Source organism: Lissotriton vulgaris, unplaced genomic scaffold (assembly GCF_964263255.1).
Source record: "Lissotriton vulgaris unplaced genomic scaffold, aLisVul1.2 SCAFFOLD_927, whole genome shotgun sequence".
Classification (NCBI taxonomy): Eukaryota; Metazoa; Chordata; class Amphibia; order Caudata; family Salamandridae; genus Lissotriton; species Lissotriton vulgaris.
In genome coordinates, this window is record NW_028252711.1 from 1 (window position 1) to 842,135 (window position 842,135).

General features: G+C 45.0%; 1 protein-coding gene and 1 long non-coding RNA gene across 2 annotated transcripts; one reads left to right on the plus strand and one right to left on the minus strand.

Moving 5' to 3' along the window:
• Window positions 1-191,668: 191,668 nt before the first annotated feature.
• Window positions 191,669-786,718, minus strand: LOC147662065 (uromodulin-like). The gene is made up of 8 exons (XM_086951137.1): window positions 786,704-786,718; window positions 700,057-700,233; window positions 584,331-584,432; window positions 409,287-409,510; window positions 311,984-312,147; window positions 196,818-197,060; window positions 195,852-196,011; window positions 191,669-191,782 (listed from the first exon to the last, which is right to left on the minus strand). Exons 1-8 carry the CDS (start codon window positions 786,714-786,716, stop codon window positions 191,669-191,671), a joined length of 1,197 nt encoding a protein of 398 aa, XP_086807263.1. The 5' UTR covers window positions 786,717-786,718.
• A 25,513-nt stretch (window positions 786,719-812,231) lies between these two features.
• On the plus strand, window positions 812,232-813,548 carry LOC147662066 (uncharacterized). The gene is made up of 4 exons (XR_015305987.1): window positions 812,232-812,295; window positions 812,389-812,489; window positions 812,582-812,659; window positions 813,306-813,548. It is a non-coding gene; the product is annotated as an uncharacterized LOC147662066 (long non-coding RNA).
• Window positions 813,549-842,135: the final 28,587 nt, after the last annotated feature.

Below are 842,135 nucleotides of genomic sequence, written 5' to 3' on the forward strand. Positions count from 1 at the left end.
GGGGTGTACATGATACGCCATGTCATGCCAGTGTCCATGTGGCAATACCGGGACCATGGGTATGTGCCTGTCATAGAGATGTAATACCAAATAAGGTTTGGAAGGAGGGCCACCACCAGTGCGCTGACTCAAGGCATGTTCCTTCTCAAGGAGCTTCTTGACCCTCCTGCGCACATCATACCACCTGTTCTGTATGTCGTCCTTTGTGCGCAACATTGGTGCTTGTGCATTGACCTTGTCCACAATCCTCACCCACATCTTTGTTTTCTGTGACATGGGGGTCCTTTGTACCAATGTACCAAACAAATGAGGCTCCACTCTGAGGATTTCATCTACCAGGACTTCTAACTCACTATCTGTGAACTTTGGATTCTTCTTAGGGGGCATGGTGATGGGTGGTGGTGGGGAGAGAAGTGTGTGTGAGGGTGCAATTGAGAGTGGGTGGTTGTCAGTTTTGCTAGGTGTATGTGAGATTGCTTTTGGAGAGATGCTTATGTTGTGAAGGTTGTGTGATGGGTGAGTTGTGAGTGTGTCTGTGGTCGCTGTCTGAAGGTTTTCTGTGCTGGCTGGTCTGTTGAATTTGCAAAGGTTCATGGTAGTGATTTTTGGCCTTTATATAGGTGGAGTTGTGGGTGTGTCTTTATTACAATTTTTTCTTTTTAGTATTTTTTTGGCTTTTGTTTGGTCCTTTTTTGTGTATTTTTCTTTGTGTTTTTAAGGCATGTAGGAGACGTCCTTCTGACCCTGATGTTGGCTCGTGTGGGCTTCTCCGAGTCTTTCACGCTGACTTTCTTCTGTGTTTCATACGCGTCGGTCACGGAGATCTCTATTGCTTCAGGTCCCGGTTTTCTGTGCGTGTCGGTCATGCGACACAGTCACACGCATTGCATCGTACTGTGCGGGTTGGACGTCGCGGTACGTGTCGGTCGGGTTCATTCCTGGTTCGTGTCGGTTGGTGCGACTCGCGTCCTTTTTCCGGGAGAATCACTGGTTTGCGTACGGCTCAGTCGTACACCTTGTATTCCGTACAGCTCGGTTGTTGCATCGTACTACACGGGTCGTATGACGCCTGTACATGTCGGTCAGACTCCGTTCCCGATCCGTGTTGGTCGGTTCCTTTTTCAATCGGAATCGGAATCTGCCCCTTAGTGCGATGAACCAGAGAAAAGGCATTGGAAATAGAGAGGAAACTTCTGCATAGGTGTGAATCCCCCTTACTCTGTCTGATCGTGGAACTCTGCGGAATGTGAGAGTTTTTCGGCAATTTTGTGTAGTCAGCCAGTGTGCTTTTCCCACAGGCCTGCATGTGTTCTTTGTTGAACATGATTCCTTGCTTATTGTTTGACCACGTGGCCAGCGGCTATTTTGTGTAGTCACCCAGTGTGCTTTTGTCATAGGCCAGAAGGTGTCCTTTATGGTCCAGTACGCTTTTGCCATTGGGCTGAGTGTGTTCTTTGTTGCCCATGCCTCCTTGCTTATTGTTTGACCATGTGGCCAGCGACCATTTTGTGTTGTTTGACAGTGTGCTTTTGCCATAGGCCTAAATGTGTGTTCTTTGTTTTTCCATGGTTCCTTGCTTGTTGGTGTTTGAACATGTGGCAGGTGTGTTAAATACATCCTTTTTTTCCAGTTACTTAAGCTTTTAATATGGACATTGAAGAGGACTAATCCTTTTTATTCTTTGTTAACTTTTTTTAAAAAAATTCTGTTATCAGTTTAATGTGCCTGAGCATCATTGTAATATGTATGTATAGTGTTTATATAATATGATGTGCATTTTTTCCTTCCACCTCCTTGCTTCCCAAAGGATTTCTCATATTCCCTAGTAAAACACCAGCAATTACTTGTTTTTAGGTCTCGCCTGTCGATGCGCATGCGCATCGAGCAAGCGAGACTATTGCGACTTATCCACTCTTTATCTACACTGCAAGGAATCGTGGCGATTCCTTACAGTGCCCGTGACTTTTAAGGTCAATGCGCATGCGCATTGAGCTTATGCGCATGCGCATTGACCTTAAAAGCGCGTGCGCGTGCACGTCCGTCTTTGTTTACCCGCTCCGCCCCCTCCCGCCGTGTCGCATTTCTCCTCCCCCTCCCCTCTCTTCCTTCCGTCGGCTCCCCTTTTTCCACTCCCCTCCCCGGCCCCCCCCTTCACCACATCCAGATTGGCCCCTTGCTACCACATCACACCCCTCGTGACACACCACTTCCTGGTATTCAACTTTGTTGACCGGCTCCCCGCTCCGCCCCCTCCCGCCGTGTCGCATTTCTCCTCCCCCTCCCCTCTCTTCCTTCCGTCGGCTCCCCTTTTTCCACTCCCCTCCCCGGCCCCCCCCTTCACCACATCCAGATTGGCCCCTTGCTACCACATCACACCCCTCGTGACACACCACTTCCTGGTATTCAACTTTGTCGACCGGCTCCACAGTAACCCTGCCGAAGCAACAACGGCCCCTGGATTGACTCCATGAGAGCTCCTCTACTGACTCAGGTACACAGCCCGCCATGTTCTTTTACCCCCCCTCTCCTCGACCGTCCTCCACCAGTCCTTATCCTTAGCCTTTCCCCTCCCTTTCCTCTGCCAGGTATTCTACCACAACGCGTGGAACGCCGGACTGCGAAGCACCTGACGTCCACGGATGTGGCACCGATCGCCCGCGCTGTGCCTCCCGCTTTATTCAGGTATTTACACGCTCCCCCCAGCTCACCCGCCCGGCTTCACCAATGTTCCCTCGTCCCTCATTCCACTCCTTTATTCCCCCACTACAGATGTTGCCCATCCGACTGGAAGCACCTTAATTACTGATCTTCCGATCTACATTGTTTTTCCAGGTAACTCTGCCGCCTAAGCGCTTCATCTGGCCACTTCTCTTTCGCACTGCTCCGGTATGTCACCCCACCCGGTCCGACAACTTGGCCATGGTTTGAGCGCTTACTTCCAGATGCCGCCACACTGATACTATGCCTTACGCGAGTGAATCAGCCCCAGGATTTCGACATCCCTCCTCCTGCACTTTGACCTTACTAACCCACGGCTTTTGTACTTCCCATTCCTGGCCCCCACCTTGAAACTGTTCGTTGTCACCCTTAGTCTGACTTAATTGCACATCGCGAGTTCGGGTCCTTTGCCTCTCGCTATTCCGCCTCGGTATGTTCTTCTAGACTCACCTACCTGCCGGCTTCCTAGCCCATTACCATGACGTGATTGCAGACGTTGAGGCTACTCTCTTCATTCTGTTCTTCCCGCTTACTGCACAGCCACCGTGAGCTTCTTCGCCACTCTGTGTTTCACCCCTTCCCCCCACCTGGCCGCCCTTGCTCCCCTACCAATTGCCTACTCACCCAGATGCCCCAGAATTGACACACAACCTTATGTCCAGGCTCTTACTTCACCACCCTGGTAGTGTTCACGCCCCCTGCTCTCCCTCAACCCCTCACCCTCAACCCCTCACCCTCAATCCCTCACCCTCAATCCCTCACCCACACTCACCCACACTCACCCTCACTCACACTCACTCACCCTCACTCACCCTCACTCACCCTCACTCACCCTCACTCACCCTCACTCACCCTCACCCTCAACCCCTCACTCACCCTCACTCACCCTCACCCTCACTCACCCTCAACCCCTCACCCTCACCCACCCTCAACCCCTCACCCACCCTCAACCCCTCACCCTCACTCACCCTCAACCCCTCACTCACCCTCACTCACCCTCAACCCCTCACTCACCCTCACTCACCCTCAACCCCTCACTCACCCTCACTCACCCTCAACCCCTCACTCACCCTCACTCACCCTCACTCACCCTCACTCACCCTCACCCTCAACCCCTCACTCACCCTCACTCACCCTCACCCTCACTCACCCTCAACCCCTCACCCTCACCCACCCTGAACCCCTCACCCACCCTCAACCCCTCACCCTCACTCACCCTCAACCCCTCACTCACCCTCACTCACCCTCAACCCCTCACTCACCCTCACTCACCCTCAACCCCTCACTCACCCTCACTCACCCTCACCCTCAACCCCTCAGCCTCACCCTCACTCACCCTCACCCTCAACCCCTCAGCCTCACCCTCACTCACCCTCAACCCCTCACCCTCACTCACCCTCACTCACCCTCAACCTCATGCTAAAGATTTACAAAAAAACCCATAAACAATTCTAAAAGCACTAACTCTAATGCTGCGAGACCTATTGCATTTCTAATGCTTGTTATAGTATTCCATTTACCCAGGCCTGCACCCCTACCTGCCATGGGTCTCTTAGACCATAGGCATAAATCAGCATTCACCTTTTTAAGGATTATCCCATTTTCCCTGGCTAGAACCCCATGGCTGCTATAGGTCTATTAGACCAAAGGTGCACACCAGCATTCACCTTTTTAAGGATTATTCCTTTTTTCCCTGGCCTGCACCCCACCTGCCCTAGGTTTCCTAAACCATAGGCGTAACAGCATTCACCTTTTTAATGATTATTCAATTTCTTCCTGCTGGTATGCACCCCTTGCCTGCCATAGGTCTTTTAGGCCATAGGCACAAACCAGTATTCAGCATTTTAAGGATTATATAATGTTTTCCTGTGCCTGCACCCCCTGCCTGCCATAGGTCTCTCAGGCCATAGATGCACACCAGCATTCACCTTTCTAAGCACAGTCGATTTTTTCAAGACCTGCACTTCACACCCTGAATGCCATATGTTTCTCATGCCACAGGTGCAAACCAGCATTCGCCGATTTTATGATTATTCAATTTTTCCCTGCTTCGCCTGCCTGCCACTGGTGTCTCACATTAGGGGCACATAAAGCTGTTTTTAAAATCTCTAGGTTGTTGTTATCCTGATTGAAATATTATGTTATTGTTTGGATTTGAATGGTCAATGGAAACACTATTGTTGTTTATTATTTAGGAGTGCAATAACCTCACTAAATTATATTGCCTGTATAAATATTTCTAACTGCAAAAATGTCACTGAATGTCTGTCTTGTTTGTTTGCTTTTCGGTGAACAAGAGACATCACCCACAGTACTGCCAGAAAGAAGGCCAACACAAAGGGGCCGATTCCGATCTCGGTCGGAAGGGTACCAAATCAGGTTTGGCATTAGCGGATTGGATTCGGAGGCTGAATTTCCGTCCGGTTCGTACACAGGTCCGGACGTCGAAGTACGATGCGAACAAGTTCGAAATCTCTGTCCAAATCGCTTCCGGGTCTGAACCGCTCCGTACGTCTCGGCCGTAAGCTAACCGTGGCGTGCAATGGAGGCAAATTCCGACTGAGCCAGTACAATGCTCGATTCGGAAAGCCGGATCGAGTCGGAGCTTCCGGCTCGCAATAGCTCCCTGAGTTGGGCTTTGGGGATCCGCATCGGACCCCCTGCTACCCGTAGCCTTACGACTCGGACACAGGGGGAGACCCACAGGGGAGACCCATGGGTCTCCCCAACATAGGCATGTATGGTGTGGATGGCACTAACACGTACCCACTGTAGGGGGCGCACTTGTCTGCGATGTACCCATTCAGTCAATGGGAGCCCATGTAAGCATCGTACGACCGGCTCCCATTGACTTCAAAGGGAGTCCGACCGAACCGAGTCCGACTGCATACGGCTGCATCGTACTCGCACGGTCGGACTGCAGGAGTCTCGTTCGATCGGAAATCACCCCGGATCCAGATCGGTCAGAGTGCTTTCCAACCAAGATCGGAATCGGCACCAAAGTAATATAACACCACACCACCTTAATCCACCTCTGCTTACTTTCCACTTAAGAAAGCTGTTCCTGGTCAGAAAGTGGCCAGTGAGGAGAAGAAGGTAAAAGAACAGGTTTCCACCACGGGCATGTCAAGTTCTACCTTTTTCAGGAAGGTGTGCAGCAAAAATATCGAGTTGGATATGTTGAACTAGAGGAATATAGAGTCTTAAATATAGTCAGTGGAAAATATCGAATTTAAGGTAAGAAATATTGTTTTCAAACATATAGAAGTCAATAATATAAATAGTAAAAATATAGTTGTTTGAAATATCGATTTTTTAATCAGTGTTATGGATAAGCATGGGCGAATTTTGCGAATCTCGCGTTCGCGAATTTTGCGGATTTGCGAACTCGCAATCGGCAAAATCCGCAAATTCTAGCGAATTTGCGGATTTTTTTTTTTGTGTTCGCAAGGATTTCTGCCAGTTCGCGAGGGTTTCCTACCAGTTCGCAATTGCGAACTTACATTTCGGCACGCAACGGTCGCGATTATGTTGTTTCTACGTCTGGTTCATCATCTCAGGTTCCCAGCACCCTCTGTTTCACCACTGCAACCCTCTGTTACATCAATGCCACCCTCTGGTTCATCATCACTGTAGATTATGGGAGGGAAAAGCAAGCACACCAGCCCAGCTTCAACTGACATGAATTAATTTGGGGTTAGTTTATTAATGTGTCACTGTTTTAAAATTCCAGTCTGGCACCTGCTTCCTTATCTGTAATTTGCTTTCTGTTGCAGTGCATTTTTTTTCCCAGGACCTTTGTGGCCTACTTGTAGCTATTCTATGAGCCTGCTGTGAGGGTCAGAGCAGGGTCATATAATTGTTGCAACTAGCAACTGAATTCTGGAGGGGCCCCAGTCAGGAAGCACTACAGGGAATTGTTACTAATGATGAGTTTGAACTCTTGCCCCTGCCGAGTGCTTTCAGTTTTGAAAAACTCGTTTTTCTGCAATTTCGCGGGATTCGCGGGGCGCGAACACGCACGAGATCGGATTCGGAAGCTGCAAATTCGTGCGAATATGCAATTTGTTTTTTTGCCGCGTGTTAGTTGGTAAGGTTTTGTGCGTTTTTGAGAGCCGCTCGTAGCGCAAGGCGCGAAGTTACCCTCGCGGTCGTTCAAGGGCGCGGCCATCTTGTTTGCCTGACGTATTTCCGTTTCCGGGCGCGAAGTGTAATCTCGCAAAGTCTGCGGCTTGCCAGTACAGTTTCGCGCGTGTTCGCAAGGAAAATCTCGCGCGAACTTACCCGCGCGGTCTTGAACGGGCGCGGCCATCTTGTTTCTCATTTATTGCTATGGTTCTGGGCATGGTCTTTGTATCCTCTCTAAATCTCTGCCATCCTTTGCTTGTTTGTAGTTTTATTTTATCTATTTTACTTATTATCTATCCCTCTATTTTTCTAGCCCTATATTTTTGTGTTTACTGCTACTTTTGGTTAATTTGAAACTACTTTTTTAAACTCTTTTCTTTTCTTCTCTTCCCTATTCTATTTTCTTTATTCCTTTCCACCCAGACCATGGTGAAGGGAGCCGGGAAGCATCCCGAGAAGGGGAAGGGTCCCGCACCCTGTGTCCGGCTCCCGTGCGGGCGCTTGAGAGGGGAGGAGGTCGTACCCATGGAGATCTTTACCCCGGAGGAGGTGGGCCAACTCATTTTTTATGTTCAGCGCCGCCTCCCCAGGACCATCATGGGAGGCGGCAAGATCAGTGCCGGGTACGGGGTCCGGGAGCGCCGGAAGCGGTGGGAGAAGGTGTGCCAGGCCATTTACCACCACTCTCGGTCTGGCGCACCTACAACCAGGCCACCCACCGCTGGACGGATGTCCCGACCCGTGAGCGAGATCTGCTCGACCTCCTTGGCCTTGAGATCCCCGGGCTTGGTGAGTAGTAGTAGCTATTTCTTTACTACTATGTTTTCTCCTGCTGTGTTATTATATTGCAAATTTTTGTTTTTTACCAAGAGCAATAATGCTGCTCATTACATTGTAGGTAAATTATATTTTAAAATCTGTGCATTTCAGGTACACTGCTCTCCTTCTTCTCAGTAGTGTTGCTACTATGCTTATTTGTTTTAGATTTTGTGTTCATTTCATTGGCCTGTGAAATTATGTATGAGTGTAGTTTAAAGAACTGCGTAATGCTAGACACTAAGGTTCAGATTTTTAATTACCGGCGCATCCCTGCAAAGTAGCAGGGATGCGCCAGTAATTGTGCGTCACGCCACCATCACCCATGGTGCGCCGTATTTACAATGCGGCGCACCATGGGCCCAAAACGTCACCAAAGCGTTACGCATCTGTGCCGTAAAGGCGGCGCATTGCTGGAGTTGCGTCGCAACGATGGTGCAGCTCCATCAATGCTCTGGGGTGCCCTATCTCCCCAATGCTGCGTCAAGACGTACGTCTGCTTCAAGCAGGCGCAGGGTTTGAGTCACGCATCATTGTCCTCAAAGTGACTGATTGAAATCTTGTAGATTTCCCTCAGCCACTTTTAGGATGCGTTCCTGCGCAGGAACGCCCTCCCTTGCGCCGGAACGCCCCCTATTGGCGCAGGGCTTTACAACGTGATTCATCTCCCATATGCGTCACGTTGTTAATATACGCCGCACCATTGCGCCTCTTTTGTGCTGTCGCTGCATCACAAAAGTCACACAACAATGGAGCAAAAGAGCCGCAAGGGGCTTCTAAATCAGCCCCTACAGACTCAAGTCCAGTCCTTCCTTTGTACACATGGCGATAAGAAGAAATAGTGGTGGTGGATTAATAGTTTGAGTATTTTAATGACTGGTTAATGTAGTAGGAAACTTTAGTGTTGTCGCTGATCTTCAATCACGATGGACTTTGGCTGTCACTACGCGTGCTGCGGACTGCTGCCTGCCAATCCTAGGCAAACCTTTTTAGTACTTTGTTTAGTGAGTTACATAAGGTAATTTCCAATTTGACGGTCCGCAAATCAAGCAATACTAAAGTAATAACGTAGTCGACCACATGAGATTGGTCAATAATATATCCCGTGGAGTAGTTGTCTATTTGCTATTTCGCAAAAATATTTTGTTAGTTCTTTTGAAATGTTTGATTTGGTTGACAAATATCATCCATGTTTTCTGTTTTTCTTTCTTTCATGTTGTACATCAGCTTCCCCCAGGGGCAAGAGGAGGACACAGGAGGAGGAGGAGGGTGCTGTTGACGATGCAGGCCAGGACCCGGCAGGCGAGGGCTCCTTTGCTGGCCCCAGTAAGTTTTAATTTTAATATAGAGTACTTATTTTTTCCTAGCGTTCCTCATTCGATTTTTTCTAAATCGTCTTTGATCTTCTTGTAGACAGGATCTAAATTCTTATCCTGCCTCGACTATGACTCAGTGTAGTATTACTAGATTATTCTTATTAGTCTGTCTGTGTAGCTAACTAAGATTGCACATTTGGCATTTCCATTGGACTCCCATTCTAGTCAGCAATAGCTCTATGCACTGAGTGCAGTCCTCTGGGATTGTCCATAATGTCTTTTCAAGTATTCTAAATGTTTATGCTTTGACAATTGCCAACAATAAAAAGGTGAATGACCACCAAGAAAGAATAAGATACTACTTTACTTTTGGTTTGGATAGGAGGACAATCCATTCTACTACTGTTGCCTGGACAAATCTGCACAAACAGAACTATGGACACTAAAAAATGCATTGCTTAGCTTATCAATTATAATAGGTGCTGTTAGACTTTCTACATACCTCAGTGATAACAGACTTTGTAGTTGAACCCCCAATCTCCTTACTGACTAGATAGTGTGGCAGAGTCATTTAGCTCCCAAAGTCACCGATGGCAGAGGCACGGACTTATGCTTGCAAAAATTCCAAAACCTTTAGCTCATCCACTCTAGTCTGGAGGACCAAAAACCACAGAGTCCATTTGAGTTTAAAAGCTTTATTAAAAGTAAACACATTTATTGAAATCAAGTTTGTCATAAAAGTAAACGTTTAACTGGAAATGGAAAAGTGCTTAGTGCTGACGATTAATTGGACACATTTCTTGTGGTCGAGCCGAGCTCTCACCTGGTTTGAACTTGATCCTGCTCGTGGTCTTAGAAGTCAAGCTTCTGTCTGTTAGGAGAAAAAGTGGTGCGTGTTAAAAATAAAAAGCAAGCATTCATCAGTTGTGCTAAAAAGTGCAGCAAGACAACAGCCTTCCATGGAAAAAGGGACATTTTTACTTTACAGTAGACAGTCACAAATTATTAAATTGTATACAGTTTTTTTCACATTTCTTTCTTCCTCCTAGACCAAATATTATATAGTAGTGAGTGGTGTATTCTAACATTATTAAATGTACTTTGTAGGTGGAACATCTGGAGGTGGGGCCAGCGGAGAGGTGGTGGTGGCATTGGACGAGGAGGACAACTCTGGGGAGGAGGCGGTGCAAGTGCCTGACAAATCTGTGGGGGATGACACGGTGGTGGCGGGCAGAGGTAAGCTATACATTCCTTACTCATTTGAGATTAAAGACTGCAGAGTGTGCTTTCTGCACGGGTGTATTATATAAATAAACCAGGTAGTAGGCTCCTCTAAATGTACTTCGACTTAGCTGTGAAGTTTTTGGCGAGAAGAATCCCAATCAGATCTGAGGTGAACTTGATGGAAGGGCTGAACGAAAAGCGAAAGAAGGGTGTAAGTAAGTGTGGAAGGACGAGAAATGTAATGATGACTGGCAAAGAAGAATGATATGTGTTTGCTTGGTCCCCGAGGTGGCTGGGAAGGAAAGAATATGGTATGGTGCATGGCTGGGTGAATGATGAAGCAAGGATGGGTGTAAGGAGAACAGCCTGGGTGGGTGAAACAGAAACTGTATGTGTGCATATACTTTGAATGGATGGATGCCTGGATCATTCATGGTACTATCTGACTCTTAGATAGCATATGTGTATCTAGAGAGAGTAGACGGTCACTGGATGAACTAAGTGTTACTTTGAAGAGCATGTAACACCGCACCCGCACGTCCATTCCAGTGTAGGAAAGGCAAGGAAAAGAAGTTGTAATTTTGTCCAAATACTACCATGAATAGTAGCAGTAGTTTGTATTGCAACTGCAAGCACAGCATATATCCGGTTATTACGGTGGACACTCCCTACCTCTCTTAATAACTTTAGTTTAGTAGTAGTACGTCATTCATGTGTGGGGGTATCACTGTTCACTCCATAATAAGCAAAGCACCTAAAGTCATCCCATATGTCATCAAATACATCCCATGTGAAGTGATAGATAATCAGATTATTTAGCTTCTTTATTTTCCTTTTCTAATACTCATTTGCACTGTAGGGTGAAAGCTAAATTAATTAAGCAGTAGCCCTTTTAACAGAGTATTCTCAGTGCCACCCGTAATAGAAAAGTAAGAGCTTCACCACCTGCATGTACTGGACTGGTACAGTAACGCAAGTCTGTCTCACTCACCATGGTGTGCGTCTGTTTTTCTCGGGTGCAAGTTAACTGCGCTGGCATTATGCCGGCTTGCATAAGATAACGTACCAATTTTCCTAAACAAGAGAGAAGAAGAGGAATAAGACTGGTGTACTGTCATAGTCGACTGTAATGGAAGTCCATAGTGCTTGTAGAATTTGTCCCTTAAACTCCCACTAATGTTAGAGCAAGGATGAAGAAGTCGGAGGTTACATAGATACTGTCCTCAATAGTTATGTACTGTGCTTTCAATTTGCTACTTGTACTGTGACAACTTTCTGCTCAATCATTTTGTGTTAATCTTAAGGAGCATTGGTTACAGACTATGTCTTTCTTTCTTCATGTAGTTGCTCCTTCCAAATCCAAGACACCATCAAGGAGGAAGGAGCTGGCTCGAATGGCCCGGCAATGGAGGCTGGATGCCACTGTCGCTGAATATCGGCGGCTGGTGGCCCTGGAGGAGGAGGAGACGCAGTCTGGTACAACAACAACGTCCACGGGGACAGCTGCATCCTCCTCCGTGCGGGCTGCCAGGCAGCGCAGTGCTCCAGCGGTACGGAGCCGGGCTACCAAAGCCCAACGCCAACGCCGAGCAGCAAAGACAGCAGCTGCCCCCCACAGGATTTGCAAGGCACACCGGCGCCGCTTATCCCTCAGACTGTCGTACCTGGAGCAGGAGGTCCTGAACTATAAGAACTTGGTGGAGGGCCTCCGCTTCGAACTTGCCACCCTCCGCAAGGAGCATGATGCCCTGGCTGCTAAAGGCAACAGCAACCTGCCATAGTGTCCCTTGCCCCTTTTTTAGAGACTTTTGGGGGTGGGAATTGGGAGTTGGGTTTTTTGGGGACTTTTGAAGGATTGGGGTTAGGGAGGGTCTTGCGGGAGATTATTTTGTTAGGGCTATAAAAATATAATTTTTTAAACTTTATCTGACCATACCTGTTTTTTACAGCTTTTGAGTCTGGTGGGTGGGAGTTTAACAGTAAGTTTGTTTTCCTGAATAGTCCTGTGACTTTAGTAGTACTATCGTCAATCTCTCGTCTCTCCTAATACTCCATTATACTACCTCCAACCAAACGCCTATCTTACCTGTAATTTCTGTTTGCAAGTAGAGCTAGGCCCAGGGCTGGATCCACGGGAAACAGCGAATAAGGTTGGCAATCCTGGACGGATAAAATTTCCTCATAGCGGTGGTACTAGTGGTGTGACACAGTGGCAGTTGCATGCCTATGAAAAAAAAGAAAATGAAATCTGGTTTGTCCTCCTGAGCAATACAACGGTACAATAGAGAATATAGCAGGTGACAGTACACTAGAACAGTGCCACATTGTAGCCTAACAAATGGTAAAGTATAAGTATAACTACTAATTCGGTTGAAGTTCTTTGTTCCGGACCCGGAAGCCCTACTCAGCCTCCCCCTTTTTCTATAAATAGTCTCACACCACTCCAGCCTGGATCGGCGAGACCCGGTTCCGAGGGCTGAGCAGGTGTATCAGCGGGAGACTGGCGTAGTGGGCGTGAGTGTACCTGCGAGCACCACAGATCTTATGAGATAAGTACTCTTTTCAGCAAACTGACTGTGTTTTGTCCCTTGTTCCCTTCTTGCTTCCCCTTTTTCCTTTACAGGATGTGCCAAAAAGCGCTGCCTCCCCCCTCCCGAGGTCTATGGGGTGCAATTTCACCCCTTGTGAAGTGAGAAACTTTCTCTTTTTACCCTTGAAACATTTGATTGATTGATCACTGGCCTTTGGCCCATTGATCGCTCGAGTGTCAGAGATGTGTATGAATGCCCATCACATCGCTATTCCCCCATCTCTCCCTCTCACAAACGGCCAAGCTCACGTGCACTGTTGACAATCCAAATAGTACACTAGTGAGCCTGTTCAGTCACGAACTAAAAGTTTAATGTTATACGATCCTGTCTAGACCACAGGCAGAATCACGCACCTCTGCTTACTTGTACGAGTTGTGCACCCCCAAGCACTCTGAGCACTAGTCACAGGCTTTAACTTATGAGCCGCAATGACAAATGATTTTAACCCTTTTTGTTTGTCTCTCTGAATGTCTGTTTGTACCTTTTATCTTCACAGGTTTTAATTCTAATTTTGGTCTCTATATCTTTGGAGACCCGAGGTTGTGTGCTTCCCGCCTCCGGTCGGTGGAGCCCCCTCATTTTACTTCACAGACACGATTTTTCACTTTCAAGGCCTTCGGTCGGGTGGGCCTTAGCGTGCTCATACCGCCGGGGTTTACACTTTAGGTCCTGACGAATGCCTGGTTAACTATACCGCTTTGGGCAGAAACATGTTGACCAACCACACTTCCACTTAATGTTATCGGTACAAGACCATCCAATTAGTTGGCCTTGTTTATCGACACATTTTTTATCTTGTCCTTGATGATCAGCTATTAAATAATTTTTGATACATACAAGACAATTTTAAACCACCACTCCTTACACTTCTCACGTTATTTATCACATAGCCCCTCCAACCTCACAAGACCAGCTCCGCAGTAACTCTGGCGTTGCAGCACACCGGGGTGACATTCGGTCACACCCGGTGGGGCCCGATGATGAAGCAAGTCACCGACCAGGTCGGTGAGTGAGGGCTTTATTAACAAACCTAATGGGCTTGTGTTTGACCTCTTGTGCTCAGTGCAGACCCCCACCCTACCTGCACTAGAACACTCTTTTGTTGTTATTTTCTGTTAATCCTTTGGGGACTAAGAGTGTTCGCGCCTTTCCCTACCTCTCTTTTTGTTGATAGATATATAGCAGCGCACAGCTGTGAGAGTTCATTAACCCTCCTCTTCCACCATGGCGAACTTGGGACTCACTTTCTCTGAAGCTGAAATTGATGCACTTATGGCAGATTCCAACCTTTTTGTAGACCCAGCCATCTCTCAGGCTATAGCACATACTTCGGAGTGGGAAAAACTAACCGAACATAAACGAGACCGTATACGCACAATCCTACACGGTACTATAATGAAACACTACCTCTCTTCCAACTCGGCACCCAGGGGCCTCCTGGTAACCAATGCTCCACGCATTTTTCTGAATGACGCACAATTTCGCAAAGACTGGGCTATGATTGCATGGCATTGCACTCGAGACTGGCTTGTGCTAATAATTAAGACTGCCTTGCGCCTGTCCGAAACATTACTAATAGAAATTCAAGAAACAGAGACACACATTAAAACCACTGTGACCGGTTATAAGAAAAAACTAGACGAAATTAACCGAGAAATGAATGATTATAAGGAGAACCTCCTACAGGCGAAGCTAACAAAATTCCAAAAGGATCTCAAAAAATTTGAGTTCAACAAAATCTACCCATATGCGGATCCTGACTATAAAGCTGCAGCAAAGAATGCCAATGATTCTGATGCTACTGACGACAATTCTTCCAACAGTAGCGGATCGAGTTCGAGTTCATTCAAACAAGGTCGAAGACGTGGTAACAGAGGTAACAGAGGCAACCAACGTTATCAACATAACCACATACCGAATTGGCCTATGGCACCACATGCTGGTTTTGGGCCCGCACCTTTCCCTTTTCCACACCCACAATTTCCGATGATGGGGTGGAACCCAGGATGGCATCAACCGCCACCAGCGAACCAATACCAGCAGCCTTTTTTAGAGAGGGGCCGGAGAGGAAGAGGCAGGAACAGAAGAACCTCCAACCAAGTCTCCTGGCAAACAGACGACGCTGTTGGCAACCACACCAGGAGCAAGACACCGCAAGCGGGGACAAGCAACCAACAAGTCTAGTGAACAACCTCTCGGACTATCAACTTACTATTACTGGGATTAAAGTATTAGAGAAGGGATTGGGCTTTGTACCAACTGCCCGCCCTGATAAGTTCAGATTACACTGCGAATTAACAGACTTCTTTCGCAAATTAAAGCTAAAGGCATTTTTTGAAGGAAAAGAGGATCCAAATGCGGACACTAGGAAAGGGGATACGGGACTAAGGTTAAAATCATCCTTTGTTCCTCCTCCACATACGGTGCCTGCAGCTATCACAGCCTTCGAACAAGCAGTGTTTCTGGACCTGGAAACTAGCTCTGAACCCGAGACCTATGGAAACTTCAGCACCGCAGAATATCAGGCACTGGAGAAATTGAAAAGCAACAGCGAGATCACTATAAAACCTGCCGACAAAGGCGGGGGGATCGTCATTCAAAATACCACGGATTATGAGAAAGTCTGTGAGGCACTTCTGAACGACACCAACAACTACACCCCACTCATCACTGATCCTTCTCCGGATCTACAAAACCGGATTACAAACCTGGTTAAGGAGGCCGAGGGGAATGGGTATATATCTAAGAATGAGGCAGACTATCTCTCAACCAGTAAAAATATCATCCCGTATTTCTACACGCTTCCAAAAACTCACAAAAACAGGCTGCCGCCACCAGGCCGCCCCATAGTATCAGGAATTGGGTCTTTACTAGAACCATTGTCCACCTTTTGTGATCAGTTTCTGAAACCCATTGTTCAAAACACTCCCACATACTTAAAGGACACGAAAAATCTCCTGTATGAATTACAGACCATCACTTTTGAGCCCGATACTATCATCCTAGCTACCCTTGATATAGAAAGTTTGTACACCAGTATCCCGCAGGATGAAACTATCAAGGTACTGGGTACGGCTCTCAACTCGGTCACATGGGAGTACAACACCCCCAAGGAATTTGTACTACAGTGCGCGACTATTGCACTTAAAGAGAATTTCTTCTCTTACAAAGGCCAGCTATACCTGCAATGCTCCGGGACCTCGATGGGCAGCACGTTTGCGCCCAGCGTGGCGGGGCTATATGTATCAGACTTCGAGGCTAAAAATATTCAATCCATCAACAATCCGTTTGCGAGGAACATAACCTTCTGGAAACGATACATAGACGACGTGATGCTCATCTGGAAAGGCAGCATGGAACGTCTGATGGAATTCATGGGGTGGATCAATACCACCAACAGATATTTGAAATTTACACACACAGCGAGTACCACGGAGGTGGTCTTCCTGGATGTGGTAATTACGAACATCGGTGCCTCACTAACGACCAAAACTCACTACAAGGCCACTGCCAAAAACAATTTATTACAATTTTCCAGTTTCCATCCGCGCCCATTGAGGGAGAATCTACCCTATGGGCAATATTTAAGAATCCGTAGAAACTGTAGCAACCTAGAGGATTTTAAGATCCAATCTTCCGACCTTACAACCAAACTGACCCAGAGAGGCTACCCCAAGCACATCCTCCAAAAAGGCTTCAAACGAGCGCGAAATCAACCTCGTGAGGCCCTCCTTGAACCAGTAACGAGAACAACGGAGGAAATACCGCTGACATGTGTCACTACCTACAGTTCTCTATCGAATTTAGTAAAGAAGTCGATAAATAAGAACTGGAAAATAATCACGAGCACGAAGAAAGATTGGCAAAAACCTCTATTCTCGTTCAAAAAGGGACATAGTCTAAAGGACGCTCTCGTTCACACGAGACCTAGACAATCTACAGTACCCTTGACACGGAGTATTACAGACGCTTGGAACCTCCCAAAAGTTACAGGCCACTTCCCATGTGCTAATTGTTCGGTCTGCCACCTGACAACTCCATCTAAAACCCTTGACCTGGAACCAGGGAGAACTTGGCACCAGAAAGCACATACCAACTGCAATTCCATCAATGTTGTCTACCTTGTCACATGCCCCTGCTCTCTCCGTTATGTTGGCATGACCACGAGAAAGGTGAAACAAAGGGTATGTGAACATAGGAGCAATATCAGGTGCAAGAAAGCTACGACCAAAATGAGCGATCACTTTTTACGGAACAATCACACCACAAACGATCTGAGATGGACTGTGATTGAACAAATTACCGGATGCTCTAACATCCCAGATAGACTGTTTGAAAAAGAACAGAGATGGGTATACCGCTTGGGAACCCATATAACTGGTCTTAATGACGACATTCCCTGGGCCTCTATTCTAAAATAACTTTATTGTGAATCTGCCATTTACAAAATCCGACCCAAACCACGCATGCGCATTACCAACCTTCCGACCCGGAAATGGGTACGACTCTTTTAAGTTGGTTTACGCTCTACTCCATCCATGATGACGCATGCGCATCGCACACACCTTCCGGACCCGGAAGCCCTACTCAGCCTCCCCCTTTTTCTATAAATAGTCTCACACCACTCCAGCCTGGATCGGCGAGACCCGGTTCCGAGGGCTGAGCAGGTGTATCAGCGGGAGACTGGCGTAGTGGGCGTGAGTGTACCTGCGAGCACCACAGATCTTATGAGATAAGTACTCTTTTCAGCAAACTGACTGTGTTTTGTCCCTTGTTCCCTTCTTGCTTCCCCTTTTTCCTTTACAGGATGTGCCAAAAAGCGCTGCCTCCCCCCTCCCGAGGTCTATGGGGTGCAATTTCACCCCTTGTGAAGTGAGAAACTTTCTCTTTTCACCATTGAAACATTTGATTGATTGATCACTGGCCTTTGGCCCATTGATCGCTCGAGTGTCAGAGATTTGTATGAATGCCCATCACATCGCTATTCCCCCATCTCTCACTCTCACAAACGGCCAAGCTCACGTGCACTGTTGACAATCCAAATAGTACACTAGTGAGCCTGTTCAGTCACGAACTAAAAGTTTAATGTTATACGATCCTGTCTAGACCACAGGCAGAACCACGCACCTCTGCTTACTTGTACGAGTTGTGCACCCCCAAGCACTCTGAGCACTAGTCACAGGCTTTAACTTATGAGCCGCAATGACAAATGATTTTAACCCTTTTTGTTTGTCTCTCTGTATGTCTGTTTGTACCTTTTATCTTCACAGGTTTTAATTCTAATTTTGGTCTCTATATCTTTGGAGACCCGAGGTTGTGTGCTTCCCGCCTCCGGTCGGTGGAGCCCCCCTCATTTTACTTCACAGACACGATTTTTCACTTTCAAGGCCTTCGGTCGGGTGGGCCTTAGCGTGCTCATACCGCCGGGGTTTACACTTTAGGTCCTGACGAATGCCTGGTTAACTATACCGCTTTGGGCAGAAACATGTTGACCAACCACACTTCCACTTAATGTTATCGGTACAAGACCATCCAATTAGTTGGCCTTGTTTATGGACACATTTTTTATCTTGTCCTTGATGATCAGCTATTAAATAATTTTTGATACATACAAGACAATTTTAAACCACCACTCCTTACACTTCTCACGTTATTTATCACATAGCCCCTCCAACCTCACAAGACCAGCTCCGCAGTAACTCTGGCGTTGCAGCACACCGGGGTGACATTCGGTCACACCCGGTGGGGCCCGATGATGAAGCAAGTCACCGACCAGGTCGGTGAGTGAGGGCTTTATTAACAAACCTAATGGGCTTGTGTTTGACCCCTTGTGCTCAGTGCAGACCCCCACCCTACCTGCACTAGAACACTCTTTTGTTGTTATTTTCTGTTCTTTGACATTAGCCATGGGTCTTTGTCAAGCAGAGTAAGAATATATCCTCGGATTTCTTCACCAGCCTGTTGGTATCACCTTATCCTCCCCAGCAAGTGTGTGGATTTATTGCTGTAATTTAGTCACACATCAATCAAAACCACACAGCCCGGGGGAAGAGGGTTAGGGTTTGAAAAATGGATGGGTACGGGGGTTTTTAGGAAAGGTTTTGTGAGACAAGAAAAAAAAGCACAGCATGGACAAACAATTGTGAACATAAACGAATCTTTTTTTACAAACCTATCCATCAATCTTTGAAAGTGCATGCACTATTGCATGCATGTCAGTGAAAAGTCAGTAGTACTTTCGACAACTGTGGAAGAAAGAATGCTACAGTACAGGGCGTGTGTAGAAATATTGATAACTATATTCAACATAAGGTCTCTGTTGCCAGATACCTGAGAGCCTTGCTGGTCACTATAAATCCATTCACAACACTCAATGGGGTTGGTCTGGAAGGCGTAGTAGATAGAAAAGGAGAAATTGCTCTTTTTCTAGGTGTCCCCTCACTCACCAGGGTTGCCCCTTGGTGACATGCTTCATCATTGGGGCCATCCCAGTCCTCTACGGACTGGGGCGTGCTGCGACTTGCGAATTACGTAGGAGCACTTACAAATGACTATGTGTGGTGCAGATGAGATAGTGGAGTGGACTAATTGATGTGTTAAAGGATCAATTTAGAAGCAGAGAGAGATCCAAGAAATGCAGCCACAGTCCTAGAAAAACACAATGGATACTGTATCTGTATGTTGTTGTAGTTGTCCTGTTGAATTTGGTAAGTAAGTTGCATGCAGAAAAAAAATCCTCTTATTAGCGGCACTCCTCCATTGCAGCTGACGCTTCGTCCATCGATGTTGGTCACCACCAGAAGACACCCTGTAAAAAAAGCACAGCATGGACAAACAATTGAACATAAACAAATCTTTGGGTACAAACCTATCCATCAATCTTTGAAAGTGCATGCACTACTGCATGCATGTCAGTGAAAAGTCAGTAGTACTTTCGACAAGTGTGGAAGAAAGAATGCGACACACAGGGCGTGTGTGGAATTATTGATAACTATATTCAACATAAGGTCTCTGTTGCCATGGGGTTGGTCTGGAAGGTGTAGTAGATAGAAAAGGAGAAATTGCTCTTTTTCTAGGTGTCCCCTCACTCACCAGGGTTGCCCCTTGGTGACAGGCTTCATCATTGGGGCCATCCCAGTCCTTTACGGGCTGGGGCGTGCTGCGACTTGCGAATTACGTAGGAGCAGTTACAAATGACTATGTGTGGTGCAGATGGGATAGTGGAGTCGACTAAGTGATGTGTTAAGGGATCAATTTAGAAGCAGAGAGAGATCCAAGAAATGCAGTCACAGTCATAGAAAAACACAATGGATAATAGATCTGTATGTTGTTGTAGTTGTCCTGTTGAATTTGGTAAGTAAGTTGCATGCAGAAAAAAAATCCTCTTATTAGCGGCACTCCTCCATTCCATCTGACGCTTCGTCCATCAATGTTGGTGACCAGAAGACGCCCTGTCCACTGCCTGCCTGGCGGATGCTGAATTGCGGCTCGCTAATGTGAAGCCTGACTCCATCCTTTTTTCCCCATTGCACAGACTGAAACCCGGCCTGTAATTATTCAACGAAAAACAGGAAGTGATATAATATTACAACACCACTGATAAATAAATATAAGGTATGTAGGCTGTGGAGTGCAAAAAGTCACACTTTGCTTTTCGTAGTAGACAGTACAATATTTTTGACAGTGCGTACTCTGTCAGAGTCACCTTTTGAAGGATAAATAAGTATGGGCAAATTAATGTAGCGGATCTTTCCCCTCAAGCTAGGTGTACTGTGAACAAAATTAGATCTTCCCAGCAGTGCTCCCACCAAGACCCTTACTAAAGCCAGTCGCAAAAATGTAGAAGACCCCCAATCAAATCGGAAAAAACGAGGCCTAGCAGAAAACTGGTGACAAAACGTACTTTGAAAGTAAAAGTAGGCCCAAATACCCCCTTACCCACCGTGGATTGCATTCAAACCACTTGCAAGCAACCAAGCAAAAGTATCCATAGCCAGCATCGCTCCAAGACTCGAAAAACCCCCCACCCAAACACATGCAATAGAAATACTGCTAACCCTAACGAACCCTAAGTTAAGAATAGTGGCAAAGGCTTTCTTTAACTATGCCAAATCCCCCCTTTCCCACCCAGGATTTTCTTCAAATGACTTGCAACCAAAATTACACATTCTCACGAGTGCTCTAAGACCCCAGAACTCAGTTGCAAAAATGTAGAACACCCCGAAAGACATGCAATCCAGCTGCTAGGGCTAACGAACCCTAAGTTACAAAAAGTGCCAAAAGGCTTTTCGGCGTGGATTTTGTCCCAACCACTTCCACCCGGTATTAGACCTTCCAAGGAATGGCCCAAGACCCGCCAACCCACCCGCCAAAAAGCATAACACCCCCAAACAGGCCAAAAGCAACATCTCCTACTTACAATATTTCTCGGCCTTCGGTCCAAACGCGCTGCGTAGCTAGGCCATAAGTCGGGGTTGCCACCACGGATTTACTGAAAAGCAAATGCAATCAAGATTAGAGTGTCCCAGCAGTGCTGACAGACCCCGAAACTCACCCACAAACAGACGGAACCCCCCTAAGAGCACCTCAAAGGCAAGCAAGTCAGCAAAAACACTAAAAAATGTGCGCCTCGGATTTGGTCCAAACCACTTTTATCCGGTATTAGAGCTTCCCAACAATGGCCCCAGAAGCGTCAACCCAAGAGAAATCGAGTAGAAGACCCCCAAACAGCCAAAGAGCAAAAGTACAAAAATGGGGACTTAGTCATTTTTTCCCAAATTTCCCAAATCACTCCGCGCGCGCTCTGCAGCTAGGCCCTAACTCCCCTCTGCCACCATGGATTTGCTTCAAACCTCTTGCAATGTAAAGTATCCATAGCCAGCAGTGCTCCCAGACCCCGAAACCCACCCACAAACACCAGGAAGCCCCCCAAACCGGCCCCCGAAAACGCTACATTGAGCAAAATGTCAGAAATAGCAACAACAAAAAATCGGCCTGGATTTTGTCCCAACCACTTCTACCCGGTATAAGACCTTCCCAGGAATGGCCCAAGACCCGCCAACCCACCCGCCAAAAAGCATAACACCCCCAAACAGGCCAAAAGCAACATCTCCTACTTACAATATTTCTCGGCTTTCGGACCAAACGCGCTGCGTAGCTAGGCCATAAGTCGGGGTTGCCACCACGGATTTACTGAAAAGCAAATGCAATCAAGATTAGAGTGTCCCAGCTGTGCTGACAGACCCTGAAACTCACCCACAAACAGACGGAACCCCCCCTAGGAGCACCTCAAAGGCAAGCAAGTCAGCAAAAACACTAAAAAATTTGCGCCTCGGATTTGGTCCAAACCACTTTTAGAGCTTCCCAGCAATGGCCCCAGAGCCGTCAACTCACCTGCAAAAAGGTAGAACAACACCCCCACAAGTGCTGAGTCTTTCTTCATTGGGCGTAAACCAGCCCTCTGCTTTGATGGAAATAGGAGTCTGGAGGAGGAGGATAGAGGAGCATGTTCTTCTGAACTTGTGAACCTGAGGAATGCAGACTGCGGCACCTTCAAATCAATTAGCAAACAAATGAAGACAGTTCTGCTGATGGGCTTGTTTTTGTGATTATCTGATTAAAGTTTGAATTATATTAACTGTGCACAACAAAGAAAGACAGACACCTAGGAATAAAAGTGAATAAGGACGAAAAAGAAAGTTATTGATTTGTTGTCTCATTTTCAGGGCTCGGTATCACGGTCCAGGAATGAGAATAAGGCTTCGTCATCATACTCTGCGAATTCAGGCAGGGTGAGCTCAGTGTCACCTGACAGAGTAGAAATTCCCTCATCTATGTTGCTAACCACCTCGTCTTCATCAGGCGCGCTTTCTCGTACTCTGAAATCTGGTGGTATGAGGTGCTGATTCATCTTGATCATTGTTAACCTCTCCACATTTTTGGGCCAGAGGCGGCTCCGTTTGGAAGTTACAATGCCACCAGCAGCACTGAAAACACGTTCAGAAGACACGCTTGCGAGTGGGCAAGACAAGTAGTTTAAAGCCAGGTTGGTGAGCTGTGGCCACAATTCTTTTTCCCATGCCAATACGCCAATGGGTCAGCATTAACATAGACCTCTGTTGAGTCATTCAGATAGTCCTTGACCATCGAATCAAGGTTCTCCTCAAAGGTTCCTCCTCTTTGCTTAGCTGTTGCTGTGACCTTTTGAGAACCAAACCCAAGCCGAGCTAGCCAATCCTCTTCAGCCTCCAATGTTACTGTTGCGTCTGGTGGTGCAGATGATCCGGTTGCCTGTCTCTTTAACAGCTGAGAGGTCACTTGTGCCGCAGCCACAGGTGCAGAAGAGGATTGTTGTGACTGGGGATGGCCTGCTGATGCTGATGTACTGCCTTCTCCTTCAATTTGCTGCCGTTCTCTTTCAAACCTCTTGGCTGAGGAGGCTATCCACCGTTTGTAACTTGTAACATCTTCATCAGCAAAAGGAAAGAATGCTTGGCCTGCCAGCGCCTTTTTGTAGCGTGGATCCAGAATAATAGCACAAATGTAATGCTGTTCTGAGTGGATCATTTTAAGACGTTCATCACCTTGTAGGTGCTCTAATAATTTCTGAGCCAGAACAAAAGAGTCTTGGTTTTTTACATCTTTTTCAAACACAGAACACACCTCCTTCAGTTGGTGCTCCACCATGTACAACAATGGGATAGCTTTTCCCAAATTACAGTCCTCCTTGCTGACTGCACGCGTGAAGAACTCAAAAGGACGAAGCATGCTTGTCAGGCTTTTAACTATGTTCCATTGCGCCGCACCCATCCTCAGGTCCTCCTTCTGAGCTGTACCCTCTGTTAAGAAATAGTGATCGAGTACCGTATACTGCTCATACAGACCCTCAAGCATGTAGAAGGTTGAGTTCCAACGTGTTACCACCTCCTGGATGAGTGCTTTCACTGGCATTTGGCGTTGATATAGCAGGCTCCTCAGCTGCTTCCGGGCCTTAAAAGAATGGCTGAAATGGTTGCACATTTTTCGGCAGGTGTCCAATACTCTGTACGCTGCACTGTCTTTATTACCCAAGAATTTTTGGACAACCAGGTTTATACAGTGCGCCAAACACAGCACTCTGAAATACTCACCCAGCTTCATGGCCTTAACTATATTGGCGCCATTGTCCGTTGAAACATAACCAACCTGGTGTTTTTTTGGGACAGCCAGTTAAGGACCTTTGTGTTAAAGACATCCAAAATGTTTTCTGCTGTGTGACGTTTCTCCAAACCAAACATGGCTAGTGTTGCATGTTTCCGAGCAGCTTTAAAAGCAATGTCCTGGTCAACACCTGCGTTTAGCTTTGCTTTAGCCCCTGAAAAAGAGACCCAGTGTGCAGTGATCCACATGTAATCAGCGCCTGCGCCACTGGTCCACATGTCTGTTGTCAGATGTATAGTGTGAACAGCACTCTTCTGCAAAGCTGCCCCAATCACCTCCAGAACATCTTCATGTAGTGCTGGAACCGCAACTCGGGCAAAATAGAACCGGCTAGGAACCTTCCATTTAGGGCAGAGCGCTGCCACTAATTCTAGAAAACCAACCCCTTCTACAAAAGAAAAAGGGAGAAGGTCCAGAGGTAGCATTTTAGCCAGCTTAGTGTTATACAGACGCGTCAGTGGGTGGTTGCGTTCATATTGCGCTTCTGTAAACAACATCTTTTTAATGTTGCCCTGGACCAAAGATTTACGGGATGATGATGATATCTTCGACCCAGTTACGCTCGCTGATGAACTTTTTCGCATTGATGTCTCACTCTCTCCCACACTCTTAGTGTGGCTCACATGAGGTGTGCTGCTGACAGGGGTACTGGGTGTAAGTGAAGTGTTTGAATCGTCTTCTTCCTCCTCGTCATCATCAGATGAAAAATCAACGTTTTCATTACGTGCAATTCGGGCTTCCTTGACTGCCTCTAGTTGCGCAAACCATTGGACAGGGTGCGCTCTCCTAAGATGACCTCTCTGGCCTCCGGTACCATAGTTGGTACCAAACTTACCACGACTAACTCGAAGCTTACAAATGCTACAAATGGCTACGTTTTCCTTTTTTGGGCAAACACTAAAGAAGTCCCAAACTGGAGACTTGAAATGTCTTTGGGGGCCGGAGGAGGCGGCGATACTGGTGGTGGTGGTCCTGCTGCTAATGCCAGATGAAGTGGAGGATGTGGATTGCCGAACTTCAGTACGTTTTGCACTTTCACCACCACTTATTGAGGTCGAGGTGGATTGAGGTCCCTTCTTACGAGAAAGAAATATGGAAGCGGTAGGTGTTGGTGTACTAGTTAACTCCAAATCTAATGATTGTTGTGTTTCCATTTCCATTGCCTCCTCGTCGACATCATCATCACGCTCAGCAGCTTCTCGGGATAGGGTCAAAATGTCTCTTTGCTGCATGCCCGCTGGGGCTGCAGTGACCTTTATGATGACTGCCTCATCGTCGTCATCGTGAGAGGCTTCACCACATCACACTCCATAGCTATGAGTTTTTCGACGACATTCCTTTTACGCTTAGGTACCTTTGTCAGATCATGGTGTGCCTCACTCTCAGACGGCAGTGGTGCTGGTTCCCAATTGGGATCCGTATCATCAGAAGGAGGTGGGCTTGAAGAAGATGTAGACACCAACCTTGATCTTTTCCTTGCTAGGGATGTGGAAGACAATGAATGATCATCAGGAGGAGTGGCTTCCAATGATACCTTGGCTTGATTGTTGATTTCCTGATGTGCCCCTACTTCGGGAGGAACAACTATTGTGGGCACTTGTGACCCTCCATGCACCTCTGCTTGCGCATCTCCTTGCCCTGCCTCTCCTTCCACATGTACTTGGGCTTGTACTTGCACATGGTGTTGTTGTTGCGGCTGTGGTTGTTCAACACTTGTCAGATGAGTTACAAAAACTTGTGTTGATTCAGGGACATTTGTGGTAAATTCTAATTACCCATGCTTAATTTATGCGGTAAAGTTCAATAAGAATAACTCAGAAAAATAAGAGGCAAAATCCGTGATATTTGAGGTTTCTCAAAAAGGGTTTTATTCCTTAAAAAGGAATTGGGTATTTGGCTCGAGCCAAGGTGGCATACCGTTCCGTCACCACATGGGTTCGGGAAGGGACTGACAGACAATACTTTATTAACAATCATTCATATATATAGTCAATGCATTACATTAAGGCATATGCAGAAGGCGTAACAGCTGAGAGGAGAGATAAGAATGCTCATACGTAACAGAAAAAGGCGTTGCAATAGGCGTGTACTAGAAACGTCATTTAACATGATGTCACAAGTAGGTGGATCCATAAGAGAATCCTGCAGTGTCAGCAGAAATACATGGTAGAGATGCGCGCGCAGCAGCCTGACGTGTGATTGACGTGCAACTGGAGGGTGAAGGGGACTTGACATTTAGCCCTACAAGTGGAGACATAAGTCTGGGATGTCAGATCAACCTAATCCCAAATCGTATCTAATATCTTATGTTTAAGGAACTGTATTATCTGGAAGGAAGAGGTCTCTCGGACAGAGGTTATTCTATACTGACTGTGAGTGCGTGTATAAGCGTCTACGTGTCTGTATAAGATGCGAGGGGGGCATGGCCTACCATGGCAACGGGAGCTATGAATTACTTGCACGGAGACAGTAAGGCCGGGCCCTTTGCTCTGCAGCTGGGAGGATGTTTACTTGAACTACGAGACAGGAATGTATTTTCGAGGAGCGGAGCAGATAATTCGAAGGTTGAATGCAGTCTTGGCAGGCAACAGGCTGAGCCAAGCGCCGTGAGCCGCGCAAGGAGTAAGGCAGAGGTCATAGGTACAGAAGCAGCCCAGGCTGAGGCGTTCAGAGTCAGAAGGCGAGAAAAGGCTCGATGGCAGAATTCAGGGCCTACTTCGCCAGAGCTGGAAAAACGTGTAAAGTACACCACAAAAAGACATTGGCATGGCATTCTTAGGAACGGAATATTTAACCCGTTCATGGCGGATCTGAAAGAGGACATGTTAACGTTGGACGCAAATGTATTTGCGTCTCCATAGCTGGCACAGGAGGGAAGTTACATGTACTTCAAGCTGGTACATGGAGACGGTGGGGTACACGTTAGGGAACATTTCTTGACCATAAAATTTATATTTCCTCATTCCCTCCTTGTTCCCTACGGACCCTTCATGATATATCGATACTCATGAATCGATCAATCTGTTCACGTAACATCATTTGCTCTTCTTTCTTCTTTTCGCGTTTTGAATGGGAACTTGGATGTGGAATGCATGATGTGGCGCACAAGCCGCAAATCGCTGGCCCACATTGTAGACATAGGCAGCAACTGAATACCATGAGAAGGGCAATGCCTAGGAAGGATAGGATCTTCCATCCCCAAGCGGTCAACGTTGTCCAGAACCAACCGGACCAAGTCCAGGTGCCTGGATTCTGGTGTATCAAACTTGCAATTTTATGAAGACGTGTTATAGCTTTATATACTGTTGACGCGTTTTCTGGAATGAAAACACAGCAACTTGACCCGATGACCTTACAAGCTCCACCCCTATCTGCTAGGATGACGTCAATGACAAGACGATTTTGAAGGACAACAACCCGCATGGCAGATTGCTCCTCTGTTAAGTTGCCTAGAGCGGAGGTAGTTTCATTCACTACTGCTTCGAGTGTTCTAGTTAATCTTCGTATCAGTTTACTATTTTGGACGGGACCTGTGGAGAAAAAGAATCCTTTATTAAAATCGGTGTATTGCTCCCATGCCGTTTCAGTATAGTCGACAATCGGGAGATCCCTTCGAAGTCTATTGTGTACTAGATTGGTATTTCTGTGATAATCAGGAGGAGCTAGGAAAACAGGTGATAAAAGGAATGCAATATAACAGGTACCATCCCAATCTGGAGGTAGGCGTATGTATGCAGTATGGCCGCAAACAAAGTAGGAATGACGTGTAGCTCTGAAGGTAGACTTGCCGTGATCACTGAATTCGACCACAGTAGTGCATTTACTATGACCTAAATGTACTGAACCATTCTTTCGGACACATAATTCACCTGTGACTGGTAATACTGACATAGCAGGTAGAACTGGTGCAGCTTCGGATTCAACGGTTAGAATCATGAGGTTAATTGTATAATTACCTAATCCATATACTTCATTTTCTAGATCAGTTCCTGTCCTAGTGGGAAGTCCCTTCTTGTCAGGGTAACAGGCTTTAAGCAGAACTAAGTTCAGGTTTCCCCAAACCCAATTTCCTTCATATACAGCAATATCAGAATCTAGGGAATTAATCAATCTAAACCATGCGCCACAGGAGCCATTGTGAGTGAATGGGTACGGAAAGAGGGGCAGAACTCCCTTGTATTTCTGGTAGGGAGGGAGTCGGCCACATATCCAACAATTTGTAGCGTTATTAGTCTGATGGGAGTGGTGTAACATACTAATGAATGTGTTGTTGCGCAGCGCAAGTCTGTATGACAGTTCATGTGGAGGTAATTCACTGAAAGAATGTTCGGCAGTGACGTTATAAGCAGGTTGTGCATGCTTGAAAATGGGGTAGTAGATAGGCAATAAGATACTAGCAGCAATAATCAAAAGACTTAGAAACAACATAATCAATAATGTCACTATACAGTGACTACGAAGTGATTTACAATATGCGTGTTTCTTGAGTTGTCTCTGTCTATCTCGATCTAGGGGGTACATGTCAGAAACTAATTTAACCGATTCACCTAGGGGAGGACTTAAACAATTAAACTGTCTGACTTGCTAGACCGTAACTTTAGTCTGTATTCCTCGGAGGCGGTTTTCTCCACCAAAGGGAGTTTTGAATCAGTCTCTGTAGGAGGGCAGGGCTTAGAGTCCAAGTCCGAAGGGAGTCCGTGAAACTTCTTTACGTGGCTCGAATGTAGCCACCGCTTCCTGCCCTCAACCTTAATCGCGGTACTCGTCGTTAGAAGGACCAGCTTCGGCGTTTGCCAGCGGGGCTCCAGTGGACTTCTCCGGTCGAAGTTGCGAATGAAGACAAAATCCCCAGGGACCACTTCGTGAGGCTTCACCTCGGTGTTGTCGGGAAAGGCTGCAGCTACCTGTGAACGACAAGATTGTAGTGCAGACATCAAGGAGGCAAGGTAATCGGTCAGCATAATACAGTCAACATCTGTGATTTTGCGAGGTATAGGCGTCCCCCACATATTCGGTGGCCTACCAAAGACCACTTCATACGGGGATAGCCCGGTTCGAGAATGCGCCACCATCCTCATATAGAAAAGGGCAACTGGCAAAGCAACTATCCAGTCAACGCCTTTCTCTCTACAGATCTTTGAAAGTCGGATTTTTAGAGTCTGATTATGGCGCTCCACGAGACCTGCTGCCTCGGGATGCCGGACACAGTGGAATTTCCACTGATAACCTAACAGGAGTGTAATATGTTTCACAAGCTCGGATGAGAATGGCTGACCGTTATCTGAGTACACGATACGGGGCAAACCATACCGTGGGAAGAATTCACGAACCAGCTGTTTGGCAGTGGTCGGAGCAGTGTAATCTGGTACTGGATATGCCTCTGTCCATCGGGAAAGTGCACATACGACTACGAGGACATATTTGAAACCTCGACAACGTTCCATCTGGATATAATCCATCTGGAGGACTTCAAAAGGGTGATCGGGAGGCTGAAATCCACCTTGCTCTACGGGAATGCTTTTACCTGGATTAAACTGACAACAAATCATGCAAGTACGCACTTTTTGTTTGGCTGCTGCTCGTAAGTTTTTATTGAACCATATGTGTTGAATACTGTCTAGCATAGCTTTTTCTCCTAGGTGCGCTGGACTATGTATCGTGTTAATGATGACCTGAACCATAGAGTCGGGGAGAAACCATGTATATTTTCCCTTCGTCATCCATCCCTGGTCTGTCTGGATCCCTCCTAATTCAGTCCACTTCTTGATTTCGTCTGGTGTGGCATGTGTCTGTATATCAATTACATCATGTGCGGGATCCCTGACTGTCATGCAGTGTGTCGGTGTCGGTACTACTGTCTTTGTCAGGTCAGTTACATGAGTTCGATTTTGAGCAGTTTGCTTAGCTGTTCGGTTTGCCAGATCATTACCCTGGGAGATCGTATCAGTGACTTTTGTATGTGCCTTACATTTCATGATAGAGATTGCGGTAGGCAGATGTATCGCATCTAACAGAGCTTGAATGAGGGGACCGTGTTGAATGTTGGCACCGTGAGAAGTTAAGTAACCTCTCTCTCGCCAGAGGACTCCAAAGTCGTGAACGACTCCGAATGCATAACGTGAATCAGTGTATATGTTAACTTTCTTATTCTTGGCTTGAATACACGCTTGTGTCAGAGCGATGAGCTCTGCTGCTTGGGCTGACAGGGTGTCAATACAATTGGTTTCAATAACTTCGGTGTCTGTCGTGACTGCGTAGGCTGCCACTAATTCTCCTGTACTTGTTCTCATACATGAACCGTCCACATAAAGTGTCAGGTCTGGATCTGATAATGGAACATCTGTCAAGTCTTGTCTGGGTTTTGTTGTAATAGTAATGACTTCAATACAATCATGTGCCAATGGATCTACTCCATTTAATGGCAAAAGTGTGGCAGGATTTAGTGTGCTACAGCGTCTGATTTCTATGTGTGGTTGAAACAATGTCAATTCATAACCTGTCAGTCTTGCTATGGTCAAGTGTTGGGTCTGTGTTTGATTTAAAAGGACTTCCACGGAATGTGGAACTTGTACTGTCAATTGATGTCCTAACACTATGGAATCACTCTGTCTTATTGCTAAAGCTGTCGCTGCAACTGATTTCAAGCACGCAGGAAGGGCCTGGGCTACTGGATCTAATGTGCTAGAAAAGTAAGCACACGGTTTGTGTGAACCTGCTTGTTCCTGAGTGAGTACTGACAAGGCAGTACCTTCACGTTCTGTGACAAAAAGTGTAAAAGGTTTACTGTAACATGGTGTCGCTAAAACAGGTGCTTGACATAAGGCTTTCTTTAAGTCTTCAAAAGCTTGTGTATGTTCCTGAGTCCAAGGGAGGACAGTCGATGTCGCTGCCTCCTGAGTTGTCAACGGAATGAGTGGTTTTGCTAGAAATGCATATTGGGGAATCCATTGTCTACAGTATGAAGTGAGGCCTATGAAAGCCCGCACCTCTTTTTGCGTCTTGGGTGGTGACATGTTTACAATTAGCTGGATGCGGTCAGGAGTGAGCTGTCTCCCCACTTTGGACAGCAAGTGACCCAGGTACACAACTTGCTGAACACAGAATTGCAGCTTCGAAGGGGATACCTTGTGCCCCTTGTCAGCCAGAAAGTTCAAAACTGTAAGTGATGCTTTTTCACATTCGGGCTCACTTCGGGCGGTGATCAGCAGATCATCGACATACTGAAGTAGGGCAGTGTTAACTGGCATGTGGATACTGTCGAGTTGTCTTTTCAGTGCTTGGCTATAGATGCTGGGGCTTTCTGTGAATCCTTGAGGTGCGCGTGCAAATTTGAAACTTCGGCCATTTAAACTGAATCCGAACAAGTATTGGCTTTCCGGATCGATTGGGACGCTAAAGAAGGCGTTCTTGAGGTCAATTACAGTAAAGAACGTCGCTTCTGAATCAATGGCTGTCAGTAATGAAGAGATATCTGGGACCACGGGATACTGTGGTACAATACATTTATTCAATTCGCGCAGATCAATAACTAATCGATAAACAGGTGGTGCATTTGGATCAGTACGTTTAAGAACTGGAATGATAGGAGAATTACATACATTGGAGTCAGTTTCCACAACCACTCCTTGTGCAATGAGCTCGTCAATGATTCTCAGTAAAGCCACTACAGCATCTGGGGGTAACTTGTATTGTCGAATTCGTGGTAATACCACTCCTGCTTTGAGTGTGACTCGATATGGTGTAATGTGCATACAACCTACATCAGTGGGGCCTTGTGCCCACAAGTGTGCAGGTACATTCTGTAACCGGTGGTCCATGTCTCTTAATACATAGTGGCCTTTAAAATCTCGCAAGAATAATCGTACTCCTTCCGGAGAACAGCATATAATAGCTCCTAGAGCTTTCAATGTCTTTATACCTAACAAGTTTTCTGGGCATGATTTTGTAAGCAATAGATCGGTAGTCCGTGTCAAAGGACCAACTGCAAGAGGAAGGGGTTGTGATACTTCATTAACAATAGGTTTTCCTGAAAATCCAAGGGAAACATTTTGGGAGCCTGAGAGGGGTGCCCCTGGAACCTCATTGTGGCTTATCGTAGTTCTGCTTGCCCCTGTATCAATGAGAAACTTTCTGTCTTTCCCTAATACTTGACTGTGTACATAAGGACCCTCTTGATCTACAGGAACCTCAATAAGAGGCAAGCCAAACTCCCTCTCTAGGCTGTTTCATGTGTAACGTTGATAATCGGGGTAATCATTTTGTGCATACTGGTACATCTGTTGTGTCGTGTTTTGTGTTGCGGTAATAGGCTGTTGCTGTGGTACTGCTACGGTCCGTGTTGAAGCTGGCATAGGCTGAATATGTTGTATATTCTGTGGTACTTGTTGTTGGGCCTGATCTTGTCTAGGTGGACGTGGTCTCTCCTTAGTTTTACCCGTGGAGATATTGTGTTTCAGGACTGCACAATCGTTTATATAATGACCTGGCTGTTTACAATAGTTACATACTCCTTTAACAGGAGCCGTCGAATTACTGGGCTGGGTCGCACCCTTTTTATGACCGTCAGCAGGAACTGACTGGGCAACTAGCATTTTCATTTTTGTGTCTTTCATACGTCTTTGTTCGTGTTCTTGTTCTTCTCTAATTCTATTCTGGTGGTACTGTAGCATTTGTAACATTTGTGAAGGAGTATTAGCTTGCCAGGTACTTTCGACTTTCAGTACCCTGTTCTTAACCTGGGGCAGGGAATTCTCGACTAATTTCGTTACGAAAAGATGTGGATATGACTCGCTACTTGCTTTCAGGCCGCTATTGATACCAAAACATTTCTCAAATCTGGTATAAAAATCACTAGTGTCTTCATCAGGTTTCTGTTTACAGGCTGAGATTGCACCCCAATCTTCCTTTTTCGTACTTAATATACGTGGCAATACTTGTACTAACAATCCTGGCAACGCTTTAACTTTGTCTCCAAGTCCTAGACCTGGAACTCTAGTATTTTCTTCGTTTTCTAATGCGGCCCAATCAATCTTTGCATCTCCCACCTCCCATTCTTTTTCTTTGAGTTTCTCATAAATACCAGGAGGCAACAATACTTTCAATATTTTCATAAGGTCTGGATAGGTGTAATCGCCCATTAGTAACATGTCTTTTATTTCACGGTGAAAACCCGCGGGATCTTTATCATGGCTAGGTACTAATTTTTTCATTTCCAACAATTCCATTTTAGTTATGGGCGCGTACACAAACACGCGTCTAAGCGTATTGTCAGCATTCTGAACTGGGTGCACTTCTTGCAACGGATTCTGTCTGTCTGTGTAATACATTTTCCTTTCCATGGCATGTGCTGAATCGGTCTGTGGACACAAGAAAGCACTATATCTGTGTTGATGTTCTAGAATCACTTTAATTAGATCGGTACCTAGACCTCCCCATTTATTCATAAGCAGTTCTGCTAATATATCAGGCAGGGGACCTGGATCGGAATGTTGGCTTCTATACAATAGGAGTAGGTGTTGTATCATGTATGTACCAGCTAAACGCTGTTCACTCGGTGTCATGTTCAGAAACGTGTGTGCTAACGTATCATCACTATATTTCTCAGAATTGTCAGCCCATTGTACTGCTGACCTCGCCAATTCTTGTTCGTCCATAGAATCGAGTACATGGTACCCCATTCGTTCTCGAAGCCTGTTGTCAGTGGCTTGGAATAAGTGTTCCGGAGTTCTCGGGTTGCACATAGCTTCCCGAAAAACTCTTTTACTTTCTGGACGTACTGGACGCATCGAATTGTTAAACGGTCTTCCTTTACCTACATAAGCCATCATTTCTCTAACTGGCAACTGTGTTTGTTCTGCTGTCTCTTCTGGTTCGTTCTCCTCTTCTGAGGATTCAAGTTTGTCTGAATCTATTTCCGGTGGTAGCTGTCTTTTTTCATGCATCTTTGTTATTGCATTTCTGATTCTTCGGTACATATTATCTATACAGGCCTGTTTATCATGATTCCCATCTGTTATATTCTGACCCCACCTATGGAGTGCTTTTACGTCGTCCGGGTTCATACCCGGCCTATCTACTTCTCTTATTAGACAGTTTATAAGAAACCTTAGTATCTTGCCTTGAGTATCCACTTTCTGGTAGGCCAATGCCTCCTTAATACTTTCAGGCCCTACCCCTGTTTGGACAAAATTATATATTTTATCTAGATGATCTACCATTCCAGGTAGTGTCAATAAGAAGTTTGTGACTCGTCGCAATCGTACTGATGCGAGCAACATTCTTTCGTCATTCTTTTTACCAGGTACTGGATCATATCTACAGTCTGCAAGACGATCTCCATATATTGCAAAATCGGCTGTTCGAGGTGTACGTTGTTGTGCTAGGTCTCTATAAGTCCACCGCTGTGTGGGTGGCGGGGTTTGGAAACCTGTCGCCCCTCCGGACGCGCCTCCCGAGGCGCCGGCTCCGAAGGGATTCGTTGGATGTACAGCAGGGGGAATAGGTCCAGGAAGAGGTGGAACGACGGCTGGAAGACCAGGAGGAACGGGAGGAGGAGTAGCTTGTGTCGGAGGTGGGGGCTGACCATCTTGGGGTCCAGCGCCGCCAGGAGGAGGTGTGCGTGGAGGTGCGGTATTAACATATTCGGGGGCTACATCGTCTAGATATGAAGAAAGGAAAATGTCCTTTGCTGTTTTCTGATGCATTTTAGTCGGGAGCAATGGGGGTGGCAGATCTTTCGGTTTTTCCGGGGTGGCCTTAGGCAAACCTTCGGCCAAGAGAGGATACATACCATTCATAAGGGTGTTTCGTTGTCTATCTACTTGTTCTAATTTTACTCGGATACCTTCCTCAACTAATACGTTTTCTTGGGCCTTTTCAGACTCCTCTCTACTTTTCTCTTCTTTTCTGTGTGCTTTTTCTGTACGCCTATGCGATTCCTTACGCCATAGTTCAATGGCATCCTTCTGTGACTGTCGGGCTTTCTTTTTCCATAATGCTTCTTCTACTCTCATGATGCAATCTGCATCCCATGTCCCAGCAGCGGGCCATCTCTGATTCTCTGCTAGATCTTTGGTGTAGTCCACCCATAAATCGAGATATAAAACAGCATCTAGGCCGTGCTTGTGGTACATAAAGTACCCTGGAGTGTCCCTAGGTGGAATGGGAACAGCTTCTTCTAGTATCCCTTTTCTAGTTTTTATTTGTCTTAATTTGGAGAATAACGGCATCTTAAAATCTGGCTACTTGGTTCTTACTCAGATATGAACACAATGAATACAATAATCACAATAATGAAGATCGAACAATCACTCATACCACGACATTTAGATGACACATTAAAACATTTTTTGAAACGAACAACAGTAATTAGAATAAGACTTGCTAACTGCGTGATACTAGATGTACTGCTAAACAGTACAGATACACTGCTAAACAGTGCAGACCAGGTCTGTGTACCCAAACCCGTCTTGACCGGCACAAACTAATGCGCATGTCTGGATGCGTCCCCAGCAATGGTACTCACCGGGAAGCACGGAAACAGAAGGCCTCGGAAACCCTGGACTGGACTGGATTCGGGCTGGATTCGAACTCGACTCGTGGATACTTCGGAACTTCGGAACCTGGTGGACCTCCGTATACCTCGGATCTTGCTCTCTCAGCTAGGCTCTGGTCGGGATCCTCCGCACTCCTCACCGCCTCGTCTGGGTGTCGATCGCAGCCTCAGTCACCTCCGTTGGCCTGAGGGAGATACAGGAAATCCTGCGGGTACGCGTAGTTGTCCGTCCGGCTGTGGCAGGGGGCTAGGCCTGCAACGCACCTCCGGCGCGTGAGATGGGGGAGGGGTCCCTATTCGGGCGCCAATTATGTGGTAAATTCTAATTACCCATGCTTAATTTATGCGGTAAAGTTCAATAAGAATAACTCAGAAAAATAAGAGGCAAAATCCGTGATATTTGAGGTTTCTCAAAAAGGGTTTTATTCCTTAAAAAGGAATTGGGTATTTGGCTCGAGCCAAGGTGGCATACCGTTCCGTCACCACATGGGTTCGGGAAGGGACTGACAGACAATACTTTATTAACAATCATTCATATATATAGTCAATGCATTACATTAAGGCATATGCAGAAGGCGTAACAGCTGAGAGGAGAGATAAGAATGCTCATACGTAACAGAAAAAGGCGTTGCAATAGGCGTGTACTAGAAACGTCATTTAACATGATATCACAAGTAGGTGGATCCATAAGAGAATCCTGCAGTGTCAGCAGAAATACATGGTAGAGATGCGCGCGCAGCGCCCTGACGTGTTATTGACGTGCAACTGGAGGGTGAAGGGGACTTGACATTTAGCCCTACAAGTGGAGACATAAGTCTGGGATGTCAGATCAACCTAATCCCAAATCGTATCTAATATCTTATGTTTAAGGAACTGTATTATCTGGAAGGAAGAGGTCTCTCGGACAGAGGTTATTCTATACTGACTGTGAGTGCGTGTATAAGCGTCTACGTGTCTGTATAAGATGCGAGGGGGGCATGGCCTACCATGGCAACGGGAGCTATGAATTACTTGCACGGAGACAGTAAGGCCGGGCCCTTTGCTCTGCAGCTGGGAGGATGTTTACTTGAACTACGAGACAGGAATGTATTTTCGAGGAGCGGAGCAGATAATTCGAAAGTTGAATGCAGTCTTGGCAGGCAACAGGCTGAGCCAAGCGCCGTGAGCCGCGCAAGGAGTAAGGCAGAGGTCATAGGTACAGAAGCAGCCCAGGCTGAGGCGTTCAGAGTCAGAAGGCGAGAAAAGGCTCGATGGCAGAATTCAGGGCCTACTTCGCCAGAGCTGGAAAAACGTGTAAAGTACACCACAAAAAGACATTGGCATGGCATTCTTAGGAACGGAATATTTAACCCGTTCATGGCGGATCTGAAAGAGGACATGTTAACATTGGACGCAAATGTATTTGCGTCTCCATAGCTGGCACAGGAGGGAAGTTACATGTACTTCAAGCTGGTACATGGAGACGGTGGGGTACACGTTAGGGAACATTTCTTGACCATAAAATTTATATTTCCTCACATTGCTGCTACTTTCTTGCGATGAGCCAACATCACTGGTCGATGGTGATTGGAGAAGTACACTGACTGCCTCTGAAGCACTTAAGGGCTTTGACTTAAGTTGGCGTGGTGGTGGAGGCACTGAACCCAATGGAGCGGGGGTGCTGCTCCCAGCTTGGTCCCCAGCAGATCCTGCTGCTGCTGCAGGCGTACTTTTTTTTTTGCTCCCAAAAAACGTGGCGGTCGGCACACCAGCCTCCTTTGTAACTTGCTTCTTCTGCTCCTTACTAGCAACTTTCTTGCTAGAGGAGCTACGGAGGCTTTTTTTGGGGCCATCTTCTTCAGAGCAAGTCAGACAGCAGGCCGCAGTTGCACGAATTGTAGAGTTGTCTGAGGCCAGACGTGACGTCGCGTGACGTTATGCTGCACACACACACCACTGCAGGACTTCTTCCTGGCACTGGTGGTTCTCTTGAGTCTTGTGCACCTAAAAACAATGGAAGACAGAGGAACATCATTTCAGTTATACACCCCAAAAAAATCGGAAAAAAACAGAAAAATCAGCACAATCCCATTCCATCTATGCCCTCCATGATGTTTAAGTTCAAAACACCCCACAGAAAGACTAGGCCCATGCAAGACTCAATACCCCTGGTGAAAAGGCCACAAGTACAGCCCCAAAAAACGAAAATCACTGAAAAATCAGCACAATCCCATTCCATCCATGCCCTCCATGATGTTTAAGTTCAAGACACCCCACAGAAAGACTAGGCCCATGCTAGACTCAAATACCCCTGGTGTAAAGGCCACAAGTACAGCCCCCAAAAACGAAAATCACTGAAAAATCAGCACAATCCCATTCCATCCATGCCCTCCATGATGTTTAAATTCAAGACACCCCACAGAAAGACTAGGCCCATGCAAGACTCACTACCCCTGGGCGTAAAGGTTGAAAAGTAGGCAAAATGGTTGCAGGCCTAACAACAATGCCTGCATTCAAAATGGCCACTTGCCTCCCAGCACATGGCCAGGGCCTGTAGCAGCACTCAAAATGGCCCCCAGCCACATGGCCTGTCCCTCCCCATGAACACCCCCAAAAATCGAAAAACACTGAAAAATCAGCACAATCCCATTCCATCCATGCCCTCCATGATGTTTAAGTTCAAGACACCCCACAAAAAGACTAGGCCCATGCTAGACTCAATACCCCTGGTGAAAAGGCCACAAGTACAGCCCCAAAAAACGAAAATCACTGAAAAATCAGCACAATCCCATTCCATCCATGCCCTCCATGATGTTTAAATTCAAGACACCCCACAGAAAGACTAGGCCCATGCAAGACTCACTACTCCTGGGCATAAAGGTTGAAAAGTAGGCAAAATGGTTGCAGGCCTAACAACAATGCCTGCATTCAAAATGGCCACTTGCCTCCCAGCACATGGCCAGGGCCTGTAGCAGCACTCAAAATGGCCCCCAGCCACATGGCCTGTCCCTCCCCATGAACACCCCCAAAAATCGAAAAACACTGAAAAATCAGCACAATCCCATTCCATCCATGCCCTCCATGATGTTTAAGTTCAAGACACCCCACAAAAAGACTAGGCCCATGCTAGACTCAATACCCCTGGTGAAAAGGCCACAAGTACAGCCCCAAAAAACGAAAATCACTGAAAAATCTGCACAATCCCATTCCATCCATGCCCTCCATGATGTTTAAGTTCAAGACACCCCACAGAAAGACTAGGCCCATGCAAGACTCACTACCCCTGGGCATAAAGGTTGAAAAGTAGGCAAAATGGTTGCAGGCCTAACAACAATGCCTACATTCAAAATGGCCACTTGCCTCCCAGCACATGGCCAGGGCCTGTAGCAGCACTCAAAATTGCCCCCAGCCACATGGCCTGTCCCTCCCCATGAACACCCCCAAAAATTGAAAAACACTGCAAAATTAGCACAATCCCATTCCATCCATGCCCTCCATGATGTTTAAGTTCAAGACACCCCACAGAAAGACTAGGCCCATGCAAGACTCACTACCCCTGGGCATAAAGGTTGAAAAGTAGGCAAAATGGTTGCAGGCCTAACAACAATGCCTACATTCAAAATGGCCACTTGCCTCCCAGCACATGGCCAGGGCCTATAGCAGCACTCAAAATGGCCCCCAGCCACATGGCCTGTCCCTCCCCATGAACACCCCCAAAAATCGAAAAACACTGCAAAATCAGCACAATCCCATTCCATCCATGCCCTCCATGATGTTCAAGTTCAAGACACCCCACAGAAAGACTAGGCCCATGCTAGACTCAAATACTCCTGGTGAAAAGGCCACAAGTACAGCCCCAAAAAATGAAAATCACTGAAAAATCAGCACAATCCCATTCCATCCATGCCCTCCATGATGTTCAAGTTCAAGACACCCCACAGAAAGACTAGGCCCATGCTAGACTCAAATACTCCTGGTGAAAAGGCCACAAGTACAGCCCCAAAAAACGAAAATCACTGAAAAATCAGCACAATCCCATTCCATCCATGCCCTCCATGATGTTTAAGTTCAAGACACCCCACAAAAAGACTAGGCCCATGCTAGACTCAATACCCCTGATGAAAAGGCCACAAGTACAGCCCCAAAAAACAAAAATCACTGAAAAATCAGCACAATCCCATTCCATCCATGCCCTCCATGATGTTTAAGTTCAAGACACCCCACAGAAAGACTAGGCCCATGCGAAACTCACTACCCCTGGGCATAAAGGTTGAAAAGTAGGCAAAATGTTTTTTTTTTTTTTTTTTTTTTTTTTTAATCCTCATATTGCGGTTTGGGAGAAAGAATGACAGGTATTTGGGAGACCAGCATCCAATGAGCCAAGTATTTAACTTGTGTTGCCCCTGATCGTCTAACGGAAGGTACAAAGGGCCTTGCTCTTGGTTTGATCCATTCTCCACTGCACACTTCCATCTTATTCAATAATTCCATCGTATCGGTAGATCTTGACCCATTAGGTAATTGGCAGACTTCAAGTCATGCCAGGAATCATTGTCCGCTTAATCATTGGAATCAAAAAGAAAAAAAAAAAGAAAAGGAAAAAAAAAAAAAAAAAAAAAAAAACACAGCACAGGGGCCTTTTGTACAGAGAGATAAGTTATTGTCTGGATTCGATATACTTTTCCAAAATCTCCCAGTATTTCATATTTTTGTTTTGTTTACTTTTTCTATCTAGGTTACTAATTCTTATTGCAGTGTTTAACCAGCTTTCATGTGTTGGTGGAGATGGTTTTATCCAGTTAATACATATCTCTCTACGTGCTAAGAGAATCATAACAAATAATACATTTTCTTGATGTTTATCTAGCTTTGTCTGGTTGGGTTGAGTATTAAAGTATATCCCAAAAATAATTAAAGTAATACTCACAGTTATTGGAGTTGCCAGCATTGCAGTCAGGGTCTTACCTATTTCTTGCCAATACGGTGTAAGCGAAGGGCACCCACCAAACATATGTATATCATCCGCTTTTTCCTCTCCACATTTACTGCATGATTTTACTGCTGCTCCTCTGAATTTTGACAGTTTTTTAGGAGTCCAGTACGCTCTATGTATGGAGAAAAGGTGGTTTCTTTTTAGTGATGCGGCCTTTGCACAGCTCCAACATTTTTCTACTGATTTGTTCCACAGTTGGCAGAGATCTGAATCTTCGCTTTGTAGGTCTTTCTTCCATATCTTTTCAACAATTGTTTGATCTTCTTTTCCTGTCTCAATTAATGCCCAGTACCATTTTGATACTTCCTTCTTTATTGCCGTTTCGCTGATCATTTCTGGTTCTAAATTCTCCGGGTCCAAATCTCCTTTTGGAATGGTGCTTGCCCAGCTGCTCAATTGGTAATATTTAAACCTCGAAATTTTATGATCTGCAATTCTTTGCAAGTGGTCCCATGATAGCAAGGAGTTCCCAGATAAAAGTTGTCCCCATTTTTCAATTCCAGCTTGTCTAATTGGTTTTGATAAAGAATCTTTTAAGCAATCAGGGGTGCCTGGGGAATCCCATATTGGAGCCAAGTTACTATAGTATGGAATCTGTGTGATTGATCTTATTTGATTCCAGATCTTAACTGCATTGTTCAGAACTTTCAGTTTGACTTTTTTGAAAAATTTCGGATGGCCGAATTTGAAGAGGAAATGGTCCTCCCCCTTTGTCAAATGAAACAAATGTGTTGGGTATGCTTGATGTGCTTTTAATAAGACTCTAATGCTTTTGAATTGAAAAGATCTGTAATATTCATATATATCCGGACTTGCAATGCCCCCTTGTTCCTTCTTTCTCCTAAGTTTATTCCATGAGATTCTTGTGCTCTTGGATGCCCAAATAAAGCTAGCTATTTCTCCTTGTATCTTTTTTAGGGCTTCCTTTCTAAATTCCAATGGAATATTGTTAAAAAGATATGTGAATTTTGGAATGATTGACATTTTGATTATATTGGATTTACCTATGAAGCTTAGTGGTAGACCTGACCAGGTTTTCAACAGTTTTCTCGTTTCATTCACAACACGTGTGAGGTTTGTTTCTACTAGTTTTCCAAGATCTTGAGTTATAATAATTCCTAAGTATTTTATTTTATCTTTCAAAAGTGGTGAAGATAATTGTGAATTCCAGCTCATTATTTCCGTTTTATCGATATTAACCAGATATCCAGACACTTTACCAAATTTATTCATCTCTTCCTCGATTGCCAGATTAGAGTTATTATAGTCATCTGTGAGCACCATTAAATCGTCTGCATAGAGCGCTACTTTTCTTGTCCATTGTGAGTATCTAAACGGTGTAATGTTAATATTGTTTCTGATAGAGCATGCCAAAGGTTCAATGTATAAATTAAAAAGTAATGGAGATAAGGGACAGCCCTGGCGTGTACCCCTTTGGATCTCAATATTTTCCGTGAGATTGCCATTAACAGCCACCTTTGCTCTCGGGCTAGAGTATATTTCCCTTACCATGTGATTAAAGTTAATCCCGAATTTACTTCTCTCTATGTTTTTGGTTAGAAAAGCCCAGTTAACCCGGTCAAAAGCCCCAAAAAACGAAAATCACTGAAAAATCAGCACAATCCCATTCCATCCATGCCCTCCATGATGTTTAAGTTCAAGACACCCCACAGAAAGACTAGGCCCATGCAAGACTCACTACCCCTGGGCATGAAGGTTGAAAAGTAGGCAAAATGGTTGCAGGCCTAACAACAATGCCTACATTCAAAATGGCCACTTGCCTCCCAGCACATGGCCAGGGCCTGTAGCAGCACTCAAAATGGCCCCCAGCCACATGGCATGTCCCTCCCCATGAACACCCCCAAAAATCGAAAAACACTGCAAAATCAGCACAATCCCATTCCATCCATGCCATCCATGATGTTTAAGTTCAAGACACCCCACAGAAAGACTAGGCCCATGCAAGGCTCACTACCCCTGGGCATAAAGGTTGAAAAGTAGGCAAAATGGTTGCAGGCCTAACAACAATGCCTACATTCAAAATGGCCACTTGCCTCCCAGCACATGGCCAGGGCCTGTAGCAGCACTCAAAATGGCCCCCAGCCACATGGCCTGTCCCTCCCCATGAACACCCCCAAAAATCGAAAAACACTGCAAAATTAGCACATTCCCATTCCATCCATGCCCTCCATGATGTTTAAGTTCAAGACACCCCACAGAAAGACTAGGCCCATGCAAGACTCACTACCCCTGGGCATAAAGGTTGAAAAGTAGGCAAAATGGTTGCAGGCCTAACAACAATGCCTACATTCAAAATGGCCACTTGCCTCCCAGCACATGGCCAGGGCCTGTAGCAGCACTCAAAATGGCCCCCAGCCACATGGCCTGTCCCTCCCCATGAACACCCCCAAAAATCGAAAAACACTGCAAAATTAGCACAATCCCATTCTATCCATGCCCTCCATGATGTTTAAGTTCAAGACACCCCACAGAAAGACTAGGCCCATGCAAGACTCACTACCCCTGGGCATAAAGGTTGAAAAGTAGGCAAAATGGTTGCAGGCCTAACAACAATGCCTACATTCAAAATGGCCACTTGCCTCCCAGCACATGGCCAGGGCCTGTAGCAGCACTCAAAATGGCCCCCAGCCACATGGCCTGTCCCTCCCCATGAACACCCCCAAAAATTGAAAAACACTGCAAAATCAGCACAATCCCATTCCATCCATGCCCTCCGTGATGTTTAAGTTCAAGACACCCCACAGAAAGACTAGGCCCATGCAAGACTCAATACCCCTGGTGAAAAGGCCACAAGTACAGCCCCAAAAAACGAAAATCACTGAAAAATCAGCACAATCCCATTCCATCCATGACCTCCATGATGTTTAAGTTTAAGACACCCCTGAGAAAGACTAGGCCCATGCAAGACTCAATACCCCTGGTGAAAAGGCCACAAGTACAGCCCCAAAAAACGAAAAACACTGCAAAATCAGCACAATCCCATTCCATCCATGCCCTCCATTATGTTTAAGTTCAAGACACCCCACAGAAAGACTAGGCCCATGCAAGACTCACTACCCCTGGGCATAAAGGTTGAAAAGTAGGCAAAATGGTTGCAGGCCTAACACAATGCCTACATTCAAAATGGCCACTTGCCTCCCAGCACATGGCCAGGGCCTGTAGCAGCACTCAAAATGCCCCCCAGCCACATGGCCTGTCCCTCCCCATGAACACCCCCAAAAATCGAAAAACACTGCAAAATCAGCACAATCCCATTCCATCCATGCCCTCCATGATGTTCAAGATCAAGACACCCCACAGAAAGACTAGGCCCATGCTAGACTCAAATACTCCTGGTGAAAAGGCCACAAGTACAGCCCCAAAAAACGAAAATCACTGAAAAATCAGCACAATCCCATTCCATCCATGCCCTCCATGATGTTCAAGTTCAAGACACCCCACAGAAAGACTAGGCCCATGCTAGACTCAAATACTCCTGGTGAAAAGGCCACAAGTACAGCCCCAAAAAACGAAAATCACTGAAAAATCAGCACAATCCCATTCCATCCATGCCCTCCATGATGTTTAAGTTCAAGACACCCCACAGAAAGACTAGGCCCATGCGAAACTCACTACCCCTGGGCATAAAGGTTGAAAAGTAGGCAAAATGGTTTTTTTTTTTTGTTTTTTTTTTTTAATCCTCATATTGCGGTTTGGGAGAAAGAATGACAGGTATTTGGGAGACCAGCATCCAATGAGCCAAGTATTTAACTTGTGTTGCCCCTGATCGTCTAACGGAAGGTACAAAGGGCCTTGCTCTTGGTTTGATCCATTCTCCACTGCACACCTCCATCTTATTCAATAATTCCATCGTATCGGTAGATCTTGACCCATTAGGTAATTGGCAGACTTCAAGTCATGCCAGGAATCATTGTCCGCTTAATCATTGGAATCAAAAAGAAAAAGAAAAAGAAAAGGAAAAAAAAAAAAAAAAAAAAAAGAAAAAACACAGCACAGGGGCCTTTTGTACAGAGAGATAAGTTATTGTCTGGATTCGATATACTTTTCCAAAATCTCCCAGTATTTCATATTTTTGTTTTGTTTACTTTTTCTATCTAGGTTACTAATTCTTATTGCAGTGTTTAACCAGCTTTCATGTGTTGGTGGAGATGGTTTTATCCAGTTAATACATATCTCTCTACGTGCTAAGAGAATCATAACAAATAATACATTTTCTTGATGTTTATCTAGCTTTGTCTGGTTGGGTTGAGTATTAAAGTATATCCCAAAAATAATTAAAGTAATACTCACAGTTATTGGAGTTGCCAGCATTGCAGTCAGGGTCTTACCTATTTCTTGCCAATACGGTGTAAGCGAAGGGCACCCACCAAACATATGTATATCATCCGCTTTTTCCTCTCCACATTTACTGCATGATTTTACTGCTGCTCCTCTGAATTTTGACAGTTTTTTAGGAGTCCAGTACGCTCTATGTATGGAGAAAAGGTGGTTTCTTTTTAGTGATGCGGCCTTTGCACAGCTCCAACATTTTTCTACTGATTTGTTCCACAGTTGGCAGAGATCTGAATCTTCGCTTTGTAGGTCTTTCTTCCATATCTTTTCAACAATTGTTTGATCTTCTTTTCCTGTCTCAATTAATGCCCAGTACCATTTTGATACTTCCTTCTTTATTGCCGTTTCGCTGATCATTTCTGGTTCTAAATTCTCCGGGTCCAAATCTCCTTTTGGAATGGTGCTTGCCCAGCTGCTCAATTGGTAATATTTAAACCTCGAAATTTTATGATCTGCAATTCTTTGCAAGTGGTCCCATGATAGCAAGGAGTTCCCAGATAAAAGTTGTCCCCATTTTTCAATTCCAGCTTGTCTAATTGGTTTTGATAAAGAATCTTTTAAGCAATCAGGGGTGCCTGGGGAATCCCATATTGGAGCCAAGTTACTATAGTATGGAATCTGTGTGATTGATCTTATTTGATTCCAGATCTTAACTGCATTGTTCAGAACTTTCAGTTTGACTTTTTTGAAAAATTTCGGATGGCCGAATTTGAAGAGGAAATGGTCCTCCCCCTTTGTCAAATGAAACAAATGTGTTGGGTATGCTTGATGTGCTTTTAATAAGACTCTAATGTTTTTGAATTGAAAAGATCTGTAATATTCATATATATCCGGACTTGCAATGCCCCCTTGTTCCTTCTTTCTCCTAAGTTTATTCCATGAGATTCTTGTGCTCTTGGATGCCCAAATAAAGCTAGCTATTTCTCCTTGTATCTTTTTTAGGGCTTCCTTTCTAAATTCCAATGGAATATTGTTAAAAAGATATGTGAATTTTGGAATGATTGACATTTTGATTATATTGGATTTACCTATGAAGCTTAGTGGTAGACCTGACCAGGTTTTCAACAGTTTTCTCGTTTCATTCACAACACGTGTGAGGTTTGTTTCTACTAATTTTCCAAGATCTTGAGTTATAATAATTCCTAAGTATTTTATTTTATCTTTCAAAAGTGGTGAAGATAATTGTGAATTCCAGCTCATTATTTCCGTTTTATCGATATTAACCAGATATCCAGACACTTTACCAAATTTATTCATCTCTTCCTCGATTGCCAGATTAGAGTTATTATAGTCATCTGTGAGCACCATTAAATCGTCTGCATAGAGCGCTACTTTTCTTGTCCATTGTGAGTATCTAAACGGTGTAATGTTAATATTGTTTCTGATAGAGCATGCCAAAGGTTCAATGTATAAATTAAAAAGTAATGGAGATAAGGGACAGCCCTGGCGTGTACCCCTTTGGATCTCAATATTTTCCGTGAGATTGCCATTAACAGCCACCTTTGCTCTCGGGCTAGAGTATATTTCCCTTACCATGTGATTAAAGTTAATCCCGAATTTACTTCTCTCTATGTTTTTGGTTAGAAAAGCCCAGTTAACCCGGTCAAAAGCCCCAAAAAACGAAAATCACTGAAAAATCAGCACAATCCCATTCCATCCATGCCCTCCATGATGTTTAAGTTCAAGACACCCCACAGAAAGACTAGGCCCATGCAAGACTCACTACCCCTGGGCATGAAGGTTGAAAAGTAGGCAAAATGGTTGCAGGCCTAACAACAATGCCTACATTCAAAATGGCCACTTGCCTCCCAGCACATGGCCAGGGCCTGTAGCAGCACTCAAAATGGCCCCCAGCCACATGGCCTGTCCCTCCCCATGAACACCCCCAAAAATCGAAAAACACTGCAAAATCAGCACAATCCCATTCCATCCATGCCCTCCATGATGTTTAAGTTCAAGACACCCCACAGAAAGACTAGGCCCATGCAAGGCTCACTACCCCTGGGCATAAAGGTTGAAAAGTAGGCAAAATGGTTGCAGGCCTAACAACAATGCCTACATTCAAAATGGCCACTTGCCTCCCAGCACATGGCCAGGGCCTGTAGCAGCACTCAAAATGGCCCCCAGCCACATGGCCTGTCCCTCCCCATGAACACCCCCAAAAATCGAAAAACACTGCAAAATTAGCACATTCCCATTCCATCCATGCCCTCCATGATGTTTAAGTTCAAGACACCCCACAGAAAGACTAGGCCCATGCAAGACTCACTACCCCTGGGCATAAAGGTTGAAAAGTAGGCAAAATGGTTGCAGGCCTAACAACAATGCCTACATTCAAAATGGCCACTTGCCTCCCAGCACATGGCCAGGGCCTGTAGCAGCACTCAAAATGGCCCCCAGCCACATGGCCTGTCCCTCCCCATGAACACCCCCAAAAATCGAAAAACACTGCAAAATTAGCACAATCCCATTCTATCCATGCCCTCCATGATGTTTAAGTTCAAGACACCCCACAGAAAGACTAGGCCCATGCAAGACTCACTACCCCTGGGCATAAAGGTTGAAAAGTAGGCAAAATGGTTGCAGGCCTAACAACAATGCCTACATTCAAAATGGCCACTTGCCTCCCAGCACATGGCCAGGGCCTGTAGCAGCACTCAAAATGGCCCCCAGCCACATGGCCTGTCCCTCCCCATGAACACCCCCAAAAATTGAAAAACACTGCAAAATCAGCACAATCCCATTCCATCCATGCCCTCCGTGATGTTTAAGTTCAAGACACCCCACAGAAAGACTAGGCCCATGCAAGACTCAATACCCCTGGTGAAAAGGCCACAAGTACAGCCCCAAAAAACGAAAATCACTGAAAAATCAGCACAATCCAATTCCATCCATGCCCTCCATGATGTTTAAGTTTAAGACACCCCTGAGAAAGACTAGGCCCATGCTAGACTCAAATACCCCTGGTGAAAAGGCCACAAGTACAGCCCCAAAAAACGAAAATCACTGAAAAATCAGCACAATCCCATTCCATCCATGCCCTCCATGATGTTTAAGTTCAAGACACCCCACAGAAAGACTAGGCCCATGCAAGACTCACTACCCCTGGGCATGAAGGTTGAAAAGTAGGCAAAATGGTTGCAGGCCTAACAACAATGCCTACATTCAAAATGGCCACTTGCCTCCCAGCACATGGCCAGGGCCTGTAGCAGCACTCAAAATGGCCCCCAGCCACATGGCATGTCCCTCCCCATGAACACCCCCAAAAATCGAAAAACACTGCAAAATCAGCACAATCCCATTCCATCCATGCACTCCATGATGTTTAAGTTCAAGACACCCCACAGAAAGACTAGGCCCATGCAAGACTCAATACCCCTGGTGAAAAGGCCACAAGTACAGCCCCAAAAAACGAAAAACACTGCAAAATCAGCACAATCCCATTCCATCCATGCCCTCCATTATGTTTAAGTTCAAGACACCCCACAGAAAGACTAGGCCCATGCAAGACTCACTACCCCTGGGCATAAAGGTTGAAAAGTAGGCAAAATGGTTGCAGGCCTAACACAATGCCTACATTCAAAATGGCCACTTGCCTCCCAGCACATGGCCAGGGCCTGTAGCAGCACTCAAAATGCCCCCCAGCCACATGGCCTGTCCCTCCCCATGAACACCCCCAAAAATCAAAAAACACTGCAAAATCAGCACAATCCCATTCCATCCATGCCCTCCATGATGTTTAAGTTCAAGACACCCCACAGAAAGACTAGGCCCATGCAAGACTCACTACCCCTGGGCATAAAGGTTGAAAAGTAGGCAAAATGGTTGCAGGCCTAACAACAATGCCTACATTCAAAATGGCCACTTGCCTCCCAGCACATGGCCAGGGCCTGTAGCAGCACTCAAAATGGCCCCCAGCCACATGGCCTGTCCCTCCCCATGAACACCCCCATAAATCGAAAAACACTGCAAAATCAGCACAATCCTATTCCATCCATGCCCTCCATGATGTTTAAGTTCAAGACACCCCACAGAAAGACTAGGCCCATGCAAGACTCAATACCCCTGGTGAAAAGGCCACAAGTACAGCCCCAAAAAACGAAAATCACTGAAAAATCAGCACTATCCCATTCCATCCATGCCCTCCATGATGTTTAAGTTCAAGACACCCCACAGAAAGACTAGGCCCATGCTAGACTCAAATACCCCTGGTGAAAAGGCCACAAGTACAGCCCCCAAAAACGAAAATCACTGAAAAATCAGCACAATCCCATTCCATCCATGCCCTCCATGATGTTTAAATTCAAGACACCCCACAGAAAGATTAGGCCCATGCAAGACTCACTACCCCTGGGCATAAAGGTTAGAAAAGTAGGCAAAATGGTTGCAGGCCTAACAACAATGCCTGCATTCAAAATGGCCACTTGCCTCCCAGCACATGGCCAGGGCCTGTAGCAGCACTCAAAATGGCCCCCAGCCACATGGCCTGTCCCTCCCCATGAACACCCCCAAAAATCGAAAAACACTGAAAAATCAACACAATCCCATTCCATCCATGCCCTCCATGATGTTTAAGTTCAAGACACCCCACAAAAAGACTAGGCCCATGCTAGATTCAATACCCCTGGTGAAAAGGCCACAAGTACAGCCCCAAAAAACGAAAATCACTGAAAAATCAGCACAATCCCATTCCATCCATGCCCTCCATTATGTTTAAGTTCAAGACACCCCACAGAAAGACTAGGCCCATGCAAGACTCACTACCCCTGGGCATGAAGGTTGAAAAGTAGGCAAAATGGTTGCAGGCCTAACAACAATGCCTACATTCAAAATGGCCACTTGCCTCCCAGCACATGGCCAGGGCCTGTAGCAGCACTCAAAATGGCCCCCAGCCACATGGCCTGTCCTTCCCCATGAACAACCCCAAAAATCGAAAAACACTGCAAAATCAGCACAATCCCATTCCATCCATGCCCTCCATGATGTTTAAGTTCAAGACACCCCTGAGAAAGACTAGGCCCATGCTAGACTCAAATACCCCTGGTGAAAAGGCCACAAGTACAGCCCCCAAAAACGAAAATCACTGAAAAATCAGCCCAATCCCATTCCATCCATGCCCTCCATGGTGTTTAAATTCAAGACACCCCACAGAAAGACTAGGCCCATGCTAGACTCAAATACCCTTGGTGAAAATGCCACAAGTACTGCCCCCAAAACCGAAAATCACTGAAAAATCAGCACAATCCCATTCCATCCATGCCCTCCATGATGTTTAAGTTCAAGACACCCCACAGAAAGACTAGGCCCATGCAAGACTCACTACCCCTGGGCATGAAGGTTGAAAAGTAGGCAAAATGGTTGCAGGCCTAACAACAATGCCTACATTCAAAATGGCCACTTGCCTCCCAGCACATGGCCAGGGCCTGTAGCAGCACTCAAAATGGCCCCCAGCCACATGGCCTGTCCCTCCCCATGAACACCCCCAAAAATCGAAAAACACTGCAAAATCAGCACAATCCCATTCCATCCATGCCCTCCATGATGTTTAAGTTCAAGACACCCCACAGAAAGACTAGGCCCATGCAAGAATCAATACCCCTGGTGAAAAGGCCACAAGTACAGCCCCAAAAAACGAAAATCACTGAAAAATCAGCACAATCCCATTCCATCCATGCCCTCCATGATGTTTAAGTTCAAGACACCCCACAGAAAGACTAGGCCCATGCTAGACTCAAATACCCCTGGTGAAAAGGCCACAAGTACAGCCCCCAAAAACGAAAATCACTGAAAAATCAGCACAATCCCATTCCATCCATGCCCTCCATGATGTTTAAATTCAAGACACCTCACAGAAAGACTAGGCCCATGCAAGACTCACTACCCCTGGGCATAAAGGTTGAAAAGTAGGCAAAATGGTTGCAGGCCTAACAACAATGCCTGCATTCAAAATGGCCACTTGCCTCCCAGCACATGGCCAGGCCCTGTAGCAGCACTCAAAATGGCCCCCAGCCACATGGCCTGTCCCTCCCCATGAACACCCCCAAAAATCGAAAAACACTGAAAAATCAACACAATCCCATTCCATTCATGCCCTCCATGATGTTTAAGTTCAAGACACCCCACAAAAAGACTAGGCCCATGCTAGATTCAATACCCCTGGTGAAAAGGCCACAAGTACAGCCCCAAAACACGAAAATCACTGAAAAATCAGCACAATCCCATTCCATCCATGCCCTCCATGATGTTTAAGTTCAAGACACCCCACAGAAAGACTAGGCCCATGCAAGACTCACTACCCCTGGGCATGAAGGTTGAAAAGTAGGCAAAATGGTTGCAGGCCTAACAACAATGCCTACATTCAAAATGGCCACTTGCCTCCCAGCACATGGCCAGGGCCTGTAGCAGCACTCAAAATGGCCCCCAGCCACATGGCCTGTCCCTCCCCATGAACACCCCCAAAAATCGAAAAACACTGCAAAATCAGCACAATCCAATTCCATCCATGCCCTCCATGATGTTTAAGTTCAAGAAACCCCACAGAAAGACTAGGCCCATGCAAGACTCACTACCCCTGGGGATGAAGGTTGAAAAGTAGGCAAAATGGTTGCAGGCCTAACACAATGCCTACATTCAAAATGGCCACTTGCCTCCCAGCACATGGCCAGGGCCTGTAGCAGCACTCAAAATGGCCCCCAGCCACATGGCCTGTCCCTCCCCATGAACACCCCCAAAAATCGAAAAACACTGCAAAATCAGCACAATCCCATTCCATCCATGCCCTCCATGATGTTTAAGTTCAAGACACCCCACAGAAAGACTAGGCCCATGCAAGACTCACTACCCCTGGGCATAAAGGTTGAAAAGTAGGCAAAATGGTTGCAGGCCTAACAACAATGCCTACATTCAAAATGGCCACTTGCCTCCCAGCACATGGCCAGGGCCTGTAGCAGCACTCAAAATGTCCCCCAGCCACATGGCCTGTCCCTCCCCATGAACACCCCCAAAAATCGAAAAACACTGCAAAATCTGCACAATCCCATTCCATCCATGCCCTCCATGATGTTTAAGTTCAAGACACCCCACAGAAAGACTAGGCCCATGCAAGACTCAATACCCCTGGTGAAAAGGCCACAAGTACAGCGGCAAAAAACGAAAATCACTGAAAAATCAGAACAATCCCATTCCTTCCATGCCCTCCATGATGTTTAAGTTCAAGACACCCCACAGAAAGACTAGGCGCATGCTAGACTCAAATACCCCTGGTGAAAAGGCCACAAGTACAGCCCCCAAAAACGAAAATCACTGAAAAATCAGCACAATCCCATTCCATCCATGCCCTCCATGATGTTTCAATTCAAGACACCCGACAGAAAGACTAGGCCCATGCAAGACTCACTACCCCTGGGCATAAATGTTGAAAAGTAGGCAAAATGGTTGCAGGCCTAACAACAATGCCTGCATTCAAAATGGCCACTTGCCTCCCAGCACATGGCCAGGGCATGTAGCAGCACTCAAAATGGCCCCCAGCCACATGGCCTGTCCCTCCCCATGAACACCCCCAAAAATCGAAAAACACTGCAAAATCAGCACAATCCCATTCCATCCATGCCCTACATGATGTTTAAGTTCAAGACACCCCACAGAAAGACTAGGCCCATGCAAGACTCAATACCCCTGGCGAAAAGGCCACAAGTACAGCCCCAAAAAATGAAAAACACTGAAAAATCAGCACAATCCCATTCCATCCATGCCCTCCATGATGTTTAAGTTCAAGACACCCCACAGAAAGACTCGGCCCATGCTAGACTCAAATACCCCTGGTGAAAAGGCCACAAGTACAGCCCCCAAAAGCGAAAATCACTGAAAAATCAGCACAATCCCATTCCATCCATGCCCTCCATGATGTTTAAGTTCAAGACACCCCACAGAAAGACTAGGCCCATGCAAGACTCACTACCCCTGGGCATAAAGGTTGAAAAGTAGGCAAAATGGTTGCAGGCCTAACAAAATGCCTACATTCAAAATGGCCACTTGCCTCCCAGCACATGGCCAGGGCCTGTAGCAGCACTCAAAATGGCCCCCAGCCACATGGCCTGTCCCTCCCCATGAACACCCCCAAAAATCGAAAAACACTGCAAAATCAGCACAATCCCATTCCATCCATGCCCTCCATGATGTTTAAGTTCAAGACACCCCACAGAAAGACTAGGCCCATGCAAGACTCAATACCCCTGGTGAAAAGGCCACAAGTACAGCCCCAAAAAACGAAAATCACTGAAAAATCAGCACAATCCCATTCCATCCATGCCCTCCATGATGTTTAAGTTCAAGACACCCCACAGAAAGACTAGGCCCATGCTAGACTCAAAGACCCCTGGTGAAAAGGCCACAAGTACAGCCCCCAAAAACGAAAATCACTGAAAAATCAGCACAATCCCATTCCATCCATGCCCTCCATGATGTTTAAATTCAAGACACCTCACAGAAAGACTAGGCCCATGCAAGACTCACTACCCCTGGGCATAAAGGTTGAAAAGTAGGCAAAATGGTTGCAGGCCTAACAACAATGCCTGCATTCAAAATGGCCACTTGCCTCCCAGCACATGGCCAGGGCCTGTAGCAGCACTCAAAATGGCCCCCAGCCACATGGCCTGTCCCTCCCCATGAACACCCCCAAAAATCGAAAAACACTGAAAAATCAGCACAATCCCATTCCATCCAAGCCCTCCATGATGTTTAAGTTCAAGACACCCCACAAAAAGACTAGGCCCATGCTAGACTCAATACCCCTGGAGAAAAAGCCACAAGTACAGCCCCAAAAAACGAAAATCACTGAAAAATCAGCACAATCCCATTCCATCCATGCCCTCCATGATGTTTAAATTCAAGACACCCCACAGAAAGACTAGGCCCATGCAAGACTCACTACCCCTGGGCATAAAGGTTGAAAAGTAGGCAAAATGGTTGCAGGCCTAACAACAATACCTGCATTCAAAATGGCCACTTGCCTCCCAGCACATGGCCAGGGCCTGTAGCAGCACTCAAAATGGCCCCCAGCCACATGGCCTGTCCCTCCCCATGAACACCCCCAAAAATCGAAAAACACTGAAAAACCAGCACAATCCCATTCCATCCATGCCCTCCATGATGTTTAAGTTCAAGACACCCCGCAGAAAGACTAGGCCCATGCAAGACTCACTACCCCTGGGCATAAAGGTTGAAAAGTAGGCAAAATGGTTGCAGGCCTAACAAAATGCCTACATTCAAAATGGCCACTTGCCTCCCAGCACATGGCCAGGGCCTGTAGCAGCACTCAAAATGGCCCCCAGCCACATGGCCTGTCCCTCCCCATGAACACCCCCAAAAATCGAAAAACACTGCAAAATCAGCACAATCCCATTCCATCCATGCCCTCCATGATGTTTAAGTTCAAGACACCCCACAGAAAGACTAGGCCCATGCAAGACTCAATACCCCTGGTGAAAAGGCCACAAGTACAGCCCCAAAAAACGAAAATCACTGAAAAATCAGCACAATCCCATTCCATCCATGCCCTCCATGATGTTTAAGTTCAAGACACCCCACAGAAAGACTAGGCCCATGCTAGACTCAAAGACCCCTGGTGAAAAGGCCACAAGTACAGCCCCCAAAAACGAAAATCACTGAAAAATCAGCACAATCCCATTCCATCCATGCCCTCCATGATGTTTAAATTCAAGACACCTCACAGAAAGACTAGGCCCATGCAAGACTCACTACCCCTGGGCATAAAGGTTGAAAAGTAGGCAAAATGGTTGCAGGCCTAACAACAATGCCTGCATTCAAAATGGCCACTTGCCTCCCAGCACATGGCCAGGGCCTGTAGCAGCACTCAAAATGGCCCCCAGCCACATGGCCTGTCCCTCCCCATGAACACCCCCAAAAATCGAAAAACACTGAAAAATCAGCACAATCCCATTCCATCCAAGCCCTCCATGATGTTTAAGTTCAAGACACCCCACAAAAAGACTAGGCCCATGCTAGACTCAATACCCCTGGAGAAAAAGCCACAAGTACAGCCCCAAAAAACGAAAATCACTGAAAAATCAGCACAATCCCATTCCATCCATGCCCTCCATGATGTTTAAATTCAAGACACCCCACAGAAAGACTAGGCCCACGCAAGACTCACTACCCCTGGGCATAAAGGTTGAAAAGTAGGCAAAATGGTTGCAGGCCTAACAACAATACCTGCATTCAAAATGGCCACTTGCCTCCCAGCACATGGCCAGGGCCTGTAGCAGCACTCAAAATGGCCCCCAGCCACATGGCCTGTCCCTCCCCATGAACACCCCCAAAAATCGAAAAACACTGAAAAACCAGCACAATCCCATTCCATCCATGCCCTCCATGATGTTTAAGTTCAAGACACCCCGCAGAAAGACTAGGCCCATGCAAGACTCACTACCCCTGGGCATAAAGGTTGAAAAGTAGCCAAAATGGTTGCAGGCCTAACAACAATGCCTACATTCAAAATGGCCACTTGCCTCCCAGCACATGGCCAGGGCCTGTAGCAGCACTCAAAATGGCCCCCAGCCACATGGCCTGTCCCTCCCCATGAACACCCCCAAAAATCGAAAAACACTGCAAAATCAGCACAATCCCATTCCATCCATGCCCTCCATGATGTTTAAGTTCAAGACACCCCACAGAAAGACTAGGCCCATGCAAGACTCAATACCCCTGGTGAAAAGGCCACAAGTACAGCCCCAAAAAACGAAAATCACTGAAAAATCAGCACAATCCCATTCCATCCATGCCCTCCATGATGTTTAAGTTCAAGACACCCCTGAGAAAGACTAGGCCCATGCTAGACTCAAATACCCCTGGTGAAAAGGCCACAAGTACAGCCCCCAAAAACGAAAATCACTGAAAAATCAGCACAATCCAATTCCATCCATGCCCTCCATGATATTTAAATTCAAGACACCCCACAGAAAGACTAGGCCCATGCAAGACTCACTACCCCTGGGCAGAAAGGTTGAAAAGAAGGCAAAATGGTTGCAGGCCTAACAACAATGCCTGCATTCAAAATGGCCACTTGCCTCCCAGCACATGGCCAGGGCATGTAGCAGCACTCAAAATGGCCCCCAGCCACATGGCCTGCCGCTCCCCATGAACACCCCCAAAAATCAAAAAACACTGCAAAATCAGCATAATCCTATTCCATCCATGCCCTCCATGATGTTTAAATTCAAGACACCCCACAGAAAGACTAGGCCCATGCTAGACTCAAATACCCTTGGTGAAAAGGCCACAAGTACAGCCCCCAAAAACGAAAATCACTAAAAAATCAGCACAATCCCATTCCATCCATGCCCTCCATGATGTTTAAATTCAAGACACCCCACAGAAAGACTAGGCCCATGCAAGACTCACTAACCCTGGGCATAAAGGTTGAAAAGTAGGCAAAATGGTTGCAGGCCTAACAACAATGCCTGCATTCAAAATGGCCACTTGCCTCCCAGCACATGGCCAGGGCCTGTAGCAGCACTCAAAATGGCCCCCAGCCACATGGCCTGTCCCTCCCCATTGACACCCCCAAAAATCGAAAAACACTGAAAAATCAACACAATCCCATTCCATTCATGCCCTCCATGATGTTTAAGTTCAAGACACCCCACAAAAAGACTAGGCCCATGCTAGATTCAATACCCCTGGTGAAAAGGCCACAAGTACAGCCCCAAAACACGAAAATCACTGAAAAATCAGCACAATCCCATTCCATCCATGCCCTCCATGATGTTTAAGTTCAAGACACCCCACAGAAAGACTAGGCCCATGCAAGACTCACTACCCCTGGGCATGAAGGTTGAAAAGTAGGCAAAATGGTTGCAGGCCTAACAACAATGCCTACATTCAAAATGGCCACTTGCCTCCCAGCACATGGCCAGGGCCTGTAGCAGCACTCAAAATGGCCCCCAGCCACATGGCCTGTCCCTCCCCATGAACACCCCCAAAAATCGAAAAACACTGCAAAATCAGCACAATCCAATTCCATCCATGCCCTCCATGATGTTTAAGTTCAAGAAACCCCACAGAAAGACTAGGCCCATGCAAGACTCACTACCCCTGGGGATGAAGGTTGAAAGGTAGGCAAAATGGTTGCAGGCCTAACACAATGCCTACATTCAAAATGGCCACTTGCCTCCCAGCACATGGCCAGGGCCTGTAGCAGCACTCAAAATGGCCCCCAGCCACATGGCCTGTCCCTCCCCATGAACACCCCCAAAAATCGAAAAACACTGCAAAATCAGCACAATCCCATTCCATCCATGCCCTCCATGATGTTTAAGTTCAAGACACCCCACAGAAAGACTAGGCCCATGCAAGACTCACTACCCCTGGGCATAAAGGTTGAAAAGTAGGCAAAATGGTTGCAGGCCTAACAACAATGCCTACATTCAAAATGGCCACTTGCCTCCCAGCACATGGCCAGGGCCTGTAGCAGCACTCAAAATGTCCCCCAGCCACATGGCCTGTCCCTCCCCATGAACACCCCCAAAAATCGAAAAACACTGCAAAATCTGCACAATCCCATTCCATCCATGCCCTCCATGATGTTTAAGTTCAAGACACCCCACAGAAAGACTAGGCCCATGCAAGACTCAATACCCCTGGTGAAAAGGCCACAAGTACAGCGGCAAAAAACGAAAATCACTGAAAAATCAGAACAATCCCATTCCTTCCATGCCCTCCATGATGTTTAAGTTCAAGACACCCCACAGAAAGACTAGGCGCATGCTAGACTCAAATACCCCTGGTGAAAAGGCCACAAGTACAGCCCCCAAAAACGAAAATCACTGAAAAATCAGCACAATCCCATTCCATCCATGCCCTCCATGATGTTTCAATTCAAGACACCCCACAGAAAGACTAGGCCCATGCAAGACTCACTACCCCTGGGCATAAAGGTTGAAAAGTAGGCAAAATGGTTGCAGGCCTAACAACAATGCCTGCATTCAAAATGGCCACTTGCCTCCCAGCACATGGCCAGGGCATGTAGCAGCACTCAAAATGGCCCCCAGCCACATGGCCTGTCCCTCCCCATGAACACCCCCAAAAATCGAAAAACACTGCAAAATCAGCACAATCCCATTCCATCCATGCCCTACATGATGTTTAAGTTCAAGACACCCCACAGAAAGACTAGGCCCATGCAAGACTCAATACCCCTGGCGAAAAGGCCACAAGTACAGCCCCAAAAAATGAAAATCACTGAAAAATCAGCACAATCCCATTCCATCCATGCCCTCCATGATGTTTAAGTTCAAGACACCCCACAGAAAGACTAGGCCCATGCTAGACTCAAATACCCCTGGTGAAAAGGCCACAAGTACAGCCCCCAAAAGCGAAAATCACTGAAAAATCAGCACAATCCCATTCCATCCATGCCCTCCATGATGTTTAAGTTCAAGACACCCCACAGAAAGACTAGGCCCATGCAAGACTCACTACCCCTGGGCATAAAGGTTGAAAAGTAGGCAAAATGGTTGCAGGCCTAACAAAATGCCTACATTCAAAATGGCCACTTGCCTCCCAGCACATGGCCAGGGCCTGTAGCAGCACTCAAAATGGCCCCCAGCCACATGGCCTGTCCCTCCCCATGAACACCCCCAAAAATCGAAAAACACTGCAAAATCAGCACAATCCCATTCCATCCATGCCCTCCATGATGTTTAAGTTCAAGACACCCCACAGAAAGACTAGGCCCATAAAAGACTCACTACCCCTGGGCATAAAGGTTGAAAAGTAGGCAAAATGGTTGCAGGCCTAACAACAATGCCTACATTCAAAATGGCCACTTGCCTCCCAGTACATGGCCAGGGCCTGTAGCAGCACTCAAAATGGCCCCCAGCCACATGGCCTGTCCCTCCCCATGAACACCCCCAAAAATCGAAAAACACTGCAAAATCAGCACAATCCCATTCCATCCATGCCCTCCGTGATGTTTAAGTTCAAGACACCCCACAGAAAGACTAGGCCCATGCAAGACTCATACCCCTGGTGAAAAGGCCACAAGTACAGCCCCAAAAATGAAAATCACTGAAAAATCAGCACAATCCCATTTCATCCATGCCCTCCATGATGTTTAAGTTCAAGACACCCCTGAGAAAGACTAGGCCCATGCTAGACTCAAATACCCCTGGTGAAAAGGCCACAAGTACAGCCCCCAAAAACGAAAATCACTGAAAAATCAGCACAATCCCATTCCATCCATGCCCTCCATGATGTTTAAATTCAAGACACCCCACAGAAAGACTAGGCCCATGCTAGACTCAAATACCCTTGGTGAAAAGGCCACAAGTACAGCCCCCAAAAACGAAAATCACTGAAAAATCAGCACAATCCCATTCCATCCATGCCCTCCATGATGTTTAAATTCAAGACACCCCACAGAAAGACTAGGCCCATGCAAGACTCACTACCCCTGGGCATAAAGGTTGAAAAGTAGGCAAAATGGTTGCAGGCCTAACAACAATGCCTGCATTCAAAATGGCCACTTGCCTCCCAGCACATGGCCAGGGCCTGTAGCAGCACTCAAAATGGCCCCCAGCCACATGGCCTGTCCCTCCCCATGAACACCCCCAAAAATCGAAAAACACTGAAAAATCAACACAATCCCATTCCATCCATGCCCTCCATGATGTTTAAGTTCAAGACACCCCACAAAAAGACTAGGCCCATGCTAGATTCAATACCCCTCGTGAAAAGGCCACGAGTACAGCCCCAAAAAACGAAAATCACTGAAAAATCAGCACAATCCCATTCCATCCATGCCCTCCATGATGTTTAAGTTCAAGACACCCCACAGAAAGACTAGGCCCATGCAAGACTCACTACCCCTGGGCATAAAGGTTGAAAAGTAGGCAAAATGGTTGCAGGCCTAACAACAATGCCTACATTCAAAATGGCCACTTGCCTCCCAGCACATGGCCAGGGCCTGTAGCAGCACTCAAAATGGCCCCCAGCCACATGGCCTGTCCCTCCCCATGAACACCCCCAAAAATCGAAAAACACTGCAAAATCAGCACAATCCCATTCCATCCATGCCCTCCGTGATGTTTAAGTTCAAGACACCCCACAGAAAGACTAGGCCCATGCAAGACTCAATACCCCTGGTGAAAAGGCCACAAGTACAGCCCCCAAAAACGAAAAACACTGAAAAATCAACACAATCCCATTCCATCCATGCCCTCCAAGATGTTTAAGTTAAAGACACCCCACAAAAAGACTAGGCCCATGCTAGATTCAATACCCCTGGTGAAAAGGCCACAAGTACAGCCCCAAAAAACGAAAATCACTGAAAAATCAGCACAATCCCATTCCATCCATGCCCTCCATGATGTTTAAGTTCAAGACACCCCACAGAAAGACTAGGCCCATGCAAGACTCACTACCCCTGGGCATTAAGGTTGAAAAGTAGACAAAATGGTTGCAGGCCTAACAACAATGCCTACATTCAAAATGGCCACTTGCCTCCCAGCACATGGCCAGGGCCTGTAGCAGCACTCAAAATGGCCCCCAGCCACATGGCCTGTCCCTCCCCATGAACACCCCCAAAAATCGAAAAACACTGAAAAACCAGCACAATCCCATTCCATCCATGCCCTCCATGATGTTTAAGTTCAAGACACCCCACAGAAAGACTAGGCCCATGCTAGACTCAAATACCCCTGGTTAAAAGGCCACAAGTACAGCCCCCAAAAACGAAAATCACTGAAAAATCAGCACAATCCCATTCCATCCATGCCCTCCATGATGTTTAAATTCAAGACACCCCACAGAAAGACTAGGCCCATGCAAGACTCACTACCCCTGGGCATAAAGGTTGAAAAGTAGGCAAAACGGTTGCAGGCCTAACAACAATGCCTACATTCAAAATGGCCACTTGCCTCCCAGCACATGGCCAGGGCCTGTAGCAGCACTCAAAATGGCCCCCAGCCACATGGCCTGTCCCTCCCCATGAACACCCCCAAAAATCGAAAAACACTGCAAAATCAGCACAATCCCATTCCATCCATGCCCTCCGTGATGTTTAAGTTCAAGACACCCCACAGAAAGACTAGGCCCATGCAAGACTCAATACCCCTGGTGAAAAGGCCACAAGTACAGCCCCAAAAAACGAAAATCACTGAAAAATCAGCACAATCCCATTCCATCCATGCCCTCCATGATGTTTAAGTTCAAGACACCCCTGAGAAAGACTAGGCCCATGCTAGACTCAAATACCCCTGGTGAAAAGGCCACAAGTACAGCCCCCAAAAACGAAAATCACTGAAAAATCAGCACAATCCCATTCCATCCATGCCCTCCATGATGTTTAAATTCAAGACACCCCACAGAAAGACTAGGCCCATGCTAGACTCAAATACCCTTGGTGAAAAGGCCACAAGTACAGCCCCCAAAAACGAAAATCACTGAAAAATCAGCACAATCCCATTCCATCCATGCCCTCCATGATGTTTAAATTCAAGACACCCCACAGAAAGACTAGGCCCATGCAAGACTCACTACCCCTGGGCATAAAGGTTGAAAAGTAGGCAAAATGGTTGCAGGCCTAACAACAATGCCTGCATTCAAAATGGCCACTTGCCTCCCAGCACATGGCCAGGGCCTGTAGCAGCACTCAAAATGGCCCCCAGCCACATGGCCTGTCCCTCCCCATGAACACCCCCAAAAATCGAAAAACACTGAAAAATCAACACAATCCCATTCCATCCATGCCCTCCATGATGTTTAAGTTCAAGACACCCCACAAAAAGACTAGGCCCATGCTAGATTCAATACCCCTGGTGAAAAGGCCACAAGTACAGCCCCAAAAAACGAAAATCACTGAAAAATCAGCACAATCCCATTCCATCCATGCCCTCCATGATGTTTAAGTTCAAGACACCCCACAGAAAGACTAGGCCCATGCAAGACTCACTACCCTGGCCATGAAGGTTGAAAAGTAGGCAAAATGGTTGCAGGCCTAACAACAATGCCTACATTCAAAATGGCCACTTGCCTCCCAGCACATGGCCAGGGCCTGTAGCAGCACTCAAAATGGCCCCCAGCCACATGGCCTGTCCCTCCCCATGAACACCCCCAAAAATCGAAAAACACTGCAAAATCAGCACAATCCCATTCCATCCATGCCCTCCATGATGTTTAAGTTCAAGACACCCCACAGAAAGACTAGGCCCATGCAAGACTCACTACCCCTGGGCATAAAGGTTGAAAAGTAGGCAAAATGGTTGCAGGACTAACACAATGCCTACATTCAAAATGGCCACTTGCCTCCCAGCACATGGCCAGGGCCTGTAGCAGCACTCAAAAAGGCCCCCAGCCACATGGCCTGTCCCTCCCCATGAACACCCCCAAAAATCGAAAAACACTGCAAAATCAGCACAATCCCATTCCATCCATGCTCTCCATGATGTTTAAGTTCAAGACACCCCACAAAAAGACTAGGCCCATGCAAGACTCACTATCCCTGGGCATAAAGGTTGAAAAGTAGGCAAAATGGTTGCAGGCCTAACAACAATGCCTACATTCAAAATGGCCACTTGCCTCCCAGCACATGGCCAGGGCCTGTAGCAGCACTCAAAATGGCCCCCAGCCACATGGCCTGTCCCTCCCCATGAACACCCCCAAAAATCGAAAAACACTGCAAAATCAGCACAATCCCATTCCATCCATGCCCTCCATGATGTTTAAGTTCAAGACACCCCACAGAAAGACTAGGCCCATGCAAGACTCACTACCCCTGGGCATAAAGGTTGAAAAGTAGGCAAAATGGTTGCAGGCCTAACACAATGCCTACATTCAAAATGGCCACTTGCCTCCCAGCACATGGCCAGGGCCTGTAGCAGCACTCAAAAAGGCCCCCAGCCACATGGCCTGTCCCTCCCCATGAACACCCCCAAAAATCGAAAAACACTGCAAAATCAGCACAATCCCATTCCATCCATGCCCTCAATGATGTTTAAGTTCAAGACACCCCACAGAAAGACTAGGCCCATGCAAGACTCACTACCCCTGGGCATAAAGGTTGAAAAGTAGGCAAAATGGTTGCAGGCCTAACAACAATGCCTACATTCAAAATGGCCACTTGCCTCCCAGCCCATGGCCAGGGCATGTAGCAGCACTCAAAATGGCCCCCAGCCACATGGCCTGTCCCTCCCCATGAACACCCCCAAAAATCGAAAAACACTGCAAAATCAGCACAATCCCATTCCATCCATGCCCTCCATGATGTTTAAGTTCAAGACACCCCACAGAAAGACTAGGCCCATGCAAGACTCAATACCCCTGGTGAAAAGGCCACAAGTACAGCCCCAAAAAACGAAAATCACTGAAAAATCAGCACAATCCCATTCCATCCATGCCCTCCATGATGTTTAAATTCAAGACACCCCACAGAAAGACTAGGCCCATGCTAGACTCAAATACCCCTGGTTAAAAGGCCACAAGTACAGCCCCCAAAAACGAAAATCACTGAAAAATCAGCACAATCCCATTCCATCCATGCCCTCCATGATGTTTAAATTCAAGACACCCCACAGAAAGACTAGGCCCATGCAAGACTCACTACCCCTGGGCATAAAGGTTGAAAAGTAGGCAAAATGGTTGCAGGCCTAACAACAATGCCTGCATTCAAAATGGCCACTTGCCTCCCAGCACATGGCCAGGGCCTGTAGCAGCACTCAAAATGGCCCCCAGCCACATGGCCTCTCCCTCCCCATGAACACCCCCAAAAATCGAAAAACACTGCAAAATCAGCACAATCCCATTCCATCCATGCCCTCCATGATGTTTAAGTTCAAGACACCCCACAGAAAGACTAGGCCCATGCAAGACTCAATACCCCTGGTGAAAAGGCCACAAGTACAGCCCCAAAAAACGAAAATCACTGAAAAATCAGCACAATCCCATTCCATCCATGCACTCCATGATGTTTAAGTTCAAGACACCCACAGAAAGACTAGGCCCATGCTAGACTCAAATACCCCTGGTTAAAAGGCCACAAGTACAGCCCCCAAAAGCGAAAATCACTGAAAAATCAGCACAATCCCATTCCATCCATGCCCTCCATGATGTTTAAGTTCAAGACACCCCACAGAAAGACTAGGCCCATGCAAGACTCACTACCCCTGGGCATAAAGGTTGAAAAGTAGGCAAAATGGTTGCAGGCCTAACACAATGCCTACATTCAAAATGGCCACTTGCCTCCCAGCACATGGCCAGGGCCTGTAGCAGCACTCAAAATGGCCCCCAGCCACATGGCCTGTCCCTCCCCATGAACACCCCCAAAAATCGAAAAACACTGCAAAATCAGCACAATCCCATTCCATCCATGCCCTCCGTGATGTTTAAGTTCAAAACACCCCACAAAAAGACTAGGCCCATAAAAGACTCACTACCCCTGGGCATAAAGGTTGAAAAGTAGGCAAAATGGTTGCAGGCCTAACAACAATGCCTATATTCAAAATGGCCACTTGCCTCCCAGCACATGGCCAGGGCCTGTAGCAGCACTCAAAATGGCCCCCAGCCACATGGCCTGTCCCTCCCCATAAACATCCCCAAAAATCGAAAAACACTGCAAAATCAGCACAATCCCATTCCATCCATGCCCTCCATGATGTTTAAGTTCAAGACACCCCACAGAAATACTAGGCCCATGCAAGACTCAATACCCCTGGTGAAAAGGCCACAAGTACAGCCCCAAAAAACGAAAATCACTGAAAAATCAGCACAATCCCATTCCATCCATGCCCTCCATGATGTTTAAGTTCAAGACACCCCACAGAAAGACTAGGCCCATGCTAGACTCAAATACCCCTGGTGAAAAGGCCACAAGTACAGCCCCCAAAAACGAAAATCACTGAAAAATCAGCACAATCCCATTCCAACCATGCCCTCCATGATGTTTAAATTCAAGACACCCCACAGAAAGACTAGGCCCATGCAAGACTCACTACCCCTGGGCATAAAGGTTGAAAAGTAGGCAAAATGGTTGCAGGCCTAACAACAATGCCTGCATTCAAAATGGCCACTTGCCTCCCAGCACATGGCCAGGGCCTGTAGCAGCACTCAAAATGGCCCCCAGCCACATGGCCTGTCCCTCCCATGAACACCCCCAAAAATCGAAAAACACTGAAAAATCAGCACAATCCCATTCCATCCATGCCCTCCATGATGTTTAAGTTCAAAACACCCCACAAAAAGACTAGGCCCATGCTAGACTCAATACCCCTGATGAAAAGGCCACAAGTACAGCCCCAAAAAACAAAAATCACTGAAAAATCAGCACAATCCCATTCCATCCATGCCCTCCATGATGTTTAAGTTCAAGACACCCCACAGAAAGACTAGGCCCATGCAAGACTCACTGCCCCTGGGCATAAAGGTTGAAAAGTAGGCAAAACGGTTGCAGGCCTAACAACAATGCCTACATTCAAAATGGCCACTTGCCTCCCAGCACATGGCCAGGGCCTGTAGCAGCACTCAAAATGGCCCCCAGCCACATGGCCTGTCCCTCCCCATGAACACCCCCAAAAATCGAAAAACACTGCAAAATCAGCACAATCCCATTCCATCCATGCCCTCCGTGATGTTTAAGTTCAAGACACCCCACAGAAAGACTAGGCCCATGCAAGACTCAATACCCCTGGTGAAACGGCCACAAGTACAGCCCCAAAAAACGAAAATCACTGAAAAATCAGCACAATCCCATTCCATCCATGCCCTCCATGATGTTTAAGTTCAAGACACCCCTGAGAAAGACTAGGCCCATGCTAGACTCAAATACCCCTGGTGAAAAGGCCACAAGTACAGCCCCCAAAAACGAAAATCACTGAAAAATCAGCACAATCCCATTCCATCCATGCCCTCCATGATGTTTAAATTCAAGACACCCCACAGAAAGACTAGGCCCATGCTAGACTCAAATACCCTTGGTGAAAAGGCCACAAGTACAGCCCCCAAAAACGAAAATCACTGAAAAATCAGCACAATCCCATTCCATCCATGCCCTCCATGATGTTTAAATTCAAGACACCCCACAGAAAGACTAGGCCCATGCAAGACTCACTACCCCTGGGCATAAAGGTTGAAAAGTAGGCAAAATGGTTGCAGGCCTAACAACAATGCCTGCATTCAAAATGGCCACTTGCCTCCCAGCACATGGCCAGGGCCTGTAGCAGCACTCAAAATGGCCCCCAGCCACATGGCCTGTCCCTCCCCATGAACACCCCCAAAAATCGAAAAACACTGAAAAATCAACACAATCCCATTCCATCCATGCCCTCCATGATGTTTAAGTTCAAGACACCCCACAAAAAGACTAGGCCCATGCTAGATTCAATACCCCTGGTGAAAAGGCCACAAGTACAGCCCCAAAAAACGAAAATCACTGAAAAATCAGCACAATCCCATTCCATCCATGCCCTTCATGATGTTTAAGTTCAAGACACCCCACAGAAAGACTAGGCCCATGCAAGACTCACTACCCTGGCCATGAAGGTTGAAAAGTAGGCAAAATGGTTGCAGGCCTAACAACAATGCCTACATTCAAAATGGCCACTTGCCTCCCAACACATGGCCAGGGCCTGTAGCAGCACTCAAAATGGCCCCCAGCCACATGGCCTGTCCCTCCCCATGAACACCCCCAAAAATCGAAAAACACTGCAAAATCAGCACAATCCCATTCCATCCATGCCCTCCATGATGTTTAAGTTCAAGACACCCCACAGAAAGACTAGGCCCATGCAAGACTCACTACCCCTGGGCATAAAGGTTGAAAAGTAGGCAAAATGGTTGCAGGACTAACACAATGCCTACATTCAAAATGGCCACTTGCCTCCCAGCACATGGCCAGGGCCTGTAGCAGCACTCAAAAAGGCCCCCAGCCACATGGCCTGTCCCTCCCCATGAACACCCCCAAAAATCGAAAAACACTGCAAAATCAGCACAATCCCATTCCATCCATGCTCTCCATGATGTTTAAGTTCAAGACACCCCACAAAAAGACTAGGCCCATGCAAGACTCACTATCCCTGGGCATAAAGGTTGAAAAGTAGGCAAAATGGTTGCAGGCCTAACAACAATGCCTACATTCAAAATGGCCACTTGCCTCCCAGCACATGGCCAGGGCCTGTAGCAGCACTCAAAATGGCCCCCAGCCACATGGCCTGTCCCTCCCCATAAACATCCCCAAAAATCGAAAAACACTGCAAAATCAGCACAATCCCATTCCATCCATGCCCTCCATGATGTTTAAGTTCAAGACACCCCACAGAAATACTAGGCCCATGCAAGACTCAATACCCCTGGTGAAAAGGCCACAAGTACAGCCCCAAAAAACGAAAATCACTGAAAAATCAGCACAATCCCATTCCATCCATGCCCTCCATGATGTTTAAGTTCAAGACACCCCACAGAAAGACTAGGCCCATGCTAGACTCAAATACCCCTGGTGAAAAGGCCACAAGTACAGCCCCAAAAAACGAAAATAACTGAAAAATCAGCACAATCCCATTCCATCCATGCCCTCCATGATGTTTAAATTCAAGACACCCCACAGAAAGACTAGGCCCATGCAAGACTCACTACCCCTGGGCATAAAGGTTGAAAAGTAGGCAAAATGGTTGCAGGCCTAACAACAATGCCTGCATTCAAAATGGCCACTTGCCTCCCAGCACATGGCCAGGGCCTGTAGCAGCACTCAAAATGGCCCCCAGCCACATGGCCTCTCCCTCCCCATGAACACCCCCAAAAATCGAAAAACACTGCAAAATCAGCACAATCCCATTCCATCCATGCCCTCCATGATGTTTAAGTTCAAGACACCCCACAGAAAGACTAGGCCCATGCAAGACTCAATACCCCTGGTGAAAAGGCCACAAGTACAGCCCCAAAAAACGAAAATCACTGAAAAATCAGCACAATCCCATTCCATCCATGCACTCCATGATGTTTAAGTTCAAGACACCCACAGAAAGACTAGGCCCATGCTAGACTCAAATACCCCTGGTTAAAAGGCCACAAGTACAGCCCCCAAAAGCGAAAATCACTGAAAAATCAGCACAATCCCATTCCATCCATGCCCTCCATGATGTTTAAGTTCAAGACACCCCACAGAAAGACTAGGCCCATGCAAGACTCACTACCCCTGGGCATAAAGGTTGAAAAGTAGGCAAAATGGTTGCAGGCCTAACACAATGCCTACATTCAAAATGGCCACTTGCCTCCCAGCACATGGCCAGGGCCTGTAGCAGCACTCAAAATGGCCCCCAGCCACATGGCCTGTCCCTCCCCATGAACACCCCCAAAAATCGAAAAACACTGCAAAATCAGCACAATCCCATTCCATCCATGCCCTCCGTGATGTTTAAGTTCAAAACACCCCACAAAAAGACTAGGCCCATAAAAGACTCACTACCCCTGGGCATAAAGGTTGAAAAGTAGGCAAAATGGTTGCAGGCCTAACAACAATGCCTATATTCAAAATGGCCACTTGCCTCCCAGCACATGGCCAGGGCCTGTAGCAGCACTCAAAATGGCCCCCAGCCACATGGCCTGTCCCTCCCCATAAACATCCCCAAAAATCGAAAAACACTGCAAAATCAGCACAATCCCATTCCATCCATGCCCTCCATGATGTTTAAGTTCAAGACACCCCACAGAAATACTAGGCCCATGCAAGACTCAATACCCCTGGTGAAAAGGCCACAAGTACAGCCCCAAAAAACGAAAATCACTGAAAAATCAGCACAATCCCATTCCATCCATGCCCTCCATGATGTTTAAGTTCAAGACACCCCACAGAAAGACTAGGCCCATGCTAGACTCAAATACCCCTGGTGAAAAGGCCACAAGTACAGCCCCCAAAAACGAAAATCACTGAAAAATCAGCACAATCCCATTCCAACCATGCCCTCCATGATGTTTAAATTCAAGACACCCCACAGAAAGACTAGGCCCATGCAAGACTCACTACCCCTGGGCATAAAGGTTGAAAAGTAGGCAAAATGGTTGCAGGCCTAACAACAATGCCTGCATTCAAAATGGCCACTTGCCTCCCAGCACATGGCCAGGGCCTGTAGCAGCACTCAAAATGGCCCCCAGCCACATGGCCTGTCCCTCCCATGAACACCCCCAAAAATCGAAAAACACTGAAAAATCAGCACAATCCCATTCCATCCATGCCCTCCATGATGTTTAAGTTCAAAACACCCCACAAAAAGACTAGGCCCATGCTAGACTCAATACCCCTGATGAAAAGGCCACAAGTACAGCCCCAAAAAACAAAAATCACTGAAAAATCAGCACAATCCCATTCCATCCATGCCCTCCATGATGTTTAAGTTCAAGACACCCCACAGAAAGACTAGGCCCATGCAAGACTCACTGCCCCTGGGCATAAAGGTTGAAAAGTAGGCAAAACGGTTGCAGGCCTAACAACAATGCCTACATTCAAAATGGCCACTTGCCTCCCAGCACATGGCCAGGGCCTGTAGCAGCACTCAAAATGGCCCCCAGCCACATGGCCTGTCCCTCCCCATGAACACCCCCAAAAATCGAAAAACACTGCAAAATCAGCACAATCCCATTCCATCCATGCCCTCCGTGATGTTTAAGTTCAAGACACCCCACAGAAAGACTAGGCCCATGCAAGACTCAATACCCCTGGTGAAACGGCCACAAGTACAGCCCCAAAAAACGAAAATCACTGAAAAATCAGCACAATCCCATTCCATCCATGCCCTCCATGATGTTTAAGTTCAAGACACCCCTGAGAAAGACTAGGCCCATGCTAGACTCAAATACCCCTGGTGAAAAGGCCACAAGTACAGCCCCCAAAAACGAAAATCACTGAAAAATCAGCACAATCCCATTCCATCCATGCCCTCCATGATGTTTAAATTCAAGACACCCCACAGAAAGACTAGGCCCATGCTAGACTCAAATACCCTTGGTGAAAAGGCCACAAGTACAGCCCCCAAAAACGAAAATCACTGAAAAATCAGCACAATCCCATTCCATCCATGCCCTCCATGATGTTTAAATTCAAGACACCCCACAGAAAGACTAGGCCCATGCAAGACTCACTACCCCTGGGCATAAAGGTTGAAAAGTAGGCAAAATGGTTGCAGGCCTAACAACAATGCCTGCATTCAAAATGGCCACTTGCCTCCCAGCACATGGCCAGGGCCTGTAGCAGCACTCAAAATGGCCCCCAGCCACATGGCCTGTCCCTCCCCATGAACACCCCCAAAAATCGAAAAACACTGAAAAATCAACACAATCCCATTCCATCCATGCCCTCCATGATGTTTAAGTTCAAGACACCCCACAAAAAGACTAGGCCCATGCTAGATTCAATACCCCTGGTGAAAAGGCCACAAGTACAGCCCCAAAAAACGAAAATCACTGAAAAATCAGCACAATCCCATTCCATCCATGCCCTTCATGATGTTTAAGTTCAAGACACCCCACAGAAAGACTAGGCCCATGCAAGACTCACTACCCTGGCCATGAAGGTTGAAAAGTAGGCAAAATGGTTGCAGGCCTAACAACAATGCCTACATTCAAAATGGCCACTTGCCTCCCAGCACATGGCCAGGGCCTGTAGCAGCACTCAAAATGGCCCCCAGCCACATGGCCTGTCCCTCCCCATGAACACCCCCAAAAATCGAAAAACACTGCAAAATCAGCACAATCCCATTCCATCCATGCCCTCCATGATGTTTAAGTTCAAGACACCCCACAGAAAGACTAGGCCCATGCAAGACTCACTACCCCTGGGCATAAAGGTTGAAAAGTAGGCAAAATGGTTGCAGGACTAACACAATGCCTACATTCAAAATGGCCACTTGCCTCCCAGCACATGGCCAGGGCCTGTAGCAGCACTCAAAAAGGCCCCCAGCCACATGGCCTGTCCCTCCCCATGAACACCCCCAAAAATCGAAAAACACTGCAAAATCAGCACAATCCCATTCCATCCATGCTCTCCATGATGTTTAAGTTCAAGACACCCCACAAAAAGACTAGGCCCATGCAAGACTCACTATCCCTGGGCATAAAGGTTGAAAAGTAGGCAAAATGGTTGCAGGCCTAACAACAATGCCTACATTCAAAATGGCCACTTGCCTCCCAGCACATGGCCAGGGCCTGTAGCAGCACTCAAAATGGCCCCCAGCCACATGGCCTGTCCCTCCCCATAAACATCCCCAAAAATCGAAAAACACTGCAAAATCAGCACAATCCCATTCCATCCATGCCCTCCATGATGTTTAAGTTCAAGACACCCCACAGAAATACTAGGCCCATGCAAGACTCAATACCCCTGGTGAAAAGGCCACAAGTACAGCCCCAAAAAACGAAAATCACTGAAAAATCAGCACAATCCCATTCCATCCATGCCCTCCATGATGTTTAAGTTCAAGACACCCCACAGAAAGACTAGGCCCATGCTAGACTCAAATACCCCTGGTGAAAAGGCCACAAGTACAGCCCCAAAAAACGAAAATAACTGAAAAATCAGCACAATCCCATTCCATCCATGCCCTCCATGACGTTTAAGTTCAAGACTCCCCACAGAAAGACTAGGCCCATGCTAGACTCAAATACCCCTGGTGAAAAGGCCACAAGTACAGCCCCAAAAAACGAAAATCACTGAAAAATCAGCACAATCCCAATCCATCCATGCCCTCCATGATGTTTAAGTTCAAGACACCCCACAGAAAGACTCAGTCCACCCACCACTGAGTACCCCTGGGCAAAAGGCCCCAAAACAGCCCAAAAATCGAAAATTCCAAAATTGTAGTTGCAGCAACTGTAATGCCCCAAACAAACTTACTTGTAAAATTTCTAATCCAAAAGTGATCCAAAGAAAGTCAAAAAGGCCTCAAATCCAAATATCCAGCAGCATTCACAAAAAGTAATCCTTCCAGCTCCAGATCCAAATGAAAAGTGACCAGGAGATGGACAAAGCACTGGGAGGAGCCTGCTGGACAGGAACAGGAAGTTGAAGACTGTGGGGCACTTCCTTCCTCCCACCCCCCACCCCCCCTCCCCAAAATGGACTCCTCGCAAAAAAAGTGCAGGCAAATATCAACCTATGGAGTTATTCAGATAAAAATCATCATTTCAAGAAGGTTTATGCTGCTTGCTGGTGGATTTCTTGTGCAGAATTGCAAATTTTATATTTTCGCGTGTGCGAGATTGTTGCTGCTCGCCGCATCTCAAAGCTCGCAATTGCGAAGTACCGCGAGACGTGATCTCGGCGTACTCGCGTTGACAAACGCTCGCTGCAAAAGTTGGCAAGCCGCGATTACGTAATCGCGCTTGCCAAATTCCCGCGGGATCCCGCAGCAAGATCCAAAATGGCGCAGCACTCACAAAATATCGAGAAAAACGACTCGGCAAATGATGATAAACGCCGCGCGCCGCAAAATTGTATCACCAAGAAAACAAAAATCCACTGCGTGCGAATTTGCGGATTTTGCGGGAAATTCGCAAATCTCGCGGATTGCGAATTTACCGAAAATCCGCAAAATCCGCGAGCGTAACGGATTTTCCGCCCATGCTTAGTTATGGATTTCAGTTTATATTTTAAATGTATGTGAGGTCTTTTTTTATATAAGTATTGTTTATTATGGGTTGTGAGGCTTAAAGGATGGGAAGTTAATTTATTTTTATGTGTTTTAATTTGTTTTTTAATTAATAATATTTATTTATTTGATAATTCATTATGTTAACTATGGAAGTACATTTTATTTTTAATTTAGATGTGGGTTTTGAATATTGTGGTGTTATAGAGTAGAATGTAAATAAAATGAATTTATGTAATAATGTTTTTGGTTATAAATAATTTGTAACTAAAAATATTTATTTGTTTGAAAAATATTTGTATATTTTATTTCATATAATATATAATATTTGTAGATTATAGTGATATGTATTTAACATTATAATATTAAATATATTTATATTTTCAATTTTGTGCATATTTATATATTTTGTTAATGTATTGTTGGGGAGGGATCCAGCATTCCTGCCCTGCAGTCTCGGATTCCCCTCGAAGAGAGTCCACAGTGTTAAGGGATTCTCACATAGCGGAGGTTTTTAGAAACGGTTTCCTTTATTGCTGGGAATCCAGCACCTCACTCCTTGATAGGTGCTCTCTGAAACCTTTTGATGTTCTCCTCTAGGTTGTTACCTTAACCCTCTGATGTACTACGGTGCCCAAGCTAACCTTTGGCCGATGACTGGTGGAGTTGCCCTTCGCAGCTACTGAGGAGTTTGACTCTGGTTTTCCCTTTGGCTGTCACCTACCCATCCGTTCATCAGACACTATGTCTTTTCTCATCTCTCCTTTGTGTTTCCTACCTCCTCCCTCTCCTCTTTCCTTTTTCACTCTTTTCCCCCACTTCTACTCTCTTCTACTCTCTTCCCCGAACCTCCCTCCTGTGTCTGCTTTGTTTCCCCTTGTAAAGCGCTCTGATACCTCCGGGTTTAGCCAGAGCTATAAAAAACCTTTTTTTTTTCAAATAAAGAGTGGGAAATGTTATTGGTATATGTGTATATACATATATATATATTTATGTTACCTTTTTATATAATTTTAAAATTATAAAATAAATTTAAATTAATAGTTTATTCATTGTTTTTATAGTAAATGTATGTAATAATTATTTATGCGTGTTTACATTTTTTAGGTTAAGTTCATTTGTTATTAAAGTCATCGATATTTTTGTTTTGATATTTTTGTACTTACCTTTATAAATATAGGATGTCGATATTTTTAACATCTATATTTCTGACTCGATATTGTGGTATGGAGATGTTTTGGGTGTCAATGTTTTGTCAGTGAACCTTTCAGGAAACATGATGCGCCTGCAGCACTGTCCTCTGAGAAGCAAGCGGGGAGCAGCCCTACTACATCAATGGCGCCACCCCAAACTAAGCCCAAGGCCATGTTTCTCACCAGAGCAGCCACTGCACTTTGGCAACAAGCAGGGAGTCTGAATTGGATTTGTCTCAACCACAAAGTACAAAATCATCGCAGGAAACTGAGCATAGTGGACAACAGGAATGGCAGCCAGCAAAGTTCTCCCTGAAGTAGAAGCAGAATAAGAGGTTGAACTTTCTGCTGAGCAAGATGTCACTCTTGATGAATCATTGGCTTCTCAATCTCCCAAAATGAAAGGGTACTCGACCATCTTCTCCATGGCTCCCTTCTGATGATCTGGACATGACTAGAATTTGGCAGAGTCCAAGACCTGCCACTAGAGACAAGGGAAAAGGAAAGTTCCTAAAAGCCTTACCGTTAAGGAAAGGTTCAGTGGTGAGGATCAGTCAGTGATTGTCAGTATGGCAGCCGGCTTAGAGGACACCAATATTACGCCCTCTATTCCACCTGCTCAGAGGGATGTAGCACTGGTTTCACCACCACCACCACCAGCTTCTATATTTTTAAGGCCCCCACTGAGACCTGCATCCTTCACTACCTCGGTAAAAGTATGTACTGCAGAGAAGCAATCAACACACCCATCTACCTCCAGTTCTTCTTCGGGCATTGGCAGTGGAACACTAAAAAAGCTCCCATCCTTAGTTTGGGATTCTTTATGATTAGCAAGCAGGAGGATAACATTGCAATATGCTTTATTTGTCAAACAAGTGTTCGTCAATGTAAGCCTGGTTCACACTATGGTACTGGAGGCCAAACCACACATAAAAAAAAAACATCATGCAATCCTATGGGAGGAGCACTTTAAACAAATTGCTGGTGGTGGTGATGATAGAGGAGAATCAGCTCTGATTACGGTGATAGGAGATGATGCGGAAGAAGTGGATGATAGCTTTATTTGAAACAGCCTTGTCTCCAGCAGTGTGCCAGCATCACCTGCACCAGCAACCTCCAAAAGGCACAAGACTCAGATGCAGACACTTCTACATACAGTGACGACTTTCTGTAATCTCACATTGAGTCTACCACCTTCTCGTTCTCTCTGAAAGTTGCCCGTGTCAGTGGCATCACAAAAGAAAACAATTCAAGCTATTGTTACGGGTATGTATTATTGTCTTGATAAAGACCCGCTGTGACTGAAAACATTGGCGCTTTCAGGGTCGAAACTTCGACATCTATTCACAGGCCACATAAACTCGGAGCCCCCATCAAACTTGAAAGAAATCATAGGGTTCCCAGATTGTATCAGTTGATGGTCTTATGAAATGATATTTTGTATATACATGTACCATTTTTTTACATGAAAGTTGGATATATTTTGTTTGTCACGGGTACACTATTTACTGATGTCACTTGGTTTTGCACTATATTTGATATGATGACAGTTATTTGTATATAATGTATAGAAATTATTTTTTGATTCAGAAAATGATATAAAGAAACTATAGAGTAACACTTAGGTTGTCCTTCTTTATTTACTATAAGGATTTGTTACAGTACTTTGGAGGTGTTATGTTGGTTCTATTAGGAGCAGTGTAAAAAAACTGTTTGGATAAATCACTTATTGTTTGAACCCGACAGAACCGCAAATTTTTTTAATTAAGTAATATAGTCAAGGCCATGAAAGATGGTGGGTATGTCAGGGTCCTGTGTTTGGTACATTGCATCAACCTGATTGTGCAGGACTTTCTCAATAAAGAAGACATAGAATACTGGTTAAAGCCCACATACCAGAGGTGCAACACGTTGCAACCCGACCTACTACATCTTCCAACATCTGTTTGAGAAGTACAGACCGATCATTGACTATGTCCTTGAAAATTAAGGGGATGCAACTGGGAAAAGCATGATCAGAAAAATGCCTGACACAAATGCTACTTCTTTTTGAGATTTTCACAAGGGAAGTCAGCAAGGAGAACAGTACAATGAGCCAAGCAATCCCATTGTAGCATCTACTACAGGACCAGTTAATAAATGTGTTGCAAAGGTTTGTCAGCATGAGCGAAGAAATGTATGAGTTGGTTGAGTGCTTAATCCTTCACTTGGCTGTTAATACAAGGCTGAAAAGAGAGATTATGTCCTTCAAAGAGTACACCCCTGCCACAATTCGTGATCCATAGTACAAGAAATACTGGTCACTTTTATTCCTTAACAGAAGGGATGTTTCACAATAGAAGTCATAGATTGTTGAGCAAGCATGAGACCTAGAAGAAAAATGGCTGGAAGTTAGAGTCCTGGGCAGAAGTTCCGGCATGCAGCCTTCAACCTTCAGAGAAGACAGTGCTGTTGTCTCATAGATGCCAACACCAAAATAACAACACCAGCAACAGACAAATAGTACCCAACCTCTGCAATGGCTTGGTTTCAAGTGGCAGGGCTAAAATCAAGTGCAAAGGCAACACAGGTCGAGCAGGTGACAGCATTAATTGCAATTTAGAGAATGATCCAAGACTATCCAGATGACCCAAAAGATATGTACGTGAAACAAAGCCCATTGATCTATTGGTCTGGGAAGATATGTCAATAGGTAGAGCTCAGCATACTAGAAATTAAGTATCTGGCTTGTCCAGTAGCCAGTGTTTCTGCTGAGCATGTGTTCAGTGCATTTAGCCCATTTGTCACAATCAGAAGAACAAGTCTCTCTATTTAAAACATGGATAGATTGACCGTGATTAAAATGAACCAAAACTTCATACCACACAATATACTGTACGGTAAACACCACAGGAGAAGGATGAGGGTGGTTAGTCTCAAGTGCATTAGCTGACCAACATGTGGGCAACCTCCCTGAGTTTGAGGATGAACTCTACTTCCATGACTGAGTAGGCAACAATCAAACTTTCAATGGCGCTAGTCTTCTCCGACTGCCTTTTAGTTCTACCCTGACTCAAAGGAGGCACATGAATAAAAAATAAAACTATGTCACATATGCCATGTATAATGTGGATATCCTGTCTGCTTTTAGTAGAAAGTGAAAAAATGACGCACTGCAGTACAGGCAAGGGAGCAGGATATATATTTTATTTGGCACGTTCGTCACAGAGTATGCCATCTACCAAACTCGAAATCAAGCACGTAGTCCCCCTTTGCTCCCTAGCCTAGCCCTCCACCCAAAATTATTTTCATACAAATTCCTTTACTAGGCATTAAGGAAAGTTACTCTACTGCAAGGTAAGTTAGGGAGATTAAGCTAGGCAGAGGTGTTGCTGCAGCACAGTGGGGTGACACTGACCATTGTGTACTAAGCTTTTGCTTAGTAAGTCACTGGAGTTGATGAAGAATGAAAGGGAAAGATTTACACAGTCGTAAATATGTAATGGAAGCCATAAAATATATATGCATTAGTAACTTGGCCAGAAAAATGTGGCGCATGCCAAGAATGGATTTTTCAATTTTTTGGTAGGCTGGAAGAGAACTTAGAAAAGAATAATGGAGTAAAGTAGGAGAGTGGGCACTGGGAAACACACCTTGTTTTCAGTCTGTAATACATTGAAAACGTCATCATGCCACATTAACTGAAGCAGACGCACATTGCACAGCCAACAGTGACAGTGTAGTATTGAATTGAACAGTTCTACAATTAGGTCATGGATGGCAAAATGCCATGGACAGGGAGTGATAATGATTGGTGGGATATCTGGCTTGCTAAACAAATGCACTATACATCATCTGTCAATAAGCAAGCATTGTGACCTTGCACCACTGAACCCTGCACCACTGGGACATCTCCCCCTCCAACCTCCCCGGCCTCCTCCATCACACTGAAGTTGGGACTGGCTCCGGCACTGATGATATGTGTGGCTTGAAAATAAATTACGAATTGTAGATATCAGATTTGCTTCCTAAGTAATTAAGTAATTATTATTATATTGAACAAAGTACAAAAGCAATACATCATTGCAGTTCAGTTAGCAGTATTTACTATTGAAACTATCACTTTGAGGGGGTTGTTGCTTGACATGATAGAAAAGCCAGGGACAGAGCTATGGTGAGTCATTGAAGCACAAAGAAGGGGTGGAATGGTCAATGAAGGAGAAATGGTCTTGGTTGCAAATGTAATGAGTTATCATTACTTTCATGCCATGCTGCACTGTCATGGAAACTGCTGGCATACTGTATAAATGTATGAAAACACAACATTGGAAGGGGAGGTCCATGACCATGGCCACTCTCTTGTTTTGACTGTTTGAGCATGAGTAATGCATTTATTTATTTATTTATTTATTTATTGTCATTTTTAAAGCGCGGCGAATACCCGTAGGCGTCTCGGCGCTGGCTGAGGGCATAGGTCAACATCCAGAAGAAACCAACGGGAACCTTTCTAACTATTGGTCAAACAACCACGTCTTGAGTTGTTTACGGAGTATTAGCAGGGATGGACTAGTCTTGATGTAAGAGGGTAGGGAATTCCAGAGTTTTGGGGCGGCAACCAGAAAGCGTCTGTCGCCCCAGGTGACTGTTCTAGTGCGTGATACTACTAGATGATTGTGATGGGTGGAGCGGAGAGCACGAGTTAGTATGTAACGTACAAGATTATGTTTAAGAAAGTGGGGGCCTTGATTGTTAAGTGCCTTGTAGACAATACACAGCGATTTAAACTTAATTCGACTGCGTATTGGGAGCCAATGAAGTTTCCTGATGGTGTTGGAGACAGGTGCAAATTTGGGGAGTCCCGAAAGCAGCCGGGCTGCTGCGTTTTGAATTGACTTTGGGCATGTAGGAAGAGGGCGTTGCAATAATCCAAGGCGGACAACACCAATGAACTGATCAAAGTTTTCCTGACTGAATCCGGTAGAAAAGGTAGGATTTTCCTTATCATTTTAAGTTTCATGTGAGCCGTGGCTGCAATTTTGTTGGCATGCGCCATGAAGTTAAGACCCACATCAAAAGTAACGCCAAGATTCCTGACTTTAAGAGCTGGGCTAGGAGGCTTTCCGAAAGATGTAGGCCACCAAACTGATGACCAGCCAGGGGAAAGGGGACCAAAAATGACCACTTCGGTCTTTTCTGAATTAAGCTTCAGACAATTGGTGGCCATCCAGTCACCCATGGCCACCATCCCTCTTGTGAAGCGGGAGGCCACCTCATCACCGTTCCCCTTAATGGCCAATACCAATTGGGTGTCATCAGCATAGGAGGTTAGGCTCATCCCAAATGCTTTGATGACAATAGCAAGGTCCGACACATAGATATTAAACAGTGTCGGACTTAGGGATGAGCCTTGCGGAACCCCACACGGAAGCGACACCTTAGAGGATTGGTATGGTCCTAAGGATACCGCCTGCGTTCTATTAGCCAGAAACGACACAAGTAGATCCAGCGCCGTTTTCTGGACCCCCATCCGTCCGACACGGTCGACCTAGATCTTGTGGTCGACCGTGTCGAAGGCCGCCAAGAGGTCCAGCATGACCAGAACTGCTGTCCCTCCCTGATCCCGTATGGCTCTGATGTCATCAGCCGCTTTCAGGAGGGCGGTTTCCGTGCCATGGCATTTGCGGAATCCGAACTGGGTGTTATCGAGCAGCTGATATTGCTCTACAAAATCCGACAGCTGCTGATTCATGGCTTTTTCTACTACTTTGGCCAAAAATGGGAGACTGGCAATTGGCCTGTAGTTTTTTAGGTCATCTTTATTAAGGCTGGCTTTTTTTAATAAAGGTTTTACCAGCGTATGTTTCAGGGAGTTGGGAAAAATCCCGGAACTAAACATAACGTTACATACCAAGGTGATGGCCGGAATCAATGTGTCCATAACTGGGGCAAGAACTTTAAGCGGGCAAGGATCCAGTGCTGAGCCGGTTTTAATTCTAGAGATAATGATCTTCGTCTGATCCATAGAGAGGTCGGTAAAGCGTGTCAACGTATTCTCCATCGGGGGAGGGGAGTAGGACTGATGACCAGTTTAAGTGTTCAGGGAAAAAGCCTGATAAATGTCATTTACTTTCGTAAAGAAGAAATTAGATAGAGCATCGCAAAGATGTTGTGAGGGGGGAGGTGTGAGATCCTGCATGCTGCCAGAGAGGAGCTTAGTGATGTTAAATAACTCTTTGCTTGAGTTTTTTGCCTTTTTAATTTGTTCGGCGTAATAAGTTCTTTTCGCCTCTGCAATCATCTGTTTATATCGGGCGAGTGATTCCTTGTATATTATTTTGCTCTCGACGTCGTACAGCTTTCGCCAATGTCTTTCCCTATGTTTATTAAGTTGTTTCTGCTTTTTTAATTCCTCGGAGAACCACGGTGCACTAGGGGAAGTTCGATTCCGGGAAGTAGTTTTTACGGGAACTAACTGATGTGTGGCCTGATTAAGCCAATTATGGAACTGATTTGTCGCAAGAATGGGGTCATCTGACAACGAAGGCTGTGTTCTATCCAGCAGTGTTTTCAATTCTCCCTTATTTATGTCACTCCAAGCCTTCACCGATTTGGGGGTATGGTCAAGGAGTCTAGTCTTAGGGCTGGCAGGAATGACTAACTTACTTAAAATGGCATGGTGATCCGTCCATGGCATGGGGAGAACAGCTGAGATGTGTAGCGTCTTAATATTGGTGAATATGCCGTCCAAAGTATGACCAGCCTCGTGAGTAGGGGCAGAAACCAGTTGTTGCAAGCCCAACGTTTCCATGTCAGCCATAAGACATGTAGTGTCGACGTCACTGCCTGATTCAAGATGGAAGTTAAAATCCCCTAGCACCGAAAAGGCGTCTTCAAGTGCTATGGATTCTAGTATCGACCCCAAACTGAGTAAAAAAGGGGCACGGGCTCCTGGTGGGCGATATATCAGCACACCTTTAAAGTTGAAAAGGGCGGTGAAGTTAATACTGAACACGATCACTTCACATGAAGTGGATGGTATGGGGGAGGTTCTGATCGGCAAATTATCTTTGGTGATAATGGCAAGCCCGCCTCCCCGCTGGCCTATTCTGTCCTGCCTGTGTATCGTGTACCCATTTGTGACCGCTATGACCAAATCTGGATCGGATGCCCCATCCGTCCAGGTTTCCGTGATAAACAGTGCGTCCAGGTCTAAGTCTGTTATTAAGTCTGCGATTTCCTGCCTATGTCTGCACATGGAGCGGGCATTAATAAGAGCTAAATGGAAGGTAGCAGCGGGGGAGGTCACAATCATGGAAGAGTTGATTTTGGAGTTAAGAATCGGTATCCTAGAGGTGCAGTGCGGGCAAATCAAGAGAGAGGGGGCATGACAGTAGGTATGAGGGTCATATTTGTGACAACACCTACTTCCTGAAGGACGAAGTGCTCTTAGCGAAGAAGGCGCATAGACCAGTCTTGATAATTGGGCAGGGGGTGTGGCAGGAGACACGGATCTGGCACGGATGGGCGCAGACGGGCTGGACTTTGGCGCGACTTCGGCGCGCATCCGGCGCGCCCGCTGCGCCAGCCCGCTGCGCCGTCTGGTATTGGTGCACATTTATAGGCGGTTGAGGAGGGTAGGAGGCAGCCAGCGACTAGAGCGCTGCCCTGCCTTCCTCCAAGATGGCGGCCGTCTATCGCCCCAGCACCTAAATCGGCTGGGCGAGAGAGAACGGCGTCAGAAAGGCAGAGGTAAGCGCTGTGAGCGCTCGAGGGACAGTGCTCAAAGGTCCTGCACAAATTAAAAGTTAGTTCAACAATAAGCCTTCTCACTAAACATGTGTGTGAATAATAGCTTATTAGGGGGGTGCAATCCTCACAGTACCAAAAATCTGTTCTCTACATCTTTGTAAAAATGGAGCAGGGCTGCACCCCTGCAAGGCACCTGTGCCCACAGGCTGTGTAACTGACACTTGCGCCACTGTTGCTGCCTGCTTCTGCGATGTGATGGGTGAAAAAAAGAAGAAGGACAATACAGTAATACAGCAGAAAGGAAGTGCTGAAGGAAGTGGAACATAAGAGAATGGCTGCACGCTCATGGAGTTCAGCGGAATCTCAGAGATTTTTTTCAGTAACTCTGCGGATTCCATGAAGCAAATCTTCACGAGTTCCCCCAGACCTAGTGTTGATTTGATGGATTCTGCTCTGTGGTTTTAGCAATAGCAAGTGCAGTACATCAGATTTGTTGTGCATAGGTATGTGTCCTTCACGGGATCTACATGGATGCATGCATGGGACACATGTCAATGCCACCACATGTAACTGAGCATATAAGATTGATTAATTCCCCATCTCCACTCCTACCTAAGGAGAATATTTGGAACTGTCAAATGTGGTACAGGCCTCTTTAATGCTTCTGCTGGTAGAGCTGTCTTACGTCCACATATGAATCTGTTTGCCCTCCCCGTAATAGCAACACAAATGTAAGTGCAGTAATAAACACCTACGAGGACAATGATGGAAATCCTAAGGACATCTGTGTTACCCTGAAATTGGATAACTATCTCTAAACCTCAGGGTATAGCCTTGAGATTCTCGGTATGCTTAAAGTCAACTACCCTTTCAAAGTAGGTGTGCCTCTGTGCAACTGCCTTTTTCCTATAATAAAGTCTGAAATATTAACAGGCTTTGAATGCCCTATTATGGACAGCAGACTTGGAGATCTGCATTAGGCCAAAAGTCCTGCTGTGAATGTTTTCGATATTGATATTCATTACTAAAAGAAAACCAGTGTGTATAAAAGTGGGGAGATAACTTCTGCTTACATCCGTCTCTTGGGGAATCTGACCTTTTCCCAGAATCAGGCACCACATTTCTCCTCCTTCAAAACTTTGTTTTGTATTGTGTAGCCCTAAAAACACAGTAAGATAAATTATATAACCCCAAAATCGTTAAACTTCAAAATAACATACCAATCATTTAATCATAGACTATGCAGCAGTCATTTAGACATAACTCCATGTATCACTGAAAGCAGTGGGACATAACTACTCACGTTTAATGGAAGCAAGCCAGTAAGGTAGTAATTGAGCCATACATCATTTTAAGCATTTTTTGAGGGAATAGATCACCCCACTTAAAATGTTTTAAAAAATACAGTGCCTTCTAGGGTTTTTCACATCAATTTGCTGACCTGGATGCCTGATGTGCACTCTTGAAATATTCCTGTACTTAAATCTTGTGCCAACCAAGCTTAACCCTCCTCTGCAACAATGGTGCATTGCTCACCACAAGAACATTTTAAGAAAGAAATGCCCAAAGGATGCAGTTTTCTGCATAATTCTCCTTTCAACAATGCCTATATGTTTGATGCAGTTCAACCAACACAATTTCAGATGCCCTATCATTAAATGTGTTATCTATCTTCACGTCTACATTTCACTTGCTTTCTCTCCATTCCTCTTCTTTCATATAGATTATCTATCTCTAATGACTATCAACTGCTGTAGAATGAACAGGGAAGAAATATATAAAATACACTCATTTTGCAATATCAGGCATGGTTTGCCAGCTTTAATATCAGATAATATTTATTTACTGATTAGTGTCCCTTTTACTTAGTATAGATCAACAATGAACAGAATGATGTACATGAAATCCGTTTTTAATATCACATGTTTGTAGGATATATCATGAGTCAATTTTTTGTGCTGCACTGGTGAGGTAAGGATTTATGTGTTCCTTTTTGGTGGCTTTAGGGAATAAATTAAGTTAAAAAATCTCAGTAGTAGTGTATGTTTTGCTGATAACAAAGGATCACTGACATGATATTGATCCTACAAATATCGGAAATTTAATGTTGATAACAAAAGTATCGACTCCATATACTTAACTCTTAAAATCACTAATATCAAACACACAATTGTAATTTACCAAAAAATATTTTTTTATAATTATACTAAACCATTCAATAAAACAAAAGTATAAACAACTTTAACCAATTAAAGCCAAACAAGCAATTAAGCCAACAACATAAAAAGCTCACTAATTAAAACAACTAAATGCTCCAAAAACAATAAAATCTGCAAGAGAAGGCTACATTGCCATATCCTCAAGAGAAATGATTGAAACAGAGATAAATCATCTCTTCAACTACAATTTCAAGTAAGGAAATTCATATATTTAGACCAAAAATGTACTGCTACTAACCTAAAATATATAATGTAATAAATAAATTGTAACTACTCTGTAACTTTTATTATTTTTATATAGACTAACTAAAGGAAAAGGAAATCTACTTCTAAACCAATAATCTGCCTGTAAATATCAATTATGGCAACGCACTAAGACTATATAATAAAGAATGATTGCATAAGAACAAATTACTTACCTTGGATTATGCTTCTTCTGGAGGATACAGTATCTGCCTGTGTATTCCTCAATTTATGAATTACCCCCATGCACAGCATTCCACAGCAACGTTTCGCCTCAGCTCTCCCACGTCTACGAGGACGTCAAAATGGTACAGCTCCACCTTAGGCTCTATGTGACATCATCTGAGCCATAAGAAGACCTCGTTGGCATGTTGACGCCAGTTCCATCCATTTTTTCTGTGCCTTCGTGGCAAACGGATGAACCAACAACATTTTCACACATTATGCAAACACAACCACAACTGGAAATATCACTTCTTAGACATTTCCTAGTGCCAAACATCACATGATTTCAACAATAAATCATATAGAAAACACACTGATTATTTTTCAGTATAAGTAGACAGACAAAGGGGAGGTGGGTGGGTTAGTGGGGAATCCACAGGCAGATACTGTATCCACCAGAAAAAGTACATCTGCCTGTGGATTCCTCACCTTATGAATTGAACCCCTAAGCAGTCCCACTCCCAGCGGAGGTTGCTGGCCTTCCTACACCAAAACATCCTGCAGCACAGAACGTTCAAAATGGCCACCCCTCCTCACCTCTGAATCAAGCAATAGTGCTTCACAAAAGTGTGACGGGTGGCCCAAGTTGCAGCCTTGCAAATGTCTACCACTGGGATTCCTCTAGGCAAAGCCGAAGAAGAAGACTTAGATTTGATTTGATTTGATTATAAGATTTATAGAGCGTGCAAATGCCCTCGGGCATCTAGCTCTGGTAGAATGAGCTATAATACCTTCAGGAGGCTCCTTCGTGGCCAAGGTGTAGCAGATCTTGATACAAAGGATGATCCACAAGGACAGAGTTCTCTAGAGGACTGCCTTGCCCTTCATCTTGTCCACATATCCAATGAAGAGTTGGTCTTCAAACCTGAAGTCCTTGGTTCTGTCCAGGTAAAAGCTGACCACCCTCTTAAGGTACACGCAATGAAGTCTTTCCTCCTCCTTAGAAGAGAGAGGGGAGGATAGAAAAGAGATGGATTGCCCTAAGTGGAAAGGAGTAACCACTTTAGGCAGGAAAACCGCTCTGGTCCTAAGAACCATTGTATCCACATCTAATGATGTAAATGGATACTTGGAGCTAAGAGCTTGCAATTCACTCACCCTCCTAGCAGACATGTTTGCAAAACCAAAATATTGTTTTAAATGCTAGAAACCTTAAGGGAGAACTATGCAATGGTTAAAGGGTGAACCATCAAGAATGTAGGAACCAAATTTAAATCCTACTGAGTCATGAAAAAATAAATGGGAGGAAACTTATTTCTGAGAACTTTAATGTATCTATTAAATTTTGGGAAATCAAATCAACAAGGGTTGATCAGGTAACAGAGAAAGGCCGACAAGTGGCCCTTACCAGTAGCCACTGCACACCCCTGTTGTGATAGGGAAAGACAAAAACTCAAACTATCATACAAATGGGCCTGCAAAGGATTAATCAATCTCTCTCCACACCATTTAACAAACTTGCCCCACCTACTGGAATAGACAGATTTGGTGGAGAGTCTCCTGGCCAATTAAAAAAAATCTACCAAAACAAGCGGGAGAGCGAAAGAGCTCAGGCTGCCCAGTTCAATCTCCAGGCATGAAGGTGCAGGCTCTGAAGGTGGGGATATAGAACCTTCCAATGCAACTGCAAGAGGAGGTCTGCCCGGAGAGGGAGACGGAGCGGGGTGCGATGAGAGGTTAAGGAGGTCTGGGTACCACACCCTTCCACACCCTTCTCAGCCAATCCGGAGCAATCAATTTGATTTGGACCCGGTCTTGGCGAATCTTACTCAGAACTCAAGAAATCAAGGGTATTGGGGGAAACTCATAAAGAAGCTGTGAGCACCCGTCTAACTGCAACATGTCACTCAAAGCTCCCAGCATCGGATACTGGAGACTGCAGAATGACAGGCAGAGCGCCTTCTTGTGACTGGCGAACAGGTCCAATTGAGGAAACCCTCACATCCTGAAAATGTGAACCACAACCTCTTGATGGAGACGCCACTCATGATCGGCCAAATACTGCAGACTGAGACTGTCTGCAGTCAGATTCAGTTCCCCGGCCAGATGATTTGCGATCATGCAAATCTGATGGTCCTGAGCCCAGGACCAAAGTCACAGAGCCTATCTGCAAAGAAGATACAACCCTACTCTTCCCTGTGAGTTGATGTACCTCATTGCGGTAGTGTTGTCCGTCAGGACCTGCTGACTGAACGCGAAGGGAAAAAAAGCCTGGAGAGCCAAATATATCGCCAACCTCCAGATCCTCCAGATGAGCTCCGGACCCTAGAGTAGAGGTATCCTTTATCACTGTGGCCACTGGAGCAGGAGGTTGAAATGACTTCCCTTGAGACAGGTTGCCTGGAACTCTCCACCATAACAGTTCTGCTGCAGTGTCTCTGGAAATCATGACCACCTCTTAAAGGTCTCTGTTGTGCTGAAACCACTGCCTGCGGAGGCACAACTGGGGTACCCTCATCTGCAGGAAACATGGTTGACCAACAGTATGCAGGAAGCAAACAGACTGAGCAGGCACAAAACCTTCAGGACTGGAACAGCTGCTCCATTCTGAAAAAGTGGAATCATAGCTTGGATGTCTTGAATCTTCTGTAGAGGTGGGAACGCACAACTTACATGAACAGGTTGCGCTGAGAGGGCACCAGGTGAGATTTGGGTACATATATTGAAAACCCCAAGTTGAACTACATATAAATGATGCAACACCATCTCTGGCGACTTTGCTTTCAGTGTCCAGTCATCCAGATAGCGGAAAATAGGAACCCCTACCTTCTGAAATGTGCCACCATCACCTTTGTGAAGACCCGAGATGTGGAAGTAAGGCCGAACGGAAGGACCACAAACTGGAAATGTTGAGACCCCACCATAAAATGAACATACTTCCAATGCAACTTCAGGATGAGAATATAAAAATACACATCTTGCAAATCAATCATCACCATCCCGTCTTCCTTTAGCAGCACAAGAAGAACCTGAGCCAGGATCAAGATCTTCAAAATCTCCTATTTGATGTAAAAATTCAAAACCCTGAGGTCTAGGATCGACCTCAAGCGATCATCCTTTTTGGGAATCAGGAAGTACTGGGAGCAGCATCCTTGACCCTTTTCCTGTTCTGGAACTATCTCAATTCCACCTTTTTGCAGTAATGACAGAACCTCCTGCTAGAGAAGTGGAAGGTGCACTTCTGAGCACAAGCCCTGGTGGGGATAGAAAGGAGGGGGAATCTCCCAGAATGGAAGGGAGTACCCATTCTCTACGATGTTCAACACCCAGAGATCCATAGTAATAGACCTCCAATGTTGTAGAACATGGGACACACATTCTCCCACGGGACAAGCATGCTCTAGGATGGAGGAGCTACTGCTGCTTTCCTGCTATACCCGTTGGAGGGAATGAAGAGGAAGAAGAGGGGGAGACCTGCTGGTGTGCTGCACCTTACAGAAAACCTTTGCCCATTCCCCTGTAAGATCGGTACAGAGGATTTGCCTGCTGTTGCTGCCTGCTGTTGCTGCGGCTGCTGCCTGGCACAAATGGACACATTCCTCCCAAAATCACGAAACCTGCAATATCCAAAACCCCTGGCCTTGACTGGAGTCCCAAAGACCTTGCCATGGCCCTACTATCTTTAAAACGCTGCAGCACAGAGTCCGCTTTGGCCCCAAAGAGGTGAGAACTAACAAGGTGGCTTGGACATCAGGGGACAACCCTGAACCAAGTATGCCTCCTGGTAGCCACAGATGATCCCAACTAAATCAGCAGTGTCCAGACCAGACTGTATGAACTGACGGGCCACAGCTTGGGCATCTGTTAGTACCTCTAAAGAATGTCCTTGAAATTCCTCCAGCGGTTTTGGGAGGACCTCCCTGGCAGAGTTCAGTGGATGTAGCGACCCAAATGGCACATAACATTTTGTGATTTGAGAGCCATACTGCCTGATGAAAATACCTTTTCCACAGATTGCTCCATGCGTTTCAACTCCCTATCTGCAGGTGTAGATGAAAATGACAATGCAGACTGCTTCAAGGAGCATGAATTCTGGAGACCAAACTTTCTGGTGCTGGATGAGTGTACAGGACTGCAGGATCCCCTGGAGCTACCTTGTACCTTCTTGCCACTGACCTGGACACCGCTGGAGCAGTCATAAGCTTCTGCCATATTTCAAGGATGGGCTTAGTCAAAGCCTCATTAAAAGGGAGTCAAGGCTCCGAGATAGAGGAAGGAGAATGGAGCACCTCAGTCAAGATGTTCGAATTTAATTCCGCTGTGGGAAGAGGCAATTCCAGTAGATCCACTGCCTTCCTGATCACCGGGTGCTAAGAGGTCACCTCCTGCATTGGGAGACCTTTTGGAGATGAGAGCTCCCATTCAGTATAGGTATCCAAGCCACTGACCTCCTTTCTCCTTTAAAATCCTGATCAGGATTGATAGTCTCCCCTTCCTCGGCCTCTTTATGCTCCACTTGATATTCCTCTTTTTCTATCAATTTTCGAGATCTCATCCATGCCTCAGTGCACCAGAAGCTTTGCCTGTGACTTCGGGATCGGGGTGAAGGGAGGTCTACTGGAACAGTAGTCAACATCAGCCGAGGTTGAGTTGGCACCAGTTCTGAACCAGACGGCACCAGGGAAGATCCATCCAGTGGCACTCGCCCCTCCAGAGCTTGTACCAGCATCTAAAATCTTGGCGTCGGGAGAGGCCATCTATCTGGAACCATAAGCATAAAAGGCATAAGAGGTGCCTGAGAGAAATGAGGTGGCAACATTTCCAGGCAATGTGTTAGTGGACCCATGGCGACAACAGGGGCACCAGTAGGGTTTGGTGCTCTGGACAACAAGCCGAATATTGCCTTTAAAAAATGCAACAGATCCATCCCCGGAGTCGGAAAGGCAGGATACGCCAGATATGGCACTGCAGGCTCTGAAGCTGCTCAAGAAGGCAGCACATTTGGCTACGGTTGTGGTGCCGGAGACCCTGGAGGCGGAGGTGGAGTGGTTGGCCTCAGCATTTGTGGAAGTGTTGCTTCTCTTGGAGCCGGAGACAGGCAGAATTCACCTCACGAGAATGAGAAAGAGAGATTTCACCTTTTCGATGATGCCTGGGAATCTGGGACATGGACTTTAGTGTTGCATCCATCGAAGACCCAAGGTGTCACTTTTTCTTGTGCTTCTTTGACGACCTTGAAGTATGGGGAGTCAGTGACTTGGAACGTGACCTCGATCTTCTTTGACCCCTTTTTTGTTTCTTGGCTTTGGCCATGAATAATTTGGAATTCCCTATCCTTCTGCACCTTGGAGTTCATGGGCCTGCAAGATGTACACTCCCTGATGTCGTGGTCCGACGAAAGACAACACAAACAGTCTTCATGGGGATCAGTGATAGACATCTTACCTCCACATTCCCTGCATGGCTTGAAAGCAGATTTTCTCTGAGTAGCCATAGTCGCTGCTACAAAGACACTATAGCTTGCAACAAAGAAAATCCAGGAAATGGAAAGCCCTGGGAAAAATCGTTACGTGCCGACAACGCGGAAAAAAGTGAATTGACGTCAGCACGCCGACGATGACTTCCTATGGCCCGATGACATCACTCACATCATTGTGACTTCCTCGTCAATGTGGGAGAGCTGAGGAAAAAAGTTTCTATTGAGTGCTGCAAATGGGGGTAATTCATAAGTTGAGGAATCCACAGGCAGATGTATTCATCAGAAATATTAATTTAAAAAGTCCCCCAACCAATGATGAAAAACAAACCTGACTCCCTAAACCTCGACAAACTTGAAAACAAAGCACCATATTTAAATAATACAACTTTTTTGTTCTTTTTCAACAGAAAATTAATTGCCCGCTCCACGTTAGCACAAGGTAAAAACAAACAGCTTCAAAACCATGGAAAACAAAACATACAAGTAAGTAAATACATACCAGGTAAGTACATGTTTTTAAACTATTGTTAACAAAGATGCAAAAGTCAGTTTCTAATATATTTATACCGTTAAACAATTTACAGAAACAATGACAGAAGAGGCTAAATATATCACTTCACTATTAGGAAATCAATTATTAAATCATATGGGCTAGAGCTACAGCCAAGAAAGCACATCAACAGAAACCATACACTTGAAATGTACTAAATATTTTTAAATGTATGCTATGGGAGAGCAACTACTAAAGATAGTTTTTTAATAAATGTAAAAGAGCACAACCCCACCCCCAAAATGTTTCAGAAATAGAAGTTAGAGACATCTAACAATATAGAGAGGCAATCACTAGCTCTCTGGAACCTACCAGCAAAATCCTGAAAGGCATACTACTGAAAGTTCTCATATATGTAACAGGCCAACTACCACTTATTCCTCTTTAAAAAGCTTAATTACACTCACCAAAAATGCCATCAGCGATACTCCACCTGCCCCAAAAATATATTCGGACACGGATATACCAGAGGATTTAAAAAGAGCACAAAACTAGGAACCCTTTATTTTACATGACAATTTAAATAAAGAAAAATGAATCCTAATTTTTTCAACAGCAAACAAGTTAATGAAACATACCCAATGCCAAATCTGGATGATGGATGGGACCTTAAAAATATGTGCCAAACCATTCACTGAAGTATACACCATACATGGTGAATACGAAAACATCAATAATCCTTCATATATGCTTTAATACCAAACAAAGCAGCACCTACTATGAACTCCAAAATAGTTTAAAACAACATACAAACAACTACTACTGCCAAAAAATGATCTTGACTTTGAAAAAACTATGATTTATAAGGTGTAAAAAGAGAGCTATAAATTAGGCCTGGTCACAGGATGGGCAGCATGTGGAAAATGTGATACATATCAGCTCAGAAAGGGCCGCTGGGTGGTTCCAACAACTTCATTAACTTGAAAGGGACAAAGGTAAGGCCTTTCCATTCTAGGTTTAGTATAAGGGGAGTGTAAGGGGAGACCTGTGGAAGGAAAGCCTTTGTTCTTTAGCGCCTCAGTAGCTAGTTGGGACCAACCCAGTAGAAGCCAGAACAGGTCCTAGAATCAGTTTGGAATAGCTAAGGAGGAGGAGACTGCTCATTACCTTGGAGACACCACTGGCTGACCAACAGGCTCCCTCAAATGGAAGAAGGACCATGTCATGTTGGATTTCCCTTATAATGGTGCAATGTGAGATAGTTTGCAGTAAGGCAAACAGGATGTGCTGCAAAGTGGAAAGGGCTGCCCTCTGGATCTTTCTCCTCATTAGTTAAGGTGTATCCAGGAGTCATCCTGTCTAATGGATAGTGACACCCACAAATACTTAGATCACTCTCTGGATATGCTGAAGAACAGATAAAGGGCTGGACCTGCAGTTTGAGACCTGGGAGGAGATATGAAGGGCCGGACCTGCTCCCACTTGTTGATTGGACAAAGAATTGAGTTCCCGGTGTCAGTTGGCTGACATCCTATTTAGGTAAAGAGACATTACCTGATGCTTTTTTCTGCAAAAATCAATTGACTAGCTACAATTTGTCCTGGACTGTATCTTTCTGGAGTAAGCCATGCCCCCCAATTCCCTGTTTCACATTCTCCTGCCTTGACATATGTGGCATAGTCAGACATGTAATTTTATGGCTCCTGTGAGAAGTTGGCCTGATATATAGTGCTCACTATTCTAGTGATCACTGTGTATCATTCCAAACGACCCTTATTGATGATTGGTTGTAAGTCAACCTTATAGACCAGCTATCCTAGTAGCATGGACAAGAGCAGTCTTTAGGCTAAAATCTAGAGGGCGTGTTAAGCCAGCTGTTTTACCATCACATGTACCCCTTGAATACCAAGTGAAAGGACACCACACAAGTTGCTATAAAAATAAAGTATATTTATTAATAACAAGTCTACCCTGAATTCTTTATGAGTCAGGGAGCTAAGCACAATACAAAACTCTTAAGAAAATACTGCAAGTTGCACAAATAACACAAATGCCCGAGGGGCACGAAAAACCATATACTCTAAAAGTGGAATGCGAAATACTAGCAGGTAAGTAACACGATCCAGAGGCTTCAGGACCGCTAGGACTACCTTACTGAACCCTAAGGTTAGGAGCAGGAGGCCTAGGGAACTCGGGTGCAGAGTGTGAACTCTTACGCGGGATGCGGGACAAAGTCTATGGATGCTAGTAATTCTAAAGTTACTGTTTCTGGACTAATCCGACTAGGTAGACTAGAAACGAAAAAGGATCTGGACACTAGGATAGTGAACCTGCATTGGAGCACCGAAATGCTCGGGTTTCCTAGCCCAGGGGCTGCGGCTGCATAGGGTTCAAATGACGTCGGGAATTCTCGTTGTAGTCTATGGAGCCTAAAAGAAGATGTTGCTGGCAGGCGACCAGTGAAGATGTTCGGTGTGATCCAAGGCTGGATCGGTGATGAAGATGACCTGAAAGCAGAGGGGACTCAGTTCTCAATCACTAGCCAGTGATTGTGTGGGCACCAGGATGGCACCGGATGAAGTCACCGCGATCAGGTGAGTGGGTGACGCTGGACTCTGCAGTCACACGGACCAGGAGGCGTTTGTCGGCATCCAGGCTGGAGGTGCGAGCTGTCCCACGATGGTGTCTGCTGTCGGCGATGCTGGGTCCAGGATTGGAGCAACAAGCCTTGGCAAAGGCAAGCCCACGCGGTGGAGTCAGGATGGCGTCTGGAGTGGACCAGGAGGGTCCAGGGCACTTCTTGTTGTACAAGGAGCAAGGGCCAGTCTAGAGGACCTAGACCAGCGGTGAAAACATCGTGGTACGTCGTCAGGAAGGCCACTAGCCAGCGGGCAAGTGACCGGACAACGTGGCAAGCAGCAAAGAAGCAGAAGGGCCCCACGCAGATCTCGTGGATGCTGGGGGGCTGGACTTCGGGGCTGGAGCTGCTCAGGGTTGGGGCTTCTCAAAACCCAGTGCACTCACTCGAGGATCCCTCAGCGGTCGTGCTGGTTAAGCGTTGTGCAGGTCTTGAAGATAGCTGGTCCCACAGGTCTCGTCACCCCCACGAATCTCAGCTGGGCTGATGATGCAGGTAGAGGACAGAGATGGCAGGGAATCCAGGTCTCGTCGAGCTGGTCAGTCTTGATCCGGAGGATGGACGTGCAGCAAACCGCAACCGCTTAGGTGGTGCCTGCTGGTGCATGGTGGCTACTCCTTAGCCACAAGGGAGAGTCTTCAGAGAATGTCAAGAGTTCCTTTTGTGGAAATTAGTTCAAGATTATCTAATTTGGGAAGGGGGCCCGCTCCTACCTTTATCCTAAAAAAAGGGGCTGACACGCAACTAGGTCTTGCCCATGGGTGGGACCAGGAGGGGGGTGGTTACACCCCTCTCCTTGGTCCGGTCTCTCCCCAGCTCAGGGGCTGGGGTGCCCCTGGAACTGGTTTGAGCCGGCATATGCACAGTGAGCACCAGGGTGCCACTTGCAGTCACCTTCCTCTCAGCCCTGCCTACCTGGGATACACAAAATCCTGTCTGGGATGGTGCTGGCACCGCCCCTGACAGGAAACCCTTTGTCCGAGCCCTCCTCGCTGGAAGGACTCCCAGCAGCAGGAGGTCAGACTTGTGTCTGTGGTGGCAGCATCCCTTTTGTGATGCTGAGGCTTGAATTAACTTTAACCGGGGTTCACAGTTACATACTTGTCGTGTCCCTCTAGAAGGGTGGAATGCTAACCCCGTCACCAGAATTGGCGAGGGGTTAGTATTCCAATTCGTATGACACCTTACTCGACATTTTTTGATAATGCTATGCCAAAGTTAGCATTTGACCGCGAGGTACATAATGCACTTAAGAGTATATGGTATAGCGTTATCATGGAACAGCTATTAGCACTTGGTTCCGCAAGCTGCAAACGGGCTCAGCTCATGCCAGAGCACCATCTCACATAATTCCAAGCACTCTGCCTTCAGGATTGATAAGGCCTGCCATAGGAGGGACTGGTAGGAATATATGTGTCCATTTTAGGGTTAGATATAGGAATACTATATCTAAAGCAAAGGGTGATTACACCACCTTGCCCCAGCTGTCGTGCAGCCAGTTGTGTCAGATTTGGGTGGCCAGCCAGGGGTATCATAATACATGCTGCAGACCCTGGTAGGCCCTGGGTGCACCTATGCCCTGGATACCTAAGGTATGCTGTACAGCGGCTTATAAGGTGATTCAGTATCCAATTAGATATGTACCTAGAGTACATGGAATCCATTTTACAGAGAGAGCAGTGGGCCTGGGGTCCTGAATAGCAGGGCCCCAGGTCAACTAAGTCGAAAAACCAGCAAAACACCAGGCAAAAAGTTGGGGGCAACCATAGTCAGATATCCACCTTCCTACAGCTCCCACCTGCAGTGGTGGCCAGCACAGGTAAGCGCGGTGAGACTGGGTAGGGTGTGGCAGGAGAAAGTCAAAAGACGATGGATAGATATTATTTGTTTATTTAATTATACCTATTCCGTTGTCTGTCGACTTCCCCCCTTCCACCTGCCCGCGTCACCAGGTTTACTTCTGCCAGTTGCCGCTGCTCACCTGACACATGCTACATCTTCACACAGGTCCACATCACATGTAGGATGTAGTACACCAATGCCCTCTTTTATGTCATCACTTCCCAGCTGCGACACACATGTGACACTTTCAGACACAGCAGTACATATTTATCGCTCAGTCTTCCTTGCAGTACACATAATTTCTCTCCTCCTTGCTTAGCAATGTTTTCCCATTTAGACATGGTGCCAGTTCAATGTGCTCACCCACACCCACATTGCACTGAACTAACTGAACCGCAAGGCTCATACACCTTCTATTATTCCAACAAACACACATGGTCCTCTGGTGAACATCAGGTGTACATCACATGCATTCACTCCCACCTGAGTATGAATTTGTAAATGGCAAAAGGTAGGGTAGTCTCTATCAAAGCAGCCAACACCTGTGTGCTCTCAGTCCACACATTGGGACAGATGTGTGCTATATACTTTCATGCTAGTGACCATACATGTGGCTAGTCACATGTTCTTATGTGGTGATACTTCTCACATGCACCAGATTTGACCCCCCTCTCAGGTGGAAAGTTTATTCTCTGATATCTCCATTCCATTCCATTGTTTTACAATCCAGATTTGGCTGCATGGGCCCAGGATGGTATTGTCACTGTCAGGTTGAGCAGGGTTCAAGTATCCATGCATGATGTGCTGTTCCAGTCCATGTTGCATTGTGAGACTTGTAGTTCTGGTCGCTCATGGTATACATTAGACTAGAAGTCCCAGTACACAATGATGCACCTGGACTAGTGCTGCACATTACACATGGAATGGACAAACTTTACGGAGCTTGACTGAGCTGTACAACATGTGACTGGGCAGTATGACATACAATTATGTGATGTACGACTGAACATGAGGAACATTCCTACCCTTTCTCTTGCACATATCATCGTGCAGCACAGGGACATAGCTTGCAGCGTTGCATAACATGACTTTTGGGAATATTGCTCCTTGTTGGCACTTACCCTTTAGGTTTTGCTAGTCCTCGAAGCCAGCACTGTCCTATCCTGCCACTCCTGCCACCAACTCTGATGCCACCTGCTCCTCCAAGGCGTCCAGCTCCCCAAGGTCGCCTTTTCCTCTTCTGGTCCTCATGGCTGACCTCAGTGTCTTAGCCAGTTACTTCTTGCTCCTATGCTTATAATCATGCCAGCGCTTCTTGCACTCTGGCACAGTCCTTTTGGCTTGGCCGACACTGTCAATCTTGTCCACTATGGACTGCCAAATGGCCTCTTTATTCCCTAATGGCAAATTGGAGGTGACAAAGAGTTGATGTTCCATTTTGTCATCTCTGTACTCAGAATTTGATTCTCCACCTCACTAAAATTTCTCTTCCTCTTCCCATGGGTGTCTGTCTGGACATCCTGGCTGGTTCTGGGGTTGTTGGGGTTATTGCCCTGAGCTTTGCTGCCTGCTCTATCTCTTCCTTTTGAAGTGTGGGAAAAATGATTTTTTTCAAATTTGTCACTTTTTATAGGGGGTTGTGAAGCATGACGGACTCCAATGTGGCGCAAAGCAGCTTTGCGGCACGTAAGCATTGGTTTATGACCCACAAAACAGCCTAGCGCCACTTCGGCTGCACATGAGTCAATTTTCTCTGCGACATCCATCCCACAGATGCATCAAAAATTTTTGACCCACCATGGTACCTTATGACATGGTGAACTGTATCGTAAATATGATGCACCCTTGGCGTTTAGAACTGTTCTACAGTAGTGCAACTTTTTATGATGCATTGCTGCAGCGATGCATCAGTTCTCCAAATGAGGGCCACAGTGTTTATCCGTAATTGCAATGCATATATAACCACTGAGTATGTTGCCTATATAATTTGTCATGCTGTTGTAAAACACGCCTTAAAGTGCTATACTTAATTTATTATTCAAGCATGCCTGCCGCAGTAAAGCATGTAGATGCGCCAGTCTTGCAATGTTGCACTACTGCTGTAGTGCCATGGTTAGTTTAGATGGGAGATGACATAAGTTACAACATTATTAACGTCTGTTGCATTGCCAGAAATAAGCAGTTTGGCAGCAGAGACTTTTAGGACGGCATAATGCATTCATAGAAGGAACAAATATTTCTTCCTGCTCCAAATAATATGACGAGAACAATATTACTGATTTGGAATATGTTTTGCAAAAAGGTGGCTACCCATACTGCACCAGTCTAAAAGAAAGTCAGAGGCTGTGTTTTCTGAGAGAATATTCCACAGTGCAGTTGTTTCAACTGCAAGTCGTTCTGTCTTGTGATGGTTCTTAGATTGTACGGATCCTTCACTTTTATCAATATGACATTTATATATTGATATGCCTCATTTTATGCTTTCTGTGGCAGCTCTATTGAACCCTGAGAATACTGACTTTTCATACAGCAGAAAACTAAATAGATTCTCGGGCTCAGATGAATAAAATTCACTTGGAAACATTGCTAGGATAAAAGGTGTGCACCTTTATTCCCGCAGGATCAGTAATTCTTTTGAATCATACCCTCCACTTCATTGAGGTTCACAGGACACAGACCCTTTCAGTGGTTGAATTGACAGTGACACAGCTAGGTAACACCAGTATTGGTTGGCTCAGCTGAACGTCTCTACCTTTAGGCCTATATACATTTCTTGATGTTAAAAATCTCCAGTAGTACATTTGTGATTTGTTCTAAATTTAATAAATGTGATGATGAAAAAAAAAAAATCTCCAGTAGTGGTGTAGTGGTTACGTAATTCTTATGATGTAGTGGTTACGTAATTCATATTTAGAATGTATACACGTCATGTTAGTAATGGTTGTTATTGATGAATGTATTCCTTTGTAGAATGTATTCCTTGGAATGTAGGGAGCCTTCTGAGGTCTGGGATTCGATGAGCTTCTCCAGTTGCTTGTTGGACTCCGGGCTGAAGAGGCGCTGTTCCTGTGGTTGAATCCGAGAATAAACTTACCTGTTTTACCTACATCGTTTTCCTTGGATTATTACGATTGAAGGTCTTCTACATATCGGGATTTCTTTCAACCACCGACCCATGCAACAGAGAGAAGTTATTTTCGGATTGGCACTGTTTAGTCTTGGATTTCTACTGTTCAAGTCGTGGCAATTGCTGTGAGTGCGGTGTGCGGTGCCTATTTGATGCCCGCCTGCAATGAGGTTGCTGTAGACTGGAGTGGATTGTTCTGAAATTTCACTCATTCAGATTTGATTCATGGATATGATATGATCATCTTTGGAACCATCTGTCGACTTTGAGGCTGCTCATGGTCTGCATTGGATTGTGACTTGGAAGTGTCTTTGCTGAAATTGGGGTTGGTTTTTCAGACTCGCGCAGGTAATTGTTAACAATCACTGCGCTGTAATATCGTTAGCCCCGCTGCCAGCACGCACCTGCATTTTGAAGGTAAACTTCCCCAGGGAGATTCGTCTGTAGAACCTCTACGCAGCGTCCTTCTAAGTTCTCTTGGGCATTGTCTTCCGCTGTGTTCCGCATTGCATTGTGGGAGCGCACGGCGTATGATGTTGGACGTTGTCACGTACTTCGTCAGCCATTTTGGTAAAGCAGTGAAGCTTTTCTTCAGTTGGGTAACCTTTCGTGCGATTCAATTAGCGGCGATTCACACGCCTTTTTCTTCTAATAAGCTTGTCATGTTATAGTTCACACAGAGGACTTTCTACTTAAAGGAGATATAGAATTTAAACTGTGCGAGTTGTGAACGGTGATTCGCACACCACGACATTTCAAGTAAAGGTTACAGTACTGTATTGGAAATAAATTATTCAACACAATTGTTTATGGCAATTTATTTTACTTTCTTATTTCAGGAGGAGTGGATTTTCTTTAAATTACTTGCTTATTATTTTATTTTATTTCAATTTGAAATGTCTGCAGTGAGAGAGGTCACACAGCCCCCTCCTTTCTTAGAAAAACCCGGGAAACCAGTATTGTTATGGTCTGAATGGTTTGGTTTATTTGAAAACCATTTTGTGGCTAATGATGCTGCTGACTATTTTCCCCCTCGAAATTTGCTTTGTTGTTTGGCAGTTTGGGTTTGGCAGGTCAACGTATTTTTAACAGTTTAGTTCCTATTCCTCCACCTTCAGGTAAATCATGGGAAAGACAATGGAATGTATATGTTAAAGCCATTGCAAGACTTAAAAAACAATTTGAGGAGTCACCTAACATTATGTTAGAGAGACATACATTTTATAAAAGAAAGCAGAAAGAAGACGGGAAAATTGATGAATATATTTCTGCGTTGAGAGTCTTAGTAATTACTTGTGATTTTGGTCCTCTTCTTGACAGCTATATACGAGATCAATTTATTTTGAATTGTGCTTCTCCTAAAGTTAAAGAATTTTCAAATGTGTTTATTTATGATAACGGAACTCAATTGAGGTCCACATAAAAATTCAACAAAGAATAAACAACAAATTTCATGAGAATACAAGAAAGAAGTTTTACAAAATATTCAGTTATCAATATAATGTTAAAAAACATTTAAAAAAGTTAAACAATTTAAAACAAAACATTTCGTTTGGAGGATTAAGCATTGCTTCAATAACATCATAAGCAGTAGAAATACCCAATTGGAGGCACATAGGTCTCAACCATTTGCGTCTAAATGCCATAAGAGCCGGACAAACAAAGACGACATGGTACAAATCCTGGGAATTACAATTACAGAAATTACAAATATCTGAACCACCATGCCATTTGGACAGAAGACAGTTCAGAGGAAGTAAGTTATACCTTAACAAAAGGATAAATCGCCTAACTCCATGGGGGAGGTTCCAACATATGTATGGTTGGGGGGTTTTTATTTCACAGAATTTACCAATGGGGAACATTCTGCTCGCAGTTTTACTTGACCCACTATCAACTCTAAAGCTCAACTCCCAAGAGGCAGATATTAAGGATAACCTTAGTTGGGCAGTAGTTTGTAAAAATAGGTTTTGTTCATCTAGCTGTAGTAAGGTAACAGCCTGTCGGAAATTCCTTACAATAGAGGAATAAGCATTAAAGGAACCCAACAGCTCACTTCTTATTAAATATCTTTAGGTGCCAGGCGTTCCTCCAGCAATATTGAAAACCCAACGTACCACACTAGCAGCTGCCTGGGCCCGAGAGCTGCGCAGACCAAATTCTCGTCTTAACGAAGACGTAGAATTTGCAGTATTTACAGAAGCTAAGTTACGTAATATTTTTCCTTCGGTAGAATCCAAAAATTTCCAACATACCATATCCACTATTTCTAGTCCATAGATTAGGGATGCGGGGATTTTTGCTCGGTAGACCTCGAGCAGTGTGGAAAAATGCGTTCTACCTGTTGATTTATAAAAGGAAATAAGGCTCTTCCCTTGAACAAGGGCTTTTCTGCTATTGTTCTCAGTGTGGGTTTTTTCGCTTAAATTGCTCATGATACTCCAAGAAAGGGATATGATTTCACTACTTCTAACCTTTCACCCCCTAGGGACCAATAATAATTTTCATATTTGGGTTTTCTCCTTACATGGAAGCACATAATTTTACTCTTTGAAATATTTATTTTCAAGAAGTGAGCCTCAGCATTGGAGGACAGAGCTTGTAAACGGTCATTCAAACCTTTTGGGGTGAGGTCCAGCATTAAAATGTCATCTGCGTACATTAAGCACGCTATTGGAGTTCTCCCCAAAATAGGTGCAATTCCGTTACTAGATGATAATATAGCCTTAGGGAGGTCAGCAATATATAGGGAGAACAACAGGGGAGCCAATAGGCAGCCTTGTTTTAGTCCATTATTTGTGGGTATAACCCGGGACAGTCCTCTCTCACCACCCATTAGAACTCTACACCAAGTGTCTGTGTGTAGTGCAATGACTAACTTCAATAGACTAGGGGGCATCTCTAGTTTAGTTAACTTACTCCACAGCAAGGATCTATCTACCTTATCAAAAGCCGTAGAGAAGTCAATAAAGGCCCCATATACACCCCCTCTACGAACTGTAACATATTTTTCCACCAGGATTTGAAGGGCAGTAAGATTGTCCAGGGTACCATGTTGTTTCCTAAAGCCAGTCTGTTCTAGCGGAAGTATTGCAGATGCTGATACCCAGTCATTTATAGAGTTCAATAAACATTTAGCAAAAACTTTGCCTATGGCATCTAAGAGGGCTATTTGTCTATAGTTTTGGGGTAAGTCTCTAGCCCCCTTTTTATAGAGAGGGATTAATAAACTCCCCTTCCAGGAATACGGGACAGTGCCATTAATAAAGCAAGTTTTGAAAACTGGGTATAAAATTTTCCCCCATAGCATACTATATGATTTTAACACTGAAATCGGAATTTCATCTGGGCCTAATGCACCAGAAGGGCGTAAAGCTTTTATTGCAGCAACTATTTCCAGTTCTAACGGAGGATCGTATGGAAATTAATCCTCCTGCAGCTTACCAGGGCTAAACGTCTCACCATTACTGCTATATAGTTGCTGTATAAAATCAACCCATGTCTGCTCATTAATAGATATCGGAGAGGGTCTAGATCTTACCCCACATCCTTCTCCAATTAATGACCAAAAGGTCTTGGCCTGCCCACATTTAGATGCCTTGCGAAGTTTGATCCAGAGGGCATCTTCTTTCTCCTGTTTTAATCTCGCCTTTATCCTTTTTCTCCTTCTTTTCAAAAGGGATATTCTTCTACTACGTTCAGGTATAAAGGAAAGATACTGGGCCCTAACTAGTTTATTTATTTCTGTATTTAAACGACGTAGATCAAAAGGGATTTTAGGAATTATCTTTCCAAGTGGAGGCTTTTGAACTTTAGATTTTAAAGTATGTAAAAGGGATGCAAAACAGAGTAGTTCTCTACCTTCCCAATGGATTATGTTCTTTGCTGTGTGTTCTAATATATTGGACGAACTTCTAATAGACCCTGAACTCCTATAACATTTCCTTTTTTTTTTTTTTTTTTTTTTTAAACCTTTATTATAAAAGAGCACACAGCTATTCAGCCTAACATCCCGGAGGCAAGGCAGCATAGACTCAGGAGGAAAATAGTGCAAGGCGATTTACATCAGAACATTGCAGGTTGTTTTTTATTTTTTATAAAATATAACCAAACCAAGAAAGAAACGCCAGAAGGCGCGTAAGATTGGCAATGGAGTAACAAGGACGTATAGGAGTCGGTCTGAGGCAGAGGAGGACAGGTAGAGACTCGATAAAAGAATGAATGGTAGGATGGGGAGGGGGGGAGGAAAGAGCAGGAGAAGTACAAACAGCATGAAACAGTTGGTGTCACAGGTTATGGTGATATGTGTCCGTCCAGGGGGATAGGTTCCGGTGGGAAGCACACATCGCCCCTGTATGCATTCCATGCCCCCCACACTTTGTTCCACGTCTGAGGCCTCCCCCTGGCAACATAAACCGTCTTTTCTCTGAGCATACACCAATCCATGTTGGCTTTCCATTGTACCACCAGGGGGGCCGTAGCAGCACCCCACTTTTGAGCAATGTCGCGCTTGGCAATCATATTGCCCAATGTCGCCCAACGAGTCTGCGCCGTGTTGTAATCAGTTGGTTCCCAGACGTTGAGGAGGCACCTCCGCGCCTCCGCTGCCAACACAACACCAGTCACCTCTCCCATAATCCGGTGCACTCTCGTCCAGTAAGGGGCAATGACGGGGCATTCCCACAGGATGTGTAGAAAGGTAGCGAGAGCCCCACAACCACGACGACAAAGGCCATCGGGCGAGAATCCCATGTGCACAAGCCGAGGGCCGGTGACATACACCCGGTGAAGGATTTTGAATTGCACCAGTCGGAGACGTTAGGAGATAGCGACCTCCTTAGGGGAGGACACTGCACTCTGCCAGTCCTCGTCGTCAAGTTCCAGGCCGTCTGCCACCCATTGTTCCCTCAAGCACAGGAGGAGATCAGTTCGAACATTAATCAGTTTTTTATAGGACAATGAAATAGTGCTGTCAGGCATGTGGCCATCCAGAATCCGGTCCTCCAAGGGGGAGCTTTCGGGGATCTCACCCTCCGCCGGCCTAGCAGAAATCAACGCGTGCCTCAGCTGGGCGTAGCGGAAAAACTCCGAGCCGCCCAAATGATATTCGGCCTGCAGTTGGGGAAAGGTCTTGACTTCGCCTTTAATAACCATGTCGTCCACCCTGGAGATACCTATGAGATCCCATTTATCAAAGCCCTTGGTGTGCCACAGCCTGCCCAAGATATCAGAGTCGTACAGTGGGGTAAATCTAGTCAGCCTGCCCTGCCAACCCTGCGCTTTAGTAATCGTCCGCCAAGTGTGAACCGCCGCCTTGGTCGGGCCCGTGAGGCGCCGATCGAAGGATCTGGAATACAGGGCGCGATAGTAGTTGCCACCGCCCAAAAGCCATCTGTCCATTGCGTAACCTGGGCTATCCACGGGGCCATAAAAACCATGGTTGATGGCAGTGAGCTGAGAGGACCAGTAGTACCGACGTACATCCGGTAAGGCGATGCCACCGTCATACCACGGCAATGTGAGCTTCTGGATGGCGACACGGGGTCGACCCTCCCAGAGCAAGGCGCGTTGCAGGCTCTCAATTTCTCGAAAATAGCAAGCCGGAACCGAGTCCTGAGTGTTCTGTAGAGCATACAGGAACCTGGGCAAGGACATCATTTTAAACAATGCTGCCCGGCCCAGGAGAGAGAGCGGGAGCCTGCGCCTACTATCCACATCTCTCCGCAGCCGCTGGAGAGGGGGAAGGAGATTGTCATCATATCGCACCGGAAATGTATATTCCCAGGTACTTAAAGCCCTGTACGGCCATCTGGATATTGCAGCCTCTGGGGAGGCGCGGCGTGTCCCCCTTTAGAATGTAAAGGGAAGACTTAGCCCAGTTAATGACCAGGCCAGAGTGGCGTCCAAACAGCCTGAGCACGTCGCATGCTACAATGAGTGACTTGCAGGGGGAAGTAAGATAGAGCAGAATGTCATCTGCATATAGGGAAACTCTATCCTCAAAGCCCGGGGCCCAGGTGATACCGTGCAAGTCCGGGTGCACACGTAGCATGGCCGCAAGCGGCTCCAAAGCCAGAGCAAACAGGAGAGGTGACAGGGGGCAGCCCTGCCTGGTACCTCGGTGGAGGGCAAAGGACGCCGACACGCGGCCATTGACTGTAACATTAGCCAACGGGCTAGCGTAAAGAAGTTGCACCCAACTCAGGAAGCCCGGTCCAAAGCCAAGCTTCGCTAGCACCGCCCAAAGATAACTCCACTCTAGGGAGTCAAAGGCCATCGTGGCATCAAGGGAAGCAAGTACCGCCGGTTCTTTCAGGGTGTGAGCCCTAGCCATGACACCATGAAGCCGACGCAGGTTAAGGGCAGTATTACGGCGGGGAATAAAACCCAACTGGTCCGGGTGCACCAAATCACCAATGACTCCAATCAACCGATTGGCAAGCAATTTGGCTAGGATCTTAGGCTCCGCATTGAGGAGAGAGATGGGGCGGTAGGATCTGCACACGTCTCTCGGTTTTCCCTCCTTGTGAATAACCACGATGGTGGCCAACCTCTGATCTAAGGGGAGGAGGCCCTCTTCCCGAGCTTTCAAAAACATAGTCCGCAGGTACGGGGATACCACATCCGGTCGAATTTTATATAACTCGACCGGGATACCATTGGGGCCAGTCGCTTTACCCGACCGTAATGCACGGATCGCCAAGGCCACCTCGTCAGCGGATATGTCCCGATCTAAGTTGGTACGGTCCTCCTCAGAAAGACAAGGGAGGTCAATCGTCGAGAGGAATGCAGCTGAGTCAGCCTCGGAGCGGTCTGAGTTGGAAGTATAGACACCCCGGAAATAATCAGCAAAAGATTCGGCAATGGCACTTGGGTCCGTGACGGTCACTCCGTCATCGCCCAAGATCTCCGGCACCAAACGGCTAGCCATCTCGCGCCTGTCTAACCAAGCCAGCAGCTTTCCGGCCTTGTCTCCTACGTCGTAAATCCGACCTTGCTGTTCCCTGGCCAGGGTAAGGGCAGCATTCGTGGCGAGGTCGTGGTATTCCGATTGTTTAAGGGAGAGGTCATGCAAAAGAGAAGGGTCGGGCTCGGGCCCCAAACGGGACTCGAGGCACAAGACCTCGTCTTCAATACGCGCGAGGTCGGCATCTCTGACTCGCCTGGCCTCCGCAATGAGAGCAAGGGCCTCGCCCCTCAAAACAGTCTTGAATGCCTCCCACAAGGTGATAGCCGAGCCAACCGAGCCCACATTTTCCGAGAAATAGAGGTCGATGGCCTTAGCAAGGAGTGCACGAGTCTTGTGATTACGGAAATACCACGGGTTAACCGCCACCGGACGGTCAGACAGGACAATGTTAAAATCAAACGAGACCCACAACGGGGAATGGTCGGAAATACCCCGTGCCAGAAAACGGGCCTCAGACACGGCAGGTGCATGCGCAGCAAGGGTAAGAACGTAGTCTATACGGGACAGACTTCCATGGGCACTCGAAAGGAAGGAAAATTGGCGGAGCACGGGATGTAGCAGTCGCCAACTGTCCACCAACCCCATAGAATCAATAAAGGAAGGCAACCACATTTGGGAACTGCGGAGATCTCTCGGCGGTTGGCGGTCCAGGGAGCCAGAGCAGACTGAATTGAAATCACCCCCCATTATCAATAGGCCAGCAGGCAGGGACAAAATGGCGCCACCAAGGTCTTGGAAGGTACTGGATTGCAGGCCCGGGGGAACATAAACCGAAAGTAGCGCTAAGGAACGCCCCTCCCATCTTCCCGCCACTGCAGCGTAGCGTCCCCTCTCATCAATCACAGTGACGTCTATCTCAAGGGGAAGGGACGCACGCACCAGGATACCCGCCCCCCGGAAGCCCGAAGAGAAACCAGAGTGGGCCACCATTTTGTAGCCTTTACGATTAAGGGCCTTGCAAGAGTTGCCTACCAAATGCGTCTCCTGTAAAAGCACAATATCGGGCATATGTCTCTTAAGCAGTTGAAGCACCACCCCTCTCTTAACACGGTCACCCAACCCATTAACATTCCAACTGATCACTTTTAACTTCCTACCCCCCATCGTCCCGCAACCCGTCCCACCCAACCCCCGCCAACTCAATCATCAAGTAAACAGCAGTAAACACGATCCATTGCCTGAAGAAAAGAGAAGAGAAAGAACGAACACACAAATAAACTTGCCTAGTTGCACCCCCCACCATGCACCCCTGCATCAGACTAAAAAGCCCCCCCAACCAGCAGTGTGCCTGTCGCCCCAAAAAACTACTCTACAAAAGAGACCCTGAGGAGTAAGGAATCTCCGCGAACACCCCCCGCCACCCTCCATGTATCAACAGGAAAGTCAACAGGGTCAATTAAAACAATACCCAACAGTCACATGAAGCGGGGACACCGAGCGTCGGTTTCCCTACTGTAGAGCCAAGTCTCATAGATCCGGGCCACCAGCCGCACCTCCATCATGGTCGTCTTGGGCGTCTCGACGCGGCGACAAAGTGTCCAACCAGTCACTCACATTTTCGGCAAAGTCAAAGAACAGGGCACGGCCCTCATGCTCAATCCGGAGTTTGGCAGGAAACATCATGGAATACTTATATCCCATATCTCGCAATCTCCGCTTCACCCCGGCATAGCTCTGGCGCTGCCGCTGTACCGTCCTGGTAAAATCCGGATAGAAATGTATTTCAGCGTTCTGGTACTTGAGCGGTCCATGTCGTCTGGATGCCTGCAGGACCGCATCCCGGTCACGAAAGTTGAGAAGTCGTGCCACAATGGGCCTAGGCACCACGCCCAACTTCGGCGGGCCGCCCGGCACCCGGTGGGCTCGTTCCACCGAGAAAAAGTTGCTAAGGCCGGACGGTGCCAGATGGGTCTTGATAAGTTCTTCAACAAAGAGGTCCGTCGCCGCTTCTTCTGAGCCCTCCGGGACACCGACAATGCGGACATTCTGCCGCCTGGCACGTCCCTCAAAGTCCTCCAGCCTCCTTGAGAATTGGTCCGCAGTCATCCGCAGGTTCCGGACCTCGGTTTGCAGGTCCGAGACGTCGGCCGTCAGGCTGGAGGTCTTAATGTCCAATGTTTTGACTCTATCATTAGTTTTACCCAGGTCGGCTCTAATGAGAGTCAGGTCAACGGCCATAGTGTCCACCTTGTGTGTCAAGATCTCATGTTGCTGTTGCATGTCAGCCCGAAAACTGGTGATGGCTCCCATAATGTTGCTCAGGGTAGGCTCGGGGCCGTCGGGCGAGCCCGTAGGTGGGAGGCTCTTGGCAGAGGATCCCGTAACAGGCGGCGTCTTCGGCTGGGTATAGCGCTCAATCCTGTTCTGTTGCGACTGTGCTTTCCCGTGGACGCCTTTATTCGATGTCTTGTCGGGGTCCCCTCTGCCCGCCATGTTGGTTCCGATGAGGACAAAGGGCTGTGCCAGTCAAGTCCGAGCCCGACGAGCAAAGTAGAGTATCCGGGCTGGACAGGGATATCAGGCCATCATAGGAACGCACTGCGGGCGCTAGTATTCCGCCAGCAGAGACGACAGGCAGTCACTCCGCAGATCGATCGTGCAGAGTGACGGAGTCCGGAGAGACAATGGCACAGCACTGGCACGGAGTTCCACTCGACGTAGCTCAGCGTAGGAATCACCGATTCGAAAACGGAAAGCAGTTCTCGCCTCAGTAGACCATCAGCAATAAGAATCCACCCTTGTGGAACAGGATTTCAGACAGGATATATGAGGAGGATCGGAAGGTCCGCGGAGCTCCGAGCTTACGCGGCCATCTTGGTTGCCCGCAAAGCTCCTCCTCTGACATTTCCTTTTTTTATTATTAAGGTTCAATAAGTCATCTCCAATATTCCATAGATCTCTTTGTGGTGAGATTGCATTTAATTTTGCGAGAAGAACATTATGATCACTAAGATCAGTGACAAGTACAGAAAAATCCTCTAAAAAGCCAAAAAAGGAACTATACACTATCATGTAGTCTAGGATTGAACCACCCTTCCCTAACTTATGAGTAAAATGAGCGGGACTATCCGAAGGAAGCCTTCCATTTATTATGATACAGTCTGCTTCTGCTAGACTCTCCAAGATTAATTTCCCCCTTTTATTTGTTTTAATATTCTACGGAAATATGGCTTTAGGTATCGTGTATGTCTCCTCTTTTACCTTATCCCTAAATAATTCCATGGCACTATTAGATATTTTACCATTTAGATTACCTAATAATAAAATATGAGGGGGGGAAATAGATTCCTGAAGATTTGAAATAAAAGAACAAATCATCTTAATACCCGGATTATAGTTTATATCTGGAGGTAAGTAAGCATTAATTATTACCAGTGATTTCTGAGGAACATCTTTAGCAAAATGTATTAAGGTTATTGCCTGAAATAATTTATTTGAATCAATATAGTGGGTATAATTCCATTTAACTTTGTTTGTCAAAAGACAGGCTAACCCTCCCTTTGCTCGACCCCTCGTAGAGGGAGTAGCATTACTCTCTAATACATAATAATCTTTTACAGCCGGGAAATTCCCTACCAACCATGTTTCTTGCAAACAAATAATGTCAGCATTTAGAGAGTGCAAGTATGACAACTTTTCTGTGCTCTGGTTTAGACCAGCAGTGTTCCACGATATTATTTTTAAGTTATCGCGGAAATTCTGAATTCATTTTAGGTACAAAACCAGATTTATCTGATAAAACAGCGGGCAACCAGCTCCACTCCAGATCGGCATACTTTACCCCAGTTTGTTTAATGGGTAGCGGATTATTTACTATCACCTGTCGCTCATTTTTTGATATCCGTATTTTTAACTCTTCGGTCACTGTAGAGGAACCATCTAGAGGACCAGATTTTTTACCCTGATAAGGTAACATTTTTTGGAATTTATAACTTTTTATTTTGACCGAAATAAAAAGATCAACATCGATTCCTCTTATTTGAAGTTCTTCCGCCCATTGTAGGACGTGATTTGTTACCAGTTTTGAGTGAAATTTTACCCGTGATTTCATCCCATTTTCTAAATTTATTAATGTTATTATATCTAGATCTGCAGATTGAATCCATTTTAAGCTCTCTATTTCATGAAAGCAATTAACTAAAGCAGATCTATTTAAGATGAGGTCTAGGTCAAAAATAGGTATAAAATCAAGGAAGAGGGTATCCACATTTTTCCTAGTCTTAGGCACTGTCTTAGCTGCGTATTCAGTTGCAACTACGTCTGAAAAAGAACTAACCAGGGGGTTAAGGGTTGATTTTGGTTTAGGATCTATAATTAATGTAGATTTTTGGTCCTTCACCAATTTTATCTGCTCATCTAGATGCTGTTGAATTATATGAGGTATAGGATCTTGTTGTATGTCTGTAGAGATCATCTTTATAGTTCCTACTGGCTCATGGGACAGGTTAGAATCAAAATCTACAGGATTAGAAATATCCGACGAAGGTTCTTGTTCACAATTAAAAATTATTTTCCTTTGCCTTTTTTTATAAAATCTACGATTTGGTTTTCTTTTTTTACATCGTTGTTTTTTAGATAGTGTTATTTCCGTTTTTTTCTTCTTTAATGGAGAGATTTTATCCGAAACAACAGGGAGGGTTGAAATTTCTTTATTAAATTGTGGAATTAAAATGGGGAAGATAGAGGGTGGAGTATTAGTCAAATTATTCTCCTTTGGTGGTAGGGTCTCAATTTCCTGGATAATGAAAGCTACGCAGTTACCATTAATTGGAATCTCATTCCTATATGCGGTAGATTCAGAAGTAACTGCAGTATAAGTATTAGTTTTAACCAGGGGATCTAACGGTAAAGGGACCTCAGGAGATGTTTTTATTTTTACTTCCCCGGTTCCTTCTACATCTAGGTTGGGTGGAGTGATAATTTTTTGATGAGTAACGTCTTCTGAGCCTGTTTTATTATTCAGCATTGCCTTTAAAATCAGAGTTACTGTATCAGATACATTATCAGATCCATTAACTAATCTTTCCAGTAATTGTAGAATAGATGAAATGAGATGTTCTAGAGAAGCTAAGGAATTAGATATTACATTATCTTCACATATGTAGGAATTTAGGGGATCTTTGTTTTGAATGTTAGTAGAATTAGAGAATAGGTTCATTTCAGGGATGGAAAACTCAGAGTTTTTTGAAGGGGTACTACTATAAAGATGTAATCTAGGAGTAGTTATAAGATCCTGTGTGATAATAAAGTTCTGCGCTTTAATTAATCCTTTCTGAGACTCTAGGTTTATATCAGGAAGCGTGAAATCCTCTGGGAGAATATCTTTAGGGGGAATATGCAGGGATAGAGAAGTACCAGAATGAATTCTTTGATCTACTGTAGGAGAAGAAGGAGGGTTATGTACTAGAGCCGCGACAGGGATAGCAGAAATGCTACCCCGATCTGCAACATTTATAGCTTTTTCTTGGGTTTCAAAAAGATTGTCAGAGTCTCTCTCTTGGTTTTTATTGGATATAATATCTAAAGGGGATAGAACACTAATACCTGAATGGGTACCTTCATTTTTAGTAGCGGGGGGGACTCGCTCATTTTCTTTACAATTGATGTTAATAGTTTCAGTGAGGGGCCCCTCTCTGTCTACTTTATCCTTACCCTTATCCCATAAAGAGTATAGTTGACATTTACTTTTTAGTTGGAGAGCTGAGCCAGCTTTATTTCGCAGAGGATTAGATTTAGTTTTGGAACAAGCTCTACCAACTAAAACTCTTCCTGATCTCAATTTCTTAGTAGTCATGTTAATTAGGGAAACAATATACGATGTAGCCTAAAATTAGAGGAAATATTTAATAATAAAAGATAACACAATATATACCGCTACTTAGCAATACAAATAAAACACTCTATTAGTCTAAGCAACATGCAAACTAATGGGGGGTGGCCCAGCCCGGCCTCAATCGGTCTGTGTCGGTCCCGCCCTTGTCCCGGGCTTCTCCCGGCGCGCTCCCGCGCTGCGGGGGTACAATCGTTATTATATGCCTGAGAGGAAGGGGGCGTGTCCAACAGGGAGAGCGTCACCAGGTGTTTGCAGTAAAGTGAATAGCAGGGACTCTTGGGAAATGTAGTCCTGCTACCAGTGCGCTCGCAGCCCTGTCCTTAAGAAACCCTCGGTTCTGCTTCAACACCCACAAACAGCACGGCACCGCGTAGCGGGACCCGCGAAGCTAGTCCGGCAAGGAGCTGCGGTTTAAAGTGCTGAGAGTGGCAAGATGGTTCAGGAGACGCAGACCGGGTTCAACGGCGTCAGAGTGTCACATCCAGGAAAACAGCAGCCAGGAAAAGCAATCCACGATAGATCCGTGTCCAAGAGCTTTTAATGAGAGGAAGGGGGCGTGTCCAACAGGGAGAGCGTCACCAGGTGTTTGCAGTAAGGTGAATAGCAGGGACTCTTGGGAAATGTAGTCCAGCTACCAGTGCGCTCGCAGCCCTGTCCTTAAGAAACCCTCGGTTCTGCTTCAACACCCACAAACAGCACGGCACCGCGTAGCGGGACCCGTGAAGCGTGTCCGGCAAGGAGCTGCAGTTTAAAGTGCTGAGAGCGGCAAGATGGTTCAGGAGACGCAGACCGGGTTCAACGGCGTCAGAGTGTCACATCCAGGAAAACAGCAGCCAGGAAAAGCAATCCACGATAGATCCGTGTCCAAGAGCTTTTAATGAGAGGAAGGGGGCGTGTCCAACAGGGAGAGCGTCACCAGGTGTTTGCAGTAAGGTGAATAGCAGGGACACTTGGGAAATGTAGTCCTGCTACCAGTGCGCTTGCAGCCCTGTCCTTAAGAAACCCTTTGTTCTGCTTCAACACCCACAAACAGCATGGCACCGCGTAGCGGGACCCGCAAAGCGGGTCCGGCAAGGAGCTGCGGTTTAAAGTGCTGAGAGCGGCAAGATGGTTCAGGAGACGCAGACCGGGTTCAATGGCGTCAGAGTGTCACATCCAGGAAAACAGCAGCCAGGAAAAGCAGATAAAGAGAGGATTCTCAGTTGTAAAAATCCTTCTCTATCTGAAGTTGTAGATTTAAGTCTCAGTATTGAAAGATCTATAATTTCTACAAAGGCGATGATGGTGGATCCCGCTCCTAAAGTAAATATGTTCTCTGATGAAATGGGTGAAGAGGGACTGTATGCTATCGGTGGGAAGGAAAAATGGGTGAACAAGCCAAACCAAAACCAATCCAAACAGAACTACTGCTTTAGGTGTGGATCTAAATTTCATGTGGGGAATTTTAAAGGTTGTCCGGCGATGAATAAACGCTACACCATTTGTAAGAAAATTGGACATTTTCAGAAGATTTGTAGGTTTCAAAAGAAACCAGTTAAAGTTAACTATGTTCATATGGATGATTGTTCTGAGTCCTTTGACAATCTTTTATTGATGGTGGAGGCAGATGAAGGATCAATCTTTATTAAGGGTCCTTTATGTGATGCTTCTATTGATGACATTGATATTCATGTAATGGCGGATTCTGGATCGCCTATCACTATCCTTCGGGATACTACTTTTTATGAGAAGTGGGGAAGAAATGTAAAATTGACACAAACTGATGTAAATCCAAAAGCATTTGGGGAGAAAGATATCGACATGTTGGGATTTTTCATGGGAAATTTACAAGTTCTAAAAAGGTCAATTGTTACGAAGATCTATGTAGCGATAAAAGGGAAAGATATTGTTGGGTGGAAGGAACTAGCGAAGATGGGCTTATACCTTGTTCCAGGCGATGAGAACCCTATTAAGGCACGTGAGTTTCCTGTTTGTTTTGTGGATGGTTCGAAAATAGATCGGTTGGATCTTTTAAAGGATTTTAAGAATGTTTTCAGCGATAAGATTGGTTTGGTGAAAGGTGCTGAACACAGGATTAGATTAATTCCTGGGGCAACTCCAGTGTCTCATAAGGTACGTCCTGTCCCTTTGAGTGTCAGATCTGAACTTATAAAAATGCTTGAGGATTTATGTAAAGATAAAATTATTGAACCTTCTGAGTCCTCTCAATGGGTCGCCCCCATTGTCGTGGCCCAAAAACAAAAATGAGATTAGATTATGTGCGGATCTCAGGGGTCTTAATAAAAATATAAAGGTGGACTGTCATCCACTTCCCAAGATTCATGAATTATTGGCAAATTTGGGTGGAGCGAAATGGTTTTCATTGTTGGATCTAAAGTCAGCTTACCATCAGATTCCCTTGTCTAGGGAATCTCAAGAACTGACTACCTTCGTTACCCCATTTGGCGCTTTTAAATTTTTGAGACTTCCGTTCGGGTTAGCGTCGGCAGCCAGCGTCTTTCAAAGGCTGATGGATTCATTATTCAAGGACCTGGTGGGAGTCCAAGCTTACTTGAATGGCATTTTGATATTTGCTAAAACAATGGATGAACATAATATTTTATTGAGGAAAGTTCTATCTATACTTGGAGGGAGAGGCATGACAGTGAGGGAAGACAAATGCAAATTGGGCGTGTCTGAGTTGGAGTATTTAGGTCACACGATATCAGAGTCTGGTATCAGACCAAAATTCTCTGTTGTAAGAGCCGTTATAGAGGCAAAACCTCCAGAGGATAAGGATTCCCTATGCTCATTTTTGGGCCTAGCAGAGTACTATGCCAGGTTTGTTGTTAATTATGCTCAAGCGGTGGAACCTCTTCGCTTGTTGCTAAAAAAGGTCAGAAATTTGTTTGGACCAAAGATTTGGATGAATCCTTTACTAAGGTCAAGGAATTAATCATTTCGGCACAGGCTCTTCATGCTTTTAGGGACGATTGCACTTGTGTTATCTCTGTTGATGCAAGCATGAAGGGATTAGGAGCGTTTTAAGTCAACAGATGGAGGGAAAAGAGCAAACCATGGCTTTTGCTTCAAGATCTTTGAAAGAATTTGAACGGCACTATAGTACAATTGAGAGAGAGGCATTGACCTGTGTGTGGGCGGCTCAAAAATTTTAAATGTACATCTGGGGTCTTAGATTTGTGATGTTGTCGGATCATAAACCTCTTTCTTTTTTTTTTTAGCAAGGTGACTGGGACCAACAGTCTGCCTCCAAGGTTGACCAGACTCGTATCTAAACTTCAGGAGTTTAATTTTGAATTAAGACATATTGCTGGGGGTAAAAACTTCAGGGCAGATTGCTTATCCAGAATGTTGATGGATAGAGATGATGAGGATGATTTAGTGGAGGAGGATGTGGAGTGCGTGACTGTGGTTGATGCTGTAGAGGATTGGAATTCAGCAATTACAGAAGAGGATTGGAAGGAAGCTTGTTTGAAAGATGTTATTTTGTCTCAAGCTTTAGAATTTTCTTCTAAGGTGTGGCCTGATGTGAGGAATTTATCCGGTGAATTGAAAACATTTTCTCAGATAGCTGAGGAACGTTCTGTGAAAGATGGCATTTTGTTAAGAGGAGATACATTTGTTCCACCAAGTGGCTTGAGAAATGTGATTGTGAAGCTAGCTCATAAAGGCCACTTGGGTGTAACAAAAACTTGTATGAGGATTAAGTCCCATTACTGGTGGCCTGGCATTGATGCACAAGTGAGAGCATTGGTAGATAATTGTGAGGAGTCTTTATTGTCGGATAAACATTGGAAAACACATGACTCTCCTTTGCAACCTACTCAATTTCCAGGGGTTGCATGGGAAAAAGTAGGACTGGATTTTTCGGGCCCTTATAATGTTCTGCCTGAGGGAAAGAGATATCTTATTTTGGCCGTAGACTACTTTTCTAAGTGGATGTATTACAAATTTGTGGATGCCCCAAATTCAGATAATACTATCTCATTTTTGGAAAGAGTGTTTTTGCTGGAAGGGGCCCCTCAGGTTTTAGTAACGGATAACGGTACACATTTTGTTTCTGACAAGATGTGTACGTTTTTGAAGTTACATGATATCAAACAACTTAAGGTGGCGCTTTATTCCCCTTCTTCCAATGGATTGGTGGAACGAGGGAATAAGATTTTGAAAGAAGGTATACAAACTGCGATAGCTTCAGGTTTGGATGTGAGTAAATTTCTAGAAAAAAAATGTGGAATTATAATACCTCACCACATTGTACAACTCAGGTTTCTCCCTTTGAATTGTTAAGGGGCAGGAAGGTACATTCTTCTTTATGTCCTTCTTGGCTTGGTAAAAAAAATTCTAATCTGAATGAGGGCAGTTAAGATGAACTACATTTTACAGTTAGGCAGAAACAAGAGGTAATGAAGAAAAATGTTGATAGGGCCAAGAATGTGAAGGATGTACAAATAGCTATTGGGGACTGGGTTATGATTAAAAAAACATTGAGGGCTTCTAAAGGAAATTCGATTTTTACAAGTCCTGTGCAGGTAGTTAAAATTAATAAAAATGCTGTTTTTTGGGGGGGGAAAGGTTAGTGGAATGTAAGGCAGCTGGTAAAATTGTCAGATGACCAAGCTGCTCTAATCTGTAAGAAGAAATGTAAGTTAACCCAGGAAGGGTGTGATTGGATGCATTGGTTACAGCAAGATGTTAAGGTTAATACTCATTCTCTGGTGGATGGGGATTCTTCTTCTTGTAGTGCGGAGAAGGTTTCCATTCCTTCTTGCAGTCGTAGCAGTGGTATCAGAAAAGTTCCCTCAAGATACAATGAATGTATTGCATATTAATGTTTTTTTGGTTGTGTTGTAAAGGGGGAAGGTGATGTAGTGGTTACGTAATTCTTATGATGTAGTGGTTACATAATTCCTATTTAGTATGTATACACGTCATGTTAGTAATGGTTGTTCTTGATAAATGTATTCCTTTGTAGAATATATTCCTTTGATTGTAGGGAGCCTTCTGAGGTCTGGGATTCGATGGGCTTCTCCAGTTGCATGTCGGACTCCGGGCTGAAGAGAAACCGAGAATAAACGTACCTGTTTTACCTACATCGATTTCCTTGGATTATTACGATTGAAGGTCTTCCTCACGTGGGAACCTAGAAGCTGTAGCTGGCCAGGGCTCCATGGAAGAGAGGAATTCTTTATTGCGTCATGAGGCAGGCAAGATTTATTTCCACATCAGGTTCCAGGCACATCCCTATTTTGTGGTAGGTCAAGCAGAGTACTTTAAAAGTTAAACTAGTCAATAATTGGTGCTGAGGCCTGTGCAGTTTTTCTTTTTCTTTTTTATTATTGACATTTTAGCATTATTGATCCACCTATAACCAACATGAAAAGAAACAAGACATGTTATTGAAATGTATTGCTACATCCTTAAGCTCTCCTCTGGTAGATTTTCAGCAGTATGATGCATTATTTATTTGATAATGTGCTATGTGACAAAAACATTATCTCTGAACACATCATAATGGATGGCCCTGACTCACTATGTGAGCTCTCCTCTGTCCCCATCCGCACTCTTGGCCCTCCCCGCTTAGACACTAGGCTTCAAAGCAAGTTTCCTCCCCAAAGCCACCAATTGTCATTTGCCCCATGAAGTAACAGGCTCCTTTGCTGAGAGGACCTTTGTCAAGAATATATCTAGGAATCCTCTGTAATGTGTGACCAGTCATTGAAAGAAGCAGCTGGAGCGCGAAACTCTCAAAGGCATGAATGAATGGGATGCAAACTCAGGCAGAAATGTGTTTGCATTCAAGGTATGTTTCACACATCAGTTTTCTGTCGCTATAGATGACTTGGCCCAACACCCTTCGATGGTAACAACATTTGCATAAGACAAAGAAGCCTTAAAATGATTTTGAAGCTTTGACCTCTACAACCTTCCTGTACTTCTATTGGGGTGAATATTGGCATGTAAGTTTTAGGAGGCGCAGGCATGGTGTTTCAAGAAGGGACTTTATTGAAGTACATAGGAACAACCCCTATACACGTCCTGTCTCCAGCAACTGTCTGCTCCCTTCTGGTCCAACTCCAGAACTCTCACATGCTGGTGACCACGGGAAGAATCCATGACAAGTTGCTAGGACACATTGCTAAGATACAACACATCTTCTTTGTTTAATAATAACAAATACAATAGTAAGGTGTAAGGATGTTACAGCAATGAATGGAGAAATAATACATATATAAAAATATATATATAGATTAGAAATAACACTTGGTATATCAACGGAAAATTGTGATTAAGTATAACACTTGGTAATCCACGGGTCACATAGTCACTGTGCCATTTTGAAACCTTCCTGACATGTTTGGTATCTCTTACATTATCACTGTTTTTCACCATTTGATTGTCACCTACTTTTTCCCACCAAGCGTGTAATTCCACATCGTTGCACAGAGTGACACTTTGTATATTCCACATCTTGCCATCACTTAGCCAAACACTGTTACCAACAACCTTGGTTATGCGTTTGGGCACTGACCATTTGGATAGACCTCTTTTTTCAACATCCACACTCTACGTCCTCACCCTCTCTACAACTGCTAATACACGTTTGCCCCTTTTTTTATCTATCATTTTGCCTGCACACATACTTTTCCTGGTGCTTCTTGACTCTACACTCTAGACTCGTGTTGCACACAGCTCGTGAAAGACCCATGAGCATTGACCGGGGAGCAACCCTCGTCCCTGGTTGCCTGCCCTTAAGGAGTCTGAATGGGGACTCTTTGGTGACTGGATGGGATGTGGTTCGGTAAGTCCACAACATTTTCTTCACCGCCTCCTTCCAGTCTCCACCACACCCTTCAGACAATTGGACACACTCCTTCAAGACTCTGTTGAATCTCTCAACAAGGCCGCTTTACCTGGGATTATAAACAGCGGTAATGTGGTGAGCAATACCCATTTTGGTAAGGTATGTTTTGAATACCGCTGCTATGAACTGGGGTCAGTTATCCATGACCAACATGCCAGGACACCCTCACAATGAAAGATTTGGTCACAAAATTTGATGACTTTAGAGTCTTTAATGTCTCCTGTGAATGCCACTTCCTGCCATTTAGCATGGTAGTCAATTAGCACTAAGGAGTACTTGTTGACAATTCCCTTGGCCGAAAATGGGCCACAGATATCCATGGCAACTTTTTCCCATGGTCTATTCGGAAAATGAGTGGGAGAGATAGGTGATTTTTCTAACCAATGGGTTTTGTCACTGCACATGCACTCCAAACATCCACGTACAAGCTCCTCTATGTTCCTGTCCAACCCTGGCCACCAAAATGTCTCTCTGGCCTTCCTCTTCTTTCCAGACATGCCATTGTGTCCTTCATGAAGTAATCTTAGTAGTCTAGACTACAAGCTAGCCAGAACCACTAGTCTTCCACTTCTGTGCATCACACCATCTACTACCGAAAGTTCTGTCCAGACTGTTTAAAACTCTCCAAATGTTTTCTTGAGGACCAAACTGGGACCAGAAGACTTGGACAATTCAATCACAAGCTCCTTGAGAGTGGGATCATTTGTGACAGCATATTTTCACTCACCCATGGATATGGCACCCTCACATGACTCAGATTCCTTTCTACCACACAATCATCATTGGAGTCAATGTCATCGTCATCGCCTTCCAAATATAGACAATAGACGGGATAGACAATCGGCAATAGACGGGATAGACAATCGGCATTGACATTGTGAATGCCCAGAACATACTGTAGTGAGAAGCCATACCCTTGCAGACTGTACAACCATTTTGCTTTCTATGAGTGGTTTGTGGTCAGACCCAATTTCAAAATGGGTCCCCCAGATGTAAGGTTTGGAGTAGTTCACCCCCACCAGCATGCAAGTGCCTCTTTTTCAATGACAGAGTATGTAGCCTCCGCACCCTTGAGGGTATGAGATGCAAAGGCTACCACTCGTTTATGTCCCAAATGTTTTTTCATGAGCACTGCTCCTAAACCATATGCACTGGCATCCACTACAATTATGCTGCAGTGTGATGGGTTAAATGGTTTCAAGGCAACAGCTTTAACAATTTGTTCTTTGATGGAAATGTAGACTTTTTGGCATTCAGCTGTAAATTCAAACTTGACACCCTTTTTCATTAATGTTCTGAGGACATGGACTATGCCAGCAAAATGCTGAACATACTTGGAATAAAATTCTGCAAGGCCCAGCAATGAGAGCAATTTGTCCTTGTCACGAGGTGATGGTGCATTAGTAATAGCATCCAATAACGTTTTTGGGGGTTTACCCTATCCCTAGATAAGGTGTGCCCTAGATAATCAATTTGCTTGACACCAAATTTGTATTTCTCGACACCCACAGTTAGTCATGTGTTTCGCAACCTGTCTAATGTTTGTGTCAGTTTTGAGTGTTCAACACGATTTGACCTCCAAACTAGCACATCGTCTTGGAAAACTAACACCTTGGGTAAACCCACCAATACTTTACACACTACTCTTTGGAAAAACGCTGAGGCGGAAGCCAGGCAAATGGCATTCTGATAAACTATAAGGCTCCTTCAGGTGTAATGAATGAAGTGAGATGCCTTGAAGTGGGATGCAGTTTGATCTGAAGGTATGCATTGGACAGGTCAATTAGTGAAAAGTAGGTGGCATAGGTTAAAGAGGACCACCATTTCATTGATGTGAGGCAATGGATATCGGTCAACTAGGTTGTTGCGATTAAGGTCTTTCAAATCAATGCACAAGCAAAATTACCGTCGGGTTTGCGTGCTAAAACAACCAGACTAAGCCATTCAGATGACTCAATTGGCTCAATAACTTGCGCATCACATAGCCTTTACAACTCAAATTTAAATTTTTCTCTAAGGGTAAAGGGTGCACTTCTCGCCTTATGCACACACGGAAAATTATTGGGCTTTAGTACAATGTGGTGTTCAATTTTTTCTAAACACCCTAACGTTTCCCCAAATAATTTTGTAAATTTGGTGCTCCATTTAGTTTTCTCAGTATCTTCAGTGGCCAAAACTTGTTGTGGGTGGTTAGGGTCCAATATGATTCCCAAAAATGTTTGTTCGCACCACCCCAGCAATGCTCTCCCTTTTTCCACCACGTATACCTTTCTAGTAGCTACCTTACCCTTGTGAGACAATGTACATTTAAAAAAACCTAACAATGGGAGCTTAACACCACAGTACCCTACAGGTTTAACTTCTGGCGGGTTCAACTGATGACTTCCTACCTTCTTCTATGTGTTCTTATCAATGATAGTATAAGGGGAGCAAGAGTCTGCCCAAACAGTTATTTTGTTCCCATTGATGCCTAAATCACATTTAGGTGGGTTGTAGCCCTCAGATACATTGTTAATAACATTGGTGCAAATAACCATAACTTCAACTTCCCCTTCTTTATCAGAATTGTCATCCTCAGAGTTTTCTCTAATGGCATTCACAGGACGCTTCCATTTTGAGGTGGGTAAAGATCCAGTGTAGTATATCACTTTAAGATCTGTGTAAGTATATCACTTTAAGATCTCTGTATTGTGTGGAACATTGAGTATGTTCCAGAATTGTTTATATGTGTATGTGCATTCTTAGAGAGCTGTTGTTAGAGAAGCTCAGTGTCTTGATAGCTGTATGACTTATTCCTCTGTGCTGGGCATTTTAATAAAGAACCTAACTACAAGGATCTACTGGAGTACTTTTCATTGCTACACTGATTTGGCGACGAGGACCAGTGCAAGCTTCATTAGGAATTTATATGAATTTTGTATTTTCAACAAAAGAACGAACTACTGGGAAAATTCAAGAAATTGCACTGGCTTATTCAGCTCTACATGGAAGAAAAATACTCCTGACATCCTTCTATCAGTGAGTTGTTCTTTATTCTGACTTTTAATACTGCTATTTATTTCGATATTACTTCGTTTAAAAGCAGTTAAAATTAATGAGCGGCCAGCCTTTTTGCAATCTTCTTTATCTTTAAAATTAATGCAGATGACATATGCGATCCTGCTGTGTTTATTTCCAAGTTTCCGTGAACTCAAGTGTTAGCCAGCATTGTGGGAGCGCGTTGTTTACCTTCAAAATCTGAGCCGGGAGCTGCCTGTGAATCAGAAGCGTGGAGTGCGAGCTTGCTGCCATCGTTACAGCGTGTTTCCCTTCAAACAACCGGCGCGTGTGTAACAACCGGCGCGTGTTGTTGTCTTCACCGGATATTCAACTGATTGACGTCACAGGTCACGCAAGGGGCACACAACGTGACGGCCATTTTTAATCATTTTTTTTCTTCTTCGTTATTCAGCGCGAACAACAAGAAATCGAGCAGTTAACCTGTACTTTTCACACGTTCTTACACACAATAACAACAGCAATTTTAAGGAATTAACCTGTGCTTTCCCAGGCTTCATCGTTCTTATACAGTAAGATTACAAGTTTTTATTATGCATTTGTTCTTGTGTTAAAAAAAAAAAGAAATGGATGGAGAGTCAAGAACAGCTTCCACAAATATTATGACAGCTTCTTCTTCACAGAGTAAAATGAGTATTACCTTGAGTAATCCAAAAGAACTTTTAGTTAATCCAGGTGAACCTAATATCAAATGGTTGGATTGGAAAGAATATTTTTTTAATTATATTGCCACTCTAGAGGATTATGGCAGTATTATGTCTCCAGAAAGAAAAAAAAGAATTGTAATGCATTATTTAGGACCTGAAGGTCTCAGAGTCTATTTACAGATGCAAACGATTGAAAGAAGTGGAGATCTGGATATATTTAAGTGTGCTATAGCTGATCTTGATGACCATTATTCCCCAATTGTATGTGTCGCAGTTTCTAGACGCGCCTTCTATAAGCGTAAACAAAATGAAAATGAGACCATTGAGGATTATATCTCTGTTCTAAAGAATTTGGCCATCAAGTGCAAGTTTGGACCCCTGCATGATGATATGATTAGGGATCAAGTTGTGATGTGTAGTAAGAATAAGAATGTCCAAGACAAGTTGTGGATAGAAGGAGATGCATGTCTCAAAGACATTATCACATTAGTTAAAAAAGCAGAACTTTCGGATAGATGTGCCAAAGCAGTCTCTTCTTCTAATGAGCCAGTAACTGTTAATAAGATCAATGACACAAGGAGAGACAAGAATACTAATGTGAGACAGTCCAAACAATATCAAAATTATCAAAGTTGGAAACCACACCAAAATTCTAGTTTCAAGAAAGAAGATAACTCTACTCAATTTTTCGCTTGTTACAGATGTGGTAGCACATCACATACAGCAGGTTTGATAAATGCCCTAAGTCTTCAAAGTGTGCAGTTTGTGGCTTAATTGGTCATTTCACTAAGCAATGTAGAAGAAAATTTCAAAAGAAAACAAGAGTAACTTGTGTAACTAATGATGACTCAGACTTATCAGATAATGATGAGGATTATAGTGATGAGGAGTTTGATCCTTCAAGCAACAAACCAAGACATGTAGTTGTAAATATTACTGGTGATGATAGCAACAAACCTTTATGTATAGTCTCCTTTGGTGGTATAGATCTACAAGTAGCAGCGGATTCTGGATCTCCGTTTACTATAATACCCAAATCTACTTGGGATAAGAAATTTACAAGGGAAATTGGGCCGCAACTTCAACCTACAGATGTAATCCCTGCTAGTTTCACTGGACAAAAATTAAAATGTTAGGATTTAGATCCTTAATGTTTGAATTTAAAGGTAGAAGAGCTGTATGTAAACTGTATGTAGCTAAAGATGGACCAGCTGTTTGGGTTGGAAGGATCAACGCTCACTTGACATAATTCTTAATCCTAATAGCCCAGAACAGGTGTTAGTCATGTGTGAATCTGAAAGCACAAAGAATTGGGTGTTGAAATAATTTCCAGAAGTCTTCAATGAAAGTATTGGTAATCTCCAAGGCTTTTCACACAAAATTAGACTCAAACCTAGCGTTATTCCAAAGGTACAATAAGGTTCGTCACATTCCACTCATCGTTCGTGATGAAGTAAAGAGAGAGATTGATAAATTGTTAGATGCTGGAATAATTGAACCTGTAGTGGCGTCTGATTGGATTTCTCAGATCGTTATCGCCAGACGCCCAAATGGCAAAATCTGCATGTGCATAGATTTAAGGTATTTGAATGATAATATAATTGTTGATCGCTTTCCTCTTCCTAGGATCGATGAGATGCTTACCTTGACCAAAGGGGCTAAATGGTTTTCAACTATCGATTTGTCTTGTGCGTATCATCAAATTTCCTTGCAGCCAATGAGTAAACACTTTACTTCCTTTTGCACTCCTTTTGGGTGTTTTTAATTTTGCCACATGCCGTTTGGGTTAGCGTCCGCTGCGGCCGTTTTTCAAAGGCTTATGCATGAGTTATTTGGTGATATGCAAGGCGTAGTATTTTTTCAGGACAACATCCTTATTATGGGCCCAAACAAGAAGATACATGATGAGCGTTTGAGGAAGGTAATGGGTATTTTGCATAATAAGGGAGTTACAGCAGATCCTTCCAAGTGTAAGTTTGCGGAGAAGAGTGTTACTTACCTGTGGCATGAAGTTAGCTCATCTGGTATAAGGCCAAATTCTAGTTTGGTGAGTGCAATTAGAGATGGTCCTGCACCTAAATCTAAAGAAGATCTTGGATAATTTCTGGGACTTGCTGAGTTTTATGCAAAGTTTGTAGATAGATTTTCAGAAAAAACCCATATTATGAGGTCTCTACTTAAGAACAAGGTACAATTTAATTGGTGTGAACTGTGCCAGAGATCGTTTGATGAAATTAAAAAGGCGATTTCACAGGCTCCTAGTTTGCAAGGCTTTGATCCTAATGCTGATACTATAGTCACAACTGATGCCAGTAGCAAGGGGTTGGGTAGTGTCCTTACCCAAATCAATTAGAACAACAAAGAGGTCATCATAGCATTTGCTTCTCGGTTCCATTTCTCCCACAGAAGAACGTTATTCAGTTATTGAAAGGGAGACCCTTGCTGTGGTGTGGGCTTTAGAGCATTTCAGGAAGTTTTTGTGGGGAAAGAAGTTTATTGTTCGCTGTGACCATAAACCTTTAACGAAGTTACTTACAACAGATGGTCTTACCAATGCCACAGCAAGGATAGCAAGGTTGTCCATGAGGCTGCAAGACTTTATGTGTGAGGTGCCATACGTGCCAGGCACAAGAAACTTCATGGCTGATTTTTTAAGCCGTACGTCATTACCGCTAATTGAGTTAGATAAAAATCAGTAGAATTATTTTTCTATTGCACATATTTCTTTCGATAAAACTCAAGGTAGTTTTACCAAGAAGAATGGCTCGAAGCGGAAAACAATGACCCCGTTTTACTTGTTTTGAAACAATTGATTGTCAAAGGTTGGAATGCCATGGACAAGAAAATCATCAATGATGATTTAAGAGGTTTTTGGGAAGTTCGAGATGAACTTAGTATGTCCAATATGTTAGTTGTACGAGGTGACAGAATCATTCCACCTAAGGACTTAAGAAAAAAATCATTGATCTTTGTCATGAAGGACATTCAGGGATTACTCGCACAAAACCTCGTATTAAAGAACTTTATTGGTGGCCTAAGATCGATGTAGAGGTTGAAAGATGTGTGAGATCATGTGTACAGTGTGAAGTCTCTGATAAAACCTTTAAAACTTTTAATCCACCATTAGCTCCTCCTGATTGTCCTAAATTTCCTTGGGAGGTTGTAGCTATTGATTTTATGGGTCCTGTCACTTGGCAAGATGGAGTTCAAAAGTACATCCTAGTCTTAATTGACAGGTTTTCAAGATGGTTAGAGATCAGTGTAGTAAATGTGATTAATACTAAAACTGCCATTACTTTTCTAGATGAGATTTTCTTAAGGGAAGGCTTTCCTAAGTATATATTGTCAGACAATGGTGTGCAATTTAAATCCATGGAGATGAAAAACTATTTATTAGCTTCAGGTATACAACAAAGGTTTACTGCTCTTTGTCATCCTAGCTGGAACGGTATTGTGGAAAGAGCCAACCGTAGTATTAAAGGAGTATTGCAGTTGGCAAATAAGGGTAACTTATCATGGGATGTTGAATTGAAGAAATTGCTGTGGGCTTATAGGAGTACCCTTCATGGCTCAACAAATCAAAGTCCCTTTTCATTAATGAGAGGTAGAATTCCACATTCTAAGATCAATCCGGGTTGGATGGATAAAAGTGACATGACTAATTGTGATTTAACTAAAGTTAGAAAGAGCATTATGGATTCACAGACAAAGAATAAAATCTATTATGATTCAAAACATGGAACTAAAGAGGCCAGCTTATGCAAAGGTCAAAGGGTTCGAGTTAAGAGTGCCAGGAAGACCACAAAAGGTGAGAGTAAGTACATTGAACCCAGAATGGTTGTTAAAGTTATGAACAATACTGCCTTATTACAAAATGGTGAGGTTTTGCATTTTAGTCGTCTTGCACCTGTATCCCGGGGTGATGTTCAAAGTAACAAAGATAAAGAGATGTGCAAAAATTTGTCCTCTTGGTGGTGGGGGATTACGGTGGATGAGTCTCAGAATGGTGATATCTCTTGTGATAATTCACCTTCTGATGTTGACATTCATGAGGGTGTTCCTATATCTGGGGATAGTTTTCAGGTTAAGGAAGGTTCACAAGTGTCATTGGATGTACCTAACTTTGTGCCTAATGAATCTGTCATCAAAACTTCAAGTGGAAGAATTGTAAAAAAAACCTTAAGGTTTGGAGTTGTTTGATTGTACTTAATATTATTAATATTTTTTTTAAGAAGGGGGATTGTGTAGTATATCACTTTAAGATATGTGTAAGTATATCACTTTAAGATCTCTGTATTGTGTGGAACATTGAGTATGTTCCAGAATTGTTTATATGTGTATGTGCATTCTTAGAGAGCCGTTGTTGGAGAAGCTCTGTGTCTTGATAGCTGTATGACTTATTCCTCTGTGCTGGGGGTTTTAATAAAGAGCCTAACTACAAGGATCTACTGGTGTACTTTTCATTGCTACATCCAGCCTTACACATGCGTGCTAAGGGACCAATCTTTTTGCATTTAAAGCAGTTCTCTTTAATTTCAAAACATTTGTCAGAATCCGCGATGTGTCTCGTACTGCCACACCTGTAACACGCCCTGTTGCTTTTGGGTATAGTGGTTTTGGTATGACTTTCTTGCTTTTTGGATGGATTCTTCTCTAAAGCACACACTTTAGCAGGGTTTGTCTTTTCCGAGCTTAGCTCTTTGACATACTTAGAAGTATTCTCGACCCGCCTTTCCACTTCAATAGTTTTCTGCAGGGAAGAATCTTTCATATCTAGTAATCTTTCTTGAATTTTAATATTGTTTGTTCTATTCATGAATAGATCCCTTATGATCTCTGCGTGTAGGTCTTTGAATTTACAAGTGGCAGCAATGGTCCTCAATATGGAAACATATTGCTCGACAGACTCCCCAGGTAGTTGGGATTGAGAAAAAAACGTATGCCTTTCTACTAGTATGCTAACCTTTTTGCCATAGTTTTCTTCAGGTGCTTTGATTACCTCAACATACTCATCAATGGGAACCGCCTCATTGTAGTGTAGATTTACTTCCTCACCTTCTTCTTTATTCTTACCTTCACTTGCTTTCTCTCCTATAATCACTTGTTTGTTATCAGTATCAATGGGTAGGGTTTTTATTACCTTTCTGCCCTCTGTTCCTAAGTTGTGTTTGGTAATGCCACCTTCTGGGAAGCTATACAAACATCTTCACCAATCGCCTCTAAATAGGTTTCAAACGACTCTATCCAGTCTTCCCATTGTAAGGTGGGTTCACCAGGGTTTTGTAAAAATTCAGGAGAAGCTATGATGGACGACATGTCCATTCTAACGGTATTTCCTAGCTGTAAATGATGGTGTATAAACGTATTCCAATCAATAGTTATACACTGTTGATGTACTGGTGAGACAATATTAATTATAGCAATAGTAATAGTCAGCGGTCTAGATTAATGTTGTGACTTAATTCTCCCTAGTGCATCCTCTTCTTAGTTGCTCAGCCTGTATGAATGTGATGTCTGTGTGGAATGTTGAAATGCCTGATGACAGTGTGATTGGAATGTGAGTGTGCTTGTTGATATGTGAGGAATGACAGTTGAAGAGTGTAGGCTGAGCAACAACCATCTAGCTCCTGGTGGGACTTCTATTATATCTTATTTATTCCCTTTTGAACATCTAATGAACTTAACAAGACTTACAACTTATATCTACTGGAGCAACTTATAAACCTTTACATGGTAATACTTCATGTCTACCTCTGGTCATCCTTGAAATCTACTTATAACAATTAACTGAAAAGAAAAGGATAACAAAAAGAAACCTAAAAAAATTATTGTAGTCACTGTAGTCTACATAGCAGTAGCAGTCCACACAGTCGTTCTAGTTGCCTTGATGGACATAATCTCCTTCTTGTTCCTTTCTTTTTTTTGATAAATTAGTCTTTTCAGATTATGCCCTCCAATAATTCAATCTTGGCTTGCTGTCACACCCTTTAAAATGCTGGTTCCGTATCCACAATCGCGTTGTAGTACTCGTGTTGGGTTGTTAGGGCAACGATATGCAGCATGCAAACGTCAATAATCGCAGGTCACAATGCAGCGTGGCTCCCACACTGCACTGCGCTTGTGGGGGGGTTAGGAGTTCCATAGAAGAATGCCCGCAATGACGCACAAAAACAACACAGAAGCACATGAGCGGTAGCGGGTGAGTCAACTTTTGAAAACTAAGAATGTTGGAGAATGGCGCAGACTTCAGAGCTCCTGGTCCCAATGGTAATGGTGGACTGGGGGCTGGGTTCGGCTAGTCAGCAGTTAATCAGGCCAGATAGTCGGACGCTGCCTCCACACACTTTGGCAAACACGTTTTCTCTCACCCGCTGTGATACACCACAGCTAGTCTTTACAGCAGAACTAACAGATCCGATTCTCCTAATTTAGGGCACAGCACTAGGTGAACAGATTTGTACATTCGCAGCACTAGATCACACAAAACTCATGTCCTTACCTGACTCTACATGAATCAGTGTTTTTTTCATGTACCATTGGTGCCGACATGATTCTGTTTCTATCGCATGTACCTTGGTGTAGACAGGGTTCCAACATCAGCTCTCCACTTTTCTTTTTGCCAGACAGTACCGTTATGGTAAATCAATTCCAGTCTCTTTTTATAATATCCTCGATGTGGGGAGAACAGCACAGCAAGGAACAGCACCGTTGACCACCCAGTCAACAATCTATGTCTAGGGGTTGACGAACTACAGCATGCAGCATCACTTAACCAGCCTGCCCTCAGGGAAATTACATCTTATCCTCGTCGCCACTTTTAGGAGGCACAGATATGGTGTTTCAAGAAGGGACTTTATTGAAGTACATAGGAACAACATCTAGACACGTCCTGTCTCTGGCAACTGTCTCCTCCCTTCTGGTCCAACACCAGAACTCTCACATGCTGGTAACCATGGGACAAATGCATGACAAGTTGCTAGGACACATTGCTAAGATACAACAGTAAGAGTACTATACCATTCACAATTGTTATAGCTTTAAACACAGCACATTATACAACAGCACAGACAATGTTTGACAGTATTTATAAGACGTGATATATCTTAATGGTCATGTGCTCCACTAGAAACAAATACAGTGTTTTAGCAGATTCACCCAAAGATTATTTTAGGTTTTTCACATTGCTCAGACTTGATCTTGATGACGCAGTGCTTGACACAATAGTGTCAAGTAGAGTAAACCACAACATGTGTACAGTAACAATCTATGTTAACAGTTTTAGAAGTAGTAGGACGAGAAGATGGTAGAGGTAGATTGAAGATGCTCACTGTAAATAACAATATCATTAAAGAGCTCAATACCCAGCACCCACACATTTCCCAGTGTTTTGGTAAGACTATAACTGGTGCACTCTATAAAGCACCATACACCCCAAAAGTACAATACAAAAAATTAACATTTTAACTGCTTACTTTCCATATAGGTGAATTGAAGCCCTCAAACGGCAAAACAAACTTTCACCTGAAATGTATTTATAGATCTCTAGATCATCTTTTCATGTCACACCTGTCTTATTTTTCACGAATCTTCAACTAGAATGTTTCACTGCTTTCTCCTTCTGTTTTTCCAGGATTGAAAACAAATGATTAAATTACCCATAACTCTAGCTATAGCCATATTCTAAAGGTATCTACAGACTTATCTAATATCAATTAACAATTGTTACTGACCCAGAATATTCTGAACATCAACATTATGGTAAAACATGGAATACATGAAAACATGAATAAATACATCACCACTACGTAGAATATAGCTGATGGGTTGAAGGCTTGCAACTGCTGTTTGGGATGCATTCCCGTCCATCTTTTTATTGCCCAGTAGGCCACCTCAGAGAAGGACCAGCAATATGCAAATCAGACTATGAAATGGTCTAATCAGAATAGTCCAGCTCTAACTGCCTGGCCATATCCCCTTTAGATGAAGCCGCATGAAACCCAGACTGTTTTTTGGCTTTGTTTGGCCTCATCAGAGAGATTTAACTGGAGAGCGAGTATGGCAGCCACATCTGGTCAAATCTATCATGCTTAGGGGTGTTCCAGTGGAACACATGATTCATCTGTGCAATGCTTGCCAACATCTCCGTCACAGACAAACAGGCTACAAACAAGTCCATCCTCTTTGTTTGCCAGCTATCTTGCCCCAGACTGGAACCAGATATATGCAAATCATATTTGTCCTTCTCTAAAAGAAACAGTACCACTCAAACTGCCTGTTCATCAAGTTTCCTGTAGATGAGAGCACAAGGAACCATAGACGACTTCAAAGACGGTGTGCCCCCGCAGTTGACACTCTCTGTTCCTATTGGCTCAGAATAACGTCTGATTTGGATAATCTTTGCCCCTGTCTGAACTGGCATATTGATATTTAAAACAATGAATGGGTATCTGTCCGGGCAATTATGAATGATTGAGATTAATAAAGGGATTTCATTAATTTGTGTTTGTGTTTCCCAGGAAAACCCACTAAGTGCAAAGAACATGCCCTAGCACATTTTGTGTGCTTCTGTGCCACATTACATAAGTTGCAGCTCACTGAAGAGGACCAAAAATTTACAAACCAGTGTGAACTTGCTTTTGTTCCCATTCAGAGAGTACTTCGTCTGAAACTTTGGGCTGGACTATTCCATTGAAAAAGGCTGAGGCTAATTTTCACAAGGTTGTTCCCTTTCTGAAGAGTCACAGTGAGAAAAAAACTAAAACTGACTGGAGTATGGACTATGGTCCATAATAAAAGGGGCTGAGATTAATTCAAGCATGCCACCAATCATTGTTTTATTTGTTCATAGATATAGGTTTGATTTGCAAAGGTAACTTACATGTTTTAATAGTTTATGCTTTTGAATACATTTACTATTGTTTGGCTATTCACAAAATAAGAGTATACATTTGCTCTAAAAAGTAAACCACTCAGATTTTCTGAATGGTCAAAAAGTAGCAAACGTATTCAAAAGAGTAAATTACTAAAATGTGTATAGCCCCTTGATCCTTCATTTTGTAGGAGACATGTAAGATACACTTTTTGAATAAATTAACACTTGGATATTGTGAACAACAGAAAATCAGTAAACTCAAAAGTCTGAATTACTCAACCGTGTAAATTACCTTTGGGCTCATAGTGTTGAAAACAGTAAATAGTTCCAGATGCCTTGGATGTGGATCAGATGGGATTAGGTCATAATTAATTATGTGAAAAAATAGTAAATAATGAGATAAACTGTAATTTTGTGAAATCAACTACATAACATATCATGAATTGTGAAAATAATTGAAGCACTCTAATTATTCTAATGTATGTTAATGAATATGGCTTTTACATAGGACTTTGGTAAGAAGAAGAAGAATTAGCATGTTTGCACTTATTCACAATTTTTTTTCGCAATTATAGTTTTTGTGTTCAGCCTCTAAGAGGTGGCGAAATGTCTAATGACTAGAGTTTCATGAGAGTATGATCTAAGGATACGCATCTGTAAATAATTTTCAAGTTAAAGCTTGAATGATCCATTTCATGCATTCAATTAACCACATTTGAAACTAATCAGTTTTGTTTTTTGCAGTCTCTCAATTACATTCAATTGATTGTTACTTTTCCCATTGCTTAAATGCTGGCTAGAATTCAGTAACACCAATCAATTTCATATGGGAGATTTTCACACTCAGTAGATGTGTATTTGTTTCACAAGCAGATGGGACTTAACCCCGTTTTTTACGACAGAGAAGGCCAGTCCCAGTCTTATGTCCAGTGGCATACTGTTCCATACTTTGGAGCATCTCCAGAGAATGCATAATAGATTTCTTCGTGAAGTGTGTAATTTCAAGATGAGGTGTAGTTATGCAGTACAATCTGACGTTACCATCAAATATTGCCATTTTATTTCTCAAGAGGTTTTCAAAGAGAATGTTTTCCACTCTAAGATGATGAACACTGCAATACAAAGGAAAAAGTACTTTAGCATTTTTACAGCATTTTTTTCTCATTTGGATATTTTAACTCTTCTGTATCCAAAAAATCCAAATTCCCTATTACATCAACCCTTTCAATTTTTCATCAGATCCAGCTCTCCATTCATATTAGCCACTCCATCTGCTCTGGAAACACTCACATACAGTATTTTCACATTCAGCACCTCCTCTAATACAAGCTACTATCTCAAGGGGAACACCACAGCATCCAAAAGTCTCTTAACATTTAAAACCTACTCAAGTTTTGCACACAGGATTCCACCTTCTATCCAGGTTGTTCTGAAACCTAGCCACCCATATAATTTGGTAAAAGTTCCCACCCAATGCAACCTAACCCCCATTCAGAATTCCCAATATGTGGTACCCTCTTCACATCCAGCAACCACAGCAGATCTAATTTCCTACATCCACCATCCTATGGGAACCTGACACTGCCATCTCACACAATATCTTGCGATAACTAGCATCTTATTAGAATCACCTTCTGTATAACACTCATCCCTCTCACATTTGACACACTCTTCATATTGATCGCATCCTGTCACCTAGCACCCATATATGGATCAGTGAAGTGTCCACAGATGTCACTATATGCAGGGGCGTAACACAGGCCCCCCACGGCCCCCGTGGTGCGGGGGCCCCAAAGCACAAGGGAGCCCCCTCAGCACAGTACTACAGCCAGAGAGCTGCAGATTGAGATCGGAGGGGGCCCCTCTGCGTACCTTGCAGGGGAACCCCTCATGTTTCGTTATGCCGATGACTATATGGATAGTTCATCGTGCTAAATCAAAGAGAAAAAGCATGGCTGCTGTAGTTAATAATAAAGAGGAGATCCTTAGGTCCTGGCCAGGTCTAATATTGAACACTGTTATATTGTGGGGTGGCATTCTAAGCCTGATGATGGGTACTTTTCAAGGCAGAGGGAAGTAGGTGAGGCTGCAACATCTTTTCAGAGTCAGTGCAAGAAATGGTCAATGCACCTGACCCAAAAAACATCACTCACAGGTTCCGGGTCCCATCTTTTCATTCGCCAGTAGCCACCGCATTAAACACCCGGTGCTTAACTTCTATAAAGCAAAATGTGTGTTAAGTGCAATGAATGGTGCTAGATTGTGGATTCATGCTGAGGCAAGATCTCTCCAGAAAGAGGTAAAGTTATTGCAGGGCACTGGCTAGGTGTACACCCAGCTGTCTTAATTAGTGCCTCAAGTGTGCATCCTACTTCATTTCAGAGACATTGTAAAATTGGTTGTGTTGATGTTGTGGATTACAATATGCCTGCAACTCAAGAAAATTCTCAGAGATTTGAGATAAAACGCACCAATGGCCCTGATGTGCAGAATTAATGAATTCTTTATTTTTGTAATTAATAAAAAGCATTACAAGAATTCACTGGTTTCACATAATAAAACCAATAAAACTACCTTATCACCAAAGTTTGTCTGTTTTTCTGGACGAACAGGAAAGCAGGTGCATGAAACAATTTAGTCCAGGCATTAGTCATCAGCCGTCTGGACTATGATAATGCGCTCTTGGCCTCAGCAAATAAGTCACTGGTCTCTAGACTTCAGGTGGTCCAAAACAGCACCACCCTTCCCATCTGCAATCTCCCTCCGAGAGCGGCCTCCTGTCCTCTCCCACATACATTGCACTGTCTACTGGTGAAAAAAATAATTATTTTTTTAAATCTGCAGCTTAACTCACAAAGCTCTATTTGGCAAAGGGCCTGCCTATCTATCTTCAAGGTTTATTTGCTACTCCTTCTCAAACGTTTAAGATCTTGCTACAAATCTTTGCTCATGGTTCCTAGGGTCAGAACGTCCCAGTCAGGGGATAGGTCATTTTCGTTCCTAGCCCCTTTTTATTGGAATAAACTACCTTTTCAAATGTGAATTTTCAAGGATCATCTCCAATTCAGGAAATAACTTAATACCCACCTATTCTAACTGCGTCAGTTTCTGCTTGGTTCTTGGCATTAGCGCTAAGATACCACTCCCAGGATGATTTGTGTGCATAATAAATTATAATACCATAACATAACATGTCCCTTAAGAACTAGACGAGGAAACTAGCAGTCACAAACTCAACAAAACGTTCTACTGTGTCCTGATAATTCATTATATACATGCTCTACAAGTGCTTAAGAATAAAAACTTATCTCAATCCTGTTAAAACATATGTCTTGGGGCCTACGCCTCGTTAAATATAACGTGTATTTGTAAAGTGCACGTTCACCCAGAAGGGTACCTTGGCACTGAACAACATATGTTTATTGTTATGCACTGTACTCATTTTATCAGTCTCAGAAGGATGAAAGCCTGAGTGGACCCACCAGAATTTGAACCTGTGATTATGAGGTCAAACACTGACCCCTACAGTGGACCCATCAGTCCACTAGCCACCAGAAATGACTAAAAGGATAAATGGTACCCCAAAGAGTGTAAAGGGATTAACGTGCTGTTGAAGTTGCTGCAACTCAGGTCAGGGGAACGTTTTGAGTTACTGACATTTCATACCACTCTTAATTTTTAAGTGTAAATAGGATCTCAGTCCAAATAAAACATGTGTGTCCGAACCATACCTCACTAAGGAGGTAAAATTGATCCTCAAAGCATAAAGTAAGTAAAGAGCTATCAGAAGCTTTGACTTTTGAATCACAGCCAAGTTTCAAACTACTTCCATGTGATGCTATCTTGCTTTTTATGTTTATCAATAAGGCTAGTTGGATGTTTAACACCCAAAATGCATGAAGTTAGGAAAGTGCTATCAAGACTACTGCAGTGCACATCACATGTACATTTATTAAAACATTCATTTAACACAACTCTTGCTTTTATAGATGATTCCACATATAAAACTAGTCCCCGTCCATTTAAGGCGTGCTTAACCATGCGCAGGCCTAATGAAAGAGGTGTTGGCTCTGTAAATACGTGGATAATTTATGAATCACGATAGACACTGTTGTTCAATGCCTTTTCAAACGCCTGCATGCATTTCACAAATCTTCCAGCCAGTATGGAATGTTCTGCAGAGACAGTAATTATAGCGGATCTGTTAGAAGGATTCCAAAGGTCTGGAAATGGGGTTTTAAAAGTACCCGCCTCTCTTTCAACAAAGCAGGGCAGATACAGACAATGTGCACAATTGTGTTGCGCCTCAAAGTTCTTTGCTGTGACGCTTTTCCAATTTAATCTCTTTAGGTTAGTGGTTGGTGATGCTGAGCCTGAGTCAGGATTTTTGCTAGCACTGAACATTTATTATTTATTTCTCGGGCTTGTGGATTATGGTCATTTTCTGGGCAAACATGTATATTGAAGGGTTTCAGGTAACCAAACAGGGAAAGAGGCATGAATGTGTAATCTATGATAGAGCATGATTTTGGAGTAATGTGAGTTGGTGCAGGAGGCTGCTCCTCTCTTGGTCTTCCGTTGAGTGACTTGAGGCTGGCTTGCAAGTATAGACCTCCCAAAAACAACTTCTCCCCATTCCCATATCATTTGAGAAGGGATATGCCAGAGGTCACGTTGTAGCAGTGCGGTCTTCTCTTCGTGGCTGTTAATGAATAGATGTGAGTTCAAATTGCGGCTATGATTGTATATGCCCCACCGTGCTTTTGTCTCAGGCCTGTTATCATTGACTCCAGCTTGGGTATAATCTCTCGTTCTGAGTTGGGGTGTGGGTGAATATAGATGTTCATTAATATAAGAGGTGCCTTGAGATCACTTTCCCAATGGTGAACGAATACAGCCATGATCCAAGGTTCATGTAAAACAATTTCTTCTAATCCGACGTCCAGATCTAAGGCAATGTAAAAGGTCAGGCTGCCTTTGGTGTTAATTTTAATTGTCGGTAAGCAAAACTCCAGATACCCGATCAGGCAGATTGAGGTTGTGCTCCAGTTACCTGCAGCATAATTACATTACATTTTTGCCAGTACTGACCACTCCTACATGATGGACTAAGGTGCTCAGGCCTCTTCACTCCAGGAGCATATCTTTAAGCCAGTAGAGGAACCAGAAAGGTTGAACGAATGGGGGGCAGGAGGTCGTTTTCATGTTCGTTTAGTTAAGGTCACTGGCAGCCACAACCAACCTGACTCCATATTACTGGTTTGAGTCTGCCTGTAATGCCTCCCTGGCGTACTCTCTAGGCTTCTTGTTGTTCTTCTGGACTGGCTGCTACTGCCTGTGCCTTTTCTCATGATCAATACGGTTTAGTTTGGGCAGCCTCTGTTGTGGTTAGCTATGACAGTGGGATTGCAGAACTGTACTGGGTACACTTCAGTTCCACATACTATAAACTGTATTCCCTAGTTCCTAACATGATCCTTTTCATGCCACATTTGGGTTGCTTGTTCGGGTATGGACAGTGTTATTAAAGGTGGTTCATTTGATTGTTTACCTCCTGACAAGAGGAATACGATTAAATGTATGTACGTGCAAGCCAGCCAACAATATGGAATTTAATGTCTCCTAGATGAGTGTTCCCCTATGCCCCCGCCTATGCAATTCAAATGTATTGTTATCTTAGAATGTCAATGCCAGATCGAATTGTCAACAGACGTTACTGGGATTCTCTTCCTGAAACTAATAAAATCATTTTTTTAAAAAGTATACCAGGCGTACATCAGCCGGAGTCTGGTGGCTTAGTGGACTAATGCGTCCACTGCAGGGGCCTGTGTTCAACCTCATGGTCACAGGTTCAAACCCCGGCGGGTTCACTCAACCTTTAGCCATCTGAGGTCGATAAAATGAGTACCATTGAGTTGGGTAACAATAAACATCTGTTATTCAGCGCCAAGATACCTCCGAGTGAACGTGCGCTTTACAATTACACCTGTTATAGAGTGTGTGGCTTCCCAGTAGCTTCTGGTTATTTCCAGTTTAGAATATTGTGGGGGCCTCTTGATACACATTCTTGATACATAATCAAGATAGATAAGGATTGTGTTTCCAACTTGGATACTGGTACCAGCACATTGAGCTGTGGCAACACCCAGCGACGTCTTGGTAATTGCATCTGGGGTTATAAATTGTGCATTCACACCTAAGCACCTCTGCAGAGTGTGATCATTCGCTGCTGGGTATTTGTAGTCGGTTACCCACGCATTTGGGGGATACAGACGCGACTGCTTCATAATGCTTATAATGATCATTTTCGGTGGGTGTGGCCAAGACGCTTACTGTGATGGCAACATAGGCTTGGAGCTCCAAACACTGTCTCCCCCTTGTTCGACCTGTCATGGTGGTATTATGGCGATCCTGAAACTTCCCGACACAGTGTGAGGTGTGGGGGGCATTGGTACGGCGGATGGTGGACGAACATAGCTGCTTGTGGTCGTGGTGCGGACCTGCGCTGATCGCCCTGGCTGCGGCTCCGACACAGCCTGCTGCCACGAGGGAAGCCGGGCCTCAAGAGTGTGGAAAGCGGCTTCCAGAATGAGCCCAAGACGCAGTTTGCGTTAACGATGGGGGGGGTGAAGGCTGATACCATTGTTGCCGGGGGCGTTAGCATTCCCCAGAAGCCCCACAGCGACAGGGGCAGCGGGTGGGCTTTGGGATCAGCTGTCCGGTTGAGTACAGGGCCACCAGCAGTAGCCCCCACCCCGCGGCTGCATCCGTTGCCTTTGCGGTGCCGGGGGCCTTCCTTTGTGCAGATGCTCCCTCCTTCCTATGCCGACTTGGGCCCTGCTGTGGAGCTTGGCCGGTTGAAGCTGTGGCTTGTTCCAGGCGAGAAGGGACACGAGGGCAGGGTCCATTTGCATGCCGGCCGAATCGTGCTATTGCCCTCACTACTGACCAGGGGCGCAACTAGACCTTAATTTCGGGGGGGGGGGCTAACATGGCAAATGAAGGGGCATGGATAATGTTAATCAATGGGGCGGAGCTAAAATGGCAGATAATCAGGATCGGTTAATGCTCAGGTCAAGCTGAGAAAAAATGTGGTGAATTCTGTATTTGAACCTGGACAACAATGAGAGCACACATTTTTGTTAATTTGATGCATTTATATGCTATTGTCTTATGAAAAAGGAACAGAATGTACTGAATTAAAAGGCCAATTTAATATATTTTACTACAAAGCACTTTAGGAACACAATATGGCCAATTTTCACAATGCCATTACAAGGCGACGACCCTTTTTCGCCAGTTCATTAACAATTGCTTCTATAGGAGGACAATGTGCTCGTGAAATCCATAGACAGGTGTATGGGAATGCCCTAGCTCCACCCATGGAACGACATCCCAAAGCAAGGTCACTCAAGGCAGCGAAATGCTCTACCTCTCATTACTCTGGAGTTTCTAAATCACGCAAAACTACACAAAGTGGCCTTTGTGTGGGTTAGGTAAATCCCAATTAAATGGGTAAAATTATGTCATAGTAAAAGAAAATCAGAATGGATGGATACAAGGGTGAACATATAGTAAATGTAAATGTGAGAGGATGGATGTGTTGGTGAAGGGATGGTAGAGTAAATAAATATCTGAGATGTTGGCTAAAAGGATGGGTGTAAGGTTGGCAGAGTAAATTGAAATCAGAAGGGATGGATGGTTGGATTGATGGATGAAAGGATAGCAGCTTCAGCATCGCACAAATGTATGACATTACAACACATGCCATCACAATGCATGCCTTTACAACGCGGTTATAACAACTCAAGTACTGTTACAACACGTCACCATTAAACTTTTACCACGCATATGCCTTTACAACAAAGGCATATGCGTGGTAAAAGTTTCGTTTTAATGAATAACTATTTTACAAGTAAGTATAAACAATATATATATATATATATATACATATATATATATATATATATATATATATATATATATATATATATATATATATATATATATATATATATATATATATATCAATTCGAGGGCGGTTACCAGGTTTGTATTAGAGCCACGAGAAGACTGTTCGGTTTCACTTTAAGTTTTAATGGCAGCTCACACACAGAACAAACAGCAGTCCGTTTCAGTAATTCAGTCTGCCTGACGCGTTTCAGGAATCACACTTCCTTTCTTCAGAGGCAATAGTTCAGTGTTCTGATAGCGCGTGTGCACACGAACTCTCTTATACTTTGCACCTGCCCAAAGGGGCGTGGTTCACCTGCAGTCCATCGCTGTCTGCAGCCTTCTGGGTGCTGTAGTTCGCATGCTAAATGTTTCCACAGTGGGATGCGCTTCTCAGTCCTGGCTTCATAACTTTAATCTTTCCCAAGTGGGTTGAACCGTCACCACTGCTTGTCTTGTGTTTGTCTTCGTAGTTACCATTAGTGATGGCAAGCCTCCTTCCGCATAAGGTGCCTGCCGCTTCCCTCTCCGTTCTCTCACCCCTCTCGAGCTGAGTGGAGATCCGCCTCCAGCGATGGGCTCCATACACGACCAACGGGCCGTTTTAACATCAATTCGAGGGCGGTTACCAGGTTTGTATTAGAGCCACGAGAAGACTGTTCGGTTTCACTTTAAGTTTTAATGGCAGCTCACACACTCGTGGCTCTAATACAAAACAGAACACTGAACTATTGCCTCTGAAGAAAGGAAGTGTGATTCCTGAAACACGTCAGGCAGACTGAATTACTGAAACGGACTGCTGTTTGTTCTGTGTGTGAGCTGCCATTAAAACTTAAAGTGAAACCGAACAGTCTTCTCGTGGCTCTAATACAAACCTGGTAACCGCCCTCGAATTGATATATATATATATATATATATATATATATATATATATATATATATATATATATATATATATATATATATATATATATATATATGGGTTTATATATCCCTGTAAATGACTTATCTTTTTAGCAAAGTGTGTGTGTATATGTATATATATATATATATCATATGATCAAGCCTCTGGTTAGAGGCGAAACACGTCATGCGGGCTTGCTGGGTGTTATTCAACTAATGGAATAAAACACTGATTGTACCTAATTTTGGGTCTGACTTGTTCGTTTTTGAAAAGCAGTCTGAGCAGAAGAGACTGTGATGCAGCGTTGGCAGCGTCGAACGAAGAGTGAGGAAATATATATATATATATATATATATATATATATATATATATATATATATATATATATATATATTCACTGAAAAAACCATAGGTTATAGACCATATATAGTTAGGGATTCGCATTTACAAAACCTTAATTTACTCGCACAAAACCATAGAAATTCGCATATATAGTTAGTTGCAATAACTATATATCGCGCACCCGCAATCCACTGCTGATGATGTCACATATTACATCATTCATGACATGGTCAGTGACATCACTGATGACATCATCCAGTGACTGTAAGTTTCTGTAAAGTTAAAATATGTCTTACATATTGAAGAATGAGTGGATGTATAAGTGTCTGGATGAAGGATTTAGTAGGTGCATGACTGACTGTATGAGTAAATGATTAAATGTGTCTCACTGAGTGCATGGGTTAGTGACTAAACTGTCTGAATGTGTGCATCAGTATGTCTGTTGTTGTGTAAGATGCTGCATGTGTTGATCAGTACCTATATGAGTAACTATATGGGTTATTGATTGGTTGCCCAAGTATTTGTATGGGAGACTGAGTGTGTGTGTGTGTGGGTGGCTGGGAGGTGTGTGACTCTGTGCATAGATGTGTGAGTAGTTGATTCACTATATGTATGGGTTCAAAAGTGCATGTGGAAACAGCTGTATGGGCGGTTGACTGTCTGCATGAGTGTATTGGTGATTGAATGGATTTCTCAGTGCTGCATGTCAAAGTAAGTACATATGTAAAACACAGTACATGTGAGAGTTGACTTATATAAATAACTGTGCATAAGAGCCAGTGAATGTGTGAGTGGCTGTATGGATCATTGTGAACTTGTATCAGGGATTGTATAAGAGAGTAAATATGTGTTAGTATATGTTTGAATAAGTAAGGTGTGTATAACAGTATAGTTGAGGAAATGGAGGAGTGATTGATTCTTTTCATGACTGACTAGATGTATGAGTAACTCCATGGATGAGTGACAATCTGTGAGTGTCTGTTTACACTGATTGTATCTAAGGCTATATTAGAGTCTGAAGAGGTTCATCGTATTATCACATGAATGATATTATCAGTGATGTGATCAGTAATGTCAAATGAGATGTCATCAGTGATGTCATTTGAGATGTCATCAGTGATGTCATTTGAGATGTCATCAGTGATGTCATCAGTGATGTCACTGACCATGTCATGAATGATGTAATATGTGACATCATCAGCAGTGGATTGCGGGTGCGCGATATATAGTTATTGCAACTAACTATATATGCGAATTTCTATGGTTTTGTGCGAGTAAATTAAGGTTTTGTAAATGCGAATCCCTAACTATATATGGTCTATAACCTATGGTTTTTTCAGTGAATTTCAATGGTTTTTTAATAGCAAATATCAAAAGCTGTAAAATGTCAAGTACGTGGTAGGTAAAAACATTTTCGTATTTATGCATGTTGTTGTGCTTTGAACGCTGCCCCCCCCGTCCCCCTCCTCTTTTCTTTTAGGAGTATTCTCTCTTTGCAGATAGTGAAGGGTAGGTAACGTAAGCCTTTGCCCCCGTTGTAACCCGTCGTGCCTGCTTCCCTCTACATTTGATTGATTGTTATCCAAGCATTTACTGTTTTAGAATTGGGTGCTCTCATGCTGACGCCACCTTCAATCTGAAACATCCAGAAACACTGTAGACTACCAATTCGATCAGTTCCGGTGGAGCCCCAACGTGACCCGGTAGAGAAGAACTTGCCCTCCCCTCTTTGACTGATTGTTCTTGTTGCCTGTCCCTTCTCTTGTCATTTAACAGAACTTTTTGGACTGCTGAAAGGGGTTGTATTCCGACCGCTGGTTGGTGGAGACATTTTGACTATATTCTGGACCTGCGTTGTCGCGTAATGCGTCATATGACGCGCCGCGTTAGCGCACCCGGAAGTGCTCCGGTGCGCAAGGCGCAGCTTCCCGGAAACGATCCAGAGCGTGGCGCGCAGCGTAACGTAAGCATAACAGGTCATGTGACTTGTTAATAAAACTTTTCATTGGTTCATTTTACTTTTGTTATTCTAATGATGAAAGGCTGGGTCATATGACCTAAAAATAACGCTTTTCATTGCTTTCGAACATTTTTTTTTTCCCAAATGATGAAAGCCCCACCTTTTTTTTTCTCACTCTGACTTGTAAAGCAAAGGACCAGATGCATTTACAGTTTATCACTAACAATGTTCAAGGCTAATGTATTTTCCCAGGAAATCTACACTGTCCTGCAAGTAAAATATTCCTTTTTCGAGAAAAAAGGCGTTTCTTCGTCCCATGAGGGAGCCGTTGAGCAAAAGAGGCTCGGCCTGCTGTCTTAGTCGCTGATAGGCATGAATATCAGATTCTTATCGATCACTTTATGTTGCAGGAGTAGAAAACACAACAGCCCTTGACCATTTTTCTTTACTGCGTTCCTGCGTATTATACCTTTTAACAGTCATGTAATTGGACTGCTTTATTTCACTTGCCTTTTACTGATTCGAAAACAGTGGCTATTATTCACTACTTTACCAATGTAGGTACTACTACCATGTTTTTAAAAAAAAACCTTTATTGTGAAAATGTCAGTATACAAATACGGGCCTATAACCACGTGGGCCGGCCACGGAGCAAACTGGAATCGTATATGATGAGGGCACATTTACACTGTAGAAGAACGTAACGGGCGACCCATTAGATTGCAAGAACTAAGGTGTCTAACATTTGCGGAATCGGTGGACGTACATTTTATAATTAAACTACGACAGGGCCAGTTACAATAAAATTATCTAGATATACATTTGCGGGCAAGTACCATGGGTGACGTTAATTCGAACTTTCAATAGTACAGTAATCAATAACACATCAGAACTTAATATAAATAGGGATGTCAAAATGTTCAATCAATTCTCGTCCCCGCCCGCCATGTGCTTCAAAACTGCATACGTATCTCGTGATATCAAGGTTGGGCAACCAGTACACAACAAGGAGTTACGAGTCCCATTTATACCGGCGCCATTTTGGGCGAGGCCGGGCAGGTCCAGGATATAGTCAAAATGTCTCCACCAACCAGCGGTCGGACCAGAACCATTTTCGGCAGTCCAAAAATGTTCCGTTAAATGACAACAGAAGAAATAGGCAAAAAGAACAATCAGTCAAAAGAGGGGACGCTTTCGTGAATGGGGCCCATGCCCTAGCAGGCAAGCGTCCGAGTTCCAAGGTGTCCCAGAGCCATTTTAGTGGACCAGGCCCAAATCCAAAGAGCTGGCCGCCATTTTGAGAGTCTTGTTGCAGCCGGCTATCGCTGCACCACAAGAGTAGCCGCAATTCAGCTAGATAGCGGGTGAGTCACTGTACCGCAAAAGCGGGCGGAACTCAACTGAAAGGCGAGTGAAACGCTAAGAGGCACCCCACTGCAGATGAGGTGCCTCCACCTGGGGAGGAGGGAGAGGCCCGTTTGCACTGCCTCCCCCTCCCCACCCCCGGGCACCCCACGCCGTCTTTCGGCGCAGCATTGTAGGATGGCCACACCAGTGAAACTTGCTGGACACCACCTCGGTGCCATCCGGATCTCGGCGCGTTCGAGTCACTGTACCGCAAGAGCGGGAGAAACTCAGCTGGACACGCCGTCTTTCGGCGCAGCATTGTAGGATGGCCACACCAGTGCGGCAACTTGCTGGACACCACCTCGGTGCCATCCGGATCTCGGCGCGTTGTGCTGCCTTCGGCGTACTGTAGCAGCAGGAGTGACCGCAACTCAGCTGGACACGCCGTCTTTCGGCGCAGCATTGTAGGATGGCCACACCAGTGCGGCAACTTGCTGGACACCAACTCGGTGCCATCCGGATCTCGGCGCGTTCGACTCACTGTACCGCAAGAGCGGGAGAAACTCAGCTGGACACGCCGTCTTTCGGCGCAGCATTGTAGGATGGCCACACCAGTGCGGCAACTTGCTGGTCACCACCTCGGTGTGATCCGGATCTCGGCGCGTTGTGCTGCCTTCGGCCTACTGTAGCAGCAAGTGCGGGCGCAACTCAGCTGGACGGAGTGTGAAACGCTAAGGGGCGCCGCACTGCAGATGAGGTGCCTCCACCTGGGGAGGCGGAAGAGGACCGTTCGCGCCGCCTTCCCCCGGGCAGCCCACGCCGTCTTTCGGCGCAGCATTGTAGGATGGCCACACCAGTGCAACTTGCTGGACACCAACTCGGTGCCATCCGGATCTCGGCGCGTTGTGCTGCCTTCGGCCTATTCGCACATCGGTCCGCTACTGACGCCGCCTCATGGGCCAACGGATTTTGTACGCTTTTTATAGCCCAAAGCCGCATAACAGGTCATGTGACTTGTTTATAAAACTTTTCATTGGTTCATTTTACTTTTGGTTTCCTAATGATGGAAGGCTTGATCATATGACCTAATAATAGGTCATATGATTAAACATTTTTTTTTCCCAAACGATGAAAGACCCACCTTTTTTTTTCTCACTCGGCAATCAAAAAAGGTTCCGTTAGATGACAACAGAGGGGACAGGCAACAAGAACCATCACTCAAAAAAGTGGAGGGCAAGTTCTTCCCTACCGGGTCACGTTGGGGCTCCACCGGAACTCATCGAATTGATAGTCTACAGTGTTTCTGGATGTTTCAGACTGAAGCTGGCGTCAGCATGAGAGCACCACCATCTCGAAGCTCCGTCGTGGCCATTCCGCAAGCAATCATGGCAGCCGCTCCCCACCGGAAGCCTGCGGGAGTCGGGGGCCCCCAAGACTTTTGTAGAATCTTCAAGGCTGAGGGGACGCTTTCGAGAATGGAGCCCAAGCCCTAGCAGACAAGCGTCCGAGTTCCAAGGTGTCCCAGGGCCATTTTAGTGGACCAGGCCCAAATCCGAAGAGCCGGCCGCCATTTTAAGAGTCCTGTGTCAGCCGCCTATCGCTGCACCGCAAGAGTGGGCGCAACTCAACTACATGGTGAGCGAGACGCTGTAGCCGCAAGAGCGGGCGATAAACAGCTGAATGGCGGATGAGGCACAGTGTAGCAAAGGAGGGCAGAATGGCAACTGAAACGGTAAAGGGGCGCCCCACTACAACAGACGAGCCTCCACCTGGGGAGGCCCGTTCACGCTGTCTCCCCCCCGGGGCGCCCAACGCCGTTTTTCAGAGCAGCATTGTAGGATACCAAAACCAGTGCCATCCAGAACTCAACACGTTGTGCTGCCTTGGGACTATTCGCACAACAGACCGCTACTGACCATTGTTGCTTCTGTTTTAAAAACATTTTTTTAACGTGTTTACAGTTTTTGTTGCATTGTATATATTTATAAGTTATTAAAGTTTTATAATCCTACTACTTTGTTGGAGTGCTATGTATTTTTAAAGTGACACATAATTGTAAAAACTTTGATGTACAAAGAGGCATCCCTGGAATCTTTCACTTCAGGCTCAGTCCCACACACCCTCACAGTGAGAATCCCCTCCCCAATCACAATACAGGATGGTTATCAGATAGTAGGAACGCGTGTGGTGTGACGGATCTCATCGGGTGGGGGCCTTGATCTACTGTAACTCCTTTGAAGAGGGGTGATTCTTTACAGTTGAGGCCATAAACTACATCCGCAGGGCTACGTGATAGCCTGAGACCGGCCTGGACAATCAGACACAAAGGAAGAGGAATGTCAGAGGGTGCGGTAGTGAATAGGGGAAAGGGTGGTGTCGGGCGGGCACAGGGTGTGATTCTCAGGGAAGAGCAGCGCAGATGGGGGGAGGTTTACGGCCCATGCATAAGACAGAGAGCGGGGGTGACCAGTGCGTGGGGGAGATGCTTGCGAGGGTGGGGAGCCATGCTGAGGATCGGCGGCGTGCAGAGAGTGGGTCTGGTCAAGGCATCTAAAATGGCTGCCGCGCACGACAAAAGTGTGGCATTGGAAAAAAAGCAAGATGGCGCAGACAATGTTTATCAATACGAATTAATTTATAACAATTATTTTTAACAATATATTTACTCGCAGTGTCAAAATGGCGGTCAACACTTTCCTGATTTCCTTCGAATCGAACGTTAACAGACGTCACGATCGGCGGCGTGCAGAGAGTGGGTCTGGTCAAGGCATCTAAAATAGCTGCCGTGCACGACAAAAGTGTGGCATTGGAAAAATAGCAAGATGGCGCAGACAATGTTTATCAATACGGATTAATTTATAACAATCATTTTTAACAATATATTTACTCGCAGTGTCAAAATGGCGGTCAACACTTCCTGATTTCCGTCGAATCGAACGTTAACAGACGTCACGCAGCAAAAATATTAAAAAAAAAAAGAAAAAAAAAAAGCTCACGCGCAGCCGCTGGAAGACAAGTATCAACATATATGAGCCTCCTCAGCCACCCTCAGAAAACATAGGGGGTCAGGATACGTCTCCTGTACCCCCTTATACCCATTTCTCACATTGTTTTTCCTCGTACTTGTAATTTAATTAAATCGAAACACAAAATGGCGAATTCCCGTTTCGCGTCCCGGTTCACTACCCGGTTCGCGAACCGGAAAGCGCTTCTACCGCAAAAAATCTATATTTTTTTTATTTGCCCCACGGGACCCTTTATTAACCCCAACATCATTCCTAGGGGGTCAAGAAGGGTCTACCTTGCCCCCTTTCATTAAATTCCCCCTTCGTTTTTCTCCTCCTCTTGTCTCTCGATCCTACCGAGAAACAAGATGGCGGCCGCTCCGGACTGTTTAGAATGTTGACAGACACCGGAGAGCCAATCAGCTTTGCTACGCAAAGTTCCGTTACGCGAAAAGTTCGCGAACCGGAGCGCTATCCGGGACGCTGTCACAGATATATCTGTTTTTTAAAACGGTAATTTCTCAAAATCCACTGGAGCACATATATTGAGACCTAGCAAAGGCACATCGGGCTAACAGTCCTTACAATTTTGCCAAGTTTCGTGCAAACCCCCCTTTTTTCTCGGCCCCCCCTTGACGAATCCCCCCCAAATTTTCAGGGACTGCTCAGAAACAAAATGTGCCATTTTCCTGAAAATTTCAGCCGATTCCGTCCACAAACGCCAAAGTTATTAGACATAGAATTTTCAAAAGTTCCATAGAGAAAAAATCCTAACTATATATACCTACTGGCGACCGCCAGTAGGTAATATATATATATATATGTATATATATATATATATATATATATATATATATATATATACACATACACATATACATATACACTCACACCCACATTTCCTTAAAATCCTACAACCATTCAACTCATACCAACCCTAAAATTGCCCCTTTGGCAGCCCAAAGCCCATACCCACCCTGAACCCTCAAATTAACCCAAAACCCATACCCACACTGAACCCCAAAATTACTCCCAACACCCAAAAACCCATTACCAGCCTGAACTCTGAAATTAACCCCCTGGCACCCCAAAACCCATATCCACCCTGAACTCTAAAATCACCCCTGGCACCCCAAAACCCATACCCACCCTGAACTCTAAAATTACCCCTGGCACCCCAAAACCCATACCTGCACTGATCCCTAAAATTACACCCTTGCCCCCCAAAACCCATACCCACCCTGAACCTTAAAATGACCCCTAACACCCCAAAACCCATACCCATGCTGAACCATAAACTCCTCCCGGCACCCCATAACCCACCTCCACCTGCCCTGGACCCTAAAATTATCCCTGGCTCACCAAAACACATACCCAAGCTGAACCCTAAAATTAACCCATTCACACCCTAAAACCCATACCCGCCCTGAACCCTAAAATTAACCCCATGGCACCCCTAAACCCATTATTTCCGTGAACCCTAAAGTTACCCCCTGGCACCCCAAATCCCATACCCGCCCTGAACCCTAAAATTACCCCTGGAACCCCAAAACCCATGCCCTCCCTGAACCCTAAAATTACCACTGGCACCCCAAAACCCATACCCATCCTGATCCCTAAAATTATCCCCCCCCGGCACCCCAAAACCCATACCCACCACAAACCCTAAAATTAACCCCTGCATCCCAAAACCCATTACCACCCTAAACCCTAAATTCACCCCCCTGGAGCCCCAAAACCCATACCCTTGCTGATCCCTAAAATTACCCCCTGGCACCCCAAAACCCATACCCACCCTGAACCCTAAAATTGCCCCCCTGACACCCCAAAACCCACACCCACTCTGAACCCTAAAATTACCCCTGGTACCCCAAAACCCATACCCGCCATGATACCTAAAATTACCCCCCTGGAACCCCAAAACCCATTCCCACTCAGAACCCTAAAATTACCTCCTGGCACCCCAATTCGTAACCCACCCTGAACCCTAAAATGGCTCCCTGGCACACTAAAACCCACACCCACCCGGAACCCTAATGTTACCCACTAGCACCCCAAAAAATGAACACTACATTTGCATATTCGGAGGGGACTGTCCTCTTTGACGTTTCCATGTATGTAAGTCAAGAACAACATTCACAGTAACCTAGATATGCAGGCAGTAGGTAATGCTATGTTGAAAAATTCATTAAAGTTACTGGAACTTACATAAAAAAAAACTTCTGCCTGCTCTTCTGATACTATACTGTGGAGTCTGGCTGATCAGCAGCACTGCGTCCTGGCATCCAGCCCCTCCCGAAGGTCTCACAGAGTAGACAGGTGTGGGTCAAATGTTTCCTGGTTTCTCCTTGCCTGGGCCTCTTCTGCTTCTTTGTGGGTGCCCTTGGATGCAAAAATAGAAAGATCCATGGCCCTGTTCACCATTTATCTGGTGAGCAGTGCAGTGGATGTGAATTCCATCCAAGTGCACAGACAGCAGGGGCAAAGGGATGGCAGTGCAGGTGACGCTTTTCCATTGTAAATTAATTTCTGCTGGCGTCATAGCCCAGGGTTTACTGTCTGTGCACTTGTATGGAATACACATCTATACAAGTGCACAGACAGCACACCCTGGGCTATGATGCCAGCAGAAATTCCTTTACAAAGGAAAAGTGCCACCTGCACTGGCCAGCCCTTCCCTCTGCTGTACACTTCACACCCCATGCTCACAATACATCAAGTCCTTAGGTGAAATCCCTGCCTCAGGCAAGGATTTCACCTCGGTGCCACTCTGAAGGAAAACAAGAGGTGGGGGCAGGGGGGTTCACTCTGAAACTGTTCAGAGGCTGGCTGTCTGGCTCGGGCTTCTGGGCCTCTCAGAAAGCATTAAAAAAATAATATTCTCGGATCGGATGCGCAGCGTTAGTGAATCATTTCAGTGCATGTAATCTTAGCCCGGGCAGAGGAGGCGACGGGGAGGGCTGAAGCCCGGTGAGCCCAATGGGTGTTGCGCGCCTGCTACTGACCATGCAGCGCCTGCCTTGGCGGCTGCTTGGATGTGGGGGGTCGAATCCCTCTGGCCCATGCCAGGCGCTATTCCTCCCTGATGTTTTGCTGCGATCCTTGGCAGCTGTTGGGCATGATTAGGGTAGATGTTACTTCAGCTACTGGTACATAACCTCCCCACCATTCTTATTGTTGCCTCTGAGGTTCCGTGACGATTGTAAGTAATGTTTCCGACTCGCACGAATATGGTCGAGTCTGATATCTACGAACCGCAAATGACGAGTTTAGTGGGTGTGCGCAGTTTCGCTGTGCTAACCTAAACCGTATGTTTGTTTCGTGGGTTTATACATCTGTACCCACGGGTTCCATCTTAGATATGGCATCCATTTTGTCTCTTGCCCTCAAGTAGCCAGCGAACGGACGCTGTCCGCTTCGCGACCCTGGGATTCCCAAGACTCTTGCGGAAGACACGTTTCCTTTGAAAGTGTCTTTATGATGAGGGGGATGATGTTGTAAGGCAGATGGCCCCGCTCGAGGCTCATCTTGCCGTGCCGGTCTGTTGTCTCAGTCGTGCATCTCATTAGGCACGTCTCTTTGATGCCTGTAGCTCGTGTTTCCCGATACCACCCCTTTTTCACCCTTTCCGATCTCCCCACTGTTTCTGTCTTCCTCTGCACCTGTCCTTGTTCCTTCTTCGATCTGTTTACTGTCGATTGGAATGTACTAATGGTGGGAAGATGGGTTTTTACAGTTGGGAACCACGAATGTTTCTGTACTTATGTTCAGGACCTTGAATGCATCAAAGCGACCCCTCTCGGGGATAATTATGGGAACCAAGTTGTAAACCTTTTTGTACCATGTTAACCTATGAGAGAAATATGTATAAAAGGAGCGATCCACAGTAGCAAATTGAAGCAGATCCCGAAAACATACCCGTTGTGTACTTCTCGTGAATTCTGTGTTCCCTGCAGTAAATAAACCTCGAATCTTTGACGCCGAAGGAAGTGTCCCGTGTCTCTGTCATTTGTACGCCGGAACAGGTTACCCACGAAGGTTTCAGGTGTTGTCCCCTGGCACCGCTGGGTCTTAAATAACCCAGTCCTTCAGTTGGCGCCCCACGTGGGGCTGCATCAGTGGTACCGGTCCAAGCCCGACGATCGTGAGGAACTTCGTGTGAAATCTCCGAGGGAAGGTGCACTCCGCTTCATCGATCCTGTTGTCGAAACAAGTGGCCCGACGACTTTTCCCGCGAAGATTCCCGCCTCCTGACGGCTGCGACGGACTGCTGCCCTGACTGTAGACCTGTTTTGGGGCCTGGCGTAGACCTTGGTACAGCGAGACGATTGACGGGCCTTCCTGGTGACGCCATTGATCTTTGAGTTAAGTATTTGTGGGTCGCTCCCATAGTCCTTGGTTGTGGTTGCTTAGTTGTTGCATGGTTCCATTGCATTTGTGGTCCTTAGTACTTGGTTCTTTGTTGTGTTCTTTGACGTCTGCAGTCGCCAAAAACCGAGGGTTTTTGCTCTTTGCTGGGACTTGGTAAATCCCGTAACCCTTGAAGTTTGTGAAACTCGGCTAGTGTGCAAGATGCCTGGTCGTAGTACTTTGTTCAGTTGTTTCAGACGTTGTGGTACGGATTCCCGACTGGAGGACTCGTGTCCGATACCTCCGGTTGGAACTCCAACTTACGAACTTTACAGTAAGCATGGGTTAGGTCCTATTACCTTTAATGAATATTGGATTCGTTACACTAAAAAGGATGGTGTCCTTAGTTGGCCACCTCATGGTAGTTTCGAGACCCCAATTTTAGATAACCTCGAGGCTAAATTGTTTAAGAAAAAGTCAAGGCCGGCCATGTTTGATGCCTTTCGGTTGTGGCGTAAAGAAGCCCGACAGAAAGAGATCAGACAGACTAAACGTAATCAGAGAGATGGTGTTGCTACTATTGTAAAGAAAGCAGAGCAGTTTCAGCGTGATAAGGAGGATAAGGAAAAGGAAGTTTTTGACAGGCTTCAGCGTATGACCATAGATAAATGTTATCCTGCTTTGCCAACGGAGTCGGATAAGAAGGAGGAATTAGTTGAGGATCCTTTAATGTCCTATCTTATGAAGTCACCACCTCCGTACGCACAGGGTACCGCAGCTCCTGTGGTTCCCCATGCCCCTGCTCCTGTACCTGCTCCTCAACCTGGTCTTCCGACTGTTCCTGCTCCCTTGCCTATTGTCGTTCCTACTGTTCCTCCGCCTGTACTTCCACATACTCCTTCTCCCGCTACTGCTCCGGTTCTGCTTACTCCTACTGTTTCTTCTGTTCCTACTCCTTCTCTTGTTTCTACTCTATCGTATACTTCTCCAACTACTCGACGTCGTACCCCTTCAATGGCTGCTAACTTTTTCAATTCCCTTGGACCTATTCTTGAGTCCGCTGATTCGGACGGTCCACAAAGACGAAGTCAGCTTCCTGGTAATAGGGAACGTGCCGCGTTGTACAATATGGCGATGTCATGGATGGTGCATCCTCATAGAAATCCTCCACGTTCGGTGTTGGATACGTTCAGTCAATTCAATATACCGACACAGAGGTATGTTTTTGAAGAAATGTGCAAGGTTTTGCGCGATCAAATATCGGCAGATGCATCGGAAGATGTACTAACTGCTTTGACTAACTTACAGCTTCAGTTCTCGAGCGGAATGGTGGTGGGTACCAACGTTCGACATGCTATCGAGCAATTATTAGCTTTTCGTCCCTCTCCGATACCTCAAGCATTGTTCGTTGAGGATGTTGAGAGACAGTTAGACCCGTCTGGTCAGTTTCCCATGCGTGAAGTTCCACCTGTATGGATGCCAGCTAATCCTCAGGCTCAACCTCCGGTAGTGGCACATTTCCAGAGAGTATGGATACATCTCCCATGGAAACGATCAGAAGTTTTACAGGTGAAGCAATCTTTGCCTGACCCTCGCAAAAATCCTGCAGGGTATTATAAGGAATTGTCGCAGCTCGTAGACGCTACGATAATGAATCTTGCCGATATCGATATGTTGTTTGGCAATGTTGTACCGCAACCGGTATGGGCTAAGATTCGGCACGAAGATCATGCAAACGAATTAGGTGGCGATTGGGCTGCTCTTACTGCGGCCGACACACAACAAGTTGGCGGGGCTAAGCCTGAACAGCTCATTACTGATCTCCCTCAGAGAATCATTACCTTGATGAAAACGCTTATGCCAGCTATGAGGGTGAACTGGGACAAGTTGTCAGCTTGCAGACAGAAGAAAGACGAGAGTGTCTCCGATTTCTTTACGAGATTTGAGGAGGCATTCATTGACCATAGTGGTCAGGATATGAGTACCGAGGGTGGTCAGCGGTTGTTTGTGGATAAATTTGTTTCAAACTTATTGCCCGACTTGAGCAATAAATTAAAAAATTCTGAGAGTGCGTGGGCTGTTTCTACGTCTGCCCAAATATTGGCTACGGCACAATATTATGAGAATAGGGAGAAAGAAGAGAATGATCGTGCCGATAAAAAGATGAAAGAACTTAAAACTAAGGTGTTGTTGCAGCAAGCGTATCCTCCGTGCTCGAATCAGAATGATTCGCAACAACGTAATCGATCGCAGTCGCAATCTAATAGGTCGCAATCGCGAAATGACTCCTCTTCCCAAAGATCTTCATTAGGGTACAATCAGTGTGCCTATTGTAGACAGGAGGGTCACTTAAAATTCAATTGTCCTGTTCTAAATGAGCGTAATAGTGGTAATACATCTAGAGGAGGTCGTGGTGGTGCTCAGCAGACATCACGTGGTAGGGGTCGAGGTGCTCCCAACGGTCGTTCAGACAATTCATCCAATTCTACCAATTGTTTTGATCAACGTGGATCATCGCAAGGACGATCTGCGCAATACAACGTAGATGATTATTACGTCGATCAGGATGCTCACGACGGTAATTACTAGGACAGCCGTAGACAAGGAGAGGGAGTGGTATCAGTTCCGGTTGATCAGAGAGGGCCTTACGTCGCAGTTGCCACCTCGGGCGTCGTTGAGCCTTTTCTGTTGGACACTGGTGCGGCGAAAAGTTCCATCATGCATTCGAAACTCCCTGGCGCACCTTTGTCTGGCTTAACAAATGTTTCCGTTGGATTCTCTGGCGCCCCAGTTAGCAATCCGGTTTTGTGCCCATTGCCACTCACAATTGGGCCACGTGAGCTCGAAGCTCAGTTGATTTTGACCACTGGTTGTGGTGAAAATCTCTTGGGCCTGGATTTTCTAAAACGTCTGTATGCGACTTTGTATTGTTCTCCTGCGGGAGTAAATCTTACGTTGGGTGAGAGAGTTGTCTCTCCTATGTATTTGTCTCTCGATAAGCTTCCACCGGAATTGAGTTCTCTTCCTGCATCTTTGTGGGCAACAGGTCCAAATGATGTGGGCCTGCTCGACATCTCCCCTTATGTTGTTCACGTGAAATCTAATGTGCGATTGCCACGTATTCCCCAGTATCGTATCTCCCTTGATGGTGAACGAGCATTGTTGGCGATCATCTATGATTTGATCGAGAAAGATGTCATTGAGGAGACTCGGGGAAACGTGTGCAACAGCCCTGTACTGCCTATCCTGAAACGTACCGATCCTTCTAAACCACCTGTTTATCGTTTTGTTATCGATTTGCGGGAGGTAAATAAAATTGTGATTCCTCAGTTCCCTGTTGTGCCTGACATCACGGCGCTACTGACTCTGATTCCAGCTTCTGCATCTTGGTTTTCGGTAATCGATCTGAAGAATGCGTTCTTCAGTATTCCGATTGCTGAAGAAAGCAGAGACCTTTTCGGTTTCTCTCTCGGTGGTCGTAGCTTCCGCTTTAAACGTGCTCCTCAGGGCTACTGTGAAAGTCCATCAATTTACAGTCAAGCCTTGAAGGGTCAACTAGATGCGTTTGTGTTGCCGGCTGGTGCGGCTTTGATCCAATATGTCGACGACTTATTGGTGGCTGCAGATACTCAGGACATTTGCAAAATTGCCACTATATCATTGTTGCAGCATCTCTGTGACTTACATCACAAGGTGTCTCCTTCTAAACTTCAATATTGTTGTCAAGAAGTAACCTATCTAGGTCACTTATTGTCAAAGGAGGGAAGAAGGTTGACCCCAGAGAGAATTGCAGCCATTGCGCGCATATCTGTGCCGACAACCCAAAGAGATGTGCGTGCCTTTTTAGGTATCACTCTGTAGAACAGTGAAGGTATTGGATCCAACGTCTGCCCAGCCTGGATCTCAACAACAGGAAAAAACAGAACAAGGTGGCTGGACAGGAAGATTTAGCAAAATAACTCAATGCCACGTAGTCAATATATACCACGTGAACAACGGGCAAGAATCCCAAAGCAAATTTATTTTTCTTTTTTAACTCAAGTTTTTTAAAGATTTAGGGACACGAGCACAAACAACACAACTGTTACGACAGTGGTTTCATGGAAACAATATCTACAAATGTACAATTTTTTACAAATTTACAGCATTAACAAACATGAATCAAGCAACACAGTTAGGCAAGACACACAAAAACAATACAAAATTCAGTGACCAATGTGAATTGTGATACTATACAGTGCAAAAACTCCAGGGTTTAAAGCAAATATGTGACCAGTCCATCGGACTATGGGACCATGGGACAGGCGGAGGTGGTGAAATAAAGAGCCTGCCTGTCAACCAATCCTGTGGTTCTATGTTTATAGCCGGGTTGCTCGACTAGGATCCAAAATATTTGGAAAAGTTCTATCCTAGGGGCACCCCTGGTGTTTGCCACAGGGTGGAAGTGTCGACGCGTTTCGAACCGGCTTGATTACAGGTTCTCTTCAGGACGGGGACTGGGGGTCGTGATTCTGTAAGAAACATATAGAGTGGGTGTCAATTGTATCTATCGTAGGACTGTTTTAAGGATCATCTGACTCCAAGGGGCAAGGAAAAATGGTTACCTGCACGGTGGCAAAAGAAAGGCCGTGTAGTCGGTAACTCTCAACAGGGCACAGTTTCTGAAATAATAAGTGAAAGGGTAGGCTTAGCGCGGTTGCACACCAGGGATGAGGAATGATACAAATGGCGAATTCAAGCCATGGTATTCGATGTTAACCAAGTCCTACCTGTGCTTCGCCCAGGGAAAAGGCTGGGGGTGTGGTGCCCGCAGTGCGGCGCACGGACAGGGTAGGCGACGGCTCACATTATGCGGCGTCTGTCTTTATGGCTGAGGGAAACCATAGGAAGCAACATGCCCAGGGTTAGATTACATTGTGCGACATGAGTATAATTGCACTGAATACAGACACGAATCTCAGGGGACAAAAGCCTACCTGCAGAGACGTCCATGCCAGAGAGCGGTTAATTGCTTCTGCTGGGACCTGTCACGGGGGTAAGTAAAAGCTCGAATTAGTTACAGGCTCGAGTAGGACACAACTCGAGAAGGAAGCGGAACGAAGAGCGCTTTCATCAGCGCGCCGCACTTACTTGGAAAATGAATCACTGAGTGATTCATTTTTCATCAGCGCGCCGCACTTACTTGGAAAATGAATCACTTTTCCCTGGGTGAAGCACAGGTAGGACTTGGTTAACATCGAATACCATGGCTTGAATTCGCCATTTGTATCATTCCTCATCCCTGGTGTGCAACCACGCTAAGCCTACCCTTTCACTTATTATTTCAGAAACTGTGCCCCTTGGAGTCAGATGATCCTTAAAACAGTCCTACGATAGATACAATTGACACCCACTCTATATGTTTCTTACAGAATCACGACCCCCAGTCCCCGTCCTGAAGAGAACCTGTAATCAAGCCGGTTCGAAACGCGTCGACACTTCCACCCTGTGGCAAACACCAGGGGTGCCCCTAGGATAGAACTTTTCCAAATATTTTGGATCCTAGTCGAGCAACCCGGCTATAAACATAGAACCAACGGATTGGTTGACAGGCAGGCTCTTTATTTCACCACCTCCGCCTGTCCCATGGTCCCATAGTCCGATGGACTGGTCACATATTTGCTTTAAACCCTGAAGTTTTTGCACTGTATAGTATCACAATTCACATTGGTCACTGAATTTTGTATTGTTTTTGTGTGTCTTGCCTAACTGTGTTGCTTGATTCATGTTTGTTAATGCTGTAAATTTGTAAAAAATTGTACATTTGTAGATATTGTTTCCATGAAACCACTGTCGTAACAGTTGTGTTGTTTGTGCTCGTGTCCCTAAATCTTTAAAAAACTTGAGTTAAAAAAGAAAAATAAATTTGCTTTGGGATTCTTGCCCGTTGTTCACGTGGTATATATTGACTACGTGGCATTGAGTTATTTTGCTAAATCTTCCTGTCCAGCCACCTTGTTCTGTTTTTTCCTTCTTTTTAGGTATCACGTCATACTGCAGACAGTGGATTCCGAATTTTTCATTGTTAGCGAAACCATTGGTGGCTCTTACGTGCAAGGACGTTTCGACTACTTTACCATGGACGGAAGAATGTCAGAAAAGTTTTTCTGAACTGCGTGACGCATTGTGTTCGGCTCCTGTGTTAGGTACTCCTGACTATAGCAAGCCGTTTACACTATACGTTCACGAGAGGGAAGGTTGTGCGTTGAGTGTTTTAACGCAACCTTTCGGTGATAAGCAACGTCCATGTGCATATTTTTCCTCGACCTTGGACCCGGTAGCTAGAGCATTGCCGAGTTGTTTGAGAGCAACAGCGGCAGCCGCGGTCTCCATCCGACAATCAGCAGGATTGGTCATGGATAATATGCTTACGGTGATGGTTCCGAATGCAGTTGACACTCTTTTGAATCGTACGAAAACTCAGCACTTGACGAGTGCGAGGTTGTCAGGGTACGAGTTGACGTTGTTGGCAAGCCATATTCAGATAAAACGATGTAATGTCCTGAACCCGGCGACTTTATTGCCAATAAGTGCGGAGTCAGATGAAGTAGCAGCCCATGGCTGCTATTTAAGGACTGAGGAGGAAACAAAAGGTCGAGTGGACCTCAAAAACACTCCTTTGGAAGATCCCGATGGGACTTTGCATGTGGATGGTTCGTGTTTTAAATTGCCGAATGGTGATGTGACGACTGCGTATGCTGTTGTAACTTTGAATACTGTCGTGGAAACTGCAAGATTGAATCAGAACTCTGCCCAGGCTGCAGAGCTGATCGCTCTAACTAGAGCGTGTGTGTTGGCGAAAGGGAAACGAGTGAATGTGTTTACCGACAGCCAATATGCCTTTGGCGTCGCTCATAGCTTTGGACGATTGTGGAGAGAGAGAGGTTTTATGACGTCGCATGGTACGAAAATTCAGCATGGACAGCTTTTGAATGATCTTTTGGATGCACTTACGTTGCCTAAGCAGGTAGCGATTGTTAAGTGTAGTGCGCATCGTAAGGTGACGGATGATGTTGGTCGTGGTAATGCGTTCGCGGATGAGATTGCTAAGGAGACTGCCCGGAACCTTAGCACTAGAATGTATGTGACGAGTTCGGTTAGGTGGCCTACAGAGACTAGCATGTGTGAAGACACTATCGAGAGCGTGAAAGAAATTCAGAATGAGGCCACTGAGACTGAAAAGACGAAGTGGAAAGAGAGTACGGGAAAGTTGGATGTGAATGGTTGCTGGGTCGATTTGTCGGAGCACAAGAGGTGGATGTTACCAGATGCGTATGTGCTGGCTGTTGTGACAATGGCACACGGGTTAGCACATATTAGTGCGAAAGGTATTTGTAAGTTGTTGTCTCCTGTGTGGAAGAATGATGGTATTACGAAGTGTGCTGAGAGATTGGTGAAGAATTGCATGATATATATGTTATACAATCCTGGAAAAGGGACCCCCACACCTCCTGGCCATTTTGCTCCCCCTTCATATCCCTTTGAAGTAATCCAGCTAGACTTCATCTATATGGAGAGATGCAATAATTTGAAATACGTTTTAGTTGTGGTTTGCGCATTCTCCCGATGGATTGAAGCCTACCCTCTTAAAGACAATACTGCCCTGTCCACTGCGAAAATCCTGCTGAAGGAATACTTTCCTCGGTATGGAATGCCCAGAATTGTATGGTCTGATGACGGAAGTGAGTTTGTAGGGAGTGTGATGCAGAGTGTGTGTAAGGGCCTTGGAATTAATCAAAAATTCCATAGCGCCAATCATCCCCAGTCAGCGGGTTTGGTTGAAGGGTATAATGGCACCCTTAAACTCAAACTGGCTAAGACTCAGGCTACGACTGGTCTTTCGTGGCCTGACACTTTACCCCTTGCTTTGTTGTCAACAAGGACGACAGTACACTCCCGAGTAGGGCTCAGTCCCTATGAAATAGTGTTCGGCCGTCCTGCGAATGTTTGGGGGGTTCCTAGACCGGGTGTATTTTCTAATCTTGAGTACCCAATGTTGATTGATTATCTTCATGATCTGACTGCTAAACTGAGGTTAATTCACCAACAGGTTTACGAAGCACTGCCGATGCAGACGGAGGGTCCAGGCCACCAGCTCCAACCCGGGGACTGGGTGGTTACCCGCAACTTTGCCCGAAAAAAGAACTTGGAACCCCGTTTCACTGGACCCTACCAGGTCCTCCCTGCCACGAGAACTGCCGTCCGTTTGGAAGGGCAAAAAAACTGGGTGCATGCCACCCATACCAAGAAGGTTCCTATACCTTTACCGGCAGACTCGTAGGTGAGGAAGGGCATTGCTTCATCTGAAACCGAAGGACCACAGACTTTTGTACCCTTTAGCGACGCCCGGCCTGTTGAAGAATCCTCAGTGCAGCAGAAAGACATCGTTGAACATTTGTCATCACAAGACTCAAGATTAGAACAATCAACTGATCGGCAGAACTCTGTTCCTTCATCGGATTCTTTGTTTGACGAACAGACACGTCCTGGGAAAACTCGATACTTTTTGCGATCCAACACCAGAGACAAATAAAGAAATTTCCGTTCTGTCCCTTGACAAACAGCATTATCCCATTTGCCACGATCAGTTCAAAACACCCGTATTATTGTGATTATTTTGTAAAAATTGAGCTTCGTTCCATCTATATGCTTTTACTTCAACAGCTAAGAGACTTTCTGTATATACATTGTGAATAAAGATACCTTGCATCCAGGTGTACCGTAGGGCCGCGCGTGTACTTCCTTCTGGTTAGCAGGTCTTGGCGCTAGGCTAAAGACCGTCGGTTCCTGGGAACTCCTAGGGATTGACTACTGCTACACAGAACGGAGTGCATCAAGAAACGTTGCGGACGGTAGTAGGGGATGGCGTTTTCGAAGCTGATGGACTTGGAAGAAGCTCAGGCGCAAAGATTCAAACTGCAACAAATTATTCGTACCAAATGTTTTATGTTTCAAGTGTTCCTACTGTTTCTTACTGTTTCTTTGCTATTGGCGGGTGGGGTGTATTACATGATGTCGTACTTCTTATCTTCTGCCATACCTACTCCTACTTCTGAACCTAAATATACCTCCACTGCATCCCCTCATTCTTTCCATATCTTACCTGAACACGAACAGGCTAGACGTGTGGAATTCAGAAATAATTCCTTTATTCAGCTCCTTCATCAGCATCAGTTAGTGGTTAATACTACAAATTGTTGGGTGTGTGGGTTAATGCCACATACCACGGATAAGGGAATTCCATATCTGGTCCTACCTTATAGTTCCCAGGGTTCAGCTCGAGCATTCCAAACAATGTTTCGAAGTGCACTAGATTCTTACTCCAGTCGAGAGCCACGTTCTCCCTACTCTGGTCCTGGCTCGTATCATAAGCCTTTGTCTATAGCGATAGAAGATTTGAATAAAGATATCTATGAGCCATCGCTCATCCTAGAGGAAGAGGTACAAGCCTATAGGGTCCTGAGTAAGGTCGAGTATAGTGCGCTCACGAATGAAAAACAGCTTAGAAGCTCGCCTCTGATATGGGTCGTACCCCACATTGGTAATCTCTGTCTAATGGGTCGTGGCCGAAGATCGAAAGCTCGTCTTGGAGAGAGTGCTTGCTCCGAGAATTATATCCTGCCGATGGTCTCGTCCCCTGTGTTTCTGGCTGCCAAGGGTACATACTTTGTCTGCCATGATCGTGCGTATACATGGTTGCCCTCCGACTTTGTGGGCTCATGTTTTATCGCAAATCTGTTGCCTCCGACGTTCACTGTAGATGCAGACTATCACAAGACTAGAGTTGTGAGAGGCGTGATTAGCGAAGAGGACACCGCCGGTCAAGAGGCAGGAGACTTTTTCAAGGGTTTCCTCCCATTTTGGGGACCTATGGTTAATAGTAGGAACCTAAGACAGTTGACTCGTGTGGTGGAATCGACAGCTAATATCACTGCCAGTGCCCTTGGTAATATCACCACAGAACTTCAGGCGGAAAGGCTTATGACGTTACAAAACCGTATGGTTTTAGACGTGGTCTTAGCAGATCGGGGTGGGGTATGTAAGGTGATCCATTCGAGCTGCTGCATTTTCATTCCAGATAATGCTCCGACCGTCTATCAAGCCATCTCAAGGTTGTATAAGATCTCTGAGTCCATACACGTGGACGTAGGGGATTGGACGCTGCTTGGGTGGTTTTGGGGCCTGATGTCGACTTGGGGTTGGAAGATTCTGATGATCATCGGAGTTGTTGTAGTGTTCCTGTTCACGTGTTGCCTTTGTGTGCAGTGTGGTCCTGCCTTATGTGGCCTCTGTGCTACGACGTGTATAAGACAGCCGCCTGTTACCAAAGGGACTCGGTTGGACAGAGCTATGTTGCAGCAACATCTAGATGGTCTGATGAATATTGAATATGATTCTGACTAGTGCTTGCCTACATGAGGGCAAAAGGAGCGTCTGAGGTTCTGTGACGATTGTAAGTAATGTTTCCGACTCGCACGAATATGGTCGATTCTGATATCTACGAACCGCAAATGACGAGTTTAGTGGGTGTGCGCAGTTTCGCTGTGCTAACCTAAACCGTATGTTTGTTTCGTGGGTTTATACATCTGTACCCACGGGTTCCATCTTAGATATGGCATCCATTTTGTCTCTTGCCCTCAAGTAGCCAGCGAACGGACGCTGTCCGCTTCGCGACCCTGGGATTCCCAAGACTCTTGCGGAAGACACGTTTCCTTTGAAAGTGTCTTTATGATGAGGGGGATGATGTTGTAAGGCAGATGGCCCCGCTCGAGGCTCATCTTGCCGTGCCGATCTGTTGTCTCAGTCGTGCATCTCATTAGGCACGTCTCTTTGATGCCTGTAGCTCGTGTTTCCCGATACCACCCCTTTTTCACCCTTTCCGATCTCCCCACTGTTTCTGTCTTCCTCTGCACCTGTCCTTGTTCCTTCTTCGATCTGTTTACTGTCGATTGGAATGTACTAATGGTGGGAAGATGGGTTTTTACAGTTGGGAACCACGAATGTTTCTGTACTTATGTTCCGGACCTTGAATGCATCAAAGCGACCCCTCTCGGGGATAATTATGGGAACCAAGTTGTAAACCTTTTTGTACCATGTTAACCTATGAGAGAAATATGTATAAAAGGAGCGATCCACAGTAGCAAATTGAAGCAGATCCCGAAAACATACCCGTTGTGTACTTCTCGTGAATTCTGTGTTCCCTGCAGTAAATAAACCTCGAATCTTTGACGCCGAAGGAAGTGTCCCGTGTCTCTGTCATTTGTACGCCGGAACAGGTTACCCACGAAGGTTTCAGGTGTTGTCCCCTGGCACCGCTGGGTCTTAAATAACCCAGTTCTTCACCCCTGACTGACTGTTTGTCCTATGGCCCTGCAAAGCACTAACTACAGTGCGAGTTACCTACCATTTGGGGGAAGCACGCCACGCGCGTGCTGGGTATTCGATGTGGGGACACCTGTCTAGAAGGAGTTTGCAGCAAATCCACGGCTTGGGGTATGTGGCGCAAGGATCCCAAGCAAAGCACCTTGCATTTTAAACCACCTGTTCCCAGCACTTCAGTGCAGCAACCCACCATGGCGGAGGCGGTGAGATGCCCAAAGTTGACCCGCGGGCCCGACAGCTTATTGTCAGAGCTACGGGCTGGGTTCAGAGCCCTGGACACCAGATTTGATGCCCTTGACAAGAGGTTGGATTTCATGTGGGCCAGGGTGGATGCACAGGAGGGTCGTCTGACTGTTATGGAGGGCCGAATTTCTGATTTGGAGGACGGCGCGGCCCCGACAACCAATAAGCTTGAAAGAATAGAGAGGCTCCTCAAATCTGTGGACAGCTGAAAGTGGACATTGATGGTCGATCTGGAGTGTTTGATTCCTCTCACAAGGGCCATGAGTTTTGTCAGAGATACTTCAATGCTGTGACGAAGAAGAGCACGCCGTCGCCACAACACACCCAGGACATCCCGGATTCCGGTGCCATTGGGGACCTGTTTACTGCCAGCTAACCACACATGCTCCTCAATTGTACGGTAGTTACGATGTTATATTCCCACTGCCCATGCTGCGCCAATATCTATCTGAACCAGAGTAGAGATTATTGTGCCGCCATGGTGTAATACTTACCATTGTGCAGGTACTCTGTGCCAATGTGTGGGGGGGGGGGGGGGTGGGGGGGGGAGTAGTGGTGGGCTGCTGTGCCGCGCACTTAGTCCTGGTACCAGTGAATCAGAAATGCAGGTTTTAGATAATGGCTAACAGGGTTGTGGCAGAATCCAGTGTAGTGCTAATGTCCTGGAACGTTAGGGGACCGAGCAATGCCCATAAATGTAAGCAGGTGACGAACTAGGTTTCACATAGACGTTGCGTTTTTACCCATCCTCAACCTTAGTGGCTCACAGGCAGTGAGGTATGTCAGCACTCAGGATGGGAATGTCTGACTAAATATCGAAATCAAAAATATCGACATACAAAAATATCGGGACAAAAATATCGAAGTCAAAAATATCGGAATCCTATCCCTAACAAGGTAAGTACAAAAATATCGAAAAAATAATATCGTAGTACAAAAATATCGGAATTAAAAATATCGTTTTTTTAAATGTATTAATAATAATGTTAAAATAATTATAAAATACATATAATGTTACAAATATTAAATAAAAATATTAAAACATAATTAAAAAATTAAAACTAATACATATACATTTAAAATAAATTAAAAACGTAATAATTTAATGTAATTTTATATTTTGTAATTTCATTTAATTGATTTAATTTAAATTTATTTAATTTTTACCCTGTACGACTGTACCCCCAAAACCCAAAACTGACCCAGAACCCTAAAAATACCCCTTAACCCAAATACCGAAAACTGACACTGAACCCTAAAAATACCCCTTTACCCATGAACTGAAAACTGACCCTGAACCCTAAAAATACCCCTTTACCCACAAACTGAAAACTGACCATGAACCCTAAAAATACCCCTTTACCCACAAACTGAAAACTGACCCTGAACCCTAAAAATACCCCTTTACCCATGAACTGAAAACTGACCCAGAACCCTAAAAATACCCCTTTACCCAAAAACTGAAAACTGACCCTGAACCCTAAAAATACCCCTTTACCCATGAACTGAAAACTGACCCTGAACCCTAAAAATACTCCTTTACCCATGAACTGAAAACTGACCCTGAACCCTAAAAATACCCCTGTACCCATGAACTGAAAACTGACCCTGAACCCTAAAAATAACCCTTTACCCAAAAACTGAAAACTGACCCTGAACCCTAAAAATACCCCTTTACCCATGAACTGAAAACTGACCCTGAACCCTAGAAATACCCCTGTACCCAAAATTAATTAATATTATTTAATTACCAATTAATTATTAATTAACAATAACAATAAAGTAAATATATTAGCACATTTGCTGTAATTAATTTAATTTAATAATTAATAATATTTTGCACAATTAATTAATTAATAACAATAAATAATATATATAAAAATTACTTTAATTAATTTAATTAAATAATTAATAATAATTAATTACCAACTAATTAATAATTATAAATATGAAAAAAATTATAATAATTAATTAACTAATTAATAGAAATTAATAACCAATTAATTATTTAAAATATGTACAAACATATATCAATTAATTAATTATTATTAAATTACTTCCCACCCTATTCCCCTATAAACCCATAACCCGCTACAGAACATATTTATCAATTAATAAATTAATTAAAAATTATTTAACATTAATTCTCAATTAATTAATTAATAATTCCTACTAATTAATAATTAATTTAACATAATTAAATTACTTCCCACCCTATTCCCCTATAAACCCACAACCCGCTACAGTAGTAAAAGACAATATTTAATAAAATAACATTAAAAATAAATAATAAAACATAATAAATACAATATAATATACACTAAATTTATTTAAAAATTGATATTAGTAACATCAAAGTTATTAATTTCGATATTATTAACATCGATATTTACAACTTCGATATTACTGATATCATACCAATATCGATATTTAGACTGTCGATATTACTTACCTTCGATATTTTTGTATATCGATATTTAAACTTCGATATTTTTGCATATCGATATTTAAAAATCGATATTTTGTCTGTGTACCCAGGATGGTAGCAAATACATGCTGGTGCTAGTCTTCACTGGCCGGAGCTTCCGCAGGTCATGTCGTGTTGGATAAGCGTCTCGGCCATGTACCAGATTACAAATTTTAGACTGATCCTTGATAAACGTGAACACCAGAAAATAAGAGACACCAAGAAAAAAGTATTTGTGGGTCGAATCAAAAGAAGCTCCAAAAGCTTCAAGGTATTCTTCTTGAGCGTCGTGGATTTCACCTCGCCCTTAGCCACTGTAAACAACATTTCTGCCTCCCAACAGCTCTGCCACACCTATCAAACTTCTTCCCCAGCATTATCGCATACCTGTACAGCAACTTCACACACCAACCCAACCCCAGAGAAATCATCTCTGACCTACTCACCACCAACAACAATGATGGCCACCTGACCTAATGGACAACCCTCAGCAGAAGCGACACAGCGCAATTATGTGGATCATAAACTCAGGGGCCCACATGGACCCTTGCCTCCAACACATATACAACCTGAGAACATCATCAATCAGCACCACCCAGACAACATCGGACCTGAATCAACTGAGCAACTTTTGACCCATCTCCTTTCTCCCCATTCCAGCCAAAGTGATTGAGAGGCCATCAATATGCAACTCATAAGCCACCTCAAACTTCACTATCTTCTAGACAGCACTTAATCAGAATTCAGAAAAAAACACATCACCAAAACAGCACTAACCACTGGCCACTGACAACATTTAAATAATCCTGGACCAAGAATGAAGAGCGGCCCTCATCCTGTTCGACCTCTCTGCAGCCATCAACACTGTCTTTCACAACACCCTCATCAGAAGGCTCCACAAGATTGGCTTACAAGGATCTGCTTACAAATGGATAGGTTCTTTCCTCACAAGAAGAACCCAAAGGACCAGGCTGCCATCATTCACATCACAGATCAAGGAAGTGATATAAGGAGTCCCATGGGGATCATCCCTCGGACCCACCCTTTTCAACGTATCCATGACACCGCTAGCCAACATCATTCGATTGCAAGATATTACCGTTATCACCTATGCAGATGACACCCAACTCATCCTCTACCTGATGAACAAGATTACCAGTATAACCAGCATGACCGTGGAAGCAGAGTGGATGCGAACCAACTGCCTGAAGCTCAGCTCCGACATGACGGAAGTACTGGCTTTTGGTAAGAAGACTTCCCCATGAGACTCCACCCGGTAGCTGTCGGAGCTAGGACCAATACAAACAGACCATGCAAGAAATCTAGGGATCATCATAGATGACAAGCTCATCATGACGGCTCAAGTCAATGCAGTGTGAATCTCCTGCTACCATATCCCATGTGTTAGACCTGATAGCCTTAGGGTGGTCTTCCCCTAACTTTTTTCCTACCTTCCTCCAATATTCCGACCTCTTTTTGCTGGCTTTAGAACTACGTGCACTTTGCCACTGCTGACAAAGGTTAAACTAAAGTTCACTACATGTGCCAAGGGCATGTAAAATGGATGCTGCTAGTGGACCTGCATCACTCTTTCTGCCACCCACTCAAGTAGTCCCAACACCAAGGCTCGAATTGCCATTAAAGAGCCTAAATGTGCAGTTTACACTGTTCCTTTGGACTGACACAATAAACTCCTTGTTACACCTCAACCTTTCCATTTTATACATATAAGTCACCCCTATGTTAGGCACTGTATAAACCACAGGGCAAGCTGCAATTTATTTAAAAGGCAGGACATGCACTTTTAAGTTTTACATGTCTTGGTAGTACATAAAAATCCCAAAGAAGTTTTTCACTATTGCAAGGCTTATCACTCCCATAGGATAACATGGGGATTGCTTTATTGCATTTTAGAAGTGTAATTTCTAATTGGAAAGAGTTAAGACCCCAAGTCTGATTTCTCTGAATCACAATTTAAAGACACAACTTATGGTGAAGACAGTTTTTAAATTGCAATTCTGAAAATGCCACTTTTGGAAAGCTGGCCTTTTCATACGTTAGCGATTTGGTGCCTGCTGCCTGTATCTGTTCAGTCTGGATTGGGTGATAGTGGGCTTGGTGCATTAACTCTCAAGAGCTGCACACAAAGGAAGCTTAGGTGGGACTTGATGGGCCATCCTGGGAGATGGAAGGGAGGAACTGGCCACAGCCTCACACTTACACTTGAATAGGCTACATGCTGCCCACACACACTAGCCCAATGTAGTGAGTCTTGAGCCAGGGCAGGAAGGGAGGACCTCTGTGCACTTCAAAGCCTTCTTTGAAGTCTCACCCACTTCAAAGGCAGAACTGGGTATTAGTATTAGACCCTGATACCATGACGTCAGTAATTTTCTGGACCTGTGAAGACTCTATCAGGGAGAACTGCAGTGTTGCTTAAAGGATTGCCACTCTACTGGACTGCTGCTCTGCTATACACCTGCCTTGTTGTGCTGGCCTGGTGCCTGTTGTTCCCCTGCCTAGGTGAGAAGGACTGGACCTGCATCACTTAAACCCAGAGTGACATCAAGGGTTTGTTGGTTTGCCTTCAGCAGTCTCAGGGACATTAAAGACCTCCATGTGAACCTGGACTGTGCCATCTGCGAGTCTACCCTTCTAATGCTGTGCCACTGCAGTCCTAGACCTTTGGAACTGAGGCTTAAGGTGCTCCTTCAAGCCAACTCATCAGAACCATAGGAACAATGATTGGCCCTGATGTACCTCTTTTGGAGATTAAAGAGGCAAAAGGACTCTTGAAATTAATTTACTTAGTCAATGAAAGTTTTTCTCATGATTACTTTAAACAAGAGTGTAAAATACTCTTCAAACATACACCAGAGAGAAAGACAAAACAACTAAATTCAAGAGACAAAATCTTCTTTATATATTAGTTATGGACGTTGCATAATCAATAGAATAGAAAACGGTTGTCAAAAAAATGAGAGGTGCAAGAAAAGTGCTCATGTGCAAGGTGAGTAGAAATTGGAGAAATTGGAAAAGAAACAGTTGCAGATCATGGTATCTTAATTTTACACAGACAGCACTGGTTGCATTGATGCTAAGAAAAAGTAAACTAATGTTCTTAGGCCTGTTTACAAGACAATTTTGTTATATTCTCTCATGTCCATTTTACAGAATGATACTATTGTTTTTAGAATGCATCATCCAGCTGCTGGAAGAACAAGTATAGTATATTCCAGGCCATAGAGTGAGGGGTCTCGCAGTTTCAACCAGACTTAAGCGATGAGGGTACATCTAAACCTCTGCACCCGGGTCTTCATCAGGGCAATGGAAATGAAAGAGACAACCTCGGTGGGTGCCTAAAAAAGGCAGGCAGGGTCAGTCCAAAACTCCCTACAAGTAGGTACTTAACAACAATATTTCCAGCACACATCTTATATAGGGTTATGACAGCTGTAGCCACAGTAAGTCAAGAAAGTATTACAAGTATTAGTATGTGTTTCTTTTGTTCTTTATTCTTCTTTTTTTGTTCCTTGGTTTTCACTTTTTATACAGGTTACAAGCCAACACGTGTTTCGTCGCCAGCAAGGGGATTACCCCGCAACTTTTTCAAGGCTCCCGAGTCCTGTATTCTGCATCGTTTTTTTGTGTGGATCCAAAAAGAAGAATAAAGAACAAAAGAAACGCTTACTAATACTTGTTTTAATAATTTTTATTGGTATTTGTTATCACACAACATAAGTTGGACATTCCTGCCTGCCTAACAAAACCCTGAAAAGATCCCTCCCCTCCCAACTTTAAACCTCATCCGAAACTCTCCTCCTTTATATTCGAAGTCAACAGTTCTATTTAGGCCAGGACCCATTCCACCGTAGGTTATTCCAACGTGTTACATACACTGTAGAGAAGATATCCATCTCTATCTATCGGGCCCAATGCGGTTAGCCTCTTTAGGTATGTGCGATGGCCGGTTATGTAAGTTTGGTCCCCGATATTTGGTACACAACATTCTGATAACATGTTATTCTGGATTCAATATTAAGGTGGAGTAGCTCAGTGCTGCAGTGCAAGAGAAAAGAATCAGGATTTCTGTGTGATCTGAGAGGTGCTATCTATCACAAGATGCCAGACCTTCTTCCAACCTAATTGGTTCTTTCCCTTTCTTCTTGCCTTTTTTTTTAATCTCTTTATTCACAGCTGTATCATCAAAACAGTAACAGAATGAAAATCTCTTCTGCAGTACATCAGCTGGTATTTTATATTTTTTCCCCCTCTCCAACCACAACAACCCACTTTGTCATGTTGGTTCGTAAACAAGGAGTCATCAACTATACAGGTGTTCCAACTACGGTTTGTAACACATCTCAATCACTCGTCTGTATTTGTATTCGGTATTACCGGTGAGATCTTAACGCTTACTAATACTTGTTATACTTTCTTGACTTACTGTGCCTACAGCTGCCATAACCCTATATAAGATGTGTGCTGGAGATATTGTTGTCATGATTGAAAGTGTGGCATAGGCTGCATAAGTTTGGGAAGATTAGTGGTTCTCCCCACCTTATAACACCATTAGATAAATATTTGCTGAAATATAGATAGTGGGTGACATTGCCCTTGTAGAGCCATTTCCCTAAATAGCATACCACTGTTCGTTCTTAAGTCCCCACAAGTGGGTAGTCCTTAGCATGAGAGTGGATCAGATCTGGAGAGTGGGTGGACACCCACAAAGGAGTTCTCAAAAGGTCCCCAAAACAATTCCCAAGGAAGTGGTGGTAACCAATCCCAGTCTGATCCTAATAAGTAGGGGTTCTTTGATCACAATTTAGGGAGGTTTGTACCCCTAATGTACAGAGTGCTATACACATGGGCACAACAAGGGTGACTCCAAATGTCCCAAGAGAGCACAGTACCGCACCGGTGGGCAGATACCTGTGTTGGTGTGTGTAGCGCTCGTGAAGGAGGTAGTGGTATTAGCTTTAGGGGACAGACAGACGTGACCCTAGTCTCCCTGCGGGATAAAGAAATGCCCCTATGCCTTTAAGTACCTCAAAGTATAGGCAGTGGGTCACAATTAATGGGACCTGAGTGGAGGATCTGTGCGGCACAGGAGCTAGCATGACAACTGTTAAGTGTCAGCTGGTCCATCATGTCGTAGTCACCAACAATTGTGAGAGGCATCTACCTGTTGCTCTGGTTTCTTTTGAGTGGAGTGGGTGTCTCAGGTTCTCTGAAAGTTGCTGTGAGCCCTGCAATGCCTGATGATTGTTAGTTAGGCAATGACCTGGAGCATACTACTTGGAGTTTTTTTTTTTTAAAACAGATTTTATTGATTGCATGGTAGACACATGTCAAGTAACGCTTTGAAAGCCAGAGACAATCACCAGAAGCAAATTATAAATCACAGTTACATGCAATTATTTTCATATAAGGTCAAACAGTTGTAAAAAGAAAAACAGGATCATAATCCCCGCCCTGTCCTAAGCTGCGCAAGGTCTGTGGAGCAGTGCCGCACTAGTGTTTGATAAATGCGGGATATCCTCTTGTCCGGTAATTCTCCCATAAAGACCTTGGCTTCGGTGGGACTAAATTCGGGTAACTCTTCCACCCCCTGAAGATATGGAGTAAGTGCATGTCTGAATTACAGATATTTATAGAATTGGGTACGCGGCATCTCGAATTACTCCCGCAAAGTATCAAAGGACTTGAGTGCACACCCCGACATAACGTCGCCTAGAGAGGAGATACCTATCGCATCCCAACCTCGAAAGCCCACCAGGGCAGCGAGCTGAGGCAATCTACCATTCCGCCACAAAGGGGTTTCCAACGTTAGGACATTCCACCATCCAATCCTACGCAGGGCCTGCCGCCAAACCTGAAAGACTACCTGCGTAATGGACGGTAGGGACCTCCTGAGGGATGCCGAGTATAGGAGCATATGTAAAGAGGCAGTACCCATCAGGGCTCGTTCCACCATATATGCAGGATCCCTCCTGTCTGCAACCACCAGTCGTTCAGAACCAGGATGTGGGATGCCTGGTAGTATGACATGACGTCCGATGTGGCAAGTCCTTCCGTGTATGTGGAGCAAAAGCAAGTCCGCAAGGCCACTCGCACAGCGCCCCCCTCCCACAGAAAGCCACTCAACGCTGTGTTAAGGCGCCAAAACCAATCTTGTGGGATCAACACCGGGTGATTTCGTAGTTGATAAAGCAGACGTGGGAGCGCCACCATCCTAAAGATGGCGGATTTACCATGTATGGAGAGCGGCATTCTGGCCCAAGTCTTGAGGTCCTCCCGTATGCGGTCCCACACCGGGGTAATATTACGCTCCCGGGCTAGGGACGCATCCTCCTTCATATACACTCCCAAGTACTTTACTCCATCAGCGGTCACCTGAATCTCATTGGCCCACTCTCCTACCGGCTGCGGACCCCCCAGAGACCAGAGGGTAGACTTTCCGGGGTTCATGTAGAGGTCCGACGTTTCGCCAAAGATTTGTAGTATTCGCAGAATGCGAGATCCAGAGCGCTCAAGATCAGTGGGGAAAAACAGCACATCATCCGCGTACATAGCTATCCTATCAGCCACATCGGTCGACCACTGAAAGCATTTTAGTTGAGCGTCAATCCGTACCCACGCCGCAAGGGGTTCCATCGCCAGTGCAAATAGGTACGGGGAGAGGGGGCAACCCTGTCTCGTCCCCCGGCGGATACTAAAGGAGCGGGAGATCCCTCCGCCCACTTGCACCGCAGCCGTGAGATCCGTGTACAAGAGCCGTACATAAGTTAGCAATCGGGGCCCAAGATTCAAACGCCCCAATAGGGCAAATAAATACGTCCAACTCAGGGAATCAAACGCCCTATCCATGTCTGCCAGCAGCAATGCAGCCGGTTCTCCCAACCCTCACCAGGCCGAAATCGCAACCTGAGCTCGCCTGATATTATGCCGAGTGGCGCGTTGTGGCATAAAGCCAGCTTGGTCCGGATGAACCAATTCAGTAATGTGGGGCTTGAGTCTATTAGCGAGGGCCTTCGCTAATATCTTGGCCTCGGTGTTAAGCAACGAGATCGGGCGATAGAACTCATGTCTCTCCGGTGGCCGCCCCGGCTTCTGGAAAACAACTACCTCTGTGTGTCTCCAATCCAGGGGGAGTGCACCACTCTCACATGCCTCCTCATTGACCGGCCGGAAGTGGGGGGTCAGCTGCGTCGCATATTGTTTAAAGAATTCGCTCGGGAACCCATTCGGACCTGGTGCCTTACCCGGGTTCAGTTCGCCCAGAGCCATGGCCAGCTCTTCATCCGACAATGGCCGGTCCAACACCTCAAGAACTTCATCCGTGACGGCCCTCGGAGGGAGGTCATCTATGAACCGCTGCACCATCTCTGCCTCTAAGCACTCCCGGGGTGCATATAGGGTCTCATAATACGAGGCAAAACTACGCTTTTCCCTACGTGCCGCCGCGCACCATGAGATATCGATTTCCCGCAGCGCAGGTTTCATGGTTTCCCACAACACCGCCGGGGACTCCACCATGCCCTCGTTTGTGGACGGATAGTGCGCAAGTTTGCGAGTCACGTGAGCGTGATAAGGGCCCTGCATTAATTGCCACGGCGACATACGCCACCTGAACAGCTGCCTGGTGCGACCAGTGTCCAGCACAACATAGACCGGAGAGTGATCTGACAGTGCCCATGGTAGAATCTCCACTGACAGAACCTTATTGGCCATTACGCATGGAACAAAGATGTAGTCTAGCCGCGAGAACGAGTCTCGTGCCGAGGAAAAGTACGTATATTCCCTACGCGCCCCGTGTTTGTATCTCCAGGAGTCGACCCAGTCCAACCCCGTGGCCATTGCCTTCAACCGGGTTGCCTGCCCTTCCCTCTCCTCCACCCTACCAGCACCAGCAGTGCTCCGCCATCTGTCCCACGAAACCTCCATGACGTCGTTCCAGTCCCCCCCTACCACAGACAGGGCAGTGGGCATGTCCACCCAAAGAGAGATCAACTTCTCCACCAGAGCCCACTGTAGGGGGGGCGGCGCATACACACTGCCAATGACTACCACCTCGCCCCCAATCTCCCCTTGTAAGAACACATACCTGCCCTGTGCGTCCACCCATGTGCGTCTATGATTAAAGGGGACCCTACGATGTATGAGAATGGCCACTCCTCGTGACCCCCTCGTGAAACCAGAGTGGAAGGCCTGGGTGAAACCATTTCGCTGCAAGCAAAGCGCCTTGGTGCCTAACAGGTGAGTTTCTTGCAACAACAGGATATCAGTTCCCCTTTTCTTTGCCCAGGCAAACACAGCTCCCCTCTTTACCTTGTCCAGCATCACTCGCACATTCCAACTCAGCAGGCGTGTCCCGCAAGGGCCTAGCCGTGATCCCCCACTATCCGACAACATTTGCGGAAAAGCCTATGAGTAGTGCACAGCCCACTGCGGGCGGCAGTGGCAGTTCCAATCACAGAACGGAAGCAGCATATTGCGCGCAACCTCCCCCCTTGAACTAGAACAATCCCAAGCCCCATCAACTCCCCCCCCACCCGCACCTCCCAAACACGGAAGCACCTGTCGTGGTCGGAGCGTGATCTCGGCCCCAACAGGGAGCTTGGGAACACCCCCTCCAATGGATCCCCAAATCACAGCCCATGTAGAACTAGGCTGTCGTCCCCTCCCTGTCCCAGAGCAAGCATGGCCTCCAGCCAAAGCCAGAACGCCCTGGTCAATGTTATCAAGCAAAGTGTAGAGCAAATGTCAGTTCCCTCTACATTCAGGGCACATCCTCGTGAGCCTCCTGCGAGTCCTCATCTTGATGTGTCTTTGATCTTGATTGAGAGCCGCGACTCGAGCGTGATCTGCCACGGTGCTTTCGTTGATTCTTGGCGCCCCTACCAGAAGGGCCCCCGGCTGAGGAGTCAGACTCTCCGCCCCCTGCTGTGTTGACGCGTACCTTGACAGTTCCGTCCGTCCAACAAAATACGTCCTCCGGTGTGTCAAAGAAGAAGGTGCGGGGCTGAAATACGAACCGCAACCGTGCTGGATAAAGTAGAGCATAGGGTAACTTTAAGCCTCGGAGGCGAGCCTTGGCTGCAGTGAACGACTGTCTTTGTTGTTGGACCAACTTTGTATAGTCCTAGAAAATGAGGATGTTGGAGTTCTCAAACGTAAGTTGACCCTTGAGTCTCGCCTGTTTCAGAATAGCGTCCCTGTCAGCATAATTCAGTAATTTAGCAATCATGGGTCGAGGGCGCTCTTCCGGCGGAGGTTACTGCGTCAGCGCCCGATGAGCCCTTTCCACAACAAAGCAGCGGGACAGAGTGTCGGCTGGCATCCATCCCTCAAGCCATTGTGTCAGGAAACGCTCCGCATTACCCTTTTCGCAATCTTCTGGAAATCCTAGGAAGCGAAGGTTGCTGCACCTGGCACGTCCCTCCGCATCCTCAGCTCTTGATACCAGACCCTTCTGTATTCTTTCCAGGGCAACAACCCTCTTTTTTAGGGTAGTCATATCGTCCTTGACTGCAGATATGCGCGTTTCTGTGCCTGTTATGCGTTCCACGGCGTTTCGCAAGTCCTGCCGGAGTAGCATAACATATGAGCCCACAGCCCCGATTTTAGCGTCCAGGACATCTCTGGACTGCGTGATCGCAGCCAGGAGCGCAGCATTATCCGGCACCTGAGCCTGTGCCCCCTTAGAGCCGGTGGCTTCAGTAAATTTGTCAATAGGGCCCTGTTTGCCCTGTGTTCCACCTCCACCACGCGTCATGATGTCTTCGGGTCTCCGCCGACACTTCCCAGTACTGTCGCTCACCGCTAGCTGCTCGTTGATGGGATGATAGTATGGGCCTTCGAGCCCGTATCGACGTCCGCAGGTTGTAGCGCTGCTCCCCAGTCGGCTCTCGAAGATGTCTGGCCGGTAGCGGCAGCTCCGCTATGGCTCACACAAGAAAGAGGAAAAATCTCTAGTGACACAAGTCATTAGACCCTGCTCACACTACCTATGGCAGATATCCATCTGCCTCTGTAAACACAAAATTCTTAAATGCTTAACATACTTCTCTAGATTTTAATCTTAAATGAATCATTTCTTCGTTGACAATTTATCTGTGCAGATACATGTTAATAAAACAATCAGTATTGTTTAGTTATGTTCTAGACAATGCAATTACTATCCAAACAAAAAGTGAAAAATAAATTCAAACAAATACATAATCAAATCCCAATGCATTTCGGGAGAATATCCCTTCGTCAGGGGAGCTGAAAAAAATAAAGTGATGATCATTTTAGAAGACGTCATACAGCACTGACAGTACATTTTTAAATGAATTACATCACGTAATGCTTAATTCATCAACAACTCTTATAATTCATGGCCTATCAAAAATACATACATATGCAGTAATACACGAGAAAAAATAGTACAACAGCATTTCCTGAATTATTTTGTGAGTGAGAACATAAATTGTGGTCAAACCGAACTCATAAATTTAATAAGATGTTAAACTATCTAATGTTTTCTATGGACCTACTTTAAGCTGTAATTTAATCTGAAATTGAATGAAATAGGGCTCAGGTGTGGTTGAGCGAACCTCTTACCATGAATTTGACTGAAACAGACTGGGCAATAAGCTTGCTGACGATTGCGACGCTTGACTTCTGCATGTAAAAAAGTAGTGAAATTAATTAAAGTGACTATTCTGACTTTGAAAGTGTGAAACTGCTAATAATAAATCCCAAAAAGGCGTTCCTTCGTGGTTTGAAAAAATGAGTATTCTGTGGGTAACCAAAGGTAGCCGATGACTGCTAACCCTTATAATCGGCGTGGTCTTCCTTCAAGATATACACTGTGTAACAGTAAATAGGAAGGTAGGGTTAACCTATGTTTCCTATTTCTGGCTGGACGTACGATAACTAAAGTGGGCATACAACCTACCATTAATCTGGGGCTCTGAACAAATAGTTGAAACAAGCAGCACTTCCAGACGGTCCTGATAGTGTCGATGTGAAAAGGAATCTTGTAAAATCACATACTGGTAAGGCGCTACGCAATGCCTGTTAATAGAACTGAAACAAACAAGAAGAAAAACGTGCAAGATGCATGGCTACTCAAAATTAAATATCGAGTGAGATTAATCAAAGGCATACATTTAAAAAGAAAATGTACCTGCAAAATGCAGAAAAGAGCAGAAAAACCCCCAAAGTTTTCCTCCAGTGATGTTGCGCTGAAGCGAAGTGTATTTCAACTAACAGAAAGTTGCTGTGCGAAGCTAGGTGAAAAATAGACAAACGCAAAAATTAGAATTGAACCCCGGATCCCGAACTTATCTGTTTCCGAAGTTCTTGGAAATGTACCTGTAGACGGAGGTGGTGAGACCTTGATGTTGGAGTCAGGTTTTCGTCAGGTCTTAATATCGAAATCGGAAAAACAACAAGCGTCGGAACGCGGGTGAATGTTAAAAGACGGACTGCGGAAGTGGTCTATTTATTGTAAATATCGTGGGAAGAATACGAACAAACAAACAAGCTGTTCAAACTATGACCAATGAGGTTAAAGGAATATCTATTTCGATGTAAATAAATGTAATGATATGATGAAATACTCGTGGTTGTGTCACCACAAAGAATATTTATCAAGTTTGCAATTCAAGCGATCTCTAAAAAACGGGAACCACAAAAATAATAGAAATAAAGAACGGACTATGTTAGAGTGACTCCATCGAAGTGGAGCAGAAAATTCCACCATGTCAGAAGTGCCGATTGATGTCTTGAATCATGATTAAAAAAATGTTAATATGGGATAAAGGAAATAAGAATTAAAGAAATGGGACAGTTTAAGGAGAAAATAGTACACTAATTGAAGAAGTTAAAGCGTCGTTCTTGAGCAAAAGTCTGAGATAACATGTTCTAGAAAAATGAATTCCTATACTAGCCAAATAGAAAATTGAAAGGTCTTAGAGATGCAAAAATAAATGCAGAAATGGCCCTCAAAGTAAACACGCTAACACAAAGGAAATTACATTCGAAGGACAAACTGGTTGGAGAAAATGCCTGAAATAAGAAAAGTATACATGGAGGCGAGTGTGATATTAAACAAAAGCTTATTAGTGAATAACCTGAGGGAAAATGCTTATGATATAATTGTTAATGCTGATTTTGCTAATACCTGCATATGTGAGATTTAGAGTCGCTGCCTATTACTCTCAAAATTCTTTTAGTGTGGCTAAACGCGTTCCATCTAGAGCAATTCATTTGCGTTCTCTGTAGATACCAAATTTTATGGTTACTTGTAATTATTAGTGTAACACTGATGTGACAGTATAGACATGGAAACAGGAGTTATACTTGAGAATTACAAAAAACATGCCATATCTATTCTGTCATTCAAACCCTTTGGCGCTAGAGTTTGTAAAAAGTCTATCCACCATAGCTCTCTCTGAGATAACCATTTTTCATTGTTCCGATCTGACAAAATTTGAATCTGTTCTAGAACCTGGAATCTGAGTTGTGGAATGGTGTGTTTCATTTCTGTCCAATGTGAAACCAAGCTGGATGTTAACGTTTTATTTCTTATTCGGCTTTTGTGTTCTGTGATTCTTACTTTGACTTTGCGTTCGGTTTTCCCTACGTAAAATTTGCCACACGGGCATTTGATGGTGTAAATAACTTGAGCTGAATTGCAGTCAGTCCGTTATCTTAATTTGATTCTTTTGAGGATGAACTATGAACGTTCCTTCCGTGACATTGTTGCAGTGGGTGCAATTATAGCATTTCTTCATTCCTGGATTGACTTGAGATGATCCTGATTCTTTTTTTGGTCGGTCGACTAGCTAATGAAGGTTAGTATTTCTAGTGTGAGCAAAAAGGGGTTTATTTGCAAATATGCCATGAAAGTCATCCTCATTTTGCAGTAACTCCCATCTTGTGTTGATAATTTTCTTAATTTCTTTAGATTGCAATGAAAATTTGCTTACAAATACTTGTCTGTCTTTTTTGTCTTCGCTTTGATTTGTATCAGTTCTTGTCTTTGTAATACTGCCACTCTGTTTTCTGCTGTTTGTACAACTTCTTTAGGATATTCCCGTTCCTCAAATCTTTGTCTTAGTAGCTCAATTTCCTGATTGAGTGCTAGTTCATTAGACGATATCTGTTTAATTCGTACTAGTTGGGAGTACGGTAAGTTGCGCAACAAATTCCCTGGGCGAAAACTGTCGTAGGCTAAAGTGTTGTTTCTGTCTGTTGGTTTATGATAAACTGTAGTTTCAATCTTGTTCTGTTGTAATTGAACTAATACATCCAGATATGGTACTTCCTGATTGTTGGTGGTGTAAGTAAATTGGATTTGCGGGTTTATAGTATTTAGTTCTTGTATTTTTTCAATCAGTAATGATTGCAGACCCTTCCATAGTAAGAATATGTCATAGATAAATCGTTTATAGAAAACAATATGTGTTTTCCAGGTGTTTTCCGTGAGAATGAAATCATGTTCGAACTTTGCCATGTATGTATTAGCAAAAGAAGGGGCCCCCGAAAACCCCATGGAGGTACCACTGATTTGCAAAAAATAGTAATTCTTCCATCTGAAATACGAGTGACGTAGGCAAAATTGGAGTAATTCCAGGATGAACACTTTGTTGGCTTCAATTTGTGATGTTTGTAACAGTGCCCATTCACACACGTCTAATCCTTCTGATAGGGTAATTGAAGTATACAATGATGTCACATCAATAGTACACAATGTAATGTTCATGTCATCCAGGTTCAGTGTTTCTAAAGATTGCAAGAAATGTGCTGTATCTCTCACATACGATATCCACCCTTGAACAAAGATTTAAAGAAACTCGTCGATGTATTTTCCAAGAGGCTCAAACAATGACCCACAGCCGCTGACTATGTGTCTCATTGGAGGATCAGTTCCATGCTTATGAATTTTGGGGAGCATGTAAAATTCCGGACAACGAGGGTGTTTGGTGGTCATACATTTTTTGGTATTTTTGGCAGTCCCCGGTCCCCGGACAATCCCTGGGGCGCCAGAGGGTCCCCTCAAGAGACTCCCCAAAGGGCACCATCCCGGGGAGAAGCAGCAGGATATGGGCTAAGAAGAAATCCAGCCCCATCTTCCCAACTGGCGGACTTTGCCGTAGGGTGAACTTTGAACTTTCCATCCATCAGACTGGTAACAGGCCGGACGGCCCAGCTTTACTTTTGTCTCTACTGTGATCACGAATAATATATATGTATATTTTGTTTTATTAAAGGTTAAAAGGAATGTAATGTTTGCTGCCGCGAGTTAGCGGTCTAGTTAGTTGTGCACCCAGGGGTGCGCATACGCGGGCGAGTTACGTCACGCGTTATACTATAAAATAAACGGGGCGTGGCCGGCGGAAGAGTCCGGACCACACGGTTACACTAACTGGTATCCCGAGTCTTATTTCTGCCACAGCGCTCACAATACCACGCACATGCGGCCCCAAGACTCAACACCACCTAGACCGACAGGCCCATAAACAGACACAAATAATTATCCCATATAATGTCCTGCTGTCTCGAGTCCGGGTGACAGCAGAGCAGCAGCTGAAAGGAAAGTCACCAGGGTCACTGATGTCTGCTGTACCCAGTGCGGGCTAACAATACCACGTGACACGAGGGCAGTAGTTTCAGCTTCATGGATGCTCAGGGCCGGCCCGCCCGTCCAGCACCAAATTATCTTCTGACTCACTCATGGACCGGACATTAACCCTACCCTCTGTCCTGGGCACAGGCTTCTCTACTGTGCAGTTCTGGGGTCAGGAGAGGTGAGCTGCAGCTCTTGGTACTTCAGCACCTCATGCAGGTCTGTACACAGACGTACTGCACACACGGTAACCGGCACTAACTGCCCTGATGCTCTGTATTATCTCACTGCACAGGATTGACCCGTGCAGTGCAATTCAGTCATTTTCCTCTGTTACTATGTGTAGCCCATGTTATTCGCTAAAGGGCATCTGACTGTTAACTAACGAGAAAATGTTTGGGAATTCGCTGATATTCACGGCCTAAACTACTTGACAAAAGTAACGTTGTGAATAAATGCAGAAATACATGTATGGCAATTTACTGTTATCACGAAAACATGCAAAGATTACAGGTTGTACTCACAATGTGAATTGTGTGAAGACAAGATAAACTAAACAAGCGGCACTGAAAGCGATCGCTATTGTCAAACAAGCTCGGAACTCCGCCTCACCACAATTAAATATTAACAACAAGGGGTGGTGAGGGACAGAGTCTCTGAATTAAACAGAATACTCTCACCCAGTCAAGAGATCAGGGCTAGATCCAACACCGTTTTTTAGCTCACTGCACCATCCCAGTTTCAGAACCTGGCTGTATGCAAATTAGTCTGTTCCTGTCCCAGTGCATGATGGGAACAGGGCAAACCAAACTACAAAAGCCAATTCTTTCACTGGGAAGGAAACAAGCTACCGGGGACCGGTTTCTGGCATTTCAGCCTCTTCGGCCCGGCTTGCTTGAATCCTGATGGTGCAATGAGCAAGGGACTCACATCTGAGTATACCCTTCCACGCTTAGGGTGGACAAAAATATTAACAACAAGGGGTGGTGAGGGACAGAGTCTCTGAATTAAACAGAATACTCTCACCCAGTCAAGAGATCAGGGCTAGATCCAACACCGTTTTTTAGCTCACTGCACCATCCCAGTTTCAGAACCTGGCTGTATGCAAATTAGTCTGTTCCTGTCCCAGTGCATGATGGGAACAGGGCAAACCAAACTACAAAAGCCAATTCTTTCACTGGGAAGGAAACAAGCTACCGGGGACCGGTTTCTGGCATTTCAGCCTCTTCGGCCCGGCTTGCTTGAATCCTGATGGTGCAATGAGCAAGGGACTCACATCTGAGTATACCCTTCCACGCTTAGGGTGGACAAAAATATTAACAACAAGGGGTGGTGAGGGACAGAGTCTCTGAATTAAACAGAATACTCTCACCCAGTCAAGAGATCAGGGCTAGATCCAACACCGTTTTTTAGCTCACTGCACCATCCCAGTTTCAGAACCTGGCTGTATGCAAATTAGTCTGTTCCTGTCCCAGTGCATGATGGGAACAGGGCAAACCAAACTACAAAAGCCAATTCTTTCACTGGGAAGGAAACAAGCTACCGGGGACCGGTTTCTGGCATTTCAGCCTCTTCGGCCCGGCTTGCTTGAATCCTGATGGTGCAATGAGCAAGGGACTCACATCTGAGTATACCCTTCCACGCTTAGGGTGGACAAAAATATTAACAACAAGGGGTGGTGAGGGACAGAGTCTCTGAATTAAACAGAATACTCTCACCCAGTCAAGAGATCAGGGCTAGATCCAACACCGTTTTTTAGCTCACTGCACCATCCCAGTTTCAGAACCTGGCTGTATGCAAATTAGTCTGTTCCTGTCCCAGTGCATGATGGGAACAGGGCAAACCAAACTACAAAAGCCAATTCTTTCACTGGGAAGGAAACAAGCTACCACAATTAAAAGCAGGGTCGGACTGGGGACTGAAAGCAGCCCTGGCAAATTTTTCCAGAGAAGCCCCCATCCGTTGCTTAGCGAGCTCGCGCAGAAAATTTTGGAAAAAGACAGACCAAAATGGTGCATTTTACAGCACGCTTTTCATTACAAATGTAATTGTATTAACTTTCAAAGCACTGTAAATAGTAGATGATGACCTTGAAGAGCACCAGGTTATCCAGTCATTATGCCTATAATTAATGCAGGGCAGGGCCTCAGTGCCTGCCTGGCCACGAGGAGTAGTAATGGTAGACAGTGGGTGTTACGTCGAAAGTAAGTGGATGCGGACCCGCAATCTGCACGCACCGGCTGCCTAGCGCGCTGTCCCTGCGCATGCACAGTGTAGTAGCTGGGTGGACTGGTATGGTAACTTGGGTTGAATTTATTAGTGTGTGTGCAAGGCACACACACAACTAAATTCAACCCAACTACTGCACCACAGCACCTCTGTCTATCTGTGCAGGTAAAATGCACCACTGCCATTCTTGAGTGAGAGGTCACCTCCCTAATGGCAGTTATGCTTTTTCTCCGCAGAGCACAGGCAGGAGTGCACACTGCACTCTTCATAGCTGCCAATGTTTCAGATTGCTATGTGTGACATTTTCATAAATTCAGTGTCATTATGAGTGAAATTCAATGACTATGAGTGGCACTTTCTTGCTAGCAAAAATCAAGCAATGAACATGAGGGAGACATATAAACATCAGAAATTGCACCTATTTGAGCAACCAGACTATCTAAGATCTTCAGCTGATGCACTAGTGCTGCTGGGAAATTCCATCTGTAAGTGGCTCTGTGTGAGACTGATTGCACCAAACAACACACCCACTGTTCTAGTGCTCTCAAAAGGCTAGAATATAAAAAAAATGGCATGGTCTGAAAATACAGACAATTACAGCTTGTATGATAGCGGCTATAGTTAGTGGAGCACTGTAAAGCTATGTAGACCAATGGTTTGTCACATTTCTAGGATTTCATTTCTGAAATTGACTGAAAAGTGCCCAGATGCATTTATATAAGTGTATCATAATCGTTATGGGATATATTCATTCTAAATAAAACATTAAAAATTGAGGCAGGGCAATACAAGAAGTTCAGGCAAAAAGCAAACAGCAACTGGTGGCGTTGTGGTTTGTGTTTACGCTGCTTATGGCTGACCCCTTTCCCAGTGACAGACCCTTGGAAAGAACAGAATATGCCCACGGCACCTTGAAAAAGTGAAGGATTTGAAACTAATAATAAAAGCATAGACAGCCAATACCTAACACACACAAATGGAGAACGGTGCTGTCAGGAAACTGCAGGTCATTTTTATACATGCCTTGCATGGGCACCCTCAGGATGCTTCAGCTTCAGTGATCCAAGGTCCGACACAGCTTTAGCATGCTCATTAGGCGGTTATACCTATTTCTTGGTGCATTTCCACGTAGCACTTCGGGATGCCCCCCCAGCCCTACATGCTGCCCCACTTTCTCTTGTTATAATTGCCCAACCTAGGCTGCCCCTCCCTCTGACCCAGCCTCAGCAGTGGAGCCCCCCCACTTTACGACACCTCCAGGTTCTTTCATAGTCACACCCTGTTCACATCGGTCACTTACTTCTGGCTCTATCAGCCCTCACTACCGGCCCCTCTCTCATTCGAAACGGCCTTTCACGTGAGGATCAGGGCCGCGCTATTAGGTAGAATATGGTGGTGCTCCAAGCGGCTGCATGACATCCCACAGACGGGCCTCTGGGGTGTGCGTTGAGGGGCCAGGTGAGAAAGGGACAACATCACTGAATTTTAGCGCACTTCAAGGACACAGAAAGCGGACAAAGGCTTTTCACGGTAACCGAACTGAGGGAAGTGAAAGGGTCACGGGGATCCAGAGGTGGTGCTGGGAACAGTAGGTGCAGTCCTGCTAAGTACCATGCATCAGGTGTTAGTCTAACGCATTTCAGGGTGGTGGCCCGCATCCGAGCACTGAAATGCATGCATTAGTCATACATTATAGCTGTCAGTTTCCGCGGGTGGTTGACTTGTGACACAGACCAGTGAGTCCTAGGTTGCCCACTGGCTGGTGCGATGTGTCAGTGAACTTTTAAATAATACAGCCTGAAGTCGGGCAGGCTGTATGTGTGCTTCAGTCAGTGGTCGAAGTGGGGAGGGGGAAGTAGGAGAACTGTGGGCGAAGAATCAGAGGGTGGGAATAATCAGAGGATTGGGTCAGTGGGCGGAGTCAGAGGTGTGGCAGAAAGAGTAAAATATCCCAATTTTTTTTTTCCCATTTCATTAGCAGGCTACAGCTTATTACGTTATTTAATTCAACCAATAGATACACACGTTTATTTAAGGTTTAATATGAGTTATTGACATTAAGATACATTCACAAAGTGGAATATGTTTCCAATCACAAAACATCCCAAATACGCTTAATAGTGGAAGCACAAGCCATTTTTCTCTGAGCCATGGAGTTTCTGTCATCAGCAATTCTCCTCCATTTTTCCACAAGAGCAGTTTGAAAATGAATGGCAAAATATCCTAGTTTGCAAATGTTTTCCACATAATTATGGTTCTGCCACAGTTGCCACATAATACATCATCTGGCACATACTACATCATCTGCTACATAATCTGAGGATTTTAACTTATACATTGTTTGTAGCTCAAACGGAGCCAAAGTTACTAAAAATGTGACTGCTGTGACGTGAAGGACCCTATGCAAAGGTTTATTGGTCACCTTTTTCACTGCTGCAGTTGTATGTTCCGCTGGTACTGATAAGGAAAAATCTTTGCAGAGACTGTTAACATGTGTAAAAATGTCAAAATCATAAAACATCATAAAATGTACAGTGCCATTAATACCAGTGTAGGGAGTCAGAGCACTTTGCATCACACATACTACACAGAGACAATCAATCATACATGTGTAAATCACTGTATAAGAAATGTCACAAAAGACAAAGGACTACAGAGTGCAGGAGTCACATGACAACCATACTGGTAGGCAGCATAGTTTAATAGTAATTGGTCTGAGGAAACACAAACGCAGAATTTAAAAAAGCAATACCTTGGTTGGGTGGTCTCTTTAATAATCAGAATTGATTTCTATCCAAATGAACCATTTTCTGTAACATTAGGATAATCAAAGACTGTGGAAAAACCATAATACTCTAATTTATACCTTGCAGTTTGCCTGCTACACTTAGATACCATTAATAACTCACTGCTCTATGTTAGGATTTTCACCTGTTAACTGTGAGTAACAGTAGGGTCTCTTTGAGAAAAGCAGTAACCCACTGACCTATTTACATTATATGCACTTTGTGATCTGCATGGTACATTCTTAGCAGTAGACACATTAACACTCTGTGCTTTCTTTCCATGAGTCAAAAGTTCCACTAAACAAAACACCATCTCTCTCTTCTCAGCACATTAATCACCGGAGTTATCATGACATTGTTGCTGAAAATTGCTGGAGGCCAGGCACGAGGAAGCAAGTGCATTTAAAACCATATTATACTTGCAGGCACAACACCCCCACCCGAAGTCAGCACCCTGTGTGGTCACACTGCCCTAGAGCCACCCTGCTCAAGGGTCCTGTGACCTCAGTGACAGGGCACTGTCACTCCATTGTGTGCTGCTTCATAGGCCTGCCTGCAAGACTGGAGGTGAACTTCAGAATAAATTGTGGTGGACAGGCCTTCAAGGTTAACCCACACTTGCCACTGCTAGGGTCTACCTGCTGGTGCTAAGACACCAGGGCTTTTAAGATCTTGTGGGGCCTTCTAGGGTCTAGCATGGGAATATGCTCCCTCAGGGAGAGTGGTCTGGTGGACTGGTCATGAAGGCTGAACCTGGTTTCCCAGTTCCAAATTCAGCAACTCTGACCATAGTGCCACATCCTTCTCCCCCACTGAACACCGTACTGCCCCACTGAGAAAAACTCGCACTGCCTTCAACTACAACCCAATTGTGCCTGCTATAAACCCCTGGAAGTGACTCAATTCCAATTATGCACTAGACAAAAGCAATATGCTGCCTAAAAAGAAATTAACAACATCCTGGAAAAAGCAAACAGTCACAGGGAATGCAAGAAGTAAAGCATGTGAAATGTTAGCAGGGACAACATGGTTATCTTAACACTTTTACACTCATTATGCAGAAATCTGTGAGTGCCTTTGACTGAAACATTAAGGACAGGACTACAGGGCCCAGAAGGGACCTGTTTCAATGTTCATTGCTTATATCCTTATAAAATGTAAGCAATATGGTTTCAAAAGACCACACCCATGAACACAGAGCAGTGGTACACATTTTGTTTTCCAATTCACCCATCAAGCAGGTATTTCAGTACCTCCAGGAATGGTGCACTTTCCCACCCAGGGAAAACAATGTTGTTCAAAGCGAGACAAGAACACAAAAAAGCTCTTAATTGGCAAACACTGTAAATGTGCTTGGGTGTGAATAAAATCATTGTGGTCACTTTGCGACCCCTCTATTTTGCTTTAGTTATTTATTTATTTTTCATATTTTTAATGTTTTATTTTTCTCGATCCCGAGGCTGCAGTTTGAAATTGAAAAATGTCAGAAAAAGAGGACGTTTTTCCAGCAGGTGTTTTTCTTTTTTGGATCCATTTCACACAAGAAATAAACGAGAGTAAAGAGAGGGTGGGAACCTTTTCTTGAAATCACGGTTTTCTGTGAATGAGTAGGATCGAGAAAGAAAGAGGAAATAAGAGGAAGAGAGAGGGGTAGCTGACAGCCGCAGCAGGACAGGATAAGTGGGCACTGTCCTTTTCTTCTCTGGGCAAGAAGGAAAAGTCAAGAAACACTACACTTGCCACTTGTTATGCCGTAATTTAATTTCTGGGAGAGCCATCAACCCGGGGGCGCTGTTCAGCTATGCTCTCCCACTGCAATAGAGCGGCCACTCACCTGCACCTCGCACTGACGGCCCGGTAGTTGAGGCTCCGTATGGTCCGTGTCTGGACACCAGCAGAGGCTTGGTGCTCCTGGATACCAAATATTACATAGCACCGGATTGGCAGCCAGACTTGGCCTTGCTCTCGAGTCTCGGCTGTAATTGAATTACCCACTGCCGCCTTTCGTAAGCACGTGGCTGTCACTGTGAGTTCTCTACAAACTGAGCGCCACTGCAATGTGAACGGGGCCCCACTTAAAGGAACGTGCAAAGCACAAGTGACTAAACAACTCACACGACAGTGGCATCACCTGCACATTTGGAGTCGGACTGAGCACCACTCTCCGGCTCCAGCCGTGGGAGTCCGCTCCAAATCATAATGAGGGGGGGTGCAACTAACTTTAAACGGTGCTTTGTACGCCTGCTCGCGCTGGCCTGCCTACTCTGATTGGCCAATGACACTGAGGCCTTACGACCTGACGTCAGCTACTGCTGCTGTGCTATGTTGTGAACGATTGTAGCACTGCACTGCCAGGCACAAACTATACCGAAGCTTTATTCAATCTGCCAGCTAAAGGATTGGCAGTCAGAAGGTGCTGGAGTGCTCCACGACGCGCACAGACGTCGGACACAGGCCTGGAAGCAGGAGGCCTTCCGATTTTGTTGCTGGGTCCGATTTAAAAAAAATCAGCGGACCCAGTAACAAAACCGGCCCCCTGTACAGAAACCGGCACCCACCCCTACCGGCCTCCCGGGGGATTACCCGGTGCCCGGTATTACCAGTCCGGCCCTGATTAAAAGCGTCAAATATCGTACTCGGACTCCAGTTCTCATACTTTAAACTAGAAAATGTCCATATTACTTGATTGGAGCACAGCAAGCGCTCGTCGTATTCTAGGTAAAACTAAGGCTTAAAAGGCCTCCGCGAAGCAAAACTACTACCTTTTGAACACAGATTCAAGAACCTTTTGATAAGATGTACTTATTCTCTGCCGCACATATTGTACATTTACAACACGTATGTGCCAGGAATGGTACTATGTCTTTCATTTTAGGTCTGGTCTCTTCCTGCAAAGGTCTCTGGTGTCACCCTAGCATGCTGTGCTCTATAAACACCCACACAAATAATGGAGAAACACCCCAAGATGGGTTGAATGCCAAATGGCTGCTAAAGTAGGTACAGCATCAATTTGACAGCTAGCGCAACCTGTCACCAAGGTGCAGTTCAGAATACCGGAGAACAGTGGCGTTGGTAGTGTGCTCTCCACGTAAGGGCAGTGCCTGGGGGGTGGTCTGTATAATCGAGGGCAACAGAGGCCCACTAAGTGCTTCTAGGTCACTCGCTCACTGCCTACTACTGTGCACTGAACACTACTTAACCTCGGTTCTGGCTTTACAGTAGGATTCAAGCCCCCCACCATGTGCCTGCCAAGCCCACCACCCATGCTGGAAGAAGCAAGGTTGCTTTTAAAAGCCTCAGCCTCTCCTTAAACAAGTCCCATCACAAAAAAATGTGCTTCAAAAGCAGACTACCTCCTGAAATTATAAAAATGAAACTGGGTTTGTGAGCTATACCTGTGAATGCCCAAATGTGCTACTTTCAGCCCCTGTCCTAGTGCAGCACCAGGCTTCACTCTACAGACCTCTTTACCATAGGCTGCTCCAGAGGAGTGCGCCTGCACTGTCGCTGTTTGCCCCACAGAGCTAGCTTTATTCTGCATTGGAGTAGGCAAATTTAACATCACAGTCGAGGCGACACTCTTAACATGCACCCCACAGAACACAAACAGTGAACAAATCAAAAACGAGAGAAAAATCAGATTGGAAAGAGGGCAAGAGAAGTGCAGAAGGAAAGTACTGCATCAAGTATTCTCCCAACTTCCCTCCGGGTGACACACGGCATGACCCAAGTTCTGATTGATGCCTTGGGCATGCTTTTGCTCTCAAACCCCCACCCCGTACACGAGTTATATTATGCGTCTCCCTTCCCCCAAATGCAGGCAGATGGTGCTGATGCTTCCAAGGACTTGACTTATCATATCACGAGAAGGTGGACAAAGGATTCGGTTCCCGTCCGCAAGTCTGTGCCTGTTTGAAGTTTAATTCTGTGTTAGGGAGTGCTCCCTAACACAGAATTAAACTAATAACTCATTGTCAACCCGCAGAAGGCACCCAACAATCAAATCAACATGCAATTCGATAACATTACTGGGATAACATAAAATAGGGCTACAGTCATGGCTTACACCACGGAACAAGCAGACGAAATATATTCTTTAATCAAGGAGGTGAGGAACATGGATGCCCATGGAGGTTCTATTAGCCAACAGCTGAAACAATTAGAATATTTGACGCGACAACAGTTAAACCAAAGGATGCACGCAACAACATTGATCCAATACCATAGAGCGAAGAGAATACCAATAGGACTGCGATTAGCAATTAAGCCCATGTTGTTTCGCTTCAATCTGAACGCAAAGTTCATGGAAAAATGGTACAGCATTTTTAATAAGTGCTCATTAGATCTCATTCTGCTCATCATTGAGGAATTAGCGAAAACAATTCAAGAAGTTGAGGAGGAAATTTTCAACTTGAAAACTGAACTAGAATTAAGATTGGAGGCAGACACATGGAAAATCAACTTAGAAGGCATCAACCAGAAATTGGACAAGTATGAAAAGGAATTACAAGAGGGAAAATTGCGCAAGTATAAGCGGGACACCATAGATTATAAGCTTAATGAAGTTTATACCTGGGCCGACATCTATGCCCGACGACAATTTACCCCTAAGAAATCAACGTTAACAACACATTCATCAGAGGAGAGCGTGGTTACAGAAAAGGAAACATCTATACGACGAGGACCAGTGCGTGTCTCCACTGAGGGCACATCAGTAACACTAGAAATTTCGGAACAACCCACAACTAGTGCAAATGCACCTTTTTTGTCACAGGGACAAGATCAAGATCCACCACCCACGCAGCAGTCAACAACAGCAACAGAAAGAGCAAAGCAAGGAGAGGAAGAGGCAGGAAAGGCTTTAAGGAGCGGACGGAAAGTGATCTAATTATCAATATATCCTCAACTACACTAACCAATCAACAACTCACGGTATTGAATAAAGGACTAACATATGTACCAACCACACAAACAAATGAAATTGAAACAGAGGGAGCTTTCTTCCGTTTTATGAGGACACTCAGGTTACGACACTATTTTACCAACATAGTGGAACCAACAGAGGAGATCACAGATGGACTAGGTCAGTTAGATAAGTTCAAACCAAAAAGCGTGTTCCAACCTCCTATCTCACAGAAGATGTTAGACACCTTTGAAGTGATGGTCATGAAAGACTTACACAAATTGCACTATAATAAACCTAAGCAAAAAAATTTGACAAAAAAAGAAAGAATTACTCTGCAAAACTTGTCTAATAACGCGGAGATTATGATTCAACCAGCGGATAAAGGGGGAGCCCTTGTGGTAATGGATGCACATTTTTATGAATCAAAAGTTGATCAACATGTATCTGACCAGGAAACATATCTAAAGCTACCATTGAATCCAATCACAAAATTACAAAAGATGCTGGATGACTTATTACAGACCGCAGAAGACAATAATTGGATTGACCAAAGAGTAAGAGCATATTTGACAACTAAATACCCTAGAACGCCAAAGCTTTACATGATTTCAAAAGTGCATAAACACTAAACAAACCCACCTTTCAGACCGATCGTGTCGGGGTGCGGGTCATTATTTGATCCCCTCGGCCGATTCCTCGACCACTTTCTACAGCAATTCGTACAGAATTGGGGATCATACATACGTGATACAACAGACTTTTTGAATAAATTGGCATGGACAGAACAAGACTTTCAACCTGAGTGGATTTTATGTACAATAGACGTAGTGGCACTTTATACGTCGATTCCCCACGAGGCAGGCCTCGAATCAACTGAATGGGCTCTTTTGAAAATGGGAGAATTACCAACAGATAAGGTATTTCTGTTACAATTACTCAAGTTCTGTTTACATAACAGTTACTTCATCTGGAGGGAACAGCATTATGCCCAGTTGACTGGAACATCTATGGGTTTTGCCGGAGCACCAGCCTATGCGAATATATTTATGGCCTGTTTGAAGCAGAGAACATCATGAACACGGAAGATTGGCAACATGTGAAAATGTAATGTCGTTTAATAGACAATATTTTTCTAATCTGGGACAGCACTCAAGAACAACTAGAAAGGTTAATCCTCATGATGAATACTATTAACCCCAGGATTAAATTCACGCACAAGATCGATGCACAGACAATAGACTTTCTGGATGTGAGAATTACTAAAGACTCAACTGGTTTTTCCACACAATTATATACTAAACCAACTGATAAGAACAATGCACTAGGATATACAAGTTTTCACCCCAGAAGTTTAATCAAAAATCTTCCCAATTCATAAGGATTAAAAGAATATGTTCAGATAACCAAGAGGCAATAAAAACAATACATCAACAGGCCATCAAATATGAAGCCAGAGGATACCCACGGAAGGAACTTGATGAGAGCATATTGAATGTATTGGCTTTAAACAGAAGGGATTTACTGAAGCCTAAGCAGAGAAAAACCCAAGAAAAATGGTGTTTGTAACGAAATACACGACCCAATCTAGAGAAATCAAAAAGATCATTAAAACCAGATGGGAATTATTGATGAATGAACCGGATTTTAAAGGATTATTTAAAGAGTTACCAGTACACGCATACACAAGGGGGCAAAATCTGCGTGAAAGATTGAAACCAAAACCACCCGCAACGTCTACCGGAGTGCATAAGGGAATGAGTAAATGCCTAAATTGCACAAATTGCAATGAAGTGATAATGGGGAACACCATCAGCCATCCCACCACAGGAAAAGTTATTGATCTGAGACACACTAGTGACTGTAATACAGCAAACATAGTGTATGGAATCAAATGCCCATGTGGCAAGCTCTACGTGGGCAAAACGGAACGTAAAATAAAAAGTCGCATCACTGAACATAAGAGCAGAATACGGAACCTGACCCTAACATCACCTTTAGCAGTCCATTGGAGAGATACAGGACATACAATCTCCCAGTTGCGGTTCTTTATCATCGAGCAAGTACCCTTGAAAGCAGGAATCAATAATCATCAAAGATTGCTGCAAAGAGAACTGTTCTGGATTAAAAATTTGCACGCAATGACTCCAACCGGTCTTAATGATAAATATGATTTATCCTGTTTTTATAAGTGGACAACGCATCTCGTTGTAAATACTAAAACCGAAGCTTCCAAAGTTAACCCCATCACAATTTAGGATTAATATAAGCAGTAATGACTTGATGAGGCAGAATCACAATGTGAATTAGGTCACGTAATCAGGAAATAAGAGTATTTATTTAGGACTTACTGTGTATTTGCATATATGTGATCATACTGTTTAATTCACAATACATTGTTTTTTGACATAAGCCTAATGGCATTATAATAACAAACAACACTATGTGCACACATCAACAAAACACACGTCATATCAGCTCAGATGTGGGTTTGCGTGAGCTCGAGGACCATTCATTGTCATAACTGAGGTATTAAACTCTAGTAAGACGGCATCTGAAGTATGATGGCAACGTACATGCCATGAACTCACGTTATACATATCACGAGCATTGCTGGGACACTACAATGAGGCTTTTATAATTTCAAATCATTTTACTAGTAGAGATCAGGATAACGTGGTTTGAGCTATAAGTGTATGCAAGACGCATAGCATTCTCGTTAAACATAACCCATTACAATATGGTGTCCGAGATACTATCAATGAGAGCGCACTAGTCCGTTGTCAGTTTTGCAGTTCAAACGCGCGGGAGTTGGTTATGAGATAAGGAAGTATCAGTAATGCTTGCTACAGCTTTTGCCGGGATAGCAGGTCGTATTTACACGGAGAGGAGTGTTGAGACAGAAGGTAAGGGAACCTTGGCAGTACCATGAGTTAAGCTAATAAGAATACGCGAAGGGTCTGAGTATTTACGGTGTTTCCGTTTTGTTTACGTTTCACAGAGAATGTCAATTGGACGCATTTAACAGGTATGCGGTAGTGGAGCTGGCGGGAAATACAAACTACGGTTCTGGATTTTTTGGAGCATGGATTAAGCATACGCGATCTTTTGAATTATGTCTTGCAGATATCGAATTATGCTGGAATAACAGGTATGATGTTAACATACAGGACTAGAAGTTCAGTTACATGGAAATTTTTGAAAGTAATGAGAAGGCAATTGAATAAAATCCTTGTTTGTTGTTTAGGTTAATTTTCAAGACTCGAGATCTGTGGTAAGCTTTTTGTTTGCTATCCAGATTAGTTTTATTTGTAGGACATTCTGGTATATTAGGTTTGACTGAGAGATTAAATAAATCTGGAAATCTCCCTATACAGGAAATAAGAATTCAGCAACACAAGAACAGGTAGGACAAAACATATAGGGTACACACATAACACCACCCATGGGCACCGTAAAAGTGAAATTACATGGTTATTTTTATTTATTTTTCACAGATCCGCCCCTGATGAAGGCACCTTGGTAGTGCCGAAATGCATTGGGCACCGGTCATTTGACAGAAACTGTACAGCATATTATATTGTTAAATGTAACAGGAAATGTAACAATTATGTTTTTGGTTTATGAATGAAATGTAATTCATGAAAAAACAATGTCCTAATGTGGAAAAATATAGATGAAAAGAAGATAAAAATGTTTCAAAATATATAGAGGCAAATAAATCAAATAGAGAATTTATTGTTTGTTTAAAAAAACATAAATTGTTCAGGTGTATAGCACAAAGTGGATAGTGCACGGTTCGTTGGGCCAACATACCCAACATAACAAGTGTGCCTGTTTGAAGCCATGGCAAACCTCTGAGGGTGTGCAGAGGCCTGTGCAGGAGGCACAGAGGCCCCTGTTAGGCGAGGCGACGGGCACAGGGAGCTAATCGAATACAAGACCCACTGAGACGCAGTCCGTGCCTTTCGTCAGAAACTGGAACCATGTAAACAAGCATTGACCGCGCGTGAGGTGGGGAGGGGGAGAAGCGGGAATTGTGTGCGCCCTCGGCCAATGCTTACAAAAACAAGCATTGCGTGCAGGAGCGCGCGAGGGGGGTGCGACCGAGAGCAGGCAGCGTTTCCCTTGCGGGAGCGTGCGGCCAAATGGCACTGTGCGCTCCCACAAGGAAATTGACAAAACGTGCACGCGCTGCATTGAAAGCAATGCAACACGTGCACGTTTTTGCCTGGAAAGCTGCATCCATCTCAAGAGGTCTCTTTCCTATGCAGCGCATGCGCGCTGCATAGGCGAGACCTAAACAGGCTCTCAGTTCAGCTCTGAGCCAGCGCACCTCTTTGTGATGCGAGCCATGAGGACATATCATTAAACGGTGGACATTGCTTTGGCTGAAGCGCGGACAGTTTCTGTGATAGTGCATGAGCTGGAGACAGAATAGCCTGGAAACCAGGACGAGCCGCCACAGCTCACAGTTTCACAAGAGAAGATGATGGAGTTATTTTTGTATTAAATGTTTTGCATTACATTGACCTTAAGAATTAATCACACAAATTCAAGTCAAGTCAAGTCAAGTCAAGTAGGCTTTATTTCGACATAAAAAATATCTTAAAAAGCATACATACATGATAAGTTCATTTAAAACATTACTAGGTAAAAGACATAAAAAGCCCTTGATATACTAAGACTCAACATTTTTTCTGCAATATCTAAAGGGAAAATTGTTTAAATTAGCTAAAAAAATAGTCCAGAAACAGACCATATATTAAAATCATAATTAAACAATTTGCCTAAGTCTTTTTGACCGTATTCGCCATGCCCAACCTAAGTACTTCGAGGTGGCGCATGCGAAGAATGAACGAGTGTCTGTGAGTAAAATTCGTAGTGCCACATTACAATGTCTAGTGCCCAAGGTGAGGCACATTGGTTTTATCCATTTCACGCGGGGAACCTTATAGGCAGGGCACTCGAATAACAGATGGGGGACAGATTCACGACGCTGAGGGCAAAATGGGCACCATGGCGCAGTCTGGTATGGAATTTTCCAGTGGCATGTGAGCTCCATAACCGGGAGAAGACCTATTCTAAATTTAAAATACAGGGATCTATCCCATGGGGCAGTCACAATGTCCAGGTACAATTCTCTAATGGGGGCATCTTTAAACTCCACAAAATTTCTGGTGGATTTACAAGTCGTTGAGGAAGAATTTCTTTTGCTTGCCACCCATGACCAATAGAGTTGTTTTAGCATGGATTTAGGCGGGGCTGACTGTTGGTGCCATGCTTCTTCCAGCCCCAGATTGGTAAGTAGAGCCTTAACGTCCCTTAGCCATTTTATTTTTGCCCAGCCAGGGCAATTAATTATCTCCCGTAGGCCATCCGCATAGCTTGAGAGCTCTGGCACTCTCCAGATGCGGGCCCACAGTAGTAGGGGGCGTAATTTTGCTTGATCTTCAATCGCCCGGCAACCCATGTCCAGTTGCAAGGGTAGAATAGGGACAGAGGGACCAAGAGACATTAGGCTTCTCAGGAAGGCATTCTCAGCTCGGGTTAGCTCTTTCATGTTTGACATCCCCCAGAGCTCCGCCCCGTAAAGTGCTGCACTCACTCCTCTGGCGGAGTAAATGTCCATTACTGCCGCTATTGGTCTTGTAGATGCTGCTCTCTGCTCTTTCAACGGGGCCCCAGTCACTCTTTTTAAGCTCAGCAACATTTTGGTCAAATGGCAGTCCCATTTCATAGAATCCACCAAGCGAATGCCCAGATAGTCAAACATCTTGGTTCTTTCTAGTGCAACAGGCCCCAATGTTGGAGGGGGGCCGGACTTGTGTAGGGGGTTCAAAATGAGATACTTGGTTTTGTCTGTGTTAATACAAAGACCTCTAAGCTTGCAGAAGTTGTCATATCCAGAAAGAAGCTGCTGGAGGCCCATTGGAGATTTTGACAAAAGTAAAGTATCGTCAGCAAAGAGCAAGGTAGGGATTAGGTGACCTGCCAGACGGGGCGCATCTGCTGGAATCTGGGTCAAGAAGTCCACCACCCCATTTACATATAAGGAGAACAGGGTTGGGGCAAGTACGCAACCTTGCCGTACACCTCTATTCACCTCTATTCTTGGGGTCTTTTGTCCATTTGTCCCCCAACGTATTTGGGCGTAGTTATTTTCGTGGAACCTCATGATCAGATGGAGCAAGTAGGGTGGCATACCGAGGTCACACAACACCTTCCACAAATTGTTTCTAAGCACCAAATCGAAGGCCGTCCGGAGGTCGATGAAGGCCAGATATAAGGTACCCTTCCCAATCGTGACGACCTTCCAGTAAATCATGAGTAGCCTTAGCGATTGTTCTATTGTCCCTGTCCCGGATCTAAACCCAGCCTGAAAGTCCGAGAGTATCTTATTCTCGTCTGCCCACTGCTGGACCCTAGATAAGAGGACCTTGCCCGCCACTTTTTGGGAACAATCTATTAAGCTAATCGGTCTATAATTAGCTGGGTCATCTCTTGAGCCTTTCTTGTGCAGGGGGACCACCTCAGCTGCCATCCAGGAAGCAGGGAGGGGGGCGCCTGCCATAGCTGCGTTCAGTAGCGAGGCAATCAACGTACCCCATTCGCTTATCACACAAATTGATCATGGCGTACATAGGCTTCTTTTTTAACATGACTGACATCTGGTCGCCATCTTGTTTGATATTATGTGCATTTCTTTATTTCTAGGGGAAGCTGAACTACAATTAATAGACACGATGTGTCCTTTTACCCTTTCTCGTGTGAAATGTATTACTTCTGCGTTAAATGTAGAAAGTTCTAACGAGCTGTTACAGAACACCTGCAAACTCAGAGTACAGCCTGATGCAATGTATCTCGTTAATTTGCAGATAAATGTAAGTTTGATGGTCACTTAGAGAATATTCATTATGTAGGAGTCTGAGAAACGAACGAGTTAGTCTTATCTTTTATCAGTTTGCTTTAACCTGATTGGTTTGTTTTGTGGGAAACATGTATAGGTGTATCAAATATTTGAATTGTGAGATTTAAGCAACTGCAATGTATTAGAGAGCCCATTCCATTTGATACTGTTTTGATGATTTTGAATCTGTAAACGTTTAACGTTTAATAAACCTTTATCGTTTGAAATTGAAACCTTATCCATCTCTGACTTCTTGTGCAGTCCGATGTGCTTCATTTTATCTAAATTTATTGATTTAAAGAGTAGTCTCAGTTGTGAATTCTGATTCATCACAGAGCGCTTTAGGGGTCCTGAATTTGCACTAAGAAAAGAGCTACAACTAATTATACATAGACTTCAAAGAGTAGAACACTTCTGCTTTGTGTCACCACTGAGCACACCCCCTTCATGCAGCCCCACCGCATTTCTTTTACACATGGTATGGGAAGTTAATTAAATTCCTTTGCTACGTCAACCCTCATCACTTACCCCACAGGTGCCTGGTGTTGTCTTCTTGCACAGGGATATGTCACACCACATGTACACTTCAGACTGGCCTTGAAAGGCAAAGGTCACTATCTGAAACATAACTTCCAGGGAATCGCCGTTGCTGATAATCTGTACGTCCACTGCATCCGTCACTGGGCAGCTGTGAAGAGAAGAGAGCGCGGAGTTAGATTTGAAAGACTGCTTGTGTTGTCACAGTCACCCCTGCAGTCTAGCTGACGTGCCGGTTGAGGGGGGCGTGTGCGGCCCTCCCACAGCGATGGATGAAATGCAGAGCCAAGCACATCAAGTGAAACAGTCCTACAAAGGGTGAGACTCAACCACTGATTCAGACTGTGCTCCACAGTTTCAGCTTTGCCACAATATTTGCGACACTACCAAAAATACCGGATGAGGTTCGACTTAATCCGGATCAGCTCTAATGATGCATGTGTCAGGGGTTGCGTGTGCCCTATTTTGTCATCTGCGGACGGGGACAGGTGCAGGGATGCGCAAGGATCCTCAGGACCTCCAGGAGCCGTTTCCTGGTGGCAAGTTTTAGAGATAGCTGAGCTCACTGCAGTCAGCCAGGTGTAGATGCATTTCCACTTAAAATCCGACTCTGTTCTCACTTTTTCTCCGACTACCAATAGATTTCCTTCAGTTCTTGGTGCGTGCTTTTAAACTGAAAGGTGGGCTCTAGATAAATGATCTCAATAACTCATTCATTCATTCATTCCTTCATTCACTATCACTGGGTATGTGTTACCAACTTAAGTGGCCTCTCTTCCTTAAATAAAGGAATTGCAGGTCCTTAAAGGATACACTTCACACTCATCTGCTGTTCAGATTTGACTTTCATGTCAGCGGAGAATATTTCATTTCTACTATTTTTGCGTATTTGCTTCGTTTGTATTAATTTTACTTTAGCATCTGCCAACTATGTGCTTTTACGTAATGGCCACTTACCCGTTTGATATTAACAGCACGCCGGGTTCAGAGGGGCTGCTGCTGGGGGCGGCAACGCACTTGTCTGCTGTCAAGGTAAACATGTCTCCATCCGAGAAGGCAGTGGAGATTCCAATGTAGAGCGGGGTTCCCACCGTCAGGTCATCGCCTACTGTATACGGATCAGTAAAGGCCTCAGTCATGTAGGCAGCCATGATGGCGGTGATGGGCCCCGAGCCATTCGCAGAGGGCAGAGGTACTTCCCTGCACATACATAAAAAAATTAGAGGGAAGCACTGAACAGCAACTGTTATGCACATATTAACGGGCGAAGAACACAATACATTACATTAGATTACTTTGCATTTATAATGCACAATGGGCAAGATGTATGGCCATTTTAGCATGTGAAACAGGTTTGCAAACCCGTTTGCGCATGCAAAAACAGCATGGAGAATGTACAAACACTATTTTGCGAGTCACAATTTTTTGCGACTCGCAAAATAGGGTTTTGGGACTCGCTATTAGGAAGGGGCATTCCCTTCCTAATAGCGAGCGCAACCCTATGTAAGAATGTTTTGCATCCGCAAAACACTAACAAATTACCACCCTCTTTAAGAGGGTGGTAATGCACTCGCAAAAAGGAAGGGGTCTCCAGGGGACCCCTTCCCGTTTTTTTAAAAGCATGCCGTTTTCCTTTAAGGAAAACGGCCTGCATTAAAAAAATCTGCTTCATTTAAAAGCAGTGCCAGACAATGTGGTCTGCTGAGCCCAGCAGGCCACCATACCTGGGAGGGCCTGCCATTCCCAATGGGGTCACAAATTTGCAAGATGCTCTTTATTATTCAAGAGCCTCTCAATTTGCAACTCCATTGGGATTCGCTAACAGTGTGAAATACACTGTTGTACATTGAAAATAGCACCTCGCAAATTGTGAATCGCAAAAAACTCACAATTTGTGAGGGACTATTTCCACAGTCATACATCTGGCCCTCAGTCTTGAACTACACAGCTTGCAGAGGCTGAACAAACGTCCACCAGGGCTAAGACTTGTCAGCAAGAACATGATGTAATAGACGAACATGTTTAAAGATACCTTAATCCAGTGGAGTGCTTACTGTGCAGAGCATCATGACGCAGTGCTCAACATGCAGTACTGAACCTGCTTTCAGCAAATTGATGGGTAACACAGTAAGAACCTTTTTGTCTGGCATTCTTGAAACATAGTAATCTTTCATTAGGAGTGACTGCTATGTCAATAATTCTCTCAAAATATGCAAATCAGTGCAAGCAAACTGCATTTCTGAACGAATAATGATAAATAGGTACACACAAGTAGATGAGCAGAGCTACCTACTTGGGGAGAGGATATTTATGTTTTCCACTTCCAAAAGATCAAAAGTGATGAGAGTCCATAGGACTGCCAAACTCACTTTGGAGGTGTGAAGGCGGTCAGGGTCCACCGCCCCAGTGGTCCATCCCCCTTATTATAAATACAGCTGTAGGACTGCCATAGGACAGAGCAACTGCCAGGGATCTTTGATCCCTTGCAGTGGTGTAGCGTGAGGTCCGTGATATACTGCTAAGCTTATTACAAGTTTCCTCACCACCACAGAATTCATGGCGGTGAGCCCGCCAAGAAACCCTTGAGGAAACTCAGGGGGCCCTACAGGGCCACCTGTTTCATCATGACCTTCGGATGCGTGCAGCCCCCCCCCTACACCGCCAAACTAATACTCACCCCCTTAATGTTCTCCCTACAATGATGCATGCAGTAGTAGAGTGGTATCAATTGATTCAAGTGCTACCTATACTCGCTAGGACACCCAAGTTATAACATATCACAAGAAAAATAATGAAGGTCGTATGGTGGAAGAAGAAGTAGGACATTCTTACAAATACTGGAGTATTAGTATTTTTCCAAACCTCAATGCGAACCGACTCTGGAAATATTCCTAGTGGTAGGCTGTTAGGGATACGCATGTCTTGAAACACTTCCATAAGGCATATGGGGTACTAGCGATGGCCCTATTCAAAAGAGTTTATGAGGGGAAAAACAAACCTACAGGTCGGCACGAAGCTCTGGTGTGGACTCCATAAGTGTTCCAGAATTTTGCTTGTTTCGAAGAGAAGTGCTGGAAGTGCGCTGCCGGGTTCTGCCATCCGACACTATTCAAGCAGATGGAGTATGATTAAGAGGATCTTCTACATCCAGAAGTGGCTTTGCTAAATTGTGTTGCAAAATTGGACAATGCTGAGTCACGGTCTATGGAAAGTGGGTTGTGTTTTAGCTGAGTTGTTAGGAGTGAGAATTTGTGATGCTGAATTTGCTCTTGCCAGAGATATGAGCTAAATAAAATTGTGGCCAAGGGGCTTCCTGACCCAGAGGGCCTTCAAAAGGCATTGTCTCCTCATTTTCACAAGTGTAAACAAACACAATATAAAACACTATAATCTAGCCTTCCTTTTTATATATGAGAATGATCCGGGGATGTGCACTTAATAATGTACAGTGGCTGTAGGTTAAATATGCTTTAATGTACTAAGACTGAATGTGTAAATCTTAAAGTGTGCCAGAAACATGTTATAAAGATAAGTCATGTAACAGTAGTTTAGGTAGGTCAAATGCTATAATCCTCATTTGTCCAACAGAGTTCTGGGGTGCACTTTCTTTCTGGAGCCAATTCTATTGAAAATGCAAGTCAGACTAATTTCCAGACGTCATAATCATTTGATCATTACGTTAGAAAAGAAACAAATCAGAAATAATTCAATCTTTAGTTTATTAACTGCGAGCTAATTTAAAAAGTGGCTAATAAAAAGTAAGGAGAAGAATAGCCTTGAAAGAATGTGGTAGAGATAAGAGAGGGTGAAATGAGGAAAGACACAATTAGAAAAACTAAACAATCAGGTAAAAAATCAGGAAGGGGGAAAGGAATATGCACACTGGAGACCTTGTCTTCTTAGATATGAAAGTCCTCCTCAGGAGATGAGGCAACAAGGCAACACACTGCTTTTCGGCACCTAGAGCATACTCCCTGAAAATAGACGTTCTTCACTTTGTGAAGCTTATTTTCGTTCATTCTTTGCCCTCTAGACATTGTCAAGCTATTTTGGCTATTTTCTTCGAATTTGTAGTAGTTATCTCTAAGGCCTGTAATTTCACATCCCAAGTACGTAGTCATTAACATATGTGTTCTCATTTTCTGTCTTTCCCACAAAAACAAAGCTACACCTCTCGTCAAGTGTTGTCTTGGTCGAAGTGGCTTAGGCATCACATGCTTCTCCTTCATGCTTTGAAAAAGTACTAGTGGGTTCATATTGACAGTGTATTCATCCTTTCAACAATGTGGGAAACTGTGGGTGATATTTTCCATTTGATGGTTGTAGCCTTTGCAGTGGTTGGGTGACTTTCCCAGGATGTCTCTCTGGTAGAGGTTTCTACTAGTATATTTGCTATATATGGAGTGTAAGATGCGTGCAAGTTTTGATGTTTCAATGGTGTGAAGTGTTTTAGAACAATGTCCTGGTGATATGTTATGTGAGTGCATGATATATTGCACGGCTTTTCTCATCCTTCTAGCCAATATCTGTAGTTGTATTTGCAGCCTCTCTCATCTCTTATAATTCAGTAGTAACTGATGTTTTTACAAGCAAACAATTTCCCCCTTGAGTTTGCTTACTTGGCTTTAAAAGACATGAATCTCAAGAGCACTCAGTCTTTTACAACATCAGTCCAACATTCATCTGTCAGATATACTTTCCAGAGGTGCTTCTTATATGTGCAGATCTCACAGATGTTTCTTGAATGCTGTGACATTCCCTGTACATTCATAATATACTTCCAAAAATGCCTTCTGTATTTACTGTAATAGGAATAGTTAGGAGATGCAGAACTATCAGTGTCATAGTTCACATGGTCCATGACCAGCTCTCTGCCCAGTAGAACAACATCATTTCCCTTCCCTTTAGCTATGAAAGCAATGGGGTTTATCAGAGAGCCTTGACTTTTAACAACCTGGAAAAGTATTTTATCTGTTACCTTTAGCTTTACAACTGATTCCTCATAAAAAGGGTGAAGAGAACCAGACTTTAGACCAATTTTCAATTTTTTTGCCAATGAATATGAGTGGCTCAGTAGCCTTTCAGCTAGGTTTAACCTCTACAAATATAGCATATATACATACATTCTCCCTCTCCGGGACTCTACTCCCCAAATTATCACTTTAGTTTTTGTTTGATTCAGTTTGATATCATTTCCTGATCTGTTAGTGTCTTTCCTTTCTAGTAGGCTCTTTAAGGTTCTTGATAAGAGAATAGAGCTATAGATTTGTCATACGCATATGAAGGGGTCATAACTGGTGTAACAACTTCATGCACAAGCATATCATTCAGTAACACTGGCGACTGGTAGTGCAAGAATAAGGCATCCCTGCCTGGCTTATACAGTGGTAATACGTTTATCAGTCACTTTGCCTGTAGGATCATAATCAACATGCATCAAAGATTCCACTCATGAGGCCCTTCTGATGGAGGCCTGAAGAGGGATGAATGTGATAACTGGTAGCTCTTTCAACAGTAAATGTCAATCAAGCAGACCAATGGGTGATAAAAAAATATAAGAACAACGTGAGTAGCTGTCTTATATACTTTGTTGTGAATTTGGTGATTAGATGGTGTAAGAAGAAAATCTGAACAATTGTTACATGGTCCAAAGAAAACTTCACTGAAATTGTAGATTATCTTCTGAAGTTCAGCCAGTCCTAAAGATTATTTAAGACAGGCCTTTAACTTGGCATTGATGCCTAATACTGTTATAGACCTGTAGTTTTCGGATTATATTTTGGTTACTTTGCTTTGAGAGAAGGAATTTATTTAACCAAATACAATCCAAGCACCTTAATCTCTCCCTCTTCCTAGAACACAGCACAAATAATTTGCAAGAAAATAAATTGTGAAATTGCTGCTCTTTCAAAAGTGTCTGATTATGAGAAATGAGGAACTGCCCACAAGGGCCTGTTAAATTCTGCCCAAAATACCAGCTCCTCAAACTGGCCACCAAAGATAGGTTCTCGTGGTGTCCATTTTTTTAGTCTAATGAGATCCTCTACCTTAAGTTGTTTACTGTTTGTTTGACCTATGGAGATTACTCCATTCTGGCTCTAAAAGTGAACGACCCTTGTAGAATTCAAGATTGGCTCATGCTATACATACTGATCTTCAATACATTGATGAGCCAATACTGTCTCCAGCTAAATGGAGAAACGCGTTGATAATTATCATGGGAAACAGGGTCATCTTGGAAAAGCATCAGCTTGTAGCCACCCTAGCCAATACTTCAGCCAGATAAGCCTTGCACTAACATGTGGAAGCAACAAAGTTTTCTGTTTTATAGATATTCTCTGGCTTCTAAATACCTACAAAGGATGATCATAGGAGGTACACAGTCAAAATATCGAGTTGATAATATCGATTAGACAAAATATCGAGTCAGAAAAATCGAAGGTAAGTAATATCGACAACCAAAATATCTACGTTAAAAATATCGATTTATGTGTATGTAAGTAATATCGAGGACATTAATATCGAAATAGGAAATATCGAAGCTAAAAATATCGATTAAAAAAAATATCGACATTTTAAATATTTTTTTAATGAATGTTAAGTAATGATATAGTAAAATGTTAGGTATATATAATTTCACTATTAATAATTAGTGAAATAAATTATGTAAAATGTTTAGGAGCGGGATGTAGAGTTTATAGGGGATAAGGGTGGGTAGTGTATTAAAATGTATATAATATAAAAATATATTCTTAATAATAATTATAAAATAAAAATTATTAAAATATAGAGAAGAAGTTGTAAATATTAGTTAATTAATATTGTGTATTAAAATATTATGATAATGTTTAGTAGCGGGTTATAGTGTTTATAGGGGTTAAGGGTGGGTAGTGTATTAAAAATAATGTTAATTTTTCTTTTTTTTTCGTATTTAAAATAAAATTTACAAAATTTCGAATTTGAATAACGTACAAAATTTTGCGAAATAGTAAATAAAAAATATAAATGATGTTTAATGTTTGGTAGTGTTTTATTGGGTATATAGTGGATGAGGTTGGATTAATAATGTCAAAAAAATATAGTATAATAAAGTTTAGTAGCGGGTTATAGTGTTTATAGGGTTTAAGGGTAGGTAGTGTTTTAAAAAATATTTTGAAATATGTAGTTAAAATTTGGAAAATGTTTGCAAATTGAAAAAAAAATTCGAAATTGATTAAAAATTTAAAAAATATTCGAAATAGAATAAAAAAAAATATGTTTGTTAGTGTGTTATTGGGTATATAGTGGGTATTTTATAAAAAATAATATTGAAATCTTTTTTTTAAATTAAGAATTAAAAAATAAATTTACAAAATTTCGAATTTGAATAAAAATTACAAAATTTCGCGAAATAATATATAAAAAATAATAATGATGTTTAATGTTTGATATTGTTTTATTGGGTATATAGTGGATAAGTGTGGATTAATAATGTGTAAAAAAATTGTATAGTAATGTTTAGTAGCGGGTTATAGTGTTTATAGGGGTTAAGGGTGGGTAGTGTTTTAAAAAATATTTTGAAATATTTGTTTAATTTTTCGAAATTGTTTGCAAATTGAAAAAAAAAATTCGATTTTGAATTAAAATTTTCAAATTTTTCCAAATTGAATATAAAAATAGTATAAATGTTTGCTAGTGTGTTATTGGGTATATAGTGTATAAGTGTGTATTAATAATGTATAATTACATTGTATAGTAATGTTTAGTAGCGGGTTATAGTGTTTATAGTCGTTAAGGGTGGGTAGTGTTTTGAATAATAAAAGTAAAATATATAATTTAAATTTCAAAACTTATTATAAAAAGAAGTATTATTTTGTATTTAATTTTAAATTTATAATATTTCCAACATAGTCTTAAAAAAATTAAAATGATGTATAATGTTTGGTAGTGTGTTATTGTGTATATAGTGGATAAGTGTGGATATTGTCTAAAATAGTATGTTTGTAGATAAGAAATATTAAAAGTACATTAAATAGGTTCAGTGTCCAGCACTTATCCGAATTAAGTGTTGATTGGAGTTGGAATAGTAAATTAAATAGGTTCAGTGTCCAGCACTTACCCAAATTAAATGTAGATTGGAGTTGGAATAGTAAATTAAATAGGTTCAGTGTCCAGCACTTACCCTAATTCAATGGTGATTGGAGTTGGAATAGTAAATTAAATAGGTTCAGTGTCCAGCACTTACTCTAATTAAATGGTGATTGGAGTTGGAATAGTAAATTAAATAGGTTCAGTGTTATGTTATGTTATGTTATGTTAATATTATTTTTATAGCGCACAGATGCCCCAGCAAAGGGGCGTCCTGGCGCTTAGACAGGTACTATAACATAACACACAAGAGGAAAAAAAAAGGGGGGGTGGCTACTCAGAAACAGGGAACAAGAAAGTTTTAATAGCACGCCTGAAGGTTGACAGATCATGCAGAGCTCGGATGTGCACCAGGAGCGAGTTCCACAGCCCCGCAGCAAGCACCCGGTAGGAGCGGCCACCCATTCTGCTGAGTTTGAAATGGGGGCATACTGCCAGGTGAAGAGCCTCTGATCTTAAAGATCTCGAAGGGATGTAGGGGATAATCAAGTTGGCAAGAGCTGGCGGCGAAGAAAGTTTCATGATTTTAAAGGCCAGACAGAGCGCTTTAAACTTGATCCTCTGTCTGACCGGTAACCAATGGAGGGCCGAGATGGTGCCCGAGACAGAACAATGTCTGGGAAGGCCAACAATGGCCCGCGCCACGGCATTTTGAACCCTTTGAAGCCTGGATGCCTCAGCCTGGTTTACCCCTAACATCAGTGCGCTTCCGTAGTCCAGCCGGGACAAAACCGAGGCTTGGACCACGAGCTGCCGGGTGGGAGGGTCGAAATATTTCAAGACCGGCCTTATGCCACGAAAGATACCGTAGCAGGTGGCTGCAACCTTCATCGTTTGGCCTGTGAAGGTGAGCGCCGGATCCAACCAAGTTCCTAAGTTTTTCACTTCGGAGGCTGGGATAGGAGTAATACCCAGCTCTGGAGGCCACCACTGGTCTCCCCATAGCTCAACGTGTTTCCCCAAGACCAACACTTCAGTTTTGGTGGCATTCAACTGTAAGCAATTGGTACGAAGCCAACTCGCTACTGCCACAAGTCCAGCTCGGAATCTGGGGGCCTCCACTTCAGGGTCTCCACTCAGTGTCACCGCCAGCTGCGTATCGTCAGCATATGATGTCATCGTCAAACCCCACTGTTTGATGACTGCAACTAGTGGTTTCACATAGAGGTTGAACAAGGTGGGGCTCAACGAGGAGCCCTGTGGAACCCCCAGGCCCAAGGGATGAATAGTGGATTGGCAGGGTGGTATTGCCACTTTAAAGGTTCGATTTGAAAGGAAGGATCGAAACCACTGAAGAGCGGTACCTGCTACTCCAGCTTCCTCCAGGCGCTGAATCAGTATATGGTGGGACACAGTATCGAAAGCAGCGCTCAGATCTAATAGCAGGAGCGCTGCCGTACGTCCGGAGTCAAGCACCAGGCGTAGATGCTCGATAATATGGAGCAAAGCGGTCTCGGTACTGTGTCCTGGCCGGAAGCCATTTTGGCTGGAGTCCAATATCTGATTACGGGCAAGGTGCTCAGACAAGATCGAGTTAACATGGGCTTCGGTAACTTTAGCAGTCCAAAGCAGAAGAGATATGGGGAAGTAGTTCTCAGGCAACAGGGGGTCGGAATTAGCCGTTTTCAAGATTGGGGTAACTACCGCCTGCTTCCACGAGGAAGGGACCGTCCCAGTTGACAACGACAGGTTGATTAAAGTGAGTATTGGAGCTCAACACAGCGGGGAAAGCGTACTAATAAGAGCTGGCTTCAGCGGATCCAGAGGAGAGCCTGCTTTAACGCTGAGGCTAAGTTTGTCAAAAGCCTCAGTAGACAGATCAGGTAGGAAGGTCAAAGTCTCATACCCCAAGGAATTAGTGTAAACAAACTCTGGATCCTGCCGACACTGGTCAAATCCTCGGTATATTTTCTGCACTTTCTCCAGAAAGAAGGTTGCCAGATTCTCGCAGTGGGAGTCAGTGCAGATCTCTGCCGAAGTAGCTCTTTTGTTCATAAGGTCTTTCAAGACCTTGAATATTAATTTAGAAGGATTAGTGCTGGCTTGAAATTCCTGAGCAAATAAAGAATGCGGCCGGTGTTCTGCAGATAGCCCTGTGATAGGACTTGAGTTTGGCAAAATACAAGGTTTTCAAGACGGGATCGTAAGATCTTCTCCAGGCCCTCTCCGCTTTCCGGCAAGTTTTTTTAAGCTCGGCAAGGGACTCATTATACCACGGGCTGGGTACCTTCGAATGACCTTTCGACCAGCGCATGGGTATAAGGGAGTCAAGAGCGTCTGAAATCCATGTGCAAAACAGTTGGTAACCATGATCCACATTCAAAAAAGCGCTCAGGGGTTTCTGCTCCAATAGTCTATAAAACTCTTCAAGTTTAAGCTTGTGCCAATGTCTTTTAAAAATTAGCCTATCCACAGGTTTAAATCGCTTATCGTGAATAGGACAAAAAACTTCCACCAGCAAATGATCCGTCCATCCCATCAACATCGGGTCAGACACCTTCACCCTCTCAAGAGTAGAAAAAAAGGGATCGAGAATATGACCTCCGGTGTGAGTGGGAAGAGTAATTAGCTGGACAAGTTGAAGCGCTTCAAGATCCGCGAGCAAGGTGTTAATGGCTGTGGAGGACCTGTTGTCAAAATGAATATTAAGGTCACCCATGATGTTAAAATTCGCACAACCAAGCGCTAAGGAGCTTACCATATCGGCAAGAGCAGACTTGAAGACTAGGTCATTGCCAGGTGGGCGGTAGATGAGCATACCGCTGAACGTAAAATGATGGCTAAAAGCCACTTTGAAGAGGGCGCTTTCACAAGCAGGCAGCCCAAGAGCTTTCCATTCAGCGGGGAAGCAGGATTTAACTGCCATGGCAATGCCACCTCCTCTCGTAGTCCGATTCAAAGTAAAGATTATGTAATCCGATGGGAAAGTAAGATTCAGGATAGCGACAGTGTCCAGCACTTACCCAAATTAAATGTAGATTGGAGTTGGAATAGTAAATTAAATAGGTTCAGTGTCCAGCACTTACTCTAATTAAATGGTGATTGGAGTTGGATTAGTAAATTAAATAGGTTCAGTGTCCAGCACTTACCCTAATTAAATGGTGATTGGAGTTGGAATAGTAAATTAAATAGGTTCTGTGTCCAGCACTTACCCTAATTAAATGGTGATTGGAGTTGGAATAGTAAATTACATAGTTTTATTGTCCAGCACTTACTCTAATTAAATAGTGATTGGAGTTGGAATAGTAAATTAAATAGGTTCTCTGTCCAGCACTTACCCTAATTAAATGGTGATTGGAGTTGGAATAGTAAATTACATAGTTTTAGTGTCCAGCACTTACTCTAATTAAATGGTGATTGGAGTAGGAATATTAAATTAAATAGGTTCAGTGTCCAGCACTTACCCTAATTAAATGGTGATTGGAGTTGGAATAGTAAATTAATTAGGTTTAGTGTCCATCACTTACTCTAATTAAATGGTGATTGGAGTTGGAAAAGTAAATTAAATAGGTTCTATGTCCAGCACTTACCCTAATTAAATGGTGATTGGAGTTGGAATAGTAAATTACATAGTTTTAGTGTCCAGCACTTACTCTAATTAAATGTAGATTGGAGTTGGAATAGTAAATTAAATAGGTTTAGTGTCCAGCACTTACTCTAATTAAATGGTGATTGGAGTAGGAATAGTAAATTACATAGGTTCAGTGTCCAGCACTTACCCTAATTAAATGGTGATTGGAGTTGGAATAGTAAAATAAATAGGTTTAGTGTCCAGCAATTACTCTAATTAAATGGTGATTGGAGTTGGAATAGTAAATTAAATAGGTTCAGTGTCCAGCACTTACCCTAATTAAATGGTGATTGGAGTTGGAATAGTACATTAAATAGTTTTAGTGTTCAGCACTTACTCTAATTAAATGGTGATTGGAGTAGGAATAGTAAATTAAATAGGTTCAGTGTGCAGCACTTACCCTAATTAAATGGTGATTGGAGTTGGAATAGTACATTAAATAGATTTACTGTCCAGCACTTACTCTAATTAAATGTAGATTGGAGTTGGAATAGTAAATTAAATAGGTTTAGTGTCCAGCACTTACTATAATCAAATGGTGATTGGAGTAGGAATAGTATATTACATAGGTTCAGTGTCCAGCACTTACCCTAATTAAATGGTGATTGGAGTTGGAATAGTAAAATAAATAGGTTTAGTGTCCAGCAATTACTCTAATTAAATGGTGATTGGAGTTGGAATAGTAAATTAAATAGGTTCAGTGTCCAGCACTTACCCTAATTAAATGGTGATTGGAGTTGGAATAGTACATTAAATAGTTTTAGTGTTCAGCACTTACTCTAATTAAATGGTGATTGGAGTAGGAATAGTAAATTAAATAGGTTCAGTGTGCAGCACTTACCCTAATTAAATGGTGATTGGAGTTGAAATAGTAAATTAAATAGGTTTAGTGTCCAGCACTTACTCTAATTAAATGTAGATTGGAGTTGGAATAGTAAATTAAATAGGTTTAGTGTCCAGCACTTACTATAATCAAATGGTGATTGGAGTAGGAATAGTATATTACATAGGTTCAGTGTCCAGCACTTACCCTAATTAAATGGTGATTGGAGTTGGAATAGTAAAATAAATAGATTTAGTGTCCAGCAATTACTCTAATTAAATGGTGATTGGAGTTGGAATAGTAAATTAAATAGGTTCAGTGTCCAGCAGTTACCCAAATTAAATGTAGATTGGAGTTGGAATAGTAAATAAATAGGTTCAGTGTCCAGCACGTACCCTAATTAAATGGTGATTGGAGTTGGAATAGTAAATTAAATTGGTTTAGTGTCCAGCACTTACCCTAATTAAATGGTGATTGGAGTTGGATTAGTAAATTAAATAGGTTCAGTGTCCAGCACTTACCCTAATTAAATGGTGATTGGAGTTGGAATAGTAAATTAAATAGGTTCTGTGTCCAGCACTTACCCTAATTAAATGGTGATTGGAGTTGGAATAGTAAATTACGTAGTTTTATTGTCCAGCACTTACTCTAATTAAATGGTGATTGGAGTTGGAATAGTAAATTAAATAGGTTCTGTGTCCAGCACTTACCCTAATTAAATGGTGATTGGAGTTGGAATAGTAAAATAAATAGATTTAGTGTCCAGCAATTACTCTAATTAAATGGTGATTGGAGTTGGAATAGTAAATTAAATAGGTTCAGTGTCCAGCAGTTACCCAAATTAAATGTAGATTGGAGTTGGAATAGTAAATTAAATAGGTTTAGTGTCCAGCACTTACTCTAATTAAATGGTGATTGGAGTAGGAATAGTATATTACATAGGTTTAGTGTCCAGCACTTACTCTAATTAAATGGTGATTGGAGTTGGAATAGTAAAATAAATAGGTTTAGTGTCCAGCAATTACTCTAATTAAATCGTGATTGGAGTTGGAATAGTAAAATAAATAGGTTCAGTGTCCAGCACTTACCCTAATTAAATGGTGATTGGAGTTGGAATAGTACATTAAATAGTTTTAGTGTTCAGCACTTACTCTAATTAAATGGTGATTGGAGTAGGAATAGTAAATTAAATAGGTTCAGTGTCCAGCACTTACCCTAATTAAATGGTGATTGGAGTTGGAATAGTAAATTAAATAGGTTTACTGTCCAGTACTTACTCTAATTAAATGGTGATTGGAGTTGGAATAGTAAATTAAATAGGTTCTGTGTCCAGCACTTACCCTAATTAAATGGTGATTGGAGTTGAAATAGTAAATTAAATAGGTTTAGTGTCCAGCACTTACTCTAATTAAATGTAGATTGGAGTTGGAATAGTAAATTAAATAGGTTTAGTGTCCAGCACTTACTATAATCAAATGGTGATTGGAGTAGGAATAGTAAATTACATAGGTTCAGTGTCCAGCACTTACCCTAATTAAATGGTGATTGGAGTTGGAATAGTAAAATAAATAGATTTAGTGTCCAGCAATTACTCTAATTAAATGGTGATTGGAGTTGGAATAGTAAATTAAATAGGTTCAGTGTCCAGCAGTTACCCAAATTAAATGTAGATTGGAGTTGGAATAGTAAATTAAATAGGTTCAGTGTCCAGCACGTACCCTAATTAAATGGTGATTGGAGTTGGAATAGTAAATTAAATTGGTTTAGTGTCCAGCACTTACTCTAATTAAATGGTGATTGGAGTTGGAATAGTAAATTAAATAGGTTCAGTGTCCAGCACTTACCCTAATTAAATGGTGATTGGAGTTGGAATAGTAAATACATCGTTTTAGTGTCCAGCACTTACTCTTATTAAATGTAGATTGGAGTTGGAATAGTACATTAAATAGGTTTAGTGTCCAGCACTTACTCTAATTAAATGATGATTGGAGTAGGAATAGTACATTAAATAGGTTCTGTGTCCAGTACTTACTCTAATTAAATGTAGATTGGAGTTGGAATAGTAAATTAAATAGGTTTAGTGTCCAGCACTTACTCTAAATAAATGGTGATTGGAGTTGGATTAGTAAATTAAATAGGTTCAGTGTCCAGCACTTACCCTAATTAAATGGTGATTGGAGTTGGAATAGTAAATTACAGAATTCAACTGGAATCTGATCAGGACCAGCAGCCTTCCCAGATGGCAAACTGGACAGGCAATAAAAATTTCTTCAGGGGTCAGAGGGTCCTCTAATCCTTTTACCTCATTCTCCAATAGCTTCGTTACTGGCACTTCTCTAAGATAATCACCTATCCTGGCAATATCAATTTGTGTTTCTTGATTATATAGTGAGGTATAGTATTTTCTAAATACTTCTCTTATGCCCTCTGTTTCTGAGATTACTCTTCCAGCATCATCCTGAACTCCTCGCACTTGCGCTATAGATGCATTCTGCCTAGTCCTTAAAGCTAAAGTGCGCCCCACAGACTCATTGAACTCGTAGCATCTCTCTCTATTCGCTAAGTATATTTTAGCCGCTTTGTTGGCTACACTCTCCTGTGCCTCCATCTTTGCCTTAGCTATTTTTATTAATACCTGATCAAGAGGAGCCCCCCTTGTAACGGTATCTGTTAACTCATCCTCTGCTTCTATTACCCTTTTAATAAGTTCCTCCTCCTTTTGTCTTTCTTTTCTCCTACTCGCTGCACTGTAGCTTAATGTCTCCCCCCGAATGGCTGCCTTGAATGCATCCCAAACATTCCCAACTTCCGTGCTGCCTCTGTTAATATTTAAAAACTCAACTATCCACTCTTTCATATGTGCTACATATGCCTCATCCTTCAGCAGTCCCCTCTCGAATGTCCAAGTGCGTTCCGATCTCTTACTGCCAAGATTTACTGTTAGAACTAGAGGGTTATGATCAGACATTATTCGTGGTAACTTTTCAATTTTCACTTTTGACTGAAGAGAGTTTGATACTAAAAAATAATCAAGCCTAGCACAAACCCTATGGGGTGCTGAATAATAAGTAAACCCCTGCTTGTCTGGGTAGATTGTCCCCCACAGATCTATCAGTGCATTGTTTCTTACAAGGTTACATAATGAGGACCAAACTCTTCTTTTTCTACCCTGGTAACCCATATTAGACATCAAACCAAGTCCTCCTGCCCCATTAATATTTAAATCTCCGGCTAGGATTACAATTGGTGACCATGTGGACAGTTCCAAGTCCAGGAAATCAAAAATGTCCGGATCGTCTTCTGTTGAGCCATAGACACACACTAGAGTAACCCACTCTTCCTTCATTTTAACCTCTATAATGACCCACCTCCCCCATTGATCTTCCAGTTTTTTTCTTATAATGAGGTCTCTCTGCTTGGACAAAATTGCCACCCCTCTGTTCCTTGCACCCTGTTTAGTATGGGCTAGTACTTGATATCCCAGCTGGTCTAAAAGGTAAGCCTGACCCCCCTCTATATGCGTTTCCTGTAGGCACACAAAATCCACATTTAGAGTTCTTAACCACATTGCCACTCGCTGCCTCTTAACCCGATCATTTAACCCACACATATTCACCGTGATTATACGTGTACCCATTAATGTACATCATTTATCTGTCCCAACAAATTGCCATTTTCCCTACACCGTGTCTTATTAACATCTCTCGAAATTAAACTCCTCTGCCCTTGTAATTTACATATTTCATGAGCTCTTTCCTGTATACATATATTCAAACAAAAAACATCCAAGTGCCATGTACCTCTCCCCCACCCCCCTCCCCCCCTACCCCCCCCCTTACAAGCAAATAGGTCAGTCCTGACCTATGCGTGACAGCTGTCATCCCAGGTGTCAATCGCTACCCCCCCCCCTCCCTCCTGCTCTGGTTACCGTCTAGATCCTTATGCCATTCTACAATTTTCTATCTTGTTTCATAAAAGGATTTTTATTTTACTTTTTTTTTAAGTTTGTTAGTTCTTTTCCCCCTATTTCAAGCATTGAAAAAGTACATAATTTGTTTATTAAGGTTTCTTTGTCCTGATTAGTGCAACTGCGGTATTATTTGCACCTTCTTTTCTTTTCTTAATCTCCTCAAGATATTCCTGTGCTTTTATCTCAGAAAAAAAGATTTTAGTTTGTCCCTTGTCTATTACCTTTAACCGAGATGGGAACATGAGATATGCTTTGCATCCCAGATTTTGGAAGGGAGTTATCAATTTCCTCATACGCCACCTCCTCTCCACTGTAGTGTGACAGAAGTCGGGGCGGGCGAAGAAGGTTACACCATTATATGTTCGTCTTGCTTCGGGCTTTGCTCTGTCCATAATTTCCTGTCTTAAAAGGAAATTCCCTACAAATATCAAAATAGCCCTGGGCTTATCTGTAGGTGGTGCTCTTTTTTGAAACATAGGAAACCTATGCGCTCTTTGTACCTCCTTCTCCCAATCCCATCCTGTTAACTCTGGAAAAGCCCCCTTAAGCAGCTCAATAACAAAGGCCCGCGCATCCTGTCGCTCCTTTCCTTCTTCCACTCCCAGTAATCTTATATTATTGCGCCGTTGGCGGTTCTCATAATCCTCTAGCTTCCATTGTACATCAGTTGTCAACTGTTCTTGCTCCTTCCGGTACTCATTCCAGCTCCCTACTTCTTCCTCCAATTTCTCAGTTCTTGATTCTACCTCAGTAACCCTTGATGCCATGTCCGTATATAGCTTATTAACTTTATGTAAAGATGCTTGTATCTTTTGATTGGCGTGCTTTGCTCTTCGAGACTCCATTCTAGCTTCTCCCTGCATTTGTTTCAATGTTGAATACAACATGTCCATCGTTGTGGCTTGCGTTTGCGCCTGTGCAGAGGTATTAATTTGCATCTGCGTACCAGGTGCTACTACTGGCGCTGTTGCCCCTTCTTGATAAAGTTGTGACGTTGCTGCATAATCCCAGTCCAATCTTTTAGAGACATCTGCATGTGATAGGTTCATACTAATTCTTGACAAACTGCGAGATCTGTTTTTTAAACTTTTCCCTCTTTTTTTTGTGTTCACTTTATGATTTACCTCACTATCCGAGGTTGTGAGTTCAGATTCTAGTTCAGATGCAGTCTCTGAGTCCCCTACTTCACTCTCCGATATGGAGCCCACTTTTTCATTATCAATATTGTCCTCCTCACCCTCCTCATCATTGACTGAAAAGAAGCATTCATCACTGGGGGACCCCAGATTTATAGAGGGGCCTGGAGGAGTCTGAATATTAGATACTGGTCCACCTTCTTTCTCTGCAGATACCAAACTCTGCCTACCATCATTCTGTAATCTTTGAAGAACCGGGGAACCCCCCTCTACTGTATCATTAGAGTCAAGGGGTGAGACCACCTTTGGCCCAGCTCTCAGTGCCTCCTCACTCGCAAATTCATTTAGAGCCACAACCTCTGTCTCTGCCTCTACCGGCAAACTCGGAGCTATAACCTGTCCATCTGCTCCATCTTCTCTCCCCTCATATTCCAGCATCTGAGTGTGAGTCCTGCCACTATGCGCGCTAGAGATATTGTCATCACCCTCTATTCCCATCTTACCGGCAGCCAGTTCGTAGGAATTAGTTTGATGCCCCTCTGGATATTCCGTTACTTCTTGGGCTTCCAGCGCGGCGGCAGCTTGCTGATTCTCCCGTATGTAGCTACCTTGACTCACCGCACTTCCATTTTCCAACGCCCCCGATGTGCAGGAGCCTTCTGCTGTTGTTGTCCGACCGTCGGTTTCCACTATCTTCCTCGTATGATCGTCTCCAGGCTCTGTGTTGAATTCTGGCAGCTCCAACCCCAGCGCAGCTCCACAAGCCTCGTCAATTCCGTCAATTCCGTCCGGACCTGTAGCTGCCTGTAGCGAGGCGGGTGCTGCTTCCGATGTTGACTCTGTGCGTGCTTCATTCCCGAGGGCAGAGGGGTGATTCGTAACCGGTACTGCAAAGGATTCTCTAAGGGTAGGTTGGCGCATATTCCCCTCTTTGCTCAGCATTTTGCCAACAGTCTCGTTATTTGCTCGTTTCGACTTTTTGGGACACAATTAAACAGGATTTTACACATACACTACAGCAGGCGCAGGGGGGGACATCTATCCCGAAAAGCTGGGCAGGTGCCGATATCGTTATAATTTTGAAGAAGGATAAGCCAACTGAACAACCTGGATCATATAGACCCATAACATTAATGAATGCGGACACAAAAATATATTCAAAAGCGTTAGCTCTTAGAATAGCAAAAGTAATCAACAGACTTGTCAGCATTAATCAACACGGGTTTATACCTGGGAGAGGCACTATTCACCATATACGAAAAGTGATTACCCTTCTTGATGTTGCAGAGGTAGCAGGAGACCCGATGGCAATTATGCTATTGGATGCCTTGAAAGCTTTCGATCGGGTCTCCTGGGACTTTCTGTGGTTTATATTGAGGAGGTTGGGTTTTGGAGAAGGTATGGTGAAAGCAATTCAAGTGTTGTATGAGAGTCCAACAGCTCGCATTAGAGTAAATGCAGGGTATACATTACCATTTAAAATAAAAAGGGGGACGCGGCAGGGCTGCCCCTGTTCCCCTCTTCTATTTGCTTTATGTATGGACCCCTAAATACGCCGTATACAATTAAATAATAATATTTGTCCAGTAGAGACCTATGGAACTCAATGTAAAATTTTGGCATACGCGGATGACGTGGCAATTGTAACTACTAAACCCACTGAAGCAATGGCAATGGTAGAGACTGAAGCCCAACAGTTTGGAGAAGTGTCTGGCTATGCTCTTAATACCAGTAAAACACAGATAATTAAAAACTGTAAAACACATTGTCTAGATAATAGGGTGGTAGAAAGCGGAGTTTACTTAGGGGTAAAAATCACAGCAGAGTTAGATAAATTGGTGGAGTTAAATATTGCACCTATAATAAGCAAAGTGAAAAAGGAATTAGACAGGCTGCATAACATACATTTCTCAATAGTAGGGCGAACAAATATAATTAAAATGATTTTTTTACCAAAGTTTTTGTACATATTCCGAGCTATACCGCTATTATTTGAACCAAAATGGTTTAAAATACTGGAACATATGATAAATAGATTTGTCTGGGCCCATGGAAAGACCCGAAGGGCACTAAGATTTATGGCTTTGCCTAGGGAGCGGGGAGGATGGGCCCTGCCAGACTTAAAAGTATATTACTGGGCGGCATCTCTGCAATGGATGGCGGGACTGTTAGGAGGGGGAGAAAAAGAAGGACAAAACCAGCTAGGAACTTTAGCAATATACACACTGGCTCTGGGAGAACAAGCTGAAAACCTTCTGTTGAAAATTACTGATCATGGCTATTATAAGAGGACTAAATTTAAGACGATTATAGCAGCGCATAGAACAGGACGTCACTCGCTAAAAAATTTGGATTAGGAAGGTACAATGCCTACACCAGGTTTAGAGGGAATCCCAATCTACCTGATGAAATATTTGCAGGGGCGGTTTTTAATGACTGGCTAAGTCACGGGATCACAAAGGTGGGGGATATTATGGGAGCACAGGGGGTGATGCAATTTGGTGACCTACAGGCAATATATGGATTGGATACAACACATTTTTTTAAGTATCTGCAAATAAGAAGTTTTATCAGGACAAAGACTGGAGGGGTGGAGGGATTTAGTTTAAATCACATTATGGATATTATAGAGAATGGAACAGAGGGTTCAATAAGAAGATTCTACTCGGAGCTGATAGAACATCAGGCTGATGATCTGATTAAATTTGAGAATAAATGGATACAGAAACTGGGAGTTGATAAGAGTTGTTTCTATAGATCACTGGAATTAGGCCAGAGACTCTTATGTTCAGCACCACTACAAGCCCAACATTATAAGACTCTTTATTGCTTATATCATACGCCAGCCAGGATAGCACAGTGGGGTGGTACAAATGGGATTACATGTCCAAGGTGTGATAGTGACGAAGCTGACCTTACTCATATGCTTGCGAGCTGCACTCATTTGAAAACCACCTTTGATGGAATAGAAACATTTCTTAATAATACATTGAGGATAGAAATCATGCTTACTCCAACAGTGGTGATGCTTGGAATTAATCAAAATGCTTCAAGTGCAACTTATGAATATTTTATATTTGTAGCTATGGCCGTCATGAGATTATGTATTACCTCAGCTTGGCTGGACCGTGTACCTCCTACATTCCACCAATGGTTAATGAGGCTATTGAATATATACAATCTTGAAAAAGCAATTTATGCTAGGAAAGGGGCAACTAGTAAGAAAATTGGTAAGGAAATATGGGATCCTATACAAAGATGGAGAGATATAGATCCAGGGTAGGAATTATTAAACCTGTGAATCATTGATTGATTTATCCGTCTAACAGAATTGAAAGAAGATATATGATTTATTTATGTTTTTATGTCTAAATGAAACTATAAGGGATTACAGTATGAATGTTTAAGTTTATAAATTGTACACATGTGTGGAACATCTAAATATGGACCTTATAGTATTTTACGCTATTACTATCTGGGTTTTTTTTTTTCTCTTTATTGTAATGTTTGTATTCTTTTAGCGACTTGGATGTTAATTTTTAATATCCTGTATGTATATTTTTTCTTTGATGTGCTATGTACCCATAAAATGGGGGGAAAAAACCAATAAAAATACTTTAAAAAAAAAAGGAATAGTAAATTACATAGTTTTAGTGTCCAGCACTTACTCTAATTAAATGTAGACCGGAGTTGGAATAGTAAATTAAATAGGTTCAGTGTCCAGCACTTACTCTAATTAAATGGTGATTGGAGTTGGAATAGTAAATTAAATAGGTTTAGTGTCCAGCACTTACTCTAATTAAATGGTGATTGGAGTAGGAATAGTAAATTAAATAGGTTTAGTGCCCAGCACTTACTCTAATTAAATGGTGATTGGAGTTGGAATAGTAAATTAAATAGGTTCAGTGTCCATCACCTACTCAAATTAAATGTAGATGGCAGTAGGAATAGTAAATTACATAGGTTCAGTGTTTAGCATGTACTCTAATTACATGTGGTATTTAGAAATAGATTGTACATTATATTAAAAAACAATTTGAAATGATAATATAAATGATTTTGCAATAGCTACAAGATAAAAATTACACAGTTGTTTTTCCCAAAAAAACTCTATTTTTTTAACATCTCAAAATAATGACAATATATATGTACTATAAAGCAATGTATAGTGTAATTATTACAAAATATAAGGACAATGTAGTTTGAAAAATGACATTTTTGAGTAGTTGTTTCGTAAAGTACATTTTATGTACAGAGAAAAAAATGTAGTTCAACATTATGCAATGAATGATACTATACATACATATAAAAATTATATGTTATTAAAAAATTATACATTTCTTATGAAATAAATGTTTCTAATATTTACATATAATCTAGTGCAGTACAAATGATGATATAAAAGAATGAACATGTTTTAAAATATATTTGCATCTCAATAATATTGAACATCATACCATTAACATCATTTCCTGGATATTTATAAAGTATACAATATTTTTATGTATAATTATTATTATTAATAAATAAGTTTTAATAATAATAATTTTCACATGTTAGTCATGATGTTAAAAAAGTAATACAGCAAAAACAGATAGTATATTAGACATTTTTCACAGATTGTTTTCAATAAATATTACATTAAATATTAAAATGTTTTAATATTTAATGTAATAAATATTAAAAGTATGAAAACAATACAATAATAATTTGTAAAAATACATATATATTTAAACATGTTGCAAACCATTTTTAGAAATGTATACATCATTTTTAACAATAAAAATAACTGTTTTGGGCATTTATAGCACTATTTTTCACAGTATAGTATAATTTGGGTCTTTTATTTTGTAACCGCTCATTGTCTTTTTGCGTCATTTTGGGAGAGGGAAGGTCGCGGTTGGAAGCAGGTTCACATCTGAGCAGGTAAGAGTCTATTTTGATATATTTAAACTATTTCATCTAAAATTTGAAGGTAGTCGTTTGTTATTTAGGGGTTGGTGATTAATGTATGAGTATTTAGATAGTATGGAGTTGACTCGATACGTATTTCGGTCATCGAGGCTTTGTGTTATTTGAAGTAGTTGGAGTTAGTGAGTTTGTTCTAGGATTTGGCTATTTTATAAAAAATGCAAGTATGTAATGTTAATATTATATGCTATTTTGCTAAGTGTTATGTGGGTGGGATTGTTTAATGTTTTTTTCTAGGTATTTTGAAACAGCTATTTCTGTTTCCGAGTTGTGATTCTTTTTTTATCAAAGGAAGTGTGTTTCAGTTGTTTGAACTGAGATGTATACCATACTTCCTTTATTTTTCGGGTTCCCTGCAACGTTTCTCACATTTTTAGATTATTTTCGGGATTTTTAATGGATTTTGAACAATCGATTTATTTGGATGATGGATAAATTTTGCACAGTTGTATTTTTACATTTTTAATGGATTGTTTAATTAAGTCTTTGAGATTTTCACATTATATGGTTTGTAAAGGATTACTGGTTATGATGTTGTTTTTCAAGGTAAGTGACTAATTTTTATTATTTATTTTGGGTGGGAAAAGTGTTTTAATGAAATATATTTAATATACTGACATAATTATTTTGTCTATTTATACTTACGAAAAAAAATATATTAGACAAAATAATTTAAGAATTGTTATATTATAATATGTGTGGTTGCATATTTAAGGATATTTGCGGATGTTGACCCTTTTATTTAGTTAGTATAGTTAGTTTAATGTTTTGGCTATCATTTTTAAGTATTCTAGTCCTCTTGTTGTAGGGTAAAGTTGTACTTGCTGTTGTAAATATTGATACATTTGAGCAGTTTGTCTAGAGAGTTTGGGTTTTAGTTGTAAGACAGATTGCTCCATTCATAATTCTTGAAAACGTGATCATCTATCTATCTATATTGGTGGAAAGGCAAATCATTCAAAGAGGTGATATGGAAAAAAAGGGTATATTATAAGCAAAAACTGAATAAATAAATTAAGGAAGTGTACTCAAAAAGGTGGTAGCACATTTCATTATAGTTTATGTGGTTTTTAGTTGATGTATGAGCAAGTTGGAAGCATAGTTGAAATTACCCATCACCTGGTGCAAGAATATGCAACCGTGATGTTTCTCACCTTGTTGTTATAAATCTTCTAATGCCTATAATCCACAAAATTCCTTGCTGTAATAGGCTCATATGAGAGTAGAAGATATTCCAAATGTTTATATTATGGATTCCTGTCAGTCATGTGATATGTATTACATAGGCTCTTATCATTCACTCTGAAAATATAACAATATCATCGATTATTGTATATATTTTTCTATATGGGTGGAGTCAAATCAACCTCAAACTGTTGTGTCACCACCAAAACATTTGTGATTTTAAAGAAGAAATACATTATCCAGCCATTTGTGCTGGATCAGAATAAGATAATTATCACATAGTGACAGTTGTTTAAACGTTAAAGATAAAATTAATGCTAAAATTTAGCAAGAATACACCTTACCTAAGTTTGGTTGAATATGTATCCAATGAAAGGGATATATTTGTTTCCTTTCAGAGTTTATTATGAAAATTCCGAGTTACATTCCATCCAAAACCGTGGTTTTAATTATATCCATGAATCATGATAAATCCAATGATGTATCTATATCCATAGTTAATAATTGTAAGTTAAAGGAACCAAGGGAAAAAGAAAAAAACGAGTAATGAGCAAAACAGGATAGGGCACCACAATAAAACATGTTGTGGATTCCACCACGAAATAGAGCTCCACATGTTTTTATACTATGTTGTAAAGCCAACCATATATTGCTAATTTTATTCGTTACCCACATAAGAAGTTTTCATAAAATATTCTTTATATCAAGTTTGTTAGCTTAGTCCTAAATAAAATGGGATGGGGTCAAAGAAAAGATAGGTATCCATACCGCTTGTAAATGCAGTTCATGGGTCTTTAAGGCATGGTAATTAATACAATTACGAGAGGTAGCTTTAAAAGTCGGAAAGTGGGACTTTTGTTTAAAAACTGAAGTGCCTGTCCGGACATCAAGAGTTGTTACATGGGTACTGCTGGCGGTTTAAGCCTCTCCCATAGCACAAATATGTGCATGATATTCGCCACCCGTCTCTTTTTACCTGTTCGGTGTACGGAAGGGCAGCGTATCGCGCCCACACGTATCCAATGCGCACATGCGGTGCCGGCTCCTGGTCCCAGTATTAATACGTCATGTTCGTCCGCCGCACATACCACGAACATGAAAGAAGGACTAACTCAAGCATTGTGTACGAGTGGTCCTTCGAAAACGGACGCCATTATTGCCCGTATAAGTTCTGCTGTACAAGTATGTACAAACCTCATTTTTTTGTTATTCACCGAAAAAACATTTGTGGAGAATATTAATTAATGACAGTTAAATGTCAACTCACTAAAATCTGTTTGAGAAGGTTCTCCTCTTCCATTTTTTTGACATGTGTGTTTTAAAAATCACCTAGTATACTATTGATGGTGATCCTGCAGCCAACCCGGATAAAATTCTCAAGCTTCCAATTTCTATGTGTTCAGCAAAGTGATACAAGTGCTTAATTTGAGCAGGTGGTTTTGGGTAAAAGCCTATGTGAGTTTGGTGTGTTGTGTGGAAAGTGCAGTGCTAGAGTAAATTGTGGTTAAAACTGATTACAAGGTTAGCCAGACAAAATGTATTATACTACCTAGTGACAGGGTTACAAACAAAGAGCGGAAAATGTAACTGCCAATATTAGAGACAGCTGCTGTTAGAAATGATCAAAAAGTTCCGTCCTTCAAACCTATACAAATTTTACCATTCTTTTAACTTTGGGGTCTTGAAATTGTCAGAATTGTAGCACCTATATGAGTATGACTTATTATTCATGCTTATTATTCATGCTGTTACTGCAATAGGTAAATGCAAAAAAAACAATTCATTGTTTTTTGCTCATCATGCCATTCCAGTTTGGACCCAGCCATATGTAAATCAGTCTTGATCCTGCTCCCCATGGGAACAGTCCAACCCTAACTGCCAGGCCAGGTCCTCCCTGGACTGGAAACAATCATTCTGAGACTGGTTTCGGAGTATTACCCCTCATCAGCCAGGCTAGCTTGAGTCCTGTGGCATAAAGATCATGGGACCTGGCCATTCTTTCTTAGAAGGAGGGCTCACAACACAGCAGAAATTCATTTTATCTTTTGCAAACGGAACACCCATCAGAGTCTGGCTCAGACACAGACAGCTCTGTGTACTCGACAGCTGGCATTGACCAAAACCTGACAATGACCCACAACCAGCAGATGACCTGCTGTAGCACATAATTCTCTAGGCCCCATCGGCGCATACCTGAGCTAGCGCAACTGGGCATTTCCAAGGTACGCAGCCGAGATGTGAGTGGCCTGTATGTTGAGTTCTCCGAAACAGGCCCTCTCCATGGTGTAGCTGGGCACTAGTTTTTCCACGCTCCACATAGAGACTCAAAAGTGGACTGGTTTCCCCCATTGAAAAGTTTCCTTAGTTTTTGGCTCCTTATTGAGGGCATATGGCTGGGGACTCCAATGTCTCCTGATCTAGGGTGTAATTGTTTTGTTGTTTTTGTCATAGTATGTTTGTTTTTATGAAGCCTTTGTATACAGTCAAGTGTGATTGGTGTGCATATTGGCAGTGGAGAGGGTTACAATACTCCAATATGAGCAGTTCTAGACATGGTGTGCATGTTGACGTGGGCATACTGTCATTACTTGGTACAAACATTACCATTTCAGGTTATGGGAACATGCACGGACAGTCTTACCTCACGGAATAATGTGATAACATGAAACATGCTCAGTATGGTAACTCCTGATAAACGATATTGCATTTATGCCTACTTCATGCGCCGCCGGACACATATTCCCCTACTGCAGGAAATGCATCTAACAGCCGCAGAACTCCAGTATGTCTGCACAAACTCACAGGGACCAGGCTTTGGCACGTCCTCGTTGGCATATGCTCGAAGAGTGCTTAGATGGTTTGCTCCAAGGGTCCTATACATGGTGAATCACCACAATGAGGATGTTGGGGGCAGACATTTAAAACTTGTGAGACACTTGGACATGGCCCGGCTGACACTAGTGGGGATTAAAGCACCTAACTCCAATCCATCGGATTTTTTAGATACACTTACCCCTGCACTTTTCTAAAATCCCCATGAGCTGGGTCGTTGGCGTGGGGACTTCAATTGTGTGCCAGGTGTGAGCTGGAACCGTTCTCTCCTTCTCTTGTGCAATGTGACATCTATCAGGACAATTCAACACTTCCACAATTGGCTGACTCAGTGGACCAAGACATATACCCAGTGGTGCCTTTGAAGTGGGAGAGACTTCATAGAAAACTTTGAAGTGCATAGAGGCTCTCCCTTTATACCCTCGGTCCAGACACATTACAGGGGGGTAATTCATCATTTGTGTGGGGACAGGGCCCAGCCCTTTTAGGGGTAAGTGTCAGCTCTCCTTCCCATCCTGCTCAGGATGGGCCATCTGCATGCAGATGACCATTCAGGCATACCTACCCTTTCCTTGTGTGTGACTGACTAGAGGGAATGCAGGAAGCGAGCTGTCACTCATCACCAATGTGGATTCTAGAGACAGGCAAAAGGTACCAAATGGATAAAGTAAGTAAATGCCAACTTTTCGAAAGTGCAAAAAAACAATTGATGGACGGAATGATGAACAATGTCAAACGTTCCCCACATACAGATATCTGTGCCTAAATCAATAGTTTTTTTGCTCACCGTGCAATTCCAGTTTGGACCCAGCCATGTGCAATCTGTCTTGACCTTGCTCTCCATGGGAACAGTCCAGCTCAAACTGCTAGGACAGAAAGCAAGTATCCTAGGACCATTACAGGGTGTCACTACATGTCAGCCTGGATAGCTTGACTCCATTGGCATGGTGAGCACTTTCTGAAAGTGGGATTTGCTAAACTGGAATTTAAAATCCTACTACACCATAAGCTGTGATTTTAAATTTGGAGTTCAGAGACATTAAACATGAAAAGTCTAACCCTTCATAATTGGGAGTTACATTTAAAAGATACAATAAGGCAATCCCAATTTTGTACTATAGAGGAGATAAGCTTTGCAGTAATGAAAAACGAAATTGGGAGTTTTTCACTATCTAGAAATGTAAAGTTTAACAGTACATGTCCAACTTTTTAACTACACTGTACCATGCTCTGTGGGTTATACAGGACCTACCTCAGGGGGGGCCTATATGTATGAAAAAGGACTTTATAGGCCTGGCAAGATGTTTCACTTGACTGGTCCACATGGCAATTTAAAACTGCGCACACAGCCTCTCCAGTAGCAGACCTGAGTCATGGTTAAGGGCCTATTTATTCTGGTGGCACATGCAGTGCTGCAGATCCACTAATAGCATTTAATATACAGACCCTGTGCACATGTAGTGTACTTTACTAGGGACAAAAAAGTAAATTAAATATGTAAATTAGGTATGAGCAAATGTTGCCATGTTTAGAGGATGATGAGCATGCATTTAGCAGTGGTTAGCAGTGGTGAAGTGCTCAGTGTCCTAAAGCCAACAAAAAAAGGGAGGAGATAGGCGAAAACTTTGGGTGGCCCTTTAGAGAGGTCTATTTTCTAAAAGTCCTGATTTTACAAAAGCCACCTTGAAGCAGGATTGAGGAATTACAATTCATGAGTGTATTTAAATATTGCAGACCTGCTTCTATTATACCTGTGTTGGTAGGCAAAAGACAAATGAAAATGCTGCATGGGGTTTCCACTCATGAGTAAGGCTCTCTGGCAGGTTATTTCTTGGACACTTGTTAAGATTAGATCTGTTTCCTTTTAGTTTTTTTACTTTTGGTGTGTTAACATGGCAAAATGCATTAAGTTATTAATAATGAGTACAATACATACACACTACAAGACCCACTGCTTGAATTGCTGAACAAAGAGTTCCAGGGTCGTGATTGTGACGCTGCTCGTGTGCAGACAGAGTATTAGTGATTTCCCTAGTAAATGTTGGTGGGTGGAATTCCTTGTGGCAACTAAAATGACTGATCTGCGAAGGAATGTGAGAGTTTTGAATGTAAAATGTGCAATCACATGACTAATGAAATAACTCCCGAAGCAGCATACACCCTGTGGCACAAAGTACATATCCACAGTAAACGCAGCTCGAATTGCCGTTCAACTAGCAGCTTTAAATATGTTTAGGAGATGCGACCTAGTTTGTCTTTTTCGGCATGGCAATTATTTTTATCAAATATCTGAAAGAACATCATTTTTAATCCAAATTACCAGTTTTCATTTGTATTAAATAACGGTTCCACAAAATCAGCTTGCCACTTTATTTAAGTACTCCAATGCTCAAATGTTTCACCAATCACCAGAACAGGCTTCAGCTGTTTGTTTTATAAAAGCAAATGCTCTGGATGCTGTCATAATGCCAAGCATAACTAAATAGGGAGATATTGCTACCCATTATTGATAATAATAGCAATGTTTAAAATAGTAATGCTTAGCGGTATCACTGTAATAGTGTAAATTCTCCCAAAATGTCAGTCTTGGTCATATTATGCTAGGGATATCCATAATTATGTCAGAGGTCTCCACAATTAGGTCAGTCAAGCTCACAGTATGTTAGTGATTTCTACCAGTAAGCGCAAGTAGATCAACAATGCCCAAAATATGTCAAGAATGACAATTATTATGCCAGGGCCACTACTATGCAAAGAATGGACACAATTGTTCTTGAGATGAAAACGATATTAAGGGAAGCAATATAGACTTTTGGAGGTCTTTGACACCAGGTATAACGTCCAGGGAACAACACTATTTGTCAGGAGGAACAATATGCAACCCAAATTGAAGACACACGTACACAAATGTGCACAGACGCATACATGAGGGGCATGCACCCTGAGACATTGGGGAGGATCTCAGCTTAGAATCCAGCCCCTGCTCTCCTCAAACCTGTGCTGATCATACATCCCCTCACACACTTTCTCTCTATCTCCTGCAGGTCCACACTTGATCACGACCTCTGACCTCAGGTCAGGGACCTGCTCTTTCCCCAGCAGCTCCTCCGTAGTGCCACTGAGAGGTGGCTAGGAGGGGTTTGAGCCTTGCCTCTGCTGTTCCTGTTGCCCTCTGCCACGTTGTGATCGTTGTGCCTGTTTATTTGTGTCTGGCTTCCTTGTAAGTAGTCATTGTGTCACTGTATCAGTGTGCCCCTGTGCCTTTGTTTACTGTAACCTTGTGAAGTAGTGCCCTTGTTTTTCCGCCGCCCTTTTTCCACTCTACTCCCAGCGGTCCCTCCCCCTTGCCATTCCACTTCCGCCTCCCAGCTGAGCTTCCCTTCCCCCCTTCACTATATCATGGTGGCTGCTGCATGACTGTGCCACTGGCGCAACTGTGCTGCTGGAGCTCTAAAGGCGCACTAACGCATGCATGCCTGTGCCCTTCCCTGACCGTGACCAGCGCCAGGGACCCTGTATCTCTGATCATCCATCGGTACGATTCACCTGCCCTCCTTGCACCGAACCCCAGAAGAAACTGCCAGCTGTCCATGCGGAGCACTATCCACGGACATTTCTCACTGCCGCCAGACCTTCACCACCGTCCGCACGCCCACTGCCCCCACACTGAGCCGTCAACATCTCCCAAGCCCTGAGGTGCATCTTCTTCAACATGTGCTCCATGCACAGACACGCCGTAGAGTTCTGGGACCTCCTCGACACTCTCTCACCAGATGCTGCCTTCCTCACAGAAACCTGGACCAACTCCACCTCAGCCCCTGACATTGCCACTGCCATTCACAACGAACACAAGATCCAGAGGAAGGACTGCCCCAACCACCCAGGGGGAGGCCTTGCCATCAGGCACAAGAGCTCCCTCAGACTCAAGACCTCCAGCTTGAGCGACAACTCGCCCACCACCGAACACCTCCATTTCCAGATCCAGACCAGCCCCTAAACAAACCTAAGAGGCACCCTTGCCTACAGACCTCGATCTGCGTTCACCACCTCCATCGCCGACCTCTTTGTGCCCCACGCCATCACCTCCATAGACTACATACTCATCGGAGCTCCCAACTTCCACCTCGACAACTTCAGTGACCCCAACCCCATCACCCTCCTGGACGACCTCGACAACCTTGGACTGAAACAACTCGTCACCACCCCCACCCAGAAGGCAGGACACACCCTCGACCCCATCTTCACAGGAGGCAACCACATCCACTTCAGCCACATCTCGCAACCCCCATTGATGGACCACCATTTCGTACACTTCGACATCAACAAACCCATGGCACTCAAACCTGTACCTCGCCCTCCATGAAGAAACTGGAGCAAGATCACCAAGAAGCAGCTCAATTCTGCCCTCAACTGCAATGCCCCTGCCACCTCGACCAACTCCAACCTCACAGCATAAGAACTCTACAGATGGATCTACAACTGCGCAGACAAGCTTGCACCCCTACATAACACTGACTGACAGCACCCCAGTAAGGCCACCTGGTTCACAGCTGACCTCCAAGAATCCAGGTGCACCTGCAGGCGTCTCAAGAAGAATTAGAGAAACAGCAAACCCTTGGAAGATCGGACCACCTACAAGAACCCCATGACAGAATACCACCAATACAGCAGATCCATCAAAAAAGAACTTCATCCAGAAAAAGATCCTCGCAAACTCCAGCAATTTAAAGGAACTCATCAACATCATCCAGGAATTCACCAAGCACCCCAGTGAAACCATTTACATAACCCCTTCCCAGAACCTCTGCTACAAGCTCGTCTCCTACTTCCATCTGAAGATCAAGGGCCTCTAAAACAATTTCAATGACCAGACACCTGACTACGAAACCACACCATCCTCCCGCAACACCAGCCATCCCACCAAAGACACTCATCGACCATAAAGCGCATCCACTCAGGAGCCCCCAGAAACCCCCGACATCTTCCACAGAGCCACCGCTGCCATCGCTCCAGAACTACGCCACACCATCAACATCACCTTCTAAACAGGCATCTTTCCCGAAGCGTCAGACCCCGTACTCAAGAAGCCACCAGCAGACCGCACAGACCTCAAGTACTACCGACCCATCTCCCTCCTCCCTTTCATGGCCAAAGTCACAGAGAACGTCAACGTCCAGCTTTTATCAAATTTATCAAAGAACATTCCATCCTCGACCCCTCCCAATCCAAATTCCGCAGCAACCACAGCATGGAGACCGCCCTACTTGCCGCCACAGACGACATCTGTGCCCTCCTTGGCCAAGGGCACACCGCTGCCCTAAAAAAGTCTTTGAAGTCTGCTAGATGTTTTGTTCATGATGACTGTATCATGTGCATACTGTAGTGCGAGCGACAGGAGCTGGCCTAGCTTCTGTGGATGAGCTATAATCATGGTTTATCTAGGTTGTCATTTAAATCAGATTTGTAACAGTTAAACAAAAAGGCAGCCAGTACGCATCTCCAATTAAAACCATCCTAAGGGCAAATTTGTCTAGTTGCTATACAATTGTTTTTAAACTTTGACATTGACCCACATGTGGGAATGGAGTAATAGGATGGCCTTTAGTAAAGTTGGGGTATGTCCCATGTATGGAGTATTCCCAGAAAGGGTGTTGCCACCTCATCCAGTGGTGCTGTAAACTCAATAAAAACAGGTGTAAAGTAGAGCTTTCACACTTAATGTTTTCACGTTAAGAATGAGAAAGTAAGCATATTTAAATCTGTACCGACACGATTGAAGCCAGTTGGTGAAAGCGAGATTCGATTAGTAGTAAAAAAAAGGCAGGGGGTATTCCATTACAGCCCAGGGCGCTAACTTGTCAACCTTATCTAATGAGGGGGACTTTCATGTTATCCATTTCAATGAGTGAGCTCTAAGACTGACTGACTAACAAAGATTTTGTAGTTGTGTCTTCAGAAAAGGACTCTGCAAAATTATTCACTGGTCTTCCATTACATTATGGTTTTATGACATTACATCAGTTTACGTCATTCTGTTAATAGGAGCCCAAAAGGCTCTAGGATTAATTTTCCTGCATATTACTTGAAGCGTGTTCCAGTGCTTAATCCTTGATTTTTATTTGGTGCACCAAACCGTTTGTTTATTCGATTTTTGCATGTTTTTAACTCTTTTATGACCCTCACAATCAGAATGGATTTTCTAAGGTAAATATATAGGAGTGGGTACAAGATGAACTTCCACATGGAAAGTTTCAAGATGGCTTTAAAGTACAACATCAAAGAATGTACACTGTGAAAAAGATCAGCATAAAGTTCTATGAACAAAAGATAGACTTGTGACAGCTCTCTTTGGTGAGGAATGTAACCTTTCTTCCCAGAGGACACAGAACTGCTGTTTAAGTCCTTGTGCCCTGCTCCATGGCATCCCAGACCCCACACTAGCCTCGCTTAATGGCATCTTACACTGCAGCACGGCTCTTCCGGTTGCCTGAAGAAATAGGATGACATTACCCTCATTCTGAAGGGAATTCCACGTATTCCCCTTGCTGGCCTACAAAATCTTCAAAGCTAGTTGCATAGTTTAGAAAGCCTTTGCAACCTGTACCCCTGTTTATCTAATTTGCATGCTCACAATTTCACATGGCTCTTAGCATTCCCACAGCCAGGACAAAAATAAATATGAAAAAACAAGCAATAAGTATATTCTATTTTTGCACCCTTTTCTTGACTGCATTCCCATATCGATGAGGAATGCCCCAACTCTGATCCAATTGAGGAAAGAGTTGAACACTCATCTCTTTAAAACTCTACATCGAGTGTTGAATGTATCCTTGCCTTTGACTGTGTACAGCAATCTCCTCTCTTTTGACTAGGTTTGCCATGTACCAATGCCACAAGCATACATAAATACCTTGGGAAAGTAACATTTTGGCTGTGGGACTCATTTGTAGGCTTCAAGTCGGAATGCATGCCACGTCTTGACAGTTTGACCTTGGCTCTTAGTATCTTCTGTATAGATTTAAGCACGAGTTATATCATTTTATAATAGAGAACTGTTTATACTGTGTGAGACTACTTGAAAAAAAATCTTTTTTGTTTCTGAACTTTCCTAATCTTTTCAATTTTATTCCTATATGAATGTAGGATTCTAAATATGATCATATTACAATCATTTCGGCTTATCACAGTACATGATATCTTTGATATGTGTTCCAAGTATTATACTTTAGAAGAGCTAGTTGGAGCTGTAACTACATTTCTATTTGAGCGATTGGTGGGAAGTTTACCTAGCATTAATTGAATTCACCATCTGTCATGTATGTACAACTGTTCAATCGACTCATACAATTCAAGCCCAGAATTTCTCAGGATTCCCAGGATATTTATGCAGATAATATATCATAACATTGAGGAAGACAAAGGCATGGAACCCCAGAAGAGTTTATTAATGAATCTAAAATTTGACTGTGGGGGACCAGCGCCAACAATGCATTCCTCTACCTGACAAATTGATAATAGACAATTTCTGGAAGGTACTCCAATATCTGCCAACAACAACAACGGTACATGATCATTTGCATTATTGGACTGCAGAACAATTACAATCAATCAACTTGACACTGTTCCAGCTAATTCAACTTCTCAGTATAATTATGGGTTCAAGGTCTATAGGATCCTGGCTTCTGGTGGTCAGACAACTGTTTTACTATCACCAACTCCTAACAAGGCTTCATCAGACAGCCAAACATGTTTCTTCTATACTAGCTTCCATGGTTCATATATCTTCATAATGTGCAATGTCAAATGAGACCATTGTTAGCGTGTCTGCAGAACCAGTGGTGTCAGAAATCAGGAGACTGGGATTTATCTACACTAAAGGGGAAATTGGTCACTAAACAACTTCAAATGTATATAGAAATGAATAAGCTTTTGAACCTAGTCAAGATAGATTTAGACCCGGTTTTAGAACAAATTATGTAGTCGAATCAGCGATTAACAGTTGAGTGTGGCTGGCGTACTGTGGATAGTATGGAGTGATCATCCTACTAGGACCCAGTGCTTAATTAGAGCCAGTGGTTGCCGATGAGTGCCACTGGCACTCATTTTTAGAGCCCAGTGCTTATTTTTCCACCTCAGGCATTTACTGATGGAGATGGAAAACAAACTAAGTTGAAAGATTTAGGGAGATAAAGACAGAAAATGTGTCTCAAAGTAATGCAGCAGGAACCTATATCAGTGAGATAAAAAGCAGGGAGGTGCCTGCAAATAGACTAAAAAGTTATGATGTGGGTTCCAGACTATGCACCACTAGTATTCAGTATGGCGGTACTGCCACAGGCTTCTGAGCAGAGCTTTTGGTACCTGCACTTATACTCCAACAAATTAGGCAATGCCTGGACCTTTCCACTTCTTTCAACACCATTGACCATCCAATACTTCTATATGACCTTAAATACCTGCATTAAGGACTCTACTCTGGCTTGGCGTAAATCCTTCCAAACAGACAGATTCCAACAACACCCATGGCTCAGTTTAAAGCATCTGCTGCACCCATTTGATGGGAAAATCAGCCAGGGTTTGCTCTGTCACCAATACTCTTTAGCCTTGGTACCCAAGCACAGACAAGTTTAAAGTTCTCTTATCTTTATAGGGATGGCACAGAAATAGTAATAACCGGAAAGAGAACCCCTCTGATCCAGATTTATGGGGTAGAAGAAATATTATCCTCAGTGACTTCGTGGATGGAACAAAATTTCCTTAAATTTAATCTAAAAACTCAAAAATCCTGCTAATCTTCAGAATGGTAAATTAATGGGAAACTTTCATCTGGCCATCAACTCTGAGCGATGGAGATTGTTCAAAGGAGGACTCTCCTGTTCCCAATTTAGAGGTCATCATTGACTCAAAGCTTAATCTAGAAAAACAAAATAATATGGTATCAAAGTCTTGTCTATTCTATAAAGCAGCATGCATTGGATACCGCCATTTCTTACTTTCCTTGATTAGATTATGGTGGCTAACTGTTTTTTTCCAGCACAACAAGATTATGGCAATTCAGCCAATCTGGGTTTATCCCAATATTTACTACACACATTACAAAAGATACAGAATGCAGTGGTTAGTGCAATCTAGAATCTCAAAACATTTGACTTTGTCTCTGACCAATTGAAGTACTGTCACTGACTCCCAGTGTGAAAATAGATTCTATATAGTGCTGAATGGCTCATGTTCAAAACTTTTCAGGTCACGTCCCCTCATTTGTAATCAGCAAATTAAAAAAATATACCACTTCAAGGAATTTGAGTTCATCTTTTACAAACATCTTCAACACATCTTTTTTACAATATCTGAAATTAGATGGCAGATCATTTAGGTGCCAGGGAGCTAAATTCTGGAACCAAATACCACCACAAATTAGAGCTCAGTCAACTCTTCTATCTTTTAACTGTTCACTTCTTAGACTCATACATAACATGGCCGTTGATGTAACTGATAAGCACCAAGCGAATCTTCAATATTAATGTCACTATATAAGAACTTAAAAATAAAATTGATAAATAAAGAAACGTAAGAAAGATTTCTAAGTGGCACAAAAGCTCGAAACACGAGGAGGTTACAACATTAATTTGTGTATTGAATAATAGATCATTGTTGATTACTGTTCCAAATAATTTTACTTTGGGGTACAGATGTTGGTACCTGTCCCAGAGTTACTGCCCAGAGACCCTTGTCCCATTATTGGTTCTTACCGTAAGTCTTCAAAACTATAATTTTGTCATCACTGAGCTTCAGAAATTTGTGCCTATTCATTAATGGGTAGCAGCCAAATAATCATTAAAGTTCATAAGAAAATCATTGGTCTAACTGACTAATTGAACAATCAGCAGCAAATCATCCGTTCATTAAATTAGTTTGAACTTGAAGGATTTTATATGATTTGTGAAAGGTCACACATAGATATAAAGTAATTTGATGGACTGAGTAGAAAACTGAGAAACCACAGATTGCACTACAGATCTCTTGGCTCTGGAGAGGGAAGCACGAGTGTTCTTCTAGGAGGGCTAAAATAATTTCAGTGTAGTGCCCTCAATTCCTGTGTATGTTATTAATTGGCTCACGACTATATAGAAAATAATAAAAATACACAGCAAAGCAGTCCTAAATGTTAAATGAAGGCAGCATTCTCTTAAAGTAGTGCTGCAATTGGTGTATGATCTGAGACTGGAAAAAAGAGAATATGAATGAGGGTTTAGTTAACTGTTTGTGTAATTTTAAGACACAAGTTTTGACATAAAAAATCAATCTGATAACATTGAAAGTGAGAATTACATTTGAAACTGCTGCACGCTGTATTGTCATTCCCTTGCAGTACATCAGTTCATTCTATCTAGTTTTGGATCAAGGAAGCAGGTGAGGCCCTGCAATAAAATAGGCATTGTTACAGCCAGTCAGTCTCATTTTACCATTGTTTGTTAGTCTCTGTTATTGGCTTTGCCTATGCCTGATAGTTTTAAAATGCACCGGCATTGACAAAGCCAAGAGCAGAAACTGTCCATTTTGAAAGTCTGTATGTTAGTCATTCAAGATGGTTGCTACATTTTTGACACCACATGGTATGGCAATGTGGTGATCATCTTCAAACCACAGCAAATTATGTTTGTATAAGTTGAAGTTTACAGCATTGTTGCGACCTGGTGTAATGGGCCAGCTATTTCAAAAGTTTAGAAAAATATTTTTTTACTTTCAAGATGACTGTACATTGTTTAATGCCACATGGAGTGATGCAAAGTGGCAGCCATCTTGAAGGCTCAAAAACGCTATTTTCTATACTTTGAATATGACCACTTTATTGATTCAAATCATGTTTTGTCATGCCATGTTGTATCATGCAAAGTATCAACCATTGTAAAAGTCTCAAAAAAAGACTTTCATGAAGGCCAGAGGTTGTTATTGGCTTTGTCAGTTCCAACACATTTCAATTGTCAAAGCTAATACCAGCAGCCAGCATGGAGCAGGAGAGCAGGGGCTAGAGAAGGCAGGCGTGAAAGCCACTGGAGAGGAGAGAGAATTAGGTGAGGGGAGGGAGGCAGACAAGGGAAGAGAGCGATAGTATTCACCGACCAACAGTGGTGCCCCTTGTTGGTCCCTACAAGGAAGTGTAAAAAGAGAAAGATGGGGTGGGTGAGGTGGGTGCAGTAAGAGAAAGAGGCATGCTTAGTGTCCAGGAAGAGCTCAAGGAATGAGCAGGACATGCACTACCATGGAGTACTAAATGAGAAATGAAAAAGAAAGAAACATTGTCCAATGATGTCAACAGTAAAGGGATACATATCAGCAAATAGAATGCAAGGGTAAAAAATATATTGTAAAGTGATGTGACAAACAAGAATAGGGAGGAAAACCATCAACTAAAGACCACAGAAGTAGAACTAAGTTATGCAAGAAATACATCCACGTGCGAGGAAGGACTGAGCCAAAGCACACCCTATGTAACATTGTACGTAATTTTGTCTGCAACATGCTGCTGAAGCTATTTGCAGCAAGACCACCAATAACGACCTTCAATTGCACTAATCTAGAGTGGAATGCTTTGATAAATAATGGATTTGCAGTGTTTAGTCCACATATAGTACTAACAAAATGGAAAGGGGCGACCACTCGGTCCCCCCGAACGTATGGTAGGGTGCCCTGATCCCCCCGGGAAGCCATCTTGGGCGGGGGGCGTGTCTCGGCTTGTATGCCCGAAGCGGCGTAGCCGGGGTGCGCCTTTTCCCGCCCAAGAGGGGTTGTCCTAGACACCTACACCGTTGACCACGCCCCGTAGGCGGATCGGAGGAGGGTACACGCCCTCCCGAGGAAGAATAAAAGGAGCGACAATCCAAGGAAGCATCCTCTTGTTCCTGTGCTTGGAAGCTGCACCTCCTCGTTGCACGTGAGCCCTAGACGGAACAAGGAGCCAATTTTCAGAACGTTGTAATTTTTGTGCTTCTCTTTGCAGTGATTCCGATTCTCTGGATCCAGGACCTCGTCGGGCAGCAAGTGTCGAACATCCGAGAACGATGCCTGGCAAAAAGGTTGGAAAAAAGGTCGGGACCGAACAGATGCTTCGCATGCTAGTAAAAGACATGGCGAACATGAAAAAGCAGATGGCGGCAATGAATGGTATGGGGAGACCGAAGAAGGTCATCGGACCTGCATTGCCGGGAGTAGTCCCTGCCGGGAGAGGTAAAAGGGCCAGGATTAGGGCGACAGGGGGGAAGGCACCGGTTCCCGAGTCGCCTCCGGCGAGCCCGGTCAGTCCAGTGGAGGCCCCAGTCCCGATCCCGGATGGAGGACAACCGATCCCTGTGGTAGTCACACCTGTTAACGAGGGGGATATGCCTCCTGAGCTGGCCGCCCAGTTGGCGGCGTGGTTAGGCAAAAGCAGCGGGGGTGCCGAGGCACCGGGGGACACGGCCAAGGAGGCCAGATTAATAATGAAGCAGTTGCGGCAATCGAGAGATGCTGCGAAGGCACCTTGTCCTCTTGTTTCCCCTCAGGTTCCGGCGGAACAACCGGTGTCGGGCGTTGGAGCAACAGCAACAACAGGTCCAGTTACTGATACGGGTAAGCAGCCATTACCAATGGCGAGGGAGGGGTCGTTACCCTCAAGGAGGGAAAAGGTGGTTCAACATATTCCAATGGCCACGAAGGAAATGATTTGGGCTGATAAATATGTGAACATGTTTTCACTGTTGACCGATCACTATGAGATAGAGCATGTTAGAAATCAGAAGGAGTTGTTGCATCCGAGTGTATGGCGTGCAAAAATGGCGAGTTTCAGAGTAGAAGAGACGATCGCTAATTGGGCCAGGGCGTTTGGAATGTTTACTGCAATCATGGGGGAACGTAGGCCCGAGGTATTGCAGGAATTGGCTTGTTATCAGACACGTATAATGGAATTTCATGAAACATATAAAGGTAATCAATGGCTGGCTTATGATAACAAGTTTCGTAAGGCCAAGGAGCATGACTCATCCCTGACGTGGGATTGTTTCGACTCCATTTCCTGGCAGAAGCAGGTTATGCCGAACACGACAAACTCGTCTTCGTTTGGCGGAAATGGGGCGGAGCCTTCCCGCCATTACTCGGCGGCACCCTTTCGGGCAGGCGCCAGCAGTGATCAACCCACAAGGAGTAATGGGAACTCGGGGAGAAAAGGGGTCTGTTGGAGCTTTAACAGAGGCAAGTGCTCTAGGCCACAAGGGACATGCAGGTTCAGGCATGAGTGTGCAGGGTGCGGGCAGTCTTCACACCCAGAGAGTTCGTGCAGAGCCAAGAATGGTGATACAGGAAGTAGAGGAGGGGCCAAACAGGTCTAATATCGACCGAGGGGCACCGCTACCTACTCCCGTTGACATCATGGCAATGATCCCTTGGCTGAACGAATACCCTGATCATGGCTCCGCCGGGGTGTTGCGAGACGGTTTCTCATATGGTTTCCGCATCCCGGCGGGGAATTTTCAGGGGAATACACAGTGTAAGAACCAGTTATCGGTTCAACAAAATGCGGCGGTAGTTCAGGCAAAGATTGCAAAGGAGGTGGCCCGAGGTCGAGTTGCGGGACCATATGGGAACCCGCCGGTTTGCAACTTTGTTTGTTCACCGTTGGGAGTGGTCCCCAAGAAGGACCCAGGTGAGTTTAGGTTAATCCATAATTTGTCCGCTCCTAGGGGTCTTTCGGTGAACGATGCGATTGACCCGGGAGTTTGTTCGGTGCAGTATGCATCCTTTGATGAAGCCGTCGCCATGTTGAACCGCCTGGGGCCCGGAGCGCTGATGGCTAAATCTGATATCGAGTCAGCGTTCCGGTTGCTCCCGGTACACCCACTGGATCAGCGTCTCTTAGGTTTTGTGTTTCAAGGACGTTACTACATGGATAAATGTATGCCAATGGGTTGCTCCATTTCTTGTGCGTATTTTGAAAAGTTCAGTACCTTTTTGCAATGGGCGTTCACCAGAGCCACGGGCTTTACGCAAGTTATGCATTACCTTGATGATTTTCTGTTTCTGGGGGCAGCCGGGGACACGGAATGTGCACAGGCTTTGAGGGAATTTTGTGATCTTATGGGACGATTTGGCGTGCCATTGGCACCGGGCAAGACAGTGGGGCCATCTACTTCACTCGAGTTTCTGGGAATTGAGCTTGATTCTGTGGAGGGGTGCTTCCGTTTGCCCAAGGAGAAGGTAATGAAATTTAAGGCCTCGCTCGAAATATGCATCGGCGAGAAAAAAGTAACTCTCCATCAGCTCCAACAAACTGTGGGTCAGCTTAATTTTGCCCTTAGAGTGATACCGATGGCTCGCCCCTTTTCCCGCTCTATCGCACAGGCCATGGTTGGCCTAAAGGAAGGGCACCACCGCACAAGACTGTCAGCAGAGGTTCGCCAGGACATGCGCATATGGTTGGCATTTCTGGCGGATTTCAACGGTCGTGTCGTTTGGAACAAGCCACCAGCTTCTTCCGAGGAGCTGGGGTTGTGGACCGACTCGGCAGGGAGCGTAGGTTTTGGCGCCATTCTTGGTAATCAATGGTCGGCACAAACATGGCCGGCGTGGTGGCACGATAGTGGGCTAACAGGTAACATTGGGTTTCTTGAGCTGTTCCCCATTCTAGTGGCCTTGAACACATGGCCAGAGGGGTTTCGTGATCGCACAGTGGTGTTCTGGTCTGATAATATGACCGTGGTTGAATGTATCAATAATCAGGCAGCACGCTGCAAATGGATTTTGAGATTGCTGAAAAAAATTGTCCTGCTGTGTATGAGACTAAACGTCTACTTTAGGGCAAGACACGTGCCTGGGGTACTGAACCAGGCGGCTGATGCACTCTCTCGTTCCCACATGCAGGCCTTCCGGGGTTATCTGCCCTCAGCGGACTTGGTGGCGGCACCATTTCCCGAAGCTCTCTGGTCTCTCGGTGCCCCGGATTACAAAACCTCGTGGGAGAGAGTCTAGCACCCAGGACAAGGAAAGCATATGAAGGAGCGTTCCGTTCCTATTGGTCATTTTTGGGTTCAGCTAGGGGGGAGCAGTGGGGGCAGGAGGAGTATGTCCTGAAATTTCTAGTTTCACTACATCAGGCTGGCCGATCAGTGGCAACAGCCAATAGGCACCGGGCCGCCATTTCCTTCATGGCACAGGCTCATGGCATCCAGGACCCCACATCGTCCTTTCTCGTAAAGAAGGCACTGCGTGGGTGGCAACGCCTTGAGGGTCGTAGAGTGGATGAGAGGCGCCCGATAGGGCTAGCAAGGTTGTCCCTGTTAATGTCCGTACTCCCTGCGACATGTTCATCTCAGTCAGAGACAGTGCTGTTCCGGGCCGCTTTTGCATTGGAATTCCATGGGGCCATGCGGATAAGCGAACTGGTAGCAAGGAACAAGCAGGATACGGGGGGAGGTCTGTGTCGAGAACACATTCAGATCAAGGGTGATACGATGGTAGTCACAATAGTCAGGTCCAAAACCGATCAGGGGGCAATCGGGGACAGTGTGGTTGTGCAGCGCATTCTAGGGTCCCCCATGTGCCCGGTGAAATGCGTGGAGGAATATTTAGCGCAGAGGGCAGTATCATGGGGGGGATGTTTGCTGAGACACACTGACGCCACCCCACTGACGAGGTTTCAGTTTCAGCGGGTGTTAACGATGGCAATCGCGGCAGCGGGCTTGAACCCGAGCGATTTTGGGACCCATTCTTTCCGGATAGGGGCTGCTACAGAGGCTACAGCCAGGGGTCTGAATATTGAAAAGGTGAAACAGTTGGGGCGTTGGTCCTCGAATTGTTATAAAAGGTATGTGCGGTTGCACATGTTGTGAAGCTAATGCCATGCACTCACGCTTCTTGTTTTCTGTTTGGTTTACAGTTTCGCGAGCAGGCTTTGCGGGGCGGACTGTGCAGTTGACCCGACACCTGGGGACCAGCGGTCAAAGACCACCGGCTGAGGGAGGAGTGGTGTGGGTCGTTGGCCACTCATACGTGAGGCACGCCGCGGACGTATTCAAAACAGGTGACATGATTCACGTGGCTGGGGAATACGGGTACAGGGTGACCTTCCACGGAAGGGGCGGGCTCTGTATTGACCAGTTTCAAAGTTTTATGGAGGGACTATTAGGGCGGACAAGGTCACAGCCGTCTGTAATCATAGTGCATCTTGGGGGCAATGATTTGGTGACCATTGGTCGACGGGTACTTCTCGAGTTAGTTTTATCCACAGTGAGTTGGCTGGCGAGAAGGGTTCCGGGGTGCACGATTGCATGGTCACACATGATTCCTCGGAAGGTGTGGCGGGGGGCCCTCTCTGTGTCAGCTTTGAATCAGTCGGTAAAGAAAGTTAATAACAAACTGAGTAGGTTGTTTCGTTCAGGACAGTTGCATTGTATCCCGCATGGATGTATTCGGGGGGACCATATGTATCTGGAGGATGGGGTCCATTTGTCCCGGGAGGGGAATGTCTTACTCATAGGAGACTTCATAGCTTGGTGAAAGAGTTTGTGTAGCCATGAACTTTAGGAGGAGTTTGTGGGGGGTCCGGATAGCCGGTCAACTATCCGGCCTGTGGCGGTAAGGTCATGATCGGTGAGCAGTAATTGGAAGATCCCTAGAGGTGGGGCGCCACCCATTATGGATGGGAGCGCCCGGGGGGAGGCGGCCATTGGCCCCTCACACGGGGAGGCGGTACCCTCTAAGGATAGGGCCGCCGAAAGGGAAGGCGGCCAAGGCCCCTCCCTGGGGAGGAGGGGCTACGGGCCCCTCCTGGGAATTTCCCGGGGCCAGGACATCCGCGACGGCGGATGTGGTAAGCAGTGTGGGGTGGGAGGGGGGTCTATGCTACCTTCTAGACACCTCACACGAGTCCTCGGACGACCACTAAGATGGCGTCGAGTAAATTTGGGGCCCCCGCTAAGACAAGGGAAATTGGAAGTTGGCACAGAGGTACAGTCCTCTGTGCGCCCGCCCCTCACAAGTGAGGGGGGAGTTCTGGTATTAGGGATCTGATACCGGTTACGACCTTGCCGTTGGCCCGTAATGTTAGGATGTACAATTTGAATTTTGAGAATTTGCATTTACAGGATGTTTTAGAATCGGCTAGGAGAACCTTTGTATTAGAGATGTGTTAAGGTTAGCCAATAAACATCGTAATGTGTAAATGAAATTGTACATGATATGAAACTGTTATTTTAATGTTTTAATTTTGTTTCATATTTTAATAAATACGGCCGGGAGGGTAACTCCCTCCCGCCTTCCAAAAGTTCAAGAACTGTTTCCGTCTTCCCATTCTTGGGGATTGTGTTGGGAGGGGGTGACGGGTATTCCGGCCATATGGAAAGGGGTGACCACTCGGTCCCCCCGAATGTATGGTAGGGTGCCCTGATCCCCCCGGGAAGCCATCTTGGGCGGGGGAGTGTCTCGGCTGGTATGCCCGAAGCGGCGTAGCCGGGGCGCGCCTTTTCCCGCCCAAGAGGGGTTGTCCTAGACACCTACACCGTTGACCACGCCCCGTAGGCGGATCGGAGGAGGGTACACGCCCTCCCGAGGATGAATAAAAGGAGCGACAATCCAAGGAAGCATCCCCTTGTTCCTGTGCTTGGAAGCTGCACCTCCTCGTTGCACGTGAGCCCTAGACGGAACAAGGAGCCAATTTTGACCCACCCACCAGCCCCTTACGGCAACGTTTGGTATAGCAATAAAGTCGATTAACGGTGATAATATCTCTTTTTCAGGTTGTTTTAATAAAGTCTGGATTGTTTGATATGTCAATAAAATGGTTGCTTTGTAGCATGTTCTTAGGCAAAGTTGTCCAGCTAGGTTGAAAGAAGTTATTTGTGTGGATAAAGGCTTATACTCTGAAATGCCCAGTATGACTGTTTTTTCCGTCCTCATTAGTTAAAAAATGTCGTATTTATTTTTTGGTCGGGCGGTAAGGTCATGATCGGTGAGCAGTAATTGGAAGATCCCTAGAGGTGGGGCGCCACCCATTATGGATGGGAGCGCCCGGGGGGAGGCGGCCATTGGCCCCTCACACGGGGAGGCGGTACCCTCTAAGGATAGGGCCGCCGAAAGGGAAGGCGGTCAAGGCCCCTCCCTGGGGAGGAGGGGCTACGGGCCCCTCCTGGGAATTTCCCGGGGCCAGGACATCCGCGACGGCGGATGTGGTAAGCAGTGTGGGGTGGGAGGGGGGTCTACGCTACCTTCTAGACACCTCACACGAGTCCTCGGACGACCACTAAGATGGCGTCGAGTAAATTTGGGGCCCCCGCTAAGACAAGGGAAATTGGAAGTTGGCACAGAGGTACAGTCCTCTGTGCGCCCGCCCCTCACAAGTGAGGGGGGAGTTCTGGTATTAGGGATCTGACACCGGTTACGACCTTGCCGTTGGCCCGTAATGTTAGGATGTACAATTTGAATTTTGAGAATTTGCATTTACAGGATGTTTTAGAATCGGCTAGGAGAACCTTTGTATTAGAGATGTGTTAAGGTTAGCCAATAAACATCGTAATGTGTAAATGAAATTGTACATGATATGAAACTGTTATTTTAATGTTTTAATTTTGTTTCATATTTTAATAAATACGGCCGGGAGGGTAACTCCCTCCCGCCTTCCAAAAGTTCAAGAACTGTTTCCGTCTTCCCATTCTTGGGGATTGTGTTGGGAGGGGGTGACGGGTATCCCGGCCATAAGAAGGGATGAGAGTCAAAGAAGATATGGGACACAAAGTGCTTGTGTCTGATATTCTGAAAGCCATGTTATGTCTAAAGGATATAAACTAGGGATCAGTCAATACGCAGAAGGTCTCTAGTTGTTTAATTAAAAGAATGGTTATTAGGCTGGTAGTCCTTTACTTGTTATGGCTAGGGCTTGAGCTGCATGAAGGAGTCTGCATAAAATTTGTTTTAAATAGTAGATCAGTTCTTCTGGTGTATGAGTTCAAACAATTCTATAACTTATTATATGCCAGTCAATCAGTAAGATTCCGTACCAATTGACATGAGCAGTCATCTGTGTGCTCTTTCAGTCCTCTCACAGAATCGCACTTATTTAGCCCCCTTTTACATTATCTCAGGGAAGTGATTATTTCATGAATGACCTAGTCAATATTAAGCTCTCTGGAGAGCCTCAAAGATGTCCAAGTGGGCCAATTTTGAGATTGTGATATACTCAATCGATCCGTCATAATTTAGTTTGTTTTAAAAGAATAATAACAATGCAATAATGCCTTAAAACGTCAGTTTAGTAAACCATGTAAAAAAGTACAACTATATATGCAGAACAATTAATAAATGAATATGATTAGAGAACCATCCAATTAATTAGCTGTCAATTTAAAGTGATACTTAAAACAAGAATGTATCTGCAGCAGTTCGTAAATTCTTATGCTCAGAAATCTATCCATTATTATACTAACATACCTTAAAAGGGTGTATGAAAAATGAATCACAGAGAGGTAGACCATCAGACAAGATAACTATTGTTAACACAAACAATTTGTTTTAATAATAATAAAGCTACATTGAGTTTTTTTTGGCTTGATAGAATCTGTTCCTGTACTATGTTGATAATAAGCCTAGAGCTTATCTTTTCTTTCAATGAACTAAGGTTGTGTGAATAGTTGTGGTCTGCCCAAAACCTAACATATGACCTTTAAAAATTGAAACCATGAAATTTTTACATAAGCATCATCTTTGTAAAAACCTTGATCATTTTCCAAATGTATGCTGTAGCAGTGTTGAGTGGCATGGCGTCCGCTTTGTTCAAAATGGCGGCGGATCCTTGAAGCTCCGATGTGGTATGGAGCTTACAGGATGCCTAAAAGGCAATTTTAGCCTGCACACAACTCAGAACTTTTCTTGACATCCGTAACAAAACAATATAGCAGTTGCACTTCACTAAGCCTTCTGCGTGTCCCAGTGCTGTGGCGGTGAGTTCTTTGCAAGTGGCCCCCCTTTTGTCAGCGTGCCGCTTGGACCCCAATGACAGAAATACAGTTCCTTTAATTGCACACAACTTCCCTGATCATGCCCTCAGATTTTCCTGGCAAATAGCACCTTTCGGTTGCTTCATATATCACCTCCTTCATGCCAGCACCTTCCAGCACCTTGGCAATGCCTTCTGGTACCCTGCGAGTGGCTGACATTTTATTTTCAGCATGCCATTCATATTTCCCTTTCTGCACAAATTAATATTTTTTTCACAGAATGGCCTACATAAATGAACAAAATATATGAGGACTGCGTTCTCAATGCTGATATCTATCTTTACAAAAGGGGGTGGTGATGGACGGAGCATCTGAATCAATCAAACACTCACACCCAGTCAAAAGATCTGGGTTTAATCCATCACCGTTCTTTAGCCCACTCTGCCACCCCAGTTCAGACATGGCTATATGCAAATCAGTCTGACCCTGTGCCTCATGGGAACAGTCCAGCCCGAACTGCCAAGCCATGTCTTCCCTGGACCGGAAACAAGCTTCAGAGGACCGGTTTCTGGCATTCCAGCCGTCTTCAGCCCGGCTTGCTTGAATCTAGTGGCAAAGTGAGCAAGGGACTCATGTCTGAGCATACCCTGCCACACTTATGGCGGGCAAAAGCGGTACAAAAGGGGGTGGGGATGGACGGAGCATCTGAATCAATCAAACACTCACACCCAGTCAAAAGATCTGAGTTTAATCCATCACCGTTCTTTAGCCCACTCTGCCACCCAAGTTCAGACATGGCTATATGCAAATCAGTCTGACCCTGTGCCTCATGGGATTAGTCCAGCCCAAACTGCCAAGCCATGTCTTCCCTGGACCGGAAACAAGCTTCAGAGGACCGGTTTCTGCCATTCCGGCCGTCTTCAGCCCAGCTTGCTTGAATCCAGTGGCAAAGTGAGCATGGGGCTCACGTCTGAGCATACCCTGCCACACTTATGGCGGCAAAAAGCGGTACAAAAGGGGGTGGTGATGGACGGAGCATCTGAATCAATCAAACACTCACACCCATTCAATTTGTCACCCCGAGTGGGACGGGTGTGCTCAGACGTGAGTCCCGTGCTCTCCATGCCACTGGAATCAAGCTATCCTGGCTGATGAGGGCTGAAAGCCCGAAACCGGTCCTAGGATGCTTGTTTCCAGCCCAGGGAGGACCTGGCTTGGCAGTTCGGGCTGGACTGTTCCCATGGGGCACAGGGTCAAGACTGATTTGCATATGGCTTGGTTCAAACTGGAATGGCATGGTGAGCAACAAAATGATGGATTTAGGCCCAGATCTCTGTACTGGGGTGAATGTATGACATTGATGTGCATTCTGTCCATCAACTGTTGTTTTTACATTTGTCACCCCGAGTGGGGCGGGTATGCTTAGACGTGAGTCCTGTGCTCTCCAAACCCACTGCAATCAAGCTATCCTGGCTGAAGAGGGCCAAAAGCCCGAAACCAGTCCTAGGATGCTTGTTTCCAGTCCAGGGAGGCTCTGGCTTGGCAGTTCGGGCTGGACTGTTCCCATTGGGCACAGGGTCAAGACTGCTTTGCATATGGCTAGGTTCAAACTGGAATGGCATGGTGAGCAAAAAAACTATGGGTTTAGGCCCAGATCTCTGTACTGGGGTGAATGTATGACATTGTTCTGCATTCTGTCCATCAACTGTTGTTTTTGAATTTGAATCTTATACTACCCTCAAAGAGTTTCAGACGCCATCAAATCCCTAAAAAAGCAAAGGGACCTGGGCCTGATGGATTTTCAATTGATTTAATTTCTTTCCCTTTCAACATTTATTTCCCCTATATATTACAGCTTTTTAACCCCTTAATTTTAATAAGAAGGCTAGTGGCTGTTTTTTGGAAGCCTTGATTGTTATTATCCCCAGGCCAGATAAAGATACCACACTTTGCAAGAATTATCAACCTATTTCAATAATCAATTATGATTCGAATATATTTTCCAAAATCGTAGCATCTCGCCTAGAAACTTTTGTACCCCTTCTTGTTAAGCCCAATCAGTCTATCAGTCTCGTTTCATTAAGGTAGGCTTGCTGCAATCAATCAATCAAAGATTTTGTTTATTAGTTAATTATTACCATAAACATAATAAAATGTACAACATGATCACAAGTACTGCACTCCAGGCAGTCTAAGCACAAGTGTCTCCCCATCACAGACGCATTGAGCCATCTCTGAAAACCATGCTTACAAGAGGATAACAATAAGGATTTTGTAACTAGTTGAAAACCATTGGCTTTCCTCTATTGTGCATATGAGCACAGGGAGATCAAATAAGACAACGTAATCAAACTCAGAACTAAATATATGATCCTTACTAAAAAAGAATGCAAGGATCCACGGGTAACTGAGCAAATGTCAAACACTGTAAACAATTTGGAGTAAAACAGCAACTGCTAGGGTTTAAAAGCATGACAAGGTTTGTTCTAGATACTTAATACAAACTTCAGACTACTGCACAAATGAGGCATTATCAGGGTTTAAGAGTATATTATCAGAGAACCTGAACTAACAAGGAGTGTGCAAAAATCCACAAGTAAATGTCAGAGTACAAAAATTGTATAAACATTTTTAGACAGATCGCCAGCTCACCCCACCTGCTAGGGATAATGCATGACCATGTTTGTTCCTTATGTTTAGTACCAACTTGATGCTATTGTACAAAGTAGGTATTTTTGCATTTTAACAGTGCATTATATATGATCCTTAACTAACAAGGATTGTGCAGCATGTGTGGCATGTAAAATCCACAGGTTACTGTTTAAAAGGCAAAAACTGTATAAACATATTGCGGCAGAATAGCAACTCACATCACCTGCTGCGATTAGGAACACAACAACATTGATCATGATGCTTAATGTGAGCTTGACTTTTGCTGTGCAAAAGAAGCCTTGTCAGAACTTAATGGTACATTAATGCAATGTGTGCAAAAAAAGGACACATTTGTTAAATGCACCTATCTGCAAAAGAGGCTTAAACACCTAATGCTACCATAAAAACAGCTATGCAGGGGTGACATTTACTGTGCAGTTGCACATATTTTGCGTGTCACTTTCTTCAAGGTAAAGTTTCAACCTGTTTGTTAAAAATTGCTAAAAACTGCAACAGGCAAATGTTCAATATACAAATTTTAATAGAAGGGGGGAGAGAGAGAGTCAGTGGATTCAGTCTCCCTACATGTATAAATAAACAAAGTGGAATCCACTCAAGGTGGTGGTGATCCCTAAAGTGATGGGGAGACACACAGTGTTGTTTAAATGCCCCTCACACACCAACAGGCCACTTGGTGTCATGCTTCATCATCGGGGCCTTCGCACCCCTCTACGGGATGCGGCGTGCTACGACTCGCGGATACGCAGGAGCACTTTGAAGTGAACTATGTGTGGGGGGGTGTGTATGTATAACCAAGGTGTGAGTGAGGTGAGGTGAAAACAAGTGAAAAGTTAAAAAATACCTGGCACGTGGGAGAAAAAAGATTTTAATTAAATCCCCGGCTGGTATTGTTAAAAAGAAGTGCAGGGCGTGGTTAAGTAGATACGAGTTAAGGTATCGAAAACCACTGTAAAGGTGTCAACATGTTTCGGAGGTCACAGCCTCCTTCTTCAGGACAAGGGTTATGCACTTACCCTCCCCTTACTCACATGCAGAATGTAAAAGTGTTTTTTTATTTTTTTTTTTACCACAATGTGTAATATTCCTAACAATGTTTTTAGTGTTAGTGAATGCAGTTGCGCCCAGTTGGCGAGAGAACCTGCAAAAAGAAATGCATAGATAAATACATGCAACTGTATAAATAAATGGAGAAGAAGAAAACCTTCTCTGAATATCACTAGGTCATACCAAAAATAATGGGACCCTGTGGTGAAAAGAAAAGACACAGATGGACATAACTATACTGACACATACATACACAAAACACAAAATTACTCTCTGCTCTGATGGAAAGAGAGCACATAATCAGAAGGAGAAAGTCTTACTTAGAGTTCTAAAGTGTAAGACCTCATGAGCCTAAGCGTATATTGGGGATCCTTCCTTCCTGCTCAGAAAAGACCTAAAACAACATTAATGAACGAGGTTCAGTTGGAAAAAAGACAAGGTCTTGTATCTGCCATACTTGTGGAAAAACGCTCATCTTTTTCACCCATTAACTCACGGTTACTGCACTGGCCATTTGCCTGCCTTCCCTCAACGCGGCTCCGATGAAGTGAGCCTGTGTAGCGTCAGGGCCCTTATATACACTGCCCCTCGTGGTAATTGGTGATGGTTAATTAGTTAATTGGAGTCGGTATATGCCCAAATACGGAGATCGCAATAACCGGAGGTCCGGTAATGCGCTCCTGTGGAACACTGCCGGCGCGCATGCGCATTGCCGCCTGTCTAATACGCATGTGCGGTCTAACTAGGCGACCGCGCATGCGTGGAGCAGGGGCGCTACCAATGGTACCGCGGGGGCCAGGGAGAAACGATGTCTCCGGCTGGTTTTAAAGAGCGTGTACTTCTAGGCTGAGCTTGGTTCTAAAATGCACAACAAATTAAGGAGACAGTACCATTACTCGATAATAGTTTTGTACAGTACTGTAAATTAGAAGCGTGTACTGTGCGTTTAGTGCTTTTCCCCAAATAAGTTTCTAAAAAAGGTGAGGTTCACATTTACCCTTTAGATTTCGAAACTGAAATGGATTGACGCATAAATGAGTGTTAGTTACTGGGCACAGATGAGTCTTAAATGCAAGGCGAGGAGGTCATGTGCACATAGTCAGGTGATGGCAGTCTGTCCTACTAGACCAAAGGCATCATGATTTAGGGTATGAAACACACGTAATGTTTTTGAGACAATTATTATCTCAAGAGGCTCCACGGAATAGAGTCATTAAGACCCGTTGTGTCAGTTCCCAGCCTAAACACCCACCGTTGTTCTTTTTCCAAAAGGCCCACCTCTGAGGGTAATTGTTCAATAACCGTCCACTGCAGCTCATTCACACAGTGTTGGTGTTCAATGAAGTGGGTTGCCATTTTGGTGGTGAGTTTCTTACATCTGATGTTACTTTTGTGTTCATTGATTCTCACTTTGACAGGTCTTGTTGTCATACCAACGTATTCTTTTCCACAGGGGCACGTGATCAAATATACAACGTTCTTGCTGTTGCAATTTGTGAACATACGTTGCTCCCATTGTGTCCCATTTGAGAAAGTCAAATTCAGGCTTTTTTTAGTGAGGTGGCAGTTGTTACAGTTACCACATGGATGGTGGCCATGTATGCCCTGAAGTCTTGTTTGATCCTTTTTCGTGGGGGGGGGGGTCTTGTGTGGACAAGCATGTCTCTCAGGTTCCTGCCCTTCCTATGGGCAAACAAAGGCTTCTCCAAAGATAGACCGCTACTCGTTAAAGTGCGCCAGTGTTTGTTCACCAACTTGGTCACTTAATTGCTGACCGGACTATATGTGGTGACACATACTGTTCTTTTTTCAGCTTCCTCCCTCCGAGGGTTATCCTCTAGGAGGGCCTCGCGGTTATTGTTCCTGGCCCTTTTTGATGCTTTTCTGATTACAGGTTCTGGGTACTTCCTCTGTCTTAGTTTAATACTAAGATCCTTAGCCTGAGATTTATACTTAGCAATGTCACTGCAGTTCCGCCGGAGACGCAGGAACTGTCCATAGGGAAGGTTCTCCCTCAGATGACGTGGGTGGAAGCTGTCAAATCTGAGGAGGCAGTTCCTGGCCGTTGGTTTGAAATGTGTTTCAGTTTTGAGGGCCCCTGCTTCATAATAGATGTTTAAATCCAAAAAGACCATGCTATGGTTAGACACCTGATGGGTAAATTTTAAGAAGGCATTCTGGTTGTTAAGCCAAACGGTAAAGTCAGTTACCGTAGTCATATCTCCTTCCCAGAAGACCAAGATGTCGTCTATATACCTCCGCCAGGTACGAATCCTCGTCCTGTATGGGTTGTCTGGATGGAGAATTCTTGTGGACTCGAGGTGATGGACATATAGTCCGGCCAAGCTCGGGGCAAAAGTACTGCCCATACTGGTCCCATGTTTCTGCCAGAAGAGGGTGCCCTCATACTCAAAGAAATTTTTGGTAAGGGCCAATGAAATGCATTCAAGTACTACATTTCGTGGGGTGTGGTATTCCCAGTTTTTGGAGTGTAGTACCTCCTCGATGATTAGTAAGGTCTCCTCGTGTGGGAGGCTCGTATAGAGACTCTCCACATCCAGACTGAGGAGCATTTGGGAACTGGGATCGAACGTCTGATTCTTCAACAATTGGAGTACCGCCTTAGTATCCTTCAGATATGTGTCAGTGGCCTGCACAATTGGTCTAAGAAAGGCATCCGCAAATTTGGACAGGGGTTCCAGAATAGATGAGATGCCTGATACAATGGGGCGACCGGGAGGATTGTCAAGGTTTTTGTGCACCTTGTGTATGGTGTAAAAATAAGGAGTCCGTGGATTCTTTTGTATCAGAAACTCCGACTCCTTCTTGGTAATCCAGTCATGGGTAAGTGCCTCTTCCACCATGCCTCCTATCTGAACTCTCAGTGATTCAGTTGGATCTTCAGTGAGGATCTGATAGTTCCTATTGTCAGAAAGGAGCCTCCTGCATTCTTTATCATAGGCTGAGGTGGTTTGGATAACTATTGCCCCACCCTTATCCGCGGGTTTTATGATCAGGTTCTTATTCATCCTCAACTCCTTAATGGCCTCATTTTCCATCCTTGACATGTTCTGAAAAATCTTTTGTTTTTTTCTAGACATTTTAATTCTTGCATTACGGCTTTTTCGAAAGCCAGCACCTCAACCGGGAGTTGATTATCCAATGGTGTAAAAGTTGATCTCGGTTTTAAACCGGTGTCTGAGGTCTCTGCGGATGGCTCCTTATCTTTGAAAAAGGCCCGCAGTTTAATAGTTCTAATGAACTCCTGCATTTCCTTGTGCAATAGGAAAATGTCTGGTTTATTCGTGGGGACATATCCTAGACCTTTGTTTAGTACCTCCCTCTGTAAATCGGTGAGGGGCCAGGGAGTTATATTGATAACTAGGTCCCCCTGTTGCTCGATGACGCCTGATTCGCCGTCATGCTCCTCGTTACTACCCATGGGTCTGCCTCCTCTGCGGGTTGCCAGTTGACGTTGTTGCCCTTCTTGTTCCGCCCTCTGCGCGATCCTTGGCCCCAAGATAAAAAAGGCTGTTGGTTCTGGGGAGCATTGGGTTGATCCGGAACCCATTGTGGGTACATTTGTCCCATTTGTGGTGGGACAAATTGGTACTGTGGGAATTGGAAAGGCGGTTGGTAAGGGTTAAATTGAGGTCCTTGGAAACCTCGCCAGCCTCTCTGGCGTGGAAATTGGGCCCTTTGCTGACGGAACCCTCCCCTTTGCTTTCTTTGTTGAAAACCACCCGACTTATTACTTGAGTTACTGCTATCAGAGTTGACACTGTCAGTATCGCTTGAATTGTCTTTCATAACGTAGTCAGCTCGGGTGTAGGGGTAGGCTCTCTCAGGGGTAAAGCGATCTTTATCTTTTTTGAATTTGTTAAATTTGCTTTGTTTTAAGGTTGCCTCAAAATCCTTCATTTGTTGATTTAGCTCCTCAAGGCCTTTTTTCAACTCTGCAGGGGAAATGAAAGCTTTGAGCTGTACTTCTAGTCTTTGGATCTCAACTTTTAATTCCACTGACTTTCTTGCGGCAGTTTGAACTATAAGTACCAGCCAATCCCTGGTACAGTGCCACGAGATGAGTGACCATGCCTTTTTAAAAACGAGGTCATCTTGGAAAATAAACGGTTCTGTTTTGACTAGTAAGCCTTGTGGGGCCATCTTGCTTCGTAAATACTCTCTCATTAGTAAGCCATGGAGGGCTGTCCTAATTTGGGTTTTCCGGACATTCATTAATTCATCCCAATCTGCTACAGCAGGGCCAGGGTCACTATTACTAAGGCCTTCAAAGGGTTTGTCATCAGCCAGAATACGGTCGATGTCATCTTCGCTAAAGGTCAATCCATGTTCGTCCTCCATATTGTTAGGTGAGGAGAGCAGGAGGGTTTTTGAGACTAAAGTGTTTTGTATGTGTGTCTGTGTATGTCCAAAAGTGGAAACAAAGATGGGAAGGGGCTCCCACAGCTGTGTGCTGTCAATACACAAATTTTAACAGAAGGGGGGAGAGAGAGAGTCAGTGGATTCAGTCTCCCTACATGTATAAATAAACAAAGTGGAATCCACTCAAGGTGGTGGTGATCCCTAAAGTGATGGGGAGACACACAGTGTTGTTTAAATGCCCCTCACACACCAACAGGCCCCTTGGTGTCATGCTTCATCATCGGGGCCTTCGCACCCCTCTATGGGATGCGGCGTGCTACGACTCGCGGATACGCAGGAGCACTTTGAAGTGAACTATGTGTGGGGGTGTGTGTATGTATAACCAAGGTGTGAGTGAGGTGAGGCGAAAACAAGTGAAAAGTTAAAAAATACCTGGCACGTGGGAGAAAAAAGATTTTAATTAAATCCCCGGCTGGTATTGTTAAAAAGAAGTGCAGGGCGTGGTTAAGTAGATACGAGTTAAGGTATCGAAAACCACTGTAAAGGTGTCAACATGTTTCGGAGGTCACAGCCTCCTTCTTCAGGACAAGGGTTATGCACTCCATTCCTCGTTCATTAATGTTGTTTTAGGTCTTTTCTGAGCAGGAAGGAAGGCTCCCCAATATACGCTTAGGCTCATGAGGTCTTACACTTTAGAACTCTAAGTAAGACTTTCTCCTTCTGATTATGTGCTCTCTTTCCATCAGAGCAGAGAGTAATTTTGTGTTTTGTTTATGTATGTGTCAGTATAGTTATGTCCATCTGTGTCTTTTCTTTTCACCACAGGGTCCCATTATTTTTGGTATGACCTAGTGATATTCAGAGAAGGTTTTCTTCTTCTCCATTTATTTATACAGTTGCATGTATTTATCTATGCATTTCTTTTTGCAGGTTCTCTCGCCAACTGGGCGCAACTGCATTCACTAACACTAAAAACATTGTTAGGAATATTACACATTGTGGTAATTTTTTTTTTAAAAAAACACTTTTACATTCTGCATGTGAGTAAGGGGAGGGTAAGTGCATAACCCTTGTCCTGAAGAAGGAGGCTGTGACTTCCGAAACATGTTGACACCTTTACAGTGGTTTTCGATACCTTAACTCCTATCTACTTAACCACGCCCTGCACTTCTTTTTAACAATACCAGCCGGGGATTTAATTAAAATCTTTTTTCTCCCACGTGCCAGGTATTTTTTAACTTTTCACTTGTTTTCACCTCACCTCACTCACACCTTGGTTATACATACACACACCCCCACACATAGTTCACTTCAAAGTGCTCCTGCGTATCCGCGAGTCGTAGCACGCCGCATCCCGTAGAGGGGTGCGAAGGCCCCGATGATGAAGCCTGACACCAAGGGGCCTGTTGGTGTGTGAGGGGCATTTAAACAACACTGTGTGTCTCCCCATCACTTTAGGGGTCACCACCACCTTTAGTGGATTCCACTTTGTTTATTTATACATGTAGGGAGACTGAATCCACTGACTCTCTCTCTCCCCCCTTCTGTTAAAATTTGTGTATTGACAGCGCACAGCTGTGGGAGCCCCTTCCCATCTTTGTTTCCACTTTTGGACGTACACAGACACACATACAAAACACTTTAGTCTCAAAAACCCTCCTGCTCTCCTCACCTAACAATATGGAGGACGAACATGGATTGACCTTTAGCGAAGATGACATCGACCGTATTCTGGCTGATGACAAACCCTTTGAAGGCCTTAGTAATAGTGACCCTGGCCCTGCTGTAGCAGATTGGGATGAATTAATGAATGTCCGGAAAACCCAAATTAGGACAGCCCTCCATGGCTTACTAATGAGAGAGTATTTACGAAGCAAGATGGCCCCACAAGGCTTACTAGTCAAAACAGAACCGTTTATTTTCCAAGATGACCTCGTTTTTAAAAAGGCATGGTCACTCATCTCGTGGCACTGTACCAGGGATTGGCTGGTACTTATAGTTCAAACTGCCGCAAGAAAGTCAGTGGAATTAAAAGTTGAGATCCAAAGACTAGAAGTACAGCTCAAAGCTTTCATTTCCCCTGCAGAGTTGAAAAAAGGCCTTGAGGAGCTAAATCAACAAATGAAGGATTTTGAGGCAACCTTAAAACAAAGCAAATTTAACAAATTCAAAAAAGATAAAGATTGCTTTACCCCTGAGAGAGCCTACCCCTACACCCGAGCTGACTACGTTATGAAAGACAATTCAAGCGATACTGACAGTGTCAACTCTGATAGCAGTAACTCAAGTAATAAGTCGGGTGGTTTTCAACAAAGAAAGCAAAGGGGAGGGTTCCGTCAGCAAAGGGCCCAATTTCCACGCCAGAGAGGCTGGCGAGGTTTCCAAGGACCTCAATTTAACCCTTACCAACCGCCTTTCCAATTCCCACAGTACCAATTTGTCCCACCACAAATGGGACAAATGTACCCACAATGGGTTCCGGATCAACCCAATGCTCCCCAGAACCAACAGCCTTTTTTATCTTGGGGCCAAGGATCGCGCAGAGGGCGGAACAAGAAGGGCAACAACGTCAACTGGCAACCCGCAGAGGAGGCAGACCCACGGGTAGTAACGAGGAGCATGACGGCGAATCAGGCGTCATCGAGCAACAGGGGGACCTAGTTATCAATATAACTCCCTGGCCCCTCACCGATTTACAGAGGGAGGTACTAAACAAAGGTCTAGGATATGTCCCCACGAATAAACCAGACATTTTCCTATTGCACAAGGAAATGCAGGAGTTCATTAGAACTATTAAACTGCGGGCCTTTTTCAAAGATAAGGAGCCATCCACAGAGACCTCAGACACCGGTTTAAAACCGAGATCAACTTTTACACCATTGGATAATCAACTCCCGGTTGAGGTGCTGGCTTTCGAAAAAGCCGTAATGCAAGAATTAAAATGTCTAGAAAATAAACAAAAGATTTTTCAGAACATGTCAAGGATGGAAAATGAGGCCATTAAGGAGTTGAGGATGAATAAGAACCTGATCATAAAACCCGCGGATAAGGGTGGGGCAATAGTTATCCAAACCACCTCAGCCTATGATAAAGAATGCAGGAGGCTCCTTTCTGACAATAGGAACTATCAGATCCTCACTGAAGATCCAACTGAATCACTGAGAGTTCAGATAGGAGGCATGGTGGAAGAGGCACTTACCCATGACTGGATTACCAAGAAGGAGTCGGAGTTTCTGATACAAAAGAATCCACGGACTCCTTATTTTTACACCATACCCAAGGTGCGCAAAAACCTTGACAATCCTCCCGGTCGCCCCATTGTATCAGGCATCTCATCTATTCTGGAACCCCTGTCCAAATTTGCGGATGCCTTTCTTAGACCAATTGTGCAGGCCACTGACACATATCTGAAGGATACTAAGGCGGTACTCCAATTGTTGAAGAATCAGACGTTCGATCCCAGTTCCCAAATGCTCCTCAGTCTGGATGTGGAGAGTCTCTATACGAGCCTCCCACACGAGGAGACCTTACTAATCATCGAGGAGGTACTACACTCCAAAAACTGGGAATACCACACCCCACGAAATGTAGTACTTGAATGCATTTCATTGGCTCTTACCAAAAATTTCTTTGAGTATGAGGGCACCCTCTTCTGGCATAAATATGGGACCAGTATGGGCAGTACTTTTGCCCCGAGCTTGGCCGGACTATATGTCCATCACCTCGAGTCCACAAGAATTCTCCATCCAGACAACCCATACAGGACGAGGATTCGTACCTGGCGGAGGTATATAGACGACATCTTGGTCATCTGGGAAGGAGATATGACTATGGTAACTGACTTTACCGTTTGGCTTAACAACCAGAATGCCTTCTTAAAATTTACCCATCAGGTGTCTAACCATAGCATGGTCTTTTTGGATTTAAACATCTATTATGAAGCAGGGGCCCTCAAAACTGAAACACATTTCAAACCAACGGCCAGGAACTGCCTCCTCAGATTTGACAGCTTCCACCCACGTCATCTGAGGGAGAACCTTCCCTATGGACAGTTCCTGCGTCTCCGGCGGAACTGCAGTGACATTGCTAAGTATAAATCTCAGGCTAAGGATCTTAGTATTAAACTAAGACAGAGGAAGTACCCAGAACCTGTAATCAGAAAAGCATCAAAAAGGGCCAGGAACAATAACCGCGAGGCCCTCCTAGAGGATAACCCTCGGAGGGAGGAAGCTGAAAAAAGAACAGTATGTGTCACCACATATAGTCCGGTCAGCAATCAAGTGACCAAGTTGGTGAACAAACACTGGCGCACTTTAACGAGCAGCGGTCTATCTTTGGAGAAGCCTTTGTTTGCCCATAGGAGGGGCAGGAACCTGAGAGACATGCTTGTCCACACAAGATCCCCCCCACGAAAAAGGATCAAACAAGACTTCAGGGCATACATGGCCACCATCCATGTGGTAACTGTAACAACTGCCACCTCACTAAAAAAAGCCTGAATTTGACTTTCTCAAATGGGACACAATGGGAGCAACGTATGTTCACAAATTTCAACAGCAAGAACGTTGTATATTTGATCACGTGCCCCTGTGGAAAAGAATACGTTGGTATGACAACAAGAACTGTCAAAGTGAGAATCAATGAACACAAAAGTAACATCAGATGTAAGAAACTCACCACCAAAATGGCAACCCACTTCATTGAACACCAACACTGTGTGAATGAGCTGCAGTGGACGGTTATTGAACAATTACCCTCAGAGGTGGGCCTTTTGGAAAAAGAACAACGGTGGGTGTTTAGGCTGGGAACTGACACAACGGGTCTTAATGACTCTATTCCGTGGAGCCTCTTGAGATAATAATTGTCTCAAAAACATTACGTGTGTTTCATACCCTAAATCATGATGCCTTTGGTCTAGTAGGACAGACTGCCATCACCTGACTATGTGCACATGACCTCCTCGCCTTGCATTTAAGACTCATCTGTGCCCTGTAACTAACACTCATTTATGCGTCAATCCATTTCAGTTTCGAAATCTAAAGGGTAAATGTGAACCTCACCTTTTTTAGAAACTTATTTGGGGAAAAGCACTAAACGCACAGTACACGCTTCTAATTTACAGTACTGTACAAAACTATTATCGAGTAATGGTACTGTCTCCTTAATTTGTTGTGCATTTTAGAACCAAGCTCAGCCTAGAAGTACACGCTCTTTAAAACCAGCCGGAGACATCGTTTCTCCCTGGCCCCCGCGGTAGTATTGGTAGCGCTCCTGCTCCACGCATGCGCGGTCGCCTAGTTAGACCGCGCATGCGTGTTAGACAGGCGGCAATGCGCATGCGCGCCGGCAGTGTTCCACAGGAGCGCATTACCGGACCTCCGGTTATTGCGATCTCCGTATTTGGGCATATACCGACTCCAATTAACTAATTAACCATCACCAATTACCACGAGGGGCAGTGTATATAAGGGCCCTGACGCTACACAGGCTCACTTCATCGGAGCCGCGTTGAGGGAAGGCAGGCAAATGGCCAGTGCAGTAACCGTGAGTTAATGGGTGAAAAAGATGAGCGTTTTTCCACAAGTATGGCAGATACAAGACCTTGTCTTTTTTCCAACTGAACCTCGTTCATTAATGTTGTTTTAGGTCTTTTCTGAGCAAGAAGGAAGGATCCCCAATATACGCTTAGGCTCATGAGGTCTTACACTTTAGAACTCTAAGTAAGACTTTCTCCTTCTGATTATGTGTTCTCTTTCCATCAGAGCAGAGAGTAATTTTGTGTTTTGTTTATGTATGTGTCAGTATAGTTATGTCCATCTGTGTCTTTTCTTTTCACCACAGGGTCCCATTATTTTTGGTATGACCTAGTGATATTCAGAGAAGGTTTTCTTCTTCTCCATTTATTTATACAGTTGCATGTATTTATCTATGCATTTCTTTTTGCAGGTTCTCTCGCCAACTGGGCGCAACTGCATTCACTAACACTAAAAACATTGTTAGGAATATTACACATTGTGGTAAAAGATTTTTAAAAAAAACACTTTTACATTCTGCATGTGAGTAAGGGGAGGGTAAGTGCATAACCCTTGTCCTGAAGAAGGAGGCTGTGACTTCCGAAACATGTTGACACCTTTACAGTGGTTTTCGATACCTTAACTCGTATCTACTTAACCACGCCCTGCACTTCTTTTTAACAATACCAGCCGGGGATTTAATTAAAATCTTTTTTCTCCCACGTGCCAGGTATTTTTTAACTTTTCACTTGTTTTCACCTCACCTCACTCACACCTTGGTTATACATACACACACCCCCACACATAGTTCACTTCAAAGTGCTCCTGCGTATCCGCGAGTCGTAGCACGCCGCATCCCGTAGAGGGGTGCGAAGGCCCCGATGATGAAGCATGACACCAAGGGGCCTGTTGGTGTGTGAGGGGCATTTAAACAACACTGTGTGTCTCCCCATCACTTTAGAAATGTTCAATATAACAATCTTTGGATATAAAGCCTCCATGGCCGCCGCCCTGCAGGTTTTAATATCAAAGGCTAAAAACTGCTTGTGTAGCAGTGGCCGCTGTTGTGCTAGCACATTTGGGCACACAGAGAGGACATGTATAAACATTTCTTTTACTTGATGGCACATGCAACACAATTGTTCTTTTGGTTGGGCCTCCGTCTTCCTTTTGGTGATGAAATAAAGGGTACGGAGGCATCCACATCTATTCATCTATTCATCTCAGCTATTCTGAATGATGCCCGGTGGAGCTACCCCAATACCTTTTGGAGAGAAGGGCTGCCAATTTCCTCCTCTGCAGTCTTCTGATGTCCAGTGGAGATACCAGATAGCTAAAGAGGAGATGTGTTGTGGACTCCCGCCCAGCCGACACCTACCCACCAGACCTTGGACAGATTTTGCCCTCGTCTCTACGTCTTATCTTCCTCCTATCCCCTAACCCTTCCTTGCTCCATTCAACTTGTCCCCTATGTTCTTTAATTGCTTTTCTTGATACGTATGTAACTTTTAACTGATATTAATTGCAACATTATTGTTCTTCATGTAAAGCACTTTGATTCCTTTGGGTCTAGCTATATAATAACTCATTAATTAAACATCTTCCCATTTAGTACTCTTTCTCTCTTTGTCTACTTCCCTAGCTCCTATCCCCTCTCCCCTGAATCTCTCCCCTTGCATGCTACTTTGCCTAGCCCCCTGTCCTTTGTGTCCTTTGACTAGGCACTCCTTCTCCCCTTGTTGGGGAAAGATCCAATATTTATACTCTAGAGTCTCAGCGAACACGCTGAGAGAGTCCACTGCGCCAAAGGAGCTACTCACAGCTGAGGAATGGTATGGCACCCCTTGCCAAAGCACTCCCTCTCCCCTTTTTGGGGACGGATCCAGTATGTAGGCCTTGGAGTCTCAGAGACCCCTCTGAGAGAGTCCACTGCGTAAAGGGACCCTCTCGCAACAGAGATAGGGAGTGATACCACTTCCCCTGGGATCACAGCTTACTGGACTTTGGACGTTGCTTTGACTCGTCTATCGGTTTGTGTCCCCGTCGCCCTTCCCATCCTCTCTCCATGAGGTGTCTCTCACCACCCTCCCCTCCTCTTTCCCGCCTTCATTATCTGTCTACTTCCCCTGCTCCTAACTCCCTCCCCTGAATCTCTCCCCTTGGCTGCTTTTTCCCTTACGTATTTGTGCTTGTTGTTTATCTCGACCTTAGAAGTAACTATGTTGCCATGCTCTAATAACTGTGTAACTGTTGTAATGATTTAACCTGTAACTATGATCTGATACTCATGTAAAGCTCTCTGATACCTCCGGGTCTAGCCAGCGCTATACAAAACCTTTAAAATAAATAAATAAATAAACATCTTAATCAGTTCCTACTTGATGGTCAATGAAGAAGCTGACTCAAAATAGGGCTGTTCATTACTTGAGTCATATGAATTTATTACTAACCACCCATGTGATAATTTTGTCAGTGCAGCTTTATCTTTATGCTTTTCTGCTGTATGCATTTGTTCACATATTTCTTGAAGGTATAGCTGCTCTTGTTTATTTGCCAGAGGTCTTGGATGCCAAGATTCTGTATAATTCTTCTGCAGGTATGTAGTGAAATGACCATTCCCCCTTGGCAGATTTATCTCAACTCAGACAAGTTAGGCTAGGGATCCATCCGGGGCACTCCGTAGTCGATGGCAGTACTTCACTTAGGCTCCTTGCCTATCTAGCATTTTTCCAGGGTGAATTCTAACCTTAGTTGGGTGGGGGAAGCCGACCTTGGAATCTGGAATGCACGCTTATATGTTCATATTACAAGCTTCTCTTGCCGGTCTGCATCTTTGCTCAACATTATCGTGTGCCATATGATAAAGTTGGAGTCAGTTTTGATATGATAACTTTTATCAACGCAATAATGTTTTTTTGTGTGCAGCAAAAGAATCCCACGAGTCCAATTTAAACCCCAAGTACGCATATGTTGCAACTTTGTCAATGTTGACTCATTAAGGCGCCAGTTCACAATTTTCGCTATTTGTCGTTTTAGTGGTATGACTTCAGCTATCTTGAGGTTGACTTCCAACTGACTATTTTTAGAGTACTCGGCAAGCCTGTTGATCAGCTTCTCCATGCCCACGCTGGTATTGCTGAATACTGAATAGCAATAGGTCATCTGCATACAAAATGTTGCTCCGCTGATGAGACCCAACACTGGGTGCATGCAAAATCACTTCTGCCAGGGAGGCTGCGAGATCCCTGATGAACAGATTAAACAACGGTGGTGCCAGTACTCATTCTTGTTTCAAACCGAGGGAGGTGTTAACCTTTCTAGATAGGTGGCACCCGTCCCCTTGATCTTTACTCATGTGTATGTGTATATCAGCTGGATTACCCTCAAAAGGTTTTGTGGAAATCCATTACAGCTGGGTGTGCAGCTGGAGCACGAATTCTCGACTATTTTTACCAAAGCCTCCATTGAGGAATCTCGGGGGTTCCATTGATTGGCCTGGGGTGTCAAAAGCTCCAATAATATTATTTGTTAGGGTCACAAACTCTTGCAGGCTTGTTCTGCAATCTTTTTTTGGGGGGGTCAAACCTAGAGCAGAATTGTCATCTATGCTTCCCTTGTAATGTATTCTTAGATATTTATTCCATTATGTCTGTGTAGTTGCCACTCTGGGACCCTTTATCATGCTCGTTGACTAAGGTCGCTCTACTTGGAGGAGTAAAGTCACAATGCCCACAATGCTTTTGATCTCTCTTTCTTTAGCAGCCATAGCACCTTTTTAAGGCTCGTACATTCCATTCGTAGGCATTTTAGTAAAGCTAGGTCCCACGGTGACCTCCGTAGTTGACACATCACTTTGTTGATCCTTGACTTGATGAGGCAAACTGGCTTTGGTTGGAAGGGTAATATTTTTACCTTTCTTCAGGTTGTTTGCTGGATATCCTGCTGCTAGAGTCTCATAGAGTTACTCCCAAGCCTTTATCAGATTTTTATCAATTGTTAGTAATTTCTTCAGGATTCCCTCTGCCATGCTTTCCAGGTCTCCAATATTGTCTGGGATCCATTTGAGGTGTTTTAGATTTTCAGTGTGGGCTTCAACCTGCACTATCCGCGCCTGGTCTAAAAATGAAAATTTCAGCACTTCGACAGATGTTTTGTGGGTGGAGGTCTCTCCCAGATCTATGCTCCATTTTGAAGTCGACTACCCCAATGCAATCTGGCGCACGCCACTGTATAATCAAGGTAGGAGATCGTATTATGCGTGTGCCTTGTCCAAATGGGCGGAATGTTCCCTGGGAGGCGTCTATTGAGTATTACCAGACCGGCTGCTTTACAAGATTTCATTAGCCTTTTCCCAAGGTTGTTATAGCATCTGTGCAGGGGAGGACTTTGTACTGGTAACATCATCACCAGCCTCATATGTATCTTGAAAGAGGTTCAGATTAAAATCTCAGGTAATTCCCAATGTTGCCATTTGTTTGTCCCCTTTCCACTCCAGGAGCAGCTTGATCACTTTTTCCACAATTTTTTATTTTTCTCGGGTTTATATAAAAATTATTCAGGTCAAGTGGAGTTGCTGTCTGCTTGTCCCATTCCTTCATATGTAGAGCTAGCAGCCAGGGATCCTCTGTGCCCAGTGGCGTTCACCTAACGGATGACTTTGAGGTCACATAGGTCGCCAATCTACATTTTGCCCTTCCGTGGCAGCTGGTTTTGCATGCCTTTCTATTGAATTCAACCGAGCCAATTAACGGGATGTTGGTTTGCGCACGGGTCTCCTGCGTTGTGATTATATCAAACTCCTTGAGGTATTCCAGTATTATAGCCTCTTCGGTTTTTGTGGCAAGACTACCCAGGTTCCAGGCGCAGAAGTTTAACTTATCATATTTTGTTGTGTGGTGGTTCGGGGATTCTTGATTCAATAATCATGCCCTTCCGCCGTTAGAACCAATGGTAACCAGCTCCGAATCACCCTATTTCGAGTACCATCTAGACCCCAGCCTCACTCCGTTTGCAAATCTGCTGCTTGACTATTTAGCCCCGAGACCCAGGCAAACAGGGGACAGCCCACTGCACCGTTCAAAACTGAGGGTACTAGTTGGTTCCAACCCATGTATTACCTTAGGCGGAGTGATATATGACTTTTGGTATTGCTTATTGGTTGATTTGAATGCTGGAGCAAGGGCGGGTAAGACCCCCTCTTGAAACTGCAATATTTTTATGCTCCAGCTCTTTAGCAGCCCTTTACAGACCATGACTTTGGCGTGAATCTGCAGGCATTTGAAAGTAACAAGTGTGGGTTCAGATACTTGCGTTCTGCTGGGTGCCAGGAATTTAATTTAAAGGATATTTTAGAATTCGGCAAGCCTTTTATCAGTTTTCATATGTTAGAGTGATTTAGGGACATCGTGGGTTCCTCTAGCTCTGTATTCTGGTATCCACAGCATGCTTGCCATTGGTCCTGAATGGGCAACAGAGGTCTTAAGACTCTCAAGGATATTTCTGGTTGGGCTTGTGACCTGGTCTTGTGTGCCCCCTCCTTGAATATTTTATAACACCACAAGATGCATCATATTAAATTCTGGATTGTTCCCCACATGTGCAGCATATTGATTTAAAAATAAGAGTGTGGATTCTGCACACCTGTTTACGTTACAATTTATCAAATGAGTGAATAATATCAATAACTGTACGTGGATCGTGTGACCAATGTCAGCCTAACATGTGCAATATGATCAAAACCTGTCAGGTCCCTGGTAGGCAGTCTGGTCTCACAAGTGCACAGTAAGGGGGTTAAATACAAACAATATATCAGCTTTAACCATAAATTCTCACAATGAATCAAATGTGTTTTCTGCTGCTTTCCTCATACAATTTAATGTTTATTGCATGATTATCACATATATTTTCTGTAAACTTCCACAGATCAAGATAACATATGTGTTACAATGTTGAAAACAATAAGCATGGGCGAATTTTGCGAATTCGCGATCCGTGAATTTGCGGATTTGCGAATTCGCGATCCGCAAAATTCGCGCGAATTTGCAGATCTTTGTTTTTTTGCGTGTTCGCGGGGTTTTTTGCGTGTTCGCGGGGTTTTTTGCGTTTTCGTTAGATAGATAGATAGATAGATAGAGAGAGAAAGAGAGAGGGAGAGAGAGAACGAGAGAAAGAAAGAGAGGCCGGATCTCTGAAGGGCCAGATTCCTGAGTTGCCCCTACAGAACATACAGCTTTTTATTTTTAGCAAAATGCATTTGAAAATTGTGCTGTAAAGGTCTCTTTTAGTTTAACCCCTCCTGACAACTCAAAATGGGTGTATTTGCCATCCTCTCCCTTCTTCCTGTTTTTTATATCTGTGAGTGCTTCCTGATGAGGTTTAATTCCTTGGACAGGTGCCTCGTTGCCTACTTGTAACTATTCTCTGACCCTGCTTCAAAGGTCAGAGTCAGAGAATAGTTGCAAGTAGGCAACGAGGCGCCAGGAAGCAATTAGCAGTAGGTGTCCAAGTTGAAGATAATTTGTTTGTAACCCTTTTGTAAAAGGTTACAAAGAAATTAGGTTCAACTTTTGCACCTGCTGCTGTAACCCTTGCTTGGCTGAAAATTCGTCCCCGCTGATTCACGGATTTTACCGCGATTTCACGAGATTCACGGATCGCGAAATCCCGGAAAATCCGCAAATTCGCACGAGAAACGGATTTTACGCCCACCCTTAGAAAACAAATAATTCTAAATCATACAGAAAGACAAAATAAATACAGCCCAATGCATTTCGGGATGACCTGCCCCTTCGTCAGGGGCGAATTGAATGTAAACTACAGACGAGGTTTCCAAATGTTGACTTGCGGTCGCAGCGTAAACTGGAAGCAAGGGAACTGTGCTATACTTCAAAGTGTCCACTGAACTTCTATCGACAATCCTACGCGCTCCGAACTGGGTATCCACTTTCTCCTTGTATTCTTCTTTGCTTCCTTGGCCAACAACGCTGAGACGCAGACAAGTTATTTGTTTTCAAGATTGTAAGGCATATGTTATCTCGATCTGTGGAAGTGTATGAAAATATATGTGATAATCATGCAATGAACATTAAATTGTAGGAGGAAAGCAGCAGAAAATACATTTGATTTAAAGGCATCATGTATTCTCCTATCCTCCATGGTTTGTGATCTGGCAAAAATCTTCCTTTGTGCTTGTCCAAGCTCAGAGGCAAAGTCCTGCTGGGGGCTAACCTCGCTCCATTTTGGTCTGGTTATTTTGTTTGTTGAGTCTACCAATCCAGCAAAGAAGTTACTGTTTCGCACCAGGATACTGTTTGTGGGAGCTGTTTCTAACTCTTCCTTGTTCCCTAGTGTACCCTCTTTTGTGCTGCAAATAAAATATTTCTTGGCCTCTTGCCGGCCTTTTTTACCCAGTACCTTGAGTTGTTGGAGCTGTAGGCACATCGCAGTCTACCGATGGTCTCCAATCTCTAAATGTTCATTTTCTGAAGCTCCGTGCTTGCCCTTCATTTATGTGGGGGCAGCTGTCACGTTGGCAAACTCAACAGGGCTTGCACCAAGCAGGATCTCACTGGATAGGCTTGGTGTCTGCCTTTCCTTGCCCGCTTTCTTTCCCAGGATATCTGGTGGTGACGACTCAATGATCACTAGCTCTTGCCTTTGTTCTTGAGTACTCTTATCGATGGGGTCATCTTGCCTTCTTGCATGTTTGTCCTGTTTTGTTGGTTCTTTTCATTGAGTCAGGTAGTTACCTTAAGCATCCATTCAGCTTCTGCAGTGCACTTCTCCCAAACATGGAGCGCTTTCCTCACAGTGTCTACTTGTGCTGCAGCCTGTGTCATTTTGCACAATACTTTCCTTACTTCTCCAAGCATTTCCTCCAGAAGCACGGGTAGTTGTATAAATTTATCAATGACCTCCTTGCATGTACACATTGTGAATTCATCGTCCTTCCTTAGTTGTACTCTTTGAATCAAGTTATTTAAATTCTCCAGCTTCCCATCCTTTCCGGACATAAAAACTGCCAACGTATTTAACAGTTCCACTTGTAAATCCATTTTGCTAGCATGACCATTTAATGCTTCCACCGTCGCTTGCATTGTGTTCAATAGCACCTCCCAAAAGCTGTTGATGTCAGTTGCAACCCCATTTGGAATCTCTGCCCATCTTGAACACTCTAGACTTTGATCTTCAGCATATGGGGCATCCAAGGGCTCTGCTACCCTAATGTCATGAGTCTAGGCACTACATCACTTTTGTGGTGCTGCTTGAGCTGAGTGAGAGTTCTACTTATGTGTACCGAATCCTACTTTAAAGGCCGGGAAGGCGTCAAAAGTTGAATTAAAGTGGCAAAGAGGGCCTCCTTCATCCGGTTGTTTAATGACCTTTACAGTGTCTAAGAGGGCAGCATTTGCAGAAATAGCTTCCATTCTATGGTGCTCTATCCCCTGCGGTTCAGGGAGACCGTGCCACAATCCCTTACCTAACATGTTCTTGTTGATGGACTTGCCACCAGTTCTTGCGCCTCTGCTGCTGGTACATTTGCCGTTTTGAGGATGATAACTGCTAGTGTTAAGATTGGAGGTGGTTGTAGCAGTTGCTGCACTCAACCCACTGCGCCGATGTATGAGGGACTGTCCTTGGAGTATTCTAATCCCCAACTAGAGGGTCCAGCCACACTATGCACTACCACAAACCCTTCCCCCTCCTTTGTAGTCAGAATTTTGTCTGAATCCCAAGTTTCTTTGGTACAGCTGCGTCCCTTGCTTGTCTCACTGGCACCATCATGGCTGCCAATACTGCTATATCTGATGTGGCTACTTTAGGGCTAACCTCAGCCTCTACACTGCTCTCTGCATTGATCTTCGCTGACATCCTCTTCTTAGCCCTATCCGGTCGAGGGGGGTCTCCAATGGAGCTATCTCCCGCTTTCATTTCCTCTGGGTGGTCCGGGTGCTTGCCCTGGTTATTCCCTACCACATGACTTCCAAACTGCGCCTCCTCTAAATGCAAATCCTTCAGAAGAGTGTGGAGGGAGGGGGTATGGAGGCGGGAAGGACTTCTGTTTCCCCTAGTCCCCAAAATACCAGCTCTCTGCAGATAATGGTACAAAAAGGGGTGGTGATGGACGGATGGATTAAACCCAGATCTTTTGACTGGGTGTGAGTGTTTGATTGGTTCAGATGCTCCGTCCCTTACCACCCCCTTTTGTACCGCTTTTGGCCGCCATAAGTGTGGCAGGGTATGCTCAGACGTGAGTCCCTTGCTCACCTTGCCACTGGATTCAAGCAAGCCGGGCTGAAGACGGCTGGAATGCCAGAAACCGGTCCTCGGAAGCTTGTTTCCGGTCCAGGGAAGGCATGGCTTGGCAGTTCGGGCTGGACTGTTCCCATGAGGCACAGGGTCATACTGATTTGCATATAGCCATGTCTGAACTGGGGTGGCAGAGTGGGCTAAAGAACGGTGATGGATTAAACCCAGATCTTTTGACTGGGTGTGAGTGTTTGATTGGTTCAGATGCTCCGTCCATTACCACCCCCTTTTGTACCGCTCTGCAGATAATGGCAGTATTTTTCTGACATTCTTATGCTGGCGAGTAAAAGTAATACCCCTCCTGCGGTCCTATCTCTAGATGCTGAAAAAGCATTTGAGCGTATTAACTGGCCCTTCATGCTCATCAATCTTCAATGGCTTGGCTTTGGGCCAAAATTGAATTCATTCATAAAATTATTAGACTTTGACCCTTGTGCTAGTGTTTTTGTCAATGGTTCGTTCTACCCTTACTTTAATTTGGATAGAGGTACCAGATAAGGCTGCCCCGTTCCCCTTTACTTTTTATTCTCTGGCTAGTACCATTTCTTGAATGTATTTTCTGTAATACACTTATCTCTGGATTTACACAGAACAGTCTAGAGATTATGCTATCAGCCTATGCAGGTGATATTCTTATCTACATTTTCAATCCTCTTGCCTCCCTGGATCTTTTTGAGATCAATTTATATTCCAGTATTTCAAGATATATATGTATACTTAATTTTTCCAAAATTGAGATCTTACCATTAAACGTCTTTTGTTATCAATATAGGTTTGCCAACACTAATTTTACATGGTGTCCATCCAAAATTAAATACCTTGGTGTTTTATTATCTCGCACTATCTCTAACACACTTAGTCATAATGTTTCCACTTTAAAATCAAAATTACAAACATTATTATCATCTTGGTCTCCTCTGCATGTATCATGGTGGGGTAGAATAGACACTATCTAAACTGATGATTGCACCACGTGTTCTTTATACAATCTCTATGTTACCCTTCAAGATCCCTAATTATTTCTTTTCACTAATTAACTCAGTTTCTAAAAATTCCCATGGAACAATAAACACCCTTGTATTGCCCTATCTAAACTTAAAGGCCCAAAACATGAAGGGAGAGTTTGACTCCCTGATTTTAAGCTTGATCACTCTGCTTTTTTGATTGGACTATTTCATGCCCTAATTAATGATTTTCAAGATTCATGCATTCCAAAATGGATTTCATTTGAACGTTCCATGCCGAATGACATCTCAAAGATGATGGTCTTATGTCAAATTGTACTTTTATGTCCAAAAATCCTATTTTAAAATACCTCCAACATTAGTTAGATACATCATTCTCTGCTTCCCTCAACTTTCAACAATATTTTCTATCCTCTTCGCTTTGGTATAATAAACTTTTCAAATGTTGTCACAAATCTTTTTATTTTAAACACTAATATCCTCTGCTCTCCATTACGTTTTAGTCACTCTCAAATTCACTCTTCCCAAAATCCCACTCCTGACTGCTTTGGATACCATTTACCATGGATACCATTTACCATGACTCTATTCGTAAAGCTGCTTGTACATATACAACTTTAATGTCGCCTACTTCTGTGCAAACTAAAAACACCATTGAACTATTATGGGAAGGTGGCATTAAATAGTCAATAGCTCCAAAGCTGCAAATATTACACAATCTCATTTTTTTATGTACAATAAAGCTATTATTATAACAGAATGTATTTCTACATTTCACTCATCTACACCTTCTCTATGGTGATCATGTTCCACATGTAATGGCATGCTGACACATCTATTATAATATTGTTCTCATGTTCTTGACTTTTGGAAATCTCTTCGGACTTAATCCTTAATGATGTTTAAGTGTAATGTATTGTTAACATCCCAAAATGTTTGCTTAGGATCTTTGTCGCCTAACTTTGAACATGTGTCTCCCAAGCATCTGTGGTATGATCTTTTCATTGCACTTGTTATAAAGTTATACTTTCATGTTGGAAATATGCATCTAAATTATCTGACATAACATGGTGAAAATGTATATATGATAAACATAGAAGGCATACTGTTTCCTCATTAGCGTTACATCAGAGTTCAATTTGGATTTATATTGCTCATTTTTTTACTGCCTAACACTCTTCAAACTCATCATTGCCTTAATTGACTATTTCTCCTTTTTTTCTGTAACCCAGTTCTCTCCTATTCTTTCTGGCTTCACTTCCTTTTCCTACTCTCCTCCTGTACCTCCCTTTTTATATAAAATGATACACATTTTCCATATTACATACATTTATTAATTTAATAAATGCAAAAATACTGTTATATATGTTCTATTTATTCTTCTTCTTCTTTTAGAGTTTGATATTGCGCAAACTAGACCAGAGACATTGGGTATCAGAGCGCTTTACATGGGCACCAGTTTCATTACAGAAGAGCACATTCATTTTTGTTAGGCAATAGGAGATTAAGTGATTTGCCCAGAATCACAGGATGTTGAGCATCGTTGCCGAGACTCGAACCAGGTTCCCATGCTTAGAGGTTGACTGCTCTAGCCGTAAGGCTACATCCTTTCCCCTAAATGTTACATAGTACAAATGTTCGTTCTTTTGTTGTTGCTTGGCGAATCTTCGATACAAAATATTTAACAATAAAACAATTCTGTAGCAGTGTTGACCCAAGCATATCATTTTCCAAATAATTCATACTAAGGTCTTCAAGACCATGGACATCATTTAGGGGCTTCTAGGGGTTACAGTTGTGACCCCTAGCTTGCCCTTTGCTATCCCTAGCAACGCTTTTCCGACCGCTGTCTCAGAGCTGGAGAAATCAGTACCAAAACAGGGATCCAAAAATATACTTCCCACCTCGTTATGATGAATGGACCCATAATACCTAAAGCATGCAGATTATACCTGCCCTACAGCAGTTTGCCTAATACAAGGTGAAAACTAACCTGTAAAAAGAAATGCCCTGTTTACCATCCAGTGTTATTTATTATGCTTTGTCCATCTCATCCTTGTCATAGTCATTACAAGTGAGATCATGTCTCCTCACACCTGGAACAAAGCAGGAGGATCCCAAAGCCATCCCTACTCACCCTTCGTGGGTGCCCTTAAAGGGCTGGCACTCCTGACTCCTCCTGTTTTCTTGCACGAGAACAAAGCAAGGTAGGCAACTGCTGGACTTGGGGTGCTTTCTGGGGCTTAGCGAGCCTCTTTTGCAGGTCCGTGAAGAGTTGTAGTCTCTGCTGTGGGAGCAGCATACCTAGACTAGGTCGGTGGGATACTCAGTTTGGAAGAGGCCAGGTGTCTTTATCCACAGCATTGAGTATGGGGAAGTGGCTATTGGTTTCGTTCTCTCTCTGCAGTTTAAAGCATAGGCAGAGGGCATCTGTTGTCAAAGCAGAACATGCTCTGAGCTCGTGCATGGAGGATTTATTGAGCTATATCAGAGGTTACATGGATTACCCAGCTGTGGAGAGGCCAGGAACTGCAGATGAATCCCTATTAAGCCAATTTCAGTGGCCATCTAATTTGGGTTTACCCATTTATCATTTTGTTTTAGGTATGGTGAAGCAGTAATAGAAGGATACTGCAAAAATAATTTTGCCACGCTTCATGACAAAACTTCATCCTTTCGAAAATATGGAGACAGTGTTACTTGATAGCCTCTGTGTGGATTCAGAAACGGCAAACTTGGTGGCCATACATCTATGGTAGAGGAGAATATTCGGAAGGGTGATCCACACAAGAAGGTGAAATCTACTCTGAAGAAAGTTTTTCCTGGTTCAGGTGTTGGCTGAAGGGCTGGGATTTATGGAGCTTATACAGATCAATCTCTGATTACTGAGATAAAAACATTATTTGCAGCTATCCAGAGGCAATTGGACTATCTCCCACCTCTGGGAACTTTCAGCATCAAATTGAGTTCCTCTCCAATATATCATTCGATGTGGTCAGAGCAGCAGATGTAACTAGTGGGGCTTCTGTGGAAGCAAGACGGAACGTATATCTGAAAGATCGGAACACTGATGCACCCCAGGGGTCAGGGGCACTCAAGATGCCATTTGAAGGTTCCAGACTCTTTGGGACCGAGTTGGAGGATACGCTCCATTGCATTTTTAAAGAACACAGACAGTTTTCTCTGTTTCAGAGACAATCCCCAGGGGTGATCAGTTCTTCGAAATCGAGAGCCTCCTTTTGTCATCGTTGTAGGAGGCATAACACTCATGAGCAGTCCTTGAAGGTTCAGACAAAATACTCTTTCAAATCTTTTCGAAAACAGAAGTAAGAATCCAATGTCAAGTGGCAGCAAAGCTGACTATCAGGAGGAAGAGATATCATCATTACAGGCTGAAGGTCATATTCAGTAGTTCATTTCTCAATGACAAGAAATATATTTGCACAAATGCGTTCATCAAGTTGTTATCAAAGGGTGCAGGGTAGACTTTTCCTTAATTTGGAAATCTACAGGGGCCATTTCGTCTCCTTTGTCTCAATATCCATCAAAGGAGTTTCTACTGAGGGGGTTCTAGGCATTCAGAGGAAAGGAGCACTTGTCCAAGTCCCCAGATGAGAGAGGGGTCAATGAGTGTAAACTCATTGTATTTCTGGTTCCAAAGTCATCAGGAGGTTACCAGCTGGTGAAAGACCTGAACCGTCTCAGTACATTCATCAAGACCATGAAGTTCAAAATAAGACACTCCAGAAGATAATCCCTTTAATTCCTCAAAATACCTTCCTTATCACACTGGATCTGATGGATGCATATCTTCATATTCCTATTGTCAAGTTTCACCACAAGTTCTTGAGGTTTGCAGTTCTGGACTAACATTTGCAGTTCAAGGTCCCTCCTTTCGGCTTGAAATCGGCACCAAGAATGTTCCCAAATGTATTGGCTCCGGTGGTGGCTCATCTCCATTTGCTTGGGGTGCCAGTCTTTCCATATTTAGACAATTGGATAATGCATGCTGCCTCAAAGGATTAATTACTGTTGCTTTGAGAACAAAACATAAAACCCGGCTGCAGTTTCATTCTAATCTACCAAAATGTCAGCTAACCCCAACCCGATATCTGGTCTTTATAAGGACTCAACTCTGGAGTGTTCACAAGAGTCTTTTTGCCAGTAGAGAGAATGAATTGCAAGAATAAATCGCCTTCACCAGTTCTGCAGGATTTGTTATCAAGAGAAGAGGCGCAGCCAGCCTTTGGTTGGAACTCCAAGGCAACATGTCAGCATCCATACACACAGTCCAATAGGCAAGTCTGTGCCTTCGGCTAGTGCAGCATCTCAACAGTTAGTGGTTTCCGGCTTCAAGTGCCTTGACCAAGTTGATCCCTGCGACTTAGGAGCTCAGAGACAATCTGAGTTGGTGGTTAATCGCTGGGAACCTCTCCAAGGGCATTGGTATGCATCAAGATCCTCTTGTAGTTATCACGATAGATTGCAGTGCCATAAGATGGGGAGGGACCCTTGAGGACAAGTCATATCAATTCAGCTGGTTCCTTCTAGAATGGCAGAGATCGTGGTAATTTTCAGGGTGATTTTCAGGGCAATGAAATTCTTCAATTTCAGCGAGATGCAATGGAATGTGCTGATAAGGACAGACAACACTGTTGCAGTTTCCTATATCAATCATCAGGGGAACACTCATTCTGAGAGTCTCAAACAAATAGCTATCCATTTGCTAATGGGCAAAGGAGAACTTTTTGGACGCAGCAGCATTTCATGTCAGGGGATTTGTATATTGTGCAGGAAATTTCCACCATTCCAGGATTAAACCCTGTCCAGAGTGACCTTTTGGAAGATTTGCAGGCTTTTCAGGACCCCCTTTGTGGATCTATTTGCATTGAAAAGCAATGTTCAACTTTGCAGATACTGTTCCAGGTTCCAGAAAGAAAGCATAGGGAATGGATGCTTGGTTTATAAAGTGCCTGAGACATCTTCTGTATGCCTTTTTCCCTTTTAATTGATTCACAGAGTTCCCCAGAAATTCCTTCTGGGGGGTGGGCTGATACTGGTGGTTCCGTATTGGCCTCGGAAGTCTTCCTCTTCTGAAGTCCCAGGCACTGCTTCCCCATGGGTACTTATGATATTTTCCTCTTCTCTCAAAATCTCTCCATTCCCTTTATAGCTCACGCTGTCAGTTTGGTAGTTGAGAAGTCCAATCTCTTAGTGAAAGTTTTCACTTCTTCTTTGGCTGAAATAATTCGGAGGTCCAGGCGACCCAGCTCTCTTAAGGCCTACTCGAGGCACTGGAAATCTTTAAATACATGGTGCTCATCCAGTAATCTATTGGCTCCACTCTGTGGGTTCTTCTCTGTCTTGCAATTTGTTATGGATGGCTTTTCTTTGAATCTTTATGTCTTCAGACATAGAGATCAGGGGTTTGCTATCAAGTCTTTTTTTTCTTCATATCCTCCTGATCGATAGTGACTCACAAAGTGTTTTTAGCTATATCCAGAATATGATTTGGTTTTTGCTATCTGCGAAATAATAGCTTATAGCTGAGTCAGTTTAGAAGCTGTGGGAAGCTTGTAGAGGTGGGCCTGTGGTGTTGGTGCAGAGTCAATTCCTGGGTTTAGGCAATAATACTTTAAAGTGTGTACAAATAACTAAACATCTCAGAGAGAACATTATTTGTTTTAAAGTCCAATGTGAGTAACTCTATTTGAACATGTGAAAACATACACAGAACATGAATGCCATATGAATATCAAGTTTAAAAAAAAAGTATTGGCATGTGGCCGATAGGGACATTGTTGACAGTGCTAAGGTAGCATGAGCCCAGCAGCCATGATGCTGCTTTTGCACGTGTTACTACAAGGATTTGTTTGTGCAAGACTTTGTATATGCCATTCATAAGAGAACCGTCAGCTTAGTTTGTTCCCTGCCTATTCCTGGAGTTTAGTGTGAACACTGTGAGCAAGGTCGATAAACAATGCCCCTTGTTATTCTCTTCTGGTCAGTCCCCTAGCCCCTAGAAAAAACATGCTAACACAGCTGGAGTTGGAAACTCTTACATTGATTTTATGGGGATACATGTCTAGGTAACACGCACTTGGAGAGGAACCTTTCCATAGAGAAGAGCAATGCGGTTCCCATGATGTGGATATACTATCTAGGCACTAAGGTATGGGGTCTAGTGACAAAGCCCAGAGATCTTCTATTATAAAATAATTCTTTTTTTGGCCGAGGGAAGGGTGGTTAGACCTTATTGTCCTTTCTCCACTGTCTTTATATGATGACATCTCCCTTTAGTGCCTTGCTGCAATGCTAAATGTATTGATATTATGCATTTTACTGCTGGTTGTGGCTCGTATACTGCGTTTTAGAGCACGATTGTTGAAATAAACATTTTAAACTATATTCTTGTTCCGGTCAGTTCTTATTGTGAACAGGTACGAGAGTGTGAGCGAAAAGGTGTGTCTTGTTACCGTGATTCCCGATGGATCCAGAAGTGTTGTGTTCTGGGGTGTCATATCATTTGGTTCTTCATGAGTGTGTAGGAGAGCGAGTGAGACATTACAGCTAGTCGGTCCTGGGTTCTTGGGCACTAAGGTGGTAGGAAGGCTTAGCCCCTGTACACCAAGGTCCCATTTTCCTGCGCATAGCTCTGTGTATGTGCAGAATCCCTGCAACATGGCGCCACAAACGTTTTGTCATTTACAGGACCCCTGATTAGTGCTTGTGCTTGTCCACAATACCGTCTCACCAGTTCTGGAGATGTCCGTAGTGTGAGGGCTTAGCCTCCTATATTTGATATATACAGGTTTTTCAAGCTTGAATTTGAAAAGGTTCTTCTTTCTATGTTGGCCAGCTTCTGCGCTACCGTTCTTTGGTTGCTCTTCTTATGGTGGTCGCTATTGCGGCACCCAACTGTGCTGCAGTCACAGCTTACTGGGCTCAACATGCAGTCCCTAATGGAGGGGCTGATTTTATTTATTTTGTTGAGGTGGATTCAGCATACCGCTTTGAGGTTTTTTATTCTTGGGTTACCGTTCCGGCAGTGGATGGGAATGATAATTTGTTTCACAAATATACTGCCTCCGTGGTCCCACGGTATTATCACCCTTATTTATTACTTGAAGTTCTGTTAACAGCTTGGCAGCATATGATCCTCACCCTGTCACTGAGGTCCCTTTAGACTCCTTATCCGTCAAAGGGGCCACATGGCCCATTTTGGCTGGGTTTACTCCTCATCTAAATTACTTTAAAATTTCTATTGCAGAGCTGAGACAATTACATACATCGTTGATACATATACATAGAGCTATATTACAGTTTATGTCACATAATATTCGAGTGGCTGCGGCTGGAGCCGCTGCTCAATCTCCTGGACATTGCGGTGGTTTTGTTATTAGTCTCATCATGATGAATTCCACGATGGGTAAACGTCCAGAGAATCAGGATAACTTTCCTTACTGGCTTGCAGAAACATTTGGGAAACTCAAAGCTGTCTTTCCACATGCCTCACCTGTGGAGAAACACAGGATCCCTACCATGAGTTTACCTAAAGGACTTATTCCCAATCTAGCTGATTGCGCAACCTGGGGAAAGGTTTGCGGCGGTATATTCGCTGTGTTTTGGCAACCCCTCAATAACCCTTCTACAGTCTGTACTTAAAATAGTTCTAGATGGACTGGGGCAGAGGCGGCCCTGAAGTTTGGGACGAGATTAGTGGGGGTGTTCCCTATTGTTTCCAATATGATCCTTGCTAACGTAAAAGGGGAACCAGTTAGCTTATTTATTTTAAAGGTTTTATATAGCGCTGGCCCAGTGGTATCAGAACGCTTTACAGGAGTGTCAGGAGGTACAGTACTAAGAGCACTTGATCGAAAACATTGCAATAAGAGCCATTATACCGAAGTAAGCAGATAAATATGAGTGCTATTTACATAAGTACCTTATTTAGCTAAAGAGGGCAGTGAGTAATAAGGCTAGGGTGGGTGGGTGAAGGAGAAAAAGAAAAGGTACAGAAGGGAGTCAAAGAACACTTGATCAGAAGCATTGCAATAATAACCATTATACCAAAGTAAGAGGATAAATACGAATGCTATTTACAAAAGTACCATATTAGGCTAAAGGGGGTGTGAGTAATTAGGCTAGGGTGGGTGGGTGAAGGAGAGAAGAAAAGATGAAGGAGAGGGACAAAGAGAGTAGGAGTTTGGAGAACAGGAGAACAGTGGGAGGCTGTGAGTAAGGCTAAATGTCATCTGTAAAGATAGAGGCAGGGAGGGGGATTAAGGTGGAGGGAAGAGAGTAGCACGAGGGAGGGGAGTTAGGAGGGAGAATGGGGCAGAGAGAGAATTGGAGGTCAATAGAGGGGAGCCTGACGGAGCGCAGAGTGGGAGTCAGTGTCAGAGGTAGGTATTAAGGGCCCCAATATTTGTTGAGGAGGTGCAGTTTAAGGTCTTTTTTGAAGTAGGAAGGGTTACAGCTTAGGTCTTTAGGCAGGGAGTTCCAGATGTAAGGAGCGTTTTCGGAGAAGGAGCGAGCTTGTGTGCATTTCTTCTTTAGCAGAGGGGGGATAAGAGGCCATTGGTGCTCCTCGTCGGTCGGGCGCAGCCCGCTTTGTGGAGTTTGTCTGAGAGGTAACGTGGGGTGTTTCGGTGAAGGACTATGTGGGTGATGCATGCAATCTTGTAGGTGGATCTGCCTTCAATGGGTAGCCATTTGAGGGTTTTAAGGGTGGGGGAGATATGGTTGAAATGTTTGTAGTCCGAGATAAGTCTAGCAGCTATGTTGAGTACAGATTTGAGTGGTGCAAGGTGGACTTAAGGTGTTCCAGCAAGGATAGCGTTACATCGGCCATCACCTCTCGACCATTATTTGATGTTTAGAAAACGTACAATTGTGATAAATATGAATTTGCTCTTTTTTCTAATGTGCATCATACCATGTCCAGAATTAAATATATTTTAGGTATACAATGACTACTCCATTCTCTACAATCATCCAAAATAGGCCCCATTTTTATCTCTGATCATGCACTAGTACTGTTCTCTTTAGATTTATCTTTCACTGATTTCCAAAACTGCTTGAGTTAAGATTTAATAATTGCCTATTATTTGATTAAAAAAATGTATAACCGAGGCTACTGCTTTTATTATGGCAATTTTTTTCAAATTAATCACCCTTCTGATACATCCATTCCCAACGATTGAGATGCTTTTAAAGCCTCTTTTCAGGCATTCACTGTAGCTAATTCTGCCAAAAGGAAGAAGGGGAATTCTCAATATCTCACTTTACACCAACAAATTAAAACACTTGAGCATATTTACTTTACTTACAAATCGTCTTTGATTTTAAATGAACTAATCACAAATTAAATCTCAACAAACTTTCCACCACTGATGCTTGTATCATTTCACTTAACGTCAAATGTAAATTTCATGGAGGTCAGAAAGGCTACTAAAAAGCTAGCTAATTTAAAAAAAATAAAAACACAATGTGAGTATATAGGCCACATTCGTAATTAATCTAATAATAATACCACTGTGATCTCTGACTCTCATATCTCTAGCATCTTCCAATCCTATTACACATCAGTATATATGGAAGATACCACCTCATCATAACCTAATATACAAAAGAAATCAGTGGTCCCCCCAAACCTCCTCCCTTTCTAATACATTTGAAGAATTTGAATCTTAAAATGCAACACAAAAAGATGATGGACGGAATGTTGAACATTGTCAAACATTCATCCCCATCACGGATCAGGGTTTAATCCGTCGCTGTTTTGCTCACCACGCCACCCAAGTTCAGACATAGCTATATGCAAATCAGTCTTGATCCTGTGCTTTATGGGAGCAGTGCAGACCGAGCTGCCGGGCCATGTCTTCCCTGGACCGGGGTCAAGCACTCTGGGGCCGGTTTCGGGCTTTCGCCCCTCGTCAGCCAGGATGGCTTGACTCCAGTGGTGTGGTGAGCACGGCTCCCTCGTCTGGGCATACCCTTCTCACTTAGGGTGAAAATGCAACACAAAAAGATGATGGACGGAATGTTGAACATTGTCAAACATTCACCCCCAGTCACAGATCTGGGTTTAATCCATCGTTATTTTGCTGTTTTTGCATTTGTCACCCCGAGTGGGACGGGTGTGCTCAGACGTGGGTCCTGTGCTCTCCATGCCACTGGAGTCGGGCTGTCCTGGGGGCCCGAAACCGGTCCTGGGGTGCTTGTTTCCAGCCCAGGGAGGACCTGGCTTGGCAGTTCGGCTGGGCTGTTCCCATGGGGCACAGGGTCAAGACTGATTTGCTTATGGCTTGGTTCAAACTGGAATGGCGTGGTGAGCAAAAAAATGATGGATTTGTGCCCAGATCTCTGTACTGGGGTGAATGTATGACATTGTTGTGCATTCTGTCCATCAACTGTTGTTTTTGCATTTGTCATCCCGAGTGGGACGGGTATGCTTAGACGTGAGTCCCGTGCTCTCCAAGCCACTGCAATCAAGCTATCCTGGCTGATGAGGGCCGAAAGCCCGAAACCAGTCCTAGGATGCTTGTTTCCAGTCCAGGGAGGCCCTGGCTTGGCAGTTCGGGCTGGACTGTTCCCATTGGGCACATGATCAAGACTGATTTGCATATGGCTAGGTTCAAACTGGAATGGCATGGTGAGCAAAAAAACTATGGGTTTAGGCCCAGATCTCTGTACTGGGGTGAATGTATGACATTGTTCTGCATTCTGTCCATCAACTGTTGTTTTTGAATTTGAATCTTATACTACCCTCAAAGAGTTTCAGACGCCATCAAATCCCTAAAAAAGCAAAGGGACCTGGGCCTGACGGATTTTCAATTGATTTAATTTCTTTCCCTTTCAACATTTATTTCCCCTATATATTAGAGCTTTTTAACCCCTTCATTTTAATAAGAAGGCTAGTGGCTCTTTTTTGAAAGCCTTGATTGTTTTTATCCCCAGGCCAGATAAAGATACCACACTTTGCAAAAATTATCAACCTATTTCAATAATCAATTATGATTCGAATATATTTGCCAAAATCGTAGCATCTCGCCTAGAAACCTTTGTACCCCTTCTTGTTGAGCCCAATCAGTCTATCAGTCTAGTTTCATTAAGGGAAGCTTGCTGCAATCAATCAATCAAAGATTTTGTTCATTAGTTAATTATTACCATAAACATAATAAAATGTACAACATGATCACAAGTACTGTATTTCAGGCAGTCTAAGCACAAGTGTCTCCCCATCACAGGCGCATCGAGCCATCTCTGAAAACCATGCTTACAAGAGGATAACAATATGGATTTTGTAACTAGTTGAAAACCATTGGCTTTCCTCTATTGTGCATATTAGCACAGGGAGATCAAATAAGACAACGTAATCAAACTCAGAACTAAATATATGATCCTTACTAAAAAGAATGCAAGGATCCACGGGTAACTGAGCAAATGTCAAACACTGTAAACAATTTGGAGTAGAACAGCAACTGCTAGGGTTTAAAAGCATGACAAGGTTTGTTCTAGATACTTAATACAAACTTCAGACTACTGCACAAATGAGGCATTATCAGGGTTTAAGAGTATATTATCAGAGAACCTGAACTAACAAGGAGTGTGCAAAGATCCACAAGTAAATGTCAGAGTACAAAAATTGTATAAACATTTTTAGACAGATCGCCAGCTCACCCCACCTGCTAGGGATAATGCATGACCATGTTTGTCCCTTATGTTTAGTACCAACTTGATGCTATTGTACAAAGTAGGTATTTTTGCATTTTAACAGTGCATTATATATGATCCTTAACTAGCAAGGATTGTGCAGCATGTGTGGCATGTAAAATCGACAGGTTACTGTGCAAAAGGCAAAAACTGTATAAAGATATTGCGGCAGAATAGCAACTCACATCACCTGCTGCGATTAGGAACACAACAACATTGATCATGATGCTTAATGTGAGCTTGACTTTTGCTGTGCAAAAGAAGCCTTGTCAGAACTTAATGGTACATTAATGCAATGTGTGCAAAAAAAGGACAAATTTGTTAAATGCACCTATCTGCCAAAGAGGCTTAAACACCTAATGCTACCATAAAAACAGCTATGCAGGGGTGTCATTTACTGTGCAGTTGCACATATTTTGCGTGTCACTTTCTTCAAGGTAAAGTTTCAATCTGTTTGTTAAAAATTGCTAAAAACTGCAACGGTAATTGTAGCGCCTCTTTTCAAATACTCGTAACATTAAATTCAAAGTTCTTTAAAATCCGATACAGATGATCGTTTTACAAAATGTTTCAGGTATAATGACTATTAGTCCTCAACGTTATGGCATATGTACTCTATACATGCTAGCCTATGGAGATAATTAAAAAATGGGCAGATATTGTAGTAATGTATAACTTGATAAAATCTAAGACGTTTTCTGCACTGATAAATATCAGTCTAAATCTTATTGTACTTTTAATTATTCCCTATTGGATTAGATTTGAAAGGTGGTCTTCCCAGTGATCTACAAATACTGGATCCCTAGCTACTACTTGGATTTCTAAACAACTCAAGAGCACAAGGTAACTAAAAACTAGGGCCTAGTCTCTTTTGATCATGGCCACGCAATTCAAAATCAAAATGAGAATTTTAGATTCATTGATCCCCCCTCTTTTTTGCAGTACTCCGGGTATAAAAAGATTTACCCTTCTCGCCATCCAATATCAAAATTATTGGAACCACTGATGTTCCTTGAAACAGAGGAAAGACCTTTATATTCTGACTAAAAGTGAGTTCAAATAATTACAACTAATGAAGCTCTCGCGACCGCAAGTAAGATTTAGCGGTAGTAACTTTCTGTTTTTTTAAAAAAATGCTAGTACTTCAAGTAAATTTCTCTTTTGATGATAATTATAAACAACTTCTTACAGTCGCCACACGGACTTCAGTAATATCAACTGACTTAATGATCAATGAACATTTTTTTATACAGCTTTTAACCAGGTTTAAATAAATTGTAATACATTGTTGTTTTTTCCACAGAGGGTCATCTACTGTATGTTAAAGTACACAGTCCTGATGATGGTCTGATGAAAAATCTATAAAGACCGAAACGTCGACATTCTAGTCCAATTCTGCACATGATTCAATGTACCATTTTTTGATTTTCTTCTTTTTCAGTTGAAATCATTATGTTATTTTGTATTAGCAGTTTGGATTTTCTGTTTAGATAGACCAAAGGTGATAATAGTCTGTACCTTGAATATCTAAACAATATCTGTGTATGCACCCTATTTTATAAAAATATTCTTGTTCTGTACATACTTTTTGTTTTGAAAACAAATAATAATTTTCAGACAAAACAAAAATCCTGGTTTTTGAAGTTATTTACTATGTTAGTGTGGTAACATTGTAGATACTGATCTCATATGACTCTTTATTCTAAATCATTAATTGATTACAGCAACTGATTTATTACAGTTTCAGGATCCTTGATTTTCATAACAGGTCCTAATATTGCTGACCAATAAGCAATTGAACAAAATCCCTTGCTGGCCTTTTCTTTATAACAATTATTGCCCGAGCCCGCAAGGGTATATTGGGTTGCTCACTTCCATATCTTGTCTAAAAACTGCAACAGGCAAATGTTCAATATAACAATCTTTGGATAAAAAGCCTCCATGGCCGCCTCCCTGCAGGTTTTAATATCTAAGGCTAAAAACTGCTTGTGTAGCAGTGGCCGCTGGTGTGCTAGCATATTTGGGCACACAGAGAGGACATGTATAAACATTTCTTTTACTTGACGGCACATGCAACACAATTGTTCTTTTGGTTGGGCCTCCGTCTGCCTTTTGGTGATGAAATAAAGGGTACGGAGGCATTCACATCTTTTCATCTCAGCTATTCTGAATGATGCCCGGTGGAGCTACCCCAATACCTTTTGGAGAGAAGGGCTGCCGATTTCCTCCTCTGCAGTCTTCTGCTGTCCGGTGGAGATACCAGATAGCTAAAGAGGAGATGTGTTGTGGACTTCCCCCAACCAACACCTACCCGCCAGACCTTGGACAGATTTTCCCCTCGTCTCTACATCTTATCTTCCTCCTATCCCCTTACCCTTCCTTGCTCCATTCACCTTGTCCCCTATGGTCTTTAAATGCTTTTCTTGATACATATGTAACTTTTAACTGATATTAATTGCAACATTATTGTTCCTCATGTAAAGCAATCTGATTCCTTCGGGTCTAGCTATATAATAACTCATTAATTAAACATCTTCCCATTTAGTACTCTTTCTCTCTTTGTCTACTTCCCTAGCTCCTATCCCCCCTCCCCTGAATCTCTCCCCTTGCATGCTACTCTGCCTAGCCCCCTGTCCTTTGTGCCCTTTGACTAAGCACTCCTTCTCCCCTTGTTGGGGAAAGATCCAATATTCATACTCTAGAGTCTCAGCGAACCCGTTGAGAGAGTCCACTGCGCCAAGGGAGCCACTCACAGCTGAGGTATGGTATGGCACCCCTTGCCAAAGCCCTCCCTCTCCCCTTTTTGAGGATGGATCCAGTATGTAGGCCTTGGAGTCTCAGAGACTCCTCTGAGGGAGTCCACTGCGTAAAGGGACCCTCTTGCAACCGAGATAGGGAAGTGATACCTGGGATCACAGCTTACTGGACTTTGGACATTGCTTTGACTCGTCTATCGGTTTGTGTCCCCGTCGCCCTTCCCCTCCTCTCTCCATGAGGTGTCTCTCACCCTCCCCTCCTCTTTCCCGCCTTCATTATCTGTCTACTTCCCCTGCTCCTAACTCCCTCCCCTGAATCTCTCCCCTTGCCTGCTTTTTCCCTTACGTATTTGTGCTTGTTGTTTATCTTGACCTTACAAGTAACTATGTTGCCATGTTTCTAATAACTGTGTAACCGTTGTAATGATTTAACCTGTAACTATGATCTGATACTCATGTAAAGCGCTTTGATACCTCCGGGTCTAGCCAGCGCTATACAAAACCTTTAAAAAAAAACATTGTCGATTCTCGACAGGACCAGAGATTGGACAACAGATTTGAAGTCGTCAGCCGGGATAAAGGGTTTAATTTTCTTGAGATGGCGGAGGGTGAAGAGTGCACCTTTGGCTGAGGTTTTTGATGCTTTAAGTAAGGGCAAGGCTATTATCAATGGTGATGCCTAGAGATTTAACTGAGTTGGAAGTAGCAGTTGAGAGCATTAAAGTTGGATATCCAGTTTTGTATGGGGAGTGGGTTGTTTTTTGGGGAGAAGAGAATGGGTTCGCTTTTTTAGGGTTGAGTTTGAGATGATTGTGGTAGAACCATGAATGGATCTTGGTCAGGGTGTCATTGAGGTGGAGGACATCAGAGTGGGATTAAATTTTATAGAAAATTGGGTGTTGTCGGCATAGAAGTGGTAATTGATTCCTGCTTGTTTGAGAATGAGGGAAAGGAGTTCCATGAAGAGGATGAAGAGAGCAGGAGAGAGAATATATCCCTGGGGGAGACCGAGGGAGATTGGAGTAGGGTTGAAAAGTTCTTGATTTTGATTTGCAGGGTTCTGTGTTGGAGAAAGGAGGTAAACCAGTTGAGGACAAGGACATTGAGGTCAAAGCGGACTTTAAGAGTGTTGAGTAAGGCAGTGTGATTAACTGTATCAAAAGCAGCATAAAAGGTTGAGGAGAATGAGTAGATTCACCATTGTCGAGTGAGTGGTGTATGTCGTCAACAATATTGAGCATGGCAGATTCTGTATTGCATCCTTTTCTGAAGCCAAATTGCAGTGAGTCAAAAAAGTCAAAAGTGTTGATGTGATTCTTCAGTTGGAGCAGGGTGCCTTTTTCAAGGGCTTTGGAGAGAAGAAGGAGGTTAGAGATAGGTCGGAGGATATTTGGGTTATGGGGATCTGTGTTGGGATTTTTGGGGATGGGTGTGATTTGACCCAGTTGGAGGGAGGCGGGAATACACCCCGTGGCCAGGGAGGAGTTTATAATGGTGGTCCAGTATGGGGCAATGATATGTTTTAGGTCTTGGACTAGGTTAGAGGGCGGAGGGTCTTTGGTGTGAGAGGATGGTTTTAGCTTAGTGATGATGTTGTAGACTTTGCGTTCTGTAACAGGGTGAAAATTATTCCAGGAGGCATTTTTTATTTAGCTGGGGGAAAAAGGTTTGGATTCAGGTGGGAGGGTAACAGAAGAGAGATGGGAAGGGACCGGGGAGGGTTTGGTGGGGATGGATATTCAGGAGAAAAGTCATAGGAAAATAGTGGGTTGGGAGAGAAGGGATTTAAGAGGAAGGATTGATCTATTTTGGTGATTTTATCAGAGAAGAAATTAGAAATTTCTTCGCATTTCTCAATTGTGGCCGTCAGCTTTTGGAGGGCAGAGGATGTTTGGTTTTTGATGATGCTGAACAATTCTCTAGGTCTATTTTTGGCCCTATCGAGTTTTGCATGGAAGAAGGAGGCCTTTTCATTGAGGATGTGTTTTTGTAGTTGGATCTAGCAGATCGGAAGAAGGCTAGATGGGAGGGGGACGAGCGTTACCTCCAGATTCTTTCAGACTGTCTAAGAGAGCGTCTTTTGCTGTTGAGATCAGAGTTGAACCAGGATTTAGAAGGTATGTTTATTTTATTAGTTTAGGAAGGGCTACTAAGTCTAGGACCTCGGTGACTGACTTAATATAGTGTTCGGTGAAGAAGTAACCATTTTGGGAGGGGGGAGTGAGCAGAAATTAGGCTTTGAGTTTAGTTTCCAGTTGGCCGGGGGGAATAAGATGAAAGTTCCTGGTCAATTTTAAATGTTTGATGTTTTTGGTGTGGAGGCGAAAGGGGGCGTAGTGGTGATCGTAAAGAAAATGAGGTGATGGTAGGACCAGGCGATGGGGATAATGTTAGAAAGGGATGCCAAATCATTTTTAGTGATGATGGCATCAAGAGTGGCCCCTTTAGTGTGAGTTGGAGAGTGTCAAATTTGATTAAGGTCACTAATCTCCAGAAGATTTTTGAGGAGATTAACTGCAGGGTCTTCGATATCATTCCAGTGGAGGTTGAAGTCACCAAGGAAGAGATTTTTAGAGTTGGAAAGTGAGGATTGGGTGAGGAGGTCGGAAAGTTCCTCTGCCAAAGGAAGGAATTTGCCAGGAGGATGATAGATATTATGGAGGCGAATAGGTGGGGAGCCCTGAATTTTAAGTTGCGCTCCAAAGTATTCAACAGGGTCAGAGTTCTTAACAAGCGAGAGTTGAGGTTTGTTTTTAAAGATGATGGCTAGACCACCTCCTATTCTATCTTGTCTATCTTTTCTGATTATGGAGTAGCTGGGGGGGGAGTAAGTCAAGGATGGATGTAGAGTGGATATTGAGCTTAGCTTCCAGAAGGAAGGCAATGTCAATGTGTTCGCTGAGAATATTTTCAGCTATTTCAGTCGCATGCCGGACAGCTGAGTGGCAGTTGACCAGCATGCACGCAAGGGGTTTCTGGTTGTTTATGGAGAGAGGGCATGATTGCATAGACATAAGTTGTGTTGGGGGTCTAGGGGAGATGTGGAGTACGGGATTCTGCCTGTCTCCAAGATCTCTGGAATGGTAGAGTGGGGGGCGGGAGGGTCATTTGGGTACTCAGGGAGGTAAGAGTTACAGAGGTCGAGGAGGTCTGAGTGGGATAGATGGCTCAAGGCACATGGGGGTCTATGGGAACAGTTGCAGCAGGGGAAGGTTCTCCACAGTTGAGGGTTGGTGGTGTTTTGTGAGCCAGGGCTTGGGGAGATCGCACGGTTAAGGAGGATCTCTGAGGAGACTGAGTTAAAATCTTTCCTGAGTTGAGGGAGTTCGAACGACAAGGTAAGATCTTTCCTGAGTTGAGAGAGTTCGGACGACAAGGTAAGGAGATGGTTTTTGATGTTAGATAGAGTCTGTGTTAAAGGAGTGATAGGGACTAAGGGAGAGAGGGTGTTAGGGAGGAGAGTAGGATCTGATTGTCTGGGAAGAGCGGTCTGTGTAGTGTGTGGGTTGGGAAGCTGAGGGGGGTGCAAAGGCGTTCTCAGGTTGGCGGACAAAGGGAGGACCGTGTAGTCAGAAAGGGAGTGTATAGAGTCAGAATAGGTGTTCTGAAGAGATGGTAAGGGGTCATGAAGGGAGAGAGGGAAAATAACATTCTGGCTAGGGAGGGGGAAGGCAATTTGGAGAGGGTGAAATTGGTGCTGGCAAGTCGAATAATAGGGAGGCAGGAGGTAGTGAGGTAGGGGGTTTGCCTAATGGTAGGTGGGGATAAGTCATTAGAGAGAGAAAGGGTTTGGGAGACTGAGCATGCTATTGAGGTTTCAGGATGAGGGAGGGTTGCTAGCGACGGAGAGTGATTGGAGGACTGGGTTTGGAGGCATCATACGCAGTAGAGGTGCCTGTGGGTGGGGAGGGGTTGGGGACAAGGAAGCAGAGGGAGAGATGGCGTCAAGCTGTTGGGAGGGTCAAGTGTTAGGAGATGAAATGTTGTTCAAAGATGGAGAAGTGAATTTCAGAAGCTTGGATGAGGATGTTACCGGATTTGAAAATGGAGATGTCTTTTTTGCTGAGAAAAGTAGGGTAAGGGGAGGTGGCCAATTAAAAACCATAAGCCCTAATATAGAACAGTGATCTATTAACTTTCATTATAGAATGTTGAGCTTAGCGCTGGGACGCCCCTTGGCTAGAGCAGCCATGCGCTATATAAATTATATAACATAACAGAACAGAACTGCATACACACTGCAAAGTATTCATTAATGTTGCAAATGGGTTAATTTGGATAGAAATCAATTCCTATATGAGTTTGTGCTTCTCCACACCAAGCATTCCTAAACTATACTGCCTACCAGTATGGATGACATGTGACCCCTACACTGTTAGTCCTTTGGCTTATGTAACATTTCCTATATACTGATTTACACACGTATGTTTGATTGCCTCTGTGTAATGTGTGTGTGATGCAAAGTGCTCTGATATCCTTTACTGGTATGAGTGGCGCTTTATAACTAACTAGCAGCCCGTCCCGACGTTGTCCAGGTATGAATTGCTGTCGGCCAGTAGTATATTGTTTTGTAGGGTTTCGTTTTGATAGCATTTCCTATCTGTGAGAGGCCTGTGAAACGCTCCGATTCACAGTGCACTGCTGATGCACTTAAGAGTGTGCGTTCAGTAGTGTATGAACTCGAGTTTCCCTACTTTATTTTTTCTTGCAATATTATATAGCGCGAACTCGACAACATGGCATGAGCACAATTTACATTACAGAAGAACACATTCATTTTTGGTAGGCACGGGGAGACAAAGCGATTTGCCTGGAATCACAGGATGTTGAGCTGATGCCGAGATTCGAACGTAGCTCCCCAGCTCTAAAGTTCGCAATTCTAGAACTTGTGGCGGGAGGTGTGTCTAAAAGTGTATGTCGGTGCTGGCCATCAATGAGAGAGACCTGTGCATTTTTCAAATGGGTACTGAAAAAAAAATGAGTATGTTGCTGGAGATGTGGGACGCCGTGCCACCAATGTACTTACCGGGGGAGGGTAAACACCCATTATTCCGCAACTTTCTTTCCGCATACCATCACTCCGCATACTTTCATTACGAAAGGACCATGACTCCGCAATGCCATTATAACGCATGGCATTACATTTTATATGCTTTTACCACGCATACATTTACAACGAAATTCATTGTAAATGCATGAATGGTAAAAGCATGTTTTTTTTAAATGTTTGGATAAGGTAAGTATGGGTAAAGGGGTATATGTTTTGGGGTACTGAGGTATATGTTTTGGGGTGTTTGGGTATTTTAAGGGTTCAGATATAGTTTTGGGTTATGGGGTACAGGGGTAGTTTTAGGGTTTAGGGATAGGTATGGGTTTTGGGGTACAGGGGTATTTTTAGGGTTCAGGGCTAGGTTTGGGTTTTGGGGTATAGGGGTATTTTTAGGGTTCAGGGGTAGGTTTGGGGATTGGGGTACAGTGGTATTTTTAGGGTTCAGGGCTAGGTTTGGGTTTTGGGGTACAGGGGTATTTTTAGAGTTCAGGGGTAGGTTTGGGTTTTGAGGTACAGGGGTATTTATAGGGTTCAGGGCTAGGTTTGGGTTTTGGGGTACAGGGGTATTTTTAGGGTTTAGGGATAGGTTTGGGTTTTGGGGTACGGGGTATATTTATAGGGTTAAGATGGGTTAGTGTTTAAGGGTGTTGCGGTATTTTAAGGAGTAAGGGTGGGTTATGATTATGGGGTGCAGGGTATTTAAAGGGAGCAGGGTGGGATCAGCACACGATATGAGACATGGCATAAAGGGTGGAACGTACCACCCGCCCCCAGCGATTGTCACGCCTCCAGCACACGCCCACAGCACAACACAGACACGCCCACAAGGGACTACTTTGCTGGTACGGTTCTTTTACCTTTTAAATGTATATGGTGGACGTCTGCATAGCCTATGTCCTTCTGCTGCAACTGCCCTTTCCAACGCTGTTTTGGGTGTTGTGATTGGTGCTGTGGTTCCTGAGATTACTCGCCTCAAAGGTTTGGGCTCTCTCTTTATTATAATAGTATGGATTCAATGTATCTGAGTGGTTATGGAGACTTAGTCATAGTTAAACGGTGCTAGTGAGAGAATACATAGTGGAGGTGGTTATTGGGGGTGCCAGCTAACATTGTCACACTGGGCGCCACCAGCGCTAAAGCCAACCCTGCTCCCAGTATTCAAAGCAAGGCTGTTTCGCTGAATCCGATTGCTTCAACTTCTTCGACTTGTACCCACATTATGGAAGGAGAGTTGGAAACTGCTATTGACTTCTTGCTTGCTTCTCCTCCTCCAATGCAGACATTGAGTATGATTCTTCTCCAATTGAGAATCTCATTGACAATCCTGACAGTACTACACATCATCCAGCTGATGCTGCAGAATTTGCAATGTTGCGTTTGGGAGCAAGCAGTTATTACATGGATCGTACAAGTTCTTTTACGTCTCTGCTTCTTCGTCTTCATCTGTGTCAACTCCACCGACATGTACCAGTCTTTTTATGTCCTGGTTTAAAAAGACTTACCTGGTCCCACCCTGGACATTAAACTGGTTGGTGCTCACACTTATCTTCCTTTTCATGTGGATTTGGTTTGTGACAGTCTTCTTCTTTCTGCTTAAAAGGTCATTATTTCCCTGAACGCTCTGCTGTGGAGTTGGTTGATGGTATTCTGGCTCTCCATACATCGTCCCATATCATGAAACGTGATAAAACCCTTGTGAACATTTCTGCCTTCTCGGTTGCTGATGGCATCATTTGGGATAAAGTTGCATTCGATATCCATGGTCTGAGAGGTCGTGAACATTCCATACGTGTTCTGCATTTCACTAGAAGATGTGGTATTTCAGAACATACACTCAGACAACTGGGATGTTCATTCATTATTTTCTGATTTAAAATATTATGCTGCTTTTGATGCTGAAAATTTGTATTTGAATTCAGCCAATTATGCAGATTTATTCCGTTACCAACAATATGGCCATAATTTCTTGCATAAAACGAACACGTTAAGTACACATACTTTTCTGTCCAATACAGAAACCTATTTCTAGAAGTTAAATTTGCCATCTCAATCGAAATTCATATTGACTCACATTTTAGGAATGATTTGGCCTTACATGGTGACGAACATTGGAAAGACACAATTGTTTTAAAATCCATTTGGGGTACCAAATGTTGGCAAGTCCAAAGTATTGAAGCTCTACATCTGCGTGTCTGATTTCAACTCAAATTTTGTTTTTAAATGACACGGTGCAGCAAACTACTTGTTTTGGTTTGGCTAAAGCCAAAAATTTGAATATTGCTTCCGTTATTTTGTTGTCTGAGTACGATAATACACAGATCGATTATACGATGTATGTATTGCTTGCCCTGTTCCAAAGTGGTAGTGTACATGTTTCTGATGTCAACCCCTTGGGGTGGTTTTTGTGGCCAAGAAGTTCAAATGCATGTCAACTGAGTTTTCTTAATGCAACAACAAGTTTCACACAAAGTACCCTGATCCACGTATCCCACATTCTCATTCAGTCACCACGGATTTGGTGGGGAAATTGTGTAAGCAATGGTTGGGACATCCCACGCTGTCATCTGTGAAACACCACCTATTCCTTTTGTCTAGTGACATCATTTTGGCTAATTTTATTTTAGGCCCTAAATCACCTCGATCAAAACGATTTATTATGAAGAATATAATGAATTATGGAAACTGTTGCAGATGGAAGCTGCGGTATGTCTGTGCCACATTGACTAAGCTAATTTGAAAAACGTTCTTGATGTAGTACATAACAGCATTAATACATTTTCTTCCCGCATTTACACCTTGGATAATATTGTTTCCTTTGTTATTGATATTGTACAGAATGATGTATCTGTGTTGTTCAATGGCCAAAATCAACTGTGCTCTATAATGCAATTTGCATGGACCTTACAAATGCTCAAAATGGGAAACGTTCAGCGGGATTATTTGAATGCTTCTGCACAGTTTTTTCTTTTTAATTTGACCGATAAACAGAAATTAATGTCCATGAAAGACGCAACTTATACTTTGTTACATATTGAACAATTAGTCGAACAATCAGTAGTCGGGAGCTGCTTCGGAAGGCTCCCAGGCAAGGGATTACTATCAACGTGAATCCCTGTGGAGCCCAGTCCCTTGATCTCTCTCCCAGTTTGTATCACTGTACTACATGCAACCGTCGAGAATACTGCGAAGAAAATTGAAGTAGAGGTCAGAGGGTCCAATCTTCAGAACTCACTCACTGGACTCAACAGACGATCCTGCTGTGCCCCGGGGACTGTCTGAGGCTCCGGACCCAAGCATGATGGTGAATCAGTAATTCTAGCTCACTTATTTCAAGTTGTTTTCACCTCGTCTGGTCAATCCCTAGTTTTTTCCAAGGACAAATAGTAAACTCAATAGGAGAAATATCCATTTTCACAGCTAATGGTTTAACAGATGTGTCACTTTTGGCACAAGGAGAACATGAACTGACCCATTTGTCCACCATTCTGTCAATACCAGGCCACCAGTAGAATTTGCGGATTCTTCTTTTAGTGCTTGACATGCCCATGTGACCTTCGTGTGCCATGAGAATGATCTTTTCTCTCAAATCACGAGGAGGAACTATCTTATCTCCTCTAGTTACAAAACCATGATCAAACATGAGTTCCTCTTTTACTTTACTCAAAGCCAACACATCACCTGAAAGTTTTCTTTCCTCAGGCCACCCATGTTGCAAAAAATCTACTACATTAGATAAACAAACGTCCTTGCACATGGCATCTCTCCAATCCGTTTCTGAGATAACGCTGGACAGCATGTTACATTTTACATCATTAACGTCGTCAATAGTTAATACAACATCAAAATCCGGAGAAATATTGGCAATTTCACATGAATCAACACAAGGCAATCTAGACATGCAATCCACATGAACATTTAGACGACCAGGCACATATTCGACTATGCACTGAAATTCCTGTATTTTGGCAGCTAAACGTGCCAAACGTGCCGTCAACGTGCGACCACCACCAGCAGCTAACATGTTTATCAAAAGCTTATGGTCAGTTTGCAGACGAAATTTCGTGCCCCAAAGAAACTGCCTAAAATGTTCGACCGCCCAAGTGCAAGCTAAAAGTTCCTTCTCAATGGTGGAGTAGTTGAATTCTGCACCATGAAGAGTACGAGAGGCATAAGAAACTACATATTCCTCACCCATATTCTTTTGCATTAGCACAGAACCGAGACCAACATTACTTGTATCAACACACACAATGCATTCTTTACCCAAATCAAAGGGTCTTAAAAAAGGAGCATTTACAATCTCTTTTTTGAGTAATTCAAAAGCAAACTGTTGTTCATTGTTCCAAACATATTTTGCATCTTTTTTAACAGTAACCTTAGAGAATGAACTTTGGAAGAGTAATCTTGCACAAATTTGCTATAAAATTCAGTAAGGCCCAAAAATGACACCAGTTGTTCTTTACTACTCGGTGCCGGTGCCTTAATAATGCTCTGGATATGATTATGTTTGGGTTTAATACCATGAGCAGAAATCTCATGTCCCAAAAATTCTACCTTGCTCTGCCTGAATTTACATTTGGAAAATGTCAAAGTCAAACCTTTTTCTTGAACAGATTTTAATACTTTATCTAAGTTCTTGTCATGCTCTTCAAAATTCCTCCCATAGATTAAGATATCATCTTGGAAGGCAATGGCATTATCACAACCATCCAAAACATCTTTCATAAGTCTTTGAAATACAGACGCCGCACTGGCTAAACCAAATGGCATGCGTTGATATTGAAACATGCCCTCTGGTGTAATAAATGTAGTAAGAAACTTGGAATCCTCATGTAGTAGCACTTGGTGATATGCACTAGCCAAGTCTAAGGTTGACACAAGCACCAGAGAGTGTGGAAATCAGCTCATGAATATGGGGTAAAGGATGCCTATCAACCCAAATTTCACTGTTCAAACTGCGGAGATCGACACATAAACGAAGCTCACCATTACTCTTAAGAGATAAAACTACTAGAGAAACCTAGGGGGATGACTCAGTTGGTTCTATAATTCCTCTAGTCACTAAATCCGACAAAATAGCTTTCAATTTTTCCCGGTATGCTAAATGTACATTCCTAACTTTATGTCGAAATGGTGTTGCACCTTCCTTTAATATAATTTTATGTTTGAAATTTACATATTCCCCAAGAGTATAAGAATTTTTTTTATGTAATTTGCTTTTAATTTGGACTATAAACTCATCATCAACAGGAGGTACTAAGTATACTGGTGGAGAAGCATTGGGATCCAATTTAATTCCCAATTCGTGTTGATGTGGCCAACCCAGAATAGAAGCGCCTTTAGATGCAATGTAAATTTTGCCTTTAATGTTCCTATCTTTAAATTTAATATTAGCCCACATAAAACCATCCAGATCAATTTTCTGACCAGTATATCCTCCTGGTTGTACATCTGGTGGTAGCAAATTTGAAGAATTCCAGTACTTGTTAAAAAAATGTCTGCCAAATATACTGTACCAGGCACACGAGTCTATAAGCATAGAAATTTCCATTCCATTAATTAAGATTTTATCTTTGGGAAAACCTTTGCATTTAGTGTCACCTACACATAATAAACTATTGATTTCCTGAACTTCCTCAGGATTTTCATACTCAGGATAATTCAACAAGTTTATTTTTTGTGGAGATCTACACATTTCACTAAAATGACCTGGCTTCTTGCATTTTATACAAATTTTATTCCAAGCTGGACAACCTCTGTAGTTACCTACATGATCATTTCCTCCACACCTGTAACAAATTACCTGGGTTTTCTTGCCCATGAATTTGTTATCCCTTCCAAAATACTCCTTTTTAGTTTGAGTAAAAGGAAACTTTTTTTGACTGTGAACATCCTTTACTAAAGCAACTTCAGGAATTATTACCTTGTTCTTAACATCTTGGCCTCTAATCTCACTAACAAAAAGTTCTGATTGTTCGATGCCTTTAGCGATATTTAATACAGCATTAATGGTAGATTTTGTCCCCATCCACAAACGTTCTTGTATCTTTTTACTCTTGGTCTTCATCATAATTTGATCCCTTAATACCTGTTCAAAATTAATTGTTTCAAAAGCACAAGAACCAGCTAAGGTACGTAAAGCAGCCATGTAGTTCTCAATAGACTCATCGTCTTTCTGTGCTCTAGAATAAAACTTTCACTGTGTTGATTTTCCTTCCAAACCTAGTAGTTAATTGTTTTATTACAACCTCAAAAATATTAAAATCACCTGCACCCTCAATAGGAGGTACATTTTCTAACTCCTTAAGACCTGCACCTCCTAAACAATTTTTTAACAGAGCTAATTTTCTTTTGGGAGAACATCCATCTTCTTCCACTACATCTACATAGGCTAGAAATGTGGGATACCACAAGTCCCATTCCATCTTAGGATCCCCAGCAGTAGGTAAAAAATGTGGAGGAGAGGCAATATTATTCGACATTTCAAATTATTAACACAGAGCAAAACCTAAAGCGTTTTACAATAAAGAAGAGATAAAATAATAAGTTAACAAAATAAAAGTAGTCACTGTAGTCAAATTCGTTTCTTCAAATGGATTATGAAAGCTTGATGAAAAGAAAATATAAGTACAGCAGTCCGTCAAATGCAAATGTTCGTTGTGTGAGGTAGTGCTGAGACAGGAGAAGTGAAATTTAATTAACTGTCACAACGTAGCGTAGCGTCGCTTTCAGAGAAGAAAAAAAATAAACAAAGAAAATGGCCGCTACGTTACGTTCAAGCGTATGACGCTTTGACTTCTACGTGACGCATATGACGTTTTGACCTCAGCGTGACGCGTATGACGCTTTGACCTACGTTGTGCAGAATGTTGACACGGAGAATTCACTCCGAAGCTCGCTCGCCCATAAACAACGGAACTCCTGGATAAGTTCAAAAGATGTGCGAAGTCTTAAGGTATGAGAAATAAAGATATCAGTAAACTCACAAAATAAGCACTTGCTTTGCTTTTCGAGGAAACAATAGATAAGTTGTGTTTTGTTTTGTGGAAATAACAAAATAAAGTTTGCCAAAAGTAATAGAATACGGATTGGCATACAAAAATAATGTCCACAGAAACAAAAATTACGGTAGAAATACACTCCCGCAGGTGCAATTAAAGCACAGAATTAATCACTGCCGCTGGTGCAATCATTTTACACATAATGAAATAAAAATGAATAAAAAAAAATACCTTTGAAATGCGTGAACGCTGTTTCTCGATCGTCGCCAAATTATTAAGTAATAGGGAAGCCGATCTTGAAGTAGAAGTAATTTATTCTCAGGAGATAACAGCTTATACAACCACCAAGATAGGAAAGCCAGAGAGATCTGGGCAACTCCCACATACAGAATGTAGAACACACAAAGAAACATAACAATTCCAATGATGCAATCTAAAAGGGATACTACACTCTCATTGCGCCACCTCCACTCCAGATTGCCTGCCACCTGGTTCTCAGGCACATCTATAACACCATTGCCGTCACTTCTACTGCTCTGGACGCAATGGGTAAAGCAATGGTGGTTTCTGCAGCATCTGGAGACTCTTTGGCTTTGTCCGTCTGATACTTGCGGACTGACTCTGTGCTTTAATGGTGTGGGAAGTCAGTCTGTTCTTTAATGCTTTGGGTTTGTTTTTTGTTGTAGCCAAACTTATTGAGAGCACCCTGGAATTATTCCTATTTTTCTCCGAGCAATTTGTAAAAGTGCTTCACTTTTTCAAAGGATAACAGTTTTTATTTTTGAGATTTTAGCGCCACCTACTGGTCCCTTCCAATACATCTACCAGATAACAATTCACATTCATGTCACATCATTCTAAATCTATAGCAAAGTTCCTACCTATCCTTCTCCCTCCTCTATTCATCTACCTGATTCCTCGCAAGTAAGCTTAATGGCCCTTTTCTCTCCCTCCATTTTCCCACACTTTCCACTTTGTGATAACGAAATAGGGCCTTTTTCCACCACTCCAGCTTTACATTTGAAATAGGACCCCTTTTAATTTTTTTTCCACAGTGCTGCTTGCTTCTCGTTACCCAGCTGTGTGGTTCCAGTCTCTTGCCCCCATACTCTGTCATTCTCTCCTTGTGTGGTGCATGACTAATATTCCCATACTCACCCTTCTCGCCCTTGCTCCTCCTCTTTTTGCCCGGCATCATGGAATCTCCACAGGATGCTAGACAGAACCATTCACTGTCCTTCGCTGGTGGCAATTTGTTTAATTTCGTCTTTCCCCCAATCTTTCCAAAACGCAACTAAAACCTTCAAGCACAAAGCTCTCAAATCTAATCCTGAAACACTCTTTCTCGATTACTATTTTTGCATTAACAAGGGTACATTAATTAATGACCTTATCTTCTTCACCTTTCATCATGCTCAGTGGAGAAATGCCCTATTCTCAGTTCTCAAACCCACCACCACTAAGAAAATACCTCACAGTCACAAACTAACTATTTCACCCTCCCCTTTTCACAAGGCAGAAGCAACTATCTCCATCTATAATACTGGCATAGTGCTTATTCAGGGGCATATTATCAAGGCTATATATTTTTTTATCACTTAATTAACAAGGCACGCTAACAAGCGTTAGCACCTGTTTCCTTGCTACTTTGCATGTCAGCGATCAATATCGCTAATGACAAGCAAAGTAGGCATTCCTCACCTAATCCTCATTGAATCCTTCCAAACACAACATCTCCCTATTATCAATGCGGGCCGGACCTGCGAAGCGATAAAAACTGTGCTAACCGCGGTTATCGCCGGGTTTTAGCCCCTGTTCAAAACTTGACAACGCTATATTCACAATGGGAGGTGGATTATAATGTTACGTCCACACTCCCCTATTATCAAGGTTTACAATAGCGCACTTTCATTTTCGCTTCTTTTCTCACGCTAATGCCAATTATCCCCGTCTATCGCTGGAATTTATATCGCCATTGCGCAATGCGTTGCTAATACGCCGCTGACATGGCGATGTTCTTCAGGGTTCAACGGCGATTTGCAATAATTTTAGCTTTTCCTTGGTAATAAGTCTTCTAACCGCAACCTGGAACGTTTTGACAATGTCTTTCCTTTCCTCAAGAACAAAATTAACACTGACTTTACCTCACTCCACCTACCCAAACTACCTACAGATCCCCCTCCCAATAACCTACACTGCCCATCCATTCCTATCCACTCGTCCTTCTACTGCTTGCCCCGGACTGTTGCCCACACTACCATACCTGATGTCTCATCATCTCAGAACAGTACCCCAACTTGGATTGACGCTGACCATTCCTCCAACACTCACCTAGTCAACCCTCACATCCAGCCTAATAACGAAATAATTCACAACATTGCTCCCTCTCAGCTGGGGATACACAGTTTCCCAAGTCAGCAAACCACTATCACTACACATGCAGGGGCTCCCGAAATCCATGTCTCCCACTTCCTCAGCCTTCACAATCTACTTCTCTGACATCAATACTTATGAACAGAAGCCTCACAACATTCTCTTCTTGTCTGTACGACCTCTCCTGTTCGCGTCCTCTCACTCCTCATCACATTACGGTGTCTGACCATAATCTCATTACCTTACGTAGGGATACTTCTAAGACTACTAACTATTGCTCCAAACTAAAGAACCCCTCCGTCACATACAATATTTTAGATAACTCCCCCGTCACGTTTCTGCTGTATCATCACCCACACTAATACCCCAAAGCTCTATTCTATGCTGGATACTATACAATCTGATATACAGTTGTTGCAGGCTGATCTTGTTAGTCTTCTACGCATCACCTCTAATCTAGAACTCAATATGTAAAATCTTCTATCTACTACCAACACTGTAATCTTCCCTCTCCTACTCGCCCACCCACAGTCAGTGGTGTAGACTCCAGATCTCAACCTAGGTGGAGATGCAAACCTAATCTAGGCCATTCTACCGAACCCAACAGGCTTATCAAATACCTTTCGACCACTGATATCCTCTCCACTCTCTCTTTATGACCCCGCCCACCACATCCCACCCACAGTTAGGATTCAAATCATTATCAACCAAACTCAAAGGATACCATTTACCTACCCCAGACTCATTATTAAATCTAACCTCAAACTGGTCCCCATCTCACACTCTTCCACTACCACTACCATTACCCAAACCAATCTAAAATGCTCACTACTCAACTGCAAATCAGCAGTGAAACACGCTGCCGTCATACCTGGATCTACTAATTCTCACTGAAACTTAGCTAAATGATTCTTCTTCTACTATACTAGACATCCTAGTTCCACCCAGCTACTCTATCATCCGCCAAGAACGCGCTATCCGTCTTGGGGGCGGTATTGCTTGTATTTATCAATCAAACCTCTCTGTCAAACAATCACTTTCCTCTCCAACGTCTGGTGGTGAATATATGATGATCAATATCTCTACCGAAGACAACTCCACCTGACTGCACACTTTTTTCCATCCCCAGGTGATTTTCCTAGGTGACTTCAACATTCACTGGAATGACACTAAGGATCCACTAGTGAATTGCTTTAAGGCTTTCCTCCAGGACCTCAACCTAACCCAAGTCTGTAATTGCCCCACTCATATAAAAGGGACCATCTTAGACTTAATCATAGCCAAGAAAAATATCATACTATTGGATTCTATTTCACCCTGCGACTAGACCGATCATCACTGCATCACCTTCTCCATTGTTGAAATGGCATACATAAACAAAGTCCAGCCTGTGAAAGCTAAACATTGGATCAGAAACACCCTCAATCTCAATCCAGACATGATATCTGCCACCAGCCTTAACCTCTTGTCTCCTCCCACTGATATGGTTGATGCTCAAGACCTCACTAAGCACTACCTTTTGCTCTATGTCTAACATCATGGACTCCGTTGCCCCCAAATGACTAAAGAGAGTCTCGATAAGTAGAACCAATACCTGGTTCAACTGTAGCCTTTATAAGGAACGCTGTGCCCTTAGACTTGCAGAAAGAGTGAGGAGATAAACTCCTCTCTTTCAAACCTTAAATTGTTGCGTAAAAAAAGAAGGATATACAATAGGTGCATCAGAAGTGCCAACCCATCATTTTTCCATCAGCAACTGAACACAGCCTTCAACAGTCCCAAAAAACTCTTTGAACTGGTGAAACAACAAATTAATGGGGTGCGTAAATCCTTCACATCTGACATGAAAACCCTATCAAATTGTCAAACATTTTCCTTCTTTTTTTCCTGATAAAACGAAGTCAATTGACAATGAGCTCTGCATTGCTGTGAATTGTTTACCACCTGAAACCCAGTCACAATGCACCTCCTCCTCACAGGATATTTGTCGTCGCAACCTTCTCTTTAAATCTAAAAACTATGCCTTGTGGTCCATCTGTCACATTTGAGGACGTTGACCTCTCAAAACTACTGTCTTCCACTAAACTTTCCAATCACTTCAATTACCCTCTCCCCTCCAAATTCCTCAAGGAAACTTCACACCTCCTGATATCCCTATGGACCAGAATTATCAACGCCTCTCTTACGCAAAGCAGCATGCCGGACTGTCTAAAAAGTGAACACGTCACACCGATACTAAAAGAGCCAGACGCGAACCTCTCTGATCCCAACAATTTTCACCCCATTTAGAGCATCCCGACCTTAGCCAAACTCCTGGAAAATGTGTTCATCAACAACTATACAATAACATTGACCAGCACCAACTTTGCAACCCCTGCCAATCTGGTTTCAGACTAGGTCACAGTACTGAAATCGCCATGGTCCACATTGTCAAAGATGTTTCACACTTTCTCGATCATAATTAATCCTGTCTTTTAATCCTTCTTGACCTATCATAAGCGTTTGACACAGTCAAACATGAAACCCTCCTGAACCTATTAGAACTTAGGATGGGTCTCTCTGTTACTGTCTTAAAATTGTTCTGCTCATTCCTACAAAACAGACCTCAACAAGTCCAAGTCAATCATGACTTATCCGATCAGATGCCGATCACTATCGGCGTTCCCCTAGGTTCTTCACTTTCGCCCACCCTGTTTAATCTTTACATGGAACCCCTGACTGAAATCCTCAACACTCCAACATCCCCTACCATATGTACGCTGATGGTACGCAATTGTACATGAAGATTGCCTCCCCTGAAGACATCAGCACTCTCAATAACATCTTGTACAAAACTAAACCCTGGTTAACACTTAACGACCTCAAACTTAATGGCCTCAAAACTGAATTCCTATTAATGGTACTTCCCAAACCCACCTCTAACATCAAAGACTGGCTCACACTACTCACCGCATTGAGCTGTACCCCACATATTGTTGATTCAGCAAAATCCCTAAGAATAACATTAGACGACAACCTCTCCATGATGAATCACGTCAGCTCCACAACCAGAAGGTTCAATTTCCATCTCCACGTCTTAAGAAAACTAAAGCCTTTCCTGCCCAATGCAAATCTCAAGATGGTGGTTCAGGCTCTTGTGATCTCCAAACTTGACTATGGGAATGCTAACATTGTTGGCCTACCGAAAATAAAACTAGCACCGCTGAGGTCTACCCTCCATGCGGTTGCACGACTCATCACAGGCGTAAAGAAAAATTAGCACATCACCCCAGCCCTCAATTCTCTGAACTGGCTAACATATGAATCAAGGATCCACCTAAAAATAGCACTCATGACATACAAAGCCATCCACCACATCACACCTCGCTACCTGGCTCAGAAACTGGTGCTATCGGGAAGGAATAGAGCTTCTCGTAGTATATGCTCCTTACTGCTAAAACCCACAACTTTTAACATAAAGAAAACCTATAAGAGATCTTTCTCTGGAATTGCCCCAAGAATTAGGAACTCTTCCCCCAGAGATCATGACCATCCCTTTATTTGTTCTTTTAAAAAACTAAGTAAAAATGAGACTACTAAATAATTTCCTGCCTATCTGAGGCAACTATCCATGCCAATTTGATTTCTTTGCTGTGTTTTCACTATGTCTCTTTGTATTATCTTTTCATGCTGTATATTCTATATTTTGCTCCTTGTATATTTGATGCTATTTTTATTTGGTACAGCACTCTGAAACCAACATTTTGGTCATGTTCGCGCTTCATAAAAGTTTCTAAATAAATAAATAGAATATTTTTTTCTGTGGCTGAGACGTATTCAGCTGTGTGGTTAATACACAGAGTTATTTCACTGCCCTTCTTACTATTTCAGTTCACATCTTGCATGAAACACTTCCAAATTGGCCGCTTTGAGCCCCTGGGAAGTGCTTTTATCCATGAGTTATGGTCATTGCCTTTTACATACAGATGTCAGCACGCTGATAAAGAGGACATTCCCTAGTTTGTAAACAAGTTAAGTTGAAAGGCACCTCTAACATGTCGGCACCAAATCTGGCTTATTTTTTTTAAAGGCACGCTAGTCCCAGCTATTATTGCTACACTCACATTGCTTTCAAATGGCAGTTAGCTTATTTTAAATAACCACGCCTGCTGTGACCTACGGGCAGGCATCCCGTTCATAGTAGCAGTTCTCATGTGTTTTACATGTTGCAGCAATGTCCTTTTTCCACCCCACATGAGATTGTAGATAGTTCGCTTTGGCCTTCCATTCCAACTTTGAAAACAGATTTCGATAAACTAAGCAGATTCAAAGCGCTATTGCTTCAACAAGAAGCCATTCTTATATCAGCGAGAGAGCCCTTCGAATTGCAGGTGGCGAGAACCGCAAATGAGATACGCTCACTACTACACACCAATTTCCCACTCCATTTTGGAGAATTAATACCAAATATTTAAAACGTCTGATACTGAAGGCCTTGCTCATTTTTTTAAACTTGTGGGATCCGACCTTGTGACCTCATTTAAGACAATTTCTGGAGTAATACCAGCCTCTATTCATTCTATTTTTGCCAGCGCATTTGGAGGGTTTACATTGATCCTCTTGCTAGTGTATAGTGTGCTGGTTCTTCTGCTCCTGTTATGCAATGGCTGCTCATCTTGTGCTACTGCACAGACCCGGCCAATTGCAACTGTACCGTGACATAATGCAACAACTGTTTGAATGTTTGCCATGGGCAAAGCCTGGTGTGAGTTATGGACTTACCTTTTGCTTCATCTACTTCACCCGCATGCAACCTGTGTTCTATTGCCGACGGTGTCCATTCTATTGGGCCTTGGATATGTGCCTCTCCAATGCTAGCTTATGATCTGTTATTGGGTCCATTACTGGCCCAAGACCAGGTCTGTTCTGGGAACGGCCGTTTGATGGGTGCAGCTGCACTTGGAGTGTTGGCGGACTGGAATACCAGTGAGGCTGCACAGCGCCTCTTGCATTGGAGTTTCATTGATTATCACACGAGTAGCTCGGATATGCTCCTGGAGTTCTCGGTTTATTAGGAGCATGTGTGTTCGAACTGCTCAACTGAATGGTATCCCTCTTTGCTATGAACGACAGGGATGACCTATTTCACACAATCTGATGACTTTTCCAGACTCTCATTAAAAACATTTTTACTCTGGAATTTTTACATCTTCCAATTCGGCTTTCTTTTTTTCCCCCAAGCTATTTGACCCTGCTTACGGTTGCATTCTGTTTTTTCTATATACTATGACCTAGCCAAGGGGAGGTTGTCACGTGGCCGATAGGGACATTGTCGACATTGCTAAATTAGCATGAGCCTAGTAGCTATGATGCTGCTTTTGCTTACGTTACTCTGTGGCTTTGTTTTTGCAAGTCGCTGTTATGCCTTTTTTACATGAGAACCGTCTGCTAGGTTTGTTCCCTTTTTATTCCTAGAGTTTAGTCTGCACACTGTGAGCAAGGTCAATAATCGATTCCTCTTGTTATTCTGTTCTGGTCAGTCCCACATCCCTAGGCAAAACATGCTAACACGGCAGGAGTTGGAAACTAGTACATAGATATTATGGGGTACCAGTCTAGGCAACACACACTTGGAGAGGAACCTTTCCAGGGTAAAGAGAAATGTGGTTCCTATGATGTAGATATACCATCTAGGCACTAAAGTATGGGGTCTGCTAACAAAGTCCAGAGATCTTCTATTACATAATGATACTTTGTCTGGTCATGGGGAGGGTGAGTAGGCCTTATTGTCCGTTCCCCACTGTCTTTATGTGATGACATTTCCCTTTGTGAAAAAATGGCTTTGCTGCAATCCAAACTGTATTGATATTATGCATTTTGCATTTTGCTGCTGGTTGTGGCTCGTATATGACGTTTTAGAGCACGATTGTTGAAATAAACATTTTAAACTATATTCGTGTTTCAGTAAATTCTTATTGCGGACAGGTACGAGAGTGTGAGCGAATTCCTGAGAGATCCGGGAGTGTTGTGTTCAGGGGGGTCTAATCATTTGCTTCTTCATGAGTGTGTAGGAGAGCGAGTAAAACACTATAGATAGTCGGTCTTGTGTTCATGGGTACTAAGGTGGTGAGAATGCTTAGCCCCTAAACACTGAGGTCCCATTTTCCAGCACAGAATTCTGTGTATGTGCAGAATCACTGCAACAGTATTAATGCACATAGATGATAAGAACACACAAATATAGTACTGTAAACACACTTGGATTATAGAACCTCAATTACAATTGGATGCTACATGCAAAATACTTGACAAACTCAAGAGATGAATGGGTAGAAAGAGTGGTTGTCACCAAGGTTACCCTATATTTTTCAAGCAATACTGTATTAAACTTTCTCCAGAATCAAGCAGAAGATTTGTCACAGGTGTTCATAGAGGTGCAATTCCATACCCACTTTTGAGGTTAATCTGGATTCATCACTTACATTCCATTTAGAGTAATTGGTTGTAAATGCACATTCCACATCTTAATTTGTTCTGACCCTTATAGATCTAGCTTGAACACCGGAGGATATTATGGATAGCTGTTATTTCTGATCTGAACATATCCAGACTTGAACCTTGCAGGTACTCCTGTAGCAATGCCTGAATTTTAAGTCAAGACCGGAGGCTAGCATTATGCATAAACTTTTATTGCTACTCTCAACTGCAGCATTTTGAAGCAAACCTTAACCACACTTAGAATTCTAGAAAAAGAACCCCTTATAGTCCATTTATACCCAAACCCAGCAGCCATCTTCCTCTTTTATTTGCTGCTCCATGTCAGTTAAGTATCTGTTAGCACTACTTTACGTTATTCAGGTATATTTATAGGTATATGGCCTTTTTTTATTTTAATAGGTGTAGGTAATATATTTTTGGATGTTTACAACTTTAATATTGTGAAATTTGTTTGTGTCTATTAGCTTAGATTTGTTAATAACCAGGAGATTGCTTCATGGTGTAGCCTTTTTTTTAATGAAAATAGATGCAGTCTTACCTGGGTTCCTCACACGTCGTTCGCTCCCGGTGGTGCTGTCGTATGGTCCAAGTGCAAGTTTTTTTTCTTTCCGGGCCTCACACTGACGCTAATTGTAAGGCATTAGGCCCTCTAAGCGTGAGCAGGGATGAGTGATCCCTGTGGCTTGCAGTAGTCAGTGGTTACGGAGTACGATGACATTGTGTGTGGTGAATGCATCATGACGTCAGGTGACCATTTTGAATGAATATCGGTTGTCGTGGGTTTTGTAGTTTTAAGGGCAACGTTTTCCTCAGAGAGGACTGTTGGAGGTTGCATTTTTGCCAAATCTGTTTTTGATAGTCATACTTTGACAGCACTTTAGTTTTTTAAAGTAGAGAGTTTGTTTTCCTATGTTTAAAAAAATTATGTATATGCATATGTAAAAAGAAAAAAGGGCATTTTTAAAAATTAAATAAAATAAATAACACAAACCGAGTCAAGAAGGAGATCCATCTGGGAATAAGGGTAATGATGACTTATTAAGGAAATGGTATTGGAGGAGGTAAGGTCTTCTCTGAAGGATTTATTAAGTTCAGTAATAAAAAGAAAAAGGAGAGCTTTGGATCTCTCTAATGAGGAATATTGGTCCTTGGAGTAGTAAGAGCACAATAATACCTTAGGTTCAGAAAAGAAAAAGATGAAAAGGTAGAACATTGAGAATGAGGCAAAAGCTAGTTTATTAGCATGGCAGAGAGGTGGTCTAGGCACCACGCAAAAGGAAGGTGTCCTAAGCTGCAGAAAAGAGGGTGTCCTTGGCGGCACACGTGAGATTCAGGCAATAACTGATGAGAAGGATTCCCATAATCATGATGGCAATAGCGATGATGAGTTTGTCCTTGACAACTATGAAAAGGAAGGTTGAGATGTGGATATGGATAAGTAATAAGAAGTGCGGAAGGAGAAATGAATTGTAAAAGACCCATGGGGTGTTAAAATGTTTAACCCAGACATGTTAAGGCACCACAGAAACGCAGACTAGTGGCTTTTAACACATTTATCGAGTTTATCGAGTTATGGATAAAGAGGCCTTTGGAGAATGAAGCACGGGCAATAATGAGGGCTGAGTGTTCTCATCAAAGGATTGAGAATAAGGCTTTAATGACTTCAGATTTAGATCCTGATATAATTTGAGATGGGTTGTGATCCCACAAAGGATCTCGAGAGGGCACTTAAACAGACTGCTGGATGTCTTTGAACCTCTTGCAAGGTTCTTAGATATGCGCGAAGAATCAAGGTCTAAGTCAGTTTCTGCAGATACTGAATTGTTAAGAAGTTGGTCCAAAAAAGCTGTTTGTTTCTTGGGAAACTAAAAGGCAGCTACATGGGAGGAAAGGCGTAGGGTGATCCACATGCGCATTAGCCCTACACTAGGAGATTTTGCTAGAAAGTAACCTAGTGGGGTCCTAAAGGTTTCTTGTTTGGTGAAGGGTTAGTGAAAGGTGTGGCAAAATACGTCTATTGCTTCACATTACAGTTCTAAAGACGTACATCCTATAGAGGATTCAAGTCGACCACTGGTTTCTGTCCTCAGAGAGGTAGAGGTGCCAGGGGGCGTCAGTCCAGAGGAAGAGCCTTTTTCTCTCAAGGAGGTCAAGGTAAGTACAAGATCGATTTTGGTTCTTTCCAAAGAATGGTAGGGGGTTGTTCAAAAGAGTTTGTGAGCAATTGGAATTGCTTAACCAGGAATCAATGGGCCATTCACCATTCAAAAAGTAAAAGGATACATGATAGAGCACAGAGAGGCACCTGTTCAACAGGTGGAGCCAAGGGAAATGGTATTTCAGGTGGGTCAATAATTGTTAGTGGATTTGGAAGTTCAAGAAAGGAGCAATAGAGAGGATGGTGGTGTCTTTTCTGAGAGAGAGGGATTTATATGATTATGTATTTGGATGATTTTCTTCTTATGTCCCAGGATCAGGAGAAATTGAGAGCACAGTTGTCTGCAGCTCGTCATTTGTTGGTGTCGCTGGGATTCTTTTTTTTTATTTTTATTTTTTTTGGTAATCCTCATATATCACAGATGGAACTCTTGATGGGACACTGGCTCCTCCATGCACCAATGGTCATTCTGTACTGACCCTCGTTGGTTTCGGCCTGATGCAAGTTGGTTTACCCGTACCCTCAAGTAGCCACTACCTTCCCCTCCAAACTCCTTTTTTTCGCCGATCTTTGAGCGCCCCATGCTACTTAGGAGAACGGGGAACCAGCAAGGCTCCAGACAAATCATTGGAATACCAATCATCGAGATTGCCATGCCACCAAGGCCGCCCAAGCATTCGTCTCACTTCTGGGATCACATGCCACATCTGATTTGCTAGTTAACATAATCTGCCTCAGGCAGTTAGCAAAGGTGGGGGGAGTTGGATCTTTCCACGCCCTGCAAATCTCGCGCCTTGCTAACAGGATAATGTAAAATACAAATTTCGTGGGAAGATCATTCACCTGATAGTTCGTGACAAGCCCAGACATTACTGTAAACCTTGGGACTGATATAGACATTAAAAGGACTTCTTCCAGAAATTCCCTTATCTTGCTCCAATAGTCCACCAATTCAGGGCAATCCATGAATATATGTACATCATCTGCCCTCAAGAGGCCGCACCTTGGGCAGTTGTAGTCTACATTTGAAAATTTGGCCAGTTTTTTCGGAGTTATATAAACCCTGTACATGGTGTATATGTGATTTCTTTTCAGCGCAGCCGGCTTGATTAAAGCGTTTAACACCCTGAAAGAGTCATGCCAGAAATCCATAAAGGACCCGTTGGCCGGGGTAAAAGCGTTGCCCCACAATTTGCTGATTTCAGCCTCCGTAACATCTTCCCCCTCTAACATTGCCGAATACCAAAAAGATATTTGATTCTTCCACTTACCCCTTCTAGCTACCGCATCAAATTTGGGGTTAGGGGGGTTATTATCTTCGGGTGTCACAGGTCTCGTTGTCCACCAACCTGACAATTGGTAATATTTAAACCGCGTCAGAGATCCCCTAGTTAGATTCGACAAAATATCCCAGCTTAAAAGTTGGCCATCTCCCTGCAGGTCTCCCCACCTCTCCAGCCCTGCCTGCTTCAAAGGTAATGATAATTGATCATTTAGACAGGCTGGAAGGCCTGGTGAGCCCCATATGGGTGCCTGCGGCGCATAATAAGAAATGTTTAGTTTGTTCCTTACAAATACCCAATTTTTCAAAGCTGACCTCAAAATCTCCAACCTCACTTTTTTAAAGAATTTTGGGTCCCCGAACTTATAAAGAAAGAAACTTAATCCCTGAGGAACCTCCTTTAACAAAGCATAAAATAGCAAACCCATTGATGATTGATCCATACGACCCGCCATGGTTCTAAAATGCTTAAAATGAAAAGCGTGGCAATACAACAATAAGTCAGGGAAGGCTAGCCCTCCTGTCTTGAGACCTCTTCTTAATTTTTTCCACGCTATTCGAGGGCCTTTGGCATTCCAAATAAATGAACCCAATTTTCCTTGGAGTTTTTTGATTAAAGGTACTGGAAAAGATAATGGGATGGCATTAAATAAAAAAGTTATCTTGGGGAGCACTATCATCTTCAGGAGGTTCACTCTCCCATAAATATTTAAAGGTAGAGAAGACCAGCGTTGTAATAGAGCGATTGTATCTTTCATGACCCTTTCTAAATTGATTTTGGGGATTTCTTCTATCTTGTTGACCAGATGGATTCCCAGATACCTCATTTTGTTCTTTTCCCCATCGAGCTGGTCTGCTGATTCCATTCCATTATTTCAGTCTTTTCAGCATTAATTGAATATCCTGAAATATTACCAAACCCCTTTGCAAGATCTAATAGTCTGGGAATCGCTACATCCGGATTTATTGTATACATTGACAAATCATCAGCATACAATGCCAGCTTCATCTCCATATCCGCGATCTTAAAGGATTTAATTATTGGATCCGCTCTTAATAAACAAACAAAAGGCTCTATATACAAATCAAACAAAAGGGGGGATAAGGGACATCCTTGTCGCGTACCTCGGGAAATAAAAAAAACTGCTCAGTCAGTGAACCATTTACTAGAACCTTCGCTGTCGGGGCTGAGTATAGGAGCTTAATGGCTGTTGTGTAGCTCAACGGAAAGCCAAATTTTTCCATCGCCATCCAAAGGTAGTCCCAGTCTACCTGGTCAAATGCCTTCGCGGCATCTACTGCTACTATGGTCAGGGGCTGCTTCTTTTCTTGAGCAACATCTATCGCTGCCACCACTTGAAAGGTCAACTCATTGAGCTGCCTGTCCGGAATGAAGCCCCTTTGGTCACAATGTACTACCAATTTTACTACCTTTGCTAATCTCGTTGCCAATACCCCCGAGAATATTTTATAGTCCACGTTTAATAATGAAATGGACCTATAGGACTCTATCCTACTCGGGTCCTTATTTGGCTTCAACAATAATGTGACCGTTGCCTCAGCCCATGACCTAGGGACCTGCCCCCCCCCCCTGAGTAAGACTTCGTTGAACAATAGAGTCAGGACCCCTATAATCTGCTCTAAAACGATCTTAAACAGTTCCACTGGAAGCCCATCTGGGCCTGCGGCTTTGCCCTTAGCCATTTTCACCAACTGAGCCCTGACTTCCCCTTCTTTGATTTCTGAACTAAGATAAGACCTGTCTGACTCAGACAACTCAGGGAGCTGTACATTTGCAAACCATGATTCTGCTTGTTGCCTACCCAGAGAGGAGTTAGATCCGTATAAAGACTGCATGTATCTCTTTGCTTCTTCCCTGATGCGGTCATCCTCGTTGGTTTTTTCCCCTGTACTTGATAAAACCAAACTGTCTATCTGATTTCTTGTTCTGTCCGCTCGGGCCTTCCAGGCTAAGAGACGCCCACACTTCTCACCATAAGCAAACTGTTGTAGATTACTAATGTCCCACTTTTCCTTCAAAGCCTTGTCCAACCCCGCTTGAAATTCTGCTCGCAGACCATCCAGTTCTCTCTGAAGAATTTGCCTGTTATCCAACTCCTCTGCCGATGCCTTCTGCAACTCCAGCTCCTTAAGCTTGATTCTTGAAATCCATGCTCCCCTTTTCTCTTTCCTCAGTCTATTCCTCCTGATCATTAGGGTAGTTAACAAACCTCTGGAAAAGGCTTTATATGTTTCCCAGACAATTTGTTTGCTTGCTGACCCTGTATTGACCCTAAAAAACTCTTCAGACTGGGTCACTAAGTCCTGTCTGACCCCTTCTTCTAGTAGCAACGTCCAGTCCAATGTCAATCTCCTTTGATGTTTTTCCTGTTTCAAATTGACCACCATTTCCACCATTGAATGGTCTGACAGAATTGCCGGAACATATGATATGGAGTCAACTGCCGATGAGAGGTTATTAACAGGAAAAAATCTATCCTAGAATGATGCCCATATCTTCTGCTATAGAAAGAATAATCTCTTCCCCCGGGGTTTTTAAATCTCCAAATATCTATCAGGTTAAAATCCCTCATAATGTTCTTGAGTTCTTGACTTGTTTTTTTTTGGGGGGGGGGGGGAAATCTCACTCTTGATGTTCTATCTAGATCTCTATCGAAAATAAGGTTAAAATCTCCCCCTAAAATTATCGGGCCTGCTGTCTCTATTAAGTTGGATTTAAGTTTCATCAGAGCCCCCGGAGCATCTAAATTCGGGCCATAGTAGACTGCACAAACAAAAGGGGTACTTCCTGCAGTCAAAGAAGCTATCAACCATCTGCCTGAGTTGTCTGTTTCATGTTTTATCAGCCTGATCCCCATGCCTGCTCTAATAATTATGGCCACCCCCTGTGTACTACCGCTTTGTCCCGAGGAGACAACATCCTGGACCCATCTACATCTCCCAAAGATTTGATTGCATTCTTCCCTCTCCACATGTGTCTCCTCGAGTAGACAGATATGTGCCCCTGATCTAAACAAAAAATCAATAATCCTTCTTGCTTTATTCCTATCCCTTAACCCATTGACATTCCAGCTTATTAGTTTTATACTATATGTCATATTGGCCATAATTCTCTAAGATCACTCTAAGCATTCTGAGCCGGTTCCCTACCTGTGCGTGATTTAATTTCAAACATATATGAGGATTAATTTTTTTTTTCTTTTACCCCCTGCTAGGGATTCTTAATCAATTTGGAAAAATCAGTGCTGATCCCTTGTTAGGAGATAGATTTTCTTAGTTTTCAGGTGAACACTGTTCATGCAACCTAGAGTTTACCAGATAAGAAGGTGGTGAAAATAAAAACAGAGGTGAGGCAGGTTCTATAAAAACCTCCCATTACTTTGTGGTCATTAGCAAGGGTTTTAGGTTTGTTTTCTTCTTCAATCCAGGCAGTATTTCCGGGTCCTCTTCATTAAAGAGGTTTACAGAGGCTGAAGGCAGAGGGCCTATGGAAGGGTTTATGGTATGGAGACCAAATACAGCTCACTTTGGAAGCTCAGGAGTTGAATTGGTGGCTAGACAATTTAGAAGCATGAAATAAATTAGCGGTTGACGGGATATGTCCAAATTTCATTTTGGTGACAGATGCAAGCCTTTTTGGCTGGGTAACTTGTTTGAATCAACAGGAGATAAGTGACAGATGCTCTTGGGAGGAGAGTCAAGGCCAAATGAATGGATTGGAGATGAAGCAGGTCTTTTTGGGAAAACTTTGAAGAACTGCATTACTGCAATAGACAATGTCTATTATATAAATGTATTCATCAGTGGCAGCAAAATCCAAGAATTTGACTCAGGTTGCAAAGGAAATTTTGAGTTTTTGTTTAGATCAAAAAATAGGTTTACAGGCAGAGAATTTGCTGGGTATGTTCATTATGACAGCAGATTGAAACTCAAGGTATCTCTGGGATCACAGTTATTCAAAGCTGAGTGTCCATCTATTCAGGAGAGTTCAGAATGTTTGAGGTTCTTTGGGAGTAGATCTGTTTGCATCGAGGTTGACATACTAGTTACCCAGTACTTCAGCTAAAGGTAATATCCCTGAAGCAGAAGCAGTGGATGCTTTCCAGCAGGATTGGAAAGGACTGCAGGGGTATACATTTCCTCTTTTCTCGAAGATTCAGAGTGGGTTGTTGATGGTGAGGAGACAGAAAGCTCAGATAATTCTGATTACTAATTTCTAGACCGTTCCACCTTGGTTCCCAGGGCTGTTGGAATTAGGGGTAGAAGAGCCTTTTTAATACTAGTTTTAGAAAATATTTTGACAGATCCAGGGGGAGAGGTTCATCCTGTAGTTTTGTAAAGGCCTTTGAACCTTGTTGCTTATAAGATATCAGGGAGGAAAACATTTTGAAGGACTTTCAGAATAGGCTCAGGAGTTGCTCAAGGTTTCCGGGCTCCTGGGACTAGGAGGAATTATATTGGAGCATGGAGGAAATGGGTTTGTTGCTGCATGGAGAGAGACGTGGATCCCGTGGAGGCACCTTCCATTGAATCTTCTCATGTGTATTCACCCTTATTTGAGAAGGGTTTGAGTTAAAGTACTATATATTGTTTTAGGTCAGCGTTAGCTGCAAGGTAATGAAAGGTTTAAAGTTGCAGAGACCTCCTAGGCCTAGATATAGTCATTATGGAATTTGAAATAGTTTTTCAAGAGTTTGGAGCGTTGACATACAAATACGTTTTTGACAATACAGCAATTGTATTGTGAGTTAGCAGCTCTACTGTGTTAGATTTCTTTTAGAAAGGTTTCAGAAGTACATGCTTTGGAGGTGAGTAACCATTTCTACAACTCGGATGGGGTAATTTTTGAAATTTCCAGAAGAACTAAGACGATGTTAACCCCAGTATCTTACCTGAGGTTTGATTACCATTACAGTCGTGTGTGGTGTGTTGCTTCAGCTTTCAGGTGCACATTCTACATAGAGGGTGCCCCTGAAAGCTGACTTGCTTCTGGGATCACTAATGGCATGGCCCTTCACAATGGAGTGAGGGCATGAAAGTTTCCAAGTTCATTTTCGAAAACTGTCACTTCTAAAAATGCCACTCAATAAAGTGATATATTCTGATGTACTATCGTGAATGAAACACGCCACATGTTAGAGAAATACATAATTTTGAATTTTAGGGCGACTTTATTACATTTTTACGTGTTCCTTACACAGTGGGCTTGGTTCACAAAGATAAGCTTACATGTTTGTGTAAGAATACTCTTTCTTGGGATACATAAAACTGTGATTTCAGAATAACTTACAATGATGAACTCTGCACATAAAAAGATGAGCCAGGCCTATCTTTTTATATGTAGAGTTCTCCACCTCGACAATCACATTTATTCCTAAATTGCAGTTTGGTGAATACCGGAAAGAGTAAACTTACACAAATGTGTGAGTTAACCTTTGTGAATCAAGCCCAATCTTTTTAAAGATTGTGAGGCATATTACCAAGCAATAGCGATAATTATCGCTATTGCTTGGTTAGAGACAAAAATTTACCGCTGAGCTGCGGCGATTTTTACTGCAAATATACCCTGGTATTACCAAGGTTTATCGCAAATGCGATAAAAATCGCCGCAAATGAATGAATATCGCTAAAAAGTCCGCGATATTCATGCATTACCGAGCTAATGCTCTTAGCCATGTTATCCACCTCCCATTGGATAAAATGGCTAAGAACTGCTCAGGGCAGGTGTTAGCTTTTGGAGATATCTCCAAAAGTTAGTAATAGGAGATAGCGATGTTAGCGACAGTTTTCAGTCGCTAACATCTTGGCACGCCCACTTTGCATGTCATTAGTGATAAATATCACTGACATGCAAAGTGGGGCCCAAGATGGTCGCTATCTCCTACTAGCTGTCGCTAACTGGTGTTAGCGACAGCTAGGTAATAGGGAGATAATTTTATCTCTGCTTTCTTGGCTTTTAAAGCCAAAAAAGCGGAGATAAACCCCCTTGATAATATGCCCCTGTGTCCCTAAATCTAAGCGGTAGTGGACACCGTCTTTGCTACTTTTACTTAAGTTAACGTGTATGCCTGTCCATTTGTTCAGCCTCTTCCTCATTGTTGATGCTCAATCAAGTAAACAGCATCTCAGTGCTGCTGTTCACCAGGTGGCCACAAGTAGGCCAGGCTGGCCCTCGGAACCACACAATAATTCTACATGTAATAGGTCGACTGTCTTTCACACATCCAAATGAGCTCAGATATAGTATGTAGGAGGCAATGTCGCTGCTCCTAACAGCACTTGCCATAAAGATAGAGCCCACACAGAAATCCAACAGAGCACATACAGAAGAACACCTCATTCAATACCCCTCAAAGATGCCAGCAACAGCATGCAAAGACCCTCTCACAGGCCAGGCCACGCAAAACGATTATGACACCTGAAGAAACTGGTAGGACCTCGGACAGACGTATCTGGCACAACAAATGACACATCCATATCTCATTGAACGTGACGTGATAACCCCACCAGCCAGTCTTAGATGTTAAAGGACAAAACAAGAACAACAAGATATCATCACAAAATGTCTCGCGCTCTGGGGTGGAAACAATCAGAATGAGGTGTCGAGGAACCCCGATGAGGCCCAGAGGCTTCAAAGCGAAACCTACTGGAGGCTGCGCTGCACACATGCCAGTAACATGAAAATAGGATGGATAAAGGAATCTTAGCAGTTTTGCAGTAAAAGGGAGTACAGGATAAACAGCATAGAAAAGGACAAATCACCAAATAATCAATGGCTCATGGTTGAAAGTTTTTCACTTCAGCATTCAGAACCTTTGAAATGCACCTACCGGAGAATGGGATGCACGGCCGTCTGCAGGCTGGTCTGCATTGTCAAGTTGTAGGTACAGGATAAGGGGAACGCCAGAGGACTGCTTATTATAACACCACTGGAAGTGTCCGGAGGAACATACAGGACGTTTGAGTAGGTTAACTTCTTATCAACAGTATTTATCTAGGGCAGGAATGATAGACGTTTAGCAAAAGGAAAGATATGAAAAGTGATTGTTGTGAAAGATTTCTTACAGGGTTCTACATCTTAAGTTCTCAATTGTAACATTATTAACAGTATGGCGTGCAATATACAGAGTCAAAGTGCAGATTTGTTTTAAACCATTTTTTTATTTTACATTCAACCATAAAAGATAAAAAAAAGAGCAGAAGCAATAAAAGCAAAGAACAGCTTAATTCCACATGACATCAGTTTCCTAATATTAACAAAGTTATCATCATATAAAAAATATAGTTCACACAAACAAAAACAGCAAAAAGAGCAAGAAGGAAAAAAAAGAAAAAGGCTAGCAGCAAACATAAGACAGATGACAGAGAGCAGGAAAGAGAAACAAAAAAGGGAAAAAACACATATTGTTAAATACATAGGGCCTCATTTATGAGAAGTGATGCATCGGTGCGTGAAAGCAGCGATGCGTCACTTTTCAGGGCGCCTTCCTTGCAACATGATTGATGCGTCATAATTACTGTATGACGCATCATGTCGCAAGGAGTTACAGATACGTTAGTATTTCTGACGTATCTGTAGGCGCAAAAGTGACGCATTGCTGGAGAGTGTTATAAAAGTGACGCAACTCCAGCAATGTGTCCTTTCACATGGGGCAATTTTTTTTTATGTGAAAGGGCCTGCGTCAGTCTTATGCCTGCAGGCAGGCGTAAGATATTGACGCATTTGCGTCCTAGAAGTGGCGCAGTGAAATCTCATAGATTTCACTGCGTCACTTCTACGACCCTTTCTTGCGTCAATACGCCCCCCTTGCATACATTATACATGGCGCAGGTATAATGTGGCGCAGGGGTGTACAAAGTGACGCATCTACCTAGATGCGTCACTTTGTAAATATGGCGCAACAAGGCGCATTGTTTACACCACTGGTGCGTCACAAAAAGTGACGCACCGGCGGCGTAAAAGTGACGCACAGCCTCATAAATGAGGCCCATAGGGTGCACCATAATAAGCCTATTGCCTCTCCTGAGTTACTCCATTAACCCAATCTTTTAATGGATTCCAGATCTTCAGTCCTTTTGCTCTGCCGTTTCTGCCTTTTTGTACATAAAGTGCTCTTTCCAGATTAAATATATGAAGCAACCGGGCTTTCCATTGCAAAAAGGTTGGGGGGGGGGGGGGGGGGGGAGAGTGTAACCATGCTAATGCAATACATAGTCTGAGCACTGACATGCCTATAAATAGAAACTCACTGTTATGGCTATCTTGTGCCAATACCCCAATTAGCATAAGCTGGGGAGAAAGCAGAATTTCTTTTTTTAGAACAATTTGCAAAAAAACTGAAATTTCTATTCTTAGTAAATCCTGACTGGGGCATGTCGAAAAAATGTGGGTCGCATCCGCCTCATATATCTTACACCTAAAACAATGGGCTCCCTCTGTAACCCCCACTTAACAATTTTTGCAGGCGTAATGTGTAGGTCAAAAAGAGTCATAAAATGCTGTGCCCACAGATTAGCAGTACATAGAACCAGATTGCCCATTTCTATTGACTTCAAAAAAGCATGAATCAGCGACATCCACCCTAACCTGCCATTTCAATGCATGCTTTTCGAGATCGTCCATTATACCCTCCAATAATACACTATACAAAGAAGAGATTGAGGACCCGAATGTACGGATTAGAGCTTTGATCAATGGTGAAACTGAAAACTCGCTGCCCCACCAGCTTTTTTAAAAAGAAAGTCTCTTATTTGTAAGAACTTAAAAAAATCTCGAAGATCAATATTAAATTTGGCCTTAAATTTTTCAAAAGATGCAATATGTTCCCCTGTCAAAAAAAATCACCTATCATATAGACCCCTGCTTTCTCCCATTTTTGCAAGTGCCGATCTAACAGTGCCTCAGGTATCTGATCATTTTCGATCAATGGTGTTTATCTTCTATATCTGCCAAGCCCTAGTTTTTTTCCTGATCCCCGTCCAGTTTCAGAATGCTGCTATTAAAGTCCTAAAACTGGCCCTTTTGTAATAATTGGGTTTGTATATTTTTAGTAGACAGCCATTAGCCCGTGAGCCAATTAAGTACTCAAAAATTGATGGGACATAGTTAGAATCAATTGCTTCCTTCTTCTTTATGCCAAAAATAACCCAATAATATTGTAGAGAAGCTGCTAAATAATAGAGTTTAAAATTAGGTAATCCAAGACTCCCTTTCCCTGAGAAGGGTTAAGAATGCATTCGATCTACGTGGGCGCTTTCCCTCTTGATCTGCCTAAACCAACTGTTATGTATTTCAAATGGGATCGTACGAAAAATATATAATAGTTTATGCAGAATCATCATTTTAATCAGGTTGCATCTGCCAATTATCGATACTTTTAAATTAAATTAAATTATCCCAGCGACACATATCATACTTGATTTTACAGATTATGGGGGTGAGATTTATATCTATAATATCTTCAACCCTAGCTCTCACACGTATGCCTAAGAATGTGGCCTCATCAACCAGGCTACTATCAGCGACGGTGGTATATCTATTTGCTAATATATGGGTTTTAGCTCTGTTTAGCCGATAACCTGAGAGTGATCCAAATTGGTCAGACAGTATTTCGACTTCGGCCATCTCTCTATCCGGCTCAGATGTAATTATATCTAAATCTGTAGGAGAGTAGGATCTGCTTACTATTGTTGTATGGCGTTTTGGATTCCGAATGGATTTTCCCAATTCATGCCCTTAGATAGGTACAATTCATGTTGCCCTTATATAAGCATAGAAATGAAGCCCTTTTTTTTTAGGCATAGCCCATTCAACCCAAATACAGGCATGGCTACTTCCTTCCGTTCACCAAACATCACAACGATTTCTTGGAAAACCAGCTTAAGCCGTTAGGGACTTTCTCTTGCTTGAATATTGATTTCTCCAAGAACTCAGTTAGTTTTACAATGAACATCTATTCCTTAGGGGGTTCATTGATGACGTTCCTATGCCCAACTTTACGTCAAACATGGCATTCCTAAACACCTACAAGGTATAAATATACCTACACTTGCTATAGCAAAGCATGGTGGTTCGGAGCAGTTCGACAACCTACTTGCCTGACGCAGCTCGCTACAGCAAGTGCCGAAGGAAGCCGACTCTACAGCTGATGCACTGATCAGGAAGCTACCCTCCTCTGCTGAGAAATCCAGCTCCAGTGTTTTGACTCCTCTTGCGGGGTGTTGGGAAATCGAGTCCCGCGACAGAGATACCAGACCTTCTTCATTCTAAGGTATGGAGCTCATTAGAACCTAGAGAAACCTTTGGTAGATTCTTGGCAAAAACTAAATCTATGCTAAAGACCATACTTACTTCTTCCCGAGTACTAGACCTATGTTAGGTACATTGGGGTAGGCGTATTTTAGAAGCAGCAGTTGAGTATTTTAGCCTGTGTTATTTATGTATGTATTCTTATATGGCTAGAAACCATACAATGCTATTACAGTATTATTTTATTATACTATTCTCACTGTACGCATTATACTTTGCATTCTGTCTAACAATTTCAGCAGTTCACCTCTCTTGCATGAGAAAGAAGACTGTTCAATAAACCTTTTATTGAAAACGCCCCTCTCGCTATTTCTCTTCAAACTCTGTAGAAACAAAGCATGCACGGTTGACTGAGTGAAATACTTATCTATTGTTTCTACGACTCTGAAGATAGTTATTCCAGTCCTATGGAAACAAAGTTGTCATGTTTATGCGGTTGTCGAAAACTAATCCCTTCTTGTGAATTCAAGAAAGTTTCTAGCTCTGAGCTAGCTGGCACTCACAGTTAAGTTTAGTATATTCCATAGAGACCTATTGACCTAAGTCCTACGTCATATCTATAGGATATATTATTCCAATGCCCAGAGCCTATTGGGACTATAGGAACTACACTACATGGTGCCCAACGTTTAGTAAGGCACTAATTTAATGCTAGATACATGAGTAACTCAGTCGTGCTTTTCTCAGAGACCCCTTTTTCCGTAATACTCCAATAGACGTCTGGAGTGGGTAAAAGAATAATATCCCCCACAGCTGAGTAGGACGAAAATCCTATGTATTAGTTTTTAGTTTGTTCAATGTTGAATAATACAGTGTTCCAAAATATTGTGCACCTTATCTTTGTTTCCTTGAAACTTGCTTTGCAAACTTTCTGTCAACAAAAATGGATAACACCACCGAAGGAGCTGCTGCTGTTTCAGCTGATGCAGCTCTTAAAATTTCAGGTTTTAACGAAACCGACGAGGATTCCATAAGCATACCCTTAAATTTAAGGAAAGTCATCACTATAAAACTTATAAAACCTGGCCTATCAGCAAGAGGTGGTAGGGCAGTTTTTGTGATAGAGGCACATGAATATCACCAGACGGAGGTATTCTACCCATGGATAGTCTTCCCTGAAGCATATCCAAGAACACAGGTGTCTCACTTTTACAAAGAAGATGAACCACCAGTGGAATACATTCCTTTAGAGGATATTGAAATACCACTAACTTACCAAGAGCATCCGCTCTGGTTTAAAGGCGCCCTAAAACATATAAATCACATTACAAGGCTTGGTCCACTAGGTAGACCAGGAGCAACATGGCCGGTGTTAGCCAGCTATACTCCACATCCTGAAATTAATGAAATGACAGATGTGGAACTACGAGCTCAACTCAAAGAGCTAATCAAAATCTATAGACAATTGGTTCACAATATGTCATGCGGACTCTTACAGTCCAACCTGCAATAATGATTCCACAGCATCCCCCCCACCAGGGGAACACAAATAAAATTACACAACAGAATCTACATTCGGTCGTTGGTAATTAACCCGCAAAACTGGAACAAATTCCATTCTGCATAGTTTTAAAAATTACTCAAATCGAGTCAGTATTTCCTAATACTACCCCTCATGAAAAACACAGAATTTTAACAATCTTTTTACCAATGGGGATAGCACCACATCTGGAGGACTGCCGCACTTGGGGTACAGTCTTTGCTGCTATTTACACTAAAACACATGGTGTTCCATCTATGGCGGTAATACCAGATGTCCTGAAACAAATTCAAAACCAATACGGGGCAGAGACTGCTTTAAATCTAGGTGTTAGTTTACTGAAAGATTTCAAAGAGGTCTCAACAATAATATTAGTTAATATTAAAGGTGAAGAAGCATCTGTGGCGCTCCGCCAAAAGTTAAGGGAATTTGATATAACTGAGCAACCACAAGAACTGGCCAGAATAATTGAAAAATCCTATGAAGAATTAGGCAGAAACAGCTTGGCAGAGACAGCTTGGGTGGGAAACCAGTTAAACCCCAACTCCTAGAAAGTCCTGAAAAGGTCTTTATTAAAAACACTCCTACTCCTCTTAAAAAGAAGTGGGAGAACACTAAACAAACTTCTAAAGAGAAGCATTCTCATTCCAGAGGTAGATCTCCTCAAAAGTAGTCCTCTTAAAGGAGGTATAACCTCAGGAACAGGGATAATTTGAGAAAACCGGATAGATATTGAGATACTGATACACGTTCTTCTCGTACCTTTCAGTCTTCGTCACAGAAATCCAAAAGAAGAGGACGAACAGAACACAAGGAAGAACGTGTGAAGTCCAAAGACGATCAGCACCTTCAGAAAAACAAGAAACCTCATTTTGCCAAAAAGAAAGTAGCAGGTCTAAAAATCAGACATGCCAAGGATCTTGAGGACTCAACTCAAGAACGGGCAATGGGATCAGACAATGTTGGACAGCGCAGCAGAAGTCACCATAGCTTGCAAGAACTTGAAGGATCATCTGGAGACAGTGGAAGTGAATGAATTCATTCAAGTTGAAACTGTACATACCAGGGTTAGTTGTTCACATACGTTATATGAAATAACAGTCCAGATGGAGGGGGACATACCAAGAAAGTGAGAGCATGCTTTTGGAAGCGACTTTCTAAGGGTTATGACATTCTTCTAGCTGAGCAAGACTGGCCACCACAATTTTTCACGCACTGCCCACATGGCAACGAAATCATTATGCCAGCCTTCTCTAAGTACATTCCAATTCATTTCAAGTATACTTTTGCCAGGAAATGGGCAGTGGCCCAAGCTCCTGCATTATATAAAAATCATGCAAGATGGGATGAGGATTCTCCTCACCATAAAATCCAGTTGAAAATCAACCAACTGCACAAAGGCAGTACCCAGTTAAGCAAGACGCTAAAAAACAGGTCAGGGAGATATTAGATCAACTTGAATACCAAGGGATGATTGAAACATGCACTTCATCAATGAACAATCCTTTGTTTCCTGTTTCCAAACCAGACAATAGATATCATCTAGTTTTGGATTACAGACATCTAAACCCTTATTGCAAAACTTTTGCAGTACAAAATGCACACAGTGCAGCATTATTGAATAACATTGTGCGTAAAAAGTATAAAACCACATTAGATATTGCTAATGTTTTTTTTCTGTCAAAACATTGCACCAGAAAGTAGGTATTTGACCACTTTCTCAATTATGGGGACAAAGCATCACTTCTGTCGTCTCCCTTAGGGATTCAAGAATAGTCCTGGGTTATTTTCAGCAAGAGTAACAGAGTTACTACAAACATATGATGACGAAGCATTATCATATGTCGATGACATCTATCTGACAGATGATGACTTGGATAGGCACTTGAATAGGGTGAATACATTCTAAACAACGCAGAAGGGGTTAAACTTCTCTACCAATTAATCAAACCTGATTTCAAAACATTAAATTGGACACAAAAACACACAGAAATTTTGAGTTAATTGCAAACAGACATGTTGGCAACAAAACAGTTGCAAACACAGGTAAACGTACGCAACTTAGTGATCCGAATCATTCCAGGACAATGCGGATTCAGGGACTTAACTTTTAAAGAAGGTGAAAAAGTACCAATAGCTTACAAATCACACTTGTACACACAAGCAGAAATGAAATTCACTTCAACAGAAAAAATTCAGACATCGGTTCAAACTGCAGTAGCAAAAGGGAGAGCCCTCGCACAGGGTAAACAAATTATGGTTGTTACACCTGTACCTGCCTTAGAGGCAGTGACATAAGCGAGCATTCCAAATGCTAAAGCTTTACATCCGAGATCGATACAATGGGTTAATTCTCTTGCTGCAAGAGACGTTGAATACGTTTTTGATCCTTATTTGAAAATGCAAACATTTCTACAATACGAACAAGAAAGTCCTCTGCCTACTGAAATTCTGCCTCTAAATCAGTATGAATGTGTAATTTATACTGATGAATCAGTTCAACCCGCTACGGGGGTAAACAAGCATATAGTGCGGCGTGCGCGATCTTTAAAGGTTGTTGGTGCAATGGCAAATTCCAACCAATGGTCACTAAAACACAATCTCTAGGAGATTGTACAGCTCAGCGAGCTGAACTACATGCATTCAAGATGGCACTTGAAAATACAGATCGTGAATTCCCCACACTCATAGTGTGCGATTTGTATTATTGTGTTCAATCTTACAAGGAATACTTGCAAAACTGGATTCAAAACAAAAACAAAGATGCAAAAGGTGGCCCAATCAAGCATAAATTGCTTTGGGAACAAGTAGTTCAGTTACGACAAGGACTACAAAACACTCACGTGATACATACACTGAGTCATCAACGTGATGGCATTCACGTTTCAGGGAATTCATTGGCTGATGAAGCCCCAAAGGCAGCTGTGCAAACGGCTTCGGTAGCTGCAATCACTCGTTCAAAAACGAAAATAGACAGCGAAAAAATGCTAGCTGTCAATACTTCAAGCAAAGACAGTGGAAAAACATTACCAAGAGTGTTTCCATTCAAATACTCATACATAACTGATGCAAATGATGTTCTGTTTGCTTGAATCCCTGGAGTGGGGGATAGAGTAATTACAAACATGGAACATAGATTAGGACCAATCTTAGCAGCACATGAAGGTCTCGCCTCTGCTCATGCAGGTGTTTCCGCCACAGTGTCATTATTAAAACAAAGATACTGGTGGTCGTGCATGAGGAAACAGACCAGAAACTATGTTTTGGAATGTGAAATCTGCCTCAAGATGAAAGTCTCTACAGTGAAATGTCCTGCGCAGATGCCCCTGTTAATTTCAGATAAACCATTAGCTTGTGTTTACCTGGACCACTGCAGTCCCTTACAGAGGGATGGTAACTATAAATATATCATGGTCGCAGCGGATTCATGTTCAAGGTTCATTTGGATGTGGCCTCATCGCTTGACTAACGCTCGAACTTTTATAAAAGATTTGCGAGTCTTTATCGGGACACATAGGCAGTCGGCACGCTACATTCTGACCAGGGTCCTGCGTTTAGCTCTCGAGCTTATAAAGAGGCCATGGCCAAATTGGACATTGCATTGCAGTATTCTAGTCCATTCCATCCTGAGGGAAATTCGGCAGTGGAGAGAAAAAAACATGACATAAAGCAATCTATAACAGCAGGGTATTAGGCTCGGGTGATGGGTGGGTCAAACATCTAATAAGTGTCCAATGTAGTCTTAACAATCTGACAAGAATTTCTCTAGGGGGTATCACTCCATTTGAAGTCCTTTTTGGGTCTAGAATGTTAGCATCGGATCTCAATTGTCAGACTTCAGTGGTAGACCAAAACCCTTTGATATCAAAGACGGTTTGGCTGTTTTACAGGATTTAAATACGAACAAAACAAAGTACCGTGTTCCTGAAGCCAACCACCACTGAAGAGAAAACGACCGTCCCAGCAAGGCCTGTCTGGATTCCTAAGCCTGGGCATCTAGTCAGAGAAAAGATTGCGGACATGAAGGAATTCGGGTCTTCCTACAGACAACCAGTACCTGTCCTAGCAATCTTCGGATCGAGAACAGTATTACTGGCGCCCCTTGCTGGTAAAAAGGAGAACAGGTTCGTGTCCATCGACCTGGTCAAACCACATCATGTGGCCAATCATCAGCAGTAGGCCAAGTGGACTCCGCCAATGTAGCAGATGCCCTAATCTGGCTACTATCCAAGAGGTTCAAACTGAGAGACTAATCACTGTTGAAGAATCTGCAGTGAGAAATGAAAGTCTATGCAACAAAGCTATGGAACTTGTACATCTTGAGACCCAAATAACAGTTAGTCAAGAAACACCTGTCTACAACGAAGTAGCATCAGACTACACAAATATATCAAGTGATCAAGTGGTTCCAGCGATTTCAGCGACTCCTGATGCAATCCCTACAATTGACCGAAATGCCTCTGGCTATTTCATTAACTTTGATACGTTTTCTGAGGATTCAAGCAAACCTAAAACCACGCCAGTAAAAAGAACTTTGAAAGAACAAGCAACAGACCTTTTTCATCACTTGGAAAAGACTTATCTGGTTTCACCATTGGATTGAACTTTGGATTGTGTTTGGTGTACTTTTTCTTCTACTTTGGTTGACTCTGGTAATAACTTTGGGAATGCTGATAAATGGAAGATATGTTAAAAAGGACACAGCAAGTAAGAACATCACTTACTACTCAAGCCACACAAATAATCTAATCGTGAACAAAGAGACTTGTCATCAGTGACCATCACAGCCGTTCCTATACCTGTTGGTATAACTTGGGACAGAGCTCATTTTGTTTCATCTAGTACCTTTTCTGATGATTGGGATTTCTTGAACAAATCTGCAAATCGTAGAACTGTATTGATGTATAACCAATGGGAACATTGACCTATGCCACCAAAGGGTAGCTCAAAAACATTTTTGGGAAAATTTCCATATTTTTCAGGGTTCAATGTATCCAAGGCTGAATCATTGTACTTTAGAAATGTAAACAAAACAGGCATGAAAAGTATGTTGACAAATACCAAACAAATTTATTCTGCAGCCTTTTATGCTCAATTGTCTAAACTAGGTTTTGACTTTTAGAAAGACTACATTGACACAAAAACTGTCTGGGGCACAAAAGATTGGCAAGTGCAGGGAATAGAAGCTTTATTTAGAGCCTGCATCATCCCAGAGCAAATTATGTTTTTGAATGGCACTGTCCAACAGACATCTTGTCTTGGGTTAGCCAAGATAAAAGACCTAAACAATCTGTCCATACCTACACCTACACCTGATAGCAATAACACTTCAGAGGGGGAGGTTGACGTACATACTATTTTGCATCACAACAGAACAGATCCAGATTGAAAAAAATGGTTAATCTGTCTCAGAGAAACAAATAACTGTCAAGATAGATTCCTCAATAAAATACGGGGGTTCACATTCACTAGGCCAGATCCAAGATATGTTCGGAGACAGCATCCAGGAATAGTAAAAAGATACAGTGTGGGGAAACTGTGCCTTGAATGGTTACATAGATCTACACTCAAGGATTTAAAACAACACTTATCTTTACTTAAAGATGGCGCTGATCTTAGGGAATTCTTGCTAGGACCAAGAAAACCGCGCCATAAACGTTTTATATATGCCTGTATCTATGCTGCTTATAATGAAGCATGGAAGATTACGCAAGCAGAGACTGCAGAAAGAATACGAGAAATTGATCGTATTAATTTAGAGAAAACTCTCTCTGTATTTGACAATGGGTTAACGACTCTGTCGTCCAGGATATATTCTTTGGACAGCATAGTAGCCATAGACATAATGGAACAGGACTTGGTCATGTTGCAACATGGTCCGTCGCAATTACGTTCTATCATGCTATTAGGATGGACGTTACAAAACCTACATTCAGGCTACATGCCTTGGCATTCAATCAATACTACGTCACTGTTTTTAGAATTCAATCTCACTGATAAACAGATCAAACTGGCACAGAGGGGAACAGACTATACGGTGCATGGTGCTGAGCATTGAAAAACTGGAAAGATTGCCATTAACTCATTGAAAAGCCAGCCACAGAATGGATTATACATGGAACAATCTCTCTGACTGTTACAGTTTTCCATTTTCAATATTGCCTAAAACACATACCAGCAGGCACACATGAAAGGTTGGGTAAAGAATACACCAAGACATCCTAGGAAATACCATACACACACAGATGTTGGAGTGGGGGAAAAGAAGTGTTTATTAGAGGTAAAAATTGTGAAAACGTACTAAGCGGTTGTCTCCTATGTCAGGGTATTAATTTACACGGGGCCTGTGATGGTTCCTCTAACAACTTATCCTCCCACCTGCAAGGTTCACCAGCTGCGGTGATTGATCCAATTTTTGGACACAATTCCAATGGAAGTTACCTCATGTTGAACAATCACAGCTGCTGTGGCATGCTGCCAGGTTTACCCTATCTAGTAACTGTGTCAGACAGGGTCACTTGCTGTATGCAAATATTGTCTCTAAGCATGGGCGAATTTAGCAAATTTGCGATCCGCGAATTTGCGGATTTGCGAATTCGCGATCGCGAATTTGTGTGAATTTTAGTTCTTTTGCGTGTTCGCTGGGTTTTTTGCGTGTTCGCGGGGTTTTTTGCATGTTCGCGGGGATTTTTGCGTCTTCGCGAGCCACTTGCATAGCGAAGTTACCCATGCAGTCGTTTATGGGAGATGGAGAGAGAGATAGATAGATAGATAGATAGATAGATAGATAGATAGATAGATAGATAGATAGATAGAAAGATAGAGAAAGAGAGGGAAAGAGAGAGGGAGAGAGAGAACGAGAGAAAGAAAGAGAGGCCGGATCTCTGAAGGGCCAGATTCCTGAGTTGCCCCTACAGAACATACAGCTTTTTATTTTGAGCAAAATGCATATGAAAATTGTGCTGTAAAGGTCTCTTTTAGTTTAACCCCTCCTGACAACTCAAAATGGGTGTATTTGCCATCCTCTCCCTTCTTCCTGTTTTTTATATCTGTAAGTGCTTCCTGATGAGGTTTAATTCCTTGGACAAGTGCCTCGTTGCCTACTTGTAACTATTCTCTGACCCTGCTTCAAGGGTCAGAGCAGGGTCAGAGAATAGTTGCAAGTAGGCAACGAGGCGCCAGGAAGCAATTAGCAGCAGGTGTCCAAGTTGAAGTTAATTTGTTTGTAACCCTTTTGTAAAATGTTACAAAGAAATTAGGTTCAACTTATGCACCTGCTGCTGTAACCCTTGCTTGGCTGAACATTCGTCCCCGCTGATTTGCGGATTTTACAGCGATTTCGCGAGATTCGCGAAATCGCGGAAAATCCGCAAATTCGCCCACGAAACGGATTTTACGCCCACCCTTAATTCTCTCCAAAATCCAAGACAGACCAAGAGTCGCCATTATGGCCTTCACTGAACATCTCTTCTATATGAATTGATACTTTAAACAGAATGAAAGCCATTCTTTCACAGAAAACTGCGCCACTGACCTTGGCCAAAGAAACCTATGATCTGCAAGTCGCAAGGACTTCTGCAGAGATACATGCCCTCTTAACTACAAATTGCCCTATACATTTCTCGGAAATGTTAAGTCGTATCTTAAACATGTCTGATACTAGTGGTATTGTACATGTATTTAAGACAGTATTTTTGGGACTGTTAGCACCCTTGAAGCAGTCCTAGGAATATTTCCAAACTCCCTGCTCTCTGTGTTTGGCAGATTGCCTCTCATTTTGGGACTCGTTGCAGCAATACTACTTTTGCTCCTACTGCGATATGGCAAGTTAATCCACAAGTGACACCCAGTTCACTGTGGCGACACTTTACTGGAGAAGAAGTGTCATGAGCGCATCGTTCAAAATTTGGGACTACCTCGTCTAAAAGTCATTCAGACCAAGTTGGCAAGATTGCATCTTACCTGTTCTACGCTGCCTGCTATGCAGAGAAGAATGCGTGCTAGACACATGTCTGACACTCTCATCAGTCATGCCAACGGATGTGGATACTTTGCATGACCCAGTAACGGCTTCCGCACTGCGGCTACCAATTCTGATGATGGTGTAGGAGAGTGGGGTCTGCAATCCTATGGTCACCCCCGATTTTTGCTTTTTGCTTCACTGGTTTACGACTTTCCCTGGCTGTGGGCCTGCTAATCAGACCCACAGCCTAGCTGTTCTCTCTCTAAATTGACAAGCATGTACCTTAGGTGCATTTACCAATTGGTACTGGGACACCTTATCAGTCCCTGTATAGCATACCCTAGATATCCAGGGCATAGGTGTACCCAGGGCCTACCAGGGGCTGCAGCATGTATTATGCCACCCCTGGCTGGCCATCCAAATCTGACACAACTGGCTGCACGACAGCTGGGGCAAGGTGGTGTAGTCACCCTTTGCTTTAGATATAGTATCTCTATATCTAACCCTAAAATGGACACATATCTTCCTATCAGTCACTCCAATGGCAGGCCTTAACAATCCTGAAGTTAGAGTGCTTGGAATTATGTGAGATGGTGCTCTGGTATGAGCTGAGCCCGTTTGCAGCTTGCAGAACCAAGTCCTAATAGCTGTTCCATGATAACGCATACCATATACTCTTAAGTGCATTATAATCCTCGCGGTTATTTGCTAACTTTGGTATCGCATTATCAAAACATGTCGAGTGAGGTGTCATACGAATTGGAATACTAACCCCTCGCCAATTCTGGTGACAAGGTTAGCATTCCACCCTTTTAGAGGGACACGACATCTATGTAACTGTGAACCAATGTTAAAGTTAACTCGAGCCTCAGCATCACAAAATGGATGCTGCCACCACAGACACAAGTCTGACCTCCTGCTGCTGGGAGTCCTTCCAGCGAGGGAGGCTTGGACAAAGGGTTTCCTTCCTTGGGAGGTGCTAGCACCACCCCAGACAGGATTTTGTGTATTAGTTAGGACAGGGCTGAAAGGAATGAGACATGCCTGGGGCACACAAGGTGTCCCTGTGCATATGCCGGTCCAAACCAGTTCCTGGGGCACCACAGCCCCAGAGCTGGCGCAGGACCGGACAAAGGAAAGGGGGTGTAACCACCCCCCTTATTGGTCCCATCCAGAGGAGGGACCTAGTCGTAGTGCAGCCCCCTTTAGCTGAATAAAGGTAGGAGCTGGTCCCATTCCAATTTAGATTATCCTGATCAACTTCACAAGAAGAAACTCTGGACCTCGATGTTCTGCTCCACAGAAGACAGAAGGAATCTCCCTTGTGGGCAAGGAGTGTCCACCCTGCATCTGCAAGCACCATCAGCGTACCGCGACTTCCCTTTGTCGTCTTCCTGCAAAGGATCCAGACTTCAGAGCCCAACGAGACCCGGATTCCCAGACCTCTCCGACCTCAACCCACATCTGCAGCCGAGCTGAGACCCGTGGGTGCGACGAGACACGTGGGACCGGCCATCTTGAAAGAAGCAGCACTTCGCTCCAGCATGACTTCCGAGGCCTCCTCGTCCAAGTGCTTTGGGGACTTAGAAGCCCCGACCCCGACTGCATCAAAGATCAGCCCTCCAGCATCCACAAGATCTGCGTGGGGCCCTTCTGCCTGTTTGCTGCTCGACGCGTTGTCTGGTCACTTGCCGGCTGGCTAGTGACCTCCTAGACGACGAACACCGACAACTTTGCTGCTGGTCTGGTTGCTCCAGACAGGCCCTTGCTCCCTTCCAAAAGAGGAGCACCCCGGACCCTCCTGGTCCCCTCCAGACGCCATTTCCCCTCACCCCGTGGGTTGCCTTTGCCAAGGCCTGTTGAACCCGAATCCAGAGACGACACCGTCGACAGCGAGAGCCTGCATGGGACAGCTCGTGCCTCCATCCTGGTCGTTGAAGACACCACCTGGTCCACGTGGCTGCAGAGACAAGCGCCCACCTTCACCTGATCGCGACGACGACATCTGGTTCCACTCCTGGTTCCACTCCAGTCACTGGCTAGTGACTTTGAACATTGTCCCCTCTGCTTTCAGGTTCCTCTCTTCACCAATCCACCCTTGGATTGCACCGGACATCTTCCTCCTGGTCGCCTGCAGCATCTTTCTTCAAGGCTCCATAGACTTCGACGTGGAAACCCGACACAACTTCGCACCTATGCACCCGCAGCCTGTAGGTGAGGTAACACGAGCATTTTGGTACTCAAGGGTAGCTTGACTATCCTAGTGTCCAGTTCCATTGTCGTTTCAGTCCTATCTAGTCAGGAACGTCCGTACTCACCTTTTCTTTAAATTGTACTGTCCATAGACGTTTGTACGCATCTTGCGTGTGAGTTCACACTCTGCACACGCGCTCCGTGGGCCTCCTATTACTTACCTCAAGTTAGTATAGCGTGGTCCCAGCGATCCTACAACCTCTGAACTGCTCCATTCCTTTAATTGACTTTCACATTCCATTTATTTAGTATATGGTTTGTCGTCGTGCCCCTAGGGCACCATTGTAAATCGTGCAACTTAAACGTATTTTTCCTAAGAGTTTGTCATGTGCTTAGCCCTCTGACCTCATAAAGAGTTCAGAGGTGTATGTTAGATAATAAATAACTGTTTATTTTCATAACTACCTGTGTGGTGTCCTTTTCATTTGGTATTCAAAGGTTATATGTGGTAAAACAGCTGGCTTCACATGCCATAAAGAGTTTAGCCTAAAGACTGCTTTTGTCCACGCTACTAGGATAGCTGGTCTATAAGGTTGACTTACAACCAATCACCATAAGGGTTGTTTGGACTGATACAAGGTGATCACTAGAACTAGTGAACATCATATATCAGGCCAACTTCTCACAGATGGCATTCATTGAGATCTCACAGACGCAAAATGCTACTGCTGAGGTACGCGAAATGACAGGCACACAGGTACCATCTGATTCGAACATTGCTAATGCGACCACTGCCGACGGCGATGCTTCACATCTATGTGCTGTTGATCTTCTTAACGAGGTAATCCAACTCTCATCTACAATAGTAGACACATTCTTTACAGACTTAGAAGATTTGATGTATTCTCCAAGCAATAACACTGACATTTGATTTGGCACACAGTGTTCTGAGAGACTCTGAATTCGACCTTCATTTTTTCAAAACAAAGTTCTAACTTTGGGACTCTTTTTTTCTATGATTATTCATTTTGTCAAATTAGTATTTTCCATTTTTTGGCACAAAGTAATCTGCTTAAAGAAGAACTATTCATAGAGAACTAGAATTATTTGAAAAACTTCCATAGACAATATTTGACCTTGTCCTCATACCAACAGTTATATGTAATATGACATGAAATGGATTCTGCACTTTTTTTCTGTATTTACGAGCCATTTCATAAATGTATTTTCGTGATTCATTCAAACAGCATTTACAAATGTCAACTTTATGCTTAGAATGAAACATTGCTTTAAATGCGTACAGCACCAAAGCGCTTTTGTGTACAACCAGTACCATTGCATTTTTCTGTGTTTGGGTGGGTTTTAACACATCATGTTTAGATGTGTTTAACGTGTTTAGACCTTAGTAATGTCTTACATAACAAAGTGGACTGGGTGTTATATGGCATTTTAGATTCCGAATGGATTTTCCCGAATCATGTCCTTGAATAGGTACAATTCAAGTTGCCCATATATAGACATGGAAATCAAGCCCTTATTTAGGCATAGCCCATGCAACCCAAATACTTCCATCCGATCACCAAAAGTCACAACAATTTCTTGGAAAACCAGCTTAAGCCGTTAGGGACTTTCCCATGCTTGAATATTGATTTCTACAAACACTCAGTTAGTTTACAATGAACATCTATTTCTTAGGGGTTCATTCATGACATTCATATGCCCAACTTTACGTCAAACACGGCATTCCTAAACACCTTCACGGTATAAATATGCCTTCACTTGCTGTAGCAAAGCACAGTCGTTCGGAGCAGTTCAACGACCTACTTGCCCGACACAGCTTGCTACAGCAAGTGCCAAAGGAAGCCGACTCTCCAGCTGATGCACTGATCAGGAAGGTGCCCTCCTCTGCTGGGTAATCCAGCTCCAGTGTTTCTGAGTCCCCTTGAGGGGTGTTGGGAAATCGAGTCCCGAGACATAGATACCAGACCTCCTTCATTCAAAGGTATGGAGCTGATTAGAACCTAGAGAAACCTGTCGTAGATTATTGGCAAAAACTAAACCTATTCTAAAGACCATACTTACTTCTTCCCACGTACTAGACCTAGGTTAGGTACATTAGGGTAGGCGTATTTTAGAAGCACCAGTTGAGTATTTTAGCCTGGTTATTTATGTATGTATTCCTATATGGCTTAGAAAACATACAATGCAATTACAGTATTATTTTATAATACTATCCTCACTGTACGCATTAAACTTTGCATTCTGTCTAACGATTGTAGTAGGTCACCTCTCTTGCATGAGAAAGAAGACTGTTCAATAAACCTTTTATTGAAAACGCCTGTCTCACTATTTCTCTGCAAACTCTGTCGAAAAGAAGCATGCATGATTGACTGAGTGAAATACTTATCTAGTGTTTCTACGACTCTGAAGATAGTTATTCCAGTCCTAGGGAAACAAAGTTGTCATGTTTTTGTGGTTGTCAGAAACTAATCCCTTCTTGTGAATTCGAGAAAGTTTCTAGTGACATCTGAGCTAGCTGTCACTCACAATTAAGTTTAGTATATTCGATAGAGACCTACGGACATAAGTCCTATGTAATATATCTATAGGATATATTATTCCAATGCACGGAGCCTATTGGGAATATAGGAACTACACTACACTATGGATACCCCCACTTTTTGCTGGAGTTTCACTGATTTGTCGGCATTAGTCTGGCTGGAGCCCTGCTAACCAGGATCCCAGCATAGCTACTTCCTCTCTAAATTGATTGCATGTACTTTAGGTACAATCCAGATTGGTTACTGGGTTACCATTGTGAGTACCTCGTATATGGTACCTTAGGTACCAAGGGCTATATCTACGTTTAAATACAGACACATATAAACCTGTAAGCCACTCCTATGGCAGGCCTTGACAATTCTGAAGGCAGAGTGCTTGGTTTTGTGTGAGAGGGTACCCAGGCATGAGCTGAGCTCCTCTACAGCTTTCGGAATCACTTCTCTGTAGCTGTTCTGTGAGACAGCCAGACCATATACTCTTAAGTGCATTATAACCTCTCGGTTAATGCTAACTTTGGAATGGCTGCATCAAAACATGTTGTGTTTGGTGTCAAACACTTTGGAATCCTATCCCCCCCCCGCCAGTCCTGGCGGCGGGGGTAGAATTCCACCCTTCTAGAGGGATAAGACATGTACGCACTTACATGACTGGTAATAGTTTAAAACAGCCCCAGCACCACAAAATGGATGCTGCTGCCACAGACACGAGTCTGACTTCCTGCTGCTGGATGAAACCCTGGCAAGGGAGGCATGGACAATAGGTTTCCTGTCACAGGGAGGTGTAACCACCTCCACAGACAGGCTTTAGTGTATTGGGGCTGGGCAGGTGCATTCAGTGAATGCTTTTCAGACAGTGCTGGGAGCACACCTGGTGTCCCTGTGCATACCCCAGTTCAAACCGGTTGCAGGGGCACTTGCCCCTGCTCTGCCGTGAAACTGGACAAAGGGGAAGGGGTGTAACCACACCCTCCCCAGGTCCTCCCATAGGTGGGACCTTAGAGTTAGTCCAACCCCTAAACGTAGTATAAGTACAGGAACCCAGTCTCTAGGACTTTCAGAATAAACATGTTTAAAAGAGAAGAGAATATGGTGAAATAAATGCGCCAGTCCTACGCTGTTGTCAGTGTGCCATACAACCAAATAATAATCAATACCAAATCTGTATAATAAACAATAAAACATGACGATCTTAGCTAGAGTGTGACCATTCTTCTGCAACCAAATCATAATGTTGGTATGCGCCACTCTTTCTTCATATGCTACCTTCAGACATCAAAGAAGCATATACAATACAATATTTTTAAGTTTGAAAATAATAAAAAACATGACAGTTCAATTTGATCATTCATTCCAGTAGGTTGCATGGAATGTAATTTTTTGATCCAAAATTTATTCAGCTCGTAATAGTTGTTTTTGTGGATCAATGTCTGCACATTGTTACACTGCTTCGAGGATAATGAATCGTAGTTGAGAAATTTGATGGTTTGCTTCAATCCAATGTGATGCCACAGTAGATTTAAGATTTCTTTGGCGGATGTTACTTTTGTGTTCTGTAATATGAATGTATATTTTCCTTTCAGTGAGACCGACGTATGTCTTGCCGCACAGGCATTTAATCACGTTGATAACGTTCTTTGTGTCACACGTGTTTTATTGCAATTTTAGAACCTTTAAACAGGATGCGAAAATTCGTTGCCCACCATAGCGTTATTACAGTGTGTGCAATTATTGCATCTTTGCATGCCTTTGAATTTCTGTGGTTTATCCTGATTTTTTTCTTCAGATAACAACTCTGTGATGTTTTTTCCCCGTTTGAAGGCAAATGTGCTTTTCTCATCAAATAAATGTTGTAGATCTGGTATATTTCTGCTTAAACTCCAATGTTTTGTCATGGTGTCTCTAATTTTCTTGGCTTGCGTCGAATATTTCAAAATGCAGATGGATGATTTATTTTTTTCAATGTTTGATCCACCAAGTAAAGATTCTTGAAGGAAGACGAGATCTGCGTGTAAAACTGTAAGATCTTCTTGAATCCTTCTTCTTTTAACCCCATCATTGAGACCACAGATATTTATTGTTGCAATACGTAGCTTAGTCATTATTTATTAATTCCCTTCTCTCCAAAATAATCAAACAATTCATATGTATATTATTCACGTCATACAAAATTAAGCTGTGTAGGCTCTCTGTCAACATAATAAAGTAACCTTGAAATCTCGTTTGGCCGTTTTTTACAATATTTTCCGCATTATTCCATAATAACATAGACATAAAAAAAAAACACATCACATTTTTTATCTGTAGTTTGCTTTCAGCTCCAGCACCAGAAAAACTAAACCCCATCCGCCCCTGCCCCACCTCCCTCGACCCCTCCATGCCTCCCCCCACCCCCACCCTGTGAAAGCAGCCAGATCTCCCAGTCTGTATGATAGAGAAAGCGCAAAGCACAGCGGCACCTCCACCCCCCCACACAATGAAACCATCCTGAAAAGAGGCCCTAGTAATGTCAATGAAAAAGAAAACTCTGCACTACCTGGAACCAACTACATTCAAGCAATTCCTATACTTTTCTCTTCTCCCCTTGAGTTTGTTCAAGATGCTCTCTGGCTTGGATCTCTGATGTAAAGAATCCAACAACCCCTTTAAAAACCGTTTTTAACCTCACAGGAGCCAGTATAAAAAAGCCTCAAATCTGGAATCTTGAAATGGCTTGATTAACTGCTTTAGATGCCATATACGCTCCACAGTTATGGGGCAGAAATCGGTGCGTATGAAAAAAGAGGCCCCCTTAAACTGTCGTCTGTTCTCGTCTAACCTCCAGGCGGGTTTTCTCAAAACTGGCTTGTCTAAGTGAGAAATTGCCAAAAAATACCAAAATTGCCCTTGGCTGATTAGTATCTCTATTAGGCAACTTGTGACGGGCAAAGGAGCACCTATATACCCTCTGGATCTCTCAATCCCAGTCACATCCAATAAGCTCCAGAAAGGACTCCGTAAAAAGACCTAACATAAAGCCCCGAATGTCCTCCCCTCCCATGCCTTCATTAATCCCATAGACTCGAAGATTATTTCTTCGCTGGCAGTTCTCTAGGTCCTCCAGTTTTCACATCACATCGGTTAGTTGGGCTTCATGAGTCTTTGTTTGCTCTTTCACAGCAACCAAGTCCTTCTCAACAGCAACAGTCATTACTTCCATTGCATCCAGCCTTTCGCCATTTTCGCTGCACGTGCGCACTACTTCCCGGATAGCTCCTTCCAGTTTCTTTGTGCCCTGTGTTGTCTTTTTTCCATCAGCTCTAGTCTCTGCTCGATGATCTTTAATAGTCTCCAAAATAAGGCTCTCCACCAATTTCCCATTTGTTGCAGACTTCCCAAGATGTTCTGAGAAGGAGGTACCACCCAAGGCGGAGGCTTGATCAAGAGGGCCAATAATTTTTCTGTTTCTGAGTCTCCTTGAGCCCCTTAGAGTCTTTTGAGGCCCTCTGAGAATTGTTATGATGTTTACTGGCAGTTTCGGGGGCTTCCAATGTGCTAGACCCTGGAGTAGTGCCAATATGATCAGAATCGCTATATGCTAACTTGGAATCCGAGGTTCCCGAAGGAGAGTCCTCTGTCAGGGAGTAGAATTTATCCGGCCCATCCGAAATAGCCTCAGATATAGCATCAGTTAGTATTAGCTTGTCAGCATCCATATTGCAGCCTGGACCCTCAAGTAGGCCATCCACTGGCCTTTCATCTTAGGAATGTGCATCCTGTACCTCAGAAGGTAATGATAGTTGCATTGGGGCTATTATCTTATGCCCTGCGTCCTGGATCTCCCGTATCCCCGTTGTCTGATCACCAGGTGTATCTTTATTAACATGCTTATCCACCATCTTCTCTTGTGTCCCCTGTAGAGCAGAGACCTCCCTGTTAGCCTGGTAGATGACTTCCAAAATGTTAGAAGTGGCATCCGGATCCTTATTCCCCTCCTTAAGTTATGGATTATCCAGATCCATATCTGTGTTCCCCAATCCATCCCGGGTTTTGAAAAATGCAGTTACAGCCGGCTGGGGTAGTATAGATGTAGCATTTAAATTAAAATTGCTACCGTCAAGTGCTCCCCCTGCTTCATCCACAGCCTTTACTGTACCACCTTTTTTGCCTGCAGTTTGGTTTTTATCATGGAGAATCCTCTGCTTCACCACTCCTGTATCTTCTTGTTTTTTGAGAGTACGAATCTCCTGAGGCTTAACTGCGGATGCCTCAATGTTTGCGGGGGACAATAAAACAACATTAGTCCCAACCAACTCTTTCGGATCTCTTTGTTGTAGCGTGGATTTAGGTGGCATTTTAACTAAAGTAGAGATCCAGCTGGTGAAAGCTCTCTGCACCTTCCAAACAATTTCTCCCCTGACAGCAGCCAGAAACTTAGTCCAGCAGCGCAGGGAACCCACCAGCTGTCTGGGCGGAACATCCTTCACAGCTGTTCTGCGTCACAATGCTCCCGCCTCCGCAAGGCCGCAGTGATTCCTCACAGACGCTGCGCGGATCCGCTGTCCCGGAGCACCAGGATGGAGCACGTCGGCTGCAGCAGCCTTCGGAGACCCAGCAGCCCAGAAGGGGGCCACAGCGTTTAAAACAGCCTCCTCTAGTGTCACCAGCATCAGGTAGGTAACATTAGCTTCTTTTAACACCTCGCCTCATCAAACAGCAATCCGTGTGGGAAATTGGGGGTAGAGGCGCTGGATTCAGTGCAATTTTCTTACTGCAAAATTCACCCTTGCGTCCATGATGAACTGGAGAATATGTTTTGTGCTAAGAAAATAGTTCTATATGCAACAGAACATGAACAGCGACAGCCAGCAGCTGCTTGCGCTATGTTTCTGTTTCTTGGGTAGGCATGTTTGCCCCAAATTACTCCAAGTTGCACTAGTGCTAATAGGGGTAATCACATAATTTTTATTAATTTTGCATCACAAGATTAAGGTGAATATACCGAAACTACTTTGAGTACTATACGTAGTTAAAATATTGCTCAGGCCTACAGCATAGCTAAAAATATTAAAATCATATCTCATGTGAAAAAATACGCTATGACGCAGCCACATCATAATGCTTTTTTAAATGTATTTGTGATGCGGCAGGATGGAGGGCAGGAGGCAACACAGACAAAAGGAGTGCATGCGGGTGGCAACACGCACATTGGAGGGTTTGGCATAAAGGAGCTTCGATACGGCCTTCACTGGCTGAGTAATTGAGCTTTTTTCATTGTGGGGTGGAAAGTAACACTGAGAGATTGAGGTGAGATGGGGCGGGAGGTAAGTGGTAAAAGAAGAGGAAACCAACACGGAGGAAGGGGTTGGAAGGCAATACAGAGTGACAAAGCGGTAGGCAACACCGATGAGTGGTGGAGACCGTTCAGAGGGTTCAGCACGGGGGGGTTATCGGCAACACAGAGGGAAGGGGGCTGAAGTAAACAGAGAGGGGAAGAGAGGAAACAAGGAGAGTGCAGGGCGTGCAGGAGCTGATAGGAGCAAGCTGACAGCCAATAGAGGGTTGAAGGAAGGGGCTGGTGTTGTGTTTCTATCTAGGACCCTAATTCGATATTCCCGATTCATGCCCTTAGGTGGTTATAATCAATAATATCCTAATAAAGGCATAAGAATCATATCCATATTCAGTAATAGCCCATGCAGTCCAAAGCACAGCACGGCTACTCCCATCGACTCCAAGAAAGCACAACACGTTCTTTAAACAAACCAAGCCTCCAGCAGCCGGGAAATCCCCCCTGCTCTTGTTTTGATTTGAACAAGAACTCCTGGAGTCCAGAAAGAACTGTTAGTTCTTAGTGACGTCTTATGTCCAACCTTACGTCAAACTCGGCACCTTTCAGGTATAAATATATCAACAGTTGCCTTAAGCAAGGACACGGTGGTTTGGAGCAGAGCGGCTATCTACTTGCCCGAGAGCCCAGCTGATGCGACAGCCCACGGAAGCCACCCCTCCCGTTTGATGCACTGAGAGAGACGCTGTCTTTTTCTCCAGACGAGAAAATCCAGCTCCAGTGTTTCCAGCCTACCCTTGCGGGTTGCTGAGGGATCGAGTTCTGAAGAAAGAGATACCAGACCTCCCACACTCTATTACCAAGGTACGGAGCTGACTAAACCCTTAAGAGAATTCTTGATGCAGATTCTTGGCAAAACAATCTTAACCAACTTAACTTAAACTGCTACTTACTTACTCCTTCCCAAGTATTAGGCTTAGGTCAGGTACACTGGGGTAGGCGTAGTTAGAAGCACCAGTTGAGTACGTTAGTCAATGTTTTTATGTATGTATATATTTCATCCATTTTAAAGTACCATATGGCTAAGAAATCATACAGAATTATTTCATAATACTACTTTTACTGTACGCACTTTACTTTATGATAAGTATTGCAATTGTGGCAATTCATTTCTCTTGCATGAGAAAGAACACTGCTCAATAAATAACACCTTTTATTGAAAACGCCCGTCTCTCTATTTCTCAGCACTCTGGTGTAACTAAGTATGCACGGTTGACTGAGTGAAATAGCTGCCTATTGTTTTCACACGACTCTAGAGATACACTCTTTTTCTGAGGGAGCAACGTAGTCATGTGTATGCGGTTGTCAGAAACTGAATCCCTTCTTGTCTGAATCAGGGAAGTTCATCCCTCCCTATTCATTCAAGAAATTTTCTAGTGACCTCTGAGCTAGCTGGCGCAAACCTAAATTAAGCCTAACATAGTCAGTAGAGACCTAGATGACCTCAGTCCTATGTCTACACTGCTGTTTATGTTATTCCAATGCGCAGAGCCTATTGGGAAAATAGGAACTACACTACATGGCGCCCAACGTTTGGTAAGGCGATAATCTAACGGAAGACACTAGAGTAACTCAGTCGTGCTTTTTCACACAGAACCACTTTTCCCGTAAAAACTCCAAAAGACGCCTGGAGTGGGTGAAAGGTTAAATATCCGCCGCAACTTAGTAGGATGAGAATCCTATGTATTAGTTTTGGTTTAGTCAACGTTGAAGGATACAGTGTTCCAAAATGTTGTGACCTAATCTTTGTTTCCTTGAAACTCGATCTGCAACAAAAAACTTTCAGTCAATAAAAATGTCCGAAAGCGATGACGAAAGAGCTAGAATGGCAGCTCAACTAATAGAGGAAGACACAACTCTCCAAGAAAATGACCCGAGTGCTATACTCATTCCGGTCAACGTAAGGAGAACTATAACTCTTAAACTTATAGAAAATGGACTGACATCACGAGGTGGTACAGTCATATTCATGGTAGAGGCACATGAATATCGGCAGACAGAGGTATTCTATTCATGGATACATTTTCCAGCAGCACACGCTGTGACAAAAGATTTCCACTATTACAAAATAGAGGAACCTCCGGGTGAATACACTCCTTTCGAGGAGGTTGAAATCCCACTAAATTAACAAGAGCACCTGCTCTGGTTTAATGGCACCCTAAAACATCAAAATCACATCACCAGGCATGGTCCACTAGGTAGACCAGAAGCCACGGGGCCGGTTCTAGCCAGCTACGCAACACACCCAGACATTAAAACAATGTCAAGCGAAGAACTCCTAGTTAAACTAAAAGAATTAACAAAGGCATATAGAGAATTAGTTCAATTGGCAAGGGACGATATAAAGTACCTCCAGAAATTGAAGGAAACAGATATAGCAGACCAACCATTTGAATTCGCCAGAATCATAGAAAAATCCTATGAAGAACTAGGAAGAGATAGTTTGGGTGGGAAACCGGTAAAACCCCAACTAACTGAAAATCCTGAAAAAACATTTATTAAAAATAATTTAAATACTCCAAAAAGGAGTTGAGATGGTAATAAACAGTCCACTCCCAGGGAAAAACGATTCCAGTCCCGAGGAAGGTCTCCTCAACGGAGAGAAAAATCTCCAGGCCTGAGGAGAAAAGATACAACCTTAGAAATAGGGATAATTTGAAAAAACCTGATAGATATCAAGTTGTTGATACACATCCCTCTAGATCTTTTCAGACTTCCTCACAGAAATCGGAAAGAAGAGGACGGTCAGAACACAGGGCAGAGCACTGAAGACAAAGGAACCTGCTCATCAAAGTAAAAAATTACAATATCCCAGAAAGAAGGTAGCAAGTATGAAGATTAAACATGCCGAGAATTCTTAGGACACAACTGAAAAACAGAGAGTGGGCACAGACAATGCTAGAGAGCGCAGCAGAAGTGACAATAGCTCTCAAGATCCTGATGAATCTTCTGGAGACAGTGGGCACGAATGAATGCATTCAGGTGGAAACTGCAGACACACTAGTTAGTGTGCCCCATAAACTATATGAAATAACATTGCGTATAGAGGGAGATAAAACTAGGAAAATAAAAGGTCTCTTTTGGGAAAAACTTTCTAAAGGCTATGACATCCTGTTAGCTGAAAAAGACTGGCCACCAGAGTTTGTCAGAGAGTGCCCTCATGGCGAAGAAATGATTATGCCTGCCTTCTCAAATCATATTCCGATTCATAAAAAATACACATTGGCAAGAAAATGGGCAGTGGCTCAAGCTCCTGCTTTTTACAAAAATCATGTAGGATGGGATGAGGACTCTCCTCAACACAAAATCCAGTTAAAAAATCAGTCCACTACACAAAGGCAGTACCCAGTTAAACAAGAAGCTAAAAAGTAAGTCAGGGAGATCTTAGATCAACTTGAATATCAAGGGGTAATTGAAACATGCACCTCACAAATGAACAATCCTTTGTTTCCTGTCTCCAAGCCAGACAATTCATATCGTCTAGTTTTGGACTACAGACACCTTAACTCCTGTTGTAAAACATTTGCAGTTCAAAACTCACACAGTGCAGCACTAATGAATAACATTGTGCGCAAAAATATAAAACAACATTAGATATCTCTAATGGGTTCTTCTGTCAAAACATTGCACCTGAAAGCAGGTATTTGACCGCTTTCTCAATAATGGGATCGCAAAAACAATTTTGCCGACTCCCACAGGGATTCAAGAATAGCCTAGGATTATTCTCAGCAAGGGTAACAGAGTTACTACAAATATATGATGATGAGGCATTTTTCCTATGTCGATGACATCTATCTCACAGATGATGACCTGGAGACTCACTTAAAAAGAGTGAACACCATAATACTTGGGTTCGCATCAGAGGGTTACAAATTCAACTTTAAAAAGACACAAATTTCCCATCTAACTGTCCTATTTTTCGGATATGAATTATCAAGTGAAGGCAAAAGCCTGGCAGACAATTTCTTAGAGAAATGTGCTATCCTTCAAGCACCAAAAACGCTGAAGAATTTACCATCAATACTAGGTTTCCTGAATTTCGGAAGAACATACATTCTAAATTATGCAGAGAGGGTTAAAACTCTCTATGACTTTGATAAGACCAAATTTCAAACAAATCAATTGTTACCTATAGCTTACAAATCACATTTAAAAAATATATATATATATTTTTTATTTTATTAGAAGACAAAGAAAAAGAAAAAACATGCGACATTCCCGCACAACTTCCCTCGCAGGGGGCAATCAAAGAGGCGAGCGACCAGAGGCATGCTGCAGATAGAACTACCCACGTGTAGCCCGTAGGCCCCTGCCATAATAGGAGCATAAAGGTCCCCTCAGTGCATCAATAGCGGCCTCATAGGGTCTATAATCGAATCAAGGTGGGTGGCTACGAGTGCAGAAGGCAGCAAAAACATGAGCAATATTTAATGTGTTAGGCATCTTGTTGCTTCAGCTATTGACCAGGCGCCGCAAACAAGAAACCCCCTTAACCATTCCCCCCTCCCGTTCCCTCCCCCCCAGTGGTGGCGGCAACATTCATACTCATTCACTCAATCATTCGCTATGTTCACACCTGGAATAAGTGGAGCGCCCGTATTGTGGACGGGAAAACTGCTGATGGCAGCCCTTTAGAGTGAAAACGGACCATGGGGCGCCAGCGGAACATGAAGTTCTTGAAATCTCCCAAAAAGATATCTGCAATGCGCTCCAAACTCAACAGCCGCCATAGTCTTGCATGCTACTGGGAGATCGCCGGGGCCCCCGGCTTCTTCCAGGCTGCGGCTAGCGTAATCTTTGCAGCACCAACACACAGCCACAGTATTTTTTGTCTGCTACAGGTCTGATGTTCGAGATCCGGGTCGTGATGCCCAGCAGAACGTGAGCCATCGAGTCCGCAATCGGGTATCCTAGCAGCTCTTTAATATGGGACAGGATCTCCTCCCAGTACGGGCGGATGATCGGGCAGTCCCACCAAATATGGCGGAAGTCTCCCAGGAGGCCGCAACCCCTCCAACATCTATCCGAAGAGTTCGGGAAAATCCGATGAATTTTGGCTGGGTATAGGTACCAATCCATGAGCGTCTTAAGATGCGCCTCCCGGAGTTCCACCGAGTGATTAAGCGTAGCGATGTCGCGCCATAAGCGCGTCCATTCCACGTCTGAAATATCACGCCCAAGGAGTTCCTCCCAGAGTCCCATATATCTAGGCCGTGGTGAAATAGTGGTAGTTAAAAAGGAGGTTATAGAGAAAGGCAATGACACCTTTCATGGCGGACGTCCGGGATAGGAAAGCCTCAAATGGGGATGGGGGTCTCGTGGCCACATCCCCGACCGCAAGAGACGTAGCCCAATGAAGTAGCTGGATGTAGTGGAAACGTTCCGAAGCAGGGACCTCATAATCCCGCAAGCAGTTCTCAAAGGTGAGTGGGGTAGAGCCATGGAACAAATGCGTGAGCGCATGGCAGCCTCCATACCTCCAAGAATCAAAGGAGCCCTCCCGTAGGGCAGGTGGGAATGTTGGGTTGAAATGCAAAGGCGTGAAGGGAGACGGGAACGACGTCCACCGCTCATCTCTAGCCACCGTGTCCCACACCTTCAGGGTGGTGCCAGTGGGAGTACTAATATATGCGTTTTTAGGTCTACCCTCTTTCGATTTCCATACCAGATCCCATATCGTTCTCCCCGCCACACTCCTGTCCATGTGGAGCCAGTGTATCTCCGAGGTCTGTTGGGACCATTCCACAATAACTCGTAGCTGAGCTGCTTTGTAGTATAGGTGCATGTCAGGGAGGCCCAACCCCCCACTCCTTCCACGGCCGGTGGAGAGTGGTGAAGGAAAAGCGTGCCTGGCCCCCCTGCCAGACAAAACGAAGCATTAGCGTTTTACGGCGTCAGAAGAAGTCCATCTCTAACGGAATAAGTAGTGCCTGGAAGAGATAGAGTAACTTGGGGAGAAGTGTCATCTTAATCGCATGTATCCTTCCCAACCACGAGATGTACATTGGCTTCCAGCGGCCGAGGTCGCCCTGAATCACTGCCAATAATGGGGGGAAATTCGCAGAGTACAGCTTCCCAATTGTAGGGGTCAAATGGACCCCCAAGTACAAGATGGAGTTGGTGGCCCACACCAGTTTCGTGAGCGGCCGCGGGCGGTCCATCTCTGTCGGGGGCAGCGTGAGGTTAAGAATATAGGACTTATCGTAGTTGACCCTAAAGCCTGCCACCTCCTCGAAGCGCGAAAGAGCGGTCTTGACGTGCGTAAGGGACTGAGCTGGGTCCACGAGGGAAAGGAGAACGTCATCTGCAAATAGGGTAATTTTGTGTTGCTCTCTAGTAAAGGGAATGCCCTGGATCCCTTGGTGCTCCCGTATGGCTAGTGCTAATGGCGCAATACTCAGGGCGAAGAGAAGGGGGGAAAGGGGGCAGCCCTGCCTGGTGCCTTGAGAATGCGGGAAAAAGGCCGACAGGTGTCCATTGACCGCTACTCTAGAGCGGGGGCTGCTGTAGTTCGCCTTGATCATCGAGACAAGTTTAGTCGAAAAGCCAAAGGCCGACAGGGTGTGTAACAGAAAGCCCCAATCAACCCGGTCGAAGGCCTTCTCCCCATCAAGGCCCACCAGAATCGCCGGGATCTTGAATCTACTAGCTTTCTCTATTAGGTGTATCACCCTTCTGGTATTATCGTGAGTCTGGCGACCTTTAATGAATCCGGATTGGTCCGGGTGAATAAGAGCCGGCATCAGGTCTTGGAGCCTGTTTGCAATGATAGAGGAGTATAACTTGGCATCAAGATTAAGAAGCGCTATCGGTCGATATGAGGAGCATTTGGATGGGCCTTTCCCCGGTTTGGGGATAACCGAAATTACAGCCTCTGCCATAGTCCCTGACGTTCCCACAGTGTCAGCCATACCATTAAAGAGGTGCACCAGAAAGTCACCCACCTCGGTGGCAAAGGTCTGGTAAAAAAGGGCCATATAGCCATCCGGCCCAGGTGCCTTATGGGGCTTCAATGCCTTAATGGCTCCTAGAACTTCCTCCCTGGTGAAGGGGGCCGCCAGCAGCTCATTCCATTCGGCGGAGACCTGGGGCAATGGGAGGCTGTTCAGGAAGTCTCGTTGTTTCCCGGGGTCTAGGGCATCACCCGTGTAAAGCGAGGCGTAGAGGTCACCGAAGATGTCAGCTTTGATCTTGTCGCGGTACTGCACAGTCCCGGTTGAGTCACGAATACCCCCTATGTATTCTTTCACTCTTTGGTCCCTGAGTTGCAGAGCTAAGTGTCTCCCCACTTTGTTCCCTTGGGAATAGGAGAGGCAACGCAATTTCAGTAGAGCAAATTCCGCTCTATTATTATAATGGGCCGTAAGTTTCCCCCTGACCGCAGTATATGGGCGCAGTGTCAGCCTGGAGGGATTCATTTTGTGCGCCTGCTCCAGAGCGGAGAGCTCCCTCTCTAATTCCTCGCGTTCCTTACGCCGCAGCTTGTTGAGATTTGCATTAAGGGCCAGGCAGGTGCCTCTCAAGGATGCCTTAAAGGTGTCCCACATGGTGAACACCGACGTGTCTTGCACTGGGTTGAGGTCAAAGAACTCACGGATGGCCTCGCGCAGCTCCTTACATGAGGACTCATCCCGGACAAGGGAGGTCGGGAAGTACCACTTGCGTTGGCCGTCTCCCCCCATCGGCCAGTGAAGGCATAGAGCAAGCAAGCTGTGGTCACAGATCGAGAGCGGGAATATTCTGGCTATGCGGAAGTCTCCTCTAAGGGATTGACTCATAAAAACGTAATCTAGGCGGGAGTAAGAGAGATGGACATGTGAAAAAAGGTGAAGTCCCGAGAACGCGGATAAAAGAAACACCAACAGTCCATTAGTCCCATGTCATCGAATAGTTGCTTCGTCTCATGGGAGAACAGGCCCGCATCGGATCTCTGTTGGTGAGAGCTATCTAGTTCCTTATCCCAAACCAAATTAAAGTCTCCCATCAAAAACAGGTCCCCCTCCATGAAGTCCTCCACTCTCTCCAAGAGATCTTGAATATAAATGTTTTGGCCCACATTCAGGGCATATAGAACCACAAACGTGCACAGCCTGCCATGGAGCAGCCCCTTAACCATGAGCCAGTGGCCCTCCTTGTCGCTACGCACGCCCATGGGTTGAAAGTGGAGGATAGAGCGGAAGAGAAGGGCTACCCCCCTGTGCTTAGTGGGGGCAGTTGATCTATAAATAAGTGGAAACTGTTTATGCTTGAGGCGGATCTCGTCCTTTCTCGCTCGATGGGTCTCCTGGAGGCCCACAACGTCCAACTGATGGTCATTGATATATTTCCAGACTTTCTGGCGTTTCTGTGGGGAATTCAGTCCTTTCACATTCCAAGTACCTATAGTGATCAGCATTACAGCTTAATGACTCCAACCCTCTCTGTCAACAGGCGTTCCACAGTCAGTCCGGTCGTCATCAACCAGCCCTGCCCCCGCCACAAGTGCAGTGGTAAGCAACAGCAAGAAGCAACACACAGTGCATGCACAAGAATAAGGCAACTCGCCCAGTAGCCCGACTCCCTCACCACTCCCCTTCCCGGCTCTCCGCCTCTCCCCAATCCAGCCTCCAGCCCTCGTCAGGCCCACCCCACCTCCCCACTCCCATCAGCATCAGGGCACCAACAACGCGCATTCATCAAGGCTCCAACTCCAACACAGCAGGCCGTCAGTATAGTTGAATTCAAGTCTAGTGTGGCAGAACGGAGGCGCTTTGCACACCCTAATGTAGACGCCATAACCATCCATTCAACCAAGCCACCACCACCGGTCCCTCAACTCCCTGTCCTCCCCACACCCCCAACCGCCCACCCAAACCCCCACCCCCTCCCACACCCCAAGAGACTGAACAGCAAACCAGCATGTCCAAACCAAGCATTGAAAAGTCTCAATAAAAAACTAACAAAACAAATCAGAGGAACTGACAGTCCCGAATTGTGGACGTCGAGAGGTATCCTCCGAGAACTGGGTATCATGGCAACAGTTAGTGATCTCCCAGAACTCCGGACCGGTGTGTCTTCCCAAAAGTACATAAATACTACAGTACCTGAAGAAGGGAGGAGGGCATCCCTCCGGCGCCAGCTATTCTTTACCTCTGGGTTAGGCTGCTCCAGAGCTATCACGTGTAGGTGACACCGTCACGGATGCTACAGAGGCAACAGCTGCACCTCTTTCCTGCTGGCTGACCGATGGATCCAGTCTCCCCGAAGCTGTAGCCCGACCCACTCTCTGCCAGGAAGGTGAGCGACGTCTCCGTCTTGCTGGAGAACGCCCCTAGACGGGGAAGGAGCGGCATCATTCAGGCCTAGGAGGTCCCTGGCATCCTTCAGAGATCTGACCTGGACTAGCCTATTCTGCCATCTAAAGACTAGGCGGAAGGGATGGCCCCAGGAGTAAGCCAGATTTTGGTCATGCAAGAAGGTCGTCCCCGGCCAAAATTCACGACGTTTTTGAAGTGTCGAGGCCGCCAGGTCTTGAAACAGCTGTGGACGGTGATCCCAAAATTGCAATGAGGAGATCCCATGAGCCTTCCGGAGAATACGTTCCTTCATCTGGAAGTCGTGGATGCAGACCAGGATGTCAGGCGGTGGGGCCCCTGCGCCCCTTGGTAAGACAACCCTGTGGACTCTGTCCATGCGGATTTCATGGAGATCCTCCTCTCCCAGGATCTGCAGGAAGAGAGCCTCTACATACTCCCGCAAGTCTCCAGCTTCTCCATCCCAAGGAACAGCTCGAATGCGGATGTTGTTCCGGCGGGACCTGTTCTCCAGGTCTTCTGCGTGGGACTGGAGATCCAGGTTCTGCTCCGTGAGGCGGAGTACGTCCTGCTGGAGCTGGTGTACATCACCAGCCAGACCTAAGTCATGTTCTTACAAAGTGGCCACCCATTCTCCAATGCCATCTACCTCTCTCCTCACCTCGCGTAGATCCGAAGCCAGCTGATTGCGGAACTAGGAGATGTCCTCCTTTATGGCAGAAAACAGCTCCAGCATGAAGGCTTTAGTAGCAGGAGCCTCATCATCTTTCCGCCTGGGTGAGGTGCTGGGTCCCGGTGGCGTCGCTTGCTGACTTCCCCTCGGAGGGGCATCTTTGCCAGGTTTGTCTTTACGGGCCTTGTTGGACATTGCTCCGCTCTCGCTGTACCAACTTCTGCTATACAGAGCGACTGGTCAGCGCCGACGTCAGGTTAGGCCTCCTTGCCCTCAAGCATGCCAGCCGCCAGGCTTTCAAAGGCGTCGAAAGCAGCCGCAGGCCAAGTCGGAAAATGTCCACACAGATGTAGGAGGATATCACAGGACTCCCAGACAACCAGCAGCCATTCAACCCTCAGCTATGCCCACGGCAGGACCCCTCCACCAGGGGGGCTCTCGTGGCGACCGGACGCCGCAGGCGGGACCAGGCCTCCTCCGGTACCAGCAAATTCCGGCGAGCTCCTCTAGGCCCTAAGGCTGAGTCACATGTGTCCAAATACTCTGGCCCATATCTCCACCCAGTTCGCAAGACTGCCCCCTGCTATGCCAGACCGCACCTTCTCCGGCCGTCGTAGTCCAGTGTATTTCAAAAGTGGAGGCTGGTCGGGTTATGTCACGTGGTGGTTCACCTTCTCAGGCCCATGCCAGGGTGCAGGTCACCAGATAGTCTCAGTCGCAGGCCACGAGGACCGGATCCACCACAGGGCAGGAGAAACACTCCAGGCGAGCAGGGGGCGGAGGGAAGCAGCACCCCTCGCTCGCAGACCCCGCTTCGAATCAGTCGTCACCCACTGGGCCCCTCGCTAATCCACGGCACTCGCCAGCAGGTCCCTCCAAGACAAATGCCAGGCCAGCGGTACGTCTGCTCGGTGGACTCGGCACCTGATGATGTGCCTATGGGGAGCGCAAAAGAGTCTGATGAGGCCGTCACAGGATCCCAAGGGACTGAATCAGACCACCCGGATAATGCTCACCGCACCAGGGCGTAAAGCAGCCGCTAGCCACAACGCGTTCCCCCCGGCCAGGCAGTGCAGCAGGACCCAAAGAGTTACCAGGAGTAGGAGGAAGGCGCAAAGGGGCCGCAAGATGGCCGCGTGGAGCCGGCAGAGCAGTGTCTGCTCCCATGCCCTCTAGAGCTCCCGAACCTAGAAAGAGTTGTCTTCTTCCGCCTGCGGTAGGGATTGCCGCGTTCCGCCGTATGTTGGGAGGGCTCCAGGCCGCCACTCCCCACGCTTCTGTCATTACGGGCCTGCCGGTTGCGCAGTTTCTAGCGCCCAATACAGCTCCACAGGCGAAATGTCTGGGCCCAAGCAGTTGTGCCCTTAAGCAAGGCCCCGGCGCCTCACTAGGGGTCCCTTCTGTCCGTCCCCACGGACAGGCAGTGGCTGCACCCCCACAATGGCACTGCAAGGCAAGCTGGCCCCAGAAGACGACAGGTGGTGGTTATGAGGCAGGGGGACCGGGCTCTCGTGATGTCCAGTGCAGTTTCCGGAGCCCCCACATGCAGGTCCTCTTCTATTCCACACTGTGCAGATGGGCCCCCACAGGCCAGGAGTCCTCGGTGCGTCTATCGCGTATGGCCGGAGATGCGCCACAGGGCTCGGAACCCCGGACACCGCCGGAGTCCCCACGGGGATCACAGGGGGGTTGCAGGCCCGTGCCACGCTCCTGCGCTGGTCTCCGGTGGAGCTTTAAAGGCAGACCTCACCTCTGTGCGATGCGGACCAGCCGAGGTCAGTCCGGGTCAGGAGGCCTCTCGTCACTCTGCCAAAGCGATCGGGAGGCCCAACCAGGGCCGGGCGCCCTCCCCCTGCCTCCGCTCGTCGTTAAACCAGAGGGGCTGCCCGTTGCAATGGGTATCTGCCACCCAATCGTGGGGCCCCACTCTCTGCCCATCTGATCGTGGGGGGGGGGGTCACCGCTCCGCAGCTCCTCCTCTGGGCACCTCGCTTCTTGTGCAGGCCGCTGGCAGGCCCTGAGCGATCACGCCCTCCGGCCGGTCGGGTCCGCCAGCTCCGTCTCCGGGCTCCTCCGGAGGTCGGGGAAAAGCTCCGAGTGTGCCAGGCAGCCTCAGAAACCCAGGCAGCACGGTTGCAGGGGAAGAGAAGCACCCCGGAAGGCTATACAAGGCTGAGAAGGTTCGTGGCACCGGAGGGACTCCCAGGTACGTCTCACTCCGCCGCCATCTTGGCCACGCCCCCCTTACAAATCACATTTGTACACTCAAGCTGAAATGAAATTCAGCTCTACAGAAAAAAATCTGACAGCGGTTCAAACTGCTGTAGCAAAAGAAAGAGCCCTAGCCCAAGGGAAAAGAATATCTATTTATATAGCAGAATCAGCCCTTGAGGCATTAACAAGTCCACTTAATCTGAATACAGTGGCGCTAGATCCAAAATGGATAGAATGGGAAAATTCTTTTGCTACAGAAGACGTGAAATACTATTTTGAGCCGAAACTGAAAAAAACTAGATGATCTAGAATATCCTCTGCCTCTGGAACAATACACCTGCGTAATCTAAATGGACAGATTCGCACAACACTACGATGTAGATAAAAAATCCTACAAAACAATGCAGCGTGCGCGATTGTTAAAGGTCACTGGCGCTCTGGTAAGTTCAAACCAATGATTACCAAAACTGAATCACTCAGAAACTGTTCAGCTCAGCGAGCTGAAATAAGATATTTAAAGATGGCACTTGAAAATGCTGATCGTCAATTCCCCACACTAATAGTGTGTGATTCGTATTTCTGCGTCAAGTCATACAACAGTGACATGCAGACATGGAGTAAAAACGGTTATAAAGATGACATAGGTGCCACAATAAAGCATAAAACGCTTTGGGAACAAGTAGTTCTTTTAAGGAAAGAACTACGAAAGACTCACGTGATACACGCACTGAGTCATCGACGTGATGGCGTTCACGTTGCAGGGAATTCATTGGCTAACACAGCCACAGCGGAAGCGGTTCAACCGGCTTCCGTAGCCACTGAAAAGCGTTCAGAAAAACAAATAGATGGGGAAACCATGCTGGCGATAAAAGCCTCACTAAAAGGCGATTATGCAGCATTACCTCTCAACTATCCACTCAGTAATACATACATAATTGATGCAAACTCCGTTCCGTTTGCTCGAATCCCTGGAGTTGAGGATAGAGTAATTCCAAACACGAACCAGAGAATATTCTTGATACAAGAAGCACACATGGGATTGGGTCTGAAGCACCAAGAAATCCTGAAATCTCTGATGGAATTACAATCAAATTACTGGTGGCTGGGAATGAGCGTAGATATCTACTATTGTGAGGACTGCAACAGAGATCGCAGTTGTGAACCGGATCAGCCAACAGCCCAGATACCACTATTAGAGAGCATCAGGCTATCTATAGCGCAGAGATCTAGCCGCAGAAATGCGTCCCCATAAATATTAAGACTGAATTCACTTAAAAATGTAGACCCCAGCACTTGGCTTACTCCAGAACTGTAATAAAAGATTTGCGAGTTTGTATCGGCACATACGCAATTGGCATGCTAAATTCTGATCAGGGTCCTGCGTTTAGCTCTCGAGCTTACAAAGAGGCCATGAACAGCATGGGCATTGCATTGCGGTACTCTTCTCCCTTCCATCCTGAGGGAAATGCGGTAGTGGAAAGAAAAAAACGAGACATAAAGCAATCTAAAACGGCGAGGGTATTAGGTTCGGGTGTTGGGTGGGTCAAGCTTTTAACAAGTGTCCATCGTAGTCTTAATAATCTGCCAAGAAATTCTCTAAAAGGTCTCACTCCATACAAACTATTGTTCGGCACTAGAATGCACATTCAGGATCTTGATTGTCACACTTTAGTGGAAGAATAAAAATCCTTTGATATCAAAGACCGTTTGGCTGTTTTACAGGATTTAAATGAAACAAGAAAAAACCTGAGTAACATAAAGTTGAAACAACAGCCGTCAGCCACAGAAGAAAAACCACCTGTCCCAGCAAGACCTGTCTGGATTCCAAAGATTGGGGATCTGGTCAGAGAGTCTTAGCTGTCAGCGGAACAAGATCAGTTGTACTACAGCCCCTTGCTGGTAAAAAGGAGAACAGAGTTGTATCCATCGACCTGGTAAAACCACAATCACGTAGCCAATAATAAGTAGTAGGCCCAGTGGACTCCTAAGAAATAGCAGAATACCGAAATTTGCTACAATCCAAGAGGCTCATACTGAGAGACTAATCACATTTGATAAACCTGCAGTGAATGAAAGAGGACTATGCAATAAAGCCATGGAACTTGTGCCTCTTGAAACTCAAATTGCAACAGTTCGTCAAGAAACACCAGTCTACAATGATGTAGCCTCTGACTATGCTAATGAAACAAAGAAAAATGCAAAAGCAAATGAAAATCCGGAAATAATTCCAACAATTGACAGAACTGCATCTGGCTACTTCATCAACTTCGACGACTTCTCTGAAGATCCAAGCGAGCATGAAGAAAAGCCTCCAACAAAAACTTTCAAAGACAAAGTAATTGAACATTGTCACCAACTAAAAAAACATATCTGATTTCACCATGGATTGAATTTTGGATTGTGTTAGGTGTACTTACTCTCCTGCTTTGGGAAAATTCATTGATGGGAAATATAGTACAATGGACACAGCAAGTCAGAACATCAACTTGGTCCTAAAGCCTCACACATCCTTCCACATCGAGAAAAGAGAACTGTCATCAGTAAACATCTCAGCCAATCCAATAGTCGGTGGGGTAGGATGGGACAGAACTGATTATGAGATTTTCTGCCCGGTTGAGCTCTTGAAATATCCACACCAGTTCAAGTTTTCATTAAGTGACTTTGTGACACCCAGTACCTTTTCTGATGATTGGGACTTTGAAAACATTAATAATATGATGTCAGATTTAGTAATGTCAGCCAAATTTACAGACCATGATTACTTACAGGGTTCATCGAATTATGAAGAGTTATGATAATCATTTTGGGGATCACTATTTGCATAAAATTGCTCTGCCTAGAAATGTTTTATCGTATAACCAATGGGAACACTGTCCAATTCCGCCAAAAGGCAGCTCGAAAACATTTTATGAGAAATTCCAGTACTTGAGGGGTTGAGTGCGCTACTGGGGTGTAGGCGCATCCCTGTGATGGGCACACTTATGTGGTACTGTGTGCTGCAACACAACACAGTGAATTCCAAAGAAGTTCAAATAAAGTTCCAATGCTTGAAAGTTTCAAAATTTAATCAAACTTTTTTCCATAGATATCTTTCATACAGGAACCGGAGTTTAACGTCTACGCTTAACCGCCTGACTTATGCTCCTTGAGAAAGGACTCCATGTCCGAAATGCATTGGAGCTACTTTCAGTCTCTGACGATGATAAAATTGATTGTCAATCCACTCATATGAAGATAATATGAAAGATATCTATGGAAAAAAGTTTGATTACATTTTGAAACTGCACATGTATTTAAGACAGTTTTTTCGGGACTGTTAGCACCCTTTAAAACAGTTCTGGGCATCTTCCCGAATTTTGTCCATTCTGTCTTTGGTGGCCTACCCTTAATCTTGGGACTCGTGGCAGGAATTTTATTTGTGTTCCTTCTGCAAGCCAATCCACAGACAAGACTCCAGCAACGATGGAAGAGACGATCCTAGCAATACGATACCGAGACCGTATCTCTAAGGTCCTTGGATTGGCCCGGCTAAAAAATCTGAGTACAACCTGGTTTCTTTCATTCAGCCCAATATGGCAGAATTGCATCTTACCTGTGCTTCGATGTCTGCTATGCGGAGAAGAATGCGTGTTGGACGTCTGTCTTACACTACCATCAGCAGTACCTATGGATATCGATACTTTGCTAGGTCCTGTAACGACTCATGCATCGTGTTGTCCCCAGCGGCTACCCATTCTGAAGACGGCATACGTTGAGACTTCACCACTACGAGTAGGTGGCGGTGAAGTACGAGAGGAAAGCAGCACCAAACAGGTTCAACCTTCTGTGAGCATTGCTGATCCTAACATCAATTATAGCAATCACACAGAGAACTGCACAGTTGCAGTATTTTCGAACTTGGTCGAACTTTCACCTGATGTTGTAGACCAATTTTTTGCGAGTCTGTCTGAAATGATGTTCTCCCCTGAGCAACGAGAATGACAATTTTTAACAAGCACACAGCGTTCCCTGAACTCTGAATTTTGCCTTCAGTTTTGATAAACAAAGGTACCGAAAATATTTGGAACTATTTTTTCACCTGAAAGCGAAATTATTTATGTCCATATTCCAAAATATTTACCTTTTTTTTGGCACAAGTAATTTGCTTAAAGTAGAACTATTCTTAGAGAGCAGAGCTTCTATTTTTGGGATACTAGAGACAATATTTTACCTCAGCCTCTAGCACCTATACAGCATTTTGTATAAATATGTGATGGAATGGTCTCAACCTTCTTTTCTGTATTCAGAGCCATTTCATGTGTAATTTTCGTAATTCATTCAGCTGATATATACATACATTTATCTGAATGATGACACTGCTTGAAAAGCATACAGTACCAACACTCATTTTCGTGTATTTACCATATACCATTTCAAATGCGAAATATGTATTTTGGGGTGGGTTGGAAAACACACATGCATCGTTATATGTTTACTATTGCTTAGTTTTTAGTAATGATGGACATTAATCCGTGGAGTGGGTGTTGTGTTTCTATCTAGGACCCTAATTCGATATTCCTGATTCATGCCCTTAGGTGGTTATAATCATTAATATCCTAATAAAGGCATAAGAATCATATCCATATTCAGTAATAGCCCATGCAGTCCAAAGCACAGCACAGCTACTCCCATCGACTCCTAGAAAGCACAACGCGTTCTTTAAACAAACCAAGCCTCCAGCAGCCCGGGAAATCCCCCCTGCTTTTGTTTTGATTTGAACAAGAACGCCTGGAGTCTAGAAAGAACTGTTAGTTCTTAGTGACGTCTTATGTCCAACCTTACGTCAAACTCTGCACCTTTCAGGTATAAATATACCAACAGTTACCTTAAGCAAGGACACAGTGGTTTGGAGCAGAGCGGCTATCTACTTGCCCGAGAGCAAAGCTGATGCATGAGCCCACGGAAGCCGCCCCTCCAGGTTGCCGCACTGAGAGAGACGCTGTCTTTTTCTCCAGCCGAGAAAATCCAGCTCCGGTGTTTCCAGCCTACCCTTGCGGGTTGCTAGGGGATCGAGTCCTGAAGAAAGAGATACCAGACCTCCCCCATTCTATTACCAAGGTACGGAGCTGACTAAACCCTTAAGAGAATTCTTGATGCAGATTCTTGGCAAAACAATCTTAACCAACTTAACTTAAACTGCTACTTACTTACTCCTTCCCAAGTATTAGGCTTAGGTCAGGTACACTGGGGTAGGCGTAGTTAGAAGCACCAGTTGAGTACGTTAGTCAATGTTTTTATGTATGTATATATTTTATCCATTTTAAAGTACCATATGCCTAAGAAACCATATCAATGCTTTTACAGTATTATTTCATAATACTACTTTTACTGTACGCACTTTATTTCATGATAAGTATTGTAATTGTGGCAATTCATTTCTCTTACACGAGAAAGAAGACTGCTCAATAAATAACACCTTTTATTGAAAACGCCCGTCTCTCTATTTCTCTGCACTCTGGTGAAACTAAGTATGCACGGTTGACTGAGTGAAATAGCTGCCTATTGTTTTCACACGACTCTAGAGATACACTCTTATTCTGAGGGAGCAAAGTTGTCATGTTTATGCGGTTGTCAGAAACTGAATCTCTTCTTGTCTGAATCAGAGAAGTTCATCCCTCCCTATTCATTCAAGAAAGTTTCTAGTGACCTCTGAGCTAGCTGGCGCAAACCTAACTTAAGTCTAACATAGTCAGTAGAGACCTAGATGACCTCAGTCCTACGTCTACACTGCTGTTTATGTTATTCCAATGCATAGAGCCTATTGGGAAAATAGGAACTACACTACACTGGTAGAAAGCAGATGCATAATAGAGGGTAGGTTGGAAGTGTTGGGGGCAAGAAGATGGTACAGGAGGCTGAAGAGAGTTGCTGGGGTCATGCATATGGACAACAGCGGTTGTAAGGGAGGGCCTGGAAGCAAGCCCATGGACAACGGGGTGTGAGAGGGATGTGCTGCAGGGGGACAGACAGCAATGGAGGATGGGGGCAAGCTGATTGACAGTGGAGGTTCTTGAGCGTGAGGAGCATGGATAGGGGATAATTACACTAAGGACACAGCTGAAAAACATGCACTCTCGTAGACTGCTTCAACACAAAGAAACAAGTAGCACCTAAAAAAGGACTAGTGGAAGGGCACAAGTAATGCGTCAATGATGCAGGAGAGGGATAAACACACAAAGAGGAAGGTCGCCTACAGCAGCTGACCAATGTGAAGCAAGCAAATGAGAGTGACAATGAAGCCAAACATAGGTAAGAAATGGGCGGCCTCCAATCCATCTATTACAAAACAAAAGTTTCAGCAATAGACAGCACCTGCGCGGTCTTAAGCGAGACCTAAAAAGTATAAGAGAACTTTGGAAACAGTCCAGAATGCCATTTTATTTGCTTCTCACCTGTTTCGAGAAAGGTGTGCATTAAAGACTAGGTTTCCCGAATATATGCCATCCTGAACTCAAATTACAGCATTCTGTTATTTGTTTTCTTATGTAGTTGTATGGAAACCAATCGAAGCAACAGACCTAATAGCAATCATTTGTAAATGAATAAGTGAGGATGGTAAAGACCATGACATGAAGCATCTGTGAGGCTCAGTCGCACCTGTTGCAGGGAGTTTGGGTGCAGGATCTTTGGCACACGGCATGCTCCCATGCCTGTGGTGCTTGATATCATTGTATCAAAACCTAAACATAATGATTTCCTTCAAGGGATTAGTCCAGAATTATGCACTAGGTCGATCTGGGTGCTCTCTAGAATAGAGTTTGACAATCGCTCTTTCTTTACTTTAACCATCATTTGCATCTCAGTTGACGCAATTAAAAATTGAAAGTCAACTGTGCTGGTTTATGAAAGCCATTCAAGCTTTTTCTCATTACTTCATTACAAGTTTTTCGTCATTACACTGTTAATAAAAGCAACTTACTGACAAAATTCCCCTTTTATCTTTGGATGAAAAAGACACACATTTTTGGTGTGGATTAGTTGCACATAGAGGATATTTTACATCTAGGGAACTAAGGGCCAGATGTACAAAGTTTTTTTCTGGTTGCAAACGGTCCGTTTCGCAGATTCAGATCATTTGTGACGGGAAAAATGCTTTCTCTAATGTACAAAATAAAAAATACAATTCGGTCACTTGCTACCGAATTGCAATTTGCATTTGCAATTCGATATTTGGAAAGGGGATGTTTTGGGCGTCGCTTCCAAATACCGAACCAGCATAGTATTTATTACTGTTTTGCAACGGAATTCCGGTTGCAAAACAGTAATATTTTACCACCATTTTAAAAGTGGCGGTAATCCATTCACAAATAGGGAGGGGGCCCTTAGGGATCCCCTCCGCTTTAAGAATGTGGAAAAAAACAATGCCTACTTTAAAAAAAACGAAATTTAATTTTGTAATTTTTTTTCTTCTAGTGAAACGCATCTCATAGTCCTTAAAATGAGGATGGGATGCATTTTAAAAAAATATATTGTTTTATTTAAATTAATATGTATGAGGTAGAACTATTTTCATCCTATTAGGAATAGCTAATGAAACTCAAAAGAGTTTCATACATTAGAGATTTCCTATTTGCAATTTCCTAATCTTCATGCATCTGGCCCTATATTCCTACATATATTTATCAGTTTACTCTGAATGTTTCAACTCGTTTCAGCCTCCAATTAGTTGCTACACCTCTTGTGAACAGTAAATCCAACATAACATCGTTTACAAAATGATGTACACCATTCTTACTAGTCTGCAATAATATAGCATTTGGCAACAGGTAAAAAAAGGTTGTATGATGAAACAACAGATGTGATTAGTTTGCATGCCTTAACAACAAGATCTTTACCACGACCACGTCTTTACGAAGCATGCCTTTACACGAATTTTTTTGGAAAGGCATTCTTGGTAAAGAAATATGCATGGTAAAAGTTACACCCCAACCCCTGTCCTAAGCCCTGAAACCCGGCCCCATCCCTGAAAAAGACTCCAACCCGAGCCCTTAAAACACTTCAGCCCCCCTACCTTCGGCCCTAAATACAGCCCCCGGTCCTACAAATGACTCCGACCCCAGCCCTAAAAACACCTAAGCTCCCTGACTGAGCCCTAAAACCAGACCCCCGGCCAAAGAACTACCGCAAATCCTACCCTGAGCCCTACAATCCGACCCCGGCCCTAAAAACTTTCCTGACCCCAATCCTGGCAAAAAAACTGTTCATCAAGCTGCAGATAGGAAGGAAGGAAGCAGTCCAGGCAGGAAATTCCAACACCTCTCACCCCCGCCCATTTGCTCCAAGTCTAGAGCACTAACTGCCTGTAATATGCATATTTCTTTACCACTGTTGCGTGGTAAAGGCAAGCATGGTAATGCTTGTGTTGTAATGGCACGCATGGTTCCGACTCAATTGTTAATGCCATTTCCCAGTAAAAAGTGATCTTGGGATATTGCCTTTGCATGTGGTAGAGGGCAACTTGAAAGGGAGCAAGGATGTTTTGAACTCCTAGAAATAACTTTTTAACAGTGAAGTGCTCTTCATTGAACCAAAAATGGAAACACTGTCTCTATAGGAGACTCGGCTGTCATTGAGACTGCAGAAGTTATAGGTGGAATGATGATGTATTTTGGTAGGCCAGACCACTACACCACTTGGACCTTCATTGAGCTCCAAGTTGTCACATTACTGTGTTGACAATAGGTCATGTCTTGGTTCTGCTTGTACCAAGAAAGTAAAATCAGTCCATAAGCAGACTCACTCCTGCTGAGCTGTCCTATGCATTAGCTTGTGCTATACCCTCGCCAACAAGGACTCCCTCTAGGCCTCACAATGCATTCCACAAGGGCGATGGTCGCTTTTTTTAGTGTTGTGCAGTGTTGTTCCTGTTGTGGCCATCTGTCAGCTGTGATGTTGGCTTGGATCCACACACTTTCACTAGGCATGACTGCTTTGACTTTAAGTCTGCAGAGATAGTGGGGGGCCATGCGGTACTCGTAGGCTGGTGGCAGCGCTTACGAGGATCCGCTTGAGCATTTGGGTGACAGACTGCGAGCCGGTCAGAGGTGTGGAGCTCTTCTGTTACTCATTTTACCTCGCTACTTCCACAGTGTTTTTAAATCGATATTATTATTGTTTGTGAACTTTTAAAAATGTTGGATCCTATTTGCACCATTAGCCTGATTAATCCTGGGGCAGCATTGCGGGTAAGTTAATACCTGAGAAACGCTCCCGGGTGTGCCTCCCTGCCCCGTTCCACCGGGGCTGACGTGCCGATTGTTGTGGAGGGCAGGCGCCAACTTGGGTGAGGAACCGGATCCCGGTGGGGCTGCTCACCGCGGTCTAGCTGGAGGTGGGGCTAAGCTTTAAATTGCAATGTCCGGCCGGGAGCGCAGCGGGCGTGCCGCAGGCGCCGAAGGGAAGCCAAAGGGTAGCCCGTCTGCACCCGTCCGCGGCCGGCCGGGGCTAGGGGCTGAAACCCCTGCCATTTTTTCTTACCCAGGCCCAGCTCTGATTTGTTTGCATAATCGATGGCCCCTTAGCCCCCCACGCTATCCCGACTGCATTCACTGGGTATCTTCTGCCCCCGGATTGACTTTCCGGAATTTGCTTCCCCTCTAGACGCGATATCGCCACCCCCCCAACACACCCCCCAGTAAAAAAAGCTGCCACCTTTAACCTTATGGTCTCCTATCTGAACACTCATTCGCTGGCTAAACACCAGTTAGAAATTTTTCAATTTTTGGACGTGGAGAAACCTGACATGTTGCTAATAACGGAGACCTGGCTGAATGAAGATTCATCCCCCGAAATCTTAGCGGCTAATCCGCCGGGTTACTACATCCTCCAGGCTAATAGACCCTCCGGTAAACAGGGTGGAGGGGTCGCAGCCATTATCAAACATTCTATCAGGTTTTCGTCCATAGATATTGCCAGTATCCCCTCAGTGGATTGCTTAGTTTTAAGACTCCAATCCCCTGTGTCCCCCCTCATCTGTGTGCTTGTTTATCGCCCCCCTCAATCCATGCCCAGTTTCCCGTTATTGTTTGGCGATATGCTATCCCAGTTGGTGATCAATAACTCCAAACTTTTGATTATAGGGGATTTTAACTATTTGCCATCCGATATTAGGGAGAGTACGTGTTCGTCCGCTTTCACGGAACTGCTGACTGGCATGAACTTCTCCCAACATATCCACTCAGCCACGCATGATAAAGGCCATATTTTAGATCAGGTGTGGACTGCCAACTTGGACATCTCCCCACCACTTGTTTGTCCCAGCCCTTGGTCCGACCACTCCACTATTACGTTTTCCCTTGCCATTGTGCTTCTAGTAAGACTCTTGAGGGAAATTTGCTAGCTAGGAATTGGAATAGGACGGACCTCACTGAATTTTGTACCTTACTCAGGGCCTCCCCCCCTGCTAAATGCAACTCCCTGGACACCCAGGCCAGGAGCCTTAGACACTGGCTTGAAAAAGCTAGCGACATTGTGGCACCACTAAAACGTGTTAAATTAAAACGCCCCCACGGTGCACAGAGATGGTTCTCCGATGAACTTAAAGCAAAAAAATTAACACTTAGGCACGCTGAGCGTCGTTGGAGGCGAGATTACACCCCCAAGGAAAAATTGGCTTTTACGGCCTTGCTTAAAGACTATAAACACAGTATTCTTCAGGCCAAATCCTTATACTTTTCTAAAAAAAAACATAGACTCTGCATCTAAGGCGAAAAACATCTTCTCCATTGTGGAAGAATTGTCGCACCCGGACAGGGTAACCCTCAAACCTCTCCCCTCCCAGGCACTTTGTGACTCTCTCAACTCTTCTTTACGGACAAGATAGCTAAAATTAAAAATAGTATCACCTGTGTTGGACAGGCCACATGAAGGGCCGCTCTCCCCCGGCCCAACCAGGCCTGAGTTCAGTCACGCAAGTACCACACACCACCATTGCACGTTCTCCGTCCCCTCAGGGACCCCTGCCCTCGAGCATATTGACCTCGTGGGTTCGATCCACTGCCGGCCCACGCACCCAGCTTGGAGCGCCATCTTGGACACCCCACCACGAGGCCGCCTGGCCCCCGATCGACCTCAACCCTGGGCCTGGCCGGCCTCAGACATTCCGGCACCACCCTCCACCCAGGAGGTGAGCGGGCTACTTGGCAAGTCAATGGGAGAAAGAGGTGCCGATGGCTCTCCCCCGCCAAGTGCCGCTCGCCCATCGCCTCCCCGGGCGCTGGCTCCACCCCCCTGCTGGGTGTCTGGACTCCCTCATCCCGGACCTCCCGACCTCCAAGTGCGAAGGTCCGGACATCAAAGCCCGCCAGCCCTATAACTGGGGCAGCTCCAGAGCAGGAAGGCAGTTGTATCTTGGAGTCGAGAGACGTAAAGAGGAACTCATCCTTGACGGACTACTGGCGCTGCCGTAGCTCTGTCTTGTGCACCATCGTCCTGCCTGTTGGCGCTGCCACAGCCTTCGCAACCTTCTTATCCTTCATCGTCGTCGGGACCTGCTGGCGTGGCCGCGGACCGTTGTAACCGTCATCTTCACCGGGACCTGCAGGCTCCGCCGCGGACCGTCGTCTTCCTTCGTCCATCTCGGGACCTGCCTGGCTCCGCCGCGGCCCGATCATCTAGAACGCCGAGCTCGAGGATTGAGAGCTATTTTTCACTCATTGGTAACAAAGACTGTCCCGCTACCCCTTTCCTAAGCCAGAGACTAGAACCGAGGGGACCCCTGAGTCCAGACCACCTTGTATCATATCATCGTAACCTAAGAATTGCCTATAAAGTCTCGTTAACCTTCAATCTTGTGTGGTGTCCGTCTGTGGGGGGGAAGTTACTTGTCTGTACAGTCGTTGGAGACGGCTCTCCCCGGAGACCTCTCCCCGTAGTCTCGGCCGACCCTCCCGGTCCGTCTAACATTGGTGGCCAGCGGCGCGATTCGAATCACCGCATAACGTACAGAGAGTAGCTCACCCCACGACGAAATCACAATGACAACTAAAGAAAGCGGATCAACCGAGAAATTCCAAATGGAGAAACTGGAAGAGTACAGCCATCGTGAACTAAAACAATTGTGCATCGAACTGGGTATCGCTACCACCGGACTAAGCACCAAAGACGATTTCAAGCATGCCCTAGAATCTTGGGCAGAGACCGGGGCTGCCGGAACCCCCGATCAAAGCACCGCAGAAAAAACCACCACGGCCCCTGAAGGGCAAAGAACGGGTCTCTCGCAAGACGAGATCCAGGAAAGAGAAAGAACCCGACTACACGAGCTGGAAATGGCCCGACTCAAGATGGACATTGAACTCAAGCTGGCCGAACAAAAAATCAACTTAGAGCACCTGCGTCTCCGAGAAGAAAGAGAGGAGAAACAGAGACAAAGGGAGCTCGAGGAAAAGAAACTGGCGTACGAACACGAACGGAACCTAGCCGAGATCAACCTGCGCAAGCAGAATAAAGAAGCAGGGGTGCCCGAGCGACCCCACACCTCAGGGGCCACAGAGAAAAAGGTACACATCCCCAAGGATGTTGTCCGAGAATATTTCCGAGAGGACGACATCCAGCAATGGTTTAAGGCCTATGAAATCGCGATGACTGCTCACCGGATCGATAGAAGCGATTGGGGAGCCGGTCTATGGGGGAGATTCCTCAATGAGGGCCGCGATACCCTGCTACAGCTCCCGGACCACCAGATGACCTCCTATGACCATATGAAAGCGGCACTCCTCACCCGCTATGGCCTCACACCCGAGATGTACCGTCAGAGGTTCCGAGACTGCACCCGCATCCCGGGTACAACTTGGGTGGACTATGTAACATACTTCAGCCGAGCCTTCGAGGGCTGGATCAGAGGAAGCAACGTCACGACCTACGAACAACTGTTCAATCTGATGGTGTGGGAGCATTTGTCGAACAATTGCTTCATTGAACTCCGCCAGCACCTCCTCGACAGCAAGTTAACAGATCCCCGGCAGCTCGCAGCAGAAGCTGACCGGTGGGAGATCACCAGAGTAGGCCGGAATGGGTTCTACGAACAGAACCGGAACAACAATGGTCAGCACCGACCCAGAGGAGGAGGAGGGGGCCAAGGGCGAGGAAAAGACAACGCTCCGACCGCCCCCACAACCAGCACCACCCCCCCGGCCAACCGGGGCAGCACCCCGGCGCGACCGGGGTACAGAGCCAATGTCACGTGTCACCGATGCCAACGAGTCGGCCACTACGCAAACGACCCAAACTGCCCGCAGTACCAGAGCCCAAGACCCCGCCAAGTGGCCGCCGCGGCCCTAGGGGAAGAACAGATCTCCGAGGAGCAGGAAGAATACGAACAAGAGCATCAGGAGTGGGAGCCAGCCGCCATGGCTCTAGCATGCTTAGGGGAAAAAGACATGGTCCCGCGGGTCCCCCTACCCGCTAACACCCAGAAGTACAGCCAATGGGTGAGCATCAATGGACGCCGGGCCGAAGCCCTTCGTGACACCGGGGCCAGTGTAACAGCCGTCCGCTGTCACCTGGTGACCCCAGAACAGTATCTACCGAACATTCTCTGCCCTGTACGATCAGCCGATAACTCGGAAAGTTTGTGTCGGATGGCCTGCGTCCCTTTCGAATGGGGAGGGGTCTCCGGCATGTTGAAAGTAACAGTCCGAGACGACGCCCCCGTAGACTGCCTCCTTGGAAATGACCTTGAAAGCTCTCCGTGGGCAGCCGTGGAGCGAAGAGAACACCTGGGGATGTTAGGCGTTCCAGACTGGGCGTGCGTCACCACCCGGTCCAGGGCCGCCCGTGCCAACCACCGCCCAGAAGAACCCGAATGGCCGGCGCCACCGCCTCCGGTCGCCCCAGCCGAAACCACCGACCATGACATCCCCCTCGAACCAGCTCAACCCTCCGACCTCGCTAACCTCGAACAGTGGCCTCAAGAAGGAGGGCCCACGCAAGAACAATTTCGCCAAGAACAGAAGACCTGTCCCTCCCTCGAGGGACTCCGCCAGCAAGCGCTCGCCCAAAGCGCAGGGGATACCCCCGGAACTCATTGGGTCTACTGGGACAATGATCTGCTGTACAGCGAGCAAAGAATCGCCGAGCTGGGGGCCAACCGAGTATTAGTGGTGCCCCTCCGTTTTAGAGACTTTCTACTAAACCTGGCCCACGATGTCCCCCTGGCAGGGCACCTGGGACAGGATAAAACCTACAGTCGCCTAGTGACCCACTTCTTCTGGCCCAAAATAAGGAACGATGTGCACCAGCATTGCCGGTCTTGCCCCACGTGCCAAGCCAGTGGAAAGAGCGGCCGCAAACTAAAGGCCCCCCTGCAACCTTTCCCTGTGGTCACTACCCCATTTGAGAGGGTCGGTATAGACATTGTGGGGCCCCTGGACCCGCGCACAAAACAAGGCCATCGATTCATCTTGGTACTAGTGGACCACGCCACCCGCTACCCTGAGGCTGTTCCTCTGCGAACTGTGACAGCCCCGGTAGTCGGCCGGGCTCTGATGGGGATCTTCTCCCGTGTGGGCTTCCCCCGAGAAGTCGTCAGCGACAGAGGCACGAACTTTATCTCTAAATACATGAAATCCCTCTGGCAACAATGCGGGGTCACCTACCGATTCACGACCCCCTATCACCCTCAAGGGAACGGACTTGTTGAGCGGTTCAACCGCACGCTAAAGGGGATGATCGGGGGGTTGGAAGAGCCCCTCCGTCGCTAGTGGGACGTGCTGCTGCCGTGCCTCCTCTTCGCCTACCGAGAGGTCCCTCAGAAATCCCTAGGCTTCAGCCCATTTGAACTGCTATATGGACACCCAGTGCGGGGGCCGCTCAGCCTAGTCAAAGAGGGCTGGGAGATGGCTCCGTTAAAGAACCCTCCAGATGTCTTCCGGTACCTCCTCACCCTCCGCAACCAGACCCGGCGGTTCAGAGAACTAGCGAAAGCCAACCTAGAGGCCAGTCAAGAGGACATGAAAAAATGGTATGACCAGAATGCCTCATCCATTGAATTCGAACCTGGCCAACAGGTATGGGTGATGTCCCCCACTGAGCCATGCGCCCTACAAGACAAATGGACGGGGCCCTTCAAAGTAATCGAGCGCAAGGGTCCTGCCACCTATCTCATCGACATGGAATCCTCCCGGAACCCTCTCCGGGTCCTCCACGCTAACAGACTAAAGCCCCACTTTGTGCGAACGGAGCTTAGCCTCCTGATGGCCACAGACAATGAGGTTGAAGAAGACTCCGAGCCTCTCCCTGACCTCCTACGGACTCAGGAGCAAGACGGCTCCGTGGATGGGGTCCGGCTCTCGGAGGCCCTCACCAGAGAACAACGCCAAGAGTGTCAAGCCCTCCTGTCACAGTTCGCCAGCCTGTTCTCCCTCACCCCAGGGGTCACTTCCTGGTGTGTGCACGATGTGGACACCGGGGACAGCCCCCCTATCCGCCACCGGGCCTACCGCGTGCCAGGTCGGGTACGGGCCTGCATCCAGGAGGAAGTAGCCAAGATGCTCACGCTCGGGGTCATCGAGCCCTCAGACAGTCCCTGGGCCAGCCCTGTCGTACTGGTCCCCAAAGCAGCTGCCCCCGGCACCACACCAGAACTCCGGTTCTGCGTCGACTACCGGGGCTTGAATGCGGTCACCAGAACAGACGCACATCCCATCCCCCGGGCAGATGAACTAGTCGACCGAATGGGAGCTGCCCGCTACCTCAGCATCTTCGACCTGACAGCAGGCTATTGGCAGATCGGCCTCACACCCCGAGCGCAAGAACGTTCTGCCTTCTCCACCCCCGATGGCCATTACCATTTCACGGTCATGCCCTTTGGCATGAAGAATGCCCCAGCAACATTCCAACGACTCGTCAATCAGGTCCTGGCGGGGCTCGAAGGATTCAGCGCCGCCTACCTTGACGACATCGCTGTATACAGCCACCATTGGACTGAGCACCTCCACCACCTCCGAGCAGTGCTGCAAGCCCTTCAGCGAGCTGGCCTCACGATCAAGGCCAGCAAGTGCCAAATTGGGCAAGGGTCTGTAACCTACCTCGGACACCAGGTGGGAAGCGGCCTAGTGGCCCCTCTGCAGCTGAAAATTGCCGCCATCCAGGCCTGGCAGCCCCCCATCACCCAAACCGAGGTACGAGCCTTCCTGGGCCTCACGGGCTATTACCGAAGGTTCGTGAAAGACTATGGTACCATAGTGGGGCCCCTCACAGAACTCACGTCAAAGAATCAGCCCAAGAAAGTCAACTGGACCCCAGAGTGTCAAACTGCATTTGAACAATTGAAGGCCGCCATGTGTTCCGCCCCTGTGCTCCAGGCCCCAGACTACAGCCGGGAGTTCGTCGTCCAGACAGACGCCTCCGACCAGGGCATTGGGGCAGTCCTGTCTCAAGTGAACACCGAAGGCCTTGATCAACCGGTGGCCTTCATCAGCCGGAGACTCCTGCCACGGGAGCAACGCTGGAGCACCATAGAGAGGGAAGCCTTCGCTGTGGTATGGGCCCTCAAGAAGCTCCGGCCCTACCTTTTTGGCACCCACTTTCGGGTGCAGACCGATCACCGACCCCTGCAGTGGCTGATGCATATGCGGGGGGAAAACCCAAAGTTGCTACGCTGGTCCATCTCCTTGCAAGGTATGGACTTCACAGTCGAACACCGGCCTGGGCCAGATCACGCCAACGCGGATGGCCTGTCCCGGTTTTTCCGCCTCGACGAGGAGAGTCCCCAAGAGGATGGGTAACTCTCCCCGCCTTCAGCTGGGGGGGACGCATGTTGGACAGGCCACATGAAGGGCCGCTCTCCCCCGGCCCAACCAGGCCTGAGTTCAGTCACGCAAGTACCACACACCACCATTGCACGTTCTCCGTCCCCTCAGGGACCCCTGCCCTCGAGCATATTGACCTCGTGGGTTCGATCCACTGCCGGCCCACGCACCCAGCTTGGAGCGCCATCTTGGACACCCCACCACGAGGCCGCCTGGCCCCCGATCGACCTCAACCCTGGGCCTGGCCGGCCTCAGACATTCCGGCACCACCCTCCACCCAGGAGGTGAGCAGGCTACTTGGCAAGTCAATGGGAGAAAGAGGTGCCGATGGCTCTCCCCCGCCAAGTGCCGCTCGCCCATCGCCTCCCCGGGCGCTGGCTCCACCCCCCTGCTGGGTGTCTGGACTCCCTCATCCCGGACCTCCCGACCTCCAAGTGCGAAGGTCCGGACATCAAAGCCCGCCAGCCCTATAACTGGGGCAGCTCCAGAGCAGGAAGGCAGTTGTATCTTGGAGTCGAGAGACGTAAAGAGGAACTCATCCTTGACGGACTACTGGCGCTGCCGTAGCTCTGTCTTGTGCACCATCGTCCTGCCTGTTGGCGCTGCCACAGCCTTCGCAACCTTCTTATCCTTCATCGTCGTCGGGACCTGCTGGCGTGGCCGCGGACCGTTGTAACCGTCATCTTCACCGGGACCTGCAGGCTCCGCCGCGGACCGTCGTCTTCCTTCGTCCATCTCGGGACCTGCCTGGCTCCGCCGCGGCCCGATCATCTAGAACGCCGAGCTCGAGGATTGAGAGCTATTTTTCACTCATTGGTAACAAAGACTGTCCCGCTACCCCTTTCCTAAGCCAGAGACTAGAACCGAGGGGACCCCTGAGTCCAGACCTCCTTGTATCATATCATCGTAACCTAAGAATTGCCTATAAAGTCTCGTTAACCTTCAATCTTGTGTGGTGTCCGTCTGTGGGGGGGAAGTTACTTGTCTGTACAGTCGTTGGAGACGGCTCTCCCCGGAGACCTCTCCCCGTAGTCTCGGCCGACCCTCCCGGTCCGTCTAACAACCTGCAGTACACCTTCATCTATGTCCACCTTTGCCACCGTGCCTGTCATCTTGAACCCTCATTTAGTCACACAGATACCCCCGATCTCCGAAGAAGATTTCCTCGCCCTGTTAAAAAGGGAGACTTCAGGGTCCCCCACAGACTGCTGTCCTCCTCACATTTTGCGCGAGGCTTTTGCTGCTTGTCCACAGCCCCCTCTCACACTCCTTAACGATTCTCTTCGGCTCGGGCTGGTCCCTACCTCTTTTAAGATTGCTGAGGTTGTACCTATCTTGAAGAAGCCCAATGCCGACCCAGTCTTGATGAGCAATTTCCGCCTCATCTCTCTGCTCCCTTACTTGAGCAAAGTATTGGAAGCCCACGTTACCAGCTTCCTGAGTTCCTTTATTGAAAGTACTAAGTTTTTGGAACCTCAGGAGGCTGGATTTAGACCCGCCCATTCGACTGAGTCAGTTATACTCTCAGTGATGGAGGAATTGCGGAGAGGGGCCAATCTCAAGACTGGCCAGGCCTTGGTGCTCCTGGATTTGTCGGCCGCTTTTGACACGGTCGACCATGATATTTTGGTCGGCCGTGTCAGAGATGCCGGCATCCAGGGGGCGGCCCTTGAGTGGGTTCGCTCTTTTTTAAGTAATTATTACCAGGCAGTCCGTCTCTCCCACTTCTCTGCTGACAAAGTGAAACTGACTTGTGGCGTCCCTCAAGGTTCCTCCCTTTCCCCCCTCCTTTTTAATTTGTATCTCACCCCCCTGATCCGTTCCCTACGAGGAAGTAATGTCACTGCATTTAATTATGCGGACGACATTCAGTTGATCTTTGATATCGACTCCTCGGATCAATCCATCAAAAACTTTCAGTCGACTCTGTGTCTCATCAGCGACTGGATGGGGGAAAATCATCTAAAACTTAACCCCGACAAGACCGAGTTGGTCTTGATCGGGGGCGCCTCCAATCCTTGGAGCTCCAATTTTTGGCCGCCATGTCTTGGTCCCCCTCCCTGCCCTGTTGACTCTGCTAAAAGTCTTGGCGTCATTATCAGTAAGGACCTCTCGATGAAGTCTCACATTAATGCAGTGGTTTCCTCGAGTTTCTTTCACCTCCAAAAAATTTGCAAGATCTCCCGCTTCCTCACTACAGAGGCCCTTACCTTAGCCATTCTGGCCCTTGTAATCTCCAGGATCGACGACGCTAATTCCCTTTATGTCGGTATCCCTTCATACCAGCTGAACCGGGTACAACTGGTCCAGAATCAGGCTGCAAAACTGATCTTCCATCAACCCAGACACCATCACGTTCGCCCTCTGCTCAAAACCCTCCACTGGCTCCCAGTAGCCATACGTTGCGAATTTAAATTAGGCTGTATCACCTTCAAGGCCTTGGCCGGCCTCGGCCCAGTCTTTATTTCTTCTCTCCTCCACCGTTATTGCCCATCTCGTAATTTGCGTTCCTCCCATCTTTCCCAGCTTATGACCCCCACCTTTAAGCGCAAAAAACATGGGGGCCTCAGATTTTCGTTTCTTGCCCCCACCCGTTGGAACTCTCTCCCTTCTGAGCTGAGGTTCACTACTTCCTATGCCCACTTTAGGTCCTGTCTGAAAACCTTACTGTTTCCCTCAGCCTATGACTAACATCTTCTTTCCTCTTGCTGCTGAATGTCTTTCTATTCCCTTGTGCTCCCAGCGCCATGAAGCCGCCTGGCGTAAGCGCGCTTTATAAACAATTTTAACATAACATTTAACATAACATAGTCATTTTACAATGATCGTACTGAAATACTTTTTTATAGTCATCACCTCAGAAACACCTCCTTGGAGGTACTGATTTGGAAAGGATTCACACAGTGCAGAATGCATGGGTAGAAGTATCCATCAGAAAAAAGCTATTTATTTTCAGTAACAATATTTCTGGTGAACACTCTATCTACCCACAGGCATATAAAAAAATTAAAAACAAATAAAAGTGTAAAGGTACATTGACTGGATGAAATAATATATCACTAAAGTTTTAAAACACTGGCAAATGCAATGTGTACATGACTAAGTGCATATAATGGTATGGATTCAAAGAGAGGAGCAAAGGGCTTTTACTACTTAAACATAAGTAGAAGGTCCAGCTACAGCGTGCCCTGAAAGGATAGGTTAGTGCAAAAGTGCCGTGCTGTTCTGGGTAAGAGAGGGAAGGAAGAAACCAATACAATGTATGATGCGGAAGATGTTGTTAGGGTAAAGAGGAATTAACCCTGGGAATCCATTTTGTTGGATTTAGTGCCCTCACACACCCTTTCAGGTGTCATGCTTAATCATTTGGGCCTGCCCCTCGTTGGGTCGGCGGTGCAATACCAACGGGCAACACCTCAAAGAGGGGCTCTTTGGCGGAGATCTTTTTCCAACAGCTGTATGGATGAAGTGCGGGTGTGGGGTCAATATAGATTAGTAGACGTTGACAGATGATTTAAAATAAACCTAGGAGTACCGGGAATGATTTATTCAGGTGGTCCGCTGCTTTAATTTAAAACGGGTTTCTAGAGGAGGGGGCTGGAATATTATGCTTCCAGAGATCCTTCAGATTGTGTTACTGTCCTGTCAACATGTTTCTCGCTGGCGTATTTTAAACAAGCGATTCTTCAGGATCAATGGGACTATTAGCTAGTATCTAAAAAGGGGAAACTGTCTACTCTAATTCCCTAATGTATAGTGTGTGTACAATAGTGTGGGTACAAAACACCATCAACTTGGGATGAAGGGAATTGGGAGGGAATTTATCCCTATATTACCCTTCTTCTATTGAATACCTGTGTTAAGCTGTCATTACCTGTTAAGGAAAGAGGAAAAGCAAATCACAACAGGGTATGTTAAAAACGCATCAATGACTGTATATCTTGTGTAGGTTGCATGCCAGTGTCATATTCTACTAGCGTGTATCGACACCATAACAGTTGTGTACATGCACTCTCATATGTGAGACATTCAGTGAGAGTGATGTGGAAGGAATATTAAAACATTCATACAAAGATCATTAAAATACCTAATTGGTATGGGTTGCAGCAAAATATCCAAACTCACCTAAAAAGTATAATGGTCAGATAACAACAGTATCCAGCGGGAAAAGCTTCAGGTTAGATCTTCCACCGCAAGGCTATGTATAGGGAGGAACCTAGGTTAACTAGTAATCAACAGTCACTTGTGTGTCAGTATTCCGATGTGTGTGTAGATCACACTGTCTGTGCAGTTGTTCTAAAGAGCCTGAACGCCTCGTGTCAAAACAGGATATGGCATACATTCATAGGGCCCTCGTGATGAGTAGTGGCTGTGGCATAAATTAGAGTGAATTTCTGCCAGGGTTCTGATATAAATGTATGTGTGGCATCAACAGTTAACATCCCTCGGAGGACCTGTTACCAATAGATACTGACAATGGGGTTCCTAGGCGGACCGGAGCTGGCATAGGGCCAGGGTAAAGGTATACATCTAAACATGTTATCGACAGGTTGCAGCCCTCGGGAATTCACCTGTTGCAGTGTTTGCTGACAGAAGGGTTCAGGGGAGAACCGAAGCATGGTTTTGAGCTATTAAACAACCCAGTGCCGATGAGAACATAATATAATGCGGAGTGGCAGAATTGTTAGGGCTTAAAGGAACTCAATATAGGAGTTGTTACGCTGCCCCAAAAGAGTAAGCATGGGCGAATTTTGCGAATCTCGCGTTTGCGAATTTTGCGGATTTGCGAATTCGCAATCCGCAAAATCCGCGAATTCCCGCGAATTTGCGTATTTTTTTTTTTTTGTGTTCGCCCGTGTTTCTGCCAGTTCGCGAGGGTTTTTACAATTTCGCAATTTGCGAACTTACCTGTCGGGTCGCAAGTTTTGCGAACTTGTTGTTTCTACGTGTCCAGCCTGTTTGGGACACTCTTCTTCATCACTGCCACTCTCTGTCACCACTGCCACTCTCTGACTACTCATGCCACCCTCTGGCCCACCCATGCCACCCTCTGTTTCATCACCACACCCTCTGGTTGTCCAGTGTACATTATTTTCGGCAAAGCAAAGCACACCTTCCCGGCCTCAAGTGACCTGAATTAATTTGGGGCTGATTAATGTGTCACAGAATATTTTTTTAGCTGGCACCTGCTTCCTTAGTGCGCCCTGATTAGTGATCTTTTGCACTTGCTAAGTGCTTTCATTGTTGCAAAATTAGTTACAACACCTGCCCTGCCCCAACTGACAATAATGAATTAGGGGCTGATTAATGGATTTTAACTTCCAGCCTGGCTCCTGCTTGTCTCCCTTAGCTGTAATTCAGGACCTTTGTGGCATATGTGTAACTATTCTGAGGTTCAGAGCAGGGTCACATAATAGTTGCAACTGGCAACTGAACTCTGGAGGGGCCCCTCAGGAAGCACTACAGGAAATGGCTACTAATGATGAGCCTGAACTTTTGAACCTGGTAAGTAGTTTCAGTTTTGCTAAGATCGTATTTCTGCAATTTAGCACTTATTCGCGGGGCGCGAAGTTGTACTGGGAAGCCGCGAACAGTGCGAGCAGTGCGAGCAAAATCCGCTGCTCGCGGATTTGCGGATTTTGCGGGAGATTCGCGAATCTCGCGGATTGCGAATTTCCCGAAAATCCGCGAGCGAAACGGATTTTCCGCCCATGCTTACAAAAGAGTGAAGCCGCCATAAAATTTAAGGTTTAACAAAACATATTTAATATCGGGTACCCTGCTTTGTCGGAGTTGGGGAGTCTGCTAATTTGGACATTAGCCGATAGTATAGGCTGTTACATAGCTTACGTTTAGGGACTTACTTGGGAGTGCCTGAGCTGCGTTGCTAGCGCCTACCCCTCTCCGCTGGATCCGGGTAGAGGCGGAAGGCGGGGGTGGGGCCGATTATAAAGGTTACAGCGTGATTCGCGCTTGTTGTCTAAACTGTGCATTCACGTGATTGTGGTGTTATTATGGCGGCCATATTATAGTGTCTAGCCTCAAGTGTGGTATCACGGTAAATGGGGGTTATTAAAAGGGGTTTATGGGATGGAATACCAAATGTTGGGTCGATAAACTATATTGGTATAAAGAGACATCGACATAGGTGTTGTAGAGGTTTGGTATGCCTGTTGCAGGACTATGAAGAGGCCCCATCAATTGACTTCCTCATAACCCTTGACGTAGAGGCCCTCTACACAAACATCCCCCAGAGGGCCTCCCTTGGAGTTATTGAGGCAGTACTTAACAAGACCCCGTGGGTGTCTCAAACACCGATCACATTCATTATGGAGTGTGCAGAAAAGGTCCTTACCGAAAACTACTTTGAGTTTAAAGGCAAGTACTATCATCAAACACAAGGTACATGTATGGGGAGCACGGTAGCCCCTAGTGTAGCCTGTCTGTACATGGCGGAATTTGAAGAGAACCATATATCACCAATGACAAATCCCTATCATGACAATATAAAACTATGGAAACGATACATAGACGACATCTCGATTTCTTGGGCAGGCAATGAAGAATCATACACGGAGTTCTTCGTGTGGATTAATAACTTAAACCCATACTTGAAGTTCACTATTACGGCTTCCAACAGAGACATAGCATTCTTGGATCTCAAAATAAGTATCGAAGGGGGAACCCTCGGTACCACTTCGTTCAAAAAGAGTACAGACCGTAATAGTCTGTTACACTACACTAGCCACCATCCAATTGCCTTACGCACCAATCTACCTTTTGGGCAATTCCTCAGGATACGACGTAATTGCAGCACAATGGCTAACTATAAGACTGAGTCATCCATCCTCTCAAGGAACCTAAAAGAGAGAGGTTACCCTACTAGAGAAATCAAGAAGTGTAGGAAAAGGGCACAGAACAACAACAGGGAGGGCCTTTTAGAACCAAAAGAAAGAGAACCCTGGCTAATCAGCCTATGACCTGTGTGACAACCTTCACACCGGCATCGAACGAAGTGAGAAAAATTGTGAGACGCCATTGGTCTATACTTAACACAGGGACACTCACTTTGGACCAACCGAGATTTGCTTTAAAAAGGTGTAAAAATATCAAAAATATCTTGGTACACACTAGACCCAAGGAGGCAATCCAAACAACCCGACAAACCACGCTGTGGAATCTACCAGCTGTGAGAGGCCATTATCCCTGTGGATAATGGCCCCTTCACTAAAAAATACAAAAGCATTACCCTGACAGACTCATTTGAGTGGGAGATGAGAAGTCACACTAATTGTAACAGTTCAAACTGTATTTACCTGATATTATGCCCATGTAATCTTTATTACATCGGCATGACGACCCGAAACATGAAAACAAGAATTTCAGGGCACCGAAGTAACTTCAGGTGCAAGAAAAATGACACCAAAATGTGTAGGCATTTTCTAGAAACGATCCATACCCCAGACTCCCTCCAGTGACTGATACTTGAAGCAAACCACAAGATATCCAAACAGAGCCTGTTTTACAAAGAACAACGATGGATACATAGATTGTCATTGGACAGCCGTGGCCTGAATGAAGACATCCCCTGGAGCAGCCTCTGAGCAATTCTGACCAGTAAGACAACAACATTTAAGAAAAAACTTTACATAGGCACATGTCTAGAAACCCCTAAGCCACTCGGGTTTCTTTCCCTACAGCCTACTTTGCACTTACCTAATTGGCCATGAGGTGACCGACACATTGGCCTATCAGGTCCCCTCTATGAATGTCTTCACCACTCTACTCCGGGACCCATTTTTTACCTGGTATCACTGAGTGAAACAGAATTGTAACTCAGAGTATGCCATAGACACATATTGTATTACCACTTTTAACATCCTGAAATTAGAGGTGGGGTCACTTTTGTCTAGGTCTCTTTGAACCAATATAGGTTGTACGACCCAATATTCAGCTGGCGGTCTTATAACACCCCCTATTACCATGTTCTCTACCAAAACATGTGTTTCCTAAACTTCAGGCTAGACACTGCAATATGGCCGCCATAGTCACACAGCAACCACGTGACTACCTAGATTCCACACAGAGCGCAATTCCCGCTCCAACCTCTACTTTATTTATTTATTTTTGAAATTTTTAAAGCGCACTGTTACCCGAAGGTGCCCTGGCGCTGGCTAATCGCTAGTGTATTGTATTGTATTGTATATTGGATTTATATAGCGCTTATCACCCAGGGGTCTCTAAGCGCTTGCCTTGGGAACCCGTCCTGGCTTTTCCCTGTGAGATAGCCCCTACAGGGCATCCCCAAGGTGAAAGCCAGGCATCCCGCCGCGGGGGGCCGTTGTGGAGATTAACCAAGCTTAATGCCCAGAGTTGCAGAGTGTGAACCCATGATTAGGTCAGGCACTGAAGCGAGAATTATCGAGTCCGTGGACATTTGAGCTCAAGACCCTGCCGCGTTGGGAATTGAACCCTGGTCCCGGGTCTGACCTCTGCTTCAGGGTCTGCCTGCTCTAACCAGTGAGCCACACTTCTCCTAGTAGGCGTGGGCAGGGAAGTTAGCATTTGAAGAGCCATGTTTTAAGGGCTTTTCTGAACTTGAGCAAGTCGGGGGTCAGTCTGAGACTTGACGGCAGCGCATTCCATGCCTTGACCGCACCTAGGGATAGACTTTTGCCTCCCCAGCAAACTTTTCTTATTCTGGGGACGACAGCCAGCCCCTACTCGGCTGATCATGGAGCTCGCGCTGGCTTATACCACTAGAAGAAAGGGGTCAGGCATTGGGGGCCCAGGCCATGCAGCGCCTTGAAAATCACACAAAGTGACTTAAACAAAATTATTTTCTGCACTGGCAGCCAGTGTAGCTTTACATGGTCCTGGGAGACTGAGGCAAACTTGGGAGTGCCTGTGATCAAGCGTGCTGCTGCATTCTGCAGGATTTGAAGTTTATCTAGAAGTCCCTGCTGGGCATTCAGAGATAGAGCGTTGCAGTAGTCTAATCGGGACATCACCAGTCCGGTCACTACTGTCTTCTTATGTTCTGCCTGAAGAAATGGCAGGACTTTCAGGATAGTTTTAAGCATGTAATGGGTGGCAGAGGACAGTCAAATAATTTGTGGCCTGAAGGACAGAGAATCGTCCATCAGGACACCCACATTTTTTACCTTTGCCACTGGAGAAGGGGGGGACCCCATTTCCTCTGGCCACCAGCGAGGTGACCAAAAATTGTCTTTTGCCCCAAACAGTAGCACCTCTGTTTTTGCAGAGTTGAGCTTAAGGCAGTTTCCTGCCATCCAGTTGCTCACCTCCCGCATGCAACATCTAAACCAATCTGCTGTGCTGTCCAGTTCTCCCTGGTGCAGCGACACCACGATCTGCGTGTCGTTGGCGTAGGATGTAAGATTAAATCCAAAGGATCTATTTACTGGCGCTAGGGTGGAGACGTAGACATTAAAAAGAGTCGGACTCAGGGAAGACCCCTGTGGGATTCCGCAGGGGAGCACAAATGGCTCAGATTCGAAGTCCCCGAAGGCCACCGACTGAGTCCTCCCAGATAGAAAGGCTTTCAAGATGTCGAGTGCCTTTCCTTGGATCCCGCTGGCCCGCAAACGGTCCACCAATAATTTATGGTGGACCGTATCGAAGGCCGCTGATAGGTCCAGCAGGATCAGCACCTATGTCGAGGTCTCTTTATACCAACATAGCTTATCGACCCAACATTTGGTGTTACCTCCCATAAAACCCCTTTTAATAACCCCCATTTACCGTGATACCACACTTGAGGCTAGACACTATAATATGGTCGCCATAATAACACCACAATCACGTGAAAGCACAGTTTAGACAACAAGCGCGAATCATGCCCTAACCTTTATAATCGGCCCCACCCCCGCCTTCCGCCTCCACCCGGATCCAGCGGCGAGGGGTAGGCGCTAGCAACGCAGCTCAGGCACTCCCAAGTAAGTCCCTAAACGTAAGCTATGTAACAGCCTATACTATCGGCTAATGTTCAAATTAGCAGACCCGCCAACTCCGACAAAGCAGGGGACCTGATATTAAATATGTTTTGTTAAACCTTAAATTTTGGGGCAGCGTAACAACTCTTATTTTGAGTTCCTTTAAGCCCTAACAATTCTGCCCCTCCGCATTATATTACGTTCTCATCGGCGCGGGGTTGTTTAATAGTTCAAAACCATGCTTCGCTTCTCCCCGGAACCCTTATGTCAGTAAACACGGCAACGGGTGAATTCCTGAGGGCTGCAATCTGTCGATAACATGTGTAGATGTATACCTTTACCCTGGCCCTACGCCAGCTCCGGTCCGCCTAGGAACCCCATTGTCAGTATCTATTGGTAACAGTTCCTCCGAGGGATGTTAACTGTTGATGCCACACGTACATTTATATCAGAACCCTGGCAGAAATTCACTCTAATTTATGCCACAGCCACTACTCATCACGAGGGCCCTATGAATGTATGCCATATCCTGTTTTGCCACGAGGTGTTCAGGTTCTTTAGAACAACTGCACAGACAGTGTGATCTACACACACATCGGAATACTGACACACAAGTGACTGCTGATTACTAGTTAACCTAGATTCCTCCCTATACATAGCCTTGCGGTGGAAGATCTAACCTGAAGCTTTACCCGCTGGATACTGTTGTTTTCTGACCATTATACTTTTTAGGTGAGTTTGCATATGTTGCTGCAACCCATACCAATTAGGTATTTTAATGTTCTTTGTATAAATGTTTTAATATTCCTTCCACATCACTCTCACTGAATGTCTCACATATGAGAGTGCATGTACACAACTGTTATGGTGTCGATACACGCTAGTGGAATATGACACTGGCATGCAACCTAAACAAGATATACAGTCATTGATGCGTTTTTAACATACCCCGTTGTGATTTGCTTTTCCTCTTTCCTTAACAGGTAATGACAGCTTAACACAGGTATTCAATAGAAGAAGGGTAATATAGGGATAAATTCCCTCCTAATTCCCTTCATCCCAAGTTGATGGTGTTTTGTACCCACACTATTGTACACACACTATACATTAGGGAATTAGAGTAGACAGTTTCTCCTTTTTAGATACTAGCTAATAGTCCTAATGGTCCTGAAGAATCGCATGTTTAAAATCCGCCAGCGAGAAACATGTTGACCGGACAGTAACACAATCTGGAGGATCTCTGGAAGCATAATATTCCCGCCCTCTCCTCTAGAAACCCGTTTTTAATTAAAGCAGCGGACCACCTGAATAAATCATTCCCTGTACCTCTAGCTTTATTTTAAATCACCTGTCAACGTCTACTAATCTATTCTGGCCCCACACCCGCATTTCATCCGTACGGCTGTTGGAAAAAGATCTCCGCCAAAGAGCCCCTCTTTGAGGTGTTGCCCGTTGAGTATTGCAACGCCGCCCCAACGAGGAGCAGGCCCAAATGATGAAGCATGACACCTGAAAGGGTGTTTGAGGGCACTAAATCCAACAAAATGGATTCCCAGGGTTAATTCCTCTTTACCCTAACAACATCTTCCGCATCATACATTGTATTGGTTTCTTCCTTCCTTCTCTTACCAGGAACAGCACAGCACTTTTGCATTAACCTAAGTGCATATAATGCCATAGATCAAATGAGTGTACTCAGAAGGTTTATAGGAAACAGCTAAGTTCTAAACGTTCATTCAATCCTTTCGTCTGCAGGAATGAAAAATGGTTGATCCAATATTTTTCTCTTCTTAAAAGGTGTTGAGAATGCATTGGGCTGAACATATAAATAAGTGCTCCATACTATGAAAATAATAGTATGAAAAAAAAAAATTCTAAAGAATAAAGCAACCTAATTGTTGAAGAATCAAATGAAGAGTCAATCAAATTTATTTTGAAAATTTGAATTTTTTCCTTGAATATGTTTCTTGAGTGCCTATTGGAGACGTTATTCCTGCGCGAAACAATGCATTTTGACTTCTAGAAAGTGGGCATTTCTCAACACTAAATCTCTTGTTTGCCTTTTAGTTTGGCCTCATCCCATACTGGAAACTGGGGTGCACGTCAGGGCATTCCCCAGAGACAACTATAAAATTGGACATCCAACTGGAATGAAAGACCTCTGCCAGTTGAATGCCTGGCTAAATAGTTTGGAGGGAAAGGTTTTGGCACTTTTCCATTGGGAGCTAGATCATGGCTCCAACAAAGATTAGGATCTGCATTTCACAGCCTCATGGCAGAGAGGACTGGCATTTAGGGGCTACATATATGGTTGAAGGGGAAACCCTCTGAACCACCCCCAACTTCAAAGGCACAATACAGTATAACTACTAGTGGCATACATCAGCAGGGTAGAGATACACTTGTGGGGAGGTGTGACCGGAGACTCTGGAACTGTGAGGTGCACACAGCCAGAGAACTCGGTTGTTCACAAGGAGGAGCAGTGCCTTTGGAAGGGTTTGTCCACCTTTCCTGAATAGTGGCTGGCCCGGGCTGACTACCTGCTGCTGTGTGGCACCTGAAGTGTGATTTCCAAGGGCTTTTTGCATCTAAGGAGTGGGGCTCTTGCATACGGGGGCCTCAACATGCAGAAGAGTCTTGTTGGTGATGAGCGGATTTACCAGTTGTGAGATTCAGCTTGGCACACTTCATCGATCGAGTCACATCTCTCTCGTGCAACACGCCGCCTGTATGCTGATTGCCGAGGTGAGGGTGTACCCATGGTAGAGCCTCATTCTAACTCATGTGCGCTGCTAGACTTACGCCTGTGTGTGTGACCTGAATTGCCTTGTGCGACCAGCATCAACATGCACCAGGGGTTGTGCCTCATTTCCAGGGAGTAATGGAATTTGCAACTCTTCGTTGTGTGTGCCAGGAACTGTCTGGTGTGACACGGAGCAATTGAGTTTGCTACTCTTCATTGTGTTGGACCAGAATTGTCTGGTGCGACTCCTATCACCATGCCTGGATTGCCTGAGTGCTACTCTGATCTACGTATACCTGACGGGGTCCCTCCTTCTTCTTAGAGACTCCCCTGCTTCATTCCCCATTCATCAACTGTCTGTTTTGGACACTCAGTGCGGCAAACCAACTGCCCTCTCCTCACTTTGCCCCCGACGACCTTGTTTTGCCAGGTTCAGGCCTGGGTAGTGAGAGTGATTGTCTGGGCTGAAGGAACACCTCCTAGAGCAATCAGAAGCAGGTCAAGAGATTGCATGGCCCTCCCTTGTGCTTTGCAGAACTTGGCTGGTGCTGGAAGGCACATTATGGAACCCTTTTGAGTGACCGACTATCAAGCTCATCCCGCTTCTGCTTCACATCCTGTGGGTGAACTTCCAAAGTGGGGGGCAAACCCCAATTTGAAGACTGCCTCCTAATTAGTCCTGCTAGTCCTACTACCTACCCCCACCTGCTTCCCTGGGACCCTAAGTGTGACTTCGGCCACGATTGATCTAGTATCAGGAGGAAGGGCTGTTTATGTCCAACCCGTGGGTGTAGTGTAGTTGGGGTGAGTTGATGGGTGGAGGGAGGCTTGGGCAACAGGTTCTGCAGTGTGCTATCAATTTACCTGCTGGATATCAGTTGCACCGCATGCATTACAGTGCTCTGTGCGTATGTGTGCGAGTGCATTCAATATAGACCTGCCTGATATCTGTTGCACCGCGTATCAGTGCTAAGTGTGTGTGTGTGGGAGTGACTGCCTGCGGACTGCCCATGATCACTTTACACATTGATTCCTTGCCAAAATAATACTATATTTGACATTGATTTTACCCTCCCTGAACAATGTGCTACTCTATATTTACTTAATCTTAGTTTGGGCTATGAGTACCTAAGGGGCACATAATTCCTGGGGTCTTCTTGGAGATTTCCAAATATTCATGGTAATAGTTTTAAGTCAGTAAGAGAAAATTATGGAAAACGTGTTTAATGTTTTATATAGTTTAGTGCTGTAGGGAGAGTACAGGCAATTTCAAAAAGTGGAAATAGGACTGGACAGTTTCACAGATCTCTGAATAGCCGTACTAGAAAAAGTCAGTTAGAAGTGGAACGGGGTACTTGTGCACACACCCAAAGAGTTTATACCTTAAAAACTGAGTGAGTCTCTAAAAGATTGTCCAATGGGCAAATACAATGGGGCTGATTCACAGAACTAACTTAAGATAAAATCCTGAACTTACTACTTTTGGTATTCACAGAAGGCATTTAGTAGTAGTAAAGTTAGGATTTTGTCTTAAGTTTGACTTAGGACAAACTTAAGACAAACTTAAGACAGACTTAAGACAGACTTAAGGACAGACTTAAGACAAAATCCTAACTTAAGTCTGTCTTAGGTCTGTTGTAAGTCTGTCTTAAGTCTGTCTTAAGTTTGTCTTAAGTCTGTCTTAAGTTTGTCTTAAGTCAAACTTAAGACAAAATCCTAAACTTACTACTTTTGGTATTCACAGAAGGCATTTAGTAGTAGTAAAGTTAGGATTTTGTCTTAAATTTGACATAAGACAAACTTAAGACAAACTTAAGACAGACTTAAGACAGACTTAAGGACAGACTTAAGACAGACTTAAGATAAAATCCTAACTTAAGTCTGTCTTAGGTCTGTTGTAAGTCTGTCTTAAGTCTGCCTTAAGTTTGTCTTAAGTCTGTCTTAAGTTTGTCTTAATTTTGTCTTAAGTCAAACTTAAGACAAAATCCTAAAGTTACTACTTTTGGTATTCACCGAATGCATTTAGTAGTAGTAAAGTTAGGATTTTGTCTCAAGTTTGACTTAAGACAAACTTAAGAGAGACTTAAGACAGTCTGTCTTAAGTCTGTCTTAAGTCTGTCTTAAGTCAAACTTAAGACAAAATCCTAACTTTACTACTACTAAATGCCTTCTGTGAATACCACAGAGCAGAGCAGAGCGGTCTACATGCATCTATATATTCACATATACATCTTATGGTTAAAGAACCTGATTTAAGTTAACAATGTTAGACTTCAAATATAAGCTGCAAGTTAGATTCTGTATTCTGCCTTTTGGACCTATAGTCAGCCCCTCCCCACCACAGCTAGGGAAAAGAAGTCACAATTATAGCAGAGGACCTCAGCACTCAGGGTACAGTGGTCAGGTAAACATATGAGAACTGTTATCCCCAATAAGAATGGAAAAAAGGCCTCATATGTCCCCAGATATCTCAGGGGATTGTTTTTGTGCAGGAATGGTCCCCTTCATGCACGAAAACAATCCTCCTTTTAACACAGGCATCCTTTCACCATGGTGCAAGAGTGCCTTTGTTAGTGCTAGGCAGCCAAAAGGGTGCAATCACATGGGAAAAGGCAGGAATGTGCTGTATTGACCTAAATACGTAAATACGGTGCATTTCCACCCTTTCCGTGTCACGTAGTGCAGAACAGTAAGGTGACTTGCTGCGCTGTAAGGTTGTGACTTTGCCATAAATATGGCCCAAAGTTGTTTGTGCATGTGTCTCCAGATAGAGACCATTCCATAGAGAACAGAATTGTTTGGATCCCTTGTAACCTTTTGTCTGCTGTAGAACATTTGTAGACCAGAACAGTAATTGTGTATCTACTTCACTATTGGTATCCAGTTAGTCATTTCGAGTTCCTAAATGAAATAATAAGCTAACTGTGACAAATGATGGGATTCATAGTGGAGTTCTAAATTCAGTGAGCGTTGGCCCTCTGATATCATTTTTGCATAAAGCTTCTCTGTCCCTTGGATGCATGTTTCCCCAAGCATAATATGATTGCTGATCAAAGTTTCTAAGTAGTTTAAGGAGGATATTTAAAGGAATCATGGCAAAAGCATAATTAAATCTACGTGTCAAAAAATCAAATCAAATAAAACTTTATTCGGATAAGGGAACTTATCCATAAAAGTACAAAAGAAACAAAGCAATTGTACAGAATAAAAAAACATTTTTTTTTAAAAAGACAACGAATTCCTAAGATTAGTACAAATAAAACAAAGTATGATAGGGACTAAATTTATACATTAAAAAGAAATCTATCCTTGGAACACAAGAGAGAAAGGGTACTAAACACAATAAGGTTTCTAAAACGTAATACACAGTAGTGTAAACAGTACTTTAAATGTGGAATTAATCATAATCTTTTCAGAATTTAATGCATGATTTTAAAAAACAGAGTATAGGGACAATTGAAAATTCTGTGTCCAAACATTGTAAGGATTGGAGCGTCGGACGGCATTGGCGCAATCCCATGTATTTTACTAATGGTACAATCCAATTTCTCTGTGGGTAGTCATAGAGACTGCAGAAGAATATTACATGAAGAAGCGTTTGCTCTGACTGCCCATCACATGGACAGGTGGAGAGATTTGCGGACCAATCGTTGGTCTTGGGGAAAGTCACTAAGCGGTGGAAAATACTGAAATGAAACCGGGTCAGCAAGAATTTGTCATAATATGTGATGGATGTTAACAATAAATAAGGCTAAACCCCTGTAACGACCGGGTTCTCAGACCAGATGGGATCAGCTCCTTGGAGCCCCTCCAACCCAGCCGGAACGTAACCACCTCCCTCCTCAGGACCCATCTATCCAGGCACCTGGGTACCTACCTGAGGATGGGGAACTCGCAATATACAAGCTCATATCATTAGAAACACCACTAAATCTATAGGGATTACTAGGAATACTCACTGATTACTAAGGACATCCATGCCCTACACCACACTCATACCTCATAGTCTCGCGACCACATGGGTCCAGACTAATCTACCCTGGGGCAGTTCTAATTATTTACCATTACACACTGATTACCATCAGTGCTCACTCGACACGCAATCTGGCGTGCCATACACACTGCTCACCCTCAGTGCTCACTCGACACGCAATCCGGCATGCCATACACACACTGGGCTGCAGTCCCAGTGCTCTCTTTTTATCCGATCTGCAATCTGGCAGATCTAGACACTGGTCTCCTTCCCAGTGCTCACTCACTTACAATCCGATCTGCAATCCGGCAGATCTAGACACTGGTCTCCTTCCCAGTGCTCACTCACTTACAATCCGATCCACAATCCGGCGGATCTACACACTGACCACAATCAGTGCTCTCACTATCGCCACTTACCAATGACGACCACTTTCCTATGAATACCTTCAGCTCTCTCTCTATGTTGGGAAGTCTCTCTCACTATTCACTAAGGGTTCGCTACTACAATAATATTATGGGATGGCCGAATCATTAGTGTCAATAATTCCCTAGCTCAAGGGCTCCTCTCTCTCCCTAATTATTCAGTGGCTACTTACCGGATCAGGGGCAGCATCTGTTCTGGCTGTAACACCTGACTAGAAGAAAAGGTTACCTGTGCTTTAAGAACAATAGACATTAAAACGCTCTCTATCATAAGAACAACACATGCACACTAGTTCACTAAAAACTGGGGTATCTTTATTACAATAACCATAAAATACACATACACAAATCTGCGGGGTCTCTATAACTAACAGGGACTTTAACACACCGCTGAAAGAAAAGGATTAGGCATACAATATAACAGGGACAATGTTATCTGCGGGGTCTCTGTGACTAACAGGAACTTTTAACACACCGCTGAAAGAAAAGGATTAGACATACTATATCCTAGGGAATAAAGGCACTAATATAACAGGACAGATATCACCTGATTAGCATGAAGTCTTGCTCTAGCTGTCATCTGGGCTCCTCTCTCGTCTGTGCCTTAGCTCGTCTTAGATTCTCTCCTGCACTCTTGGACACACATCTGCGCTGATCACTTTGCACTGGACTCCCCTCCCCCATGGACTCTCTCCACCTTCCAACTTCAGTCTAATGGTTTCTGCCGCTCTGATAATCGTTCGTTCCACTAGCTTTTTCACTCTGTTTAAATGTCTCTGTGCCAATGTCCAATTAACTCCAGCTGCTCCCACAGATTAATCCACGATATAACTTCAGTCTCTTCTAAAAGGCATTACTTCAGACTCCAGCTATTCATGACTCCTCCTGATAAGTAACTGCTTCTGACTGCTTCCTTCAGTTCCAGCTCACTGACTGTCTGTCTGTCTTCTCTCTGTTCCAAGCATCTTCTGTCTCTTCTCCTCCTGCAACTCCACTCCTCCAACTCAACCAACACTCTCCGCTCCTCCAACTCAACTCAACTAGCTAACTCCACCTCTGCACTTCACTATTATAGAATGCTCTTCCCTCATGGAAATTTCCAACAGAGGGCTGCCTCCCACCGAATTCCTGTGCCAGCTCCAGGGCCCCTTGCGCAGCCGCAGTGACCATCTGCATGTTACGTCTCGGCCCAAGAGACAAACACATTCCTCGGATAAGAACCAGTCCTGGCTGGTTTTCCCCTAGCACACAACAGCCTTAACTATAAACATTACCTTTCCCCTTCAAGCATCTCAGCTCTGCAGGGATAGAAAGCAAAATGGAGTCTCTCTAGTTCTGGGCCTTGTAGGCCTGAGAAGGAGGAAATGACCCTTAGCTCTGTCAGAGTACCTACATAAACCATACCAATGTGTAATATAAAGTCAGGACCACAGGATCCACCCTCTACTATAGGCAAAATAATGAAAGGCAAAGCCAATAGGCAATAGATGGATTAGAGTAAGGGATCTATCATCATATAAAGCAGCTATCCTCTTCTAGGTCGGGAAGAAAGGGCTTAAAAGAGCCAACACAAGCTAAGAATACATATAATGGATGTGAGCAAGTTTAAAGTCTTTTTCACTCCAAAATAGAGCCAAAAAACCCGTCAAGACAACCCCCCAAGAGCTTTGTACTGCTAAGAGATGAACATTAGTCGGCTTAGAGATCTCTCTTGCCATTCGGAGCTCAGGCAGGTGGGATAAACATACGTTTTTCAGAGTGGCTCGTGATATGCCCACGATGGTTTCAGGATGGGTAAAATGGGACTCTAAATTTAGATCAATGAAGAATTTTGAAACATAATCCAGCCATGTTATGATCTTCCATCTTTCTAGGGCAAGGCAGTCGATAATCAAAGAGCGAGTAAGCTTGCATTCATCTGTTTTTCCATATACGCTGCCACAGTAGGATCGGTTGGATAGCGATGATGTCAGATATATAGTCCATACCTTATTCCACGTGGCAGCCATAGATCGGGGAGCTTTTGGGGACCGCTAATAGATACCTTAGAAAGCAGTTTTCCACCTTTTGAACACATGCGGTGGCGGTAAAGCCCCATATCCCTGCTCCATATAGAGCTACTGAAGAGCATTTACCGTGATAAATCTGGAGCAGTTCGCGTGCCGGACACTGGCCTAGATTCCGGGCAAAAGTTGACAGGGCAGTTGTTGTTCTAAGGAATAACAGTTTTCTGCTTTGGATAGCTGGTCGCCAGTTCTGCTTATTATCAATCAGAATTCCCAGATAGGGGTATGTTTTTGTGCAGTCTAACTTGGTGTTTATATATATACCCTTTGTGTGACTAGTGGCTTTCCCAACATGCATGATGAAGGTTTTCTTGTTATTGACCTTTAGATCTAAGCTTTCCATGAATTGGCAGTATCTGTTGACCAGCAATTGTAGTTGGCAGGGATCCAGTTAGTCATTTCGAGTTCCTAAATGAAATAATAAGCTAACTGTGACAAATGATGGGATTCATAGTGGAGTTCTAAATTCAGTGAACGTTGGCCCTCTGATATCATTTTTGCATAAAGCTTCTCTGTCCCTTGGATGCATGTTTCCCCAAGCATAATATGATTGCTGATCAAAGTTTCTAAGTAGTTTAAAGAGGATATTTAAAGGAATCATGGCAAAAGCATAATTGAATCTACGTGTCACAACCATGCCCCATGAGGATAACTGTAACTGGTTCCATCGCTTGAAATCTGAGTTTACTTGATCTATTGGAATCGCTAGATTGTCTTGGATTATGCCAGGGATGTCCCTGGCACAAGGCTTCCTAGTTGTTTAAGTTTATAAGGCATCCACTCACAAGCAAGTCATTGAATGAGCTTTCTGTTGTGAACTGTCATAGGCATGGCCTCAATTTTTCTCTGAATTATTCTGTTACCAGAGAAGCCAAAGAATATGTTATAGTATTCATTAGGAGGGGCAATGATATGTATTGGGTGGGTACAGAGAGTCAAAAGTACATTGTCAGCATAGAGTGATCTTTTGTTCACCAGCCTGCACTGAGGATTCTTGAAATATGAGGTTGCCTGATTGCAATGGCCAAGGGCTAAAGTGACAGTAGGATAACTGAGGGGATTTTGGGCATTCCTGCTATTATCCTTTTTATTTAGGGGTGTGCAAAATGTGTACAATTTGCTTTTGCATAATTAACCAATACTTTGCAAAAATTACGTGCAGTTACGCAAAATGCGAATCCATTATGTTTCACTATATTTTAGCGCAAAATGTTCCCTGGCAACAAATTTTGCCACAAGGATAAATTTAACAAAAGTATAAAAAAGTGATGGATGGAATTCTTGAATTAATCTCATCCTCTAGTAATTACTCAGGCAGCATTACAGTCCATTGTTATTTTGCACACCATGCCACCTTAGTTAGGACTTAGGCATATGCACATCATTCTTGATCCTACTCCAAAGGCAGCAGTCCAGCCCAAACTGCCAGGCCAGGTTCTCCCTGAACTGGAACACAAGCAACTCATGACCTGTTTTGCCCTAGCAAAAATACCGGGAACAACAGGCGCTCATGTTATGTTTTTCCAATGTGTTTGTTGTACATTTATGCTGCAAATGGTGCGTTTTGCAGTAAATTATTATCCGAGATAGCGCTTAAATGCGCAAAGTGGCATAATGGTGTAATTTTGGAAATTTTGCATGACAACCATAACGCGAAATTTCAGAAATTGCACGTATTACCCAACATGATTTAAATGTGGCCCATGCTTACTTGTAATGACAATCGTACTTGATAGATAGCAAGTGCAACTCACCACTGCAGTTGGACTGTCGTCCAGCCATTTCACCATTCATAGGTCCAATTCCCTTTCTCTCCAACAGACAGAAAAGGTAAAGTAGCCCCACTGTACTCTAGCAAAAGCTATCTAAGCATTTAATGAGTGGTCCACCCTTTCCTCTGGTTTTAGCCTTGGACATTCAGAGGAGATGCAAGAGTTCTAAAGTAATTCTCTGATGTCCTTTCAGGGACAAAGCCCACCTCGTTTGTATGGCTCAGGCTCTGGATTGCTCTCTGAAGCCTTCACATCAAAATCTTTGCAGGGATCTTCACATCATCATTTTGTACTGAAATTAGAACATGAAAGCGGATCTCTACCTGGCTTCAGGATCAACAACAGTAAAGCTTTATTAAATTCTGGATGTATCCTTTACGTGCCGGAAACTTATCTATAGACCTTCCTGTGTATAGGTACACAATCCTGAAGAATATTAAGGGGACTCTATCCTCTCTTGGTGCCTTTCCTGATTGTAATAGCGCAATGGCCTCAGCTCTCTTGATCTCTGTCATTTCATGTTCTAGGTCGTCCCTCAAATGTTAAAAAACCCAGGGAATCTTGAGGCCTCTTCTGCATACTCACCTGTGGATTAATTGCTGTAATAAATTATCTCTTAGGGACTGATGAGCAATGACCCCTCAGAAGTATGTATTGCTGTTATGGCTGATTTGAATTCTCTCTCTAAGTTGCAAAGCAAGCCGTCTCCCTGCCTTTTCACCATGTTCATACAGTCAACTCTGTATGCACCCACATGCCTTTCATGCTTAGGAGGTATGTTAAGTTCATGAGATTCTGAGGGATAGCTTCAATAACTTTGATACAGCAATTCAATCTCTGATTCCAGACTTGTCCTTGACATTTTTGCAACTCTGAATGAAGCTTCTGACTAGAATGCCACACTGCTAGGATTTCCCAGCAGCCCAGAGCAACTGTGGGGACATTCCTGAATGCTCATTGAGCTGTAGGTATTCATGGAAGTATTCGGGCAGTATTCTTTTCTCTTCAACTATCTTTATCTTGTATTGAGAGGTAATTCATTCCTCGTGTTTTTACTTTCAAAAAGATGTTGTTAATATCTATCCGTAAGGATATGGTTGTGTGGCATGGCATCACTCCTTTTTCAAAATCGCAGTGGCAGACCTTAAGTATCATTGCGTTGTTGCCCAGGAAGTAGTCAATACTTTTTACAGTTCTGTCAACACAAGACAAGAAAGTGTATTCTCTACCCGATGTATGAAACAGGCACCAGGTGTCTAGGAGAATGTAATCTGCCACCAGATCTTTTAGGAAGCCACAGTCAGTCGAGTTTGGAATATCTGGGTGGCCAGGCGGGTCTAAATGGGGTCAACTGTCAGATTTCAAATGCCTCCTAATATTAGTGTAGCATATATAAATTCAGTAAGAAGTCTATTATGTTTTGAGAAAAATTCCTGCCTCTGAATATTGGTGGCATATATGGAACCTACAACAAATGTACAGTTTTGTGCTGTTAGTTTAGTCAATGGAAAAACAACACTGGGTGTGGGCTTCCCACAGTAAGGCTAGGCCTCTCAATACAAAAACAACTAAACATAAGCCAATACCGTGACTTCTAATTAACAGACCTTCGGTTTCTACACAGAAAGATTTAAACATGGTGTGAGTTGTAGACTGAAAGATCAGTCAGAATAAATCACTTTTATTTTTCATATCTTTTCTCATAATTTTTTGTTGGTTATAATTCACCAAATTGCACAAATAATATAGAACAAACCATACAAAGAGACAATTTAATAAAAATGACAAATTCATAAAATACACACTACCATAATAGCTTTCATACATCGTTGATCAACATTAACATTCCAATCTCACACTCTCAAACATACCACACATACACATGCCAATATTTACAGTTGAATATCACAAAAAAACTGTTAGTTTACACCAGAGATACTTTTTGATCGGTTTAGTGATTTTTAAACACATCAATGATTGTCTTAATAAAAGGTAATCTTATGGTGTAGAAGGGCAGTCTACGCGTTTCGAACCCCTAACTGGTGGGGGGTTCTCATCAGGACCACATAGCTTGGATTGGAGTGTGCCCTATTGAATGAAAAAAACGGACGTGGACAAATGGCTTCTGAGTAGACTTTATTTTAGTTGTAGATTTGGTGATAAGTTCTTTGTGCGAAGCTTGCGAGGTGCCGGGAATAAATTGAGGACCTCGATTTCGGAAGCGCTTTGTATAGTCAAAACATAATTCCCATTGGGATCTGACCATGTTTTCAAAACCCTAACAAGGAAATGCTTATGGATAAGAATTGCCACACCACTTTCATGGGGTAGCATTCAGTATTTTGTTTATCATTTGGGCATGGCCTTTGTGCTGCGTAGATCACATTCCCTAACTAGGCTCTCTTTTTTCTGATTCGGTCTCGGATAGTTGACCCTCTTGCAGAAGTGCGATGTCTGGCCTCTTGTTAGTGAGGTAAGTTAACATTTTGTTTTGCTTTTGATATAGTTAGAAAACTATGAGAAAGGAAAAACCTGGTCAAGGTTGATTACAACAAATACGGGCAACACAATTTCAATGTGACTAAACCATTGGCAATCACTCACCACATAGTATATTCAAAAATAGATATTTATTTAGTAAGTAGACATATAAAAAACTTTTTTTCACCATACATGTATATATTTTTTTGTTATTTCACTTTTTACAGTCAAGCTATTCGTTCTCTTGAATATTAATTTGTTATAAGACTTGATAATTGTGAAAAAAAATATATAAAAAAGGGCTCATTCAGTGTATTGACATATAAGACAATTCATAGTAATACATGGAAAATATATGCATTCTCAGTTGTAAGACACATTATTTACAGATAGACACAGTGAGCAGGAACTGACGGTGTGTTCTTGAACTAAGTGTGTTTCGGCATAGCCTTCATCAGGGTTCCGTCTCAACGAGTCACAGTCTCTATAGTCGATATTATATACTGTAAATAAAGGGTATTTTTCTTTTATATCTTTTCTGATTGTGCATCGAGATTGGTCACGTTAAAAGGGGGGGGGTGACGTTGTTACAGTGGTATTCATTGTTCCCTGAGTTTCCTTTCTGATCGAGTACTACGACCCAAGAGGTGTTGAACATATATCCTGGCTGGGCAGTGTGGATGTGTTATCTCCTGGGCTTTATATGACCATGTCTGGGCCTACCCTGCCAACTTAGGGCAAACAAAGCACACACAAGGAGATTATAGACGGAGCACTGAAACTTTTCCGACTCTCACCCCCAGTCACAGATCTGGGTTGAATCCATCATCATTATTTAGCTCACTTTGCCACCTCAGTTCAGACTCAGCTATATGCACATCAGTCTTGAACCTGTGCCTCATGGGAACAGTGCAGCCCGAACTGACAAGCCAGGTCTTCCCTGAACCGGAAACAAGCATCCTGGGGCCGGTTTCTGGGTAACACCCTTCATCAGCCAAGCTATCTGGAATCCAGTGGCAAAGTGAGCAAGGGGCATACCCTGCCAAATTAGGGCAAATAAAGCAAACAGCCAAAAGACAGAGATTCTGCTGCTGGGAAAAAGTAATACCTTCTCACCCAAAATTTGGTGGCCTACAGACGCAGCCCCACCTCCTAATACAGTGGACACTGCCAAAAATCAAGGAGTCCGATTTGACACCTCTCTCTCCTTTAGTCGTCTGGCTCTGTCGGTAGCAGGAACTTTCTTTCATTGGATAAAAACTCTGAAGAAATTCTTTGACCTCCTTCCAGCCACAGCTCGCAAATCCATGGCGGTTGCCCTGATCCTATCTTGACTAGATTATTGTAACAGTCTCTATGCAGAGTAAGAAACATACTCTGAAAAAGTTACAGACTGTACAAAATGCAGAAGCCCGAATGGTACTTAATTTACCAAAGGGATCATCTGCCTCTGTTGCCCTCCAAATCCTTCACTGGCTATCAATACATAAGAGAATCGAAATTTGCCTAGCATAGTAACGGTAAGTTTCAATTCTATTAAGGACACGGAGGCGAGGTTTATGCTTTTCTCTCTCCGCTGTTTATTCAAAAGTCACCGCATAGCAGCCAGAAAAGCCATAAACATGAAAAATATATCACATAATACCCAACATTAAGTTAATAAGATCAACAGAAAAAATCAGAACACATTCAGGGAACTCCATATCCCATCGGTCCATGTACATAGTCCTTCTACAGTGTCCATAACCCTTAAGGTAGTCCGTCCACCTTGTGGTCTCTTCCTCTTTCTTCGCGCGAGACACGCCACCTCATCCACGGTCTTGCTTTGCGCCATCATTGCCTAGCAGGAAAAACACAACAGCGTGAGCATTGCCAATTCCGCCAGAGGAAAAAGACCAATCTTTAAGAAATACCACTTGTCATTACCACAAGTCTAAAAGATCTCATTTAATGGAAAACAGATTACTTACAGCCATACGGGGAGGGATCTCCGCAGGAAGCATGGGTGGGATAATCCTCGCCTCCGTGTCCTTAATAGAATTGAAACTTACCGTTACTATGCTAGGCAAATTTCGATTCTATGTCAGGACCGGAGGCTTCAGATTATGCTTGTTCAAAGCTGATTAACCACCAAACTTGCAATATCCACCACAGGCTTAAAATAAAACCGCTTGAAAGTAAAGTCCGAGGACCATTCTGCCGCACGCTTCAGGTCCTCCAGACGTGCTCCTAAGGAAAAAGCCTTTGAGGCCATGGCACCTCTAGCTGAATGAGCTCCAAATTAATTAGTATCAATGCCAGCTTCTTGGAGCACCCACCGCACCCAACGGGCGATAGTGGGGGAAGACACCGCCTTATGCGGTTTTCGAAGAGCAATTAAAAGTTGCCTCTCGCCCGGGAGGCGAAGTTCCAGCGTGACGTCTTCGTACGTCTTTAAACACTGCACCACACAGAGTTTGGGAACGTCCACGAAGGCCGGATGCGAGATGGATCTCATAGCAGACTTTGTACGGCGTCCCACAGTAAACGTAACCCCCTCAGGGGAAAACATCCATGCAGAGATATCCAAGGCACGCACATCAGAAACCCGGCCACAAGACACTATACACAAAAGCATAGCCAAGTTTGCCGATAACTCTTTCAGTGAAAGATAGCGATTGTGCTGCCAGGAAAGGAAAAGGTTTAAAACCACATTCACGTCCCACAAGACGGAATATCTCGGCCCCGGGGGTAAAGAAAGACGTACACCCCGAAGAAGCCTGCAAATCAAAGGATGCTCCCCGACAGGGGCCCCATTTAGTGGTTCGTGCGCCGCCTAGATCGCGAACGCATTGCGTTAATGGTCCTGTAGGCCAGCCCATCTGCCGCCAGCTCCGCTAGGAAGTTTAAGCTGGGAACGACACCTGCGACCAGGGGATCCAGGTCCCTTCGAAGACACCAACAAACCCACCTGGACCAAGCAGAGCGGTACCTCTTTGTTGTACTGTCGGCCCACGCCTTAGACAGGAAGGACTCAGCCGAGCCCGAAAGTCCCGGGAGCGACCAGCGTCTCCTGAAAGCCGCCACGCCATGAGGTGGAGAGAACCCTGCATGATGAGGTGATGAGGCTCCCCGTCTGGATTGAGAAGGAGACGAGGAAACCGGGGGAGTAGGATTGGAGAATCCCAAGAAAGTTCCAGAAGAACCGGAAACCAAACTTCCGACCTCCACCAGGGCGTCACCATCACCACGTCCGCCTTCTGGCGGCGCAGATGGGCCGCCGACCTCCCCACCATCGAGAACGGGCGAAAAGCGTAAGGCTGTTCCCGGTCCAATCTTGGAGGATCGCATCGGTCACCTCCACCAGAGGATCCGGTCTCCAACTGAAAAACCTCAGCAACTGGAAGTCTAGACGGGACGCGAACAGGTCCACTGAGAACGGGCCCCACATGGTTTCTAACCAGTGACACACCTGTGCGTCCAGCTTCCAGAGACTCCAATCTCGCAGGTACCTCGAGTGCCAATCCGCCACCTGATTGGCTTGGCCCGGGAGGTACTCCGCCGTCACCGAGACCTGATGAGCTAGGCAGTAATCCCAAAAATCCTTCGCCAGGTCTGCTAACGCCCGCGACCGAGGTGGTTGACATAGCGGACCGCCGATATGTTGTCCATCCGTAAAAGAACACATGACTTCGCCGAGTCCTTGGTCCAACAACGGACCGCAAAAGAGCCCGCCAGAAGCTCTAGGCAATTGATATGGAGCTGCTGCTCCTCTAACGACCAACCGCCGCCTGTGGAAAAATCCCCGCAGCGGGCGCCCCAGCCTGTTCTGCTTGCGTCCGATTCTATGATCAGATCGGGAATCGACCCGAAAATTGCTCCGCCGTTCCACGACTCCATATGGGAGAGCCACCAGGACATTTCCCCTTTCACTTCCTCCGACAGAGGAACCGACTGCTCGTAAGTAAGGCCCCTTCTGAGGTGGTAAGCCTTGAGGCGTTGCCGGGCTCGATAATGAAGCGGCCCTGGAAAGATTGCCTGAATCGATGACGAGAGAAGCCCTACTACCCTGGCAATCTGACGTAGGGACGTGTGAGACTTGGCGATCGTCTGCCGAAGCACGTGCCGGATCTTGGCCATCTTCCGAGATGGAAGGCTTAAAGACGCCTGCACCGAGTCCACCACGAACCCTAGGACACCATCGTCTGGGAGGGTGTGAAGACAGACTTGTCCTGGTTGACAATGAAACCCAGACCCTGCAAGAGAGAAATCGTCTGGATGAGTTGAAGCACTAGCATGTTGGGACATTGGGCCATAAACAGAATGTCGTCCAGATAGACGATCATCCGAATTCCCTGACTCTGAAGGACTTCCACTGCCGGGCGTAGCAACTTGGTGAAACACCAAGGGGCAGAGGAAAGTCCGAACGGAAGGGCCGTGAATTCGAAAATCCGGTCCCGCCAGAGAAACTGTAAGAATCGACGGTGAGGCGGGTGTATGGGAACCACCAGATAAGCGTCCTTGAGGTCCAGCCGGACCATCCAGTCATTGGGCAAGAGCTCATCTCTCAGGAGGTGGATACCCTCCATCTTGAAGTGGTTGTATACCAACCAGCCGTTGAACTCCCGAAGGTTTATAATGGGTCTCTTGCCCCCGTCCGTCTTTTCCACTAGGAACACATTGCTGAGGAAACCTGAGGGGTGTCTCGTTGATCGGCAAATGGCCACTTTGCGTAACAGCTCTGAGACATCTTCGTCGATCAACCGCCCATCTTCTTGCGAGAAAACAATTGGATGAGGTGCTTTCGTCTGGAAAGGCTGATCGTAAAATTCTATATGGAAACCTCGCACGGTCTGAAGAACCCATGGGTCCCCCGTGATGGCCCGCCAGGCCTCTGGGAAACAAGCTAACCGCCCCCTTATGAGTACCTGATCCGGATGGATTACATTCACCGTGGGAACTATTGTTTCCAGCGTCGTTCCTGAAGCCACCTCTGCCACGAAAACGTTGATTCTTGGTGGGGTAGAAGTTGTTATAGTTGGCCGAGGAGTTGTACTGGCCTCTGCCGGAGCCTTGTCCCCTATTGGGTTGGTTCTGTCCGCCACGGCCGGTCGTGAGAAGACCCCTACCACGACCAGCCCCCCTAGAAAAACGCTGTTGGAACACCCTCTTGATGGTGGACTGGGCTTTGTCTAGGGAGGAAAAGGTGGAAACAAACTTCCCCAGTTCTTTTATAAACGGGTCACCAAACAGGCCGCCTTGCGCCACCGCTCCCGCCTCTGAAGAGGCCAGATCCCCTAACTTGGGATCAAGTTTGATGAGTAGCGAGCACCGGCGTTCAGTGGAGAGCGCACAGTTGGCGTTGCCTAAGAAAATGATTTCCCTCTGCGCCCAATTAGACAACACGTCAGGGGCTATTGTAGAGCCCGACGCCTTGGCCTCCTCTGCCATATCCAAGATCTTTGTCAAGGGGCCCATGGTATCCAAAAGCTTATCCTGACATGACCGCCAGGAGCGGTCGATGCCCTTGCGGGGGTCCTTCAGAAACTTAGCCATAAAGGTGGCCATCTTTCCGTCTAGTTCAGGAGTCATGGCCACCTTCCCTTCGAGTGTCGGACGCGGACATTCTCCCCGCAGGCAACTACGTGCCTCCTTCTCTAGAGGCTTGCGGAGGCGCCCCGCCACAAACTTTGCGACCTTGTCGCCCGGCGTCCAGGCCGCCGACCTCGGATGGATGATATCGTCCGGTTCCAGCATACCTGAGGCGTCCTGAGGCAATTCAGCCGGAGTACCGGACGGGCGCCAAGACCGCACTGAGCCCTTCTCGTCGTTGGTGTCCACAGTGGAGAGCCCTCCCGGAGAGGAAGGGGCTGTCCCCGTATGCAACAAAGGGTCCGGGGTCGGGAGTGACACTGGGGCAGGGTCGGTTGCCTTAGCCAGAAAAGCATCCCTAAGGCGTTCGAAGGCGTCCTTATCCACACCCGGCTCACCCCCCGAGCCACCGTCACTACAGGCCTTCTTGGGTGCTGGCGGGTGACCCTCCCCAGGGGACTGGGAACCCGCAGGGGCACCCCCTGGTGTGGGAGCCAGTTTTGCACACTCCTCTGCAATACGGGCCGAGAGGCGATCCTCCATGGGCCCCACTATCTCCTGCACGCACCTGTAGATAGACTGATCCACTGCGTCATAAAATTCATCATCCCCCAAATACTGGTGGGTTTCCTCCTCCTCCACGTAATACCCTTCCGCCATGCTGCCTACTTGCTATGTCACGGAAAAGGCGGAAAGTTCTAACTGGCACTAGGGACCAGGGATATTGGCCAACCGGAGGTTAGCAAAGGCTTTTGTCACTGGTAAACCAGGGAGTCTAGTGGCAGCACTCCACCCAGCGCGCTAACCCTTTTAGCAGAGACCGGGTCAAGGCCACCTCCCTGCGCGCTAACTAAGAGTAAATGCTGGCAAGCGGGCCAACCGCCCGACGTGCTGAAAAAATTACAGCCCGAAGGCGTCAAACGCGGTAATCCACTAAGTACAGACCCGTTAAGGGCGTAGATCAAATTGGGGCAATACAACCCAACAGGGCGTCAAGGTGAGGCGGCAGAGGAAGGCTCCGGCGTGGCTCTCCTCCTCGGCGCGGCTCCCGTCTGACGGGGAAACCACACCGAAAAGGCGAGGAGGTAACATCGCAACTCTCGGGGACAGTCGCGTCAGGGGCGAAGCGTCCCCGCGACGAAATACCAGGGCTCTGAAAGATAAACGTGCACAAGTATATCAATTAAGAGCCCCTAAGCCCAACTACAAAAATATACCGTGCCTAAAACCCAAAACACCCCCACATTGCAATAACGAGGGAGAGCATAGGAAAAAGCACTTAACTGGCTGCGAAGCAGCGAAGAAAGAGGAGAGACCACAAGATGGACGGACTACCTTAAGGATTATGGACACTGTAGAAGGACTATGTACATGGACTGATGGGATTTGGAGTTCCCTGAATGTGTTCTGATTTTTTCTGTTGATCTTATTAACCCGATGTTGGGTATTATGTGATATATTTTTCATGTTTATTGCTTTTCTGGCTGCTATACGGTGACTTTTGAATAAACAGCGGAGAGAGAAAAGCATAATCTGAAGCCTCCGGTCCTGACATAGAATTCTCTTCAAAAGCCTTGTGATAACCTTCAGAGCTGTAAAAGAAAGTGGCCCCAAATACCTCAGGCTAGATTGAAAGCCTGTGTACCTACACATAATTTGAGATCTTCCAAGAAAAATCTATTAGTACCCCCCTATATTCGTCTGAAGTCCAGAGGAGGAAAATCTATCGCAGTTCTGGCGACAAAAGTATGGAACCATTTACCCACCCAACTGAGACTTATACAGATGGAGTACATGTTTAGGAAAAAAATGAAAACTTGGATCTTTACAGTTCAAGATAGTTTGGCCCTATCTTTGATCTCACCAAGGCGACTTTAGAGACCACACTCCCTGACACTCAGTCTACCCGTTCCTAGCGCCAAGATGCTTCATTAGAGTGAAAGCCAGCGCTTTATAAATGCCATCATTCATTCATTCATTCATTCGAGGAGATGATGGACGGAGTGCTGAAACTTTTCAGACATTCACCCCCAGTCATAGAACTGGGTTGAATCCATCATCATTCTTTAGCTCACTTCGCAACCTCAGTACTGACCCATCTATATGCAAATCAGTCCTGACCCTGTGCCTCATGGGAACAGTCCAGCCCGAACTGCCAAACCAGGTCTTCCCTATTCCGGAAACAAGCATCCCGGAACTGGTTTCTGGCTAACACCCTTCATCAGCCAGGCTATCTTGAATTCAGTGGCAAAGTGAGCAAGGGACCCATGTCTGAGCATACCCTGCCAACTTAGGGCAAAAAAAAAGCAAACACAATGTGATGATGGACGTAGCACTGAACTTTTTCAGACACTCACCCCCAGCCACAGGTCTGGGTGTTCACATCATCATTCTTTAGCTCACTTTCTCACCTAAGTTCAGACCCAGCTATAGACAAATCAGTCTTGACCCTGTACCTCATGGGAACAGTCGAGCCCGAACTGCCAAGCCAGGTCTTCCCTGAACCGGAAACAAGCATCCTGGGATCGGTTTGTGGGTAACACTCTTCATCGGCCATGCTAGCTTGAATCCAGTGGCAAAGTGAGCAAGGGACCCACGTCTGGGCATACACTGCCAACTTAGGGCCAAGAAAGCAAACACAAGGAGATGATGGACGGAGCATTGAAACTTTTCAGACAGTCACCCTCAGTCACAGATCTGGGTTCAATCCATCATCATTCTTTAGCTCACTTCGCCACCTCAGTTCAGACCCAGCTATATGCAATTCAGTCTTGACCCAGCGCCTCATGGGAACAGTCCAGCCTGAACCACCAAGCCAGGTCTTCCCTGAACCAGAAACAAGTATCCTGGGACCGTATTCTGGGTAACATCAATCATCAGCCAGGCTAGCTTAAATCCAGTGGCAAAGTTAGCACGGGACCCACGTCTGGGCATAACCTGCCAACTTAGGGCGAACAAATCAAACACAAGGAGGTGATGGACGGAGTGCTGAAACTTTTCTGACACTCTCCCCGAGCCACAGATTTGGGTATATTCCAGCATTGTTCTTTAGCTCATTTTGCCACCCCAGTTCAGACACAGCTATATGCAAATCAGTATTGACCCTGTGCCTCATGAGAACAGTCCAGCCTGAACTGCCAAGCCATTTCTTCCGTGGACCAGAAACAAGCATCCTGGGACCGGTTTCGGCTAACAGCCCTCATCGGCCAGGCTAGCTTGAATCCACTGGCACAGTGAGGAAGGGACCCACGTCTGGGAGTACCCTGCCAACTTAGGACGAACAAAGCAAACACAAGGAGATGATGTACGGAGTGCCGAAACCTTTCAGACACTCAGCCCCAGTAATCCATCATCATTCTTAAGCTCACTCCACCACCCCAGTTGAGACACAGGTATATGCAAATCAGTCTTGACCTTGTCCCTCATGGGAACGGTCCAGCCGGAACTGCCAAGCCATGTCTTCATTGGACTGGAAACAAGCATCCTCGGACCAGTTTCGGCCTAGCAGCCATCATCAGCCAGGCTAGCTTGAATCCAGTGGCAAAGTGAGCAAGGGACCCACGTCTGGGCATACCCTACCAATTTAGGGAAGACCTGACTTGGCAGTTGAAGTGAGCTAAAGAACGATGATGGATTGAACCCAGATCTCTGACTGGGGGTGAGTGTCTGAAAAGTTTCAGCACACTGTCGTTCTTCTCCTTGTGTTTGCTTTGTTCGCCCTAAGTAGGCAGGGTATGCCCAGACGTGGGTCCCTTGCAAACTTTGCCACTGGACTATTAGTTTGTCTTACCCCAAAGAATAGAAATCTTCTCTCTCCCTTTGACTCACTTTCCTTTTCTCTCTCTGTCGCTCTTTCCTCCCATTTAACACTGACAATGATGTCAACATAGTTGAACTCTAACCAACGGCACTGCATACGCTGGATTTTTGATTCGAATGTCATATATAGGTTTTTGTGCAGGCTACACATGGGTCACTGTGGCCTAGTGGTTAAGGTCTCTGACTCTTACACTAAAAGTTATGTGTTCAAATCCTAGTGTTTCAATGGTTGAGGTTGCTGAGGTAAATTTATAGGCAAAGGCACTTTATCACTGCTGACCATTGCTAAAGTGAACGTGCTACTCCCCTAAACATGGTGACCTTGAGTGTATACCCAATTGGCACATTTTGTTTACTTATAAGTATCTTGTAAAGTAGGATACCATATACCCATGGCCTGTATTGTAAATGCAACGAGTGGACCAGCAGCACTTGTTGTGCTACCCACAGAAGTAGCGTTTTAAACCTGTCTAATGCCTGCCATTGCAAGGCCTGTGTGTGTAGTTTACTGCCACTTCGACCTCATCTGCATTGATCTGCATTCTGATAGCTATTCCTGGGCCGCAAGAGGGAGGGGGAGCTGACACTTACACCTGAATAGGCAGTGTCTTATTTGTATTGTTTCCCACACAAAGGGCTGATTACCCTCTACTGATAGTTTGGAGCAAGGGTTGGGAAGAAAGGAGGACCCGTGCACTACAAGGTCCTGCTTTGAAGTCAACCCCACTTAGAAGGCATAACTGGGGCTCTCATCCTACCAAAACAGTACACTACTGGACATGTGAAGAACTCTGCCATGAGTAAGGAGTGCTGTGCTGCACAGATTGCCACTCTGCTTGACTGCTGCTCTGGACCGAGCCCACGCACTCAGCAGGACACACCCTCGACCCCCTCTTCACTACAGGAAACTCCATCACCTTCAGCCACACCACCGAACTCCCATGGACCGACCATTGTTGCGTCCACTTCACCTTCAGAACACCCACCATCCACAGACACCAGCACCTGCTTCCACAAAGAAACTGGACCAAAATCACAGATGACCAGCTCACCTCCTCACTCAACAACTGCACCCCAACCATCACGGAAAACGACGACCCCAACACCGCAGCCCGAACCCTGCATAGATGGATCTCGGACAGCACCAACACCATAGCCCCCCTCAAGAAAAACAACAATACCCGTGCCAAGAAAGCCAGATGGTTTACCACCGAACTTCGAGAGTCCAGGCGCACATGCCGCCGCCTCGAAAAGACCTGGAGAAACACCAAATCCACAGAAGCCCACAACAACTTCAGAGCCGCCACCAACGCCCGCCATCAACCTATCAGAGAAACGAGGAAAAAAGCGATTGAAGACAGAATCTCCACCCACGCACACAACAGCAAGGAACTCTTCAGCATCATCAAGGAGTCCGCCCAACCCACCAGCGAGTCTACTGACATCCCTCCCTCACAAGACCTCTGCGACAAACTCAGCATCTTTTTTCACCACAAAATCAAGAGCATCTACGACAACTTCGACGAAGACAACCAACACACTGAACCCTCACCAACCACCCCCGACACCCGGAAACTCGTGATTGATGACTAGACAGCCCTCACCACCGAAGACACACTGAAGACAATGAAGTCAATCCACTCAGGGGCCCCCACGGACCCCGTTGCCCCCACCACATCTTCAACAGAGCCGCCAACACCATCGCACCCATGCTCTGCCACACCATCAACCGCTCCCTGGCGACCGCCTCGTTCCCCGACGACTGGAAACACGCCGAGGTCAACCCCCTCCTGAAGAAACCCTCAGCGGACCCCACCGACCTCAAAAACTACAGACCCATCTCCCTGCTCCCGTTCCCAGCGAAAGTCATCGAGAAAGCCATCAACAGCCAACTCGCCACATTCATTGAAGAACACAACATCCTCGACTCCTCCCAATCCGGCTTCAGAAAAAAAACACAGTACGGAAACCGCCCTCCTCGCCGCAACAGACGACATCCGCACCTTACTGGACAAAGGAGAAACAGTAGCCCTCATCCTCCTCGACCTATTAGCGGCGTTCGACACAGTCTCCCACCCCACCCTAATACGCAGACTCTACGATGCAGGAATCCAGGACAAGGGAGTCGACTGGATCTGCTCCTTCCTCTCCGGCAGGACGCAGCGGGTCAGACTCCCCCCTTTCCTCTCGGACCCCACACCTACCACCTGCGGAGTCCCCCAGGGCTCGTCCCTCAGCCCGACGCTCTTCAACGTCTACATGGCTCCACTTGCCCCCATCGTCAGAACCTACGGACTCAACATCGTGTCATACGCAGACGACACCCAGCTCATCCTCTCCCTATCCAAAGAGCCCAACACCGCCAGGCGCAACTTTCGAGAAGGCATGGAAGCCATCGCCAAATGGATGAAAAACAGCTGCCTACAACTAAACACCAACAAAACAGAAGTACTCATCATGGGTCCAAACCCCGACGCCTGGAGCGACACCTGGTGGCCCACCGCCCTCGGAAACCCGCCAACCCCCACAGACCACGCACGCAACCTGGGAATCATCCTGGACTCTGAGCTCAAAATGGACCGCCAGATCAACTCTGTCTCATCTTCCTGCTTCCACACCCTCCGCCTCCTTCGTAAGACCTTCAAATGGATCCCCCTCGAACACCGAAAGACAATCACTCACGCCCTGGTCACCAGCAGACTCGACTACTGCAACGCACTCTACGCTGGAATAAACAAAAACCTCATCCGCAAGCTACAGAACATCCAGAACGCCGCCGCAAGACTGGTCCTCAACCTGCCAAAACCCTGCCACATCTCCCAGCACCTGCGCACACTCCACTGGCTCCCCGTCGAGGCGAGAATCACCTTTAAGATGCTCACCCACGCACACAAGGCCCTCCACGGCACCGGACCAGCATAACTGAGCAGCCGACTCAAATTCCACGCACCCCAAAGGACCCTACGATCAGCCCAGCTTTCCTACGCCGTGGTCCCTCGCACCAGAAAGACCATATCGGGAGGCCGCTCCTTCTCCTTCCTCGCGGCCAAAGCATGGAACGCCCTTCCGCTCCACCTCAGACAGACAACATCGCTCCCCATCTTCGCAAGAAACCTCAAAACCTGGCTCTTCGACAGACCCCCTCCTTGATGGAATGGAACCTGCACCCTCCCTTCCCCCCCTACCCCTAGCGCCTTGAGACCCTCACGGGTGAGTAGTCGCGCTTTAACAAACTCCTGATTGATTGATTAATTGAAGAACTGATTTTCCTCTTTGCTGTGACTCCCTGCTGCCTGCTGATCTCTGCTCTACTGAAGACATGGACTGGACTTATCTCACTTGAACCCCGAGTGACTCCAAAGGCTTGCTGGCTTGCGCCCTGTTCAGAAGTATCATTGTCATCCATGACTTCCTACAAATCTGTAACAGCACGGCAACTTTACAATCTGTGAGTACTGCCCTGCCAAGTGGTGCCAATCTAGTCCTGGACCGTGAAAGTGAGGTTCTGCTGTCCAGAACCATCAAAACCGGCACAGTGGCTAATTTGCACCGATCTGACCCAACACATTGCCCTTCAATGCTGACACAGGAGCCATTCGACACCGCTTCGATGGACTTCGCAGCTTAACGACGACGGACAGTGCGGGTTGACGATTACGCTGTGCCTGCTTCCTAAAGGGGTTCGACAACAAAGCTTTCATTGTCTGCGTGGATCAGAACCAACGCATTGAGTCATCAATGAACACTTGCTCCATCCAAGGTACTTTTTCAGCAGGACCTGCTTGAGTCCTGCATCTGGCCTGCCCTCCATTGTGGTCAGCCTGAACTTTGGATATGCCCAGTCCAGCGCAACCTCAAGTAACCCAAAAGCACTATTTGCTTCTAAGCCCTTTGTTTGATTTCTTTTTTTAAAATTCATAACTCTGACTCTACTTATTGGATTTTTGTCGTTATGGTATTGTTTTACTCTATTATTTTTCTAACCGTGTGTGGAGTATTTTTGTTGTGTTCTCATTGTGTTACTGTGTGTGGGTGTTGCAGAAATACTACACACTTTGCCTCTTTAGATAAGCCTGACTGCTCTGTGTCAAGCTACCAGAGGGTGAGCACAGTTTATTTGTAAGTGTGTATCTAACATACCCTGACTAGAGTGATGATTCCTGCTTGGACAGGGTGCATACGTCTGCCAACCAGAAACCCCATTTCTACCACTTTGGCACTTCTTTGCTCCTCCCATGAGCATGTGCTGGTATTGACAGTTGATATTATCATTCTGATCCACCTCTACCATATATGTATTCCAGTGTCGTAGAGGCTGTAAAAAAAGACTCCGTAGGAAATGGCAAACACTCACCCTGCACTAATATACACTTCAAAGTGCTGTTAATCACTGACCCAAGCCCTACTCTTGTTCACTACTGTAAATACTGGTAACTGATAGTCAAATAGAAGACAGCTGAATTGTGTGATAACCTAATTGCCTTCTGAGGAGATTTCCAGTGGTGGCTTCATCTTATCCACAGAGATTTGCCCAGGATCACACAATTTGAATAAAGTGCTGAAACCTGGGTTAAAACCCAGTTCTCCAGGATCCAAATTCCACAGTTTAGCTGTTGGACCCTGTTTCCTCCCACATCACCTTTCGAAGGTGAGGTGCCAGCCTACAGCCTTCACCATTCAATGCACTTGTTTGTGGCTCTTTGCAAATTGACAGTTTATTAGTGGGAAGTTGTGATTCTTGCAATTAAGTGTTTTATTGCTGGACTTATTATTATTTGCTATAAACAACTTCTTCTCTGCAGCATTCTATTTATATAATTTATAGAAAACCAAGCACCTGCCACAGTGCAGAAACATTGAAGCCGAAAAATAAAGCACAAAGGCCCAGATGTAGGTGGCTAAAACCGGTCGGTAACGCCGAAATTCTGTAAATTTCAGCGTTACCGACCAGTATTTAGCCATGTGCGATGTAGGTATTACCAAACTCCAGCGGTAATCAGGAATCAGTAAAAATAAGGGAAACCAGTTACTGATTCCTTATTTACCGATTGGCAGACAAAAATACCGAATCGGTAAATAAAGAATCGGTAAAAAATAGCAAATGCGATGTACCAAAAAATCGGTAATACCGGATTTGCTAGAAATCGGTATTTAAGAATCGGTAATTAGCACTGACTCACAGAAGGTGGTAACCAGGTGCACTGCATATAAATATCCCCAAAATGCAACAGTGTGACCACAGTGGCGGCCCTCTACATGACAGCAAGGCGTCTACGTTTGCAAGCAGCAGGACTGAGGATCTGGAGACGGGAGGAGAGCGTGTACAGACTGCGTGCTACACTGTTGCAACTGACTGAGGCTGAAATCCATGAGAGGTACAGGCTACCACCATCCTGGACCTGAATTTTTTTGTTTGAATATCTTTAATTGCATTTTTTGTTTTAGATATGCATTTGGCAAATATACAGACACGGAGTAATGTCATAACCCATGCATAGTGTAGTCAGTACATGTCTCAGTTGTCAAGTCACATTTGTAAATACAAACAAGAGACACCAAGATTAAGGCAAGGGTAGTATACACAGTTATGACAAGGTCATTGGTTATAGTTGCACAACAAACCGAGATAATCCGTCGCATATTAACAACAGCGATTCGCTGAATAAGCTATACGTTTCTCAAGTCTCCTGCAAAGGAATGAACAGGTTGAAGCAACAGACATTCTACATCTCCGGTACTGTGGAAAACCAGATGTGACAGCTATGCAGTGTTTACTCAAATTTTGTCCAGAACTAAAAACTGTGAACAGCAACCTGGGAATATATAGACTAAAGACTAGGCAAGGCCAAATGTATGAATGTGTGGTTCAGTCGGGACAGTCAAGCTCGGGCGTGTGTGGGGTCATATTTACTCCTGTGGCTACGGGTTGTAAAGCACTGTAGGCGGGATGCGGCGGGGGGGGGAGGGGGAGAAGAGAGGACAGGAGTGTTGATTTAGAGGTCCAATCCGGTGCCCGCAGGGGAGCAATATCTGCGCGGCGAGTGGGGGGATAGTGGGGGCGGGGAAGGGGAGGGAAGAGGGGAATGAATGGTTTGGAAGAGTGGGGGAGGGGGTGGAGGACAAGCGGGTGCAGATAGAACAGCAGTCTCAATGTACTCAGGTCTAAATGATACCGTTCTGTAGACACACTCGGTGGTAAGCGGTCAGGGTATTATCCCAGTCCTGCGTTATAGGGAACATGCGCAGTCCCGCCGTCTCCTCTCTGTGTAGAGCTACACTCTCTGCCCTCGCCCAATTATCAAATGAGGCATGCCAGTGTGTGGCTTGTGGGGGTAGTCTGTTTTTCCATCGTTTGGTTATAAGGCGTTTCGCAGTAATCAGCCCTAGATCCCAGAATCTAGCCCGCACTTTTGTCTGCACCATCCTCTTGAAAAGACCCAACAGGCAAGTTTCCCAGGTGTGTGATAAATCGCTCCCCGTTGCATTGCCATTGTGGTCGAAACTAATTTCCAATATTCATTCAGAAGAGGGCAGGCCCAAAGTATGTGTAGCAGTTGCGCATCTACAAGTCCACATCCGGGGTATGCCGTTGAGTCGAGACCAAAGTATCTATTGATTTTGTCTGGGGATAAGTATGCACGGTGCACAATATAATATTGTATAATCTTGAATCGGGAGTTGCGTGGGACACAAGTGGCTACAGCTAGCACTAACGCCCATTCCTTGTCTGTCCAGGTGCGGCCTCTGTCACTAGTCCATTTGTCTGGTAGGCGTTGTGACGAAAATTGTGTATGCGTATGCAGTGCTTGGACAAGCCAATTTATCACGTGAGAACCGTTGCCCATCATATGCAGGTATTGAATCAGTAAATGAGTCGGTAGTTCCTCTGGCAGGTCACTCCCAGCTTGTGTTAGTAGTCGGATAAGTGTCGCATGTGTCAGGAATTGTCCAGGTGGCATCCCCATGCTAGCTACCAGGGACTCAAACGAGAGCAGAGTACTCTCTGCATAGAAGTCTCCCAAACTTTCCAAATCAGCGTTCGTCCAACCACTCAGCGCTGCTTCTGTGAGAGCGCCTCCTTCCCAGGGTGTCCCCAACAGAGGTAGATTAGGGGCATACGGCGCAACAGAACTTGTGAGCTTCAGGCTTCTCACGTAACACTTTCTAGCCACAGCGAGGTGCAACTGGTCTGGGCAGCCCTTTTTGGCTAGAGGATGAAACAGTTTGTGTATCTGAGTCACTGTCATGACCGTGTCAGCCGAGGTCGTGTCAATCAAATTCTTACCACTTAACCAGTAGGCAACCCATTGTAGCTGCGCTGCTAGGTAGTAGAGTTCATGGTTAGGGACAGATAACCCCCCATGTGCCGTCGCGGCGTACAGTGTTTTCAGGGCAACTCTAGGTCATCCCGTGCTCCAGATTAGTCGCCTGGTCAGTGTTTCCAGTTCCCGGAAAATTCTGGTTGGAACATAGACCGGCAAGTTGACATAAAAGTACAACAGTCTAGGCAATACTATTACCATCCTGGACCTGATACGGGACCTGCACCCACTCTTGGAGCAGCAGACACCAAGGGCGCACGCAATACCCACTCATGCACAGGTACTCTGTTGTCTGCACCTCCTGGCTTCAGTCAGTTACCAAGGGGTAATAGCTGTGGCTGGTGGAGTCTCACAGAGTTGCCTGTCGCGTTTTTTCAAGAAATTCCTGGATGCCATGTTGCAAAAGGTGCCACACTACATCAAATTCCCCAGCACACAGGCAGAACTGCTGAAGACCAAGTTGGACTTTTATCAGAAGGCCCAGTTTCCACACGTCAATGGTTGCATTGACGGGACACATATACCAATCTGCCCCCCCCTGCTGCGACTGAGTACATCTACCGCCATCGCAAATCCACACATTCGATTAATGTCCAGGTCATATGTGATGCGTCTTCCATCATCACCGACATAGTTGCAAAATTCCCAGGGAGCACCCATGATTCATAAATATTCAGGAACATTGGGATCTATACCTGTCTCGTTGCAGTTGAATTTGGAGAAGGCTACCTGCTAGGTATGTACATGTGACACCCCCGAAGGATACACCTGTTTCTGCGATTGTAGACTGTGAATTACTTACTTACTTCACACACACAGGTGACAGTGCCTATGTGGTGTGCTCTTTCATTCTGACTCCGTACCTGCACCCATCCGCCCCAAGTGAAAAGGCGATACAATGTTGTACATAGATCAACACGCAATGTGGTTGAGCGAACATTTGGACTCCTCAAAAGCCGGTTCCGCTGCCTGCACAAAGTGGAGGTGCACGGCAGTACCAGCCCCTGGTCTGCTGCAAAATCATAGCTGCATGTGCCATGCTGCATAACCTTACCACTAAGAGGGGGACACCTGTGGAAATGTGTGATTCTGAAGAGGAGGATGAGGGTGAGGAAGGTACATAGCCACAGCACAGTGCAGCAGGTGGTGCAGCTGCAGCAGATGGGAGACAGAGATGGTCAGAGATCACACAAAATTATTCCTGAGTTAGTAATAAGACAAAGCCAGTTAATGCATTTGTGTCAGGGTGTTTAATAGACCTTACAACAGGCAATTATCCAGCACACCGTAACACCAGCTATGTGTCCAATGGGCTACGTCACCCACAACAGAATGGGATTAGAGGGTTGTGCCTATCTCCTGCACCCCCGCACACCAGTGCTGCATTCAGAATGCACACTGTCCTCACCAGCGCTGTGTCCTGCAGCAGAACCATGCCTAACACTGCGCCTCCTGCTCTCTGGTAAGGGGGGTTTAAGTGCTGTGACTGCTTGCCTCCTCACTCTTGTCCACATCCCTTGTACCAGTGGCAGCAATTTGGTTAGTCTGCATCACCTCTACGGCACTGGTGACTGTGACCAGGCCTTGAGGAACCTCACGGCTGCACTTTGCCATTTCAAGTTGCATGGCAACAGATCTCCGACTGAGCACATCGGTTGCATTGCACAGCCTGTTCACAGACTTGGTGAAGCCTGCAAGTACCTACCTGCCTCTCTGCCTTGAAGCGTGCTCACCATCCATTCTGCCACATAACTGCCTCACTGCCTACGACACCTCCTTTATTCCCTCTGCCACAGTATTGTTGAGGCAGTAGATGGCCTCCTCATGTTATCAACCTTCCTGTAGTTTGCCACCATCTGTTGTTGAATGGCCCTCAGTGTCCTCCCCTGCATGCGCTGCACTTTGAGCATCTGCCCCTCCAGTCCAGAGAAGACACTGGATCAATCAGCGTCAGGACTCTGTGCCCTCTGTCGCCATCTACGGGCATCTGTGGTGGTTTCCTCCCTGGGGGACTGTGCCCCAGATGCCTGTGTGTCATCACCCGGTGTGATCTGTTGGGCTTCCTGCCTGTTCTCCTCTGTGGCATCTATCTCCTGGAGTGTAGCGACTGTGTACCTCTTTGATCGTGGTGGTGGTGGTGGTGGGGATGTTGGTGTAGTGTCTGCAGGTGACATGACTTCCTCCTCAATTGTGTTTCCCTCCCTGGAGGCCTTGCCAGCCTACCCTTCTGCAGCCTGGAGCGCTGTTCAGCCTGTGGATACAGAATGTACTATTACTCACTTTTCTGCCAGCATCTGTCTGCAAATAAATTTCACAACTGACATTGTAGCTATCTGTCCTCCGCTATCTCATCTATTGATGTGTGTGACATGCCTATGCTTATTGGGGACTGGCTGATTTGCTACCAGTTGATAGGGACTACATTTCTCATGATGCATTGCTGATCTTACACAAAACATGTTCTGGAGTGGGATTCTTGCAGGGGGATTGGGGTTAGGGAGGGGAGACAGCATGCTGTGCATGCATCTTACCTGGTCTCCTGGATGCTGTTGCTGAGCTATCCATGTCCCCGATGCCACTGACGCTCTCTTGCTGGAGGGTGGATTCTACCAGTTGACCTAGGGCAGTAGGAGCAGGCGCTATGGAGCTTCCCCCACCTGTCTTCCCCGCTTGTTTCTGTCGGTCAGCCACCCTCTCCTTCGTACGTGCCCTCAGGTCATACCATGGCTTTTTTAAGTCCTCAGTTGTGCGATGTGTGACGCCAATCACATTGATCTTCTGCTGGATCGCCAGCCAAATGCTCCTTTTCTGAGACTCAGGGACGTTCAGTGATCTTTTGCCAAAGAGCTGGTCATGGTCTTTGACAACATCCTCTAAGAGGACCTCCAACTCCCTCTCACTGATTTTGTGCTTCCTTTCCCTTGCAGCAGCATTCTTCCCCTTCTCATGTGAGGCCATGGTGCAGTTCCTCTGTGTTATCTGGGTGGTGGCTGTGCAGTTCCTCTGCACTTGCTCCTGCTCCCTGCCTCTCCAACAGCTACAGATACAGTTCACCTGCATGGTTGTGGCCACTTCCTGGGTGTGAGGTCATGTGGATGCACAGAATTGGCTGATTCGACAATTATAGAATTTTGAATTACCGAATCGCTAATTACAGAATCAGCATTACAGAATCGGTATTAGAGAATCGGTAATACCGATTCAGTAATGGGGATTCGGTAATTTTTTTACCGACTTGTATGAAATCGCTATTTTTTAGCGATTATTACCGAATCTGTACTTTTTACCAAGTTTTTTACCTACATCGGAAATATCAAGTCCTTAATAGCGATTCTGTGACTCGGTATTTCGGAATTACCTCCATCTGGCCCAAAGTTACTTATCAAAGTAGTTTATTGGCATCTCAAATTGAATATTTACTGTTTTTTACAAAAATATAAATAAACAAAAACCACCAAAATGACCGCAGTTCACATTTACTCAGGGATTCCGCTCAACTAAATGTATTCCCTGTTGTATAAACAATCCAGTTCTCTCTTCTTGGCTGTAGTGGATAGACTAGGGACAGTTTACATCAGTCTTGCACAGATCTGTAGCAAAAACTGTACGTGCAGATTATGGCTTCTTTGTTTATGGAACGGCATTAATATAACTACTCCTTTGTACATGATGAGTGTGGTGAGAGGGATGTCAGGGCTCCAGAGAGAGTTCATAGCGATGTTTAACTGGGAAAAGAGATGGCTGTGACACGTAGGTCTCACAGAGGGAGATGGGGAAGGCATTACAGACTCTAAGGGGCAGATTTATGAGGCCGTTGCGCCTCTTTGCGCCGCAATTGCGTCACTTTATTTGACGCAACTGCGGCCCAAACAATGTGCCCTATTTACAACGTGACACATCTAGGAGATGCGTCACGTTGTAAAGCACTGCGCCATAAGGAGGCGTTCCTGCGCAGGGGGGGGGGGGCGTTCCTGCGCGGGAACGCCTCCTGAAAGTGGCTGAGTGAAATCTATGAGATTTCACTCAGTCACTTTCAGGGCAATGCTGCGTCAAAACCCTGCGCCTGCTTGAAGCAGGTGTAAGGCTTGATGCAGCATTAGTAGAATGGGGCACCCCGAGCCTTGCTGGAGCTGCGTCGCGCTTGCGACGCAACTCCAACAATGCAACACATTTCCGGCACAGTTTTTGCACCATGGTGTGGCGTAGCTGTGGCGCACTGTGGCGCACGTTAACTGGCACATCCCTCGGGATGCGCCAGTTAACATAAATCTGCCCCTTAGAGTCAGAGGGTGAACAGAGGCAATTACTATGAGGTATGGCACAATAATATAAAGATATAAATATCTGTTGGAATTAGTTTAGGAACGCTGATGTCTGATATGAATCCCTCTTTCGACTCAGAGAAACCTATTAATAAAGGTAAATATATGCATGTATATTAACTGACATATATTTACTGCAGCAGCTATGTGTAACTCTGCACTAGTTTGCTGTTCACCATTTCTAAGTGTAGATGTACATGCAGGTGTAGACTTACATGCCCTCACCCCCTCAAATCGAGAAGTGAAGCCTACTACAAATTTTATGAGTGTAAAGTTAATCATGGACACTTCACACACGGAGCAATGGTCTTACTCTTTTGTGAATGTGTGTTTGCATTAAAACTTCCCACTTAATCCCTTCTTAAATTTCCGTAAACGCCTCCCATTGTGTAAGAAGTATTCCCCATTTTCCAGCCTCTTCCCCTTGTCCCTCTCACCTTTACTGACAAAACAGCTTCTTACTTTTGCCGCAGTTTGTGAAGTGCATTTTGTAGTACTCGAGTAGTACTGCTACTTTACATGCTACAAAATGCAGATTGTGAATAAGTCACAGAGATTTCTGCCTTTGATGGAGCATGCTCCCCATAAAACAAAACAAGTCTGCGTTAATCGGAAAAGTCTGAAAAGCTGCCATCAGTTTTTACTTCTCCTTCGCTGCTTACTCTCTGTCTTTGGAAGTGTCTACAATTCTAACATGAATTGGTTGAACAGAAGCAGGCTGAGAAAATCCTGATTTTACCCTCGGCTGCTATGAGGCATTATTAAATCCTCAGAGGTGAGTTAACATTCCTCCACCGAGCTCTCCAGGTGCTAAAATACCAGATAAATATCCTGCCCTTGATAACGCAGCAGCCACTTTCACTGCATGGTGCACCTCTCCTTACCGTCATCTCAGTTCCGCAGAATCCTACCACTGGAATGGATTGGGCTTTGATCAAATATACACCTCCCACCACGTCCATATAAGTAGGGTCGCTGCAGTTCGGGTCCGAGGTATTTAAACGCATGCCTGTGATGCTGTACTTGAGCCTCTGCAGCAGACACTTCTTGAAAGACACGGTCATTTCTGAAGCTGAACATTCAATAGTGGGGACGATCTCACTGTGACCTGCAACAAAACAGGATCAAGTGATTACTAATGGGACAGTGCTTTCGAGAGCAACTGAAAAAAACATATTACCAGACTTTGGGCTGGTCCGCACAGTTATTGTAAAAACATCCTCATGAGTGGGTTAGTGTTAAAAATCAACAGACATACGAGACAGACTAGAATATCACGCTACATAAAACGAAATACGAATGCATTGCTAGATATCTAGGAGCCGAATTTAATATGATTCATATCAGAAGAATGTGGGTTATAATAATCACCTGCTTCAGGAACATTTTAAGTGAACCATTCATGCAGCACAGACCGTGTCTTCTGGACATTTTCAGGCATAGTTTGTTTATTTATAAAGTGCGCACAATCATATGTAAATGGCTTCTTTATGCTTCAGTAGTAGAGGCATCGACTTTGCAGGAGTGCGCAGACTGTGGTAACATCATTGCAACTTTCTCACCCAATACAAAACTTATGCTTCAGAAAATGCACCCACTTTGCTCTCTGGCACAATGCTATGTGCGTTGGCGCATGGCTGCCAAAAGTGCACCAGTGCATGGGGAGAGAATAAATGCACCATATCTTATTAGATGTGGGGCACATTTCCTCTTACCTTTTGACGCAAGGCATTGTAGCAACTTTGGTGCAGCATAGCCTTGCATCAAAGATTCGCAAATCTGGGCCTCAGTCTCAGAGAATCTCACTCACTACTGTCGCTTGACTCTAACTCACTTTCACTGACACACACACATGCTTACTCATACAGAATCATTTTCTCGCTCATACCCATGCTCTCTCTCAGTTAAACACTCTCTCACGCACAAGCATGAATATAACATACATTTAAAACCAATTTTACTTACCACAGTTGCCACTATTGGTCCTAAGTGTGCTTCATTTTTATTACACTACTAGTGAATAACAGAATATTATTCATTATTAGTATAATGGAAGACAAGCAGACAATAAGGAATGAAGAGCCCCCATAATGTGTTCCTGGCACTTACTTTGCCACTGCTGAGGCAAGGAGTCGCACACGCAGAGAGCCAGGGTTCGTAAGGGGCAAGCCAGGGTTTGCAGCTTCAACCCCTAAATGATGTCCATGGATTTAAGTTTTAGACAGCAGAGCAATTTCTCATGTTACATTACTAGGGTTTGTCTAGCGCCAACTCAGGAGTCCTTAGGTGCAGGTATTCGTGATTGTGACTTGATGCATTTTCTTACCCTTTGCGGGGCTCCACGAATGCAGGGGTGATCCAGCCTCTTCCTAGACAAAGGCTGGATGGTGCTCTTCTATCTGATAACTATTCCTGATCACACCAATAGATAGATGCCGGTATCAAATAAGGCTGCTCTTTTCTTTATCGGTTAACTTTTTAGTACAGCGTGCCAAACACATATGTGTAACTGGATTTAAATAGCAGGGTTTCAACCACTGGGCTGCTTCATGGCACTCCCTGAGTATGCAGAGGTGGATTGCGATAGCTGTACTTTTCAAGTGCCTCTCTAGGGTGTTCTGCAGACAGCACCTACATGCAGAGAGATGCACCTCACAGTTAAGTAGTCTCCAACCTGGCGCACCCACAGCAGGTGAACATGAGGTGTGAACTATCTGCTCCTAGCTATGAGCAGGTAATACCTGGGTACTCACAAACTTTCTCTCAGGGCCAAATTTACAGTGCGGTTTGTGTCTGAGGGCCACACCGGTGGGGGCGGGGTCAGTGGGGAAGGGGGCAGGGCTAGAGCAAAAAATCCTGTGACCATGAGGTTGATCACAGGTCCCTGCAGCAGACACCTTTGTCCACTGAGCCACCAGACCCGGCATACACACATCTCTCTCTCTCTCTCTCTCTCTCTATCTCTCTCTCTCTCTCTCTCCCTCCCTCTCTTTCTCCCTCTCCCTCCCTCTTTCTCCCTCTCACTCCCTCCCTCTCTCTCCCTCTCTCCCTCTGTCTCTCTGTCTCCCTCTGTCTCACTCACTCTGACTCTCTCACTCCCTCTCTCCATCTCTCCCTCTGTCTCATTCACTCTGACTGTCTCACTCCCCCTCTTTCTCTGTCTCACTCACTCTGACTGTCTAACTCTCTCTCTCTCTCTCGGTCTCCCTCTCTCTCAGTTTCCTTCTCCCTCACTCTTTTTCCCTCTCCCTCACTCTATTTCCCTCTCCCTCACTCTATTTCCCTCTCCCTCAATCTATTTCCCTCTCTCTCCTTCCCTCTCTCTCCTTCCCTCTCCCTCCTTCCTTCCCTCTCCCTCTCCCTCATTCCCTCTGTCTCCCCCTCTCTCTGTTTCCTTCTCCCTCACTCTATTTCCTCTCCCTCACTCTATTTCCCTCTCCCTCCTTCCATCTCCCTCCTTCCCTCCCTCTGTCTCCCTTGCTCTCCCTTCCTCGCTCTCCCTCCCTCGCTCTCCCTCACTTGCTCTCCTTCGCTCTGTCTCCTTCGCTCCGTCTCCCTCTCTCTGTCTCCCTCGCTCTGTCTCCCTCGCTTGTTCTCCCTTGCTTGCTCTCCCTCTCTCTGTCTCCCTCGCTCTGTCACCCTCTCTTGCTCTCATTCGCTCTGTCTCCCTCGCTTGCTCTTCCTCCCTCACTCTCCCTCCCTCCCTCGCTCTCCCTCCCTCGCTCTCCCTTCCTCGCTCTCCCTCCCTCGCTCTCCCTCACTTGCTCTCCTTCGCTCTGTCTCCCTCGCTCCGTCTCCCTCTCTCTGTTTCCCTCGCTCCTTCTCCCTCGCTCTGTCTCCCTCGCTCTGTCTCCCTCGCTTGTTCTCCCTTGCTTGCTCTCCCTCTCTCTGTCTCCCTCGCTCTGTCACCCTCTCTTGCTCTCATTCGCTCTGTCTCCCTCGCTTGCTCTTCCTTGCTCTCCCTTGCTTGCTCTCCCTTCCTCGCTCTCCCTCGCTTGCTCTCCCTCGCTCCCTCAGTCTCCGTCGCTGTCCCTCCCTCCCTTCCTCACTCTCCCTCCCTCACACTCCATCCCTCGCTTTCCCTCCCTCCCTCTCCCTCTCTCCCTCGCTCCCTCTCTCTCGGTCTCCCTTGCCTGCTCTCCCTCCCTCCCTCGCTCTCCCTCCCTTGCTCTCCCTCCCTCGTGTTCCCTCTCCCTCCCTCCCTTCCTCCCTCCCTCCCTCCCTCACTCTCCCTCGCTTGCTCTCCCTTCCTTGCTCTCCCTCCCTCCCTCCCTCCCTCGCTCCCTCGCTCCCTTGCTCCCCCTCCCCCTCGCTCTCCCTCGCTCCAGCGCTCTCCTCCCTCACTTGCTCTCCCTCCCTCGCTTGTTCTCCCTCCCTTGCTTGCTCTCCCTCCTTTGTTCTACCTCCCTCACTCTCCCTACCTTGCTCTCCCTCTCTTGCTCTCCCTTCCTTGCTTGCTCTCCCTCGCTTGCTCTCCCTCCCTCCCTCGCTTGCTCTCCCTTCCACGCTTGCTCTCCCTCGCGGCCTCCCTCACTCCCTCGCTTGCTCTCCCTCCCACACTCTCCCTCCCTCCCTCACTCTCCCTTGCTCCCTCACTTGCTCTCCCTCCCTCCCTCTCTCTCCCTCACTTGCTCTCCTTCCCTCCCTTGCTTTCTCACCTTCCCTGGCTCTCCCTCGTTCCCTCATTGCTCTCCCTCCCTCTCCCTCCCTCCCTCTCCCTCCCTTGCGCTCCCTCCCTCCCTCGCTCTCCCTCCCTTGCGCTCCCTCCCTCGCTATCCCTCCCTTGCTCTCCCTCCCTCCCTCTCCCTCGCTCCCTCGCTTGCTCTCCCTCCCTCGCTCTCCCTCGCATTCCCTCCCTCGCTCTCCCTCCCTCGCTTGTTCTCCCTCCCTTGCTCTCCCTCCCTCACTCTCCCTACCTCGCTCTCCCTCTCTTGCTCTCCTTTCCTTTACTTGCTTCCCTCACTTGCTCTCCCTCCCTTGCTCCCTCGCTTGCTCTCCCTTCCTCGCTTGCTCTCCCTCGCTCCCTCCCTTACTCCCTCGCTTGCTCTCCCTCCCTCCCTCGCTCTCCCTCCCACACTCTCCCTCCCTCCCTCCCTCTCCCTCCCTCGCTCTCCCTTTCTCCCTAACTTGCTCTCCCTCCCTCCCTCGCTTTCTCTCCTTCCCATGCTCTCCCTTGTTCCCTCGCTTGCTCTCCCTCCCTCTCCCTCCCTCCCTCCCTCCCTCGCTTTCCCTTCCTCACTCTCCCTCCTTTGATCTCCCTCTCTCGCTCTCCCTCGCTTGCTCTCCCTCGCTCTGACTCCCTCACTCTGTCTCCCTCGCTCTGTCTCCCTCGCTTGCTCTCCCTTGCTTGCTCTCCCTCACTCTGTCTCCCTCTCTTGCTCTCATTCGCTCTGTCTCCCTCGCTTGCTCTCATTCGCTCTCCCTTGCTTGCTCTCCCTCCCTCGCTCTCCCTCGCTTGCTCTCCCTCACTCCCCCGCTCTCCCGCTCTCCCTCCCTCCTCCCTTGCTCTCCCTCCCTCCCTTCCTCACTCTACCTCCCTCCCTTTCCCTCCCTCCCTCGCTCTTCCTCCCTTGCGCTCCCTCCCTCCCTCGCTCTCCCTCCCTTGTGCTCCCTCCCTCTCTCGCTCTCCCTCCCTTGCTCTCCCTCGCTCCCTCTCCCTCCCTCCCTCTCCCTCGCTCTCCCTTCCTCGCTCTCCCTCCCTCGCTTGCTCTCCCTCCCTTGCTCTCCCTCCCTCACTCTCCCTACCTCGCTCTCCCTCACTTGCTCTCCCTCCCTTGCTCCCTCGCTTGCTCTCCCTTCCTCGATTGCTCTCCCTCGCTCTTTCCCTTACTCCCTCGCTTGCTCTCCCTCCCTCGCTCTCCCTCCCACACACTCCCTCCCACCCTCGCGCTCCCTCCCTCGCTCTCCCTTTCTCCCTCACTTGCTCTCCCTCCCTCCCTCTTCCTCGCTTGCTCTCCCTCCCTCCCTTGCTTTCTCTCCTTCCCATGCTCTCCCTTGTTCCCTCGCTTGCTCTCCCTCCCTCTCCCTCTCCCTCCCTCCCTTGCTTTCCCTCCCTCACTCTCCCTCCCTTGCTCTCCCTCCCTCTCTCTCCCTAGCTTGCTCTCCCTCGCTCTGTCTCCCTCACTCTGTCTCCCTCGCTCTGTCTCCCACGCTTGCTCTTCCTTGCTTGCTCTCCCTCTCTCTGTCTCCCTCTCTTGCTCTCATTCGCTCTGTCTCCCTCGCTTGCTCTCATTCGCTCTCCCTTGCTTGCTCTCTTTCCCTTGCTCTCCCTCGCTTGCTCTCCCTCACTCCCCTGCTCTCCCTCGCTCTCCCACCCTCCCTCCCTCGTTCTCCCTCCCTCCCTCGCTCTCCCTCCCCCTCCCTTGCTCTCCCTGCCTCCCTTCCTCACTCTCCCTCCCTCAGTCTCCCTCCCTTGCTCTCCCTCCCTCGCTCTCCCTCCCTGGCTTTCCCTCCCTCCCTATCCCATTCTCCCTCGCTCCCTCTCTCTCGCTCTCCCTCGCTCTCTTGCTTGCTCTCTCTCCCTCCCTCGCTCTCCATCCATTGCTCTCCCTCTCTCCTTCGCTCTACCTCCCTCCCTCGCTCTCCCTCCCTCACTCTCCCTCCCTCGCTTTCCCTCCCTCCCTCTCCCTCTCTCACTCGCTCTCCCTCACTTGCTCTCCCTCCCTTGCTTGCTCTCCCTCGCTTGCTCTCCCTCCCTCCCTTGCTTGCTCTCCCTCCCTCACTTGCTCTCCATCCCTCCCTCACTCCCTTGCATGCTCTCCTTCCCTTGCTCTCCCTTTCTCACTCTCCCTCTCTCCCTTGCTCACCCTCCCTTGCTCTTCCTCTGTTGCTCTCCCTCCCCCCTCGCTCTCCCTCCCTCGCTCTCCCTCCCTCTCACTCCCTCCCTCTCACTCCCTCCCTCTCCCTCCCTCCCTCTCTCTTGCTCTCCCTCACTCGCTTGCTCTCCCTCCCTCCCTCGATCTCCCTCCCTCGCTCTCCCTCACTTGCTCTCCCTCCCTCGCTTGCTCTCACTCCCTCGCTTGCTCTCCCTCCCTCCCTCTCCCTCCCTCGCTCCCTCACTTACTATCCCTCCCTTGCTTGCTCTCCCTCCCTCCCTCGCTCCCTTGCTTGCTCTCCCTCCCTCGTTCTCCCTCCCTCGTTCTCCCTCCCTCCCTCCCTCTCCCTCGCTCCCTCGCTTGCTCTCCCTCCCCCCTCGCTCTCCCTCACTCCCGCGCTCTCCTCCCTCACTTGCTCTCCCTCCCTCGCTTGTTCTCCCTCCCTCGCTTGCTCTCCCTCCTTTGCTCTACCTCCCTCACTCTCCCTACCTTGCTCTCCCTCTCTTGCTCTCCCTTCCTTGCTTGCTCTTCCTCGCTTTATCTCCCTCCCTCCCTCGCTTGCTCTCCCTTCCTCGCTTGCTCTCCCTTGCGGCCTCCCTCACTCCCTCGCTTGCTCTCCCTCCCTTGCTCTCCCTCACTCTCCCTCCCACACTCTCCCTCTCTCGCTCTCCCTTGCTCCCTCACTTGCTCTCCCTCCCTCCCTCTCCCTCGCTTGCTCTCCTTCCCTCCCTTGCTTTCTCTCCTTCCCTTGCTCTCCCTCGTTCCCTCACTTGCTCTCCCTCCCTCTCCCTCCCTCCCTCTCCCTCCCTCACTCTCCCTCCCTTGCGCTCCCTCCCTCCCTCGCTCTCCCTCCCTTGCGCTCCCTCCCTCGCTCTCCCTCCCTTGCTCTCCCTCCCTCCCTCTCCCTCGCTCCCTCGCTTTCTCTCCCTCCCTCCCTCGCTCTCCCTCCCTCGCTTGCTCTCCCTCCCTTGCTCTCCCTCCCTCACTCTCCCTACCTCGCTCTCCTCTCTTGCTCTCCTTTCCTTTACTTGCTTCCCTCACTTGCTCTCCCTCCCTTGCTCCCTCGCTTGCTCTCCCTTCCTCGCTTGCTCTCCCTCGCTCCCCTTACTCCCTCGCTTGCTCTCCCTCCCTCGCTCTCCCTCCCTTGCTCTCCCTTTCTCCCTCACTTGCTCTCCCTCCCTCCCTCTTCCTCGCTTGCTCTCCCTCCCTCCCTCGCTTTCTCTCCTTCCCATGCTCTCCCTTGTTCCCTCGCTTGCTCTCCCTCCCTCTCCCTCTCCCTCCCTCCCTCGCGTTCCCTCCCTCACTTCCCTCCCTTGCTCTCCCTCGCTCTCCCTCGCTTGCTCTCCCTCGCTCTGACTCCCTCACTGTTTCCCTCGCTGTCTTCCTCACTCTGTCTCCCTCTCTTGCACTCATTCGCTCTGTCTCCCTCGCTTGCTCTCATTCGCTCTCCCTTGCTTGCTCTCCCTCCCTCGCTCTCCCTCGCTTGCTCTCCCTCACTCCCCTGCTCTCCCTCACTCTCCCACCCTCCCTCCCTCGCTCTACCTCCCTTGCTCTCCCTCCCTCCCTCGCTCTCCCTACCCCCTCCCTTGCTCTCCCTCCCTCCCTTCCTCACTCTCCCTTCCTCCCTCTCCCTCCCTCTCCCTCCCTCGCTCTCCCTCCCTTGCGCTCCCTCCCTCCCTCGCTCTCCCTCCCTTGCGCTCCCTCCCTCTCTCACTCTCCCTCTCTCACTCTCCCTCCCTTGCTCTCCCTACCTCCCTCTCCCTCGCTCCCTCGCTTGCTCTCCCTCCCTCCCTCGCTCTCCCTCGCTCTCCCTCCCTCGTTCTCCCTCCCTCGCTTGCTCTCCCTCCCTTGCTGGCCCTCCCTCACTCTCCCTACCTCGCTCTCCCTCTCCTGCTCTCCTTTCCTTTACTTGCTCTCCCTCACTTGCTCTCCCTTTCTTGCTCCCTTGCTTGCTCTCCCTTCCTCGCTTGCTCTCCCTCGCTCCCTCCCTTACTCCCTCGCTTGCTCTCCCTCCCTCACTCTCCCTCCCACACTCTCCCTCCCTCCCTCCCTCGCTCTCCCTGCCTCGCTCTCCCTTTCTCCCTCACTTGCTCTCCCTCCCTCCCTCTTCCTCGCTTGCTCTCCCTCCCTCCCTCGCTTTCTCTCCTTCCCATGCTCTCCCTTGTTCCCTCGCTTGCTCTCCCTCCCTCTCCCTCTCCCTCCCTCCCTCGCTTTCCCTCCCTCACTCTCCCTCCCTTGCTCTCCCTCCCTCGCTCTCCCTCGCTTGCTCTTCCTCGCTCTGTCTCCCTCACTCTGTCTCCCTCACTCTGTCTCCCTTGCTTGCTCTCCCTTGCTTGCTCTCCCTCTCTCTGTCTCCCTCTCTTGCTCTCATTCGCTCTGTCTCCCTCGCTTGCTCTCATTCGCTCTGTCTCCCTTGCTTGCTCTCCCTCCCTCGCTCTCCCTCGCTTGCTCTCCCTCACTCCCCCGCTCTCCCTCGCTCTCCCACCTCCCTCACTTGCTCTCCCTCCTTCCCTCGCTCTCCCTCCCCCTCCCTTGCTCTCCCTCCCTCCCTTCCTCACTCTCCCTCCCTCACTCTCCCTCCCTTGCTCTCCCTCCCTCGCTCTCCCTCCCTGGCTTTCCCTTCCTCCCTCTCCCACTCTCCCTCGCTCCCTCTCTCTCACTCTCCCTCGCTCTCTTGCTTGCTCTCTCTCCCTCCCTCGCTCTCCCTCCATTGCTCTCCCTCTCTCCCTCGATCTACCTCCCTCCCTCGCTCTCCCTCCCTCACTCTCCCTCCCTCGCTTTCCCTCCCTCCCTCTCCCTCTCTCCCTCGCTCTCCCTCGCTTGCTCTCCCTCCCTTGCTTGCTCTCCCTCCCACCCTCGCTCCCTCGCTTGCTCTCCCTCCCTCGCTTGCTCTCCCTCGCTCTCCATCCCTCCCTCACTCCCTTGCATGCTCTCCCTCCCTTGCTCTCCCTTCCTCACTCTCCCTCTCTCCCTCGCTCACCCTCCCTTGCTCTTCCTCCGTTGCTCTCCCTCCCCCCCTCGCTCTCCCTCCCTCGCTCTCCCTCCCTCCCACTCGCTCTCTCCCTCCCTCCCCTCTCCCTCCCTCGCTCTCCCTCTCTCCTGCTCTCCCTCACTCGCTTGCTCTCCCTCCCTCCCTAGCTCTCCCTCCCCTCGCTCTCCCTCGCTTGCTCTCCCTCACTTGCATGCTCTCCCTCCCTCCCTCACTCTCCCTCCCTCGCTCCCTCACTTGCTATCCCTCCCTTCCTTGCTCTCCCTCGCTCTCCCTCCCTCCCTCGCTCCCTTGCTCTCCTTTCCTCGTTCTCCCTCCCTCACGCTCCCTCCCTCGCTCCCCCTCCCTTGCTTTCCCTCGCTTGCTCTCCCTCCCTCCGTCGCACTCTCTCCCTCCCTTGCTCTCCCTTGCTCCCTCGCTTGCTCTCCCTCCCTTGCTCTCCCTACCTTGCACTACCTCCCTTGCTCTCCCTCCCTCCCTCCATCGCTCTCCCTCCCTCGTTCCCCCCCTTGCTCTTCCTCCCTCGGGTGCTCTCCCTCGCTCTCCCTCCCTCGCTCCCTCACTTGCTCTCCCTCCCTCGCTCTCCTCACTCTCCCTCCCTCACTCTCTCTTCCTCCCTCCCTCGCTCTGCCTCCCTCCCTCGCTTTCTCTCCCTCCATCCCTCTCCCTCGCTTGCTCTTCCTTCTTACAATGCATATACTATACTGGCCCCATATTCTATACTGTACTGGCACCACATGCTTAGCATACACTTGGTATGTTAGCTGTAAGTACCTGTCACACCAGCAGTTACTCTGCAGAGCCATGGAAACAACCAAGAACGGGACTAGGTAACAAACCAGTGTAATATCGGTTTGCTCATTGATTAGACGTTGTCAGCCAATGTCAAACAACTCATTCTACTGAGTGAGTAAAAAAACAACAACAAAAAACTTTAATACAGAATATGAGGGAATATGAGGGAAGATCATTAAATGAGACCTTTTCTTTTTCTGAGCCATCTCCTGTTTTGCAGCGAACAGACCCTGTACCAAGGTTGGCATAATCCAGATTGTTTAAAAGATCTGTCCTGGGGTAGGCTCACAGATTGGTAGGCTCTGGGAGATGCGTCAAGTTGTAAATACCCCGCACCCTGTTGCATCTTTGCGCCTCCGCTGCGTCACAAAAGTGACGCAACGGCGGCGTAAAAGAGGCACAAGGGGCTCACATGTTTTAAGCGATGCAGCGATGCAATAGAAGCTCATGTTCACACAAGAACATGGGATTCTATTGGAAGGCCATATTATCAAGCCCATTATCGCCGCTTTACCAGGAGAAGTGTGGCTCACTGGTTAGAGGAGGCAGACCTGGAAGCAGAGGTCAGCCCGGGACCAGGGTTCAATTACCGGCTCGGCGGGGTCTTGAGTCCTAAAATGTCCATGGACTCGAAAATTCTCGCTCCGGTGCCTACTCGATTCACGGGTTCACATTCTGCGACTCTGGGCAATAGCTTGCTCAATCTCCACAATGGCCCCTCGCGGCGGGATGCCTGGCTTTCACCTTGCAGATACCCTGCCGGGGTTATCTCACAGGGGAATACCAGGACGGGTTCCCTAAGGAAGCGCTTAGAAACCGCTCGGTGATTTGCGCTATATAAATTCCTGTAAGTTTACATTTACCAGCAGTTTTCTGCCACTAAAACGGCGATAATTTTTAACGCCCTGCTTGATAATATGCCCCAATGCTTTTATCCACGGAGTAAATTTGGATGAACATAACAAAAGGTTGATGGAAGTGTTGTCCAAGCTCTAAGACTCAGGTCTTACTCTAAGACTTGATAAATGTAAATTTGATGTGAGTGAGATAGAGCATTTGGGTCAGTTGGTGTTGAGCTCAGGTATTAGGCCCAGACTCTCTTTAGTAGATGCTATTTCTCGTATAAATGATTAAGAGAACAAATATGAACTTGTATAATTGTTAGGCATGGCGGATTACGACAACAAATTTGTGCCATGTTTTACTCAGAAGACTGAACGTATGAGAGAGTTTATGAAGTAAGTACATAAGCTTGTTTGGAGTCAAGCTTCTTGTGAAGAATTTGATCTAATTAAGAGGGTTTGAATGAGGCTCCCAATTTAGCAAGACTTGACGCTTCCAAAGTGTCATATATTATGACCGATGCCAGCTGTGAAGGATTGGGTGCCGTTTTGTTACAGACTGGTAAAGATTTTGACAACACCATTTGTTTATTTCTAGGCCACTTAGCGGAGCAGAATACAATTACTCGGTTGCTGAAAAGAAAGCCTTGGGGGGCTACTGTGCTATTCGCAAATTGAAAAAGTTTCTTTGGAGCAAACATTTTTCGGTTGTTTCTGATCACAAACCTTTAAAGGAGGTGTTTGGAAAGAAAGGTATTGATTGTGTTTCTCACAGGATAAAGAAATGGAAAGTTGCGCTGCAGGACTTTGAGTTTGATGTCTCCTATTTACCAGGTTCGAGTAACATTCTAGCTGATTGTTTGTCTAGATTGGGTGGATCGGATATTATGGATTCCTGTGATACTGATGATTGTTTTGCAGGTGAGGATGTTGAAGAGGATTTGAAAGTTTGTGTGGTGAGTGAAGGCATTTTAACTGAAGTGGAATGGCTGGATGGTTTTAATGATGATTCCTTTTTACAATAGGTCATTTCCCTATGTACATAGTGGTTGGTGTGAAAAGCGTGATTGTACTGAACAACTGAAGGGGTATTGGTGTGTTAAAGAGGAATTGTCTTTTTGGAGTGGTTTACTCTTGAGGTGTAGGAGGCTAGTAGTGCCAGAAACTCTACGTGAAAAATTGGTGGCAAACACTCATGCGAGTCATATGGGCATCGCAAAACCTAAAGAAAGAATTAGGGAGGCATATTGATGGCCTGCCATGGATGTGCAAATAGAAAGAAGTGTACATACTTGTCCTCAGTGTGTGAATAGTGACAAGATACTCAAGTGCAGGACCCAACTGATGATCAAGCCAATGGTCCCTGGGCGGATGTTGCTTTGGACGTTTTGGGTCCGGTGAAGATAAGAACACAGGATCTCTATGTTTTAGTCTGTATTGACATGTTTTCCAGGTGGCCGGAAGTAAAAACTGTTTTTGCGAGTGAAGGGTTTCCAGCATCTGTGTTGTCTGACAATGGAGTTCAATTCACCTCTGTATGGTCGAAAGTTTTTTGAGAGAGAGGCATTGTTCATAGGCAGGCTTTGCTACATCATCCTGAGTGCAATGGCATTGTTGAAAGGTTTGTGAAGGTACTTAAAGAGGCAATGCAGTTAGATGTTTTCTCTGGTTGAGACTGGGAGGAAGCAGTAAAGAAAAAGGTGTGTGAATACAGATTCACTTCGAATTCTTCAACTGGAGTTTCACCCTTTAGATTGTTTAAAAGGAGGGTAGCCAATACCCAAGTCACGCCTCTTTCGGTCACTTCTAGAAGAAAGGAGGCTGGTGGAGTGGAGGACTGTATCGAGGGTTGGAAAAACAGAAAGTTAGAAGAGATGGTGAGGAGAAACATTGGTTTTGATGAGAGAAAAGCTGTGAAGAAAACTATGATTCAGGTTGGCGATTGGGTTATAGTAAAAAGTCCAGAAAGAAGATTTGGTAAGTCAAAGTTTGGTCAGCCTAATAAGGTGGTCAAACACTTGGGTAATGCAATTAAACCCCAAGATCACAGGATTTGGAATCTCAACAGGATTGTGAAGTGTCTTTCCAAAGATGCTGGTGAGGGTGCCGGTGTGAAAGGCTCTCCCACCCCACAAGTTGTGGAAAGAAGGCCTAATAGACTGAGAAGGATTCCAATTCATTTACAAGAATGTTTTTATCTTTTGTTTCATTTTTTTGTGTGGGTTTTTTGTAAGGGTTGATAAAGGGGGAGGAGATGTGGTGTTATACTCTTTTCTAATCTAATCTCTGTTCTACCTTGTTGCCAAGGCTGCTGTTCCATGACAGAATGTTCCACGGTTAGGAATGTTGTTTCTTGAATTAGCAGTCAGTTGCTCTAGTTGTCTGTAGGATGAGGTCTCTACAATTGGAGCTATATTAAAACAACATACTTCAAAGAATCTGCCTCCTGTGTTTCTTTTTAGAGGTGCCCAACACCTCACATTGTTTACGGTTATAGAACCTTTCCGCACAGTGCCTCACTACCGTATGTTACATTATAATTTTGCATTTTTTACTTTAAAGAGCGGAAGATAGCTAGGTCCCCCCAGGAACCTCTGCAGAGATCTAAATGCAGTCAATATGGTGTTAACTCTCCTTTGCAGGTTTATCACAGAATAGTACCCCCAGACACTTGTAGGTCTTTACTTGCTCCAGTTGATGGTTTTGGAGATACCACTTATGTTTGTATTTTGTCTAAGTCTTAGTATTAACTTCCATTACTTTAGTCTTGGCCTCATTTGTTACCATGCCATTTGACAATGGGTACTTTGATATTCTATTTATAAGGCATTGGAGCACTATCTTTGTTTGGCTTAATAAAATAACTTCATCTGCGTATAAAAAAATTGATATTTGTTTTCCTGCTAATTTGGGGGAATGAACGTTTTCATTGTCCAGGTATGTGTTAGGTCTGATAAAATCAAGTTAAATATGGCGCGAGAACACACCTTTGTTGTGGATCCCAATTACATTAATTTTTCTTGATAGAGTATATTGATTGATTTGCTTTTAGAAAGCTGACCGGTATTCCTTGTTTCTTCAACTTTTCCCAAAGGGTTTGCCAATGCAAACAATCAAAGGAAGATTTGAAATTCATGAGGCAAAGGTTTAATGGTTGCTTCCTGGTTTTTTTATTTGTCTATTAGTATTGAAAGTATTAGGATATTAGTAGTTGTTCCCTGCCCTTGCACAAAACCTGATTGACCTGGCAGAATTATCTTCTTCTCAGTTGCCCATTTTGATAGCTCTGTCAGGAAAACTCCTGAGAAGAGTTTAAAGTCTGTATCTTGTAATGTAATTAATTAATAATTGGTGGTATTTGCCCATCTGCCACTTTTGTAGATAGGTGATATAATGGAGCTTTTCCATGATTCCGGTATTGATGGTAATCGAACTGCCTGATTGAAAACTCTTGTTAGGTATTCTGCCCAAACAGTAGGGTTACCTTGATATAAAGCAAATGGAATTCTGTTTGGGCTTAGGGCTCCATCTTTTCTTTGTTTTCAGATTAGTTTTCATACATGGTCTTCAGTTATATTCAATTCCATTTCAGTATTCATTTTCTCTTTTCCTATGTAGTTAACTGTACTATCACTTTGTTTAAGTTATGGGTTACTGTTCAAGTGAGTTGTTAAAAACCCTACCCAAACGGCTTACCTTCGAGTAGATGTTGTTGTCATTTTATTAGTTCTATTCAAACTGTTAATCATTTTCCAGATGTTTTTTTTCTTCATTTTATAGTGCTTTTGCCCAGAGTACTTGTTTTACTTGAGGTTTTTCTTCCCAAAATAGCTTCCTCAATTCCCAGGTAGTCCTTTTTAATTTGGAACAGAGGTCTAGATTATCCTACCTTACATCAGATCCTCCTCCTCTATTTTTGAATTCCTAAAGACCTCACTTTTCAGTTAACCAATCTGCCCCAGGCAGGGCTAGGTACACACACCTGCTCAGCACCAGAATACACTTACATGATAACACATGTAAGAAAGTCAATCAATCAATCCATCCATCAATCCATCAATCAATCTGGATTTGTAGACCACTGGTAATCAACCATGAGGGTATCCAGATGCTAGGTTCCTGAGTCAGTTAGTTGAAGAACCAGGTATTGAGTCCCTATCTGCATTCCATTAGAGAAGGTGCTGTTCGGAGGTGGAGTGGAAGGCCATTCCAGGACTTGGCTGTGAGGAAGGAGAAAGAGCGACCTCCACTGTGGCTTTGGCAGATGCAAGGAGTGTGAGCAAGGGCACAGGAGGCAGATGGCAGGTGTCTTGAGGGTTGGTGGAAGCTCAGGTGGTGGTTAATGTATGTTGGTCCTAGGCCATGGAGTGCTTTGTAGGAATGTGTCAGAAAGTGGATTATTGGGTTAGATGTAACCTTGGGAGCTAAGGCAAACAGCAGACAGACCATTATCGCATCACCTTCCTCATCAATTTAATGGTGATCCCGAAGAGGTGCAACAGAAGAAAACACAACAATGGAAAAGCAATCTTCGTAATATAAACCACAATGAACTAACTACCCTCTGCAACAACACCTTGACCCCTCAGAGCAACATGGAGGACGTCAATGACCTCACAGACTTCTACAACCTTCCATATTTGAAGTCAAAGACTTGGTTGTAGGATCTGCTTACTATGGTTACCACCACGTTTTGCTGTGTTTCACCTGTTCATCGACTTTAGTCTGGCTGTGGCCCTGCTAATCAGGACCCCAGCCTAGCTGTTCTCTCTCTAAATTGATTACATGTACATTAGGTACACACCAGATTGGTTACTGGGTTACCCTTGTTAGTCCCTAGTATATGGTACCGTAGGTACCAAGGGCATAGGTACCCCAGAGGCCTACCAGGGGCTGAAGCATGTATTATGACACCTGTGGGAAGCCTTCCAAAATGGCACCACAGATCTGCACTTGCAGCCTGGGTAAGGTGGTGTAAGCACCCCTTACTGGAATATAGTATACCTTTATCCAACATTTAAAACACACACAAATTAACCTATAAGTCACTCCTATGGCAGGCCTTAACAATTCTGAAGGCAAAGTGCTTGGTTTTGTGTGAGAGGGTGCCCTAGCAGGAGCTGAGTCCCTCTGCAGCTTTTGGAATCCCTTCCTTATAGCTGTTCTGTGACATGACCACAGCATACACTCTAAAGTGCATTATAATCCTCGCGGTTAATGCTAACTTTGGTTTGGCTTTATCAAAACATGTCATGTTTGATGTCAAACACTTTAGAATACTACTTATCCGCCAGTTCTGGTGGCGGGGGTAGCATTTCACCCTTCGAGAGGGAGAAGACATGTACACACTTACTTTCCCTGTAACAGATTTCTGCGCCATATAGTGCTGCTGACTGGGCCTTAAATTTAAACACTTCTAGTGCTGGAGATACTGATTTACTAAGGCTCTCCTCATGTTTCTTTATAATAGGTAAGGTGTTCTGAGTCAAAATCGTTTTGCCCTTTTCTATTTGGGTTTTCCATGAATTCTTTGAATCTATAGACACACCCAAGTAGACAAAGCTATTAATTTAGCTATTTTCAAAACCAACACAAATACAAAATTTGTCATTTACAATACCAATAGCTCAAACTTTCCTAATGCGAGACCTATTGCATTGCAAATGCTTGTTATACCTGGTGCCTTCGTTGAAGTAGCTGAAGGTTCTAGAGAATACCAATTGAAGTTCTTGAAGTTTTCTGGATCCCCTATCCTGACCCTTGGATGTCTGCATGAACAGTACAGTGGTGTCCTTTGTGTGAAGACAGAGCACAGCCTATTCAGCTGTAAGTGGGGTTGTGCCCAGATCTTCCCACCATACTGCCAGTTGACGGCCCATCTAAGTACACCTAATCCTTCTATTGTGCGATCGTCTGGGAGGGATAAACAAAGTCCAGTTGGCAACTATACCCAGTCACGTTACCCAGGAACAGCTAGGGCAGGAAAATGCTGCCTTTATAAAAGCCACATTTTCAAAATTGTAACTTAAAATTCAACTTTACTATTAAAGAGAGTTTTAAATATTTAAATTACAAATTTTCAGACACCAAACATGAAATGTATACCTGGTCCCAATCAAACATCAGTACTTATCAAATGTAATGAGGCGCCTCAATGTTATCCTATGAGAGAGGTAGGCCTCACAGAAATGAAAAACAGATTTAGGAATTTTCCACCTCCAGGACATGTACAACTAAAGTACATGTCCAACCATTTAATTACAATGCATTCTGCCATATCAGCTACCTAGGGCCTACTTTCGAGGTGATTCATATGTAATAAAATGGCAGTCTAAGGCTTGGCAAGGGGTTTGTTTTGCTATGTCAAACTGGCAGTTAAAAACTGCATTCAGACTGCAATGGCAGACTTAGGACATGTTTTAAGGGAAGCTCAAGTAGGTGGCACAATAGGTGCTGCAGGCCCACAAGTGAAAAAACACCACTGGGTTTGTGCTCCCAACAGTAAGGCCAAGCCACTGACCAACAAGAAATAAATATACTGCCAATACTGTTCAATTTGACATCAGCATATTGGATTACAACACAACATGGGTCATAGAATTATCATTCAGTCTGAATAAATCTTTCTGTTTTTATTTTAGATTTTTAGCACGTTATTTCATTTTTTCAAATTTAATTTCATTCATTTAAATTTTTATCGTTTTGACATTCATTACATCTACATCACATTTCAAAAGATACAAAAAAACTTTTTACATTTACTAAAAAGATTAGCCTAATCAATACATACATTCTTCTCAATCACTCTGGTCAAACAATCCTATTCACAAAACTAACACACTATTTACACAGATTTTTTGATTTGTTCACTCTTTATACAAAAAACCATAGAAAACAATGTTAATGGTTTCAACTTTTTGTTTTAACTCATATCAAACAATGTTTTTTTGAATTTCACACCCTTATGGTTATCTACAAAATGGTCTACGCGTTTCGAACTCCTCCTTGCTATGGAGTTCTCATCAGGACCCAAAAGCTCTTATATTCAGAGCCTGAGGTGATACCTCACAACGTACATTCAAAAAACACCCATGAACGCTCTTCAGTTCTATTAGAATGATGTAGAAACTTGATAATGTTCGGGGTTCTCTTAACACTATTCTGTGAGCACACACAATCGGGATACGCCTCCGAAAAAGCTGCTTTTTTTCATCTAATTTTCAGCACAAAATAAAAACAGAAAGATTTATTCAGACTGAATGATAAGTCTATGACCCATGTTGTGTTGTAATCCAATATGCTGATGTCAAATTAAAAAGTAAGTAAGGTAACAGTATTGGCAGTATATTTGTTTCTTGCAGGCCCACAAGTAGCATTCAATTTACAGGCCCTGGGTATATGGTATGCTGCTTTAAAAGGGACTTATAATTAAATTAAATACGCCAACAATAAGGTATAAGTCAATATTGTAAATGTACATGTATTTATATAGCGCAAATCGCCCACATCGCAGGCATCTATGCGCTTGCATAGGGAACCCGTCCTGGTATTCCCCTGTGAGATACCCCGGCCGGGTATCCACAAGGTGAAAGCCAGGCATCCCGCCGCGAGGGGCCGTTGTGGAGATTAAGCAAGCTATTGCCCAGAGTCGCAGAGTGTGAACCCGTGAGTCGAGTAGGCACCGGAGCGAGAATTATCGAGTCCGTGGAATTATTGAGCCCAACCCCCGTCGGGGCGGGGAATTGAACCCTGGTCCAGGGCCGATCTCAGCTTCCGGGTCTGCCGCCTCTAACCCCCGAGCCACACTTCTCCACACTTATACTTACCATAATCAAAGGAGAGGGCATATGCATTTTAGCACTGGTTATCAGTAATAAAAGTGCACAGAGACCTAAGGCCATCAAAATCTAATTTGTCCAAAATAGGAGGGGTGAAGGTAAAATGTATGGGAGGGAGCTTGCAAAAAGAACCAAGTCCAACACGCACTGTAGAAAATGTCATGAAAAATATCAAGGTAAGCATCTCAGAGAGATGAGAGGGAGCTCTGTGTTCGTGTCTAGTGGTGTGGAAAGAAAGGAACAGACAACAGTGCTTGGGAGTGGTGCGTAGATAGACCCCACAAGTCAATTCCAGACCAGACCGTCATTTCGGAGCTGCAAGCCGCCACCTTCTGGCGTGCACAGGTACAACTTAAAAAATTCCTTATCCAGTCTAACGCCTGGGAAATATCAAAACAAATTAGGAATCCGTACCTAGAATTCTCCATCAGAATAGAGTGGCAATAGCAAATGTCACGCCTTTAATGTACAACACATTCCACAAAGTGTCTTAGATTTGGGTGGGAACAATAAATATGGCCCCTTTATTGTCCAATACCTTCACAAAACAGTTTAGATTGGAGTGGGAATAGTAAATCTGACCATTTGAGTGCCCAACACCTACCTCAAAATGGATTTGATTGGAGATAGAATAGTAAATGTGAACCCTTTGTTGTCAAAACCCTTCTTCTAAATGGCTTACATTGGAGTTGGAATTGTAAATGTGCCTGTTTCAGGATTTCACACCTTCCCTGAAATGCTTTACATTTAAGGGGCCGATTATGAGGCCATCGGGAAAGGGTCCGAATGAGACTCAGATTCAGTGAATCCGATATGGAGCCTATGTTTCTGACCGAATCCAACACCTTTCCTGACGATCGATTACAATGTCAGGCTGTCCGAATTGGTCCCGAATGACATTTGGACAGCGTGAGTCGTTTGGAGCCGAATTGTAAGGCTCTATTGACACGTTTTCCGAACAAGAGATTACGATGACCGATTCAGACAGCCGTTTCGAACCGGTCTGCCCGACAGGAAATGGCTGTCAGAAACTGACTTTGGGGTACCAAAGCAGGCCCTCGTTCACCCTCCAGTTGGGGCCCATGGGGGTACCCAAGGGACTCCTCATAGCAACCATGCACTGTGTGGCAGGCACCATGGGTTGCCAGTCACAGGGTGCATGGTTTTCACGAACCCCCCCCTTTTTGCAATGGGAGCCTGTGTTCTCGTTCGGAACATAGGCTTTGATTGAAGTCAATGCGCGTCTGACTGAACGATGTACGGAAGCATTGTAATAAGTCTGTCGGACTCACAGAACCCGAGTCAGTCGGAAACTATTCCGAAACCCTTTCAGTCTGAAGAGTTTCCTAACGAGATCATATTTGGTCCCCTAGTGGGAATAGTGTATCTGACCCTTTTAGCGTCCAATACCTATCCCAAAGTGTCTAGGATTGGAGTGGGAATGGTAAATGTGGCCCCTTTAAGGTCCCACACTTTCTCCAAAATGACATACTTTAGAGTGGGAATAGTGCATGTGAAATCTTTAGTATCAAATATCTTCCATAAAAGGATTCATATCGGAGCAGGAATTGTAAATGTGACTTCTTTAATGTCTAAGACCTTATGCAAACTAGCTTATATTAGAAATATGAATGGTAAATGTCAGTCATGTAGTCCTTCCCCTAAATATTTATATTAGTACTAGAATAGTAAATGTATTGTTTCTTGTGTTTAATATGTTCTACAATATATATCATAAAATACTTGGCATGGTATATTTTATTATGTCAAGTTGATTATTAAGGGCCACTTAAATATAATACTGTATATGAATAAAAAAAATAAAGCGTTATGTTTTTGTGTTTATAGTTTATGATGGTTTATAATGTAGGGGTTAAAATAGAAATAAAGGAGCCAGTTTAATGATTGAACAGATTTTATTTTTTGCTTTTATTCAGTGTACGTTTCAGTGTATGTTTTGTTAGTTTATTCGTGATACAAATGTCATATACTTTTTTTTAAATTTGTGAACATATGATATATAATTGAGGTCAAACCTATGGCAGTTAAAACTTATCCTGATTTAGTATTGTTTTTCCTAGGTTGGACCTTAAAGAAAATGTCACAACCATGCTTCCTCAGGATCTGTACCCTCTCAAAACCCACCGTCAGGCAGCACCGCCCCTGAATTTATCTGATACAGAGGTTCAAAGTGGCCAGATCGGGGAAGGGTTTGGGTGAGGGTAACACGGGAATGGAGACCTAGATGGTAAATGATAGCTTGCACCTAGCTTATTGCAATGATTATAGTGGCAAGCATTTTGACTGTATTTTTACAAGAAGAATTTAGCTTTAAACATATGATTTCCCAAATCTAATTTGTCCTAACAACTGCTTTCACCACATAGTACCTTGTTACTAAAGAAGAATTGATTCCATGTTATCAGAGGCTTTCACTAGCTGGTGGTGTTTCACTTGCTTCAGTATTGAACAATTATTATAGGATTCACTGTCCATCCAGCCAGAGGGAAATGATCCATTCCAAAGTCAGTATTGATGAATCGATAGAATCTTCTCCAACCCAAAGCGTGAAGCCCACCTCCGATTGGGACAGCTGGCAAGACCGTTGCTGCTTCACAGGGACTGCACCATTGGCACTATAATCTAGGATCTGCCGCCTAATATAGGCCCCCCCCCATCCAAGTGGGCACCCGAGATTTGAATAATCTCTTGCTAGCACTCACAGTCGCAAGACCTTGTGTATTGAGAAAAGATGGACGTGAGCCCAAAGGTTAGCCCCTTAATCTATCTCAATGTTAAAACAGCAATTGTGACCGCAGTTAAAAATTATTTACTGTGCAGAGGGGGAACAGTGTTTTACTCTGAATTTTATTTACAGGTTTAACAGTCAGAGTGTAGGATTTTCCCTATTTTGGGTGATTTGTATTTTTTTTTAAAGGAAATTGCTGAAAGTTGTTACCATGTAACACAGCACACCAATGTGTCCTCCTGAAGGCAACAGTAGTATTGCAGCCATAGACAGACATCTGAACAGCCTGGGCAAATGTCTTGAATCAAACTGGTTTAAGATATTGCTACTACCATTGCACAGAGGGAGTACATGCTAAGTTTTGGGTCACAAAGAAAAGAACTGCCATGCATGTAAATGATAATTCGTATTCTGTGGCTCTGTGGACATGTTGATTACAGATTTGGATTTTAGACTGCGTCTGCATGTGTCTGCGTGGTAATTCCTGACATCTGCAAACTCACTGAATGCCATATGTGGCACTGTGCATGGGAAAACATCAACATACAATTGTACACACTGCATAATTGCACATCATTTCACAGCAGGTTATGCACTATGGAACTGCACTTCAGATGCAACCAACTATCTGAGGTGACAATTTTTCTAATTAAAAATAGTAGCATCACACATATGACAGTAAAATCCAAGGCATGTGGAAGTAAAGGGCCTTTGCTTAGGCAATGACACAGTGACATCATGGGCCCGTGGGCAGTAGTCTTGGGTCTGGGGCTCTCATCTTGCACCATACAAAACCTAGAATCACAAGGTGAATTTAGGCTAACTCTTGGTCTTGTTAAACTGATACAGGTCACATCTGAGGATCTGCAGGGGGAGTACACTGTACATCTTCATTTTCGCACAGGAGTAGCTGACGGTGGGTTGGTCACACAGCGCTTCACTGGAGCTGCCTTAGCTCTCCATTTTGAAGGCCTGTGGTCGCCATTTCAGGATCTCTCCTAGCTTGTAAAGCCCTTCGCTAAAATGTTGCAGTCCCTTTGAAATAGAAAATGAAAAAGGACAATTTTTTCTGCAGTCTCTCTGTAAGAGAAGTAGGAATCTTTGACCTCCTAATGCTCTAATGGAAAGAAAAGAAGGACTTCCAACAACTCAAGTCTAGAACGTCGCTGTCACAAAAGTGGCCGTCTTGGAAGAATTCTGATGACACTGTCTTTCCCACACATTTACTTTTGCTCTTTCAGAGCAGTCTTTACCCTTTTGCATTTGACAGGACATATTTCCTCTTCTGTCACTATATCATTTCAAACTGTGGCCCTGAGTCTTTCTATCATATATTTGATTTCCCTTCGATATCTTTCCCTTCCCTCTCCACCCTAATCATTACCCACCCTTATCTCCATGCTCAGTCAGGCGCCTGGTTAGCCTGGTTCCTCCTCATCCTATCCTCCTAGAACTTCTAGGGTCACCCCTTGACCATTCTCCTGTTACCTTTTGGCTCCACCTAGGACCATCATCTTGCGCTCTTCCTTTATGTAACACGTTTCGAGGAAACTTCACTTGCGAATAAATTAGCAGTGACACTTTTTTCACCTTCCTCCAGCTTATCTAGTTCACTATGGATACCAGTTTATCTAGAGCCATACTTACTCACTTGGAGCCTTCAGCTCTCAATGCTTATAAAATCATATATGCTCCCAACTTGCCTAAGAACGGATCTAAAAACATTAAAAATAGACTCCTTAAATCCAACCCAGAAACATTAAAATTCATCCCTTTCTTTTGCATAAAAAGAGAAGTTTAAATTTGTGATGTTATCTTCTTTACAAAAAGATGTACCCAATGGAGGCACAGTCTATACTCCTTACTCATTATCACCACATCCCAAAAAATCACCCTATTGTTTGAGACTCAAGGTTGCCCACTCACCTATTTATAAGTTTGAAGCCACCATCTCCCTTTACAATAATGGAACTATCCTTATCCAATACTCTTTTCACAACCTTGAATTGTTGGAATATTTTTTCCCCACCATCAAAAACTCTGTGAAGAAAACAAAATCTTCCCCCTCCCTAAACCATACGACCCCCCTCTGCCAATGCCATTGCCCCTCACCCCGTCGATTCCCAACCAAGTTGTTCTATTTACCCTTCCCTCTCCATCTCTCGCCCCCTCCAATGATATCTGCTTACTCAATAATAACCCACCATCGCCACCTACTGGGTCCAAGCAGCTCCCCTTCATGCACCAAATGAGTCCTCATGCCCACCGCTCTTCCAGAGTAGCCAGCCCTGAGGTACACACCTCCAATAGCCACATAATCACTCTTTCCTTAACCCTGACCTACTATAACACTATTGTTAATTTACCAACTTGTCCAAAACTTCCTCATAGACTTGCTGTCCTCACAGCCTGGTACGAACTTCCAACCCCGGCTAACAAACAAGACCCTTCATACTCCAGAGTCATCATGTAGCCACTTACGGTGCCCTCCTCTATTGCGATCAAAGCTTGCTCCACTCATCAGCATTCCTCGCCCCAGATGGTTCTCACGGACCAACCTCTTTCCAGGACTATCCCCTTGAACACCCCGCCCACACAACTCCGGGCCTCAAGTCTCTGATCCCCACACCAAGACCTCAATTGGATTCGAGCTGGATGAGATCACCCTTGCCATCCAACAACTCAAGTCTGATGTTAAAAGCATTTTACTCCTCATCTCTGAATGGGCGAAAAAGGGGTGACTAAGCAATTCTTTTAATACAACATTCATAACCAAATAGCACTGCTCTAGGCCTCCATCACACCATCCATTCTCAATGCTCTCAACAAATCTTAACTCCCCCTCACTTCAAATGGAAAACCTTACCCCTCCCCAATGCCCCTACCTGACCCATTAGACTAAATCATCTTCTGACTGACAAGGATATTTTCTGGCTCCTACTCTCCTATGACCCAACATACGTTGAAAATGCACTCTATCACTGTCAAATTGAGAAAATTCAAGCCGACCCACACAGAGATCCCAGGACTAATCCCAGAGCCTTAAATAAAAACAACCTCACACTAGTCTCCACCTCACACAAGTCTCATGCCAACGCCAACTCGAAGCTTAAATGCATCCTTCTCAACTGCGGATCTGCTGTAAAATATTTTCGACCCTGAGCCGGATCTCTTAATGCTGACAGAAACCTGGTTAAATGTCTCCTCTGCTTCTATTCTTGACCTACTTGTCCCTCCTAGCTATGGCATTATTAGGTTAGACAGATCTAGTTGGCAAGGGGAAGATATTGCCTGCATTTACCGTAGCAATCTTGTGGTCAAGCAGCTTAAATATGCTGCTCTCTCTGCATGTGAATACCTATACATCGAGGTCGCTTGTAATACCAGGAAAGTCTGCAAACTCCACGTGTTCTACCATCTCTCAAGAGACAACCTTTCCTTCATTGAACAGATTATGGAAATTATCTTAACTAACGCAGATCGTCACAGCACTCAGATCTTACTTGGAGATTTTAACCTCCACTGGAATGGCCTTTCCAGAGAGAATTCGATCTAACCCAGATATGTGACAACCATACGCACGTCAAAGGAGCTACCTTAGACGTAATCATTGGCAATCCAAAATCTGTTTTAGGATCCTTTGCGACTGGACAGACCACCACTGCATCATTTCCTAATCTCAGAATCTGTTAGTACTAGCAAAACTCAACCCAAAAAAACAAACATTGGCAAGGAGCACTGCGAAATATTAACCTTGATGCATTGACAACCTGCAGTAATAACATTTTACCCCCTGCTGAGGCAATGACTGACGTCCACGATCTCACTGAACACTACAATCTGTCATGACAAGCATTCCAGACACTGTTGCTCCTTTACAGTTAAAAAGAATACCTTCCAAAGTCTCCAAACCCTGGTACAACGGCAGTCTAAACACTGAGACATGTGGAAAGTTTGTGAAGATCCTCGCCATCCCTTGATCATCTTAAGCATCTGAGATCACTAAGGAACATCTATAACAAATACATAAGAATCTGCAAAGCTAACGTTTTCACAAATCAACTGAACCTAGCTAAAAATTGACCAAAAAAACTGTTTTGAATTATTAAATTTCAATTGAATAGCAAACTCAATCTCCCCCCGATCGGACCATGCCCATTGCCGAATTGCGAAGATTTCTCCAATTTCTTCATCGGAAAGACAAGTAAGATGGAACTTGATCTGAATACTGCTTTGGAGCTCATTCCAACCTTACCTCCTATCAGCTCACATCTCTCCGTGCAATCTTTGGCACCATCGCTCACTCCAGGCTTTACCCCCAATAACAATGTATCTTGGAGCGCATTCAAAATCTTGGACGATATCGCCATTTTAAAAACGCTCTCAGCACTGAAACCATCCAATCACTTCAGTGACCCTCTACCATTACATTTCTTCAAGGAGATCAAACTATCCCTACTTCCCCTATGGGACAAGATAGTCAATATCTCACTGATTCAAGGCTCTATCCCAGACTGTCTCAAGGCTGGACAGGTTACCCCCATCCTCATAAAATCGACAGCAGATCAAGCTGACCTAAACAACTGCCCCTCAATCTCCAACATTTCTACCTTGGCTAAGCTCATGGAGAAATGTGTCCACGTTCAGCTTCGTAATCACATAGAACACTTCCAACTACTGAGCCAATTACAATCTGGCTTCTGTTATGGTCATAGCACTGAATCCGCTATCACCCACATTGTTGATGATGCGCTCAAAATGCTGCATCAGAAGGACTCTTGCCTTCTGATCCCCCTCAACATATTGTCAGCTTTCGATACAGTTAAACATGAGTGCTTACTCAACCTGTTGGAATGTAGGATGGGGGTTTCAGCCGGGCCCGCCTTAAATTGGTTTGCATTCTCTCTCCACAATAGAACTCAAAGATTCAAGGTCAATAAATCTCTTTCTAACCCCTCCTCAGTTAATCTAGGGGTTTCACAAGGGTCCACACTCTCTCCAACTCTCTTCAACCTGTTCGTGGCGCCTTTAACTGAAATCCTGAAACTATCCAATGTCCATTATCAAATTTACGCCGATGATACCCAACTGTTCCTGGAAGTCTCCTCCTCTGATGATATTAGTTCCTCTACACCACTCTACTGAAAGCCCAAAACTATCTGTCTCTAAATCATCTTAAACTCAATGCTCTCAAAACAAAATTATTTTTAATCGCCCACCTAATTATTCACCAGTCATCAGTAAATAGATGAATCATCTAACAGCTCTTAACTGCATGCCACACATTTTTGAATCTGCAAATTCATTGGGCATAATGCTCGACGAGAGCTTGAACATGCAGAAGCATATTACCGCCCTCACCAATAGAGCCAACTTCCAAATGAGCATTCTCAGGAAAATAAAACCTTCCCACCCTCCCTCCCCCCAATGACTTTAAATTTGCGGTGAAATCGCTGGTGATCTCCAAGTCTGACTATGGAAGCGCAACCCTCTGTGGACTCCCGAGATCGAAGATGGCTCCACTCAGAGCCTCTCTGAATTCTGCTGCTAGGCTCATCACTGGCTCAAAAAGATACCACTATGTTACCCCGGAGCTTAAATCCCTAAATTGGCTTCCTTATGAGGAAGGATAAACTAAAAATTGCTTGCATGACTCATAAAGCCTTATATTACAACACCCCACTATACATCGCAGAAAAACTTGTACTATCCGGTGGCTCCAGATCCTCCTGAAGTGCCAGCACCCTCCTGCTGAAACAGCAGAAATTCCGTAAAAAGAAAATTTATGATCAAACTTTCTCAGGTATTCCCCCCGAGAATTTGGAACTCCCTGCCTCCTGAAATCAGGACGATCTCTCCTACTGTAACTTTCAAAAAGGAAGTAAAAGCGATTCTGATGAATAAATTCTTGCCCTAGATCAATCGCCCTTTACAAACTCAAAAAACTCACCCTAAACTTAGTCCTAAAGTTAGGAGTCTTAACTTTACTACTCCTAAATTGAGAAAAATCCTAACTTTAAGACTTTCGGTATTCACAGAAGGCATTTAGGAGTCCTAAAGTTAGGAGTCCTAACTTTACTACTCCTAAACTGAGAAAAATCCTAACTTTAAGACTTTCGGTATTCACAGGAGGCACTTAGGAGTCCTAAAGTTAGGACTCCTAACTTCTGTGAATACCAAAATGGTAGTAAGTTTAGGATTTTGTCTTAAGTTAGTTCTGTGAATCGGGCCCTATAATTCAAATAAGTGCAGACTAATTTGGACTGGCAAGCTGAAACGTTACACACAAAATAGAATAAATGAAGTACTGAAAGTGTAACCTTTATTGATGCTACAGTTTATGGTACAGGGGTATGAGATGTTAATTATCTTAATAAGCAAAATGGCAGAAGAAGGAAGGTATAAAATGTGGAAGGGGTTGGAAGAATCCGGTAGACTGGGCCAAAAAAATAGACTGAGGAAGTATTAAATGAGAACATAAGGGGGGGCTTATAAAGAAGGTAGGACAATATGGGATCATTCAATTATAGGCTAAAAGAAAACTTATAGGAAAGAGATTAGAAGAAGTGCTTGGGAAGAGGTGAATATATGGATTAAAGCAATAGCTTTGTTGAGAGGGGGAAATATAAAGGGTGTACAAAGTTGTAGAGGCAGAGAAGGATGGAGTAGGGAGAGGGCAGGCTAAGGAGTCAGGGCAGGGGGAAGAGGTTAACCACTGGATTCCATTAGTCCTGGAGATGCAAACCATCATTTAAGGTAAAAAAAGTTCTAAGGCCCAGGGTCGGGGCAGCCTCTCCTTAGATATAATTAAACTTAAATTAAATATCCAGATTAAGATATATGCAAAACACCTCCTAAGGTTGCTAGAGGATTGAGTAAGAGTGGATAATATTCTCCCTGGAGTCCAAACTGGGTTTCAAAAAGACTATTCAACAATGTATGGCTGCCTTATATTAAATCTTTCAGCTGAAAAATAGGCCCTTAAGAAAAAGCAACCTTTGTACGTGTCATAAATTGATCTGTCAACAGCATTATACAGGATAAACAGGCCCCTACTTTGGGAGAAGATGAGAAAATTAGAGTGCTCATCAGGCTTGCTAAAACGTATTATCTGCCTATAAGAAGTCTTATGGACCAGAGTGGAAATGGGGGGAAATGGCGCACTAACATAAAAAAAATTATACACCTAACGGACTGGGACAGGTATGTTGGCCCCTCTTTTGTTTTCCAAATACATAGCCGACGCTGTGGTCCGATCATTTTCACCAAAACTTGGTAATGAGGCTATTCAGTAATGTTTTATGGTGACGATACGGATTTGGTCGATCTGAGGCCGGTCGGCCTAAAGAGACAATTGGAATCTTTCGCTGAGTATAGCAGGTCCAATTTTTTAAAAATAAATACGACTAAGTCTAAGGTAATGGTTTTTACAAAAAGGTGGGTACAGAAGAGAAGGCCTAAGTGGTGACTAAATGGCGTCCAAGTAGAAGAGGTAAAAGAATATTGGTATCTTAACCTTCTTTTCAGATATAATCTTAATTTTATGCAGCATATGGATACACAGGAGGAGAGGGTTTAAGGACATTTCAGGCACATTATTTAGGATAGATGTTGCACTGGTCCCACAAATCCACTGAAGTACTTTGTTAGACATATAATGCTAAAATTGTTAGTTTGATGTTGTCTGGGTGTGAGGTGTTGCCTCGAAGATATATTAGAAGAATGCAAACCATTGAAATGAATGTTTGGAAAAAATGGTTGGGCCTACCTAGAGGGACTGCAAACAGTGCTCTGAGGCTTGAATTGGGCCTAACTAATGTTTTATTTAAGTCCAAGGAATGGCTTATTAATTACTGGCTCTGTCTTCTTGGAGAGATGAGGGTTCCTTAAGGCAAATTATAAAATCCAGCCTGCAGGAGAAGTATGCCAACAGGTGGGTGGATAACCTACTGGGTATTAAGGTATCACTAGATGTTGCAGTAGGGGAGGAACTCCAAGGGTTGTCGGTTACACAGCAAAAGCAAACTGTAAATCATTTCATAAAGGAGGGCTCTAGGAGGAGTGACTTAGAAGATGTGTGTAAGAAAGATAATTTGCATCATCTAAAGGATGAAAGGTATGGGAGCATATTCTATCTTACCTATGGGAAATAAAGAGTACCCATATAAGGATGTGGGCACTGAAGGTTAGATTAGGGCAAGTACCAGCTGTTATACAATGGAAGGTGGCTCAGCAAGTTGGGTAGGATAAAGCTAAGTGTCCCTTATGACTACTGACCTTTTTGCATTTACTTATAATTTGCTCCAGTTTTGCAGCTAGTAGAAGAACGATGTTACTACCGACCCTCAAATCAACTCCGACTCGACATTCTAAGGGTCTTTTGCAATTAATTTTAGGATGTGACAATATGTCCGTGTGTAATGCAGTAGGGAAATTCTTGTTCATTTTAATGATCAGTTAATTAAGAAGAAAGGCTTGCTGCATTAGGCATATGGAATAGGTCTACGGAGGTCGCTATGTTTTAGTTCTATCCCTAATACAAGAAAGGGTATTGCGTAGAAAGGTAATTATGCTAGTATGAGGGCGGGTAAAGTATATTAGTAATACAAATTTGCTATTGTAAAATAATAAGCCTTTAAATAAGATTTGTACTTTTATGTATTTGTGTGCACATGAATTGTTTGTATTGCCTTTTTAGGCATGATATCAAACTGTCAATAAACTGAAACAGCACAAACTTTGGATGTACAATTCCTGTACCAAACCTGCTTTCACTGTGATAAGATGGAAGTTGCAATGAATCAATTGGTCCTATTGTCATATATGTGCCATCATGTGCTCCAACACAATGTTGTTGTTGGTTCAAATCATGTTAGTATCCCTTCACATTGGACAAGTCCTCAATGTGTATGAACTGGATATAGCTGTTAATGTGTCTCATCATTATGAGCCACAGTGCATGTGGTACACCACTGCCATTTGTGTGTGACATTCCACCAGATGCAGCTACACAGGATTGGAAAAGACCTGTGCAGATAAACTGTGATTTATTGGTTTCTTATTTTTTCCATGATGTGGGATTCCGATTGTGAGTCAGTCGATATGGCACCTGCTGATGACATTAACAAATTGGCATTTGACTAAACATTTTGGCATTGACAGATGTATCCTCTCTGACCATCTTGTTCAGGTCTGGATATGACATCTATGGTGACTGACACTGTTCATTTCACTCTTGTATTATTTAGCTCTGTTTCTGGCACGCCACGTATGCTGGACCTTGATCGCTGTAGGTCACCCCATTTCATTGGTGCTAAAAAAAACACGGCAGTCCACTGCTAACGGTCATCAAATGCAAGCTTAAGCTGGGAATCATTATCATTATTTTTACAGTTTATTAAAACAATGTACCTTTGCACAGTATGAATTACAATTAGATCAAATTAAGGGTCACATGGTGCATAGAGAGCAGCATTGCCTATACATTCAAAAGAGATCTTTGAGATTATATATCATATGGTAATGCAAGAGGTCACCCATCTGGTGCAAAGTGCACTATGTCTCTAAACCCTAAAGGAGAGGGTATACAAATCTCATCGACTACGAACCATTTCCCCATATCCCTTAGCGATCTATCTACAGTTGATGATTTATGGTCTGACCGCCAAGTACTGCTGCGGCCTGACAGATGCATTATGATGCGTGTGGTCAGAAGCATCAGTCGGAGGGACTGACTAACACTTTCCGATGGGTTCCTTGTCAGGAACTCACCATAACTCCTTAAGGACGGTATTTCCACCATCGGAATTATGATGTTGGTTTCCAACAGCAATTACATCGTGGCCTTCCCGGCATGGAAAGGCTGTCGGAAAGCAACACTGGGGGGGGGGGGCGTAGCAGGGCACCCATCCCTATGCGGCCTTCGCATTTGGGCCTTGGGGCCACATCCCTGCACCGTGTGGCCACATGGTTCAAGGGTGTTCTCAAACTTCAATTTTAAAATGGGAACTTGTGTTGCAGGTGTTTATAGCCCACTGCACAAGCTCCCATTGACAACTGAAGTTTCCGACCGCACTATGTGCAGTCACATCCTAATTGGGTTGTCAGAATCACCGACCTATGGGCAGGCTGTTCCTTCCCCGCAACACAACCAACATCGTAATTAGTCTTTAAACAGCACAAGAGCTCACAAACATTAATAATTGTAAAATATATACTTACAGTTAGGTATCATCAAAGAGTATATAGGAATTAAGAATGAGTCTTAAAATTCATAAAAACCTACTCATCATAAAGTATATATGAATAAGATCTTATCATAGGCTTATAAAGCAAACACTGGCATATCCACATAAAATAGTTAAAACCAACTTTAAAATGGCACATCTTCTAATAATCCTGTAACAGTCTTCTTACAGCAACCATAAATTTCCCCGTAGCACAAGCAACATTCAAGTTCAAGTGTATTTCTTTGCATAGTCACTAAAAACCATTGCAATAATAAAACAATCAGTAACCCCATCAATATAATGCACAAATGAAAAATATAAGGAAGAATAAAAGACCAATCTTGGAATTAAAGTTTTGGCATTGTACACATTTCTTACAAGTGCAAACAGTGCCAAGTACAGAGATTTGTAAAGCTATAATACAATAAAACTATAATGCAATACTTGGAGCCAATCTATTTACTGAAATCCTGAATCCACCCCACCACCTCAGGGGCCAGGTGCAGAAAGTGCAGAGTGCAAGAGTCAGTAAAGGGATGTCAGCCACAAGGCAATTGCTCCTGTTCAGCAGTAAGACACAAGCAACATCCAGGTAATGCATATCCGTTAGGAGTGCCCATGTTCGCACACAGTTATGAGTGCCATATTTAAAAACCAAAGCCATCTTAAAATGGGTTTCTGAAGGGTCTGAACTTTTAGGCAATACACAAGGATATGCAGATTATCGCATTTTATAATCAAGCCACAGGTACATTTACCTGCTACATCTATCATCACCATTTTTACCTTGCCACTGCTTAAACACAGATTAGCACTGATTCTCAGCTTTAACAGTTCATATCTGAGCCATATCTGATATATGTATCCACATACTGGAACCACACCTCCTTTTGCCAAGAGTTGAGCATAACAACTGAGCTGAAGGCTTCCTCTTTAAGTACTTTATATTATGTTTACAGGCAATTTCCTTCTTAAGGATTCGCAGTTCACTCCTTAAAGTGTTTATGTGCAGATTCTGGGAGCCTATCCTAACATTCATTTTCCCCTCAAGGTTTTTCCTGACACCTGAAACCCACTTCAATTCACTGTGCGTAATCTCATTCTTACTCCATATTGATACCTTTTGCCCATTTCCTGCATTCAGACATAGCCAGAATCTAACTGCTTCCGCCGATGCCAGATACTTCAGCGCCGAGACACCCAAGGGTATTTGCGCGCTCTAAAAATCGCCAAAATAAATAAATAAATAAATAACTCCATGATGTCGTGCCTATTTCCATTCTTACTGCCTGAATCAATGTGGACCTTAGCAGAGATAATAAACCTTTCAAACGTTTTCCCTCATCGGGTTCCCAACAACTTTTGCCACTTGAGCTTATCAGTTCGGCTCCATATTGAAATTGAGGGCAGAATATTGGTGCATAGGCTGTTAAAACTGGCCTAAGGGACATCTCCCAATAGTCTCTATTCCATCTTTAAGGCCACCTACTGATGCAAGGGCTCTTGCTTTGACTGATTCAATATGAACATTTCAAATTAAACTCTTCATAAACCATACTCCAAAGTACTTGTATTCATTAACAGATATACATTTCGTGGACATTAAGTGCCAAGCAAAAATTCCAGATTTCATAGCAAAACCCAAAATCTTAGAGCCTGATTACCAGTCGGGTTGTTTACGACCGCCAGACTCACGGTGGCGCATGAATGTCAGTCCACTTTTTTGCCAATTATAATTTACAAAGTCATGTCAGTGGTGGACCGCCTGTTGCGCCACAATGCATTATGCTGAGTAGGGACTGGTGCAGTCCCGCTCAGCATATTTTGCATTCTTGCACTGCCAGCCTTTTCCTGGCAGAGCCCTGACATGAAAACGCTGGTGGTGCAAGAACATAGGGGGCCCATACTGCCCCCACGTCCCCCACAGTGTGGGGATAAATTCACAGTGGCACAACATGGGCCGTCTGTCTGTGTTCCCTCCAGTTCCAACACAGCATAAACTTCACTGTCCATGCCATGTTGGAACTTTTTGGCCGTTCCCATTGCAGTGCCTGTTTTCAAGGTACCACCATGGAAACGGCCAAACAACCGCCGGAATTTGTACTACAGTTGGGGGTACTTGCGCTGCTTTGGTGCAGCGGAGGTGGCATTGCACTGCTGCCGCTGCACTAAAGTCGTAATCAGACCCTTAGTCTTTTCCACCTTTACCACTAGATTTTTGGTGTTACAAAATTCCATGAACACATCCAACTTCCTTTGTAAGCCTATCTCCGTCAGATCCATAATAACAAGACCGTTCACATACAGTAGACATGCTATATGTTTCCCATCCATTTTGGGGCTAACACCCTTTGCCACTGCTAAAGCTGATGGTAAGTCCGCTATAAGCAGGGAGAAGGGTAAGGGAGCCAAGGCACATCCCTGTTTCAGCCTATTTTTGATTGGAATTTTCTGGGTCAATGTCTCATTTGTGTCCGAAAGTACCTGTGCCCAATTGTGTGAGTGCAGCTCCTGTATTACTGCCAAAAGCCTCTTAGGTATATCTTGTTTTACCAGTTTCTCCCATAAACAATTCCGGTCCACCAGATCAAAGGCAGCACTGAAGTCTACAAAGTATCAGAATAAACTACCCCTTTGCTCCACAGACTTCTGCGCGAGGGACCATAAACTAGAGTTGGGCGTAGTTCGCGAAGTAGCGCTACACGTAGCTACGCGAAGTACACTTCGCACTATGTGAGCTACGCGTAGCACTACGCGAACTGCGTAGGACGTTGTTCGCACTATGCAAGATGCCGTTTCCAATGATTGCACGGTGCGGACAAGCCGGCACTGCGCAATCATTGAAAACAGCATCTTGCACAGTGTGAGCTGTAGTTCTCTGCAGCTCAAGTAGATTTTTTACTCGAGCTGCAGCTTTCTCAATGCGGACTGGTAGTTTCTCATCGCGAGCATACGCGACCACTCGCAATGAGAAACCTGACCTCCCCGCGTTGAGAATCTCACCAAGAGGTTTATTTTCCACGCTCGCGATCGGCAACTTGATGTTGAGGACTGCGAGCAAGCAAAAAATAACCGCTGCACTACGGTACACATGTTTGAACTGTACCTGGGGTACAATGTGATGTAATTTAGCCCATTCCTTGAGACTCCCTAGAATTATTTTGGTGAACAATCTTTTACCCAAATCCAGCAGGTTAATCAACCTGCAATTCTTTGGAACCTTAGAAATTCCCCTCTTATGATAGCTTACAATAGCTTACTTTCCAGTTCTCTGGGAACTGGCATGCGGCTAAAATTCTGCCCACCAGTCGGACATTGTCTTAATTATAATGACTGGAAGGTTCGCTGGACCCGCTGTGCTAGTCAGTACCAGTGCCGATATGGTGTTTTAATATTGGCCACAGAGAACTGGGTTCTATTATCGTCATCCACCCCATTACATTCTATTGATCACATGCTCTTGGGGGCTCTGACACTTCTCCATAAATTTCTTTCAGATATTCACTACGTCTTCTTTCACCACGCAACTCATTTCTCCCAATCTCCTTGCCTGTGCCCTGCGGCTCGAGCTTCCAAACCTTTTTTTATATTTTTTGTTTCTATAGCTTCTAACAAATTTTCCTAACAGCTCTTTCTCTATGCTATTTTCTAAACTATGATCAATAGTTTTATATACTTTCTTGGTGATCTGAAGGCTGTCATAGAGCTCATGATCACACTTCGTCTTGAGGCTTCTTACTCCTTTCTTGATCTGGGACTTTAACTTTCTATAATCCCAGCCAAACCAGCCATTACCATTCCTAGAGTTGGCCCGGGCCCTTTTCTACGTATTCCTATTAACATTTAAATATGCCCTTAGGCAATGAACCACCTGATTAATTGTATTTTCATACAATTTTATGAAATTTGCAGGGGCATGATTAAACTCTTGTCTCTGCTGGAAATTAGGTAATTTTGTCAGAGATTCCTCTGAGATTGTGGTGGTAAGACACTTGGGGTAATTTAGCTGTAGGGGTATAACTGTTTCTCTAGTCCTACTTGCCCCTATATTTATTTCCAGTTTTAGGGGATAGTGGTCACTACCCTCTACTTGCAATACCGTAAATCTTCCATTTTTGATTAAAGAACCAGGCCTGCATTAAAATATAATCAATAGGGCAGAGCTGCAAGTTGGAACCCGTTTTTAAATGTCTGGCGTCCTTCCACCCATTAACACAGAATAAGCTCTTAGAGGCCAAGAATTTTCCAAATGCAATGTCACATGAGCTAACGTAGCAACAGGGAGACTTCCGGTATTAATGTTAAATGATGTGAATAACTCCTTGACCAAGAGATCAGATATTCTATGGGTCTAATTTATGATAAAGTGTCCCAGCAAAATAATCATATCTTTATAATAACTTGTACACATAGAGTCCACATCCTCCTTAAATCTCCTAAATTCGGGCGCATACTCTTTCGCACTCCCAGCCTGTACATAGATGTTCATTATTTACATGCATTCCTATCCCTTGTCTGGTTTATAGAGATGCACTTTGCAGGCCACTTTCCAGTTGCATTTTACTTCCATTGGTGATACCAATCTCACAATCTTGGTAGATGCCACGATTAGTAACTTCCCGGATTGGCACCCCTGCTGCCTATTCCCCGCAGTTCTATTTACCTGCACAAAACCATCAATAATTGCTGTTTCATCACACAGCTAGGTTTCCTTTCAACGTATTATCTCATATTGATCCACTACCTCTTTAAACCTTTCTAAGTATGACATTCTTGCCAACCCACTAATATTCCATGATAGGATTCCCAGGCTGTGCGACCACATTGTATCCTAGTCAATATAGCTCAGCCTCCTGTTTTCACTTTAGGCTGGTGGAAAGAGTACCTCATATCTTTTCTCATAGTATTGTTAGGTCTTCCTTCTTCATATACCTTTCCTCAATCAGCATAACTTGCCTTTGTCCTAACCATGCATGGTACCTCAGAAAGGGTTTGGTCGAGTTGCAAGCTTCAGGTTTTTTTTTTTCTGGTACAAATCTAACCCTTCATTTATCACCTCGGTTTCCACCCTTTCAAGTGCTGTCTTAACCAGACCCAAGTTCAATAATACCTTTATTACTTAATTCCTTTTATAATTGTTTGTGAAACCTACTTGTCTGAGGTCCTTTGACCCTATTGCGTTCAAACTAGGGAATTTTGAGAAAGAATATAACAACTGAGCGTGATTCAAGCGGACTTACACTTTCCCCTTTTCCGATTTTGAATGGGTTCGAGATAAATCCACAGCTTATTTCCATCTCCACCCTCAGTTACTATGCTTTACTTGATTTTGTCTCCCCTGCTAAATATCCATTTTTTCTTTTGTTGCATTACTTCCTCTTCTTTGTTCACCAGAACGCCCCTTTCATCCACTTATTGCCCCCTTTTTATCATTTCCCGGATCCTTCTTGCTTGAAGGTTGGGGATTGCTCCATATTATGCTCCATATTACTCTACCTGGGTTTCCGCTTCGGCCCTCTTCTTCCCTGTACGTGATAGTGGATCCCTTAGGTTTTGTTCTGGGAGGTTTCTCTTTTTGATCTTTAGCGTTTTGATTTGGCCCTCTATATCTACTTAAGGCAGCTTTCCACTTTTGCCTTTCCCTCGCACCCCTCCCTGGGGCTTTTCTTGCTTTCTTTATACAAGGAATATAACGCCTACATATAGTTGGTTCTCCCTCCTTCTTTATCAACATTTAGGGGTTTAATATAATGTTGGGCGGATCGCCACCGCCCGTATGGCGGTGGCGATCCGCCTGACATTATTACCTGCCCGCCACCCCACCAGTTTTCCACCGGTCAAACAGGTGACGGGGCAGAAAAGGGGCCTGATATGGTGGCGGTGTCTGCAAGACACCGCCATCCATATTAGAATGCAGGCAGGAAGCAGTCTTTTCCATGGCGGCATTGAATGGTGCCTGTCACGTTGTGCATGCAAATGCACAACATGCCTGTTTAACATTGTGGTGAGTGCTGATTACAGCACCGCCTGCCACAATGTTAAATATACAGGATGCGACCGCCATGGTAGCAGTCGCATTCTGATAGGCACAGCGGGACCGCCGCGCCTCTTGCGGCAGGTCCCGTTGACCGTTACGGTGGGGGGCGGATATTGTCCGCCCGCCATCGTAAAATGCCCCTAAGTATTTGAACACAAACACTCTGAGAACCAACCACCTAGGAGGGAGTCCTTTAGCCTCCTCCTGATGTACATTACCTGTGGGTTGCTTAGTTTCATCAACAGGTCTTACTAATGTTGGCATATGGTCCTTTATTTATTTTAGTTCCCTTGCTATGATTTGTAATTATGCTTTCTGTGATTTTAAAATATCACTATTCATTACAGTCACCTTCAGTAATCCTTGCAAGGTTTTTTGTAGGATCAGCATTATGTCCAGTATTGAGGCCGATGGTGACGCTGTTATCTCCAGATTTAGGACTGAATTTCGCATGGATCCTCCTGTGTCTTTGTTGACTGCAGATATGATCTGTTCTTGTGTGTTGTCAAGCTCCTCCCTACTTTCTTTTGCAGCCCGTTTATCTTGCCCTAGGTCCAGACCGCCTTCTGCCCCCTCTTCTTGCGGCACACTATGGTCTAATAGACAAGAGCCGGGGTGACGAGGACAACCTAGGTTCTAATGTGAACTCTTTACAGTCCAGTATAACTGGATTGCTCATGGAGGGAAGACTTAGGTCAGAGAACCGATAGGTATCGTTTTCCATGCCACTTGGTATACTTTCTCTAGAGACTTGAGCTTCGGGTTGAGCTTGCCTTCTATTAAAATATTTATGTACAAAATCCCTAATTGGTTTAGTAACTGTCAACCCCCAATCTTACTCAGTGAGGGGCTTCTGTGGCAATTGTGCTTTTTGGCAGACTTTCTTACTCCTTCCTTTTGCGACACCTGATTCTCTTATAGGATCCTATTTCCTGCCATGTTAGTTGCTCCCTTCTGTAGGTGGCTACCCAATCCGAGGCGCATTCTACCTCTAGCTGACACCACTCTTCCTAGTTTTATTCTTAAAATTATTTTTCTGGATATGCTACAGCTCACACTTTTTAGAGTTGTAGGCCGACTCACCCATTCCCTAGCTGATGAGGTCCTCCCCATTTAGCTATGATTCCAAAACACACACTGAAGTGGGAAACATTGGACACTTCTAAAACTTACTTGCCACATTTGTCACTTACCTACGCACTCCTGATATGCTCTGGCATTAGATTGGGGGTCAACTATATCCAAAATTGCTGGTAAAATTTCTCTGATGATGTCCGATCGCATATGAGCGGGCATAAGCACGGCAGCGCGGCAGACTAAGCATGCACGGCAAGCATCAGGAGGCGGGTCAATGTGTGGTTGCCTATCTGGTGGAAATTGCAAGTTTCTAAGTAGCACCTGCCATGTTTCTAAATCAAGAGGTTATGCAAATCTCTTCAGCCACACACCATTTTCCCACATCCCTTAGCGACCTATCTACAGTTGATAATTCATGGCTTAGCCAGTGTATTTCCAGCCTCCTTTTTGCTGATGGTGGTTTCCAAGCTTTTTTTCTATTTTGTGCTCAATAAGACCAGCAGTTGTACCCAACAGGCAGGTCTGGAAATTCATTTGTAGCTCTATTCGAATACCAGTTTGCATTGGTTTATTGCATGTTCCCAATACTGTTTCAGTTTCGACCATCACATATCATGTGGAGGTAGGCAGCCTCTGTTTGCTAACATTTAGGGCACCTTTGGCACTTGATTGGGTCTTATTCATTTAGCATTGTGGGGTTCTATGAATCACTTTGAATTGTATAAATTGAAATCTGGCATTGCTAGTGACGGTTGGTGTTAGTATAAGGGCTTCTTCCTATTGCTTGTGTGTGAAGTTCATGACGCAGTTTGTTTCCGATTATGCCCTAGCTTTCAGTGGGGCTTTTTGGACATCTGCTCTTAATGCTGCATATATCTGTGTCATCGCCCCTATGCCTTGCTCGGTCTGTAATAGTAGGTTAGGTGTGTAGAACCTACACAGAACTTCTTGAATCATTACCCATATCCTTCTTACTTTTTTGCGTACTACAGAATAATTCAAATATTGCCCCATTCTAAGATGAAAGGCCTCTGTAGCTTGTTGCAGTGCAATTAGTGACCCCATTTCATGTAGCTCTACAGCAACATTGCACCCATCTTCTTTCTATTTAGCCATACCTAGGTTTGTGTCAGTTTTCCAAAATGTTGGTATTCACCACAGTGGCTGATCATGTGAGGAAGGAAGTGTTTTGCCCAGCCTGGACATTTAATATCTGTTATGCGTCAATGGTGATTTGCACTGTTTGTGGTTGGTTATCCCTGCTTTGACCTTTTTTCATAGCATCTATTTGTAAGGTGACTTGTTAATGGTATCCCTTCTAGTAACCGTCTATCTATACTGTGATCAATGTTGTACAAGTCCGCAACAAACTGTAGTGGCACTGTTTGATAACATGCTTCCTTTTCTGAAACCCGCAGACCCCAGATTGTCTTTACACTGCGCCGTATTCAGACACACTCTGCTTCCTATTTTAGCCCATATAATGCTTACCAAGACAAATTTCAATTTTTAAAAAAACATGTGCGGGATGGAATACATGCTGCACTGGAACATATACAGGCAGTGCGGGAGCACCAGGATATTTACTATACCCATTCTTCCCGCCTTTGATAAGGGCAGGTCTGCCATTTTCTATATTCTTTTGCATGTCACTAGCAGTCAGCTGGGATTCTGACCGAGCCAACTTTTTTCAGAGGATATCATCTGTATGCCCACATATCTAAGAGTCTGTGGCAGATGATTTGTCATGTCTTATCAAATCGACAAGGGGAACTTGCTGTCCAGCTCCCATTGGGAATAGAACAGATTTTGCTTCTTTACACTCACACCATTTTGCACTCGGAAGTGATCTAGATTATCCGTTGTATCTTCTGATATGTATATCTATATTTTAATTAAAACAAAATTGAAACAAAAAATATTTTAAGGAAAGTTGGGTTGGACAGATAAACCAGCATGTCGCCAGCATACAACAACACAACATGCTTCCAAGTCCAAGTGGATATCGTCCAGTCCTATAGTGCTTGGCAGAGTCTGCGGGCCAGCGGCTCTATAGACACAGAAAACAGCACAGGTGGCAGTGGACATACTTACCTGGCACTTCTCTTTAGTTCCCATTGTTCTGAAGTGAAGTTGTTGGTTCTAACACTAGACCGTGGCTTTTTTGTATAGCAATAAATAATTTGTAAGTATTGTGGACCAAAGTTCATTGCTCTTAGGGCCACTAAATGGTACTGTCAACTTATGGTGTTAAATGTGTTTTCCATATCCAGTGATACCAATGTTAATTCATTTTCACTGTTCTCTGCCTCCTCATTACACTTGGCAGCCACCTGATGTTTAACGCTGCACGCTTCCAGTATATACACATTTAAATCTTTGTCTATCAGGTCCTTTATCATCTTATTTAACCACTTAGCTGGCATCTTTCTCAGTATCTTGTTGTCTGAGTTTCACGTTGATCGTCGACTGCCCGGCAGTCCGTCGGATCTTTCCCTGGTTTTATAGACGGTAAAATAGTTGCCTCTCTCATTGTTCTGTGAAGTTCCTGTTGCTTAATTGTTGTACCGTAATTATGTATACTTTTGTACCGTTCTAGCGCTCAGTTGACAGTACGCGCGAGAGCGCAGTTCTTGGTTCTTTTTCCTCTTCACCGCCCTCGCGCCTCTGCTCACTGCTGGTGCTAAAACGGCTGGTACATTCTGTATTCTATTGTTATTTAAACATGTATCTGTGCGCAGATGCTTGTTTTCTTCAAATGCTGACAGATTTATTTATACAGCAGCTCAACTACATTTGAGTGAGTTTGTCTTTCTTTTGAGATCTGGTGACATACTTTGTGGGCTCAGTTGTATTTGGATTTGCTGAATTACATTTTTAGATTGCTTACCTGCTGTGTCAGTTCATTCTTCATTCTACAAGTGGTACTTTTTCCTGTGATACTCTGTACTAGATTTTGGACATGATTGGAAGTGAAAACACACTACTGAGTCCACAGCTTTCCCGTATTATGGTCAATGTGCCTACTTTGGCAGTCAAGGATCATTTATGACAACTTTTGGAATAAACCAGCAGTAACAGGCCCACCTTGGGAGTATCCTTGTCTGTCTACTGTTGCGAATCAGGCTTGTGCTTGGCTCTTCTGCAGTGACAGGCTCACCTTATTTGAAGAAAGTACTGTTGCTGATCTTTCTATAACTCAGCTCCTCACCTTTTTCTTTTACAACCGGCGTGTTGTTCGCCTCAAACGCCACTCTGCACACAGCACACCGCAGCTCCCCTCCGCAAGTCCATCGAAAGCGGGGAACAGACTTCCCTCTCTGCGAGCGAGAATCTCTCGCGGATGATCCCCAAAGTCAACAGCTAGCGGCCCCTGTCAGGACACTTTCAGGACTACCGCTTGCCTCCCTCAGAACATTTTCCTGACGACGTTGGAGTGGTTTCGCGATGCAGAGTGGAAACGCTGGGGTGACGCCAGACAAAGCTTCTCACGCAGGGTAAGTGGATCTTCCTGCCAATTCTTCCGTCCCAGTATAATTTCATCCGGGGGGGCACCACGCTGACCCTGGCTCAGCTCCTAGACCCTCGTCGCCAAAAAGTGTAATAAATACACTTTACAAGGTGATGAATCTGAAAGGTTTATTGTGTAAGTTTTTCATCAGGTGCTCCCAGCTGGGCGGAATATCAAGTCGCCAACATTCTAAGGCTGCCTCTAGGCTGACAGCTGGACTGAACCACTACTGCGGGAGGGGAAGGGGGAAACAGCCGGGAGGAAAGTACCACTGTAAAGTTACAACACTTTTCTTTTCCACTTTGTGCCTAACTGCGCTTCAGTACCATAGCCTTTTCCTCCGCTGCTCCAAATGCTTTGGCTCATTTAGCTTTATTCTTGGACCGTCCTGGGAATCCTCCTTTGAAGTGGGCACTTTGGTCAGGTCTTTTGAGAATTATTTAATTGTTGTGGGTGCTGATGAGTATGCTCTCTTCAGTCATTTAGAACATGAAGGTCAACAAGTGTTTGATAACTAATTTGCACCTACTGATGAGGAGGATGAATGGGATGTTTTTCTTGAAGCCAAAGCACATCTACAGAAGAAGTTTAGCGATGAAACCAATTACTCTTCTGGAACGCTTTATTTTTGTGAAGAGAAGACAAGTTTCTGACGAATCTATGGAAGATTACATAGCTAAGTTAGTAGCTAAGATATTTAGGTCCATATGTATCATAGTTCCGCTTTGCGATTCCTAAATAGCGATTTTTAAGGAATCGCTATTTCGGAATCGCAAAATGGTATGTATGAAGATAATCGCTTTTTTTAGCGATTCCTTAATCTTCCTCAATTGCGAATTCGCAATTTGCGAATTCGCAATTAAGGAATAATTTCCAATGCATTCCTATGGGCCAGGAGGCCCATAGAAATGATAGCGAAATAATTCTCAAATTGCGAATTCGCAATTTGCTAATCGCAATTTGAGAATTATTGCAAGGGTGCAGGGGTGTCTCAAGGACACCCTGCTGCACCCCTGTAAATTACATGTGTGTGCATATGGCGCACATACATGCCGAATGGGCATGTATTGCGTCATATGCCACCCTCACAAAAGCACAATTGTGCATATTTACAAGAAATCGCAAATTACCACCTACTACAAGTTGGTGGTAATTTGCGATTTCTAAACCTGAAATCACAAGTCTAAAAAGCTTCATACATAGCATTTAAGGAATCGCAAAATTGTGATTCCTTAAATGCTTAAGCAAAATAAGGAATCGCAATTTTTTGCGATTCCTTATTTTGCTAATGTTTCTTACATTTCAAAATCGGTAAAAAGGCCATTTGCGATTCGCTAAGGCCGAACTTCTGCGAAATTCGGCCTTAACGAATCGCAAAAGGCTTGATACATATGGCCCTTAGCTACTAACTGCATTTTTGGACCTGCTCTAGATGTTTACTTAAGTGACTAGTTTGTTTATGGTTGTTGTTCAAAGAAAATTCTGAAAAATTGTTATGTTATAGGGATCCATCTCTTAATGAGGTATTAACAGTTGCAAAGAGAATTGAGCGCTCCATGAAATCTTCTCGTGTCACGGGTCAGGAAGCAGTGTCTCCTACTGCTCCTGTAGCTGGGCATACTATAGAAGATTCCACTCAGGTGAATGTTGCAGAATCCAAGGATACATTTGCTAAATCTGGAAACAAATCGGTTGCCTAATGCTTCAGATGTGGATTTAAGTCCCAAATGGGTAATTTCCCTCAGTGTCCAGTAATTGGTAAACGTTGTATAAAGTGTAAAAAGCGGGGTCATTTTATGGTGTGTGCAGGATGGAAAAAAATCAGACTAGAATTAGTAGTCTGGAAGCACCTGTGGATATTGAAACCTTGGATTTATCCAATGTATTGCTCAGTTTTGATGTGCTACAAGTCTCTGAACCAGAGAGTAAGGATCCTATTTATCATGTGACCATAGGTAGGAAACTTATATTCGACTGTGATGTGTGATTCAGGTGCTCCTATCATGATTATATCTGACATTTTGTTTTATTCCAACTGGGGAAGTGGTGCACAGTTACAAATTTCTGATGTGCGGCCCAAGTCTTATAGAGAGCAAGAGATTGACATGTTGGGAATTTTCAATGACTCCCTAACTTGTTTGGATAGATCTCTCTTTACAAAAATATATATTATTAGAAAAGGAAGGTCTGTTGTGGGATGGAAGGATCTAGCCAAGCTGGGAATTTATTTAGTATCTGGTGGGGATCCCCTAGTTAGAGTGTCTGACATACCTGTAACATCTGTTCAATCTTTTGCCCATGACGGCATTGTATTGTGAAAAGAAACATTTCCTGCAGTGTTTAGAAGTTCCTTGGGTTGTTTAAAAAATTATACTCCTACCATTGTGTTAAAGAAAAACTCCATACCTGTGTCTCACAAAGCCCGCCCTGTTCCACTGAACATCAGAGATGTACTCAAATCCCTTCTTGATCAGATGAATTCTGCAGGTGTAATTGAAAAGGCTGAAGAATCTGAATGGGTCAGTCCCATAGTCATCGTGTGCAAAAAGGACAAAAGCATCAGGCTGTATGTATGCTGACTTGCGCTGTCCTAACAAATGTATTGTAGTTGAGAGTCATCCATTATCTAGGATTCATAATTTTTTGGCCAACATTGGTGATGCACTGCACATTTTCCTGCTTGATTTGAAATCAGTCTATCACCAAATTCCTTGCAAACTGACTCCCAACTTCTTACTACCTTTTTAACCCCTTTTTGGGCATACAAGTTTACCCGATTACTGTTTGTTCTAGCTTCCGCCACCAGTGTTTTTCAAAGGCTGATGGACACTATTTTGAAGTGCATTATCAGAGTGCAGGCCTTCCAGGATGATGTCCTCATCTTTGCAAAGACACTGGCTGAGCATGATGCAATTCTCAGTGAGGTACTTTACAAGTTTACTGAGTATGGTATTATCTCAAGGTCAGACAAATGTCAGTTCAATGCTCAAAAGTTTGAATACTTGTGTCATTCTATAAGTTCTGGGGGTATTTCACCCAAACTCTTCCTTATCCAGGCTATTCAGACTGCTCCCATCCCAAGGATAAACATTCTCTTTGCTCATTTCTAGGACTGAGTGAATATTATTCCACATTCGTGGATGGTTACTCTTTTACGGTGCAACCCTGGAGGGATCTGTTGAAGAAAGGCATAAAATTCATATGGAGTGATGACGTTTAATCTGCTTTTGAGACTGTGAAAAGGTTAATCATATTTGCACCTGCCCTTGCTCCCTTTCATTCTGGCAAAGAATGCATTGTGACTGTGGATGCCATTGTCAGTCAAGTTGATTTATGTGCCGTACTTTCTCAAGTTATTCTGGGCAAGGAGTGCACTGTTGTCTTTGCCTCATGCTCTCTCTCTGTAGCTGAATCTCGCTACAGCACCATAGAGCGTGAGGCATTGGCATGTTCCTGGGCAGTGGAGAAGTTTAATATGTTTTTGTGGGGAGAACATTTCACTATGTTTACTGATCACAGACCCTTGCTACATTTATTGAATTGCAATGGTACTGGTAAAGCCACTTCCCGCTTGGAAAAGGTTGCTATCCAAGTTGGAGGAACACAATTTCACATTGAAATACATTCCAGGCGGGAAAAATGTTAGAGCAGATTGTCTTTCTAAATTGACCATTAAGGATGATTCCACAGTGACTGTGAACAATGAATAATGTGTTGTTTCTCTAGTAGACAAAGTTGTTTCTAATACTGGTCTCATTTCGTGTGAAAAATGATTAGAGGCTGCTGCTGTGGAACCTGTTTTGGTTAAAGTTGCAAATTTAATGGGAAATGGTTGGCCTAAGGAGAGGTGTGTTGAATTTTCTTTACTGCCATTCATTCAAGCGTCTGTTGAGTTGGCATTTGTTGAAGGAGTGCTTGTGGAGGGAAATCACTGTTTCCCCCCGTCTTCTCTCAGATTGTCTCTTATTTACGAGGCACATGAAGGGCATTTAGGGCTCTCCAGTACATTTAAGGCATTGAAGCAATTCTTTTAGTGGCCATCTTAAGAAGTACAAGTGGAGAAATTTGTTGAAGGGTGTTCAACTTGCTAGTTTCTGATAAACATTGGAAGAGGCATGAAACTCCTCTCATTCCTGTTCCTTTGACCGAAGAGGCTTTGAGCAAGACTGTGTTGGACTTTGCTGGTCAATTTGAACTAGTACCTTCCAGACAACAAGTTTTGATGGTGGTTATAGATTATTTTAGCAAATGGGTGTATTTTAAATTCACTTCTCATCCTGACACTGAGTCTGTTATTTGTTTTCTCAGAAGTATGTTTCCTATTGCGAGGGTAACAAAGGAGTTGGTTTCTGACAACAGAATACATTTTGTTTAAAAAAGAATGTGTACATTTTTGGAAGAACAGCACATCAAACACATCACCACTGCTTTTTATTCTCCATCTGTCAATGGGTTGGTAGAGTGTATGAATCGGTTTCTCAAAGAAGGCATTGAAACTGCTTTAACCATGGGGTGGGATTGCAAGGAATTCCTGATAAAAAACTGTGGTCATATTTGCTCACCCCACATAGTACCACATGTGTCCTTACCACCGCTTTCCCAGTAACACCCTTCTCATATACCCCTACCCTCCTCCGCCTCACTTTCCAAACATGACCACCGCTCGAGTTAAGGCTGGAAGCAATTGCTACAAAATCAATTATCCACCCAACCAAACGAAAGCTGCAATAAAATGTTTGAAGCACAATACTATTGAACGTTTCCCGGATTCCCTCTTTGTTGATCAATTTTACAATGGTCGCTTTAGGAGGCTCAAAAACAATTTAATCTTCTTCACTCACGACACCCCCTCCTGGTCCACCAGCTTATACAATTCCCTTAACGTCACTTCCTCCTCCTCTATCCCTCATGGGAAACAACTAAAAATTTCCCCCTATGCGTGTTTCAAGGGCTACCTCACTATCTCACTCTATAACAACGGTACTGTCATGATCCAAGGCAAAGACACCTGTCTCTCGCTCTTTGACCACCTCTTCCCCTCCCTACTCCCCTCCTCTGTGACTGGGTTTTCCCCTGACTCTCCTTCTTGCTCCACCCATTACTCCCTCTCTCCTCCCCTGACCCCCCTACACTCCAATTGGCTGCACTCTCGAGAAGCACAGGTCAGCTCTCCTCCCTCCCCCTCCCCTATGTCCTCCTCTCCTATTCCTCCCCCCTCACAGTATGCCCCCCTGCATCACTTCAGCCTTATCTCTAGCTAATACGCTGCTCCTCGTCCATTCTGCACCATACCGGTACTCCAATCTCTTCTCCTCCCCATATTCCTTCCTGTCACTCCCCTTTTTAGTCCACCTCTCCTCCAACCTTCTCCCCCAGTTAACTTTCCCTACGCTCCCCTTATTCCTCCCTCCCCCCTCTTTTCTACCCCCTCTTCCCGTTGTTATTTACCCCGATTTCTCCACAAACCCACTGCATTTCTCTCCTCCCTCCCACTCCTCCAGCAATGCTGTACCACTCCCTTTCCCCCCTTGGTTACCCTTTCCATTTCCCTCCCTCGGGCCCAGCAGAACCACTTCCTTTCCTCAACTTCCCTTTCTCTCAACCCCCCTCACTCTACCAGATGCCCGTTCCCTCACAGCCACCTCTCCTAGCTGACAGGACCTCTACAACCACCTCGCCTCTTTTCCTCCCAAACCTCCTACTTTCCCATGACTCCACACTGTCCTCCTCTCTCTTTCCACCTTACCGCCTTGTTCTGCACCCATCTCCTCCTAAATATATCCTGAATTCCTCTCCCTATTGCAACGCCAACAAAGACAACTCTCCCTTCGACTCCGATTCACCAACTCCCGCTCTCAACCTCCACCTCTCCCCACTCTTGAACCCCATACCCCAACTCACCTCCTGTCCCCCCACCTCTCCCTGCTTTTCACCACCAATTCCACCCCCTCCTGTTTCCATTGAGCCACCCAACCTTCTGTGCTCTGCCTTACTCTCTCTGAAAAATAAGCTAGGATCTCTTATCACCTCCATCTCCCAGCTTGTAGCTGTCATTTCACTTTTAAGCTCCAAAATTTCCACCTTTCCATGCACCTCTACTCCTTCCCAACTTCCCACGAGATGCACCCCACACACTCACCCCAATACAGCCAAACTCAACCTGTCGTCCGCAAACTTTGTTAACTCACACAAGCCCTTGAACGCCACCCTTCTTCAACCTGCATCACCTAGTAACCCTACTATCTACACTATTCCGACAATCTCCTCTGTCAAAACCAGGCATCCACCTAAACCCCCCCGAGCACCCCCGCATAAGTACAATATCCTGATCACCCTTCAGAGCCCAAGTGCCCCCGTCACCAAAACAGTCTTGACAGAGCTGCGATCTCTGCTCCACAACTGCAGATCTGCAGTAAAACACAAACTTGAAATCTCCGATACCATCACCTTTCACAATATTGACATGTTTTTCCTCACAGAGACCTGGTTCAAAGATACCTCTCACTCTATGTTTTATCTCCTATTACCCACAGGCTATTCTATATTTAAGAATGCCAGAACTGACAACATTGGGGGAGGCGTTGCAGTCATCTTTAGAAACTCCCTTCAACTTAAGACTTCTCCTATCAGCTCCTTCCACACCTTTGAATGCCTTTCTCTTGAATTTCAATTGCACCACCGCTCACCCCTCAGATTCCGTGTCATTTACCGCTCGCCTGGTAGTGGCCCTTCATTTATGGAGGAACTCACTGACTTCATCAGCAACCAATATTCGCGAAGTGACAATCAGCCCTTTGTGGTTGACTTCAATCTCCACTGGGGCGTACCGCATGACTCTTCGGCGAACTCGCTGGCCACCTTCCTCTCTGCAAACGATCTTATCCAACTCTGCACAGAATCAACACACTCTAAGGGCTCAATTCTGGACCTTGTTATTTCTAAAGCAGGCCTGCTCTCTAATCACTCCCTCCATTCATGTAGAGTGGTCCGACCACCTCCTCATCCGCCCGCCTGGTAGTGGCCCTTCATGTATGGAGGAACTCACTGACTTCATCAGCGACCAATATTCACGAAGATACAATCAGACCTTCGTGGGTGACTTCAATCTCCACTGGGGCGTACCGCATGACTCTTCGGCGAACTCGCTGGCCACCTTCCTCTCTGCAAACAATCTTATCCAACACTGCACAGAATCAACACACTCTAAGGGCTCAATCCTGGACCTTGTTATTTCTAAAGCAGGCATGCTCTCTATCACTACCCCTATTCATGTAGACTGGTCCGACCACCTCCTCATCCCATTCTCTCTTCACCTATCACACTCTATAACCCTTGGTCAACCTAATAGGGCTACCTCCTGGTTCCATGATGCGAAAAATATTGATGTCGGACCCCTCTGTGAATCAGCTTTGTTATCACTTCCAAGGCTAGACCCGAACCTAGATGTTGACGAACTCACCTCCCAATGCCTAACAGTCCTTGCAGCTGAAATCAATAAGGTCGCTCCACTCAAAAGGAAAAAGATAAGGCCCACTCCCTCAGCTCCTTGGTTCAACAAAGCCCTCCATGAAGAAAGGAAGCAGCTAAGACTCCTGGAGAAACAATGGAGGCAAGTGCCCTCCACAGATAATTTGGCCACTCTTCACTCAGCAAGATCCAAGTACCACAAGCACATCTTCCTTGGGAAAGCATCGCACTTTAAAACCCTTCTTGACTCAGCCAAAAATAGACCCAAAAAACTATTTGATCTCATCAAGATTCCTAACTGCTCCCCCCCCAACCTCCAAGTTGGAGGATTCTACAAAGCAAGCAGCGGATTTCGCTATATTATTCTATGAAAAAGTGAAATCACTTGTGGATCAGGTCGCTCATCCTACCCCTTCAGAGGAGCGCAAATCCTCAGCCATTTGGACAGAACTTTGACCCCCATCTCCAAAGATGACCTCCTCAAGTGAATCTGCGAAACAAAGCCCTCCAACCATTCTCTGGACCCCATCCCCAGTGCCATTGCCATTGACTCCTACACCCATTCCCTTTCCTATTGGACCACTCTGATCAACCTCTCCTTTTGTCAAGGCTCCCTTCCTGTCTCCTTTAAAACAGGGCAGGTGACCCCTCTGCTTAAAAAACCCAATGCTGATGCGAAAGACCTCAACAACTTCCGCCCCATCACTAATCTACCCTTTCTTGTGAAGATCACAGAAAGATGTGTAGCGAAACAACTCTCTTGTCATATCAAGGACAATGATCTTCTTGACAATTGTCAGTCCGGCTTCATCCAAAACTGCAGCACTGAAACAGCCCTACTGCAAGTGGTTGATGACGCGCTGAGGATACTCGATAACGGGGGGTCCTGTCTTCTAATTCTCCTTGACCTTTCTGCAGCCTTTGACACTGTCAATCACAACACCCTCCTCAACACTCTTCAACAGAGAATGGGCTTGGAGGGCACTGTGCTTAAATGGTTTGCCTCCTTCCTCGCAGATAGATCTAAAATGATAAAAATAGAGAACAGTCTTTCATCTCCTTTGGCGGTAGGTCAAGGTAGGTCAAGGTGTTCCTCAAGGCTCTATACACTTTGTTCAATCTCTGTTTAGAACCACTGGGAAATCTCCTAAGTAAATCCGGGATCCACTATCATCTCTATGCAGATGACACTCAAATCTACCTCAAGGTCGACTCCACTCACGATCTCTCCATCCTAAGCTCCCCTCTCAACTCCATTCAAAACTGGATGTCAACTCATCAACTGATTCTGAATCCCTCCAAAACTGAATTCCACCTCCTCTCCTCCTCACTCTCTCCTCCCCCGGTTGAATCATGGATGGATCAGATGAATCCACTTAACAATAAACCCACCATTGTCGACAGCGCAAAATCCCTTGGTGTCATACTCGACAAAAAACTCAATCTAATCCCCCACATCAATTCCATTGCAAAGTCTGCTCGATACCAATTGTGCCTTCTTTGGGGAATTTGTGGCTTTTTCCCGGAGCAGGACCTTAAAAGCCTGGTACAATCGCTGGTCCTCTCCAGACTGGACTACTGCAGTTCTCTTCTTACTGGCCTCCCCAAATCCCACTTGTCCCCCCTTAGATCTGTTCTCCATTCAGCAGCTCGTTTAATTTATGGGGCCTAAAGAAGCGACTATATCACACCGATGTTATCCACCCTCCGCTGGCTTCCCATCGAGGCTAGAGCTATCTACAAGACTGCCTGTATCACCCACAAAGCCTTGCACTCCTCTTCCCCTCGCTACCTGGTGAACAAGCTGAAACTCTCTGGAGACGCTAGACCTTCACGTAATGCAGAAAATCTACTGCTTGAACCTCCCACTTTCAAGAAGGAAAGATCGATGGCCCAATCCTTTTCAGGCAACGGGGTGAGAATATGGAACTCACTTCCGCCTCAGCTCCGGACCACCACCTCCTCCCAGGTCTTCAAAACGGACCTCAAATTTCTCCTCCTCCAAAGACACCTCCTAAAGTAATTCACGGCCTCTCTATTATCTGAAGGAAGACCTCCCATCACTGAAAACTCTATTCTCCATGACTATGGAAGTGCCTTCCCAGTGTGTTCGTGTGGTTGGAGTATATGCCATTTATTGCAGTATTATTCTTGTATCTGTGTTTGGTTCTCTGTTGTAACATGCACACGTCACTGTTTGCTACCTCTCACATTTTGTTTGCTTTTGATACTTGCACAAGTGCCACCATTGCCTACGTAAAGTTTGTTCTTGTGCCTCTGTGTCTAGCATATATTGCAGTATATTACCTCTAAATGTACTTTGTTTCTCTTGTAACCTGCATACTTGACACTCTTTCCTCCTGTAATGCACTGTTTGCTACCTCACTTTTACCTCATGTAACTTATTATTTGCTTTTGTAATTTGTTCATTTGTAATTTTTCTGTTCCTTTTGTGAAGCGCTCTGATGCCTTCGGGTAAAGTCTGCGCTATATAAAAACGCATAAATAAATAAATAAATAAATAGAGGCTATTGGAATAGTCTAGCTTGGAATTGATCATGGCAGGCACTTCATTCTTCTGTTGAGCCACGGTAATAAAATGCATCCTACATCTGAGTGTCAAAAAACAGGAACAAGATAGAGATTTTTTTTTATGTTCAAAGGTAAGCTCTGTCTCCTATTTAACTGCTTAGTTTGTGATCACTGGGCTGGGACAAGATGCATTGCCCATCTCAGGTGGCCACCAGACGTTGGAATAGGGTATGCTTTCAGGACCACAGAATAAAACGTTGGTCTTGTCTGAATTCAATTTCAGAAAGTTGGCATACATCCAAAGTAAAACTAAGTTAAGTTATGCTTTGAGAGAGGTCAATGTGGAAGGGTCATTATCATGAAAAGATAGGAACAACTGTGTATCATCCACGTATGAGACAACTCTAATTCTGAAAGACTCCACAGTATCGTCCAGGGGTGACCTATACATATTACAAAGGGTGGACATAATAAAAACGGCAGACAAGTGGGTTCTGCAAACTATTCTGTGTTTTCACATAGTGTTTTATGGGACCCTCTTCCAGGTGTCCAGACCGCGCCCGATCCAATTCTCTGCCCCGGAAGTGGACTTAATAGATAAAGAAGTCCATGCTTCGTTGAACAAGCAAGCGATCCAGTGGACGGCTATCCAACCCGCTGGATTGTCAGCAACATTTTGCTTGGGGGCAAGGCCATAAGGGGTCAACGTCACATTATAAATTTACAGGAGTTCAGCAAATGACTGGTATACCGGCATTTGAAGATGGAGGGAATTCAACTTCTGCCAGATGTCCTTCAGCTGTCATATTGGATGGCGTGCCTCGACCTCAGGGACGCGTACCTATTGGTTCCCAATTTTCCACCACATAGGCATTTCCTTCAGTTTCTTTGTCACCAGCCAGCGTTCAAACTTTTTCAAGCCTGCCTTTAGGATTGCCCTCCGCTCCTTGGTGCTTCACCAAGGTTCTCAGATCAGTGGTGGAGCACCTTCGAACATGTGGCATCCGCCTCATTGTTTATTTAGACAACCTGCTCCTCATGGACCAATGTCCCGACAACTGTTATTGTATGTACAAACAGCAACAGACCTCATGGAATGGTTGGGTTTCATAGTAAACAAAGAAAAATCTCTCCTGGCTCCTTCTCAGGTTGCTACGTTCCTGGGGTTTACAATAATTTCTTTTACTGCTACGCACAGCCTACCGGGTCGGAAGGTTTTAAAGATAAGACATGAATTACGGCATACTGTAGCCAGACCACAGGCTTCTTTGCGCCAGATTGCCTGACAAGTTGGGCCACTGTCCTCCTCGATCCAAGCCATCTTCCCCGGTCCCTGGCATTACAGGGCCTTACCATGGTTCAAGGCATCACACCTTCGCAAGGGTCTTACTTATTCTTAGTCAGTCTTACAAATGAAATGCAAGAGAATATTTTGTGGTGGCTCTTTCACATGGAGGCCTGGAATTACAAGGCGATCTTCGGATCAGCCCCGGACTTCGTCATAGTGTCAGACATCAGCAGGTCCGGTTGGTGCGCTCAATAAGACGCTTTTCTACAACATTGGGCTCTTAAAGAGGGATAGGTCATTCCCCCCTTTGCCGTGATTACTCGAGCGTTGGCCCAGATTCGACAACAGCGAGCGGAAGTGGTCATGGTCACTCCAATTTGGAGATCTCAAGTGTGGTCACCGGCTCTACTGGAACTTTCCTGGGAATCTCCAATCCAACTCCCCCCGTTTCCTCACATCCTTCTCAATCCAGATTGAGTTTCCCATCAGTTGGTAATGGAGGCCCCCCCCCCATGATGGTGTGGTGGATTACAGGGGAGGATGGTTGATCCCGGACCTATCGTGGCAAGCTGTTTAAGGGATGGGCAAACAGCAGGGTCAAGTGGTACAGTAAGCTTGGAACAGATGGACATGTTGGTGTCTGCGAAGGAGTTTGGATCCCGTGGTCACTGATGTCATTCACATATTTTACCGGCCTTAGCCACTGAGGGATTGGCATATAGATCAATCAACACCTTCTGCTCCGCCATGTCTGCAGGACATATTCCGATCGAAGGTGCACCAGTGGGACAACATCGTTTTGTCTGCAGGCACCTTCAAGGGATTTTATTGTCTCCCCCTCCTCCCTTGAGATACTCTGTACATTGGTACCTGTACCAAGTCCTCAATCAGTTCCCATCTTGGCAGCCAAGCAGGTTTTTATCTGGCAATGTTGCTATGCCTAGTTTCTTGCAGGTGGGTATCGGTTGTCCAAGCTCTAGATATAACAGGAAGACTTTTTTCCCCTTCAGGACTATAATTCACAGTTTGTAGACATTCTAGAGCTATCACATACCAGCCTTTCCAGACTCCCCCAAACTGTGTGTGGTTCAATGTCTGAAGGCTTACGAGCAAATGACAGAGGAGTTTCGTCCTCCAGGCGAGAGACAACTGTTAATTTCCTAAGAAAACTGCATACAGCGGTGTCCTCTCCAACAATGGTTGAGGTGGGTTATGCAAGAGGCAGGCATTTACCTTACTACCTTCGGGGCACATTCCGCCAAAGAGGCCATGACCTCCAAGGCTTTCTCCCTGTGAGCAAGATTGGAAAACATTATGAAGGCTGTGGACTGGTCCTCAGATTTTACTTTTAAGAGCTTTTACTTCAAGATGGTGCTGGATATGGTTCATTTGGTTGTGAGCAAGCTTTGAACCAGCATAATCCTTGCCTCTGGTCCTGACATAGAATCAAAATTGTTCCTAACTATCATGTAGGAAAGTTTCAATTCTATTAAGGACATGGAGGAGAGAATATCCCACTCGGTAACAAGGTGTTTCTCTTTCTGGAACCCACCCTAGGGTTTACAGTACAAATGTTCCCTTATTATGATATTCAAGGTTAATATATGCTCTTGAAAGTCTTCATGAAGTTTTTGCAAAGTTTTAATGACTATTTGGAGGAATGAGGATGGAGATGGGGCCTGAAACCTATCTGTTGGTCATAGGGGTGGAAAACACAAAGCTGGACCAGTAAGGAAAGGACTATGGCATGATTGGCCACCTCTGTGGACTACCATTGTATCCTGATTGGTTATCTTGGGAGTACATTTCCAGAGACTCTTGGGACTTTTAGTTGTATGTGTTTTTCTTTAAAAAAAGAAAGTAAAAAAAAATATTCTATTTCTTTTCAAAAGAAGGTTTAGAGCAGATGTTTAAAAAAAAGTCTGCTAAATTAATAAAGTGAAGATAGTTCAGCATAATCCTCACCTCTGTGTCCTTAATAGAAATGAAACTTTCTTACACAATATTTAGGAATTTTTCTTATTGTGGGGATAGTGACAGGGACCTTCTCTCATTGTAAGAGTCAAGACAGTAATATGCCAAACTGTTGCCACCATTGTATAGCGCTAGCCTGTATTGTATGTTGCATAGAATTTCTTTTTGAGTCACTTTCCTCAGTATATCTGCTCGCAGGCCATGCGCTTGTTCTAGCACTATACTAGTAGTATGTAGTCTGACCTGCAATGTTTTGAGTTGTTTTTCTTTTCTGTCAATTTCTTTATCTAATAGCCTTGTCCTTAAAATAGCCATGAATATTCACATTAATACTATTTTCATTGCATCCTATTTCTCTCCATTGTTACCCGTCCAATTAGTATAAGTGTCAAAATAATCTTGTATGCCATCCTGTAATGATTGCCTACCCAGAATATTCTGTCATGTAGTGCTGATACTAGTAGTCTCCAAGTGGGTATTTTTTTACAGTGATATTTATATTTGAGTAGGGAGTAATCAAATAAAATCCTTGTTTCGTAATCCATTTCTTGTATTCACGTACACATGTTCTATCAGCAGCAACAAAGTCTAGGCTGGATTGCATACCACATACTTACGCAAATTGTAAAAAGTCATGCTTACACGCATTTTGTTCTCTCCGGACATTCATCAGGTCAGACTTTGACGTAATTTATGTTAATGATTTTGTCATTCTTTGTTTATATGTCATTGACTGTGGTGCTCTATGTTCCAGTCCTGAGCACAATTAAAAGCGTCCATCATGATCATTGATTAACCCTATCTTACCCTTAAAAATCACCTTCCGGGTCTATCGCTGTTATGCAAAATGGCACCCGCAGATTCCCCCCCTGGAGTGCGGTGCATGCAATAGCCTGTATGACAGAGCCTTCCTCTAAATTTTTGTTGTATAATTTCTGGGAGCACGTTCGACTCATGATAAACATGGCTTCTATTAATACAATGGTAAAAAGTTGTAAAGATTGTATACAGTTTATAGCACTCAAGTTCATCAGGAGGTAATGAAATGAAAGTGATCAGATAATGCTGAATACATTATATTTAAAACAAAAGTTTTATTATATGGTTCTGAGCTCCTACCAAGACTTTATAGGGACAGACATAGGACATATGCAATCTCTTGAAAGCCTCCCCTACATAAGTCACAAGATCCTGACTGATCACTAGTGTCACTCCAATGTTTAGTATAGGTTTTTAGAGGGAGGATCCCAAAATGTAGCATAATAATGCACCGTGAACTAGTGTATTTCTAAGATATTTTTGATCAATCTTATACTCCAAGTTGTCGGTAAAGGACCTATAATGTAATAACTGTGAATAGTGTGCAATGTCGAGGTCGTAGCTCAGTATAAGTTTCATTTTTTTCTAAAAAATAGCTTCAGGTGTGTAGGTGACCAGCACTGCAGAAGGGTAATAGAGCATTTAAATGCTCTAAAACAGCTGTGAGATTTTCATTAAAAGTATGCTGATTTGCTCGAGCCTTACGAGTTTCGCTCTTTAAAAGAGTTGGTATGGAACCTTCTGCCACGTGCAGTAGGTTATATGCCCATCTGATTATGTTTGCCATAGATCTATAGTTGGCGCTAACTACCGTGAGCTATAAACATAATGTTTGCACTGGTGTGGCTTGGCTCATTGTAGTGATCTTACGGAGATGCATCCCTTCAATCAAGTTTAAGATAGACCACTTATTTACAGGAATATACTCTGATGAATATGACAAAGTGGCAGGTATGTTAACATGATACATTTCAAGAAGGGAATGAAAATGTCTCTTTCCCAAAAAAGAATAAAATCTTTTTAGAGCATTTACATGGGCTGTAGAATTAAGCTCCATGTGCAGAAAGTGAGAAGTCGTTTCTAATGTCTGTGACAAGACGCTTCCCAAGGAGCTATTCCTTCTTGCTACCGCAACTGTTATTCCGCCTAGACTCAAATCGTAAAGTGTTTCCGCCCTCTAAAGTGCACCACTTTTGTTTTAGCGATATTTACTTTAAAAAAAAATCCTTCATTAAATCTAAAGAGAGCATCCATGTTATGCTGTAGAGTGTAGACCAATAAGTGTGAGGTCAAAAATTACCGCATCATCTGCGTACATTAAAACATACATGTTTTGTGAAGCTATTTATGGAGGGGAGTTGTTGACTTTTATAGAACAGTCAAGTCGATCGCTAAGAAACAAGGAAAATAAGAAAAGGGCTAATAAACAACCCTGCTTCGAGTCATTCAAAGTAAGGATCTTATGAGTCAGTTGCAGCGGTTAACACTCACAGGAACAGCAGTGTGGGTTTTTGTGATCTCGTCCACTTTCCCCATAAGGAGATATATGCAGAAGAGACGCTCTGGAGAAATAGAAACTAAGTGGAAAAGGTGCTGCAACTGTTGGGCCGAGGAGGGGGGGGGGGGTGGTCGGGGGGAGGGGGGGGGAGGGCTATACTCACTAGCAAACCTTAAAGACAGCAGGTTCAGCGCCAGATAGTACTGTTCTACTCTATACTGACTCTTTCACCTTCAATTTTCCATTACTTTCTCGGTTCACTTACTGAATCTTCTATTCTCCCATTAATCTTTCTGCCCACTGCGAGGAATATAAATATACAAGTACAATAATGGGAGAAATCAGCAACTAATGCATAAGCGAAACGATGCTCAAGGTGGATTGTAATTACTTAATACCGACTGGCCTTCCATAGCCTGCATCCATAGGTGTATATGTTGTATTCTCTGCACTTACGTTTCTCTGTACCTCTTTAAGTCCTGCATTCCATTTTCCCTGATGTCATCTTCTCCTGTGTTCTGCCCTGTCAGTTAGCTCCCTGCTTTCTGATGGGAACACCAGCTATTCTCTATGGTGCTTAATAAATAAGTATTAAGCTTTACTTCTGTCTACTGGCTTCATTTACAACACATGGCGACGATGAGCAGAAGGAGCTGAACAACCATAGAGGGAGGAGAACTCCACTGGTGAAAAGAACCACGCGGATTTTTTAAGAAAAAAAAAGAGGAGAAAAACTTTTTTCAATTCTAAAGAACCACGCAAGTTTTGAAACAAACAAGAAAGATATCTTTGCCACCCTGAAAAAACGTATTGAATTGAAGCCTGCAAAAGTTTACGTTTTTGAACTGAAGCCTGCAAAATCTCAAGAACAACTGGTGAGTTTGGGAGAACGTTTGCATATCTATGCCGTGTGTCTGGTTGTGACTTTGTCGAGTTTTGATTACAAAGAGGTGCACCCTGCCAAAGGAACCCTATTCAACGCTACATTTCGGAAAGTTGAACATAAAGAAAAATTACTGTGCACGTTTAAAATTTAAGGAGAATGTGAGCGCAACTTCTTGAGAGAAAACGGAGTGACTTTTGTTGTATTTATGCCTCTCGGTGAATATTTGACTTTTTAACCTCGTCTAAACCGACAACTCCGACACAAACATACAAGTTGCATCTTTTAAAAAATCTCCTCGAGCAGACACACGAGCACACTTCTCGTGCGTAGAAGCACCAGTGACTCACCGTTCGATTTACCTGCCATTGTTTTTCTTTAACGGAGCCGCGTCAAGAAGGAAGCACCCAACGGAGGAGGTGACGTGCCGGCAGTGACGCGACTCGAGGAAGTGACGTGCCAGCAGTGACGCGACTGCGCAACGCAACGTACCCGGCGGCCATCTTAGGATTGTCGGGTATCCTAGCAACGGACATCGCTCACATCGCAAGTGCAAACTGATACTTTAAACAGCTCACCGGGTGAATAGAAAAAAGCATATTCATACAGAAACGAGTGTCAACAAGAGAAATTAAAGGGTGAGAGTTTCATTTACCAATCGAATCCATTTTTTTTATCTATTCGTTTTTTTTTTGTGAGACTTTAGGCAGCGCGCAGTGAAAGTTACCACAGACACTATTCCCTTCATTGGAGAAGCAGAGAAAGAGTAGAGAAGCACATATATTGCACATGTTAAAAAGGTGACATTTCATTCCAGTTTGACTATCTCTCTAAAAAATAAAATACTGCTTCTTTAAAAATGGAGAATCTGAATATTATCGCACCTCCATTGTTCTTACAAGCTACTGGGGATCCACCCATTGAATGGGATGAATGGATAGACATTTTCGAGAATTACATCGAGGCACTTGATGGGAAAGATTTCAGTGCAATTAGGAAGAAAGCCCTCTTGTTAAGTGCTTTGGGCAAGGAGGGTCAGCATTCCTTTAAATACCTTCCCGTAGCAGTAAACCAAGATGGTAGGGCAATAACCAATGTATACACAGAAGCCAAAGCTCGGATGAAAAAACAATATGCTAAAGAAGTAAATATTGTTATGGCGAGGCACAAATTTTACACCCAACCCCAAAGGAATGAGGAGTCTGTAGATCAGTTTGTGGCTAGGTTACGCGAGTTGTCAATAAAATGTAGTTTTGGTGAAATAAGGGACGAAATGATAAGAGACCAGCTGATAGTACAGTGCCGAAACAAAAAGATGCAAGAAAAACTGTGGGCGGCAAAAAACCCAACCCTACAAATGGCCATTGATATAGCAAAAGTAGTTGAGGAATCGAATGCATGCATGAAAGAGATGGAAAAGAAAGATAACACAAAAGAAAATGTTCAAGGCAATGGTGTTTCTTGTGTTGATCATGATGAAGTTGCTGTTGTGAATAAGAAAAGTGCAGATCTGGGAGGAAGTAGTCAGAAGAGATTTAACAATACATTCTCAGGCAATGACAGGAATAGATTCCAAGGAAGAATGTGCAGTAGGTGTGGGAGTACTTTTCACAATTCGGACTTCAGGAGATGTTTTGCAATTGACAAGATGTGTAGGAAATGTGGGCGGAAAGGACATTTCGCAAAGATGTGTAGCGGTACAAACGTTGATAAAGTAGCCGTTGTTGAAAACAGGGATGAGGTAAGAGACATCATTAGTGTTGAGGGTGCCAACAAAATATTATGTTTAGGTGGGGATGGTGTGAATGAGGGTGAACCTGGGAGGAGATTCAGACCAAAAGCCCTGTTCCTTATTGATAAAGTTGAGGTTCAGCTGATGGTTGACCCTGGATCCTTATGGACCATTATTCCCAAGGATATGTTTCTAACAAATTGGAAAGATGTGCAGTTATCTGCTAGTGACATTAATGCCTGTGGTTTTCAGGGTGAAAGCATAGATGTGATTGGGTTTATGGTGTGTGTAATATCATTCAAGGATCGTTCAGCCGAAGGGAAGGTGTATGTAGCCAAATCTGGTCCTGCAATTTTGGGATGGGGGAAACAGCATGACCTCGGGATAATAATAAATCCTAGAGCAGCACAACAAGTGATGGTGGTAGATAGCATAACTACGGATTCGATAGTTGAAGGGATGAATGGTTTGTTTGATGAGCATATAGGAGAGTTAAGGGGTTATGTGCATAAAATTGTTTTGCGGGATGATGCCATACCCATGCAACACAAAGTCAGAAAGGTTCCATTCATCGCACGTGAGGAAGTGAAGAAGATGTTGGGAGAAATGCTTGATCAGGGTGTGATAGAGCAGATCGAAACGTCACCTTGGATTTCCCCCGTAGTTATTACGACCAAATCTGATGGAAAATTTCGTTTTTGTGTGGACCTTCGCACCCTGAACCAAAACATTGTAGTAGACAACTTTCCCTTACCGAACATCAATGAGTTGGTTCTATCACTAAAAGGTGGGAAGTATTTTTCCAAGTTGGACCTTCGCAGCGCCTATCATCAAATAAAACTACACCAAGACTCAAAAGCACTGACAGCGTTCATAACAACTGAAGGAATATACCAATTCACACGAATGCCCTTTGGACTCGCCTCTGCAGCTGGGGTATTTCAAAGGATGATGGGTGCTGTACTAAAAGGCGTGAACAATGTTGTGTATTTTCAGGACGATGTCCTGATATTTGGGGCCACTGTTGAAGAACACAATGTGATCTTGAAGACCGTTTTAGAGAGGATGGAACAGGCAGGATTGACTCTCAAGAAAGAGAAATGCAAATTTGCAGTGGAGGAAGTTGAATACCTTGGGTATACATTGTCTGTTGACGGGGTAAAACCTAAGAGAGACTTATTAGACTCCATTAGAAATGCACCATCTCCGTGCGATAAAGATCAGTTGAGGTCTTTCCTCGGCCTCATCGAGTACTACGCTAAGTTTGTAAGGGATTTTGCAGAGAAAACCGAAAAGATCAAGGTGCTGTTGAAGAGTGGATGCAAGTTTGTGTGGGGTGTGGAACAAGATGCGTGTTTTAAAAGAATCAAGGTGGAAATTTGCGAGGCAGGCATTTTGACACCGTTCGACACCAACCGTAAGTCTGTTTTGACAGTGGATGCAAGTGCTGTAGGTGTTGGTGCGGTTCTGGCTCAAGTACACGATTCTGGTCTTAAAACTGTAGCGTTTGCCTCAAGGACACTCACTACAGCCGAGAGGAATTACTCTATAATCGAGCGTGAGGCTTTGGCTGCAGCATGGGGTTGCGAGTATTATAGGATGTACCTGTGGGGGTTCAAGTTCACGTTATTGACAGATCACAAACCCCTGGTTAAAATACTTTCGCCTGGCGGCGCTGGCAAAGGCTCTGCCAGGTTAGCTAGACTCGCTGCCAGGATCCAAGAGTACTTGTACACTGTGGAATATATTCCCGGTTGGAAGAATTGCCAGGCGGATGGACTCTCTAGGCTTCCACTACCTTGGGAGAGGGTAGACAAGTTAGGGGTAGAATCTCTCAACTCAGAGGGTTCTGTTGCCGCTGTGGATGAAGTTGTAGATATGTGTGCTGGGGCGATTAGTAGAAGTTTGTGGAACACATCAATGGCTAAAGATGTGGTGTTGTGTGAAGTCAAAGACCTGATAGCGAAGGGTCCAAGGAGAGAGAGTTGCTTATCTCCCGCACTTCGTCCTTATTTGAAGGTTCTGGAACAATTGTCTATCTTGGACAAAGAGGGATTCATGATTTTAATGGATGACAAATTCATTCCTCCACAAGATGTCCGATTTACCTTATTTAAGCTGGGTCATGAGGGTCATTTAGGGCAGTCCCTTACCAAGAGGAGAATTAGGGAGAATTTTTGGTGGCCCGGAATGGACTCCGAAATCTCGCAGTGGGTGGAGAGATGTACTGATTGCTTGGAAAGTGAGAAGAGACTTAAAGTGGGTAGCCACACTGGTTGTGGCTCAATAGTAGATCCCAGGTGTCCTTGGCACACCATATGTCTCGACTTTATTGGCCCGTTCCACCAGTTGAACCATGATATGAGGTTTGGGCTGGTAGTAGTTGATGTCTCTTCCAAGTGGTTGGTAGTCAAATTCATGAAGGAGATCACTACGAGCAGCACTATTGCTGTGCTGAGTGAGATCTTTAGAGAGGAAGGTTTCCCCACAAGGATCATTACCGATAATGGGACGCAACTCACCTCCCTAGAGATGGCTAATTTCTTGGGAAGGTGCGGTATTATTCACTCAAGGACCTCACTTTACAACCCCCAGGGAAATGGCATAGTGGAGAGGGCCAACCGAATGGTTAAAGGTGCCATTCAAATGGCGATTTCTTCCAGAATGGATGTCAAGTGTTTGGTTAATGACCTGGTTTGGGCCTACAGGACTACTGAAAATGGTGTGACCGGCTTGGTCCCGTTTTCTGTCATGAGGGGACGTTCAGCGGGTACTAAACTAGTGGCTGCGTGGATGAAAGAATATCTGAACGCTGACCTTCCTGCTGGTCCTGGCGAGCCTGACACTGTACGTGAATCAGATGGCGCGTGTAAATTTGCTGTGAATGATTGGGTGAAAGTCAAACCTGGTCGAGTGGGTGTCGGACTGACGAACTTCAGGGGACCATTTAAGGTCAAGTCTGTCCACAAAAGGTTTGTCACTTTATTTAACGGTGAGAGTTGGAACTTGAGGCGTGTGGCACTGTATAAAAGAGCCGAGCGGGAACCGGTGAGAACCAATGAGCCTAGTGCCAGTAGTACCAATGAGTTTTGTCCTAGTAGAATTCAGAGAGTGAGAAGACCCCCAGGCTATTTACGTGACTTTGTTTGTAAGTAAGGTCTCTCTCTGTAACGAAGAGCATGGTCTTATCATGTTTTTTTTTTACTCACTTTCGTTTTTTTTGTGTGTTCCTTTATATGAAGGGAAGAGGATATGTTGTATTCTCTGCACTTACGTTTCTCTGTACCTCTTTAAGTCCTGCATTCCATTTTCCCTGATGTCATCTTCTCCTGTGTTCTGCCCTGTCAGTTAGCTCCCTGCTTTCTGATGGGAACACCAGCTATTCTCTATGGTGCTTAATAAATAAGTATTAAGCTTTACTTCTGTCTACTGGCTTCATTTACAACAGTATACCTATAGTTTGGGCCTGTCAGCAACCTTGCTCCTTCCCTGCGCATAAAAGCCATAAAAGCAAATGCGCACAAAACCACCCAAACAGGGCTGAAAAAAAGGAAACATCAGAGATGTCAGGTCAAGCAACCACATCCTCTCCAGCCCTAAGAGGAGTAAGAAGAGGACAGAGAACTGCACAACAGAGGATGGAACTGAAGGCCAAGACACTAGCAGATAAAGGAATACAGCATGAGCAGAATGACCCCTTTGAACCTATTAACCCCATTGAACCATCGGAGGATGAAAAGTGCATGTCGGATCTGGAAATAGAAAATGGTACATATAAAAATGACCACTTGCCAGATGGACAGATGGGGGTGCAGCGAAGCACAGCTCTAAACACAGATGAGGAGACTCGGAATTCAAATAGTGAAGCTCTACTTAGCCCAAAGCAATACTCTCTCATTTATAAACCTCCAAAACATCAGGCTGTGAGTAAACCTAATGATCCATCGCAACCCTACAATGAAGATGAAGCTGGACTGATAGCACAAGATGCAACAAATCTTCTACATAATGCCTGTACAGTCACGCCTCTCCCTCAAAGCACCCTAGGTATAGAGAATTTTTCACTGGGTGCATTGAGCGGGAAGCAAGTAAGCACTTAAGACACAGTGGAGCCAGAGTGAGAGACTTCAGGAGAAGGGCTGGGAGGAGAAGAAGAATCAATCCAAAAAATGCTACTAACCATACTGAACGAGATCAGGGACTTTAAAGCATCGCAATCAGTGGAGATTGTCCAGCTGCATGAAAGATGGCAAAGTTGGAAGAGAACACATCCAACAAACCGAAGAGATTGAAAGAGGCCGAAACTCATATTTCAGATTTGGAGGACAAACTCTCACCTTAAATCAAGACTTGTTAGCTTTGAGTAGAAGCAAAAGTCAGGTAGAGCAGAAACTCCAGGATTTTGAAAATTATAATCAGCGTTCAAATCTTTGGCTAGTTGGAATCCCGGAAGGATCTGAAAGTACGGAAATGGTCGAAAGGGCCAGGTCATTAATTAGGAAAGTAATACCAGCTCTACAAGGAGATTCAGTAGGGCCCACAGGGTCCCAGCACAGAAGCACCTCAACGCTAAATATCCATGCACAATAATATAGAATTTCTCAGACTGCAGAATAAAATAATCATATTAAATCGTGTCATGCCAGTAATAATGTTATTCTGAATCTCCATATTTGATCTTAACAATCTAACAGCTGTAATAATTAACAGATTCAGCAGCAGGGCTCTGTGTAAAGGTTCCGTACTCACACAGGCAGGCGGCTCCTAGGTCTAAGGTCCCTCCTCCCTATGCCAATGTGATGCTGTAAATTAACTACAGTAACTAAACATAATGTGCTCTATCGGGCTGGATTCAATGTAATAACATTTTGTGCCTGCACTGATCCAGCACCCCATTCTCATACCCTACATGGAACCCAGTCAAGTTGGATCACTGTGCGTGGATCTGGGTTAAGTCAAGATTCCTCTGATTGTTCAACACGCTTTACCACGGATCCTCTCCACACCCCTCAAATGCTTCACCACATCCTGTTATGATTGTTTTAGTCCATTCATCATTGCTTTCTCTCTACCTGGCTCGCCCCCAGCCTCTGTCACTCAATTGTTTGGGTTTCTATTTTGCCTCTATATTTTTTATTCTGCTTGTCTAGCCGGTCCCCAGCTTTTTCCAGTGTGGTAAAGAAATACAATATGTTATCCTGGAGTACCTTTAGCTAGGCAAGGAAGAACATCATATATTTGAAATTTAGGTCTCTATTTCTTTTTTTATTACAGTTTCAAAGGACCATGTCGATCTCTGTACCTGGATGGTAGAGTAAAGGAACAGCATTATCTTTGCGCCTCTTATTTGAATAATTTTTCTTTTATGGTCTTCTTGGCAGGCTTAGCCCACTGACGTAGCTGCTAGCGCCAGCAGACGCACCCTATGCTCCATCCAATTCTAGTTTCCTATTCTAGTCTCTCTTGGAGCCCCTGATACTGAGGGACGGTCAGTGATTTGCTATTGTACATCGACACCGCCATCAGCATTGATGGGGGAGAAACTATTTGTGTGGTGAGTCCTGTTGTGCAATCGCACCATTATGCCACTAATGAGAACGACGACGGGTGACTACTGACGGGTCCGGCCTTGGCTCCATTGACTCCACTGACTCCACTGGCCTTCCATTCCCGAGGAAGTATTGTGTGGCTTCACCTCTGCGCAGCTGCTGGTGTATTCAGCCCGCGACTCTAGGGTGACTCTAGTCCTGGCATTGACCTCTGGCTCCGCTTCTGCCTTTGCTTCTGGTGCGGCGGAAAATACAACACAGGCCCCTTTTTCTACCCTCCCCCCCTCCATTACAGATCATGAAACTTGGAGGTAAGGGGGGGAGCCGTGGCAGCACAATAGCAGAAGTTAATACTCACAGGAACAGCAGTAGGGGTTTTTGTGATCTCATCAAGTTTCCCCATAAGGAGATATATGCAGAAGAGACGCTCTGGAGAAATAGAAATTAAGTTTAAAAGGTGTTGCACCTTTTGGACCGGGGGGGAGAATACTCAGTAGCAAACCTTAAAGACAGCAGGTTCAGTGCCAGATGGTATTGTTCTACTCTATACTGACTCTTTCACCTTTACTTTTCCATTATTTTCTCGGTTCACTGCACTATTCCTTACTGAATCTTCTATTCTCCCGTTAATCTTTCTGCCCACTGCGAGGAATATAAATATACAAGAACAATAATGGGAGAAATCAGCCTATAATGCATAAGCTGAATGATTCTCAAGGTGGATTGTAATTACTTAATACCGACTAGCCTCCTATAGCCTGCATCCATAGGTGTATACTTATAGGTTGGGCCCGTTAGGGACCTTGTTCCTTCCCTGCGTATGAAAGCAAAATGCGCAATAAACAACCCAAAACAGGTTAAAAAAGGAAACATCAGAGATGTCAGGTCAAGCAACCACACCCTCTCCAGCCCCAAGAGGAGTAAGAAGAGGACAGAGAACTGCACAACAGAGGATGGAACTGATGGCCAAGGCACTAGCAGAGAAAGGAAAACAGCATGAGCAGAACGACCCCATTAACCCTATCGACCACATTGCACCATCGGAGGATGAAGAGTGCATGTCGGATCTGGAAATAGAAAATGGTACATATAAAAATGGCCACTTGCCAGATGGGGGCGCAGTGATGCACATCTCTAAGCACAGATGAGGAGACTCAGAATGCAAATAGTATACCTCTACTTAGCCCAAAGCAATACCCTCTCTTTTATAAACCTACAAAGATCGGGCTGTCAGTAAATCTAAACATCCATCACAACTCTACAATGAAGATGAAGCTGGACTGATAGCACAAGATGCAACAAATCTTCTACATAATGCTTGTACAGTCACTCCTCCCCCTCAAAACACCCTAGGTATAGAGACATTTTAACTGGCCACATTGCAAGTAAGTACCGAAAACATAGTGGAGCCAGAGTGAGAGACTTCAGTAGAAGGGGTGAGAGGAGAAGAAGCATCATTTAAAAAAATGTTACTAACCATACTGAACGAGATCAGGGACTTTAAAACACTCAAGCAGTGGCTGTTGCTCAGCTGCATGAAAGACTGGCAAAGATGGAAGAGAACACATTCAACACACCAAAGAGATTGGAAGAGGCCAAAACTCGTATTAGATTTGGAGGACAAGCTCTCGGCAGTAAATCAAGACTTGTTAGCTTTGAGTAGAAGCAAAAGTCAAGTAAAGGGGGCGGGGCATGGACAGCCAACATGGCGGATGCAGCCTAACCAGGCTCTGCGTGTCCACGCCGATATTCACTATAAATCCTGAAAAATCCTGCTCGGTGGTTTTCCAACTAAGCTGATTGTTCCCCGGATCGCAGGGGAGTCGAACTTGCCAGAGAACGGTGTCAAGCAGGCCTGCTTGAGAGTAGTGCTGTCAGAGTCTCCTGCCCGGTAGGGCCCGCAGCCACGACCGGGCCTGGAAGTGAGCTGTGAGGTTCGGTGCGGGGCAGTCTTACACCTGGCCCCTCCAAGAACCCCCGGGAGCTGGAACGAGCGGCGATCCAGCAGGGCCACAGTGGAGGTAGGCTCCTCCCTCCACTCGAAGCCCTGCATTGGCTGCCATCCCCATTGTGGTGATGCCACTGGAGCCTTCCTTCCTGTGGAGCCCGAGGCCGGGCCATTTGCCGTCACTGGTGGCGGGCCGCAGAGACCGTGAGTATTAGTGTGCATCCTGACACCCACAGCTTCGGCGGCGCCTGCCTGTGCAGGCCACCTCTGAAAATACGGCAGTCGGAGTGGAGGTGCCCGGGGTGACCAGGGCCTAGTGGAGCTGGGACATAGCCCCGTGAGGTGAGCGCTCTGCGGCGGAGGGGACTGCGGCCTGGTGTGGCTCTGCCGCCTGGCCATCTGCTGAGGCCTGATCTCGCCTGTGATTACCCCATGAGCCACGTTTAGTTGGTACAGGCCTGGAGGAAGCCATCTTAGTACGAGGCATCCTGCAGATTGGATCAACATTACAGACCACATTGACGGCACGTCCTGTTTGCAATCTACATGGTGAGACCGCCACGCTCCGTGCGGTGGGGGGACCATACACCCCGCAGGCCGGCGCCTATTTAGAGGGGTGCAAGTGTGGAGTAGCAGCCGTTTGGAGGACTGTGATCGAGCCCCCTCAATTTCTCTCTGTTGGGACTCTCGTGCAGTGACCGTTGGAGCAGGTGCTCTATGATCCCCTCAACTTACCCCTGCATAGCTACAACACCAAACCCCAACACAATGGGCAAGGGGTACAAGCCGGGTGGTGCTGGTTCCAAACAAGGCACCCTGGACCAATTTACCGCTCCCACCAGAGGCTCCACGGGTGGTGAGGGAGCGGGCTCTGTGCCCGACAATGTGGCCCCCCTCGCAGCTATTAACAGTGCCAGGGACATGCTGGATGCCAAAATTGGTGCAGTGGGGCTGGAGGTATCCTTTCTGCGCCAGGATCTCTGTAAAGCTGTGGATCACATCACGGAGACGGAGATGAGGGTCTCAACTGTGGAAGACACAGTGTCTACCCTCCCAAAAAAAAACTTTTTATGGTGTCACAAGAGTTGGCCTCCAGGGTATAGGACGCGGAGGGCCAGGCACGATGCAACAACCTGCACTTCGTGGACCTGCCTTAGGGGTGCAAGGGTGCCTCTATGACCCGCTTCATTGCTCAGGGCTCATCAACATCATGCTGCAGGACCTGCTGTCCCCCTGCTTTGTGGTGGAGCGCGCACACCGGTCTTTGACTCAAAAACCTCCCTCCAGTGAAAATCCCAGGCCAGTAATCGGCAAGATACTAAACTACGCCGACCGGGACGCTATGTTGCAACATGCCAGGACCCACAAAGCCTGCTTCCAACATGACTCAAGGCCCATCTTGATATTTCCGGACTATACACGCATGGTCCAGCAACAACGCCAGTCCTTCTTGGCTGCAAAGCGCAAGTTGCACGACATGAACTTGCAATACATGCTCTTATATCCAGCCAGAATGAGAATGATTTTCAACTCCAAATCCTTCTTCTTTGACACCCCTCAGGCTGCCTTCTCCTGGGACGAGGAGCGCACACGACTCCGGCCGGGCTCACCATCACTGCAGGACTCAGACTCCTCCCAAGGATCGGGGCGGAACAGGTCCAGACAGAATAAATCCAAGAGACGACATGGCTCTGGATCTGATAGACTGTCAACAAGTCTAGAGAGGGCCCCCTGATCTGCTCGGCGCACCGCTGATGCTAACAGTAAGTAGACACTGATCATTGTTAACTAATGCCTTTTCTGAAAGCATTTGCCTACGAATGGATAGTAGGCGAGGATGCTAGGCCATGAGACTTCCAGGCCAAAGACTTTTGGGTCGTCCCCTCTTTTTCTTTATGTTTTGTGGATGGGGTGGGTACTTTTGGGGTGAGGGCTCGTGGTTACCCTGTTGGGAGCCTGCTGTGCCTCATTCTGCAACAGATGCTCCTAGTTCATGGCAGTGTCGGGTGGGGGATGGTGGGGCAGTTGGGGGATTTCTGAGGATGTTCATATGTTATAGGCAGACATGTTATCTAGATCAGGATTTCTCTGTTGTTGTCCCCTTAGCGACACAAGATAATGGCACTTGATGATGTACCCCCCCTTGGGGATCTGAATATGGTCTCATGGAACATGTGAGGCCTCCAGAATACGGTTAAACGCAGTGCGGTCCTCCGTCAGGCCAAAAGGTATGGTGCGGATGTCCTCCTATTGCAAGAAATCCACCTGTTGGGCACTAAAGCCCCTTGCCTGGCCAGGTTTGGTTTCCACTAGGCATGAGCGGGAAATCCGTTACGCCCGCGGATTTTGCAGATTTTGGGGAAATCCGCAATCCGCAAATTTTGGGGATTTCCCACAAAATCTGCAAAAAAAATCTGCGGACTGGAGTTCTGGACTTTTTTGGTTCCGTCCAGAGGTGTCAGGGAACAACACCCAAAGACCCCGGAGTTCCACCTGCCTTGGTGCACAAATGAACAGAAAAACAGGCTTCTCGATGGTGGCGTCAAAGACCAAAGGTTTATTACTGCAGGGACACAGAAGTCACAGAAACCACACATGGGCAGATTCTAGGAGCCTGTTCGATTTGTACAAAGAGGGCTGCTCCTTATATACTGATAATTGGGCTTCGGGCAAATTCTTCACATGTTACTACATTCCCAAACCTTTGTGTCCTAAACAATAAATATTTGGCGTTGCACAGGAATCGTCGACAATATCTGATGATACAACATTACGAATGAGAGGTTCCCACTTTTCCATCATAATCTCATGTCAACTTTTCATTCAGGACCCGGACCGCCTCATCGTAAATTCCGTTACCTCCCCCTAATAAAGGCCCAGAAGGAAAGGAGCAGAGCCAGGTGCAGAAGATAGAAAAGCGGGATAAGGGATGTTTGTGGGTTGTAAATGGGCAAGGCTACCGGCTTCGGCCGCCTAATCATGATCGGGACAATGGACACGAGAACCAGTTCGGTAGGGCTGGCCTCGGGCAGAGGAGGCAGCCTTTGTCGAGTCATGCAGCTACAGCGTGTTCTGTTCCAAGGTGCACGTGTCACTAGAGAGGTGAATCTCCGGCTAAGGCTACGTGTCCTTAATCAAAATGAAGTGATCAGAGGTTATAATAGGTTGCAATAGGAGGACATCCGCACCATACCTTTTGGCCTGACGGAGGACCGCACTGCGTTTAACCGTATTCTGGAGGCCTCACATGTTCCATGAGACCATATTCAGATCCCCAAGGGGGGGTACATCATCAAGTGCCATTATCTTGTGTCGCTAAGGGGACAACAACAGAGAAATCCTGATCTAGATAACATGTCTGCCTATAACATATGAACATCCTCAGAAATCCCCCAACTGCCCCACCATCCCCCACCAGACACTGCCATGAACTAGGAGCATCTGTTGCAGAATGAGGCACAGCAGGCTCCCAACAGGGTAACCACGAGCCCTCACCCCAAAAGTACCCACCCCATCCACAAAACATAAAGAAAAAGAGGGGACGACCCAAAAGTCTTTGGCCTGGAAGTCTCATGGCCTAGCATCCTCGCCTACTATCCATTCGTAGTCAAATGCTTTCAGAAAAGGCATTAGTTAACAATGATCAGTGTCTACTTACTGTTAGCATCAGCGGTGCGCCGAGCAGATCAGGGGGCCCTCTCTAGACTTGTTGACAGTCTATCAGATCCAGAGCCATGTCGTCTCTTGGATTTATTCTGTCTGGACCTGTTCCGCCCCGATCCTTGGGAGGAGTCTGAGTCCTGCAGTGATGGTGAGCCCGGCCGGAGTCGTGTGCGCTCCTCGTCCCAGGAGAAGGCAGCCTGAGGGGTGTCAAAGAAGAAGGATTTGGAGTTGAAAATCATTCTCATTCTGGCTGGATATAAGAGCATGTATTGCAAGTTCATGTCGTGCAACTTGCTCTTTGCAGCCAAGAAGGACTGGCGTTGTTGCTGGACCAAGCGTGTATAGTCCGGAAATATCAAGATGGGCCTTGAGTCATGTTGGAAGCAGGCTTTGTGGGTCCTGGCATGTTGCAACATAGCGTCCCGGTCGGCGTAGTTTAGTATCTAGCCGATTACTGGCCTGGGATTTTCACTGGAGGGAGGTTTTTGAGTCAAAGACCGGTGTGCGCGCTCCACCACAAAGCAGGGGGACAGCAGGTCCTGCAGCATGAGGTTGATGAGCCACTGAGCAATGAAGCGGGTCATAGAGGCACCCTTGCACCCCTAAGGCAGGTCCACGAAGTGCAGGTTGTTGCATCGTGCCTGGCCCTCCGCGTCCTATACCCTGGAGGCCAACTCTTGTGACACCATAAAAAGTTTTTTTTTGGGAGGGTAGACACTGTGTCTTCCACAGTTGAGACCCTCATCTCCGTCTCCGTGATGTGATCCACAGCTTTACAGAGATCCTGGCGCAGAAAGGATACCTCCAGCCCCACTGCACCAATTTTGGCATCCAGCATGTCCCTGGCACTGTTAATAGCTGCGAGGGGGGCCACATTGTCGGGCACAGAGCCCGCTCCCTCACCACCCGTGGAGCCTCTGGTGGGAGCGGTAAATTGGTCCAGGGTGCCTTGTTTGGAACCAGCACCACCCGGCTTGTACCCCTTGCCCATTGTGTTGGGGTTTGGTGTTGTAGCTATGCAGGGGTAGGTTGAGGGGATCATAGAGCACCTGCTCCAACGGTCACTGCATGAGAGTCCCAACAGAGAGAAATTGAGGGGGCTCGATCACAGTCCTCCAAACGGCTGCTACTCCACACTTGCACCCCTCTAAATAGGCGCCGGACACATTTCTGATCTACCCATGGCATCCATCTTGGATCATGGCAGCCATTTTGTGTTTCTTGCCCTCACATAAGCAATAACCTCTGATCACTTCATTTTGATTAAGGACACGTAGCCTTAGCCGGAGATTCACCTCTCTAGTGACACGTGCACCTTGGAACAGAACACGCTGTAGCTGCATGACTCGACAAAGGCTGCCTCCTCTGCCCGAGGCCAGCCCTACCGAACTGGTTCTCGTGTCCATTGTCCCGATCATGATTAGGTGGCCGAAGCCGGTAGCCTTGCCCATTTACAACCCACAAACATCCCTTATCCCGCTTTTCTATCTTCTGCACCTGGCTCTGCTCCTTTCCTTCTGGGCCTTTATTAGGGGGAGGTAACGAAATTTACGATGAGGCGGTCCGGGTCCTGAATGAAAAGTTGACATGAGATTATGATGGAAAAGTGGGAACCTCTCATTCGTAATGTTGTATCATCAGATATTGTCGACGATTCCTGTGCAACGCCAAATATTTATTGTTTAGGACACAAAGGTTTGGGAATGTAGTAACATGTGAAGAATTTGCCCGAAGCCCAATTATCAGTATATAAGGAGCAGCCCTCTTTGTACAAATCGAACAGGCTCCTAGAATCTGCCCATGTGTGGTTTAGATCAGAAATGTGTCTGTTACAGGAGTACTCTTGCTCTTAGCGTAGCGAAAACACTAGGATATGCTAAATGGATCATTTGCGGTTCGCTGATACCAATATTATGTATTTCCGACAATATTGAAAACACGGGTTCAAATCGTCACGGAACCTCAGACCCTCCTTTTGCCCTTACATAGGCAATTACTCAGTCTATGTCAGAGTCTAATTCTATGCTCATCAGGTCAGTGACATGCTGTTGTATCATCATCCTTTCTCGTGCCTTTTCTCCAAACGCAGGTGGTTTCCTAAAACAGGTTGCAGCACAAAGACTACACAGAGCAGGACCACACTGGATAATCAGGCAGCATGAGAAGAGGAATACTAAGATGACACCAATGACCATTAGAACCTTCCATCCCCACGCTGATATCAGAGTCCAAAACCACTCCATGAAGGACCAGTTTCCCTTGTCTACATGAATAGAGTCGGAAATCTTGTGTAGCTTCGAGATCGCCTCATAGACTGTTGGAGCATTATTAGGAATAAAGACACAGCAGCTCGATTGGATCATTCTGCATACCCCACCTCGATCTGCAAGTATAACGTCTAAAACCATACGGTTCTGCAACGTCATGAGTCTATCCGCCTGAAGCTCAGCTGTCAAATTGCTAAGGGCACCAGCAGTTTCAGTAATAGTAGATTCAACTACCCGTGTTAGCTGACGTATGTTTCTACTATTGGCCATAGGTCCCCAGAACGGAAGGAAGCCTTTGAAGAAGTCTCCAGCTTCCTGACCAGCGGTATCTTCCTTGCTGAAGACACCTCTCGCTACTCTGGTCCTGTGATAATCAGATGAAGCAGTATATGTTGGAGGCAACAATCGAGCAATATAACATGAACCTGAAAAGTCGGCAGGCAACCATGTATAAGCTCGGTCTCGACAGATGAAGTAGGTACCCCTAGCAGTAAGAAAAGCAGGGGAAGAGTTAGCCGGAAACACATAAGTCTCTACGCACTCACTCCTCCCTAGCTGAGCTCTCGGATTTCTCCCATTACCTTGCAAACAGACCTGACCTCGGTGAGGTACGACCCAGATTGGAGTTGAGCTTTTACGCTTGCTTTCTCCCAAACTAAGGCGATACTCTGAAGAATTCCAACTTAAATATACTCGCAATTCGTCTCTAGGGTAAGATGGAGTATTATTGACGTCCTTGATCATGTCAATAATTCCCTGGACTAAAGCCTTGTTGGCAGAGTTATATTTAGTGGAACGTGGTGGACGTGGAGGATAGGTTTCAAGGGCATAAGCAAAGATGGTTTGAAGGGCCTGAAATGATCCATTATAGCTGAAAGGCAAAACCAGATAAGGAATACCTTTATCCATAGTGTGGGGTATCAAGCCACACACCCAGCAGTCTGTAGTGTTAACTACCAGTTGGTGTTGATGCAAGAGCTGTACAAAAGTGTTATTAATAAATTCTGAGCGTCGAGCTTGCTCATGTTCAGGAAACGAGTGAAAAGAGTGTATAGAAGAAACAGTAGAAGTAGCAGGATCAAGGGGAGGTACTGTAGTTACTGGCACAAAAATTAAACTCATACCGAAAACGATTCCACCCACCAATGTTATCAAAACAATCAAAAATGTAATGGCACATTGTATTAAAAAGCATTTGCTGTGAAGAATTCTGTAAAGTCTGTTTCTGCGAACATAAATCACATTATCTCGTTGCAGCGCAGGAAGCTCCATCTTCTACAATCCGCTCGCGACCACTGATGATGTGTACGTAGATGAAAATGCCTCTATCAGCCCTGGGAGTTCCCAGAACCAACAGAAAGATCGACCTTGTGTCAGACCCCCGCAGATTCAACTAGGCACACAGCCACGACCCTACGGCTACCCAGACGGCAAGGCAATTTTAAAAACAAAAAAAAAACAATAGCAAACTTCCTGGCTGAAGGCAAAAGTTCAAAATTTCAAAAATATCACAATGGCAGTTGCCTGCTTTATTTGTCCATATTACGAGGTCGTAAATTGTATCTTTGCTTCGCAGGAACTGTTTGATCGGCAAATAGCGTATCACTAGTAGTTGTTGCAGTGTTCAGGTTCGCAGATGACAGAGTTTTTTCTGATGCAGAGGACAAATGTTCAGAGTTCAAAGGAGTTTTTTCAGAAAGAGAGTCAGAGTTTGGAGTGTCGGTAATCAATTCGGCATCGCTGAAAGGGATGAACTTTGGCGTACGTTCAAATTCGGAGGCACCAATTCCCTTCTTCACCCAGTCGTCGTAAGGAAGTGGCAAAGGTACACGCTTGACATGGGACGCGTGCACCCAATGCTTGCGACCAGCTACACGAACTGCTGTTCTCGTTGCAAGCAGGACTTGGAAGGGGCCGACGTATCTGGGCTGAAGGTTCTTCGTCCTCGCGAAGTTTCTGATCACGATTTGATCCCCGGGTTTCAGCTGATGCCCTGGACTCTCCGGAGGCTTTGGCAATGCGTCGAAAACCTGTTGGTGAATAAGACTCAATTTAGCAGTCAAGTCGTAAAGGTAGTCTATCAACATAGGATATTCTAGAGAACAAAACTCTTTAGGCCTCGGCACACCCCAAATATTTGCCGGGCGGCCAAAGACTATCTCATAGGGGCTAAGCCCCACTCTAGAATGTACAGTTGCTCTCGTTGATAGCAAAGCCAAAGGAAGTGCGTCTGGCCAGGGTAAACCTGTGGATGCTTGAATTTTGGCTAGTTTTAGTTTGAGGGTGCCATTGTAACCCTCAACTAAACCAGCAGACTGGGGATGGTTCGCACTGTGGAACTTTTGTTTTATGCCTAGGCCGGCACACACACTCTGCATAACTTTCCCTATAAACTCACTTCCGTTATCTGACCATACAATCCGTGGCATTCCAAATCTAGGGAAATACTCTTTGAGAAGAATTTTGGCAGTTGATAGGGCAGTATTGTCCTTTAGTGGATATGCTTCGATCCACCTGGAAAAAGCACAGACTACCACCAGGACGTATTTCAGATTATTACACCGATCCATGTGAATGAAGTCTAACTGAATCACTTCAAAGGGGCAGGAAGGAGGAGCAAAGTGACCAGCAGGAGTTGGAGTTCCCTTGCCAGGATTATGCATCAGGCATACCATACAATTTTTCACCACTCTCTCTGCACATTTACTGATCCCATCATTCTTCCAGACTGGAGCCAACATCTTACAGATTCCTTTAGAACTTATATGCGCTACTCCATGCGCCATTGTCACCACTGCAAGCACATACGCATCAGGCAACATCCAACGCTGCTGTTCTGTCAAATCAATCCAACACCCATTCGAATCCAACTTGCCCGTACTTTCTCTCCATACACGTTTTTCTTCCTCAGTTGCCTCTTTCTGAATCTCTTTCACACTTTCCATTGTATCCTCACACATTCCAGAGTCAGCAATCCATCTTGCAGACGTAGCAACATACATTCTGCTCATCATGTCTCTAGCTGTCTGTTTAGCAGTCTCATCAGCAAAAGCATTCCCACGACCAACATCATCCGTGATTGCTTTATGAGCACTGCACTTCACAATCGCAACTTCAGTCGGCAAGGTTAGAGATTCCAACAGGTCGTTAACTAGCTGACCATGTTGAATCTTAGTCCCATGGGACGTAATGAAACCTCTTTCTTTCCACAAACGGCCAAAACTATGGGCCACGCCAAATGCGTACTGACTATCTGTAAACACATTCACTCTCTTTCCCTTAGCTAAAACGCACGCTCTTGTTAGAGCTATTAATTCTGCAGCTTGGGCAGAATTCTGACTCACTCTTGCAGTCTCCACAATCGTCTTCAAAGTCGTTACTGCGTAAGCAGCAGTCACATCACCATTCTCCAATTTAAAGCATGACCCATCCACATACAGCGTGCCATCTGGATCTGATAATGGAGTGTCTCTCAAGTCAATGCGTCCTTTTGTCTCTTCCTCCGTTCTAAAACAACAGTCATGTGGCTCGGAATCACTTGACTCTTGATTAGCCGGCAACAACGTTGCTGGATTCAATACATTACATCTTTTGATCTGAATATGACTCGCTAGTAATGTCAGCTCGTAACCAGATAGTCTCGCACTGGTAAGGTGTTGTGTCTTAGTTCGGTTCATGAGTGTATCCACAGCATGAGGAACCATGACCACTAGCATGTTGTTCATCACCAAACCAGCAGATTGTCGAATGGAAGCCGCAGCTGCCGCCGTAGCTCTCAAACAACTAGGTAACACTCTAGCTACCGGATCTAATGTTGATGAAAAATACGCACAAGGGCGTTGTTTATCACCAAATGTCTGTGTCAGAACACTCAACGCGCAACCTTCTCTCTCGTGAACGTAGAGCGTGAATGGCTTACTGTAATCAGGTGTACCCAATACAGGAGCTGAACACAGTGCTTTTCGTAATTCAGTAAAACTCTCCTGACATTCATCAGACCATGGCACCGGACTCAGAACATTTTTCCCAGTCAAAGCTACCAAAGGTTTTGCTAAAAGAGAAAAATTTGGGATCCACTGCCTACAGTAAGAGGTAATACCTAGAAAGGCACGCACTTCTCTCTGCGTGCGAGGAACACTCATCTGCGTAATTGCTTTTATTCTCTCTGGGGTCAACTTCCTTCCCTCCTTTGACAAGAGATGACCTAGGTAGGTCACTTCTTGGCAGCAGTATTGCATTTTCGAAGGTGACACCTTGTGATTCAAATTAGACAAGTGATGCAATAACGAAATTGTAGCTGCTTTGCAAGTTTCCTTATCATCAGCAGCCACTAGAAGATCGTCTACATACTGTACTAGAGCAGAACCTGGAGGAAGGACAAAGGTATCTAACTGACTTTTTAATGCTTGACTGTAAATAGATGGGCTTTCACAGTAGCCTTGTGGAGCGCGTTTAAATCTGAAACTTCGACCTCCTAGACAGAAGCCGAAAATATCTCTGCTTTCCTCGGCTATCGGAATGCTGAAAAAGGCATTTTTCAAGTCAATGACTGAAAACCAAGTAGCTGTAGCAGGAATCAGTGTTAACAAGGCAGTAATGTCTGGAACTACAGGAAACTGCGGAACTACAATCTTATTAACTTCTCTGAGGTCGATGACAAACCTATACACTGGAGGCTTTGTAGGATCAGTTCGTTTCAAAATCGGTAATACAGGACTGTTACAGACATTTCCTCTAGTTTCTTCAACCACACCTTTCTTAATCAAATCTTGATCAATCAATAAAAGTGCACGTTCACCTTCAGTAGAGATTTTGTATTGAGGAATTCTTGGAAATTTTACATTCGCTTTCAAAGTGACTACATATGGTGGTATTTCCAAAAGGCCTACATCGTTAGGACCAGTCGCCCAAAGAGTATCAGGGAGTGAACGTAGCTCTGGCGGGAGTGCATCCATTGACAAGTACATCGGAGAGGTGATTCTTTTACCCAATGTAAGCTGTACTCCTTCCGGAGAACAGTACAATGTCGCATATAGTCGTTTTAACAAGTCTAAACCAAGCAGATTTTCATTACAACCTGTCGTCAAAATCAGGGGTGCCTTCAATTGACACGGTCCAACAGAAATAGACAAAGGACCAGATATCGGGTTGTAAACAGGGGCGCCTGAAAAACCTACAGAAACATTAGTTGAGCCGGACAAAGGTGCGCCAGGGAGTTTCGCATGAATGATAGAACTTTTTGCTGCACCAGTATCCAACAGAAACGGTTCGACTACACCTGATGTTGCTACTGCGACATAAGGCCCACTCTGATCCACTGGAACTGATACTACTCCCTCTCTCTGTCCATGGCTGTCCTAGTACCCATTTTGCTGAAATCCCTCATCCACTTCACAATAGTCTTCAACAAGATACTGTTGAGATCTATTTTGCTGGGCAGACTGTCCATTTCGTTGATCAAAGTGATTAGAAGGACGATCATTCGTTTGTGGAGGCATAGCACCTCGCCCTCGACCTCTAGAATTTTGCACAAAACCACCACGACCTCTCTGAGCTGCTGCTGCATTATTTTGCGCTAAAATCGGACACTCATTCTTGTAGTGACCCTCTTTCTTACAGTACGCACACTGGTTCCACTGATATTGAGGTCTCGGTGAACTATAATCTGTTCTTTGATATGAGTTCTGTTGCGTAGTATTCTGATTCATGCGAGGAGGATACGCCTGTTGCAAAAGAACTTTAGTTTTTAAATCCTTCGTTTTCTTATCTGATTTCTCTTTTTCCTCTTTATCTCTATTTTCATAGTACTGTGCAGTTGCAAGTATTTGCGCAGTTGTAGAAACAGCCCACGCACTCTCGGAATCTTTTAGTTTATTGCATAACTCAGGTAACAAATTATGCACAAATTTATCGACAAACAGTCTCTGTCCTCCTTCTGTGCTCATATCCTGACCACTATGATCTACAAAAGTCTCTTCGAACCTCGTGAAGAAGTCGGAGACACTTTCGTCTTTCTTCTGTCTGCATGCTGACAATTTGTCCCAATTAACACGCAATGCGGGCATCAGAGTCTTCATTAAGTCGATTATCCTACCTGGAAGATTAGCAATTAGGGGTTCGGGTTTTGCACCACCTACTTGCTGACCATCCGCTGCAATGATAGCTGCCCAATCACCACCTAGGGCAACTGGATGATTCTCTCTACGAATTTTAGCCCAAATTGGTTGCGGAACTACATTCCCAAATAACATGTCAATGTCCGCTAGATTCATCACACAAGCCTCAACTGTCTGTGATAATTCCTTATAATATCCAGCAGGATTCTTACGCGGATCTGGCAAGGCCTGCTTCACTGCTAGTACTTCTGCTCGTTTCCATGGAATGTGTATCCACACTCTTTGGAATTGGGCCGGAGCGGCTGCAATACCATGGACTGCATCAGCTTGCACAGCATCGCGCCAAATTGGAGGAACCTCCCTCATTGGATATTGGCGATTTAGCTTCGTCTTACTTTTCTCTAAATCTCTTGGTGAACGAAGTGATGGATCACTCCTATAACTTAAAATCAGTTCCATCGCTTCTTCTATATTTTCGCCTACTATCATTCCTGCAGCAAACTCTTTCTGAACCTTAATTAAGTCTTCTAGATTTGATTCAACATCATCTTCTTCTATTTCCTCACGTAACTGCGAGCACATCTCATCAAAGACATACCGTTGCGTTGGTTCTTTCCACTGCATAAAGGTGTCTAGCACATCTCTCGTACTATATCTCCTACTCTTCGAAATCCATCTGAGAGCCGTGGAATCTAAAATTCCCCGTTCCTCAGTACTCGGAAGCTGACTACGTCTCTGAACAGAGTCAGAAGTAGGAGTCTTGATTAAAGTTTTATATAAAGGAGACAGAATGTTAGATACAGAATCAGTGATTCTTCGACGAACAGAAAGTGGAGTCAACACACTCGCAGACGCAGAGAACACAGTAGAGGTAGGAACAGATAGCGGGACAGTAGAAGTATCGAGAAAGATAGTTTGTGGAACAGTAGGTGTAAGCGAGACAGATACAGGTATAGAAGTCGGCAATCCAGGAGGAGGAGGAGCCGTAGGAACATTCACATTGACCACAGGAGGTACAGGAACTTGATTCTGAGGGGCAGGAGCAGGAATACCAAGTTGTCCAGCAACCGGCAATTGTACATTCGGTAAAGGTGGGGCCGTAGCACCTTGTGCATACGGTGGAGGTGACCGTAACAAATAAGACAACAGAGGATCGTTTTCAGAATCCTCTAGTATCTTAATTGTTTTCGATGGCAAGGCAGGGTAGCACTTGTCAATCGCTAAATTATGCTCTCTAATGGCCACCTCTATGGCCTTCTCTGACTCGTTAACTTGCAGCTGCTTAGCCGCTTGCTCCAGAGTCAACTCTTCTTGCTCTTTCTGTTCTTTCTTTAACCTCTTCATTTCTCTCTGTTTGGATTCTTTTCGCCAGTAACGGAAAGAATCAAACATTGCCGGCCGGGCTTTCTTCCTAAACAATTTCGCTTCTAAATTATCAAGGATTTTGGGTTCAAAACTACCATGCAGTGGCCAACTAAGGACACCATCTTTCTCAGTGTATCGGACCCACACCTCATTATAAGATATAGGACCCACACCATGTTTACAATACAAGTCATATAGGGGAGTCCCAATCGGAGGAACCAGACATGAGTCTTCCAATCGTGAGTCACTGTTGCAACCAAAACAAGACAACATACAATTTCTCCGACTTACCATTTTGCAATCCGGAACACAGGACAAACAAAACAAGAAACAGATATGTGCACCTGAACCAAGAACTTAGGCCTACCAAAACGAACTGATGTATCGATACCCAAACTAAACCAAATAGATTATCGTAACCAGAACAACCAGTGATAATCTTACGAAACCAAACCAAACCAAGAACCAAAAAGGATTTTAACAACCCTCACGAAGTAACCAGCTAGCAACCACTAAATACTTAACTGAGGCACTGAAGACGTCACCAAGGAGAAACCCGTCACGTTTCGCTGTACTGAGGACTGCACCTCGGGTCCAAGACAGGGCGACGGTCAAGGCAACGGCCCACTGCAGCCGTCCTGAACGGGAACCCTCGTGGAAGAGAACTTCGGGCCACTTTTGCGATATGCCGGGATCGATGAAGTGGGGCGCCTCCCTCAGGAATCTTCACACGAAGCTTCTCGAACTCTTCAGGCTTTTGGACCGGTACCGAATGACGTCGCCCTACGTTGGGCGCCAATTGGAGTTCTGGACTTTTTTGGTTCCGTCCAGAGGTGTCAGGGAACAACACCCAAAGACCCCGGAGTTCCACCTGCCTTGGTGCACAAATGAACAGAAACACGGGCTTCTCGATGGTGGCGTCAAAGACCAAAGGTTTATTACTGCAGGGACACAGAAGTCACAGAAACCACACATGGGCAGATTCTAGGAGCCTGTTCGATTTGTACAAAGAGGGCTGCTCCTTATATACTGATAATTGGGCTTCGGGCAAATTCTTCACATGTTACTACATTCCCAAACCTTTGTGTCCTAAACAATAAATATTTGGCGTTGCACAGGAATCGTCGACAATATCTGATGATACAACATTACGAATGAGAGGTTTCCACTTTTCCATCATAATCTCATGTCAACTTTTCATTCAGGACCCGGACCGCCTCATCGTAAATTTCGTTACCTCCCCCTAATAAAGGCCCAGAAGGAAAGGAGCAGAGCCAGGTGCAGAAGATAGAAAAGCGGGATAAGGGATGTTTGTGGGTTGTAAATGGGCAAGGCTACCGGCTTCGGCCGCCTAATCATGATCGGGACAATGGACACGAGAACCAGTTCGGTAGGGCTGGCCTCGGGCAGAGGAGGCAGCCTTTGTCGAGTCATGCAGCTACAGCGTGTTCTGTTCCAAGGTGCACGTGTCACTAGAGAGGTGAATCTCCGGCTAAGGCTACGTGTCCTTAATCAAAATGAAGTGATCAGAGGTTATTGCTTATGTGAGGGCAAGAAACACAAAATGGCTGCCATGATCTAAGATGGATGCCATGGGTTGATCAGAAATGTGTCTGTTACAGGAGTACTCTTGCTCTTAGCGTAGCGAAAACACTAGGATATGCTAAATGGATCATTTGCGGTTCGCTGATACCAATATTATGTATTTCCGACAATATTGAAAACACGGGTTCAAATCGTCACGGAACCTCAGGACGTAACGGGTTCAAAAGTTGAACCCCCCACTCATGTAACTATTTTACAATGGCGCCAGCAAGCTGCCAGCGCCGTTGTAAAATAGTTACAAAGTTAGCTTGCACAGGAACCACTAGATAAAACGAAGCAGGTGCTGCTTTATTTTATCTAAGTGCTTCCTGTGCAAGCTAACTTTGTAACTATTTTACAACTGCGCTGGCAGCTTGTTGGCGCCATTGTAAAATAGTTACATGAGTAGGCTGGGCACAGGTCTGCTTTCTCCCCACATCTACCTTCGAAAATCCGCTGTGGGGGCGGAGCCAGGCCGGCGGCCAAGATGGTCACCGGGCTCCCGGCTCCGTCGGCCTTCTTCCCCCGCCGCCCGATCCACTCCGCTTTCCTGCACGGCTCCGGTATCCCTGATTGTCGGAAGAGGTGGGGTGCAGCTGTGTCCGACCCCGAGGAATTTTCGAGCCCCGTAGCCGGAGATATGGACCCCCGAAAGCTGTGGCCTATACGTGCTTCATAGCCGGGACCCCGCGTGATGCCGCGGCCGTTCAAGAATACAACAACAAGGGCCACACGGACCCGGAAGTTGCCGGTCGGCCGCCGTGGAAGGTTAGTCCACCTCCGTGAAAGTGCTTCCAGCGCTCATTTTTTGAAGCCCAGTAGACGAGGGAAACCCCATCATTCTCCCTCCCCCCGACTGCTCCCGGATGGCGATGGGGACCCGAATTTTGCCATTTGCCTCCCCACTGGAACTTTGTTTGGTCAGCGTGAAGGCCTCATATCCGCGCCCTAGCTGACCGACTCTGGTTGCGGCACGAAGTGATTGCTGCGCTTCCTTCGATTAAGGGGGCTCGCATGATTCCGTCAGCGGAGAAGTGGGGATGGCATTCATACGTCTGTGCAATGTGGAGGTATTGATTGCGCTGCGACTTTTTACTACATTGAGGGCTGGCGGCTCTAGTGTTTGACTGAGCGGCGCTCGTCCTTTGGAAGTGGTACTTCGACAGGCCTGGCCCGAATATGGCGGCGGCTGTGCGCACTGGAGGTCGCGGGGGGAGATCGAATACCCCCGGCAGGCTGTTCACTATGGGGCTGCTTTTAACGCTTGTAAAATGGAGAGAGAACCCGAAGCCATTCACGCCTTTGAGAGACTTTGTTTGTGTGGCTCCTGACATGTTTAACCGCGCAGACACTTTTGTGGCGAGCTGAGGCAGCTTTATCGATGGCTGAGAGGTGAATGATTGTGAGTGGGGAATTCCCAGCTTGTCTCCGGTGGATTGCTACATTGTCACCCGGCCCCATGGATACACGGTTTCCTCGGGAAATTCACCAGATGTGCTTCTATCTCTCTCCCAGTGTCGCGCTATGGGACCCAGACACTGCGTGATTACTATTCTTCCTGCGCACTATTCTGTTCCCCTGATAGTGAACGATCAAATGGCGGCGGATGGCATCCGAGTGTACACTATTCTGAGGCACTGCAGGACTTCCGGCTTCTCTTCGGACTGGCTTGCTTTCCACCATGATTGCCTGATTCTGCAATATACTGCCTAGAACGAGCTTTTTGATTGGGCTGAGTGGGTTTACGTGACTCATTAGTGACTTGGTCTCTGTTGTACTAACGCGGGGTGATTTTCTGTCTGGCCGGGTAGATGGAGGTGCTGAGCGGTGACTGCTGTTCTGTTTGAGATGGTGTCCTTGATGCTTTGTTACTACTCCGGTATCATTAAAATGCCAATGGGCGGCGGGGGGGGGGGAGCCGGGGACCTGTACTGGGGACCCCCATGTCTTCTTTCTCCTATCGTGGGGTTCTAGTTAGTCTTTTTCCTTTAATCCTTTTTCTTTTACTCTTGTGTGGAATATTGTCACTTTTTCTCTTTCACTTTTCTCCCTTCTATATTTCGGGTTTAGACATGGGCGACAGGCACGCTGCTAGGGGGGTAGGCCGTAGCCGTATGCAGAGGTGCAGGGTGGGGGATGGGGGATGGGATTTTTGTTATTTCTGTTTCTATGGCCTTTTTTCGTTTTGTAATTCTTGGCCTTTTTCTCCTGCTTCTCCTTTCCTCGGATACTGATTAGGGGTAACTCACCGTGCATTTTATGGGTTCAATATTCGGGGTGGTTGTCTTATTAATGCAATGCGGTACAGCGGGTAGCCACTGTTTAGGTGAGGGACTTGTTCTGTTTTTCGTATATCCTGAATATGTGTACTTGCGCCGACGCCCTGCCTACGGTGGCCCTGACTGTGAATATCCTGTTTTACGTGACACCCTTGAATAGAGATGGCTTCACTGTGCGCCATCAGATCCTGCTTTTCTTTAATTTTAAAAAAGAAACCTTCTTTCATCCTGTTATCACTTTGGTGATATGCTTTCCTGTGTTGCATTATAGATCCTGGGGGGCGTACTTTTGTACTGCTTGTGACTTGCATTGCTCGATTTGCCCACTTTTGTCTTGCTGGCCGACCGTGATGGTCAATAGACTTGTGTATGTAACTGATTCATGTAACAATAAAGGTTTACCAAAAAATTTAAAAAAATAAAATAAAATCCGCTGTGATGCTGGACAGAGCCACTTGCATCCTTGACACAAGATAATGGCACTTGATGATGTACACCCCCTTGGGGATCTGAATATGGTCTCATGGAACATGTGAGGCCTCCAGAATACGGTTAAACGCAGTGCGGTCCTCCGTCAGGCCAAAAGGTATGGTGCGGATGTCCTCCTATTGCAAGAAATCCACCTGTTGGGCACTAAAGCCCCTTGCCTGGCCAGGTTTGGTTTCCACTAGGCATGAGCGGGAAATCCGTTACGCCAGCGGATTTTGCAGATTTTTGGGAAATCCGCAATCCGCGAATTTTGCGGATTTCCCACAAAATCCGCAAAAAAATCTGCGGATGTAACGGGTTCAAAAGTTGAACCCCCACTCATGTAACTATTTTACAATGGCGCCAGCAAGCTGCCAGCGCCGTTGTAAAATAGTTACATGAGTAGGCTGGGCACAGGTCTGCTTTCTCCCCACAGCTACCTTCGAAAATCCGCTGCGATGCTGGACAGAGCCACTTGCATCCTTGACTTTCACGAGCGCAATCCACATGCAGTTGCTATGACCAGGAGCTTCCTTTCTCCTAATCTGCTCCTCTGATCGGTCTCTGACCATACACATAAGCGGCACGTGAACTGGCACAGAAGACCCCCCCACCACAAAATCCGCAAATCCGCGGATTCGCAAAATCCGCGGATTTTGTGAATTCGCAAATCCACGGATTGCGAATCCGCAAAATCCGCTCATGCCTAGTTTCCACCACATTTATCATGCAGGGTTCACCGGAGGTTCCTGGGGGGTGGCCATTTTAATACATCGCACGGTCCAGTTCCAACACATATCACGAAGGGCAGATCCCGGGGGTAAGTTTCTCTGCGTCACCTGCACACTTGATGGTGAACGGGTCACTCTCGGCATCGTATATGCCTCCCGCTGGGAACGTGTTTCATTGACAGGTTTGCAAGTGTCTGGGGGGACCTCCAGGAGGTTTTGATACTTCTAAGGGGTGACTGGAACAACATGATGGGCCTGCTGTATCGTCAGCGTAATTTGACCCCTCAACTAGCACCAAATCCCACTAAGTAGAGATCTCTGGCATCCACCTTGGGCTGGGCGAATATTTGGCAGGAATATCATTCCTCAGTACAGGGTTACACATACCTCTCTAGGGTCCATGAGTCGCATTACAGACATGATTACTTTTTCGTTCCTCGCATATACATCCACCGCTTCTCACACGTAACACACCATCCCCGTGGACTCTCTGATCATTTTCCGGTCGCCCTACGATTTCACACGAATTCCCGCAAACCTCCCTTTCACTGGTGCATGTCCTCCTGGCACCTCCGATGCCCGGAGTATCAGGATATGCTTCGCAGAACTATCTCAGAGTATTTGGATTCTAACGGCCCATCCGCCCCGCCTCAGTGCATATTGTGAGAGGCCTTAAAGCCTACCATCCGAGGTGCCGAGATAAGTTATCGCACCAAGGAAAAATGTTTAAGGAGGGAGCAATTGGCAGTCTTAGAGTCACGTCAGGTGGCCCTAGCAACTCAGCTCAATAAGGACCCTAGCCCTGCTATCCAGCTTGTCAGGCGGTTAAATCCCGGCCAACGGTCCCTACTATCCGTGGCACCAATGTGTCCCTCTAAACATTGCCGGAAGGAGTAGCTAGGAAATTTGAGTGGCACTTTACGACCCTATAAGCTCGACAAGAGCAGATTGCGCCTGTGCAACTCGTGGAATTCCTATGAGACATTCCACCACAAAAACTCCCAGACTCCCTGCGAGACTACCTAAAGGCCCCATTAAGTTAGAAGAGCTGACAGGGGCCTTCAATGCTCTCCACCCGGGATGAGCCCCTGGCTCCAATGGATTCTCTAGGGAATTCCTCCCGGCCAAACGTACATCTGTATGGCCTTCACCTCCTGACTGCAATCCAAGAGGCCATGGATGCCTCCATATTGCCCCAAGACTGGCGGCATGCTGAAATAGTCCTCTTTCCCAAGCCCGGGCCCACTCCTGAAGACCCCTACTCTTATCGTCCCATTTCCCTTATTAATTTTGAGCCTAAGTTGTTGGGAAAGGTCCTTGCAGATCACCTCCGTACATGCGTCTTGGATCTGATTCATCCCGACCAGTCGGGATTTATGCCAGAGAGAGAAACTCCTCATAATATACGCAGGGTACATAACGCTATAACAGCCGCTCCAGCATTGGGCCGACCGACCGCACTGCTTTTGGCCGATATAGATAAGGCCTTTGACTCCCTCAGTTGGGTATACCTTTTTCATTTGCTGGAGGACATCAACTTGGGACCGCGATTCCTTGCTTATACACGTTTATTATATACTGATTTAACAGCAGCGGTGCGGATAGCTGGGCACCACTCCTCCCCCATTCCTATTCAGAGGGGCACTAGGAAGGGCTGCCCGCTGTCTCCCTTATGATTTGCTCTCATCGGTGAGCCTTTGGCGGCGTGGGTTAGAAATGACCCGGTGTCAAACCTGAAGAACTTAGTTTTACTTGGCCGTACAGGAACAGAGATGTCTTGTCCCGAATCCACCCTGACAACAACCCAGAGCTCGGTTAGTGACGAGGCTCCAAATTATTATCTTGGGGGGAAGGGGGATATTGGATAAAATAACAAACAGAGAAGAGAAGAGAAGAGATTGTCTTGGGTGGTCCTTTTCGTCTAGTCCGTCCTGCAGACTGTTCGATAGGGTCCCTGAAATGAAACAAATATTACTATCTGAGACTTCCTACTCTAAAACTCTCACTTATGTTTTATTCTGCTAATTCCTTTTTACACCCACCTATAGCTTCCAAGAACTAGCCTCTCTCCTACTGCTTGCATTAGATTCTGTTTTCACCACTCGCAGCCCTCTGTTGTATAATCACAGTGGAACAGTGATGTGACTCGTCTTCTTCCTAATGACCTTCTCTCTTCTCTAGTTTAACGACTCTGCGCATTCAATTAACATTTGTTAACAAACCTTTAACAAGACCTCTGACCCTTATTTTACTCTGATTATTTTCTGTACTCACTTATTATTTATCGGACTGATGTGTTGTCTTCTTTCTAATGACTCTCTCTCGTCCTGTCTGACAATTCTGCGTATTCAATTAACATTAGTTATTACACTGTTAGCTACACCTTTGGCTTTTATTATACTCTTATTATTTCCTGTACTCACTTATTAGTTTTATCAAGCTGTGCTGTATTTTCTTCTTTCTCTTGTGAATCTTTTCTACTTTTTTCTAGTTAGCTATTTATTAACCTTTTTGTTTAGTTGCTGATATATGTATTTCTTTCTCCTTTCTCTCGGATATTTTCCAATATAGAACTCGACTTCTTTCAAGAATATTATTCCAGTACGAATTCTATAATTGCACTCAAGGTAAGTATTGTCAAGTTATTTTTACATCAATTATTACTGAACATTGGTAGTTGAATACGTGACTTAGCTCTTTTATTGTCGTTATCTCTTCACAGATACACGACTGCCAACTTCTCTGGGAGACGTCTTCGAAGGAAAACGCACACCGTGGATTTTGCTCTGCAGGCAAGATAACCTCTTCTAAAACTCAGCGTTAGAGAGACTAATACACTTGCCTAACGCGTGCTAAGATTTATTTCTGACTAAACAAGCTCCGGAGTCCAATGACGCTTCCTCTTCAGATAAAATCCGCGGTGAAGTGCGCAGCTCAAATCTAGCGATGACCGGAGTTCAGGTGATGACTCGAATGAGTCATCACCTGAACTCCGGTGATGACTCATTCGAAAACTAGACTGCTGACCCGAGCGCGAACCCGGCAGCCATCCTTGAGTGCCGAATTCGCGTTAGCTCGGACCATGAAGCCCCTGCTGGCTTAATTCTTCTGCAATTGGGCCCTCCATGGGTGATTGAGGCCACTTGAGCTTTGCGGGTCCAGACAGTACCCCCCAACAAGGTAGATTGCTTCCGTCTCGGCTTGGTAGGAAATTGTTGGTGAAATCGTCTTAGTAGACTAGGAGCATGAACATCTTCGTCTTTTTCCCAGGATCGCTCTTCTGGGCCGTAACCCTTCCAGTCCACAAGATAGTACAATTGTCCTTTAGACCACTTTGAGTCTAAAATTTATTTTACCTCAAACTCTATTCCGGTCTCTAACTGAACTGGTTTTGGAGGCAAGGTTTTCCGTAGATTCACTGAGGCCTTCTTCAACAAGGAAACATGGAAGACCGGATGAATCTTTAGTTTAGGTGGCAAGGTAATTCGAAAAGTCACTTGGTTTGTCTTTTCTTCCACTGGACAAGGACCTATGTACCTGGGCTGGAAATTCCGGTTTCCTTTTAATCTCAGATTCTTAGTACTCAACCAGACTTGGTCCCCTTTTTTGATTGGAGGACCTTCTCTTCTTTTTCTGTCAGCATAGGTTTAATACTTTTCCTTCGCTAGTTCAAGGTTTTCTTTAGCACTCTGATGAACCTGTTCTAAATGGGACACTTCAACGGCTGGAACTGATATATCGGTTTGTCTGATCGTTGAGTTTGGGTGTCTACCGTAATTCATATAAAACTGTGAAAACCCTGTAGAAACGTTCTTGGCATTATTGTGGGTAAACTCAGCTGCCCACAAATAATCTGACCAGTTTCCTTCCTGTTTCAAAAGAAACAATCTGAGATATTGTTCCAGGTCTTGGTTTACCCTCACAGTCTCGCCATCTGTCTCGGGATGATAACTGGTGGAGTACCTCACCTCTGTCCCTAAACCCTCCATGAACGATTTCCAAAAATGAGAAAGGAATTGGGTTCCCCTGTCTGAGATTATAACCTTGGGTATACCATGTATCTTCATAATTTCTGTACTAAAGTGGTTGGCTAACAGTTTGGCACTTGGGATACTCTTTAAGGCAATGAAGTGTGCCATTTTGGTGAGGGAATCGACTACCACTAAAATTGTGTTATGCCATTGACTAAGTGGTAAATCTGTGATAAGATCTAAGGTTACAGTGTGCCATGGGTAAGGTGGGGTGGGCAAAGGCTGAAGTAGGCCCTTCGGGGACTGCCGTTCAGATTTTCCCTGAGCGCAAATCTCACAAGTTTTTACATAGTTTTCTATCTCTTTAGACATCTTTGGCCACCAATAGTGTCTTTTAATTAGTTCTTTGGTCTTCGTCTCTCCCTTATGTCCTGCCAGTTTATCGTTGTGACACTCTTGTATAACTTGGCGCTGCAACTCTTTAGTGGGTATGAATAAAGTTTCCCGAAAATAAGGCAGTTGACGAATGATGTTTCTACCTTCTTTTTCCTTCGCCCAATGAAGCATGGCTTCGGAATCCATCACTTCGGAGATACTCTATTCCAGATTGATTAAGGTAGTGGCTCCAATGATCTTGTCACTCGGAATGATAGATTGGTTTTCTACAGGAGTCTTCGAATTTTCTGTATCTATCCGGGATAGAGTATCAGCTTTTCTGTTTTGCGCTCCCGGCCTGTAGGTGATTACAAAGTCGTAATCCGCAAAATATAAAGACCACCTTAACTGCCTTGGAGTAAGCGTTCTTGCTGTTTTCAAAAATTTCAGATTTCGATGATCTGTAAACACTGTTACCTGATGCTGTGCCCCCATGAGATAGTGTCGCTATTCCTTAAATGCATCTTTTATTGCCAACAATTCCTTCTCAGTGATGGTATAATTAATTTCTGCAGGATTCAATTTTCTGGACCTATAGGCAACTGGATGCAGTTGTCCAGTTATCTTGTTCCGCTGAGATGAAACACCTCCCACCGCCTGATCCGAGGCATCAGTTTCTACATAAAAAGGTTCAGAAGGATCTGGGTACTGTAGAATTGACGCTGAAGTGAAATCCCGCTTTAGGGCTTTGAAAGCTTCTTCTGCCTCCTTCGACCAATCAAACTGAATTCCTTTCTTCAACAGTTTGGTGAGGGGTAGAATCTTTCGTGAAAATTCACTGATGAATCTTCGATAGAAATTTGCAAACCCTATAAAGCTCTGAACTTCTTTGACGCTTGCTGGAGATTTCCAACCAATCACTGCCTCTATCTTCTTTTTGTCCATTAGTATCCCATTAGGAGGAATGATGAATCCCAAAAATTGTACTTTAGAGACATAGAAGGCGCATTTTTCCAGCTTCACAAATAGTCGATTCTCTTTTACTTTTCTAAGGACCCCTTTGACCTGATCTCGATGCTTCTCCGTATTTGTGGAATAAATGAGAATGTCGTCAATGTATACAATTGCGCATTGATCAATGTACTCCTTTAAGACATCATTTATGAAATGCTAGAAGGCAGCCGGGGAGTGACAAAGCCCATAAGGCATGACCTGGTATTCGAACAATCCAAATTTTGTCCGAAAGGCTGTCTTCAATTCATCGCCTTCAGGCATCCTTACCAGGTGGTAGGCACCCCTCAGATCGAGCTTGGTAAATATCTGAGCTCCCTTAACCTGATCTAGCAACACCGAGATAAGAGGTAGCGGATACCGATTCTTCTTGGTAATCTTGTTTATGGCTCTATAATCAATGCACGTCCTCAAATCCCCCTCCTTTTTGGACACAAAAAATAAGGGCGATGAGACAGGGGATTGCGACGGTCAGATAAAACCGTTGGCTCGGTTCAGGTGCTGGTGTTCCTTTTCCGTCAGGCCGTACACTCTACTGCAAGGCAGATTTGAACCCGGTTTGATTTCAATTTTGCAATCATAATCTCGGTGGGGAGGAAGTTGTTCTGCCTCTACCTCATTAAATACTTCTTCAAACACCTTGTACTCCTCTGGTATCTCTTGAGCATCGATGACACATATTGTCTCTCCGTTTTGACACAGTGAATAAGCCGGATTTGATTCCCAAGTTATTTCGTGGTTCCCAAAGCAATTTTCCAAGCAATAACTCTAATTCCTCTGTATGGTTCTTGCACACCAATCTATCCTGGGATTATGCTCTGTGAGCCAAGGAAGACCAAGAATCAATTCGAATTTAGGAGCATCAATCAAGTTAAATTGGATCCTTTCTGCATGCCCATTACTGGAAATAAGGTGAATTATCTCTGTGTGGCACACAATTCGACCCGAAGATAAGTTGGTCCCATCAACAGCTCTGACCGGTTCACTCTTGGATTTCTTGATTGGTTGTATTCCAGTCTTGTTGGCAAACTTCAATCACAAAAGTTTCCCGTGGCTCCTGAATCAATAGTTACTGGAACGTCTGTCAATGTTTGGTCTCTGAATCTAATCTCCATTGACAAAATTAAATGAGGCGCTGCGGACTGCAAGGTGTTTGCCACTCTATGTTCTTTGGGAGTTTGTTCTTGAATCACACCCACCTGTTCAACTCCTCCAACAGGTGGTGCAATTAGTTTTCCTTCGGCTTGTATGTCGTTTTAGGTTTCTTTGGACCATTTCTAACGAAATGGCCTCCAAATCCACAGTACATGCACAGGTTACCTGACCTCCTTTTCTCTTTTTCCTCCCTCGTCAAAGGGCCACGTATGGTTCCAATTTGCATAGGCTCGGGCCAGATTCTCCGTCATGACTTTGATTATTCTCAGATCCGACTCTGTCGAACCTAGGAACTGTTGGTCTAAAGTCTTTCCTTTTCTCTCCTTTTCTTTCTCCTTGTCAAAAATCTATTTCCAGTACTAGGTCCACTAATGCTGAAATCTCTGTTGGTCTATTTGGTATTCCAGCTAGCACATCTTTTAGCTCGTCTTTCAAACCACAGTAGAAAACAGCCGCTCTATTGCTCTCAGGCCAGTTAGTCACCACCACCAATTTATTGAACTGTGCCAGATAGGATACCACATCTCGATTTCCTTGTCTTAAGTCAAGTAATTCGTTGTCCACCACCTGTGATATTCTTCTCCTGTCGAAGATTCGAAGAAATTCCTGTTTGAATTCTTCATAATTCCGCAAGATAGGATCATTTTTAGTTATCAAAGGCAATGACCACGACGCTGCATCCCCGCTTAGATCCGACAACACGAAGGCGACTCTAGATTGTGCGTCATAGGAAATGTAGTGAACACTGTGTAATACATTTTGGCGCCTTTTGAGGGTCTCCACTAAATTGTTTCGGGGCAGCTAGAGGAATAACTGGAGACAATGAGTGGATTACTTGAGTGGTCGCCCTACTCGAGCTCTCAGATAAGGAGCCTTGAGCATCTTGTCCTAAACCAAAAGGTTGTCTAAATCTCTGTGCCAATTCTGCAGTTTCTTTTCTGGAGCTTACTATCTCTGCCTTAAGGTTTTGATTTTCTTCTCTAACTGCACTCAACTCTTTTTGAATGGTATCTAGAATCACTCCTAAACTCTGGACATCTATTCCTTCAGCCATCTCTGTTCGGGTGCGAAGTGCAATGTGGGCACTTCACTCTGTCAAACCTAAAGAACTTAGTTTTACTTGGCCGCACAGGAACAGAGATGGCTTGTCCCGAATACACCCTGACAACAACCCAGAGCTCGGTTAGTGACGAGGCTCCAAATTATTATCTTGGGGGGAAGGGGAATATTGTATGAAATAACAAACAGAGAAGAGAAAAGAAGAGACTCTCTTGGGTGGTCCTTTTCGTCTAGTCCGTCCTGCAGACTGTTTGATAGGATCTCTGAAATGAAACAATTATTACTATCTGAGACTTCCTACTCTAAAACTCTCACTTCTGTTTTATTCTACTAATTCCTTTTTACACCCACCTATAGCTTCCAAGAACTAGCCTCTCTCCTACTGCTTGCATTAGGTTCTGTTTTCACCACTCGCAGCCCTCTGTTGTATAATCACAGTGGAACAGTGATGTGACTCGTCTTCTTCCTAATGACCTTCTCTCTTCTCTAGTTTAACGACTCTGCGCATTCAATTAACATTTGTTAACAAACCTTTAACAAGACCTCTGACCCTTATTTTACTCTGATTATTTTCTGTACTCACTTATTATTTATCGGACTGATGTGTTGTCTTCTTTCTAATGACTCTCTCTCTCGTCCGATAATTCTGCGTATTCAGTTAACATTAGTTATTGAACTGTTAGCTACACCTTTGGCTTTTATTATACTCTTATTATTTCCTGTACTCACTTATTAGTTTTATCAAGCTGTGCTGTATTTTCTTCTTTCTCTTGTGAATCTTTTCTATTTTATTCTAGGTAGCTAGTTATTAACCTTTTTGTTTAGTTGCTGATATATGTATTTCTTTCTCCTTTCTCTCGGATATTTTCCTAGATAGAACTCGACTTCTTCAAGAATATTATTCCGGTACGAATTCTATAATTGCACTCAAGGTAAGTATTGTCAAGTTATTTCTACATCAATTAATACTGAACATTGGTAGGTGAATACGTGACTTAGCTCTGTTATTGTCGTTATCTGTTCACAGATACACGACTGCCAACTTCTCTGGGAGACGTCTTCGAAGGAAAACGCACGCCGTGGAATTTGCTCTGCAGGCAAGATAACCTCTTCTAAAACTCAGCGTTAGCAAGACTAATACACTCACCTAACGCGTGCTAAGATTTATTTCTGACTAAACAAGCTCCGGAGTCCAATGACGCTTCCTCTTCAGATAAAATCCGCGGTGAAGTGCGCAGCTCAAATCTAGCACGCACCTCACCTGAACTCCGGTGATGACTCATTCGAAAACTAGACTGCTGACCCGAGCGCGAACCCGGCGGCCATCCTTGAGTGCCGAATTTGTGTTAGCTCGGACCATGAAGCCCCTGCTGGCTTAATTCTTCTGCAATTGGGCCCTCCATGGGTGATTGAGGCCACTTGAGCTCTGCGGGTCCTGACACCCAGTCCTTCGAGGCTTCGAATAGTCGCAGTCGGATCATAATGCGCTATACGCGGATGACGTCCTTTTCTTCATTACAGACCCATGGTTCTCAGGTTCACGCATCCTGGAGATCCTGAGGGTATTCGGAAGCCCTACAGGCTTACATGCAAACCCTTCCAAATCCATACTTTATCCAGTTAGCGGTCATCAAGGCAGAGATACATGGGCTTTGCAACTCTCCCGCGTCACTTAAGGTTTTAAATACCTCTATATTTTTGTGTCATCGTACCCCAAAATCTCCTGGGCACATCGTACCCCAAAATCTCCTGGGCACATAATATCACTCCACTGTTGGCCAGTCTCAACAGCAAGACTGCGATATGGTCCTCACTTCCCCTGTCCCTATATGGGCGCTCGGCCATCTTCAAGATGGTATCCCTACCTCAGATCCTGTACCACCCCCAAAAGTTCCCTTATCATATCCTGTGCTCATGGTTTGTGCAGGTTAATGCTATACAAAATACGTTTCTCTAAAATGGTGGGGCGATTAGAGTCGCTCTGTACACTTGTGTGCAATCAACATATTGCGTAGGAATTGCAGAAGCGGACCTCTATTCATAATATGTAGCATCGCACTTGCTTGTGGTCAACGAATGGGGTACAACTCACCTACCGACCCGGCGCATGTGACTGAGCACGCAGCATTGGCACAGGCCTCCCTCTTACATCTTCTGTATAGCTCAGCTTGATTAGACTTTATGTCACCTGCCGGTAAAGTTGTAATACTGCTCTGGCGGGCACAGGTTCCACAGATGGGATGGCACTGTAAACTTACCAGGGAGACCCCACTATGGCAGGGAACATGCCTCCGTCCTGTTGCCACTCTGGGTGGGTTCCGGGGTTGGGACCTGGTGGGGATATCGACCCTTGGAGATGTGATGCAGGGTACCACCATTACATCCTATCAGCAAATGCAAACGGAATACAACCTCCATAAAACGCAATTCTACAAATATCTGCCATGCACTAACCCCTCTGGTAGTCTCCCTTGAGACCCTTCCGGAGTTTTACCTATTGGTGGGCCTTTTGTTAATGGAGGACCTAGGCCTTCACAAGATTCAACAGATCTATCAGACCCTAACGACCCACACACAGACAATACTTGACAAGACACGACAGGCGTGGCAGGCCAACATCCCTGACTTAACCGACGACGACTGGGCTGAAGCCATTGCTAGTCCGTGAGGACGGCGGTCTATACTAGATACCGCCTGATACAGTTTAAATACCTACACAGGGCTTACTATATGCAGACTAGACTTTGGCGGATGGGAGTGATCCCTTCCCCTGTATGTCTGCGGTGTAAGCGAGATGAGGGGACTTTTTTGCATACAGTTTGGAGCTGCACAGCGTTGCAGCCCTTCTGGCACATAATAAGGTCCTGCCTCTAGGAGGTGCTCACATGTGAACTCCCGCTGGACCTAAGGCTCTTCCTCTTACATAGCAAGAACTATATAGGGGGAAACACTTGTAAGCAACACTTATTGTTTTTAGCCCTCACAATAGCCAAGCGCCACATCACACAATTGTGGAAAGGGACTTCTCCCTCAATGTTGGGTAAATGGAAGACCGAAATGGATAGATGCAAGGGGGCCGAAGTGGCAGTGTTCCTTGCTCAAGGTTGCCCTGCTAAACATAGAAAAATCCGGGCCCGCTGGGCGTCCTGTCAGGGAATCGAGCTCCCTCCTCTACCACTCACCAGCCCCTGAATGGAGCCCTGTATTCTCCTGAATATTATTTATATATGTACATTGCTTTGGGAACCCCGTATATGATGACAATGGAGCAGTACGACCTTTTAACTAATTTGCATGTCCTGAGACCTAGAACTGTCTGCATTAGGTTTGACTTTTACCACCTGAATGTTGGGCAGGTGTTTGATTTTGGTAAAAATGTTGGACTCACTATGATATTATGCCATTTCCTTCTACAGGTCATTGTGGGGACTTCGCCCACACATCCAACGAAACACCAAATAAAATTTGTTGTGAAAAAAAAGTCAGGTAGAGCAAAAACTCCATGATTTCGAAAATCATAATAGACGTTCAAATCTTCGGCTAGTGGGATTCCCGGAAGGATCTGAAAGTACGGAAATGGTTGAATGGGCCGGGTCATTACTTAGGAAAGTAATGCCAGCTCTACAAGGGGACCTAACAATCACTAGGACCCACAGGGTGCCAGCACAGAAGCACCTCAACACTAAATATCCATGCACAATATTATTGAATTTCTCAGAATGCAAAATAAAATAATCATCTTAAATCATGTCACACCAGTAACAATGTTATTCAGATTCTCCATCCTTGATCTTAACAATTTAACAGCTGTAATAATGAACACATTCAGCAGCAGGGCTCTGTGTAAAGGGTCCATACTCACAAAGGCAGGCGGCCCCTATGTCTAACATCCCTACTCCCTATGCAAATGTGATGCTGTGAATCAGATACATTAATTAAATATAATGTGCTCTTTTGAGCTAGATTCAATCTAATATTGTTTTGTGCCTGCACTGATCCAGCACCCCATTCTCATACCCTACATGGAAACGAGTCAAGTAGGATCACTGTGCTTGGATCTGGGGTTAAGTCAAGATTCCTCTGATTGTTCAACTCACTTTACTACAGATCCTCTCCACACCCCTCAAATACTTCACCACATCCTGTTATGATTGTTTCAGTCCATTCATGTTTGCTCTGTCTGGTTCGACCGCAGCCTCTGGCACTCTTTTTGTTTGGGTTTCTATTTTGCCTTCCATATTTTTTATCCTGCTTGTCTAGCCGGTCCCAAGCTTTTTCTAGTATGGTAAAGAAATACAGTATGTTATCCTGGAGTACCTTTATCTTGGCAAGGAAGAACATCATATATTTGAGATTTAGGTCTCTATATCTTCTGTTTACAGTTTCAAAGGACCATCTCGATCTCTGTACCTGGATGGTAGAGTAAGGGAACAGCATTAACTTTGCGCCTCTTATTCAAATCACTTTTCTTTTATGTGCTCTTGCAACATGTCACCCTTATCTCTGAAGTTGAGCGGCTGAAATACAATTGTCTAGGGAGGTGCTCCTGGATGGTGGGGGCGGCTGGCAGTCTATGACCATAAAAAGTTCAATAAGTCCGTAGGTTTCAATTCGGTTCTGATTCAGTCCTCCAGAAACCTTTCCAAGCATTCTTTTTTCCGCAAATCGACCAGACTTTGTTCCCTTTGTGTTCTTTCTACCGCATTTTCTTCTCTTGTTTTGAGTATTTTGTTGCTGTGTGCAAGGTTATCCATTTTGCACTGCATGTCTGTCACTGACTGCTGTATCCTCACAGACTCATCCTCCACTTATGTCACTCTCTCTGTCAAATTACGTGGGTCTGTTCTGAAGAGGCCCAGATCTATGGTGACCACTTCTACATTTTACTCCAATCAATCAATCAATCACAGACATTTATAGAGCGCACTACTTACCCGGAGGGTCTCAAGGCGCTAGGGGGGGGGGGGTGCTGCTACTGCTCGAATAGCCAGGTCTTGAGCTTCTTCCTGCCTGAAGGAGAGGTGGTCTTGGGTCAGGCGCAGGTCGGGAGGGTGGGAGTTCCAGGTCTTGGCGGCCAGGTAGGAGAGGGACCTTCCTCCTGTTGTCGTTCTTCGGATGCGGGGGACGGCGGCGAGGGCGTGGCTGGCTGATCGGAGATGACGTTTGGGAGCGTGGAAGTTGATGCAGTTGTTGAGGTAGCTCGGGCCTTGGTCGTGTAGGGCTTTGTGTGCGTGGGTGAGGAGACGGAAGGTGATTCTTTTGTTGACGGGGAGCCAATGCAGGTCTCTCAGATGTCCGGAGATGTGGCTGTGTCGTGGGACGTCGAGGATGAGTCTGGCTGAGGCGTTCTGGATCCGCTGGAGTCTCTTCTGGAGCTTGGCGGTGGTTCCGGCGTAGAGGGCGTTGCCGCAGACCAGTCGGCTGGTGACGAGGGCCTGGGTGACCGTCTTCCTGGTCTCGGTGGGGATCCACCGGAAGATCTTCCGTAGCATGCGCAGGATGTTGAAGCACGACGAGGATACGGCGTTGACTTGTCTGGTCATGGTGAGGGAGGAGTCCAGGATGAAGCCCAGGTTGCGTGCGTGGTCTGTCGGTTTGGGTGCGGTACCCAGGGCGGGGGGCCACCAGGAGTCGTCCCAGGCGGAGGGCGAGGAACCCAGGATGAAGACTTCCGTCTTGTCTGAGTTCAGTTTCAGGCGGCTGGTCGTCATCCAGTCGGCTACGTCTTTCATCCCTTCGTGAAGGTTGGCTCTGGCGGCGGCGGGGTCGTTGGTCAGGGAGAGGATCAGCTGGGTATCGTCAGCGTAGGAAATGATGTTGAGGTCGTGTTGGCGTGCGATGGCCGCGAGGGGGCTCTTGTGTCTTGTATGGCTTTCATCACATCTGTTAGGGTGGTGTAGGATCAGTGTATGTCTATATTATACTACTTATGCTATTCCATTCTATTTAACTGTTGTGGCATTCATAGAGATGTCACTACACTATCTGGTGTAAGTATGTACTGTCTCTTATTATTATAGGCCAACAAAGGGGTACCTTGTTGTTGATCACAGTTTGAAGAGAAAACTCTAATGGTCGTCGGCCCTAAGCAGTTGTTGCCTCATTATTATCGAAGATTTGTTCACAGGTTATGGCCTCTCATGTCTTGATTTTACAACTTTTCCTTTGTTGAGGGGTATCCCAGCAAGGTTTACTGTTGCAATGAGATGTCTATCGAATACGGATTTCCACTGAACTCTAAGTGCCCTACTGGACTGGTCACTCTTGCCCTAGGGTAACACTCAGCTTCTCAATTAAAAGGGGCCCTTAGGAATGGGGCGGTATTTTCAGGTGTCTGTTTGCTTTATGAAAGGGGGACTGCTGATTAGTCAGTATTTATGCTGTTATCATTTTAATGACTACAGTGCATGGTTCGTTAACAACCGCAGTCCTCTTCGAGAATGACAAAGTCTTTATCCGAGCCCAGTTCAGCTTCACAGAAGCCCCAAATCATTCCAGTCGAGCCCTCATTCTACTTACTTGCTGTGTGTGGGACATTGGTAGTGGAATGTAGGGGAAAACCATTATATTGAGTTGTCAGTTGGGATTGTCAGTTGGAGCTAAGGTGGACCTATCTGGAGTCATACTGGCACCGCTCCTTATATGAAGATTTTCTTGAATGAAAATCCTGACTCTTTCCTACCTGAGTGGACCCTTACTTTCTGACAATAGCGGCCAGGAAGGCATGAACCAGTCTTGCCATGGGCGTCCGCAGAAATTTTTCCATGGGGGGCAACATTTTTAATTCATCACCATCCTTCGACATGCTAGAGCACAAGTATTAAACAAATAAATAAAAAAATTAAGAATCCAAAGAGCTTAAATAAACAAAGAAAACCCATGGGGGGGGCGGGGGGGGGGGGGAGGTTAGGGAGGGGGTGGAGAGAAAAATAATGTGAGGCGCCACAACAGATGACTTGGCAACTTCAATGAAACAGAGGAAAAAACTAAAAATGACCGGGAAAAAACCCTTAATCAGATTGATGTGGTTCTAGAGAGATCCACATCAGCAAACCTTTCATTGATGATACAGTGGACGATTGTGTCAAATTCAAGAGCTAGTAGGATCAGCCTTGCTAAGCCACATTGTCTAGAACAATATTAATGAAGCAACTCATTAAGTACCAAAGCCATGACTGATTGCATCTATCTACTTGGACAGAAACTCACAGAGGAATGTCCTCTTTAGAGTCTGTTCAAAAGCAAGAGAGGGAGATCACAATGCAGAAGTATAGGCCAGGTGCAGGAAAACTGAAATATGGAAAGCAGGGGACTGATAAATAGGTAGGTTTTAGGTGTACGCTGCAAGTCATTGAACAAAGAAGTGGTAGGGCTACATGTCCTCTAATGCACACCTCTTTAGAACAGAGGCAGAGACCAAAAGGCAAACAATAAGGATGAACAGAATGGAGTTCATGGGTTTGGTGAGATGGAATTCTGACAGACTTGGGAGTAACATTTAGCTAGGAGTAGGGGGGCAAGAAAATGGAGGACAAGCTTGATGCCATGTTTTACGTTATTCAGGGGCCTTGCCCATTCAAGAGAAGAAACTGTGTTTTGAGGTCACTTAATAAAAAAAGGTGATGTGATAAGAGTAAAAAAGTACTGTAGGGGGGGACGGAGGGTGGTTGTGAGATAGCCCCAGCTCTTTCTGGCATTGCCAAAGCTAGGACAGAGATGCCCCGAGGCTAACAGATACATTTAGGAGACAAGTAATCTGCTAAAGGGGCAGGTCCGGAAGCAATACATCATATCAAGTGGGACTTGCTGGGGATTGATGAGAGATGAAGGTTAGATAGATGAATACAGTTGCTTCTAGTTTTAAGAAAAAGAGGGTGGGGTAACCAGTCAAGTGAACATTCTACCTCTTAATTTGTCTAGAGGGTCCGGGTCAGACATAATATAACCTGGAATCACTGAGATATGGCAGTGCTGGCCTGATACCGGTAAGTTTGAAAAAGGACTAATAGATCAGTGTGAAGAAGGTGTCTAGTAGGCCTAAGAGTAGACCAATATGCCAATGCAAACTGACAGGGCCTAGAACCCAAAGAACTAGGTAAAGTGGTGAGAGAGATAGCAGAGAGTCAAATACAGGCTAGGTTATTGCATAGTAGATGGTAATGGTATGATGTATTAGTTTTTTTCATTGACCATTCTATTAGTTTAAAAACTAAAGGGGTGGGGAATTAGTTTTAGTTTTCTTCTTGACTTAATAATAACATGAACTTTATTCAACTTTAAAGTTTGTCTGTGCTGATTTCATTGCTCCTTTTCGTCCTTCAATGAGAAGCCAATTAGTTTGATCCCAAAGATATACTCCTCCAGTTGCTAGCCCAAGAGAAGTGGCTTTAAATATGCACACCCCATGTTGACACCATTTCATACACACACATGCATAGTCTCCACACCCATTCCCGCCAAAAGAGCAGCACTTCACACCAACAATGCCCTTATGGAGCTTGAGGTTAAATTTTGTTCAAAATAGAGACACCTCACACACATCCCAACAGAAGCATAGCACTTTGCAGACACTTCTTCAACAGAACTGCATCTCTCAAATACACCAAGGAAGAGTTCTTCCTTTCTGACACACTGCCCGTTGGTGCTACATAATTAAGGCGACAAGATGCCTACAAGTTACAGGGAGAAAACAGAATGGACTGGTATGGCAAATAAAAACTGGAAAAGTTGTTCCCTGGTGAGTCATCTGGTCACCCTATACATATGACTGAGACTGCCCCGAAAACGGTATATTCACAGGGCCCAACCAACACGTCACCAAAGCTCTGCAGTTCACCCAAATAAAGACCCACATAAAGGGTGACCCTCATACCAATACTTATTTCTTCCAAACAATAATATCAACCACCGCCAGAAAGGTAAAATAACAATGCCGCGGCATGGGGTACTTAATACCAGCACAGTACTCCCAGAGACATAGCCCACACAAGTGGCTTTAGCTGCAACTCCCTGAAGAGGCCCTCCTCAGAAATAACCCCCAAAGCACACACAGAAAAGAGCGAAACCCCACAAATATTCCACCACAAATGTTCATGAAATGGGGGCTAGCTCACTTCACACTCACCACAGGTACTAAACCAACTTCTAGGCGGAGTTGCATCACAAACACACAATGCACCTCCTCTCAAGTTCCGCATAACCAACTCAAACCCTTACTCCTAATAAAGCACCTTACATAGCATTCCTCTATGTACTAATATTTCACACAGCCCGAGATGTACTTTAAGAAAAATCAACATCTTCTACAATTAAGTAAACGATTTATCATACCAACACTTTGAGGATACCAAAAATAAGCAAAACATGCAATCATCTGACTAATTTAAACAACATTTTGAATCTAAAAGGTGTAAACAAACTCCAAAAGCAGGAACGTCAATTTAGTTTCAGTGATGGCCCTTGTGCACTCACTATTCAGAAATCAATGAGGGTTTTTGCCTGAAAAGCAAAGGACATGACTACAGGACCTGTTTCAATGTCCATTGCTTAAATCCTTACAAAACATAAGGAGTATGGTTTTAAAAGACCACATTCATGAACATAAAGCTGCAGTGCACATTTTATAAACGAATACAAGGAAAATAGTTAATAAGGATCACTTTAAATATTTTCTACACCACGCATCAACCAGATATCGCATTACCTCCCGGAATGGTGAATTTCCTCACCTGAGGAAAACTATGCTATTTAAAGACGAAAAAAAATGATAGTACTGCCACCCTGGCATAGTCTGTAAAGTGGGGCTAATGTGTTTGGGTGTGAATAAAACCAAGCTGGTCACTTTGTGACCACTCTGTCTTGCTTTATATAGTTATTTATTTTTTGTATTTTTAACATTTTATTTTTCTTTCTATCCCGAGGCTTCACTTTAGAATTGAAAATGTTAGAAAAAGACATTTCCAGCAAAAGTATTACTTCCTTTTTAGAACCATTTCAAAGGTGACCGAAAGAAGCAAAGGAGAGGAAAAGGGGGAAGCCAGTTATTGGAGTCACGGTTTTCTGCAAGTGAGGAGCTTGTACAACCGTAGATTCGTTTTCGGTTAACATCATGTGACGTGTTTATTTTGAAGTGTTATAATGCGTTTTGCAAGCCACCTTTCGAACACTTCAGTGCGCTGACGCTAGCAGGCAGTTAAAAAAGTGAAAATAAAGACAAGGGACGGGTGTAAACACAGGCAGCACTTGCAATGCAAGGGTAGTCTAGTGAACTCAGTATTGTACATAGCCCATAACTCCACCAGTTAGCATCACGCCAGCTTCACTCGCTCCCAAAGCCAAGTTCACGAAGGGCTGTGCAAGCACTAAGAGTAAGGGCAGGTGGCACCTTTAGTCTGGCAGTCCGGTTCTGCAAAGAATGAAGCGCTTTGTTGCCCAAAGGCGAGGTCGGCGCTAGATAAGAGATTCATGATAAATATTATAGTATACAGGAACAAGTAATAGGGCAGCGAAAATGCGCCCCTCACAGCCAGACGGTTTATCAGTAGTGGCACATCGCACTATAGGACACTGGGGGATAAAGGAAGAGCTCCCACCGAAAGAGACATCTCCCTTCTGTGGAGAAATGCTGTGGTTCCCCTGAAAAGTGGAATGAATACCTTTAGGGCAGGTGTCAGGAGTCCGGGTGAAAAAATTAACCATATTCAAAGAGCTTGTGTTGCAAGCTGGGGTGGGGGGTACTGATAGAGTGTCAAGCCACTATATCCGGTAATACTTGTTTAATTTAATGTTAATTGTAAGTGTACTCGACTTATGTCACATTTTATCGTTAGGCATACACACTCCCACGCCCATTCACTCCCTCGCGACCACATCCAAAACCCTTCGCTGCATGCTCCAGCAGTGGCGGCTGGTGACATTTGAAAGTAGTGGGGCGTAAAAGTTCAGGATGAGTGTCACCAATTTTCTATTGTGTCCACGGTTTGAACTGACCACTCTATTGTCCTCTGTACTGGTTGGTAATGCCTAGTCAATAGCAGCCACCCCTAATCCTGCATACTAGCCATGGGAGGCCAAGCACCCACTTAAATCGTTCTCACTAGATACCAGTGTCAGACAAAGCAAGTCATTAAAGCAACTCACAGGAGTCCTCATATGTACCCACTTCCTAATACACGTCCGATATCACGAATAACGATGCACAAGGCAATGTGGAACAAATCCAAGAACGGCTGGTTAAACAGAAGCAAGAAACTATTTGGAGCACCAAACAAGCCCTTGCAGTCAACGCCTAGCCCTAACACAGTCCGGTGGCATGCAGAGACAGTCTCATGTGGATGCCGGGCTCAGTAAATTCCACCGAGCCACGATTCCAGCAGCCAATCCATAAGCAGTGGCACCAAATGTTGAACTTGCAATGTAAAATAAACAAATAGAAGGCGCACACTTATATCACAGAAACCCTTCTCTATCAATAAGCTGGTGTCTGATGCACACTGGAGCAGCCTTACGCTTGCCCGACATCCATGGGCACTTAGACACCCACCTGACTCGCACACACAAAACTCATTATGTTGTTACAATAATGACTTTTGCCCAAATCCCTTAATTATCACTCATGCGGACACCAGAAACAGACTGGAGTGGCAGGAATCAAAGTTTACGCAGGGAAGCACACACAGTGTGATGCCATGCTGCGTGGTCTTAGGCTAGCTAAAGCGCTTGCTTTAATCCCAAACTTCATAGCACTCACCCACTCTGCCCAATCAGTAACAAAGACATGTATAAAAGTGCGTTCCCTACTTTACAGTAACAACAAAGATGCCCCCTACCTTTCTGCTCGTCTGAAAGCTTCATTGTCAGGCATATCTGCCTTTTGTGCGAGTGTTGCACGTCGGTGCCGCATTAACCCTTTGAACGAGGCAGTCAGATGTGAATAATCAGTGCTGACTTTTTTTTTATCCAGAATGGCTTTTTTTCAGACGTCTGCATACACATCAGGCACGTCTGTACAAACGGTATCAAACTTTATTCTTGCAGGTTGTGTGAGCAGGAGCACACCATGCGTCATGTAGGGAGAGGAAGGTGCCGATGTGGCAGCTGAAGAAAGGCCCAGTAAAAGGATACTTTAAGAAATACAAACTGAAGTGCAACTCGAGCCTTTGCAGTGCCAAGAAGGACAACCGAAGTACCCTGCTGCAATGTAATTAAATTAAGGTGCTGAAACAACGGAATACCACAAATTATATTTCAGTGATTCATGCAGTCACGGCTCGCTCACAGTGGGGGCCAGGGGGGTGGGGATAAATAAAATAAAAAACTTACCTTGTCTTCACTTGACCGGGTCCGCACCATCTCTGCTCTGGGGTCCCGTTGGCGCCTAGACTAATTAGTAATGGCTGCCAACTTGCCGAGACACAGTAGTAGCCAATCCTGATGCTGCTCTCTTTAGAGGAGAGCTGCTCTCTAAAGAGAGTAGCATCAGGATTGGGCTGAGCATTAAAAAAACGTCGTTCGTTTTTTCAGCAATGGGGTACGTTGCATTAGGCAGGCAAACCCCTAATCGGTTGTTTTTTTTAAATCCACATAGTTTGCTAGTTAAAAAAGCCCTGCCGGGCAAACACCACATGCGCAGTGAGTGCGCACTGTGCCGGCACAGTCAGTCCAGCGCCACCCAGTGTCAGACAGTGCATACTGTCCAAGTCCATGACACACACCACGGCCGCAGGGCAATAATTATCGGGCAATTTATTCGAGCGGCGCGTTAATTTATAAAACCTTTATTAACGCGCCGCTCGAATAAATTGCCTGATAATTATAGGTGGGGCAACGCCCAAACGCCCTAATGGTAAAACCGCCACTGTGCTCCAGGCATTCAGTTCCAGTAACTTTCAAAATGGGTTCAAACTTCAGTAACTCCTCTTCGATGAAAGTTAAGCACAACGGTTCTCTTTTCGGTTTTCTGACAAACATAGTATAGACATAGGAAGTGAACACTGCGGAGGGTCGAGCTGTCGAAAGCAACACACAACACTTCACTGACCTGTCTCTTCAGCCTGAGGTGGGGGGCGAATCTGGTATCCCGACAAACGTCACTCCGGGGTGCTAGGGGGGCTCCATAGCAATGCACTTCTGGGGGGAGAACCTGGTGTCCTGTGGATTCACACTGAGCCAAGCGTGACGGGTTCTCTAAGGGGATGGTGGGCTACAGTAAGCTCCTATCACCAGTGACAGTGGCTGTTGGTGAGTGCGTGGTCAGAGTAGAAGTGCGTCATAAGCAACGGAGGTGAGCGCGCTCTGCGGCTGTCCCAGGCCCCCACAGGGGGCTACTAAAGAGGGCAGCTCTCTAGTACCATCTGGCACCCCACAACCCCTTAGGGGCAGGGACTCAGGGAGGAGTTCCCCCAGCCTTGTGGCGGCGCACTAGGCAAGCGTCACTCCCTGGGCGCGAGGACAGGGGGAGGGGTATATAGGCCCCCCCCACCATCTGGTCGTCCTCTTTCGCACGCCAGACAAGCCGTCTCCCACCCTACTGCTTACCCGGTGTGGTTCGTGGCAGGCAGGACGCAGAGAAATTTGTAATATTGTCTTTATTCCTTGCAGGCGGAGGTACAGAGCGATCTGGAAGCAAATGGGTACAGAAGGGCACCTCTGCGCGGCACCATAGGGGGTGCCAGAGCCAAAACACAGAAGCCTCATGGCAGGTTCCTGGAAAACCGTGTTGGCACCCCGTTAATCCTTTGGGCGGTTGTGGGCCTGAACAACCAGGGGTTTGGTATGTTGCGCTCCGCCCTGAAAGGGGCGTGAGTAATAAGGGACCATGTGTCACATGATCCGGGACGAGGATCACCTGAAGGGGCAGCACAGATGGGGTTCGCCCCAGTGCTGCTTGACTCATCGGGTCGCCCAGGTGGTTGCTTGTCCTAGGATAACCCACTATATAACATAACGGTGTATGTAATAAACCTGCAGCAATTTTACCCAATCAGAAAATGAGCCGTGCTACGTTTGGTGGGGTGGGGAAGGTTGCCAATGGTGGTACTATTAATATTGACGGCCATGCAGACAAACACCACTGTGTGAACTGTCAAAAATTACACAAGTAGTTACCATAAGGCGCGTCCCCCCGCACCGTACAGTAACAACTTGTATCATTTTGTGGGAGCCTGCTGCCTCATAGTTGACGGTGGGGGCTGGCTTGGGGGAGGGTAGGAGGGGCAAGTTACGGAGTGCCTGAGAAAAAGAAACCAGGCATCAGAATTGAATCGAGCTGCATCATCCACTTCACCACTTGTACGGCCTGCACTGAACGGACCGGCGATGCAGGGGGGGCAAGCGCCCCTCCTTGCCCCCCCCCCAGCAGACGTCCATGGAAGCGGTGCTGGGGTGTTATTTCTGGCATTTTCGTTTCGGATGTAGCCATATCCAGACATGATGTTTCCAGCGGTCTGGTGGGACATAGACTAAGTTGGTCGGGCAGGCTGAGTTCTGTGCCAGTTTTATGGCCAGATGTCATTTGGGGTCAATTGTGTACTCCTGGAGGTTACTTTGATTGGGGAATGCGAGCGACCAACACTATTAGCTCACACCTGTTTGCCAGACATATTGAAGGGTGCAGTGCAAGTGGCTAGAATGGTTGTTGGTTCAGTTTCCGCTTCACAACATCACTTAGTAGCCATATTGGATATGTATGAGTTGCCGGTGCAGTTTTCTCTTACAATGTCACCTGGTGGCAATTTAGATATTGCCCAGTTGACATAGTTGTACATCAGTGCCCTGATGTCTTGGCAGCCATTTTAGAGGTCCGATCGCGATGTGCTATGGAATCTGAACATTCAAAGAAAATTGATCCTTCAGTGAACGGCACACCTTACATTAGTGCTGGTCCTTCTGTGATAGGCATGCTTATAGTAATTGAAATGGAATAAACCTTAAATTTGTGCTGGTCCTACGGTAATAGGCACACCTACGATATTGTGAATTGGTAATTCCTGAATACTTTAGTGTGTTAGGTGCACCCAGATACTAATGCCTCGAGGCAGAAAAAAAACTGTGGTAAATTGCATGCAGATTAGAACTGTGTACAGTGCAATAAGTGCTTCAATTTACTGTGCATGGTGTAATACGTTTACGTTTGGAAAATTTGCATGATTTAAGGGCTACATTTATTACAGTTGCATTAGCATAGTGCGACAAGTGTATAAATTGTCGATCATGGGGGGTAATACTCTTATATAGAGAATTCTTGCAGTATGTTGCACATCCAACTGCTTCCCTTTTTCTTGTCAGAACCCGGGGAACCGATAGTTGGACTTATGGCTGGATATGTTTGAGGCATATGGGGATGGAGGATGGTGAATGTTCTCCTGATAGATATTTAGCATACAAAGACATAGGTTAGATGCCATAAGGCTGAGAGAATTTAAGAATTAACCCCCTTTGCAAAATGCCATGGTATGGATGCATATAAGAATTACGATTAAAAAAATGCAGAAAAGATATGGCAGGAAAATAAATGTGGTCGTGGAAAATTTTTAATTTTACTCAATTCAGAAGGAGAAGGAAACCATTGACCAGTTTGTTGCTGCTTTTAGGGAGTTGTCAGTAAAGTTTGATTTTGAACACCTGTTGTATGATCAGGTGTTGAGAGATCATATACTCATGAAAACCAAAGCTAAGAATATACAAGATAAGTTATGGTCTTCTGGGGAAATGTCTTTGAAGGCAGCAGTAGATGTGGTTAGAAGTGTAGAAATATCAGAGAAATACATTCAGGCTGTAAGAAATGAGAGTGAGAGTAGGAATGCTAGTGTTGTATGTGTAGTTGGTGGAGGAAAGGATATCAAAAATAAAGGATGAACTTTAGAAACCAAAAGTAATGAAACAATATGCACACCCAGTACATCAAGTAATGGGTTGTTATGGTTTAGGTGTGGCTCAAGTAATCATTTAGCAAACTGCAAGAGTTTACAGCACACCCCTAAATAGATACATAATCATATCTGCTTCTTCCTCCTGGGCTGCAGGTGGGGCTAGAACTAGAGTCAAATTTGTAACCTTTTTCACCATCTTTGAGCCGCTTCTTAATTGGGTCTCTTCTGGTTTAAGAACCTGGCTGTGGAAAAGAAAGTAGAAAAGCTGTGCTCTCTGTGTATGGGCTTTGTTATTATCATCAGCTGTGGCGCCTTTACTATAGCTCTGTCTCAGCGCTCACAGTGGGAATGGATCAACGTAGATATAAGTATCTCGGTTGCGAAACTCCCAAACCCAACGCTGGAACTCATATTCAAATCATAAGGTTATAGAGCCATTTCATAAGCCAATCCACATGATCTAATCTTTGCTTGACTTAAGTAGTGGGAGGACTTAACCCATGGTGCAATGTTCTATGAATGGCCAGCACTTTCTCCCCTGCATGAACAACTAATAATACAGAGGACGGCATTCTCTACCCTGCTCTTACTCTCTGACTACAGTAGTAGCTACTTGGGCACCCCTGGGATCAATATATACTATTTAAAACTGCCCGTAAGTTTTGGCTGTTCAGCAAAAGTACTTTGCATACTGGGGTCTTTGAGGTCGCACTTGTATATGAACTGATCTCCACTTAGCGGGTCCCCCCTCCCTATTTTCAGTAATACACTCCTTCCAAAACAGTAAGAAACCACTGTAGACTTCCATAAGTTCGGTCTCATTACAAGCTTGCCTCATTATCTTTTTGAAAGTATTTCCTCTCAGTAAAATTTACGAAAACAGAAATGCAGTTACAAACGGGTCATGTAAGAGAACGCCTGCTGAAATCACATGCGTGATGAAGTGCATTACAGAAAAACAGTCCATGAAAAGCCCAAACAAGTAGGAAATCAACTTTCATAGTGATGTTTGTGATGCAGAGCTGTTTTTCTGTTGAAAGGAAAAAATAACCACAATACCTAAGGCATCCAGTGAAGCTGGCAAGGTCAGAACGGTGTGGTGTCTAGTGCAGCTCTCGCTGTCTTAGCAATCAGTAAGTCTTCTTCTTCTTAAGGAAGGAGGCTAAGTATTTTTGCAGCATGAATAATGTATAGCTTGTGCTACATGAAGAAAACAGATGTTTGCCTTTTTGCAGATCCTAGTAATTGCTCCATCATCAAAATTACCGTTGCGATAACCTCATTTTTGGGTCGAACGTAAGCGTACAACCTCTTGTATACTTTAGTATACATATATTTTTGTGGGCCAAATGCCATTACTTGCTTCTCATTTGTTTGTTTCAATGTCTTTCAAAAATCCTTACTTACTAGTGCTCAGTCCTGTCTCTTTGTCCCTCCTTTTTTATCCAAGGAGCAGGGAGTTAGCAAATGTGTTTGTATTTATATAGCGCACTTCTACCCTGAGGTCTCCTAGCGCTGTATTCATACCGCTGTGGAACCCTTCCTGGCTTTCCTGTGAGATGTCCACTCCTGGAAACCCCCAAGGTGAAGCCAGGCATCCAAGCGCTGTTGGGGCCATTGTGGAGATTAAGCAAGCTATTGCCCAGAGTCACAGAGTGGGACCCATGATTAGACAAGGCACCGAGGCGAGAATTATCAGGTCCGGGGAGATTGAATCCAAGAGCCGCCGAGGAGGGAATTGAACCCTGGTCCCGGGCCAGACCTCTGCATCAGGGTCTGCCACTCTAACCATTGAGCCACACTTCTAGTACAATATCATTACACTTTGTTCTGTTGATCCTGTCGTGGGGGGTGTAATGTTGGGAGACTGCATGCTCGCAGTCTAGTTGTTGCGCACGTAGCCGTGTGCTAGCGCGGGCGTGATACGTCACGCCGCGCGAGCTATAAAATAAAGGAGGCGTTGTCCCGGAGTTAGTCCGGACCACGCGGAAAGCATCTAATGTGTCCCGGGTCCCATTATTGCGCTCAGCTGCACTGGCGCCGCGCAACTAGTGAAGAGGGCCCGACAATGGCGACGAGGGTTAGACGAGCCCATGATGTGCCCTGGAGCACTATTTAGCCTGCTCTGCTGCTACATGTCCAGCGCTCCCAGCCCAGGCAGGCCCCGCACGCCGCAACTCTGTACGAGGCTGTCCGCCCCAAGTGGAAGTGGCGGCTCGTGCCAGAAGGCCTCACTGGCGGACCCCGCGGCGGTGACTGCACAGAGGGGAGCGGCGGCGAGCACACGGTTGGATGAGAAATCCACGGTGCCCAGACTCCTTGAACCAGGTACAGGCGCTGTCCTTCGCGCATCAGGCCTACGTATTCCCAGCAACTCCATCAGAGCGTAAGGGAGCACACCCCTGAGGCCAACAGCGCAGTCTCCACCGGCAGAGGCGGAACACAGCGTTTCCCCGACGACCCGAGTGGCAACTCGTACAGGGAGGAGCACCAGGCCTGCGTTGCCCTCCCCTGCGTGCCCACACAGCATCGGTTGGCCAACTCTCTCCACCATGGCGACCATTCCGCCCATCGAACCGCTCGTAGTCAACGGAGCTCCTGCGTCCCTAGCCCCAAGGTGGAAGGACTGCACAGAGAGGCTACAGTTTTACTTTGAGGGAGCTGGTACGGCGAGAGAAAGGCGCAGGGCGCTTCTTCTACATCTCGGGGGGAAAGACATTCATCGGATCTATAAGACCCTGGTGAAAGCCACCCCTCATACCTATGTCACGCTTCTCAATGCACTCAATGCACATTTTGGGCCAATGGCCAGTAAGGACTACGAGCGTTTCATTTTCAGGCAGGCGCGACAGGAAGCGGAAGAGTCCCTCGACGCTTTCCATGGTCTTCTGAAGGAACTGGCCAGCACATGCGGCTTCCGCGACGAGCATGAAGAAATTCGTGGCCAGATCATTCAAGGCTGCTACTCCTCCAACCTGAGGGTGAAGATCCTCCAAGAGGATGGCAAACCATTAGCGGACATTTTAAATCTAGGCCGTTCCAAAGAGCTGTCACAGGCGAGAGCGTTGCACATGGAAGCAGCGCTCCACAGACCGGTCAAGACTGAGCAAGTTAATGTGGCCGAGCAAATCAATGTTGTACGGCCAAAGCAACGCCCCTTCAGGAGAGGAAGACCACCAGAACGTCGAAAAGAATGCGGATACTGTGGGGGCGCGCCACACCGGGCACAAGACTGCCCAGCGCGCGGGAGAAAATGCGGATCATGCGGGCGCATGAACCATTTCGCATCAGTGTGCAGATCCTCCAAGCAAAAGCCCGAAGCAGCCCATGCCGTAAGGGAGGACCCAGAGAGTGAAAACATGGACGACGACGCCAACAGTTATCCGGTTCACTATGTGTTTGCCATAGACCAGCCGCAGAGGAAGAAACGGCGGCTCCCGAAGTGCAGAATAATAGTACAACACCAAGAGGTGAGAGCAACGATCGACACAGGAGCCTCGATTGAACTCATGGCAGCAAATGTCTACAACCAATGGCGAGAAAAACCGGCGCTGAAGGCAGCCAAGATCAGAGTCTTTGCCTATGGACAAAAGACATCAATACCGTTAATTGGGTGTTTCCAAACGGAGATACAGCACCAAGACAGGAAGACACCGTCAACCATCTACGTCACCAAAGAAGGCAGTGGGATGCTACTCAGCGGCCAAACAGCCGAAGATCTCCACCTGATATCCTTTGCGATGGCGGTGTTGGAGGAAGAACTGGACACGATTCTCGAAGAATTTGAAGACACATTCCAGGGTATTGGATGTCTCAGAGGAAAAGAAGTATCTCTACACATCGACCGGTCTATTCAGCCTGTAGCCCTCCGGCATCGACGAATAGCATTCCACCTAAGGAAAAAGGTGGAACAGGAACTGGAGACCCTCGAGAAACAAGGCATAATCGAGACAGTCAGCGGGCCCACCCTATGGGTGTCGCCGATTGTGGTCGCGCGGAAACTCAAACAGCCAGGGCAGGTCCGCATCTGTGTCGACATGCGCCTACCCAACGCAGCAGTGAAGAGGGAGCGACACTTAACACCCACAATAGACGATTTCCTGAGAGAGCTAAATGGAGCGAAGTGGTTCTCCAAAATGGACCTAAGATCAGGGTATCATCAGCTACCCCTACACCCGGACTCCCAATACATTACCACTTTCTCCACCCGCGTAGGACTCCGGCGCTATCGACGACTCAACTTCGGAATATCAAACGCCGCAGAAGTCTTCCAAAACACGATTCGGGAGGTCCTGAGCGGGCTCACAGGAGTCCTGAACATCAGCGACGACCTGCTGATATACGCTAACACTGTGGAGGAACATCACCAGAGGCTCAGAGGCGTGTTGCAAAGGATTAAGGAGTCAGGCCTTACGCTGCATCAGGAAAAATGTCAATTCCTGCAGAACAAAATCAGCTTCTTCGGATACACCTTCTCCGACAAGGGAGTAGCCCCAGACCCTGAAAAGGTGAGAGACGTGCAAGCAGCCCCAGCACCGACCAACACATCGGAGGTTCAGAGCTTCCTCGGGATGATGAATTTCAGTGGGCGGTTCATCCCAGACCTGTCCAACCTCACCAGACCATTACGGGAGCTCACCAAGTCCACTACCCCCTGGCAGTGGAGAGAAGAGCAGGAGCTAGCGTTTCCGAACACCAAGGCGGCTCTGTCAGCTAACACAACTCTATCCTACTTCGACCCTGCCAAAGCAACCAATATAGCCGTGGACGCCAGCCCGTACGGATTAGGAGCGGTGCTAACACAGAGCCAAGGTGGTGAGGACTGGGCACCCATCGCCTACGCAAGCCGGTCGCTGACCGAAACCGAACAACGATACTCTCAGATCGAGAGGGAGGCGATCGCAATCCACTGGGCCTGCAGACACTTCCATGTATACGTCTATGGGCATCCATTCACCGTCTCTACCGATCACAAGCCTCTACTTCCACTGTTCAGAGGATCAGTATCCAAACCTCCACCCAGAATAGAGAAGTGGATCCTTCAGCTTCAAGAGTATGATTACAAGCTGGAATTCAAGCCCGGTGCAACAAACCCGGCAGACTACCTCTCCAGGCATCCCAGGGAGGCAACTAACCAGGAGAAAGAAGATGCCAAAGAAACAGAGGAATACGTGAGAATAATCCTAGAGCGATCACGACCACTACCCATGGGCATCGACATGATCGTGGAGGCGACTCGCAGTGATGAGGTTCTCCAACTTGTAGCAAACGCTCTACGACAAAACGACTGGAAGACACTTCAAGCGTTACTAAGCAAGAGGACACCCGAAGCAAAGCGTGCCCTGGAAACAATCCTCAAGATAAAGGATGAACTGTCAGTGGACAGCCAAGGATGCCTCCTCAGAGGACCGCGAATCGTGATGCCAACAAGTCTGACCCAACAAGCAATTGAACTGGCTCACCGTGGCCACCAGGGAATGGTGAAGACAAAAAGTAGACTCAGGGCAAAAGTGTGGTTTCCGGAAATGGACACAAGAGTCGAACAGATGGTCAAGGAGTGCCGCTGGTGCCAAGCGGCAGGACCACCCGAATCACCACCCCCGGTCATTACCGAAGATAACCCGGAAAAACCCTGGGAATGAGTGAGCGCCGACTTTGGACACCTTCCGGATGGCCGCTACATGCTCGTTGTCATCGACGATCTGACCAAATATCCAGAGGTGGAAATAATAACCTCACTGGCTGCCAAAGAAGTAATTGCAAAGTTCGAAAAAATCATTGCCACCCACGGCATCTTCGAGCAGGTTAAGACCGACAACGGACCGCCCTTCCAAGGTCAAGAGTTTGCCGACTATCTCCAGGAATGGGGAATCCAGCACCAGAAGGTGACACCCAGATGGCCTCAAGCTAACGGAGAGGTAGAGAGGTTTATGCGGACTCTCAACAAGGTCATCCGGATCGCCCACGCTGAAGAAGCACCGCTGGAGAGAGCCATATACACATTCCTGAGGGAATACCGGCTCACGCCCCATCGCACGACCACAGCTGCCCCGGGGCCATCGGCAATGGGTAGAATAGTCACAGACACAATACCCCATCATCATACCTGGACCCCAACCGAAGCAAGCTCCCGGCAAACCCGGCTCAACAGGAAGCGCTCAAATGACTATGCCAGTTTCAGACGCCGAGCCAAGTAATCGTCCATCTGGGAAAGAGATCAAGTCTATGTGAGAGACAGATACCCAGGGAGCAAGTTCAGACTCCCGTTCGAACCCAGACCTTGGACAGTCACACGCCGGTCTGGCACTATGGTAACAGCCCAACGCGACGGAGAAACCGTCACACGCAATGTATCCTTCTTCAAGCGAGCCTCCGTCCCATCCGAACATCATTCCAGTCAGGAACCGGACAGAGCGCCACCAAGCCCAGCAGCATGCAACACCATTCCCCCGGAGAGTGAGCACGGAAGCACCGCGGACCGGTCGGCGGTGAACTCACCGGCTTCTGAGAGGCCCAGTGCTGCCAGCCCCCACCTATCCGGGGATGGTCTGTCGCCAACCCTAGCCCGACAGGAAGTTCCACGGAGAGTCCTGTTTCGAGGAGAGGCCGCAGGCTATGGGCTAAGAAGAAACCCAGCCCCATCTTCGCAGCTGGCGGACTTTGCAGTAGGCTGAGATTGAGACACCTTATCACCAGACTGGTAACGGGCCTGCCGGCCACTTATGTTTTTCCCATATCCAGATGAGGCGTAGTGACTTTAACTATTACCTGTTGTGGTTTTTGTTTTAATAAAGGTTGAAAGGAGTGTAATGTTCGGAGAGTGCATGCTCGCAGTCTAGTTGTTGCGCACGTAGCCGTGCGCTAGCGCAGGCGTGATACGTTACGCCGCACAAGCTATAAAATAAAGGAGGCGTGGTCCCGGAGTTAGTCCGGACCACGCGGAAAGCATCTAATGTGTCCCGGGTCCCATTATTGCGCTCAGCTGCACTGGCACTGCGCAACTAGGGAAGAGGGCCCGACAGGGGGTACTAAATTATTATGTTTTCACCCTCTTGTTACACTGTGGGTGCTCAGACGTAACTGCTTACATTTTATTGCAGCATTCATGTCTTGTCCAAAGCCAGCAGCAGCCAGCCATGCTTTCTAGCTACTTCAGCTCTAAATCATGTAAAAAGTGAAACCAAAACTTAAACACAGCTGAAAATGATACTTTAATGTGCATGCTGTGTGTGCTTTTTCCTCTCCTCCAGGAAGTGTGCTTGGCTGCTGGCTGAGGAGTTGGAAGTTTCTCCTCATCAGTTTTGCACCAAGGTCAAAATGTTTCCTTCTGGAAAAATGTCCCCTTTAAAACGTGCATTTGAATGTATTACATTAAATAAAAGCAGAAAAAGAACAAGGCCAGTACAAGGGCTGTGCGATTCCACTGGATACTGACTTCAGAGGGACAATGTTTCCAAGTTTATTTTGCTTTTAAAAGCACTTCACACATTCCTAGCCTCCTGCAATTTCCAGACAATAAAATGTCAAGATAACTCCGGTGATTGATGTTCTTGCTGGAGAGGTCAGAGTTGTCTAGTGGAAGAAGTTTTAACTCATTGCAAGGTAGCCAGAGGGTTAATATGCCAACTGCGAAGAAAGTGTACCACACAGATTACAAAGTGAATAACACGTAAATAGGTCAATGGGTTACTTCTCTTCTGTTAGTTGCAGTTTACAAATTACAATCCCAACAGAACAGTGAATTTATATGTGTCATCAAAGAACTGCATGCCATGCAAAGTAAAGATTAGAGGAATTATTGAAGTTGCAAAAAGGGTTCGTCTGGATGGAAATTGATTTTTTTTATTTAAGAGAACTCCCAATTATGGTGTTATGTTTTCAATTCTGAGTTTGTGCTTCTGGGACTCAAGCACTCTTTAGCAATGGTGCCTACCAATATGCATGACTTGTGTCTTCTACACCCTGTAGTCCATTGCTTTATGTAACATTTCCTTTACACTAATTTATACACTTATGAATTTCTCTGTGTAATTTGGGTCTGATGCAAAGTGTTCACCCTACACTGGTATGTGTGGCGCTTCATAACAAATTAAATGCATCTTAACATTAGTGGTTATGGAGCCTTAAGGGACACTGTTAAAGAATGGTAGTGAGGGAATCCGCATCACTCAGCCTTACCTCAACATCACCTGAGCACCGTCTCAACATCAACACAGCGCCACCTCCTCATCAGTGCACGGCCAACTCGGCATCAGTGCAGCACCACCTTAACATCAGCACTGCACAGCACTATCTTAGCATCCGTGCAACACCTTCAACACAGCCCCACATCAGCATAAGCGCACCACTACCTCGGCACAGCACCAATTCAACATCACTCAGCACCACAGACCGGCAGTAAAAGAGGCGCAGTTACTGCCAGCTTTGCCTCTTGTAAGCAAGTGCATGTTTATGCACCTCTTGCAGGTTTTCAAAACACATAAATAAAAGACATTGACATTTACAATGCCAATAGCTCAAACTCTCGCAAATGTGAGACCAATTGAATTGCAAATGCTTGTTGTCTCTGCCTGCTCATAACATTGCTGATAGAGAGTGAGCTTGGGGGCCCACCGCTGCACCCTTGCAGTAGTAATTGTGACTTGGGGGCAGATGTATCAAGATTCCATTTTGCGATTTCTAAATAGCGATTTTTAAGGAATCGCTATTTAGAAATCGCAAAATGGAATGTATGTAGAAAATCGCTATTTTTTAGCGATTTCTTAGTCTTCCATACTTGCAAATTCGCAATTAAGGAATAATTTTTCATGCATTCGTATGGGCCAGGAGGCCCATAGGAATGATTGTGAAATATTTCTTAATTTTCGAATCTCAATTTGCGAATTCGCAAATTGAGAATAATTTCAAGGGTGCAGGGGTGTCTCAAAGACACCCTGCAGCATCCCTAAAATGTACATGTGTGTCCATATGGCGCACATACATGCCCTATGGGCATGTGTGTGCATCACATGCCACCTTCAAAAATGCCAAATAGTGAATTTTTAAAAGAATTCGCAAATTAACATCAACTACAAGTTGGTGGTAATTTGCGATTTCTTAACCAAAATTCGCAATTGAAAAATGCTACATACATAGCATTTAAGGAATTACAAAAATGCAATTCCTTAAATGCTATGGCAAAATAAGGAATCGCAAATTCTTGCGATTCCTTAATTTGCAAATTTTTGATGCATGCCAAAACATGCAAATAGACCGTTTGCGATTCTCAAAGGCCGAAATTCTGCGAATTTCGGCCTTTGCGGTTCGCAAGCGGCTTGATACATCTAGGCCTTAGACTTTATAGCAAGGAGTTCCGAAGATAGTGCGGCACTCTTGGTGGTATACATTTTGGTGCCTCTCGCTCACATTTTTTCTGGCTCCCATGTATATATGCACATGTTCACTGCGTCCGTGACTCATGTCGCCAAGTATGGGGTGCCTAAACCTGCAGCATTGTATGGCCAAACATAGGTGTATGAATTTGTGAAGCCCGCCGACTTAAAGTGTGATGTTTGTAAACCTTTTTTGAAAAAAAAGGCCAGAGGCAAAGCAGTTGAACTTGCACCTCTTAACAAACTTACTCCAACAGTGACCCTAACCTGGCACATGCCCTGCCAAATTATCCCTTTTTAGGTTTTGCCTGAAAGTGCGCATGTAGTGCGCATGCGCAAAAAAACCTTATGAGTATAATGTGGGATCGATGACCCACCCCCGGCTCCCATTGGCTAGCTCCATAAATGGAGGCTAGCCATTGGAAGTTGGATCTGTCCGTCAAGGCCAGACCAGATTCGTGGGCGTTCCCACGATTTCTTCCCTTTTGCCACGTCATGCGGCGGTGGGCGGAGTTGTTTTTTTTTTTTCCGACGCCACTCCGGAAGAAGTCCAGGTGAGTGCTCCCGCCCTCCCTCCCGCTGTCCGTGTGCCAGTTCCCGCCCCCCCCCTCCCGCTGTCCGTATCTCCGGCCCCACTTGTACACTTTCACTCTCCGTTGCTTGTTTCAATACCAATCCCGTATGCCACTTCCACACCGCAATGCTAACCCTACTCCTCCCCCCCCCACCCCCCTCCTGTTTTGACAATGGCCACTTGCGGACACACCGTTCTTGTATCCTGGGCTTCATGGTGTTAATTTTTTTGCGTGGCCTGAAATGCTACTGTTTAGGTTGTTTTTTTATGTGGCGTTTAAGTAATTTTTGGGGTGGAAAAGGGTCGTACTGTGTTGGTGGAGCGCTAGTGCAGCCATATAGAGGGCCAGGTTCACAACAGCGACGTCAGAATTTTCATGAACAGCAGGGTGTGCTCCTTTTGTTATTCATCAATATCTACTTTCACTTCCAGGGACCAAAATTCACCACGGCGTGAACGCGGGCAGTATATGGGTGCTGCAGCACCACGTCGAAAGCAAACACAAACACAAAACTAAACTCGAGGTGGCCTTCCGGTCTCTTGGATTCCCTACACAGACCCATGTGTTCCGCTTCTCCCCCTCCTACCTGCACGGAATTCCGTCTCGTGGATTCCCTACACAGACCCATGTGTTCCGCTTCTCCCCCTCCTACCTGTGCGGAATTCCGTCTCGTGGATTCCCTACACAGACCCATGTATTCGCTTCTCCCCCTCCCACCGGCGCAGCTTGCAATGACCCCTATCCCCCAAAACCTTCAATGAAACGTTTCCACCTGGCCCTCTTACCATCTTTAAAGGCTGCCACAAGTACCCCTGTTCAACTTAAAATACTTGCTATCCAGTCATGACACAATTTACTCCCCACAGGAAAAAAACACAATCACAGGATAAGCCGCTATAGAGCAATGCTCAACACTGCCGGAGGAGCACATTATAGTTTCACTTCAGGCAACAGGCTTTTCTGCAAAGAACACTCTTCTAACCTCCGGCACTGCATGAAGCAAGCTCATCGTACGCCTTTAACTATTTATTTACGGTGTCTTTATGTTTCTTTTTTTGCATTACCTCTAAAGTACACCCCTCCCACCAATGATAGCATCAAACATTCTCACTGTGCGCCTTTATTAACATCGCTGTATGCTTGTCTTGGGCTTCTTTTCACTTCTTTTAATGGAGGTGGGGTTTATTAATTGTAATGTCCTGCTGGCCCGGGCCGCTAACTCTCCCCTTGACTGCTGACGTTAAGAGGGGCAGCGCCGTCTCCAGGGAGGCAGGGGCCCCAACCTCCAGGATCAGTGCATTGCACCAAGAGCCCTAGGCTTGGTGTGCAGAGTGCAGCACTGGGGTGCAGCAGGAGTTAGAGTGCATGCAGTAACGTTGCCCCAGTGCGCAGTGCAAATAGAAACCATGCAGCTGCAAAGTGCAAGTGAACCACGAAATCGCATTAGAGAGACGTGCTATATTTAATTGCACTGCACGGGTCACTCCTGTGCAGTGAGATGATACAGAACATCAGGAGCGGTTACAGTGTGTGCAGTAATTCCTTGTACTGACCCGTGTGCAGAAAGAGTTTGTGCAGCAGTAGGAACATGCAGAAGAACCGAGAGCTGCAGCTCACACCTCCTGACCCCAGAACTGCACAGAAGTGAAACCTGTAGGGGTAGTGTCCGGTCCGTGAGTGAGTCAGTAGATAATTTGGCGCTGGACGGGCGGGCCGGCCCGAAGCTGAAACTACTGCCCTCGTGTCACGTGGTATTGCTAGGGCACACTGGGTACAGCAGACAGCTGAGACCATGATGATTTGACCCCTGAGACACAAATGTTGCAGGTTGCAGCTTTCCTTTCAGTTGCTGTTCTGCCGCCAGTGCCACCCGGTCTCGAGACAGCAGGTCAGTATATGGGATCATTATTTGTGTCTGTTTGTGGGCCTATTGGGCTAGGTGGATGTGTAGGGTTAAACTGATTATTTTTTCTGATATAAAATAATTCCGACAGAAAGCTTAAATGGACGGAGTGTGACATATGCAAAACACGCCTTCTTCAGCGCTGTTGTGCAATTTTTACTGCAAGTCTATACAGGCTGGTGCAACGAATATATGATTTTACCACGATTACAAGTTCCACGTATGGCATTACCACGCAAATTTTAGTTCGCAAGTCTCTTTACCACGCAGCATTTGAGCACGCACGATTGTACACCGCCATATTTACGTTACGATACTTCTAACATTTCCAGCGTCAAAACACGTCTTTCAAAATAGAGATAGGACTTCTATTTTGACGTACACGCCACGTCATTGTTGAGGCACTTTCCTTTCTCTCCTTTGGCACTGAATAGCGTTTTTTTTTTTTAAGTTTTCTTCTTTTTTTTTATTCCGCTTTTTTTGGGGGGGGACCCCCCCCAGCCCCCCTTTTTTTGTCCCTTTCTCCTAATGATATACAAGCAGGACGATGGAACGAAGACTGGAAGGAATTAAAGCTTGCGTTGCGTGGTAAAGACGTTCGTCGAATGCACCCGCGGTGAAAAGACGTTAGCGTGGTAAGTGACCCGTTGTAAACGTAACTCGTGGTAATGGATTTGAGTAAATGATGTTTCCCGGTGCAACAGAGTTCCTTACTGTCTTAATTGAGATGAACAACGGTGCCTCAACTGTTTTATATAATGGTCATCTTAGGAAGCGGTTTTCTGGAGTTTAGCATTGGTTCCAAGTAATTTTTAAACCTTCTCACTGCTCAATAGTTTGAAGTTTCTTGTATTTTAGCTTTTTCAATTGCACTTCCAGTTTCATTCATCATAAGTCCATTTAAACAATGGAAATGTCATATAAAACCAATCTGAAAACCTGGCCGCTATGGTGTAAGTCATTATCTCCTACTATTACACTGACTTCCTCTGCTATGACTATGTGCCTTTCCTTGTGCAGTCACGTTGCTCAAATAGGTGTAATTTCTGATATTTATTTATATGTTTCCTTCGTCTTCATTGCTTGACTTTGCTCGCAAGAAAGTATCTCTCTTGATTGTTGAAACGTCACTCATAAATACACTTAAGTTATGAAAATGCCACACATAGCAATCTCAAACCTTGCAGCTATGCATGATATATAGTACTTTTCCCACTCCCTCAATCAGTATCTTCCTATAAATACAAGTTTAGACTGATATAAGCCGGCAAACAATGAGCGTGCACTCCACCGTTTCACCGGGGGACAAGCAGGCACCTCCTTGTGGGCTCCCATGTTCTTTGTGCACTCTTCGGTGCCCCTGAGGCCAAGCCATCCACATCCGTGTGCCTTGTTTCCTCTTGTTTCTTTTGCATCCTTAGGAGTCATGCAGTAAGCAGGGTATGTTTTCAACAGAGTGTGTTTTCTTTGGACAGCGGTCCTTTCATGCCTTGGACTGCAACTCAGAAAGGCAATACAATCTGTGTTTACATTGGCTTTGAACTTCAGTGCCGCAAAGTAAGTGGGGAAGTGGTTTTAGTATATTATATCAGTACGATCACTGCAACTGACAGCCTTGCGGGTGCTATTTTGTGGCAAATCAATCCAGCCTCCTCATTTTCACTCTGTCATCCTTTCCTGGTCATACTGACAACCAGCTTCAGTAGCCGTTCATTTTTCAATTTCTAACATTTTTTTCTCTCTCTTGCGAATGGCATGTAATGTACGCTGCAAACTGTCATCAATCGTGATAATGTTTTTATTCATGTGTATAGTGCAACTCTGTTTCTTGTTTTTAAAGGTTCTGCTTGTTTGATTTACTTTTGGCCAATTACTCTCTAAGAGAGCATTTTGGCAGCCAGCCCCCCGCTGCTCCCTCCCTCTTCCCTTGGTAGGTAAAAAACATTGCTATTTGCAATGTCAATAGCTCTAACTTAAAAAAGCGTGACCTATTGCATTTCTAATGCTTGTTATATACATGGTGCATAGGTGATGACACACAATAGTGATATACTGATACGAAACAAATGTGATGATTGGAGTTGACAGTGTTTTCTGATGAAATCCAAAAGAGCCTAGCCACAGTTATGCAAGTCCAAAGTCCAACTTTGTACCTCCATCAGATGTGGAACAGTTTGTATGGACAGTCAACAAAGTGAACACTCAGCATACAACAGATGATATAATGTGCAACTTTTTTTACTGGCTGGGGGTTGGGCATTGCCATCGGATTCACCCTTATCTTTACGCGGGTGACCCTTCACAAGTTTGGGCAAGTCAGTGAGAATTGTAGCCCCCTGGAGTGGCACAACATTCCTCCCTGTGGCTTGTGCAGATGTTGGCAGAGATGGAGTAGGTGCACAGGGATGGCTACTTTGATGACAAACTAACTGGTGGTGGCTGGTACTGATCAAGGGTGGCTCTTCCGCTAAGGTGGAGGAGCATCGCCCAGCTGCTTTCAGAGCAGTGTAGAGGTAAAATAAAATGATAATAACACAATGTTATTATCATTTTATTTTTCCTGTTCCTAGGTGTGGGGGCGAGCTGGCCAGAGCAGGGGCCAGGGGTGGAGTGGTGAGCGCACTTTTAGTGGGCATGACTATATTGCCAGGCATCTTGGCCTGATCAAACAACCCTGCTCACTTTACATCATCCCCACCAGCCTGCATTGCACAGCCTGGTGGGGAACATGCCCAGGCTCCCAGTCCCTACTCTGAGCACTGAACCATGGTGCGCAGACCAATCAAAACGCTGCATTGCAGCTTTGGGATTGGCTTAGAGGTACCAAGCACACCACTGCATTGCGGCGCTATGATTGGCGGGGAGCCTGGATGCTTCCTGCTGCAATGGAGGAGAGGCAGCAGAGAGGCAATGGGTGACGATTCTTGGAGGAGGTCCGTTTTCTTTTCAGGTTTCGCCTGGCGAACAGCTGCGCAGCAGCGTTTCGCGCTGGCGAAATCTTATGTTTTTCAGTATGTGTGTGTTGTCCCACCTCTCTGTTCCATTGGCTAGCTCCATAAATGGAGGCTAGCCATTGGAAGAGAGATCTGTCCGTCATTGCCGAAGCAGATTCGTGGGCGTTCCTGCGATTTTGTTCGTATTCAGCCCCTTTGACAACGTCATTGCGGTGGTGGGCGGTTCCTATTTTTTTTTTTTTGCTCGCCTTGTTTTGGTCAGTTACCAAAAGTATTCTCCAGGAGTGGGCTGCGAAATTGAAGTTGCCAGGAAGGAATTTATATTTGCGATCAGGTAAACAGCATTTTGTTTGTAATTTTCTTTTCCCTTTGTACGTTTACCCCATCTCATGTCGTCTCTTTATTTTTTTACGTGTTTGCGTGTCTCGTTGCTGTACCCCGTCTCATGTCGTCTGTGCCCATACCTGCACCCCCCTCCCGCTGTCCGTGGCTCTTTGTTTTTTTACGTCTTTGCGTGTCTCGTTGCTGTACCCCGTCTCATGTCGTCTGTGCCCGTTCCCGTCCCCCCACTGTCCGTGTGCCCGTTCCCGCCCCCGCTGTCTGTGTGCCCATGCTTCTTCAATCGTACAAACATGAGGCAAGACCACGTCGCGCTCAGGGGAATGCCGAGGCAGCGCTGGCTGAGGGAGTGCAGTGCACGCGCCGCCGCTGGCCCTCTTCGCGGGCTCTTCCTGGTTGTGAGTTTCACTACTTGTTTTAGGAAAAAAAAAAATGGGAGTCTCACCCTCCCAGCTGCTTCCATAGGTTGAAAGGTATGATGTCTGTTGCCTGGCACTGGCTGGAGAGCTCTCAATATGGCCGTGACACTGTAGTTTGCAGTGTCCCCATTAGATGACACGCGAGTATGGTGTTTGGATGTAAAACTTATCTTTTCAGAAGTCCTGCATAGCCACCAGTCTGCTGACTAAAAGCAATCCGGGCAAAAGTTTGTGAAAGAAGTTCTGTACCTTTTAAATTATATTTGCTTTTCACCTAGTCCCATAATGTATTTGTGCCAGGCCAGCCAATCAATAATCAGAATGAGCGTGTCAAGCCATTTACTTGAGACCACAAACATGCACCGCTCAACTAAATGTTTTCTGCTGTGGTCATCTTTTCAGGAACTAATTAGTCGTGTGGCATTGATTGTTATTTTTTCCTGTGCCTCATGAAATTTTAGACTTCATTTGCGCTGACATCACCTCGGATGAATTTAAGCGGGACGTCATTTGACGAGGAGCATCTCTTTAGACATCACTTTAGCTGTTTTAGGAAGAGGCGATTGTGAAAATGACTACAAAATGTGAAGCACTGCGCTCTGTGGTTCTGCCTCACATCGTTGATAGGGCATGGAAAGACGTTTATTGATGTTCTCGTTTTCTGAAGGTTTTCATTAACGTTGCAATAAAAATACATTTGACAATTTGACTTTGCATGTATATCCGGCCGGTTAGGAGCTGGCTGCATGTCACCTGGACGACCTGTTGTTTCCACGAAGTGCACGACCAGTTGGTTCCAGTCCTTTTCTTTCTGGTTGCAAAATCATCGCATTCTGGGAGTTGTAGTTCTGTTTAGTCAAATTTAACAAAAACAATACAGACGCCAGAAGAGACAATTTGTTGATGGGAATTCCAATACGGGGTTATGTCCCAGTGAGATGGTGTCACCTGTTAACCCGTAACTTACACTGGCGTGACTGAGGTTACCCGCCCTGGCGAGGAAGTGCTTTACCTGAAATATGTTTGACATCTGTGTGGCCGATCCGAGAGTTCCTTTTCTCCAGCCCGTCTCCAAAGGCTGCCTCTTATAAGCAGGGCAGGTTTTAACTTCACGTGAGTTAGGCATCCCTGATTTGGTTATCGTTTTTGCATACACCCGAAGACAAGAAGTAACCTTGCTCCCAGCCACGTGTAAAGAGATTTTATTGTAGTGGATATTTTAGTAATGTTATATAATAAACGATTATCTATACTACTATTATAAAGTAAGAACTGTGAACCTTTGAGGCGGGTAAACTCAGGAACCACTGCGCCAATTCAAACACCCGATACATCATTGTAATTGTCAGGGTGTGCAGATGGACATAGGCTATATTAAAATAAAATATATACGTTGGGCAAAAAATTAAAGATAAACAAAAAGTAGTCTCTTGAAAGTAGCGCTGGCCGCGACCTGCGTGCTGACATCAGGAGCGCAGGGAGGAGGGGCGTACAGGAGCACGAGGAGAAGCGGCGGAGATCAGCGCAGGGAGGAGTGGAGAACTTTGCCAGACTGGAGCGGGCTGAGGTACGTCAGGAGCAGGCTGAGGTACGTCAAGCGCGGGGAGGAGCGGTGAACTAAGGCGGACTGACCAGTAAACTTTGGCAGAGCGCGGGGAGGAGAACTTTGCCAGACTGGAGCAGGCTGAGGTACGTCAGGAGCAGGCTGAGGTATGTCAAGCGCGGGGAGGAGCGGTGAACTAAGGCGGACTGGAGCGGGCTGACGGGTAAACTTTGGCGGACTGCAGCCCCGTGTGGAATGGGTCCATACTGGCTTTGTGTAGTGGGGGTTGAGTCGCCATGGTAGGTTATGAACGGGGTTTGCTTTTGCAGCGCACAGAGAAAGGTCGTTTGCAGCGTCGGATGCATGGCAAAAGTGTTAGGGAGCATGGCGTGTGTGGCTGATTGGGGGCACTGAAGGTGGCGGTGAACTTGGGCTGAGGAGGTGGTTGGGGCCTGGGTTTGGGCGACTGCGGTGAACTAAGGCAGACTGGAGCGGGCTGAGCGGTAAACTTTGGCGGACTGCAGCGGGGCGTGCGGAATGGGTACATACTGCCTTTGTGTACTGGGGGTTGAGTCGCCATGGCAGGTTATGAACGGAGTTTGGTTTTGCAGCGCACAGACAAAGGTCGTGTGCGTCGCCACAGTGTTAGGGAGCAAGCCTGATTGCCCCCGGACAACGTCAGGACGGGCTGCTAGTTCATTCATAAAGCGATTTTTAAAAATAATTTGCCTCATCTCACCCTACTTTCCTGATTGTTGATCCACACTATCGTAGCACGGGATTGCCAGTAATGCTATACTGCGTGTTTGCTCTTCCAGGTTCACACCCAATGGCAATTTCAGGGTGGTATGAAATCCTATCGTTTTAATTCACTACTCTATATATGCTAATTTTTTTGAGTAAGTAACAGTTCCTTGAGATTTGTTTTACCGCATAATGCACCATAGCGAAGACCTCGGTTCCACAAGTCCACGTGGTGTATTTTACTTTGCATATTAATACGCTAATGCTGTGTAAAGGAAGGCAGGTCGTCGCTGCTGCATGAAGCTATTGGCATTGTAAATGACAATGCCATTTATTTATCTGTTTACAAAACCAACACATAAATAAAAAGTTTGTCATTTGCAATGCCAATAGCTCTAACTTTTCCAAAGGCGAAACCTTTGCATTGTAAATGCTTGTTTCCCATCCTATTATGGTCCAGATGAGTAAGGCAGCCTGAGATTTGAACTGAGACATAAAAAAATTGCACCGCTTTTACTACGGGCTGCAATGACAGGATTTTTGGTTGTTCCCCTCCCACAATGTGCAGTCCCTGTTATTCGCTGTGGGTTGGCTGTTGAGTATGTCTCCACCCGCCCCCAACACACACACACAATCACTGCCTACAGCTACATTATTGTACTCTCTCCTGGACTTCGCCGCCTGAAAACAACTCCCCACATGGCGGCTTTCTGACTCCTTTGCCGTCTCACAAGCTGCAGAAATCGTGCCTTCAATGGGCTGCATGCCTGCCAACGAGAGTTAGCGATGTTTGATGAGGCAAGAAATATCAACAACAAAAAAGAAGACGCTATCCCTTTGAAAGGTCAGTGAGACTAGGACAGAGTGTGTCATGGTTGGGCAGCCCCACCCCTTCCTTGTTAGCCCCCGCACATAAGCTTGGGGGATTCTGCAGAGCCCCAGCCCTTTTTGTGGTTGCATAGCATGTGCTCACCCTGATGTTTGCTTATGGTTATAACTCACTGATTTAAGTAAGGCCACTTTTTATTGCACAGAGCCCTGTAGTTCATAAGCCCGAAAATGATGACACTATCGAGGGCTGTGACTTGTCGACGCTGCCTAGCTGCTCTCTTTTCATTGTGCTACCCTTTTTGGAGATCTCGAGGTAATGAGGAATGTAGTCAGCAGGGTTGGGTGGAACTTCACCAAATCTTGTGGAGTTTTTATGTAACTCAGGGGAATTCTGCGGTGTAAAACTACACGAGTTCCGCCCATCTCTAGTCTGATGCTGGCCAGGGTAGTTATTTAGGCCATGAAATTCCTATGCTGGGATTTATTTTGGCACATTTAGAATTTGGTGCTCGGAAGTGTAAAGGTAAAGTCTATGTGGCAAATAAAGGGGCCATGATACTGGGTTGATCTCACATAATGGAACTGGGTTTGAAAATTGATCCTTGTGTTAATCCATCTGTTTATGCTGTGTATATTAGTGCACAGGGCGAAAAAAGTGTGCAAAATACGCAAAGCTGGAAAATCAATGTTCCACCGTTTTCAATGATTAGTTGATTAAAATAAAAGGGTTCAAAGACAGGATTGTGTTGTGTGAAAATGTCACTCCAGTTAGAAAAACATTAAGGAATGTACCATTGAATTACACAGATAAACTAAATGAGATGTTGCAAGACTTATGTAAGAAAAAAAATATCCTTTTATCAGTGGTAACGTCTTTAAAATCTATTGGAGATTTAAGACTCTCTGTTGATTCGAGGAGCTTAAATTAATTTTCAAGAATTGTCATCAATTGGTGATGCAAATACCTTTTCAACTATAAACCCTGTAAGTGCTTACCATCAAATTTAGTTGGAGGAGGATTCCAATTACTGCACAGCCTGTATAACCTGTGAAGGAATGTTTCAATACAAAGAATGCCTTTTGGCCCTACGAGTGCATCCAATGTATTTCAAAGAGAAATTACCAGGAATGTATTGGCAATTAAAGGTGCTAAGGTATTCCAGAAGGATATTTTTATTTTTAGGAAAGACCAAGAGGAACATGATAAAGCTTTGAAGTAGGTCCTGATGACACTTAGGGAGAATTGTTTGACAGCAATTAAGAAGAAATGTGTTTTTGGAAAACATCAAGTGGAATACTTAGGCCATGTCATAGCTAAGGAGAGCATTTGACCTAAAGGTGGCCACATTGGGGCAACTGTAAAAACAACGGAACTGGAAAATAAGGAACCTGGGGTATGCACAGTGTGTGGAGAACTATGCTTCCAAAGTGAAACAATTGAGAATATTGTTTGAAGAAGAAAAATAAATGTTGCTAGTCTTAAAAGCAAAGAAAATGTTTTAATGAGATTAAGAAGGGAACATATACAGCACCATGTTTTAAACCATTTATCATGGGAGCAGTATGAATTATTTCTGTTGATGCTAGTTGTTATGTAGTTGATGCAGTTTTAATACAGTATAATAATCATGTAGAATGGCTCGTAGCATATGTCTCACTCACATTGTCAAAAACTGAGCCCAATTTCTCAGTTATTGAGAAGGAGCCACTCACTGCTGCGAGCGCAAAGGAACAGTTCTGACTGTATGTATGGGGAAGACAATTTAGAATACACACAATGACCATTAACCCTTAGTCAATATCTTGAAACTAGGTGGGGGTAGGAATTAAACTCCCAGACTGGCGAGATTAGCATTTAAACTACAAATGTTTGATTATGTAATTGAATATGTCCCTGACAAAAATAGTGTTGCAGATGGATTATCAAGAATACCTTGTGATTGTGTGGATGAATGTGTGGATAGTGGAAGTGAATGTGAAGTAGCTTTTACTTTTGAAGATTCTGTAATGGGCAGTGGAAAGGAAAATAGAGATGGGCAAGAACTGTCAGAGACTGTATGAATGAAATAAATGGAAAAGGGTGTGCAACTGTGGGGGGAGTGCAGTGTATTCTGGTTAAGGATGAACTTTCAAAGTGCAAGGAAATTGTGTTGAGAAGAGATACAACTGTGCCACCCTGTGGAGTAAGCAAGAGTATGATTAAAATTGGACTCGAGAGGCAATGAGGAATGATTAATACTCGTAGAAAGATTAAGGAGAACCCTATGGTGGACAGTTGGGTAAGAAATTGCATGGCTTGTAGCGAGAGTGATAAATTTGCAATTTCCCGAAGTATATCTCTAACTAGGTTAGAGTTACCAGATGGACCTTGGCGTAAGATGGTTATAGATTTCATCGGACCTTTTGCAACTTTATCGTCTTGAGAGAATTATGCTATATTATTGATTACTATTCCAAATGGCCTGATGTGTGTATGGTGAGTAAACTGACCACAGATGTGCCATAGTTTCTAGAGGATGTATTCTTGCAAGAAAGTAATCCAGAAGTATTAGTATCAGACAACAGGGTGCAGTTAACTTCTAGGAAAATGAAATTGTTTTGGAAGGATAGTGGAATAAAACAAGTGAGAGTGTCACTGTACTATCCTGAAGGTAATTGCGAGACGCTGGCCTGGTATATGATATCTACTAATGTAAGTGGGCACCTTGCAGCAGTCCAGACAACCATTATGGTGATGTAAGATGTCTCAGACAACCTTAGAAAGCGGATGTATGACGATACAATGCATGCTTTAGCAACGCATGCTGTTACAACGCAGGTTTTACTACGCATACCATTACAACACATAGCGCTTTGGGGTGCTGGATAGTGAATAGTTTAATTTACTATTCCAACTACAGTCCCCGTGGACACTAGGGAAGGTGTTGGATAGTAAATAAAATCTATTCCCTATCCTAGAGCGCCCCCCAGCGCAATGCGTTGTAATGGTTTTCGTTGAAAAACCTGCGTTGTAATAGCACTGCGTTGTAAAAGTTTCGTTGTAAAGGATGTTTCCCTTAGAAAGCTATCCAAGTGGTAGCTGTGGAGAGCAACCTTCAGGCTTAGTCTTGAAGGAGTGTAAAACAGCTTGTTTTACCAGAATGCAATCTTATAGTATAGATTAAATGAAAGAGAACCACACAAAGCATTAATAAAAATATGTATTTATTATATAACTCTATCTAGTATGTTACAGTATCTCCTACACAGGGATAGACACAAAGCACTCAATATTTAAGCAAAGAAATCACAGTAAATAGCACTAATACACAGTGAGCCCCAGGAGGGGACCAAACCATATACTAAGAAAGTGGTATAAAAATCATCACTCAGGTCAGGACAATGTCGAGAGGACGCAGAATTGCATGGGACCTACAGAACCACCCAAGGTAAGTAGATAGGGACCCCACGGAGAGCGTGTGCAGTGTGTGAACACACCTGTGTGCTCTGTATAAGTCTATGTGTAAGTCATGGTTGGATTTTAAAGATTATGGACCCTTCCCATTGGACCCTGAAAAAACCCTGTGAAAGACTGAAGGTTGGAGAGCTACTCCACCCGTGGAGACCGTGGTACCCACGTTACCTATCCGAGGGAAGCCGGTGGATAGGTGTGACGTGGTGTCAGAAACCCCTGTCAAACCCAATGGAGCACTTCAGGAAAGTGCTGCTGCTGGAAGAGGAGAAAGTGTCCGGAGAATCCAAATGTGTATTCTTGAAGAGGAGTACCTGAAAGCAGAGGGGACAGAGTCAATGTCACTCTGGAGTGAACAGGAGACTTGGAAGACGAATGCCCTCCTGTGTCGGGTGCTTCAGGAAAGATGACGGTGACCTTGACTCTGCAGCCACGAGGACCAAGACGATGATGAGGATGACCGGGACCAGGACCCGGATACAAGCTGTTGCATGAAGGATTTCGAGTGCTGAGGTGTCGGTGTCTAGCGGTGAGCACCATCACGCATTGGCAAATCCAACCCAATTAGGAAGCCAAGAAGGTGCACGGTTGAGACCAGCAAGGTCCAAGAGACTTATCAGAAGCAGGGGAGTCCGGGCAGGCACGAGAAATCAGGGGAGCCTAAGGAAAAAAGAGGTGACCCTCAAATAGACCCACAGGCCAAAGGCACAGGAGTCGCAGAGGACCTCAAGCAGCTCACCAAAAGTTGCAGGCCACGATGCACACAATGTGGTGTGGCCAAAGATTCTGATCACTGAAGGTGCTCAAGGTTGGGGCTACCTTGAGCCCGAAGATCTTCTTGTAAAGATGTCAACAAGCCTTTGCAACTGCAAAGGGGAATCAGTACCCAGGGGTTCGGTTCTTGCAACACCCACAAGGACTACTGGCCTCAAACTTGGTAAGTGAGTAGAGCTGACCTCAGGCGCTGAGGAAAACTATTATCTGTGTTGCAGGGCCCATGGAGTCCTGAGAAGCTTGGGATCTGCAGACTGGTCATCTTCGTTGCAGTGCCTGCAAATGTAGGGGAGAGACTCCTTCACTCCTAGGGAGATTACTTTGGTTGTCCTTGATGCTTTACATGCCTTGGAAGGTTTCTGATGCACAGGCAAAGATGAGGCAGCAGACTGGAAGGGAGATGAAGTCAGGGCCAAACGAAGCCCAGAGCGCCCAGACGGTAGAAGTGCAGTGGTTTCAGTTCTGAATCTTATTCAGGGCCGGCTCTAGGCTCATGGTGGCCCTGGGCAAGGAGCGTAGGTAGGGGGCCCGGAAGAGGTGGTCCGGGCGGGGCGGAGCGCACAGGCCAGTAAAGAGGGGAGGGGGTCAGGGTGTTTAGTAGTGGAACAGAGCCGGAGGCCGCGAAATCCCTGCCAGGGGCCACCACGCAAATATGTATCCATCCTCAGAGGATTAATATATTAAGGATATATATTGGCGTGGTGGCCCCTGGGGTTTGGTGGCCCTGTGCAGGTGCACAGCTTGCACATGCCTAAGGCCGGCCCTGTCTTATTCCACAACGAATCTAGGGACCTACACCCAGGTAAGCCCTAAATTACCCTAAGGAAAGGGTTGTGAAGATTCAGAGGAACGTCCCAGGGGAGGGTCTGGACAGGGCGGAGGTTACTCCTGTGTCTCCCGTGTCCTGTGTCCAGTTTCGTGCCAGAGCGGGAGCTAACGGATTCCAGGACTGGTTTGAACTGGACGATGCACAGGTACACCAAATTTGCCCCTCCTGCACACCCACACAGCCCTAATACAATTAATACTGTCTGGGAGGTGGTCACACCTCCATATGATAAGCTGCCTATTGTTTTGCAATCCCCCGCTCGAGCTTGGCTCAGCAGCAGGAGGGCAGAAATGTGTCTCTGGTCCACAGCAACCATTTTGTGCTGTCCGGGACTAGAAGGTTGGTACCGGGAACACTGAGAGTCTAACATAGGGTTCTCCAGGTGCTTGGAATTTTATGGTGTCGGGGGTATGATTCCAACATGTTTGATACCAAAAATGATAGGATTAGTTCCATCCATTTTCGAGATGGTCATCGCGTGATTACGCGGTGCCCCACTATATAGTATATGCCTGCTTCAGTGACAACCCGGGAGAATGGACTCAGTAAGATGCAGGGGTGTCCTGCTCATGCAGGTGCACCCTCTCACTTAGAACCAAGCACCCTACCTTCAAGATTGTAAAGGCCAGCTATAGGGGTGACTTATAGGTTTTAAGTGCAGTGACCCTTAGAAATAGTAAACATATATCTTAAGTAAGTGGTGCATGCACCAACTTGCACAGGCTGCAATGGCAGGCCTGTTGTTCCATTTCTCATAGGTGGCATAATGCATGCTTCAGCCCATGGGAGACCTCTGGGGTACCTATGCCCTGGGTACATGGGTACCATATACTAGGGACTGACAAGAGTACCCCAGTATCCAATATGGGATGCACTTAGGTGCTGAACACAACAGTTTAGCAAGAAAGCAGATAGACTGGGGTCCTGATTAGCAGGATCCAAGTCAGACTTGTCAAAAAGAACATCACATCAAGCAAAAAGTAGGGGTAACCATAAGAAGCAGATCCTACTTTCCTACAGTAATAGTCAAGTGAAACGTTTCAATAGAGTCATAAAAGAAGCCATTAAGTTTGCCTTAAAATCTGGTTTACCAGAGGAAAACACTTCAGGCAAACACTGACAGGCAAGATGCCTTTAGAGTTATTAAGAGGAAGGTAACCTTCTACCAAGTTGGTTTCATGGTGGTTGGGTAATAAGAATGATAGGTTGTTTGTAACGCGTGGATCATGAAATGAGAGAGTAGCATTGATTCAGGAACATACTAAACGTCGGCAGAACTTCCAAAATAAATGGCCTTTTGTAATTGTGGGCAAGTATGAACATGCAAAACAACAAGGGTTTGTTACAACCTTTAACAGTGATTAAGGTGATAGGAAGTGCTAATAAATTTGAGGACGGGAAAGTGTGGAATTTAAGTCATGCAAGTTTACGTAATGTGAAGAAAGTTAATGGTGAGTTTGATCTTGAAGTAAGTAGGAGAAGTGGATACATGATGGGTGATGATGTTGTGATAACAGGAGGTTGTGGTGGTAGTAGTATGATTTGGAATGTGGATGATGTGGAGTGGAGGTGAGGATGAGACAAGGGTGAAACAGTGAAATTATAAGCAACAATGCAGATGAGACAAAGTTGTGTGTGCACATAGTGAGAGGGAGAAGAAACCACCTGAACATTTCACAGGTTATGCATTATGGTGATCAGTCCTAGGAGTCTGGTTATATTGATAATCCTCTTAAATGATTAGCTGCTTTTATTCTCTTTATTTTTCTCTTAGTTATGTGTATATTGGTTTTTTTAATTATTTTATTGGGGGAAGAATTGTGGAACATTGGTAGGGAAATGTTGGGGTGGAATGTGGGAGGAGAACCATTATGTTGAGTTGTCAGTTGGGATTGACAGGTGGAGCTAAGACAGACCTACCTGGAGTCATGGTGGCACCACTCTTTATATGAAGATCTTCTTAAATAAACATCCTGACTCTTACATATCTGAGTGGACCCTCACTTTCCGGCACTGTGCCTCTGTGCAGTCCTCCCCATCAGGGATCCCTCCCTTACCTCAGAACGCCCAACCAAACTCACACACTTGCGATCCAGGGAACCCAGCACAACCCTCAGCACTAGGGGCCAATCCTAGGCCTTTGTTCCAGTATTGAGCCGTGCCCACCTACACCGCTGCTGTCACAGACTGCTCGGACAGATCCTAATCTGGCAGCCTTCATGGATAGTATTGGCTGAGGGGACCGGCAGTGCACTTCAGGTGACCACGGCATAGCATGCGTTTTGAATACAGTAAGTATAATGATTATTGGTGAGGCTGGATGTTTGTACAATGCCCTACCATTATGCTTTGCCCTCATTTTCATTTCAATTGATTATTAGCAAATACCGATCCGTGTGACAGCATTATTTGACCTTGGATGCGTTTGTCTGCTTTCTAAAATCACAATATTTTGTAAACTTTTCCCTGTATAACTCTAAAATTATTGTGATTTTAGAAAGCAGGCAAACTCACCCTAGGTCAACAAATGCTGTTGATGTTACCATTTATCTAATTCACTAACAAGTTCAAATGAATGAGCGCAGTGGTGTCAATTTTATTAGTTAGTTGTAATCAATAAGGGTTATTTCACAACCTCATAAACTAATGGAATTGCCAGTTTTTCTACTAAACAAAAAGGCCTTAATGCTTTTCTCCGGCATTGTGGACATTCCCAGAGATTTACACTGCAACAATTAGAATGTATTTCATATTTTGTGGCCTGTGGGCAGGAACAAGCCTTCCGGAGCAGGTTTACTTTCTCCTGGGAGGTTTAGGAAAAGGAGGAGGGCACCCACTATCTGGGGGACGGTTCACTTCCAGCCATCGGACTGTTAAATTCACCCACTCCCACGCCTGCCTTGGGTGTCGAAGAAATAGGTAAAAGAGTTAAATATCACTTTCAGCCTGGCTGGAAACAGGAGCATGTGCTGCATGTTGAAAGCCAAAAGATTCTGCTTCACGTCTTTGAATGAGCATCAATGCTGCTGGACTGCTTGGGAATAGTCTCGAAGGACGCTAATACTAACATTCTGAAAGTGGAGGTCCCCCCCCTCGGCATCAGTCATTAGGGGATTCCCAACATGCTGGAAGCCAATTGCTTCCAGCGCGTCAGGAAGAGAGGAGGTAAGTTTCTCCTGGTGGGAGGAGGGATTTACAAAAGAGGCATCAGGGGAAAGGAAAGGGTTTCTTTTCCCCTGATGCCTCTTTTGAGCATGCCAGCGCCACAATTGTGCAATCGTGCAGCAGGAATGCCCACTAGACACCAGGGGTTTTTTTTAAATGTAAAAACGGATTTCCTATTTGGGGGAGCAGCCCCTTAGGCAAGGGTCGCTCCCCTGTTTGGGAGCAATATGTTTTGGCTGTGTCTGCCCCCCTAGGGGGCAGATTGTGCCATTTTTTAAATGAAAGTGACCCACTAGACCACCGGGGATATATTTGAGGGGGTCACTTTCCCTTGGGGGCATTGTTTTTGGCTAATGCCCCCTGGGTGGGCAGATCTCGTCATTTTTATTTATTTAGTGGTCCACTAGACCACCAGAGATTAATTTGTGGGGAGTGGCCCCTTGAGCAAGAGTCACTACCCCTTGGGGACAATATTTTTGGCTGTCTGTTCCCCCCTAGGGGGCAGATCTTGCCATTTTTTATTTAGTGGCCCAATAGATCACCAGGGATTAATTTGTGAGGAGTGGCCCCTTGGGCAAGGGTCGCTCCCCCTTGGGGGCAATGTCTTTGGCTGTTTGCGCCCCTCTAGGGGGGAAGGTCTTGCCATGTTTTTTTTGATAGTGGCCCCATAGACCACCAGGGATTAATTTGTGTGGAGTGGCCCCTTAGGCAAGGGTCGCTCTCCTTTGGGGATCATTCATTTGGCTATTTCTGCGCCCCTGGGGGGGATGTATGACATTACAACGCATGCTTTTACCATGCATACCTTTACAACGCAGTTTTTACAACGCAAACCTTTACAACGCATAGCGCTTTGGGGTGCTGGATAGTGAATAGTTTAATTTACTATTCCAACTCCAGTCCCCGTGGACACTAGGGAAGGTGTTGGATAGTAAATTACACGTATTCCCTATCCTAGAGCACCCCCCAGCGCAATGCGATGTAATGGTTTGCGTTGTAAAAGTTGCGTCGTAAAGGCACTGTGTGGTAAAAGTTGCGTTGTAAAGGATGTTTCCCCCCTGGGGGGCAGATCAGCTGATTTTTCTTTTATATGGCCACTAGGCCACCAGGGATTTTTTTTTGTCATGTCGGGGAGCGGCCCGTTGGGCAAGGGTCGCTCCCCTTTATGGGAGAATGATTTGGGCCATTTATGCCCTCTTTGGGTGGCAGATCAGCAGTATGTTTTTATGCCCATCTGCCCCAAGGGGGTCAGAAGCCACTAGACACCAGGGTCTTTTAAATTTTGGTGTTGGGGAGTGGCCTCTTGGGCAACGGTTGCTCCCCTTTTACGGGGGTGAATATTTTATTTATACTCTTAGGTCCACCTACCCCTTAGCTTGGTTGGTGGATTGTGTGTGGACTGGTGCAATATTTGCCTATGTGATTGTAATGTTTTTTTCCATTTCATTCTAGTGTAAAGGTTTTGATTCTTGTTTGTGGTTTCAGCAGTGGTTGTTCTGCAGTTTTGTGTAATTGCATTTATTTGGTAAGAAAAACATTTTTGTTGTGTTTACTCCAAATGAGTATTATTGTCATGCATGAATGATTTTTTTTTGTAAGTGATGTCATAATGGCAGAATATTTAATTAGTGTTCTGAGCATGACATTCTTTGCAATGTGTTTTGCATTGTCTTATGTATAATTTTCTTTTTTCTTTTTTTTTTTCGTGGGATATTGTTGATCCTTACTGTGTCTGTGCAGAGTAGGTGGTGGTGAGTCTAGCTGCTTCTGTCAAGTTAGTGGTATAGTTTTGGAAATATAGGTGTTTGTGATAAAGACACATTTTATTTATTGCTTATTTTACTAAGTGTTTGTTGTTTGACAAGTTACCTGTATTGGTAAGGATTATGGCAAGCCGTAGAATAACTGCTCAGCAGGTGGTTGTATGCTTTTTTAATCTTCCTCTGAGCAGGATTGATACTGAGGGAGAGGAGGCAGTGCAGGATTCTGGCAGTGACTTTTCTGCCCACGAGGAATCATCTGATGATGAAGCTACTCTCAGTGCAGATGAAGTTACTCTCAATGTGGATGAAGTGCCTGTTTTAGAGGAGGACACTGATTTGTCTATGTTGCAGCAAGAGACATCGGTATTACAGCCTGAGGCTGCAAGGCTTCCTGCTGGGAGTGCTGGACTCTGGGTTGATCTAGAAAAGGTGCAGCCGGTGTTGCCTGCCTTTAGTGGTGATGCAGGGTGTAGGGTGGATTGTGAATTTTATTTGCCTATACAGTTTTTTCAGTAGTTCATGGATGATGTCTTTTTGGCTGAGATTGTTGAGCAGACTAGTTTGTATGCTGAACAGTTTTTGATGGACAACAGTGCCAGACTTAGGCCCGCTCTAGAGCTACCTGGTAGATTCCCACAAATCTGGAGGAGATGAAGTTTTTGGGTTTGACTTTTTTGATGGGCTTGATAAGGAAGCCATCCAAGGCTTCATATTGGTCTACCAGTCCCTTGATGGCAACTGCCATATTTCCTGCAATTATGAGTTGTGATAGGTATTTACTTTTTCTTCGGATGCTGCGTTTTGTTGATAATGCTTTGGCGTTGCCACAAAATCACCCTGACAGTGACCGTCTTTTTAAGAATCGGACTGTTCTTGATCACTTTGTGGATCGTTTTTCAGAGATCTATACTCCAGGGAAAGAAATAGCTGTTGAAGAGTCTTTGGTCTTGTTCAAGGGCCGTTTGGTTTTTATGCAGTACTTTCCTAGCAAGAGGGCAAGTTATGGAATTAAGATGTATATGTTGTCTGAGAGTAGAACAGGATATGTCTATAATTTCCGGGGTACACTGGTAGTGATTCCACTATTGACCCCCCTGGTTGTCCATTCACTTTTGAAGTTTCAGAGTAAATTGTGTGGGATCTTGCTAGAGGACTGTTTAACAGAGGCCACCATTTGTACCTTGATGACTTCTACACTGCTGTGCAATTGTTTAAGGAATTGTTTAAAGTGGACACTTTTGCTTGTGGTACAATCCGCTCTAGCCGTAAAGGTTACCCAAAAGAGCTTGTTTGCAAAACCCTTCAGAGGGGACAGTGCAGTGCCTTGCGTAGGGGGATTTGTACATGCTGACTATCATTCATGATGAGAGTACTTCACTGGTGACTGTTTGGGGTCAGGTTGCTGAAGTGCGCAAACCTGTGTGCATTGTAGACTACAATAAGCACATGGGTGGTGTTGATAGAGTAGATCAGAGGTTGGAACCTTACACTTCTGTTCGTAAGGCGTACATTTGGTATAAGATGTTGCCCATCCATCTTTTCAATTTAGCAACTTTCAATGCTTTTGCTGCATTCAAGGAGTGTTCTCCTGCGTCAAAGATGACTTTTTTTCATTTTCAGGAGTCTGTGATAGGCAGCCTTGTTGTGTAACAGGCAAGTGTTCCTAGAGTTGGAGTGGCAGAGGATGTGGCTAGATTAAAAGATTGCCACTTTCCTGATCTAATTCCTCCCACGCCCAAAAAAAACAATCCCTGTAAGAGATGTAGAGTCTGCTTGCGAAGAGGTATACGGAATGAGAGTCATATGCACTGTGCCGATTGTCCTTCTAATCCTGGGTTGTGTGTGCCCACATGTTTCCGATTGTATCACACTCAAAAGAGTTTTTGGGAGCACCCGTGAGTCTAATAGTGTACTACCTGGTTGTATGGTTTTATATAGTTGTTGTTCAGTTTCACGTTTGGCAATAGAAAGATGTCTTTAGTTAATGCTGTTGTTTTTGTAGTTCTAGTTTTGGATCTAGTTGCAATTGGTTTGTGTTTTCTTTCTTGTTGCAAAAAAAATGATGACGTGTGCGGACTGGCGCTTGGCTGGCGGTGTGCATGGATTTGTGCTTGGTTGGCGGTGTGCGTGGACATGCGTTTTGCTGGCGGTGTGTGTTGACTGGTGCTTGGCTGGCGGTGTGCGTGGACTGGGGCCTGGCTGGCTATGTGCGTGGACTGGTGCTTGACTGATGGTGTGCGTGGACTGGCGCTTGGCTGGTGGTGTGCGTGGACTGGCGCTTGGATGGCGGTGTGCGTGGACTTGCGCTTGCCCGAGGAAAGTGTGTGTCAAGTATGAAAGGTGTGTGAATGGCTTGTACAGAGGTTGGTGCCTTGCCCTGGCTTTACAGCTCATGAGCAGTTCCGGATCAGTCGAAGCGCCAGTTCTATTCATTATTACTTCATGCTTCTTAGCTCAGGGCTGTCCCTTTTAAGGCAGGACGGGGAGATTGTGTGCTCATGCTTATCTTGGCATATCAATTGATGCAATTTAACTTGTAATTCTTTTTCCTGATTACTTGCATTGTCATAACTGAATGAGTGGTATTCTTCTTGTTATATAGGGCAAATTTCTTCATGAGATTTGGATTCATTCTATTTGCCCTGTATTTCTATAGTGTGATGTTAAGATTGATTCATTGCAATCTGTTTTTGAATTTATAATGAAACCTTACTAATCTCAGATTTAGTTGTGGAGTGGATTATTGTGTGACTAAATTGGTTACACTGTATTGAAATTGAAATTGTGATGGTTTTCTCCCTCCTACCTCTCAAGCCACTAAAAAGACCAGATAGTTCAATAGGGATGTCGAAGTCAGCCCCAGCTCTCTCATGATTATTGTGGAGTTAAACCAGTCCATTTTCTGTTATTCATTGTATATGACGGGGAAGTTAATCTTGCAATACTTTTTACCAGTTGAGCAACCGCTATTTACAAACATTACAGTAATCTGATCATAAACTGCACATCTGTGCCTTTCAAATACTCTCCAATAGCTGCCTTAATTGTTCTAACTCCCAGTTGACTAAAACATGGGTGCAGCTGCTTCTTTCTTTTGGGTCAATAGGGACAGATAAAGGCATATTATTTGTGATAATGTTTTAGACCACTATCCACAGCCTCTGCAGCAAGGGCAGTTGTCTGGATTTATCCATGGTTGGATGGATTTTAATGGTAGAAGCATGAATCTGAAGCTTATAAATTTTAGTCTGACTGATTCTTTTAAATTGATATACAGGTAAGGTTGAGGAGATGGTGCTATCTAATAGGTCAGTAATTGCTGCGTCCTCATTAATTTAGCAAAAGCTTCCAAGCTGTTCCTAAATAAAAGGCCCTTAGCTGCAGATTTTGCCTGCGGTTTCAATTAGTTACAATCTGTTTTATAATCCCAATGGTCCCCCAACTGCAGGGCATCCAGAAAGCTTTCAAGATACCATATGTCGTTCTTGTGATGAATTGTTGGACAATCTGCTATCTCTTTCCATAGCAGACCCTTTAGGAACTGTCCAGGTGCATTTTCCTGCCTTAGAAAGTACTTCAAGGAGCACATATCTACTAGAGTGGACATATCCATTGAGCCAAACTTGATTCTTAGCTGGCTTGCCAAGGTGCTCTTTGGTAGAGTAAATTAGGCCCTAATGGCTCCCGAGTATACTATCTCAAGACTGTTGTATTGCATTGAACCCCAAATGGAAGAGCCAGATCAGATTGCCAGTACGACTTTAGCTCTGAATATTTCCAGATCATAGTTACCTTTCAGGCACTTTAGTTGTATAGAGATTTTCATTATAGGTAAATTCAAAGGGTGGACAACGTTCTAAATTGGTGATTGAATTTGAGTTTTTCATCTAGCAAATCCCCCTACATAGTCCTCCACTGTTGATATTCTTTTGTTGTTAATATACCAGGTGTTTTTGGTTTTCCGGTGCTTGAATTGCACAATGTTTGTTTTCTTCAAGTTTAATTGCAATTTATTTCTCTGATTTTAAGATGGAGACCATTTAACGTCTTTGATCATGACGTCTTTGATCAAACGGGCATTTGATCATGAAATAATGTGGTGTTGGCCTACTGTAACAAGTGCACATGATGACTCCCTAATTTAGGGGGATAGGTCCTCAAATCAACCAATGATGTTATTAAATTAGCTGTACAGAGGTTGAAAAGAACTGGGGCCAGCACACACTCTTGTTATAGACGCCTGTTGCTCAATATTTTCTTTGACATTGAGGATTTAGTGCCCAATTTAATACGGACCCAATTATAAGTGTGTAGCAATCAAATTGCTTTAAATGGGTCTCCGGAATGCCTCGACTTTTCAGTTTTTCCCACAAAGTGTTGCGATAGACTCTATTAAAAGCAACACTGTATTCCAAAAAATAGACAAATATGGAAAAAGTCTTCTCTGGAGCCCTTATTTGTCAATAAACTGATGGCATTGATATTGCCTAAAGTTTCACAGCCTTACCTGAAGCCAATCCGGAATTTAGTCAGAACATTCGAGCTAGCAACCTAGTCTTTCAAGTTCATCTAGTAGGATCTTTGCAAATACCTTGTGCCTCTACATACAGGAGTGCTATAGTTTTATAACTCTGCAGCTTGTCAGTTGGCCTCTTCTTATGGATAGACTGAAGTATTGAGCCAACCAATTGTCAAGGATAACTCCAATTATTTTGTTAAGAATGGACAGTGGGGTTATCAATTTTGGTAAATCTTGCTTGAATATTGCCAATGAAATTCTGTTTGGACCTGGCGCTCCATTAGTTCTTGAGGCGTTTACAGCAGAGGCGACTCTATTGTTTGTGATGCCTATTGTATTACATGTTTTGGGTGGATGTACGGCATTACAACGCGGGCTTTTACACCGCGTGCCGTTACAACGCTGTTTTTACAACGCAAGTCGTTACAACGACTTGTGCTGTAAGGGCTGGATAGTGGAATAGTTTAATTTTCTATTCCAACTCCAGTCCATGTTACAGTAGGGAAGGTGTTGGAATAGAAAATTAACGATTTCCTATCCAATAGCGCCCTCCAGCGCAAGTCTTCGTAACGACTTGCGTTGTAAAGGCAGCGTCGTAATAGCAGCGCGGGGTAATGCCCGCGTTGTTAAGGATGTTTCCCGTTTTGGGTCAGTCATCAGTTCTAGAAGGGTTGCTATCGAAAGACTCTTTTATAGGTCCATGCTCATTACATTCAGTGCTAATATGTTTAGTTGATACTAGAAGATCATAATTAAGATGTAACAAATATTCCTCCCAAGTGAACTCTTCTATGTTGTTTACCGTTGGCTTGGGAGAAGTTGTATTTCAAATTAGCCTCCAGAATGCTGTGGAGTCCCTAGTATAAACCCATTTGTTAATATCAAACCATCTTCTGGCTTCAAAATGTGTTTTCTACTCCCAGAAATGTGTCTTAAATGTTGTTGATGATTGCTGTTAGTAATGATTTATGATGTTCTTTCTGCTGCTCTTACTGTGTTGTCGAATTAATTTGTGTTCTTGGATGAGTGCTCTTAATTCTGCAGAGTGCCAGGTGATTCCTGTATCGTTTACACTTTTTACTACCTGCCCACAATGAATCGGGTGTCCTTGGCCCTCCTTGGTCTGTTGATAATCTACCAATTAAGTTGTTGTTTTCGCTCATCCTTCATTAATCAGTTCATCAGCATTTATCTGTATGATTTTATTTGCGCCTTACGGTCTACCTACACTGTAGGTACTTGTTTTGAGAATGGATATTTCATTTTATTTTATACTGGTGGTAGGTGCTATCCTTGGTTGAGATCTTTTTTTAATTGTCATTGAATTTTCATTTCCGATTTATTTAAAGCACTTGTGGAAAATGATCACTTTTGTCACTGCCAAATTTTTGAAAAGATTTTTGTTTATTTATTTATTTAAAAGGTTTTATATAGCCCTGGCTAGAACCGGAGGTATCAGAGTGCTTTACATGGGTATCAGACAATAAATTGCAGGTTACAGCTTTACAAAGGTTACACAGTTATTAGAGCATGGAAATTTTAGTTACAAGTAAGGTTAAAAAAAACCAAAAAGGAACATATAGGTAGGGGAAAGTGTTGGAAAGGGGAGATATTCAGGGGAGTGGGGGGGTAGACAGAGAGTGGAGGAGGGAAAGAGGAGGGGTGGTCAGAGACAAAGCATGGCAAGAGGAGGGGGAGGGTGACAGGGACACAAACCGGTAGACGAGTCAAAGCTGAACCCAAAGTCCAGAAGCCGTGATCCCAGTCGGAGTGGTATATTTTCCCAATCTCTGTTGTGAGAGGCTCCCTAAGCACAGTGGACTCTCTAAGAAGGGTCTCTGAGACTCCTAGGCCTATTTACTGGATCCTTCCCTAAAAAGGGGAGAGGGAGTGCTTTGTCAAGGAGTGCCATACCATACCTCAATTTAGAATGGCTTCCTTGGCGCTGTGGACTCTCTCAGTGGGTATGCTGAGACTCCAGCGTATATAACTTGGATCTTTTCCCCAAAAAGGGGAGAAGGAGTGCTTAGTCAAGGAGCACAAAAGGATAGGGGCTAGGTGGTGAAGGGAGATATTCCGGGGAGTGGAGGGTAGGAGCTGGGGAAGTAGACAGAGAGTGGAGGAGGGAAAGACGAGGTTAGGATTAGTGACATGGCAAGGCAAGAGGAGGGGAGGGTGGCGGGGACACAAACCGGTAGGCGAGTTAAACCTGCACCCAAAGTCCAGTAAGCTGTGATCATAGGGGGAGTGGTATAGTTTCCCCATCTCTGTTGCGAGAGGCTCCCTAAGCACAGACTCTCTCAGAGCGGTCACTGAGACTCCATGGCCTACTTTACTGGATCCTTCCCCAAATAGGGGAGAGGGAGTGCTTTGGCAAGAGGTGCCAAACCATACCTCATTTGCGCACCCTTAGCGCTGTGGACTCTCTCCACGGGTATGCTGAGACTCCAGCGTATATATCTTGGATCATTTTCTTCACTAGACGTAGAGCCCTATGGAGGAAAGCTTTCCTAGCTTTAATCTCAATCTCCTCAACGAAGAAATCAGCACACGGACTCATGATCTACACTGCTCCATCACAGTTCTTCCACGCCACAGCCACCTTCACAATCTACAACAACGGAATTATTCTCATTCAATCCACAGACCGCAGTCTAAATCTATTTGATAACATCTTCTCCACTATAAAAGATTGTGTCTAATCCTCCTACCACCTCCCAACTTACCCAACTGACCCAATCTCCCAACATTCCAGCCACACTCCTTGCTACCCTCCCATCCCCTACCCCCCTGCCATCCTTGAGCGCTGCTCCTCACTCCTCCCTCAACCTCTCTTTCTCACTCTCTTCCCCTAGCCCTCTCACACCCCCAACCTACTCTACCTTATCTTCTAATTCACCTCTTGCACAATCTCTCAGGCTTCCCACTATGCCTACAGCCCTTTCACTTCTTGTCCCTCTTCCCCCACCATCCCTCCCCCTACCGCCCCCCTATCTCATGACAACACCTTAGTCCTCCATCTACCCTGTATTACTTCCGTTCACGCTCCCTATACAGCAGTCGTCCCGTCTCTGGCTCCTAACGGTGACCATTCCCCTCCTATTGAAACCCCCCAAGAACCCTGCACAGTAGTCGTCCCTCCTCTGGCTCCAAACAGAGACCAATCCCCTCCCATTGGTTCCCCCCAAGAACCCTGCACAGTTGTTTATCCCTCACTTGCTCCAAACAGAAACCATTCCCCTCCCACTGAATCCCCTCATGCAACCTGCACAGTAGTCGTTCCACCTCTGACTCCAAGTTGTGACCTCTCTCTTCTCAATAATATTCCAACAATCATACCTCTCCTCCCTTCATTAGCCATTTCCAGTTCCCTTACACCTTTGCCTTCAATGTGCACTACTTTCCATTCATCACCCCCCCTTCCCCACCTTTACCTTCATCCGATCTCACTCCTAATCGAGTCACACAGCCCCAATCCCAACCCTCTTGTCACTCCAACACCAACACCTCTACTGTTCCAATCTTCACCTTGGATAAGATTATGACAACTCTTCTTCAAATCAAAGATGATCTCCATTCCTTCAAAGAGTTATTTTTTAAACAACTCAGGAACCCTTTACCCCCTAAAACTTCGTCACCCTACAAACCCCTCACCCATCCCCCTCCTCCTTGCAAACAGAACCCTTCTTATTGGACATCTATCCCCTCACGTAACTCTATCACCCGTCCTCATTGCAGCGTCAACCCTCTCTCTTCGTACTACATACGCTCTCTTCTACACTCATATGATATCGCACCCCTGACCCACGCAGCCCCCACATATCTTCAAATCCCTACTATTCCTCTCAATCCCCACAGGTCCTCCAAACAGAACGATAGAGGTATCGTTCCTGATAATCTAAAAAAAGTCTCACTCACTCCCGACCCCTTTTCCTCCCTCATCACTCCTCGGCTCAAATGCACTCTTCTGAACTGACGATCGGCCCCCAGACATGCCTCAGACATTGCAGACCTCATCATCGCACATGACCTAGACTTGATCATACTCACCGAAACTTGGTTATCAGACTCCTCCTCACCACTCATTGACATTCTAGTTCCCCCTAACTACCATATCATTAGGCTAGACAGGGTTGGCAAAACAGGGGGTGGACTTGCGTGTATTCACCGTAGCAATCTTGCAGTCAATAGAGCCAGTTCACCTCTATTCTCCTACTGTGAGTACCTTTGTCTTCATATCATCAGCAAAGCTAACCCTGTTTGCTCTCTACATATTCTCAACCATCCTCCAGGAGACAACCTCACATTCTCTGAGCACCTCATGGATCTGGTCACAACGAACACTGGACATCAACATACACAGATTTTCCTGGGGGATTTCAACCTTCATTGGAACGACCACAACGACTCTTTAGTCAATTGTCTCAAAAACGTCCTCATTGACCTAGACCTCACACAAATTTGCAACAGCCCCACCCACGACAAAGGTTCTATCCTGGATCTTAACATCTCCAAAGCTGACTCTATCCAACTCGAGTCAATCCAACCCTGTGACTGGTCTGACCACTTCATTATCACTTTCTTCATTATTGAAAAAATGAAGCTCGTACCTGCTCAATCCACCAGACCTAAGGTCTGGAAAAGAGATCTGAAGAAACTCAACCCCAACTCTCTACCCTCCGTCAACCACAATCTACTCTTACCTCCCATTGGCGTACAGATCCTTACCGATCACTACCTCAATTCGATGTCCTCTATTATCAACGCAGCTGCCCCCCTTCAATTAAAGAATGTTTCTTCAAAAATCTCTAAACCATGGTATGACGGATTTCTGAATGATGACAGACGAGCGATGAGACAGGCAGAACGTAACTGGAGATCTGTCCGATCTGCTTTGCACCTCAAAACACTTAAGAAAAAAAGAAACGCTTACTTCAGAAAAATCAAACGCTCAAAAACTGCTTTCTTTAGCCTCCAGCTAGATCAAGCAAAAAACCGACCCAAAAAACTGTTTGAGTTAATAAAAACTCAATCCAGAGATGTCCCTCAATCTCTTTCAAACACCTCTAATGCACTGCCGTCATGTGAAGAATTCTCTTCCTTCTTTAACTTAAAGACAGACAACATCAAGAATGACCTCCTTATTGATCTAAATCTCTACTCTAGTGCACACAATAAAACTCCCATTGAGTTAAAAAACAATGCTTCGTGGTCATTCTTTGAAATGTATTCGGAAGAAAATATTGCCAAGATTCTCAGCACACTGAAGCCCTCCAATCACCTCACTGAACCTCTACCCGCAAACGCCGTGAAGGACTTTATACCATTACTTCTTCCCCTTTGGACCAAAATCATTAATAGCTCACTTCAACAAGGATGCATCACGGACTCCCTCAAAGTGGGACAGGTTTCGCCCATTTTAAAGAAACCCACAGCTGACCCCTCTGAACTTCACAACTATCGCCCTATCACCAATATCCTTACCCTAGCCAAACTACTAGAAATATGCATGCACCTTCAACTGACTAAACACATCGAGCACTTTCACCTCCTCAACCCATACCAATCAGGCTTCCGAGCAGGCCACAGTACTGAATCTGCCATGACCCACATTATTGATGATGCGCTTCAAATACTGGATCAGAATGGTTCCTGCCTCCTCATACTGCTCGATCTCTCCTCAGCCTTCGATACGGTCAAACATGAGAATCTACTTGATCTGTTGAATCTCAGAATGGGTATCTCAGGGACAGTTCTCAATTGGTTCACCTCCTTTCTGCACAACAGGACCTAAAAATCCAAAATTAATAACACTATGTCCTCTCCAGTTCCTGTTACTCTGGGTGTCCCTCAAGGATCCTCCCTCTCTCCTACTATGTTTAATCTAGTCATGGAACCACTTACCACACTACTCCAAGCATCCAATGTTCAATTCCACATGTACGCTGATGACACCCAACTCTACCTCAATATAAACACCGTCGACGACATCAAATTACTCAACACAACGCTTAGGAACACACAGACCTGGCTAGCAGAGCATCACCTCAAACTTAACGTGTTAAAACAGAATTCCTCCTAAGGGCACCTCCCACCATAGTCCACATCATTCAGCCCTGGCTCAATCATCTCACTGCTCTCAACGTTCAACCTACTATTGTGGACTCCGCGAAATCTTTAGGCATAACCCTTGACTGTAATCTCAACATGCAACATCACATCAGCAATGCAACGAAGGGAGCTATTTCCCACATCAACACATTGCGTAAATTGAAACCTCTCCTTCCTCCCAAGGATTTCAAAACTGCAGTCCAAGCCTTGGTCATCCCAAGAGGGGAATATGGCAGTGCTCCACTCTGTGGTCTCGCCCTATTATCTATAGCACCATTAAAAACGTCTATTAATGCTGCAGCCAGACTTATTACAGGCTCGAAAAAAAGGTCACACATCACTCCTGATCTAAAAGCTTTAAACTGGCTGCCCTACGAAGCCAGAATAAATCTGAAAATCGCCTGTATGACCCACAAAGCTTTACAGCACAATTCCCCCAGTTATCTCGCACAGAAACGGACAATATCTGGTGGATCAAGAGCGACAAGAAGCGCAGACAACCTTCTTTTGAAGTTACAAATGGGGGTGGGGTCATACACTACTCACACACCGGCGGTGTCGCCCCTAAGGACTCTGGTCAATGTAGTAAGGTGTTCGCGATGCATCATCTTTCGATCTTCTGCTATCTTCGCTGTCTTCGCCATCCCTGGACACGTGTTTCGGGGTTTCACCCCTCGTCAGCAGGGATAGGCAGTGTTCTGGGGTTGCCGATGGCTGCCAATATCCGCCAGGTATAGTACCACTCCGGCGCGTAGGTGCGGGATCCCAGGCTTGTCAGCCCGCTGCTCAAGGGAGCTTTAAAGTTACAAATGGGGGTGGGGTCGCACACTACTCACACACCGGCGGTGTCGCCCCTAAGGACTCTGGTCAATGTAGTAAAGTGTTCGCGAGGCATCATCTTTCGATCTTCTGCTATCTTCGCTGTCTTCGCCATCCCTGGACACGTGTTTCGGGGTTTCACCCCTCGTCAGCAGGGATAGGCAGTGTTCTGGGGTTGCCATTGGCTGCCAATATCTGCCAGGTATAGTACCACTTCGGCACGTAGGTGCGGGATCCCAGGCTCGTCAGCCCGCTGCTCAAGGGAGCTTTAAAGTTACAAATGGGGGTTGGGTCGCACACTACTCACACACCGGCGGTGTCGCCCCTAAGGACTCTAGTCAATGTAGTAAAGTGTTCGCGATGCATCATCTTTCGATCGTCTGCTATCTTCGCTGTCTTCGCCATCCCTGGACACGTGTTTTGGGGTTTCACCCCTCGTCTGCAGGGATAGGCAGTGTTCTGGGGTTGCCGATGGCTGCCAATATCTGCCAGGTATAGTACCACTCCGGCGCGTAGGTGCGGGATCCCAGGCTTGTCAGCCCGCTGCTCAAGGGAGCTTTAAAGTTACAAATGGGTGTGGGGGTCACACACTACTCACACACCGGCGGTGTCGCCCCTAAGGACTCTGGTCAATGTAGTAAAGTGTTCGCGATGCATCATCTTTCGATCTTCTGCTATCTTCGCTGTCTACGCCATCCCTGGACACGTGTTTTGGGGTTTCACCCCTCGTCAGCAGGGATCGGCAGTGTTCTGGGGTTGCCGATGGCTGCCAATATCCGCCAGGTATAGTACCACTCCGGCGCGTAGGTGCGGGATCCCAGGCTCGTCAGGCCCGTTGCTCAAGGGAGCTTTAAAGTTACAAATGGGGGTGGGATCGCACACTACTCACTCACCGGCGGTGTCGCCCCTAAGGACTCTGGTCAATGTAGTAAAGTGTTCGAAATGCATCATCTTTCGATCTTCTGCTATCTTCGCTGTCTTCGCCATCCCTGGACACGTGTTTTGGGGTTTCACCCCTCGTCAGCAGGGATAGGCAGTGTTCTGGGGTTGCCAATGGCTGCCAATATCTGCCAGGTATAGTACCACTCCGGCGCGTAGGTGCGGGATCCCAGGCTCGTCAGCCCGCTGCTCAAGGGAGCTTTAAAGTTACAAATGGATATGGGGTCACACACTACTCACACACCGGCGGTGTCGCCCCTAAGGACTCTGGTCAATGTAGTAAAGTGTTCGCGATGCATCATCTTTCGATCTTCTGCTATCTTCGCCATCCCTGGACACGTGTTTCGGGGTTTCACCCCTCGTCAGCAGGGATAGGCAGTGTTCTGGGGTTGCCGATGGCTGCCAATATCTGCCAGGTACAGTACCACTCCAGCGCGTAGGTGCGGGATCTCAGGCTCGTCAGCCCGCTGCTCAAGGGAGCTTTAAAGTTACAAATGGGGGTGGGGTCGCACACTACTCACACCCCGGCGGTGTCGCCCCTAAGGACTCTGGTCAATGTAGTAAAGTGTTTGCGATGCATCATCTTTCGATCTTCTGCTATCTTCGCTGTCTTCGCCATCCCTGGACACGTGTTTTGGGGTTTCACCCCTCGTCGGCAGGGATAGGCAGTGTTCTGGGGTTGCCGATGGCTGCCAATATCTGCCAGGTATAGTACCACTCCGGCGCGTAGGTGCGGGATCCCAGGCTCATCAGCCCGCTGCTCAAGGGAGCTTTAAAGGTACAAATGGGTGTGGGGTCACACACTACTCACACACCGGCGGTGTCGCCCCTAAGGACTCTGGTCAATGTAGTAAAGTGTTCGCGATGCATCATCTTTCGATCTTCTGCTATCTTCGCTGTCTTCGCCATCCGTGGACACGTGTTTTGGGGTTTCACCCCTCGTCAGCAGGGATCAGCAGTGTTCTGGGGTTGCCGATTTCTGCCAATATCTGCCAGGTATAGTACCACTCCGGCGCGTAGGTGCGGGATCCCAGGCTCGTCAGCCCGCTGCTCAAGGGAGCTTTAAAGTTACAAATGGGGGTGGGGTCGCACACTACTCACACACCGGCGGTGTCGCCCCTAAGGACTCTGGTTAATGTAGTAAAGTGTTCGCGATGCATTATCTTTCGATCTTCTGCTATCTTCGCTGTCTTCGCCATCCCTGGACACATGTTTCGGGGTTTCACCCCTCGTCAGCAGGGATAGGCAGTGTTCTGGGGTTGCCGATGGCTGCCAATATCTGCCAGGTACAGTACCACTCCGGCGCGTAGGTGCGGGATTCCAGGGTCGTCAGCCCGCTGCTCAAGGGAGCTTTAAAGTTACAAATGGGGGTGGGGTCAAACACTACTCACACCCCGGCGGTTTTGCCCCTAAGGACTCTGGTCAATGTAGTAAAGTGTTCGCGATGCATCATCTTTCGATCTTCTGCTATCTTCGCCATCCCTGGACACGTGTTTCGGGGTTTCACCCCTCGTCAGCAGGGATAGGCAGTGTTCTGGGGTTGCCGATGGCTGCCAATATCTGCCAGGTACAGTACCACTCCGGCGCGTAGGTGCGGGATCTCAGGCTCGTCAGCCCGCTGCTCAAGGGAGCTTTAAAGTTACAAATGGGGGTGGGGTCGCACACTACTCACACCCCGGCGGTGTCGCCCCTAAGGACTCTGGTCAATGTAGTAAAGTGTTTGCGATGCATCATCTTTCGATCTTCTGCTATCTTCGCTGTCTTCGCCATCCCTGGACACGTGTTTTGGGGTTTCACCCCTCGTCGGCAGGGATAGGCAGTGTTCTGGGGTTGCCGATGGCTGCCAATATCTGCCAGGTATAGTACCACTCCGGCGCGTAGGTGCGGGATCCCAGGCTCATCAGCCCGCTGCTCAAGGGAGCTTTAAAGGTACAAATGGGTGTGGGGTCACACACTACTCACACACCGGCGGTGTCGCCCCTAAGGACTCTGGTCAATGTAGTAAAGTGTTCGCGATGCATCATCTTTCGATCTTCTGCTATCTTCGCTGTCTTCGCCATCCCTGGACACGTGTTTTGGGGTTTCACCCCTCGTCAGCAGGGATCAGCAGTGTTCTGGGGTTGCCGATTTCTGCCAATATCTGCCAGGTATAGTACCACTCCGGCGCGTAGGTGCGGGATCCCAGGCTCGTCAGCCCGCTGCTCAAGGGAGCTTTAAAGTTACAAATGGGGGTGGGGTCGCACACCACTCACACACCGGCGGTGTCGCCCCTAAGGACTCTGGTTAATGTAGTAAAGTGTTCGCGATGCATCATCTTTCGATCTTCTGCTATCTTCGCTGTCTTCGCCATCCCTGGACACATGTTTCGGGGTTTCACCCCTCGTCAGCAGGGATAGGCAGTGTTCTGGGGTTGCCGATGGCTGCCAATATCTGCCAGGTACAGTACCACTCCGGCGCGTAGGTGCGGGATCCCAGGGTCGTCAGCCCGCTGCTCAAGGGAGCTTTAAAGTTACAAATGGGGGTGGGGTCAAACACTACTCACACCCGGCAGTTTTGCCCCTAAGGACTCTGGTCAATGTAGTAAAGTGTTCGCGATGCATCATCTTTCGATCTTCTGCTATCTTCGCTGTCTTCGCCATCCCTGGACACGTGTTTTGGGGTTTCACCCCTCGTCGGCAGGGATAGGCAGTGTTCTGGGGTTGCCGATGGCTGCCAATATCTGCCAGGTATAGTACCACTCCGGCGCGTAGGTGTGGGATCCCAGGCTCGTCAGCCCGCTGCTCAAGGGAGCTTTAAAGTTACAAATGGGTGTGGGGTCACACACTACTCACACACCAGCGGTGTCGCCCCTAAGGACTCTGGTCAATGTAGTAAAGTGTTCGCAATGCATCATCTTTCGATCTTCTGCTATCTTCGCTGTCTTTGCCATCCCTGGACACGTGTTTTGGGGTTTCACCCCTCGTCAGCAGGGATCGGCAGTGTTCTGGGGTTGCCGATAACTGCCAATATCTGCTAGGTATAGTACCACTCCGGCGCGTAGGTGCGGGATCCCAGGCTCGTCAGCCCGCTGCTCAAGGGAGCTTTAAAGTTACAAATGGGGATGGGGTCGCACACTACTCACACACCGGCGGTGTCGCCCCTAAGGACTCTGGTCAATGTAGTAAAGTGTTCGCGATGCATCATCTTTCGATCTTCTGCTATCTTCGCTGTCTTCGCCATCCCTGGACACGTGTTTCGGGGTTTCACCCCTCGTCAGCAGGGATAGGCAGTGTTCTGGGGTTGCCGATGGCTGCCAATATCTGCCAGGTATAGTACCACTCCGGCGCGTAGGTGCGGGATCCCAGGCTCGTCAGCCCGCTGCTCACGGGAGCTTTAAATTTACAAATGGGGGTGGGGTCCCACACTACTCACACCCCGGCGGTGTCGCCCCTAAGGACTCTGGTCAATGTAGTAAAGTGTTCGCGATGCATCATCTTTCGATCTTCTGCTATCTTCGCTGTCTTCGCCATCCCTGGACACGTGTTTTGGGGTTTCACCCCTCGTCGGCAGGGATAGGCAGTGTTCTGGGGTTGCCGATTTCTGCCAATATCTGCCAGGTATAGTACCACTCCGGCGCGTAGGTGCGGGATCCCAGGGTCGTCAGCCCGCTGCTCAAGGGAGCTTTAAAGTTACAAATGGGGGTGGGGTCAAACACTACTCACACCCCGGCGGTTTTGCCCCTAAGGACTCTGGTCAATGTAGTAAAGTGTTCGCGATGCATCATCTTTCGATCTTCTGCTATCTTCGCTGTCTTCGCCATCCCTGGACACGTGTTTTGGGGTTTCACCCCTCGTCGGCAGGGATAGGCAGTGTTCTGGGGTTGCCGATGGCTGCCAATATCTGCCAGGTATAGTACTACTCCGGCGCGTAGGTGTGGGATCCCAGGCTCGTCAGCCCGCTGCTCAAGGGAGCTTTAAAGTTACAAATGGGTGTGGGGTCACACACTACTCACACACCAGTGGTGTCGCCCCTAAGGACTCTGGTCAATGTAGTAAAGTGTTCGCAATGCATCATCTTTCGATCTTCTGCTATCTTCGCTGTCTTTGCCATCCCTGGACACGTGTTTTGGGGTTTCACCCCTCGTCAGCAGGGATCGGCAGTGTTCTGGGGTTGCCGATAACTGCCAATATCTGCTAGGTATAGTACCACTCCGGCGCGTAGGTGCGGGATCCCAGGCTCGTCAGCCCGCTGCTCAAGGGAGCTTTAAAGTTACAAATGGGGATGGGGTCGCACACTACTCACACACCGGCGGTGTCGCCCCTAATGACTCTGGTCAATGTAGTAAAGTGTTCGCGATGCATCATCTTTCGATCTTCTGCTATCTTCGCTGTCTTCGCCATCCCTGGACACGTGTTTCGGGGTTTCACCCCTCGTCAGCAGGGATAGGCAGTGTTCTGGGGTTGCCGATGGCTGCCAATATCTGCCAGGTATAGTACCACTCCGGCGCGTAGGTGCGGGATCCCAGGCTCGTCAGCCCGCTGCTCACGGGAGCTTTAAATTTACAAATGGGGGTGGGGTCCCACACTACTCACACCCCGGCGGTGTCGCCCCTAAGGACTCTGGTCAATGTAGTAAAGTGTTCGGGATGCATCATCTTTCGATCTTCTGCTATCTTCGCTGTCTTCGCCATCCCTGGACACCTACGAAGATAGCAGAAGATCGAAAGATGATGCATCGCGAACACTTTACTACATTGACCAGAGTCCTTAGGGGCGACACCGCCGGTGTGTGAGTAGTGTGCGACCCCACCCCCATTTGTAACTTTAAAGCTCCCTTGAGCAGCGGGCTGATGAGCCTGGAATCCCGCACCTACGCGCCGGAGTGGTATTATACCTGGCAGATATTGGCAGCCATCGGCAACCCCAGAACACTGCCTATCCCTGCTGACGAGTGGTGAAACCCGGAAACACATGTCCAGGGATGGCAAAGACAGCGAAGATAGCAGAAGATCGAAAGATGATGCATCGCGAACACTTTACTACATTGACCAGAGTCCTTAGGGGCGACACCGCCGGTGTGTGAGTAGTGTGTGACCCCACCCTGATTTGTAACTTTAAAGCTCCCTTGAGCAGCAGGCTGACGAGCCTGGGATCCCGCACCTACGCGCCAGAGTGGTACTATACCTGGCATATATTGGCAGCCATCGGCAACCCCAGAACACTGCCTATCCCTGCTGACGAGGGGTGAAACCCCGAAACACGTGTCCAGGGATGGCGAAGACAGCGAAGATAGCAGAAGATCGAAAGATGATGCACTGCTAACACTTTACTAAATTGACCAGAGTCCTTAGGGGCGACACCGCTGGTGTGTGAGTAGTGTGCGACCCCACCCCCATTTGTAATCTTCTTTTGAAACCTAAGAAATTCCACAAGAAAAAAGCCTACAAATGCTCCTTTTCAGGAATGATTCAAAAAGGGGGTGGTGATGAACAGAGTGTCTGAATTAAGCAGACCACTCTTACCCAGTCAAGAGATCAGGGCTTGATCCATCACCATTATTTAGCTCACTGCATCACCCCAGTTCAGAACCTGGCTATATGCAAATTAGTGTGACCCAGTGCCTCATGGGAACAGGGCAGACCAAACTACCAAGCCAATTCTTCACCGTAAAGGAGACAAGCTTCCGGGGACCAGTTTCTGGCATTTCAGCCGTCGTCGGCCCGGCTTGCTTGAATCCTGGTGGTGCAGTGAGCAAGGGACTCATGTCTGAGTATTCCCTGCCACACTTGTGGTGGCCAAAAACGATTCAAAAAGGGGGTGGTGATGAACAGAGTGTCTGAATTAAGTTCATCACCACCTCCTTTTCTGAATCGTTTTTGTCCACCATAAGCGTGGAAGGGTATACTCAGATGTGAGTCCCTTGCTCATTGCACCATCAGGATTCAAGCAAGCCGGGCCGAAGACGGCTGAAATTCCAGAAACCGGTCCCCGGAAGCTTGTTTCCTTCCCAGTATAAGAATTGGCTTGGTAGTTTGGTCTGCCCTGTTCCCATGATGCACTGGGCCAGGGACAGACTAATTTGCATATAGCCAGGTTCTGAGCTGGGATGGTGCAGTGAGCTAAAAAACTGTGATGGATCAAGCCCTGATCTTTGGACTGGGTAAGAGTGGTCTGCTTAATTCAGACACTCTGTTCATCACCACCCCCTTTTCTGAATCGTTTTTGTCCACCATAAGCGTGGAAGGGTATACTCAGATGTGAGTCCATTGCTCATTGCACCATCAGGATTCAAGCAAGCTGGGCCGAAGACGGCTGAAATGCCAGAAACCGGTCCCCGGAAGCTTGTTTCCTTCCTAGTATAAGAATTGGCTTGGTAGTTTGGTCTGCCCTGTTCCCATGATGCACTGGGCCAGGGACAGACTAATTTGCATATAGCCAGGTTCTGAGCTGGGATGGTGCAGTGAGCTAAAAAACGGTGATGGATCAAGCCCTGACCTTTGGACTGGGTAAGAGTGGTCTGCTTAATTCAGACACTCTGTTCATCACCACCCCCTTTTCTGAATCGTTTTTGTCCACCATAAGCGTAGAAGGGTATACTCAGATGTGAGTCCCTTGCTCATTGCACCATCAGGATTCAAGCAAGCCGGGCCGAAGACGGCTGAAATGCCAGAAACCGGTCCCCGGAAGCTTGTTTCCTTCCCAGTATAAGAATTGGCTTGGTAGTTTGGTCTGCCCTGTTCCCATGATGCACTGGGCCAGGGACAGACTAATTTGCATATAGCCAGGTTCTGAGCTGGGATGGTGCAGTGAGCTAAAAAACGGTGATGGATCAATCCCTGATCTTTGGACTGGGTAAGAGTGGTCTGCTTAATTCAGACACTCTGTTCATCACCACCCCCTTTTCTGAATCCCTTTTCAGGAATGGCGCCAAGGATATGGAATTCCCTCCCTCCAGAAATCAGACTTATCTCATCTACAGCATCCTTCAAAAAAGAAGTAAAAGCTCTCCTCCTAGCCAAATTTACATGAACTCTGACTATTGTATTCTGGTAACTCAATACTTTTCCTCCTTAGACTATTTTGATTGTATTTTTGTATGTAATCTGGTAACTCAATACTTTCTTCATGAGACTATTTTATATTGTATTTTGTATGTTTATTGACCTCCTGCATCTTTTCCTCCATACATTGTTTTTTCTTTAAGTTGTAACCATTTACATCTTTTTTATCAATCGTTTTTGTTTAATCTTTAGTCATTTGCACGTTTAGTCACACTCTGTCTGTAAAGCGCTCTGATATCCGTAAGGATCTTGTTCGCGCTCTATAAAACTTTCAAAATAAATAAAATCAATAAAATAAATCTTTCCCCAAAAAGGGGGAAAGGAGTGCTTAGTCAAAGGGCACAAAAGGACAGGGGGCTAGGAGGTTAAGCGGGCAAGGGGAAAGATTCAGGTGAAAGGGGATTGGAGCAAGGAAGTAGACTAAGAGCGAAAGAATGTTGAATAGCAACAGATAGATAGGAGACAAGGAAAAAGCAGAGTCACAGAAATATGATGGGGGGAGGGAAAGACAGGGCGATGGGCAGAAAAACTGTGCCCAAAGTCCGGCTGGGTAGGTGACGGTCAGGGGATGAACCAAGGCATTAAGGGTTTGATTACGATGTCAGGCCGAGTTGCCTCCGCCCGACTTCATCTCTGCCATGGGACTGATCGACACCCGGTCGGCAATCCCGACCGGTCCTTTAGGATGCGACTGAATACTGTTTGATCGCATTCCTACATTTTACAATGGGAGCATGAATTCCAGCTGTAAACTGGTCGGAATGCATGCTCCCATTGTAACATGGGAGGTGCAGTTCATCCCTGCACCCCGTGGCAGGCACCTTCAGGTGGCTGTCACGGAGTGCTGGGATCAACAGGGGTGCACCATAGGTCCCCCCTCGGCCTCCAACCAAAGGCCATGTACCCAATGGGGCCCTGCTAGCGGCCCCCAAATGCAAGTTCTGACAGCCGTTCTGTGTTGGAAAGGCTGGCACGGGAAGGCTGCCGAAACCCGACGTCGTAATCCCAAGGGACGAAAGAGCCATCCTTAGGATTACAGGCTGCATTCTGACTGGCCAACGGGCTCTCCAAGCCTATCGGAAGCCAGACGGAATGACCCATTGGAATCCTTTACCACTGCCTCCCTCTAATGAGGCGGTTGGAAAGGAATCCAACAGGCATATTACGATGCGGTCGTAAAAGGCTCCCACCGAGGGTCAAAGCCTTTACCACCACATCGTAATCGGACCCTAAATTGACTGCAGTAATTGCAATGTACTATATGTAATCAAGAATTTTTTGCAAAGTGATTTGTCACATGAGTGGTTCGGGCTGTTTTGTCAGGGTTATAACATCCGATAATATTAATTAGGCTCTCATCAGCTAAAGATGTCCAGAAATGGCTGTCCGTGTCACATCGATTTTACGAGTTAAAAAACATTGCTGGAACATGTAGAACTGGTTCAATTCAAGTTATCCCTGTAATTGCGAGAGTTCAAAAGCAAGTACCTCATTGAGGTCCCTCCTTATATTGATTTTGCGATCTGGAAGTATCAGTTGGTGACTTCTAGTATGTTGCACTAATATTTACTGAATCAATCTCTTTCTAATCAAATCAGGTGTAATATATACGTTGTATAAAAAGAATTGCTGAATTTTTATGAAAATGTATTCCAGACAGCGGAATGAAGTTTGAGTGGGTGATGACAAAGGACCAGGAGAAAAGCACTTTGTATTAGATGTGATAGTCCACACCCCCTGATAGACTGCCATAGTTTAAAAGTCTCACTGCGGGCTTTAACACTGATAGAGCTGGTAGTGCTATCACGTCCTTCACCCAGGATTCCTGCGGGCAGATTATTGAAAGTCCACCTGTTCGAATTTATGGATAGTTACTCAGCGGCTGGGGCAGGGCAGCCCTGTAGATGTTGTAGTTAGATCTTGCCAGTGGCTATTACAATCCCTGACAGCCACACCAGATCTTTGATTTCTCACCATCATGTTTCGTTTAGCTGAGCCATTACTTTCACCAGCTTCAACTACTGAAATGTTCTCGCCTCTATCAGAAATCTGGGCCGAGCCACTGGCGCTGTCTTGAATTCTCGCGTTCCCATAGTTATCCCTTTGAGTGGAAACGTTCCCTCTATCTTTGAACCGTCTGAGTAGCAAGGCTCTGCCTCATACTGGATGTCTGTCCCCCAGTTCTTCAGGGACATAATAAGGGCAGCTAATCAGCTTTATAGCAAGTTATTTTTGTCTTCGCCTGATGTTTTTCGCCTGATAGCATTTTTTACTAGAGAACGGTGACACGCTCTCTGTCATGTGATTTAATATTTGAAAGTGTGCGGATAGCAGCAAACAGTTGAAGGATTGTTTCCCAATTTAAGGTTTCATGTATGCATTCGATGTGATAGCAGGGCTTGAGCGATAATGTTTTGCTATTGAACGCTCAAAAACTTCTAAGAAGAAGAAGAAGAAGAAGAAACTTTACTAAGAAACGTTTTTATCGCTAGAGGAATAAGGACATGTAGAGCAGTTATCATACAAGGGCTTGACACGTCAGAACACCAATTGAACTACAAATTGGAAAAAACACCTTAAACTTCATGAACTGGCTTAGAAAAGCATAGCCCAGCAGGAACATTGATTTTAATTATAAACAGAGAATTTCCATTTTACATTTTTTATTATATTTGAGAAGTCAATATGTGACTTTCCATAGTGATTGATCGATAAATCATGTCATGAGCAATGTACACATTTTATGAATGTTTATATGTAACATGAAAGAAGTATGTGTTTATCTTGCTCATTTTGCACACTGAATTAACTTTTAGATGTAGAACTTATGACGTTTTACTTTAAGAATGGAGCCCGCAGGATACCTTTGCCAGAAAAATGCACGTTACGCTCTTACAATATGAAGATATACTGGCCCTTTTTTACACATTTAATCTACTTTTAGATACAGTATTTAATATGTCTTTACTCTAAGACAAAGTTTGTATTTATCTTGCTCATTTTGCACATTTACGAATATTACTTGATCACTTCTGTATAATGATTAATGCTAGACAAAGTGTTTATTAAGTTTCATTTTCAATGGGGAAGCCATGTTTATCTTGTTTATTTTTTGCCAACATTGTTATGGTTTTAACTAACTAAGGAATAAAACTCACCGTACCTCATTATAAGTCAGTTATGACCTTTTAAAAGACATTCCATTGTATTCTCTGACTTAATATTTGCTTTTAACATTGTAACCATGGGCTCAAAAACCCAGCAGTAAAGTCCTGTTGGTTGAAAAGCCCTGGATTAGCTGAAGGTATCTCACATAACAATGGGAGACGCTTCAACTATGAATTTTGTTGGTATGTGGAAGGCATTGGGTCAAGTTTTCTTCACTGTTCAATATGCATGGTGACAGCACTCTTTTCACCACAGGTACCTGTCACTACACCTTTCATTGAATGGTTTAAGCCTGAGTGGTGTGGCAAGTGACCCACAATCAATACTAACTTGTTAGAAAGGGTTTTACCTATTCTGTGTCTGTGGGTAAATATTAAAGTATACATTCTTACTAGCCAGCCATTTCACTAATCAGTGAAATAATTAAACACTGACAAAAGATCAAATATGATTTTAATATTCCCAGCCTTTCGACAGTATGTAAAATATATCGCTCAGACATAAAACATGATTCTAAACTCAGCACCTTTAATCCAAGCACACAAAACTGGAGGAAACAAATGGAAGAAAAAACAATATTTTACTGACATCCCTAAGCAACAAAACTCAAGAAGGAGAACCATAGATCAATCTTGCTGGCTACTACCTTGAAAGCTATATTATGTTGCAGCCTTCAGGAAAAAGATTAAACGACTCATTCTATTTCATCTTCCCTTATTTATGGCACTTTAATTTGTAGATGTGCCGGTGTTTATCAGTATTTATATGTTTACAGTAAGGAGGGCTGTTTCAGTGGGGCTTTATCAGTTATTATAGGTTTCAATCTAAAGTAGGATAGCCTACATTTATGTAGTGGTGTAATATATGAAGTCATAAGAAGTAAATGACAGGACAGGGGTGCAAGTTATGGCTCGTTCACTGAACTACAACTGATGAAAGTCAGTGCTTTTTTAATTTTTGAACATTTGTTCTTATCTCATTCCAGTATGTGACAGTGAGCATAAATATAGATAGCTATCCCTGATAGATATCACTGTTTACAGATTCACAGCTTTTCTCATATCTTGCTGTATCTCTATGAGCAGTAATATTATATTAGCTGCAGCACAGTACTTAGCACAAAACCCCTGACACAGTAATATCTCAAGGAGTTTCCAGCATGTAAAACACACGCCTGTCACATTGTCTAAAAAGAGGTGCACTCGTTTTAAGATGCAACTTGGATTCACAAATTCTGTTTCATGTACAGTTGTATGTTTCTCTGCGAGGGCTTCAAGTACAATTTCAAACAGATCCTGCTCCTGTGTCAATGGCCTTTTTTATATTATGCTTTCCCCTTTGCGACCGGTATCAAATTGAGAGTCCTTAAATGCAATGCATTAAAGTAAACAAATTAGCAATTTCGCTAATAGGGGGAGCAAATTACCATGAAGTTGAACTTCATGGTAATTTGCAAAAACTTTGAAAAATGCACTAAAGTGCACTTTTCAAAGTTCCATTTTACACACAAACATGCCCTTAGGGCATGTATGTGTGCAGGATGTACCCATATGCCGATTTCAGGGGTGCAACAGGGTGTCCTTTTGACACCCTGAAACCCTTGAAATTGCAATCTCAATTTGCGATTCTCTAATTGAGAATCATAAATTGAGAATGTCTTTTCATTCATTCCTATGGGCCTCTAGGCCTATAGAAATGAATGGGAAGGTATTCCTTAATTTTGACTCGCAATTTGCGACTCGCAATTAAGGAATTTTAAGAAATCGCAATTTTTTTAGCGAGTTCTTCATGCATAGCCTTTTGCTATTCCTTATTAGCGAATCCTTATTTTTCGCTAATAAGGAATCGCAGAATGGATGCTTGATGAATCCATAGGCAAGTGAAGAGTATATTTCTTCAAAGAGAAACATGCACTCCAAATGTAAAAAAAAAAACACAATGTCAGTGCTTCATCTTTGTTTAAGAACCTGGCAGTTGATTTTTTTGTTGCACATTAGGAGCACCACATAGTCACTTTTGAGTAAACCCATAATGCAAAGAAATGCCTTCTGTATAGCAGTGGGGACAGCTTTTTTTAGGAGGCTAGTTGTTGTTCCATGTCCTATTTATTTGCAAATGTGAAAAACAGCTTTGCAGTTAACTTATTATCAACTGGCACTTGCAATTACATAACGAAGAAGCACCATATATGAATAGGTAACACCTGTCTAGTTTATTTGTAATTATATGGCTAAATTACATTTTTAGCTGTAAGGGTGTAAAGAAAACTATAAAACAAATTATACCTGTTACCATCTTAATTAAGTGCACCATCATTACCGCACTACTCTTACCCCCACCACTACTACTTGTCTCACCATTACCATCATGACTGCCATTGCCATGGCTAATACCACACCACTACCAACATCACCACAACTATCATCTCCACCACGAATACCACAATTACTGCCACCATTACCATTACCATAACCATTTCCAAAACCAACCTTTTACCATTGCTAGTGCAATTCCCATAACTATTAAAACTAGCACTATTTTCATCACTATCATCAACAGCAGTTTTGCCTTAACCACCACTCCTACTGTCACAACCATCACAACTACTACCACATTAGCACACAAACAGCTGCCACGATCACTGCCACTACCACCGTATCATCTTTTATCATTACTTCTACCACCATCACTATCACCCCTCACCTCAACTACACACATGACCACCATTACCCTCACTACTAAGATCAGTGCTACTACTACAGACAGTGCTTAATTTGAGCTTTTGCAATTTATCAATAGCAAGAAATGGAAAACACGAGAAGCGGATAAATGGAGGAAGAGGAAAACCGTCACAAAGGGAGAAAGCAGGAACCTGTAAGAGTAAGATATAAGGGCAGGGAGTGCGGGGTGATTGAAGAAAGAGGTGGGAGGCAATATAAAAACTACGCAGCCTTGGTATTCGGAAAGCTGACATGTATTTGCACCAGCTGCAGGATTCTCTGCAGAGCTTTGAGCACTGGTGCTCATTCATTTACAAATTAAGCATTGACTACAGTCACCATTAGTACTTTTAACACCACCTCCTCCTTTAACCCCTCCCATGCTGGTGACGGAATCGCTCCGTCATCAGCCTCGGTCGTGCTCTGCTGGTGATGGAGCGGTTCCGTCACTGCCCGCTCGGCGTGCCTGCGAGGCACTGATTTCCCGCCTGAGCGGCACGGTCTATTAAGCGGGCGGGGCCGTGACGGAACCGTTCCGTCACAAGCACAGCGCACCCGAGGCTCGTGACGGAGCGATTCCGTCACAAGCATGGGAGCGCCGCGCGGCCCCCCATCCCTCTAGCGCTGCTGCGGAATTGCCGCAGCAGCAAAGGGGTTAAGAAAACAACTACTACAACCCTAGGCTACCACTATCACTACTAATACTAACATCACTACTGCTACCACCACCACTACCATGATGTTCCTCTATTCTACATGCCAACCCTCTCGATTCAGGCGGGAATATCCCGCTTCCCGATTCCTGCAAACTAAAACCTAATTCCTCAGGGGTTTCAGCAGACAGGGCCTGGTATTACGTAACGTGGTGTATGAACTGCCAGCAACCTCCTTCTGCAGGCCTGTGCACAACACTTACATCACACTCTGCCTGCAGAGTGCTTTCTCCGTGCTTCTAAAAGGTTAAAAAAAAAACCTTGCAAATATCCGATCCTAGCACACTTGCAAAGCCCATACATGACGGTAACATGATTCAGGCCCCATTCTCCGAATTTCTTTTTAGAACTCTCCCACTTTTCTCTTCTAAAATGTTGCCGTGTATTTTCTCTGTATGAACGTTGTTTTAACATTGTTATACGTGTGTTTGAGAAAGTTGAAGTGAGCATATGAGTGAGGCATTAGGTTGAGGGTCTGCAAGACATGTGGTAACCTCTTCTGAGGGCTTTTGGCAGACCCATCCTTACCATTGGTTGGCTGCTGGGCCATTCAGATATGCTGCCTTCCTATTGGTGACTATGTTGTATTTGTCCCTCCTTTGGGCTCCTGTTTGACGCCCAGGCGATTTCATTCAGTGTTCTTTTGGGTCGGCCATCACAACAGGTGCATGGTTCCTCATGGTCGGCCATCTCTTCACAGATGCTGTTTCACTTTTATTTCAGCAGCGCAGCGTCTGTGTGCATCCTTTTATAGTACTATGGTTGTTTTGTTTTTCCGATTTACAGCTCTGGTGCATCCTTCTGTAGTCTTTTGTTTCTTTTTTTACATATTGCTTCCAATAAGCAAAGTGGGCTGCAATTGCATATGTGGTTTATTAGACATCTAATACACATGCTAGTATAGGGTGACCAGACGTCCCAGATTTGCCTGGACTGTTCCGGCTTTTCACCGGCTGTCTAGAAAGATTTCGGTAATTTTAGATCATGTCCCAGTTTTTAAAGGGGGTCGACTGAAAACATTGAGAGGCTTTTTTTGGGTGTTATAAAGCTTTGCTAGTGAGCAGCTGTTATAAGTTAGCAATTTAATTAATATGTATGATGTTGGTTTTGGAAATTCCATTTTATTTATTTTCTTAATGTCTTTCCTGTGATCTTATGTTGATGATTATTGTCATTCTGAGCCATCCTGTTGATGAAAAATTGTAGTCCTTCTTCTATTTCCCCAAAATGTCCCGGTTTTTGGTTCTCAAGATCTGGTCACCCTATGGTAGTATCTAACAAGCATTTGCAATGCAATAGGTCTCGCATTTACGTGAGTTTAACGATGGCATTGTAAATGACAATGCCTTTTATTTAAGTTTAAAGAACGAAAACAAAAGTAAAAGGTATTGTTATTTGCAATGTCAATAGCTCAAACTTGTTTAAATGTGAGACCTATTGCATTGCAAATGCTTGTTTAAGCAGGGGTTGGTGTTTAAAAAACCCTCATTTTGTAGTCAGGGAAAGAAACATAAAGGGAATTATGTGACAGTCTTAGTGAGTGTGAAATGAAAGGTTAAAGGATGTCATTTTTTTGTAACACAGAACAAAATATACATTCCTGTAAATGAACTGTACACATTCAACAGTTAGGAATACAAAAATTAAGATATTTTTTCTAATTCTGAAGTCTGACAGAAACACAAAATTTTAATAGGACTAAAAGAAAATCAAGATCCTTTACTTGGTGATGAACAAATGATAAATCACACAGTAAACATGTATGTCTGTGCAAAGTTAGTGGCTATTGCAATGGAAAATGTGCTGTCTGTAAATGACAGTGCACTACCACACCATGCCTTATTTACACTGAAAAATCGCCTGCCTTATGTCCAAAGTTTGTCGTTATAAAAATTGGGTTGTGTTTCTAAAATGGTTTGTGAAACATTGCTTTCAGCTGTTTGGATGTATCTTTGTGTTTACTTGTAAGAGGTTCCATTTGGGATGCTAATATGAACCAGTGTGCCTTGCGACACCCCTGCTCCTGCTGGCGGCCGCAGCTAACATATACATTCTGTGCACAAAGTGGCTGTAAGAAAGCCCAACAGGTCGGTCTGATAATTAGAAATGCAAGTCAGATCTATCGGCTTTGCCGATGCACGGTTTTTTTTTGGGGGGGTGGGGGGGGGGGGATATTTGACAGGCCTTGCAAGAGAGGATGTTCTAAATAGACCTCTTTGGCTGTGGTGGGAATCCCAAACTTACAGGCACTTTTTACAAACTACAAAATATGGGAATATGAATTTCTTCTCCTTGACTCTTCCAGGTACTTAGTGCTTCACATGGACACCTACTCAAAATGACTCCTTTCAGTTTTTCAGAGGATCTGAGGTTTTATTTTTTCCTACTGGCTGTAGTAATATCAAGCACTATTAAGAGGAGTAATAGTGTTACCCCTAGAAAAAGTGGTAGCACCTCTTAGACTGGCAGTAGTAGTAGTAGTTTGGGTTGTTAATATCATTACTGGTTATAGTTGTGCTGCATATAATGTTAGTTGTAGTATTAAACATTTTAATACTAATGACAGTGACAGTGGCATTTGCTGTGCTGATCATCCTAGTAATAATAGTACTGTTTCAAGTAGTGTCGCATCTACAAGTGGTAGAAATCCTAGTATCAGTGCTAATCTCAGTAGTAGCAGTACTGACAATCTTGCTAGTAATGACAATACTACTAGGAGTGCTATGCTGTGGGCAGTAGCACTTTCACTCAATTTGGGAGAAGTTTCACCATGTATAGAGTAGTAGTAATTCTGTTGGTATTACTATTAATCAAGTAACACTTTTGGCATTTCTCAAGATGGCTCAGCGAGCTAAGATTGTCCCTTGGACAGCTGTGGTGACATGCCGATTATTAAAGCAATGAAATCCGTAAACGTTGAAAACTTATACCATTACATTAAGAGGTGTTTTGGGCTACAATCGAACAAAGCAGTGCAAACCTGATAGTCAGCAGCACATCCCTCACTCCTGCCCTCCAGACGTGCCCTATAGTGTGTACAACATAGACATTAACAACGGTGCAGCTATACTACAAACACTGAACAGGCAGAGCAAAGTTAAGAGCATTGCAGCTGTCGTGCAGGTTTTGCCTCAATCAATCAAACTGTTTTTATATAGCGCAGCTTCTCACCCGTGAGGGTATCCAGGCGGGGAAACATCATTTACCACGAAGGCATTACCACTACTCACGTTTACCACGTGACACTTACCACGCAGGGTGCCTTCCACGCAGGGTTCCTTCCACGACGTCTTTACCACGGGCTAGGGGGGAGACGTGGTATTCCTTGAAGTCGATCAGCGTGGGCATGAGGGGGCAGAGGGAGGGGGGGGGCTCGGAGGGGAGCTTGGGGGGGCTGGGGGGGGTCTCCCCCCCAAAAAAAAACAAGCAGATTAGTTTAACAAAAAAAACGGGAAAAAATTAAAAGAAAGAGGAAAGAGCCTCCCCCAAAGACGTGCCGTGTACGTCAAAAAAACAGTCCTTTTTTTATTTCGGTGTACGTGTTTTGACGTTTGTTTCAAAGGAGGATGGAAGTAAGGGCTCGAGGAGAAAGACGTGCAGGTAAGACGTTTCTACTCGTAGACAAATGCAACGTTGTAAATACCAGCGTGGTAAAGCCACTTGCGAGGTAAAATTCGCGTGGTAAAGCCATGCGTGGTAACTGAAGTCGTGGTATAATCATATAACCATCCAGGCGCTGGGATGTGGGTCTCAGTCGAAGAGCCAGGTCATGAGTCCCTTCCTGAAGTCCACCAATGAGGCTTCTGCTCGAAGGTGGAGGTCAAGGGCGTTCCTGAATTTGGCGGCACGGTGGGAAAAGGATCGTCCTTGTACATAGAAGAGATGCAGCAGAGGCAGCTGCGGCACCAGCTTGCCTCACAGACACAACATGGTACCACTGGGTGCAGCACAAAGCCAAGCCTCTAGGTGAGACTAAGTAGGGTTGTCCTGACCCCACTAGTGTTGATGCACATGTAGAAGACAGGAACCTGCTGTAGGGCCCCATTGCTCCTGCTAATGAGAGGGTGAGAACAAGGGCAAACTCCAGGGTGCACCTGCACACAAGCGTTTGTGCAGTAGGAAGAATAGGGGCATGAGCCTGCTAGGCATGTTGATGAATGATCCTCCAAACCCCTTTGCATGTCATCCACCTCCTTTGATAACCCTTTACTGGCCACTGGAGTCTCTCGAATGGCTTTTCCCATATATGTACTTGGGTGGCTTTTCAGAGTCACTCATTGCTCTCAGCAATCTTTAGCTGTCTGTTAAGAGGTCCTCACAGTCTTCAGCCACAAAGATATCCCTCAGAAATCACCTGCCATTCTGAGACACTCTCATCCAACCCTCCGACTATCCTCATCCCAGAGTTGATGTTCATATAGTCTACTCCTTCGTCTCTTAGGCCATCAAACCCAGGCTTCTAGGCCCTAGAACCCCCCCACATGCTTTCAACCTGTCCTTAACCTGCAACAAGTCAGTCTCTCTGTAGCCACTGAAGCCTTTAGGCGCTTCCACTAACTCCAGGAGCTCATTTGAAAGTCCTTTGACGCCTCGTCAGGGGTAGTAAGGACTATATAAATGCAATTACACTACAATACAATTTGTTGACCTTAAAATACATGAGACTCCTTACTAACACCCCCCCCCCGATACACATACACACCCATGCTTATCTGCAGCGCATAGTGTACCTTTCAGCAAAATCTGCACTTTAAGCCTTGCCTTTGGGAAAGTAGCTTATACCTTTATGACCAACTTTGTGCCACAATGTCCATAAACACGTGTCCTATGTGTTCCTCATTAGGCTTTGTACTATAGTTTTATAAAGTTGCATTATTGACGTGTTTTCTGCGTAGTGCTGCACTTAAGTCTGCAGGTTTTAGGTTTTATTTCTCATAAAATAGCTCAGTGGGTTCTTGCGGTCGATGCAGGAAACGTATTTACAAGGCAGCTCCCAAGTTCAGATCTTAGGAAACAGATGGGAAATGTGATTTCTGTAAAACGTGCATGTGGCCTGCTTGGTATCAGGTTGAATACCTGCGACACTAAATCAAAACGCTGTTTCTGATGAAACTGATAAAATGACTGCCACTGAGTAGGGGACGAATATTTAAAGATGTCAAAACAAGTGAAGCGTCATTATTACCTTTTTGATGCGAATACATGGGGCATAATATCAAGGACCGGTGTTAAAATTATGGCAGTTTTATCGGCAGGAAACTACTGATAAAACGACGATAATGGTCTTGATAAAACGCCCCTGTTATTTCCCATATTAGCCCATGTTCTGATGTTAACATGGGCTTCTATGGGAATTAACAAGGGCGTATTATCAAGCTCATTATCGCCGTTTTAACAGCAGTTTCCTGACGATGAAACGGCGATAATTTTAACACCGGTCCTTGATAATATGCCTGTCACACCTGCCAATCATCCGCGGAACTGAACGGCGAACTGACGAGACCAATCCAAGATGGCCTCGTCGTAATGCGCATGCGTGAGGGGGCCGAGCCGGAACATAAGCTCGGTTTCCCTGGCTCTCAGCGCTTTGCGCTCTAGTTTCTATTGCTATCGGCTAGGCCTTGGCTTGGCCTTTTCCTGGTTTACGCCCCATGATTGTTATGGGAATTTCTTCCGTCATCTGAGATACGGCATTCCATTTAGCAAGTGCCGTTCGTTTTTGCTTGTTTGTTGGTTACCTCTAGTTTGGATACTTCTGCGGTCCTTCTTGTAACCGTTTTCCTGATTACTTTACGAGGCTTTTCCTTTCAGTATACCTCACACCGAGTCATTGTTACATTCGGTGTTTCTCAGTGGTATTGCGGAAGAGTTCTGCCTCAGCCCGGTAGACCCACTCAGCCTGTTTTCTCGTGGGTGCTACTTTCCCTATCTCCCCTCGCTCAGTGCCGGCTGCCTTACCCCTGTGTCACAAAGATCTCTGCACCCTGCTGCTAGCGGACTCGTCATTGGGTCGGACTACGGTCCCGCCGAACGGCCGGTATTTGCTGGAGCAGTGGTGCGGGTGGTTTAAATGGCATTGTGGGATTTGTGGTCCGCCTGGCGAGTTTCCTCCTTCCCTTTATTTCTTTATTTTTATGTTAGTTCACTGGACTTCCCGGATGCTGGCATTCATCACAGTACAGGGACACGAAGAACCGGTAAATCGCTTGTAGCGCACTCAATTTACATCGCATTCTTGTTAAGTTTCTTTTATATTTATGTATGCATTTATTGCCCTTCATGCAGCTACTTCTGTGATCTAGACCTTTTACTGTACAAAACACCTTAGCGGGGCTGTGATTCTGGTTAGGTAAGAAGTATAAATATACCCTCACTTAAGTTCATACTTGTGACATACTCAGAGGTAATATTTCATACCCCTCAAACTAGGTCATACTGGATATCAATACATTACGTGATCACACGCATATTTCCAGAGGATATCCTAGTGTGCCCTCATACACAATGGGATCACTGCAAACATATGGAGGTCTTCCCTTTTGCAGGACCTAAAAAAGTTTGGGAGAGGCTTTAACGATTTGGGGCTGTGTTTGAGGCATCACACCTAAAGTCTGTCACCTTCCCATTTTCCTGGGTCACAGTCATGTTATGAAATACAATTTAACATGTGGAGGCCTTGCAGTACATTGGTGAGAGAGGGACTAGGCCCTGGGTTGTGCTACCCGCCCAATGGCCTTTTTTCGCCATGTTAACTGAGGTGATCGAGGAGGGAATAAGTTCAGCTGGAATGAGTTCGGCCATTGTGCGGTGATAGAGGAGGATGCCATGTTTGGTAAACATTTTCTCTACGTATCGCGTACTAATTTATCGTGGTCTGGAACATTACTGTCCTGGGGATGCTTGCATGAGATGGGGAAAGGTGCGTACTCTCACATATCCATTCTACTGCTTCATCCAGTCTGTTCGACATCATCATTTTGTAGTTGTAGGGCACTATACGGTTTCCTGGAGGGAGACGGGACCAGATTCAGGGCATCTGGTGTGTGATTGCATCCCGTATAGCGCTTGGCACCTGACAGTGATACAGTAGTGACAGCACTGTAATGGTAAGATGACAGGACCACCCTCTCGCACACAGCACATCAGTGGTTCCTGTGGATGGCAATGGGGGCCTCGCTGATCCACGCCATCTACAGTTTACGGGATCCTCTCGACCTAAACCACGTGCACCAGTGCGGAGGGGAAAAGGATGAGGTGACGGCAATCACAACGCTAAGCCCGAAATCGGTGGCCAAGCGGGTGCCAGCGCCAGACATTAAACAGAGGGCCCATTGCAATAATGGCAAAAAGTGCTAACCGACAAATTGAAGGAGACAATATAATGCCGCAAGTAACCGATCTAGTCCTGATGGGTGGTCCCAAAAGGAGACAGGGCGGTAACAAGGAGGGAAAAAGAAGCCTCATTACCAATCGGAAGCCAGCGTTTACTATGGACGATGACTCCAGCCAATGAAAAAGATGGGCAGGGCTTCCACCCCACTTCTAAAACATTCCCTACTACAATATGCCTGGCAAAGCAGGTAGCGCATGTGCGCTGCAACGCCAGGCAAGACCTAAAAACTTTACTTGGTGCAAGCAAGGGGCTGAAGGAGATAGCATGAAGATTTTACTTCTAAATTAATGCGTGCTTATTTCATTGTATCTCCTATGACAAGCAGAGGGCAGCATAAAACAAAAATGTAAAACAAGATGCCCTGTTAATTGAAGCAAAGCAATTTGTGGGGTATTTATTATTGTTAGATGTTGCCATGTACAGCGTTGTTGAGTCCTGAGTTGCATTGTTAGAGCGTAAGTCTTCGAATTGCCGTACTACTAGTAGGTAAATTGGCCTGCACACGCATTTTACCGCCAGCGCTTTTGAAAGGCAGACTCAACCATAATAGCTGTCCTATTACTCATCTGTTAATGAGACCCGAGCAGCCTATAAAAAACAAACCTCATCTGGCTCTCATCCCAGCACGTCCATTCTTATTTTCTGTAAATTTCTTTGATTATTTATTTATTTTCATGTTTTGCTGACCATATGTCGTGGGCTGTGTGACAGTCAACTCTATCTTGGTTTCCCATTTACTTATTACATTAAAAACACTTGCAATGGTACTTTAGAAGAACTGCATTCTGCGCCATTCCATAAGAAAACAGGAACCAATGTAAAACAGAGACTTATCTTAATAAACACTCCCATCTCCCACATTGCCTTTCCCAACCCGAAGCAAAGTTTTCCTCTCCTAGCTCAAACAATTACTTGTGGCATAAACATGTAATTCTAAAGTAAAGAATGAGCATTGGGCTAGGAGTGACATACTCTACCCCACCTGTTATGCTGTGGACTGTGGTGGCCAAATGTTCGTTATTTCGATAGACCTATCTCCATCGCATTTCCCAGCATGTCTGGAGATCTAACAAAACACAGGCGCACAGTTGCTGTGTGGTTATTTAGACATAAGAACACTTAAATAGCTGGATGCTAGGAAATTCTAACCAGGATCTTTAAAGTGGCCCTGCGAGGACAGAAAAGCCACTATGTGAACCCTAGTGTCATTACATTAGCTTTTAATGACCACAACAAGACTCCTGGGATATTACCAAGTAAGGCATACGTGAGGTACATCGAGCTCTAGTCTAGAATTCAATTACATATGAACTGTAAATTACTAAATATGCAAAAAAAACACCTGGCATCACTGTAATCACTGCATGTCAAATGAACTCTGACTTCAATTGTGGTTGTCCATGTCTTCTGCTGAGTCTTTCTGCATACTCTGTAAAGAAGCAACATATTCGTGGGGAAAGTGAGAGCTCTCTGGTGGCCAATGAAAATATGTACTTTATGGTCTATTGTTTCTTTCAATCATGTGGGATAATCCATGGCATAGGGACTGATCACAGACTGAAGTTACTTTTTCACCCCAGAGAAGGCTTTACAGGCATCTTGCACATACAGAGTAGTCTCAGTCTCACGTTTCTTGTGCCACACGAGGGCCTCTGTACTTCACTAATTGGGCTACTATCGCCCTTGGAGGTGCTCCCAGTTCGGTCTGGGAGCTGATGATTGTGTACTCACTCTTCAATAAATGTAGACAAGATGTTGGCTATGTCAAATTAGTCTAGGGAGAGTCATTCTAATAAATGCTTCCATTTTGCCTGTACTTGTTGATCCTGTGTTTCTGGGTCTATTGCTTGTATTTGGAGTGGCACTACAAACTAAGGGGCTAATTACGATGGCCTAACTTTCGCCATGTTAGGCCTCTAGGCCCATAGGAATGGATTGGAAGTTATTCCTTATTTGCGAATCACAATTTGCGATTTGCAATTAAGGAATATGTAGGAAAGGCAATTATTATTGCAAAAATACATACATTGCATTTTGCAAGTCCTTAATAGCGAATCGCTAAAATTAGCTATTAAGGACTCGCAAACTGCAAAGATGATACATCTGCCCCTTTGTTCATTGTCGGGTTACAAGAAAAAGGTTTTTTAAGATTGAGACCCTTTGATGAATTTAAAAAGATACATTTTGAGTCTGCAAATGTCTCCTGGTTCATATGGGTTAAAGCTTGATCCCTTACTGAGAAGAGAGACCATGTCAGAGGTTTGGAGGAGAGGTTAACAACTTGGACTTCTCTATCTTGCGCTCCTATTTGTTCCTCACATCCCCTGATCTCAGATTCTTTTTGTATCCCCCTTTTTCCTGATCTCGCCGGTGCATTTATTTAGTGATTCTTTGTGTGTGGGAGGGCCTGAAAGCTCAATATACAATACTTAGTGGCTTACTTTTTCTCCCTGCCATGGCATTATTGCCTACAGGCTAACATTATCCTTTCAAACACCAGTCAGGTCCACTGTTATTACTCATGTGGGTCTGTTTAGTCTCCTGTGCACAACACACTAGTGCATGGTAGCAGCACTGCACATGCTGCAGCTCGTGTCTGCCTCTAGAGGCTTTGCAGCAGCTACTATACTCAGGTTGGGGCACAGCCTCCCACACCGCCCCTTTGCACCAGCACGCCAGGACTCAAGACTCTTTTCAAGCCTTTTCATGCAGATGCCAGGCTTTTGGCTGCAGTTGGGTACAGGGCATGCTTTTCCTACCGTTGGCTTATAAAGAGCAGAGGTTCACAGTGGAACAATCAATTATGTTAGCATTATTGCACAACCAATATTAAATCATTAACGATAAAGAAAACTGGACCCATTCATTGATTTTTAAGTATTTATTTTGTAATAACAGCATCAAATGAAGTGTCAAACAAGTTCTCTGTGTGCATATGGTAAAAAACATTGCCATTTAAAATGCCAATTGCTCCAACTCCAACAAAGGCGAGACCGACCACATTTCCAATGCTTGTTTTTGAGTGTGCTGCCAGTAATAAAAAGACCTATGGACTTTGTCAATGTTTGTTTGCAAAGTTTGTGAGCTGTTCGGAAGACACAACTATTTTCAAACTGGTATTGCGACATGCACCACATCATGCCTCAATAACAGACCCTCCTCCACGGACCTTAATGTCTGTAATCTGGTGCTCAGTGTGGGTCGATATCAGAAATACCCACGCACAGTCATAGAGGAAAGGCTGCGGAATAACTTATTTTATCTTGTTTTGTGATGAGTGTAACACCTTAATTCTGTCTGGATACATTTTATTTTGCAGCTGATAGAGTCAAAATGCATAAAAAGGGAAACTGTAACTTACTGGCATGTAGATATGTGGTTGCATTGCATCTGCACTCCCCAATCCCTGCATTGTCAGTGCACACCTCATCAGTCATACATGCAGGTTCACAGTTCAGCTCCTCTGGAATGAAAGAAAACAACAGATCAAACATTTGGAGGCAGCCAGTGGATATTAGAGCAGCTTAATGACAACCATGCCAAACAAACCAGAACAGTCCCTGTGTGAAGGTTGTGTGGCCTTCCTCATGCATTTCTCAGTGTTTTTCACAAGGGCTTTCGTGCTTTTCATGGAACAGCGCCAGCCTCTCTCAGCAGGCCTATCTTGTGTACAGTAGGAAAGTGCAAGCACTTTGAACAGTGGCTGCCATGGCTGGAATGAGGCTGCGATAACATTTCACCAGCATTTCCCAGCAGGACCAGTATATCTTTAATATCTGATACAACAAGGATCTAGCCCAGAGAAGCAGCGAGGCGCTCATCATGGATAATAGATTTTTGTTGCAGCGGAAATATCTCAAACACGAGGTCCTGTACACAGAACATTATGGGGTTTGGGGTTCACGTCAGACCAGGTAAAAAAATCAGTATGTAAGGAAAAAGGGCAGCACATCAGGCTGTTGAATTTTTACACTACACATATTTGCATTGCACGTGTATACGTAGAATTTGCATAATTACAGTGGTACAATACACACAACAGAACAGACTAGGTCAAAAACAGTGTGTAACTACATTAGTGACTGTGGACAAAAGTGGTGCATATGTGAGTGAGAGTTGTGAACAGAATTTATTGCAAACAAATTGAAAACAAATTTTTTTTGAAAACAAACATTTTTTGAAAACAAAAGCTAGAGCAATTTCCATCAGACCACCCTTCTGGTGGAATTTACGTCCACTTCCGCTCGCTGTTACATCGGGGGCACCGACGGAGAGAGCGGGGCCTCATACTCCCGAGCGGTTGCCGGGTGAGGTGAGGTCTTCACCCACACAAAGCTGGGAAGAAGATATATTGCTCTCCTTCCAGTGGACACTTAAGTATCAAAGTTCCTGGTAGACAACTCACTTGTTTGTAGTACATTCTTGATACTTTTCACTTTAAATGTAGTTGCAGTAGCCATTATGTCTTAGGTCCTGAAGAAAGCCGGGGCAATTGCCCCTTTGGCTGAAACATGTCGACCACTCTGCACTGCGCCATAGGGTAGTCTTACTACTTGGCGTGTTTTTAACTCTTGACACATGGACTTCTGTTTAACCGTTCTTCAGAATCCGTGTAGTTCATTTTTATTTATCACTATCACTTTAGCACTGCACTTGTTTATCAGCATCACTTCAGGATGTACATTACTGTTATCCATTCCCCGCACCGGCACTATATGGTCGGAAGGAATGACTAGCAAGTCCCACATGACGTAAATTCCACCAGAAGGGTGGTCTGATGGGAATTGCTCTAGCTTTTGTTTTTAAAAAAAATTTGTTTTCAAATTTGTTGTCAATTTGTTTGCAATAAATTCTGTTTACAACAACTCTCACTCACATATGCACCACTTTTGTCCACAGTCACTAATGTAGTTACACACCGTTTTTGACCTGGTCTGTTCTGTTGTGTGTATTGTATCTTGACAGAAGGGGAACGAACAGACAGGTCGTAAATATTCCCCTCGACCCTCCACACACATGTTTCGTTTTCTTAGTAATTACAGTTGTAGCCAAGAGGAGATAAATGGGTTTGCCAGCATTTCTTAGATGACAGCCGTGCTGTTACAGTTTGGATTACACAGTGCCATTACCATCTTTTCCTTGCATGTTTGCCAAGCCATTCATGACCCTTCTTTATTTAATCTTTATTCGGCCCTATATCGCCAAAATAGACAGAAGCAATACAGAGCAATTAAATGGTTATAAAACAAATAACTCCATCAACCTCAACATAATTTATAAGATAAATAATCCAATAACGGGGCGTGGTCTCACGCCGGACCAATATGGCGGCTACGAGCTGAGCTCCACTAGATCGCGGAGCTCGCTAACTGTCTGCAGCCACAAATTTACCACCATAGCGAATCAAAAGCTCTCCCGATGTCTCCGAGCTATGGGGACATCTTTTGGAGCCATTTTTCACTTTTACCAGCTCCTGCCTGAACCCATGACGACAACAGCAATTTTCTCGTCCTCCACACACGAGGGGCCTCCATTTTATGCCTGCCGCTCATCTCCTCTGACATCCTACTGAGGTAAAACTGGCGCTTTAGTATGTAGCGCTCAGCAACGTTTTTCACAAAAAATGTTGTTTCTCTTCCCACTGGCAAACTCTAATCCTGCAATATTATGACCTATTGCTGACAACTTTGACTATTTTTCCTTGCTACTTAGGAACTATTCATTTCCTGCTGTTCCCTCATGAGTGTGCTTAAATGACTGTTGCTGAGATGATGTCCACATTTCATTTTCATTAATGTTTAGTCATATTGAGAGCCTTTTCTGAGGGGTCAAAAGTGCCTTCTTATGAGCGCTTACGTACTATTTTAAACCAACTCCTGTCCACTTTAAATCTCCAGCGGAGAAGGAAAATGTATTCTTTTTCTGCATTGAGGCAGATTGAGGTCTCATTGAAAGTGTTTTTTCGACCTTCTCGACGTCTCACTATGGACAGTGAAAATTCTTCTCATGTCAAAGCCTCTTCATCTGGTACAAAACCTAAGAGGGCTAAGAATGATCCCCCTCACCCATTCTGTCATCGCATAACCCTACCTAGGATAAACTCCAACAAATTGAAGATATGTTGCTTGATGCACGTGCCTATGGAAGCAAAGGTATTTGACATGGAACAACGTATTAGTGAACTACACAATGTCTCTATCAAAATTCCTATTCCAGAGCAGGAGATTCTGCGTCTTAAGCTTCACACTGAGGACCTTGAAAATCGCAATAGACGCAATAATCTTCGCCTTTATTGCTTACCAAAAAATTTGGAAGGTGCTGATATTCTCCTTTTTCTTAAAAAAATTTCTGTCAGAGCTCATTGACCTTCCTCTAGAGCCTTCACTGAATAGACAGCGTCTTCAACCGAACTCTGTTCGACCTAGAGGAATTATAATGCTATTTTTGGAATTCGCAGACCTTATGAGCATCTTACAGGCAGCAAAGGTGAAATGCAGTCTTTTTTGAGCTGGTCACACCATTTTTCCCTTGCAGGATATCTCCAACGCTACTAATGCCAGAAGGAAGGAATTTCTTGCACTTTGTACTCAGATGAGACAGTTAGACATTCGATATGGCATTTTGCATCCCTGCTTGTGTAAAATTAGTCATAATGGCTCCTCTCGCTCGTTTGATGATCCTGTCAAATTGAACTTTTTCTTGCTCAGTCTCACACCAAATTCTATGGATAGTTCTAATCCACGTCTTTAGCTTCTCTCCCTTATCTCTCTCTAATAGATTTCCTATGGCTGTTCCTTCTTCTACCTCTTAAGTTTGCTCCTCTGCTGTTCCATCTGTTCTTGGTGCAGTTACACTCCATACTCACTTTGTTTACTCTTTTTCTTAGATCGGATATCTTTCCTTCATCTATCTTTTTTTCTTCTTATCCTCTTTTCTTTCTCCTATTTTTTCTGTTTATTCTGTCTTTTTGACAATATGTTGCTTGATGCACGTGCCTATTGTTGTTATTTGTTGCCACACATTTAGTTTTTTGTATTCATATAATAAGTAGTGTTATTCTGCTTCCAGCTGTTCTCCTGAAGTGTATTATCTCCATTCATGTGTTACCCTCTCCTCCCTCCATTATGTGTAATGTTGTCACGTGGAATGTTCGTGGTCTTGGAAACCCAGTCAAAAGACAAAAGGTACTCTGTCATTTCCCTAAACTGAATGTTCATGTTTCGTTTATTCAAGAAACGCATTGTAATGATATAGAATCACTTAAATTGAAGAGACAGTGGGTGGGTCAAGTTGTTTATTTCTCAGCTTCTAATCAGAAAGGTGATGTTGCTATGCTATTTCATAAATAAAATTTATCTACGCAATGTGATAGTGATGGACGCTGGGTAATGGCTAAGGTTGTTATACAAAATAAAGAACTTGTCTTATTGAATATTTACTGCCCTGTTAAACCAGACTCTGACTTTTGGAATAGTATTAAGATTTTACTTTCCTCTATTGATGGCCCAAATATTATTGTTGCTGGGGATATTAAGCAATGGTTGGACCCATTCTTGGATAGACAATCCAAGTGTGAATTTAATCCAGATAAAACTCATAAATCATTTAAATATGCCATTGTCTCTCGTTCATTATATGATGTTTGGAAGACCTGTAACCCTGATACCCTTGAGTTTACTTTCTTTTCTAATGTTCACAATACTTGTTCTAGAATTGATTATATTTTGGTTAGTAAACCCTTACTTTCATAAATTCATTCCTCTGAGATTGGATCTATTTGTATTTCTGATCATGCCCTCATCTTTTCTGTTCTTGATCTTTCCCTGAGTTCTCCAAAATGCGGTCGTTGGAAACGTAATAATTTTTTATTATCAGACACTGCTTTTGTAACTGAAGCTAGTACTTTTATTAACAAGTTTTTTACTATTAAAAATCCTTTAGACACCTCTATTACTAAATATTGGGATGCCTTTAAGGCCTCCTTCCATGCCTTTACTATTTAATACTCAGCAAAAAAGAAAATAAACACTAAGGCCAAGTATACAAATTTACTACAACAACTCAAACTGCTGTAACATAATTGCTTTACTTCTAGATCTTCCTCTGTTTTCCATGAATTATTTAAGGCCAAATCTGCTCTTAACAAGATTTCCACAATTGATACATGTAATGTCCTTCTTAAAATTAAGTCTTAGGATCACAGGGGGGTCAAAATAAAGCTGGCAAGATGCTGGCCAAATACTTAAAAATTAAATCTGAACGTAAAAATATTGTGCTATTCTTGATAAATCTACTAATAATTTAGCGTCCTCTGATAAAGATATTGCTAATGCATTCCAGGATTATTATCAAACATTAGAATCTGATGATACGAATCCCTCCAATCAAAATGTTCACACCTTTTTTTCAGGCCTCCCTAAACCCCCTCTGCTTCCTGATGAATTTGAATTACTAGAGAGAGAGGTTACGCTTCAAGAGATAAAGGAACTCCTCAAATCCTTTAAAATAATCGAAAGCACCAGGTCCTGATGGTCTTTCTGTTGAATTATTTTCCACCTTTTCCTCTATTTTTGCTCCCAAACTTTTGCCCCTTTTGAACTCATCTATTTTTTATTCCAAAGCTTCTGGTTTCTTTATGGAGGCCTTGATTGTCTTTATTCCCAAACCTGCTAAAGATCATTCCCTCTGTAAAAGCTATCACCCCATTTCATTAATCAATTATGACTGTAAGATATTTGCTAAAATCCTTGCCTCATGCCGTGAGAATATTATCCTACTATTGGTTATGAGAGAACAAGCTAGTTTTGTTAAGGGCAGATTAGCTTCGGAAAATGCTCGCATGTTTGCTAAAGTACAAAGCTCGGCATCTAAGGACAAAGCATTGTCCTTAGATGCCGAAAAGGTTTTTGATGGCATAAACCACAACCACAACCACAGCACTGAATCAGCCCTTCTTTCTGTGACGGATCAGATCAAAATGTCACAGGATAGAGGTGGCTCTATGATTTGAGTGCTGTTGGACCTGTCTGCAGCCTTCGATACCGTGGCCCATAACATCCTTCTCAGCCGTTTGCAAGGAGTAGGAATCGGAGGCCTAGCACTATCATGGTTGGAGAGTTTCCTCTCCGGGAGATCACAATCTGTCAGCCTGGGCCCCTTCTGTTCCACCTCTAGGGGGCTCACGAAGGGGGTGCCACAGGGCTCATGTCTTAGCCCTACATTGTTTAATGTATATGTGGCCCCCCTTGCTGAGATTGTGCGGAAGTATGGGTTCACACCGATCTCCTACGCTGATGACACCCAGCTCCTCTACCCTTTCAATTCCCTTGACTCTAAAGTCAAGGAGAACTTCGCTGAGGGTATGAATACCTTGTACTTTTTAAAACTGCTTGACCCTTGCTTCTCTGAACAGCGCGCCTCGCGCTGCAACGCTTATTTACATCTTGGGCGCCATTCCTGACGGCGAGGCGAGCCACGAGACACGCCCACCTCGGTTGGCCACACCCCCTCCAACGCTCCAACCAATCAATATAAATTATGTGCCTCGGCAGGAAGCGCAGCGGACGAGCGCAGCGGGCGCGACGATTGCGCGCCGAAGGCGCGCTTAAGGCAAGCTCGTCTGCGCTCGTCCGCGACCGGCCGGGGCAAGGGGCATGTCACGCTGCTCGCGTTACCACCTACTCTCCTGCCCAACTGCGCCGCCTTCGGGGCCCATGGCCGCTATCTGCCTCCACCCGCTCCCACATTTCGTCTCTTGGCTTAGCCCCTCCTGCCCCTCTGATTATACCTTGGCTTCAACCTGAGCCCCCGACTCCCTCCAGCGGTGGCACAGCTCCAGCGGCTCCTAGGTCTCTCACGGCTATCTATCTAAACACTAGGTCTGCAGTTGCCCACGCCCATGAACTGTCGGTCCTACTGGATCTCCATGCCCCCGACCTTCTTTTTTTAACAGAAACTTGGTTCCGTGACGACTCCCTCCCCACCTTACTGGCTACTTTACCAGCTCCATACTACGCCATCCGGGCCGACCGGCCTCATGGTAAAGCCGGAGGTGGGGTGGCGGTCATCGCTCGAACCGACCTCCCCTTTCAGCCCCTGTCCCTTCCTGATATCGCTACTACTGAGTTTTTAGCCATCCGTACCACCTCCACCACGCCCCCTCTTACCTGTATTCTGATCTATCGTCCTCCCCAATCTCCCTTATTGTTCCTCCCGGATTTCTTGGATGTTATGGCTACTATCACAGTTAACAATTCTTCTATCTTACTTTTGGGTGATTTTAATTTTTGGCCTTCTGACCAAGCCGAATGCCCATCTTCCAAGGAGTTCTCAGATACCCTCTTCTCCCTCAACTTTACCTCCCACATTCACTCTCCCACCCACGTCAAAGGTCATACTCTCGACCAGATCTGGTCCTCCAACTGCCCCGTTGAATCCCTTTCAATCTCACCCTGCACCTGGTCCGATCATCACCTGATTTCCTTCTCTCTTCCCATTCACCCCCCGATCAAGCCCTCGCTCCCCAAAAACACCTGGGCCCGAGCATGGGGCCGAGTAGACCTTGACAGTCTATCCTCCATACTCACTTCCTCCGCTCCCCTCCTCCAAGATCTATCTACCTACTCTCAGGTCACGGCCATTGATCAATGGCTCTCTGCAGGCTGTAACACCATTGCTCCTCTGAAGCGGGTCTCAACCAAACGAGAGAAAGACGCCAACCAGTGGTTTAATGAAGATCTCAAAGCCACTAAATTGGCGGTGCGGCGTGCTGAGCGGGCCTGGAGGAAAAACTACTGCCCCTCCTTACGCCTAGAGTTTATAAACATCCTGACTCTATATAAGAAAAACATCCTTGAGGCAAAAACCATCTACTTTTCCTCCAAAATCCTCGCAGCCGAAAGCAAATCGAAGGAAATTTTTTCGATTGTTCACAATCTAGCTTTCTCGGACCGAACCTCTCTCAAACCCACCCCTTCACTGGAACTTTGTCACTCCCTAAATAATTTCTTTATTCAAAAAATCGAAACTATCAAAACCAATATTCCCTTGCCTTCCCCTACCTTTGTGGACCCTCAGTGTCCTCCTCCCAAGGACCATCTCACCACCCTCCCACCTCTAACCAAGGAATCAATAAATGCCATAATCCCACTTGTTAAATCAGGGTCTCCTTTAGATCCCTGCCCGGCTCATATCCTCCGTCATATATTCTCTAACTGCTCAGATCCCTCCCTCCACCTTCTCAACAGTTCCTTATCCCAGGGTGTGGTACCCAACTCACTTAAATCTGCTGTTATAGTCCCTATCCTGAAAAAACCTGGTGCCGATCCCTCTATCCCAGCCAATTTCCGCCCCATCTCTCTCCTACCTTTCCTGGCGAAAGTACTCGAGCGTCACGTCACCTACGCCCTGAGTTCTTTCGTGGAGAAGAACGGGGCCCTTGCCCCCCGCCAGGCCGGGTTCCGCCCCGCACACTCCACGGAGTCTGTAGTGCTTTCGGTCCTTGATAACCTCAGGGAGGGAATGGACACCAACCAACCTCAGGCCATGGTTCTCCTCGACCTCTCAGCCGCCTTTGACACGGTGGACCACTCCATCTTACTTTCCCGTGTCAGGGCGGCGGGGATCGGGGGTACCGCGTTGGTTTGGTTATCCTCCTTCCTGAGGGACCGCACCCAGGCTGTTCGCCTGGGTGACTTCACTGCAGACTTCCGTGACGTTCAGTGCGGGGTTCCCCAAGGTTCCTCCCTTTCCCCCCTCTTATTCAATCTTTACATCTCCCCTCTTATCTTTTCATTGCAACAAATGGAGGTCACCGTATTTAATTATGCGGATGACCTCCAGCTTGTGTTCAACCTTTCCTCTTCCCCCGATTCTATCTCCAACTTTCAAACTGTCATGATGCATATCCGAGACTGGATGAACCACAACCATCTTAAGCTCAACCCAGATAAGACCGAGCTGGTGTTGACGGGTGGTTCATCCAGCCCCTGGTCCCCCATTTTCTGGCCCCTTCCCTTGGTGCCCCACCCGTTCCCTCCACTTCGGTTAAAACCCTCGGCATCAAGCTCAACTCACAACTTACCCTTCACTCCCAGGTGAGTTCTGTGGTTTCTTCTTCCTTCTTGGCTCTTCGCACCATTCGCAAGGTGTCCCGTTTCTTTTCTTTTGATGCACTAAAACTTATCACCCTTGCCATGGTCGTATCCCGCCTGGATTATGGCAACGCCCTATATGCAGGCATCCCTGCATATAGTCTTCGGCGTTTGCAGCAGATCCAGAACCAGGCGGCACGCCTGGTGTTCAAACTCCCTAAATCCTCTCATACCACTCCTCTCTTGAAAGCTTTACATTGGCTTCCCGTCTGGGCCCGTGTCCAGTTTAAGCTTGCATCTATCACCTTCCAAGCACGACTGGGCACGGCGCCAGCTTTCATCTCTTCAGAGATCATTCCCTATGTTCCATCTAGGGAACTAAGGTCATCTTCCCAATCCTTTCTTACTGTCCCACGGTTTCGAAGAAAGAAATGGGGAGGCTCGAAGTTTGCGACCCTCGCCCCGACGTTTTGGAACTCCCTGCCTGCAGAACTTAGAGCTTCCACCTCATATCTGTTATTTCGAAAACAACTCAAGGCATATCTTTTCGCCAAATCCTTTAAATAATTCCTTAGTCTCTCTTTTTTCACCTACCCCGCGACTTCTCCTCTGACCTCTCTCAGTTACTAGCGCCAAGAAACCGCAGGTGTACGTGCGCTGTACAAATAATTTTAAATAGAAATAGAAATAGAATATGAAGGCGGTGTCACGTTGGATGGCGACGAACTGCCTCCAATGTAATGTCACAAAATCTGAGGTCATGCTTTTTGGCAAAGCAAGTATTCTTTGGTCCCCTGATTGGTGGCCTATAGATCTCGGCCCTGCACCTACATCTAAACATCATGTAAAGAATCTTGGGGTGAAGTTGGACCAAAAGCTAACCCTGAAGGAACACACCAACTACATTGCAGGATTGTGCTTTCATACTATTGGCCTACTTAGACGTGTCTTTCCGTATCTTCCTGCCACCTACAGAAAGACACTCGTGCAGGCACTAGTGACCAGTCGTCTGGACTACTGCAACGGCCTGCTGACATTGGCGAATGCTGATGCAGTAGGTCGTTTGCAGGTGGTCCAGAACACGGCAGCAAGACTGGTCATGGGTGTACCAGCTAGGACCCCTTCTAAACCCTTGTTGAGGGAATTACATTGGCTCCCTATACGACAGCGCATCGATTTTAAGATCTGCTGCACGGTCCATAGATGCATTTATGGTGCAGGTCCTAAATACCTGTCTCAATCCCTGGTACTATATCAGCCCAGTAGGTCCCTTCGTTCAAGCAATCAAGCCCTTTTAAAACCCCCGGCCACAAAGAAATCCAGACAAGGAGACCGGGCCTTCTCCTCAGTTGGACCTGCCTTATGGAACAAACTGCCCCCTGATGTTAGAACTACTACTAACTACCTGTCTTTTAGGAAAATATTAAAAACCCTCCTTTATCAAAAAGCTTTCCTGTCCACTTAATCCACCTAGATGTACTGACTGAGAATCCTATAACTGGCTCAGCGCGGAGATACCCTTTCGGGATTGATTCCAGCGCTATAAAAGAAAAAAAAAAGAAATTAAAATAAATAAACTGTCAATTCATGTTCAATACACTCCAATTGTTTGGTTTTGGTCCAAATTTTATTTCTTAGGTTAAACTGTTATATTCTTTTCCTCGTGCTAGTATTTTTGTGAAGAACCATTTTTCTAAATCTTTTCCGTTACATAGAGGTACACACCAAGGTTGTCCCCTTTCGCCCTTGTTATTTGTTTTATGACTTGAACCTTTCCTTGAGCGTACTTAAGTTAATTCACGTATTTCTGGCTTTACACATAATTCTATAGAAACTAAATTGTCAGTATACGCTGATGATATTCTGGTATATATGTCTGATCCCTCCCTCCCTTTTTGGATGAGGTTCAGTTGTATTCCAGTATCTCTGGATATAGGTTAACTTTTCTAAGACAGAAGCCTTACCCTTGAACTCTCTCTGCTATCAATATATGTGTAATAATACAAATTTTACTGGTGTCCCACAAAAAATAAATACCTTGGTATTTGGTTTTCCTCTACCTTATCTACTACCATTAATTATAGGTTTAATGTACTAACGACTAAAATACAGTCACTCCTTCTTTCTTGTTCCCCTATTTATTTGTCATGGTGGGGTAGATTAGATACCATTAAAATGATGATCGTGCCCCATGTCCTTTATACATTATCCATGTTACCTTTTCGGATCCCTGTTTTATATTTTTCACAGATGAATTCTATTTGTACAAAGTTTTTATGGAATAACAAACACCCCGCATTGCTCTTATGAAACTTAAACGTCCCAAAACAGAAGGTGGTGTGCGTTTTCTTGATTTTAAATCATATCATTCTGCCTTTTTAATTTGTACATTTTTTGCCTTAACTCATGATTTTGCTGATATTCCTATCCCTCGTTGGATTGTTTTTGAGTGTTCCCTATTAAAAGATTTTTCTTTTCGAAATATAATATATATGTCTAATTGCACCTTCAAATCAGATAATCCTATGTTAAAATACTCCCGACAATTATTATATATTATTTTTTCAGATGGTCTAGATTCATATCAATGTTTTTTGTCTTCCACTATTTGGTATAATACATTTTTCAAATATAAAAGTAAATCATTTTATTACAAACACCGGAAGGAGAAGGGAATTAGTTTTATTCATCAATTAATCCAGCATAATTCTGTTATTTCCTTCCATGAATTCCAATTCCAATATCATTTACTGGATTCATTTTTTAATGAGTATCTTTTAATATCAACAGCTTTGCAGTCTTATTTATCTTCCAACAATTTCCCTTTAGCTTCTCCATTACTCACTTCACCCTCACCATTGTAAAGTGTTTCTCAGGAACATAGGCCTAACGCTGCCTCTATTTAGAAGATGCTGTTATCACCTGTTACTGAATGACCTAAATCCTATGTAGAATTACTCTGGGAAGCAGACTTATCTTTGTCACTTCCTATCTCTTCTTAGGATAAATTATGGCTCAAGTTATTTAAAACTGATATTGCTGCACGTATTACTCAATCCCTATACTTCATTTATGGTAGAGCTGTTATTACCCATGTTTGCATATCCAAGATTTCCCCTACTTCCTCGTCCCTATGTTGGTCTTGTTCTGAGTCCACTGGGACTTTAATTCATCATCTTTATGATTGTTCTAATGTATTGAAGTTCTGGCAAATTATTTGGTCTAAATGTACGAAAACATTTCAATGTAATATTCTATTATCAATACAAAATGTTTTTCTAGGTTCCTCCTCACCTGATTTTGATGTTTCAAATCATATTTCTTTGCTGTTTGATTTATTTATGGCTCTAGCATTTAAATTGATTCTGTCCTGTTGGAAAGTTAACTCTAATTTATCATTATTAACTTGGTGAAACTACATTTGTGATGAACACAGAATTGCTACTGTTTCTTCTCTTACTCCTTCTCAGAAAATGAAATCTGACCTATTTTGGCTACCTTTTACTTCTTATCTTTCTACACATGCACCTGCATCTTAATTTTTTACTTTCTCTTAATTTCTAACTTTCTTTTATTCCTTTTTTCTCTCTTTCTGTCTTTTCTTCTTCTCCTCTCTAGCTCTTCCTTCCTCTTATTTTCTTTCTATCTTTCTTCACCTCCTTTTATCTTTTTCTCTTTTGAATTATTTGCTCATGTTTTTCTCTTATATATTAACTGCTACATTTTAGTCATAATGTGTTCATTTTATTGATAATGTTTATCTTTTTCTGAAAACGTAATAAAGAATTATTAAACCAAAAAAATAAACCCAATAACCTCTGAAACGGAAATGCACCACATGCCAACTTTCTTCTTTTCTTTCCCTGATAAGTGAACTCAGTTTGATCAAGACCTGTCCACGTTGCTTTAATCTAGTGGGTATGTATGAACTTAACTTCTCTTTATGCATAGTGTCTTGTCTTTCAGATCCATGTTCATTCTTCATGTTCCTGAGCTAAGTCACAGCAGGAAATCTCGCGGCCTCTTCTTAGGTGTCTTCTATTCAGAAACATTTTAAGGCGTTGACAAAGTGGGACTACCATAGTGTTTGATGGTCCTGTATGCTTAACAGAAACTTAGGGCTGCTACAGATTCTCTTTGCATCAAGGGAGCCTCAAAATGGTGTAACCTGGAAGGATTAGCATAAGCGCCCATCTTTTTGAAGGCACACTCGATTAACAAAGAGAGACAGACCTAGCTTAGCATTAAATAAATAAATTAAATACATATTGCCTCACTGAAGCAGGTGCTAACATGAAGACATTGCATGTGTGCTGCATTGTACAGCACATGTGCAATATGTGTCATGTTTAACAATTTGTTTAGGCATAGAATTTTGGACTGAAAAGGTATGCTTCTATTATAATTTTATAGGCTAGACAGCACACGCTCACCTCTGCACCATAGTGCAAAGGTTGTGTGCGGTGCTACACAGCCTGTTTATGCCTCTGCTCTGGGGTGGAGTGCAGCAGCAGGCCTTTTTTGAGAACTATGGCTCTCTGATGCTCTCTCACTCTTGCTTTGCTCAGTGGAGCAACTTTAGATTCTGCAAAATCTGCCCCTTCATGTGCATGCCTGGTCTGCCCATATTTGACACTCACACACTCAGACAATTGGTGGCAATTGAAAAATAATCTTTCTGTGTCATATCTCTTCCCGTACTTCACCTAACATCTACAATCTTAACCCTCTCTCTACCTCTGTGTTCCTTCATCCTTTCTCTCTATTCCTTTGTCTATCTCACCTCTCTCCAAATATACCCCTTACATCTCACTCAACTTCATCCTCTTCTAGCTCTCTCATATGACCTTGCCCCTCTCGGCATCACATTTTATGAATACATCTATAACAATTATTCTCAAACCCTTCTCCTTTCCTTAATTCACTCTCTAATACATCCTTCTCTCTGTACCTCACTGCACTTTATCGAACTTACTTCTGTTAAGCGACAACACTTCTCACACAAAGGTATCTGTATGTCACAGCTCTATCTTTCTCTCCATATATCTATTACTTTACCTTTTTATATCTCTCCTCCAATCCTTTCTCTACTTCACCACCCACTCACCTCTCTATCTCATTTATTTCTCTATCTATGTCACATCTTCATCACTACCTCGCCTCTGTCTTCCTTAGTGGTTTCTCTGTCCCTCTCTTACTTCTCAATTGGCCTCACTTTAAGTTCACAACCTCACCTTTCCATCTCCTCTTTCTCTTGTTCTACCGCTGTTACCACCTCTCTACATTTCTTACTCCATTCTAGCTACCTCATTTTGTCCACCTCTACCACTTTGTTTTTCATCATTAAATATTCTGCCTCTCTCTCACACTTACACACATATCTAACTACATTTCAAATCATCGCCTAACCTCAACTATCTCACTCACCCCCTTTTTTTTAGTTCGATCTACTTAACCTGCTCTGTCCCTATCTCACATGTGTCTCAACCTCAAATTCCTCTTTTTGCTTAACACTACATTTGCCTTTCTACCCTTCATCCCTCTTGCTACCTTTCTCTCTTCCTCACCACTCTTTGCATGACCCTTTTTTCTATACGACTTCCCATTTTGCTGCCTCTTTTTCTCTTGCATCTCTTTGTTTTGCATCTCTTTGTTTTTCCTCTAGTCGCTCTTTTTATGTCTTTCTCTCACTGCCTTTACCTCTCTCTGCTTTTCGTTCAATAATTCTCTCTCTAAATTATCCAATTGGAGTACTCTGTACACCTCTGTCGCTCTACATTTCCTTTTCTCTATCTTTATCCCTCTCTAACGAGCTCCAAAGCCTTTTTTTTTTTATTTCACCAAGCAGCATGAAAGAATAAACACATTACAATATTGAATTACATGTGTAAGTCCAAGCTCTCATGCTCTCAATAATCATCAATAAAAATACATGAAGCAATATAGATTACCATAGCGATTTCCAGCATATGAGGCTATATTTATACAACATTGATTACAGTTTATGGAATGTACATATATACCTCCATGACCCAGCAATGCCCAAAGTTAACAGGCACAATAATTGTAATATATCAAGGGGTCGCATGGGATGTTATTCTCACTCCAGCGTCCGTGCATCTATCTATTTGTTCTTATCAGGAGTCATCATCGCAGTGCTGTAAATAATCCACTAATGGTTGCCAAAAATCTCTAGGTCTGGAGGCCTGGAGTATTTCCTCCTCATATGCGCTTAGTGTTTCTTTACGGTACAATAAATCAGTTATCCAGTCCCTAAATCTGGGTGGGCGTTTGCTACCCCACTTAATGGCTACTCGCCGTTTCGCATGTAATAATGCTACTGCCAGCAGCTTTCGTCTTTTGGCCAATTTAGGTTTATATATGCCCAACCGGCATACCAAAGGTGCGTTTGGGATGCGTTCGGCTAGCATGTGTGTGAGTGCGTCCGTCGCTTCCTGCCAATATTTATTCAAACCAGGGCAGGCCCACGCCATGTGCAAAAAGTCAGCCAAAGGTGCAGAACAGCATTGGCACCTGTCATCCGCTCTGAGGCCATATCTGTTTAACTTGACCTGTGTGTAGTAAGTCTGATGTAGAAACTTAAAATGGATGATCCTTAAATTACAATTCAATGTGAGTAGGTGTAATTGCGCACAGCTATAGTTCCAGTCTTCTTCTGATATGGTCATACCAGTTAGCTCTGCCCATCTCTGTTGCGACCGATCAGGCCCTAGGTGTTGTTCAGTCTGGGAAGCAGTGTATAAACGTGTGACTAGATTCTTGCATGTGGGGGCTGTCAAAAGTATCTGTAATGCTTGTAATGGTGCGGGTTCCGCCGGGTATGTTATGTACAAATCTTTAACTGCTGCCCGTAGTCTAAAATATGCCAACAGTTTTAACGGGGTTTGGTGTGCGCACAAAGACGGGCTATGAAACAGGATGAACTCCTTATTCGGGAACAGCGCGCCCATTGTCGCAAGGCCCATATCTCCTAACACCGTTCTCATCTTTTGTTCTTGTGTAACCGATAGCTTGGGGTGATTAGCTAACGGGAGCGCCGGAGCATATAGCGGTAGTTTCCGAGCTCTCAGCGGCAGAGTACGCCAGGCTCTAGATGTGCATTTCACTGGGTGTATTTAGTCAGGAGGGTAACAGCTAACGGGGTCCGATATGTAGTGAGTTAATCGTTTAGGGCGGACGCTTTCTTCCTCCACCGTGATGTGCAGAATATGAGAGTGTTGTTGCGTCCAATAATGCACATGTTGAGCCTGCGCAGAATGGTAATACAGTTGGAGGTCTGGGGCAGCAAACCCTCCCTGGTGGTATGGCCTCGTGAGTGCCTTCCAACCTACTCTGGGCTGTTTACCTGCCCATGTGAGACGCTGTAGTGTCGTACGAAGTCTGGCAAAGAAGGATTGTGTGAGCCAGATTGAGATATTCCAAAATAAGTACAGAAAGCGGAGCAGTACAATCATTTTCTGTAAGGCAATCCTATCAGTCAGTGATAGAGGTAATTTAATCCACTTCTCGGCTTGCTCTTCTAGTTTGGTCATGGCTACTCCGTAATTTTCTCTAATCACTACATCTGGGTTGCGATGTATCCAGATTCCTAGATATTTCACAGGATCAGCCGTCCACTGGAGTGGGTAATCTAAAACGGGCTGTGGGGTCTCTGCCGTCAGGGGTATCACCACCGATTTATCCCAATTTATACTGACCGGAGTACTTCTCGTACTTTATGTACTCTCTGATCGGTGGGTTCAAATTTGTGTCTGCGTATCTGGTATAAAGCATCATGTCATCTGCGTATAGGGAAATACCTATAGGACTTAGATTGAACTGTAATGCGGCTCCCGGTGCCTCTGTCTAATTTTACATGCTAGCGGTTCCAGCGTGAGCACAAACAGAATAGGTGACAGAGGGCACCCCTGTGGCGTCCCGCGGCTAATCTCAATATGCTTCGAGGTAATGCCATTAATACGCACTCGAGCCCTGGGCTCAGTATATACCAGGGAAATCCATTTCAGGAAAGGAGGTGGAAACACATTCTGGTCAGGACTGTACATATGAAATCCCACTCCACAGAATCAAAAGCCTTTGTCGCATCTAAAAGTGCAGCTTCAGCAGGCAACTCTGGGTTTAGGCTATGGTATAAAGCGAAAATGGTGCGGAGATTCTGGGTTGTGGATCTAGTGAGCATAAACCCCGCCTGATCTGGCAAAACCAGGGATCCCAATAGCGGTTGTATCCTATTCGCTAATATCTTGGCCAGAATTTTGACATCAATGTTTATAAGGGAAAGGGGCCGATATGACTCACACTTTTTTGGGTCCTTTCCCAGTTTGGAAAGTGCTATCAGCAGCGCCTCTCGCAATGTCATCGGAAGGATGCCCTTCTCATATGCCTCCTCGTACATCTGGGCCAAGTGGGGTATCAATAGATCCTTATATTCTTTATAAAAGTTGTTCGGTAGACCATCCAGTCCCGGGGCCTTATTATTAGGTAGCGAGTTAATTGCTTCCCTAAATTCGTCTTCTGTGATATGGTGGCCAAGGTATTCTCTATGCGCATCTGAGAGCCATGCTAAGCTAACATTGTCTAAGTAATCATGCATGTCCGGTGTGGAGTTCAAAGTCTGCTTGGAATGTAATGTGGAGTAGTAGGTCAGAAAGTTGTCCAAGATAGAGGATGTGTCATATACCGATGTGCCCTGTGCATTCGTGATTTGTGTTATATGCGCAGTGACATGCATGGGTTTGATCTTGTGGGAAAGTGCTCTGCCTGATCTACCCCCTTCACCGTACGCTCTGGCCTTGTATTGTCGTGATAGGTATTTGATTTTCGTGTCTGCGAACTCATGATAAGTATCCACTTTACTCCTTATATCTGCTAGGAGGGAAGCGTCTAGAGTAACAGCGTAGTCTTCTTCCAACTTCCGAATGTCCCTTTCTACCATTGTCAACTGTTGTCGCAGATCTTTAAGTATCCCTGCATGCTTACTAATACAGTGACCCCTTATAGTGACCTTGAAAGCCTCCCACAGAGACCTAGTGCTGTCTACAGAACCAGTGTTTGTTTAAAAGAAATCTATAATTGCCTGTCGCAGTTCACTGTGAAAAACTTGATCTTTCAGGGCTGACGGTTGGAGGCGCCACGTGAACTGTTTTGGAGTACGGGTGGGGACGGCCAACTCTAGTCGAACTGGGGAATGATCCGATAGTGTTTTAGGCAAATGTTCCACTTTAGTTATCCAGGTACTAACCTCCCGTGTGGTGAGCCAGTAATCTAACCTCAACCAAGTGTTATGCGTCAATGAAGTGCATGTTCCCTCCCTGCGCTCTGGATGTCTCAATCTCCATACGTCCATCAAAGACCACTAATCCATACCTGTTAGTAAAGCGTTGGCTGCCCGCCTGCGATGTCTATCAGTACCTGATGACCTATCAATAGTAGGATCTAAGCACGTGTTAAAATCCCCCCCCCCTATATAATAGCCGCAGGTTGAAAGTCTCTGAGTTTGATCCAAATGTCATCATAAAACAGTGGGCCATCCGTATTAGGGCCATATACTGAAACAATTGTAAGATCTGTGTCCGCAAAGGTACCCCATACAATAACTTATCTACCCTGGTCGTCAGTGATCGCATTGACAAGTGTAAACGGAGTATCATGTTTAATCAGCAGCAACACCCCCCTCGCATAGTTTGAGTAGGAAGATGCCATTCGATACTGTGCCCACCTATAGCCAATTTTGTTCTCCCGTTGTGGTGTGAGATGAGTTTCCTGAAGACAGGCTACGACAACCTTGTGTCTGTCTAGATAAGCTAATACCTTTCATACTTTTTGTGGGTTTTGCAGCCCTCTAACATTTCAGGTCACGAAAGTCAACGTCCTAACTTGCCTTAGATCAGTCGCCATTTGTCATAAAAAAGAATCCAGATAAGTACACCTTGTTGCATGAGTTTCCAAAGTAGAGAGCACAAACATGGACTAAACACCCAACTGTGTCTGCTTGGTGACTTTTTTAACTGCCCCCCATTCCCTCCTCCTCCCACTCTGTCATTCCCGAAACAACAAAGACAAGCCCCAAGAAAGAAACCATATCCCCTATCCCCCCACCGTGCATGACCTAACAGAGCACCCCAAAATTGAAACAAATGTGGTGCACACAAGTGGGTGGGAGCTGCTGAGTCTTGTCCCTGCGTCATAGTGTACGAAGGGGGGGCCATTTAACAACATAACACTGCACTATAACATTGATCCTCACCACAGGTCTATATAACAATACAACATGTCTAGTTTCAACAACACCCAGTGCTCCATAGCAAATGTCTTTATCTCTTATAGTAATCAGAGACTCTGCATGAATACTTATCTGTGGGTCGTGTTTACGTCTCACCCCCTGTGCTTCAGCAAGAATGCATTGTGTGGCATTGCACAGGTTACACGCTCCAGCCAATTGTCCAATGCAGCAAACACAGACAGTACATACATCGGCATTGCAGCAAAGTCAAGCGATTTAGAGCAAAGAGTTCCTCCGGTTAATTCGCAATTTAACCAATCCAGATTATGGTACGTCATTCCACATCAGACATCGCCTCGCGCTCAGTTTGTCGGTCTCGCGGCGATCTCCTGCGCTCTCCTTTCGGTTTCCTCAGTTGCAGGTACTTCAGGGCCTCTTTAGGTTCATTGAATATCTTCGTGGCCCCTTCGTCAGTGAGCTTGGGCCCGATTCACAGAATGAATTTAAGACTAAATCCTAAACTTACTACTATTTGGTATTCACAGAATGCACTTACTACTTTCAGGATTCACAGAGTGAACTTACTACTTTTGAGATTCACAGAATGAACTTACTACTTTCAGTATTCACAGAATAGATTTAAGACTACTAACTTTACGTCCGCACTTGGGCCGGAAGCTTCCGGCTTGGGGGCGGAGCTTGCGGCCCGGAGGTGGAGCTTGCGGCTTGGAGGCGGAGCTTCTGGCTCGGAGGTGGGGATTTAGCCATGGCTGAAATCTCCACCTCTGGGCCGCAAGCTCCGCCTCCAAGCCGGAAGCTCCGGCTCCGGGCCAAAAGCTCCGCCCCCCCAAGCCGGAAGCTCCACCTCCGGGCCGGTATTTCCGGCCCGAGTGCGGACGTAAAGTTAGTAGTCTTAAATCTATTCTGTGAATACCGAAAGTAGTAAGTTAATTCTGCGTTTGCCTGCCCCATACATGAGGGTATAACATAAATTGTAATATTGTTTAGCATTTCAGCGAGCGCAAGGTAAATAGTTGTATTTATTTATTTACTTACCTTACTCCATGCCGTCGTATGTCTGACTCCACTACTCCCCACCCTGCCCTCCCCCGCCCGCTTCATCACCCCGCAGCACTCTCTCGGTGAGTCACCACTGGACCACAGTAGCAGGAACAAGAGGAGAGGACAGCAGAAAAGCCAGAACAGATTGTGAAAGGAAACATAGAATACAGTAAAAATAAGGAACCTTTGTAGCAAAATGAATAGAATTGTTATACGAGAATTCTGCCAAAGTTAAGTATTCCACCCAGTTGTCTTCAGTGGCACGGAAGGGCCTTAGGCAGGAACCTGTGTTCCAGTAAAATCTACATGTTAAGATTATTATCTTGTGCCCCACTACCGATTCCCATGTCATCACTCATACTTAGACAACCCAGACACTCACATAGCTTTCGCACAACATATAGACTCCACCTCATACACATCCCACTAACTCCCACACATCCTCCAGAACACACATTTCATCTGATGCTCATCAATGTTCATTCTGCAGTACTCCACGCACCCAAAATTGCAGATCCTAACACCTATCATAACCTGACGCCCTCTGCATCACAGAAACATGATTCACTCCCACATCTTTGCACATCCTAGACATCTTTCTTCCTTCACGTACCATATCCATCAATGGGGTTGTGCACATAAATATCAAGGAGGCCTAGCTATCATCCATATGTCCTCCTAGTCCTACACACTAGGCAAGCAAATAACATTCAATTCTGTGGAGTCGCTAATAGGCTATTTACATCTCTCTGCAACTCAGACCACCACAACACCTCATCTACAAGCCTCTCAGGCAAAACAAGGACTTCACTGATGAATTCTCAGACCTCCTTGTCCATTAATGAGCCCACACTAACCTTACCATCCTCTAAGGTGACTAACTTCATTCTTCCAGACAATGGAAACTCAAAAAAACATAACAAGAGACACCCTCTTTGAAACACTCATGAAACAACCTGACCCACAACCAACACAAAGTCCAAAAGCCCCCTCCCTAATTTTGTATTCAACACTGCCAAGAATCAAATTCAAACCAACCATACCCTTGGACTGAACTGTAAGCATGGGCGAATTTTGCGAATCTCGCGTTCGCGAATTTTGCGGATTTGCGAACTTGCAATCCGCAAAATCCGCGAATTCTCGCGAATTTGCGGATTTTTTTTTGTGTTCGCGCGGGTTTCTGCCAGTTCGCGAGGGTTTTGTACAATTTCGCAAAACGCGAACTTACCTGTCGGGTCGCAAGTTTCGCGAACTTGTTGTTTCTACGTGTCCAGCCTGTTTGGGACACTCTTCTTCATCACTGCCACTCTCTGTCACCACTGCCACTCTCTGACTACTCATGCCACCCTCTGGCCCACCCATGCCACCATCTGTTTCATCACAGCACCCTCTGGTTGTCCAGTCAGTGTACATTATTGTGGCAACGCAAGCACACCTTCCCTGCCTCAAGAGACCTGAATTAATTTGGGGCTGATTAATGTGTCACAGAATATTTTTTTAGCTGGCACCTGCTTCCTTAGTGCTTCCTGATTAGTGATCTTTTGCACTTGCTAAGTGCTTTCATTGTTGCAAAATTAGTTACAACACCTGCCCTGCCCCAACTGACAATAATGAATTAGGGGCTGATTAATGGATTTGAACCTCCAGCCTGGCTCCTGCTTGTCTCCCTTAGCTGTAATTCAGGACCTTTGTGGCATATGTGTAACTATTCTGAGGTTCAGAGCAGGGTCACATAATAGTTGCAACTGGCAACTGAACTCTGGAGGGGCCCCTCAGGAAGCACTACAGGAAATGGCTACTAATGATGAGCCTGAACTTTTGAACCTGGTAAGTAGTTTCAGTTTTGCTAAGATCGTATTTCTGCAATTTTGCGCTTATTCGCGGGGCGCGAAGTTGTACTGGGAAGCCGCGAACTCACGCGAACAGTGCGAGCAAGCCATGAAATCCGCTGCTCGCGGATTTGCGGATTTTGCGGGAGATTCGCGAATCTCGCGGATTGCGAATTTACCGAAAATCCGCAAAATCCGCGAGCGAAACGGATTTTCCGCCCATGCTTACTGAACTGCCCCTCTGCCATCCATGTCTCCCTGTTCAGTCTACTACCAACTAAAGTCAATACAAAAGAGTAGACTAAACCTTCAGATCCTTCAAAGACTTCCCCATATACAATCTAATGCTGAAACTCATCTCTTACCCCATCAACTCCACATCAGATCTCAACACCCTTCTAATCAGTTTCAACAACTGGAAAGCTATGTGAACATCCATGCTCCAATTAAAACCTGCAAGTGCAATTCTAAGTAGTCAGCACCTTAATATTCTAAGTATCTTCCTTAAATAAACAATCCATTTGCAGACAAGAAGAAAATGAAAGATAAACAGAACCCCCCCAGTACCTTGTAAAACCGAAGACCATCCACACAACATGCAGACAGCTCATCACATCACCCAAAGCAAAGTACTTCACCATCACCTTCAAAAAAGCCATTGTAGGAAAGTAGGATCTGATTCTTATGGTTATCCCCACTTTTTGCTTGATAATGCATTGTTTTTGATTAGTCTGACATGATCTTGCTAATCAGGGCCCCAATCTATCTACTTTCTCCCTTAAATGTTCATGCATGTACTTTGGTACACACCAGAGTGGATACTGAGGTACCCATATCAGTCCCTAGTATATGGTACCCATGTACCCAGGGCATAGGTACCCCAGAGGACTCCCATAGGCTGAAGCATGTATTATGCTACCCATGAGAGGCCATGCAAAATGGAACTACAAGTCTGCTACTGCAACCTGTGTAAGATGGTGCTTGCACCATTTACTTTAGTTATAGGTCCCCTATATCTAAAAGTCACTACACTTAAAATGTATACGTCACCCCTATAGCAGTCCTTATCAATCCTGAAGGCAGGGTGCAGGGTTTGTAGTGAGAGGGTGCCTCTTCATGAGCAGAACCCCTCTGCAGCCTCCAGAGACTATTCTCCTGGGTTGTCTGTGACTCAGACGGGCATATAGGTAGAGGTGCTGTAGTGAAGACAAGGCCTTGCTTGCACACATTGCTATGTTAGCATGAGCTTATTAGAAGTTGAAAGACCATTTTGCCACTTGGAAGCCTTTGCACACAACACTACATATAATTGTTTTTGTAAGTTAAACTGCTTGATTTTTCCTCGCATGAAAATGGTTTGTTTTTCACCTCCCTAGACTTACCTAGGTCACCATAACAATGTAGGCTGTTATTCAGGTTGATCGGCACACACTCTAGACACAACAAGCACACAGCTGCAACTAACTGAAATGATAGTGCCTTTAATATTGCACTGCATGCATAATTTGGGCACTTGGAGAAAAACCTTTTTCAGTGACAGAGAGCTATGCTGATCCTGAGATGTGATTCACCTCTGCTGATCTTGGAGGTATGTGGTACCCCATTTAAGCCTAAGAGACCTTCTATTATTATAAAACCTAGTTCCTAGCAGGGGAGGGTTGTACACAAGGCGCTATAGGACCTGTTTCCACTATCATTGTAACATGATTTCTCCCTTTGTGTTTTATGGAATTGTAACAATACTGAATGTTTTATTTCTAATCATATGCCTCCTTATGTTAGCAAAGATACTGCATCTTAGAGCACATCGTTAAAATAAACATTTTAAACTTTACTGTGTTTTTAATTACTCATGTTGTGGACTGGTATGAGAATAAAACTGAAAGAGAGTACTAAGTCGCATGTTCTGGGTTGTCTAATCATTGGTAGCTTCGCTTTAGGACAGAGAGCTAATGATGTTAGAATTAAAATAACAAGCATGAACATTGCCGGCGCCATCTTGCTTAACGTAGGACTCTGCAAGCGCGTAAGCAGCAACCATTTTAGACATCGCGGCAATTTCATACACTGCTGGTCACCTGTGTGTCACCCTGACCCCACCATCATCACCCCGCGCTCTGACTAAGCCTGAACACACGTACTAGGGTCGTAAAACCTTTTCAGCATGACAGTGCCCTGGAGTCACTTCCGTCGCCAAACCCACTTGTCCTTTCATCCTCCATGCACAGGCAAGCCCCCTTTTATAACCTCCTTCACTGCACCTGGCCACTCAGTCCGGTCCCAGGCACTAACCGATCCCTGTGGACATTGTTGATTGCCTACACATGGCAGGGCTTGTTTCACCAACAAAGGGGCCTGACTTAATCAATAACCTAAACCCTTAGATCTGACCGATCCCACTTACTTTTAGATCCTGTTGGAATGTCCAGCTAAGAGATAGCGATCATCTGTTACATCTGGGTGGGGGACGATTGCTGCAAGGTCTGTGTGGGAACTAGCTTAAGGCAGGGATTCCAAGGATGTTTGAATATGCAGTAAACTGATGCCAGGAATGTTTGACAATGTAATAAACCTACGAAAATGTGTATAAAAGGCCATGCCGCAGAGATACAGTTAGAGCACCTCCTGATGATAGCCCCGGTGTCCGATGTGATGTGTTCTCCTCCGAAGAAATAAACTTGTTCTTCGCCTTCCAATTTCCAGCGCCTGCCTCGTTATTTTGATCGCTATTCTTATGTGAATTAGAGATAGTTTGCACCAAGCGGCATCGAAAGTCTTGGGAGTCAAAGCTGCTTTTTCACACTTCGCGCACCAACGTCGGGCCCATCAGCGACATGTGGGTCCAGTGAGAGAGGTCCTAACGACGGAGTGAACATCTAAACGATCGGTAAAGTGCACCTGCCTAAAAGACACCCTTGTCTGGCAGCCGATCAACTGAACTTCATCAGTTCTGAACAGACTGACGAAAGAAAGAAAGAAAGAATGAAAGAAGGGCTATTCAGAAGCCTCCAGCTTGTTGGTCTACTTGTGCCTGAAGTCTCAATCCATTGGGCCCAATTGGTGGGCTCATTTGTGCGGAGTCTCTGTCTCCCTTGTTCCATCTCGAGTTTGACCCCCACTCCATCCTCTCTTCCTTTGGCTCCCCCACAGCCCCCTTTTTTCACATGGGGTTTTTACCAACCTGATGAAGGAACAATGGACAAAGATAGGATAGGGTTAGTAGGGGTGGACTTCACGGATAAAGAATAGGGAGCGGGTACCCTGTCTAAGGTACCAGTGATAGATTAGTAAAGAGGGAAGAGGGGTTGTGACCCCAGAGAAGCAACGACCTCGCCCTGCAACGTGGAATCTGGACCCAAGCTGGACGCATAGCTCCATCGCCAGTGCTCAACAGCGCCAACGCCAAGATGAACAATGGGAGCCTACCAGTGATGTCTCACTGTAAAAAGACACTGGAAAGAAGAGCTCATCGATTATATTAGGTTAAAACTTCTCTCCCAATCACCTTGTATTAATTGTGCCCCAAATGGACAAGAAAACGTTTTTTGTGTGAAATTCTACATCACTCGCATTCGTAGTGTCATTGTATTGATGATAGCATGGGAATGTCATACGATATGGAAGAAAAAGTAAACCATTTTAACACAAGCATTGTACAACGCCAATTGCCATCATAATTATGCTTATTAGTTTTGCCCCCCCCCGTCCTCCACAGTCCAGTTTTCAAAAGTACACGCAGTGGTCTATATCCTTCGAAAGAATTAGTACGATAAACTGTTTTTTTGTGTTACAAAGAATGTACTGCCTCATCTAGGAATTGTGCTCATCACCAAGTTTAAACTGCGGTACAATGAACATCTTTTTGCATACACCCTCTCACAGTTTGTTACCCTCACTGCATATGTTATTGACAATACTGTTTGTGCAGATAACGATCTTCCTCTCCTATTGTCTGTATATCTGCCTGTACAAACATGTATGCCACCAAAAACTACAATAATCAGCCCGACTGCATGTTTAGCTATGGGACATCTCCAAGGACTGGGGTTGGAAAATAACAATGTTTCTCTTGGTCCCAGTACTGACAATATGTGGTTGTTCGTTGGATGTGCACTGTATACCGCCCTAGTGTTCCCTTTACACAAGTACCTTGTGCCCCGAAGACATTGGAATAGATTAGCAAGCTGGCGAGGTATGTTCAAAGGGAGAATTAGAATAAAATTTAGAATTAAAATAACAAGCATGAACATTGCTGGCGCCATCTTGCTTAGCATAGGACTCTGCGAGCGCATAAGCGGCAACCATTTCAGACATCGCTGCCAGTTCATACACTGCTGGTCACCTGTGTGTCACCCTGTGTTCAGCCCAGGTCAATAGTCTCGTGAGAAAAAGGTTTAAAACCATACTTGGCATTTCCAATGGCTTTTTTAGCCATAATCTGTCCTCGATTAGTAGTCAATGGACAGCTTTTACCTCGGGCAGCAAACAAAGACAGTTGAAAAGATTAGCCATGGGCTACAAAAACAGCCCAGGTGTCTTTGCCGCTCATGTAGTCTCTCTGTTAGAGAGACTCGACCCTGATGCATACTCGTACGTTGCTGATATATATCTCACTGACGACGAATTATGGCCACATCTGTGTCGCATTTACCGCATCATTGTAATGTTTGCGGACTTCGGTTACAAATTTATCTTTGCAAAATCACACATTGCAGAGTACACAGTATTGTTTTTGGGCAATCAGCTCAACAATGGAGGTCGAGGTTTAGCACCTCACTTCCTGAAAGAATGCCTTGTTCGCACGCTCCATCAACACTGAAAAACTACAATCTCGGCTGGATTTTCTGAATTTCGGGCGTACTTACATTCCTGATTATGCACAGCGTATCAAGCTGCGCGATATATCCCTTGATACAACCTACTTTTACCAAACCTTGCTGGCTACCTCAGCATACAGCTATACTGCAATCTCTTCAGGCTTATCTTCTTGAATCTAAGGGCCAGATGTAGGTCGGTCGGTAACGGCCGAAAATCTGTATTTTCGGCCGTTACCGACCGGTATACATGATTTGGTATGTAGGGGCACAATTTTACAGAATCTGTAACTTTACCGATTCGGTGAAGTTACCGATTCTGTAAAATACCGAATCGGTATTTTTACCGATTCGGTAAATCTCAGATGTAGGTGGGACTCTTCTGAGTCCCAAAGGCCCTACAAAATCGGTATTTTACCACACAATCCTATTGTGTGGTAAAATACCGATTTCAGGTGTGCATGCACACCTAGCCATGTGACAGACAGACATGCCCTTAGGGCATGTCTGTGTGCAACATGCCGCACATGCCTATTTGTGGGGTGCCAGAGGGTGTCAAAGTGACACCCCCTGCACCCTTGCAAAATTCGGTATTTACCGATTCTGTAAATACAGAATCGGTATTTCCCATTGATTCCTATGGGCTTTGAAGCCCATAGGAATCAATGGTAAATACCGATTCTGTATTTACAGAATCGGTAAATACCGAATGTGACAGATTCGGTATTTACACATCTGGAAATACCTACATGTCCACCACATTGATTTACCGATTTTCAATTACCGAATCTGTAAAATTCGGTAATTGAAAATCGCTAAATCAATTTCACCTACATCGGGCCCTTAGTTCTTACTGACTTGCGACAACCACTCAAACCTGGTAATAAGAATTGGCCAGGCGCAGTGGGTTTCACGTACTTGACGTTTAATGAAGGAGACACAATCCCTATTGCTTACAAGTCACACTTGTACACATCGGCTGAAATGCGATTTTCTAATGTCAAGAAAGTTTTGACAGCAGTGCAGATGGCGATTCTTAAAGAGAGAGCTCTGTCGCAAGGGAAAAGCATGTTGGTTGTCACCCTGTATCCTTCCCTTGAGGCAGTGACGAAAACCAGTGTGCTAAATTCAAAAGCTTTACATCCTCGTTGGATACAATAGGCCACTTCACTGATGTCTCCGGATGTCACTTTTATTTTTGATCCCTCAATGCAGACTCAGGAGTTCTTGCAGTATGAGTTTGTTCATCCTGCTCATTTGTCCTCGCGCCCGCTTGAGGAACACCATTGTATCATTTATACTGACGGCTCGGCCCAACCGGCGACAGGATCTAAGCATGCTTATTCAGCAGCCTGCGCAATAGTGGTTGGTACCATGGTGGATGGAGAGATCAGGTCTGATGTCATGTACATGCAGACACTAGGGGACTGCACTGCCCAGTTGGCAGAGCTCCGTGCTCTGGTGCATGCACTGGAGTATACTGATCCTCGTGTGACTACTCTGATTGTAAGTGACTCTTACTACTGTGTTCAGTCTTTTAATGACAATTTGTTCTTTTAGACTCAAAATTACTATCATGATTCCAAAGGTAGCACAATTAAACACAAAATGCTCTGGGTTACATTTGCAGAACTTAAAGAGCGTCTGCCTCTCGTTAATGTAATTCATACTCTTGGTCACCAGCGCGTAGGAGTAAACGTTGTTGGTAACAGTCTTGCAGACGAAGGCAGCAGTGGCAACTTATGTAGTGGCAGCAGTTACAAATTCCAAAAGTAAGATTGATGATGACATCCTGGCAGATATTGCCGCAACAGAGAAGGGAAGTGATTACCCTACAGGTTTTCCTTCTAAATACTCTTATCATTTAAGTACTGATAAAGTTCCCTATGTGAGAATTAACAATGTTGGTGACAGATTGATTCCCAACGCGGACTGCAGGCTTTCCTTGATAACAGCCGCTCATGAGGGCATGACTCGACTCATTCCAGCATTTCAGCGACTGTCTCCATCTTGCAGCAACGTTACTGGTGTCACGGATTGTACAAACAGACTTGCAATTATGTGCTTACTTGTGACATTTGCCAGCAGAATAAACCTTCAACTGCTGCGCGTCTACCACAAACTCAGTTGTACATATCTAATGAACTACTTGGGTGCGTTTATTTAGATCACTGCAGTCCTTTCTCCTATGATACTGCGTATAAGTTCATCTTAGTGGCAGTGGATTCGTGCACACGTTTCCTATGGGTTTCGCCACAACGCAGTGCTGATGCTTGAACTGTTATCAGGGATTTGCGTGTCTTTGTGGGAATTTTTGCATGTGGCACCCTTCATTCTGACCAAGGCCCGTCGTTCGCCTCTAAGGCATACAAAGAAGCCATGAGGTCTTTGGGGATGCAGGTCAAATTTTTCTCTCCATACAGGCCTGAAGGCAATTCAGTTGTGGAGCGGATGAACTGTGACTTAAAGCAATCCTTGACAGCTAGGGTTTAGGTACTAGCAGAAACTGGTTGGCCCATTTGCATAGCGTTCAACGTGCACTTAATAATCTCCCAAGAACGTCTCTGGGTGGGCGGATCCCATACGAAATGCTCTTTGGCCTAAAGATGTTTGTCCCGGACCTTGAGGGTCTAGATATGGCGGCGACTGCCGCACCCTTTGACGTAGATGATCATTCTGCTGTATTACAGAACCTACAAGAGTCTCAAGACAGTCTTGCAAAGGAACACTTGCCCTCCACAACTGATGCTGCACTACAGATTCCAGTAGTTGGCGGGCTACCTCGAGTCCGTGACCTGGTCCGTGAGAAGGTGGAGAACAAGAAGGAGTTTGGCCGGTATTATCGTGCACCAGTTCCAGTGGGTGGTGTGCAGGGTACAAGAACAGTCATTTTGCCACCACTTCCTGGTCGCAAGGAAAACAGGTACATCTCCATTGACAATGTCAAATTACAACGAGTAGCCGATTCTTCTTAGTATGACTCCAGCGGTCTCTTGTCCAGCAATGCTGAGAAATTCTGTTCTGGGTCCATCTAAGACCAACAGGCCTGATGTTGCCATCGAAATGAATACAGTTACTAATCCATTATTGAATCCAGCGGCTGGTGATCCCCAAGGAGATACTGAATATACCTATCCCCCACGGTATACAACCGTTACCACGCATCTTTTACCTCAAAGTACTGTTACAACGAAACCATTACAACGCAAGGGTATTTACAACGCATGTATTTACAACGCATTACACTACAACGCAGCTACTATTACAACGCATACCATTACAACGTAAGTATAGGTAAGTTTATCTTTTTATTTATTCATTTATTAGGAGTATTGGGTTTTGGGGTACAGGGGTATTTTTAGGGTTCAGGGCTGGGTTTGGGTTTTGGGGTACAGGGGTATTTTTAGGGTTCAGGGCTAGGTTTGGGTTTTGGGGTACAGGGGTATTTTTAGGGTTCAGGGCTAGGTTTGGGTTTTGGGGTACAGGGGCATTTTTAGGGTTCGGGGCTAGGTTTGGGTTTTGGGGTACAGGGGTATTTTTAGGGTTCAGGGCTAGGTTTGGGTTTTGGGGTACAGGGGTATTTTTAGGGTTCAGGGCTAGGTTTGGGTTTTGGGGTACAGGAGTATTTTTAGGGTTCAGGGCTAGGTTTGGGTTTTGGGGTACAGGGGTATTTTTAGGGTTCAGGGCTGGGTTTGGGTTTTGGGGTACAGGGGTATTTTTAGGGTTCAGGGCTTGGTTTGGGTTTTGGGGTACAGGGGTACTTTTAGGGTTCAGGGCTGGGTTTGGGTTATGGGGTTCAGGGGTATTTTTAGGGTTCAGGGCTGGGTTTGGGTTATGGGGTGCAGGGGTATTTTTTACATATATATTAACAAATTCATTAATAAAATGTAATTTAAATAATTAAATTAAATAAAAAATTATTAATTACATTATTTTAAAAATGATATACTTACCTATACTTACGTTGTAATGGTATGCGTTGTAATAGTAGCTGCGTTGTAGTGTAATGCGTTGTAAAGGTATGCGTTGTAAGGTATCCTGCGTTGTAAAAATTGCGTGCTAATGGTATGCGTGGTAAAAGTATGCGTGCTAACAACATACATCCTATCCCACAGATGTGTCATTGCCTGGTGTGCAGACATCTGCTCTTGACCAGTCCTGCTTTTCATTTGACTCTGACTCTACGACATCAAGAGCCCCATCAAAGATTTCTATTTTTGCTGTTTGGTTTAAAAGACACTTTTTAATTCCCCCTTGGACTTACATATGGCTGTTGCTCTTCTCTATTTTTTTGTTCATGTCTATTGGATTTGTAGTAATGTTTTTTCGTCTTGTAAATGGACATTATCTCAAAGAAAGATCTTCAATTCGATTAATTGATGGAACTTTGGCACCCCACTCTTCATCACACATCATGAAAAGGGACCCGACTTTTGTTAACATCACTGCCTGGCCTGTGTTAGATGGGATTGTTTGGGATGCTGTTAGATTTCAGATTCATGGCCCAAGAGAGGTGATAAATGTCTCCAATGTACTTTGTGTGTCATGGGGGATGTAGTGAAACAAAACATATGCTCTGATGATTAGGTTGTCCAGGCCGTCCAGGCCCTTTTTTCTGATTTAACATATTATGCTGCATTTGATGCTGAAGATTTGTACTTAGATTCTTCTCATTATGCAGATCTATTCTGCTATCAGCACCATGGCAATCATTTCCTGCTTAAGGCAAATACATTTAGAAATGTTGTTAATTATACACAATGGGAACATTGCCCAGCTCTGATTGAAGGCAGTTCCAAAATGCTTTTTAATTTTTTTTACATATTTTAAAGATTTTAATTGTTCCAATCCTGAAGCCTTTTATTTTAAAATGACTGCGAAGTCCTCTTCCAAAGTTATACTGACCCACACTAAGTTACTTTATTAAAAGTCCTTCATGGATCAATTAGCTATAGGGGGCTATGGTCTGTGGAAAAATACAATTGATCTTAAATCTGCATGGGGCTCCAAAAATTGGCAAGTACATGGCACTGAAGCTTTGCTTCGTGCATGTCTCATCCCAAACCACATGTTGCTTTTGAATTCTACGATTTCACAAACCACTTGCTTTGGATTGGCTACATCTAAAAAACTGAATGCTCCTTCCATTCCTGATTTGGGGGCATACCCTAAATGGCACAATCATACCGATAGGTCCCTTGACGAATTACAGTCCCTTGTCACAAAGTCCTCATTTAACTTTTCCAATTTGGATCCTCAAGGTTGGTTATTATGCCAACAAAGCTTTCTGGGTCTGACCCCGGGCTGCACGAAGGTTAGAGTTGACCCCCGTTCGAGAGCGCCCATTCTGTTACTACCTGTTCTGTAGGCAAATTATGTCAGAACTAGATCAAACATTCCACTGTAGCATCAGTTAAACATCATTTATCACAATTGACTGATGATGTTGATTCAAATGACTTTGTTAAATACCCTGTAGGAGGCAGGTTTAAAAGATGGATATTTGCTCTTTACAGCTTCTAGATTGAGGGCGGTTTTGTCAAGCTAATTTAGAAACATTGCTTGCTGTCGTAGATAATAGCATTAATACTCTTTCTTCCAGAATGTACACATTAATTAATATTGTTTCATCTGTTGTTGATATTGTAGAGGATGAAGTGTCTGTTTTGTACCATGGACAAAATCAATTACGATATGTTATGCAATTTGCTTGGACTTGGCAAACTTTAAGGGAAAGTTCCCTGGGACTACATGAATACATCCTCTCTATTTTACTGTTTAATTTAACTGAAAAACAACAGTTCATGTCCATGAAAGATGCAACATATTCATTATTGCATATTGAAAAATTGGAACCTGTACCATTTTCTGTCGCTGAATCGAATTCTGCTGTTTGGCTTATCCATGGGTTAATAACGCTCCTGTTTCCCTTGTTTAAATTCACTTTGTGTATGAAACACTAGCAGATATGAACCATTAGGCAGCGCATACCTCCATGAAGTTTGGTCCCTTCCATTCACATATAGGTGCCTAAGGCGAGGAAAAGAGGTTTATTTAAATGGCGAAGAGTGCACTTCCACACCTGACCACTCACTGGTTTGCAAGAACATACAATTGCACGGCTCTTGTAATAAGCAAGCACCGAATTTAGCCTGCATTTTGAAAGGTAATCCAGTGCCAGCAATAACACCAACCTTCACGCTGCTAGCTAACAGTAGTTATTTACTTTTAAATAATGAAGATTGCTGCGGTATGCTGGCAGGGATTCCGTACATTGTGACCGTCTCCCAACGTGTAGTTTGCTGTAAAAATGTGCTTTCCCCGCCCCCGCATGGGAGACTCATCATATTCATCTGGCCTTTGCTTCCAACCTTGAAAGCAGAGTTCAGCAAGATGAGTAGAATAAGGGCTCCATTGTCCCAGAGAGATGTCGCTCTTACAACTTCCCGTGAAACATTTATCCTTCACGTGGCAAACACCCGCACAGAGGTGCATACACTATTAAATACTGATCTCCCACTTCATTTTGGCGCTTTGATTCATACTATATTTAATGCCTCGTCAACAACTGGCCTGGCGCATTTTTTTCAAAGTTTTGAGCTCCGGCCTTGTGACCTCATTCCAAACAATATTTGGTGTGATACGGGCATTTTTTCATTCTATTTTCTCTAGCATCTTCGGCGGTTTACCATTACTTCTTGATTTAGCTGCTGGTGTGCTGCTGTCGATTTGCTTGCTAAGAAATGGCTGCACAATCTGTGTCACAAGACAGCTTGCCTCGGCTGCTCCAGTTATGCAACCGGATGCTTAAATTCTATGGAACGCTACCTCTAGCTACCTTGAGTGTAACCTATGGATTATCCTTCTGATTCTCTTACTCTACTTGCGTTCAACCCGTTTTCCATTGCCTGGATTGTTGTTTTGAATGGGCTTTGGATTTGTGCCTCACAAATACGGAGTCTCTTGCCCCGGATTATGATCGACTAATGAGTCCCTTAGTGACCTATGAGTTGGACTGTTCTGGTATCTGGCATGGCCTTTGCAGTTGCGCACAGAGTTCAAGGTAATTGGGACATATGTGCAGCAGCCCATGACTTCCTGGCACAAAGTTACCTTGAAGAACACACATGTTGCCCTCTGATAGTGCTAGAGGCTCCAGCTTTCAAAGACTGGTATGTTCATTCTCGTTATTAAATTGTATGGCTGAATCATTTGCTGATGATAACAATGACTTCCTTTTGAAGACTGTTGCAAAGTATTGTGCTTATACGCTGATAGATTGATTTGGCTGTTTTCCATCTTTCAAAGCAAGCTGTACTCGACAAATTTTTTTTTGCTATTTTTCTTCATGATGGGCAAGGTACAGCCCCTTATAGGATTTTTGATTTACATTTTTGAACTTATCACTTTCAATTTTCTAGTTTGGCAAATTTTTTTACTTCGTTCTGTCTCATTCGAACTTGAACTCTGAGTTCCAAAATTGCTTTCCTTTCTTGCACGTGGTCCGATTAGAGAAAGATGTGGTGAAGACAGGGCCTTGCTTGCACACATTGCTATATGCATTTTGCCACTTGGCAGGCTTTGCACACAACACTACATATAATTTTTGTTGTAGGTTAAACTGCTTGATTTTTCCTCGCAGGAGAATGATTTGTTTTTCACATCCCTAGACTTACACTGTGACCTTAGTCTGTACACTGCGTGCAGAAGTCTTCAAGGTCACCATAACAGTGTATGCTATTATTCAGGTTGATCGGACCACGCTCTAGACACAACAAGCACACAGCTGCAACTAACTGAAATTCTAGTGCCTTTAATATTGCACTGCATGCATAATTTGGGCACTTGTGGAAAAACCTTTTCCAGTGACAGAGAGCTTTGCTGATCCTGAGATGTGATTCACCTCTGCTAATCTTGGAGGTATGGGGTTCCCCATTTAAGCCTAAGAGATCTTCTATTATTATAAAACCTAGTTCCTAGCAGGGGAGGGTGATACACAAGGCGCTATAAGACTAGGGTGGGCGGAATTTGCAAAATTGCCTTTCGCAAACTTCTGCTAAATGGCAATAAATCTCAGCCAACACGTGGAATTTCGCGTGCTCGCTGTGATTTTCGGGGGCGGGGCTTCTTTGCTAGTTCATAGTGTTTTTCCTATACTACAGCTGCGTAAAGGGTCAGAAGAGTTGTCTCTCCAGTGACCATGTGTGTGTAACTTTGCCATTGCACCGAAAGGCACCGGGGTCCCTTGAGTGAACTGTCCATTATAGTGGGTAAAGTGCGGGAAGACGGTACACACAGCTAGTGTGTGGGGCGGGGCCAAATGGGCGGGCTTCTATGCGAGTTCACATGCCTCTTGTGTTTAAGAAAGGTCAGAGACTGATCAGAGCAGCAGATGAGGAGAAAAAAGCTCCTGGTCACAGGAACTGCATGGGGATTGCTCTTGTGAAAGTCAAGGATGCAAAGGCCTCCATAAAGCATCACAGCTAATTTTCGATGGTAGATATGGGGAGAAAGCACACCTGCCCAGCCTCAACAAAGCTCACGATTTAGGGCTGATTAATGAGTTACTGAATTTGAGCTTCAACTCTGGCACCTGCGTTAATAATCAGTAAGTTCTTCCTGTACTCAGCTAGAGTACTTCCTACTGGATAATCAGTAAGTGCTACCTCGTTGGGTAAATGTATTGTGCTTGTCCTACACTACAGCTGTGTAAAGGGCCAGAAGAGTTGTCTCCAGTGACCATGTGTGTTTAACTTTGCCATCGCGCCGAAGGGCTCCAGGGTCCCTTGAGTGAGATGTCCATCCTAGTGGGTAAAGGGCGGGAAGACGGTGCACACTGCTAGTGTGTGGAGCGGGGCCAAACGGGCGGGCTTCTATGCGAATTCACATGCCTCTTGTGTTTATAAAAGGTCAGAGACCGATCAGAGCAGCAGATGAAGAGAAAGAAGCTCCTGGTCAAAGGAACTGCATGGGGATTGCGCTTGTGAAAGTCAAGGATGCAATGGCCATCATCAAGCATCACAGCTAACTTTCGACTGTAGATATGGGGAGAAAGGCAAAACACACCTGCCCAACCTCGACAAAGCTCACATTTTTTTGGGGCTGATTATCGAGTTACTGAATTTGAGCTTCAACTCGGGCACCTGCTTTATTTATATCTGTAAGTGCTTCCTGTTGAGATTTAATTTGTGTGACAGGAGCACTGTGCCAGAAAGAATCCTGCCCTGCATGTTTATCCAAGAAGATGCCACAGTTTTGCAATACATTTCCGTTCCGCCGCGGATCACGGAAGTTTCAGCATTTTCACGTTCTGCGCGGAACGCGAAAATGCCAAATTTTTGCAAATTCCGCGAGCGGACCGGAATTTGCAGCTCACCCCTATATAGGACCTGTTTCCACTATCATTCTAACATGATTTCTCCCTTTGTGTTTATTTCTAATCATATGCCTGCTTATGTTAGCCAAAATACTGCATCTTAGAGCACGACGTTAAAATAAACATTTTAAACTTTACAGTGTCTAATTACTCACGTTGTGGACTGGTATGAGAATAACAACAAAAGAGTGTTCTTGATTCCCACCATTCCTGAGAGTACCCCGAGTCGCATGTTCTGGGTTGTCTAATCATTGGTAGCTTCACTCTAGGATGGAGAGCTAATGAGACACTGATGCTAGTCGGATAGGGGTTCTGGGTACTGAGGTGAGTTTTTGGTCCACCTCAATTCACTGAGGTCCTGGTTTCCTGTGCATAGTTCTGTGCATGAGCAGAATCCCAGCAACAGTGTATTATAACCTCGCGGTAAATGCTATCTCAAAAACAGCTGCATACAAACATTTCATGTTTGGTATCGAACACCTTGGAATCATACCTCCACACTGGTAACCAGTGTGGGAGGTATGATTCCACCCTTCTGAAGTGAGCTTCATGGGGTCACTGGTCTATCCAGTGCCAGCCTTCTGCACCCGGTCAGCGTAATATGGTTGCTGATGACCAGAGACAAATTTCTGCCCTCCTGCGGCTAAGCCAATCTCATGCAGAGGAAGGCAGCCCAATATGCATCCTGTCACAGTGAGGTGTGACCATCTCCAAGACAGGATTTAGTGTATTTGGCCGGGTGGGTGCACTCTGCGAGTGCCTGAAAGTCAGCACCAGGGGCACGTTTGGTGTCCCTGTGGATAGTCCAGTTCAAACTAGTTCTGGGAGCCATTGGCTCCTGCTCTGGCCCGAAACTAGAAAAAGGACATGGGTGGAACCACCCCTCTGTCCGGACCCTCCCCAAGGAGGGGCACCCGAGTCTGTCCAACCCATTCCAGTGGGTACAAAAGGGCTTACCTGGCTGTAAGTCTTTAGATTGCATGTTGACAAGATTCTACAAGAAGAAACCACTGACCTTCTTCCGTCTCGACACTCTGGACTTCGACTGGGCCCGACTTTGTCTCCCTCTCCGTCCAACGCTTTGTCTGTGCCCTTGCTCCATTCAGGCTCTGTGCAAGACCTGTGGTGCACTAAGGACAACTGAAGACTCTTCATTGGAGTGAAGTAGTCACTCCCCTTGCAGGCACCTTAACGTCCTAACTTTACTACTCCTAAACTGAGAAATATCCTAACTTTAAGACTTTTGGTATTCACAGAAGGCATTTAGGAGTCCTAAAGTTAAGACTCATAACTTCTGTGTATACCGAAATGAGTAAGTGCCTTCTGTGAATACCAAAATGAGTAAGTGCCTTCTGTGAATACCAAAATGGTAGTAAGTTTAGGATTGTGTCTTAAGTTAGTTCTGTGAATCGGGCTCGCAGTGAGTAAATGAAAATCAAGCATTGAAGGTTATATATGTGTATATGTTTTTTTTTAATACATGCGATACATTGTACAGGTCATATGAAATAAATATTACCAAGGAAGGAAGTGAATGCTGATGATATTATACATGCTGGGTATAGTAATAATCAAAACATCATGACATGGTATCAACGTGTTAAACAAGCATCATGTTCATAGACAGCGGTGAACAGACCCCAATCAAAAAACACCATTGGCGAAAAAACGTTAATTTATGTAAGTAATACCATATGCATAAGTATATTATCAATTTCAGAAGAGAAATATAAGAACTGCCTAAGCAAAAGCTGCTAAAACATAAACTACCTTACCCATATAGTGTGATTAGCACATTTCTAACAAACCTGATCACAAGAGATGGATAAGAGAGCCTCCACCATGTGCCTACGTCATTATAAAGCCACCATTCCCAAGGAGATGAAAAAAACAAAATAATGTATTTGAACCAGTGAGAAACGTTGTTGCATAACCTAGTTCCGCAGTGTTCAAGAAAACTGTGAAAGTGACCTAACAAACTTGTGCAGAATCAACACTCTGTGGATCAAAGGACTTAAAGGAAAATTTTTATTTTCCAGTTCTGATTTTGATACACTCATTTCTCCCACTCTTATTGTGGGGTGCGGTCTCCCAATACACCATGATTACCTCTGTTTTGCCCGCCCCAGTAAAAGGTTAAAATTCAATGGAGGATATTTTGCTGAGGTCATTTTTGTCAGCCCAAGAAAATGTTCCATTGTCTGGAGTAAATTGCCCACATTCAGAATGTTGAGTGGGCCTCTGAAACGTAAGTGGAAGGCAACTCCAACTCATATTGATCAAAGACAATTGATCAAAGACATAGCTCTTCATTCAAACATGTCAGGTCCCCCACTCTCAAATGGTGTGAGAAAAAAATGTTTGTATGCACATTCACATCTAATACAAGACATGATGTGTCTGGAGAATGGAATGACTGGTGCCCACAGTGGCTTGACCGTGGCAACATGATAGGCTCTCTGGCAGCTCCTTGAGGTTTGTTATTGCCCTATGAGGAGTAGAGCCTCTGCATTTGTGATACTGCTGATTTGTTTTATTATAGTGATAATTCGCCACAGTACTTCTAGCTCGCTGTGAATCAGCTGGCCAGAAAAGTCGAAAGTGTTTCTTACTTTCTTGGAGACTGATGATGATGTTGAGATACTTCCTTACTGCAGGATGAATTAAATCAAGCAATACTGAGTTAATGCCCTGAAGGCTCACATGCAAGTAACACAGAGTAGTCAAAATATGAAATCACTATATTTCCCAAAATGGACAGCAAAATCAAAAGGAACTCAAGCAGCATCCTTAGTTTTTTACTGATCCGTACAACTTGGACATCTCTTTCTGAGATGTGTAGTTTTGTGACTTCCACAGAACGAACTGTAGACTTAAAAAAGAAACGGGGTGGCCATTGACTTCTCTGTCAACATATAGGCAGCTTTGTTCTATCTCAAGGACTGCTCTAAGTAGGCAATCCTCCTCCCCCCTCAGGAACCTTCATTGAGAACTACTTCCTACTGAATCATCATTGAGAATTAATGGATTCTGTTGATACCCCGCATTATAATGCATTTTATTTCTGATGTTTTGCTGCATCACTATTGCTGAAGACATCAGCATTTGAAGTGATCTCGGATTCTGAACACCCTGCTCTGAATTTTACCCAGTCAGGACCATAAGTAGTGAGTTTTTCTGTAACTGTGGAACAAAATCACATTGAAATCCAATTGGATTATGGTGGTATTCCTACTTCTAGTATATTCAAACAGATGCGACAAGCACAGTTTCTTTCATGCTTTTCATCATTTCAATGGTCACTCATACCATCAATATTCCTCATTCCTCTTCCACCACTTTGCGTTTGCATTGCTCCATTTCCCATCTGCACGCCCTGCATTTGATTCATTCCGTTCTTCTCAGGCTGAAATAATTCAAATTTGAACTCATTGGTTTCTGGACTCCTCTCTGGAATTGTCTATTCTGGGCAATGATCAACTATACTTTAATCGCTTTCTGCTTCTATTCTAAGTAATAATTTCTGTATTTTGCCAACTTTAAGATCTCATTTATGCACTATGTTTTATATGGTTACTAAGCTCTAGCCTAAAACTCAACAGAAAAGCAGAAATAAAATCACTTACACCATCTTTCTCAGCATTATCAACTCTGAAGCGTTTATTGAAAATCTGCACACGCCGTCCATTAAAAGAATGTACTGACTATTTCCGCCCTTGTGAAGTTCTCACAATTTTCACACAATTGATATCCTTTTACTGCACTCTTTTCTTCAAATTGTCAATTACCTGTCAGTAATTTTTAGCTACTTCCTCAAAAGGAGCATTATTAGGAGCAAGTCTAGCTGGTTCTTCAGTTCGCCATCCAATTACTGCTTTACACTCAGCTGATAAATTACTAGGGACTACCATCTTGAAAAATGAATTCAAATCAGTACACAGCACCTGTGATATGTTGGTCAACCTGTGAACTTGTGCACTTCTTTTACCATTCCTTTGGTTCCTCTCACAATTTTGAAAAATTTGTAATAAAAGCAAGCGAATCAGCCCTTGTCCATGGAACAAGCACACGTTCCCTGCATGGACTTTCCTCAATGGAACTTCTAAAACTGCCCTGTCCAAGCTTCTAAATCTCCCGTAGCCATAGCTTCAGGTTTCATGGTATTCTTTTTACATGCTGTCTATCTCTTCCATCTTTGCCGGTATGTCTTCAAGTCACTCCATTCTCTTGTTTTTTTGTCAAATACATCCTTAATATGCGCTCTCAGAGTGATGAAGTTAATTTCCTTAATTTCATTGTGAGTCAAGTCCATTTTATAATTTTGTTTCACATTTTTCATTCTACTGATGTCCACTTTACACTCATCAGCTAACATCTACTATATAATGCCACTGGGTTCAAGCAAGCCGGGCTGAAGACGGCTGGAATGCCAGAAACCGGTCCTCGGAAAATTGTTTCCGGTCCAGGGAAGACATGGCTTGGCAGTTCGGGTTGGACTGTTCCCATGAGGCACAGGGTCAGACTGATTTGCACATAGCCATGTCTGAACTGGGGTGGCAGAGTGGGCTATAGAACGGTAATGGATTAAACACAGATCTTTTGACTGGGTGTGAGTGTTTGATTGATTCAGATGCTCCGTCCATCACCACCCCCTTTTGTGCCACTTTTGGCCGCCATAAGTGTGGCAGGGTATGCTCAGACGTGAGTCCCTTGCTCACTTTGCCACTGGATTCAAGCAAGCCGGGTTGAAGATGGCTGGAATGCCAGAAACCGGTCCTCAGAAGCTTGTTTCCGGTCCAGAGAAGACATGGCTTGGCAGTTCGGGCTGGACTATTCCCATGAGGCACAGGGTCAGACTGATTTGCATATAGCCATGTCTGAACTGGGGTGGCAGAGTGGGCTAAAGAACGGTGATGGATTAAACCCAGATCTTTTGACTGGGTGTGAGTATTTGATTGATTCAGATGCTCCGTCCATCACCACCCCCTTTTCTACTTGTTTTCATATCTAGCTGCTTCTTTGATGAAACATTTCATTTCAGCAACATTATATGTTAACAACCTGTATAAATCAATGGTTCTCAGTGACATTTTTCCAAATTTGTTTTTTAAAATGGCAATATTAATAGCTCTAGGAAGTACTTCAACAACTACTGTCCTAGCAGGCGAATAAACGTGTCTCAGTGCGCTACCTTGTGTATCCCTACTAGTACTGGGCAATGCTGTCCCTGTCATTTCCGTTTCTGTTGGTGCACACAGTACCACAACTGTAGGAGTTGTAGTGTAAGCTCATATCTCAACTAAAGAACCGCCATGTCCTCTTGCTCCCATGTCCGTTCCCGACCAGAATTATTTGTCCCAGTTACTCTAGCTGTATACAGAGGAGGTCTGGACTTCAAAATATAATTTAGAAAATGATCCTCCCCATCTGAATCCTTACTCTGCTTTTCTTCTTCATTTACATTGTTCAAATTATTTGTCTCCTTAACTATAGCAGGATAGACTCCTACACCTTCCATCATATCAACCCTTCAACATTTCTATCAAATGTCCCATGTGCTTTCCAAACGCTGTCTAAAATAACCCTTCTCTTGCTTTGACATTTTCTTTCACTCTTCCGGCACCATTCTGTCCAATTCATCTGAGATAAGAATGTCAACACCTAATATACAGGCAGTATCCCATTTTCAAGAGAGCATCCAGCATCTTCTGTGTTACTGCCATCCGCAAAACAAACAAACTATCCACCACAGCTCACCAAACTCCAGATCTACCATTTGTGCCTGCACCAATCAGACTAAAGAAACAGGGTCCAAGGTTTTTGAGCGAGCATTCTTTGTGTCATTAACCGGATAAACAGGTAGGATGGCCACCAGTAATTTGAGTCCTATTGTTCACTCCACAGCACAGGGACAAATCTCCCCCTCTTTTCCCTGTTGCAGTTAATGATGAATCCGCAGAATCTCCAAATCATCCAGGCCTTCTGGGTCCCCTTTGAACCCTTCCTTAACATGCAATATCTCAAGGGCTGTCAATAAACGATGCCCAGACTAAGCCATATGTCGAATTCACCTCCTCCCTCCCCAGCTTATCTGGTGCCCACAGATCGAATCTGAAAGACTATTGAGTAAGTATGTCTGTAGCACCTTCGATGGTATGGCACAGGGTTCGTTTTAGGGGTACTGGCCACAGGGCTGACAGTCTGAGGGGAACTGATTCGCAGTACAAAGTAGGACTCAATGTTTTTTTAACTAATGCACCCAAACAGGCCTTATTACAATTACTGTGGATATTGCCTATGGCTTTATTTAGAAAAAGGTGCTGTGACTACTACAGCAGCAGCAGTGGTGGGGATGGTAATGAGTTTTGTAATGTTGGTACTGAAAGTAGCTACAATATTAGGTAAGTACGTAGATGCGATGTATCTAATTTCTATGTCCATTAAATGTCTAGCAGGCACAGAGCCAGTTTTCCTGTAATGGCGGTGAGCTGAAAAAGATGAAAAAACAAGCAAAGTGACAGTCAGTGTTTGGGCCGTTTCTTGGCTGTCTGTGGGGCTTGTTTATGGTTTGGTGAGTTCGTTTTTACTGTAAGTTTCCCTAATGCTAACACAAACATTACTTGCAGAAAGCACAAATCCGTGTAGCGTACCTTGCAACACATGTATACAGCGTATTTTACAAGTTCAAATCTGCCCACATTTGTAAGCATGGGATGCTCGTTTAGCTATCTAATTCACTAACGGGGGCCGCTTTTGTTTTGGTGCCCTGGCCTATTTTCTGTCCGAGTTCACTCTGCTTGCTGCCACACTTTTCCACATGATCTCCGCCTGCTACCAATTTGCAAGAGTGTGGAAGTGCTTAAGCTGGAACTGCTATGCTATGTACTGAAATGCCATAGTGCTTTTAAGTTAAAGAATTAAATGATTGGAACAATTTGGAGTCACAGGAAGCAGGTTCACATTAAAAGTTCTTCACACTTTCTGTGCTCTTGGGCACACATGAAAAAATTGTCGTCTGTGCAGATCTCTAACTTGTGGACAAATCCAATAGGTCTCACCTATGGGTGAGCTATTGGCTTTGGCAATCCGGTAGGTGCAAAACAGCAGTCAATAACAGTAAGAATTTCGATGCTGGTGACGGAACCATTCCGTCATCAGTCACAGTTGAGCTGTGCTGATGACGGAATGGTTCCGTCATGACCACACCCTGTTCTGCATTGTCCAGCACAGGGGAGGAATTCAATCAGCAGCCAAGGTGTTTTTAAAATAAAAAAGTACTATAAAGCTGACAGTACAGGGAGCTTCACAGCACAGTCTTTCCTTGAAGCAACCCAAATGGAATGTGGTAGGGAAACAATCCATATGCACTGACTGCTTCATAGTGCTTTTTTTGTTTTTAATTGTACTGCCCCAGTGACTGTAGTCGTACATCTCTACCCAATTGCCAAATAAATAGTTCGACCATAGGCAAGACCTATTAGCTTTGCCAATGCTTGTTAAAGTCTATCAACACCTTCCCTGTGTAAGCTTGGGAAGTTACAAGCACACATGATTTCTAGTGTGCATAAAAAATAAGTGCAAGCAGAGTGCGATAAGCAAAGGAAAACAGGAACAAAATGAGAATCTATAGGCAGTAGTCTCCAGTGCAAGTCTCTGGTTGCAACTTAAGGTCACTGCTATTAATAGAGAACGTACAGCTCTCCTCTAGTTTGCCATCATCCGTATAAAGATAAGCAATAGAGATCTATTTTGTTATAGAGGATGTTAATAATACTATAATAATAATAGGCATCCGTTTGCTTGAAGCGACACGGGCAGGAGATGAGAAGGGAATGAGGGAGATGGGATGGGAAAGGGAGAAGGAAACAAGACAGGGGGTGGTAGTGGAAGAAACCACACGGACCTGATGCTGTTAATTAAAGCTAAAATGTGTAAATAATGTCAGATTAACATCAGCCATAAGAGGTCAGCAAAGAACATTAGATGCTTTCCTGAATCCCATTCACCAGTGCACACAAGCACAAGAGGCAGCAAAACCATTAAAAAAACGTAACTAGTATGCATAAGTTACATAGAAATGATGACAATAGCATAATTCTCGACCCAGCGGCTTCCAATGCCCTCCTCTGGCATTGGGAGATAAAAACATATGCCTTGCATGCATTCCCCATGTCACAATACTGGGGCAAGGCAAACTTGCGACTTTTCAACCCCATATACAGCAAAGGCCACAAACATGCTATAACTTTGACTTACAACAACCTAACCAGTGATGTAATCGATCATGATAAGAATGTGAGCAACTGTTTGCCCACATAAAGCTCTCCACCCCCACTGTGAAAATTGAGGAAGCCCTTTATCAAATGCAAGGCAATGTTGAAAAAATGATAGCTTTGGCATCACGCTCACTAACAGCTACTTAACACCATTATTCAGTTATTGAGAGGGAGGCGTTGGCGGCTGTATGGGGAATGGAATATTTCAGGACCTTTGTGTCAAGCTGTGAACAGATCACAAGCTATTTGAGGTGCTGGCAAGGGTTCTGTGCGACATGTCTGCTTAGCTGCTCGGTCTCAAGAGTATAATTATACTCTGGAATACATAACTGAATGGCAGAATGTACAGGCAGATTGTTTGTCACGGGTTGCCTATAGATTGGAAGGAAGTTGATGGCGAAGCGGTGAGGAGTGAGGAACCGGGTGCTATAGCTAGCATAGATAATGTGGTGCTATGAGGAGTGAGGAGTGGAGTGAGGCCATGTAGCAGGATGAGGTTTAAAGTGGGGTGGTCAGATTGGTTTTGAAAGAGAGTACCCTCCAAAGCCTTATGGAATCATTGCAAAGTGGTGGATGAGGTGTCTTTGGTGGGAGACAAGATATTAGTTGGGAAGAGAGGATAATACCACCTTTTGAGGTCAGAAAGAAATTGTTCGACATAGCCCATTAAGGTAATCTGGGGCACACAATGGCTAAGAAACCTATCAGGGCAGAGATTTGGTGGCACGGAATGGGTGAGGATCTGATGAACTGGGTGGAGAGGTATAAGGAATGTATGGAAGATGCGAAGAGGCTGAAAATGGGAGGTCAGTCATACTTTAGTAACATAAGTGTTCCAGAACGAGTGTGGCACACCCTATGTGCTGATTTTATTGGTCCTGTTGATGGAGTTTGTTATAACGAGAGGTTTGCTTTGGTGCTTTCACCAAAAAGAAAGTGCTTTAATCGGGAAATGTTTCCTAGGCTTCAACGTCACTCCATGAATGTGCAACTGCTTTAATCCGGAAGTGTGTTCTACTACATGAATGTGCAACGGTCTTTCCTGTAATCCATTTATAGATCAAAAGGCTCCGCCTTTCACAAAAGTATCAACTCTAGATGAAGTAAGTAAAACAATCTGCTTTTTTCAGTACGTCCTGTGCACAGATCACTTCTCCTGGCTCTCTGTGATGAATGTGTAATTTGTGGAAGCACACAACTGCTGCTGAACAATGCCCTTGGGCTCAAGCCCACGTAAGAGTGCACAATGAGGCAGACTATGCGCTGTAGAGAGAAAGCTCAGGCAGATTGTGATGGCCCACGAACGTTATATACATTTATATGTTTTCGCAGCTTTAAGTATTTTGGATGGGGTGTACAAAGGGTGAAGAATAAAGAGACCCTTTGAGCAGACAATGAAGCGGATACCGCGTGAGGGATGAATAACGCGCTCCTTGGGGCCGTGGGTGTGGAGGGCAGTCAGAGCAGAACCCCAACACATGCAGGCTGCAGGGGCCAATGCCATTGAAATCATATCTGCATTCCCGTGACTCTTAAATGGCAACAGGAGAGGGAGGGGGCAGGGGTAAGGAAATAACAAGCATTTAAAATGCAACGGTTTCGCCTTTGCAAAGGTTAGAGCTATTGGCATTGTAAATGACAACATTTTTATTTATGTGTTGGTTTTGAAAACAGATATTTGATATTTGATATTTATGGGGATTTGTATAGCGCAACTATCGCTCCAGAAGGAGCATCTTGGCGCTAAGCCTACAGAAGAACCAGCTTGGTGAGGCATAGATCAGATGGCTGCGAGAACCGATGAATCAGACTGTGGGAATATCCAGGTCTTCAGGAGTTTCCTGAAAAGGCTTTCTGTGGGGGCGTGCCTGAGGTTGAAGGGGAGGCCGTTCCATGCCTTAGCCGCCAGGAATGAAAAAGTTTTTCCTCCTTTCGTTTTTAACTTGAATCTAGGAACAGTAACCAGGTTGGCACCTGATGACCTCAAGTAACGCGATGGAGTGTAGTGCAAAAAGCGCTTAGACAGGTAAGAAGGGCCTGTATTCCTGGTGGCTTTAAAAACCGTGACAAGGAGTTTGAAGAGGATTCTTTTGTGGAGGGGCAGCCAGTGAAGAGTGTTAAGGGCTGCTGAGGCCGAGGACCTTCTTGGAAGTTTGAGAATGAGCCTGGCCGCCGCGTGTTGAACGCTTTGCAGTTTCTTGAGGGTGGACTTCTTTATTCCTGCTAAAAGGCCATTACAGTAATCTAGCCGGGATAGGATTAAGGCCACCGCGACTGATTTCCTGGCTGAGATGGGAAGGAAGTCGAAGAATTTCTTCAGCTGTCTAATGAGACTGAAACAGCACCCTGCAGTGATGCGCACATGATCGTCAAAACTGAGGGACGAATCGAATTGGACACCCAGGTTGCGGGCCGAAGAAACCGCACTCGGCGGGGCTTCAGAGTTTTGAGGCCACCAATCTTTTGGGGAGAAGAGGATGTCTTTACCTAAGGGTATAATTTCCATTTTGGCACTATTACACTTAAGATGATTATTGTTGAGCCAAGAGAAGACTTGGGAGAGGCAGTTCTGGAATCTGAGGGCGGCATCAGTGCATTTTTTATCTATGGTGACGACGAGCTGAGTGTCGTCAGCATAAGATGTAACGAGGATTCCGTGGGATTCAATCACTGTAAGGAGGGGGGCCATGTAGATATTAAAAAAGAGTGGACTGAGTATGGACCCCTGGGGCACTCCTGATGTGGTGGGTCTTTCCCCAGAGAGGAAGGGGCCTAAATAAATAAATAAATGGCATTGTCATTTACATTGCCAATAGCTTAATCTCTCGCAAATGTGAGACCTATTGTACCCTACTGGACGAGCTCAGCAGACAGCAATTACTACCACACACACCCAGAGCCACAGACACCCAGAGCCACACACACACACAGCCAACCACACACACCCAGAGCCACACACACACACACACACACCCGCACACCCACACACACACACACACACACACACCCAGAGCCAAACACACACACACACCCAAAGCCACACACACCCAGAGCCACACACACACACCCAGAGCCACACACACACACCCAGAGCCACACACACACACACACACATTTCTGAACTGTCCAGGCTTTCCAAACTAAGGGATGCCTTTTTTTTTGTTTCCTCAACACCAACTAATTAAAATTGAATACGGATATTTAGAAAAATATATATTTTCTGGGTGCTGGTAACCGCACAACCATATTGTTTATATTTATACACACTCACTTTCCAGAATAAAATGGCAGCCTCCAAACTGGATACAAATAACAAGCTTTCGTATAAAACCTAAATTATGAAATACATACAAGAACAAATTAAAATATATGGTATTTGGGGTGGAAACATAATGTAAGTTAAAAAAAATTACAAAACAAGTAAAATAATATCCCAATATTGTAAGAAAAATAACATGCTAGATGTAAGTTAACTCCTACAAACTTCGTCCAGATAGTGTTTGATAACAAGACACAGAATGTAATAGTGCAAGCCAAAATGCAATCCATATAACTCATACCAATTAGCGATATATATACATATATATATATATATATATATATATATATATATATATATATATATTATATTAGCCACGTCGTTAGACAAAATCTAAGGCACTGCAACGTAACATCACATGTGAGAATTGTTCATAATGCTCTTCATCGTGGCATTTGACTCAACAGTGCTTAAAACTACAGGAAGGAATAGCATACATTTAAATAGATGTCATTTAGGTCTGCATCTGCAACAAGAATTGCCTTACTAACAACTGTAATCATTGAAAAACGTTCAGACTCTAATAAATTACACAACATACTTTAGAGCAATTAATGTGACATGCAGATAAACCAACGTTGCGTTCTTTTGAAGGTGCTCTAAAAAATCCGATACAGGTAAGGAGTTTCGAAATTAAAACCGAAATGCAATACAATTTTAAATGGCAAATTTCAGATCCCAAGACAGCAATGCTGAAAACGACAACGGGTATAAGCAGTGTTCTATGCAGGGGAATGACAACAATATTACAAGGGTTAACTGGCCGTAAGGGACGCAAAAGTGCAGCATAAGTGCCCTACGGATGCAACACATTCTGAAAGCGGACACTATACATTCCAAGCTAGATATTGCGGCATACGGTGGAAGTCGAGTGGGGCTGTGTGGACACATAAGGACACTGGTGTTCGGGTTATTGAAGGGAGGCAAAAACAGTGCACATGGGAAAGCCTTCCAGACAACAGAAAAGTTCCGAAAGGCCAGAAGATACAATGAAGAGCAAAGGGTCGCAAAGAGACCGTGAAAAAGCAAAACGGCTTCAAGGAGCAGACAGCTTATGAAGAGTCAGAGAGCTCCCATAAAGGCCGCTATGTTGATGTACAAGCACCCTGGATGAAATAATAGCAGGCCGCAACCAAACACGGCGTGAGCAACACTCAAATCAACAGCAGGAGGGGGGCGGGAATGGGCACACGGACAGCGGGAGGGGGGGCGGGAACGGCCACATGGACAGCTGGAGGGGGGGCGGGAACGGGCACACTGACAGCGGGAGGGGGGGCGGGAACGGCCACACGGACAGCGGGAGGGGGGGCGGGAAAGGCCACACGGACAGCGGGGGGAAAAAACCCAAGCTCTCACCTGGACTTCTTCCGGCGGCGGTCGGCCTGAAATGGCTGCCACAAAGCTCTGGCATTTTCGAGATTCGGGGGCGTGTATATGCAGTGATGTCAAGATTAAATACCAAGATTAAAAAAAAGCAAGAAACGCCCCCAAATCGCGTTGTGACGGGGGAAAGAGTAACTGATACCCATCTCTTCCAATGGCTAGCCTCCATTTATGGAGCTAGCCAATGGAAGAGAGAGGCGGAACAAAGCAGTGCTACGGCCAGGCGAAACCTAAAAAGGGAAAGGCTATTGAGGGAGCATGAGACAGGTGGAGCAAAAGGGACCAAAAATAGCACCTGAATCACGTTGGAAGCAGCAGATAGGCATAGGTTAAGTTGAACTAATCTGTGCTTGGTCCCTGCTCCACAGCAAGCATCGTTTTTTTTTTGCTGCAGTTTCCAATGTAGACAGCTTCAAAGAAAAGTGACGCTGCCGAAGAGAAATGGTAAGCCTTAGGTGGGCTCCAAGCCTCTTTTTTGTGTACAGCAGAGGCTTGCATGTGAGACACATGTTCTAGTGCATGCTTTCGCAGACTCAACCCTAAAAAAAAGGGCTGGGAAGGTGAAATCAGTCAATCACAAATCCTCCATATATGAACCAGTGAATGAAAAAAATTTGATGTTCCAGATCAACACTTTATCCTACAGTTTTAGTATAGGTTTTTTCACTTAGTACTTTCTATATTCAGGTTTGTGTTACATATCCACTTAGTGTCCAGCTCCATGCCAGGTGGACAGTGCAATGCCTAGTGGGCCCAGGAAAAGGGGCTCCTTTTTTAGGTCTCGCCTAGGCAGGGCATACACGCTGTCTCTTCGAGACATGCTGTATCTACAATATGGGCTACAAGCACCATCCATCTTTTTCATTGGTTTCTCTTACTGTCCTTTGTAAATGCTGGCTTTTGTTTGGTGAATACACTTAATAGTCATTCCTTTTGAACTTCTGTATCCTCTCCTGAGGACTGCCCCAGTTACATATGCTCTTACTCTTCAAGTTATTTAGGATACTTTGAGGGAACTCTTTTTTTCGTTGGCCTGCCTCTGCTTGAGTTAAGTGTTCATGTTTTGCTTACTTCTTGCACTGGCTTGATGAAAGGTTCATGGTAGCTTCATTTGCCATGCTTGATCTTTCTTCACGCCCACTGTGCTCTCCTACTTTTCACTTACTTTGGAAGCCCTGGTTGCCGGTTCATTTGCTGTGCTTCATCTTTCTCCACGGCAGCTGCTCTCTGTTGTTTTTATTTACTTTGGGAGTACTTGCTTGTGTTTTGGTTTCTTTGGACACCATGTTCAAAAAAGATAGGGAAGCAGCCACTTCATTTGCCAGTCCCCCTCGGGCTTGTTTAAGACTTGCTGTTTTTCTCACTTGTTTATGTTAGTGCCCCCATCACAGAAGAGAGAAACACACAACAGTGCATCTATCTCTGCGCATCAGCAAGTCTTGAGCCCAAGATCAGGCAAACTTCACGCTCTCTTACTAATGAGCTCATGGAGTCTGCCTTAGAAATAAAGGTTCACCCTGACCCAAAAATGGTGGGCGACTGCAACAGTGATCCACCTGCATGTGCAGGCTTGTGGTTTGAAGTATGCAGGTGCATGCTGATGTAGCCTCTAGATTGCCAGTAAATATCCTGGTGAGATTTGAATATGAGGTTTTGCAACAGAAAGAGTGCTTAAACCTCTTGTCAGCTATCAAACTTCAGGCCCAACTAGCTAAAATCCCTGTCCAACCACTGCCTTTGGGGCCTCTTTACAGCCCTCCCACACTGACTGATGCAGATTGCTGGTCAGTGCTCCTTAAGGGGGTTCTACCTGTGTGTTCAGTCTGCTTTTCATTTCATTGACTATAATTGGGGTGACTCGGGTTACTTTCACTGCAGGTACTTAACATGAAAACTCAGACAACTAGTCCTCAGGGACAGTCCATATCTGATCCCCTACCAGCTCCAGTTAGCCTAAATTGGTGCTTGCCTTGAATACTTTATTTGGCTTGAAGTGTTTTTTTACTGGGCTCGACAAAGGGGGAATCTTTCCCTTTGGCTATTATGGTTGTAGTCAGATATCTCTTTTGTCGATTGGCTTCCTCCAAGTTTTCAAATATCAATTGATTGCATGAAACCAAACAGCCACCAGGAGGTGTTGGACGGAGCAATGAAACTTTTCAGAGACTCAACCCCCCTCACTATTAGATCTGGGTTTAATCTATCATCGTTCTTTAGCTCACTTGGCCGCCCAAGTTCAGACCTACACATATGCAAATCAGTCTTGACCCTGTTTCTCATGGCAACAATCCAGCTGGCACTGCCAAGCCAGGTCTTCCCTGGACCAGGAAGAAGCATCCTCGGACCGGTTCAGGCTAACACCCCTCATCAGATAGGTTAGCTTGAATCCAGTGGCAAAGTGAGCAAGGAACCCGTGACTGGGCATACCTGCCAAGTTAATGCAAACACAAGGAGGTGATGGGCGGAGCACTGGAACTTTTCAGATACTGCCCCCAGTCACTATTAGATCTGACTTGAATCCATTATCGTTCTTTAGCTCACTTCGCCACCCCAATTCAGACCCAGCCATATGCAAATCAGCCTTGGCCCTGGTTCTCATGGCATCAGTCCAGCAAAACTGCCAAGCTAGGTCATCCCTGGACCGAAAACAAGCATCCTGGGACTGGTTTCAGGCTATCACCTCTCATGAGCCAGGCTAGCTTGAATCCAGTGGTAAAGTGAGAAAGGGACCCACGTCTGGGCATACACTGCCAACTTAGGACAAACAAAGCAAACACAGAGATGATAGACTGAGCACTGAAACTTTGCAGACACTCACCCCCAGTAACAATCTGGGTTGAATCCATCATTCTTTAGCTCACTTTGCCACCCTAGTTCAGACTTAGCCATATGCAAATCAGTCTTAACCCTGTTCCTCATGAAAACAGTCCAACCCGAACTGCCAAGCCAGGTCTTCCCTGGAGCAGAAACAAGCATCCTGAGACAGAATTCTGGGTAACGCCCCTCATCAGCCAGGCTAGCTTGAATCCAGTGGCAAAGTGAGCAAGGGACCCGCTTCTGGGTATACCCTGCCAACTTAGGGTGAACAAAACAAACACAAGCAGTTGATGGATGGAGCCCTGAAACTTTTCAGACACTCTCCCCCAGTCACTGTTACCTGGGTTGAATCCATCATCGTTGTTTAGCTCACATCATTATTTCTCCTAATTCTTTTCCTCCTTCTATGTGTGCTACATTCAGCAGCACACATAGAAATAGGAAATTGTGTCTCATGATTGTTTTTATGCAGGAAGGTGTCCCTTCCTGCGCAAAAGATATTCTCCCTACAACAAAGGCACCCTTACACCATAGTGCAAGGCCGTCTTCTTTGTCGACTGGCAGCCCATTGTGCAACAGTGCAGGAGTAAAGGAGAAGAATCTGTTGTATCTTATAAATACGGCACATTCCTGCCCTTTTCTCTTGCCGTATGGCAGCACAGCATGAATGCCTGTGGCACTGCCCTACACAATTATTCCTAAAGGAGGCCCTGCTTTTCTGTAGCCATAAAAGGCACCAGAATATGGAACATTCCTATCAATATCAGATCTGCTCGTACCCTCGTGCTGTTCAGAATGACACTATCTACCATGTCTTTTATCCTTTAGGACAGAAACCTATGTATTACCTGGCTCAAAGTAAACAGTCTTAATTTGCATCACAAGATTACTACCGTTCAGCTGTCTGCTGCTTCCCATCTAGCTTTGTGCATGTCCTTAAAAAAACCTGCACTGACTTGTCCATTTGCGCATGTCTGTTTGTTGACTGTGGTTTCACCTACAAAGCTGCAACAATTTGAGCATCCACATACCTGGATGAAAACCTAAACATGCCAGGCAGTCAAAATGAAACAAAGAGCAGAGCCAAGACATAAGCCCCGTAGTGAACCTTGATAGAGAGATAAAAATTGATTCCACGTCTTCTGTGAAGCAAGGACCAGGCATAAACCTATCCACCTTGAGTCACAAATTATGTAATTCATAAAAAGCTAAAGCCCCAACTCTTCAGGAGCTTCATGTGGGCCTTCAAGAAGGAACTACTCTGCGGCTAATGACACAATGACCAGAACTCACCTGCTTTCCCCCTGTTTTTGTATACAAAGCCTCCAGTCCTTTTGATCCGTTCACTCGTTTCTTATGTTTTATCACTCTATATATTCTCCTCAGATGGCTATCAGTTCCTTGCTCACTGCTCACCTCCCTATTCTCTGCCCCATTCTTGACCCTCTTGATCCAGCCATACATCAGCCATACATTCGTCAACATATTCCTCACATAATCGATACCAAACATCCACCTATCCACATACCCATCCATCCACCATACCACTATCATTCATTCATTAATATGTCCTCCCAGACCCTCGGAATCTGACATCTGTTGATTCTATGTCAGGACCAGAGGCTGAGATTAGGCTTATCTCTCCTTATTTTATTGGTTAGCAGCCTTAACAAACATGTAATAACAAAAAAATAAAAATCCCATTAGTCTTTGTACAGTCCAGAGACCAACTATAGAGGCAGTCCCTTATAAACAACATCAAGGAACAGTACTTCCTCTTTCTTCACTGCTCAGCAGCCAGATAAGTGTTTTCCTTGATCTTGTTGATCCCTTTTGTGATAAGCTGTAAATTGTGGCATTTAAAGAAGTTGTTTTCATATTGATGTGTCATGGAGTTCTAACCAGCTATTTGGCGATCGTCCCCGTCAGCTGCTGCGGACTTGATGACTGGAGATTTGTAGCCGTCGGTCGTGGCCATGGTGACCATCATTTCTGGGGCTTTCTTTTAATAATTCACTTTTTGGTGCCGCGCTGGTGTTACCCTACTCAGGACACAATGCTGCTCCAGTCTAGCCGGGGGTCCAGCCGCTGGGGTCCGTAAGCCTCGATTGAGGGTGCGATGCGCAAGCGTGAGTAGGAGGAGTGAGGAGGACCTTCCCTCTTCATCCCTAACATTCCTCTGCTCCAGATAGTTTCCCTTCTGAAAGCAGACTGTCATTTCATTGCACGCCTGAAGGGAGTCGGTTGTGTTCAGTGCCAGTCAGCGGTCTTTATCCTATTGTTTTGGTGGCTCCAGCACAGCGGTTCTACTGCAGGGCCATAATTAACTCTATACTTAACCTCGGCCCATCCAACGAACGTACGGTGCCTGTGATATTAAGTTGTCTGGGGCTCATTTTGGTCAATTTCAGGGCACCTGTTTGACATGGCAGGTGAATTTGATTCATGGGAACACGTGGAGGAGGAGTAGTTACTACTCCCTATTCATGTAGAACATGGTGGATGCGAATGATGCATCCCTGGAGAGGGCGGTCTCCTCGGCCCTAGAACCCTTGAGTTGCCTCATTATCGAACTCACTGTCTGGCCCAGGGTGGTATACTCAGCTGAGGAGGCCTGGAGGAAGCCCATACCTGGCGCAAATGGGCCCTTCATGGGCAAAGGCACAGCCAAGGCTCCTAAGACTGCAGTCTCTTAAGGTGTCTTTGAGAGGCTGTGTCAAGCCTTTCTAAGAGATGCCTGGATACACTTGAGGCACAAAAGGATTCCCAGCTGGAAGGGTCTCCCAAAGATGATTCCTGCCCTCAAGGAGGGGAAGATGACTATGCCAGGGAAGACACTGAGATCCTGATGGGGACTCAGACAAAGAGCCTGGTCCGAGCAGGCCCTGGTAACCGGAAGGTGATGCCAAGAATCCCTGGCTGTATGTTCCTCAAGCCCAAGACACGGCAGATATCTTGTGTATGCTTAACCTGGAAGACAAATATGATCCCCACTCCACAGATTGGGTACCGGTGCCCGTTGTGGCGTCCTATGTGGTCAGCTGGATTCGGAAACCTATGGACCAATAGGTCCATGGACGCCTGAAGGCGGAATCCCCCTGGCTATCCCTTCTGAATAAAGTAGTGAGTATCCCAGAGATCAATGCCAGAATGGCAACCTTTATCAGTAAGTTCATCAAAGATCCTAAGAAAAGTTTGGACCATTCCTGGCATTTCTGCCAAAACAAGGTTTAGCATGTACTGGAGCCACTCACTAAGATTAGACATGGTGGAGAATGCTAAAGAGACAGGTCACATGATAGTTCCCACAATCCTCTCTGGGTGGGAGCAGAGAGCCCTATGTTTTCTTGGCAGTGCAAATTGAACATTATCAACAGAGCGTAGGCGCTCTTTATTGATCAACATTGCTCCCAGACTTGGCCACAGACACCGTGGTAAACGATGGTGTCTTTGGAGAGCTTTTTATTAAAGAACTGTCTCGTTTTGGTAATACCTTCCCCTCCCTAGATAAGGCCCAATAGTCAATCAAGAAGGTGTTCAGCCAGCAAACATTTGGGGGGTTGGAAGATGTACGGTGCTCCTCTGGCCGTCCTTACAACTCCAACCCCCACAAGCTCCAGACCAAGTGATCCATAGTAGGGAAAGTGTTGGATAGCGGAGGGGTAAAAATTACTATTCCCACTCCGGTGAGTGCAACAGTAGGGAAAGTGGTGGACAGAAGCGAGACAAAAATTACTATTCACACTAAAACAGTTAAAACAAATTAAAACTATAATTGTTTTTTAAAACATATTAAAAATAATTAAACAATATTTAAAAAATGAGAAATGAAATATATTAAATATATAAAAAGAAAACATATAATAATAATTATATATATATAAAAACTTACAAATAATATAGCAAATAAAATACTAAATACATTTATGGAAAAAAATCTTTCAACTAGAAAATATGGACAAAAAACAAAATGAATTAATACCTAAATGTATTTATTTTATTTCCTACTATATAACTCCACACCAATAACAAAATACTTCAAAATTTTGAATCAAATCTACTTCCATAATTAACATAACTAATAATCAATTAAAAAAATATTCGTAAAAAAACTAATAAACATTAATTGACTACACACACTTTAACACTATAATAGCGGAGAAGTGTGGCTCACTGGTTAAAGGAGGCATACCCTGAAGCAGAGGTCAGACCCGGGACCAGGGTTCAATTCCCGACGCAGCAGGGTCCTGAGCCCAATTGTCCACGGACTCGATAATTCTCGCTTCGGTTCCCACTCTAATCACGGGTTGCAACTCTGGGCATTAAGCTTGCTTAATCTCCACTATGGCCCCCCCCCCCCCGCGGCGGGATGCCTGGCTTTCACCTTGGGGATGCCCAGTACAGGTTATCTCACAGGGAAAAGCCAAGACGGGTTCCCAAGGCAAGCGCCGAGATGCCCTAGGGTAAGTTGAGCGCTATATAAGAACACACATACATACATACATAGCAACAACACACCTAAATTAAACTATAAATTAATAAAACACAATTAAATGTTAATTTTAAATTAAAATCTATTACTATTAACAACTAGTAATAAAATAATTAAAATGTATTTAAGACCCACCCTGAACCCCTTTAAAAGTAAAAGCAATACACACAAAAATAAACAATTACCCAAAATAAATAAATAAATATAAAATAATTATCATTAATTAACAATTAATTAAATCAAAGTATTTTTCACCCTTTACTCCAATAAACACCACAACATACAAATAAATTAATTACACAATTACCATAATTAATAACCAATTACTTAATTCGAATTAATTAACAACCAAGAATTAATTAATAAATTAAAAATAAATAACTTCCCACCCTTAGCACCTATAAACACAACAAACACCTAAAATTAACTACACCATTACCATTATTAATTGCCAATGAATACCAACCAATTATTAATTTATTAACAATAATATAATATACTTCACACATTTAACAGTATGTTATGTTATGTTAACCCTTTGTTAAAGCGCAAACAGCTGCCCCAGCAACGGAGCGTCCCGGCGCTGACCTAACCAGTACCTGAGGAGTGGGTGGGATAGCCAACAAAGGACTAGATGACAGAAAAGAGATGGGTTTTGAGTTCCTTTCGGAAGGCAGTCAGATTGGTTAGGGTGCGGATGTGTAGAGGCAGGGAGTTCCAAAGTCTTGCCCCTAAGACTTTGAAGGAGCGTCCGCCCATTCTACAAAACTTGGTTCGGGGGACCGTCACGAGGTGTTGTCCTAGTGAGCGCAAGGTGCGCTGGGGGGTGTAGGGTACAAGGAGCGGGCGTAGAAGTTCAGGGCAGTCTGAATTAAGAATTTTGAATGCCATGGTGAGGGTTTTGAAGTGAATTCGGGATTCAATAGGCAGCCAGTGCAGGTTACGAATGGTGGCTCTGGCAGAGCACCTGCGTGGGAGACCAACCACAGCTCTGGCAGCCGAGTTTTGAATGCGCTGCAGTCTTGCTAGTTCTGCTTTGTTTGCCCCCAAGAATAGAACATTGGCATAGTCCAGCCGGGCAAGGATCATGGATTGGATGATAAGTTGGCGGGTTCTGGAGTCAAAGAAGCCGAGTATCGGGCTAAGGCTCCTCATTAGCCCCACACACGTAGCTGCCACTTTCTTTGTGTGGGACTGAAAGTTGAGTGAGGAGTCAAGCCAGACACCTAGGTTCTTGACAACATTTTTTGGCACGGGGTGGGGACAAGCAGAGAGGGCCACCAATGATCGCTCCAGTGGCTGGGGTTTTTGCCAAGGAGAAGCACCTCCGTTTTCCCGGCGTTTAGCTGCAGGCAGTTGCGCGTCATCCACTGTGCGACTGCCGCTAGACCATCCCTGAATTTAGTAGCCGAGGATGATGGGCCTTCAGAGAGTGTGATGACCAGCTGTGTGTCGTCGGCGTACGACACCAGCGTAAGGTCCCACTCTTTTGCCACTACTGCGAGAGGCTGGACGTACAGATTAAAAAGGGATGGGCTTAACGCCGATCCCTGGGGGACTCCCTGCTCGATGGAATGGGGTTGGGAGATGTAAGGTGGGGCTGAAACTCGAAAGGACCTGTCCTTTAAAAAGGACCGGAACCATTCAAGGGCTAGTCCACCGATCCCTATGGCCTCGAGTCGTTTCAACAGGATATTGTGTGAGACCGTGTCGAAGGCCGCGCTGAGATCCAGCAGGATCAGCGCGGCACTTTGACCAGCGTCCATGACAGATCGAAGGTGTTCGGTGGTGGTTAGCAGGGCCGACTCGGTGCTGTGTCCTGGCCTGAAGCCGTTTTGGGAGGGGTCCAGGACGTGGTTTTGCAGCATGTGATGGGATAGCACTTTGTTTACGGGGGCTTCAGCCAGCTTAGACGTCCAGGGGAGCAGCGAGATGGGTCGGAAATTTTCTGGCTTAGTGGGATCTAATGTGGGTTTTTTAATAATAGGCGAAACCCATGCAGATTTCCAACAGGAGGGGACCACAGCTGAGGAGAAAGAAAGGTTGAGTAGGCTGGCAAGCGAGGGAAGGAAGAAATCAAGTGAGTCCAGGAATTTAGTTGGTCTCATGGGGTCTGTGGGGGAACCAGACTTAACCTGTCTACACAGTTTAGAAAGGTCATCAAGGGATATGTCGGGTATTCTTGACAGTTCCGACGTATCAGCCGCTGAGTTGGGAGTGTTGATGGGTGCAGGGTCATCTTGCGGGAAGGAAGTACAGATCTTCCTCACTTTTTCAATGAAAAAGGTGGCAATGTCTTCGCACTGTTTCGAGGAGGTAATGCAGGATCCTGGGTTGGAGACTTTGTGGAGGCTTTGAACTAAATTGAAGATAGTTTTGGTAGGGTTGGAGCTTAGTTCAATTTCCTTTGCGTAAAAGGAGGCTCGAGTGGTACGAATCGCCTTGTGATACGTGCGTAGTTTAGATAAGTAGAGAACTTTGTCACTATCTAAGTAGTTTTTCCTCCATCCGCGTTCGGCTTTCTTGCATTCCTTCCGCAAGGCTTTGAGCGTTTCATTGTACCATGGGTTTGTGGGGGAACTGCAGGTTTTGGTCCATTTAGCCGATATTAGGGCATCAAGCCCTGTAACGATCCAGTTGTGAAAAGCGGCATAGGCTGTATTGATATCTTTGTTCTCGTCAGGGGGGTGGAATTCTCCTAGGTTTTTGATGAGGTCTTCGGAGGAGAGTTTGTGCCATGGTCGTTTGTGGCTGGGGTTGGCCGCAGCTTTGGCAGGCGTTTTTTTTGCCGTGATGATAAGTTTGACAAGAAAATGGTCGGTCCAACCCATGGGTTCAGGGGGATCAGCCGTAGCTTCCAACATATTGGTAAAGATGGGGTCCAATATGTGGCCAGCAGTGTGGGTGGGGGAGTGGACCAGGGAGTTTAACTGCAGGGCCGTGAGGTCGGCCAGCAAGTTTTTAATGATGGGTTCTGTCACGGAGTCAAAGTGGAGTATAACATCTTTATTAAACAAATAGTAATAACTATAATTAAATTACTTGCCACTCTATTCCCCTATAAACCCACAACCCGAATGGAACTAAAAACGCAGGTCAAAATATATATTTTTTAATAACTACTAAAAATTCAACACATATATTAAAAATACAAACAATTCGATACAAAACATACAACATATACATATGAAATATATACTAAAATACATAACATTCATAAAAACAATATTTTTAACAACTATATTTTTGCAAACGATATTAAACACTTAGATATTTTTAAAATCAATATTACTTACACTAAATCGATATTCTTGACCACAATATTCTTCCTGTCTAGGTTTCTGAACCACGATATTAATGACTCGATATTTGTGCAATTTGATATTTTTTACTCCCTATTCTGTCTCTGCACCATCAACTGCCTAAAGCTTCTGGCCGGATCCTGGCGGCCAACAAGGTCTCCTACACCATCTTATTGAAGAGGGACAATATCTCGGTGGAGAGATATGCTAATCAGCTAAGAGGTCCGTGGTACAAGCTCTTAGAGGATTTGGCCAAGGATTTTGGGAATTACTGCCTGACGCACAAATTATCGGTCTCAGTGGAATACCTGACAGGGTCACTCATTCCTACGGTGGACTGGCAATCCAGACACCTACAGGACTAAAGTGCCTGGAAGCTGGATCTGGCCATCTTTCAGAGCCTGATGACTCTTTTGGGTCCATGTCTGGTGGACTTCTTTGCGTCACACCTTCATAGCCAGATTACCCTGTTTTTCAGTTGACTTCCGGATACTCTGGCGTACGCAACAGATGCCTTCCTGCAAGATTGGAGCCTGTTCCTTGGTTATGCGTTTCCCCCATTTGCCAAGATTACCAGGCTCAATGCACTGGTCCGGAGGCAATAGGCAGAAGTGATATTGGTTACAAAGCATTGGAAATCTCAAGTCTGGTATCCAGTTCTTCTGGAACTTTCTATGGATTTTCCAATCCAACTCCCCCAGACTCCTCGTCTGCTGATGGACACCCGGGGCAGCTTGCACCCTCTTTTCGGGAGGGCAACTTCAACATCATGGGTTGGAGGATTACAGGGGGCATTGGGAAGTCCCAGACCTTTTGGCAAGGCTTCCTCCCTTATCAGGAAGGCATGGGCAGAATCTACAGTCAAGCGATATAGGTCTTCTTCTAGAGAGTGGTCAGGCTGGTGTGTGCGACGGGGTTTGGATCGCATGGGGGCCGATGCAGTCAACTACTTGTGGGAATTGGTAGACAAGGGTTTGGCCTACCACTCAATTACATTCGTAGATCTGCATATCAGCAGGCCACATACCCATTCAGGAGGTCCCAGTAGGGGATCATCCACTGGTATGTAGGTTCAGATTGTTGAGAGGCATATGCCTATAGTTTTCGCCTCTTCTGAGGTATTTGTCCTTGTGGGATGTTAATCCCATGCTATGTCTTCTGCAATCTTGGCAGGATAATTCTTACCTTTCCCGTAAGGAGTTGGCAGGTAAGCTAGCGATGCTAATAGGCCTCATCATGTTGTGTGAACGGGTATCTGATGACCGGGCCTTAGAGGTTACATCACGTGTGCTCACAGTTGCTTGACAAGCAAAGTTTAACACTAGAGTGGTTCATTATCCAGCTTTTCCTGGTCACCCGAAGTTGTGTGTAGTACGTTGTCTCATGGCATATGAAATGATGACGACTTCCAGGTGTGTCGCACATTTTTATCTTGCTCAAGAAGCCTTTCAAAGCAGTGACAGCTGCCATGATTGCCCGTTGGGTGAGATGGGTGCTCCAGGAAGAAGGCATAGATACAGCGGCCTTCTGAACTCATTCCACAAGGGTCCCCATGGCTTTAAAAGCCTTCGCCCATGGGGGGAGTCTAGAGGTCATCATATATCATTAGGAGATGCAGAGCAAGGATTGGCATGTACTCGTTATAAAAGATGGCGGTAAGGCCGCCCAGGTCGAGAGGCATATCACCAGGCAACACACTGATAACTTAGATAGCTTCATCTAACATGAAGGGATTGTTTAGGAATCACCAGTGACCCTCCTCAAGCCAAGGCAGCTGTACAAATTTCAAATAGGAAACAAACAAGTTCGGGATGAAAGCAGCATGGGCGTGCATAAGTCAGGGATAAAGGAGGTAATCGCTTACTCTGTAGATTCCACCCCTGCATGCACATTCTGCTATCCTTTGTTAATTCAAGTATGTAATCTCACCGGGGTTTACGCAGCAGGTTTGGCAGGGTCTTACCTGTCCTATATGCCTTATCGCTGTGTATGGGCCTCCCTTACCAAATATTGTGTTACTCTATGTGCCACCTTGTCATACTCTGTGAGTTTGCTACAAATGAACACTGTTGTTGATACTCACTGGTGTTAATACTCTGTATGTGTCAAAGTATGTGAGTTCTAAAGCTCTGATCTCTGTGTCTAACCCCACCAACTCTCTATGCAGTGCCTGAAGTACACCAGCCTGCTTTCCCATGCAAAGTGCAAACCCCCCGGACCACCGCCATAAAGGCCTCCCACAAGGTGGACAAAGAGGATTCGGAGTACACAGTATGTTCGAAGTACTCCAGTTAAAAAAAAGAAAGAAAGGCGTCCTTGTCTCATACCACTGGGTGACAAAGGCAAACTAGTATCGACTGCAGGAATACCTCTGACAAAGTTGGAGGCAGTCTTTGGATCAGTAAAGTAATGTGTTTTCACAAAATTGTGAATTCTAAGCTTCGCAGGTTAAATCAGAGTACTTAGTATCTGTTTTCTGCAGTCAGCGTTATACTGGAAGAAAGTCCTGCCTGGTCACCTGCACAGCTAGCATAAAGTCATGGAAAGTGGGGCGAAGATTGACTGGCTCCTGTTGTGGCGAGCTTACCTGGCTTCAAGATGGCTGTGGCATAGTGTAGCTCCGACGATCTAGCCACACAATCCGAAATAATCCTACAAGCTGACACCACAACTCTCACTGTGTGCAACAAGTCGGACAGACTCCATATGCCGGAACATCAGCAAGAGTTAAAACCTCTGAATTTGTTGCCCGGACACCGTAGGGAGGCGCGCTCCCGTGTCTGGGCCTGCAAGAAGAGAGCGGCTTACTGGTATGCCTGCACTGACTGCAGAGAGCCTCAGATGCTTGCGACTGATGTCAGCAATTGTTGTCACCCAGGGCTGCTGCTCCAGTTGGCTTACTGCCACATTGCTAGGCTGCCCCGGGCCTACGAAGGGGGCCCTCCTAAGAGGGCAGCCACCCTAAGTGCCACAGGATGGCACATTCGCCAGCGTTGCAGTGTTTGGGGGACCAGAGTGGGTCCCCCTGTGATGTCACTTTCGGGAGGAGGGGGGGGGAGAGGTACTTATACCTCTCCCGCCCTCAGAGCGCCCTCTTTTCCTGTTTCTGGTCAGCGGTGCCCCTCCTGTCGGGCTGCCCGGACGCTGTTTTCTCACGAAGCACAAGGTGAGTGCTCCCCCCCAGCTCCTTCCCCAGTATTCGTGCGGCCCCCCCTTTGTCCGTACTAGTGTGTGTTTTTTCCCTTTGGATTGTTTTCACTGTTATTTCTCGGGCAGCTGGGGGACGGTGTTTTTCCCCTCGGGGGTGAGGAGGCGGGCGGTGAACCTCACCTGGTCCTTGGTGGTGCGGGCTGTGGTGGGGCGGGCTGTGGCTCGTATTCTGCCCCTTTTCTGTTTGTGCCCCGGGCTGTGTTTTGGCCGATCCTCTCCCTGGGTCCGGCACAGAGTAGCGGTGCGGGCGGTGGGCGGGGTCTTCAGCTCCCGACAGAGCTCTTCTTTGTCTTCCCGCCCCCCCGGCGGCAGGGGTGTGCTCCCTCTCGATGCGACGCAGGCCGACGGTGTCCTCTCCACCCGAGTACGGGGGTGCCCGGGCTGTGTCGTCTCCCCTTCCGGTCACTGCTGGCAGGGCGGGGCGGGATGGGATGGGGGTGGGGGACGCGACAGGTGGCCTCCCTCTCCTCCAGGCTCCAGGGGGGGTGCAGGGTGCCACCTCGTTCCGGGCCCAGGGCTTGATCCTGTGTGGGCGGGGTTTTGATCCCCCGGCAGCGTCCCTGCCTTGGCATGTGTCCCCGCCCCCTTCCCCTAGCGGGGCGGGGGTGTCCTCCCCTTTTCCAGCCGCTCTTCCGCCCCTCGTTCCGGGGCTTGATCCTGTGAGGGCGATGGGAGGGGTTTCGATTCTCCCGGAAGCGTCCCAGGCTTGCTGTGCTCCCTTTTTCTGCCACTTTTCCTTTGCGGCCGCGCTTGTGCTCCCCGTTTCGTCAGGCGCACGTCCGTGCTCTCATGATCCCAGCCCCTGCCTCTCCCGGTCGTCTTACCTCTGCCTCTTTTCACCTTTTAAAAAAAAAAAAACTACACGGGGGATATGCCGGGCTGGCCTACAGGGGGAGGGGGGGTGTTCTAGTCTTGACCAGGCATTACAGAAGGTGGGGGAGGTTCGGGGGGGGGGAGGGTGGGGGCAGCGGGCAACTTCTTTGCATGGCATGTGATTGGCAGCGTGGGGGCATTGATGGACCCTGTCCCCTTGCGGAGAATCCATATTTGTATATTAGGGGGGGCAGGGCTTCTAATGGTTGTCTTATGTCTCAATGCAGGAACCGCTCTGAAAAACCGCCCTACTCACATGGGGGGGCCGCCTGAGGCATCAACAGGTATAAGGGTCATAGCACACTGGGGTCAGTGTGCTAGGGGCTGGGACAACCTGGTTCAGGATGGAGGCTAACTTTCTTTTCTAATTACATATTTTTCAGGTACCCACGTATTTCAAGCGGCAATCGGACGTTGAACAGGATCAGGTACGGGTAGGGGTGCTTCTAGGGAGGGTATTTTTCAGACACGGACTGGGAAGGGGTCGCGGGGTGATTGGTGACCAGCAAGAAAGGACTCAAGACGCAAGGGGGGCTATGCTAACTTTTCTTTTCATCTCACACGCAGAAATCTCGCCGTGTTCAGTCCTGGAACGCACATAAGCATATCTACATCTTCTCCGAGTAAGTGGGTACTGGGAGTGGGGATGGGGCTCTGCGGCTGACAGCAAGAGGCTCGGCCAAACTTAGGGTGTGGTAAAGTGCTAGCTGACACTAACTTTATCTCCATAGATTGAGGGACGCAGGAACCGACGATCCAACATGGATAGCCAGGACTCTCCACCCCTTTTCACGCAGACGTCGCAGGTGGACGATTAGTTGCCGGACGCCACGCAAGAAGCGCAGTGGGCAGCATTGGCCAAGGGGAAGGGCTTGTCCTGGGCCACGGGGATCTTGAAGGCCATCGAATCAGAGGACTCTGGCATTGTCTGCGAGCTGCCCCCTCCGGAGCTTGACCTCAACTCTGAGGCCTGGCCATCAAGAGCATCGAAGCGGGTCCGCAAGCCCACGTCGAAGGAATTCCCGGCATACCGGCTGCTAGCCAAATCAAGGGCACTGCATGTGCAGAAGGAGGTGGTGCCACAGCTGGTCACTCCTCAACCCTTGGGCCAGCGACCCCGCAAGACAATCACCCGGCCGCATCTATGTACGCTACGCGGGAAGATCTGGGTAAGCTCATGGACACGCTCAAGAACTTCATGGCAGAGCTAAGAGGGGGGCAGGCGAGCTCGTCCCCCCCCCCCACCGGTATTGGGCAGCAGTGCTCCTTCGGGAGAGGGAGGGGCACGGGCAGCTGCAACATTGTGTGTGAGCCAGGCGAATGGTCAGCAACCCCTCCAAGGGAAGCCTGGCCCTGCAACCCCGGGGGGGATCTTTGGTGGCTGCGGCCATGCCAGCACAAAGTAAGCCGGTGGAGGGAGCTGGGGAGGTTTCACTCTCGGCGACTCCCGCCATCCTGCCAATGCCTCCTAGCCTTCGGGAGGCGGCAGACGCAACGGCCCCTGTGCTAGTCATTTCTTCCCCATCCGCAAGTGCGCTTGTTAGCAGCCCAGCAAGCAGTAGTCTAGCGGTACCTATACCGCCATCATTGCCGGCCACCTGCCCGCCGAATGAGGTTCTCTCTGTCCAGCAGATAGCCCCGCACCGTTACAGCCAGTCACAGCAGCACCTCTGCTGTCAGGCCACTGCTCCTTGGCCTGGCAGGTACCTTTAGCGGCCAAGGAGGTTATCTGGAGGCGAGAGCTAATAGATATCTTCTCGCTGCTCTTGTTGGGGCAGGATGGGGTGGATGCCAGAAAAGCGGGGGTGAAGGAGAATGACAAAAATGTTAAGTACCAGCCGTGGCCAGAAAAGACCATCAAGAACTGGCTAGATGCATTTGCTATTCTGTCCGCAGTCATCCTGGAGAAACATCCCGAGCAGGGTCAGGGGCTCTTGCAATACGGCGCGCTAATTTGCAATGAGGCGATGAAGTGGGGTGGACAGGGCTGGGAAAGGGCTGGGTGAACTATGACAGGGAGTTTAGGAAGAGGAAGAAATGCGTTGGGACCAGAAGGAAGTACAGCTATGGCTAGATCACATTGGATCACGCATGCTGCAAGGCACAAGGGCACAGTCGAAGAGTAATGGGTACAAGGAGGCAAACAGTAGTTCGTTCCACACTGAGTCACGTGGCGACAAGCAGTCCTTTCGGGGTGGGTACAGGGGGAGAGGGAGCAATAGAGGGGGATTCAGAAGGTCACCCCCAGTGACATGTCGTTTGTTCAACACTGGGTCTCGCTCATGGGGAAAAACATGTACATTTTTGCACGCTTGCAACAAATGTGGGGGGCCACACCCAGCGGTTTCTTGCCACTCACAGCAAGGGGTCACCACCAAAAGTAAACAGGACAATGCAAGTTAGTTGGGGCGACCTGGGTCCTTCCACCCTCCCCTCTCCCCCACCTGATTTAGCAAGGTTGCGATCCCCACAAGTTACCCAACACACAACCCTCTCAGTTCCCACCGCAGGCCAGCCCCGCGTATGTGTGGGTGCAGTTAAGAGCCCTTCACCAGTCAGTTTGTCAAACCTTTTGCCTCTCCTCAGACAGTATCCGCTCACACAGGACAGTCAGTTGCTACTGGCAGGATTTAGCGAGGGTTTCACAATCCCTTATGTGGGACCAGAAGGGGCCAGAGAGGCAGATAGCCTCAGATCAGCCAAGGAACAGCCAGAGGTTGTTAGGGCCAAAGTAGAGAGAGGGCACTGAGGAGAGTGGCGGGCTCTTTCCTGTGACCGCCCCTAGAAAATTTTGTGGTTTCTCCTCTGGGGGTAGTGCCTAAGAAGGAGTCTGGGGCTCTCCGCTTAATCCACACCCTCGCTTACCCAGATGGGGGCTCGGTCAACCATGGGCTGAAGAAAGGCGCTTATTCGGTCACGTATTGTACACTGAACGTGGCTTTGGAATTAGTCATGAGGACGGGCAGGGGTGCCCGGTTAGCCAAAGCAGACATTGAATTGGCGTTTCGCTTACTACCAGTGCATCCAAGCAGCCAACACCTGCTAGGTTTCAAGCTAGAAGGCAGTTACTTTTACGACCGGTGCATGCCCATGGGTTGCGCAGTGTCATGTGCTTACTTTGAGGCATTCAACAGCTTCCTTCAGTGGGCTCTTCAGAGAAGCTATTGGGTCGCAGGGGTGTCACACTACCTGGACGATTTTCTACTCATTGGGAGAGATGGGTCACAGGAATGCAGCAATGCTCTTAGGGATTTCGAGCTGCTGGCCAGTCATTTGGGGGTCCCTCTTGCGCCTGGGAAGACAGAAGGTCCGGCGCAAGTGTAAACTTTTTCAGGGATCAAACTCGATACCATAAAAGAGGAATCCAGGCTCCCAGTGGACAAGGTTCAGGACCTTGCACAACATATCTGTGCAGCCATAGGTCAGGAGAAGGTCACACTGGGTTTCTTGCAGAGCCTCTTGGGCAAGCTCAACTTCGCCGCCAGAATAATACCAGCTGGGAGGGTCTTTGCAGGTAGGATTGCCAGGGCATCAGCGAAGGTCAACAGGATGCATCACCTAGTTAGGCTTAGCAAGGGGATGAAGGAAGACCTGAGCATATGGGCGAGCTTCTTGCAAAGCTTCAATGGCTCTGTTTTATGGAGGGCGCCTTGGGCGGGAGTCCTGAACTCGCCTTGTTCATGGATGCGTCTGGCAGAGAGGGCTTCGGGATAATCCTGGACACAGAGTGGTGCGTGCAGAGATGGCCTAATGTGTGGCATAGGAAGAAGATCAAGGCCAACATTACGGTCCAGGAATTGTAGTAGTGGTGGCTTTTCACCTTTGGCCCTCAGTTCTGTCGGCACGAAGGGTCCTTTTCTGGTCCGACAACCTGGCGGTAGTGCAGGTCATCAATTCGCAGTCTGCGTCCTGCCCGCTTGTCTTGTGCTTACTGAGGGAGCTGGTGAGGGTGTGCCTAGTTAACAACATTGAGTGTAGGGAGCGTCATATCCAAGGGGTGCAGAACACAGCAGCTGATGCTCTTTCTCGCTTTCAGTGGCACAGGTTTCGGGAGACGTGGCCGATAGCGAGGGAGGAGATGACCACTTTTCCAGCACACCTATGGTTCCTACTGAATCTGAAAGGCGCTTGAGGGGACTGGGCAAGCTGGCCTTAGCACCAGAACCATCAAGCGGTACAGGGCGTGTGTGGAAAATTTCTACACAGTAACCGGCGCATGGGAAGAAGGGAGGCAATCCCTGGAAAGCAGGACTCAGGGCTTCATTTTATGGGCAAAGGACCTGGGGGAGAGTCAACCATGGATTGCGGGACATTTGTCAGCTATCAGCCACCATGCTAGATTAAGGGGGCAGGCAGATCCCACTAAGTCATTCTTGATCCGGTCGGCGCTCAAAGGCTGGGCCAGGAGTGAGCCACGAGCACCTCACAACAGGTCAACCATAGAGTTCGAGACACTACAGGGGATGCTGGATTGGGTGGACAGGGCGACTCACTCTGCTTTTGAGGCGGCTCTCTTCTCAGCAACTTTTAGCCTTGCCTTCTTCGGGGCATTTAGGATAGGGGAACTAGTAGCGAGATAAAAGCAGGACACATCTGGGGTGGCATTGAGCAAACAGGATGCAGTGTTGACAGGCGAGGCCCTCACCGTATGGCTACGTAGATCTAAAACTGACCAGACAAGGGTAGGGAGGGTGATCGTGTTGAACAAACTAGAGATCGCTAAGTATTGTCCAGTGCGCCTAGTCTCGTCTTACCTGGCGCTGCGCCCCGTAACAGAAGGCTGCCTGCTTATGCACGCAGACAGTTCACCCGTGACCAAGTATCAGGTACAACTCATGATGAAGGTGTGTTTAGAGCTGTCAGGTAACAAGATCCAGGACAAACATTTCTGCAGCCACTCTTTCAGAATAGGGGCAGCAACCACGGCTTTCCTTGCAGGCTTGCCAGAAGAACGCATCAAACAGGTGGGGCGTTGGGAGTCCAACTGTACATCCGTTCATGAAGGACACCGAGCAAAGACGGAGCAGGGAAGAGATGTAGTTGCGTAAACAAGGGTTGTGACACATGATGTCAGTGTATCTGTTTGATGTGATTGTATACAAGTGTAAAAATGTGTTTGCTGTGTTATGTTTAATAAATCGTGTTTCAAACTTCTACATCTTCATTTGCCAGGAAAGACGGTCTGGGTGATGGGCCATTCTGGAGTCCAGAGGGTATCTCAGTGGGCGGATAGCAGAAAATGGAGGCATGGGTTCACGACCACAAGGATAATTTGGATTGGGACACCAGATATGCGTTGGAATAACTTGAAGAAGAAAGTCCTACAGAGACTGGGGGGGGGGTACTCTCCGCTCTATGTATTAGTAGTACACCTAGAAGGGAATGATCTTGTTCCCCTGGGGAGAAGGGATCTGCTTCACAAGATGAGGGCTACTATGGGCGAGTTGAGCAACATGCTGGAGACCTGTGATTTATTGTGGTCAGAAATTACGCCTAGGCAGGTATGGCAGGGTGCGCGTTCAAGGGAATCCATGAAGACCTCGCGCAGGAGGGTGAACAGCGCAAAGCGTAAATTCACTGAGCAAAGGGGTTTTGGGTTTATTCGCCATGGGTTGCTACACGTCAGGAGCACAGGGTGTTTCGAGGCAGATGGGATACACCTGTCCAAAGTGGGTATGGACTTATTTTGCTGGACCTGGGGGAGGCCTTGGAAACAGCAGGGTGTAAGTGAATAGGGATATATGGTGGGGTGCCTTGGGGTAGCGGGGGACTGCCCTGGGATCACCCGTAAGTTAACCCACCATGTTGGCTTATTGTTATGCAAATAAACCTGCAGCAAATTTCTCCACCAAAATTGTGTTGTGTCTATTTATTATATTTATTGCTGTGGGAGGGCTGGGGAGTGTGCCGATATTGGCACTATGGACTGGGTAGGCGGCCTGAGTGAGTCAACACTCAGAGGACGTAGACAGCAGACAAGAGACAGAGATACGGCTGCAGCAGAATGAGAAAGAGCAGGTGGCTGGCGGGCCGTTGGGGCTCGCGATTGTTGCTGGATTCCGCTGGTATTTAGCATCTGCCATAGGTCCTACTTGGGAGCAGCCCCCGTCGGAGGAATAAATCAGTGATTGCAGGTCTAAGCGGCTACGCTCTGCCTGCCGCGGAGGCTCCTGTGACTAACTGCAGACGTCAAATTCCACTCTGCCAGCGGAGTTTGCAGAGTTTTTACAACTCTGCTCTCTGCTGGGAATGCGGATTTCGGCCTCCGTGACTTAGCACAGTTTGCCTCTGTGGTGCCCACCTAAGGGGTGAGGAGTAAGGGACCTTGCAAGTCGTACAACGTAGGGGTTTGCTAAATTACCACCAAGGAAGACGGCGAGGAGACCATAGTGAGGAGGAAGGCAGACTGGCCATGGTGGAGAACGCCAGACCAGGTATGTGCTCACTGCGTATCTTAGGGTGGAGCAAAGTGGAGTTCCACTGAGTTTTTAGGCAGGTCCATGGAACTCCTCGTAGTGGCACTCCACAAACTCTGCCCGCCCTTACCTGTGGATTGGGATAAGCTGGGCTTCCTCTGGCCAACGAGGTCGGTCAGTAGATAGTGGGTGCAACATACTAAAGGTGGAACTACCTTGAATGAAATTGAGCTCCTGAGACTGAGGCCGGTGCATCCCATAGTGAGGCGAGATTGCAAAACAGTATGTTACCTGGCAGGGCTGCTAAGGCCCAAATACACAGCTGGGCTTTCGTGATGCGGCCCACCCGATCACAAAACCTGCACTTGGGCAATATCCTTGAAGTAGGCAAAACACACAGCGGGCCTGCGCGGGTGGGTGTACCGTGCTGTGGGGGTCCAGGTGGCTGGTGAAGAGCAGGGCTCCTCCAGTCAGTGGGTGGTGGGCACGCTCATGTGCATCAACAGAAATATGCTGCACTGGGGCACACCGCTGTGGTGCAAGTTCCCCTGCCCCGTGATCAGGCCAGGCTGGGAATCCGTGGTCCTATGTGCTGGGCACGTCTGAAGTGGTAAAACTGTCACTATTGGAGGCAAATAGATGGCACCTGCTGCGAACTCCGTACTGAACCATACGCATTAACAATGCTGCAGCGCTGAGGTACCAGAATGGGGAAACTAAATAGATCCCAGACAAAACTAAAATTTGAACCGTGGAAAACTTCTAAACCCAGAGATGCAGACATTGCTGCCTTAGACTCTGTTCCTGAGCCTACTGACCCTCCTGCAGATAGGGATCTAAAGCAAATTTTGGCTGCCCTGCAGCGTAGCCTTACAAAAATAGATGGGAAGATCGATGCCCTCACGTTTCGCATGGGCAGGATGTCACAAAGGTTGGATAAGCACACGGAGAGGCTGGATAATGTAGAGAATAGAGTCTCTGATGCAGAAGACACAATCAATACGGACTCTGCGAAGCAAAAGAAAAGGTATACATTATTACACATCTTGCAAGCGAAAACAGAGGACTTGGAAGTGAGAACCAGATGGAATAATATACGTATAGGAGGAGTAGCAGTATCTACAAATGTAACCACATGGAGCAGCTTGTTGAGTGCTTACTGTTGGACGTGCTGGGCAGAGACACATTCTCGAATATATTTGTAATGGAGAAGGCCTATCGTTCCCTGACACAGAGACCGGCCAGAGTGGCCCTCACCGCACAATAACAGCAAAGCTATTAACCTACAGAGACATGGATGCAACTCTGCGCAGTGCAAGAGAACTGAAAGTGTTGCGCTATGAGGGTTCTGAGCTGTCCATCTACCCTGATTTCATGCAGGAATTCCAGGAGGCAGGAGGCAATTCATCCCAGCAAAGAAACTGCGGGAGTTGAATATAGAACATAGCATGATGCATCATGCCAAGTAAGAATCATGTCTGAAGGAAGGGCCCTCTTCTTCACGGATCCCAAACTGGTACTCCAAATCCTTAAGTGGAAGTGGGGAATGGGTGGCAATAGGAGCTCCCCCAGAACCACCACTAACAATGAGGAAGATGCACTGGATGCGGAGGAGTAACAATTCCTAGTGGACACTAGAGCTGCAATAGGTTCACTTTGAAAAGAGACAACCTCGACAGAATTGTGTATGATGGGATTCAATGTACAATGTAGATGACTCTAATTGTTGGTAGTTCTGGAGGGACCTTTCGCCTCCCGGCTCGGACCTGGTCCCAGGATCCCGGTAAGACTGTTCTAATTTACATAGGATGGTCCATATATGATGTTGGTACACAGGTTCTGGTCGGGGACTTTGGTACCCACAAGAAACTGTGGCCTGGTCTGCCCTGGCTCCAACAGGCTTCTTAGGTACGAGAGAGCTGATCATTGTGAGGGGACCATTATTGCTAGACTAGGGAGAATCTGGCCAAAAATTGGAGTTAAGGTACTCGTGACTAATAGACTTGCTGGGCCTGGGGAGGAACCTGAGAGCAGGTAACATCTACCCCCATGTGTTCTACACTTTGTTTAAACAGTAACTTTTTGTTTAGGTTCTGGGGCATAAAGGAAAGGGAGGGAGTGGGACACAGTTCATCCATGACAAGTTCGATTGCTACTGGCGTGGGAAGGGTACCAATGGGGGTTTTGTTAAGCTGGACCTTACTAAAAGTAAGCGAAATATATTACCAGACTGTACATGACCAATAGTTGCAGATCAAATACCATGCAGAGTGACAAAGAGAGACAAAAAGCAGAGGAACAATGGGCCAATAAACAGATACGATGTCTCACATGGAATGTAAGAGGACTTAATGGCCAGAGAAATTTTGATAAGGTGGTAGCATATCTCAAAAAGGCACGCAGTGCATGTGGCAAGCCTGTAGAAGACACTCCTGGCGCACAATAGCAGCACACTGTCCATACAGCGCCTGCGAGACCGCTACTGTGCCGTGGGATTAAATAACATGCCCCTGGTGGTTTGATATGGGTGGACTGCAAATCTAAGATACACTTAAAGGAGTTTTGCGTTGATCTGGGAGGCAGGTATGTAGTGGCAATCTGCTGCATAGATTGCTTAGAAGTTGTACTTGTGGGGGTGTATGGCCCAAATTACAATGACCCACAGTTTTTCAATGCACTCAGCAGATGCTTTTTACAGTGGGGTAATCTGCCACAAATCTGGGGAGGAGATTTCAATTTTGTACTAAATCCCATAGTTGATCGCTGCAAAGGGCACCCAACCTGATGTCCCTCTACAGCCGCAGGTGCACTTGGTGACATTGCTGACCAGCTGGATCTGGTGGATCTATGTAGGTATCGTACCCCCCAAGGTGCAGGATTCACACATTACTCTCCTGCACATGACACACACTCACTTATCAACTACTGGCTGGTGTGGAATGTCTTGGTGTTGCCGTTCTGCGCTGCAAACCATTACCATGCCCTCCTCTGACCACTCGCTTATAGTGCTTGATTTGGAGCTTCTGGGCTGTAGGGCAGCCACAATCACGTGTCAATTCCCCCCTTACTCTCTATTAGTCCCGGTGTTTAAAAATGAATTTGCTCAATCAATAGAAAACCTTTTATCTGACAACGTGGGGTCAGCAGAGAGTTACGCCACAGTATGGGAAGCATTTAAAGTTTACATCAGAGGTGTCACAATCTCCAAGCACCCAGGTGTGCTGAAATCCCTGTGAGGTAGACTCTTCCTACTGGAGAGATAGGAGGCACACTTGGAATTGAGACACCAGCGCACAGGGGACTGCAATTTACTGGGTGAAATTAAAACGAAATTGGTAGAATACCACAACATCACCAATAGTCAAGTTGTACACATGGGCAAATATGCCACAGCTAGGATATACAGGAAGGGGGATATGCCCGGGTGTGACACTGATGGCTCTCATATGTCCCAAGCACGAAGCAGGGGGGATTGAGGAACGTTTAGACAAAGAGGAACAAACGGTATATGACCAGGATAGCATAGCATATAGCTATGACAAGGCTCACCACTGAGCACAGAACACACTTGATGGCGCTGTTACACTCGTCTGAAATACAGAAAGCTATCACGAGTGTGCACGAGCATGCAGTTTGGTAAAGCACCTGGAATAGACGGGCTTACAGTAGCCTTTTACAGGGCATACCGGGATCTTCTAATAACGCGCTTGATCATATTGTTCGAGGAAATGGTGCAAACCGGTGTCATGCTTTCTTTTATGCGCGAGCCTATAATTATCACCCTATTAAACCAGGCAAGATCCCCACTGAACACTCCTCATAGAGACCCCTTTATCTTTTAAACATGTTACCAGGAGTGAAACAGCTGTAGCAATCCAGTGTTGTCCCAGGGCGCAGCATTACATCCAACCTCCGCCCCCTCTTTTAGGCAACAACATGAAATAGGTCCAGAGGTGAGGGCTGTCGAAGTTTTCCTCGGCGCCGAAAAAGCATTCAACTCGGTCGAATGTGCATTTCTGCAAGCAGTACTTCGTCGCATTGGAGTAGGTGAGATCTTTCAGACGCTAGTTGAAATACTATACACAGAGCCAGTAGCGCCAGTCTGAGTGGAGACTCTCACCATGCCATATGGCATGGGAGGACGTAATGAACCAGACGTAGAACTATACAACAAAGTAGCACAGAGCTTTTTCACACACTATTGGCTACTTGGACCGCAGAATATGCCACATTTGTATATAGAAAGAGATGCGGCGGCTCCCACCATGCTCCCCCAGACAATATTCTCCACCTCGAAGAGATGCTACGGGGTCTTTGATTTTTTAAGCACTACAGCACATGTTTGGTGGAATCTATTGGAGAAACAGGATGGGTCAGTATTGTATTCGCCACATATTTAAGTGGATTGGTACTCATGGCTCAAAATTGAGAACGAAAAATGGGTTGTGAAGGCCCTTAGGTCACTACGGATCACCAAAATGGACCTATGCAAAGATGGGGCCACAAAGTGCTGGAAAACACTTAAGAGCGAGTTGGAGTCTCTGAAAATTATGGCTCGCTTTCATTATTTTACAGTTAGGCACATGTTACGTGACCTCCTAGGAGACGACATACTAGAACCCTCAGACATGCCAGCATCCACATTCTTGAAAAGGTAAAAGGCACTCACTAAACTAATAACAAACCTCTATGCCTTTGTTCAAGAAGCCTTTAGACCATCCATGATGAAGGTGAGACAAGAGTAGCAGAGGGAACTAGGCACTGTTATAGATGACGAGTGCTAGAGGTACTGTGACGCCACGATCAAGGAAGTATCACAAAATGGGAGGTGCAGGCTCGTGCTATTCAAATATATTACCCAGACGTACTATAACCCGAAAAGGCTATAGAGATATATACTACAAGACAGCAGCATGTTACAGATGTTCCGAACAGGAGGCTGGTTTAAGTACATGGCCATGTATTGCCCGGGTGTGTTTGCCTTCTGGAGGAGGGTGGTCATACTAGTCTTAGGAAACATAACAGGCACTAACCTGGAGATGGCCCCCTTATGGCTCTATTGGGTTATAAAATAAAGTAGACAAAGCAGATCGTAAGTTGATTTCCATTGGAATGCTATTGTCAAAATGCCAAGTGGCAATGCGATGTGCTAGGGGCCCAGCCACGACCCTAGAGGCTTGGCACTGCGACATGCTAGACTGTAATACACAATCGGAGATATATAACAAATTACTTCCCAAGCGAAGTAGACCAAAAAATATATGGGGAACTTACCAAACATACCTTTTGGGAAAGGAAACGGGTGAGCTGGAGGGAGAGGAAACTCCGGTCCATCAGCTATGCCAAACGTAGAGTGGGGATGCAGACCCCCAAGGACCCACACAGCAGAGGTACTTTGGGAACAGCAATACTGATGTGATGATTGTTGGTTGAGTTGTAATAACAGGGGGGACACAGTGGGGAGGATATGCATATAATTAATCAACAACAAGAGAGGGAGGATTTTGTAAGAGGAACACTCCTATATCCCCGATTATAAATACAAAAAACAACTAAGGAGTGACTTATTGGAGCCTTGGACATACAAATAGAGTCAGACAACCCTGAGGACAAAACATTCTTCCACCTCCTAGTGATAAACCAATGCTGGAACCAGACAAAAAGAAGAAAAATGTGAAAACACATACACCAGAAACAAACAACCTGAGTTGTTAAGAACCCTCACTCACCCTAGTGGTGACATGCTTCATCACAGGGTTCCCACTGGAGGAACCGAATGTCCCTCCAGTGTGCTTCGACGCCTGATTTGCAGCGGAGCGGGTTGTTGTGAGTTGGACTTGGTGTAAGTGAATAAGTGCAAGTGAAAGTGAATTAAAAAATATTAGTTGTACCCAAAATCAATTTTATTCAGCGGTCAACCAATATTGTTAAAAACCATGTGTGGGATATTAAGGGAGGTTATATTATTGACCACTTTTGTCCCTTCAGTAATAGGTCGACATGTTTCAGCTGTCTCTTTATATTCTTGCAGCTTTCTTCAGGACCAGTGACGTAAAAAATCCCTGGTGGTCCGTGCTCGCTAAGGCACGTCCAACCAGTGGATATGTATGAAAAATAGGCATAAAAAAAGGGAATTACCGTAAAATACGGTTGCTGCAACCTAGTATTTCCAGGTGCGCAAAGAAACTGTAATATAAAGCACAACATTAATGCATATTTTATAGAAACATTTGTATATTAGGCATACATTTTTCATTTGTAGTCCTTTTAGTTCCAGCACAATAAGTCACTATTAAGTGACCTACTCGTTAAATACCCAAATACATTTCAAATAATCAAAATAGGAATCTGTAAGAGTGACTACTCCATATTTATGAGTAGTGCACGGAAGCTTATTTAGAAGAATAAGCCTTCCAGGTGAGTAAGTTATCTCATCAGTCTTGTTTAGTCAGTTTTAAAACTTAATTCACTTCAAACTGACTGTTTTGCATATTTCAAAGTCTCTTATCATAAAGAAAAAGGTGCATTTTCGAAAAGACCCGATTGAAATGAGTTTGGAAGCGAGTATAAACCCTCCAGGTCATGAAAACACGAACCTGGGGGTCAGTGACCCACAAACATAAACACATGGAGAAAAAACGGTTAGTCATACTTACAGCACAAATCTATAGTGCTGTCATCTATGGGCTTAGACGGGGGAGGCTATCTTCACGCTACTGCAACTGCGTGAAAGAAAATAGAGGGTGAAAGTTTTGTTAAATATATCGGCATTGGATTGGCGTCCTTGCCGGTAAAGCGCAAGCTAGTACCCTCACCCTCACTTACTTTGCTCGTAGCGACTCGCCTCCTTACACCTATCGGATCCGCTGCCGCCGCCCGGAAACTGAAGCTACAATGCCGTGGCTTCCGTATTAAGAGCAAGGTCAGGGGTTGGTCATGTGGTAGGCATGCGCTACGTCTTAAAGAGATACACTCTGTGGCTGCTCAGTGTGTTAAGGTAACGTAATGTTATTCTACTAGCATACAAACAAATTTTGAAATGAAACACACAAAAAAAATCATTTACTCTAGTAAACAGTGCAAGGCTCGGACGGCACATCCCTTAGACACAACATTGTCACATAGCCTAACCAGCCAAGCAATGTCTTATTTTCCTCGTGAACACTCTGTGGCTGCTCAGTGTGTTGAGGTAACGTGGTTATTCTACTAGCATACGAAGAAATTTTGAAATGAAACACACAAAAGAGTCATTTACTCTCGTAAACAGTGCAAGGCTCGGACGGCACATCCCTTAGACAAAACATTGCCACATAGCCTATCCAGCCAGGCAATGTCTTATTTTACCCGTTTTATATTTCCTTTTACCAGCTCGAACTTTGTAGATCATGGTTAAGTGCCGATGTAGCATGCCAGGAATAAAACTCAGAGGGGTGAAAAAATAGCGCGAGTTTTAGACATATGACAATCAAACAGCTTGGGAAAAGGTAGCAAGTCGGCAAAAGACAACCACTTAAGTTAGAAAGAGAAAGAGAATAGAAAGGGAAAATGCTGCAATTACAAGTATATAAGGAAGTGATCCTAATCTGGGATCAGATCACAAGTAACGCATTTTGCTTTGTCCTTTCTACTACAGAAATGATCACATTGGAGAAGGGACTGGGATTTGTTCCGACCCCTAGACTAGATCGGTTCAGATTACGCTGTGATCACCGAAGTAGAACAACTGGATGAACCGATCCCCTTCAAGAACATGACTGGAGCAGAATTTCAAGCAATCCAATCCCTACAGAACAACAACACCATAGTGATTAAGAGTGCAGACAAGGGGGGAGGAATAGTGATTCAGGACCGAGCAGATTATGACGCCGAGTGTTGTCGCCTTCTGAACAATCAGATGAATTACGTTCCCTTATGTGAAGATCCTTCAGAAAGTCTAAAAATCGAAATTCTGGAGACAGTGGCATCTGCTGAACATGATGGCATCATCAGCAAGCATGAGGCAGACTTTCTAACCACCACTGAAGGAAAGATTCCTTTTTTCTATACCCTTCCGAAAACACACAAGGGGGTCTTACCACCACCAGGCCGACCCATTGTGTCGGGTATTGGCTCTATTCTTGAACCACTTTCTAAATACTGTGATTTCTTTTTGAGACCAATTATAGAAGCCACAAGTACCTACATCAAGGACACAAAAAGCCTGCTAGCCATGTTGCAAACTATAATTTTACCAGACGACCCGTGCCTACTAGTCACACTAGACATCGAAAGTCTATATACCTGTATACCACAGGATGCGACTATCGATGTGCTGGCAGAAATGCTACAACAGACTACATGGGAATATAACACCACCAGAGCATTTGTCATGGAGATGGCCACTTTAGCCCTTAAACGTAACTTCTTTGAGTACAATGGCAGACTGTATTTACAAGCAACAGGGACTTCAATAGGAAGCACGTTTGCGCTAAGCATGAGCGGATTTTGCGGATTGGCAATCCGCGAATTTACGGATTTGCAAACTCGCAATCCGCAAAATCCGCGAATTCCCGCGAATTTGCGGATTTTTTTTTTTTGTGTTCGCCCGTGTTTCTGCCAGTTCGCGAGGGTTTTTACAATTTCGCAATTTGCGAACTTACCTGTCGGGTCGCAAGTTTTGCGAACTTGTTGTTTCTACGTGTCCAACCTGTTTGGGACACTCTTCTTCATCACTGCCACTCTCTGTCACCACTGCCACTCTCTGACTACTCATGCCACCCTCTGGCCCACCCATGCCACCCTCTGTTTCATCACCACACCCTCTGGTTGTCCAGTGTACATTATTTTTGGCAAAGCAAAGCACACCTTCCCTGCCTCAAGTGACCTGAATTAATTTGGGGCTGATTAATGTGTCACAGAATATTTTTTTAGCTGGCACCTGCTTCCTTAGTGCGCCCTGATTAGTGATCTTTTGCACTTGCTAAGTGCTTTCATTGTTGCAAAATTAGTTACAACACCTGCCCTGCCCCAACTGACAATAATGAATTAGGGGCTGATTAATGGATTTTAACTTCCAGCCTGGCTCCTGCTTGTCTCCCTTAGCTGTAATTCAGGACCTTTGTGGCATATGTGTAACTATTCTGAGGTTCAGAGCAGGGTCACATAATAGTTGCAACTGGCAACTGAACTCTGGAGGGGCCCCTCAGGAAGCACTACAGGAAATGGCTACTAATGATGAGCCTGAACTTTTGAACCTGGTAAGTAGTTACTTTCAGTTTTGCTAAAATCGTATTTCTGCAATTTCGCACTTATTCGCGGGGCGCGAACTCACGCGAACAGTGCGAGCAGTGCGAGCAAAATCCGCTGCTCGCGGATTTGCGGATTTTTCAGGAAATTCGCAAATCTCGCGGATTGCGGATTTCCCGAAAATCCGCAAAATCCGCGAGCGGAACGGATTTTCCGCCCATGCCTAGTTTGCGCCAAGCGTGGCAGGGCTGTATGTATACCATTTTGAGTGTGAGCACATATTGAATGAATCAAACCCTTTTTCGTCAAATATGTTACTATGGCAAAGGTACATAGATGACGTTTTAATGATTTGGAAAGGGGATAGTACGTCCTTAACTACTTTTTTCAACTGGCTTAACGGTCTAAACCATCATCTCAAGTTCACACATGAATACGCTGAGGACCAGGTTGTGTTCCTAGACGTGACAATTTCACGTATTGGTAATGAGTTACGTACCAAGACTTACTACAAACTCACGTCAAGAAATAATTTACTACACTACTCTAGTTTCCATCCTCAACCACTTAGGGAGAATCTCCCTTTTGGACAATATCTCCGTATACGACGCAATTGCAGTGAGTTGAGCGATTTAAAGCAACAAGCTCAAGATCTGACAGGCAAATTACAACGCCGGGGATATCCAAAACATCTACTGAACAAGAGTTGTAAACGGACACGCAATCAACATAGAGATGCCCTCCTGGAGGTCCAACCCAGGGCATTATCTCCTGAAATCCCTCTCACATGTGTGACAACATTTAACCCGTTATCGAACGCAGTCACTCGCAGTATAAATAAGCATTGGCGAGTACTCACGAGCACAAATCACAAGTGGGAGAAGCCCCTCATGTCATTCAAACGTGCCAGGAGTCTCAAAGATGCTTTGGTGCATACACGCCCTAGACAACATGAACAGACCAACGCTGAAGGCGTTCTGAGTGCTTGGGGTTTACCTCCGGTAACTGGTCACTACCCATGTGGAGGTTGCGCTGTGTGCCCCCTGACTAGTGCCTCGAAATCTCTGAATTTGGAAGAAGGAAAGGTGTGGCAACAAAGAAACCACACAAATTGTAACTCATGCTACGTCATCTACCTAATCATCTGCCCTTGCGGGCTAAAATACATCGGTATGACGACGAGGAAAGTGAAATTGAGAATTGGTGAACACCGGAGCAATATCCGATGCCACAAGACCAACACCAAGTTAACATCTCACTTTTTCCAGCTGAAACACACGCCAGATGAGTTGAATTGGACAGTGATTGAACAACTGGCTCAGGGGTCTGAGGCCAGTTTGTTCGAAAAAGAACAAAGATGGATATATCGTTTGTCCAGTCACATTTCCGGTCTTAATGATGACATTCCGTGGGGAACAGTGATGAGTAGATAACCTCTCCTTAAAGATTGCACAACTGATTTGCTGTAATATGTAATTCCATACTAGAAAGGACAAAGCAAAATGCGTTACTTGTGATCTGATCCCAGATTAGGATCACTTCCTTATATACTTGTAATTGCAGCATTTTCCCTTTCTTTTCTCTTTCTCTTTCTAACTTAAGTGGTTGTCTTTTGCCGACTTGCTACCTTTTCCCAAGCTGTTTGATTGTCATATGTCTAAAACTCGCGCTATTTTTTCACCCCTCTGAGTTTTATTCCTGGCATGCTACATCGGCACTTAACCATGATCTACAAAGTTCGAGCTGGTAAAAGGAAATATAAAACGGGTAAAATAAGACATTGCCTGGCTGGTTAGGCTATGTGGCAATGTTTTGTCTAAGGGATGTGCTGTCCGAGCCTTGCACTGTTTACGAGAGTAAATGACTCTTTTGTGTGTTTCATTTCAAAATTTGTTCGTATGCTAGTAAAATAACATTACGTTACCTTAACACACTGAGCAGCCACAGAGAGTATCTCTTTAAGACGTAGTGCACGCCTACCACATGACCAACCCCTGACCTTGCTCTTAATACGGAAGCCACGGCATTGTAGCTTCAGTTTCCGGGCGGCGGCAGCGGATCCGATAGGTGTAAGGAGGCGAGTCGCTACGAACAAAGTAAGTGAGGGTGAGGGTACTAGCTTGCGCTTTACCGGCAAGGACGCCAATCCAATGCCGATATATTTAACAAAACTGTCACCCTCTATTTTCTTTCACGCAGTTGCAGTAGCGTGAAGATAGCCTCCCCCGTCTAAGCCCATAGATGACAGCACTATAGATTTGTGCTGTAAGTATGACTAACCGTTTTTTCTCCATGTGTTTATGTTTGTGGGTCACTGACCCCCAGGTTCGTGTTTTCATGACCTGGAGGGTTTATACTCGCTTCCAAACTCATTTCAATCGGGTCTTTTCGAAAATGCACCTTTTTCTTTATGATAAGAGACTTTGAAATATGCAAAACAGTCAGTTTGAAGTGAATTAAGTTTTAAAACTGACTAAACAAGACTGATGAGATAACTTACTCACCTGGAAGGCTTATTCTTCTAAATAAGCTTCCGTGCACTACTCATAAATATGAAGTAATCACTTTTACAGATTCCTATTTTCATTATTTGAAATGTATTTGGGTATTTAACGAGTAGGTCACTAAATAGTGACTTATTGTGCTGGAACTAAAAGGACTACAAATGAAAAATGTATGCCTAATATACAAATGTTTCTATAAAATATGCATTAATGTTGTGCTTTATATTACAGTTTCTTTGCGCACCTGGAAATACTAGGTTGCAGCAACCGTATTTTACGGTAATTCCCTTTTTTTATGCCTATTTTTCACACATATCCACTGGTTGGACGTGCCTTAGCGAGCACGGACCACCAGGGATTTTTTACATCACTGGTCCTGAAGAAAGCTGCAAGAATATAAAGAGACAGCTGAAACATGTCGACCTATTACTGAAGGGACAAAAGTGGTCAATAATATAACCTCCCTTAATATCACACACATTGTTTTTAACAATATTGGTTGACCGCTGAATAAAATTGATTTTGGGTACTACTAATATTTTTTAATTCACTTTCACTTGCACTTATTCACTTACACCAAGTCCAACTCACAACAACCCGCTCCGCTGCAAATCAGGCGTCGAAGCACACTGGAGGGACATTCGGTTCCTCCAGTGGGAACCCTGTGATGAAGCATGTCACCACTAGGGTGAGTGAGGGTTCTTCTTAACAACTCAGGTTGTTTGTTTCGGGTGTATGTGTTTTCACATTTTTCTTCTTTTTGTCTGGTTCCAGCATTGGTTTATCACTAGGAGGTGGAAGAATGTTTTGTCCTCAGGATATGCATATAGTCTGTGTGTGTTGTACGTTGGTGGCCGAAGATGCCAAGCGACGATTCAATGTTAGGAAAATTACTGTAACTAGGTAACTCGTCAAAGCTGGTCATATATTCAGAAATGTCACATGTACTTGTCATGGTATATAAGTGGTCTTGTAATATCTAGTCCCCAGATGTATATTTTATATTTCACTAATAAAAACAATTAAAAAATAAAGTAAGGGAAAAAAGAAATGTCATTACCATGGTATTGGAGGGGGCAACAATCTCTTGCAATGCACAATGTAGTGTCCCCGTTGCAATAGTTTAACAACTGGGCAATTATCGGGTGCGCTGGTGTGCCCGGGATAAACCACTGGCCCAGCTACCACTAGACCCTCTCAACGATGAGCATAGAGGAGAGGGCATTCAAGAATTCAGAGCAACGTTTTTGCATAGTCCTCTATTCGGTCCATCACCATCAACCATGGAACTCCAATTTTACGCAGATTATTCCTCCTTAAATGTGCCTCCAGGTAGTCATATCTTTGGGGAATAACCTATACGACTTTCTCCATCTGGAGCAGCCTCTTCTGGGCAAAGCGATGTGTGTCTTTCACATCTGATTTACAGCGTTTGAGTTGATCTAATCACTCCTCGTGTTTGTTAACTTTCTCCGTGAGCCGGTCAAATCAGTCAGCATGTCATTTTTTTGTATTAGTGACATTCAGGCTCTGCTTGAGGTTCAACAACATGGAGCAATTGTCCTACACCAGAGAGGGACCCTTGCTGTCCCTGGAGCCCAACATCTGGTTCTCAAAGGGCAATTCTGTAGTACATATGCGTCTGTAGTTTTCAAAGTACAACTTATATTGGCTCATGTCTGTTTTCCCTATTTTTCACTAGGTGTGGTTCACAGGTTGTCTGCCAAATGTTACATGTGTGCAGGCCACCTGCTGACAATCCCGGGGACCCACCACTCCCCCAGGGAGCCACGGTAGCATGAGCAGACCCAGTCAGGCCCTCTGCGCTAACTATCAAACTTGGTAATTGATCCTCAGAGCATAGCAGGGTATGTTCAGTGGCAGGCCAATGCCAACCTTCGGTTCCAGGCTGCCTTCACCCTGCGGAGCACGAGCAGGCCCACAATCACCAAACAGCCGGGTCAGCCCAATCACTGTCCCCACTTAATGGGCGGCTGGCTCTGCACCATATAGGCAAAAAGAGAGAAACGGTTTCTTGCCTGAAAGTCACAGCGGGGCTCATGTGATCAGCGTGGGCCACGCAGTGTCACAATCTCCCCTGAGAACCCACCCGGCCCCATTGCTCAGGCGACACTCCTCTGGTTGCCCTTGAGGCAACACCAGGCCCCACCTCCAGAGGCCAGACTTTTCTAACGCCACGTATGCAGGGGTGATGGGTGTGGGTTGAAAGTTTCCTGTGGGATTCAGGCAAGGGGTATGGCCAAGAAGGAAAGGCCCACCAAGCGCGAGGCGCCTAATCCCAGGTGGCCCACATGCTTTCCACACACCCAGCTGGCCTCCTTGGGCCCCGCATATGCACTGTTCTCAACTGCTGTCTTCTTGGTCAATACAGTGGATGGGCACTCATCGCACTTCGATGCCCCCTCCTTACCAGCATGTATTCAGCAATGCGGGGAAGACTCACAGCCATCAGCCAGCCTGCAGTAGGCCGCAGCTCATCCAGTGCCATGAGGCATCCCTTGGCTCTCCCTCTTCTCCATTTTTGGGCTCACCGGGTACAGCATATCAACTGGGGCCCATGCACCAATGGACCAGCCTGATTCCTCTATTAGTCACAGATAAGTAACAAAAGTTATTTTCTGGCTGGCAGACCCTCACTAGGTGATGGCTATCTTGTGACCACGCTCTCCACCACCCCCGGGAGATCAGTCATCTTTAGTAGCAGAAGGCTATTGTATAAGCTCAATGGGAAGTAGGTCTCTTGGTACCTGTGAAGGTGCATCATTTGATTGAGCCTGGTTTTTAGATCTCTGCAAATAATTTGTAATACTATATATTTCCTGATGAATGCAGTTGACTTGAGATGCTATATACACACTGAAATTAATCAGCTAATCATAGATGTGGGTCATCAAAGTGACAGATACATTCTGTAAGGAGCCCATATATACCCTTTTTATTTATGACACTAGCAGCCCGTCCCGACCTTGTCCGGGAGCTTTCAGGCTTCCCCCAACCCCGCCTGCCCCGACATTGCCCAGCAGCATGTGCCCCCGCCCGCCCCATCCCCCGCCTGCCGCCTGACCCGACCCTCGCCTGGCCTGAGTCAATGGAGGTGTTAGTCCCCGTCCCCCGCCTTCCCGGACCCCCGCCTGCCTCGACATTACCTTTTGTAACTCCCCGTCCCCCGCCTGGCTCGACACCCGCCTGCTTACCTCAGCCGCCGCTCCTGAGTTGACAGCTCCTCGCCGCTCTGCTCCTCATCGCCTGTCCGCCGCCGCTCCTCCCCCCGCGCCATGTCCGCCTCTCCGCTGGTCGCACCCCGCTGGCCTGTCCGCTGCTCCTCACGTGACCGCTCCAGCCGCGTAGCTAGGGGGAGGGCGGGGGGTGGGGGGGGGGCGGTCCGCCCCAGGCGGCACCATTTTTGAGGCGGCCGTGCAGGCCGGCCGGCACTGTCTGGAGGGCCACGCGGCCGCGGCGGCCTAGAAGTTCTTTGACGTGACGTGACCAGACCAGGGTGACCTGCTTCAGCTTTGGTAACTGCAGGCTGCCGCTGCATGCACAGTGCACACAAACGCGGGACTTAATTTAATTGAAAGACCTGCATTTGCACTGTGCAGCTGTGCCTGCCTGCTGCAGTTACCGCATGTAAGGAGTGCAGGCTGCAGTGCAACGCAGCCCGTTAGTGACGTGACGTCCCGCTTCGAGCCCAGTCAGTAGCTCCGACCGTTGTTGGCCCCGTCCGGCCCCAGCCTCACTCGGAGTTCAGGGAGATTATTTATTGATGACGGCTGACTGCTTCCAAGCTGGGTCAGGAGAACTCCTAGAGCGGGAATAGGGGGGGAGAGCACCTCACAGGAGACAAAAAGACAGCGGCGGGAGAGAGGGCGCGAGAAAGTGAAACTAGCAGGAGGTTAGTTATACCGCGTCATAGTTGTTTGCCCATTTTTAGGGCGATCAGTATCTTTGGTTCAGTCTAATATATTACTGACAGCTTGCAGATGAAGCTCAAATTCACGGTTTTCTGACCGATATCATGCTCCAAAGTTGGAAAATACTTGGCAATTCAGCGGTGCAGTTTTTCATCTGAAAGGGGCACCCGGTGATTGACGTCACAACATAGCTCTAAACTTCTGCTGACATCATCAAGCAAAGCCGCATTCTAGATTGCCTATTGCCGGTGGTTGTTAGAGATGCAGGACTGGGGCAAGAGAATGGTGTTTTTCTCGAAATGAGGCGGCCCCTTTAAGGTGATTGATGATGACTGCATTCAAAATGTATTATGCTGCAAGAAGAGAAGTTCTGTCCAGATCTGTGCTCATCACCGCTCAGTTTGAAGTAAGGTTTGTGTTTGATTGGGTGTCTAGACGGGGTCATTAAAAGCACAGCGGAATAGGGGTAGAGGAGCACCTCACAGGAGACAAAAAGACAGCGCGAGAGAGGGCGCTAGAAGCTGAAGTAGAGAAGCACGAGACTGCAGTAAGAATGGCACTCTCAGAGCAGACTGTCCTCTTGCTGTTCCTGGCCATTGCTACAACCTGTAAGTTCTTCAGCTTCGTATTCATTTAGAATTCAGCCTCCTGCTAGTTTCTTTCCTCCTCTTTTACTGTTGTTTATATCAAAGTGCGAGTTTTTTAAATTTGGTTTCAGTTAAGCACAATCAGTTTGAGTGAATCATCTTTTCTGTTCCCAATTGCTGGCCTCATATTATTATAGATATGCGCAGTGTGATGTTTAAAGCCAGGAATGTTGAACATCAGACCAATAGCTATGGAAACGCAAATGTACAATTCGGGAGTGTAGGACACTGGGACAGCAGCGCGTTGGGTAACCATTCAGCCAAAAGTCTATGTAGATATGTGAGATATTGGAGATTCCGGGGCCCACTTTGTAGGGTGGGGCCATTTTGCTTAATGCCACTGGTGTGTGGGAGTCGTGAGCAGACTTGAAATGGGCAGATCGGTTGACACTAGATGCCACAGTGTCACACACATCCAATTAATGGGAAAACGAGGTAAGATTATTCATTGGGAGGAGATGTAGCTTAATGGCCAGAGCTGCGGATTTACAATTTTGGGAACCACGTGTGTGTCTTGGCATTGGTTGAATATCCTGCAATTCCGGGCAAATCACTTCATCTCTCCTAGCCTACAAGAATGGATGCCATGGTGCTGCACACAAGGACATCATGACTCCGTAGATTAATACCACACGACCACAGATAGACACAGTGACACTGCAGATGGGGACTGTGGGTCTTTAAGGGTTTCCATCCTCTTTAAGAATTCATGCATCATTTGTCCTGGGCTGGCTGTTGTCTTGCTTGCTTTGCTAGAAGTGTACCTTTCATAGTGTATATTGGTTGTCAGATCGAACTTCTTGGGGAGTGCGTCATTTGCCATCTGGTATGTGGCTACTTCCTCCTTTGGGAACTTCTTGAATGCCCCTTTGACCCCATCTCCTGCTAGGTATTATAGATATTTGATTATCTTTCTGTCATTTCTTCCAGTGCGTCGATGAAGTAATCAAATGTTTGTTTCAATGATCGAATCGGATTACCTGGTGCTAATGTTTTGCTTCTTTGTCATGCTTAAGGATGTGGAGGTTGGCCTTCCTGTTTTGTAACATAATGTTTGCTGGGGTTTGCATGTCTTGATCATCTTTACCTGTGTGCTTTTATTCCCCTGGCCTTTTTCAATTTTGCTGCGTGGGGTTTTGTGGTTACTCGCACTGGCTGTTCTGCCTAGTGTGCCTTTTGTACTGTCAGTCACAGGTGTATTTAACTTTGTAGACTTTGACCGTGTCATGTATGTGCATGTAACTTGCATGATCGAGGTAACTATTAGCAGCAATGCTAAGTGTCTCTCGGACATCTTTCAAGTGCTCACCGTCCTTTTTCCCCAGCACCCACTCCCTATCCTCTCCCCCCTCACTCCCCCCACCCAAGGGGCGGCAATCTGAGGGATAGCCCCGGGCGCCACAAGCTCTAGCTACGCCCCTGGACCGCTCCTCCCCCGTGCCATGTCCACCGCTCCTCTGACGCCGCTCTGACGCCGCTTCTCGACGTGAGCACGCACGTCGCGGCCGGCGCTACTTTGGGGGGCCTACTTTGTTTTTAAAATACATTTTTTAAATAAGGTTTATTTTTAAACTTTATATAGCCTATAACCATCTACACACCCTGACGATTTCTACGGTGTATCCGGTGTGTAGATTGGCGCAGTGGTTCTGGAGTTTACCCGCCTCAAAGCCTGAAAGTTTCTCCTTTATTATAGTAGTATAGATTACAGGCAGGAAGAACAAACTTAGAATGCCCTGCAGTGGGCTTGCTACAAATCCTGGAATTCCCAGATTCTCTCTAGGGGGGTTGAACATGTGCCCACTTTAGTGGAGTAAGATGGGGAGGGGAAAGACAAACAATCAAATTATTGCTGTCCCAGGACTGGTGGTGGCTTCTGGACTGGTCTGCTGCCTGTCTGTGTTCTAAAAAAATAAATATGGAGGGAAAAGTATCAGGTAGCCAGGAACAATTACAGGTTGAGATACTGTAAAACTTTTTATGAATGCTGAAATTATCTTCCCCTCCTCAAAGATGGAGGGAATGAATTTGAGACCAGATATTGATCAGGATACCAGCACTGATCCTGAGCTCCCCCGAGTACAGGGTGACTTGTAAAGCAGCAGAAACAAATACACACACACACAATAATTTATAAACACAGAAGGCAAAGCCACAAGCAAAAGGGCAGGAACTGGACAGGCAGGGAACCTTGAAACAAAAACACAGGAATAGTGTGGGATGCAAAGCCAAGTGGACGGCTATATGGGAATGGAAAGCCAATGTAACTTTGAGATGTTGCCAGACACAGAGGCATATTTGCAATGGTGTTAAATATACTATGCTTGTGATAAAATAAATGTGGTTCCCACAAATTTCCACCATGTGGTGGTTAATAATCTAGCACTTCTCAAGTACCATTGACCCATCTTCCATCACTTTCAACCCTCGTTCTGTCTGCATTCTGTCGAGGAATAATAATTCAATGACTATCTCTCCTCCTGTGCCTGGCACCATGTAACCCCTGCGTGCTTCGGTGCTGAAATCCTAACCGTCGATTCCTATTCAGTCCAATTGGGTAGCAAGATGAGGACGCTTGTTTCTACAATCATTTCAATTTAGATTTTAGCACAAGTGTTCTGGAGATTTCATCATTTGATCCGAAATCAAGACTAAAATGCCAACATGGGGCCTGATTCACAAAAGTAAACTCAAACCAAAAGTCTAAGTTTAGACCTGAAGTCTAAGTTTAGAACTAAAGTCTAACTTCAGTAGTAGTAAAGTTAGACTTTTGGTCTAAATTAGACTTTTTGTCTAAACTCAAACCAAAAGTCTAACTTTAGTAGTAGTGAAGTTAGACTTTAGGTCTAAACTTATACCAACAGTCTAACTTTAGTAGTAGTAAAGGTAGGCTTTACGTCTAAATATAGACTTCAGGTATAGACTTAGACTTTTGGTCTAAGTTTACTTTTGTGAATCGGTCCAATAGTCTTCAGGTTTGTTTTGACATCATTAATGTCTTTAGTTTCTGCTCCTGGGCCAGTGCATATCCCCGTTGACAGAAAATCTTGACTGCTGCCCGTAGGTTCTGATATACAAGCTCCTTAACTGGCCACCACCTACAAAAGTATATTTAAGGTGGACTGATCATCTATTGCCCACAGCAAATAGTCCTGGCCACTGAAGCACTCAACTCCAGTGGACTGTGATCACAATCTGGGCACTGGAAATAAGCCAATAGAGATTGATTTTCTTTCCAAGTTTACGGTGGTCACTCAGTACTTTAAGATGAATTTGTAAACATCTCTCATATACTAATATTGGCCATAAGGATCACTGTTAACTGTAACTGTAATGCTTAGTGGTTATGAGATATAGTTGACATCAAATCTCTGACTAGGAAAGCCCTAAAGACATCTGGAATTAATTGCTATTTCAATATTGTGTGTATCATTTTGTGCATGTGTGTATTAAAGTATTTCTATTTTCAAAACTGAAGAACTTACTGGACATTGACCGTATTAGCGTATTGTGCAACTGCATTATGAGTGTATAGCCTTTACCTGCTTTGTGAGGGTCAAGTGCTAAATGGGATTAATTTAAAATTCAGATTGTGTATTTGCACTATTTCTGCAAGATACCAGTGGTAAAAAGCCTTATTTTCATAACTGAGGCAGAGCAACCCCTGTCTTGGGACCCCAGGAAAAGCCTTTACATCTTCCATAAATCCTTCTTCATTTTCTGAAACTTACTTACACATTCAACTGCCCAGCAGAGCAGAGCACTCTTTTTCACTAATTACCTCAAACTGATTATCCTCCTTGCCATGTCTTCTCCTGACACTGCTCTTGCTTTGGCTAATCAGAGGAGTTTCCCATGTCAATGCTTTCTTAGTCAAATAAGAAAGATTGAAGGTCATCTGAGACATTTTTGTCGGAAAGCCTGTGGTCTTTTCAGGAAATGCTGCCCATATTGGACAGTGGAAGTGACGTGAGTCTCCTGCATCCTTCTGAGCGGCATCAATTCTCATTATAGGGGCTGCCACACTTGCCCCTGACTGGCCAACAGAATAGGGTGAGGTAGAAGATGACCCTGAGTCTGTACGACTATTTGAAGGTTGTCCTTAACATATGTGATGGCCTGTGCCATGGCCTGGAGAAAAATAACATCACAACAAATTGGTGACTGGACTCGGATGATAATCTTCCATTACTCTCCATTGAAATGAATGAACAGGACCTTTAGAAATCATTCACCAGAAAACACAATCTCCCCAGGCAAAAAGGCAGAAAAACAATGGATACACATTTAATTTTTTGGGAGACACATAAGATCTGGATTGAGCTGCCTTTTGCTTCATTATACGATTAAGGATAGCACAGTTTGCTTCTCAGGCGTGTATGTTCATACAACTTTGCACTGCGGCCAGAAGCTGCGCCAAACCTTTTCCGAATCCCAATGGCCCTCAGAGGAATTACCTGATGCTCCAAGGATGAGAGTGTCATCATTGGGAGAGAACGGGTAATTGTTTACTTAGTAGCACTGTGGATTGTTTGGGGATGTCGCAAGTAGATCCTAATAACAGAGCCTTTTGGTGACAGAATTTTACAGTAGGACCCACATAACTGGCTAGACCTCATGTAAAAGAGATATAATGCACTGCATAATATACTGTTGCAAGAAAATGAAAAAAAAAACGTTTGCAGTTTGGTGAAGGGGTCACCAAGTCATGGAACACTGTTACGATAGTCTATACTTGGATATGCTCACACTGGCACTGACAAACGTAACACCCGTCTTAACTAAATATGTTGGCTGGCCAGAACATTGCGCATTGAAGTTATAGAATAAAAAGAAGAACTGGATCAGGGACTTCTGAGATCATTGTTGTTTGTAGTTGTGTGAGAGCAATTTCCTAAAAGAACAACTACTTGTTTTTTACTAACCAACTGTTTGTGACTTTTTGAGGCAATGATGCTGGCTGAGCAACTACCATGGCCACCATTGTCGAATTGATTAAGTTCTGTATGACATATTGTTACTTTTTGCATGGGAGGAAACCTCCATGTAGTGTCCACCTTTGCAAAGGTGGCATTGGTGGCATTCCGTATCTACGTGTCAGAATCATATTCCGACTGGCTACAGATGCCCCCTACAAACGTTCTGCTAACACTTCACTCTCAGTTCTTCCTGTGAGGAAAACTGTTGCATCCTTATGCTACGGAGAGAGCTCTCCGATCTCCCTCCAAGAGTCTGCTGGTAGTTCCTCGTGTTCGCAGAACCAAATGGGGTGGGAGGGCGTTTTCAACATTAGCCCCCAAACTATGGAATAGCCTGCCGCTTGGAATTAAAACCCAGACATCAGTGCAGAATTTTCGGAAAGTCCTTAAAACGTGGCTTTTCTCCAAGGCGTATCCGTAGTGCTTGCTATCTGGTTTTTTTTAAATCTTTTTTCGTAGGCGCCTTGATGCCTCCGGGCTTAGTTGCGCGATACAAGACCCGTTCCATTCCATTCCGTTCCTCCAGAGCTATACAGAGCTTGGTTAGGGAGTTCTGCAAGCCTGTTTGCCTTGTCCTTAGCTATTCTCTCATTTACCTCTTCCTGTTTTTGACTCTTAGTTTCTGTGGAATCTACCAAACATTTGAGAATGAGAAATAACCTGCACATAAGAGCATGATAAATCAATTTTAAAGTGAATGGTAGAGCTGACATCTTTTGATGTGGTTTCAGCTGTCTTTTTTCCTCTGACCTCTTGTTGTTGACTTTGTGCTGGATTTCAATTTTGCTAGTTTTAGGACTCTGCCCACTTTACCACTGCTGACTAGTGCTAGAGTGCAAGTGCCTATGCTAAAACATTATGAATTATTTGATTTACAGGTAAGTTCTTAGTATAGTGCACCAAGTGTGCCCAGGGCCTGTAATGCAAATGTTACAAGTGGGGCTGCAGCACTGATAATGTCACCCACACGAGTAGCCCTGCAAACATGTATCAGGCCTGCCACTGCAGTGTCTGTGAGTGCAGTCTTTAACTGCCATTTTGGCCTGCTAAGTAGTCAATCTGGCAAGTGCCAACATCTTACCTTTTATTAGATGTAAGGCACCTCTAAGGTAGCCCCCTGAGTGGAGTGCAATATATTTAAAAGATAGGGCATGTACTAGTGTGTTTTATACGTCCTGGTTGAGTAATACAGTTAATTTCGTTTTTCAGTACAGCTAGGCCTTTCTCTCCCATAGGTTAGCATTTAAGCTGCCTTGTAACATCTTAGACGTGTATCTTCCAATTGGGAGCCAATAGAAAATTGGAGTTTGGGGTCTCTGGACTCACAATTTAAAAATACATATTTTGGTGAAGTTGTTTTTTAAACTGCAGGTCTGAAAATGTCACTTTTGCAAAGTGGTACAAAAGGTCGTGGTGATGGATGGAGCATCTGAATCAATCAAACACCCACACCCAGTCAAAAGATCTAGTTTAATCCATCACCGTTCTTTAGCCCACTCTGCCACCCCAGTTCAGACATGGCTATATGCAAATCAGTCTGACCCTGTGCCTCATGGGAACAGTCCAGCCCGAACTGCCAAGCTATGTCTTCCCTGGACCGGAAACAAGCTTCCGAGGACCGGTTTATGGCATTCCAGCCGTCTTCAGCCCGGCTTGCTTGAATCCAGTGGCAAAGTGAGCAAGGGACTCATGTCTGAGCATACCCAGCCAGACTTATGGCGGCCAAAAGCGGTACAAAAGGGGGTGGTGATGGACGGAGCATCTGAATCAATCAAACACTCACACCCAGTCAAAAGATCTGGGTTTAATCGATCACCGTTCTTTAGCCCTCTCTGCCACCCCAGTTCAGACATGGCTATATGCAAATCAGTCTGACTCTGTGCCTCATGGGAACAGTCCAGCCCGAACTGCCAAACCATGTCTTCCCTGGACCGGAAACAAGCTTCCGAGGACCGGTTTATGGCATTCCAGCCATCTTCAGCCCGGCTTGCTTGAATCCAGTGGCAAAGTGAGCAAGGGACTCACGTCTGAGCATACCCTGCCACACTTATGGCGGCCAAAAGTGGTACAAAAGAGGGTGGTGATGGACGGAGCATCTGAATCAATCAAACACTCACACCCAGTCAAAAGATCTGGGTTTAATCCATCACCGTTCTTTAGCCCACTCTGCCACCCCAGTTCACACATGGCTATATGCAAATCAGTCTGACCCTGTGCCTCATGGGAACAGTCCAGCCCGAACAGCCAAGCCATGTCTTCCCTGGACCGGAAACAAGCTTCCGAGGGCTGGTTTCTGGCATTCCAGCCGTCTTCAGCCCAGCTTGCTTGAATCCAGTGGCAAAGTGAGCAAGGGACTCACGTCTGAGCATACCCTGTCACACTTATGGCGGCCAAAAGCGGTACAAAAGGGGGGGGGGTGATGGACGGAGCAGCAGAATCAATCAAACACTCACACCCAGTCAAAAGATCTGGGTTTAATCCATCACCGTTCTTTAGCCCACTCTGCCACCCCAGTTCAGACATGGCTATATGCAAATCAGTCGGACCCTGTGCCTCATGGGAACAGTCCAGCCCGGACTGCCAAGCCATTTCTTCCCTGGACCGGAAAGAAGCTTCCGAGGACCGGTTTCTGGCATTTCAGCCGTCTTCAGCCCGGCTTGCTTGAATCCAGTGGCAAAGTGAGCAAGGGACTCACGTCTGAGCATACCCTGCCACACTTATGGCGGCCAAAAGCGGTACAAAGGTGGGGTGAAGGACGGAGCTTCTGAATCAATCAAACACTCACACCCAGTCAAAAGATCTGGGTTTAATCCATCACCGTTCTTTAGCCCACTCTCCACCCCAGTTCAGACATGTTTCCGGTCCAGGGAAGACATGGCTAGGCAGTTCGGGCTGGACTGTTCCTATGAGGCACAGGGTCAGACTGATTTGCATATAGCCATGTCTGAACTGGGGTAGCAGAGTGGGCTAAAGAACGGTGATGGATTAAACCCAGATCTTTTGACTGGGTGTGAGTGTTTGATTGATTCAGATGCTCCGTCCATCCCCACCCCCTTTTGTACCACTTTTGCAAAGTGGGCATTTTCTGACTTTAACCATTCTGGGCCTTTGCCTATCTGGGAAAAAACGTCTGGGTCAGGATGATGGTAGGGCTGTTTGTGCATTCACTAGACAGTCACACAAAGGAAGCTGAGGTGTGTCCTGCATATCCTGATGGCCCAAAACCGGACTGATGGATCTTCTTGAGCTAGAGAGGGGGGGGAGTTGACACTGACACCTGAATAGGGCTGTGCCTGTCCTTACACAAAGAAGTCTCCACCCCCTGTAGTGTGTCTGGAGGCAGGGAAGGGAAGGGTCTTGTGCACTACAAATACTTTCCTTTCAGGTTTGTCTACTTCAAAGGCTGAATTGCGTATAAGTACTGGACTTCTGACACCATATATTTAATGTAATTATTTAGTTGAGTTTTATTATATAGCACTGGCTAGACCCAGAGGTATCAGAGCGCTTTACATGAGGAGAGTTACATAGGTTACAAATTACAGATTGTTACAGAAGGTAGAACAGTTACAATTACATCCGTTGGTTCTTGGTGTGTAGAGGGGTAAGGGGGTAATGTAAAAGGGTAAGGGGGGAGATTAAGTGGATATAGGTATAAGGATAGACAAACCAGGCAAGTGGAGAGGAATTCAGAGGAGAGAGGAAAGGAAAAAGGGAGGTAACCAAATAATGAAGGAGGGAAGCGGAGGTGGAGGGGGTAGAGGACACAGCATGGAGATGGGGAAGTAACTGTGTCTGGCGTCCGGCTTGGTGGGAGACGGCTCCCTGTCAGATAGGGATCATTCTCAGTCCTCAGTTATGTGTGATTCCCATTGTTACGGTGGACTCTTGCAGCAGGTATGCTGAGACTCCAGGGCACAGATGCTGGATCTCTCCCCAACAAGGGGAGTAGGAGTGCTTTGGACAAGGGCATAGTTATGGGGCCATTTAAAGGAGTCAAGCTGGTAGAGAAAGGCACTCCCTGTAAAAGGGTCTAATGGCATTGCCGATGAGGAAATCAATGTCTGATGTCCTGCTGGGTAGGTTGCGGCCGAGGGGTGAACCAGAGCCAAACTCCTCAATAACTGCATAGGACAGCCTCACAGGGCATTGGCCAACGTTGCTAGGGCACCGAGGTGAGTATATTAGAAAAGGTTTATATAGCACTGGCTTGTCCCGAGGGGTATCAGAGCACTTAACATGAGGAAGGCGTACAGTGGGTAACATGGTTACATAAGATACTGAAGCATAAACATAGCATCTAGAAAATAAACGTGATTTCAAAATTACATCAGTTACAAGTTCTATGGATTATGGAGGGAGGGGGGAATTAAAGGGGATTTGAGAGCAGATCTGGTTTGGCCGATCTGTCATGGAGGAAAGTACTTCACGATACAACAAAAGTCAGAGTATGTGAGTCTATAAACCGGTATGGGTTCAGTGAAAGAGCAACGTCTAGTACCTTATACCATCACTGCATCGGGTCGAAATAGAAAGAAAAAGGCATGGGTCCAAAACGAGCCACAAGTGTGCCTTACTGTGACCAAAACAAGAAGAGAGGGGTGTGGGAGTCATAAGAAGGGGTCGAGCTAAGGCAAAGGTCAAGAGTCGATCATGAGATTCAGGCGTAGCCGCAAGATGGAGCATCCAAGTCATGGACCCCAAGAACTTCAAAACAAAATGGAGTTGTTGCGGGAGAACAGAAATCCAACAACAAGGTCAAAGAAAAAGAAACAAATCCCATGAGAAGAGCTGGATGAAGAAGGCAGCCACCAGATCTTGCGGGAGGAAGGTCGGAGATCGACAAAACCATTCACAGGTCAACATTGTCAGGGAGAGTCAGGGCGGGCATCCATCATGCTGCAAAACCGGAGTAGGAGAGCAGCTGCGGGGTTAGGAGGGCACGCAAATTCAAAGAAGAAATAGGGGGGTCAGGCTCAGTGGGACAGGGCAGCTGCGTCGCTGCATTTCCGTCGCTGCCCTTGTTGATGGAAAGAGACCCGGGATTCCATCCGCCCTCCTGGAGATGCAAATCATCCCAGCATTTTCATTGCTGCTTCTGTTGATGGACAGAGACTCGAGAGTTCATCCGGTCTCTGGGGGAAGAAAAGCAGGATGTTTGGCAATCAGCGGTCTAGATCTGGAAGGCAGGGGAGGGCAGCAGTGCTGCAGCATTCTCGTTTCTGCTTTGTTTGAGGGACAGAGATTCATGAGTCCCAGAGATGCGAAGTGGGATGCCAGGCAGCAGCGGCCCTGGTCCCAGAGGCAGGTGGGTTAGGAGGGGTGACCACCAGCCAATTCCCCAAAACAGCTACCCTCAGGGGCCCACCCGACAGGACTGCGCTACTTTACTCAAAATAGCTGTCAGGAGCGACTATCACTATGCCATGTTGGCCTGCTTCTTGCTGCTTCTGTCCTAGGAGTGCAATGACTGGACTTTGCTTTCTACATCCTATATCCAAGGTGCTCCAAGGGCTTGAGTTGAGCTTGCCTCCTGTTAAGAAGTCTCAGGGCCATTAAAGACTTCACCTGCAGCACCTGGGCTCCTCTGTTGGGAGTCCTAACATGCCAAGTGATGCCAAATCCAGTTCTTGAACTCTTGGAAGAGAGTGCTGTGTTTATCAAGAAGAAACTGGTACATCGACTTCGACACAGCGTCATAGCCTGCACCAGAGCTGTAGTCCCCACTGAGTGCAACAACCATGACTTACAATGCAGGTCCTAATGCTGCCACAGTCAGTGCTGGCTCGAATAGGCTCGCATAGGGTGTGCTGCCGCACCCTGCCCATCGCCCGCCCTACCATTTCCTATGCGAGCCACCACTGGCAACAGTGCCACTGAAGTCCCACCACAGCATGAGTCATGAGTGCCGTGTCACCGACATCTGTGGCACCCAACTCTGCGGCAACACCTGTGGCCCTTGGTGTGATATCAACACTGCAAAATCGACGCTTCAGAGCTTGACCTTTCGAGCTATATCGGCTCCGCACTGTTATAAGGAAATGAATCCCCAATACCGCCTCACGTCCCTTGCAATATTAAGGAACTGATGCATCACCTCCCCTGAAGAAGTAAGGAGCCGATGCACCACCCGTTTCAGCTACGCCTCACCACCCAGACACCATGCAACACCTTTGTTTTTTATTGTTTTCCAAGGTACTGTAACTAGGGTCCATTGTGACTCCATAGTTGGCCTGCGATCCATCTTTGTCGGTGCCGAACTGTTGGATTCAACTTCGTCAAGCATGTCGAATAGCCCCAGTTGGAGCTATTGTGTTTGTAAGCGCTATAACTGCATTCAATCTTTAAATTTCATATCTTTATTTGTGTATGTTGGATTTTTGTTGTTTTGGTCTTGTTTTGCTCAGATAAAAATTGACTGGTGTGGAGTCATTTTGTCATATTTTCACTGATACTGTGTGTGTGTGTACAAATACTTTATAGGTTTCCTCTGAGATAGGCCTTGCTGTTCTTTCCAACCTACCCAGGGGGTGAGCATAGGAAATTCTGAGGGTGTAACTTACTTAACCTGACAAGAGTGATGGTCCCTGCTTGGACAGTGTGCAGCCCACTGCCAACCAGAGTGAGCGGTTAGGGTAGGATTTGTATTTGTACTTTCATACAGTGAGTGGTGTACACTACTTCCATATCGCAGACTGTTAGACCTGGCATCTTTCAGTTTGCTTCCCCTGTCTTTTTACCTTCTGACCTATTGTTTTTGATGGTTTGCTGGACTTCGTTTTTGCTGGATTAGTGTCTCTGTGCACTTTTGTAATGCAATTCAGTGCTAACATGCAAGTGGTCCTACCATAAATTGTGTAATAATTGGCTTTCCATGATTGGTATATTTGATTTACTAGTAAGTGTCCAGTACAGTGCACTGTGTGGGCCCCGGGCCTGTAAATCAAATGCTACTTGTGGGCCTACAGCACTGGTTGTGCCACCCACACAAGTAGCCTTTCAAATGTATCTCAGACCTGCCTCTGCAGTGTCTGCGCACAGTTTTTACTGTCATGTCGAACTGGCAAGTGCACTCACTTGCCAGGCCCTAACCTTCCCTTTTCTTACATGAATGTAAGTCACCCCTTAAGTAGACCTAAGGTAACCCCGTGGGTAGGGTGCAGAGTATGTGAAAGGTAAGATGTGTGGTAGTGTGTTTTACATGTCCTGATAGTGAAATACTTTGCATTTCGTTTTTCATTATTGAAAGGCTGTCTTTCCCATGGGTGATCATTGGAGCTGCCTTGTAACTTTCAACTGGCAAAAGATGAAGAAATGGAGTTTAGGTTCCCTGAACTCAGAATTCAATAACACATCTTTTAGTAAATATGTTTTTTAAATTGTGTGTATGAAAATGCACTTTTGGAAAGTGGACTTTTTTTGTTTAACCATCCTGTGTGCCTCTGCCAGTTTGTGTATTCACTGTCTGGTTTTGTAGTGACAAGAGCTGGGGATTTGCATTCACACTAGACAGTGACAAGGCGAATTGAGGTGTGTCCTGCCTTCTTTGGTGCCTCATAGCTAGGCTGAATAGACCTTTCTGCATTTAGAGTGGTGGGAGTAGTTTTAACTAGCTACTGAAAAGTTTGTGTCTGCTCTGCACAATGATGTCTCCACCTCCAGTAGTGAAGCTTGACTAGAGAGGACAGAACTGGTTTCTACTGGGCAAGAGGGACTTGCTGCATAAAACTTCAAAGAGAAAAGTAGAGTAAATATTGGGGCCCTGACACCAGACCTTTAGAACTCTGCTTGGCTAAGAAACCTGCAAGTAGAAAAGCTGGTGAAGTTGTTAGGAGGAATTACCACTTTGCTGTGTACTTTGCTTGAGGTAGAGCTTGTCCCCTGCTCAAGAAGTTTCTGGAACAGCACAGACTTCAAGATCATCTGTTACCAGCACTAGGGACTGTTTGTTTTGAGCTGCAACAGAAGAAAAACCTACCCAACACTGTGACCGATGCCCCTGTCGGATTGTGACCTATTGACACCATAGAAAGCACTGCCTGCTTTGCACCACAACCCTGGTCTCGCCGACAGCACCACTAAGCCACTTCTTGCACCGTGACCTGAGGGCACTGCACTTCAAACTGCCACATTTCACATCGCTGCCCTGGTATCCCTGGTGACGCTGCTCCAAGGCAACATTGACGCAACTGTGTGCACCATTGCCTGGAGGGCACCACATGTAAGTTACTCGCTGCAACCCCATTCCCACACCGCAGCATTGGCCTACCGATGCCAGCGCCATCGACTCCAAACCGTCAACCGACGACAGCAGTTCAGCAACAACGACAATGCTTCTAGCACCGTGACCTGCGAGCACTGCCCCATTTCGCACCGCAGCCCTGGTCTCACGGACGACTCTGGATGCCGTCACTGAGCTTCTGCCTGCACTGTGACCTAAGAGCTCCGCATGCCGTACTGTTCAACTTTGCCCAGCATCCCCAACTCCAGAGCTCCTGACTTCAACCTCACAAAGTCCTATCTGCAGCGTGTATTATTTCAATGGCCCAATGACTTCTGCAACGACCTCTGGGACGGACGCCTGCCAATACCACCTCTTCAGAGCTCATGGCAAGGTCCACGACGCCCTGCATTTCCAAGCTACTGTTTGTGGGTATTCCCAACACTGTAGCTGGCCCACAACGCCGTGGTCAGCCAGAACTGTTGGATTTGTTTGTTCACAACGCCTTAGTAGCCCCGGACGGAGCCATCACATTCAAGGAACTGAATATTAAGTTGATCTTTGCAGTCTTTGTATTTTGATTACTGTATGTTGAATTTTTATCGTTGTGGTCTTTTTTTTACACATATAAATATTGGGGTTTTTTTCAACTAGGGTGGTGTTCTTTAGTAGTGTTTCACTGTATTACTGTGTGTTATGTGCAAATGCTTTACACATTGCCTCTGAAATAAGCCTGACTGCTTGCACCAAGCTACCAAGGGGGTGTGCAGAGGTTATTTTACAAGTGTAATTCCCCCTTACTCTGACTAGAAAGAAGGGTCCCTACTTGTATAGGGTGCATAACTCTGCCAACTAGAGACCCCCATTCTAACATTGGTTGTCAGCTGTGAGGATAGGACTTGCGTTTGCACTTGGCCTGCAGTGATTGGGGTACACTACTGCCATATTACAAACCACTACGTACCACATACTGTTTTCTTTTTGGTCTATTTTTGTCTTTTCATTTTTGTTGAGCTTGAACTTTCTACTGCATCATGCCTGTTTCAAGAGCATTATCAGCTGCATCCCTAGAAGTGGATTTTGAGGAGGAAAGGATGTAATCCTACAACATGAAGGATTTGAAGGCTATATGCAAAAACCTGAAAGTCCAAATCCAAGGCCTCACCATGAAAGAGGAGCTACAAAAGGTGTCAAGGGCCTGGGTAGCAGCCATAAATGCTAGCTGGCAGTCTGGATCTCTTAGTGTGGAGGCTGAGGAGACGATTCCAAGGGTTGAGGTGCTGTTGGGAGGTGAGGGGCCCTTCAGGCCAGACAGCAGTGGCTTGTCCCCAGAGGAGCTGGAGGTCAGGTGGGAAGCTAGGAGAGAGGCAATGGAGCTGGAGAGGCTCAAGCTCGCAATAGAAGAGAAAAGAATTATCTTAGACCATGAGTTTAGATTAAAGGAGATGGATCAGAGGAGTAGGTCCAGCATAGATGGTGGCAGCAATTCCTCAGAGCACTCAGATAGAATAGTACAAATTCGTAAGCAAGTAGGAAGAGAGTACAAGAAGGGAGATGACATACAAAGGTGGTTTTAGGCCTAAGAGGCATCTATCCCTTGGAATGGGGACCCTGAGAAGAACTGAGGAGCAGGATTGTGGCCTCACTTCTTAGAGAAAGGGAGGGACACCTTGTTGGCTTTGGGCTAGAAGTACAACCTCACCTACACTGACATGAAGGAGGTCATTCTCACCCTGTTTGGTCTCACTCCTGAAAAGTACAAGGATCGACACAGATCACTGTTGTTTTCGATGAAAAAATGTAAAAAATAAATAAAAGTACAGTAGGAAAACTGACACACATGCACACCTGGTTAGAATGTGTAGATTCTTTTTGCAGGTCCCTTGATGGTTGGGTGAAGGGCAGTTATATGACAGATTTTCAGGGGCTGTTCAATTTGATTGCGTGGGAACACTTGTCTGTAATTTGCATAGTTGCTACAGCCCTTGACCGATAGTAAGCTGACTGACCGCAGGAAGCTTGCTATGGAGACAGACTACCATATGAGTACCAGGGTCTATAAGAAGGTGTCTGGGGGAGACTCTGTCTAAGGTGGGCAGGGTCCCCAGTAGAAGAGTAGGGAGAAAAGGGTAAAGCAAAGTATTTCTCTTATGGGACCAATTCTAGTACTCAAGGTAAAGATTTCCGCCCCCAGGAGAAAAGAAAGGAAAGCTTGCAGAGACTAGGCCCCAGGTGGGTCACATTAAGGGGGATCCCAAATGCCCCAAGTGTGCCCAGCCACCCACCGGTGGACAGTCCAAGGTGTTGGCTAGAAGTGTGCTCAGGGAGGAGGGGGCTGTGTGGACTACGGTGGGCTCAATGCCGTCACCAGGTCTGATGCGCACCCCATCCCCGGAACTTATGAACTAATAGATCGGTTGGGAGCTGCCACGTTCTTCAGTATGTTTGATTTAACTTCTGAGTACTGGCAGATTGCCTTGACTAATGGGGCCAAAGAGAGGTCTGCAATCTCCACACCAGTGCGGAACTACCAGTTCTGTGTGATTCCCTTTGGGTTGAAGAATACCCGTACTACCTTTCAGAAGGTTGGACAACCAGGTGTTGACTGGAAGATTTCAGGGCCCCATACTTGAATGGCATTGCAGTGTTCAGGTCCAACTGGGAAGATCACTTGCAGCACCTCTGGGAAGTGTTGAAGGCTCTGCCTAAGGTTGGCTTCACTATGAAGGCCACAAAGGGCCAGATAGGGCAGGGAACTGTGGTGTACTTAGGGCACCAGGTAAGAAGCAGCCAGGTGGTGCCCCTTCAACCTAAGACTGACACAGTACTGGCTTGGGAGACCACCAAGAACCAAATAGAGGTGAGAGACATTTGTAGGTCTCACTGGTTACTATAGGGGATTTATCAAGGGCTATGGCACCATTGTTGCCCCCTTGACTGAGCTGACTTCCAGGAAGCAGCCAAGGAAAGTGACCCGGACTTATGCCTGTCAGACTGCTTTTGATGCCCTGAAGGCAGCCATGTGAATGGCGCCAGTGATCAAGGCACCCAACTTTTCCAAAGAAATTGTCATGCTGACAGATGCTTCAGAGCATGGTTTGGGCGCAGTGCTCTCACAACTGAATGAAGAGGGCCTAGACCAGCCTGAAGTCTTCCTTAGCAGAAGACTACTCACCTGGGAAAAGAGGTGGAGTGCAATTGAGCAAGAAGACTTTGCTGTGGTCTGGGTGCTGAAGAAGCTAATACCTTACTTGTTTAGGACTCACTTCTGAGTTCAGATAACCACAGGCCCCTCAGATGGTTAATGCAGATGAGGTGTGAAGACCCAAAACTGTTGAGGTGGTCCATCTCCCTAAGGGGAATGTACTTTACGGTGGAATACCGCCCTGGCACAGAACACACTGATTCTGATGGTCTTTCCTGATTCTTCCTCCTTAGTGATGAAAACTACCAAGAAGTTGGGAATCCTTCCCCACGTTCAGCAGGGGGGACACGTGTTAGACTTGGCATCTTTTGGGGTGATTTCTCTTGTCTTTTTACCTCTGACCTCTTGTTTTAGACTGTGTGGGAAACATATGCGTTTTTTGTGAACAAGGAAACCCAAAAGGGCCTTTGGACCATGGGTCATATGTTTATTAAACGGAACAAGGGTCCTAAGGAATTGCAATAAAGAAATAAATGAAAATATAGACCACAATAAGTACTATATTTTAGCTTCCAAGCCCAGCCGGGCGAGGAATATTTTACTTTAGAGATAACAAGGGATTAGTTGACCTGAAAGGGGTCAAATAAGAATATTTGGATAGGGCACAATCCTGTACCTATCCCAAGAACATAGAAAAACCATATAGTAAGAAAAAAGGTAAGTAAAGAAAGAGGTTTAACAGGAAAGTAAAAATTGCTTTGGAGCCAATAGTGGCTTGCGAATTAATGATCAATTCCGCAAGTCTCAACATACAGTGTATACAGATAGATATGTACAATAAGTTGCATGTAACACTGTTTTAAAGGGTCAACGTTTTGATCCCTAAGGCTCCTAATGAACCGGGATCATCATCAGGACTGTTTTAAATCACTGCCTGTTTACAATGCAAACGCCTGTAAAAGTGAAAAAGGGGAAAAAATGGAGAGACAACATAAGGCATCCGCCTGAAATCATAGAATTAAAAAACATTCAGCAAGGACCATGTATAACTAAAGGCCACTCTTAATTATGTCTAATAGTGAACTATTGATCTAAAATAGCGGTGAGTGGTGATGTCATATGTGACAAGTTGCCTCGTCGTGGTTCCTTATGCATGCGTGCATTTTCCATTTGGCACAGTGAAAAAACGGCGCGGTGACTTAGTGATTATGTGGTGAATCTTTTGTAGTCTGTACGCTAGTGCATATTCAGGTGGGCGGCGAGATGTCTGTGAATTAGGTTGGGCGAAGACCGAGCTTATCTAATATGGGGTGCTCGTGACGGTGGTAAAATAGTGAGATTCAGAGTGAAGCAATATATACATGATTCTGCATGCCGAGCGAATTTGGGGGGATTGCGGTCGACGTGGGTGGGGTGGTGGTGAACGTGGTGAGATGAGCACTGACCTGCCAAGTCCGTGAGAGGCTTGGTTGGACGTTGGACTGCAATCGGGCAGTTGCCGGTCCGTCTGGAAACTGAGGGAAAGCGAGTGCTCGTAAGAATGAGGCTAGTTCCGATCAGGCAATTATTGTGATTGCCGGAACAAGGGGTCGTTACCTGCACGGGTCCAAGGTAAGGGTCGTGAGGTCACGGTTCTTCCTTCGTGTGGGGTTATGAAACGGAGGGTTGAGTTTACTCCTTGGGTTTTCAGGTCCGGGAGCCTGGTGCTATATGGTAAAAATTATTATTATTACCATTAGGGACGGCCACTTCATGGTCTCAGCTAGCGTATATAACGGGTTAAGATGGGCGCTTACCTTGCTTCATAATGAAAGCGGCGGTGGGTGGGAGACAGGGACACGAGGGTCTTCTCCCTTTTTAATGGACGGAGTGAAATGACTCCTTGGATTTTGAAGTCCGGAAGCTCGATGCTGTTTAGTAAAAATTAATTATATTAGGGGCAGCCCCTTCCAAGTGGGGCTTGTGTGTTGGGGCGGACTGGGAAAGCGCTTACCTTTCTTCACAATGGAAGCGGCGGTGGGTTGGAGGAAGAAACACAATGGTCTTCTCCCTCTGCTGTAGCAGCGCGAATCCACTGTAAGAGTGAGCCACGTTGTCTGCTCATTAATGCTGCCGAAAATGAGGGAGGACTGGGCACATTTCCTTGTGTTTGGCGGCCATGATGGAGTGGTGGTATTGACTGATAGAGGCTTTGCAAACAGGTTGTGTTGCAGCGGCCATAATGAATTGGGCTGCGGTATTTTGGGCCAAGTGCGGTTTTGACCAACGGCCAGTGGTTATCTAGAATCGTGAGTTTGATTGTGTGCTCATAATCGTGACGAGTGAGGGCCTTTAGTGCTCCTCAATCACACGCATAAGATTATACAACAAATTGATTAAAACAATACTGATTTTTGGCCATTGTGGTGGTAAAACAATCACAGTCAATAGATTCCATCTTATTTTCTATTTTCTTCGTGCCTCAAGGCTTGTACGGTTTTCAGAGAGAATATGTACACGTCTATTTATCATCCTAGTCATCAGTTACTTAAGCTTTAAATGAGCATAACTGCTAGCAAGACATCTAGAGTAGCGAAGTCCAATCCTCTGTCCGGTTCGAATAGAGTCCAGCATTATTATGCACTTCAATTCCTCTTTGTTAAGCAGGCTGGACATACTACCCCCTCTTTGGGGAAGTTTCAATGCCTTTAATACAGTCCACCGAATGTCGTCTTCATCATGATTTGCCTCCATGAAATGTTCGACCAGTGGGGCATTCGGTGTCCTGCACCTGATGCGGCTCCTATGCTGGCAAACACGGGTTTTGACTTTTTGTGAGGTTTGGCCCACATAGTTTTTGTTGCAAGGACATTGAATAAGATAAATTACATTGCTTGTGTTACAATTTGTGAGAGTGTTACATCTAAAAGTGACATTATTGAACACAAGCGTTTTACCCTCAATGGTCAAATTACATACTGTGCAACCACCACATTTGACATGTCCAACTATGGGGGACAGACCCCATGCTGTCTCAAGTGTAGAAGAATGGTTGGGACTGGGGAGCACTGCACGGACCAGATGGTCCTTTAGATTCTTACTTTTTTTTAAAGCGAAAAGGGGTCGCTCGATTTCTAGGATGCCTGCATTAATGATCGGCCAGTGTTTTAGAATCATTTTTCTCAAATTGTTAGAGATGGGAGAGAAAGTTGTGACGCATGCTATTCTATCCATGTTTTTCTTTGGGTTGGGGACAAGCAGTGTTTCACGTGGGCGGTACCAAGCCCTTTTCTGGGCGTTTTTTACAATTTTCTTTGGGTATCCCCTGTCTTTGAGTTTGTTGGCCAAGATGGTACTTTCTCTAAAATAGTCCTCCCTGTGGGAACAGTTCCTCCTAATCCGTAGGAATTGGGAGAATGGTAAAGAATCCCTCAGTGCCCTGGGGTGATTACTAGTGTATTCTAACAGGGTGTTCCTCTTGGGAAACATATGCAGCATGGCTACAGGTGCCACCCCACATGTATTCTGCCAACACTTCACTCTCAGTGCTTCCTTCAGAGCTATACATAGCTTGGTTTGGGAGTTCTGCAAACCTGTTTGCCTTGTCCTTAGATACTCTGGGCTGCCATTTACCTCTTTCTGTTTCTGACTCTTAATTGCTAGGGAATCTATCAACCATTTGAGAATATGAAATAACCTGTACATAAGATCAGGATAAATTAACTTTAAAGTGAATGTTAGACTGGGCATCTTTTGATGTGGTTTCAGCTGTCTTTTTGCCTCTGACCTCCAGGTCTGACTGTGTGATGCATTTCTTTTTTGCTGGCTTTAGGACTCTATGCACTTTGATATTGCTGACCAGTGCTAGAGTGCACATGCTCTATGTCTAAAACATAATGGTAATTGGTTTCGCTATGATTGGCTTATTTGATTTACTTGTAAATCCATAGTATATTACACCAGGAGTGCCCAGTGCCTATAAATCAAATGTTATTAGTGAGACTGCAGCACTGATTGTACCATCTACATGAGTAGCTCTGTAAACATGTCTCAGCCCTGCCACTGCAGTGTCTGTGAGTGCAGGTTTAAGCTGCCGTTTGGACCTGGCAAGGGCGCCCACTTGCCTAGCCCAAACCTTCCCCTTTATATTACATGCAAGGTACCCCTTAAGGTCGGCCCAAGGTTGCCCAGCAGGGTGCAGTATATTTAAAAGGTAGGGTATATACTAGTGTGTTTTATATGTCTTAGTTGCGAAATACTGCTAATTTTGTTTTTCACTTCAAAAAGGTCTATCTCTCCCATAGGTAAGCATTGGAGCTGCCTTGTAACATCTTGCAAGTGTATGTTCCAATTTGGAGCATGTAGAAAATTTGAGTTTGGTGTCTCTGGACTCACAATTAAAAAAGACATCTTTCTGTGAAGTTGGTTATTAAATTGAGGGTCTGAAAATGGCAGTTTTAGAAAGTAGTAAGTTTCCTACTTAAACCATTCTGTTCCTCTCCTTGTCTTGGAATACATGTCTGGGTCAGGATACCAGTTGGGCTGTTTGTGCACTCTAGCCAGTCACACCAAAGGAAGCTGAAGTGTACTCTGCATATCCTGACAGCCCATCATCAGGCTAATGGGTCTTTCTGGGCTAGAGTGGTGGGAGGAGTTGACACTGCCACCTGAATAGGGTGGTGCCTTTCCTCACACAAAGAGGTCTCCATCCCCTGTTGTGTGTCTGCAGCCAGGGCAGGGAAGAGCAGGGTCTTGGGCAGTAAACAAATGTTCCTTTGAAATTTGCCTACTTCAAAGGCTGTAATTGGTATAAGTTGCAAAAAACAAAGTTGATGGACAGAATGCAGAACAATGTCTTACATTCACCCCAGTACAAAGATCTGGGCCTAAATCCCTCGTTTTTTTGCACTCCACACCACCCTAGGTCAGACAATGGCTATATGCAAATCATCCTCGACCCTGTGCCTCATGGAAACAGTCCAGCCCGAACTACCAAGCCATGTCTTTCCTAGACCGGAATCAAGCATCCAGGGACCGGTTCTGGCTATCAGCCTTCTTCAGCCTGGATAGCTTGACTCCAGTGATGTGGAGAGCCTGGGACTCACGTCTGAGCATACCCAGCCCACCCGGGGTGAAAATTGCAAAAAACACAGTTGATGGACAGAATGCAGAACAATTTCTTACATTCACCCCAGTACAAAGACCTGGGCCTAATTCCATCGTTTTTTTGCACTCCACACCACCCTAGGTCAGACAATGGCTATATGCAATTGGTATAAGTACTGGACCTCTGTGACCATATTCTCAGAATACTTCTGAGTTGGGGATATTCTCCCACGAAGAAGAGCTGGATAGCGGTCAGGAGGGGCTACCATTAATCCATTTGCTTTGCTGTGTTGGCCTGCTGCTTGCTTCTTCTGTATTGGGAGTAAAATTGTACTTGACTTTGCTTTCTCCATCCTACTTCCAAGGTTCTCCAAGGGCTTGAGTTCAGCTTGCCTCCTGTTAAGATGTCACAGGGCCATCAAAGACTTCACCTGTAGCACCTGGGCTACACTGCTGGGAGTCCTGACTTTCCGGGTGGCGCCAAATCCAGTTCCTGGGCCTTTAGAAGTGAGTTTGCTGTGTTCATCAAGATGAAAGGGGTACATCCACTTTGAGTGCAACTTCAAAGTCGCTGTCACTCTTCGACACAGCACCGCTGTCTGCACTGGATCTGTTGTCCCAGCTAAGTGTAACAAATGCGACTAACAGTGCAAGCCCCATTGCCTCTGCATCGCCTCTGAAGTCCCACCACAGCATGAGACCTGAGTGCTGTGTCACCGACGTCTGTCGCACCCGACTCTGCCACAGCACCTGTGGCACCATGGTGTGACATCGACACCGCAAAGTCGACAACTCGCAGCTTGACCTTCAGAGCTTCATTGACTCCGCAGCATAGTAAGGAACGGGCGCCTTGCCATATGGGCAAGGGATTCCTTTAACATATTGCCAAGACCCTTATCACAACGAGCTTTGCAGATCTGGGATTACAGAAGATTCAATCTCATACTGGAGAGATTTAGACGATTATTTATTGCACCAAAGACTAATTTTGGAGTCTGGGCGGTCTTAAGTACCCTGCATATTAAGGACACTTTGAACATTTATTGGAGTTCTGCGATCACAGGCATACAAAATATAGAATTTGAGCCTTAAAAAGTCTTCTACACGGCAAAACACGTGTCGGCTGCATGTACCAACGCTACAACTACGTGTCAACAACTCATGCACTTACACCTTAAACTATATTATTGTGTTTTTCTTGATGTACCAATAAATTCAACTGACAACAAAGTCAGTTTGAAACTATTTTTGTGTTGTGCTCTGCTTTATAAATGTTGATATTACTCACCATCTTCACCTCTCCCTCGGTCAACTAACAGTGCCAGTTTATTATAAGTACACACAGGTGTATGCTCCTCACACTGTGCACCAGTACCGGCTGTTTGCACCCCCTGTCTGTTCTGGCTCATTACAGTGTCAGCCACTACCAGCTCTTCACTGCCCACTAATGACTGCTGCTGACACTGCTCCTCAGCACCTATGGCTCACTGCCCACCTCTGTCTGCACCTCATACTGCCCTTTTGGGTTCTTCAGTTGTGTCTAGGATGCAGATAGCAGAGTTAAGTCTGGTGGAATGGGAAAGAGCGTGTCAATTGGGTTTTTAGCAGGCGCTTGCTTCTTTTCTTGTTCTCCTTTGCTCTTCTTCCTTTGTATAACATTACTCTTCTCTCCCCTTGTCTTCTTCTAGTCTTTGAATCCCCCTTTTTACAATGTTCATTTTGCTTCGCTCCTTCTCCTCGTCTCTCATCTCCTCCTCTTCCTGTAACAACACCCTCACTTTCATCTTCTGCCCACCTCTTATTTATTATTCCATGTCACAGTCTTGATTTTGATATACGTCTCTGCTAATAACCCCTCCTTTTCACTCTATTCCGCCTCTTGTTTTTCTCCTCTCGTTCCCTTCTTTGAACCCTCCTTCTCTTTGGTCTTCTCTTTCTGTGCCCTCTTCCTCTGCCGGCTGCAGCTTCCCCTACCCTGAGGCCTCATCTGGCCTGATCCCACTGCCCACCAGTCACTACTGCTGATTACCGTTCAGGACCATGGCCAGGATAGGGAAAGAGCTTCATAAGACTCGTGGACGTAATTTAGGGGTCACCGCTGTGACACCTGCCATGCCCCTTGCGACCCCACACTACCTTTGCGACCCCTGACCTCAGAGGTGACAAAGTCAGTGCCAGGAACACAGGGTCAACTCGTCCTTATGGACGTTGGTTGGGGCACCACTTTCCTTGTTTTCAGTCATTTTTTTTATTACACTATTAGTGAATAACATCATAATTTTCACTATTAGTGTACTGAAAAAAGGAGTATGATTATTTGGAATATGACCGTATCTAGGAAATAGGATAAGTAAAACATATCTTAAAATATACTTTGTGTGCGTTCTTGTGGGTGAAGGTTATTGTGCGTTTGAGTGAAAATAAAGGTCAAAAATAAAGGTCAAATGGCGTGTGTTGTCACTTCCGCTACATATGAAATTTTGATGAACTAACTGACGTCCATGCAGACACCTCCCCATCTGCCCCTGTAGCGAGCGGGAAACGGTCTGTACAAAGGGAAATGGGCAGTACTGGAATGTATGTCATATTCTCAGGTGGCCCTTATTAAAGGTCTAAGATCATTTTACTCAATGCTTTATTAAAATTCACCACTTCTTCATTACGTTTTAATTCAGTCATAGCGATGCATTTTTTAACATTTTGTTTTAGTTTCTTTTCTCTTAACAGATAAGTATTTCTTCCTACACTTTGGTATCAAAAGATGTATTTGGCCTGAGCGGTAAACAGCTGCAGCGGAAGAGAGAGAGAGTAATGAAAAGGAGGAGAAAGAACAGGCGCAAACACACACAGCTGAACTCTGAGGATGCAGAGGACTTCGGAGCCTCGGACTGATAGAACACACTGGGAGGCCAGCAACGGAAACACAAGGGCTTGATGTAGGGCAACAACAGAAAAGGAAGACTTACTTTTATATACGGAATCCAACACTAGGGCTAATGTAGGGTGACCAGACGTCCCCGTTTTCCAAGGACGGTCCCCGTTTTTGGAGAAGTGTCCCGATACTTTTTTCCAAGTGACTCAAATGTCCCCGTTTTCAACCAGTGTCCCAGGTAAACACAGAAATGTCCCTGTTTTTCATTGTTCCAGTTGAGCATACACGTGGATGCTCTCTTTACACTGGCATTTTCTAGCCTGTGATGTTTATTTGATTTTTGGCAAATATATGCTGTAGTCCTTAAAAGTGTAAATGTAATAAGAAATACTAATGCTGCTGTTTAAAGGAGAGGGGTGCCAATAAAAGACCTCAGATTTGTTGTCTGTAATGCTTCATCTCGGTCTGTGGAGGGAGCTGTCGTTGTTGTCCCTTTTCTATGTCTATGACAGCTGTCAAATAATCCTACTTTTATGTCTTTGGTTGCTGCAAACCGTAGTCCTACTTCTATGTCTATGACCTGTCCCCGTTTTTTAGGTCGGAGACCTAAAAGGCTGCGCTTGCGCAGTCTTAGGCCGGAGATTTAATGACTCTCAGTAGCGCAGAAGGTCCCGCCTCCCTGCTCTGTCTCTCCACCATTGGCTGGCTTCCTAAATGGAGGCCAGCCATTGGAGGAGAGATCCCTCACTCTGATGTAGCCCCGTCCTTTTCGGATTTGGGGGCGTAATTTTTGCTGTTCTTTAGACAGTGACGTCATCCGTCACTCAGCACAGCAAAACACGCCCCCAAATCCAAAAATGTCCTAAGCTTTGTTGCCGCCATTGTTGCCCAGCCGGCGCCAAGTACGGTGATGCAGCGCACATGATCCGGTGCGGATGGGGCTTCCGCCCAGTGCCTCTAAGCCCAGCTGCAGTCTTTTCCACTTCCTGATGTCCCTGGCCATCGCCGACATGCTGAACGCCCTCTACGGTGAGTTTGTCCTTATTTGCGCAACTGTGTGATCCTGAACAGGCCGGCTCCCCCCCTCCCTCCGCCCGCAGCTCTTCTCAGGCCGGCTCCCCCCCTCCCTCCGCCCGCAGCTCTCCTGTGTCCGTCTCCCCCCCTCCCTCCGCCCGCAGCTCTCCTGTGTCCGTCTCCCCCCTCTCTCTGCCCGCAGCTCTCCTGTGTCCGTCTCCCCCCTCCCTCCGCCCGCAGCTCTCCTGTGTCCGTCTCCCCCCCTACCTCCGCCCGCATCTCTCCTGTGTCCGTCTCCCCCCTCCCTCCAGCCGCAGCTCTCCTGTGTCCATCTCCCCCCTCCCTCCGCCCGCAGCTCTCCTGTGTCCGTCTCCCCCCTCCCCCCCTCCCTCCACCCGCAGCTCTCCTGTGTCCGTCCCCCCCCTCCCTCCGCCCGCAGCTCTCCTGTGTCTGTCTCCCCCCCTCCCTCCGCCCGCAGCTCTCCTGTGTCCGTCTCCCCCCCCCTCCGCCCGCAGCTCTCCTGTGTCCGTCTCCCCCCCTCCCTCCACCCCCAGCTCTCCTGTGTCCGTCTCCCCCCCCCTCCCTCCGCCCGCAGCTCTCCTGTGTCCGTCTCCCCCCCCCTCCCTCCACCCGGAGCTCTCCTGTGTCCTGTGATGGCAAAAGGGTAAACCGTTGTTTGGCTGCTCTCAAATATTGGTCAGAATTAGTTTAAGAATGCCTCGAATTGAAAAATACATGGGTCTGGTTTAAAATCAAAAGAGTGGCCCAAGCCAAAGTGTCCTTCATCTAATAGGGCAGTATAACAAACCTTTTGACTGTGTCAGTAGTAAACAGTGATGATCGACTCATTAAATTTAATTGACACTGCTAAGAAAGCAGATAATGTTTTTGGATCCCTCGTATATTTGCTAGGAGAGGCTAACCCATGGTTTAGAATTGTCAGGTTTATGAGCAAGGATGTTAGAAGATTCAGTTGTGATGTATTACCTCGAGAGTTAAATACAGACACATAAGGACCCACTGGATTGAGAATGGAGGATCCGTAGGCCGTAGTTCGAACTGCTTGAGTCTGTATAACAGGATATTTTGTTTGGCTTTTGAGGTTTCCATTTATTTATGTAAGCAATCAATTGGTTTTACAACAGAGGTAAAGGAATCAATGCCGAGATCCATGTGGGGCCAGGCAAACAGTCAGGTGCTTATGACGTTAACCCTGTACCCCCCTTGTGCGTAAGTACAAGCACTCAATTGTAAACGAGCCGAGCACTATGCAAAAAACTCGGGGGGGGAGGGAACAAGGGCAGGGTAAGGAAAAAAGTGGCTCTGCAGACTTCAGAGGACACCATCATAATCACTGTCCTCGTCCAGCACCTATGGTGTGACACAGTAGATTTTAGATACTGTGAGGTCAGGAGCGCCACAGGAAGTATGCCCACAGCTCTCCTGTGTCCGTCTCCCCCCTACCTCCGCCCGCATCTCTCCTGTGTCCGTCTCCCCCCTCCCTCCACCCGCAGCTCTCCTGTGTCCGTCTCCCCCCTCCTTCCGCCCGCAGCTCTCCTGTGTCCGTCTCCCCCTTCCCCCCCTCCCTCCACCCGCAGCTCTCCTGTGTCCGTCCCCCCCTCCCTCCGCCCGCAGCTCTCCTGTGTCCGTCTCCCCCCTCCCTCCGCCCGCAGCTCTCCTGTGTCCGTCTCCCCCCCTCCCTCCGCCCGCAGCTCTCCTGTGTCCGTCTCCCCCCCTCCCTCCACCCGCAGCTCTCCTGTGTCCGTCTCAGCCCCTCCCTCCGCCCGCAGCTCTCCTGTGTCCGTCCCCCCCCTCCCTCCACCCGCAGCTCTCCTGTGTCCGCCCCCCCTCCCTCCCTCCACCCGCAGCTCTCCTGTGTCCGCCCCCCCTCCCTCCGCCCGCAGCTCTCCTGTGTCCGTCTCCCCCCCTCCCTCCGCCCGCAGCTCTCCTGTGTCTGTCTCCCCCCCTCCCTCCGCCCGCAGCTCTCCTGTGTCCGTCTCCCCCCCTCCCTCCACCCGCAGCTCTCCTGTGTCCGTCTCCCCCCCCCCCCTCCCTCCGCCCGCAGCTCTCCTGTGTCCGCCCCCCCCCCCTCCACCCGCAGCTCTCCTGTGTCCTGTGATGGCAAAAGGGTAAACCGTTGTTTGGCTGCTCTCAAATATTGGTCAGAATTAGTTTAAGAGTGCCTCGAATTGAAAAATACATGGGTCTGGTTTAAAATCAAAAGAGTGGCCCAAGCCAAAGTGTCCTTCATCTAATAGGGCAGTATAACAAACCTTTTGACTGTGTCAGTAGTAAACAGTGATGATCGACTCATTAAATTTAATTGACACTGCTAAGAAAGCAGATAATGTTTTTGGATCCCTCGTATATTTGCTAGGAGAGGCTAACCCATGGTTTAGAATTGCCAGGTTTATGAGCAAGGATGTTAGAAGATTCAGTTGTGATGTATTACCTCGAGAGTTAAATACAGACACATAAGGACCCACTGGATTGAGAATGGAGGATCCGTAGGCCGTAGTTCGAACTGCTTGAGTCTGTATAACAGGATATTTTGTTTGGCTTTTGAGGTTTCCATTTATTTATGTAAGCAATCAATTGGTTTTACAACAGAGGTAAAGGAATCAATGCCGAGATCCATGTGGGGCCAGGCAAACAGTCAGGTGCTTATGACGTTAACCCTGTACCCCCCTTGTGCGTAAGTACAAGCACTCAATTGTAAACGAGCACTATGCAAAAAACTCGGGGGGGGGGGGAGGGAACAAGGGCAGGGTAAGGAAAAAAGTGGCTCTGCAGACTTCAGAGGACACCATCACAATCACTGTCCTCGTCCAGCACCTATGGTGTGACACAGTAGATTTTAGATACTGTGATGTCAGGAGCGCCACAGGAAGTATATTGCACTGTTTGTTGTACTCGCCACTGTAGGTTCTGGGTGAGGCTCTCCTGTGTCGGTCTCCCCCCTCCCTCCACCCCCAGCTCTCCTGTGTCCGTCTCCCCCCCTCCCTCCACCCGCAGCTCTCCTGTGTCCGTCTCCCCCCCTCCCTCCGCCCGCAGCTCTCCTGTGTCCGTCTCCCCCCCTCCCTCTGCCCGCAGCTCTCCTGTGTCCGTCTTTCCCCCGCCCGCAGCTCTCCTGTGTCTGTCTCCCCCCTCCCTCCGCAGCTCTCCTGTGTCCGTCTCCCCCCTCCATCCGCCTGCAGCTCTCCTGTGTCCGTCTCCCCCCCTCCCTCCACCCGCAGCTCTCCTGTGTCCGTCTCCCCCCTCCCTCCACCCGCAGCTCTCCTGTGTCCGTCTCCCCCCTCCCTCCACCGCAGCTCTCCTGTGTCCGTCTCCCCCCCTCCCTCCACCCGCAGCTCTCCTGTGTCCGTCTCCCCCCCCCCCGCCCGCAGCTCTCCTGTGTCCGTCTCTCCTCTGTCGCGCTCCGGAGAGGGGTCGTTGCATGCAATTTATTTCAGGTGAAATAAAACTCCAAATATTCAATAGTATGAGGTGAGAGAGAAATACTGGGCAGAGCCTAAGTTAACTTTCATATTTTTTTAAAAACATTAGCGATATGTTTTAGCGATGAAGCTATTGGCAATGTAAATGACAATGCCATTTATTTATTATTTTAAAAAAAAAATCATGAGCAATGCCAATAGCTCTACCTTTAATGCTGCCGAGACCATTGCATTGTAAATGCTTGTTGTTTTGAGAATCTGGTCACCCTAGGTTAATGGGAACGGGAAGGGGTAAAACAGAGCGAGGTCAGGCTCAACAGTTGCAAGTCTGAAACATGTATTACTATGTGAAAATGACACCGAAGAGAGTGCAGATTTAGCTAATGCTTTATATGGGGCGGGCCTAAAGTGAGACGTCACTAGTATAGCACCAACAAATCACATAATACAAAGCGACATCTATTGGTTCTGAAATGCGCGTTATTTTATGTATGTGCTTCACAGACACGCAGCGAGACTCACCCGAGCAGCAGGAGTCGGTCGAGTGCCAGAAGAGTCCCACGGGGCAGCACGTGGTTGTTGCTGGATCACACGCAGACGGAAGGCAGGAGGTACCATTACCACAGTAACACCCGACTCCATCAGTACAGGCCCCATTACAACCGGCGGCTGCGCACGAGGGCGCTGAGCTGCTTCCGGCTGCAAGAAGAGGGAAGAAGGAAAAGGGGACAGTTAAGTGGGTTGCAAATACAATTATACTGCGCCAAACCTGACAAATAACACATTACAGCGTACATTCCTCACCTACGGGTTTATCTTTTTTTTTAATGTGGCAAACGTGCAACATCAGCCCCAAGGTGCATCCAAGAGTGAGAGAGATCCGATGTCCATTATAGAAACAACAACACAACAATAGCACAGTATGCAGCACTGGGATACCGACAAAGGTACAATCAAACAACTACTGGAAAAGAAGGGCATCCGGAGTGAATGTCAAACCCCGGGTCACAAAGTAACAGCCCCTCCTCAATCTCTCAGCAGTCGATTTGTTATAGGACCATGTTTTTTCTAAATCAATTAGCTACTCTCTTAAATTGCAGATCAGACTATGAAAAAGTAACCAAATGTTTCATTTTGTCCACGCTCCACAGAAGCATTTACCCGCGCTAATCCCTCTTTCTATGGACTGTTAAATGTGTCCATCTTTCCTTCCGCTCCCCTCTCTCATGTTCTCAGCCCTTTAAATAAAGCACCTCAGGCTTGGATGTGAGAGGGCAGGTGAGGAGCAGTTATGATGCTCGAGGTCAGCAGCTCTTGACATTCATACATTACCCAAACCATCAACCATGAAATCATACAAGAAACACTGGGGTGCTCATGTCATGAATGGTGTTCATCTAAAGAATGCAATCCTTTATCTAATGATCCATTCCAGGTTTTCTTATTCCAGAGAGATGGGTTTTACAAGGGTATCTCCATCAACTATTTCCTGTCAGTGGTCAGCCATAAAAGTATAAAATATCCAGGGGAATTTCTCAAAAATCTCCTTTTTGGTTTCAAGACTTTTAAAGGGTTTCAGACTCAAAAAGCCAGTTAATTCAAATCTAGCTCTTTCTTGGGTACTATTGATAGTTTTGAGGGGCCTACAGTCAGACGGTCTTAGTTACAAGCTCCTTGCGCCACTATTGCATGACTTTTCCCCTGGTAAAAATGATGCAAAAGTGGCGCAAGGAGCTTGTAAATAAGCCTCAGAATCTTTTGCACATCTAGAAACATAGGGGCAGATTTACAAGACCCTTGTGCCACTTTTACGTCACTTTTCCCATGTTAAAATAACGCAAAAGTGGCGCAGGGGGCTTGTATATGTGCCCCATACTCTATAGCCTGGGTATCATTTAAATCAGATCTTCTGGTGGCATTTACCTCAGTGAAGCGGTTGGGCGTGTTGGCAGCCATCATTCCCTTAATTAAGATTCTTCCCAGAAAAGGTAGTCCTCCACTTAAATGCTAAATTTGTTCTAAAGATCCATTCTTCCTTCCACTTATCACAGGAAGTGGTATTACCGGTTCTTCTTTCAGAAAAAATTGGCATTCCTACTCCATTGAACGGTAGAAGAGCCATTGCTCCCGATCTCAGCAGAACTGAGGAGATAGGAACTTCGCTTTTTGTGTCTCATGAGCCAGCAAATAAATGGAGCAAGGGCTGAAACCAAACAATAAGTAGATGGGTTCACCAGGCAAGAACTCAGGCATTCAAATCAGTGGTGTAGGTAATTCCTAATTATATCCCGGGGCAGTCAGCGAGAGGAGTGGCAGCTTCTTGGGCGCAAGCAGGTGGGGCATCTCTTCACAAAATTGGTAGATCTGCAACATGATCATCCCACCACACATTCGATAACATTACTCATATGAATTGTCAGTTCTTTCAGTTCTGGAAGCAGGAATGATGCAATTGTTGAATTATTAAATTTCTTTGGAGCCTTATTAGTGTCAGTGCAATTTTCAGAGCTATTTTGTGGGAGATTTACTAAGTTTTTGCACCATGTTTGCTTCACAAAAGTGACGCAAAACTACGCAAAATCTTTTTTTTGTAATTTAGCACTTGAAATAACGTAAAAGTAATGTGAAGCATCACATTGCACTGCTTCGCGTTACTTTACGCCATGGGGGCATACTAAGGGTGGTGCATAGGCGTTCCCAATCAACCACCTGAAGGTTTCTCAGGCTAAACCCAATATACTAAAAACAGTAGATTGGGTTTAGCGTGAGAAACCTGCACCCTTTTCAACTAGGCGCAAGGGAGGAGAAATGCTTTCATTTCTCCATCCTTTTCCGACTTTGCATGCATGCTGCACTGTGCAGCACACATACAAAGTGGGAAACGCTTTGCATTATGCCTAGCATAGTATTTTGTTCAGGAAGGGTACCCTTTCTGTACAAAATCTATGCTGGACTCATGCACACACCCGAGCGCTGCAGCGCTAAGGTGTGTGCATGGCACACAACAGCTGTAATCAGCGCCGGCGCAAGGGAAAGGGGAGGAGATAGCCATATCTTTGAAGACATGGCTCTCTCCTGCTTCCTCCCTGTTGTGCAACGCAGCTCAGCACAGCCTCGATGGGGACCTACATTGTGTCGCGCGACTTTTTTGTAAATCTCCCCAGTAGTCTTTATAAAGACCACAATACAAACTGAATCATTTTTGTCATTTATTAAGATTACTAATCCCTAACTGGCCTATGTTTTATCAACACCTGAAGAATATCATTTTAATAAGCCCTGCTAATGTTCAAACATATACCAAGCAATCCAAGTGCAAACGTCTGCAGCACGCACATAACCTATGGAACTACTTCATAGGATCGGAAGTCATGAAATGCAGGTTACAGGGGGATCTCTGTAACAACTACACAAATCCACTGAAAGTCAGTATTAGGATTTCAGCCGATGCTCTGTTGATTACATGCATTGCAGCTAATATATCGACTGTAAGTATAAAGCTTGCTGGAATGGGTTGTACAAAATTATCCTGGACAGAGCTTACACTGCAGAATGAGCTAGAAGCAAAGGTGGTGCTGTAGGATCAGTATATTAGTGAAATGGCGGACAGCGCAATGAATACAGGGGCCTGGGGGCTGGGAACATCCCGGGAGTCACGGTCAGACGTTTATGAAGACAACAAAAGGGACTGAGAGTCAAAGTTAGGGCCTGAAGGCTAGCAGATATACTCTGAGGCTATGTAAGGGTTAACAGTGAGGGTCTTAGGGCTGGATGAGGCATGTAGGGCCGAGTGATAGGATACAGTAGAGGTGTTTATAGGGGTATTAAGCAGCTAGCAAGGTGGGCATGAAGGTCTGCGAGGTCCAATGTGAGGAGCCACAGGACTCACAAAGGCTCTGGTCCGAGTATCTCAAGTTCAAATACTCGGAAGGAGGGCTCAGACTTCCACCCTTTGCTAGAACATTGGAATGTTGGAAGCTCCATTGAAGACAAATGAGTGCTCCGGGCTTCTAATGGCTGATAGAAGCCCAGAGCTCTAAAATTCCAAAGTTTGTCTTTAACAGCTGCTACTGTGAACAAAGGCCTCACAGAGCCCCAAGGGATTTCAAATTCCTCAGGCTCTGTGAGGCCTTTTTTTTTACTATTTAGAACATTCTGCCTTAGGTGGGTGGAATGTTCTAATAGCCTTATAGCCATAGGACTATGGCGGCCATGAATGGCCCCCCTCCCTTATTAAAAGTCCTCATCTTCGGCCCAGGCATTTAATGTAGGAGTGGACCTTTAATGGCCGGTATAACCTGCTACAGCGGGATATAAGGCTATATTAATACACAGCCTTTAAGGCGGTGGTTGCCGGTAAGCAGTACAGCAACTATGTATGGTCACTGGGGCTCTGTAGTGTATTTGTCATAGTATGAATATGGTTCTTTGGAATGCTATTGTTCAACAAGGTTAATGTTCTACTATGTTGGCCCGTGCATGGAATGTACGCTGGTGGGGGGTTTGATGTGCAAAGAGAGTTGCAGGTGGACTTCCTGAAGAGAGACATGCGCCATGCTGTGGGTGAAGCTTGTATCTAAATAAATATACTTTATTCAAGGAAGAACGACTTTGAAGTGGTACTTTAACATTTACCACATTTGGTGAGGATTCAGGATTGGCTTCACCCACGTCGAACTCCAAGCTGTGGGGGTCAACTCGTCAAGAAGGTGCAGATAGGGGAGGACAAGGACATCTATTTCACAAGGCTTGTGGGCAGACAAGGGCGCAGGCGTTTCCACGTTGAGGAGCACAAAGAAGAAGGCAAGGCGGTCTCTTAGAATCACGTGTGACCGAAGCTTGGGGCTTTCCTCGGGGTGGTCATGCTCTGGATGTCAGGTACCATCGCAGAAAGCATTACAAGGGTCGTCAATCCCTTACTCTACAGCGGTTAACGGTCAAGGTGTCTGGTAGGACCTTTTACTTTTGTTTCACCTCGTGTGGGGCTGGTTTCGCTCACTTGGTGCGCACTGGCAATGGTTGGAGGCTCGCGCTGCCTTCAACTTCGGAGTTGTACTTTAACATTTACCATAGGCTCTTTACATTATCTCGTGGGAGGCAAGCCCGGTGATGAGCCAATACACTTAGAAGGAAGTCCCACACTTCCATAGTTGTGCCTGTTGAGATCCCTTGCAACCCCTCCTAAGAGAAAGCCTATTGTGGTGGACTAATTATTTCACTGTTACAGATGCACCCATTCCCTGCTCGGGCCACAGATGGACTATGGTCTGCCTCTACTGAAAAGTCCAGTTCCCCAAAGCAGTCTGACTATTGGAACCCACCAACACTGCCGGTTGTCTACTAGTGAGTTCCTGCAATCAACCACCCCACGACTCATACCTGCTACAGGCCACTGCTGCATCCTGAGACTGTTTGGAGGTGAAGTTCTTGTCCCTGCCCCTCACATCCCCCATTCTCTTAGAATGGATAATGCCCACATGCTGGTAGTGCTGAGCAAAGCTGTTCCGGACACCTGCAAAGAGCCATGCCTACTACACTGCACACCTCCAAATGGAAAAGGCAGGTAGAGCAGTGGAAGAAGGGTGAAGAGTGTAGAGGAGCATGGTGGGAAAGGTGATGGCAAGAGCGTTAAAAGGAAGATATGGGAGGTGAGAGGAAAGAGAGGAGAAGTAGAGAGAAGGCAAATCAGAAATACAGGAAGATAAGTCACAGAGAATGAGGACAATGTAAAGAGAGGAAAGGGGTAGATTGGAGTGAGGATACATACTTTTTTATATATTCAATGCGCCTTGCCATAAATACGTTTGTAGACCACTTGTATAAAGTCATGAAGACAAGATGGCTTGACTCAAGTATATTTTTTAGCATTTACACTTCAGCCAATCAAGTTTATTTTTTATTAGCATAGTTACTTTAAACCGTTGCTACAAAACATGTCAATTAAAAGAAATGTAATTATAAAATAAGTTTTAGGTAAAAATTGAAAGAAGTTTGGTTAAAACAGCTGCACATTCATTTCAGTTGCAGTTTATAATGGGCAATACACTTCCTGAAGGACAGTCCCATAGTTATAGCGTACTCTTTCCCACCTGCCTCAAAAATGTTACCAGGCAGCTGTTCAGTTGTGTGTCCCCTGGTGAAAAGCAGGTCAGCACAGCTTGTCTTCGTGTCCGAATACCTCTTTAGTTTGGTTGAGAAATGGTTTTAAAAGTTGGTTCCTGTCATCCTTCAGTTCCTTACAAAGTCCAAAGTAGCTCCTTTGCCACATAAACGGCAGGCGAAGTTTGTTTGGGCCTTCAGCCAATGTGGGAAGTGCTTTGTGCAGGGTAACAGACCTGGTCGATACTTTAGAAATTGGATTTTGGTAGATCTAGCATATCCCAAGGCTAGATATTTTTGAGCAGAAGGAGTGGAATAGGTATTCAAAGTCATCCAGCCATGTGACCTTTTTAATAAGGATGTTTTATCCTCGACCCATGATAAAGTGTTTACTGTTTTCTATACTATTTTCTTAAAGAGACAATGGCTGGTAGGTGTTTCCCAGAGCTTAGTTAAGCCCATCATGATACGAATCCCATTCCTCCTCTTCCTCCACCTACTAAAACAATAATATTGATAATAACAATTTTAACAATTGTTCTTTATGGAGGTCACATTTATAGCATCACTGGTGGATGCATTACTCGGAGCAATAATGAAGGAAGCTCCTTTGAGAGCACAGCTAAATTAAGCTCGCACTTAGAGCAACATACAGAGGACTATAAAACGGAGGCAGTGATGGGGAAAGCTCACAGTAGGTGAGCTGGTAAAAACCTCACCCCTAGAGAAATATTACAGAAAACTGACTCAAAGTACTGTTGGAAAGTGCACAGTGAGAACATTGGTGACTCCTGGTGGAAGCTATGAAGGAGGACACAAGTGTAACATCTTCACATTATCGTTAGTACTGGTTCAAAACTCACTCCAGGAGCATCCTGGAGTACGATAAGATTGAGGGTATGGCTACAGTCAGTTTATGTTGAGTGCACTACAGTAGGACGCTCACATTGAGAACACTGTTGGGTAAAGCTTACAAAGGCAGTATTGGTAGAGTAAGCTCATACTGAACACACTTGCACTCGGAGCATTGCTGGAAGAGTTTCACACTGAAGGAATTACTGGAGGTAGCCTACTACAGCACTGCTAGAAGTATCTCACAATGAGGATGCACCTGGAAGAAGCTGAAATTGAGGGCACTGCTCTTGGAAGCTCACATGGATGTTACATCTGGATGAAGATAAACCTATGGGCACTTCTCTGGGGATCTTAAATTGTGGACACTGCTGGTGGAATCGAAACCCAAGGTCACTGTAGGAGGAAGCTCAAATTGAAGGCACTGCTGCAGGAAGCTCATTGTGAGGGCACGGTGTTGTAGATAGATTAGGTAGGCAGCAGGACATGTCTTCAGTCATTAAGATAGGTTTATTAAGTTAAGACAAGATAAGATAAGACAGCAGAGCAGTAAACCTCACAGCTGACCAGACCAACTGCCAAGGCTGGAATCCCACACACCAGCTAGAACACTACTAGGTTAGAAGATAGAAACACTAAGAAAGGACTACAGACACCAAGTAGCCATATTGAACCAAGTAATAATTTACAACACATCTTCTCCCCTTACTAACAAAACACAAATGAAAGACTCAAACACATAGGAAGAGTTAAAGCATGGAAAACACGAAGAAGGAAACATATAACACTTAGGAGGTCAGGGACCTCATGAACTTCCAGAACACGAAGGAAGAGAATCAGGATCAAGATGGGAATGATGATGAAGATCATAATGACCACCTTCTCCCCTTCGATTGACAAAAAAAATGAAGAGCCAGTTCACTCTCTACAACCCATCATTGTGGCCATCAAAAATGGAAATAGAGAGTTCACTTTCTCCAATCAGTAATTGTCTGTCGCGGATATTCGCTAATTTTGAAGATAGAACAGTTCTGGAAGAATGTTCCCAAAGGAAAATTTGGAACCAGTTTTCTTACAGTCGAAAACCTAGTTCTGGACCAGGTGTCTAGGTTCTGGATCTTTTCCTCGGGTTGTGAGCCTCTGGTTGTTATTAGGGCCTCTGAATTTCCTTTAAATTTTATTTCTCTTGTGGACAAACTGTCTCAGTACTGTGGGCTAAAATTCTGGTTCTAAACGCAGAACATTTATTCCGGTTCAAAGAACCACCTTGTCACAACTTTCTGTTGTGGTACTGGAATTCTTGTCCGTCACAAATCTCTGTCGTGAGTTCTGCCGGTCCTGGGACTCCCCTTGTCCACTCCAGGTACTAATAGTGAGACTTTTGTCTTCCTCCGGTCCTGGGACATCCTTTGTCCTCTCCCGGTTAGATTCTAGGATCTTTGTCCCCTTCCAGTCCTGGGACATTCTTCGTCCTCTCCTGGGAACGATTCTGGGATCTTTGTCCCCTTCCAGTCCTGGGACATTCTTTGTCCTCTCCCGGTAACGATTCTGGGATCTTTGTCCCCTTCCGGTCCTGGGACACTCTTCGTCCTCTCTCGGTAACAATTCTGGGATCTTTGTCCCCTTCTGGTCCTAGGACATTCTTCGTCCTCTCCCAGTAACGATTCTGGGATCTTACTTTTGTCCCCCACTAGTTCTGACAGTCCTTGGATTTCAATTTTCCAATTAGCAAATCATCTCTTGGAATCTACAGTCTTTCAATACTTTTGCACAGAGACATCTCTTCTTCTCGAATTAAGTCTGATTTTCTTCTGCCTCACTTGTCTTTTAGCTCGTCTTTCCGCGCTTCATGTGTAACTTTACCATATATGTGCTATATCACATCACCATTAAAATATTTGCTGTAACAGTTCTTAAATTGCCCCTTCTCACCTTGCTCCAAAACCTTTTTTTTGCCAAACAAATCCATATTGAGACAATCAAATTATTCATTTACAAAAAAATAAGCCACACATAAATTAATTTAACGTCCACAAGGCCTGTTGTCCAAGGTTTTATACAGTAACTGACATTAAACAAACGTACGAGTGCACAGAGAATACTTTCCAATATATTGAAACCTTTCAGATGCAGAAAATAATAGTGACTGTCCAAAATTATTACACGATGGAAGACTTGCCTACCTTTACACTCTGCATGAGTTGAGAAAGAGCAATGACTAGCCCTTAAACTTCACCCTATTTAGCGCACCAGACTCATTTTTGGAAATCACTTTCACACCAAGAATTCATGGCCAACTTCGTCTTTCTCCATTGCATTTATTGCAGGTTAAAGATGATTCCTGGTACCGTAGAGAGAATCACACACACAGTCTGTTGTTATCCATACGTCAGTAAAAATGCATCACGAAAGAAACACTGAGCTTCAAAATGGCTCCCAGTCATGCGTGATGACCTGTCAATCACGCCGATCCTCCTCTAGGATGTCTGGCAATTCAAATACGTCATCAAAATGCCCAATGCCGCTGAGGAGAATGGATCGAAACTTAGACACAAGAAGCTCCCACGCAATGGGCAAACAGAAACAGATGCAGGCAGACAACGTGAACCAACGGTTACCAGGGGCCTGCATGGACTCCATCATATTTTATCAACAGTTGAGGCGACTGGTGACAGAGTAAAGGACACGCCTGCATTTACCGATGGTGAGTTCCCTCACTCGACTGCTTTACCAATTAATAAAGACATTTTTCACGCCAATCACAAACTGTCTTTACGATAGGTCTCACTTCTTGCCTCAGCCACGCAGTGGAATGAATAAGACTTGCTGGAATAAAATTATAGAGCACCCTGACTTTCTGAGATGGGTCAAGGAGAGTAAACCTACCTTGATGGGGAACACAATAACAGATAATCAGCGTTTCGAGGAATGGATCAGTGAAATAAGGAATCGGATGAGTCCCTTAGGCTCAGATGCCAGACCCTGCCGTAAGAGGAAATCTGCGCCCTGGTTCACCAGGACCTTAAAAGATACACTAGGTGAAGTAAGAACATTCGAACGCAGATGGCGTCGTAATTATGACAGCTGGGAACATGACGCATATAAGATGGCTAGGAGGCACTATTATGCTCTTATCAAACGCGCGAAGGCCGATTTTTATACAGCTGCCATCGAAGCCACAAAAAACAAGCAGAAGGAAATCTTTATAATTGTTAACATCTTCAGGAATCCCAAAATTCTGACACAGGAAATTCCGCCATCCCAGATTCTATGCGACTCTATAGCCAATTATTTTGAGCATAAAGTACAGGACCTTACTAAATATTTTCTTCCCTTTGAGCCATCAGAACTGGATGAAACTACCATGGCTGACATAAATATGGCTAGTATGAGGACCTTTACCCAGATTAGTCTGGAGGAAACCTGTCAAGCCATATCCCAAATTAAGTCAGGATCTCCTTTTGATCTGTGCCCCCCGGTCTTGTTGAAAGCCATGATAAATGTGGCAAATCCCGTCATAAACACCATTATCAATTCATCACTCCTCTCCGCGGAGATTCCATCACAATGGAAACTCGCAGCTGTAAAACCACTTCAGAAGAAGCAATCACAAGATCCCACGACCGTCTCCAATTTGCACCCCATTTCACTCCTCCCGGTGATCTGCAAACTGGCAGAAACATTTGTAAATAGGCAGCTTACTGCATTCTTGGAAGGAAACAATATACTACATACCAACCAAGCGGGTTTTAGAGCCCAACATTCCACTGAGTCTGCTCTTTTGTTTACTACTGAAACGTTACGAGCTGCCATGGATCAGGGCAAGAAGGCTGTCCTGATCCTTTTAGATTTATCCGCAGCCTTCGATACGGTGTCCCATGCTATCCTTTTAGATCGTTTGACAACAGCTGGTATAGCAGGAACCGTATTGGAATGGCTCAAGAACTTCCTGACGCACAGGCGTTAAGTAACTACCTTAGGGCATTTTTGCTCGGGTGAAAAGGTACTGACGACAGGGGTACCACAGGGCTCAAGTTTGAGCCCAACGCTTTTCAATCTTTATATGCTCCCCCTGATAAATCTAAACTCGTCCTTTAACATCAGCACTATTGCATATGCTGATGACACACAGCTGATCCTAGTCCTAGACAAGGACATGGCGAATGCAGAACAAAATCTTAAAAACTGTCTATCAGCAACGTTCACCTGAAGTGCTACTCTGGTAAAACGGAAATTTTGCCATTTGGAGCTCATAATTTATTCTCTCCTCAGAAATGGTGGCCAGAGGGTGCGGAGGCCCCTCCGAGCACAAGTAGGGCGGCACTGAATTTAGGGATCAAGTTTGATGACACCCTAACGTTCGAACAACAAGCGGTGGCGGTAGCAGGCACCTGCTTCAACATCATAAAGGGCCTGAGGAAATTTTTCGATCTGCTTCCCCTGGCAGCCAGGCGCACGGTGGTGGTGGCATTAATTACATCAAGACTGGACTAATGTAATGGCTTATATGGAGGTTAGAATAAAGCGGCCCTTCACAGGCCACAGATGGTCCAGCACGCTGCCGCCCGCCTGGTGCTTAGATGGCCCAGGAAGTCTTCGGCCTCTGCTGCACTAGATGCCCTTCATTGGCTCCCCATCCATAAATGCATCTTATTTAAGGTCCTAATTATTACTTTTAGGGCCTTTCACACTCAGGGCCAGACATACCTCCGGAAAATCTTTACCCATTACCATCCTTCTCGAAATCTTAGGTCTGCCACAGCTAACCTGCTCACGGTTCCTAAATTTAGGCTTACCACCAAGGGAGGCAAATCCCTGGCAGTGATTGGCTCTAGGGCGTGGAATAAACTTCCCCTCACCTGCGTCAGATTACATCAGAAAAATGGTTTAGGAAATCTCTTAAGACCTGTATATACTGTCTCTCGGATACAGTGTGAAATGCATTAGTATGATTTCTTCACCTTTTTTTTGGACAGCACAGTTGCGGGTCACCATCTCATCTGGGTGAGCCAAAGTGCCAAGATGCTCCTTGGAGTGATAGTGCGCTATAGAAATGTTATGTCACATCACATCACATATTGGTTACTGCCATATGCTGTTCCAAACATAGATTAGCTTAAGTTTATATGATAAAGTTCAAGAAAAAGCGCTTGCTTTATAATATGTCCAAACATACACTTATCACGCTAGAAGCGGTGGACAAGATACTTGATAATTTTTAGTTTATATTTCCCAATTCTTCTCGCGTTACTCTGGTTAACTTTTGCTAGTATTCCTGTTTACTAGTTTCTTTTCTTATAGGAGATTTCCTTTGAGATGTCAGAATAATTTTTAAATAATTGCTGCAGTGGCACAATCACTTTTTAAAATTTCTCTGTTACTTACAGTTGCTTTCTCATATTATAACTCATTTCATAGGGTTATTTGCGGCTTGTTATATTGATTTTCCTTTGTAGTTAGCGTCTGATTTCATCATGCTTTCTTGATTTATGAAGGTTTTCAGTCACTCTCCTTCTTGTTTCTAGTCGCAGTTAGGTGGGTTCTTCTTAGTGAGGTCTTGCTCATGCTGCGCTGTTGTCCTTGGTCTTGCCTCCGGTCTGCTCCTCTGGTCTGGTCTGGTCAGCTTCAGATGTCACCAAAATGTTGTAGATAGATTCACCTCACAGCTGACCAGACCAACTGCCAAGGCTGCAATCCCACACACCAGATAGAACACTACTAGGTTAGAAGATAGCAACACTAAGAAAGGACTACAGACACCAAGTAGTCATATTGAACCAAGTAAGAATTTACAACACACTGCTCACGTAAGCTCAAATGAAGGGCACTACTGGTGGAAGCGAACCCCAAGAGCATTGCTAGAGGAAGAAGCTCATGTGGACAGCACTGCTGGTGGAAGTGATGGAGCAAGTATTCGCACGATAAGCGACTTGCTTGTATCAAGAACCTTGAATAACGTTAATAGACTAATTAAACCTGTCTGTGATTACTAATATTGCACATTTTACACTACACGGGGTGTCCCAGTGACGCTTGCCTATGTGTTTTCTAAAACGTAATACGCTTGCCTTTAAAATGGTCGCTGCTTTGCGGGAATTTAATCTGCGCATGCGTCGGTCATACCCATGTGATGTGACGCACTCGCAGTTCTGGTGGGAATTTGTTGCTCATGCGCAGTGCACTTAAGATAGCCGCTTTGTTTTCTCACATGCTCCGTGCTTGCATTGCCGTATTTGCAAAGCTGTCTGTTCTGCTTAACTCCTAATGCTATAGTTATTATAAAGTAAGGGGTGTAGTATAGCCAATCATGGTATACAGTGTATTCATTTTTTCCTGTATTTCAAAATTGTTTTCGCTTACTTTTCATGTACCATATTCTTTGGGCCTGGGAGACGCTTACTACTCCATATTTGAAGCTCATATGGTCCCAGTCACGTGATGGGGGAAAAGAAAGCCATGCAGCAGTGGAACCCAGCCAGCTGGCAGCCAAAGCCAAGATGCTCCTGGGAACCGACCTGTTACCCAGCAAGACGAAGCTGACTTGTACCTAATTTTGATACAATTGTAATTACTTATGTATACTCTATTGTTCACTGTAATTCGTATGTCATGGGAAGCTAGAAATTAAGGGGTGGGTTGGAAAATGATTATTAAGCCTGAGAAAGTCTACATTTTAGGTGATGTGATGACTTAACCTCCTCCTTTGGCCAATCAGAATTTAGGGAACCTTTCACTTGCAACATTGGTGGGTGGTACACTGACCCGAAAAACAGTATAACTAGCCTAGGTTTAGCTAGAGAAATTGTCCGACTTGTCCCAATAGCTGACCTGTCACTGACCCAACAAACTCTATAGGTGATTGATACAGAGAGCTGGGGAGCACTCTGTCCGTAATTTCCACAGACTCAGTCGGGGTTTGGGAAACCGTAAGTGCTGGCGAAGCACTTTGCTGGGAGAATCGAAAACCCAATCGGGGTTATTGGCAGATTCCTTGCAGAGAGGTAGTAGCGCAGGCGTTGCAACCGAAGCTGCAGGTGTTGGACGTACCCTTTGATGAACCCGGTCTTGATCCAAATCCTAGGGTTATCCTGTCCTGACTGTCCACGAGCTGTACCTGCTCGCCTACTGGCAACCTAAGTCCTTGAGGGTCCTTTCCCGCCTTTTCCAACTGACCCGTGGCCAGGGTTAGTCTTCGATCTGTCCTAGGTAAATATAATCTATGTGGGTGTCTGTTATCTAATCTTTTTCCTATTGTCTTGAATAAAGCATAATTGCATTCGTCCTTTTTCCCCTTTTCTCTCCCTATTTTTGAGATCCTTATACATTATTGTCTATTAGCATGTTCCATTTTCTACCTACCTTTAGTAAAATGCAGAATCGTTTGCACATATAGTATGTTCCATTCTTACCCTCCCTATAGAGAATAAGTACATTTGGATAAATCAAATTGCATAAGTTTCATTTCTCTGAACCGTTAGTGAATTTCGAAAGTCTACTTTGATTAGTATGTTCCCTTTCTTTACCCGCCTTTAGTGAAGTTGTGAAATTCTGTTAAGCTAAAATAGCGTGTTCCTTATTTTTCCCTTCCCTTTATTTCCGATTTCTAAATGATTCTTACTCTCATTCATTGTTACAAACCGCTATTTTCAATGATACATGGTATTTGTGTTGTCTACTTACTCCCACAACTAGCTCCCTGATCCATTGTGATCATAGGTACCTGTTTCAAGGATTGGTAAGTCAGGTACATGAAAACGTACGGAAGTGAACTGAATTACTTAACAGTGTGTAGGTTATCTGATTACAGTATAGAGAAAATAGTGTTTTTATGGGCCCAAGTGTGCATTATCTGGCAACGAAGCTAGTCGGGTGACCTGCGCGCTCTATCAGTAATTTTCTGGTAGCAGAGGAAATGGTTTTAGGGACTAGTTAAGATAGGTAGATAGGTTATTTGTTGATAAAACTGTGAAAAATAATAAGTGCTGCTAAAATTTTATTGCTGCTAAATGATATCGATCGATTGAAAGTAAAATTGCTTTGAAATTGCCTTGAAATGTTTTGAAATATTTTTATGAAATAATGATATATAATTATATGTATTAACAAACCCGTTAGTGATTGTTATATGTTTGTCTGGAATCTCTGGAGGCAGAATAGCGGGTGGTGAGTAGAATCCACTGCGCGCTGAGGTCAGTGGCTCGAGGAAGATTAGTGCATGGTTAGGCAGAACTGGAAGCACTAATTAGGGTTTTCTGTATGAATAGTTGAATAAATGATAGCAACGAGTTCGCTAATGAAACTTCAGTTGTGATATAACCTAGTAAGGGTCACTCGAGAAGGAGTAGTAGGTTCATCGGAGCTTGAGTGATAGCAAAAGAGTTCGCTAGTGAAACTTTAGACTTAGTATATATCCCGAAAAGAGTGGATGAGTCAAAGAAGTATCAGGTTCTCTAATGCTTGTGTGAAGGGTAGGCAGAAGGGTTCTATCCGCAGTATATGAAAAGTAGACAGAAGAGGTTTACTTGCAGTGAAACAAATCTTTCCTTTCTAGACACTCGAGTACAGTGGCGAATGTTATACGTTGTAAATTAAATAAAGCACTTGCACTTTAAGAAAGAAATCAAGTTTCCGTTACCTTGTGAAGGAGGAAGTCAGTTGCGGAGCTGCGCTGACCTCACTCTGTGCCGCGCTGGTATTGGTCGAAACAGCGGGTGTGTAGCGGAGCTGGTATTGTAAAGGAGGGGTGAGCGCCGGAGCATGAGAACGCGTCTCACGGAAAGGCCGCGCACCCATAGGTTGAAATTATTTGCAATCATAGTGTTGATTGGTTGTTGAAACTTACAAGACGCGCTAGCACTGGAAGAAAATTAGTAAACAGAAGTACGTAATTCACGCACGAACTAGGTTTTACGAAGTATATGTAGTATCCAGATTTCTTGCCTGATCCGAAATACCTAGGTTTTGCTAAAGAACAGATGTTAAAAGGTAGACCTTATAATATGTACGGAAGCAAGAGAAAAATGACTCTCGTAGGCAAAGTTAAAAATTACTTCAAGAAGGATAAACCCATCAAAACTAGAGAGGGTATAATCATTCCACCACCTAATACTCCCGCTTCATTCATGCTATTTGACAAAGGGTATCATACCTGTGTATGGTTGGAAAATTGGGTGGAATATACCAAAGATGACGGAGTTTTAGCATTTCCCTTAGATGGTACCTTTAATGGTAGAATTTTGTTTAATTTAAGGACCCGAATGAATGATTTGCATCCAAGAACTAGACTAACGCAATATGAGGCTTTAGAAGAATGGGAAATTGAGGACTTTGAGAGAGATTGACCTAGAATTGACAAGGGAATAAGCAAATGGTATTCGAAAATGCAGGGAGAAGCGAAAGAGAAAAAAATGAAGCAGTGGAGACAGAACATGATGATAGAAGGACTGTTCCCAGTACATACTGTAGATGACCCCGTAGGAGGTAAAAGAACAGAGAAAACCAGACACTTAATGACTATGGGTGATCCTGAAGTAGAATACCTGGAGGACTTATTAATGCAAAAATCCACCACCATATGATGAGGAGTCTAGGTCCCTGAGTACGAAAAATCCATTCTTTAGACCTTCCAGTGATAGAAGGGCAAGTGCATCTGATCCGACAGTTCCAGGTTATAGGCCTAGCAGTAATGAGGGGTCGAGCATGTCCGATTCGACTGTTCCATGTTACAGACCATCCTGTGGTGAGGGACCAAGTAAGACCATTCCGACTGCACCAAATCTTTACCCTCCTTTAATTCTGCAAGTAATACATGAAACTTCCATAGAAAAGGTTTGACAGGACCGAGAAAGAGAAGCTCTAGTTAAACAGAGAAATGAACTCATTCAGAAAATATCCCAGTTAAATTCAAGTCCTGAAGCTCTGACAATTCTAGTAACTATTCGACCAGTTGTTTCTCTATAGGGGGATAAACAGGCTAGCCCAAAGACTACAGTTATTACCCCTGCTGTGGTGCAGCCAAGAAAAGAGCTTTTAATAGTTGATGACCAGGTAAGTGAGTGCGAGTCTGTAATTACCCTAATGGATTTGCCCATAAGGGAACCTGAAGGCAGTTCCCAGAGAAAGAGCACTCAGATTGGTGCTAGAGAAGTCCAGATAGAGTCAGCTTCAGGTACTAGAAGTGCCACAGTAGTGACTCCGGAAGAAATACATCGATGGACCCGAGAATTAGAGAAAATAAATCCTCAGCCAAAACCATTAGATATTTACAAATTAAGGATAGAATTGGAAGAACTGATGGCTGGGAATGTGGGACTAGACAGGTTGAACACCCTTAGTGAGGAAGAATTACTATTCATTTGCAAAAGTATTACCAGAAACACCAGAGTGTTCCATGAGAAACTAATGGACACAGCAGCTAACATGGGAATAGACATCAGCAGATCTAAAGTGTTGCAAAAGCCCTACAGAGCAGAATTTTCTGACAAAGATTTAGAAAACATGAATGTATCAGGGAAAAAGGTTCAGATAAAATAATTATTGAATCTGTTGCAGAAATGTGGAGACCTAGAGAAATGGAAAGCCAGGTGGGCAAAGAAAAAGGAGGACAGTAGATCCAGACAGGTGACTTCTGATTATGTCCTAAAAGAAGCTGACAAGGCAGAAACTTTGTATTCTATGCGAGAAGTGCCAGGTGGAGGATATGTACATGTGCCATGGTCCCGACAGGATATTGTGTCATTTACAAATGATTTCCCAAAATTACGAGAAAAACCTGTAGAATGGTACAGACAGGTTGAGAGATTTATTAAGGTTCAAAAATGTCTCCTGAAAGATCTAGATGGGTTCTTTGACATTGTAGTTCCCGTAGATTTATGGACAGAATGTAAAATTGCTGTTGATTGGCCAAGTGAAGAGTATGCCAGAGACCCAAAGACAGGAGCTCCTTTGGGAGAAGTAATGAAAAAATACAACCAGCTAATACTGTACTTGAAAGGAAAGGTGCCTGCTAAAGAAACTGATTGGACCCGCATAGATAGAACTACCCAAAATCGTGATGAAACTGTACATTCTTACTATGAACGACTGTTACAAGTGTTCAAAACGTACAGCGGACTAGATAACATTGAGATGAAGGACATGACCCATTTCATTTATCGATTCGTGCTAGGGTTAAGACCTGAGATTTCTCAGTGGATCAAAGACAATAAAATCTGCTGGCAAGCTAAACCTATTGATGAGGTCCTGAAGTATGCCAAATATTGTGAAGATGAGCTGGAAAATAAACTAAAAGAATTAAAAGAAAAAGTTATGTGGGCACAAGTAAAATTAGCAGAGCATCAAGAACAACAGTTAAGTAAAATGAGTAATACCCAGAATCAAGGCCCTGGGGGTGGAGGGAAGCCCCGAGTGAAAATGAGCCGAGAAGAGGCTCGGAAAAAGTTCCCCTGTCACTGGTGTGGAAAGATAGGGCACTGGAGGGACGAGTGTAAGGCTGTGCAGAATGATAATGTCCACATTAATGATTTAAATCCGCAGGTGCAGAATGAGGGACCACGAAAGACACAGCAACAGGTAAAACAGCAACAGTTGCCTCGTGCACCTAGGCCAAACTATAGGAGCAAAGCACAACAGGGTGAGGAAGCAGAAGTTTGGGAAGAAAGGGAGGATAGAAATGCAGCAGTTTTGCAATTCCTGTTGAATGATACATTTCTCTGTGATGAACCTTACTGACGGTGCCTGAGGGGGAGGACAAGGAGTGCGTGCTTGGCACCTCCTTGCCGGTAGACCAGTCAGGGCAATACATTGAAGGAAAGGTTGAAGGAAATGATGTCACCTTTCTGTTGGACACTGGTGCTACCCGTTCTACTGTGAGAACAGCAGATGTTCCAAACCTACCCCTCTCGGGAGAAGCAATCCAAGTAGTGGGTGTTTCTAATCAATTAATTAGTACCCCAGTTACCGAGCTCATGGAGATTACAATAGGGAATTTTAAAGAAATGCATAGATTTGTTGTCTGTGATTCAAGTCCTGTGAACTTACTAGGACGAGACTTGCTGTGCAAGATGAATTGCACCATCTTTTGCACCCCAAAGGGTGTTGAGATACAGACCCCAGATGAAGACGAAATTTACAAATTAATGTTAATAAGGCCTGACTCAGAAATTAAAAGACTGACAATACAAGACTTACCTGAAGAGCTCCAACAGACAGTGAAACCAGGGTTATGGGATTTTACTGGAAAAGATGTAGGATTAATGGCAAATGTTGACCCAATTAAAATAGCCATAAAGGAAGACGCAGTTTACCCGAACACTAAACAGTATAAGATGAGTGCAGAAGTAAAAGCAGGGGTTGCTGTCGAAATAAAAAGATTGTTAGAAGCAAACATTATACAAGAAGTAATGTGCAGTCCTTGTAATTCACCCATAATTGGAATCAAGAAACCTAGTGGAAAGTACAGGGTAGTGCAGGACCTGCGCAAGGTAAACAAAATCGTTGTTCCTTGCTGTCCCATTGTTCCAAACCCTGCAGTAATTTTGTACCAAATTCCATGGAATGCTGAATGGTTTACCGTTATTAACCAATGTCACGCATTCTTTTCAATCCAATTGCATCCAGACAGCAAATTTCTTTTCTCATTTGAATTCGACAGTCATGTCTACTTCTGGAATCGTGTCCCTCAGGGGTACACAGAGAGTCCTTCGATCTTCAACCAGATTCTGATAAAGTGCCTTGAATTCTTGGTCTTACCTGGAAAATCAGTTCTGGTGCAATACATAGACGACCTCTTGGTGGCGTCTAAAAGTCGGAAAGGCTGTGTTGTTGACACCATTGCCTTACTGAACCATTTAGGTGAAGGAGGGCATAAAGTATCACCAGACAAACTACAGTTCTGTACCTCTTCAGTAAAATATCTGGGGCACCAGATAGAGAAAGGTATCAGGAAAGTAACCACAGAAAGAATTAGGATAATTCGAAACATGCATCTACCCAATACTCAGAAAGAAATCAGAATGTTCCTTGGAGTTGTAGGATACTGTAGACAATGGATTGTGGGATTTGCAGTTCTAGCAAAACCGTTAATAAAAATGACAAAGAAAGGAGCAAAGGACCCAGTGGAGTGGGATGAAGAAAGCATGTCAGCTTTTACAAAGTTACGAGAATGTCTGTGTACAGCTCCCGCATTAGGAATGCCTGATTACTCGAAAGAGTTTGCACTGTTTTGCAACACACGAGACAATTGTGCACTGTCAGTTCTAACCCAAGCGCATGGTTTGACTAGACGTCCAGTGGCATATTTTTCTGCTACTTTGGATCCAGTGGCTGCTGGATTGCCTGGATGCCTGAAAGCAGTAGCTGCAACTTGCATGAGTCTTGAACAGAGTGAATCTGTCATTATGGGACATCCTGTAACTGTGTATGTTCCACATGCAGTTGTAATCTTACTGACCCGAACTAAAACCCAGTATCTCACCCCTAGTCGGCTGACTAAGTATGAGAGAATTCTGGTGGGTGCAGCAAATGTAACCATAACTCGATGTAACATATTGAATCCGGCTACCCTATTACCAAATTCACTCATGCAGAAGTAAAGGGAGAGGTCGAGCATGATTGCATTGACCTGACCGAGTTCAGTACAAAACCACGCCCAGATATCAAGGAAATGCCCCTGCCTGTTGAAGATCACAAACTGTTTGTAGATGGCTCGTATCTAAGACATGAGGATGGAGGCCTAAATGCTGCATATGTTGTGTGTACATTAGAACGCGCAGTAGAAGCGTCCTATTTGTTTGGAGTCAAGTCTGCACAAGTAGTCAAATTGGTTGCATTGGCAAGAGCCTGTAAAATTGGGAAAAATAAGAGAATAACCATATACACAGATAGCCAGTATGGTTATGGGGTTGTGCATGACTTCGGCCAATTGTGGCTGCAAAGAGAGTTCCAGACTTCTTCAGGTACTCCTATCAGAAATGGAAAAGTGGTACAGGAGCTACTGGAAGCAATCCAGTTACCAAAAGAATTGGCAGTGGTCAAGTGTGCTGCTCACAAATCTGGCAATGACAATGTGACAGCAGGTAATCGATATGCTGACCAACTGGCCCAACATTGTGCAAAATATAAAATGTCGGTCAATATCAAATTGGGGGGGGGAAACAGCTGCCAACTTATGGTGTTTGAAGATGTACAAACGTGGGAAGAACTGAAAGAATTGCAGAATGCAGCAGGGCCAAATGAAAAGAGAAGGTGGAGAAGATCTGGTTGTCAATGAAGGAATGAGGATGTTGTCATTGTTTCTAGTGATGGGATGCCTGTGTTGCCAGACAGCTTGCTTGCTCCTATGGCTAGGCTAATACACGGGGATGCACATGTGGGAAGAGATGCAATGGTCCGTGTTTTTAGACAGACATGGTACAATTCGAAATTCAGAAACATTGCAGAGGCACTCTGCCAGAGGTGCTTGACCTGTCAACAATACAATCCTGGAAAGAGAACAGTAGTTTTACCAGGTACAATTGGAAAAGCAGAAGGTCCTTTTATAAGATTACAAATTGACTTTATACAGTTACCCCCCTGTAAAGGAAAGAAGTATGTCCTTGTCTGTCTGTTTTCAAAATGGGTAGAAGCTTATCCAGCAAAGAAAAACGATAGCATTACTGTTGCCAAATTGTTACTGAGGGAACTAATACCTAGGTACGGAATTCCAGTCCCAATTGAATCAGACAGAGGTGGGCATTTTCAGAATGAAATAATAGGCCAAATCTGTGAAGCATTCAAAATTACGCAAAAACTGCACTGTGCATATCGCCCAGAGGCTTCTGGAGTGGTAGAACAACTGAATGGCACTATCAAATCAAGATTGGGAAAGATGTGTGAATCTACTGGAATGAATTGGATAGATGCATTGCCCCTTGTCTTGATGGGACTCAGAAGTATTCCAGATCGGAAGACAGGCCTGAGCCCCCACAAGATCCTGATGGGAAGAGTAATGCGACAAGCATGGGTACCAGGACACAAACTGATAAACATTTCTGATGATTTGGTGCTAGAGTACTGCAAGCAACTGGGTGACCAAGTGCGTTCTATCTCTCACCAGATTGGGGAAGACGCCGTCGCCAGGCCAGCAACTCCAACCCTGGTGATTGGGTTGTGATTAAGAAACACACTCGGAAGAGTTGCCTTGCACCGAAGTGGGAAAAGCCAAGACAAGTGATTCTTGTTACAACAGCGGTGAAGTGTGCAGGTGTACCACGGTGGATCCATGTCAGCCATACGAAAAGGGTGACAGAAGACGAAGAAACTGAGGCTGAAGGTTGTGCATCTGAGGGGTCTCCAGACGTTGGTCCTGAAATAGCTGATGACGAACAACCGAGCACCAGTCAAGATGATTGGGTCCCAGTAATTGACCTGACACTCGATCCAATAAGAACCAGAAGACGAACCTACTTAGATAGAGAGTGGGATAGTGAGGACGAGACAGGAATAGAAGGAGATAATCAGATCATCAAAATCCATGTCAAAACCGATGATGAAGAAGGTCAGATAGGGACAGAACAGGTTATTGACACACCTTCCAAGAACTCCTGAGATTGAAAAGGGATAGATAGAAAATAGGGCGGAAGTTCAAGCAGAAGAGGATCAAAAGTTCGAAGTGCTTGAACAGGATCAGATAGAACTAGACGAATGCGTTCAGGAAACAGAAGTTGAAAGAAACAAAAGTCAAATTCAGCATATACCTGAACCAGGCCAGTTTAGTAACCAGGCAGAAGAAACTGAAATAAGACCTGGGACTAGCCAGACAGAAAGGGAAGAAGAAGAAGTTGAAATAGATGTGCCACAACTGAATGAAAACAAAAGAGCATTAGAAGAAAGCAAAATAACAGTGCCAGTTAAAAGATTCAAGAAGAAGAATAGTGAACCAAGGTTCATCAAAAGACTGAGACTAAGACTAAAGACTGTAGAGGAGAAGCTTGAGCAAAGGAAACAAGACTCCAGTGAAGCTGAGCAGTCTGGAGCAAAGCCTAAGAGAAGAAGTGCCCGAATAAAGAGACTGAACAATAAATATAAGAATCCCGAATGGACTTATCTGGTGTTGGATGAATTTGAAAACCTTGACATAAGTGATGAAAGTGATGAAGAATTGATTGCTGACCAGAGTACCGAAGAAGAAGAACTAACCTGAAGTTGCCCTGTGTAAGCAACCTGTGAAAAGTTACAAAGAGGGGTTGAGAAACTTCTTTTGAGCCAAAATGTCTGATTCCAATGTGAATGGAAGGCCTAGACGTAATTGTTGTAAAACATGCTGCCAAGTATGTTTATGTAGTGTAGCACTAGTTCTGATACTATGGATAGGACTGACTATAACTATTCCTTCTATGATGAGTAAAAACCCAAGTCTGTACCCCAATAATAACTTACCAGATGACACTGTAGAAACACACACTAGAAATACACCACAAAGTATAGATGTACTAGACAGACCACTTAGCCTGAAACAAACAAAACTAGATTTAGAAGCACCAGATGAGGAAGGATTACACTTTAACAAAATCAGGAACAAAACTCATTTAAATGTTTTCGCAAAACCTATTAGTACATTATGTAGAGACGATGGAAATAGACAACTGTTATGTCTGAATGAAGCTACCCACTTCAGTAGCTGAAGGTGTGACTTACCAACTTACCACCACTTGCCCTTGACCGATGGAATTTTCTGTAGTATACTGACTAGCTTATTTTACAGAAGAGGACCTTTACAGTATTATTACTCAAACCTTGACGTGACATTTTCTGAAATTCCTGTTCGAAGAAACCTGAACCCTGTACATACGACTAGAGATGTAGCTAAATACATGAGTGATTATTTTCTAACTGTAGGAAAAATTTACATAGATGACGCACATAAAAATAACTTGACTTGTTCTTTACATGAAAAAGAGAAAGAATTTCTGGATATGGTAGAAAAGAGAAGAGAAAGTTTGTAAAAGAAGGCCAAAGACAAAACTCAGAAAGTTCCAAAATGGGCAGAAAGTATAGGGAGCACCTCAAATGGTGGAGCCAATGCTGCCTTGTTACTGGATTTAGAAAAGAAAGGGAAAGTTTGTCTTCACAAAGAAAAGACTAGTTACTATATTAACATATTCATTGGTTCCAGTGAATGCGCACATAATTACAAGGTAATTGGGGGTTGGGGATTCAAAGATGGGTCAGAGCCAGTGTTTCCAGGAATTTATTTTTTATGTGGAAACAAGGCTTATTTCAAATTGCCCGACCATTGGTACGGAAGCTGTTACTTTGGTATTGTCTTCCCAAAGATATACCATGTGGGGAAAAGTGTAGTAAACTACTTTTCTGTGGTGCTCTACTGATTGGAATGTTGATGACATCATAGAATGCCTGGGGTGATTCTCTGGCTCTTAACGTCAGTTGATCTACTCAGGCTGAGCTGATGACAACTAGCTCCTGGTGGGGTTTTATCTGTCTTACTTCTGTACCTGTAATTTTGGAAGGAACTTACATTAAAGGAACCTATATCTACAGTGGACTCTGTCACTTCCTTTACTACAGTTTGGCGACGTTTTCTGAAGGATGAACCTACGTGTGAATTAAGGTAACAATTTCAAGTAAAGCAGCTTAAGAAAGGAACTAAAGACATTGTGAAAACTTTACAAAAGACAGAAGGTAGCGCCCAGCTGACCCCACCAGTGTCCCTTCACATCTGGACAGCCTACACCCTGGGCGTGTGTCTTTCCTTGGTATCTGTTCCTGTGTTGTCAGCCTACAACCTGGCGTTTGTTGTGTTGGCTGACTCTGCTGTCATCTCTAACTCTTTTGTGTGGAGAAGCGTGCGTATGGACATCACTGTTGTGTTCTACAATTTGAGCAAAAGCATTGGTCTGGTGTGAGACGTCACACTCACTTAACTGGCTTGGCAGCGCTGGTCTAGGTGAGCTCATTCGGTGACTGGTGCAATTACTTCTGCCTGCTTACTGCTTTTTGGTGGAAATTCTGAACTCTGCCTTAACTTTTGGAAGAAACGGCTCTGCTGCATTCAAGGTCCGGTGAACAACAGACACGGGGCAGTCACTCTGGCTGTGACTGCGTAGCTTGGCAAATTTCATTAAGGTATGGTGCATGTTGAAATGCTGTGTGGCTTAGCAGTTTGATCTCAAGACGCAGCGCGAGCTGTAATTTTTTCAAATTTCTGCATTTATGCCACAGCGCGCACATGCTTTTAGCTGTGCGTGAAGACTGAACCGCCTCAGCTTTCTGTGTCCATGCTCGTCTACTCACCGTCCTGGTTGCCAATGTCTCTTGGTTGACGGTTGGCCGGCAGCGATCTTCCTTCTTCTCTTCTCCCGTCCATCTGATGACGTGTTAGAACTCTCGGAGGGAGTTGGTGGACTTCTTCATGACGCGTTGAACTCTGTCCAATCCCCGCGCTCCTGTGACGTTTCTGTTTTTCTTGCATACCGCTCCACAGAGTGACCCGCGTCAGCACGTCCTTTGGCCATAACGTCTGCAAGCCATTTTTGGTTGTTATGCCAACACCAGACTCACCTCCAGCAGCGTAATGTTTACTTCTACGACGATACGCTCGTCATTACTGATGTTCTGTGATTTTTCTTCTTCGAGCGTGAACCAGTGTTTCTTTCACGTTTCACACGTTAATTTGAAGCTGAGCAGTTTTGGCAGAGAAGTTTCCGGAGCTACTGTCTGCCTACGTTTGAGTTCAGTTTCTGTCATCGATGTCAGTTCTCTTTCCTGTTGTGCTTGTGGACAGTCTGAGCAACGTGTGAAACCTGTGATGCATCGGCTTGAAAGCGAGTGGAGCCTGTGGCATTCCATAGTCTCTTTGACGTTTTATTCTTGTGGCCAAGTTCAGCGGCGACTGCGGAGAGCTGAGTATAAAGACCCCGGGTGAGAGATCGCTCACCGGAGCTAATGTCATTTATTTATTTAGTTGTGTTGCAGTTATTTCATCTCTGCATTTTAGTTAACACTGTCTTTTTAGGGAATTTGGTGTGTGTTTTTAATATAGCGAATCTGTTGTGCTCATCTGACAGTGTGTATTTTGCGTTGGGGATGTAGTTTGCTGGTTTTTTTTTTTGGGTAGTCAATGCCCATCCATCTTGTCAGGGTTGGTTCTTTGAGTCTGCGTCATATGCTTGGTGGTAGTCCATGCCCCATTTGTTCCCAGGAATATAGTCCTGCGGTGTACCCTACTTAGGGGAGGTTGTGTGTTTGAGTGGGTAGTCAATGCCATTTCTATGTGTTTTCTGTGGTAGTGGTCCGTGTGGGTAGTCCATGCCCCATTTTGGTTCCCAGGTATTATCCTGTGGTGTACCCTACATAGGGGAAGTGAACCCTATATAGGGGAAGTTGTCTGTGTGGGTAGTCCATGCCCCATTTTGGTTCCCAGGTGTTGTCCTGTGGTGTACCCTACATAGGGGAAGTTGTCTGTGTGGGTAGTCCATGCCCCATTTTTGTTCCCAGGTATTGTCCTGCGGTGTACCCTACATAGGGGAGGTTGTGTCTGTGGGTAGTCAAAGCCCATTTCTTTTAGTTTTTTTTTGTGGTAGTGGTGTGTGCGTGTAGCCCATGCCCCATGTCCCAGGTTCGTTACCCTGCGGTGTACCCTTTTAAGGGGAGGCTGTTGATTTGTGGGTAGTCAATGCCCTATTTCCAGGTTGTCTTTCCTGTGGTGTACCCTACTTTGGGGAGGTTGTGATTTTTAAGTATTAGTACCCTGTCTTCCCTATTTTTGCTGGAGATTGTTTAACATCGTTGTTTTTTGACACTCTGCTTTCGTCAAAGTCTACCTGCCTGAGATTCGTGGCCAAGGGTTTCATGTCGGTGGGACTTTGTGTGAGAAGTTTTATTTTTCTCTGTCAGATTGTTTTGTTAGGGGAGCTTGTAAAGGGTCTGTGTCTACGCTTGCCTTTGTTTTTTTTTTTCAAGGGGTGTTCTCTCTCGTGTACCCAGTTGGCAGCGTGACCATTTTTCTTTGCTACTCTGTTTTTTTATTCATCCATGCCATGTTTTTACTCTAAGGGAAGGGGATGTGGCATATAGTAGCATTTAGTAGTTTCTTTTTATCTAGAATTTAGCATGTTGTTCTACTTCTGCTCATACTTATGATTATAGTATTTCTGTTCATGCTAATCATACCTCATGCAGTACTTGTTGTACTTTATTTATTTGCGTACTTCACTTTTGTACTTTTATGCAAATGTCACACTTGGGGTATCTTTGTCTGTGTTTTCTTCTTTCTTTCCTCATTCACTAAGGAGAGAGGATGTGTAGTAAACTACTTCTCTGTGGTGCTCTACTGATTGGAATGTTGATGACATCATAGAATGCCTGGGGTGACTCTCTGGCTCTTAACGTCAGTTGATCTACTCAGGCTGAGCTGATGACAACTAGCTCCTGGTGGGGTTTTATCTGTCTTACTTCTGTACCTGTAATTTTGGAAGGAACTTACATTAAAGGAACCTATATCTACAGTGGACTCTGTCACTTCCTTTACTACAAAAAGCACTGGAAGCACTGAAAAGACTAATGAATTAGCACGCACAAAAAGAGAAAGTGCCGGAGAAATAGTGGGAGATATTTTTAGTGCATTGATACCTGCAGTGGGAGTGACTCTGTATACACACAGAATTTGCAAATTGTCAACAGTAGTGGATCGGTTATCTACTGACACTGCTGGAGGTTTCCTGATGGTCAATACCGAAATGGTTGCAATCAGATCTATGGTTTTACAAAACAGGCTTGCTCTTGACACCTTATTAGCAAAAGAGGGCGGAGTCTGTAGAATGTTGAAAGCGCAACATTGTTGCACTTACATACCTGACAAAAGTGTGGAAATCAAAAGGTATGTGAGGAACATTACAAATTTGGAAAAGGAGCTTAAACCACTGGAGGTTGACAGTGCCTGGAGGAGACTAACTGATGGTCTCTCCTCTGTAGGTCATTGGTTTACTAACTTAGGGAAATGTCTTTTGAGCAAAATACTGATGCCAATCATGGGGATAAGTATAGTAGTGTTTATTATATTCATTTGTTGCAAATGTTGCAAACATCAGAAAAGGTACACTGTGAACAAGAGAGGAGTGAAGAGGAATGTGGATGAGTTAGAATTAGAGGAACTGAATTATCAGATTTATAAAAGGGTGAAAAATTCTCACCCTAATAAAGAAACCAAAGAAAAGATGAATTGAATGTTTGAAGAAATTGAACTGGGAAAAATATGAAAAGTTGGCATCTGGTTCCATTAAAAGTGATGATAGTAGATATCATCAAAGAGGGGATTGATGGAGCAAGTATTCGCACGTTAAGCGACTTGCTTGTATCAAGAACCTCGAATAACGTTAATAGACTAATTCAACCTGTCTGTGATTACTAATATTGCACATTTTACACTACACGGGGTGTCCCAGTGATGCTTGCCTATGTGTTTTCTAAAACGTAATATGCTTGCTTTTAAAATGGTCGCTGCTTTGCTGGAATTTAATCTGCGCATGCGTCGGTCATACCCATGTGATGTGACGCACTCGCAGTTCTGGTGGAAATTTGTTGCTCATGCGCAGTGCACTTAAGATGGCCGCTTTGTTTTCTCACATGCTCCGTGCTTGCATTGCCGCTTTCGCAAAGCTGTCTGTTCTGCTTAACTCCTAATGCTATAGTTATTATAAAGTAAGGGGTGTAGTATAGCGAATCATGGTATACAGTGTATCCATTTTTTCCTGTATTTCTAAATTGTTTTCGCGTACTTTTCATGTACCATATTACTACTCCATGTTTGAATCTCAAATGGTCCCAGTCATGTGATGGGGGAAAAGAAAGCCATGCAGCAGTGGAACCCAGCCAGCTGGCAGCCAAAAGCCAAGATGCTCCTGGGAACCGACCTGTTACCCACCAAGACGAAGCTGACTTGTACCTAATTTTGATACAATTGTAATTACTTATGTATACTCTATTGTTCACTGTAATTCGTATGTCATGGGAAGCTAGAAATTAAGGGGTGGGTTCAAAAATGAATATTAAGCCTGAGAAAGTCTAGATTTTAGGTGATGTGATGACTTAACCTCCTCCTTTGGCCAATCAGAATTTAGGGAACCTTTCACTTGCAACATTGGTGGGTGGTACACTGACCCGAAAAACAGTATAACTAGCCTAGGTTTAGCTAGAGAAATTGTCCGACTTGTCCGAATAGCTGACCTGTCACTGACCCAACGAACTCTATGGGTGATTGATACAGAGAGCTGCGGAGCACTCTGTCCGTAATTTCCACAGACTCAGTCGGGGTTTGGGAAACCTTAAGTGCTGGCGAAGCACTTTGCTGGGAGAATCGAAAACCCAATCGGGGTTATTGGCAGATTCCTTGCAGAGAGGGAGTAGCGCAGGCGTTGCAACCGAAGCTGCAGGTGTTGGTCATACCCTTTGATGAACCCGGTCCTGATCCAAATCCTGGGGTTATCCTGTCCTGACTGTCCATGAGCTGTACCTGCTCGCTTACTGGCAACCTAAGTCCTTGAGGGTCCTTTCCCGCCTTTTCCAACTGACCCGTGGCCAGGGTTAGTCTTCGATCTGTCCTCGGTAAATATAATCTATGTGGGTGTCTGTTATCTAATCTTTTTCCTATCGTCTTGAATAAAGCATAATTGCATACGTCCTTTTTCCCCTTTTCTCTCCCTATTTTTGAGATCCTTATACATTATTGTCTATTAGCATGTTCCATTTTCTACCTACCTTTAGTGAAATGCAGAATCGTTTGCATATATAGTATGTTCCATTCTAAAGGTGTTTAAAACGTCTTGCGTCTGTGGTTATTATAAGAGTACAAACCGTTATTTTCAATGATACATTGTATTTGTGTTGTCTACTTACTCCCACAGCTAGCTCCCTGATCCATTGTGATCATAGGTACCTGTTTCAAGGATTGGTAAGTCAGGTGCATGGAAACGTACGGATGTGAACTGAATTACTGATAACAGTGTGTAGGTTACCTGATTACAGTATAGAGAAAATATTGTGTTTATCGGCCCAAGTGTGCATTATCTGGTAAGGAAGCTAGTCGGGTGACCTGCGCGCTCTATCAGAAGCTCACACTGTGGGAGAAGCTAAATAACCTAAGTGTTGCTCATCTGGCAGAAGCTCACATTGTTAGGAGCATTGTCGTGCAAAGTTTACAAACAGGAATCTACCCGCCTGCTCCTCAACAACACTGGCTTTAACAGTAGGCATACCCACAACTGCTGTACTGGAAACTAAAGATATTAGAAGAATCGTTTTCTAAAACCACAAACATTAGAATTGATCCCCTTCTTCAAGCACACCACTCCAAATAGTCCTCAACGTCCCTGTACTATCTTCCTTGAGTCTTTGGAGCACGAACTCTTTGCCACCACATTTTAATTCGCACTCAACATTATGACAGTTTCAGAATTCAATTTCAGTTCTCTAGATCCCACTTATGACAGAGATGCACTTTTCTTTCAATGTCCCAGCTGTTTTTGACCTATGGAGACTTTATGGATTACCTCTGATTACTGAGAATCAGATTGAAAAATATGTTGCCTCACTCCTCATGGATGCCAAATCATTTTGTTGAGCAGGTTTGATTGTTCTTGTAGGGAAGTGAGAATAACATTTGGGTCTGATTGGGCAGCGCATAATTTGGCGGTGGGACAGGCTCAAAAGTGAATAGTGCTGGTTTCTCTGTGGTTTGTTTAGTGCAAAAAGGCTGCAAAATCTATTTTGTGCCTAAGTGCTTCTATGCTGCAACAGTTTTAACACATTAGAAGGACAGAGTAATGGTTAAACTGGTTTGCAGAGAATTGTTTAGCTGCAGTACAGTGCACTCATTCTAATGCACTAATAATGTGTTTGGTACATCTTTTGTTTATTTCTTGGTGACTTTACAGAACAGCTGGTTGATTCTCATCACTTCTCATCACTTCTCATGTAACGCTGAGTTCCACCATGTGCCGGTATTGTTATTCAACGATGGTACTGTGATTGGTGACTTGTATTTGGTCCCAACATTTAGTTGTGACATTTGGTGAATACACAAAAGTAACATATTATTTGTAAATGTAAAGATTAAAATGATAACATTGGGTTTCAACCTATTAAAATCGTAACTGAATCTGGTTACAACTAATAGCCTTGTGTTTAAAATGTTTTTATAGGAGAATACACACACATTTTGCCGCCAGTAAGAGCTACCCTCTTTGCAGGCACTAGTGGGAGCCATCTGGGTCATACTCTGATTGTTTCCTTAATTATTCAACAGGGATGATCATTTTTAACAATAGAGCAATTTGATAGGGATCACGTCTGTCACAGGGCTCAACATTTTACACGAATATAACCCAACCTGCTTTACTGAGAACACTAGGCCAAATAGAGTGAATTACTACCCTAAAGCACTTAAAAATAATAATATCAACGGTAAACCACTGTGGAAAAAAAGAAGGTTACTGCATTAAGAACTCATTCAACTCATGCAATAATAGCAGTTACCGCAGAAACCAGTCCAATCTTCTGTTGGAGTAATTTATTAATTGGTTTGCTGAAAACGTTACACAATGCAACTATTTTTTTTTTAAAGTCCTCATCTCACCATTCAGCGTCTGCAATTCTGACAAGAAGCCATCCTTCCGACCTGGGCACCCAAGGCTTCTGCAACTGCATTGGCTTTAGGCCTAACCAGGCCAGCTTCTGTCTGAATGCCCCAGGGGGCATTCAGACAGTCTCATCTCTTTGCCCCCACGACAAAAACTGTAGCCAAATATTAGAATCATTGTCATTTAAATACCCCTGGTCCATGCGAGCCAAACCAACTGCAGCCTTCAACCAGTTATCAAAAGGTGGGTCCCGAGGGTCTTTCCAAAGTTTGCATATTTCCCTTCGGGCTATAAGAATTAAGTATACTAACAAGCCTCTATGAATTGTCTGCAATAGGTTCATCAAATCAGAATCCATACCAATAATTACTATAGAAAGGTTCAGATTAATCTTAACTTTAAAGATGGCACCAAGAGCACGCTCCACATTCTGCCAAAACCCGCTTAGCTTAGAGCAGTCGTTGAGTATATGTACATCATCAGTTGCGGAAAAGTCACATCTTGGACATTTAGGGGAAACTAAAGGGGCAAATCTAGCTATTTTCACTGGAGTATAATATAATCTATTATTAACAGAAAAATGATTATTTTTTAAGGGTGCCGGTTTAACAAACTTATATAAGGTTTGAAGTGATAAGTCAAATAGATCTGCAGCTTTAGAGTCCAAGGATGACTGATTCCAGGCTACATACTGCGGCAGGAGATCTGCGTTGTCTGCTTCAAGGAGTTTCTTGTAGCAATATGTAACCTCCTTTTTTTGGGGATTTGAATTCTGAAGAATAAAATCAATTTCCCAATCACCACAGATAAACTCTTTTTCTGCCATCTACCAAGAGGCCAATTGTAGATATTTACATTTAGAGAAAGAGCTTCCTATTTTGGATTTTTAATACTTCCCATGGATGGACTCCAGCTGAGGATACAAGGTCCGACCAAATCGAGATGCCAGCCCTTTTATTAGGCAATGCTAGACTATCATCTAAACAGACAGGCAACCCTGGGGAATCCCAAATTGAGGCAAATTCAGAATAGTAACCAGTCCCCCATCTGCTTTTAACCTTGTACCACACACTAAGGGCGGTTCTTAAAACTTACAGGCGAACCTTTTTAAAAAACCTTGGTGCCCTAGACTTGTATAGAAACCATCTCCCCCACCCTCAACTGTGGCCATTTCTCTCAATAGCTTCCCCCCAGTTAGTGTCCTTGGTTATGGTCAACAGCAGCCGTATGTTTTTAAATTGAAAAGCAAAAGAATACCAAGCTAAGTTCGGGAGAGCAAGACCTCCCTTCAGAAGTTTGCATCTTAACTTCGTCTAGCGCTGTTATTGGACCAAATGAAACTACCAATTTTGCTCTGAATTTTGCTGATGTCCTTACTGGGAAAATGAAGGGGAATAGTGCTGAACAAATATGTCAACTAAGGTAGGATGACCATCTTTACTAAGTTAACCCTGCCATAAATAGTCAGGTTTTTCCATCTTGGAAAGAGGTGGTCTACCTCCTGAGTCACCTTCTTTAAATTGTTAAGAGGTATATCGTCTAAATCTTTAACTATGGTGATCCCCAGATGTCTGAATTCCTTACTCAATCTGCCCACCCAGTTATTGATGTTCCAGCACATCACCTCTGTCTTGGAGGAGTTAGCTAGGTAACCAAAATATGAACTAATTTTTTTCTAAAAGGGCTTCCACTCTTGGCAATACCTCCACCGGGTTGTTAGTATATAGCAGCAGGTCGTCTGCATATAGAGCTAATTGGTGCTATATTGATGGAAGCTAAATGGGGTGATTAGTTTGACCAATCTTAATGCTTGAGCTAGAGGCTCTATAAATAGGTTGAACAACAAGGGCGAGGTGGGACAACCCTGCCTTGTTCCCCTAGATAAGCTAAAACTTGCTGTTAACATACTATTTAACAGAATTACTGCAGAGCCACCCTGGTAGCAACTGATCAAGGTCTGAATAAAAATAGGTCCGAATCCCAATATCTTTTGTACTTCCCAGAGGAAGACCCAGTAGACCCTGTCAAAAGCCTTGGCTGCATCCAATGCCACCACAGCCAAGGGTTTCGACTGGGCCACCGCCAGGTCAATGCAGCCAATTAATTGGAGTGTCTGCTCCTGAATATACCTCCCAGGGATGAAACCCTTTTGATCCGTAATAATAAAACTGCGCTACTACCTTGACCCATCTCCCTGCCAAAGCACTCATAAAGATCTTGTAGTCAGCATTTAGCAGGAAGATTGGTCTATACTAGTCAGCTTTGAGTGGATCTTTCCCTGACTTCAAAATAAGTACGATCGTGGCCTCCTTCCAAGATTTAGGAACTTTACCTTCTGGACTATAGTTATTATTAAATCATTCACACAGTCTTGGAACTAGCTCCTCCTGGAGGAGTTTGTAAACCTCACCAGGAAGCGCATCAGTCCCCGCAGCTTTATTCTTCTTGATGTTATTTATATATAGTCCTATCTCGCTCTCTGTTATAGGAGCATCAAGAGTATCTCGGCTGCCCTCTGTTAATTCAGGTAAATCTTTATGCCGCAACCTTTTTGGGATATTATCTGAGCTGGGTATAATCTCCTCTCTGTACAGATCTGAGAACAGGGAGAGGAGGTGTGTTTGCATCTCCTCTAATTTACAAGAGGTCACCCCACTTTTGTCTATTATTAATTCACTAATATTATTTTTAGCTCGATCTCCTCTTGCCTTCCAGGCTAGAAGAGTGCCCGCCTTTTCACCATATTCATAATTTTGCATGTTATGGGATGTCCACTGGGCCTTTACCTTTTGGTCTAATTTGCCCCTATATTCCTGACGAAGACAATCGAGATCACTGAGAACTTGCGTCAGTCTATCAGGTTGCACCTGGGAACTTCTTGTCCTTTCGTCTTCCAACTTAATTATCTCTCCTTCCAATTTATGGAGTTCTTGGGCCTCCCCCCTATTTTTAGAACAAATCAGACTATGTAGCTGACCTCGCGTATAAGCTTTAAAGGCATCCCAAACATAGTCTAAATATGTTGATCCTATATTAATGGAGAAATAATCTAATGTAGAAGCTTTAAGTGTCCTGATTATTTCCACATTCGACAACATTGCCCTTTTTAACGTACATCTTGACCTAAGGCTATACCTTCTCCCTAGATACGAAAAAGAGATAGGGGCATGGTCTGATAAAATGCTGGGTAAAATGGAAATATCAGGTAGATTTTCTAAACTCAACCTGTCCTCTAAAACATAGTCAATTCTAGATGAATGACCATGTTTTTTGCTGAAGAAGGTAAAACTCAATTTGTCACCCATCTTAGCCCTCCATACGTCAGCCAGCCCAAGGTCATGGATCATATTAGTCATTGCCTGATGTATACGTTTATGTTTATGTTTATGTTTATTAAATTTGTATTGCGCACAAATTCCCAAAGGTGTCTCAGCACAGAGGATTATACGTTGATGGAAATAGATGAAAAGTGAAATTATTGATCAAAGAGCCACGTTTTCAACTGTTTTTTAAAAAATTAAAAGGGTTGGACTGGTTTTGATGAAGAGAGGGAGAGTATTCCATAGCTTTGCCGTGGCTACCAAGAAACGTCTGTCTTCCCAAGCAACTGTTCTGGTGCGAGGAAGAGGAAGAAGGAAGTTGGATGCCGAGCGGAGAGACCTGCTGGGGGTGTAAATCCTGAAGGCATTTATTAAAAATTGAGGACCTGAGTTGTGGATGGCCTTATAAGCAATACAGAGGGCCTTGAATTTTATGCGGCTTCTGACTCTGAGCCAGTGCAGTTGACGTATGGCAGCTGAAACGGATTGGTATTTGGGGATGGAAAGAAGTGCCCTAGCTGCCGCATTTTGGACTGATTGCAGTTTATCCACAACCTGCTGTTGGGCATTTAGCAGGAGGGCATTGCAATAGTCCAGTTTTGAAAATATTAGAGTGGTTATCAGTGTTATTCCTGCAGCTGGAGGTAAGTAGGGAAGTAGTTTTTTTATTTTTCTGAGGGTGAAGAAAGAGGATGAGGTCACAGTATTAACATGATGGATAAATGTTAATTTGGTGTCGAATATGACCCCCAGGTTCCTGACTTTGGCAACCGGTGCTGGTGGGGGGCCGAAGTCAGTGGGCCACCAGATGTCGGACCATACCGGGGACAGGTTGCCAAAGGTCATCACCTCTGTCTTATCCGAATTTAGTTTTAGGCAGTTCACGTGGGGCTCTGACATAATAGCTCTGATTTGATCTATCCTGTAATGGGTCTAGAAGGACGTTGAAATCACCTCCAATTGTTATTAGTTTTTATTAGTTTTGATTGCATTTTACAAATGTGCACAGGATCGTCAACATTGGGGCCATAAAATGAAGAGATTTAATATTACCTCTAGCTCCTGATTTAATTAAAATAGCCATCCCTTTATTATGCAGTGCCTGTTCAGAGGAACAAAAATGTTCAACCCAATGGTATTTAGCAAAAATGACACTGCATACTGAATGGCTCAAGTGTGTTTCCTGTAGGAGAAAAACTTGAGCAGATGACTGTTCGAGGTATTTCATGACCAGTCTTTGTCTACGTGGACATCTCAACCCATTGATATTCCATGAGATAAATTTTATTTCACTACTCATTAGGGCTGCTTCATCTACCTGATGTCAAAAATGTACGCCGGCGTTTTAAAGATGAGTTAAAATTTGAAGTAAGGTTAAGATTAAGAACATTTTTTTATTTTCTCCCACTGCATCCCCACCCGTGCTCCCCCTGCCCCTCTCCCTCCCTGCCCCCGTGTCCTCTAAACCCCCACACCCTCCTGGAGAACCCCCCTTCTTCTTTGAGCATAAGCCCACATGGTCTAGATCCCCTGGACGTGACAAAATAAAAGAAAAATGTGTATTTGAGTATTAAACCAATCCCTCCCAGGAGAGCCCAGCTAAACAATGAATAACACTAAATAGCAGTGAATAATCCCCCACTCCCCGTCTACACCCCACTCCCTTTTCTTATTTTATTAATAAGGGCATCTACTACCTCCATGTGGCGCTGATTGTGCATATGGTTGTTCCACACTAATGCACAAGGAAGCTGGAAATTTCAGTTGCTTTTTAGATCCCAATGAATTTAGAATTGCCATTCTTTTACCAAGCGCCCATTGTTTTGTTGCTGTAATATGGGAGATATCCGATCTGATGGTAAAAGAAAACAGATTGGAGGGGGAGTTGCTTTTAATCGGACCTTCTTTCAGAGCCAAGGATAAAAAAAAATCCTTTATAGAATACGGGAAAAAATTAACTAAGATTCTTCTTGGCTTCTGTTTTGCAGGATTACTCTCATATGGATCCCGGTGGACTTGTTGAATATCATGAGCCAGATCTAACTCTGGGGAGTCCTTAAGGATTGTTTCTTTTAGAAGAGAACTCACGGAGGTTTTGATATCTGCTCCCTCCAAATCCTCAGGAACATTTAACAGTTTTAAGTTATTTTTTGTGGTTTTGTTCTTAAGACGCTCTATATCTTCCTTTAATTCCCTGTTTTGAAGGGCTAATTTGTCCATTCCCATTGAGGATAAGTGTAGTGATTCCTTAATTTTAGGAATTTCAGATTCTAAAATGTCCAATCTCTGGGAGACTTCTTTTAGTTTCAGAGCTAGTACCTCGCAACATGTTGGAATTGCTGCTTGATTAGATTCCGAAACTAAGAATCTTTTTACAATATCCTCTTTTAGGATCAATAGAATATCTACTAATGACCCGATCGCAAGGCTGGCGGGGACTACCACGGGGGTGGCACAGATGTTGCAGGTATTACAGATGTTACAGATGTTATATCTGCCTTCTCAGCTGCGGAAGATGAGCCCATCACATTCTCTTGGAACTCCAAGGTCGAATACCTGTTCGAGATTTCCACTGAGGAATGGATAAACGCGTGTTGTTTAGTGGATTCTTCAGCTATTTCAGTTGTTACAGCCACCCCTTCTGCAACTTTATTCATTGATCCGGAAGGGGCAGGGGACTGCCTACTATTCTTAAATGGGGGGGGGGAAATTTGGTAAAAAAGCTTGCTGTAGACTGTTAGACACCAAAATGTTGGTTTTATTGGGCCCCCTATTTGCTGGAGTAGATAATACCTTATAGAATGTCTTTAGGGTGGGTGTAATTGTCACTTTGGAGGACAGGACTTCTTCGCCCTCCCCCTTCCTTTTCCAGTTACTGGAGAGGTATTCTCCGTAATAGCTTTCCCCTTGCCCTGCCTAGCAGGGGCCCTAACTTCCGAAACAGGGGGGAGACACAAGTAGATTTAGCAGAATCAGTGTCAGTGCCTAATTCAAGTTTGGAAGCCGTGTTCGCCAAGTGTATCAGCAAATATTTGATTTAATATTAGCACTGCAAGGAACGCTGCAAGGAACACTACTCTCACTGTTTTCCATACAGTGTTGAGGTCCCACCTGATGCGTTGTCCCTGCTAAGCTCACCTGCACATCAAGAGCCCTGCTACGCTCTACCGGGGTTAAAAAGGAAGTCTGTGTGTCTTTGGCAAAGCAGCCGGCAAGGCTCTTACCTCCACTTTCACTGGTGGTTACAATATAATCAGGGGGGAGAGTGGTGCAACCTCCTACCTCGCACCGGCTTCCTACCACACTTTCTCCTCTCCGCTCACTAGTCCTTAGGGCAACGTAGTCACAGGTGCTGACTCTGCCCATGTAGACCCGGAGCTGCAGACCTGGAATCCACCGCCTCTAATCCCACGCCGGACCCACAAACCACAGCAATGCCAGCTCCTATGGCGCATGCAAAAACAACAATTGATGGACAGAATGCAGAACAATGTCATACATTCACCCCAGTACAGTGATCTGGGCCTAAATCCATCGTTTTTGGCGCAGCCTTTTGCACCGAAGGTCGGACACCATCCAGGAGGGGAGGAGCCACAATCGGGTAAAAAGAACAGAAGGGAAAACCTGCAGCACTTTCCAGGTAGGGAGAAGGAGAAGGAAGAAAAACTTAAATTTCGGGTTGGGGTGGGAACAGGGGGGGTAGTGGGGGTGACCGCTAGGATTACTTCATTAGATCCTCAAAAGTGCTCAGTGGGCTCAGCGGAGGGACCGAGTGACAAACGCCAGAGGAGCTCGACCATGACCGTTAGCTTCGGGACACCATGTTCCCCCACAATGCAACTATTTTTATCAGAAAATATAGGATAAAATATTCAAAATAATTAGCGTACAAAGGGGTTCTGGTACTACCTGGCTCCACACAGCTGACACCTATAGTGAAAAATCAACAAAACGGCTCTGAAAATTAAGGTTCACAAACATAGGGATCATAAGGAAATGACAGGTGCTTTAAAGGACACAAAGAAGGGACAAAAAATAGGGCCATGAGATGTGAAGCAAGAATTGATCTAAACCAATGGGGAGCTTAATTAGACAGTAGATGGGCACAGATGTATGATGTAGAAGAAATAAGAGGCCTGAATAGCACAATTAGAAGATGGCTGTTAGACCTGGCATCCTTCGCCTGGTTTCTCCAAACATTTTGCCTTCTGACATCCTGTTTTTTACTTTTCTTGCTGACTTCTTTTTTGCTGGGTATAGGAATTTGTGCACTTTTCCACTGTTTGCCAGTGCGAAAGTGCATGTGTTCACTATCTAAAACATTGGTTTATCCACAATTGACTTACTTGATTTACTTATAAGTCCTTAGTAAAGTGTACTACATATGCCCAAGGCCTCAATGCTTCTAGTGGGTTGGCTCATAAAAATGTTCCCAGAGGAAACGTTTCTACATCGTTAATTATTTAATCGGTCACAAAATGGTCTTCTTGCATACCATCAAACATTCACTTATAAGATCAAATGCAAGCGTAATGATATAAGAAAGAGTATATTATGATTTAACTCAATCAATGTTTCATCATTTACATTGTACATACATTTAGTATAAACAACATTCTATACAACTAAAAGCAAAGCAGTACCTACATATGTTCATATAATAACATTGGAGCCGCCACATGATCCCTCAAAATTAACAATATAAACTCAGTACAGGGATCTAGGGAAGCACAGACAATCCTCTTAACAGAACAGGTTCATATATCCAGGGTCCCATCAAGTAAATGTTTAACATTCAACTGGGCAGATAAAACTAACCCAACCAAGAAGTTACTGATAACGTTAGAAGGCTAGGCTGTCTATGTTTCGGTCTTAAGTGGCTAAATAGGTCTGCGAGAACATCCTCAGCGTTGAGAAAGAATCAATCCTGCAAATACTGAAGTAAAAACATACCAATGAGACAGAACACCAAAAGTAATCAAACTAATACGCCCAACCAATCTGTGCATCACCCGCACACAATTAGAGCACCTAAGTGTGACCACAAAGTGCATAACTCTAACCAGAAAAGGGAAAGCTACCGTGATATCAATAGGCTTTTAAAGAACTACTGAAACAAAGTGGCGTGCCTAACACCCAGTGTCTGAACAACAGACCACTAAAAACATTACCTAATCTCTAAACAAATACCTTGATTACAAAATATTGGCTCAGCAAAAGATGCTCAATATAGCATGAGTCACACTAAAAAACCAAGCACATAGCTCCTGTTTTATTGACATAAACACTTTAAACAACACATAGAGTCACCATGGGAGACTTCATAGTCTTACCTACACATGACTTCAGCATGGGTCATTCCATCTATAAAGAAAGCAACACAATGCCTCTAATTATGACCCATGGACTTTTGAAATCCATTATTCTCGTATTCAGCCTCATGTGCTATATTGGGCACCATATTATATCAGATTCCATGCACAGCATAATGGTTCACTGTTGGGGAGCTCTGTCAAGCCTTCTTCTCGATTCCCATAAACAAGGATAACCAGTTCCTGCTCTCCTTCATGTTTTGAGAGAGAGTTTGTCATTGTGCTGAGTCCCACAAGGGTTTACTGAGAGCTCTTCAATTCTTAATCATATACTGAAAAAAGAATCTGGAAGAATTATAAATCCTTGTGCGTCAGTCCTCGTCTAGTACATTGACAGCCTGTTTGTGGCATCAGAAACAAGAGAAGCTTGTAAATTGGACACAATAGCTCTCTTAAACCACCACTCAGAGAATGACATAAGGTGTCTATGAATAAACTACAATATTGTCAAAAAGAAGTCCTATACCTGTGACATATCATTGAAAAAGGAACAAGAAAAATATCAAAAAAGAAGAAGGAGGCAATTCTCAGAATGGGACCTCTTAAAACAAGAAAAGATGTCAAAATGTTTTTGAAAATGGTTGGCTAATGCAGATAGTGGATTCCCAACTTTTATCTGATGACAAAGCCTTTGCTAAGGCTGGCACACAAAGATGTGCCTGATCCACTGCCACGGGACAACAAATGTATGAAGTCTTCCCAAGAGCTCAGAGAAAGTCGCTGTTATGTCCCAGCACTAGGAATGCTAGATCATACCAAGAGATTTTCCTTGTTTTGTAGTAAGAGGGAGGACTGCGCTCTGTCAGTGCTTACACAATACACTGTGAGCCCCGAAGGCCTGTTGCCTACTTCTCTATTTCCCTTGATCCCGTAGCTGCAGGTCTGCCCGGTTATCTGAAATCAATAGCTGCTGAGCATCTCAGTCTGAAAGCATAGCAATGGGGCATCCTATAATTATCATGGTGCCTCATTCAGTGTAGATCTTTCTTACCAGAACCAAAACCCAATATATGATGAATCCCTTCTTACTAAGTATGAGCAACAGATTTTGGCTTCTGAGAATATTTAATTAAAAATGTCAGGTTTTGAATCCTAGTACACTGTTGCCCCGTCCTGAAAACTCTGTTGAGTTTGAACATGACTGTCTAGATGTCACAGAATTAGGTACCAAGTCAAGACCCAATATAAAAGATGAGCCTTTAATAATACCTGGTTATAGATTATTTGTGGATGACTCATAATTGAGAACAAATTATGGATTCCTGAGAGCAGCATATACTGTCTGCAAAATATCAAACATTGTGGAAGCTACCTGGCTTCAAAGTGTAAAGTCAGCACAAGTTGTAGAAATGATTGCCCTTACCACAGCTTGTCATTTAACAACCCAAAAATAGACTGACTATATTTACAAACAGACAGTATAGCTTTGGTTTTGTCCATGATTTTGGACAGTTATGGTCGCAATGAGGATTAATGACCTCCTCTGGTTCATCAATAAGAAACGGTGACCACATTAAAAGGCTACTGGATGCATTACAACTCCCCACCAAAATTGCTGTAGTTAAATGTGAAGCTCACCAAAGAGACAATGGCTATGCCACAGTTGGCCAGACATGCTGACAAAATAGCAAGTTGTTGTGTTATAGTGGCCTGTACATTTAACTGAACAATCACAGATGAATCTCAGGAGGATGCTGACTTTTCAATGTTGATGTGTGTAGCTGACAAATAAGAAGAGCTTAAAAGTTTGCAGGAAAATATCACTGAGATAAAACAGCAAGGATGGATTGGAGCAGGATGTGGAAATAATGCAAATTGCCCTACTCATTTGGGGAGGGGCACTATGGTGAGGTAATTTCATCAGAACTGGTTTAACCCCAGGCTCAGGATGCTTGCAGAAGATCTATGTCACTATTGTGGAACTTGTCAACATATGAATGTAGGAAAAAGGACACCAGTTACACAGAGTCACATAGGGAAATCGGGCAGGCCTTTCAATAGGATGCAAATGGGTTTTACATAGATGCCCTTTTGTAATGAACTGAGATACGTCCTGGTTGTAGTGTGTATTTTCTCCAAATGGGGGAAGCCTATCCAACACGGAGGAATGACAGTCTCACTGTAGCTAAATTTCTATTGAGAGAACTAGTCCTGCGGTACGGAATGGTGGCTTCTCTTCAGTCATGTTCAGGAACTTACTTTAACAATGAGATTCTCAAGATGTTGCGTGCAGCACTATATGTTAAACAGAAAATGCATTGCAGTTACCAAATGCAAGCTTCTGGAATCATGGAGCAGTTGAATGGGACTATAATGTCCAGATTGGCAAATATCTATGCATCTACTTCATTGAAATGGCCTGATGATTTGCCTTTGGTGTTAATGAGTCTTTGAAGTGCACCTGACAGGAAGATGGGGTTATCACCCCATGAGATCCTGATGGGAAGAGCAATGAGACTACCTGCTAAAGCCACAAATACAGTTGTGAGCACAATGAATATAACATGTTACAACCTGTGCTTTTAATCCAATCAATAATTTTACAGAAAATGTTACATTGATAGTATAAATGATGACTTAGAAAATGTCATGAGTGATGCAATTTGTGGGTTAATTAGCAGTGCATGGCGAGGGTGCAAGTTATAGTTATGCTAGGGACGAAGTACAAGTTTTACTTTCTTGACATCGCTCTAACTATAACTATTGAAACGTCTATGGAATTGCATGTGTAAATTCTGAACCTAACTATAAAGCTCCGTAGCTTTTTTTTTTTTTTAATTTCTAAGGTTTCTTAAATTCTGTTTCCTAACTATAAAATCCCTGTGATCTTTGATTTTTTCATGGAATTTCAATTTTTTTTTTAACTCAGAAGGGGTTGTCACCTGACCAGTCCAGGCCCTGCCGGCAACCCACCTACATCTATCCAAACCAACGCCGGTTGGTCATGAGAGGTGGGGGATTCACTGCAGGGGCCATTCCTCCAAAGGTAGCCAACCTTTGAGGGGGCATACAGCCCCCCTTCCCAGGCCATTTTCACACCCAGGAACCCCATCCCCTGTGGCGCTGCAGATGTTTTAGGGCAATGGGTATTTTGGCCCTAGGGACTCCATCTTCCAGGGTTTCACCTTATTGTGAATGGGGGGAGACGTAACCACCCTCTCCCAGGGCCTCGCCATTGTGTGAAGGGGGCACTTAGCTCCCCCTTCGGGTTCAATATTGGCTCTGGGGGCCCCATCCTTCAGGACTGACCAATGAATGTTGGGAGCCCTGGAGTCCACCCAGGACACCTACTATATATTCAAAAGAGGAAGGGGGGCATGTAGCTTACCTCCCCAGGGCAATATTGGCCCCGGAGACCCATCCCCTGGGGCCTATGAAAAATATATTTGAGGAGGGGATGGCGGGGCATTGGGACTCCCAAGTGAATTCCAAGGAAAAGGAAATGGCTATTGTGGATGGACTCCATGGCATCCACCTGTTAATGGCCAAGCCCCAAGGGGTGGGGATCTGGGGGCCGAAATGGACCCGGTAGGGGGGACCGCAAGGTCCCCCTCCCTGTTTGTGAAATCCCCTGGGTCAAAATTGGCCTGGGGAAGGGGGTCCGTGTGCATCACCTTCTCCCTTAAGAGAGGGTGTGGTGTAACAGCCAGAGCTGTCTACTTCTGAACTGTGGATCCAGGTTTGAGTCTCAGCATCAGCTCAACATCCTGTGAATGTGAGCAAATCCCTTAATCTCCTGTGCCTATAGACAGAGCCCAGAGACCCTTACGGGTATTTAGGCATGCTATATGAATTCATATATTATTATTATTATTATTATTAATATGAAAGACATTTCCCCAGGGCCTGATCCACCCGGGAGGCTTTAAAAAAAACAAGTGCAGGAAACAACCCTTGCTTTTTTAATTTTGTTGAAGAATCATGGATCCACCACAATTTCACAGCAAAAATGTAAAAAACAGTACAGAGAATTACATTCCTCCATGCTGAGCTTCAGTGTATCTATGAAGTCGCGTAAGGTTAAGGTTATTGGACCGCTGCAATCTCGTTTGTTGGTATAGGCCATGTATATTCCTAAAATAAAGAGTGCCTATGTCTTCAACAGCTCAAAAGGCCAAGGTGAGGGCATTAAATGTAATTCTTTTTTTATTGGGCCCCTGGCCTCTTTAAGGCTTTGGGGAGAGGGCCTCAGCTTACCTTGATGTACCTAACCTTTGCTTCTTCAGTGGATTTCTAGTTTTTTTTGCATAAGTAATTTTTTTACCACACATAAGGTCAACCCCTGGCCGGTGGGTGGCTGACCGCAGGAGTGGGAGCAGGGTCTGACTACAGACCAGGCCTTGTGAGAAAAACTCAATTTTGTGCCCTGCCGCCATGAGCAGCAACACAAGCCCACCACCGTTTATGGCCTTTGCCTGTTTGTGGCAACACACCACAGACAATCAGGCCCTGCTTCTATTTGTTTGAATTTTTCCAACCCTGAGAGGGTCTCAAGAGGTAGAGCGGCTCCTGCGCTCCTGTGTGGTTCAGACTACCTCTACATTGCTCTATACCTTATTAGTTATTTTATTTTGAGGGAACGGGTCCATAAGTCCTGAAATGGCAGTCACAACATTTCTCTTCATGTTGTGGCAAGCCAATCAGAGCAAAAGGCTTCTACAGGAGTTTACAGGAGGCTTTTGCTCCTGTTGTAGCAAGATGGTGGCTCACAGGAAAAAAAAGCCCTCTCAGACAATCAGATTGCTCTTTTATTGAAAGTTGTGTGAGTACAGGATCCTCAAGAGGTTCCCAGGAACCTAGCCATCTAGATATACAAGGTTTTTTAACCTTAATTCGACAAAAACTACTGAACCATGTAACATCCAGTCACAAAAAGTATGCTTTTTGGTCCAAGATTTAGCTTTCTGCCAAATTTGGTGTACTTCCATTCAGCTATTTTTGCGTCATCGCTGTTGAATTTTCCTATGGGAAAATTGCATTTTGGGACCCCCCCTTATTTCTCAGCTCCCACTTGGCAGATCACACCAAAACGTTCTAGGAAGGAGCTGAGGTAAATGAAAGGTTTTTGTGGATTTCTCAAATGTCATCAAAGTTTACTATGGTATCCAGTGTTTGGTATTGTGGTACCTGCAGCCAAAATATATATATTAACTTAACAGGGAGTCCTTTAGGGACATCCCCACATGGCCCTGGGGTCAGATGTGCTCAGACCACCCCCTTATGTGGCCACTGCTTTCTTTAAGAGGACTTGGGACTGATTCCTTAGTCCTGTAATGGTTTCCACAGCATATTGTCCAGACAATGAAGGTCCGTCCAATTTGAATTGGCCTTTCAGAGTATACCTGGAGAACAAAGGCCCCGATATCTCTAACTTTTTACCAGTTCATGCACATCAAGCATATATTTATATTTAATCTAGAAAGTGCACATTTACTAGTGGGAGCATCATATCGCTGATGATTAGAACCTGCAGATCCCAACACAAGAGCACACAACAATGGTTTGGCAAGTCAAGATAGTGGTCCCTCTTTCTTAGAGCTTGCACCCTCAGCTCTGCCATCCACCTGAATTGCATGCAGGAGCTCAGCTTCAGCAGTCAAACCACCTGCCTGGATCTTCCTTTGTAGTGGAGTGCCTCTTTCTCCCCCCTGGCACGGTTTGTGGGTGCCCTCCTGAGACAATGGCACAACAGCGGCGTAAATTAGAGAGGGATCTGGCACCAGATTGCCTAACTCACTAGCGCCAGGCACTCCCCAGAAGACTGGAGTGATCCAGGGTGGTAAAGGGTTTGCCGCCTGCACCAATGGGTGGATTGCCGGTGGATCGCCTGGGCCCTGGCAGTGGCAGCAACAGGACTTTGGCACAGTGGGGGATGTGGTTGACTGCCTCAATTGAGGGGACTCCTGATCTGCCCCCACTTCCGCTGGTTCACACTGCTTTTGACCACTAGGGCTCACTGTCCACATGATCTGCAAGCTGGGGCATCAGTCCTGGAGCTTTTGAACTTGAGTTGCTCTAGTGGGGGGGGAGGCACATCTCTTCTGTTTAAACACTCAGAGGCTGTAGGGGATGTGCCCATCTGTCGTCGGTCATGGCTGATGCGGACACTCTCTAGGGCAGTGGTTCCCAAACTTTTGACTACTGAGGACCCCCATTGAGTCACCACTAGAAGCCGGGGACCTCCAAGCAATTTGTAAGATTTAAATTTTGAACATTAAAACAGTAATTCGGAAAACAATTCACATACATGTGCACACAAAACAAATACTCAAATTACTAATGATTTTAGGGGCATATTTACAAGCCCCTATCACCATGAGAACATCACTTTTTGAGACGTTCCCGTGGCGATAGGGGCTTTGCCTTATTTACAAGGTAGCGTTAAGCCACTTAACGTGGCTTAACAGTTCCTTATGAATAAAACCCCCTTGTACACAATGCTTAGCGTGAAAGGGGTGGGCAGGGGCGTTGCGGTGGGCGTTTCCCCTGCAATACCCATTGATTTTGATGCAGCCCCCTATTTACAAGAGCAGCGTAAATGGGAAGCAGCTCCAAAATTAAGACCAGGGAAAACCTGGTCTTAACTTGGCGAAACAAGGAGAAATGCTTAATTTCTCCTCGTTTTTGCAAAACGCCGTGGATTGTTTATGTTCAGGAAGGCGACCCTTTCTGCACATCAACAATCTTTAAAAAAAATGACATTTTGCAACTTCCTTGTGTGATGCATTAAGCAGCACACATAGAAGTGACAAAATGACATTTCAAGATTGTTTATGTACAGGGAGGTCCCCCTTCCTGCACATAAACAATCTTCCCCTGTTAAGTGTAGCGCCAGCGCTGGGGAAACGCAGGGCTGCACTATATTCTTGTAAATATGGTGCAGCCTTGCGTTTCTGAAGTAGTGGAGTGTGTTGTTAAGCCAAGGAGGCTGGTCTGGAGAAGCACAAACTCAAGGAGTGCTGGTCTGGAGAAGCACAAACTCAGGATTCAGAACATAACACAGTGGTTAGCATTGACTTTAACAATAAAATTGTATTTCCACCCAAATAAACCTTTTTAGAAGCAGCAGGATACTGAAAAACTGAGAAAAAACATAAGTCACTAACTTGTACCTTGCGGTTTGCAAGCAACTGTTTGATGACAGTATTTTGATCACTGTGCTAGATTACGATTCTCACTTATGAACAGCACTGTAACAAACGTATCTCTCTGACAAAAGCAGTAACCCACTGACCTATGCATATCAATACAGTTTTTTTAAAATATGCGGTACACGTTTTTTGCAGTAGGCATATTAACCCTCTGTGCTACATTAGTTCAGTCACAGCTGCCACTGGACACAACTCTCATGTCTCTCCAGCAGGGAAATGAATCACTGTCGTTATCTTGACACTTTTATTGTTCTTTGAAAACTGCTAATTAAACAAGATAATTTGCAGTGCTTTTAAAACTGCTGCCTGCGGACCCCCTGGGAATGTGTCAGGGACCCCTGGTGGTCCGCGGACCACAGTTTGGGAAACACTGCTCTAGGGTGTTGTGCTGGGCACCAACATAAGACACGCAGACTGGCACCAGGGGCTCCTTCTTAGCCAGCTGTTCCAGAGCCAATATAACCAGAGGGACGAGGAGGTCCGTGATAGCACCCCCATCAGTACCAAATGTGCACTGGTAGCACTTACCTGAGGGCGACCCTTAAGGACCTACTTTGGACTGGTGCAGAGATCCCTGCCACACTGCACTGGCACTGAGAGACATGGTAGCTGGAGGGGTGGAAATCAACTCACCCCATAGGACTACTAGGGTCTTGGGGCTCGTGATGGCAGAGCAGAGTGATAGCTCTCCCCCTGATACAATGTGCTATACACCAGCGTATCTACTTTTCTCTGTACTCTGCAACTGGATCTTCATCAGTGCTGCTATTCCTCCTGCGCTGGATCACCTGTGATCAGCCCTACCTTCACGGGTACCCTCAACAGCTGACCCACCAACAATAGTGCTGGAATCTCCTATGCCCAATGCCTCTCTGTGCTCCTCCGCACCCACTGATGATAAGTTGGACAGAGTCCTCATGGCCATTGTAAACTCTTGGATTTCCATGGACGTAATCCACGGCCTACATACGTGCATTCGGGACCTCCAGGAACAGGTTCAGGTGCTCAAGGGGAGAGCAGATGATGCCAAGGGATGCTCAGAGGTGCCTTGGGTAGCTCGCCCACAAAAAAAGAGAACATGCCGCGGCAGAAGTATACTCAACAAGTGGGCGACGGCCACGCCGAAAGTCAACCAGACCCATACTCTTCCCACGCCTAAGCTTCTGAGAGGAAGCCTGCCAAACAATAATACTTCCAGACCCTGGGGACGGACAGAAGCTACATTGAGGGGGCCTCTGACCAAAACTAAGCATTTGCAAGAGAAACGTTGTCTCGAACAATCTTCTTACGCCCGAAGAGGCCTGATGCCACCAACAGATAAGAGACGATATAAAGGGCAGAGTGCTACTAATATGCATGTGCTCATGGAACATAAATGGCCTATCATCAAAAATGGATGGCCCGGACTTTCAAAAGTACATTTCCCGATTTTACATAGTTATGATGCAAGAAACCTGGCTAACATCTACACAATCAAATAACAGAAACAAATCATCTGGGTCACATTCTCAATCGCTGTGAAGACCATGAGTTAATGATCGTGATGGGATTAAGTGCAGTGCAAAAACAATAAAGTGTGGTGAGTTAAAAAAGGGTAGAGGATCAATAAGACAACCTTTAATAGAAATTGACCTCTCCCTCAATAAAAACAAGAACAGTGCAAAGAAAGCAGTCTAACCATATAACTGCATATATAGGGCAAACATGTTTCAGCCTAGAGGGAAAAAAAATCCCGCGGCTTTCTTTCTCCGTTTGTTATTTACTAACATCTACACAACACATCACAGGCTTCACTTGTTTTTCATCAGCAGCAACTAAAGTCAACAGATTTGGTCACCAGTCAGGAGGTTTGGATACATACATATCTAATACAACAATCTCATCGGCAGCTCTTATATAATCGTCTACATCAACAACCTTATCAGTAAAGATAAAATTACAGCTTGGCAACAAAGAAGAAGAGATATGCCTGGTTAACGCATACGTCCACCCCAAACATAGAGTGAACTCCAACTTAATTTCAAACCAACTAGCGGAGTTTGTCTCTCAAATGGAAAAACCACTCTTCCTCTTGACTGGGGATTTTAACCAAAACATGCTTGGCTCATCAGCAGAAGAATTTACACCATACCTCCACAAAGCTCCCCGCTACGCAGGAAAAAATACCCAAACAATGCTCTACTGAAAGATCTAGAACATCACAACCTTCGGGCACTAAATGGAAGTTTCCCCACTGACTGACTGACTCCCCGCCTGTAGAAACATTTGACTCACAGACAGCGAGCTTCATCCTGGATTATACATTTGCCAGTTTGCCCTATTTTCCCACATCCTGGGATTCAGAATGGGGGGTAAGGGCGAACGCGATCATCGCCCCCGGGAATGCCACTTAACAGCTAAAACGCCCACTGAACTTAGGCCAGACAAAACGATAGGGGTGATTCATTCGATTAATCAAAAAAGGCTCAAATGCACGCCAACCAATTTAACAACTCTGGCCGAAACGGCCCTTCAATTACATAACACACTACAATCAAATGCGGCCGGGCATATCCAACATTGGGAACTATACACTGAATCTCTGCTACAAGACATTACCCGGAAGGCGAACTCCCTAACAGGTGCATTTGGTATGATAAAAAAATCCACCAGTAACTTAACCTACCAGCCGCTACTCAAGGTCATATCTGCAAAATTGTTACCTTCCCTATCCTACGGCAGCAAAGCATTGAACGGAAAGGACGCAATAACAATAAACAAAGAAATCTCGAAAACGTTTCGATCTCTTTTCTGTTTACCAAAAAATGCCTCACAGTCCCAAATTAGACTAGAATTTGGCTTGAATAACCAACTACATGCTAGGATGGGTAACACAATTAAAGTATGATATAGGGTAAAAAATGACAAGGACAATTTAATCTCAGAGCTTTTATGGAAAGAAGTAGAGGGCAATAATAAACTATCTGTTTGGAAGTATCTTGAGAAGGCTTTGGATGAATTTGGGCTGAAGGAGATTTGGATGACCACTATTCCTCAGGAATCTTTTAAAATAATTGTAAATAAGACAATTGATATCCTATCTATAATAAGTGACAAAGAGTCCCTGGTCAAAAGGAAACATGCTTGGTCTATAATAAATAGCTATAAAAAAAAGATTCCGCAACAATATTTGAATACAGCTTGGACCTGGAAATATAAAAATATATTCATGAAAGCCCGGTTCGGAATCCTGCCCGGAGAATCTCATGCACTGCCATGGAAAAAGCTTGAAAACAATATATCATGTCGGCTGTGTAATACAGGAGAAGAAAATATCATACATCTATTATGCCTCTGCCCAGAACTAAAAAATGAAAGATTAACAATATTAAAAAGGCACTTTAACAAAAGATCAATAAGGATATGTAGACAAGCACTAATCCAGTGTCTTTGCTTGGAAGATATACATATTAACTCTGCTATCTCAAAATTCCTAACAAGTGCATGGAGAAAACTGGAATTTTTAAAACATTAATTATTATACTGTTTATATTTCTGAATTTTTAACATTATGAAATTATCGCTTATTTTTAAAATGATCGCTCTTTTACTGTATTCTATAAATGAAATGTTATATTGTGCATTCTCTTTTGGTAAAGATTTTAAATAATCAATCAATAAAACATATCTCTCCCCTATTTTCCCACATCCTGGGATTCAGAATGGGGGATAAGGGCGAACGCGATCATCGCCCCCGGGAATGCCACTTAACAGCTAAAACGCCCACTGAACTTAGGCCAGACAAAACGATAGAGGTGATTCATTCGATTAATCAAAAAAGGCTCAAATGCACGCCAACCAATTTAACAACTCTGGCCGAAACGGCCCTTCAATTACATAACACACTACAATCAAATGCGGCCGGGCATATCCAACATTGGGAACTATACACTGAATCTCTGCTACGAGATCTGGCAATCAAGCCGGGCCCAAAAAGCAGCCCTCACAATGAGAGCATGAACACCAACTTAAAAAGAGGACAGAGAGTACAACTAAGGCTACACAAAAAAGTAATTATTTCGATCTTACGGAAGTAATACCTGGGAATCATCTTTGACCAAGACGGTTCATTCTCACAGCAAAAGCTGGAAGCAAAAAGGAGAGGGTCTTGCATTGCCGCCACACTAAAAAGCATAGCTAACCAACTAACGGGACCAATTCTGACTCCCTATTTGAAAATCATCCAGGCTAAGCTACTACCTTCCATCTGCTACGGCAGTGAGGCTCTACATGGGAGAGATTCCAAGAATCTGGACACAATCCAGATAAAAGCTTACCGAACAATGTTCTTGCTCCCGTCCTATGCATCGCCCGCCCAACTTAGGCTGGAATTTGGACTACAAAAACAAGCTCTTGCAAGACAGGGTGCTTATATCATCTGCTGCCACAAACTTCGTTCTGCTACTACTAACACTTTAAATGTTTTGCTATGGCAAGATATTCAAAGCAGGGACGTATCTCAGGCAAGATCTTATTTGAAGACAGCCTTGGGGGCTACTAAACTATCAGCGATTTGGGACATGCAACTCGGCCACAATGCGTTCAAAAAACTGGTTTGGAAAACGGTAAAAATCCTTTCATTAACAGAGGACAAAGAGTCATTTGCTAAAAGAAATCATGCATGGATGACTATAAACACATATAAATCCCTGACTCCACAACCATATTTCAGTAAGGGTTATTCCAAGACAATAAAACTGAAGTTTTTGAAATACAGACTAGGGATCTTGCCCATCAGAGAGCATTTTCCACCATGGCTCAGGAGCAATAGCCACGATGCCTGCATCTTTTGCAACACAGAGAAGGGCGATATACTGCATATGACTTGCCTCTGCCAAGAGCTACGGCCAGCACGCCAACAGCTCTTAAAGGACCAGCTCAAGCAGATAGGATCTCGCACTAGAAGGCAAACGGTGCTGGCTTGCCTAAACCCTGCAAATACGAAACTGAACTGCAGGTATGTAAAGTTCCTTGCGATAATTGAGCAAAAGCTGTTAAAAAACGCTCCGATCACTGACATAGGAAACATATAGACGCTAGCCAGAACTCAATGATATATGTTTTCTGCCTCAAAAGTAACACATCTGGACATTAGATCGGACTTTTATTGTATGCTCTTTTTAATGATGTTTTAACGAATCAATTTTCTTATGATATTTTAATCTTCTTTGTAAAATGTTTGCACTGGTTTTTCCTTCCCAGTATAAGAATTGGCTTGGTAGCTTGGTAGTTTGGTCTGCCCTGTTCCCATGATGCACTGGGCCAGGGACAGACTAATTTGCATATAGCCAGGTTCTGAGCTGGGATGGTGCAGTGAGCTAAAAAACGGTGATGGATCAAGCCCTGATCTGTTGACTGGGTATGAGTGTTCTGTTTAATTCAGATACTCTGTCCATCACCACCCCCCTTTTCTGAATCGTTTTGTCCACCATAAGCGTGGAAGGGTATACTCAGATGTGAGTCCCTTGCTCATTGCACCATCAGGATTCAAGCAAGCCGGGCCGAAGACGGCTGTAATGCCAGAAACCGGTCCCCGGAAGCTTGTTTCCTTCCCAGTATAAGAATTGGCTTGGTAGTTTAGTCTGCCCTGTTCCCATGATGCACTGGGCCAGGGACAGACTAATTTGCATATAGCCAGGTTCTGAGCTGGGATGGTGCAGTGAGCTAAAAAACGGTGATGGATCAAGCCCTGATCTGTTGACTGGGTATGAGTGTTCTGTTTAATTCAGATACTCAACCATCACCACCCCCCTTTTCTGAATCGGTTTTAATTAACTATGCATAATAAATTACCTTACCTTACCTTACCTTACCAAGGGACGCTCTCGCTGGCGCAGCATCCAAATCCTAGACATGTGGCCTTCCTAGAGACCTGGTTTAAGTATTTTGTCTCCTCATCCGTCCTAACACCATTTTTCCCACTGGAAAGACCCCAAAGAGGACCAGCATGCTGGCCTGTCCTCGGGATGCCGTCGCTCTCGATGCTGACCAAAGTTTTCTATTTGAAGAACCACAACACCATCTTGAACACTGTCAGCCTAACCAGACCTCCGACGCTCAAGAATATGACCATCATGTTGTTCCCAGACTACAGTCAGGTCGTAGAGAGCCAATGAGCTTCTTTCTTGGAAGTGAAAAAGCAGAGTTGACTACTAGGTCTCCAATACTTTCAGTTGTTTACAGCTCGCCTCAAATTGTTGGTGGACGGTAAATCCCTCTTTTTCAACGACCCCATGGACCCATTGTAGGAAGGTAGATACCTGACTATGGTTACCCCCAATTTTTTTTCCTGGTGTTTTGCTGGTTTTCTGACTTAGTTGGCCTGAGGCCCTGCCAATCAGGACCCCAGGCCTACTGCTCTCTCTCTAAAATGGATTCCATGTACCTTAGGTACATTTCCAATTGGTACTGGGCCACCTTATCAGACCCTGTAACTCAGGGCATAGGTGTACCCAGGGCCTACCAGGGGCTGAAGCATGTATTATGCCACCCCTGGATGGCCATCTAAATCTGACACAACTGGCTGCACGACAGCTGGGGCAAGTTGGTATAATCACCCTTTGCTGTAGATATAGTATACCTATATCTAACCCTAAAAATGGACACACAGATTCCTATCAGTCACTCCTATGGCAGGCCTTGACAATCCTGAAGGCAGAGTGCTTGGAATCGTGTGAGATGGTGCTCTGGCATGAGCTGAGCCCGTTTGCAGCTTGCGGAACCAAGTCCTAATAGCTGTTCCATGATAACGCATACCATATACTCTTAAGTGCATTATAATCCTCGCGGTTAAATGCTATCTTTGGTATCGCTTTATCAAAACATGTCGAGTAAGGTGTCATACGAATTGGAATACTAACCCCTCGCCAATTCTGGCGACGGGGTTAGCATTCCACCCTTCTAGAGGGACACGACATGTATGTAACTGTGAACCCCGGTTAAAGTTAACTGAAGCCTCAGCTCCACAACATGGATGCTGCCACCACAGACACAAGTCTGACCCCCTGCAGCTGGGAGTCCTTTCAGCGAGGGGAGCCTGGACAGAGGGTTTCCTGTCAGGGGCGGTGCTAGCACCATCCCAGACAGGGTTTTGTGTATCCTGGGTAGGCAGGGCTTTACAGGAAGGTGACTGCTGAGTGGCACCCCGGTGCTCACTTCGCATCTGCCGGCTAGAACCAGTTCCAGGGGCACACCAGCCCCTGGCCTGGGGAAAGTCCGGCATGGGAGAGGGGTGTAACCACCCCCCTTCTTGGTCCCACCCCTAGGGCAGGACCTAGTCGCGTACCCACCCCTTTCTTTAGGATAAAGGCAGGAGCGGGGACCCTTCCAAATTAGATCATCTTTGGAATCAAGATACGACTTTCTTTGAAAGGATTTCAAGATTTCTTCTTCAAGATTCTCCCTTGTGACTAAGGAGCAGTCACCCTGCATCCGCAGGCACCATCTTAAAAAACACTGCGGTCTGCTGCAAGTCCTTCCTCCGTAATCCGACTGCCCAGCTCGACGAGAACCGGCTTCCCTGGCACCTCTGACCTCTACCCACCTCTACAGCTAAGCTGAGAACCGTGGGTGCGACGAGACCTCGAGGGACCGGCCATCTTCAAGACTGCACGACTTCTTTCCAGCACGACCGCCGAGGGATCCTCTGGTGAGTGCTTTGGGGTCCGAGAAGCCCCGACCCTGAGCAGCTCCAGCACCGAAGCTCAGCCCCCCAGTATCTCCACGATCTGCGTGGGGCCCTTCTGCTTGTTGCTGTTCACCGCGTTGTTTGGCTACTAGCCCGCTGGCTTGTGGACTTCTTAACAACGCCCGACAACATCACTGCTGCTGGTCTGGTTGCTCCAGGCTGGCTCTTGCTCCCTTCCAAAAGAGGAGCACCCCGGACCCTCCTGGTCCACTCCAGACGCCATTTTGAGTCCACCGCGTGGGCTTGAATTAGCCAAGACTTGTTGCCCCAATCCTGGGTCCAGCGACGTCGACAGCTTCATCCATCGTGGGACAGCTCGCTCCTCCATCCTGGTCGCCGACAACGCCTCCTGGTCTGTGAGATCTGCAGAGCACAGCGTCGCCCACTCACCTAGTCGAGGTGACTACCATCCGGTGCCCTCCTGGTGCCACCTGACTACTGGCTAGTAGTCACGAACTTGGTCCCCTCTGCTTTCAGGTGTCATCTATCTTCAAGATCCAGGCTTGGATCACTTCGAACTCTCTTCACTGGTCGCCTGCCAGCATCTTTCCTCCAGGCTCCTGGTTCGTCAACGAGGATTCCCGACGTCTTTTGAGACATATGCAGCTGCAGCCCCTGGGCTAGGTAATTTCGGCATTTCGGTGCCCCAGCATAGCCTCACTATCCAAGGGTCAGGATCCACTGTCGTTTTCTTCCTACCAGGTCGGGTTCGCCCGAGAACACTAACTTTGTGAAAGCTAGCTACCATGGACTTTGTCCCGCATCCCGCGTGAGAGCGCACACTCTGCACACGAGTCCCCTAGGCCTCCTATAAGTAATCTGAAGGTTCTATAGTCAAGTCCTAGCGATTCCAAAGCCTATTAGTCCAGTACTTACGTGCTAGTAATTTCGCATTCCACTTTCATAGTATATGGTTTGTCGTGCCCCTCGGGCACTTGTGTATATTGTGCTAACTTAAGTATTTTCATAAACGTTTTGTTGTTTGCTTAGTACCCTGTCCTCCTAAAGAGTACAGGGCTGTTGTGATTCTAATAAATACACTGTTTATTTTCATAACACTTGTGTGGTGTCCTTTCACTTGGTGTTCAAGGGGTATATGTGATGGTATAACAGCTGGCTTAACACGCCCTCTAGAGTTTAGCCCGAAGACTGCTCGTATCCACGCTACTAGGATAGCTGGTCTATAAGGTTGACTTACAACCGATCATCAATAAGGGTTGTTGGACTGATACATAGTGATCACTAGAATAGTGAGCACTGCATATCAGGCCACCTTCTCACGTTGGTGAGCAGCGGGTGGGATTTTAGCTTGCTGTTGTTTTACCACACGTATCCTAAGAATATCTTGTGAAAGATCACATAAGTACTTCAGGTACATATAACTTAGCTTAGAATACTCTGAGTTTTACTGAACCAGCTGTTGTAGCTCCTCAAGGCTTAGCACACCTTGGCTGCAACTCTTAGCAAGGGATCAGTAGGTAAACATATAGTGTAGGTAGGTGCATCACTTACACCACACTAGAATCAGCATGTCAGACAGGGGTGGAAACACTGAGTCTCCCCTTGTGTCAGTAGACCTTCCACAGGTCACTTCCAGATATGCTGCTCTTAGCTTCCAGGAGATGAGACAATTGTGTACCTCCAGGAAGCTGAGACAGGGGTCTAACCCCACAATTCCTTTTCTGATTGGTCTCTTAGAGACTTATGATGCTAGAAGGGCTGGTAACACAGAACCTTCTAATCCAGATGGGAACATGCCTCCCCTAGAGGGAACCTCAGGTGACCCTGACCTTATCCATCTCTCTGCAGAAGGTGAAGAGGAGGATGAGGATCTAGAGACATCTGGGGATGAGGCAGACAAAGGTCCAGAAGTAGTTAGCCAGCTAACTAGAGACAACTTAAGCAGGCATGAGAATGGTACCAGGAGACCCCTGGGGCCCCTCTCAGGCCAGCTTAACATTGGGAATGGACGAGTTAGGTCTCTATCCAGAGGCTCTAACAGATCCATTCGAACCAATGGCTCTCAGACTTCTGCTCAGAGGAGGATGACATCCCCTCAGAGAAGAGTGTATGAAGCTAAAAAGAGGGAGGTCAATCTGAGGATTGAAAGGGAAGAACTTGCCCTGGCCAAAGAGAGACTTGCCTTTGCTAGAGAGCAACAGTTGAGTGGGGCAAACCCCACTGGTGGCAGCATTATACCTAGCAATAGGGACAGGAGTTTTGATACAAGACACCTGAGTAAGATAGTGCCCCCCTTTAAACAAGGGGATGACATCCACAAATGGATAACTGCTTTGGAGAGGGCCTGCACTGTGCAGGGTGTTCCCCAAAGTCAGTGGGCAGCTATCTTGTGGCTCTCCTTTGAAGGTAAAGGTAGAGATAAGCTCCTCACTACTAGAGTTGAGGATGCTAACGATTACCAAGTCCTGAAGAATACACTGGTTGATGGGTTTGGTTTAACCACTGAACAGTACAGGATGATGTTCAGAGACACCCAGAAAACTCAGTCTCAGGATTGGACTGACTTTGTTGATTGTGCCACTAAGGCTTTTGAAGGCTGGCTACTGGGTAGTAAGGTTACTGATTTCAAAGGATTGTACAATCTAATTATGAGGGAGCAAATCTTAAGTAATTGTCAGAACCAGTTATTACACCAGCACCTGGTAGACTCTGATCTGACCTCTCCACAGGAATTGGGTAAGAGGGCAGACAAATGGGTCAGAACCAGGGTCAGGCCTAAGAACCAGGGTGGTGATCAAAAGAAGGAATCAACCAAGCCTCAAGAGAAGGGTGGGGATAAATCCACAGAGAAGACTTCCCAAGGGCCCCAAAACTCCAACAAGGGTGGTGGGTCCCAGAACACTCCTTCAGAACAGAAGAAACCTTATTGCCATACCTGTAAACAGGTGGGCCATTACAAAAGTGACGTCATTTGCCCTAAAAATAGCAATAAGGAAAACGTACCCCCAGGTAATACTCCCAGACCTCCTGTTACCACTAGTGGTAATCCCCCAGGTGGTGGGAGTGCCCCCAAGAATGTGGTGGGCATTACTTTGGGCAATCAGGTGGATTATGGCCTAGCCAGATCCCCTGACACAACTCTTGTCTGTGAGACTGGCATGGGGTTTGCCAACTTCACTACTGGTCCCCACATTTTGGGAAAGTATAGACAAGAGCTCCTAGTCAATGGTCAGAAAGTTGAGGCATTCAGAGACACAGGGGCCAGCATCACCATGGTGATTGACCATCTGGTCCCCTCTGCTCAACTGACCCCTGGTTTTACTTATCAGGTGACAGACATTCATGGAGTGAAAAGAAGGCATCCCATGGCAGTAGTCAAGCTCAGCTGGGGTAATGTCACAGGGCCCATGAGAGTGGCAGTGACAGATAACCTACCTGTAGATTGCTTACTGGGGAATGACCTGGAACTCTCAGCATGGGCTGAGGTGGAGCAAGAAACCCACTCCAGGATGATAGGCCTATCCAGAAGGGTTAGTGGGGCAGTAATAGCTGCAGCCCCAGTCCAAGCACCAGTCCTCCCTGAAAAGGTTGGAAGGGCAGTGGTAGCCACTGCCCAGGCTCAGACAGACTTCCCAGAACAGGATGGGAGGGCTGTGGCAGTCACAGCCCAAACACAAACTGAGTGCCCTCCTGAAAAGGTTGGCAAGGCTGTAATGGTCTCAGCCTCCACTCAAACAGATAGTGTTGTGAAGCCTGAAACAATGGATCACTCCACTCAGACAGAGAGCATTGAGGAGGAAGAGGAATCCCCCTCCCACCAGACTCTAGGAAAGGATCAGCCTCCTCAGGGAACTGATCTGACCCCTTGTGAAAGAACTGCTCCAGAGGTAGTCAGGCCTAGCCTGGCAGAGCCCCTGATGTCAGTGGACCCTTCCCAGGTGGGACCCAGTCTGGAGCAGGTAGCCTGCACCTCTCAACCCTGCCTCCATCAGCCTTGGGCTGTAAAGGTCAGGAAGGCCAGTGGTGGACCCCAAAGGGCCCCCTGTCCAAAAATCCCCAATCAGCAGATTAGGATCACTGAAGCTAGTAGCTCTAGCCAAGTGAAAATAAAACAAACTCCTGAGGGATCCCCCTTAAACTTAGTTAGGGAACTCCCACAGCTGGACACTGCTGGGCACAGCCAAACATGGGGCCTAAAAACCCCTAACCTGACCTGTCCCTCCAGTAAGCCAAACAGAGGGACTCAGCCTCCAGCTTTCGGTAGCCAGAGGTTGACCCTGAGAGCTCATAGCAACTCAGTACTGGAAAGAAAGGCACATATGGTGGATAGTGATTGGAGGAAGTTGAGCCCAACAGTAGTGGAGTCTCACTTCAGTACTCCATTCCCACACCAGCCTTTTACTTTGCCAAAGCACACCACAGGCAGTGATTCCCTATGGTGGAGACCCTCAGATACCCTTAGGGTGAGGGGTTGCTTAGTGGACCATGATACAGGGGGTAACCATGCCAGTGCATGTACCACCTCATATGGCCACTCAGGCAATATAGGCTTACCTGGACAAGGATAGCCTTATCTCCTTTCGTTTGGGGGGGGGGGGGGGGTTGTGTAGGAATGTAGATACCTGACTATGGTTACCCCCAATTTTTTTTCCTGGTGTTTTGCTGGTTTTCTGACTTAGTTGGCCTGAGGCCCTGCCAATCAGGACCCCAGGCCTACTGCTCTCTCTCTAAAATGGATTCCATGTACCTTAGGTACATTTCCAATTGGTACTGGGCCACCTTATCAGACCCTGTAACTCAGGGCATAGGCGTACCCAGGGCCTACCAGGGGCTGAAGCATGTATTATGCCACCCCTGGATGGCCATCTAAATCTGACACAACTGGCTGCGCGACAGCTGGGGCAAGGTGGTGTAATCACCCTTTGCTGTAGATATAGTATACCTATATCTAACCCTAAAAATGGACACACAGATTCCTATCAGTCACTCCTATGGCAGGCCTTGACAATCCTGAAGGCAGAGTGCTTGGAATCGTGTGAGATGGTGCACTGGCATGAGCTGAGCCCGTTTGCAGCTTGCGGAACCAAGTCCTAATAGCTGTTCCATGATAACGCATACCATATACTCTTAAGTGCATTATAATCCTCGCGGGTAAATGCTATCTTTGGTATCGCTTTATCAAAACATGTCGAGTAAGGTGTCATACGAATTGGAATACTAACCCCTCGCCAATTCTGGCGATGGGGTTAGCATTCCACCCTTCTAGAGGGACACGACATGTATGTAACTGTGAACCCCGGTTAAAGGTAACTGAAGCCTCAGCTCCACAACATGGATGCTGCCACCACAGACACAAGTCTGACCCCCTGCAGCTGGGAGTCCTTCCAGCGAGGGGAGCCTGGACAAAGGGTTTCCTGTCAGGGGCGGTGCTAGCACCATCCCAGACAGGGTTTTGTGTATCCTGGGTAGGCAGGGCTTTACAGGAAGGTGACTGCTGAGTGGCTCACTACGCATCTGCCGGCTAGAACCAGTTCCAGGGGCACACCAGCCCCTGGCCTGGGGAAAGTCCGGCATGGGAGAGGGGTGTAACCACCCCCCTTCCTGGTCCCACCCCTAGGGCAGGACCTAGTCGCGTACCCACCCCTTTCTTTAGGATAAAGGCAGGAGCGGGGACCCTTCCAAATTAGATCATCTTTGGAATCAAGATACGACTTTCTTCGAAAGGACTTCAAGATTTCTTCTTCAAGATTCACCCTTGTGACTAAGGAGTAGTCACCCTGCATCCGCAGGCACCATCTTAAGAAACACTGCGGTCTGCTGCAAGTCCTTCCTCCGGAATCCGACTGCCCAGCTCGACGAGAACCGGCTTCCCTGGCACCTCTGACCTCTACCCACCTCTACAGCTAAGCTGAGAACCGTGGGTGCGACGAGACCTCGAGGGACCGGCCATCTTCAAGACTGCACGACTTCTTTCCAGCACGACCGCCGAGGGATCCTCTGGTGAGTGCTTTGGGGTCCGAGAAGCCCCGACCCTGAGCAGCTCCAGCACCGAAGCTCAGCCCCCCAGTATCTCCACGATCTGCGTGGGGCCCTTCTGCTTGTTGCTGTTCACCGCGTTGTTTGGCTACTAGCCCGCTGGCTTGTGGCCTTCTTAACGACGCCCGACGACATCACTGCTGCTGGTCTGGTTGCTCCAGACTGGCTCTTGCTCCCTTCCAAAAGAGGAGCACCCCGGACCCTCCTGGTCCACTCCAGACGCCATTTTGAGTCCACCGCGTGGGCTTGAATTAGCCAAGACTTTTTGCCCCAATCCTGGGTCCAGCGACGTCGACAGCTTCATCCATCGTGGGACAGCTCGCTCCTCCATCCTGGTCGCCGACAACGCCTCCTGGTCCGTGAGATCTGCAGAGCACAGCGTCGCCCACTCACCTAGTCGAGATGACTACCATCCGGTGCCCTCCTGGTGCCACCTGACTACTGGCTAGTAGTCACGAACTTGGTCCCCTCTGCTTTCAGGTGTCATCTATCTTCAAGATCCAGGCTTGGATCACTTCGAACTCTCTTCACTGGTCGCCTGCCAGCATCTTTCCTCCAGGCTCCTGGTTCGTCAACGAGGATTCCCGACGTCTTTTGAGACATATGCAGCTGCAGCCCCTGGGCTAGGTAACTTCGGCATTTTGGTGCCCCAGCATAGCCTCACTATCCAAGGGTCAGGATCCACTGTCGTTTTCTTCCTACCAGGTCGGGTTCGCCCGAGAACACTAACTTTGTGAAAGCTAGCTACCATAGACTTTGTCCCGCATCCCGCGTGAGAGCGCACACTCTGCACACGAGTCCCCTAGGCCTCCTATAAGTAATCTGAAGGTTCTATAGTCAAGTCCTAGCGATTCCAAAGCCTATTAGTCCAGTACTTACCTGCTAGTAATTTCGCATTTCACTTTCATAGTATATGGTTTGTCGTGCCCCTCGGGCACTTGTGTATATTGTGCTAACTTAAGTATTTTCGTAAAAGTTTTGTTGTGTGCTTAGTACCCTGTCCTCATAAAGAATACAAGGCTGTTGTGATTCTAATAAATACACTGTTTATTTTCATAACACTTGTGTGGTGTCCTTTCACTTGGTGTTCAAGGGGTATATGTGATGGTATAACAGCTGGCTTAACACGCCCTCTAGAGTTTAGCCCGAAGACTGCTCGTATCCACGCTACTAGGATAGCTGGTCTATAAGGTTGACTTACAACCAATCATCAATAAGGGTTGTTGGACTGATACATAGTGATCACTAGAATAGTGAGCACTGCATATCAGGCCACCTTCTCACACCCATATCAAGGTACCTCCCACAACTATGAGGGCCTGCTGTCTCTCACTGCAAAGGCGAAACCGGTCTTAACCAAAGGGAAAACGGTCTCAACGGGGCCCTTGCCCAGTGTCACCAGTTGCCCAGCTTCCTGCACTGGAACAGATCATCTAAGATCACCACCAGGCACTTCAAGCAGTGGCATCATTGGGTCACAGTTCCAGCACCTCAGAAGGGGAGGAAGATCCATCTTTTCATCAGATGATAATTCCACAATGACGGAGGAATCTCAATGATGCTTCCAAACCATACTGCTGGTGATACAGCAGATAACAGATGTACTAATATACAACAGATCACCAGTACGTAACGACATGGAGCAGCTACATCTGATTCTTAACCTTGACTACTGTCTAGCACTCTAAAGGCTGTCCGCTCCTCCAGCACATTGGTCACAAAGACCCTCAATCCATGGAGGTGGGGAGCATCAGGGGTTCCACCCCGCCACACCATGGTTGAGCTCTGTATAGATTAGATGTTGACATCCAGGATACATCACATTAATGTATTGCTTCCAGTTCCTTAGCCACAACCCTACTTTAGCACAAGGTTCAGCACTCTAGTCAGTTTGGGTGTGCTGCCATTTGCAGTAGGCCCCATGTGTTTTTGTTTCCATTTGTATCCATGTTCACACAGTTCACAACCTAAAGATTTGACTAGATAGGCAGACCTCACTCAGCTCATAGAGAGTGGGTAGCTACATCTTTGACTCTGGGAGGGCTTCGGGGGTCCCTTCCAATGCTCTATCCAAGCGCACTAGCCCTACTGCACTATAGCCCCTTCTGCTAGAACCAGGATCTTTACCTTGAATGTGTGCAGTATGAAGACGGTATGAAAGCAAAACTCTTTCAGAAAACACACATCATATTCCTTCAAGAAACTCACACTATAGCTTTGGAACTGCAGCACCTGCAACAGCGATGAAGGTGGTCCTGGAGGGGGTCAGTTTTTGCCACCACCTATTCGGCATACGGTTGCAGAGTGTTTATTTGGATTTGGCTGAGCATTCCCTTTCAGGTACTAGACATAGTTATAGATAAGAAGGGGCATGTGATATCGCCCCACGGGTCGCGAGACCCTTACTCACCCCGCCACGACTATCACTCCTCCGAGGCTCTCCGTATCCAGGCACACAATCGGAATCCACCACAACAGCGTCTGTGACGACAGGAACCCTGCCCCTCTCTCTGTTACAGGATCCAATCCGGAGCGACGACGGACCGGAAGGACTTCCCTGTGACCCCGGAAGTCCCACCTCCCTGCCGACGGCCGGATACAGAAAAGACGGAAGAGGAGAAGTAGAAGGCGTCGGAGGATCGTGGCAGGAGATTTCAGCTGGAGCGGTGACAGCAGGAGAAGACGGGAGTGGAGACATCGAGGAGTGGTCCGAAGAGTGGTGGAGTCCCACGGAGGTGGCAGAAGAGCGGCCGTAACTCGGAGGAGAGTTACGGCGGAGCGCGTGAGTACCAGCTACCTTTAAAGCACGCTAGGTGCTCTGTGTAAATAGTACGGCCCCCCCCTTGTATAAATACTCCCGCTATCCTAGGCACGTCACTTGTAGCTCTTGGACACCTTGTATAAAATAGCACTTGACACTGTATAAATAGCACAACCCTCCCCCCCCCTTCCTGTGCACCTATTATACTTTATACTTTACCTTCCCTTATCCGTCCCGTCCCTTCCTCACGATCGTTTCTACTCTTCTCACTCCCGGTTAACGGTGACGGTATCGGACCTCTGGTCCCAGTGAGACTAACGGCTCCTCTCTCTCTTATTGCCCTCCGAGGTGCCTCCCGACCATCCAGAGACGTCTGCACCCAAGACCCGGAACCCCACTGGACCCCCACAACATCAGGAGGAGCAAGGAAAAAAGCTACACATCCCGTGTTGGGTGTCATACGTTGGATTTTCTCTCTCCTTACCATACTGCTCAGTGTGCAGTAAAAAAAACTATAGCCCACTATATCCGGCCTCCTCGCGTGCTTTTCCAGTCCGCCCACGATCACATCTGATGTCAGAAGTAGGATTCCCTGGAGGCATGGAGGCCGTGATGAAGAGGATGGCGGAATCACAAGAACAACTGGGGAAGTTAATGGAGCGGTTTCTAAAGACCGCTGAGGAAGACCGTGGCCAACTCCACGATGTATTGAAAGGACAGGGAGACACCCACGAGCAAGCTATGGGGAAATTGACCGATGTCCTGGGTCATCAGAGGTCCATGACCTCCCTGCCTTCCATGGTTCTTCAGAAATATGTGCCGGGGGAAGACCCGGACTTCTTTTTTACAAATTTCGAGCGGCTAGCACAGGCCGCCTCCTGGCCTGTTGACCGTTGGGGTCATTATCTGGGCCCCTTGTTGACCGGCGATCTACAGGCCACGTATCAACAGGCCAACAGACAGGGTAACAATCCGTATGCTGATATCAAGAAGTGTATTCTTGAAAGGCTGGGCATCGATGATGAAACATACCGTGTAAGGTTACGCCAAGCAAAGGAAGGGCCCCAAGAAACCCCCAGAGCCCTTTCATTCAGGATCAAAGACTTAACCAATAGGTGGCTGAGACCCGATGCATCCACCAAGGAGGAAATCCTCGAGAAAATATATTTGGAACAATTCCTGACGTCTTTGCATCCAGGCACTCAAAGATGGGTGCGCCAGCATGCCCGTCTTACCCTAGACGCGGCAGTGGAAATTGCAAGTGCCTACAGCCGCGCCCAGGAGGTACAGCGAGGCAAAGAGGAACACCCACATAAACCACACCCCCCACAGGCGTCCGGCCTCACCGTCCACCAGTACCGAGAAGACCGGAGCTGACCCCTCTGTCCCCCCCCCCCTGTTTTGCAACGACCTATCACCCCCGGACCTCAATGTTATAGCTGTGGGGGTTTTTGTCACATCGCTAGGGTGTGCCCTCACAAAGAAGAGCCGATGGAGGTAGGCCTTGCCCGGAACTATGTATGCTCAATTCCCGGGGCAACACCACCCCCATTCCGTTGTCCGGTGAACTTTGATGGACAAACCCTCATGGCCCTGACAGACACTGGGTGTCGACAGAGCGTCCTCAGACCTCAGGACTTGAGTCACCCTGTTAGTCCTTCGTCCAGCATGGTCGCCATTCAATGTGGTCATGGCGATACGAAGAAGTACCCAACCACCCAAGTACATGTCCAGCACCTCAAGGATCCCGGAACCACCCTCACCGTAGGACTCATACCCGCTCTTCCTGAGCAAGCTATATTGGGGAGCGACTATCCCGGATTACCAGGACTTCTACAGGACACCACCGAGTCCCTGACCCAATGGTGGGAAGAAGCACCCTTTCCTCAGGGGTTGTCCTCCCCTGTGTTGGCGCACAAACCCCATAAAACAAAAACACAAAAGAAGAAGGAAAAGAGAGAACACACCGGTGTGCTCCCCGTGATCCCGGACGAACACCCTTGGCAGACCGACCGAGAATTCAGGGCAGCACAGCAGGAAGATCCTGTTCTACAGAAGGCGTGGGAAAGGGCGTTAGACAACGAGGATCCCCTTACCGTAGGTCCCTACTTCTTCAAGAAAAATGGGTTATTGTACCGCCAGGGAGGGACCCAGCAAAAACCCCAGCTTCTGGTCCCTGGTCCCTTTTGAGAGAAAGTCCTGTTCCTTGCCCATAGCCACCTCCTGGGGGGCCATTTTGGCGATGAAAAGACCAGTCAAACGATCTTAGACAAGTTCTACTGGCCTGGGATATACCAACACATCAAGACGTATTGTAGAGAGTGTCCGGTGTGTCAGAAACATAGCAGATATCGACCCCCTAGGGTACCCCTACAACCCCTTCCTGTTATTGATGTCCCGTTCAGCAGAGTGGGGATGGACATTATAGGGCCCCTTGTTACCCTCACGCAGTGGCGGTCGCTACGCCCTGGTTATAGTAGACTACGCCACACGCTTCCCTGAAGCCCTACCTTTGCGACAGCCCACTACCCAGAACATCGCCAAAGCCCTCATCTCTGTATTCACTAGGGTGGGGTTTCCCCGGGAAATTCTGACTGATCAGGGTACTCCTTTTGTCTCTGCTCTGATGAAACAGGTATGCTCCCAACTAGGGATTAAACAGATCAGAACCTCGGCGTACCATCCACAAACCGATGGGCTAGTCGAGAGATACAACGCCACGCTGAAACAGACCCTTAAAAAACTGCTGGGGTTAGAAGCCAAAAGGTGGGAGGATATGCTACCCCTTGCCCTATTTGCCATCCGTTGTACAACCCAGAGCAGCACTGGTTATTCACCCTATGAGCTGCTGTATGGACGACCCCCTCGTACCCTGTTAGACATGGCCCAAGAAGCCTGGGAAGCCGAACCAGACCGTACTCGCCCCCTTCCCGAATACATGAACAACCTAAAAACCCACCTATCCGTAATAAGAGACATAGTTCGACAAAATCTAGAGAATGCACAAAACAAACAGAAAGGGCAATATGATAAAGGCACGAAACCACGAGTTTTCTCTGTAGGTGATCTGATGCTGCTAATGTTGCCATCCTCTGACCAAAAGCTCCTAGGGCAGTGGCAGGGCCCTTATACCATCCTTCGTCAGGTGACCCTGTCACTTACGAATTGGACCTGGATCCCACACGTGGTATCACACAAATATATCACGTGAATCATCTAAAGAAATGGGAAGGCCCTCGTCCTGTCCTGTCCGGCTCCTTTGCCCCTGTTCCCCTCTCCTTTACCCCCTGTATAGATCCTGACCTAACCCCACAACAGCATCATGACCTTGAAACGGTCCTATACCCATTGCGACAGGTATTCTCATCTTCACCCGGTCATACCACCATCACAGAACACGCCATACAAACGGTACCTGGGAAGGTGGTCCGACAAAGACCTTATAGGGTCCCCGAAGCCCGCAGGGCGGTTATACAGAGAGAAACAGAACTAATGTTAAAGATGGGTATAATAGAACCATCGGTGAGCGATTGGAACTCCCCGATTGTCCTTGTACCCATACCTGACGGGTCTGTCAGGTTCTGTATTGACTTCCGCGAAGTCAACAAGATTTCCTCCTTTGACACCTATCCGTTGCCACGTGTCGACGAGATGGTCGAACGCATAGGGAAGGCCCAGTACATCTCCACGCTAGACCTCTGTAAGGGGTATTGGCAGATACCCCTCAGAGAGGAGGATAGAAAAAAGACGGCGTTCTCCACCCCTGAAGGATTGTACCAATTCCCAGTCCTCCCTTTTGGTCTTCATGGCGCCCCAGCTACATTCCAGCGGGCCATGAATCACATCCTAAGACCCCACACTCTGTATGCAGGCACTTATCTGGATGATATCGTCATTTACAGTGATAACTGGACTCAACACCTGAAACACCTCCACCAGGTCATCACTTCCCTGGGGTCCTATGGGTTCACCATAAACCCCGCCAAAACCACCCTAGCGGCCCAAACAGTGAAGTATCTAGGATACCTCCTGGGTGAAGGACTAATTCGGCCCCAGAAAAGCAAAACCGAAGCAATCCAATCACTCCCTTTTCCCCAGACCAAAAGAGATCTTCGTGCATTTCTGGGCCTCTTAGGCTATTATAGACGGTTCATACCAAACTTTTCCCAAAGGGCAGCCCCACTCACAGACCTCTTAAAAAAGTCCACTAAAACCGAAACCATCCTTAGGAATCCCACGCCGTTGTTATGGCAGGCTTTTTCCGATTTAAAAAACGCCCTGACATCCAGTCCCGTGTTAGTGAGTCCTGATTACTCACAGCCCTTCATACTCCAGACAGACGCCTCAGAACAGGGACTAGGGGCGGTGCTGTCACAAAAAGACCCTCATGGGAACGAGAAACCCATTCTCTACCTCAGCAGGAAATTATTCCCGCGAGAAAAGAACTATGCCGTGGTAGAAAAGGAAGCCCTGGCCATCAAATGGGCTGTGGAGAGCCTCCGGTACTATTTGGAGGGAAGACACTTTACCATCTATACAGACCACGCTCCCCTACAGTGGATGGCTCGGAACAAGGGCCACAACGATCGAGTCCTCCGCTGGTTTCTGTCACTCCAACCCTATCACTTCACAACCGTACATCGAAAAGGTGTGGACCAGGGTAACGCAGACTATCTCTCTCGCTACCCTATGTCTCCACTGGGTACAAGAAAGACAGCTAGGGGAAGGGAATGTGATATCGCCCCACGGGTCGCGAGACCCTTACTCACCCCGCCACGACTATCACCCCTCCGAGGCTCTCCGTATCCAAGCACACAATCGGAATCCACCACAACAGCGTCCGTGACGACAGGAACCCTGCCCCTCTCTCTGTTACAGGATCCAATCCGGAGCGATGACGGACCGGAAGGACTTCCCTGTGACCCCAGAAGTCCCGCCTCCCTGCCGACGGCCGGATACAGAAAAGACGGAAGAGGAGAAGTAGAAGGCGTCGGAGGATCGTGGCAGGAGATTTCGGCTGGAGCTGTGACAGCAGGAGAAGACGGGAGTGGAGACATCGATGAGTGGTCCGAAGAGTGGTGGAGTCCCACGGAGGTGGCTGAAGACCGGCCGTAACTCGGAGGAGAGTTGCAGCGGAGCGCGTGAGTACCAGCTACCTTTAAAGCACGCTAGGTGCTCTGTGTAAATAGTACGCCCCCCCCCCCCCTTGTATAAATACTCCCGCTATCCTAGGCACCTCACTTGTAGCTCTTGGACACCTTGTATAAAATAGCACTTGACACTGTATAAATAGCACAACCCCCCCCCCCTTCCTGTGCACCTCTTATACTTTACCTTCCCTTATCCGTCCCGTCCCTTCCTCACGATCGTTTCTACTCTTCTCACTCCCGGTTAACGGTGACGGTATCGGACCTCTGGTCCCAGTGAGACTAACGGCTCCTCTCTCTCTTATTGCCCTCCGAGGTGCCTCCCTACCATCCCGAGACGTCTGCACCCAAGACCCGGAACCCCACTGGACCCCCACAACATCAGGAGGAGCAAGGAAAAAAGCTACACATCCCGTGTTGGGTGTCATACGTTGGATTTTCTCTCTCCTTACCATACTGCTCAATGTGCAGTAAAAAAAACTATAGCCCACTATATCCGGCCTCCTCGCCTGCTTTTCCAGTCCGCCGACCGCCCACGATCACAGGGCATTATATGTTTTTCAGATACCTATTTGATGGCTCATGTATACTCAAGGGAGCATATATGTCCCAAACACTGTTCAGGAGGCCTTTTGGGCCACACTCTCTGAGATATAATAGCGCTCAGAACTCCAATACCTTTGGTAGTAAGTGGGGACTATAATTGTGTGCTCGATACACAGCTGGACCACTCCTCCCACCCACAGTCAAAGTGCATTGCAGGAGGGGTCTGTCAATGGCCACTCTCACATCTATTCATTATATTCTGTACCACACAACCTGTATGTTCGCCTTGATCCTTTCCTCTGTTTCACTTATGTTATAGACAATGTAGAGCATGCTGTCTACTTGGAGTGCATTATCTCGTCCTCAATATACATATAGTTGATGTGGCATGGAACGCCCTGGTTCCTCCAGTCCTCTCTGGTATCTCTTCCGGGAATTCCTGGAGGACACAGCATTTTGTGGGTCCCAAGAGTCACACATTAGACACTATTCCATGGAGAATCATGACACTGCATCCATCAGGGCACTTGAATGGGACGCCTTCAAAGTATTCACTAGGGAGTTCTGTATGCAAGAAGTGTGAAGGATCTGTCGATTTATGGAGCGAGAGGTCTGGGAGACTGACCAACTTATTCCTACTCTGCAGAGAGCTGTGATTCATGACACCCTCTAGGGGTCCTGAGCTGGTAGAGGCCAAAGCCATCTCACTGCTCTATTAGAGAAGCTGGGCTACTTCGATTTTAATGGCTACTTTGCAAAGACCCATTGGGAGGGGGACAAATCTGGCTGCCTTCTTGCATGGCCAGCTCGGCAGGACACTCATTTGGGGCTGATGCAGGAAATATTGTCACCAGCTAGCAACAACCTGTATGCACAGCACGATATCGTGAATGCATTCTATATGGTCTATTCCTTTGTATCCAAGGCATCCACTCCCCCAGACGTAAATGCAACCAGTACTTTTCTGGCAGGACTCACTCTGCCCTGCACCTTGATTCCGCAAGATTAGGCATGGATGCTTACATAATAATCACTGAAATCAATCAGGCCATACAGCAACCTGGCTAGAAACAAAACAGCAGACCTGGATGAGTTACCAATTGAATACTACAGCACCTTCATTGCAAGTCTTGCACCCAAGCTGGTTCAGTTGTTTAATGAATCCCTATGGACAGGGGAATTACCTCTGTCAGTCTCAGAATCCTTTCTGGTGTCTCTCTCGAAGCTTGATAGGGTCCCAACTCATCTCTTCTCACATAGGCCAATCGTGATCATCAGTGCAGATTAGATGATCTTGGGGAAATCATAGCTGATAGATATGTCCAGATAATACAAGAGTTCATTCACTCAGACCAAAATGGCTTTGTTATGTGCCTCAGCTTGTCTAAGAACATCCATCTCCTAATTCACGTAATGGACCAGGCCCCTTGGAAGGTTCCACCCGCATCCTGTCTGATATTGAATCTAGAGAAAGCTTTTGACAGACGTACCTAGTATTATCTGTTCCAAGAGTTGGTCAGAATGGGAGAAGGTAATCGTCTCTTGGTATACACAAACTGTTGTATGCTAATCCCACCTGCAGGATCCTTCTAGGTTAGCTTGACTCTCATCCTTTCCGCATGGGCAGGGGCACTAGGCACAGCTGCTACCTGTCCCCCCAGGTACTAGCAATTGCAATGGAGCACCTTGCCATTCTGCTTCACTAGAAGGGCAGAGCTTGGAGGATCCCCTTTTATGATGCAACCCAAGCTGTGTCTCTGTATGTGGATGACCTGCTTCTATATCTTTGTGATATCAGCTTGGACCTCTCCCTCATACACAACATGCTTCATACGTTTGCCCAGGCGGCAGGCCTTTGGGTCAACTTGGTCAAGTTGTGCTTCTACCTGTTCAGCCACAGGGCAGTGCCTCTTTAAGTGTGACTTGGAGGAACCCTCCTGTATTAGAGGGGAGTCACTGTCCATTATCATGGGTTTCACCTTTTCCACTCTCCAGCTGATCTGTATGAAAGTAACCTGCGAGAAGCCCTCTCCACCCTAAAACCTCAAGTGCAGTTCAGAAAATATTTACCCTTAGCTAGACCCGGGAAAATAGCCCTTTCAAGAATTATAATGTTACCTAGGGTGCTCTGGTATTTTGTAAACATGCTTCTCCACCCCCACAGTGTTTTCTTTTTCAGGATCTATTCTAGACACTATGCTGGGAGAACTTATCCGGGAAAATAAGTCCAATTGATTTGACCTGAAGAAGCTACAGCTATCACTTGGCAGAGGTGGACTCAGAGTCAAGTCATTTGAGGCTTACTACCTGGTGGCGTAGTTACAGTGGGTTTCATGCTGGCTGACGGGCTGACACCCGGGGAAGACCTGCAATGGATCCAGTCTGCTCTGGCTATCCATGCTCCCAAACATCCATCTCCCCAAATTCACACCCCAGACTGCATGGTCATTGCAAGTCATGGTCGCCTACAAGTGTCTGGTTAAAGTCTCTTAACTCATGTGTCTCATCCTACTGTATGCTCCAGCACTCCCCCTGCAAGGCCTCCACAATTTCCGGGTTCCTACTCAGCCACTAACTTGCAGAGCTGGCATGAGCACTCCCTGACCACAGTAGGTGTCCTCTTTGTAGAAGGCATCTTTTACCTTTGACCAACTTATCTTTGAACATGCAATCATTCAAGGCCAGTTTCTGTATGTATAGGAAGCTACATAGCACATGCAGTGTCCTCTAGTCCACATGCGACGAGGAACCTAAAATGCACCCTGTTATACAGACTCTTCTACACATAGCGGCAAGGTGCCACCTGATAATTTGGATCTAATGGGCCATACGGACCCGAACTGGATTTCCACAAGTTGCTCAGTGGGGCAAATGGGAGGACGATATAGGTCGGGCACTGTATGACACCAAGTTGGATCAGGCACTGGAATTTCCCCAGTGAGTGTGTAGAAGTGTTCAGTTAAAAAATATCCAGTTCTCTGCCCTACACCGGGCCTACCTGACACCTGAGCAACTTGACCACTACTTCCCTACTGCATACCCTCACTGTAGGTTGGCATTGGCTGATTTACAGCATTTGTTGTGGTACTGCCCCACGCTCTCCTCCCTTTGGCTCTCCATCCATGATGTTTTACCAGAGATCACCAAGCTCACTGACCTTGAAACATGGGATGCCGGTTCCCTTTGCATTTTTAAATATGAGAAGCAGCATAGGGTGATAATGCACTCCACCTTCATGGATCTCTTGCTAGCTAAGACAGTTCTCATTTTACAGTGGAGGGCTGATCAGGCCCCTCTGGTGGCTGCTGGTACGGGGTGCTGCGGAAATGGGGGAGTGCGAAGGGATTGAACCTGCACTATGAAGCAGTTCAGCACCTTTGTGAGCAACAGATTTCAGCAGCTTGGGCACCCTACTGAAGCACTTCCAACAACTGACTCTAAACAGCATTTACCCCTGTGAGCAGGATAGGGCCAACAGCAGCACGGAGACGTACCCTCTCACTCCCCTATATCGTCCCCCCAGCAAGCCCCCCCACCCCCTTGGTGGCCCAGGGTTTATACACCTTCATTCCTTTAGGCATTTCTGACTGTGCTCGGTAGCACCCTGGTCGTGTAGTTCCGATATGCCCTATACAGAATCTGCACGTTTGGATAACATAAACTCTGGGATTGGTGGCAGCCTGGTTCTGTTTACCCCCACCAGATACGTTAGCCTGTCTGGATCAGCTAGCTCACTGTGCCACTAGAATCTCCTATTATCGGGGAGAGAATCGCTTTTGGCAGCCTCAGAACATGACAACCCTGATCCCCCAGGATCGTGGAAACAAAATACTATTTTTTGCTCAGGCACTCATGCTCACTTAGTTTGTCTCAGAGATACACAGAATAAACAGGCTGGGCGCTTCAATAAGAATTTATTGAAAGTAATCATGAATATATACAAGTACATAAAATACATGATAATAAGTGCGTACTCCTACGATGCCTCCCTAACCAGATGTACCCAGCATCTGTGTAGGTGTTATGCCTAGAATCCCTCTAGGATCTAGTTAACCCCTTTACCTGAGAATGAGAATATATAACCCCGTCCTGGTCTCGAGTTGGATACCCCGCGAAGGATGTTAGACCACTGTGAGCTGGAGTGTCTGCATGAAGGAACCTCAGCGTCTCCGACCAGTGTGTGAGCCGGGAAGTCATGTTCTCCTCTGTCTTTCTAAGCAAGACATGATGTATATATACCCATAGGTCTCCCCAGGGGTCCTACCTTGCTGTGTTCCTGTGTCGGCCTAAAGGATGACCTCTGGCCTGAACTTTATACAGAAATATTATTCAGGAGATGGTAATCCTGCTGTTAGTCCTGCTGTGCTTTCAAGAAGCCTCATGTGTAATGTATGAGAATCGGACTAGGGAAAACCTAGTTCTGAATGCAGTGTCATATCCAAGTAAAAGGTCAGTCCATAAGAACCGTTATGTATGTAATATAGGGAAGGATATAGGTGAAGGGTTATACTGTTAACAGTGCCTATAACACCCTCAGAGTATTTCCTGATCAATTGCCACTCAGCCTTCTGGCCCAGAGCCTCTGCCTGCTAGCCCAAACCCCAGTTCAGCGTGTGCTGCAACCACACAACAGAAGGAGCCCCACCCTGGTCTTACATCAGTGTCCTTGGTAGATATGATATTGCTTACCGTTGGGTCTGATTCCTCATTCCACTCTCCCAGTTAAGGGGTCGCATCCCACTTATTCAAGTTGACACATAGGCATTTAACTGTATAGTGTCCTATTTCCTTTTACCCATACGGAGATAGCTTGGTGGCTGTCTCACCTATTTCATTGTCTAGTGTGCATGTTTCTGCTTTGTAATTCATTGTGATATGGTTGTATATTGCTTCAGAATTCATGAAGGTCTAATAATGTTACCTTTGTTTACTAACGCCACGCTTTCCTTTACTTTTTTAAAAACAAACTTACTGCAGACACTGTATTTGCCGCGTCTCGAACCCCGCTCCCCGCGGAGCAGATTGCGTGCTCACGCGGCAGGAGACAGGGGTGGACGCCAAGGAAAGCGTTCTAGCTGCTGGCTGCCTCCCACTCTCCTTACCCTCCTATAAAATGACCTCTACTTCCAGACCGCGCAGCGGGCGGGCGCAGCTGGCGCGCCAAAGGCAAGCCCGTCTATGCCCGTCCACGCCAGTTCAGCGCCAAGCGCCAGGACCCCTGGTCATTTTCCCTTATACCGTCAGACCAGGCGAGTTTACAACCGTGAGTTGTTGCTGAGTCTTAAGGGGGGGGTGGAGGAAAATTGCATCTGTATAAGACCAGATAAGAATATGCTGACAGGACTCATCTTGTGCCCAGCATGCTCGTCTTGCCTACCTACTATTCTATGTAGACCAATCAGGGCATTCATTAGGTCCTACAACATAAGGGAGGACAGGGAGAGAAATACAATAAATTGTATACTTATTAATGTCAGGTCCCTGGTCAAACATAGTACGGAATGCGCAGAATCGATCAAGGACAAAAAGGCAAAAATTGCATTCATTACGGAGACCTGGACAGACGCGGCCTCTGGACCAGATTTAGTTAATGCAACGCCTGCAGGCTACCTTAGCCGTGTTCTGGACAGAACCGGTAAAAGAGGAGGAGGGCTTGCTATTATTTATAACGCCTCTATCCAGGGATCATTTCAGGCGGTGTCCTCACAAACGTGTGAGGCACTGGGATTTAAGCTATCAATCTCACATCACCAAACCTCCCAGGGCTGCCTCATGTATAGACCACCCGGGTCCAGGTCCCAGTTCCTCGAAACGGTGGGCACCTTCTTGGAGGAAGCCCTGTGTACCAAATCCTTCACCGCACTAGGAGATTTTAATTTCCACTTAGAAGCTAGCTCAGACCTGAACACCCTTGCTCTGGTTGAAGCAATGCAGGGGGCGGGACTGACTCAGGTGGTAAGGGGAGCCACGCATACAGTAGGACACACATAGGATGGCATTTTTATGAACAATCCGGACTTACATTTCGTCCATACTGAGTCCATGGCCTGGTCAGATCACTCGGTTGTTCTATTTAACATCCAAACGCCCCAGCTGGATAGGGCCAGACAGGATAGGAAGTCAGCCAAGCTGTATAGACCCTGGAAAGAGCTGGATGGGAGGGCACTGGAGGAACAGCTCACATCCTCTATGATTACTCTGCCAGCAGATGTAAATGAAGCTGCAGGAAAGTACACAGACTGGATAGATCGAGCATGTACTATCTTAGCTCAGCCTAAACTTAGTCGCCCCACTCGCACAGTACCATCTGCTCCTTGGTTCTCGTATGAGTTAGGAGAATATAAGGTGACCTGTAAAAAACTAGAGCACGTTTGGCATACGGATTACCTTCAGGCAGACAAAATTAAACTCAAAGCCAGTCAAAAGATCTTCAAAGAAATGACTAGGAAGGCTAAAGGCACATATTTTACTGATCGGATTGAGGGAGCCAAGAACTCCACTAGGGAACTATTTGATACAGTCACCAGTCTGGTCACTCCCAAGTCAGTAATCATTACCCCTAGTCTGGAACTTTGTGAGGCTCTTGCCAAATTCTTCTCAAACAAAGTGGAACTGATTTTCTCGGCACTGGAGCATCAAGTGAGGTCGACTCTTATTGAAGGGACACTCAGGACCCCTGTGGTCAATCCACATGAGGCAAAACTCTCTGGGTTCCGTGCGGTGAACTCGGAAGAGATAAAAAAATTGCTCCATGCAACTAAATCAGGCTCGCCTCAAGATCCCTGCCCAGCCTCAGTGGCACAGTTGGCAGCTACCCCTATATCGCACACTCACGCGGACCTATTCAACCAGATGTTTGACATTGGAGAATATCCAACATGCTGGAAATGAGCATCGATTGCCCCACTGCTAAAAAAAAACAACACTCGATATTTCAGACCCCAATAGCTATCGGCCCATAGCTAGGCTACCACTGCCAGCCAAACTTATCGAGAAGGTTATGAATGCACAGCTCTGTGCCTTTCTCAGGACCTCTCAGTGTTTGGACAAGGCCCAACACGGGTTCAGGGAAGGCCACAGTACCGAGACTGCCCTGATCAAATCTACGGAAGAGATCAGGAAGACGCTGGATGTAGGAGGACGGGCAGCTCTGGTACTCCTCGATCTTTCCGCGGCCTTGGACACGGTCCACCATAGCATTCTGGTGGATCATTAGGAAGGCTGCGGAATCCAGGGGACCGCCCTGAGCATCTTGAAATCTTTCCTTGCCGATAGGGTCCAGGTGGTGGCTTTGAGAGATTTTGAATCTAGACCTTTCAAACTCCCAGAGGGGTCCCACAGGGCTCCTCCCTAAGCCCTGCTCTATTTAATATTTATGTCTCTTCCCTCGCCCCGGTGATTCGGTCATTTGGATTTGAGTTAACATCTTACACAGATGATACGCAGATTGTGGTATCTCTGCTTCCGGGGAGAGAAGAAGGAACAGCTGCCAGGTTCCAGGACTGCATGACTGCGGTGAGCTCGTGGATGGCAAGTAACTGCCTAAAATTGAACTCCTGTAAAACCGAGGTTCTCCTCTTTGGTGCTGATGTTAGCTTCTGGAGCCCTAAATGGTAGCCCGACGATATGGGAGTCCCACCCATCCCGGCAACGAAGGTAAAGAACCTAGGAGTTCTTATTGACAGCCAACTATCCTTCAAACCTCAAGTCAACGCACTAACCTCCTCCATTTAATGGGTCATGAAAACTATTAGGAAGGTTCTCCCCTTCCTATCAGACAGTAGCAGGAAAACGGTGGTGACAGCACTTGTGCTGTCCCGCCTTGATTACTGCAATAGCCTTTTTCTGGAAGCTCAGCAGGGGCTGCTCAATAAACTACAGGTGCTGCAAAACGTGGCCGTTCGATTAATTACTGACCTGCCCAAGTTTGCGCCGGTGGCACAGGGACTGAGAAAACTGCAATGGCTCCTGGTGCGCAAACAAATAATGTTTAAGTCACTGTGTATTGTGTACAAGGCAGTGCATGGACTGGGTCCATCTTTTCTCCAACAGCACTTTCAATTGTACACGCCAGGCAGACAGATGAGGTCGGCCAACATAGGGCTAGTTAAGACTATCCGGATTAGGAAAGCACGATGGGGAGGCAGAAGCTTCATCTCTGGAGCCTCCTCTGCCTGGAATGCCTTGCCCCTGGCCTCAAAACAAAGTACGAACCTGGTGGCCTTCAGGAAAAATATCAAAACCTGGCTTTTTTGCCTTTAGAAACCGACGGTCACTTTGGGGAGACATCATATCATTTCAACGCCAGGACACCGCTCGGTAACAGTGCGCTTTATAAATGGTATAAATAAAAAATAAAAAAAAAATTGTTTGCACAAGAAAACCCCAATAAACAGTTAAAAAAGAGCACACAGCAAACATTTGAGAGCCTTCCAGAATAAGGGATAATGTTCTTATAGCCAAAGTGTTAGTGGAAAAGGGTTCCAAAGTAAAAGTCCCAAAAAGTAGAAAGTATGACCGCCCTTTCTAATATTATTTTGGCTACTGGGTAACTGTGTATCAGATACAAGAGAACACCAGATCACACATTTCAGAACTGAAACATTTTGAAGATTCATTATTTATACCAAATCCTTGTTGTTAGTCATTCATCTTAAACAATTTTATGATTGTGTTACTTTGAGCGATTTTTGGCATAGCGAGGGGAGGGCCCTGGAAGGTATCTTTAAAGTTAAGCTGTACATCAACGTAGCTTGAGTTATGTTTGGCTTGGATGTGGATCTCATAAGTCTGTTATCTGCGGCACAAGTGTGTTTGTTTTTCTGTTTGATCTTGATCGCTCGCAGAGAGATTTGTAAATTGTGGAAAGACCTCCACTTTAAGAAAACTGGTTGCGTGCAACATTAGGCATGGCGCGTCTGGATTCGGCATGGCGTATCTGGATTCGGGAATATCAAGCTCATCTTAAGATGGGCTTGATATTCTGAGTTATTAGAGTTAAGAAGGTTTGATGCACAATAATGCTGCTTTAAAGTGGATCCTCTGTTGTATTGAAAGCCAATGCAGTTTTTACCTAGACTTCATTACATGAGCAAAGTTTAAAAGCTCAACATCTACTTTGACCCCAACATTTTGACTGCCTTGTAATGACGGCAATGTATTCTCTGTATGACCTAAGAACAAACGTTTACAGTAGTCAAGCCATGGTAGCACACCTGCAGTAACAGCATATTTATGTAAGAGCATGAAAATGAATGGTAAGATTTTCTCAGGAGGTATAACAAAGAAAATAGCAGCAGAACTGTAATAAACAGGCTCATTAGGACAGAGATTCATCAGACAAGACCCCAGTGATTTTAGCTAGCCCACTGTAATAGTCAGTGACCTAAGTGAACATGGCAAGATTGAGCCATGCAAGTACCCTAAATAATTGCTATTTAATAGAAACTCTGCTTTGTTCTCCCTGAGTTTTATGAAGTTCTAACTCATCCAGGCTTGGATGTCGACTACAAACCACTTATATTCTGTAGGGAGTTAGTAGAGAGGTTTCTCTATCAGGGCTCTGGGGCTGAGCCCCACTGAAATTCCTATATATTCCTGTACAAATATTACATTGATTTATTTATTAAGAGATACAATCATATCTCTAAACCAGGGGTCTCCAAACCGGTCCTGGAGGGCCAGATCCATGCCAGATTTTCAAAATAACTACATGTATCTCAATGGGGATATCCAAAAAATCTGGCATGGATCCGGCCCTCCAGGACCGGTTTGGAGACCCTGCTCTAAACAAATCAATGTAGTTAAGTCTTGGCTGTCTGCCAGCCTGACTGCCCGCCTCGCCCTGAAGCAGGAGACAGAAGCTTGGGAGTAAATCCACTTTCTGAACTGTGTCGCAATGCGCAGGGCTCACTATTCTAAAGCCCTTTATTGTCATTGTAGTCTATGGCAGTATCTACTATAGGCCAGTGATGCTTTCAACGTCATGGTTTCAGGCGTTGGAGTCTCCTTCCCTGAATGAGAGCAGCTGTCTACCAATCACAAATGATTCAGAAAAGGGGGTGGTGATGAACAGAGTGTCTGAATTAAGCAGACCACTCTTACCCAGTCCAAAGATCAGGGCTTGATCCATCACCGTTATTTAGCTCACTGCACCATCCCAGCTCAGAACCTGGCTATATGCAAATGAGTCTGTCCCTGGCCCAGTGCATCATGGGAACAGGGCAGACCAAACTACCAAGCCAATTCTTCACCAGAAAGGAGACAAGCTTCCGGGGACCGGTTTCTGGCATTTCAGCCGTCGTCGGCCCGGCTTGCTTGAATCCTGATGGTGCAGTGAGCAAGGGACTCATGTCTGAGTATAGCCTGCCACACCTATAGTGGACAAAAACGATTCAGAAAAGGGGGTGGTGATGAACAGAGTGTCTGAATTAAGCAGACCACTCTTACCCAGTCCAAAGATCAGGGCTTGATCCATCACCGTTATTTAGCTCACTGCACCATCCCAGCTCAGAACCTGGCTATATGCAAATTAGTCTGTCCCTGGCCCAGTGCATCATTGTGAGAAGTTGGCCTGATAGGTAGTGTTTCCAATTCTGGAACCACTGGTTATCAGTCCAAACAAACCCCAAAGATGTCAGGTTGTAAGTCAACCTTGTAGACAAGCTATCCTAGTGGTAGCATGGACTAAGCAGCCTTAAAGGCTTAACTTAAGAGGTCGTGTTAAGCGAGCTTGTTTTACCACATACAATCCTGTAATCAAATGAAAGGACACCACACAAGTATATATTATAAAAATATATGTATTTATTACTAAATTACTCCCCAGTACTCTTTATGAGGAAAGGGGCACAAGCGTTAAATCAAAAGCACTGTTACACATAGAAAGTTGGCACAATTATGGCTGAGGGCGGGGGGCCACTCAGACCATATATCAAAAAAGTGGTATAAGTAACACTTTACGAACAATGGTTAGGCCTAGGGCCTAGAGATTCGCTGGGAGCAGTCAGGACAAGCAATGAAGAAGTCGGGAGTAGCCCACAGGAGACGGATGCAGCACGGAAAGTGCAGCGCGCACCAATGCACTGTCAATGGTGCGTAAAAGTCAGTTAAAGTGAATAAAAAGATACTTCCGCTGAACCTAGGAACACAAAACTTTAGACACAGACCCTAGAGGTGTGTACCAGTGTAAATACACCGGCGTTGCAAAGTTACCTCACCCACAGGCCGTGGGTGCACAGGGTCGAAGTGGCGTCGGGTTCTGTCACGCAGGTTCTGGGTGCTTGGAGCTGTTGCAGCTGCAGGCGCTGTGAAGCAGAAGTGTCCGGTGCGATCCAAGGGTGGATCGATGTAGAAAAGTACCTGAAAGCAGAGGGGACAGAGTCTGGGTCACTCAGCAGTGACCAGGGTGGAACCAGGACGGAACCAGGCAATGTCGGGCGCAATCAGGCGGTTGTCGATAGGCTTCTCTCCGCTGTCACGTGGGCTCTGGGGCATCTGCGACGTCCAGGAGCGGGTCACGATCTGTCCCACGTAGGCTCTCGCCGTCAGCACCGTCGGCTTGAAGATTGTAGCAAACAGCACTTGGCAAAAGCAATCCACGCGGAACCGGGAGATTGCTTATCACTCGAACCAGGAGGGTCAGAGTGGGTGCTCCTTTTCACAGGAGCTGGTGCAGATCTGGAGCAACCAGAAAAGCAAGTCGTATTTCGAAGTTCGTCGGCACAGGGGCCACAAGCCAGCTGGCAAGTGACCGGGCCAACGCGTCGAGCGCACACAAGCAGAAGGGCCCCACGCAGCACTCAGCGAGTGTGGAGGGGTGAGCTTTGGTGCAAGTGGAGCTCGGGGCTGGGGCTTCTCAAACCCCGGTGTACAGCTTCGAGGGTCACTCGTGGGCCGCACGGTCAGTGTCTCGTGGCCTTTTCAAGATGGCGTGCCCCACGCTTCCGGTCGCCTCCACGGGTCTCAGCTCTGCAGGGACTGTGGATCGGGCAGGTAGAAGGCAGGCAAGCTTGATCTCGTCGATCTCTGTCGCTCGAGTTCCGGCGGGAACTGCAACAAAGCAAGGGTCGAGGGCTGGATGGTGCCTGTTTGCACAGGGTGGTCACTCCTTGACCACAAGGGAGATTCTTCAGTCTTCTCACGTCGTGTAGAAAGTCGAAGGGTCCAGATTTCGTTTCTTATGTTTCTTCAGGATGATCTGAGGTCCGTTGGGACTGCTCCCCCTCTTATTCGAATCTCGGGGGTTGGACATCCTGCTAGGTCCCCTCCTATGGGTGGGACCCAGGAAGGGGGTGGTTACACCCCTCTCCTTTGATCCTGGCCGCGCTGGGACAGGGGCTGGGAGGCCCCAGAACCGGTTTGGCCGGATCCTGCAAGGGGCAGCCTTGTGCTCCCCAGGCAGTGTCTGGTTTCATTGAAACCTCCCTACTCCAATCCACTATCTCCTGTCTGGGGTGGTTTGACACCGCCCTGTGACAGGAAACTCTTTGTCCAGGCCTCCTCTGCCGGGTTTCGGTCAGCAGCAGGAGGTCAGACCCGTGTCTGTGGCAGGGGCATCCATTTTGTGGATCTGAGGCTCATTTTAAATCAACCGCGTTTCAGTAAAGTAACATGTCTTCTCCCTCTAGAAGGGTGGAATGCTATCCCCGTCGCCAGAACTGGCGAGGGGATAGTATTCCAATTCGTATGACACCTTACACGACATGTTTTGATAAAGCCAAACCAAAGTTGCTATATAACCGCGAGGATTATAATGCGCTTAAGAGTATATGGTATGGCATTATCCCGGATCAGCTTAGGGAGTTGTTCCCGACAGCTGCAGACAGGCTCAGCTCACGCCAGAGCACCATCTCACATAAAACCACGCACTCTGCCTCCAGGATTGATGAGGCCTTCCATAGGAGTGGCTTACAGGCTATATATGTGTCCAGATATAGGTTTAGATATAGGTATACTATATCTAAGCAAGGGGTGATTACACCCACTTGCCCCAGCTGAGTGATCAGCCAGTTGTGTCAATTTAAGAACCAGCCAGGGGTGGCAAAAGCTATGCTTCAGCCCCTGGTAGGCCTTGGTGGCACCTATGCCCTGGGCACCTATAGTGCATGGTACAGGGGCTGACAAGGAGTCCATTTCCAATTGTGGTATGTACCTATAGCACATGTATTACAAATTTAGAGAGAGAACAGCAGGCTGGGGGTCTGATTAGCAGGCCCACAGCCTCAGTAAGTCGACAACCAGTGAAGCAAAAAGCAAAAATTGGGGTGACCATAGGATAGCAGACCCTACTCTCCTACAATCATGGGAACAGGGCAGACCAAACTACCAAGCCAATTCTTCACCAGAAAGGAGACAAGCTTCCGGGGACCGGTTTCTGGCATTTCAGCCGTCGTCGGCCCGGCTTGCTTGAATCCTGATGGTGCAGTGAGCAAGGGACTCATGTCTGAGTATACCCTGCCACACCTATAGTGGACAAAAACGATTCAGAAAAGGGGGTGGTGATGAACAGAGTGTCTGAATTAAGCAGACCACTCTTACCCAGTCTAAAGATCAGGGCTTGATCCATCACCGTTTTTTAGCTCACTGCACCATCCCAGCTCAGAACCTGGCTACATGCAAATTAGTCTGACCCTGGCCCAGTGCATCATGGGAACAGGGCAGACCAAACTACCAAGCCAATTCTTATACTGGGAAGGAAACAAGCTTCCGGGGACCGGTTTCTGGCATTTCAGCCATCTTCGGCCCGGCTTGCTTGAATCCTGATGGTGCAATGAGCAAGAGACTCACATCTGAGTATACCCTTCCACGCTTATGGTGGACAAAAACGATTCAGAAAAGGGGGTGGTGATGAACAGAGTGTCTGAATTAAGCAGACCACTCTTACCCAGTCCAAAGATCAGGGCTTGATCCATCACCGTTTTTTAACTCACTGCACCATCCCAGCTCAGAACCTGGCTGCATGCAAATTAGTCTGACCCTGGCCCAGTGCATCATGGGAACAGGGCAGACCAAACTACCAAGCCAATTCTTATACTGGGAAGGAAACAAGCTTCCGGGAATTAAGCAGACCACTCACAGGCATAGACTCCACCCTTTCCGATTGGTCACACGTATGAGTGGATGCAGGCATGTGTTTTTTGGTGCCTTGTTCTCATTAACAGTAAGTGTTTCAATGCTAATCTTCTGTTCTGTATATTGTGCTGAGCCCCTCATCACTTTTTTTCTATGCATACTTTGAGCCATGCTAGGTGTTTATGAGGGGCTTTGACTGGGAGGTCTGCCACTGCTGTCATAGCAAAGTGCCTGTCAGAGGGTTGACCTCTCTGCAGAGCACGCAGAACAACAGTCATGAATTCCAGTTCCATTGTGATTTCTGTATAAATGTGTGTGAAGGGGGTGTACAGATGGCAAAATATTTACAGGGCAAAAGCAAATGGAAATAAATTGCTTAAATGCGAGTGAGTGCAGTATATGTTTGATAGATGTGAAGCGAGGGAGATGCGATGCAGTGTATTCAGACAAAAAAGTGAAACTAGGGTGCTGAAGAGAAAACAGAAGTGGTTGAGGATTTGCTGATGGACGAGATGTTCTAATAAGAAGGGCATACATATCTAACATAAAGCGCACATAGCTGAAGGCCAAAACTCCTTCCGCAGCTCTCAATACTATACAGATTTCAGAACTGCAACATTTTCAAGATTAATTATTTATTCCAAATCCTTGTTGTTAGTCATTTATCTTAAACAATTAACAACCATTGCCAAAGCCAATCATTTTAGGTGTAGGTCAGTTGTTGTGTTTTATATCTGGATGCAAATTCATCTCAGAGAGAAACCAAAATGCGGGTCGGGTAGCACACTATGGGAATCACAGAAATGTATTTTACCTGTTCCCTTTAATAGAGCCTCCACATTATACATCCCACTTTAAGACCTGTCTTCCATATTTCTATATAAATGATTGCAGTCAATAGCTGTGGGGCCTTCTCGAAGCCTAGTTAGAGCATTTTCTTCCAAAGTTACTGCTGCATGCAGTGCAAGAAACTGAAATTGTTGCGTTGTATTTTGTGGACATTATAGTAACTGTTGAACATATTAATGCACTATATGTTCCGACTGCTTTATAAGCCTTGCATTATCTCAAAATTTGCTTTCAAATATACCCATGTTTGTTCCTTAAGCTTGCTTGCATAGCTCACTACATAAAAGTCATACCAAACTTTTACCCTCACCATTTTCAAATGTCTCCAGCCGCCACTGGCGTTAGGTGCTATTTTATCCATCCTAACTACATGCTGCGCGTCAGAGGCATACATCACAGCTTGGCAACAATGGAGCTTGAATAGCTGCAGTAAGATTGCCATGTAGAATTTAAATTAAAGTGGTGAAAAAGAGAAGCCTTGTGGAGAGCCAAATTTACTAGGCAAAGTGCTGGACCAGAAAGAATATGAGGCCACAACTTGTGACCAGCTGGACGTGAAAGAGATACACCAGTTAGTAACAGGCCCATCTAATCCCACTTTTTAGAATTGCTGGAACAAGATGGAGGGGCGAACCATACTGAAAACGATAGATAGAGCCAGGAGGATCAGTCTAGCACCAACTCTCTCATATACGGTATTCCAGGGCACATCAACCATATGAATCAAAGCAGATTTTGTCCATGTTTTGACCGAAAGTCCATTTGTGCATCATCAAGGACAATTACCTACTCCAGACAGGTGATTGTTGCAGCACAGGTTTTTTGTCAAGTTCTGGTAACAGAGTTGAAATGCGATAGCATTCAAATATACCACTGTCCAGATTTGTTTTTAGAGTAATGGAGTAATTACTCCTGCTTAACACTAATATCCCATAGCTGACAAGCACGTGTGTTGTCCCGGGATAAACAAAATACAGATCCCGCAGAAAGGAGCACAAGAGCAAAAAATTAGGCCACTGCTTGTGGTTGAAGATATATTGCTGCAGGTGTTTTTAAGCAGGCAAGGTAACAGGTTATATTACAAGCAATCCAAGGTTGGTCAGGGTTGCTAATAGTTGAACTGCCCACCCACCTGATTAGCTACTGAGCACCAGACCTATCCTTGATGAGGGTCTTAGACCTTTGAGACAGGTCATCCCCACTCTGGACCAATCGAACTCACACGCAGGGTCAAAGCATTACCAGGCCAACCTCCAGTTGTTTACCCTTGCAACTGACCTTAGGACGTCCACGGCAATGTTGTTTCATCCCAGTTCCTGCTTTAAAGCAGCCCCTTGGGATTCCAGCAAGTGATTGCTTTTCTGCACCAAAATCCTTTGGATTGCCTCATAACTCGAGCAAGCTGATGACTTGGCCACTGTTGGTCTCAGTCCGGCCCTGCTTGAAGCCCCCCCATTGCCTTTTCCTATTTGTCCTTCTTCATTACTTCCAGCCTGCTGCTTCAAGGGTCTCCCCATATCTAACAGGAATATGTGAATGACCACATCAGATAAGTGTACCCCTCCTCTGCAAAATACCCTTAAATATGTGAATTAACCCCGCTGCCCACCAGGCTCAAGAAGTTACTCATGGGCCTAGAGTCCACGATGAAACTTACCCCACTGAATTAAGTCCCTGCCCACTCGGCACGATGAGGGCGGGCACATTCCACTGCACATCACATCACAATTTATACCCAGAAGATCTGCAGTTTTTGGTCTATGCATGCTGTTTTCTGGTGCACGTCACACATGAACAAAGGGTTTTAAATATATATTTGACTATATATCCAGAGCACAAAGGTCAAATCTGTGCCTTGAGATACAATCACAATAACAAGGCCGTTTGAGTATTGCTGCAGCTGTTTCCTTCTGTGGGATGATTACAAAATGTAATCTCTGAGGCATTAAGCAAGTGTTTTTCAATGTAGTTATACTGCAGCATTATACTAATGTGGTATGTGCCTTTAGCAGTGTAGGTATAGATGTGGTTTATTAGTACACGTCATGCAAAGAACACGTTTTATTGAGCGTGATACCTTTTTTCACTGGCATGCTTACAGGTCATTACTTAGGGTTAAAAATCATCCAGGAAATGTCGTATAAAATCACAGTTAAAGTGAAGTTTTGGTTGCTTAACCAAACTGAGATAAATACATGAATTGCCCAGTTTTGCGTTTGTTGAACAAACTAAAACGCAAACCCCTTCCTTACAATCCATAACTAACACCCAAAATACAATTCTCATGACCTCGACCATGATGGGACAAATGACATCTCAAATGCCACTCATGAAATGAACGGTTACAATACATATATTACCTACAAATGGACATTACTGATGACATCGCTACCAACAGAGTATGATTTCGTTGTGTGAATATGTTGTCATTCAATGATATTTTGCTGATAAATGCTGTCAAGTATTTATATGAGATGTAAATTATGGTGCGCCTAGCCTGAGAGCATGTTATGTGTTCATCTAACCACAACTGGCCAATTTCCCCGTTAATTTGGCAGACCTCCCTCATAAGGATTGTTGTATATAATTATCAGCAGCCTGACACCCAGCCACATTCTCCATATGATAAGAAGGCAACACTCACCAAAGCAGGTCATTGCTCCTGTGGAGAAAGAGAAAAATAATATTAATATTGACTGCTGCATACTGGGTAGGTTAGCAGAAGTGCTTTGAAACAAAATAACATGCAGCGGTGGAATGCCTGAGCAATATCAGCCAGTGACTCCTTCTCCATCATCTTGGTTGGGTTCAAAGGTTAACACTTAGGAGTCGGTTCATGCCTGCTTGGCAGGGGCTAAAAAGCCCCTTCAAACAAAGTAAGTATCACAAATTATGTAAAGCATTTTGTTAGACCTGGTTGTTGTGGTCCCCGGACATTCAGAAATAGCTCTACTGCAGTTGTGGCAATTAAAGTAGTTTGCCAGTGGTGTTTTGAGCCTATGTTGCAATTGGACTCCAAATTAGTTCAACACTTACTCCCCTTTAGAACTTGACTCTCAATGGGTAACAAGACTGAGCAATCCAAGGCTTACTCAAGAGGTTATGACGATTAGGCACTCAGTACATAATAAAATGCAACAATATTCCCAAACAGCTGAAAGCCCAGTTAGTGGTTTACGTTTATGAATAGAAAAGTACATTAATACTGTAACAAACACTAGACATGCAAAAAGGACATACAGAGAAAACTAGAACTCTTTAGATCCTTCCTAGCCAGTGATCTGCCCATAAATGTCACTATAGTAATTATTGACTAGAATGTTCCTTAACATTGGAGCCTATGGCCATTAAAATTCTGTGGAGGGGTTCACGATCAGTTCTGGACTTCACAAGCACGGAAACAGACAGTGTTGCGAATACAAAACCTAGGCTTGCAGATCATTGATCATTTACTTTAAAGAGGACAGTTCACACAGGATGCTTGAAAGCATAGTTCATGACAGTCAAAAGCTAAATGCCCAATTTCCTCTCTTCAGTCACTGCAGTGCAGTGTATGAAGCCACCAGTCAGGCTACTACACTTCAGATGAAAATAAATCAAACAATTTACTTGGTTCAAATTTATGTCTCCACTCAAAGGGCTGCATAACCCCTGCAGTTAGTCTGGAGCCAGGGCATTGAAGGCAGGGCATCTGTGCACTTCAAGGCATGCCTATAATGCTTCTCCCAACTTCAAAGGCACTACTGTATATAAAAGAAGGACCTCAAACACAAACTCTTCAATACAATTCTTAACCTGCGGATACCTTGCCAGACAAGAAGGACTTCTGTGCTTCTACCATGACTACCACATTGCTGGAATGCTGTTCTTAAGGAACTGCTGTCCTGCTATGCTGACCTGCGGTCTGCTGCCTTCTTGCCTGGGGAAGAAGAACTGGACCTTCAACTTCATACTGAACCGAGGACCCTAGAGTGATTCACAGGGCTAGTCTGCCTACATTTTGATCTGCGTCTCAGGGAAGTAAAAGGATCCCCAACAGCCCAGGCACACTTCTTCAACAAGTTCCTGACCCCCAAGTGGTGCATTCCTGGTCCTGAAAACTTGGTGTGGCTCTTTAGTATTGAGATTTTAGGCTCTTCATGACTGTGAACGGGCCCGTTAGCACCATAACCCAGTACTCGCTCTGAAAATCAGTGTGAGATGCCACCACCCGTCTCTTCACACAGCAGTATCGACAGCCCGCAAGACACCGCCAACACGAACCTCCGGCCCATCCACCCGCAACAACCAGCCTGCTCTTTGCACCACGTCGACTGCCACCCACAATATTCTCCTTGCTCCTGACAACCCTCTCCAACATGAAAGGAACTCTTGGCACAAAACTTGAGGAGGCAAACCTTCAGTGGGACTAATCTGGGACTGTATCCGACTGTATCCAACCCGTGCTTCATGGTGATCAGCCTGAATTTCTGACTTTGACCAGGTACGGCACTCCCAGATAGCCGCGGTTGAAGCTTTCTTCTATTAGGTGTTATATTGCAGTTTATTCTTTATAAATTCATAACTCCTGGTATACTGATTGGATTTTTGACATTTTGGTTTTGTTTTATTTTTCAAATTAATCTCTATTGATCTAACATGGTGGGGGATATTTAGGTTTGGGGGTTTCACTGTTTTACTGTTTGAAGTGTTGCACAAATACTTTCCACATAACCTCTAAGGTAAGGCCCTTGTTCTGTGACAAGCTACCAGGGGTGAGCACAAGCTTGCAACCCAGTCATCCAGTAACCCACTTTCTAACAATACTTTTCAATCAATTGTGGACCAGAGCAAAAGGCAAGGATAAAAGTGAAAGACTGTGATAGCCACAAGGACAATAGAAGGTGTCTGAGCCTCATACTACAGTGCAGCTTGTATTTTCCTTAGAGAGCTCTTTTGCCACTGGACCAGCCCACAGGATCAGGGAGTTGACCACCTGTGTTTTATGTGATGCAACCTGTTGACACTGTACATCAGGTAGAAGAGAATGATTGTTCATCCCTAACAAGAAGTGCTCCAGCATCATGGAGTCACTTTGGAGAACAGCTCTGATAAAAGCTCTGAAGCAGGATAAGTTGTAGAAGGAGCTTTATTGGTACAACCATCAACAAGAGATCACAGCAACTGACTCTTCGGGAGGAAACATAACATTCTCATAATGATGTCAAGAAGGCAGAGCTAGTTAGGTTCCATTAAAGGGACAGTAACCACAACACATCCCCTTTCCAATAAATAAAACAGAAAAGAAAATGCAAAATACTTCATAAGATCAAAAACAGGAAAAAAGATAAAGCTTAAGACATTACATAATCATCAAATTTCCGAGGAAGGTGTGAAGTCCTCCCAGAAACAGTTCTTTGATAACAAGGAGAAGGAGTAGCACTAGTATTGCAGGAGGAATTGGAACTGCTATTGGAATAGAACTTAACAGCATCGCACTTGGCCAATTTAGACATATTCCAAGTGCAACCATTGTCTAGGGTGACAACATTTTTCCTGATGGAAACAATGGTGAAAGGACCAGTGAAGTTTGAAACACCTTTATGACCACACTTGGATTTTTTCACCAGAACAGCATCACCCACATTCCATTTCCTAAGTTTAACCTCATAGCTGCTATTATACATTCCTCCCCAGTGCTGCGCTGTCCATTAGAACTAGTGCTGAATGGACGTTCAATGGTCGTGCGCAGCACTGGGGAGGTAGTGCTGCCGTCGGCCAATGCACCGAGGCAGCACTTAAGGGGTTAACATGCATCTTAGCATCATAACGTTGTTTATATTTCTGCTGATAATTTGTCAACGTTTCCCTCCTTCTCACCTCTCTTTCAACACTGTCATCACGACCCTTCTCAGGAAGCCAGGTGGGATTGAGTTTAGAACAAGCTAATCTACCCCTCAAGGCCTCGAAAGGAGATCTCTGCATGACAGCATTGGGAGTCGTGCGATGTGCCCGCCACGTCTCCCTCAAGACACTGCTAAAAGAAACCTTGGATTCCAAAGCCCTTTGTGCACAACTCTTCACAACTCTATTCATCCTCTCCGCGAGACCATTAGCTTGTGGAGAGTAAAGAGCTGTTTTCTGATGAATAATGCCAAGGTTTTTCAAGAAATCATCCATCTCTCTGGAGGTGAATTGCACCCCATTGTCAGTGAGCGGAAATTTAGGAACACCCTCTGACACAAACACCTCTTTCAAAAACTCAATCACAGTTCTAGAATTAACAACACTCATACATTTGGACACAACCCATTTAGAAGTAAAATCAACTAACAATACAACAAATCTTTCATGCGCAGGCATAAGCTCAAACGGACCAGCAATGTCCAGACCCAATTTAGTCCACACGGCAGCAGGAAATTCAACCGGTGACAAAGGAGATTGACTAGTGGTGCGTGATTTGTCATTGACAGCACACAGATGACAATCCTTGACAACTGTCTCCACCATGCTATCCATACCGGGCCACCAGTACCTCTCTCTAATACGAGCCTTCGTGAGATTCCTACCTAAATGCCCTTCATGAGCTAGGTTAATGACTCTTTCCCTCAAATCGCCTGGAGGTACAACTCTGTCACCTCTCATCAAATTGTCCTGAATGAAAGTTAAATCATCCCTTACTGTCCAAAAAGGCTTCAAGACACCCTCAAGAGCATCATAGTTAGGCCAACCATCTCTAATTACACCTTTAAGCAGTTGAAAACTAACATCATCAGCAACACTCCGTGACCATTCCTCCTTGGAAATGCTAGACTCCAAAACCCAATTTACACAAACACTTTCTGTGACACAACCCTTACAATAGGAAGACGAGAAAGACAATCAGCAGGTTTATTGTTCGACCCAGGAATGTACTGTACTTTAAAGTTGAATTCTTGCAGCCCTTCACTCCATCTTTTCAACCTAGGCGTCATATGATCACTTTGATGACATGAAAAAATTTGAACCAGGGGACGATGATCAGATTTTACAACAAAGGGAATCCCCCACAAATAAAATTTAAAGTGAAGGACTGACCAAAACACTGCTAACGCTTCTCTCTCAATACAAGAATAATTAATTTCAGCTTCTCTTAAGGCTCTAGAAGCGAAAGCAACAACAACCTCTTCACCATTCACAACTTGAGAAAGTACAGCACCTAAACCCTTAAGGCTGACGTCAGTTGTGAGAATAGTTTTGAGTTTCGAGTCAAAATGACCAAGAGTAGGCATTTTACCAATCTCTTTTTTTACCAACTCAAAAGCCCTTTCACAGTCAGCAGACCAAGAAAAATGTACACCCTTCTTTAAGAGAGACCTAATGGGTTCGACAAGACTGGCAAAACCTTTGGCAAAAATTCCGCCATGCCTAAAAATGACTTGACCTGATCTTTATCCACAGGAGTCGGTGCTGCAACAATGCTCTCAGCTAACTCCAATTTGGGCTGAATTCCATTCCCAGAAATAACATGTCCCAAATATGTAACCGATTTTAAACCAATGCGACACTTTTCTTTCTTTACAGTAAGTCCACTCTCATCTAACTTGCTCAAAACAGATCTTAGTACCTTGTCATGTTCACCCTCATCCACTCCATATATCAAAATATCGTCCTGAAAGAACATGACATTTGAAAGACAACCCAAGACCATCTTCATTACTCTTTGAAAACACGCAGCAGCCGAAGCTAAGCCAAATGGCATTCGCAAAAACTGATAAGCACCCAATGGCGTGACAAAAGATGTTAAATGTCTGCAATCTTTATGTAATACAATTTGGTGGTAAGCTGAAGAGAGATCGAGTACACTTCGCACCTTTCAAGGTACTAATGCTCTCAGCTATGTTGGGCAATGGTTGTCGATCCAACCAGATCCACTCATTCAATCCGCGCAAGTCCACACACATCCTAATTGACTTTCCACCATCCTTGGGTGCTAGAACCACTGGACTCAACCATTCAGATGATTCGATCTCTTCAATCACCCCTAAATTCAGCAATCTTTCAATTTCACACTTAAGTGGCTCAAGCATCATGTTAGGTACCTTTCTCACCTTGTGCACACATGGTTTGGCAGATTTCTTGAGAATAATTCTGTGCTCAAAACCCTTTAGACACCCCAAGGTATCTGCGAAAACTTTTGGGTAATCAGCAAAATATTTCTCAGATCCAGCCACAAAATTTACTTGAGAAGAAGTAGAAACAGGAAGAAACGCAGCCAGAAAATCTTCCTTTAACATAACTTGGTCTTTTGGGTCTTCAGCTCCTGGATCAAGGATAATCCCCAAGTCATGCTGATGTCGCCATCCAAGAAGATTGTCGCCTCTGACAGCAACATAAACCTTACCAGAAATACATCTACCTCTGAAAGAAATGTTAGCTACAGTATATCCTAGTATCTCTATCTTTGATTTAGTATAACTCAACTGAGAGATATCAGAAGGTAGGAGTTTAACATTCTCTAAACCAACCACCTCATCCCATATTTTGTTCCCAATTAAGGTAAAAGGAGATCCAGAGTCAGCCATAAGTTTGAACACAAACTTGTCAATCTCAATATCACAAAATGGCATGAAAATGCGCTCTACGTCAACTATGCCTTCACTAACACTGGAAACAACCACTGTACGTATAATATCAGAAGCAGGTTCATTGGTTTCCCTCTTTTTACCAGACCTGCACACACGTGCATAATGCCCTTTGATACCACAAATATTACAAATGCTGTCCTTAGCAAAACATTGAGGAAAATTAGAAGTATAAAAGAAACTGCACATCTAAAACAACGCATTTTTTGATTGGTGAAAGAACGTTGTTGACGAGAATCACGTTCTTTGGAAATAGTGGATTCTTTAGAGGAAGAAGGACGAGTTTCAAAAGAATTTTTTGGGAAAGATGGATTCTTTTGAGAAGGTTTACTCTTCGGTCCAACACTAACTTTAGCTACTTCCTCATGACATTCAGTGAATTCATCTTCTTCTAACATATGTACAGAGTCAGGAGTTTTCTTTTTATTATCACTAACAGTTTGACTCTCATCTTCTTTATTCTTTCTAATTTCTTTGACCCATGTAGAGGTGTTCTCCATACCCTCTACAATAGCTAATGCCTCTTTCAATGAAGGATTTTTTGACAATAATTTTTCTTGCACCCTAGAACTGTTCGTGCATCGAACAAGTTGATCTCTAACAAGAGATTCAGAAAGATCACCAAAATCACATGTGCGTGAAAGAGTTTTCAAAGCAGCGACATAAGTTCCAACACGTTCACGAGAGCCTTGCACACGAGTAAAAAATCTATGTCGTTCTAAAACAACATTTATCCTTGGACCAAAATACTGTTCTAACATAGTCATAGACATTTCAAAAATATCTGCAGGTTCACCATCAGCTCCACCCACAGGTATAGTGTCCATACTATCATACGTATGTCTGCCCTCCACACCCAAATTGTGTAACAAAATAGCTTGTTTTCTGACTGCCGAAAATTTCTCTCCCCCAATAGCAACCAAATACGAATCAAACAAGTTCCTCCATCTCTTCCAAGGATGAATGGGTTCACCCTCCTCTGAAAGAAAAGGAGGTGGCTGTGACATGCTAGAAGTAGTAGCCATTATCAAGATAGACCAAAATAGGAAATAATAAACTATGAGAAATATGTAAGATCAACTATCAAAGTTCTGAAAACTGAATATGATACCTAAGTAGAGACCGATGAGTAGATAAAACTTAATACTTCACAGCTGCTAACAGAAAGATAAAGTAAAGAATATGTTGTTATACACATCAATAATGAAAATAGGCGAAAACAAGTTTACTAGGGTGTATCAGGCTGTTGTGCGCATCAGCGTGGTAATCTGATGATTAATAGTCAAAATGCGCTGCCGTGCGCATCGGCGTAGTTAAATCTGTTGTAAATGTAAACAAAATGCGCTGCCGTGCGCATCGGCGTGGTTGCCAGGGGAAATCCAAAATGGCCGCCGCGTGATGACGTCACGCGTAGGACGTCAGTCGTCAGACGGCAGGAAGTCAAGATCCAAACAAAGCTGCCGGAGAGTAGAAGCGGTGCACGTTCACTTCAAGGTGGCGGAGCGAGGAAAGGAACGAGGCACACGCTCACCTGGTGCTGGCACACGCTCATGAGGCACACGTTCACCTGATGCTGGCACACGCTCACCTGATGCTGGAGCGGAGAAGAGAATGAGGCACTCGCGCAATGATGAGCGCGAAGCTGGTACACGCGATGACACAAGGATGACGATTCAAATAACAACAGGTAACGGTAAGCCCCAAGAAAAAGGCATTACTAATGACAGATACCTGCTTTAAGAAAAATTCAGTACGTTTTCCGTTGAAATCAGCAAGTAGGCACTGCAAAGCCTGTCAATGTATAATGAAAGCAGTATGGTTTCCAGAGTAGTCCAATAAAACGAAGAAGAGAAAAGTTCACCAGTTCAATGTACAGAGTCTCATCCAGTCCAATCCAAGAAAGGCAAGGAAATTTGTGGTTGATAATCCAGACCATAGAAGGCAAGTCCAAAATAAGTAAGTTATGTCCAATGTAATCCAAAAAGCAGAAAAACGAAAATTCAGAAAAATCCAAATTAAAAACGAAATTCCAAAGGTAGGGGAGTTGATGGTTGTAGGTGCTTGTCCCCAATCAAGCCTTGACCCTCGTCGCCAGTGATAAAAGCTCTGAAGCAGTATAAGTTGTAGAAGGAGCTTTATTGGTACAACCATCAACAAGAGATCACAGCAACTGACTCTTCAGGAGGAAACATAACATTCTCATAATGATGTCAAGAAGGCAGAGCTAGTGAGGTTCCATTAAAGGGACAGTAACCACAACAAGCTCCTAATTTCATAACGTCTCCTTGTCAACATTGAAACATGACTTTAAAGCAACATATATATTGATCATTCTGCAAGTTTCCTCCACCCGTACAGAAACAAAGAAGGACATTATCGCAAACTTCATGATTAGAATTCAGCGAATGTGTGTGGGACTGTGTACATAAATAGAATTGAAGACTGGGCAATCTCACATGCTCTCACTATTGTGTCTAGCCACATACTTTTCACTGGTACCCACCACCCACCTATGGTTTTAGATACCTGGATGTTCGCTTTGGAGGCTGAACCGGACTAAGAGGACACGTATCCCACACAGCACTACTGCATGCTTGGAGGAGGTGGGTTCCAAGTCACTGGGATGTAAAGTGTGATTCAGTTTGTTACTGTGTGAAGTGCTTAACTGGACTGTGAAGACTCCGTAGGATGCACATCTGTACTGAATGCCTGGAGGAGGTGGGGTCCAATGGCACGAAAAGTTAATGCACGCTTCAGTTTTGCTGCACGGGATTCTTGGGAGATTTAACTAGGCTAAGAGGCAGTGCCAGCTTTAAGGAGGTACAACCAGTGCAGCTGCACTGGGTGCTGACCTGGGTGGGGACGTTGACCTCAGGGAGGTACTGTGTTTAGCAACAACTTACAATTTAAAAACACCTGCTGCATACAGATTTCTAACAGCAATACAAATGTCAAGATAACTCTTGTAATTGATGTTCCCACTAGGCAGAAAAATCGGAGTTTTGTCCAGTAGCAGTTTTGACTCGCCATAAAATAGCGTAGATGCAGGGGCGTAGCCTCGTCGGTAAGATTGGGGGTGCAAGCTTCAAATTTCCTAACAATCACGCTGTCATATCTTGTTAACATACATTATCTGAGAAGCAACACATAAGGGGTCTAAGGGGCAGTGGAAAGAGAGAGCAGTGTGGCTTGTTAGTGGTACATAAAACAAAATATTTAGTAAAATAACCATTTTTTAAGAACTTCCAAACAGAGAAGAGTGTGTGTGTGAAACCATACGGACACCACACCTTACCCGACTGAAAGCACCTGTTCCTAGATATTTACTACATAATACATGTATTAGGGGGGTGTATCACCCTGGACACCGCCCTTGAAGCTACGCCCCTGAATCTACTCCGCTGCGCGGAGGGTCAATATGCCTGTTGCAAAGACCATTCACCAAGCAGATCAAAGATAGCTGTATTTGTGGTTAGCTGAGAGGATTTTTGCATTTGTCACAGAGATCCCTTCCTTAGCGCAGTTCAAAAGAAACAGCCCTCATATAGAACAGTGACTGTAATGTATTTTGATGTATGTTTGACTGTTTATCTCTATCGCCCCTTTCAAATAAGCTATTCGAAAATTTACGTTTTTATATTTTTTAACTTGTGATTTGTCAATGTTTTTATCCTTTGTATACTTTGATGGTTTTGTACAAACAAACCGAATAAAGTTATTTGACTGACTGACTGGCTGAACAGTGACTGTTATGAACTGTCATCAAAGACCTGCATGCACACATAGGTGAGGACATTATGTTTTTTCCCCAGCCTTTTATTATCTATTCCTAATGTTGCTAAAAAGGATTTGTTTGGGTAGATATACATCCTTATTAGTAAAACCAGCCTTTACCAGTGCTTTAAAACAAATGAAATGCATGCAAGTGAGGGGCTATGCAGAGATGAGGGGCAATTTTTCCCGGTGGTAGTGAGGGAATCCGAGGAGAAGGTCATGGGGAGGTGCCAAAATGATTGTCGCACCGGGCACCACCAGTGCTAAAATCAACCCTGCTGAAAGGACTCCATAGCCCGCAGACCCTGCTGCATGTATAGAGGAGGGGCCCCAAGACAGCACGATTCAGTTTCCCGCTGCGTTCCAGGTGTTGCCCTGGTAATACCAGACCAAGAGCAGCCCACCTGTGTCAGTCAGCAGCCAATAGAGAGAGTCAAGACTGGGCAACCACACTTTTGCTTAATTTTATTCCCCATTTTCACTATATTTTTCAACCATAAGTAAATGTAAGACCCCTAGAACTTCCAGTGCTAAAACTCTAGGGACAACTATTAACAGTGATTTAGAGCATGTGGTTCAAGTCCTATCTAATGAAATAGAACTTACAGAAAAGGGATTTTCACTTGTATAGAGTGGCCCTGCAAGCGAAGTCCCTGCCCTACGCATAAGCTCAGTTGTTCCTGACACACTTAGCTTAGCCTCAGCCTGACTGGACACAGTTACCTCACATTTAATTGAACTCGTGGTTAAGCATAAAAAAAGGGTGCACTAACGTTGGGAGCCGTAGACAAATGTTTTAATAAGTGGGAGGCACTGCCCCTTCTTACTTCTTCTCTGGGCCTATTTTGTTGGAACAACTTCGCCTGGTTGGTTTGGTGCGATAATTAAGGATCAATTGCAACTTCTTTACAAAAGACTGGGTCTTATTTAATCTAGGGGTGGGCGAAACACGTGGGGTTCTACTCCTGCGGAATTCTACAGAGTAATATCAAAACTCAGTGGAGTTCCGCCCCCCATAGTGGTTAACCAGTTTCACTTTCAATTCAGCCCAGCAGCTACAGAAATGCAGGTTTTCATTCCTTTAACAAATAATAAAGAGCCATTTATCTCCTGCGCCAATTCCAACACAACTGCTCGAACAGTTCCAAAATATCTGCCAAGGACCCCTATTCTGATGTTTACATGTTTCCATTCAGCATGACCATCTACCCAGATCTGCTTTTGAAAAGGATATTTATATTTTGAAGCATGTTTTGGGAGTTTTGAAAATTACTGCAAGAGTTTTCACTAATGAAAGAACTTGAGATACCAAAAGCAGTGCTGAGAGACACATATGGAATGTCTATAGTGTTCTCCACAACACTTTAAAGAATATGCCTAAAGACAGCGTTACCAAAGTAAGAAAATAAACACCAGGACTGCAGAATTTCACAGGTTGTGCTAATGTTCACGTGCCCATAGCCACTTACTTTGCTGCTGAGCTTCGCTGGACTGGATGTCCTGGTTGGACGATTAGAGAGTCCATACCGCCGGGGTTTATCATTGTCCTGACGAATGCCTAGGTAAAATCAAACCAATACTAAGGCTGAAACATGTTGACATACTAATGATATATTAATTCTGAATTAAACCAACCATTACCTTGGCTTTACAATTCAGACACATAGAACTCTTGTATTTGTGTCCTAGGGATCACTAATAAACTTTTTTTAGATACCCTTTAGACACTTTTAAGTTTAAGTTTATTTATCCTCACAACACTCCCGTTACACAATACCAGCTCCGCAGTCTTCTGGCGTCGCAGCACACCGAAGAGGCACTAGGTCTCTTCGGTGGGGCCCGATGATGAAGCATGACACTGACTAGGTCAGTGTGTGAGGGCTTTCCTTCAAACCCAAATAGGGTGCGATTATCTTGAATCTGGTGGCTCCATCCAAGTGGCTTATAAGAGACATTAACCTCTCTTTTTTTGTTTATTGATATATAACTGGGGATCAAGAGAGTGTTCCTGCACTTCCCTATCTCTCCCATTGTTTTTCAGTGTCCTGGTACACGGCCCGTCTCTTTGTTACTCTGGCTGTTGATGGTGATGTCCCACAGTACTAGCACAGCCCAGCACTGAGCCAGCTCCAGGGCAAAAAGCCAACTCAGTCTGCTGCTGGCACCCATCACCAGGCACAACTTGTCCGCTACACTCTTTTCCAAGGGCGACACCAGCCAGCGACCTTCTGCCAGTATGAAGGTCCAGAACACCGGGCGACCAGCAGCTGCTCCTCCAGGATGCTGTTCACCCCAACAGGAGGAAGAGGGCATATCGCACCCAAGTCCGAGTATAGCAAACACTGTGCATGAGCACTGCCTCAGAGTACCCAAGAGCCGAGCCAATCTGATCAACCCACCCTCATGATTCCACGAGAGCTTCCCGGACCTTAGATTCGGGCTAGTCCTGTCTCCTGAGGTTCTTTGAAACCTGTCAGCCTCCACCTCTTTTTCTATTCTTCTTAACTACTTCAAGCACTGAAGTGTGAAGACAGGGAGAGGGACAATTAGTAAAGCTGGTTTATGGACTGTCAGACCTTAGGCGATCCTGGGAGGTGCTGATGCCTGTGCTGCCCAAGTTAGGGAAGTTTAGACATAAGCAGAACTTGCATGTCCCACTTTTAGCGGGCAGAGAGACACTACACGTCCCAGCATACGCAGCTCTGTTGTTAATAATCCTCACTGAAAGTCATAAAGCCGGGAAAATGGTATCTGTTATGTGCATTGCATTCTGCTTTTTGTATTTTTTGTGTTGAGATTAAGGACCTAATTTATTTTGCAAGACTTAGATAGTAGAACACATTCTTTTTGCTGGTCTTTGCTGTTCTCTTGCACATGTAACATCTGACCCGGCTGCAAATTGTCAGCGATCCTGCAGGTAAATTTGACATTGAGTTCTTGTGATTGCACTTATCACTTTAGAAAGTGTTAACGGTGATAAATAGATGGCTATTATTTCCAATTAATAAATGCACACACACCCCATTTGTCCCCAGAGGTAAAAGGAAATTCAAGACTGGGTGTTGCATATCACATAAAAGAGTGCAGACACTTTTAATCCCAGGCTAAGTAAGAGAAAAGGAGCAGTGGTAGGTGGTAGGTGCCGGTAAACTCCGTCATGTGGCAGTTGGCAGAGTTTTTTTGCGAAACTCCATGTTCCAAGTGGAGTGCGAAGTGGCAAAACTCCGCAGGTGTAGCAGAGTTTACTGACCACCCCTAATTTAATCTAAATTGAGCATGGAGATGAGGAGTAATTAGGCAGTGCTTTACCACTGTGCAACCGGCCCCCAACCCAGCACACATACTTGAGGTATAGTGCCCTCAAATGTATAGCCTCCAGCCCAGCCTGTTCCTTCTGTGATTAACCCGGTCCCACATGTTAGCATCTTTAAACCTTTTTTACTCAGTTTTTGCCACAGGCAATGCCCTCAGTAAAATCTTCCAGACTGCTGAGTACTCTTAACTTGCAACCCATGTCCGGTCCCTACATAGTTATTTCAGATAACGAAAAAAATTGCTCTACATCATTACATTTGGAATACGGTAACACATTACTCACATAGATAGGCTTCCTAAAATTAATCACCACTCACTCACCTTTTATGGACTTCTTAGATGGACCCGCCTATGAAATCCTTTTAATACAGGGAATTTTATTTGGATTGAATGTTTTACGACAACCAATGAGTAATTCTATTCTTTAGTTGAACACCATCCTCAATATAGTCTGCCCCTAGCTTCCTGATATTACCTTTTGACTTTTTCTACAGGCCGCCAATGTACTCTGACCAGTCTAATATTCAATGAAATTTGCCTTGTCTTCAAGGTCATGATGTGCTCAAACACAATAGGTTATTTAGCATTACAGATTCGAGATGAATTAGATTGACATAATCTTACATCATCATACAAATTTCAGGGAATTAAAGCTGCCACAGAGTATCCGGGCATTAAACCTCTAACCTGTAAAATACATTGATACACCCTTTGTAGACTCTTAATTGAGGATATTTTTCAAGAGACATGGGATACTATCTCTCTGCCCTGCGATGGTTATGCTTGCTATTCGATCCCTACTACTTTAACTTGCTATGGTTGTGCAAAACCTGGGTCAAGCGTGCTTTAAATATTCACATTGCACCCGTAGAGGTAAATTGCTGGGAAAATTCAGGTATAATTAGTAAAAGACACTAACAATTTTTATTTGATTAGTTTTTACACTCATGTTTTTTCAAATTCCAATATTTGCAATTTTTAGGTGCACCATTGATGATCTGTTTAATGGTATCAAGATTCCACACTGGGGTTTAACCTGATCATTTGTGGCGACTATAATGGCAAACTCAGTGTTAGAACTTTTGATCCAGATTTCTAGGAACTTACTCAATCTGATGTCTTGTGGTCCCAATAGCTCAAGCATACATAACCTTTCCATTAATAATAACAAGGTAGGAAAGGTACACAATGTCTCTTATTTGGGCGTGGTTTTTGACTCCACCAACTCCTGGGGTGTTCATCTTATTAGATGTCAAAAATGTAGACAAGCATTGGGCGGCCTGTTTAATCTATCTTCCTTACTTGGCAGCATGCCTATAACCCCTTTATTAAAAATCTATAATACCCATGTGCTCCAAATATTATATAGTGAGCTGGACGCCTACTTTGCCTTGCTCACCGGACATCGTCTGCTGACCTTTGTTGTGCCCTGGTGCTTCCTGTAGAGGGACTGCCGCAGCGCCTAAAAAAAACCAAGAGTCCCTGCGTGGGCCGTAGCAGCTGGTCAACGCCCCCTGATAGCCCCACCCCCCTGCCGGTAAATGTGTGAAAAGCGCTTTCCTTCCTGGCCATCTGTGGGACGCCTACTCTGCCTTGCTAACCGGACATCGTCTGCTGACCTTTGTTGTGCCCTGGTGCTTCCTGTAGAGGGACTGCCGCAGCGCCTCGCCGCACCCGCACCGCGGGTGTCGCTTTGGGGATTGTGAAGGCGCTAGCGAGGACCAGGCACTTGAGGGGGAAGGCCATCGGCTTCAGGCGAGGAGCGATGCAGGGACTCGGAAGACCAAGAGTCCCTGCGTGGGCCATAGCAGCTGGTCAATGCCCCCTGATAGCCCCACCCCCCTCCCGTCACACGCCCTATATCACTAGAGTACAACTCCGCTACGCGGGACGCCGGGCGAAGCCCGGGCAAAGGGCGGGCCGTCTGTGGCCGTCCGGGGCTGTTTGTGGCTGGGCTGGGCCACCCCCCTGAAATCTGTCTTTTGGCTGCGAAGGATCCCTGAAGTCCTGTTACTCCCCAACTGTTCCAGGACTAAGAGTCTCTCTGAAGGTACTGTGTCCATACCCTGCCATCCCCGCCATGTCAATGGCAACTCGATTGGGCAAAAACTTGAGAAGGGGGGGTATGGGTGAAGAGGGGGGTTTGGTTGGCACCATGGATAAGTTTATCACCGTGTGGCTACTGTCATAGAAAAGGAGATCGCTATGACAGAGCGGCGCATTTCTCAAGAGCCCCTTGTTGATAAACGGTCATCGCTGCGCCCGATAGCTCTGGTGCCATCCCCAGCTCGTCCTCTTGACCCATTAATCCTTGCATCTCCTCCCCTGGACCACCCCTGGGTGGCCGCTCTAAGAGCTAGTATAGATAGGTTGGAGAGTCTGACGGCTGAAGCTTATCTAGCTGAAAGCAATGCTGCCCCAGACCCCCCGGGTAGTGAGTCAATTGCCCCTACACCGTCCTTGGTTAAAACTCCTACCCATGTGGACACACCACTTCAACCTGCACTCGTAGTACAGGCACAAATACATCCAGTTCCAATTAAATGAAAAAGAATGGCTAGCCCTCGGAAAGGTAGATTGGTCAAACCATACAAGAGATCCCGGGGGTTAGGCACTAGGCCAGGTGGTGCCCAAAAGGTAGTGGGACGGAACACCAGCACTTTGATGGGAGCAAAGGGGGGGACCCACCTGGAGGGCCAGTACCCAATGTCTGTACAGGCTAGATTAGTGATCCTGCAGGGACCTCACCCTCACCCTCAGACTCTGTTTCCATCGCAAATATAGAGAAAATGATGAAAGTACTACTTCTCCCTGTGTTAGAGAGAATCCAAGGTCTGTCAGAGCGGATGGATAAATTAGAGCAGACAACCCTAGACAATTTCTTCTCCCTAAAATCGTGTATTAAGTTGCAGTTAAGAATTAGGGAGGAGGGGAGGAGCCGAGACGGCGGCCAAGATGGCCGCATAGAAGCCCGGCTCCGCCGATCGCCTTACCTCCCGCACTATCCTGGCATCCATCCTGAATCCCGACACCGACCCTGTACCGCCGATTGTATAAGGAGCCCGGCAGTGTTTCTCCGGTCTGAAATCGGCCTTCCGCGACCCAGCTACACCGTCTTCAGTTTCCCGGCCTTTGTGATGTAAGCACCGGGACCTCGAGTGACACAGCAGCCGGGGTGCGATTGAACAACAACGGACCCGGCCGGCCATCTTCACCCGGTGAGTCAGATCGGGTTCCCTCTTGGCCGCGACCGGAAATTGCCGAATGAGGTCCTGCACTGGCACCCCTCGAGCTGCATGACAAGGATTTTTTGCCGAAGCCTGTTCTTTTGTTTACTCGGCGTCCCCGCTTGCCGTGTGCTCCAGCCCCGACCTGCCCCGGATACTATCAGCGGACGGCGGTCTCCCCTCACCGCTGCTTTGAGGGAGCTCTTGGGCACGCTTGTGGTTTGTGTCCTTGCTGGACTCGGCTTTCCTGGGAGCGAGGTGCGCAATATCAACTGCTGTACGCACTGGAGGTCTGACCATGGAATATACGTTGCGAGACGTTCTGCTGGCCCTTAAGGACCTGCACTCTGCTCTGTGCAGCGGCTGGGTGAGTGTGGCTTCCCCACAAGTGACGGTGAATTGTGTAACAGTAGAGGGCCACGTTCTCGATCCTGAACCCGTCCTTTCCCGGTCTGTTAGCTATGTTGACCTCCTAACGACTGCGCAACCGAACAACGCACTTGGTGGGATTTGTGATCGAACTGGTGTGTTTGCTGACGTCTACGCTCCCCAGCTGGCTGCCTGTGTCCCCGATTTGCATCGCCTGCCTGCCTTGATCGCTGGAGTGCTACGGAGCGGCTTTGCTGTTTGGATTCTTCTGCCCTATATTGCAGCTGAACTGCCTTTCAAAGTAACTGTGGGCTCATTGCCTTTGCTTCCTCCTGATGTACTATGTTGCACTGCCCTAGTCCGTACTGGCCAAGGCTGAACTCAGACTGGTGTGCTTAATGGGTGTTTTAGGTGCCGGATGGAACATTGCTCATGATGATGATTGGGGGTGATCGGGACGATTCTGTACTGCTGTTTGCCCGCCATTTTGGTGGGCTCACTTGGGTCTTTCAGGATGGGCGGGGAAGGCGTGTCAGGGGCCGGCGCTAGGGCCCTCCTCCTCTTTTTCCCTTCTGTGGGGTTTCTTGGGGCGACAGGCATGCCTATGGGGGGGGGGTGGGCCATGGCCTTCCGCTGCATGCAGGGTGGGGGTGGGACGTGTTCTTTGTTCTCTCTTTGTCTCTATGGCCCGTTCTTTTCTTTCTTTTTCCTCCTTCTTCTTTAATATGCTCTTGCTTTCCTATTTCTTATAGTTGGAGTCCGGGGTGTGGGTTCCATGGGTGGAACAATGTTTGTGTCCCTATATACTCATAGATCCTGTCGATATTGCTTGCTTCGAGGTTGGGACACTGTAGATGGTGGGGTTGTTCTTGTATTTTATTTGCCGATTGTTCTCCCATTGGTACTATCAACTGAAGGCTGCTATCCTAGTACGTGAAAAGCTCGAACCTGGTATTGTTAAATTGCCTTTGTATGATCCTTCAACTTATTAGAAATTGGAATCCTCCCGTGTCCTGCTACACTGTGGTTAATTTTGGTCGCTAATTCTGACTTAATATGGCCAGTCGGGCCTGCCTACGCAGTGTAATTATCATGTGTTTGTAAGATGTTCGACATTGGTCGATAAAGTGTGTTGGCCTTCCGGCCCTTCCTTGCTTTGCACATGATGTAATCCTGAGGTTTCCTAATAAAAATTTCAACAAAAAAAAAAAAGAATTAGGGAGGAGGGGTCTGGGGTGGGACCGGACAGCAGGGAGACCCCGCTCGCCCCACAAGGTCCCACTCCTATACCCAATATTATAGCCAGTCCCGCACCTGTGCCGGTAGTGATTGTTCCTGCTCCCAACCCCGTGGCTCATCCAGGGGCAGCCAAGAAGCCCGGGCCATTGGCACCTAATGCCGCAGTCAATTTGAAGCCCCCCAAAGCTAATACTATTCCAGCCAAAAAGACGACATGTTCCAGGTCTAATGGCACTCCTGGCTGAGCAAGCACTAACACTCCAGCCACCAGTAATGCCCCCGAGAGTACCACCCCTAAAATAGATAAACTAGTACCAGCCCATGCCTTGCAGTCAGGCAGGGGCCCTAAGGGGGGGATAGTTCCAAATGCTAATCTATCTCCCGACTGCCAGCCTTCTGTGGCAGTACTGACTGGGGTCCTCAAACTTAGTCCAGGTAAACAAGAGTATTTTGTGGAATTGCTGAATAAAACCTTATTCTGGCTTAAAGAAAATAGACCCTTGCCTGATACCTGGGATGGGCGGGTAATTCATGTGAGGAGAGTTGGCTGGATCGGCACTAGACCAAAAAACATAAGCAGGGATTGTATCATAGTAAATTTTGAGGACCCAAGGGTTGCCAGTTATGTCTGTTCTTTTCCCACCAGGGAGCATAGCTCAACAGGCAGTGGTGGAGTAATAGGCACACGTGACCTCAGCTTCTTTAATCCCCCAAATCTATCAGCTAGGCCAGCCAGAACACCTGTGTGGGAGGACCGGGGTGGCAGGCAGGCTTGTGGTAATTTCTCCCAATTCAGCCTATTTTGCAACAGCCCGTTCCAGCCGCAGGGTCGGTTGTGGCATAACTATTGACGTCCTAGCTGCCCCTTACGGGAGAAGCATGCCGAGGCATTTGGGGAGAAATCAAGCGACAGTCCAACCTTTAGAGGGGATCTGTCAACGGAGTGGTGGAGCACCTGCTACAACATCCTGCAGAGGCACCATCCCTGGCTGGCAGGAGAATACCTACCCTCTTATTTGCAGATGATACCCTCCTGATCTCCAAAACCCCAGCAGGCCTGCAGAATCTTCTAACTAGCTTTAAGTCCTTCTGTGATTCCAGGGGACTAGTTATCAACACAGGGAAGACCAAGTACCTGGTCCTAAACCCCCCGAAGAAGACCGTTAAACCACCTACCCTTGACTCAGTTCCACTCGAGAGGGTCAAGGAGTTCGATTACCTTGGTATTCGTCTCTGCGACTCCATGAGCTGGAAATGTCATCACCAAAAGATGCTGCTGACCCACAAGAGGGTGGTGGGGGCCCTCCTTAACGAACAGCGTGCCTCAACCCTCAAAGCCATTGCACCGGAACTTTACATCTATAGGGCAAGAGGTGTCCGTGCAGCTCTCTATGGGGCGGAACTCTGGGGTGTACAGAATGTGGACCAGTTGTCCCGGTCAGAAAACAAATTCCACAAGGACTTAATGGGGCTCCCCTACAGTACGCCAACTCTACCACTCCTCCTAGATATGGGTACTCGGCCTATTAGTGACCAGGCGAGGTTGCGCCCTCTTCTCTTGTGGGCGCGTATTTGGAGAGTCCCTGAAATGTCCAGCTATGCAGAAGGTCTAAAAGAAGTTCTATCAACGCCTGGCTGGTCTAAGATCCGCTGGTTAAGGGAAGTCAAGCACCTTCTTGCAGACCTGGGCCTTGAAGACGCTTGGACTACTAGAACTGTCCCGCCCAAGCCAGCTTTGAAGAAGTTATACTGGAGTTGGGTGATTGATGGCAGAAATAGTAATGCTACATTGTGTAGGTCCACTATGGATTTCCTCTTGGTCAAGGAGGTGCACTTTTTGCGAGCCGTATCTGGATACTATTCTAAAACCCTGGGACAGGGCTCTATATTTCAAATTTAGGGTAGGCCTACTTCCATTTGGGAATCTGACCTCCAGGTGGAAGGTCCCGGCACAGACAATCCCCTTCTGCCCCTTTTGTGAGACCAGGATAGAGTCAGTTCCCCACCTGTTGTTTGAATGCCCGGCCTATGCAGTTCCTCGCCGCAGATGGTTGAAACCACTCTGCAGAGAGCTTGGGACAAGATCCCACAAGGAGGCTCTACGAATTTTGAAAACGGACCCGCGGCCCCTGTTTGCATGTGGAATGGCGAAATCTCTAGGTTGGGCATGGCGTATTAGATCCACTAGGCTTTTGTACCTTGTTTAATATGTATTTTTAGACTGTTTTTATGTAATTTATTTGCGCCATTTGAAATATGAACTGTATGCTTTCTATTTTATGTATTGGCTTTTTAATTGTTTTTATGTATATGTATTGCTTTTTAAGATATGCATCATATCGAAATAAAGCCTAATTGAGTGACTGATATAGTGAGCTGGGATTTGAGGTTATACTAATTTCTCAATCTACAAGTGGAAGAGAATAACTTCTGTTGCTGCCTCCTTTCTCTACCACTGTCTGCTTTACATTCCATCTGCCACGAGGAGCTAAGATTTCCATATTTCAAAGATTACATTAAGTTTGGCACAGTGTTGTTATGGTTGTCTTTTTGTCAGTCAAAATCTTTATTCGGCTAAATATCAGCCATAAAAGAACACATCATTAAAAACATTTACAGAGTAAAATATGAGCAACAAATAATTATTCTATCTTGATCACAATTTCATTCTCAGGACATCAATATTCTAAATAGTAATTCCCACAGAAAACATCTTGAAAATTTAAAACCAGGGCATGAGTAAATTCATAAAATAAAATCATTTACCAACAATGTCCCGTAACTCAACAGCCGAAGAAATGTATCTATAGATCATGAGACAAGTAAATTCATCATTTAAAAGCTGGAGTAGATGTAATGCTGCCCACTTTCTAATATTTAAAAATGTTAAAAGAGGAATAATAAAAGCAGGCCTCGGTGTAATGTAAAGTGTACAAAAACACGAAATGTAAAGTGCTCTGAACAGTTTTAGAATCACATGGGCACTGGTTGTCTATTGTTTTACATCCTCATGCCACCCTCAACCAGTTGATTATAAAAGGCTGAATAAACAGCGACAATCGTTTAAAAACACACTGGTTACAGTGTGTCAAACAGAAGTTGGAGGGTATATGCAGATCCTCTCTTAACGAGAACCATTCCTCTGCCTATAAGGTGGACAGGCTTTGTATTAAATTGACCTTTGTGTAAAACAGACATTTTATCAGGGAAGGTTATGAATTAATCAAATCATCTGTGAGACACTATTTGTTTTGCAAACTACGGCTGGTATTGAGCCCTATCGGCAAATTGTACAAGGCTGTTGGGAAAGGGCCCTATTACTAAGATTTAGGTCCAACACCATTTGTTACATGTTGTGCTTTCCTCTAGGGCGATATAGCAGCTTTAAGGTTTACGTCTGTCCCTGTAATGGGGGTCACTTTTGCACTTCACCTTCTTTTGTAAATACTATGAAGTCTACACAAAGTGGTTTTTAACACCAATTAAAAAATATATAATTTTAACAATTGTAGGCCTGCACTGTTTTGTTTACTAATAGTAAAATATCATGTTGTTGTTTCATGGTCGGATTCATTTTTTTGTTAAATATTGTATGCTGTCACAACTCTCTGCTTTTTTAAGCTATTTTAACTGTATTTTGTATGATTATTTATTGCTAATCGAAATAAAGTTTGAAGTTATTGATTGGTTGGCTGTTCATTGGTATTGATTACTGTCTTTATTCAATTATACAGAGAACCACATAATAATGCATTGCTGATTATTTACATATAAAGATAGGGTACTTTTCATTAAAATATTCATACATTTATATTTGGGATAATGTCTTGCTTGAGTCTACTTGTCTATTGTATTCTATTGTATGAGTATACATATATATGTGTGTGTGTGTATGTATGTATATATGTACGTATTTACTTTACAAAAAAACTAGAAATTCTCTTAAAAAATCAAGGTTAAAGTGACATTATAGTTCAGTTTGGTAATAATATCTTTTTTTTGGATTTAAAAAAAAACTAAGACATTCACTGAAAAAAACAAAGGTAAAACGGATGTTAAAGTTAGCTCAACATGTCAGGAAAAAAAATACTGTTTTAAACTAACAAAACTACTGAAGTTTACTAATTATAGTTATCTCTACACGACCAAGGCCCGAGCTACCTCAACAGCCGAATCAACTTCTACGCTCCCAAACGCCACCTCCGATCAGCCAACCACGCCCTCGCCGCCGTCCCCCGCATCCGAAGAGCGACTACAGGAGGAAGGTCCTTCTGGCCGCCAAGACCTGGAACTCCCTCCCGACCGACCTGCGCCTGACCCAAGACCACCTCTCCTTCAGGAAGAAGCTGAAAACCTGGCTGTTCGAGCAGTAGCGGCACCCCCCCCCCCCACCCCCAGACTTGTTTGTGATATAACTAATGGGTAGTATTGCTTCTTTCTGCTTACTCCCTGATCTCCTGTATGTTGAATGTAAATGAAAACGAAATTTATAAAAACGTAAAAACTAACGCTTATGATTAAACTTATGTTTTTCTTGTGTAAATAAGATCTAAAATAAAGTGATAAAGTGATTATTATGAGTTTATGGGAAAAGTCCTCGAAGTATAACTATTCCCCCATATAAAGTCATGCTAGAGTACATATATCACTTGAGTTATCTCATGCATGATTTCATATATTGCTGATTATCAATATTGCAGTCACCTAACATAATGTAAATTGTTGATATACGATATAAGGTAAACAATGTCTAATATCTTGCTGCCTGCGCATTACTTATATTTTATGCTTGTTGATGACAATTATAGGAAACATCTCCTGTTCTAACACCATGCAGACTGTGCCATACGTGTATTTTACATTTGCTTATGTTCAATTATAAAAAATTATAAAAAAAAGCCCATATTCAATTTGTCATTTAATACTAACGGTTCCATGATTTGGAATTTTTTGATTAGCATTACTTCCCTTTGGGACAAGAATTTTTGATTATCCCTTCCTGGTTTGATTTCTATTTTCTCTATTACCATGAATTTTAATTGTGAAATATTATGGTGATTTTGTAACCAGTGAGTTGCTAGATTGGAGTTAGTATTTTTATTTCTTATCATGCTTTTATGTTCCCCAATTCTGATTTTCACCTTTCTTTCAGTTTTTCCAATATACATAAGTCCACATGGACATTTTATACAGTAAATTACGAAGCTGGAGTTGCAATCTGCTGTTAGTCTGAGTGGTGTTTGTTCTCCAGTTCTAGGGTGAGATACGAAAGATTGTTGCATTACGTTATTGCAGTGTATGCATTTACTGCATTTCTTCATCCCCTTATGTTGTAGTGTTTCTTTCTTCCTTTTGTTTTTCAATTCTTCCTTGAGGTTCCTGCTTCTTGTGTATGCAAAGATTGGTTTTTCTTGAAATATATTGTGAAAGTCCTCATCTTGTTGTAACAATTCCCAAATTTTGAGTATGATTTTTTTAATGTTTTGAGATTTGGTTGAATACTTAGAGACAAAAACGTTATTGGAATTGGAGGTTGATTTCTTAGTGTTTGATAGTAGACTTTCACGACTGAGTTTATTTACTTTTTCTTCAGCTTTGTTAATACACGTAATAGGATATCCTCTTCGTTTAAATTTTATTTTAATCCTCCGAATGTCTTCTTCCTGAGCTTCAACTGTAGAGCAAATTCTTTTGCTCCTCAACATTTGTGAATAGGGTAAATTTTCTATCAGTTGAGGTGAATGGAAGCTTTTGAACAATAGTGTATTGTTTCGGTCAGTAGGTTTGACATTCGTTTGTGTATGTATTTTCATTTCCCTTTTTGTTATTTTCACATCCAAAAAGGATATTTCCTCATTGTTTATTGTATGAGTAAATTTTATTCTTGGATTTTTCTGATTTAATTCCGCAATATTGCTTTCAAGTGTTTCTTTTGATCCTCTCCAAATTAAAAATATATTGTCTATAAATCGACGATACATGAGTAGTGACGTGTTCCATTTTGTGTCAGTTAAGATATGTTGCTCCTCGAATTGCGCCATGAAGATATTAGCATACGTTGGTGCTCCTCCAAAACCCATACTGGTTCCACTGATTTGTAGAAAGAACTTTTCCTCAAAGTGAAAATAGCTGTGCTGTAGGCAAAATATTATTAACTCCAGAAGGAATATTTTGTTGACTCCAATCTCTTCTGTTTGCAGTAATGCCCATTCAATGGCTTCTATTCCTTCTTTTAGTGGTATGGACGTATGGAGTGAATTAACGTCGATTGCGCAGAGTATCCATTCTTGAGTGTCTTCGAAAGTTACCATATTTAATAGGTTAAGGAATTCAGTGGTGTCCTTAATGTTAGTTCTCCATTGGGTTACAAATTTTTGAAGAAAAAAATCTATGTATTTGCCCAAAGGCTCGAATATTGATCCTACTCCCGAAACAATGGGTCTAAAAGGTCTAAAACCAATCTTTGCATACACAAGAAGCAGGAACCTCAAGGAAGAATTGAAAAACAAAAGGAAGAAAGAAGCACTACAACATAAGGGGATGAAGAAATGCAGTAACTGCATACACTGCAATAACGTAATGCAACAATCTTTTATATCTCACCCTAGAACTGGAGAACAAACGCCACTCAGACTAACAGCAGATTGCAACTCCAGCTTCGTAATTTACTGTATAAAATGTCCATGTGGACTTATGTATATTGGCAAAACTGAAAGAAAGGTGAAAATCAGAATTGGGGAACATAAAAGCATGATAAGAAATAAAAATACTAACTCCAATCTAGCAACCCACTGGTTACAAAATCACCATAATATTTCACAATTAAAATTCATGGTAATAGAGAAAATAGAAATCAAACCAGGAAGGGATAATCAAAAATTCTTGTCCCAAAGGGAAACAATGCTAATCAAAAAATTCCAAACCATGGAACCGTTAGGATTGAATGACAAATTGGATATGGGCTGTTTTTTATAATTTTTTATAATTGAAAATAAGCAAATGTAAAATACACGTATGGCACAGTCTGCATGGTGTTAGAAAAGGAGATGTTTCCTATAATTGTCATCAACAAGCATAAAATATAAGTAATGCGCAGGCAGCAAGATGTTAGACATTGTTTACCTTATATCGTATATCAACAATTTACATAATGTTAGGTGACTGCAATATTGATAATCAGCAATATATGAAACCATGCATGAGATAACTCAAGTGATATATGTACTCTAGCATGACTTTATATGGGGGAATAGTTATACTTCGAGGACTGTTTCCCATAAACTCATAATAATCACTTTATCACTTTATTTTAGACCTTATTTACACGAGAAAAACATAGGTTTAACCATAAGCGTTCGTTTTTACGTTTTGTTTTTTATTTAGTTTTCATTTATATTCAACATACAGGAGATCAGCGAGTAAGCAGAAATAAGCAATACTACCCATTAGTTATATCACAAACAAGTCTTTCACCCTCTATATTACTTTTATGGGGATACTTTCGACCTCCACGGTTCCACTATTAGATCGTTAGTTTACTCTTCTAAAATGGCGACCACAGTAGACCTCTACACTGACTCATCAGATAGAAAGCATTCCTAATGGGAAGTATCGCGTTTATAATGCCCCGAGATTTTAGTCATCCGGATTCCTTGAGCAGATTGAGTAACTGACGAGAAAACGCTAGCAGCGAATGCGACCTTGAATCGGTAAGCACTCATTAGCATCATTATGCAGTGAGTTTCAGAACTTCACATTTAAAATTAGCCAAGTTCTGAATATATTCCCATTTACCCCCACAGGCACTGCGCTTACCATGCCCCGAGATTTCAGTCAGCCGGTCTTTCCGAGCAGATTGAGTAACTGACGAGAATACGTAAGCAACTAACGCAACATTGAACCGGTAAGCACCCATCAGCATCATTGTGCAGTGAGTTTCAGAACTTCACATTTAAATCAGCTAAGTTCTGAATATAGTTCCATTTACCCTCACAGGCAGAAGCCAGCAGGATAACAAAAATCTTCTACTCATTCCCCGCTAACATAAGCAGGAACTACAGTGAATACAGCAAGGTATGAGAAACACTACGCACGATATCCGTAGACAATAGTGTCTGTTAGCAGTTTCAGCTATTATTTTCTCCACGTTTTTCCGCTCGCGTTAATTTTTAGTAGTGGCTTTAAGCATCACGGAAACATAATTGAACGATAAGGCAAACTTCCTTCTTAACTATATATGTCAACTATGTTTTCATGTACCACTGTGTACGAGCATTTTATTTAAATGTAAGGCAATACAGAAATCACTCAGCACGTTTTTTTGCAAGTAAGTTTAACACTGCCTAACTTTTTGAAAAGCACTAAGATGTCTTCATGCAATCATGTGTCATATGGAAACACATTTGAACTTTTGAACTAGCCCTCAATTAGATCATTTGGTCTCAGAACACATGTTCCACAGAAATGTAGTATTTGAAGATAGGATTTAATACTCGACCAGTTAAAACTATCTAAGGATAGCGGTGAGTTACCATTAGCTCACTATCAATGATCATCAGAAAGATAAACCTTTATGCACAGAATGAAATGTCAACAAATGTAGCTATGGTGGTTGATTTGAAACTAAAAGTGATCCTTGATTATACTAGCAAATGTAAATATGCATACTTAGAGAAAAGTATTAAATATATAAAGTGATATATATGTATTTCACTTACAGGACGGCCCCCGAAGAAGGGACTGGGGTCCCGAAATGCATCGGGCCAACCATTTTTCAACTGTTATTCAACAATTATTTCTTTTTGGGATGTGTTAATGTGTGAGCAGCATCACACCAAAGATTCACTGTATAGCAAATGTATAACATTCACATGTCATGAACTAAATGTAAAGATTAAATAAGACAAAATAATGATCATACGATGGATATAACATGGTGAATAAAACTAAATACAATTCATTGAAACTGAGTAAAACTGTGATTTAACTAAGAATAGTAGTTTAATTAATTTCAGCTGTGCATCAGGTCAGGGAGTAAATGTTGTTTACTACCCGTTCTATTAAAAAGCCTATCTGACACATCTAGATCCTTATTTCTGTTGGGGGGCACATCCCCCTTTAAGTTGGGGGATAAAGGGGAGCCCCAGGGTCCCCATGGCCCTTCCAGCTTTACTACTAGCATCCACCTTGGGTGCAGGCAGTAGCCAGCAATTCTTTATATTTTTTTCTAATTATTGGGACCTCATCTCCAAGCCAATGGGGGTCCCTGGGGCCCATCCCCTGGGGCCTAACTACATAAAAGTGGAGGAAGGGCATGTATCCCCCTTCCCGAGCCTATACAAGCCCGGGTGATCTCATCCCCTTGGGCCTTATGTATTTTTAAAGGGAAGGGGCACACAGGCCATATTCCTTGGTCCATGTTCTCGACATTGAGCCCTAACGTAACTCACCAACCCTTTGTTTTTTTTAACCTATTAGGGGCACTACAAGAATAAATCACCCAATAGTGGATACTCCTAAGTAGTTTTAACCTTCCCCGCATGCACCACAAGACCAGTTTGGACCCAGCCATATGCAAATCAATCTTGACCCTGCCCCCAATGGGAACAGTCCAGCCCGAACTGCCAGGCCAGGTCCACCCTGGACTGGAAACAAGCATCCTAGGAACGGTTTCGGGGTTTCACCCCTCTTCAGCCAGGATAGCTTGATTCCAGTGGCATGGAGAGCACCGGACTCACATCTGAGCATACCCGTCCCACTCGGGGTGACAAATGCAAAAAGAACTACGGATGGACAGAATTCAGAACAATGTCATACATTCACCCAGTACAGAGATTTGGGCCTAAATCCATCGTTTTTTGCTCATCATGACTTTCCAGTTTGGACCCAGCCATATGCAAATCAGTCTTGATCCTGCGCCCACTGGGAACAGTCCAGTCAGAACTGCCAGGCCAGGTCCACCCTGGATGGGAAACAAGCATCCCAGGACCAGTTTCGGGGTTTCACCCCTGTTCAACCAGGATAGCTTGATTCCAGTGGCATGGAGAGCACGGGACTCACGTCTGAGCATACCCGTCCCACTCGGGGTGACAAATGCAAAAAGAACTATTGATGGACAGAATGCAGAACAATGTCATACATTCAACCCAGTACAGAGATCTGGGCTAAATCCGTCGTTTTTTTGCTCACCATGCCTCTCCAGTTTGGACCCAGCCATATGCAAATCAGTCTTGACCCTGCGCCCAATGGGAAAAGTCCAGCCCGAACTGCCAGGCCAGGTCCTCCCTGGACTGGAAACAAGCATCCTTCCCTAGACCAGAAACAAGCATCATGGTACCGGTTTCCGGCCAATCAGCCGTCGTCAACCAGGCTAGCTTGAATCCAGTGGCAAAGTGAGCAAGGGACCCACGGCTGGGCATACCCTGCCAAATTTAGCGCGAACAAAGCTAAACCAAAGGGGATGATGGACAAAGCTATTCTGCCTGAAGAGTGGTGAAACTGTGAAACCTGTCCCAGGATGCTTGTTTCCGGTCCAGGGAAGACATGGCTCCATGGCTTGGCATTTCAGGCTGGACTGTTCCCATGAGGCACAGGGTCAGTCTGATTTACATATGGCCATGTCTGCACTGGGGTAGCTGAGTGAGCTAAAAAATGATGATGGATTATAACCCAGATCAGTTAACTGGGGGTGAGTGCTTGCAATGTTCAACACTCAGTCCATCATCCCCTTTGGTTTTGTACCAGGTCGGGCCAGATACATGGGAAGAGCAGTGGTCACACAAAACTCCAGTGTGTTCCTGTTTGTTTAGCTTGCAGCTTCCACGTCAGAACCTGATGTGCTTTCCTTTTCTCAAAGAGATCAAGGGGATCAAGGGGAAGATCATTTGTGTGAAGACACTCTTGGCAGATTTGGTCCTAAAGGCAAGACCTGGAACTGATAATGTTTCTCAAAGATGGCAAATCTCAGAAGTATGTATCCCTCAGGTCTAAAGTTATAAAGAATGCCCCTAGCTGAATTAGAGGTAGGATCTTCCGTAGAGTCTCCTTCTTACAGTGGATTCTTTTTACTCTCCTATCAAGATATCTTAAACTATCATCAATCTGAATCCTAAAGTAGCTTTTGGGTTCAGGAATATTTTTGAGTAGATTCCCTTGTTCTTGGAAACAGAAGATATGGCTTCTTTTAGAAAAAGAGAATGAATTGCAGACTTCATGGCGTATTTGCTCTCTGTTTATTCAAGGGAATAAAATCATCTTCTTGAAATACAAATGAAATGTCGGATACGTTTTTTTTTTTCTCATCGCCTCTTTAGATTTAACTGAGACAAGATTTTCCCCGGAGAATTTGTCAAACTATGTCGTCAAAGTCCTCCTGCTGGTGCAAGCTTTGTCTGCATCTCTCTTTCTATGGGGTAAGGATTATCTCCAAATGGATTAAAAAGGAATCCCGGCTGAAAGGCTCAAAAGGTTGGGATTTCTTAATGGGTTTTCAAACATTTGCCACTGCAAACATAAACACATCCTTAAAGTACCTCAGGCGTGCGATGACCAAGAACTAGATTCTTGAACAGAGGCGTTCTGTGCATGCGCCGGCAATAAATAGAGGTATTGGGCCTCACTGCTGCACTCAGTCCACAGAAAAATTGGTTCAGAAACATTAGATAACATTGGCTAGAACCCTTGCAGTCTTGTCCTGCCACAGCAATACAGGTAAAGCACCTACCACTGTAACCTGCTAACTTACGACAGCCTGAGTCAACAGCATCCTTTCATGAAATTTCCCAATCCAAGTCTTCCCCCAGAATCTCTGTCTCCCTCGTCATGCTACATATCTCTTCTGTGATTGGTACAACCAAATCCTAATGCAGCAAAATCTAAGGGGTCTGTAACAGGCAGGGTCTCGATCCAACATCTGCATCTCAGTCAAACGGCATCGACAAAAAAAAGGAAGAATTGTGGGTAGTTGGTTCAACATTGCAACAATCACCAGAGTGAACAGATTATAGTATTGACTATCCTTACTTCCTGATTTTTTTCCCTATCATGACTGGGACGAGGTCGTAGGATATAGGGCATTAGTACAATGTCCAAAAATATCAGTCCATTAAAAGTGATTAAGCAGAACAAGAACAGCAAGATCACTGAAGATGGCAAATGCTGGAAGTTCAGGAGTGTTGTCATGGTTGATTATCAATCAGGAGTAAGAGAGAGAGTATAGATTCCTCTTGCACTAATGATGATACAACTTGTGTCTATTACCCTGGGACCGAATCTGAGAGTGTTTCCATTTCTAAATACCCTACTGCCGACTTCTGAAGTTTGTAAATACTACAAGAAATCTAGCTTTCTTGTTCATCACTAGCTTCCCATGAGACACTCAGTAGGGTTCTCAAGAATTCTACCATTGCAGTCTCCTTTAAGTACAACCCTTCTACAAAGGTCTCATCTGGGAAGATATAAGAAGAAAAATGTGTGCTCCCTACTGTCCCTTAGCTTCCTTCTTCTCCCCTTTCACTGCCTATCCTTCTTTTATCAAGGGATGGACGACTTCCCTTCTTCATTTCTCTTCCCTCTTTCATCTTTTGTTGCGACATTTGGAATGTTGCTTCTTGAATGTTTTTTGTTTGACGGGCCACTGGGAACTTGAGTGCTTGCCTGAGAAGATGTGCTGTACTTTCTAATAACCCAGTAATCAATTTTGAAAATGTATACTCTCCAAACGTATTACAGAGTTCTTATCAGGATTCACTTCTGTAATCTTCAGTTTTCTGCAGCAAGCTCTCAATGTACAAAACTATCACTACCTTTAATGATGTACATAAGCAGGGCTGTTACAACTATGTGTGATGTTGTTCACATGGTGCTGCTGCTGCAGCTCTCGGGTCATCAGAAGGATTTTACTAATTATTTTCCTTTTCCATCTCTGGCTAGCTTTTCATTGTCTGGTTGAATTTTAATGTGCCTGCTGCTTCTAGGACGGGTCCCTTTGAATCTTCTTTGAAGCCTGTGGCTGTTCCTCATGTGGGGGTGTCTACTTCCTTTTGCAGGCTTCTGCTGCCACAGTGACTAATCTTAGCGCTGAGTCCATACCCTCCACTAGCCAGAGACTCCTTTGAACAGTGAGAATCACAGAAGAATCCTACCTCACAACCTATCCATGCAGTATGGGGATCTGCAACTGCTCATCCACTCACCCTCCCGATAAGTTTAACTTTATTATGTTTTTGGCTCTCAAAAGAGGGCCACATAAAACAAACACATAGCTATACACCACTACATACAATAGAAATCACAATAAAAGCCGATTGAAAGATCACATCATTAACACCGAACAATCATCGAACAACATCTCTAGGTATCATTAATAAATATCTAAAAAACCCTTAAAAAAGTTACAAATTTTGAAGCAAAACATTTCATTAGGTGGACAATAAAGGGCATGAAAGAAAGTATTTACATTAAGAATTCCCAATTGTAGACAAATAGATTTTAACCATTTAGAGCGCAATGGACGTAATGCAGGACAAATAAACAAAACATGATTTCAGTCCTGCACTGCCTTATTACAAAGTTACATACTGGAGATGTCCCATACCACTTTGCTAAAAGTGAATTTAGAGGAAGCAAATCATGTCTTAAAAGGTACCATAGCCTACGGACTCTATGAGGGATATTCCAGGAAACGTACTGCTGGGCCTGCTTTAATGAGTACGTGCTTAAAAGTAAATCACCACCCTTCTTTGCTTGTAAAGCAGTCATATCCAATTTAAAACAGAGTTCCCAAGATGCGTATTTCAGCTGAGTCTTTAGTTGAGAAGGAGAGAGCAAGAACAGAGTACTTGCATCCAACTCTAACATTGCTACCACTTTTCTAAAGTTTTTTACTATTAGTGAAAACTCGTTTAGATTGCCCAGCAGTTCGTTTTTAATATATGCCCGTAAGGAACCCGATTTACCTCTGGCCAAACAGGCCACCCACCTTACCAGGGCAATCAACCCCTGTACCCAACAGCTCCGAAGGCCGAATTCCAGCCTGCATGCAGACACGGAGCAAGCTGTGTTAAGGGAGGAAATTCTTCTTAGTACCTTTCCTTCTATTAACTGCAAAAAACCCCAATGCCTTAGCTCCACCAGTTCTATTCCATAAAGCAGAGTTGCAGGGATTTTTGCTCTATATACTTCCAAAAATCGAGCAAAGTGTCTTTTTCCTGTAGCAGAATACAAGGAACATAACCCCATACCATGAGTTAATGCTTTACGCAAATTATGGTCAATATGGGGTTTTTCACTTAGGTTTGCTGAGATTATTTTACCTAAAAAGGTGTAAGTTTTAACCACCTCTAGTCTCTGGTCTCCTATAGCCCATCCGAAGTTTTCAGACCTACATTTTTTTCTTCCAGTAATGCACATGATTTTGCTTTTAGAAGCATTAATCTTCATAAAATGTGCCTCTGCAAATAAATGTAATGCTTGCAGGCGGTTAAACAAGCCCTTCGGAGTTAAGTCTAAAATGAGGATATCATCCGCATACATTAAAACTGAAATAGATGAACCTCCAACTACCGGGGCTAACCCACCACATGCAGAAATGGAAGCAGGGAGGTCCGCAGTATATAATGAAAACAACATGGGGGCCAATAGACACCCCTGTTTTAATCCATTCCGGGATGGGATAATCTGTGAAAGACCCCTTTCTCCGCCTTGTAGCACCTTACACCAGGTATTCGAGTGAAGGGATCTTACGAGTTCCAGTAGATGGGGTGGCATACCCAATACAGCAAGCTTTCTCCACAGCGTCGGACGGTCCACCTTGTTAAACGCTGTGGAGAAGTCTATAAATGCCGCATATACTCCACCACCTCGCACTCGTACATATTTGTCCACAATCACTTGAAGGGCTGTTAAATTATCAAGTGTACCATGCTCTTTGCGGAACCCAGTTTGTTCCAAAGGTAGAATTCCATTTGCCTCCACCCAATCAGTGATTAATATTAGAAGACACTTAGCAAAAACTTTCCCAATAGAATCCAGTAAAGCTATCAAACGGTAGTTCATGGGTTTATCCCGCTCTCCCTTCTTAAATATGGGTATTAGTATACTTCCCCTCCAAGATGTAGGAACTGATCTCATTGAGAAGCAGGCTTTAAACAAAGGAAAAAGAATCCTGCTCCATGAAATGACATCCTGCTTCAGTACTGAAATGGGCAACTCGTCCGGACCCATTGCTCCGGAGGAGCGCATACTCTTGATCACCGAAGCAATGGCTTTCTCAGAAGGAGGATCCATAGAATACCCACTGTCCAAAACAAGGTCACAATCCTCACCCTCTACGCCATTTGACGCATACAAATTCGATATAAATGAGATCCAGGCATCTTCAGGAATTGAAATGGGAATAGGGGAAGTTCTTGCACCACATCCCTTACCAATTATGGACCAGAATTCTCTCGATTTACCATAGACAGAAGCCTCCCTTAAACTAATCCAGAGTGAGTCTTCTTTTTCTTTTTTTAATTTTGCTCTCAGTCTGGTCCTCCTTCTTTTTAGTAAGGATAACTTATTAGCATTTTCCCTGGATCTAAAAAGAAACTGTTGCCTCACTAGTTTATTTATTTCTTTATTTAAGAGTAATAATAAACTAGGAACAAAAATCACTTTCCTAGGGTATCTAGGCTTCTTTGCAGTCGCAGTAAGCTTCTTCATAAAGTTTTCAAAATGAAAGAATTTCATACCCTGCCATTCTTTTAATTCAATTAAGGTTTGTGCAAGAATGTTTTGCAAATCCTTCATAATAGTAGGGTTCCAGAAACATCTACCGGACTTACAAAGAAGAGAAACTCCTCTATTACTTAAAGACCAGGAATCAGTGACCGGAGGTTGTAATAAAAGAGTTATACTGGTCACGTTATGGTCACTCATAGAAGTTTGAGAAATCATTATATCCTGAATAAAGGAGAACGTATCATAGTCCGTAATTACCTAATCAAGGATGGATTCACCCTTAGGGGACCTATGAGTAAATTTAGCAGGTGTATCAGATGGCATCCTACCATTTACAATTAACCCCTCTAGATAGCTAAGTTCTTCTAACATTATCTTTCCTCTTTTGCTAGTTTTTATTTTATTTGGAAAGATAGATTGGGGTATATTATATGCCTCTTCTTTAGACTTATTTCTAAACAAGTCTACGCTTGAGCTAGAAACTTTGCTATTCAGATCACCCACGAGTAGAATATAAGGGGGCTGGTCAAGCTCTTATAATTTTTTAACATAAGAAAACATTTGCTTCAATACAGTATTAAAAACATCTTCAGGCGGAATGTATGCATTAATAATTACTAGGGAATACTGGCTACCTATACTGGCTAGATTATTAATAGTTATTGCTTGAAAAAGGTTACTTGTGTCGACATAATGTGAAAATTGCCATTGTAGTGAATTAGACAGGAGGCAGGCAATTCCACCTTTTGCGTGACCTTTTTTCGATGGCGTAGCCGCAGCCTCAAGCACAAAATAATCTTTCCCCCCGTATAGAATATTTTTACACCAGGTTTCCTGAATGCATATCACATCTGCATTCAGAGAAAATAAGAAATCAAGTTTCTCCGGTCTATTATGTAACCCTGCTGCATTCCAGGATAAGACTTTTAATTGACTGTTAAAGATGTTGAAAGAGTCTTGGATTATCCGAGATATTATTAGATAAAACTCCTGGAAGCCAATTCCACCGATGAGTATCCTCAATTGTAGGAGCAGTCAGGGTCAAGGGGATAGGTAGTACATGGGAAACCATACGTTTACCTCTAGAGACCCAGATTTTTAAATCTTTATTGGATGTGGACGGCTCTTCCTGCCTAAAGCCCGACTTTGTGGCCCCCTCAATAGGGTAAATATCCTTTCTAGTTTGGGAAGAGGGTAACACATCAATCCCTCTACATTGAAACACTTCCGCCTGTTGTAGTACAAGGTTAGCTATTATTTTAGAGCAGAATTTTACCCGTACACGTAGCCCATTTTCACACCTTACCAAAGAAACCAAGTCAATGTCGCTCGACTGAATAAGTTTTAAACATTCAATATCCTTAAAACAATTAAGCAACCATGACCTGTTTAGGTATAAGTCTGAGTCAAATAAGGGCAAAAAGTCCAGAGTCAGGGTATCCACATAAAATTTAGGAGCTTTAAGATATACAGAAGGAGAATTTGTGGCGACAACAACCGGCAACCGAAAGATAGGTGCTGATGGGTTAAGTGTCCCTGGTGCAACGGGAATAGTTCTTGTCACCTCTTCGATTGAAGCTATGGGCACTAATCCATAATCCTCTTGACAAGGGGCTCCCCCAACATTGGCACGAACATCAAGAGGTCCTTCGACTTCAGAGCCAATAGTACAAACAGCAGCCTTATTAGAAAAAGTGTCCAATAGAGGGATATCGTCAATGTCTACAACATCATGCACTTCTGTATTTATATGTTTTTGAAAAATAATTTGCCTCTGTCATCTCCCAGACCATGCCGTCTCTCCTTAGTTGCAGAATGGAACACATCAAACACCACCACAGAAGCAGGGGTTATAAAAAGAGAAGAACTCCACAGAAAATTTGACTGAGTAAGCAGGGGCATAAACAGTGAAGAAGTACTGTACAGAGAGTAACATAAATGAATAACTCAACCATTCAGGTAATGTGGAAACCTCTTACATTATAGACCAAGACAAATCTAATATACAAACTAGTATAATATTTCCAGCAGTGATTTATTAAGCAGGGGTAGAAATGTTTATCGTGGGAGTGTACTCTTGCAAGGCTTGTCTGGCTCTCTGTGCATGGTTGGGGAGTACCAGGTGGTGAGGTAAGCAAGACCATACAACCATCATGTCCAGCACATAGAGGACAAAGATAGTAGTTGAGAGAATTATGTCTTTGTTTCCAAGAGGGCGCATTCACATGAAGATGTTTGTAGATCATTTAAATCTAATAAAGACACTATGAATGTACACATTCCACCTTGCTTTGAAGGCATTTTTGGATGTAAACGTACATTCATGGCTGAAAACATCTTCATGTGTTTCTGTATGGAGATCGGGGAAGATTCCTGACAGATGTTAATTATCTTGTTACTGTGTAATTATCATCCACAGGATGTAAATGGTAATTGAAAGGACTCTAGGTTTACTCAAGCAAAGGGCTGGTGTATTTCCCGTCCCAGTGTGGGAAAAGAAATGTCTCACTTGTAAACTTAGGAACATATTTATGACATTTGTGGCACAGGGCAGCGCAGCAAGTCATCATTTTGCCTTGCGTCACAGGAAAAGTGCAGGAATGTGGCGTATTTATCCCATTTGGCACATTCTTGTCCTTTTCCCTTGAGCTGGAGCAGTTGTGTCAGTCTAGTGCCGATGCAGGCTCCCTTGCACCATGGCGCAAAGGTGCCTGTGTGCAGGAAGGGGCACCTTCCAGTACAAAACAATTTTCAGATGTGTTTCACTCTTTCTATGTGAGATGCAAAATGCAGCACACATAGAAAGAGGAAAAAAGAGGAGTAAGTAAGTAATATATTTATTTGTATATGATTAATTAAAATCTTTACAAAAATATAAAACGCCATATAGCAGTACAAATTATTTAAAATGCCATATAACAGTACAAATTATTTAAAATACAGCAGTTACTATTGTCAATTCACGGTTGTTATTAAGTCCCAATGAGTCTTTCAAGTGTGCTTGAATCTTTCCTGCAATAAATCAAAGAACTTCACAACCTGACAATTCAGTTTAATATCGCTGGAGGAAAAACAAAGCTTAACTGCCTGCCTACAGGTCCGAACGGCATGTGATCTAAAAAACGGTAGCAACAGCTTGAGCCTCAGGTCCATTAGTCTCGGGCAAATACATATCACATGGATGATGTCCTCCTTGCCAGATTTACACAGGCGGCATAGGGCCGAGGCGTGAGTTCTCTCCCATGGCGGCAGGTGCGGTAATATCGGGATAGCTCCAAGGCGCAGTTTCAGGAACTTTTCTTTGATTTTTATTTTCATCCCGATATTAAGATATGCTTGTGGCCGTATTTTGCCGTAATCTCCCACCGTTATCCATCCATGCGCCCTGTTGGCTAGGTCTTTCTTATCTTCTATTGCCGAGATTATTCGGGCAGATTTTTTTGCCAACTTTTTGAAGGACCGGTGGTCTATGGCAGTTTCCCAAATGTCGGATAAGCCTAGCACATCAAGAGATCCAAATAGGTAGTCCCTAGGCAGTGAAGTGCGACATCTGAGTAGCTCTTCCCAGACGCTGGCATTTAAGGAGTCAGGGTCTGCGTCGCGGATCTTGCGCCAGTTAGTTACATATGCACTCCGTCTTTCTAGTGTTTGTTTGACAACCCCAAATTCTAAACGAATTTGGGCCGGAGACGCGTATTTGGGAAGATTGAAGATGGCCCTGTAACAATTGGCTATGACTGTGTCTAACAATGCAGCGTCCTTCCCATGCAGCGATTCGCTCCCATAGGTGAGCGTTGGTTGAAGTTTCGCTCGGAGGATTTCAAGGAAGGGTTTAAGGGTGAGGTCAGGGAGTTTAGTCTTTAGTGATTTCAGTGCGAGGTGGGTCATTATTGCCTTCCCTCGGATGGGCTGGAGCTGAGGCCTAGACGTGTTCTTAGAATCCAGCACGACGCCGAGGTATTTGTATGTGGCTACCCGTTCGAGCTTTACTCCGTTCAGGTACCAACAAGGGATCCTTTTCTTCCTGTAGTTTACCGTCATGACCTTAGATTTATTGAGGTTTATTTCTAGGGCATTCTTTACCGAGAAGGCATGGGTACAATTCAAAAGATGCTGAAGGCCTATTGGCGACCGGCTTATCAGCACTAAATCGTCCGCATATAACAAACTAGGGAGGGTGGCTTTTCCTAGCTTGGGCGCATGATTACGGCATTTGTCAAGTTCTTCCGGTAAGTCAGAAATAAACAGATTGAATAGAATTGGCGCTAATAGGCACCCCTGCTTTAGTCCTTTAGTTGTTCTAATCTGCTTCGAGAGGTGCTGGCCAGTTCCAAGTTTAATTTTAACCCAGGTGTTAGAGTGAAGCAGTATTAGGACATCTAGGAGATGTTTCGGAATGCCCCAAGTGGATAGTTTTTTCCAAAGTTTGTTTCGGTCCACATGGTCGAAGGCCGCCGTATAATCAATAAATGAAAGGAAAAGCGGTAGCTTGGTGGTTTTTGCTTCGCCCATCAGTAGGGACAGGGCCATGATGTTGGTTGTTGTCCCTTGGCCTTTACGGAAACCTGTTTGGTTGGAAGGGATAATGGCTTTTTCGGACGCCCACGCCGATAGTTCTTCCAGAATGAGACCACTGAAGTATTTTGCTTCTATGTCAAGCAAAGCAATGAGACGGTAGCTATTCGGATTACTCTTGCTCCCATGTTTATATATCGGGCTAATGACGGACCCATGCCAGGAGTCCGGAAGGGATAAAGTAAGTCTGGCCTTGTTAAAGACCTGACACAAGGATGCACTCCAAAAGGCTACGTCAGATTTGTACAACATGGGGGGGATTCCATTCGGTCCCGGGGCCCCATTCGGTCGTCCCTTGGTAATTCGACGCCCGATGTCTACTGGGGTGTATCCCGTGAGCCCTGTCTCCATGTCCTTTATGGGTCTTCCTTCCCCTTCTAAAGATTCTGATTGTGGTAAGGTCATATCCTCAAACTCCCCCAGTCCACACATGCTTGTCCCGCTTTGATTGCTGGGGTTACCATCACGACCAAGCTTTATGATTTCCATGCAGGGAGCCTTTGTTGTCGTATCTCCTATATTGTCATTATTAAAGTGCGACAATAAGTATTTGGTCCATACTTCCTCTGCTATGTGCGAATTTTGCCCCAGATGGTCCGGGTTCTGGATCCTTTTCACCATTTGCCAGAACCTAGAACTGTTTTTTTGCTTTCCTTCGTGGACAAGTTTCCCCCAAAGTTCTTCATTCCTTTGTTTTTGACTTGCCCATTTCAGCTGTTTGAGTTGTTTTTTTGCTTCCCTCAGCACTACTTGCAGACTAGGGTTCCCCTGATCCTTTCGTATCCTCCTCAGAGTTTGATTAATCAAGCGTTTTTGTATTTTCATATCCAACCGCATCTGTCTCGTGCTTGAGGGTCCTCTCACCAGGCAAGAATTGGAAGGCCTGGTACTACCCAGTTGTTCCCCGATGGTGATGATGAAGTCATGCCAGACGTTCGCCAACTTAGATGAGCAATTAATTTGGTGGAAGAGGGTTTTCGCGATTGAACCAATAAGGTCGATGTTGTCAAGATTGCACCGTATCCTTTTTAAGTTTGCACTGACTTCTGTTTCTGGGCCAATGTAGCGTTCTTTTTCCTCTGCCGGATTGGTTTTTATCTCAGCCACCAAGGGCAGATGGTCGCTGAAGTCATTCACGTCTATTTTGAATGAAGTTATCCAGCTGAACATGTCTAAAGACATGAACATATAATCCAAATGCGAGGATTGTGTGCTAGAGTGGAAAGTGGCTGCCGGTGGGTCATCTTCAGCATAACGTCCATTTAGGGCCCTTAAGTTGTGGGTATTCAATTGCCAAAGAAGGTTTTTTGAATGTTTCGTTAAGTTGTTATTTTTTGTTCGACCTTGCGGCGGCACGCCCCATGCTGTGTCTAATTCATAAGAGAGGTCAGTGCCTTGCTCATTGCTGATGAGAAGCATGTTAAAGTCACCAGCCAGGATGAAGGTGTCTGACTCCCCGGAGTCCCTTATTTTTTGAAAAACGTGCCCCAGCTCTTCCACCGATTTTTGTTTCCATTTGGGGTGAATGTATGTATTTATAATAATAACTTCCTGGTGTTGCTTTGTTAGAGGGAGTGAGAGCTTTACCACCTGTATGACACTTGGGGGGGGTTATGTGAAAGTCCAGAGCCCTAATTTCGCCTATTGACGTTATAGAGGCGAATACCATCAGTCCTCCTGAACAGCGGCCGAAGGTTGAAGTTTTGATTGCTGGCACACAGAGTGACGTAAACCCCTGTAGATCAAATACTTTATCTTCCCAAGTTTCTTGTATTAACAGTAGATCGAATGAGGTTAAATATTGTATGAGCTCCGGATCGTTCTTTTTATTAACTAAGCCATTGATGTTCCATGAACAGATTCTTGTGGCCCTACGTACCACCAAGGGGTTAAAGGGCACTTGCCCATACTGTCAAACATCAGCAGTAGTTGTCGCGATAGTGCGCTGAATACATCTCCAATGAGGGTCTGTCGATAATGACAAGTTCGTATCTTGATTGCGATATTGGCCCCATTGGGGACTTTTAGTGTGTCGGTAACGTTGCCCCGGTGAGCAGCTCCTAGCTCCCTTTAATATTGAAGTGGAGTTTTTTTGAAGCTGAGGTTGGATGGAGGCTAAAAGCGGAGTTGGATAGCGGGGTTGCCTTTCCAGCTTCAAGGCAATTCCCCATTGCTGGAACATTGCCTCCTCTTCCAAGATTTTGTTAGCTATCTCCGGCGAGATCCAGGTAGTTTTGGTAATGTCAGGCTGATGGGTCGAGGTGTTTGATTGGAACCCTACTTGTAAAAGGTCGTTCGAGCTGATATTTGCTAGATTTGTTGAAGAGTGCAGGAGTCTTAAAATGTTCCCCCTATTCAATATGTCTTCATTCCCTCTGGATGTATATTCTGGGATAAACAGAATTGAGGTTGGAATGCTCTGACATAGCACTTTTGTTGGAACCGTCGGTGGGCTCTTGAAGGCCTGCGGAGCTTGATCAAGGGCATGGCTAGAAGATGATGCACCTAAGGCGAGTGAGCCCCCGCCTTGGTCGTTATCTATCTTCGTAACCCAGAGGGCGCTATTTGTTTTTGGCTTGGGCTCAGGACAAGTTTCAAAGTTCATAATCGTGGTACTAGTTGTTTTCGCCTTGGACTCCGAACATGTCTCCGAGGTCGTGACCGGAGGGGTGGCATTCCGCCTGTTTTCTGCGGCTTCTTCACCCGATTTAATTTTACTGTTGTCTGGAGTCTGGCCTGACTGGATTATTTTGAATTGTAGAAGTTTCTGTTTGGTGCATTTTTTTGATGTCATCTTTTTTATGGAATTATGTGTTGATTTTAAGCACTGTGATGAGGACTCTATTGGCGCGCTGTATTGGGCTTCGGGCGAAGGGGACAGGTGGACACTTGGTGACAGGCTCCGGGCATCAGTGTCTGAAATCGCAGTGGAAGGTGATGGTTCTTCTATGTTAAGCCTTGCCCCTATTAGTGAACGGTTCCTACCTTTCCTTTTGTTCTTTCTGCGGGACTTTGCGTTGGTTTGAGTCGAAGGTACAGCTGTGCTTGTGATAGTGATTGCTTCCTCTGTTTCCAGTAGCTCGGTGGATAAAGCTTGGGGTGGCAAGGCAATAGCTAGGCTCTGGTCACTTGGCAACTTGATCTCTTGCCTTGAAGCAGGTACCGGAGGAACTGCAGGAGGGTCGGCGGTATGTTGCTTTAATGGTTGGAGGGCTGATGCTTTTAAGTCGCTTATCAGGTCCCCTAGCATAGATGGTAAAGATGATAATTTGTCTAAGAGGGGGTCATAAAGAGGGGGTTGGATGGTAGCTGAGTGATCTGCAAGGACTGCATCTTGTCCCCTCCTTATGAGTCCGTTTAGTTCCGAGATTTTCCAATCAATCCCTGAAATTGACTCGGCCATTGACTGCAAGACGGTAAGCTGTAAGTCCATTTTTTGTGACTGAAAGTCCAGGGCGGTGGCCGACTGTTGCAAGGTGCTTAGGATTGTAGACCATAGGGTATCTGGGACTGAATTGCCTAAGTTAATGCCCCCTTCAGGTCTTGAGGAGGCATTGATCATCGGTTTCTCTTCGGGGGGTTTGGCATTGTAGGCCGCAACTAATTCCTCCCACTCTTGTACAGAAATAGAAGACATATCATTGTTTATGGAATTATTTGTAGATTGGGAGTCATTAAACTGCAGCAATGTACGTCGTTGAGATGCTGTTAGCACCGTTGGTCCAATGGTTGGAGTTAGTTGTTCGATAATTCTGCTCAGGTTGCCTGGGGATTTTTTTACGGGAGTCAAAGGAAGTCCTGGCGATTGGGGCAAAGGATGCCCACTTGCTTCTCTTATTAAAACCATTGGTGGCTCCGTTGGTGGCTCCGTACATGTGCCCCCTGTTTCCATCCCAGTGATTGCACGAGTTGGGGAACTTCTAACTCGGTGGAGGCCAGGCAAGTCTTCTCTTTCCACTTCCCTGTGAACCATGGCCCTAGTTTCCTGAGACCTCTCTTGGCTACTCAAGGAAGATAAACCGTGCTTACTCGGTTGTGTCAGGTTGGAGGTGGATAAGGTCTGCACACATATTGACTCAATTGTTTCCGCTTTGTTTGCAGTACTCTGCTCAACCATATGGTTTTTCCTGACTGTCCCATTTCCCGGAAAGTTAAAGATGGTAGTATAAGCAGAAGTAGTTGTTGTATTAAGTGTAGCCATGTCCCCTGGGTCCGTTGATGTTAATTGTGGTGGTGTTGACGCGAGTATGGCTACCCCGCTGCTAAATGAAGAAAAGTTATTTAAGCAGTTGGATGAGCCTGCTAGGCTCTTTGCTGTGTGGGTATCGACTGGTACACCTTTTAGTAGTGGAGTTTGGAGGCCACTGATGTCCCCTGTCTTTGAAAATATGGCTGTCCCTGGGTCTTTAAGAAAGGAGAACTTTGTGTTGATCTTAGGCTGATATGAACATATCTTTTTCTTCGGCGGCATTCCGTCAATAGTTACCAGGTTTCCCAGGGCTGCTTGTGATGGCTTTTGTGCGGGCCTTTGTAAGTTGTGGGGGACATTAGTTGGGCAAAGCGGCAAGGGGGCCAAGGATGCCTGGTGGTTTCTTTTTTCGAAGTCAATTTGGGTTAAAGGCTGGTTGGGTGACAACATGTCCAATGATTCAATTGGGGTTAGAGGCTGGTTGGGTGACGGTATGTCCACGTCTGCTAGCGTACGGTCCTCTCCAGTGTTGTTGCACGCTTTGAGGTTGGTAGCCTGGACGTGTCCTAAACTCGGTGAGGCGCTCAGCTCTAGGCTGCCCTGTTTCCTTTTTCTCATTTTGGATTGGGCAGGTGGTTTAGGCTTTAGTTCTAGTCTGACTGTTCCTGATCTCATTGCTCTGCCTATTTGCAGTCCCTTAGTTGTCCTTTGTTATACCCTCACAGGGATGCTGCGATAGGAAGTTCTCACGATTTCTGCTGTTATGCAAATAAATTGCGGCTCCGGCCGGGAAGAAAGACAACTTATGCTTGACAGTACTTTTGTGGTCCTTACTGCAATGAAGAGCCGGTGAAAAGCCCGCACGGCCGCTGCGTACGTGCCAGGCAAATATTCCCCAGCTCCCTCGGCTCCCGCCGCACAGAAAAGCAGCTCACAGGAAAGCGGCTCACGGCTCCTCACCGTACTGGAAGGCACTCGGCAGTGCCCTGTGATTCCTGCCGGGCTGGGAGGCTCTTGCTGCTCCTGCAGCTTCCGGGAGACCGCTCCCTGCCGCTCACGAACGCTGCTGCGGTCCGCAACCCGCTACAGCAACAGTAGTGTAGTATGCGGGTTTTGCAGGTCGTCGCAAGTCGTGGTATTCCTGGCCTCTCACTAGGCTGCTCCGCTTCACCGCCGCTTCACCGGCCTCGGCCAACTCTGTTCTGGTGAATTTCACTAGTTCTGTATGAGTGAAGCCCATATATAGGATATTAGCCGACTCTCAACTGCTGGGGGGGTTGGAGTTTTTAGAGCTCCGGTGCTCGCGCTGGTTCTGGCAAGCTGGAAGCTGCTGGCTGGCCGATGACTGCTGCGGTTAACAATGGGCTTTTTGATCTCCCCACAGGTTTCACCGCGCCGCACCGACGTCCGTCGTCCCCCCAGGCACTACCCCGGGCGCTTCCACTCTTCAGCCTTGCCTTGCCCAGTCTTGCGGAAGACAGTTGTGGCCGCTGACCTCAACGTCCAGGCCCGGGCGTCTGAACTTGCGGCGTGGAGGGTCCTCAATTGAGCTGCTCCGAACCGTCACCGGAGCTCACCGCTAGGACACCGGCGCTGGCAATGGAGATGCGCGGTTTTCCTACTCGCGGTACTGTCTCAGTCACACCCCCTGTCACGGACGACACCGGGAGGCACCGGGATGCACCGGGAGTCGGGAGTCGGGAAAACACTGCTCGCTCGGAGCCAGGCGCAACCGCCACTCTTGGCAACAAACAAAACAAAACAAAACACGGAGCAGGATTCTCGGTCCTTCAGGAAGGGTGGAGGGGGACGGAGGGGTTAGCAAGCGGTGCACACGAGGGGGGCTGCAAGCTGGAGACCTAGTCTACCAACCCCTCAGACCGCGCCCTCTGGCTCTTACTTAGCGGCGACCTCTAGCGGCTGCCACGCTTGCCTCCACCTCTTACCTCTTGTCTCCCGCGTCGGCAGATGCACAGATGCACAGGCTGGTCTCTGTGGCTCCTGCGACTCCCGCCGCCTCAGGGGAAGCCCTGGCTGCTGTTCCTGCTGCTGAGTGTTCCCGCTGCTTCTGAAATGCTCCTGCCGCTGTAGGGGACCTTACTGCAATCCTCCTCCACTTTCCAGACTGGCCCTGAGCTGACCAAGAGCTCTCGTGGCCCCGTCCGGCTGCCTGCCGAGGGCTCCCGCCGCGACCGGGCCGTTCCCGAATTTTGCCCGCGGCCGCTGCTGCATAGGCTGCGAGTTCTGGCGGCCACCTACGGTCGCGCTCCAGCGCTCTGCTCTGCACTGCACAGCATGGGGGAGGGGGAGCAGGGAACAACCAAGCCACCAGCCTGTGAGCCGTTTGAATCGGCAGATGGAGACGAGTGACGGGTGTGAAGCCGAGGGCCGGCCGCCCGACCGGCAGCCTGCTTTCCTTTCCTTTCCTTTCCCTTTCACACCACTGTGGCTTTCCGCTTCGCTCTGTGGCAGCAGTGCACTCGCCTCGAGGCAATGGCGTTCTGGTGTCCACACAATTCAGCTCTCTGGCTCCCTCTAGTGGACCTCAGTCTATGGCTGTTGTTGAGATTCTGTGCTGGTGCAGAAGGCCGTCATCATCACTTTCCTACACACTTCAAGTTCCATCCAAAAAAGAGGAGAAATAAAGAGATTTCTCCTCGTTATACCTCTCCTAGGGAGGCATTACTTTTTGGCGAATTGCCAGGGTTACCAGGTTTGGTAAAGCAAAAACCATGGGAGTTGCATGGAAACACCCACGCAACGTCCATGGAACGCCTCTCTTAGGCAGAGTAATGCAACACAGCAATTTTTGCATTACTCCAGATTTTTTAAGCCATTTTTAAGGCACGTAGTGGCTTTGCGTGCTCCTTAAATCTGACTTGTGCAAGAGCAATGCAAACCGGATCCTAAATATGGTCCTTAGAAGGGAAAAAACTGGAGGGGATTTCTACAAAAGGGAAACATGTTTTCCCAGTGGAAGAAAAGCAAAGGAAAAAAGTCTCCATTTGCACATCAGTCTGCATTTACCCATTGCATAATTGTGCACTAATATTACCCCCTAAAACATCTTCCTCTCCCAAGTACTAATTGAATGAAGTTGTGCCACATTACACAGTAAGGGTTTGCCTATCTTAGCTCACATTAAACAATACAAACGCATCCCGAAATCCTAACCGAAGTGTGGTTCAATGGTTACAGCAGCAGACCCTGATGCAGCGGTCTGGCCGGGACCAGGGTTCAATTCCTGCCTTGGCGAGTCTTGGGTTCAATTTCCTCGGACCTGATAATTCTTGCCTCGGTGCCTTTTCTAAACATGGGTCCCGCTCTGCAACTCTGGGCAATAGCTTGCTTAATCTCCACAACAGCCCCAACAGCGCTGGGATGCCTGGCTTCACTTTGGGGGTTCCCAGGAGTGGACATTTCACAGGGAAAAGCCAGGAAGGGTTCCACAGCGGTATGCGTACATCGCCAGGAAACCCCAGTTGGGTTATAAGTGCGCTTTACAAGTTCAAATTCATTTCATTTCAAACACTAACCCTTCTAACTACATTGGAGGCTGATCAACCACCCCAACAGCCTAGCTCTTTTCTATCTCCATCAAAGAAGGTTATGCCTGTCACAAGCTCAGGTAAGTCCTTTATGTTTAATGTTAATAGTGTTTATATTCTACTTGATATAGGTCCTGCTTTACATGGCCCTTGCTATGAGCTAATTGCGCTTCAGTAAAGACCCTTGCAGTTGTCTTATAGTCAGCGTGAGAGATTTCCTCTTTTTGTGGTTTCAGTATCTTCTCTATTATCTGGGAGAAGAATCAGTGTTCTCACAGCTATTTTGTTTGTGTGCTGCATCTCTCACTGAGTGTTTTGAGGCTGTAGCAGCATTGCCACTTCTGATGCATGTATTGGGGCCCCTGCATGGGACACATTTGAAATGTGAAATGTGTTACCCATTTTCGGATATTTCATGTCATCTGTGAGGCCAATTAATACCTAATCATATGGTAAACTTTAAATGGGTCTGTCAACAGTTGAGATATGTCTTGCCCAGAACCCCAAAGACGGACAATGTGTAGAGAGACTGAATCAGGGGTAGAGATACGCAGGGGTAGATCATTTTACAGAGAGAACAAATAGACAGAGGTCACTTATAGACAAAAGTCACTTTCGTAGGGGCCCATTTGGAAGGTGGCAGCCCAGGACAATTGTCCACTTTGCCCAGGCTTTAAAACTTTTCTGTTCTGCTGTCCTTATCTGGATCATGAGCGCAGCAATTGCCTTATCCTAAAATTGGGTGGTATCAAAACATCTCAAAAGGGTCTGCAATATCTTGTTGTTATAGATACTGGCTGGTAAAGGAAGTGTTGGATGATTTCTATGTTGAAGTTCCTCTTTCATTGAGCCTTAGTCCGTCCCTGGAGTTAGCATCACTGTAGGATGCTGAATACATCATAGGACATAATGCCAACATCAAAAGATAGTTTGACTCCTGCCTGGCAACAATGAAATTATGTATGTTAAGAAAATGGAAGACAACCCTACAATTGCACACAGTGACCACTTCAATGACATTTGGAGTTCTTTCCTTTGAGATAAAATATGAATTATTTATTATTATGAGCATCTCATCAGTAAATACAATTTTTAGGTGCAGTCACCTTTCCAGTGGAAGACTGCCTGGTAGGAGACATCAGTCCTGTTTGCACAGCAGTTCTCTGAATACTCTGAAGACACCCTCTTCCTTGGTCTCAGAGGACTTGGAGCTGGGATAAAGGGGGGTATTTCAGTCCCACTTTCATTCAAAACTTTTAAACGGGGAATGCAGAATTACTGTCTAAAGCCTTTGTGTGGAATGAAGTCTCTCACAGGAGGTAACTCTAGGGTTGCCTGCATCCTGGTGTACACCCAAAAGAGGGTACCTGGCTGTAATTAGCCCAACAAAATGAGGATTAGGAGAAAGACAAAAGGGAAGGTCTAACCTAGAGACTACCTCACCTCTTACAACAGTCTGCAATCCCCCCTCACCAGTACCACCCATAAGTCAAAGTTCAGCAAGACTAATCAGCAGCTCCTTGTAAACCAAAAGACTCATTGTATATCTGAAGGCAGCCTTGTTTCCACTTCTCACTTCAGTGTCTGGATATCCTCTCGCCAGGTACAGAAAGGCAAGTTGTGCACTTCCACCGTCTGAGAGCGCAGGTCTCACCCTCCATCTTCTGCTAGCCCAGGCTAGGGGAATTCAAATGGATCTCACTGGTCTCTATGAATCTAGCTCATTTGCACATCATGCATTTGCCACACTGGCTACACACACAAATATGCTTAACACTCACACATAATATTAGTGCAAGAGTCTGAGCAAGCATATAGGAGAGGAACTTTTCAGCAGTGGGCCAGTAGGCCTCCCTCAGAGTGACACAAATAAAAGGGTCTGATCATACTATTAGTACTCTTAACCTCATGACTCTGGTACCACTTCCTTATCTTCATATCCCTCGACAATCCATTGTCCTCAGTGAGGGCACGCTTGTTATACCCCATCAGGTCACGGGATAGGTCCAGTACCTCTCATAACCAGAAACAGGCTTAGGACTGTGTGCACATGCTTAGATTAGCATTATGCTAGGCCCAAAAGAAAAAGTCAGGATTCCGGGGGCCACATTACAAACAGTACCCCAGGTGCACAACTTGCATGTGCGCCCATTTTCTGGCCCCTGACACGCTGTTGGTACACCCCAGGCAATTTAGGGAAACACTGCCTCCGTGCCTGTGAAGTTTTATAGACTCGGGCCAGAGGCAAAGAGATCGTCCGGTCCAGAGGTGTGCTGACTGTCTACATGTAAGGGACCCCCCTCTTCTGCACTGTGAAAGATAAAATGGCTGCTTGAAGCAGCTGTTCCATCTTTCTCTTGTGCACTGCCTCAAGGGGAGCCTCGAGTTTGCTTCTGCCTTATTTGCGACCAGCGTACAAATTTGAAGTTGTGCAACAGCGCAAACAGGGACAGTGCACCCTATTTGAAATACTGCCCCAGTTGAGCACTCAGGGCAGGGGAACGAACACGCCTGTAAAACATGCAAAGAACATTCCCGCTCCAACATCCAGACATCAAGATTCACATTCCCTACAAAATGGCAGGAGGTCATGTGCCGTGAAGCCAGGGTCGGATTGGGATCACAATTTGGCCCGGGCACAGACGAAAAAAAAGGCCCACATTCGTGGGGCGTGGCCCACATTCGCGGAGCGTAGCCCACATTCAAGACACGTGGTCCACATTCAAGGGGCGTGCCCTACATTCAAGGGGCGTGCCCTTCCATGAAATATCATTTGGTTACTCTTTGAGGTCTAATTTGTAGAGAAATATTTACTAAATTAAGCATTTTAAAGTTTAAAGAGCCAGTAACATTGGTAAAGACTAGGAGCACTGCAGTTCTGAAAACCGAATACTTACTTGCAGTCTTAACACCCTGCACAATGTTGTTAGATACTCTTTCCCAACCAGCTATGTCCTTGACTCTAATCACATAAATCAGAAATCCACAAAATTAAAAAACCAGACCTGAGTTCTATTCATGAGCACCAATTACAGTACTCAAGATCCGATTTTTTTATTCAAGGGCCTGGGTGATGAAGTGATCTGCCCAGAATCACAGGGGGTTGAGCAGACGCTGGGACTCAAACATGATTCCCCATCTTTGCAACTCTGGCATCAGGCCATATATGTCTATGCACACACAAGGAATGTAAGTGTGAGGATACTGTTTTTGTGAAGGACACAGGGCCAAGGTGACAATGGCCTAAAAGCTGAGCAACTAATAAAACAGCCAGGCCCCTTTCTATTGCAAAATTATTCTAGCCCTCCAGCGCAGGAGCACCTGAACAGCAGCGAGGACCCTGCTATTAGTAAATTACTCTGCCCTCCAGGACCTCAGGGCAATGTCCTAGCAGGGTAACACAAAAAGCTGCTATCACCAGAGTCATGCTACGACAAGACAGTCCACAGATGGTGGTCACAAATGCTTAACTTCTCGGCCTGTGCTGCACAATCTCATTTAAGGCCTGTAGGAAAGTGGTTAATCATGCAGTAAGGCTAGTAAAGCAGTAAAGCTGCTGGGTCATCCATGATAGCCAGGGGGAGGCTGAGGTGAAGATGTGCTCATTCCAAACATCACCTGACCCCCACAGGGAGACCCATTCTTCCTCTCTTCCTCGCTCCTGAATGAGAAGGGCTGTGGGCGAGGTGTTAAAACAAACACTGTTTCTGGGCTGCGTGGGCCCCAGGGGGCTGAGGTGAAAATGGGTCAAAGGACTGAGCAACACCTTGCCCCTAGGAGGCCGATTCTGGCCACACAATCACCCCTCCCCAGCCCCCCTCTGCGTGATTGCTGTGCATAGCAGGGGGTGAAGGAGGCCACAGCTGATAATCGCTGTACAGTCGACCAGCGAAGCTGCTTTCCTTTCTGTCTTTGTCCCAGTGCCCTCTGTGGGCAGTTTTTTTTCTCCCCTTTCCCAGTCCACAGAGAGCACTGGAAAGGGGAGGAAAAAAAACGGCCCACAAAGGGCACTGGGACCCGGCCCTTCGGCCCATGCCCGAGTGCCCGCAGTGCCAATCCGCCCCTGCGTGAAGCCCTGCATAAGAAAAGCTGGACATCAAACCACATTTGATTATTCTTGGCTCCACTACAATTTAGGGCTAAAAACGCATCAATCGCCAGGTCTATCTTTGAGTATTAACCAATGCGACCTGTCACACATTAGCTTTTCTTTCTAGAAGAGTCCATGGCGCTCTGGATCTGTCTGACTGGCGACATGTGACATGTGGCAATAGGGAAATAAAATATGTAAATAGATATGAAACTAAGTCAGACTCGGCAGCTCTGACGCCATAGCAATATCAGTCTATTAATATGGCCACAGGACTTAATATAAGCAAGAAAAATATGCTTTCTATCCGCCACCTCATTAATACATTGTTCTTTAGCGTGCTCCTTACAGACATGACCCCTGATGCCATAGTACTAAGGTAGGGCCTGGCATTGTTTACATTTCCAGTTCCTCCTGAAATGGGGTGCGCAGGGTTGTGTCACCCACTGCCCCCTTCCTTCCTACTTTTACTTCGGGAGCCCTTCATTGCATACGCCACTTTAACCGACAGAATAGACTCTAGGAATGGGACGCATCAAACGTTTATGCCATCTCCAACACCCACAGCTATATTAGCATCAAAGGATAGGTGCATAGGCCCCTACACTTGTGGGTTCGCTGAGCCGTCCAGTAAAACTGCTCCTGGGGGTGTTCGTCACCAACCCCGAGACTCTTCTAGAGGCCATCGTTCGAGGGACACATTCCCTCCAAATGTAGGAACGGCATTGGGAGTCGATCAGGCCAGGATTGGCTCTTGAGCTCCAGATAGAGGTGAAGTTGTTTTGGATGAAGGGTGTTTGCCGAGGTCGGGGAATGGGGGTTCTGTGGTTTAGGTTCAGTGAAGGAGGGAGTCTATACGAGACAAAGTGACAAGGGTGCTTAAGATGTGCTTTACTTAACTGAAGTCCCTAAACTCCCCAGTGCTGAGTATGAAGATCAGGACTCGTTAAAAAACAAAGGGGCATATTACCAAGCAATAGCTTGGTTAGAGACAAACATTTATCGCCGACCTGCGGCGATTTTTATCGCAGATAAAACTTGGTATTACCAAGGTTTATCGCAAATGCGATAAAAATCGGCCGCAATGCATGAATATCACTGAAAAGTCTGCGATATTCATGCACTACCGAGCTTATGCTCTTAGCCATGTTATCCACCTCCCATTGGATAACATGGCTAAGAACTGGTCAGGGCAGGTGTTAGCTTTTGGAGATATTCGCGCTTAGCGCGAATATCTCCAAAAGTTGGTAATAGGAGATAGCGATGTTAGCTACTGTTTCCAGTCGCTAACAACTTGGTACGCCCACTTTGCATGTCATTAGTGATAAATTTCTCTGACATGCAAAGTGGGGCCCAAGATGGTCGCTATCTCCTACTAGCTGTCGCTAACTGGTGTTAGCGACAGCTAGGTAATAGGGAGATAATTTTATCTTCGCTTTCTTGGCTTTTAAAGCCAAAAAAGTGGAGATAAACCCCCTTGATAATATGCTGCATGGTTATTCACTGGATAATATCTAGCCGCCACTGTTATTCCATCATTCGAGATGACATCAAAGCTGTTGAAAGATTTAGTTCACCTGGGACTATCAGAGACACGCTAGAAGTTAGCTTCTTTGATAAGGGCATGGTCAATGGCCTACTGGCGATTGATTCGCGCACAATGCCTCCAGTAAATGCATCAATCCCCATCAGGTACAGACGACCCAAAAGATTAGAGTTGTCGTATAGTCAAGTCAAGTCAAAACAAGCTTTATTCGATTGTTAAAATCATAAAAGCCGAGTCAAACAATAAAAAGACAGTGTCACATTTCATCCGTTTTAAAAAGACGTTAAACATTAGTAATAGTATTAAATACATACAATTTTCTTTTTTAATTGGGCATGCTAAAAAACAGTTAAAAGCAATGAGAAAGAACACGGTATATTCAGTCACCCGCCATGTTATTCGGGATAGCTTCCTGGTCTTAACACGCATGGCAGCTACCAGAAAGCTAGCAACCCCGAAAATTGCCCGCATCTCTTAGAATTGGGGCTAAAAACCGCCTTCTGCCCTCCTTGAAGTGGTCACAGAACATTGCAAAATGCATAAGAGACTGCTCTGAGAAGTTGTCGCAGCTACATGGGTTCAGTGTATCAGGTACCCCCCACACTGGGAAATCACCCATGGAGTATTGTATAATGTTGAACCTGAATCTATAAGAAGGTGACGATGGAATGGTTTGCTAACAATTTGTAAGTAGGGTTCTAGGGAGGGGGTAGTTAAGAGCAAAAAGTTTGCTCTAACTTTTGGCTTAATTAATTCCTCCTCTTCCCTAGCCTGATTCGCCCTAGACAGGAAGTTATCCTTAATCCATTTTACGTCTCCTTTAACTATATTGTTCGGGTATTTGTAAAGATCTGGCCTGCCCATTTTAGTCAACGTGTTCTTAATGTATGAAAACAGAGAGGGAGCACACTCCTGACCTCTTAACCGGGTCGCCCCATCGCATTGTGGTCAATGCAGTTCATATACCTCAGGATAAAATTCGTGGGTATAACACCAAGTTGGTGCAAGCAGGTGCTAATGTCTGTTGTCTCTAGACGCGAGACATGGCTCGCGTTTCTGGATAATATCCGTCATCAGTAGAGATAAATCCGGGGTGGTTAAGAGGCTGCAAACAATCCAGGCTTCGTTGCCTCTCGGGTGCGGAGGTGCATCGCCAACGGCTCGTCAGCCAAGGAGGCTCGAGGGAGCCCCAGAAACAGGAAACAGAGAGGGAGCACACTCCTGACCTCTTAACCGGGTCGCCCCATCGCATTGTGGTCAATGCAGTTCATATACCTCAGGATAAAATTCGTGGGTATAACACCAAGTTGGTGCAAGCAGGTGCTAATGTCTGTTGTCTCTAGACGCGAGACATGGCTCGCGTTTCTGGATAATATCCGTCATCAGTAGAGATAAATCCGGGGTGGTTAAGAGGCTGCAAACAATCCAGGCTTCGTTGCCTCTCGGGCGCGGAGGTGCATCGCCAACGGCTCGTCAGCCAAGGAGGCTCGAGGGAGCCCCAGAAGCAGGAAACAGAGAGGGAGCACACTCCTGACCTCTTAACCGGGTCGCCCCCATCGCATTGTGGTCAATGCAGTTCATATACCTCAGGATAAAATTTGTGGGTATAACACCAAGTTGGTGCAAGCAGGTGCTAATGTCTGTTGTCTCTAGACGCGAGACATGGCTCGCGTTTCTGGATAATATCCGTCATCAGTAGAGATAAATCCAGGGTGGTTAAGAGGCTGCAAACAATCCAGGCTTCGTTGCCTCTCGGGCGCGGAGGTGCATCGCCAACGGCTCATCAGCCAAGGAGGCTCGAGGGAGCCCCAGAAACAGGAAACAGAGAGGGAGCACACTCCTGACCTCTTAACCGGGTCGCCCCATCGCATTGTGGTCAATGCAGTTCATATACCTCAGGATAAAATTCGTGGGTATAACACCAAGTTGGTGCAAGCAGGTGCTAGTGTCTGTTGTCTCTAGACGCGAGACATGGCTCGCGTTTCTGGATAATATCCATCATCAGTAGAGATAAATCCGGGGTGGTTAAGAGGCTGCAAACAATCCAGGCTTCGTTGCCTCTCAGGCGCGGAGGTGCATCGCCAACGGCTCGTCAGCCAAGGAGGCTCCTGCTGCCCTTCCTGTATGTCCTAATGGTGTCGGAGTGTGCCTGGATCGTGGTTTGGCCTGTCGATGGAATGGGGGTGGATAGAAGTAGCCTAATGGCAGGGGTCTAATACCTGCGCCATCTAGCTCAGATCCATCCCAGAGTAGTGTATCAGCCTTGTTGGGACTGTTAAAGTTTACAATCACACAGTCACCGGTGATGCATTTCTCCCTTCGCCCCACCCAGTCCACCTTTCTAGTAGCTATGATATTTTTCCCCACATCCAAACTTCCGCTGCTGAACTGTGTGCACCATCTTCTGGTTCTGTTCAGTAGATCCTGTTCTGATTCCCTCTGATTTATATTAAGGCATGGGATCCCAGTTAAGATTACAACTAGGGGTGCTGCATTGGGGGGGAGATCCACTGTGTTGTTATATCTGTCATGCCACCCACTATTTCTTTGCTCCTTGACTAGTGGTTTCACTCCCCTGTCCTCAGGCACAGCCCCCGACACTAGGATTGTATGTACCTCCCCTTGAGATGTTATGTTCCCTTTGGGTGGATTTGTGTATGTTGTATGGCCTTGGCTAATAGGCTGCATTGGTGAGCCCATGATCACCTCCTGACTACCAATCAATTCAGGTTTTTCTTGGGCCTGCTTCCCCTCAGTGTGGGACTTTAAGTCTTTTAGGCAGTTGTCAATACGTTCACATTTATGCAGGATATTTTCTACACATTGTTTTAGAGTGTCCACTATGTCCTTTGCAATATTTACCAGTAATGGTTCCAGACGGGATTCAAACAGTTCTTCCGCCACATATGCCAAATTAGCGTGGTAACCCTGGGTAGCTGTAATGTCTGCTTTGGGTGTCGGCAGTTTGCGGGGTTTATTTCCACGGGGTTTTGTGTTTTTTTGCGTGGGAGGTTGCTGTGTCTCCAGTGATACAGCCTTACTGTTGTTTTGGGGAGGTAACTGGTTATCCGTACAAGTGGATAGAGGGGTCACCACGATTATGTTAGGTTCAAGTGGGATTGGACAAGCCAGTTCTGGCTGTGACTGTGCTTCAAGTTCAACCGGGAGGTCCCTAGTTGCCGCATCAGACTGGACAAGTCCCAGTTCTTTCTCGGCATTAGCAATTTCATTGTTCAAGGCCCCCACCGCTGAGGTAAGATAGGAAATAATTGACTCCGATTTTCGTGGGACTTTGGCTTTCTTACCTTCACCGCCCTTTATTACAAGTTTGCGTTTCCCCATTGCGCTGGACAGAGTGACTGGCCCTGCCCTGCTTCCTCCTGCCCCTGACGGCCACAGACGGCCCGCCCTCTGCCCGGGCTCAGCCCGGCGCCGCCCGCGTGCGTCCCGCGACGCGGGAGGAGCGCCGCCTCTAAATGCGCCTCCGTGCGCGGGAAAGTGGTGCAGCTGTGGGCCTCCCGTCCTCCAGCAAGGAACGCTGGGAAGTGTAGTCCCTTACTCGCTCCTCCCTCTCGGCGGCCGCGATGGCAGCTGCGGCGGCGGGGGAGAGCGGTAGGGTGCTGGCGCGGTGGTCGCAGTTTTGCAGGGCTGCCTGGTGGAATGACAACAGCCTCTGTGTGAGTTGTCGTATAGATCCTCTGGGTTTGGACCACTCCCCTGTCGTCGTGGGGTTACAAATGGCCAAAAATGACTATAGCCTGTATTGAATCTTGATAGGAACATTGGGTGTTCAGGTCCCCTACCACCTCCGCCTCCACCAGAAGTTCCAACCTTTAAAGGTACAACAACAAATACTGAGATTGGTAATGAACTTGCAACTG

Coding starts and splice junctions, on each gene's coding strand:
- LOC147662065 (XM_086951137.1), bottom strand. Junction 197,061..311,983: donor GCCGTGCATCCCATTCTCCG/GTAGGTGCATTT, acceptor ATGTATGTGCAG/GGAAGTACCTCTGCCCTCTG. Junction 196,012..196,817: donor GTGCTGTTAATATCAAACGG/GTAAGTGGCCAT, acceptor TTCTCTTCACAG/CTGCCCAGTGACGGATGCAG.